Source organism: Dama dama, chromosome 29 (genome assembly GCF_033118175.1).
Source record: "Dama dama isolate Ldn47 chromosome 29, ASM3311817v1, whole genome shotgun sequence".
NCBI classification, from domain to species: Eukaryota; Metazoa; Chordata; class Mammalia; order Artiodactyla; family Cervidae; genus Dama; species Dama dama.
Window position 1 is genome coordinate 60,190,377 of NC_083709.1, and position 1,153,433 is coordinate 61,343,809.

A 1,153,433-nucleotide genomic window follows, 5' to 3' on the forward strand; every position below is an offset into this window, starting at 1 on the left:
ATTAGAAAGAGTCTTTCATGGTGTAATTTGACAAAATGACCTCTAAGTTTACTAAAAAGAAAATCTATCCTGTAGTCTGATGCCAGATGTGATGCAGGTAAGAGTCCAAAATGGAAAAGATCAATGATAATTGATACAGTAAAGGTAGGAAATTTTCATATAATTTTTAGAACTTGAGCTGATCTTTGAAGGATGGGCAGCATTTGTGTAAGAAATAGAGATATGTGTAGGTAAGAGAACAGAGAATCATAATGGTAACTTCCCACTCCTGGGAGAGTAACCTGGCAAAGGCATGGGCCCCAAGTGCTCCTGCTAAAGGTGCAGGGTCCAAGACCAGATACATGGTCAAGACAAAGTTTTTACTTACAGAGGCCACCGCAAAGAAATAAGAGGTGAGAGATCACTTGGAGGGAAATCAGAGTTGGTGCTAGAGGAGTATACAAACATTTCTGGTTGAAGAGGTGAGGCAAAGCCATAAATAAAACAAACACAATAGTCACAAGGCAAAGAAATTAACATAACAGTTTGGGAAACAGCATGCAAGTCAGTTTAAGATAAACAATTCAAAAGGAAACAGTGACAATCTCAGGGTATAGTAAGTCCATTTTTGTATCATCCTCGGGAACAGGTTTCTAAGAGTAATGGACTCTATGGGGTAAAACACAGCATTTCATAATCAGGTCTTTAAGCAACTGTTCTATAGAGGAGAAGCTGATGCCCAGAGAGGCTGGCTTGCCCAACATATTATAACTTGTAGATGAGAGGTTGACAGTTGGAAAAAAAAAAAAGTAAGATGGAACCATTGTGGTTTTTTTGGGTTTGTTTCTTTTGAACATAGTGAAAATTAGCTGGACTACAACTACAAATGTGTATAGGAAATAGTAGGATGTAATTTCGTGATTCCTGATTTGGGAACCATGAAAGATAACACAGAGCCAAAATATGATGTTATACAAAAATATTAATTCCTTCAAAACTAGAAGATGAAAATATCAAAAAGAACAAAAAGAAAGGTGCAGATTTGACGTTTGTTGTGCTCATATGTTTATGTGTATATAGTTATTTTTGATGTGGCAATGCGACATATTCTCTGTCAGAAGCAAACCCCTGAAGAGGAAGTGTGGGGAGGATAGAGCCTCCGCCTTAGTTCACATAAGCATTTCAATCATTTCCTTGGAAAGAAGAATCATTAAGATTATACTGTGTGATTGTAACAGTATTATTATTATTGTTTGTGTGCTTGTGTATAAAATGAGTTGATACTTTGTAAAGGACACATGAAAACATGAGCTGTATGTGTATTTGTACTAAGATAGATTACATGACAGGATCTATCTGTAATACCATATGGTTTCAATGTTAGAAAAATTAAGTAATTCTTATGAGAAGAGACTCTTTAGGATATAATACATGTGTTTTCTTTAAATAATAAATGAGACTTGTAATTGACATAAATACTTAAGTTGTAGGGGGTTTAGGACAATATTGCTTTTTGGTGATAAAATGCAAATAAGGCAAGATTTGTTTTAACCATTTAGGACACATAAACACTGTTTTGGGTTACACTCTCTATAAGGTATTCAAAATTTTCTTTCCTACTGCAATTACTAATTCTGTCCCTAGTACTATTCCTAGACATATATCCAAATACATAGATATACAATATATATAATTATACATATAATATATAGACATATTGTTATCCAGAGATGATTGTCAAGTACTTTTTAAAAGTTGACACTAATAGGTGGTCCATATAGTGAGATAAGAATTGTTTGAGTTTCTGAGCATTTGCTTAAGTAGGTTTTCTAAAATTAAGTTCAAAATTTTTGTAGTATGCTAAGTTTTAGTGCCAAATATTTTCATGAAGACTTTTGCTTTACTTCGCACCACTTACTTAACTTTGTGGTGCTTTCTAAACATTTTCAAGGTAAGTCAAAAGTTGAAGGCTCTAGAAGTCTTAGAAGTATATACAACTGCTTTATATTAAATACATGTCTAAAAACCCAGAGAATCTACAGTCAACATCCCAGTGGAATGTCATAGCTGAGATCAAATGGACCAGGAGACCAACCAAAACTCCATATTGATATCGTGGCTTAGAGAATACTGAAGAAAGAAAAATGAAAGAGAAATGAGAAAAAACAGCAGAACTCCATAGAATTAATAAAATATCAACACTATTTATAAATGTTTAGCAAACTTTAATCAATCCTGGAAGAATTTAACACAGGAAATATGTGTCTTAACTGAGCCTTGTGACCATATGCGGTATATGCTTCTTATTTCACTTAACACAAATATGGTTTTATAATTAAAGAAGATAACTTCCTATACATTTGGCAGTTTTCAGTTCAGTTCAGTTCAGTCACTCAGTCATGTCTTTGCGACCCCATGGACTGCAGCACACCAGGCCTCCCTGTCCATCACCAACTCCCGGAGTTTACTCAAACTCATGTCCATTGAGTCAGTGATGCCATCCAACCATCTCATCCTCTGTTGCCCCCTTCTCCTCCTGTCTTCAATCTTTCCCAGCATCAGGGTCTTTTCAAATGAGTCAGTTCTTCCCATCAGGTGGCCAAAGTATTGGAGTTTCAGCTTCAACACCAGTCCTTCCAATGAGCACTCAGGACTGATCTCCTTTAGGATGGGCTGGTTCTATTCATTCATAGTTCACAAGGACAGATTTCTGACTAATTCAGTATATAGCATCTGAAATCTGCATTATTTTAAAAGTTGGCATTCAGTTACTAGACTTATAAAGTGACATATGTGAGAAAAACAGGAATATTTATTGTGTCTACTGCATACAGGTAAATAAACATGTTAACACTTCATTAATGACTAAGATCTTATGGATTCTGTTGTACTCAAAAATGTCCAGTACTTTCCCAAATGTATTACCTCATTCTTTCAATAGTTTATTTTCATCAATCTAGAAAATAAAACTCAACGGAGTTATGCAGCAAAGTTGAAATCAGAACCTGTGCCTTCTCTTTGCAAATCAAGTGTTTGTTTTATTAATGAAAGTGTGTTGGTGTCGAAAAAACCAGGGCTCCCTGCAGGCCGTTTCTAGATGCACTTTTTCATTTTCGTTCAACATGGATATTCAGCCTCTGCACTCAGTTATGGATGTGTCTGTTCTCTTTGTTTATTGTTTCTTCTGACTCACTGATTTTTTAATATTTTAAGTATGACCCTTGTTTCTAGCCAAAGCTACTCAGGCCAAGTTTCTAAGATTATTAAGAAGATAGGGAATAAATGCACTCTGGAGATTAATTGCAAAATACAAACATGAGTCAGGTGACTGTTACCGATTTTTGTTTAATGAAAGATAGAACGGTTGAATTACTGAATAAGCATTGAACCATTGTTTAGATTTATTATACAACAATCTTTTTATTGAGAAGGCAATATAATAGCAGGATAAAGAGAACTTAATCCCCCAAATAGAAGGTAATTATTTTCATTGGACTTTATAGTTAAGCCACTGATTGTATTAATATTATACCTTATTCACTTTCTGTGTGTGTGTTCAGTCACTTCAGTCATGTCTGACTCTTTGCAACCCCATGGACTGTAGCCCACAAGATTCCTCTGTCTATGGGATTCTCCAGGCAAGAATATTGGAATGGGTTGCCATTTCCTTCTCCACTTATTCACTTTCAGTTCAGTTCAGTTCAGTCCAGTTCAGTCGCTCAGTCATGTCCGACTCTTAGCGACCCCATGATCACAGCACGCCAGGCCTCCCTGTCCATCACCAACTCCCGGTGTTTACTCAAACTCATGTCCATTGAGTCAGTGATGCCATCCAACCATCTCATCCTCTGTCGTCCCCTTCTCTTCCTGCCCCCAATCCGTCCCAGCATCAGGGTCTTTTCCAATGAGTCCAACTCTTCGCTTTACATGGTGACAAATATTTCCTTATCTCTATGTAGTTTTTCTAATCATATTTCAATGGCTGTGTACCATTTTAATGTAAAAAGTTTTGATTTTAACTATGACATTATCACTTTAAGATTAGATGTAATGGTAATAATGTTTTTGTGTACCTCATACATTTGAACTTATACAATATAAGCCACTAAAAACATTTTTTCAGTTAGTTATTATTTTAATGATTTAGGCTCTTAAAAACATTGGAATTCTAAGGATGAACTAACTTAATTCAACTTGAAAAATGTGAAAATGTATCTTGAAGGTACAAATTACCTTCACAATAAACACCGAATGATTTTAATTTATTTAACATAAACTTTAAATACATTACATATTTGTTTAGGGTGTTTGTCTATATATTATCTTTGCATAAGACAAGGAAAAGATAGTAGCTTTAGTAAAATTAGAATACAGTGAATTTGGAATATTAAGAATGGAGCCCTCTCGGTGACATTACTATTGTAATATGCTGTAACAGTAACATCTAAAATACCATTTGGTTTTTAATGATGTCATGATTGTTTAATACTGTGTGGCAACAACTGCTTTAGTTCCTACACTGATGTGATTTTGTTCGTGGTCAATCCCACACAGGCACACATATTGAAGCAAATTTTCATCTCACCAAAGCAGAACATGTTCTGCCAACCCTGCTCATGCCAACGCACATCATTTAGGATATAATTGGCTGCTGCTGGCACTCACACAAGCTGTAACATTTTCTATCGCGGATGAGTAATATCTGGAAAGTCAAGGAAACGATAACATGCTGCAGAAAAGACCTTGATTTGGGAAGGAAGGAAATATGTAACAAACCAGCTCTTTTCCATTTCAAACAGGTATTGAGAAAGCTATAATACTCGTAACCTCTCCCCTTCTACAAAATGCAAACCTCAGGGAAGAAGAAAACACTGACTTGAATAAATCGTGGGATGAGATCATTTGGAGTTTTCTGCTTAAAAAAAGGCAAATAAAGAAAAAAAAAAAAAAGGCAAATAAAGAGAAAATAAATTGAAGGGGCTGAGAGAACACCTAATATTAAGGGAATATAGAAAATGACCTTGACATAAAATATCATTAAAATGCTAAATCAAGGAGAAAGAAAATTAGAAGGTGAATGGAAGAAAAAAAATGAAAAGAGTAAGGTAAAAAAGGAAAAATATTCTTTAAAAAGAAGATAAACCAGGGGGCACACAGGAAAATACAAAGCTAAATTTAAAAAAGAGATACAAATAGATTATTTTAAATGCTTCCTTTCTCTAATAATTAAATAAATGCAAAACAATACAACAATGATATATAATTTTGCCTAGCTTATTAGCAAAACTTGGGAAGAATACTAATATCCAGTTTGGACAAGTATGTGAAGAAACAGTCTCCTACACTATTAGATGATTTATCATTTTATTTATAAATAAACTGTGGAGCTAATGGGAAGAAGTTTATTAAAATATTCATACTCATTGACTCAAAAATCCCCTGTATTGGAGAGACACTTACACAAATATGAAAAGACATATGTACAAGGATATTCCCTGCAGGATTGTTTACAATCATGAAAAACTGGGGGGAAAAACCAAGTAAGTGTGAGTAAGGCATTTGTTAAATAAATTGTTGCACATAAATATACAAGAATTAAGAAAAGCTTATAGTAATAGGATGTTCAATATATATTAGATAAAAATGCCTATAGTATTAGCAGGTTTAGTGGTAGCAATTGCAATTATGACAATAACCAAGTGTGATAAGTGGCTTCAGTCATGTCCGACTCTTTGTGACCCCACATACTGTAGCCTGCCAGGCTCCTCTGTCCATGAGATTTTCCAGGCAAGAATACTGGAGTGGGTTGCATTCCCTTCTCCAGGGGATCTTCCCGACCCAGGGATCCAACCCACATCTCTCACGTCTCCCGCATCTCTCGTGTCTCCTGCATTGGCATGTGGGTTCTTTACCACTAGCGCCACCTGGGAAGCCATTATAATAACCATAATAAAAAGTTAATATTTATTGAGAATTCATTTTGCATGTTGTACTAAGCCCTCTACTTTATGACATAGGTAGTATTTTTATTCCCATTTGAGACTCAGAGGGTTTAATAATTTGCCCAAGGATGCCAGTAAGGACTAGATGTGAGATCTGAACCCAGATAAGCTTGGCTCCCAAATGTAGGCTCTTAGTCTGGATTCCCAAAGTATAGTTAGTGTTAGTCACTAAGTCATGTCCGACTCTTTGTGACCCCATCGACTATAGCTCGCCAGGCTCCTCTGTCCATGGGATTCTCTAGGCGGGAATACTGGTGTGGGTTGCTATTCCCTTCTCCAGGGGATCTTCCTGACCCAGGGATTGAATCCCAGTCTCCTACACTGCAGACAGATTCTCAACTGTCTGAACCATCAGGGAAGCCCCTCCCAAAGTGTAATATAATCTAATTTTTTTTTCAGAAAAAATAACCTAGCAAGTGCATTAGGAAAAAAAATACTAAGTGTTCACCGAATTGTTCATATCAAAAGGAAATTATGAAGCTACATTACCTTCCTTTTTATTTGTACAATGTTTGTAATTTTTATAACATTATTGTTTATAACAAGAAGAAAAACAGCAAGATTTTTTTAAAATTGCTTGCTTTCTGAGAAAGAATCGCAAAATAGCACTCTAAAGTCACTGACAATCTTTAGTCAACGTTCTCAGAAGTTTCTAACCCTAGTCAAGGATTCCCAAATGGCAGTCATGAAGTGAACACATCAAAATCACCTAAGGAATATTTTATTAATATTGCACATACCTATTTCTTGGCCCCAAATGTCCCTTGCTATCCAGTTCAGTACATCTGGGATGGGGCTCTGGAATTTACATTTTTTAAAAAGTTCCCCAGGTGATTCTGATACCCAGCCAGGTTTGGGAATCACTGTCTAAGAGAATATGATTTATGTAGATCCAAAGAGGAATGAGATAAAGTGCATCACATAGTATGTTAACCCTTTCTCTAATTTCATTTTAGAGGTGGCATCACAGAGAAAGGATTTCTAAATTAATACATCTATGCAGCACATACCTATAGGACTGAAAATGTGCCAACAATTTTGTGCAATTGAAATATGACAGTAACTCATATTTATCGTGGAATCAAGGGAGAGAATGTTTGAAAGGATTTATAATTGAGCAATATAAATGGCGTGGCACTAGTGCAAACATAAACACCTAGCCAATGGAAACTAATAAGGAGCAAGAAACATTCAGGCATGGGAGGGGCCTTGACTTGTAGGGGTGGCCATAGATCAACAGAAAAGGGTAGCCCTGGGCAACGGGCTATTCAGAGTGGCCAGGGGGGCAGGGGGCGGGGCAGAAATAAGATTAGCAATTAGCAGAATGCCTGGGGCTTACTGGGCATTCCAATTTATTTTAAAGAGTGATAGCTTTTTCTGTTGCTGTTAATACCCTGGAGTTTTCTTTTCCAACTTTCTACTGTCAATTGTCTTCATTAACGCTTCCTCCTCCTCCTCTTCCAGTGCCCTTTAAATGCCAGTATTCCCCTGAGTTCTCTCCTTGGTGGCTTTCCATGTTCTTCATCCACTATGTGCCTCTTCCATAAGAACTCATCCATTCTCAGGACTGGCCGCCGAGGACAAAAATTCCAAATCTTTTATTTCCAGTGGAGGCTTCTGTCCCAAATTTCAGACCCATATTTCCAATGCCTAAAGGAACTGTGTGGGCTTCCCTGATAGCTCAGTCGGTAAAGAATCCGCCTGCAATGCAGGAGATCCCGGTTCAACGGAAGATCCCCTAGAGGAGGGCTTGGCAACCCACTCCAGTATTCTTGCCTGGAGAGTCTCCACGGACAGAGGAGCCTAGCAGGCTACAGTCCATGGGGTTGCAGAGTCAGACACGACTGAGCAACTAAGTACCACTCATCTGTTCACAGATCTGTCTCCCCAGTCAAGCTGTGAACTCCTCAAACACAGAACAGTATCTTAGTCCTCTTGCTGTCCCGTGTCCAACATGGTAACTGGTACAGAACAGGTTTTAGGACGATGCTTGTTCCAGAAAAGTGAATGAAGGGGAAGAGAGAGGAAGAAAGGAAGGAAAGCAGGAATTGAAGAAATTAGTAAGGTGGTTTTTAAGAAGAATGTGATGTTGTTGTAACATTTTGAAGAATTAACACGTAGAAAAGATTTTATCCTTTCAGTAGTAGGAATGCCTTTTTTCTAAGATGAGGGTACATAACTTACATAAATCTCACAAAGCAGTCTGTGACCCAAAATAAAAATGTTTAAAACTATTCCTCCAGAAGAGACTGATGAGCAGATATGACAGGAAGACCAGTTTCAGATCTCTGTAAAGAGGGAATTTATAACAAGGAGAGCTGTTTGAACATAAAATCTTATAGTAAAACGTACAGAGCTCTGGATCAGTGGAAGCAATCAAGCAAAGGCCGGATAAACATGGCCAAAGAAAAAGAAATTCATAGGATTCTGGCAGGGTCAAAGCTACAACAAGGAAAATTTCCACACTCATTCAACTTTTCTGATTCTGTAATTCAGAGATGCAATCCATAACAAATGTGCTCCTTTCTTGTTGTTTTTTTTAAACTTCACAAAAATTTTGATTATTTTAGAACTATCATGGGATCTTCGTCTGTTACTTTTTCATACACGAAAACAATCATTTTTAAGTTTCATTGCATCTCTTAATAAACCCAAACAACTTAGATGTAAACGCTGTTGGCATCTGTCAGTCAGTCAGTCAGTCAGTTCAGTCGCTCAGTCGTGTCCGACTCTTTGCGACCCCATGAATCGCAGCACGCCAGGCCACCCTGTCCATCACCAACTCCCGGAGTTTACTCAAACTCATGCCCACCGAGTCGGTGATGCCATCCAGCCATCTCATCCTCTGTCGTCCCCTTCTCCTCCTGCCCCCAATCCCTCCCAACATCAGGGTCTTTTCCAATGAGTCAACTCTTCACATGAGGTGGCCAAAGTATTGGAGTTTCAGCTTTAGCATCAGTCCTTCCAATGAACACCCAGGACTGATCTCCTTCAGGATGGACTGGTTGGATCTCCCTGCAGTCCCAGGGACTCTCAAGAGTCTTCTCCAACACCACAGTTCAAAAACATCAATTTTTTGGCGCTCAGCTTTCTTCACAGTCCAACTCTCACATCCATACATGACCAGTGGAAAAACCATGGCCTTGACCAAATGGACCTTTGTTGGCAAAGTAATGTCTCTGCTTTTTAATATGCTATCTAGGTTGGTCATGACTTTCCTTCCAAGGAGTAAGAGTCTTAATTTCATGGCTGCAGTCACTATCTGCAGTGATTTTGGAGCCCAAAAAATAAAGTCTGACACTGTTTCCACTGTTTCCCCATCTATTTCCCATGAGGTGATGGGGGGTAGGGGTTGGCGTCTGCAGACACTGGTAATTCTTATTTCTCATGTAGCCTGATTGCTCATTTTCCATATTTCCTTCTTCATAAATTATTGAGATTTTAGTTTATGTTGTATAAAATGTTGAACCATGAAGTCAGGAAGTAATTGTTCCTCAGATGTAGTCTCCACTAAGATCTCCATTATTTTATTGAGTATGGCATTTGTTTCTCTTCAAAGAGATCTATTTATGCCATAATCACTGCTGACATAACAAAAACTCAAAAAACTTATTCTTCAGAAGATAATACAAAAAGAGTTTAACTTAATGCCACATAGCAGATTTTCTTAATAATTATTCCCAATATATATCTCATTATTTGCATCTCCAGGTGAGTAAAAAGATGCTGTCCATTTTAAAAGGGATGGATTTGGGCAAATGTGGATATTATTCATAAAATAATAATAGTAAATATTCATGTACTAAAGTGGTTGTATTCTATTTAGAAACATTAAAAAATACATAGTCTTGTATTAAGAGCAACTCTCAGAGTCAAGATTAAATACGTAATCCTTATTTTGTGGTGTATATTAAACTGTATCCTTGTGTCAGTAAAGTTCAATCACTTAGTCATGTCCGACTCTTTGTAACCCCATGAACTGCAGCATACCAGGCCTCCCAGTCCATCATGAATTCCCAGAGCTTGCTCAAATTCATGTCCATTGAGTTAGTGATGTCATCCAACCATCTCATCCTCTGTCTTCCTCTTCTCCCACCTTCAATCTTTCTCAGCATCAGCCTCTTTTCCAATGAGTCCGTTCTTCACATCAGGTGGCTAAAGTATTAGAGCTTCAGTTTCAGCATCAGTTCTTCCAGTGAATATTCAGAACTAATTTTCTTTAGGATGGACTGGTTGGATCTCCTTGCTATCCAAGGGACTCTCAAGAGTCTTCTCCAACACCACAGTTCAAAAGCATCAATTCTTGGCACTCAGCTTTCTTTATAGTCTAACTCTCACATCCATACATGACAACTGGAAAAACCATAGCTTTGACTAGATGGACCTTTGTCGACAAAGTAATGTCTCTGCTTTTTAATATGCTGTCTAGGGTGGTCATACTTTTTCTTCCAAGGAGCAAGTATCTTTTAATTTCATGACCGCAGTCACCATCTGCAGTGATTTTGGAGCCCAAGAAAATAAAGTCTGTCACTGTTTCCAGTGTTTCCCCATCTATTTGCCATGAAGTGATGGGACCAGATGCCATGATCTTAGTTTTCTGAATGTTGAGGCTTAAGCCAGCCTTTTCACTTTCTTCTTTCACTTTCCTCAAGAGGCTCTTCAAATCCTCTTTGCTTTCTGCCATAAGGGTGGTGTCATCTGCATATCTGAAGTTATTGATATTTCTCCCAGCAATCTTGATTCCAGTTTGTGCTTCATCCAGCCCGGCATTTCGCATGATGTACTCTGCATATAAGTTAAATAAGCAGGGTGACAATATACAGCCTTGACATACTCCTTTCCCTATTTGGAACCAGTCCATTGTTTCATATCCAGCTCTAACTGTTGCTTCTTGACCTGCATACAGATTTCTCAGGAGGCAGGTAAGGTGGTCTGGTATTCCCATCTCTTTAAGAATTTTCCACAGTTTGTTGTGATACACGCAATCAAACGCTTTGGCGTAGTCTATAAAGCAGAAGTAGACATTTTTCTGGAACTCTCTTGCTTTTTCGATGATCCAACGGATGTTGGCAATTTGATCTCTGGTTCCTCTGCCTTTTCTAAATCCAGCTTGAACATCTGGAAGTTCTCATTTCACTATTGTTGAAGCCTCAATAATCCTTGTGTTATCAAGGAATAAATTAAGATGTTTGCTCCATTATTTCATATAGTTGACTTTCACGATGATCATTTCAAAAGTATAAATCAGGTGTAAAATGCTTGTTAGTGTGAAAAGCAATGAGTGAGGCAAATGTGAATGACTCGTTTTTACTGACACAAATCAAAGAATATGAATCAACAAGAACTATAAAGGTGTAATGCTATGCATGCATGCTAAGTCACTTCAGTCATGTCCGACTCTTTGTGACCCTACGGACTGTGGTCCGCCAGGCTTCTCAGTCCATGGTATTCTCCAGACAGGAATACTGGAATGGGTTGCTATTCCCTTCTCAAATAAACGTGTAAAATAAGTGCCCAAATCCGATCAATATTTGCTGCCATCTGCTGGTTACAAAGGAAAACTACAAGGAATGGACATGCCCTTGAAATTTGAACAGGTTTGTGCCTCAGCACTTTGAGGGCAGGCAGGGGTTAATTATCCGGAACTGTGCATGTAAAAATACTGCTTACCTACCCCCACCCTCACTCCTCCCGCCCCCCGCCGACTTCAGAGCAAGCCCTTTCTGAATGGCAGAGGGGGTATGAGGGCTAGGTGACGGGTGGTTTCGGGATCGCTGCTCATAGATTATGTACACGTTTGCCCTGACTGGGGCTTCCCTAGTGGCTCAGACGGTAAAGCGTCTGTCTGTAATGTAGGAGACCCGCGTTCGACCCCTGGGTTGGGAAGATCCCCTGGAGAAGGAAATGACAGCCCACTCCAGTATTCTTGCCTGGAAAATCCCATGGACCCGGAGCTTGCTAAGCTGCTGTCCATGGGGTTGCAAAGAGTCAAACACGACTGAACCACTTCACTTTGTACTTTTCACTTTTTGCCCTGATTGAAGGATCTGGTTTCCTGCCCCTTCACTTCACATTGTTCTTCCCACACCTTTTCAAAGGAATGGACTTCTTTTTCTTTTTTCTAATTGAGGTATAATTGACTTATGTCATTACATTAGTTTCAGGTATACAACATGATCTGATACACGGTCCATTTCTTATTTTACAGCACGTACACTAAAAAGTTGCCCCAAGGAAAACTGACTCTTCTTTCAGAAATTGCAAACTCGAGGTGAGATCCAGATTACAAAATTTAGACATAGAATTTTATTAAAATGGGGGTGCTGATTTTAAAGTAAGGAAAATTCACATAAAAATCTGGATTGCTAGTTTCTCTTGGAAAATTGGAATGGCAAACCAAACTGGACTTCATTCGCACATGGCCAGGCAGGCTCTGCTGTGCCATTAGACTAGATGTGTTCTCTGGCTCAACATAGTTCTCATCACTTCTTGTTACACATGGAGCCTGTGGTCAGATACTACTTATCATTCTTGCTTTCTCTCTATTTTTTTTTAAAATAAAGACTTTTAACCTATGTAAGGCAGAGCCTGCTAGTTGCATTCTCCTCCTTTTTCATTAGTAATTCTCCCCTTTTTTTGTTAGTAACTGATATAAATATTATCATGGATGGCATGGACCCAACTAAAAATTATTTTCCCTCCTCACTGGCAGACAGCAGTCACCAGAGGGATATTTGTGGAAGTTTATGGACTGGATTTGGGGAATATTCTTTAAAGATGGTTGACAACTACAAAGAAAGAACTTTTTTGTCCTCTATCTTTCCTTTACCTGCAGGCAGACATGATGGCAGGAGCTTCATCAGCTGTTTTGGATTCTGAGCTGAAATGAGGATGGAGGTCAACCGCTCAACATGGTGAAGAAAAAAGACAGAAGAAACTTAAATTTCTGAGAAGGGATTTCATGGCACTATCTCGGCTCTAGACTGTCTCCTGTAGACTTCTTTTATGAGAGAAAAATCAAACTTTACCTGGTTCAAGCCATTTCTACCAAACATACCATACTTTTAATAAAACTGGGAGTATGAGAATTAGCTCAATAAAATTCTCTTCAATGAATGTGTTTCTTCGCTTTGGAACAGGTACTGTTTTAGGTCAGTTCTTGGAAAACAATGTTTGAGGTAGAGATTTGCACTCAGAATTTTTGCAGGAAGGCTCTTGAAAACAATCCCCTGCAAGGAAGCAGAGGAACTAGGATTGGGCAGAGAGAGAAGCTGAGATGCAAAGCCGCTGTAGGAGAGAGCTCAGCTGATTTTCCGAGTTTCTGAAGCTGAGCTGGCCCTCCAGAGGTTGTCCTGTATCAAGCCCAGGGGGTGAGTCATTGCCCCCCTTTATCAACCAATCACTGGGTGCTGGCAGCTCTTGAAGAGGAAGCATGAACTTTCAGGAGGGAGTTCTCTCCCGCCCGGGACCACGCTCAGAGACGGATTCAGCTGTGAGTCACCTGCAGCTCTCAGAAGTTGAGGGAGTGAATATTGGTTCTCAAAGGAAGCAGGACGGTGCCCTTATACAGCGGTCCCCAACTGTTTGACCACGGGACCGATTCCATGAAAGAGAATTTTTTCCATGGACCAGGGTTAGGGAGGATGGTTTCAGCATGATTCAAGCACATTGGGTTTATCGTGCACCTTATTTCTAACCTAAAGCTGCCGTGACGTGACAGGAAGCACGGGTCCGCAGCCCGGAGGCTGGGGGCATTGGCCCCACAACACCTCCTGGTTCTGTGCGTGCTGCTGAGCTGTCGTGTCCCCCTCTTTGCGGCCCCACTGACGGTAGCCCTCCTGGCTTCTCTGTCCATGGGATTTTCCCAGCAAGAATAACGCAGTGGTTTGCCATTTCCTTTTCCAAGCTGTATCCATATCAGGGTGTGATTCATGTGTTTTAAGTTTCACGTATTATTCCTATTATATTTATCTTCGTTTCTCAATGAGTCAGAACCAAAAATATCTCTGGCCCTTCGCTGTGTGCTCTTGGATAAAAGATTGGGCAGGTTTCCACCATGACTAGGATTAGAGGCTACGCACAGCCAAGCAGGGCAATAAACTCAATGTGTTCTGTCCTTTGAGGCAAAGAGAATAATGGCTATAGTACAAAGATCATTCTTTGTACTGTACCGGGAGGGGCAGGCATGCAGGGCACACAGATACCAGTGATATGAAGCAACCAGGGACTAAGAAATAGGTCTTTCCTCAAGGCAAGTGTCCTCGTGATGCCTCCTGCAGTTGCCGTCAGACCTTCCTAATCATTGACACGTCCCTAGCATCTCATCAATGGTGACTGCCATGGCACCCCTCCGGCTTTCTTTGGAATGCTCTCAGCTGCTCTGCCATCCTGCTGCCCGAATGAATCTGGTTTCCGGATAAAAATCACCATTAACTTCACTAGCTTTGAGATAAGGGCAACAGAAGTAGCTTGCTTTTTAAGCAAGGTGAGCTTGCCCACCAAATGGGTATTGTATACAGGTCCATATTAGTTCATTGATTTAAAATGAAGGCAAGTGAATATATCAATGCTTTCCTCAGATCTCACACAATGCCCTTTAATTGCTTGCATAGATTTCTTTGGTGGTTTCTGTAATACTGAAAAGAAACCTTTAAAGTAGGACATCTGGTAAAATAGAAATTTAATGATTGAGGAGGAAACTATAGTTGAGTTCATAGTGATTAAGTACCCAGTTTCTTAAATAGTACTGAAGAGAGAAATTGTAAAATTTTACATATTAAACTATGTATATACAGATGGTATACATATATTTTAACCCTTTACAATGTTTGGGCTCTAGTAAGACTGGAAAATAAACTTAGTTAAAAATAGAGTAGCTTTATACCAACCAGGCTCTACTTTCTCAGAGTCCATGGTGTTGAATGAAATTTCTGAGGAAGAAAATATTCAGATTGCTTAAGATGTATTAAAATAATCAATTCTGACAGCATATTTTATCTTTATTGGTTCTTTTTAGGTATACACATATAGAAATGTATCAGCCTTCTAGGTGGCACAGTGGTAAAGAACCCACTCACCAGTGCAGGAGACAGAAGAGATGGGGGTTCAGTCCCTGGACTGGGAAGATGCCCTGGAGAAGGAAATGGCAATCCACTCCAGTATTCTTGCCTGGAAAATTCCATGGACAGAGGAGCCTGGTGGGCTATAGTCCTTGGGGTTGAAAAAGAGTTGGACAGACTTAGCAACAAAACAAAATAAAAGCAATGGAAATGTATGAAAGTTAAATGAGCAATGTGGACAAAGACTTGCCTGCTATCAAGCTGTCAGTCACTGCCGCAGCCAGGACAGAGCGACCTGAGGGGAATTCAGGATGAAGAAAAGCAGGATACTGACCCTAGAGAGTTGATATATATCAAAGGAATAATCTCAGTGAATCCAGACTCTTGCATTTTCCTACACATTGAAAAGCACTAAAATCATAAACTTGAGATGTCTGTTTGTTGTGATTAGCAGTAACCACTTGATATATATATATGTGTATATATATATATATATGTGTGTATATATATATATATATATATATTTTTTTTTTTTTTTTTAACAGCAAAAACTCCTATATATCCTGGCTCCGCTTTTACCTTTTTGAATCACAGCAATCTGAGAAGCTGTCTCTCGGTCTACATTTCTCAATAATCACCAAATAAAACATAACTCTTAGCTTTTAGGCTGTGGATTTTTGTTTTCTTTAGTTGACAGTTTTGGTGACCAATGAAAGAACCCAGAACAAGCTTCTCTTCTTCACTTGAACTCTATTAGAATTTGGAGCCTTGGTACCAGCAGAGAGGCCTCTTTGGAGAGTTCAGACGAATTTGGGTCAGTCTCTTCTGGGTCTCGGATCTGCCATTATTGACCGATGATCCTAAGTTTTATTTGGGGGTGTTAAGCTCCTTGCTACAGGAGTACATTTTCTTTGAAACATAGTTTCAAGAAGCAGCACCTAGGTTATCCTTAGTTGAAAGACCCTGGGAGGATTTACCATATATGAATGTATTCTCAAAAGTACTGAATTGGAAACTAAAGAAAATGTTGTTCTAAAAGTGGCCAAATTAGAGTTTTTAACATTCCAAAATTATTATTATCATTTTTGCATGCACAGCTTGAAAAAACCAGCTTGGAAAATTTCTCTTCAGAATTCTGACCTTAAAGGAACAAGAGCCCTTCTGGGGGAACCTGCATTTCTCTCCCTGTGTCTTTGAGATATAAATATTCTACCTGATCTCAGCTGGTTTTTCCTGTGTTTTGAGGGCTTGGTCTCTGCCATCTAGGATGTGTGCATACAGTGTACATTTGGCAGTCAGACAAATAGACTGGAATTCTGAGCAGCCTTTTTGTCTGGCTGGGCCAATTCTCAAGGGACTTTGTCATCTTAATTTTCATTGTGCCCACCTGTACAAAGAAGATCTTTACTTTCTTAGACATTTTTAAGAGTAAACTTTCTATATCTTACGAAGGCTACCTCTTCTGCAGTCTCTTGTGGAGTGCCTCTTGCGTTTATTGATTTGAGTCATTATTAAGATAATACTAATTGATGGCCAGATGATGGATTCTTTAAATTGGAGGAATTCTAAATTGGTAAACTTTTAGAGAGTTCTCATTATCAACAGTTATTTTATTGGCACATATGAAAAGGCAAATTAGAAGGTGAATAAATTATATATATATATGACTGATCTAAGAACTAAAACAAAGTAAACTAGTTTAGGAAGCCTGATTTGTCTCAGCTCCACTTAAATGAGTCTAATAAAAACATTAGATTAATTAATGTTTATTAGGTTGATTAACAGGGAAGTAAGAAAAAACTGAAGAGAAAGTCTAGAAACTTCTTCCCCAAAAGGTGGAAATTTTAAAGAGACTCATCCCAAAAAGATAAGAAATCTTTAGCTGGTTATTAAGAAATGGAATAAGTAATGTAGATATAAATATGATTAAAATTAAAGTTTGATACATTAGCTAAGGTTGGATGAGTCAAAGGGATTCCCTATTGGTCCCCAGCAAAAAAAAGCCCCAAACAAGTCTGCTTTATTTATGTGTACATATATATATATATATATATATATATATATATATAAACCCCTTAATGATCACAGTGTTGTCATGGTAAAGGGGCTAGTGAACTCAGTGAAGCTATGAACCATGCTATGCAGGACCACCCAAGATAGATGGGTCATAGTGAAGAGGTCTGACAAAACATGGTCCACTGGAGGAGGGAATGGCAACCCACTCCAGTATTCGTGCTGTGAGAACCTTATGAACAGTATGACATCTACTTCTGCTTCATTAACTATGCTAGAGGCTTTGACTCTGTGGATCACAGCAAACTGGAAAATTCTTAAAGAGATGGGAAGACCACCTTACTTGTCTCCTGAGAAAGCTGTATGCAGGTCAAGAAGCAACAGTTAGAACTGGACATGGAACAACTGACTAGTTCCAAATTGGGAAAGGAGTAGATCAAAGCTATGTATTATCACCCTGCTTACTTAACAGAACACATCACACAAAATGTGGAGTTGAATGAATCACACACTGGAATCAAGACTGATGGGAGAAATATCAACCACCTCAGATATGCAGATGATACCACACTAATGGCAGAAAGTGAAGAGGAACTAAAGAGACTCTTGATGAAGGTGAAGGAAGAGAGTGAAAAAGTAGCTTAAAGCTCAACATTAAAAAAGAAACTAAAATCATGGCATCTGGTCCCATCACAAATAGAAAGGGAAAAAGTGAAAGCACTGACAGATTTTATTTTTTGAGGCTCCAAAATCACTGCAGACAGTGACTACAGCCATGAAATTAAAAAATGCTTGCTGCTTGGAAGGAAGTGAAGTGGAAGTCGCTCAGTCATGTCTGACACTTTGTGAACCCACGCACTATACAGTCCATGGAATTCTCCAGGCCAGAATACTGGAATGGGTAGCCATTCCCTTCTCCAGGAGATCTTCCCAACCCAGGGATCAAACCCACGTCTCCCGCATTGCAGGTGGATTCTTTACCAGCTGAGCCACTAGGGAAGCCCGCCTGGAAGGAAAGCTATGACAAACCTAGACAAAGTATTAAAAAGCAGAGACACCACTTTGCTGACAAAGGCCCATATAGTCAAAGCTATGGTTTTTCCAGTAGTCATGTATGGATGTGAGAGTTGGACAGTAAAAAAAGCTGAGTGCCGAAGAAATGATGCCTTTGAATTGTGATGCTGGAGAAGACTCTTGAGAGTCCCTTGAACAACAAGATCAAACCAGTCAATTCTAAAGGAAATCAACCCTGAATATTCATTGGAAAGACTGATGTTGAAGCTAAAGCTCCAATACTTTAGCCACTTGATGTGAAGAGGCGATACATGGGAAAATGACCCTGATGTTGGGAAATACTGAAATCAGGAAGAGAAGGGGACAACAGAGGACGAGATGGTTGGATGGCATCACTGATTCAATGGACATGAGTTTGAACAAACTCTGGGAATATTGAAGGACAGGAAAGCCCGGTGTGCTGCAGTCCATGGGTTTGCAAAGAGTTGGACATGACTGAGCAACTGAACAACAACAAAGATAATATTGTAAGACCTGATTCATAATCAAGTTTTAAAGAGAAGCTATGAGATCTCTAATTATGTCTGCTTTTCTGTCTGTGTGTATATTAGGCATATGGTATGTCTGTACCTTAGAACTGTATTATCAAAATTAAATTATAAAAGAGTTCTATTTAATTGACTTTAAGTTCTTACAAATTAAACCTTTCTAAATATAAAGGAAACTGGCCAGAATGAATTTCAGATTCATGTGGTCTAGGAAATATTCAGTATTAAATTAATATTTGTTATCAAAGGTAGCTTAAGCTTGTTGGTTTAATCATTACAGACATGTCTTACTTTTATTGTTCCTAGGTTTACTGAAGGTCAATAAATTCTTGTTATATATGTTGCAGAGTCTGTCAAAAAGAAAGATTAACTGGTATGATGATATTTTCATAATTTATAAAATAGAGGTAAGTGAGGAAGGGGTTTTCAGATGAACTCTTTAGGAATAGTTATGTTTTGGGTATGTCAATCTAAGATATATATATATATTTTTGGTAGTTTAAAGCTAACTTGTGCGCTTAGTTGCTCAGTTGTGTCTGACTCTTTGCAACCCCAAGGGCTGTAGCCCACCGGGTTTCTCTATCCGTGGAATTTTCCAGGCAAGAATACTAGAGTGGGTAGCCATTCCCTTTTCCAGGGACTTTTCCTAACCCAGGGATCAAACCCAGGTCTCCTGCATTGCTGACAGATTCTTTACCGTCTGAGCCACCAAGAAAGCCCCTGGGTTTATTAGACACATCTTATACTGTATTGAAGAAAGAAATTATACCAGGAGAAAGTATATGTTTCTAGAGTCTATAGACTATTCCTTAGTTTGCTGATCAGGAAGTGCTGATATGACAAATAATTCATAATTACTTGTTTCTTGGTTGTCACTGGCAATTAAGGTTTTTAAGAGTTAACATTTATTTCAAAGCTGAAATTTTCTACCTCTTAATTTCCTTCACTTATTTCATTCATTCTCCCCCACCACCCACTGTCCTCTCTGGCAACTACCTGTTCTCTGTATCTATGACTTTGTTTCTGTTTTACTGTGTTTGTTCATTTGTTTCATTTTTGGGATTCCACACATAAGTGAGGTTATACAGGATTTGTCCTTCTCTTTATGATTTATTTCAGTTAGCAAAATACCCTGTATGTCCATCTTTGTTGTGCAAATGACAAGATTTCATTCTCTTTTAGGGCTTAGTAGTATTCTACTGGAAAATCCCAGGGACGGGGGAGCCTGGTGGGCTGCCATCTATGGGATCACACAGAGTCGGACACGACTGAAATGACTTAGCAGCAGCAGCAGCAGTATTCTACTGAATATATATATATATATATATATATATATATATATACATACATACATATATATATATACACACCATATATAGGCATACATATATATATGCCATATATATATACACACCTTGGAATATATATATATATATATCTTTTTTATCCATTCATCTATCAATGAGCACTTGGGCTGCTTTCATATCTTGGCTATCGTGAATAATTCTGCAATGTATATATACACGCATCTTTTCAAATTAGTGTTTTTGTTTTCTTTGGAAAAATACTCTGAACTGGAATTGCTGGATCACATGGTAGTTCTGTTTTTAATATTTTGAGAAATCCCTACACTCTTTTCCATAGTATCGGCACCAATTTACATCCCTACAAACAGTGCCCAAGGGTTCCCTTTTCTCCAGTCCTATTGACACTTATTTGTTGTCTTTTTGCTAATAACCATTCTCACAGTGTGAGGGGATATCTCATTGGGGTTTTGATTTGCATTTTCCTGATGATGAGTGATGCTGAGCAGTTTTCATGTATCTGTTGGCCATCTACCATGTTTGTCTTTTCATACCAAACATATATATGGTTTTTATGCAACTAGGGAAAAAGTCAAATAGCTTGTAGTGGGCATAGCTACTAAAAATAAATTAGAATCCTATACCTAAATTTTCTGAACCTCCTTAAGACCAGTTCAAATGTTTGAAATTAAAATACTAGTCAGTGAGTAGAATTAAATCTTCCTGGCTTAGGACTTGTTCCATTAACAAAAACTAATGGGGAAAAAATAAAGACAAATTTGTATTCAATAATATAAAATTGCAAGCAATTATGTTTCTTCTTTAAAAATATGAATCTACATAAAAAGTAAGAAAAATTTTAGAAAGTCATAGTTAACATTCAAATGAAAGAAAAACCAATTCAGTTATTAAACTACGTGGTTAAAAATATCATAAATGAGGGACTTCCCTGGTAGCACAGTGGAAAAGAACCTGCCTGCCAACGCAGGGGACACAGGTTCGATTCCTGGCCGGGGAAGATTCCACATGCCTTGGAGCAACTAAGACTGGGTGCTACAGCTGCTGAGCCCGCACTTCAGAGCCTGAGCTCTGCAACAAGAGATGCCACAACAGTGAGAAGCCCGAGCACCACAACTAGAGAAAGCCCTTGCACAGCAGCGAAGATCCAGTGCAACCAGAAATAAATACAATTACTAAAAAAAATCATAAATGAATACTGATTTTTATTTTTTAATCTGAAGTTAATGATGACCACTATCGTTTTAAAAATTTTGATTAAAATATTGATTACTTCAATTTGAAGCTCAATTTGGAAAATTTTTATGCCAAAAATTCCACTAGATGGTGATCTTTTAACTTCCTTAAAGGAAAATTGATGCAGTTTGAATTAGTAGCTGATGCCTGACTCAGCTAATTTAATGTTAACAAAACCAAATTAGTGCATCTGTCTCAGAGTTTTCCTGGATATAAAAAGCACAGTATATAATCTATGAACAGTATACTTGTGATAACTAAGTGATGAAGACTAATTTTGTTAGCAGTAGAAAAATACCATTATTATTTTCAAGGAAGGGATTCTGGGAATATTATATTGTGCTGTTTAGAAAATAAGATTTCATAAACTGTGAACATGGAAATTTCAGGCAATATCAGGTTTTACTTAATAAGCAATTGCTGAATTTATAAAATTTAATAAAAACATACTACTGATATACATGAGGCTCAAATTTGCCAATAGTCTGTTTCTGTTATTAAAAAATCTATCCTCCATCTGTGATACTATGAGTGAATTATATATGTAATATAATATAAAATTGAATTGTATACATATGAAGTACATAAGCTATCTCTACATGACACAGACAATATTACTTATGAAAATACTGAAGCATCCTACAACTTTATCACGTATGTGTGTGTGCATGTGTATGCAGACTAGGAGGCAAGGGGTTAGTTTTCCCATAAGCCCACATACATACCTTTGCTTTTGGTAACAGCATATCTTATCAAGATTCATACAAGTACAAAAACTTAGAAAGCAGGTTTATATATAGCTTCTTAAATGTCTATTTATAGGTTAGCATATTTCCAGGCAAGAAATTTTAAATAAAGTATGCAGAGACAAACTGTGATTAAAACAGCCAAAAAATAAGATATGTGGAGATGACTGTTCAGTTTATTTATGGATCAGTTAAGATTCTCACCAGGAATTATGCTATACTGGGGTGATAAAAGCATATACCAGAAAGGGAAGCATTAAAATACTGAAAAAATACAAAAATAATGTGGATACTCATTGAGTTAATGAACCCTCATTAATAAAGAATCTTTAGATATGGAAGCTGTGTATGTTTAAGTAGTTGTTAGGTGTTGCCATGAACTTAATTTTCTAAATAAAAGCATACTACTGGCAAATATAAGGTCTGGATTTGGTAGTAACTCTTGTTTTTAAAATCTACTCTATCAGTAGGTAAATCAAAAGTACTTGCAAGTACTCACTAATAGCTAAATTTTGTTGAGCTTTCTCAGTTTTTATCTTTCTTGACAGCTCTACATTTTTTATATTGTTGACCACTTCCTCTTGGTATAAATCCTTCTTGGATTTCTGTGTCATCCTACTCCAGGCTCTCTAGTTCCTATCCTAGGCTTCCTCTCTCATGTCCATTTGACTTCTCCCTAAATGAGAATGCTTCCTCACTGTTCTATCCTTGCTCTGCTTTTCTTTCTTTATATTCCTTTACTCCTAAGTGTCATTTATACATTGAGTGTACATAATTGCTTTTGTGTAGGGAGCTCATCTCTTGTCCTGGACTCTCAGTTCGGTTCAGTCGCTCTGTCATGTCTGACTCTTTTCGACCCCATGAACCACAGCACGCCAGGCCTCCCTGTCCATCACCAACTCCCAGAGCTTACTCAAACTCATGTCCACTGAGTTGATGATGCCATCCAACCATCTCATCCTCTGTCGTCCCCTTCTCTTCCTGCCCTCAATCTTTCCCAGCATCAGGGTCTTTTCCAATGAGTCAGTTCTTCACATCAGGTGGCCAAAGTATTGGAGTTGCAGCTTCAGCATCAGTCCTTCCAATGAACACCCAGGACTGATCTCCTTTAGGATGGACTGGTTGGATCTCCTTGCAGTCCCAGGGACTCTCAAGAGTCTTCTCCAACACCACAGTTCAAAAGCATCAATTCTTTGATGCTCAGCTTTCTTTATAGTCCAACTCTCACATCCATACATGACAAAGGAAAAGCCATAGCCTTGACTAGATGGACCTTTGTTGGCAAAGTAATGTCTCTGCTTTTTAATATGCTATCTAGGTTGGTCATAACTTTCCTTCCACGGAGCAAGCGTCTTTTAATTTCATGGCTGCAATCACCATCTGCAGTGATCTGGGGGCTCAAGAAAGTAAAGTCTGTCACTATTTCCACTGTTTCCCCATCTATTTGCCATGAAGTGATGGGACCAGATGCCGTGATCTTAATTTTCTGAATGTTGAGTTTTTAGCCAACTTTTTCACTCTCCTGTTTCACTTTCATCAAGAGGCTCTTTAGTTCTTCCTCACTTTCTGCCATAAGCGTGGTGTCATCTGCATACCTGAGGTTATTGATATTTCTCCCAGCAATCTTGATTCCATCTTGTGCTTCTTCCAGCCCAGCAGTCCTCATTATGTACTCCACATATAAGTTAAATAAGCAGGGTGACAGTATACAGCCTTGACATACTCCTTTTCCTATTTGGAACCAGTCTGTTGTTCCATGTCCAGTTCTAACTGTTGCTTCCTGACCTGCATACAGGTTTCTCAAGAGGCAGGTCAGGTGGTCTCACAGTGGGATTTTATTTCTTAATTTCTAACTGTTCTCAGACAAATTGCACTATGTCCTGGATATTTTCCCCTAGATTTCAAAATCTCATGGAATGAACCAAATACTGAACTCCTTATCATCTCCTGAAAAACCAAGGCCTTGGCTTTATATTTCAGCTCTCATGAATGACAAAATCTTGTTATTATTTTAATTACCATTATCATTAATGTTTCCAAGGTTCGTAAATTCTCCATTTCCTCTATGCTTTTCTATTTGTGTAAACTGCCATGACCTAGGCGAGATCCACAGTTGCCACCTGCCTCAGTCTCAATGTGGCCACCTGGGTGCTCTCTAACTGTGGACTGTTCCATCCCTCTCCATCCTGGTCCGAGCTTCCTGTCTGTATGTTTCAGATGACTTGCAGTAACAGATAGGTTGGGTAGAGGAGGCTAGGGACTGGCTTTAGAACTGCATGCTGAGGTGCTTTAGGCTCTGGAAAGGGTTTCACAGAAGCATACACAGGGTCACAGAGCCGCCAGTGCAGTCAGGGGTTCCCAGAGGGAGGATAAAGAATTAAAATTGGGAAATCGAGATAGTGGTCATTTCTCAAAAGTCCAGAGAGGCAGAGATTTCATATCTGAGAGGTCTTTCGACTCCTGTCTAAGGTTCTGGGACGGAGAGGCTGCCCTGAATGGAGAAGGAGGGGAGCGGTGTCGTGTGCTTCATGCGGCCCCTGTTCACAGGACCATTCAGAGCAGACCCCGGCATTTCATCCGGGAGGGCTGTCTTCTGCAGTCTCCATCTTGGCCCATCTCACACTTTACTGCCTGACCTGTTCTTGATCCTTGGACTCATTTCTTATTTATAGACAGGCAGTTTGCTGCCAGTCCTGATCCTTAATCCTGTCTCTGGCCCTGAGTCTGGCTTCTTTCCTCACCCACGATTTGTCTGCCCTCCCTTTGATGACACTGCTTCTGTCTCTCAGCCAAACATCTCCCTGGGCACAGACTCAACTGCAGGTACTGACTCAGCTCTCCACAAAAGGGATATATACAGAACTGTTAATTAGCCATAAGATCATTAAGTAATGAAAGAGTGAAAAGAGAGTTCTAAAGGATTTTGGAGGTAGTTGCTGCAGGAAGTGGATATAACCCCAAGGACTGAGTAAGCAAGGGCTTCCCAGGTGGAGCTAATGTTAAAGAACATGCCTGCCAATGTAGGAGACATGAGAGATGTGGGTTTGATCCCTGGGTCAGGAAGATCCCCTGGAGGAAGGCACAGCAACCCACTCCAGTATTCTTGCCTAGAGAATCCCATAGACAGAGGAGCTTGGCGGGGTACAGTCCATGGGGTTGCAAAGAGTCAGACAAGACTGAAGCGACTTTACGCACACACACACATACTGAGTAAGCAAATGGACAGACATGGGAACTAAGGAAAGGAGCCCTCAAGATGAACCACGGACCTCTGAGGAGGTTGTGTCTCCAAGTTAGGAGAAGCATCCTTAGAAGCAGGAACGAGGTTGGTTCTGAGGTCTCTGAGATGGTGAGATGATACTGATTCTGCAAGTTGGGGAAAATGCAAGGCAGATTCAGGGGCTGCTGTCAGGTGAAGAAGGGTTGCTGGTGAATCAATCAAAACGAACGGAAGTAGACAGGAAGCCTTATGGGGAACAAACGTAAAGGAGCAAGTCTCTTCTTCCTCCTCTGGCCCTTCCAGTGCCTATTCTGAACGAAACTTAAATAGGAGGCAGCTGCTAATGTCCTTTGCAGAGTGCTTCAGCGTCCTAGAGCTCCAAATCCAAGGGTAAGCTTGGAGCTGACTGGCAATGATTCAGTACCGGGCAGGTATGCCTTTCCTTCCTTTCACAAATATGTGAATGTCTGCCTTGCTCAGGGCACAGAGGATAGAACAATGAGCAAAACAATAATAATAATATTTCTTCCTTGAGTAGCTTACAATATATTATATTACGACATGATAATGCAGACAGATAGGTGGACAGAAAATAAGTGAAAAACAGCATGTCAGGTGGTGAGTGCTCTGAGGGAAGGTAGAGAGCAGGTAAGGGGATAGGAGAGCTGAGGAGTGGGAGGAGCAGGAATCGAGGTTAACTGGCTGTTCAAGGAAGGGCTGAGAAAATGACACAGAGCTAACAAAGACAGAGGGAGGGAGGGAGTCACGTAAGTGTCTGAGGAAAGAGCTTCTAGATAAGGGCAGGGTGGAAGGGAAGGCCTTATCTGCCATCCGAAGGGCTGTGGCCATTACCATGGTGATACAGGCAGCATGTTAGCAGCTTTGGAGCACAAAGGTGACCTAAGCTCACTTTCTTTTGAAGGATCCATCTGGATGCTCTTTTGAAATTAGATTGTCCTCTCTGATCTCACCTTGGCTCAGCCATCAGGAACCTAATTCTGGGCCTGGAGTCTGGTCTTCCACACACATCCTTTTTGTCTCACTGCAACTCTCAGAACCTGCCCGTCATGGGCTTCCCAAGGTGGCGCAGTGGTCAAGAATCTGCCTGCCAACGCAGGAGACACAAGAGACTCAAGTTCCATCCCTAGGTAGGGAAGATCCCCTGGAGATGGAAACGGCAGCTCACTCCAATATTCTTGCCTGGAAAATTCCATGGACGGAGGAGCCTGGTGGGCTACAGTCCACAGGGTCACAAAGAGACCCTACCAAGCATGCATACGCATGCCTCTTATAGCATTGCAGTAGGCATCCAGCCGAGGTTCAGATGCTTCTTCTCCTGGGCCGCAACTTCACTCCACAGTCTCTGCTTTTTGTATCCTACGAATACCCTCTCCTTAAGTTGGCCTCGGCTCATTAACCTACTCCTCTGGTGGTATGTTCAGTCTCGTGAGAGTTGGGGGTGACTTCTTATCCAACATTTGTTCATTCTTTCAACAAAAATGTATTGAAAACCTACTGTGTGCCAAATACCCATGTACTGAGGAAAAAACCAGTAGACTAGACACATTAGCACCCTGTCTAGAAATAGCGGTGATGGGGGAGACAGAAATTTTTAAAACCTGTAAAGAAGATAATTTCAGAGAGTGATAAATGACATGAAGATAAAAAGGTGGCTATGACAGAGTATGACAGATGGCTACCTGAGAAGGAAAGGACAGGGAAGTCGCCTGGTTAGGCCTTAGATATTTGAGCAGAGGATGAGCTGGTTGGATGTCATCACCAGTTGAATGGACATGAACTTCGGCAAACTCTGGAATATGGTGAGGGACAGGAAATCCTGAAGTGCTGCAGTCCATGGGGTCCCAACAACAACATCTGAGCAGAGACCTGAATGGTAAACAATCAGCCATGTGAAAATCTGGGGTCAGGAAGCACTGACGGACATCAGCATTTGGGACTCCTTTTAACCTGGGAAGGGGTCACTCATTTTACATATTTAGAGCCAGAGGAAGATGCTTGAAAAATCCATTATTGTATCTCTCTCTAGTATTTTACTGGAACTGCAGAATAATTGGTATTTTAATGCTTCCTGATAAGGCATCACATTCAGACACTTTTCCTTCTTAAATATGTGAACTAAAATATTGCTTGCCATTTCAGTAAACAAAGGATGTTATAGCCATCAAGCCATCACATTACAACCACTTAGATGGTGAACCCTGAAGGAACTCAGAATGGAGACAAACAGGCTGCTCGGCCAAGGCCATCTAGCAGTCAGCCACTACGGTCACCCCCTGATGGTGAGCCCTGAGGAAGCTCAGAATGAGGAAACATGGGATACGGACCCCAGATAGCTAAGGTGCATATTGAAAGAATGATTTAAGTGAGCCCAGCATCTTCACATACATAGAAAAATACTAAATGCCTTAACTTGAGATATCTGATTTTCTTTTATTAACAGTAACATTTTGACATTCTGAATACCTGGACTTCTGTTGCAAAAACTCCTATATACCCTGGCTCCCCACCTTGCCTCTTCAGAACAGTTTCTCAGCATTACCTGAGATGCTGTGTCAGAATATTCACCAAATTCTCAACTTTTATTTAGGTTGTGCTTTTTTTTTCAGTTGACAAGTATTTTACCAAGTATCTTGCATAACCACATTAAAGCACTGTATGGAATCTCTTAATTCAGGCTCATTTGATCCTTAGATGTATCCCTTAGTGGACCCCACATTAACAAAAACTTTAAAAATATTGCTTCAAGTTAATTATACATTCATAGAAAGTTGCAAAAGAAATTTATAGGGAGGTCCCATGTACCTTTCATCATGCCCCTCAATGGTAACATCTTGCATAGCTATAGTGCAATATCAAAACCAGGAAATAAATATATTGGTACCACTTATGGTACCAATGCTTATTCAGATTTTATCAGTTTTATATGCACTCATGTGTGTATATGATTTTATGCAGTTATATGTAATCACTACCACAATCAAGATGCAGAATTATTCCAAAAATACAAGGTCCCTTGCTGCTATTCATTTGTAGCCACACCTGTCTCTCCATCCTGTATCTAACCTTTGGCAACTTCTAATCTGTTCTCTATTTTTATAATTTGTATCATATTTTTCATTCAGGTAATTCCCCAGAAATCCATCCAAATTGTTACATATATCAAGAGTTTGTTATGTTCATTGCTGTGTAGTATTCCATGGTATGGGTATATAACATAGTTTATTTAACCATTCATCTGTTGGAAAACATTTGGGTGATTTCCAGTTTTTGCCTATTATGAATAAAACCGCTATGAACATTCATGTATGAGTTTTTGTGTGAGCACATATTTTCCTTTCTCTGGGATAAATGTTCAGGACTATAAACGCTGGTTCAGATGGTGTGTATTTATTTTATTATTATTTTTTAGAAACTGCTAAACTGTTTTCCAGAATGGTCATACCCTCTCACTTTCTCACCACTGATGCATGCATACTTGCGTGCTTCGTCACTCAGTCGTGTCTGAATCTTTTGCGACCCTGTGGACTGTAGCCCTCCAGGCTCCTTTGTCTCGGGGATTATCCAGGGATGAATACTGGAGTGGGCTGCCATTTCCTTCTTCAAGGGTTCCTCCCAACCCAGGGATAGGATCCACTTCTCTTGCATTTCCAGAATTGGCAGATGGATTCTTTACCACTAGTGCCACCTGGGAAGCACTCCACTGATAATGTGTGTGTGTGTGTGTGTGTGTGTGTGTGTGAAAGTTGTTCAGTCGTGTCCAAATCCCATGGACCAGGGAAGCCACTCACTGATACATAAATGATTCAATTTCTCCACAACCTTACTGGCATTGTTTAAAATAAGTATCTTTTTTGACTGTGTTGGGTCTTTGTCACTGTGTGCAGGCTTTCTCTAGTTCCAAAGAGTGGGTACGACTCTTTGTTGCCATGCAGGGGCTTCTGTTGCGGACCACAGGCTCTAGGCATGCAGGTTCAGTAGTTGTGGCATCCTGGCTTGGTTGCCTTGCGACATGTGGAGTCTTCCCGGACCAGGGATCAAACCCATGTCACCTGCACCGGAAGGCTGATTCTTATCCACTGTACCACCAGGGAAGTCCTTCACTAGCATTTTGAGTTATCACTTTTCCTTTTTACAGCCATTCTGATAGTATGTAGTGATTGCTTTTTGTGGTTTTAGCCATTTCCCCAGTGGTTAATAATGTTGAGAATATATTCATGTGATATTTGCCACCTGTATATCCTTTTCAGGAAATGTCTGTTTGTCTTTTGGCTAATATTTGAGAATTCACATATGTTTCTATATTAATTCTCCACCAGGATTGGGACCTTGCTAACAAACTTCAGTTGCCTCTGATTTTAGGAAGAGTAGTTTATCCATGTGCACATGCAGTTTCCTGAAGGATTACAAAAGAATATACACTAAAATAACATTTCTGATACATCCCTCTTCACCAGTTTAGAAGAATAAATTAATTTTGCATCTTTTTAAAAATGTTCCAAGTGTACAGCATATAGCTGAATGTAATAAAATTCAGTTTCTTTGGTTCAAAATCTCCAAAGGTGATTTGCTTTAGACTAAAAGAATTTCAATTAGTATGAGTAAGAGAAATGTTATTATACTTGATTTGTAGTTATCTTCTTACTTTATTTAGACAGATTTCTTTACCTGGGGAAAAGATACATACTCACTGGGAAACATGTTTTTTTAAGCTCGAAAGAACACAGAAAATACATATTACCCAAAGTCTCATTATCTAGATAACCACCATTAACATTTGGTGAGCATACATCTAGATTTCTTTATATATATATATATAATATATAAAGAATATATTCTTTATATATAAATATAATATATATTCTTTATATATATTATATATATTCTCTGAACATTTAAAACACATCCATAATTTATATACTTCATATACTGTACCTTGTTTGTCACAAGTGTATAGTATTGACTTCTTTCCATATTAGTATAGATCTTCATCATTTTTAAAGCTTGTATAGTAACGTTTGTGTGTTTACTTAACAATGTTCCCTATTAATGGACATTTAGATTGTTTCTAATTTTTTGCTATTATAAATAATGCTTTGATGAATGTATTTGTGGGATAGCTTTTTGAATTTTTATAATTATTTTCTTAGAGTAAATCTCTAGAAGTGGGATTGCTGAGCTAAATCATATGCACATGTATGTACATAGACATGTATATGTAAGATTGTACATGTTTTAAACTGCCCTTTAGAAACACTGTTGATTTAAATTTTCACATGCACTGCCTGAATAAGGTTCTAGTGAATTTCTCAACCTTTTCCATAGGTCTCCCTTCTAACAAATTTGTCTCTTTTTTTTTAAATTAAGATTGGAACACACACATCCAAATAACTTCTGATTGTTTACAATTTTTAAACTGTTAACTGAGATAGGAGTGTAGAGCTTTATGAGGCCAGGTCAGTAAAAGTCCTATAAAATCGCCATCTTCTAGACTTGTTCCTCCAAGACAGTTTTCAGGAAGGTGGTGTGCTTCACTGGCTTTGTTATCTGAATGTCTAGCTTAGTTCCTCAATACTGACCTCAAGAGGGGGATAATAAACACAAGCAGCACAGCAATGACATGCACTTTTGGACAGAGGAATTACAGTTAGGAGGAAAAAATGTCCAGCATTACTACCGGCATACCCAAACTTCAGAGATAGAAAGCTGTAGTATGTAAACTAAGCACAAGATCATAGCAAATCTAACTTACAAAGTTATTAATCTATTGCACAGTTGGACGATATTGCAGTTTGGGGTCACTCAAAAAGCTTTTCTTTTTTATTTGATAAAACAATGAATTAAGATATGGAGGGAAAAACACCTTACACTGGTACATTTTCAAAACTGAAACTTCAGCATCTTTTTGGCAATCCCTGGGCTTATTTTTCAAGGTTCAACAGAGATTTGATTTAATGTTTTAATAAATACACTTATCTTTTATATGATGACATTATTTTTGCTTACAAAATTCCTAAGATGGATTAAGCAACATGAAAATTGTACCTTTTAATACTTAGGAAACATGTTCATGACATAGCATCTAACAGTAGACAAGAATTGTTACAATATGCATCTTGTTTTTTATTTCCAACAGTTTCTCAGAATTTTTTTCATTGATCTCTTTAGCAAATTAAAGCTAATACTTCTAAAATTTTAGCAGGACACTCCCCTCACCCAATTCTACAGGATTTTCATGGACTGTATAAAACTAGTGTGAGGTGTTTGCAAGCTACTAAAGCATATTTTGGGACTGAGTTCTGGAATTTCTTGTACTTTAAACTTGTGCTAGATATAACAGTGGAATTTTGTAGCTACTGTATATGTGGCTTATCATAGTATGGTAGCAAAATCCCTGATGACATACAGTTTTCCCCTTCGCTAGGCATTGTAGCTTCCATTAATTTCTCTGTTCAGGTATTCTGAGGTAGATTTGCAATGTCATTAGCCAAATGCAAGAGGAGCAGGTGAGATGATGGAGTGGAGTCAGGCAGAACTAACAGGTTCCATCTGTTTCTGCAGAAAATGAGTTCTGTCACCTTGGACAAATCCCTAACATTGCAGCTTTATTATCTTAAAGCCCAAGAGCTTGTACTGTGACCTAATTAAGATCCCTTCAAATGTGAAATTATAGGAAAGCAATTCGTCAACTCATGTAAAATAAGATTTTACACTGTATTTTCCAGACATTCTACTTGGAAATGTAAACCTTCAAACCTTAAAAAATTGGGGTGACTACGCACAAAATGATGCAAGAATTAACGGGAAAGTCATCATTTGCTATGCAGAAAGAAATTTAAACTACACTCCTACATCTTAAATCCGTAGAGGGTTATTAATTATAGTTCTCCAAACTTCACATCCAGCGTCTTTTGCCTTCACAACCTCAGGCCTTTGGCCCTCTTTCTGTATAAAACCAAACACGGCTGTGAGAGTGGTTCTGAAAGAGCGCTAATTTTTATTTATTTATTTAAGGTCATTCTGTGAAGGCTCAGGGGCTGTGAGTCTTAGGTCTTCAGGTGTTCGTAGGAGGGCGGCCCTCAGTGTCAGGCAAGACTGGTTGACTCTCTAAGGGATGAAAGTCGTCTCCACCTAAACAACCCAGACCAAGAAAGAGTGCGATCTCAGATGCAGGGAAGTGAGCATGGAATTACAACCCAGAATTTACTCTTTACTTTCCTCTCTCGATTTGCAGCCAGGGAAGTTAAGTCTCCAACTGCGTCACCTCTCCAAGCGCTCGGAAGACTGAACAGGGCAGTTACAGGCATCCAGACACTCAGGCTGGACTGACCTAGAAAGCCAGCACCGCCCGGGTTCCGCCTGTACCTCCCAACTTGTAATAATAAGTGCGAAGCTCCCCGGGACTCCACTTGAGAGCCTCCAGCCTAACTAATGCGTAAGGCATGTTTAATCAGCCGCCGCTTTACTCAAATTTAGGACCTCTCTGCCCACGTGGGGGCGTGTCTCCTCAGTTAGGGGCGGGGCGTTCCAGGCAGGGAGTAACCGCCGCGCCCCCTGGCCCCACGCCTACCGCCCCGCCCCCGCCCCCGCCGCCAGTGGGGAGGCCAGACGGCCGCTGGGGGCGGGGTCAGAAATGTCTGGCAATTCCGGGTACCTGTCCGGTTGCCTGGCGATGGGGGAGGAGGCGGGGCCGAGGAGAAAAAGGAGCCGCGCTCCGCCCGACTGGGGCAAGGTCTGGAGAGGCGGCCGCGCAGCCGCCTTAGCTCTGTCTCGGGCCTCGCGCTCCGCCCAACCCTGGATCCCGAGCCGCACATGCGTAGCGCGAGCGACCGCCTCCGCCCCTCATAGGGCTCGTGGCGGGGCTACGCGTCCGGCGCGGGTGGCAGCACGGTCGGAGCCGCCCAGGAGCCGGTGAACCGAGCAGTCTCGTGAGAGGGGCTCGGGAGGGCAGGCGCAGGAAGAAGGGGCGCCGCGTCCACCGCGGCTGAGGAAGATGGTGTTCGAGTCGGTGGTCGTGGACGTGTTGAACCGGTTCTTGGGGGACTATGTGGTGAACCTGGACACGTCCCAGCTCAGTCTGGGCATCTGGGCAGGTAACGAGACCGCCGCAGTCCCTCCATCTCGCCTCCCTCCCGCACTTCGGTTGACAGAGCCGGCCTTGCCTTCTTGGGGCCTCGGGCCCAACTATGCCACCTGCCGCCGCCCTCGTTTGGGGTCATGTTACGTAGAGCCGGGAGGCAGTTGCTGGGCCTCCACCGGCGAGTTAGTTTTTTGGCTGGAGGGGATTGGGGTCTCTGATGCTGGAAGAAAAGCCCGCCCCCACCCCCCTTTTCCGCCGAAGGGACCCACAGTGGACTCCAAGGGTCTGGAGTTCAAATTCCACCGACCCGCCCTTTTCTGCCCCTCGAGGTCCGGTTTCAGCTGTGTTGGGCGAGGGGCGGCCTCGAGACACAGCTGGGCTTGGTCTGGTCCCTTTCATTTTCGCCCCTTCTGTTGTGATGGAGGTCTGGGCAGCCCACGGAGGGCCGCACGCCGCCGCGCACGTGAAAGCAAGGAGCTGTGACCGGAGATGCCGTTCTCCTTACGCGCCCAGCCTCCGGGTATGGCCAAACCCTGCTGGCTGCTCGGCTCCCCCTTCCGGGCTCACCGCCTCGAGTCCGGGAGGCTCGGCTGATAACAGAGCGAAAACTCCTGTGCAGGATCGCTCGAAAGACTGGTGGTGTGTTGTCAATTTACAACCTGACCCAGCAATGTGTCAAGCTTGTTTAGGCCTTGGGGCTTTGTGGGTCGCATTGAGTTACTGAATTTTTAAAGAAGCTAGGTGCGCTGTGTAACATCCCAGTCCTAAAAGAGACCTGTCCTTATGCTAAGTGAGATGTGAAGTTGGATGGTGAAGGACTGATGCTTTACTTTTGATCCGTTTATTCTGGTGTATTTCCTTATTTGGAGTTTCATTTTTAGTGCTGTGATTCCACCTGGTTTTGTATTACACCCTTATCTATTTTAAACACCCATTAGAAATTAGATTCTTTTTCTTATGAAATGTCTTTCCCAGGCCAAAGCTAGGGTTAATTTCCTTGTGTTTTATATATATATATATATATATATATATTTAATTTTAGTCTTTTTGAATATGCACACACTTGGCAGCCTTCTTCTAAAGTACTCATTTATCGTGGTATTTCTCCTTTATTTAATAGTGTAAACAAGTAATTTAGTTTGATAAAGAAAACCTCTTAACTACTGTTGATATCTGGTACCTTGGTAGAGAGTGGGACTGCAGGAATGAAGAACATAAATGCTAGCTCAGCATCTCTGCCTAGTACCGGAAATTTACAGATAGTTTAATCTGTGCTGCTTTTCATTTGTAAAATAATAACGATAAAACTTGTCTCCACCCACTTCAGTAGGAAGCCTTGAGAACATTTTGTGGTGAGCTTTGCTTTTAACCTGTAGTGGAAAATTGCTTTTACTTCAAGGTGGAGGTTGGTGTAGAGTTTGATTTATTAGTGGATTTGTTAATTTAAAATACTTTACACTAAATTCACTCTTGTGATGCACAGTTCTATCAATTTGACAAATACAAGGAAGCACGTATCCAGCATCACGATCTTGATACAGAAAAAATATCAGTTCAGTTCCGTTGCTCAGTGACGTCCGACTCTTTGCGACCCTGTGGACTGCAGCTCACCAGGCCTCCCTGTCCATCACCAACTCCCAGGGTTTTACCCAAACTCGTGTCCATTGAGTTGGTGATGCCATCCAACCATCTCATCCTCTGTTGTCCCCTTCTCCTGCCTTCAATCTTTCCCAGCATCAGGGTCTTTTCTAATGAGTCAGCTCTTCGCATCATGTGGCCAAAGTATTGGAGTTTCAGCTTCAACATTAGTCTTTCCAATGAACATTCAGGACTGATCTCCTTTAGGATGGACTGGTTGGATCTCCTTGCAGTCCAAGGGACTCTCAAGAGTCTTCTCCAACACCACAGTTCAAAAGCATCAATTCTTTGGCGCTCAGCTTTCTTTATAGTCCAACTCTCACATGCACACATGACCACTGGAAAAACCATAGCCTTGACTAGATGGACCTTTGTTGGCAAAGTAATGTCTCTGCTTTTTAATATGCTGTCTAGGTTGGTCGTAACTTTCCTTCCAAGGAGTAAGTGTCTTTTACTTTCATGGCTGCAGTCACCATCTGCAGTGATTTTGGAGCCCCCAAAAATAAAGTCTGACACTGTTTCCACATCTCAGAATTCCCTCTGCTGCCCCTTAGTAGTCTCCCACCCAACTCCTACCCTTCCTCCTGGCAACCATTGGTCGTTTTCCATCCCTACAGTTTTGCCTTTTCTAGAGTGCCATATAAATGGAATTATGTGGTATGTATCTTCGTGGACCTGATTTCTTAGTTTCATTCCTTTCACTTACTAAATGAAATGAATTTGAGAGGCATTTATGTGTGGCATGCATCAAAATTGTGCAACTGGTGGTACATCAAATTCCAGAACATTTTCAACACTCCAAAAATAAATCTCATACCTGTTAATAATCACAACAAATTTATCCCCACCTTCCTCTGGCAATCACTAATACACTTTTTGTCTTCTATTGATTGCCAGTTCTGGACATTTCATGTAAATGGAATCATAATATACATGGCCTCTTGTTTCTGGTTTCTTTCACTTAGTATTATATTCTCAAGCTTCATTTATATTGTAGCATATATCAGTATTTAATTTGTTTTTGTGGCTGTTAATAACATTCCATTGTATGGGTATAACTCATTTTGTTTATCTGTTCATCAGTTGACGGACATTTAAATTATTATTACTTTTTCCTTTTATGACTAATGCTGCTGTGAACTTTCATGTACAGGTTTTTCATGGACATATACTTTAAGTTCTCTTGTGTATAGAGGTGGAATTCCTGAGTGATGTGGTAACTTTGTTTAGACATTTTAAGGAATTTCCAAACTCTTGAAAATTCTTTAAGTATTATGGGTGCAAGTCCTTTGTAAGATAGGTGATTTGAAAAATACTTTCTCGGAGTCGTTTCCAAGGCTGTCTTTTGTAAAACAAAAGTTTAAAATTTTAATCAAGTCCAGTTTATCAGAATTTATGAGTCATGCTTTTGGTGGTGTATCTGTGAAATCTTTCCCTAACCCAAAGTCACAAAGATTTTCTACTGTGTTTTATTCCAGAAGCTTTATGATTTTATATTTTACATTTTTTGAGTAATAGGTAGAATTTAAAATATTCTTGAAGAATTTAAAAAGCAATAATAATTCTTGATAAACTTAGAGGATTAAAAAATTCTTTGAAAATCTCAATAATAGAAACTAGGTGCTACACAGGAAAATTTTAAGATTATGGACTTAATATTTTATGGTCTAGTGTCAGGAGGCCCTATTAGTAAATGTGTGCTTTTTCTAGGCTTCTGTATAGTAATCCAGTTAATATCACTGTTGGCAGATGAATAGTATAATTAGTATACAGAAGTTAAATTGATGGTTTCATTTCTAATAATGGAAAATTTGTTTCAGAGATGTTCCTTTGAAAATTAGCATTCTTTTTTCCTTAGAAACATTGTTATATATGAAGTTTACAGAGCTGATGATGATACAGTAGGACAGTGCCACTGGACTGGGCCGTGCGCTAAGGAGACTGAGTCCTGGAAGCATCTATTTTGTGGAAGGAGAGAGAGGAATTGAGTTTTTTCTCAAACTGTTGGCAGATTCTGATGTTGATAAAGTGTATATTTTAAACAGTGTTAGTTCCACCCTTCCATCCTTCCTGTGTATCATCTATTTAGGGAGTTGGTAGTACTTCGTAGACATATCTGTGATTCGCCTCCCAACTTTGCTAAACCAACTAGTGTTTAATATTTCATTCAAGAGCTAGGCTGCATCAGAATCAGTCATATGTGATTGTTAGAAATACAGATATTTTTGGAACTACTTCCCAGATACTATAATTCATTTATAGAAAGTAGGACACCCTGCACCAATACTTTTTAACCAAATGACACAGGGGATTGTGACATCCAAATAAGTGCATTTTAAGGGCACTTTCAGGGCAAAAATATTAGAAATTCAGGGGCAGAAGTAGTAGTAAGGATGTCTTGTGTAATAGAATTATCATTTGTAACATAGAGTGTACCTTTTAATATTACAGTTTTCTTTCTTCTCACTTATTTTTTTTGCTCCAAAATTACAATACTTGGGCAAATTAAAAAAAATTTGTTATGCCTGACATCTTTGTGTAATATTAGAAGTTCAGACTTCTTTCTAAAAAAAACAAAACTAAATTGCATATTCTGTTTTTGAAATGTAATCTGTTAAAATGTTTCTCTTTATGTATAGTCTTAGGTTCAGTTCAGTTCAGCTGCTCCGTTGTGTCCCTCTCTTTGTGACCCCATCGACTGCAGCATGCCAGGCCTCCCTGTCCATCACCAACTTCTGGCATTTACCCAAACTCATGTCCATTTAGTTGGTGATGCCATCCAACCATCTCATCCTCTTTCGTTGCCTTCTCCTCCCACTTTCAATCTTTCCCAGTATCAGGGTCTTTTCTAATGAGTCAGTTCTTTGCATCAGATGGCCAAAGTATTGAAGCTTCAGCATCAGTCCTTCCAGTGAATATTCAGAACTGATTTCCTTTAGGATGTACTGGTTGGATCTCCTTGCTGTCCAAAGGACTCAAGAGTCTCCTCCAACACCACAGTTCAAAAGCATCAGTTCTTCAGTACTCAGCTTTCTTTATAGTCCAACTCTCACATCCATACATGACTACTGGAAAAACTGTAGCTTTGACTAGATGGACTTCTGTTGGCAAAGTAATGTCTCTGCTTTTTAATATGCTGTCTAGGGTGGCCATAGCTTTTCTTCCAAGGAGCAAGCATCTTTTAATTTCATGGCTGCAGTCACCATCTGCAGTGATTTTGGAGCCTAAGAAAATAAAGTCTCTCACTGTTTCCATTGTTTTCCCATTTATTTGCCATGAAGTGATGGGGCTGGATGCCATGATCTTCATTTTTTGAATGTTGAGTTTTAAGCCAGCTTTTTCACTCTCTTCTTTCACCTTCATCAAGAGGCTCTTTAGTTTGTGTTTGCTTTCTGTCATAAAGATGTGTTATCTGCATATCTGACGTTACTGACATTTCTCCCAGCAATCTTGATTCCATCTTGTGCTTCATCCAGTCCGGCAGCAGTTTTTATATCTTCATCACATACCCCTAATTTGTTCTTCCTTCTTTCCCTCTCTCCTTTTGTAACGACAAGTTTATTTTCTATTTCTGTGAGTCTGTTTCTGTTTTGTATATACACTTATTTAGATTCCATATATAGTTGACATCATATAATATTTGCTTTCTCTGACTTTTTTCACTAAGGATGATATTCTCTGGGTTCATCTTCATTGCTGTATATGGCTATATTTCATTTTTATGACTGAGTACTATTTTGTGTATGTGTGTATGTATGTGAGACATCTTTTTAACCCAGTCATCTGTTGCTGGACAGTTGAGTTGTTTCCATGTCTTGGCTGTTGTAAGTAGTGCTGCTATAAACACTGGGTTGGCTCTGTCTTTTTCAATTAGTTTTCTTTTTTCCTGGATGTGTACCCAGGAGTGGAATTGCTGGATCATAGTCTAGTTTTATTTTTACTTTCTAAAGGGACCTCCTTACTGCTTTCCACTGTGGCTGTACCAACTTACATTCCCACCAACAGTGTACAGGGGTTGCCATTTCTCTGTATGCTCTCTAACATCAGTTATTTGTAGACTTTGTGATGATGGGTATTCCAGCAGGTGTGACGTGATACCTCATTGTGGTTTTGATTTCCATGTCTCTAATAATTAGCAATACTGAGAATCTTCACTGCCTATTTAGCCTTCTGTATGTTGTCTTTGGAAAAATGTCTATTCAGGTCTTCCACCCATTTTTTGAGTAGATTGTTTGTTTTTTTGACATGAACTGTTTGCATATTTTGGACATTAACCCCTTGTCAGTCGCATCATTTGCATCATTTTCAAAATTAGGAAATGTGAGATTGCCAACATTCCTTTGAGGGTTGTTTTGACTGTGGGTCCTTTGAGATGTCATATGAATTTAAAAATGAATCTCTCTATTTCTGAAAAGAATTGGGGATTTAATGTGGATTACATTGGATCTGTAGGTTGATTTGGGTAGTATTGATATCTTAACAATATTGTGAAAATAGAATGTTTTTCTATTTATATGTGTGTTTTCTTTATTTCAACAATGTCTTATAGGTTTTGGGGTATAAATCATTCTCCTCTTCTCTCTCCCTATGTTTTTTCCTATGTATTTTGTTATTTTTGATACTGTTGTAAATGGCTTCCTTGGTGGCTCAGTGGTAAAGTTTCTGCCTGTGATAAGATGTGGGTTCGATCCCTGGTTGTGGAAGTTCCCCTGGGGAAGGAAATGGCAACCCACTCCAGTCTTCTTGCCTGGGAAATCCCATGGACAGAGAACCTGGCGGGCTGCAGTCCCTAGGGTTGTAAAAGAGTTGGACACGACTTAGCAACTAACTAGCACAATTGTAAATGTAATTGTTTTCATAGTTTCCATCTTGTATTGTTAAGTGTATAGAAACAACTGATTTTTGTATTTTGATTATGTATCCAGCAACATACTGAATTTATTTATTCTAGCAGTTTTTTTTGTGGAATATTTTTCTTCATGTAAGATCATGTTGTCTATGAACAGAGAGAATTTTCCTTCTTCCTTTCCAATGTGGATGCCTTTTATTTATTCTTCTTGCCCAGTTGCTCTGGCTATGACATTGTGTGAGTAAAAGTGGCAGAAGTGGACATCTTTATCTTGTTCTGATGTTAGAGAAAAAGACATATCTTGCACCATTACTTATGAAGTTCATTGTGTGCTTTTCATATATGGCTTTAATATCTTGAGATAGTTTACTTTTATTCCTAATTTTTTTAATGTTTTCATCTTGAAAGAATGCTGAAGTTTTTTGAATGCATTTTCTTCATCAGTTTAAGTGATCCTGGGTTAATTCATTCTGTTAATGAGGTGTATTACCCTGATTCAATTTGTATGTTGAACCATCTTTCCATTCCTAGACTATTACATTGAAAAATAGTGATAATTCTTTTTTTTTTTTAACATAGTGATAATTCTTTTAGTGTACCATTCAATTTTGGTTGCTAGTATTTTGTTGAGGATTTTTGCCTCAGTATTCGTGAGGGATACTGATCCGTAGTTTTCTTGTGGTCTCCTATGCTTTGGTATCAGATTAATGGAGACCTATGTGCAGTTTGGAAGTGTTTGCTTCTCATTTTTTTGGAAGAATTTGAGGAGGATTGGTGTTCTCTTTTAAATGTTTGGTAGAATTCGCCAGTGAAGCTCTTGTGTTCCGAGCTTTTATTGTTGTCATTGTTGCTGGGATGTTTTTGATTACTGATGAAATCTCATTACAAATCTGTGCAGATTATGCATTTCTTCGTGATTCATTAGTGGTAGTGTGCATGTTTCTAGGAATTTATCGATTTTATCTAGACTTTCAAATTTGTAGACACATAGCTGTTCATAGTATTCTTATAGTCCTTTTTATTTCTGTAAAATTGGTAATATCCCCTCCTACGTTTTTCATTTTAGTTACAATTGACCCTTGAGCAACACAGGGGTTAGGGCTTCAAACCCCCACACAGTTGAAAACCTGCATATAACTTTACAGTTGACCTTCCATATCTGTGGTTCACGTCCTCAGATTCACCTGTGATGTAATTCTGAAGTATGTATTGGAAAAAATCCACATACAAGTGTACCCACAAAATGCAGAGCGCTGTTGTTCAAGAGTCAGTTGTATTTCACTCCTCACATATCTTTCCTTTTCTCATTTGCCTTTCGCATCACTTCTTTTCAAAGCTATTTTGTAAGGCCTCCTTAGACAACCATTTTGCCTTTTTGCATTTCTTTTTCTTGAGGATGGTCTTGATCCCTGCCTCCTGTACAGTGTCACGAACCTGTGTCCATAGTTCTTCAGACACTCATCTATCAGATCTAATCCCTTGAATCTGTTTCTCACTTGTACTGTATAATCGTAAGGGACTTGCTTTAGGTCATACATGAATGGTCTAGTGGTTTTTCCTGTTTTCGTCAATTTAAGTCTGAATTTGTCAATAAGGAGTTCATGATCTGAGCTGCAGTCAGCTGCTGGTCTTGTTTTTGCTGTCTGTATAGAGCTTCTCCATCTTTGGCTGCAAAGAATATAATCAATCTGTTTTTGGTATTGACCATCTGGTGATGTCCATGTGTAGAGTCTTCTCTTGTGTTGTTGGAAGAGGGTGTTTGCTATGACCAGTGCATTCTTTTGGCAAAACTCTGTTAGCACAAGGCCAGATTTGCCTGTTACTCCAGGTGTTTCTTGACTTCCTACTTTTGTATTCCAGTCCCCTATAGTGAAAAGGACATCTTTTTTGGGCGTTAGTTCTAGAAGGTCTTGTAGGTCTTTATTGAGCCATTCAACTTCAGCTTCTTCAGCATTACTGGTCGGGGCATAGACTTGGATTACTGTGATATTGAACGACTTGCCTTGGAAGCGAACAGAGATCATTCTGTCGTTTTTGAGACTGCGTTCAAGTACTGCATTTTGGACTCTTTTTGACTGTGATGGCTACTCCCTATCTTCTAAGGGATTCTTGCCCACAGTAGTAGATATAATGGTCATTTGAGTAAAATTCACCCTTTCCAGTCCATTTCTCCTCCTGCCTTCAATCTTTCCCAGCATCAGGGTCAAATGAGTCAGTTCTTCGCATCAGGTGGCCAAAGTATTGGAGTTTCAGCTTCAGCATCAGTTCTTCCAATGAATATTCGGGACTGATTTCCTTTAGGATGGACTGGTTGGATATCCTTGCTGTCCAAGGAACTCTTAAGAGTCTTCTCCAACATTACAGTTCAAAGGATTCAGTTCCTGGGTGCTCAGCTTTCTTTATAGTCCGGCTCTCACATCCATACATGGCTACTGGAAAAACCATAGCTTTGTTAGCAAAGTAATGTCTCTGCTTTTTAATAAGCTGTTTAGGTTGGTCATAACTTTTCTTCCACGGAGCAAGTGTCTTTTAATTTCATGGCTGCAGTGATTTTGGAGCCCCCCAAAGTAAAACTTGTCACTGTTTCCACTGTTTCACCATCTGTTTGCTATGAAGTGATGGGACCAGATACCATGATCTTAGTTTTATGAATGTTGAGCTTTAAGCCAGCTTTTTCACTCCCCTCTTTCACTTTCATCAAGAGGCTCTTTAGTTCTTTGCTTTATGCTATAAGTGTGGTGTCATTTGCATATCTGAGGTTATTGATATTTCTCCCAGCAGTCTTGATTCCAGCTTATGCTTTATCCAGTCCAGCATTTTTCATGATGTACTCTGCGTATAAGTTAAATAAGCAGGGTGACAATATACAATCTTGATGTACTCCTTTCCCGATTTGGAGCCAGTCTGTTGTTCCATGTCCAGTTCGAACTGTTGCTTTCTGACCTGCATACAGATTTCTCAGGAGGCAGGTCAGGTGGTCTGGTATTCCCACCTCTTTGAGAATTGTCCACAGTTTGCTGTGATCCACACAGTCAAAGGCTTTGGCATAGTCAATAAAGCAGAAGTAGATGTTTTTCTGGAACTCTCTTGCTTTTTTGATGATCCAGTGGATGTTGGCAATTTGATCTCTGGTCCCTCTGCCTTTTCTAAATCCAGCTCGAACATCTGGAAGTTCATGGGTCACGTACTGTTGAAGCCTGGCTTGGAGAATTTTGAGCATTACATTGCTAGTGTGAGAGATGAGTGCAGTTGTGCGGTAGTTTGAGCATTCTTCGGCATTGCCTTTCTTAAGGGATTGGAATGAAAACTGACCTTTGCCAGTCCTGTGGCCACTGCTGAGTTTTCCAGTTTTGCTGGCATATTGAGTGAAGCACTTTCAGAGCATCATCGATTAGGATTTGAAATAGCTCGACTGGAATTCCATCACCTCCACTAGCTTTGTTCATAGTGATGCTTACTAAGGCCCACTTGACTTCGAATTCCAGGATATCTGGCTCTAGGTGAGTGATCACACCATTGTGATTATCTGGGTCATGAAGATCTTTTTTGTATAGTTCTTCTGTGTATTCTTGCCACCTCTTCTTAATATCTTCTGCTTCTGTTAGGTCCATACCATTTCTGTCTTTAATTGAGCCCATCTTTGCATGAAATGTTCCCTTGGTCTTTAGTTTTCTTGAAGAGATCTCTAGTCTTTCCCATTCTCTTGTTTTTCTCTATTTCGTTGCATTGATCACTGAGGAAGGCTTTCTTATCTCTCCTTGCTATTCTTTGGAACTCTGTATTCAAACGGGTATATCTTTCCTTTTCTCCTTTGAAAAAAGGCAAAATGGTTGTCTGAGGAGGCCTTACAAACAGCTGTGAAAAGAAGACAGCGAAAGGCAAAGTAGAAGAGGACCAATGTAGTCCTGGTTTTTATATTTGCCTATTTAATCTGCCTTTACTGGAGAACTTTATATTTCTATGTAAGTTCAAGTTAGAGCCTAGCATCCTTTCTTTTTTACTTGTAGGACTTTAAAATTTCTTGTAAGGCAGCTGTCTTGGTAATGAACTCCCTCAGTTTTTTTTTTATCTAACATTCGTATCTTAATTTTACCCTCATTTTTGCTGGCTAAAATGTTTGGTTGACAGTTTTTAAATTTTAATTCAGTACTTTAAATATATCATTCCCTTGTTACTTTGCTTATACTGTTCTGCTTAGAAATCCACTGATAATCTTATTGAGGTTGCTTTCTCTTGTTGCCTTTAATAATCTCTCATTATTCTGTTTCTTGCTTGAGATTCTTGAAATTTGTATATTCGTGTGTTTCCTCAAATTTCTAGCTATTATTTGTTCAGATAAGCTCTATATTTATCTTTCTTCCTTGTGGACTCCATGATTAATGTATTGTATCTCTTCTCTTGGACTCCCATTGTGTATGTATTGACCCACTCAGTGATGTACCATAAGTTCCTTAGCCTCTGTTCACTTTTCTTCATTTTTTCTTTCTTGTTCCTAGTTATTTTCAAATGACCTGTCTTCAGATTTTCTAATTCTTTTCTTTTTGTGCTTGTTGAAGACTGCTTTGGATTTTCTCTAGTGAGTTTTCAGTCCAGTTATTCCTTACACCTCTATTGGAGTGTGTGTGTGTTTTCTACTTTCTTTCAAGACTTATAGTTGGTCAGATTTATATACAACATTGTATAAGTTTCAGGTGTGCAACATGTTGGTTTGATACATTTGTATATTGCAGTATGATTACCACCATAGCTTTAGCTAACACCTCTATCATGTCACATACACATCATTTTTGTGTGTGTGTGTGGTGGGAATGCTTAAGATTTAGTCTCTCAACAGTGTTGAAGTATATATATATAATAAGAGTATTTTGGCTGTAGTCACTCTGCTCTGCATTAGATCTCCAGAACTTAATTATCTCCTAGTTGCAAGTTTGTGTTTTTTAACATTTCCCCAATTCTCCCACATTCCAATCCCTGGTCACCACGGTTCTACTGTTTCTTTAAGTTTGACTTTTTTAGATTCTTTAAATAAATTATATCATACAGTGTTTGTCTTTCATTGTCTGTCATCTCACCGTAAACCCCTTAAAGGGGGTCCATTCATGTTGTTCCAAATGACAGGATTTCTTTTTCATGGCTTAATATTCCCTTTATATATAAACCACATCTTTATCTATTCATCTTGATGACACTAACTGGTTTCTGTATTTTGGCTATTGTGAATAATGTGCAGTAAACTCAGGAATGCAGAAATCTTTCTCGTATCCCATTTTCTTTGCCTTTGGATATACATGAAATGGATTTTCTGAATCATATTCAAGATTTTTTAGTCCCCATTTTCTGCAGTTTGATCATGGTATGCCTAGGGGTAGACTTTTTATTATTTCCCTGCTTGGGATTTTTGGAGTTTCCTGGCTCTGTGGTTTGGTGACTTTATCATTAATTGCAGAAATTTCTTAGTCATTATTGCTCCAAATGTATACATTTGCTCCTCTCTCTTTTGCCTTCTGATATTCCTATTATGCCTAGGTTACAGCTTTTAGAATTGTCCTACGGTTCTTGGACATTGTTTTATCATTTTAATTTTACCTTTCTCTTTACATTTCAGTTCAGAAGTTTTTATTATTTTATTATGGAAGTTTATCTATTTGGAAGTTTATGTTATTAATATTTACATGCCTTTAAACTTGGTGATTTTTTAAAAAGTATGTGAAATGACTTAAACTTTACTTAAAATGTACATTTTCAGACTTGTTCAGTATTGTAAATTTATGGATAGGACAAAACAGAAATTATCACATAGTTACATTTTATTTTTATTTCTAATTTATTTTTTCATTGAAGGTAAGATTCTTTAAATCTGTTAGTGCTTTACAGTTTTCAAATGTTTCACATATATGATTTCATATAATTGCATAATTACCTTTTCCCCCTTCATCTCTATATTGTTGCTCCCTCCTTCCCTCTCCCCACTGGTAACCACTGGTTTGTTCTGTATATCTGTGAATTTGCTTCTTATTTTATTCACTAGTTGCATTATTTTAGACTCCACATGTAAGTAATATACTTTCTCTGACTTATTTCATGTAGCATAATGCCTTCCAAGTCTGTCTGTGTTGCTGCAAATGGCAATAATTTATCCTTTCTTGTGGCTTTATGCTATTTTTTTTGGCTTTATTCTATTTTATGTGTGTATTACATTTTCTTTATCCATTCATCTGTTGATGGACACTTAAGTTGCTTCCATTTCTTGGCACTTGTAAATAACATGGCTATGAGCATTGGGGTGCGTGTGTATTTTCTAATTAGTGGTTTTTTTTTTTTTTTCCGAATATATACCCGGGAGTGGAATTGCTGAGTCATCTGGTAGCTATATTTTTAGACTTTGAGAAGCTTCTACACTGTCTTCCACAGTGGCTGCATCAGTTTACATTCTCACCAGCCGTGTACCCGGGTTCTCTCTTCTCCATATCCTTAGCAGCAGCAGTTACTTGTCGTCTTCTTGATGACAAACCATTCTGACAGGTGTGAGGTGATATCTTATTGTGGTTTTGATTTGCATTTCCCTGATGATTAATGATGTTGGGCGTGTTTTCATATGCCTGTTGCCCATCTGCATGTCTTCTTTAGGAAAATGTCTATTCAGTTCCTTTGCTCATTTTTCAGTCTTTTTTTTTTTTTTTTGGCTGCTCTGTGTGGCATGTGGGGTCTTAGTCTCCTGACCAGGGGTCGAGCCTGGGTCCCCTCCATACAGTGGGAACACGGAGTCACAACCATTGGACCCCCAGGGAATTTAATATCTCAGTGAGGGGGTTTGATATTGAGTTGTATGAGCTTTTTTTTTTTTTAACTAATTTTAGTTGGAGGATAATTACAATATTGTAATGGTTTTTGCCATACATCAACACGAATCAGCCATGGGTATACAAGTGTCTCTCCATCCTGAGCCCCCCTCCCAGCTCCTTCCTCACCCCATCCCTTTATGTTGTCCCAGAGCAACAACTCTGGGTGCTGCTTCCTGCCTTGAGCTCACACTGGTCATCTGTGTTACATGTGGTAATGTACATGTTTCAGTGCTATTCTCTCAAATCATCCCACCCTCTCCTTCTCCCACTGAGTCCAAAAGTATGTTCTTTATGTCTATGTCTCCTTTGCTTGCCTGCATGTAGTATTCTCAGTACCATCTTTCTAAGTTCCGTATATATGCTTTAATATACAGTATTTCTTTTTCTGACTTACTTCACCTCTGTATAATAGGTTGTAGGTTCATCCATCTTATGATTCAAATGAGTTCCTTTTACTAGCTGAGTAATAGTCCATTGCGTATATGTACCACAGCTTCCTGATACATTCACCTGTTGATGGACATCTAGGTTGCTTCCATGTTCTGCTGCTGCTGCTAAGTCACTTCAGTCGTGTCCGACTCTGTGCGACCCCATAGACGACAGCCCACTAGGCTACCCTGTCCCTGGGATTCTCCAGGCAAGAACACTGGAGTGGGTTGCCATTTCCTTCTCCAATGCATGAAAGAGAAGTCGCTCAGTCGTGTTTGACTCTTAGCGACCCCATGGACTGCAGCCTATCAGGCTCCTCCGTCCATGTCCTAGCTATTGGAAATAGTGCTGCAGTGAACATTGCTATACATGTGTCTCTTTCAGTTCTGGTTTCCTTGTGGTATATGCACAGTATTGGGATTGCTAGGTCTGTGAGCTGTTAATATATGTTGGATGTTGTCTCCTTATTGGTCTTATCATTTGGAAATATTTTCTCCTACTTAGTAGGTTTGTGTTTTTGTTTCGTCGATAATTTTCTTTGCTGTACAAAAGCTTTAAGCTTAATTAGATTCACTTTTTTGCCTTTTTCTTTGCGATAGAAGACGGATCCAAAAAAATACTGCTGCAATTAGGTCTTTAATCCAGGTTGAATTTATTTTTGTATATGGTGTTATAAAATGTTTTAATTTTATTCTTTTACATGTGGCTGTCCAGTTTTCTCAGCACCACTTATTGAAGAGACTGTTTTCTCCATTGTATATTCTTGTAGACTGACTGACTGTAAATATGGGGATTTATTTCTGGACTCTCCTCTTACATTGATCAATGTGTCTGTTTTTGTGCCAGTGGTATACTGTTTGGATGGTGATTTTTTTGTTGTTTAGTTGTTTGGTCGTGTCCAACTCTTTGCGACCCAATGGACTGCAGCACACCAGGCTTCTCTGTCCTTCACTGTCTCCCAGAGTTTGCTAACCATCTCCTGGAGTTTGATAACGATAGCTTTGTGGTACAGTATGAAGTCAGAGAGGGTGATTGCTCCAGCTCTGTTCTTCTTTTTCAAGATTGTTTGGGCTATTCAGGGTCTTCTGTGTTTCCATGCAAAATTATTTGTTCTTGTTCTGTGAAAAATACCAGTGGTATTTTGATAGGGGTTACATTGAGTCTATACTTTGCATTGGGTAGTATGATTAATTTTTGTTTTTTTCCTGAATACAGATCTTGTACCTCTTTGGTTAGATTTACTCGTAAATACTTTATTCTTTTTGATGCAGTAATATATTGGTTTGTTTCTTTAATTTTTTTTATAGTGCATAGAAAAGCAACAGATTTCTGTATGTTAATTTTGTATCCTACAAATTTACAGAATTCACTGATGAACTACAGTAGTTTTCTGGTGGCATCTTAACGATTTTCTGTGTAGAGTACCATGTCATCTGCAGTGACAATTTTACTTTTTCCTTCCCAGTTTGGATTCATTTTATTTCTTTTTCTTCTCTGCTACGGCTAGGACTTCCAAATCTATATTGAGTAAATGTGGCAAAAGTGGACATACCTGTCTTGTTCTTGATCTTAAAGGAATGCTTTCAGCTTTTCAGCATTTGAGTATAATAGTAGCTGTGGGTTTGTCATATATGGTCTTTGTTATGTTGAGATATGTTCCCTCTCTGCTTGCTTTCTGGAGCATTTTTCTCATACACGTTGAATTTATCAAATGCTGTTTCTGCATCTATTGAGAGATTCATAAAGTTTTTATTCTTCAGTTTACTAATGTACTGTATCACACCGATTGTTTTGTGGAGATTGAAAATTCCCTCCATCCCTGGGATAAATTCCACTTGATCATGGTGTATGAGCCTCTTAATGTATTGCTTTAGTCAGGTTACTAGTATTTTATTGAGAATTGTTGCATATGTGGTCATTAGTGATACCAGCCTGTTATTTTGTTTTTTTTTGTGGTATCTTTGGTTTTGGTTATCAAGACGATGGTGTCTTCATGGAATGAGTTTGGAAGTGTTCTTCCTCTGAAGTTTTTGGAGTAGTTTTAGAAGAATAGGTGTTAACTCTAAGTGTTTGGTAGAATTTGCCTGTAAAGCCGTCTGGTCCTGGAGTTTTTGTTTATTGGGAGTTTTTAATCACAGGTTAAATTATAGTACTTGTCGTTGGTCTGCTCGTGCTTGCTTTTACTTCCTGGTTCAGTGGAGACTTTCTATGTTTTCAAAGTAGCAGCTTTTAATTTTCTTGTTCTTTTCTATTTTCTTGGTATCCGTTTCACTTATTTCTGCTCTGATGTTTATGATTTCCTTCCTTCTGCTAACTTTGAGTTTTGTTTGTTCTTTATCTAGTTGCTTTAGGTATAAAGTTATGTTTTTTAATTGAGATTTTCCCTGTTTCCTGAGGTAAGCTTGTATTGCTATAAACTTCCCTTATATGACTGCTTTTGCTGCTTCCCATAGGTTTTGGATTGTTGTTTTTTCATTTGTCTCTAGGTATATTTAAAATTTCCTCTTTCATTTCTTCAGTGATCCATTGATCATTCAGTAACACATTGATTAACCCATGTATTTGTGTTTTTTGCAGTTGTTTTCTTTTAGTGGGTTTCTGAACTTATAGCTTTGTGGATGGAAGAGATGCTTGTTACGATTTCAGTTTTCTTAAGTTTCCTGAGACCTGCTTTGTGGTTCAACATGTGATCTATTCTGGAGAATGTTCTATGTGCACTTGAAAAGAATGTGTATCCTGCTTTTTGATTGAATTCTGTCTGTATATCAGTTAAGTAGATGCGATATAGTCTGTCCTTTAAGTCCAGGGTTTCCATTTTGATTTTCCATCTGGATGATCTGTCCATTGATGTACATAGGGTTGTTAAAATCCCAACTATTATTATATTACTGTTGATGTCTCTTTTTTCATCTTTTAAGATTTGCCTTATATATTTAGTTGCTCTTCTCCTGGGTGCACATATATTTACACTTGTCTTGTCTTCTTCTTGGTTTGATCCTTTGATCAGTATGTAATGCCCTTTTCTGTTTTTTGTAGCAATTTTTTAAAAAATTTATTTTAATTGGAGGCTAATTAGTTTATATATTATTTAATGTATTGCCATATATCCACATGAATCGGCCACGGGTGTACATGTGTTCCCCACCCTGAACCCCCTCCTACCTCCTTCCCCATCCCATCCCCCAGGGTCATCCCAGTGCACCAGCCCCGAGCACCCTCTCTCAAACATCAAACCTGACTGGCGATCTATTTCACATATGATAATAATATACATATTTCAATGCTATTCTCTCAAATCATCCCACCCTCGCCTTCTCCCACCGAGTTCAAAAGACTGTTCTTTACATCTGTGTCTCTTTTGCTATCTCGCATATAGGGTCATCGTTACCATCTTTCTAAATTCCATATATATGTGTTAATATACTGTATTGGTGTTTTTCTTTCTGACTTACTTCGCTCTGTATAATAGGCTCCAGTTTCATCCACCTCATTAGAACTGATTCAAATGCATTCTTTTTAATAGCTGAGTAATATTCCATTGTATATATGTACCACAGCTTTCTTATCCATTCGTCTGCTGATGGACATCTAGGTTGCTTCCATGTCCTGGCTATTGTAAACAGTGCTGCGATGAACATTGGGGTACACGTGTCTCTTTGAATTCTGGTTTCCTCGGTGCACTGCTGGGTCATACGGCAGTTCTATTTCCAGTTTTTTAAGGAATCTCCACGCTGTTCTCCATAGTGGCTGTACTAGTTTGTAGCAATCTTTAAAGTATTTCATGTGATATAAATATTCCCAGTTAGGCTTTCTTTTGATTTCTGTTTACATGAAATACCTTTTTTCATCCTCTCTCAGTGTGTGTGTATCTCTGGATCTGAAGTGAGTCTTGTATAGTGGGTCTTGTTTCTGTATCCATTCAGCCACTCTGAGTCTTTCAGTTGGAGTGTTGTGTCCACTTACGTTTAACTTAATTATTGATATGTATGTTCTTACTGTCATTTTGTTAGCCATTTTGTATTTGTTATTGTAGGTTTTCTCCCTTTCTCCCCCCCCCCCCCCCCCCCACTTTGTTCTCCTTTGATTTGATTAATATCTCTTGTGTTATGTTTGGGATTCCTTTTCTCTTTTGTGTGTATATCTATTATAGATTTTTGATTTGTGGTCACAGTGATGTTTTTGTGTATAGCAGTCTATGCAAAACATAATAGCCCAAACATCCCTATATGAGAAAGGAAATACTTTTAAGTCCAGGAAGTGCGGAGAGTCCCATGCATGATCAACCCAAGGAGGAACTCACAGAGACATAGATTAGTCAAATTGACAAAAATTAAAGACATTGAGAAAATACTAAAAGCAACAAGGGAAAAAAACCACACATAACCTACAAGGGAATCTCTAAAAGGTTATCCACTGATTTTTAGGAGAAACTCTGCAGGCTGGAAGAGAATGGCACAAGATACTCAAGGTGATTAAATGATAAAATCTACCTTCAAGAATACTGTACCCAGCAAGGCTCTCCTTGAGATTTCATGGAGAGATCAAAAGTTTACAATCAAGCAAAAGCCAAAAGAGTTCAGCACTGCCAAACCAGCTTTACAACAATTGTTAAAGGAACCTTCTTTAGGTGAAAAAAGAAAAGACCATAATTGAAAACACGAATGTTATTAAATGAAAAGGTCAGTGGTAAGGGCAAACAGATAGTAAAGGTAGGAAGTCATCCACACACACAAAACTAGTAGGGAGGTTTAAAGATAAAAGTAGAAAAATTATCTACCCACAGTAAGCTGTTGCTGTTGTTTAGTCGATCAGTTTTGTCCAACTCTTTTGGGACCCCATGGACTATAGCCCACTAAGCTCCTCTGTCCGTGGAATTTCTCAGGCAAGACTACTGGAGTGGATTGCCATTTCCTTCTCCAGGGGATCTTTCCCATGAATCAAACCTGTGTCTCCTGCATTGACAGGCAGTCTTTACCACTGAGCCACCAGGGAAGACCACAATAAGCTGTTAAGGGATACACAAAACAATTAGATACAAAACATAGTATGAAAAATAGTCATCGTGAAGGGATACAAAAAGTAATTAGATACAAAATTTAGTATCAAAAATAGTCATTGTGCAAGGAGGAGAGTGCAAATGGTGTTTTTAAAAAATGCATTTGAGATCAGCAACTTAAAACAGTTGTATAGATTGCTGTGCAAAACTTGTCGTAATCAGAAAAACCCAAAATCTAAAATCGCTTGTACTTTCAATGGTACTACTACTAATATCTTAATTTAGTTTTATATGTGGATATTAACTTTGGACAAATTAAATATTGTTATCTCTTAATTTTTCTTCAGTGTCATGTATTTTTAATTTTGTTGCACTGGAAGCCCTTTTAAAATTTGTTAAAATATATTTGATAGAAATATTTTCTCTATCAAGTTTAATTTTTAACCAGTACATAGAGATATATAACATTATAGACTTAAAGCTATTTATTTAGAGGAGATACATTTTAATGTAAAATAACATTTACAATATAATACTTTTTCCAGTTGTACTGAGTAATTCATTTTATGTCTGCGTAGTATATTGATTTACAAAAAATTCAAAGCTTCCAGTTCAAAGAATTAGCTGTAAATGGAAGGTTTAAGCTCTACTGTTGAACATTGCAGAAGAAAAAACTGTGATACTCCATATACCTATGTCATTCACCCAGTATATATTGGTCAGTACCCCAGTATATTAACGTTTGTTTCTAATTGTACAAGTCACTTCTATTAGATGTTCATTAATGTTTATTTCTTGGTGTTTTCCCCATATATCATGTGAACATCTAGACAACAGTTACTCATATTCAAATTACTGCTTAAAAGTGAAGGCATTCATTTTCTATAGCAGAATCAAAACATAGCAAGATAATGACAACACTCAGTAGTATCTCTAGGAAATCCTTATTAATCTCACATGGATGAATTAAAAATCTTTCCCATTGCTCATTGCAAATATACTTAAGTGCAGTAATTTTTTCCAGTAATTTCTTACATCATGCTATGTTGGTAGATTCATATTATTTGTATAATTTTGATGAAAATGTATTCAATTTTCCTTGAGCTACAGCTGTATAGGTCAGAACTTATAATAAATGATGTTTGCTCAAACATAGACTCTTAGACTAAGTTGAAGAATGAAGGGGAGCCAACAATTACAGTTGGATTCTGTTTCTATTTACATTTTGATAACTGTTTTCCTTAATAGGACATTTAGGAATGAGGTATACCTACCTTGTTAAAATAAAGGTAATTTGAATATTTCACTTTTAGTTTTTTATTGTTTGTTTTTTTTTTTCTTTTAGGAGCTGTGGCCCTGAAGAATCTTGAAATTAAAGAAAATGCCCTGGTATGTTTTGACTATAAATACTTTCTTATGTTAGGTTACATGAACAGGTTACATTTAGGTTACATGAACATCTTCCTGATTTGTCATCTTAAATTATTTAAGTTTAAGAAAACTTTTAAAAAATAATTTTTATGAACTGTGAATTTTGCAAAATGGACTTTCAGTCTCCATAGAAATACAGCCTGACTGTAATTTCCCCCATTAAAAATATTTCTAAAATTTCTCTCTTCTTGTATGCTTTCATTTTAGATTTTTAACTTACCTCTCCAGTCATCTTCATTTTTTTTTCCTGGTACAATTTTAATTATATATCTATTTTTGCCATAGAATACAGTGGCATTAACAGTGTTGTGCAACCATCATCAGTATGTATTTCTGAAACATTTTTATTACACTAAGGAAAGCTCTGTCACCAGTAAGAAATAACGTAACTCCCCATTCCCTTTCCCCATTCACCCTGCTAACTTCTGCTTCTATTAATTTGTCTATTCCAAGTACCTCATATAAATGAAATCATGCTATGTTTGTCTTTTTTTAATCTAGTTTACTTAGCGTAGTTCCTTTACGGTTCATCCATGTTGTAGCAGTTATCAGGAAATCACTCCTTTTTATGAAGGCTGAATAGTGCTGTATGTATGTACTGCATTTTGTTCACTTATCTGTTGATGTACACTTGGGTTGTTTTTGCCTCTGTCTCTTGTGGATAATGCTGCTATGAATATTAGTATTCACATCTGTTGAAATCCTAGCTTTCATTTCCTTTGGGTAAATACTTAGGAGTGAAATTGATGGATTATTTGGTAATTTTATGTTTAGCCTTTTTAGGACCTCCCACACTAATTCAGTCTGTAAAGAATCCACCTGCAATGTAGGAGACCCGGGTTTGATTCCTGGGTTGGGAAGATTCCCCTGGAAAAGGAAATGGGAATACACTCCAGTATAATTGCTTGGGAAACTCATGGATGGAGGAGCCTGGTGGGCTCCTTGGACATGGCTGAGCCATTAAACCGCCACCACACTGTTTTCTGTAGCAGTTGAACTACATTATGCAGGCATGCCTTGGGGAGTTTGTAGGCTCGTTTCCAGTCCACTGCAGTGAAGTGAATACTGTCACAATAAAGCAAGTCGCAGAATTTTCTGGTTTCCCAGTGTTTAAAAGTTATGTTTACACCGTGTATGTGCCCGGCTGCTCAGTCGTGTGTCTCTCTGCAACCTGACGGACTGTAGCCCACCAGGCTCTTTGTCCATGGAATTTTCTAGGCAAGAACACTGGAATGGGTTGCCATATCCTACTCCAGGGGATCTTCCCAACCCGAAGATCAAACCCGCGACTCTTGCATCTCCTGCATTGGCAGGCAGATTCTTTACCACTGTGCCACCTAGTGTAAAAAATCAGTGTACATACACCTGTTAAAAACTAATGCTGTTGGGAAAGTGGCACTGATAGATTTCCTTGGTGAAGGATTGCCACAAACCTTCAATTTGATTTAAAAAAAAAAAAGACAAAACCAAAAAAAAAATCAGTATCTGGGAAGTGCAACAAAGTAAAGCACAATAAAATGAAGTATACCTGAATTCGCACCATCAGTATACAAATTCCAATTTTCCATATCCTTGATAACATTTACTTTCTGTTTTTTTGATAATAACTATCCTAATGAGTATGAAGTGGTAAATCTTACTGGTTTTCCTTAGTACTTCTCTAATGATTAGTGAGGTTGAGCATCTTTACATGTGCTTGTTGACCATTTTTATATGTTCTTTGGAGAAATGTCTATTGAAAAGCATTGCTGATTTTTTAAAATCATGGTTCTTTTTTTGGGGGGGTGGTGCACTTTGGTTCTTTACATATTTTGGCTATTTCCCCTTGTCAGAAGATATGATTTGCAAATACTTCCTCCCATTTTGTCGGTTGTCTTTTGCTTCCGTTAATGGTGTTATATACAAACATTTTTTATGTAAAAAATTAAATTTTGATGAAATTGAATTCATCTTTTTTAAATTGTTATTGCCTGTGCTTTCCATGTGATATCCAAGAAATCACATGATTTTGTTTTCTTCTTAATTTTTTTTTTTTTTTAGCCCTCATAGAAAAACTTTATTGGAAAGGAGGGAAAACTACCAAGATATGAAAGAAGACAAAAATAAAAAAAGTTCAGACATAACGTGTATGACCTTGGTTTAGTGGAAACGGAACCCTTTGGTGGTTTGTAGTTAGTGACCTGTATTTTCACTGCTGCTGCTCCAGCTAAGTGGCTCCAGTCGTGTTCGACCCTGTGGGAGCCCATAGACGGCAGCCCGCCAGGCTCCTCCGTCCTTGGGATTCTCCAGGCAAGAACGCTGGAGTGGGTTGCCTTTTCCTTCTCCATGAATGCGTTATTGTTTTAGTTCTCACATTAGACCTTTGGTTCATTCCGAGTTAATTTTCATATATGGTATAAGATAAGGGTCAACTACATTCTTTTTGCAAGTGGATATCCAGTTATCCTAGTACCATTTATTGAAAAGGTTGTCTTTTCTCCCATTGAATGAGTAGAAATTTATTTGAGGATTTTTTTTTTTTTGCACTAGTGGTTTAGTTTCCCTTCAAATACAAACTGACAGTGAAATTTCCCACTTTGTTTTCTTTTTCAAGCAGCGTAAAAGCTGTAGTGATTCTGGTATGAGTAACTTCGGTGGTCAGTATTGCTGTAGAATCTTTCGCTATTTAAGGTGATCAGGCTCTGAATTTTATGGATTTGAAGATATTGCAGTTATGTATTTAGAAACTTAAATAAGTATTGAAGGTAAAGGTGTAAGTTAACTTAAATCCCTTAAGTAATTTTGGGAAGAAAAAATTAGTTATGCGTTTTGCAAACTGTGTATGTACTAAGATTTTACATATATATTTTTTTGTAGAGTCAACTGGATGTACCATTTAAAATTAAAGTTGGCCATATAGGTAAGCTGTCTTTATTACTTGTATGTCCTCCTGTTAGACATATAACCAGAATGATATGTCTAATACCTCTATAATGTGATCTTTATAATGTTTCTAAGCATAAATTAAAAAAATCATGTGTTTTCATCTACATAAAACTTAGTTGTGTAACTTAAAATGTGTTGTGGTCCACATATCCCTTGTTGAGTGTGAAATACTTTTAAAAAATATTTGTTTTTAGCTGTCCTGGGGCTTGGTTGTTGCAGGCGAGCTCTCCCTAGCTGTGGTGAGTGGGAGCTGCTCTCTGGCTGAGCTGTGAGGGCTTCTCCTTGCAGCAGTTTCTTTTGCTGTGGAGCACAGGCTGTAGGGCACATGGGCCTCAGTAGTTGTAACATGGGCTCAGTAGTTAGCACTTGTGGGCTCCAGAGTGCAGTGTGAGCTCAGTAGTTTCGGCACACATGCCCAGTTGCCCGATGGCATGTAGTGTCTTCCTGGACCAGGGATCGAACCAGTGTCCCTTGCATTGCAGGGTGGATTCTTAACCCCTGCCACCAGGGAAGCCCCAATACTTGTGAAATTATACATTTGTTAAGTGTTGAAATGAGTTGAGATCCAAAGCATTAAAACTAATAGAGAGCCTGACTGTTTTCAGTTTCTTAAGTCTGACCAGTTATCATTGCTGTGTTCTGATTGGCCATGGATAAGTGGCATAAGGAATTGGGTCCGGAGCCTCCAGGCAGTGTGGTCAGGAACCAATCAAAAACCTGGTTTCCATTCTGCTAGTTTTCTAGGAAACACTATGCTAATTTTCTTGTATTACAGTTCCAGTTTCTGTAGTTTACATATACAGGTTGAGCAGAATATACTGGCTCAATATACTAGTTGAACAGAAATTGATTCAAATGTGTTTAATAAAGACATGTTTTATTTCTTAAATTATTTCAGTTTATTGTTTTAATGTTATTGCTTAAACTTTATTGGTTTACATATTGTGCAAGATGATAGTATTATTATTTGTGACTTAAAAGCAGTGTTATGCAGATAATTTGTGTAGAAGAATTTATGTAATGTTATTGCAGGGTATTGGTGTCACTTGGAGAACAAGGTGTTTTGAAAGCTTATATAAATTACCTAATGAAAATCTCCACAATTTTGTGTTCTTATAGTTGGTATTAGACCATATGCCAAAGAAACTTTTTTCATTTACATTGCTAGGACTCTCTGTTTTTTCTTCCTTTTGCCCCCATAATTTAAACACTACTTAGTATAAATAAAATGGGGAAAATGTCACCCATTACTTTTCCACCTAATATATTTATTTTTGCAAATTTTTACATGGTTTTTTACATGTGAACATCTTGACTTGGAAACATGGTGTATGTAGGATTTTATATATTTTAAAATTATCATTTAATAAAAATTCCTCATAATCCATATTGATTTGACCTCCCTTATTTCTCAATATTGCATATTACAAAATTTGAACAATGTAATCTTATATTTCTATTGGTCCACAAATTTACAGTAAACATTTTCATATACTTTTTGAAAGTATTCTGAAAGGCATTGAATTTTATAACTATGATCATTGTGAATCAGTGTATGTAAATTTAACACCTATTCTAGAAAAATATATAAGGACAGTAGGTAGACTTGCTTTCATTTAGTGCCTTCATTATTTCTGTTCTCTTTTCTTTTCTGACCATGTTTAAAAATGATGACAGGGTAAATTTTCAGTGTTAATATAAGGTGGTAGAAAGTACACTGATATATAAGATAATCTTGAGAATCATTTAAGGTGTCATTTGCATATCTCTGTCATAGAAACTGCCATTTTTAAATATCATTATTATTTTTTCTTCTAGACAGTAAGTTTTTTGAGAAGTGGATTTAATTTTACAATTTTAATTTCATCATATCTTCACTTAGCACAATACTTGGCTTATAATAGGAACACCGTCTGCTAAATGAAGTACACATTTTTAAATGAGTGATGTAGTGATACAACCAGTTTTATAAGAACATATTGTCCCCTTGCCATTTATAGGGATTGTTAATCTTACTGATCTTTCAAAGTTTTCCTCATTTAAGATGCAGAATTACATACATATCAAATATACTTACATACATACTTTTAAAGTAATTGTTTTCATGTGGAAGATTTTTAAAGTACCTTCTTATGTATTTTTTCTGATTTTTCTAAATTTTCTATAAGAAGCCTGCCCTTCATAAGAAAGGAAAAAATGATTTGGTTTAAAACAAATGCTTAGTGGTACAAATGGTATATTGTTAGTATAGAAATTTAAAATGGTCACTATCTTCTCTGATTTTAAAACTTAGAAAGCTATTCCTCTTTTAGAAGTCAGGTAGTTTATTTTTCTCTAAATTAGTATGGAGAAATCTTTTTCTTGATTTGGCATTTTTTAAAACATGGGTTTTTGGAGTTATATAATACAGTTTGTCTAAGTATGTATTACTGTTTTTCAGTCACTAAGTTGTGTCTGACTCTTTGAGACTCCATGGACTGCAGCACGCCAGGCTTCCCTGTTCTTCACTATCTCCTGGAGTTTGCTCAAATTCATGTCCACTGAGTCTTTGATACCATCTAACCATTTCATCCTCTGCAATCCTCTGCTCCCCTCTTCTCCTTTTGCCTTCTGTCTTTCCCAGCCTCAGGGTCTTTTCCAGTGAGTTGACTCTTCACATCCGGCAGCCAGAGTATTGGAGCTTTAGCTTCAGCATCAGTCCTTCCAGTGAATATTCAGGACTGATTCCTTTAGGATGGACTGGTCCAGACAGTCCAAGGGACTCTCAAGTCTTCTCCAGCACCATAATTCAAAAGCATCAATTCTTGGGTGCTCAGCCTTCTTTATGGTCCAACTCTCACATCTATACATGACTACTGGAAAAACCATAGCTTAGATTATACGGACCTTTGTTGGTAAAGTGATGTCTTTGGTTTTTAATACACTGTCTAGGTTTGTCATAACTTTCTTTCTAAGGAGTTAATGCAGCAATGATGTATTTAGTAAGTCTTTTCCTTCCCTGATCATGACAACTAATTTTAAATTTAGAGATTCATACTTTCAAAAAAATTTTTTAAATATTAAAAACTATTTTAAAAGTTTTCTACATATACTAAATACATAAAATACATAAAACTAGAATTAGTAGTATAATGAGTCCTTTACATCATATTCTTTAGTTTAAGAAATCAAATGCTTTTAAAATACTTTGCTGTTGGGTTGTAGCAAAATATTTTTATTAGTTGAAATGATTTTCTAATATTGCCTAGGATCCTTGATTATTACCATAGGAATTTACGAGTACATACACTTATGATAATCATACTTATGTAAATATTACATATATACAAATATGTGCATATGTGTAAAATCTTTACGTAAAGTATACTTATATAAAGTATGTAATCTACCTTTTTATAGTATAAGGAAAAATTTCTTAGAGATTTTTAGTAAGAATTGGTACAAATCAATCTTATTTTATCAAGGATTGTTGATTAACGGAGGGATAATACTGATATGTTTGTGGTACATATCACCACAGTAGAAACTTTAAATATTTAGAATATTTTTAAGTAGATTTTCCAACAATACTAATACAAATAATTTCAAATCATCACTAAAAATACTTTTAGTTTATTGTTGTAAAATAGCATTCTATAAAGTTAATGAGCTCATAAGGTCAAAGACAACTTTGTTATCTCCTTTAGTGCTTGATAGAAAATAGGCTGATAGTAAATCTAGATTGAAAGAATAATATTTTTTCTTTTTTTTCATATAGGTACTCTTAATCTTAAAATTCCATGGAAAAACCTTTATACCCAGCCAGTTGAAGCTGTATTGGAAGACGTTTATTTACTCATAGTGCCCTCTTCTAGTAAGTCAGATTCTAAACATTATCATTTCAACTACTCCTTTTTTTAATGTGGAAAAATTTTTATATTTGATAATTATATTCAAATAATTTTGGTGAATTTTTTGAGCTTCTTTAATATTTAAATTTGTTATTTGATAATATAAAATAAATTGGTTTTTACCCTCAATTGTTGCAAACTTTGAATTAGTGATTATTTTCCAGGATATTTTTTGGAATGAGTATATTTAAATTTAAGGTAATTAAGAGTCTTCCTTTTTTATACTTTCTGCAGGAATAAAATATGATCCTATAAAGGAAGAAAAACAACTCTTTGAAGCAAAGCAACAGGAATTGAAAAGAATAGAAGAAGCAAAACGAAAAGTAGCTGATCAAGGTAAAAAAACAATCAGAATGGTAATAAGAAAAGCAGAAAAGAGCTAAATATTTATTACATTACTATATTATTTTCTTCTGGAAGCACTGAGATTACTTTAAAAATATGATGGTCTTATTACAAGAATTTTAATGTGTTTCCTATGTTTTATCATGTTTATAGAAATTAACCTTAGTGCAAATAATATTCCAAACCTAAAAGGGTGAGGTTAGTTTTTAAGTATAGTAGTCAATTTCATGAAGTTTTTTTTTTTTTTTTTTTGCCTTTCTAGTCTTCCTTACTCCACTTTTATCAGTTCTTCACCTTTTGGAGATACTTAGTTTCTTGATATATTTTTCCAAATCTGTTTACCCTCTGGCGTCACATACATTTCTGTTCAGCTTAGACCACAATGGTTCATTCCTTTAGTCCCCTTCTTTCGTCAGTATTAGAGATGTCCTTCAGGAATCTAACCCCTTTCCACTTACTGCTGTTGATGGTAATGGAGTAATGGTAGGAGTTCTTTATATAACCATCACCGTCTACACACCTGTACTCTGACTCAGCTTTTCCTTCTAGTGAAGCTTTCTCTTTGACATGTAAATATGCCATAGCTCTCTTATCTTTCAGCATCAAGTCATGTTGCTAGCATCAAGTCATGTTCCTATCCTTGTCCTCTGGTTAGCTTATGCTCCTCCATCCTTTGATAGCTAAGCATCTTAGAAGAGATGTATGTGTACTGCTCAAAATGTCCTTGCCATTAACTTACTTTTTAAATAAAAAAATGCAATAATAAATGGTTTACTGGTTGACAAACTGGTAAAAAAAAGGCACTAAAGTAGATTTACCACAATTCCTGGCAATACTTCTTATGTTTTCTTCTCTATTGTCTTTCATCCATACCCTCTTCCTCTTTTTAAAAAAAATCTTTTTATTGTAGTGTTCATATAAAATTTGCCTTCTTAACAACTTTTAAGTAGTTCAGTGGTATTAAATACATTTATTGTATTGCATCCACTACCATCATCTCTCCCTATATCTCTTTTCATTTTGTAAAATTGAAAGTTTACACTTGATAGACAATAACCCACCCATTCTTCCCCCCTTTACCCCCAGACCCATGCAACTGCAATTTTGCTTTTTGTCTGTTTGATTTTGACTGTTCTGAGTAATCATGCAAGTGGAATCTTATGGTATTTGTGTTTTCTTCAGTGGTTTATTTCCCCATATGAAGTATTATGTCTTCATAGTGTTGGACACGACTGAGTGACCTTACTTTCACTTTATGTCTTCAAGGTTTATCCATGTTGTAGCATTTGTCACACTTTCCTTTTTAAGGCTGAATAATATTCCATTGTGTGTCTGTGTGTGTAAAAATTAGTATTTTAGCATCTTTTTGTCTGCTTATTGACATTTGCATATCATGGGAAGTCACATCCCTAGTGTTGATTGGCAATAGCAGTTGGATGTGGGTCTTAACATTTATTATATAGACTTTTTACTTAGAATGTCCATTTTGGTATGATGGATTTCCTTGTACCTTCACATGCATAGTCTCAGAGTCTGGAGCCTGTCAGTTTTATTGTCTCCAGAATAAACATTTGCTTCTCATGAGAGTGGGGAAAAGGATAATTGCTTAATCATGTGGATTGGAAGAGGAAGGATACCTAGAAATCTAACTACTCAACATACAGACTTTAAGCCAATCCTTATATGATCACCTTCTTCCTCCACCTCTTTGCGATTTATATTTTCAGGGGATTCCAGTGCCTGAATCTTCCCAGGATTCTTTTTTTAACTCATCTTGTATTTTATTGGCATCTCAATTTATGAGTATTTGAGATCAAATTTCTTCTTTTGTCATGTTGTCTAAGGCCATCTGCTTTCCAGCTTCTGAATTTTTTAAGCTCTCTTTTATTCTTCTACACTCTTTTCTTTTGGTCTTGGAGATTTATCCATTTTTCCCCTTTACTTTTGCCTTGATGGGGTTTTACTGAGGAGGAGAAAAATAGATGCAAACTCATGTTTAATCAGAAGTGCCTCCTAGTTATACTTAAATCTACAATATAAATAGCCCTGCTTAAGATTCATCAATTATACCTGTTATCAGATAGAATTTTGAACTCTTCAACAAAATACTTTTGTTGCTCTTATGACTTGAATCTTGCCTACCTTTCCAGCCTTTTACTGACCCCATCCCTTTTATATCTTCTCTGTTCTTTGTTCCAGCCATACTGGCCTATTTGTAGTTTACTGAATGTACCAACTACTCTGTGATCATATCTTACTTCCTGCATTATTCAATATACTTTTGAGAGTTGTCAGCATTAGGAAGATGGTTCAGGCTATAGGGTATGGATGAGATTCTCTCCTGCAACAGTATAGAATGAGAAAAGAAACATTTCTAGAACTAAGCCCTAAAGAAAGCCAACATTTAAGGATTGTGTAGAGGAGGAAAACAGCCCCCCCCCAAAAAAAGACCAAGAAAGAGTGGTTAGGTAAGTATTACAGTAGGAAATTTGGAGATTATATTTCGATGGGAAAAGAGTGGTTTGGAAAGTGAAGAATATGTCAGATCCTGCTGATTTATCAGGTAAATTGAGGGTTAACAAATAATCATTTTATTTATGACATGGAGGTCCTTGGTCACCTTAGAAATTGCTATTTTGATTTAGTGATAATTGTAGAAAAGAAGCTTCTATTTCTTCATAGTTGTAAAGTGGTTTGCTAAGAGTAAATAGAGCAGTGGAAGAATTGTTGGACCTTTGAAGAGTACTAAGAGGAATTTTAAGGCGGTTACTCTGGTGTGTGAACAAGTTGATTGGAGAAATGTAGTAAGGTTGTTGGTTAGTTGAAGTTGATAATGACTAACTTAAAGTAATTGCAGTCTATTTTGTGGTAATTTTTCTTCTCTGCTACTCACCTGGCAAGGCATACACATGTTTATATAAAAAGTAGATTTTGGATTTGTGTCGGCTTGGAAGTTTATTGACAGAAGAAAAAGGAGAAGATAGAAAGCAGAAGAGTTTAAAGTGTCGGTGAAATAATGTATTAAGGAGTCTGAGCTGGGTAAGGAAGTCAGAAAGAAACTAGTTGAGAGGGAAAGAAAAATTTAGCATTTAATTGAATGACTAAATAAATTTAGAGAGCAGAGGATTTCATTAGGTAGTGGTGGGATTCAACATTTAAAATAAAAAACTCTCGGCTTCAAAGAGTTTTTATTCTACTTCTGTTTATTAATTCTAAAGTCCTGTTCAGTATGTTCGTTCACTCATGCTTCCCTTTGATGCAAGTATGAGAATATCTTCATCAGCTTTTGTTTATCTGAGACTTTCTGGGTCAGCTGAATTAGGAAGTAGTAGGTCATTAGAGGAAAAGATAAATAATAAGTGTATACAGGTGGAATAGGACTAGAAAAAGATCACTTTCATTGACATTTTTAAGTGGGGGCAAAAGTGTTAGCAATTAGTGGTTATCATCAGCATACTAAAAAAAATTAGGAACCTCGATTTTTTATTCTTTATATTTTCCTGGAAAGTATTGAAGAACATTGTAATCTCATTTTGAAAAATGAAACAAATGAACATCTTTCGTTTTCGCTTAAAAGGGGAGAGGGAAAGAATCTTGTATCTTCCTGTTTTGTGTTTATTAGAGAAGGAGCGTATTCGGCTGTTTGATACTTCTAACCACAGACACCTTATGATGACAGCACAAAATTTAAGGGAGACTCTTTCTTTGGTCCTGTTTCTGACTCTTCTGATATGATCCTGTTATAATTCTTACCTAATAATCTTACTGTTTTTCATGTCCTTATGTACTCAGGTACACCTACAGAAATTATAAAATTTGATGCCAATAAATTCTACATGTTAAGCTTTAGTTTGGACAAGAAAGTAGGTTTTGAAAACTGTGTGCATTTAGTCACCTGGGAAAGTCTTTTGGTATGTAAAATATTTGGAAAGGAGACTTAGTATTCTGATTACAGATTTCTATCTTTAAGAAGGTAGCATTTTTGTTATTTCAGTACAGATACTCATAGAATGTACCTTTCATTCATATTAAAAATGAACATTTGCAATTGTAGAAAAACAGTATGTGGAGAAACAGGACACTTTTACAGAAAAATTAATTACCCAGATCATAAAAAATCTTCAAGTGAAAATTTCCAACATCCATATTCGCTATGAAGATGATGTAAGTATTTTAATAGGTGATAACTGTTTTTATATTTATTTTGCTATTTATTGACACCTGCTCTGTAGTGGTCAACTTATGAGATGCTGGCACATGGAGGGATATAGAGCTGAACATGACATGATCTTTATTTTTTGTAATTAGTTGTAATTTGCAGTCCTTAGTGCCTTGATTAACACTTTTCTAAAATGTTCAAGCATCAGATAATGAAGGAAAATTTCTTTCTTATAATCTCCTTTGATAGAGTTAGTAGTTACATGTTTTTAAAATACTTTATACTGTGTTTACTTCCTGGAAGAAACAATGGTTTAAGAATCATTAGTTAGACTTAACTAATTGTTTGATTTCAAATAGATCATATATTGTCTCTCAAACACGTCATTGTTGGCTTCTCCCAGCTGTTTTGGGAGGGTCAATCTCATTTTTAATAAACTTCTTTTTTGTAGATTGAAAAAGAGTATTTTGTTGTTCAGTTCCAAAATGTGGCTCTTTGTGATCCCATGGACTGCAGCAACATTATATTGATAAATTATTATTGTACCACACTAATATATTGGTACTTTATATGCAGTTAGGAAAAATGTAGAAATAAAAATTATTCCAGAAGCTAGAAAAATGTTTTTGAATGTTTGAAATAACTTAATTACCAGAAAGTGAACTTTTTCTACAATATAAATTTTGTCCATCTACTAAAAATCTAAATAAAATTTACTCTCCTTCCTCTTTAGGTCACAAATCGAGAAAACCCTCTGTCATTTGGTATTTCCCTTCAGAATCTCAGCATGCAGGTATGTTGTTTAAAAAGAAATTTAACCATATTCATTTTTGCAGTATAGTTAATTAAATTACTAATAACTACTTAATGTATGCCAGCATCAGGAGTAGGTATCTATATAGAATTCATACAGGAAGTGCATAGACTGGATTGAAACTGGGGGTAGGTAGTTTCATATTTAAAAAAAGATTGATAATTTTAATTTCATATGTGAGAGACTATTTGCCAGTTATATTTCATACTTATTTTACTTTAAAAAATCCATTCTGAATTTTAAATGCATAAGTACAAAATAAAAGTAATGTTCATTTCAGAATCTTTGATTAGTTGTGGAAAGTATACAGAATCATATCATTTCATCATCACTATTACTAATAATCATGGCATACTTTCTTCCTGTTTAGTTTTTTAATTAAGAAACTTTAAAACTGTAGGAGAACATAAGAATTTTGAGACACTTGCTTGTATCCAGAATGGATGATAATTTTGTCACTTAGTTTAAATTTTAAATACTTTTAAAGACTAAGCTGTTATGAATAAAGTTTAAATTCCTTTTGTATTCTGCTCCACTCTTCTCTCCCACCCAAGAGGTAAACATCTTACATTTTTAAACTTTACACTGTATATCCATTAAAAATGTGTAGTATTTGGTAGATTTTTAAAAGTTCATGTAAGTGTTACATGATTCTTCTCTCAGTTTCCATTTTGCTACACATTGTTTGTGACGTGTTTATTGCCACATGTAGTTTAATTGATTCAGTTCAACTGCTGTATAGTATTTCATTATATGCTTTTGTTTTTTATGTTCATTCACTTTTTGTGTGTGGTTTTTAAAACTTGGATCTACCTCAAACAGGAAAAGAGAAAAGTCAAGTGAAAAGTTATTCAATAAAGTTGGGTGAGGTTAATGGTCAAATGCTATTGTAACATTGAAAAATAAGGTTGGAAAATGAGCCATTGGATCTTGCAGTGTGAAGGTGATTGCTAATGGTGTGAGCAGTGGTTTCCCACTGGTTTTGGAGGTGTTTGGAAACTTGTCCCCCAACCAAGCCATACTCAATTGCAAACTCAGGCTGAGACCCAGCTATTTTGTTTAAAAACCCCTCCAGGTCATCCTAATAGCATGATAAAATTTGAGCACCACTGTTCCAGTCCATTTAGTTCTCTAGAAAAAATGAAAACCGTCTTTTAAATATAAGCATTTGATATCAATTGATTTCTCTCAGTGACTTTTCATTGCTTTTAAAGTCCATAATTTTGTCAAAATAGTTTATAATCCCTGTGTAATCTGACCCTAGGTAGGACACCTGATTTTACCTCTTTTCTCTGTTTTGAGTATGTTCTTGGGCCAAATTGGGCTACTTCAGTTCTTTGAACATACCATACATTCAGATATCTCCCTACCATGAATCATATTCCATACTAAATTTAGAATCGATAATTTCAATTAATGTGTCACTTAGGTTAGGTATCACTTTTGCCATCACATACCTGAAATTGAGGCTCCTACTGTGGAGTCTCTAGTTATGGACTTTATTCTCCCAGAGTACTGCGTATTTAGCCTCAATAATGGCACTTACTGGTTTGTAATTTGCTTTCTAGTTTTTCACCAGGCAATGAGATTCTTGAATACAGAATGTTCAGTTAATATTCTTTGACTAAATGTTATGTTTTCAAGGACATTTTAATGGAAGATTGGTCTAGCGCAGGATAGATTCTGTTTTATCACTCTGCCATTTCACATGCAAGTGACAGTTTTTACTGCTTCTTTTTTTCCTTTTCAGACGACTGATCAATACTGGATTCCATGTTTACATGATGAAACTGAGAAACTATTTCGTAAGGTAAAATAAACAAATACTATGTTTTGTCAGTCCATGGGCTTGACAAAAGATACTTTTTTCCCCCCCAATTATTTTTATTAGTTGGAGGCTAATTACTTTACAGTGTTGTAGTGGCTTTTGCCATACATTGACATGAATCAGCCGTGGGTTTACATGTGTTCCCCATCCTGAACCCTGCTCCCACCGCCCTCCCCATCCCATCCCTCTGGGTCATCCCAGTGCACCAGGCCTGAGCACTTGTCTCATGCATCCAACCTTGGACTGGCGATCTGCTTCACACTTGATAATATACATGTTTCGATGCTCTTCTCTTAGATCATCCCACCCTCGCCTTCTCCCATAGAGTCCAAAAGTCTGTTCTGTACATCTGTGTCTCTTTTTCTGTCTTGCATATAGGGTTATTGTTACCATCTTTCTAAATTCCATATATATGCGTTAGTATACTGTATTGGTGTTTATCTTTCTGGCTTACTTCACTGTGTATAATGGGCTCCAGTTTCATCCACCTCATTAGAACTGATTCAAATGAATTCTTTTTAATGGCTGAGTAACTTTCCATTGTGTATATGTACCACAGCTTTAAGACAAGTGACATAGATAAGGATTTTTGTGAATTGTGTTGACTTAAGTGTTATATGACCAATTATTTGAGACTTCTGAAAAAGCATATACTAAAGAATCTTTATTGAAAATGAGGCTTATAATAAGTTTGATTTGTTTTCAGTTAATCCGATTGGATAACCTTTTTGCCTATTGGAACGTGAAGTCTCAGCTGTTTTATCTTAGTAATTATGATGAATCATTGGTAAGTAAATTTTTTTGATACATGCATATATATCTTTGGTATCATATTTTGCATAGATAGTTATGCGTGCAACATAATGTTTTGATACTTGTATATATTGCAAAATGATCAACACAATAAGTCCAGTAATGTCCATCACCATATGTAATTATACAATTGTTTTTCTTGTGATGAGAACTTGTAAGATTTACTCCTAACAACTCTCGAATATGGAACACAGTATTATTAATGATAGCCACCATACTGTATATTACATCTCCATGAGTTAATAAATAACTTATTTTATAACTGAAAGTTTGGACTTTTTGACTCCCTTTGTCAATTTTTTCCCCATCCTATCAGTACCTCTTTCCTCCACTTCCTGCAACCACCAGTCTGTTCTCTGTTTTTTTTCTTCTAAATTCCACATACAAGTGAGATAGTACAGTGTTTGTTTTTCTCTCTTTGAGCTATTTCACTTAGCATAATGCCCTCAAGGTCCATTTGTGTTGTCCCAATGGCAAGATTTCACTCTCATTTTTAATGGCTGAGTGATACTCCACAGTGTGTATCTGTGTGTGTGTGTATAAAACATTTTTTTCTTTCACTCTTGATGGATATTTGTGTTGTTTCCATATCTTGGCTATTATAAATAATGCTTCAGTGAACATGGAGTGTAGATATGCTTTCTAGTATGTTTATTTTCTTCTCAGAAGTGGAGCTGTTGGGTTATATGATAGTTCTGTTTTTAATTGTTTGAGCTCCTTCCATAATTGTCCATAGGGTCTGCACCAATTTGTGTCCCACCAACAAAGCAGAGGGTTTTCTGTTCTCCACATTTTCACCAACATTTATAATTTTTTTGGTTTTTCATAATAGTTATTTTAACAAGCTTAAGCTGGTATTTCATTGTGGTTTTGGTTTACATTTCTCTAATCATTAGGGATGATGAGCATCTTTCCATGTATCTGTTAGCCATCTGTATTTCTATTTTGAAATTTTTAATTGGGTTGTTTGAGTTTTTTTGCTTTTGAGTTATATGGGTTCATTATATATTTCAGATATTAGCTCCTTATCAGATATAATATTTTCATATATTTTCTTTCATTTATAGGTGCCCTTTTCATGTATTTGATAGTTTTCTTTGCTGTGCAAAAGCTGTTAATTTGATGTAGTCAGTTTGTTTATTTTTGCTTTTGTTGCTTTTACTTTTGCTGTCAAATCTAAAAACTCATTGCTAAAACTGATATCAGGGAGCTTACCATCTATTTTCTTCTGGAGTTTTTATGGTTTTAGGCCTTATGTTCAAGTCGATAATCCATTTTGAGTTCTTTTCATTTACAGTGTAAGGTAGTCAGATTTCATTCTTTCTCAAATAGCTGTCAAGTTTTCTCAAAACCATTTATTGAAGAGACTGTCATTTTCCCATTGTATGTTCTTGACTCTTTGGTCGTAAGTTATAACTGACCATGTATGTTGTTCAGTTGCTAAGTTGTGTCTGACTCTTTGCAACCCCATGTACTGCAACATGCCAGGCTTTCCTACCCTTCATATATCCCAGACTTTGCTCAAACTCATGTCCATTGAATTGGTGATGCCATCCAACCATCTTACCCTCTCTCACTCACTCCTCCTCCTGCCCTCAATCTTTCCCAGCATCAGGATCTTTTCTAATGAGTCAGCTCGTCATATCAGGTGACCAAAGTATTGGAGCTTCAACTTCAGCATCAGTCGTCCCAATGAATATTCAGAGTTGGTTTCCTTTAGGATTGACTGGTCTGATCTCCTTGCTGTCCAAGGGACTCTCAGGAGTCTTTTCCAGCACCACAGTTAGAAACCATCAATTCTTTAGCTCTCAGCCTTCCTTATGGTCTACCTCTCACAACTGTACATTGTGTACAACTGGGAAAACCATAGCTTTGACTATATGGACCTTTGTTGGCAAAGTGAGGTCTCTGCTTTTATATACGCTGTCTAGGTTTGTCGTGATTTTCCTTCCAGGGAGCAAGTGTCTTTTAATTTCATGGCTGCAGTCACCCTCTGTAGTGGCTTTTGGAGCACATCTGCATGGGTTTATTTCTGAGTTGTCTGTTCTGGTCTGTTGATCTGTGTGTCTGTCTGTGTGACAGATACTAATTACTCTTAGCTTTATAATATAGTTAGATATCAGGGAAGATGACAACTCCAGCTTTGTTCTTTCTCAGGATTGCTTTGGCTATTTGGGTTCTTTTGTGGTTCCATACGAATTTTGTTTTTTCTATTTCTGTGAGAAATGCCGTTGGTATTTTGATGGAGATTGCAACATATTTGCAGATTGCTTTGGGTAATATGAATCTTTTAACAATATTACTTATTCTAATCCATGAGTATGGAATATCTTTCCATTAGTTAGTGTACTTTTTATTTTTGTTCCTCAGTGCCTTATCATTTTCAGGGTACAAGCCTTTTGCCTCCATGGTGAAGTTTATTCTTACATTTTAATGCAGTTGTAAATGGAATTGTTATTTTTTCTTTCTGATAGTTTGTTGTTAGTGTACAGAAATACCACAGATTTCTGTAGATTGATTTTTGTATCCTGCAACTTTAACTCATTTATTATTAGTTTTAGCAGTTTTTGGTGGAGTCTTCAGGGTTTTCTATATATTATTATGTCATCTGCAAATAGTGAAAGTTTTACTTCTTTCTTTCCAACTTGTATGCCTTTTATTTCTTTTTCTTGCCTAATTTCTCTGGCTAAGACTTCTAATACTGTGTTGAATAAAAGTGGTGAAAGTGAGTATCTCTGTCTTGTTTCTGATCTTAGAAGCTTTCAGCTTTTCACCCTTGAGTATGATGATAATTATGGGCTTGTCATCTATGACCTTCATTATATTGAGATATGTTACTTTTGTACCTACTTTGTTTTGTCTTAAAGAGATGGTGAATCGCTTCTCACCCTTTTGGCTAAGATCAAGTGTAAAGAGATGGTGAATTTTATGAAATTTTGTGTATGTGCTTGTATACAAATATATATAAATGTATTCCTATCTTAATAATTTCTAGAACCTTCTTACATAATAGTAGTTTGATGAAATAGTGTTTTAATATTTTCTTAGCTATACTCTAAGTTTGAGTTATTTTTTAAAATTGCTTTTAAACATTTTTTGCATATACTAGTATTAGCATCAATATAAGTAATATCAATTTGACTTTTAATAGAACAGCCTGAGGAATGGCATTGTTGATGAAAATATTGTTCCAGAAGGTTATGATTTTGGTAAGTAAATTTCATAAGATAAATGTACAATTAAAGTAATCAGTATAAATTTGAAATGAATATTGTTGATGTCACTGTGGTACTTCATGTTAATTTTCTCATAAAATATTTCTAATATATACACAAAAGCAAAATACTCTGCTGTATCATGTGTGTTGATGATTCTCAAATCTGTCAGTTTAATTTTGACTTATTTCTCCTTTACCCTAGTGTCATTTCTGGCTGTTTGATTCAGAGTCTGATGAGGAGACAGGAACCACATAGTAATTTGAGAAGGGAAAGTATTTATGAAGAATCACTAAATATAACAGGGGATTAGAGTAACAAGGGATTGGCTAACAAAGAGTAAAGAGAACACTATAAAGAATGCAGGAATAGTATAGGGTTGGCCAAAAAGTTCGTTTGAATCTTTCCATAACATCTTACGGAAAGATCTGAGTGAACTTTTTGGCCATCCCAACAGCTAGAAGAAACAGCCTTTACCCTAGGACTTAGGTGGAGTGCCCAAAGAAGTGCGTCTGTCTCCTTCAGCACTGAGATCTAGAACTTGCTGGAGAGGGGATCGCTGTGGATCACTCACTGGCAGGAAAGTCTCTGATGCCCTATTGGTAAAGCTTGTAAATTAGCCTGAAGGAACTTCTGGGAAATGGACACATTAGGAAGTCTTGTGGAGAGTTGTCTGTAGAAGGCACCCCACTCTAACACCTCCTGAGCGATGTGTGGAGAGAATTTGCTGGCTCTTGGTGGTGCTGGCTGCTCTGTGCTGCCCGAGTCTAGTGCTGAAGAAATGCGTTGTGCTGCAGGACCTGGGCGCTGGAGAAGCCATTTTCTTCAGGGGCTGTTGGAGCACCACGGCCCAGCAGGAGTCTGCTGAGTGAGCGCAGTAGTGCCACGAAGCACAACTCCTTCCCCCCGCAGTGTCTCTCCTGTGTCCTCTCCTGACGAGGAGTAGTGTTATGCCAACTGGTAAAGAAAAAAATATTTAAAGGATTGGCTAACAAAAAGTAAAGAGAACTCTAAAGAATGAGCCTGGAAGTCTAGGGTTCAGAGCAGATAGGGAAGGGTAATCTGGAGGTTATAGCAGTAAATTGATAACTGACACAGTGGAGGGGAAAGGATGAATGAAAGATTTCTTTTTGTTTTTTGTTTTGTTTTTTATATAATGGGAAAGATAGATAGTAGCTTGTTAATAGCTTCTTAATAGGCTAAGATTGGGACGATCCTTAGAACATGGAAAGTGAGAGAGTGAACTGTGATTATTATGTATTGATGTGGGTGAAAGAAGGTAGAATTGTGCTTTGCCACAGAGAGGAGCATGGTCAGTTTGTTTATAACAGAGAAGTCCTGATGTTGGGTGAACAAATAAATATGGTGATTGGAGTTAATGGGATTTATTTTTTCTTCTGAACTCTTTCTTTTTCTAAAAAATTAAGGCATTAGAGGTTTTTGGAGGGAGGAGGGGCTATGAGAGCTCCATGTAGGAGAGTGAGAGAATGCTGGTGAGAGCAGTGTTGGCAAAGTGTGGTTCAGATTAGCAGCGTTAGTATCGCTTGGAACCATGTTAGAAATAGAAATTCTTGGGCCCATCCCAGGCATGCTTAATCAGAGCCTCTGAGAGTGAGGCTCAACAATCTGTCTTTAACAAACTGTCCTGGTGATTCTGAGGAATGCTACAGTTTGAGAACCACTGGGTCAGAGTAGGGGTTGTCTAACTTTCTTTTTGCAAAGGGCCATGTAGTAGACATATATTTTACAGGTCATGAATATATAGTCTGTCACATGTTTTTCTGTTTCTTTTAAACAATACTTTAAAAGTATAAAGATTATTTTTAGCTCACTTGCTATACAAAACAGGCTGTGGTATGCATCTGGCATATCCTTGGACTGAAAGAATGTTGTGTGATCAGTCAGCCACATTAAGTGTCTACTTGAGATTTATGACATTAATGTGAGACCAATCACTTTGATTTTGTTTTTTTCCCGATCACAGAATGAATGGTGGTTCCCTTAAGACTTGAAGGTTTGGTATTGGATTACTAGAGGTGGTGTTAGTAGAATTGGATGTTTGAAACTGAGTTTATTGAGAGGTTGAGGATACTGGAATGATTAAGTCTAGTGGGTGAGGTGAGCGCAAAAGAATTTAAGGAACTGAGAGACTATGGTATTGGAACAATCGCTTGTATATTGAAATCACTCAGAAATTCCTGTTACCAGGAGCCAATCTGAGAAAGATGGGAGAGAGTGTAGCCCATGGATGGATTATTACAACCAGAGAGGGTATAGTAGGTGGCATAGTTTTCTATGTAACAAAAATTAAAGCTGGGGGAGAATAATAATTTTACTTTTCAAATACTGATACTATTGCTTTATACATATACTTTTTTAAGCTTTCTCTTTTAAATCCTTCTACTTAGGTACATGTAAATTTTTCTCATTTGTAACTGTATAGTATTCTGTTGTATAGATGTACCATAGCAAATTTATCCTGTCTCCTGTTGATAAATACCTTTTTGTTCAATTCAAATTAAAAGTATTTTTGAATTCAGTGCTGCGCTTTAGGGATGGTTAAAACAAGAGGAATATATTATCTTTATATACACATTAACTTATGATTTAGTAGTTGATCTTTTTCTAGATTCTTCTATTACTAGTGTCCCTCTGCATTATTCTTATACTTTTTGGTGCTAAGTGTAAAAGGATTAAGAGAAATCTTAAATTATGGATTGAGCCAAGAAGGTTATCCTGGACAAGCTCTAATCTTTTCTCTTCTCACTTTTCAAGTTAAAAGTGGGGAACAGATGGATACAGAGACACTGACCTGAAATCCAGGAATTACAGTTACATAATGAAAGTCAGTGGTTAAATAAAATATTTTTCCCCTTAGCATTTTTGATGTGCATTCATTCTTGAAACTATACTTTCATTAGAACTGTCTTGTTGGACTATTTTGCCTTTTAGAGCGTATTCCTGCTTCTTAGGGTTTTTTTTTTTTTTTTTGAGGGGGAGTTCAGTTAGCTTTTATTGTACTTGCAAAAAGCAGTATGGGTTATAGATAAAGGTAAAAGATTCCTCAAAACTAAGTGATAATTCATCGGATCAAGTTATAGCAGTATGGAAATCTAGAACCTGGAAAGGGTATAGAAGAAATGAAAATGAGCATTTTCAGCTTGATTCCTCTAGCACTTTGCGACTTGGAAAAAGAACTCAATATAATTTTTACAAATTTGTGTTATTTTTCAGTATTTCGCCCCATATCTGCTAATGCCAAACTTCAGATGAATCGCAGATCGGATTTTGACTTTTCTGCCCCCAAAATAGACCTGGATGTTGAGTTACATGACATAACAATCGAACTTAATAAACCACAGGTGATTTTTTAAAATGAAATTTTAAATTGTAGGTTATAGTTTGTTAAAAGCAGAGCTAAGATTTTAAATGTTAAGATTCATAATGGTATATAATAAACATTACCTTAAATAAGTTAGTAATTTAATTTTTTCTTTGACAATTAAACAAAAAAATCTTAAAGATTTAATTTTTTCATTCTTCAGTATTTTAGTTTTATGGAACTTCTTGAATCGGTTGATATGATGACGCAAAATCTACCATACAGGAAATTCAAACCTGAGGTACCTCTTCAATACCATGCCAAAGAATGGTAATATGCTTTAAATTTTTTAAATTGAAGTATAATTGCCATAATGACTGGATATTTGTACATACTGAGAAAGGATCACCACAATAAGTCATTAACGTCCAATATCACACGTAGTTAGTAAAACTGTTTTTCTTGTTATGAGAACTTTTAATATCTCCTCTCTTAGCAACTTTTAAATATGTCATACAGTATGATTAGCTATTGTCAGCTTGCTGTACATTATATGCCCATAACTTATTTATACTGTAACTGGAAGTTTTTTGGACCTGCTTCACCCATTTTGCCCATCCCCCACCCACTGCTTTTGCCTCTCACCAGTCTGTTCTCTGTATCTATGAGCTCATTAAAAAAAAAAAAACTTTATATAAGTGAATTCTACAGTATTTGTCTTTCTCTCACTTATTTTGCTTAGCATAATGCCCATCATCGTTCATTCATTTTGTAGCAAATGCCAGGATTTTATTCCATTTTTATGGCTAAGTAACATTTGTGTGGGTGGGTGGGTGAGTGTGTGTGTACACTTTATCCTTTCATCCATCTATGGACAGTTGATTGTTTCCATATCTTGGCTCTTGTAAACACTGCTGCAGTGAACATGCGGGTACATAGATCTTTTTGAGTTAGTGTCTTCATTTTCTTCACATAAATACTCAGAAGTGGAATTGCTCAGTGAAATTTATTTTAGCACATTATTTATTGCCTAGGGAATTTTTGCAGATACTAATGTCTGTGGCATTAATATGTCTTCAGTTGTATTAAAAAAATGACAGCATAAAAGTGAATTTCTTGACTTTTTAAGAATTTTAAGATACTCTCTTTAAAAGCTGATATAAGCTGTATTATGATATTTGGCCTGAAACACTTGTAGTGGCTTTTGCTTATTGCACTAGTAAAATTGACTTAAAAGATTCTTTATAATGAATTTACAACTGGAAATACTAGCAGTCTATTCATTTACTGTATTTTTGGAATTACTAAAAAAAAATTCCAGTTTCTTTTTCAACCATGTCTTTTTTTAGTTTTCAAACTTTGGTATCAGAACACTCTGCCTGTTATAAATCTGAAAAAGTTATGGGAGGCTGTAAAGTGCAACCTGTTTTTAAAATTCAGAAGTAGTCTTTTTTTTAAGTTATTAAAGTCTTACCTAAGTTTTCAAAGTTGCAGTTACTTTTTCAGTTGAGTATTTTATTTACTATTCAGGTGGCTAAAGGGCTAGTTGCCAATTAATACTTTAATAGTTTTTTGGTAGAACTGTGTTGTAACAAAATTCTGTAATTTTGCTTATTTTCATTTAGGAAAAAGATAAGACAAAATATTGTGTTCTTAATTAACTACTAATAGGGTTGGTAAGAAGCAAGTGCTAGATAATATTTTCACAGTCTCTGTGTTATGTATGTTGTTAAAACAGAAGTGATGTCAGTTATATTTCATACTGTTGGTTTGAGAGTGTTTTTAAGGGGAGAGTTTTTGTTTTTATTTTTTAACTAGGTGGGCTTATGCTATACATGGTATTCTTGAAGTAAACATTCGCCCCCACTTACGGATGTGGTCCTGGAATCATATTAGAGAACATAGGCAAAAAATGAAGCAATATAAAGAACTGTATAAAAAAAAGCTAACAAGTAAGAAGCCATCTGGTGAACTTCTCAACTCTTTGGAGGTTAGCATTATAAAAATTTGTTGAATATTTTGTAATACTTAAGTCCTCAGTCTTTAGTGATTAACACTTCCTACTTATTTGTTCTAATTTTGACTCGCATTCTCTGTCTCTTTTGCTTAGACTTTTTCATACTCCTTAACTTCAGTTGGATGATAGAAACTCTGAGAAGAATCTCAAATTCTAAACGATCACCAATCTGGAGAGATTTGGGCTTATGAAAATAGTAACTTGAAGCCTCACATTATTATGACATTTATAAACCTCAGAGTCCTAGAAAGTATTTGCTACATTGATCTCAGTCTTCTCAGTGTTGGTTTCAAAGCCAAATTTCCAAGTTGTATATATATATATACAAGCATTGCTTTTCAGAATTTAAGAGAAATATCATATTGATGGATGACTTATTTTCAATTTCCTATATTTTCTCTAGTGCAGCAGTTTGATAGAGCATATATGAAAATTATCTATATAAAGTTATGTAAACACATTTTATTTATATTTTTAGGCGTTGGAAAAGACTTTGGATGTGTTTAATATAACTATAGCAAGACAACAGGCGGAAGTTGAGGTAATTCCAGATTGTCCTTCAATTAGTAAAATAAATATATAATTTACATAGAATTTATTGGTATTGTGCTGTATTATACTATTTCCTAAAAGGGGTTCAAATTTGCTTACTTGTATTATAAGAATAATGGCAGAAAGTGAAGAGCAACTGAAGAACTTCTTGATGAGAGTGAAAGAGAGTGAAAACCTGGCTTGAAACTCAGCATTCAAAAGACTAAAACCATGGCATCCAGTCCCATCACTTCATGGCAAATAGATAGGGAAAAAGTGGAAACAGTGGCAGCTTTTATTTTCTTTGGCTCCAAAATCATCGGTGATGGTGACTGCAGCTACAAAATTAAAAGACATTTGCACTTTGGAAGAAAAGCTATGACAAACCTAGACAGCGTATTAAAAACCAGAGACATCAAGCTCTGCTGACAAAGGTTCATATAGTCAGAACTATGGTTTTCCCAGTAGTCAGGTATGGATGTGAGAGTTGGACCATAAAGAAGACTGAGCACCAAATAATTGATGCTTTCGAATTGTGGTGCTGGAGAAGACTCTTGAGAGTCCCTTGGAGAGCAAGGAGCTCAAACCAGATAATCCTAAAGGAAATCAACCCTGAATATTCATTGGAAGGATTGATGCTAAAACTCCAATACTTTGGCCACCTGAAGTGGAGAGCCAGCTCATTGGAAAACACCCTGATTGATGCTGGGAAAGACTTGAGAGCAGGAGGAGAAAGGGGGCGACAAAGGATGAGATGTTTGGATGGCATCAATTTGAACAAACTCCAGGATGTGGTGAAGGACAGACAGGGAAGGCTGGCACGCTGTAGTCCATTGGGTCACAGAGTCGGACATGACTTAGTGTCTGAAGAAAAACACCATATTACAAGAAAATTTGATGTATTCTTTCGCCACATATATTTAAACCATCTATTTGCCACATCTATTCAAGACAGTTTCAGTGGGGAAAAAGTTCTTTCTCAGTGATTGGTCTTAAAGGTGAAAAGCCAATTTCCCCTCCCATTATTATTGCTTGTAAGACAGTGTGCTAAGTACCAGATAATTCTAAACTCTGATATTTGTCCAGTGTTACACTTACTATATTTTATTGTCAGTATGATTGTTGTTTATACTTATCCACTAAAGTAGATAAGTTTTGGAAATATCCTGTTTCTTTGAATTGCTAAATAAAGGATAATTTGTCATTTATTTGAAAATTTATTTATTTTAGGTGAAGAAAGCTGGATACAGAATTTTCAGAGAAGGAGCAGAAGAGTCAGAGGGTAATAAAGGATGGTTTAGCTGGATGTGGAATTGGTCAGAATCGAATAGTAAACAACAACTCGATGTTAAACCTGGAAGTACGTTCATTTCATTGTACAGTAGTGTAGTTAATCAAGCTGTGGTAGTGTCGCTAACCATCAAGTGTGAAATTAAGTTTTGTAGGAGGTTTTCTCTTTTATTACGTAGACATTGAAAGTATATATATATATATATGATAAGTAATTCTTACTATAAGTAAAATTGCTAATAAAATTTTAAATGTATGTCAAATAAAAATCAAATAAAAATTTTAAAATCTGACTAATGCTTTCAGAAGAGCATTATGTCTAGAAGATTTAGTAAGTGTGTATAGCACAGTTTTAAATAAAAGTTTCAAAAGAATATAAACCACTGTAAATTTTCATTGAAATTATTTCTTGGAAAGATTCTTACTTCCCAACCAAATGCTTAACATCTTAACTTCAGAGGCTTAGGGACTTAGGTTTATATCCTGGATATATCATTTATTAGCAATATGACCCTGGCAAATTTAAGCTCTCTAAAACTCAATTTTATCGACTTTAAAATGGGTAGACATGATATTAATACTTCATATTTTGTATGCTACTTATGTTGACTAGCATAATGCCATTAAGTACCTAATATGGGTAGCTATTTTGTGTGCTTAATACAAGCATTTAGAAATTTATATTGCTAAATTTATGTATTTAGTCATTTATATTTTAAAAAAATAAACCTAAAATTGCCAATGCCATCTTAGCATTTGTGAATATAATTTCTTAAAGGTATTATAAAAAAGAGTAAATTTACATTATTAAAAGCAGCTAAATTTGGATTTGGTTTTATCTTGTTACCTACCAGTTAATAACATAAAACATTCTTTATGATTTGTAGGTCTTGAAGAAATATTGACACCTAAAGAAAAAATTTTGCTGTATGAAGCAATTGGCTATAGTGAAACAGCAGTTGATCCAACCTTGCCAAAAACAGTAAAAATGTTTTGTTGCCTTATACCTGAGTATTTATTGATAGATAGATTCGCTTGATTTGAATCCTTTCAGAAATGCATGTTACTGACGTGTTTGGTGATCTTACTCTGAATTTGTAAATATTGCATTTGTTTTAGTTTCCGTAGTAGGAATAAAATTTTCAGTGTTATGTGGCTTTTTATAAAAATTTATGTTATGTTTAATTTTAGTTTATGTTTAGTTTTAGTATTATGTGGTGATCCTTTAATATGTAAAGGTTGTTTTTGAAGTATTTTTCTGGTTTTTGGAAGGAATAAATTGTATAAATAGTATTATAGATATATAATTTTTTTCATTTTCTTCCTGTTTATATTCTAGTTTGAAGCAATGAAGTTTTTTGTTCACTTGAAAAGTATGTCTATTATTCTAAGAGAACAACAACAAAAACCTGAACTACTAGATATTGTAGTGGAAGAATTTAGCACTTTGATTGTGCAAAGACCAGGAGCACAAGCACTTAAGTAAGTATTAATTTATTTTCTCCTATCTATAAGAAAAAAATTCGTTGTAAGGTTGAATTGTAGATTAGAGTCATATGGTATTTTGTAAAGAATTAATTTATTCTTTTGTATTTTTAGGAACTTGGTGTTTTTCATTAATATATATATATTGTGATTATTAAAATAGCACATGTTCAATAGAAAACTTTATGCTGAGGAAACGTGAAGGACATTAAAGAATAATACAAAAATGTCAGCAATCACACTATTCAAGAAGAAATAGCATCACCAATTTTGTTTTTATCTGGGAATGTATTTTACCTTCTGTTTTAAAATTGCTTTATTGAGTTATAATTCATGTACCATACAATTCATCCATTAAATTGTATAAGTTACTTTTTGTCACACTGTGATGTATACAGAATCCACATTGGTTTATTCAGCATTGTATGATAATTATCCTTACCTAATTTCAGAACATTTTAACACCCTAGAAAGGAAATGCTAATCCCCATTAGCAGTCCTTCCCCATTGCTCCTTCTTTTCAGTGCAAAATTGATAAAAGCTAATTTACTTTCTGTTTCTAAGAATTTGTTTGTTTAGGGTATTTCATATTAATTGAATCATATAATACATGGTCTTTTCTGTCAAGCTTCTTTTACTTAGCATGATATTTTCAAGGTTCATCCATGGTATAGCATGATTAGTACTTCACTCTTTTTTATTGCCTAATATTTCATTATATGAATATACCCCATTTTGTTTGCCTATTCATCAGATGATGGATATTTGGTTTATATCCTCTTTTGGCTGTTATGAATAATGCTGCTGTGAATATTAATGAGCAATATTTTATAAGGACAATTTTCAAATTTTCTTGGGTATTTACCCAGAAGTGGAATTGTTGCCTCAAATGGTAACTGTACTTAACATTTTGAGGAACTGTCAGACTGTTTTCCAAAGCAACTGCATCATTTTATATTCCTACCAACATTGTGTGAGGTCTCCACTTATCTACATCCTTTCCTACACTTCTCTGTCCTTTTTGATTATTGATTTTAGCCATCCTAATGAGTGTAAAGTGGTATCGCACTGTAGTTTTGACTTGCACTTCCCTGATGGCTAATGATGTTGAGCATCTTTTCATGTGTTTATTGGCTGTTTCTGTATAGTTATTTTTAGAACTATTAAATTCCTTTGCCCATTTTTTCTCTTTTAGTTTTTTAAAAACTTACATTGAAGTATAGTTAATTTACAATGTTGTGTTCATTTCTGCTCTACAGCAAAGAGACTCAGCTATTCATGTATTCTTTTTCATATTCTTTTCTACTGTGGTTTATCATAGTATACTATATATAGTTACCTGTGCCATACAGTAGGGCCCTCTTTTTTATCCATTCTCTATGTAATAGTTTGCATCTACTATTCCTAAACTCCCAATCCACCCCTCCCCCTCAGCAACCACAGGTTTGAGTCTATTTCTATTTATAGACAAGTTCGTATGTGTCATATTTTAGATTCCACATATGTGATATCATATGGTACTTGTCTTTTCCTGAATTAACCTCATTTAGCATGATAATCTTTAGGTCCATTCATGTTGACAAATGGCATATGACATTGTCTGTTTTTTATGTCTAAGTAGTATTCCATCGTATTCCATTGTATATATGTACCACATCTTCTTTATCCAGTCATCTGTTTGATAGGTTTCCATGTCTTGGCTATTGTAAGTAGTGTTGTATTGAACATTTAGATATGTGTATCTTTTCAAATTACAGCTTTTTCTGGATGTATGCCCAGGAGTGGGATTGCAGAATCATGTGGCAACTCCACTTGTAGTTTTTTGATGCATCTCCATATTGTTTTCCATAGTGGCTGTACCAATCTACATTCCTACCACCACTGTAGGAGGACGCTGTTTTCTCCACATACTTTTCAGCATTTTTTATTTGTAGATTTTCAGTGATCGCCACTTTGACCAGTGAGAGGTGGTACCTTATTGTAGTTTTGATTTGTGTTTCTCTAATACTTAGTGTTGTTATGCATTGGTTCATGTGCTGTTGGTCATCTGTATGTCTGTTTTTGGAGAAATGTCTATTTAGATCTTCTGCCTATTTTTTGATTGGGTTTTTATGCTCTTGTTATTATTGAGTTGTATTAGCTGTTGTATAGTTAGGAAATTAAGCCCTTGTCATTCACATCTTTGCAAATGTTTTCTCCCAGTCCTAGTTATCTTCTTGTTCTTTTATGGTTTCCTTTGCTGTACAAAAGCTTCTAAGTTTGATTAGGTCCCATTTGTGTATTTTACTTTTATTTGTATTGCCTTGGAAGATTGACCTAAGAAAACATTCGTATGTTTTATATAAGAGAATGTTTTGCCTATCTCTCTTCTAGGACTTTTACGGTGTCATATCTTATGTTTAAGTCTTTAAGTCACTTTGAGTTTATTTTTGTGCATGGTGTGAGAGTATGGTCTAACTTCATTGATTTACATGCCACTGTCCAACTTTCCCAATACCATTTGCCAAGGATGCTCCTTTTTTCCGTGTGGTCAGAATAGTTACTTGAGATAATTTCTTTACTCTTACATTTGTTGAGTCTTATTTCATACCCTAGTATGTGGTCAGTCCTAGAGAATCTTCCACGTGCACTTGAAAAAAATGTGTCTTTGGATGTAAAGTCCTGAAAATATCAATTAAAAGTCTAATTGTTCTGTTTTATCATTTAGGATCTCTGTTGCCTTGTTGATTTCCTGTCTCAAAGATCTTTTCATTAATGTGAGTGGGGTGTTAAAATCTCCTACTATTACTGTATTCCCATCAATTTCTCACTTTATGTCTGTTAGTATTTATGTGTTTGGGTTCTCCTGTATTAGGTGCATGTATGTTGATGAGTGTAAAATCATCTTGTATTGATCCTTTTATCATTTTAGTATCCTTCTATGGCATTTGTTTTAAAGTTTATTTTGTCTAATAGAAGTATTGTGACCCCCACTTTCTTGTCATTTTCATTTGCATGGAATATCTTTTCCATCCTCTCATTTTTGATCTGTGTGGGTCTTTTGCCCTAAGGTGGGTCTCTTGTAGGTAGCATATTGTAGGCTGTTTGTTTTATTCAGTCTGCCACTCTTTTGTTGGAGCATTTAGGCCATTGATGTTTAAGGTAATTATTGATAGACATGTATTTATGTTATACTGTGTGGATCACAATAAACTGGAAAATTCTTCAAGAGATGGGAATACTATACCACCTGACCTGCCTCTTGAGAAACCTGTGTGCTGGTCAAGAAGCAATGGTTAGAATTGGACATGGAACAACAGACTGGTTTCAAATAGGAAAAGGAGTACGTCAAGGCTGTATATTGTCACTCTGCTTATTTAACTTATATGCAGAGTACATCATGAGAAACTCTAGGCTGGAGGAAGCACAAGCCGGAATCAAGATTGCCGGGAGAAATATCAATAACCTCAGATATGCAGATGACACCACCCTTATGGCAGAAAGTGAAGAACTAAAGAGCCTCTTGATGAATGAAAGTGAAAGAGGAGAGTGAAAAAGTTGGCTTAAAGCTCAACATTCAGAAAACTAAGATCATGGCATCCGGTCCCATCACTTCATGGCAAATAGATGGGCAACGGTGGAAATAGTGGCTGACTTTATTTTTCTGGGCTCCAAAATCACTGTGGATGGTGATTGCAGCCATGAAATTAAAAGACGCTTACTCCTTGGAAGGAAAGTTATGACTGACCTAGACAGCATATTAAAAAGCAGAGACATTACTTTGCCAACAAAGGTCCGTCTAGTCAAGGCCATGGTTTTTCCACTGGTCATGTATGAATGTGAGAGTTGGACTGTAAAGAAAGATGAGCACTGAAGAATTGATGCTTTTGAGCTGTGGTGTTGGAGAAGACTCTTGAGAGTCCCTTGGACTGCAAGGAGATCCAACCAGTCCATCCTAAAGGAGATCAGTCCTGGGTGTTATTGTAAGGACTGATGTTGAAGCTGAAACTCCAGTACTTTGGCCACCTCATGCGAAGAGTTGACTCATTGGAAAAGACCCTGATGCTGGGAGAGATTGAGGGCAGAAAGAGAAGGGGACGACAGAGGATGAGATGGTTGGATGGCATCACTGACTCAATGGACATGGGTTTGGGTCGACTCCAGGAGTTGGTGATGGACAGGGAGGCCTGGCGTGCTGTGATTCATGGGGTTGCACAGAGTCAGACACGACTGAGCAACTGAACTGAACTGAAACCTTGTTTCCTGTTGATGGTATATTTCTTCTTCTTCTTTTGGCCACACCATGTAACTTACGGGATCTTAGTTCCCTCACCACAGATCGAACCCCAGTCCTTGGCAGTACTGGAGAGTGCACAGTTCTAGCCATTGGACCACCAGGGAATCCTCCCATTTTTCTCTTTTGTGGTTTGATGATTTCCTTTTATGTTTATGTTTTCTTTTTTTGGTTTTAGTCAATCTGTTGTGTGCATTTGATTTCAGATTGCCTTGTTTTTCAAGTATGTTAACTGCTTCTTATATCTACTTGCTTTAGATTGATAGTCATATAGGCTAACACACATTCTAAAAAAAGAAAAAAAAAATCTACCTTCTACCTTTTCTTGCTCTTCTACCCCACATTTTATGTTTTTGATGTCCTTTTTTTAAAAACATCTTTATGTTTATCCTTTTACTGTTCCATTGGGGTTATCATTGTTTTCATGAAATTGTTTTGTTTTGGTTTTTACATAAAAAATGTACTAGCTTATTTAAGTGATTTGCTTTACAGTTGTGATTTTTCTCTTTCCCGTACATTCTTATTTAGAAAAGATTTTCCATGTTTCTTTTAAGGTGGGTTTAGTATTGCTGTATTCTCTTTATTTTTTGCTTATCTGAGAAATTCTTTTTGTCTCCTATTCTGACCCTGCTAGTCAGAGTATTCTAGGTTGCATATTTTCCCCTTTTGTGATTTTGAATAATGTGTTGCCATCCCTTCTGGCCAACAACATTTCTGTAGAAAAATCAGCTGATAGTCTTATAGGGATTCCCTTGTAGTTAACTTTTTGTTTTTCTCTTGGTACTTTTAGAATCCTCTCTTTAACTTTTGCCATTTTTATTATAATATGTCTTGGTATAGTTCTGTTTGGGTGTATCTTGTTTGGGACTTTCTGTGCTTCCTGTACCTGGATTTCTATTTTCTTCTTTATGTTTGGAAAGTTTTCAGCCCCATAATTTCAATTGGCTTTCATCTGGTGTTCTGATTGGGTGATTTACTAAATTCTATCTGCCAGATCCTTATCCTTCTAAATTATTCATTTTGCCCTTCATTGCCTTTAGCTCACTTTCCGTCTCAGTAAATGAGTTTTCTACTTTTTCTTGCCTCCCCTTTTATAGTTTTTATTTTGTTTTTTATAACACTCTGCATTTCTATTAATAGCCTTTCTTAATTACTTAAGTATTTTTATCTTATTTTATATTTAATTTTATCTTTCGAACTTGGTGTCTGTTAGACTGAAGAGGTCTGTGTCATTGTTCTTTCAGGGGAATTCTCTTGATCTTTTTACTGGGAGTCATTCTGCTTCTTCATTTTACTTATACTTCTCTTACCGTGTAAAGTTAGGAGAAACTACTGTCTTCTGTGATCTTTGAGGGCTTTTTGTATGTGGGCGCATTCTTGTGTTGCTTGGGTGGGGTTAATAGTACATTTGGCGCAAGGGCTGTTTTAGTACAGGCGTCTGCTGCCTCTAACCTCAGCATGTCCTGGCTGTTCGCCCCTGGGTAGGCGATGTGTGCATGTAGTGCACACCATGTACATCATGTGTACATGTGCACACCATGTACATCATGTGTACATGGTGTGCCCCTTCCTGGGGCTCTTGGTAGCAGTGGCAGCTCGTGATGCCTCCAGAGCCCGCCATGGCGCTGGAGGTGGCTCGTGGCCGCTCCTGGAACCTACAAGGGTGGCAGTGGCAGCTCGAGATTGCTCCTGGAGTCCACGAGGGCAGCAGCAGCAGCGGCTTGTCATCTCTCCTGGAGCCTTCCGTGCCTCTTTTTAAGGACCAGTGATCCCATTCATGAGGGCTCTGCCCTAATGACCTAATCACTACCCAAAGGCCCTGCATCTAAATAACATCACATTAGACATTAGAATTTCAGCAAATGAACTTTGAGGCCCCAGATATTCATATCACAGCAGCTTTTGTTAGTCCCCTGGCTCCAGTGGGATACACCAGGAATATGGCCCACTGTCCCTATAGTTACTGCTTTGCTAAGGAATGGGGATGATGGACAGTTAAGCAGAAATGCCAGAGGGCTACCTGTCTGAAATTCAGCTGTCTTTTGCTTAACTTTTCCCTGGTTGCTCTAAGTTTTTTTTTTTTTTAATTAAATTCCAGACTTGCTAAAAAGTTGATTTTAGGAGTTTTTGCTAGGTTAATGTTTATTTCAGTGGGGAAACTTGATTATTTGAGCACCGTTTCCTGCCACTTTGAGTGACAGTACTCGTACATTAACTTGTTTTTTGAAGCCTGTATTATTTTAGAGCAGTTTGAGGTTTACAACAAAATTGAGAGGGAGGTGTAGACATTTCTCATATAAATCTTGTTCCTACTCATAAATACCCCCATATCAACTCCACTTAGCAGAATGGTACATTTTTACTAAAACTGAACATACACTGACATAGTTATCCAAAGTCCATAGTTTACATCATGATTCATTTTTGTTTTATATTCTGTGGTACGAACAAATACAGAATGACAAGTGTCCATTATTACAGTATCACACATAGTATTTTCACTGTTCTAAAAATTCTGTTTTGTGTATTTATTCCTTACCTACCCCCCCAGCTACAGTTTTCCTGTGTTCATAGTTTTGCCCTTTGTAGAATGTCCAATAGCTGAAATACAATGTGTAGTCTCTTCATATTGACTTCTTTCATTTAGTGATATGCATTTACGCTTCCTGTATGTCTTCATGAGTTGTTAACCCATTGTTTTTATTGTCTGGATGTACCACAGTTCATCCATTCACCTACTGAAGGACATTTTGGTTGCATCTACATTTTGACAGTATGAATAAAAGTGCTATAAACAGCTGTGTACAGGTTTTATATGAACATAAGTTTTCATCTCCTTTGGGTAAACAACAAGGAGCTGATTGCTGGTTCACATGGTAACAGTGGGCTTCCCAGGTGGTACTAGTGGTAAAGAACCTGCCTGCCAGTGCAGGAGACCCAGGTTCAATCCCTGAGTTAGGGAGAGTCCCTGGAGGAGGGCCTGGCAATTTACTCCAGTATTCTTGCCTGGAGAATCCCATGGACAGAGGACCCTCACTGGCTACAGTCCCTAGCATCGCAAGGAGTCGGACACGACTAAAGCAACTTAACACGCACACCTATGTGGTAACAATATGCTTAATTGTGTAAGGAACCACCAAACTTTTTCCACAGTTACTATACCATTTTGAATTCCTAAGAGCATCGTATGATTGTTCCTATTGCTCCACCTGTATCTTCGTTATTACTTGGTGTTGTCATATGCCAGGTTTTGGCTTTTGTAATAAGTATGTAGTGGTATGTCAGTATTATTTGAATTTGTGTTTCTGCAAATGATATGATATAGAGCATCTTTTCATAAACTTTTTGTCAGTCTTTTTTAAATTGTGTTGAGTACGTTTTGTTCTTACTGAGTTTTATGTGTTCTTTGTGTATTTCAGACAATAGGTCCTTACCAGATGTGTTGTTTTCAAATATTTTTTCTTTCTCTCTACATTGCTGTTTTTTCTTCCTCTTAACATTGCTGTTTGTTGTTCAGTCACTAAGTTTTGTCTAACTCTTTTAATCCCATGAACTGTAGCACTACTATCCTACGATGTTCTGAAGTTTGCTCACACTCAGGTCCATTTAGTCGGTGATGCCATTCAACTGCATCGTCTGTCGCCTCCTCTCCTGCCCTCAATCTTTCCAGTATCAGGGTCTTTACAGTGAGTCGGCTCCTCACGTCAGGTCGTCAAAATATTGGAGCTTCAACTTCAGCATCAGTCCTTGCAAAGAATATTCAGGGTTGATTTTCTTTAGGATTGACTGGTTTGATCTCCTTGCTGTCCATGGGACTCTCAAGACTCCAGCACCACAATTCCAAAGCGTCTGTTCTCTGGTACTCAGGCTTCATTATGGTTGAACACTCACATCTCTGCATGACTACTGAAAAATACATAACTTTGACTACATGGACCTTTGTTGACAAAGTGATGTCTCTGCTTTTTAATACACTGTCTAGGTTTGTCATAGATTTCCTTCCAAGGAGCAAGCATCTTTTAATTTCACGGTTGCAATCACTGTCTGCAGTGATTTTGGGAATGAAGAACATAAAATCTGCCACTGTTTCAATTTTTTCACCATCTGTTTGCTGTGAAGTGATGGGACTGGATGCCATGATTTTTTTGCCTTTGTTTTTTATGTGTTGAGTTTTATTTTTTTAATTAATTTTTTATTAAAGGATAATTGCTTCGTAGAATTTTGTTATTTTCTGTCAAACCTCAACATGAATCAGCCATAGGTATACACATATCAACTCCCATTTGAACCTCCACCCCATTTGCCTCCCCATCCCACCCCTCTAGGTTGATGCAGAGTCCTTGTTTGAGTTTCCTGAGCCACACAGCAAATTCCCATTGACTGTCTATTTTACATATGGTAATTAAGTTTCCATGTTACTGTTTCCATACATCTCACCCTCTCCTCCCTCTCCCCATGTCCATAAGTCTTTTCTCTATGTCTGTTTCTCCACTCTCTCTCTAAGTCACTTCAGTTGTGTCCGACTCTGTGAGACCCCATAGATGGCAACCCACCAGGCTCCACTGTCCCTGGGATTCTCCAGGCAAGAATACTGGAGTTTCTCCACTGCTGCCCTGTAAATCAATTCTTTAGTACCATTTTTCTAGATTCTGTATATATGTGTTAGAATATGATATTTATCTTTCTCTTTCTGACTTACTTCACTCTGTATAATAGGTTCTAGGTTCATCCACCTTATTAGAACTGACTCAGATGTATTACTTTTTATGGCTGAGTAATAGTCCATCATATATATGTACCACACCTTCTTTATCCAATCATCTGTTGATGAATGTCTAAGTTGCTTCCATGTTCTATCTATTGTAAATAGTGCTGCAATGAACAGTGGGATACATGTGTCTTTTTCAATTTTGGTTTCCTCAGGATATATGCCTAGGAGTGGGATTGCTGGGTTATATGGTGGTTATATTTGCGCTATTTAAACGAATCTTCATACTGTCTTCCATAGTGCCTGTATCCATTTACATTGCCACCAACAGTGCAAGAGCATTCCCTTTTCTCTACACCCTCTCCAGCATTTATTGTTTGTAGACTTTTTGATGATGGCCATTCTGACCAGTGTGAGGTGATATCTCATAGTGGTTTAGATTTGCATTTCTCTAATAATGAGCGATGTTCAGCATCTTTTCATGTGTTTGTTAGCCATCTGTATGTCTTCCTTGGAGAAATTTCTGTTTAGGTCTTTCTCCTGCTTTTTGATTGGGTTGTTTGTTTTTCGGGCATTGAGTTGTATGAGCTGCTTGTATATTTGGTAATTAATCCTTTGTCAGTAGATTCATTTGCTATCATTTTCTCCCATTTTGAGGGTTGTCTTTTCATCTTGCTTATAGTTTCCTTAGCTGTGCAAAAGCTTTTAAGTTTAATCAGGTCCCATTTGTTTACTTTTGCTTTTATTTTCACTACTCTAGGAGGTGAGTCGTGGAGGATCTTTCTTTGATTATGTCATTGAGTGTTTGGCCTATGTTTTTGCTCTAAGAGTTCTATAGTTTCTGATCTTATGTTTAGGTCTTTATTCCATTTTGAGTTTGTCTCTGTGAATGGTGTTAGGAAGTGTTCTAACTTCATTCTTTTACAGGTAGCTGTCCAGTTTTCCCAGCACCATTTATTGAATAGGCTGTCTTTGCCCCCTTTTATATTCTTGCCTCCTTTGTCAAAAATAAGGTACACATAGGTGCATGGGTTTATTTCTGGGCTTTCTATCTTGTTCCATTGGTCTATTTTTCTGTTTTTGTGCCAGTACCATACTGTCTTGATGACTCTAAGTAAGTAAGTAAAGTCACTCAGTCGTGTCTGACTCTATGCGGCCCCATGGACTGTAGCCTACCAGGCTCCTCTTTCCATGGGATTTTCCAGGCAAGAGTACTGGAGTGGGTTGCCATTTCCTTCTCCAGGGGATCTTCCCAACCCAGGGAACGAACCTGGGTCTCCAGCATTGCAGACAGATGGTTTACCATCTGAGCCACCAGTGAAGCCTTGTAGTATAATCTGAAGTCAGGAAGGTTGATTTCCTCCAGCTCCATTATTTGGGGTCTTTTGTGTTTTCATATGAATTGGGAAATTTTTGTTCTAGTTTTGTGAAAAAACGTCATTGGTAGTTTGATAGGGATTGCATTGAATATGAAGATTGTGTTTGGTAGTATAGTCATTTTCACAATGTTGATTCTTCCTATCCAGGAACATGGAATCTCTCTTCATCTGTCTATGCCATCTTTGATTTCTTTCATTAGTGTCTTGTAATTTTCTATTTACAGTTCTTTGTCTCCTTAGGTAAGTTTATTCCTAGATATTTAATTCTTTGTGTTGCAGTCGTGAATGGGATTGATTCCTTAATTTCTTTCTGATTTTTTATTGTTAGTATATAGAAATGCAAGTGATTTCTGTGTATTGATTTTGTATCCTGTGACTTCGCTAAATTCGCTGATTAGCTTTAGTAGTTTTCTGATACTATCTTTTGGGTTTTCTATGTACAGTATTGTGTCATCTGCAAACAGTGAGAGCTTTACTACTTCTTTTCCAATCTGGATTCCTTTTAATTCTTTTTCTTTGATTGCTATAGCTAGGACTTCCAGAACTATGTTGAATAATAGTGATGAAAGTGGACAACCTGTCTTGTTCCTGATCTTAGCTGGAATGCTTTCAGTTTTCACCGTTGAGAATGATGTTTGCTGTAGGCTTATCATATATGGCCTTTACTATGTTGAGGCAGGTTCCTTCTATGCCCATTTTTTTTTTTTAATGCCCATTTTTTGAAGCGTTTTCATCATAACTGGGTGCTGAATTTTGTCAAAGACTTTTTGGTCATCTTTTGTGATGATCATATGGCTTTTATGTTTCAATTTGTTAACAACAGTGTATCACATTGATTGATTTGTGTATGTGGGAGAATCCTTGCATTGCTGGAATAAACCTAACTTGATCATGGTGTATGAGGTTTCTGATGTGTTGCTGAATTCTGTTTGCTAAGATTTTGTTGAGGATTTTTGCATCTATGTTCATCAGTGATATTGGCCTATAGTTTTCTTTTTTTTGTGCTGTCTTTGATTTTGGTATCAGGGTGATGGTGGCTTCATAGAATGAGTTTGGAAGTGTTCTTCCTCTGCAATTTTTTGAAAGAGTTTTAGAAGGATAGTCATTAGCTCTTCTCTAAATGTTTGATGGAATTCTTCTATGAAGCCATCTGGTCCTGGGCTTTTGTTTTTTGGGAGATTATTGATCACAACTTCAACTTCAGTGCTTGTAATTGGGTTGTTCATAATTTCTATTTCTTCCTGGTTCATTCTTGGAAGATTGAACTTTTCTTAGAATCTGTCCGTTTCTTCCAGGTTATGCATTTTATTGCCATATAGTTGTTCATAATAGTCTCTTATAGTTCTTCGTAATTCTGCATTGTCTGTTGTAACCCTCTCCCTTTTCATTTCTAATTTTGTTGATTTGATTCTTCTTTTTTTCTTATTGAGTCTGGCTAAAGGTTTGTGAATTTTGTTTATCTTCTCAAAGAACCAGCTTTTCATTTTATTAATCTTTACTGTTATTTCTTTCATTTCTTTTTCATTCATTTTTGCTCAGATCTTTATGATTTCTTTCCTTCTACTAATTTTTGTTTTTTTTTGTTCTTCTTTTTCCAGTTGTTTTAGGTGTAAAGTTAGGTTGTCTATTTGATGTTTTCTTTTTGTTTCTTGAGGGAGGATTGTATTGCTACAAACTTCCCTCTTAGAACACCTTTTGCTGCATCCCATAGGTTTTGAGTTGTCGTGTTTTCATTGTCATTTGTTTCTAGAAATTTTCTGATTTCCCTTTTGATTTCTTCAGTAACCCACTGGTTATTTAGAAACGTGTTGTTTAATCTCCACGTGTTTGTGTTTCTTACAGTTTTTTTCTTGTAATTTATATCTAGTCTCAAAGTGTTGTGGTCGGAGAAGATGCTTGATATGGTTTCAGTTTTCTTAAGTTTACTGAAGTTTGATTTGTGACCCAGGATGTGGTCTATTGTGGAGAATGTTCCATGTGCACTTAAGAAGAAGGTGTATTCTTCTGCATTTGGATGGAATGTCCTGAAGATATCAATGAGATCCATCTTATCTAATGTATCATTTAAGACTTGTGTTTCCTTATTAATTTTCTGTTTTGATGATCTGTCCATTGGTGTGAGTGGGGTGTTCAAGTCTCCTTCTATTATTGTGTTACTGTCAGTTTCTCCTTTTATGTCTGTTAGTGTTTGTCTTATGTATTGAGGTGCTCCTGTGTTGGGTGCATAGATATATACAGTTGTTATATCTTTCTCTTGGATTGATCCCTTGATCATTATGTAGTGTCCTGCCTTATCTCTTGTAATCTTTAAGGTTTGTTTTGTCTGATATGAGGATTGCTACTCTAGCTTTCTTTTGCTTCCCATTTGCATGGAGTATATTTTTCCATCCTCTCACTTTCCATCTATATGTGTCTTTAGGTCTGAAGTGGGTTTCTTGTAGATAGCATATATGTGGGTCTTGTTTTTGTTTCCATTCAGCTAGTCTGTGTCTTTCAGTTGGAGTGCTTAATCCATTTACATTTAAAGTAATTATTGGTATATATATTCCTGTTGCCATTTTCTTCATTGTTGGGGGTTGATTTTGTAGATCTTTTTCTTTTCTTGTATTTCTTGACCATATAAGTCTCTTTAACATTTATTGTAAAGCTGGTTTGGTGGTACTGAATTCTCTTAACTTTTGCTTGTCTAAAAAGCTTTTTATTTCTCTATCAATTTTGAATGAGATCCTTGCTGGGTAATCTTGGTTGTAGATTTTTCCCTTTCAGTACTTTAAATATATCCTGCTATTCCCTTGTGGCCTGCAGAGTTTCTGCTGAAAGATCAGCTGTTAAGTGGATGGGGTTTCCCTTGTATGTTACTTGTTGCTTCTCCCTTGATGCTTTTAATATTCTTTCTTTGTGCTTAGTCTTTGTTAGTTTGATTAGTATGTGTCTTGGCATGTTTCTCCTTGGATTTACCCTGTATGGGACTCTTTGTGCCTCTAGGACTTGATTGACTATTCCTTTTCCATGTTGGGGAAATTTTCAACTACAATCTCTTCAAAAATTTTCTCATACCCTTTCTTTTTCTCTTCTTCTGAGACCCCTATAATTTGAATGTTGGTGCATTTTATATTGTCCCAGATGTCTCTGATGTTGTCCTCAGTTCTTTTCATTCTTTTTCCTTTATTCTGCTCTTCAGAAGTTATTTCCACCATTTTATCTTCCAATTCACTGATTCGTTCTTCTGCTTTAGATATTCTACTATTGATTCCTTATAGAGTATTTTTAATTTCAGTAATTCTGTTTTTTGTCTCTATGTTTAGTCTTCACTTCTAGGTCTTTGTTAATTGCTTCTTGCATTTTCTCCATTTTGTTTTCAAGGTTTGTGATCATCTTTACTATCATTATTCTGACTTCTTTTTCAGATGTTTGCCTATTTCCTCTTCACTTATTTGGACTTCTGTGTTTCTAGTTTGTTCCTTCATTTGTGTAGTATTTCTCTGCCTTTCGTTATTTTTTTAACTTTGTGTTTGAGGTCTCCTTTTCCCAGGCTTCATGATTGAATTCTTTCTTCCTTTTGATTTCTGCCCTTCTGAGGTTGATGCAGTAGTTTGTGTAAGCTTCCCATCGGCTGGGGTTTGTGCTGAGTGTTTGTTTCTCTTCCCTCTGATGGGCACGGCTGGGTGAGGTGGTAATCCTGCGTGCTGATGATTGGTTTTGTATTTTTGTTTTTTGTTTGTGAGTGAAAGTGAAGTCACTCAGTCGTGTCCGACTTCACGACCCCGTGGACTGTAGCCTACCAGGCTCCTCCACCTATGGGATTTTCCAGGCAAGAGTACTGGAGTGGGTTGCCATTTCCTTCTCCAGGGGATCTTCCCGACCCAGGGATTGAACCCAGGTCTCCCGCATTGCAGGCAGACGCTTTACCGTCTGAGCCACTGCACAGGGTGCTACCTGGTCATGCCAGGTCTTGTATTCAAGTGGTTTCCTTTGTGTGAGTTCTCACTATTTGATACTCCCTAGGGTTAGTCTCTGGTAGTCTAGGGTCTTGGAGTTATTGCTCCCACTCCAAAGGCTCAGGGCTTGATGCATTCTCCATGGCACACAGAGCTCCTGTCCCTGCAGATGAAGACAAGGATGGGGAGGAGGTTTCCACGTGAATGTGTCACCTGGGCCACTTGTCAGCCTTGCTCTGGCCCGCCTTCCGCTCTTGCTGTCCCAGTAAACAGTTCTTCTGTGGAGGCCAAATGTCAAATGCAAATCCAGTCACAGACACCTGCTCTGCACCCTCCATCTTCTTTCCTGTGAAACCCAAGTGTCCCATCCACCACCTATGACTCTGGTCCCCATTCCGGCCTCCTCTTTCCCGGACACTGAACCTTCCCTCTCCACATGTTGAGTTTTAAGCCAGCTTTTTCACTCTCCTCTTTCACCTTCATCAGGAGTCTCTTTAATTTGTCTTTGCTTTCTGCCATTAGGGTGGTATCATCTGCATATCTGAGAAAATTTGATATTTCTCCCAGCAATCTTGATTCCTGCTTGTGATTCATCCAACCCAGCATTTTTCATGAGGTACTCTGCATAGAAGTTAAATAAGCAGGGTGCAGTATATAGCCTTGATGTACTTCTTTCCCAATTTTGGACCAGTCTGTTGCTCCATGTTCAGTTGTAATTGTTGCTTTTTTGACCTGCATACAGATTGCCCAGGAGTCAGGTTAGGTGGTATGATATTCCCATCTCTTTAAGAATTTTCCATATTTCATTGTGATCCACACAGTCAAAGGCTTTGACATAGTCAATAAAGCAGAAGTAGATGTTTTTCTGAGAATTATCTTGCATTTTCTATGATCCAACAGATGTTGACAATTTGATCTCTGGTTCCTCTGCCTTTTCTAAATCTAGCTTGAACATCTGGAAGTTCTCGGTTCATGTACTGTTGAAGCCTAGCTTGGAGAATTTTTATGCGTTACTTTGCTAGCATGTGAAATGAGGGCAATTGTGTGGTAGTTTGAACATTGTTTGGCAGTGCTTTGTTTGGGATTGGAATGAAAACTGACCTTTTCCAATCCTGAATCTGCTGCTGAGTTTTCCAAATTTGCTGGCATATTGAATGTAGCCCTTTAACAGCATCATCTTATGGGATATGAAATAGGTCAGCTGGAATTCCATCACCTCCACTAGCTTTGTTTGTAGTGATGCTTTCTAAGGCCTACTTGACTTCACACTCCAGGATGTCTGCCTCTAGATGAGGGATCACACTATCATGGTTATCTGGGTCATTAAGTTCTTTTTTGCATAATTCTTCTGTGTATTTTTGCCACCCCTTCTTAATATCTTCTGTTTCTGTTAGTTTCACAGCATTTCTGTCCTTTGTTGTGCCCATCTTTGTGTGAAATGTTTCCTTGGTATCTCTAATTTTCTTGAAGAGATCTCTGGTCTTCCCATTCTATTGTTTTCCTCTATTTCTTTGTGGTGATTCCTGAGGAAGGCTTTCTTATCTCTCCTTGCTGTTCTTTGGAACTCTGCATTCAAATGGGTATATCTTTCCTTTTTTCCTTTGCCATTTGCTTCTCCTGTTTTCTCAGATATTTGTAAGGCCTCCTCAGACAGCCATTTTGCACTTTTACGTTTCTTTTTCTTGGGGATTGTTTTAATCACTGCCTCTTGTACAGTGTTATGAACCTCCATTCATAGGTTTTTTACTCAATCAAATCTAATCCCTTTAATCTATTTCTCATAATCATAACGCATTTAAGTCATACCTGAATGGGCTAGTGGTTTTCCTTACTTTCTTCAATTTAAGTCTGAATTTTCAATAAGTCACTCATGATCTGAGCCATAGTCAGCTCTCAGTCTTGTTTTAGCTGACTCTAAAGAGCTTATGCATCTTCAGCTGCAAACAATATAATCAACCTGATTTTGAAATTGACCATCTGGTAATGTCCATGTGTAGAGTCGTCTCTTGCATTGTTGGTAAAGAATGTTTTCTTTGATCACTGTGTTCTCTTTGCAAAAGTCTAGTAGCCTTTGTCCTGCTTCATTTTGTACTCCATGGTCAAACTTGCTTGTTACTCCAGGTAACTCTTGACTTCCTTCTTTTGCATTCTGTTCATCTGTGATGAAAGGGACATCTTTTTGGCGTGTTAGTTCTATAGGTCTTGATAGAACCATTCAAATTCACTTTCTTCAGCATTAGTAGTTGGGGCATAGACTTGGATTACTGTGATATTGAATGGTTTGCTTTGGGAACGAACTGAGATCATTCTTTTGTTTTTGAGATTGCACCCAAATACTGCATTTCAGACTCTTGTTGACTTTGAGGGCTACTAAGGACTTCTAAGGGATTCTTGCCCATAGTAGTTGACATAATGGTCATCTGAATTAAATTCTCTCGTTTTGGTCTCATGTTCAGTCATCTCCTGTTTGACCACTCCTTGCCTGAGGAGGAGATATTTCTCCAGTTCTTACTGTTAGAACTTGGTCAAATTCCTGGGGGTATATATCAAATTATTTGGGACCTCCCTGTGGCTGGCTCCCTCTAGAGTTTTTAACTCTCAGTTATCTACACTAACATCTCCCGCAGTTCATCAGATACAGTTTAGATTTCCCAGCCTTGGTTCTGGTGTCCATGCTATCTTCCTTTGGCAGGTCTCTGTTCTGGTAAGTCATGACTGTCTGTCTGTCTCTCCAGTCTTAGGGGCAGTGGTTTACCCTGTGTCCTCCCCTCTTACATATCTAAGAAGAGTTTTTGGTTTTTCAGTTCTTTTTACTTGTTAGTATGGAGTGGTAACTTAAAACTCCTTCCATAGGGAACCGGAAACCCCAAACCCTTCAGAACTGCTTAATCTAGAAATCAAAATGTGAATAGAATTCTTTGTGAGTTAATCTGTGTCATTTTAGATCAAATAGCTGTGTATTTTCTTTGTTGTGCATGGAACAGAGTAGCAAGAAATGCAGAGTGAAGTTTTTTTATTTTACTATTTTTAATTTGAAAAATACTTTTAAGATTATATTGATTGCTAATTTTTTTCCTGTCTTTTCTTCATGCAGATTTGAAACCAAAATAGATTCATTTCATGTTACTGGCTTACCAGATAACTCAACAAAACCCCGCCTCCTGTCTTCATTAGATGATGCTGCATCACTCTTGAAAATTATGTTTGAGATAAATCCTTTAGATGAAACTGTTTCTCAGAGGTGTATCATAGAAGCTGAACCTTTAGAAATGTTATATGATGCAGTAAGCATTTTTTGCAATTCCTAAGTTTTATTATATTTCTATTTGCCTTGAGTTTGTCCTCATGTTATTGATACTTATTTTAACAGAGAACAGTGAATAGTATAGTAGAATTCTTCAGACCTCCAAAAGAGGTAAATCTAGCACAGCTGACTTCAATAACTTTGACAAAACTTGAAGAATTTCGTGATAAGACAGCAACAGGTAAATGCCAGTATTATTATTGTTTTATCATTTACTAAAGTTTGAATCATGTTATACTGATTTTAGTATTCTTTGAGTTTATATTTCTAGACTAGATACAGTTGAAACTTAGTCTGGTACTTCTATATATTTAAATTCAAATAGAATGATAATTATGTCTTACACTTAGAAAGGTCTGACCTTCGAACCACATTCATGTTAATTGCAAAATTTTGTTAGGGTTTTTGAAATTCTGTTTATGACAGAAACTGGCCTATATTTTCCTTTCTTATAATGACTTCCAGATTTTAGTCTATTGGTCTCAGAACCTAGAAGTTCCACCCTTTTTTATTATCTTGGAGAGTTTGTATAAGATTGGGTCTCATTTCTTTTTTCAGTCTTTGGGCTAGGAGATTTCTTTGGGAACAATTTTAAATTAGAGATTCACTTTTAAAAAGTATAGATGACTATAGAGATGATCTCTGTGGTTTTTAATGGTTTGTAATTTGTTGAGACTTGCTTTCTGGCTCAACATATGGTAATGTTTAAAATGTTCCATATATGTTTGAAAAGTATGTACTTCATGTCTTCTGTATCCTTAGTAGATTTTTTTTCTCCTTTTCACCATAGTCTAACAGTTATTTAGAGAAGTACATGAAAAACACGTCACTGTCTATGTAGATTTGTATATTTCATGTGGATCTGTAATTTTCTGCTTTATAAATTTTGTTGCTAATTAGGTACATACAGAGATAATTTTTTCCTGTGAACCAAATCTTTTATCTGTATGAAATTTTGAATATTTTTGGTAATGCTTTAATTTTTCAATATTCTTTTCATTCTGATTCTAGGTTTCTTTCGGTTGTAATTGTCTGCTACATGTTTTTTTATTCTTATACCTTCTTTTCCCCTTTATGTTTAGTTCTAGGTGTGTCATTTAAACAACATATATGAGGTGTTTTTCAAGCTGTGATATTCAGGCTTTTCTGTTTCTTGACTGTTTTTTGCCTGACTTTGGATAAATTACAGCATTGTTTCCTCAGCTCCCACCCTTGTACCGTTTGAAACTTAAACATTCACTCTTTACCCCCTTCTCCTTCTGCCCTCAGTGTTTTCCACCATCATGGTCTTTTCCAGTCAGTTGGCTCTTTCTATCAGGTGGCCAAAGTAATGGAGGTTCAACTGTAGTATCAGTCCTTCCAATGAATATTCAGGGTTGATTTCCTTTAGGATTGACTGGTTTGATCTCCTTGCTGTCCATGGGACTCTCAGGAATCTTCTGTAGCACCAAGTTTTTCTCAGAGACATTCTTTGAATTCTCTTATGGGTAGGTTTTAGGGAGAGGGAGATTTAACTTCTGTATTACTCTTAATTTTAGTATGTATCTTTTAGATCCCAGATTTATGAGAACTCCTACTGGACTCTGTTTTTTTGTCATCTGTTCCCTATGCTCTGTGAGACTATGGAAAGGAGTTCCAAAGTTTACCAAGTGCAGACCATGGTCTCAGGATAAAATTTTTTTGGTTCCCTTTGAAATCTGTTGGCTGACTCTTTCAGTTTGATTTTCCACTTGATAGATGCTTACTCTCTTGCCTCCTGTTAATGTTTTTAGTAAGTTTCATTTTCATTGCTGTTTGTTTTGCTCTGTGTCCCACAATTTTTATTGCTTTAAGTGAAAGAAAAAGTTTGGCTACCTACTTATTGATGTTACTAGGATATAAACTCTAGTTAAATGTTTTAATATAAGTTGAAAATGTTATTTTAGTTAAAATTCATTGGGATAGGTTCATCTGTTTTTATAGAAAGCTCTGGTTGCTTATTTTGGTTTACATATGGTTTTCTTGAAGATGATTTAGTAATTGAAAATTTTTCATTGTCTCAAGTAATATAAAGGTTGAGTTCATTGTTCAGTATGGCAGAGGTAGCTGTGTTAATTTCACAAATTGGGGAGAATTACAGAGATTCTAATATCACAGTTATGAATAACTGTGTCATGGAACTTAATTTTTTTAGATGCATATCTTCCAAGTTTTACCCAATTGAGTTTATGGATCAAAAATTCCTTTTTGAAGTATTACAGTTTTATACTTGACTAATATTTAATGAGGAACATACACATTGACTTTATATTGAAAACATCTTGCTCAAGATTATTTTAAAATTAATACTAACTTCACATTATTTTTAAATTGTGTTACTAATTCATGTGTTTGGTGATTCTCTGTTTCTGGAGTAATTTGTGAACATTATTCATTGTAAAGATTTAAATTTTCTGCAGGTTTGGTATATATTATTGAAACACAGAAAGTTCTTGATCTCAGAATTAACTTGAATGCTTCATATATCATTATCCCACAAGATGGTATCTTTAGCCCTACGTCAAATCTCCTTCTTTTGGATCTGGGACATCTCAAGGTATATACTACTATTAAGTATTTTATATGTATTTTATGATATTACTTTGTTTAAGATGTGTTTTGGTTTATAGATGTTTGATTTGGTAAATTAATTTTTAGCTTAGTAGCAGAAACTAAGATTTGAGAAAGCCTCCCTTTGTAACAAATAAAGTGGTTTCATTTAATTAGGTAGTTTTCTACATTTCTTATATGAAAATGACCGATTTAATGCTGAAGGTCAGAGGCGAACCTAAGAATTATATTTGTAAAATTTGAGAGTAATGCTTGAGGAGTTTATTTCCTTTTCAATTTAAATTTATTACTTGATCAGTTAAAATGTATAGAGTAGGAGGAAGTTCTTGAAGTCATCAAATGTATTTTCATCCTTCTGAAATTTGTTGTGTATATACTTTAAATATTGACATTTCAGTATTTCTATTAAATAGTCCTATAATTGAGAGATGGTCTTCTTTCATTTCCCTTCCTGTTCAGTTATGTATGTTTTTTCCATCAGTTTTGAGTAGAGAATACTTTTTTCTGTGTTTCCGGTTCTATGCTGTTCAATGTGGTACCCACTTGTATTTATTTAAATTGAGTTTATTTATTTATTTAAGTTTTTTTAAAATTCAGTTTCTTAGTTATACTTTAGCCACATTCCAGCATTTAGTAGTCACAAATGGCCTGTGGCTACTGTATTAAAACAGGTGGAGAACATTTTTAACATCATAGGAAGCTCAGTTGGGAAGGAGTACTCCATATCATTAAATGTAGAGGACTAGCTAACAGTTTAAGACCCAAGAGGGATAGATATGGAATGCTCTTTCTGGCTACCTAATAAGTGTGTGTCTTTCCTTGATATTGACATTCTCCTTTATGTATTTTTTTACTCCTTGGTTAGTAATTATGTAGACACTGCTGGATTTACATTTATAATAAAATTTTATACAGCTAATAATTCATATTTGAACTTCTTTATGGATTTGGTTCATGGGCAGTGTGGTATAGTGGAAATAGCCAGTGGAAAGGTATAGTGGTCAAAAGTAACGGTGTATCCTTAGTTTTATGACCTTAGGCAATTTGCATAACCTTTTGCCTAAAATTTGTTACTTTCAAACAGATAGTCAATTTTGACTGTGTACTTCAAATGAACTGTGTAAAATAGAGGGGAAAATGTTATAATAAAAAACACATATATGCATGTGTGTGTGTATGTATATGAATGAATGGGTGAATAAAATCTTTATTTTCTACTGTAAAATGATTTCCAGGATACTTGAGTGAAAAAAGTAGTATGCAGAGTATAGCATGAAAGAGTTATGTAACTATAACTTGCTTGAAAAGTGAAGGTCGCTCAGTTGTGTCCAACTCTTTGTGACCCCATGGACTTTATAGTCCGTGGAATTCTCCAGGCGAAAATACTGGAGTGGGTAGCCTTTCTCTTCTCCAGGGGATCTTCCCAACCCAGGGATTGAACCCCAGGTCTTCTGCATTGCAGGTGGATTCTTTACCAGCTGAGCCACAAGGGAAGCCCAAGAATAGTGGAGTGGGTAACCTTTCCCTTCTCCAGGGGATCTTCCCAACCCAGGGATCGAACCCCAGGTCTCCTGCATTGCAGGTGGATTCTTTACCAGCTGAGCCACAAGGGAAGCCCAAGAAGAGTGGAGGGGGTAGCCTATCCCTTCTCCAGTGGATCTTCCTGACCCAGGAATCGAACCGGGGTCTCCTGCATTGCAGGTGAATTCTTTACCAATTGAGCTATTAGGGAAGCCCTCTGGGGTTGCATAAATGGCAGAGATGGAATTAAAATTCAGGTTTCAGTTCAGTCGCTTATTCATGTCCAGCTCTTTGTGACTCCATGGACTGCAGCACACCAGGCCTCCCTGTCCATCACCAACTCCCAGAGTTTACTCAAACTCACGTCCGTTGAGTCGATGATGCCATCCAACCATCTCATCCTCTGTCGTCCCCTTCTCCTCCCACCTTCAATCTTTCCCAACATCAGGGTCTTTTCCAGTGAGTCAGTTCTTCACACCAGGTGGCCAAAGTATTGGAGTTTCAGCTTCAACATTAGTCCTTCCAATGAATATTCGGACTTATTTTCCTTAGGTTGATCTCCTTTATGTCCAAGGGACTCTCAAGAGTCTCCTCCAACACCACAGTCCAAAAGCATCAATTCTTTGGCGCTCAGCTTTCTTTATAGTCCAACTCTCACATCCGTACATGACTACTGAAAAAAAACATAGCTTTGATTAGACAAACAGACCTTTGTTGGCAAAGTGATGTCTCTGGTTTTTACTATGTTGTCTAGGTTGGCCTCTTTCAGACTCTTTTGTTGACTATGATGGCTACTCCATTTCTTCTAAGGGATTCCTGCCTACAGTAGTAGATATAATGGTCATCTGAGTTAAATTCACCCATTCCAGTCCATCTTAGTTTGCTGATTTCTAGAATGTTGATGTTCACTCTTGCCATTTCCTGTTTGACCACTTCCAATTTGCCTTGATTCATGGACCTAATATTCCAGGTTCCTATGCAATATTGCTCTTTACACCACTGAACCTTGCTTCTGTCACCAGTCCCATCCACAACTGGGTGGTGTTTTTGCTTTGGCTCCATCCCTTCATTCTGTCTGGAGTTATTTCTCTACTGATCTCCAGTAGCATATTGGGCACCTACCGACCTGGGGAATTCATCTTTCAGTGTCCTATCTTTTTGTCTTTTCATACTGTTCATGGGGTTCTCAAGGCAAGAATACTGAAGTGGTTTGTCATTCCCATCTCCAGTGGACCACATTCTGTCAGACCTCTCCACCATGATCCGTCCGTCTTCGGTGGCCCCACACGGAATGGCTTAGTTTCATTGAGTTAGACAAGGCTGTGGTCCATGTGATCAGATTGGCTAGTTGTCTGTGATTGTGGTTTCAGTCTGTCTGCCCTCTGATGCCCTCTCTCAGTGCCTACCTCTTACTTGGTTTTCTCTTATCTTGAATGTGGGATATCTCTTCATGGCTGCAAAAGAGTCTGAAATGCAGTACTTGGATGCAATCTCAAAAATGACAGAATGATCTCTGTCTTTCCAAGGCAAACCATTCAGTATCATGGTAATCCAAGTATATGCCCTGATCAGCAATGCTGAAGAAGCTGAAGTTGAACAGTTCTATGAAGACTTACGAGACCTTCTAGAACTAACACCCCCAAAAGATGTCCTTTTCACTATAGGGGACTGGAATACAAAAGTAAGAAGTCAGGAAACACCTGGAGTAACAGGCAAATTAGGCCTTGGAGTACAGAATGAAGCAGGGCTAAGGCTAACAGAGTTCTGCCAAGCGAACGCACTGGTCATAGCAAACACCGTATTCCAACAACACAAGAAAATACACATGGATATCACCAGATGGTCAACACCGATCAGATTGATTATATTCTTTGCAGCCAAAGATGGAGAAGCTCTATACATTCAACTAAACCAAGACTGGGAGCTGACTGTGGCGCAGATCATGAACTCCTTATTGCCAAATTCAGACTGAAATTCAAGAAAGTGGAGAAAACCATTAGACCATTCAGGTATGACCTAAATCAAATCCGTTATGACTATACAGTGGAAGTGATAAATAGATTTAAGGGACTAGATCTGATAGACAGAGTGCCTGATGAATTATGGACGGAGGTTCGTGACATTGTAAAGGAGACAGGAATCAAGACCATCCCCAAGAAAAAGAAATGCAAAAAAGCAAAATGGCTATCTGAGGAGGCCTTACAAATAGCTGTGAAAAGAAGGGAAGCGAAAAGCAAAGGGGAAAAGGAAAGATATATCCATTTGAATGCAGAGTTCCAAAGAATAGCCAGGAGAGATAAGAAAGCCTTCTTCAGCGATCAGTGCAAAGAAATGGAGGAAAACACTAGAATGGGAAAGACTAGAGATCTCTTCAAGAAAATTAGAGATCCCAAGGGAATGTTTCATGCAAAGATGGGCTCAATAAAGGACAGAAATGGTATAGACCTAACAGAAGCAGAAAGTGTTAAGAAGAGGTGACAAGAATACACAAAAGTTTCATTCTTTTACAAGTGGTTGACCAGTTTTCCCAGCACCACTTGTTAAAGAGGTTGTCTTTTTTCCATTGTATATCCTTGCCTCCTTTGTCAAAGATAAGGTGTCCATAGGTCCGTGGATTTATCTCTGGGCTTTCTATTCTGTTCCATTGATCTATATTTCTGTCTTTGTGCCAGTACCATACTGTCTTGATGACTGTGGCTTTGTAGTAGAGTCTGAAGTCAGGCAGGTTGATTCCTCCAGTTCCATTCTTCTTTCTCAAGATTACTTTGGCTATTCGAGGTTTTTTGTATTTCCATACAAATTGTGAAATTCTTTGGTCTAGTTCTGTGAAAAATACCGTTGGTAACTTGATAGGGATTGCATTGAATCTATAGACTGCTTTGGGTAGAATAGCCATTTTGACAATATTGATTCTTCCAACCCATGAACACGGTATGTTTCTCCATCTGTTTGTGTCCTCTTTGATTTCTTTCATCAGTGTTTTATAGTTTTCTATGTATAGGTCTTTTGTTTCTTTAGGTAGATATACTCCTAAGTATTTTATTCTTTTTGTTGCAATGGTGAATGGTATTGTTTCTTTAATTTCTCTTTCTGTTTTTTCATTGTTAGTATATAGGAATGCAAGGGATTTCTGTGTGTTAATTTTATATCCTGCAACTTTACTATATTCATTGATTAGCTCTAGTAATTTTCTGGTAGAGTCTTTAGGGTTTTCTATGTAGAGGATCATGTCATCTGCAAACAGTGAGAGTTTTACTTCTTCTTTTCCTATCTGGATTCCTTTTACTTCTTTTTCTGCTCTAATTGCTGTGGCCAAAACTTCCAACACTATATTGAATAGTAGTGGTGAGAGTGGGCACCCTTGTCTTGTTCCTGATTTCAGGGGAAATGCTTTCAATTTTTCACCATTGAGGGTGATGCTTGCTGTGGGTTTGTCATATATAGCTTTTATTATGTTGAGGTATGTTCCTTCTATTCCTGCTTTTTGGAGAGTTTTAATCATAAATGAGTGTTGAATTTTGTCAAAGGCTTTCTCTGCATCTATTGAGAGAATCATATGGTTTTTATCTTTCAATTTGTACTTTCTAACACCATACACAAAAATAAACTCAAAATGGATTAAAGATCTAAATGTAAGACCAGAAACTATAAAACTCCTAGAGGAGAACATAGGCAAAACACTCTCCGACATAAATCACAGCAGGATCCTCTATGACCCACCTCCCAGAATATTGGAAATAAAACCAAAAATAAACAAATGGGACCTAATGAAACTTAAAAGCTTTTGCACTACAAAGGAAACTATAAGTAAGGTGAAAAGACAGCCCTCAGATTGGGAGAAAATAATAGCAAATGAAGAAACAGACAAAGGATTAATCTCAAAAATATACAAGCAACTCCTGCAGCTCAATTCCAGAAAAATAAATGACCCAATCAAAAAATGGGCCAAAGAACTAAACAGACATTTCTCCAAAGAAGACATACAGATGGCTAACAAACACATGAAAAGATGCTCAACATCACTCATTATTAGAGAAATGCAAATCAAAACCACAATGAGGTACCATTACACGCCAGTCAGGATGGCTGCTATCCAAAAGTCTACAAGCAATAAATGCTGGAGAGGGTGTGGAGAAAAGGGAACCCTCTTACACTGTTGGTGGGAATGCAAACTAGTACAGCCGCTATGGAAAACAGTGTGGAGATTTCTTAAAAAACTGGAAATAGAACTGCCATATGACCCAGCAATCCCACTTCTGGGCATACACACTGAGGAAACCAGATCTGAGAGAGACACATGCACCCCAATGTTCATCGCAGCACTGTTTATAATAGCCAGGACATGGAAGCAACCTAGATGCCCATCAGCAGATGAATGGATAAGGAAGCTGTGGTACATATACACCATGGAATATTACTCAGCCGTTAAAAAGAATTCATTTGAACCAGTCCTAATGAGATGGATGAAACTGGAGCCCCTTATACAGAGTGAAGTAAGCCAGAAAGATAAAGAACATTACAGCATACTAACACATATATATGGAATTTAGAAAGATGGTAACGATAACCCCCTATGCAAAACAGAAAAAGAGGCACAGAAATACAGAACAGACTTTTGAACTCTGTGGGAGAATGTGAGGGTGGGATATTTCAAAAGCATGTATACTATCTATGGTGAAACAGATCACCAGCCCAGGTGGGATGCATGAGACAAGTGCTCGGACCTGGTGCACTGGGAAGACCCAGAGGAATCGGGTGGAGAGGGAGGTGGGAGGGGGGATCGAGATGGGGAATACGTGTAAATCTATGGCTGATTCATATCAATGTATGACCAAAAAAAAAAATAATAAAAAAAAAAATACACAAAAGAACTGTACAAAAAAGATCTTCACGACCCAGATAATCACAATGGTGTGATCACTCACCTAGAGCCAGATATACTGGAATGTGAAGTCAAGTGGGCCTTAGGAAGCATCACTATGAACAAAGCTAGTGGAAGTGATGGAATTCCAGTTGAGCTATTTCAAATCCTGAAAGATGATGCTGTGAAAGTGCTGCACTCAATATGCCAGCAAATTTGGAAAACTCAGCCATAGGACTGGAAAAGGTCAGTTTTCATCCCAATGCCAAAGAAAGGCAATGCCAAAGAATGCTCAAACTACTGCACAATTGCACTCATCTCACATGCTAGTAAAGTGATGCTTAAAATTCTCCAAGCCAGGCTTCAGCAATACGTAAACTGTGAACTTCCAGATATTCAAGCTCATTTTAGAAATGGCAGAGGAACCAGAGATCAATTTGCCAACATCTGCTGGATCATCCAAAAATCAAGAGAGTTCCAGAAAAGCATCTTCTTCTGCTTTATTGACTATGCCAAAGCCTTTTTCTGTGTGGATCACAATAAACTATGGAAAATTCTGAAAGAGATGGGAATACCAGCCCACCTGACCTGCCTCTTGAGAAACCTGTATGCAGGTCAGGAAGCAACAGTTAGAACTGGACATGGAAAAGCAGACTGGTTCCAAATAGGAAAAGGAGTACATCAAGGTTGTATATTGTCACCCTGCTTATTTAACCTATATGCAGAGTACATCATGAGAAATGCTGGGCTGGAGGAAGCACAAGCTGGAATCAAGATTGCCTGGAGAAATATCAATAACCTCAGATATGCAGATGACACCACCCTTATGGCAGAAAGTGAAGAAGAACTAAAGAGCCTCTTGATGAAAGTGAAAGAGGAGAGTGAAAAAGTTGGTTTAAAGCTCAACATTCAGAAAACTAAGATCATGGCATCCGGTGCCATCACTTCATGGCAAATAGTTGGGGAAACAGTGGAAACAGTAACTGACTTCATTTTTCTTGGGCTCCAAAATCACTGCAGATGGTGATTGCAGCCATGAAATTAAAGGATGCTTACTCCTTGGAAGGAAATTTATTACCAACCTAGACAGCATGTTAAGAAGCAGAGACATTGCTTTGCCAATAAAGGTCCATCTAGTCAAGGCTATGGTTTTTCCAGTGGTCATGTATGAATGTGAGAGTTGGACTATAAAGAAAACTGAGCACTGAAGAATTGATGCTTTTGAGCTGTGGTGTTGGAGAAGACTCTTGAGAGTCCGTTGGCCAGCAAGGAGATCCAACCAGTCCACCCTTAGGAGATCAGTCCTGGGTGTTCATTGGAAGGACTGATGTTGAAGCTGAAACTCCAATACTTTGGCCACCTGATGCGAAGAGCTGACTCATTTGAAAAGACCTGATGCTGGGAAAGATTGTGGGCAGGAGGAGAATGGGACGACATAGGATGAGATGGTTGGATGGCATCACTGACTCAATGGACATGTGTTTTGGTGGACTCCGGGAGTTGGTGATGGACAGGGAGGCTTGGTATGCTGTGATTCATGGGGTCACAAAGAGTCTTACACGACTTAGTAATTGAGGTGAACTGAACTGGTTTGGCTGTAACTCTTCTTCCATGGAGCAAGCATCTTTTAATTTCATGGCTGCAGTCATCATATGCAGTGATTTTGCAGCTCCAGAAAATAAAGTCAGCCACTATTTCCACTGTTTCCCCATCTATTTGCCATGAAGTGGTGGGAGCGGATGCCATGATCTTAGTTGTCTGAATGTTGAGCTTTAAGCCAACCTTTTCACTCTCCTCTTTCACTTTCATCAAGAGGCTCTTTAGTTTTTCTTCATAATAGTAATATAATATAATAATAATATAATATCTTCGGTTATTGATATTTCTCCTGGCAGTCCTGATTTCAGCTTGTGCTTCATCCAGTAGTGTTTCTCATGATGTACTCTGCATATAAGTTAAATAAGCAGGGTGACAATATATAGCCTTGTCTTACTCCTTTCCCTATTTGGAACCAGTCTGTTGCTCCATGTCCAGTTCTCACTGTTGCTTCCTGACCTGCATACAGATTTCTCAGGGGACAGGTCAGGGCGTCTGGTTTTCCCATCTCTTTCAGAATTTTCCACAGTTTATTGTGATCCACACAGTCAAAGGCTTTGGCATAGTCAATAAAGCAGAAGTAGATGTTTTTCTGGAACTCTCCTGCCTTTTTGATGCAGGTATCAGGTATACTAATATTTAATCCTGGATTCTCACTTATCATTATAAATTTATCAGAATATCTTGTGATGCCATGGAAATATTTTGTAAGATGTATTTGTGTCTTTATGTTGTTTTTTTGTAAAAAACAGATTAAAAAAAATTTAGATGTATTATTTACCAGAGCTGGCTTTGTTCCCCCTTTTTAATATAAATGTTTAGGAAATATAACTTATCATGTAAAAACTTACTTTATGCCTTGCCTTCTCATTATGTATGTCATGGATAAAGGTGTTTTTAATTATCTTACAATGTATGTCAGCTTGTGAGTTTATCTTTTCCTGTTAAGTTTTTATAGTATAGTCTAAAACATAAAAACTTTATATTTTCATTTGAAGTAATTTGCATATTCTAAACTAGTAAAATTAACTTCAAGGTGACAAGTAAAATTCGTTCAGAAATGCCAGATTTAAAACAAGGTGGAGCCAATCGTGAAGAGATAATGCACAGAGCTTATGATTCCTTTGATGTTCAGCTTACAAGCATACAGTTGCTGTTCTGCAGAGTTGGTAAGTACACAAGGGATTATTTGTTTGTTGATTCATTTTGCTGAAGTGATTAAAATTAGGATTTAGACAGTTTCTCTGAAGCCTTTGGTACAAAATATGTTAGACCTTTTATATTTTTGAATTAGAAGTAATAGATTTTTCCCAAGAGTGGTATCTCAAGTAGGAGAAATTTTACCATTCAGGAGACATTGTCAATATCTGGAGACATTTTTTGTTGTGAGAAGTAGGGAGTTTGGGCACTACTACTGTCTGTCCTTCCCTGGTGGCTCAGACAGTCATGGAATCGGGTTCAATCTCTGGGTCAGGAAGATCCCCTGCAGGAGGCAATGGCAGCCCACTCCAGTATTTTTGCCTGGAGAACTCCATGGGCAGAGGAGCCTGGCAGGCTACAGTCCATGGGGTCACAGAGTCAGACATGACTGAGTGACTAACACTTTCACTTTCCTGGTAAAATATAGTCTGAAGCAGAAGAAGGAAAATGAAGAGGGAAAAGAATTTACTTGCTGATTATGTATACTTGAGAATATGGCATTGAGATCATCTAGATGTAGGAAGATTTCCTCATATCATGCATTGTATAAAGTAGCAATGGTAATTTTAGGTTCAGTGTGTTTTTTAGTTATGCTTTCTTTAAGCATGTACTGTTCTCTGTAATTAGGTGATAATTGGAAAGAAGCACGAAAACTCAATGTGTCTGCACAGCACATCTTGGTGCCGATGCACTTCAGCCTGGAGCTCTCCAAGGCCATGGTTTTCATGGACATCAGTATGCCCAAGTATGTATGATCTGTTTCATGTGTTCGTAAATTTTCTTATGTAGCTAAGAAATACCATGTTTCATTGATTTTTTTTTGTAGTACAATATATATAACATAAAATTTACCATTTTAAGTGTATAATTCTGTGGTATTATTAAGTCCATACACACTTTTTCCTGACCACACTACCATCTGTCTCTAGAAGTTTATCGGATTCACAAACTGGATCTCTACCCATTAAACAATAATGTTCCACTCTCTCCTCCCGGAAGTCCATGGTAGTCATCATTTTCTGTTATTTCTCTATGAATTTGACTATGTATTTTGTGTAAGTGGAATCATACAATATTTCTCCTTTTGTGCTTGGTTTATTTCACATAGCATAATGTCTCCATGTTGACCCATGTTGTAGTATACATCAGAATTTCATTTTTTTTTTAACTTTTTATTTTGTGTTGGAGTATACCCAGTTAATAGTGTTTGATAGTTTCAGGTGAATAGCAAAGGGACTCAGCCATACATATACATGAGGATTTCATTTGTTCTTGAAGCTTAATTTCATTGCACATATATGTCATATATTGTTTATCTATATATATGTTGATGGACATTTGCTTATTATAATAATGTTGCTGTGGACATTGGTGTACAGTATTCTGTTGGTGTCCCTGCTTTAAATTTCTCGGATAGGTATCCAGAAGTAGAATATTGGATTATTCTATTTTTAATTTTTTGAAAAAAACTCCCCTACTGTTTTCTGTAGCTACTGCACTATTTTATAAACCCATCAGCAATGTGAAAAGTTTCCAACTTTTCTACCTCTTCACCAACACTTGTTATTTTCTTCTTTTTTAAAAAAATAATAGTGATTCTAACAGGCGTGAGTAGTATTTAATTATAGTTTTGAATTGCATTTTCCTAATGATAAGTGATGTTGAACATATTTTCACATTCTTCTGGCAGTTTACATGTTTCTTTAGAAAAATGTCTATTCAAGTCTTTTTGTTGTTCATTTGCTAAATCATGCCTGGCTCTTTCTGACCCTTTGGACTGTAGCATACCAGGCTTCCCTGTCCTTTACTAGCTCTGGTAGTTCACTCAAACTCATGTCCATTCAGTTGATGTTGCCATCCAAACTTCTCATCTTTGTCACCTCTTTCTTCTTTTGCCTTTGATATTTCCCAGCATTAGGGTCTTTTCCAATGAGTCAACTCTTTGTATCAGTTGGCCAAAGTATTGGAGCTTCAGCTTGCATCCATCTAGTAAATATTCAGGGTTAATTTCCTTTAGGATTGACTGATTTGATCTCCTTTCTGTCCAAGGGACTCTCAATAGTCTTCTCCAACACCACAGGTCAAAAGCATCAGTTCTTTGGCACTCAGCCTTGTCTATGGTCCAACTTTCACATCTGTTCATGACTAATGGAAAAACCATAGCTTTGACTGTATGGACCTTTGTCAGCAAAGTGATGTCTCTACCTTTTAATATGCTGTCTAGATTGTCATTGCTTTTCTTCAAGGAGCAAGCATCATTTAATTCCATGGCTACAATCCACTGTCTGCAGTGATTTTGGAGATGACTAAAGTAAAATTTTCCACTATTTCCATTTTTTAACTATCTATTTGCCATTAAACCATGGGACCGGATGGCATAATCTTAATTTTTTGAATGTTGAGTGTTAAGCCAGCTTTTTCACTCTCCTCTTTCACTTTCAAGAGGCTGTTTAGTTCCTCTTTGCTTTCTTCCATTAAGGTGGTGTCATCTGCATATTTGAAGTTATTGATATTTCTCCTGGAAATCTTGATTCCAGCTTGTGATTCATCTAGCCTGGCATTTCACATGATATACTCTGCATATAAGTTAAATAAGCAGGGTGACAATATACAGCCTTGACCTACTCCTTTCCTAATTTTGAGACAGTCCATTGTTCTATGTCTAGTTGTAACTATTGCTTCTTGCCTTGCATACAGGTTTCTTTGAAGGCAGGTAAGGTGATCTGGTATTCCCATCTCTTTCAGAATTTTCCAGTTTATTGTGATCACGCAGTCAAAGGCTTTGACATAGTCAATGAAGCAGATGTTTTTCTGGGATTCTCTTGCTTTTTCTATGATTCAACGGTTGTTGGCAATTTGATCTCTGGTTTCTTTGCCTTTTCTAAATCCAGCTTGTACCTCTGGAAGTTCTCAGTCCAACACAGTTGAAGCCTCACTTGAAGGACTTTGAGCGTTACCTTCAATTCAAGTCCTTTGTGTGTGCTCTGTCACATAAGTTGTGTCCATCTCTTTGCAGCCCCATGGATTATAGCCCACCAGACTCCCCTGTCGTGGAATTTTCCAGGCAAAATTACTGGAGTGGGTTACCATTTTCTTCTCCAGGGGATCTTCCCGACCCAGGGATCAAACCTGCATTTCCTGCATCAGCAGGTAGATTCTTTACCACCATACCACCTCACCCCTTTTATTAGGTGGTTTGTATTTTTTGTTGTCAAGTTGCAGCAAATTTGTTTTGTTTTGTCCTTAATACTCTCTGGGATATTAACTCCCTGTTAGATAAATGAGTTGCAAATATTTTCTTTTGTTTCTTTATTGTCTATATTATAATCTTTTGATATGTCCTTTGCTGTACTAATGCTTTAAAGTATGATTACGTTTAATTTATCTTTGTTGCTTGTGCGTTTGTGTCAAATGAGAAATTAGCAAATCCAGTGTCCTGAAGTTTTTCCTATATATTTTTTTCAAAGAATTTTATACTTTAACTCTTAGGAAATCTTTTTGAGTTAATTTTTGGATATGGTATAAGGTAATGAATCAGTTTTATTCTTTTGCATGTGGGTATGTAGTTTTTCAGCACCGTTCATTGAAAAGACTGTTCTTTCACTGTTGAATAGTCTTGATAACCCCTGTTGAAAATCAGTTGCCCATATATGTGAGGGTTTATTTCTGGGCTTTCTCTTCTGTTCCTTGGGTCTTTGTATCTGTCTTTATGCCAGTAACACACTGTTTTGACTACTGTAGCTTTGTAATAATGAAATCAGGAAGCATGAGTCATCAGCGTTAGTCTTTTTCTACATTGACTTGGTGATTTGGAGTCTATTGAGATTCTACATGAATTTTATGATGAATATTTCTATTTTTACAAGAGATGTCTTGGAGCTTTTGAATCTGCAGGTGTTTTTAGTTGTGACATGTTAACATTGTCTTCCCATCTATGAATACAAGCTGTTTTGCCATTTACTTGTATCTTTAATTTCTTTCCACATAATTTTGTACTTTTCACTGTGTCTTTTGCTTCCCTGATTAAGCTTATTCTTTTTGATGCTATTATAAATGGAATTGTTTTCTTAATTTCTTTGTAAATGGAAACTCAGTTGACTTTTTTGAGTTGATTTTATGTTGTGCAACTTTGAATTTGCTTAAGTTCTGTCTGTGTGTGTGTGAAATTGTTAGGGTTTTCTACATATAAGACCACTTTATCTTAAAACAGAGGCAATTTTATTTCATCATTTCTGATTTAGATACCTTTTTTTTCCTTTTTCTTGCCTAATTTCTCTGGGTAGAATTTCCAGTACTATGTTTGTTGTGGTCCTTTAATGGACTGGAACCTGGTCGTCCGGAGTCAACAATAAGAAAGTGAAAGAGAGAGCTGGAGGGAGGGAGGGAGAGAGAGAAAGAAAGACACGGGGACCCAAGCTCTGATGGAGCAAGGGTATTTTATTAGCAGAAATGCAGGCTTTTATATCTTTAGTAGGATGATTACTCAGCTATTACACAGGATGAAATTTTATCAGTAGTCACAATATGGATAGTCTAATACATAAAAGGTTGCTGACTCAGAGAAGAGTAACTGAAGGGAATTACTGAAAGGAATCCAAGCAGATACCCTTTCCCATGGTCTCAGTCCTGAGAACTGTGTGCCGTTTCACTCGTTCCCATTGCCAAGAACTGTAAGGAACAGAGGATCTATGAGAAATAGAAAACAGCATGTAGGAATCCTCCTGTTAAATGTTCCCTGACATATGTTGAATAAAGGTGATTTAAGTTTGCATCCTTTATTCTGATCATAGAGGAAAAGCTTTTCATCTTTTCCTTGAGTATGGTATCTGTAGTTTGTTCATATGTGACCTTTATTATTCTTAATTAGTTTCCTTCTATTTATAATTTTTGAGTATTTTTATTAGGGAAATGTGTTATATTTTTTAAATGCTTTTTCTTCATCAGTTGAGATGATCAGATTTTTTGTCCTTTGATTTTGTTAATGTGGTGTATTACGTTGATCTGTTTTCATATGTTGAACTGCTCTTCCATTCCTTATCCCAGTAGGGATAAGTCCTACTTGGTTATGGTATGTTTTCCTGTTAATATGGTGTTGAATTTTGTTTGCTCTCATTTTTGAGGATTTTTGCATCAGTGTTCATAAGGGATATTGGTTTGTAGTTTTTTTTTTTTTTTGTAGTATCTTTGTCTGGTTTTGGTATCAGTAACTCTGTCCTTAAGATACATTAGGAAGTATTCCTTTCCTTTCAGATTTTTGGAAGAAGTTGAGAAAAACGTGTGTTTCTTCTTTAAATGTTTAAATGTGTGATAGAATTCACTCATGAAACCATCTGATCATGGGCTTTTATTTCTTAGGCGATTTTTGATTAGTGATTCACTCTCTATATTAGTTATAGATCTATCTGGATTTTCTATTTCTTCAAAACTCAGTGTTGATCGGTCTGTGTTTCTAGGAATTTGTTCACGTTGTTATCTAATTTGTTGGTATAAAATCCCTCTTATTTTGGTAGAATTGGTAGTGATGTCCCCACTTTCATTTCTGATTTCAGTTGAATATTCCTTCTTTAATCTTACTAAAGATTCTTCAGTTTTGTTCATCTTTTTGAAGAACCAACTCTTGTTGATTTTCTCAGTTATTTTTCAATTCTCTATTTCTCTCTGATTTGTTATTTCTTTACTTCAGCTAACTTTTGGGTTGTTTGCTCCTTTTTTAGTTCTTTAAGATATAAGTTGAGTTGTTGGTTTGAGATCTTTCTTTTTCAGTATAAATATTTACAGCTATAAATTTCCCTCAGTATAGTTATTGCTTTATGCTATAAATTTTGGTATGTTGTATCTTGATTTTCAGTTGTCTCAATATATTTGTTTTCCTTGTGACTTCTTCAACTAATTGTTTAACAGTAAATGTGTTGATTTATACATATTCATAATTTTACATTTTTCATTCTGCTGTTGATTTCTAGTTTCATTCCATTGTGATTTGAAAAGATGCTTTCTATGATTTCAGTCTTTAAAAAAATTTTGACTCCTGTCTTATGACCTAAAATTTGGTCTGTCCTGGAAAATGTTCTGTGTACATGTATGAACAATGTGTATTCTGCTGTTGATGGAGGAGTATTTTGTTTATGTTTGTTGATAGTATTGTTTTCATCCTCTGTTTCTTTATTGATCTTTCCTCTGGCTCTTCTGTCAGTTATTGAAAGTGGGGTAGGTTTTGAAGTCTCATGTTACTGTAGAGTGAATTTTTTCCTCAGTTCTATCAATATTTCACGTATTTTTGAGCTCTGCTATTTGGTGTGTATGCGCTTCTAGTTATTTTATCTTCTTGATGAAATTACCTTTTATTGTACAATGTCTTTTGTGTAATTACAGGTTTTGACCTACCAGTCTGGTTTGAGTGATATTATTATAGCCATTTCTGCTTTCTTCTGGGTATTATTGGCATGGAATATCATTTACTTTCAAACTGTTTGTGTCCTTAGATCTAAAGCAAGTCTCTTGCAGAGAGCATATAGTTTAGTCTGTTTTTTAAAAAAATCCATTCTGTCAGTTTATATCTTTGTGAAGTTTAAACCATTATGTTTAAAATAAATACTGATAAACAGTTTAATTTTGTCATTTTGTTACTTTCTGTGTGTCTTACAGCTTTTTTGTCCTTTTTTCCCTCCCTTTTGGCCTTTGTGTTTAGTTGATTTTCTTGTTTTGACATGTTTTGATGCCCTTCTCTTTTCCAGATATGCATCTTCTATAGATAATTTCTTATTAGTTATTTTCATGGAGATTACTTGTAACATTGTAAAGTTGACTATCTTTTTAAAATTGACATCAGCTTAATTTAATTGCATACAAAAACTATTATTTACTGCTTAACCCCCTCCATTTTGTCATTGATGTCAGAAATTATATCCTTATTGTATATTTTGTACCCATTATCATAGATTTATAATTATTTTCATGCATTTGTCTTTTAAATCCTGTAGGAAACAAAAGGTGGAGTTAAAATGAAAAGTCATAGTAATAGTTGGTTTTATCTGTTGAGTTAGACTAGGCTATTTAGCTGATTTAGTTTAGTCTAAATAGTTTTAGACTATCGCTAGCTAGCCCTTTCACCTTTTCTCTCCACCAGTAATTTTTTTCCCTTGCAAACATTCAAACCTCAGCTACAGATCTACTTAAAAATTTAAAGAAAGACATATCTAACAACTACCAGACAGTAGATAGTCTAAGGGGAATTGTTACTAGAGAGGCAACAAGAGAATGGTCATATAGTGGTGGTCAAGGTTTTGTGCCTGAAGTATGGGTGGAAGGGATAGTAGGAAGTGGTGATAGCTTGGTCTCTCTTGCATATGCTATGTTATGTACCTTTTTCATACTGTTTTACTGTTGCGGCCATGTGAAGGGAAGAGACTTAAAAGAAACCTGTGTACTTTTTTTTTTGCCTTTCAAATTATAATGATTCAGTTCTCTAGGAAACATTGTACAGTTTACTAACTCTCATTGTCTTATACTTCCTTAATTGAAAATATCAAACTGGGACTCTGAGAGTCTTAAAGTAGAGGAATACCAGGATGTGGTTTGAGAAGGAAGGAAAGAAGACCATTCTATACATTTTGCTGTTTTGTATAATCAAGCATTAGGTGTAGGTTAATTTTAGATGCAAGGCTTACATTCTTTGGGTTCCTTTCCAGATGTTTTCCTGCCTATTTATTATTGTCTGATATTTCTTTTAAAGTTTGTCAGTACATGAGAAAAGTCAAAGATGTATGTGATTTCCTGTTGTAAACGTGATTATGAATAAAGCTCTTTTCCAGCATTTTACTTAAGTGTGTTACAGGGTACCAAAAAAGATATTATTGACAGAAGAAATGGCTAACATCCCTTGCTTTTGATTTCTCTATAAATATATGATTAGGGAGAATTTATGTCCTGTAATATAGGGAATATGTATAGCATAGCAGGAATTAAAGTAGCTGATTAAAATGTCTTTATATAGATAATGGAATACAAGAGTATGTGAAAGATTAGTTCAATGTGACAGTAAGCAGACTGTTTCTTTTAAGAGCCAGATAGTAAATATTTTAAGCTTGAAGTTGTATCATCTGTCACAAGTACTCAGCTCTGGTGTTTGAACATGAAAGCAGCTGTAAACAGCACAGAATGAATATGTATAGCTGTATTCCAGAATACTTTATTTACAAAAATAAGCAGCATGCTGGATTAATCCATGGTCATATTTTGCCAAACTCTGGTTCAGTGCATTACATAATCAACAAAAGGGAACATCCTCCAGGAAGGCTCTTTGTACTTGTATCCTTATAATACTAAAATGGCTGTAAGTTAGGACCAGAGATGTGTGCCTGAAGTAATCACAGGCAGAAACTATAATGATTTACAAAGATGAAGTCTAAGAAGCATTTGATTTTAGTTTTGTAATGTGGGCAGTATAAAGTGGATATGACATTACATAAAATCCTCGAACTCTACAAGTGTCAGGGAACTTTCTTTGCAGTTTGAGCTTAAAAAGTTTAAGGCAAATGAAAGGAAATCCTCTTATTAATTGGTGGGTAGTATTTTGGCACCTGTCGTCTTCACGTTGTTCTTACTAAAAGAAATTGAAAATAAGTTTAGGTACATTAATGAGATGGATCCATAATGTGTACCTGTTAAATTAGGATGTATGGGATTAGTAAAAAATACTTAGGCTGTTAGAGATAAACGAAAGCTATAATTTTTCCAAGGAATTCAGATATATTTTTAGCAGTCATTGTGTATGACTGAAAAGTAAGTTTTAAAAAATGCAGGGATAAAAATTGTGAATGAAAATTTATTCTGTCTTTGACGTCAGTCTATTTTTAATATATTCTTTTTAAAGACTTTCTTCATATTGCAGCAGTTTCAGAGTCACAGAAAAGTTGATAGGAAGCTCCAGAGATTGTCCTTATATCCTTGCATCCACCCATGCATGAAAATGAAAAATGCTCAGTTGTGTCTGATTCTTTGCAACCCCATAGACTAGTCCATGGAATTCTCTTGCCCACAGTACTGGAGTGGGTAGCTGTTCCCTTCTCCAGGGGCTCATCCCAACTCAGGAATCGAACCAGCATCTCCTGCATTGCAGGTGGATTATTCACCAACTCAACCACCAGGGAATCCTAAGACTTTTGGAGCGGGAAGCCTATCCCTTCTCCAGTGGATCTTCCTGATCCAGGAATCAAGCCAGGGTCTCCTGCGTTGCAGGCAGATTCTTTACCAACTGAGCCATCCATGCATAGCCTTCCCCATTAACAACATCCCTCACCAAGTGGCACACTTGTTAGATATACATTAACAGATCAGACTTACATTGACACATCATAATTACCCAAAGTCTGTAGTTTACGTTATATTTCACTCCTGGTGTTGTATGTTGAGTGGGTTTGGACAAATGTGTGACATGTATCCGTTTCCAGTGGTCATGTGTGGATGTGAGAGTTGGACTGTGAAGAAAGCTGAGTGCCAAAAAATTGATGCTTTTGAACTGTGGTGTTGGAGAAGACTCTTGAGGGTCCCTTGGACTGCAGTGAGATCCAACCAGTCCATCCTAAAGGAGATCAGTCCTGGGTGTTCATTGGAAGGACTGATGCTGAAGCTGAAACTCCAATACTTTGGCCATCTCATGCGAAGAATTGACTTATTGGAAAAGACCCTGATGCTGGGAGGGATTGGGGGCAGGAGGAGAAGGTGATGACAGAGGATGAGATGGCTGGAAGGCATCACTAACTCGATGGACATGAGTTTGAGTAAACTCCGGGAGTTGGTGATGGACAGGGAGGCCTGGCGTGCTGCGATTCATGGGGTCACAAAGAGTCGGACACGACTGAGCGACTGAACTGAACTGATTGATAGACTTTATCTTATAGAGTATTTTCACTGCTTTAAAAATCTTCTGTTTTATCTCTCCCCTATCACACAAGCCCTAGTAAGCACTGATCTTTTTACTGTGTCCATAGTTTTGCCTTTTCCAGAATGTCATATAGATGGAATTATAGAGGAGTAAGACTTTTCAGGTTTGCATCTTTCACTTAGTAATATGCATTTGAGGTTCCTCCCTATCATTTCCTGACTTGATAGGTCAATTTTTTAATGCTGAGTAATATTCCATTATCTGATGTATCACAGATTGTGTATCCATTCCCTTCTGCAGGACATCTTGGTTGCTTCCAAGTTTAGCTATAAAATTGAAATATAAAATTTTTGTGGATAAACTTGATTCATATAAATTTATGGGCAAAGCTGTTATAGACATCCATGGATTTATGGATAAATTTATGGATAAATCCCCATAGGATTTATGGGGGACATAACTTTAAACTCCTTTGGGTAAATATCAAGGAGCAAAATTGCTGAATCTTATGATAAGAGTATCTTTAGTTTTATAAGAACCTTTCAGACTGTCTTCTAAATGGATATACCCTTTTGCATTGCTGTCGGCAGTGATTGTGAGTTGCTGCTGCTCCGCATCCTTACCATTATTTACTGTTGTCAGTATTCCTGATTTTGGTTGTTATAATAGGTGTGTAGTATTATCTCAGTATTCTTATTTTGATTTGTATTTCTCTGATAGTATATAATGTGAAACATCTTTGCTTATTTGCTGTCTCTATGTCTTCTTTGATGAGGTGTCTGTTAAGATCTTTGGTTCATTTTTCAACTAGATTGCCTTCTTATTGAGTATTATAAACTTCTTGAACTTTTTGGATAGTAAGTATTCCTTTATGAGATCTCTCTTTTGCAAATATTTTCTCCCACTTGGTAGTTTGTCTTATACTTCTCTTGGAATTTTCTTTTGTAGAGCAGAAGCTTTAAAAAAATTTTTTTTTTTTTATTCATTACTCTTTGTTTTGGCTGTGGCATACGGGATCTTAGTTCCCCAAACAGGGATCAAACCCTTGCTCCCTGCAGTGGAACCAGTGGATTGTCAGGGAAGTTCCAGAAGTTTTTTAATTTTAACCAAATCCAGTTTATCAATTAGTTCTTTCATGAATTGTGCCTTTGCATTGTATCTATCAAGTGATCATCTAAAAAAGCATCTGAAAAAGTCATCTAAGTTTTCTTTGATTTATCTTTATGGAGCTTTATAGTATTGGGTTTTAAATTTAGGTCTCTGGTCCACTTTCAGTAGGCTTTTGTAAAAGGTATAAAGCTTATGTCTAAATTAATGTTTTTGCGTGTCAATATTCATTTATTCACCATTTTTTAATTTTATTTTTTTCATTTATTTTTTTTAGTTGGAGGCTAATTACTTCACAACATTGCAGTGGGTTTTGTCATACATTGACATGAATCAGCCATGGAGTTACATGTATTCCCCATCTCGATCCCCCCTCCCACCTCCCTCTCCACCCGATTCCTCTGGGTCTTCCCAGTGCACCAGGCTTGAGCACTTGTCTCATGCATCCCACCTGGGCTGGTGATCTCTTTCACTATAGATAATATACATGCTGTTCTCTCGAAACATCCCACCCTCGCCTTCTCCCACAGAGTTCAAAAGTCTCTTCTGTACATCTGTGTCTCTTTTTCTGTTTTGCATGTAGGGTTATCATTACCATCTTTCTAAATTCCATATATATGTGTTAGTATGCTGTAATGTTCTTTATCTTTCTGGCTTACTTCACTCTGTATAATGGGCTCCAGTTTCATCCATCTCATTAGAACTGATTCAAATGAATTCTTTTTAATGGCTGAGTAATATTCCATTGTGTATATGTACCACAGCTTTCTTATCCATTCATCTGCTGATGGGCATCTAGGTTGCTTCCATGTCCTGGCTATTATAAACAGTGCTGCGATGAACATTGGGGTGCACGTGTCTCTTTCAGATCTGGTTTCCTCCGTGTGTATGCCCAGGAGTGGGATTGCTGGGTCATATGGCAGTTCTATTTCCAGTTTTTTAAGAAATCTCCACACTGTTTTCCATAGCGGCTGTACTAGTTTGCATTCCCACCAACAGTGTAAGAGGGTTCCCTTTTCTCCACACCCTCTCCAGCATTTATTGCTTGTAGACTTTTGGATAGCAGCCATCCTGACTGGCGTGTAATGGTACCTCATTGTGGTTTTGATTTGCATTTCTCTGATAATGAGTGATGTTGAGCATCTTTTCATGTGTTTGTTAGCCATCTGTATGTCTTCTTTGGAGAAATGTCTGTTTAGTTCTTTGGCCCATTTTTTGATTGGGTCATTTATTTTTCTGGAATTGAGCTTCAGGAGTTGCTTGTATATTTTTGAGATTAATCCTTTGTCTGTTTCTTCATTTGCTATTATTTTCTCCCATTCTGAGGGCTGTCTTTTCACCTTACTTATAGTTTCTTTTGTTGTGCAAAAGCTTTTAAGTTTCATTAGGTCCCATTTGTTTATTTTTGGTTTTATTTCCAATATTCTGGGAGGTGGGTCATAGAGGATCCTGCTGTGATTTATGTCGGAGAGTGTTTTGCCTATGTTCTCCTCTAGGAGTTTTATAGTTTCTGGTCTTACATTTAGATCTTTAATCCATTTTGAGTTTATTTTTGTGTATGGTGTTAGAAAGTGTTCTAGTTTCATTCTTTTACAAGTGGTTGACCAGTTTTCCCAGCACCACTTGTTAAAGAAGTTGTCTTTTTTCCATTGTGTATCCTTGCCTCCTTTGTCAAAGATAAGGTGTCCATAGGTTCGTGGATTTATCTCTGGGCTTTCTATTCTGTTCCATTGATCTATATTTCTGTCTTTGTGCCAGTACCATACTGTCTTGATGACTGTGGCTTTGTAGTAGAGTCTGAAGTCAGGCAGGTTGATTCCTCCAGTTCCATTCTTCTTTCTCAAGATTACTTTGGCTATTCGAGGTTTTTTGTATTTCCATACAAATTGTGAAATTCTTTGGTCTAGTTCTGTGAAAAATACCGTTGGTAGCTTGATAGGGATTGCATTGAATCTATAGATTGCTTTGGGTAGAATAGCCATTTTGACAATATTGATTCTTCCAATCCATGAACACGGTATGTTTCTCCATCTGTTTATGTCCTCTTTGATTTCTTTCATCAGTGTTTTATAGTTTTCTATGTATAGGTCTTTTGTTTCTTTAGGTAGATATACTCCTAAGTATTTTATTCTTTTTGTTGCAATGGTGAATGGTATTGTTTCCTTAATTTCTCTTTCTGTTTTCTCATTGTTAGTGTATAGGAATGCAAGGGATTTCTGTGTGTTAATTTTATATCCTGCAACTTTACTATATTCATTGATTAGCTCTAGTAATTTTCTGGAAGAGTCTTTAGGGTTTTCTATGTAGAGGATCATGTCATCTGCAAACAGAGAGAGTTTCACTTCTTCTTTTCCTATCTGGATTTCTTTTACTTCTTTTTCTGCTCTGATTGCTGTGGCCAAAACTTCCAACACTATGTTGAATAGTAGTGGTGAGAGTGGGCACCCTTGTCTTGTTCCTGATTTCAGGGGAAATGCTTTCAGTTTTTCACCATTGAGGGTGATGCTTGCTGTCGGTTTGTCATATATAGCTTTTATTATGTTGAGATATGTTCCTTCTATTCCTGCTTTCTGGAGAGTTTTAATCATAAATGAGTGTTGAATTTTGTCAAAGGCTTTCTCTGCATCTATTGAGATAATTATATGGTTTTTATGTTTCAATTTGTTAATGTGGTGTATTACATTGATTGATTTGCGGATATTAAAGAATCCTTGCATTCCTGGGATAAAGCCCACTTGGTCATGGTGTATGATTTTTTTAATATGTTGTTGGATTCTGTTTGCTAGAATTTTGTTAAGGATTTTTGCATCTATGTTCATCAGTGATATTGGCCTGTAGTTTTCTTTTTTTGTGGCATCTTTGTCTGGTTTTGGAATTAGGGTGATGGTGGCCTCATAGAATGAGTTTGGAAGTTTACCTTCTTCTGCAATTTTCTGGAAGAGTTTGAGTAAGATAGGTGTTAGCTCTTCTCTAAATTTTTGGTAGAATTCAGCTGTGAAGCCATCTGGTCCTGGGCTTTTTTGTTTCAGCACCATTTTTTGAAGAGAATGTCTTTGCTCCATTATTTGTCTTTGCTCTTTTGCCAGAGATTCAGACTGTGTTTGTGGAGGTCTGTTTTGCACTGTGTTCTGTTCCATTGATCTGTTTGTCTGTTCTTTTGACAGTAGTACAGTGTCTTGTTTACTGTAGCTTTAGAGTAAGTCTTAAATCTGGTAATGTCAGTCCTCCAACATTGCTCTTCTTCAGTATTATGTTGACTAGTATGTTCTGGGTCTTTTGCCTCTCCATATAAATTTTAAAATCAATTTGTCCATATCCATTAAATAACTTCATGGGATATTGATTGTGATTGCATTGAATCTATAGACCAGTTGGGGATTAACTGACATCAGTATTGAATTTTCCTACCCTTGAATGTGGGATATCTCTATTTATTTAGTTATTTATTATCAGAATTTTATAATTTACCTCCTATGAATTTTGTATTTATTTTGTTAGATTTATGCCTAAGTATTACTTTCTTTAAATGCTAATATAAATGTTATTATGTCTTTAATTTCATATTATATTTGTCCTTTGGTATATTGGGAAGCAGTTCACTATTCTATATTAATCTTATATTGTACAACTGTGCTGTATTAGCTTATTAGTTTCAGGAATTTTTTTATAGATAATTTACATAGATAATCATGTTGTCTATTGACAAAGACAGTTTTATGTCTTTACCAATCTGTATACTTTAAAATTTTCTTTTTTTGGCTTACTGCATTGGCATGACTTCTACTGTGATGTTGAAAAGGAATGGTGAGAGGGACATCTTTGTTTTGTACTCAGTGTTGTTGGCAAAATGTTGAGTTTCTCACTGTTAAGGAGGATGTTGGTTGTAGGTTTTTCCAAGATATTTCTTAATTCTAATTTACTGAGAGTTCTTACCATGAATGGGTGTTGAATTTTGTTACATATTTCTCTATATGATTGTGATTTTTCATTCAGATCTGATTTTTAAACCTGGTTTTGAATATATAATCTCCTGGACAAGTTATTTGTACTTGCCAAACCTAATTTCCTGCTAGGAACCATGTACATATGGGAACTTATAAGAAACAGGGAGCAGAAATACATTTCTGCCTCATACATTATTTATTGTATTACATATCAACTGCTTTCCTTAATTCCTGTTGGTAATAAACACTTCATAAGTAGTAATTGTCAACTGGCATTGACAAAATAATAGAAAATAAGCCTTTTAAATATAATGTTGTTAATTCAGCTGATATCACATATGATTATTCTTAGATAATATAAGGTGAATAGTCATTTTTTAAATAGTGATTTCTGTCTTTTTGAAACAGATTCAAGATTTATGGAAACTTACCGTTAGTTTCTTTACGAATCTCAGATAAAAAACTGCAAGGGATTTTGGAACTGATTGAAAGCATTCCCAAACCCCCGCCTGCAGCTGAAGTGAACGTGCCAGTCAGATCACACCAGGTACTGTGTTCTCAGAGTGAATGACAGCAGAATCAAAAGGCAGATTTCACAAAGAGTATGTAACCACAGAAACGTGGAGTGAAATTCAATTCATCTGTAACAGACTTTTTAAAATTACATTTTGAAAGAGAAAATGATAAAATAGTTAAAGATGCAAATAGTAAACAAAAGTATGAAATGATGTCTACCTTTCTTCACTTTTCCAGTCTCTATTCCCTTTCCTTCGTGGTTAACTACTGCCTCTCTAGGTTTTTTAAAATGTTTATAGCTTTTGCTAATACACACATGTACAAATATGCATGGCTCTCTGTGTGTATACGTATGTATGTGTTTATATTATAATGTTCTTAAAATTTACATAAATGGGATCATTATACTTCCTGTTTTAAATTTGTCTTTTTCACCATTATTAGCATATGTTATGTACCTTAGAGATATTTACCTGTTCAGCATATACAGATATGCCTTTTTTTTTTAATGGTGGTACAGTGTTAAATTTTGTGAGTGTTCCATCCTTTGCCTAATGTAATTCTCTTTTGATGGGCTTTTATATTGTTATATTTTTAGTTATAAAAAATGTCACTGCTTTGAACTTTCTTATACATATATTTGAGTATTTTTTTAATCCATTGGATACATTTCTGGAAGTGGTGTTGTTGAGTAAAATATGTGAATTTTATATTTTAATGAATTTTGCCAGGTTTGCTTTTTGATTACGAATGTTTAGTCCCACCAGTGTTAAATGTTGTTTCTCTGTTCTCATTAGTCTTGAGTATAAACAAATGTGACAGTTTTAGTGTAGTCAGTGAAGCAGAAGTAGCTGTTTTTTAATTAAATTCCCTTGCCTTTTCTATGATCCAGCATATGTTGGCAGTTTGATCTCTGGTTCCTGTGCCTTAGCTCAAACTCATGTCCATTGAGTCAGTGATGCCATCCAACCATCTCATCCTCCGTCGCCATCCTCATCTTCTCTTGCCCTTGATTTTTCCCAGCATCAGGGTCTTTTCCAGTGAATCAGCACTTTGCATCAGGTGGCCAAAGTATTGAAATTTCCATTTCAGCATCAGTCCTTCCAGTGAATGTTCAGGGTTGATTTCCTTTAAAATTGACTGGTTTGATCTCTTTGCAGTCCATGAGACTCTCAAGAGTCTTCTCCAGTACCACAGTTCAAAAGCATCAACTCTTTGGCACTCAACCTTCTTTATGGTCCAACTCTTATGTCCATGACTGCTGGAAAAATCATAGCTTTGTTTGACTATATGGACCTTTGTCAGGAAAGTGATGTCTCTGCTTTTTATTATGCTGTCTAGGTTTGTCATAGCTTTTCTTCCAAAGAGCAAGCATCTTTTAATTCCATAACTTCAGTCACCTTCCGCAGATATTTTGGAGCCAAAGAAAATGAAATCTGTCACTGTTTCCACTTTTTCCCCATCTGTTTGCCATGAAGTGATGGGAGTGATGTCATGATCTTTGTTTTTTAAATGTTGAGTTTTAAGCCAACTTTTTCACTGTCCTCTTTCATTCATTAAAAGGCTCTTTAGTTCCTCTTTGCTTTCTGCCATTAAAGTGGTATCATGCATATCTGAGGTTGTTGATAGTTCTCCTGGTAATCTTGATTTAACCTTGTAAATCATCCAGCCCGGCATTTTGGATGATGTACTTGCATATAAGTTAAATAAGCAGGGTGACAATATACAGCCTTGACATACTCCTTTCCCAATTGTGAAAGTCTGTTGTTCCATGTCTGGTTCTCACTTTTGCTTCTTATCCTGCATACAGGTTTCTCAGGAGGCAGGTAAGGTGGTCTGGTATTTCCATCTCTTTAAGAATTTTCCACAGTTTGTTGTGATCCACACAGTCAAAGGCTTTAGCATAATCAGTGCCACAGAAGTAGACTTTTTTTGGAATTCTCTTGCTGCTTCTGTGATCCACTGGATGTTGGCCATTTGATCTCTGGGTCCTCTGCCTTTTCTAAATCCAGGTTTACCTCTGAAAGTTCTTGGTTCACATACTGCTGTTGCCTAGCTTGAAGTATTTTGAGCATTACCTTGCTAGCACGTGAAATGAGTGCAGTTGTGTGGTAGTTTGAGCATTCTTTGTCATTGCCTTTCTTTGGGATTGGAATGAAAACTGACCTGGAGTGACTGAAGAGCATGTCCCTGCTAGTTATGGCCTGACTAATTGTGGTCTCCTGGAGAAGAGAATGACAAGCCACTTCTGTATTCTTGCCTTGAGAACCCCATGAACTTTGAAAAGGCAAAATGGTATGATACTGAAAGATGAGACCCCCAGACTGGTAGTTCTTCAATATGCTATTGGGGAAGAACAGAGAAATAGCTCCATAAAGAATGAAGAGGCTGAACCAAAGTTTAAACGATGCCCAGGTGTGGATGTGTCTGGTGGTGAAAGTAAAGTCCAATGCTATAAAGAAAAGTATTGCATAGCAACCTGGAATGTTAGGTCCATAAATCAAGGTAAAATGGATTTGATCAAACAGGAGATGCCAAGAGTGAATGTTGACATTTTAGGATTCAGTGAACTGTAATGGGTGAATTTAATTCAGATGACCATTGTATCTATTACTGTGAGCAAGAATCCCTTAGAAGGAGTGGAATAGCCCTCATAGTCAGCAAAAGAATCTGAAATGCAGTACTTGGGGGCAGTCTCAAAAATAACAGAATGATCTCAGTTCATTTCCAAGGCAAACCATTCAACATCACAGTAATCCAAGTCTATACCCTAACCAGTAATGCCAGAGAAGCTGAAGTTGATTGATTCTACCAAAACCTACAAGACCTCCTAGAACTGAGACTAAAAACAGGTGTCCTTTTCATCATAAGGGACTGGAATGCAAAAGTAGAAAGTCAAGAGATACCTTGAGTAACAGGTAAGTTTGGTCTTGGAATACCAAATGAAGCAAGCAAAGACTCACAGAGTTTTGCTAAGAGAACACACTGGTGATAGCAAACACCGTCTTCCAACGATACAAGAGATAACTCCACATGTGGACATCATCAGATGGTCAATGCTGAAACAGATTGATTATATTCTTTGCTGCTGAAGATGGAGAAGCTCTAGACAGCAGAAACAAAGGCTGGAGCTGACTGTGGCTCAGATCTTGAGCTCCTTGTTGAAAATTCAGACTTAAATGAAGAAAGTGAGGAAAACCACTGAGCCATTCAGCTATGACCTCAATCAAATCCCTTGTGACTATACAGTGGAGGTGATGAATAGATTCAAGGGACTAGATCTGGTAGACACAGTGCCTGAAGATCTATAGTCCAGGGTTCATGATATTGTACAGGAGGTGTTGACCAATGCTATCCCCAAGAAAAACAAATGCAAGAAGGCAAAGTGGTTGTCTGAGGAGGCCTTAAAAATAGCTGAGAAAAGAAGAGAAGCAAAAGGCAAAGGAGAAAGGGAAAGATACACCCAACTGAATGCAGAATTCCAGAGAATAGCAGGAAGAGATAAGAAAGCCTTAAGTAAACAATGCAAAGATATAGAGGAAAACAATAAAGTGGAAAACACTAGAGATCTCTTCAAGAAAATTGGGGATAACCAAAGAAACATTTCATGCATAGATAGGCACAGTAAACGACAGAAATGTCAACAGAAGCAGAAGATATTAAGAGGTGGCAAGAACACACATAAGAACTGTACAAAAAAGGTCTTAATGACTGGATAACCATGATGGTATGGTCACACATTTAGAGCCAAACATCCTAGAGTGTAGAGTCTAGTGGGCCTTAGGAAGCATTACTGTGAACTGCTAGTGAAGGTGATGGAATTCCAGCTGAACTATTTCAGATTCTAGAAGATGATGCCGTTAAAGTGCTGCACTCTGTATGCCAGCAAATTTGGACAATTCAACAGTGGCCACAGGACTGGAAAAGGTCAGTTTTCATTCCAGTTCCCAAAAAAAGCGATGCCAAAGAATGTTCAAATTACCATACAGTAAGTCACATCAGTCTATAATTTTTTTGTGTGTGGTATGTTTGCTTGAGTCTGTTGTTAGGCCTAAGAGATTAGGTTAGGAATGTTTTCTTCCATTTATTTGATAAGAATTTGAAAAGGAAGGTTTTAATTCATTAAATGGTGGTAAGCTTCTTTATCGAAGCCTTCTTACTTTTCTTTCTTGGTAGAATTTTGGGTACTGATTCAATACCTTTTCTTGTTACAAGCCTGTTCAGAGTTTCTGTTTGTTCTTGAGTCAGTTAAAGTAATTTGTGTCTTTGTAGAAATTTTGTCTATTGAATCTAGGTTATCTGATCTGTGGGCCTTCAGCTTTTAAATCTTTTTTTATTTCTGTAAGATTGGCTGCAATGACTTCAATTTGATTTCTGATTTTAGTTATGTCTTTTCTTTTTGTCTCAATCTAGCTGAAGGTTTGTCATTTTTGTTGACTTTGTCAAGAACCAGCTTTTGGTTTTATTAATTCTTTTGTTTTTCTTTTCACTGTTTATTTTATTTCTGCTCTAATATTTCTATTATATATATATTTTTTACCTTTGCCGGCTTTATGTTTTGGTTGGTCCATTTTTTACTTGTTTGAAGTATAAAGTAAGGTTATTGATTTTGAAATCTTTTATTTTAATGTATACTTTTATAGCAGTAAATTTCCTTCCAAGTACTGATGTCAAGGTATTTCATACGATGTATTTTCATTGTCCTTCATCTCAAAGTATTTGTAAATTTTCTTGCAATTTGTTCTTTGATCCACTGGTTTGTTTTTTTAAAGTTTTCTTCAATTTCTGTGTATTTGTGTATTTCCACTTTCCCTTGTGTTAGTGATTTCTAGCTTGATTTCATTGTGGTTGGAGAAGATACTTTTTTTTTTTTCCACTTTCTGAATTTATTTATTTATTTATTTTTTATTATTATTATTTTTTTTCCAGTGGGTTTTGTCATACATTGGTATGAATCAGCCATGGATTTACATGTATTCCCAATCCCGATCCCCCCTCCCACCTCCCTCTCCACCCGATTCCTCTGGGTCTTCCCAGTGCACTAGGCCGGAGCGCTTGTCTCGTGCATCCCACCTGGGCTGGTGATCTGTTTCACCATAGATAGTATACATGCTGTTCTTTTGAAATATCCCACCCTCACATTCTCCCACAAAGTTCAAAAGTCTGTTCTGTATTTCTGTGTCTCTTTTTCTGTTCTGCATATAGGGTTATCGTTATCACCTTTCTAAATTCCATATACATGTGTCAGTATGCTGTAATGTTCTTTATCTTTCTGGCTTACTTCACTCTGTATAATGGGCTCCAGCTTCATCCATCTCATTAGGACTGGTTCAAATGAATTCTTTTTAATGGCTGAGTAATATTCCATGGTGTATATGTACCACAGCTTCCTTATCCATTCATCTGCTGATGGGCATCTAGGTTGCTTCCATGTCCTGGCTATTATAAACAGTGCTGCGATGAACATTGGGGTGCACGTGTCTCTTTCAGATGGGTTTTGTCATACATTGACATGAATCAGCAATAGATTTACACGTATTCCCCATCTCGATCCCCCCTCCCACCTCCCTCTCCACCCGATTCCTCTGGGTCTTCCCAGTGCACCAGGCCCGAGCACTTGTCTCATGCATCCCACCTGGGCTGGTGATCTCTTTCACCATAGATAATATACATGCTTTTCTTTCACAACATCCCACCCTCACCTTCTCCCACAGAGTTCAAAAGTCTGTTCTGTACTTCTGTGTCTCTTTTTCTGTTTTGCATAAAGGGTTGTCGTTACCATCTTTCTAAATTCCATATATATGTGTTAGTATGCTGTAATGTTCTTTATCTTTCTGACTTACTTCACTCTGTATAATGGGCTCCAGTTTCATCCATCTCATTAGAACTGATTCAAATGAATTCTTTAACAGCTGAGTAATATTCCATGGTGTATATGTACCACAGCTTCCTTATCCATTCATCTGCTGATGGGCATCTAGGTTGCTTCCATGTCCTGGCTATTATAAACAGTGCTGCAATGAACATTGGGGTGCACGTGTCTCTTTCAGATCTGGTTTCCTCCGTGTGTATGCCCAGGAGTGGGATTGCTGGGTCATATGGCAGTTCTATTTCCAGTTTTTTAAGAAATCTCCACACTGTTTTCCATAGCGGCTGTACTAGTTTGCATTCCCACCAACAGTGTAAGAGGGTTCCCTTTTCTCCACAGCCTCTCCAGCATTTATTGCTTATAGACTTTTGGATAGCAGCCATCCTGACTGGCGTGTAATGGTACCTCATTGTGGTTTTGATTTGCATTTCTCTGATAATGAGTGATGTTGAGCATCTTTTCATGTGTTTGTTAGCCATCTGTATGTCTTCTTTGGAGAAATGTCTGTTTAGTTCTTTGGCCCATTTTTTGATTGGGTCATTTATTTTTCTGGAATTGAGCTTCAGGAGTTGCTTGTATATTTTTGAGATTAATCCTTTGTCTGTTTCTTCATTTGCTATTATTTTCTCCCAATCTGAGGGCTGTCTTTTCACCTTACTTATAGTTTCCTTTGTTGTGCAAAAGCTTTTAAGTTTCATTAGGTCCCATTTGTTTATTTTTGGTTTTATTTCCAATATTCTGGGAGGTGGGTCATAGAGGATCCTGCTGTGATTTATGTCGGAGAGTGTTTTGCCTATGTTCTCCTCTAGGAGTTTTATAGTTTCTGGTCTTACATTTAGATCTTTAATCCATTTTGAGTTTATTTTTGTGTATGGTGTTAGAAAGTGTTCTAGTTTCATTCTTTTACAAGTGGTTGACCAGTTTTCCCAGCACCACTTGTTAAAGAAGTTGTCTTTTTTCCATTGTGTATCCTTGCCTCCTTTGTCAAAGATAAGGTGTCCATAGGTTCGTGGATTTATCTCTGGGCTTTCTATTCTGTTCCATTGATCTATATTTCTGTCTTTGTGCCAGAACCATACTGTCTTGATGACTGTGGCTTTGTAGTAGAGTCTGAAGTCAGGCAGGTTGATTCCTCCAGTTCCATTCTTCTTTCTCAAGATTACTTTGGCTATTCGAGGTTTTTTGTATTTCCATACAAATTGTGAAATTCTTTGGTCTAGTTCTGTGAAAAATACTGTTGGTAGCTTGATAGGGATTGCATTGAATCTATAGATTGCTTTGGGTAGAATAGCCATTTTGACAATATTGATTCTTCCAACCCATGAACACGGTATGTTTCTCCATCTGTTTGTGTCCTCTTTGATTTCTTTCATCAGTGTTTTATAGTTTTCTATGTATAGGTCTTTTGTTTCTTTAGGTAGATATACTCCTAAGTATTTTATTCTTGTGAAGATACTTTATATGATTTCAGTCTTAAAAAATTCTTTTGACACTTGTTTAGTGGTCTGACACATGATCAACCCTGGAAAATGTTCTGCATGTACTTGGGAAGAATGTACATTCTGCTGTTGGCTGGTTTGTTCTGTGTATGTCTGTTATGTCTAGTTGGTGTATAGCATTGTTCAAGTTCTTTATTTACTTACTGATCCTCTGACTAGTTTTTCTATTCTTTATTGAAAGTGAGCTTATTGAAGTCTCCAACTATTACTGTGGAACTTTCTGTTTCTCCTGTTTTGTCATTGTTCTGTTTGCATATTTGGTGACTTTTTTGGGTGTCTTTATGTTTATAATTGTTATATATTCCTAACGAATTATTCCTTTGATTATATCTGATGACCTTTATGTCTTTTGTTACAGTTTTTAAAGTCTTTGTTAGAAATTACCACTGCTGTTGTGATTGCTGTTTGCATAGAGTCTCTTTTTTTTCAGTCCTTTCACTTTTCTGTCTATTTGTGTATTTGGATCTAAAAGGAATCTCTGGTAGACAGCATGGTGACAGGAGATGGTGAGGGACATGGAATCCTGGCGTACTGCAGTCCTGTCCATGGGGTCACAAAGAGTCAGACACAATGAGTGACTGAATAACATCAAAGTAGACAGCATGTAGTTGGATCCAATTTTCTTTCATCTATTTTGTCAATTTGTTCCTTTTGATTGGATGGTTCCGTCTATTGATATTTAAGGCCATTGCTTGAAGATAGAAATGGCAACCTGCTCCAGTATTCTTGCTTGGGAAATCCTATGGACAGAGGAGCTCAGTGGACTGTAGACCATAGGGTCAAAAGAGTTGGACATAACTTAGCAACTGACCCACCACCACCACCATGTATTTTCAGCCATGAAATGGCTGTGCTAAATACTGGACTCAACCTGTTCAGTTCTGTTCAGTCACTCAGTTGTGTCTCACTCTTTGCAACCCCATGGACTGCAGAACGCCAGGCTTCCCTGTCCATCACCAACTTCCGGAGCTTGCTCAAACTCATGTCCCTGTTAACCTTTCCAAAAGTGTCATGGAGATTTACAGGTTTCTGGATTAATTGGGTAAGATGTTTTTTCCATGCCATTTCTTGTCTTCCTGAACTGAGGAGGATGCAATAGAATGTGGCATTTGTGCTTTTTTTTACCCCCTGATGCTTCCATGTTTGGAGTAACCCTACAAGTGTGGTTTGGTTATTGTTCTTTTGCACTTTTTGCTTTAGTGAGCTTTTTTAATGGTTTTTTTAGTCCACTGCCCATTTCCAGTTGATCCACATAAGACTAAAAGGTAATGTTTTTGCCTTTTTTTTTTTAACATGAAGAGAAAATCAGTGTAGTGAAATGTAAACCTATTGCATTCCTCTTCACTTCTTGTTTGTCCTCACTGATCATTATTTTTTTAGTCCAAGAGTGCAAAATATTTGTTACTTTTACTTTGTATTTTATTCCTGTGACTCATTGAAATTCTCCTGTTTTAAGTAATAAAACCAATATAATCTCATATATAAACTTGAAGAAGTAGATTTTACAAGTTAGATATAGCATGATCCTAAAATAAGGAATTTTGTATTTTCATCTGCCTTTTTCTGATGTCTCTTGTTGACTTACATTTGATTTTCTCTTGTGTTTGTCATTATTGAACTATGTCAGATGTTCGTTTGATGCTTGTGCTCTGCCTGTGGTGTACAAATTGAGTTAAGCAGATACAAGTCTTATCCTTTAGGAATTTTGCAGGACAGAGACATCTGAGGACAGAGACATCTGTACAAATACCAGATACATAAGTAAAATATTAAGCATTAAAGTCATTACTGATTAGGAAACTTTTTCTTCCAATTTCTATTTGTTTCTTGTTTTTATATATTTTTTGTTTTATATTTTCTCTATTGTTGTTTAGTCACGTCTGACTCTGACTCTATGGACTGTATATGTATAGCCTGCCAGCTTCTCTGCCCATGGGATTTCCCAGGCAAGAATACTGGAGTGGATTGCTGTTTTCTTCTACTATGTCAATTACATTTAACATTCTGAATTGATAAAACTGTGTTTTGAATTAGTACCAATGTAACTGCAAAGCAGCCAGAAACTCTTGTACAGCTTTGTACTCCCTGTGGTGGTGTCACAAATTCCGTATTATACGTTGTGTATTCAGTAGTGTCGTTATGATTATTCTTATGGTTTTCTTTTAAGTGTATAGGAAATTAAAAAAAAAGTGACTCTGAACTAAGAATACAACATCTCCTTATTTATTTACCCATGTAATTATATGTGCTGGAGATTTCTTCTTTATATAGCTTTGAGTTACTATCTGGTATTCTTTTCCTTACCTAAAGGGCTCTGGCAAGGATTTCTTATTGGGCAAGTATAGTGATGATACACTCCTTATGTTGTTGTTGTTTGTGTGGAAATATCTTAATTTCTTTCTCATTTTGAAGGATAGTTTTGCCAGACACATAATCCTTGGTGTCAAATATGACTTTCCATTACCTTTTGACCTTCATGGTTTCTGGTAAGAAATTAGCTGTTAATAATTTACTGAGAGTCTTAACATGGACAGCTCACTTCTCTTGTTGCTTGCAAGTTTCTTACTTTGTCTTTCAACTGTTCGATGATAGTATGTTTTGGAGTGGATGTATTTGAATATATGTCACTTTCAGTTATTAAACTTAGACTTTTTAGGTTCACGTATGTGCTTTGCTCACTTGCCCAGTTGTGTCCAGCTCTTTGCAGCTCCATGAGCTGTAGCCTGCCAGGCTCCTCTGTCCCAGTTTTTCATCATATTTGGGCACATTTTTGGTAATCATTTTTTCAGATATGCTATCTTGCCCTCTCTTCATCCTGTTTCTTGCTGGTGTTCTCATAATGCATGCATCACTTTACATTATGGTATCTCACAGGCACCCTTAGGTTGTGTTCATTTTTCTTTATCCTTTGTTTCTTTCTTTTTTTCTTTTATAATTTTGACTGATGTGTGTACATGTTTACTGCTAGCTCAACTCTGCTTTTGAAATTCTCTAATGTATTTTTTCTTTCAGTTGTTGTAGTTTTTAGGTCTGAAACTTGTTCGGTTTCTTTTTATAATTTCTATCTCTTTATTGATACTTTCCATTTGTTGTAACATTCACCTGGTTTACTTTATCACTTTCTCAATGGCTCTTTTTAGCTCTCTGAGCACATTTTAGACAATTTATTTAAAGTTTTTTTTCTTTTTTTTCCCTCCAGTAAATCTGATGCCTTTGCTTCTGCTTGAACTATGTCTGCTCTTTTCCTCTGTGCATAGGCCACACTTTTGTTTCTTTGCATCTGTTCTCCTGCTGTTGTAACTAGATAGAGGAATTATGAGGAAATTACAGATGTATATATTCATTAACATAGATTTAAAATATTAATACTTAGCAAATATTACAGTCAAATAGTATGATATTTTAAAAAGATTAGACACTATAATACTCTAAAGCACCCAGGAAAGCATTTATCCCATGAAAGCAAAAATAGTTCACTGATCAGTGTTAAGTACACTTTATTGAATAAAGGATAAAAAATATATTGTTATTTCAGTAGACAAGGAAAAAGCATTGATAAGATCCAACAACCATTCATGATATCAAACTGAGAATATAAGGGCACCCCATCAATGTAGGAAACTAATATATGTTTAAGTATAACTAATATAATATTTAATTTGAAAAAGACTGAGTGCTTCCCCTGTAATATCAGGAATAGTGCAGGGAATGAGGGCTCTTGTTACTACTTCTATTCAGATTCATACTGAGGATTCCAGCTTCTGCAGTAACTTAAGAGAAATGATGACAGGATGGAGAGGGAAAAGTAAGACTGTTTCCTGATGATATGATCATTTATGTGAAAAGTCCTAAGGAGTGTAGAAAAATAAACTAGCAATAGTGAATTTGTCACGGTTACAGTCTATATCATCAGTGTAAATAGTAAATTGTTTCTAAAAATCAAATTAAGAAAAATATTCCTTTCATAATAATATTAGAAAATTAAATAATTAGGAAAAGTGTAGCAAAAGAATATAAGACCTATGAATCTAAAACTACAGGACATTTCTATAAGAAACTGACCATGACCTAAATAAGTGGAATGATACAGCTAAGAGTTGGAGGACTGACCCTCTTAAAATGACAGTTCTCTCAAAACCCTATAGATTTCTCATAGTCCCAATCTAAATACCAGAGTTTTTTTTTTTTTTGGAAGTTAGCAAGTTTATTATAATACACGTATGGAAATAAATGAACGTATGTTGGCCAAAAAATTTGGATAAGAATAACATTGGTGGGTTTTTAATATTTGATTTCAAGGCTTATTTTATAGCTCGTTTATTCAGGAAAGTGTTGTTTCAGTGTAAGAATAGACATAAAGATAACTAAAGTAGAATAGAATTCAGAAATAAATTCACAATATGTTTAATATATATATTTTATTTCTTAGAAAGTTTCCAGTGCAACTAAGTAAGCTAGTCTTTTCAACAGTTGTTCTAAAATAATTAGATTTCCATGGGGGGGAAAAAGTGAACATCAACCTGTAACATATACCATACATGGAATTTAACCTGCAGTGGAACAGAGACTTAAATGTAAATGCCCAAGGGTATAAAGTTTGAAAACCTTCAAAAACAGAGAAAATCTTTGAGTTCTTTTGCTGGATAAAAGTGTCTTGGGATAAATAGGTACAAATACAGGAGAAAAAAAATAAATTATACTTCATAGACATTAAAATTTTCTGCCTTTTGAATGATACTGTTAATAATGAAAAAAGGCTGTCCATCCAACTGGGAAAAATATTGGCAACCCGTACAGCTTAGAAAAGCTGTTAGTCGCTAAGTCGAATTGACTCTGCAACGCCATGGACTGTAGCCCTGTAGGTTCCTCTGTCCATTGGATTCTCCAGGCAAGAATACTGGAGTGGGTTGCCATTCCCTTCTGCAGGGGATCTTCCCAAACCAGGGATTGAACCTGGGTCTTCTGCATTGCAGGCAGACTCTTTACCATCTGAGCCACAAGGGAAAGACTATCCAAAATATGTAAGGAGACCAGGAATCCAATAAGAAATGAGCAAACAGACAAGAAAGATGTTTAGTTTTATTATTCACCTCATAAAGCAAAATCTTTAATGAATGTAGTGTAAAAAACTTCAAAACAATACTGAAATTGGGGGCAGGATAGTTGTTGCTTTTTGGAGGTGTGCCTGATGATTGAGGACCCTGAGGCAGCTTCTGAGTTGCTGATAATATTCTGTTCCTGGATTTGAATTTTGGGTGCATGGATGTGTTTTCTTTTTGAAATTTAGTTTTTATACTCAAATTACAAACTCATACGCAGTAGATTATATTTCAGTAAAAATGTTTCCGCCAAATGAATAGGATTCTGAGAAGCAGAAACACAATCCATGAACCTATGATATGTGTAACTATATTTGTGAAATTCTAATTAAAACTAGGGTGAAAATGCCAGTAAGATTATGTCTGAGAATGCTAAATGTTAATGAGGAAGTGGAGACATACAAACGCTAATCCACTGATGACATCAGATAATGTCTTATAAACACTTGTGAAAACATATTGATAGTACCATTAAAGTGAATATATAAAATTCCACTCTGATACATATATGATAGAAAATCTTGCATTTGAGCCCGTGTGTTACAGGATAGGATGCTTATACTGGTAATGTGAGTAAAAGCAAAAATCTCTAAACAGTACAAATATTTACCAACATTGTAATGGACAAATAACTAGTGGTTTATATTCCATCAATGTATAGCAGTAAGAATGAGAAAAGTATCAATATGGATAAAATTTAAAGAATATTTTGTTGAGACAGTTTCACAGGAAAATGTATGCAATATTATTGCCTCTTTCTGAGTTTAGAAAGAAACAGGTTAAATAATATTTTACTTATAAAATCAGTCATAGAAGGTTAAAAACAAGTAAATAGAATAAATCAATTTTAGGGAATGTGATCAAGAAAGTAGCACATAAGATGCTTCTAGGTATCTGGTACTATTTTGGTTTTTGGCCTGGATGGAAGATTCAGGGTTATCTTTTATTATTATCCTTTTCAAATGAATTACGTTTTTTTGGTATGCTCTACTTGGCACAGGACAGTAGAAAAGTAATTTACTAAAATATCTTTAAAAAATTAAAAATAAAAGTACAAGCTCCCTAACTACAGAAGCTTTAAATTTTGAGAATTTGGCTGTTTCCTGTGGATGCCATAGAGGTGGTTTCCTTTATTTAGTAAGATGTTAAGATATATCTAAGATTTCTTCCTACACAAAGTCTGTCAACAAGGAAATGATTATAACAGTTGTGAAATTTATATTTAGCCTTAAATTATAAAAATACTTCTTTAAATTTACATTTACAAATTTTCTAGTTCAGACTGGAATTTTTCCAGTTAATTCAGATTTAGGTGTCTGTGTGTTTGTTGTCACAGTTGTCCTAGAACTTAAAATAAAAGTCTGTTTGCCAATTGAGAGTGGATTAACTTTTCTTCCAGGTTCAAAGATCCACTTCTTTGGGAACATCACAGATGTCACAGAAGAAATTTCCTCTTTTGGAAATTCCATGTGTTGAAGATGGTAAAATGAAGCTACTTTAGGAAATTTTCCTTGTTATAAATTGATTATAAAAATAATTTTCATTTGCATAAAAAATTTCAGGCAATAGTAGATATGCATGTTATCTAGAAAATTTCACTTAAATTCCTTTTGCAGTGGGATTTTCTGGAGAGAGTAGCATGGAAGCATATGCACTACCATGTGTAAAATAGGGAACCAAAAGGAATTTGCCGTATGCCTCAGGGAACTCAAACTGGGGCTGTGTGACAACGTAGAGAGGTGGAGAGGGTGGGAGGGAGGTTAAAGACGAAGGGGACACATGTGTACCTGTGGCTGACTCATGTTGATGTGTGGCAGAGGCCAACACAGCATTGTGAAGAAATTTTCCTTCAACTAAAACTAAGCTTCGAAAAACAATTGAATCCCATAGTAACAAGGACCACTAGAAAGTTCTAATCTTCTCTATCTTATTGTGATCCAAGAGAACCCATGAAAGTTTATGCCTAATTTATAATCTGTTACTTAGCTTTTGGAGATCTTCATTATAGTAATTTTTTTTAACTTTTTACATTTTCTTTTTTGTTATTAAAGGAAAATAATCAAGCCTTAATATCTACATTCACCTATGAAGACCTGTAAATATTTTGTTATGAAATACAGGCTTTTTTGGCCATATTGGAAAGAAAAATAAATGTATTTTACTATTTTTAAGAGTTTAAAAATTGCTAAATGTTAAATAACAGATATTTCCATGTTAATCCTCAGTTTTCTAGAGAATGTTTACCTTTCTCTGTAGTGACCAGGATTGGTGGGAAGGGGAAGGAAATGTTTGTGAGATCATCTATCCTAAAATTCAATTTTATATTTTTTGGGATATACTTAGATGGTTTTAGTTTCTCTTAAACCTTCTTTTAATAGTTTTACTGGATTTTGGACCCTTTAAAGTATGTTTTAAAAATTTATTATCATATACATATATATATATATATATGGCTATATAGTTGTACATATGTGAAATAGTGCTTAATCTTAGTTTCTCTGTTTAAACCGCAGGGTCTACCCCCTGCTTTTAATGTTTCAGAGTTTGTAATTAAGTTCTGTTTTGCTCTCCAGATAGAGTGAGCATATTAGTATGTTCCTTTGAGTATTCATCATGTAGGTAGTAATTGGCCTTGGCATTTGCTATAAAATTTTTTGGGGCAGTTTTAGACTTACTGATTTTAAAGATGACGTTCGTTAAGCTAAAGATTGCATTTTGTAATTTTCCATATGTTTTGTCATTAAGAATTTATTTTTGCAGCTATAATCTCTATATTGTTTTCTTTTTATTTCGACATTGCCTTCAGTTTTTTGAAGTAGTGTTGTAGTGTTCATATTTATTTCAGATAAATTATTAAAGTTTTATTATTAAATCAGTCCTATAGATTATTGACTTAAAAAATGTTCTGTGGTATTTAGATTCAGATGAGGAGTTTTTTGATGCACCATGTAGTCCGTTGGAAGAGCCTCTTCAATCTCCATCTAGCATTAAAAGTCCTCAACAGAAAAAGCTTCAGAAACCAGATTGTTTTAAAAATATGATTGAGTATAAAATAAGGTTTGAAGTGCCAGAGGTATGCATTATATGTACCATGGTAAAATTAGTATGGCTTATTTAAATTTTGGTCATTTCTGCTATTCACAGATTATATAGTCTTATTACTAATAGACATTGTTGTTTTAATCCTATTTAAGCTCAATCTAGATGTTACTTTGTGATTCTTCTTCCCTTTTGAAGATTAATTTCCTTAATAATTAAAGATTTTGCTGCCCTCACCTTCTGAGAGGGACCACATTCTGCCTGTGGAAAGTTTAAATAAATCCTCCTTCACTAAAAAAAAAAAGAATTAACAGTTTACTTGTATTTTATTATTCAGTATATATTTATTTAAAATAATTTGCCTAGTGCAAAGATCTCTCCTAAATTTAAATATATATCATTTATACCATATGTATACCTCACATATCCGTATATGACCATGATCTGCATAAATATTTTTGTGTGTGTTAGATAGTTGTTTCTTTTTTCTTTCTTTTCTAGGTTTTGATTCAGTTCTGTCACCTTGTTGGAGATTGTGAACTACCTGTGGTAGAAATTAATGTCTTAGGATTGGGCACAGATATTGAGCTTAGAACATTTGATTTGAAAGCAAATGCGTTTTTGAAAGAGGTCTGCTTAAAATGTCCAGATTATTTTGGTAAGTATCTCTGTTTTTAAAAATAATTCAGTTCAGTTCAGTTGCTCAGTCATGTCTGACTCCTTGCGACCCCATGGACTGCAGCATGCCAGGCCTCCCTGTCCATCGCCAACTCCTGGAATTTACTTAAGCTCATGTCCATTGAGTTGGTGATGCCATCCAGCCATCTTATACTTTGTCGTCCCCTTCTCCTCCTGCCTTCAGTCTTTCCCAGCATCAGGGTCTTTTCAGATGAGTCAGTTCTTCGCATCAGGTGGCCAAAGTATTGGAGTTTCAGCTTCAACATCAGTCCTTCCAATGAGTATTCAGCACTGATTTTCTTTAGGATGGACTGGTTGGATCTCATTGCAGTCCAAGGGACTCTCAAGAGTTTTCTCCAACACCACAGTTCAAAAGCATCAATTCTTCAGTGCTCAGCTTTCTTTATAGTCCAATTCTCACATCTGTACATGACTACTGGAAAAACCATAGCTTTGACTAGACAGACCCTTGTTGGCAAAGTAATGTTTCTGCTTTTTAATATGCTGTCTAGGTTGGTCATAACTTTCCTTCCAAGGAGTAAGCGTCTTTTAATTTCATAGCTACAATCACCATCTGCAGTGATTTTGGAGCCCAAAAAATAAAGTCTGTCAGTGTTTGCATTGTTTACCCATCTATGTGCCATGAAGTGATGGGACTGGATGCCATGATCTTAGTTTTCTGAATGTTGAGTTTTAAGCCAACTTTTTCACTCTCCTCTTTCATTTTCATTAAGAGGCTCTTTAGTTCTTCTTTGCTTTCTGCCATAAGAGTGGTGTTATCTGCATATCTGAGGTTAATTTAAAAAATTAATTTTACGATTTGATTAGCTTCTAGATATAAATTCTCTAGACATGTAGTCAGTACCTTTGATATTATCAAAGAAATATTATGAGTTAGTCTTCAACTTTCATATTATACTTTATCTAAGGGGTAGGCTAGAGGGTTATGAAGATAACTTTTCTCATTAAGAAAAATAGTTTAATTTTAAATCTACTTAATGAATACTAAAATACTGAAATAGTTTTCTATTGATATTACAACAGTTTACCACAAATTTATTAAATTTGTGTAATTTAGATGTCTGACAGAAGTCTCAACAGGCAAAAGTCAAGCTATTAACAGGACTTCTGTTTTGGAGGCTGTAGGGGAAGATCTGTTTTCTTCTTCATTCAGGTGTTGGCAGGATCAGTTTTATCTGATTTGAGTCTGTTTTCTTACTGCTTAGAAGGTGTAGATTGGGCTTAGTTCCTATAGGCCTCTCTGAATCCTTGCAAATAATTTTTTGTATCCCAGAACCATTATGAGGTGTTAGATCCTTCTTATGTTGTAATCTCGCTAACCTTTTCTTCCGCCTTTTCTTCTGCTCTAAAAACTAAGGTAATTAAGATTGAGTGCATCTGGACAATCAAAGATCATTTCCCCTTAATCTTGACCTTAATCACCTCTGTAATGTTACATTTACCATATGAGATAACATATTCTAGGGTTTGGGGGAATTAGAGCATGGACATTTCATTTAATTCCAAGTGTTTTTAACTCTTCCTTCGAGATTTCTTTTTTGAGTCATGTGTTATTTAGAAATGTGTTGTTTATTTTCCAAATATTTTGGAATTTTCCAACTAGTTTTCTGTTACTGATTTCTGTTTTCATTCTTCTGTGGTCTGAAGGCAGACATTGTATGATTTCTGTTTTTAAAACTTGCTAAGGTGTATTCTGTGGCTCAGAATGTGGTTAATCTTGGTGAATATTCCATGTGAGCTTAACAAGAATGAATATTATGCTCTTGGTGGATGAAGTAGTCTCTAGACGTCCATTACCTCCAGTTGTTTGATGGTGTTATGGAGCTCAACTGTGTCCTCATATATATATATGTATATATATATTATATATATATATTTTTTTCATTTCTGATAGAGTATGAAGTGTTCTAATAATGTAGTGGGTTCATCTGTTTCTCTTTTCATTATGATCATTTTTTCCTTTCTATTGTTCAATAAGTACACCTTAAGGATTGTTGTGTTCTCATGGAAAATTGACTACTTTATCATTATTTAATGGCTTTCTTTATGAAGTCTGCTCTGTCTGAAAATTAACATAACTATCCTTGCTTTCTTCTTTTTAGTGTTAGCATAATGTATTTTTCAACATCTGTTTACTTTCAAAGTATACATACTTTTGTATTTAAAGTGGGTTTTTAGCAGACAGTATATTCTTGGGTTTTATTTTTTTTGATTCATGTTGGAAATTGGTGTCTTTTACTTGGTGCATTTAGACCATTGATGTTCAAAGTGATTATTGAAACAGTTGGCTTAATTTTTTTTTTGAACTTAAAATTAATAAGGCTTTACTTTTAGTTTTGAAACTGCACAAATATATTTTATTTGCATGTGTATAAAAGTACGTTATTCTTGGCTGTCCTGGAACCAGTGTTTTTTGTTGGGGTTTTTTTTTTTAAATTTTTAAAGTTAAAAAAATTTTTTTTGTTGGGGGGGGAGGTGGGCATGGCCTTGTGGCTTTTAGGATGTTAGTTCCCTGACCAGGGATCAAACCCTGGGCCCTGACAGTGAAAGTGTTGGAGTTCTAACCACTGGACTGCCAGGAAATTCCCTTTTGATTGTTAGCTTTTTTTTTTTTAATGTTTATAAGTTATTTAAGTTTTAAATGGAACCTATCCTATGAAATCCTTTGAACTCATTTAGAGGTTCCCCCCCCCTACCCTGCGGTAAACTGAGATGCTAAAATAAGGGAGTTAAAAACTTAAGCTGAACTCTCTGTGGGAATAAGAAAGGTGAGGAATATGCTTATATATGTATCAAGGATTTGAGAATGTCGTCATCTCTGGGAACTCATTCTCAGACAAAAGATATCATTAACTGGTATAACAAAACTTTCCCTTTTTTGTGAGACCTGGATTGTGATCTCTGTATGTTGGGAAGCAGATTAAGTATTGTGGCCTGAAAACTTAGTCATTGGAAATGATTTACACATTTTTAATTCCATACTCTACACTTGTTCTGTGGCCCTTTACAACTTGCATCTGGTGAATTGTGTTATGATTATCTCTTCATGAAAAAATTATCATACATGCAAGAAACAGAATTCTGCCTTATTATGCTTTTTACATCAAGAAAGTTTGCTCTGACAGTTGGAAAGAAAAGTGAGCCAACTTGATAGTGCTTTCCAGTAATCCAGAAGTATTACAGAAGTTGTTAATATTTGTTTTTTTGTAATTTTTTGTTTCCCTAAGAGCAAAGGGTAAGAAAACCCTTGCATACATAATACAGGATATACAACTAACAGTTTACCTGTTTTTGTAATACATTTGCTTATGTTTTCTTAGAAAGAGTAGGAAGAAGCAAATACAATATTCTTACACAAAGTAAATGGTCAGTAAATAGTTGTTCAGAGAATGAATGAACGTGTGAAAAAGTGGGGACCTTTTTAAGGATGAAATGTGATTAGCATGTACAGTAGAAGGCTAGCTTAAGTACTAATAAACTTAAATCTGGAGGGTTCTGTGGAGATACACTGTATTTTTTCCGTCAAGAGTAGTATGACTGGTTTGTACTCCTATCTTCCAGTATCTTGTTATTGATTTCAAAGGCATAAGTTGACACAAAATACTCTTCTTCAGCAGTTTGCTTGATTATTTTCTTAGATTTTAAGCAGAAGCAACAATATAATTTGTAAAGACTGATAATATGGTACTCAGGTTTATTTTAATCTAAACTAATACACAGAACAGCTCATTTCTCACCATCTGATGTTTTTTGTATACAGTTGTTTTTAGAGATTCTGACTATTTTTGTGATTCAGGACCAGCATCACTTCATGTCCTTTTATTGTTCCTCATAAACATTGTTTTCTCTATCTGATTGCTACTTTTTCTTTCTTAACTTCGTATCTAAGTTTAGAAAGGTAAGATAAGAATCTTTTGCAATGTGGCATAAGAAAAGGGAATCATGAGATGAAATTACATTTGTAGAGTTTAAAATAAAGGAAGAAAGACCACCTGATTTGAGGAATACAGAGATCAGAGTTCAGAACTGATACAGGAAATACTTCTTTTCCAATTCTATAATTGTTAATATTTCCTGCATTTATTTCCCATTAGTTTTTCTATGAAAGAATAATTTGAGAAATTATTTTTAGATGAAAACAAGAAACCAGTTTATTTGATTACAACACTGGATAACACAATGGAAGATCTCTTAACACTGGAATATGTGAAGGTAAGTAGTTTGATTTATATACTTGCTATGGTAAGCAAGTGGTGCTCGTGGTAAAGAACCTGCCTGCCAGTGCAGGAGACTTAAGAGATGTGGGTTTGATCCCTGAGTCAGGAAGATGGCCTGGAGGAAGGCATGGCAACCTACTCCAGTATTTCTGCCTGGAGAATCCCATGGACAGAGGAGCCTGGTGGGCTACAGTCCATAGGGTCTCAAAGAGTCAGACACGACTGAGCGACTTACCGCGCATGCAGGCATGGTAAGCATGCTGCTGAGATATTTAAATCAGGTTCTATAAGTTCAGAAGTATTCAGTTTAATCTCCATCCTGATGTGATCACTGTATCTCCTAAAACTTCAAGATGTTTTATTTTGTTATCCTCTATTAGATAACTCATGATTTATAAACACTTAATGTAGCAGGACAATAAGCAGCCCACTTTCTAAGTAGAAATGACCTGCAGTTTGACTGTTTCCCCCCCATCAGGGAATCTACAGACTTTTTAACCTTGATGAAATTTATTGTGGTATACTATAAAAGATGAAGCTTTCACTTGATTTCCCACGATAGTTTGAAGTTACCTAATTTTCCTGCTGTCAGTGGCTCCATTCCTCTTCTGTGATAACCAAGTCATCATTTATTAAATATTTATGTGTCCTGTCATCTAAATATGATTTTGCCTTTGTTTTCATTGACCTGTCTTTATATAAGTGCCACATTATTTTAATAATTATAGTATTTTATGGTAAGAATAATGTTCAATAAGCATTATATAATTTTTAAGACGAGTTTTTACTATTATTGTTGCAGCTTTTACTATTTTTACATTTTTTATTTTATTTTACATTTTACTTGTTTATTTTATTTTTAAATTTTATTTTTATTTTTTATAAAATAAAATTATTAAAAATAAATATTTTATTTTTATTTTTTATTTTTATTTTATTTTATTTTACATTTTATTATTTTATTATTTATTTATTTTACTTTTTTTACATTTTACTATTTTACATTTTTACTATTATTGTTGCAGTTTTTAGTGTTTGTATTGTTTATGAATTAAACAACTTTTATATTATCAATATAAAAATGTTCCAGATCTAAATATAACACAGAATATTTGATACCTGGTGGACCATTCTGTCAAAATTTTGTTTTAACATTCAGGAAGATTTGGGAAGGACCTTACAAAGTTGTGGATGATTAAATGATTGTCCTCTACGTGTGATAATATCTAAATTTCCACTCTTTTTTTTTTTTGTGGGAATTTTTTTCTTTTCTTAAATTTACTTTTTAGTTGGAAGAAAATTGCTTTACGATGTTGTGATGGTTTCTGTCATACACCACCACAGACCAGCCATAATTGTACATTTACCACCTCCCTCCTGAGCCTCCCTCCCGTCCCCCCAGCCCGCCCCTCGCAGTCCTCACAGAATCCTGGCTGGGCTCCCTGTGTTACATAGCAGCTTCACACCAGCTGTCTGTCTTGCACGTGGTAGTGTATATATGTCTATGCTACTTTCTCCATTTGTCCCACCTTTTCCTTCCCCCACTGTGTCTGCAAGTCCATTCTCTAGATCTTTGTGTCCGTTCCTTCCCTGCAGATAGATTTATCAATATCATTTTTCTAGATTCCATATATAATATGGAATATATATTATTAATATTAATAAATATTAATATATAATATTTGTTTTTTTCTTTCTGACTTCACTCTGTATAACAGGCTCTAGGTTCATCCACCTCAGTAGAACTGACTCAAATTTTTTCTTTTTTATGATGAATATTTCATTATATGTATGTACCATATCTTCTTTATCTAAATTTCTATTCTTGGTAATAAGCAAGATAGTATGTAGCACATTTACTGAATACTTGCTCTATAATTACCAAGTTTCTTTTGTTCTGGTGAAGCAGTTTTTAAGTAATTATATGTATATAAATAGCTCAAAGCATTATATAAATGCATATTAGGACTATTGTGTAATTGTATGTGCAATTGTGTTCCTATGATAATCTAACAGATTTGTATTTCTCACTTTGTGTAGGTTGAAAATAATTTACCTGCAACAATATTGAAGAATGCTTATAACAGTGTTGTGCAACTGATAAAGGTATAAGTGAATAATAATTTATTTTTTAGTTAGATACTGTATTTCTATGCAAATGTATTATAAAAATTTTAACTGGAACTAAAAATAAATAAATAAATAAAAATTTTAACTGGAACTGTAAGATCCTTGAGGATAAAAATTAACTATTATAAATTGTATCCTTTATACCACAAAGAACGTAGAACAGGGAAACGAGTATTTGTTGTGTTACTAAAATCAGTTTTGTTCTTTAGGTGAATTTTTCCTCTTTGGATATTCATTTACATACTGAAGCACTTCTGAATACAATAAATTATTTTAATAATATCCTTCCATATTTGGAGGAGAAACCAGCCCTGGTGCATGTTGTGGAGACTGAAGACAAAGGGGAGGTTATTAAAAAAATACGTATGTTTCTTTAAAATTCAACTTCAAATTTTTACCAAGTAGATCAATAAATTTTGATTCTTGTCTTCTTATTATCTTACGATATTGACTTCAGAATTCTGTTGCCTAGATTAATATCTGGAAAGATTCATTATGTACCAAGTTAATTTTAAAAAATGTTAGTAAAGTGATTATTGCTAAAGAAAGTAGCTTTTATTTATCTAGTCATTCATTTTAGTTGATTCTGTCCATGGGATACTCCAGGCAAGAATCCTGGAGTGGGTTGCCATGCTCTTCTCCAGGGAATCTTCCTGACCCAGGGATCAAATCTGCATCTCTTCCATCTCCTGCATTGGCAGGCGGGTTCTTGACCACTGGTGCCACCTGAAAATTATAAGTTTAATGTAGTTAAACCCTGCTATCTAGGTTGGTCATAACTGTCCTTCCAATGAGTAAGTGTCTTTTAATTTTATGGCTGCAATCACCATCCGCAGTGATTTTGGAGCCCCGAAAAATAAAGTCAGTCACTGTTTCCACTGTTTCCCCAACTATTTGCCATGAATTTAAAACCCTAATTCTGGGAAAGATTGAAGCAAGGAGGAGAAGGGGTTGACAGAGGATGAGATGATTGGATGGCATCACCAGCTCAATGGACGTTAGTTTGCACAAACTCCAGGAGGTGGTGAAGGAAAGGGAAATCTAGCGTGCTGCAGTTTATGGGGTCTCAAAGAGCCAGAAACGACTGAATGACTGAACAACAAAATATTATTTTAGATTAGAAACATAGGACTAACAATTTCAATAATATGAGTGTATATTTTTAAACCAAGTGCTATTTTTAAGCAGTCAAAAGTTACAAGTTGGATAATAACGAGTATCACCTTATTATCAGTAAATTGCCAAAGATTGATTTTACAGCTACAACTTAGTTTCAAATGTTATTCTCATCTAGAACTATTTTGTTTTGTCTCTTTGTTTGCGTTTGTTTGGCTTTGGTTTCATTGGATTTGATTGTTTTTTTAGAATTCATAACTTAATAGGTAACATATTATTGCTTGCTTTCAATTTGCAAATCAGATGTTCCTCTAGTATTCACATTATTGTTGTGATTTCAGTTACTTTATAAACGTAGTAAGATAACTACTAAAAATTTTGTCTTATGTTTTACAATACGAGTTTCTTTTTGCAGCTTTAAAATCATCCAAGAATGAAGACACTATTACCTTGCAGATTTTAGCAGAATTATCATGTTTACAGATCTTTATTCAAGATCAGAAACGTAACATTTCAGAAATTAAGATAGAAGGTAACAAGATTTGATAAAAAGTGAGTTCAGAACTACTAAATGAAGGAAAAGGAATTGAATGATTCTTTTTTCCCCTTAGGGCTTGATTGTGAAATCATTATGAGGCCATTAGTGACTGAAACAAATGCAAACCTAAGGAATATAATTGTTCTGGATTCTGATGTAACAGCTGTATACAAAAAGGTATGAACATGTTTCTATTAATTAACATTATTAAATATGGTTGTCCTTTAAGATTAGTCATCAGTTCAGTTGCTCAGTCGTGTCCAACTCTTTGCGACCCCGTGAACCGCAGCACGCCAGGCCTCCCTGTCCATCGCCAACTCCCAGAGCCTGCCCAAACCATGTCCTTTGAGTTGGTGATGCCATCCAACCATATCATCCTATGTCGTCCCATTCTCCTCCTGCCATCAGTCTATCCTAGCATCAGGGTCTTTTAGAATAAGTCACCTCTTCACATCAGGTGGCCAAAGTATTGGAGTTTCAGCTTCAACATCTGTCCTTCCAATGAACACCGAGGGCTGATCTCCTTTAGGATGGACTGGTTGGATCTCCCTGCAGTCCAAGAGACTCTCAAGAGTCTTCTCCAACACCACAGTTCAAAAGCATCAATTCTTCGGCACTCAGCTTTCTTTATAGTCCAACTCTCACATCCATACATGACCACTGGGAAAACCATAGCCTTGACTAGATGGACCTTTGTTGGCAAAGTAATGTCTCTGCTTTTTAATATGCTATCCAGGTCAGTCATAACTTTCCTTCCAAGGAGTAAGCGTCTTTTAATTTTATGGCTGCAATCACCATCCACAGTGATTTTGGAGCCCCGAAAAATAAAGTCAGTCACTGTTTCCACTGTTTCCCCATCTATTTGCCATGAAGTGATGGGACCGGAGTCCATGATCTTAGTTTTCTGAATGTTGAGCTTTAAGCCAACTTTTTTTTTTTTTAACCCTCCTCTTTCACCTTCATCAAGAGGCTGTTTAGTTCTTCTTCCCTTTTTGCCGTAAGGGTGGTGTCATCTGCATATCTGAGGTTATTGATATTTCTCCCAGCAGTCTTGATTCCAGCTTGTGCTTCCTCCAGCCCAGCGTTTCTCATGATGTACTCTGCATATAAGTTAAACAAGCAAGGTGACAGTATACAGCCTTGACGTACTCCTTTTCCTATTAGGAACCAGTGTGTTGTTCCATGTCTAGTTCTAACTGTTGCTTCCTCACCTGCATACAGATTTCTCAAGAGGCAGGTCATGTGGTCTGGTATTCCCATCTCTTTCGGAGTTTTCCATAGTTTCTTGTGATCCACACAGTCAAAGACTTTGGCATAGTCAATAGAGCAGAAATAGATGTTTTTCTTGAACTCTCTTGCTTTTTTGATGATCCAGCGGATGTTAGCAATTTGATCTCTGGTCCCTCTGCCTTTTCTAAAACCAGCTTGAACCTCTGGAAGTTCATGGTTCATGTATTGCTGAAGCCTGGCTTGGAGAATTTTAAGCATCACTTTACGAGCCTGTGAGATGAGTGCAATCGTGCGGTAGTTTGAGCATTCTTTGGCATTGCCTTTCTTTGGGATTGGAATGAAAACTGACCTTTTCCAGTCCTGTGGCCACTGCTGAGTTTTCCAAATATGCTGGCATATTGAGTGCAGCACTTTCACAGCATCATCTTTCAGGATTTGAAATAGCTCAACTGGAATTCTATCACCTCCACTAGATTTGTTTCTAGTGATGCTTCCTAAGGCCCACTTGATTTCACAATCCAGGAATGTCTGGCTGTAGGTGAATGATCGCACCATCATGATTATCTGGGTTTTGAAGATCTTTTTTGTACAGTTCTTTTGTGTATTCTTGCCACCTCTTCTTAATATTTTGCTTCTGTTAGGTCCCTACCATTTCTGTCCTTTATTGAGCCCATCTTTGCATAAAATGTTCTGGTATCTGGTATCTCTAATTTTCTTGAAGAGATCTCTAGTCTTTCCCATTCTATTGCTTTCCTCTATTTCTTTTCATTGATCGCTGAGGAATGTTTTCTTATCTCTTCTTGCTATTATTTGCAGCTCTGCATGGGTATATCTTTCCTTTTCTCCTTTGCTTTTCGCTTCCCTTCTTTTCACAGCTATTTTGTAAGGTTAGTCATAGGTGTAAATTAAAGAGCTGTTGGATTTTAACAGTGTGTCTTATTGGGTCCATAGGTTTTGAAATTAGGCATAATTGGGTTCTTATTTTAGCCTTGCTCTTCATTAGTTGTGTGGCCTCATCTCAGAAACTTTGTTTATTTGTAAAATGAGGTTAAGTATCTCATAAATGAAATTAGTACAAGTAATAGTCCTGGAACTCAAGTGTTGGGGATTGTTGGAGGGTGGGTTGGCTAGTAGCAAATGTCCTTTTTACTTATTATCTTTCCTCTATCTTGAAATACTGTGAACTTTATTATGCATTTTAGATTTCAGATCAGAGGGTATGAAATCAGATTGAATAATAAGATTTTTCAAAGTTCATTTTCATGGATGCTTAACTAACATAGCATTTTAATGTTAGAAGTCCTTTAAACTATGTGGCTAGTGTTTGAAAGATAAGTCCTTTGTTACTGGGTGCAAGAGAGTAAGGTTCTTAGATTAGACACTGTTGTGGAATTGTATAGGTGACTTTTGATCAAGGGCGTCTGTGTGAGGTGGTATGTTTAAAAGAGTGAAGAGAATATCAAGTAGTAGGATTAGAAAAGGCTGAGGTACTTGTTGAGTCAGGAAGTCAAAGTTTGGAATATGACAGGAGGAAAGAAAATAGATATATCAGCTTATTAGCAAATAATATGGATGAGATGACCTGCTTTATATGTTAATTAAAAATTCTTATTCCTTACATTTCTTATTTGTTAGCATGGAATAACAAGCATCCCCCAAACATCACAGGTGCATGGCTCCTAGGTATAAAGATCAAGACATTTTTTAGAAGCCATGGTTTAATTTGCTTCCATTGCTTTTATTTGAAAGAAAAATTATATTATTAGAGCACTGAGGAAAGCATATTGTCCTTTTTATTTATCCTGTTTAGCAAATAAAGCTAATGTAATGAATCTACTAAAAGACATTTAGATAGTTAGAAATGGAACTGATACTCTAACCCAAGACCTGTACTTTTTTCCTTCTATAATTTTATTTCTAATGCATATTTAAGGTTAAAAATCCAACTTAAAAAAAGCTACAAAATGAAGTTTCTCACTTGTATCTTCTTGTCCTACCCCCATTTTCCTTTCCTTTTTTGTTAACTTTGATTCCAGTGTATATTGTTATTTATTCATTGTTCTATTGATATTTGGTTTCTGTTCTTTTGTTTTATGAGCACTGCTTCTGTAGCTAGTCTTGCACACGTCTCCTGGTATATTCTTGGACATATCTCATGTAAGCATTTCCAGAGAATGTAAGTACATTTCATGTACTCCCAGGAGCAGTGGAAGAGAGATCTGGTATTTTATTTCAATGCCAGTGCTCGAAATTGTGTTAAGTTTTTGAAGATCTGGAGTATATAATATGGTGTTTTCAGTTTGTATTTTTCTTACCAGTGATGAAGTTGCATGTTTTTCATATATTTATAGACTATTTATGCTTGCTTTTCTATGAAATGTTTGTTAAACACAGGTGCCAGCAAACTTTTTCTGTAAATAGCCAGATTGTAAGTCTTTTAGGCTTTGTGGGCCATGCAGTTTTGTTAAAACTCTTCAGCTCTGCCACTGTAATGTGAAAGTAGCCATAGGTAATGTATAAATGAATGGTTTGACTGTGTTCCAATAAAATTTTATTTTATGGATAATAAAATGAAAATTTCATATAACTTGCATGTGTCACAAAATATTACTATTATTTAGATTATTTTTAACTACTTAGAGATACGAAAATCATTCTTACCTAATCCTGCTGCTGATAGTTTGCTGAACCCTGATTTGATTTACCAATTTTGGGGGAAGGAATGTTAATTTTTTTCCTCATTGATTTGTAGGAAATCATTTAATATGGTCTGTATTATTCCTTGCTTAGTTTATTTTTGTTTCGAATAATTACTCCCAGTTTGGTTATGATGTCTTTTGAGAAACAGAAGTTGTTAATTTTAATGAAGTTGAATTTTATCCTTTTTTGGTTTGAGAGTTTTACATTTTCTAAATCAATTGGTTCTCTGAATTCATAAAGGTATTCCCCTCCGCCACCTTCTAAACGTTATATGATTTTGCCTTTCACTGTTACGTCTTTCATCCTACTTGAAACTGATTTTTTTTTTAATATGATTGAGGCTGGAATCCAGTTTCACTTTTTTTAACATTGGCTTCTTTTTTCCTAGCATCATTTATTTAAATAGATGTCCTTTTTTTTTTTTTTTTTTTTTTACCATGTACAGCTATTGTTCAGTTACTAAGTCATGTTTGATTCTGTGTGCGCAGCATGCCAGGCTTCCCTGCCTGGAGTTTGCTCATACTCATGTCCATTTAATTGATGATACTATTCAAGCATTTCATCCTCTGTCATCCCCTTCCCCTCCACCTTCAATCCCAGCATAGGCATCTTTTCCAATGTGTTGGCTCTTTGCTTTAGGTGGCCAGACTATTGGAGCATCAGTCCTTCCAATAAATATTCAGGCTTGATTTCCTTTAGGATTGACTGGTTTGATCTCCTTGCAGTCCAAGGGACACTCAATAGTCTTCTCCAGCACCACAGTTTGAGAGCATTAATTCTTCGGTGCTCAACCTTCTTTATGGTCCAACTCTCACATCATATGTGACTACTGAAAAAACCATGGCTTTGACTGTACGGACCTTTGTCAGCAGGGTGATGTCTCTGCTTTTTAATACTCTGTCTAGGATGGTCATTGCTTTTCTTCCAAGGAGCAAGCGTCTTTTAATTTCATGGCTGCAGTCACCATCTGCATTGATTTTGGAGCCTAAGAAAATAAAATTGATAAGTTAAATTTCATTCAGTGAGATTCAGGGAGTTTGTTTTGTTTGTTTTGCGGGGGTTGGGGAAAACAAGAATACTTCATAGATTGTGTTGAATATCTTCAAAGGGTTCACATAGTTTGCTGTCTTTGTAATATTAAAAACCATCATTTCATTAAGGGTTGCAAAATGATAATACTCTGATTCAGAATATTCAAAAAAATTTCTTCCTTATTAAATGGCAGTCTTCACCAGTCTTTCTGCTGACATCTCCAAAATTTTAGCTACTCATAAATTTATTCCCCAGTAGATTTCTTAGGCAGGGCTTATAGTTGTAAGAACGATACTCCATGAACATTTATATGTTGCATTACATTTATATTTGCAGGATACTCTGACTGGATTTTGATTCTTTAGCTTGCATTTTCTTTTCTAGATGATTTTAAGCATGTTATTTTATATCTTCTGGCCTAGTGTGAATGTTCAGTCAAATTGCTGCTGCTAATCCTGATGACAGTTTCGCTTTCTTTCTCTTAGAAGGACTTGGTAATTTTGCCTAAATATTCAGAGCTGATTGGAAGCTTTGTGTAGTCAGGACTTTGGCCAGATGAACATCATTTGGACAGGTGAACATCATGGCAGATTGTAGGCAGTAATGCAGTGATTTTATAGCCTCAAAACTTGAGTATCTATAGAGTTTTTTGTTTGTTTTCTTTTTCTCTCGGGCCAGTCATTTTCCTTTTAGAAAAGTACTATAAGTATAGGCCTAATGGTGTAAGTTCAGGGAGCGAGTTGGATGAAGAATGAGGGGACCTTATGTTTCAAAATACAGGTTTTTACTTAAAATATCCATCTTTTAGTATGATCTTTTTATTTACCCCTTATCTATGTCTGTTGTCTCCTAGGCCACAATCTCTGCACTAAACACTATATTATGAAAATTTCTTCTCTTCTATTGGACTCAAGGCAGATAGTCACAAGTCATTCATGTGACTTATGGAAGTTATTCTGCTTTTTATTGATTAATAGTATTAGGGATATTATAGTCTACCTTCTGATAATATTTCACTGCTTATGTAATATATCCTAGCAACACTACTGTCAGTTCCTTCTTTTGTTGCCTTTCACAGTGTTATTGTAATATGTTTTACTTTTGTGTATGCTGAAAGTTTGCAATGTATATGTACTGATTTGGGTTTATTTTTCTTTTAGAGAAATTAATTTTTTCCAAGACATATACCTTCTTACCTTTATTCTAACCATTTCTGGAATTAATTTTTTCATGTAGCTTCAAAATTCTGTTATTTTTATTTCCACCTGAAGAAGTTAATGATTTCTTATAATGCACCTCTGCTAGTTATGAATTATCTCATCTTTTGGCAGGAAGGAGGGAACAGAACTAGGGAAAAAAGCACTTTTATTTCACCGTCATTATCTGAGTGATACTTTTGCTAGGTGTACATAATATCTTGTCTTTATCTGACTGCCTTCTGTGTTTGTGTATAGTGGGTCTATATATATGTAAGTATATTTTCATATTTGTCCTGTTTGAATTTTTCTGAGCTTTTTGGATCTCTCTCTCAATATTTTTTTATGTCTTTTCAGGTAGTTCTTCCTACCTCCATCTCCCTCCTCCCTCACCTCCTTTTCCTCCTCCATCTTGTCCCTATTCTTCCTCTTGGGATCCAAAAATTACTTTTAGATTCTCATCGGAGATCATCCCATGACCTTTAGATCCTCTGTTCTTTTCCCATTCTTTTCTCTTTATGTTTGATTTGTATAATTTCTGTTGACCTATTTTTTAGTTCACTCATTGTGTCCTTGGCTCCATTGAATATAGTGATAAACCCACTGAAAGTATTCTTCATCTGTTACCCTGTTTTTTAATCTTTAGTATTGACCTTTTTTTCTGTTTTCCATTTCTCGGCTCATATTCTTTAGTCTGTTCTTTCATGTTTTCCATATTTTCCACTCAAAGCACTAGCCTTACTAATGATTATGATTAAAAATCCATTTGCTGAATGTTTCAACATCTATGTTTTAGGCAAGTCTGATTCTGTTGATAGTTTTGTCATTCGTTTTTTTTTCTTCCTTTTTGGGGTTTTTCGTAGCTAATGATTGACTGTCAGACATCATGTACATGGTAATAGAGATGGAAGTGAGCTGTATTTATGTCTGAAAGTGCGTGTGCCTTCTTTTTCTGCTAGTGTGTTAGCATGGGAGTTAAATCATGTTAATGGAGAGCTGAGAGCCACAAGGTTACTGCCTTTCCCATAGTTTCTTAAGGCTTCTGTTCGAGACAGTAATCCTGATGGTACTTTGGGCCTTTTCTAGGGTGGAGGCTTCTCCTTTCTTTGAGGATTGTAGCAAGGAAATCTTCCTCTGGTATTCCACTGTGACCCTAGTCACTCAGGAACTCCCAACATAAAGTGCACAATGAAATGCTTACAGCTGAGTGTGAGCTCCTCGATGTCTGTGACTCCCAGGAATTCTCTGTCTCCCATTATTAGTTCATAGCCAGCCTTTATCATTTTATCTCAGTTCTTCTTACCTCATGTATGTGGTATATGGCATCTCTTTTCTCCTGCCCCTTATCCTAGGTGAGCTGGTGCTTAAGATTCTGTCTTTCTTGAAGGTACCTTATTTTTTCTTTAGATTTCAGGCTGCTTGGTTGGCTTGTAGCCTCAGATTTCGAGTGGTTTTAAGAAAAGTTAAGAGGCTTGCCTGGTGGCTCGGACAGTGAAGCGTCTGCCTACAATATGGGAGACCCAGGTTCAGTCCCTAGGTTGGGAAGATCCCCTGGAAAAGGAAATGGCAACCTACTCCAGTATTCTTGCCTGGAAGATTCCATGGACGGAGGAGCCTGGTGGGCTACAGTCCCTGGGGTTGCAAAGAGTTGGACACAACTGAGTGACTTCTCTTTCTTTCTTTAAGAAAAGTTAAAAATTTTATAGTTTGTCTGTTTTTGTTTTTCTCATTCTTAAGGTTTGCAATGACCTCTCTTCAGCATTCTGTATCCTAGGCAGAAGCAGAATACTTATAGACTTCAGTAGAGTCTCATCTTACACTTCAGCCTTCAGTCAACTATCTCTGATTCCTGAGGTTTTTTTGTTTGACGGTTGGAATTTGTTTACTTACGGTTCTTCAGCCATCTGCCCTGCTTCTAGCATTTAGGAGGGTCAAGAAAACTATAGTTAAAAATTAAAATAGTGAGTGCTCTGTTTATCTTTCAAAATATTTCTGTCATTCCACATCTGCTAATATCTCCAACCATTTTTAATGTATTGCGGAGCTTGAGATGTCATACTGCTGTAGGTAACTCTTATTTGGCAGTTGAGATGACTCAACAAACTAATAAGGAACAGAAGTTTTTTGATAGGAGAAGACTCCTTTGAAGGATATGGAAAATCTATTCACATACCTCAAATCAAGAAAATAGATTATAAGTTTTGACAGTGAATGAAAAATACATTTTTATGGCAGTTCTCAGTACAAAAGTATACTCACTAAATGAAAAGGAATATTCTGATAATTTTTTTTTCTGTTTTTACCACTAAAAATATCTTGTGCCAAACCTACCAAATTGATTTCATCCTAAAAGGGAACTGCCATTTCTGTTTTGAATAACCTTGTGCGGATTCTAGTAAGGACGTTAGAATTGTTGTCTTATTTATATTTGGCTTCACCATTTGGAAGATTTTCCAAATATATGTGTATGTTTTGTTTTTATTTTTGCACTGAAGACATTCTATCCGAAGTGGATTTTGACGATTGAAATTTTCTCTCTTTAAGGCTGTTTATATTACCGGAAAAGAAGTTTTCAGCTTCAAAATGGTTTCTTATATGGGTGCAACTGCTGGTTCTGCATACACAGATATGAATATAGTTGATATGCAAGTTAATTTAACTGTTGGTTGCATTGAAGTAGTTCTTGTCAAAAAATTTCTGTATTCTATATTGGTAAGTATATTAATTGATTTTTTATTCATTTTTCCCTACTAGTTGGAAAGTGTTTGCTGTTTCTCAAGCATAGATGAGGAATTCCTTGCTTGATTATTTCCCCCTGGTTTTTTAAAATATTTCAGGTACCATTTATCGTGACTGAAATGTATAGTATCGTTTATATAGTGTCATTTTTCACATGGGAATGTTCTAGTTAATTGAAATATGTATTTTATAGACATTAAATATAGATATATTTTATATATGTTATGTATATTTAATTCTTTATTTTATACATAATTTAAGTATTTTACCTTTCAGCTTTTACTAAAAGTGCTAAATATACAATTGAAGTCTGTTTGGTTTCAGATAATCATTAGGAAAATTACATTTTCTATTGCATTCGATGAATATTTGGGGCTTTGTGGGATTTAGATTTAATCCCTATGACATTTCCCTAAGGTATATAGACTCTATTTCTTCATAGTTTGTTTTTCTTTTGCTGACAGCTGATATTTTTTCCTGTGAGTGTCATGCCTGTCTCTGACTTCACTATTCATTCCTTTAACTAAATTGTGGTATAAACGAGATAATCACTTGATTCTAAATAAATAATGTTGTTGTCTCTGTGATCTTTTTAACTGAGGTTATCATGCAGTTTTTCTTGGCAGACATTTTCATTACTGTTTAACCTTACAAATGTAAATAAGCCCTCTGTGCATTGAGGTTGTATAGTGAAATACAACAGGATTGTTTAGCCCTTAGGAAAGTGAAATAAAAAGAGAAATAGATACCAGTGAAACACTGCAATATCCCCACACTGCTTTGGTCCAGGAACTAGGTTTTTATTGTTTTACTGTGTTTCTGTATCTGTATCTTTTTGTTTCCCAACTTCTATTGCAGAAGATTAAGGTTTAATGTAGACAGACTTTGAATAAATGATGTTTAGTTGTACCAAGAGAAAGGTTTTCTTATGGAGGTAAAATCATAAATAGTGATTCATTTAATAATTTCTTTCATTGATGGTAGCCTTAAGAATATCATTCTGTTTTCTTTATAGGCTTTTATAGATAATTTTCAAGCAGGTAAACAAGCCTTAGCTGAGGCAACTGTTCAGGCAGCAGGAATGGCTGCTACTGGTGTAAAAGAACTGGCACAGAGGAGTTCTAGAATGGCGTTGGATGTTAACATCAAAGCCCCTGTTGTGGTTATCCCACAGTCTGCAGTTTCTGAAAATGTTTTTGTTGCTGATTTTGGACTAATTACAATGAAAAATACATTCCATGTAATAACAAAGAGTCAGACCAACCCCCCACCCATTATTGATTTGATAACGATAAAGCTGAGTGAAATGCGACTATACAGGTAAGCTTTTCACAAGTATATTTATGTAGAATGCAGTCTTTTTCTAATTTTTTCTATTAAAGGCTTTGGTATCTTGAGTTTTCTTTTTAGAATGAAATTTAATTTTATTATAACTGTACTTAATTTTGTGGGGTTTTTTCCTTCCTCAAGTATTTTTTGGTAAAATCAATTATTGCCTTCTAGTTTTTAAAAACCTAGAAATCACAGGAAGCTCAGCTCGGTGCTCTGTAATGATCTAGAGGGGTGAAATGGGGGAAAGAGGAAGACTCAAGAGAGATGGGGATATATGTCTGCTTATGGCTGATTCACATTGTTGTACACCAGAAAGTAAATGTTGTAAATCAATTATATTCCCACAAAAAATAAAAATTTAGTGATTAAATGAATAAATACCTAGAAAATATTAGATAATTAGACATGCTGTAAAATTTGTTATCTGAAGAAGTATATTTGTACCTATTGGCAGTTCTTCATAAATTAGAAGGTTATGGAAGAAATAGAATTTCTAATATATTCATTCTCTCTGGAAATACAGCATGCCCAAAGTACTGTATCAGCTTTGTGCTGTGGTTCTGATATGCTAATTAAACACGCACACACATACATAACCACACCGAGTAGAGTCCAATCTTATATATTCACTCTGCGTGGGATTAGTAATTAGGGGAATTAAATGAATATCCAGATAGTTCCAAAACTTTTACTGTGCTGTTTCTTATCACACATTCTAGATTTAATACCCTGTTCCTTTTACAACTGGGATTCATTTCTATTTAAACCTCTCACTTGCTCTTTTCTTTCTGTACTTTTTCTTTAATCTCATTCTGTTTATTGTTTTCCTTTTATTTTTGCTGTTTCTCTTTGGCTCCTGGCATGTCTGTGTCCCTCCTACCACTTTCCATCAACTGAACATTTTAAAAACAGCCTTGAGATGTAATTAGTATATAATAAATTGAGTATTTTTAAAAGTATACAGTTTGATAAGTTTGATGTGTATACACTTGTGGAAGTTTGAGTACAGTTACATTCTTCCTTAAATATTTGGTGGAATTCACCAGTGAAGCCACTGGGGCTGGGATTTGCTTGTGGAAGATTTGTAACTATAATTTCCATTTCTTTAGTAAGCTTGGTGCTATATGAATTAATTATTTTATGAGTGATCATTAATATTTTCAAAAAACATGTCTTTCATCTACATAGTAAGGTTTTATGACATAAAGTTAATAATATTCTCTTATTCATTAATACCTATATTGATATTACCTCCCTTATTCTTGATATTTATAATTTATACTTTTTTATTAGTCATTCTGGCTAGAGGTTTATCAGTTTTATTGCTCTTTTTTATTTCCTGTGGGATAAATGGTATCCATTATTGTTTCCCTTCCAGCTTTATTGATATATAGCACTGTATAGGTTTAAGGTATACAACATAATGATTTGACTTACATACATCATGAAATGATTACAACATAAGTTTAGTAAATATCCATCATCTTATATAGAGACAAAATAAAAGGAATAGAAAATATTTTTTCTTGTGCCGAGAGTGCTTTGGATTTACTCTGTTTCCCTATGTAACATACAACAGTGTTAATTTATCATGTTGTACATTATATCTGTAGTACTTATGTGTCTTACAACTTATGCCTTCTGACTACCTTTATCCAGATTGCCCTCTTCCTATCCCTTGCTTCTGGTAACCACAGATCTTAACTCCTTTTTTTATGAGTTTGTTTTGAAGTATAACTGACCTACAGAACTATGTTAGTTTCTGTTACACAGCATAGTGATTCAGTATTTCTGTACATTTCAAAAAGATAACCATGTTACATCTCTAGCTAACATCTGTGACCATACAAAGACACTACATGATTATTGACTATATTCTCCACACTGTACCTATGACTCATTTATTTTGTAACTGAAAGTTTGTACCTCTTAATCTCCTCTACTTATTTCTCTCCTTCCCCTATCTCTTCTCTCTAGCAAGCACCTGTTTGTTCTCTATATCAGTGACTCTTTTTTGTTATGTTTGTTCGTTTCTTTTGTTCTTTAAATTCTATGTATAAGTGAAATCATGTGGTATTTATCTTTCTCTGTCTGATTTAATATCCTCTTGGACACCATGTTGTCACAAATGACAGATTTCATTCTTTTTATAATGGTTGAGTAATATTTTGTTGTGTGCATGTGTGTGTACACACACACACACACACACACACACACACACACCATATCTTCTCTATCCATTTACCTACTGATGAACATTTAGATTGTTCCCATTTTTTTTTTTTTAACAGCTCAGCTTTTTATTGAATGTGTTACTAAAGAGGTTTAGTCAAAAAGACCAAAGCCTATGTCATCATCAGACTCTTCAGATTCTTCTTTCTTTGCTTCTACTTTCTTCTCCTCAGCTGGGGCAGCAGCGGTGGCTGGGGCAGGACCTCCTGCTGGTGCAGCACCAGCTGCTGGGGCAGGTCCACCAGCCCCCACATTGCAGATGAGGCTCCCGATGTTGACATTGGCCAAAGCCTTTGCAAACAAACCTGGCCAGAAAGGCTCAACATTTACACTGGCTGCTTTAATGAGGGCATTGATCTTATCCTCCGTGACCGTCACTTCATCATCGTGCAGAATGAGGGCAGAGTAGATGCAAGCGAGCTCCGAGACGGAGGCCATGGTGCAGGCGAGTGCTAGGTGGGGGCTGCCGGGCGCGGTGCTAGTCGCCGGATGAAGTGAGGGCCTCACCCCAAAACGGCCTTAGCTTCCTCGGAAGAACCAAGCACCTTAGCGGCAGCGGAGGAAAGAGCAGATTGTTCCCATTTCTTAACTGTTGTAAATAATGCAGTGAACTTAGGGGTATGTATATCTTTCAAATAAGTCTTTTCATTTTGTTTGGATAAATATTCAGGAGTGGAATTGCTGAGCAGGGCTAGTTCCTGACAAAGCTGGCTGCGGTGTTTGGGGTGTTTCAGAGTTGGGAGAGTCTAGGTTCGTTATTTGGATGGTTGAAGAGCTCAAGGGTTCCAGAACTGGTGTTGGGCCACTGGTGGCAGAGCTGGTTCCTGGGCCAGCTAGGAGCTCAAGGGATCCTATAGGTGTTGGCCTGCTGCGGGTAGGTGGAGCTGTGCCCACATTCAGCTAGCTGCTTGATGTGGGATGTCTCAGGACTGGTACCTACTAACTGGTGAGTTAGGCAAGGTCTCAGTCTTATGAGCTAGAGAGAGGATTCCAAAATGGTGCTTGCTAAAGCATTGTCCTTGTGTTTGATTAAGGGCCTGAAAATGGCTTCTGTCAGTGTCTCTGTCCCCAGGGTGAGTCCCAGAAGATTCCTGCTTCTCTGGGAGGCTCTCTAATAGCAAGTTGATCTCACCCAGGCTCCTGTTAAATTACTGCTTCTTCCCTTAATCTTAGATCATGTGAGAGTCTGTGCCCTTTAAGAGTAGAGTCTGTTTGCAACTGCTCTCTGACTTTGCCAAAAGTATGCCCCACTGGTCTTCAAAGCCACTCATTCTGGGGACTCTAGATTGGGCAGCCTGATGAGGAGGGTTGTACCCCTAGTTCCTTGGGGAGAACTTCTGCAATTATAATGATCCTTCTTCCATTTGTGGCCTACCTGGGGGTATGGTTCTTTTCTGCACTGTGTCTACCTTCCTTCTACTTGTCTTGATCCTTGTTATATCTTTAGTTTTGAAGAGATTAGTGCTGCTCTGTAAATAGTTGAAGTTTGGTGTGCCACTAAGAGCAGGTGATCTTCCAATCTTTCTATTCTCCATCGTGGCCATTCCCTGGTTATCCATTCTTGAACATTCAGTTTTATTGCTTTTAAAGCAGCAGCTTTTGGATTTCTCTTTTTTTTCTCTTTCGTTAATACCTGCTTTGATATTTATTATTCCTTCTGCTTCCTTTGATTTTAATTTTTCTCTTCTAATTTTCTCTAGGGGGTGATTTAGATGACTGATTTGAGCATTTCTCTTCTTGTATACGCATTTAGTGCTGAAATTTTGGGGTTCTTTTCTGTAGCCCTGCCCTCTATGGCATTTTACCATATAATCTCTACCTGTCTTGGTTTCCCTGGATTCTCAGCTCTTTTCTTAACTCATAGAGTTTTATTGGTTATTTCTTGGCTTATCCACCCTCTTGCTTTTTCATGACCTTTAAATTATCTCAAAACAATTGAAGTTGGGATAGTCATGGGATTCATCTTGTTTTTTCTTGTTTCTCAGTAATCACTGCCCATTGCCTGATGTCCTTTGTCTTGAAAATTATTTGTTAATATATTTTGTATGTGTGTCTTTGTTGCAGGGGAAGAGAGAGAAATTCTTTTAGGCAAGAGGGTAAATCTAGTTCATGTTATTTTATCTTAAATAGAAGGATAAATTCCCATCAGTTGAATATTTGGGTATTTATTAATTATGTAATATATCCCAGGCACTGTGCTAGGAACATGAAGTATCATAGTGAGCAGTTTTTACAAGGGGGGAATAAATTGTGTGTGCGTACTAAGTTACTTCAGTTGTATCTGACTCTTTGCGACCCTATGGACTGTAGCCCGCCAAGCTTCTCTGTCCATGAAATTTTTCAGGCAAGAAAACTGGCGTGGGTTACCATTTACTACTCCAGGGGATCTTCCCAACCCAGGGATTGAATCCACATCTCCTGAGTCTGCTGCATTGGCAGGTAGATTCTTGACCACTGAGCCACATGGGAAGCCCCATTTTGAGTGCATTATTTTTTCTAAATATTTTAATCTATAATTTAAAAAAAAACTATTTTCCTGTTGTTAAAAACTTAAGTTGATTCATTTTCATTGTTTTAAATAGCATTATAATGCTGATTGATTTCTTTATCAATACATGATTTTCTGCTCATTTCTTTCGGGTAATATGTTTCCTTCAGATGAATTCCTCGAAATACAGTTACTTGTTTATAGAGTAAACCATTTTCCCTGAAATAGCTTTATTGCAAAGATGTTAATTGTAATATAAAAATTTAAAAAGATATATATAATACTTCTATAAGGAAAGTTGTAAATTTTAACTAAGGGCCAGTAAGAAACCTTAGATAATTGTAGAGAGGATATTTTCCTACATCTAGTTTAATAAAGGTGTCAGTTTCTTATAAATTAATTTTGTATATTTAATGCACTCAATAAAAAATCACAACAGCAGTTCTTTTAAAGTCTTTCAGAATTATTGTAAAGTTTTTCTGGAAATATAAATAGGGGGCAGGATATAGCAAAGATTTTTTGAAAGAAAGAATTGAGATAGGGCATGGAAGAATTATAACAACCTTAGAATTACTACTAAAATATTAAGTTTCATTAAATACTACTAAAATATATTATAACACTACAATAATTAAGATAGTGAAATAGTATAAAACTCACCAGCTGACTGTGTGGGTGCATGTGTGTGTATCACCATTATTCATATGTAACAGTCAAGCTCATTATTCACACATTCCATATTTGTGAGTGTTTCTGCTTGCTGAAACTTATGTGTAACCCCAAAATCAATATTCATGTCACTTTCACAGTCATTTTTGCGCATGCACAGAGCTTGAGTCTCCCAAGGCCTGTGTTCCCAGCTGAGGTGTTGAAGAATACCCTGCCTTCTTATGTAAGTTCTTCTGCTGTAGACATGTGTTCTTTTCTGTGTGCCTTTTTTCTCTTTTTTGCATTTAGGGTATTTTCTTTGGTAAGTTTGCCATTTAAAATCTCCTGAGAGCCTAATCCCAGTAATAAAAAAACTAAAATTGAGTGAATCATATGTTAATAGTATATGAATTATCTCAATAATGATCTTAAAAAGGTAAGGACAAATAACACATAAGTACCAGTTATATGGTAGAGAAAAACTTGATAAATTAAGCACTGAAAACAGACAGAAAATGATAAGGGAAGAATATCAGTTGGCTTTGACTGTTCAAAATATAAGTTTCTGAATATTAATTACCAAAACCAAATGCTAGCATATAGGATAATTAGCAACATCTTTAAAAAATAATGAAAATCTTTAGATATTTTAAGGCAGTAAGAAAAAAGATAATTTGAAAAATTAGTAAAGAACAAGACTAAATGATTCTTTTCAGAAACAATAATAGCTGGTACCTAGCTAATAGAAGGAGAAGGCAATTGCACCCCACTCCAGTACTCTTGCCTGGAAAATCCCATGAACGGAGGAGCCTGGTGGACTGCAGTCCATGGGGTCGCTAGGAGTCGGACACAACTGAGCGACTTCACTTTCACTTTTCACTCTCATGCATTGGAGAAGGAAATGGCAACCCACTCCAGTATTCTTGCCTGGAGAATCCCAGAGACAGGGGAGCCTGATGGGCTGCCATCTATGGGGTCGCACAGAGTCGGACACGGCTGAAGCGACTTAGCAGCAGCAGCAGCAGCTAATAGAAATGTTCAACTTCATTAGTAATCAAAGGAATGAAAATTAATACAGTGAAATAGTATTATTTGTCTATTAAATTTGGCAGATCTTAATAATCAGTAATTCTCAATCTCAGTGCAGGGAGATAGATATTCTCATATGTTGTTTATAAATTTATATATTGATTCCCTTTCTTGAATTTAGCAAATAATTAAAGAGTACATGTCATATTGTTATCATCTGAGCCAGCTACTGACAGTACATCAAAGAATAAGATAGATTCCCTACCCTCATGAATCATTCTATTTGAAACTACAGACAGACAGTGACCTATTAAATGTATATTAAAGAGTGATAGAAGAGTCATTAAAAAGAAATAATGCCATTTGCAGCAACATGGATGGACCTAGAGATTGTCAAATTGAGTGAAGAAAGTCAGACAAATAAGGAGAAATATTGCATGACATCCCTTCAATGTGGAATTTAAAAATGAAAAATACAAATGGACTTATTTGCAAAACAGCAAGCAACTCACAGACTTAGAGAATGAACTTATGGTTGCTAGGGAGGCGAATGGGGAAGGGGATGGCTGGGGGGTTTGGGATTGACACCTATACACTGTTATGTTTGAAATGGATAACCAGCAAGGATCTACTGTACAGCACATGGAATCCACTCAGTGGTGGGTGGCAGCCTGGATGGGAGCATGGATACATGTGTATGTATGGCTGGGTTCCCTCTCTGTTCACCTGAAACTGTCACAACATTGTTTATCAGCTGTACACCAATACAAAATAAAAAGTTTAAAATAAATATATAAAGCGGTAGTAAAACTCAGGATGCTTGTGGTATTACACAGGAAAGGTTCAGTTCAGTTCAGTCACTCAGTTGTGTCTGACTCTTTGCGACCCCGTGAATTGCAGCATGCCAGGCCTCTCTGTCCATCACCAATTCCCAGAGTCCACGCAAACCCATGTCTGTTGTGTCGGTGATGCCATCCAACCATCTCATCCTCTGTCGTCCCCATCTCCTCCTACCCTCAATCTTTCCCAGCATCAGGGTCTTTACAAATGAGTCAACTCTTCGCATCAGGTGGCCAAAGTATTGGAGTTTCAGCTTCAGCATCAGTCCTTACAATGAACACCCAGGACTGATCTCCTTTAGGATGGACTGGTTGGATCTCCTTGCAGTCCAAGGGACTCTCAAGAGTCTTCTCCAACACCACAGTTCAAAAGCATCAATTCTTCGGCGTTCAGCTTTCTTTATAGTCCGACTCTCACGTCCATACATGACCACTGGAAAAACCATGCCCTAGACTAGACAGACCTTTGTTGGCAAAGTAATGTCTCTGCTTTTTAATAGGCTGTCTAGGTCCGTCATAACTTTCCTTCTTTTAATTTCATGGCTGCAGTCACCATCTGCAGTGATTTTGGAGCCCAGAAAAATACAGTCAGCCACTGTTTGCACTGTTTCCCCATCAGTTTGCCATGAAGTGATGAGACCGGATGCCATAATCTTAGTTCTCTGAATGTTGAGTTTTAAGCCAACTTCTTCACTCTCCTCTTTCACTTTCATCAAGAGATTCTTTAGTTCTTCACTTTCTGCCATAAGGGTGGTGTCATCTGCATATCTGAGGTTATTGATATTTCTCCTGGCAATCTTGATTCCAGCTTGTGATTCCTCCAGCCCAGCATTTCTCATGATGTACTCTGCACATAAGTTAAATAAGCATGGTGACAATATACAGCCTTGACGTACTCCTTTTCCTATTTGGAACCAGTCTGTTGTTCCATGACCAGTTCTAACTGTTGCTTCCTGACCTGCATACAGGTTTCTCAAGAGGCAGGTCATGTGGTCTGGTATTCCCATCTCTTTCGGAATTTTCCACAATTTATTGTGATCCACAGAGTCAAAGGCTTTGGCATAGTCAATAAAACAGAAATAGATGTTTTTCTGGAAATCTCTTGCTTTTTCAATGATCCAGCAGATGTTGGCAATTTGATCTCTGGTTCCTTTGCCTTTTCTAAAACCAGCTTGAACATCTGGAAGTTCACGGTTCACATATTGCTGAAGCCTGGCTTGGAGAATTTTGAGCGTTACTTTACTAGCACGTGAGATGAGTGCAATTGTGCAGTAGTTTGAGCATTCTTTGGCATTACCTTTTTTTGGAATTGGAATGAAAATTGACCTTTTCCAAAGTCTGGGTAGTACTGGTAAGAAAAACTTTTTCCAGATGAAGTAATCTTTTGACACAGCAGTTAATATTTCTTGAAATTAGTCAAGAAGAAATTTACTCAGAGATGTATGAAGATAATGATCCAAGTGTTATTATTTATTATAGTGCAGAATTAGAAGCAGCATATTTTTTTAACAATATCAGGTTGACTTAATGACATATATTTTAATATTCACTTCTTAAAATTGTATTAAAAATGTAATATCCCCTTAGAGCTTTTAGATTCCGCTACTTGATACCATTAAAGGAGATTGCAAGGATGCATAAAAGATAAGTAAAACGTTACCCTATGACCCTGTTAGTTGCTCGGTTGTGTCTGACTCTCTGTGACCCAGTGAACTGTACCCCTCCAGACCTCTCTGTCCACTGAATTCTCCAGGCAAGAATACTAGAGTGGGGATCTTTGGAACCTGGCTCTCCTGCATTGCAGGCAGACTCTTTGCTGTCTGACCCACCAGGGAAGCTGCTGGGAATTCTAGGAGGTCCCTGGTGACTCTAATATCTCTCAGTAGCATAAGTGATAATCTAAATTCTGCAGCTATAATTTCATTCCCCAGGAAAGAATTTGGGATTTGCTACCAGTTCAGTCACTCAGTCGTGTCTGACTCTCTGCAACCCCAGGACTGCAGCAAGTCAGGCCTCCTTTTCTATCACCAACTCCCGGAATTTACTGAAACTCAGGTCTTTTGAGTCGATGATGCCATCCAACCACCTAATACTCGTTCGTCCCCTTCTCAACCCGCCTTCAATCTTTCCTGGCATCTGGGTCTTATCAAATGAGTCAGCTCTTCACATCAGGTGGCCAAAGTATTGAAGTTTCAGTTTCAATATCAGTCCTTCCAGTGAGTATTCAGGACTAATTTACTTTAGGATGGACTGGTAGGATCTCCTTCAGTCCAAGGGACTCTCAAGAGTCTTCTCCAACACCACAGTTCAAAAGCATCAATTCTTCAGCACTCAGCTTTTCTTATAGTCCAACTCTCACATGTACACATGGCTACTGGAAAAACCATAGTCTTGACTGGATGGACCTTTGTTGGCAAAGTAGTGTCTCTGCTTTTTAACATGCTGTCTAGGTTGGTCATAACTTTCCTTCCAAGGAGTAAGCGTCTTTTAATTTCATGGCTGTAATCACCATCTGCAGCGATTTTGGAGACCCCTCAAAAAATGTCTGTCACTCTTTCTACTGTTACCCATCTATTTGCCATGAAGTGATGGGACCAGATACCATGATCTTAGTTTTCTAAATGTTTTCTAAATGTTTAAGCCAACTTTTTCACTTTGCTCTTTTACTTTCATGAAGGGCCTCTTTAGTTCCTCTGCTTTCTCCCATAAGGGTGGTGTCATCTGCATATCTGAGGTTATTGATATTTCTCATGGCAGTCTTGATTCTAGCTTGTGCTTCTTCCAGCCCAGCGTTTCTCATGATGTACTCTGCATATAAGTTAAATAAGCAGGGTGGCAGTATACAGCCTTGACGTACTCCTTTTCCTATTGGAACCAGTCTGTTGTTCCATGTCCACTTCTAACTGTTGCTTTCTGATTTGACCTTGAGAAATACAGCTTTCTCAAGACGCAGGTCAGTTGGTCTGGTATTCCCATCTCTTTCGGAATTTTCCACACACTTTGTGGTGATCCACACAGTCACAGGCTTTGGCATAGTCAATAAAGCAGAAATAGATGTTTTTCTGGAACTCTCTTGCTTTTTCGATGATCCAGCGGATGTTGGCAATTTGATCTCTGGTTCCTCTGCCTTTTCTAAAACCAGCTTGAACTTCTGGAAGTTCATGGTTTACATACTATTGAAGCCTGGCTTGGAGAAGATTGAGCATTACTTTACTAGCATATGAGATGAGTGCAATTGTGCAGTAATTTGAGCATTCTTTGGCATTGCCTTTCTTTGGGATTGGAATGAAAACTGACCTTTTCCAGTCCTATGGCCACAGCTGAGTTTTCCAAATTTGTTGGCATTTTGAGTGCAGGAGTTTCACAGCATCATCTTTTAAGATTTGAAATAGCTCAACTGGAATTCCATTACCTCCACTAGCTTTGTTCGTAGTGATGCTTCCTAAGGCCCACTTGGCTTCTCATTTCAGGATGTCTGGCTCTAGGTGAGTGATCATACCATCATGATTATCTGGGTCATGAAGATCTTTTTTGTATAGTTCTTCTGTGTATTCTTGCTACCTCTTCTTTTTTTTTTTCTTTTATTTTTATTAGTTGGAGGCTAATTACTTTACAATATTGTAGTGGTTTTTGTCATACATTGACATGAATCAGCCCTGGATTTACATGTATTCCCCATCCCGATCCCCCCTCCCACCTCCCTCTCCACCCGATTCCTCTGGGTCTTCCCAGTGCACCAGGCCTGAGCATTTGTCTCATGCATCCAGCCTGGGCTGGTGATCTGTTTCACCCTAGATAATAAGGGAATATTTCATGCAAAGATGAGCTCAATAAAGGACAGAAATGGTATGGACCTAACAGAAGCAGAAGATATTAAGAAGAGGTAATATATAGCATCGAAACATGTATATTACCTCTTCTTAATATCTTTTGCTTCTGTCAGGTCCATGCCATTTCTGTCCTTTTTGAGCCCATCCTTGCCTGAAATGTTCCCTTGGTATCTCTAATTTTCTTGAAGAGATCTCTAGTCTTTCCCATTCTGTTGTTTTCCTCTATTTCTTTGCACTGATCACCGAGGAAGGCTTTCTTATTTCTCTTTCCTATTCTTTGGAACTCTGCATTCAAATGGGTATATCTTTCCTTTTCTCCTTTGCCTTTTGTTTCTCTTCTTTTCACAGCTATTTGTAAGGCCTCTTCAGACAGCCATTTTGCTTTTTTGCATCTCTTTTTCTTGGGGATTGTCTTGATCCCTGCCCCCTACACAACGGTCATGAACCTCTGTCCATAGTTCTTCAGGCACTGTGTCTATTAGGTCTAATCCTTTGCATCTATTTGTCACTTCAACTGTATAATGATAAGGGATTTGATTTAGGTCATACCTGAATGGTCTAGTGGTTTTCCCCACTGTCTTAAAAATTTAAGTCTGAATTTGGCAGTAAGGAGTTCATGATCTGCGCCACAGTCAGCTCCCGGTCTTCTTTTTGCTGACTGTATAGAGCTTCTCCATCTTTGGCTGCAAAGAATATCATCAATTTCATATCCATGTTGAACATCTGGTGATATCCATGTGTAGAGTCTTCTCTTGTGTTGTGGAAGAGGGTGTTTGCTATGACCAGTGCATACTCTTGGCAAAACTCTATATTAGCCTTTGCCCTGCTTCCTTCTGTACTCCAAGGCCAAATTTGCCTGTTTCTCCAAGTGTTTCTTGACTTCCTACTTTTGCACTCCAGTCCTCTATAATGAAAAGGACATCTTTTTTAGGTGTTAGTTCTAGAAGGTCTTGTAGGTCTTCATAAAACCATTCAGCTTCAGCTTCTTCAGCATTACTGGTCAGGGCATAGACTTGGATTACTGTGATATAGAATGCTTTACCTTGGAAAAGAACAGAGATTATTCTGTCATTTTTGATATTTCATCTAAGTACTACATTTTGGAATCTTTTGTTTACTGCTCCATTTCTTCTAAGTGATTCTTGCCCACAGTAGTAGATATAATGGTCATCTGAGTTAAATTCACCCATTCCAGTCCATTTTAGTTTGCTGATTGCTAAAATATCAATGGTCACTCTTGCTGTCTCCTGTTTGACCACTTCTGGTATGCCTTGCAAGATTCATGGACCTAACGTTCCAGGTTTGTATACAGTATTACTCTTTACAGCATTGGACTTTGCTTCTATTACCAGTCACATCTACAACTGTGTGTTGTTTTTGCTTTAGCTCCTTCTGTTCATTCTTTCTGAAGTTATTTTTCCACTGATCTCCAGTAGCACATTGGGCATCTATCGACCTGGGGAGTTCCTCTTTCAGTGTCCTATCTTCTTGTGTTTTCATACTGTTCATGGGGTTCTCAAGGCAGGAGTACTGAAGTGGTTTGCCATTCCCTTCTCCAGTGGACCACATTTTGTCAGAACTCTGCACCATGTTCTGTCCGTCTTGGGTGGCCCTACAGGGCGTGGCTCATAGTTTCATTCAGTTAGACAGGCTGTGGTCCATGTGATCAGATTGGTTAGTTTTCTGTGATTGTGGTTGTCAGTCTGTCTGCCCTCTGATGGAGAAGATTAAGAGGCTTATGGCAGCTTCCTGATGGGAGAGACTGACTGAGGGGGAAACTGGGTCTGTTCTGATAGGCAGGCCATGCTCAGTCAATCTTTAATCCAATTTTCTGTTGATGGGTGGAGCTGTGTTCCCTCCCTGCTATTTACCTGGGCCCAAACTATGGTGGAGGTAGTGAAGATAATGGCCACCTCCTTCAGAAGATCCTGCGCACGTACTGCTACACTCACTGCCTGCAACCCTGAAGCAGGCCACCGGTGACCCACGCCTCTGCTGGAGACGCCTGGACACTCTGGGCAAGTCTGGGTCAGTCTCCTGGGGGTCACTGCTCATTTCTCCTGAGTCCTGGTGCACAAAGGTTCTGTGTGTGCCCACCAAGAGTCTTACTCCCAGTTCTGTGCAAGTTCTGGCAGCTTTATGGTGGGGTCAGTGGTGACCTTCTCTAAGAGGGCTTAGTACCCGAGTGTGGTGCACCCAGCGCCCCAGTCCCTGTGGCAGTCCACTGCTGACCGTACCTCCACAGGAGCCGCTCAAACACAGCTCTGACTGTTTCTGTGGGGACCCTGGGTCCGGGTGCGCACAAGGTTGTTTGAGCCCTCTGAGCGTCTCTGGTGGGAATGGGGTTTGATTCTAAACACGAATTCGCCTCTCCTACTGTTTTTCTGGGCCTTCTCCTTTGCCCTTGGGCGTGGGCTGTCCCCTCACAGCCACTCCGGCCCCACACGGCCGCCACTCCAGCGCCTCCCATCTTGCTGGGGTTTCTCTGACCTTGGATGTGGGGTGTCTCCTCACGGCCACTCCAGCACCTCCCATCTTGCTGGGGTTTCTCTGACCTTGGTTGTGGGGTGTCTCCTCACGGCCACTCCAGCGCCTACCGTCTTGCTGGGGTTTCTCTGACCTTGGATGTGGGGTGTCTCCTCACGGCCACTCTAGCGCCTCCCGTCTTGCTGGGGTTTCTCTGACCTTGGTTGTGGGGTGTCTCTTCATAGCCACTCCAGCGCCTCCCGTCTTGCTGGGGTTTCTCTGACCTTGGTTGTGCAGTGTCTTCTCACGGCCACTCCAGCGCCTCCCATCTTGCTGGGGTTTCTCTGACCTTGGTTGTGGCGTGTCTCCTCACCACTGCTCCAGCGCCACGCAGCCACCATGCCAGCGCCACACAGTTGCTACCAGTTAAAGTGTAGATGTGTTATTGAGGAGGACCACTTTGAGGTTGTCATTTGAAGGTATATTTGGAGGCTGCTTTGGTCTCATGTCAGTTGAAAGGCGTTTGGTAACCGACTACTCTTTTCATAATTCCTGAGCATCAGTCCTACCCTTACACGGACTTGGAAAGGCAAATATGGTTCACCTTAATATAAAATTGTACATATTCAACTGTATTTGATCTGCAAAAATAGAAATTTCATATTTGCAAAATAGTTTCTTATAAAGTAAGGGGATAGGTAGTAATCTTTTGACATGTGTAAATCTGTGAATTTAAATGTTTTCATGTTAACGTCTTGTATAATGTATTTTATGTTTTATATAGGGATAATTCTCATTTTAAGAGTTTATTGTCCAACATGTGTATTTGGCACTTTTTAATATATTATAAAAATCCTATGTAAAAGTTTTATTTTTCTTCAACACAGAGAACTTCAACTCAGAGAAAAGTCACCTAGGTTTCTAGGGAGGTGGAATGTCTCTCATTTTACATGGAAAGACTATTTGATTCTATTTTCCTCTGAACACACACAAAATTATTGATTTATATTATTTATATATAAAATTATTAATTTTTTTCTGATACTGTATGAAATTTATTCAAAACAATTTTATTTCTACTCATAGGACTCAATATATTAATGATGCATATCAGGAAGTACTGGATCTACTATTGCCATTAAATCTTGAGGTGATGGTTGAGCGAAATTTATCATGGGAGTGGTTCCAGGAAGTTCCTTGTTTCAATGTAAATGCTCAGCTAAAGCCCATGGAGGTAACTTCTGAATTCTTACTGATGTATCTTTTGTTGGTTAAAAATTATTGTTTGGGGACATAAGTCATTTTGTATGTACAAGTTATGTAAAAATATTTTGGTTAGAAAAGAGATAGTAGCTCATGTGTATAGCCTAGAATGCATTGGATGTTGATCTTTTAAGATTTTTTTATCATTTAAAAAATATTTATTTTTTAATTGATAGATAATTACATTAGAGAATTTCGTTGTTTTCTGTCAAATCTCAACATGAATCAGTCATAGGTATACATGTATCTGCTCCCTTTTGAATTTACCTCCCAATTCCCTTAGCATCCTGTCCCTCTAGGTTGATACAGAGCCCCTTTTCGAGTTTCCTGAGCTATACAACAGATTACCATTGGCTCTCTATTTTACATATGGTAATGTAAGTAACCTTCTTGCTCTTTCCATAAATCTCATCTTCTTCTCCCCTCTCCCCATGTCCATGAGTTTATTTTCTATGTCTGTTTCTCCATTCAGTTCAGTTCAATTGCTCAGCCGTGTCCAACTCTTTGTGACCCCATGAACTGCAGCACTCCAGGCCCCCCTGTCCATCACTGACTCCCAGAGTCCACCCAAAGTCATGTCCATTGAGTTGGTGATGCCATCTAACCATCTCGTCCTGTGTCGTCCCATTCTCCTCCTGCCCTCAATCTTTCCCAGCGTCAGGGTCTTGTCAAATGAGTCAGCTCTTTGCATCAGTGGCCAAAGTATTGGAGTTTCAGCTTCGACATCAGTCCCTCCAATGAACACCTAGGACTGATCTCCTTTAGGATGGACTGATTGGATCTCTTTGGTCCAAGGGACTCTCAAGAGTCTTCTCCAACACCACAGTTGAAAAACATCAATTCTTTGGCGCTCAACTTTCCTTATAGTCCAACTCTCACATCCATACATGACTACTGGAAAAACCATAGCCTTGACTAGACGGACCTTTGTTGACAAAGTAATGTCTCTGCTTTTCAATATGCTATCTAGGTTGATCATAACTTTCCTTCCAAGGAGTAAAGCGTCTTTTAATTTCATGGCAGCAGTCACCATCCGCAGTGATTTTGGATCCAGAAGAAACAGTCAGCCAATGTTTCCACTGTTTCCCCATCTGTTTGCCATGAAGTGATGGAACCAGATGCCATGATCTTAGTTTTCTGAATGTTGAGCTTTAAGCCAACTTTTTCACTCTCCTCTTTCACTTTCATCAAGAGGCTCTTTAGTTCCTCTTCGCTTTCTGCCATAAGGGTGGTGTCATCTGCATATCTGAGGTTATTGCTATTTCTCCCGGCAATCTTGATTCCAGCTTGTGCTTCCTCCAGCCCAGCGTTTCTCATGATGTACTTTGCATATAAGTTAAATAAGCATGGTGACAGTATACAGCCTTGACGTACTCCTTTTCCTATTTGGAACCAGTCCTTTTCCTATTTGGAACCAGTCTGTTGTTCCATGACCAGTTCTAACTGTTGCTTCCTGACCTGCATACAGGTTTCTGAAGAGGCAGGTCATGTGGTCTGGTATTCCCATCTCTTTCGGAATTTTCCACAGTTTATTGTGATCCACGCAGTCAAAGGCTTTGGCATAGTGAGTAAAGCAGAAATCTATGTTTTTCTGAAATTCTTCTGCTTTTTCAATGATCCAGTGGATGTTGGTAATTTGGTCTCTGGTTCCTCTGCCTTTTCTAAAACGAGCTTGAACTTCTGGAAGTTCACGGTTCATGTATTGCTGAAGACTGGCTTGGAGAATTTCGAGCATTATTTTACTAGCATGTGAGATAAGTGCAGTTGTGCAGTTATTTGAGCATTCTTTGGCATTGCCATTCTTTGGGATTGGAATGAAAACTGACCTTTTCCAGTCCTGTGGCCACTGCTGAGGTTTCCAGATTTACTGGCATATTGAATGCAGGACTTTCACAGCATCATCCTTTATGATTTGATATAGCTCAGCTGGAATTCCATCACCTGCACTAGCTTTGTTTGTAGTGATGCTTCCTAAGGCCCACTTGACTTCGCATTCCAGGATGTCTGGCTGTAGGTGAATGATCGCACCATCATGATTATCTGGGTTGTGAAGATCTTTTTTGTACAGTTCTTCTGTGTATTATTGCCACCTGTTAATATCTTCTGCTTCTGTCAGGTCCATACCATTTCTGTCCTTTATTGAGCCCATCCTTGCATGAAATGTTCCCTTGGTATCTCTGATTTTCTTGAAGAGATCTCTAGTCTTTCCCATTCTGTTGTTTTCCTCTTTCTTTTCATTGATCACTGAGAAAGGCTTTCTTATCTCTCCTTGCTATTCTTTGGAACTCTGCATTCAAATGGGTATATCTTTCCTTTTCTCCTTTCCTTTTCATTTCTTTTCTTTTTACAGCTGTTTGTAAGTCCTCTTCAGAATGCCATTTTGCTTTTTTGCATTTCTTTTTCTTGGGGATGTTCTTGATCCCTGTCTCCTGTACAGTGTCATGGACCTCTTTCTTTAGTTCATCAGGCATTTTGTCTATCAGGTCTAGTCCCGTAAATCTATTTCTCACTTCCACTGTATAATGATAAGGGATTTGATTTAGGTCATACCTGAATGGTCTAGGGGTTTTTCACACTTTCTTCAATTTAAGTCTGAATTTGGCAGTAAGGAGTTCATGATCTGCGCCACAGTCAGCTCCCGGGCTTGTTTTTGCTGACTGTATAGAGCTTCTCCATCTTTGGCTGCAAGGAATATAATCAGTCTGATTTCGATGTTGACCATCTGGTAATGTCCATGTGTAGAGTCTTCTCTTGTGTCATTGGAAGAGGGTGTTTGCAATGACCAGTGTGTTCTCTTGGCAAAACTCTTTTAACCTTTGCCCTGCTTCCTTCTATACTCCAAGGCCAAATTTGCCTGTTTCTCCAAGTGTTTCTTGACTTCCTACTTTTGCATTCCAGTCCCCTGTAATGAAAAGGACATCGTTTTTAGGTGTTAGTTCTAGAAGGTCTTCTAGGTCTTCATAGAACTGTTCAACTTTAGCTTCTTCAGTGTTGCTGGTCAGGGCATAGACTTGGATTACTGTGATATCGAATGGTTTGCCTTGGAGAATAAATTCTTCAGTACCATTTTTCTACATTCCATATATGTGTGTGAGAATACGATGTTTATCTTTGTCTTTCTGACTTTCTTCACTCTGTATGATAGATTCTAGGTTCATCCATCTCATTAGAACTGACTCAAATGTGTTCTCTTTTCTGGCTGAGTAATATTCCATTTTGTATATGTGCCACAATTTCTTTATCTGTTCATCTGTTGATGGACATCTAGGTTGCTTTCATGTTCTAGCTATTGTAAGTAGTGCTACAGTGAGCAGTGGAATACATGTGTCTTTTTCAGTTTTGCTTTCCTTAGGATATATGCCTAGGAGTGGGATTGCTGGGTCATATGGTGTTTTTATTCCTAGTTTTTTTTTAAGGAATCTCCATACCGTCCTCCATAGTGACTGTATCCATTTACATTCCCACCAGCAGGGCAAGAGTGTTCCCTTGTCCCCAGATCCTCTCCAGCATTTATTGTTTGTAGATTTTTGATGATGGCCCATCTGACCCGTGTGAGGTGATACCTCACTGTAGTTTTGATTTGCATTTCTCTAATAATGTGCCATATTCAGCATCTTTTCATGTGTTTGCTAGCTGTCTGTATATATTCCTTGGAGAAAAGTCTCTTTAGGTCTTTCTGCCACTTTTTGATTGGGTTGTTTGTTTTTCGGGCATTGAGTTGTATGAGCTACTTGTATATTTTGGATAGCTAATCGTTTGTTGTTTCATTTGCTTTTATTTTCTCCCATTCTGAGGGTTGAGTTTTACCTTGCTTATAGTTTCCTTTGCTGTGCAAAAGCTTTTAAGTTTAATCAGGTCCCACTTGTTTACTTTGTTTTTATTCCCATTACTCTAATTGGTGGGTCATAGAGGATCTTTCTTTGATTTATGTCATTGAGTGTCCTCCCTGTGTTTTGCTCTAAGAGTTTTATAATTTCTGGTCTTACATTTAGGTCCTTATTCTTTTTTTTTTTTTTGATTCTAAAACTTTTATTTAACTGTGTTTTGTAAACGTGCCCATTACGACAATAGCTAGACTCTTTCAACAAAATATTGTAGCTTCTGACATTTAGGTCTTTAATCCATTTTGAGTTTGTCTTTGTTTATGGTTTTAGGAATTTTTCTAATTTCATTTTTTTACATGTAGCTGTGCAGTTTCCCAGCACCATTTATTGAACGGCTGTCTTTACCCCCTTTTATATTCTTGCCTCATTTGTCAAAAATAAGGTACCCATAGGTGCATGGGTTTATTTCTGGGCTTTCTATCTTGTTCCATTGGTCTACGTTTCTGTTTTTGTTCCAGTACCATACTGTCGTTATGACTGTAGCTTTGTAGTATAGTCTGAAGTCAGAAAGGTTGATTCCTCCAGCTCCATTCTTCTTTCTCAAGACTGCTTTGACTATTTAAGGTCTTTTGTGTTTCATTATGAATTGTGAAATTTTTTGTTCTAGTTCTCTGAAAAATGTTATTGGTAATTTGATAGGGATCGCATTGAATCTGTAGATTGCATTTGGTACTATAGTCATTTTCACAATATTGATTCTTCCTACCCAGGAACATGGAATATCTCTCCATCTGTTTATATTGTCTTTGATTTGTTTTATTAGTGTCTTATAATTTTCTGTGTACTCTTCTTTTGTCTCCTTAGCTAGGTTTATTTCTAGATATTTAATTCGTTTTGTTGCAGTGGTGAATGGGATTGATTCCTTAATTTCTCTTTCTGATTTTTCATCATTAGTATATAGAAATGCAAGTGATTTCTGTGTATTGATTTTGTAGCCTGCGACTTTGCTAAATTAACTGATTAGCTCTAGTAATTTTCTGATACTCTCTTTTGGGTTTTCTATGTACAGTATCATGTCATCTGAAAACAATGAGAACTTTATTTGTTCCTTTCCGATCTGGATTCCTTTTATTTCTTTTTCTTCTCTAATTGCTGTAGCTAGGACTTCCAGCACTATGTTGAATAGTAGTGGTCAAAGTAGACACCCTTTTCTTGTTCCTGATCTTAGGGGGAATGCTTTCATTTTCTCACCATTGCAAATGATGCTTGGTGTAGGCTTATCATATATGGCCTTTACTCTGTTGAGGTAGGTTCCTTCTATTCCCATTTTTTGAAGAGTTTTAATTGTAAATGAGTGCTGAATTTGTCAAAGGCTTTTTCTGCATCTATTGAGATGATCATATGGTTTTTATCTTTCAGTTTATTAATATGGTGTATTACATTGATTAATTTGTGTATATTGAAGAATCCTTGCATCCCTGGAATAAACCCAACTTGATCATGTTGTATGAGCTTTTTGTATGTGTTGTTGAATTTTGTTTGCTAAGAGTTGGTTGAGGATTTTTGCATGTATGTTCATCAGTGATACTAGCCTGTAGTTCTGTTTTTGTGTTGTCTTTGGTTTTGGTATCAGGGTGATGGTGGCCTCATAGAATGAGTTTGGAAATGTTCCTCCCTCTGCAGTTTTTTGAGGGAGTTTTAGAAGGATAGGCATTAGCTCTTCTCCCAGTGTTTGATAGAATTCTCCTGTGAAGCCATCTGGTCCTGGGCTTTTGTTTTTTGGGAGATTTTTGATCACAGTTTCAATTTCAGTGCTTCTAATTGGGTTGTTCATAATGTCTATTTCTTCCCGGTTCAATCTTGGAAGATTGAACTTTTCTTAGAATCTGTCCATTTCTTCCAGGTTATACATTTTATTGCCATATAGTTGTTCATAATAGTCTCTTATAGTTGTTTGTAATTCTGCATTGTCTGTTGTAAAGCCTTTTTCAGTTCTAATTTTCTTGATTTGATTCTTCTGTCTTATTTTCTTATTGAGTCTGGCTAAAGGTTTGTGAATTTTGTTTATCTTCTCAAAGAACCAGATTTTAGGTTTATGAATCTTTACTAGTGTTTCTTTCATTTCTTTTTTATTTATTTCTGCTCAGATTTTTATGATTTCTTTCCTTCTACTAATTTTTCGATTATTTTTTCCTTCTTTTTCCAATTGTTTTAGGTGTAAAGTTAGGTTGTCTATTCGATGTTTTCCTTGTGTCTTGGAGTAGGATTGTATTGCTATAAACTTCCCTCTTAGAACAGCTTTTGCTGCATCCCGTAGGTTTTGAATTGTCATGTTTTCTTTGTCATTTGTTTTAGAAATTTTTTTATTTCCCTTTTAATTTCTTCAGTAACCTATTGGTTATTTAGAAACGTGTTGTTTAATCTCCATGTGTCTGTTTTTCTTACAGTCTTTTCCTTGTAATTGATATCTAGTCTCAAAGTGTGGTCAGGGAAGATGCTTAATATGATTTCAGTTTTCTTAACTGAGATTTGATTTGTAACCCAAGATGTGGTCTGGAAAATGTTCCATGTGCACTTGAGAAGGAGGTGTATTCTTCTGCATTTGGATGGAATGTCCTGAAGATATCAGTGAGATCCATCTGATCTAATGTATCATTTAAGACTTGTGTTTCCTTATTAATTTTCTGTTTTGATGATCTGTCCATTGGTATGAGTGGGGTGCTAAAGTCTCCTACTAATATTGTGTTATTGTCAGTTTCTCCTTGTAAGTCTGTTAGTGTTTGTCCTGTATTGAGGTGCTCCTGTGTTGGGTGCATAGATATATACAGTTGTTATATATCCTCTTGGATTGATCCCTTGATCATTATGTTGTGCCCTTGCTCATCTCTTGTAATTTTCTTTATTTTAAGATCTGTTTTGTCTGATATGAGGATTGATACTCCAGCTTTCTCTTGCTTCTCATTTGCATAGAGTATATTTTTCCATCCTCTCACTTTCCGTCTGTATGTGTCTTTAGGTCTGAAGTGGGTTTCTTGTAGACAGCGTATATGTGGGTCTTGTTTTTGTTTCCATTCAGCTAGTCTGTGTCTTTCGGTTGGAGCACTTAATCCATTTACATTCAAAGTAATTATTGACATATATATTCCTGTTGCCATTTTCTTAATTGTTTGGGGTTGATTTTGTAGATCTTTTTCTTTTCTTGTATTTCTTGACCATATAAGTCCCTTTAACATTTATTGTAAAGCTGGTTTGGTGGTACTGAATTCTCTGAACTTTTGCTTGTCTGAAAAGCTTATTTCTCCATAAATTTTGAATGACATCCTTGCCGGGTAGAATAATCTTGGTTGTAGAATTTTTCCTTTTATTTACTTTAAATATATCCTGCCATCCCTTTCTAGCCTCCAGAGTTTCTGCTGCAAAATCAGCTGTTAAACGTATGGGGTTTCTCTTGTATGTTACTTGTTGCTTTTCCCTTGCTGCTTTTAATATTTTTCTTTGTGTTTAATCTTTGTCAGTTTAATTAGTATGTTTCTTGGTGTGTTTCTCCTTGGGTTTATCCTATATGGGACTCCTTGCGCCTCTTTGACTTGATTGACTATTTCCTTTTCCATGTTGGGGAAATTTTCAGCTGTAATCCTTTCAAAAATTTTCTCATACCCTTTCTATTTCTCTTCCTGTTCTGGGACCCCTATGATTCGAATGTTGGTATGTTTGATACAGTCCAAGAGGTCTTTGAGGCTATCCTCAGTTCTTTTCATTCTTTTTCCTTTATTCTGCTCTTCAGAAGTAATTTTCCACCATTTTATCTTCCAATTTACTTATTCATTCTTATCCTTCAGATGGTCTGCTATTGATTCCTTGTAGAGTGTTTTTAATTTAAGTAATTGTGTTGTTTCTTTCTGTTTATCCTTTAATTCTTCTAGGTCTTTGTTAATTGGTTCTTGCATTTTCTCCATTCTGTTTTCAGCATTTTGATTGTGCTTTTCAAGTAGTTTGCCCATTTCCTGTTCATTTATTTGGACTTCTGTGTTTCTAGTTTGTTCCTTCATTTTTGTAGTATTTCTCTGCCTTTTCATTATTTTTTTGAAACTTCTTGTGTTTGAGGTCTTCTTTTCTCAGGCTTCAAGGTCGAATTCTTCTTCCCTTTTGGTTTCTGCCCACCAAGGTTGGTGCAGTCATTTGTATAAGCTTCATATAGGGTGAAATTTATGCTATGTTTTTTTTTGTTTTTCCTCTGATGGGCAAGGTGAGTGAGGTGGTCATCCTGTCTGTTGACAATTGGGTTTATGTTTTTGTAATGTTCGTTGTTTGAATGAGGCATTCTGCACAGGGTGCTACTGGTGGTTGGGTGATGCCGTGTCTTGTATTGAATTAGTTTCCTTTGTGGGAGTTCTCAGTATTTGATACTCCTTAGGGTTAGTTCTCTGGTAGTCTAGGGTTCAAGCCAGTGCTCCCACTCCAAAGGCTCAGGGCTTGATCTCTGGTCAGGAACGAAGATTCCACAAGTGGTTTGTTATGGCGTTAGGTGAAATTAAACCAGATACCCTAAAAGGAGAAACCAAAGATGAATCCCAGACAAATGGCAGTTACAAAATCAGGCAAATAATAATTAAAATAATGGAATATAGACATATACATATACACCCATAAGCAAAATCAAAACAGTCCAACAAAAATAATGTACAATAAATTGACCCATTGAATAAAGGAAACCAAAAGTTATATCTACCAGTTAAAAACAAAACTAACTAAAGTACAAACTGAAAACAAAACTAAAGCAAAGTACAAGTTGGGGAATAAAGCAATAAAAACAAAACTAACAAATGTGTTGAGAGGAATGGAAAGAAAGAATAGTTACGCAAAGCTAAATAGAAGTAGATAACGAAGATTTATATACATTAAAGATTAACTGCAAGAGGAAAAGAACAGTAGGCAAAGCAATGGAATAAATGTAGAAAAAATGATAGGTTTAAAAAACTGAAAACTGAGTAAAAGAGAAAAGAACAAAAAAAGGAAGAAGAAAGCAAAAGCAAAAAAGAAAAACTCCACGGGACTGCAAAAGCCCGAGGGAGAGGTTTATAACAACTATAAAAGTGTGATTGGGAAAAAAAAAATCCCAAGAGCTTAATTAGGTTTCATAGTACCAATAAAACTGACAACTACAACAGAGGGGTGGAAGGAAGAAAGAAAAAAAATCCAAAGGAAACTACAGAATAAGTCAAAACATAAGAATAATAAATGTTTTTCTTGAGTCCCTGCTGTCAGGATCCTTTCCCTCGCTGGGAGTCACAGTCCACCTCACCTCCCTAGGATGCCCTCCACCACTGTGCTGGTCTCTGGACCTGCTGTGGGGGCAGCTCAGACTCTAATCTGGTCCTACTCCTGTGTGTCCTTGCCTCCAGTGTCCACAGCTGTCAGAACTGGTGCATTTTTTTGTGTGTGGGAGCTCTCAGTGTCCTTTTATATATTTCATATACACAGAGTCTGCCTAGTTGATCATGTGGATTTAATCTGCAGCTTGTATAGCTGATGGGAAAGTTTTGGGTGTTCTCCTTAGCTGCACTGCCCCTGGGTTTCAGCTGTGGTTTTATTTCCACCTCTCCCTGTGGGTCGTCCGTGGGGTTTACGCGTGAGGCTGCCCTGGAGGGCTTGCCTCTGCCCCTAGGAGGGCCAGGTGCAGAGGTGGGGCAGCTGCTTAGTTTGCAGGGGTTCTGGCAGCACCAGGTACTCGGGATTGCTGGCAAGTGCAACAGGAAGTACAGTGCTCTAGAAGGGTATGGCAACCAGTATTGGCCAGCCTGTATTGGACACGAGCAATACACGAAGCGACCCTGTGTGCATAGGCGCAAGACTTTTTTTTGCCTGTGGCAGCTCTGAGCCAATGAGAGGTGAGTGTGCAGGTGACGCAGCCGCTCGGGTTGCGGGGACCCTGGTGGCATCAAGTGTGCAGGGACACAGACTGCTTCAGCTGTTGGGTTGTGGCCCTATCAGAGTCTTTTTTTCGAGCCTCTGCTAGCTGGCGATCAGAAGGTGTCTTTTGCCAGTCTTTCTCTGTAGCTCCACTCGTTCAGGCGCTTCAAGGACTCCCTTGCCTGCAGTCCTTCTCCCTTGTTTGGGGCATCAGGCACATAGAGTGAGGCCTCCCCGGATGGGGTCCTATTCTGTAGTTTGTGTCATCAGTCACTTACAGGATACCCTGGGTGGGGTCCTACTCTTCAGTTCTGTGGTTCAGGCACTTGATGGGCCAGCCTCTCTATTGATGAGCTGCTGATGCTGGCCTTGTGGGGAGAGAGAGGCTATGGTGATGGCTCCACCCTCTATGTGTGACTGACCAGTATTGCCTAGCTTCCATGGTTGCCTGGCTTTCTTCGACAGGCATTTCCCACCACAGTCTCCTCCCTCACATTCCCTTGCTGGGGGTGGGTGGGTCTCTCCACAGTCAACAGCTGCCCTGCCCTACATAAAGCTGCAGCAAGGACTGTCTTTTTCTCATTCAGCCACAGATCAGCTGTTTCAGCCTTAAATGTTTCTCCTCTGACTCAGACAATTACCCTGATGTGGGGATTGGTCCCCTGCTCCCCACCAGCCGAGGCCAGGTCCAGTCCTAGTAAACTTCTTTGTTTCCCCCTAGTTCTTTTGTCCTACTGAGTTTTGCACGGTTCTGTATATTCTTTTCCACAAGTCAGGTACTCCTGTCCACTCTCAGATGGTGTTCTGCATGCACTTCTGTGTTTGCAGGTGTATTCCTGATGTATCCATGGAGAGAGATGTACTCTATGTGCACCTGCTCCTCCACCATCTTGTTCTCTCTGAATGTTGATCACTTATTCAACAAATATTTGAGTGCCTGCTATGTGTTAGACCCTGTGCTGGATATTGGAAATCTGATTGCAAAGGAATTGTGACATTGTTGGTGGCCTCATGGAGCTTACCAGTATAATGCAGGAGATGGTGGTGATCCAGAGGTGAGATAGACAGGCACATAGTTAAAATAGTTAAAAATTATGGTAAATGTCATGAAGGAAACAATATTAGACATGGTATTGTAAGTAATCAGTCAGGTATTTTAATAAAGATGTTAGTGGAGCAGTCTAAGGCTAGAAGTGATTTGGAAATCATCAAATGATAGATGGTATTTGAAGCCGTGGGGATATATGAGCTAACCTAGCAGAGGTCCTAGAAGAATGGAGATGTTGATGAAGTGTCAAATGAGTCAGTAAATTGGACATAAATCAGTTGATATTACTTTACAGATCTCTAGTGTGACTGTCCACACGTTCACCTGTCTGCCTTTTGACTGGATAGAAGTCCTAACTATATCACATTTTTTGCTTAAATGTTATCAGCATGTAGTCTTTTTGGAAAATTTCTTTAAGAAACCTACATAACAGATTCTCTTCTCTCCCCCCACCTCCCAGTTTTCTTTTCTATTTCTCCCTGTAAAAATTATATTCAAAAAGAAAATCACCAGTTTAAAAATTTCAAATTTTTAACTTGAAATGTATTTAGAACTTAAAATATAGTGATCTCAAGTGAAAATCTTTAAACTCTAAGTGTATAAGGTCATATGGACTCTCTAACTTATAGATGGGCACTATCTTCTTAAACAATTGAAATCTCTTTATGTTGATAAGAAACCAGTTAGAAACATAAAAACATAAGTAGCATGTTCCACCTAGTATACTGGGAAAATCCTTTCTTCCCTGGGCCCAGTTGTTAAGCAGACTTTTGTGGGACATCTGGGACACCAATTTTCTTCACTCTTCTCCAGAGAAAATCCAGGCAGAAGGTTCAGATGATGTTGCAGACCTTCTGAAAATGTCCAGTTGCCTTCTCTGACAGCTCAAATTGGGTCTTCCCCTGTACTGCTCTGTCTGAATAGTTAGCATCTGTTGTGGCCCACCCCCAGGTTCACACATTTGAACTCTCTTAGACATCATTTTCTGTATCACAGAGAGGCTAGAATGCATCTAGACTAAGTGCTGCAGTTTGTGATTTCTGACTTGTCAGCCGTTCAGGGATAGCACACAAGCCAGTTCTGACAGGTAGGAGCCACAGACCAGCCTTCCTGGGATCCTTACGTTCTTCTGCTTTCTGCACTGGGCTGTTGGCAAGAGCAAGAGTGATGATTAATGTCAGTATTGGGGGTTGGGTGCATACAGTATACATGCACTAATTGAAAGACATTGTATAGAAGTTGTAATATTTAATTACATTTTATTAATTTATATAAATATACTATTTTCTCAATGCCTGTTACATAATAGGGCTTCCTAGGTGGCCCAGTGGTAAAAGAATCTGTCTGCCAAGCAGGAGACGCAGGTTCTTTCCCTGGGTTGGAAAGATCCTTTGGAGAAGGAAATGGCAACCTACTCCAGTATTCTTGCCTGGGAAATCCCATGGACAGAGGAACCTGACAGGCTAAAGTCCTTGGGGTCGCAAAGAGTCAGACATGACTTAGTGACTAAACATAAACATTTTAATCACAAAATAGCAGTCATGAATAAATGAAAATATAAGAAACAAGTAGTAAGAATAAGCCAAGCCAGGCTTCGGCAATACCTGAACCGTGAACTTCTGGATGTTCAAGCTGGTTTTAGAAAAGGCAGAGGAATCAGAGATCAAATTGCCAACATCTGCTGGATCATCGAAAAAGCAAGAGAGTTCCAGAAAAACATCTATTTCTGCTTTATTGACTGTGCCAAAGCCTTTGACTGTGTGCATCACGAGAAACTGTAGAAAATTCTGAAAGAGATGGGAATACCAGACCACCTGACCTGCCTCTTGAGAAACCTGTATGCAGGTCAGGAAGTAACAGTTAGAAGTGGACATGGAACAACAGACTGGTTCCAAATAGGAAAAGGAGTACATCAAGGCTGTATATTGTCACCCTGCTTATTTAACTTATATGCAGCATACATCTTGGGAAACGCTGGGCTGGAGGAAGCACAAGCTGGAATCAAGATTGCTGGGAGAAATCTCAATAACCTCAGATATGCAGATGACACCACCCTTATGGCAGAAAGCAAAGAAGAACTAAAGAGTCTCTTGATGAAAGTGACAGAGGAGAGTGAAAAAGTTGGCTTAAAGCTCAACATTCAGAAAACTAAGATCATGGCATCTGGTCCCATCACTTCATGGCAAATAGATGGGGAAGCAGTGGAAACATTGGCTATTTTTCTGGGCTCCAAAATCATCCAAAAGATGCTTACTCCTTGGAAGGAAAGTTATGACCAACCTAGACAGCATATTAAAAAGCAGAGACATTACTTTGCCAACAAAGGTCCATCTAGTCAACTATGGTTTTTCCAGTGGTCATGTATGGATGTGAGAGTTGGACTATAAAGAAGGCTGAGCGCAGAAGAATTGAACTGTGGTTTTGGAGAAGACTCTTGAGATTCCCTTGGACTGTGAGGAGATCCAACCAGTCCATCCAAAGGAGATAAGTCCTGGGTGTTCATTGTAAGGACTGATGTTGAAGCTGAAACTCCAATACTTTGGCCATCTGATGCAAAGAGCTGACTCATTTGAAAAGACCCTGATGCTGGGAAAGATTGAAGGCAGGAGGAGAAGGAGACGACAGAGGATGAGATGGTTGGATGGCATCACTGACTCGATGGACGTGGGTTTGGGTGGACTCCGGGAGTTGGTGATAGCCAGGGAGGCCTGGCGTGCTGCGGTCCATGGGATTGCAAAGAGTTGGACATGACTGAGCGACTGAACTGAACTGAACTGAGCAAGAATAAGATACACATAGAGTTAATCTTAAAACACTAGTTTATCACCTTTCAAATGCAGTCAAAAGAAGTCTGATGCAAATAAAACTGTTAAATTTTGTGAGATTAAAGTTATCCCTTTGAGGTCATTAAATGTATGGATTTTAAAACTGACAGGTTCTTTCTTTAAAAGCCTAGTTGTGTTAGAGTTCTCCAGAAAAATAGAACTAATAGGATGTGTGTGTGGCATGGGGTGTGTGTGTGTCTGTCTGTATACTCTTGATCTGGATGCATTGAACTGATTTCCTGAAGACTCGATTTTAACCTGTCCCTGACTCTGAAGTTGAGATCCAGGAGAAGTTAAATATGTGATATCCCCTACGGCGGGTTGCAACAGCTGCTACTTGGGGTGTCTTGACAGGGGACGACTCAATTTCATTCTAGTGGATCTGCCCCCCCCAACAAGAGAGCTGAGCATTTGTAGATAGTCTACAATACCATATGTATATACAACATCTAGAATAATATGTCAGTCTCTACGTACTATAACCCAGTCAAGTTGACATAAAATTTACTGTCACAGCTTTCAAGATAGGTCTTATGCTAGTGGTTTAATGTGGAATTCACAAAGCATAGAGTTTTGAGTTAGTGTGTTGTGTTAAGTGTACTTAAGCATGATACTTAATCATTTAAGTCTCAGCTTCTTATAATATCAAGATTATACTCTTTGTATCTAGAACTTTTGTGAGGCTCAACCAAAATAATTCATGTAAAACATATTGTAAAATATTTTCAATTTTATAAATGTGTTATTTTAAAAAATTTTAATTGCAGGATAATTGCTTTACAGTGTTGTATTAGTCTCTGCCATACATCAACATGAATCATCCATAGGTATACACATGTTCCCTCCTCTTGGACTTCCCTCTCACCCCATCTCATCCATCTAGTTGTCACAGAGCATCTGATTTGAGCTCCCTGCATCATACAGCAAATTTCCACCTGTTTGATTTTTTTCCAATTTTCCAAATTTCCAGCTGTTTGTTTTACATGTGGTAATTTATATGTTTCCATGCTGCCCTCTCAGTTCATCACACCCTCTTCTTCCCCTACCGTGTCCACAAGTCTGTTCTCTATCTCTGCATCTCCATTGCTGCCCTGCACATAGGGTCATCCACACCATCTTCATAGATTCCATATATGTGCATTAATATGTGATCTTTGTTTTCTCTTTCTGACTCACTTCACTGAATAACAGGCTCTAGGTTCATCCACCTAATTAGGACTAACTCAAATGTGTTCTTTTTATGGCTGAATAATATTCCTTTGTGTATATGTACCACAACTTCTTTATCCATTTATCTGTTGATGGACATCTAGGTTGCTTCCATGTCCTAGCTATGGTAAATAGTGCTGCAGCAAACATTGGAATATATGTGTCTCTTTCAGTTATGGTTTTCTCAGGGTGTATGCCCAGTAGTGGGATTGTTGGGTTATGAGATAATTCTAGTCCTAGTTTTTTAAGGAATCTCCATAGTGTTCTCCATAATGGCTGTATCAATTTACATTCCCACCAGCAGTGCAAGAGGGTTCCCTTTTCTCCACACCTGTCAAACATTTATTGTTTGTAGATGTTTTTGATGATGGCCGTTCTGACCGGTGCAAAGTGATACCTCATTGTAGTTTTGACTTGCATATCTCTAATAATGAGTGATGTTGAGCATCTTTCCATATGATTATTAGCCATTTGAATGCCTTCTTTGGAGAAATGTCTGTTTAGTTCATCTACCCATTTTTTGATTGGGTTGTTTGTTTTCCTTATGTTGACCTGTGTGAGCTGCTTGTATATTCTGGAGATTAATCCTTTGTCAGTTTTGTTTGCAATTATTTTCTCCCATTTTGAGGGTTATCTTTTAATCTTGATTATTGTTTCCTTTGCTGTGCAAAAGCCTTTTAAGCTTGTTTAAGTCCCATTTGTTTATTTTTGTTTTATTTCCATTACTGTAGGAGGTGGGACAAAGAGAATCTTGATGTTATGTATGCTGAAGTGTGTACTGCCTGTGTTTTCCTCTAAGAGCTTTATAGTTTCTGGCCTTATATTTAAATCTTTAATACATTTTGAATTTATTTTTGTGTATGGTGTTAGGAAGTGTTCTGAATTTATTATTTTTTATTATTCCATATTTGTCGATTGAGGGGCTCACTAACCAAAAATATATAGAGTAACTACATGGATACTTAAAGATGAAAGTTTATTTTAAAGGCTTAAAACTGGTAGGCTAATTGCTGCATTCATAACAAAGTTTATCATTCTTAGCTTCTGGTATTGATACTGGCATTTAATTTAGTTCTGTATTTCATAGGGTACTTTAAGAATACATGGTCATTTAGAAAATGAAACATTCAGTTAATAGAATTATCTAATGTGTTAAAAGTTGGTTTTGCAGGGGTTTGAAATGAAAGTTTTTCTTGTATAAAAATTTTTCACTACATGAGGTAGTAATGTTGAAATGATCACATCTTATTTTTTTAACAGTTCATTCTTAGTCAAGAAGATATAACAACCATTTTTAAAACATTATATGGCAACATATGGTATGAAGGTGATAGTGCTTCATGTGAAGTAACCAAAGATCAGTCCAGTGTTACTAGTGGTGCCACTCCTGCTTCACACCATTCAGCGGGTATGTCTTGACCTTAAATTAGTCGCCCTCCTCCTCTCCTTCTGTCCTTCCTTTCCTTCTCCCTAATTTTGTAGGTTTGGGTAAAATAAGATTTATAAACCTTTTCTATTTAGCTAATCTTACTCAAATAGTTCTGATTTATCTGTTATTAGTCATTCTGTTGATTTTCCTTCCTTGAATCAAATTTCTAATTCTTGTGACAATATTCCTTAGTATGTATTTTTTTCTTGTTATCCTAACTCCTCCCCTATAAGTTCCTATTTTTCAGTTTTCAATTTTTCTCCTCATCCTTTCTCTTCTCCCTTGTTCCTAGTGAAGCATATGTTCCAATGGAATATTTCATATTAATATTAGAAGTATCAAAATATTAGCAGTCTCAAAAGAGGATGATCATTAGTGATGGACTCCAGCAAATATTTAGAAGATACATGGATAAAATAGAGCAGAGGGAATCGTAACTCAGTAGAAGGATACATCCAGTGTTGGATTTAATTTATTATATAGACGCCTAACTAAGGTCTAAGTTCAATACCAGCACATAAAGAAATTGGGTTAATTAGAACTACTGGATGATTCTGCTTCACTAGAATAAATACTTCTCATTCTGGCATTTTGGGGGAACCCCAAGTCTCCTTACCTCAAACTGAAATCTACTAGTTTACAAGATCCCCACTTGCCAAGGCCTGACATATTGCACAGCTTTTCCAGTCAGAATCCCAGCAAAGAAACAACCTTACATTTATTTATAACATTATAGGAATCATCATTCTTACTAGCTAGAATAACCAACCCAGTACTTTATAGTTAAATATTAATAGTCAGATATAAAGAAAATCATTAGAACCCAAGCATAAAAGCAGGCAAGATAAACAGAATAGTGTTTCTTGAATGAGACAAAAATAATTGAAGAAACAAAAGAGAATGTGAACAGAAAACTAACTCTAATTCATAAAAACAGAATTCTAGGAGTATAAGAACTGAATCCTACCATCATTATCTTCTGCCTTCCTAAGATAAGAAAGAGTTCCTAGAAGAGAACTCTATAGAACTAAGTAAATACTGAAACAAATTCTTGGATATAAAGAGTCTACCCAGTTTCAAGCTGATTGAATACTCTCCATGCAAACACATTTTCGTGAAATGTCAGAACAACAGAAATAATATTGAAGAATACCAGGCTGCCTGTTATGGCTTAGAAAAAAAAGTGACTGGAGTCAGATTCATCATGAATGAAACTGGATGGGATGGGATTGATGGAGGATAAAAGACAGTGGGGTAATATTGGAAAATATATTTCTAAGGAAAATAATTTTGAAGTTAGGATTCCATACATGGTCAAACCGTCATCCAAATGTGAACACAATGTTTAGATTCCCAGTGACTCAGGGTTTACTATATACCCATGCAGGTGCAGCTCATTTTATTGCGCTTCATTTTTACTGTGTTTCTCAGACATTGCATTTTTTACAAATTTAAGGTTTGTGGCAACCCTGAGTCAAGAAAGTCTATCTGGGTGCCATTTTTCTAACAAAAGTAGTTTTTAATTAAGATATATATGTTTTAAAAACATAATGCTACTGCATTACTATGAAGTGAAGTGAAGTGAAATCACTCAGTCATGTCTGACTCTCTGCGACCCCGTGGACCGCTGGCCACCAGGCTCCTCCATCCATGGGGTTTCCCAGGCAAGAATACTGGAGTGGGTTGCCATTTCCTTCTCCAGGGGATCTTCCGAACCCAGGTCTCCCACATTGCAGGCAGATGCTTTAACCTCTGAGCCACCAGGGAAGCAGACTATAATATAGTATAAACATAACATTTTATATATACTGGAAAACCAGTTTGTGTGACTTGCTTTGTTGTGGTATTCATTTTATTGCAGTAGTCTGGAACCAAACTTGCTGTCTATGAGGTATGCTGGTAGTTTGAAAATATATTCTAGCAAAACAAATAAGGAATCCAGGAAAAGGGAAAACATGGGATTCAAATACAGAGAGCATTAAAAAGGAATCCCTAAATTATCTGTTACTGGGCTAGAAAGTACTTGGTTTTCATTAAAAAGGAATTTAGAATGCTTCAAGAGAAAAATGACAAATGTCTTAAGAAAAATGACATAAGTTCTATATAACATGTAGAATGAGGTGTTAACTATGCTCCATTAGGTAATATGGGAGAAGAAGACATGTTTTCTGTTCCAAAGAAGGGAGAAATATATACAGTATATTCTGGTGCAGATGTGAAGTGAACTAAGTTTTGCATGATTTTGAGCCATTTTTAGAATGTGTGGAGAGAGATACTCTGTTTTGTTTTGTTTTTTTCTTGAGGGATGCATGTGTTGTGTTGCAGCAACAGAGGAAGTAAAATAATAAGCTATTGGGGCTTCCATGATGCCTAGTAGGTAAAGAATCCACCTGCAATGCAGGAGATGTGGATTTGATCCCTGTGTCTGGAAGATCCCCTAGAGAAGGAAATGGCGACCCATTCCAGTTATTCTTGCTTGGGAAATTCCATGGACAGAGAAAAGCCTGGCAGGCTACAATCCAAAGAGTCAAAAAGAGTTGGACATTACTGAGTGATTGAGCACACATTAGTCTCTTCATTTAAAATACTGAGATTTTTCAGCCTCAATAATGAGATTTTTCAGTGTAGCAGTCTTGCAAAGTTTTGTTGAACTTCTTCCTAAGTATGTTTTTTGATGCTACTGCAAATATTTTTAAAAGTATATTTCTCAGTTGTTACTGATACAATTGATATTTGCATAAGTGAAGTTGCTCAGTCGTGTCTGACTCTTTGTGACCCCATGGACTACAGCCTCTCAGGCTCCTCCGTCCATGGGATTTTTCCAGGCAAGAATACTGGAGTGGGTTGCCATTTCCTTCTCCAGGGGATCTTTCTGACTCAGGGATTGAACCTGGGTCTCCCGCATTGCAGGTGGACACTTTACCCTCTAAGCCACCAGGGAAGCCTGATATTTGCATAGTAACCCTGTATTCCTGTGTTCATTAGGAATATTAGGTGCAGTATTCTTTTCTCAAAGTTGTTTTTTATTTTTTATTTGGGTTTTTGGTATCAGGCTAATGCTTGCTTTATAAAATAACTAAGGAAGTGTTTCCTCCTCCTCTGTTTTCCAAAAGGTTTGTTTAACACTGGTATCTTATTTAAATGTTTAACAAAATTCAGCACTGAAATTCAATTCTTTTAATAGATGCAGAACTACTCATCTTATTTCTATTTCATCCTATGTCAGTTTTGGTAACTTTTTTTTTTCAAAAAGTTTGTACATTTCATGTAAGTTGTAGAGTTTATTATCACAAAATTATTTATACATAATAATTTCTACACAGTAGAAAGTAAAAATGCCTCTCAGCATGATTGACTACATAGAAAACCCTCAGATGTCTCCAACAAATTACTAGAATTAAGAAATCAATTTAGCATTTTTAGTTAGGGTTACCTAATATCCCTAATGAACACAGGAATAAAAATTCTTAACAGCATAGCGTACTAAATCCAGCAATAAGCATATAGGATGTGTCATCTTGATTTAGACTTATCCTGAAATGCAGAGTTCGTTTAACCCTCAAAAATCAATTAAGGTAACATCAAATTAATAGAAAAAGGAGAAAAAATTATATCACCTGAATAGATGCAGAAAAAGCATTTGATAAAAGCCACCTATTTGTGATAAAAACTAGAAATATCTAAAAGGCATATTTAATGGTGAAGTGGAAAGTTTTCCACCTAAAATAGGAACAAAGCAAGAATGTCCACAATCACATTCCTATTCAACTAGTAATCACTGACAGAGCAATGCAGCCAAGAGAAGGATTGACGGGTCTACAGAATCCATTTAATATGTACTATGTGTATATAATACCTTGCCCCAAAATATAAAATGTAGAAAAGTTTGAATTTTGGATCCTTTTGGTTAGTGGAACATTTTTAAAATGTCATCTAAAGCATCTTGTTTGTTTTTAGTTTATTTTTGAAGTAAAATTTAAATGCAAAACACATATGTCAGGTACTCTGGTATGCATTTTACACATGCTATTTTCCTGAATTGCCAAAACAGACCCAGGGGTTAGTTCTTCTATTCTCACTTTACAAAAATTAAACCAAGAGTTTATTAAAAGTAAACCAAGAGTTTAATTTATACTCCCAGATTATTATGTAAAGAATGCTAACCCTGGAGTTAAGTGAATTCAACATCTGAATTTTTAAATCTGTTTGAAAAATATTATACTATAACCATTTATTTAATAATTATGTTAAATCTACTTTAATTCTATTTTAATGAGTTCTGCCCTTCCTGACCTTTTTCTTTTATCCACTAACCAATTTTTCCAAGGAACAACTGTAGTGACAGCCGCTGTGGTAGAAGTACACTCACGTGCTTCTCAAGTTAAGACAACACTGAACATGAGTTTCAGAACTGATTATCTCACCATGGCACTGTATAGTCCAGGTCCTGAAGAGGTAAGTTGAAGAAGAAAAACTACATTTTTGCTGTTTCCTGTGTTTTGTTGTATCTGTTCCTTTGAGAAAAATTGTTGCACTTTTCATGTTAATATTTAACTAGCCTTTTAAAATGAGTTTTCTTACATACAGCCTTTGATATGAAAAATGATATTTTAAAGTTAATATATGCCTTTCATTATGAACTCTTGCAGATAGAGAATGTGGTATTTCATATCTTAAAATATGTTTTAAATTTGTATTTTTGTTTAAAATTTGTATTGATTTCTTTTTCCTCAGACTTCCTTTACAGATATTCGTGATCCTTCTCTGAAACTTGCTGAATTTAAGTTGGAGAATATTATAAGCACTTTGCAAATGTATACAGATGACTCAATATTTTCTTCCTTCTCATTAAAAAACTGTATTTTAGATGACAAAAGGCCCCATATCAAGAAAGCAACTCCTAGGTAATAGTGTTTTAAATTTTTATTGAGCAATGGTTGGTATATTTTACAGAACTTACTCTCAAAGTTGCATGTGCATTTTCCAGGTATATGCTGACATCTTCAAAGCTTTAATGCAGTTGATTCCTTAGTTCTCAGTCAACATTTTAAATGCCCTGTTTATGTGCTGTTCTTGCTGAATGGTTGAATAGAAAAAAATGGTTAAATAGAAATAATCAGTGTAATTAAATTGGTTTTAAATTAATCTCTATTATCTGAATTTTGAATCCATACACTTGTAATGGGTAATATATGAAAATTTGTGGAAAAAATATGCTGAGATTCAAAATTCTGATGATTTCTTAAGGATATACTTCCTATATTGTGAAACAGTTGTGCTCCTGAAGTCTGTAAATTTATTATTTCTCTTATCTTACCAAGTGACTTCAGAACGTTGGCTAACTTTCAGTGAAAGCAATGAGAGACCTTTGAGTTTTACTGGTATGTTTGATTATGTGCAGGATGCTCATAGGAATTGTGATTGTGTTTTTCAGAATGATAGGACTGACAGTTGGGTTTGACAAAAAGGACATGATGGATGTAAGGTATAGGAGAATCCGAGATGGTTGGGTCGCTGATATAGTCCTTCAAGAAATGTATATTTGTGCAAGTGTGGAATTTCTGCTGACAGTTGCAAATGTCTTTCTTGAGGCCTACACTACAGGCACTGCTGTGGAAACCAGTGTTCAAACATGGTCTGCTAAGGAAGAAGGTTAGTTATTGGCTAAAATATTTCATATCTGTTACTGAAGTGCTATAATAATAGTTAGCTTGATTATCCTTCTAGATGATGAGGTTAAGTGGATCAATAAATTAGAAATCTTTATTTTTCAGAGGTAAGAGGAAAATTTAAATGTTTTCTGATAAGATAGACAGTTCCTGTATTTTTCAAGGCATAAGTAGATACTGGGCTCAAAAATAATGAGACCCATGTTAAAATAAGTAATTGTACTTCTTTGAAGACAATAATTTGAAAGATTTTCTTGGAAGGAAACAATGAAACAATGATTCCTTTTCATATAGTATTTTATATAATATTTCATATAGTATTTTAACTTAACCTTGTCTTTTATTTATATGTTTATTTTTGCTTTCTGGCCAGGCCACTCAATCAGGGATTGAACTCGTTCCCCCAGCAGTGAAAGTGCGGAGTCTTACCTACCGGACCCCGCAGAGAAGTCCCTAAAGTTATTTTATTCTTGTTACATTTATAATTTTCTGTTATCTTTTATATATTTCATTCCTTGTAGTATAGTAGAAAGAGTGTCAAGCCAAGAGTTAGAAACTATATTTTTAGCTCTGCCATTAAATAGTAGAGATTCCCCCTCACATTTAAAATATTCTAATGGCTATGAGTTCTAGGAGAGTTGCAGTAAATTCTTTTGGAATCTAAGTATTTTTATTTTGCTTTTTACTTCACATGGAGATATCATTTTCCTATAAATAATTTTTCATAATATAAGAAAGATTTATAGCTATTTTAAGACATTATGTGTGTTTTTATTTTAGTACCTAAACTGCAATCAGAAAAGTGGGAAGTGAATATCACTATTAAAAATCCTGAAATTGTGTTTGTCGCTGATATGACAAGAAATGATGCTCCTGCCTTAGTCATTACAACACAGTGTGAAATATATTGGCTAGGTGACTTTGAAAATGATAGAATGACTGCTGCCATTAAAGATCTCCAAGTGAAAGCATGCCCATTTCTTCCAGTCAAGAGAAAAGGAAAAATCACTACTGTGAGTTTTCTATTTACTTGTCAGCTTAATTGTAAACTGTTTTATATTTAGCATGTATCACTTTAGGAAAGTGGCTACATACTCTCCAACCTTATTGTATAAAATACTTTTCTTTTGTCTCGCAGAGCCTAATTTAGATTATTACTGCACCAGCTTTTAAAGTCTCTTTTCATTTTTTCCATTTGTTTCTCATTGTTTTGTGTATTTATGGGAATAGTCACACTAAGAATTTGATTTTAATCTAAATACTTCTCAGTGAAGATTTTACTCTGATTTTCTTTCCATGTCAATTCCACACTGCTTTTAGGCAGTTAAGACTTTCTACCAATTGTTTGTTGTGTTGTTTAAGTTTTATTATTTTTAATTTTTTCTCCCATCTAGACCTATTTTTCCCAGATATGTTATTTGCTTTTCTCCATATGGCTTATTTGAACCGTCAGTCATATGCTTTGACATAGTTCACATTTGTATTTTATTTTCTAGTATCCTCTTGGCCTTCCTCCTCTTCATAACTGATTAAAATTTGTTTCTTCAAAGACATCTTTTCAAGTTATCTGACTCCTAGTACTCTTATAAAACACTTATGAAAATGTACCACAACTTCTTTATCTTTTCATCTCTCGATGGACATCTAGGTTGCTTCCATGTTCTAGCTGTTGTAAATAGCGCTGCAGTGAGCAGTGGGATCCATGTGTCTTTTTCAGTTTTGGTTTCCTCAGGGTATGTGCCTAGGAGTGGGATTGCTGGGTCATATGGTGGTTCTATTCCTAGTTTTTTAAGGAATCTCCATACCGTCTTCCATAGTGGCTGTATTCATTTACATTCCCACCAACAGTGCAAGAGCATTCCATTTTCTCCACACCCTCTCCAGCATTTATTGTTTGTAGACTTTTTGATGATGGCCCTTCTGACCTGTGTGAGGTGATACCTCATTGTAGTTTTGATTTGTATTTCTCTAATAATGAGTGATGTTGAGCATCTTTTCATGTGTTTGTTAGCCATCTGTATGTCTTCTTTGGAGAAATGTCTGTTTAGGTCTTTTTCCCACTTTTTGACTGGGTTGTTTGTTTCTCCAGTATTGAGTTGTATGAGCTGCTTGTATATTTTGGAAACTAATCCTTTGTCAGTTGTTTCATTTGTTTTTATTTTCTCCCATTCTGAAGGTTGTCTTTTCACCATTTTGAGTTTATCTTTGTGTATGGTGTTAGGAAGTGTTGTAATTTAATTCTTTTACATGTAGCTGTCCAGTTTTCCCAGCACCATTTATTGAAGAGGCTGTCTTTGCACCATTGTATATTCTTGCCTCCTTTGTCAAAACTAAGATACCCATAGGTGCACGGATTTATTTCTGGGCTTTCTATCTTGTTCCATTGGTCTATATTTCTGTTTTTGTGCCAGTACCATACTGTCCTGATGCCTGTAGCTTTGTAGTATAATCTGAAGTCAGGAAGGTTGATTTCTCCAGCTCCATTCTTCTTTCTCAAGACTGCTTTGGCTATTCAGGGTCTTTTGTGTTTCCATATGAATTGTGAAATTTTTTGTTTACATATCGTTCATAATAGTCTCTTATAATCATTAGTATTTTTGCATTGTCTGTTGTAACCTCTGCTTTGTTTTTCTAATTTTGTTCATTTGATTCTTCTCTCTTTTTTTTCTTATTGAGTCTGGTTAATGGTTTGTGAATTTTGTTTATCTTCTCAAAGAACCAGCTTTTCGTTTTATTAATCTTTACTGTTATTTCTGTCATTTCTTTTTCATTTATTTCTGCTTGGACCTTTATTATTTCTTTCCTTCTACTAATTTTGGGGTTTTTTTGTTCTTCTTTTTCCAGTTGTTTTAGGTGTAAAGTTAGGTTGTCTATTTGGTATTTTTCTTGTTTCTTGAGGATTGTATTGCTATAAACATCCCTCTTAGGACTGCTTTTGCTGCATCCCATTAGGTTTTAGAGTCATCATGTTTACATTGTCATTTGTTTCTAGAAATTTTTTGATTTCCTTTTTGATTTCTTCAATAACCTATTGGTTATTTAGAAACGTATTGTTTAATCTCCATGTGTTTGTTTTTCTTACAGTTTTTTTTCTTGTAATTGATATCTAGTCTCATAGCATTGCGATCAGAGAAGATGCTTGATATGGTTTCAGTTTTCTTAACTGAGGTTTGATTTCTGACCCAAGATGTGGTCTATCCTGGAGAATGTTCCATGTGCACTTGAGAAGAAGGTGTATTCTTCTGCATTTGGATGGAATGTCCTGAGGATATCAATGAGGTCCATCTCACCTAATATATCATTTAAGACTTGTGTTTCTTTTTAATTTTCAGTTTTGAGGATCTGTCCATTGGTGGGAGTCGGGTGTTAAAGTCTCCTATTACTACTGTGTTACTGTCAATTTCTCCTTTTATGTCTGTTAGTGTTTGTCTTATGTATTAAGGTGGTCCTATGTTGGGTGCATAGATATTTACAATTGTTATGTCTTCCTCTTGGGTTGATCCCCTGATCATTATGTAGCATCCTTCTTTATCTCTTGTAATCATATTTATTTTAAGGTCTATTTTGTCTGATATGAGGATTGCTACTGCAGCTTTCTTCTGCTTTCCATTTGCATGGAGTATATTTTTCCATCCTCTCTCTTTCAGTTTATATGTGTTTTTAGGTGTGAAGTAGTTTTCTTATAGACAGCATATATATGGATCTTGTTTTTGTATCCATTCAGCCAATCTTCGTTATATTTTTTTTTAACTTACTATGTTTGTGGTCTTTTCCCAGGGTACAAGGTTGAATTCTTTCTTCCTTTTGGTTTCTGGCCTCCTATGTTTGGTGCAGTGGTTTGTGTAACCTTCCTATAGGCTGAGATTCATAATGAGTTTTTGTTTGTTTGTTTGTTTTTCCTCTGATGGGCAAGGGTGAGTGAGGTGGTCATCCTGTCTGCTGGTGATTGCGTATATATTTTTTTGTTTGTTGTTTAGATGAGGCATCCTGCACAGGGTGTTACTTGTGGCTGGGTGATGCCAGGTCTTGTACTCAAGTGGTTTCCTTTGTGTGAGTTCTCATTATTTGATACTCTCTAGGGTTAGTTCTCTGGTAGTCTAGGGTCTTGGAGTCAGTGTTCCCAGTCCAAAGGCTCAGGGCTTGATCCCTGGTCAGGAAGGAAGATTCCACAAGTGCTTTGTTATGGCATTAAGTGAGATTAAAAACAAATACCCAAAAACAAGAAACCAAAGATGAACCCCAGACAAATGGCAGTTACAAAATCAGGCAAATAATAATTAAAATGATGCAATATACATATACACCCATAAGCAAAGTCAAAACAGTCCAACAAAAATAAAGTACAGTGATTGACCGGGCAAACAAAGGAAATCAAAAATTATATTTACCTGTTAAGAACAAAACTAACTAAAGCATAAACTGGAAAACAGAACTAAAGCAAGGTGCCAATTGCGCAATAAAGCAATGAAAACAAAACTAACACATATATTGAGAGGAAAGGAAAGAAAGAACAGATATGCAAAGTTAAATACAGGTAGATGAAGATTTATATACATTAAAGGTTAATTGCAGGGGGAAAAGAACAGTAGGAAAGGCAAACAAAGAAATAAATGTAGAGAAAAAAATAATAGGTTTAAAACATTAAAATTATAAAAAAGAGCAAAGAAGAAAAAGACATAAAGGAAGAAGAAAGAAAAAAAGAAAACACAGAACTGCAAAATCCCAACACAGAGTCAGAGGTTTATAACACCAATAAGAAGTGTGACTGAATATACACTTATGCGTATACACCCATAAGCAAAATCAAAACAGTCCAACAAAAATAAAGTACATAGATTGACCCAGTGAACAAAAGAAATCAAGAGTTGTATCTACCAGTTAAGAACAAAACTAAATAAAACAGAAACTGGAAAACGAAACTAAAGGAAGACGCAAGTTGGGGAATAAAGCTATGAAAATAAAACTAACAAATGTTTGAGAGGAAAGGAAAGAAAGAATAGATATGCAAAGTTAAATACAGGTAGATAAAGAAGACTTATATACGTTAAAGATTATCTGGAAGGGGAAAGGAACAGTATGAAAATCAAACAAAGGAATAAATGTATAAAAAATAATAATAGGTTTAAAAACTTTAAAATTAAAAAAAGAAAAAGGAAAACTCCCCAGAACTGCAAAAGCCCAGTGTAGAGACACAGGTTTATAACAACAATAAAAAATGTGACTGAGGAGAAAAAAAAAAATTCAAAAACTTAATTAGATTTCATAGTGCCAAAAAATTGACAACTACAACAGAGGGGCAAAAAAAAGAAAAAAATCCAAAGGAATCTACAGGACAAGTCAAACCATAAGAATAATAAATGTTTTTCTTGAGTCACTGCTGTCAGAGTCCTTTCCCTTGCTGGAGGTTGCAGTCCACCTCACCTCCCTTTTATGCCCTCCAACACTGTGCTGGTCTCTGGACCTGCTGTGAGGGCAGCTCAGATTCTAATCTGATCCTGCTCCTGTGTGTTCTTCCTTCCAGTGTCCACAGCTATGTGAACTAGTGTGTTTTCTTTTGTGGGAGCTCTCAGTGACCTTTTGTATATTCCATAGACGCACAGTCTGCTCAGTTGATCGTGTGGATTTAATCTGCAGCTTATACAGCTGGTGGGAAGGTTTTGGGTCTTCTTCCTTCGCCACACTGCCCCTGGGTTTCAGTTGTGGTTTTATTTCCATCTCTGCATATGGGTCGTCCATTGGGGTTTGCTCCTGGGGCTGCCCTGGAGGGCTTGGGTTTGCCCGGTGAGGGCCAGGGGTGGAGGTGCTGCAGCTGCTTGGGTCGCAGGGGTTCTGGCAGCACCAGGTACTCAGGGGAGTCGGTGTCTAGGGCAGCAGGAAATACAGTGCTCTAGGAGGGTATGCCGGCCAGTATTGGCCAGTACGCTCCAGTGTTCTTGCCTGGAGAATCCCCTGACAGAAGCCTGGCAGGCCACAGTCTGCAGGTTCGCAAAGAGCTGGACACAACTGAAGCGACCCTGCGTGCATAGATGCAAGACTTTTTTTTGCGTGTGGCTGCTCTGCCCCAGTGAGAACTGAACGAGAAGGTGGCGCAGCTGCTTGGCTTGCGGGGACCCTGGCGGCGCCAAGTGTGCAGGGACACGGACTGCCTCCGCCACAGGAGTTATGGCCCTATCCGTCTTTTTCTGAGCCTCTTGTAACTGGCAATCAGAAGGCCTCTTAGGCCAGTTTTTCCCCGTAGCTCTGCCCGTTCAGGCACTTAGAGGGCCCCCTGACTGGGGTCCTGCCCACAGATGGGCATTTCAGGCACTTAAGGGGCACCCTGGGCGGGGTCCTCCTCTGCAGTGCAGCGTGTCAGGTGTTGATGGGCCAGCCTTTCTGTTGTTCGGGGGCCGATGCTGGCGCGTGGGGGGAGAGAGGCTATGGTGATGCTCCACCCCCCGTGCGTGACTCAGCAGTGTCACCTTGGCCTCCATGGCTGCCTGGCTTTCCTCCACAGGCATTTCCCACCACAGTCTCCTCCCTCACATCGCCTACATCTGTCTCTCCACAGTCAGCAGAGCCCTCACGCTGGGCTTGCTCCACAGTCTGTAAACCCCAGCTCCCAGCTGCTGCTCCTTTCTTGGGACCTGCGTCCCTGCCCAGATTATGTTTGGCTGCGGCAAGGACTGTCTGATTCTCATTCCATTTAGGCTGCCACAGATCAGCTGTTTTCACTCTCAGCCTTACATGTTTCTCCTCTGACTCAGACAATTGCCCTGATGTGGGGATCGGACCCCTGCTTCAGTTCCCCCACGCTCCAAGGGGAGGTCCAGTCCTATGAACACTCCTGTTTTTCCCCCTAGTTCCTTTGTCCTACCGAGTTTTGGATGGTTCTATATTCTTTTCCTCTGGTCAGATACTCCTGTCCGCCCTTAGCTGGTGTTCTGCATGCACTTCTGTGTCTGAAGGTGTATTCCTGATGTATCCATGGAGAGAGATGTACTCCACATCCTCCCAATCCTCCATCATCTTGTCCCTCCTCCTAGATGATAGTTTGCTTTTTTGCGTCTGCATATGACTTCTTTCGGTTTGGCAATATATTAACTAATAGACAAGTTACCACTTTTCGACAGACGCACACTTCAGCAGTATACACAGTTACTAGTTTAACAGTGGTACAAAGACTGAAAACTTGACGTTCAAAAACCCATTCAGAAAAAGAAAGAATAGGAAACACTTTGTAGTCACTGCTTCATAGCAATTGAAATATCCTGCTGAATTGAATTGTGAAAACTTGAAACTCCAGCAATGGAGTAAATTCCTTGGATAGCCCATGTTGGAGTCTTTGATTTTGCTCTCTTGAAAGAACATTATTCGCATTTTCTCACATGGCTCTAGCTCTCTTTTTTTAACCATTATCCACTGTAAACATATATAAAGTGAATGTTGTCTTTTTCAGGATAAACACTGTTGTCACGGCTTAGTTTCTGTTGAGCTTATTACTTGGAGGTTATTTCAGCAGTTTTAATACTAAAAAACTTCTATATACCAGGTATTGGTCTCCTTGGCAATCCTTAGTTTGTTAAGCATTTGGTGGCTCCATATGTAAGTAGCTTTAACAACCAAAGCTATTATTTATTCATGGAAAGTTTTTGTTTTTATATTTGCTGCAGAAATCTTGTTTTATTTACTGATCTGTCATTTGTCTATCCTATGTCCATCCTGACAGTAAAGACTACTTTAACAATGGGTTCCCTTTTCTCTACACGCTTGCCAGCGCTTGTTTTTTTAACGATAGCCATTCTGACAGGTGTGAGGTGATAGCTAATTGTGGTTTTGATTTGCATCTCTCTAATGATTAGCATTGTTGAACATCATCTCATGTGCCTGTTGGTCATCTGCATGTCCTCTTTGGAAAAATGTCTGTTTAGTTCTACTGCCTATCTTTAATTGGAGCGTTTGGTAAAAATACAAAAATGATGTTGAGTTGTATGTTCAGTTCAGTCACTCAGTTGTGTCTGACTCTTTGTGACCCCATGAACTGCAGCATGCCAGGCCTCCCTGTCCATCACCAACTCCCGGAGTCCACTAAAACCCATGTCCATTGAGTCGGTGATGCCATCCAACCATCTCATCCTCTGTCGTCCCATTCTCCTCCTGCCCTCAATCTTTCCCAGCATCAGGGTCTTTTCAAATGACTCAGCTCTCCGCATCAGGTATTGTAGTTTCAGCTTCAACATCAGTCCCTCCAATGAACACCCAGGACTGATCTCCTTTAGGATGGACTGGTTGGATCCCCTTGCAGTCCAAGGGACTCTCAAGGGTCTTCTCCAACACCACAGTTCAAAAGCATCAATTCTTCGGTGCTCATCTTTCTTTATAGTCCAACTCTCACATCCATACATGACCACTGGAAAAACCATAGCCTTGGCTAGATGGACCTTTGTTGGCAAAGTAATGTCTCTGCTTTTCAATATTCTGTCTAGGTTCGTCATAACTTTCCTTCCAAGGAGTAAGTGTCTTTTAATTTCATGGCTGCAGTCACTGTTCACAGTGATTTTGGTGCCCAAGAAAATAAAGTCTCTCACTGTTTCCACTGTTTCCCCATCTATTTGCCATGAAGTGATGGGACTGGATGCCATGATCTTAGTTTTTTGAATGTTGAGCTTTAAGCCAACTTTTTCACTCTCCTCTTTCACTTTCATCAAGAGGCTCTTTAGTTCTTCTTCACTTTCTGCCATAAGGGTGGTGTCATCTGCATACCTGAGGTTATTGATATTTCTGCCGACAATCTTGATTCCAGCTTGTGCTTCCTCCAGCAGAGCATTTCGCATGATGTATGCTGCATGTAAGTTAAATAAGCAGGATGACAGTATACAGCCTTGACGTACTCCTTTTCCTGTTTGGAACCAGTCTGTTGTACCATGTCCAGTTCTAACTGTTGCTTCCTGACCTGCATACAGGTTTCTCAAGAGGCAGGTCAGGTGGTCTGGTATTCCCATCTCTTTCCACAGTTTATTGTGATCCACACAGTCAAAGGCTTTGATATAGTCAATAAAGCAGAAATAGATGTTTTTCTGGAGCTCTGTTGCTTTCTCAATGATCCAGTGGATGTTGGCAATTTGATCTCTGGTTCCTCTGCCTTTTCTAAAACCAGCTTGAACATCTGGAAGTTCACGGTTCACCTACTGTTGAAGCCTGGCTTGGAGAATTTTGAGCATCACTTTACTAGCGTGTGAGATGAGTGCAATTGTGCAGTAGTTTGAGCATTCTTTGGCACTGCCTTTCTTTGCGATTGGAATGAAAACTGACCTTTTCCAGTCCTGTGGCCACTGCTGAGTTTTCCAAATTTGTTGGCATAATGAGTGCAGCACTTTCACAGCATCATCTTTCAGGATTTGAAATAACTCAACTGGAATTCCATCACCTCCACTAGCTTTGTTTGTAATGGTGCTTCCTAAGGCCTATTTGACTTCACATTCCAGGATGTCTGGCTCTAAGTGAGTGATCACACCATCATGATTATCTGGGTCATGAAGATCTTTTTTGTACAGTTCTTCTGTGTAATCTTGCCGAGCTGTTTCTGTATTTTGTATATTAACCCTTATTAATCATACCACTTGTAATTATTTTCTCCCATTCAGTAGGTTGTCTTTTCACTTTGTCAGTGGTTTCCTTTGCTGTACCAAAGCCTTTAAGTTTCATTAGGTCTGTGTTTGCTTTTATTTCCTTTGCTTTAGGAGAGAGATCCAAAAAAAAAAAATTTTTGCAATTTATAGTAAAGAGTTCTGCCTATGTTTTTCTTTGAGAGTTTTATAGGTTACATTTAGGTCTTTAATCTATTTTGAGTTAATTTTTTTGTATAGTTTTATGGAATGTTCCAGTTTCATTCTTTTACATCAAGCAGGCTTTTAAAATATGACTTTTCAACTTGTAGGTGGATTATTGCTTGGTCACAAGTTTCTTCCTTCAGATGGGAGTGGAAGACTAAAGAAAGGAGACCTTTAGCTGGGCATCCATATAAGGGAAACACTTGCTTGTGAACTTAAGTTAAAACTTCTATTGTGTTGAGAAATATTCCCTATCTAATTTTGAAATTATCTTAGTTGTAAATAAGTGTGGAATTTTATTGAGTGCTCACTGTCATCTGTTGAAAAAGCTGAAATAGTTCTTATTACTCTTATTATAAATTACATTGATAGTTCTCCCATGGCATGCCAGGTAACATTTATGGGTTAGCCCTAAATTTGAGGCTATCTTAGTTTGCTCTTATATTCTGTTTGCTAATTAAGATTCTTTAATAGAATAGTCTTAACTGTTCTGCAGTAGTAGGTGAGAGGGACTTCTTAGTAGAAATGACATTTTTGCTGATGAATAAATGCAGGAACATTTAAGTATTAGCTTGTTAAACTGGGATAGAGGAGTCACTAGAGTGGCTTGGCATAAGATGCTTCAAGTCAGAAATGACTACCAAAAATATAAGATAGAGAAAAGAATGTGTTATTGTATAACCTTTTGCTGAACCTCAGGTTTAAAAATTACAGAATATTCAGTCATACAAGGAGCCCTTTCAAGAGATTAATGTCTATTTCGCTGATCTCAGTGAAACCAGAAGGCCTTAGAAACCCCTTAACTTTATTAGCACGAGGCCATTGTTATATAAAAAAGATCCATGAATGCAACATTTGTCTAATGGAATGAAATTTCGTGAAATCTATAGAAGGCCCTCAAAGTTCTTGAGAAAATTATTTTAGCAAGAAACACTACCATCATGGCATGAGAGAGACAAAAAGTACAAAATGATGAGAGACTCTTGCACCGTCCCAAATCCTGGCAAGATGCAGAATAATAAAACTGCTCAGCTGCAGTTTTATGCTACCTGTTGTGAAAAAAGAGGAAGAATGACTTGGAGTGAAGTTCAGAGCCACAGAGAATTATTCCTAGCCTTTGAAATCTAATCAGGAAACTCATTTACTTGACTGTTATTCAGAACTGCTTTGGACTAGTGACTCCATTTTACCTTCTCTATGAATTGAAATGTCTGTAATTGTTATCTTCTATCTGTCCCACCATTCTATTTTGGGAGTGATGGGAACCAGGAACTCAGTTTCAGTTTTAAAAGAAGTTGTGCCCCAGCAATTGTACTTAATAGATTATACCTAAGAACTTCATCATCATCTGGACCTGATTTAGATTTTAGACTTTGAGCTAATTGAGAGATAAGATTTTAGAATTTTGAATTAATGAGAGATATAGATGAACTAAAATTACGTGATGTGATGAAATTGATAGTGAAGAATTTGCGATTTGTGATCTCTGAAGAAGATTTAGCTTCAGCACCAGGGACCAGGCTTGATCACTCAGAGCTTTTGTGTGGCAGACTTTTTATTCAGTGAAAAAGAGAAAGCTTCTGACACAGATATCAGAAATGGGACGGAGAGTGCCCCACTTGCTAGTGTTCAGTTCCGTCGCTCAGTCGTGTCCAACTCTTTGTGACCCCGTGGACAGCAGCGCACCAGGCTTCCCTGTCCATCATCAACTCCCAGAGCTTGCTCAAACTCATATCCATCAAGTCAGTGATGCCATCCCATCATCTCATCCTCTGTCATCCTTTTCTCCTCTAGTCTTCTATCTTGCCCAGCATCAGGATCTTTTCCAATGAGTCCATTCTTTGCATCAGGCAGTCACAGTATTGCAGTTTCAGCTTCAGCATCGGTCCTTCCAATGAATATTCAGGACTGATTTCCTTTAGGATGGACTGGTTGGATCTCCTTGTAGTCCAAGGGACTCTCAAGAGTCTTCTCCAACACCACAGTTTGAAAACGTCAGTTCTTCGGCACTCAGCTTTCTTTACGGTCCAACTGTCACATCCATGTGTGACTACTGGAAAAACCATAGCTTTGACTAGATGGACCTTTGTTGGCAAAGTAATGTCTCTGCTTTTTAATATGCTGTCTAGGGTGGTCATAGCTTTTCTTCCAAGGAGGAAGTGTCTTTTAATTTCATGGCTGCAGTCACCATCTGCAGTGATTTTGGAGCCCCCCCAAAATAAAGTCTCTCACTGTTTCCATTGTTTCCCCATTTATTTGCCGTGAAGTGTTGGGACCAGATGCCATGATCTTAGTTTTCTGAATGTTGAGTTTTAAGCCAACTTTTTCACCCTCCTCTTTCACTTTCATCAAGAGGCTCTTTAGTTCCTCTTCACGTTCTGCCATAAGGGTGGTGTCATCTGCATGTCTGAGGTTATTGATATTTCTCCTGGCAATCTTGATTCCAGCCTGTGCTTCATCCAGCTTGGCATTTCACAGGATGTACTCTGCGTATAAGTTAAATAAGCAGGGTGACAATAAACAGCCTTGACATACTCCTTTCCTGATTTGGAACCCTTCTGTTGTTCCATGTCCAATTCTAATTGTTGCTTCTTGACCTGTATACAGATTTCTTATGGAAGTCTTATCAATGCCTTATATACTTTTTTCAGACCTAGGGATACAATATATATCTTAAATTAACAAGATTAGAAGTAGCAATGGAAAGGTCTTACCAAACCCACTCCTATAACATACATCTGTAGATAACAAGATTACTCAGAAGTTTCTTGTTAAGAAGGAGAAACCTGTCCTCAAGCAAGCTACATTGTTGTTATGTAATCATTAGTACAGAACTTAAGGAAAAACATACTCTTGAGCAAGATGAGTTGTTTTGTTGTGTAATCATTAGCTCTGGGCTTAAAGAAACTTAGTCTTAAAGATTGTTGTCACAACTACTTAGAGTTTAAGAAAAAATGTCTTACGTGACTAAGACAAAGCAATGTTAAAAAAAAAAAATTTGCCCCTTTCTCTTCCTTGAGAGCCCTGGACCCCTTTCGCCTTTTCAGTCTACATAAGAGTTAACTCTCTCAAGATTTTGGACTTCATGCTGTAATAATGGGAGGTGACTATCAGGATCCTTAGGAGGTGAACATATGTTATATTTGGGAGGAGTGTGAGTCACTAGGGGCTGCAGATTTATGCTCACTGTAGTTAGGGAAGATTCAGTTAGTTTACACTTATAGTAAGAATTATTTAGCAAGTCTAATGTATTTATAATTTTTTCTTCTTTTGTAGTTTGTCCTATGTAGATTAACTTATTTCATTTACTTTTATAATGGAAAAAAATACCATGATAAAACTTTTATGTTAGTCACTCAATCTGTGATTGAATTCACAAATACAGAACCTGTGGATACAGAGGGCTGACTGTACTTGGTCTTTTTATTTCTTGAGATAATGTTGACATATAACGATATGTAAGTTTCATTGTTACAGTATTATTTTTCTACTTCTGCATATACAACAGTATGTTCACCACCAAAAATTTAGTTTTTACCAGTAACCATACAGTTGACCCCCTTGACCCCATTTTTTTCCCCACTCCTTCCCCTATATAACTTCCAATCTGTTATCTGTATCTATGTTGTTGTTTGATTTGTTCATTTCTTGTTTTTTTTTTATTTTTTATATGACATATGTAAGTGAAATCATGCAGTATTTGTCTTTCTTCATCTGACTCATTTCTCTTAGGTCCATCATCCCCTCAAGGTCCTCCCATATTGTTGGAGATAGTAAGGTTTCACCTTTTTATCCCTGAGTAGTATTCCATTATCATACAAACATATAGAAACACTCCACGTTTTCATTATCTTTTCGTCTGTTGATAGGCACTCTAGGTTGTTTTCATATCTTGGCTGTTGTAGATAATGCTGCAGTGAACATGGGGGTGACGTTTATCTTTTTGAAATAGTGCTTTTGTATTATTTGGATAAATACCCAGAAGTGAAATAGGTGAATCATATGATAGCTCTATTCTTAATTTTTTGAGGACTCTCCATACTGTTTTTCCACAGTAACTACACAAATCCCACATTTAGTGAATGAGGATTCCCTTTCCTTCACATTCTTTCCAACTCTTAATTTCCTGCCTTTTTGATAATAGCCATTACAACAGATAGGAGGTGATATTTTATTTTGGTTTTGATTTGCATTTCCCTGATAAATAGTGATGTTGAACATCTTTTCATGTGCTTGTTGGCCTTCTGTCTTCTTTGGGGAAAAAAAATCTATTCAACTTCTCTTGCCATTTTTTAAAATGTGCTGTTTGTTTCATTGTTGTTGAATACTGTGCCATTTTATCAATACACACAGGACTTGAGCATTCTTGGATTTTAGTATCTGCCATGGGTGGGAGGAAGCAGGTAGGGGACAGGTGTTTGTGTCCTGGAACCAGTCCCGAAGGGATACCAAGGGACTGCTCTAAAATAAAGTACAGAATACAAGTTTTTAAGAAATTCTTTTACTTTATCAGTAGTATTAATCAGTAGTGCTGATCAGTGTTATCAGTGGTGCTAATATAAGTACTTTCTGTTTATTATAAATAATGAATGAGAGGATAAGAAAGGAATGTTTTATTGATTCACTGGTTTTTGAAGTAGATTATTTTTACTAACTTGTTTATTTAGCATAGTTATCTATTGTTGGACAAGTCTTTAAGTAAAAATATTTTAAGAATGTGTTAATAGTATTGATTTTTCTCATACAGGTTTTGCAACCCTGTGACTTGTTCTATCAAGCTACTCAGATAAGTCCAGATCCACAAGTACTTGAGTTATCAGTAAAATCCCTGACACTGAAGGTAAGTTATAATGTAGTCAGTCATTCAGATCTTTAGTGCCCTTTTGAAAAAAAACAATAAAACTTAGAAATAAACAATTATAACAATTTTAATCATTAAATAAGCAAAAGGAAGCTGTTTAAAAGTATTTTTGACACATAATTTTAAAAAGATACTTAATTTACATTTTATAATGAATGTTTTTATGTATTTTATTATTGGCAGTTGACTGCTTCTGTAGATAGCTTCCTTATAGTATGATAGTTGAAATTGGTCAGTTTAATATCAACATGTAAATATTTTAACTATTGAAATTAGCTATGATAAGAAAATTTTTTGCAGGCAGCAAATTGTATCTGTTTCTTGGTAGTAATGTTACTTCAGTATTAATTCCTCTTGATCCTTCGCAAATATATTTCATGTTCTTTGAAGTATATAGTTTGGAAAGTGATTTTTGTAGTTTTTTTTTATTATTTTGAATTTTTCTCCTTAGGTTTCACCAGTTATCATAAATACTGTGATTACCATAACTTCCGCACTTTATACTGCCAAGGAAACCATCCCAAAAGAAACTGCTTCTTCTACAGCACATTTATGGGAAAAGAAGGATACAAAAGATTTAAATATGTGGTTTCTTGAAGAACCAAATGAAGCTGTAAAAACAGCTCACACACCTGAATTGGTACCCAAAGGAGAGATAATAAAAATGAACATTGATTCTATTTTTCTAGTTCTTGAGGCTGGAATTGGTCATAGAACAGTACCTATGCTTTTGGCAAAATCACGTTTCTCAGGGGAAGGCAAAAACTGGAGTTCCTTAATAAATCTCCACTGTCAGCTTGAACTAGAAGTAAGCATATATAGTGTTTTTCCAGATTATGTGAGAAATACTGCTACATATGAACTATTTTGGAAATCTCATTTAAACATTTAAGTTAAGTTTATCATAAATACAAAGTTGATTCTCAAACTTTTAGAAAAAAGTGTACGTATTTATGCCCTTGATATAGTTGTTTGTATGTGTACGTTACTTGTAGAGTACATATCCATATTAAGTTTATATTTCAACTGATTTCATTCATCTTAAGTTGATTAAATTAATAGACTGCTGTTCAGTTCAGTTGCTCAGTCGTGTCTGACTCTTCATGACCCCATGGACCACAGCACGCCAGGCCTCCCTGTCCATCACCAACTCCCAGAGTCTACTCAAACTCATCTCCATTAAATCACTGATGCCATACAACCATCTCATCCTCTGTCATCCCCTTCTCCTGCCTTCAATGTTTCCCAGCACCAGGGTCTTTACAAATGAGTCAGCTCTTCGCATCAGGTGGCCAAAGTATTGGAGTTTCACCTTCAGCATTAGTCTTTCCAATGAACACTCAAGACTGATCTCCTTTAGGATGGACTGGTTGGATCTCCTTGCAGTCCAAGGGACTCTCAAGAGTCTTCTCCAACACCACAGTTCAAAAGCATCCATTCTTCAGTGCTCAGCCTTCCTTATAGTCCAACTCTCACATCCGTACATGACCACTGGAAAAACCATAGCCTTGACTAGATGGACCTTTGTTGGCAAAGTAATGTCTCTGCTTTTTAATATGCTGTCTATGTCTGTCATAACTTTCCTTCCAAGGAGCAAGCGTCTTTTAATTTCATGGCTGCAGTCACCATCTGCAGTGATTTTGGAGCCCAGAAAAATAAAGTCTCTCACTGTTTCCCCATCTATTTGCCATGAAGAGATGGAACTGGATGCCATGATCTTAGTTTTTTGAATGTTGAGCTTTAAGCCAACTTTTTCACTCTCCTCTTTCACTTTCATCAAGAGGCTCTTTAGTTCTTCTTCACTTTCTGCCATAAGGGTGGTGTCATCTGCATATCTGAGGTTATTGATATTTCTCCCAGCAATCTTGATTCCAGCTTGTGCTTCCTCCAGCCGAGCATTTCTCATGATGCACTCTGCATATAAGTTAAATAAGCAGAGTGTCAATATACAGCCTTGATGTACTCATTTTCCTATATGGAACCAGTCTGTTGTACCATGTCCAGTTCTAACTGTTGCTTCCTGACCTGCATACGGATTTCTCAAGAGGCAGGTCAGGTGGTCTGGTATTCCCATCTCTTTCCACAGTTTATTGTGATCCACACAGTCAAAGGCTTTGGCATAGTCAATAAAACAGAAATAGATGTTTTTCTGGAGCTCTCTTGCTTTCTCGATGATCCAGTGGATGTTGGCAATTTGATCTCTGGTTCCTCTGCCTTTTCTAAAACCAGCTTGAACATCTGGAAGTTCACGGTTCACCTACTGTTGAAGCCTGGCTTGGAGAATTTTGAGCATCACTTTACTAGCGTGTGAGATGAGTGCAATTGTGCAGTAGTTTGAGCATTCTTTGGCACTGCCTTTCTTTGCGATTGGAATGAAAACTGACCTTTTCCAGTCCTGTGGCCACTGCTGAGTTTTCCAAATTTGTTGGCATATTGAGTGCAGCACTATCACAGCATCATCTTTTAGGATTTGAAATAGCTATACTGGAATTCCATCACCTCCACTAGCTTTGTTTGTAGTGATGCTTCTTAAGGCCCACTTGACTTCATATTCCAGGATGTCTGGCTGTAGGTGAGTGATCACGCCATTGTGATTACGTGGATTGTGAAGATCTTTTTTGTACAGTTCTTATGTGTATTCTTGCCTCCTCTTCTTAATATCTATTGCTTTTTTTAGGTCCATACCATAGACTGTTGAGTAGATGTAAAATTCTTAATTTAAAAAATTGAGTATCCTTTTTTCCTTAAAGTGATAATAGAGTATTTCTTTTCTCTTTGGAAATAGTGACATAAAAAATTAGAAGAATATGCTTTATACATTTATATAATGCAGGTCTTCATACTCTGGTGAGACACCACCAGGGTCTTTCACATTTCTGTGAGAGATCTTTGGTTATATGGAAGACACTTACTTTGAGCCAACATATATTATGCATCTGAATTTTTCTGCATAGAATCCTCCCAGGGATACTTTGCTTAAAAGTATTTAGTTTATGTTTAGTAGAAACTAATCTGATATTCTACTTCAGTCAATAAGTATGAAAATTTATAAGCCACTATAATATTTGTGATGATAGAGTTATATACTAATAGAGGTGGAACTGATAGACTAGGTTTCAAGTTTCCAAATTTTAGCTAGAATTATCTATATTTTGCAGAGAATTTGATCTAAGATGTCTAGGAAGTTCAGAGAATTGAAATACGTACATACTTATTGCTACTGCTGCTAAGTCACTTCAGTCGTGTCTGACTCTGTGCGACCCCATCCCTGGGATTCTCCAGGCAAGAACACTGGAGTGGGTTGCCATTTCCTTCTCCAATGCATAAAAGTGGAAAGGGAAAGTGAAGTCTGTCAGTCATGTCTGACTCTTCGCGACCCCATGGACTGCAGCCTTCCAGGCTCCTCCGTCAGTGGGATTTTATGTTATTTCCCTTCATTTCAAAGACTTTCGAAAAGTTAGTGGAGGTAGACAGAACATGTTTTTAAAATTCCAGTAATGAACATAGTTTTCACTGTTCAACCCAGCCTGGAAATCAAGGAAAGATACTTAAAAAAGATTTTTTTCTGGAATAAATTGTGAAGAGTAGAGTAAAATTAGCCAGATGAGGAAATCATTGAGACAGAATGTATAGGAAACTGATGGCATGTTGATGGTTTTCATACAGAAGAAATAGCAAGCCAAAGGGAATGGTGTGGGGAACAACATGGAAGATGATTTTAGAAAATACCACAATATTTTATTTAAAAATTAAATTCTCTCTCTAGGTACATTATTACAATGAAATGTTTGGTGTGTGGGAGCCTTTGCTTGAACCCTTAGAAATTGATCAGACTGAGGATTTTAGACCATGGAATCTTGGAATCAAGGTATTTTTGATATCTGGAAATTTTTTTCAAATGTTGAGGATGTCCATATCACACACACTTTAATTTTAATCACAACAGAGTTCAGATATTTCATTATGAACCTTTCCACTTGCTTCCTTGTTTGACCTCTGAATGTAATTTTCAAAGCCGACTGTTGCCTCATGGGCTCTAATATAAATATTGTGTAACATTATGTTCTAGACACTGTCTTAAAAAATCTACTTTTCTTTAAACCTTAGAACAAACTTCTGAAGAAGATACAGTTTTAAACTTCATTTTAATATATGATAGAACTAAAACTGTGGAAGTTAAAGGACTTCCATAAAGTAATAATACCTTTAAATTTGAAGAGGTGGAATGCAATACTGGCTGCAAAGTCCCCACTCATAAACTATCATCTTAAAATATTTCTAGCATTTTCTTGTAGGTTGCTGTCTGTCCCAAGTTTCCCTTGGTATCTGAAGGGTGTGTATGTAAAAGAAAATACATTATTATTTACTTCAAATATAGTGTGAATTTATGTAATCATATAAATCAGAACCTTTAGATGGATGGAATTGTGCTTCTGAAGCAAGAGATTGTAGGATTATTGGCATATCTCCTCCCTAATAATGATTCTGTCAAATAATGAACAAGTTTTCAGAGGCTTAAAGCCAGTTAAAGGAACAGTAAAGGTGACTAGCTTGGCATTTCCAGCCCTTTGTATTAGACCAGTACATTTGATTGTGCTCGTTTCAGTTAAAGGATTTGGATAAAGGAAGTTCTTTGGCGGTTGTTAGGTCAGAATACTCACAGGTAGTAGACTTGCGAAACTTAAAAAGAGGTAGGTAGTTTGATTCACACCCGCCTAGGTCGTAGTGGCACTGTTCTGCAACCATTGTTGGACTTTTTAAGTCCCTAGGTTTCTGTTCTGTATATATAGCATTTATAACACCAGTAGGCTAATTTTTCTTGCCCTGAATTTTCGCATTCTATGATGTATGTGCTTCTGATTTTCATTCAGATGCTACATGCGTTTACTTATTAGGGTTTTATTTTCCCCTTCTAAATTATGTCTGCCATTTTAGTGTAACTGAGGAGGAGAAGAACTTTTCTTCCAGTATTGCTTCTGTCCAGGTGGCATTAGTTGGGTGATGTCCCAGTAATTCCAGTAAGGCAGTGCAGCTGATAAAATGTATTGCTTTCTCTAATGTTGTGTTGAAATTTGTCTGATGTTTGTTTTTCCTTTGTAAAATGAGTTGTGCCATGCCCCTAGAAACAGATTTTTCTCATATTTCTATAATTTATATGTTATTTTAGATGAAAAAGAAAGCCAAAAAGGCCATTGTTGAGTCAGGTACTGAAGAAGAAAATTACAGAGTACCAGAATATAAAACTGTCATCACTTTCTATTCGAAAGACCAGCTAAACATTACATTATCTAAATGTGGCCTTATAATGTTGAATAATTTAGCTGAGGTAAGAAAAGTTACTTGAAACTTTAATTTTGGGGTACTAGTCTGAGTTAACCCTTCGGTTAAAAAAGAAGTTTTTGTTAACTTAGTTGTTTGTCATATGTCTGTTAGTGTTCTGCTTGTCATTTAATTTTCTACATTTTCTTGTATTTATGATGACTCTTCCTTGTTAGGCATTTACAGAAGCTGCCACTGGATCTTCAGCTACCTTCGTAAGGGATCTGGCACCTTTTATGATTTTAAATTCTCTTGGACTTAATATTTCTGTTTCACCAAGTGAATCTTTTAGTGTACTCAGCGTACCTATGGCAAAATCATATGTATTGAAAAATGAGGAGAGTTTAAGTATGGATTATATGCGAACTAAAGACAATGATCATTTCAATGCAATGACCAGCTTAAGCAGCAAACACTTCTTCATTCTTCTTAGTAAGTGATAAATTACCGTCCTGGGGCTTTATTTTCTAAATTATATTTTACATCCCACTTTACTTACTCCTGGTATCTCACAGATTTTTTATTTCCTTCCTAATATGTTGCAAATTTTATTATTTCCTTTGCAGGGCATTGATTGCTGTTGTCACTGTATTGCTGTATTTCAAATTCTGGCTTTATCCACTGCTTTATTTAGAGCATAATAATTTACTACTTTGGAGAAGAAAATTATTAGATCTCATCTTCAGTCAGCATTTATAGACAATAACTATCAGTGGTTGTTTTAACCACTTTTAGTATAACTCAGTAAAATTCCAACAGTTTTGCAACTGAATGAATTCAGAATAAGGTTTGAATTCAGCCAGTGGCACAAGATAATGGTTTTGGGGTTTGTGAATGGTTTTTATCTTCTGCCTATTGAAGTAGAGGTTTTTTCTTTTTCCTTTGTTCTTTTTGTTTCTCAGAAGAGAGGTAAAAAGTAGAAGTAAATACATTTAAAAATTATCGTAGTATGTATTCATTGTATTCTTCAGTGTATGTACATTGTAGTATGTACTTATTCTTCTCTTGAGAGGAATTAAGTAGTTACGAAAGGAGGGACATTAGAGAGGTTACTTGGGCATGGAGGAGGGGCGCTAAAACTGATCGCTAGTGCTTTTTCCTAGTCAGTAACTGATTCTTAACAGTGGCTAGGTTTCACGTGTTTTCCCAACATTGTCTGTGAATTGTTCTCATCAATTGTACTTCTGTTTGCTTTTTAACTAACATTTTTATAGGATAGTAGGGGAGGCAGACAGGTTAGTTGCTCAGTCTTTGCAGCCTCTTGAACTGACCTTAGCCCGCCAGTCTCCTCTGTCCATGGGATTCTCCAGGCAAGAACACTGGAGTGGTTTGCCACTTTCTTTTCTAGGGGAGAGGAATATATAAATAAATAATTAACTTCCAAAATAGATAATTTACCCCCCAATACAATATATGTATATATTAGGTAAGGCTATATAAAATTGTAACCAAATCTTAGATATGACAAAGTGTCACAGCCTGTTGGAAAAATTAAAAACTGAAAAACTGCAGCTACTTGGTCATTGCTGGTGACTGCCTGTTTTATTGTGATAACAAACCAAAGATCAGTGTTCTTATATTTTCTAGCAATTTCCCTCATCAGTCAGTTATTTTTAAAAGATTAGGTTGTTGTCTTAGGTTTAACTTTTGGATGAGTTTTTTTCAAATAAAAACTTTTTTTGTTAGAATGCTTTGAAGGGTTTCAGTGAATGATGTGGAAATGTATTGTGGATTCTTAAAACATCCCTTTGTATAGTTTTCAGTTATAATGTGTAAAAATATAAGAAATCATCTCATGTTTCTGGCTTAAAATGTCTATTAAAATTAATATATGATGATTTATGATAATTTTAAATGTGTATACTTAATTTAGCACCTGCTAACCACTCTACTGCTGATAAAATCCCTTTAACAAAAGTGGGACGACGACTGTACACTGTAAGACACAGAGAGTCTGGCGTTGAAAGGTCGATTGTTTGTCAAATTGATGCAGTGGAAGGAAGTAAGAAGGTAACAATTCGCTCTCCAGTGCAGGTATGGAATGATTCACTTTTTTGTGAGGTCATATTTTGCATATTTATGTGCCATTTAAAAAAAACAACTAAATTACCACCAGAAGTATTCAAATTGTGATAGAAATACAGCTAATAGCAAAAAGAATTATCATCATCAGTAATTATACTACTCTATATGAACATTTGTTATATTTGAAGAATTTTGTTGAATATACGTCTCATAATTTTTATAGGAAAGTTTTGTAAGTTTTTTTGAATATTATTTTGTAAAAACAAGTGCATCAGTATTTTGTTTTAGGTCTTTGTGGTATGTATTCTTTTGTTTTAATTACAGAAATTTTGTTTACCTTTATTGAGGTAAAATTGATGTACAATAAACTACATATATATGAAAGCTGATGAATTTTGACAAAAAATACACTTATGAAACTGTCATCACAATCCAAGTAACAAACATACTTACCACCGCAAAAGTTTCCTCATCCCCTTTTTCCCCATTCCCATGCATCTCCTTAACATGTACTTGTGGTACATTAGTTATACAATGTAGAATTTTATATAAATGAATGAAATACAGAATGGAGTCTGACCTCTGTCACTGAGGAAAATTTTGTGTGTATCAGTTTTCATGTTTTAATGTTGCACACAGTTACATGTTGTTGAGTAGTAATCTGTTCTATGTATATACCACATGCCGTTTTTAATGAATTTTTGTATATGATATGAGGTAAGTGTTGAGGTTCATTTTTTTCACTTGGCTATTTGTTCTGACCAAGATTATCCTTTTTCCATTAAATTACCTTGATACTTTTGTCAAAAATAAATTGACCATATCTTTTTGTGTAAGGTCTCTAATATGCTTCATTGATCTATTTATGTCAGTACCATTCTGTCTTGATTACTATTTTATCCTCAGTCTTGAAATCAGGTAGTACAAGTTGTCCCACTTTGTTCTTTTTCAAAGTAGTTTTGGCTAGTTAAGTCCTTTCCACTTCCATTTAAATTTTAGACTTGAATTTTCAGTTTTTATTTAGAAACTTTTATGAAATTAGCATTTTTAATAATTTTTTACTTTTTTTCTTGTTAGTATAAGTACATTTTGTTTTTGTATTAACTAGTATTATGCAGTCTTACTGGATAATTTTTTTCTAGTAGCTTTTTTCTAGATGTATAGGTAGTTGCGATGCCTGCAGATAAAAACATTTTTCCTCTTCCTTTCCAATCTGGGTGTTTATTGTCTTATTTTATTTTGTTTAGTTTATTGTACTAGGTAGAATCTCCAATAAAATTTGAATAGAAATTATGAAAGTGGATGTTTTTGTCTTATTCCCAATCTTAGGGGAAAAGTATTTGGTCTTTCACCAATGAGTGTGTTTTGAGTTGTAGCTTTTTTTGTTCATGATCCTAGTTTACTGAGAGTTTTTATCAAAAATGAATGTTGGATTTTGTCAGAAGATTTTCTGTCTTTACTGAGAGGATTTAAAAAAAAAAATTTTGGCACATTATTTATTTTTTTAAATTGAAGGATAATTGCTTTACAGAATTTTGTGGTTTTCTGTCACACATCAACAAGAATCAGCTACACCCATGTCCCCTCCCTCCTAAGCCTCCCTCCCGTCTCCCACCCCGCCCCACCGTCTAGAGTCTCACAGAGCCCCTGTTTGGGTTCCCTGGGCCATACAGCTCATTCCCCTTGGCTGTCTGTTTTACATATGGCATTGTAAATTTCCCTGTTACTACAGAAAGAATCTTTTTAAAAAAATTGTTAATACAATGAATTACCATTGATTGTTTTTTAATTACTATATTTGATAATGATTGACCGTTAATGTTAAATCAACCCTGCATTCCCAGGATAAATCTCATTTGCTCATGAAGTATTAACCTTCATGAAGTACTGTTTGATTGATTTGCTAAATTCATGTTTAGAATTTTTATATTCTTGAGGTGTATTTGTTTAGAGTTTTCTGGTAGTGTTTTTCTTATGTTAAGTTTTTAAACCACAATTTCACTCTAAAAGCTATTCATATTATCTATCACTTTTTGAGTGAGCTCTTCTAGTGATTCATGAAATTTGTCAATGAAGTATTTTTGCTTTGACTTCACTTTTATGTTTTAAGTTATTTTCACTGGTTGTAGTAATTTAGATTGACAGTTATTTTTTCCATAGAATGTCATTCCACTGTCAACTATATTACGTTGTTTCTGACCAGAGTGTGCTCTCTGCTCTTTTATGAAAGGTGTGATTTTATTTTTATGTAATTGTATGATTTTTTTCCCTTTATTACTAGTTTGAAGCAGTTTAGTTGTGATGAATCTTAGTCCAGTTTGTTTCATATTTTTTTGTACTTGAATTTATGGATTTATAGTTTTCATCAACTTTAGAAAAAAATTTTGCCATTGTTTATTCAAAAATTTTATTTCTGTCTTCCCCTTCTTGTCTTCATGGTCCACAGCAGGTTTGTACTGATATTAGAGTGTTTAAACTTATGCTCTCTAATGCTCTGTTCACTTTTTCTTTCAGCTTTCCACAACCTCTGATTTGATGTTAAGTTTCTATTGTTAAGTCTTTAAGTTTACATTTCTTTTCAGTGTCTCATCTGTCTTAATCTCATCCAGTGTATTTTTATGTCTAGAAGTTTAATTTGCATTTTTATTTACAATTTCCATGTCTTTTTATATATCTTTAATCTTTCCCCTAACTTTTGAATATATCAAGTATAGTTATAGAAGTGTTTTAATATTCTTGTCTACTAATTTGATCATGAGTATCATTTCTGATTTGTTTCATTTTATTAATTTCTATTTTTATGGGTTATTTTTAAATTTTTATGTGTCTAATAATTTTTTTTCTGGATGCTTAATGTTGTGAATTTTACTTTGTCAGGTTCTTTAGATGTCTTTGTATTCCTTTATGTATTCTTGAATTTAATTCTTCAATACAGTTATGTGAGTTGGAAAGTGATCCTCCCAATGCTTGTTTAAAACGTTTTAGGTGAGGCTCAAGCAGTCTGTAGTCTAGGGCTCATTTTGCCATGCTGATGAAGGATAGAACCAATATCCTTTGTACTAAACAAGATTTTGCCAGTTTGGTTGGTGAGAAAAGGAATTATGCATGAACAGCAGAGATTGTTCTGCCTCCCCCTTTCAAATGGATCTTTACCGAGCCTTACTTAGTGTACTCGTGGGCATGTGCCAGATGCCCCTGAACTCTTAAAGTCTCGGGAGTTCCTTCTCTACAGCTCTACCTCTCCATGTAGCTATCTCCTCTCTCATATAATGTGCTGTTAGGTTAAGCCTATTGGCTCTCCCACATTCTTATATCTCTCTCTTCTACTCAGACTGGGCTCTGTTTGATTTCTTCTCTGCACAGTAATCTGGAACTCTTACCACCTAGTAAAGATAGTAAGATGGGGTAACAGGATGGGGAGACAGTCTTAGGGCTTATCTTAGTAGGATTTTTCTCTTCCTTTCCTTCTTTTTCTTCCTTCTTCCCTTCCCCGACCCCCGGTCTTTCTTTCCTGTGCTCTTTGTCCACTGTTTAAAAGTGATTACTTCATGTGTATTTTTTAACACCCTGTGTTTTGTTTGTTTACTAGTATATTAGGAGGTTATATCTAGCCTATATTGTTCCATTGGGGCTGAAAGCAGAGATTCTTTCTCTTCTATTTGATTTACAATAATATGTAATGTTAATATGTCACTCAGTCATGTCTGACTCTTTGTGACCCCATGGACTGTAACCCAGCGGGCTGCTGTGTCCATGGGATTCTCCAGCCAAGGATACTGGAGTGAGTTGCCATTTCCTCCTCCAGGGGATCTTCTGACGTGGGGATCAAACCCGGGTCTCTTGCATTGCAAGCAGATTCTTTACTGTCTGAGCCACCAGGGAAGCCCCAATATATAAGCATTTAATTTTGATATATATGTACAGTTTGAAGATGTTAGGCATGAAATTTGCTCATATATCACGTTTCATATCTCTGGTAACATTCGCCAGTTTGGTGTTAAGTTGCTTACTCCTGTCTGACTCTGCAACCTCATGGACTAGCTCACGAGGCTCATCTGTTCATGGGACTTCCCAGGCAAGAATACTGGAGTGGGTTGCCATTTCCTCCTCCAGGGAATCTTCCTGACCCAGGGAGTGAATCGGTGTTTCCTGCATTGCAGGCAGACTCTTTACCATCTGAGCCACCAGGGAAGCATTTCGTTTACAATGAACTGTATTAAAGATGACTGTTAGGCTGCTCTCAGTATTGTTGATTACTTTTTAATTTTATTAAATAGTAAAATATTAATGTTTAGTTTCTTATAGGTACTTCCATAGAAATGAAAATATATTTCTCTTCTTTCAAATAAGTAAGCTTATCTAGAAATAAAATATAATGTAGTTAATTAAGTTTATGTATTTATCAATTCTTAATTTGCGCTCAGCATATTTTATATATTGATATGATTTTTAAAATATGAAGTAAGATATTTAGTAAGATATAGAAATAATATAAGAAAATAGTGTTACTAACCAATGTGTTTTTATCTGTCCCAAAGACAAATACAAGTAGAATTGTATCTGATAATGTGTATTAATCAAAATAATGTTAATCATTTACATCACTGTTGTATGCACCTCACTGGATGAGATACTCTTTACATACTTTTTCATTTAATGAGTAGCATACAACAGTGATGTAAAAAGTAGACATTTGCCAGACAGTGGCTTTTTTGCACTGTAATCATATAGGCATCTGAAACTTTGATGTCATATTTTTCTTATTAATTTTTTCTACTGTATTTGTCTAAGGGAAAAGTTATTCCTGTATCACAGTCAAGAAGATGTTATCTTATTTTTTTTTTAGGATTTTTTAAAGTTTTGTTTTTGAAATTCCTTTTCTCTAAAACTGTAGAAACTTTACTTTTTATTTTTTAACATGGATATTTGCATGTTTGAATTGTTTTTCTAATTTATATGAGGAAAATAAATATTGCCTGATAATTCCTTTGTTGTGATATTTAGATGAAATATTTTGTATTTGTCTTTAAAGTCTTAGATTAATGATACTAAATGTTATTTTTCCTTTCCCAGATTAGAAATCATTTTTCAATACCACTTTCTGTTTATGGAGGAGACACGTTATTGGGAACGGCTTCACCTGGAAGTGAATTTAACATACCATTAGCATATTATCGGTAATTTTGTTTTCTTTATCTTTTTGTTTGCCCTGTGGTCTCTTACAGACATTTTAGCTTATGATTTGGTAGTATATCTATCTTTAAGTTATCAAACTGTGATCAAATTTATTTTGTTAATATCACATCTCTTAATTTATTTAAGTTTCGGCATTCCTAAAATTTTTAAAATAATATTTAACTTAATGTGCATAACATATAAATTATCTTTACTTTTCCTAAATACAGATTACATGCTTGCAATATTATCAGAGTCATAGTCATGTATACTCATGATTTTTAACAAATTTCTAACTGAACATGATTGGTGCCTTCTAGATTTTATTATACTATTATAAAGTGATTTTTGCTTTTCAAGTGTTTTATAATTAATTTTTTAGAAATTTCTTTAGAAAATGTGAAATATTTTGTCTTTTTATCTACGTGCTCATGCTCAGTTGCTAAATCATGTCCAACTCTTTGCAACCCCATAGACTGCAGCCCTCCAGGCTTCTCTGTCCATGGAATTTTCCAGACAAGAATACTGGAATGGGTTGCCATTTCCTTCTCCTGGGGATTTTCCTGACCCAGGGATCAAACCCATGTCTCCTGCTTGGCAGGTGGATTCTTTATCACTGCGCCACCTGGGAAGCTTTTATCTGCCTATTTATCTATTAATTGCTCATTGATAGAATTGTAATGTAAATAGAGCTATACAGTTCATTCTTGAACACTATATGTGACCCTCATGCAGTCAAATATCCACATTCAGCAGTCCCTCAGTATTCAGTTCTTCTCACACAAAACCTCTTGCTGATTATCTGTCTCTCATGTTTTCTCTTTATTTCTTAAACTTTAACTTTGCATATTTCTCTAATCCAGCTCTGTCCTTCAAAAAGAAAGTTTTTGAGGAAAATTGTCACCTCTGCAAAATACTCTGCGGCCAGTCTAGAAAGAGCTAACTATCGCCTCATATGCTCGGTCTGCAGTGTACAATTGTTTTGTTTTTTGGTACCTATAGTTATCTTATAACCAGTAGTTACCTTTTAACGTTACATTTCCCATGTGATTGATATCTCTTTAAGAGGAAAGACTGACTAACTTGTGCATTTTCAGTTTTGCCTTCTCACTGGTGGTAATGGGTCCAATAAATGTCTTGATAAACTGGATGTGAGTGTATTGGCATTAGTTTAATGTAGAGACAATTAAGCTTTTATTTTTAAGTGTTAGAAGTAAGAGTGAAAAAAAGAATGAAATACAGAGAATGTAGAAGTAAAAATGGCTAAATCTGTAACTGATTTGACAGGTAACTCTATGGTTCTAAGGAGGGGAGTGGTGGTAAAAGAGTTTAATATTATTTTATAGTCCAGAGTGCCAGTAGCTGAAAGTTCTTGAAAAAAAAAGACACACAGAGAGATGGATGTGGAGAGTTCATAGTTCAGTCTAGCACATTTAAGGCACCATCAGGCATCATTGTAGAATATGTATTAGACATGTAAAATTTGGGGGATGGAGCTTAAGAAAATAATGATAGCTAGAGATAGTATTGACAGTTGTCACACATTAAGGGATAGTGTCACAGTCACACTAATTATAGTTTTACAAGTATAGAAACATTTCAGTGTTTATACTTGGATACACTTTAGACTTAAAAAATTTATTAAACCCAAGTATAGTTGCAATGTAAACAAAGAATGTGATGTTTAAGTATAAGATTCAATCATAAATGAAGTCGCTCAGTCGTGTCCAACTCTTTGCGACCCCATCGACTGTAGCCTACCAGTCTTTTCCGTCCATGGGATTTTCCAGGCAAGAGTACTGGAGTGGGTTGCCATTTCCTTCTCCGGGAGATCTTTCCGACCCAGGGATTGAACCCAGGTCTTCCACATTGCAGGCAGACACATTACTCTCTGAGCCACCAGGGAAGCCACTGATCATATGTGACATCCAATACTTTATATCAATATCTTCTTGCCATCATTGCAATAACTTCTGCAATGCTGTCCAACATTTCAATAAAGGTAAAGTGTTAGGTGCTTAGTCGTGTCCGACTCTTTGCAACCCCATGGTCTATAGCCCGCCAGGCTCCTCTGTCCATGGAATTCTCCAGGCAAGTATATTGGAGTGGGTTGCCAGTTCTTACTCCTGCTCAGTGAAGTTAAGTATCTATTGAAAGCCTTCATTTGATTAACCTTGAAAAGCTGGTGATTAATTTTTCGATAGAAATATATTTTTGGTTCATGAACTCAGTCATGGTACATACTTGGGACCACATATCCAGGAAAGCCAACTTCTTTAAGTGTGTAAGTCACATCTGTAGGTGTGTGTGTTGCATATATGACCTGTATGATAATGTATTTTCTGCAAGAAAGCAGTTATGAGCTTGTAAACATACTTTTAAGACAGCAGGTTTGTAAAAGAAAAAGACACTCTCCTTTTGAAAGCCAAATAACTTCATTATTTTACAGAGAGTTAAAATGCAAATATGTATCTGTATATCTGTCTTACCTATCTCTAAGAATGTGAAAATATAAAAATTTATTACAGTAATATGGAGAAAGATAACTTCACTGTTCTAAAGCTGCAACCAAATAATTTATGTTTTCTTTTAAAGCATTTTGTTTAATCTTTTATGTAGATCACTACTTTCTCTGAAGCCAGAAGATGCAGACTATCAAGTGTGTGAAGGAATTGACTTTGAAGAAATGATAAAACAAGATGGTACTTCTTTCAAGAAGAAATGTAGACCTATAAACCCTTCCAAGAAGCCATTTATCATTAATATAGTCCCAGAAAAAGATAATTTGACATATATGTCAGTGTATTCAGAAGATCGTTGGGACTTACCATACATAATACATTTGTGGCCACCTATTCTACTCCGAAATCTTCTTCCTTACAAAATTGCTTATTACATAGAGGTATCCTGGTATTTTTTAATGCCTTCTTGTCTTTGATTTTGTAGCTTTAGTTATTTAAAATTCTGAGTAATAAAGCAGTGTTTTAAAATTCTAATAAAAATTTTAGTACTGGTGAACAAACAGTATAGATTTTCTTCAAATGAAAATGTTTCAATGATGTTATATAAAAGATTTAAAAATTTTTTTCCATTCATTTACCTTAGAGCTATGGTTACTAAGTTGGATATAATTTATATGTACAACTATGATATGCCATTTTAAAAATCATGAAAGTACTAGATACTCCATTTTAAAAATCATGAAAGTACTAGATACTCCTATAGAAAATTTTAGAAAATAGAGGTGGATTGTCTGTAATCACATTATCTGAAGGTAGCACTTCTGATGAAGTCTTTTGACTTTTTCTGACAGAAGTATTTCAAAAATATTTTGTATAGCATTCAAAATCATTAAGTAGAATATTTTAGCATATTATTCTGAAGCATTAAAAATTGACTGTATTTTTTTTTTTATTATAGGGGATTGAACATAGAGTTTTTACTCTACATGAAGGCCGTTCAGCCCAGCTTTGTACTGTACAGGTGGATAAAGCCAGGCTACATTTAAAATTACTTGACTATCTTAATCATGATTGGAAAAGTGAATATCATATAAAACCTAATCAACAAGATATTAATTTCATCAGTTTTACTTGTGTTACAGAAATAGAAAAGACTGATTTAGATATTGCTGTCCATGTGACTTATAATACTGGCCAGACTATTATGGCATTTCATAGTCCTTATTGGATGGTTAATAAAACTGGTCGAATGTTACAGTATAAAGCAGATGGAATTCATCGAAAGCATCCACCTAATTATAAAAAGCCAGTTCTCTTTTCATTTCAGCCAAAGCACTTTTTCAATAACAATAAGGTATGTGAAGTTTTTTTTAACTTTCATTCTCCTTTAGCTACTATCACTCATTTTTAAAAATGTTTGTTTTGAAAAATAAAATATGAAGCAGGTAGAAATAACATTTGTGAAATATTTGAGGTTAGAAAGATTGGAATTTAGTATTGGAAAAGTTTAGTGCATTAATAATGTAACAGTAGTAGTAGTAATAGTAATGTTAGTCGCTCAGTCGTGTCCGACTCTTTGTGACCCCGTGGACTGTGGCCCGCCAGGCTCCTCTCTCCATGGAATTCTCCAGGCAAGAATACTGGAGTGGATTGCCATTCCCTTCTCCAGAATATAACATTAGTTTAGGCTAAAAAGCAAAAAAATATATCAACTTAGGTAGGAATTTTTAAAGGTACCTAGATACTAATATATTTGGAATATTTTTTTCTAGGTTCAGCTTATGGTAACTGATAGTGAATTGTCAGATCAATTTTCAATTGATACAGTTGGTAGTCATGGAGCTGTTAAATGTAAAGGCCCAAAAATGGAATATCAAGTGAGTTCATTCTGTGCTCATCTGGAAACTTTTATTTAAGCTCTGTTAAGTACTTAGTTTTCATAAGAATGTTATGATAATGTAATAGTTTTTGAAATGTTACTTTTTTTTCCCCATAGGTCGGTGTCACTATAGACCTTAGCAGTTTTAACATTACCAGAATTGTCACATTTACCCCCTTTTTCTTGATTAAAAACAAAAGCAAATATCATATATCAGTGGCTGAAGAGGGAAATGATAAGTGGCTCACTCTTGATTTGGAGCAGGTGGGTAAATGAATTTCAAAAATATACCTCTTTCAATTTTTGTTTTTTCTTGAAGTTGGATACCTGAAATCACCATGTAGTGTTTTATCCATCCACCCCCACCTCCCAATTTTGTTTCAGTTCCATGAACATTTTGAGTATTTATTTGTACCAGAATAAACAAAATAAATGATTTATTTAATTATTTAAGCCTGAATATTGTCATCTCGGAATGCATTGCTTTGTAAAAGAGGCTGACACTAACTAGATGGGGTTAAATATAGCAGTAGAAGATGGGATAAAGTATCAATACAGCAAACTGATGAAGATAAATTGGTAAATTTATTCTCTTTGGGAAGATTTTTAGAAATGCCTTTATAAAGTAGATTAAGCTAATTACTTTAAAAAGACAGTAGTGTCTTAGGAATGAGATTTTGATTCTGCTCTATCTGTAGTTGTTAGGTGTGTGGATAAGAGCTTTCTGAAAGACTACCTGAAGTTAATAGAATATTTTACTTCTGAAGAAATTTTGTTCTAAGTATGTTATGATTATAAGAGAAGTATTTGCTATTTTTATTCATTATGCCTTTTTGTTTTGAAGCTCTCCTCTATAATCATTCATTATTCTTGAGTTACATCCTTTAGCATTTCTTTTTGAGCTCGTTGGCGGTAAATATCATCAGTTTCTGTTTATCCATAAAAGTTTTAATCATCATCTTTCCTTTATGATAATTTTTCTTGATAATTCCTGTTTTTTTTTCAACATGTTGTAGCATTTACTATATTCTGGGTTCCGTTTTTGTTGAAAATTCTGCTGTGATTCTGTCATTTCTTTGGAAGTTATTTTTTTCTCTCCTGCCTTCGTGGAGTTCTCTTTGTCTTTGTTCTGCAGTCTCACAGCTATTTATCTGCATGTGGGTTCTTTTTCTGTATCCTGCTTGAGATACTTTATTCCTAGGTCTATAGATTATTTCATACCTTCTGTAAAATTTGCAGTGATTATGTTTTTAAATACTGCCATTCTTAAATACTCCTGTTTCTTCCTTCTGGATCTTTGATCAAATTTATTCTAGACCACCTGGGTTCGATCCCTGGGTTGGGAAGATCCCCTGGAGAAGGGAAGGGCTACCCACTCCAGTATTCTGGCCTGGAGAATTCCATGGGCTGAATAGTCCTTGGGGGGTCGTAAAGAGTTGGACACGACTGAGCGACTTTCACTTTCACTTTATATTCTCTCTTCCATATATCTTACTATTTTTTTTTTTACATTTTCTATCTGTATAACTCTTTCCCTTATTTTGGGTAAATTCTGCCTATGTAGTTTTCATAATTTACACTTTTTACTGTATATATCATACAGTGTGTCTGTATGTATGCTATTTGAACCTTCAACTGAGTTTTTTATTTGAATAATTATATTTCTCATTTTTAGAAGTTGTATCTTTTTTCATGTTTGCCTGTTAATTTATTTTTTCAACAAATATTTATTGTGTACTCTTGATGTGCCATATTTTACCAAGACCACAAGTCCCTGTCCTGTATAGTTTACATGTCAATGGGAGCTTGGGGGAACCATTAAATTGATAATGCCATAGTCAATTAGTAAAATACATAGTATATTTAAAGGTGACAAGTCTAATAGAGAAAAAGGAAATAAGGCAGGCTAAGAGGTATTTTGAGTTCTAGTATGCAAGGAGTGGGCTGTAATTTTACATAATGTGGTCAAGGATAAGAGTTGTAGAGGTCACATTTGAACAGATGTGGAAAAAATGTGCAGGGCTTCCCAGGTGGCCCAGTGGTAAAGAATCTGTCTGCCAATGCAGGAGACATAAGGGATGCAACTTCGATCCCTGGGTTGGAAAGATTCCTTGGAGTAGGAAATGGCAACCCACTCCAGTATTCTTGAGAGGAAAATTTCATGGAGAGAGGAGCCTGGCAGGCTATAGTCCATGGGGTCTCAAAGAGTCAGCCATGACTGAGCACACACATACTAAAGAAAATGTGCGAGGTACACTTGTCAAGAGCTTCCAGCTCAGCTGCCAGATACAGAAATAACTGATTAAGTTCAGTTCAGGTCAGTTGCTCAGTTGTGTCCTAACTCTCTGCGACCCCATGAACCGCAGCATGCCAGGCCTCCCTGTCCATCACCAACTGCCGGAGTTTACCCAAACCCATGTCCATTGAGTCGGTGATGCCATCCAACCATCTCATTATATGTCGTCCCCTTCTCCTCCTGCCCTCAGTCTTTTTCAGCATCAGAGTCTTTTCTAATGAATCAGTTTTTCACATCAGGTGGCCAAAGCATCAGTCTTTCCAATGAATATTCACGACTGATTTTCTTTAGGATGGACTAGTTTGATCTCCTTGGCAGTCCACGGGACTCTCAAGGGTCTTCTCCAGCACCACAGTTCAAAAGCATCAATTCTTTGGTGCTCAGCTTTCTTTATAGTCCAACTCTCACATCCATACATGACTACTGGAAAAACCATAGATTTGACTATGTGGACCTTTGTCGGCAAAGTAGTGTCTCTGCCTTTTAGTATACTGTCTAGGTTTGTCTTAGCTTTTCTTCCAAGGAGCAAGTGTTTTTTAATTTCATGACCGCAGTCACCATCTGCAGTGATTTTGGAGCCCAAGAAAATAAATTGCTGAACCCCTCAGCAATATGGATATCTGGGGAAAGAGCTTTAAAGACAAAGGATCGCTCAGGGTCAATGATCTAAAGTAAGAGAGTATTTGGCATGGGGATAGCAAAAGAGGCCAGTATTAGTGGAGAGGGAAAAGTGGGAGAGAACAAGACTTACCAGTGATAAAAAGTATTTCTGTAGAACTTTGAGACCTATTACAAGGATTTTAACTTTTGCTCTGCGTGAAATGGAGAGGGCTGTTGGAGGGTTTGAACACTGATTAAACACAGTAAGTAGGCTTTCAGCAAATATTTGTTGAATGAATGTATGAATTTTTTTGGCAAATGTTTCGTGTGTGCTCATTTGAGTCCATGGATTCTTCGTTTGTTGGATGTCGTGCATGTGTGCATGCTAAGGTGTTTGATTCAGTCATGCCCAACTCGTTGTAAACCTATGGACTGTAGCCTGCCAGGCTCCTCTGTATGGAATTCTTCAGGCAAGAATACTGGAGTGGGTTGCCATGCCCTCCTCCAGGGGATCTTCCTGACCCAGGGATCAAACCTGTGTCTCTTACATCTCCTGCCTTGGCAGGCAAGTTCTTTACCACACAGAACTCTCCATATATCTAGATGCTAAGATTATAATTCCAGCTTTGTTTTACTTTATATATTTTTTAGGTATATCTTTTTCCATACTTTCATTTACAGTAGTTTTATGTCTTGACTTATATGTCAGTTGCAGATAAGATTATTAGCTCTTCTGTTTTTAAAAACTTAATCTATAGCATCTGTCTTCTAATAGTTTCTGTTTACAGTAATTGCAATTACAAACATAACAGCTTATTATTTTTTACTTTACTTTCTCTTTTGTCAATTTCAGCTTTTCTTAAGATAAATTTCTGTTGCTAGTTTAAAATCTTCGCATTTTAATTTTGGCTTACAGTAGTGAACCTTAACATGCAATTTATGGTTATTAGCTATATTGATTTGTTAAACTTATATATATTTTTTCCACTATAAAAGACAAGTATTTTGGTACTTTCTCTAGTCTCAGGAGGTCGAGCCCAAAACTTTGAAAAGGTATAGCATATATTACTAAACATAAAAACATACATTTTAAAGCCAAGTCTACCAGGAAGTAGCAAGGCTTGGGGGTTTTCAGAGAGCACGTAATTTTTAGTCTTGTTAGTTCCTCCTGGGAAATATGCTTGGCTTAGTATTGTTACTCTTTTGAGTTTCCCAGGTAAGTTTCCCAGATGACTTTCCCAGATAAGTGTTGCAAGAAGCCCTGAATGGGAATTTTCTCAGCCTCTTACAGCCTTAACCATGTCCCATGTCTAGTTCCATTAATTATTTTTTATGGCTGAATAAAACTGACTTTAACAAGCTAAGGCACTTGGCACTAACATCAGGATTCTGCTACATTGCCCTCAGGTCATATGGTGACGATCTCATAGGTCTCATTGAATTATGTGGTTACCAGCCTGGTCGGAGCCTATCACACTGAGACTTGGTTTACATAATAGTTTGCAGACAAGGCTAGGTCTCCGTTTCCTGTTCTTGTAGCTGTTTTGTTTCCAGCTCCTGTTGTCTTCTTTGTAGGTGCATTAACTCCTCCTATTCTGTTAGTTTGGCTTCCAGATCACTGATATTCAGGTTGTTTCTTAAGATTTTGAGCCTATTTTCTACTCTGCTCTAAGACTTTAGATACTTCTCTTGATTTTTGTTTTTGTTTTATCCTTATTTGACTTCCAAGACTCTGGATTTAGTATTTGTCCTGACTCAACATTTGTGTTTACTTTGACTACTGCTTAAATTACTGGTACCCACAACCCAATTGTGATTTTTTTGTAATAGAACAGTCCCCTATTTTAAACTGATCACTTTGGCTCAGTTTACTTACTTTTCAGTCTGACTCTAGCTCTGGACCACATTAACATCTTTTCACAGCACTCTAATTATTTTAGCTTGTCAACTAACTACCCATTACTGTTTGTGTTCCAAGTGCCCACAAGTGGCGCCGCATCTCAAAATCAACAGTTTATAGCTAAGCAGTACAGTAACCAGAGTAGTGTTGACAGAGGTTTATTTAAAACTATTTTAAGTCTACTCTGATGGGTTTATTAAAATGATAAAGGTCTTCATGGTGAAATCATTTTTTAAAAAATAAGTATGTATAATATGTGTTTTAGTGTATCCCATTTTGGCCTGAGGATGCTTCTAATAAACTTCTTATTCAAGTTGAAAGAAGTGAAAGCCCTCCCCAAAAGATACATTTTAATAAGCAAGAAAGTTGTATTTTACTGCGTCTAGACAATGAGGTAAGTGATTTTTTGTGTGTGTGTGATTAGAGAAGCTAATATATACTTACTAATTTTGTAATAATGATTTTTGTTTGTTTTAACAAAAATGAATAAATGTTTCTCTTTGCAAAGGGGAAAAAGTTCTAAAAGGACACAAGAGACATAAACAATTTAATTGTTGCATAGAAAATTACAGTGCCTGGAATAAACCACATCTTGAATTTGACCCATCTGTCTATGATAACTGAGAGTCATGGTTTTTCTCTCAATTGAAAATCAGTATAAAATCCTGAATTACTTTCTAAATCATCAAAAAAAAAAAAAAAACTGTATTAGCTATAGTTTTAAGAACAGTTTTATTGTTAAGAATAGTTTTATTATTAAATGTTACTGGTTAGTGTTCTTTGGAAATGATCACATTAGAGAGAATCTTTTCTTTTCCTTTTTTCTAGCTTGGAGGTATTATAGCAGAAGTTAATTTGGCTGAGCATTCTACAGTTATTACATTTTCAGATTATCGTGATGGAGCTGCTACATTTCTGTTAATAAATCACACCAAGAATGACATTATTCAGTATAAGCAAAGGTAAGAGGATTATTACAGATACAATATCCTCTGATTTTAGCAGAGTCTAGGTGATAAAACTTTGACTTTTTGGTAATTTCTTAAGAGTATAAAAACTAATAATGGCATTATGGCCATGTAAAACAATGTCCTTGTTAAAAAAAAAATGTATACTGAAATATATAGGTTTAAAACTGACTTGATATCTGTAATTTACTTTTTTAAAAGTTTTAACATTATTGACATAAAACATGAATTTCAGTTGTCGAACCTAATGATTAAATGTTTGTATATATATGGTAAAATCATCACAACAGTAAGTCTAGTTAACATTCGTCACTGTATATCAAGTTTTTTTTCCTTGTTATGAGAACTTTTAAGATTTACTCTCTTAGCAACTTTTGCATATAAAATAGAGTATTATTAACTATAGTCATCATGTTGTACCTCACATCCCCATGACTAATTTTAGAAATGTAAGTTAGTACCTTTTTACCCCCTGTACTCATTTCATCTGTCCCTGCCCCTGCCTGTAGCTTCTGCCAATCTATTCTCTATGTGTTTGGTTCTTTTGGTGGTTTTTTTTCTTTCTTGCTTTTTTAGATTCCACATTTAACTGAGATAATATGGTATTTGTCTTTCTCTCACTGGCTTATTTCACTTAGCATAATGCCATTAAAGTCCATCCATGTTGTCTCAAATGGCAAGGTTTCCTTCTTTTCTACGGCTGAATACTATTTAATTCTATGTATATAGAATGAAACATTATGTGTGTGTGTGTGTGTGTGTATATATGTTTATACACACACCTCATTTTCTTCATTCATTCATCAGCGGACACATAGGTTGTTTCCATGTCTTGGTGATTCTATGTTAAGACTGCAGTAAGTACATGTATTTGTTTTGAATTAGTGTTTTCATTTCTTTTGAATAGATATCAAGTTGCTGGATGACACGTTCTGTTTTTAGTTTTTTGACAAGCCTCCATACTGTCTTCTATAGTGGCTGCACCAGTTTACATTACTGTCAAAATACACAATACCTTTTCCCCCAAATTCTCACCAACATTTATTTTTTTCTTATCTTTTTGATGATAACCATTCTAATAGTGTGGGATACAGAATATTGGAAATAAAACCAAAAATAAACAAATGGGACCTAATTAAAATTAAAAGCGTCTATACAACAAAGGAAACGATAAGCTAGGTGAAAAGACAGCCTTCAGAATGGGAGAAAATAATAACAAATGAAGCAGTAGACAAAGGATTAATCTCAAACACATACAAGCAACTCCTGCAACTCAATTCCAGAAAAATAAATGACCCAATCAAAAAGTGGGCCAAAGAACTAAACAGACATTTCTCCAAAGAAGACATACAGATGGCTAACAAACACATGAAAAGATGCTCAACATCACTCATTATCAGAGAAATACAAATCAAAGCCACAGTGAGGTACCATTTCACACCAGTTAGAATGACTGCTATCCAAAAGTCTACAAGCAATAAATGCTGGAGAGGGTGTGGAGAAAAGGGAACCCTCTTACACTGTTGGTGGGAATGCAAACTAGTACAGCCACTATGGAGAACAGTGTGGAGATTCCTTAAAAAACTGGAAATAGAACTGCCCAGCAATCCCACTGCTGGGCATACACACTGAGGAAACCAGATCTGAAAGAGACATGTGCACCCCAATGTTCATCGCAGCACTGTTTATAATAGCCAGGACATGGAAGCAACCTAGATGCCCATCAGCAGACGAATGGATAAGAAAGCTGTGGTACATATACACAATGCAATAACTCAGCCATTAAAAAGAATACATTTGAATCAGCTCTAACGAGGAGGATGAAACTGGAGCCTATTATACAGAGTGAAGTAAGCCAGAAAGATAAACACCAATACAGTATACTAACACATATATATGGAATTTAGAAAGATGGTAACGATATCCCTGTATGTGAGACAGCAAAAGAGACACAGATGTATAGAACAGTCTTTTGGACTCTGTGGGAGAGGGCGAGGGTGGGATGATCTGAGAGAATAGCATTGAAACGTAAATTATCATATGTGAAACAGATCACCAGTCCAGGTTTGATGCATGAGACAGGGTGCTCGGGGCTGGAGCACTGGGATGACCCAGAGAGATGGGATGGGGAGGGAGGTGAGACGGGGGTTCAAGATGGGGAACACATGTACACCCATGGCTAATTCATGTCCATGTATGGCAAAACCACTACAATATTGTAAAGTAAAAGAATAAGTAAATAAAACTAGGAAAAAAAAAAAAAAAAAAAACACCTAGCTGCCATTTGAAAGAAAAACTGTTCTAAATGTAATGTTATACATTTTGGTAATATTAAACAGTTTTCTGTTAATATAATAATAATAATAGTGTGGGATGATATCTCATTGTGGTTTTGATTTGCATTTCCTTGATGATTAGTAATATAATTTACTTTTAAATACTTCAAAAAAAAAAGAAGAACTGAAAAAACTATGGCAAAAGCTTGATCAGTGCAGAATCTGGTGAGGAAATTGTCAGAGTTTATCATAAGCATTTTGTCTAGTTTTGAATTTTTTTATTTTTAGTGAACATAATGTAAATATTGATTCTTCAGATTTTTTTTCAAACAGTAGATAACATTTTTCTTGCTGAGGCATGTGGGAAAGGGCCACTACGTTTTTAAGCTTTGCTAAAGACCATGTTTATGTATTTATTTAGGATTACTCATAACATCATTTGTTTTAATATAATGTGGTATCATATCCTCCTAGTACCACCACAGTTTACATAACCTGTTACTCTATTTATGGGTCCCAGGTTGTCTTGAATTTATTTTGTCTACTTTTTTAGTTTGTTTTCATGTCACTTACCAGTGGGCCCATGTTTAATCAGTGCATTTCCGCTTTTTTTTTTCCACTGCTAACCATACAGTTCTAATCATTGACTAAAATAAAATAGGCATTGATTGACTGAGAACCCCAGGTTGATCTGGCATATACCTAGAACTCCTCCTTGCCCATCAGTTCTCTCATTTGTGGAATATGCTGAGAGAGAGAAGAGCCTTTTTTTTATGATTATCCATATTATAAAAATAGTAAATTGGTTGATTAAAACTGGTAAAAGCAAGTAGAAATGGCTTTCACTTATTTGCCTTTCAATTCATTTACCTCAGCTAGCCTTTCTCAAAGAAATTTTCACAAATTTAAGACATTCAGAAAATTATTTGAGTGATTTTTCTCAATTCTCTCAAACATATTACATAACTGGTAACATTCTAAGATACATAGGAGCTAAGTTAATTCTTTATATACTGTGGATAATGTAGGGCATCATACCTTTAATTCTCTGACATCTGGTTGAGCCTGGCTAATGCTGAACAAGAGACTTTATCAGTCCTTTCTTTGGGCTTGACTTTGCACTCTTATTTATAGTCTAGTTCAGATATGAAATGTTTTAAAATTTTATCTCCTGCATTGCTATAATTACAAAAGTAAGGGATGTAAGAGAAACGAAAATGTGGTCCTGTGTAGAAATTCTCAAACTGCAAAATTAGTCATAAAGGGTGTTTATAAAATTAACAATGTGTAAGATTTAGATTTATAATTGTTTGAAGAAGTGAAGTGAGGTTAAAGTCGCTCAGTCATGTCCGACTCTTTGCAACCCCATGGACTATACAGTCCATGGAATTTTCCAGGCCAGAATACTGGAATGGGTAGCTGTTCCCTTCTCCAGGGGATCTTCCCAGCCTAGGGATTGAACCCAGGTCTCCTGCAGGTGGATTCTTTACCAGCTGAGCCACAAGGGAAGCCCAGTTATTTGAAGAACTTCTTAAATCGAGAACATGGAAGTTTGGTTTAAAAGAGTATTGAATTCAAATCCCCAAATCTTTATTCCAGTGTAGCCTTCTATTGAGTTTCATGCTACCACCTTTTCCTAAATACTGTATTAAATAAAAAGCTAATATGATTCAAAGCTGACCTCATCATTTGTATTGCAGAATCTCTTTCTCGTTTATATCCTTATCTCAGTGAATGACACTGTCATCACCCTTGTGATTCTGGATTTCTCCTGCCTCCCCATGCCATCCAGTTAAACTCTTATTTTTTAAAAAAATTTTCTCTTCTTGTCTACTCTCTGCTGTCTTCTCAGATAGCTACTCTCTCCAACATTTATTTCTTAAGTAGATTTTAAGTCTGATCCTCTAGTCTTATCTCTAGTAAATCCTCCAGAGGTAGGTTTCTAAAATCCCAGGTGGCTCAGTGGTAAAGAATCTGCCTGCCAGTGCAAGAGATGTGGGTTCAATCCCTGAACCCACCCAAATTCAGAATATCCCCTGGAGTAGGAAATGGCAACTCACTCCAGTATTCCTGCATGGAAAATTCCATGGACAGACTGGGGGGCTGTGGTCCATAGGGTTGCATAGAGTCAGGCATGACTGCGTGAATGAACGTGTACGCATGCGCGCGCGCGCACACACACACACACACACACACACACACACACACACACACACACACACACACACACACACACATACACACACATAAAATAAATAGCCAAAAGAATGAAATTTTTAAAAATAAATAGAAATACTAATGTAATCATGTCTCTTTCTTGCTTAAAGCTCTTTAGTGATTTTCCATTCTTTTAAAATGTTTGTATACTACTTTTCTAAACATTTCTGTTTCTGTTGTCTCTTACCCTGTACTTAAGTCCAAGTGAAATGTTGGTTTCCTGAATGCTCTGGGCTCTTCCATGTGTTATTACCATTTCAGTTGTTCCTTTATGCTAGAAAAGCTTCATTTCCCTGCAGTCCCTTCCGTCACCTCCTTAGTCTGTATACCCAGTTTTCAGTCACATCTTTACACATAGATTAAAGCGTTTGTCACATTGTATTGTCATTTTCTTGTGAAGTTACTACTTGTACATAGTTAATATTCCGAGGACTCTGGTTGGTTTTTACTTTCTTTGAATTCCGTGAGGTCAATTTGAGATTAATTTTTTCATAATGAATGTTCTACAATGAATGGAAATAGACTTAAAGCATTTGTAAATATTTTCAACCTAATTTATCTGAACAATACTGTTACATTTGATATTCTTTCATAGAAAAGTAAGGATTATAGAACTTATGTTTTGTCTGCCTTCCCTTCCCTTTTTTGTTGATGTTAGTGTGGTTTTTGTTGCTGTTCTCTCAGTCATGTCTGACTCTTTGCAACCCCGTGGACTGTAGCATGCCAGGCTTCCCTGTCCTTCACTATCTCCCAGAGTTTACTCAAACTTATGTCCATTGAGTCGATGATGCCATCCAGCCATCTCATCCTCTGTCATCCCCTTTTCTTCCTTCCCTCAATCTTTCCCAGCATTAGGGTCTTTTCCAATGAGTCGACTCTTTGCATCAGGTGGCCAAAGTATTGGAGCTTCAGTTTCAGCATCAGTCTTTCCAATGAACACCCAGGACTGATCTCCTTTAGGATGGACTGGTTGGATCTCCTTGCAGTCCCAGGGACTCTCAAGAGTCTTCTCCAACACCACAGTTCAAAAGCATCAGTTCTTCAGGGCTTAGCCTTCTTTACGGTCCAACTCTCACATCCATACATGACCACCAGAAAAACCATATCTTTGACTATATGAACCTTTGTCAGCAAAGTGATATCTCTGCTTTTTAATACTCTTTCCTATGTATAAAAACAATATCACTAAATGTCCATTTATTTTTTTAATATTCTGTAGAAAAACTGTGAAAAGCATAATCTTTGATACCAAAAATGTCGACATTTTGATTCAGTTCTCTTTTACTGTTGCTCTCTGTTTATATTTCTGAATCTCTTGTTTTTAACAGCTATTGCAAGCATGTAAATTTGCTTCAGAAACACAATTTTAAATAAATGCATGGTATTCCATCATTTAGGTGCACTATAATTAAATGTTCCTCTATTGTTGAGAATTTGTTTCTAATTTTATAATGTTAAAAATCTGTCTTTTAATAAAAATTTTTATCCTGTTTGTAATACTTTTAAAGACTAATTATGATTCCTTGCCATACTTTTTTGTCATATAGATTATTTTCTTCTAATGATGATTTGGAAAATATAATTTTGTTTCTCTTGTATGTAATTACTTTTTGTGTTCTGGAAGATTTTGATGCATTTAAAATTTTGAGAGTGAAACAGTATCTGCTAATTTTCCATGACAAATATAGAGTACTTTTTCATTTCCTTCAATTTCTCTTTCCAAATTTAGTTTCTTATGAATATAATTTGGGATTTTTGAGCCAGAGTAATATATGGTTAATTTTTCAAAACTATGTTATTGAAGATATTTGGATTGATTTATAATTGGATTTCCCTGGTAGCTCAACTGGTAAAGATTCCACCTGCAATTAGGAGACCCTAGGGTTCCTGGGTCGGGAAGATCTGCTAGAGAAGGGATAGGCCACTCCAGATTTCTTGGATTTCCCTGGGGGCTCAGCTAGTTAAGATTCTGCCTGCAGTGCAGAAGACCTGTGTATGATCCCTGGATTGGGATGATCCCCTGGAGATGGTAAAGGCTACCCACTCCAGCATGCTGGCCTGGAGAAGTCCATGGACTCTATAGTCATGGTGTCGCAAAGAATCGGACACGACTGAGCGACTTTCACAATATTAACGAGTTAATTTATTTGACTGGTTTAGTTTAATATTTTGGCACCACAGTTCTTAAAATTTTATTTTGACTCCTCTCTGGCTTGGTTGGAAAACGGAAGGGTTTATGGTAAAATGTTATGCTATTGCTTATTTCAAAATGTCTTACTTTTGGAGATTAACAATTTTCCATAAGTTTTTTAAGTCATGACTCTTGCCTCAAATTTGTGTAGGCATTGCTGCGTTGTTTTCTGGCATTCAGCATTACAGAACAGAGTGAAAAATCTTATTTTTATTTCTAAGGGTAACTGGTTTCCCTCGATCAGGTTTAGGGATAGGCAGGTTTCCCTGTATTTTCTTAAAATTTGACATTTTCCAAAGTCCTATGTTCTGTGTTGGATGATATTGTTTCCATTCATTTAGTCTGATACCCAGTGAAATCTAATCTGCAGAGTCAGCTTTTTAGCTCAGAAAAGTTATATTGTATTATTTTTTTGGTTTGTAACTTCTCCATTTTCTTTTGGTGAATTGTTTTGTGAGTTGATTGAGTTTCTTATATTTATATCCTGTGTCTTATGGTTTTTAAAAATAATTGAATTGAATTTTGACACAGTAAAATCGATTCTTAGGGAAGTATTACCAGTTAAATTATCTTAGATTTGGTATAGATGAGGTAAAGTAATTGAAATAATTTTCTTTCATAATTAATTAGTATTTAAAGTTGACAGAGTAGTTTCAGAAACCTGGAGATATTTTTTAAATTAATTTTTGACAGTGCTAAGTCTTTGTTGCTTTGTGCGGTCCATTATTAGTTGCAGCAAGCTTGAACTACTCTTCCTTGAAGTGCGTGGGCTTCTCATTGTGGTGGCCTCTCTTCTTGTGGAGCATAGGCTCTAGGGGTCGCAGTGCTGGATGCAAGGACTCAGTGGTTGTGGTTCCCCGGCTCAGAGCACAGGCTCGGTAGTCATAGCTCATGGAGTTAGTTGCTCTGTGGCATCTGGGACCTTCCCAGACAGGGATCCATGTCTCCTGCCTTAGCAGGTGGATTCTTTACCTCTGAGCCAGCAGGGAAACTCAACCTGAGATATTTATTTCCTAACTAGGACAAACATTTCCCTTGAAATATTCTCATTATTTTCTCAGAAAACCACTTTTTTATTGTACAAGGAAAAAGTTCAGTCTACTTTACTCTGAACTATCATAAATCTTAATTAATGGACTCAGAATTAATGAAGTATTATTTTAGATTCTTAGTATATTTGTATACTTGTACTTAATTTACTGTGTCTTTTTCCTATTTATGTCAGTTCCCTCAGTGAAATAGAAGATTCCCTCCCTCCTGGAAAAGCAGTATTTTATACATGGGCTGATCCAGTGGGCTCTAGAAAGCTGAAGTGGAAATGTGGAAAAAGCCACGGTGAAGTAACACAAAAGGATGTATGTACTAGGTTATTGTGGTGTTCTTAGCAGGATTTTATTTTATTTTTTTTCAGCCTTACTAGTTTTGAGACCTTTTTGTGTTTACACTTCTTAAACACTGCTGAAGATTTTTAAAGCAATATTCAAGCTTTAACTTAACCAAAAATGTTTAAAACTGGAAGCAGTCTTATTTTTTCTGCCTTCTTATTTGCTTCTATTGTGTTATGAAGGGTAACTTAGATACTTTCAGCATTCAGTTTATAAACAGATACAAATATATTATTGCATTAAATGTCTTCTATGTTGGTTTTGCTTCTGTGAAGGACATTTAGGAATCTGTTAACATGGATTTATCTATGAATGGCAGACTGTTGTTTTTTATAATAATAAAGTTAGGTATAAACATTCTCCAGTAACATATTAAATGACTTTCAAAAATTGTTTTATTAAAGTCTTATTGATCTTTCAAAATTTATCTTAATTTGTTCCCTATTCCAGTGTCTTGTTTCTTGCCACTAATTATTATTTCTTATCAAATGAGTAAATGAATGAGTACTGAATTTTTATTAATTTTTATGTCTTTTGTTTTTTATCTTTTGAGATGATTATATGCTTTGGGGGCTTTGTCTTATTTGGTTGTTTTTCAAATATTAGGCCAGCCTTGTAGTTTTGGAATTGACTTGCTAATGTTTTGTTCAAGACTTTTGCTTGTATTCATGAATGTAGTTGGCCTGTCACCGTCTTATCTTGTAATAACTTTACCAGATTTTAATATTAAGGTCATCCTGACTTCTAATATATGTTGAGAATTATCTATAATTTTTCTATTTTCTGAGAGTTCGTGTTAGACTGGTATGATTTGTGGAATGTTTGGAATGTTTGCTATAGAGTTCATAAGTGAAACCTAGTCATCTTACCTGCAATAGTCTTTGTAAGAAGGTTTTTAAATTACGAATGCTACTTTTTATTGATAGGGCATTTCAGTTTTCTACTTTTATTTGTGTGGTTTTGATAAGAGTTTTCCTAAGAATGCATTTATTTCATCTCAGTTTTCTAATATATTGATATAAATGTTTTTATAATATCCATATTTTTATCTTTTTAAGATTTATAGTGATGATTCTTCTTTTTGTTCCATTCCTAGTATAGAATATTTGTGCCTTCATTCCTTTTTTCCCTAAGTTTTGCCGAGATTTTATTATTTACTTTCAGTTTAGTTTTGTCTGTCAGAAAACCATCAATTTGCCCTTTTGATGATCTCTTTTATACATTTGTTTTCATTTTCACCTATTTTTGCCTAATCTATATTATATTCTTTCACCTTTCTTCTGTTTTAATTTTATAATTTTCTTTTAAACTCTTGAGATAGATAATTGTATTAATCTGCTCAGGATGCTGTAACGAAATACCTTAGCCTGGATGCCTTAAACAGTGGAGATTCATTTCTAGTGGTACCGGAGGCAGGACCCCTGAGATCAGAATGCCAGTATAGTCGAATTCTTGCTGTGTCTTCACAGGGTGAAGAGAGAGGGAGTGAGCTCTCTAGTATCTCTTATAAGGAAAGGAATACTGGTGGATCAGAGCCCTATTTACACCCTTCCCCTCCCCCATGATGTCATTTAACCATGATGTCATTACCTCCATCATATTGGAGGCTGAGACTGTAACATATGAATGGGGGGAGGGGAGCAGCACAAATGAGTTCATAGCAGATACCTAGATCATTGCTTTTTAGATTTTCTTCACTTTTTATTTGAAGTCACTTAAAGTCACAAACTTCTTCCAAAAACATTAGTAATTCTGTCTCACAGATTTGGCTGTATATTAATTATTTTTTAGTTAAAAATATTTTCTGAATTTCATTGTGATTTATTTTTATGTTTTGGCTTCATGGTTACTTAGGTTATCACTTTTCAAAGTATTTTCTTGCTGTGTTTATTTATTTCTAACTTAATTCCACTGTGACCAGAGAACATACTCTGATTCAGTTCATTGAAATTTATTAAAATCAAATGTGTGGGCTTGTAATCAATTTTTGTAAATATTTTATGTGTATTTGAAAAAAATACATACTCTGCAGTTGGTTACAGTGTTCTATATATATCAGTTTATTCAAGTTTTGTTGAGTTGTTTAGATCTTCTATCTTATTAAGTTTTCTGTTTGTGCTTGTTCTGTTGTTATGAGAATGGTGTTTGAAATCATGGATCTATGCATACCTTTTTTGGTTTTCTTAATTTGGGCTCTTACATTTTGAAACTGTGTGATTCGGTTCAGTTCAGTCGCTCAGTTGTGTCTGACTCTTTGCGACCCCGTGGATTGCAGGCCTCCCTGTCCATCACCGACTCACAGAGTTTACTCAAACTCACCTCCATTGAGTCGGTGATGCCATCCAACCATCTTATCCTCTGTCATCCCCTTCTCCACCTGCCTTCAATCTTTCCCAGCATCAGGGTCTTTTCAAATGAGTCAGCTCTTTGCATCAGGTGGCCAAAGTATTGGAGTTTCAGCTTCAACATCAGTCCTTCCAATGAACATTCAGGACTGATTTCCTTTAGGATGAACTGGTTGGATCTCCTTGCAACCATGTGATCAGGTAGATATAAATTTAGAATTGTGGTCTTTTTGTTAAGTTGATTCTTATTAGTATATAATGTTGCAGTGCCCACAGCAGTATCTTTTTAGGCTTAAATATTGAGACTTGTAAAACTATCATAGGCCACAGTTTACAACTGCCTAACTGGGAGGATTATTGTTGTTGTTGTTTAGTTGCTAAGTTGTGTCTGACTCTTCTGCAACCCTGTGGACTATAACCTGCCAGACTCCTCTGTCCATGGGATTTTCCAGGCAAGAGTTGTTGACTGAAATATTATTCAAAACCTAAAAGTGTTGAGAGTTATGTTTTATTCAGCAGGAATCTTTAGGACTTCAACCCCAGGAGGCAGCATCTAAAGCATCCCTGAGAGAATTGCTCTGTAGAGGCAAGACGGAGTTGGGGGAGCCAGGATATATAGGAGTATTGCCACAAAGGACAGGTAGTCTGAACATCAAAAGATTATTGTTAATTTAAGAAAAGCAGATAAGTCAAGTGTTAGGGCATTTAGCACTTTTCTGTGTATGGGAAGGTACAAGAGTCTGGGCTCACTGAACTCATTCTTTTGATATTCACCTCAGCTATCTGGGACTAGTATCCTGTGTTTTTATATTCTGAGTTTCCTCAGGGTTCACCAGCTCATCCTAGACTGCGACTGTAATTGTTGTTGACTGTGACATCCTTTGTTTACTGATATGGCAGGCAGTATTCCGCTTATCAGAGTCCAAAGCTGATCAGTTTGATTTGTCTGAAAATGTCTTTATTTTGCTCTGTTTTTAGTGAAGTATTTCTGCCGGATATCAAATTTCAGGTTCGGCACCTCTTTCCTCTTTCTCTTTGAAATTCACCATTGCATAAATATTAGAGTTTTCATCATGTCTCTTACGACTTTTTGGTGTTGTTCTAAGAGACATGTTCTATGATGTCTCTTAAGACTTTTATGTGTTATTTCATCCTTTTCTCTCCTTCCTTCAGTATGAATATTTCCTTCGGACTTCTTTTTCAATGTACTTCTTTTACTGTGTCTAATCTCTTAAAATCATCTATTGAGTTCTTAATTTTAGTTATTGAAATATCAGTTCTAAGGTTTCTATTATAAAAGTTTTTGTTCCAAAATTCTCTATTTTGTTACATAATTTCTTAAATGTTCTGATCATAACTACTTTAAAGACTGTCTGACAATTCCAATACCTAGATTTCTTCTAGATGTTTTAAAATTTTCTCTTTTCTTGGTTTTCACTAAAATTCATTCTGTTTGAATGTTTATTTTTGACTCTGTGCTGAACATAGTATATGAAAAATTTTAAAGATAATTTGAGACTCTGTGTGATGTTCCCTAACTTCTCAGTATTTGCTTCTACTTTTTGAACTGACAGCTGTGAACGCTGAATACAAAGACCACTTTGTCTTTTCTGTGACTTTGTTTAGTTTCTTGGTTTTATTTATTTATTTGACTACACTGAGTCTTACTTAGTTGTGGCATGAGGGGTCTTTAGTTACGGCCTGTGAACTCTTAGTTCTGGCATGTGGGATCTAGCTCCCAGACCCTGGATCCAACCTGAGCCCCCTGCATTGGGAGCACAGAATCTTAGGCATTGGACCACCAGGGAAGCCCCACAAAGTTCACCTTTATTGGCTTTCTTTCTCTCTCTGATCTTGGCGCTGTTGATTCATGCTATCTCGGAAGCTTTTCTGTTTTTTCAGACACATATTTTTCCTTTTTAGATGTTGTCCAACTTTTTGCTGTTAGCAAGAAGGTTTGTCTCAGACCACCTAGTCATCAGTTGCCAGAACAGAAACCCATGATATCTTTTTAAAATTAAACTTGTTAGCATATGGGAGTGTAATGGCATTTTGAGTATTGATTTTTTTTTTTAATCCAGAAAATTCACTGAGTTCTCTTATTAACATTATTTGTTTTTTATTTTTCCACATGTACAATCATGACACTTAAAAAGAATGAGAGTTTTGCTTTCTCCTTTTCAGTCCTTTCATCTTTAATTTCTTTTTGCCTTACTGGACTGGCTTGCATCTCTATGTCCTCTTTAATAAAACTGATGTTTACATATATTTTTGCCTTATTTCTGGTCTCAAGTTATATGACATCAACATTTACCTTTAAGTGTGATCTTTGCTGAAGTTTGGTGGGTGTTTGGGAAGTTTGATAAGAGGTTAAAGAACTTCTCATGTAGTCTTTGTTTGCCAAAAATTTTTATTAATCCTGAATATTGAATTTTGTAAAATATTTTCTCTCACATTTTATTTGTGTAACATTCCTTTCTTACTTCATACATTCATCTTGTATCACTTTGCTCTTGCTGGTATTTAATTCCTCCTATAGAATTTGCTCGAGTGAATTTCTGTTGATGGTGATATTTAGTAGTTTTCATTTGTCTTCAAGCGTCTTTATTTCTTGTACTTTTCTTCACTGAGGAATACTTTTACTGAGTAAGGAATTCTGGGTTCTGAGTTGTTTTCTTTTAGAATATTGATTATATTTTTCCAGTGTCTTTCCAGTGTTGCTCTTGTGAAGTCCAGTGTTGTTTAAATGTATTTGAGAGGGTTGCCCATAATTGGCCTAACTTTATTTTTTAAATTCATGATTATTAGATTTATTTTTAGAAAATAATTCATTTTCATATAAAAATAATAAGCTGTTTAACCTGTCGATTAGTACTTTTACATCAGTTCAGTTCAGTTCAGTTGCTCAGTCGTGTCCGACTCTTTGTGACCCCATGGATTGCAGCACGCCAGGCCTCCCTGTCCATCACCGACTCACAGAGTTTACTCAAACTCTTCTCCATTGAGCTGGTGATGCCGTACAACCATCTCATCCTCTGTCGTCCTCTCTCCTCCTGCCTTCAATCTTTCCCAGCATCAGGGTCTTTTCCAATGAGTCAGCTCTTTGCATCAGGTGGCCAAAGTATTGGAGCCTCAGCTTCAATAAGTACTTTTGCATATTTACATCACCATGATAGTTGAAGTTTGCCAAGATAAACCTGTAATCCACTATAACATATTAGCAATATTTCAGAATTACTTGGAAATTAGCTTATTTACATCTTAATATAGTTTTAGTATTATGTATTATATTTTAGAGAGTGTTATAAATAACATGACTATATTTTAACTTATTTTTAATTTTAGTGGATTATAACATGAATGTGTACTGTATATTATAATATCTTGTTTAATCAGAATGTTCACTTAACTAGAAATTAATGGCTGACAGTTAACTATTAGAAGTTAATTATTTTAAACTGAAGACCCTGATATCAGCGCAATGCTTATATATAAATTCTTTCTGTAATATTAACCCTGTAGTATTTGTGCTTTGTAGAGCATGCAGCTGGGGTGTCAAATATTCTTTTATCTTATTTAGTTCAGCTCTGAAAAGCAATAGAAGTTTCTGACTAAACAACTTTTAATGCATAACACATTGATTAGTCTTGTAGTAAAGCAGAGAAGATAAATTCTGTGTTACTAATTAGCCTACAAAGGAAGACTAATTAGATTTTACTATGATATTAAAAGTTTACCTGTCTTCCTGACTTCATAATGATTATGGCAGAAACTTTCATTAACTAATTTGAATTATGTAAATTTCCAAATGTTACACAATTGTTAATTTATTTTATTCCTATGAAGGAGGTATCATTACTATTCTCATTTTTCAAATGTAGAATGTAGATTTCATGTTGGTTGGCACCAAATTCTAATTTTCTTATTTTTTTGATGATTTTATTTCAGGATATGATGACACCTATAAATTTGGGGAAAAAGACCATTTATTTAGTTTCATTTTTTGAAGGCTTACAACGCATTATTTTATTCACTGAAGATCCAAGAGTGTTTAAAGTGACATATGAAAGTGAGAAAGCAGAGTTAGCAGAGCAAGAGATTGTATTGGCATTACAAGATGTTGGGATTTCTCTTGTCAACAATTATACAAAGCAAGAAGTAGCCTATATTGGCATTACAAGGTTAGATGCATTAGAATTTGGATACATTTAAGTGTAAGTTCTTAATCATTAAAAATGGTGATTGTAAAGTCTAAAATGATTTAGTTTAAATTTTGTTTTGACTACTCAATGATACTAATCTAAGGTAATGCTAATTTAAAAGTGCTTTGATACTTTTTTGCCTTTCAAGATAAAGATATACCAAAAATGAGATTTATAAATCTCTCATCATGTTTATTTTCCCAACTCTCTGAAAATTAGAATTATTCAACTTATTAAAAGTGTATTTTCTTTCTTTAACATGTCATAAGGAAATGTTTAATTTTTCATTGCCACCTTTTTCTATGAGTTTGTTTATTTTGAAGTACGTTTGATCTGCTACAGTGTGTTAGTTTCTGGTACATAACATAGTAACTCAATATTTCTGTTTATTACAATGATCACAGTAAGTCTATTTACCATCTGTGACCATACAAAAATTATTCATTATTATTGACTGTATTCCCCACACTATACATCTTACTTTCTAATCACTTTCTACTTTGATCTTGGCACTTTAAGATCTAATACGGTAGTATTGTATTTACCATTTCCCACATAAGTCATCACCAGTAAAACTCTTTTCTTTCCTTTATGCACTTAATGTTTCTGTTCGTAACTACTTGAAATTAGTATTTTTATATTACTGCCTAATTTGAGAGTGTTGCTAGATTCCAGTTTGTATAACAAGGATAATGGAGTTTTAATCCCTTGAATTAAACTCTCAGATATATAAATTAAAGGTTTATGATATATATTTTGTTTTTCTATGTAAATTCATCTAGAAATGTCCCTGACTTCTTGAATGGTAGCTGTGCCATTTAAAAAGACATATTAAAGGAAATTCCTGGGCAGTCTAGTGGTTAGTATTTAGTGCATCCATTGCAGGGGCACAGATTCTATCCCTGGTCAGAGAACCAAGAACCTGTGTGCCAAGCAGTGCAGCCAAATCAATAAACAAGCATGTTAAAACTATTTCCTTAGAAATTTTTATTGTTCTCAAAAAAATATCTTATTACTGAAATAGAAAGTTCAAATAACAGATTTTAACCCTGTGAAACCGAATGTGCTATCTCCTATGCTAAATGATGTGAATGCAAAGGGAATTGATGCACGGTTTCTATCTTTCTTTGAAAGAGAACAGAAATTATAAGAGAACATATTTATTAAGAGAACATAAATCTTAGAAGAAAGAGAACAAATTTTAGAATGAGTAAAATTAAATCATTTACATACTTAAATAGAATGGGTGAAGTGCTTTTAGAATGTGGATAGATTTTTTTCGAGGTGTGGAAACTGGAAGCTGTCAGGAGCCTCTTCTCCCACCTTCGTGTGTGTGTGTGTTTGCTATGTGTCATGGCATGCAGGATCTTAACTACCTGACCAGAGATGAAACCTGCATCCCCGGCAGGGAAAGCATGGAGTCCTAACTACTGGACCACCAGGGAAGCCCCTAGAATGTGGATAGATTCTTAAATTCTGTGTTTAAGTCTTTCAGTGGTTTTTTAGTAAATTAGATTTGTTCCATTCACTCTCTCTCCTAGATTACTGTTTCACACTTTGCATGCATGTGTCCTGTCAGACTCCTTGAGACCCCATGGACTGTAGCTTGCCAGGTTCTTCTATACATGGAACTTTCCAGGCAAGAATACTGCCACTGGTTGCCCTTTCCTCCCCAGGGATCATCCCAACCCAGGGATTGAACCCATGTCTTAAAGTCTCCAGCATTGGCAAGCAGATTCTTTATCACTGAGCCAAACTCTGCAACCTGATGGACTATACAGTTCATGGAATTCTCCAGGCCAGAATAATGGAGTTGGTAGCCTTTCCCTTCTTCAGGGGATCTTCCTAACCCAGGGATCGAACCCAGATCTCCTGCATTGCAGGGGGATTCTTTACTAGCTGAGCCACAAGGGAAGCCCATTTCACATTTTGGCTCTTTTTATTTATTTATTTATTTTTGAATGGAGTCAAGTTTTGTTTCATGGTTTTTTTTTTTTTTTTTTTTTTCAGTGGGTTTTGTCATACATTGATATGAATCAGCCATGGATTTACACGTCTTCCCCATCCCAATCCCCGCTCCCACCTCCCTCTCCACCCGATTCCTCTTGAAACATCCCACCCTCGCCTTCTCCCACAGAGTTCAAAAGTCTGTTCTGTATTTCTGTGTCTCTTTTTCTGTTTTGCATATAGGGTTATCGTTACCATCTTTCTAAATTCCATATATATGTGTTAGTATGCTGTAATGTTCTTTGTCTTTCTGGCTTACTTCACTCTGTATAAGGGGCTCCAGCTTCATCCATCTCATTAGGACTGGTTCAAATGAATTCTTTTTAATGGCTGAGTAATATTCCATGGTGTATATGTACCACAGCTTCCTTATCCATTCATCTGCTGATGGGCATCTAGGTTGCTTCCATGTCCTGGCTATTATGAACAATGCTGCAATGAACATTGGGGTGCACGTGTCTCTTTCAGATCTGGTTTCCTCAGTGTGTATGCCCAGAAGTGGGATTGCTGGGTCATATGGCAGTTCTATTTCCAGTTTTTTAAGAAATCTCCACACTGTTTTCCATAGCGGCTGTACTAGTTTGCATTCCCACCAACAGTGTAAGAGGGTTCCCTTTTCTCCACACCCTCTCCAGCATTTATTGCTTGTAGACTTTTGGATAGCAGCCATCCTGACTGGCGTGTAATGGTACCTCATTGTGGTTTTGATTTGCATTTCTCTGATAATGAGTGATGTTGAGCATCTTTTCATGTGTTTGTTAGCCATCTGTATGTCTTCTTTGGAGAAATGTCTGTTTAGTTCTTTGGCCCATTTTTTGATTGGGTCATTTATTTTTCTGGAATTGAGCTGCAGGAGTTGCTTGTATATTTTTGAGATTAATCCTTTGTCTGTTTCTTCATTTGCTATTATTTTCTCCCAATCTGAGGGCTGTCTTTTCACCTTGCTTATAGTTTCCTTTGTAGTGCAAAAGCTTTTAAGTTTCATTAGGTCCCATTTGTTTAGTTTTGCTTTTATTTCCAATATTCTGGGAGGTGGGTCATAGAGGATCTTGCTGTGATTTATGTCGGAGAGTGTTTTGCCTATGTTCTCCTCTAGGAGTTTTATAGTTTCTGGTCTTACATTTAGATCTTTAATCCATTTTGAGTTTATTTTTGTGTATGGTGTTAGAAAGTGTTCTAGTTTCATTCTTTTACAAGTGGTTGACCAGTTTTCCCAGCACCACTTGTTAAAGAGGTTGTCTTTTTTCCATTGTATATCCTTGCCTCCTTTGTCGAAGATAAGGTGTCCATAGGTTCGTGGATTTATCTCTGGGCTTTCTATTCTGTTCCATTGATCTATATTTCTGTCTTTGTGCCAGTACCATACTGTCTTGATGACTGTGGCTTTGTAGTAGAGTCTGAAGTCAGGCAGATTGATTCCTCCAGTTCCATTCTTCTTTCTCAAGATTACTTTGGCTATTCGAGGTTTTTTGTATTTCCATACAAATTGTGAAATTCTTTGGTCTAGTTCTGTGAAAAATATCATTGGTAGCTTGATAGGGATTGCATTGAATCTATAGACTGCTTTGGGTAGAATAGCCATTTTGACAATATTGATTCTTCCAATCCATGAACACGGTATGTTTCTCCATCTGTTTGTGTCCTCTTTGATTTCTTTCATCAGTGTTTTATAGTTTTCTATGTATAGGTCTTTTGTTTCTTTAGGTAGATATACTCCTAAGTATTTTATTCTTTTTGTTGCAATGGTGAATGGTATTGTTTCCTTAATTTCTCTTTCTGTTTTCTCATTGTTAGTATATAGGAATGCAAGGGATTTCTGTGTGTTAAGTTTATATCCTGCAACTTTACTATATTCATTGATTAGCTCTAGTAATTTTCTGGCAAAAACAAGACCCCTATATATGCTGTCTACAAGAGACCCACCTCAAAACAAGAGACACATACATACTAAAAGTGAAGGGCTGGAAAAAAATATTTCATGCAAATGGAGACCAAAAGAAAGCAGGAGTCGCAATACTCATATCAGATAAAATAGACTTTCAAATAAAGGCTGTGAAAAGAGACAAAGAAGGACACTACATAATGATCAAAGGATCAATCCAAGAAGAAGATATAACAATTATAAATATATATGCACCCAACATAGGAGCACCACAATATATACGGCAAACACTAACGAGTATGAAAGAGGAAATTAATAGTAACACAATAATAGTGGGAGACTTTAATACCCCACTCACAACTATGGATAGATCAACTAAACAGAAAATTAACAAGGAAACACAATCCTTAAATGACACAATGGACCAGCTAGACCTAATTGATATCTATAGGACATTTCACTCAAAAACAATCAACTTCACCTTTTTCTCAAGTGCACACGGAACATTCTCCAGAATAGATCACATCCTGGGCCATAAATCTAGTCTTGGAAAATTCAAAAAAATTGAAATCATTCCAGTCATCTTTTCTGACCACAGTGCAGTAAGATTAGATCTCAATTACAGGAAAAAAATTGTTAAAACTTCAAACATATGGAGGCTAAATAACACGCTTCTGAATAACCAACAAATCATAGAAGAAATCAAAAAAGAAATCAAAATACGTATAGAAACGAATGAAAATGAAAACACAACAACCCAAAACCTATGGGACACTGTAAAAGCAGTGCTAAGGGGAAGGTTCATAGCATTACAGGCTTACATCAAGAAACAAGAAAAAAGCCAAATAAATAACCTAACTCTACACCTAAAGCAATTAGAAAAGGAAGAAATGAAGAACCCCAGGGTTAGCAGAAGGAAAGAAATCTTAAAAATTAAGGCAGAAATAAATGCAATAGAAACTAAAGAGACCATAGCAAAAATCAACAAAGCTAAAAGCTGGTTTTTTGAAAAAATAAACAAAATTGACAAACCATTAGCAAGACTCATTAAGAAACAAAGAGAGAAGAACCAAATTAGCAAAATTAGAAATGAAAATGGAGAGATCACAACAGACAACACTGAAATACAAAGGATCATAAGAGACTACTACCAGCAGCTCTATGCCAATAAAATGGACAACTTGGATGAAATGGACAAATTCTTAGAAAAGTATAACTTTCCAAAACTGAACCAGGAAGAAATAGAAGATCTTAACAGACCCATCACAGGCAAGGAAATTGAAACTGTAATCAAAAATCTTCCAGCAAACAAAAGCCCAGGACCAGATGGCTTCACAGCTGAATTCTACCAAAAATTTAGAGAAGAGCTAACACCTATCTTACTCAAACTCTTCCAGAAAATTGCAGAAGAAGGTAAACTTCCAAACTCATTCTATGAGGCCACCATCACCCTAATTCCAAAACCAGACAAAGATGCCACAAAAAAAGAAAACTACAGGCCAATATCACTGATGAACATAGATGCAAAAATCCTTAACAAAATTCTAGCAAACAGAATCCAACAACATATTAAAAAAATCATACACCACGACTAAGTGGGCTTTATCCCAGGGATGCAAGGATTCTTCAATATCCGCAAATCAATCAATGTAATACACCACATTAACAAATTGAAAGATAAAAACCATATGATTATCTCAATAGATGCAGAGAAAGCCTTTGACAAAATTCAACACTCATTTATGATTAAAACTCTCCAAAAAGCAGGAATAGAAGGAACATACCTCAACATAGTAAAAGCTATATATGACAAACCCACAGCAAGCATCACCCTCAATGGTGAAAAATTGAAAGCATTTCCCCTGAAATCAGGAACAAGACAAGGGTGCCCACTCTCACCACTACTATTCAACATAGTGTTGGAAGTTTTGGCCACAGCAATCAGAGCAGAAAAAGAAGTAAAAGAAATCCAGATAGGAAAAGAAGAAGTGAAACTCTCACTGTTTGCAGATGACATGATCCTCTACATTTGGCTCTTTTTAAATCCCCATTCTCTCTCAGCTCAGTGCCTTGAGTCTTATTTCACCAAGTAAACTGATGCAGTCAAAAAGGAACTTCCAAAGACCCACTCCCAACATCTCAGCTTCCCATGCACCAGTACTTTTTGCCTATATATTGCAGCAACACACTTCCCACTTACCATAGATACATTGTATGTGCTCCTATTTAAACGTATTTTTCTTCTTTTGCACTATATTTCATTCACTCTTGCCTCTTGAGACACTGACCCAGCAATACTCTTCTTTCTCTGTCCTACTTCAATAATTTTTGGCTCCCTCTTGAATTGTCCTAATAAGTTTAATATCTTTCAACTAAAAAAATATTCTCTTGAACCTACTTTCCCTGCTGCCTACTGCATATTTCTTTGCTTTACTTTATAGCTGAACTCATTAGAAGTGTTATCTATTTCAAAAAATATTTTCACTCTCTCCAGTTCTTTTTTTAACCATTTTTTCTTTAACTGTTCCGAACAGGATTTTGCTTTCAGTGTACTATAAAGCTGGTCTTAATAAGATCACCACAGACCTATGTTTTGCCAGGTGCATTGTACAATTACCAGTCTTCATGTTGCTTAAGTTGATAACATTCTAATATTCTACAGGAAAGATATTCCCATTTGAATGCAGAGTTCCAAAGAACAGCAAGGAGAGATAAGAAAGCCTTCCTCAGCAATCAGTGCAAAGAAATAGAGGAAAACAACTAAATGGGAAACTCTAGAGATCTCTTCAAGAAAATCAGATACCAAGGGAACATTCCATGCAAAGATGGGTTCGATAAAGGACAAAAATTGTATGGACCTAACAGAAGCAGAAGATATTAAGAAGAGATGGCAAGAATACACAGAAGAACTGTATAAAAAAGATCTTCATGACCCAGATAATCACAATGGTGTGATCACTCACCTAGAGCCAGACATCCTGGAATGTGAAGTCACGTGGGCCTTAGAAAGCATCACTACGAACAAAGCTAGTGGAGGTGATGAAATTCCAGTGGAGCTATTTCAAATCCTGAAAGGTGATGCTGTTAAAGTGCTGCACTCAATATGCCAACAAATTTGGAAAACTCAGCAGTGGCCACAGGACTGGAAAAGATCAGTTTTCATTCCAATTCCAAAGAAAGGCAATCCCAAAGAATGCTCAAACTACCGCACAATTGCACTCATCTCACACGCTAGGTAAAGTAATGCTCAAAATTCTCGAAGCCAGGCTTCAGCAATGCGCGAACCATGAACTTGCCAATGTTCAAGGTGGATTTAGAAAAGGCAGAGGAACCAGAGATCAAATTGCCAACATCCACTGGATCTTCAAAAAAGCAAGAGAGTTCCAGGAAAGCATCTATTTCTGCTTTATTGACTACGCCAAAGCCTTTGATTGTGTGGATCACAATAAACTGTGGAAAATTCTAAAGAGATGGGAACACCAGACCACCTGACCTGCCTCTTGAGAAACCTGTATGCAGGTCAGGAAGCAACAGTTAGAACTGGACATGGAACAACAAACTGATTCCAAATAGGAAAAGGAGTACGTCAAGGCTATATACTGTCACCCTGCTTATTTAACTTATATGCAGAGTACATCATGAGAAACGGGCTGGAAGAAGCACAGGCTGGAATCAAGATTGCTGGGAGAAATGTCAATAACCTCAGATATGCAGATGACACCACCCTTATGGCAGAAAGTGAAGAAGAACTAAAGAGCCTCTTGATGAAAGTGAAAGAGGAGAGGGAAAAAGTTGGCTTAAAACTCAACATTCAGAAAACTAAGATCATGGCAACTGGTCCCATCACTTCATGGCAAATAGATGGGGAGACAGTGGAAACAGTGACTGACTTTATTATTTGGGGCTCCAAAATCACTGCAGATGGTGATTGCAGCCATGAAATTAAAAGATGCTTGCTCCTTGGAAGAAAAGTTATGACCAACCTAGACAGCACATTAAAAAGCAGAGATATTACTTCGCCAAGAAAGGTCCGTCTAGTCAAGGCTATGGTTTTTCCAGTGGTCATGTATGGATGTGAGAATTGGACTGTGAAGAAAGCTGAGTGCTGAAAAATTGATACTTTTGAATTATGGTGTTAGAGAAGACTCTTGAGAGTCCCTTGGACTGCAAGGAGATCCAACCAGTCCATCCTAAAGGAGATCAGTCCTGGGTGTTCATTGGAAGGACTGATGCTGAAGCTGAAACTCCAGTACTTTGGCCACCTCATGCGAAGAGTTGACTTATTTGAAAAGACCCTGATCCTGGGAGGGATTGGGGGCAGGAGGAGAAGGGGACGACAGAGGATGAGATGGCTGGATGGCATCACTAACTTGATGGATATGGGTTTGAGTAAACTTCGGGAGTTGGTGATGGATAGGGAGGCCTGGCGTGCTGCGATCCATGGTGTTGCAAAGAGTCAGACATGACTGAGCTACTGAACTGAACTGAACATTCTACAAAGATCCCTCCTTGACCCAGTTTCTTTGACTTTACTTCCAGGGTAACTCACCGCCTTGGTTTTTCTTTCTATTACAGCATTCTTAGTCTCACCTCTTGGTTCCTTGTTATTTTCTCAACTGCTTAATATTGGATATCTTGAGGCTCTCAGATCTGAGTCCACTTCTCTTCTCTGTTTCAGTTTTATGATTTCAAATACCGTATATATGTAGAAAACTTCTTGAAGTGTATCTTCAGCTAGATTTTTGTTCTGAGCTCCAGACTTGTATGTCCAGCTACTTACATAAAATCTCTGCTTAGGTATCTAAGCGACTTCTTAAGCTTTTTAGTATGTAAAACCAAACTCCTTCTTCTTTCTATCAAAACCTGCTTTCCCATTGGAGTTAATGACAACTACATTCTTCTGCTTGCTCAGGTCAAAATCTTTGGAATCATTTTTGATTTCTTTATCTTACCCCCTATATCTAATCCATCTGAAAATAGTGTTTTGGATCTTGCTTCAAAACACACATAGAATCTGACCCCTTTGTAATGCTTCAGTCTTACCACCCTAGGCGGAACCATCATCATTTTTCTCCTGGCTTACTGCATTACATTCCTAACAAGTTTTCCTGTTCTAGTCCTCATCCTATATTATTTTTTCTGGCTTCCCATCCCATCACACAGTTTATTCTTAAAGCTTAAGTCAGATCATATTGTTGATTATCTTTTCATAATCATTCAGTGGGTCCTCATCTCAGAATAAAACCCAGTCTTTACCATATCCTCTAGGCTTTACATTGTTTTGCCTCTCATTATCTGTCTTACATCATCTGCTACTCATGATGTATTCCAGGCATGCCAGGCCCCTGCTCTTCCTGTGCTGTGGCCTGCTCTGCCCGGTAGTCTGCTCTGGCTTTTCTCTCTACCTGAAATGTTCTTGTCCGCTGGAGAACTGCCCCATCTTCTTTAAGGCTGTCAAAATCTCACCTTCTTAATGACAACTCCATTGACCATCCTGTTTTGATACTGCAACCCCCACCTCTTTGCATATCCCAGTACTCCAGATCCTCCTTAACCTATCTGCTTTTTCTTCTTTCAAAAGCATTTTCACCTCCTAATATATTAAAATATGCTAATTTACTGTTTAGTGTCTGTCTCTCTCTCCTCAGGTAAAAGAAGGTTCCAAAATGGCAGAAACATTCCCTAATAATATTGCTGCCACCTAGAATAATGCCTGAATAAGAGTTTAATAAGTATTGGTTGAATGAATTCATGTTTTTAAACTTATAATGTGCTTGCTCACAACTAGAGATATTGCAAAAATGCACTGATGGTTTTGTAATTTATGTAATAAACCAGTTAAAATGAAACTGTTTATAAATTAGTACCATGATTTTTGCTTTCATATATAAGTTCTGATGTGGTTTGGGAGACAAAGCCCAGGAAGAAGGCACGATGGAAGCCAATGAGCGTAAAGCACACTGAGAAGTTAGAGAAGGAATTTAAGGAATACACTGAATCTTCACCATCGGAAGACAAGATTATTGAGTTGGACACTAACATTCCGGTAATATTTTTAAGTACTGATGTGAAATTTTAATTTCTATCTGTTGTAATTAGATGAACCACGAGTTCGTTTTTAAGGAAAGACAAGTTTGCTTACAAAACAATGAATCTTATTATATTATTATATGTACTTTATATAGAATATTTTAAAGGAATAGTTCTCTATTAAGATTCAGACTTTTTTAAGTGCTAATGATCTAAGTTGTTTTGCTTTATTTTTAAAGTTATTTTTCTTATATTGCTTTATTTTTTGATAAATTTTAGTGAATTAGAAGTTAAGGAAATAAAGTAAAAAAATTTTAGTTATATAAAAGTTATATAGAAAGTGATAAAATCAAGTTACCAGGGATTTATGAATATTTTGTGAATATTATATGAATATTTGTGAGTTCTATGTGTATGGGATATGAAGATCTCAATCAAAATCTTATCAAATATTTAGCCTGCTATTTAAATTAATATTATAAAAGTTTTTTGGTACAGATTTCTAACTTTAGTCAATTAATAAAGAGAAATTCTGTGGTTTTTTTTTTGTGGGAGAGTGGGCATATTTTTCAGGTTCGCTTGACACCTAGTGGTACAAACATGAAAATTCTGCAGCCGCATGTAATAGCTATAAGAAGAAATTATCTTCCAGCATTAAAAGTAGAATATAGCACATCTGCACATCAGTCATCATTTAGAATTCAAATTTACAGAATACAGGTAAGTTTGAAAAGATATTCAAATCATATTCTAAAGAAATATGGAAATAGAATAAATATATTCCCCATAGTCTGTTTTGTCTGTACTTCAATTTGTTGGACTAGAGTGTTTGATGCCTTCTACTTCTTAAATTTTGTTATTCTAGTCAGATGCTATAATTAACATATTAATATACTGACCTGTTTGTTTTTTTAGATCCAAAACCAAATACATGGTGCTATATTTCCATTTGTGTTTTATCCCATTAAACCGCCCAAGTCGGTCACCTTGGATTCAGGTTTGTTTCTATTTTTAGATTGCCATAAAAATGGTTGTATTAGCTATTTGATTTATTTTACTATAAAAGTATGAAGTGAAACCATCCTCAAGTTTAGTTTCTATAGGATCATTGAAAAATTCAATGACTTGAAAAAAGACCAGGAAGTACTCAACTAACGTCAATAAAACTGAGTGAATATTGAAGAAAAGATTGATTTGAAATGTATATATAATTTTTAGAGATATTAATTTCTTTAAAAGATTACAAATTTGTAAATTCCTAATTTAAAAGCCACTGGAACCTTTGGATAAAGGGATAAGACCGTGAAGTCTGTTTTCACAAAGTTGTCCTGATGATTCTAATGTATACTTCTGGTTTAAAATCACTAATTTAAAGGTTCAGTTAAGCTAAAAGTGAATACAGATAATTAAAAAAAAAAAAATCCTGCAGTCTGAAATTAAGATTGTGGTAGATCCTACAAATATCAGTAATTTTAATTCATGCTCATGATTTAATACATAATTTAAGTGCCCATTGTGATGTGTATTAAATTACAAGAAAATGCTTATCTTTTGTTTAAAGCATCATTAGATTAATCATATTTATTAATCTTTACAGCACCAAAACCCTTTACAGATGTCAGTATCGTCATGAGATCTGCAGGACATTCACAGATATCACGTATTAAGTAAGTATCTTAATATGTTTATTTTGTGTGCATTTAAAGCACAATGTTTTGTTTAAATATGTGAGTTAATTGTACTCTTAAATTTTAGTTGAGTCAAAGATTTAAGTGTAAAATGTTAAATTAGAAAGGTCATAGAAAAAATCAATTATTTCATAATCTTTAGAAGTCAGAAGGCTTCAAATGAATTATACATAGATATTAATAATAGTCATTTCTAAATTATGTGTATTTTATTACTTTCTTATTTGTTTTCTCTGTTGTCTATCGTTACTGCATACTCTTTTATAAACAAGAAAGAAAATAGTATATTCAAATTCAGTCACCACCCATTTCAAAAAACAGAACATTGACAGAAGCATCCATCTATGTATCACTCCCAATTATTTCTTGTTTCCTCCACCCTATCACCAAGATAAATACTGTTTTTATTCCCTTTTAAAAATATTAGTTTATTATTTATGTGTAGCTGAACATTATGCTTCTTACTTTGCTAAAAGTTTGCTAATTAAATTTTTTTCAAACTGTAAATATATTCCTTGGGCTTGCTTTTTTAATTCAAATTTTTACTAAAATTAATTTTTTTGTTGTATATAGCTAGAGTTTATTTATTATCACTTGTATGTAATATTTCCTTGTGTGACTTTGTGCCGGTTTACTTATCAATTTTCTCTTTGTAGGCATTTTCACATTTTGAGTTTGTTTCTATTATGAACAGTGTTGCCATTATGTTTTTAATTCATTCATCTAGAAAGTCCTAACTGTCAATGTTTTGGTATTTGTCTTATACTTTTTCTTTTATAATTTTGTTAATTCAGTTAATCGATAATTTTTAAATGTTTTACCTTAAAATGTTTTACCTTGCTATTATAGGTATTTCAAAGTGTTGATCCAAGAAATGGATCTCAGGTTAGATCTTGGATTTGTCTATGCTGTATCAGAACTAATGACACCAGCTGAAGTAACTGAAAAAACAGAGGTGAGACTTTAAATAGTAGCGTTGACTGGATGAAGTCGGGAAAGAGGAGGACTTTAGAAAATAGTGATAGCATTATACATTCTTAAATGTATTAACATGTTTTTAAAAATTAAAAAAATTTTATTTTGCTACCATGGTTCTACATTGGTGGAAATCACATATTCAAATTATAGAAGTTGGAAGTGAGACAGCTAGCCTTTTGAAGATGAGGTAGCAAATAGGAGGAAAAGTTTTAAGTCAGTAAAAGAGGAAGAGGATAATCGGTCATGCTTACATCACTTGTTTCTTCCTATTTTATTTTCCTGTGTTACTTTTGTGTTAATTGATAATTTATAAATTTGGATATGACCAAGATAATTGATAAGAAAAGGGATAAGGAAAATAAATATAATATGTTCTTTATAACTGATAGAAAGATGATAAAATTACAATTGTTGGGTGGATAAGAGATGTTTTCTTTTTCAGCTGGTCTTTTAGAAAGGATTTTGAAGATAAACTATAGTTTATCTTTGAACAATGTGGGGGTGATGGGCACCAACCCTGTTCTCAGTTAAAGATCTGTGTATAATGTATATTTGGCCCTCTGCATACATTGTTCCTCCATATCCAAGGGTCTGCATCCAAGGATTCACACAACCGAGGATCGTATAGTACTATAGTATTTAGTATGGGGTGGGGGAAAGGGAACGTGTATAAGTAGATCCTTGCACTTCAAATCTCTGTGGTTCAAGGGTCAATTGTACACAGATAAAGACAAGGAAATTACATCTTTTTTCCTTTTAATAACAGTTCATCGAGCTATAGTTCACATACTATATATTTTACCCAATTAAATTGTGTAGTTTAGTAGTTTTTAGTATATTCAGAATTATGCAACCATCATCACTGATTCCAGAATATTTTCTTCACCCCCAAAAGAAAAATGCCTTAGCCTTATGCAAACACTAATGTACTTTCTGTCTGTGGATTTTCTTATTCTAGATATTTAGTATAAATGGAATCATACACTATATAGTGTTTTTTGATGTGTTTCCTTTGACTTAACATAATGCTTTCAACATTCATCCATGTTGTAGCATGTATCAGATTCCTTTTTATGGCCAAGTAATATTCTGCTGTATAGATACGCCACATTTTGTTTGTCCATTCACCAGTTAGTAGACATTAGGGTTGTTTGTACAACCTGGCTATTATGACTAATGCTGCTGTGAGTATTTTTGTACAAGTTTTTATGTGGACATACGTTTTCAGTTCTCTTGGGTATTTACCTAAGAGTGAAATTTCTGGGAAGTTGGTAGCTCTGTTTAATAATTTCAGGACTTCTAGACAGTTGTCCATAGTTACCGCATCATTTTGTACTCTTCATCAGAGTATACGAAGATTCTGATTTCAGCAGATCTCACTAACACTTAACTTATTGTCTGTCCTACTCGCTACCCTAGTAGGTGTGAAGTAGTGTATGTCCCTATGGTTTTGATTTGTATTTATCTAATGAGTAATGATGTTGACCATCTTTTGACTTGTTAATTTGTTAATTGACTACTTGCATATCTGCTGTGGAGAAATGTCTGTTCAAATTTTTTGCCCCTTATTTAATGGGTTTGTTTTTTAATTGAATTGTAAAAGTTTTTATGTATTTTGAATGCAAGCCCCATCCATGTCTGATATATGATTTGCAAATATTTTCTCTAATTCTTTATGTTGTGTTTTACTTTCTATTCGTCTTTTGAAGCACAGAAGCTTTTGATGTTACTGAAGTCCAAAATATTTTTTCTTTTGTTGCTAATGTATTTGGTGTCATTTGTAAGACTCCTTTGCCAAATCCAAAGTTAAAAGATTTAGCCCTGTGTTCTAAGCATTTTAAACTTTAAGTTCTTAAAATTAGGTGTTTCATTCATATTGAGTTAATTTTTGTATATGGTATAATTAAGAGTCTAATGTCAGTAAATTTTGAAATTGAGAAGTATGAATATTGATATCTAGTTCTTTTTCGAGGTTGTTTTGGCTATTTTGGATCCCTTTTCAGTCCCATATGAAATTTAGAATCAGCTTGCCTTCTTCAGAGAAGTCATGTAGGGTTCTGATAGGGATTACACTGGAGGTACAGATCATCTTGGAAGAGGTACCATCTTAACGGTATTAAGTCTTCCAACCCTTGAACATGGGATGTTTTCCATTTATATAGATCTTCATTTTCTTTCAAGAGAGTTTTTATCATCTAAGTATACGTTTTATACTTCTTTTTGCTAAATTTGAGTATTTTATTCTTTTTATAGTATTGTGAACAAAATTGTTATCATAATCTCATTTTTGTTTTTTCCATTGTAAATGTATTGGCTTAATACTTGGGCAGATACATTCCTTAAGTTTTTAATATTTTATGTTCCTTTATAGGTTGAGCTTTTTCATAAAGACATAGAAGCTTTCCAAGAAGAATATAAAATAGTCTCATTAGAAGATTCATCACAAGTCAGTCTCTATGAATACTTTCATATATCTCCTATCAAGGTAGGGGGAAAATAAAAGTCATTTTTATTATCCTTAGTAATCTAGTTAATAGCAAATGGATTTGATCAGTGTAGGGGAATATAGCATTTCAATTCTGTTCTTTAATAGTATATAAATTCTGCAACTTCATCATTCAAATATAAGTAAATTAGAAAGGAATGATACTTTTTATTTTTTTTATACTCTTTTATCATGTGGAAGCTGCCTATAGTATGTGTTTATATGTTTACATTTTACCTAACATTGTGTTCATTTACTATCTAATTGAGGTGTTGACTGATAATTTTCAAACTTTTATATATGATATTAAAGTTTCAAATAATTTTATAAAGTAACCTTAATTTAAAAACTGAAGATTGAATGGAACTAAAAGTAAGTTCTTAACATAAAATATCTATGAGTTGCATAATATCTGAAGAAAATTGTTGTATAACTGCATACTCCATGGTGATCTTCCCTGTAGCTGAAAGAGGAAAGAATCTGCCTGCAATGCAGGAAACCGGGCTTTGATCTCTAGGCCAGAAGATCCTCTGGAGAAGGGAATGGTAATCCACTCCAGTATTCTTGCCCAGAGAAATCCCATGGAAAGAGGAGCCTGGTGGGCTGCAGTCCATGGGATCACAGAGTCAGACACAACTGAGCGACTTACACTGCATATACTGTATATATGTACACACACACACACACACACACATATATATGCATATAATATAAAAATGTTTTTAACTAGCTTCACCATGCTTCCTTGGTGGCTCAGATGGTAAAGCATCTGCCTGCAATGCGGGAGACCCAGGCTTGATCCATGGTTTGGGAAGATCCCCTGGAGAAGGAAATGGCAACCCACTCCAGTATTCTTGCCTGGAAAATTCCATGGACAGAGGAGCCTTGTAGGCTATAGCCCATGGGGTCGCAGAGTCGGACATGACTGAGCTACTTTACTTTCTTTCACCGTAATAACTTAATTCTAATAGTTGAAGCATTCAACTTGGAGAAATTTTGGAGATAGTTGAGTTATTTACAACAACTTCAACTTCTAGATTGTTACTGTTATTAAAATTTTATAAAGATTAATATTTTCCTAGGTTTACCAAAAGAATTGGATTGTATGTAAATGTATGTAAATAACATACATTACATTGTTGGATTTAAAATTTTTAAAGGGTTGTTTAGATTTTAAATTCCTTTAACATTCCTCTTATTAATTATATCGAAATTAATATCTAGGTTATTTGAAATCTTATGTATGGTATAGTAAATTTAGAATGAGATTGAATTTTAAGAGTTATTATGAAGAAAGTGCTTTAAATATTTCTCTCTTTGTCTCTTTAGTTGCATTTAAGTGTCTCACTGAGCTCAGGTGGTGAAGAGGCGGAAGACTCGGAACAGCATGAAGGACTGATGGCAGTTCATTCTCTAAATCTGTTGCTGAAGAGTATTGGTGCCACTCTCACAGATGTACAGGACGTAGTTTTTAAGTATGTTTATAACTCAAATCTATAAATTGACAAAAAGTCCATTTTTATATTTACCTTAAAATTTTGTAAGTGAAAAAGTATGTAAACTACATTGCAGATCATAGGCTAAATATAATTTAACATATTGCCTGATAACCCTTAACTATTAAACAACAGAGTAATTATGAAATAATTTCCTTAATATACAGGGACAGAGACTTCCCTGGTGGTCCAGTGGTTAAAACTCCCAAGCTCCTACTGTAGGGAGAGAGGGTTTGAATCCTGGCCCAGAGATTCTATACGCCACATGGCAGGGTCAAAAAAAAGAAAAAAGGAAAGGGGCCATGCAAGTTTGTGTGTTATATGCCTTTTTCACTTAGGCAAGGATCCCTAAGAAGATGTATATACTCATGTGATGTGTGGTGCTTTTAAAGCTGTTGCTTTAAGGCTTATGATAGGTATCAAGACTCTTTAAAGCATATGTGACTAGGAGAAAATGAATACCATGATAGCAGAAATGAAGGAGTAGTAAGCATCAGTGAGTCCAAAGAGGTAACTGTAAATCTAGATAAAAGTTAGGAAATAGTCAAACATAGCTTTGCAGACATGAAAAATTGGATGAGATTTCTAATCTTGCTGCTGTCCTATCCTTAGCATGAAAGAAAGGAAGTGTCAGTCACTCAGTTATGTCCAACTCTTTGTGACCCCATGGACTGTAGCCTTAGCATAAAACTTCCCAATTAGTGGATCCAGGTATATACTGTGAACAGGTTATGAATAAAATGATGGTGAGGGCTCCCATGTGCCTCAGTGATAAAGAATCCCTCTGCCCAGGGAGGAGATGTGGGTTTGATCCCTGGGTGGGGAAGATCCTCTGGAGGAGGAAACGGCAACCTGCTAGTATTCTTGCCAGAAAAACCCCACGGACGAGGAGTCTGGCGGGCCATAGTCCATGGAGTTGCAAAGAGTCAGACATGACGGAGCGCACACACATGAACTTAGGGTGATTCTTCAGCTGGCAGCTAATCAGGGAAAACCGCAGCAATTGAATCCTCGCCATTCTTGAGCAACTTCTATTTATCTCAGTGAATCAAGCATTTTCTGTGTAGGCCAAAGTAGGACAGAATTGAGAAATGCAGTTCATGTTCATGAGTGAGACCCATGTGCATTTTTATGTGATTTTTGTTGTGTTTTTTTTTTCAGGCTAGCATTTTTTGAACTCAACTATCAGTTCCATACAACAGCTGAACTACAGTCTGAAGTAATAAGACACTATTCAAAGCAGGTTTGTCTGAGATTATTTTACAAAAGTACAGACTGATATAAAATAGTGAAACCACATATGTAATATATAATTTAGATTTGGCAGTAAATGAATAGCCATTTTCAAAATTTTAGAACTTGGTTTTTCTCCTCAGGGTTGTGGAAAGAAATTAAGCTCAGCAACCTTTTCAGATTTTTACCTTTACTTTTCATCTTTGACAGAAATCTTCCTGGATCAGTGTGAACTAGTTATAAATCTTTAAATAATAATTAACTGAGTAACTCATCTCACTTACTTAAAAAAAATAGATCAAGGGGAACTATTTATCAGTTAGTAACTGAACACAGGATATTTTTAATGTAATTAAGTTGTTTAGTCAAGCTAGATATATTATTTGTTGGACTTTTATCCATCTCTAAGGAGTCCTCAACTGAAGGAGTCCTGTATTTTAGGGGATAACTTACAGAGCATTAGGATAACTGTTGTATGGTGGACAGATCACTGAGCATGACTTAAGAAATCTGGGTTTACACTGTGGAGAATAGTGTGGAGATTCCTTAAAAAACTGGAAATAGAACTGCCATATGACTCAGCAATCCCACTGCTGGGCATACACACCAAGAAAACCAGAATTGAACCCCAGTGTTCATTGCAGCTCTGTTTACAATAGCAAGGACATGGAAGCAACCTAGATGCCCATCAGCAGATGAATGGATAAGAAAGCTGTGGTACATATACACAATGTAATATTACTCAGCTATAAAAAGGAACACATTTGAGTCAGTTCTAATGAGGTGGATGAAACTGGAGCCCATTATACAGAGTGAAGTAAGTCAGAAAGAAAAACACCAATACAGTATATTAAATGCATATATATGAAATTTAGATAGATGGTAACGATGACCCTTATGCAAGACAGCAAGAGACACAGATGTAAAGAACAGACTTTTGGACTCTGTGGGAGAAGGCAAGGGTAGGGTGATTTGAGAGAATAGCATTGAAACATGTGTATTGCCATATGTGAAATAGATTACCAGTCCAGGTTTGATGCATGAAACAGGGCATTCAAAGCCAGTGCACTGGGAAAACCCAGAGGGATGGGATGAGGAGGGAGGGGGGTTTGGAACAAGGGGACAGATGTACACCTGTGGCTGATTCATGTCAATATATGGCAAAACTGCTATAATAATGTAAAGTAATTAGCCTCCAATTAAAATAAATATTTTTTTTTAAAAAGAAAGAAATCTGGGTTTGGATCTCAGTTTTACTGTTTATATGACTCAGCATCATTTGACCTGTGTGCTTCTATAGTCTATAAAATAGTGGCAGTAATAACAACTGTCACACATAGTTGTAAAAGTGAAAGTATTTTGAATATTCTAAAACTTTATGTAAATAGATCATATTATTTCTCATATTCTAATACCAAATTGCTTTTTTAAACTAAGACTAGTGATGAATAAGGTGATATGGGATAGTTTGAAATTGCTGGTGAGAATGTTAGCCTGAAAAAAAACTAGATATGTGTACTAAATGTAAGGAAGAAAATATTATCTCTGATTATCTGATTTGACTAATGTTTATATTTCGTTTTTAGGCCATTAAACAGATGTATGTACTCATTCTTGGACTTGATGTTTTGGGAAATCCCTTTGGCTTGATAAGAGAATTTTCTGAAGGTGTAGAAGCATTTTTTTATGAACCTTACCAGGTAACATAGTTAATCTTGTACAATATATCACACTAATTCTTTTGAATAAATAAGTTGCTATATATAAAACAGATGATCAGCAAAGTCCTACTGTATATATCACAGGGAGCTATATTCAATATCCTGTAAAAAACCATAATGGGAAGAGTATGAAGAAGTGTGTACACACACACACACACACAAGTATGTATGACTGAATCACTTTAGTGTATACTGGTAACCAATACAACATTGTAAATGAACTGTACTTCAATTAAAAATAGTGAGAATAACACACCCCAATTGTTAACGTGAGTTGTAGGTGTAAATAGATTTTTGGAAACAACAAAAGGACATTATTTTGAAGCAATGTTAAGAGGTTTTGCAAAATCTTGGAAGAAATGTTTACCTTTTCCTTCAAAACTTAAGACTTTACTAAGAAATACCAAATTTTAAGTGGTCTGTTGGAATATTAAAAGTGGATAAAGTTTATACTATAGTAGAATCAAGATTCCCATGGACATGCAGTCTTGCTTTTCACAGTAGTGTGGGACAGTAAAAATAACCATGTAAGCTGACAGTGTGCGAAGCAGTCTTGATACTCGGTGGCAGAAATTACGATTGATCTGTGTCCCTTAAAAATTCCTGTTAAAACATTCAAAACACTCCCACTTTGACTTTTAAACAACCATAGAGGATAATGAAAAATAAAATACATTTGATATTTATTTTGTACACTGTAATCTAAAATATTAGAAATACTAAAAATTAAAGTGTTTTTATTTCTTTTTCTGAAAAATTTTCAAGAGTAGTTTGTGGTTACCTTCTCATATATAGCTTATAATCCATGTAAGCATCTTTTGTACACTTTGGTGAATAGTCATATTCCTTTCTAAGTTTGGATCAACTTCCAGCACTTTTTTCTTTGTACTTCGAAAGTCATGAGATATCTGAGAATTCTGTTCATGTGAAGTTTTCTTCTGATGTCACTTTCTCTGGGATGTCTTTATTCCTTTTGTCACTACTACCTTCCTTGTATATTTAAACTTTAAAAGTAACAGTAACTTTACTTACTGTGATTCTATTTTCACCCTTTAGGGAGCCATCCAGGGTCCTGAAGAGTTTGTGGAAGGAATGGCATTAGGACTGAAAGCACTCGTTGGTGGAGCTGTTGGTAAGAAACAGGATGCCCACCAAGGATCGTTACGCTAGAAAGTAAGGATATGTTTGGTTTTTACTAAAGGTGTTATAATTTTTCCAGGTGGACTAGCTGGTGCTGCCTCCAAAATCACCAGTGCTATGGCTAAAGGGGTGGCAGCTATGACTATGGATGAAGACTACCAACAGAAGAGAAGAGAAGCCATGAATAAGCAACCAGCTGGTCTTAGAGAAGGCATCACTCGTGGAGGAAAAGGCTTAGTTTCTGTAAGAAGTTTCCCATAGTTGTGAACATCTGAGGAATATCTTTTAAAGCTACATTCCATGAGAAAGGAAATAGAAAACTTGCATTCACTCAAATATTATTTGGATGTTAGAGGAGCAGTGAGTTGTAATATATTAAAAAAAATGTCAGTAGCCTTTAAAATACTCTGTTTAAATAAAATATGTAGGAAATACATTAATTCTTGTGGTATCTAGAAAGCAGAATTCTGTATTTCTTTTGTAAGCCTGAGTTACTTCTTCAAAGTATCACGTCAAATTATTGTAACTTTTCATCTGTGCTTTTTCCTCTAGGGTTTTGTAAGTGGCATAACAGGAATTGTTACAAAACCAATCAAAGGTAAGTATAATAATTCTTTTGGGTTGATATGTATATTTCATGAGTTGATTCCATTTTCATTCTTAATCCAGTTGTCAAAAACTCTGTCTTTTTTCGTTCTAGGAGCTCAGAAAGAAGGAGCAACTGGTTTCTTTAAAGGTGTTGGGAAAGGTTTAGTTGGAGCAGTGACAAGGCCAACTGGAGGCATCATAGACATGGCTAGCAGTACATTTCAGGGAATAAAAAGGTAAATTCTCCTGATGTGAAACGCTTCAAGAGAAATGAGGTAAATCTGTTTGACCCGAGGCACTTAACTATGAACCCAATAATAACAGCAAGTTGCATATGATCTTCCTAATTGCTTTTGATACTTTTTTCCATTGCATCATTTCAGCTTCAGTTCTGCTTTATTCATCATTCATTCCCAGCAGCCTTGGGAGGAAAGGTTTGGCAAATTCAGCTTTTTACTTACTTTGATTGAAATACTTTACAATAATGTAATTCTATACATTAGTTATAAAATTAGCAAATGTAGGACTCTAATTCCTTTTCTGAGAAATAAAGAATGACTTTTTATATTCCTCATTCAAACTCAGCTTGTGTTCATACCTTCCTTTATGATTTCATTTGCTGTGAACTATTACATCTTTTCTGTTTCTCTTCACTTGTGCAAATAATTTTAAAACATGTTCTTTTTTCCTCCAAATTAAATTTATTATAAGACTAGAATTTAGTAGTTACATTATTGCTGCCTCTATTCTAGAAGTTTGTAACATATAAAACAATTGATTAAATTCATGCTAATGAATTTAACTTAGAAACCTAACTTACAAAGTTGGTGGGTGAATATCTCCCTGATCTTTTTTCCTTTGTATTATCTCTCACTTTCTGTCCTATAGGAATAATCATTGTCATTAAATGAGCTGCTTCTTTTAAGTCACTATTTCATACTATTCCCATGATGCAGTGTTTACTGTTTTAGTTTAAAGTTAAGATTAGAAAAAAGCCTCAATTTCTTTTGCCTGTAACTTTGGTTTCACAAATATAATTATTGAGTCATAGTCATCAGATAAACTCAAAAGTCAATAAAAATAAGGAATTCTCCATGGTAATCAGAGAAGAAAAAAAAATAAAAGGAATCCAAATTGGAAAAGAAGTAAGACTGTCATTGTTTGCAGATGACATGATACTATACATGGAAAATCCTAAAGATGCTATCAGAAAACTGCTGGAGCTCATCAGTGAATTTGGTAATATTGCAGGCTATAAAATTAATACACAGACATCTCTTGCATTCATATACACTAACAACAAAAGATCAGAAAGAGAAATCAAGGAAATAGTCCCATTTATCAGTACATCAAAAAGAATAAAATATCTAGGAATAAACCTACCTGAGGAAGCAAAAGACCTATACTTTGAAAACTATAAGACACTGATGAAAGAAATCAAAGACCACACAAAGAGATGGAAAGATATACCAAGTTCTTGGATTGGAAAAATCAATATTTTCAAGTAACTATACTGCTCAAGGCAATCTTCAGATTCAGTGAAATCCCTATGAAACTAATGGCATTTTTCACAGAATTAGACCAGAAAAAATTTATCATTTGTGTGGAAGCACAAAAGACCATGAATAGCCAAAGCAATCCTGAGCAAGAAAGACAGCTAGAGGAGTTGGGATCCCTGACTTCAGACTATAGTACAAAACTACAGTAATCAAAACAGAATAGTATTGGAACAAAAGCAGAGATACAGATCAAAAGAACAGAATAAAAAGTCCCTAGATAAACCCATGCACCTATGGTCACCCTATCTCTGATAAAGGAAGCAAGAATATACAATGGAGAAAAGACAGTCTCCTCAATGAGTGGTGCCAGAAAAACTGAACAGCTGCAAGTAAATCAATACAATTAGGATACTTCCTAACACCATACATAAAAATAAACTCAGAATGTGTTAAATACCTAAATGCGAGACCAGATACTATACTATAGGAAAAGGAGTACGTCAAGGCTGTATATTGTCACCCTACTTATTTAACTTATATGCAGTTTATAAACTTATAAATTTAATTTATTTAACTTAACATCATGAGAAACACTGGGCTGAATGAAGCACAAGCTGGAATCAAGATTGTCGTGAGAAATCTCAAAAACCTCAGATATGTAGATGACACCACCCTTAGAGCAGAAAGTGAAGAACTAAAGAGCCTCTTGATGAAAGTGAAAGAGGAGAGTGAAAAAGTTGGCTTAAAGCTCAACATTCAGAAAACTAAGGTCATGGCATCTGGTCCCATCACTTCATAACAAATAGATGGGGAAACAGTGGCTGACTTTATTTTTTTGGGCTCCAGAATCACTGCAGATGGTGATTGCAGCCATGAAATTAAAAGACGCTTACTCCTTGGAAGGAAAGTTATGGCCAACCTAGACAGCATATTAAAAAGCAGAGACATTATTTTGCCAACAAAGGTCCATCTAGTCAAGGCTATGGTTTTTCCAGTGGTCATGTATGGATGTGAGAGTTGGACTATAAAGAAAGCTGAGCGCAAAAGAATTGATACTTTTGAACTGTGGTGTTGGAGAAGACTCTTGAGAGTCCCTTGGACTGCGAGGGGATCCAATCAGTCCATCCTAAAGGAAATCAGTCCTGGGTGTTCATTGGAAGGACTGATGTTGAAGCTGAAACTCCAATACTTTGTCCACCTGATGCGAAGAACTGACTCATTTGAAAAGACCCTGATGCTGGGAGATATTTGAAGGCAGAAGGAGAAGGAGACACAACAGGATGATATGGTTGGATGGCATCCCTGATTCAATGGACATGAGTTTGAGTAAACTCTGGCAGTTGGTGATGGACAGGGAGGCCTGGCATGCTGCAGTCCATGGGGTCGCAAAGAGTTAGACATGACTGAGCGACTGAACTGAACTAAATTGGAGACCAGATACTATAAAACTCTTAGAGGAAAACATAGGCAGAATACTCTGACATAATTCGCAGCAAGATCTTTTTTGATCCACCTCCTAAAGTAATGAAAACAAAAATAAAAACAAAAGTAAACAAATGGGACCTAATTAAACTTAAAAACTTTTGCACAGCAAAGAAAACCATAAACAAAACAAAAAGACCACCCTGAGAGTGGGCAAAAATATTTGCAAACAAAGCAACTGACAATAGATGGATGAGTTCCTCTTCGCTTTCTGCCATAAGGGTGGTGTCTTCTGCATATCTGAGGTTATTGATATTTCTCCCGGCAATCTTGATTCCAGCTTGTGCTTCATTCAGTCCAGGATTTCTCATGATGTACTCTACGTCTGCTTTATTGACAATGCCAAAGCCTTTGTGTGGATCACAACAAACTGTGGAAAATTCTTAGAGATGGGCAGACCACCTGACCTGCCTCTTGAGAAATCTGTATGCAGGTCAAGAAGCAACACTTAGAACTGGACATGGAACAACAGACTGGTTCCATATTGGGAAAGGAGTATGTCAAGGCTGTATATTGTCATCTTGCTTATTTGAAGCCTAGCTTGGAGAATTTTGAGCATTGCTTTGCTAGCATGTGAAATGAATGCAGTTGTGCAGTAGTTTGAACATTCTTTGGCATTGCCTTTCTTTGGGATTGGAATGAAAACTGACAGAGGATTAATCTCCAAAATATACAGACAATTCACACAGATCAATAGCAAAGAAACAACCCAATCAAAAAATGTGTGAAAGACCTGAACAAACATTTCTCAAAAGAAGACATACAGATGGCTAAAAAAGCACATGAAAAGATGCCCAGTATCATTGATTATTAATGCTAGAGAAATGCAGATCAGAACTACAACCAGTCAGAATGGCCATCATCAATAAAATTGTACAGACAATAAATGCTGGAGAGGGTGTGTAGAAAAGCAAACCTTCCTGCTAGTTGGTGACAATGTAAATTAGTACAACCACTATGGGAAACAATATGGGAGTTCCTTAAAAAAACAAAAAATAGAGCTAGCATATGATACAGCAGTCCCACTCAAGGCCATTTATATCTGGAGAAAACCATAATTCCAAAAGATACATGCGCCTCCCCGCCCCCCCCTGCCCAGTATTCACTGTAACACTGTTTACAATAGCTAGGATATGGAAGCAACCTAAGTGTCCATCGACAGATGAATGAACAAAGAAGATGTGGTACAGATATACAATGGAATATTACTAGCCATAAAAAAGAATAAAATAATGCCATTTGCAGTGATATGGATGAAGCTAGAGATTGTCAGAATGAGTGAAGTAAGTCAAAGACAAATATAAAATATTGTGTATGTGTGGAATCTACAGAAATGGTACGAATGAACTTATCTACAAAGCATAAATAGTTACAAACTGGTTACCAGGGGCAAGGGAACGTGAAAATGAAAGTTGCTCAGTCGTGTCCGACTCTTTGCGACCCCGTGCACTATATACAGTCCATGGGATTCTCCAGGCCAGAACACTGGAGTGGGTAGCCGTTCCCTTCTCCAGGGGATCTTCCTGACCCAACGATTGAACCCAGGTCTCCTGCATTGCAGGTGGATTCTTCACCAGCTGAGCCACCAGGGAAGCCCAAGAATACTGGAGAGGGTAGCCTATCCCTTCTCCAGAGGATCTTCCCAACCCAGAAATCAAACGGGGGTCTCCTGCTTTGCAGGTGGATTCTTTACCATCTGAGATACCAAGGAAGCCAAGGGGTAGGGAAGGGAGGGATAAACTGGGAGATTGGGTTTGACATATACACACGATTATATATAAAATAGATGATAGTAAGGACCCACTATATACCACAGGGAGCTCTACTCAGTCCTCTGTAGTGGCCCGTGTGGGGAAAGAATCTAAAAAGAGTGGGTACACATGTATGTGTACCTGATTCACTTTGCAGTACGCCTGACATTAGCACAACAGTGTAAATCAACTATATTCTAATAAAAATTAATTCTGAATAAAACGTCCTTCTGGTCTGTCTAACAGGAATTTTTTAAGTCTAATTGTTTCTGCTTTAGTAAAGTCATTTCAGCTCCCTTTTGGTTATTATTTACATTGTATATGTTTTTCCTTCCTTTTACTTTCAATTTATCTGTGTCTTTGACTCTAAAATGAACCTCTTATGGGCAGCACATAATTGGATCACATTTTTTATCCATTCTGCCAATTTTTGCATTTACTTGGAGAACTGATCCATACATATATGTTTATACTACGGATACATTACATGCTCTTAATATTTACTGAATGGGTGGATATTTGTTGAATGCATGAGTGATCAAATAAGTGAGTCCATCTCATGTAGGTCTGTACAGTCAAAAATGTTAACATGTTACCAAATTCAGCAATGTGTATATGTGTTTCAAACAGTACATATCAAACCTCAGAAACGAATGTGAAGGTATTTGAACATTAGGAAATCTGTAATGTGACTTAAAACAGGAATAGATAGAAGGAGATAAACCATAGAATTACAGCAATGACTGGTGGGGGGGATGGGGTGGGGTGGGAATTCCCTATTTAAAATCCATTGCTTATTCAAGATTTCAGTAACAATGACCAAAAACAAACTTGTTAGCAAACTAAAGGTAGAGATTAACTTACTTGGCTTCACAGGAAGTGCTTTTAAAACAAAAAAAAAGTTGCTGATATCTATACTTCATGAAGAACTCTTAGAAGCTTTCTTTTTAAAGGTTAGGAACAAGAGAAGGGTTGTTGAATGCCATCTTTAGCATTGTGTTGGAATAGCTAATAATGCAATATAGTAGGAAATAGGAAAAGCAAAAGAAATTAAAAGTCTTAAATCGGAAGAGAAAAAGCAGTACTCATGTGCTGATTCTCTGATTCTTGTCTACAAAGAAAATCCAAGAGAATCTATAAGAAAAATCTTTACAGTTCTACATTTTTCTAGAAAACTTACACTATTTGTGTCAGAAGACAGGTTTTAAAACGGAGAAGTGAGGTAATAGTCTCGTTTTGTCCAAAAGATCTTTTTTAGTATTAATAGTTACATTTTAAAGTATACTAGGAGTTTTTGAGTAATTTTTAAAGTCAAGTTATACATTTTCCCTCTAGAGCTACAGAGACTTCTGATGAAGTGGAGAGTCTGCGACCCCCTAGGTTCTTTAATGAAGATGGAGTTATCAGACCTTACAGGTTGAGGGATGGCACTGGGAATCAAATGTTACAGGTGGGTGAAGAAATAACTTATTAATTAAAATTAATTTAGCCAGTTTTTTTAAGTAGCTATATATTGCTTTAAATATGTATTAGGATATTTGGTCTTTTATATGTTCTGCTTAATTTCATTTAAAGTTTCTTAACATTTACTTAGGTTCTAAATGTACATTTATTTACTATAAGATTTTTTTTTCTTTTTTACAGGCATCAAAAAGTTTGATATGAAAACAGTTAATGCATGACTTTGCAAGTGAAAGCCAACTATAGATTTTAGTCTTAAAATTTACAAACTACATACAGCTGTTTCAGTATTTTGAATGCAAAGAAAAGCTTTTATATTGGTAACATTTTGTGTAGAATTTTTAGCAGATCTGATCTTTTTATAGGGTATTTTTAGTTCTGTACTGGATTTGCTAGAGTTGTTGAAAGCCATTGTGCCTTCATAGTTGATGGTGCTTATTTACCCAGTTAGACCATTTCTGTTTGGGGTACTTCCTTCAAACCACTAACATTCCAGATATAATCCTCCTGTCCAGTTAGACAATATAAGGGAAAAAATCATAACTATTGCTACTGTGAATTCTTGGGCTCTCCTTTTCTTTTGAAGTTGCTTAAATGGCCATGACTCTTCTTCCTGCTCTGTGTTTGTATGGTCTGTTTAAAACCCTGTGAAATTAATAAGCAGTTCACAGGAAAACCGGCATCTTTTAGTAAGAAAAGTTAGCTTTTGGAGCAATAGTAAGTTTGAAGGTGGAGTATTTTATCTGTTTACATAGCTTTTACTTTGTAAATTGGACTTTTTAAAATCTGGATTATGCTATAGATAACATTCACAAGAGGATATACCAATTTAAAGTCATTTCTGTGGTTTAGATGTGGAATACTAAATTAAATGATTTATTTTAAAACAAGGAGTCATTCTGTTGTACAGACTTGAAAATATTCATAGTAATAATAAATTGTGGAGAGATACGGTCTTTCCTCTATAGCCTTGATATTTTAAATATTGTTATGTTTAAAGTGATCAGGGTAAAGATTTCAAATTTTAATATTTTTACCCACTACATGCCCAGTATATAATTTTGCATTAAATGTATTTCCATAAAATATAACCATTGTGTTAATATATGACATTTAGTTATGTGGTTTTACAGTGTGTTAAAATGCTTTTAAAGCATCAAAATAATTGCATGTTGAGATAAAACAGGCAATCTACTAGGAGATCGTGTTCTACATAGCATGTTGACAGACTCTATAAGGACAGTCTATCATTCCTTGGAAGTGTTGTAGAAATCCCTCATAGTTATACAATTGAAACATACATACCTACTCAGTACCTGCCTTCACTTATTAGAACATAATTAACATATTATTAATTCATTTTATTATACTGAATAGTTAATATTCAGTGAAGAGAATTTAGAGTGGTGAAGAGAGTTTAGACATACATCCTCATTATTAGAGAACAGATGACAAGGAAGCCCTGAGATAACCAAAAGTTTCTCATGGTTGATTTCTTGATTTCAGTAACAAGTAAATTTGTCCTACACTTTTTTCCATTGATTGTTTTTGAAAGCTTTAAAGTTTGGGATTTAAGGCCATGACTATTGACTGTATTTTTAAACATGCCTATTATTTTCAGAGGGGCAGTCTTAGAATTAATTGCTGAAAGAGCTGTTTAAATGACAAAATTCACAATCCTTGTCAGCCATTACTTATTTTTCAGCAAGTGGAGTAAGCACTGTATTAGTCTGAATACCTGTAGGAATTCACCAGATGCCTTAGGATGTTTATGTTTGGCATTATTCCCTTACAGGTGTTAAGAAGTGGGTTGTTGCTTTAGTGGTAATTGTAATTTTTTTAATTAAAACTTTACTATTAGCAAACACTAAAATATATAAATACCAGTTCTGTTGCAAAGAAGTAGGTGACACATAATCAGTATTTCAAATCTCATCTACCTCGATTTAACCTAAGTGATTTAATAATAATGCCCTTAGAAAATATTTAGTACTTTCAGATGTTGGTCCTTTTATTTTCTAACTTTCTAAAAAGGGTGCTCTGTGTTTATTAATTTATATGTGCCTATATTTGATAACTAAATGTGAGATACACTCTGACTGTATACCTTTCCGTCTCGAAAGTGACACATTATTATAGTGCTTCCTAGTGGTCTATTCAAGTTGCCTACTAGAGAAAGAAAATAATTCTGATACAGTCATGAAATAATTTACTGATATCATCAAGTTATTTTATACATTAAATGTGCCAACAATTGGAGTTAAGTCTATTAGATTATGAAATATAATATCCATAATTACTGCCCCAGTTAGAGCTGAAGTCTTCTTCAAAATTACTGACTTTCTGAACATTTCATAATTGTCCATGTTTTCCAAGCAGTTTGCCATACTTAACTAACCTTTGTGCTTCTTTTTTTCTTCACCATGCTTACAGAGAATTCAGGTCTACAGGGAGTGGACTGTGACTCACAGTAGAAGTAGTGATGATGATGATGACTATGATTAGATTCTGAAATGTTAAAATCCATATGTTCTTTGTCATTTTATTTGGGATGTTTCATTAACATGTTTTGTATGATTACTACCATAATGCCTATATGTCCATTTTTAGGGAGATAAAAGTACTTTTTCCTTTTAAAATGTTTTTCTCTTTTCAAAAACAAAAATTAGTGCATTAAGCACAAAAAAAATGTATTTTACAGCCAAAGGGCATGCCGTATATTACAGCATTTGCTTGTATGTATTTTATAGCTTTGCAATAACAGTTTGTCTTTAAGATTTAAAGACAATTTTTTAAAATGTTCGTTAGTTTCATTTTAAATTACCTGCTTATTTGTTAGCAAAATGCTGTTTTTAATGTTCTCTGTAGATTTTCTGGGCTGTATTATAATGTCACTGAGTTAAGAAAAAAAGAAAAAGAATAGTAGCCAGTCAATAACTTATACTTATTCAGCATTTCAGAAGTATTTTCTCAAATTTAATAATAATAAACTTCTGTAACTTGAAGCAATACAAATTTGTTGTTCTATTCCAAAATCTAATAGGTTTAACTACTATTATAAGAAACATTCATGATTTGTTTTAAAGGTTATACAGTGAAATAATGTATAGTCTGAGAGTGAAAAATATGTTCTTTGGTTCTCCTTATAATTTCATTTTATTATGTATAGTTTTTGTGAAACAGTGAACAAAGTTGGTTTTACAGTCATTACATTTTAACTTACATATCCATGTGCTATATCCTTATTGTAATATGTTATGAATTAATTCAGGTCATTAGAAGAATTTTTATAGTAAGCATAGATACATGTATTTCTTTTGGGTAATATTGGAAAAATGTCATAATCTATGTTTCTGAAAGATCTATGAGGAAATCTATTGTATGTTTTGTGTGCCAAAGGCTTTCTTTTTAACATTAACCTAGATGAAAATTTTTGTTCTATTTTTCTGTAGCACCAGACGTACTTAAAAAGCACATCTTTTTAATGTACTCTCATTGTATATCTTTCTTTCTAGAAAGTAGCACAGTATTATAATGCTTCCTAGTTTTTAATACTCATTAAATAACTGAGTACTTAATGTACATCAGTTAATGACTGTCAATAGTATGATGTATAATCCCTTATGAGCACTCTGCATTTGGATCAACAGAGGAACATGTACCTTAATTTATGTTAAGCATTTTGCTTATAATAAACTTATATCAGATTGTAGTAGACAATTCCATAATTGTTCAGCTTTTGGTTTATTCAGCCAATAATTAATTGAGTCTCTTCTAATTCTTAGGTTTATCAAGATTTTACGTCTATAAATTTTTATTCCCTATTTCTTGGAAAATGACTATTTCAGATTTTTAATTTTGAGGTTACCAAAAAAGAAGCTAAAAATTTAGGTCTTGAAATTCTACCTGCCTAGATTTGATTCAAATTAAGTAGAAATCAAGGTTAGGTATGCTAGGACTAAGAAATATGTGACTGTCAAAGAATTTACTTACTGTTTTCCTCAAAATATTATATTCTTATCTTTTAGAATAAGTAAATAAATTAAAACACTGACCATTAAAGTAGTCACTACAGGAATCAGAGACAATTTGTATTTGTCAGCATCCACTGCTTTCTTACCCTTGGTCAAAATCAAAGCCTGCTGCTTCTCCCGGAAGCTGAAACAGTCTGTTGTTATGTATAGTATGTGCCTGAGGAAGGAAGGGTCTGGTAATTTCTTCATTGACTTCTTTGATTGATCGCAGCTTTACTAACCATGAGGTCTTTCTAAAGGGGAAAATGCTAAACTGCTTATTTGCAGGACATTTACAACTGAGTTTCCTTTGATTGGTCTGTGACACTTAATTCTGTGGTACAGATTTCATAAAGGTCCGTAAGAATTTATCTGGAAAAGGTTCTGAATAATTCAGCAGTGCCTTACCATATTAATGAAAACTGGAGGTAGAGTTACATTTATTTAAGAATTCCTGAATAGTAAAGAGATTTAAAATAATATTTTAAATTCACTTGTAAACTTTGTTCATGTGGCCTTAGGGATTCATCCTTAAGGGTTTAGCCCTTGGAAGTGACATATATTCTTTTAACAGTATAATTGCCTGTGTTCTTTCTGTTTTCTTGCCCCAGTGAAATAATCTTTTCAAACTTCTCTGCTGACAGGTATTAATTATTTTTCTAGTTTTAAAAATGTATTTATTGTTACCTTTATTTGAGAAAAACTCAAGACTGAGGGTTGGTGTATGGTTTTTTGATGGAGATGTAGGACTTAGACAAAAATATCTTCTTATTCCTCATCAAATATATAGAAAATGAGTTCAATTTGGGGATTTTAAATCAAGTGAACAGTTATTTTGTTTATTAGTGGCTTTATAATTAATTAGAACTTTAAAACAGAGTTTCCATCTAATTAAGTCTACTGAGAAAACTGTTTGAAAGATTGACTATGTAATACCATAGCTTTCCATATCCTTTAACTTTATTTATGTTCTAAATTTCTGTGCAGTCATTGCTTATGTATAGAAAAGAAGATGGAGGGTCTTCTGTCTTCTTCCTGAAGGGAATAATCATTCATTCTCTATTTCCTTTATGTCTACTTGACATTTGAATAGCATAGTGAAAACTGAGAGGAAGAAAAATTTATAAAAATCCTGAATTTGTGAATACCTATTACCATGGATAAATAATCTGATTATAAGAACCTGTAAATGAAATTATTTAGTGTTCACATTGGTTTAGATATAACAAATGAAGTCCAGAATAATATTACTGACTTTGAATATTGCTTATTAAAAAGAAAGTTGAAATTTTCAGTTTGCTTCTGTTTTTAAAAGGATCAGAATTTTCTAAATTTTACCTTCTGAAATTGTTCAAAACACATATATCATTGTGTGGTGTTGAGTGGTGACTTTAAGGTCACATTATGAAAATTTACAGATGGTGGAGCCATGTTAGATCTGTGACTAGGACATCAGAGTTCAACATGAAATATGAGCTGCTATATTTTATATCCCAAAGTCTTGTACACTATCAAATGATGACTGCTGCAATAGCCACTTTAGTTTGTCTGATTTAAATCTCATGGTGGAATTTTGTGTTATGCTCTCCTGTAGTGATGGGAGGAGGACCAGAAACAACCATCCCACCTGTTGTTGATTACTTTTCTACTGTACCTTCAAGCCTCAGCTTTTTGTTTTACAGGTTTCCTTGCATATTAATAGTTTATTATAAAAGTCCAAAATATTAAAGATCGTGTAGGGTCTAAACAAGATACACAGATTGTTCATTTAGGTCAAATAATAATTATGATGGATTTGTAAAAAGAATGTTAGTTTTATTTATTATTCTATCCCTACACCTTTGAAATAAATGGAGACCAATTAAAATGTATAGGTCATTAATTTAATCTTTAATTTCAGTGGATGAATGTTCAGATTTATGAAGTACAGTGAGTACAAAGCATACTGTACAAAACATTACAGAAAGTCCTGAATCAAAGAAGAATGAAATATATTATTTCAAGTAACAGAGACCATGATGGGGGAGCCAGTTGGAATAATTTATAATGGTCATATGTAGGCATTTATGACTTGGTCTGTCTTAATGTGATAAACCATTTTCATGTCTATACTTACCTCTCAATCAGTATGATAAATTTAACAGTTTATTTCATATCAACCAATATATAGGAATAGTTTGCCTCCAAATATCAGCTTTAAATGTTTAATAATTTTGTAAAACTGGTTTTTAATGTAGCCCTCTTCATTTCATATACATACTCTATGCAGTGAAATGGTAACAGATATCTACTAAATTTGCATTATGCTATTCCTCTGGATCTTAGAGATCCTTAATTATTTGAGCATTTATAATATAGTCATTGTGTTTTTATCAGCAGATAATCAGGATAGTATATTTAATTCTTAATTGGGAATGCTATGGTTTTCTACTATAAGTTATCATTTATGAATAACTTGTTACATATATTATGTCTACAAAGATTTTTCTAATGTATTCAGTAGAACTTGGAGTTGCTTTGAATTAAAAGAATTTATAGAGACTCACACTGCTTGGAAAAAGGTAAATCCATTTTGTGAATCACTTGATTTACATTGGTTCTCAAGCTGCAATTTCAGTATTTTATAGAAGATGTGAAATTTTTCAAAAACTAGATTATTTTCTTCATTGTTAAAGTAATATATGCTCGGTAAAGCAAAATAGGAATAGAAAAGAAAAAATTACCCTGTCTCCCCACTATTTATTACAGTGTATTTCACTTTTAAATTTTATTTATTAATTATGATTCAAATATATAAATTTCTGTTAATATATTTTTATTTTATTGTAAATTTTTATAAATTGAATCACTTTTTAAAGAATTACTTTTAATTTCTAAAGATTAAAAAAGTGATTGATTCAGTCCCCAATGTAGGAAACCTGGTCTTTATTTCTACAAGACATTATAACCGGCAGAACTTTTCTATATTTTTATAGCTGATGTAGAAGATTTTTCTTTTTGTTTATTGATAATCTCATAGATTATTTTTTATTTTTTGTTGGTTTTTTTGAAGCTTTTTCTTTTTGATTGGACATATTTTTACCTTTTGACTCTGCTTTTTAAAAAAAATGTATCCCTTAAATAAATCTTCTTCTTGGAAAATTCAGTTATGTGTTTACATGTATGGATGATCCTTATGATTTTCATTGTGTATGAATATTGACAGCTGTTTTATCCCATGGAGTAACTAATTTTCAGCCATTTCAGACATTTAAAATTTTTTTCTATGTTGTCTTTGACTCTCTTATATCTCTTACAAAGATATCATAGTTGCCATTATATAAGTTGTTGTAGAAGGGAGGCTGTTTTTGTTTGTTGTATATTTCTTTTCTTTCAGAAATTACAGATGTTTATAAGTAGCTTCAAACACTGCCTTAATAGCAATTGGAAGATAACGCCTTCAGCTGATGTGGTCTTTCCCTTTGCTTCGGGAGGAGAATTACAACTGATCTGGAAAAAAGGGCTTATTATAGGCAGTCAGATCACCAGAGTAGTGCTGAACACTCTTGCTGACTTCATCTGAAATTTTGAGTAAGTGGACAAGAAGTAGGAGATAAAGGACCATTGGATTTCACTCTTCACTTTTAACTCTTCCTCTCCAGAATCTTACTTCTGAATGGGATGAGAAAACTGAAGAGAGCCAAATTCTGTTCTCAAGGCAAATTAAAGTTAACATCTCAGATAAGGCATATCCCCTGAAAAGACGATGGATGACCTGTCCATTTGGATACAGTCCTCATACTTCATTTATTAGATCAGAACTCTCTTGGAGAGTCTTTTGACACATCATTTTTGAAAGCTTATACTTTTGAACATTTAGTAGTGAACCCCACTAACTTATTTTGGGCTAGTGGAGTAACTCACCCCACTTAGAATAGTCCAGAATTATATAAAAATATTGTGTGAATAGGACTTTGAAATTACGTCTTTTTCTGGAGGTGATGGTTTCACTGAGGGGAGGTTCCAGTTTCCTCACTCCAGTGTACAATGAATTTTTAAATTATTTTTTAATCCAATAATTGAAATGAGGCTAATTTGATTACTAAATCATTTTCAAAAGTTTGTCATCATTTCATCCCATAAATTAAAAAAAACTCATCAGTAGCAATTTGTATTTGTGTGGGCTTGACAGTTTGCAAAGCTATTTAACATACGTGATCATTCAGTCTTCACAAATTATGAAAACAGCTCAGCTTGCTGAAGTGACATGTGCTAAATCACTCATCCCATAAATTTATAAATATATTAAGGAAGGATAAATATTATTAAAATAGGAAATGTAGCACATTTAACTTTAAAAGAAATATAAGTGTTATGCTTAAATAGATTCAACTTGAGTCTTATTTTTGCTTACCAAGGATATGCAAGTAGAGTTAAATTTCTACATTAAGTCCTAGTTGAAAAGGTGGTTACTCTATTTAGCTAAAGGCGCTAAATTGTAACCTGAGACTCAACCCATGATTTCTCTACTGATTATAAGAGTTCTGCCTTACAATGTCCCCTGGTTACTTTCGACAGCAAATAATTCTCATCATAAATTGAGCTTAGTAAAAGTTCATCCATATTTTTTTTTAGTGTGTGCGCTTAACAGTAATATTGTTAAAAGACTTTAGCATAAATTATGAAAAGTCTTTTTTATTAGCCAAATATCCTATGAAAGAAAAGCTGTTCTCCTGCCAAATGAAACGATTCATAGAAAATTAGATTGGAGGCTGCTTTCATTCATCTGAAGACAAAATTTAATGTCATCCGTGAAAGGAAGCACCACACATGATTTTTTGTCAGTTGAGTCTTTAGTTGTAAATTCAAATGAAATTGATATCCTGGTTACTTCTGAGGATGATTCTGATGAACTGTAACCCAGTGAAAATTTACCACTGGAAAAAATCCTACAGGAAGCAATGTGGAAAATGTGCATTTAGACATTTTGTGCACTTTGAATGTGAGTTAGTTGTTTTTTAGTCTTATTATCTTCCAAATAGATAATTATCCATGGGTATTATTTGAAATTGAAGCATTACAAGAGGCATGACACAGCTTGTGGACTATCTGAGTCCATATTTCAATGAGCTGTTAAAATGGGATCCCACTGCATCTACTGGAATACATGTAGTTCTTCTATGTGAACTCATTTTCACAGTAAAAATACTTGGAGGTGCGGTAATACAATATGATTCAGTGCCTGGATTCTGGAACCATGAAAACCGGAGTTCAATTAATAGCCATTTGTTTTTACTAGCTTTATAGCTTTTAATCTAGTCTGATCTTATATTCTAGACTGTAAAATGGAGATCATTGTACTAACAATACCTTGATGGTATTGCTAGGATTAAAAGTTAGGTCGTGTATATGATTATTAGTACAGTGTCTAATAGGAACTCATTGTTATATTTTCATTATTCCAGATGAATAATAATTTTATGCTAGTTCTTGGTCATCATAATTCCTCATTTGTCTCCTCTTGGCCAAAATTATCATTAAATTTTGCCCTTTTTTTCTTTAAAGGTTAATAGAATAGTTAGAATGTTGTGACAATTTCCACACATTAATTGTATAGAAACAGTAAAACCTCAGTAATTTGGACTCACCTGACTATTTTAATATTTTGAAAGAAATGTTACTCTTTTCAAGTTTATATAGTGTCATGGGTCAGTAAATGTTTGTATAGTGTCATGAGTCAATAAATGTTGTTCAGTAGAAGTTCTGCTGGAAATGCATTAGGAAAACTTTTGTAACTATCCTCTTACACTAAACCACTTTGTCTGGCTCTGCTTCTAGATTGCATTAGGTCTGTTGATTAATAGTCTGCTGTTGTCAGTGCACATAATCATGAGCTATTTCTGTCTTTTCTCCAGACTATTTTAGTTGAACCAGTAGGTAACAATTCACATTTCTTAAGATAATACTTTCTTCTGTTTGATTTTATGTCAAGTGGTATGCTCAGCTGTGTAAGGTGTTAGCATGATTTATACTTTGGCTGACAGTCAGAATATCTTGTTTGCGTGTGAGGAGACAAAGATATGGGGGGGCGGGGGGGGCGGGATTAAACAAAGCCTAATCCTCTTCAGATTTGATGACACAGTCAATGAGATTTAGTTAAAAAAAAAAAAAATTTGCCTCACACAATAAGCTGAATATCTCTTCACTTGTGTTTATATCTCTTCTATTTCATATATATATGTATGTATGAAATCACTGAGCTTTCAGAAAGTGAATGTCTACTATATTTGCCCTTGAAGCTTAGTTGAATACCTTGTTCTTCCCGGCCATAGCCCTCATGTCTCTTACACTTGAAGTGAATTGATGAATCCTTTTTTATCCCTAAGTTTTATCATATTATTCTAAGGAAGTTATACTTACTTTCTCAGTAGATGATGAATAAGTAGATGAACAAGTCATCTTGAACAAGTAGATGACTTGTTCATCTACTTATTTACTTCTTAAATAATTGAGAAATGGTAGCACTTAGCATTTTAATTTTATGTTTACTTCCCTGAACTTTGTCATTTTTAAAGTAAACTTAATTTTTTTAGTATAATCTGTTCATAAACCTTTCACTTTTCCCCCCATTATCTCCTAACCAAATTAGCCAATCTGTAAAACCATTTATTGGTTATCCAGTAGATTTTCTTGCTCAATAGTATTTTATCTTTTTTTCATCTAGATAAATTTCATTTTCCTTTTATCACTCATGTGAAGTGAAAGTCGCTTAGTCGTGTCTGACTCTTTGCGACCCCATGGACTATAGAATCCATGGGGTCTATGGAATTCTCTAGGCCAGAATACTGGAGTGGGTAGCCTTTCCCTTCTCTAGAGGTCTTCCCAACCCAGGGATCGAACCCAGGTCTCCCACATTGCAGGCAAATTCTTTACCAGCTGAGCCACAAGGGAGTCTCAAGAATACTAGAATGGTAGCCTATCCATTCTCCAGCGGATCTTCCTGACCCAGGAATCAAACTGGGGTCTCCTGCATTGCAGGCGGACTCTTTACCAACTGAGCTATCTTAATATATGTAATATATGTATATATTATATGATATATGAGCTATATATTATATATATATGAGCTACCTCAATATATGTAATATATGTTTCTTAATATATACCTCTATGAAACTCCTCTTCTTAAAAAGTCAGATAGTAATCAGATTTTGGTTTTGTTTTTTACTTCACTGTATTCCTATCTTTACCTAATTTTCTTAAATATATTTATACTGAATATTATCACCTTGTATTTGGGACTTAAAGCCTTCCATGTTAATGAGTTGTTCCTATCATCTGCCTTTTCATATTTTGGTTTGTTTTTTCGGAAATGTTTTTGTTATAGAACTCTGCTACTTCATAGCATTTGGATGGTTTGAAAGTGTTAGCTGTATTTTCTATATTACTGTAGTTGTTAGGTATGTTCTTTTTCTAAAGTACTGGAACTTATCTGGCAGGAAATATGGATGTTAGTAGAGAGTAACTGATAACAACTGTCTATCCAGTTCCTACTTTTTGTGTGTTTCTAATGTATAACCAATTTGGTTTGGATTTTTTTATATCTAGCAAACTAAGGTTTACATACTCATCCTTTCTATTGTAAAAGAAACCCTTGCCAATAACCATACATTTTAATTGCTACCTATAGGTTCTGACAATTATATGCAACAAATGCAGTTTCCTTAGTGTTTCTGTTTATTTCATTAAGAAAATTCTTAAATGATGATGGATAATTTATATATTCTACTAATGAGTAAGGCAAAAAATGCTTTTCTTCTAACACTGTAGCATATAGGTGCAACGAACACGTCTAAAGTACCGGCAGTTGTACTTGAAACTTCAGACAAACTCATTGATATTTCTGCCAAACTTTGGTCTTGATGCAAAGACTACATGTGATTCCTAGTCCTGGTATTGCTAATTCCTCATTTATTTTAAAGGATATCACAAATTATTTTAGGAAAAACATTCATACCTAAAATGTATTCAGAGTAGAAGAAGATAGGGTATTAATATTATACTATTGGAACAGTGTTAACCTAAAAAAAATTAAGCCAGTCTGAGCTGCTTTAGCAGCCTTCCATGACAACAGCCAGCATCCAGGGATATTGAAGACATTTTTGAGGTCACGGAAACATGTGACATGGTGTAGTGAAAAAAAGCATTGAAATTAGAAATAAACCACTTTTTCTGAGCCCACATTCATAACTTACATGTCTGAAGTACTGACCAAGTGACCCCAAGCAAGTCAGTTCACTGTAATCTTAACCTAATAACACAGGGTTGTCATAAGGATTAGATGGAAAGGACACTTAAATGACCCTTGGTTTCTTCATGTATAAGAGGAAGAGATTAGTTTGGATGAACAATAATATTCCTTGAGGTCTGAAATTCCAGATTTTCAAAATAATAGAAATGATGTTTAGAAAAGTATAAACGTTCATATGTAGTGAGTTTACAGAGTCAAATAATTTTATCAGGAAATTGTGACCAAAGGCATGACATTTGTAGATTCTTCACAGCATGATGAAAGATGATTAGCTATCACAGTCTCTCCTATCCATCTATGGGATTTAGTTCTAAAGTTGTCAATTCTGCTGGTTAATCCTGTTGTTCTTCCATAGTCACATGTTTTAATGGAGACTGACCAGTAAAATTTTGCTGCATGTTGAGTTATCCTTGATGTTTATTCAGATACATTCATTATACGTTTTAAAGCGGTTTGACCCCTCTTGTTTCAAGTTTTGCATTTGAGATTTTTGATGAACTCCAAAAAGCATTGCGTGAATTACTTTTTATTAGCTTTCTTTTTATCAGATTTTATTGTGACTGTTGAAAGTGGTTTAATTATTTAAATGTACAGATCAGATTGGGACTGAAAAGTGAAAGGTGATGAAAAGAAATAATAAGTTAAGTTGCAATACCCAAACCCAATATTGAAATAAAAGTTGGTTACTTAGAATTGAACCATTAGATTTTAAGTTATTTGAAGATTGTAGTCTATTGATGGGATTTGTAGACTCTTGGCTTCTTTTAGTAGTGCTATTCTTGAGGAAATAAACATTTGTATTCTGTATTTTAAAACTTAGCCATATAGAACAAAAGAAAATACTTGCAAGCTTCTTTTTCTTCCAGTGCCATAAAACTGAAACGAAGGATGTAAAATTATAAATAAAAGCTTACCTTGTACCCCCATCCCCATCTTTATCCTTCCTAAGCCCAGAGAAAAATGCTGTGAACAGATTTGGTGTGTTACCACCAACCATTCCAGAAATTATTTGTTTTTATGCAAATGTATGTGTTGCTGCTCCCCTCATTCATTCTCGGTAATTTAATTTCTTTTCAGATAGTATATCTTGCCCAATTTTTAGTATCAGTACATACTCATCTACTATTTATTACCCTTGTAAGCAGGATTGTTTCTTTTTCATGATTGTATAGTGTCCTGTTGTATGCCTATACTGTAATTTATTTAGACAATCTCCTGTTTTTGAACATTTAGGTTTTTTGCATTTAACAGAACATTACCATGAAGATTCCTATATATATTTCTTGGCATGGCTTTGCATAAGATAAATCATAGCAGTGGAATTTCTGACTCAAAGGGTACATTTATTTGACTTGAATTTTCTTGATTTTGAGTTAGGTTAAACATTTTCTCATGTTTATTGTCAGATTTTGTGTTTTGTTGAACTACCTGGTCATATCCTTACATGTTTTCCTATAGAATAACTCCTTTTTCTTCCATTGGTTTATTCATATTACTAGAATTCTGTGTGTTATGATATTAGTTCTTTATCACTGTATTGACAAGATATTTTCCTAATTTATCCTTTTATTTTTATTTTATTTCTATTTATTTGCTTACTGTTTTGCTATTCATTGGTGTTTAATTTCCACATACTTACAGTTCTTATGGACTTTGTGTTTTACATTTAGACCTTTACTGTAAAATCATACAAGTGTGGTTTTATTCTAGTACTTTTGTAATTTCATTTTGTGTAGTTAGTGATATGTGTGGAATTAATGTGGTGGAAAGAGAGAAACAGAGATCTAGCTTTAGCCAGCAAGTTGCTTGAAACATCATTTATTTGGAAATGCGTATTTTTGCCCAATAATTTGAAATGTTGTGTTGATTTTATAAATACTTATGTTTGGATATATAGGATTTTATAAAATCCTGTTGTATTTTGGTCAGTTTCCGGAATCTGTATGCCTTCTATTGATATGTCTGTATATAACTTCCAGTAGCATCAAACTGTTTCACGCCTGCAACTTGATAAATTGTATTAATGTCAGCGAGGGTAGTTCTTATTCTCCTTTCATAGTTTATATTATCACTTATTTTCAGACAAATCTTATTATAATTTTGTCAAATCACTTTTTCCCCCTCCTCAAAACAAATTAATAAATACCATCTTGGAATCACATTAAGAGTTCATGTATAAAAATGGGATGGAAGAGTAAAATCTTTATTATAATGAATTTTTGTATCCAAGATAAAGACATGGATTTCCATTTTCAAATTTTCTACTATCCCCCTCAATAGAGTGTTACAGCTTTTATCATACAAATTCTGTGTGTTATTAATTAAACTTAATGTATAAAGATTTATCTTTTTATTACCTTTGTCAGCAGGTTTGTTTTCCTTCCATTTTTCAAATTGATTACTGTGTTTTAAAGTAAAGTTAACTGGATTTTGTATTTGGATTTTTCAGATACTGTTATCTGCAAGTAATTTCTACTCTTCCTCTCCAATATTTGATGCTTCTTTCTTTTAATAATTTATAATTTCTTAAAACATGACCCACTTTACCACTAGTTTTGCAAATTTATATGTTAATAATTTTTAATTAATTTTTCTGAATCTGTGGTTATGTCTCTTTTTCATTTGTAACTCAATGAATTGAAGTTTAAATGGCCCTACTCACTACAGTAAATAGTAAAGCTACTCTTTCCTCAATATTATGATCTTTGAAGTTAGAAAATGCTTCCATGCAGTTAATTTGTATGTTTTATCCTGCTTTTTAAAAACTCCTTTAATAAAAAGTCTATTGTATCAGCTTTCTAAAGCAACCTTACTATGAAGTCACTTGTTAGCTTTCTTCTAAATTACATAATTTTAGTTTTTTGATATAGCCTCATAGAATACAGTTTTCTAGAATCTTTTTATCCTCTTTTGGAACTTCTTCAAGAGATCTAACATTTTTGTCTAAATTCTTAAGGAACCTTAGTCACAGTTACATTGCTTGCCTTTAATAAATAATAAGCTAGCCTGATACACATTTTAAGTAGCCAGAGTAATTCTATTTTCAGAGCACATTATATTGAGAATATTGTCTATTTTGTTTATGTAGTTAACTTTATATTTTGTGAGACAAAGAACTGTTGATCACATCACATATAGACAATGTTTCAGCAGTCTTAAAAGAGAAAGTCTATTCCATGGGCTGGTCGGGGGTTTCCTGTCTTTCCAGAAATAATTTGTTTCCTAATTTTGAATGAATTATGAGATTGGCAAAGAAACGCATGTTTGTAAGGCAGATATGACAATTATAGGGAAGAGGCAAGGTGGGAGCTAATAGTAGTTTATATGATGCATATGTTTAAATATGTATTAGTGTTTGCATGTGGTTTTGTACAGATATGATCAAATACTAATCTGTTTTCCAAGACAGAATGAATGTGATTGTTTAATACTAACTTCAATAGGTTTCACTTCAGTTCAGTTCAGTTCAATCACTCAGTCATGTCCAACTCTTTGCAACCCCATGAACCGCAGCATGCCAGGCCTCCCTGTCCATCACCAACTCCCAGAGTTTACCCAAACTCATGTCCATTGAGTCGGTGATGCCATCCAACCATCTCATCCTCTGTTGTCCCCTTCTCCTCCTGCCCTCAGTCTTCCCTAGCATCAGGGTCTTTTCCCTTAAACTTTGTAAAATAACAATATCTTCTAAAACTAGCATTAAACACCAGTGTAGCTGCAGTTGAGTAATCTTGAATAAAGTAGTACAAAAAGGCACTTTTTAAGAAGGAGTAGCAATGATTTTGTAAATATTCAACTTTCTGACAATATGTTTACTGTGTAAGTGTGTTAATGAATTTGCCCCCCTGAGAAGGGTTTTTAGAGGATCGGTTAAGCATTATTTGCATTAGAATAGGATATTATCAATTTCCTCATTCTCTCACCTTTCTTTTTTAGGTCATGGAAAATGGAAGATTTGCAAAATACAAATATTTTACCCATGTTATGATCAATAAGACAGACATGTTAATGATTACCAAAAGGTAACCTTTCTCTAGTATAATGTGATAACAGGTTAACTGACAATCATTCATGAAGTGAAGCAGTTGTTATTCACATCTTATTCCACATATTTAACACTGATTCATAGTAACTATGGAGCTTCCCTGGTGGCTCAGACAGTTAAAAAAATCTGCCTGTAATGCAGGAGACCTGGTTTCGATCCCTGGATCAGGAAAATCACCTGGAGAAGGGAATGGCAACCCACTCCATTACTCTTGCCTGGAGAATCTCATGGACAGAAGAGACTGGTGGGCTACAGTCCATAGAGTCGCAAAGAGGCAGACGCGACTAACACCTCACTTCATAGTAACTGTGATTCTCTTGCTCTGCAAGCCTCGTGCCTAAAAGTAGCTGAGGAGGAGAAATACAAGTAAATAGAAAGGAGTGGCCTACTGACTGATGCAGGTTTGTTCACTGCCAAAAGGGTGAATTTATATAAGCATCTTGTTGGTTCAAGGTGATTATTGAACTTAGCAATCATGTTTAATGTTTTTAATCCTAATAATTTCTGAGCCCCAAATTTATAGCACTATCTGAATTTTCTTGTTTAAAGAGTAACATAGAGTATAAAACTCAGAGTATTTAGAAGGTATAGATGTGAGAGCCAATATTCTTTCCATCTCAGATACTAGGCCCTCTTCTCCTAGGGGCAACTCCTTTTGTTTGTTTTGTGTCCTTGAAATAGTCTATGCCTGTGCAAGCAAACATCTGCCCCTAAAAGCATATGTCTGCCTGTATAGGCATGTTGGTGGCTGTTGTTCAGTTGCTAAGCCATGTTGATTCTTTGTGACCCCATGGACTGCAGCATGCCAGGCTCCTCTGTGCTTACTGTCTCCAGGAGTTTGCCCAAATTCATGTCCATTGAGTTGGTGATGCTATCTAACCATCTTATCCCCTGCCACCTCCTTTTCCTTTTGTCTTCCATCTTTCCCAGCATCAGAATCTTTTCCAGTGAGTCAGCTCTTTGCATCAGCCAAAAGTTTGGAGCTTTAGTTTCAGCATCAATCCTTCTAGTGAATGTTTAGGGTTGATTTCCTTTAGGTTTGATTGTTTTCTCTGGCACCACAATCTGAAAGCATCAAGTTTTCAGCACTCAGCCTTTTTTTATGGTCCAACTCTCACATCCGTCCATGACCGTAGCTTTGACTATATTGACTTTTGTTGGCAGAGTGATGTCTCTGCTTTTTAATACGCAGTCTAGGTTTGTCATAGCTTTCATTCCAAGGAGCAAGCATCTTTTAATTTCTGTAGTCACCATCTGCAGTGATTCTGGAGCCCCCCAAAATAAAATCTGCCACTGCTTCCACTTCTTCCCCTCCTATTTGCCATGAAGTGATGTGACCATATGCCCTTATCTTAGTTTTTTGTATAGGCATACACATACATATTTTAATGTAAATGGGAATCTATTATAACACCATTCTGTACCTTAATTCTTTACTTAAGGCCTATGTCTTAAAGAGTACTCCATGTCAGCATATGGGGATCTTTCTTAATTTGTAAATGACTGCCTAGTATTCATTTAGAAATATGTACTATAATGTACACCTAAGTTTCTGAACTTTTATATTTAAAGACCAGTGGTTCAGTCATTCTTGTTCATAGCAGCATTCAGTCATGTTTTATTAACCCTTCTCCCCATTGACTAAGGGAAGGGTGACTCATCAGAGTTAAAACAAGAGTCATTTACAAAGTTTATTATTTCCACATCTTGCAACATTTTAGAAATAACTTTCTTCTCAACATAGTGGACCTCTTTAAATGTGGTCATATAAACCTTGACAGTAAGTGTAATGAGTTATTTGATTGAAAAAATGATATTTATACTTAGGATGTACTTTCTTTCCAAGTTTTGCACTTGAAGATAAAGGATCTTTGAATCAGGAGAGGAAATACTAAGTATCTGCAATAAAATTAGCTTAGCTTTGGTTTTTCACATGGTTGTAGATATTCTGGAGGACCAGTGGGTCTATTCCAACAGTCTCTATAATCTGATCGGTGAAAGACGGGATCAGAGACAGAAGATGGAGATGAAAGAAATAAATCTTGATTAGCTGTCTTTTTTTTTTCCATTCTAGCCATGTATCAACTGTTTCTTTAATTCAGTCCCTTAACTTAAAGTATATGCCACTTAAAGAAACCTCTGATTGTACCTACAATTGATGTATCAGCCAGAAAGATGGCTTGGGGAAGAAAGGCCTTTGAAGGAAGAATTAAATAGAATTATTATAAACGGAATTATTTGCATCTCTTGATTTCTTTCCTCAAAATAATTGTGGGAGAACAAGAATTACTTTTTAAAATCTCTTTCTGATAAAGTTTGGTAAATATATTTTATGGAGCCTTAGCAACAAAGGCATTTTTTTCTAAAGCACTAATTCCATGGAAGTTCTCCAAAATATTGCTTGGTAACTGGTTCTCTTAACTTTTTCCTATTTCTTAAAAAAATTCTAATATATTTCACTTTACAAGTATTTTTTCTAATATAAGTATGTCATGCTATACATTTCCTACTAAACATTGCTACAGATTTCATGTTTTCATTCTCATTTAGTTCTATTTCCTTTGAGATTCTTTGACCCATGTATTTATTTTTTTGGAAGTACTCTGTTAAGTAAACATTTGGAAGTATCCTTATTTCTGTTACTTATTTTCTAGTTTAATTTCATTAAACATACTGAGAACATGTTTTATTTCAGTTCCCTTAAATTCATTTTAGTCTTTTATGACCTCGATTGTGGTGTCTCTTAGTGAATGTTTTACATGCCCTTGCAAAAAATATGTATACTGCTTTATTATATTATTGGATGTAAATTCTTCAGTTTTTAAAGTGGATTCTTCTTTCTCTTTTTGAGTGGTGTATTGTTTGTAACAAAAGGAACATTTGGACAGCTTACTTGTGAGTGGCAGTATAGCTTTGATGAATTTACCAAAGAGCCATTCATTGTTCATGAGAGAAGACTGCGCATTGAAGCAAAGGTATGTTGAATAGAATTTTTTAACACTTGGAGCTGAAAACAACACATTAAAATAGTCTTGACCTCTGTAATGTTTCTGCTTCTTTTATAGATGTTGCTTTATCTTTGTATGGTTTTCCTTTGCACCTGCTGTCTTACTCAGGCTTAAAGAAAAGAAACTTAGGCCAAGAAGAAATGCGCTTTTGTTCTCTCACATTGACAACATTTGTGGGCCCTCATTTCATACTCAGTAACAGAACTGTACCTTCTTTGTTGCTATCTAAGGCACTAAAGTGAGATATTTGTATACCTCAGAATCCCTGGCAGTTGCCTACAGAATATTTTTCCCTGAAATGCTAACTAAAAGACACTTGAGAAGTTTTCTAACAGCCTGTTATCAATAGTTTTTTTTATCTTTTTATAGATATTATCTTCCTAATTCAGTTGTAATCTTCTTGAATGCAGAGACCATTTCTTTGATTTGTAGCAGCTAGTGCAGTACCTGGTACTTGGATGTTGATATAAAATACAGAAAATTGCTAGTCATTTGGTAAATCATCAAGAGTCTCAATACCCATTGTAAGTTGTATTGACTACTCTCAGTACTATAGGTGATAGAAAGAAATATAATATATTTGACCCCAAGGTATTTACTAGATACCTATGTGGAGGGCCACTTTGGCAGTGGCTGTATTAATCCAGAAATATGTGATTCAGGCCAAGTTAGTTTTGTTCATTGTAATTTGTGGTTTTGTTTGGTTTTGAGGGTTTTAATTAGTTCATATAACTGAGAAGTCCAAGCCTATATCTTGTGACTTAATTATGCTCTAATGACATCATTAGCATTTATTCTCTCCCCTTCCTCTCCTCCTTCATTCTGTCCATTGCTCCCGCCCCCATCTCTAGGTTCTACTTTCTTCAGTGTGGCCTTCATTCTCAAGCGGTCTATCCTTTGGTGACACTGTGACCAGAAGTTCCAGGCTCATATCCTACTAGCTCAGCACAATGAAAGCTTCTCAGTGGTCTCACTGGGCCACCTTTGATCACTTGCTTATTCCTAAACCAGTCACGTTAGCCAGTTGGCCAGGGGAGGTCACAGGATGAGTATGGTGCTACCAAGAAGGAAAGGTCAGCTCTATATGAAGTTTTGGCAGTAAGAGATGGTGAGAAGTAGTCACCCAGAGGTGATTCAAGAAATCATTACTGGAAGACGGGGCATTGGACACAGGCGAAAACAACAGATTTCTTCTAGGCTAGCCTACAGAACAGAACTGTGCCTAGGTCCTATGCTTAACTAGTGAAGACCATTAGTTCAATCTTACCATTCATTTCAGAGATGGGGCAGCTCTTAAGTAGGCTGGATGTTAGTTTTTGAGCATCTTAGACCAATTTACCCACTGAGAATTTCTCTGATTCAATCAGAAAACGAAAGACCCTGTGGCCACTTAACGAAATAGTGAGTAGCCCCAGGGCAGTAGGTGCCCAATATGCTACTGGAGATCAGTGGAGAACTAACTCCAGAAAGAATAAATAGATGGAGCTAAAGCAAACACAACACCCAGTTATGGATATGACTGGTGATGGAAGTAAAGTCCGATGCTGTAAAGAGCAATATTGCATAGGAACCTGGAATGTTAGGTCCATGAATCAAGGCAAATTGGAAGTGGTCAAACATGATGGCAAGGGTGAACATCATATTTTAGGAATAAGTGAACTGATGTGGACTGGAATGGGTGAATTTAACTCAAATGACCATTATATCTACTACTGTGGGCAAGAATCCCTTAGAAGAAATGGAGTAGTCCTCATAGTCAACAGAAGAGTTTGAAATGCAGTACTTGGATGCAGTCTCAAAAATGAGAGAATGATTTCTGTTCGTTTCTAAGACAAACCATTCAATATCACAGTAATCCAAGTCTATGCTCTGACCAGTAATGCTGAAGAAGCTGAAGTTGAACAGTTCTATGAAGACCTACAGGATCATCTAGAAAGAAAGAAAGTGAAGTCGCTCAGTCGTGCCCAACTCCGCGACCCCGTGGACTGTAGACTGCCAGGCTCCTCTGTCCATGGGATTCTCCAGGCAAGAATCCTGGAGTGGGTTGCCATTTCCTTCTCCAGGGGATCTTCCCAACCCAGGGATCAAACCTGGGTCTCCCACATTGCAGGCAGACACTTTATCCTCTGAGCCACCAGGGAAGCCCCAACAAGATCATCTAGAACTAACACCCAAAAAAGATGTCCTTTTCATTATAGGGGACTGGAATGCAAAAGTAGGAAGTCAAGAAATACCTGCAGTAATGGGCAAATTTGGCTTTGGAGTACAGAATGAAGCAGGGCAAAGGCTAAAAGAGTTTTGCCAAGAGAACATACTGGTCATAGCAAACACCCTCTTCCAACAGCACAAGAGAAAACTCTACACATGGGCATCACCAGATGGTCAATGCCAAAATCAGATTGATTATATTCTTTGCAGCCAAAGATGGAAAACCTCTATATAGTCAGCAAAAACAAGGCCAGGAGCTGACTGTGGCTCAGATCATGAACTCCTTACTGCTAAATTCAGACTTAAATTGAAGAAAGTAGGGAAAATCACTAGACCATTCAGGTATGACCTAAATCAAATCCCTTATGACTATACAGTGGAAGTGACAGATTCAAGGTATTAGACCTGATGGATAGAGTGCCTGAAGAACTATGGACAGAGGTTTGTGACATTGTACAGGAGGCAGTGATCAAGACCATTCCCAAAAAAAAGAAAGGCAAAATGGTTGTCTGAGTAGGCCTTACAAACAGCTAGGAAAAGAAGAGAAGCTAAAGGCAAAGGAGAAAAGGAAAGATATACCCATTTGAATGCAGAGTTCCAAAGAATAGCAAGGAGAGAGAAGAAAGCCTTCCTCAGTGATCAGTGCAAAGAAATAGAGGAAAACAATAGAATGGGAAAGACTAGAGATAAGAAAATTAGAGATACCAAGGGAACATTCCATGCAAAGATGGGCTCAATAAAGGACAGAAATGGTAGGGACCTAACAGAAGCAGAAGATATTAAGAACAGGTGGCAAGAATACACAGAAGAACTATACAAAAAAGATCTTCATGACCCAGGTAATCATGGTGGTGTGATCACTCACTCAGAGCCAGACATCCTGCAATGTGAAGTCAAGTGGGCCTTAGGAAGCATCACTATGAACAAAGCTAGTGGAGGTGATGGCATTCCAATTGAGCTATTTCAAATCCTAAAAGATGATGCTGTGAAAGTGCTGCACTCAGTATGCCAGCAAATTTGGAAAATCAGCAGTGGCCACCGGACTGGAAAAGGTCAGTTTTCATTCCAATCCCAAAGAAAGGCAGTGCCAAAGAATGCGCAAACTACCATACCGTTGCACTCATCTCACACGTTAGCAAAGTGATGCTCAAAATTCTCCAAGCTAGGCTTCAACAGTATGTGAACCATGAACTTCCAGATGTTCAAGCTGGTTTTAGAATAGGCAGAGGAACCAGAGATCAAATTGCCAACATCTGCTGGATCATCAAAAAAGCAGGAGTTCCAGAAAAACATCTATTTCTGCTTTATTGACTATGCCAAAGCCTTGACTGTGTGGATCACAACAAACTGTGGAAAAGTCTTAAAGAAATGGGAATACCAGACCACCTGACCTGCTTCCTGAAAAAATCTATATGCAGGTCAAGAAGCAACAATTAGAACTGGACATGGTACAACAGACTGGTTCCAGATCGGGAAAGGAGTAATCAAGGCTGTATATTGTCACCCTGCTTATTTGACTTACATGCAGAATATATCATGAGAAATGCTGGACTGGATGAAGCACAAGCTGGAATCAAGATTGCTGGGAGAAATATTAATAACCTCAGGTATGCAGATGACCACGCTTATGGCAGAAAGCGAAGAAGAACTAAAGACACTTGATGAAAGTGAAAAAGAATGAAAAAGATGGCTTAAAACTCAACATTCAGAAAACTAAGATCATGGCATCCGGTCCCATCACTTCATGGCAAATAGATGGGGAAACAGTGGAAACAGTGACAGAATTTACTTTTTGGGCTCCAAAATCACTGCAGATGGTGATTGGAGCCATGAAATTAAAAGATGTTCCTTGGAAGAAAAGTTGTGACCAACCTAGACAGCTTATTAAAAAGCAGAGACATTACTTTGCCAACAAAGATCTGTCTAGTCAAAACTATGGTTTTTCTAGCAGTCATGTATAGATGTGAGAGTTAGACTATAAAGAAAGCTGAGTGCTGAAGAATTGATGCTTTTGAACTGTGGTGTTGGAGAAGACTCCTGAGAATCCCTTGGACTGCAAGGAGATCCATCCAGTCTATCCTAACGGAAATCAGTTCTGAATATTCATTGGAAGGACTGATGTTGAAGCTGAAACTCTAATACTTGTCCACCTGATGTGAAGAACTGAGTCATTTGAAATGACCCTGATGCTGGGAAAGATTGAAGGCAGGAGGAGAAGGAGACGTGACAGGATGAGATTGGTTGGGAGGCATCACCCACTCAATAGACATGAGCTTGAGTAAACTCCAGAGTTGGTATGGACAGGGAGGCCTGGCATGCTGAAGTCCATGGGGTTGCAAAGAGTTGGACACGACTGAGCGACTGACCTGAGTAGCTATTAGGCTCTGCTTTAGCCCATATTGTGTTTTTCGGAGCTTTTTTTTTTTTTTTTTATCTACAAGGATAAACTTCTTATCTCCTTGATTTCTTCCTCTTCCACCTTTCCCTGAGACCTAATATTAGCAATCATCCTTTTTTTTTAAATAGAAGAATCTGATTTCTTCTGAAGTCTGTATATACCTGTTTAGTCTAATTACTTGTAGAAATTGTTAGACTAGTAATATACTGCTTCTTTTATGTCTTTACCCATGGTTAATAGAAGTAATCACCACCCCTCTCTCTTCTTAATAATTCCATTCTGTTTGTCCCTCTAATACTTAACATCCACCACCATCCAACAGTTCTCCCACAAGCACTGAACAGAATACTAAAAGAGTGAAAAATAATTGGAGAACAGTTATATAACACCCACTGTGATTTCTTTGATTCTGAAGCTACATTTTTATTGCATTCTGTAAATAAAAAGAATTGCATTGGTTTAAAATGTCAAGTTACAGAAACAGAAACACACATGCACATACCTGTGCACGTGTATGTGTATTCACACACGTGTGCATTATTTTTCAGCTGAAAATTGTCAGGAATCCATGGCCAGAAATCAAGAACTATCTGAGAGAGGGAAAACAGTGGCAGTGCTTCTAGATTTGTCTCCGTCCTATCCTCTGTGCCAACCTTTTATGGCTTTATAAAGCAATTGAAATCTCACCTAAAATTTTTTGTCTTAGGTTTAGTGATAATGGATGCGTTAGAATTTAGTCTTTTTTTGTTGGTTTGTATTAGATTCTTGTTGATTTCTCATCCTTGGCTTTTTTTTTTAATGGCATTTCTTTATTTGTATTTCTGCAACTAGATTTCCATTTTAATGAAGTACTTACTCTGTTTATAGGAACGGGTGAAGTCTGTATTCCATGCCAAAGAGTTTGGAAAAATAGTTAACTTCAGAACCCCAGAGGATGCAAGGGTAAATATAGTCAACCTTTTACTTAAACACATAGCAGCTTCTCATTTCAAAGCCGTGTAAGTTGTATTGATATTAGTCTTTAAGGTAGATAAGTTGTGTTAGTTTTTCAATTTTATGTTGTGTTTTGATGATTTTAATATATGTAACTATGTAATATTTCCCGCCAAATTATTTTTTCATTAGATTGAATTCACACACCTACTTGTTTTTAAAATCAAATTGCTCTCTTATTTTAAATCTTAACTGTAATACTTTGCAAAAAAAAAAAAAAGCCAACAAACAAAAGAAATTAACTCGCTCTAATGCTCATCGGCCAGCCCCAGCAGTGAGAGTATAGCGCCACACTGTTCATTTCTCTGCTGTGGGGCTGCAGTGGTTTTTTCCTTTAGTTGCTGGAGCCTGGCACAAGGGGAGAGGAGCTGTGCCTGTAGTCAGGAAATCTGATCTTTAGATACTGATTCTGTTCCTTCCTGACTGTAGGACCTCGGGGAAGACAGTTAACCTCAGTCTTCTCAAAATGTGAATTAGGTGAATTGAAAAGCCCTCTACATGCTTTAGGGATTATGGCAATTAAAAGTATATGCACTGTCAAGAAAAGGAAGACTGAATTGATTATCTACCTCATTGGTCACAACTTAGATGCTATTCCTGATGCTATATTGTGCTCACTGGGTTGTGAAATTACAAATAAGAACACGTGGCTTGTTTGCTGAATCCCTGGGCCTCTGGCCTCTCTGTGTTGGTCCTGGCTGGTTATGACTATTTACCAGTTCACTTCTCAAACCTGGAGGTCAAAGCAGGAACCTCTCTCACCCATACATGTGTGCCTTGTATCGTTTAGCAAGTGCTGAGCCATTTTCTATCTAGACATTGTGATATAAGGTAACACTGACATACTGACAATAGAAAACTGAAAAGGGGACAAGTTACGAAGAAAGAATGATAAAGTGACTAGAGCCTCAGTATGCATGTTGCCTGGAACAGGGAGACAGTGTAAAGCATGATGATAATATGACTTGCAGGTCATCTTCTTCATGTTGCTGAAGGGGACATTACCTTCAGTTTCTCTGTAACAAGTTTTCCATTTAATCTCTGTCACCATATTATTTTATCTCAAAGTTCTTTTTAATCTCCCTGCGTCCAGAAAAAGCTACTGAGCCTAGTTCTCTTTCTCTACTTATCTTAGAGCTGTTCCCACTAGGTTCTTTTAAATAAAAAAGCACAAATATATCTGCTTAAGATTTTCATAATGGGATAACCCCAGTTATCACTGACTCCATGGCTTTTATTTGTCATATAGGCCAAATGATAATAGACTTTATCAGCAGAAAGTTTCCCATTTCATTTGCATTTTGAAATTTCAGATCCTTTGAAAATAGAAAAATACATCATGAAAGCACCTATTAATATGCTCAAGAATGTTGCTCTGCTACTACTTACTGTAGAATTATATGTATTATTCCTACTCAGTCAGAACCCAATATATAAATGATGAAGGTTTGTGATACAGAATTGGCATAGGTTGGAAGGAATTCTGCCTGGATGATTTTTACACTATGCCAGAGTTATTCAATCCAGCTGTCAAATTACCCTTCTCTCTCAGGATGGTTCATTTTACTTTTCTTATTCTGAAGATGAACATCTAAGTCCAAAGACCTTAGAATAGTAGTATTACTACTGTTAAATCAAACCCAGTACCATTGTTCCTGAGTCACTTGGACTATTTAAGTGAATGAATGATCTCTCCTACATAGTGAATTTGGTTCTTGGCTATATCTGTATACTCCTGACTAAACTGGAAGATAGCTTCTAGATTTTCACTCATTACATTTTATCATTGCAAGTTCACTGAAGTTAAGTAAATGTTGCTTCATTTCCCCACAACAGTGGATCCTCAGAAAGCTAGAAGAAGCAAGAGAACCTTCCCCGAACCTCTGACAGAGACCGCTGCCTGAAGATATACAGCAATAAATCATTACAGTTTCTACCTTGTACCTTCCAAAACCTGTTTGGGAAGTGTAGTACAGAAGTAATTTCAAGTACTTTTTTAAAAAATTCAGAATCAAGTAAAACAGCTACATGATTCAACTATTTCAACTCTTTGGGGATCCATTTGGTTTTCTAACTTGAAATCATGCATCTGGTTAAATTCTGATTACTTTATAAAAGAAGTATTTCTTTTATGAATCTTAAGTATTTGCTCCAGGCGATTCTCTATAATGGTGGAGAAATTGCCCATATTTAGCCTAAATTTAATGGAGCTAAATTGAATATTCGTAGTTCACATTTTAAAGTTGTATCATGCTTATGTCAGACTCCCTGAATGAATGATGAATAGATGATGGAATCAGACATTGCCTTAGTGCTATCAAGATAACTTTGGTGGTAGTTTCTTTAGAAACATGAAGTTCATTTTACAGATAAATATTTTAGTATGATTTTCCTTATTTTTTTAAATAAAGGGTAGACTTAAATTACTATTTGAAGTACATAACATGACTATGAAAAATAATCTTTTTTATTTTATATGATACAAATTGACAAATACCCCTTCAAGCCTCATCTTAAGAAAGGCTTGAAGAATTGAGTGTCATACCTGAACAGGGAAAGTCCCTCTCAAATCTTTAAAGCCTTAGAAATACTTCCTCAAGCCAGCATCTTGAGATCTACTTGGTTTACCAAGGTTATATTTTTAATAGATTTAATAGATTGCTGACCTTAAAGGAAAATTCCTGAGGCCTTAACAATACCAGCTTCCTATTCACTGGTAGTATGAAATAAAATTTTACTGTCTTAATACAAGTTATGCTTCAGAACGGATAGCCCCTCTCTGTACAAATGTAGGATAAATATGTGTACCCTACAATCTAACCCAGTAACCTATTCTGTTGGCAATAAATTGAGAATTTCTGATTTGCTTTGTCTTATTCAAATGAGAATCACTCTTTCTAAGTGTGTAGCTCATCCAAACAAGAACTATGGGCAGCAAATCAGTAAAAATGTCATGGGTGTTTTTTCCCTTGGTTTTTGCCCAAGATCCGTGTACCTTTATATTAATGAGAGTTTTCAAGTGAAAGAGGATAAATACATGATTGTAAACCATGAAGAGAACAATGCAGTATCTTATTTATTGAATAATAGAGTATTTGATGCATGTTGTACATGCCACCAAATTACTATAAACTTTTTAGAATTGGAGACTGTATAAGAAGTTAATGGTTGTGAAATTCTCATATTCCTTGAACCCTTGATTTGTTGTAAAAGCTAAAATAAACAGCATGCCAGACTGTAATTGTATTTCTTCCTGACCAAATATTGCTACTAAATACTACTGGTTTTCCTCTGATTATAAAAACACATTGTTTATTAATAATAGTTCCTTCAGGATGTTTTTTTCTTTGATGAACATAAATTTAATCACAAGATGACAAGTTTCAAATCTCATGATAGTGCATGTTCCCTTGATGGCCTTTGTTCAAAGTAACATATACTTTTTGTCTTTTGCTGAGCTCCGCCAATTTTGCATACATTAGAATTAAACCTAAGAATAGAGGTAGTCAGAAATCTTTGATCAGATTGTCCTCGTCTGAAATGTTGCTTTACTGGAGTTCTAGTCAGTGTCATTAGCCAAGTGCCTCATTACCTACTCTAGTTTCATGGTTTTATTCTCAGAAAGAATAGAGACCCATCACTCTTTGGGTATCCCATGATTAAGGGGAAAAGTCTTAATAGTGTAAGGAGAGAAATCCTTCTGGTATCCTCTGGAGGCCAGCCAGAGTGGGTCTTGTCATTAGTACACATGCAAAGCCAGTGTGCCCGTTTTTCCTGTTCCTGTGCCAATAAGAGCCTAGAAATATCTTTTCTTATTCTTTCTCCCCCCATCAGTCATCTGTCCGTCAACACCTCCCATCCGTTCCTGTCTCTGGAATAGAAAGACCCACAATTTCAAGAGCAATAGTTTTATCAGTGGTCTTTGAAGCTTTTTTTCATCTAAAACAAAGAACATAAGTAAATCACTAGATAACGAGTCAGTCTTTTTAGCATAATATTTTACAATTTACAGTTATATGTTTGATTCTATAGTCTTTTTCTTGAATATTAGAGAGTCCATAATCTTAATGGTATTTAAAAAGTAACCTACCTTGAATTATATTTAACTATATTTAGTGGTTCTCAGCTTGAGAACTTTAAACTTGTCTTCGTTGTTGGGTAGTTGCTGTGGAAAGGGGTCCTGAGTGTTCTGTCCTTCATCTCTTTCTATTATGTGTGAGCTGTTGCCCTGTACCCTTCATGTATCCTGATGTGTGATTATGTATGAAGCTGAAGGCTGAGTGTCTGTTCCTAGCCAACTCTCCTCCAGAAAACTATAATCACTAAACATAGCAACTTTAATTTCTGATACAAAAAGAAGCTTGTAATTTCTTCACATTTACAAAATACTCTGTGAACCAAAGAGCATGTGCGCTTCTGCAGTGACTTCCCAACTACAATATGTATATTGGCTGCTCCTTCCCTGGTGTTAGCAAGCCCTTGGGATTTTTCCCAGGCTCACTTCAGTGCAACTGCATTATTTTCTGGTCTCTAAATAATCATGATTAGCTGTGGCAGTCCTTTCCTGTCCCTCTCTCCTCCATAATCCTAATCAATCCCAAAAATATTCTGTGGCCTCCAAAGAAGATTTTCTGAAACTTATTTGTCAATTCTATCATAATTATATCCGTCATTTTTTCCAACAGTAGTAGTAAAAATACTGTCCCAGTGAGTATACACATATCTAACTCATCTCTTAGAAATATCCTGTGAATAGTATCCTGTTACTGTCTGGTAAAAAGTAAAGATGCTATTTAGTGCTGAATTTTATAGACCTTATTTATTCAGTCATCAATGACCAGTTTTCGTTGGTACTTTTCAGGCCCCAGTATTAAAAAGATTACCACAAGGTACTGGGTTAGTTTGCCTATAGGAACTGAAAGTGTTTGCCGAATACACTGAAGGTAGAAGCAGCTGTTTGGAAATGGACGTATTCATGCCCCAGCCACCATAAATCAGAGAAAGCTGTTCGGATTCCAGGGCCATTGCTTTTACCTTCTCTCAAGGTCAGCTAAAATCCTCAAGGACGTTGTTTTTCAAACTGTAGGTCTTAACCCATTAGTGACCCAGGCAATCAGTTCAAGACCAGCATATTTTCTTAATGGAATAGAAAAGAAAACAGCTTTGCAGGTAACAAGGTTAAGTATTGTTTTAGTTAAATAATTAGTTAAATAATCTATATACTGTGTATACTGGGTCACAAAATGTAATTTCTTATCGTGAATTGCAGTTTGGGGAGGAGGAACCTGAAAGCCACTGCTGTAGGAGGCATGTACCATTCAGTGATTGTTGAAACAATCTGGATTGTGCCAAGCCTTACTTTACTTTGGGTAAGGTGCAACAGACCCACAACTCAGGGAGTCTTTAGGCTGTGAGCACTGTCTTTTTCTTTTTTTTTTTTTTTTTTGAGTGAGAAGATAGGATAGCTCTTATTTTGGAAATGTTTTCCTTTTCTGGTATATATCAGATACCTGTGTAATATGTCCCACCAAGTATCAGTGGTCTAGAAAAAGCATAGAGAAGTTAGATCCACAAACAGCTCCCAAAAAAGATCACCGAATATCCTTTAATTTAGTGTATTTCCTCCTCTCTCCCACTAAGCATTTTACTAGGATTGGGCACAGAAGTTCTCCTTTTAAGGACATTGACTTTGCTCCATCTACCTGCCATCTGAGTCACCAAATGGACAAAGGCGAATGGGGAGCTGATTCATAGGTCACAGTCTTTTAGGGCCAAAATACTTATTCTCTGGAGAGTGCCAGACAGATGCCAACACTTTTTAGCTGAAGATAATTGAATTTCCTAGTTTATGTAGGATTCAAGTAGAAAATACAGATAACTTGATTCTTTTTGCAAGATTCAATGCAAAATTTGTTGAATCTGATTAACTTTGGTGCTACCCAGTATCACTGATCGCTCTTCTGCATACTGTAAATGAGAACCACCTGCCCTCCTGCCCAATCCTTTGAAATATGCTTTTGAAATTATACCTTACTGATAATGCTATACCTAATCAAGCTAGCACTGGTTGGTTAAAATTTTTAGAATTCTTATATTCTGTACCTTTGATCATTGCCCCAAACAGCTATCAGCGCAGACCTTTTCTCCCACCTTGTTTCTCTCTACCCCAGTTGGTGTAAAGTAATATTTGTTCCAGGGCTATCCTAAAAGGCTGGCATAAGGACTGAGAAGACACTGGATCTTACTCTTTTGCAAACCTTCATGTTTCTTTAATTGAAACCGTTACTTCCTGTTGTGTAAAATAAATTGTTCCATGTCATTTTTTAAAAAAAAAAATGTTTCACTTTAGAATAACAGATTAGTTCTTTTTTAAAAGCATTATGGCATTTTCCAAAAAATTGATAATCTTGGTTACCCAGTGAGCCATGTAAGATATGAAACTTCAGATTTTATAGGTTGATACTCATATATTTTTAAAGTTTTTATCACTTTACACAAAGCCATTTGTATTATAGTTTAGCACCTGCTGTGATGTCTGTCAGCCTGAAAATCCCTGTCACTGAGCACCATTCACCTTCATTTACTGTTGCTTTGATACCTTTAATAACAGGTTCCTTTTCTTGGAAGTCCTTATAACAGGAAACCCTGTGAGAGTGCTATAATAAAAAGTCCAGTTGTCAAAAGTGTACTTAAAAGATATCATGTTGGAAAAATCCAACATCTCTCTTATGCAGTCATACCACTAGTTCCATTGGCTACTGGAAAGTTTCCAACTTGGAAACTGAAGAACATTCAAGTAAAAATGTAGACTACATTGAAATGTTCTCATTGTCAGTTTTATACCTGCACTCACAGACTGTTAGAAATTGTATCTGGGACTTGTTGCAAGGTCAGATTGTTAAGACTTTTTAAAATGGTCCTCTGTATGTGAATGTGCATTTTACATATAAAATTGAATTTTTCAGGGAATGTGCACTTTAAAAATATTTCCTTACTAATGTTTGTATTGACCAAATAGTTTTTGCTTCTTTGGAATGCTTATTCTTTAGTGAAAATATGATTCTTGGTGATGATACTATTTTAAATGTCTATTTCGGATTCAGTGCAATATTTCCTTGTACTTACGTCTGACCCAGTTGCCTGTTATACAGTCCCTGCCTTGATTTTGTGTGTTCTGATGAGATAATTAATTTATAAACACAAAAATTACAGTGAAGTTCTTGAAATTGAACTTAGTCTTTTTCCTCCTGAAAATTGGTTTGCCATGCGCACCAATGACTTTTTTCTAAATGATGATTTCTTGCTGTTGGTAGAATTGAATTGCTTGGTCACGTGACTGCCCGGTTTAACTCTGTGTACCTCTTTCAAATAAACTGAGTAAAATAAAGGTTTCCGATCTTCAGTCTGCCTCTGTTTTTTAGTTACTGAATAGAACTAGAAACATTACCATTAAGTCCTGTCTCACCTATCTAAACTTTGCCCTCTCTGGGTCCTAAATAAATCTGGATAACTAACAGATTGCCCAGGGTCCTGGTTTTGCAGTCAAAACTGACAGCTTTCCAGCCCAGCATGATCACTGCTGACTAAGAGCTTGAGTGGTAATACCTACCTGATTCGTAAGCACCGAGACTGTGCCTCCCAGCCTCAGAAAACTTCAACCGGCTTATTTCCGAGGTAAGTAATGATTATATTTTGAAAGGAGGACTAAGAGAGAGAACTTCCTACTTGCAGAATTAATATTGACAAGTCATTCGCTTCTAATATGAAGTGTTCAGCCTTTTTATGACTTGTTACTGATACTTAAAGTGACTCAAAGCCATTTTCTTATGTGCTTTGTCAGCCAAAGATAAAAATAATAACCGAGTGCTAGAAAGTGCTTAAAAACAAAATTCCTCATTGTTTAATTGCCCCGTAACTGATTCTCTTGAGCCCTTTTCACATGTTAATTGGATGATAAGAAGCGGTTCCTGACTTTTATTTTTTTTTTTTTGGTTCCTGACTTTTAGAGCATGGTGCCCAACTCCCGCCTCAGGTTGTTTTGCTTTTTGTTTGTTTCGTTTCTAGATATCCTTGAAAGCGACTTCTCAATCCTTTGGGGGTATGTTTTTTCTTTAGGTATTTTATTGTTTATTGATTAATTTTTATTGTTTATTAAAATATACTTGATTTACATATTATGAGTTTCATGTATGCAACATAGTAATGCAATGTTTTTTAATTTTTATTTTATATTGGAGTATAGTTGATTTACAATGCTATGTTAGTATCAGGTATACAGCTAAAGAATTCAGTTATACATATGTCCATTCTATTTTAGATTCTTTTCCAATATAGATTATTATAGAATATCGAGTAGCGTTCCCTGTGCTATATAGTTGGTCTTTGTTGATTATCTGTTTTATCTATAATAGTGTGTGTATATGTTATTCCTAAACTCCTAATTTATCCCTACCCTCCACATTTACCCTTTGGTAGCCAGATGTTTGTTTTCGAAGACTGGGAGTCTATTTCTGTTTTGTAAAGAAGTTCATTTGTATCTTTTTTTTTTTTTTTTTTTTTTAGATTCCACATAAGTGATAGCATAGGATATTTGTCTTTCTCTGTCTGACTTCGCTTCGTATTATAATTTTTAGGTCCACCTATGTTCCTACAAAGAGTCGGACATGACTGAACTTAACTGAGTTCCTGCAAATTGCACTGTTTCATTCTTTTTTTTTTGGCTTAGTAATATTCCATTGTCTATAAGTACCATGTCTTCTTTACCCATTCCCTTGTGATGGGCATTTAGGTTGCTTAGATGTCTTGGCTATTGTAAACTATGCTGCTATGAACACTGGGGTGCATGTATCTTTTCAGTTATGGTTTTCATATGCCCAGGAATTGCATTGGTGGATCCTATGGTAGTTCCATTGTTTATATGTACTGCATCTTTATTCATTCATTTTTTGATGGACATTTAGTTTGCTTCTATGTCCTGGCTACTGTAAATAGTGCTGCAGTGAACATTGGGATGCATGTATCTTTTCAAAGTATGGTTTTCTCTGGGTATATGCCTAGGAGTATGAATGCTGGGTTATATGGTAGTCCTATTTTTAGTTTTTTAAGGAACCTCCATAACATTCTCCATAATGATTGTACCAATTTACATTCCTTCCCAAAGTGTAGGAGACTTCCCTTTTCTCCACACCCTCTCCAGCATTTATCATTTATACATTTTTGATGATGGCCATGCTGACTGGTATGAAGTAGTACCTCATGGTAGCTTTGATTTGCATTTCTCTAGTAATTAGTGATGTTTAGCATCTTTTCATGTGCTTTCTGGCCATATGTATCTCTTCCTTTGAGAAATATCTACTTAGGTCTTCTGCCCATTATATGATGGGGTTGTCATTTTTTTCTTGTTGAACTGCATGAGCTGTTTGTATATTTTGGAGATTAATCCCTTGTCAGTCACTTCATTTACAAATATTTTCTGTCATTCTGTGGATTGTCTTTTCATTTTGTTTATGGTTTCCTTTGCTGTGCAAAAAGCTTTTCAGTTTAATTAGGTCCCATTTGTTTATTTTTATTTTCATTACTGTAGGAAGTGGATCAAAAAATATCTTGCTGTGATTTATGTCATAGACACTTTCTTTTCTTCTTCTGGAACCCCTATAATTCTAATGTTGATGTGTTTAATTTTGTCCCAGAGATCTCTGAACCTGTCCTCATTTCTTCTCATTCTTTTTTCTTTATTCTGCTCCTCAGCTATTCCCACCATTTTATGTGCCAACTGACTTATTCTTTCTTCTGCTTAAGTTATTCTGCTATTGATTCCTGCTAGTATATTTTCATATGTCAGTTGTTGTATTGTTCATCTGTTTATTTGTTGTGTAAGTCTCCCAGCTCTTTGTTAAACATTTCTTGTGTCGTCTTGGTCTGTGCCTCCACTCTTTTTCTGTGATCTTGTGTCACCTGTACTATCACTACTCTGAGTTGTTATTCATTTAGATTGCCTATCTCCACTTGATTGTTCTTCTGGTTTTTTATCTTGTTCCTTCATCTAGAACATACTTCTCTGCCATTTTATTTTGTGTAACTTTCTGTGTTTGTGGTTTCCTTTCCTCAGGCAGCAGGATCATAGTTCCTCTTGGTTCAGGTGTCTTCTGCCCTTTGGTGGGTGAGGTTGGTCCAGGGGCTAGTGCAGGCTTCCTGGTGGGAGGGGCTAGTGCCTACCCCCTGGTGGGTAGAGCTAGGTCTTGTCTGTTTAGTGGGCAGAACCATGTCAAGGGGTGTGTTTAGAGGTGGCTGTGAGCTCAGTACAACTTTAACAGCCTGTCTGCTGATGATTGGAGCTGTGTTCTCCCCCACTGCTGGTGGTTTGGCTTGAGGCATCCCAGCACTGAACCCTACAGGCTGCTGGGTGGGGCCAGGTCTTGGTGCCAAAATGACTACCCCTGGGAGAGCTCACGTTGATCAGGATTCTCTGGGCCTTCACTCCCAGTGTCCTTGCCCCCATGGTGAGCCACAGTTGACCCCCACAACCCCAGGAGGCCCCGCAGCACCCACAGGTAGATGTAGCCCAGGCTTCTGTGGAGTCACTGCTTTATGCTAGGTCCCAGTGCATGTGAAATCTTGTGCGCACCCTCTAAGAGTGGAGTCTCTGCTGCCCCCAGTCCTGTGGAGTTCCTGCACAGTAGGAGGTCCCGCTGGCCCGCAAAACAGAACTCAGTGCTCTGGGGGCCCCTGCTCCTGATGGCGGACCCTCAGACTGGAGAGGTGGATGTGCTGCTCAGAACTCTCACTCCTGTGAGAGCGTGGGCAGCAATCGGCCCCTGCTCCCGTGTCTCCCATTCTTTGTTCTCTTACACAAAATGGCCTTGGCTATTCCTGGAATGTTACTGTTCAGATTAAATTTTGATATCATTGTCAGGCTCCACAAAAACACTTGCTTTTGCCTTCATTTCTTGAATGAAGGTTAGCTTTTAAAGCTTAATGCCTCAAAAAGGAGGATGAAGGGGAGCAGAATATGCCATCACCAAATATGCCTCTTTAGCAAAGGGATTATTTTGAGCAGATTATTTTCAAGAAAAGCTCTAAAAATCTAGTAGAAATTACGCATTTGCAGGAGACCTTTACATTTATGACATAAACTTTTATTTGTAAGGGTGTGTCTCCTAATCTGTACCAGAAAGAGAAAGATGACTCTAAATCACAGGAAACTCTTATCAATGGAGAAGATACCCAGCTCAAATCTGCATAACAACATTACCCCATTTACTGTGTTTTTCCTGGTAACTTCTCACAACTAGCCTTCTCCCAACATTCTTCTGGTGTCTTTAGCTGAAAAAGGTATTTAAGGTGATGGCTTGGGCCATTGATGGAGTTACTCAGTTTTCCAGGGTGTCTCACATGTAAATAGGAGGTATATATGTTATTTGTTTTCTATTTGTTTTTCTCCTGTTAATCTGTCTTTTATTATAGGGGTGGGGTCTCAACTAAGAACCAAGAATGGCAGGGGGGTAATCTTTCTTCCCCACTTGACAGTTGGGTGACCCATGATGGGACCTGCTGAAACACTGTACTTCCTTTGGAGCCTGAAGATGGGAACCTGGAAAACTGGCAGAAGCCAGCAAAGGGTAAGAATTCTTATAGAAGTAATCTCTCTCAGATCTCTGTCTATAAGGTAGGAAGAGGAACTTGCCCCTTATTCTTTCCTTTGCAAATTTAGATTTATAGAAGAAAATGTTCATGTGAATTAGTTCCTTGAGTATGAAGACTCTGGTAGAGATTTTATTATAAGTACTTTTCTTTTCTGTTGATCCCTTTCCCTTCCAGAGATGGTCACTGACTTACATTGTCTGTCCTTTGTGTCATTTTTCATAAGGAGGAGAACTGTAGTCAAGATAAGGTTTTCTTTCATCTTGTTCTTTGTCTTGAGAGCTTGGCTTTTCAACTGATAGAAAAACTGTCTCTATTCATCACCAGCTGGAAGATGCTAGTATCGACGTGTACCTGGCAGCCACACAGTAGGATGGAGATTTGAAACACACAGTGACAGGTAGCATTCCCACTGTGCCAGCTCTCAAGAGAATTTGTCTGAAGGGGCCCCAGTCCATGAGGGGCCAACCTTTGTTTGCATGTCAACCTTTGTTGTCTTGTTAGTGGTAGAAAAGTCCCATTCCACTAGTGTCTGCCTGGTATTACAGATTAGCAGATTTGTGACTAGAGGTATTTCACATTCTCATAGAAAAACCTGGGAGATTGTTTTCAGTACATCATTCTTCCCTGTGAGAAAGAGGGTCTTTAATTTCTTAGGGCTAACTCTGGGAGTGAACTTTCTAGATCTTAGGATCTTTTGCAGCCCCTTAGGGCACACCTCTTGCACCCACGTTAAGCCATAAAAAGGTTTATTGATTTGAGTTGCTGTTGAGATTAATATAATACCACTGAAGATCCTACTCATCAATGGCCAGATGATGGATCTTTTGAATTGGAAAAACTTTTGTATTTGAAAAAAATTTTAGAGAGCTCTTACTCTAAAGAATTGTCTTATTGGTACCTATGGGGAGATCAAGTTGAAAAGAGGACACAAAGGAATATCATGTCTAGCCTTTGTGCTTGGATGCTCAGTTGTGTCCAGTTTTTTGTGATCCCATGGACTGTAGCCTGCCAGTCACCTCTGTCCATAGGGATTCTCCAGGCAGGAACACTGGAGTGGGTTGCCATGCCCTCTTCCAGGGGATCTTCCCAACCCAGGGATCAAACCCAGGTTTCTCACATTGCAGACAGATTCTTTACCAACTGAGCCACCAGTCAAGGGTTTAGTGCAATTTGTAAAGTCTGTATAAAGCATTCAATACTGAGGCCTCTGAATGCGCGCCTTGAGTGTACAATCCAACTTTGAACAACTTTTGCTTCTGTCAACCCCTGAACACCGACCTTTAACTCTTTAACAAGATAAAGTTACAAAGCCCCTTTTGCCTACACTTTCAGAAGTTCCTACCAGATTTAGAAAAGAGTTAGGATCAATGACCATTCACAACCTCACTCACAAGGACCTTTTTAAACTTTTTTTTTTTTTTAAAGAATATTTTATTTGGCTCTGACAGGTCTTAGTTGCTGCATGTGGGATCTTTGTGGCGGTATGTGGGGTCTAGTTCCCTGACCAGGGATCAAATCCAGACCCTCTACATTGGGAGCAGAGTCTTAACTGCTACACCACCAAGGAGGACCCACAGGACCTTGATTGGATGTTCAAAGGTATTCTTCTCATCTGTAATTATACTGCAGTTATCAGATAAGCCAGACAGTCCCCTAGTAGATGGACCTCCCAACTGCACCCCAAGGAAATGACCATAATGTCTCCCAAGCTGTCCTGCAGATGATCAAGAAATGGATCAGCTGGAGGTCAGTGTTGAGGGGTTGATAGAAGCAAAAGTTGTTCAAAGTTGGATTGTATGCTCAAGGAGTGCATTCAGAGGCCTCTGTATTGAATGCTTTATACAGACTTTACAAAGACAAATTGCACTAAACCCTAAAGCTCCAGGACATAGGAGTCTTTTTATTTCCTTCTTAGTTGGAATGGAAAGCTTCTCCTTGGCAAAAAGGGAGTGATTGTAAACAGAAAAATGATACTTCAGTAAATAACATACTCTTATGGGTATAAGAGTCCTATTAATTGTCTGTTTCCTTTTTTACCTATAAAGTAGACGGGATCCTGAATTACTCTACTTTCCTCAAATAATCTGGCTACATCTCTTCAAACTGTTTCCAGTTTTCTTCCACTCTTTTGACTTGGAATCAAAGTCAAATTGTTATGAAATTCTTAGAAATCTAATGTGCTTAGATGCTCAGTTGTGTCCAAGACTTTGCAACCCAATGGACTGTAGCCTCTGTCCATGGGATTCCCCCTGCAAGATACTAGAGTGGGGTGCCATTTCCTCCTCCAGAGGATCTTCACAACCCAAGGATCAAACCTAAGTCTCTCATATCTCCTGCATTGGCAGGCAGATTCATTACCACTAGTGCCACCTGGGAAGCCAGGTAAGAAATCTGACATGTCCTTATATATTAATAATATCATCATTTGTAATTCTAGTTTTCTTAAAATGTATGTCATAGAAATAACCATATTTCTTTGCCAACTGACAAAGGCTCATCAGTTTTTTTAATCATGACTATTTTTAAATCTTTTGTCATTTATGAAAGTTATTGTTTTGCTTTTACAGAAGTATTTCCCAAAGTCCTGCAAACTGGATGTTAAGTGGATTGATACAAACTTCAGAGAAGCAGCCCAAATGGCTCATATTTAGATCATCTTTGTGCCTGATGCTCTGTGGGCCACTCAGGAAGTTTACCTGAATATCTGATGACATCAGAGGCATTCAAACTTGGAAGATGCTTCAGCTCCAACATCTAGAAATCTGATCGGGGGGCCTTCAGGACTCAGGCTGAGTTTATAATTTGCCCCAACCACTAACTTTTGTTTTTCTTTTGTTTCCATAGACATGCTTGTTAATAAGTACCTAATTGCTCACACCATTTAAGGCTAACTTCGGGACCCCACCTGCAACACTAGCTCCTGAAATGAGACAGCTGTTCAACTGAACTGACCTCCTCTCAAGACTAAGAGGTTGGTTCAATGAAATAATAGTCTATCAACTTAGCTTCTGGACTATAAAACTTCACTGAACTTTTAAAGACAGGACTGAAGGGGAACAGAGTGTGTGACCCAAATATACACCTCTTTAGTATAAGAATTACTTAGAGCATTTATTTATTTTAGGTTCTTTCCCCATGTAGGTCATTAGAGAGTAGTGACTAGAGTTCTCTGTACTATATGGCAGGTTCTTATTAGCTATTTTATATAGTGTATAGGTGTCAATCCCACTCTCTCAGTTCATCCCTCCTCCTTGGTAACCGTACGTTTGTTTTCTACAAATACAAAAGTATTTCCCAAAGTCCTGCGAACTAAATGTTAAGTGGATTGTTATAAACTTCAGAGAAACAGCCCAAAAGGCTCATGTTTAGATCATCTTTGTGCCTGATGCTCTGTGGGCCACTCGGAGTTTACCTGAACATCTGATGACATCAGAGGCATTCAAACTTGGAAGATGCTTTAGCTCCAACATCTAGAAATCTATGACTCTATTTCTGTTTTGTAAGTAAGTTCACTTATACCATTTTTTGGATTCCACATATAAGTGATAACATGTATTTGTCCTTCTCTGACTTCACTCATATGATGATCTCTAGGTCGATCTGTGTTGCTGCAGGTGGCACTGTGGTGTTCATCTCCGTAGCTGAGTGATATTCCAGTGTGTATGTGTGCCCCACCTTCTTCACCCATTCATCTGTTGATGGACATTTAGGTCGCTTCTATGTCTTGGCTATGGTAGATGGTGCTGCTGTGAACATTGGGATGCTTATTATCTTCAAGTTATGGCTTTCTTGGATATATGCTCAGGAGTAGGACTGCTGGATCTTATGGTAGTTCTGTTTTTAGTTTTCTGAGGAACCTCTGTTCTGTTCTCCATAGTAGCTGCACTAATTTACATTCCCACCAACAGTGTTTGAGGGTTCCCTTTTCTCCACATCCTCTCCAGCATTTATTGTTTGTAGATTTTTTGATGATGGCCCTTGTGACCGGTGTGAAGAAGTACCTCATGGTAGTGCTGATTTGCATTTCTCTATTAATTAGTGATGTTGAGCATCTTTTCATGTGCTTTTGGTGATTGTTTTTAAGAAACAAGAGACACAGGAAAAGCTCTGAAAATCTAGGAGAAGTTACCCTTTTGTAAGGGAAATATACATTTATTTTAAGGAACTCTCCATTTTAAATGTGTCTTCTTCTCTGTTCCTAGAAGGGTGATTCTAAATGACAAATTATCAATGTAGACGGTGCCCATCTTAATTCAGCTAAACAACCTTACCCTTTTTTTTAATTGTGCTTTACCTATTAATCTCCCATAAGTGACCTTCTCTTCTCCTCCATCTTTCTTGCATCTTCAGCTGAAGAAAGTATTTAAGGTGATGGCTTGAGTCATTTTAGTAGAGTTAAACTCAGTTTTCCAGGATATCTCCCATGTATACAGGAGGATACATGGTGTTAGGCTTACATTATTTTATTATTAGAAGGGTGAGGTCTCAGCCAAGAACCTAGAAGGGTGGAAGGAAAATTATTTTACCTCCCCAATAGGGACATTTAGGAAGTTTCTGAGTTATTAAAGTCACAGCATTTTTCTTTTTAGGAGCAGAACTATCAAAGAAACATAATCCAGTGCTAATGGCAAAATGGTATATTCTTAGCCTCCTCAGAAAGGCACGACATACATGGTTCAAACAGCAAATCTGTGTAGCCTTCAGAACTCTGGCAGAGGGTACAGTACATTCGTTAAACAATTTGGGCTGTTAGCTGTTTCATAAGTTTATAAGGCCTGGTCATCTCCATTGGAATATATATATGTGTGTAAGTTTTCACCACACATTTTTCACCAGTACAGCATAATACTATCTAGAGTCCATAGTAATCAAATTGTGGCAAAACTAAATTAGAGGTACTGATACAATCATTAATTTGACTTAGAAAGTTAACACAAAGGAAAACAAACTTAAAAAACAAATCTCTGGTTGCATGTTGAATACTTCAGCATGAAGAGAGAAAAACAATTACAATTTTTAAAAAAGGTTACCTAACTAACTAGGTCTCAAAGCAGGATCTATAAATTGACAGGCTCCTCTGTTACGTGATTTTTCTAATGGCACACACACTTCAATTAAAAAAAAACATAAATCAAGTGGCTTTTTAGAATTCTGTAGAATACCAAATTCAAAAATTATACAAAGAATCTTACAGCTTAAAGTTAAGAATAGAAATGTAAAAGCAAGACTTTGAAAACGTTTTGCTGAATTCAGACATCTTACAAGCTCCATCACCCATCCCCATGGCTGTATGATGGACTTGGCGCCACCAAGTGGGCTGAGCTGGGTGATGTCAGAGCACTTGCAAATAAAACAGATCTGGTTTTCTGGCCCAGGTGAGGGGTGCACAGCAACTTTTACACCAGGTTGAATTCCCTCAGGTTTAGTTGTAGAATTGTGTCTTTCACAGCAGCAAACACAAAGCGGATATTCTCTGTGTCTGTAGCACATGTGAAGTGGGAATAGATGACTTTCTCTTTGTCAGGATTCTGATCTTGATAAAGCTTCAGGATAAAGTCTCTGGCAGCTTTGACATCTTGCTTTGGTCCTGTCATGAGGGCAGTCAGAATCAAAAAGAAAGATACCAACTCACCACCAGGTCATCTCAAAAGTCATAGTCAGAGTACTCTTGTTCTTACTAGGAATCCTTCTCTGAGCCATCTTATTTCTAGAGGCTTTTTTACTTGGGGCATTATTTTGTTATGAACCTGCAGAAGGGTATTTTAAGTGTCCACTGGTATCTTAAAATCATACTTGAAAGAGATTTGTTGAAAAATAGTGACCTAATTTAATTTTCTGATTTGGACCATTTTTGAAGGGGTAATTAATTACTCTTTAAAAATATACTGATTTATTTGGCTGCACCAGGTCTTAGTTGCAGCATGCGGGATCTAGTTCCCGCTCCACTGTGAGTGCAGAGTCTTAGCCACTGGACCACCAGGGAAGTCCCTGAAGAGGTAGTTCTTAAGTGAAGTAGAGGAGGGAAAAGAGAGAATATGGGGCCTAACACAGCGAAGCTCCCAAGTCTGATTGTGAAGCTTGAGAGCTGTATGCTACATTGTCAATGTGGTTAATAAAAGGAAAAAGGAGAGCGTTTAAACACCACTTGGCTAAATATCAGTATCAAACTTGGTAATGTTTCTGCACCAGAATTAATTAGCGACAGGGTCTAAACTCTCCCTCCACCTTGGAGAGGTCATAAAGATAACGTCCGTGTCCACCCTGTCTGGTGAAGGGGCTGCCACATTTCGGCACTAGAAGCGCAGAGATGAGTCAGGCACAGTCTCTGCCCTCAGGGTCTGCTGGGACAAGACAGCTGAAGGCAGAGAGGGCAACTCAAGCCCAGGCCCCCAGGGGAGCCTGCGGGGGCGCACCTACTGTGGAAGGAGGTGGGGTGAGGATCAGAAGGCCTTCCCAAAGGAGGAGGTGCCTGATTTGGGTCTCAGAGAACAAAGCAGAATTAGCAAGGGAGTTGGCAGCACATCCCAGGCAAGAGGAGAGGTGTGTGCAGAGGTGCTGAGGTGAAAACACGCTGATTTGACTGGAGCTTCCATTCAGAAGTGAGGGATGATAAGAAAGTCCGTTAGAGGCAGATCAAGGAGGCCCAGATAAGCTATGCTGAGAGCTCTGAACTGGTGCCAGGGAGGTCAGGGCCACAGGATGGACACTTACTTACCAGTGTATTCTGGAAAATAGCTAATTAGATGAGAGTACATGATTTTCTCTTCCAAAAGATCCTTCTTGTTTAAGAACAGAATCACTGATGAGTTCAGAAACCAGGGGTAGGTGATGATAGTTTTAAATAAGGCTTTACTCTCTTCCATGCGGTTCTAAATGAAAAACAAGAGCTTTAGGATAAACTAGGAAGAAAAACAGTGCTTTGGGAACAGCATGCCGAATCACCGCTTCCATCCACTTGTCCTCTCACCCAGCTGTCGTCTCCAGGTCGCTGGCCTTGCTCAGGCTGGGGAGGGAGTGACAGGTGGTTCCTGCTTCAATTTCCCTCATCCTCACCCTCCCATTAATCACCCTCTTCTGGAACTCCTCTCACGCAAATTCTTCTCTGGCCCCAAACACATAAGGATATAAGAAAGGCTTTTGTGTAACTTGGAAAAGGAAGGTTGAAACCCAGAATTGACACACGTTTTCTGTGTGTAACTACTGGGATTACCAGGTGGGGGCTGAGATGCTCTTTCACTGGGTGTGGGCTTCCAGACTGGGCCTCAGGAGTCCAGTGACAGTGAGAGGAAGGCAGGCTCTTCTGGGAGGGCTACCGGCCTCAGAGACGCTGATGGAGGAGAGAGCTAATGCTACCGAGCACCTGCCCTGCACCATGTCTGATAGGCAGGTAACAGCCGACGCTCTCCCAGGGAACGGGTCCCCATTTATGGGCGAGCATACTGTTCACAAAGATGCAGATGCTTTCCCTGGACTGTACAGTAGCACAATCCAGTGAAAGCTATGCAGACAGTAATAATTTCTGAACATTAGACACTGGCAAGAAAATATTAAATGAAAGTAGATAGGGCATGTATAAATCTTCTCTGGTGACAATAATCTAGCATTCCACCCTCTCCCAAGTATTTCTAAGAAGAAAGAAACACTTTCCTTCCTTCTTTCGTTTAGACTGGGAAACATGGCCCTCCTGCTACAGAGGGACACCTAAATTTCTGCTCCTGTGACTCCCAATGCCTGGGCCCATTCTCCCACTCAGTAATTTTTGGGGATCAGTTCCGGACTCTGTCCCCAAAAAGGTAAGGTCTCACTTGTTTTTAAAGCTTCTTTAGCATTAATTATGATGTTATCAGTAATGAGCTCCAAGGAACTACAACATATGAAAAAAACCATTCCTATACACCATAGTGAGTGGAGGTAAGACATATCTCCAGCCAGGATAGAAAAGTCTGGAGTGGCAACCACTTCATTTTCCCCCAGATACCTAGGATTTTTCAGAGAGGAGAAACTAATTTCTAAGTATATCTAAGGTACTCATCCCTGGCGCACCTGAGAAACGAAATCTTCCCTGAGAAACGTTCTAAGTAATTCCTGAGACAAATTTGGAGCTAATTTTTCATATTGATAACTCAATGCCTTTGCTTTAAAAAAAAAAAAACAAACCTCTCTCCACTGGGAGAGCTGGGTGGCAGCCAAGATTTCTATTCTTCTTTGCACAATGACACTAGCAAATGGGCTAATCTGCCACTAATTAGCTAATGTAACTGTGCTCCTCAGAGAAAAGTCTGCTTTCAAAAAATACAAGATAGAATTTGTTCATAATTATTGCCTAATCCTGGACAGAATTCTTTATTGATTTCCTTTTATTCCCTGCAGGCAAGAGGTATCTCTAAAAGGTCAAGAGGTCTGGTGCAAAAGGTAGGGGAAAAGACGGTGATTATCACACAGAAAATATCCCTAACCTCACAAAGAAGGGGCGGGATGGTTCTCTTCACTTTCCTGGCAGATCCAGTTAATGGAATTTAACCAGCCAGTGCCATGGCGGCTCTGCAGAGGGCACCAAATGCCTGACTGGGGTGGATCAGTGGCAGCTGCCCCCGGACAGCTCCAAGCATCTGGTACCACTTCCCTGGCCAGCTTAGCTCAGGACCTAATTTGAGAGCACCATGGAGGTTGGAAAGCCTGTCCTTAGGTAAGTCTATTAGAAATAGTGTTGTTCAACTTTGGTTGTATATGTGCATCCCCAGGGGACTTAGTGAAGGTAACCCCCAACTCTAAACCAGGAAATAAGAATCTCAACAATAGGGTCCTAAAAATGTTTTTAAAGGAGGAAAAAAAAAAAACCCTCCCACTATGCAGCCAAGGCCGAGACCCATGTTTCTGAGTGGCTCTGCCCTTCATGAAGACTAGATGTCCAAGGTCAGGCCATACACAGTTGTTCTTTAAGGTCCCCTGGGAATTTCAGTGTCCATCTAAGTGTGAGAGTCAGGATTCTAGGTCAGTGATTCTCAGATTACCTGGGATCTTCTTAAGGATCCTGCTTTATTTGGCCTGGGGTGATTCGGAAGGTGTGCATTCCTAACAAGCACCCAGGTGATGCCAGGGCTGCCAGCCCACAGGCTATACTTCCAGAAGTGAGGCAACTTAACCTAAGGGATAGGGCCTAATGCCAGAGTGGGCTGGCTTTTTGCAAACTGCAGAAATAGGTTTCTGTTTCCACAGCTAACCAGACTTCCCCACCCAGCATACCTCATTGTCACACTCAGCCAGGACCTGGTCATATTCACTCAGAGCAACCAAAAAAATAATGGAGGTGACACTCTCAAAGCAGTGAATCCATTTCCGTCTTTCAGATCGCTGGCCACCAACATCCACCATCCTGTTTAATAGAATAAACATAGGACTCTCTGGGGGGAAAGCACATGGAAATCAGCACTCTTTAGGGTCCTCAATAATTGTTAAGAATAAAAAGGGATCCTCAGATTAAAATGCTTGAGCACCGCTGCTTTAGGCAATGAGGAACCATACGATGTTTCCTAGCAAAGGAGGCAACAGAATGTAAGTGAAGTTACTGAAGATGCATGCAGAGGTCACTCAGATGGAGCTTGCTTGAGGATACTGGTTAGGGAGCTGCTGCAATAGTCCAGGCAGAAGTTCAGGCATCACTTGGGTGGTGCCCAAACCATCCCAGAGTGCCGGGATACCAGACACAAAAGGGCAGGCAGGCTTCTGACTACTCGCCACCTCTTGTTTCCTGGCCCCTCCAGCTAATCCAGAGATTCTTTGTCATTAGCTGGATGCTCCCCCTTTCCTAGAAAACCTGTAAGTGCCCTCTGTCTGATGTGGAGACCCAAAGCCTTCGCCTGTGTCTTTGGGCAACTTCAGGGTGTCATAACCCAAGGGTCAGTCACAAGCTCGAGTGTTCCAGGGCTCAGGCAGTTTACAGAAATGAGTCCGGAGACCTCTCTCAGGTAACAAAGGATACACTTAAGGCATGCTGTGCTGGGCCCGTCTAGAGGGAGGTTTTGGAAGGGTTAAGCAGAGATTGATTCTGAAAAGGTTCAAATAAATTCGTGGGCACACAGGGCATGTGCTCACAGAGATGCCGAGTATCGGGGGGCTGGACCGCACTTGTGCTGTCTCCAGACAACCATGTGTAACAAGTATTAGGGGGAACACGGGAACGAACGGATATAAAAGTGCTTGGAAATTTGCAATGATAAATCTTGGAGCTGAGAGTAGAAAGGAAGAGAAATATTCAACTTCAGGGAAAAGACCCCAGTATTGCCAATCTGTGGGTTACAGAAATACACATCTGTGTGTGTGTGTGTTACACACGAGAAGCGTTCCAGACATCAGTAGGGGATCTCTTCTTCTTTAAGGGGAATAGAAAGGTGTGTTTGTATCCACTGTACAACTTGAGACCAACCACAATCCTAATACCCTGTGATGGCAAAGGCCATTATTGCCTTAAGAGATATAAGCCCTTTTAGCAATAACACATTGAAGAACCCATTTGGGGACTTCCAAGCCTGGAGAGACAGATTCTTAATGGACCATGTCAAGGAGACAGACTTACCGAAAGATGATGTTTTCCAGGTCAAACGGATACTCAATAATGCCAGTGGTGGGCACTCGGACACGAAGCACATCCTGCTGTGTTGGCACGAACGATGGCATGGCGATCCGGTCAATGTCCGTCAGGTAACTGATGTTAGAGACCAAGATGCTGAGAAGGGGGAAGTGCCCCACCCAGAAAGTCACCCCAACTCCCAGCCACCCCCACTCAGGTTCATGGATTCATCAGTGACTTTCCTGAGAAGCAGCCCTCCAGCCCTCCTAAAACTGTGGAGAGAGTGTGGATCAGAGGCTTTGGTGATCCTGCTGAGACTCATGTCTGTGGCTCTGTCTCTCCTCCTGGCTCCCAACTCCGTCGCTCTGCTGGGGAGGGAGCCAGCCAGGCCACAGGGGCCACAGACGGCGCCTGGCTCTCTGACATTTCATCTGTTCTCCTCTCACAGGCCCTCCTCCAAGAACACTGTAGAATGTAGATGCTGTGCTTGGACCCTTTACTTTGCTCAGTGAATTAGAGTTAAGGAAAATATAAAAGCATAAATCAGGCCAATGGGAAGTCCTCTCAAAAAGTTCCTTGTTACATTGGGAAATTGCACATCTCCTCAAATAACCCAAAACTTGGCTTGGATTATTTGGGGCCATATATTACAGCCCAGGCTTAAAACAAGTCTCTTTTTCTGTGTTAAAACAAGAAGACACTTCTTTTTTAATGTTAAGGCCTTTGAAAAAGGCACTTTTGAGTAAATAACTGAGGCCCTGGCCAGTGGCAGTGCTGATGACTTGGAGCCCCCTGCACACGGAGGTGGCCCCCCACAGGCAGAGCTCCCCTAGGTGTGCCGGGGCTGAACAGGTGAACCACCAGGGCACACCCCCATACACAGCCCCTGGGCTTATCGCCATGGACTTCTGGTGCTTTAATTTATGCCTGTCAGGCTTCCTTGGTGGCTCAGATGGTAAACAATCCGCCTGCAATGCGGGAGACCCAGGTTCAATCCCTGGGTCGGGAAGATCCCCTGGAGAAGGGAATGGCAACCTACTCCAGTATTCTTGCCTGGAAAATCCATGACAGAGGAGCCTGCTGGGCTACCGTCTGTGGAGGTCGCAAAGAGTCAGACACGACTGAGCGAATCTCTGTGTCATCCCACCAGAGTGTGTATGCCTTCAGGGCAGAAAGTACCAATTGTCCCTGTAACCCTTTCCTCAGTGCCTGGCACAGAGCAGACACGCATCACATTTTTGTGAAGTGAAAACCTCTCCAAAGAGGCAGACGGTGGCAGCAGACAGATGATCACCACTGACCGGACCACGGAAGCCTCGGGTCTCGCTTGTTCCCGGTTTATGAGTCCCCTTTTCTCTGCACAGCCCTGTCCGCCCCTCTAGTCACTCTCCACACTCTTCTCAGTGCACTTGCCCCAGTTGTCAGGCCCGACTGAATTCTACAGCAGGCCTAGTGGGTCTTTTTCAAGCTGATGTATATCAAGAGCCCTAGCCATTCCCCAGGGCCTTCCCAGAAGCCAGTGACACAGGCTGGACCAGGAGGACTCAGGGATGCCCTGGCTCCCAGCTGTCAGAGGCTGTCTGCCCTCCTGTCTTTGTGCTGATCTAACGACTTACTGGGGTTTCTTTTCGTTCCTGTTCCTGCTTTGCTGCTGTGTTGTACTAACCTCGATTCATGTCATTCAGCACGCAGCCTGGGACAAACACCAGAGGAAGGCCAGGGAAATTAAGGAGGCAAGATTCTGGTTTCCTTTCCTGCCCCCTGGCTTGTCAGGATGGGTGGATTACCCACACCACTTTGGAGGGTGATGGCAGCACCTAAAGGGAAGGGGATGGGTCTAGGGAAAGAATTCCAGGGCCCTCAGAGGGTGGAAATAACCCAGAGCAAGAGGGAATGAGCTGAGCTGCAAAAGCAGGAATCCTCACCCCTTCAAAGAAGGACCATGATCCAGCTATTTGCCTAGTGATCTGGGCAGAGGCATTGTCTTGGGGGATTGTTAAAATCAAATTCTGTGATCTCTGTGGGATAGTTTGCATGCAGAACTATTTATTTCTTTTTACCCTAATAGATTGCTGATTCCTGCTTCACAAGGAGTTAATGAACAAAGAGCTCCCAAACTGAGCTCTCTTCCGTGACCATCTTGTCCACTTGAGGGCAGCACCAGATCAGCCACGGACAGGTGTACTGTACTGTTGGGTCTGAACTCTTGATTTTAGGGCAATTAGACCTGCTCTTTGCTGGTCAGGAAAACAGAAGGCAGAGGGATATGGAGAGGGGGGGATGGAGAAACCAGAAGCAGGTGTAGTCCTGGTTTAAATCATCTAACTTCAGCACCCTAAGTGAGATCTGTCTTACCAAGGAAAGCCCACAATTGACTTAGCCTCTCAGTGAAAAGGACAGAGGCTTAAAACTAGAAGAGGAAAGGTCGGTATGGGCAAGGAGAGCTTTCTGGGGGACTCAATTTAGGAGGTGGGAAGTGAGGCATCAAAAAGGAGAGGGAGGCTGTGTTGCCGCTGAGTGCCTGCATTTTAGCAGGTAGCTCATTTCTCCCTGGTAAGAAGCTCCTTTGAAGTGTGGCCACAGCCCGGGGCTCTGTACTCACTATTTGGCAGAGTCTGACAGCTGGTACTCCCGCCTCCGATCGTAGCACTCCTGGATTCCAGGATCCCGCCACAGCTGCTTGATGGCCTCCACCTGGTCCCCGGTGAGCGTGGACACCTTGTCTACTTCCACTCCTCTGATCAGCTGGGCATTTTCCTGCTCAGAGGGGAAAGAACCTTTCATTTGGCAAAGGCAAGGAAGCCCTCATGTTGGTGACGTAGGGACAAGACTTGCCCTTGTCTGTGGATCAGGGAAGATGTCCCCTAGATGCGGGGTGTGGTGGGTGCCCTCCAGAAGAGCTCCTCACAACCAAGTCACTCAGTTGCAGCCACTGGGTGGAGATGATGTGGCTGCTTAGCTCAGTGGAGAGAGCCCCAGACCTGCAGCCTTTGGTCCCAGCAGTACCTGGGGGTCAGTGTCACCAGCATTCAGTACCCAGCTGTGCGTGGAGTAATGCTGAAATGATTGATCATCATTGTACTAACCAACATTACTTCCTCATTAGCATGCAACTCGTTTGAATACTTGCGCAGCCCATAGAACAATTTAAAAACAACAGTATTGTTAGTGGCATACCAAGGGCAGGGTAAGCGGGTCCACCCCAGTGCAGGAAAGAAGGCAGTGTCGTCATCTTCAGAGAATTCAAAGGTCACATCCCAGCCATTAATCAAGAGTCTGCTTTCTCTTTCCTGTATTTTTTAAATATGTTTTAATTGACCTTATTTTTTAGAGTAGTTTTAAGTTCACAGCAAAACTGAGAGGAAAGTACAGAGAGTTCTCATGCTTTTTATTACCATGCATCACTAACAAAACTCTTTCCTACTGGGTGGACCACACTTACTGTACCCCTGACCCCATGCCACTGGCTGCTCTAAGACTACTACTTTATTATTACAGGAAGTGTTAATATCATTATTGCTGTAATTACTGTTACTACAGCAGTTATCACTCATTACACTCACTGTGTACCCAGGGCTCTGCATGTATCATATCATCTGATCAACAGAAAGCAAGCAAGAGGCCAGAAATTTTTCCAGACCTTAGTCAATTAAAGTGATAAGATTGACCTGCATCCACAGCACATCCCTGCTTTGGCCTGAGAGACTCAGCATCCCATCCTTGGCTGCATGTTGTCCTGCTGTGGGAGACAGGAGCCCACTAGATTTCAAGGCAATTACATCATGCAGAGCAGGCAATTCACTGGCAGCTGGGAGTCAGCAAAACATCCTTTGGCAGCTGTGGTCTCTTTAAGTATATACTACACCCCTTGAAAAGTCACTCTTTTCTTGCATTTTTTATCAGGAAGCCCAACAGAAGGCTAGAGGAAAGGAAGAACTTACAGATTCACTTGACTCGGAAAAACCCAGAACCATGATTAAATCAAGATGGCTTTGCCCTCCATCCATCAAGAGTGAATATAATCTTCTCCCAGACTGTGGTATCCTCAGGCAGGTAAAGGATCCCCTTTGTAGAGTCTCAGACAAGGTCTGTGCAGGATGGGTGAGCAGAAAGAACCTGGACTGAAAATCAAGACCCTGACCTCTAAGTAGTTCAGTGGGATTTAAGGAACCCAGTAGGTTCCCTGCCTCAGCATCGTCATTTGTAAGAGGAGCCAGTGATTTTCATGGGAACCTAATTTATAAAGTATCACCCAAATGTAAGCAGAACTAGCCGCATTATTGCAATACATGCCTAATAAATATTTCTTGTCTGCCAAAACAGAACCCAGTGACAGCCCCTAAACCAGGAGTTCTAGTTCTGCCTGCTGGCACATTTGTGTCACGTGCCCTGTTCTCAACCAGAGAGAGCGATGAATGAGACCACAGACAGTGTCTGTGTGCAGAAACGATGAATGAAGACCACAGACAGTGTCTGTGTGCAGAAACGATGAATGAAGACCACAGACAGTGTCTGTGTGCAGAAACGATGAATGAAGACCACAGACAGTCTCTGCGCAGCAGAAGGGCCTCTCCCACTCCTTCCCCCCACTTGCCACTCGCCCACGTCCCACACAGGAGCAGATGGTCTCCACTGGATAATGCGATGGTGGAGCTTCCCAGGATACCCCATTTGCCCACGCCAGTGTTTGGCTCTTCGAGTAGATAAAAAGTGGCTCCCAGTAAATTATCACAGAGGAATGCAGCCTTCTACATAAGCTCTGGGACGGGAGGAATTTAAGGAAAAGACATTGACCTGGGATTTCAGGTAGCCAAGGGAATTCAGCCTGGTGAGAAAGACATATTGTTTGTTCAGCCAAGGGAGGAGATTTGGGGGACATCTTGCTTAAAAGAAGAGAATAGAGGCTCCTTAGAAACCTAACAATTGGGACTTTAGAACTAACCAGACGTAGCCACCCAGGACCCAGGATTCAGAGGTTTTCCTGTCCATCTTTGTCTTCTCCTGGTTAGCTCTACCTGTCTGGATCATTTTTTTTTTTTAATTCCTATTTAAGACTTGGAAAAAGGTGGGAAACATGGTAGAACAAGTTCTTCTCTGCCTTTCAAGATTGCCCAAACATTCACACCTCATCATTCATCCTCACTCCTTCCACATGTGTTCACACATATACCCACACATGCACATGTAACTCATACATATGCTTTTTCCTGGAACTATCTGAAAGAAAACTGCAGCCTCAGTGCCTTTTTATCTCTAAAGACTTCAGTGCAGTTTCCTAAAACCAAACATACGTAATCACATTGTATAATCATATATAATGATCAATATCAGGAAATTAACAGTGATACAATATTGTAGTCTAATCCTCAGACCTTATCCAAAGTTTGGCAGTTGTCCCATAAATGTCCTTCATTGGCCCGATCTAGACTCATGTATTGCATTTAGTCAGCTGTCTCTTTAGTTTCCATTTACCTGGAAAGACTGTAGTCAAAGGAGTTGTTTGTGTCACTCTGATCAAGAATGGCCTGACAAGGGGAGAGTCCCCTAGTGGTCCAGCGGTTAGGACTCTGCACCCCCGCCGCCAGGGCCCAGGCTCAGTCCCTGGTTGGGGGGCAGGGTGGGGGCACTAAGATCCTGCAAGCTGCATGGTGCAGCCAAAAAAGGGTGTGTTCTTTAGTCACGAGTCATCATGAAGGTGGCTGGTGGACTGGGAGCCGAGCCCCAGAGAATGTCCCAAGGGCAAATATTATACAGGGCAGAGAGGAGTGAGAAAAAGGGTGCCCTGGTTTTTAAATAAATTCTATTAGGATATCAGATGAATGACTTTTGCACATTAATAATGTGTGTTTTTAAAAAAGTCAAGTTTTGGTGGCACAAAGACAGAAACACAGATCAATGGAACAAACTAGAAAGCCCAGAGATAAATCCACGCCCTTACGGACACCTTATCTTTGACAAAGGAGGCAAGAATATACAATGGAGAAAAGACAATCTCTTTAACAAGTGGTGCTGGGAAAACTGGTCAACCACTTGTAAAAGAATGAAACTAGAACACTTTCTAACACTATACACAAAAATAAACTCAAAATGGATTAAAGATCTAAATGTAAGACCAGAAACTATAAAACTCCTAGAGGAGAACATAGGCAAAACACTCTCTGACATAAATCACAGCAGGATCCTCTATGACCCACCTCCCAAAGTAATGGAAATAAAAGCAAAAATAAACAAATGGGACCTAATTAAACTTAAAAGCTTTTGCACAGCAAAGGAAACTATAAGCAAGGTGAAAAGACAGCCCTCAGATTGGGAGAAAATAATAGCAAACGAAGCAACAGACAAAGGATTAATCTCAAAAATATACAAGCAACCCCTGCAGCTCAATTCCAGAAAAATAAATGACCCAATCAAAAAATGGGCCACAGAACTAAACAGACATTTCTCCAAAGAAGGCATACAGATGGCTAACAAACACATGAAAAGATGCTCAGCATCACTCATTACCAGAGAAATGCAAATCAAAACCACAATGAGGTACCATCTCATGCCGGTCAGAATGGCTGCTATCCAAAAGTCTACAAACAATAAATGCTGGAGAGGGTGCAGAGAAAAAGGAACCCTCTTACACTGTTGGTGGGAGTGCAAACTAGTACAGCCACTATGGAGAACAGTGTGGAGATTCCTAAAAAACTGGAAATAGAACTGCCATAGAACCCAGCAATCCCACTGCTGGGCATACACACCAAGGAAACCAGAGTTGAAAGAGACACGTATACCCCAGTGTTCATCGCAGCACTGTTTACAATAGCTGGGACATGGAAGCAACCTAGATGTCCGTGGGCAGATGAATGGATAAGAAAGCTGTGGTACATATACACAATGGAATATTACTTGGCTATTAAAAAGAATGCATTTGAATCAGTTCTAATGAGGTGGATGAAACTGGAGCCTCTTATACAGAGTGAAGTAAGTCAGAAAGAAAAACACCAATACAGTATACTAACGCATATATATGGAATTTAGAAAGATGGTAACGATGACCCTATAGGCAAGACAGCTAAGGAGACACAGATGTAAAGAATAGACTTTTGGACTCTGTGGGGGAAGGTGAGGGTGGGATGATTTAAGAGAACAGCATTGAAACATGTATATTATCATATGTGAAACAGATCACCAGTCCAGGTTCGATGCATGAGACAGGTGCTCAGGGCTGGTGTACTGGGATGACCCAGAGGGATGGGATGGGGAGGGAGGTGGGAGGGGAGTTCAGGATGGGGAACACATGTACACCCAGGGCTGATTCATGTCAATGTATGGCAAAACCACTACAATATTGTAAAGTAATTTGCCTCCAATGAAAATAATTAATTAAAAAAATTTTTTTCAAGTGAAGTTTTGGGCAGGTTTCCCTCTGACTTGGCTAAATAGTGTTATACACACAGGGTGAGCATTTTTACGTTCCTGTTCAAACCACATCTGCAGCGCACACCATCCTGATCAGGGCGCCCTTATATAAGGGGGAAGGCTGTGTGTCATGTAGTTGGGCTTTCTGGAAAGAGGGAAGAAATGTTCTCAGAGGGTCAGATTTAGGGAAATGTCAGGTTTTGGGTGGGAGACAGGCTGAGTCTGAGGTGGCTGGTATCTAAGTGAAGAAACTAGGAAGCAGATAAATAAGGTGGGTCTGAAGTTCATGGAAAAGCCCTAGGCTAGGGGAACACATTGATTTGAAATTGCCTAACTCATACATTTCTTTGAAAAGAAAAAATCACAAAAGAGTAAATATTATTGGAGCACATTCAGCAGATACAGAAACATGACCAGTTTCTCAAACACTGAGTTCATACCTGGCTTTTCCTCTTTTCCTTTCTCAGAACCACCACTTTCATTGCTCTGAGGAAAGAACACTGAAAACATGTCCTACATGTGCGTTTCACTCGGAAACTCCCAGGATGGCAGTGGAAGGAGCCGCTCATGATGCGGTGCCTTGCTGACTTCACACAAGGATGGCTGGCTGCCCGGGTGACAGTCCCTGTCGAGCCCAGCAGGCCCCTCCGGCTGGAATCCAGGGCCCAGTGGGCAGCCCCATTCTCCACCAGGTCCTCGCAGGGAGAGCCCCGGTACTGCGGGCCCCCGAGCCTGCTCACTCACCAGGGAAGATTTCCCCCTCCTTCGTCAGGACACTGGAGTTCCTGTTCTTTCATCAGGTCCTTAAGTCCTTAAGTGTTTTCACTGAAATCTGTATTCATTAATACAAGTCTAAATAATAAAAGCCTAATTGCATGATATTTCAAGAGCCTACTGTCATTTGTAGTGCCTATGAACCTCAAAAGTTTTCTAAAAACAGATTAAAATATACAATTAAAAATGAAAGTTCCCTGTAACATAGTATTTCTGACTGACAAAATCACCACCCCCCCCCCCCGCTTGTTTTAACATTTCACATCAAGATCTAGAACTATATACTACATGTTCTATTAAACAAAAATTATGAAATAAAAATTTCAGTGTTCCATAATGATCAGCTCTGAAAGCATTTCAAAAATTGCATACTAAAGAAAATGCTGGTGAATTATGCTAGAGAAAGGAATTTTTTTTTTTTTTCTAGAAAAAAACAAACAACTTCTGCTCTGACAAATGAAGACTGGGAAATACGGATCAACTCTTCCACTTAGGACAGCTAGAAATGGTACACAAAATATTTTCAAAAGTATGCTTGAAAATACCAGGAAACTAATGAATTGAAGTAACTGCTGGGCCAGAATGTAGGGAAGAAGGGCATCCAAGGAGTTGATACAGCATTTAGAAAACCTTCCTCCCTGGGGCTCAGCTTGCTCTTGAAGGAGCAGTTGTGAGATTGAGCAGCTCCCTTTTCAACATCACAGGATTAGGGTGGCTGGGATCCAAGGGTTTAGCAAGAGCAAAAGGCCCTTAGAAGCCCTCTGGCTCTGGGTTGGGATCCAAGGGGTAGCTCTTAGGGAGTTTGAACTCAGCTTGGAATCACCACGATCTCAGAAGCTGAGCGTCTTCAGACACCTGACAGAAGAAAAGCAGATTTCTTTTTGAAGAGAACATCTTCCTCACCCTCAAATTATTTTCTCATGAATGTCCAGCACACTCACAAAAATAATCAAGCATAAGAAGATAAGACAACTTCAAAAAGAGGCAACAAGTAAAAAAGATGCAAAGATACATTCTTCTAACCCACAGGAAGGAGGAATCTATTATCATAAAAATGGACTTTAAGGTCTACTTGTCAATTATACCTCAGTAAAGCTGGGGGTGGGGGGAAGACTTTTAAAGTATAACTGGAGATAGAGATATTTCAAATGATGAAAAGATTTAGATATAAAGGTACTAAAGTTCTATGCAACTAATAATATAGGTTTAAAATATATAGGAACAAAATATCTTAGATCTAAATGGTGAAACAGACAAATTTTCATCTTACAGGAAATTGAAACACACATCTCTCAGGAACTGATAGAATAAACAAAAATTCAGTAAAGATATATACAGTTAAAATGTCATGACCAGCAATTTGACTTTATGGACACATGCTGCTTAGTCACCAAGTTGTGTCTGATTCTCCACGGCCCCACGGACTGTAGCCCGCCAGGCTCCTCTGTCCATGTAATTCTCCAGGCAAGAATACTGAAGTGATTTGCTATGCCCTCCTCCAGGGGATCTTCCCCACCCAGGGATCAAACCTGCATTTCCTGCATCTCCAGCATTGGCAGATGGGTTCTTTACCATTGAGCCACCTGGGAAGCTCCATGGACATATGTAGAGCTCTATATTTAAAATAACTATAGAAGATAGACTTTTCTCAAGCACACCTAGAATATTTACCAAAATGGACATTTGTTTGAGACTACACATTTTAAAAATTGGTTTTCTAGCTTCCTTTGATCAGTTTCCAATTCCAGTTTCTTGAACAACTCAGCTTCAAGAGGAATGCACTTTTGCAATAGCCATTGCTGTGCACCCCCACTCAAGGCGCAGGCATCTGAATATTTAACCACGGGGCTAAAGCTGCCTAGATTCTTCTGTAGAAAGGCAGTCTTCCACCACACTCAGAATGGGAAGTAAGTTTTTTTTAACCCAATTCAAGATTAAAAGAAACTATTTCTACTCCAACCTTTGCCCTCTTTCTCCTTATCTTTTCTCCAACAAAAATAAATAACAGAATTCACTAGCTACAAAGTGTTGGCATGAAAGGCCAAGCAAGTGACTTTATCTCTTCGTGTCAGTCTAAACTTCAGTGGGTTTAACTTAAAAGGCTCTTTTCAAAGAGTCCTGCCATAAATTACTCTGGCACAAACATCCAAAGCTACAGTGAGTGCTAAATAATGCAGCTAAGACATCGAAGCTTTGGCCCTATCCTGTGTCAACCTGGCGAAGCTGCCATGACACTTCCCAGCACTCCTTCCCTGTATGATTCTGGGTTTGAATGGGCTGTAAGAGCAATCTGAAGGGGAGGTGGCAGAAGCCAGTGGTCATGTTCTGAAGGTCAGAGCTCCAGTTTAACGGGCACGCACCCCCTACACACACACATGCGTGCACGCGCGCGCGCGCACGCACACACACACACGTACACATACTGTGGTAGTCTTCTGGTCCACTTGACTTTTGGAGAAAGGCACAGCTGGGCCCTCAGCACCCTACTTGGACCTTCTCCTTCAGCCTGTCCACCTCCTGGGGCAGACAGACATGCGGGTTCCCAGCAAAGGATGCCAATTTCTGCTGCAGGTCCCCCAGACCGTCACCACAGAGATGTGAGAGGCAGGCGCAGCTTCCAGTTTATCCCCGTGGGGACAAACTGCCTTTGGTGTTCATCCTTGCTCTGCCTCTTCCATATCCAGTTTTTCTTCCTGACGACCAGCCCTGCTGACCAGATACCAGACACGCAGAGGCAAGAGCCTTCCAACACCTTCACAGCTCTAACATACAGCTACATAACATAACATACATAACATAATGTACATAACAGCTACATACAGTGCAATCCCTACACGAATCCATTATTCCTCATTGCCTTCTGACTTCCTGACCAAACCAGGAATCCTCTATTCTGGCCCATTCAATTCTCTCTAGGGGCAAAAATTCCCTATAGTCTTAGGTCTGGGTGATGGTAACAACTTAGGCCTCAGCTGCAGTGACCGAAACGTCCCGAACTCAGTGAGACGCTGGCAGCCAGACTCTACCATCATTCAGGGCCCAGCAGCAGACGCCTGCTCCACGCAAGACCCGGGCTGGTTTCTGGGGACATGAAGACCATGGCCCTGCCCTCGAGGATCCCAGAATTACACCGATGCCTTTTGGAAGAACTATTAATACATCAGATCCACACACAGATGCTAAGAGATCAAAGAAGATATTTCAACTGGGGATGAGTGAGAGGATGGGCTAAGATTTCCCACCAGAAGTGGCCAGATGCTTATAAGGAGAAGGGCTGTGTCTGCCCTTCCCGTATTCGTGAATGTGGATTCCCGACTGCTTTTTAGAGGCGGCACCATGAATGTGCAGGGAGCAGACAGTTCTTTATCACCTTTCACGTAACATTCCTTTCCCTGAGATGCTTTGGAAAGCACCCGAACTCCCTCAGGTCCCAGGGTAGCTGAATATATTCAAGGTGTAATTTACCAACAGCATTCAGTAACCCCTCCAAAGTATATATATGCTCCAAAGAGCAAAGGAAACTGCCTCTTAGAAAATCATTTGTTTCAGGCCAGTTTTACTGCATGTGCCCAGTGATCACATAATATGGTCGTGTTACGTAGCAAGATAGGATGTTCTATCCTTATCATCTTCCTCTCTCTCCCTCCTGTAGTTGAGAGTTTTTAGTTTTTTAAGCACACCAAAATTGGGTTATGAGAAACAGTTCAAAAAAGCAAGAGGAAGATGTGTCTTTTGTGTTTCTGCCTCTACAGAATCTGCTGGGGGGACTGGAGCTTCTATGCTGGACACACCCAGGTCCTCCCCACATAAAGCCGAATGACTGCAGCCAGGGTCCAGATGGTGGGAAGACCAGGACTTGGAGAGAAAGACAGAGGAGCTGAAAAGGAAGAGAGGCCAGTGAAGCAGTGCCATGGGGTGGGTGGGGGGCTCCTAAAACAAAAGATAGACCCCAACCCTCCACCACTCACCTCGAAGAGAAAACAACAAACGCCTTGCTCACCTTGCTGGCTTCCTCTAGCAGCATAACCAGCAGTAAGAAATCTTAAGTCTCTCTTTGATATTGGATTATATTTGTGGTCCTTCCAGAAAATAAGGCATAATAAAGGCTTACAGACACAAAAAGCACTGGCAAGTTCTCAATTTCAGAATATGCTGGTTCCAAATATTGTAGAGTTGGTTATTTGGAGTTCAAAATGTTCTCCTACTAAGAGACTGCTATGGGTCCACCAATCCCGTTTTCTTTTCCTACTGAACACATAGGTCGGGCTCTATTTCTCGGTCTCCCTTGCAGTCACATAACTTGTGTTCTATGTGATGGAATTTGGGTTGACGTGATGCACACCACCATGAGGCTGACCTTCCAAGCCTCCCATGCAATCCTCCTTCACTCTGTCTTTTCCCATTTCTCAGCTGACAGGACGATGAGGGCTGGGAGGAGGGGAGCCTCCGGTACAAGGGACCTGGATCCCTGACAGGCAGTGTGAAGCGCAGCCCATTCCCCAGCAGCTCCCGTGGAATTGAGATGGGTGTGGCCTAGAAATAAACACTGATTTTGCTAGGCCACTAAAGATTTGGTGTTGATCTACTCTGGAGGCTATCAAAGTTTATGCATCCGTGGAGAGAGAGGAGTAATGTGAGACTGGAGAAGTCCAGAGCTAGCTCCAAGAAACCCACATGAACCAGCACAGACAAACCAGTGAGCTGAAGGCATGGACCACAGCCGGGATACAAGGGTTAGTGTGGCTCACGCACGATTTTTTAAAAATCACTCACCTCTTATTTCATTACTGCCATCCTCCCATCCTGCCTCCCAGTGGATCTCTCTTTAGGCCCCAGATTCTCAGAATCAAACAGCATTACTAGTTTCTATACACACACTTTCCAAAACTTCTTCACCCCGCTTCTCTCCCATCAAACACTGCAGGTTCCCTAGGCAGGAGGTTGTCAAGCCTGCAGAGAACAGTTCTGAGCAGTTATTTTTCAGTGTCTTTCCTTTATCTGTATCTGAGCCCAGATATGGTAATATCAGAGGGAGCAGGCTCATGGTCCACAGTCTCAGCATGTGGACTGAGAGCACACACAGGTTTATTTCACACTCCTTCCCAGTCCAGTATGCAGCAAGGGTGGTGGGAGAAGGACTCTGTTTCATTCAGTTATCCAGGCAGGGACCCAGGCTTCCTCCATCACGTGGCTTCACCAACTCCCAGGCCCACACTGGGTCCTCTGCAGCCAGCAGGCGGGTGGAGGAAGAGATCGTGGAGCAGTAGGCGAGACGTTTTACGGGGCAGGTCTGAACACGGCAGACATACAGTTCATGGGCTAGAGGTCGTCACATGACACCGTCTAACTGCAAAGGGGCCTAGGGGAGTGGTCCTCCTGCGCTCAGGTGGAAGGTGACATGAGATGTGGTCAACACATAGCGTTGTCTCTGCCACTCACAGACTCCCTCTTTGTCACAGAGACCGTCGAGGTCTGCAAGGTGCCCGTGTGTGCTTTTGTATGAACCAAGGTCAGCACCATACGGGCCGGGTCCAGCTCTCCATCTCTTCTCGTAAATGAAGTTCTATTAGGACATAGCCACACCCTGTCACACTGCTGGGCTGATGGCACAGCTACGAAGGCAGAGTCACGTTGTTGTAACAGAGTCTTTATGGTCCACAAAACCAAATACCCGCTGACCCTTTACAGATAATGTTTGCCGGCCCTGGTAGAGACGGATAGTTCCTAAGTGCATCTAAGGACTCTGCTGCAGCCTCCACTCCGTCCTTCATTCAATCAGTGGCCACATCACTAGGAACCACCCACTCTTTGCCAGACCCGATGCTTGGTATGAGTCTACAACTATGAAAAAAACCTTGTCTTTATCCTAAAGTTTCTCGTCTTTATGGGAATGATGGTAACAGGCAAATAGGACATAGAAGGATCCTCTAAAAAAATATCTATATATCTCTATATATAGATATATATATATATTTAAATTAGTGTAGAAAGCAAGATAATTCCACCTAAGTAAATTTCCCCAAGACTTCAAAATTTTCCAAGGGCAATGCCCAGAACTAATTTGGATTGCAAACTTGCCCTGCGACTGAAAGCATACAATAAAATTAAACAAAAACACCACCCAGTGGAAAAACCTGGAATTGTTTCTGATACAGACTCCTTTTCACAACATTTAGAGAATGTTCCCATTTCTTTTTTTCCTTCTTCCTTAAGCAGACAATAAAGTAGATTTTATTCTGTCCCTGTTTCCCAAGGTGCCATATTACATTCTTTGTTGTTGTTTTTCTTTAAGTCTATGCTGTGTCCACCAGCCTGGGATCTGGACCAGACGTTTCCAGAGACCCTGAAATTCAAGACAAGCAGACTGGCCTTGGAGTGGGTACAAGTCCCCATGTTCTTCCTGGGGCACTGCTGACATTCAAGAGACGCCATCAGAGGAGGGGAAGATCTCTTTAAGGCAGCTCCAAAAAAGATCCTCCCTCCTACTCATGTAAAACAGGTTTTCTATTCAAAGGCAAAGGGAAGGAAATGCTAGATTCAACAGTTAGTTCAGTAACACCAGCCAGGCAGGTATGTCCAAGACTAAGCTGAAGAACAAACATGAAGGAATGAAATTCTCCCCCTGACATGGAGCCAGAGCTGTATCTGGGCGTCGCTCTCTTTCCAAGCCATCTTAGGCCCAGGCATAATTCTAGAAATCCCTTCTGTGTCCCTCAGAGTGATTCAGACCCCACCCCCAAACACAAGATCACAAGCAGGTACCTCCAAAAGATGGTATCAGCCCAGACTATTTTCCCGCCCTGATCACACAGTCATCAGTAATCCTGGGAGCTCCCGACCTCAGGTTATTCCACCTCAGGTCAATTGTGCCAACATGGTCCGCAGCCTCTCAGCTACCCTTCCAAGCAATGACATGAGATTCTTTGCATTAACTGGGGGAATAAGGAAAACTGTTGGGGTCAATGCAAAGTACCTTATCCTCAAGCATCACACAGTAATACAGATGCTTAGCCAAGTTCCATATTTCTTGCCCCAAACTCCCAACCAAGAAATCAGCTGAGCACATCGAGGTGGTAGATATTTGTGTAAAGGACTGGACGTGGTCCCTTAAGCTCAACTGAGTGGACTGTGCTTACTACATGCTAGATGTCACGCTGGGTTCCTCAGAAGGTGGATGTAAATCTACAGATCCTGACTTGACAGTCACAGTCCAGGAAGAGACAAAGACCGGCACATCTGACCACGACACCGTTTGATCCAGAATCCCTTGAAAATATCCCTGTCCTGCCAGTGGGTGAGGGGCTGACATCTGGTCAAGCAGCAGTCTCAGACAGGACCTCATCACCTAGCTGCTCAGTCGTGTCTGACTCTTTGCGACCCCGTGGACTGTAACCCACCAGGCTCCTCTGTCCCTGGGATTCTCCAGGCAAGAATACTGGAGTGGGTTGTCAATTCCTTCTCCAGGGGATCTTCCTGACCCAGGGATCAAATCTGGGTCTCCCACAGTACAGGCAAATTCTTTACCATCTGGGCCACCAGGGAAAGGGAAGCTTCCAGATGGGACCTCAGTATTGGCCAAAGTCACCTGCTCACTGGACATGGAAGCATACAGATGTGACTTTAAGCAGCAGCAAAGAAGATCTGCACTCCAGAACCTGGTGGAGGATTTATCGGTAATCTCCCTGCTGTCTGACTCTTATTAAATGTTGAAACAAATGATATTTACGGATTTTTTTTCTGAAGTACACACCGTCCAGCTATACCTTTGTGAAGGATTTCTCAGAGGGCTGTATTATACAGACCATGACTCTACAAAATGTTATGAGTACACACAAAAAAGTTTGTCCAATTAAGTTTAGGACAAGGTCTGAAACAGTCACCCACTTTTTTTTTTTAAACTGCAGGACTTCTGAGAAGTTAGAGTGTGTGTTGTGCGTGCACACATGCACATGCGCACACGGGTGGGTATCACATGAATCCCAAGGGGGCAGGGATCTTGGTCTCTTCTTCTCATCGATGTACCCCAAGGGCTCAAAGCAGTGGCTGGCACACCTATATTGCTGGACTGAATAAATGAATGCTGCATGAAAATCATTACATTTAGTCAATACTGAATATACAGAATATATTACAGAATATATTAAATCAAGGAACAATGTGTATTAACAGGATGCAACAGTGCCTGGAATTGTGTAACTGTGCACACTCAGTTCTTAAACGTTTGATCACTGGAATGTTTCACGAGAACATTTAACATAAGAATGGGTATATGCATGCTAGGGGAAAAAAAATCCCTGAAACCACAGCATGACTCCATTCACAAATGCAGCATTTAGTGACAACTTACTGAACGTCCGCAGTGAAAAGCCTGCAGCAACAAACAGAACCACAAAAAACTGAATAACATTAAGTAAAGAAGCCCAAACAAAGCAGAGACTCTTCAATGGGCCTGCCTATTACAAATTTCCAAAGAGATTGAGGATATACAACATGCCAAACTAACATAGCTAAAGCAGCAGCCATTTTCTCATAGGGTCTTACTGGCTCAGACCCCGGCAGATTCCATTGCCTGTGAAAGTCTAATTTCTGCTAATCTCCAAGGGTTATGTCTTCATGGTTCAACATCTATACTCAGCTGCTCAGGCACAAAGCTCGGCTTCTCCATCCCTCGCCCAGAGCATCCAACTAACTGTTCACAACCTTGGTTTGCACAAGACAGGGTTGCCCCGCGCTGCTCCCTACCACCTCAGGGACTCCACCCGTCAATTCCTTCTCCACCTACTCAGCCCACTCTTCTGCAGCTCCGCAGTTTAGAGGCTCCGGATTCCTTACCTTTTCTTGTAAGAATGACTTCTCCTTTCCTCTAATACTCAGTTGAAAGGGAGAAGAGCTCAGATTCTACCCCACATCTACAAGTTCAAGCCTACTTTGTGGATCCCCTCAGCTTTCAGATGGTCCACCATCCACCATCTACCTCCTCCTGGCTACAATGGTCCTGGGTTGGGGAGAGCTATCCTGTGGGTCCCGGCAGGTCTGCTGATTCAGGGGTCAGGCCATTCACACTTGGCACAGACTGTCAACCTTGAGCAGAAGTTATATGGTAGCCGTGGACACAGAGGACAGGACCAGATTAAATTCTTTTATTTGGGGAGCAAGAGGCTCATCAAGGATTTTCTTGGTAGTGAGAGCCCAGGAGTTTCTGGGTTTCTGCCCATTCTGAGACTGTTTTTTCAGGCTTCTCCTTGATTCCATGACCTCCACTACCGCTTTCCATAACTCTCTTGGGCACACACAGGTTAGCTCGGTCCTGTTGCTCACAACCCAAGACCCTGACCCTGTCCCACCAGCAGAACAAGGGCCTTCTCTCTGATGTGAACACTTAGGGTCTTCAGAAGAAGGCTTTTTTTCATGGCACAACTTGTGACATCTCCCTCTATTAATATATTAAATTCAGCTTAGAAACAACCCTAGATGTTCTAGGCTTTATTTCTGAATCTATCCAAAGGCTATGTAGTCTTCAGCCATATTACCTGAATTAGTTTCCCACTGCTGCATGAAAAACTGCCACATACTTAGCAGCTAAAAACAATCTCCTGTTACTATCTCGCAGTTTCTGTGGGCCAGGACCCAGGCATAGGGTGACTGAGTTTTCCGCTTAGGGTCTCATAAGACTGAAATAACGTGTTTGCTGGGCTGTGTGGTCATCTGGAGCTCAGGATGCCCATCCAAGTTCACTTTAATTGCTGGCAGAATTCAGTTCCTTGTGACGACAGGAGTGAGGTCCTAGTCTTCTTGATGGCTGTCCCCTGAAAGTCACTCTCAACTTCTAGGGCTTGCCTCAGGTCTCAGCCACATGGCCCTCTCACAGCATAGCAGCCACTTCTTCAAGGCCAGCAGGACAATCTCCCTGCCTCTAGGACTTCCAGTAGGCTGATTTGGTCAGGCCACCCAGGGCAATCTTCCCTTTGATTAACGTAAACTCATTAGGAGGCTTCCCTGGTGGCACAGTGGTAAAGAATCTGCCTGCCAATGCAGGAGACGTGTGTTCAATTCCTGAGTCGGGAAGATCCCATAAGCTGGGGAGCAACTAAGCTTATGTGCCACAACCACTGATCCTGTGCTCCAGAGCCTGTAAGCCCCAACTACTGAGCCCATGGGCCGCAACTACCGAGGCCCACGCACCTAGAGCCTGGGCCCTGCAGTGAGAAGTCACCACAATGAGGAGCCCGTGCACCGCAACTAGAGAGGAGCCACTGCGTGCTGCAACCGGGGAAAAGTCCTCGCAGCATTAATGGCCCAGCACAGCCACAAATACAGAAATTAAAGAAACACCTTTAAAAAGTCAACTCATTAAGGACATCTTCGCCCGCCATATGACATAATCTAATCATGGGGTGACATCTATCATGGTCCTGCCCACACTCAAGGGGAGGGGACTGTGAAGGTGAGTACTGGGGTGTGAATCTTGGGGCCCATCTTAGAATTCTGCCGACCACATGGTCTTACTCACAGTTCTGGGGAGCATAACTGCTGTTTACTTTTCCCTCAGTGTATAATAAAGGAGTACCTATGATATCTTATATAGGAATTAAGACATATTTTTGGAATTAAGAACCATGAACATAGATAAACAACAAAGTCCTACTGTATAGCATAAGGAACTATATTCAGATATCTTATAATAACCAATCAGGGAAAAGAACCTGAAAAAGAACATATATGTGTATGCATCTCACTTTGCTCTATATCAGAAACTAACAACACTGTAAATCAACTATATCAATAATAATAATTTTAAAAAGAGCCAAGAACAATCAAGATTCCTTGAGGGAATGATAGGTTTTGCCTTGTGGTCCATGGGAATCATATATGTGAACCTGATTCTCTTTTCACTTCAGCTAACGGGAAGCTCAGAGATAAATATGTGGCAAAGTCTAAGTAACTCAGTAGAGGTTGATGAGGACTCATGTCCTGAAACACCTGTGTTCTAATTTTCTCCCAGTCTCACTCTTCTATCTGAAACTTTTTCTGGCATCGAGTTTTTTTAAGATATGTATTCTTATCAGTAGTTTCCCCTGTGTTACATAAGGAAATAGGGCATAAATACAAATGAACTTACAAAACAACATCAATACTAGTATAAACTGAGCCATTATATGACCACCTTATATAAGCATTATCTCATTTGATCATTACAATAAACTTATGAAATTTGATACTTTGAATATCCTGATTTAATAAGTAAACCAAAGCTTAGAGAGAAGAGATGGTAGAAGAGCCATTCAGGTCCACGGTGCCTGCGTGCAAGGTGCCTGGCCCCAAAATCTATACAGTCAACCACCATGCTCAACCATGCTCAACTGATGCACAACATTTACATTTAAAGGGAGGAAGGAGTCGGGGTAGTGGTTGCCTGAAACCCTCCAGACTAGACAGGATTACCCTAGGTACTAGGAGAGCCAGAATTATTTCCATCACCCCCTGCCTGCCAACTGCTCTTCTCCAAGGTAAAATGAAGTGTTCTGGAACATACAGCATTCAATAGGCAAGCCCGTCTCAAAAAAAGGAGGAAAGGGGCCTTCAGAGATAAAAGAAGCCGCTTCCACAGTGAGCTGCAACAACTGCGAGAGACTATATAACACCAAGCCTCCAGCACCACGTGACTGTTTCCACGCAGAAGAGTTTCAGGTAGTTACCATGCAACTGAGAATACATGTGTTCTTCTTAACACAGAATATGGGAAACCAAAATCAGAAATGTGCATTCTGAAGACCACCACTGATGACAGTCCACACACCCTTTCCTCTAAAGAATATCATTTATACAAGAAAAATAAAATTAAATACAATCAGATAGATTGTCGGTGGTTTATATTAAAATCAGTATCAGTGTGATGTTTATAGAAAAAAACAAGCTTCACTGATTAGTCTCCGTGCTCATCAAAACCCACAGACAGCAATGAGAAGGGAATCCGGGAGCATGATTCACCCCACTACGACCCAAGGCGCCCCCTCGTGACGGCTTCTCCGATTGCATCCACTGACAGTAGACTCGGTGCTTGCTTTATAATCATCAAGTTTCAGTAAATCACGCCGTCAGACTTTTACCTTGGAGTCTATCTCACAGTTAGGATATGTGGAATAGACCAGACATTTTCACTCTTTGATAGAAAAGTTTAGTGAATAGGAGTGAGAGAGAAGGTTTGAGAGTTTAGTAGAAGGCACATCCTTGTTGCTACTTTCCAGGTCAGTAGAATATGAACCACTTGGAGGACAGGGCTCTATAAATTCAAATTTTATTGGTGTGTCCTTTGAAGTGTACAAAAATTGACGAGAGGTTAAGTTGTCTTCATTAGCGGTAAGCAGATGAGTGGCCATGGGATGGAGGCCAACTGTCCATGTTCCAAGTTGTCCATGTGACTTCCCCAATGCTCCAATAGCCAGCTCGGGGCAGCTGACAGGCAAGGCCCTACCAGTGTGTGAAAAAGCGCCCAAGAGCACAGCCAGTTCCCATGGCATCCAAGGATGTGTGAGGCTGCCCTACTCCTAGGACTGAATTTAACACCACGCCTCCCACTGGTGCACCTTTCATTTCAAATGCACACCTATCTGGGCTATAGACACTCCACCCTGTAAACTGTCAAAACCATGCTCCAATGATGCCCTGCGTCTAGTTCTGCAATGATCCTCCCTCCACACTGAACTTTCATTTCTGGGAAAAAAAAAAAAAAACCCTGCCACACAACTCCCAGAGAGTCATCCAAACATTCCTTGCTCTGGGGTGTTTTTTCCTTTCTTTCTTTCCTTTTTTTTTTTTTTTTTACTTTTTTGGTGTTTCACTTTTTCCATTCTCTTCACTAGCTTGACAAACTCTTAAACACACCACAACAAATATTTGGGTCACAGCTTATTTTAATGATGCTCTTTTGAAACGGTGGTTTCAATCCTGGATGCATATGCAGTTGTTGTTTTCCTCTTGTGGTGAAAACCCACAAGCATTTCTGCCTGGGAGCAGCTTTAAGATGAGCAGGGCACCCCAGCTTTCCTGAGGACTCCCCTATCCTTGGCTCTGAGGAGCCTCTTCCAGCACCCCGATCCTGCAATTCTCAGAGAGTACGTCCTGAGCGCTCTGTAGATAGGGCTGTGGGGATAGGGTGACTGCCTCTGGGGGCACCAGGCTGGCCCATACTGCCCTCCATCAACTACTACCCACTTTCTGTAGGTGAAGTCAGATCCACATGGACGGCTCTGAGGGAGAAGAGGGGTCTCCCAGGAACTCCACGTGGCCTGAGGGGCATTTGGAAGCCATGGGGGCTCTGTCTTGGTGGCATTTGTGAACCTGCAGAGTCGGGGGCTGGGGATGGGCTGACCACGGGTGTAGCAGTCTGCAGTGTTTCTGATGGGTCTGGGCCGGTGGAAAGAGAACCCACCCCAACTGCAGATGGTTGTCCTACGTCTGGATTTAATTAGCCCTGATATCCAAGTTTCCACAGAATACGATTATCAAATGAAAACAGGGGACGGCTAGTGAAGTTTGATTTTCAGACACACAACAAATACTCTTTTCATCTAAGCAGGCTCATGTATTTGGGAAGAACTTGTGCTAAAGTGCCTTTTCAATTTACTGTAGTATTTTCCTATAGTAAAGACACTAAAGAAATTCAGGTGCTTCTGTATGCAGACTATTTTATCAATTTCAGGGCTTCTCCCTGGTTTTTGAAGCAAATCTGGCATTAGCAAGGCTACCTCCTCTAGGGGAAAAAGTAGAGCTCAGTACCCATTTGCTTCTGAAGGATGTCTCTGCCCTGCTTTCCCATGTTCCAGAAAGTCCACTTATCTGTAGAACAAGCTGGGGAGGATCAACTTTTTCATCCCCTCACCCAAGGCCCCAGGCAGGCTCCTCACAGGATCCCTTCTGCTGCCGATACACAGTACTTATGCCCCCACCACTGCCCTCCACCCCTCACGCATGATAGGAGGGAACATGCCCAACAATGGACTTAATGCCCTCAACTGTGCACTTGGAGATGGGTAGAGCAGTACATTTCATGCTATGCATATTTCACCACAATTTTAGAAAAGAAAAAGTCAGGACGAAGAGCTCTTACTTCAGGATGACACCTCGCTCACCACCTCCTATTTGCCTCCACACGCCCTTTCCTGCACCCGCGCACAAACCCCGGCCTTTTCTGCCTCCTGGATGTGTCCCCGGGTGCTCCCTCCCTGCGCACCATCTCTGGCCCGAGGAACTCTCTCTTTTTTCAGCCCCCATCTCCAAGGTTCCACCTGCAAACCCTTGCCTGATTGCTCCCCAACCCTGTCAAATCACCTTGCAGGAGAGGCTGGGCCATGATTTTTCCTGCTCTTAATCAAATACTAGCAATGCCTGATCCCTCAGCAATTTTCATTTGCTTTTTTTCCAAATGTCAAATCAGCTTCTCAGTTGCCAAGCATAAAAATGTATCCTTACTCAACCCCAAACTCCCCTGACTTACAGGTACAAAGCCTTCTCACAACCTATGGGGCCCACAGAGTACCTCTTTAGCCTCCTGGCATCTCACAATGCCCTCTGCCAGGCTTTTCCATGCTCTGCCCCGTTCTCCCTCCACACAGTGGCCAGAGCCGAGGTGACCTGCCCATGGGCCACCTGTGATCCTGGGAGGCCACTGGAGTCACGTGGGGAGTCCTCTGTAGCGCCCAGGTCTCTTTGTCAGGAGTGCTCCCGGCACTCTTCCTGAACAAGTTCATTTTCTTCTCTGCTTTGGTTTCCCCTCCCTACAAACCCATCAGAAAGCTCTTCCCCACCCTTAGTGAGTTGAACACTATCCCCACCAAATTTATGTCTACCTCAGAATTTGACTTTATTTGGAAGTAGTGCCTCTGTAGATGTAATTAAGAATCAAGATAAGATCACACTGGATTAGTGGAGGCTCTAAATCCAGTTAGAGGGCTTTGTAAGGGACAGAGATGCAGGGAAGAACGGGCAGGATTGCCTGATAAATCTACCAGCCAAGAACCGGCAGGAAGCTGGGAGGAGACACAGGGATGGGTTCTCCCCCAGAGAGGCCGGAAGGAGCAACCCTGCCGAGTCCTCGATTCCTGACCGCTGGCTCCTTCCCTGGCCCGGGGCTCAGCCAGCTCAATAGTTCTTCTCTGCAAGCCCCGTGTGCCCAAGTCTAGTGACTGGACTCCCAGTGATGGCGGCGTTCCCCGGTAGTATGGTTCCTGTCATCAGCTCCCTCTTGGAATAATGAAAGGGAATCTCTCCAGAGGTCCCCAAGTTTGGTCAGAAAAGACTCAGTTCACCCTTTCTGCAGCCCCTCCTAGCCTTTCACGGCTCAGAGAGCAGGAGCAGCTTCAGACTTCCACCAGGATCCACAGACGCCAAACTCTTCTCCAGCCCTGCTGTCCTTGGGCCTCCCCTCTGGACTCTGATGGCCTCTCAGGAGACGGCTCCTCTTGTTGGGAGGACCAATGGAGGGGACGACAGAGGACGAGATGGTTGGATGGCATTACCGACTCAATGGAAAGGAGTTTGAGCAAGCTCCGGGAGTTGGTGATGGGCAGGGAAGCCTGGCGTGCTACAGTCCACGGGGTCACAAAGAGTTGGACATGACTGAGTGAACTCAGCTGAATAGAGTTCCCTCATGAGGTAAGTTAATTGCGACTTCAGCCTCACCTCCACCCCATGGCCCTCCGGTGGCAACAACTCAGGTGCATTAAACAGCTTGGAGATGGAAGCACAGGTAAGAGAGCAGGGTTTGGAAAGCCAAGTTCTTGACCCTCTGCTGCGAATACAAACCATTTCAGGATAGAGTTGTACCGGCGTTCTTTTAGATTTTAGAGCAAATGGCAGTAGAACATGGGAATCACAAAACTCCCAGGCCAATGCATAGCCTCACTTGTTCTCTGGATGAAAAAATACCCTGGATCCTCATCATAATCAGACACCCCAACAGAATATCCAGAACAACTGCCGTCAATTTGGATGATGCCAATAACTCTCCTCTCCAGATACCCAAGAGCCAGGCTAATGAAAACAGTGTGGAATCCACTGATGCCATTTAAAAAAGAAAAGAAGAGGTTGCATTATATGCAGACCGGTCACTTCTCAGACAGATGCTGACCTTTGCTTTAGAAAATCTCTCCATGCAACAGAGGGCAGGACCATGGCCAAGGGATTAAATCTCCGAAAGCGGACCTTTATCCTTAACCTTTAGTTTTTAACTCCAGTCAAATATTTCTGTCATTTAGAAAGTGTGATTAGCTTTTAGATAAGCTTTATTTTTTTCCTTCAGCAAAGAAAACTTGTGGTTTTTTTCACCAACATCAAGGATGGACGTGGTGTGTCGTGCTCCGTCGTGTCTGACTCTGCGATCCTAGGCCATCAGGGAAGCCCCTCCGATATCAAAAGCAACTAGAAATGTCTCAAAAACGATTATTTGGTTTCCATTTCAGGAGGGGTGCTGGTAGAATAATGCCACATTCAATAGGCCAAGACCTCAAGAGCCCTGAGCAATGCCAGGACATCTCAGGAGCTGGGAGCATCTTGGAAGCTGAACAGAACCAGTCTAAGTGAACAGCTAAATTTCAGGAGAAACACTGGAGTCGTTCTGGCTTCATATGAGTGAAAGCGCATATGCAGGTTCCTCTCTTTTATACAACTGCTTTTTATATCAGCAACAAGAAGAAAGAAAAAGAAATGTGTAATTATATTGTCTTTTCTCATTACCTACGCAATTACCTTTACTGAAACTCTTCTTTTCCCTGTGGATTTGAATTACCGGTGCCCCTACCTTTCCAGCTGAAAGAACCTCCTTTAGTATTTCTTTTAAGGAAGGCCTGCTAATCATGAATTCTCTGTTTTGTTTTTCCTTTTGAAATCTGGGAATGTCTCTCTCTCTCTCGCTCTCTCTCTCTCTCTCGCGCGCTCTTTTTTTTTTTTTGCTACATTGTACCATGTGGGATCTTAGTTCCCTGACTAGGGATTGAACCTGTGCCCCCCTGCATTGGAAGCCTACAGTCTTAACCACTGGACAGCCAGGGAAGTCCAGCTCTTTCAGTTTTTAAAAAATTTTAACCAGATATAACTCACATGCCATACAATTCATCCACAGGAAATCTGCAATTCAGTGGTTTTTTTGAATAGTCAAGGAGCTATGCAACCATTGTCATAACCAATTTTAGAACATTTTTATCACCTTTAAAAAGAAACCCTACATTCCCCAAAAGATATGCTGAAGTATTAACCCCTAGTAACGTGTGAATGTGACCTTATTTGGTTATGTCTATAGATGTAATCAAGTTAAGATGAGACCATTAGGGTGGGCCCTAATAACTATGATTAGCATCCTTATAAGAGGGGAATTTGGAGACTGGCATACACAGAGAGGAAAATGCCTGGAAGCCGGACACAGACCCCGAAGGACGACAGGGACAGAAACTGGAGCTTCGCAGCCCCAGGGAAGGAGTGCCTGGGGCCGCCAGACACAGAAAAGACGGAAGGATCTTCTACTAGAGTCTGTGGAGAGAACATGGCCCTACCAACACCTTGATGTTGGACTTCTAGCCTCCAGAACTGTGAGAGAATAAGTTTCTCTTGTTCTAAACCATCCAGTTTGTGGGTATCTTTTTGTTACACTAGCCATAGGAAACTAATACACACTCATTCTCCATTCCCTCTGGAATTTCCCAAGCTAGGCAACCAACAATATACTCTCTGTCTCTATGGATCTGTCTATTCTGGAAGTTTTACATAAGTGGAATCATACAATATGTGGTCTCTGTGACTGACTTCTCTCACTTAGCATAGTGTTTCCAAGGTTTACCCACATTGTAGCATGCTTCAGGATGTCATCTCTTTTTATTGCCTCACACTACTCCATTGTATGAATATATCACATAGATCCTCTTAACATTTGATGGACATTTGGATTTTGTACACTTTCTGGCTATTTATGAATAATGCTGCTATTAACATTCATGTACAATGTTTATGTGGCCTGTGCCTTCATTACTCTTGTATAAAGACCTAGGAGTTTAACTTTTTGAGGAACTGTCAAACTGTTTTCCAAAGCAGCTGCTCCAGTTTTTAAATTCCCACCAACAATGTTGAGGATTGCCATCATTTCTGGATGGTAGATTTTAGGTTGACAGTTTTTTTCCTTTGAGCACTATGCATGCGCAATAGCCTTCCAGACCCCTTGAAAGTGAAGTGAAAGTCGCTCAGTCATGTCCAACTCTTTGTGACCCCATGGACTATGCAGTCCATGGACTTCTCCAGGCCAGAATACTGGAGTGGGTAGCCTTTCCCTGCTCCAGGGAATCTTCCCAACCCAGGGATCAAACCCAGGTCTCCCACATTGCAGGCAGATTCTTTACCAGCTGAGCCACCAGGGAAACCCAAGAATACTGGAGTGGGTAGCCTATCCCTTCTCCAGTGGATCTTCCTGACCCAGGCATTGAACTATGGTCTCCTAAGTGCAGGTGGATTCTTTACTGACTGAGCTATCACAGAAGCCCTCTAAACCCCTTGGGCTGGTACAATCTCAGGAGGGCTTTTCTTAGCTGGCTGTCTCTTTTCAACCTTTGCTTTGCTTCCTGCTCTAATATCACTGAGTTACCAGCATCTCTGTAACTGCTCACCACCAAGACTTCCATTGTTTCTGGCAATGACCTTCGGCATGAATTTCTCTGAGCTCTACTCCAAGTAACAACCATCCTCTTTGGAGGAAAAGCCATTTTCACATCCTGCCTCTCCTTTGGGATAGAACCCTGTACCAGAGTTAGGGGTAGGGACAATGATTCACTTCTCCTGGAGCAAAACCTCTGCTCTGCTTGGGAACTGATAATCTTTGGTCTTCTTTTCTTAGCCCATCTGACATGGAAAGTCCACCCTACAAGCAGGCCTGGGAGGGGATGGTTGAGGCCCCAGTGTCTTCAGCCTTTTATTCTTGGGACAGAGCCCCTGCCACATGAGTAAGAGCTGAGTGGGGAAAGGGAGCCCAGACCTCTCATTCATACTTGCCAGAGAGAGTACCTCCACACATAGGACTGGAGAGGATGCAGTCAGTGTGACCCTCCCAGAGCAAAACCACCAATCTGGGCTAGGAGCTGGGGATGCAGGGTGGGCAGTGGGGAGACCAGGAGCTGTGTCTTGCATCTTCTCAGCCACACTCTCTTGGGACAGAGCTTTCATCACATGGAGCAAGGAGAAGAGATATGAGAACAGGCCATGGTTCCAATGCTACCAACTCTCAATAGTTACTGAGATATTTTCTTGAAAAAAATCTTTCTGTATTTGCTGGATGCTTTCGGGACAATTTCCACAGACTTTAAACAGTTGTTACAATTTTCACCCATTCAATGGTTTTGTTGGAGAAAGGGTCTACCAAGCTCCTCGCACCACCATCCTGAAGGTCTGAAATCCTCTCTTGTATTCAGACATACAGACGTTGGGTTCTCTTTTTCACCATCTAGCACATCTTCCATGGTCTGAAGTGGCTATTCTGTCTTTGTTCCATGTTAGCTATGTGGGGTAGACAGTCCCAGTCTTCAAAAATATTTTAAGTAGTCTTCTCTTTCCAGGAATATGGAATCATTATCTTTTTGTGCCCTCCTTGAAGTCGGGTGTGACCTTGTAATCTTTGGCCAAGGACATGTGAGACTTTTGTCACTTCCAAAAAGAATCATTTGCTTGGAATTAATTGCTTAATTGCTGCTGTGTTTCTCTATTTTTTCTCTTCTGTTGTAACACACCTTGGAGCAATGGCATCATAAGATGGGGAAGCCTCTGTTATCCTGGGTCCTGAGTGAGGATCATGTGAAGCAGAGCCTTCACCCCGCTGCTTAGACATGTGATATAGGCAAAAAAAAAAAAAAAAAAAAATTGTGGATATTCTAAGCCACTGAGATTTGGGAACTGTTTGCTGCTCACCACATCCTAGCCTATCCTGATTGATAGGAATACTCTTCGTTTTAAAACTTCAATCACATGCAGTATTTTTTTCTGAATTTCAGAAGATCCAGGTTAGTGTTAATTCAATCCACTGGTACGTGTATGGAATTCAAGCTTCTTAGCAAGTCCACAAGGTCTGTGCCCTGGTCATCTATTGGTCTCCACTCCTCTGAGGATGCATTAGCTCCCCTTCCCTCTCTTGCTGTGTGTAATTGCATGAGACTCCTATCCTCATACTAGCCATCTGTCCACTTCCCACTTCCTTCACATGGTACCACCATCCACCATCCTAGACTCTGCCTTTTTCTAGGCCTGGGATGGCTGGGAAGGAAAGATGGAGTGAAGAGAGAGAATAAATAAGATACTGCATTCACATGGAAGTTGTTATGAAAGTGAGAGGGCTCAGAGACAGTCTTAAGACACACTGTGTTTTTAGAAAGAGCTTCCCAAATTATTTATAAGCACGTGTTAAAGTTTTATTTCAAACACTCTGAAAAGATTGACACGAAGAAAAAAAAAATAGTATGATCAAAGATGATTAGATTAGTCAGTCAGTTGGGTGGATAAACGCTAACTTCCCAATTCTTAATCATTAAAGAGTATCAGAGAATTGTTCAAGCATTTAATCAGGAATGCAAATTACTTCCCAGAAGGAGGTTGAGAATTACACCATGCAGAAAGTTCTATTGCAGACCTGTTTTGGACAATTTTTCTTTCTCGGGAGGCTTACAGGCAAGAGGCAATATTGCTCAGAGGCAATCCTGGCTTGATTAGTTGTTTCACTCATCAATTTCCTTTTTAGAATTAAAAGGCATTCCTGTATTTTGTTTTCATGTATTCAAACATTTATTGAATACCAACCAGATGACTAGATGCTGATGTTATAAAGATAAAAAGAAAGTCTTTGCACTGCAGAGAGTTCTCAGCCTTTGGAGGGAGACAGACATGTACACAAGGTATTGTGTAAAAAACCCCAAAGCTGTGTTCAGGGGGCCCCAGGTATATACACCATATAAGATATAATTCCACAAAAAACCTGCTGGTGAGTGTTCACTGCAGCATTTTCCATAATAGCCAAAAAGTTGAAACTCAAATACCCTTCAGTTGAAAAATTCATAAACAAAATGTTGTATATCCATACAACAGAAACATGAATGAATCTTGAAAGCATTATGCTAAGTGAACAAAGCTAGTCACCAAAGGTCATACACTGTATGATTCTATCTATGTGAAATGTCCCAATAGGCAAATCTATAAAGAGAAAATGTAGGCTAGCTGTTGTTTAGGACTGGGCAGTGATGAGGGGAATGGTGAGGGGCAGAATGGGGAGTGAAGTGAAAGGCACTCAGTCATGTCTGACTCTTTGCGACCCCATGGATGATACAGTCCATGGAATTCTCCAGGCCTCCAGGCCAGAATATTGGAGTGGGAGCCTTTCCCTTCTCCAGGGGATCTTCCCAACCCAGGGATCGAACCCAGGTCTCCCTCATTGCAGGTGGATTCTTTACCAGCTGAGCCACAAGGGAAGTTCGATGGACATATGGTTTCTTTTATGGGAGACAAAAGATTTCTAAAAAACATTTAATCATACACTAAAATGTATACTATACACTATAATTTAGATAGTTATTTGTTTAGTATGTAAAATACATCTCAATAAATGTGTAAAATTTTTAAAGAGTAATTTAGAAAGAAGGCTAGAAGAGAGAAAATACAGACATCTGGAATTCAGGACCATAGGAAAGATATTTGAAGCAATAACTAAGACTGCTTAATGGTGAAGATACCTTAGTTACTTATGTATGTTCCTCCTCCTTTCAGGAGTTCAGATCTAAATTCAAGGCATTGGCACCCCCAAGTTCATAGCAGCACTACTTATAAAAACCAAGATATGGAAGCAACCTGATTTCCATCCACAGATGAATGCATAAAGAGGAGGTAGTGTCACAGCATTGTAATTAGCCTCCAATTAAAATAAATAAATTAATTTAAAAAAATAATCTCAACAAAAAAGAGGATGTAGTGCCTATATATCCAATGGAATACTACCTCAGCCATAAAAGAGAATGAAATAATGCCATTTGCAGAACGTGGATGGACCTAGAGATTATCATACTAAGTCAAATAAGTCAGACAAAGAGAGACAAATACTGTATGATACCACTTATATGTGGAATCTTAAAAAGTACAACACACTAGTGAATATAACAAAAAGAAACAGACTCACAGATATATGGAACAAACTAGTGCTTCCCAGTGGGGGGAGGGAAAGGGTACTATAGGGACAGGGAGTTAAGAGGTACAAACTATTAGGTATAAAATAAGCTACCAAGATAAACTGCATAACACAGGGAATATGGCCAGTATTTTATAATAACTATAAATGGAATATAACCTTTAAACACTGTGAATCACTATATTGCACACCTGTAACTTCTATAATGTGTGTGTTAGTTGCTCAGTTACGTCCAGTTCTTTGCAACCCCATAGACTATAGCCTGCCAGGCTCCTCTGCCCATGGAATTTTCCAGGCAAGATGACTATAATATCATACAGCAACTATACTTCAATAAAAGAAACTTTTTTTAAAAATAAAATGGACCAATTTACTTTTAGTTAATTAATTAAGGCAAGGGTCAACAATTCCTCTATTCCACTATAGGCATACCTCCTTTTATTATGTTCTACCTTATTGTGCCTCACAGATAATGCATTTTAAATAAATTGATGGTTTATGGCAATTCTGTAACAAGCAAGTCCATTGGGGCCATTTTTCTATTTGCTTACTTTGTGTCTCTGTATCAGATTTTGGTAATTTTTGCAACATTTCAAACTTTTCATCATCATTATATTTGTTATATTGATCTGTGATCAGTGATCCAACTTGATGTCACTATTGTAACTGTTTTGGGGTGCTGCAAACTGCACCCACATTAAACAGCAAACTTAATTGAAGGGGCTGTGTGTGTTCTCACTGCTCCACTGACCAGCTGTTCCACCATCTCTTTTCCTCTCCTTAGGCCCTTCTATTCCCTGAGAGACAACAATATTAAAATCAGGCCAATGAATACCCCTACAGTGGCCTTCAAGTGTACAAGGGAAAGAGTCACAAGTCTCTCACTTCAAATTAAAAGCTAGAAATGATGAAGCTCAGTGAGGAAGGCAGGTCAGAAGCTGAGACTGGCCAAGAGCTAGACCTCGTGCACCAAACACTTAGCCAAGTTGTGAATGAAAGAAAAAGTACTTGAAGGAAAGATAAGTTGTGTACTGCAACTAAGACTCAGCGCAGCCAAATAAATTAAAAAAAAATTGTCACAGCCACCCCAACCTTCAGCAAACACCACCCTGATTAGTCAGCAGCTATCAACATCAGGCAACACCCTTCACCAGCAAAAAAGATGACTAAAGGATCAGATGATGGTTAGCATTTTTTGGAAAGTATTTTTATATTAAGGTACGTCTTTTAGACAAAATACTATTGCACGCTTAAGAGTACAGTGCAAAAATAACTTATATGCACTGGGAAACCCCAAAATTTGTATGACTCACTTTATTGTGCTATCCGCTATATTGCAGTGGTCTGGAACCAAACCGGCAGTGTCTCTGAGGCATACCTGTAGTTCTCAAGGTGGGTTTTGCACCAGCAGCATCTGCAGCATCTGAGAACTTGCCAGAAAACCAAATTCTTCTGCCTCACCCCAATCTCCGGAATCAGAACCTCTGAAGGTAGGATCCAGCTATCTATACAATAAGTGCCCCAGGTGATTCTGAAGCACACCCACGTTTGAGAAGTGTTTCAGTTCTTCAAAAAGGTAGGAGTGCCATTTGCCTGAGAGTTGTCTGTGTTGATGACAGCCCAAAAGCAGGAGTGAGACAGTTTACCTGCTTTGCTTGCCATCACCGTAGTGATCGAAAGTCATATTATAATCATGAGAAAACAAAATGAGAAAAGGGTTTAACCTGGATGATGAAGTCTTGCTATAAACCCTCCTCTTCAGTGTAGCTTTACAAGGGAATTTGCTCACCTGATAATCACCCATACCTATAGCCAGGTTGGTTTTTATAAACATAAGCAGAAACATAATGCTCTTATTAAGAAAATTTTGGTCACTAGACTCAGAATTTGAAAGGGCTTATTACGTTGATGACAGTTCTTTCAACATTAAAGCAAAATGAAAATCGCCATACTTAAGTATTTATTTGCATAATCTCAAACATATTCTGGGGCTGAATCTCAGATCCTAGCAGTAGCTCTGAATCTTCAGTAAAGGAGGGGACAGAGTGGACGATCCTGGCCTTGGGGGTAGTGAATAGTCTGAGTCCAATGACAGGGCTGAGAATTGAATATGGGAACTTATTTTCCTCTCTGATTCCCAGCACTCTTCCTCATTTTTTTCCTAGCACCATTCCCAGGCCAGGATCAGGCTGAGATAAGAGAATTTGGGGTACACAGTTAAAGGGGACATGACATGCTCGCTCAGGTCCCTACACAACTCCCATGGCCTAGGATCACATGGCTTCCCTTGTCCCCGAGAGGCACCTGGAGAAGAGACCCGCACAGGGCCCTGGAAGCCACTCAGCACTGCTGGACAGGAGACTCTAGGGGACTGGGTACCCAGAGATGATCTAGAAGCAGGGTACAGGCTCTGGGCGGGCATGATCCTTCTGCCTCTTTAAATGCTTGCAGGAGCAGGCCCAAGTGGAGCCCTCTAGCTTAAGTCTTTGAGAATTACACTGGTTTGGTAGAAACGCATATGACAAAGAGAAGAGATGCTTCACACCCTAGAAGTAATTTGAGAAATAGGAATTCAAACAGTAGTATAGCTTGGAAGGGTTTAAGCAGGGGAGAGATGTGGTCAAAATGCTTTAGAAATGAAATAATCTGATCCTACATGTAGTATCCAACTTACTGGGGAAGTGATTTCGATTTTAGATTTTCTAACATACTGAAATGGCTAAATTATACCAACCAAAATATCTGTTTTCGGTACTTTCCAATCGCAAAAAATAAAATAAAAAAGGATACTGAAAACCAGCAATGCCATCTCTAGTAAAAGGAGGGAGTCTCTTGGAGAGTAGGAACATATGCTCTTCACCTCTGGTGGGCACAGAGTTCAGCATGGCAGCTGGCTCATCCTTGCCTTTCACAGAACAAAATCAGAAGAACAGTTCACACACAACATAGGGAAGTTCACACACAAAGAAATGGGGCTCGGACTCAATAGAGACTCAACTGAGATCAAAGAAGAACTTTCTAAGGTCCTTGGGTTGCTACACAGTGAATAGGCTGCCTTAGAGAAGTTAAAAAAATAAAACTCCTTCCCCCCCCCCCAAAACACTGAAATGTGGTCGTAGCAACTAATTACTCAAGAACAAATTCTTGTCACTCACCACAGTACAGTCGTCAGGAGGAAACTTCTTAATTAGTTAGCCCTTGTGCCACAGTGATTGGAGATCGCATGTTAAAGATGGCAGAAGCACAATAAGAATGTAGTCTGCATCCTGAGTCACCTCTTGCTGGAAAGTTACCTGACAGAGAACCTGAATATTGTATAAACAAGACATAAACTTCTGTTGTGTCCAGCCACTAAGATTTGGGGATCTTTTGTTATAGCAGCCAATATTATTTTCCTTGACAATATAGCAAATATGGCCAACAGGTTTTGACAAAGTGGGCACAAAGTTATGTACTTTATTCTCTACAATTTGCTACCTACTTAGAATATTTCATAGTAAACAAGAAACCAGGATGCTCCATATCTTTAGAAACTATGAGAAATCCACTACAGGTCATAGTTCAGGAAAAAGAAGCAAATGGGAAGGAGAAAGTATACACAAGGGATTTCAACTACATTTAATGCTCTATTTCTTTAAAAACAAGTTGTTCTGAGATAACTTAGCCGAATACAAAAGAAATGCTGCTTGTTCCACTAAACAACGTTAAATCATATTTCTTAATTAGTCAGCTTTCTCCCCAGGGAGGATAACATTTCATGGAAGGGATGGAGAAAGTTTATGATACCAAGGCGACCTTGGACTTGCTCTACACAACTGGACCCAAGGCAATCAGGAGTGATGTACATGACACCTCCTGCACTGGCAAGTGCTGGGGGCAGGGTTGTGTATATCTACACTGCTGTTGGAATCTTTGATTGTACCCTCTGAAGATGAATAAATAAGGAAGGAATTTACTGTTTTTCCTTCCTTTGGCAAACAATGACATTTCACATCATGATAGTGGAAAAATACTCTTTTTGAAACAGTTGACTTTTAGGAAACTTATGTCATCCGCCTGCATGGTCAAAGTATGAACAATGGCTAGGTTACTTTCCCCTTGATTGATTCATCTAAAGCCACAGGTATAAGAGTCAAGTCCTCACAGGTTCTTTAACTACTTTTTACTATGCCCCTTCAAGAAGAGCTTTGTCCCAGAATGCCCCGCTTATTTAGAGCTCAGATCCACAATTATTTAAGATCTACAAACTCCTGAGATGTTCCCAAGCAGCCCCGGAATAGAAGTGGCTGAGACAAGGGTAAGGGGTCTCCCCTGGGAGAGGGACCAATAAGATGAAAAACCACATCAATTCCTGTGACCTCACTGCTGGTGCTGGGAGGGGGTGCCTGGGTCCATTTTCCTTACAAGGTTTCACTCTTGATAGTGACAAACATTCAGCTGCAGTGACCCAGCCAAGGAAATAAAACTACCGAACAACTGGCTCCCACCTCTGGCATCAGAGGCTTGTTTTTGCATTTAGCAAACTGACGGAGAACCCTCTAAGCAATGCTGAGGGAGTACAGAGCAGACAGCGCAGGAGCAGAGGTGTGACCTGGATCTGCCCAAAAAAGAGGCGCTAATTTGTATGGTAGGGGCACATTCTTTCGGCCATGGAGTGGAATCAGAGCTGTTTTTGTGGAGGAAGAGGCACTGAACCAGACCTTAGAGAAACAATCAATCTGTTCCAGAAAGGTCAAGGTTATTGAAAATCAGTAAAGTGCTTACTGTGGGTTGGGATTTATCCCCATTTTATGCCCCAGTCATGGCACGCTTTGTGTTTTGAATGAAGTATTCCAAGCAAACAGAAGGGTACAAAGAGTAACATAACAAATGTGATTGTATCTGCTTTCCTGCTTTGTCAAATCATAACATGGTTTGGTATTTACTTTAGGTCCTAATATCACATAGACGCTTCCTAGGTAGCCCTCTGTTTTTGTACTCTTCTCTTTCTCTCCAGAGATACAACACTCATTTCTCTAATTTGGATTTTGTATCCTCTGCTTCTTATTTCCCCTCCAAGACAGACGCCTTTCACGGACTCGGTGTTCTTTCCCATGAACGTTAGAAGAGTTCTCCACCCACTGAATGAGGCTGCCTTGAACGCTCAAGCACCCTGGCTTTGTCTCAAACTCCAGCTCTTTCCAGAAGATCATGTGAAGCTTAAAACCTAAGAGGTTGAGGGAAAAAAGACCTGGGTCTGATGTGCCCTTTGGCTCCTTGCTTGTCCAGAAGCTAACTGGGGCCTGACGTGGACGCTCAGAAAAGACCACACTAGACCAACAGTCAGAAATCCTGATTTCAAACTGGAGTTCCTCCAGCTCCTAGCAATGTGACCATGAGGAGGACACTTAGCCTCTCTGAGCCCATTTATTTACATTTAAAACAAATACACCACATGCCCGAGCTGCAAGCCCCCTGGGGCTGCGTCTGTGTACCTTGGGTGTGCTTCCTTGGCACCTTGTACAAAGAGTCGGACACGACTGAGTAAGTACCACTTGGCAACTTGGACAGTAGAAGCCCTGCTGTACACTTCACAACTCTGTACTGTGCTTTTTCATTTGGGGTTTTTTTTGTGGGTATGATATGGTGTCTCTGTATTTTTTAAAATTGAACTATAATTGATGAACAATATTGTGTTAGTTTCAGGTAAACAACAAAATGATTCAGATATATGCATGCGTGCAAAGTTGCTTCAGTGGCATCCGACTCTTTGAGATCCCATGGACTACTGTAGCCCGCCAGGGTCCTCTGACCATGGGATTCTCCAGGCAAGAATACTGGAGTGGGTTGCCATGCCCTTCTCCAGGAGATCTTCCCAACCCAGGGATCGAACCTGCATCTCTTATGTCTCCTGCACTGGCAGATGGGTTCTTTACCATGAGCATCACCTGGGAAGCCCATTCAGATACATGTATGTGTGTGTATATATATGCATATTCTTTTTCAGATGCTTTTTCATTATAGATTATTATAAGATATTGAATATAGTTCCTGGTCCTATACAGTAAATCCTTGTTAGTTATCTGCTTTATATACAGTGGTATATATCTGCTAATTTTATACTCCTAATTTATGCCTCTCCCCTTTCCCTTATATAAACTTAAGTTTGTTTTCTATGTCTATAATACAACACTTGAGATTACTAGTTTGTGGCTCTGAGGGAATGCCATGGCATCAGTGAGTCTTGATATTGGTCTCAAAGCCCTGGGATCTCCCCAGACTGCGGTGGCATGAGCTCGGCTTTGCCCCATCGTAGTGACCAATGCCGGAGGCACTGATGGGCTTGTCTAGTCCTCCTGGCTTTGTGTGGGATACCTCCTAGGATCACATGTTGAAGGACAGAGCACAGGCCATGAGTGGATCTGTCCTTTCACTCCTTCACCTCCACCCTCATCCGCATTCTATCAAACTTCCTGGAATACAAGTGTCCAGGACACCGGATAAGACGTAATACAAGAACCCAGAAACTGGTAGAGCAATGTTTACTACTGGGAGGAATTACATGAGCAGGATTTTCTGGCACCTTGGCCTGAAGTGAGAGGGCAAATGTCAAGCAAATTCTAGATTGAAAAGAGTAATAAGCAAAATGCTACTATGTGGGGAATTCCACAAACATGAGAAATATAAGATGGTACTAAGGAAAGGGTAAGTAACTTAGCTATGTGCTTACCTCCAAGTCTTTAGCTTTGACACCTTCAAGCACCGTCATCAGACCACTGCTCTGTTAAATAACATTTGCATTGTTCCTTGATTTCAAAAGCTCATTCCATTTATCATAACTATAAAAAGTTCACTATAAATTCTTGAGTTATTAATTCCAGAAGAATAATTAAAGAAATATAAAAACATCACTACTACCAGAGATGTCCACTGTCAACATCTTGGTAAATCTCCTTTAGTATTTTATAATTTATACATAACTTTTTCAAGCCAATTCATGACTGCATTGCAGAGAACTGAATGTTGTGTTTTTTCCCATTTAGACTGTGTAAATCTTATGTTATTAAGTAGACTGAAAATTTTTGAATGTTTTTACCGTAAAGCAAGAAACAGGCTTCCCTGATGGCTCAGCAATAAAGAATTTGCCTGCAAATACAGGCGATGCGGGAGACACGGGTTTGATCCCTGGGTCAGAAAGATCCCTTGGAGGGGGAAATGGTAACCCATACCAGGATTCTTGCCTGGGAAACTCCAAGGACAGAGGAGCCTGGTGGACTATAGTCCATGGCGTTGCAAAAGCGTTGTACACAACTGAGTGACAGAGACAGAAAGCAAGACAGGTACAAAAAAAGCTACATAACATTTATGTGCATTAAAAAAATAAGAATAACAAAAATAAAATGAACAGTCTGGAATATGACTCTTGCTAACTATACATAGTATTTAACCCATGAATGTGTCATAATTTAGTCTTTCTCTTATTAAATATTTAGGATCTAGGCTCTTTGTGCCAATCTCTGATTATTATTCCTTTAGGATGAATTTTGGGGAGTGACCCCACACTGAGAGGAAGAATATATTACTATTTATATATTCAAACATTTTATGTTGATATAATTGCAGATTCACATGTGGTAATAAATAAAACAATACAGAGAGGTCTCAACACTAATACAGTCAAGATATAGAACATCTCCAAGTATCATAAAGATCCCATATGTTGTTCTTTCATAGCCACAGCATTCATCCTGGCTCCATTCCATTCTGAGGACTACTAATCTTTTTTCTTTTTCTGTAAGTATATCATTTCAAGAATATTACACAGGCAGAATCATATAGCATGCAAGTTTTTAGGACTGGCTTTATTCACCCAGCATAGCAACAGTTCCTTCTTATTTATCACAGAGCAGCATTCCATGGTATAAAGGCACCACAGTTTAACCATCCACCTTTGAGAAAGATATCTGGGTTGTTTCCAGTTTGGAGCTACTACAAATACAGTGGCTATGAACATTCATGTACAGGCTTCTGTGTGAACACAGTTTTCATTTCTCTGGGACAAATGTCCAGGAGTGCAATTCCCAGGTCATATGGTCGTATTAAGATAACTGCCAAACTCTTCTCTGGGGTGGCTGTACCATTTTACCTTCCCACCAGCAGTGTATGAGTGACCCAGTTTCTCCACCTTTCCCCCAGCATCTGGTGTTTTCACTACTTTCTATTTTAACCATTCTGATGAGACAGCTCATTGTGATTTTAATTTGCTTTTCCCTGATGGCTAATGATGTTGAACATCATTTCATGGGTTTATTTGTCACCTATATATCTTCTTCAGTGAAATGTCTCCTTATGTCTTTTGTCTATTTTCTAATTAGATTGCATTTTTTTAGTGCTGAGTTTTGAGAGTTTTTTTTTTATATATTCTAGTTCCAGTCTTTTATTGGATATAGGGTTTGAATATTGTCTCCCTGTTTTTAGGTTGTGTTTTCATCCTTTTAACATGATGTGAAAGTCTACTTTCTCTCTGTTAGTCAGATTATATGTAATTTCCATTAGACTATCTTCCAGTTCATGGCTTCTTCCTCTCTCTCATCCATGCTGCTATTAAGCACACCACTATTTTGTTTTGGTTATTGTGTTCTGTAGCTTTAATTTCCATTTGCTACTTCTTTGTATCTTTATTTTTATTGTTGTTGTTGAATCTTTCTCTCTAGCATGTTCACAATTGCTCACATATTTTGACATTGGCTGCTTTAAATCTTATCATTATAATACTAACATCTTAGCCACCTTGGTGTGGACATATATTATCTTCTTCATTCAATCCGAAATCTTCCAAATACTTGGCATGATGAATGATTTTCAATTAATCTGAACATTATGGATATTATGAGGCTCTGAACCCTGTTTTAACTGGTTTAGCTTGCTCCAGTAGTGGAGGAGGCCAGGACTGCTTGATAATGCATGGTAAGGAGGGGTGTCCTGGCTCCTTCCTGACCTCTATGGATACTTCTCTGCTGGGAGAGGTAGGAGAGCCTTATCGCTGATCCCCGTGTGATCACCACCACCACCACCTCTGGGAGGGGTGGACCTGTTCCTCTTTGTATTAACCGTGCCTTTCATTTTATGAAGCTTTGACATCAGGAGCCTGGCTGACCCAGGAGGAATGGCCCCTCCACAGCTAGGCAATCCCTAGAGAAAATAAATGACTTCCCTGCGAGAGCACCTTTCATATATAAACCAACCAATTCAGAGTCCAAACCTACAACCACCTCCTATATTGGGCTCTTGTATGTTGGGACCCTGTTCCTCTGACCTAAATACCCCAGAACCAGGTATTAGGTAACTCAGGACAACCCCTTAAGTCCAGTGAAAGTGTTAATCACTCAGTCGTGTCTGACTTTGTGATCTCATGGACTATAGTCCACCAGGCTCCTCTGTCCATGGAATTCTCCAGGTAAGAATACTGGAGTGGATTGTCATTACCTTCTCCAGGGGATTTTCTTGATCCAGGGATCGAGCTTGGGTCTCCTGCACTGCAGGCAGATTCGTTACTGTTTGAGCCACGAGGGAAGCCCAGCAGTCCAGAGCTTGCTGCAATTATTCAAACTGGCCATCTTAGGTCTATGTACCCTGCCTCATCCATTCTTTGGCATGGAAACCACAAGAAAGAGTCTCGTCAAATTGTCTCCTGCTCCTTCTGCATCTGACACACGCCAGTGATTCCGTGTGAGGCCCTGAGTGGTGTGCCGTGCCTCCTGTTTCGAGAGACTGTCATGATCAACTTCTCCCTTCATGAGTCATTTCTGAATCTTCATGTCTTGCCACATCTGGTTAAAATAAATCTTAGCTACCCTGAAAACACTGGTGGGCCATGATAAAAGTCCTGAACCTTCACTTGGCCTGAGATGACATCAACCCAGTGGGAGAGGCGGGGCCCCTCGTTACTCCCTAGGGGAAGTAAGTTCTAGCTCTCTCTGACATTGTTCCAGCAGAGGGGTTGAGGCGTGGTGTTAGAGCCTGGTGACGGTAGGTGTCTTGGTTCCTTTCTGACATTTTGCTGGCATGAGTGGGATGAACCAGTTTTTTTTGTGGTATTTGGCTGGAGTAGAGTGGTTATTGCTTAGAAATGTTCTGTCTTGCTAAGCTGCCTTTTCCTGATCTCTCAGCTAGAAAGAGTAGCCTTACTGGGTGACTTTTCATCTGTGCCTGTTGTATTGCAAAGTTACTGGCATCTTCAGACCCAAGTCTGGAATAGATGATGTAATAACAGAAACTCAGGGAACTTTGCACTGTGTTCCTCCTTGGGCCCTGAGGTCTCTGCCAGTCTTCCTTCTTCTCTCTGCCTTTTAGAGTCTTCTTATGTTTGTTTTATGTATAACATTCAGGCCTTTCATTTGTACTTAACAGGATGAATAGGGAAAAGTATGTCTACTCCAATTTTCTGGAAGCAGAAGACTCCATTTCTTTCTTTTTTAAAAAATTGGATTACAGTTGCTTTACAATATTATGTTAGTTTCTGCTGTACAATGAAGTGAATCAGCAATATGTATACCTATGTGCCCTCCCCCTTACACTTCCCTCCCACCGCCCCTACCGCATCCTTCTAGGTCATCACAGAGCTCTGAGCTGAGTATCCTATGCTATATACTGCAGGTTCCCGAGAGCCATTTATTTTACACGTGGTAGTGCACTGAACGCACAAACATGGCAGGACCTGTTTTGAATGCCAGTCTTCATGAGTTAACCAACTGTTTCCAGTGGGGTGTGATGAATACCAGTCCTCATGGGTTGACCCTCAAGGAGTTTTAGGGAGAGATAAAGCTGTAAAAAGTAAGGAACCTGGACAGGAGGCACCCAGTAAATGCTTTCATGCTGAGGAAACCATTTCTGTGCAACAATTTCAAAAGCTTCCACTGACCTTCCCATAGAAATACAGAGGAAATTGCTAAGTGAAAATTGACTTCAGGAAATACATAATGTTAATATCCCTTCCCATTTCTCCACTCCTCTGGACATGAACGATTAACATGTGCTTGCAGTGACTCCTAAAAATGTTTTGTGGAATATAACAAATATCTAACTTGACTGAGCACACCTTTACATCCTCACACAGGCCAGAACACACGGATTCCAGGGGAGAAGCAACGGATGGCTTGCACACAAAGTTGCCTCCAGGGAGAGTGCTGTCACCTCTCTACTCATCCTGGCCCCAAATTACCCATTCCAACAACTTTCATCACCTACTTTTGTTAAGTTTCCATCTAAGAACTTAAAATTTAAACAACTCCCATCACAGCGGACTGAGGCTATGAGTAATGGAAACAAATCTTTTCACTGTCTTCCATCAGAAATTCTTTGCAAGGGCCCTTATAAACACTGTCATTTTTTTAAAGGCCTTAAATATTTGATCACACACGAGACTATACAAACTGGAGCGTCGTTTCATGAGGCCTGCTTTTCACAGGGAACCTGCTTCCCGTAGGCCTTCAGCCTGCAAGGCAACCTTGTCAGGACCACACAGAGCTCTCTTGTGAAGGCGAAGTGCCAGGAATGTTTACAGAGGAAAAAGCTCCTGAGAAGACTCATTACCCATTACCAAGATAGGTCTTGGGATGCCTGTTTCAGAGTGTCTCCACTACCATCTCACCATCTCTCTTAGAAATGAGAATACTTCATAGCAGGAAAAACAGCTTGTTTGAGCAGTCAGTAAGGAAGAAAAAGAATCTCATGTTTAAGTATGCTTACCCAACTTGTACACAAAAGGCCAAATGGCTTGCTGGGGTGAGAAAGAGGTTAGGTCTCCAAAGGAAGTTATTTCTCCAACTTGAAAGAGAGATTTGGTTCTCTTCCAAAGGCAGGAGAACCTTTGAAAAATAAATCAATTCCTCGTTTCAAGAACAACCATGTAGAGCATGTCTGCCGGATCAAATGCCACGTCTGAGAAAATGTCACCATCAAAGCCAAACGCAGCAACTGAACTCCCCACACAGGATAAAAATCTTATCGGAATTCATAGAAAACATCTGTCTATGTTCACTGAGTCTAACCTTCTGTACTATTTCTTGTCTAAGTAAACATACAAAGCATTTACTCCAAAAGTCAGCAAACCAGATACTTAAAAAAAATTTTTTTTTAAATCAGTTGGCTCCTCTCCTCCCAATTCTTACTTCTACTATATCTCACTTCTATTTACTGGGGGTTTTTCATGTGAAAACTTTAAATGTTGAAACACTCTCTCATTCTCTTTCTCTCTCCTCATCCCTCCCACTCTCCCCTTCCTTTCTCTTTTTAATCTTTTAATCTCTATCAACACCACCATAGCATCATCAACTCAATAGACGTGAATTTGAGCGAACTCTGGGAGATACTGGAGGACAGAGGAGAAGACCATGGGGTCGCAAAGAACTGGACACAATTTAGCGACTGAATTACACAAACACCACCATGACCTTAATCTCACCCTCCCCACTCAGTAAGGAAGAAAGGAAAACAGGTCCACAAAATACTTTTAGCACCGCTAGTAATCTGAACATGTGAATTTTATTCTTTAGTGTTTAAATGATCTGTGGTCTCAGTATGATAAATCTGAAACTCTTTTGCTCACTGAAGGATAGAGCAAATTAGTAAATATGTAGGTATTCTTGGGAATCAGAATTGTTACTATGGAAGAAGGGGGATAAATATGAACTGAGATGAGGTGGGGAAAATGTGGTATCAGATTTAAATTGGAGACTAATGAAGAATATGTCTAAATATATTTGCATGTGTATGCATATGTGCATGTGTGTGTATTAGTATTAGGTATGTGTGCATATACGTGTGTGTTTGTTTTCCTAGCTCTATCTACTCAAAGCATGAGAAGCGGATGACGACTTAATGATGAGCTCACTAAGCATTCCAACCTTGGTTTCTGACTATAATCCCCCTGTAACTGGAATCATGGAGAGATGGCTGTGTCCAAAAGGGATAGGAGTAGCTTGAAGGGCTTCCTGGTGGCCAATTTCCAGTATCAGAAAGAGTAATAATGACAATATTTCTAAACAAAAAAGAGTAAAGAAGAACCTAATGAGGGGATTTTGTGATAAAATATGCATAAACATTAAATTTACCATCTTAACTTTTTAAGTGTACAGTTCAGCAAAATCAAATACATTCACCTTGTTGTGCAGCCATCATCCATCACCAGAATTTTCTCATCTTTGAAAACCAAAACTCTGTATCTATTAAACAATAACTCCTCATTCCTACCTCCCCCCAGCCCTGGCAAATACCATTCTACTTTCTGTGTCTATGCATTTGATCACCTCATGTACCTCATATAAGGGGAATCAAACACTATTTGTGTCAGTTTATTTTACTCAGCATAACATGTTCCACATTCACCTATGCTGTAGCATGTATCAGGATTCTGTTCCTTTTTAAGTGTCATGATATCCATTGAACATATACATCACCTTTTTTTGATCCACTCATCTGGAGATGGACATGTGTGTGGTTCCCACCTTTTGGCTACAGTGAATGATTCTGGCATGAACGCACAAGTGTGTGTCTCTGCTTCCAGTTCTTCTGGGGATACACTCAGATGCAAAACTGCTGGGTCATATGATAATTCTGCTTAATAATTGATGGCGTCACTGACTCAATGGACACGAGCAAGCTCCGGGAGCTGGTGATGGACAGGGAAGTCTGGCATGCTGCAGTCCATGGGGTTGCAAAGAGTCAGACGTAACTGAGCGACTGAACTAAACTGAAAAGAGGGAGAAGCATACTTTCTTTACAGAAAGCTACTAGTTAATAATTAACGGAAGAAATACGACCATTAAAAATCATCATTTTGTATTCATCTGTGAAATCGATCTTACTTGCAAGGATCACCAGTGGATACTAACAGGTGGAGAACCGGCTGTCCACACAGTGGTTAAGTGTCCTCCTTCAGATGACTTAATCTCAAGGTGAGAGACACGTTCACAATGGTGAGATCTGACAGGAGCCATGCTACCCAAGTGATCAGAGCTTAGTATCAACAATAGCAGGACAAATTGGGATTAAGTAGCTCTTAAAGTGCCCAGTGGGGAGGACACATCACCACATAGTATTCTTTATTTTCTAGTAACAATTTTGTTTAGATACAATTCATATACCATACACATATCATATACAACTTATAGTGCACAATTCAATAGTAACTTTTAGTTATATTTGCAGAATTGTGCATCCATCACCATAATTTTTAGAATATTTTAACTACCTCCAAAAGAAACCATATACCCCTCAGCAGTCACTTTCCATTTCCCCCAATTCCCCCAGCCCTGGATAACCACAAATCTCCTCTCTCTCCATCTGGATTTGCCTATTCTGGAAATTTCATATGAATTGAATTCTATAAAATATGACATTTTGTGACTGGCTTCTTTCATATAGCATAATGTTTTCATGCTTGTTGTAGCATGCATCAGTACCTCATTCCTTTTTATTACCAAACGATATTCCAGTGTATGGATACGCCACATTTTATTAGCCATTTGTGTTGTCTCTCCTTTTTTTCTATTACAAATAGTGATGCTATGAACATATATTTACACATTTTTGTGTGAAGCTATGTTTTCAATTCTGTTGGGTATATACCTAAGAGAGGAATTGCTGGGTCATATGGAACTCTGTTTTAACCTTTTGAGGAGCTGCCTGACTCTCTTTCAAAGTGACTGCATCTTTTACACTCCTACCTGTGGTGTATGGGGTTTCCTCTATATTTTTTTCTTGCCCAAATATTTAAATCTAACGAGAAAACAAAAATATAAATCCTGATTGCAGGACATTCTATAAGGTAATTGGCCAAAACTCTTTAAACTATCAATATCACTTGAGACATAAATTAGAAGATGGGAGATACTGTAATTTAAAGGAGAATAAGGATGACTGCTAAATGCAATTCCTGATTCTTTCCTAGATTAAAAAATAGAGGCTATCAAGGGCATATTGGGGGCATATGGAGACATCTGGATATGCATTTTTTTTTACTGTATAATATTAAAGCTACAAAGTGAACTTCCCTGGACATGCTAAAGCGATTGTGGTTCTGTTGAGAATGCTCTGGCTCTGAGCAGACAGTGGTTGGAGTACTTAAGGGTGACATCACAATGCCTAGAGCTGACTTTTACTCACATAAAGAGTGTGTGTGTGTGTGTGTGTGTGTGTGTACACATGAGCAAAAAGTACCGATAGGGACAGGAAGGAAGGGAGAGAATCACAAGATACTAACAACTAACAGTGGGTACAAAAGTGTTCATTGTGAAAAAATTAAAAAGTTAAAAACAATTTAAAAAAAAAGTGTTCATTGTGCTATTCTTTCAACATTTTTTCCGGTTGTGAAACTTTTCTTTAAAAAAAACTGAGAGGAACAGTTACTCGAAAAGCACAAAAATAAAATAATGCCCCAATCTATATAAAGCATGAATTGAAAAATAAAGAGACAGTACTTTATAGATGCCTCTTCAATTCATGATCTTCACAACTGACAAGGTGATGTTTCAGACCTCAGAACCTCACTCGAAGCCTCATGTTTCGATCCCTACTAGACTGACATGAGACAGAACCCTAAGGGATTCTTCCAAGTCCTCACTTGCCTTAGGCACAGCTTTTAATCTCTTTAGACTTCAATTACCTAAACCAAATAGAAAAGATCTTGAGTTGACCTAGAGGATACTTGAGGGTTCTTTCAAGCTCTGAAAATCCGACTCTATAATCATACTTCATGAGTGGGATTCAGGATGAATCTCCCTTTGAATATATTCTCATTGGGTTGACACTTTAGGGCTTTTGCTTCACCAGAACTGACGAAATAAGTACTTTATTTCAATATTAGTCAAGAATGTTTAATCACATTTAAACAGATGAGCCTGAGCACAGTAAGAATATCCTTCAGTCCTTATGCCAAAGCACACTGCTCTCAGATGGGTCTTTATCACACACTTAAGTTTGATTCCCAGTCAATGGCCTCTGGGCATCTCACTAAGGAGCAGCCTCCAAGATGCCCCTGGGACAGAGAAGCAATGTTTCCTTTGGTCTTTTCTATATCAGGCTCCTAGGATATAATTAGGAGGTAGCTCCCAGAGCAGACAGAAGTTAAGTACAAAAGTTGAAAAGTGTCCACAGAGAGAAAAGTGAATGACGAGACATCTTGTCTGGTGATGCTCTAAGATTTAAAGATTATGTGATAAGTGATGACAGAGTCCAGCTCTTGGATTCAAATATTATATGATAAGTGATGAAGCAGCCCAGCCTTTGGGGCAGAGAAGATGGTCTCAGAACCAGCCAAAGTCAGGAAGGCACCAAACTATCTCCATATTATGGGAGTTGAAACTCAAGCTCCAAGATTGCAGGGCACCAGACATTTTCTTGTCTCAAAAAGAAAAAAAAAAAAAGTTTATTTTTTAAGGCAGGAAAGAATAGAAGTTAAAAGAATTGTCCCAAGCTGACCATAACCTTATGAAATCCTAGAATGGCCTCACTGTGCTATTCTCTAGTTCTAAGATGGATCTTTCATGCCTCTACAGTTCAAAAGTTTAAAGATCCATCAGTCTAGTCCCTCCTTTTAAAGCAAGGAAGCAAGCTTAGAGTGGACCACTAACTTGTCCAAATTATCCAGCTAATTAGCTGGACACAATTTCCAATTCCTGCTTTGCTCCCTTACTCTTAGACCCCAAGCATGTCAAAGGGTCCATAAAGTTGGACAAAAAGCAGAAGATCCATGTTCTCTGTACAGGACCCTGTGCCAGCTCGCTAAGGCACTGGGAGGCAGGGACTGCTCTTCACTGAGGCAGACAGCTTGGAGGTGCAGCAAGTGTGTGTGCTTCTGTGGAGGATGAGTGAGATCACGGGTTTCCCTGGTAGCTCAGGGGTAAAGAATCTGCTTGCAATGCAGAAGCCTCAGGAGACGTGGGTTCGATCTCTCAGTCGAGAAAATCCCCTGGAGGAGGGCATGGCAACCCACTTCAGTATTCTTGCCTGGAGAATCCCATGGACAGAGGAGCCTGGTGGGCTACAGTCTGTAGGAATGCAAAGAGTCAGGCATAACTGAAGCAGCTTAGCATGCAGAAAGAGATCATGTTCACAGCCCTCTTCTTACTACTTCCGTGATTTTTCCAATTGAATTAAACTGCGCTCATGAGTAGGTCTCCAGGTCCGAATAGATTGGGGTGAAATGGGTTAAAACACGTAACTGCACTTGAGATGCAATCCAGGCAGGATGTCAAAACCAAAAGGAACCCCACTTATGCCACTATCAGAATATATTCTTCAGATTTTATTTGATCTTTCCTAACTCTCTGGCATTGGTTCAAAGGTCACTGTTATGTTTTGATTGTTCCAATTTGCAAAACAAATTTGAAATAATTTCTGGCTTGTTTACTTCTCTCATCTAGGGAAAGAAAAAAATATATTCTCCAGGCAACCATTTCAAATCCACTTAACAGAGAGCTCACCAATCCTTAAACTTCATCCAACAGATGTACTAACATTCTGATATTTCTGGCTTTTTTTTTTTTTTTAATTGCATGACCCTTTTGTGTAAATAATGAGATAGCACCGATAGTTGTGTGAGCTGGTTGGATTCCAGCCAGGGAAAAAGGAATTAATGAGAGCAGCCAGGAATAGAGATTTCAAGACAGAGAATCCTCCTTTCACATCGTTTACTGCTTTCATAATTAACTGTAAATGACGACCCAGGACCTCCACTGTACATGGCCTTATATGACCATAGCGAAGTTCAAAGCATAGGGGTCAACAGCTCTGCCTGGGAAGCTGCCTGGGTTCAGCTTCAGCTCTGACACACAACACCTGTGTGAGCCTGGGGATGTCATTCAACCTCCATAAACCTCAGTTCGTACATCTCTAAAGTGGGGGCAACTGCCAGCACCCGCACTGAAGAACTGCTTAAGATAAAACGATGCGTGCTTAGTCGCTCAGTCGTGTCCGACTCTGCGACCCCATGAACTACAGCCTGCCAGGCTCTTCTCTCCATGGGATTCTCTAGGCAAGAATACTGGAGTGGGTTGTCATGCCCTCCTCCAGGATCTTCCCAACCCAGGGATCGAACCTGTGACTCCCGCATTGCAGACAGATTCTTTACCACAGAGCCACCATGGAACATCTTCAATAAAGCACAGCACAGATTCACACTCATTTTAATGCCCAGAAGAATATACAGTTCTCTCCCTGAGGGAGCTACGTATGGGAAGATAGGGCCTCTGACACGTGCTATGACACAGGGGACAACCACTCTCCCTAGGGGGGCATGTCAGCTGAGGGGCGGTCCCGCCCTCTGCTCCTTCCTCTCTGCTGTGCTGTCGGAGGCCTGCCCCTGTGGGTAAAGCCTGGGTCTCCCAGAGCTAATGATGACCCTATGGGTCAGTCTATCATATTCTGGATTCGGTATTAGAAAGGTCAGATGCCTCAGTTATGAGCCACCCTCTCTACCCTTAGCTTTAGCAACAGTGAACTGATCACCTTACTTCTTTGTCTTATTTCTTGATTACTTCAGAATTTGGTTGTTGAAGAGGGTTATTTATTGAGTCTCTCTCAAGCTCATCAAAAAGCCATTCTTCCTATGGCACCATCTTTTTTTTAGCCCCGTGGGATTTCAAAACCATTGCCTGGTGATTCAACTTGAAGAATCATCATCCCTGACCTAGTTCTCACAGTTGGAGTACTTCTGTAGTTCACTAAACACAACCCAAGGGCTGAATATACCCTATCCCAAGCTTACTGCAAGGGATTTGGAGCCCCATGACTCTGCAAGGCTTTTTGAACTATCCCGAAACTCAGAAGCAATATTTCCAATTGCTCAATATTTCTTAGAAAAAGATAAATATGGTCTTATAGACTCTGTTCCTTTTTGCCCATTACCACAATTCCAAAGGGGATGCAAAAACATGTAAAGAACAGCTCACTCATCCTCTGAGATTGTGGATTTCACCCCATGGACAAAACTCTCAGGAAACGTGGGGTTCATGACAACTTCACACAAGGTCTTAATGTCACTTTGCTAATAATTATTGAGCCCAAAGGGATGTAGAGATAAACAGAATATGATTTCCACTCTCAAAGATCTCCTAGACTGAAGTGGGAGAGATGCATAAATAATTACAATGTATTTTGTTAATACAACCTGCTATGAGTGTATTGGAAAGAATGCCTCATCCCAGGGAAGATGGGAGAGGAAGGTATCAAAGAAAGTTTGCTACTATATTGGATACCTTACTCAAGACGAATAAATGAAGTTGGCTATTTATGAGTGCAGAGGGAACGGGTGTCAGGATGCTCCAATGGATAGAGAAGATGAGCAGAGTGGCATGGGATGTGCTAGAAGACATAATCCACCAGGGAGAGCAGATGAGGCTGGAAGGCTTGTCAGAGGCAAGCTCAGGAGAGGCCAGAATGTTGCCCTAAGATCACCTGGGAAAAAGACAGGAGGTCACTTTGTTCAGAGCTGAAGGAAAGAGAGGGTAGCAGTTGAGGTGCTGATGCCAAAGCCAGGATGCTTGTTAAAAACAACAAAACCTATGTGTGGGATCCTAAAAATCAGATTTCTTTGCCCCAGAAATTGGTTCTTCAGTGAATAGTTTTTTGGTAAACTGGCCTGCGTGTATGTCAGCGCTGGAGTTGCAAAGGTATGTGGATGCACACATGTTCTTGGCCTTCATGTCTAGTGGAGACCAAGAAAGACTTGGCTAGGCACAGAGAGGAGGGAAGAGCAAAGAAGAGCATGTGCAAAGTCCTGGACTTGAAGGAGCATCAGGACTCCTGGGGTCAAGAGAAGGAGGTCACTGTGTCCAGAGCTGAAGGAGAGAGAGGGTAGCAGTCGAGATGCTGATGCCAAAGCTAGTATGCTTGTTAAAAAAAAAAAAAAAAAAAAAAAAGCCTATTTGGATGGTTACATTTTGTTTTTAATGCCAAAGCCATGATGTAACAACTGGAGATTTCTAATACTGTCCACCTGGAATTCAAAAGGCATATCTTTGGGGGGCACCACCTTTGTCTGAGAGCTGAAGGAAACAGACATGATGGAGCAGCCAGGAGAGACAGCACTGTAATGCTCTCAACCACTGGAAAGAGAACCACGGACAGAGGCTTGGGACATGTTCCTGCAAGAGCTGCGGACAGTCACTGAGGAGATAGGGGCCACTGGGAGATCTTCACTCAGGGCGCCCTGCTTCAAGGAAAGCCAGTTGATGTTAGACTCCAGAAGCCCGAGGAGTCTAGGCTAGCTGTCCGTTTTATCACCTCCTGGGCCCAGCTTTTCATCAAGAAAGCACTTTTACCTTATACATTCACTTAATTCATAAAACAAAGACACAGCAAGTGCCTACTATTGATATGGGTTGGGTCTTCATCTCTAAGTTTCCTAGGTGGCAATGAGGATTAGGCATCGTCAGCCATTCACGTTAACCTCTAGTGGCAGAAATACTACCCATCTGGAAGTGGGATGCAAAACTAGCATACGCAGACTTTCATACCCAAAATGAATGGACTTTGCAATGAGGTTAGGGGTGGTTGATCACCTTTACTGATAGTGAGAAGGGTCATCTCTGGCCAAATGGGAAAAATAAAAATGAACAACTCTAACTACAGTGGCGATGATTGTCCCTAGTGGATAAGACAATGGAGAGTGTAATCAAAAGGACAAGTTCCTGGTTTCCCTTGAGACAAAGCCCACCGCCTGGGTTATAATCAGATGTGGACAGCCAGAGCCACCAACTTTCTGGTCCAACCTGGACACTTCTCTTTGAGGGAGGGAGTGAAGAAATCACCAGAAATCACATCATTTTGCCAACTACAAATTGGCACTTACCATCTCCCTCCACAAGAATTAAATCATGAGATCATGCAGCTGATCTTCAACATCCCCTGAACCGAGTTCAGGGCAGAGATCAGGAACGAGGCACTCTGTGCTCTGGGAAAAACTGTCAGAACAGATCTTCAGATAGTTAGATGCTTTCAGGAGAAGATTTTAAGCCAAATTCTTACATCTCCTCATATCTAGAAAAGCACTAACATCCTTCATGGTGACATCTGCTCGTGACTAGCAGCAACTTTCTGAAAAAAGGTATGTGCCTGATTGTATGCACTTCCCCTTCACCAAAATCACATACATACTGACCTTCCACCCTGCCTCTTTGAAGCAGTTCCTCAGAGCTATCTGAAATGCTGTCTCCGGGACTATCGTCTTCATTTTGCCCCAAATAAAATTTAACTCATAGCTCTCATGTTGTGGTTATTTTTTTCAGTAGACAATATGCTAATCAAGATTCTTCTCCAATCCTTTAACCTTGTCATTTAAAGTTTTTTAAGGAAATCAAGCAACTTGAAAGACACTGCATGAACCCTGCCTCATCTTTCTATCACTGTAACCAAAGATTTCTGTAAGGAACATTCTCGTCCACAGATGCTTGTTCCCATGGTTAAATGCGAGAGGACATGCAGGAGATGCAGATACTATATCTGAAAAGAACTCCTAGGTTATATGAAATAAAATAACTTATGCTGACATGCTATATATAACATTATATTAACACCTGGTGTAATGTCTTATTAATTAGGAAGTTCGTAAGATAAAATACCAAAAAAGAAAATCTTGGTGAGAAAAGTAATGTTTTTAGGACACAAGAAATGCAATTTTTTGCTTCTGAAGGTAGGTTACTTACATGTTTAAATTTTGGAATATGACAGGGAGGCAACATAGCGTTCAGTTAAGGAAGGAAATACAAAGACTGAGAACATTGGTGACCTGTCGAAGGTTGTTGAGGGTGTAAATGAGAGGCAGAGGCAAATTCAACTTTATGTCAGTCATGGTCTCATTCTAGCACACCAAGAACTAACTTGAACTTGGAAAGAAAGACTTTCTTGTTTGGGGAAATTCCTAACACTGTCAGGGCTCTACAAATGGACTGATCCAAATTATAGTGACCGTGCATGATAATAACGATAAATGGTGATTAACCCCCAAAGTGAAGCCTCCACACAGCTCACTAGGAAAGATATTCCATGTCAACACAAAGCAGAGATACAACAGGAGCCGGAGAGTTTGGGGTCTTGGGGAGAACTGGTGACCACTGGTCAATCATGATGGTCTCCCACAAATGGCATCATTCAACCACTTGAGCTCTCAGTATAAATGGAAGGCAGAGTTTTGAGGCACCTAAAATACCAAGCTATTCCTATTGATTTCAACCTCTTTGCAACTAGCTCCACTGTAACTATTTAAATGACTAAAAGACTAGATGTGTTTTTTAATAAAGAGAATCTAGAAAAACTAATCAGCTTTCTAGTCTTTATACATGTACACACAAAAGCAAATAATTTTCTAACCAAATCCATAAACGGCCAACTGAAACAAATGTGCCTATATCTTTACAGCTAATTACAGATATATAAAATGCCAGAATGTTTAAAAATTTAGGGAAGATACAAGGTGATGGTAACAATGTGAAACCTATTTTTACATTATTTTAGATCATACTTAATTAAACCTGACAAAGTTTTAAGTGTCAGAAATCAAGGTCAATAGAAAGTCCAGAAATAAACCCACACCCCTTGGTCAATTAATCTACAACAAAGAAGGCAAGAACATACAATGGAGAAAAGACACTCTCTTTAATAAGTGGTGCTGAGAAAATTCAACAGCTACATGTGAAAAAGATGAAATTAGAACATGCTCTAACACCATATGCAAAAATAAATTAAAAATTGATTAAAGATCTAAATGTAAGGCTAGATACTATAAAACTCTCAAGCAGAGCACTCTGACATAAATCACTAGCAGTATCTTTTTGGATCCACCTCCTAGCATAATGAAAATAAAAACAAAAATAAACATATGGGACTCAGTTAAACTTAAAAGCTTTTGTACAGCAAAGGAAACCATAAACAAAATGAAAAGACTATGCACAGAATGGGAGAAAATATTTGCAACAAGGGATTAATCTCCAGAGTACACAAATAGCTCATGTTAATCAAAAGCAAAAATAATAATAATAATAATAAAAGAAATCAAAATTGGGCAGAAGACCTTAACAGACATTTCTCCAAAGAAGATATACAGATGGTCAAAAAGCACATGTAAAAATGCTCAACATCACTAGTTATTAGAGAAATACAAATCAAAACTATAATGAAGTATCATCTCACACAAGTTAGAATGGCCATCATCAAAAAGTCTACAAACAGTAAATGCTAGAGAGGGTATGAGAAAAGGGAACCCACCTACCCCGGTGGTGGGAATATAAATTAGGGCAACCATTATGGAGAATAGTATGGAGGCTCCTTAAGGAACTAAAAACAGAACTGCCATAGACCCAGCAATCCGACTCCTAGGCATATACCCAGAGGAAACTGTACTGTGAAAGGTTACATGCACCTCAGTGCTCACTGCAGCACGACTGACAACCACCAGGACACGGAAGCAACCTGAATATTCATCACCGGAGGAACGGATAAAGATGCGGTGCATGTATGTGATGGAATATCACTCAGCCATAAAAAAGAACAAAATAATGTCATTTCAGTAACGTGGCTGGACCTAGAGATTGTCAGAGTGGAGACAGTCAGAGAAAGACAAGTGTCACACAATATCACTTATATGTGGAATCTAAAAAAAAAAAAAATACAAATGAACGTATTTACAAAACAGAGACAGACTCAGACTAAGAAAACAAACTTACGACTACCAAAGGGGTAGGAAGGGATAAATTAAGGGTTTGGGATTAACATAAACACACCACTATATACAAAATAGACAGTCAACAAGGAACTAGTCTATAGCACAGGGAACACTACTCAATACTCTATAATACTCTATACGGGAAAATCGTCTGAAAAAGAATGGATATATGGATATGTGTAGCTGAGTCACCTTGCTATACTCCTGAAACACAGCACTGTAAATCAACTATAATCCAATATAAAATAAAAATTTAAAGAAAAAGGAAATCAAGGTGAAGTACCTAAGATGCAATGTCTCAAAGCTCCCTGGAAACACTTGAGTTTCCAAAAGGATGTGTCAGTGGGAAAAAAAAAAAAAAAGCCAACTGTTTTGGCTTCTAATGAATATGCTTTTAACTTTGAAGGTAGGTTTATTGGTAAATAGGCCCACTCACTCACGCCTACACACACACTCAGGCACTCAGATACATATACACAAACCTTTTAACAATGTGTTTCTGTTGATTAGTTACTGTGTCCCATGTGAGTCCCTGTCTTAACTTTTTAAAAAGCTTTTTAAAAAAAGAAAAAATTATTTGGCTACACAGAAGTCTTAGTAGTGGTATGCAGGATCTTTACTTGAAGAACATGGGATTCAGTTCCCCAACCAAGGACCAAACCTGAGCCCCCTGCGTTGGGAGCACAGAGTCCCAGCCACTGGAGCACCAGGGAAGTCCCTTTAAAAAAAAAAGCTTTTTATAGAGGAGGCTTTCTAGAATGGTTTGCCTAGGATAATATTGCAGAGTTTATCAACCAGTTAATAAAAATCTACCTCTAAATTCAATAAAACCAGGTGAACCGATGATTCTCTCGGCAGGACTCCAAAACAAACCTAAGGGTTAATTTGCCTCTTCGCCCGTGTTTATGGCATTCATTCACAGCGAAGAAAGTGGGTGATAAGAAAGGGCAGGGCTGAGAAGAGAGCAGGTCGACACATCTGTTACCTCTCTGCCATCAGAAAATGAGCCTGGCTCTGCCATGAAGAGAAAGCAAATTGTGAAGGACTTTGGATATAATAAGAATTCTCCTGGACAAACAATGAGGTCCTACTGTATAGCACAGGGGACTATATTCAATATCCTGTGATAAATCATAATGGAAAAGAATATGAAAAAGTACATATTTGTGTAACTGACTTACTTTGCTGTGTAACACAGTAACAGTAAATCAACACAACACAGTAAATCAACTATACTGCAGGAAGATTTTAAAAAAAAAAAAGAATTTTACTAGCATCACCAATGATGAGTCTAACTTTTGTCAAGGGGTTTTGAGTTGTGGAAGTGTTTCACATGTTCCCCTTCGTATATTAAGATGGCAACAAAGTTGGATGCAATTTAAAAGATGCAAAGAAAATGTTTCACCTATGTTAGAGGGAATGGATAGGTGTTCAAACAGCCTGACGATCACACTAGTTCCTGGACTGTAACTTTGTGAGATTTTCCCTTTTCACTAGATTTTTTAAAGCATTTCTTTGCATCTGGTAGGTTCTTACCTAGCCTGGAGGTTAGGGAAGAAATGAACATTTCAGTGGTCCAGTCTATTTCATTACTCATCGCTGACCTCAAACTCTCTTCATCTCCCAATGGGCAGCGGGTAGTCAGATTTACTTGTGATAATGATTAAGGAGAAAATCAGTTCTTTCTCATTTTTACCCTGTTCTTTCTCATTTTCCAGCTTATTATATTTCAAGCCGATTAAGCAATTTTCACACTAATGTCAACATTGATTAATCAGAAAACTATTGGGATAAATGGAAAAACTCCAGCACAGGATTTTGGTGGAGGATTTATTCTTATTGTGACACTGGCTAGAATTCCAAGTTCTTAGTAAGAAGAAAAAAGCACCATGCCATTTTTAATATCCAATAAGACATGGGAAGAAAGAGCCTGGGTTTAACATGTGCCAGAAAACCAGTGATCCTGGGCTACAGCCGAAGTCTGAATATTGGCCTCGTTATTCTCAAGAGACCCATGCAGACTCTGACTTTTCAAACTGGATAAGGAAGTGGGACTGAAAAGTATATTTAAACAGACGTTATACAAATTAGAAAATAGGGGGTCTTAAGATACATCAAGTTCTGGGAAACTTTTCTATAAAGAGCCATGTAAATTGACCATTTTTACCTAACTGTGCTCAATTTCCTCACATGTGTCTTTAATAGACCCTTCTGGACATTCAGACTTGGTTTCTGAGAACAGTTAACCTGGAAGAGTTAGAAATACACAGATATGAGATATGATCGGAGCTCCTTTTGGTATTAGAAACCATCTCCTGCAATCCTACTCCATAAATATCAGACTTTATTGCTTAAATGTAAAGTTGGATATTTGGTTGTTAAGTTTTATATACCTAGTGAACTGCCATCTCAGTAAATAAAAATATCTATTAATGAGGAGTGAAAATATATAACTTGTATTATATAATATGTATATATATTGTATATACTTATATATAACCTATATATTATATATAATATACATTTTAACTTCCTAATAAAATGTCTCTATTTACAAAACAAAATTTAAGGTATTTTTATTATAAAAAATATCTGTACCTTGCATATGTTATCAACATAACCTGCATCTCTGAGTCTTTTCTGAATAAAAAGAAATGACTTCCATGTAGCAACAATAGGAAAAGGAGGGTGAGAAGGCCCCGTAAGGTGACTTCCAGAGAACAAGATGCAGCTCCTGCTCCTGCCCTGACCCCTGCCCTGACTCCTGCCCCACCCCTGGAAGCTCTCAGCACGAAGCTGTGCTAGGCTCATGCAAGACTCAAAGGAAACACACACAGTCTGCCCTGAATTAAAAAATGTCACCTGCAGATGCTGTCAAGTTTACCATCACCTCATCTCACTGGAGCCCCCTCGTACTGCTGAACTAGACAAACATCCTCAGTGCTGGCTACACAATTTACCTTGGGATGGAGATTCATTAGGTCAGCCCATGGAAGAGATTACCAGAAGTCTCCCTTTCCTCCACAGAAAGACTGATAAGAAAGTAGAATCCAAACTGAATGCCTCTGGATAGTGATAAGACACATATAGAGTATCAGTGGTTCTCAAACTTGACTGCTTAACAAGAATCACCTGGGAGGTTTCTAAAACTCAATCCAAAAGCTTTGGTTGCCTGCCAAGAACACTCAGCTCCAGCTCTCTGGTGGGTGGTACCTCGGGCGGCAACAGAAAAGCCTCCCAGGAGATGCCAGTGTGCAGACAGGGCTGAGGGCCATTGTCTTGCTTGTTCCTGATACACCTAGCAGTCAGGAGAGGGGGCATCCTGTTCCAAGGGCCTGAAACTCAAGACACTACAGGAAACGGACAGCAAAGAGGTCTGCTTACCTAAATGTAGAACCTGAAAAACTGGAAACAAAATTAGCGGAGACCTTGTGAGTCAATTCAGTTCAGTTCAGTTCAGTTCAGTCGCTCAGTCATGTCTGACTCTTTGCGACCCCATGAATCACAGCACGCCAGGCCTCCCTGTCCATCACCAACTCCCAGAGTTTACTCAAACTCACGCCCATCGAGTCGGTGATGCCATCCAGCCATCTCACCCTGTGTCGTCCCCTTCTCCTCCTACCCCCAATCCCTCCCAGCATCAGGGTCTTTTCCAATGAATCAACTCTTCGCATGAGGTGGCCAAAGTACTGGAGTTTCAGCTTCAGCATCAATTAAACCCCGCCAAATTCAGACTTTCAAGAGCTGTGGTTGGTTCGAGGGCCCAAGTCCCCTTCCTCAACTGTGACTTGGAACTCAGCATAAGCTTCTGGTAGAAGACAAAGATGCTTTTGAAGGGAATTTCAGACTTCACGCTTCTAGAAACACTGAATTCCAAATTAAGTAATTGAGGCAAATGGCAAGCAAAATACTCCTCTTACTGTTCAATTACTAACTCTCCTTTTTAAAGACGCTGTTTTTGTTTTTATGACAAGCCCTTGCAGTTAAATGTGTGTAAAGACTCTGATGCTGGGAAAGACTGAAGGCAGAAGAAGGGGGCAACTGAGGATGAGATGGTTGAATGATATCACTGAGTCAATGCACATGAGTTTGAGCAAACTCCAGGAGATGGTGAAGGACAGGGAAGCCTGGTGTGCTGCCCATGGGGCTGCAAAGAGTCAGACATAACTTAGCGACTGAATAACAGCAAGCTACATGCACATATGATGTGATCCCAGTGTGGTGAAGAGCTGCTGTAAGTGGGAGGGCAGGGAAGAAGCTGGGGTCAGCTACCAAAAGAATCCCTGGACCTTGTTCTTGAAACCAAGCATTTTTGAAAACTCAGGCAGGGCTGTCCTTTGCCCTTGGAAAATACTTATCTAAATCATCCAAGCAGATTCTGCAGAACCTTAAAATGAGATAAGATTTTCTTCACCCTACTACAGGCCTAGAGTAAGAATTTCTCAAATTGGAGACACTACAAAGAGTTAAAAAAAAAAAAAAAGCTTTTCCATGAAATCATCACCAGGCAACATAAGATATAAGCTAATTCAATGTTAGGAGTCCTGACACTGAGTAAACGCCTCTGTAATATTTATTCAAGAAGTCATAAATTCTAATATGTGCTCATGACACTCTTGAGAGACATTCATAAAAATTAAGGCTTATCAACAGAGTGAGCAAATACATATGAATCATTTCTTTAGAAAAAAAAAGGCAGGCAATGTATAAGAAAATAATCTTCAAAGCTAAATCTTAATTGAGTAAACATATTGGTTAAAAACCAAATGCTACTCTGAATTTCTGACAAATTTCCTCTCAAAAGCAGCCTGCCAAGTAACAAGCAAAGATTTTCAACAAACTGGCTGAGCCATAATCCTGCTAACATTTAAAATAAAACCCTCTAAAAGTGCTCTTAATCCTCCTCTACTTATTTTTAAGGAAGTGTTTCTAGCTGTGAAAAAATCAAATAGAAATAAATATTCAGCAACAAGAAGTGAGAGAAGGACTGAAAAGAAAAGCTAATAATTAGTTGTGTTCATACTCATCTTAACTAAGTCAACTGTTTTAAATGAAGCAATACTTTGTAAAGAAAATAGATCATGTTCCTTAAGTAATTACTTAAATCCCTGGAGGATTAATCATTTGATCATTTTATGACCTAAGAAGGGTACTTGGTTATAGTTTCACATTTGTGATCAGGACTAGCCCACAGAGGAAATCATTCAGAAAATAATAGAGAAGAAATTGATCAAAATTTCCACATGGAAGAGGTTCCACATCTTCCCCTAGGACTGAGTCAGCAACTCCAGTCCATGGACTCCATCCACTTCTGGCCTGTTTTTGTTTGGCCCATGAGTTAAGAATAGTTTTCATATTTTGCAAACCGAGTTTATAAGCAAGCCTCACTCATTTTTATGCATCACTCATGCCTGGTTTTATACAACATCAGAGTTGAACAGTTGCAGCAGAGACTGTGTAGCCTTCAAAGCTGAAAATATTTTCTCTCTGGCCCTTTATAGAAAAAGTTTATAGACTCCCATCTGAGACCTACAAGGGAGCTATGAACAGAGCCCGGATTTGTAGGACCAATTCAGTGATTTTTTTCCTACTCAACATTTTGCCTCTCCTTGTTGGTCTCTCAGTCATGTCTAACTCTTTGTGACCTCATGGACTGTGTAGCCTGCCAGGCTCCTCTGTCCATGGGATTCTCCAGGCAACAGTTTGGAGTGGATAGCCATCCCCTTCTCCAGGGAATCTTCCCGATCCAGGAATCAAACACAGGTCTCCTGCATTGCAGGTGGATTCTTTACCATCTGAGCCCACCAGGGAAGCATCTGTTCAAGCCATTTCAATATGTGGTTTACCCCTGGCATATGTTTGAGAGATAAGAGGAAGCTGATGACGCATGAATGCAGGTGCTTAAAGTAGAAAGAAGGCTTTGAGAATGGAGCCAGAGACAGCAAATGAGGAGGGGACAAAGGTGTGATTATTCACTTCCGAGTTTCACAGGTGTGTGGAAGGAGAATTCTGCCCTAGGATGGACCACATCCAGAGTCTCACCATACCTGAGATAGAGGATTTAAATGATGAGACTGGAGGCCTTCTGAACTGATACTAGATCAGATTTGGGACTTAGAGTTGATGCTGTTTTTAGGGTTAAATCTTTGGCGGATATTAGAATGGAGTGAAAGTATTTTGCTAATGAACATGACATTCATGGGAGCAGGCAGAGGTCGGACCATACTGGGTTGAATAGTGTTGCCTTGAAATCCATGCAAACCCCAAATCTCAGAAAGTAACTTTATTGAGAAATAGAGTCTTTGTAGATATATCAAGCTATGATGCGGTTACACTGAATTCGGATGGGCTCTAATCTGATGACTGCTGTCCTCATGGGAAGAGGGAGAAATGGACACACAGTGGGGAATGCCCTGAGAGCACAGAGACACAGGAGAGAACTCTGCGTGAAGACAGAGTCAGGGGCTGAAGGGAGGCGTCCACAAGCCAAAGGACGCCGCGGATTGCCAGCAACCCCACAAGCCAGGCAAGCCGTGTGCAACAGAGACTCCAGCCGGAACCAGGTCCTTGGTTTCAGACTTCGCGCCTCCAGAACTGGGAAGGAAGAAATCTGTCCCGAGCCACCCAGTTTGAGGTGCTTTGTTCTGGCAGCTGGGGGAAACTAATGCAGATAAGTGGGCAAGGGGACATGGCCTTATGGAAAAGAATGCAGATCAAGAGAACAGAAGAAAGTGGTGGAATGTCAAGCCCTGTAAAACCTTTCTGTTTGAGACACAAACTCAGAGTACCTCTAGAAGACCTTGAGGGAAAACAAAACAGAAATCCAGAGACCTTGATTCCTAAATCTGATTGGGTTTTTACAAACACATGTTGCCAAGGTAAGCAGAACTGACTCATACTTGAGTCTTCTCTTCCCAACAGGCCTGTTTACAAACCCATTCCTAAATTCCAAGCTTTCCCCAGTCACCCCACTATGACTGGGAAACAAAATGCCTTTTTACCAAGAAGGAAAGTAGATTAACTAAAATCACCGCAAGGATGTTCCTGACCTATCTCTTCTCTGAAATAATCTTAAATTTCCACAGATGACCTAATTTTTAAACTAGCTTGTACAGGGTGATTTTTTTTTTTTAATTACATTCAAAAAGATATAATGAAAATTCAAAAACTTAAAATATGCTTATAAAAAAAAACAAAAAGATATAATGCACATACTCAAAGTCAACTTACAAAGGAATCAGAGTTACTTGTAGAATTTCCCAATGGTTCATGACACACCTCTCATATTACTTGGCACCAGATATTCTAAAGATTAGTTTCCACCACTACCACCACCCCCGCCTGTCACACATGCACACACACACACTTTTCAACATAACGCTGTTGAAGGCTGAAGCTGTAGGTGAGATTATACATTCCTTCATTTCCTCAAGACTGCAAGGAAACGGTAGTAAAGACACAAGACTGTAGTCACAGTTTAAAGGTATGTCTAAAATTTGGTGCATGTTGAGTTTTCCTACGTAATGCAGTCACTGAGTGATTAAACAAATTAGACTTACTGCTTTGAAACTCTGTATAATACACATAAAAACAAATGCCACAAGCTTATGATAAAGCAGTTCCTGAGGTCCATATTTAAGCCACTCTTCCAGCTTTTGAGCAGCTAAATTCTTTCTAATCAATTCACGAGGGACTCCTCTTGGAATTTTTCTCTTTATCATCATGTCGTGTTATAACTTGGTATGAATTATTTTAAAGAAATTCTGTCATCTCGATTCTTAATGAGCTCATAGTATTTTCCCATGGATTTACATTCCTATACACCCTAGAAAATTATTGTCTCCTTCTCCCATCTTCCTGTCTCATTATTCTCCTATAGTCTCAAACAGATATGGATTTTAAATAGCCCACAGAGAGAGGAAAGCAAATAGCAACTTGATATCATTACTTTGGGAGAGTCCCTTGCTAGTCGAGACACAAGCATTACTCTTCCTAAATTATCAGTTAGCTCCTAAGAAGGGCTAGCTTCCAAAAGAAACAAACAAAACCCACTGCCTTCTCTGAGTAGTCTGCAGGACATTTATGAAAATATTTCCTAAGACTAGGAATTCTTAAAAAGTTGTCCATTGTAAAAAAAAAAAAAAAAAAAAAAAGTTGTCCATTGTAAACCCAAGACCACCATTGCTCAAAGCAAGAAGTAACCAGGTATCTTAGCTGAAAGAGGAAATGTAAATATATGTCTCCCTTTTCTCAGCACCCCCAAAAAAGGCACTGAGATGACTGCACGTGAGGCAGCACCACACCACTGTGCCAGAGCTTCTGCAGAAATCAGACTGTGCCTGAATTCGTCACACTCCTCTGGGGGAGCTCTACCCCAGAGTCTGAGCTCAAGAGCTTCTGGCCTCTGCTGCGAGCACTCAGTAAATCTTTCCGTTCAGAGACAGAGGCTACCCAGAGGAGGAGAGCATGGCATTCACAAATGGCTCCAGCCCTCTTAAGCACATTACCTTGTTCTGCTCACACACGTACTGTATCCGCAGGGTGTCCATGGCTCTGATCATGGCTTGCATGGCAGTGAATATGTTTTGGTAAACCAGCTTCGTGAACCCCTTTCTGTCTTCGTCGCTGTAACCAGACCCGTGGATGATTCTCATCTGCTTGATAAAGGTGCTTTTGCCACTTTCACCAGTTCCTAATAGGACAAATCAATGAGAAAAATGCAGTCAGCAGACTTTAAAAGGAGTAGAGTGAGAAAAAAAGGACTCTGTGGCAGTGTTGGTCAATATCAGGATTAGTAAGTTGACATGGGGACTTGGAAAGGGACTGCTGAATACCTATGCAATTTATGCTGCAGGGTAGTGCCATCCTAAACCTCAGGGCCTGTGCTTTAGAGGGCCACAAATATCACACACACACACACACACACACAATTTATTACACTTGATCTTAGCCAAAAGGCCAAGAAGCAATCACACACAATTTATAAAGGACACATAAGTGTCCATGTCACTTGGAGTAATCTTAAGCATCAGCTCCCGTGACTAACACTGTTTAGGTCCCAGGGAATTGCTCCCCAACATCCCTTGCCCTAAGACCTTAAAACAATTGGCCGCTGTGCCTGAAAGCCCTAAACATTTAAGGGCTTTCCTACTGCTAATCCCAGCTATAGCAGGGCTGGGGGTGCTGCCTCAGAGGTCAGGGAGGGTCTGAGGAACAGACACCCCTGGATAGGAGAAAAGGCTGACTTGCCAATTCCTTTCTTTCAGACACATGAGTACAATGGATCCTTGAACAATAAAGCACCTTCCCCAGTTGTACCAAATGTCTATATTCCTCCCCCTCCTCATATTCCAATTTGCTCTTCAGGAGGCCCTCCAAACTCATGACACTTGTACATGGCAACCAAGGAACATTTTACAACATCAAACCATTCCTATCACCATTAAATAGGTATAGATGCCCAGACAACCTGTATGAAACATGATGCTGGGGCTTTACATTAGACTGAGATACTGCTTGGACAGATAGAAAAAGTTGCAATATAAGCAGGAGACGTAAGTGATGGAATTAAAATACTTTCTAATAGTTTTTTTGATAATTTATCTATGCGATCTTACCACCATGTTTGGAACATAATGTATTTATGGTTCATTTTCAAATTCAAGTATTGCTTTAAAGAAGGTATTTTTTAACAATTCAGGTTGATATGACCTCAATAGGGCAAAGTTTCTTCTAATTGGAATTAATGAAAAATGATCTAACAACTAAAATGACTCAAGAAAAGCTGGATATTTCAAATGGATGAATTGTAATATATACAATATATATTCAATATACCTGTTACAAAAAGTCATTTAATTCAGCATTTCTAGTAAAATGACATGAGTTATATGAAAATCTTAATTAAAATAATATTATTTTACTATAAAAGCCAAAAATTATAAAATAGAAAATGACTGATTAACTATAAAATATTTTATTACTCATTCACATTTCTTTGACCCAACAGAATATCCAGACAGTGTACTTACAGTTAAATTCAATCATCTTTGATACATTGTTGACTATTAGTCACATTAAAAACCATAGTTGTTTGTATCTTTTTGGACATTTGAGTTATAAAGATATGTTTGTCATGATAAGAGGATTCAACATATTAATAATGGTTTCTTAGCTTGATTACTCTGGAGAAGGCACTGGCGACTCACTCCAGTACTCTTGCCTGGAAAATCCCATGGGCGGAGGAGCCTGGTAGGCTGCAGTCCATGGGGTCGCTAAGAGTTAGACATGACTGAGCGACTTCACTTTGACTTTTCACTTTCATGCATTGGAGAAGGAAATGGCAACCCACTCCAGTGTTCTTGCCTGGAGAATCCCAGGGACGGCGGACCCTGGTGGGCTGCCGTCTATGGGGTCACACAGAGTTGGACACAACAGATGTGACTTAATAGCAGCAGCAGCAGCAGCTTGATTATAGCCTGTAACTATTTAGACTTATGGGATGTGGGTCTTCACCTGTATTCTTGTCAGGGTCTTCTAAATATCAGGCCCTGGAGAAATATCTAGGGGATTCGTCCAATATTTCCATGTGGATGACTGAGAAAACTGAGTATTTGATAAGATCTTTTCAAAGCACAAACCTGCTTTTCTGTCTCCCCATCCTCGGCTCAAGACCCTCAGTGGGGTCCCTGCGGCTCAGGAAGGAAGACCAAACTCCTCACTGTGGCCAGCGAGGCTGTGGGGTCTGGCCCCTGCATGTTCCCCAGCCTCTGTTCCCAGCACATTTCTCCACCCTCTGTGCTCCGGCCACGCCGGCCTCCTTGAGGCAGCCTTGGTTCGTGCTTTGCACATTCCTAGGATGGTCTTCCTTCATCTCGCTCCTCTTTGCTCTTGGCCTGACTTCTCTGTTGTGGTCCAGTCCCTGCACTCTAGGTTCTCAAGGGACCGTGAACGTCTCAATGGAACACCTGTTCCAGCTGCACTTTTGCCCATTAATGTCATTCCTCCTTTGACCTGTCTCCGCTACCAGCCTGTAAGTTCCATAAGGGGAGACAGGGGCCATGTTTGTTTTTATCACGTTGTTTCCCCTTGGGCCAGGACACGACTGAGCAGCTTTCACTTCCACTTTCCCCTTGGGCCAGGAATTCTGTACAGTTGGCACATAATGTGCTCAATAAGCTTTTATAAGACTGTGGTAAAATACACATAACAGAATTTACTGTCTTCGCTATTTGTAGGTATGCAGTTTGGAAGTGTTAAGCATCTTCACCCTATTACGCAACCAATCTCCAGAACTCATTTTATCCTGCAGAACTGAAGCTCATACTCATTAAACAATTCCCCCTTCTCCCCTCTCCTCTATCACCTCCCCCCAGCCCGTGGCAGCCACCTCTTTTCTTTCTGTGTCTAGGAGTTTAACTACTCTGGGTACCTCATATGAGTGGGATGATCACACAGCATTTGTCTTTTGCTGACTAGCTTATTTCACTTAGAATACCCTCAACGGGACTTCCCTGATGGCGCAGCAGTAGAAAAATCTGCCTCCAATGCAGGAGATGCAGGTTTGACCCCTGGGTCAGGAAGCTCCCCTGGATGAGGAAATGGCAACCCACTACAATATTCTTGCCTGGAAAATCCCATGGACAGAGGAGCCAGGCAGTCTACAGTCCATGGGGTCGCAAAGGGTTGGACACGACTGAACATGCACACACGTACAGCACAACACCCTCAAAGTTCATTCCTGGGATAGCATTTCCTTCCTTTTGAAAGCTTGAGTTATATTCTAATATTTTTGAATACATGATAGTGATAAGGAATTCACACAGTCTTGGCCACCTGCACCATCTACAAATAGGAAAATAGATGGCTCAGCCTTTCTCAACCACCAGGGTGCTGTGGGCGTAGCAGTGATGTCCACCATGGCAGGAACAACCAGGACAGCGGCCAAGCGGGAGCCTTATCCTGATCCTCTGGGACCTCTTCTGGTTATTCCCCTAGTCCCCACAATGGTGGATATTAGAGTCACAAATATTAAATATTAAAGCCTGGTATTTTGCACACACTCTGTCCTTTGATCTTCACAACCATCCTACAATGTATGAATTATTACCATCATCTCTATTATACAGATGAGAAACCAGGGGCTCATTCTGTTTAGTAACCCCTGCAAGATCAGGGGTTCTTGATACAGGATCAGCAAGAGAGAGAGGGGGGATTTACCCAATCAGACTCTAAGGACAAAGCTTACTGTCAGAAAAGAATGCCAGGGCCATAGACTTAGTCATGCTGTTTTAATGAGGACAAACGTGAAGTTCACAGCCACACACCGAACCCTAAGCCCAGGCAGATCCACCGTCCTACAGGCACGTGCTGCTGCTGGGGCCCAAGAAGAGCCTCCTGACAGGTGTGTATCCTCAAGAGCAGTCTTAACAGTGAAGCAAAATGCTTGTTGCTTCACTTCCACCTCCAGAGGTGGCAAAGGTGAGTGCTGTCTCAGAGATGAGGAAACTGGCTGTGAGTCACCCAACAGGGCAGAGCTGGTGCAAATGCAGAGCTGTGGCTAGAAACCACATTGTCAATGCCTCAGCCTTAGAAAGTGAAAGTCACTCAGTCATGTCTGACGCATGGCGACCCCATGGACTATACGGTCCATGGAACTGTCCAGGCCAGAATACTGGAGTGGGTAGCCATTCCCTTCTCCAGGGGATCTTCCCAGCCCTCTGAAGGAACTGCCTTTCACGTCATCCCCAGTAAAGCGTCTGCCTACAATGTGGGAGGACCCAGGTTGAATCCTTGGGTCAGGAAGATCTCCTGGAGAAGGAAATGGCAACCCACTCAATGGATGGAGAAGTCTGGTAGGCTACAGTCCATGGGGTACCAAAGAGTTGGACACGACTTCACTTTCGCTTTCACTTTCATCCCCTCAAGAGTTAGTCCTGCCCTGTATAAACTCTCAAAGTGCCGTGGACACCCCACTGGGGCACAGCCTCTGACTGCTTGTTTGCAGACAGGTCTCTTGTTACACCTTTAGTCCAGGAAGGGTAGAGCTTGGGAGTCACTCATTTGGGTACCACAATCATGGTGTCCACTATATAGTCAGCTCTTAAGACATGGTTAAATGGATAGAACAAACACGAGAAGTCCTCCACAGGTCTCATATCATGGACAACTGCAGAGAGTTGAAATATGAATTGTCTAAATACAATTGTGATGAGACCAGTTTCATGATGACTCTTGGCTGTTGAGGCCCCATATGATACCTGAGGACCTGAGGGAAGACCCTGCAATGTCAGAGCTTGGTCCAAAGTCCTGGATTGGATTAGGTCTCCACTCTTGCAGAATCTTGGGGTCCCTGCATCTCCTCCATCTATGATGCTGCCATGCTTGCTTCTACTCCACCCTGGCAAGGTTGACCTCGGGTCCCATGCTACTTCACCCCAAGCAAAGATTAATACTTCCATGTTCTACACACCACAAAGCTGACATGAACAGAGAAATTATGTAACTCTCACATAGCAAGCTGTGACTTGGGCACTCGTAAGTCAGAATATATGCAGAGTACATCATGAGAAACACTGGGCTGGAAGAAGCACAAGCTGGAATCAAGATTGCCAGGAAAAATATCAATAACCTCAGATATGCAGATGATACCACCCTATGGCAGAAAGTGAGGAAGAATTAAAGAGCCTCTTGATGAAAGTGAAAGAGGAGAGTGAAAAAGTTGGCTTAAAGCTCAACATTCAGAAAACTAAGAACATGGCATCTGGTCCCATCACTTCACGGCAAATAGATGGGGAAACAGTGGAAACAGTGTCAGACTTTATTTTGTTGGGCTCCAAAATCACTGCAGATGGTGACTGCAGCCATGAAATTAAAAGATGCTTACTCCTTGGAAGGAAAGTTATGACCAACCTAGATAGCATATTAAAAAGCAGAGACATTACTTTGGCAACAAAGGTCCGTCTAGTCAAGGCTATGGTTTTTCCAGTAATCATGTATCAATGTGAGAGTTGGACTATAAAGAAGGCCGAGCACCGAAGAATTGGTGCTTTTGAACTGTGGTGTTGGAGAAGACACTTGAGAGTCCTTTGGACTGCAAGGAGATCCAACCAGTCCATCCTAAAGGAGATCAGCCCTGGGTGTTCATTGGAGGGACTGATGTTGAAGCTGAAACTCCAATACTTTGACCACCTCTTCACCAAAGAGCTGACTCATTGGAAAAGACCCTGATGCTGGGAAAGACTGAGGGCAGGAGGAGAAGGGGACGACAGAGGATGAGATGGCTGGATGGCATCACTGACTCGATGGACATGGGTTTGGGTGGACTTCAGGAGTTGGTGATGGACAAGGAGGCCTGGCATGCTGCGGTTCACGGGGTCACAAAGAGTCGGACACGACTGAGCGAGTGAACTGAACTAAAGTCAGAAAAATCACTTGACTCACCCCAAATTTCTACACCAAGGTAGAGAAACATGAGTTATAAAGGCCATTCACTTATAAGAGGTTAAAGCCAAATCTGTCACCAGCCCCAAAAACAGAAACATTTTTTAAAAAGTCACTGATCTTGCTTTTGCACACAGAACATTTTGAAAAGAAAAGGTTAAAAATGATTTTAAAGATTAATAAAAAGATGATATAAATTTATTTGATCAATATCAATATTTTAAAATAGTCTTCAGTTCTACCTTGTGGTTATTTGAAGAATTAAAAAACAAACATGGGGCAAAAAAGGATAGGTTGAAGGCCAAGAGGAGACATTGAAAGACATATCACCTGGAGCTGAGATCTCAGAGCAAAGAGACTCCACGGGCTGGGTAGGAGGTTGGGTGAGGAGTTGTGGGGTGGGGGGTACAGACGAGGGGATCCTCTTACTCTCTTTTAAGCTGCAATACAACCCAGTTAGTGTCTTCTTTTTCCAGAAAGGAAACTAAACAACAAAAAGATTAGTTTATTTAATCTCTGTCCAAGGTCAAAGTCTGTCCAAGGTGACTCAGCCTGGAAGTGACTGTTGAGTCTTGGGCTACTCCTGGGTCTCTGTTGATGCATGCACTTCCCATGATAACACCATGTGCTAGTTTTACCCTGAGTGTTTCCCAAAATAAATGGCCACGCTACACCCTCCTATCAGCTTAAGCGCTGTCTTCACCTGGTTCAGATATCCCAACACTTGGGACTTTATCTTTAATTCTTCAGGGTTCTGCTCTAAATGAGATGGCCCCAACAGGACCTGCAGCTAGGGGCTGAGGTGGGGGTGGACACATGAGAGGTAAGTCATTCTCTGCAATGACAGCCATGATCAGGACCACAGGCACCAGTTAACTCAAGCTAAGGATCTGAACTGAGTCTCTGTCTGGATGACCTGTCCATTGATGTAAGTGGAGTGTTAAAAGTCCCCTACTATTATTGTGCTATTGTCAATTTTTCCTTTTATGTCTGTTAATATTTGCCTTACATATTGAGGTGCTCCTATGTTGGGTATTATACATTTACAACTGTTGTATCTTCTTTTTGGATTGATCCCTTGTTCATTATGTAAGTCTTTATTTTAAAGTCTATTTTGTCTGATATAAGTATTGTCACACTGACTTTCTTTTGATTTCCATTTGCATGGAATATCTTTTTCTATCCCCTCACTCCCAGTTTGTATGTGGCTCTAATCTGAAGTGAGTCGCTTGCAGGTAGCATATATACAGGTCTTGGTTTTATATCATCACTTCCAAACAGAAACTCAACACTGAGACATTGAGCACAACTGTTCATTTATTTTGCACAAAAGAAAAATCTAAAGGATGTGATTTTTAGAATGAAAATTATTGGTGAATGGAAGAATAGGTGACTTAGCTTTGACATCACACCTAATTGTGTATTGGAGTGTGTGGTTGGGGCCAGTAGCACAAGTCCATTCAGCTTTCTCATCTCTTTGTAAGACTGTTCTCGCTGACTCCTCCACGAAATCGACATGCTGGTGGGCGCTTCTCCACCGCCTCTGCAGATAGCAGGAGAACCAGAGACCTCAAGCAGGAAGCAACATTTTGGTTCACAGGGAAGCTGAAGCCTTTGGTTGGAAGGCAAACTCTGGTATCAGGTGACCAAGAGATATAACCATATGTGATAAGGGGGTAAGGGGGAGGAGAGCACAGTCCAGAAGGACTTTCATTCCAGGACCCAATGCTGATAAAACACAGAGCAGGGAAAGGAATAAAATTACAATTCTATCTCTAGATTCTGTTCCAAATACCAATAAGGGAAATGTCTCTTCTCTTCCACTTAAGCGTTTCCTTCACTGTTTTCATATTTGGGAGGAAAAAACCAGCTATGGGTTATAAGTACTTCAAAACTTTTATTATCATTGAGAGCCTGCTAGCTTGAGGTTCTTACTTATTGTCATCCTTTACTGCAAATGTGATCTGCAATCAAATCAGCAGGTAACTTTTGGGTAAGGTGGTCTGGCTTACCCAGGAATCTCTGGTAACAGAGATTCCTCAGAGGGCCTGTGTGGGTTCCCTGCTTTTGTGCCTGGTAACCTCAGGGCAGGAGACCAGCCTGCTTCTCACTTAAGGTTTCTCATACTCTCCTGAGTCTCTCACTGTAATGCTCTGCCACAATCCTCTGCCACCCCCAGTCCCTTCTAAAAAAAGAATTTCGTTTATTTTTGGCTGTGCTGAGCCTTTGTTGCTGTGGGCTTTTCTCCAATTGCAGTGAGTGGGGCTACTCACTAGTTGCAGGGTGTAGGCTTCTCCTTGTTGCATCTGGGAAGATCCCACATGCTGTGCATAGGGGCTTCAGTAGCTGTGGTTCCCAGGCTCCGGAGCACTAGCTCAATAGATGTGGTGCACAGGCTTAGCTGCTCTGCGGCAGGTGGGGTCTTCCTGAATCAGGGACCAGACCCATGTCTCCTGCATTGGCAGACAGATTCCCTACCACTGAACCACCAGGGAAGCCATGCCCTAGCCTTAACTGTGAGTTATTTCCTTTTTCAGAGTAGATGGTCAGAAAGTTGTTAATCCACACAAATACTCCAGCATGTTTGGCACACATGGATAACGATCCTATTTAAGCGAAAGTTCACTTCCGCACACTTCCTGCATCCTTGGTTGAGGGGCTTGCCTTCTGCAGGACTGGGAGTGTTCCTCCAGGATGTTTGTTCCTGGCATTCATTTACCCAGTGTTTCCCCAAACTCCATTATTTATGTACCTGTCTTGTTATTTTTACCATATCCATGTACCAACTGTATGATTATATAATATTAAAAAAATTTTACTTAGATAAATTTGTTATGTAAGGAAACATGATTGTTATGAGTGAAAAACCAGTATCATTTTCCATGAGTAATCAAATTAAATACACTGTAATAAGACTTTAGTGAGATTCTAGCTACAAACATCTGGTCTATCCCCAGTGATCTGGGTACTTCATTTTGGAAAATGATACCCATGAATTATTGTCCTCTTTATGTGAAATGTACCCCTTTGCTCTTAATCGTGAAAGGAGCTTTCCCGCTCTTTTTCTCAAGGGGCTTCTGATATTCTACCCAGGAACCTCACCCACATACAAAAAAACAGAGGGTTGAAACTCATGTAACTAAAAGGGAGCCAGAAAAATGTCTTACTGCTAAAATTTTAAATTCTTTCTGAGATTTGAGAAAGCAATATGAGGTTCAAGTTTCAGCATAACACTCAGAAAGGCTCATGGAGGGAAAAAAAAAAAAAGTTTCTTTTTAGGAGCCAGGAGAGAACATCGGCCAAAGGAAAATAAATCCTTTTCCAAGTGATAGACCAAGGACATCTAAACAGAAAGCCAACTGTTCTCAAGTTTAACTACAATCTTCAGTGAAGACCACCTCCTGGAGAGTCAAATCGAGGAGCTGATAAAGCTTCCCAGATAGACATGGCCATCTCCCATAGTCTGTAATGTCTTCTGAAAGCATCTGGGAGAAGTTGTTGCATTTTAGCTCAGTTTTACAGAATATGATGTACTGATATGTAAACAGAACAGAAATGGGGACACAATTTTAGACATTGGTGTAAATGGTCTATGAGACTAGCAAGCAAAAGAGAGTATGGACATTCTGATGTGACTGGCAGGTTGACTCTATGGGGAGAGGGCCTTATTTCTCTTGTTCTCTCTTTGGATCCTAAAACAGAGCACGTAGTAGGAGCCTAATAAATACTCATGCATGGGTATTTATTGACTAAGACAACCAGGATGATCACGGTTTGGGAAAGCAATAGGAAGAGGGTTTGTCTGACCAAGAGAAGACTCAGGACTAATTGGACAAGTCTGTTGAGTAACAAGGCATCCTCACATGGGGGCAGGTGAGCTGCCATTTGCCCTTTCTGATGGGGACTCTCGGGACCCGGGGCCAGCCACACAGGGCAACTCAGGTTGTGTACTGGGTTTCCTGGTAAGGGGGCACGTGGTTTAAGAAAATTCCTTTCGGAATCTTAAAGCAGGAGTGATTCTCAGTAGCAAGTAGGGTGGTCCAGAGGAGAACAGTGGCATTGGGGGCACTCTGCTTGGACCCTGTTACACTGACCTTGGGCAGCAGCTATGCCATGTGCTGGCCGTTTCTGCCCCGGTGAGTGCTACAGTCCTGGTGCTTGTTATTCAAAAGATACTGATTTATGGGAGAATCTGGCTAATGCTGGGGGAAATTCCAAATGATTCTCCTACTGCTATGGTCAAAATGTTTGTGCCCCACCTCCCCCAAAAATTCATATGTTGAAAACCTTATGCCCAAAGAGATGGTATTAGAAGGGCCTTTGAAGGTGATTAAGTCATGAGAATGAAGCCTTATATTATAAAAGAGCACGGAGAACTCCTTCGCTCCTTCCACCACGTTAGGCCACCAGGAGACGTCTGCAACCCAGCCTTGATGGCACCCTCATCTCCAACTTCTAGCTTCATGCTGTGAAAAATACATTTTATTGTACAATAACTACCCGGTCTGTAGTATTTTACAGCAACTCAAACAACCTAAGACATTTAACCAAGTGCAATCCAATGGAAGGAGAGATACTCAATAAAAATGCAAATTCTTGGGCTCCTCCTCAGTTCAACTCTGACTGGCCCTTTCAGGAGCCTGGCAATATATGCATTTTAAACAGAGCACCAGGGGTTCTGATGTTTCCAGTTCATGGAGTGATTGGGAAGCCCTTCTCCAGATCCCTAAGGGGAACCTGTACTAATGGAATCTACCTGGGGCTGCAACGCTTGAGATTTTACATCATATTCAGTTTAGCCGATGGGTTTCCATACGAAGTTCCAATCTCATTTCTACATGAATAAAATATCTCTGCAGGAGCTCTGTTTTTAAGTTTCCAGAGAGGAAACATTTTTAAGGTGCCATAAAGATTCACTGACTTAAGAAATCTCCACACTGCTTTCCATAGCGGCTGTACTAGTTTGCATTCCCACCAACAGTGTAAGAGGGTTCCCTTTTCTCCACACCCTCTCCAGCATTTATTGCTTGTAGACTTTTGGATAGCAGCCATCCTGACTGGCGTGTAGTGGTACCTCATTGTGGTTTTGATTTGCATTTCTCTAATAATGAGTGATGTTGAGCATCTTTTCATGTGTTTGTTAGCCATAGGACCCAGCAATCCCACTTCTGGGCATACACACTGAGGAAACCAGATCTGAAAGAGACACGTGCACCCCAATGTTCATCGCAGCACTGTTTATAATAGCCAGGACATGGAAGCAACCTAGATGCCCATCAGCAGACGAATGGATAAGGAAGCTGTGGTACATATACACCATGGAATATTACTCAGCCATTAAAAAGAATTCATTTGAACCAGTCCTAATGAGATGGATGAAGCTGGAGCCCCTTATACAGAGTGAAGTAAGCCAGAAAGATAAAGAACATTACAGCATACTAACACATATATATGGAATTTAGAAAGATGGTAACGATAACCCTATATGCAAAACAGAAAAAGAGACACAGAAATACAGAACAGACTTTTGAACTCTGTGGGAGAATGTGAGGGTGGGATATTTCAAAAGAACAGCATGTATACTATCTATGGTGAAACAGATCACCAGCCCAGGTGGGATGCATGAGACAAGTGCTCTGGCCTGGTGCACTGGGAAGACCCAGAGGAATCGGGTGGAGAGGGAGGTGGGGGCGGGGATCGGGATGGGGAATACGTGTAACTCCATGGCTGATTCATATCAATGTATGACAAAACCCACTGAAATGTTGTGAAGTGATTGGCCTCCAACTAATAAAAAAAAAAAAAAAAAAAAGATTCACTGACTTAAATCAGTCCTGCCTGCTTCTCCCCAACCCCTTATCACCATCACAATCATGTCACCTTCCCCAGCTCCGCTCTTGTAAAGAGAAATGGTGCTATTTTCACCATGAAAGAAGTGGCAGTGTCCTAGGCAACACAGAATTGGAAACAACTGGAGACAGGGTTCATGGCTGCTCTCTCAGCATACGAGGTAAGTACAAGGCTTTCGAAATAGAAAAGCTGAAAGAATCAAATGATGAGGCTCAATACACAGTTTGAGATTCTTTTAAAAACCAATTAAAACAATGGAGCAGAATTCAAGATGCTGTCTCATGTTTTATAGTTCTTTTGTTTCATTAATCTACAAAATCATTTTTATTGCCTAACCAAGAAAAACAGCAATGCTAAATATTTATTTCCTGCCACTTTCTCTTTTTGGGCCTCATTTTGATCAAGATGGTATTTTCAAGTTCAAGCTTGATTTCTGAGTAGTTCTTATACGAAGCAAAGCCAAAAGATCATGCTAACAATTTTCAGTCACAAAGAATTTTTGGATAGATGTTTTGCCAACTTGAAGTATCAAAAATAATATACTTCTCATATTTGCCACAAGTGCATTTAAAAGTTCAAATGCAAGAAGATAAGGCTACTTTTTGCTCTAAATTAAGTTGAGCTATTTACCTATACAGCCAAATTTCTATAATTTGCTATAAATGTGGTACTCATAAAAAAATTAATAGAAATATTCAGTTTAGCATTAACTGCTTTATGTCAGGAAACAGCTGTCATTAATTGACATGCATCTCGTGTGTAGTCAACATGATTCAGAGATCTTTGTCACTAGCGAAACATTCTGACACTTCCACAAAGAGTTATACAATTCTTCTCATTCTGTATCAATAGCTCATCTGTATAAGATTTTGGAAAAGTAATAAAATAAACAGAATCCTAAGAATCAAATGCTTGTTAATGGCAAAACTCTATTTTGGAAAATGCCCAGGACATCAATTACTTTTCCCTAAAAATGAATAAATCACACAAAGGATAGGGAGAAAACTATTCAAATAATCTTTGTGGCTTATAGCTAAAATATTAGCAATCCTATTAGAAGTACAACTCATTTCCCTTATAAGGACAGTTAGGAGATCACTTTCTAGTCTATGATTCTGACTCAAAATTGTTTCTTTTTAAAAAGACAAATTGCAAGCATTTTCATAAATGATTTTAGAATCTTCCAGTCTGTGGCTCTTCCTGAAAATGCCATTTCCTCTATTCTTACAGAAATGTTTACCAAGAAATAATACCCCCAGGACACTGATAAGACTTCAGATTCTCAATCTCTGAAAGGATATGAAGAGTCATATAAACCCAGAATAGTCAACAGAGAGATGAATCTAAAGTCAGAAACCTGTTCCTACATAAGTTATCTATTAAGAAAAGCTTGATGTTTGCTCATGTTGAAAAATAATTGGAGAAAGAATATAGCAAAGACAAAAATTACTTAAAGGAAAAGAAAGAAGCTCTAAAAAGAGAGCTGACAAGAAGAAAGGATGGACTTAAAATCCTCAAGCCTCAATAAGAACAGGCAAGGAGACAAGGTGTCCGTTTCCAAACACCAAAGCATTTTGCTGAAACACCAGGAACTAGACTACCTGACTCACTCTTCTATCCGTCCTCCTCCACCCCAAAGATAAATTTAGATGAAAACAAATTAAACTATAAACAAAAGTAGATACTAGTGTTATTAAATGCAGGTTCAGGTTAAGAATAAAAGCATAGAGAATCCCAAAACGGCAGATCTTTCAAAGTACAAGGTACTATCATCCACTTTGGATGGTTAAACAATCGTTCTCTCGAAGTCCTGCTCACCATTCTGGCAGAACACGAAATGAGTTTTATTCAGATTTAAGTACAGTAGTCCACCCTCCACTTATTCACGGGGTGATTTTGTGCAGTTTCAGCTACCTGTGGTCAACCATGGTCTGAAAATACCAAATAGAAAATTCCAGAAATAAAGAATTCTTCTGTTTTAAAATGCACACACTCTGAGCACTGTGATAAAAACTTGCACTGTCTTGCTCTGTCCTGCCTGCGATGTGAGTCATTCCTTTATCCAACAAATCCCATCCATTCGTCACTCTGTAGCTATGTGGTTATCAGATTGACTGTCCAGTTATCACAGTGGTTGTGTTCAAGTCACCCTCATTTTACGCCCAACACGCAAGAGTAACAATGCTGGCAACTTAAATATGCCAAAGAGAAGCCATAAAGTATTTTCTTTAAAAGAAAAGGTAAAAAATCTCGACTTAATCAGGAAAGGAAAAAAATTGTATGCTGAGGTGGCTAAGATCTATGTTAAGAATTAATCTTCCAGCCGTGAAGTTGTGAAGAAGGAAAAAGAAACCCATGCTAGTTTTGCTGCTATACTTCAAACTGCAAAAGTTATGGCCACAATGTGTAAGTCCTTAGCTAAGATAGAAAAGGCATTAATTTATACAATATTTTCAGAGAGAGACCATATTTGCATAACTTGCATTATAGTATATTGTTAGAATTGTTCTATTTTATTATTAGTTACATTGTTAATCTCTTATTGGGCCTAATTTATAAACTTGATCATAGACACACATATGTAGGAAAAAATACAGTATTTGTAGAATTCAGTACTGTTACTATTGTGTGGGTTCAGGTCTCTACTTGGGGTCTTAGAATACATCCTCTATGGATAAAGTTATGGCCACAGTGTGTGATTCTTTAGCTAAGATGGGAAAGGGGTTAAATTTTTACAGTATTTTCAGAGAGAGACTACTATAGATATCCAAATAAGTACATGGTGTCTTTCAACACCACTGTGATCAAAATATGTGAACTGACCTTTGAAAGATTCAGTTCAAGAACACATGTGTTAAGTAGTAGGAAGGCATTGGCAATGTTGTATCAACCACATAAAACTCAGCCCCTGTCCTTTTCCCTCTTCCTTTCTTTAACCCAGGAGGCCTGCTGGCTCCTGGGCCAACTCATCCAGCTCATCACATTGTACCACCATCGCTTTTATCATGAATCCCCCTGCATTCCTGAGTAGGAAGACTCATTTTCTTCTTCCTGTTCCTATCAGATCTTTACATATCATTATTATTGTCTTGTCATGACATTATTTGTCTTCCTATTAGTCTGCGATTTCCCTTAGATTAGGAACTGACTCTCTTCTCTACCTTTGGACCCTAGCAGTTTGGATAATCCCTGCCGTAGAGTATGGAACCATGAACAATGGAACCATGTGAAGTCGCTCAGTAGTGTCCGACTGTTTGCGACCCCATGGACTATAACCTACCAGGCTCCTCTGTCCATGGGATTTTACAGGCAAGAATACTGGAGTGGGTGGCCATTTCCTTCTCCAGGGGCTCTTCCCGACCCAGGGATCGAACCCAGATTCCCGCACTGCAGGCGGACACTTTACCATCTGAGCCACCAGGCGAGCCCTAGAAAGTGCTCACTAAATGTCTGAATATTTGAAGAACTCCCTAACACCACTTTCCTTAGCATTCCTCCTCTAATCACCACAAAACCCAGACTCTTTCCTAAGGGCCTTCCTCAAATGTAGATGAAAGATTACTCCTGCTTTAATTCTGCTCTCAGTTTCCAAAACAACAAACCAGTTTGTGCCAGACTCAGAAACTGGAGTTGTCATCACATGGTCTTCATTACGGCTTCACCCACTGAAGAAGTTTCTTTTCTGGTGTACACCTGTGACTTAAGTAAGATCGCAGTCCAATGCAGGAGGTGCTTAGTCATTTCATTATTTATTCAGCATATACTGAGTGCCTGGGCTGGGCACTGATGCTAAGGTGTGAGTTTCAGCCCAGTGCAGAAGACCAACTCCCTCATTTCCTTCCCTCCCACCCAAGAGCCATTTGAGCCTCGGTCCACCCAGAACCGTGAGCTCCAGGGTGACCAAAACCAAAACATTGGTCAAGAATTTTTCAATGTCTTACTAATATCCAAAAAAGTTACATATATATATATATACACACAAATATAATTTCCAAGGGACAACCTAATGATTCCTGAATGATAATAATCTCTAGCCTGACTCATCGAGATCTACTTCAGGGGAGATGTGTGCAAAAACAGGCTGAACTCCTTTTTCCAGTATGGGTTAAAATGACCAGGATGATCATATCTTTTTTTTTCATGAAATATAGTTGGTTTATAACACATTAATTTCTTCTGTACAGCAAAGTGATTCAGCTATACAAATACATCTATATATATATATGTATACTCTCTTCTTTCCCACTCTTTTCCATCACAATATCGAACATAGTTTCCTGGGCTCTGCAGTAGGGCCTTATTGTTTATCCATTCTATATATATAATAGCTTGAGGATGACCACATCCTCTGATTGTTTAAGACCAGATCTAGTTTATACCAGTTGTCCTGAGGTGCTTATTAATAATATTCTTTCTCATTCTCAAAAGTGCCCTGGTTTGGATAATGAAGTATACAGTCACTCTCAGTATAACTTTGCATACTGGGGTTGGGAGAGACTTTACAGCCTCTTTTGGCATTACAGCACTAATTTCCTGCTTAAACATGTAGCCTAAGAGAAGAAAACCAATAATGCATCAGTTTTTTCTTTTCATAAACTTCCACCTTAACAAAAAAAACAGTTTTTCAGTAAGACAATTGTGGGAGTTAGTAACATGTTTCTTCTATGGGAAGGATGCACTTTTTCACTTTGCTATAAAACCAGCTGAACAACATAATCCAAGTAACTGCTTTGTTATAGACAGTGGGAAAGTATATGCAAAAGAGGTCACTTCAACTAAAAGAAAGCTGTATATGATAGCTATTGTTTGTGTTAATTCTATCTCTAGTGACCTACTTATGGGGGGAAAAAACCTTCCCACCAAAAGCCAATTTGATGTCTCATCTAAGGCTGTAATTAAACATATAAAAGAAATTCTGTTGTTACAAGAGAAAAAAAAAGAGGCAAATAAGCTTTCTCTTTTTTGTTTCATCAACACTGAGATGCCTTTGCTGGGATAATTAAGTGTTAATCCTCCAAGATGTGGGGAAGCAAAGAGAATGACTTGATTATTTTCATTTTACCCCCATGATACAGATAAATTCTTATTGTCTTTTCTTTTTTTGTTTGTTTCTTTTTTGTCTTTTCTTTGGAATGATGGAGAAGGCAGTATGGAAAAATAATTAAAGACAAGCACTCCATTTGGGATTCAGTATTTTTTCTTGGAGTAAAGGGCCCATTCTTGCTGAATTCCCAAATTTTTCATATGCTAGAAAGCGGTTTGACTTTGGGTGAATGACTTAAACTCTCTGAACCTCAGTTTCCTCATCAATTAAGTGGGCAGAATAATACTGTATCAGGGAAGAACAAATCTGACACCACAATAGATCTACAGCTTTTCCTGTGCTTAGTCATGCTGGCTCTGCACCTTTTGTGAAGGAGTGCTGCTGTATCCTGAAATCCATGAGACAGCCTAGTCTCAGGGCTCTGCCCTTCGGCAGTTCATTCATACAGAGATGGGGCTTCCCTGGTGGCTCAGCTGGTAACGAACCCGCATGCCAGTGCAGGAGACGCAAAAGACATGAGTTGGATCCCTAGGTTGGAAAGATCCCCTGGAGAAGGAAATGGCAGCCCACTCCAATATTCTTGCCTGGAAAATTCTATGGACAGAGGAGCCTGGCAGGACAGAGGTGACAGTCCATGGGGTCACAAAGAGTCGGACATAACAGAGCACCCACATAAACACACTCACAGAGATAAAGATGGTCCAATAGTTAGGAATCTGCCTGTCCCTGCAGGGAACACAGATTTGATGCCTGGTCTGGAAAGATCCCACACGCCTCGGGGCAGCTGAGCCTGTGTGCCACAACTACTGCAGCCCACGAACCCAACAGCCCGTGCCCTGCAGCAAAGGAATGCAATGAGAGGCCTGAGCACCAAAACTAGAGCGTAGCCCCAACTCACTGCGACGAGAGAAAGTCATGTGCGACAACAAAGGCCAAGCGCAGCCAGAAATAAATACAGGGAACCTGCAGACCAGAAAAGAGCGTTTGTCTTGTTGGAGGTTTGCAGGAACACGGTGACCTGACTTTCGTGGACAGATGCAAAACAGGATTCCAACACTAAGAAGTTTGCAACAACAAACCACATCCCTCCCTCACCTTGTCTTTAAAAACACTTTGAGGAGTTCAAGGCTTTTGGGGCGTGAGCCACCTGTCTCCTTATATGGCCCTGCAATAAACCCTTCTCTACTCTGAACTGTGACATTTTGGTTTGTTTGGCCTCAATGGGCATTGGGCGCAAGAACCTGTGTTCAGTAATGATACCATCCCCATCATCATTTGTTGTCAAAATTAAAACTGCTTTAATTCCAGAAAGTGGAATTTATTTCCACAAATATTAATTGTGATGATAAGTAATAAGCATAACTGTGGAAGAAGGAAATGTAATGGCTTGGAAGACTGAATGCATTTGTAAGACAAGGTTAGAAGCAGGAATTATCAACATTGAGACCAGGAACTCGGTGGCATTTCTAATAACAACAAGGAAGTTAGAAGTGGTGCCTGTTTTCATTTTCTAGGCTGCTATAACAAAGTGCCACAAACTTAAAACAAGAGACATTTATTCTCTCAGAGAGGCTCTGAAAGAGAATCTGTTCCTAGCTTCTCTCCTAGCTTCTGGGGGTGACTGACAATCCTTGATGATACTTAGCCTGGAGCAGATAACTCCAATCTGCCTTTGTCCTCACGTGGCCATCATTCGGGTGTATATGTGTCTGAATTTAACTCTCCTTATAAGCACACCAGTCAGAATGGATTCGGGGCCCACCCTAATTCAGGATGACCACATCTTGACTTGATTAACATCTGCAAAGACCCTACTTCCAAATAAGCTCATAGATAGGTTCCAAATTCATCACGAATTAGGGGCACTCTAATGAGCACCACAATTAACCCTGTGCAGTGCCTGTTTGGGAAAGTGATCACAGGCTCACTCATAAAAACTTGATATAATTATTATTCATAGGATTTTACAGAAATGAAAAGGCAACTGGGGATTCCTCTGTGTTTTCCAAACAGAGCAAATTTTTAATACTATGAAAGAGGAAAGGGCTCTTCATTCTACTTGTCTTAACCATCATTTGAACTGTTTGCAGGACACTAAAGAATGAGATGGGAATACCAGGCCACCTGACCTGCCTCTTGAGAAACCTGTATGCCGGTCAGGAAGCAACAGTTAGAACTGGACATGGACCAACAGACTAGTTCCAAATAGGGAAAGGAGTCCGTCAAGGCTGTATATTGTCAGCCTGCTTATTTAACTTATATGCAGAGTACATCGTGAGAAACACTAGGCTGGATGAAGCACAAGCTGGAATCAAGATTGCTGGGAGAAATATCAATAACCTCAGATATGCAGATGACACCACCCTTATGGCAGAAAGTGAAGAAGAACTAAAGAGTCTCTTGATGAAAGTGAAAGAGGAGAGTGAAAAAGTTGGCTTAAAGCCCAACATTCAGAAAACTAAGATCATGGCATCTGGTCCCATCACTTCATGGGAAATAGATGGGGAAACAGTGTCAGCCTTTATCTTTTTGGGATCCAAAATCACTGCAGATGGTGATTGCAGCCATGAAATAAAAAGACGCTTAGTCCTTGGAAGGAAAGTTATGACCAACCTAGATAGCATATTAAAAAGCAGAGACATTACTTTGGCAACAAAGGTCCATCTAGTCAAGGCTCTGGTTTTCCCAGTGTTCATGTATGGATGTGAGAGTTGGACTGTGAAGAAAGCTGAGCACTGAAGAATTGATGCTTTGAACTGTGGTGTTGGAGAAGACTCTTGAGAGTCCCTTGGACTGCAAGGAGATCCAACCAGTCCATCCTAAAGGAGATCAGTCCTGGGATGTTCATTGGAAGGACTGATGTTGAAGCTGAAACTCTAATACTTTGGCCACCTGATGTAAAGAGCTGACTTATTTGAAAAGACCCTGATGCCGGGAAAGATTGAGGGGTGGGAGGAGAAGGGGACGACAGAGGATGAGATAGTTGGATGGCATCACCGACTTAATGGACATGAGTTTGGGTCAACTCCAGGAGTTGGTGATGGACAAGGAGGCCTGGCAGTTCATGGGGTCACAAAGAGTCAGACACAACTGAGCAACTGAACTGAACAAGAATTTTCACTTTATAGCTTTTCCCCTCACACTTATTTTCTACATGAAGCACCTTCCATAACTGAAGTTACTTTATTAGGCCTAAATGTGGGTGAGCAAGTAAGCTTTTGCCTCAATGTGGCAACATCACTTTAACACCATCAGCAACAACCCCAGAAGCTTAGGGATCTTATACCTGTTTTGTTTGGTCAGCACATTGTTCAGCTTTTTCTTTTTTTTAATCTGAACCTCTTTTGCTGGGGCACACATTCACTAGTTAAATTTAAACACACCCACGGCTTCTCCCTAGTCCTCACTGCCTAATGTCTGGTCCAGTCCCACATTTATGATACCTGTGGGAGCTCTGGAAACACAAGTTGCCAGCTCTGATCTCCATGATCCCTAAACTCTATGCTTCTGAAACAGACAGGCCAGGACCTGGGACCTGGAACCCTGTACCAGACCAAGTCTCCTAAATAAAGTCTCCTTCAGTAACAGAATACCAAGAAGCTATTAGGAACTAAAATAATCATGCAAGGGCAGTTGGGGCAAATTATAAACAATAAGATACAAAAAAAGTCAAAACCCAACTGCCATTTCTGAGGTGCTGGGAGCAAAAGCAGGGTACTTCACATGAACCCTGCCCACAACACCACCGAAGTCACCCCTCCACCTGATCCATGGATCCACCCCCACCCTCACCCCATTTAAGGCATCAGCTTGCACACCCTCCAGCTACAAGGAAATCTGTTGTTTGTTTTTGCTCCCCCTCCCAATAAAGCCTTGCCTGAATTCTGCCTGAATTCCTCCTATCAATTTCTATTGATTAAAAAGTTCAAGAAATCAGGTTGGTAACAAAATCAGTCACATCACTTTACTCCATGTCACCCCAAATTCCCTTCCTCAACAATTAGGAGCTAACCCTTCTCCCTCATTAACCAGTTGTTTTGTAATTATTCTCAGTTTGGCTTTTATCTCCCCCACAACTCAATTAAAAATAGCTTTGTATTTCGTATCCTCCCACAATACCCAGCCTCACAATCTGCGCAGAACAGACATTCAGATGCATGCTGGCTAGAAACGAAAGGGCCAGCAAGAGAGCCTCCTTATTCTCATCTTCCAGGGCTTGACACGCTGCCACCTTTAGAGTGGGACGAAAGAGCTGCCCCCAGCAGAAAGCCTTGCTCTGGCTGTCTTCCGTCTCTCCTCCCCAACAGGGCCATGAGGCCCCAGGGTCAAGGACACATATCCACTTTTAATCCGTGTCCTCTCCCCAGCTTCAAGGCCATGCTCAAGGCACTTAAGATCCTGGAATTTCACAACATAGGCCCTTTTCCAATCCCTCCTCTTGAGGGTGAATATGACATAGGTTTGCACATCCCTGGGCCTGCCAAGAGACAGGTGTCTGAGAGGGGGTGTGGACAAAGCCTGGATGTGCCGGCCTGAGTGCGTGCAGAGACCTTTGCACTGTGCTTGGGAGGTGGTGGTGACAAGGGGCACCAGCCAGGGTCTTCCATTTGTACCCCTGCCCGGGCCCTAAAGCGCCTCCCAGTGGCTCAGTGGTAAAGAATCTGCCTGCCAATACTCAGGTTCTATCCCTGGGTTAGGAAGATGCCCTGGAGAAAGGGAATGGCAATCCACTCCAGGATTCTTGCCTGCAGAATTCCATGGACAGAGGTGCCTGGCAGGCTACCTACCATCCATGGGGTTGCAAAGAGTCAGATACAACTGAGCAACTAAACAGCAATGGGGCCCTAAAAACGTTAAATGCCTCCCTGGCTTGACACACACATAGCAAAGAAATATCAATGCCAAAATACTCTTATTTCTCCATTTTACCAGGATATACTCTCCCAGCCCGGATATATTTTGCTATGTATCTACCCAGTACAGAAACATCTGACTTCCTGTTATTTGCTGAAAGGATGGCAGACTAAAAGAAAGTATTTGTTTTCACCTAGAGCTTTTAAAAACTGAAGAAAACTTCAAAAGCATATGAGAATGGTTGTTATTTGCTCAGTATGCTAAGATTTTTCTGAGTCAACCAGTGTTTCTCGACCAGCCATATTTCCCAGGACAATTGGAGATGATGTCATGTGATCACATTTAAATCAATATCTACCCTGAAATAATCATCATCCCAACATGGGCATTATCATAAAATGCATGCAAGTTAGGCAGTGCAGCATGAAGTCAATTTGACAAAACTAATTAAAAGTGCATTTAAAATATCTTCAAAGTAGCCATCACATCACATTTTGTATCTTCTTCTATAATGTAACCATTATCTACACTTTGAAATCCAAACAATCTAATGGGAGATGTAAATGAGGTAGCCTTGGCAGGACTTTTGCCAGGGTCAGGCTGTCCGCAGGAGAAACAGTTGAGTTATAAGCCACAGTGTGCATATTGAAAGGGTCACTTTCACACTCATACTTATACACTGAAAACTTAGTTACATTAGATCTCAAGATCAGATGTGAAAATTTCTCTGTTTAGAGTATTGGGGTCTAATTCCTGCTTTGAATCCTCTATGAAAATAAAAACTCAATTCTGATTTTCTTGATGAAAACAGTGTATATTTCCAAATAGTCTGCTTTGTCTCCCCTGCTCCTGCCCCCTTTTGAACATATATGGATGAATGTTTTTCCATGAGAGAATGAAGAGCAAAAATTTAAACCTCTGGCAGATTAGATCAGCTAAGGATTTTCATTATACTTTTTGCAGAAATTTTGTGCCTGCAACTCAACAACCAACCAAATCAAGAATCCCTGTCTCATGTTTTTGCACAGTTTGATGCACATCCTTCTGGCTTGTTCACTTCTTCCTCTCCCTTCCTCATTTTTTTTCAAATTCTGAATCTTCTTGGGTTTCTGGAGGATACAATTTCTATTCATCCACTAAGTTTTTACAATCCAAATTCTGTCCTGCAGATACGCAGGGTCTTTAAATTTCTTTATCCCGGTTGGGACATCCAGTTAACCATCAGCTGGCATAAGCTCACCTTTTTCCCACCCCAGCCTTCCCTCTTCCCTCATGAAGTACATCTGTGGCAGGCTTAGGATTAGTCCAAAGATCAGATCAATTAGGATCTCCTCATAGTCATATACACATGGCTTACCCATTCACCTTTCCAAGTGACCCTAAATCACTAGACCATCAGATTCTGAAGTGCTGTCCTCAAACTGAAGCTGCAGCCCTCCTTCATGGGACCTTCCCCTGCTCCTAAAGTCTGGTCAATTCCAGCCCCTCAGGAGGAAATATAGTTTTTTTTAAAAAAGCATTAAAGGATTATTCTCATACCAGATCTGAGAAGCATCTTTAGGGAACAAAAAAATAAGAAGAAAAAGGGTTTGGTGGCATGTTCTTTATTTTTGTTAAAAGACAATTACTTTCATTTTCTTGGCATATATGATACAAAATATGTACAGTGATTTTAGAATGACGATATTTACAACATAGCCTTAACACAAAGATATCCAGGCAGTCAACTATTCCCCCAAAGCTCTTATATAAAATAGAAAGAATCTATACTATCCAAATTCTAGGAGATTATTTATGTGTTTGCTTTTTTTGGTTTATTTTTATGGGGGGGGGGGGTTAGTGGTGAAAAGTGAAGGAACTGTGGAGGCTTTTGAGAGATTGGGAAATGAGCAAATCTGAGGAAAGGATTCAGAAATGAAAATAATGTGAGAAAAGATGCTCTGAGCAATTTTAGAATCATCAAATGTTGGGTTTTGGCATACAGCAGAAATTGTTGATGAATCTTCCTAACTAGAGTTGAAAACTAACAGTCTTGTACTCTGAGGTATGATACAAGTTACATTAACTGGTAAATTAGGTTATCTTTTTTGTTATGGCCTACTATGTACAGATGTAAGAACTGGACCATAAAGAAGGCTGAGTGCCGAAGAATTGATGCTTTCAAATTGTGGTGCTGGACAAGACTCCTGAGAGTCCCTTGGACTACAAGGAGATCAAACCAGTCGATCCTAAAGGATATCAACCCTGAGTATTCACGGGAAAGACTTGTTGAAGCTGAAGCTCCAGTACTTCGGCCATCTGATGTGAAAAGCAGAGTCATTGGAAAAGACCCTGATGCTGGAAAAGATTGAAGGCAAAAGGTGAAGGGGCTGGCAGAGGATGAGATAGTTAGATAGCATCACTGACTCAGAGGACGTGAATTTCAGCAAACTCTGGGAAACAGTAGCGGACAGAGGAACCTGGCACGCTGCAGTCCATGGGGTCACAAAGAATCAGATACAACTTAGCGACTGAACAACAATAACGACACCAGTTATAATAATTACTTTCCGCCCCTTTACGAATTCCAAGATGACCTCACAAAGAATGATGACTCTCTGATACAACAAAAGAAACAAATGCTACCAAAAATCCAGTTTACCCAGCAAGTGGGCAGGAGTCATCTGTCTCCAGATGATCTACCACTGTAGCTCTATTTAGCCTGGATATATTAGAGAAACAAGAGCCAATTTTAAAAGCATGATTATTTTACCTTAGTTTTCTTTTAATACCTCAGACACTTCAGGTGCTTGTAACCAAATTAAATTAGTCTGGTTAAGCACCACCATGCCTATAACAATGAGAGTCTAATTTAGTTTCCATCTAGCATCAAGCAGTGGGAACACTGCCAGACAATGAAAATGAACCACTGTAATGCAGGCTAACAGGGGAAAAGCAAAGGTAATAACTCTGTCCGGGGTTTCTAAAGGTTGCTATATCATTATGAAAATCCAGGTAAGGACCAACTCCCATTTACCTAGTGATGATGTCACCTTCTGAAAAAACATGTCCCAAGAAAAAATGCCTATCAAGATCCCAAACTAGCTTAGTGGACGGTAACAATTCTCAGACATCACTCAGAGGAGCATCATAAATAGTTATTGTTGACGAAATGGTAAAATCCCAATTATCAGTCTTCCTCTTATTTCCCCTGCCACAACTCAGCTCTTAGATATGGCAAACTCCTTCCTTTGAAGCTCTAAGACTATGCAAGAGACTGGAAGAGGGGGAGGCTAGCACTGTTTATGGGAGACACTGTGTGCTAGGCACTACACGACCATTTTCACAAGTGGCATTAGGGGAGAAAAATCATACCTGTGTGGCATATCAAAAGTAATCTCAGATGAGTTAAAGATTTATATGCAAATATTTAAATAATCAATATGTCAAGAAAGTAAAGGTGGACATTTGTCCAATATTGCATTAGCAAAATTCAGATTTTTTAAAGTATAAACAAAATATAAAATACACCATTAAAAAACATGAAAACTTAAAGGCTTTGCTAGGCAAAAACTGTTCTAACATAACAAAGAATTTATATTCTTCACTGAAATTGAAGTTTATATTCTTCATTCTTCATTTATTCAAATTAATTTTTAAAAGACAACATCAATAGAAGAGAAAACAAGGAAAATACAGAAAAGGCAATTCAAGAAAAGAAAGTACAAGTAGGCACATGAAAAATATTTGGCCTCCCTGTAATGAAAGAGTACAAATGAACACCATGAGATACTGGATTCTATTAGAGGGGCAAATTTGAAAAAAAACCCCAGTGTTAATGGGAATATAAGAAAAAAGACACCTACTCCAATCTATTCCTGCAGTACCTGTGCAGCAATATGAAGCAACACAGTAATGTGGATCAACATCATTCAAAATGCGACATCATGTCATCCAGAAATTTCAATTCTAGGATTTCAAAAGAAATTGTGGGACAAGTAGCCAAATATAAATACAATGGGACAGTGATCACAGCATTAAACACAACAGGAAAAAAAAAAAATTCAAAGTGGTAGGTGATGCAATCAATTAGTCATGGTGAATCTATACAATAGAAATATTATATAGCCAAGAAAATCAATGTAGATGGATACTTACTGACTTGAAATGATGTTTCTAGTATAGTAAATGAGAAAATAACACATAAAATTGGCAGAGAGTACATTAAAGGTGAAGAAGACTCCCAGTACTCAAATTCAAGATCTGCCATTTACCTGGTGCCTAACCTTGAACCTCAATGACCGACTCTGGAAAATGGAGATGACATTATTACAAGCACTGAGACCAGAGCGCAATCCTTAGCAAACACTCAATGAGTGTCAGTGTTACGTTGAGGTGAAAGTGATCTAGATTCTTCTTATGCTTCATACACACACACATACTTCTAAGTTGGAATTATCATCATCAACTGTCAATCACTGGGTAGCACAGATACAGTGTTTGGTTTTATTATTGTTTATTAATAAAAAATAAAATTCTATCCACATCTGGTCATGAGCATACATGTTTATCGTCATCAAAGTTCAAACCTTAAAGCTTTTGCTAAAAAAAAAAATTTTTTTTTAAAGTTTTAGCCTCCATTTTATTGTCAGAGAGAGCAGGAACACAATCTGTTCTGCTTCCTCACTATTCTCAATATGAGGGCTTCATATCCTGTAGGCTATTCTAATATAAAAGTTAACAATTTACATGAATTTTACAGTGATACTATTAATACATCACTGAAAAAACTTCAGATCCCCAAGATAATTATGTCAAAATATTCTCTGACAAGATTTTTGGCTGAAAGGTCTATGCTTATAAAATGAAGAACTGAGCTACATTATATATTTTTTCCCTAAATTTTCAGAAAAAATATAAGAATCTTGATCTAAATTGCTCACAGACATGGAGCTTATTACCCTGAGCTAGAAGCCAAACTGGGATCTCATTTCTATTTTGACAATTAAAAATAAAATCTTATACTTGTTTACATGTTTTATGGCTGATTTTTCTTTTCTAAAATGCAAATGTAAAAGTGGATATACTTTTCTATCCATCTAACTAGCAAAACTTAAAGTGAGATAAAATGTTGGTGAACATGTGGGGAAGTTTTCATGCATTGCTGCTGTGAACAATAAATTGGTACAGATGCTTTGGAGAGATTTTGGCAGTATTTTTCAAAATAAAAACATGTATATTCTCAATTGGTACCCTATGATACTATGCAATGGTTTAATTTTCTTAGGCATGATCACTGTATCATGGCTATATAAGAGAATGACCTTGTTACTAGGAGATCAGTGACAGGAATATTTAGGAGTGAGGTCTAAAACTAAAACAATCAGTTTAAAAAACAACTTAAATACACACACATACACATACATATACATAAGTATGTGTGTGTGTGTGTGTGTGTGTGTATGTTTGTATCTATCTATCTAGAAAGACAGCAAGAATGCTATAGATGGAATGTTTGTCTCCCCCCAAAATTCTTATGTTAAAACTTAATCCCCAGGGTGATGGTATTACGAGGTGAGGCTTTTAGGAAGTGCTTAGGTCATGAAAGTTCCCACCAATCTCACATAGGATTGGTGCCTTTATAAAAGAGACTGCAGAGACCAACACTTCCCCCTTCTGCCAAGTGAGGATATGGTGAAAAAATGGTAACCTATGAGGAGCATGGTGGGCTGCAGCTCATGGGGTCACAAAGAGTCGGACACGAATGAGCGACTTCACTTTCTCTCTTTCTGTATCTCCTTTTGGAGAAGGAAACGGCAACCCACTCCAGTGTTCTTGCCTGGAGAATCCCATGGATGGAGGGGGCTGGTGGGCTGCCGTCTATGGGGTTGCAAAGAGTTGGACACGACTAAGCAACTCACACACACACACACACACATGAACCAGGAAGCGGGTCTTCACCAGACACAGAATCTGCTGGCACCTTGATCTTGGACCTCCCAGCCTCCAGAACTTTGAGAAGTAAATTTTTGTTGTTCGTAAGCCACCCAGTCTGTGGTATGCTGTTCCAGCAGCCCAAATGGACTGGTATAGGGGTGGAGGGAAGAAGGCTGAAAACATGTTAACAAAATTAAATACTTGGATATTTTGGTTTTAAAAAAGGCTGGTGATTATTGTATGCTCTTTCAGCTTTCCTACAGGTCTGAAAATTTTCAAAACAAGAGTTGGGGGAAAAAGGTAGCAAAGTTTCACATGCACAAAACCACATGTACCACTACAGGATTGTTTATTAACATGAAGAACTGAAAACTGCCCACATGTCCAAAGAAATGTGTTTCTGTTGGATGAAATGTTTCATAGCAATGAAAAGGCATGCTTCTCATTCCATTCTAGTGGAATCTAGAGCACAACCACATAGATGGATTTAATAAAGCAGTGCCTAGTAAAAGATAAATACATCAATAAAGCAGGTTGCCAAACGAGTCTTACATACCATTTATTTCAACATTCATTTTTAAGTAAACACAAAATGTGCTTCAGAGTCGCATAGCTATGGAATACATGGAGAATGGATTCAAAGAACCATGGTGGATCCATCCAGATGGATGCTACAGTGGGGAAGGGGGCAGAATCATGAGGGAGAAGGAGAGGCCATGACATTGATAGAAGCAGTCCAATTCCAAGCACCACATCTGGGGAAGGTTTTATTTTTATTAGTTTCTTAACCTAATGGACCAAGGTTTTAGAAAGGAAGAAACTGGACTCATCATAAAACTGGATTGTTCCAGGCCACCACCAGAGCATCACAACGCATCTCCATTTGCATTAGCAAATCTGAGAGAGCCAGCCTTCCTCCTTCTCACGGCTGAGGCTGGTCACCACCGTATGCTCTAAGCTCCCGTACTTCTCTCTCCTAACCAGTCCCAGGTCTCTCAAATCAGAAGCTTGCTTAGAAATTGCCATGTAACTAATACACTACACACACACATTCCAAGGGGCCCTTTCCTTTCTCATTATGGGACTCAAATAGGGTTTTCAAGGTCATGATCCCTTCACAGTCCGTCATTTTGACGTGCGTTACAGTCAATGTAGAAATAAACTGCCCTGGGCCTGAGGCTAAGGAGGCACATGATAAAAGCATATACTGAAGAGATGAACAAACGAAGTGAATAAGAAAGAATGGAGAAGGGAGAGCAAAAAAAGGATGATAGACACATAGAAAAAGAAGCAACTGACTCAGTGGGACTATGTGAGTTACCACAGTCAGCCACAACTCCCAGACTTAATATACCCAAGAGTATAATCATTCTGGCCCACTCGGAAAATCACCAGAACACGATGTGTATCAATAAAATCACAGTCAAGTTAGAGAAGACCATCGTGGCCTTCCCAGTGTTTCATGGACCAGGGCCAAGTACAGACATTTTGCTGAGCACTCTCACTCCATAATTACTCAAACAATGTTTCATTAAGAACAAAATATCAGCTAGCAGGGAATATGAATGGCCCACAATAGGGAGCCTTTTTGGCAGGGGATAAAACTGTCTTTTCAACGACTAACAAAAATACGATAGAAAAACAAGAACAGGCCTGGATAAATGGTACAAAGAAGTCAGCTAAGTTTAAAACTGTTCTTCCAGTAGAACAAGAGGTACAGTGGCTAATAGATCATTATTTCATGAGAGAAAAGGGTAAGTTACCTTTTATTTTCAACACTAGACAATCCCTAATCAAGAATATGAGGGGAAAAAAACACTTTCTAAAAAAAACCAGGATATCATTTGTATAATATCTTTACATTAGCAGTTTATAATCATATTTTTGATGAAAGAATCAGAAGGACTTTAGGGATTATTTTACCAACCCCCCCTCAACTTGCCAATGAACTCAAAAAAGCTAAATGACTTCCCTGGGGCCATATAACAATTTAGAACCGCAACCCAGGACTCCCCCTCCAAGTCTCATATTTTCCACATGGCACCATTTCATTCTTCCATTTATAATTCTCCAACCTCTGAAATCTGTCTCAGTATTCCAGTCTCTGAGGTTTCTGTTACAAAGCTAATTTTTTTTATTAAGAAAATTAAGAATATCAATCTAAATTGGATAGTCCGTAACAGGAAGTGCGATTAATACTCAGGTGTGATAATGGTGTTTTGTTTCTATATAAAAATGTTCTTACCTAAAAGGCATTAGAGTTGCCATGCTATGATGTCTGCAATTAACTTTCAAATGGCTCAGCAAAACAGAAAAGATAGATATGAATATAGATGGGTAGATAGATATCATAAAATATTTACAATTGAGTTTAGATGGAAGAGAGGGGGGTCTTTATTATATCACGGCTTTGATTATTATTTTTATAGCTGTTGTAAAATAAAAATAAGGAAACGTAGATATATTTTCAAAAATCATTATTTTAAAGCATTTCCAATTTTGAGTAATAGATTCCAACTCTGTGCCCAGTTTGTCAGACATTTCATGTGACACAGCTAAGCAGGTCTTCCAAGGAAGGGGGTTTATGGGATTCCCAGATAGTATGTCTAAACCTAATGACATCAAAATCGTGTCTAGAAAGTATGTATAGGGAGTGGTAGAGACCAGGAGAGGTTGTCCACTCAGCATAGATGGGGAGACCTTACACCCAGAGGCACTGCTTGACATTCCTCCCATTAAAGGCTGGGGTGGGGATGGGGTCTGAGGCCTGCCTTCCATTGAAAGGCAGAAGAAGCCTGTAAGAAGCAGAATTCAGACACTCACTACCTTTGTTTTCCTCTGCATTCTAAAGCAGCAACTTCCCAGCATCTAAGCCCATGCTCCATCTCCCCTAGGAAGCACCATTAGTGAAAATGGAAACCCTCCCCTGAGCAGATGGGGCTGAGTATCTGGGTCTCCTCCGGGGCTGCCTGCCTTTGTTCTTTCCCTTCTCTTTGAGCCTGATTTAAAGTCTGCTGCTCTTACCACTTTCACATGAACCAGAGGAAATATCGTCTCTCGGGATTCTTGGCTCTTCTCCACAAATTCCTCTGAGTCTCAATTCATATTACTCCAGAGAGCTCCCTCAGCCAGAATAATAATTCTCAAATGTTTAGTCTTCCCTCCCAGAGCTTTCACAAACACAAACTTAGATCAGAGTTCTTTTTCAGAGTTTTTACATGGAGATTTAAACAAGGTTCACGAGTGTCACCTTGCACTCTTTAAAACATATGGTATCACTCCCTGTAGGCCTCCAGAGGCACCTCCATGCAGGGTCAGACAATAAGGATGGGGCTTGGTTAAGCTGATCACACCTGGTCTCAGCCGTCCCAATCTGTGGGGTCATAATGCCTTCCCAGACTAGTTGAGCAAACTTGTTTACTGGGATGTAGAAATCCCTCTGCAGAGGTCAAACAGAGGATAAGAAATCTTTTAAACAGGAAGAAGGGTAAGGGTGAATTAGAAAAACCACTATTACAAGGCAAGCAAGTGATGCCAATATTTCACAGCTTAATAATTATTTATTCATCAACAGAAAAAAGGATAAACAAAATATGGTATATACATACAGTGGAATATTATTTAGCTGTAAAAAGGAAGGCTACTCCAATACATGCTACAACACAGATGAACTTTAAAAACATTATGCCAAGTGAAATAGATCAGCCACAAAAAGGGAAAATATGTGATTCCACTTACACAAAGTACCTTGCTGGAATAGCAAATTCATAGAAACAATGTATCCATAGAATAAAGGTTTTCAGGGGCTGGGGCAAGAGGAATGGAAAGTTATTGTTTAATGGGTACAGATTTTCTCTTTGGGATGATGGGAAAGTTCTGTAAATGGATAGTGGTGATGGTCACCCATTTTATAAATGTACTTAATGACTGAGTTGTACATCTTAATGGCTAAGATATATACAAGATGTATATATATTTTATCACAGTAAAAGATTGTGGTGCTCACTTTGGCAGCACACATATGAATAATAAAATTGGTACATACAGAGAAGATTAGCAGGATAACATGAAATTAATGAAGCATTCCCAATCTTTATAAAAGTGAATCATTATGCTATACACCTAAAACTAATATAATATTGTAAATCAACTGTACTTCAATTTTTAAAAAGTGTTTAATAATGTTTTCTACCCCTTAAGTCAGTATTTAGCACAAAACGCAGGAAGCTAAGATGTGATTCCACTCTCCTTCAGCTAGCTAGCTTATTATTATACTAACAAACATCAAATCTATATCTTATTTTCCTGTTGCCTAGTTTCTACCAGCCAAATAGGGCCTTACAAATGACTTTTCTTTCTTAGGAAATCTCTCCCCTTCGGCATTGCTTCATCTTTCACTTTAGAATAGAGCTCAACAGTGTATTACTGACTTTCTTAGGAGGATTTCAAAGGCTGATGAACTAGGAAGTTTTTAATCCACAAATTTTCAGCCACCTGAATTCTCTCTCTATACATATATTTAGAAATGATTCCCCCAAATGTCCTATGAGTCTGTATCTGGAATGGCTGCCTATGAGACTTTGTTAGAAAACTTAAGCAGTTGCAAAAAAAAGTAAAATTATAGGCTAACACTATGTATTCAGAAAACTGGAATCACTGAGTTCAAATCACGGAATGAAACATAACAATGGAATCTTGAGAACCCATCATGTGAATAGCTTTGGGCTGGAGTCCTGAAGACACATCATCACTTGTCACAAGGACATTTGTGAGTAGGCAAGGCATAAAACAACACATCATTTAAATAAATTTAAGAAGTAGCATGCGATTAAGTGCCACAGTGAGTGGAAAACATAAGTGCTATGGAAAGTCTAAGGAGAAACAAAGAGTAGAATCTTAATCATCTTAACAAGGACGGAGCATCTAAAGGGAATGAGAAAAGTGGAACAGGGCCAAGGAAGCTACTTGAACACAAATAAAGGGGCAAAATTCAAAAGGATTATCACATAGGAGGTAGGAGGAGGGCACAGAAGGGAGCCACAGAGCTGGAATAAGGTATTTATTCTAGGAAGTAGAAAGTAACAGGAAAAAGGGAGACAGAAACCTACTGGGGTGGTAAAGAGGGAGAGGTGTGAATGACTGAAATATTCAAACACCAGAGTGGACTTCCCTGGTAGTCCAAGAGTTAAGAATCTGGCAATCCCTGGTCCGGGATGAGTCCACATCCCAGGACTAAGTCCATAGTGATTTGAACTAAGTTCAAGTGATTTGAACTAAGGATGAGTCCACATGCCTCGGGGCACCTAAGCCCAAGCACCACAACTATGGAGCCTCTGTACTGCAACTACTGAAGCCCTCACACCTAGAGCCGACGCTCCACGAGAGAAGCCGGCACACCACAGTGGGAGAGGGGTCCCTGCTCGCCGCAACTGGAGAAAGCCTGCCCGTAGCATCGAAGACCCAATGCAGCCAAAAAAAAAAAGTATATATATATATATATATGTGTGTCCAACTCTTGTGACCCCATGGACTGTAGCCTGCCAGGCTCCTCTGTCCATGGGATTCTCTAGGCAAGAAAACTGGAGTGGGTTGCCATTTCCTTCATATATATATATATATATCACACATACCACACACACACAATAAAGAAAAGATGTACAACTTGAGAGTTGTGAGTTAAGTTTTATTTGGGGCAAAAATAAGGACTGCAGCCCAGGAGGCAGCATCTCAGATAGCTCTGAGAGACTGCTCCAAAGCAGCAGTGGGGGAAGGTCAATATATATGGTTTTGGTGAAGGTAGAGTTCAATACCATGAAACACTGATTTTACCAAAGGCATTTTTGTTAGTCATGAGGATCTGATGCCACCATGAAGGGATTTAGTGCTTCTCTAGATATGAGGAGATGCAAGGACTGAGATCATAAAATCTGTTCCTCAGTTCAGTTCAGTTGCACAGTCATGTCTGACTATTTGTGACCCCACAGACAGCAGCATGCCAGACTTCCCTGTCCATCAACAATTCCTGCAGCTTACTCAAACTCATGTCCATCGAGTCAGTGATGCCCTTCAACCATCGCATCCTCCATCATCCCCTTCTCCCCCCACCTTCAATCATTCCCAGCATCAGGGTCTTTTCAAGTGAGTCAGTTCTTCACATCAGGTGGCCAAGGTATTAGAGCTTCAGCTTCAGCATCAGTCCTTCCAATGAATATTTAGGACTGATTTCCTTTAGGACAGACTGGTTGGATCTCCTTGCAGTTCAAGGGACTCTCAAGAGTCTTCTCCAACACCACAGTTCAAAAGCATCAGTTCGTCAGTGCTCAGCTTTCTTTATAGTCCAACTCTCACATCCATACATGACTACTGGAAAAACCATAGCTTTGACTAGACGGACCTTTGTTAGCAAGTAATATCTCTGCTTTTTAATATGCTGCCTAGGTTGGTCATAGCTTTTCTTTCAAGGAGCAAGTGTTCTTTAATTTCATGGCTGCAGTCACCATCTGCAGTGATTTTGGAGCCCAAGGAAATAAAGTCTCTCACTGTTTACACTGTTTTCCCATCTATTTGCCATGAAGTGATGGGATCAGATGCCATGATCTTAGTTTTCTGAATGTTGAGTTTTAAGCCAGCTTTTTCACTCGCATCAAGAGGTTCTTTAGTTCTTCCTTGCTTTCTGCCATAAGGGTGGTATCATCTGCACATCTGAGGTTATTGATATTTCTCCCAGCAATCTTGATTCCAGCTTGTATTTCATCCAGCCCAGCATTTCACATGATGTACTCTGCATATAAGTTAAACAGGGTAATAATATACAGCCTTAAAGGACTCCTGTACCTATTTGGAACCAGTCTGTTGTTCCATGTCCAATTCTAACTGTTGCTTCTTAACAGATTTCTCAGGAGGCAGGTCAGATGGTCTGATATTCCCATCTCTTTAAGAATTTTCCAGTTTGCTGTGATCCACACAGTCAAAGGCTTTGGCATAGTCAGTAAAGCAGAAGTAGATGTCTTTCTGGAACTCTCCTGCTTTTTTGATGATTCAGCAGATGTTGGCAATTTGATCTCTGGTTCTTTTGCCTTTTCTAAATCCAGCTTGAACATCTGGAAGTTCTCAGTTCATGTACTGTTGAAGCCTGGCTTGGAGAATTTTGAGCATCACTTTACTAGCATGTGAGATGAGTGCAATTGTGTGGTAGTTTGAACATTCTTTGGCATTGCCTTTCTTAGGGATTGGAATGAAAACTGACATTTTCCAGTTCTGCGGCCACTGCTGAGTTTTCCAAATTTGCTGGCGTATTGAGTGCAGCACTTTCACAGCATCATCTTTTCAGGATTTGAAATAGCTCAACTGGAATTCCATCACATCCACTAGCTTTGTTCGTAGTGATGCTCCCTAAGGCCCACTTGACTTCGAATTCCAGGATGTCTGGCTCTAGGTGACTGATCACTCCATCATGGTTATCTGGATCATGAAGATTTTTTTGTATAGTTCTTCTGTATATTCTTGCCACCTCTTCTTAATATCTTCTGCTTCTGTGAGGTCCATACCATTTCTGTCCTAAATTGAGCCCATCTTTGCCTGAAATGTTCCCTTGGTATCTCTAACTTTCTTGAAGACATCTCTAGTCTTTCCCATTCTATTGTTTTCCTCTGTTTCTTTGCACTGGTCACCGAGGAAGGCTTTCTTATCTCTCCTTGCTATTCTTTGGAACTCTGCATTCAAATGGGTATATCTTTCCTTTTCTCCTTTGCCTTTAGCTTCTCTTCTTTTCTCAGCTATTTGTAAGGCCTTGTCAGACAACCATTTTGCCTTTTTGCATTTCTTTTTCTTGGGGATGGTCTTGATCACTGCCTCTTATACAATGTCATGAACCTCTGTCCGTAGTTCTTCAGGCACTCTGTCTATCAGATCTAATCCCTTGAATCTATTTGTCACTTCCACGGTGACAAATTTGACTTAGGGATTTGATTTAGGTCATACCTGAATGGTCTAGTAGTTCTTCCTACTTTATTCAATTTCAGTCTGAATTTTGCAATAAGGAGTTCATGATCTGTGTCACAGCCAGCTCCTGGTCTTGTTTTTGCTGACTGTATAGAACTTCTCCATCTCTGGCTGCAAAGAATATAATCAGTCTGATTTCGATGTTGACCATCTGGTGATGTCCATGTGTAGAGTCTTCTCTTGTGTTGTTGGAAAAGGGTGTTTGCTATGACCAGTGCGTTCTCTTGGCAAAACTCTTTGCCCTGCTTCATTTTGTACTCCAAGGCCAAATTTGCCTGTTACTCTAGGTACCTCTTGACTTCCTACTTTTGCATTCCAGTCTCCTATAATGAAAAGGACATCTTTTTTGAGAGTTAGTTCTAGACAATCTTGTAAGTCTTCATAGAACTGTTCAACTTCAGCTTCTTCAGCATTACTGGTTGGGGCATAGACTTGGATTACTGTGGTACTGAATGGTTCGCCTTGGAAACAAACAGAGATCATTCTGTCATTTTTGAGATTGCATCCAAGTACTGCATTTCAGACTCTTGTTTACTATGATGGACACTCCATTTCTTCTAAGGGATTCTTGCCCACAAGAGTAGATATAATGGTCATCTGTTCCTAAAAACATCCAAATATCTAAAGACCTGTCCCACCAGATTTCCTGGAGCACAGAGTGCCTCACTCCACCCTGAAGTCCCTCAAGGGTTGTTGAAGATCAACAGCTATAGCAACATGGGGTTCAATCTCCTTAGAGGCAAATGGCAAATGCCTTTGTTGTTTAGTCTTTGACAATGCTCTTGGTAAGTGCCAATTTGTAGTTGACATATATTTGCAGTGTTTATATATATATAAACACTAGTATGTGGCAAAAGTCCCACATGCCAGAACACACCTATTAAATTCTGCTAGAAATTTTACAAAAAATAACATACTTGTGTCTATTGGGTAGGTGGCGAGTTGGGAGGTGGCATCAAAATCTACACATGCTTATCACAGTGTGTTGTCCATATAAATCTTTTTTAATGCCATACTTGTTTCATGCTTGATTCAAACTATATTTACAACCATTCTTGATGCTAAAACCTAATTTTTTAAACTATAATATCAAATAACTTTATAATTTTATTTTTAAAATGAAATTCCAATTAAGCCACCTCACTCCCAGTATTTAATATGAAATACTGGGACTCATTCTAACTAGGCTCACTTTAAGTAGTCTTTTCCCTGAATCAACCATTTTCAGATCATGAAGCCTCCTAAAGGTTTTAACTAGTGGATTCCAACCCCAGAGTTAGAGGCCTATACCAGATTTCTACGTTTCTGGGAGCAGACACAGGCACCTGTTCTCAAACGCTCAGCAAATTCAGTCAACTAACTGGGCATTTGGATTGTTCACACAAATGCAATAGCTCGGTGGCAATGGATTAAAGTATTGATTCTCACCATGTACCAGTGTTCCGCAAATGTAAACCAAGGGGCTAAACCCAAGGAAGGGAAAGATTCATGGATCAAGGGGATGTCATCATCTCAACTATAGAATCTGATGTAGACCCTTGTTCTCCTCAAAGCTCATGCTGTATTCAATACTATCATTAGGAGGGAGGTTGAATCAGTTTCCTTAGGATGTGAGTCTGTTTCCATGGTGACAAGAGTGTACTCCTTTAAACCACAGGACAAATGAATGGAGCATTCAGTAAATCGAACGATTTCTGGGTACTTTCAAAGCCCTGGAACAGATATATATATTGGCTGTAAGTCTTACCAAACACTGATTTGTTTCATTTCTAAAAGTGCAGAGGAAGCCAAAGATGGATAAATATGTGAGAACTGCATCCCAAGCCAATATTGACCCTGGATCAAGTGTAAAATATGCCTGATTCTCAGAAGGGCTTATCTTGTCAAATGAAATTACACTGGCTTCACCTTGGATGGCACTGACATTGTAACTGTCATGCATTCAAGCAGAACAAGCAATAGGGAACAAAATGTTAACAAGATTTTTCCCATCAGGCTAACTGAAGTGGCGCTTTCTAAATACCAAGGATGGTTAATCTCACGTTTTCAAAAGGTGACAATGAGCTCAAGAATCTAAGTAAATAATTTTTTAAGTCTACCTGATCCTTTCTTTTGTGAACCACCTATCGGACAATTTCCTATGGAGTGAAACTTTGAGTCATGTCTCTATGTATGTTAGTTTGATAGAGTTCATGTAGACTTGCTTTAAAGAAAGACTAGCATTACTTTTACAGACTCTTAGGCAGACTTTACTTGAAGTTGGATGGCCATGGATTAGGAAGAATCTTGTCAAAAACTTCGATTTTCACAAGACAATATCAAACCTATCCCTCAGCTCATTTGATGTGTTTATCTTCAAAATATGAATCTGCCCTTATTCAACAATGAAAAACCCTCATCAGAGAATATGTCTCAAGATAACTTCCATCAGATCCTTGTCAAATTCTTTTCTTAAGAAATGTCCAAAGATAATCGTTTGAAGAACACACCTTCCACCTCTTCCTCTGAAGAAGTGGTTCTCAATCCTGACCACACTTTAGAATCATCTGAAGTGTTTAAGACAGAAAGTACCTTGAGGGATTTTGATTTAATTGGTCCAAAGTGGGGTCCAGGCAGGATATTTTTGGAAAGCCCCGCCCCCGTGAGTCTAAGGTACAGCCCAGGTTGAAGACTAGCAATATCCAGAGGCTATCAGAATCTACTGAGCTCACTTTGTAAAGCATGTACTATTACACAAGTTATACATAAATACGGGTTTCCCAGGTGGCGCTAGTGGTAAAGAACCAGCCTGCCAATACAGGAGATGCCAGAGACTCGAGTTCGACTCCTGCGTGGGGAAGATCCCTTGGAGGAGGGCATGACAAGCCACTTCAGTATTCTTGCCTAGACAATCCCATGGACAGAGGAGCCTGGCGGGCTACTGTCCATGGGGTCACAAAGAGGCAGACACAACTGAAGCAACTTAGCATGCACACACACACACATACATAAATACATTTCTCCTTTTTTAAAAAGTTAACATGTGACATTTAAATTCTGCCTTGGCCACCTCCACTTCTCCCCTCACCTCCAGTCCTCTCTCAATGATGGCAGCGTGTCTAGAAAATGTTCTGTTTATTTGCATATATATGTATTTTCACAGATATATTGGTGAATATACATATATATGAAAATACATGTATGCTTCATTTTTCAAAATAATTTTTTAACATGTCATAGCACACATATTATTCTGCTGCTCTGTTTTCACCTAACAACATACCTTTGAGCTCTTTCCATCGAGTACTTCTCTGTCTCATTATTTGTAACTGGTACACAGTAGGAATACGCCACAGTTATTTTTAGAAGCCATTCCTCTAAATCTGTGCCATCCAATATGGTAGCCACTAGCTACAAGTGGCTATCAAATACTTGAGTCAGGCTGGCATGAGCTGAGATGCGTCATAAAATACATGCCAGATTTTGATTGCTTACTATTAATACTAAGAAAAAATATATATGTCTCATTAATAACATTTTATCTTAATTGCATATTGAAAGGATAACATGTTGGATGTATTGGATCAAATAAAATATGGCATTAAAATCAATTTCACCTGTTGCCTTTTATTTCTGTCAATGCAGTGATTAAAAAACATAACACTACTTATATGGTTCCTATCATATTTCCATTGAATGGCTCTGTTTTAAAAGATGGGTATTTAGGATATTTGCAGTTCATTTGGAATTACAAAGGAAGTGTCACATCCATGGTTCTCAATAGGGAGCAATTTTGTCCCCCAGGTGACATTTGGCAATGTCTAGACACAGTTTTAGTTGTCACAACTGGGCGCACCACTGAGATCTAATGGGTAGTGGGATGCTGCTAAACATTCTATGATGCACACAGCCCCCACAATAAAGAATCATCTGGCCCAAAATATCAATAGTGCTAAGGTTGAAAAACCAAGTTATGCACGAATCATTGTCCACATGTGGGAGTGTTTCTCAAACGTAGACCTGAAGTCAAAAAATTGCCTGTGCTTTTAAAACATTTATGGACAGGACAAAACTGCCCTCCAGAGTGGTGATGCCAGTCAGCATATCTCAACAGAAGTGCATGAAAATACTCAAATTAATCATTAATGGACAAGTAAACCTAGCCAAGAAAAGCTCAAAAGGCTTCAAAGTGTCCACTCAATATTCTGAGTTCTTACTCTCATCAACAGGAATGACAATAAAATTATAAGTCCCAGAGTTTTAAGTAACATTTGGAGGTTTATCCTACTCCCACCCTTTTAAAAACTGTGTTCTTTGCTCTCAGAACACAATTCATTTGGGGTCCTGACACAGTTAATTTGTAACTAAATTAAACAAGTAACTAGTGTATCTCTCTGCTTTCAACTAGGGCTAAAATTTGAATCTTGGGAGAGTGAACTGCAAGTCTAAAATACTTTGCCAGTGTCTTAAGAATTATTTGTATTTATCTTACACCCACACCCGGAACCCCAGAGCACTGTTTTCCTATCAGTGTTAGTTGCTCAGTCTGGTCCGACTCTTGGCAACCCCACGGACTGTAGCCCGCCAGGCTCCTCTGACCACGGAATTCCTGGAAGAATACTGGAGAGGGTTGCCATTTCCTACTCCAGCAAATGTCACCCATAAGATGACCTCCATGTGTGGTAACTGATAATACAAGTCATGCATCATGATCAGGCATTTTTTCTCAAATGTACCATATATTTATTAGTTACAGATGACTTTGACAAAGCAGCATGCAGAAATATGTTACAGATCTCAATCTGTTCTGCAAATCCAGAGGAAATGCATTGTCCCCATACTTACATTTTACTAATCTTTTTTAGAAAACAAGATTATTAACCTTCTCCTATTTTCAATTTCCATAGTTACAAAAACGTACACTGTAGCAAACACGGCTCCTGTTCCAAGTTCTCTGCATGACAAATGGACTCCACAACATAAACTTTTTTAGGAGAGCTGTGGCTCTTCTAAGCTTCCTCTGTTGTGAACTCCTCATCAAGAACTAATTTTAACTTTCTTCCTGGAGTGAATCTGAATCATGAATTCATTCTCAGTATGAGAGCATGCAAAAGGAGCCGAGTACTAGAAACAATTACAATTTGTTCTGACTTGCCACCATTTCCCTCAGTTTTAAAAGGTATGTTTTGGGGGGGAAGTTTTCTGGGTAAAGTATTCAAACTGGGGGCAGCAAGAGTTCTGATGACCTTCACCATGTCTTGCTATCAATCGATATTTATTGACTTTCCTATTTGGGGCCTGAAAGATAACAGATAACAAAAGAAAAAAAATGAAGGAGAGGGAGAGGAGAAAGAAGAAAGGCTGGACTGGAAACTCCTAGAGGAAAGAGACTCATCTTTATTGTTTATCACTCCATTCACAGCTTCTAGCCCAGGTCTCAGCATAGCTAACCTAACTCAAACATGTGATTAAAGAATGCAGGATGGAATACATACTATCACATATAAAATAGATACCCAACAAAGACCTACTGTATAGCTCAGGGAACTATACTCAAGATTTTGTAATAACCTATCAGAGAAAAGAATCTGAACAAGAATATATATGTATAAACACATACATATGTATAACTGAATCACTGTGCTGTGTATCTGAAACTAACAGATACAGGAAACCCTCCACATATCAGTTTAAAAAAAATTCAAGATGGAGGAAAAATAATTATCTGGATTAAAAAAGCACACAGATTAGAGTAAAATACTGATTCAGAAACACAAATGAGCCCCTGGCCAAACTGGGAGTACTAGACAGGCTGGTGGGAGGCAAGCAGAGCCTCAGGCAGCACTGGGGGTCCAGGGCAGGCGAGGCAAAGTCTCCGGGACCTGTCGGGGGGCCCCCTGCTCTCCTGCTGCTCACTCTTTGCAGCATGCTCAGAGGAAACAGGGCTGTGCCCAGCAGACCCTCTTTGGCTGGCCCAGTGGAGACAGCAAAGACACAACTTAGAAATCAGAATGACTCTTCAGAAAACCTTCATGGGATTTTATTTGTAAACGGAATGTCCCATCACTTTTGAGATCAGCAGAACCCTCTCCTCCTTGGTAGGTTCAGGTTGAACTTCACATCAAACAAGTTCATCAATGCCCAGGCAGCAAGGGCCTCCTATTCAGCTGAGTCTTGATGAGAAACCTAAGTCCCACATGCCCACTCTGATTACGTAAAGAGCTACTGCTCCAGATGCATTCTTTTTTTGCCACACCTCAAGCATATGGAATCTTAGTTCCCCTACCAGGGCTCACACTTCTGCCCTCAGGACTGGGAGCTCATAGTCTTAATCACTGGACCACCAGGGAAGTCCTCCAGATGCATTTTAGGCTGAATATCCAGGCTCTAGTATCTCCTTTGCCTGTTTTGTTTTTTTTTTAATGGAATAGAAGAAATGTTTCTTCCCCACAGAAGGTGGCTTGAATGTACTTGTGCTTAGTATTAAGAACATCTCAGATGTGCTCTTATCTTGATCCTGGCAGTGAGGTAGTAACTAACACGAGGGGCTAAGAGGTTAGCACAGTGGCATTGAGGTCACTGGTACTTTGGTGTCTAAGATGGCACAACTGGTAAATAGAAGTATACATTGCCAGATGTGGCTGGGGCTTTAGCTGCTCCTCTCCTGGGCTGGAGAGACCAGAATTGTCCCACCCAAAAGGTTTCCTGAGCAGCTACTATGTCAGGTCCTGTGAAATGGCTATGAATAAGATGGACATGGTCCCTGCTCCCAGGGAGCATAGGGAATGGTGAGGGATAGATAACTCAACAGAAGTTATGCCTTTAATGTAGACAAGTAAATATGCATGCTCTTAATTCTCAAATAATGTCCCCCTCAATTTTTAGTCACTTTGAGACATATTCTACATACTATAAAGTTTATCCATCCATTGTATACAATTCAGTGGTTTTGTGTATGTGTCAAGTTGTGCAATCACAACTTGATTGCACATAATATCATCTTAGAACATCTCCACTATCCCAAAATGAAATCTTGTACCCATTAGCAGAAATTCCCCAGGCCCACATCATGCCAGCTCAGGCAACCACTAACTCGCTTTCTATTTTTAGAGATTTGCCTATCCTGAAGACTTCAGAGTAGGATCATGTAACATGTGCCCCCAAAGCAGGGGGCCCAGGTTCAATTCCTAGTCAGGGAACAAGATCCCACATGCTGCAACTAAGAATTTGCATGCCACAACCAAGACCCAGTACAGCGAAGTGAATAAATAAATATACTTTTTAAAAAGATAAGCAGCCAGTGTAGGATCTTGTAAAGAAAGAGTACAGGAAAATTGGGTGATAGGTTAAGTCAAGAGTGTCAAGAAGGACAGAAGCCAGTGATGCCAAATGCTGAGCAGGAGTGAAAACAGACCAAGAGATGGGGATTTGGCCCAGGTGGAGCAGTGGTAAAGAATTGGCCTGCCAATGCAAGAGTCGCAGAAGATACAGGTTCGATCCCTGGGTTGGGAAGATCCCTTGGAGTAGGAAATGGCAACCCACTCCAGTATTCTTGCTTGGAAAATTCCATGGACAGAGAAGCCTGGTGGGCTACTGTCCATGCGGTCGCAAAGAGTCAGACCCAACTGAGCACGCATGTACTTTGTCTTTGTCACACAGGCCTCAAACAGAGCAGGATCAGCATGGAGCTGAACAGAAAAGAGTGGTAATATTTAGCAAACATGAAGTTCTCTGAATCCTTAGATGTGAACTGGAGATCAGGCTGTTGGTCGCTTGAAGACAAACAGATCAAAGGAATTTCTTTTCAGCAACAAGAACCATTTAGAGGAAATCAGTCAGACAGGGGAGTGATTCTGAAGATCAAGGCAAGAAGAAGCATCACTGAAGGAGCAGGGTGACAGGAGGACAGAGAGCACAGGTGGCGTCTTGGAAAAGGTAAAAGGTGCTCACGTCCACCTGAGGCTCCAAGTGATGCTCATTCAGGCCACAGAGCTATTCGGGTGGGCACAGTGGCTGAGGGCATGCAAGAAGGTTTGATGCTGTTGGATTGAGACCAGAAATAGTGGTGAGTGGCAGGGAGGGCCTGGCTGCCACTGGACTCTCCCATAAACACCATCTCAGGAGTGGCCCAAACACCGAGGTTACCCAGGGTTTCCCAAACTATGTGCAAAAAAGTACCCACAGAATGTTGAAGACGTGAAATCTTGCTAAGAATTCAGAATGGATATGCAGAAAAGCAAAACACAACTAGAGGGAAGGACTGGGAGACTAGGCACACACAGGCCCCAAAATACAGCACAGGGCAAAGGCCAGTCTGTGCTGCTTACATGTTATAAGCAGTTAACAGTCAAATGAGAAAAAGTACTCATTTTGCCATTTATATGTAATCCCAACAGTGTAGTCATTGGGGTAAATGGTAAGCATTATGTCAACTCACAAGTGGGAAAAGACATAGAAATACTAAAATATAGCAACTGATTTCCTTCAACCCTTTCACTTTTCAATTCCATCATTCATTCAGTCATTCTGGTATTGCTACAACATGATAGTCTCTGGGGGATGAGAATATGAAAAGAGTAGAATGCACAGTTTACTCAACCTGAAACTAAACCTTTGTCCAGAGAATTTGAATTCAACGAGCTTGAGGCCTCTGTTTATAGACAAACCAAGAAAACAGTCATTGGTCCTTTCTTTCAGGAGCTGGAAGAAGGTCACAGATGGACTGAAGAAAGTCAGAAGTCCTTGACTGTGATGCTAGGGTGTCATATTATAGGAGAATCTGTCTTCACTTGGAGTGTATTTACACTGTGGGAATGTTGGTATTCTAGCAGAACACTGAGGAGCAATTCAAAGAGGCGGCTGAGATCAGAGGACTTGGTGAAAGCCCTAAGCAGTAAGAACTGGAAAGTTTGTGAAAACTCCTCAGGTTAAGCGGCAAAATCAGGCCATGTGGAAAATTACAGTTGGTTTTCAATGGCAATGAGTGATTTTTTGGCCAGCAAGTGATAAGGAATTGAAAAATGAACAGTGATAGTGACAACAAATGTTTCAGCAAAAAAAAAAAAGGGGGGGGGCAGAAGAAAGAGACTTAACTTGGAGAGAGAAGGGATCATAAAATGTGTCCATAAAAGTACTTAGACTGGGAAATATATTTAAAAAATTCAGACAAATCTTTCATCTTCCTCCTATCTTGGATCAGTCTTAACGTTCAAACATTTCTCTCTTTGCTCCTCCTCTCTTTTTTTCATAAAATGAAAACAAACATATATTCTTCTTAATTCTACAGACTATGTAATGAGACACTCATTTCAAGTACATTCCAAAAGATACCTTACAAGAGGCAGCTTTGCTTCAATATGCAATAAACTGATCTGTGACCTGGGACCCAAGGTTTTTAAAAATATTTATGTTAGAGTCACAAACTGTAATTAAAAACTGAAATTAACTAGCTACAAATGAAAAAATCAAATTGGCTTGAATTAGCCAAGGTAATGAAGTCTATCAAAGACATTAAATATTTTAAAGCAGTCAATTAGCCTAAAAGGCATTCTATGCCTTGCAAATCCTGTAAAAACCTGCTGCCTGTCTGTCTCCTGGGGACGCTGCACATTTTAAAAATGAGGTCAGGCCAGATCCAAATAGAAGGGTGAACCCAGGATGCTTCTGAATGTTTTGGGGTCATAATTTAATGAGCTATAGCAATAATTCACTAAATGTTCCATTGGTAGTTTTGTGGAGATAATATTGCAGGGGACAAGCAAAGGTCTGTAAGTGATTAGGAACTGCAGGTAGAAGCCATGAATAACAAGCCTGTTACTAACACACTGTTAGTGTTAAATGAATACTTAGTGAGTTATTTCAGCTAAAATTAGATTATAGGTTACTTTAATACCCTGCTTGAAAATTACTTTCCTCAAACCTTGAAAACTTCGAGCGAATAATCTAGGTTAAAACTTTCTGTATAAAGAATGTTGGAGATGTAGAAAGGGGAACACTGATAGTGAAGATCTAGGTTTCAGCCTCCACTGGGATGTAATCGACCTATGCTCAAGGGGTTGAATGTAAGTAAGCTGACTCCACTTCCCAGGGCACCTGTAGGCTCTGTAAGGGAGTGAAGTGGGGAGGAGAGAAGGTAAAGGGATAGCAGTAACATGAGAAAGATCTTCCATCAAAACCTCTAAGAGACTCGTATGCTTGATGTCAGGTGGAGAACCATCAGAGTTCAAAGACAATCAGTGGCCAAAAACAACTGGCCTCCTTGTATCCTCTAGGCATCACCATTTGTTTATTTAAACCTGTGCCTGCTTCTCTATGGTCACTAGATCAGAGGTGGGGGGAACACTTGGGTGTTGACATCCTACTAGTTTCAGCTCAGGGAGGAAGGGAATGCAGCACACAATCTTCCTGGTAAAAGAGGAAACAGGGGAGCAAGGCAGCACTGAATATAAACAAGGGTTTGGTGTAAAAACTAGTCTCAGCAACAAAAGAATATGCTTGACTTTATGGGTATTTACAGTCTAAGGATAAAGGCAAAGCAAGATTGAGAGAAATCACACCTTTACATGCCATATTTCTCAACTAAAGAACCTATTTGGTAATTTCAACTGAAATGAAGAGGCCCTGCTCAAGCAGTAAAGAACTCATCTGTAATGCAGGAGACACGGGTTCGATCCCTGTTTGGAAGATCCCCTGGAGGTGGAAATGACAACCCACTCCAGTATTTTTGCCTGGATAATCTCATGGACAAAGGAGCCTGGAAGGTTACAGTCTATAGGGTCACAAAGAGTCAGACACAACTGAGCATGCATGCATGCACACAGACAGTTAAAGTACACAGGGGCAGTACTGCTAAGAATAATGGAAGAAACAATATTTACCCAATCTGGAATCCATATACTGTATATACTGTTCTTTTCCTCTTAATTTGAATAGATGGGAACACAAGGATTTCACATTTCATGCTGTTTCTCAACATTTAGGCTTGGAATTTTGGTCCAGGCAAGGTACAGAAAGTAGCTGCTGGAGTCCCATTTGATTTCAAATCTGGCTAAAATCCAAGTTTCTCAACTTCAAGTCCAATATCATGAAAACTAGACATTGCTCCCTTCTAGAATGTAGGACTCCTACTGAAATATCCAATTTGCATAAACTGTCTGCATTAAAAATAACTGAATCCAATTCTTAAGAGTACTGCTATTTGGTAGAAACAATACTGTAAAGCAACTATCCTTCAATTAAAAATAAATTTAAAAAAAAAAAAGAGTACTGTTGATCAACCCTTTCTAATTAGGATCACCAAGATGATTTGTTTTTAAAACTAATGATGTCTGTGCCCCAACTCAGGCTACTTGAATTACAATGTTTAGAGACAAGCCAAGGTAATAATTTTTTAGTTACCTGTGCAATTCTAAGAGGCCATTAAGTTTAAAAATCTCTATTTTAGAAGAAAGCCACACCATCTCCTAGAAATTATCACTTGCTATTGGTTTTAATGCTAGAAAGCTTTAAGAAGTTAAATTAAAGCTCAGAACGCACCCTGGATAATTTGGTTTAATTGGTCAGAGTGGTCGGGGCTAGAAACTGGGATATCCTTCAGGTAATTTTAATGTAACACCAACAGTATAAGTACTATTTTTGGCAACACTGTTGTTTAGTCACCTAGTTGTGTCTGATGCTTTGCGATCCCAGAGACTGTAGCCTGCCAGCCTCCTCTGTCCATGGAATTCTCTGGGCAAGAATACTAGAGTGGGTTGCCACTTCCTCCTCCTGGGGAATCTTCCTGAACCAGGGATCAAACCCATGTCTCTTGCGTCTCCTGCTTTGGCAGGCGGATTCTCCACCACTGAGCCACCAGGGAAGCCCTTATGGCAACACAGTCATACCTAAACACCCTTGTCAGAGAGAGGTGGACAGACTAAAATTGGGGGGGGCGGGGGACAGCATCGGGTGGTGCTGTCCGTGGTGCTGAAATGCCACTGCAAGGAATTTTTAATTGGTAATGACGAAAATTTATTTTAAACATGATGAAGCAAAATCTATTATTGCATATTTTTCTTTTTTAATTTACTTATTTTTAACTGGAGGATAATTACTTTACAATATTCTGTTGGTTTCTGCCATACATCCACATGAATCATCCATAGGTATACATATGTCCCCTCCCTCTTGAACCTCCTTGCATATGTTTAAATTGAGAAACATAAAAGTTCTTCTAAGCACAGAACTACTGCTGTGTATTTTCAGTTCTATATTATGACTTGTTAAGGGAGAGAGATCTTAAAAGAAAGAGGATGCTTTGCTATTTTCTCAGCGATCAGATAGAGTGAAGATCAAAATAATTATGACTGGTGCTCTTGGAAAACCAACATATTTTTATTTGTTAGCTATAATAGTGTCCTGAATATTTTTTAATGTTCAAATTACCAGAATTTTTAAAATTTAAGGTACTTTACTTTCCATCTAAAATTCAAAAGCATATTTGTCATTTTTATTTTTCTGCTTAAGAAGATCAAAGTGAAATAGTTTGAGAAACAGTCTATTTTCACAGGATAACATTTACCTTATATTATTAATACTATCTCAAATGACAGAATGATCTCTGTTCATTTCCAAGGCAAACCATTCAATATCATAGTAATCCAAGCCTATGCCCCAACCAGTAACACTGAAGAAGCTGAAGTTGAACGGTTCTATGAAGACCTATAAGACCTTTTAGAACTAACACCCAAAAAAGATGTCCTTTTCATTATAGGGGACTGGACTGCAAAAGTAGGAAGTCAAGACACACCTAGAGTAACAGGCAAATTTGGCCTTGGAGTACAGGGAAAGGCTAACAGAGTTTTGCCAAGAGAACGCACTGGTCATAGCAAACACCCTCTTCTAACAACACAAGAGATGACTCTACACATGGACATCACCAGGTGGTCATGTCCATGTGTAAACACCAAAATCAGATTGACTATATTCTTTGCAGCCAAAGATGGAGAAGCTCTATATAGTCAGCAAAAACAAGACCGGGAGCCGACTGTGGCTCAGATCATGAACTCCTTACTGCCAAATTCATAATTAAATTGAAGAAAGTAGGGAAAACCACTAGACCATTCAGGTATGACCTAAATCAAATCCCTTATGACTATACAGTGGAAGTGAGAAATAGATTTAAGGGACTAGATCTGATAAACAGAGTGCCTGATGAACTATGGACGGAAGTTTGTGACATTGTACAGGAGACAGGGATCAAGACCATCCCCATGGAAAAGAAATGCAAAAAGGCAAAATGGTTCTCTGAGGAGGCCTTACAAATAGCTGTGAAAAGGAGAGAAGTGAAAAGCAAAGGAGAAAGGGAAAGATATTCCCATTTAAATGCAGAGTTCCAAAGAATAGCAAGGAGAGATAAGAAAGCCTTCCTCAGTGATCAATGCAAACAGATAGAGAAAAACAATAGACTGGGAAAGACTAGAGATCTCTTCAAGAAAACCAGAGATACCAAGGGAACATTTCATGCAAAGATGGGTTCGGTAAAGGACAGAAATGGTATGGACCTAACAGAAGCAGGAAATATTAAGAAGAGGTGGCAAGAATATACAGAAGAACTGTACAAAAAAGATCTTCACGACCCAGATAATCACGATGGTGTGATCACTCACCTAGAGCCAGACATCCTGGAATGTGAAGTCAAATGGGCCTTAGGAAGCATCACTATGAACAAGCTAGTGGAGGTGATGGAATTCCAGTTGAGCTATTTCAAATCCTGAAAGATGATGCTGTGAAAGTGCTGCATTCAACATGCCAGCGAATTTGGAAAACTCAGCCATGGCCACAGGACTGGAAAAGGTCAGTTTTCATTCCAATCCCTAAGAAAGGCAATGCCAAAGAAGGCTCAAACTACCACACAATTGCACTCATCCCACACGCTAGTAAAGTAATGCTCAAAATTCTCCAAGCCAGGCTTCAGCAATATGTGAACTGTGAACTTTCAGATGTTCAAGCTGATTTTAGAAAAGGCAGAGGAACCAGAGATCAAATTGCCAACATCCACTGGATCATCAAAAAAGCAAGAGAGTTCCAGAAAAACATCTATTTGTACTTCATTGACTATGCCAAAGCCTTTGACTGTGTGGATCACAATAAACTGAGGAAAATTCTGAAAGAGATGGGAATATCAGACCACTTTACCTGCCTCCTGAGAAACCTATATGCAGGTAGGAAGCAACAGTTAGAACTGGACATGGAACAAGAGACTGGTTCCAAATAGGGAAAGGAGTACGTCAAGGCTGTGTATTGTCACCCTGCTTACTTATTTAACTTATATGCAGAGTACATCATGAGAAACACTGGGCTGGAAGAAGCACAAGCTGGAATCAAGATTGCCGGGAGAAATCTCAATAACCTCAGATATGCAGATGACACCACCCTTATGGCAGAAAGTGAAGAGGAATTAAAAAGCCTCTTGATGAAAGTGAAAGAGGAGAGTGAAAAAGTTGGCTTAAAGCTCAACATTCAGAAAACTAAGATCATGGCATCTGGTCCCATCACTTCATGGCAAATAGATGGGGAAACAGTGGAAACAGTGTCAGACTTTATTTTGGGGGGCTCCAAAATCACTGCATACAGTGATTGCAGCCGTGAAATTAAAAGACGCTTACTCCTTGGAAGGAAAGTTATGACCAACCTAGACAGCATATTAAAAAGCAGAGACATTACTTTGGCAACAAAGGTCCGTCTAGTCAAGGCTATGGTTTTTCCAGTGGTCATGTATGGATGTGAGAGTTGGACTGTGAAGAAAGCTGAGCCCTGAAGAATTGATGCTTTTGAACTGTGGTGTTGGAGAAGACTCTTGAGAGTCCCTCCTTGGACTCTAAGGAGATCCAACCAGTCCATCCTAAAGGAGATCAGTCCTGGGTGTTCATTGGAAGGACTGATGCTGAAGCTGAAACTCCAATACTGTAGCCACCTTATGCGAAGAGCTGACTCATTGGAAAAGAACCTGATGATGGGAGGGATTGAGGGCAGGAGGAGAAGGCGACAACAGAGGATGAGATGGTTGGATGGCATTACCAACTCGATGGACATGAGATTAAGTAGACTCCAGGAGTTGGTGATGGACAGGGAGGCCTGGCGTGCTGCGGTTCATGGGGTCGCAAGGAGTCAGACACGACTGAGAGACTGAACTGAATTAGTACTATTTAATGATACCACCACTGGAGATTTCTAGTTGATACATTTGTGAGCTTTATTTTAAAAAGGAGTTAACGTGGTGTTATAACTCCAATAGCCCAGAGGTTAATGTTTCCCACCGTTCCATTCACATTCCTTATATAATGACCACAAGTGAATTGCCCAGTCAGCAATTTCTTATAATCTTCATGATCTAAAAACCTATGCTTATCCCCTCAAACTTCTATGGAGATGCCATATGTTCCATGATTCTATCCAGTAACAACTCAGTAACAAAAGGATTGGATGAAAACTTTAAACCTTCCCTAATTTATGACTGTTCTCTCAAACAGAGAAAACGTTTTCCAGAGTGAATGACATTATGAAAATATGAGCCTGATATGCTAACCTGAAAATGCCAAATATCTGAATGCCACTTTATCCGCAAACAGTTCGGAAACATATTCCTCTTCTTTGCTAAATGCTAATGTTTCCCATAAGGCAGTAGTATGTGCATGCATGAAACATAAGGTAGTAATATGTGCATGCATGAAACCTAATAAATCACACAGGAGTTTCCTTTGGGCAATTACATTCCCAGCCCTCTAAACAATTGGAAACTAAGAGCTTTAAGCTAGACACCAAGGCACTTGCTAATATGATCCATGATCTGTTTGAAGAGTTAATAAGGGGAAAATATCCCTTATCTTAAGTTTAAATCACTCAAGAACTCATAAATTGAACACCTGAATTTACTTCTTTGGGGGAAAAAGTACGGAGCAAATACTCTTCATCTTAAACACTCTACACTTCAAAGAAAGAATTTCAGATACATCCCATTCTCCCTAAATGAACATTCATAACTTTGCCCATTTGGTTAGCATAGCAATAAAACAGAGTACAGTTCTCAGACCTTGAACACAGCCTATCCTTCATCTATTCAGACATATAATGAATGGGTCTGGTAGCCACAAGGCTTTAGTGGATTCAAATCAAGGTGTTTCAAAAAACAGTCAAGTCCAACTGTATTCCAATAGTGCCCCTCCCCACTCCAAGGCTGTCATAAGTCAGATAAGACTTCTCTTTGCCAAAAGGGCTATCAGGAGAGAGTTAGTTACCATCAACACAATTAGTCATTTGAGCGTAGTCTCTTTAAACTACTGATATTTCCTATCTATAGATTAAACACTCTGGGAACCTATTTAATGACCACTTTCAAAGAGGGCTCTGTAGAATCCAGAAGCAGGAAGGCAGAAAAAGATTTTGAAGGAGGTTCTTTGAAATTTCTGGTCACACCAGAAATTAGAGCTCTAGGGGACTGATTTTAATGGTAAACTCATAACTTCCTCATGTTCCAATAGATCCCAGTGCCCCAGTGTCTGGCTCAGCTGCTTACACAGCTCTGTAGTAAAGTTGGTTTTCCCATAAAATGATCTCAAAACTCTTTTCTCCAAGGAGTCATACTTTTTATGGAAGTAAACAAAGAAATCATAAATACTTCTCTCTCACCATTAAGCATTCCCATCACTTTAATGTGAAGACACTCATCCTCAGAACTCACTAACAGAAGAATAAGGGTGATGGAGTGGAAACGATGAATGATGATGGTAACAAGATGAAGTCTTGCTTCACTTTTATAAGAGGACCTTTGGGACTGTTCTGCATCAGTGACTCAGTGACTGGTCTCTCACATAATTCCAGAAAACTGTATTATGTCTAGGGCCAATGACAGTTTTATATCACTTGAAAAACTTGTTTAGAACTTGTTCTACATTGTGTTTCCAATATGACTCAGCTGTTGGAATAAATATAATGGTGAAAAAATATTAATCTATAACATGAAAAGAACACGTTTGGTCACAAGTTGCTACAATCTTAAACTATAGACTAGCTACCTTAAAAGACAAAATTTCTTAAGTTGAACGAGCGTGAAAAAAAATATTTTTATGCAATTACATCTGGATTCTCAGTCTGAACAGTGATGACTGTTTTTCCAACACTTATCTCACTTAAAACCTTGCCTTCATTTACTGTTTCCCATATCGTAGTTTAGTTGAAACACTTAAGTGCCTGATTTCTGCACATATTTTGTCCTTATAAAGAAGTAAGTTTCCTACTGTATATAACACACGGAACTCTGCTCAATGTTATGTGGCAGCTTGGAAGGGAGCGGAGTGAGAGGAGAATGGATACACGTGTGTGTATGACTCAGTCTCTTCGCTCTTCACCTGAAACTATTACAACATTGTTAATCGGCTATACCCCAATACAAAATAAAAAGACTTTTTTAAAAAAGAAATAGACTTTAAACACAAAGAGGATTCATTACCAGAAAAGGGAATGAACCAGTTAGTCGAGAGGGGCAGAGACTATGGACTCACCTAAAATACTCTAGTAAAACTTGAAATTCATTGCTTTCATAATAATAAATCTTTCCAAATTAATTCTCATCTCAAGAAAAGCCTCTTGGGCCTAGAGAACACTGTGGCCCTTATCTCAGACTCTAAGGTGACACTGGTCATGATGCCTAAGATAACTGCCAGGTCACTCTTCTGTCCTCTTCCTGGGGCATCCAGCCCTGGGTGGCTGGGTGATGGGACAGGCTGTCTCTAACCAGGATCACTAAAATCTTGTCATTAGTCTCATCCTCTGCCGCTCCTATAACGTTGGAATACCCAACTATGTGGTTGGCCCTCTGGCACCCTGCAAAAATGACGGGTCTTCCTCTAAGGCTGGGTACAGCTGAGTGCAAAAGAGCAGAGCAGGTGAAGCTGCTGTCTTCAGGTGAGAATACCCTGTGCCTACACGAACAACTTGCCCTCTTCTTGAATACTGCGACTAGTCCCCCAGTACCACTGGGACTAGACTCTCTAGGAAAAGGGGTGTCCCAAGCCCTGCCCTCCTCCAACAACAGAGAAGAAGAAAGGCTTCGAGTCAGAGACAAGCTGCTTGTTTTCGGTCTGCTCAGTGACCTTGGGGCGTGTATGTATGCATGCTTGCTGCTGCTGCTTAAGTCACTTCAGTCATGTCTGACTCTGTGCGACCCCACAGACGGCAGCCCACCAGGCTCCCCCGTCCCTGGGATTCTCCAGGCAAGAACACTGGAGTGGGTTGCCACTTCCTTCCCCAATGCATGAAAGTGAAAAGTGAAAGTGAAGTCGCTCAGTCGTGTCCGACTCTTAGTGACCCCACGGACTGCAGCCTACCAGGCTCCTCCATCCTTAAAGGTGTCCAATTCTATGCGACCCCACAGACTATAGTCTGACAGACTCCTCTGTCCATGGAATTTTCCAGCCAAGAATACTGGAGTGAGTTGCCATTTCCTCCTCCTTCCTGCCATTGGATCCTCTCAATCCAGAGATCAAACCTGCGTCTCTTGTGTCTCCTGCATTGGCAGATGGGTTCTTTACCACTGTGCCACCTGGGAACCCCTTGGGCCACATTCTTTCAATTTCCCAATAATCAAGTTTTCCCCATTTTGTAAAGCAATGTTCGCTCTGCAAATTCAAAGGCAATCTTGATGATGTGTGCAGTCCCTAGTCTTGGGCTTTTCAAAGACCTGTCACTCCTCCAGCCTTTCTACAGTAGGACATGCTGAGTGGACCCCAAGTTCTTCCCCAGGTACAGATATTTTAATGACAGTCTCGGAGACAGAGGCAAAAATGAGATTTAATAAGTTTCCTTTGGGTCTGCTGAGTAATTTCTTCAGTTTAACAGCAAGCATTAGTTTATTCAACTGCAAAAAGCTTGGACAGAAGTTACTGCTAGGAGTGGCTCCTTGGCATTTCCTAGCTCTGCCCCTTCCTTACGTCTGGCTATGTACTGGGTTGGCCAAAAAGTACTAACCTGAACGAACATTTTGGCCAACCCAATACTTCTGTCCTTCTCCACACATCTCTTTGGGATATAACGAAACCCCATCTATTAAGCACCTATTATGAACCAGATCTTTTAGAATTTGGGTTTGGGAAGTTTCTTTCTCCCTCTGGCAGATCAGAAATATCATAGGTCCACTTACAGCTCTTTCCAATTCTCAGTAATTTATATCACTAGAGTGACCATATGAGGTGCTTTGCCCCAGACAGTCCTCATTTGTGCCTGTGGGGCTAGCAAAGCTATTAACAGCGTCCACACTCACTCTCAGACTGTCTCCATTCGAATGATAAATTACACCACCCCCAGACAAGTACTGGAGATCCACCTGCAGTTTTCATAGGCTTGGCTGGAGTGAAGGGGGAGAAGGACCCATATTACAGGGATCACAAGAAACCCTGGTTATGTGCTAGGCCGTGACAGGAGGAAACCACGAACCCTGCCGTCACCTTTGAAGAGACAAGCTTAGAATCATTTCTTTTCAGACGCAGCCACATAGAGAAGGGGAGCACATGGACTCCATGGCCAGATAAGCCAGCACGGCCATTTCTGGGCTATGTGCACACAGGCAAGTTAATTAACCTCTTTGTACCTCAGTTTCCTCTTGTGTGAAATGAAGGTACTAGAGAGCCCTGGGGCACTGCTGGTGGGAATGTAAACTGGTATAACTTTTATGGAAAATAGATGGGAAGTTCCTCAGAAAACTGAAACTAGACCTACCATGCACGTGTGCATGCTAAGTCGCTTCAGTGGTGTTCGACTCTTTGTGACCCTATGGACTGTAGCCCACTAGGCTCCTCTGTCTGTGGGATTCGGGCAAGGGTACTGGAGTGGGTTCAGAACTACCATATGATACAGCAATTCCATTTCTGCAGATATTTTCAGAGGAAATAAACTCAGTATCTCAAAGAGAAAAAAACAATAAAGTTAATAATAGTACCCACTTCATGAGGTGGTTGTGAATACCACGACACAATGGGCCCATGCATACTAACTGCTGTAAAGGGTTTTCTGCCACAAAGAATTGCCCTGGACCTAGATCCTAGTCATAGTCAATGACACATTGGCAAAACATAAAGGAGGTCCACTTTCAGAGGAGAACTGGTGCAAAAGACTTTGGTTTGGGTAACAAAATCAACCTAATGAGATTCTCCCTTTTAGGACACAAATGCCTGATGAATAAGGCAGGTCACTGAAGTCGAATCTCAAGTAACAGGAGGCTCTCTTCCCACAGTTTGGCCCAATCCCCAGGGTTCCTGAACCCCTGAAAGAAACCTTGACTCCACATTCCTGTGGACATTTGTTATACTCTCCCAGCACCCAATTTCATCTGTTGATGAGTCTCTTCTGCCATCTTAAATAAATTCAGCAGGGGGGATAGGCCAAGCTTAGAGGTGCAGGAAAAATCTGGGACCCCAACTGGAGCCTTATACTTGTGAAATCGGAAATTCTTCACCCTACTCTCTGACCACAGCTTCAGATCAACTTGGCTCCTTGCAGCTCATCTATACCATGGGTTCCTTGAAATGCTCAGAATTCCTCAAATTATTTTCCCTCCTGGCTTCATTTTCTTTCCTACACTGTCTGGATCACATGTCCTATAATTTTAACTCCTTTTTACAGGCATTTTATTTTCACCTTTCAGTGTTCCTCCAACCTGTTGTTTTTCGGGGAGGGTCAGAGGGTCATGCAGCATGGGAGATCATCATTCATAGTGATCAAAACCGTGCCCCCTGCAGTGGAAGCACTTGAGTCTTGACCGCTGGACTGCCAGGGAAGTCCCCCAACCATGAATTAATCCTACTTTGCACATGAAAGCCCCAAAGCAGCTACAGTATATCTGAGATGTGTGCTACTATTCAAATTACAGTTTACAATCTCAGCAGGCCCTCTGTGTTGCCCTGTGGTAGTCACTCACCTGCTAATATTCTCGCCTTCATCACTGCATTCTACAACTTTACCAATCTTTCCCCCTCAGCTCATGGATTTCTCTCTCCTCCACCACTTTGCATTCCAGGCATATAGACTCTGGTTTAGGAAACACTGTCCATCAGGATAAAACCCAGGGTCCTCAGTTACTGTTCACCTGATTCTCCTGCAATCCTGTCCATCCCCTTGGCCTTGTAGTCAGCCAACACTCAATGCCAATTTGCACATCCACTCTGTGCAAACTGTGACATCTATCCAAATGTCTTTTTCTTTTCCCTTGTCCACCTGACAAATATTCAACTTCTCAAACACAATCCTCTTCGCCTCATCAATTCAGCTGTCATAAAATCTAATCCTTCACTTCCCTCGTATCACGTGACACCTCCTGTGTATTTCAGTGGTTGTTTGTATAAGGTATCTATAGGCTTCCCTGGTGGCTCAGGGGTAAAGAATCCACCTGCCAAAGCAGGAGACGTGGGTTCAATCCCTGGGTCAGGAAGATCCCCTGGAGAAGAAAATGGCAACCCACTCCAGTATTTTTGCCTGGGAAATCCCATGGACAGAGAAGCTTGGCAGGCTACAGTCCATGAGGTCACAAGAGTTGGGATGTGACTTAACGACTAAGCAAGAACAAAATAAGGTGTATGTGGTGGCTTAAGTATCTGTCTGCATATCTTATTTGCCATAAGAAGTTGACCTCCATAAGGTCAGAGGCCTGGTCGTGATGACTGCGTTCTCAGGATATTGAGAATTTCCGAAAGGTGCCCCAAACCATGGATTGTATGGCTGGAAACCTGGTCTGGCTGGTAGGGCTGGGTTTTCACACCTCCACTCTCCCCACTGCTTTCTGCAGTGCTGGCATCTGAAACGTGTTCTGGTCACACTGCACATTGATGGATGCACAGAGACTTCCACACTAGGCCTAGGTGTCCTGGGATAAGCAAGAGCTTTATCGCATCTCTAACAGGCCTAATTCCCAAACAATGTAAGAGACAGCAAAGCCTTTGGTTTTTTGTTTTTTTTTTTTTTTTAATCTGCTCAGGAAAGGGAGGCAAGGCCTTAAATGGAGAGTTCAAGTTTGGAGGGATGGGAAGAAAGAAAACAATCAAGGGAGACAAGAAAGCATTAAATGTACTCCTGAGGTCATTAGCCCTTCAGTGAAGAAGACAGATAAATCACAGGCAGCTGGGAAATGTGGAAGCTTTGGCAACAACAAAAACAACAGCCCATTTGAGGGATTTGGACTCCTCTGACTCCAGATTCCAAAACAAATGCTTTCTCTGTAAGTTCATGAAATTCCAGTAAACTTCTGTTTGAGATTTTAATTAGTTTTGTTTTATCTTCATTTTAGCTGAAGAGTTGAAGATTTTTAAAAATCTTTTCATATTCATTCTATGTGGCTCCAACTGACCCACTTTTTCACTTAAAAAGAAACGTAACTGGAATATAGTTGATTTACAATGTTGTATGAGTTTCGGGTGGACAGCACAGTGATTCAGTCACACATATATCCATTCTTTCTAGATTCTTTCCCCATAGAGGTTTTTACAAAATACTGAGTACAGGCCCCTCTCTGTGCAGTAGGTCCTTGTTGTTTATCTATTTTATACATAAGCACGTGTATATGTTACTCTCAGATTGCTCATTTATCCTTTCCTTACCCATCTTTCCCCTTTGGTAAACATATGTTTTGTTTTTTTTTTTTTCCTATAACTGTGAGTCTGTTTTTACAAATAAAGTTCATTTGTACCATTTTTTAGATTCCACATATAAGTGATATCATATGGGATTTGTCTTTATGACTTAGTATAACAATTTACAGGTCCATAGACATTGCTGCAAATGGCATTATTTCATTCCTTTTTATGGCTGAGTAATATCCCAAGGTATATATGTACCACATCTCTATCCATTCATCTGTCGATGGACATTTAGGGTGTTTCCATGTCTTGGCTATTGTAAATAGTGCTGCAGTGAACACTGGGGTGCATGTATCTTTCTTTATTAATTTATATTTTTTAATTGAAGGATAATTACTTTACAGAATTTTGCTGTTTTCTGTCAAACCTCAACATGAATCAACCATAGGTATACATATAACCCCTTCCCTTTTGAACCTCCCTCCCATCTCCCTCCCCATTCCACCCCTCTAGGTTGATACAGAGCCCCTGTTTGAGTTTTCTGAGCCACACAGCAAATTCCCGTTGGCTGTCTGTTTTACATATGGTAATGTAAGTTTCCATGTTACTCTTTCCATACATCTCACTCTCTCCTCCCCTCTCCCCATGTCCATAGTTCTATTCACCATGTCTGTTTCTCCACTGTTGCCCTGTAAATAAATTCTTCAGTACCATTTTCTGGATTCCATACATATGCATTAGAATATGATATTTATCTTTCTCTTTCTGACTCACTTCACTCTGTTTAATAGGCTCTAGGTTCTTCCACCTCACCAGAACTGACTCAAATGTGTTCCTTTTTATGGCTGAGTAATGGAACAACAGACTGGTTCCAAATAGGAAAAGGAGTACGTCAAGGCTGTATATTGTCACCCTGCTTATTTAACTTATGTGCAGAGTACATCATGAGAAACACTGGGCTGGAAGAAGCACAAGCTGGAATCATGATTGCCGGGAGAAATATCAATAACCTAAGAGATGCAAATGACACCACCCTTTTGGCAGAAAGTGAAGAGGAACTAAAAAGGCTTTTGATGAAAGTGAAAGAGGAGAGTGAAAAAGTTGGCTTAAAGCTCAACATTCAGAAAACTAAGATCATGGCATCTGGTCCCATCACTTCATGGCAAATAGATGGGGAAACAGTGGAAACAGTGTCAGATTTTATTTTGTTGGGCTCCAAAATCACTGCAGATGGTGATTGCAGCCGTGAAATTAAAAGACGCTTACTCCTTGGAAGGAAAGTTAAGACCAACCTAGATAGCATATTAAAAAGCAGAGACATTACTTTGGCAACAAAGGTCCGTCTAGTCAAGGCTATGGTTTTTCCAGTGGTCATGTATGGATGTGAGAATTGGACTGTGAAGAAAGCTGAGTGCCAAAAAATTGATACTTTTGAACTGTGGTGTTGGAGAAGACTCTTGAGAGTCCCTTGGACTGCAAGGAGATCCAACCAGTCCATCCTAAAGGAGATCAGTCCTGGGTGTTCATTGGAAGGACTGATGCTGAAGCTGAAACTCCAGTACTTTGGCCACCTCATGCAAAGAGCTGACTCATTGGAAAAGACCCTGATGCTGGGAGGGATTGAGGGCAGGAGGAGAAGAGGACGACAGAGGATGAGATGGCTGGATGGCATCACCGACTGGATGGACCTGAGTTTGAGTAAACTCTGGGAGTTGGTGATGGACAGGGAGGCCTGGCGTGCTGCGATTCATGGGGTCGCAAACAGTCAGACATGACTGAGTGACTGAACTGAACTGAACTGAATATTCCGTTGTGTATATGTACCACAACTTCTTTATCCATTCATTTGTCAATGGACATCTAGGTTGCTTCCACATTCTAGATATTGTAAATATTGCTGCAAGGAATAATGGGATACATGCATCTTTTTCAATTTTGGTTTCCTCAGGGTATATGCCTAGGAGTGGGATTGCTGGGTCATATGGTAGTTTTATTCCTAGTTTTTTAAGGAATCTCCATACCATCTTCCATAGTGGCTGCACCCATTTACATTCCCACCAACAGTGCAAGAGCATTCCCTTTTCTCCACATCCTCTCCAGAAATTGCTTCTGGACTTTTTGATGATGGCCATTCTGAATGGTGTGAGGTGATATCTCATTTTGGTTTCAATTTGCTTTTCTACAATAATGAGTGATGTTGATCATCTTTTCATGTGTTCAATGGCCATCTGTATGTCTTCTTTGGAGAAATGTCTGTTTAGGTCTTTTTCCCACTTTTTGATTGGGTTGTTTTTCTGGCATTGAGTTGTATAAGCTGTTTGTATATTTTGGAAATTAATCCTTTGTCAGTTGTTTCATTTGCTATTATTTTCTCCCATTCTGAGGGTTGTCTTTTCACCATGCTTATAGTTTCCTTTGCTATGCAAAAGCTTTTAAGTTTACTCAGGTCCCACTTGTTTACTTTTGTTTTTATTTCCATTATTCTAGGAGGAGGGTCATAGAGGATCTTGCTTTGATTTATGTCATTGAGTGCTCTGCCTATGTTTTCCTCTTAAAGTTTTATAGCTATATAGTTTTATAGCCTTTCATTTAGGTCTTTAATCGATTTTGAGTTTATCTTTGTGTATAGTGTTAGGAAGTGTTCTAATTTCATTCTTTTACATGTAGCTGTCCAGTTTTCCCAGCACCATTTATTGAAGAGATTTTGTAGATCTTTTTTCTTCTCTTGTATTTCTTGACTATATAAGTCCCTTTAATATTTGTTGTAAAGCTGGTTTGGTGGTACTGAATTCTCTTAATTTTTGTTTTTCTGAAAAGTTTTTTATTTCTCCATTAATTTTGAATGAGATCCTTGCTGGGTCCAGTAGTCTTGGTTGTAGGTTTTTCCCTTTCAGTACTTTAAATATGTCCTGCCATTCCCTTCTGGGCTGCAGAGTTTCTGCTGAAAAATCAACTGTTAAGTATATGGGGTTTCCTTTGTATGTTACTTGTTGCTTCTCCCTTGATGCTTTTAATATTCTTTCTTTGTGTTTAGTCTTTGTTAGTTTGATTAGTATGTGTCTTGGAGTGTTTCTCCTTGGGTTTATCCTGTATGGGACTCTTTGCACCTCTTGGACTTGATTGACTATTTCCTTTTCCATGTTGGGGGAATTTTCGATTATAATCTCTTCAAAAATTTTCTTACACTCTTTCTTTTTCTCTTCCTCTTTTTCTGCTGCTGCTGCTAAGTCGCTTCAGTTGTGTCCGACTCTATGTGACCCCATGGATGGCAGCTCACCAGGCTCCTCTGTCCCTGGGATTCTCCAGGCTAGAATACTGGACTGGGTTGCCATTCTTCTTCTGGGACCCCTATAATTCGAACGTTGGTGTGTTTGACATGGTCCCAGAGGTCTCTGAGACTATCCTCAGCTCTTTTCATTCTTTTTACTTTATTCGGCCCTTCAGAAAGATATCTCCACCAGTTTATCTTCCAGCTCATTGATTCGGTCCTCTGCTTCAGATATTCTGCTATTGATGAAAAGTGAAAAGTGAAAGTGAAGTCGCTCAGTCGTGTCCGACTCTTCGAGACCCCATGGACTGCAGTCCACCAGGCTCCTCTGCCCATGGGATTTTCCAGGCAAGAGTACTGGAGTGGGTTGCCATTGCCTTCTCCATGATTCCTTCTAGTGTACTTTAAATTTCAGTAATTTTGTTGTCTCTACATGTTTATTCTTTAATTCTTCTAGGTCTTTATTAATTGATTCTTGCATTTTGTCCATTTTGTTTTCAAGGTTTTTGATCGTCTTTACTATCATTATTCTGACTTCTTTTTCAGGTAGTTTGCCTGTTTCCTCTTCACTTATTTGGATTTCTGTGTTTCTAGTTTGTTCCTTCATTTGTGTAGTATTTCTCTGCCTTTTCTTTTTTTTTTTTTTTAACTTATTGTGTTTGAAGTCTCCTTTTCCCAGGGTTCACAGTTGAATTCTTTCTTCCTTTTGGTTTCTGCCCTCCTAAGGGTTGCCCAGTGGTTTGTATAAGGGTCATATAGGGTGAGAGTTGTACATTTTTGTTTATTTGTTTTTCCTCTGATGGGGAAGGCTGAGTGAGGTGGTAATCCTGTCTGCTGATGATTGTGTTTGTATTTTTTTTTTGTTTGTTGTTTAGATGAGGCATCCTGAACAGGGTGCTACTGGTGGTTGGGTGATGCTGGGTCTTGTATTCAAGTGGTTCCCTTTCTGTGAGTTCTCACTATTTGATACTCCCTAGGGTTAGTCTCTGGTAGTCTGGGGTCTTGGAGTCAGTGCTCACACACCAAAGACTCAGGGCTTGATCTCTGGTTAGGAATGACAATTGCACAAGTGGTTTGTTATGGCATTAACTGAGATTAAAACACTTATCCAAAAATGAGAAGCCAAAGATGGACCCCAGACAAATGGCAGTTATAAAATCAGGCAAATAATAACTAAAATAATGGAATATACACATATACATATACACCCATGAGCAAAGTCAAAACAGTGCAACAAAAATGTAGTGGATTGACCTGACGATCAAAAGAAATCAAAAATTATATTTAGCAGATAAAACTAACTAAAGCACAAACTGGAAAACAAAACTAGAGAAAGGTGCCAAATAAGGAATAAAGCAATGAAAACAAAACTAACAAATATGTTGAGAGGAAAGTAAAGAAAGAAAAGAAAGAATAGAAATGCAAAGTTAAATAAAGATAGATGAAGAAGATTCATAAACATTAAAGATTTAACTGCAAGGGGAAAAGAACAGTAGGAAAGGCAAACAAAGGAATAGATGTAGAAAACTTATAGTAGGTTTTAAAAAATTAAAAATTAAGATTATAAAAATAAATGGAAGAAGAAAGAAAAAAGGGAAAAAAGGAAAATTCCACAGAACTGCAAAAGTCCAGTGCAGAGGCAGAGGTTTATAACAACAATAAAAAGTGTGACTGAATATATACATATACATACATAAGCAAAATCAAATCAGTCCAACAAAAATAAAGTACAATAGACTGACCTGGTGAACAAAGGAAACCAAACTCATATCTACCAGAACAAAACTAACTAAAGCACAAACTGGAAAACAAAACTAAAGCAAGGTGCCAACTGGGGAATAAAGCAGTGAAAATAAAACTAACAAAAGGTTAAGAGGAAAGGAAAGAAAAGAAAAGAAAGAAAAAATAGATATGCAAAGTTACATAGAGGTAGATGAAGATTTATATAAAGATTAACTGCAAGGAGAAAAGAACAATAGCAAAAGCAAACAGAGGAATAAATGTAAAAAATAATAAGTTTAAAAAATCAAGATTTTAAAAAGAGAAAAGAAAAGGGAAAAAAATTTTTTAAAAAAGGGAAACTCCACAGAACTGCAAAAGCCCAACATAAAGGCAGAGATTTATAACAATAAAAAATGTGACTGAGGAAAAAAAAAAATCTCAAAAGCTTAATTAGATTTCATAGTGCCAATAAAATCAACAACTACAATACAGGGGGGAAACAAAGAAAAAAATCCAAACGAATGTATAGCAGAAGTCAAAACATAAGAATAACAAATACTTTTTTTGAGTCACTACTGTCAGAGTCCTTTCCCTCGCCGCTGGGAGTCACAGTCCACCTCACCTCCCTAGGATGCCCTCCACCACTGTGCTGGTCTCTGGCCCTGCTGTGGGGGCAGCTCGGATTCTAATCTGGTCTCACTCCTGTGTGTTCTTGCCTCCAGTGTCCACAGCTGTCAGAACTAGTGTTTTCTTTTGTGGGAGCTCTCAGTGGCCTTTTATATATTCCATAGACACGGAGTTCCTGCCTAGTTGATCGTGTGGGTTTAATCTGCTGCTTGTACAGCTGGTGGGAAGGTTTGGGGTCTTCTTCCTTCGCCACACTGCCCCTGGGTTTCAGTTGTGGTTTTATTCCCATCTCTGCATGTGGGTCGTCCACTGGGGTTTGCTCCTGAGGCTGCCCTGGAGGACCTGGGTTTGCCCGGTGAGGGCCAGGGGTGTGGAGGCCATGCAGCTGCTTGGGTCGCAGGGGTTCTGGCAGCACCAGGTACTCAGCGGAGTCGGTGTCTAGGGCAGCAGGAAATACAGTGCTCTAGAGGGTATGCCGGCCAGTATTGGCCAATACGCTCCAGTGTTCTTGCCTGGAGAATCCCCTGACAGAAGCCTGGCAGGCCACAGTCTGCAGGTTCGCAAAGAGCTGGACACAACTGAAGGGACCCTGTGTACATAGATGCACTTTTTTTTTTGCCGGTGGCAGCTCCGCCCCAGTGAGAGTTGAGCGTGAAGGTGTCACAGCTGCTTGGCTTGCGGGGACCCTGGCGGCGCCAAGTGTGCCTCCCCCGCAGGAGTTATGACCCTAACGGAGTCTTTTTCCGAGCCTCTTCTAGCTGGCGATCAGAAGGCCTCTTTGGCCAGTCCTTCTCTGCAGCTCAGCCCGTTCAGGCACTTAAAGGGGCTCCCCTAGCTGGGGTCCTGCTCTGTAGATCGGCGGGACAGGCATTTAAAGGGGCACCCTGGGTGGGGCCCTACTCTGTAGTTCAGTGCATCAGTCACGTAAAGGCGCACTCTGGGGGGGGCGGGGCCGGAGAAGGCAGTGGCGACCCGCTCCAGTATTCTTGCCTGGAAAGTCCCATGGACGGAGGAGCCTGGTGGGCTGCAGTCCATGGGGTCGCTAAGAGTCGGACACAACTGAGCAACTTCACTTTCACTTTTTACTTCCATGCATTGGAAAAGGAAATGGCAACCCACTCCGGTGTTCTTGCCTGGAGAATCCCAGGGACGAGGGAGCCTGGTGGGCTGCCGTTTATGGGGCCGCACAGAGTCGTACACGGCTGAAGCGACTTAGCAGCAGCAGCAGCTGGGTGGGTCCTGCTCTATAGTTCAGAGCTTCGGGCATTTGATGGGCCAGCCTCTTTGTTGTTCAGGGGCTGATGCTGGTGTGTGTTGGGGGAGAGAGAGGCTATGGTGATGGCTCCACCCACTACTCGTGACTCAGCAGTATCACCTTGGCTTCCATGGCTGCCTGGCTTTCCTCCACAGGCATTTCCCACCACATCTCCTCCCTCACATCACCTAGATCTGTCTCTCTGCAGTCAACAGCAGCCCTTGCCCTGGGATTGCTCCACAATCCCTAAACACCAGCTCCCAGCCGCTGCGCCTTCCAGGGGACCTCATTCCATTTAGGCTGCCACAGATCAGCTGTTTCACTCTCAGCCTTAAAAGTTTCTCCTCTGACTCAGACAATTGCCCCAATATGGAGATCGGACCCCTGTTCCAGTTCCCGCACCTTCTGAGGACAGGTCCAGTCCTACGAACACTCCTGTTTTTCCCCCTAGTTCCTTTGTCCTACTGAGTTCTGCATGGTTCTATATATTCTTTTCCTCTGGTCAGGTCCTCCTGTCTGCTCTCAGCTGGGGTTCTGCAGCACTTCTGTGTCTGAAGGTGTATTCCTGATGTATCCATGGAGAGAGATGTACTTACTACACGTCCATCTACTCCTCCTCCATCTTGTTCTCACATTATCTTTCTGAAGTATGGTTTTCTCCAGATACATGTCCAGGAGAGAGACTGTAGGATCATATGGTAGCTCTATTTTTAGTTTTTTAAGGAACCTCCATACTGTTCTCCATTGTGGCTATACTGATTTACATTCCTATCAACAGTATAAGAGGGTTTCCATTTCTCCACACCCTTTCCAGCATTTACTGTCTGTACACATTTTGATAATGGTCATAATAACCAGTGGGTGGTGATACCTCATTATAATCTTGATTTGCATTTCTAGTGATGTTAAGCATCTTCCCATGTGCCTTTTGACTATCTGTACATATTCTTTGCAGAAATGGCTGTTCAGATCTTCTGCCTATTTTGTTATTGGGGGTTTTTTAAATTTTAATATTGAGCTGCATTAGTTGTTTATATTTTTGGAGATTAATCCCTTCTCAGTAGCACCACTAACAAATATTTTCTATTCTGTAGGCTTTTTGTTTTGTTTATGGCTTCTTTTGGTATGCAAAAAATTAAGTTTGATTAGGTCCCATTTGCTTATTTATGTTTTTATGCCCATTATACTAAGAGACGGATTCAAAAAGATATTGCTGTGATTTATGTCAGAGTGTTAAAAAAAAAAAAGTGTTCTGCTTATGCTTTCTTCTAAATATTTTATAGTACCCACTTTAACATTTACAGTTTTGAGTTTATTTTTGTACATGACATTTAAAAATGTTCTAATTTCATTCTTTCACATGCAGTTGTCCAGTTTTCCCAGCACCACTTATTGAAGAGACTGTCTTTTCTCCATTGTAAATACTTGCCTCCTTTGTCATAGGTTAATTGACTATAGGTGCATGGGTTTATTTCTGGGCTTTTTGTCCCATTCTGTTGATCTTTGTCTCTGTTTTGTATCAGTACCACACTGTGGCTGCAGCTTTGTAGTATAGTCTGAAGTCAGAGAGTGGGATACCTTCAGCTCCATTCTTCTTTCTCAAAATTGTTTTGGCTATTTGGGGACGTCTGTGTTTCCATACAATTTTAAAATAATTTGTTCTTGTTCTGTGAAAAAATACCTTTGGTAATTTGATAGGGATTGCATTGAATCTACAGACTGTCTGGGGAAGTGTAGTCAACTGACCTGTGTGGCTATGGGCAGAGGTTGAACATACTAACTACTGTGTCTAGTCTTTATAAGGCTACAATGAGATCCTATTATGCTCTACATGTCTCCTGCCCTCTAAAATCCCCCCGCCCACCACACACACAGATCCTTGGTTGTCCCATTAATTAATGTTTCTAAAAACTCTATTTATGTTAATTTTATCTAAAATTTCAAAATCTAAACACATACAAGTACCTACATCTCTCAGATGGCTTTCCATCAGGATGAATGAAAGAAATCCTAAGAAAAGAGTGGAAATAAAATTGTGCAAATCAGGAAGGGTTGACAGAGGTGAACCAATTTTTCATTTCCATTCAGCTCACTGCCATATGCTGAGATGTGTATTTACAGAATTTATGGAATGCATTATCTAGTTCAATTGAACTAACCATCACAAAATGTATGAGGCTTAAATAATGCCAAGAAACCGCTAATTAAAGATGCCATTAAGAATGTACACCTGCCAACCAAAAAGTTGGCCCGGAAATTGAAAATTATAATTAAAATTATTTGGAATATGGACTTATAGTCTTCTTTAATTATGACCTTGAGAGTATACTGCATCTAGAAATAACAGGAGTATATACATATAATTTTTAAGTAATAACTCCTACTTTGAAGGGTACATATGCAAATATTATTTTTCTGATGAGGTGCACAATCAAAGTTTGGAGACCATTGCTCTATATACTATCAGCTGGGCTCCCCTGCACACGGAATAAACATCCTGGCATCCTTTGGCCAACCCTACCCTCGTCCTATCTTGTCTCTAATGCTGCAATCCCCCCGACCCTCCACTCATACTGATAATTTCAGATGAAGTAGCTATAGGAAAAGCCAGTGATTCCAAACTCAAGTGCCCACAACAGTCAGATCACAAGATCAGAAAAAGAGAGGAGTATTTTTTAAAAAGCACACACACAGAGTACAAATATGTTAAGTGGAAACTGACTTTAGGTCTCAGCATTAAGAAGCAAAAGGGATTAATAGAGATTGGTAGCATGGAGAATGCACACCTCCTATTCTTGCTATTCTTATGGGCATGCAGACCTGGAGTGGTCAGATTTTATGATATTTCAAGGAAAAAATACATCTCAAATTTTATTGGATACTCTATGATGTTTAAACAGGTGTGCATGCACACACACATACACACAGACACACGTATAGACACACACACACCCCTGAACTTGCCAAGATTTCAAGGCACATTTGGACCATGAGATATTAATTTGCTCTATCCACTGTGTATGTTATAGTCATAATTCATTAATAAAATTATTCATAATTAATAAAAATTACAGAGAGGTAGGAAAAAAAGAGCAAGTTTCACAAATCATAAAGTTAGAGTCAACACAAAATTAAAACCAGTGAAGGTGAAGGAAAAGAGAAGGAAATCACAAGAGAAGGTGATAAAGAGGCCAAGCTAATGAGAACAAAAGAGCAAAGGCAGGCATTCTTACTTGCCTCCTACTTTTTCCTACTAGGGGGTCAATAACTAACGTACCTTGCTTTTCCAGAGTTGTGGGCTCACTCTGTGCAGCCTTGAGAAAGTGATCATTTTCACTAATGTCTGTGTCACCATTTCTTTCTGAATAAGACTACATTTCCCAGCATTCCTTGAAGCAGGTGTATCCACATGAATGAGTTTTAGCCCACAACTGCTTGCGGTGGTCCAAGAACACACACACACACACACACACACACACACACACACAGATGTTCTTTTCTCCCCTTCCCTAACTCCACGTGGAGGCAAAGGTCTGAAGGAATTTGGCGACGTATGACCCAAGAAACCAAACTCAGCTCTTCCATCACAGACCTAACAGAATTGGGATGTAAGTGAGAAATAGATTTCTATTTCCTTCAACTACTTAGATCTTGGTCTTGATCCTCCCCATTTGGAATTCATTTATCCCACTTTACATCTTCTTGCCTAGAATCTTTACTTATTCAGGTAAACATGCCAGTCCCTCTGACCATTATTCTAATGGCATGAACCCAGCCTCCTGGCCTCTCACCTTTGAACATGTTCTGTTTCACCTGTGTGACCCTCAAGGTGGTGAGCACGCAATGGAGTTCCTCATCTAAAGTGGGGCATGACCAGTGCAAAACAAATAGGATCATCACCTTTTCTTCCAGATGCTATGGCAATAATGACAGAGCCTGTGATGCCTATCGGCTAAATCTTTTTTTTAAAGTGGTGTTTGTCTTCTGCTATGTCTTCCCTATCTTAGAATTACAGATTTATCTCTTGAGCAATCAGAGCTTTTAAGTCTCTATCACATTATGTTTTGTTTGCTTCTTTTCCTGAACTATTACCTAGTTGCATGCCCACATGGGTTCCTTTTGCTTTTGCCTTTCTAGCACCTATCTGCCTTTCTTCTGGTAATAGCACTTCTATTTTGTTTACATGCAGTCTTAGTGGTACTAGACATCAAGGAAGTCTGCTTTCTTCTGACCTAGGCACTGAACATTCCTCAGGCTATACCAGCCACTCTTCCCTCTTAAATCAGGGACATAAGAACTGAAGGAAATGTGAATACATAGATCCTAAAAGACATGTCTCAAATGGACTGTCCATTAATTCCTATGACCCAGAATCCACAGCATCTTTCCCACAACTTGGGGAAACTAACTATCCAATTAAAAAGTGGGCAAAGGTGGATGGGAGGGGGGAGTTGAGGGAAAATGGGTACATGTATATATATGGCTGAGTTTCTTCTCTGTTGACCTGAAATCACCATAACATTGTGAATCGGCTATACTCCAATACAAAATAAAAAGTTTAAGGTTTAAAAATAAAAGGTTGAGAATAAAAACAAACAAACAATGGGCAAAGGACTTCAAGACCTTTCTCCAAATAAGATATACAAATTGTCAACAAGCACATGACCACAAATGGTCAACATGCTCAACAGCATTAGTCACTGGGAAATGCAATTCAAAAACCACAGTAAGATACCATTCATTCCCATTAAGACAGCTAAATTTTTTAAGAGGACAAATGAAAGAGTAAGTATTGAGAAGGACGTAGAGAAATTGGAATCCTTGAAGATTGCTGATGGGACTATAGAGTGATTCAGTTGCTAAACAGTTTGGCTGTTAAGTGAAACATAGAGTTACTACACAATCCAGCAATTTTCAATCCTAGGTTCAATCCAGCAATTTCAATCCAAAAGACTTGAAAACAGATACTCAAGTATAGATGTGTACATGCATGTGTATAGCATCACTAGTCAAGATAGCCTAAAGGTCAAGACAGCCCAAATAGTTATCAGTAGACGAATGGATAAACACACTGTGGTACATTCACCCAGTGGAATATTATTCAGGCACAAAAGATGAAGGTGAGATGGGCTATAACATGGATGAACCTCAAAAACACTCCGGTAAGTGAAAGAAGCAAGATACAAAAGGTCACATATCATATAATTCCATTTATGTGGAATACCCAGAATAGATTAATCCATACAGCAGAACACAGATTGGTGGTTACCAGGGAAAAAGGGGGAACAGAGTATGAGAAGTATCTCCTGAATGGGTACAAGGTTTCCTTTAGGGGTAATGAGAAGGTTTTGGAACTAGACAAATTAGGGGGTGTACAACTTGGAAAATGTACTACATGTCACTGATCATTTTTAAGTAGTTAATTTTATGTATGTAAACTTCACCTCAATAAACACACAAGCACACACAAATGTATACTCTCACAATTCTAGAGGTCAGAAGTTCTATAATCACAAGGCTGCCAAGTCTGCCTTTCTTCTGGGGGCTCTAGAGAAAAACTCATACCTGCTTTTGCCAGCTTCTAGAGTTACTGTACTCTTGTGGCCTCTTTCTGGCAATGACATCCCTCTGACCTCTGCTTCTGTCATCACATCTCCTTCTCTGACTCTGACCTTGCTGCCTCCCTCTGTAAGGACCCCGTGATTACACTGGACCCATCTGGATAATCCAGGCTACTCTCTTCTTTTCAAGATCCTTAATCCACCTGCAAAGTCCCTTCTGCCATATAAGGTAATACACTGACAGGCTTTAGGAAGTAGGATATGAACAACTTTGAGAGGCGATTTTTCTATCTATCCCAGCCCCCTGCCCCTTCAATGAATTCCTTTTCTTACTTAAGTTAGTGTAGGTCTGTTGCTTGTAACCACAGAACCTCAAGCAGTAAAATGCTCTCTATTTTTCAGCATTGCATTTTGAATGAATAGGGAACATAAAAGTATCAGTAGCCAGCAGGAGTTGGATGTCTTGGCCATGAGGGGAGAATAACTAAAGAAATATGTAAGAATTGCATATTTGGTACAGTTCCTTCCCTGGGAACAAAGAGGTCAGACAAACAGATACTTAATGAGTGTCTGGTGGCTGAATAATTAAAAAGATGAGAATAAAATAGAGAAAATTTAACTAAAGCATTGAATCAGAGGCCACAGAACCAAGGGTAAGACTGCACAGAGTCGGGAAAATGTATTAAAATATAAAAATCCAATTTAGAGCACTGTTTCGCACCTCCAGCGTGAAAGTTAGCCATGACCCTTCCTTGACACCCTCCTACTGTTAAACCTGAATCTGCATCAGAGATCTCCTCAGTGCCAGGAAGGCCCCTGCTGTCCCCAGGCAGAATGAACAGCTTCCTCCATTCCACACGTGTGTAATGATTGCTTACTGTGCTTCTCCGAACGGTCCGAGTCATGGTCAGCTCTTCAAACTGGCTTCAGTCTCCCCTCAGCCACTGCCTCAATACAGAGGGAGTCTGCATGCTAAGAAAAGGAAAATGGCAGCAGAGCCAAAGAAGAGTTATTGGAGGCAGCCTTCAAAGGCATCTTCATTTCTCTCCCCCCACTTTCATGCAGACTCTGCAATATATGTGAAAGTATCAAGTTTGGGATCACAGAACCTTTGGATGCCCTGGGAATCTATGTTCAGTAACTTTGAGGGTGAGTTTGCTGAAACCTGGCGTTAGCTCTCACAGGTACATTTCCTGTACGCCCTGCTGGCTTGGTGAGCAAATAACCCACTGTGGGGACAGTCTTAACTTTCTGACAGGCCAGGCCACTTTATTTCCCTGAGTCGTCTGAGAGCAAAGCTATTTGACAGCCTCTGCCTTAAACAAACTCTTAGTACTGTCAATTCACTCAACTTTGACCTAGAAATTTTATGCACGCAAAGCCAAGTGAGCTGGGTCTTTATTAGGAAGCCAGGGCTCATGGAGGAGAAAAGAACACTCTTTGTTCAGTGTATCTATCATCTTGGGGTTCAGACATTCTTTGTATATCATTCTCAAAAGCTATAGCATGAGTCAGCTCTACCTTTATGGGTATGTGTTTGTTGACAGGGAAGGCGGGTGTTTGTTTGACCGGGTGGAGGGTGAGGGTGGCTGGCTATCACCTTTTCCCTCTCTGCTTGACTTACGCCTTTAGGCAGCACACACTGGGTGAACTAGCTTACCCGAAGCGACACTGATGGTTGGAGTTGCCCACAAAGGCAGAATCTCTAGGATTTCTACTGTGACCATCAGAGTTACTACCTTCAATCCCAAGAACTTAATATCCTGAAATGGTAATGTTTTGCAACTTACATCTTTTATGGTCGATAACACACTGAGTTAAGAGTATTATCATGCTGTTCTCCTCCAAAATGATGAGAAAACCAGTGCTTAAGAGTAAGGAAAGTAGTACGATGTCATTTAAACGCAAACTCCCCATTATTTTCCTAACCCTTGCAACTAAGTACTAAGTGATTTCTCCCTGTAAAAGAAAGTGTCTGAGTTTAGGCTTTGCACTGAAGGAAATGCTGTGTGCACACTGTTGAGGAAAAACCTTCAACAAAAATCCAAGTGATCTAAAGACACAGATGAGAGCAATTTCATGTTTTCTATGAGCCTGAAACGGCCCCTCCTCTCTGCTTCTCTGCTGGAGAAATGGCATGTCGACCAGATGTCCCACATGTTTTGTGACAGCTTGATTTCATGTGTTCTTTCCAGCTATCCCACAGGTCTCCTGAGAGTTATCCAAATGCATGCATTGGTTTTCTGTCAGAATGAGGGGCAGATGTCGCATAGCATGGGGCGAGAGACGTCACCTTTTAAAAGAACTTATGGGAACAAGCCAACAGAACTGCTGGGTCATGCATATTTTAAAAACTGAAATTATGCATAAACTTACAAGCAAGTTTACTTATCAATATAAACATTCTCCAAATCAGCTCATTTTCAAAGAACTAAGAAATCACAGAACTTAGTGGAACTTAAACTTTATCTTACTCACTTTCCTGATTAGAAAACTACAAAGCCAAGTATATGAAAAAGTAAGAATGATATATTGTACACCTCAAGCATATTTTTGAATGTAGTCATTTTTGAAATCACTACTGTGACAGGTCAGGAGCGTGGTGAAAGTGTTGTTGGCTTCAGTTGTGTCTGACTCTTTGTAGTCCTGTGGGCTGCAGCCCACCAGGCTCCTCTGTCCACGGAGTTCTCCAGGCAAGAACACTGGAGTGCGTTGCCATTCCCTTCTCCAGGGGTACTTCCCAACCCAGGGATGGAACCCGGGTCTTTCGCAATGCAGACAGATTCTCTGGAGTGATTTTTGAAATCATTGCTGTCACAGGTTAGGAGCGTAGACTACATGCCACACCCAACTCTTGGGTGAGAGATTCCACATTTCTCATGAAACAGGAAATGTGGGTCACAGCCTAGCAGGAATCAGCAAACTCAGTCATCTCATATATAGTGATGGACGATGAATGACAATGTCAACATGCCCTCAAAGACGGGCCTCGCCCTCCTCCAGGAAGGCAGATGCTGCAGAGACATAATGCTCTTTCAGGACGATGATCACCGACTGTTTCTAAGGAGAACTGTACTGACTATGCTCTTCCTGTAGCCAGAGCTCCCCCTCCTACGGCAAATTGCTTCCTAACACTTTCAATCTTTCTGGTGCACTGATTACTGGCTGCTCCATCCTTCTGCTCAGATCTTTGATTATCTGGTGAAGTGACAGGAGGACAAAGTTACCAGACTAAAGGAAATAATAGACCTCTCCTTCCCTCTCTCTAAATCTAAGAGAAGCTAATTATCTAGGCTTAACAATCAAACATCCTTGGATTCAAATCCTGATCCCCTCCTCTTCCCTAGCTACATGACCTTGGGGGACTCCTGGTGTTCTGCCCGTAGTCCGAGTCCCCGGTCGGGAAAGAAGACTCCTCGAAACAATGCAACTCGCAACAGGGGAATTTATTACTGACTCGAGCCAGGGCCTCCCGCCCTCACCAGGTGTGTGAGGACAAAAGGCCCCGAGCCCCAGTTCTCTCGGGTATTTATTAGGTCAAAATAAGCAGCAGGTAGTTGGCGCAATCGGATTGGTTACACAGTGGGTAGTTGGCGTAAGCGGATTGGTTACACAGTGGGTAGTTGGCGCAATCGGATTGGTTACACAGTAGGTAGTTGGCGTAAGCGGATTGGTTACACAGTTGCAAGGTAATTTTTGTTGGCCCAACATGGGGCTTTCAGCTTTCCCCTGATAGGTTCCCTTTTTTCTGGCTAGGCATATGTTGATTGGCTGGCTCCAGGAGGCCTGATAATTATGTTACCCTGGGAAACCAGGCCTACTCCTGATCTAGGCTGCCTGCCATGGCGTTAGCCGTGACAGCCTCACACTGGAAGTCTCCATTTGCTCATGAGTTAAGTGGACATAACTAACAGTATCTACCTCTACCTTAGCTTCTTAGGGTGAGATGGCATAATTTGTAGAAAACATGTGGCCAGTGGTATGTAATACAGTAGGACAGTGCCTAGCTCTCTGTGATCTAATGCATTTCTGTAGCGGATCACATTATTCTAGTATCTGGTCATTCCTTTCCCTTGCTCAAGAAACTTCATTGGCTCCCCATTTTGACAGGATAAGGTTCAAATTTCCTATGTGACATGTAAGGTCTCTGACAAACTTTTCAAGTAGATTTGCCACAAAGTACTCCTTGCACTCAATATTCAAGTTTCATGTGAACCACTTGAGTTTCTTGTTCATGTACAACACTTCACTCCCTCTGCCTGGAGTGATTCAATCCATCCCCCCAAATTTAAATGTGTCTGTCTGTGTGCATGCACAAATTTACTTGCATGGAATCTTAGCTTGTTTTTATCAGTTGTCAAAAATTAGAAGATTTTACCTGAGTAGATTTCTACATTTTCATAAAATGTAAGATCTGACTACTTGGGGCCCACATTATCAGGTGGAAAGCACTGGGTTGGCTTGAGTAGTGGCCAACATTTTAGGAGAAACACAAACTTTTCCCAATTTTGCCCAGTCACCACCACTCCCTATAGTGTTATACCCCCACTCCCTACGGTATTATAGCAGCCTGATTTACTCACTAGCCTATCAGCTTGGAATTCCAAAGACATTTGAGTTTGCAATTCCTGATCTAAGTTTTACCCGTCCTAAGCCCTTCATAAATTCTTCCTTGATTCTACTGTATCATAAATAATTTTATTTTTGTCAACTCCCATAAGCTGTGTTTGTTAAGGCATGTCACTGGAATAACAATAACACTACAGAATATTGTAGAATAACACTTTATATGTTTACTTCATTGCCCTTCCTGAAGAACAAGCCCTGTGAGACAGAACTCATGCTTGGACTGTGCCTGGCTTAGCATCAGATATTATAAGCAGATATTTGATTAATCATTTTAATTTAACAAAAATCAAACAACAAGGTCCTACTGTATAGCACAGGGAACTATATTCAATATCCTATGAAAAATTATATTGGAGAAGAATATATATATATAACTGAATCATTTTACTATACTGCAGAAATTAACACAACATTGTAAATCAACTATACTTGAATAAAATTTTTTAAATCAAGTATTTAATCATGGGAAAGTCCACATCAAACAAGTCAAGCACACTTTTCTCCCTGGGATGAGCTAAGTTTCAGTCATCAATTATTTCTCCTAGGAAAAATTATCAGGGAGCTGAAGTAGGGAAGATGGCAAGAAGTGGTGGGGGACGGTGGGTCCCCTGGGAAAGGACAGAGAGTCACACTTACAAGCTTGATGCCCCGTTTCAAATTTTGTCCTAGATTCATTTGCAGGAAGATATTCCTTAAACTCTTCAGTAGCAGATGTGTTTTAATTCTGTATCCGGCTAGCACTTTATTTTATTCTGTGTATTCTCAGAGATAATATTTGTGTAGAATCACACAAATCCATGAGGTCAAGGCAGGACTATTGACTCCAGTTACAGAGGTGGAAGCTGAAACCGCACTTGGCATGAGCCAGATGCCCTCCATTAGCAGCTCCTAACTGCTGCGGGTTGAAATGATTTCAAGACCTGCATGGGTAGAGCAGTGAGTGCTTGAACCCATCCCCTAATATTCTTGTGTGTGTGTGTTTGAGCTGAAGGCAACATGTTAGTCTGCACCGTCTAAGCTCCGATCAGGGTTGCCACAACACATCTGCAAAGAATCACAATCACTCTTTTCTACAGATTCTCCTTTTCAACTGTGCTCTTCAACTACACATTGGCAATACAGAGAAAAGACAAAAGAAAAAACAAATTCGGGCCAAAAGTGTACATAGTTTTTAAAAGCTTGCTTAAAAGTCTTTTTAAAAAACTCCTCCCTTCCAGTGAGCAAATGAGATGGTCTGATAATGCTTTTATTCTATAGTTGTTCGCCATTTAGGAAGTACTTCCTAGAACTGCTTGCTTTTTGCCTAAAATATCAGAATCTGAAAAGTCCATTCTCAAGTAAGGCCTCATTTGCTAGTCTTCTTATAAGGGGGTGAGTTGATGGCGGTGAGATTTCATCACTGTACAGACTAAATTGTAAACAGTTATAGGGATAAGGAAATAATTCAGCAGCATCACGTTGGATCCTCAAACGGGTCAGAATATAAGAACTCTGAGTTTAGAGACTGGGTAGGCCTATTCCTTGAATCTAGGCTAACGTTCTTCCAGATACTCAGTTTTTCTAGTTCCAGGAGGACATCCTGTCTGCCCTGCAGAAAAAGGCAGGGTCCGAGTTTCAGATCACCACTGTTTCCAGCCTTTCTACCTCGGCTCAGAGTAGCAGAAGAATGTTGCCATAGACCATCCTGTGGCTCTGGTCTTCAACTGGCACTAAACAGGGTAACAATTAAAAACAAATCAAATCCTACACCCAAAGTTTCCAGTGTCTACCGGTAGAACTCCTGGATTCTGAAGAACCCACGCTGAGATAACATCAAGCTCTAAAGCTACAGTCAATCTTGGTAAAAGCCACTTCTTCCCTTGCCTTTCCACCTTGAAAAGGGTCCTGCACTCACTTTAAAACCACAAGACCTTGGCTGGTTTCTACAATAAGTGAAAGCAACTGAAGGACTGAACAGCTACCATGAGAAACCCTCTACTGAGTTACAACTGAATTCGTAACTAACAGTCCTTTCTTAGAATGGAGGACACTGGGCTTGACCTTGGCCTGGCCAAGTTTATTTAACCACAGTTGTCTTCCCTACATGTGGGGGAGAACAGCAGCCTGCAAAGCCTGCAGCAGCACTGCCAACAGCTCTGTTTTTTTTTTTAAAGCAAGAAGATACTAATGTTTTATATTTTAAAAAATAAAAAAGAAAGAGTACTGCTGGCCCTTGGGAACAGAAATAACTGACCAGCAATTTATGGGTAAGTATGGGGGATAAACAAAGCCTCTGTCTGAAATATCTGTCCCCAGGATTTCTCCCACTCTTCAATGCCCAGCTCAAATGCCACCTTTTGCAAGAAGTCTCTGACTACTTCCAAACCACAACGCTTTACCTCCCTCACTTGGCACTAGAAATGCCCTGTGATGTAGCTGCTTGCCATGTGTCATGCCCCCATTAGACTGGTGGCTACTGTTGCCACATCTTCTATATTTGCATTCCCCATACCACTTGGCATGTACACAGCTGAAGCCTGATGAACATTTGTTAAATTAACCTCTAGATTTATGCTTTGGCTTAGCTCACCAAGGATTTAAGGAGTGAAACGAATGAATTACAGATGGGACTGTGCCTCCCCTACCCAAAATGGGTCATCATTGCTCAAGAGCACAGAGTGACAAATGCCTTCAGCAACTCTCCTTAGCTCTTAGCTCATGTTAACATAACTACCATTTATTAAGGGCATTCCACATGCATTATGCTGAGTACATACACACACACACACACACACTCCTTGCAGAAGATGAAACCAGTGGCTATTTCACTTCTCTGAGCCTGAGACTTCACAGTTAGGAAGATGCAGCAGTGTGATTGGTCATCAAGGCCCCTGCTCTTTTCGAGTGATCCTATGAGACTCCCTTCCCAACTGTTGCTCCCAAAGCAAATGCTGATTGCGAGATTGGAAAACACCATGCCTCTCATTTCCTTTCCACTTCCTGCTGCTCTCAACTAACCCGCACTATCACTTGACAAGCATGTGAGTGTGATAAAGTCAATCTGGACAGCACCATGGACAGGAAATGAATTTTACTGTGGTGAAATTCAAATTGCAACCATTCTGAGAAGAGACAGATAGGAAAGACGCACTCAAGGCTTTTAGGGGTGTTTTCAAAAGACAAGCACCTCTTCATGGCCTGAGTAATTTTTTTTTTTTTCTTAGCAAAGACAAGATATGAGTCCTTTGGAAGATGGCTCAAGCACAGGGCTTTGTTTCCCAAGACAAGGAGGATGGAAACAGCAGATCGGGGCTTGGACAGACCTTCAGGAATGGAGCTGTTATCTCCGCTGTGAGCCAGGGGCCATAAGCACATCACTCTGAGCACTGCATGAAAAAGTCCAGCACCACAGATGCTTCTGAACAGAAAAATTCAGAGCCACTTCATGTCCCTCTGTGCGATGACATGCTTCTCTCTGAAAGCCAGTATGCCGTAGCTCATCCTCTACAGACAGTATTACCAAACAAGTTATTCACTGTACCAAGAATAAATGTAATTGGTGGGATCAATACAAAGATATCATTTTCTTAAGAAATTAAGCTATGGTTCAGCAAGTTGATGATAACAACCTTGGAAGGATGACTGTTTTACATTAATTTCTTTATCTCTCTGGAAATAAAGGGACTTGGTGCAAATCACATGGTACTGCAGAACTGATATTTGTTGACCGATTTTACTGAGGATTAGTAATAAAGCCCGGACTGAGATATCAAAAAGGCTCCCCTTGAACCAACGTTCTTGCTCTTTTCTACGCCTCCTCCCCATGCCACACTCCCAGCATCCTACAGTGAGTGGTTCTGATGCTGCCGTGTGACATACTGTGACTACAGGAGATCAAAGGCTCCTTAGGACACATTCCAGGTGGTAGCATCAGGGGAAGAAACAGGAATGAGATTAAGATAATTCCAAAATACTCCGAAAGGGAGAAAAAGGAAGTCCGGCCATTTTATTATATTGAAGCAAGTCTTGAATTTCAATCCCGGTTGAATTTGCTGAAGGCCGATTTAATAGCTACTGGCAGCACTTCAAACAGCATTCCTGCCAGCCTAATTTGACCCATGAGAACGGCACCATCAAAGCTGACATTTTGCCCACATTTAGGTGCCTTCTAAAATGTTGCATTTGTACCAATAGCCCGACCTTTGCTGGAGAACTGATGGACACATTTAGTAGAAACGGCTCTAAATGGCACTGAAGTGGGCACAGTATAACTTCAAAGGCAAAACTGATTTTGAAAACAAAACCCACAACATCATATCCAGTCATGAATGAACAGCCTCTGCCTCAATTTAAGATTGTTTTTGCGACATCTTTTTCAGTAAGTTTTTAAAATATTGGTCTCGCCTGGTGTTCCTGCCTCAGTGCCCTTCTTGGTAGAATCTCTTCCACATATACAGAAAGATGAGATATTTGATAAAATTCTAACTTCTTCCAACAAATTTCTTTTTAAATTAATTTATTTTAATTGGAAGCTAATTACTTTACAATATTGTGGTGGTTTTTGCTATACATTGACATGAATCAGCCATGGGTGTATATGTGTCCCCCATCTTGAGCCCCCCTCACACCTCCCTCCCCATCCCATCCCTCTGGGTCATCCCAGTGCACCAGCCCTGAGCACTTGTCTCATGCATCAAACCTGGACTGGTGATCTGTTTCACATATGGTCATATACATGTTTCAATGCTATTTTTAAATTAAAAAAAAAAAAAACTTTGAACATGTGGAACCTCTTTCCTTTTGTTTGTACTGAAACCTGACTGATACACTACTGAGCCCGTTTAGTCAACTATCTTTTGCTAATTTGGCAATATTTCATAAGGTTGGGCAAAGAACTATATAACTTATAGGGACTGAAGCACTTCAAAATTACAGGTATACTCCTGACTGAGTCATTTTTGTATGTTCACACCCTAGGACAGAAGGGAGCACATCAGATAAGTATTTTTCAGTCGAATGAACAAACAGAAACCATACTTATCATTCAAGATCTGGCTCAAAAATCTACTTCCGAAGACTTTTTCGGTCCCAAAGACAGGTGATTTCTGAAAAGTGAACTGTTCATCACTTCATCGATTTGGCTTCCCAGTAACAATGTATGTTACCTTACAGACGTCTTACTGCTCAAAAAGACTCTAAGCAAATATAAGTGGTAAATGTGCCTCAAATCCAGAAAACCAAAAAATTTCCTGACATATATTTGGAGGTTCCCATTGCTTCTGAGGCTCAAGGAATCTAAAAAGCAAGGAAAAGGGATAAAATCCCTCTTTATAGAGTTGTTACTAATTCCTGATCCAACTACAAATGGAATGCAAAACACCAACTGTGATCCAGGCAAACAGCCAAGAGGGTTCTGTCCTTGGGGCTGTCTGCGCTTTGATCAAGCAGACTGCTTTAACAAGAAGTCTCCAGAAGGCCCCCACGGAAGCCAAAAGCACCGTGGTGGGCACTAAGTCTGACTGACCAGTTCATTCAACACCATGATTCATATTTATTTGCTGAGCACCTATTCACATCTAAATAATAAACCATGAGCCAGGGATATAAAAATGAGTAACACTGCCTCGGATCTCAATGGAATTCTCCCATTAGGAGAGACAGGAAAAATACTTATTAAGCAATATAAGAAATATGAAAACAGATGAGCACAGTAAGTACTATAAGCATTCAGAAAAGGAAATACCTAACTCAGCTGAGAGTCTCAGGAATTTTTTTTTTTTTCAGAGTAATTAATATTAGAGTTAAGTCTTGCAAAATGAATAGGAATTTTAGCAGATGTCAAGCCAGGAAACAGTATTCTGGACAATGAAAAACAGCCTTGGCAATATAACTACACACCTGGACCAACCACTGCTGTTAACATCTTAGTGTGAATTTATTCATTGTGTAATCAGGTCACTTAGGAAAATAAAGGTCCTGGAAGAGAAAGCCACACAACAGAGGAATCTTAAGTAAGGAAGAGAAAGGCTAGATGTCCCAAGTATGCTGTGATTCTGAGCATCCTTGAAAAAGACTATGGGCAGCTCACGCTCCACACAAAGGGTAATGAGCAGGCTGAATCTGGACACTGGATCTGCTCTGAGAGGTAACTCTTCCTAATGCCCAAAAGGCACTACAGAGTCAACTGCAACTCTGCCAGTTAACACAATTTGATTGCCAGGCAGAAAACAGAGGGGAGTGGGGACAAATACCCACAGTTTTATCACTGAGATAAGCCCAGCCCTGAGAACACAGGCTCTGCCAACCCCAAGGGAGTTGCCCTGGTCTATTGTGATCTATTTCCTATAACAGTCAGGTAGGGATGTGTTGGTGTGTGGACTACTGGCTGCTGGCGGCCACTGGGACTCCTTCAATCTGAGGCATTTCTCTTGTGAAACATTCCTTTCTTACCATCATCTTCTGTCATACTGAGTAACATGAGGGTTTAAGGTTATAGGTGTCCCTTTCCCGGGACATGGGGTCTACTGACAGAAATAAAGCAAATGAAAAATTTTAAACTAGCAAAACAAAGAGTGATGAGTATAGTATGCATTTACATCATGCACTTACATCATGCATTTACAGTATGTATTTACATCATGAAGTATCTCAATTTTAAAAGAGAGGTAACAACACTTCTCTTCCTGTTTTATTTAAGATCCAGCTATAAATGGTCTGAATGTCCTTGTATGGAGGGTTTTCCAATGCTTTAGTTTAAAAAAAGTATTGGAGGCCCAGATTTGACTATGAGGTTGAAACTCTGTATCTCCCTAATGGAGACAAAGAAGAGAGGAAAGCAAGAGCGTGTTCCCTTTCATCTTCACAATTTAAACCAGTAAAAATTAACAATGGTCAAGTCTCTGTCCTGACATCAAGAGCTCAAACATACTTACCAAGAGCTTTTGTCAGTAAAATTTACCATTTAAACCTTTTTATTTGCAGGAATCACGATTGTCAGGAGAAATATCAATAACCTCAGATATGCAGATAACACCACCTTTATGGCAAAAAGTGAAGAGAAACTCAAGAGCCTCTTGATGAAAGTGGAAGAGGAGAGTGAAAAAACTGGCTTAAAACTCAACAATCAGAAAACTAAGATCATGGCATCTGGTCCCATCACTTCACGGCAAATAGATGGTGAAACAGTGGAAACAGTGACAGAGTTTATTTTTTGGGGCTCCAAAATCAGTGCAGATGGTGACCGCAGCCATGAAATTAAAAGATGCTTGCTTCTTGGAAGAAAAGTTATGACCAACCTAGACAGCATATTAAAAAGCAGAGACACTACTTTGCCAACAAAGGTCCAATCTAGTCAAAGCTATGGTTTTTCCAGTAGTCATGTATGGATGTGAGAGTTGGACTATAAACAAAGTTCAGTGCCAAAGAATTGATGCTTTTGAACTGTGGTGTTGGAAAACATTCTTGAGAGTCCCCTGGACTGCAAGGAGATCCAACCAGTCCATCCTGAAGGAAATCAGTCCTGAATATTCATTGGAAGGACTGATGCTGAAGCTCCAATACTTTGGCCACCTGATGGAAAAAACTGACTCATTGGAAAAGACCCTGATGCTGGGAAAGATTGAAGGCAGGAGGAGAAGGGGACAACAGAGGATGAGATGGTTGGATGGCATCACTGACGCGATGGACATGAGTTTGAGCAAGCTCCGGGAGTTGCTGATGGACAGGGAAGCCTGGCGTGCTGCAGTCCATGGGGTCACAATGAATCAGATACGACTGAGAAACAGAACTGAACTGAACTGATTCTTAGGAAAGTTTGAGAGCAATTGATTTCTCCTTTTACTAATGCCTGGAGTACATAGGAATGTATAAGGGTTCTCCTTGACACAACTGGAAACTCATGGCCTCTGGTATCTCCTTCCCAGCCAGCCATGTAAAAACTCTGTAATGCTTGTCACCTAACACTGAGAGCTGGTAAAACATATTCAGGCAATTCCTCTTGAGAGGCAAAAGGAGTCCAGAGAGCAAGATGAGGAACCAGAGTGTGAAAAGCAGAGTATGAATGATGCAAAGATTTAGGGATCTTTGGCAAAAAGAGAAATCAAAGGAAGAATCATTTTTACTCAAGATTAATCAATCACTAACATCTCTGTTGACAGACAGAACCGTCATTTATTCTGATGGAATGAAACTCTCTGGCCCCGCACACTATGTTTTAAAAGTTAGGATTTCCAATATTTTCAAATGGGGAAAACAACACATACTCTTGTAACAGAAGTAGAAAAATTTGTCTTTCTATGTAGAAAGATCTGTCAACCTTAGGAGAAGGTAGCTCTACATAAAGAGGAAACAAGATGAAAATGAAGTGAGTCTGTCTAAAGCAATAAAAGAACTTCCTGACTAGTAATTAAACCCCAGCAGGCCATGAAGGTAGCCTACAGCCTTCTTCGGGACACTGAACAAAGTCAACGCTGAAAACCAGCTCTATACACACCCAATAGAAGCCCTGTGCCTACCTCCTGCTTAAGAGATGCTGATTCAGTGCTTTTCTGAACTACTATAGGGTCCTCTTTTTCTCAATGACTCACTCATCAGAGCTTGTAAACTGATGGCTAAGCAATTAAACCTAACCTCTGGGAGGATTCTGCTCAGTCCCCACTGGGTTTTAGAAGTATTTGATTCTGAGCATCTTTCAATGGGCCCCACACTCTCTGGTTTGCCTTAGTCACCATTGCTCCTCACTGTCCCCACAAATATACTTTCCTGCCTGCTTATATTTATGTGGCAGTTTGGCCTCTCATTCCTTTAATGGTATTGCCTGATTAAATGAGCACTGCATTTACTTATTCTCTGTCCTAGGGCCTGAATTATGCTCACGGCCTTTAGAGTTCACTGATGCTTAAGTTTCTATCTTTTAAGACATGGAAATCACCATCCATGACAATTCCCTCAATCTCTCCATACTATAGACCGAGTTTTTCCCCCAAGGTGGACAGAACAAATAGTCAAAGCTCTCTCACGGTTCTCTGACCTCAAAGCAAACACAACTGCCACTGAGTTTCAAGGAAAGGTGTGAAAAGGAATCTTATAATTAATTAACCAGCCAATTCTGTGCTTTGTGGAGGTGCTACTCTGCCCACAAGGATGTTACCCATCGGTGCTGACCGCTGACCCCTGGGAGAGACCTGGTTATAACCCTGATGCTGGATCTCTGTTTCCATTCTCAGCCTGCATCATTCCCCTCGGAGCCAGGACCACCACCTTTTTGTACTCCACCTATAAGAAAACTGCTCCTGTGACAGTCTCACTCCCTTCTTTCTCTTGTAACTTTCATATTTATGATCTCTTCCTTTACTTTCTAGCCACATTCAGAACTTTCCCACTGAAGAAACTTCATCAGGGCCAGCTACCTGACATGTGAGCTGTGTAATGTGTGTGACTGATGCTGTGATGTGTGACTCGGAGGAGCCCTGGGCTTAGTTTAAAGCTCTGCTGTTGCCATCTTGACATTCTTCATCATTTTTGCACAAGTGACTCGACATTTTCACTTTTCACCTTCAAATTATGTAACAAGTCTTGAACATCATTTCACCTGCCACCCAACTAACTCATAAACGCCCTACGTGTCCTGAATTCTATTTGCTTGTCCTGGATTATATTATATTTGTTAGTTACCTGACCTGGATTATATTACCTTCGTTAAAGCAGGGCAAACATCCGGTCACGCTAGGCTCCTAACAAATCTGTGGCTCTCAAAGACTGCCTCATGAAGCTCTTCTCACAGTTGGCAAGCTCACACTGATCTGCTTTGTGGGCCCACTTACATTCTTCCATGGATGGTGACATTTATATTAAAATTAGGCATCACTTCTTACTGTTACGTAAGCAATGCCCCTCCTCCTGGACAAATGGCTGTGACAGCTTAGGAGTATCGAAAATGGAGAGTGGGTAGGTGTGACATGGTTTGGTCTGATGAGTCACTGATGCAGCCCCTCAAACCACACCCACCTGTGTTATCAGGAATGACCCCAGGTTCCCAATGTCCTGGCAAGAACTCCAGTACCAGCCCTGGGTCTGTGCTTCTTCAGTTGGGGACGAGAAACCCAAGGGCAGTCAGCAGTGTGCTGGGTTCACAAAGTCACAGATGAAATGTCTAGAAAGTCACTAACACTCAATGCAATTAATCTGAAAAAAAATTTTTTGGTTTTTTGCTTTGTTAGTTACCTGACCAGGGATTGAACCCAGGCCACAGCAGTGAAAGTGCCACGTCCTAACCACTGGACTACCAGGGAATTCTCTGAAATGTTATTTTTTTAATATGGGAATAAATGTTTGAGAGTTTAATGTAAAATCTCTGTTCATTTTTGCAAATATAAAACTTCAGAAGTATTTCCTTCTGAGATACCCTGAGCTTAGGCCCAAGTACCCAGGGTTCTTTCTTCACTCTTCTCTGTGGCTAAGGACACTTGGGAGAAAATTTTGAGATACTCTGTTCTGCTTATGTCTAAAACTGCAATATGACAAGGTCTCAAAGAAAGGCAGTCCTGTGGTCTGTATTTAAAAGCAAGCAAATACCTGGTGGAAACAGATGTTCCTGAAATCCTATGAAAATGGCAGAGATTGAGCTGCTCTCACTTTGGAAAAGCCCTAAGTAGAGGTCCAAAGTCACAGAGACAGGTAGAAGTCAGGGTGAATGCTATTCCTTACAGACCGCCACTAAGGTGAATCTGGTCATGTGGGCAACAGAACCAGCTGATCATCCCGACAAGTCTGCATTTCCAGATACTGTCTGAAAATATGACAAGATAAAGCCCATCTGGTTCTCACTCATCATTAACCACCTCGAAGTCCTGCAGTTCTTACCAAGGAAGTAGATGACATGAAGCAAAAATACAGGGGTAAGGTAAAGAAGTAATGGAAGAAGAGATAAGAAACCTCAGAGAACTTTCACTTGGGCTAACTCAGAGAGCAAGATGAACCCAGAAAGTACCTTAAGACTCCCTTGTGTCTCTCTCCTTTCATGCACCAGATCTCTGCATTTGAAGGCATATAAAGTCTCTATCATTTCCCCACTGACAAAAGTCACTATCAAAATTTTCTTCAGCTTTTTTTTTTTTCCCTAAGAAGAACTAAGCAAGAATGCTTAGTGCCCATGATAGTCACGGGCTGTTGAGTGAATGCCATTTTGACCCTGGGACCTGTGTTTGGCACAAAGAAATAAATGCTCAACAAATGTGGAAATTTTTCAATAGGCCAAGATTCCTGTTTTCTGGTGACAAGTCTCATACAATCTTGCATTGCATAGAAGGCTCAGAAAAGAATCCTTGCATGAAGTTTGCCACGGAGAGTTGCTCTCTTGCTTGTCACTTCTCACAGATGAGGATGAAATATAGCTGACAAAGACCTAGCCAATGAGAAAGGAGGCCAGTATCTTGGGTCAGAAACCACACTGAGATGTGAGCCAAGGACCCTTGGTTCTAGTTCTGATTCTTTACTAATTAGCAAAATTCTCCTCTTGGTCCCAGTAACCTCAGCTTGAAATCAAAGTTGAACTATTAAGATTTCTAAATTCCTTCCAAGTCCTAAAATCCTATTATAAGCAGCATTATTTTTCCATTCCAAAACAAAACTAGATAGAAGACTGTCAATTAGCAAAGAGCACGTCTTGATAAGTTTAATATACTCTGTTGAGAGATATCTCCCTTTCCTGTTAATGGGGTTGGGGTGGGGGTGGGGGGGTGGGGCGGGGTGGCTGGAGCCATTCTAACAATGAAGTGATTCAGGAAACGTTTGCCAGAGCAAGATGAACTAGATTCTTAGGTGGGCAGCCTGCAAAATGAAACAGAAACATTGTAGATGCTTCATTATACTCCAGAAGGAAAGATTTTTCTCTTTTTTTTAAGGCCTTGACCCAGGAGAAGGCATTATAATTGATCTGGATAAACTACCAGCAATTAAAAGCTACTGTTTCCTAAAAAGGAATAAAATGCTATCTCAAACCAAAATATTTATTATGAGAAAGTAATTTTCCTGTTATCAGGGTTAAAAAAAAAAAAAAAAAAAAACAGCTCATTCTTACTAAATCTTTCTAGTTTGAGTGTGTACAAATTTCTTTGGAGTCAAGCAACATTTCTCTCTATAAACCCATTATGTTAGTTGTTATTTTTGGAACACCTAGCTAATGAATATTATCCTGTGATGATACAAAATCAGAATCTCAACCTCTTGAATTCCTTCTTCATTAATATGCATAGCTCCCCTCTTTTCAGGAGGTGGATGGCCATTATCATTAAAACAAGTATAATGAATATCAAAGCTGAGATCTCTGTCTTCAGATACCACGTCTCCTACATATCAGCATACCCACTGTGTTTTAGCATAGCTCAAAAGAGAATTTCTGCATGAATGCCGCCATCAGATGGGCTATAACGAGCTTAATTAGAGTTCATGGGGGAGTCATTTTCTGAGTAGATGCTACAAAAGGAAAAATGCTGTGTGGTTCAAAATCTTCAACTTCCCTAAGCCTTCTATTTTAAATTGAATGTCTGTGTCTCCCTGTGTGTCACATGTTGAATCTCTAATCCCCAATGTGACAGTTATAGGAGGTGGAAATATTTGATAGGTAATTAGGTTTCGATGAGGCCATGAGTGTGACGCCCCCATGATGAGCCTGCATGCTTGTGTGTTCTGTCGTGTATGACTCTTTGTGACCTTAGGGACTATAGCCCCCAGGGTCCTCTGTCCATGGGTTTTGCCAGGCAAGAATACTGGAGTGGGTTGTCATTTCCTTCTCCAGGGGATATTCCCGACCCAGGGGTCGAACCCACATCTCTTGGGGGATTCTTTACCACTTGAGCCTTCAGGGAAGTCTTCATGATGGGATTAGTGCCCTTCTTAGAAGAGATACCAGAACGTCCTCTCTCTGCTATGTGAGGATATAGCAAGAAGGCAGCCTTCTACCACCCAGGAACAGGGTTCTCACCAGAATTCAACCATGATCTTGGACTTCCTGGCCTCCAGAAGTAAAGAAATAAATGCTGTTATTTAAGCCACCCGGCCTATGTGTGGTGTTTTGCTATAGCAGCTCAAGCTAAAACAACTTACTTTCCTTATCTAGAAAATAATGGATTTGCATGGGATGATTTGAAATTCTTTCAAGCTGCAACCGTCTATGATAATAAAAGAAAGGACAGGTTACCAGAGCAGTATAATAAGAGAATTTCAAATTAATCACTGGCTCATAACGACAGAGATATCAAGTGACATGCTGGGAAGGCATAGTAAGAAATCAGAATAATAAGTGATTGCTGATGAATCCTGAAAACAGAAACCACTACAAATCAATGAGCAGGGAAAGTGACTTGATAGAGCCACTATCTGAGGCATGGGAATTGAAATGGCTTAGTGAAGGTTCTTGAGGTGGGCACAGTAGTAGGCCAAACTTGTTCAGATCTATCTTATGCAGATTAACATCATCTGAGCCTCACACACTTGAACATAGTATAAAGAATGGCTGTGAAAAGCAGAAGAAGTTTTCCCAGGGAGATCAACTCCATAGACCCTCAGAAACTTGTCTGACTGGGTAATGTCTCTTCAATGCCTGCTTCCTGATCTATACTCAGTTCTCAGAGCTGCCATAACAAAATACTACAGGCTTGGTGGCTTAAACAACTGGGTTAAATTTACTTCTCATGTTTCTGAAGGCTAGGAAGTCCAAGATCAAGGTGCTGGTCCATATGGCTGGCAAGAGCCCTCTTTCTACTTTGTATATGGCTGTCTTATCATAGTGTGCTCCCAAGGGGGAGAGAAAAAGACCGACTACAGAGACCAAGCTCTCCAGTGTCTCTATACGGATACTAATCTCATTGGACCAGGGGTCCATTCTCAGGACCTCATCCCTACTTAACCTCCCAAAGGCCCATCTCCAAATGCCATCTCATTGGGGATTATGGGTTCAACATATGAATGGGGTGGGAAAAAACACAGCCATTAAGTCTATAACATGCTCCTCTACATTCACAAACTTAAATTTTAAAAAGTCATTTATTCATTAGTGCCAATACTTGCATAAGTTTAAGTGCAGGCAATCAAAATAAACTACTTATACATAATTCTATTATAATATTATAGACCAGAGCAAAGAAAAACAATAATCATCTATTGAAAGTATTTGTGAGATGTTAAGATTAGACTCTTGCTTGAAAGGGACAGTGGGGATTCACATCTGATGCTATCCCTCTACCCCTTCTCACTTGTGTAAAAAAGGATTCTGATTTCACTCCTTAAGCTTTTTCTCCTTCTTCATCCTTTAAGGATGATTTTGCGCATGTCAAATTATAATGCACAACTAGGAGGACAAAGGAGTAGTAGAAGAATAAGAAATAAGTGAATTGAAGACACACTCAGAATGAACAGCATGACTCAGGGATTAGATCCAGTTATATTTGTCTTACTCTGTCTTATTTTAAAGTGGTCTTAAGGCCCCTAGAAGACTGGGACTACAGTGGTGACTGCCAAGAACTAAGAAGAGTCTGGGATTTTACCCTACTTGCCGGCTAACAAGTTAGCCTGCCGCGGTTTTCACAGATGCTGGCAGGAGGCATAGAACTCGTGTCAGAGACAAAGGCCTTTATTACAAAGAGCACTGAAAGAAGCATGACGGGCTTAGTCACCCAGTGTTGTCTGACTCTTTGTGACCCTGCGGACTGGAGCCCGCCAGGCTCCCCTGGGATGCTCCAGTCAAGAAAACTGGAGAGGGCCGCCATTCCCTTTCCAGGGGATCTTCCCAACCCAGGCATCAAACCCAGTTCTCTTGCATTACAGGCAGGTTTTTTACTGTCTGAACCACCAGGGAAACCCAGCACCAGCACATTTGTATCCGTTCTCCTGCCTGATCTCAAGGATGGCCCCAGATGGATACCAGAAAGCTCTGTGGTTTTGCTGCAGGAGAGGAACTCTGAGTTTAGGAAACCTGAATTGTTTAGAGTAAGCAGTGAACAGGCATGCCCTTAACTTGGGAGAACGACACCATCTTTCAAGACTGTTATACCAACATCCTTGAAAAGAAAGTCCGAGGAAACGATAGTGATGCCTTCCTTTCAAGACATGCAGATACAGGAGACACCCCTGAGGAATGACCTCCCAACAGTGACCACAGAGGTGGAAAACAGATTTCAGACAACGAATCTCCCTCAGTTTCAATGGTCATCCTTTGTACTGTACCCTTTCCAGTCCTTTTCTTACACGTGTGATATTCAGAGAAAACATAGAAGGAAGCAAAGCCAAGGCAATGAAAATTATAAGTAATTTTTCTGCTACTGGTGGATCTGAGTAACTTGTACCCACCACAGCCTGCTGCTGAAGTTAAAAATGGAAAAGACTATTTTGGGTAATCCAAACAGCATTTATCCTTTAGATTTCGACACTGAGCTGCCATTATGGACACAAATCTACTCGAAATACTCTCATAATCTGGAAGTTTCTAAACTTCAGCTGCCCTCAAAATGCAAAGTACAAAGATCTATGATCAATGCTACAACTTAGAAAACATCAACATAAGAAAAAACAAGAGGGACTTCCCTGTGGTCCAGTGGTTAAGATTCTGCCTTGCAATGCAGGGAACTCTGGTTTGATCCCTGGTTTGGGAACCAAGATCCCACATGCCAAGGAAAAACTGAGCATATACACCACAACTAGAGAGCCCACGAGCTGCAACAAAAGATCCACATGATGCAACAAACATCCCACGTGCCTCAACTAAGACCCAACTTAGCCAAGTAAATAAACAAACCACAGTGAGGTAACACCTCATTATCTATTAAAAAAAAAAAAAAAGGAAAGAAAAAAAAACTAGAGAGGAAACAATAGATAATATTCTCGCTAACAATATCAAAAAGGGTTTTTATTTAATGGACATAATAAACCAGAAGCTATGCTATCCATACATACATACATACATATATATAACAAATAAGAAAGTAAATAGAGTCCTAAAAAATTAAGTTGCTAATTATGGATCCAGGCAAGAATACTGGAGTGGGGTGTCATTTCCTTCTTCAGGGGATATTCCCAATCCAGGAATCAAACCTGAGTCTCCTGCATTGGGAGCAGATTCTTTACTCTTTGAGTCACTAAAGCATTCATTAGACAGTAAGTGACATTTGAAACATAGACATCAAAAACTAAATGCTTCCACAGCCTACCAATTTGCCTCTGACCAGAAAGAAAAAATAAGTTCATGCTCATTCAAAAAGCCAAAATTAAAATCCTCACCAAAGACCAAGGCTAGCACGTAGTCAAAGTGAGACAACCATGGGAAAGGTTTTTCCCCCAAGATCCTGTTTCAGACATCATCTCTACCAACCTGGAAGGGTAGGGAGCTCCAAACGCTCTCTGTATCTGGCAGAAACCTTCCTGATAACTCCCATGCTTTTTGAGGCTGAAATCAGGCAAAATGGGTAATAATAAAACCAAAAAGCAAATATCAAGATCTCAAATGCAAACAAATATGAAGTCACAGGACAAAACAAGACAAAGACTTGCTCATTCATTAGTGAAACCTGTAGAACCAGAACTGGCTTCAGGAAAATTCTACCAGAATTCGGTAGGTGCTGACGATTTGCCAGTAAACTGTCCCCCATACTTTATCTCCTTTCTTGTTGCCAAAGCAACATCATTATTATAATCCTGTTCTAAAACATATTGAATATGAGAGGAATATATCCACTAGGATTAGCAGCTGTTTCTCTCATAGTGTGAGGACAGAAACAGCAGCTAGCAGTGTGGTTAATCAGTGAGAGGGGCAGAGGTGTTACTGCTGGACTTCTTGCTTGGAAATAAGAGTGTATTAGTCAAAGTAGGCTAGGCTGTGCTGTAGCCACAAAAAGAAATCCCATAATCTCAGTGACTTGACCCAATGACAGTTTTTACTCATATATATAAAGTCTAATGTATGCATTCATGGTTAGGCAGCTTTCTTTTAAGTGGTAACTCAGGTCTTGTAACCATACGCTTTCCAACTAATGGCTTCAAAGATGACTGTAGGAAATAAAGAGGATTGTGAAATGGGAGGTTTATTATGGGCCAGATTTAAAGGTGCCAAATAGGTGATACTCACCTAAGTGGAAAAAGAGAGAAGAATGTAAATAAATCTCCCTTAAGATGGATTTCCCTTTAATGACTTAAAGAAATTATCTCCTAATATCCCAATTAATACATGGAAATGGTGTCCATCACATCCACTCACATTCCAATGACCAAAACTGGACATACGTTCCATCTATCTCATTGTCTTTGTCCCCAGGGGTCAAACAACTCTTCTTCCTTCAGTTCTTGGCACATCTGGGTCAGAGGTCCACACATTTGTGTTTGCACTGTATTTCCTCAATAAATCCTGGGGCCCCATGCAGCTTGGTTTTGACATTGTCACATTCACATAAACATCGTGAGGCAACAAACACCCATTTTATTTTCTAATTCTTTCTCAATCTTTATAAAATGCCAAAGGGGAGGTATACTATTATTTTTCAAAATGTATCCTCAAAATGTCCTCTCATCACTGTTCCTCTGAATACCTTCCACACAGAAAACTTTCTCTGAAATTCTCCTAATCTGAAACCTCCCTCCCTCGAAAATCCCCTGCCATACAGACCACGACCTCTTTCTATCGTCTTCCCCGCTACAGTAATGTTATCCATCAACCTGGCCTGCCTCACTTCTTTAGCATTCTCTCGGCATGCCAGGGAGAGCTACTGGCTGGCCTAGTAAAAAAGAGTCTTATCCTCAAAGAAAGAGCTGGCGGTGGTAGATTGCAAATACTCCCATAATTATAATTTACTGTAAATGCCCAAAAGCATTTAAAGCAGTGGAAGCCAGATTGCCTCCTAAATGATTATAAACTTGGGAAGACCAGGGGGGTTAAAAGTCTAATTTAACTGAAAATCCACTTACGTTTGTCAATCTTACTCTTCTCTGTACCCACAGCTTTTAGCACAGAGAAAATTCCCTAATGCCTGCAGAATAAAGGCAAATGGATCTGTGGCTGAAACAAATGTGACAGAAGCACCATCATCAAACCTTGACCCATTAAGAAACATGACAACCACTTGAGTCCATGAGGCTCCAAACTAGCCATCAAATTTTAGAGGACAATCTCCCAGCGCTACTCAGAAATGATCCCAAGTTAATTGGTATGTCTGGAGGGAATGGTTTTTAAGCCATTAAAGGGAAATCAATCTTAAGGACTATTTATTTATGGTCTAGAATATGGTAAGTGCCTCCTCTCTCTGTCTCCTTAGTTAAGGCCCACCAGCATGCCAAGGCCCTGATCAGTTCTCCTACCTCCAGGCAAACTTTACCAAGCCCAGGCCTCAGCAAACAGCACTTTCAGCTCTTCCATCACCAAGTCCCCAGGACGTGCTTCATCCAGCTCTATCACCCATATCTGTGTCCCAGCTCTAAGGAGAGGAGATCCTCCTCCAGTCAGGCAGGATGATCAAGGAGGAGCTGTGTCCACAGTCTCCCTGTACCCAACTCCCTTCACCACCCAGTTTATTATCATACACAGTCTGTACTCAAAACATCCCCACACTCAATACTGGTGGTTGGAAATGATGTAAAATTATATTACTGCATATTATATATACACATATACCATTATATCTGTGTGTATATATTTAAATTACAAAGAATTTTATTAAGTCTAAGACTTTATTTTGCGTGCAAGCCCTCAAAATAGAACAGAATCACTAGTTCTTTTGCTCTTGTTTTCATTTTTAACAGAGAGAGCTCAAAGTATAAGGTGGAGTCAAAAGGAGATAGCACAATCTTTGCTTTTTTCATTGTATTTCTTCTTGTTGTTCAGTTGCTAAGTTGTGTCTGACTCTTTGCGACCCCATGGACTGCATCACACCAGGCGTCCCTATCCTTCACCATCTCCTGGAGTTTGCTCAAACTCATGTCCATTGCGTCGATGATTCCATCCAACTATCTCATCCTGTGTCACTGCTTTCTCCTCCTGCCCTCAATCTTTCCCAGCATCAAGGTCTTTTCCAATGAATCGGCTCTTTGCATCAGGTGGCCAAAATACTGGAGTTTCAGCTTTAGCATCAGTCCTTCCAATGAATGTTCAGGGTTGATTTCCTTTAGGATTGACTGGTTTGATCTCCTTGCAGTCCAAGGGACTCTCAAGAGTCTTCTCAGCACCACAGTTCAAAAGCATTAATTCTTGGGCGCTCAGTCTTCTTTATGATCCAACTCTCACATCCAAACATGACTACTGGGAAAACCATAGCTTTGACTAAATTGACCTTTGTCAGCAAAGTGACTGCCTTTTAATACGCTGTCTAGGTTTGTCATAGCTTTCCTTCCAAGGAGCAAGCGTCTTTTAATTTCATGGCTGCAGTCACCATCTGCAGTGATTTTGGAACCCAAGAAAACAAAATCTGTCACTATTTCCACTTTTTCCCCAACTATTAGCCATGAACTGATGGGACTAGATTCATTGTAGTAACTCAGATATTTCTTGTCTTAGTCTTGGAGCCAAGATTAAGTTTGACTTGTGGTATAAATGAGAAGTAAAGGAAGAAAGGGTCTCTCTGGAATCTCCTAGTGCTTGCTCACACTGTAAGCCGGGGAGAGCCGTCTGTAGTATTTGTGCTGATACGTATGTCAAGCCCTTGTCAACCCAGACACTAGCTACTATAAAATGCGTTGTGCCATATTCACAGCATGCTAATGCAGAATGGAAACAGAATTCATGCAAGAGGACAAGGACTTTACCATTCTGGATTATTTGCAAGTGATTGATCCATGAACGTAACTCTTCCTAACTTCACAGGACTTGGTCATGGCCTACCCAGGGGTAGAACCAGTTACACTCAAAATATTGAACAAATGCTAATGGTGTGGCACGGGTGATGACGAATCAGAACAGATGCTGGTCCATTCTAGTGGCTGGAATGGGGCCAAGGAAGCACTGTGTGAGGTGTTACTTACTAGTTGCCAAGCAGAGGGAGATGTGGAATATTCCAGAGATGAGGTCCTGATGGCTAGGTTGACAACATCAAGAGGAGGGGCATTCAGTCTAATGGTTATTTACCAGTTGGTACAGGAATATTTCAATATCAAACACCTTGTACCAGTGTGCCTGCTTACCATCTGATTACTAATGCTGGTTACAGCTCTTTCCTAAGCACAGAACCAAAACCCTGTACCAATAAAGGGAAACACTCCTCTAGCTAAGTCATGATCCTCGGCTTTATCCAGAGCTATGCATCATAAAGGCTTCATTCATATCATAGGGGAAAAAATTACCCAGTTCCCGGATGAAACAATATACTGCCAGCTCTCTGCGTCATAGAAAAGTGATCTCTCCAAACATCTAAGGTGAACCAGATAAATCTATCTAGCCTCAATTTTAATCTTAACTTCTACATTCATTTAGACATCAATCTGAAAATGTCTAAAACCGAAACTATTGATTCCCTGCTCCCTTCTCCCTGCTGCCCAATCCGTCTTCACCTTACCCTCAGTCATCTCAGTAAATGGCATTGCCACTGGCAAGGTGGCTCAAGCCAAAAGCCCCGGGAACCTCCATCATTCCAATGTCAATCAAGTCACCGTGACAGATCACCTCAACAATGCCATACCATCCTAACTGGTCCTCCTGCTTCCACTCTTACCAAATACAGTCTATTATCTGTCTGGGTTTTCTTTTATAAAAAACAATCAAGTCACCTCTCTCTGCTAATCACTGCCCTCCCCCGGCCTCCCAGAGCATTTAAACTGAAACTCTTCCTTCCCAGTCATGGTTCCCGTCATCTTCTCTGTTGCTCAGTTCAACACCTTCAGCTCTCCCGCACGCTAACTGAGCCCATTTCCACCTTAGGCTCTCCCCAGCCCAGAATACTCAGTCACTCCCTGGTCCCATTTCTCTACGTCTTCATGCAGACTGTCCCATCTCTCAACACAATCTCCCCTCAAAAGTCATCTCCTCACAGAAGTCTTCCCATCAACACCAGACTCACTGATCCCCCAGGACTCCATTGTCTGACCCCTCAGTCTGCTTCTTCATGGTTCCTGCCTAATCTCAAACCATCGTACACATCTATTTATTGTCAAACTAAAGTGAAGCACCAAGAGGGCAGAGGCTTTGATTCAGGTTCTCTTCTCAATCCCAGAGACCTGGAACAAGAGCTGGTCAACACCAAGCTTCCAAAATTTTGTGGGGGGAAACAATTGGGTTTTATTATTATTATTTTACCTCCTAAAGCACAGTTACTTTCTGAAAATCCTTCTTTGCTACGAACACGTTATCTTGACATTATGTTGCCTTTGTGAGTCTTCAGAATTCAACAGTGAAAAAAATTCCTTATCTTAGAAGGTAATCTCCAAGCTACCTAAGCAGGGAAGAAATAAGTCATCTCACAGTAAGTCACTTAAGCAGTACAGGTGTTTCTCATCATAGATTCCTACAATTTCAGAGCAGTAGTTTAAGTGAGTATCCATCACCATGGTCTCACTTTACAGGAGCTTCCAAGGGTTCAGAGCTATGCTGTCCAGTGTGGCAGCCACCAGCCACACAGGGGTATTAAACGCTTAAAATATGGATACTCTGAATTGAGATGTGCTGTACATGTAAAATATACACTGGATTTCCAAGATTTAATATGAAGAAAAGAATATATCTTATTGATACATTTTATTGATTACATGTTAAATGATTATATTTTGGCATATTGGATTTAACAAAATATATTATTAAAATTAATTTCACTTGTTTCTTTTTACTTTTTTTTTTAACAAAAATGTGACTACTTGAAAACTATAAATTAGGTGTGTGGCTCACATACGCAATTCACATTCTATTCCATCAGAGACCACTGATGAGATTAGATGACCTGCCCAAAGTTGCCACTGCACTGTAATGGAAGACCCAGAAGCATGTGCCAGACCTCTGCCTCCACTCCAAGTACCTTCTACTGCCCAGTCACGATGCCCTACAGTGATCCTTTACCAGGGGCAGGAGAGAACAGCCCATAAGAAAAGTAATGAATCCCTGAATCCAACTACCGGCTCAATCAAATCCCAGTTTCACATCTAGTAATAAGTGACTTTGAGAAACTCATTTAATCATTCTTTACCCTCAGTTTCCTCATCAGTAAAATGTGAAAAAAGTATATTGCTTACCTCAATAACTTGTAAGGATCAAATGAACTCATAGATATAAAACCTTTAGAATCATTTCTGACATATAAGCATATTATATGAGTTTACTCCCATTATTAAATGTTCATATGCATCCATGCCAAGTCACTTCAGTCGTGTCTGACTCTTTTCAACTCCATGGACTGTCACCATGGGCTCCTCCATCCATAGGATTCTCCAGGCAAGAACACTGGAGTGGGTTGCCATTTCCTCCTCCAGGGGATCTTCCCAACCCAGGGATCAAACCCACATCTCTTATGTCTCCTGCATTAGCAGGTGGGTTCTTTACCACTAGTGCCACCTGGGAAGCCCTAAATGTTCTTATCAGTCAGTTCAGTTCAGTCACTCAGTCGTGTCCAACTCTTTGAGACCCCATGGACCGCAGCATGATAGGCCTTCCTGTCCATTGTCAACTCCTGGAGTTTACTCAGACTCATGTCCATTGAGTCAGTGATGCCATCCAACCATCTCATCCTCTGGCGTCCCCTTCTCCTCCTGCCTTCAATCTTTCCCAGCATCAGGGTCTTTCCCAATGAGTCAGTTCTTCACATCAGATGGCCAAAGTATTGGAGTTTCAGCTTCAGCATCAGTCCTTCCAATGAATATTTAGGACTGATTTCCTTTAGGATGGACTGGTTGAATCTCCCTGCAGTCCAAGGGACTCTCAAGAATGTTCTCCAACACAACAGTTCAAAAGCATCAATTCCTTGGTGCTCAGCTTTCTTTATAGTCCAACTCTCACATTCATACATGATCACTGGAAAAACCATAGCTTTGACTAGATGGACCTTTGTTGACAAAGTAATGTCTCTGCTTTTTATGTTCATATACTTTATAGTAAGTTAAAGGCTAGAAAGTTTTTGACTAATGGCCAATAGTGATAGTTCAGGAGTCATTTCATTTATTTTTTTTTTAATTTTTGCTATGTTGGGTCCTCGTTGTAGCTCAGTAGTCGCAGCATGGGCTCTCCAGTTTCAGCATGAGCTTAGTTGCCCTGAGGCATGTGGGATCTCAGTTCCCCAACCAGGGATTGAACCTGCATCCCTGCATCCCTGCATTGGAAGGTAGATTCTTCACCTGTGGGCCACCAGGGAAGTCCCAGAAGTCATTTTATTTACTTACCACTTATTTGTTTTTGTACACTACACACCCATGACTTATTTATTTTATGTCTAGAAGTTTATACCTTTGGACTCCTTTCACCCATTGTACCTACCCTGCCCCCAAGAATCATTTTTATGTCAATAGCTCTTTCTACAAACAGAAGTTCCACTTAGATTACCAATTCAAAACATTTCTGTCCCTGAAAAACCTGTTCTGATATCCTGAGATTATCGCACATGTAAAGTCTCATGTTACTTGAAAATTCAAACACAGTTAGAGAACAAAGGAATATGAAGAATTCTATTTCTGCCACTTGTTACCCAGAAAAATAGCAACCAGGTACTATTTCCTCAGTTATGCTGGGGGCAGGCACTGAATACACACACACACACACACATACATACACACACACACACAGTCAGTTTCTGCCCCAAGTGATCAAGGTAACACTTCCACTGCAGCTGAAGAGTTACCACGGAAACTCAGAGCTGGAAGAACTTTTAGAGACTGATGAATCCAGCCTCTTCCTTTTACCACCGAGGAGCTTCTATGCCTTTCTGACTTGCCCAAGGTCACACTGCAAAATAGAAACCATTCTTGGACCTACACCAAAGATTTCTGGCAATTCATCACAAGCATATAGACGACATCCAGCTTTTTCAGGTAGTTGAAAGTTTAAAAGTATTAAAGGGAAAAGTAATTCATTAAACAGGCAATGTATCAAATGAAGTAGGGAATGTTTAGAATTCTGGAAAACATAGAAATAATATTACCGATTACTGCTTTATCAGAGAGCATAATATAAATTAAGGTATTCTTTGAGTTTTTTGAATCATAAAAACTAAAAAAAAAAAAATCTTTGTTTTGGCCAACATGATTCTCCTTAAAGAGAAGATGACTTTAAACAGAAATTTTAGATGCTCAAAATAAACACTTTAAACAAATAAATATACTTTTGTTGGATAATAAGTTTTTTTCTGGCCATTTCCTGGTTTGTCTCAAGACACAGCTACACTGCAGACAAAATTGATTTAATTCTTCTAAGGGCAAATTCAAAATGCCTTTTAAGTGCAAATAATCTGGGGGTAGTTGTGGTGGTGTGTGTATATGTGTACACATAAATTGACTTCATCAAGGCCGTGCCTAATTGATAGACACTTCCTTTAGGGTCCAGTCTTATCCTGATGAATTTATGTCAAATAAACCAAAGCCACCTGCTCTTTTCTTCTACCTATCCTTGAAGAGAGACACAAATTAACTTATTAGGCAAGGCAGAAAGACTTCATTACCCTAAATGAACAGTAATTTGAAAATGGTCCGGGAAAGTTCCAGCAGTTTCCTTATGCATAAGCTACCTGTAGACAGTCTGCAGTTCCACAGTAACAAATAAAAAGGCAGAGAGAAGACATGAAAGGGGTGATTCAGTCAACTTCTAGACATTTTAGAAGACAGAAGCAGCATTTAAACTCAAACACCTGCTTTGAAGGCTTACAGCTGGTGGAGTTTGGATAGGCTTATGGTTTGTGACAAGGGCTTTATATTTAATTCACTCCATTTCATCTTGTTCTTTCATTCTTAAATAACAATGTTTCTATTGAAAGGGAACATATGTGTAAATATTAGACTGATATGTTCAAATGCAGAATAACAAAAGCAGAATGTAGACAACCTTTTTCGAAAAATGTATTTATTTTTAATTGGAGGATAATTGTTTTACAATATTGTACTGGTTTCTACCATACCAGACAAGCTTTAAGAAACAACCTCATATGAATGAACCCAGAGCCTGTTAAAAAGTGAAGTCAGAAAGAGAAAAATAATACTGTATACTAACACATAGATGGTACCGATGAACCTATCTGCATGGCAGCAATGGAGACACAGACATAGAGGACAGACTGATAGACATGGTGGTTGGGTAGGAAGGAGAGAGTGGGGCAAATGGAGAAAGTAACACAGAAACATACACACTTAGCCTACCAGGCTCCTCTGTCCATGGGATTCTCCAGGCAAGGATACTAGAGTGGGTTGCCATTTCCTTCTCCAGGGGATCTTCCCGACCCAGGGACTGAACCCGGGTCTCCTGCGTTGCGGGCAGATGATTTAACCTCTGAGCCACCAGGGAAGCCCAACATACACACTGCCGCTGCTGCTGCTAAGTCGCTTCAGTTGTGTCGGACTCTGTGCGACCCCATAGATGGCAGCCCACCAGGCTCCCATCCCTGGGATTCTCCAGGCAAGAACACTGAACACACACACTACCATATGTTAAATAGATACCCAATGGGAATTTGCGGTGTGACCCAGGGAATTCAAACCACAGCTCTGTAAAAGCCTAGAGGGGTGGGATGCGGTGGGAGGTGGAAGGCAGGTTTAAGAGGGAGGAGACATATGTACACCTACGGCTAATTCATGTTGGTATATGGCAGAAAACAACACAATATTGTAAAGCAATTACTCCTTAATTAAAAATAAATTTAAAAAAGAACAACCTCATAGCTCATCTCTTGAATCTGAGACCTAAGTTTTTCTTCTTTAAGGTTCAGTGACAGTAAAAGAATCAGAAATGATGGTCACAAGACAGCTTGAAGAGTTTATAAATTGTACAATCTCTTCAACACAAATTAGGTAGTGAAGAAACTAGCTGTCCCCACAGGTGGGAGTGGATACAAAATGCAGTTAAAATGAGCTGATTAAATGGAGTTTGTTTTTTTTTTTGGAGTTTTTTTTAAACGATAAAAATTGGAAGAAATAAGTGAGGCTTTCAACAAAATTTATGAGCTTGAAAAATTATCCTAACATTCATACTGAGATTGTAAATCTTCTCCTCTTGATTGCATTGAACTTTGGAAGCTACAAAAGGTGAAGGAATAAGAAATGAATCAAATATATAGTAATAATACTCAAGTTAAATTTAAGAATAGGTATAGTAATCATGAGCAGCACTGAGGTTTTTTTGATGCTGTTATTGTTTAAAGTATTTAACCTGATGTAGAGTAATCTGAGTATTAGAACTGTGATTAATTTATAGGAGTTAATAGTATAAATGACTATTTGATTTGATTACACTTAGAAACAGTATTGTTTATTACCTTTAGAGATAGTTTTGACTGTTTAAAAGAACAAGATTAATGTAATATATAACTTTACTTTTATGAGATCACTGGAGACACTTAGATGCTTAGATTTTTCTTGCCAGCTTTGTCAGGGGGTTGATATATGTGAGGTTATTCAGGCTTTTTAAATGTGTAAATAGGTTTTTAACTGTCTAATGGAAATTTCACTGAATTAATTAGTAGAGTTAACTTAGCAGTAAATTAAAAGCTAATCTAAGTGAAAGTCATGGCATACATATTTAAAAATTGAAACAAATGTGAAGGTTTATTAGGACAACTAGGGTTTTACATTCCTCAACTTCAACAAATTCAATATCAAGTAAAAGAAGTAGCTTCAAATGTTTATTTGCTTGCAAAAAAGACCCTTTCATATACCTGAAAAGTCAACTGCAGGACAATAATCACCAGAATATTGGGAGAATGAGAGACCCAGATTTGGTGTTGACCTCTAGGCAGCCAAGATCCCAACATATTGGATATCAGATACCTCCTCCACAAACATAGGGTTTCCCGGGTAGTGCAGTGGTAAAGAATCCACCTGCAATGCAGAAGACATCAGAGCCTCAGGTTTGATCCCTGGGTCAGGAAGATCCCCTGGGGAAGAAACGGTAACCTGCTCCAGTATCCTTGCCAGAAAAATCCCATGGACAGAAGAGCCTGTCAGGCTATAGTCCATGGGGTCTCAAAGAGCCAGCACACACACAGAGGTATGGTTGCCCCAAACATATTACATTCTGGTTTTTTTTTTTTAATCTTAGACTTGCATGTGATTGGGAAAGAACTCCCAGATATTAGGGATTACAAGCTGAGTGCAAAACAGATTGCATAAATTTTATTAGCTAGGATACCAGTTTAGCAGCTGTTGGAAAAGGGTGCCATCATTCCTAGCTCAGAGCTAGTACGGCACCTTCACAGTATCAGGAATACAGGCCTCTTCTATCTTGTTGCCTTTTCATCCTCAACACCCAACTTCCATCTCGTGGGAAAAGATGGTTGTTCTTACTGCTACCACCAAATCAGCATCCTTCTCTAGAAGGAAAGGAAGCCTCCTTTCTTTTTAAGGTCACAACTCAGAAATCACCTATATGACTACAGTTTCCATCCCATGGGCTGTAAACTTAGTCAAACGACCACACCTAGCGGCAGGTAAACGGAGCATGTCATGTGTCAAGAGATTACCTTATTACAGAAGGAGGAAAGGTATTTACGAGACTGATAGCAGTCTTTGCTACAAATATGCCACTTTCTAAGCTAATAAAATTTTTTTTAAACACTCAAGAATATTCACTTTTGTGCATAAGAAAATGTGAAAACTTAGAAAAAAAAATAAGACACATGCAATACATCACTGATTCTAGAACATCAGCCCACATTCCAATGTCAGTATGTAATAAAGTTTTCATTAGTCCAAAAGGGAACGTTTAATATGAACAAATACGAATTTGTTATAAATGTATATTTATCCAATTTAAACTATCCTCTATTAAGAATAAGCCCTTCCCACTATTTGAAGGTAAAATATTCTTTCTTTTAAGCAATAATATTGATACTAAATGGCAGTACATTTGTTCATTCAGCAAATGTTTCTGGAACATCCAAGCACCACACAAGACCTATGCTCAACAAACAAAGAGTCTAGAGGGGGAGACAGAGAGTAAATAAAACATCAGAAATAGAGTTTCAGGCCACGATGACAACTATTTTTAAAAAGAAATGTAGACTATACCTATGGCTGATCCCTGCTGATGTATGGCAGAGACCAACACAATACTGTGGAACAGTTATCCTTCAATTAAAAAATAAATTAAGAAAAAAACGTAGAATGGGCTATGGGAGAATATTCTGGGGGTACTTATTTTGGATCAAGGAGTCAGTGAAGGCCTCCAGGAGGAAGGGATGTTTAAGATGCATTCTGAAATGAGTACCTAGAAGACCAGTAAGGACACACGCTGGAAGCAGACAATTGCTGTGTGCAGACATAAAATAAGGAAGCATGTGGCCCATGAAAAGTCCTAAAAGGAGGCTCTATGGACAGAAGCAAGTGATCAAAGCAAATAACTGCAGAGAGGCAGCAGGGGCTGGATAGAGGGTCTCACCGGCCATGCACAGATTTTATATTTGCATCTGAAGGCAAAAAGGGATGGGAAGACATAGAAAGGTTTTGAGCAGGAAAGTTCAGCTCAGTTCAGTCCAGTCACTCAGTCATCTCCGACTCTCTGCGACCCCATAAGGCACAGCACGCCAGGCCTCCCTGTCCATCACCAAATCCTGGAGTTTACCCAAACTCATGTCCATTGAGCTGGTGATGCCATCCAACCATCTCATCCTCTGTCATCCCCTTCTCCTCCTGCCCTCAATCTTTCCCAGCATCAGGGTCTTTTCCAAGGAGTCAGCTCTTTGCATCAGATGGCCAAAGTACTGGAGTTTCAGCTTCAACATCAGTCCTTCCAATGAACACTCAAGACTGATCTTTAGGATGGACTGGTTGGATCTCCTTGCAGTCCAAGGAACTCTCAAGAGTCTTCTCCAACACCACAGTTCAAAAGCATCAATTCTTCCAATTTACGTTTAAAAAAGTCACTCTGGCTGCAATGTGGAGAGTGAACTCAGGGCCAAAGAGCAGTAGAGGATGAAGTAATCCAGACAAGAGTTGGGGCAAATAGGATGACAAAGAGTGCACACAGAGAGATTTGGCCTCCTGAAGTAGATTTGGAGAGATGTTGGCTCCAGGAAACAAACAGGAATGTGATTAAGAACCAGAACTCTGGAGTCAGACTGTCTGGCTTCAAACCCTGGCTCTAAGCTAGCTGGTGAACCTGGTTTTGGAGCCTCAGTTTCCTCATCTGTATAATGGGGTGGACAACAGTTAACTGAAGCTCCAAGCACAGCAAGAAATAAATGAGATTGTCCAAGTGCCTAGAACGGTGACTGGATGTATAAATGTTTTATTATCATTATTTCTAGTGTTACCTGTAGTAGTAGATCAGGAGACACAGAACTGACGTACAGACATGGTTAGGAGGGACAAATTGTGACAGCAGAACTGACACATGTACACTGCTGCTGCTCAGTCGTGTCCGGCTCTGCGAGACCCCACAGACGGCAGCCCACCAGGCTCCCCTGTCCCCGGGATTCTCCAGGCAAGAACACTGGAGTGGGTTGCCATTTCCTTCTCCAGTGCATGAAAGTGAAAAGTGAAAGGGAAGTCGCTCAGTCGTGTCCGACTCTTAGTGACCCCATGGACTGCAGCCCACCAGGCTCCTCCGTCCATGGAATTTTCCAGGCAAGAGCACTGGAGCAGGGTGCCACTGCCTTCTCTGATATATAAACTACCGTGTATAAAACAGACAGTTACTGAGGACCTGGTGTACGGCACAGGAAGTCCAGCTTGGTGCTCTGTGAGGACTTGGAGGGGTAGGGTGGGGCTGGAAGGGAGGTTCAAGAGGGAGGGGATAGATTTATACACGTCGGTAATTCACTCCATTGTACAGCAGAAACTGACAACACTGTAAAGCAATCATACTCCAATAACAAAAGGAAAAAAAAGAAAGACCAACAAAGACTCCCTGGATTCTGGTGTGAGCACCAGGTGGTCAGGGGTACCATCTGTTAGTAGAAATGCATCAATCAGGGAGAGAAAAAGAGAAGATCCTTCGATTTGGCTCAATGTGTTCTATTTTGGATATGTTAAGAAAGGAGTTGGGAAATACGTCTAATATCACCTTTTAAGTTGCTTTTTAGATGAATATACTAGAATATTTTTAACATTCTCACTTGGTAAATGGTTTAAACGTTTAAGTAACATTTTCACTTGATAAATTCTTTAAATACTCCAGTTCGATTCCTGGGTTGGGAAGATCCCCTGCAGAAGGGAATGGCTACCCACTCCAGTATTCCGGCCTGGAGAATTCCAGGGACTGTACAGTCCAAGGGGTTGCAAAGAGTCAGACACGACTGAGCGACTTTCACCCTTCAAGGCCCAAACCAGGCCAGTCTTCCTTCCATGAATGTTTCTGTGACACCCGAAACAACAGAGACCTCCAGCTCCTATAAGGAATTCACGCTACTCACCTGGTATTTCATGGAAGCCACTACAGAGAGAGAGGGAGAGACATGTATTTATTCAACCTCTGTTTTAGCTAGGCTCTGTGCTCAGCTTTGTGGGTTCAGTGGCGAACAAAGTCATCACGGATTTCAAGGTCCCATGGAAAGCTCTTCCTAGACTCCACCAGCCACCTGGGTGCGGCCCATCCGCACTGGAGCCAACAGTAGCATACATTATTGCGCTCACATGTGCCTCCTCTTATTTGCTTCTTACCCTTTATATACATAACAGTCCCACTGACCCAGGAAGCAACCCTTTTCAGAGTTTCACAGAAAAAGATTACTTGAACTCAGCGGGGCTGATGGAAATAAAACAGAGGCATCTTTTCCAATCTAATTTCAGCACTTAAACTAGTTTTATGAAATTGAATTATTTGTTAATAATTGGAACCATTTTGCTTTATTTTAAATTTGTACTATTAGAGGAAAAAGGAATTAAACAGCCTTATATTCTTGATTCTGAGATCTACTGCCACACGAATGAACATTTTTAAGGTCAAGAGGGTCTTTGCGTTGATGCGTACAATGCAGTAAATGAAAATCTACTTTCAAGACAATGGCACCGCTTAGAGCCGATGTTACCTTAGAAATGAAGTTGAACATGAAGACTCGGGAGTGACTTAATAAAAGAACTGCTGGCAACTAAGAGACTGGCCTCCTCACCGTGGCTTACTGTCAGATAGCTACTGATCACCAAACCCTGTAACATCTGCTGAGTCTAAAACTCCTCTGATCTTTTTCTATCCCATCCTTAAAAGTCTGCACTCTTGTTTCTCAAACTCTGTGGTAAGGGACCAGTTTTTAAATTTTTCCCATTCAGTTGCAGACTATTACATCAATGAAATACAATAAAAATACCCCCTAATACTACATCAATGTTAAATTGCTATAAAAGTTTCTAGATGCTAATTCTTGATTTCCGTATCTGTCTTACAGGCACACTGGCCCAGGACCCCTGACTGCTTTTTGAGTGGCACTGACTCAGACAACCAGGAGTTAGACTACGAGGTGCATTAGATGATGCTTCTATAAATGATTTACCACCTTCATTTATCTGATTTTGTTTAGGAATACAATTAGCTTATGTTTCCCAGTTACATAGTAGCTGAGCAACAGAAAAACATTCTGGAGATGAGTTACACAAAATGTCAAAATGAAGGTGTCATTCATGGCAGGTTCGAGAAAGCAGTGGCATAGTTCCTCTTTGGGTCATGGACAACTAACTGACCATACAAAAGACACCTTTCAGACAAAATAATAGAAGATAAAAGTTCTCTCTTTCTCTCGTTTATGACCAAGTACAAAATACCAGAATGTATCAGTTACTTGGGGGAAAAAAAAAAAAAAAAACACTTGACAAGCAGAATATACAGCCAATGTTCCATTTTCCTTTATCCAGATCAGTCGTGTCCAACTCTTTGTGACCCCCGTGGACTGGAGCCCACCAGGCTCCTCTGTCCGTGGGATTTTCCAGGCAAGGGTACTGGAGTGGGTTGCCATTCCCTTCTCTATGGGATCTTCCCAGCCCAAGGATCGAACCCAGGTCTCCCGCATTCCAGGCACTTTACCATCTGAACCACCAGGGAAGCCCTCAACGTTCCACAGAGGTTGAATTTTCAAAGAGCAGACTGATATTTGGTGGCTAGTACTAAAATAGGCTTTCCCTGAACCACTTAGTCCACCATAGAGAGATAATTACTTAATGATAATAGGCCATAAAACCATTACAATTTATAGGAGCATGACTTCAGGAGTTCTACATCAAAGGTCAAGGGCTCACGCAAACGCAGACACTGTTGCTTTTGTAAGGACTCTTGCCATGGTAAGATGTAGGCACATGCATGCCTGCTTCTCCTCTTTGCCCAGCAACCTGACACCTGGGGACAGAGCCTAAACAGTTCCTACAGATTACCCAGTTCACATTCTGAAGACCCTTCATCAAGTTGGTGAGAGAGACTACTTCAACATAAAAAAATAGAGCAGCCCCTAGGCAGGTTGATCCCAGGGGCCTCCCAGATACCCACTGAAAGAGAAGGTACCTGCTTTAGAGCCCAGGGTGGCAATCAGAGTCTGATCCATCCTGAGGTCCAGGCCAAGGTTATAAGACACGTTCTCCAACTTATGTGTATCAGGATCACCAGGAGATCCTATTAACATACAGCTTGCTGGCCCTACTCTAGAATTTGATTCAGAAGGCCATGCTGAAGACTCAGAGTTTGCATTTCCAACAAGTTCCCAGAGGAGCTGATATTGCTGGTCCTGGGAGCACACTCTGAAGACCACACTGGTATAAACCATCTGATGCCAGAACTGGAAAGACCTCAGAGAGTCCCTTGGACAGCAAGGAGATCAAACCAGTCAATTCTAAAGGAAATTTACCACGAATATTCATTGGAAGGACTGATGCTGAAGTTAAAATACTTTGGCGACCTAATGCGAACAGCCAACTCATTAGAAATTTCTAACGAGTTGGGAAAGATTGAAGGCAGGAGAAGGGGATGACAGAGGATGAGATGGTTGGATGGCATCACCGACTCAATGGTTTGAGTTTGAGCAAACTCCGAGATGGTGAAGGACAGGGAAGCCTGGTGTGCTGCAGTCCATGGGGTCACAAAGAGTCGGACACAACTGAGCAACAACAGAGGTCACCTGATCCAAAACTTTCATTTTACAGTGAGGATCCTGGGGTTCAAAAGGGAAGGTCTTGCTCATGGTCATATGTTTACTATTCAGAGGCTACCTCCATCAAAACAACAACAAAGCAAAACAACTCCTCAGGGTTTCCAGAGCCTTAACATGCTGCTCACTTCATGATGCTACGTTATGACCACACGTCAGGTCCATGTTCTCTGAGAAGGGACACCAGTGGAGATTTCATGTCATTGACTGTCCTATCTGCATACCCTTCTGGAAAAAGCATGCTGCTTCTATCAGAGACCTTGTAACTGAGCCCAGACAGAGGGTTGGCAGCACAATGGGGACTATTTATTGCCTAGATTTTATTGTTTTTTATTTTTATTATTATTTTGTGCTTTTTTACTTCACTGCACAGAATGTGGGAGCTTAGTTCCCTGACGAGGACCTGCAACCCCTGCATTAGAAGCATGGTCTTAACCACTAGATCATCTAGATTTTAAACTCACAAAGGCTGGCTCCAGAGAGCATGTTCTCACCGCTACACCATCCTACCTCTCCCCAAGCTCCCTGTGCATATGTGTGCATGTTAAGTCACTTCTTCAGTTGTCTCTGACCCTGTGTGACCCCATGAATTGCAGCCCACCTGGCTCCTCTGTCCATGGGATTCTTCAGGAAAAAATACTGGAGAGGGTTGCCATGCTCTCCTCCAGGGGATCTTCCTGACCCAGGGATCGAATCCGTGGGCAAAATCAGATGGCCTGAGGTTTTGCAAAGTGAAAGAAAGTTGCAAGAGATGATCACAGATGATTTGCTTCACTCATGTGGAGGTAGGCATCCAGGGCAGCCTCAGTGACTCTCAGCTCTCTGGGTGGTAAGTTTCTGGCTGTGCGCTTGGCAGCCTGGTCTGATTCCAGTGTCAAGACTCCCTTGGATCTTGCCCTTTCACTTAGCCTGCTCTTCAATTCCCATCAATTTACGAGCTTCCTGTTTCCCCTCCAATAAATTATTCTTAAGTGAAATTATTCTTCTGCAACCAGGAACCCTGGCCAACATGATAAGTCATTAATTTACCCATTAGCAGAGAGCCAACTGTGGTAATGAAAGCTGGGGTTCCACAGAGTCCTGCAGAGCACTATTCCTCTGGCACCCTGGGATTTCTGCTGGTTCGCTTCTAATTCTTTACACTGTCGGCAGCGGCAGCGGCTGCTGGCCTTACAGGACACCCAGCTGCAGGCCATGTGCATTCAGATGAAGCTCTGTCTGTGCTATGGATCTCCCAGACTAAACTGATTGATTCAGGTTCACAGCCTCACTCACATGGGGCCGCAGGCTCAACGACAGGGACAAGAAAGGCCCAGAAGGTTCTAGAGCTTGGAAGGGAACTGAGCCAAGTCACGTTAGTGATTGTGCCCTGGGAAGGCCATGGCATCTGCTTTCCTGGTTTTTACTATTTGATTCTTTTCATTTCATTAGATGCCCTGGTAAAATCCTTCCAATAAGGCCTTCTTTTTGTGTGAATTTCAATCTGTCTTTAGTAACACAATAGCTTTGCTACAGTGACTTGCTGTACACTCCTCTCTCTCCTCAGTCCAGCCGCCTCCCTCCCTGCCACCCCACACAACGGAGTTCTTACAAGAAGACTTTTCTCTTGTGATTCAGGTATCATAGAAAGAGAGAAAACAAAAGGCAATACAGACTAGAAGCCATTAAAAATGAAAAAAGTACCCTTTGAGGACTAAGACTTTTTTACATTGTTTTTCATCTAACTTTACTGTTAGATTTTTCCCTTTTATATCTACTTTGATAGCATTGCAACCTTAAAACTTTCATACTCTAACTCAGAGCTCTAGAAATGTGGTTTTTCAGATACTCACGCACTGGCGACTGATTTGAATTAGGGGAGTTGACATCTTTGTTTCAAGTGTTTAATTATCTTCAGAAAAAAAAAATGTACAGTTTTCCACTGAAAATGATCAAGGCCCAGCAGACAAATGACTGATTTCTGGACTGAGAAGAGGGGTACAGATGAACCTGGAGCACGGAGTTATGCCAGAAAGTAAGGAAATGCTCCAAAAACTGATGCAGGAGTGATACGGGAACTAGTGTGCAAACTGGGTGCAATTTGAGTACCAAAATGATTCAGTAATGAAATAAAAACCACTGGTAAAACTCTCTCACACAAACACAATCCTAGCTATACGTGAGTTTACACGGATAATAAATAAACCAAAAAAGGGGCAGAGGAAGGCTTACAGCAGAATGTCTGGTGCCAACTGGTCAGTGGAGAGAATCTGGAGCTGGACAATAATTTCCTAGCCATTAAGCCTAAATAGACTTGCAGCCCAGGAACATGACAAATAGTTCTGACATGGAATTTTGTTATAACCAATGCACCAAAACTGTAGGGGACTCAGATTTTTCAACTCATTAGTGTAAGAAGAGTAAGAGATTTAAAAGTCAGTTTAAGGCTCAGAAAATGATAAGGGGAACTCCAAGCAAAACATTTTTGTTAAAGAACAACCAGCACAACTTAGACAAACTGCTACCAACCTACAACTGGTCAGCTAAAATGGAAATAACACCTCCCCGGCAGCCAAAAATGCTACAAAATGGAATGATGCTAGTTGACTCTTACTAGCCGACAGAGCCAAGTTAGTCTGCAGTTAAGAAAGGGTAGAACCAGAGTTTGAACTCAGGCAGTCAGACCTAAGAAACTACATTTTTAATCCCTATACCAGCATGAGTTAAATACCAATTTCCCGGTACACATTCCAGTTCCAACATGAGGTCTGCATCCAAAATCAAGACATCAGAGTTACTGGAGACACTCGACCTGATTAACAAGCAGCACTTTTCCAAGCCTCATTTGATACCAAAAATCAATAAAAATCACATTTCTCCCCGTTTCGTTGCTATTGTCCAGACACTTTCTTCCTACATGGACTGATGTTCATCAGGTTCTTATCAGAACTCTTTTGTCCTACGTTTATCTGAGGAACTGATGAGGAATTTCTTTCTACTAATTTCAGCCATCTCCTTTATTTCTCCCCTTTCTCCTTCCACAAGAAAGTACCACGCTAACACCTTGCAAATAGTTGCCCCAAATGGACAGCAAGTTTTATCTTTCCCTGTGGACACTGACCCATGCTTTTATTAAGCACAAACAGGATATGGCCCCACTGAATGCACTTTGGAAATGTCCTTAAATCACTTCGTTGCAACAGCATGCTTCCTTGTCAAAGAGCTGGCGGCCTTTTGGCTCATTCCACCCTCCACACGGGATCCTCAACTCCTATTTGCAAAACAGTTTTCACCTGAGGTACTCAGGCAGCGGTTCATCTAATGCACCCATTATAGCAGCTCAGGTGACTTTTATTTTCACTCAAACTGCATGACTTTAGACAAAAAAGGATTCCCTGATTTCTGTGTTTTTGGCGTCATGGCCTCCTCCTCTTCTGTCTTAAGAAGTGCAAGTATGCCCTGCCCCCTTGCAGAGCAAACTAAACCGGAGGTTTCAAAGTCCATCCTTGGAGTTTTGGATAGTTCCATGTGGTATAACAACTTGCTAACAAGTTCTGGATGATTAGCACTGAGATGGTGTGCTAGTCACAGCTGAGGATGATTAAAAAGGGGTTCCTGGGAGGTCAGGCAGTGCTGAAAGGGGCAATAAGAGGGTTAGGGCAAGGGCCTGGCGGGTACAAAAACAGATTCTAGTCACCTGGATTAAGTATGACTTTCAGGGAAAACATACCTACAAACATCCCTACCCTAGTTTAATTGTAAGTAAATGCAAGCATTTTACCCCTAAACAGTCTTATCACCAATACAATATGGTCAGCTTCCTGCTTAATTTTCATTTGTCAAGCTCCTGGTATATTTCAGGCACTGAATTTTACACACTGACACAGATCAAAAAGTATTTCACAAGGAAAGAGGACTCAGTCTGTCCTTGAAAAAGTACGCAGTTAAAGGGCTTCCCAGGTGGCTCAGAGGTAAAGAATCTGCCTGCAATGCAGGAGACACAAGTTCGACTCCTTGGTTGGAAAGATACCCTGGAGAAGGAAAGCAACCCATTCCAGTATTCTTACCTGGGAAATTCCATGGACAGAGGAGTCTGGCGGGCTACAGTCCAAGGGATGGAAAAGACTGGGGCTAAACAATAACAACAATGCAGCTGAAGCCCGGCCCGCCCCTAATCTTCGTGGAGCCTCGGACAGGAGGACACTGGGGGCCCACATAATTGCTTTTCAGTGCTATCCACCAACAGACAGGCACAGAATCCTCCTTCCTTGGCAAATGTAGCTTTATAACAACCTGGAAGGCCAAGTACCATTAGAATTCTCAGACCCCTCCGAGTTCTGAGCCAGGCATGAAAGGGCAGCCCAGGCCAGTGAACAGAATCCTTTTCCTTCCCCACCTAGGCTCCATCTCCTCCCAGAGTGGCCTCTCAGGCCCACCTGCAGACCTGAGCCCACACGTCCAGCACAGCGGCCTGGTTAGGCACTCTTCAGGGAAAGAAAAAAGTTGAAATATTTGCAGCTATCTAGAAAGATCTGACAGCTGCTACTCTGGTATGAAAGAAGGAAAAGGTAAATCTTCCTCAACAGCAAACAGACTGAACAGGGTTCTAGAAAATCCCAAGAGAAGGGATCCTGCCCTAAGGCGTACACTGGGCAAACTTTTAACATTCTCTTTCCGTTTTTGAAAGTGAGCGTCCTACCTAGACCTGTGCAGACGCCCGAAGAGCCCGATGAAGAACTAGCCAGAGCGGCTGGGGAACCGCAGTCCCAACCCTGGGAAGGAACACACGGGGAGCTGAGCTGAGCAAGGGAGGTTTGGGCCTTTACGCAAACAGGCCTCCCCAAAGGGAGCTCGGGGAGGCAGGCGGAGGCCGTCACAGCGGGGAGAGAGGTTAAGGCTTGGGCTGCACCCCCACGACAGCCCCGGTATCTGCTTTGTCTTTTCTCAGTCAGGGCAAGTTCGCCAATTTTGCGTCCTGTTTTTAATTCTCTAAAAATGGGGATATCACTTGTCCTCATCACTGGGCGGCGATGCGCATAAGAACCGAGCGCAGTTCCACTTCGTTAGCGCTCAGTCAACCGTACTTACTCGAGAGCGCAGGGGCCAGGATGAACCCAAAATGTGGATTAAACAGCTCCCCACCACCAACCCCCAACATCCAAGATACGTCCTGCAGAGGCGGTGTGCGCTGTGGACGCAGGGGTGAGGTGGATGAGGCTTTAGGGAGAGACGCAAACAACGGAGAAAGCAGAGGTCAAATGTTACCTCTCAGCTGTTCGGGGTCAGGAAGGGGGTGCCTTCCAATGTCGCCCAGCTGGAGGTGCAAAGGACTGTCGCCTAAGGGCCCAACTTGCTGTCATCCGCGAGCCCCTGGGAGGAGGAGGAAGCCGCGCAGCAGCATACCGCTCGGTTCCAGGTCCTCCAGCCAGGGATCCGGGCGAGGGAAGCGGCCGGGAGCGAAGTGCCCGGAGCTCAGGGATGGGAGACGCTCACTCACCCAGAAGCAGCAACTTGAGCTCGCGGCGCGCGTCCTTCTTGTCCCGGCGAAGCTGCCGCTCGATCTCGGCGCTGATGCGCTGCGACTCCTTCTCCTCCGCGGACAGGCAGCAGCAGCCGGCCATGGTACGCGCAGCCCCCGACAGGCCACGAAGTCTCGAGCGCCCCGACGCTCCGCCGGCCGATCCGCGACGGCACCGGAGTTCGGAGGGAAAAGACCCGGGCCGACTCGAGTTTCGGAGTAAGAGGCCGGGACCGCCCGGGTTCAGTCCCTCCTGGAAAGGCGTCTCCGGGGCAGGAGCGAATCCGGAGCTCTGGGAACGCTCAAGTGTACCGCAGATCCCGACTCACCCAGCCCCACGCCGGGGAAGGTGGAAGGCGAGCCGAGGGAGAGAGCGTTGCCGGCCCCCGAAAACCAGCACGCTTCTTGTCACAGGAGCTCGACAGTCTGGGAGCGCAGACCGCTCGCGAAAAGTTGGGGCGTCGGGGAGCGGGATCTCCTGGACTCGGGGATGTCCCAGGCAGGCTGCAGGCAAGGCGTGGGTTGGAGGCAGAGGTCCTAGCTGGCCCTCTCCTGCAAAAGTTCTGAAAACCTCAGCAGTGACCGCAGCCTAAGACAGACTGGAAAAGTTCCCGGAGGCGCTTGTGGCTCGAAGTGGCCGAAGGAGGCGGAGCCTCTCGAACCCGCAGCTCTGGCGTCGGCTCGAGCTGGCCTTCGCAGCTCGCCAAGACGATGGCGCCCGGGGCAAGAGCGGGGAGTAGGGAGCTGCGGAGCCGAGCCCAGGCGTCTCGAGTCTCGGGGAGCAGCCCCCCCGTGGTGTCCCGGCGCGGGGAAGGCCGAGGCTGCGGTAACCAGCGTGTCCAGATCTCCAGGCCCTGCTCCCTGTCCGGATCCAAGTTCCGACAGGTGAGTGAGGTTTGCCAACTCCCAGCCTCAACTCCTCCCAGCTGCAAAAGGAGCCGAGCGCGCCAGGGGCGAGGTTGAGTTCCGCCCAGTTGAAACTGAGGCTCTCACAACCTGCCTCAGCACCAGGCACCCCGCGGTTTCCTAGACGGATCCCCTGGGCTTCCCGGATGCCCCAGCCCAGCGCCGGCTTGGCCAAATCCTTGTGTGAGCCTCGGCTGGGCCTGAGCCGGTTGGCGCTGCTCTCGGAGAAGCCGCTGCCCCCGGGTTCTGTTCAACAGAAGTGCGAATGCGGGGTGGGTAAATATCCTCCCGGCCCCTTCCTACGCCGCCGGAGATGGGGGAATGGAAAACGGCTGGCTACTTTGCATTTTACGATGGGAAAGACTCCTGCTTTGGAGAGAGCTGACCCGTTTGCAGCAGGTTCCCTGCCCCAGCCCTGAAGCCTGACTACCGCCTGTCTCCTGGAATCTCAGTCTCCTGTCTCCTGTCTCCTGGAATCTCCTGGATCACAGTTGAGCTGCATTAACAAAAACTTAAACATTAAAAAGCATCTCTTTGTACCCAAATGGAACGATAGAATGCGTATTACAACAACTGTTTTTTGTCTTCTGTGTACATTTTGAGGCAGAAGGCAGAGAGGTTGACGGGGAAAGCAGAAAAGGGAAGGTGGAAGGAGGGGATCCTATTGTCCATAGCAAAGAATTTTTTTTTTTTTCCCTTCTGTTCAAGTCAGCTTGTGCCATGTAAACACTTTTTGGAGTTAGGCAATTAGTTAATGCTTCCTCTATTAAGAACAAGCCTGAGTACCTTTCCTAGGAGTAGCATAAAGTGAAAGTCGCTCAGTAGTGTCCGACTCTTTGCGACCCCATGGACTATACAGTCCCTGGAATTCTCCAGGCCAGAATACTGGAGTGGGTAGCCGTTCTCTTTTCCAGGGGATCTTCCCAAGCCAGGGATCGAACCCAGGTCTCCTGCATTGCAAGCGGATTCTTTACCAGCTGAGCCCCAAGGGAAACCCAGTCAGTTCAAACTGAGGAACATATTGAGTGGAGAGAGTGGTATATGTCATTATAAAAAGAACTTGACATTAGGATACTATCTGGCTGCAGAGGTCTTATTATTTGCAGTTTAGGAAATGTAGAGGAATCAGGCATTTAAAATGGATGTCCCTACATTATTTTTTTCTAATATTTATTTATTAGGCTACATCGGGTCTTAGTTGCTGCAGGCATGATCTTCTTTGCGTCATGGGGAATCTTTCCTTTCCTGCTCGGAATCTCTAGTTGTGACCTGCGGGCAAATGTGCATACATTCTTAAATGCATAACTATTTTAGTTACCTTGCAGACATAAATTGACAGTAATAGTGACCCCTACAGGAAAGCTCCTGGACATTTCTTACTTGATCATTATCTATTTATTCATACATTTCTCTCTTAGCTCTTACAGATGCATTTACAATTTAAGGATAAGACCACTTAGCTTCTCAAATGAATAATGGCATCATAATCATTAGTATTTTTTAAATAATGATAATTGGGGAAATTTTGAACTCCCAAGTTAACTGGAATAACTGATCTGTTAGATCTAAATTTGCTAAGATTTCAAGAAAGACATGAAGCTTATTGCTTATGGCAAATCTGCAAAACTTTCCTGGGCTAACCAACTTGGCAGTGTGTCTCAGAAGGCTTAACATGTCTATCCCCTTTAACCAAACTAGTAATTCCCCCCTTAAGAAATGATAAGACAAGTCAAAGATTTTATTTCTAATAACAACAATAATGCAAAAACAATGTAAATGCCCAAAAAGGGTGAGAATAGGTCAATAAATTATAGTACATTCATACAATTAGATAGTTCAGTTCAGTTCAGTCGCTCAGTCATGTCCAACTCTTTGCAACCCCATAAACTGCAGCATGCCGGGCTTCCCTATCCATCACTAACTCCCGGAGCTTACTCAAACTCATGTCCATCGAGTCAGTGATGCCATCCAACCATCTCATCCTCTGTCGTCCTTCTCCTCCTGCCTTCAATTTTTCCCAGCATTAGGGTCTTTTCCAAGGAGTCAGTCCTTCGCATCAGGTGGCCAAAATATTGGAATTTCAGCATCAGTCCTTCCAGTGAATATTCAGGACTGATCTCCTTTAGGATGGACTGGTTGCTTCTCCTTGCAGTTCAAGGAACTCTCAAGAATCTTCTCCAACACCACAGTTCAAAAGCATCAATTCTTCGGCGCTCAGCTTTCTTTATAGTCCAGCGTTGACATCCATACATGACTACTAGAAAAACCATAGCTTTGACTAAATGGACCTTTGTCGGCAAAGTAATGTCTCTGCTTTTTAATATGCTGTCTAAGTTAGTAATAGCTTTTCTTCCAAGGAGCAAGCATCTTTTAATTTCATGGCTGCAGCCACCTTCTGCAATGATTTTGAAGCCCAAGAAAATAAAGCCTTTCACTGTTTCCATTGTTTCCCTGTCTATTTGCCATGAAGTGATGGGAACAGATGCCATGATCTTCGTTTTCTGAATGTTGAGTTTTAAGCCAGCTCTTCCACTCTCCTCTTTGACTTTCATCAGGAGGCTCTTGAGTTCCTCTTTGCTTCCTGCCATAAGGGTTTTGTCATCTGCATTTCTGAGGTTATTGATATTTCTCCTGGCAATTTTGATTCCAGCTTGAGCTTTATCCAGCCTGGCATTTCATATGATGTAGTCTGCATATAAGTTAAATAAGCAGGGTGACAGTATATAGCCTTGACCTACTCCTTTTCCAATTTGGAACCAGTCTGTTGTTCCATGTCCAGTTCTAACTGTTGCCTCTTGACCTACATACAGGTTTCTCAGGAGGCAGGTAAGGTGGTCTGGTATTTCCATCTCTTTAAGAATTTTCCACATTTTCTTGTTATTCACACTAGTCATTAAATATGGGAATATGTAACAAATATGTGAATAAAAATGATTTAGTGGGAAAACCACAAAATATGTTGAATGTAAAAGTATAATGCAAATTTTATTATGGGAAAGCACATATGCATCTTTAAGGGACTAAAAGAACATACACCAACAAATAACCTGCTCTGAGTCACAGTTTTTTGGTTGATTTTAATTCTCTGACATAAAATTATTTGGGCATGGAGAAGGAAATGGCAACCCACTCCAGCCCTCTTGCCTGGAAAATCCCATGGACAGAGGAGCCTGGTAGATTACAGTCCATGGGGTTGCAGAGTCGGACACGACTGAGCGACTTCACTTTCTTCACTTTCACTTTAGAGATGCTAGTTCATTTCTACATTGTATTGGCTGTCTTTTCAAATCTTCATTTTTTCCAGTGGTCTCAGTAAAATGTCCCCTTCATTTCTGATGCAGGGTGTTCTTTCATAACTCCTATCCCTTTCCTGTTTGGCTTACAATGAAATATTTGGTAAAAAAAAAAAAAAAAAAATTATTTGGGCAGCTTGCATAGAGTAATCTTGGCCCTAATTTCCTCAGCTGTAAAAATGAAAGGGGATGAACCAGAATAAACTCACAGAAATCTCCCAACTCTAACATCAATTATTTCTTTGAAGATTTTCACTTATAAGGTAGTATAAAAACAATCATAAACCAAAAGTTATTGACCAGTGATAACTAGAGAGGATTATAAAACTAATATATCACAAGTCAATTATTTTTATACTTCCATATTTTTTATTCACATCTCTTATTTTCCTTTAACATTTAGGGAAGGGATGGGAATAATTTTTAAGTTACTGTGTCATTTGCAACATTGTTGCTGAAATTCAGCTTATTGTACAGTGGTGCGGGATTAAATCTCAGAAATAGAGGTTTGGGTGAAGCAGAAAGAAACAGCTTTATTGCTTTGCTATGGCAATGGGTGCCGCAGCAGGCTCATGCCTCAAGGTGGTGTGTCTGGCCTCTGGAGGGAGTACTGAGGAGTATGCAAGGAGCAGGACGTGATCAGCTCGTGGACATTCTTCTGATTGGTTGGTAGTGAGGTAACTAGGAGTTAGCATCATCAACCTTCTGGTTCTAACTGGTCTGGAGTCTAAGTGCAACACACAGTTAACTTTTTCCACCTGGTAGGGGTTTCAGTATCTGCCAAACAGCTCAAAGGACATGGCTCAGAATATTATCTGTAGCTCTTGAGGAAGAACTAAAGAACCTTGACTTTGTTTAATGGCTAAAGTATTATTTTGTCTTGCTTGACTGTTTTCCTCCTTTCTCCATTTACTCACTTCTTGATTAAATTTATTCCTTGACTAAAGTTTTTCTACAGATAAAAGGCAGACAGAGGACAAAAATGGAGGTCTTTTCTGGGAAGGCTTCCTGGGGTCCTGCGCAGTTACAACATCTTTACAAGAAGGGGAATTTTGAAGAGAGGTCTCAGTAAAAAAGAATATTTGTTTTCTTAGGTTATTCCCAAGGTGCTGCAATTGCATTTCATTCCTCTTGAAGATCAGAGCACAGCCTGAACATGACTTTTCTGACACCTGCCAAGTGCTGGGCAGCAAAGGTGAATTAATTGCCTGAATGTGCCCTGAGCCCGTGCCAAGGCTATTACCAGGCTCTGAAAATTCAGACACTGAGACATTCCAGACTTTCGGTGGGCTGTAGATAGTAGAAAGAAATAAGACTAAGACTGTAAAATCTGAAGTCAGCCCTCCTTGCTTCCTCCCAGAGAGCAGAGAGTGCAGCACAGAAGAACGTGGGTTGTTGCCCACATCCTACAGAGGTACGCAGAGGGTCCTTCAGCTAACATCTCCCTTCCGCTAAGCCTCACCTCTCCCATCACTCCTGGAATTTCAGACAAACGTAACTATGTGTTCTCCCCACCTCTGTCTCAGTTCAAGCTGTTCCCTCTTCCAGGAATGCTATATTTCACCCAAGACAAAATTAGGTACTTTCTTTCCCAAACACATCTCTTCTGAGAAACCATCTCCACCCCTTGTCAGTCAGACACATATTTCTCTACTGACTGAGCACCTCCTATGTTCCTCTCAACATCTCACTTTATTACGCCTCTTTGCTTCTTCTCCTAATTCGTTAGTTACAGGTAGAGAGTTTTTTCTTGTTCACCTGGTATTTCTAAATAAAATTTAGTTGCCGGAATAAAACTGAAACCAAAAAGAATTAGCTGAGATAAGAGAAAGAAGAAACTAGAAGAACATAAAGTTATTGCGGTGGAAAATAGTAAAAAACAAACAAACGAAAAACCTACCACCACCCCAACAACACAAAACCAAGCAAGTCCACAGCAAATCAATATATGTTTAGGAAGGACTTTGTCCCTTAGAGGGAAAGAGTGCCCTGTTTCTAAGGAAATTCCAAGGAAATGTGCATGTAGAGGGCTAGAAAAATATCATTCTCTTTGACAAAGGTCGCATGTTAGAATTTTAACAAATAACATAGAGTAAAATGGGCACCCTGGTGGTTCAGACAATAAAGAATCTGCCTGCAATTCAGAAGACCCCGGGTTCTGTCCCTGGGTCGGGAAGATCCCCTGGAGACAGGAATGGCCACCCACTCCAGTATTCTTGCCTGGAGAATTTCATGAACAGAGGAGTCTAGTGGGCTACAGTCCATGAGGTTGCAAGAGATGCATGACTTAGTGACTAAAACACACACATCACACCAAATAGAATAAAAACATGACTTTGAAGTCCACAAGGCTAAAATAGCACTAATAATAATACACCTATGCTGCTTTTCAAATTGCACATATGACCCATTCTTAGGTTGTGACCAGCATTTTTTAAGAAAAAGAGTATTATATCAATAGGAAATAACAAAAAATGCAACGTGTATTTCAGTTGTAAACTTAAGTATCAACTCCTAAGCAGACAAGTCATTAGTGGGGGTTTGCTTCGCCATATGCTAAGTGGGTTGGTCTAAATAATTCCCAATTTTCTAATTCACTTTTCTGAGACCAACATATTCCCAATTTTTCATTCAATTCTATAAGTTCAATGTGTTCTCTAAAGTGTTTTGAGCCCTCCTCTCCCCTCTCTACGCCCCTCACTCTCCACCCAGTCATTTTTAGTTTTGATGAGTGTGGAATATAAAAGTCAATGGGGTGGTGATGGGTATTTAGACAAATAGGTAATAATTATAACTGGTAGTTAGATGTACTTAACATCCGTTTTTCTGAGATAGTCAACGTGTCAACATGTTTCTCCAAAATATTTTCTGCCTGAAGACCAGAAACTGTTTATTATGTAACTTCTACTGAAAAGGCTAGAATCATAGACAATGAAGCCTGCCTTCAAACACACATGACTGTGAGTGGGCAAGAATTGCTATTGTTTGTTTCTGAATCTGACTTCCTATGGGAGTTAGGTATCTGAAGAATTTAAGAAGTAAAAATCTTTAAGATGAGGAGTTTGGACATGTTTATTTTGCTTTTCTTTCCCTTTTTGCTTAAGTGCTCCCCTCCTCCACTTACACATCACTCTCCCCTTGAATGAACAAATGTTAATAACCTATGTTTTCTTCTTTGTTATACTCCTATAGTCATGTATAGACTTATAAACACTCATTAATGTAAATACACATAGGCTTACAAACACTCGTTAATGTGAATCCACATACATGGACAGAGTTTGTCATCTTTAGTTTAAAAATGAGACTGTATTGTATCACATGAACTCTGTATTTTGATTTTCTCTTTTAACAGTTTCTTGTGGAAATCTAAGTAAACTCTGATTCAGTCTTTCACACATAATATTCCTCAGTGTGAAAGGACGATAGTTCCCATTTGAAGGACATTCTCTTTTACTTCTAATTTTGGCCACCAAAAACAAAGCTGTAATAGCATCTTTGTATGTAAGTCTTCATGCACTTGTGTTTTTATTTCTGTGGGATAGATTCTCAGGGAAAAAACTGCTGAACTGAAGGATGCATACATTTTTCATTTCATAGATGTGGCCAGATTCCTTTCCAAAAAAATGAAAATAATTCACATTTCTACCCAAAATAGAAATGCCCATGTCCCTACTAGCAATAAATATGACCACTTACGAATTTTTGGCTGCCTGAAGGGATTCAAATAATATTAAAGTGTTGCTTTACTTTGTATTTCTATGACTACTAGTGAATTTGTACATTTGTTCATAGCTTGTTAGTATTTGCATTTGTTAACCTGTGAATTGTCTATCCACATCCCTTGCTCATTTTAAAAAATTGGGTCATATATCTTGACAATCTGTAAGAGGTCTTCAGTAGTACATATCAACTCTTTGTTATCTAAATTACAAATTTTCAAATATATTATTTGTTCTTTTATCATTTTAAATGGAATCTTTTGTCATCAAAAATTTTATTTTTACATATCCAAGTATCTCTATTTTCTTGTGTAACTTCTGGAGCCCAGTCTTTGTAAGAAGATCTCTCCATTTTTAGATTATATATGCAACATCTTAGATTTTCTTGCAAGCACTTTTATTATTTCATTTTTTAAATTTAAATATTTAATCCATCTGGTGTTTATTTTTGTAAAATATGTAAGATAGGACAGTAATTTTATTTTCTTCCAGATGGATTGTCAGTTGTGCAAACATCACTTGTTTTTTCCAATGAATTAAATTTCAATCTTTGTCACGTATTACACTCTCATATTGATTGAGATCCATTTCTTTGAGTCTATACTGTTCCATCGAGCTAGCTATTTCTTTCTACATCAATACCATCCTGATTTGGTAACAGGGGCTCTTTGAAACATTTTTATATCTGAGAGGCCACTGGAGAAGGAAAAGGCAACCCACTCCAGTGTTCTTGCCTGGAGAATCCCAGGGACGGGGGAGCCTGGTGGGCTGCCGTCTATGGGGTCACACAGAGTCGGACACGACTGAAGTGATTTTAGCAGTAGCAGCAGCAGCAGGCCATATAACCCTTTTAGAGTTATCAAACTCTTCTTAGTTGTGTTTAGATATTTATTCTTCCATATGGACTACTCAAATATTCCTCAACTTATTATGGAGTTATGTCACAATAAACCCATCAAAAATTGAAAATATAATAAGTCAAAAATGCATTCAATACATCTAATCTACTGAACAATACACCTAATCCACCATTCTTAGCCTAGCCTACCTTAAAGGTGCTCAGAACACTAACATTAGCCTACAGTTGTGCACAATCGTCTCACACAGGGTCTATTTTTATAATAAAGTGTTGAATACCTCAGATAATTCATAGAATACTGAACTGAACATGAAAAACAAAATGATCATCTGGATACCAAGATGCTGCATTTCTAAGAGTCTCCCAAGTGATGCCAATGCTTCTGTCTGTTGACCGCACTCTGCCGTACAATGCCGGCCCACCACACGAGGCCTGGGAATTTCACTTTGCTCCCAGGTCTAGCACAAATTAAATCATCTTCAGAAAGGGTTCCCAGGAATCCCTGTTGTCCCCCTTCCCCGATTCAGCAGCAATCATTGTAATGTCGCAGACTGCAACGTGATGGGGCGGTTGTTGTTGTTTTCCTGCTGACATACTTCGTCTCCTTCAGGACAGGAGGCACATTCTCACATCTTTTTCATCCCCTCAGGAAACCCTGGCCCCAAACATATGGAAGTACTAAAGAGATTTGTCAAATGAACAGAGCTAACATGCATGACGTGATTACCAGACACCAAGAACTGTGCTAATCACTTTTTACAGCTTAAGTCGCATCATCCTCACAACAGCCCTGTGTGGCAGGCGCTGTTTTTTTTCCCCACATTTTACAGATGAGGAAACTAAGGTACAAAAAAGGTACAATTGACATATTCACGGAACTGGAGGGTGATAGGACTGCAATTCTAACGCCAGTCTGACATCAGAGCCCATGCTTTTACCCTCTATACTATGCTACCTACAATGAACAAACGAATACAGAAGTGGATCTGGTGCAGGAATCATTACTATTTATTTAGAATATATTTCACTTTTTTGTTGGAGTCCATGTGCCTGAACTGTATTTGTACATTCAAAATAGATTCACATTGTCTTTCTGGGAATAATGTTGAGCTGTTTAACTTTGAATCTGCCCTGAACACCGATTCACCATTGTTATAGCAATTTTTCAGTCCAAGAAAAAGTAGATGGTCTAAGCAAAAGACATGTTTGTTTGGCATCCCTATGGGAGATAATAATGTCCACCATTATATGGAAATCCTATCTCATCCCTGAGGATTACAAGGAACTAATAAGCGTTCTTTAGCCACCTGATGCAGAGAGCCAACTCATTGGAAAAGACCCTGATGCTGGGAAAGATTGAGGGCAGGAGAAGGGGGCAATAGAGGATGATATGGTTAGATAGCATCACCCACTCAATGGACATGAATTTGAGCAAACTCCAGGAGTTAGTGAACAACAGGGGAACCTGGCATGCCGAGGTTCATGGGGTTGCAAAGGGTCGGACATGACTTAACAACTCAACAATAATAATAAATAAGGCTTCTGGTTCCATTCACAACACATGACCCAGGTGTGGCCTATCAGAGCGCTCCATCTCCTTAATCACAGAGGTTGGTTTAGAGTTGTGCATGTGACCTAGATGCCTGGCCAATGAGAACATTCCATCTTTTAACCAGAGATTGGTTCAGTGAAGGCTAAAGGAAATCGAAACTTCCCAGAGCCATCTGAAAGTCTGTGTTCTCCATTGTATAGAACAAGTTTGAAAATATGAAATAATCTGATGGCCATCTTTGCAAAGATATGGGACATCTCTCCCTGTATATGACACCAACGTAGACAGAATGTGAGCCAAGAAATGAAGAGAAAGAGAATATTCTTCTCATGATTTGAATCCCTGAATTCAGATACCTAGTTACTGGGTCAATAAATTTCTTTGATTGTTTAAGCCAGGTGGATTGGATTTCTATGTCTTGCAACCAAAAGAATCATGACTAATGTATCTGACCCATGAGAAATTAAGAGGCGGGTATTAGTTTGTAGAAAAAATTGAATACCTTGATTTCTATTAATAATTTATAGTGCCCTAATATTTCAATGCCTACTTTATTACCTTCTATAAGAAAGACTAATGGTAAATGGCCATCAGATTCTTCCTGCTTTGTCACAAGAATAAGCTGGACATGGATCAGGAAGCAGTCAATATAAATGAGCAAATAGGTTTTTTTAGAGTTGGCATGGGGATTGTGTTTTGGTTTGACTTCCTACCAAATTTTCTTTCTTGATTACTGCTACTTAAGGATCTGTGGTCAGATGGGTTTTTTAAAAATGCATGTGTTAGTAAATTTTTAGGAGTGGCAAATTTACAAAAATTTCTGAATATGTAAAAGAACTAAACATTTGAACCAAATTGTATAACAAGCGCTCTCTTTAATATGGTGTCAGTTGATTTTTAAAAGCCAGCTTGTCAGAAAGATCTGTACTTGTATCAAGATTACATCGTTGAATCTGAAGAAATACAAACAATAAGTGTATTGCTAGTAAGGCCAGTCAATCTAGCACCAGCATGGTAGAATTTAGAGAGCAAAGGAGTCCTGGTAAATGATTACATAAACTAAAAGACTTCTCTTCAGTCTGAGTGCTGTTTGTTTCTGTTTGGATGATTTATGTAAGAGTAACATGGTTTCCCTCTGGCCATTGTCTTTATTTTCTTTGGCTCTTTAACCATTATGTGCACCAGGAGCTGCCTGGGACCCTGAGGTGCCTTAGGAACCAAATGACCTCCTGGCCAGTGCAAACATGTCTGGCAGGTTCTGTGACCTCCCCACCCCCCACCTCTCCTAAGGAGCTGAGCCAGCTGGGCACGGGCTCTGCTCCAGCCGTACAAACAGGTCCAGGGGTATTTCTGAGTTCAGATTCTGACTTGGGCTGCAAGGCTGTCTGTGTTCCAAACTACCCTGACAATCGCTGTCAGTCAACCCATGCCGTCTTCTCCCATGAATGTTTATCCTTATGGCAGGGATCAGAGAAATGAGGAAACTCATTCTCTTTCTTGAGGAACTACTCAAGGTCTGCAGGGAGACTGGTCTAGCACTATTTTTACAGCCTACCCTGAAAGTAGTTAGATGTGGATCACAGGCTCTAGGATCACAAAGGAGGGGAGGTCTTTGGGATAGAGAATATTTTCTCTATTACAAATATTCTCTTAATAATGAGCACACTAGTGTTTAACCTCCTTCCTTGGACATAGTCCTTACTCAGCATAATACTCCTTTTATAAACAATTAATTCACTTTAAGCTCTGTTTCTTTTGGGGGAGTTTTGCTCACATGCCTACTGAGGTTTCTCAGAGACGTAGACTATCCAGAGAGATTCCCGGTACCCAAGAACAGGCTGTCATGATTTGTTCTCATCCTAAAGGTCTGGCATGGGCAAGAGCTGAGGAGCTTGTCACCAGTGGTGGGATGAATGCTGAGGCTCTCAGGGTTCTTGATTTGCCTCCCTTTTTCCATCCAGCTCCTGCCTGCCCTCACCTCTTAACACTAGAAGACAGCAACAATAGCTCCATTCATTGTCATGAATATGTTCCAGGCACAGCATAAAATTCTGTTGGTGGATCATCTCATTGAAAGGTGCAGGCTTATCCACCTTTATCCATCTTTAAAGACGCGAACATTGAGGTTTGTAGAGGTTAAGGTTAGGGAAGCGGTGAACCCAGAACTGTTAAACCCAGAACTATCTGCCTCTCACATCTTTACTCTTAACCATAATCATACTGGGCTACTTTAGAGCCTCCCTTGCGAGGATGCAGGGGTGGGGTGTGTGTATGGAAGCATTGTTTAGTCCACCAGGCTCCTCCATCCGTCAGATTTTCCAAGCAAGAATACTGGAGTGGGTTGCCATCCCTTCTGCAGGGGATCTTCCTGACCCAGGGATCAAACCCGTGTCTCCTACTTGACAGGAGGATTCTTTACCACTGAGCCACCTGGGAAGCCCCCATGGTGGGGGGGTGGTTACTCAGAATACTTCTAAATAAAATTAAAAATTAATTTCTATCTCTGTGTGCTATAAAACTTTAGTATGGCTAAAATTTTCCTTACTTACTATTTGGAAATTCTTCGAGTGTAGAAAAAATGTGAAAGAATGCTATAATGAACACCCGTAAACTCTTCACCCATTGTGAACACTTCCCACATATCTGTTTTATCTTCTCTCACTCTCTCAAAATGTATATTTGCTAAACTACTTGAAAGTAAGTTATAGACATCATGACATTTCTCCCCTATATAACTCAACCAATGTTGCCTGAGAATTAGGATATTTTCTTGCAAAAACTCTGCATGATGATCACACCTAAGAAATTTAACAATTTCGTATATAATTTAATGTACAGTACATATTTAATTTTAACCAGTTGCCTCAAAAATATATTTTATAGCTTTAAAAAAAAATCTAAGATGTAATCAAAGCTTACCCTCTGCAGTTGGTTTTTATCTTCTTAGTTTCTAATCTAGAGCCTTCCTCCTGCCTTTTGTTGCTTTTCATGCTATTGATTTTTTTTTGACAAGTTCAGGCCACTTGTAGAATATCCCACAGCTTCAATTTATCTGAGGGTTCCTCATTATTTGATTCTAGTTAAAAAATATTGGCAAGAACAGTACAGGTCATTTGGGTAGTTCTTATTTCATTATATTTGGAGTAGGAAATGGCAACCCTCTCCAGTATTCTTGCCTGGAAAATTCCACAGATAGAGGAGCCTGGTGGGCTACAGTCCATGGAGTCACAGAGTCAGACACGACTGAGCACTCACACACACACACAGTGGGAATATGTGACTTAAAAATTTAAACTCATACATTAAAACAAATAGAAAACAAGAGAATAGTTGATTTCTTCTTTGATCGATGGATGAGAAAACCCAGTGACTTGAGCCCTTGCTATTCAAAGTGTGGTCAGCGACTTTCTTTGACATTTAAAGCCCCAGTCCGCCTCCATCCCACCCCACCCCCGCAGCCATCCCCCAGATCTACTGAATCAAAATCTGTAGTTTAACAATATTCCCAGGTGATTCGTATGCACGTTAAAATTTGAGAAGGACCAATTCAAGATATTAACTAGAGGATGGACACCTGGCATACTGGCTTTTCCAAATCAAAGGTTTATTTGTGGCAGATACTCTTAGGACGTAATATCCATTTTCTCTTTTTTCTGACTTAAAGGAAAAACTGTACCTAGCTAAAAAGCTATGTTTTCAATCTCTCTTGAAGCTAGAAGTTGCCATGTGACACAGTTCTGGTTGATGAGATGGAAATGAAAGTCACTGGGGGAAGGTTTTAGAAAAGAGTGAGGATTCATTAGGGGAAACACTACCATAGTAACCACATACATGAGTTGTTTTAACAACAGGAGGTCCTGGTAAGGAATGCAGAACGAACAAGCTACCACCAACCAGAAGAATTAGGGAAAGGTCAAAAAGAGAGAGATGTCAGCCCATCTGTCCTACTAACCTCCCAGAATGATCCTCGCTGGAACCTCCATCTTGGCTGAGCGCTGCGCAGGTTACCAGGAAGGACCTCGAGTCCAAATGATTGCCTGGAGACAACCCGAGGCTCTGAGCCCTGTCGTGGAGCAGTTCTCCTGGGTTTCCTTACCCTGCTATTCTCCACCAGGGCGCCCCGTGCCCATAAAGCCTGTTTCTTTGTCAGCACACGTGTCTCCCTGGACAGTTCACTTCTAAATGGTAGACAGAAGCCCACTCTCGGGTCCCCCTTCCTTCAACAGACTCACCCGGCACACACGTCTTCCCCTTCCTCCTTCCCAGTTCAGGGATAGGAAGGTGGAGGTGGAGATGCCATTGGTGACCCTGAAGCATCAAACTACAGACTAAGGCTGGCAGGCTGGCAGCAGCCTTGACGAGCCCTGGTCTGGCTACCTCCGCACCTTTTATGCCGGAAAAATGGAAAAGCCTCTGGTTTAAGTCACTGTTCAGTTGAGTTTCTTGTTACTTACAGTCAAACTGAATCTATCACGAACTATGCTGTTTGAAGGATTTCTTGTTGGGAGATTCTGAGGAACCATAGAGTCGCAGGGAGACGAATTCTTTCTCGATTTTTTTTGCTCCACTTATGGTTTTGTCCATTGAGAGAGACTGATGTGACATGTATTCCTCTCTCCCTTGTGAAGAGCAACAGCTAGGTCTGCTTGGGAGGACTATCATTAGGGAGACAGATTTCAGCGGCAAGAGCATTTTCACGGAAATTCTGGCTCCACAGATAGGCAGTAATACACATATTTTCCTGCATATGAAGACTATCTCCTACTGACAAAAAAGAGTGAAACAAAGACTTGCCTTGCCCTATGTTACAAATGTTTTTTCCTTCTCATGAGACAGTAATTCTAGCCCTTTTGGTGGCTCACTATCTCTATAAATTTCCTTTGACTTTAGCGTGGAAAGGGAAATGTGTGTGTACATGTGTACACTATGTCATATGTCTTTCCAAATTGTTATGTGTCCTGTTCTAAAAATATGTGAAATAGTTCTTACATCTCAGTTTTTAATCACCGCTCAGGACTGGCCTTTGCCCAGAAAAATATTTAATCTCTAGTACTTGGCTTCTTCTCCCCTAGGTATAATTAATTCCTGCTTGGATGTAATGAGTTCTCACTCCAATTTTGAAACCCCTCCCATCCCATAATCTATTGGTAAGTCCTTTTAGTCAGTAGAAGGGTTAAATATTTGTTGAATGAGTCTATTTGTTCAACATTTATTAAACACTCTATTTGCAAGGACTGCACCTGGCCAAAGTGGTTGGCAAACTTTTCTATACAGGGCTAGACAGTAAATATTTTGGCTTTATGAATCAAGAGACAAAAGTGGATCTTACATTGCCACTTATGTGATTATTTAAAATATAACCACTTAAAAATGTTACTTCATACTTTACTCACATCAAATACAAATCAACTCAAAATGAATCAAAGACTTAAATGTAAGAGCTACAACTATAATATTTTTAGAATAAAACATAGGAGTACCACTTTGTGATTGTGGATTAGGCAATGGTCTTTTAGATACAATACCAAAAAGCAAAAGAAAAAAATTATATTTCACCAAAGTTAAAAATTTTTATGCATCAAAAGAAAATTATTAAGGTAAAAAGCAACCTGTGGAGGGGAAGGAAATGTTTGCAAATCATGTCTGATAAGCATTTAATATTCAAAATATATAATGAACTCCTGCAGTCTAACACAAAATACCAAATAACCAGTTTAAGATTTTTAAATGGGCAAAGGACTTGAATAGACATTTCACCAAAGATAAACCAAAGCTTGAAAAGATGCTCAATATCATTAGTCACTTGTGTGTGCATGCATGTTCAGTCATGTCTAACTCTTTGGGACCCCAGTGGAATTGTAGCTTGCCTGGTTCCTCTGTCCATGGGATTTCCCAGGCAAGAATACTGGAGTGGGTTGCCATTTCATCCTCCAAGAGATCTTCCGGACCCAGGGATAGAACTCACATTTCTTGTACCTCCTGCATTGGCAGGCAAATTCTTTACCACTGTGCTTCCTGGGACTTAAGTAGTGACCTTAAAAATCAGTAGCTTAAAATTGGGAATGGTGGAGGAGTATTTCAACCATGGAAATCAGCACGCATTACCAGTACCACAGTTCTGCACTGCTCCCTGATAACCGTTTATCAGGATACCACTGGGTGGGTCGTCTCATATTCCATGAAAAGAAAGCAGGCCCCTCTTGCTAATGCTTCTCTGAGCCTGGGAACATAGCCATTGCATCTCCAGCAACTGATGTGGGCCCTGTACCTCATATGTGCCCCAACAGCAAGTGTGGGATTCCTAAGAGGCTTGGTGTCCTAGGTCAGGGGAATCTCAGAGTAGACACAAACATGGTCTTGTCAGTAGTTATGGGAGCTTCCTAGCAGCTAGGCACACAGTGTGGAATTCCAGTTGCAGACTTCTAGGGTTTGCCAAGTTTCACCTGCCGTTGTTTTATCCTGGCACTCTTATCTCTAGAGATGCTTAAAATACCCACCATAGAAATATATTGGGTAAACTGAAAACAGAATGAAAGTTTCAGCAGCCCATCTCAATGGGACAGGCCCATAGTCCTCTAAACTGCAAAACTCCTCCTTCAAGGCTGCCAAGGGCCAAAGCAGTGTGGTCAAAGGCCTGTGCCAAAGGGAACCCCATCAGCTCTTTGCTACTATGGTTTGGTTTGATTACCCTCTTAATTAAAGAGGGTAAGCTGCCTTATTTTACCCACTGGGTTTTTGGAACAGAAAAATATCTGGCCTTTTGCATTCTTGAAGAAAACAGGAAGAGAGAAAATCAACCCAGATCAGATTTCAAGTCTTGAGGGATAAGAATTCAAAGAAAAAAAAGAATCTTTTCAGAATTCCCTGTGTATCTTCTTAGATTTTAAAGAGACCCTCATTTTCTAACCAGGGCCTTGTTTTGCAGGGGTCTAGGAGGCTCCCTTAAAATAGACTGGGTTCAGTGCCTTGGGGCTTCCTTGGTGGCTCAGATGATAAAGAATCTGTCTGCAACATGGGAGACCTGGGTTTGATCTCTGGGTTGGGAAGATCCCCTGGAGAAGGGCATGGCCACCCACTCCAGTATTCTTGCCTGGAGAATCCCATGGACAGAGGAGCCTGGCAGGCTACAGTCCATGGGGTCGCAGAGTTGGACATGACTGAGCGGCTAAGCAGAGCAACCACACTGGTATTCTGCCTGGGGCATTCCATGGACAGAGGAGCCACAGGGTCACAAAGAATCTAACCCGACTGAGCGCCTTTCACTTTTCAGTGCCTTGTAACACCTGGACCCAAATTTTAGTTAGCCTTGGCAATGAAGCAAAGGTAATGCATACATAACTTAAGAGAACAACCAGAAACCTACCCTTAACCACGGCTTTTCACTCTCCAAACCCGATCAACACTTTAGTAAAGGCTTTAAATAAATACGGAGTAGCTGATGATCATGGAAATGACTCAGAATCAAACAACAAAAGAGAAAAATAAGACGCTGGCTAACTATAGAAGTTGCTCTGTACACATTGTCAAATGAACCACTGTCGTTCCTTGGTGTCAAGTTCTACTCCCGCCTCTTTGCTCTGGTTGAATTGGCATTTCAAGAGGAGAAACTGCCTATCACATCCTAAGAGAAAAACGGGAGGAGGCAGGGAAGATGAAGGGCCAGGCAGAGCAGCTCTCAACAACTCTTTTATTGTTTCCAGGATAGGTCAGAAAAAAACCTGACTAGGCAGGCTTGCCCTAGGAGTTGAAAGGTCAAGTTAAAATGTTTGGCTCAAATAATATTCAATGAGTTCCTGTCTTCTTCTGTGCGTGGAGGGGTCTTCAAGATGATGATAGAGATGGACCAAAGGTCAGGTCCTGGTGGGTCAAAGCCCAGCCAGACTGAGGAGCACTAGGGCCACTGCTCAACAGCCCTGTTTCTGGGCAGAGAGGCTGTGAGACCTGTCACTCCAGGCCTGTACTAGTAATGACAGTCCCCAGCACATCCTTTCCTTCATAGGAAGATCCAAAGAGAAGGGACACCATCGACTGAAAATAGTCTCTAAAACATGGAAAGGGTAGCAGAGCCTTAAAACTAAGGCTTTAAGTAAAAATGACACTTTCTTTTCAAAAGTATATGGACAGAATATGATTTTAAAAGATACAAAATTCCATAAGCAAGGATTGGGCTGCCAAATACAAAAACCTTATCACAAGTAGCAGGAGTCTCCTGTTACGGTTTCACATCCCTCCATACACGGCAATTTTCTGGAAAGAACTTGCCGCTATCACCCCAACTTCACAAAACTGCTAGAAATAGAAAAGCTAGATTTCAGCTCCTCTCAAAAGCCTTGATGTATGTTTCTAAAAGTCACAGTCTTAGAGGACATCTACCTCAGGTCCTTTTGTCACGTGGAGTGGACCTTTCACTCCCAGGCCTGAGACGGGAAACTCGAAGCCAAGCCTCTGCCTGTGAGGCCTGCATTCTTTCTCTGAAGAGACAGCCTCAGGTGAAGACAGGTGGCTTGTTATAAGTCTTTACTGAGCAGCTATTTAACCTTGTTTTAACAAATTGCTTGCAACCTAAATTAGGGCAAGATTTTTAGAAAAAGAAATTTGATAAATACTATCAATATAAATGTTTCCACTAAAGAAGCTGGAAATTTCTGATTATATTCAGAAAGGAAATTCTTTTTTATTTGTTTAAAAACTATTGAACCTGTCTACTTTGGGAAGTGGATATTCATCATACAGCGCTTTAGAGAAGGAACGACTGATCCCAATACTCCTTATAATGCAAAAACATTATAGGAGAGGCTTAGGCAACTTCAAGAGAAGGAAAACTCAAGAATGAAGAATACTGTAGTACAAACTTATGGCCAAAAATACTGTATTTTTAACCAGCAAGATCATTGGGGCATTATTATACAACATTAGGTGTTTTTTTTTTGCAAAACTAGTTCCCATCCCCAAACAATAGACAATACATGCATTTGAATGACATTTTAAGAACAGTAAATATGATTCTTTTTAAATACTGCAAGTTAAAAATGTTTTCTGACAAAACTCCCTAAATACATAAGTCTAGGAAGGGTTTCCAACATGATGACAGGTGAGGAATCCAGCAAGTTGCATTTAGAGAGTTCTTTGAGGAAAAGAAATCCACCAAAAACATGTGTTTCAGTCAAAGTAACCTGAACAAAGTTACATAGTAATTTTCCATCTTTCTTTTCTAAATTTAAAAATATTCTACTGAAGAATATCTTCCTCCCTGTTTTTTTTTTTTTCTGTCTACCAAAGCTTATATGGAAGTTAGAATTCCTTCATCCAAGTGAGATCCAATTTTACCCATAGATGTTTTCATAACGTGTAAATGTTGTTTACTATTGGGCTGGAATCATACAGGGAAATGGAGGTTACATGATAAGGGAGGTAAGAAGAAAATTAATACTTGAGCACCTACTATGTGCTAGGTGTGTGTGCATACTTTGAACAGATGATTCTAGAGGCAAGAGGGTTACTGAAGAGCATTGGTAGTTGAGACAGCAAGAAATTGTTATTCTGTGAGAAAAACAAATGGCAACTTTATACTAAGTATCTAGGAAGCAGGTGCCTGGCTCCAAAAATCTCTAGCTAATTGTATACAACTAAGCCATTTCTTTTCCTAAATTGATGGAATCAAAATGAAATCCCAAAGACATAGTTACCAGGACAGATCTATTAATGCTACATATGCTGGAAATATGTAGAGATAGATAAACATACAATATTACTAGTTTTAATTTTTATGTGTTTCTAACCAAAGAAAGATCTTTGGAAGAAAGTACGTATACCAAGCACACCTTATCTGTCAATTGAGATGTTGTCAATTACCAATTAAGTGGTTTTAAACCCTTATTTAATTTTAAGAAGAGCAGCAATATACATTACAATATTTGGGTACACTTTATTTTTATATGGGTTAACATTCTGCTATATTTCATTTCATTCATTCTTTTTGTGAAACTGAAAACAAAGGGAAATTGAGGGTAACTTGAAGATTATTTCCAACCAGTATCTGAGTCTTGCAGTATCTCATTATGCAGCCCTTTCTTCCCATTATTTTTATATATTTTTTTGCAAATAATAGTCATTTTTGACCCATATCCAGCATAAATAGCTTTTCACCCCATTACTAACTTAAGACAACTAAAATTTACAATCATGTGGCAGTATAAATTTTAAAATTACAGTTCGTACACCTTGACAATCAAGATAGTCTGAAGTACAAAAAGTAAATTGTCCTTTAGCTGAATTACCTTTTTAAATATTAGACCTGCTAGCTAATCTACAAAAAATTACAAGTTTCGGTGTTCTTCAAATACCTTTTGTAGATGTCATCTGCTAGTAAACAACATATGCAGGTTTCTAGAATATTTTCTCCCCCACTCTATTCATGACATTCAACAGAGCTCTTTATATGAAAATGGATCGAAAAACAAACACTTTGAGGGGAGTTATTTACTTTTGAATGGGTGTGTTATTTCCCTTTGTTTCAGAGATGAGGCACAAACTTCTGAATTTAAGCTCTGTAAGGCATAGTACAAACCTCCAATTTACAAACAAGGGATTCTCTGTGGGTTGGAACTGCCATGTCACGCAAAAAGGGCAAAATCATCTGTAAACTGGTACACTGCAATGTGTTAAGTGAGTCATGAGACGGCTGCTTGCCTTGGTCTGCGGAAGAAAGGTTTCTGTGTTTTTGTTTTTGAATAAGACATGCCCAAGTCACCACACAACTTGCCACAGGCCTCCGTTACTGAGAGCATCAACAAGAGGGGTCCAGCGGCACACGCTTAGAACGCTTGCAATCACAATAATAATATAAAGCATGAGTAAACTTCATTTTTATACAAAACTGAAAAGAATCCCTTCCCACCCCAGCCCGTTCAGTAAAACCCCAAAGAAACAAAAAAGAAAATCCTTTAGCTTCAATTGACTAGTGTGGATACAATTCGGTTTCTATGTATCACTGTAACTAGGGTGATCAATTTTTTCCCTTCTGAAGAAAAGGGATCTTATCATGCACCCTAAGATGAACAGTGAAACCACAAACCTCAATTCTGCATAGCAATTCCATCCCAATTTCATGAAGACAAATATAACAATCTTTCCCTGTTTTGCTCAGCTTCTTGGAGCTCTGAGATCAGGTTTAATTGACTACATCTACTATAGCTCTATTAAATAGAATATCCTGATTCCCTAAAACTGTAACACTTATGATCTTGTGATGAGGTTTTCGCTATACACACTGTAGGCCTTCAAATGTTGTTTATACTTTTTTTCTCCTTTTTTTTTTCCTTTTTTTTGTTTTGTTTTTTGCTGCACCAAATTTAAGATCGCCCTTTCAGGCAAGCAGTGGTCGCTAGCTATTAAAACATTTCCTTAGTGGATCACAATAGCTTCTAAAACTGCCTTTCTAATAAAGGCCATCAGAGAGGTAATACTAAACTGTGCATTTGCCAAATAAGAATATGAATTGTATAAAAGCTCATATTCCAATCCTAGGTCAAATGGCAAAAGTTCTACAAAGTTGGTTTCCATGTTTGTATAAAAGCTCCAACTGATTTTATGTATTTTGCTTATGAAATTACCTTTGGGTCTTATAATCAGTATACCTCTACTTAGGAATGTGCAAATGATTTTATATAGCACGATGCTAGTACCGCTCTGTACGATAGTAAGGTTTTTTTTTTTTCTTTTCTAAATGGAAAAAAAAAATCCCTAGTCAGAAATAAACTGACAAATTTACATTCTCCTCTCTTAAAAAAGTAAATAAAATAACATTATTCAAAATGTGAATTAGCTATGAGACATACAATACAATTACATAGATACATATCAATACAGCACATTCAATCTGCCAAAAAATTAATGATTACAAAGCCAGTATGGATGATACAATATCAAGAGAGAGATGTATGTACAATGATTAGAGCATTCATAATTGCACTATACCTACAGGCAGTCTGTTTCTTAATTAAATTACAGGTGCTTTCTGAACAAGGAGAGAAAAACCAGGTAACCTGTGTACTTTGAGGCTGGCAGAGTAAAGAATGGGAACATTCCATTATTATTGAATAACTCTGGTACTCATCTGATAAGCCATTAATTTTCTTTCTCCTTTGTTGTTCCAAAACAGTGATTTACATGAAAGATTATAGACTCCTGCCAAATAGTACTGTAGGAAAATTAGACCAGGATCATGGCCTAATTCCACCTTCCCAGCAGGTTTAAACCATCATGATTTATTTTCTTAAATTATATTTCAATTCAAGCTGCTTGACAGAAGATCATCAATACATGTGCTGTGTTTTTTGCATTGGTTGAAAAATTGCACATATAGAATTCTAGATCTCTCTCCTACTATGTTCAGTTACACAGATACACATTTTATAGAACAGAGAGGTTACTTTTGAGTTTCAGTCCACAAATCTTCCTTAAGTTCAACTCAATCAGTCACCAGTTTAAGATCCCAAAGATGGTAAACTAGCAGTAACTTCAGAGTCTGCAAACTAAAGGTGTCAGAGTAATACTATTGACCAATGTTTTTGGCAGACCTACTTGACCTTAAAGAACACAAAGAGAGTAAAACTGGCTTCAAATGAAAAGATAAAAGCAGATTTCATGGGGTATCACACAAGACAGCTTTTCCACATTGCTGATTTAGACGCTCAACATGGAGTGTGGACACTAAACCATGTGATTTAAGGGCAAAGAAAAGGATGGACTATAAGAATGAAATTTACAGTGACCAACAGTTTGGCAACTGGTGTTTCAGGTTCATTCTCAGCACAAGCATTTTAGGCTTCACAGTCTTACTCTCTTACATTTTAAGGTACTGGCTTTCATCTTTTAAGCTCTCATTAATTTTTTTTCAAAGCCAGCTTTGGCAACACATATCTATAGTTAAAAGTCATTTTAAAATTGTGGAACAAACACTAAGGGAAAAAAAAGACAGAGAAAAAGTTTTAGGAAAAAAAAATTAAGAGCAACCTATAAGAAGGATCTGGGCAGCAGCCATTGGGATAATGTAGTGTCTGTTGGCGTATTTTTTTGGCATCTGCAATTTGAAGAAAAGAGGGTGGAGAAAAAAATGGCAAGAAATGGAGGAAGAACAATGGCACATGATATTTCAAAAGGAAGAACTCCTTCTGTGTGTCTTGGCCCTTGCTTTACTGACTTCTATATGGTTTGCTGAGCAACCAGTTATGGCTGAAGGTAAACTTCAAAAAAAAAAAAAACAACAAGACACTTAACCGTTAAACAGGCATCCACTGTCCCAGCCCAAAGTGAGGCAAGACAATATATTTATATAAAAAGACCTCTATATGTGTATCCAGAGCAATACATTTAAAACCACAGTATTAATACTTATAATCCTTCAGCAAAAACCACAAACTGTTAAATTAAGCTGAGTCGATGGCTTAAATTGAATGACATTGTCCTGACTGTATCATTTGAGAGAAAAACTTGACCAAGAATGGAACTAGGATAAAGGCCATTGTAATGTGGGAAAAATCAAGAGGAAGGGATGGGTTGGGAAAAGGAAAATCAACTTCATTTTGCTTAATAGAAAAGAGAGAGAGAGAGAGAGAGGAAGAAACAGCTCTTATTTTTGTGAGTGCATGACTGAGAATTTAAAATACATTGAGTCACAAGATTTTGCCTAAAAAAAAGAGAGGAAATGTGCTGGGACTGTACTTCAGCATCCTGTTTTTCCTCTGAATAGTTTAAATAAAATCATAATATTTACTACAAACTCTGTGGACACGCTCACACAGAGTCCAGGACGGCAATAAATTAGTATTATGCAAATTGTTTTCCACAGAAATACAGTCCCTCTTGTTTAGCTTCACTAGCCCACCAGGGAAGGGAAGGGCGGGGTCGAGGAGGCACAATCAGACCAGATTGTACTCCTTCAGGTTCAACTGGAGGATGGTGTCCTTGACAGCAGCGAACACAAAGCGGATGTTCTCGGTGTCTGTGGCGCATGTGAAGTGTGAGTAGATGATTTTGTCACTGTCTGGGTTCAGGTCCACGAACATCTTCAGGATGAATTCTCGAGCTGCCTGGGCATCTCGCTGGGGTCCTGTTGGCCAAGGGAGAAGAGGGACATTTGTCAGCTAGCTGATCTGTTAATGCATTTGCTCAATGTTTACTAAAGCTCATGAAGACCTCTTCACGGCAGATCTGATCTGTTAGAAGCATCTTCTCCAACACGACTATGGTCATGGTTCCTCTTTCTCACTTTCACTGCCCATCCATCCATCTCCAAGCATCCAGAGAATGTGATCTTGTGAGAACAGGCAGGTAGCGTGAAGGCCAGGCTAAGTTTAGCTCTGATTCTTTGGGACTTAAGGAGCTACTGCAGAATCTTCAGATAGGGATGTGATTAGCTTACTTCTGGTTGGATTCAGTTAATTGTGCTGGTTTCAGCTGCATAACAAGTGAGCATATGATATAACTGCCTCAAGCTCTCTCGTCAATTTGCCCCTCTGTGCTCCCCACCCAAGCTGCTCCCATTTCTGTATCAATCATTTTACAGTCTCCAGACTGAAATCTAAGAATAGAAAACCTGTTTCTTAACCTCTGGTCTGTCTGCAACTGTCCTCTGCAGGCTCATTTCTGGTGTTTCTGATAAAAACCACATTTACGTAGAATTTAATTCACTACATGTGATGATTAAAAAAAAGCTGGTTTACGTTTTCTTACATTTATCCAGGGTCTCTTATGTACCAAGCACTGTCTTAGATGTTCTTAAAAAGGATTATGATACATTTATCAGGATATATTAAGAACTTATTTGATAATTTTGCAATAGATTCTTAGATATGACACCAAAATCACAGGCAACAAAAAAGAAAACAGATCAATTGAACGTAATCAAAATTAAGAACTTTTGCACATCAAAGGACATTATTAAGAAAGTAAAAAGACAACCTAAACACTTGACTGTGCAGCAGTAACTAACATTGTAATTCAACTATACCTCGATAAAAATAAATTTAAAAAAGAATTACAAAAAAAGATAACCTACAGAATGGGACAAAACACTTGCAAATCATACATCTGATAACGGATAAATATTCAGAATATACCAAGAACTCCTACCACTCAACAATAGAAAGACAACCTGATAAAAGATGGGCAAGGGATTTATATAAACATTTCTCCCAAGAAGATATACAAATGGCCAATAAACACATGAAAAGATGCTCATTATAAGCACATGAAAAGATAAACATTATTAACTATTAGAGAATGCAAATCAAAACCACAATATGATACCACTTCACATCTACCTGAACGGCTATAATCAAATCAAGTGGAAGATAACAAGTTTTAGCAAGCATGTGGAGGAATCTGAATCCTTGTGCATTGTTGCTAGGAATGGAAAATGGAAAACAGTTTAATGGCTCCTCAAAAAGCTAAACACAGAATTACCAGACGAACCAGCAATTCTATTCCTAGGTATCTACCCAACCCAAGGATCCATCAACAGAGGACTGGAAAAACAAAGGGGAGTGTATACAGACAGTGGAATATTATTCAGCCATAAAAATGAAATTCTCACAGATGCCACAACATGTATGAACCTTGAAAACACATCAGGTAAAATAAGTCAGACACAAAACAACATATACTGCATGATTCCACTTAGGTGAAGTATTGAGAAAAGGCACATTTATAGAGATAGAAAGTAGATTAGGGTTTAACAGGGGTTAGGAGGAAGGGAAAATGGGGAGATATTGCTTAATGATTATAGAATTTGGGGGGCAATGATACAGTTTTGGAAATGGAGATGGCTGCTCTGCACTGTGAATGTAATTAATGTATCACTGAACTGCATGCCTAAAAATGGTTAAAATGACAAAATTTCACATTACATGTATTTTACCATAATTTATGAAACTAATGACATGTATAAAAAAGAACTGAATGATATGCTTTAAATGGATGAATTATATATTGTATGTGAATCATACCTCAACAGAGCTGTTTTAAAAACATAATAGACCCTGAGAAATATGTTAATTTAAAACTTGTTGTAAATTAAAAGCAATACGAAAACATTACCACCTATCAAGGACTGAGCACTTTCTTTCTTTTTTCTTTATATAATTTATTTCATTTTCTGTCATTCTAGAATGAGCACCTTTCTTATATGCATCTTTGTGGCACTATGCATCCGAATTTCTCCCATTTTCCAGTTAGCTCTATACCAAGATAGAGGGATAAGCACTATAACCTGCATTCCTCCTCTCTCAGAAAACCCTCTTGGGATCCACAGCTTAGACTTTTTTTTTTTTAATCAATATTGTTATTTACTGGTTGGGATAAAGAAATCTTTGACAATTCTACTGAGGGTCTACAGATTCTAACAAAATACATGGTAAGCTTCAGAAAGCCAACTTGAAAACTTTTCAAAACAATCTTATAAGCAAATAAGCTTATATCCAACACTGCCAGACACTGGGAGGAAGAGTCATGAAAGCAGATTATTCTCACTTGCACAGCTTACAAAAGGAAGGTCTGAATTTCTGACTTAGCCCAGATTTGAAATTGTTGATGATTAAGAAGACTGGCACCATACTGAATTAAAGAGTGCCCAACTAAAAATATGTGAGACAAATTCTTTAGTGTCCTAGCTTATTTAATATACTATTGTTAACATAATTCCATAGTAGTGATTGCTGTCATTATTCCGTAGGTCGGTCACGTCCAACTCTTTGTGACTCTGTGGACTGCAGCACACCAGGCTTCCCTATCTTTCACCAACTCTCAGAGACGGACTAACAGATTGTTAGAACTGATGCAGTTTTCCATTTTCACAAAAGAACATTATCTTTCTGGCTTGTGAATGAACTTTTACTTGTTCTTGTTGGGAAACAAAAATCTGTTCTTTTGACTTTTTTTTTTTTTTTAACTCTAAAGTATATCAGAACATAACAAGTTCACCGAACAGCACTTGGGAGTCTGCTATGCTTTTAAGCATAATTTGTTATCTGAATAAACATAAACTACAAAGAAATCATTATGGCCATCATGGCAGGAACAAAAATCCCATCGTCTCTATGAACAGTTTTGCAATTCAAGTCCATGTGGAAATGGTAATTTTCCTTCCTGAAGAGAAATAGAGAAATGACATTCATTATGATTAAGACCTTGTAAGTACAGAAATGTGGAAGTGTGAAATTTATAATACTATGGACATGTGTATTATAAACATATCACTGCAGAGTGGGCCTAGAATTTTTTCTCTCAGCTCATCTTACAAGGGCCTGAAGTCTCCTGGGATGACAGCTGCATCACTGTCTTTTATTCTTTTTCCACAGACAAGTTTCCTGTATGTGCGATGTGTGTTACCAGGGAAGATGGACAGTAAAAAAAAAAATCTTCAGATTTCACAACATTCACAGTGGGCTCATACTGTAGGAAGGAAGATGCTCTTACTTACAGGGATGGGGAGTCTAGGGAACTCACCGGACAAAGGAGATATGTAAGAAGAAGAGGAAGAAGGCGCACAGAGAAGGAAGAACCGTACTCCAACACTTGCTGCAGGAAGACCAACCCCGGGGTGCTGGTGTGTGTGCTGCGTGTGAACCTTGGGCCTTGGGGGTCCGCTCTGTGCTCTGTCATCGCAGAAGTATGCACGTTATGAAAACATGCTGCCTACAGGCTTGCGCTATGTCGGGGGTGGTGGTCATTTTCACCAAATTCTGAGAAAAATGAAAACAAGTCTCCCCTTCCAGGAGCATAAGGCAAGCGTGTGTGTTGGGTGGTAAGCCGGGCGCTCCATGCCCATCTTATTTGGGCTGGTCTCGTGTTTAAGGACTCAGCCTGTTGCTCTGGGAGAGAACGAGTGCCAGGTTACCTCCTTCCACCGTTTGCTCAGGAGTGCTGAGGACCATGGGCTTGGGCATCAGTGACTCGGTGGCAGGCTAGTGGCCAAGTAAAAGGAGAAGAGAATAGGCTGGGCAAGTGTTTGTTTTTAAAGGAGCCTCAAAGCACAAAGGAAAAGCTACTTGGACAGAGGATGGGAACACCTTGCTGACAAAACCAGTATGATAACATCCCTACACGTGAGAATCCTATGTGCATTTGAGAAGGAACTTTAGTTCATCAACATGTAACGTTTCCCTTCCAAGAGTAGTACCGCACCACACGCACGTGTGATGGAAGATGAGTGAAACTCCACCCTCGAGGTGTTAGCATCTCGGGGGAAACCTATGAGGCCAAGCTGAGTACTAGTTTTGAAGTAATTACCTTTCTTAAGGAGTTCGTAGAAGTACAAAAACGCTGCTGATTTGACATACACACCAGAGAGTGGATGCTGATAAAGTATTTTTTAAAAATAGCCCGTTCTCTTGTTGCACCCCTGTAATAGGTACTTTTGGGTTTGTTGTTCTTCTGTCTGCCAGGCACTGAGCTACGTGACTTACATACATGATTCCATTCAATTCTTTTTCATGCAGGAAACTGAGGCGTTACACTTGACTGGGGCACCACTGCCAGTGAGTGGCAGAGCCGGTACAGTACTGTGTGACATTCAAAGTCTGTCCTCTTACCTACTATTCGCTTAGATCTGGGTTTGGCAAGCTCTCTCTGTTTAAGGGCCACAGAGTAAATATTTTGAGCTTGTGGGCCACTTGAGCTCTATCACAACCACTTAGTTCTGCTGCTGTAGCTAAAAGCAGCCAGACAGCATATAAAGGAGTGGGTGTGGCTGTTTCAGTAAAATTTTACTTATAAAAAGAGGAGTCATTCAGTCATGTCTGACTCTTTTGCGACCCCACCAGGCTTCTCTGTCCATGGGATTTCCCAGGCGAGAATACTGGAGTGGGTTGCCATTTCCTTCTCCAGGGCATCTTCCTGACCCAGGGATCAAAACTGAATCTCCTGCTTGGCAGGTGGATCTTTACCACTGAGCCACCTAGGAAGCCCAAGTTAGCCACTCCTAATCTAGACTCGAGCACGTGTGGGGAGCTGAGTGTGGGTTCTGCAGGTAAGTTCTTCCAAGGCAGTGGTTGTGACTCTTTCACCTGTTTGAGAGTGGCTGGTATGGATGCATTTTGTTACCAATCTCTCAGCAAGTAATATTTCTTGGAAGGGGCTGGGTATTGTGCTCAGTCATCCAGGATTTCAGTCTAGTTGAGGAGGCAAGATCTGTTATATGAAGGAAGTAAATAATGGAAAGTCCCAAAGTGGGTCCCAAAGTGGAGTCCCAAAGTGGGTGTTACAGGCAGAGTTTAAAAGATGGGTATCTTCTCTCAGGATGATGGGGCTTCATGGGGCCCATGAAGCTCTCTGAAGAAAATATCTGTGTCAGGCATCATGCTGAAATGTCACACTTATGTTATCTATTCCAGTCAACAAAACAAAAGTTTGGTCCTAGAGCCCAAAGCAACTAACTTACTCGATCAAGGTTTACAAATACGAAGTATCAGAACTGGGATTTGAAGCTGATAGATCGACTTCAGACCATGGGCTCTTGACCACAAAATTCTGTTTTCTCTCCAGAGAGAGGGAGAGGCAGACTGTTATGAAATGAAAGGGAACTCAAGAGGGAACTATAATGGTTGATACACAGGCAAAACTAGGGGATGGTTCCCTCCTCTGATATAAAAGAAAGCTTCTTATATATTTTGAAGTAAATGTAACTTTCATCACTGTTGGGAAGTGAAACATTTCAGGTCATTAAAAGATAGGACAAACAATGATTCATACTCCATCAATTACCAACACACAGGCTTCTGTGGCACTGAGGGAGTATGGGTATGTGTCAGCTCTGGCCCTGGTCTCAGGAGGTGGGATATTTCCCTGGCTAACGCACTGCCTGAAGAGTGCAGACTTACCATCGTATTCCGGGAAGTAGTCAACTAGGTGGGAATACATAATTTTCTCCTCTAGAAGATCTTTCTTGTTTAAGAACAGAATAACTGAGGAGTTCTGGAACCAGGGATACGTGATAATTGTTCTAAAGAGTGCTTTGCTTTCCTCCATCCGGTTCTGAAAAAAAAAAAAAAATCATCAGAAAAACAAGGCGTGAATTACACGATCACTCAGCCTGGGAACTGTTTGCTTTGTAAGTCCAACCCATTTTTGGTATGCATTCAATTTCTGTGGCCTTGGGCTGAGCTTCCATGGCATCAGGGTTTACATGCAAAAGGCTCAGCAGCTCTTTTCATTAGGCAAACTCTCAGGCTGACAAGCAGAAGAGAATAATAATAATAACCATCCACTGATACAACTTTTAAGGTAGAAAAAGAATCATCAAAGCCCAGAGAATCAAGTTTTACCTGGTGTACTGTCACAAATGCCCACCAAGAATTATTCATTCGTGGCCAAATACTTAAGATCTGTATCGAAAACTAAGTACCAGGCTTCATTTTGCATTTCTTTCTTTTTTTTCACTTTCTTTCTTTTTTTTTTTTTTATTTATTTTTTTCAGTGGGTTTTGTCATACATTGACATGAATCAGCAATAGATTTACACGTATTCCCCATCCCGATCCCCCCTCCCACCTCCCTCTCCACCCGATTCCTCTGGGTCTTCCCAGTGCACCAGGCCAGAGCACTTGTCTCATGCATCCCACCTGGGCTGGTGACCTGTTTCACCATAGATAGTATACATGCTGTTCTTTCGCAACATCCCACCCTCACCTTCTCCCACAGAGTTCAAAAGTCTGTTCTGTACTTCTGTGTCTCTTTTTCTGTTTTGCATATAGGGTTGTCGTTACCATCTTTCTAAATTCCATATATATGTGTTAGTATATTTTGCATTTCTTAAGCTATATGGACTAGGGACTTCACAATTAGTTCTATTACATAACAGTCAAAACAAAGTTACTTTATTCTTTGCCCAAAGTGCATCAATATTTTTTAGAAGTATTACTTCTTACTATACAAATATACATTCCCTGATTAGAAAAACACATGGAAAAATATTTTTAGGTCACACATTTCCTATTTATCAGAACACACTGCCTCCTTAAGTTTCACTCATTTTTCATACAGAACTGTGGACCTATACATAGTAATTAGTTGGAGATATAAATGTAATATTGCTCACCACCTTCAGTGTTTTCAACTGAAGCTATCTATCAAGTCAGCCTAGGTAACAGAAAACCTCAATGAATTCTTAAGGAATTAGTCAGCCTGCTCTTACAAATGAAGATGTTTCCAGGGTACTTCTGACTTGGGTGATCACTCACCAGCCAAAAGCTAGACAGTCTCCTTGCTTAGCCCACATCTATTCACCAGCTCTTCCTTCTATAGACACACTTGCTTCTAAATCATTCCCGCCCTCGGGTCACAGACCGAGGTGGCAGATTTGGAGAATCCTCCTTGGGCCTGCTTTTTCTCAGACAGCAGAGAACAATCTCCATCCCCCTTCTTGGTTCTATGTGTTATGACCAAGTCTGGGAATATGGAAAAGCCTGCTGAGGATTGAGCCCACGTCTACTGCCAACAGGTGGCTCAATGGTTTAAGCCAGAGGATCCTATTCAAGAAGTGGGTTCGATCCCTGGGTCAGGAAGATCCCTTGGAGAAGGAAACGGCAACCCACTCCAGTATTCTTGCCTAAAGAATCCCATGGACAGAGGAGCCTGGCAGGCTACAGTCCATAGGGCACAAGGAGTCAGACATGACTTGGCAACTAAACAAATAACCCTATTCTCCTGGTACCTGGGGTGACTCAGGGCTGGGCCCTGAATCCAGGTTCCTGTCACTTGGACGATTGCTTCACTTGTTTTTGGTTACCAGTGTAGCCAAGCTGCTCAACCAGTCCAGTTAAACTCCAGGATTTTTGCCAAGAGCTTTGGAACAGAGAACCAGCTTTCATGAAAAAAGCGGAAGACGCAGTGTGTAGCCTTGAGCTTCCAGCAACCATTTTGAAACAGGAAGAAAAAGGAACTAGGTTTTAACTTCTTGGTCAAACCATGCCAAAACCTGGTGATGCTTCTGCATTTTGTAGTAACATCAACCAATTGAGTACTCTTTAGTTTTTAAGCTAGTTTGAACTGTATTTTTTCTGGATCTTATTATATATAAAATACTTCTCAGAGAAAAACAATATATCATTTATATGCAGAATCCCCCCCAAAAATGATGCAAATGAACTTCTTTACAGAACAGAAGAAGAATGCTATTTATAACTGAATCACTTTGCTGTACATCTGAAGCTAACACAACATTGTTAACTCTAGTTCAATATAAAATAAAAAAAATTTAATGCTTCTGATTGATATAGCTGGATCCACTTCATTCTCAAATTTCTAAAAGGAAGTGAATGAAAGATGATTGAAGGATGACCTTGAAGACTAAGGGTTCAAGCTGTTAATACATTCTGCTCAGCTTTTGCCTTCCTGATGTAGGATGTGCCCTGAGTTTCACAGTTCAGCATTATAGAGGCCAACTACACTCTTCTGCATTACCCTAAGACTGCTGTTCCAGACAAAGTTCTGGGAAGTTGAGCTCACCAAGAAATTTCCTATATCCTGAATATGTCTTGCTCTTTTCTTCTATAAAGTGTTCCAATTCAAATCAAGTTGAAAAGGTCCCCTGTTCAAAAGGAGACCTTTACCAAACCTGATAAAGTCCGTCACCAATTGAAATTGCGCAGAATGCTGTGGGCTCCCGGTCATGGAAGCCTTCCTCTATCCCCCATTTCTTGTTTGTAGGAAACAGGCTTCAGCCTCCATGACCTTCCATGAGTTTCAAAGGGCAGGTTCAAATAGCTGCTAATCAGGGAAGTGAGGGATGCAGCCTTGGGACAGGGTCCTGGTTCTGCCTCAGGGGACACATAACAATACCTTTGAGTTTGTCTGCAGAACTAAAACCCCCTACAAATGAGAGATATTAACTATTAGACGAAACACGCTTCATTCCAGAGAACAGGTCACAGTTGGGATAAACCCCAGAATCATATAAGCTTATCAGGAGACCACCTGAGGCCAGATGAAAGGAGTGAAGGTCCTGCGTACACCCTGATCCTCAGCAGCAATCCCTCCCTGAACACTGCTATAAAACTCCTCACCAAGTCCCCCTGGGTTGGGACACTCCGTTCTGAGGGCATGGGTCCCCTGTGTCCCCCTTTGCCTGGAAAAGCAATAAAGCTATTCTTTTCTGTTTCATTCAAAACTGTCTCTGAGGTTCGATTCGGCTCTGGTGCACAGAGGCCAAGTTTGTGGCATCACAATCTCTTTGCCTTTACACCTTGTGCCTACCATTAGATAATTACCATTATCTAATCTACCATTAGTAATTAAATGTGGAGGGATGGTTCCTTCAAGGGACAGTGTTTATTTCACAGCACATGTTTATCTTTAATATAAACAATACACACAGCCTTGAAAAATAGTATTTTTACAGTCTATGTGCCTTTTACTGATTGTCATCACCAGCAACAAAATTTTAAGCCTGGAAACAATATTCACTAACAAATGATCTCTTGTAGCTGAAGATTTTACAGGTTGAAAATTTCATGACTGCAGGAAAGCAAAGGCCCTAATAAGCACTGAAAGAATTAAAGGATCTAAAGACGGTTGGTTAGATAGTGACATCCCTGATGGAAGAATTAACTTTTTTTTCTTCCTTACAGTTACAGCAATTCCAGAAAATCATACTGTGGCCTTCAGAGAAGTCATGTCTAAAGAGCGGGTATGTACACCTTGGCCTCAACCAGGTAGCCTCCATCTGAAAGACTTATCACTGTGATTAGCACACTCCAGAAGGGGTATGATGGGGTCCCCAGGGGAGGGTCCTATGGGATCTTTCTTAGGTTGAAGTCTAAGAGTAAGTGGTTAGACCCTGGGTAGACACAAGAAAGGGGAGAGGAGTGGTCCTGACTTTGAGTTCATGCACAAGGAGGTACCTGAGGTCTCTCTGATTAAGTTTCAAGCCAGGACTGGATCTCCCAAGCTCCAGATGGGGTCTACTGGAAGGGGGCCTCACACTAGGACACAGGGAGGACAGTGGACTGTGCCCAGCCCTGGGTCCTAGAGATGTCTTGTGGTGGTGGCTGTCTCTCTGTGCCCAGGGCTGCTGCACCCAGGGCCATGGTGGAGGTGAGCCTGCTGACTGGCCTGGTCCCATTAAAGCTTTGCCAGTGTCTGCAGTCTGGAGCTGTTCTAGCTGTTTTCCAACTTGGCAAATGCTGTGTGGCCTTGGCAGGAGCTTCTCACTCAGGGGAAAGCTAAAGGGCAGCAAAGTGGGTGGCTGATCAGCAGCATTAGCACCCATATACCTCCAACCAGATCTACCAAATTCAATCTCAGGGACTTGCCTGGTGATTCAGTGGTTAAGACTCCATGCCTCCAATGCAGTGGGCATGGGTTCAATCCTTGGTCAGGGAACTAAGATCTTGGATGCTGTGCAGCACTGCCAAAAAAAAAAAAAAAACCAAAAAAACCCCCTCAACCTTCGGGGGTGAGCCCTAGGAATTTACATTTTAGCAGGCCCTCCAGGGGATTCTGATGTAGGCTTAACTTTGGGAAGCACTGTGATGGAGGTGGGCTTCTCCAAATTAGCATGTGTTATGAATCACTTGGGGACACGGGCTGTGACTCAGCTTAGGGTGGGACCCAGAAGCCTGCATTTCTAACAAGCTTGGAGGTGAGGCTGATGCTGCTGACACACAGCATGCACTTGGAGGTGGAAGGTTCAGAGAGCTTGCTGAGCTTTAGGGACCACAACGAGAAACACGACGCTCTGTCCTATTTTCGTGATAAGAAGTGCTACTCGCACATTCAGCCCAGTGGCTCAGTTGTGTGATGAAAATCTAACCGTGCTGGCTTCCTGCTTTTTGTCTCTCCCAAGAAACACGATGCTCTGTCACCCTTATGGCAGAAAGTGAAGAACTAAAGAGCCTCTTGATGAAAGTGAAAGAGGAGAGTGAAAAAGTTGGCTTAAAGCTCAACATTCAGAAAACTAAGATCATGGCATCCGGTCCCATCACTTCATGGCAAATAGATGGGGAAACAGTGGAAGCAGTGTCAGACTTTATTTTGTTGGGCTCCAAAATCACTGCAGATGGTGACTGCAGCCATGAAATTAAAAGAAGCTCACTCCTTGGAAGGAAAGTTATGACCAACATACACAGCATGTTAAAAAGCAGAGACATTACTTTGTCAACAAAGGTCTGTCTAGTCAAGGCTATGGTTTTTCCAGTGGTCATGTATGGATGTGAGAGTTGGACTGTGAATAAAGCTGAGTGCAGAAGAATTGATGCTTTTGAACTGTGGTGTTGGAGAAGACTCTTGAGAGTCCCTTGGACTGCAAGGAGATCCAACCAGTCCATCCTAAAGGAGATCAGTCCTGGGTGTTCATTGGAAGGACTGATATTGAAGCTGAAACTCCAATACTTTGGCCACCTCTTCACCAAAGAGCTGACTCCTTGGAAAAGACCCTGATGCTGGGAAAGATTGAGGGCAGGAGGAGATGGGAACGACAGAGGATGAGATGGTTGGATGGCATCACTGACTCAATGGGCATGGCTTTGGGTGGACTCCGGGAGTTTGTGATGGACAGGGAGGCCTGGCGTGCTGCGGTTCATGGGGTGGCAAAGAGTCAGACACAACTGAGCGACTGAACTGAATTAAGATTCTTACCTTATGCCGGGTAAGTTGTTTTTCACTCCACAGTGAGAATTTCCAATACTTTTCACCCCCGGGAGAATGTTTACAAATCGATATACTCCTGATGAAAGCCCCTAGACTAAATCTTAAATGGGACTAACATCTGGTTTTCATGATGCCTCGCAAGGTGGTGGACTGTGCAGAGAGAGAGGCATGATCCACTTTGCTCAGTAAAAACTCAAGTCTGTGAGGGAACAGTGTGTCCCAGGAGACTGGGGTCACCTGCTTTTTAGTAATTCTCTAGGGCCTGGAGTTGCAAGTAAGAGAACAAAATAAAAACATATGAGACACTGAATTTATCAGTCATACATGCGAGGATCTGTTCACCTCTGAAGACAAGTTTAAAAGCAGTCTCAGGGAAGTGGTGCTAATCTTACGCTCCTCCTCTTGGGGTTGCTGCTGCTGTTAAGTCACTTCAGTCGTGTCCGACTCTGCGCGACCCCATAGACGGCAGCCCACCAGGCTCCGCCGTCCCTGGGATTCTCCAGGCAAGAACACTGGAGTGGGTTGCCATTTCCTTCTCCAGTGCATGAAAATGAAAAGTGAAAGTGAAGTTGCTCAGTCGTGTCTGACTCTTTGAGACCCCATGGACTGCAGCCTACCAGGCTCCTCCGTCCATGGGATTTTCCAGGCAAGAGTACTGGAGTGGGGTGCCATTGCCTTCTCCACCTCTTGGGGTTAAAACCAGTCAATTCAAAGAGGATGTCAATTAAGGTTTTTACTCTCTTCCAAACACTAAGGCTCCTTATTAACCAGGTGGGACTGCCTATACTTGAGGCCCAAGGAGGTTTCTGACTTCCTGTTGACCCCATACACCACTTCTCCTGAACGGAAAGCAATCAAGGGTGGCCTGGTGAGAGTCAGAACAGAGGAAGCAGAGATCAATGGGCCAGCCTAGTCCCCACCCATAAGTCTGAGCAGCCTCCGGGAGCTGGTGATGGACAGGGAAGCCTGGCGTGCTGCAGTCCGTGGGGTTGCAAACAGTCAGACACAACTGAGCGACTGAACTGACTGACTGAGTCCCCACCTTCTAGAGACATGGGAAAAGCAAAGGGTCACAGAGACCGAGGACAGTCTGCCAGAGAGTGAGCACAGTAGGCTGAGTGGTCTCCATGCAGTCACCCTGCCTCAAGTAAACGTGGCCACAGAAATGTCAGTCTTGCCCAGACCACACTTGCTGTGAACTGAACATCTGTCACTCTGACATACATATGGTGAAATCCTTACCCCCAGTGTAAGTTTTCCAAAGCTAGGCCATCAGGAGGTAACTGGGATTAATACCATTTTTGTTGCTGTTGTTGTTTTTTTCCAATTATTTTTATTAGTTGGAGGCTAATTACTTTACAATATTGTAGTGGTTTTTGCCATACATTGACATGAATCAGCCATGGATTTACATGTGTTCCCCATCCCGATCCCCCCTCCCGCCTCTCTCGCCATCCCATCCCTCTGGGTCTTCCCAGTGCACCAGCCCTGAGCACGTGTCTCATGCATCCAACCTGGGCTGGTGATGTTTCACCCTTGATAGTATACTTGTTTCAATGTTGTTCTCTCTGAACATCCCACCCTCGCCTTCTCCCACAGAGTCCAAAAGTCTGTTCTGAACATTTATGTCTCTTTTTCTGTTTTGCATATAGGGTTATCATTACCATCTTTCTAAACTCCATATATATGCGTTAGTATATTGTATTGATCTTTATCTTTCTGGCTTACTTCACTCTGTATAATGGGCTCCAGTTTCATCCATCTCATTAGAACTGATTCAAATGAATTCTTTTTAATGGCTGAGTAATATTCCATGGTGTATATGTACCACAGCTTCCTTATCCATTCATCTGCTGATGGGCATCTAGGTTGCTTCCATGTCCTGGCTATTATAAACAGTGCTGCAATGAACATTGGGGTGCACGTGTCTCTTTCAGATCTGGTTTCCTTGGTGTGTATGCCCAGGAGTGGGATTGCTGGGTCACATGGCAGTTCTATTTCCAGTTTTTTAAGGAATCTCCACACTCTTCTCCATAGTGGCTGTACTAGTTTGCATTCCCACCAACAGTGTAGGAGGGTTCTAATGCTATTTTTATAAGAGACCTCACAGAGAGTCCTCACACCTTCCACTATGTGAGGACACAGCAAGAGGATGGCCATCTATGAACCAGGAGGAGGGGGCTCACCAGATGCTGAAACTGCCCAAGGCTTGATCCTCCCAGCCCCCAGGGCTGTGAGAAATAAATGTCTATCAATTATGAGTCACCTGGTCTATGGTGTTTTGTTACCTGAGCTGAAAGGGACTTAAGACAACACCGATCAGGTGAGTCACTCCTCTCAAGGCTGGAATCAGTGAAGAGGTGGAGGTGGAGTGCTAATCTCTATCTTGACCTCTGGCCTGGGAAGAAGGAGAGGCTCCCTGCTCCTCACTGTGTAAATCACAAGCAGAATGATGGAGCCAAGATCATCAGAAAAGGACTGGTTCAGGCTATTGTTGAGGGGGGGGTCCTCACACCTCTAATCCTTAACATCCCATATTGGTTCTCAAGATGCTCACACAAATCCAACAGCAAAAACACACAATTTCTGATTAAAACATGGGCAGAGGATCTGAACAGACATTTTTCAGAAGAAGACATACAGATGGCCAATAGTAACTACAGGAAAAGATGCTCAACGAGACTAATCATCAGGGAAATGCAAATCTAAATCACTATGACGTATCAGCTCACATCTGTCAGAATGGTTAGCATCAAAAAGCCAAAAAAAAAAAGTAGGCGTGAGGATTGGAGGAAAGGGAACCCTTGTGGACAGTTGGTAGGCCTATTAAAGTGGTGCAGCTGCTATGGAAAACAGTAAGGAAGTTCCTCAAAAAATTAAAAACAGAACTATTATATGATCTAGCAATTCCACTTTTGGGTATTTATCTGAAGGATATAAAAACACTAACTTGAAAAGATATCTACACACCCATGTTCACTGCAATATTATTTACACTAGCTAAGACATGGAAGCAACCTGCGTCATCAATGGATGAATGGATCAAGAAAACTGACATATGTATAATATATATACATGTATATGTATAATTATGTATAATGTATATATATGCATATATAGCACATTTAATATATACACATGTCAGTTCTTTATAATGTGTATATGTATAATATATATAACACAGGCATACATACATATACATGCAATGGAATATTAGCCATAAAAAGAAAACCATGCCATTTACAGCAACACAGATGAACCTTGAGGGTATTATGCTAAGTGGAATAAATCAGACAGAGAAAGACATACCATATAATCTCATTTATGTTGATTCTTAAAAACAGGGGCTTCCCTGGTGGCTCAGGGATAAAGAATTCACCTGCCAATTCAGGAGACACGCATTGTCTAGGAAGATTCCACACACTGCCGAGCAACTAAGCCTGTGTTTCACAACTACTGAGCCTGTGCTCTGCAACGGGAGAAGCCACAACAATGAGACGCCTGAGCACTGCAACTAGAGAGCAGCCCCCGCTTGCCACAACTAGAGAAGGTCTGCGTGCAACAACAAAGACCCAGCACAGCGAAAACTAACTAATGAACTTAAACAAAAAAATAAAAACAAGTGTAGATACAGAGAACAAATTGGTTCCCAGAGGTAGGGAGGCAGAAGATGGGTGAAACAGGTGAAGGTGGTTAAAAGGTACAAACTTCCAATTATAAAATAAGTAAGTCCTGGGGATGTAATATACAGCATGATGACTACAGTTAACAATACTGTATTATATATTTGTAAGTTGCTAAGGTCTGTCTGGTCAAGGCTATGGTTTTTCCAGTGGTCATGTATGGATGTGAGAGTTGGACTGTGAAGAAAGCTGAGCACCGAAAAATTCATGCTTTTGAACTGTGGTATTGGGGAAGACTCTTGAGAGTCTCTTGGACTGCAAGGAGATTCAACCAGTCCATCCTAAAGGAGATCAGTCCTGGGTGTTCATTGGAAGGACTGATGCTGAAGCTGAAACTCCAATACTTTGGCCACCTCATGTGAAGAGTTGACTTACTGGAAAAGACCCTGATGCTGGGAGGGATTGGGGCAGGAGAAGAAGGTAACGATAGAAGATGAGATGGCTGGATGGCATCACCGACTCGATGGACATGAGTTCGAGTAAACTCTGGGAGTTGGTGATGGACAGGGAGGCCTGGCGTGCTGCGATTCATGGGGTCGCAAAGAGTCAGACACGACTGAGCGACTGAACTGAACTGAACTGAAGACAGTAGATCTTAAAAGTCCTCATCGCAAGAAAAGAAATTATAACTGTGAGGTGATGGATGTTATCTAGACTTACTGTGGTGATCATTTTGCAATATATACAAACACTGGGTCATTACGTTGTATACCTGAAACTAATATAATGTTACCTGCCACCTGCATCTGCATGCGTGCTCAGTGGTGTCCGGCTCATTGTGACCCCATGGACTGTAGTCCACCAAGCTCCTCTATGCAGGGAATCTTCCAGGCAAGAAATTTGAAGTGGGTTGCTGTTTACTTCTCCAGGGGATTTTCCCAACCCAGGGGGGATCAAACCCGTGTCTCCTGCATTGGTAGGCGAGTTCTTTATCACTGAACCACCAGGGAAGCACAAGTCTATGTATGAGCCCCTAAGAGTGGTTAAAAAGAGGCTGGAGTCACATATGCAGGAAAGGTTTGAGTGGGGAAGGCTTAAGAGCAATGTAGTTCTGAGCTGACTCTTGAGAGGTGGAGAGATTACAAGGAAAAAAGAAGAGCAAAAGCAAAAGGGAATTGAAACCCAGGACCCTCTGGAGGGACCTGTGATGATTCTGTGTAAAATAGTTTGTGGAATTCTGATCTCTGCAACTTAGGTATCAAGTAAGAAAATTTTCCATGTTGAGACTGTGAAACAATTCCTCTTCATTTGCATTTTACAGTGGGGGCTGGGAGGCATAAACGCACTGGGCCCCATGAAGAACATATGCACTCCTGCCCCTGCCAGTCATGAAATAAGCTGCAGGCTCCCACCGCCTGCTTGTCTCCAGGGCTGGCAGGGAGCAGAGGCCAACAGGAAGCTCTATCAGACATCTCCAGTGTGGCATGCAGAGAAAGACACAATTACCTGCTTGGAGGTAGGCAGCCTCTGCCTTCCTTCCTTTTGACTCTCGTACAAACCTCCCTCCTACCAAGGAAAAGGCCAGATCCTGTGGATGTGGTCCAAGATCCCTACAGGAAGTTGGCTTTCTTCAGGCTATGACTTTGCCCAAAACTCTGCACAAAAAATTATCAACGGGCCTCAAGGGACACTAGTTCATGTCTCCACCCCTTGTAGTCCTACTGCCAATGACAGCATGGGTTGGCACTCTGCCAAGGTGGTAGTTTCCTCCAGCAAGAACCAGCGTTAAACCAGAGATCTGAACATCAATTCTCCTAACTTTTGCAAGTCATTATTTTGCCAGTAAATACAAGTTCTCACACTCTGTGAAGAATACAATTTAAAGGAGACCCTCATTCATTTCCATGATCCAAGTCACCCACCTGCCTGCCTCTCCCTGTCGATATTTCCCCCTCATATCAGAGCCTTGATAAACCACATTTATTTATATTCTCCATAAGGTCTAGGACATAGCCTTTAAATGCAAAACTAGACACAAGAAATAAGCGTGCAGACTGTTGAATCACCACTGAGGGCCTTACAGTCATCTACGAGTTGTTCTCAGCGGCTGTCTGAGGTAGGATGCACCCCAGACACAATGGGATGTAAACTTTTCAGGGCTCAGAAATGCCCTCTTGGATCAGAGATGCAAACGGTCTGAGTGATCCACAAATGCACCAACTGATGCCAGAACTAGGGTCAAGGGCCTGTGATTATTTGCTTATAACTTGTGTTCACAATTCAGGGATTCTGCATTTCCTGAGCTTTCTGCTAAAAAAGGCCAAGTGACACACCTGATTTAAATGAGTGAGGTCCAGACATGGACAGAATGGTTATGTGAGCATTTTGGTAAAGTGACAGGTTGTTTAGCTGAAGGGAAAGATACACATTTTTATCATGCCTTAAATATTCTTCAGTTACAAGTTAAGACATCTGCTGGTCACATAATCATGCTCAACTCTAATGCCTAGCTGTTTGTAAGGCTGCTTCTATATACCGCGCATGATGAAAAACGTGCTGCCAAGGTACGTTCCACAAGGTACCAATTTTATTAGCATCATTTCTGCTTCTAAAAGTGATCAGGAAAGGAGATTATTAGGATATAGGACACAGGATTATTAGGATATGCATTTTAAATACCACTCTTCACTCTTACTGCCATGACAAGCTTCACTAGTTCTTCTGTCATAATTTATCAAAGAATACCTCATAAATTACTTTATTAAAGGTTATTATTTTAAAAGAGCAAAGACAAGTTGACTTTTAATGTAACGATCCATGATAATGTAAACTTTGAATCAATCATTATCATTTGTAGTTTATCAAACACTGAATACTTTGAAAAACTCACATCCTTAACAAGGACTTAGGAACACTCTCTCAGGGATTGATTTCATTTACATATGTCAACTGGGTAAATAAATGTACCAACTCAAAAGACAGGAACTCCAAAGCCTTTATGGAAAAAAAAATTTGCAAGCCTGGTCTGCATCTCTTTCTTTCCTTGATTATTTAGGAAAAAGCTTGATGTGTTTGACTTCGTATCTCCAGTAGGATCTCATTGATATGTGTCCGAGCTGACATCAACACACATTCAAAACACCTGTGCTGAGCTCCCGCTGCTGGGGGGAGTGAGAGTGGGAAGGGCCAGGACTGTGAGCTCCCTTGGTTTGAAACATGACTCTTGTACCCTTGGGCAAGTGACTGCACCTCAGTTTCCTCGTATCTCCCAGGGATTAAGAGGACAGAATGGAACGACGCACGTAAAGCGCTCAGCTGTGACCCCAGCACAGCAGTTTTCTATAGTCTGCTATCAGACATGGCAAAATTGCTATGTAAGAACCTCCTGGTATGGTGATCACCGACCTCAAATCTTTAGCCAAACTATAAATCCAATAAAATCTATTTCCTGAAATTGCACAAAGTTAATCTATCCGTGGTTTCAAGTCCAGATACATCTGATTTATAAAAAACTGGAAAAATCATCCAGGTTTCTGCCAAATGCTTAGTCAGTTTCTTCCTAAGAGTCTCCACATGTTAAGGGGGAGTGTCTTCAAAATCTCTATAAACAGTTAATACTCACATAATCGGTCCACCCAAAACGACTGTTCTCTTGCTCTCTGTACATCCCCTGCTTGACCAGTCCCTGCTTGAACGACACGCTACTCACATGACTGACCTTCCCTCTGAATCACAGAACCTAAACAGTGAATGTCTACATACTTGCCCCTAGGCCTCAGCTGGTGATTGTTGTAATCTGTGGATCAGAACATCTCCATTGTGATAGTTTACCAAAGGGCCTCCAGAGAAGGGCACACCCATCTGCTTTCCCTGGTAACTGATGAGCTGACCTGATGTCAATGCCCCTTGTGATGGTTGGCCTCCCGCCACCCTTGGGTAGAGAAGACTGCTGCTCTGTCCTGCCTGCTGTCTGCCGCCACAGTGGGGTATCGCTCCAGGGCGCCTGAACATCAGATGTGTGAGATTCCCCCATCTATGAGACCACCAAGATGTCTCTGTTGCTGACTCAGGGCTGTTGCCTTATTCCTGGGCCTGGCAAATACTGGGCTCATAGGTGTGCAGTCCAACACCTCTCAACCCCAGAGTAAACCAAGAAAACAACTGATTAATATATAGGTGAACATGTGGAATGAGAAATAATTAAGGACAGCTCCCTAGCCATCCCGCTTCTGCTATCCAAATTGACAACAGGAAGAGAAATAATAAAGATACTAAGCTTGGCCGGACAGATATCATTTCCTCTGTAATTTTCTTAGTCTTTGCAAATATTTGCAAGTGATTATTGGAGATCAAATTTGGCAAACTCTTTAGGCTTGAAGACAGCTCCTGAAGGTTTTAACAGTATAATTTCTACCCGTGCATGAACTGATGTCTTCTACCTGCACGGGATGTTTAGAGAAGCAAAGAAACAGCACATTTGCCTGTGACCTCCGGGTCTAAGGCTTCTAGCACAGATGAGGTCACAGAGCAGGTGGGCCCTTGTGCAAAGAACTCGTGCAGACCAGAGCGTGTTATAGGAGAGCAGGGAGCAGAGAAAAGGGAAGACAGAGATTGGAGGGACAGGGCAAGGAGAAGCAGTCACCCTCAGACCAAGGAGACCCCAGAGCCTCAACACAGGTGAGAAGAAATATGACAGATGACGCAGAAGCCCACAGTCCCACAGCTTACAGAAGACAGGACGACTTCCTTTCATATTTTCTAATATTTTACTTCAGGGCTCCTCTGGTGGCTCAGTGGTAAAGAAACAAGTGACCAAACAGCAACCTCCTTTCAAAGACTATTTTATAGCACACTGATCTTGCTATTGTTTAATTTCAATAGTTACAACATACCCAGTGCTCCAAGTCCTACTAATTGTATGCTTAATGTCAGTGAGCCAGTCTATCCTTAACTTACATATGTGAATTCCTTCTTTTTTTCCCCACAGTGTTAGTTGCTCAGTCGTGACTTTTTGCGACTGCATGGATTATAGCCCGCCAGGCTCCTCTGTCCATGGAATTCTCCAGGCCAGAATACTGGAGTGAGCTGCCACGCCCTCCTCCAGTGGATCTTCCCAACCCAGGGACTGAAGCAGGTCTCCGGCATTGCAGGTAGATTCTTTACCATCTGAGCCATCAGGGAAGCCTATAGTAAGTAAGTGTTAGTCACTCAGTCGTGCCTGACTCTTTGCGACCCCATGGGCTGCAGCCCACCAGGCTCCTCCGTCCATGAGATTTTCCAGGCAATGATACTGGAGTGGGTTGCGATTTCCTTCTCCAGGAGATCTTCCCAACCCAGGGATCAAACCCGAGTCTCCTGCACTGCAGGCAGATTCTTTACCGACTGAGCTACAAGGGAAGCCCAGAGAAGCCTATAAGACTCCTCAATTACTGAGCTAGAATTCAGACAGTTAATGCCTTGAGTAGTCACACCATTGACTTTTCAATTCACTGACCTTCCCCCCATCTTTCCTGTAATCCATCCACACCTCAAACTGAAAAAGGATTCTGCAGACTGTACTAGAGCTGTTAGCAAGGAGCAAAGTGTGTTTGAGTGCCAGCCTCCTTTATTTCACTTGTCCACTTTCTGATTCTGCAGCTGATGAATAGTGACCTGGCCAAATTGCTGGAGAAGTTGGATAAAAAGAAATAGAAACAGGCTGTCGGGATGTAGAGGTAAGAGATTAGAATGAAAACAGGCATGGACAATACAACTGAGCTTGTAAACACTGAATAGCCTGAAAAGGTCCAAGGAAGATTTGACTGATCTACACAAAGCAATCACGTACACATTAGTACATCAGATTGAATCTGAACAAATTCCTAGTGTGTTAGTAAAGTCTGGGAAAAACAGGAGTAAAGTGAAATAAACTAAGCAATTAAGTAAAATATCTCCTTGGCTGACTTAAAATTTTTTCAGGGATGGGTCAAATTTGGCCCAGAAACATGTGGTTGCTTAATTCTTTGCCCAACGCAATAGGTGTTAGATAGGAATTTGGTTTGTCTTGTGTTCACAGAGATAAGCTCAAAGAACTCATATGGACTGCATTTTTGAGCCTTGTTCAGTGGGGGTACTACCTGACCTGACTCATCCCTGATCACACATCAAAGGTCTTGCCATTAACTCTCGGTTCCTAAGCCTTTTCTCTTTTCTTCCACTGCAGAAGGATCAGACAATAGGTAAAAACGGAGAATTAAGATAGGAAATGAGTCTGGAATTGGAGCAGATAAACTGAACACATAACAAAAAAGTTACAGAGAAAGGAGATGTAATGTATTGACTTAAAAGTTTTCTCAAAAGGAATATATATTCTAAAACTAAGCCCTTTGTACAGTAAGTTTGGAGTACTATATTCCTAAGGCTTTTTTTTTTTTTTTTAAACATCTTTAAACAATAATAATTTGTCATGTAATTAACAGGGTTTTAAAAATCTTTAGTCTTATTTTCAGGAACAATATTTGATGAAACATTTCAGACTGTGACATGCATTTTTGACTATATGAATGTTATTATTTATTTTGTATAAGGTTTAATCATATTAATAACAACTAATATTTGTTTAGCATGCATATATACTAGACATTGTTCAAAGGACTTTAGTATGAAAGGAGTTGGCAGTCTTTTCTGTAAAGGACTAGACAGTAAATATTTTAGGCTTGCAGGACACACTGTCTCTATTGTAACAACTGCCCATGGAGCAGGAGAGCATCTGTAGACAATATATAAATGTATGAGTGAGGATAGGTTCCAATAAAACTAAGTTTTATAATCATTTTCGTGTGTCACAAAATATTATTATTATTTTGACTTTTTTCCCAACCATTTACAAATGTAAAAGCCAATTTTACCTTGCAAGGTGTACATGAACAGATGGTGGGTTGGATTTGGCCTGAGGGCCAGTCTGCTGACCCTTGGTATAGAACAGTATTTAATTCTCACACCAACCCTAAGCAGAAGGCATTGTTGTGATTCCTATTTTCTAGGTGGGGAGACTGATAAAAAGCAAGTTAAAGTAACACACCTAGTATGTAGTTACAAAACTATTTGAATCATTAGCAAATTTATATCTATATGTTTTATATTCAATTTAAGTTCAGAAAATTTACAATGTATGACAAAGCACATATATCTTTGCTGTAATATCCTTCACCTTATATTTTCCTCCCTATTTACCTTTTTTTCTATAATTTTTAGTTAGATACTGAGGTTCTAAATTTATTTTCCTTTTCTTCTCCCCAGGAAAAAGTTTCCATTTTCTTTCTTTCTGCAGCATGGAGGATAAAATGTGAGAAACACATTCAGTGTTTTAATTCATTTGCTTGATTTTCAGTGTCAGGGCAGTAGATCTATTTACTCAGATGTTGCACACATGTAAAAATGCCTTTCCAGTTGTTTTAACACCATACATCTGGCATTTCAAACCAATACAGTTATTGTGAAATAATCCTCATTCGAAGATGGAGATATATTTTTCATATTACTTTAAGTAGTTTCTTAAAAAAGTTAATTCTACAAACATTCTTAGTTAATAAGAAAACATTATTAAGGATCTATGTGTAGATTGGCTCTGTCTCTTTTCTTCCAGAGGACTGAAGACAATGTGAGGGAGGGCAGGGAAAACAAACACACAAAATTCAAACCACTCAACTTCGGTTTGTGTGTCTACTAAAACAAGATTATAAGATGTGAAGGTAAACTTTTGGCCAAAATTCTGTTGCATGCATTATCTGTAGTTTTCAGTGATCTGTTTGATCCTTGTTCTATTTTGTGCTTTTATTTTGACACTGCACACTAGAATGAGGTCTTGGCACCTTTTAAAAGCAGTGTTTACTGTCTGCTTAAAAAAAAAAAAAATCAGTATCCTCATCTTGAATGACTTATTTGGAGGCACAAGAAATTCACCAGATGAATTTCATCCGACCCTGTGGGTCAATTCAAGAGATAACTCCTTGGAAAATAGTAAAGTACTCAATTATGCTTTAGACTAAAAATCTTTAAGAAACAATAGGCTCTTTCCCTTTTGTCATTCCCAGCATTTTGTATAATATGCACATGACAGGAATTAACAGGAGGTACAAAGGATATATTATAAAATTTATAAAGATTAAGTATTATTTTTCCATCAAAAAAGCATTAATTCCACCAATGAAAAACTGAAAACTGGTTCTAAATTGCTAAAGTGGAAAGTTTCATTATTCTGCCCTAGAGAAGAGTTTGCTTCTTCTCTTTGTTCTTTATTCTGACAAAACCTTGATGAATGATTTTTAAACATTTTTAATAAAATGTTTTTATAAAACATTTGCAATATAATCTTATTACTAAATTGGGCAATCAGACAAAAAAATTTAAAGTATCAATGTTCTACTAAGTACAGAAAATTGTATTCTGCAGGTGATGAGAAGGTTTAAGATCTCTCCCAGAAACTAATAACCAAGTGAGATCCAGGGACAAGTCCAACAAAAACACCATTTGAATAAAACTAACAGAAACCTTAAATACATACAGAATCAGCTTCTTTTACAGTGAGAAAGAGGCGGGAGGTGTGGGTGGACAATTCAAGTATCATGAAGAAAGCAACTTTGAAAGACATGAAGGAAGACTTGGAAAGACGAGCACATGAGCAAACAGCAATTCACACGGGAACATCTGTGCCTGTGGTCACAGACACACCATCGTTAGACTCACATGGAGTCACCATGGAGATTCAGTGGGGGAGGGCACATGACTGGCACGCAGCCTTGAAAGGGTACATCCAACTTAAAACCTTTGTGGTTAAGTAACTTCTCAGGTGTCTGGACAATACAAAGGTGTTAAGAAACTTGTGAACCCACAATGCTATTGCGTTGGAGACTTGACGAGAGATAAAAGGAGAAACAATTAGAACTAATTCTACAGTTGAAAAGGACCAGATGAGGGAAATGGACACCACAGATCTTGAAAGTGCCAGAGACTGAGTGAGGCAACAAGAGTTTAAGGACGGGTGTGTGCTGTAAACTGGCTGACACTCAGTTGACGGTGAATGTCCACTGTGTCTGATCATCTTTTCAGATTGACTGGTAGCTGAGTTGTACCAAACTTGTCAAATATTCAATACATTTCTAAGGTTTTGCAAGTTTATAAGCTATAAATTTCATTCAACTCTAAGAACATCTGAAATCCCCCAATCTGTCTCCTCCATCCCACCAATATTTTCATCTTCCTGCATGCATGCTTAAATCACTTCAGCTGTGTGCAACTCTGTGTGACCCCATGGACTAGAGCCTGCCAGGCTTCTCTGTTTATGGAATTCTCTAGGCAAGAATACTGGAGTGGGTTGCCATGCCCTCCTCCAGGGGATCTTCCAGACCCAGGGATTGAACCCGTGTCTCTTCTGTCTCCTGCATTGGCAGGTGGGTTCTTTACCACTAGTGCCACCCGGGAAGCCCCTGCTGCTGCTGCTGCTGCTAAGTCGCTTCAGTCGTGTCCGACTCTGTGCGACCCCATAGACGGCAGCCCACCAGGCTCCCCCATCCCGGGGTTCTCCAGGCAAGAACACTGGAGTGGGTTGCCATTTCCTTCTCCAATGCATGAAAGTGAAAAGTGAAAGTGAAGTCGCTCAGTCGTGTCCAACTCTTAGCGACCCCACGGACTGCAGCCTATCAGGCTCCTCTGTCCATGGGATTTTCCAGGCAAGAGTACTGGAGTGGGGTGCCATTGCCTTCTCTGGGGAAGACCCTAAAGCCAAGTAAATGAGTAAGAACTATTCCTGATCTAGCTCTGAGCCCCCAGTGGAAGTTCAGAAACAAAGTGAATGGATTTTGGGTGATAGTGACCGTGTGCTCATTCATGGCTGTGATAAAAGAAGAGGGGCATGTATGTTTTCATGACTTTAGGAGTTTAATAAAATTAGGATGAGGGTGGATGGTGGAAATTACATGAAGACTAATCAAAATGAAACACCAACAAAGTCTAATGAAAAAACAGAAACAAATCCAGCTGCAGATGTGTTAAGAACATATGTCAGATACGTCATGACTGCACTGACCCAGAAAGGATGCTGAAAGTTACACACCTTTTCAGATGTCAGGCAGGCTGAGACTCTATCAGTGCCAGCTTTCCACTGAGAACAGAAGACTGGAACTGAACTGGTCCTTGGAGGGGAAGAGGAACCCAGTGGAGTCAAGCTCTACAACTCAGGGCTGTGTGGAAACTGGGACTGGTGACAGGAACAGCAGGGTTATGCCGTTTTTATACTTCTCAAACCTGGACTCCTAACTCAGAGAATTGCCTGGAGAGGAGGCATGGAGAAGAAAGCTGTTACTATTTCATTATGGTAAAATATGGGCTTTCCAGGTGGCTCAGTTGTAAAGAATCTGCCTTCCAAGCAGGAGATGCAGGTTCGATCCCTGGGTCAGGAAGATCCTCTGAAGAAGGAAATGGCAACTCACTCCAGTATTCTTGCCTGGGAAATCCCATGGACAGAGAAGCCTGGCGGGCTATAGTCTATGGGGTTGCAAAAAGAGTCAGGTATGACTTAGTGACTAAACAACAATAACTATAAAATACCTAGGAATTCTAAACCTTTGAAAAAAATTTCCAGCATGAAAGAGAAACCTAAGCGAAGAGACAGAGAGGAAGAAAAAGAAGGAAGGAAGAAAAAGAAACCTTAGGTAAGAAATCAATGAAAAAAACTGGAAATACATTGAAAAGGGGGAAAAAAAAACCCTCAGGAAGACATTCCTGAAACTAAAAGGATACTAAATTAAAAGGGAACATATGGAGAATAAAAAGAGCTCTGAGAGGTTATTATAAAAGAAAATCTATAAAAGCTAAAATACAAACAATCAAAAAAGATAGTTTGGAAGATAGCTTCAGAAAATTTGTCAGGCAGTAAAAAGAAATAGAAAATTGGAGAGAAAAGTTCAGAAAAATAAAAAGCAGAATTAGTTCTCCATTTAGTCAAATGAAGCTATAGCAAAAGAAAACAGAAAATTTTCATGTGAGTTCTAAGTAAAATTTCTTATAATTAAATTTCTAGGTAAAAGGGTCCCAGAAGAGCTGAGGGGAGGAGAGGTAGGAAGAGAGCTACAGCAAAACAGATCTTTCCTCAAATTTGAGAACACCTAGGATAAATAAAAGTTTCTAAAACCTTCCATAGGAAACAGATTGCATGTAAAAGAATAAGGAAGCAGAAGAGCCATAGATTTTTGAAAGGGAATACAGGCAGAAAATGGAATATTTTCAGAATGGTTTCTATCTGAGAATTCTATACCCAGCCAAAAGAGCAATCAAATTTGAGGTCAGAATATGGACATTTTTAGAGTGGATGGACTTTTAAAACTATCTCCCTCAGACTCTTACTCAGAAAGCTACAGGAGGATGTGCCCCAGTAAAATAAGGAAATAAATCAAGAAAAAAGGCAACACTGGATCCAGAAACAAGGTACTCAACATAGGAAAGATGTTGTGATCTCCTAGGATGATGGTGAAACAAAGTTCCAGAATATGTGCATAAGATGTAGCTGGTCATGATTAGAAAAGGGGGACAAAGGAAACTAGAAGGGAGATCTTCAATTAAAAGAAAAAAAAAAGGAGCTGATATGTTATCAGATATGTTAATGATGTTTTTGTAAGATTTCAAAGATCTGTTGATGAATTAGAAAAAAAATCAGTAACATACACAAACACAAAGAAAATAAAAGAAAAATATAAGGCAATTATTAACTCCAAAGAAAGTTTATCACAAAATGATTGAAACCATAATCTACTATTAATACTTAGCTCATCAATGAACAACACTTATATTGTCACACAGTGTAAACACTGAATTATACAAAAATTGTGCTATACAAATGTGGAAAGTATGGGAGAAGAAATGGGCTAGGCGTGCTAAGACAGTATGATTTTTATCCACCATAACAGAAGGAAAATAAACTTAACAAATCAACAAATAGTGGTATAAATTCAGCACTTAGAAATATGAGGGAAATAACAAACAAAAACCAAGAGATAAGAGTTGACAGTAGTGTATCTGGCTATCAGACTGGTGGTGGGTTGTCAGCTGAGGAAGTGCTATTTTTAAAATTATACCCTAAGTTTTTCAGCTTTGTCACCATTATTGATTTAAAAATACAAACTAATTCTTAAACTAAAAAGAAAAAAAAAAAGATGTACTGGTTCATGTGGAAAAAATAAAGTTCTGGCAAGATGTACACAAAACTGCTTAGTATTCCTCTAAACTTAGAAATGAAGAATATTGAGTAAGAATATGAAGCAATTTTTACTCTCTTCTATTGTCATCTGTATACAAAGAATTTTAAATGATGAACATGTATTCCCTTTGGTTATTAAAATGGTAAAAAGTGGACTAATATACTTTAGGAAATTAATAATATAAATATTTTATATTAAAAAAGTAATATAAAAATAAAAAAGCAAGAAATCCAAGGAAAAGACAAGCCCATTGCTAGATAAATGTCACATACAAAACCAGACCTTTTAACTTCTACTTTGCTCTTGATTACTCTGTCAAGGAGACGACTTCATACAGAAAAAAGCAAAGAGAAGATCAAGAAGAAGAAAATAAGACTGGCAGGGAGATTACGAGAGAGCACTCTAATTGCTTTAAATGAGATCAACTCTCTAGCTGGAAAGATGACATTCTAAGGCAATACATCAATCTGGTTTTAGTTATTACTGTTCTCATGAATACCAGTTTATAACATTAGCAAGACCAGCAGGGAATGAGTCCAAGCTATTCGGAAAACCTTAGGTATTCTGGGGGCAACATGAAAGTCCATGCACCTATCCAGAGGGCCTCCTAGACAACAGCAAGGGTAGGTGAGGTAGGATTAGCGATCAGCCCCCTGATTCTATGAATGTGCCTAAAACTGGTAGTTCCTGTGCAGGAACTTATTTCCTGAGCATATGCTTTCTGCCAGGTGGTTCACATGTTACCTCAATCAATTCACAAAGCCTTGTGAGATGAAATATTCATTTTTCCCACGGTACAGATGGAGACACCTGAGGCCCAATTCTGAATTTCCCTGGCTGCTGCTGCTGCTGCTGCTAAGTCGCGTCAGTCGTGTCCGACTCTGTGCGACCCCACAGACGGCAGCCCACCAGGCTCCGCCGTCCCTGGGATTCCCCAGGCAAGAACACTGGAGTGGGTTGCCATTTCCCTGGCTACTAGGTCCATGCTTTTCCAATGCAGCCATGTTGGATATCAATTGGAGAAGAATTTTTAGACAGAATTCTCATTCAAAGGGCTTTCCCAGGTGGCACTAGTGGTTGGTAAAGGACGTGCCTGTCAATGCAGGAGGCATAAGAGATGCGGATTCTATCCCTGGGTCAGGAAGATCCCCTGGAGGAGGGCATGGCAACCTATTCCATTAGTCTTGCCTGGAGAATCCCATGGACAGAGGAGTCTGGCAGGCTACAGTCCATGGGGTTGCAAAGAGTCGGACACCACTGAAGCAACTTAGCTTCAGTGAACACACGCGTTCTCAATAAAAAGCAACACGTTTAAGCTGTTAGTGAACATTCCCCATGTTTCGATCTAGCCAGACACTGGTATAGAGACGGGTGTGAGCGACCATCTAGAGCTCAGCCAGGTCCTCAGGGCCACTTTGAGTGAAGTCTATTCACTTCTAGAGGCCCCAGTTTCCTGCTCTAGAGGGCCGTCTAGCTAACATTTCAAGATGAGACAACATTCAGTGAAAGAAATACTAACAGGATAAATATTTCCAGCTTTTATTTTTAAATGGACTATTTCAATACTTAACCTTTTCTTTTAAATCTACATCTCACTGCACTTCAAACAGTATCTTTTTGTAATGCCATCATTTCAAGGGGCTGAAAATCTAAAACCTAGGCCATGAAAGTATAGTCAATGACTGAGGCTTTGCTTAAATGCTCTGGGAAGATCAAAGGATTCACTGCCATTCTGGGAAAAGGAAACAGATGTACCTAGCACTTGCTTCTTCCCTGACACCCCTAATTAACTTTAAAGGACAAGTACAAAAAGCTTTGTAGAGCTGATGCCTTAAGCAGGCACTACAGTAAAGTGGGGCATGAATTGCCTCCCATTCAACAACTGTGCAGGGTGATGAGCGGGTCAGTTTTGAAGAGCCCTGCCCAGTAGGCTGCATAGTAGAATTTACCATGACTCTAGGGCTTTGGTATTTTTGAAAACACTGGGTAATAGAAAAAGTTAATTAACCCTTCTTTGCTCAAGCTCCCAACCCTTCCTAGTTTTAGAGAAAATGTCAAATGTTCCTGCATAAAAAGAATTTGGAAATCAATAGCACAGCATGCACAGGACAAATGTTTAATAAGTTCCATAGTAAATACATGTAAGTGTTTAATAAGTGGTGATTGGCTCACTAGTGTGGGAATCAAGTGTACCACGTGGTCCAGGCACAGTGGCTGGTGTTGTATCAGGATTGTTTCTGTTATTATAGTCAGATGCCTCCAGTTTTAAAAAGTTGAGCACAGGGATGGCAAGATTCCTCAGGGCAAGCTGGAGACAGGGTAAGCAGGGAGGAGGCCTGAGATGAGGAAGGACACTTGGATCCTTGCTGCTGACATTTCCAAAGGCTGGCGTATCCAATGCTCTTGGCTCCTCCACTCCCCTAGTTCTCAGCCTCTGCATTTGGGAAGAACGGGGGTCCTCACTCTTCACTCTGCCCCCTAGACTCTCCACACTATACGTGGCTTTGGCCTTCTTCTCTCTCCCCACTGGCCTGTGCCCCTTTCCTGCTTGTAGCCCAGTCATATTGGTACCAGCCCCTTGTTGGGGAAAAGGCTCAGCCATACAGGAGCAATGAGCTGATGATGCCAACTAGACCCTCACAAAGCAAGGCTCCTGGGTGTTCATCCCAGTGTACCCCTTGTCAGAATTCCCTTAACCAGGTAACAGAACGTTTTCAAGAAAAATAGGCAGCAAGCTTTAAATATGTTAGCAGGTCCTTCTCATCATTCCTTTGCTCTCAGTTTCTTAGGAACATGTATGAATGGAAAGAAGCTCCAGATGAGAATGGAATTACTTTAGAAACATTTATTTACATAAATGATAGGCTAAGAGTGGATCATTTTTCTCTAGTCACTGATACCGGGCCTTAGATGGGTCTTCCAGACCAATAGTTGTGGATGTAATTCCACTTATTACGTACACAGTTGAAAGAAAGAAATGGACATTTCTCTAAAACAATGTTTTTCAAACATTATTAAGAAATTTGGTAAGAAATACAGTTGATACAGCAATCCAGTAACACATGCACACAGAAACCACACAATTGAAGCTGAAGTTTCACATAACAGTATTTTTCCTTATAATATGCAATGTACTCTCCTCTACTCAATTGCATTCTGTCTTCTCTAGGCTATTCCGACCATTTGTGTTTTAAAAAAAAATGCTGAACAAGATCCATTAAAGTGATTTTATACTCAGTGATGGGTCTTGATGTGCTGAAGAAAAATATTGTAGGTATTCTGTATTTCTTCACTAATTTGGACTGTTGTCTCTTCAATCATAATATAGTAGCAAATATTTTGCAACACTGGGCTAAAAATCTCTAGCCAAATGGATACACAGGTTTGAAATCTTGCAGTAGACTTTCTGACTGGCAAAAGTATAGCTGATCAGTCACAACTAAATCATCTTAAAAAAAAATACTATTAAAATTCCCACTGAAAATTAGCTGCAAACATTTTCCTTTTATAAATGCCAAATTAATATTACATTAAAGAAGTAATTTTACAATTCTTTTCTATCAATGTGGAAAAATTCCTAATGCATAGACTAATAACTTACTGTACTGATCCTTGTATTTGTTAGATTATCAAGAACAGATGTTTTGGATACTCAATCTTAAATGTAAAATCGGAAAAATATTCAAGCAAGCAAAGGAACCTGCCTCTTCCCAACAGTTTAAATGCTAATGTAGCTTTACTTATGGAGAAGGAAATGGCAACCCACTCCAGTGTTCTTGCCTGGAGAATCCTGTGGATGGAGGAGCCTGGTGGGCTGCATAGAGTTGGACACGACTGAAGAGACTTAGCATGCACGCATGCATTGGAGAAGGAAACGGCAACCCGCTCCAGCATTCTTGCCTGGAGGATCCCAGGGACGGAGGAGCCTGGTGGGCTGCCATGCAGAGTCGGACACGACTGAAGCGACTTAGCAGCAGCAGCTCTACTTAACTAGCAAACATAAGGACTTCCTTGGTGCCCAGTTGTTAAAGAATCTGCCTTGCAATGCAGGGGACATGTGTTTAATCCCTGGTTGGGGGGCTAAGATCCCACACACCATGGAGCAAATAAGTCTGCATGCTACAACTAGAGAGCCTGCAGGCTGCAAGAAAAGATCCCACATGATGCAACAAAGATCATATGTGCTGCAACTAAGGCCCAACGTAGCCAAATAAATCAAAGAAACCAATTAGCAAACACAGATGCTGTGCAGTGTTTAGTTGTTCAGTCACATCCGACTCTGCGACCCCATGGACTGTAGCCCGCCAGACTCCTCCGTCCGTGGGGATTCTCCAGGCAAGAACACTGGAGCGGGTTGCCATGCCCTCCTCCAGGTTATCTTCCCAACCCAGCGATCAAACCCAGGTTTCCCACATTGCAGGCAAATTCTTTACCCTTTGAGCCACCAGAGAAGCCCATGAATACTGGAGTGGGTAGCCAATCCCTTCTCCAGGGGTTTTTCCCAACACAGGAATCAAACCGGGGTCTCTTACATTGCAGGCGGATTCTTAACCAGCTGAGGTACGAGGGAAGCCCAAATACAGATGGGGAATTAATAAAAACATTTTAAAAGTAAAGAGGCTTTTGTGATAATAAACCCCATTGGTAATCATGAGACTATCATCAGTATGTAACTTAGAAAAAGAAAGAATATGAATCAGTCAAGGTCATTCCCAAGATGGTATACAGAGGCTGACCCCACACACTCTAGCCAAAGGCAGTGGCTCAACTTTCCCTGAATAGGCCTATATATATTTTTGATTTATTGCCTGTATCTCCATCATTCTGATTGGAATATCTTTAATTCTTATCTCCCTCTTTTGAAAGTTTCAGCTTAAAAGCCACCTTTTTCTTGAGGCCTGCTCATTCATCAAGCTGGAAAAAAGATCTCTGAAATCACACATGGTTTGTTAACATCACTTGTGATATCAACGCCCTTGACAAATTTCCTTACATTTATTCACGTATATGTTACATCAACACAGACAGACCAGGAGCTTCTTGGAGGGTAAAACCTGTGTCTTACTTCTTATTTCTCCCCAAACCCAAACACTACCGCATCATGGCAGGTGAACAAGAAGTCTTTTGGGTGAGCATATGTTTTGAATAGGGCTGAAAAATGGCACATACCTAAAACAGTGGCAGTAATTCATTTAACTTTAAAGCAGCTGAAAACCATACTCACTCATAAGTCTAATAAAGGGAGACCGGTACTGCTTTGCCTCTCCCAGTTTTCCCCTTTAGGTGTACTCCTTTACAAATCTCTTTCCCTTCATAGTCTTTATACATCAGGTGACATGTACAGTCAGGAGAATCCCATTTAGCAATCAGAGGTGCTTAAGGGTGCTATTACGCACTTGCTTTCAATATTATTCCAGACACGGGAATCAGTAATATTCTACTTTTCCCCCCAAACCAACTGCCTCATACCTTGGTTTTGGAAGAGTCTATCTAGCTATCTTTGTGGTCTTACCTTGCTGAGGTTTGTGGTGATTGGATAAATGATGAGGAGGGGCTACCAAAAAAAACAGAACTATTCCAGAGTGGGATGGGTGGCTTCTCTGATTAAACACTTGGCCCTGAAGGAGTCCTGTACTGAGATCCCACTCCAGGTGAGCCTGGCATGTAACCAGTAAAATGAACAAGCAGATGCTATAATCGTCACTTAAGCAACCTGAATGCACTTTGAGGTAGCTGAGTGCATTTTGTAAAGCCCAGTGAAGGGAAGATATGAATACAGTGGTTAGTCTAGAAGCGGGCAGAGATTTTATAATGGGGGTGGGATGGGTGGGCGGGCGGAGAGAAGGGTTTAGAGCCTTGACCTCACTCAAAGTAATGCTGCCACCCTGCGGATACCACGAGTCAATCTGTGTCTGAGTCCACAGCTCTCCCTTCTCCTTAGTAATAAACAAGGAAGACCTTCTGTTTCCTGTAATTTCAATTTGATGGCTGTTGCCAGGACAACTAGGAATCGAGGCAAGGAACAGACAGACCTCCAAAAAAAAAAAAAAAAACAACCCTCCAAAAAAACAAGCCATCCAAGTGAAATTATTACATTAATTCTAACAGGAACTGTAGCTCTGCCAAGAGAAATGTAAAATGGAATAAGAAATGAGGTGCCTCGGTCTGATATATGATGGTTGCAGGTCTGCTGTGCCTGAATTCAGGCAGTGTGAGAGACTCGTACATGAGTGCTAGTAAAGAGTGCTAGTAAACGCTGCCCTAGGAAGTGGATGACTGAGTCTTACACACTGAGAAGGAAAAGCTCATTTCAAAAAAATCTGAAGTCATTTGTAAGTTAATCACCGTGGCATGTGTTTCTGTTTGCAGCTGAACTGTCAAACAGACAATGAAACAAACGGCTTACAAAGGTCTCTCTGCAAAACTGGAATAACCGTACCTCAGTAAAAAATGACAGGAGCCTTCCAAAATACTACAGAATTTGAAAAACTGAATATAAAGTATTCCAATGGTTCATTAAGAGCCTTATTAAAGAGTGACATTCTTGAGATTTAGGAGTGTCTCATGCATTGATGGGGCTTCCCTAGTGGCTCAGATGGTAAATTGTCTGTCTGCAATGGAGGAGACCTGGGTTCGATCCCTGGGTTGGGAAGATCCCCTGGAGAAGGAAATGGCAGCCCACTCCAGTACTCTTGCCTGGAAGATCCCATGGACCCGGAGCCTGGTGGGCTACCGTCCATGGGGTCGCAAAGAGTCGGACACGACGGAACGACTTCACTTTCAGATGCATTGATGCGTGACAGGAACTAGCACTGGGCAGGTGAGCAGGTACTCAGTACACGTTTCCTAATCAATGACAGGCCAGCCTGATAAAGGTTTGATAGGACAATGTGAACAGTGCTTTACACTCCCACTCAAGCATTAAGAAATAAATAGGAAGGAACACTGAGTTCATTCAGACCCAATCTCCTCTGTTTACCACAGCTCCAACTGCAACTTGCAAGGCTGAAGAGCTGGCTCAAAAACCCACAAAGCATTTCTGGCAAAACCAAGACGGGAACTGGTTTTCTCACCCTTCACTCCAAGGCTCTCTGCTTCCTTGTTTTGTTATGTAGAATAGTGTCTGTTGTTAAACTTTGTAACCCTTGTGCAAACTTGCTGGCTTTCTATAGATGTTATTTTGCCTATGATTTTTGCTTTACTTACTCCACAGTGATTTTAAATTGAGGGCAATTTAAAAATTAATGTTATTATAGATGCATTTGTTGCGGACTTTTTTTTTTTCATAAATAGGTAGAGTAGGGAATTTAAGTCCAGTTTTGGAGTGACATTGTTCAGACATATACTTGAGATACACGTTCTTCAGTATGACTATGGAAAGGTGGTATACTCATTAATTTATACGTGTGTGTGTGTTTTGACAAAGTATTCAGGGTAAAATATGAAATAGCTACAAAAGGTACATCTTAGTATTCACTTTTTACTAGTCTAACATGTTTTCTTGGCTTTGATGATGGATGGTGGTTCTTTTATGAAATCAACAGTCACGCTTATTTTGCCTGTGGATGGCTCTGTGGATGCCACTCCTTTCAGAATAAGGGCTAAGGTTAAGGGTTTCTTTAATTAGAGCACAAATAAGCTTTCACAGATTAAAAGATGCCAGCAGATAGACTCAAATTTATATATATTTAAATTTTGCATATTTAAGTATATTTTAAATTAAATATGTTCAATATAAATATAAAATTGTTTTGGGAGGATCCTTGGGAATATTTTGATATGATTGGGGGGTGACAGGGAGAGGAAGTATATAGTTTGATAATTTAAACCATTCTCATGCGGTAGATAAAAACACTTTTTCCCCTAGAGAAGTCTAGAAATACCGATATGGTATGTAGCTGATGATTATGTTTATCATTATTTAAAATGTTTCCTAAAACCACAATTACATAATATGAATGGCAGAAAAGCCAGTGGATATTCTCCCTTGAAAAACAATATATCTGGATTAACTGCAATGTTCATGAGCCGCTGGGATATTTAACAATGTTAGTCTGTGTGTGTGTGTGTGTGTGTGTGTATATGTATATATATTACAATGATTTACTAACTTGATTTGGGGGGGGGCCACACCTCGTGGCTTGTAAAATCTTAGTTCCTCAACCAGGGATCAAACTCAGGACACAGTAGTGAAAGTGCCAAGTTCTAACCCCTGAACCCCCAGGGAATTCTGATTTCCTAATCTGAAACAGTGAAAGCAAAATCTCCCAGAACTATTCTGTCCTGATGTTATCTTTATCAAACCACTTTCCTTTCTTTGTGAGTGGGGATCAACTTCACAATGCCAAAGTAAAGGTAAAAAATAACAGAAAAATCTCGATCTTTTTTATCCCTGTGACTCCTGATGAGTGGATTATTGAGAAGGAACACTGGAGGGATATGGGGAGGCCAAATTAAAAAAGGATGTTCGAGATCTCGGAGTCTGTCTGGCAAACGCCTACCTGTGAGGCATCAGTCCAGGCACGCTTCCTTAGGACTGGGTTCCTCCAGCCCAGGGTTGGGTGCCTTTCTGCTCCTGTCCCCACATCATCCACATGTACTGCTATGGAAGCGCTCTGCTATCACTCTGCACCATCACTGCCCGCTTACTTGCATGTCTCCTCTAGAGGGCTGGCGGCTTGCTAAGGACAAGGGCAATATCTGACAGACAAGAACATCCTAAGCTTCTAGCACAGTTCCTGGATCATTCCACTCTGTAAGTATTTCCTGACATTTTATATGTCTTATCTCCCTTAACATTCATAACAAGTTCCCAAATCATAACAACTATTTTATTTTAATGACCCCAGTTAAAAACAAACAAACAAACAAACAAAAAACCCAAAACATACAAATCCTTCCAGGTCTGGATATAATAGTAGGACCTTGGCGGCTGACACCATGTGATTCTGGGTTGTGGGCATGTTATGACCAGGAAAGTGATGCTTTTTGATATCTGAGTGTCCAGCATAGGATGTGGGAATCTACAGGAGTTAGTAACAGGAAAGATGGTTCTAAGACTTGCCATATATGTCAAATTAGGAAACTGACTTCAAGGGCACATTATAACCTGGATGGAAACCAAGTGACATGGTTGTGGATTTCTGAAAACCAAAACTGCTGACCACACCTGACGGGGAGTCTGGTTTTCATCTATGGCAGAGACCACTGGCTGTACATCCGAATGGCTTTCTCCCTCCTCCTTTTAATAACAGAATTGTAGCCAGACACCTGACTTCTAGCCAGACTCCATGTCCAAGCATCTCTTGAAGCTACATGTGACCATCTGACTGAATTCTTACCAACGGGACAGAACAAAGTGATGGGTGCCAGTCTGAGTTTGGGTCTTAGACCGCAGATATAATCCAAAGGCTGTCCTCTACTTCCTATTGAATAAACCCTGATGGGGCAGTGACCCAGCTTCAACTGATAACTGTGCCCTAGGGAATGTGGACAATGACCTGAGAGGACTTGGGCTCCTGACTGTTCATGAGCAGCAGAACTGCTGGGCTGAACTGGGTTGCTTCCTTAGAAAAGAAATTAATGTCTACAACTCTTGAAGCCACTGTATTTTCAGGATGCTCTGTTACAGCAGCTGAGCTTCCCCAAATAAACCAAGGAGAACGTGAATTAGGAGAAGATGGGGGCCTCATTTCTCCTTCACATTTCTGTGCTGTAAGTTTCCTTATCTGTAAAATAAGAAGGATAACTGATATCCTTTCTGGCTGCAAAATTCTATGATTCATTGTTATTCTCCTTCCCATGAGACCTACCCAAGACCACCCTAATAAGCACTCCACTTCCTCCAGCTCGCTTTTACTGGGCCTTCTCAAGGTCTGCTCCACAGCTTTCATTTACACTGGTAACAGCTTTTTATCTCAACTTGGAGCTGGTGTCATTTACTGAGGATCAAAGCCTTAAGACTGAGTTCGTATTTGAAAGTTCAGGTACCAACTGGAATTGATGAGATTTTAGAAAGGCAAGGACTCCATGAAATTATTCTAGTGGAACAGAACCTTCAAGTTAAGGTCTGCTTGTATTAAAAACACAAACATGCTGTAAATTTGTAATAACTGTTTTCTAACAGGCTAAAATCTATCCCAAGTACTACAAACTGCATCCCGCCTTTATTTATTTTTAACCAGCAAAGGATCCATCCTCAAGGACCTATAATCACATAATGATTTCTGTCACTTCCAGCTACCCCAATATTTATTTACCTTCAGCAGACCTACAAATAATCATCAACGTTCTCCCAGGTTAAACATCTCTTCTCCCTATTTCTACAATTACTCTTATGCCACTAAGTCATTTTCTCTCTCTGTCTGCCTCCTCCTTAGCTCATAAATAGTACCTGTTAGAAAGAGAACTGCTAATGTGACTTTCATATCTGTATCTCTTGGAGTCCAGTATCTGATTTTATAGGCTTGGGCTTCCAATTCTTACTCACTACAATATTTTCTATCACTGACCACCACCAAGCCATCAGCTATCACCTTAAAGCTCTCACTGCATCTCGGATAACAAACTGTATAAGGACCTTATCAACCAAAGCTTCATGTCTGGCTTCCACCAGCTTTGTGAATCCATGAGCTACACAAATGTTCTCCAGTTTCGCTAACTACACACACACCCCTCACTGTACACCAATTATTTCTTCAACTTCCAAGAGTCCAATAACTAGCTCCAGGCACAACTGAAGCCCTTTTTTAGTTCTTACCAATCAACATACAGCTCCCAAGATATAAATATCACACACACTTGAACTGCTTTGAAATTTTCTAAGCCTGCTAAATTCATCTTTGTCCCTAAGAGCTAAAAGTAAAATTCTAAAAGATACAAATATTAATCATTGCAAGTTCTTGATTAAATACTTAGTCTAAAAATATTATATAAACTTAAGTCAAATTAAAGTCTAAAAGTTTTTTAGAAACCTCAAGTAAAGAGGATTATTTACCTCCAGCAGTGGTATTCTTGTATTTGACAATTTTATTTTTACCCACTTCCAAATTATCTTTTCCTTTATACAAGCTGCATGTGTTCTTTACATGATTTTCCCTAAAGTTACTGAGCATAGGTATCGATATCTCTGAGTTAAAGCAGCAACTCAACTAAAAGCCCTGAAGACATAAACATTCCAAACACAATGTCAAGGAATACATTCAAGAAACATTTCCTAAAAGGCAGAAGTGTACTGAGACAGCACAAATGATATGCATGACACATCTGTTTTGTTACTAAATATGAAAGTATTAGTTTCTAAACTAAATTAATTGCTTGATTTTAAAATGAGAATTACATATACATGGTAAAAAAATTTTAACATCAAAAAATAAAGAAAAGTAGGAACTCCTTCTATTACAGATCCATATTAGCTCCCATTTTTTCCTCTATCATTTTGGAAAAATGGTATGTACATACAAAAATATATGTATTAGGTATTCATAATTTTTAGATAAATGGAAATATATTATATGTATTATTTATGCTTTGTTTTTTTCCCCACTTAATTATATGCTTTTGAGACTATTCTATGTTAGCACATGTAAACCTAGCTTACATGTTTTTGAAAAGTTTGAGTAATTTTCTAAGTTAGTCATTTTGATGTTCATTCAGTTTTTTTTTCTAGTCTTTTCATTCTCTGTACATCAGTTGTTGTACAAATGTACACAAACAAGTAAAACTTCTGAGGCCAAGGACATGTGTATTCGAAATTTTGAAAGATATCCAAATTGCTTTCAAAAGAGACTGCTGTATATTTGATTTAAAAAACAAATCATGGCATTTGTAAAGACTAAAAATAGCCCATTTAAATAAATACACAGATAAAAGTAAATAAAAGAACTTAACAGACTGCCCTTAGGATATGAACCAATCTGGATATGTATAAGCTTCTAAAGACATACTTTCTTGGAAGAATTCTATCGATTCTCCTTGAAATTACATATTTCAGATTTTATACATCAATGTTATGTTTTATAGATCAATGTAAATAAGGTATTCAAAACAACATCATGGAAATGTTATCATTAATCCAAACCTAATGCCATTATGTGCAGAAAAGAAATCATAATTTTACAGCTCTCTAATATCTTTCCACATTTTAGTAAATCATTATTTTTTTTGGCCTTTCAACTAGTAATTAGAAAACACCTGGGTGTTAAATGAACAGGGCAAATCTGAAATCTACATTTCTGTTAAATTCAATCACAGAAAAAAGTGAAGTTTCTACATTAGGGTAGTTTTCAAAACAAAAAACAAAGATGGGATAGTCCCTTGTCAATCAGAATTTTGAGATAACATGTTTTTCTCTTTATATGCCAAATATTTAGAAGCCCCTGTTCAGCTCAGTTTCCTTAATCACCAAGTGCACGATGTTCCTATAATTACTGCTCTCTCTACTGCAGATAGGAGGTAGGTCTGTGGAACAGGGCAGAGGACAGACTGACGTGTCCTCCTTCAACACGTAACCCAGGAAACCATGCCCGCAACCTTGGGACAACTTAGGAAAAGGCCAGACAGTGACACAGATACTTTCCAGATATCTAGAAGAATGAAACAAAGGAAAAGGCTAGCCCCAGAAGCAAAGCAGCTGGTTGGAAATTTTTTAAAACGTAAAACAAAGCTCAAGACTGCAATGTGTGCACTGAACAAGAGTTCAGTACATGGAAGGAAGACAAGGTTTTCATCTCTCTTTGCCTTCAAGAACTATATACACTGTGATCATAATATTTTATGCACAAAGCGATTTAAATTGTTCTTCCCACATCCCTGTTTTCTGTGAGCCAATGATCTTGCCACTTGTGATTTCACTAATTGGTGTACTTTTCAAGGAGGTAATAACTCTGACTTTGGTGAGGGATTAGTGTATTGTGAAAGATCAAATGTGAAGAGCTATCATTTACATTCATTGCCAGGGTAAACAAAAACTGTTACTCTCAACATTACTGAGCTGTACAAACGTGAAGCTGAAAATGTCCTGTTTGGTGGGATGATTCTGTAAACAGACATACATGGAGGGAAAAGCCAAGCACACTGGTAATGCAGTCACAATTTACTTAGAAAGACAGGTGAGAAACAGCAAGTGAAAATCTGTAAATGATCAGCAGCCTTGAGGACTGCAAGCTGCTCTGGGAAGCCCATAGAAATGTTCTACATAAGTGCTATATTTATACATTCTGCAATACATTGCTATAAAATAGTATTATAGCATCTTGTTGGTAGCCCTGTCTTAATTGCAGGCTTATGTATCACTGGAACTGTTTAGCGCCAACACTAGTAAATGTGAAAATCGCAAAAGGTTTAAAAATGGTTAGCTGGTGCCTAAATTTTCATCCAAAGCCATTAGAAAAGATAAACAGAAATTCATACTATTTTACTGTGGAAAAAGAAATATAAAGCTATGCTCTGAAACTAGAAAAAAAAAGGTTAAGTCAGGGAAGCATCAGGCTTCCCAGGTGGTGCTAGTGGTAAAGAACCTGCCTGCCAGTGCAGGAGAGGTAAGAGATGCTGGTTTGATCCCTGAGTTGGGAAGATCCCTGGGAGGAGAGCATGGCAACCCACTCCAGTATTCTTGCCTGGAGAATCCCAAGAACAGAGGGGCCTGGCAGGCTACAGTCCATGGACCGCAAAGAGTTGGACACGACTGAAGCAATTTAGCATGCCTGAAGGGAAATAGCAGGCTTTGGGACTAAATTTTTACATAACATAGAGCCTGAGGGTCATCTACATACAGTTAATTCACTCTCTTAATTTAACGATAAGTGTACTCAGACTGGGATATTAAGTGATTTTCCCAAGATTAATAGGTAAACTAGTGGAATTCTGTTTTCTTAATCTATAGCTCGAGGAGATTTCACAAGAACAATACAGTATCTTGCTCATTTTCATAGTTTGCTTTACGCATGGAAGAAGTTACCCTAGCTTAGGTCCTAGCACCCTCCAGGACACTCTAGGAAGACTTTCTAACAGTCAGCGATGGCAATATGGGAAATTAGATTAAATATCAGATGGGAGGTAAGACCCTGGTTTTGTCGGTAACTAGCTATGACATTTGGCAAGTACTTAATCTCACTGGATCCCAATTTTCTCATTTTTAAGGAGTAGGTCAATAGAGGTAAACCTTAACTTTAAGTTCTAACATCTTATAAATGTGGTCAGTTTGTCAAAAAAGAAAAAAAAAATACCGTATTTTTGTGAAGCAGCAAGTCTTTGTCAGGACAACTTTGGAGTTTACCTTCAGCTTTATGCAAGTACTTCCCTTCTTTAGCTAGGGTACCATCTAGTGGACATTTGGTTGACTTGACAGTCAACAGCAATAAAAACTTCAATTTACAAAAGTGCTAATAAGAACTATTTATCCATTTTCAAAAAACCAAAGGACTGAAAGGACACTCAAAGGTCATACTGATCATTCTCCCTGCCTTCAGAATGGGTCAAAATGATTATCATTCACATATACGAATCTATCTTCTTGTTACTAAGCTGACTGTGTGCCATTAGTAGTATGCTAGAAGAACAATGACTTCAAGAAGCTGGTATGGAATGGGAGAGAATATGCAATCATATATCACAGAGTTTAATATCCAGACTATGCAAATAGCTCTTAAAACACAACATAAAAAAAAGAAAACAAACCTGATTCAGAGGAACTGAAAGACACTTCTCCAAAGAAACACAAATAAACACATAAAAAGATGTTCAACATCACTAATCACTTAGGGAAATCAAAATCACAGTGAGATACTACTTCATATCTATTAGGATTGCTTTTATAAAAAACAAAACAAAACCCAAAATAATAACTGTTGGGCAAGGACGTAGTAAAATTTGAATCCTTTATACTTGAATAAAAATATTCAAGCCATTATGAAAAACAGTATGATGGTTTCTCAAAAAATTACAAATAGAAATACTAGACAATCCAACAATCCACTTTTGGGAAGAAGAAAGAATTGAAAGCAGTAACTCAAAAGAGGTGAAAGCAAGAACTTGAATATTTATATATCCATTTCATACTTTGGCCATCTGATGCAAAGAGCTGACTCATAGAAAAGACCTACATGCTGGGAAAGATTGAGGGTAGGAGGAGAAGGGGACAGCAGAAGATGAGATGGTTGGATGGCATCATCAGGACAAGAGTTTGAGCAAATTCCAAGAGAGAAGGACAGGAAGACTGGCATGCTGCCGTCCCTGGTGCTGCAAAGAGCTGGACACAACTGAATGACTAAACAACAACAGCAAACCCCCAATTCATAGCAGCATTACTCAAATAGCCAAAAAGCAGAAGCAACCTGAATGTTTACTGATGGATGAATGGACAAATAAAATGTGGCGTATACATACAGTGGTTTCCCTGGTGGCTCAGTTGGTAAAGAGTCGGCCTGCAATGCGGGAGACCTGGCTCTGATCCCTGGGTCGGGAAGATCCCCTGGAGAAGGAAATGGCAACCCACTCCAGCATTCTTGCCTGGAGAATTCCATGGACAGAGGAGCCTGGTGGGTTACAGTCCAAGGGGTCATACATACAGTGAAGTATTATTCAGCCTCAAAATGGAAGGAAACTGGGATACATACTACATGGACGATCCTGGAAGACATTATGCTAAGTAAAATAGGTCAGTCAAAAAAGGACAAATAATGTATGATTTCACTTATGAAATGGGCTTCACTGACAGCTCAGTTGGTAAAGAATCTGCCTGCAATGCAGAAGACCCTGGTTTGATTGCTGGGTTGGGAAGATACCCCGGAGAAGGGATAGGCTACCCACTTCAGTATTTTTGGGCTTCCCTTGTGGCTCAGCTGGTAAAGAATCTGCCTGCAATGCGGGAGACCTGGGATCAATCCCTGGGTTGGGAAGATCCCCTGGAGAAGGGAAAGGCTAGTCACTCTAGTATTCTGGCTTGGAGAAGTCCATGGTCTACAGTCCATGGGGCCGCAAAGAGTCAGACACAACTGAATGACTTTCAATTTCAGTTTCACTTATGAAATACCAAGAGTAGTCAAATTTCTAGAGACAAAAAGTAGAATGGTCATCAGGGGTGGGGGGAAGGGGAAATGGAGAGTTACTGCTTAATGGGTTCAGCTTGTTTTCAAAGAAAAAATTCTGGAGAAGGACGGTGGGTTGATGGCTGCACAGCACTGTGAATGTTCTTAATACCACTGAACTACACACCCAAAAAGTGGGAAATTATATGTAAATAAAATTGGTATCAGTAAGAAGCAAAAAATGAAGACTGTTTTTAAAGAAAAACTCTTGTTTCCTTAAAACTTTATTCTTAAACTCTCCTAGTTCTTTTATCATTAACTCAAAATACATACAGAGAGAGTGAATTTTTCTTGATAACTGTTGGAAAACTTTCAAAAGAGTTGTAAGTTTTTGGGACTTGTAAGAATTTGGGAGAAAGAAAACAACCATCATTGTCTCTTGTGAAAGTGTTAGTCACTCAGTTGGGTCTGACTCTTTGTGACCCCACAGACTGTAGCCTGACAGGCTTCTCTGTCCATGGGATTATCCAGGCAAGAATACTAAAGAGCACTAGAGTTGGTTGCCATTCCCTTCTCCCGGGGCTCCTCCCGACCCAAGGATCGAGCCCGGGTCTCCAGCACTGCAGGCAGATTCTTTACCATCTGAGCCACTAGGGAAGCCAGTCCCTTGTGATTGTTGACTAATAAATAAGGCATATTTGACGAGACTTTCGAGCGTCCCTGGCTTTCCCTGAGTGTGATCCAGAAGGAAGAGGCATTAACCGCACACACACTCGGCTTCAGGCGGGGCTCAGCACCAGAGGCACACAAGACCATGGCGCTCGGATGCCAGGGTGCTGGGTATGCGGTTTTGCTGCCATGGTCTGCAGCCCAAGGGAGGAGGGGTTGTAAGCCAGCGACAGCTGGAGCTGCTTCTGCTGCAGCGGACCAGCACTCCACAAAGAGCGACTGCCTCTATGTGAATACCCCGTGCTCAACGAGGTGGCTGCGTGGGGCCCATGGCAGGGGCGGTTTACAAAAAATGGCTGCCCTTAGCAAAAATTAACCAACTTTAGGTCCTGGTAAGGCCTTTCCAGTGCCTTTCCTCCCGAAATACTCTCTGTGCTCCTGTACTTCATCTTTCTCTACAAAATCTACCTCTGGGAAGAGATCTTGGGCAAATGACACAGCCCTAATACATAACGCCAGGGGAAGCCTGATGTGTGTTGCCATTTTAATGAGGTCTGACAGAGGCCAAATGTAGGAACCTCCACCTTTGGGATCCTCGATTCAGTGAGCTGGCAAGGGGATGAACTAGGGGAAAAGTATGGTGGTTCTCCGGGTTCCTTTAAAGCTGTGTTTTCCAACCTCAGCCCTATTGACGTTTGGGGCAGGACAATTCTTCATTCTGAGGGGCTGTCCTGTGCATTGCAGGATGTTGAGCAGAACCCTGACCTTTCCCACTAGGTGCCAGCGGCACTCCTCTAACTATGGGACCTAAAAACATCCCCAACATTGGCAAATGTTCCCTGGGGAGCAAAGAGTCGCCCCCGCAACCCTGTTGTGCTGCCACTGCTGACCACATAGGTGGTCAGCTGCTCTACCAACGGGCCTCACTAGCTGTTCTTGCCAAGGAGCTTATAAGCTCACTAAGGAATTCAGATCTACATAGAAACTATCAGACAGGCCAGGATACAGGATTAAGTGCTCAAAAGTGAAACAATGACAGTAACTCTTGTCAGATTTCCACAAGGACCTTCTAGTGCAATTTGATAAAATGGAATGAGAATATTCATGTCTAAGGAGAAGTCTCTCCGTTTAAGATGACAAAACTGATTAAAGGAGAAAAAGCAATATAGATCTCAAATTGGACTATTTTCATGGGATCTCATGTGCAAAACCTCCCACCTTCTTCATTTCCCCTTCAACCCATCATGAATATTTAATCAAGACTACGAAGTTTTGAAGTAACAGTCCCCCTGCCCTCCATCTGGCTCCTTCTGGAAGGGAATAAGGCCTACAATATCCTCTACTGCAGATAATTCATGTTTTAATGTTTTGAGGCTGTACCTTCTGTTTTTAATTAATTTGGCTGCACTGGGTCTTAGTTGGGGCACCTGGGATCTTTGCTATGGTGCTCAGGCTTGGCTGCCCCGTGGCATGTGGAGTCATGGTTTTCCAACCAGGGATTGGAACCCACTTCCCCAGCATATTTTTAATCACCAGGGAAGTCCTGGGGTTGTAGCTTTTGAAAACAAGGGCCTGTGTTGCCCTGGAAGGCAGGGAGCAAAGCTGGCCTTTGTTCCTTGAATCCCACTGGAGGAGCACTGTACATGACACCACTCAACAAGAACAAATCTGCCACACAACACAGCAAGGGGGGAGAAGAAACTGCAAACTCCCCTCGACCTTCACACAGCCATCCCCAGGCAGGTGTGTGTGTGCTAAGTCATTTCAGTCGTGTCGCAGGCATAAGGTACAATAAGAATGTATGAGTTTCTAATCTACAGAGACTGTTATACTCTCTCAAAAGAAGAACACCAATTGTAATAATTCCAAAAAGAATTACCTTTTTTCAAAGAAACAGACTCTTAATGGAGGGTTATATACTTGATTAATGAAATAGCAATGACCGCTAGTTTTTCTCCTAGTGATGATGCATGTTGGTTACTGAAACTGAATAATGAGGAAAATGATTGGCATAACTTGAGAAATTTCAGGTTAGTTTAAGAATTTAGCATATGGTCTGGAATACTGATAAATCTATGTTGAAGCTGAAACTCCAATACTTTGGCCACCTTATGCAAAGAGCTGACTCATTTGAAAAGACCCTGATGCTGGGAAAGATTGAGGGCAGGAGGAGAAGGGGACGACAGAAGATGAGACAGTTGGATGGCATCACTGACTCAATGGACATGGGTTTGGGTGGACTCCGGGAGTTGGTGATGGACAGGGAGGCCTGGCGTGCTGCGGTTCAAGGGGTTGCAAAGAGTCGGAAACGACTGAGCGACTGAACTGAACGTTAATTTCAGCATTTATTATGTATATCATTCAACAAGATTAGCTTTCAAATTTATCTTCAGCTAAGGTTTAAAAGGTACTCTCAAGAGAAGAAAGACAATGATGACATCTAACAATGAACATTCATTCATTGTCTGATCATGAATGATGATCAGACAACTAGATCATTCAACTACCTTGGAAGGCAGGGAGCAAAGCTGGCCTCTGTTCCTTGTACCCCACTGGAGTAGCACCCTACATTATACCACTCAACAAGAACAAATCTGCCACACCACACAGCAAAGGGAGACAAGAAACTGCAAACTCTCCTCGACCTTCACACAGCCATCCCCAGGCAGGCATAAGGTCCAGTAAGAATGTATGAGTTTTATCCAACTAGATATTGGTTCATTTATAATCTGCTTGTTGCCTGGAGGATTTGTGGAAAGACAGGTAAACACTTCACTTCACGTGCCAAGACCCCCAAAACACAATCTCAAATGAAACCAGAAACCAGAGCCTGCCTGACTCAAAAAAAAAAATAACAGGGAACTCATTATTAGTGTCAACAACAGGCTTTTGTCAGAAAAGACCTCCTCCCCCTGGTTTTTTTCTCTTGACTGTCTTTCCCTTTGAAAGAGCTCACTTCTATGTGAGGTAGCATCTGAAATTCCAACCTGTGAATCATTGAGCTGATGGCTCAAACCGCACTAAATTCCTGCTCCAACTTCAGGAAGTTTTTGGCTTTTGGCTTTTAGGAGCTTTTCCTTTTGGTTTGACAAATTCCAGAGCAAGACCTCAGGCAAGACCTTCCTTCTCAGTAGGAAAGCAACTTAAGGCATGGAACCTCTGGTCATTGTTGTGAATCTGAATCAAAACAAAAGATTATATATGTTTTATATCTGTGCCAATGGGACTCTTACTGGGCACTGGGCAACCTGGACATTCAATTACAAAGCAAAGGGCAAACTTTTAAGATTTTTATTTTTCAGGCTATGAAAAATAAAATATGCTTCACCCGTTTCCTGTATTGTTTTTAATTAGTGGGGGTTTTTTGGGCAGGGAAGTGTTAATAGTGGACTGGGTCTAGCCATTAACGTAGTTTCACGGACAATCGTAAGATGAGCCGAGAAGCACTCTGGTACATGAACACTATCTATTAAAAATTCAGTTTAATGAATACACAGAATGTGTGAAAGACCTTTTAAATCTGATGCTGTCTTTTTCCTTTTAGTAAGTTGACAGCCTGCTTAAAGGATGCAGGGCCAGTGAAGGGATGGGGAGAAATAGGGCATATATTAAACATAAGCTTGAATCTGAATAAACAGATTCAAGGATTAGTTTAGCCTCAGCTCGTTGGGCATGTCAGCCTGGCACCACTGGGGAAGTGAGGCAGGAAACCAGCTGCTAATAGGGTATGCATTAACATGCTGAAAATTAATCAGAAAGAGCATGTTTAGTGTCATTAAAAAAAAAAAAAAGAAAACTAAGAGGCACCAGGTGAAACTAAAGAGAGAATTAAAGATATACTCCTCTTGTCAGCATCACATGCCCTGTGAGCATGTGGGTTTAGTGGACAGGACTGGCTACGTAATTTGCAGGGCCCAGTGCAAAACAAAAAATGTGTAACCCACATTCAGAAACTAATATGGTGACATCAGAGCATTAAACCAAAAGTGAGGCCCTGTGTGACTGCATGTGCTTGAACAACCTGGGAAGCTGCTCCCGTCACTGGAAGAGATTCTGTAAGTTAAAACATACAAATCGAATGGAATTTATGGTTGTAGCAGTTTCTGTCAGTTTTACCTTAAACTGAGTCACAGGAAAATATATGTCCCCAGACTCTCAAACCAAAAACAAAACCCAAACCCAACTCTGTTAAGTGGGAGGTTGGGAGGCAACTATTTCCCACATGCCTACTCCAAACTTGCTGTTTTTCCTAATGGAGACGAAGATCCCAGCAACAAGCAGATCACCTTCCCACAGATGACAATGACTTGCCAGTGAAGAGCACTGTGCAATGCAGACCTGGAATCCTTCTAAATTGCAATCGAAAGTTTACATTGCACTAGGTCCAAACACACACACATACACACACACACACAGATACAATGGAAACTAAAGTTTCAAGACATGATCATTCTCCTGACTGTGACATTCTTTGACAGCTTCTATACAATTTCATTTAAATTTCTCTTTTAAAAATAAAATATTATTTTTTAATGAGACTGCTCAAGACTCACCACACGGAATTCACAACTCAGTAACGGTTCCAACTCACTGTATTGAAATCACAGTTTGGAAGCACTGTTACAGTGGCTATTGTTTTCCTTTTTTCCTGCCAGGTGTGTTCTCCACATGCCCCAGTCTTTTGGAAATCCAACCTGCCTCTGACTACTAGGTCAGTGTATTGGCCCCTCCTTGAGATTTTCGGTTCTGAGGTGGAGTAGAAACTCCATTTTCTGTTGGGTTGCTGAGCTGGGAAGATGTGATTTGGGGTTGTTTGAGGAGGAGAAAAGAGAGATTACCAACTAAATTCCTGGTTCAAGGAACCTGGAAGGCAGCTTCCCAGCTGCATGAACCACTATGCGCTTGAGTAAGTTTGTGAGAATTTCTCTCTTTAATTCCAAAGTACTAATGTGAACACTATGATAAGCAAAACATGTAAGCAGACAACAAGTTATGAACATGAATAGCTGTATCTTAAAAGCATATTGACTTCAGCTCCTTTATTAATGCATATTAAAAAACCCTTTCCTTCTGTTCTTAAAGGAATTTTCTTTAAAAAAAAAAAAAAAACTTCCTTTTTTTTTAGCATTTGCACAAATAACACTTTTTATCATGTTTGTACCTTATTGAACAAATATTAATTAGGTCTATTACTCTGGCTATAAGGCATAAATGTCAAATTAGAGTTCTTTTAAAGAACTCATCTCTACTGAATTAGCCACAGATGCTGACGTTTAGAAATGAAACTTATAACAGTATTTCTTTCACCATTAAAATTATCAATAATATGAATTATCATTTGCCAAATGGACATCTATGTGCTCCAATTAGTCTACATATTATTTATTTTAATAATCCTCATAACATTGAGACAAATAGCATCCTTATTTTGTGCATTAAAAGGGAGACACAGGGATACTAATATACTTCGGCTATACTTTAATATAAAATAAAAAGGTAAAAAAAAACAAACATTACACAGCTTGAAATGGGTGTAGCTGCAATTCAAACCAGGACTCTTTTTACTTCCTACTTTCCTGTTGCCTCTTAAAGGACCGTCTTCTAATGTTCCTAAAAAGAAATCTCTGTTCCCTTATTCCTTCTTGAAAGTGACAATTCACATCACATGAACTGGCAATTCAAAAAACAAAATATTGCTTTCATTCATTTCATCACTTCATTGATAAAAACATACTAGTGATGTCACTGTAGCAGATTTAACTAAGGCAGCAGAAAAAATGTAAACAATGGTGGCTATTCTTGCCTCAGAAAAAGCCTTAATCTAATCTCTTTGAAGAAAATTTCATGCAATCCGGAACTCCTATTAAATACTAAGTCTGGAATTCCATCAAATGTGCTATTTTTCTGGAGAAAATAATCCATCACAACATTGTATATAACTGTAAATAATTGAGGAGAACTAAATTATCCAAAAGTAGGAGACTGGTGAAACAAATCAGACTGCATCTTAAAAAAATACTAATACTAAAAATGATATTATGGATGTATAATTAATACCAAATATAAAGTTGTTCATTATATATTGATACAAAAAATAAATTCAAAATAACATTATTTTAAAAATAATTTTAATGATTTATTACATTTTAATTGTTATTTTAATATTTAATGATTTAATTATTTAAATAAATTTTTAAATGCATCTGATTTTGATGATATAATACAAGTGTTTTTATTGAAGCATACAAAATGTCTGGAAGGTTAATGTGAAACTGTTAGTGGGGATTATCTCTGAATGGTTGGATTAAGGCCAATTTTGTTTTTATGTGTCATTTATTTTATTCATATGCATTTTCTGATGTTTTCCATGAACATATATGTGAATTAAGAAATTAGATATTTTAAAAGTTTAAGAAATCTTATTTTTTAAGCTTATGGATTAAATGCAGTTAAATTTTTTAAAAAAGCTTTTTAGTCTGCTTCTTCTTTTCCTAATTGCTTTAAGAAGCATAAAGTGGAGGTGTGAGTGAATAGACAAACAAGTACAAATGGCTAGTCAAAGAAGCTTAGCCATATTAGAAAACATCCATTTTCTGTCGATTTGCTGAAAATGTCTTCAAAAACTGAGACAGCCTTTAGAGATAATGCAAATTAAGGAGTTCATTGAAGTAAGGGAGTTTTATGAGGCTAGAATTTATCTCAATATTTATTTGTTCATCTTAGTCGGAGCAAATGCAGAGGGTTTAAAGCTCAAAATAAATAAAAGCTCTACCTTTGCAGATGCTCAAAGTACTGTGAACTGGAGGAATCTGGACCACTTTAGTGGCTTCCCAGGTGGCTCAGTGGTAAAGAATCAGCCTAGCAAGGTAGGAGACAAGTGTTTGACTCCTGAGTAAGGAAGATTCCATGGAGGAGGAAATGGCAACCCACTCCAGTAATCCTGCTGGAAAAATCCCATGGACAGAGGAGTCTGGCGGGCTACGGGCCTTGGGGTCGCAAAGAGTCGGATACAACTGAGCCATTGAGCATGAAAGCATAAATCCCTAGCAGTAGAATTACTGGGTCAAAGGGTATAACCACCTCAAAGGGTTTTACAAATTACCATACAACTGGCAGACTGTACCCATTTATCCTTCTACCAGTAGTATAGGGCTTCCCTGGTGGTTCAGACAGTAAAGAATGTGCCTGTAACGCAGGAGACTGGGGTTTGAGGCCTGTGTCAGGAAGATCCCCTGGAGAAGGGAAAGGCCACTCACTGCAGTATTCTTGCCTGGAGAATTCTATGGACAGAGGAGTCTGGGGGGCTACAGTCCATGGGGTTGCAAAGAGTTGGACACGACTGAGTGACTATCAATTTCACCAGCAGTATCTAAGAATGTCTGTTTCTCTACATCTCTTTCTTTTGAATCACTGCCATTCTAATTGGTTAAAAAAGTCACTTTCACACATCAAATATATTTCTGTGATTACAGAATGATCAAATTTACCTTTAAAAATCAATATAGAGAAGCACATACAGAGGATGGAGCAAGAACCTCCACAACTCCACCCTCCCACAAAAGAAATGAAGTGGCACACACTGTCAGTATAATTTCAAAACTTTGAAAATTAATCAAAGGCTTGCTACAATCTAAACAGCAAGTACTTAAGAAAAACTGCTGAACTAGGTGAGAACAGTGAGTTTTGTGGCATTTTAACTGGTGCTATTCCCACCCCTCTTCCCAGCTCTATGGTAGTCCTGAAAATTAACAAGTCTCCCAGCCTCAGCAGCTGTAAAAAGCAGCAATAATATTAAATTTAAATGAACTAACACTCCAATAGGCATACTGGCAGAATGGGAAAAAAAATATGATCCAACCATATCCCGGCTACAAGAGATTTACTTTAGATTCAGACACAAAAGGTTTAAAAATGAAAAGATAGAAAAAGACATACTACACAAAAGGAATCAAAAAAGAGTTGAGGTGACTACTTTAGTATGGGACGAAATAGGCTTTAAGACAAAAAATTGCTACTAGAGACAAAATGGGACATTTTATAATGATAAAGGTTAAATTCACCAAGAAAATCTAACAAGTATAAACACATAAATGCCGAAAAGTAAACTCCCAAATACATGAAGCAAAAAGTGACAAAACTGAAAGGAGAAAAAGACAATGGAAGAGTTTAAAAACCTCAAAACTTCACTTTGAATAATGGACAGAACAGCTAGGCAGAAGATCAACAACTAGAAAGGGGACTTGAAAATCCAAAAACCAACTAGCACCAACACGTATGAACAGACACAACAACAGAATTCACTTTCTTCTCAAACGTTCAGACGGCAATACTCTCCTGATTGAAAGACATCTTAAACATCATCCCTATCAAATCCCAGCTAGATTGTTTTTTCAAGAAATGGATAAGCTTATCCTAAAATTTATACCGAAAGGCCCAGAATAAGGCCTTTGCATTAAGGAAAGGCCTTTCTTAACCATATTTAAAAATTAACTCATATAGATCAAAAATTAAAATGTAAATGCTAAATGCTCATTTTTTTAGAGGAAAACATAGGGGTAAATTTTCATAACCTTAAATTGTATTTCTTAGATACAATACCTCAGCATAAGCAATTAAAGAGAAATTGCTGTTTAGTTGCTAAGTTGTGTCTGACCTCACGAACTGTATAACTCACTAGGCTCCTCTGTCCATGGGATTTCCCAGGCAAGAACAGTGGAGTGTGTTGCCATTTCCTTCTTCAGGAGATCTTCCCAACCCAGGCATCAAACCCATGCTTCCTGCACTGGCAGGAAGATTCTTTACCACTGGCCACCAGGGAAGCCCAACGAGAAATTAGACTTCACTAAAATTAAAAATTTTTGTTCATCAAAGGACACTTTCAAGAAGGTGAAAAGATCATCCAGAGAATGGGAAAATATATTTGTAAATTATATTTCTGATAAAAGCTTGAAAAGTGAATGTGAAAGCCATGTGCTACTCTTTGCAACCCCATGGACGTGGATTTCCCAGGCAAGCAAACTGGAGTGGGTTGCCATTTCCTTCTCCAGGGGATCTTGACCACCCAGGGATCAAACCTGGGTCTCCTGCATTCCAAGCAGATTCTTTACCATCTGAGCCACCAGGGAAGCCCAGTGAAAGCTTAGAATGTACTATATTTAAAGAATTCTTACAACCTAACAATAATGGGCAAAAAATTTGGATAGATACCTCTCACAAAAAGATATAGAAATGGCCAGTAAACAAATAAAAATGTTATTGGTCATTGAGGACATCAAAACTATAATAAGATATCATTTTATAACCATTAGGATGGCTAAAATTTAAAAGAGGCAGACAATAACAAGTGCTGGCTAGGATATGGAGAAGTTAGAACAGTAATACTGGTAAACTTTAATACTGGTAGGATTGCAAAGTGGTACAGTTACAATGACAACAGTCTGGTAATTCTTCAAATGCAACCACAGAGTTACCAAACAACCCAGAAATTTTACTCCTAGGAGTATCCAAAAGAAGGGAAAATACATGTCCAAAGAAAAAAGCGTACACAAATGGTCATAGCAGCATTATTTGTAACAATAGTAAGTGTATCAACCCAAATGGCCATGCAATGGAATATTATATGGCAATGAAAAAGCACTAAAATATGTTACCACATCATATGATTTCATTTACATGATTGTCCAGAATAGGCAAATCCATAGAGACAGAAAGTAGATTAGTGGTTGCCTAACCCGGGTTCAATCCCTGGGTCAGGAAGATCTCCTGAAGAAGGAAATGGCAACCCACTCCAGTATTCTTGAGTGGAAAATCCCATGGATGGAGGAACCTGGAGGGCTACAGTTCGTGGGGTCGCAAAGAGTCGGACACGACTGAGCGACTTCATTATCATTATTATTATTATCATAAAGGTAGGAAGTGGAAGGAAGAGGGAATGACAGATGATCATGAAAGAGTTTCACTTTGGGTGATTAAAATACCCTGAAATAACAGAGTAGGGACTTCCTGTTTCTAGTCTGGCATGTAGGGAGCTCGGACATTGCCACTCCATCCTAACAAATAAAAAGGTGAACAAAAGTTAAGATCAACAACTCTTTTCAAATCCAACAGAGAAGGTCCGACATAAAGCAAGCCACTGTCCTCCAAACTGGAGAGACAAATATGTGGGTATAGAATCATAACTTGCTGGAGGAGAGACCATGAGAAAAAAGCTCTATGGGAACCAATGCTGAGGAAGGAAAACCTAAATTGTAATTGACAAATTGCTGGAGGCTCAATGTGGACAGTTCAGTTCAGTCGCTCAGCAGTGTCTGGCTTTTTGCGACCCCATGAATCGCAGCATGCCAGGCCTCCCTGTCCATCACCAACTCCCGGAGTTTACTCAAACTCATGCCCATCGAGTTGGTGATGCCATCCAGACATCTCATCCTCTGTCGTCCCCTTCTCCTCCTGCCCCCAATCCCTCCCAGCATCAGAGTCTTTTCCAGTGAGTCAACTCTTTGCATGAGGTGGCAATGTGGACAAGAACCATTATGAAAAGAACAGAGCATTCTGTTCTTCTTAACAAGGGTTGCCCTCAAGAGAAACTAGTTTACCAGAGTCTAAAGTATTGGGGTTTTATTAGAACTTAACTAAGCTGAGGAAAGGAAACTGCCACATTCAAGTCATTCAAGCCATCCTATCCCACCTAATGGGGCAGGTGTATATGTTGAGGGGACAGGGAAGATATGTGAAGTATTTGCAAAGGTTATAACTTAGTAGCACAGGTTTAATAAAAGACTGAGACCTCATCATAGGACTACAGAATGCTTCTCCGTCCCCATACCTGGCCACCACATTACTAACAGACCTACTTACAGAAGTTCCTTTCACCCAGTATATCTTGAACAGCTATCAAGAAAAAATTACAAGATTTATGTAATGAGTATTAGAAGGCTAAAATTCAGTTTAAAGAGAGCAAGTGTCAGAATGAGACTTGGATATGGTAGGGAATGTTGGAATTATCCAACTGGTAATTTAAAACAACAATGATTAATATGCTACAGAAGCTAATGGATAAAGTAGATAGCATGCAAGAACACATAATATAAGGAGAGAGATGGAAATTCTAAGAAAGAATAAAAAAGTAATGCTAGAGGTCAAAAACATTGTAACAGAAATGAAAAGAGAATTTGATTACTAGAAAAAACATGCTGAGGAAAGAACTGCTGAGCTTGATAATATCTCAATAGAAACTTCCAAATCTGAAAAGCAAAGAGGAAAAAGACTAAAATCATTAAAGGAGCATAGCCAAGAACTGTGGGCAATGACAAGAGGTGTAACGTATGCATAACGGCAATAAAAGAAGGACAAAAAGCGAGAGAGAAAAAGGAACAGGAGAAATACTTGAAGCAGTAACAACTGGGTATTTCCCCACGTTAAAGTCAGATACTAACTGGGATAAACATTAAAAAAAAAAAAAGCAAAAAACAAACAGAAAAACCACATGTAGGCATATTATATTCAAGCTGCAAAAAAGACAAAGAAAAAATCTTGGAAGAAGCCAGAGGGGAAAAAAGCTCCCATAGAGAAGCAAAGATAAGAAGTGCACCTGACCCTTTCTCAGAAACCATGTAAGCAAGAAGAAAGAGCAGCGATATATTTAAAGTGTTGAGATGAAAAAAAAATAACCACCATAGAATTCTGTACCCTATGAAATTATCCCTTGAAAGGGAAGGAAAAATAACACCCTTCTCAGACAAAAAGTGAGAAAACCTATTGCCAGTAGATATGCCTTGCAAGAAAAGAAATTATGTAGAAGGAAAATGATATAGGTCAGAAATTCAGATCTACATGGAAATAGAATAAATGAAGGTCAAATAAAAACTTTTGTTTTTCTTATTCTTAATTGATCTTAATTGATTTTGAACTGTTTGCTCAAAATAATAAGAGAATAATGTGTTTGACTATGAGTGCTTATATATATGCCTATGTATTCTTATGTAAGTAGGAATGAATGACAGCAATGATACAAGAGGTGGAAGGGAGGAATTAAGATTGTTTTGTTATAAGTTATATATACAACCTATATGCTTTCATATAAAATATTCAATTAAACCCACAAGAGACTGAGAAGAAGACAAAACAGGATCAAAGAATAGAGGCAATGGATAGAAAACAATATCAAATATGGCAGATACTGATCCAACCATATTAATAATCAGTTTAAATGTTGTCGGTTTAAATACACCAATTTAAAAACAGAAATTATAAAAGTTGATCAAAAAAACAAGACCAATTATATGTTATCCACAAGAAAATCACTTCAAATATTCAGACACTTGTCAATTAAAGGTAAATGGATGAAGATATATACACTACACTAATACTAACCAAAATAAAGCTGAACTAGCTATATTAATTTCAGACAGAGCAGACTTCAGAGCAAGGAGAGTTATCAGGAATAAAAAAGGACATTATATAAAGGGCTTAATTCTCCAAGAAGACATAACAATACTTTAATGTAAGTGAAAGTGAAACTGAAGTTGCTCAGTCGTGTCCAACTCTTTGCAATCCCATAGACTGTAGCCTACCAGGCTTCTCTGTCCATGGGATTTTCCAGGCAAGGGTACTGGAGTGGGTGGCCATTTCCTTCTCCAGGGGATCTTCCCGACCCAGGAATTGAACCCGGGTTTCCCGCACTGCAGGCAGAGGCTTTACCCTCTGAGCCACCAGGGAAGCCCCACTTTAATGTAAACCTGCACCTAAAATCAGAGTGTCACAATATATGAGGTAAGAACTGATATAATAACATCCTTCTATCATAAACGGACAGATTCAGCAGGCAAAAACTCAGGACACAGCTGAACTCAACAGCACCATCAGTCAACTGAGTGTAACTGACAGCTATTGCCTACTTCATTCAAAAACAGCAGAACAGAAATTCTACTCAAACTCACACCCAACATTAATAAGACAGACCACATTTTGGGTCATAAAACATACCTTAACACATATAAGAAATGACACAATGTATGCTCTCAGACTACAAGAGAATTAGACTAGAAATCAATAACAGAAACATGACTAGAAAATCCGAAAATATGTAGAGGTTAAAAAACACACAAAAGGGGAAAAAGAAATTTTAAGAGAAATTTTACAATATTTTGAACTAAATAAAAAAAAAATTATCACACTTTGTGGGATGCAGAGAATATAGTGCTTAGAGGGAAATTTATGGCATTGAATGCATGTATTAGAAAAGAGGAAAGATCATATAAGAGATTAGATAGAAGAAAGATCAATTATTTATACTTCCACCTTAGAAAACGAGAAAAAAGGAGAAAATCAAATCCACAGTAAACAGACAAAAATAAATAATAAATATTAGAGCAGAAGTCAGTGACACTGAAATCAGGAAATTACCTAGTTGTTCTCCACAAACTGAATCATTGAAAAGATCACATTAGATCATTAGTAATAATAATAAATAAATAAAATTGATACACTTCTAGCCAGATTAACTGAGGAAAAAAGAGAAGATATGAATTACTGATATCATAAATGAAAGAAGGGACATTATTACAGATCTCAAGAACATTAAAAGGATAATAAAAGAATATTATAATTTCCCCAAATTTGATAATCTTCATGAAATGGAACAATTTGTTGAAAGGTACAATCTGTCAAAACTTATACAAGAAGAAATAGACAATCTAAATATCCAGTAAAGAAACTGAATCAACAGTTAATAACCTTCCAAACCAGAAAACAAAAAGCCCAGATGGCTTCATTAGTGAATTTTATCAAGTATTTAAGGGAGACCTTATGCCAGTTATCTGTAATCCAGAAGACAGAAGCAGAAGGAATACTTTCTAACTTATTCCATGAAACTGCATTACTCAAATATCAAAAGCAAAGACATTAAAAGAAAACTATGGATAGGGAGGCCTGGCGTGCTGCAATTTATGGGGTCGCAAAGAGTTGGACATGACTGAGTGACTGAACTGACTGACTGACTGACTGACAGACCAGTACCTCTCATGAAATTAAGATGCAAATATCCTCAACAAACATCAACAAATCAAATGCAACAATGTATGAAAAGAATTGTACACACCATGTCCAACGGGATTTACTCCATGTAGGAAAAGGATAGCTCGATACCTTAAAATCAATTAATGAAATTCATCACATCAATGGGCTAAAAAAGAAAAATCACATGATCCTATTGATTGATGCAAAAAAAGCATTTGACAATATCCAACACCCATTCATGATAAAAATTCTCAGCAAAACTGGAAATAAAAAGGAACTTCTTTGACTTGATAGAGAACATCTAAAAAAATCCTATAGCTAACCTCATTCTTAATGGTGAGAAACTAGGAGCTTTCTGGCTCAGACCAGAAACAAAGCAAGAATGCCCTCTCTCACCAATACTTTTCAGCACTGTAATGGAAGGCCAACTTAATGCAGTAAGACAAGACAAGGAAAGAAAGGTATATAATTTGGGAAGAAATAAAGGTTTTGTTTGTCATAGATGACATGATAATTATACAGTATCATTTATATTAGCAGAAAAAAATGAAATACTTAGGTGTAAATCTAATATGTACAAGATCTAAATGAAAAGAACTACAAATTTTGATGAAAAAATGAAAGAACTAAATAAATGGAGAGCTATTTCATGTTCCCAGATAGGAAGACTCAGTAACACCAAGATAACAGTTTTTCCTTACTGATCTACAGATTCAACAAAATTCCAATCAAAATCACAGCTAGTTACTTTATAGATATCAACAAACTGATTCCAGGTTTACGTGGATTGGTAAAAGTCCCAGAATGGACAACACAATATTGAAGAAGAATAAAGTTGGAGGACTGACACTACCTGACTTCAAGACTTACTATAAAGCTGTCATAATCAAGATAGTATTGGGGAAAGAACAGACAAACAGAAAACCCATAAACAGACCCACATAATTATAGTCAACTGATCTTTGACAAAAGAACAAAGGCAATAAAATGGAGAAAAGATAGTCTTTATAACAAATGTTGCTGGAATAACTGGACATCCATTCGTTAAAAAAAGGACTCTAAACACAGATCTTTCATAGAAATTAACTAAAAAATTGATCATAAACCTGAAAGTAAAATGCAGAACTATGAAAACATAGGATAAAATTTAGATGACTTTGGTATTGCAATGATGTTTTAAGCTATAACACCAAAGGCCCAATTTATGAAAGAAATAATTGATAAACTAGACTATGTTAAGATTAAAGACTTCTCTCTAAAAAACAATATAAAAAGAATAAGAAAAACTACAGACTGGGAGAAAATATTTGCAAAAGATGTAATGGATAAAGATGGTTATCCAAAATATACAAAGAACTCTTAAAATTCAATAGTAAGAAAACTAACAACCAGAAAAAAAAAAAAAAAAAAAAAAGGGCCAAATAGCTAAACAAACAACTCACCAAAGAAGATATGCAGATGATAAGTAAGCTTATGAAAAGATGCTCCATATCATACGCTGTTAGGAAATGTGAATTAAAGAAATATGTCCACATACTCATTAAAATGGTCCAAATCTGGACCACCACCAACATCCAATGTTGGGGAGAATGTGGAGCAACAGTTTTCATAAAATGATAATGGAGATGCAAAATGGTATTGCAATTTTGGAAGACAGTTTGGTAGTTGTTTTTTTTTTTTTCTTTTAACAAAACATACTCTTATCATATGATCCAGTAAATTGCACTCATCAATATTTACCCAAAGGAGATGATAACTTAGGTTCATACAAAAACCTGGACATGGATGTTGATAGCAACCTTATTCAGAATTACCAAAACTTGGAAGCAACTAAGATGTCCTTCTCCAGGTGAATAGATTAATACACTACAGTATATCCAGACAATGGAATAGTATTCAGCACTAAAAAGAAGCCATAAAAAGACATGGAGGAATCTTAAATGCATTTTACTAAGTAATAGGAGTTGAGAGTCCCTTGGACTGCAAGGAGATCCAACCAGTCCATCCTAAAGGAGATCAGTCCTGGGTGTTCATTGGAAGGACTGATGCTGAAGCTGAAACTCCAACACTTTGGCCACCTCATGCGAAGAACTGACTCACTGGAAAAGACCCTGATGCTGGGAGGGATTGGGGGCAGGAGGAGAAGGGGACAACAGAGGATGAGATGGCTAGATGGCATCACCAACTCGATGGACATGAGTTTGAGTAAACTCCGGGAGTTGGTGATGGACAGGGAGGCCTGGCGTGCTGCGATTCATGGGGTCGCAAAGAGTCGGACATGACTGAGCAACTTAACTGAACTGAACTGATGAGAAGTCTACATACTGTATAATTCCAACTACATGACATTTACTGAAGACAGTGAAAAGAACAGTAGCTGCTGGAGAGCAGGAGGGAGGGAGTGAGGAAGGATGAAGAGGCAGAGCACAGAGGGTTTTGAGACTAGTAAAACTGTTCTGTATGACCCCACAATGGTGAATACATGTCATTGTATCAATACATTTTTCAAAATCCATAGGCTATACAACAGAAAGAGTGAATGCTGAAGTAAACTATGGACTTTGAGTGATAATCAAGTTTCAATGTAGGTTCACTGATTGTAACAAATGTACCATGTAACAAACTCTTGCTAGAGGATGAAGATAATGGGAAAAGCTACTCATGAGTGGGGAAAATAGTTGTACTTTTCCCTCAATTTTTCTGTGAACCTAAAGTTGCTCTTAAAGAAACCCCAGTGACTTTATATATAAAAAAAAATTATATAATAGTGATTTTGTCCAATTCAGTTAAAATATTAAAATCCACTGACGTATATACTTTAAAAGAACAAATTTGATGTTTTATGATGTTTGATGTTTTATGAATTAAATTTTGATCAGTTTAATGGCTCAGTCGTATTCAACTCTTGGTGACCCCATGGACTGTAGCCTGCCAGGCTCCTCTGTCTATAGAATTCTCCAGGCAAGAATTACCGGAGTGGGTAATTCCCCTTCTCCAGGGGATCTTCCTGACCCAGGGATCAAACCCAGGTCTCCTGCATTGTAGGCAGATTCCTTACCATCTGAGCCACCAGGGAAGCCCCTTAATCTTTTCTACTACTTTGTGATAGAACCTTTTCCACTTCCTACATGGCAGGACTCTGCTTCTGACACACTCTTTCCCTCCCAACTGAGTCACCAGTTTAACAAATCTCTCTTGTGTGTGTGTCTGCCCATTGCTGCCCTCGTCCAGTTGATGCCACCAACTGGCTTCCTCCTGCTCAGTCCCCACCTCTTATAAAAAAACCTGAGCGTCCTTGGTGGACTCACCTAGGCTGAAAGAAAGGACGCTAGCACTTCTGGTCTGCCCTTGCATGACTGCTTTATTTCAGCAAAGAGCATTTCTGTGATGACAATAAGGGTAAATCAATAGGAAAAATAAAAATTTCAAACTTATAATGTACATGATAATGAAGTCTCAAAACATAAAAGTGTGGAATTTAAAAAACAAGACAAGTTTATGACCCAAGTGAGACATTGGTGGGGGGGGAACTAAGCTGGGGGAGGGGAACATACATATTATTTTTTTTAGATGGCTTTATTTTTTCACCCCTAAAGTGAGATGGCATTTTTTCCTCTTTTTTTCCCTTCTTTTCAAGGATTCATTTCTGTATACTTTTATGAGTCAACCAAAATATATTTCTTAATAACACAAGATTGTGTATTATATATCAAATTACCCTACAGTATATGTAATTTTTACTTTACACATATATTTTCATTTATCTAAAAAAAAAATATATATCTTAAAATAAAAGTTTAATTTATATTAAATTATTTAAATTTTCTCCAGTGTTCCCAAATTACATAACTAGGTAGTTGCTATGCAAATTACTTTAATATCAAAGAAAAATCACAAGCGAGTGGTTACTTACGTTTATAACATTAAAATGCTGGTATTAATATTAGCATTTAATTTTTAAATGAATTTAGAATTAAAAAAAGGTCCGTATAGTCAAAGTTATGGTTTTTCCAATAGTCATGTATAGACGTAAGAGTTGGATCATAAAGAAGGCTGAACACTGAAGAACTGATGCTTTCAAACTGTGGTGCTGGAGAAGACTCTTGAGAGTTCCCTTGGACAGCAAGGGGATCAAACCAGTCAATCCTGAAGGAAATCAACCCTGAATATTCTTTGGAAGCACTGATGCTGAAGCTCCAATACTTTGGCCACCTCATGCGAAGAGCCAACTCATTGGAAAAGACCCTGATGATGGGAAATACTGAGGGCAGGAGGAGAAGGGGGTGACAGAGGATGAGATTGTTGGATGGCATCACCGACTCAATGGACAAGAGTTTGAGCAAACTCTGGGAGATGAAGGGAAGGACAGGGAAGCCTGGGGTACTGCAGTCCATGGGGTCCCAGAGTAGGACATGAATAAATGAATGAACAACAACATAGAATCAAGAAATAAAGGTGGAACTGTACAGGTAGCAATCAAAAAACAAAAAAATAATAGCAAATGTCATGTTAAGAAGTCAATTTCCAAAATATACATGCTATGCACTACAATTGGGAGGAAAGATTCCTTATGGAGGATATGTAAAGGAAAAATTTAAAAGACCAATAGAATGAACCACACTAAAACACATTATTTAACTACATAAAAAAGCAAGTCAATGAGTAGCAGAAGTTACTTGCAATAGAGATAACTTACAAAGAACTTGTATTAAGAATATAAAAAGAAAAAAATAATATAGAAAGAACTCTATGTTAATGTTTTTCTAAAAGGCAGATCAATATAATACTGGCAAAAGAAGTGAATAGGCTCTTCAAAAAGAGAACATACCATGGTAAAGAAATATACAAAGAACTCAGACTCATTATAATCAGGGAAACGCAAACTGACACCACAAAGAGATGCTAGTAAACACTTAATATAATGACTAAAGTTAAAAAGTTGACAATATCTATGCTGGCAAGGATACTGATCAACTGGAACACACATATACTGCTGGTAGAAGTGTAAACTGTTTTCAAAGTTCAAACTGGTAGTGTAAGTGGGTTGAATGGCAATCCCCTCAAAAGGGATGTCCATGTTATATCCCTTAGGACCTGTGAAGGCAACCTGATTTGGAAAAAGTCTGTGACTATAATGAAGTTAAGGATCTTGAGATCATTTCGGATTATCTACAAGGCCCTAAATCCAATGACAAGAGTCCTTATAAGACAGCAGAGAAGACACAGACACAGAAGAGAAGGCCACATGAAGACAGGCAGAGACAGGATGAGAAAAAGAAGGGATCCTCCCCTATAGTCTTCAGAGGGATTTCAGCCTGCTGAAACATTGACTTCAGGCTTCTAACCTCCAGAATTATGAGCTAGTAAATGTCTCTGGTTGTAACCCACCAAACCTATGGTGATTTGTTATAGCAGCCCTAGGAAATGAATACAGGCAGTATCTAGTACAGTTGAACATATACATTCCTTGTGAATGATCAATTCTACTTCTATCCAAGAGACAATGAAACATATATAAGACAAAAATATGAAAAGAATATTCATATTACCATTATTTGCAACAGTCCCAAAGAGAAAACCACTTAGATAGCCATCAAAAATAGGATGGAAAGATAAACTATGATATATTCATTCAACTGAATAATATAATCAAAATGAAAACCTGCAGCTACATACAACATGGATTTAGAATAAACTTATTCTGAACACAAGAAGGTAACACAGAAGAATTTACTTTCATTTATATGAAGTTCAAAATAGGCAAAATAAATCTACAGTGTTAGAAGTCAAAATAGTACCCTGGGAAAGTAGGGATGGAATGGTTTTAACATACATAATGTTAGAACTTTGCACCCCAAAATATGAAATCACAATTTCAAGCACATATGGAACATTTATAAAAACTGGCCACTTCAATGACAAAAGCAGTATTCTAAACAATAAATGGTGAGCTATACAATGTCACATTTATGGATGGTGATATTTAATAAAGTTGAGAAACAAACGTCAAATTTACCTATACATTTATTAAAATCCCAATCAAACTTGTGTTTTGGAATTTGATAGGCTGATCTTAAAATTCAAGTGAAAGACTAAAGGACCAAGAATACCCAAGAAAATTCTGAAGAACAACAAGATAGGTAAATTTGATGCTCTAGATATATAAACTAGTGATTTTATAACTTTTATATTGCTACAGGAGTAATAAGTAGATCAAATAGAGGGCCCAGCAGAGGAAGACTCAGGCCTGTAAGAAAACTTGATGCACATCTCCTATGTCACTAATATCAGTGTGAAGGAGGACTACTGAAAGAGCTGACAAAAGCAAAAACAAAAACATCTACTTGAAGTCCTTGGGGAGCTACCAAGTAGTGAAGAAATACAGGTCAGGATTTGGGGAGGGACAAGTCTGGAGGAATGAGCCCAGGTGTGGGGGCTACTTTCCCAAGGAGTTATTTGCTGATTCTGGAGATGGCAGCTGAGAGACTTCAGGGGATGAGGCTCAGTGAACCATCAGGAATCTCAGAGGCTGTGCATTAGGAGTGAAGGCATATCCAGTGAGAGGCCCCGCAGGCACCATAGCTCAGGTCTACAGCCACCAAAAGGGCTAACATGACAACATCAAGGGTTGGCAAAGATGGGAAGCGACAGGAACTTTCAGGCATGGCTGATGGGGTTACAAATTGGTTCACTCAATTTGGAAAATACTTTTGCCTTATCTACTAAAGTTGAAGATATGTATTCCCTAGGTGCCTTCAATTCTACTCCTAGGTAGACAGGCAACAGAAATGTAAACCAAGGTGCACGAAGAGACTTCTACAGGAATATTCACAGTAGCGTGATTTGTAATATTCCCCTATTGGAAACACACACAAAGTCTATGCTTAGTAGAAGGGATAAACAATTTCTGGTATTTTTAGGCAACAGAGTACTATTTGGCAATGTATTGATAAATGAATGAACTATATAAAATATACATACCTTACAAACATAACACTTCAAAAGAAGCCAGATATCAAAGTTTATATAAATAGCATTCCATCTGTATAAAGGTCAAAAAGCACACTGATTCTCTTCATATAAAAGTTAAACACTAGTAAAAACTGTAGTGTTCAGTAATACATATTAAAGCATTAAAACTAAAGAGAAAAGCAAAGAAGACATGACAGAACAGTGGTTACCTGCTGGGGGAGAGGCATTAGCAGGGCTGCAGTGGTCTTGCAAAAAGCAATGGTCTATTTCTTGACAGGGGTATTGGACACACAGATGCTTTGTGATAAACCAATATGCAGTACATTTTTTAATTTGTGTACTTTTCTTTACATATACGTGTATCTTTCAATAATTAAAAAGGTAAGAAAACATCAGTGGATATGGATGATGGATTTTATCATTCCATAAGTGGTACTGGATCAACTGAACAGAAATGTGGCAAGAGTATATCAAATCTTTACTTCCTATCACACACAAAAATCAACTGAAGGTGTACAAAAAACCTAGGAAGAGCAAAAATCTTTTAAATTTTACTAGAAAATATGGTATATATCATCACATTCTATAGGATAAATCATCATGTTCTATGGGATAAAATTAATTCCTGAAGAAAATACAATAATACGATCAATAAAAGCAAAGAGTGAGTTGGCCACATTATGATTAAAACTCTTCTCTAAGACAAAGTGAAAAGACAAACCACACATGGAGAATTTTAGTCTCCTGTATCACTGAAATAGTTTATAAAAACAAAAGTAAACAAAATCTACTTTCCTGACCATTTTTGGTTTTATTCTTACATCAAGCTGTGTATTTAGACCTCATGTTACTGGCCTGTCACAAACTTCGATGTTACAACACTGACTTACACTGAGATAAACTGGCCTTAGGAACTCTGATATTTGGTTTCCTGGAAGAGTATTATCACAGATACAATTTACTACCTTCTGCAGTATCTCTGTACAAAGCTGCTGGAACAGTCACTTGGAGGGCTCTGTATGTACCAGGAGAAACTTTTTTTTTAAAAATAGACAAAGTGAACCCTGTAACAGACTATGATTACTTCCTTTTATTGGTTACTAAGAGACACTTGACTAAATCTATGGATTACCACTGGAAAGGTACCTAATTGTGTGGTTTTATTTCAGTTCTTAATCTCACTCTCCAATCCTTACTGTCTTTTCAACCAGATTTTTTTGGTGATTTATTTTATCCTACTGCGTGTGTGTGATTATGTATATACACAAACACATATACACACAGAGAGAGGCATATAATATTAATATAAAGGAAAAACTAATAGATATTTATTATATTAAAGTTTATAACTTCTGTTGATCAAAAGGTATCATTAAGAGAATAAATGGCCAACTAATAAAAATAAATGAAAAAAAAAAGAGAATAAATGGCAAGCTACAAAGTAGAATAAGATGTTTGAAATACACATAACAAGAGGTTCAAATCCAAGAATATTAGCAACTTCCACAAATTAGTCAAAAAAAAAAAGATAATTCAAAATAAAAATGAATAAAGTTGGTAGACAGCAGAGCTAAAGTTCCAATCGGATGTCTTACTTTATTTTACTTAATTTGTAATGCTATCACCTAGCAACAGTGACAATCACGGTTTACACTTTGGTCTTGGTAGATAATCCTCTATTTCCTTTTTCAGGGGAAGGGGTGGATGCTAATAACCTTCTCTGTATAATACTAACATATATATGCAATTTGTTGAGATTACAGAAATCAGATTATACCAAATATAACAGTATTGTACAATATTTTCCATATAATTAATAAAAAACTATTTCAGAGATTATACTAATACTGGTTCCATGTAAAGTCTTTAAGAGATCTGCAATATACATCCACACAAAAAGTATCCCTGTGTATCTACTTCCCTACACCCTTACCAGCACCAAGTGCAGGCCTCTGGTTCAGACTCATAAATGGTGATCAGAACACTTCCTCTTGGCTTCCTTCAAGCATTGAGGACAAAGAAATAAAGAAGGAGCAAAATAATGAGCAAACAGAAATGACAGGGAATGAAAAGGGTGTGTGATGGAGTTTAGAAAATAAACAAGTGGCTGAAAGTGAAAAAGGAATGAGGAAATGGGAAAGGGGTTAAATATTAAAAAAAAAAAAAAAAAGTAGGACATCTTTCAGGAATATTCCTATTAATCAGGCCATGACTCTGAGATAAGTAGAGTAATGACTGAGGAGCAAGATGTAGTTTCTGACTTCATAATTTGATTGAGAGTGGATAAAGGAGGGCTAGAACCAATGCCACCAAGACTGGATATCTTAACCTATGCTCTTACTTTTGGAGTTTGGGTTTCTTCTCAATTTTTAGTCAGTTTTCTCCTCCCAGAGCTGAATTTTATCTGAGAAAAACTCCCAACCTTCACTTGGAGTTTTTAGAGCAGAACAAAGCATGTTCCTCACACTTTCAAAGAAAATGTTCAGGCTTTGGTTGCAGTTGGATAACTTCAAAATGGCTTCATTTAAAGACTTCATAAAAAAAAAAAAAGACTTGATATAAATATGAAAAAAATCATAAAGAAAATTTTAATCTACAAAAAAAGAAAGCTGAGAACAGAAGAATTGATGCTTTTGAACTGTGGTGTTGGAGAAGACTCTTGAGAGTCCCTTGGACTGCAAGGAGATCCAACCAGTCCATCAGTTAGTCCTGGGTGTTCATTGGAGGGACTGATGTTGAGGCCGAGACTCCCATACTTAGGCCCTCTGATGCGAAGGGCTGACTCATTTGAAAAGACCCTGATGCTGGGAAAGATTGAGGGCAGGAGGAGAAGGGGATGACAGAGGATGAGATGGTTGGATGGCATCACCGACTCAATCGACATGAGTTTGGGTAAACTCTGGGAGTTGGTGATGGACAGGGAGGCCTGGTGTGCTGCGGTTCATTGGGTTGCAGAGTCAGACATGACTGAGCAACTGAACGGAACTGAAAGACTCCATAGAGGAGAAATATCTGAAGGAAATGCACATTTTAGACTGTTTGAAGATAGTTTAAAATCACAAGAGTAATTCAGAAACTGAACAACTGGTAAAGGATCTCTGGCTGATCTACTATGAGTGTAACAAGAGCTTAGAGATGGAAAAGAGTGGTTTCACACTTCACAGGGTCAGTATTTTCATTCTACCTCTGTGTTCTTGGCTACCTTTAACAGGTCATCTTGCTTTTTCTCTGAGCTCATCCATAACTTCTGGAAGACGCTGTGAAGTAGGGGAAAGAAAGTTGGTCTAGAAGGGCAGGGGAATGGGACCCTGAATGATCCTGCCCATGGCCTTAATCTCTCCATTCTCAGCAAACCTGATCTTCTCCACACAGGAGGTCAGCCAGTGAAATCCAAATGAGTAATGGTTTAAACAAGTTTTGAACAGGCATTAAGTGCTAAGTTATTACAAATGTCTATGCTCTCCTTTGACAGTTTTTTTTTTTTCAATCAATTGAGCAACTCTAAGAATCAGATTTGAAGAATATATATTTATGGGAACCAATATTTGGGGAATCTGTCTTGGTGCAAAGGAGGACCTGGGATACAGGGAACTATCTCAATATTTTAATAAAACTAAAACCTAATTGGTTGTGACCATTTCAAGAGGATTAATGTAATTTAGAAGCATACACACCCTGCTTATTTAACTTATATGCAGAATACATCATGAGAAACACTGGGCTGGAAGAAGCACAAGCTGGAATCAAGATTGGTGGGAGAAATATCAATAACCTCAGATATGCAGATGACACCACTCTTATGGAAGAAAGTGAAGAAGAACTAAAGAGCCTCTTGATGAAAGTGAAAGAGGAGAGTGAAGAAGTTGGCTTAAAGCTCAACATTCAGAAAACTAAGATCATGGCATCCAGTCCCATCACTTCATGGCAAATAGATGGGGAAACAGTGGAAATAGTGGCTGACTTTTGTTTTTTTGGTCTCCAAAATCACTGCAGATGGTGACTGCAGCCATGAAATTAAAAGACACTTGCTCCTTGGAAGGAAAGTTATGACCAACCTAGATAGCATATTAAAAAGCAGAGACATTATTTTGCCAACAAAGGTCCGTCTAGTCAAGGCTATGGTTTTTCCAGTAGTCATGTATGGATGTGACAGTTGGACTATAAAGTAAGCTGAGCACCGAAGAATTGATTCTTTTGAACTGTGGTCTTGGAGAAGACTCTTGAGACTCCCTTGGACTGCAAGGAGGTCCAACCAGTCCATCCTAAAGGAGATCAGTCCTGAGTGTTCATTGGAAGGACTGATGTTGAAGCTGAAACTCCAATACTTTGGCCAGCTGATGCGAAGAGCTGACTCATTTGAAAAGACCCTGATGCTGGGAAAGATTGAGGGCAGGAGGAGAAGGGGACGACAGAGGATGAGATGGTTGGATGGCATCACCGACTCAATGGACACAAGTTTGGGTAAACTCTGTGAGTTGGTGATGGACAGGGAGGCCTGGCGTGCTGTGGTCCATGGGGTCGCAAAGAATCTGACACGACTGAGTGACTAAACTGAACTAAGAAGCATACACTCAAAAAAGAAGTGCTGGAGAAAAAGAGTCTGAGTTTTTGTGATTCTATAAAAAGCTTAGTCTGTAAGAAGACAGTCCCTGAGTCTGTATCTGAGAAACAACAATGTATTAGTGCTCAGATATTCACATAACAGAGAACCACAAAAACAGGATTAAAAGACGCAGTTTGGATATACACTGATGACCTGAACTATGTTATGCAAATGCTTTATTGTGTTTTCTGGACTTTCGGGGACACTGAAATAATGTACATGTGAAAGGATTAGAGCAGAATAGCTGGCTCCATGCTGGTATGCTATTACAGGGAAACCAAGACAGTAAAAGGAATATGGAAATCAACACAGCTCTACAGCCCTGATTATGCTCACCCACTGTTTGACCACATATTTCCTTTTTTGGAGAAAACAGATAAAGAAATTCATTCCCCAAACTCTTGGAAGACAGAATCTAGACAGACAAAAGCATATCTACATAAAAATTCTGAGGACTAATGCATAAAGCTTTAAAATATTAAAAGCCAAAGCAATAACCTAAAATAAAATACTTCCTTTAACTGCTTTTGCTAGTGGTCTGCAATGCATTTTCCACAGTTCCCCAAGATAAAAAGGCAGCTGTCAGTATCCATTCCCACGTTTTTCTCATGAATATATATCAAGGGAAGTACAACAAAGTCTGCTTTGGATTAGAGTTATGAACATCGGATTTCAAAAGAACAAAATGTTTTAGGAGTTTATTCCCGTTTTGTCTCACCAAACCCTAAAAATGTGAGGAAAGTAGAATTCTATAGTTCTGAGTTTTCTTAAAGATTTGAGAAAGTAGAGGCAATGATATTTTCATATATTATTCTAATTGGAAAATAAAAAAGAATAATGGACTACATCCTGACATTTAAAAACACTTTTGATAGTGTTTCCCAATTACCAACAGTGATGGCTATGGATAACATGGATGAAGAAATTAACGAGCAGTATTATTTTTTCTTATTATGTTTAAGACCATCTCCAGTACTACCAATCAGACTTGACATGATGTTTGAGAAAGGAACACCATAAAATTACAAGGTAGGCTTAAAAAGTATTCACAAGTGATTAGGGAGTCCTAATGAATAGTAACAGATTTATTATTTTAATTTGCAGCATAAGACATCACCACAGGAATCAAGAAACTGATATATTTTTAGATGTACATATGTACCTATACATTGAATGGCAAGTTACTGTGGAAACTTTCATTCTGTGGAAACCTTAACTGGATTTATGTGCTAGAATTAGCTGATGAGTTGCAAGTTTTGAAGTGGTAAACTCATTAGCATTAAATCACAAAATTTATTTCTTTATAAATATAATGCATTTATCATATAAAATATGTATTGATAAACATTTGTTTTCCTCTAGCTATATGTAAATAGTGACAAAAGAAATTAAATTATGCATGCTTCTTACATCTTCTGTGTAGTTGAAAACATCTTAAAATTTTATTTCACTGGACAGCAAATTAAAGAAGAGAAATGATGACCTTTATAACTAAGGCCTTTCTCCTCTCCTACTCTCTATACTGACAAAAAGCATCCTTCTTTTTAGGAGGTCCTTTAGGCCAGTGTCAATTTTTTTCCCCCATTTCTGTATCTCTTTAGATAGCCTGGTATCTAGCACATAGTAGAATGAGCCCTCAAAATATCTTTTGTCTTGATTCAACATTCAAATAAATAAAAAATGTTGTCATGTTCTTCCAAAATATGTAATGTCTTTAAAATATTATATCCAAAGATTATGGAATAACAAACAGATATAAAAATAAAAATACATATTGAGATAGCATATCTAAAATTCTTAATAAATTTGAGTTAAGCAACTGCTTAACTCAAAAGTGTGATAATTATTCTCATATATCTTATACTTTTCAGGCATTTTGTGTTACAGAAGGCAAATGGTGATAAACCTCATTATTAAAAAGAATTCCCTTAAATAACAAGATATACATTGAAAAAAAAAAAAAAAAGGAAATTTCTTTGGTTCAAAAGCCCATATACTTGTAACCCAGGAAACATGTGAAATGTATGAACAGGTAACTTATCTCCATATGGGATATTTGTTCATCAACTTTTTATCAATTCTATATACAAAAGAAATGCTAAGGAGGACTGGATTTGTATTTTAATGGAAATACTAACACCTGAAGAAAAATAAAATATTTAAAAGGACCAAGAAGCCAGAATTCTTGTGTACCCCAAAAATGTACAAAATCAGAAGTACATTTTAATATGCCAGATCTTATTTTAATCAGCTCTTGGGGATTTCTCATGTCCTTCTTTTTATTGTCTACCCTATTAGGAGGATATTTAACATCTGCTATTGGCATGTCAGTCTGCAAACTCTGCCTCTAGCAGGAAAACAATGGTGTCTTCTCCATTTCCCCAATACACACACCGAACTCCAGACCAAAGTCACAGCTTTCTATGTCCCTTAAATATTCTCCACAATCAACTCTGACTCATGATGGCGCCTTTATCATCCTAAAAATCCGTATTTATACTTGTCAGAATTTCATGCAATAGGGAGATGACAACCCTGAATCAGCTCTCCAGACAGGCATATCAAGGATGCTTTTTCATTCACTCAGTGCTTAGAAGAGATAAAGCTTTGCAATAGCCTCCAGAATTCTGTAAAAGCAGGGAGGCCACATCACCAGGACACTTCTTGGCTCCAGAACAAACTGATTTAGAGCCCAGCTGCAAAGTCACTCACATTTGCCAAGAGAGATTTTGAGTATTCTTTGCGACCCACCCCTCACACAAACAATGATTCGAACAAAATGAAAACAAAACAGGCTGACTCACTCCACTACCCTTAGCTCCATCCTGTAGGAAGAAGTCTATAAAACAGTGTGATGATTAGCCTAGGGATTTCCTGGTTATTTTCATTTTCAGAGCCTCTGTCTAGTGTAAAAAGTATCAAATAGGGTCTAATTAGACCTGAACACACAGACCTGCTCAAACATCTTATTGTTCTGAGTGGTACAACAGGGTTATTTTGGGTTATTTAAAAAATTCTCAAATCAGTAGTCAAGAAAGCAATGAAGTCAGTTTATCCCAAGCCCTTTCAGTTATTTGTATCAGATCTGTTCACAGAGCACTCACCTCATTGTCTGACTCCACGAGAACTTGATCATATTCACTAAGCGCTACTAGAAACATGATGGAGGTGACGTTTTCAAAGCAGTGTATCCATTTTCTTCTCTCTGACCTCTGGCCCCCTACATCGACCATTCTGCAAGGTTAATAATATTCATATTAATAGCACATAAAGAAAAGCGTCAATATAAATATAGCTTTACTTATAAACTTAAGAAATATACTTTCTGAAGAGAACAGGTCACCAAAGTCAATTCAATTAATATTTATTGACCATCTACTAATTTTCTGTTACCCAAAATCAAAGTCAAGACATTCCACATAATAAATCATTGTGGTTATTAAAAAATTACCTGGCATGTATGAAAATTATGACTTTGTAAAAAAAAAAAAAAAAAAAGAAAGAAATCCTGTGCCAAGCCAAGCAAAAAGGGTGTTTTATTTGACCAAGCATAGAAGAGTCAGAAACAAAATGAGTTTTATTTGTGTTCAGCTCTAATGGCAAATACTGTCTTCAGTTTCTTTTCCTATAAAATGAGAATGAATATCTTCATGTATTTCTCAAAAAAGCTAGAGATGACTGCAAAGGCATTTAAAAGATGTAAGATGCCATATATTTCAACATGAGTGTATAAATCTGTAAATGCAAACACAACCCCACTGATCTTCCAGCATTTGAGGCTGTTTTTTTCTTCCAATATTGACAATAATTTGTACAATCATGCCAATAACATGGTGCAATAAGTCTTATACATAAATCAACTTGCTATGCTGCAAGAAGTCATGTGTATAAAATTAAGATGCTATAAGGAGCCACCATATGAGTTATTTCAAGAATTTGTTTTTTATACATCAACTCTGTGCTAACTCATTGCTCAGGAACTGACATCAATTAACTTGAATGCTAATGTACACAGGAAAATATCTAGCAGAACTTAATATTGAATCTAAGTTTCTTCAAACTATTGACTAAAATGTGCACCATGTTTACAAGATAAATCTTTTCAGAAAATGAGAGTTTTAGGTACAAAAAGTTTGAGAGTAGGGTTCTGAAAGTGTTTGTTGAGAACTGCAGTTGTTCTTGGTGTCTTCCTGGCTCTCAGCGTCAAACCTAAATTAAGAAATCAAGGATGTTCCAGTGATTGTTTTGAAAAGTTTTCATGAAAGAGATATCTGAGGAGCAGAACAATGGATCCAGGGAGACCTATGAACTACAGACATCAAAACTAGATTCTTAGGTCTTTATAAATATTAAAATGCTAGTTCTTCTCTGGTGTTGAGTGAATAATATGTTCATTTATATGAAATCCTCATTCCCTGAAATCCTGTCATGCTAAGCTCTATAAGATGCTTTTGACTGTAGCAAGAAATTATTATTCTGTCATTACTTTTATTGAAGTACCAAAAAATGTCCTTTAAAAGTTAGTATACAAAATGAAGGAAACAACCTCCCCAAGATGGAATAGTGACATGGTTTCAGATTTCACTAATCATAAAGCAAAGAGGAGATGAGAATCTCCATGAAATGCTACATGTCTTCTGAAAATATTCTAACAAGGTTAGAACCAGATGGAAATGTGGTGTTTCAAATGAAAGATCTCTAAATGCTATGAACTCAAAACTTAATCCAGAATGCTGAAGCTGTAAGGAACCTTAGTGATCATCTAATGTAACCATTTTATTGATGAAAAAAATGATGCTCAGAAATTATTTCCAAAGTGTCACCCTCTTTATGGATATGTCTAACAGAGTAGTATGGCAGCCAGATGCCACCACAGGTGCTGAGACTGATTAGAATAAAACACACAGTGCTTTGCAGGCAATGACGGAGGACCTGCTTATCAGAAGTTACATTAACTCCCACTTCACAACCCTGTATTCTATGTAGTTGCCTTAAATGGGATGGGTTCTTCCAAGTAACTCACCTTTCTGACCCCAAAACATACTCACATGGTTTCATTCCTCTATGCACCATGAGGCTTGTATTCTAACTAGAAGTACATCTGAGCGATTGTGTAATACGAGGTTAAATGAAAGCAGTTTTATTTTTTCTCATCTTAAAAAAAATTAGACTACTTCTGCTGAAGTATTACCCAGAAAGAATAGCAGTAGTGAAGGAGAAAGTAATAAATCTTCATTCTATTTTCCTATGTAAATTTAGGCTAGGTTAATCAATGCATTTTCAAAACCTTGTGTTTTTAAATCTTTGAAGCAATTTATGTTGATTTCACTGATTTCTTAGTGATTTAATCTGAAATAAGAAACCTGTTCATGCGTCTTTCTTCTACTTCCTCTTTCAGGGACACACTACTTCATTTATGTACCTGATGATAGTAACTAGTACAAAGGTGTTATTGTTTTAAAGTCTATACATGGTTTCAATATATATTCACCAATGTGCTCCAGGTATAGGAGCTGGGAAGTGGATTTTATGGACTCAGTTACTACCTGAAAATGACACTTTGTAAGTCGAAGGGGTATTCGATGATCCCTGTGGTGGGGACTCGAACTCTGAGCACGTCTTGCTGCGTAGGCAGGTAGGCAGGGTCAGCAACGCGGTCCAAGTCATTAAGATAGCTGGAGGAGGGAAGACACAGTGAGAAAGTCAGTGACACCATCGCACATGGCCTGCTGATGGAGAAGGAAGGGAAACAATGCATCCTAAGAGAAAAGAAAGAGAAAATCAGAAAGTGACAGGTGCAGTCACCCTTCCACAAGTCACAGCAAGGTTGTCCATCTATGACGACACGGTTCACGGTATTTCTCACTTTCTTACAATCAAATAGAACCCGGACCAAAAGTAAAGGGGGAGAAGAAAAGATTTAAATCAGTCTCCTGCTCTGTACTTGTTTGGCAGATCTGGTGATTGAGCAGGAGTTTAAAGTAAATAGCTCTTGAATTATTTACACAAATGTTATTTGTATAAATAAACAGACAACAGAGTGACACATATGGTCAGGATGCATTTTTTTTTTTTTTCTTTTTAACAGAACACCAGAGTCCTTTCCTGGAATGTATTTCCTTATAAGACAACAGCATACTATGTCCTCAACTCTATCCAAAGTTTGAGTCATTCACAATTAATGTGAAGCCACAAGATTTCTAGCTACTGAGGCATCAATATCTAAGGCCAGATATTCCCAGTGTACAGAATCATCACACCTAAACTTTAAATTTATCTGCTTATATAACACTTCTCCATTAAAAAAAAAAAAAAGCCTTTCACTGTGAAATAATTTTAGACTCACAAGCAGCTGCAAAAATATTACAGAGAATTCTCCTGTGCCCTTCATTTAATTTCCCCCAAAGATAACATCTTACGTGACCACAGTACATTATCAAAACCAGGAATCTGACATTGATCCAATAATATTAACTAAACTACAGACGTTATTTAGATTTCATCAATTTTTACACACACACACACCCACACACACACACATTTTTGGAGGGTATATACAACTATGACATTTTATTTCACATAGAGATCTGTGCAGTCACCACCACAATTAGGATACAGAATTGTTCTGCTATCAGAAAAACTTCTTTGTGTTACCCATCCCAATTCTAACCTCTGGCAACCACACATATATTCTCTATCAGTAGAATTTTGTCATTTCAAAAATGTTATATTTCATTCTCTAAAATTGCAAAAATATTTGCAACTGTGAGAATCACATAATTGGTGAGAAATCACATAACTGATGAGAAACAGGTAAGTTCTGCATGGTATCCTCATGATTTCAAAGAGAACCTATGTTCCCTTTGGCCCTGAAAGGTATGGAGCACAGGTAACATTTTCAAAACATGCAACTACAAAGGATATATAGAAAGTAACTAACATGTGAAAAAGATTTAAAGAGAAGGTAGAACCATTATAGACATGAAAGAGACTACATCCTCAATACCTTTATGCCCACGAACAAGACAGAGTGAGCTCTGAGATACAGAACAGGGACTGTCTGGTGTGAGGCATAACTTAGCAAAAGCATGAATATTCAGTTGACATGACCTATTCAGGAAAAAGACTTTGTCTCACCCTCTCTTATTCCTTATTACCTAAACGAGTGCCTGGCAAATAATACTTAATGATTATTTGCTGAATGGATGGATGATTTCCTATGCTGAGAGTTAGTTTTAACACTATTCAAATATCCTTCTTACTAGTGGTGTTTCCATATCAATGACATGGTTAAATTTGAAACTGAGTAGTGAAAAAAATACCACATCAAGTCTCTAAGATTCATGGGATCATAAAACAGTAGACCTGGGTCTGGCTTTAACAAAGAAATAAATTACCACCTTTTTGCAGCTGTATCAATTCTTTAAGATAAAACCGTATTAGTCTGGAAATTTTTAATACAAAACAACTAATGAGTATTCCACTGGCCTTACCTCAAACACATCAATGATTCTCTAGCTGGCTATTAGCTCTCACTGACTGATAGGAACCAGCCAATGTGGACAGCTTCTACCTGCATAAGCCTCAATCCTATGTGGCCCCCTCATCCCGGGCTTCAGGACTTGGGAGGGACTCACAGCACCTCCTGCATTTCACATTTGCTTAGGGAAAAAAGCCACTCTATTCCCTTAGAAATGGAATTCTAGCACGCTAAGACGAGCCCATGCTCATTTGTTGACCCTTGCCTCATTCTGAGAAGAGGTAACAATGGAATAATCTCTTAACTGAATTGCACTTTCCACTGAAGCATCTCCTGTTTGGGGGGGGAAATTTTGATGGAATATGGGAGGGATGGGTTCATGCTGGACTATTCCATTCATTTAACCTTTAACAGAGAAACACCGAGGTCTGGACAAACTTACATTGCAGAGTAAATTCAGAGAGTTAATTATAGCTATAATTTGTTTTGTAGGAATGATTTTGAGTGGCTGCTGAGGTCATTCTTGGGGTGTTGCTATGGTGACAGGTACAAGGTACATTTCCAAGGCAATGTATATGTAACAAGTGACTGGTAGTAGCTCTTTCCTGATGTCAGAGAGAGAAAACTCCATGATTCACATGGGACTTATTTAACTGTCTAGGAGTGAACACTTATTTAGGATTGATTGAAAATGGAAAGTTTAGTCAATTAAACTCATTTTACTCCAATCCATTCATGGGGATTTAATCACTTGTCACTGCTTTGAGACACTTAATAATTGAAAACTCCATAACTGCTTTAAAAAAAAAAAAAACTCAATATTTTCCCCACCGACGTTTGCCCATTTAGGGTTCTCACACTCCATGGGGTCAGGGATCATGACCCCCTTCGTCCGTGGCTAGTCACCAACACTCCACCAAGGGACTGGAACATAGCAGTTGCTCAAGATGTGACCCAAATTAAAACTACTTCCTAGAAAACACTGTAGTGGTTAGAAAGGTAGGTTACACCTTCTGGGAGAAAACAAAAGAGGACGGGGGTTGATAGGTACGCATCTTCATGTAGTTACCTCTCTGGGTTATTACTGGCCTGCACTGTGCAAGAACCAAATTCTGAATTAACATGCCTCTGATGAATGTAAAGACAACACAGAAAGGAAAGGCAGCATCCATTTAACCTCATTTAGTTATTGTGCTTCCTGATATTCTTTCAGGGCCTGGCCACTGAATGATATAATTGGTACATCCGTTTTAAGCCTGTCAGTATCAAGCTTTCAGGCCCTGGAATTCACTCTAATCCTGGGCAAACAGAGGGAGTGGTCCCTTATTAATAGATGATTGTGACACAGTATCTTTAATGGAAGAAACAGGATTCTGATGGTTTTCAGTGAAAAGCAAGACAACAGAGACTCGTCTTAGTAAAATTTCCATGGTTCTTTTCCTACCATGAAAAAATGCAGGGTCATCCTGAAATTCAACAACCATCTTGATGGGAGCTGAGGAAATGAAGATCCCCAGGATGTGATCCCTGCCGAAAGGAGTTTACTAACTTGTGGGAAGAAAAGGGTTATATGAAGAGGAGGAATAGGGCAGTTTATCAGGGAAGGAAAGAATGCGTATTTTGGAGACAGTCATTTTCTGGGAAACTGTTTGATCTGTCTCTAATCCTTGGTGATTAGCCACGAAACATCCTTCTCTTGCATGACTGATTTATATGAAAGACTTAAGGAAATGATGCCCATTTGTTTATAATTACACTTTGTAATTGCTAAATTCCTTTTACACTTAACTTCAGGATCCCATCTCTGGTTGCAGAACAATAATAAATTCATAAATGGGATATAATCCATTACTTTAAATGATTAAAAATATATGGCATAAACTTGAATGTCACGAAAATAATATGCTCCAATCAAATTAAATATGGCATCTCTATTCTGAATATTTTTAAAAGAGATTCCTTAGTTTTTGACAAGTTTGTCAGTAACAGTTTTGAAAGTGTTTGTCGCCCAGTTGTGTCCAACTCTTTGAGACCCCATTGACTGCAACCTGTGAGGGCCCTCTGTCCATGGGATTCTCTAGGCAAGAATACTGTTTTGAGTTGACCTTCAAATTTAATTTATGCTCCAATTTGACAGGTAATGAGAACTTTTTTAAAGTAAAAAGAAAAAACCCTACTCTACTACCTATGACTGGAAGGATAATTGAAATCTAAGCCAAGAATAGCATAGAAATTAGAAATTCAAGTGGTTTTTAAGTGAAAGAAACATGAATAAAATTTTGAGATGACTCAGCAAGTAAACTGCATCATATTACAGCTGCGGTTAAAAAAAATTAACACAAGTATTAGGCACACAAGCCTTACCAATTATACCAAAAGGGGGAAAGAACCCGTGGGTGGTAAGTGGAAAAACAAATCTCTGACATTGGGTCTACAGCTAACCAAACATAGTAAGATAACTGAATACGGCACCTTGGAGCATTTAATGTAACAACACTATGGGCCATGTATCGGGGTTCTTTAACTCCTGTGTAAGAGCCTCCTACACAGGCTGTGTTAATAAGAGATCTGCAGTTCAAGTCAGATATTAAGGCGAAGCCCTGGCACAGAAAATGACTCTGGGTAGAATTTTACATTTTTAATTATTGAAAAGAAGGTTAGAAAAACTAGGTCGACTTTATTAAAAAAAAAAAAACAAACAAAAAAAACTAAGACCTCATTGTAAGAGCAATAGTTTTAAGGTACCTGAAAGCTGGATCATGCCTGAGATCTTCTTTGACACTGGCAAAAGCACTGGAAGCTAAGACACTAGAAACACACACTCACTGTACAGTTGCTATGTGACCACAGGATTCAAAGGAAAAAAGTAAAAGAGACGTTCAAAGTGAACTTTAAAAACAAAAAAAAAAGAAAAATTAAAAAAAAAAGAAAGTAACCGTTCTGCACAACTGCCATCCTGAGGGGACAGTCAAGCACAGGTTTTGGTGCCAAGACCCACCTATGTGCCCCCTCCTCCTTCGGTAGATCCTGCTGTTCGGAAGAGCCTGGCTAGTGATCTGGTTAGGTGGCTTAGCGGCACGGGATTTCTGATTACTCATGACACAAACACTTTCATCTTGTCAAGAGCTCAACTTTCCTTTTTCCTCTTTAACATCTGCACACCATGATCAGAGTTCAAGGAGGTACAGCAGAAAATTTGCTCATAAGAAATTATTTGTTTTAAATACAAAATTCCAGATTTAAAATAAGATCTCCTAGGGGTAGCAGGGGGCTGCAACCTCACAGTTTATGAAAGCTACTCAAGGGAAAATATTCTGTGGGATAAAATAGGAAAGACCATGTATTTCAATCTTCCTTTGCCAAAAAACTAAACCAACTCAGAAAATCAGATTTTTTGAAAGTAAATTAAATAACTCATAAAAAGATACTATATCACTGCATTTATAAACAGTTTCAGAATGTTATATATGGATAGCTGATCTCAATGTCAACCATAAAGAGACTACTAGTGTCAAGTGGGGGAAGGAGCTGGCAGCTATATGTGATTCAGGCAGGCTCTAGGACCAGGCCTAGGTCAGAGCAAAAGATTCCTAACTAAGTCTGGTGCTCAAACAAATTGACCTTGTAATTAATAGAGCAAAACAAACAAACAACAATGGTGGGGGAAGGGATAAATCAGGAGCTTGGAATGATATACACACACAACTATATATAAAATAGATGACCAACAAGGACCTACTCTATAGCACAGGGGACTCTACTTCAGGTTCTGTGAAAAGTTACGTGAGAAAAGAATCTGAAAAATAATGAATATGTGTATATGTATAACTGAATATGTACACATATAACTGAATCAACTGCTGTACACTGAGGCTAACACTGCAAATCAACTGTGTGGTATAGTGCTGGTTTAGTCACTAAGTCGGGTCCGACTCTGGGGACCCCACGGACTGTGGCCCACCAGCCTCCTCTGTCCATGGGATTTCCCAGGCAAGACTACTGGAGTGGGTTGACATTTCCTTCTCCAGGGGATCTTCCTGACCCAGGGATTGAACTTGCATGATCTGCATTGCAGGCGGATTCTTTTACCGTGGAGCTACCACGGAGTCCCAAATCAACTATAAAACAACAAAAATAGAAGACAGAGTGAAAGAGACAGAGATACAGAAAGAGAACAGGAAGGAGAAAGAGAGGCCTTTTCAGTTTGCCTGTTTGGCTTTGTTGATTTATTCATCTTTTATATGACAATTTTCAAAGCTGCTGACTAATTTTGACACAATTTTTATACTTCTAAGATGTATCAAGCATCAGAAGGCTACTTTTTATTCTAGTCTGCCTCTCTTGAACTGTAATGACAGTGCTTAATTTATTTTTCAGTTAACTTACACATATTTACTGAAAATCTTTTGTATGTCAAATTCAAATCACTGTGTGTGTTGGAGAGTGAGGGGGGCTGGCACAGGGAGCTGGTAAAAAATACATATATATATACACACACATATTCTTTGCCTGTAGGGACATCAGGTTACCTGGGAAGTAAAGATAGCACAGATGAATCAATTAAGAAATAATTAGGTGCCAAATTGTGAGGTGCTAACTACGAATGCATTAAGAAGGGAGAAATGATTATGAACTGGTCACTGGAGAATTGCATAGAAAAGTGGAGGATGAGTTACATGGTGCAGACCTAAGGGGACTAGAACACACTAAAGGGGAAAGAGAAGAGAGATGGGAAGAAATCAGCAGACACATAAATTACTTACTCTTTTATTATTCAACAACTTTCCCTGGAAGCCTATATTGAAGGCTAGGCGCTGTGCATGGCCCTGGGTGGGAGCCATGGAGAAAAAAAAAGATGTGAATCCTGTCCTCAAGGAGCTTGTGTTCTAGCAATGGAGATAAATATGCCAGCTAACAGCCATCTTACAGTGCAGGTAAGATGTGGCTCGTAAAAGAGCTTCCAGTGATGGTAGACAAGAGACGGCCACGAGCAAAAGGTTGCTGACTCAAGTAGGTCTCTCACGGTCATGTCTCCTTAACTTGGATACTGGTTTTATAGAATCAAAACTTTCATTTTAACAAGGATGTCTGGGTTTGAGGAGCTGGTCATATTAAGCTAATTAAACTAATCATAGATCAAAATTCTCCAAATCAAGAAGCGCTTGTGCTCATGAAGAAGAACATCAGGGTAAGCCCATCAGAGTTTAAAGAGGGCTTGGCAGGTGAGGAGTTGAAAAATAAAGGAACGGGCTGGATGGAGAAAGCAAAGGTCCTGGGCTCACCTCAGACTGGAGGTGGGGTCACCTCCTAGTAGGCACGTGTTATGTTAGGCCCCTTTCAGAAGCGGGTCAGTCCTACCTTTGGTTACATTGACCGTTAAATTCCATCAAGCCCACCTAAACCAGCTGTAGCGGGCACCACATGGGGCCAAAGCCAAGACACAGGAGACACAATCCTTGTTCTCAGAGCCAAATCTACTCAGTCAACGTTTCTGGTCATTTATTCCAGCGTTAGTACTGGACATCCTTTGCATGGCATTTAGAGGTACTGCCAGGGAACACAATCTAGAGCTCTCTGAAGCTCACTTCCTATCTGAAGTTTTGTTGTGCTAAGCAAGTTTACTGATGGAGTACTGCCGGGGAACAGAAGGTCATCCTTTCTCCGTCCTCGAAAACGAATTTCCAGGTTGATTTTGAGCATCCCAGGCATAAGGTAAGGTCTCCCTAAATGGCAGAAGTGGAAGCAGAATACTAGCTGCCTTTTAATCTTCAGTCTCCTTCCACAGAGGAAGAAGTTGCAGCTTTTCTCTTTTCTTTTATGGGGTCGGGCTGGGGGCTGAAATCAGTCAGTAAGTATTTTAGGCCCTGTGTATCATTCAGTTTCTGTTGCAACAATTCAAACTCTGCCACTGGGCATAAAACGAGCTTTGGACAATACATAAACAAATGGGCTTGGCTATGTCCTAATAAAACTTCATTGATAAAGACAGGCGGCAGGCTGAGTTTGGCCTATAGGTTTTCCAAACCGTTTCTGTAGTAACAGCGCCCCTGTTTTCATCTGGGTATCACGTCGTCCTGAGTGGATTGTGGTAAGGACTGTAAAGAAGAGGTCAAGCAACTGAACATGCAAACGCTCTGCCAAAACACGAGCAAGCAGCAAAGTGATTGAGTGAAGCGTGTCTCCTGTCCCATCTACTCTTCAAGCAGAGTCAATGAATGATCAGCAGGTATTGAGGTAAGCCCTTTCCCTATCACATCTCTGTAATAAAGGTTAGAAAGAAGTTAGTCTTATCTAAGTCTTACCATCTCTAGCAGCTCCAGGCATTTTGAAAAAGCAATACTAGAGACCGAGTCTTAGAATCTGATGGATTCTTCACTGTGGAAGACAAACTACAGGATGTGTGCATGCTCACTTGTGTCCAACTCTTGGAGATTCCATGGACTGTAGCCCGTCAGGCTCCTCTGTCCATGAGATTCTCCAGGCAAGAATACTGGAGTGGGTTACCATTTCCTCCTCCAGGGGATCTTCCCAACCCAGGGATCAAACCAGAGTCTCCTACATCTCCTGCATTGGCGGGTGGATTCTTTACCATTGAGCCAACTGAGAGCCCAAATTGCAGGGTGTATTTTGTTTCATTCTTGTGAAAGGTTATTAGGAGATACAGCTCATTAGACAAAAGAAAACAAAAACAGAAGTAAATATGTCACTCAGATGAAAAAAGGTCCATTCCATGTTATTACTATCACTCTTTGAAAAAAAAAGCAAACATAATCAAGATCAATTATCCTCTTCTGAGCTCAAAATAGCATTTTGAGTAATTTAACTATGTAGAGAATAATCTCTCTGCCTATACCTTTCCAGGTAAGTTTGGGGAGGAGTGCCAGGTTTTCTCTTGACTGCAGAGGATGATGGTTTCTCAGATAAAGGCAATCTACGGTTACAGAATCAAAGGATTTCACAATTTACAAGGGAGTTTAGAGGTTACAGAGCACATCGCACTATCTGAGGCAAATGCAACTTACAGAACCAAAGTCTCACAGGAGAGGAGAGGCAGATGTAATTCCACTAAATGCTAGACTTCGACTTAATGGTTTCACCATATGATGTCTCATCTGCCTCTAAAAGTCTGCAGTAGGCTTATACTTCTTTTTAATCATCAGATAAAGAGTAAAGTTATAATGGCTGCGAGAGTCAGAGCCTACACACTCTTGGGTTCAAGTGTTTGGCACATGAGTCAATTAACAAGGTACTTCTTCAAGGATTCAGCCTGAAATCAGATAGATATGCTAATCGACCTCCAAAAACTCATTTTGCACTTAAAATTCAACATTCAAATTCCTTGTGCATTTTTAAAATAAAGATTTAAACATGAAGTTAGAAATAAACTCCAAATCTGACTTATGCTCAAAAGTCAATTATCATGTACTTTGGATTTATGGGCTGTGGAACATGCGGAAATTTCAAAAAGGTTTCTGATTTACTGACAACCTTGAAGGGCCCTTCAGGAAAGCAAGATTAGGGATTACTTGGTCCCTTATGGTGAACATATAGTCCATGGGGTCACAAAGAGTCAGACACGACTGAGCGACTTTCACTTTACAGTAAACATGGACAGAGCAGTCTTTCGCCAAACGCCTGCAGTGTGAACACTTCGCGTTACATGACAGGTTGACTGAGATTTGTGCTCTCTAGCTAATGTCAGGGAGCTTTTGGTACTGTAGGCAGTGAACTCATTTGACCTGATGTCTCACTATATTAAGGCAGGTGGTGAACCATAGCAAAAAAAGGGGGAAAAAAAGTAAACCTCCAGCCATCTGTTTATTGTGCTCTTTATCTAAAGATATTCAGAGTCCTCAGACTTTTTTAAAAAAATCAATAACAAAAAAGGTAATAAGGGAATCTACAAAACTCTCCTGCATCTTAGAATGCTTTTTCAGTCTTTCATTAAATAGAACTGGAAGAATATGTCAAATGAAAGCCAACAGAAAATTTTTCCTAAACTTCTCATCTAGAATTTCCCATCTCTTTGCTTCTACCAGTGTTGCCTGTCCTTTGAGCCATCTGACTGCTTTATTATGATCAGCAAGTTGGCTTATCAAAGTAGAAAAAGGAAAGCTCAACTTATTTTAGTGTTTTTATGGTTCTAGTTTGACTCCAAAAAGTGATTGGATGGAATATGGGGAAAAAAGGTTAAGACTCTAGACTAAAATAAAGAAAACAGTATTTCTCAATTATCTCTGACTTACAACATCTTCCATGTTGTTTGAACAACTGATATATTGTTAAACATAGTTAGAGCTTCCCAGGTGGCACAGTTAAATGAAAATCTAAAAATGGATGATAATCAAAACCCTTGTGGGTATATTTCCCAGTAAATTCTACTTAATTTTCCCACTGATCTTACACATACAGAACTACATACAGGCAACACTATCGTGCTCACACTCAGTCATCCCTGACTCTTTGCAACCGCATGGACTGTAGACTGCCAGGTTCCCCTGTTCATGGAATTTTCCAGGCAAGAATGTTGGCGTGGGTTACCATTTCCTACTCTAGGGGATCTTCTTGATCCAGGGACTAAACCCACATCTCTGGCATCTCCTGCATTGACAGGCAGGTTCCTTACCACCTGGCACTGCAATAACATTATGAAGATTAATAGATAATTTGCATCTTTCATGGTAAGTCATTTTAAACTCACAGGTATTTATCTACTGGCGTCCCTGCTGCCTCAGTGGTAAAGAGTCTGCCTGCCAATACAGGAGACATGGGTTTGATCCCTGGGTGGGATCCCTGGAGAAGGAAATGTCAATCCACTCTAGTATTCTTTCCTGGGAAATCCCATGGACAGAGAAGCCTGGTGGGCTACAGTTCATGGGGTCACAAAAGAGTTGGACATGACTCAGGGACTAAGCAAACAAAAAATTTACCTATTAGTCTATCATCGACATACCTGTCAATTATCAATCAGTCAATCCCTTATTAAGTCATTCAACTATCTATCCATCCATCCATCCATCTATCCTCCTCTGTGAGGGTAGGTTTCAGTGATTAAAAGCTTGGGCTCTGGAGGCAGCAAATCTGACTTTAGTTCTTACTTCTATCACTTACTAACTGTGTGACCTTAAACAAGTTACTCATCTCCTCTGACACCCTATTTTCTCCTCTGTTTCATGGAGATAATAAGAAATATCTACAGCTTTGCATGTAAACAACTACACAGAATCTAACACATAGGAAGTGGTCAGCAAAAAAAAAAAAAAGTCTTCAAGCTCTTTTGGTAATAGCTTTTTAAGGATGCCAGACCTTCAAAAACGGCAGGAAAAAAAGAGGCTTACATGCCTGCAGCTTTGGCACATCATAGTTCATTTATTGCAGCCAAAGACAGACAGTGCCTACATCATGGTCACTGAAACTGTGGAAATTATCCAAGTGTTATTCCATGGAATAATCATTTGCAAAGGTCAAACGTGAGCACCTAATGTTAAGCACTATGGGCAGAGGGGAGAAACACTTCAATAAATATGATAACAGATACAAAAAGAGATTTGTACAAGTGTTAAGATACAGGGCAGGGCTTCTCAGATGGCTCAGTGGCAAAGAATCTGCCTGCCAACAGAGGAGCATGGGCTCAATCCCTGGTCCGGGAGGACCCCACATGCCACAGAGCAACTAAGTCCGTGTGTCACAGCTATTGAGCCTGAGCTCCAGAGCCTGGGAACTGCAACTTCTGAAGCCTGTGTGCCCGAGAGCCCATGCTTGGCAACAAGAGAAACCACCGCAATGAGAAGCCCATGCACCCCAACTAGAGGGAAGTCCCTGCTTGCCGCAACTAAAGAAAAGTCCATGAAGCAACGAAGAACCAGCACAGCCATTAAAAAAAAAGACACATGGCATAGTGACACATAACCTCTGGTATTGGGCAAGACTTTCAGAGGGTGTGACTCTTGAATTGGGTCTTGAAGGATAAATAGGAGTTCCAGAGAGATAAGAAGAACAGAGGCATACTTGGGCTCTGTTCTCAGTATTCCTGGCAAGTGGCCTGCACTGACTCTCACAACCAGCAGGTTTCTGGAGAAAACTGCTGTTAAGCTGCAAACTTTAAGCAGATGTGCATGGCAGGCACCGATTCTCACACTGTTAGAGATCAGATATTAATATCTACATGTTCCCCAAGTCTAAACTGAAAAGCCACAAGAGAGACAGTCAGTGCTCAGGGAGGCTGGTCTTAAATTCTGTAAGGTGGTGATACTGTCTAAGAAATTAGATACAGAATATCAACAAAGTTTTAAAACTTTTATCATAAAGATAGAGCAACATAGAAGCCCCACATGAAGCAAAGATGCAGGATAAAAAAATACTAAAGATATATCAGTGGAAAGTACACAAAAGTCAGAAAGGAAAAGGGTAACAACTATCTCGAATTCAGAGAAAGGAATTGTGTTGAGTCACTCTGTGAAAATGAGTTCAGTATTGGGAATGAGTGAAGCTCAAGACAGGTGACCTACAGCCTCATCAGCGCTATTCCCGAACTTCAAGGGACCTTCCCTGGAGCACACTGGAATGCCATGTGGAATACACAAGCGGATGGGTGAATCCAAAGGGCCATTGGTCTTATCTGTGTGCTGGGAGGGTTTTCCTGGCTAAGAAAAGAAGTGTGCCCAGGACTAAGATCGGGAAGAATAAAATGACTCCAATAACTTGGTCTCCTGGCACAATGGAATTAAAGGCAGGCCAGCTAGGCATCTTGGGCATTGAGCTATAATACAAAAAGTGCCAAAATATCCTATGAAGATAAAAGAAACATGGGGCCAGCTAACTCAGGTTTCCACACACAATTTCCATAATTGGCAGGAACTGATTGGTTCTAATCCCTGAAAGTAAACAAGAGTCTTCTAGAGAAAACAAAGAGAAAAATGAAACCTAGGTTTCATATAGCTAAGATGATCAAATGTTCCTGCTTGACTAGGAGATTTCCAGTTTACACCTATTTCACTATAATGATTAATAGTAACCCTTTCCTTCCAAAATGTCCTGGTTTTGATGATAAATTATACAGTCACCATCTATTTAGTCTATGTAACAAATTACTGTAACAAAAAGATTGAAACATATACTTTTTGGCAGAAAATGTATTTCAGGATAATTAAATAGCATCAAGAGATGAAAACCTTGTACTTCACAGAAGAATGCCAACTCAGACCAACTGATAAAAGTTGGAATTCTTATACCAGACAAGACTTAATGATTGGAATGAAAACAGGTGAAGAGTTGCTGGGGAACTGGAGACTACACAATGACAAAGTCACCCCACACAGATTGTTTTTGGGGCAGAAGGAAAAAACCGTAAGCTTATCATGGAGGCTGTCAGTGCCCAAACACTGTGGTGAACCTTAACTTACCAATGACGGGTAAACCAGTGCACGAGACCACTTAGAGTGTGTTCTACTCACTGGTGAACCTTAACTTACCAATGACGGGTAAACCAGTGCACGAGACCACTTAGAGTGTGTTCTACTCACTGGTGAACCGTTAACTTACCAATGATGGGTAAACCAGTGCACGAGACCACTTAGAGTGTGTTCTACTCACTGGTGAACCTTAACTTACCAATGACGGGTAAACCAGTGCACGAGACCACTTAGAGTGTGTTCTACTCACTGGTGAACCTTAACTTACCAATGACGGGTAAACCAGTGCACGAGACCACTTAGAGTGTGTTCTACTCACTGGTGAACCTTAACTTACCAATGACGGGTAAACCAGTGCACGAGACCACTTAGAGTGTGTTCTACTCACTGGTGAACTGTAACTTACCAATGACGGGTAAACCAGTACACAAGATCACTTAGAGTGTGTTCTACTCACTGGTGAACCGTAACTTACCAATGACGGGTAAACCAGTGCACAAGATCACTTAGAGTATGTTCTACTCACTGGTGAACCGTAACTTACCAATGACGGGTAAACCAGTGCACAAGATCACTTAGAGTGTGTTCTACTCACTGGTGAACCGTAACTTACCAATGACGGGTAAATCAGTGCACAAGACCACTTAGAGTATGTTCTACTCATTGGTGAACCGTAACTTACCAATGAGGTGTAAACCAGTGCACAAAATCTCGTGTGTTCTACTGACAGTGTTTAAATGGAATCTAACCAAGCCTTTAAATGTGACTTTCAGTTTGCAGAAAATCCAAGAGGCAGAGGAGAAAGTTAAATCATGCAATGATGCAGCAGTCAGATCCAATCCAGGCCAGTCTTTTTGACATGCCAGTGAAATGTGAAACAGCCTTCTAATAGATTAAGAGACTTAAGGGACATAAAAACCAAATGCAGCACGTTGTCCTAAAACCAACTGGCTCTAAAGAACATTTTGGAAGAAGTTGGGAAATACGAAAATGAACTGGATATAGAATGATAAAAAGGACTGATGATTAGTTTTTAGGTACAATATGGTATTACTTATGTTAAGAAAATGTCCTTTTTTTTTTTAAAGAGGCACACTGAAGTGTATATAGGGACATGTTGTTATAACTTTATTACTTTTGCATAAATATATGCAAAATGCAATAGGTGGATGTGCATACACACATATCCACATGTATATGTTTAGAAAATGGAGTTCTCCCTATCCCCTCCAAGGGAAACTAGAACTGTTTAAACAGTAATCATTTGCAGGGGTTGATATCAGCCTGTCCCAGTTGCCCCCGCATCTTGAGCTCTAACATGAGGGATGAGCCTACAGAGTGAGTGTGTTTTTATGGCAGATGCAGCCCATGGGGCCGAAGTCTAAGATGGTGGCTTTTCCCAGCATCACAGTGCTAACATGGGCCTGGAGTAACTGTTGTGGATAACTCTTAGCCTTAAAGCAACTGATGGGTACCTGTCTAGGAATCCACAAATCTGAGCTGAAGTAATGTCACCAGACAAGTGGTGGAGCTTTGTCTCAGGAATACAGCTGCAGCAGCTGACCCAGGTGTCCTCAGGGCAAATAGGAATCTCTCAGAGAGCTTATTCCAGGAGTAGGAGGCAAATCGTTTGCTAACGGGAAGCCCTAACTCGGTAAGCACATCATTATCGGACACTGGCGCTCTGATGCCCTAGTCATAGGACTTCTCTGTAGGGAGAAGAGATCTAGGTGACAGGTAGAGACTCGAACAGGTGAGGAGGGGGAGAGACAGGCTTTACGCTAAAGTAAAAAGAAAGGGATTTAGAAATGATGGGAGGCAAGAGGATTTCTTAGTGAATGTAACTTTTTAATGGAGGAGTTCTTCATCAGTAGGGGCCAGGAGAGGCATCACAGTAGTGAATCGAGAAGTGGAGGAGTTAAAGGAGCATCAGAGCTGAGGGCGGATAAGGAAGCCAGCAGACAGGGGAAGACACAGCGAGCAGGAACAGGACAAAGGGTAAAACATGGCAGCAATGTGGGGAGATGGATGAGATCTGAAATGGCAAAGGAAACAGAAGGACGGAGGGGGCAGAATGCAAAAGGAAGACAGCTGGTCAAAGGTTGAGGGGGCAGAATTTGGAACCAAAAAGAGTTGAATGCATCTTCTCATCTCTGTACTTACAGAAACTTACACAGTTGGAACTCGGGGAGGGGAGAGGAGAGAGGGAAAGAGGAAGGGGGTGAGGCGAAGGAAGGCAGGCAGACACAGAAGAGGAAGACAGGCAGTGTGCAAGGAGGACAAAGGAAGCCAGGAACGAGGAAGCACGCATTTCAGAGACACATGGGGCGGGTATTGGCTTAAAACACGACAGACACGGTCTCCTGAGCATTTCACGTCACTTTTCAGAATGATGTAATTCAGATTTACCTTGGGAATCCAAGTACTGTTTTGGCCAGGCAATATTTCTGTGGCTGACCTGAATCATAACTTTTCTTAAACAAACGCCTAGAACTAGGGTAGGAGCGTGATCTACTTTACTACAAAAACAGAGCCCGGCTGCTCTGGGATCTTCCCTGCGCTGTTAGGCAATGTCAGTCTGCATGCAGGGCTCCTTATTTCCCCCACAGTCCGGCCCGCATTCAGAGGGTCATTTCGACATACAAACCGGCCTAAGGCTGCCGAATACTTCCCACCCTTTCTTCTGTCTGCCCAGAACCAACAGAAGAGGCAAATGCTGGGTTAACATAATTAATGGAGACAGAAATCTGGAAAAAACCACTAAAAAAAACAAAATTCCATTTTTTCAGGCGCCCGATTATCTACATTGCTGACCACATTGATTACATTAATCCAGTGACTGCCAAATCTTTACTTTTCTTTCTGTTAGGCAAGATTTAATCTAGAGAATTAACAAATCTCTCTAGGATGCAAATCCCTCCTAGGACACATGACTGTGATCGACAGCTCACAAAATAATTCTGGAATGCATGCAAAATTAGACTCACACGCAATTTCCATGCAAAAGCAAACCCATCCATCAACAAAACAGTGGGTCCCAGAAAGCAGTCAAGATCCTATGTCTGGAAACCAGGAAGTCTGATGTTTGAGAAGCCATAATCAAGTGTATTTGTTAGAGGTTCTTCTGTGTAGGTGCTTTCCAACACATGAATAAGATCAACAACTTGCATTAAAATTATTATCAGATTTCAAATCACAGTGAAGTACATGTTTGAAAAATCACTGGTTTACAATTTGGGGGAAGAGATGGGTGAGTGAATGCAGATTCCTAGAGTCTTCAGTTGGTTTTCAAACAGAAAACAATAAAAGAAATACTCTCCCTGACTCACGAGGCCAATCCCTTACATAGAGTCTAAATTTATAAAGGTGGCACAAATTTAATATCTATACTTCCTAACTGTGCAGTCAGAATCAGATGCGATACACAGGACAGAGAAGAGAAAGGTTCTCACATGCAGAGAACCATGAAAGAAAAGAGGAAGATGCAAAGGGCCTCCTGGAGGAATACTCACTATTTGGTAGAGTCAGATAACTGATATTCTCGTCGTCTGTCATAGCATTCCTGGATTCCAGGATCATTCCATAAACTCTTTATTGCATCTACATATGGATTCTCAAATGCAGACACCTTCTCCACATCAACTTCTCGAACTAACTGTGCATGAGCCTGTTTAAAAAAAAAAAAAAACAGCAGTTTTAATCTCCTTCCTATTGAAGAAAATTGCCTTGGCTTGCACACTGCATTATGCACAAGTGAGGTCTTTCCTCATATATTGGTTTTCAAACTGGTTTATAATAAAGTAATGCTGCTTCTTTTTTCTTTTCCTTAGATAAAACCCAGTCCCAGGTCTTTTCCTCTAGAGTAAATGCTGAAGCTACCTAGGGATGACAAGAGAAAAGCAGACTGTTCAGCTCCCATGGGAACAATGAGGATGGTATGCTACAAATAATGACTGTTTTCAGGTGATGATCATAATCCTAAAACAGCTCATATTCTTACAGGGGAAAAGACTGGGTTATTTACCCCTCCATGTTTATAGTTTATTATGATCAAACACAGAATATACCCAGCCCATGAGTGTTGTATCTTAGCAGAAACTCAACGAGACTCAACTAATCAGCATTAGTTTCTATGATTCACTGTGAGGATTAGGATGTAAAACTACTAGAAGAACAGTTAGTAGTAATGATTTGATTTGCACAATAGTGACCATGACCCCTCTACTCCCACACACCCAAATTTTCAATATTTACTTTATATCTACCTCATATCTTATCAGACTGAAGAGCCTATTCAATTATTTTTTTTAACACAGAAGAAGGACTTTGTTATTTTTATTACATAAAACATTTAGTAGGAAAGACGTAAAAAGACTTTTAAAAAATTTTCAAAAAGACTGAAATCAAAATGTATGGTCAACCTCCAAATTAACCACCATACACCACTGCCTAACAATCTCAGCAAAACAGGTCTCATAGGTCTGGTATACATGTAAATTATACAGTACATAAATGTGCAAATCAACAGACATAATAACTAATTATCTTGAAAACTGGAGGCAGATGGCTGCTAATTTATTAAAACTGTCCTGCTTTTGTACAGATATGCAAACTTCTGAACTAGGTTAGTGAATGGCTATCTTGATTACATGATGACCTAATTATTCCTTTCATAGAGTTTCAAGCAGATAGAATTTAATACATTTAACCTTGTGATTAGGCATGTCTGGTTCCCAGTCTTCCTCTTCCTTCTCATCCCATAAGACGGAAGGGAACCCATGTCATTAGACTAATCTTCACTTAAATAAGGTTTTACAAAGCCTAACATGATGAGATTGAAGAAACCACCTTTCTTGCTGGTTCTCCTTTGACCCTGACCGCCAGATCTGGTCAGTGAGAAGCCCTATAGGTCTGCCCTGCACCCCAATATTGGAAGATGAATCCCTAAAGTTGTTATATGTGCCTAGTCCCTGCCCAGACAATTTGTCCTATCCCAGCAATCTGACTATCCTGAAGTCCTGTTTCCAAGTGTCACTCCAGGTGGGCCTAGGCCAATCATAGCTTCCCATGAAACCCCTGCTTTGAAAATATGTCACTGGTTCCCCAACGAATCCCCATTGCTATGCTCTGTGGGACCCATTGCTCCATGTCGATACCAAAGACTATCCTGGTCTCACCTGCTCAAGTGGACCTCCTCCAAGCACGAAACCCTGGGTGTGGGGCGTGCTCCACTCTGCCCAGCAGGTATGTCTCATATCTTATACCTTAAGGTCAAGCTTCGGGCCCTGTCCTTCCGCCCTTGCTCACTGAATACAAACAAGTTCTAATTCCTTGTGTCCTGAGATATGACAATGATCATGCATGGTATAATCCTAAATTCGATTTCCTGGCTACATCTGATTTACAGGGTTCTCTAGAGGACTCTGTGCAAGTTAGAAGGCAGATGCAAGGCAGAAGCGGGCATGCACAGGATGGTCTCCTACTGGACAAACTCTAAAGACATGGTTTTAATCGGACTCTGCTTCTTCTTTTGACATTGGATAAGTTGCCTAATCTTTCCAAATGTTCTCTCTGGTGGGCAACATCTCATCCCACCAAGTCCATGTGGCTTATTATTGTGCTACAATACAGTAGGTGAGTGGTCCTCAAAAGGTGGTCCACACACCAGCAGCATTAGTCGGGAATTTAATAAAAATGCAATCCTTCAATGCTACATCAAACTTTTCGGATGAGACACTGATTAACAATCTGTTTCAAGAGGCCCTCTGGATGATTCTGATGCGTGGAAAAGTTTGAGAACTACTGCAAGCTATCAAGCATCATACAGACACTAGTTGCTGTGGTCATAATTAACTGTCTGGCTGGCCATGAAATTGTTATTGGAAACCAAAGAGAAGGGGCCCAGAAAGGCAACAGCACCCCAACACAAGGGGCATTATAAGGGCCAGGAAGCTACAGAAATGAGTAGAACAGGCTGGATGTAGGTAACAGTGAGTGATGGGAACGGCAGCACACCGACCCTAAAGAAAGAGGACAGCTGCGATTAGCTCCGGCTAATTGTTGCCACTACGATACAAGCTGAGTGTTGCCAGACTTTCCGAGTTATCAAGGGAAGCCAAAAATCGAGATTTTTCCATGAAATATCCCTAATTTTTATTCTTGGCAACGCTATAAATGATAAAATGTATCTATCTGTGGCTAAGTTGGATCAGGTACCAATCATTTGCTTCTCCATGGACTTCCCTAATAAGATTGACCAATAACAACATCTCCTACACAGAACCTGGGACGCAGCAGCTGACCAGTTAACACATGCTAATGGGGAAGTAATTCTGCAGCATTTTCCTACAATAATATTTAGACAAACTATTATACTATCCATAGGGAGAAATGGTCAAGACCTCTTTGAATTGGGTAAAAGCTACAAGATGACACAGAATAGTGTAGGCAGTATTTAAAAACTGAATTTGATACTCATTACAATGGGCCAACCATGTCATATGGAAGGAGTTCTATTTCTGTGTCTAAGGTAGGGAACTTATATCAGAGAAAACAGTTTCAGCAAGAGCAGACACTTTTCACGATGATGCTTAAATGTTTATTGAACCCCAATGAAATGTTAGGTAATACAGCAATTAAAGACTTAGACACGGTTCCTATGAAGTATAGCGGTAGGATTGGGGGTGGGGGAACAGTCCACAGACACAGTTCCTATGAGGTGTAGTGATAGAGTTAGGGGTGGGGGAAGAGTTCATAGACACAGTTCCTGTGAGGTGCAGGGGTAGGTTGGCGGTGGGGGGAACAGTCCATATAGCTGGCAACCAAAGCACAGGATTATGTGTTCCAGGACGAGAAACGAGAGGGAACATCTGCATTTCCACCTTTAATTTCAGTTGACTGAAACAGACAACATTCTCATCAGTTGTATAACTGAAAAGTCTTCCTGTAAAATGAGACTACTTTTTACTGTTGGAAAACTCCTCTAATTCCCTCTCTTGGTCTACCTCGATGGGCTTTTTCTTACATCTGGAAGACCTTCTCTATTCCCTTCCGTACCTCTTTTAGCTTTTGTTCAGGCACCATATCCTATGCTGTCTCTTACAGGAAAAATTTCCCAATGCTCCTCCTCTCCCCCAAAATGTGATCTTTGCGTCTTCTGAACCATGGAACTTCTACATTTCTTGACTTACTGTCTTCTATACCATACATTGAAGGAAGGGGCTGTAGCTCCTGGCTCTCATTTCTCTTGGGGCCTAGCACAGAGTGAGCAGACAACAAATATTTGTCTGATTTAAAAGGCATACATAAACCCAACTTCCTACAAGCCAAAGTTGAGTTTGTTAAGGAAATCTCCCACCCATTACATACTCTCAGAACTACACAATCCTTCACAGCACTTATGTCAGTAGCTAGTGTATATCTATCCGGATGATATTTGTTAGTATCCTTCTCCCTAATCACAGTACAAGTTCTGAAATAAACTCAGTGTTACAGTATCAGAGTCTAGCAGAGTGCCTATCACTGATGCTCAATAAATATTTGTTGAATTAAGAATACAGGAAGGAACAGTAGAAATTATACTGAGGTGGAAACAGGGACACCTAAACACTAGGCCTGGCTTTATACCTAACACAAGCAATAACCCTTAGAAGAAATTATTTACTTCTTTACAACTTCATTTTCCTGGTCTGTAAGATTATGCAATTGAAACAAATCATCTCCCTATGAATTCATCTAGACATATACTCCAGGATCATAAATAGATACATCTAGAATTACACGGGGCACCAAGGACTTATGATCCTATCCCTCCAGGAGCACATATATTATCATTTATTGCAACAAAACCTCACTATTTCAAAAGTGCCTGACAATATGGGGCAGAACATGATGAAGTCTGTATATGAGTGATGGTACATTGGGACTGAACAAGCAGAACTCAGTATGGCCAGACGAGGTGTCAGAGAGAAGACAGGATTTAGCTGGCAGGTGGAGATAGTGTGACGAGAGGAGGAGAAATAGATGAACAACGGTTTGGTAGACAAAATAAACATGGCACTCTCTTAACTGTGGGAAAAACAGTCTAGTGAGGAAATTTCATGCTGACCCTTAATGCAAATTAACCTCCACAGTGAAAGCTATAATATTAATCTCATCTATGAACCATAACCAATATCCACTTAAATCAAATCCTGTATGAATTCGCAGTAGAGGTAACGAATAGATTCAAGGGACTAGATCTAGTTAACAGTGTGCCTGAAGAACCATGGACAGAAGTCCATAATACAGGAGGCAGTGAACAAAACCATCCCAAAGAAAAAGAAAAGCAAGAAGGCAAAGTGGTTATTTGAGGAGGCTTTACAAACAGCAGAAGAATGAAGAGAAGTGAAAAGCAAGGGAGAGAGGGGAAGATACACCAAATTAACCACAGAGTTCCAAAGAACAGCTTGAAGAGACAAGAAGGCCTGTTTCAATGAACAGTGCTTACTAATAGAAGAAAACAACAAAGGGGGAAAGACTGGAGATCTCTTCAGGAAAACTGGAAACATCAAGGGAGCATTCTGCCCAAAGAAGGGCACAATAAAGGATAAAAATGGTAGAGACCTAGTAGATGCTGAAGACATCAAGAGGAGATGGAAAGAATACATGGAAGAACTGTATAAAAAAGATCTTAATGAACTGGATTACTACAATGGTGTGGCTAGTCACCCTGAGCCAGACATTCTAGAGTACAAAGTCAAGTGGGCCTTAAGAAGTACTGCTAATAAAGCTAGTGGATGAGATGAAATTCCAGTAGAACTATTCAAATTCCTAAAGGATGATGCCATCAAGGTTTTGCATTCATTATGTCAGCAAATCTGGAAGAACCAGCAGTGGCCAGAGGACTGGAAAAGGTCAATCCTCACCCCAATTCCTAAGAAGGGTAGTAGCAAAGAATGTGCTAACCATCGGACAATTGCACTCATCTCCCATGCTAGTAACCACCAGTGAAGTTGCTCAGTTGTGTCTGACTCTTTGTGATCCCGTGGACTGTAGCCTACCAGGCTCCTCCATCCATGGAATTTTCCAGGCAAGAGTACTGGAGTAGGTTGCTATTTCCTTCTCCAGGGGATCTTCCTGACCCAGGGATCAAACCCAGGTCTCTCGCATTGCAGGCAGACACTTTACCGTCTGAGCTACCAGGGAAGCCCTCCATGCTAGTAAGGTCAAGCTTAAAACCTTGCATGCTAGGATTCAGCATTATGGGAGCCAAGAACTTCCAGATGTTCAAGTTGGGTTTAGAAAAGGAAGAGGAACTAGGGATCAAATTGCCAACATTTGCTGGATTATAAAGCAAGGGAATTTCAGAAAAACATCTATCTGGGTTTCATCGACTACACTAATGCCTTTGACTGTGCAGATCATGACAAACTGGAAAGTTCTTAGAGATGGGAATACCAGAACATCTTATTTGTCTTCTGAGAAACATATATGTGGGTCAAAAAGCAACAGTTAGAACCCTGTATGGGTTCAAGAAAGGAGTACAACAGGGCTGTCTGCGGGCACCCTGTTTAACCTATACATTGAGTACATCAAGAGAGATGCCAGGCTGGATGAGTTAGTTATAAGCTGGAATCAAGATAGGTGGGAGAACATCGACAACCTCAGATATGCAGATGATACCACTCTAATGGCAGAAAGTAAAGAGGAATTAAGAGCCTCTTGATGAGGGTGAAGGAGGAGAGTGAAAGAGCTGGATTAAGACTAAATATTAAAAAAAACTAAGACCATGGCCTCCAGTCCCATTACTGCATGGCAAATAAAGGGGGAAAGGTGGAAGTAGTGACAGATTTCCTCTTCTTGGGCTCCAAAATCACTGTGGACGGTTACTGCAGCCATGAAATCAGAAGATGATTGCTTCTCGGCAGAAAAGTGATGACAAACCCAGACAGTGTGCTAAAAAGCAGAGACATCACTCTGCCAACAAAGGTCTGTATAGTCAAGGCTATGGTCTTCCTAGTGGTCAAGTACGATTGTGAGAGCTGGACTGTAAAGAAGGCAGAACAACAAAAAATTGATGCCTTCGAACTGTGGTGCTGGTAAAGACTCCTGAAAGTCCCGTGAACAGCAAGGAGATCAAACCAGTCAATTTTAAGGGAGATCAACCTTGAATATTCACTGGAAGGACTGATGCTGAAGCTCCAGCATTTTAGTCATCTAATGCGAACAGACGACTCATTGGAAAAGTCCCTGATGCTGGGAAAGATCAAGGGCAGAAGGAGAAGAGAATGTCAGAGGATGAGATGACTGGATGGCATCACTGAGGCTATGAACGTGAACTCCCACCAACTCTTGGGAGATGGTGAGGGACAGGGAGGCCTGGTATGCTGCGCAGTCCATGGAGTTGCCAAGAGTCAGACACAACTAGGTGACTGAACAATAACAACAATGAACCATAACCATGTCTACCATCTATGAAAGTATATTGGCCTCAAAAAATGCAAAGATCACTACTTTGCCTTCATCCAGGTCTGAATTTCTAAGTCACTTTTATTGCCTCCTAAGCTTTGTTTTTTAATTCTGTCCTTGCTGTTTTGTAAAATGACATTCAAATATAATCCACTGTAATTTGCATTTATGTAACAGCTTTCACCTGAAGTTCTCAAGTTATTTAAAACTATGACAGCATTTTACAAAATACACATAGATTTTTTTTTAAATGCCTATATAAATGTCCTCAACAAAAGTGCAATTCTCTCACTTTTTTCTGGTAAAAAATATTCTGTATGTGAAAAGAATATTTTTTAGTGTGTTAGAGTAGGAAGATAAATTAGACCCTTTCCTATTTTTCCAAATATCAAATGTGAAGTAGTAAAAATCACAAGTAATTATGCAAAATTAAACCACCTACTAATGAAATAGGCTATGATGAAAGGTAAAGAAGTCATTTCTAAAAACACAAATAACAATTACAATTGACTATCCTTTTTATTTTGAACACTGTACATATAAAAGCAAAACAGGTATGAGTTAATTAATCATATAAACCAAATGCAAAATATAATTCTATTTCAAGTTACAGTTGAACATTCTGGATGGAAATATTTAATAATGAATGTGAGCTTTCAGAGTTCTTAGCAAGCTGGTGGCAAGCCTCAGAGGGAACATTGTGAGAACCAAGTAACTACTCTTAGGAACTCTGGCAGAATCCTAGGGAAAGACCACATGGAAACCACAGGATGTGCCAACGTGGTAATGTCTTGTTTTTATGATTCGGTGGTCATAAAATTCAGGTAAGTCTTAGGTCTGTTGATATTTCCAAGGCTGCTTCAGCAAAAGGAAGGAAGAACTGAGTTCCCACCACAGTGAGTCTTACCCTGACCACAGAAGGCCAAGTCTTCTGATGAAATAAAAAAGATCTTATAGTCACTTTGGAAGGATTTTCAAAAACTCATTAACAGCTCAGAGCGGCTTTAGGCTGGAATGTTACACCTATTCCGGTTCCTACACTCCAGAAGTAGAAAACCAAATGGTAATTTCCACATTTGTTGAAGCTCTTAGACACAAATATTCAGCTCATTAGGGCAGCTTTATTTGAAAAGATGCCCAGCACAGACAGAGGGCCTCTGATTTAGTAAAATCCTGAACTTCTGTCTGAGTATGTTTTAATCCTGAACTGAGAAACACGTTTTACTCTTCCCCCCACCCTCGGTGCTTATTTCCATTTTGGCATTTGATTCTAAATTATGAGGGGAAAAAGAAAAATCTCAGGCTTTTTTTGTGTTCCTCTCAAAGGAAATACAGAGATGGGATCAGATCTCTGAGCTGCAATACCACCTCCAGCCAGAACTGGTTGAACATGACCTTGGGCAAGCTATTTAACATTTGTAAACCTTTATTTCCTAATCTGTTAAATGGGGGTAACAACAGTACTATTTGATGGTTAAATGACCTAATGGATGTAAAACACTTAAAGACAGTGTCTAACACCCAAAGCTGCTAATTGTTTAGAAAACAAAAGAAAAGGAAAATAACACAGAAAGTGCAAAAGGCATGGTACATGCACTTCTTAGCTCTGAGACTTCGGGCAAACTGCTCACATGTATTTGCTCAACGTGCAAGAACATTCTAGAGATCATCCTGGATAATGGATATCAACGAGTCCTTAAATTGGCAAATACTCCTACCAAAAACTTGGGCAAGAACTGTCATTTCTTAGACCCTTTCACCTTCTCTGGCTTCATCAGTGTACGGGGCCCTGTACGCAGTGACAGCTGCTGGTGCATTTTCTTATGGGCGTGACTGCAAAACTGACAGAGAATAGCAGAGTCACATTGAGCTACTGCTGGCGGGGCTCTCGAAGCCAGTGACTCATTCCTACAGTACGGCCTCTCCACACTCAGGATTCAACTCATGGCTCAGCAAAATGACAAATTACTATATGACACGGCCTTTTGAAGTCTCTGATGAAAGTTTTGAATCCTGTATGTAATCTTTCGGTGCCAGGGATCTACTGATTCTCCTTTGTTATAGCACCCATGTCCCTCTGCACGCAGTATCAGAAGAACAGAGTAGGTATGTGCAGATGCTCAAGACCCTTATAAAAATGTCCTGGTACTTGTATATAACCTATGCATCCTCCTGTATATTTAAAATCATCTCTAGATTACTTATATTACTTGATACAATGTAAATGCTATGCAAATTATTGCCAGGGTACAACAAATACAAGCTTTGATTTTTGGAGCTTTCTGGAGTTCCTTCCCCCAACAATATTTTCCACCCTCAGTTGGTTGAATTTGCTGATATCGAGGGTCAATTGTACTGAATCTCTCTCTCACTGAGTAACCCAGAGAACCAAAGTAGCAAAGAGGAAGTCCAGGAACAACAGCTTGAGAACCAAACAGACTTCTTATAGCTGTCACATTCCAGCCCTGTGTCTTCAGGCTGGTCTCTCAAGTTTCCTGAACCTCAACTACCTCATCTATGAAACAGAAAAACAATTTGTTTTAGGGTAGTTAGGAAAGTATTTTGGTACGGCACCAAAATAGTATTAGGATAGTTAGGATTAGTATTTTGTTAACAAAATACATAAAATACAAGTAACTATAATTGCTATGAAATCTTGTGGCATTTCAAAATTATCATTAATAAATATTAATTATTTCAACAAACACAATACTTATCTACTATGTGTCAGGGAATATATTAGATACTAACGAAGTGAATCTGTGTTAAGTAAAATGTTCCAGAGAGCAAAATATTCAATAAAATTTTATTAAACTGTTGCATATTGTTCTACTTTAAGATTTCACAAATTGATTATCATGACTAGATTTGCTTTTCTATGGTGAGAGGTTTTTTCCCCCTGACAAATGTCTTTTTTTTCCTCCAACATTATTTACTTATTTATGGCTGTGCTGGCTCTTCATTGCTGTGAAAGGTTTTCCCTAGTTGTGGCATATGGGGGCTATCTAGTTGCAGCTTATGGGCTTCTCATTGCGGCAACTTCTCTTGCCGTTGCTCCACAACATGTAGAATCTTTCCAGACCAGGGATCAAACCTATGTCCCTTACATTGGCAGGCAGACTCCTAACCACTGGACCACCAGGGAAGTCCTAGAGTTTTATTTTTAATCTTTACTGTGACATTCACCAAGGGAATCAATGACTATAAGGCACACTGCTTTCCCCCAAGATGTTTGCTGAGAATGTGTTTCTCTTTTTGGTTTTGTTTCACTAAAAGGTACATTTGCTTATTCTAACATATATTGGATTCCTTCCTTGGTGGAGAAAATACTCCTTTATTATTTAAGATGTTCTTTTTCTTTTAAAGAACTCCATCTCTTTCTTGGCTCTACCACTATAAATTTCACACAAGTATTCTTCTATTTCGTCCTCATTTTCCCTTTTCATGTCTGAAGGCCATGTCATAATTATCAGAATCAGCAACATCTGTAGGTCAGAGCTTGATGCACTATGGCATAACACACTCCAAGCAGTTCCAAAGTCTGTTGACTGATGTAATTACATGGTTCCATTATGAAGAATTGTGCCCTCAGGTCTGCAAAATCTTGGGATGAAATAAAAAACTGTGCACTCTTTGAAATGCTGCTTATTACCTTCATGACTATGATGGTAATACACATGAATACATTATCAATGCTACAAAAAAAAGTTTATTTTCAAAGAGTTTATTCAAAGTCATAGTGACAAAAAATAAATTAGCAGATTCTTTTAAAGTTATACATGTTTACTAAGATAAAAAGAATCAGGTATACTTGTAAGGCTGCTTTCAAAGAATATTTGAGGACTATTAGTTACTTGGGATTTTAATGGCTGTCTGAAAAGTGGGTTCTATAGCCAAAGTCAGATAACTGTAGAGTGAAAGTCGCTCAGTCATTCCTGACTCTTTTCAACCCCATGGACTATACAGGGCAGAATACTGGAGTGGGTAGCCTTTTCCTTCTCCAAGGTATCTTCCCAACCCAGGAACCAAACCTGGGTCTCCCTCACTGCAGGCAGGTTCTTTACCAGCTGAGCCACAAGGGAAGCCCAACTGTAGAGAATAATATTTATAAAAAGTTAAACAGATGGTTCATACTACAGGACTCAGTACCTTTAAAAAGATAATGCTGCTAGGAATCCATGAGTATGGGTAAGGGTGGAGACATCAATATATGACCATGGCAGCATTTTCCCCCTCGAATCAGTTGATGAGATTGGTATTCTCTGAATCACACTTTACAAACAGTGACTAAATAAACACCGAGACTACCAACAACCAAGTGGGGACTGGTTTTACACAAGCAAAACAACCGAATAACTGGTTCTCCCCCACACTGGCATAATAGGCTAATGCCTGCTTTATAGATTCACATCATCCTCATTGTTGAGTTCACATTTTGCATGTGGTTCATTTCCTGATATTACATCTCAGAAAAAAACATAATCATTTTAGCCCTTTGCAATGTCTGGGCTCCTACAATCTTCTTAACCAGAGGAGTGTGCTGCTGGTTTGGAATTTTATTTTGTTTGACAATAGGAAAAACATTTCCTTGCCCAGCTTGGTAGACATGCAGACAAAGATGGAAAAAATAATGGAAAGGACAAGCTTCTCAATGAAGGGAGGCCCAGATGTACCCAGAAATTTCAGGATCCTACAGTCTTTCTGGAACGCCCACTATAAAACCTGACTACTGTGGCTTCAGAAACTGTGTTCAGGAAAACTGAAAGTGAAAGGCTCCTAGCCCCAGAATCTTGCAGAAGAAAAGAAATTCCCTAGAACACATGTCTAAGGTCTCTTTAATTCAGAGACCAAGAAGTTGTTCCAACAATAAGACTATAAAGAGAATCAACAGCAGTTAGGCTTACTTGTCCAATGAAGAAGGGTAATGAACATCTAGAATCTGAATAGGAAGAAAGGAAGAGAAATAAGAGAATCCTATCTCACTAGGCACTCTTGGGGGACAAATAGTAATAGATATAATTTGTCACTTTGAGGAAGGACCTAATTTCAGGAAGATTATGGATAAGAATCAATTGTAAAATGTTACTATTTGGACCAGTGTTGAGAAACTGTTAACATTCTAATGAGAATGTAATATAGTTTATAGTCTACACATAACACTTTTGAGTATGAAAAAGACTATTAAAAATAGTTAATGCTATGTATCTTTGAAATATTATTTATTGACCAACATATTAGGTATATTATATAGGTATTATAACAATATTTTCAAACATAAAGTACTTTCTAAAAAAATAAAACTTTCATATATCCATATAAAGTTAAAAAAAGACTGTATTTTTTCAATATGGATATATTATATATTTAACTTTCATAAAATTGCCTGAAATATTCTTCAAAATTGCATTACCCATTTTAGGTTAATCAATTTGAAAATATAACATTTTCAATTGGGTCCTACTCTATAGACCTTAATATTTTTAATTGAAAAATATTCTCTCTTAGGGGCTGAAAAATCTGGTAAGCACAAAACAAATTCTGCTACATGGTAGATATTCTTAACTCTATCATTTTTTCAAATGCAAATTTGTAAACATTTCAGAGCAAATACTTTCATAACAAGTATCTCCTTTATCAATTCATAATACTATTCTTTCACAGATACTTCGAGGAAACAAAACTCAAGATGGGTAGATTATCACAGCTTGTCTGAACACAAGTACGACTTGCGTGTGAGTCATAACTAATTGCAAGTACATTTCTGCTCCATAGGCTTAATTTAATAATTGTTTTACCATGACACTGTGCACCATCAAACACTATATATTCTTATCATTACCATGAAATATTTTTATCTTCAACATTTTTTAAAAAGCAAAAACACTTACAGTATTCAAAATAATAATAGATATTTCACTTTATCCAAATTAACTATCAAAAGCTGCACCTTGAATTAAAAAAGGGAGAAAACCAAATTATCAATTGTTTGCAAAGATTTCCTTCTGCTAAGGGAGTTAACAGATTGATAGTTATTGCCTCATTTTTTGCACCTGCAGAAGAAAACTTGGAATAAAAAATGAACTAAATTAACTTTGAAGGAAAGTCACTTGATCTAAATGAAAAGTCATGCTTCACAGAGTGATATAAAAATGCATTTTCTGCAGCTGACTATGCTAAAATGTCATCTTTGGGCACAATCTACTGAATATAACAGCTACTTTTGAAGTAGATGCTGATATTTTTTTCAGAAGATCTGTGTCTTTCAAACTTTTTGTGGTTGATGATATCACTTTGGCTATAATAGTGGATGCTAAATATCAACAAGCTATTTTGTATAAGTTATACATTACCATTCATTTTTTTGAGAAGCAAAAATTCAGTACTAAATTTTGTTACATATGCATTTTCAGGGTTAAAAAAACTTATTGTGGCCAAAAAAAATTTATTACAAAATAAAAGTATTATCAAGCAACAAAACAAACACCAAAAATAAATGATAAAACCATGGAAGCAAAAACTATCAGACCACCATAGCAAGACTGCCCAACCTTGATCTTACACATACATTCACACACAGCTAACAATTTCCCACTGGTTCTGCTCATTGAAGATCTGGTGTGTTACTAGACCTTGTAACTTAGAGATCAGAGCACAGCGTGATTGGCTAATGACAGAAGGTTGATAAAGGCAGCAACAGCATATCCTCCACTACTACCCTAGACACTGGGAGGAACTGGCTGTCCCTGGTCACTCTTGTCCACACTCATTTCATTATTAGCGGTGAGTGCCCACATGCTGTCTTTGAAAAAAAGATGTAGCTACACTGCATCTGGAAAGGATTTGGAAAAGAGCTGGAACATCTTTCAGATTTAACCAAGTGCTAAAGTTGAGAAATCTGTTCAACTGCATGGGCAGGGTTTGGAAATCCTAAGTGAAAGTCTATCAAATCTACCTTGGATTATTTTAATGCAGCTAATAACAAGAAGGCGCTGTTAAAAATGGGGGTGGGGGACTTCCCTGGTGGTCCAGTGGTTAAGAATCTGCCTTGCAGTGTGGGGGACCCAGGGTTCGATCCCTGTTGTGGGAACTAACATCCCACATGCCAAGGAGTAACTAAGACTACACCTCAACTACTGAGCCTGCGCCCTGCAATTACAGAGTTGGTATGCCACAGTGAAAGATCTTGCATGACACAATGAAGATCTTGCATGCCACAACTAAGACCCAATGTGGCCAAATAAATAAATAAATAATAATATTTATTTTTGAAAAAACGGGAAACTAGAACAAAAGCTCAACAACTGGGATGCTGGGACAAGAGGTATAAACTATAAATGCTTCAGGCAAGTCAGGACTCAGGGGTGACCTCTGTGTGGGGAAGTCTTGGGGCTGAGGGTCAAGAAAACTAGAAGTGAGCTCATGGTCTGTAGACCTGCTTGGTCTTGTACAAATGATTTTTTTTAGAAAGCCGTCAACATCTAAAATTGAGAGCTTTTCCATTAGACAGATAAACAGATTCCCTACTTCTCTTGATAAACTTTAAGATCAAGCAACACTGCCCATGTTCCAAGGAGACAAGAGGCCACAGTCAGAAAGCTACTATCTGCCCCTCACTATTGTCAATAATCATAAGAAAGAGCATAATTATTTCTGGAAGTGAAGAATACCCTCTGTCCTATAATGCCAAAACTACCTAATTAACTGAGTTGTGTCAACAGAATCTGAGCAGCTTCACAATACCTGCCTGCTGCTGCTTCAGCCTGTCCGACTCTGTGCGACCCCATGGACAGCAGCCCACCAGACTCCTCCGTCCCTGGGTTTCTCCAGGCAAGAATACTGGAGTGGGTTGCCATTTCCTTCTCCACAATACCTGCATGGTCTTGAAGAAATCTGATTTTACTCTCTACTTTCCACCCCCAACTCCTTCACAGTTTGTGTAATTTGTGCATCCTTAGTGTGATAAGGAGGCTTATACATCTGCATAAGAGGAACTGAGAATCACATTGCATTTGATTCCTACCAGTGAGCATTTTCTCAGCGTCCAGGTCACGATTCATCAAAAAGTGCCATGCACCTGTGATTGTCCAGTATTTTCCCTTCATCATCCCCTTAAATTGTACCCTGAAGCCGTGGTTACAGTGAACTGTGAATGTCTGTATTATCAGTTCCCCAGGGCTTGGGTTAGCTAGGAAATGGTACTATGTGGCTGAGGTTGTTTCAGGTGGTCATGACCACCACAAGGCGTAGCTAAGGCAGGCCTGTGACTTTGGAGCCAGTGAGTTTCACCCATGCTCCCATTTACTTGCTTTGGGGCTTCTCCAAGCTTCAATTTCCTTATCCCTAAATGGAGATACTGATACTTTCATTACAGCACTGTCATAAAGCCTGAAGATAAGATTATACGTGAAACAGCACAGTAAAAAGCACACACTAATGTCTCAGTAAATAGAAGCAGCCTTTAATTTGTACTTCAGATGTGATCCAAGGGGAATTATGGTGAAATACCTTCGACCCAGCCCTTTTCTTACATTTAGTGAACCAACCCTTTGGGGGTTCAACTTTGGGGAATCTATTTCAAAAACATAAAAGAATCTCCATGATTCCTACCAAATATGCTATATCGCCAACAGTCTAATATCGTAAAGAAATGCTATGTTAAACTCTTACTTAAATTATGGATTATAAACAGTATTTACAGTGGCATTGGTGATTATTTTACAGTTAAAATTGTTTTTCCAAATAGCAGCATATTTTTATTCACATACAAATTTTCTCATCTCCACAGGTAGACCCAAATCTCATTACACTGTATTCATCTCATGTTGAGTTTTCAAAACATGTAAAGGTCATAACTTGACTAAAACTTTTTCTTAGACATCCAAATAGATGTGTATGAAGATTTTATCAGATATTTTATATCCAGATGTTCTCTTTCCCTTAAATTCTGATGAGCTTCCCATGACTGGCTGATTGGTTAGATAGCACAAGGGTCATAAAATAAAAATCAAACCAAATTCACCTTTATATAACTCAAAAAGACTTAGCATTTTCACTGCTCTTTTGGGGAAATAAAATGCATACTGCCTTTTTTATGTGTTCTTAGCTATATATCTATTTTTGAAAAGCTTTCATGCAATTTCTAAATTTAGTTCCTACTTTCTTTTTCTGTACCATCTGAGCTATAATCCACCTCTGATAACATTCTGATCTTTACTCCAAAGAACCTCCATAGAAACGGACTCTCAAAAAGAAGACTGACTTTCACTAACCTCTTCTTGCATGTAGTAGAAGGTGACCACTTTCTTCCCTCAGCAGTTTCTGTGGGCATCATCTACATATATCTTAAAATTACCTTCACTTGGTGATAGGAAATATTAACTATTCTAGAACTTCAACATCTTTTATCAGAATGACCTCTTGCTAGAAAAATGAATTAAAGAAAGAAATTCACGTTTTTTAACCTAAAGCAGATAAATAGGTTAAAAACAATGGCACACATGTAGTTAGGGATTTCAGAATAGTTTATCTAGATTAATTATCATCCTATGAAAATGTTTTCTTTTTATTTTCCACTAATTAATAGCAGATTTAATACCCTGAATTATATAGATAAGAAAATTTTGGTAGGAGAGGTAACTTCTAGCAATATAGTCATCCCTCATTATCTGCAGTAGGCTGGCTCCAGGAGCCCCTAGAATACCAACTCTGTGGATGCACAACTCGCTGATATAAAATGGTGTGGTCCAATCAATACAGATGGCCCTCCGTTCATCCATGGTTTCTGCATCCATGGATTCAACTGCAGATATGGTGGGCTGACTGCAGGCAGAAACAATCTGAGTGTCTAAGTCAGTAAACGGCAGCATAGGAGCCTTGCATTTATGAAGGAAATCACTGGTCCTAAGGAGCCTGCAGTCCTTAATTAAAAGGTAACCTACAGATCTGGTGAAGAAAGGATACAGAGTGGGGACTCAGTCTTCCAAGAATCCTATCCATCTTTCCACTTAAACTTTTCTTAATTATTCTTATCTTCTTGGTGCATTTACAGTCTTCATAAAACACTTGTGGGGCACCAAGCTATATACTGTCTGGCACTGCTATTTAAGTGCTCCATGTTTATATGTATAGAATTTCCAACAATTTTCTAAACTACTTCAGGGTAGGAACTGCCTAATATTTCTTATATTCTAGCACAATGCTAGGGCTGCTCAATAAATATTCTCCTATGGAAATGAACTGTCTTCCTTTCTTATGTATTTGTCCAGAAATGAGATTTAACAAGACTGAGGATAAGAAGGAAAAAATGACCAATACAGAACAGAGGACACAGTTCTACGCAAGAATCTGGGAGGCCTGGCTGGGGCTCTGGCATGATGGCAGACTAGCTTCTTCTTTTTTTTTTTTTTTTTTAGATTAGTTTCTTAATCTGCATAGGTTAAGCACTGACTTCTGTAAATAAGCCACTGGACTAGAGAATGGCAGAAGTGCCGTGCCCTTGTGATATACATTCAAAGTTAGGATGGAATTATTCATCCAACTGTACTGCATGGACACTAAGTCAAACAGAACAGAGCATGCTCTGGACTTCCGTTGCCATGGCGCACATCAACCTTTTAGCTCCGGGACTGTGAAGTGGTCAAGAGCGTCTCAGGTGCTGGGGTCACTGAAGGAACTTGGAGCAGTGGCTATAATAAGAGTTTTAAAAAATTTTAACGCTGGTACAACGGGTAACAGCTAAGGGCTGGATACCAGCTCTATAAGTAACGTCTTTTGAGTCATAGATGTGCTTGTTTTATTCAAAATTTATTATTCATCTGATGGCACAGGACTACCTAAGAGCTTACAATAAAATGAAAACAGAAATTCCCACTAATACTATCAATAATGAGTCTTCTTGTTTCCATTCCTCCCCATACTTCCAACTCAATACTTTTTTCCCTTTTTTTAGGTATCCATTCTACAACTCCTGGCCTTCCCTCATGAGCACGAGTCCACCAGTGTTCGTGCCTGGAGAATCCCACGGACAGAGAAGCCTGGCAGGCTAGAGTCCACAGGGTCACAGAGAGTTGGACACGACCTAAGCGACTTAGCACGCACACACGCACCTCACAACGAGGAGCACAAACCATGCTCCATGTCCTGCTTTGCTAAGTAAATACAGCATAACATCCAAGAACAGACCTAACTACACCCTTGGTTTCACAGATGGAGAAAGTGCTATTCTCTGTTCACACTAAAATTCCCTGTGACGTGTGACAGCAGTAACATTTCCATCTGCGGATTTGAGGCCCCTCTGGACACTCTGCTGCTCGTGGCATACCAGCGGCCCTGAGAGCCGAGAGGATGAAAAGGAGAAGTGGGAGGGCTGCTGTGACCCTGCACAAAGTGGTATTAAGTATTAGTGTCACTGAGTTTTAGCACTTCGAGTGAACACTGGAATCACCTGGGGAACTTTAAAACACACACACACACACACACACACACACACACACACACACACACACACATGTCTAGGTCCCACCCTTGGAGATTCTTAGGTTCTGTTCATAACAGCTTTATTTAATTTTTTTAAACTTTTTATTTTACATTGGAATATAGCCAATTAACAACGCTGTGACAGCTTCAGGTGCAGAGCAAAGGGACTCGGCCACACACACACACACACGTATCTATTCTCCCCGAACTCCCCTCCCATCCAGGCTGCCACAGAACACTGAACAGAGTTCCCTGTGCCGTAGAGTAGGGTTATCCATTCAAAACAGAGCAGTGTGCACATTCTGATTTCAATTTCCCAGGTGGCTCAGAGGTCAAAGAATCTACCTGGTAATGTAGGAGATGTGGGTTCAATCCCTGGGTCAGGAAGATCCCCTGGAGAAGGAAATGGCAACTCACTCCAGTATTCTTGCCTGGAGAATCCCATGGACAGAGGAGCCTGGAGGGCTACGGTCCATGGGATTGCAAAGAGTTGGACGCGACTCAGCAACTAAAACAACAGCAACATTTTGATTTAATTGGCTTGGGAAGTGGTCAAGGCTTTATAACACTTTCCAGGCCGTCTAACGTACAGCCAGAGTAAGGAAACACTGGTGGACACCTTGGTCTCCCGAGTGTGGGGCACATAGCTAACCACCGGGTACAGGAAGGAACTATCAAAACCTGTGTGTTTAATACGAAAAGGAGAAAGATATTACGTTGTCCCGTATTTAACAGATGGCCTAACAATGGTACCCTCCGATGTCTGATGGCCATGTATGATGTGAGTCCTGAGAGAAAGGGAGGAAGTTCCCACGGAATCTTCCATCCTTTGTTCATTTCCAGTGTGCGGCTACAGACCCCCATTAATGTGTCCCTAGTGGCTGATGTACAGATCCCAGTATCTTGAAGAGAAGAATACTGACAATGTATGAGGAGAAGGGAAATAATCAGGAAGACATTTTGAGCCCTGAGAGGCTTCCTAATTATGTGATGGCGAACTACTGACAAGAACTGTAGAACTCAAAGAGGAGTTATCCATTCTTCTTTTATAAAATGACAAGTGGTCCAAATATTTTTTTTTTCTTTGTCATGACAAGGGGGATGAAGGAGCAGTTTTTTTTTTGGGGGGGGGCTGATACTTTTATAAAAATAAACATATTTAAACTATCTCTTCAAGGCCAAAGAGCATTTTAAAAATGAATGGAAGAGAAACTGCTAAGAAACTTGCACTGTGGAAATGGATATTTGGAAATGTTCTGGTCGGGATGTGATTTTGCTGTTAAAATCAACATAAGGTGTGATACCAGGTAAAAAAAAAAAACACAGAACTATCTTACGTGTAAACTTTAAAAGCTTGAGTAAACCATATTTTAAAGAAAGAGTTTTAGTGGGGTTTTTATCCCATTTGTGAAAGATGAATAATGTAACACTCTTCAACTGGTTTGGAAAAAGGGCTGACTGATACCCAGTAAGATGGAAATTTACTAGCAAAATTTCAATGAAAAACTTTCACATAATTAGTGAGTGGGGTTGAAAACGAGCACTGGGATTTCACAGGCAGAGCCAATGATGGAGCTACTTCCATTGACAGGTACGTATCTTGTGTGCTATCTTTTTATTTATAAGATACTAAAAATAAGTACTGACTTAAATTTAACTTAGTACCAGACCACTGAATCACTGCTACACAGAATTAATCAATTTTTAAAAACGTTTAAATGTTTTAGATCACAAAGAACTCAAAAATATCATCAAACTTAACTTCAATAAAAGTCAAAATAATTTTTACCCATGGGGTATGTGATTCCAAAAAGTGTGGACCAGACTCTATTTAACAGACCTTGGGCATGCACTCAGCCACTCCAAGATCTGATGTTCAGTGAGGAGAGGGGGAAGTGCATTGCCACCTGTCGGGTTGGTAGTGTGCAATAGGAAACATGCGAAATCCTATGCCAGACAGTGAGCCAGGAAGAAACTTCTGGAACTCTGCTAAAGACTGGCTTAGAAATCAAGCATAATTGCTTCAGCAGGCAGGTATAGATTTTACTAGTTCAGTGAACCTGGGGAGGGACTGTGCCCCCTATTTTCATTGTCTCAGCATCTCGTATGATGATTTTACTTGGCAGGTGCGCAAGAGATGTGGTTGACAAAAACAATGACTTTTGGTGAAAAAAACTGTACCTTTTCAGTGTATTGGTGGGGGTCCATTTCTGCTAACAGACCACAAAATCACCATTCTTATCATGGATAATCTGTTCCGAATCAATATCTACAATGGTCAGCCACTGGGAAGTGGAAAAATTATTAACTGGTCTCCCTGAATTATAAAAAGCCTCTGTTAAATATAGTACAGTGGAAAACTACGAGACAGTGTTCTGAGCCCCAGAAGACACCCACTTTCAATGTGTCAGAATGTTTCACACCCCATGTATTAATGTTTGCTTTAGCTGCTAAAATCACTAAAACATCTTGTTCTTAATATTGTGCCTTTAAAAATGCTCGTACTGTTATATAGAGATTACATCTTATATGATCACAGAAACACTGTCTCTGCTTTTGTGAAATCTTGCCCTGAAAAGCAAATCTTTATGCAAATGTATTAGGTACAAGCAATAAGTATTCAGGAACAGTTTTATATATTCCATATAATCTTGCCTTTGGTTCCTTTACAATGTCAGAGTCTCTCACGACCTAAACTAGTTGCATGCAACTGTCCTCCCCAGCTCGCCTCTCAGAACACATTAATGAGCAGAAGAATCCTCCATGGGCTTGGGACCACGTGCTTCTCTCACCTGAGGTGCCCCTGCTCTGCGTAACTGAGGATATAGCACATGTAGGTCAAAGACATACTTTGTAAAGATTTAAATCCATCCCCAACCTCAGGCAGCATGTAGAGCATCCCTCCAACCTTCCACTGCTTTTCTGTTTTTCAATATGGGGCAAAAAAAATCTGAAGTTTAGTAAGACAAAAACCTCATGCTCCTTACGGTTCTCCACCAAGTATCCATCACAAACAACTGCTCTGCTCCTTTTGTTTTTTGCTCCCTGCTTGCTGATTCACGAGGAAGAAGAGACGGAAAGGGAACAAAGTAAATCCAGTCTAGGCTTCACCCACCAGCACATTTTATTTTTCCTTAAACTTAGATGTTCAATAACACAGCTCTTGCTCTAATTATTCACAATGGCTACTTGGTTTGAAAGTTAGGATAGAGACTAGATATCCAGCTCTGCAGACCTATATATACTACACTGAGGTGTCAACCTGGTGGGTGGGAAGAAACGGATGGGATACACCTGGCAGAAGATTCAGGGTGCATGGAGTCAAAATTTATGGGAACAAAATTTTACTTGGATAGGTGAGACTTCATAGCATCCACACTATTAAAATGCCTATTTAGAAAAGCACCAAGGAAACTCCGCAAAACGTAATCTTGGGAGTACTCAAGTCCATGACAACAGGTACTTTCTGTTCCCCTTTTTGGGGAAGGCTGACTGAATGGGTATTTCCCAGTCCATTTGCTATTAATCCTCCTATCATTTCTAGGGAGTGATGTGGGAAATACTTTATTCCATTTACCGTCTAAGCACCTACTTTGTGCCCAGCACTGTGGTAGGCACTTCAGGACAGATACAGGTGCATATGGCTAGAAAGACAGCTATAAAGACAAATAACAAAAGGAAGTGAAGTGAAGTCGCTCAGTCGTGTCCGACTCTTTGCGACCCCATGGACTACAGCCTACCAGGCTCCTCCCTCCATGGGATTCTCCAGGCAAGAGAACTGGAGTGGAAGGAAGCTGGAAAAAAATGCATACATGGAAGGGTTCAATTAAGAGGCATCCCGGAAGTGCACATTCTGGGGAAATATGCAGATCCTTCTGGGAGCTCTTCACAAGTTGACCCCCACGCTAACATCTGCGATGCCCCCGGGGGAGGAAGCTGAGAGAGCAGGTTGCCTCACACAGTCATGTGATTTGTTGCACGTGGTCCTGAGCCGAGGGGGCAGGGGGCACTGAAGCCTCGCCCGTGTGCTGCTGGCCGGGCACAGTGTCCACTCCCAGGAAGGCCTTTCCCACGTCACACAAAGGCACTGCCCCGAGAAGGGCATGCCTGCAGGACAGGCAGCAACCTTATAGCCCGTAGAGGTTTCTCTTTTTTGCCTCCAGGTAGCATTTAAGGCATGCGCTAATGAGATACTGTCTCGTGCTATTCTCCTTTTTATATTTTTAAATATCATCTCCCTAGCTAGACTTCACTTGAGAGGCACGTCTCTCCATCGTGTGAGTCATTCCTTCAGGGGGTTCCCTTAGTTGGTTCCGAATGACTTTGTTTCAAGAACCTGTTTGGATCAGCAGTGCAAAGTAAACAACTGCTGGGTATCCAGCCACTGAAGGTTAATGACAATTACACAGGGTGTGTGGTAAACCACGTTCGTTGCTTTCCATGGCTTTCTGGTTCACACCTTTGTACCTGGCCATGAATAGGCCTGAAGCCATTCTTGAAAATATGTATCCAGGCTGAAAGTTTAGTTTCCACTTCCTCACACACTCCTGCTGAAGAAAAATTGGGATTTGAGAAGTTTTTCTAAGAATGTCCCTCGCATGATATAGCAATGGCTTTGAAGAGTGAGGAAGCAAGATCCATTTCCTCTTTAGGCAGTGAGTCTGGTCATAGACACAACTATTTTTAATCCAACATTCTACTGCTAAGGAGGCAATTTGCTCAATAAGGCAAACTGCAAAAGTTTTATGTAAATCCTACAGTTGCCACTCTTTCTTTTGTAGAAACAGGCTCTTCACAAGGAGAAGCTGATCCAATGGTTAAAGTATGAAAGGCTTGGCTGTTGTAGAAAAAATATTTTCTTCCAACATCTAGGCAAAGACAATGTCCAAAATTCCTACAGTCTGATAAAATTAAAACCACATGCTGAATGGTGTTGAGTTGGTTTTTCTTTTCCCTTTTTTTACATGGAGAAAAATATGTAATCATACATTTAGAAACTGATACTAATGAAGAGTATCAGTTTTTGAAACTGAGTGTTGAAATTCTCAGTGTTAAAAAAGAAAGCAAGCAATATTTGTGCAATAATGGCTTCGTGTCACACTACAACTATACATTTGTAACTGCTGAAATAGTGAGAAGAGTTTAAGATTTTTGTCTTAGCCCACAAATGCATAGCAGGTTGAGTTTTGATGGAAGGAGTTGTTATAATATTTTCTACTTCCTCATCTTGTTTCCCTGTAGTTTACAATCATTTAGGGGACATGCTATTTGACAGATTAATTATGACATACATTATGAGCTGTTAAATAACAGTGCTTTTTTATTCAGCTGTTTAAGGTCTGTAGTTCTTAGCAGATATGACTTTATACCTTTACGCTACCCACAACTGAGATTTCAGGGCTTACACGAATTTTGGTAAAGAATTTTAAAATTGGGGACTGTTTTTTCACATATACTATGACTCCACCTATTTTCAACAGAACACTGCCAAGGTCTACATCATTAGCCAAATTTAATGTACCACATTCTGCAACTCTGGTTGATTTTAGAAAGAACTGCAAATCTTATTTTGAGAACAAAGCCTGGCCCACATTTGTCTAAAGTGTCCTGAGGCAATTGGATTCCTGGCATGGATGCTGGCAGAGAAGCCGCCTGCAAGTACTGGAAAGGTAGTGACTTCTGGCATCTGGTAGGAAGTAGTCTTTGGAATGAATAAGAAAGCTTGACCCACCTCCAATCTGCTCTTTTAAAAAAAAAATTTAATGCCTAGGAAGATAGGAATAGTGAAGACTTACTTTAAGGTCCTTGAACCTTAAAGTTCAAGAGTTTTAAGAGAACTATGGCTTCTCAGGTGGCGCTACTGGTAAAGAACCTGTCTACCAATGCAGAAGACCTAATAGATGCAGGTTCGATCCCCGGGTCGGGAAGATCCCCTGGAGGAGGGCATGGCAACCCACTCTAGTATTCTTGTCTGGAGAATCCAATGGACAGAGAAGCCTGGCGGGCTATGGTCCATAGGGTTGCAAAGAGTCAGACACAAGTGAAGCGACTTAGCACACATACTACAGGCAACTTCTTACGGGTTGAGTTTTCAACTTCAGATTAGCAAAAGAACACATTACTGGGAGACACTCATATATGGCAACCCACTCCAGTACTCCTGCCTGGAGAATCCCAAGGACAGAGGAGCCTGGCGGGCTACAATCCATGGGTCACAAAGAGTTGAACACGACTGAAGTAACCGTGCATGATACATACTCGTTACTAACTTTAGGGCAGACGGATTAGTGAGGAAATGAAATCTAATATTTTAAATCTAATGACAAAGTACTGGGACAGGAGAGTAACTTTTATCGTGTCATTCTGAACCAAAGAAGGGGAAAAATTTTTATACTGAAAAATTATGTATAGGCATATATAGTAAGGACAGAAAAATGTCTATCTTTGAACACTTACTGTGTGCTAGGCAGACACAGTTCTAAGAGCTGTAACACAGAACGTGCATTGAATCTTTACAACAACCACGGAAGCTAGGTACTATACTTAGCTCTACTCATTGGGGTGGGAGTAGGGGAATTGTTAACTAACTTGCCCAAGGTCACTCATATAAATGGCAGAATAAACATTCAACCTCATAAAGCTGGTTCCAGAATGCCTATATCATAATGATACACTAATAATGGAGAAAGAGCAAAAGTAACTTGTCTTTATAATTTAGATAAGCTGAAGATAGTAATTCCAAGTTGTTGATACAGTGAAAATGTTTCCAAAAGTGACTAAGAGATGGGCTTCCTATAAAATGATTTTAAGATATTAAGGAAAAAAAAGAAAAGAAAAAAACTGAGGTCTGAACATTCCGCATTATATACTTACTTAGGCCAAAACAACAAATCTAAGCAGCTCTATTTGGGGAACTACGGTTGAAGACACAGGAGTGGATGGAAGCCACCAGGTGAAGTAAATGAGACCTGCAAACCTTTTCCTACACTTTTCTTCAAATATACTCATTTCCTGATCTCCATGATTACAGGCCACCAGGATCTATCAAAGCTCTCTCTTCTAACTCAAAAGGATTCCAATATACTTTTGGATATCCCACGACTACACTACTTGGTCAAATTCTTGGAATTAGGGGGAACTATGAAAATGATAGGAAGAAAATGCTTGCACAGATTACTAAGAGCAGAAAAAAACACCATGGTTTAGGCAGTGTTAGATTTGAAATAATCACTTTCATTTCTTCTTTTATATTATACACCAAACCTCTAGACAGAAAAATCAAGCCAGGTTTAACGGGGAAAAAAATATTACTGACCTCAGTCTTCTCCATAGTAATTATCAATGCCAGGAAATACTAGAGCAATGTCTACAAATTGAGGCGGGAACTCAACAAGATTTTCTGAAGACAATAAGACTGGGACTCTAGTACCCATCTTAAAATAAAAATTAATAATACAAACAAAAAGTAAATAGTAAAATAAAAACAGAATCTGAAACAATAAAAACAAAACTACAAGATGTTTAAATTCACTGAACTTGAGAAAAGAACTAGTGGTAACTCCTGTATCTAGTAAGCCTACCACTAAAATTAAATTGTGGAAATTATGTTTACATTTAGCTTGACGATGTAAAAATAATACAATAACCTTTGCATACTGAAAGATGGGTGAAGGAGAAGTAGGTCACAGAGTTTCTCTAATTTCCTATCTTTCAATGGCAGCAAGTAAATAGATAAGGTGTATATTAAATGTACAGCTTTGAACACTACTTCAAAATTATGATGTTTCTATTACCTTCCACTTTTAGCAGGAGAAACTATTAGGAACTAATTTTCTCTATGATGAAATGTATATCTGAAATTCAGTGATTTTTTTTTTTAGTGTCTCAGTTTCTACTACTTCTGAGTTGAAGTAAAATTAAATAATTAATATATAATATTTATGTAGGAAGATATAATAAAGTTAATCAGTCTTTCTATCCATTTGGAATGATGTTCACCAAATGCTGATGTCAGCTGTTTCTCAAGGGTGGAATTCTGAGTATCTTTTTAAAGTTGTTTCTTCATAGTGATTGACTTAAAAAAACGTGTATTATTTTTCAAAAGAGGAATAAAATCATTACCCTTAAAAAAGCCTCAAATGTATATTAACTGACATGAAAAAGTGCTAAAAATATAATACTGGAACTAAATGATAGATTGTGAAATAGTAAAATGTCATTTTTACTTTTGAAATCTATATACATGAAATAAATTCACACACAGAAAAATAGAGCAAATGATTAAGGATGGTTAATTTCTAAATTGATCTTCATCAGCATTTGCTGATTTGCCTACAAAGAATTACATTACTCAAGCAATTAAAGATAAATAAACATACACATTCTAAATAGTAACTTGAAAATTGTTACTGGGGTGTAATTTCTAATGGATACTCTGAAGAGAATAAGATAGCACCTGTGAGTCTAATGAGGTTGGGGGGGGGCGGGGAACTATTGTGAAATAGCTTTTATTTCTGAGAACTGATTTTGTGGACTGAACATAAATGGAGCCCTCTTTACAACTGTCACCTTTGAGGTCCATGCTGGCTGAGATGGAGACCCCCCTTCTCTCTCCTTTTGTTGTTCCAAAACTTCCATTTCTGGTTCTTAGGCTCCATCTCTCTTCCCTTAGGGTCTCCTGGTTGACTACACTATATCATTAGCAAGTGAATAACCAAAGGGCTTCCCAGAGGCGCAGTGGTGAAGAATCTGCCTGCAATGCAGGAGATGCAAGAGATGCGGGTTCGATCCCTGGGTCAGGAAGATTCCCCGGGAGGAGGACATGGCAACCCACTCCAGTATTCTTGCCTGTAAGACTTCATGAGCAGAGGAGCCTGGTGGGCTACACTCCATGGGGCTGCAAAGAGTCAGTAAGACACAAGACCGAGCATGCACGCAAACAAAGAAACAAATCTCTTTCTGAGCTATGTTAACCCAAACTGGAGTCAGAACTGACTGGTCAAGCCCAGAAGACCTCATCAAGAATCTTGATTTTTTAAAGTGAAAGGAGACAGTCGTTCAAATATTGAGAATCCTCCAATAGCTTACCTGGGACTAGGATAATTAAAGGAGGACTGATAAGATAATTTCCGAAGGACTGGAATCTATTCTCTATAAATCATTATATCTCTCAACTTCATTCAGAGGGTCTGTGAGCTACAAGGTCCCCAAAGTCCTGGCTGACCACGTAGGAGAAAGAGGGCGAGGAATCTGACACTTCCAAATTATAGCCTTCATACTCAGGCCAGAGTTGGCTTAGGTTTTCTCAACTGATTTGGTTTTAACTACAGGCTTCCTGAAAAAGGGCACTTTCCACTTTCCAGCATGTGCTGCCTTGCGATTACTGAAATCATCCAGGGGTTGCCGGGGTCAGCCAGGGGCTCATGTGCTACCTAGCCTTAAACCTCTTGTGTGCCATGACCTAAAGACCCTCTATGGATGGGAGAGGACCAGGTGGGCAGGTAAGTGCAGTTCTGATGGCAAGAGTTAATTCTACTTTCCTTGGAGAAAACATGTGATTAGATTTGGATAATGGGCAAGGTTTTCTATTAAGAAATAACATCTAAAAAAAAAAAAAAAGAAGAAATAACATCTTACTCCACATAGTGGGTTAGAAACATGAATGTTATCCTCATCTTTCCGATAAGAGTGTTGAAAAAACACACAAGAACTTTGAATTTAATTAGTACGTTAACTTAGCCATACTCTAGCATTCTTGTGCCCAATTTATGATGAGCTTTGTTTTTTTAACACTGCTGAGATTTCTGAGAGGGCCAAGTTCAACTTTTGACTGTCTGTTTTATTTTCTTCACCAGCAACTGGAGACCTTTCCAAATGACTCAGTGATTCATCTTTAATTAATTTTTCCTGACTGGGAACCTGGACATTTCTCTCTGCAAATGCTCAAGAAGGACATGTTTCATTTATTAAAGAAAATGTTACAGCTCTTCCTTTGCCATTCTGGATACACAGTGCACTTAGTCAATGGTTGGTTGAATACTTTTTTTTTAAAATACATAGTCTGGTGCTATGAAAAAATTCATGTACTTCTAAATAGAACATTTCCTTCTGTGTAAAAAAAAAAAAAAAAAAAGAATGGATTAGCATGTAGATAGGTGTAAATTACTATCTCAGTTCTCATTCCTGGATTGGGTGTTTGGTGCAAATATGTGTAGTTTATTGTGTTCTGTAACATTTTAGGTAGAGTCTTATGTCTTAACCAAATATTTTAAAACAAAAAAGTGAATGGGCAAATGATCAGCCTTCTATCATTAATGTTCAAGTCTAGGTCATGTCACTGTGCCAGTCTCAGGGAAGGGGTAAGGAAATGAAGTGCTCATGGACTTAAGTTGGCAGCTGCAGTTCCTTTTTCTTGGAGCACAAGGTCACAACTCAGATTCCTCCTTTCCCTTCAGGGACAGCACTGGAGACAGTCCGGGAACAAGGTAGCAGGCAAGGAGAACAGATCAGACTTGGCTACACCTGGTCACTATAAAGGCATCGCAACTGTGCTCTGGTGAGACGTGGTAGGAGGAATACCACTCCTTCTGCAGTGGTTGCCTAGTCCCTCCTGGCACACCTGCACCCCCAGACCTTATGCCTCATGCATTCATGTTTTAAAAAAGCTCAGCCCAGCCAAAATGGACTGAAGCAGAGACCCACACATAAAAAATTTTCAATAATATTTTCTGCCTCCTGTGGGAGTTTATGCTGACCTATAAAAGAAAAAACTCTCTGTACACATAACACACATATTAGAGAACCTTTCTTAACTGCTTTGTGGTGAGAGATTGGCATTAAAAATAGACATTGGAAGCGTTTAAATAAAAAATTATCCAGCATCTCATACTGAAGTCAAATTTTGCATCGACATATCCTGCAAGGGCAAATGGGAGGGGAAAAAAAAGGCCAAATCTTTCAGCATATATTTAAAACAGCATGGCCACTGAGAAATGATTGGCAAAGGAACAATCATCATTCTGCAATTTTCACACAATAAATTGGGGAAAAATCACTGCAATTTGGTATAAATGTCCCTTTCAGGTGTATTTCTCAGAGTAGCCATTATATTTTATTCTAATTGTTTTTTCCCCTTCTTGCCTTTGACTTAGTTGCATTCCAGAATTTTCATTCGAAACAAATCTACAGTAATCATTATTAGTTTCACATATATGAAGGGTTATTACACCAAATTATTAGTAAGTAATTAAACACAAAATGAGTTACTAAAACAAAATTACAAGCAATTTACACCAGCTTTTAGAAATGTAGCTTGGCACTAATAAAAGTCCTCTGACAAAGAATGACTTCATTATAAGAATGACTCTGATTAGGCACCACCCTTCACACTGAGATTACATTTTTACTTATTTTAAAATTTTATTTATTTTTGGTCACACGATATAGCATATGAGATCCTAGTTCCCCAACCAGGAATTGAACCCGTATCCCCCGCCTTGGAAGGGCTGTCTTAACCACCGGACCATCACGGAAATCCCTGAGACTGTTTTTAAAAACAATTTCATTTTTTAAAAACAATGAGAAACTGAGGCAGAGGTAAATTCTTACCATGGGTGCCCAGTAGTTGAGGTAAAAAATTTTGGTTTGTATATTAAAGTTGGGAGCGCCCTTCAAAGCGATGGCTTCAATTATGTTATTCAGGAGGCTCTGTGTGATATATAACAAAATCTTTTAAAAAATAAGAACAGCCCTTTTACTCATCCATAGATGTATAGCTTAGAAAGCATTCAGTGACTATTTGACTTGGGAGTTTCACTTTCAATAAATCAAACCCTCCTAGGAAGGCTCATATGCCACAAGAAATGATATGAAATTGAACTTCTTGAGGATCTTTCCCCCCGACAGGCAGGTATCACAATTCAGCAACGTCCCCCAGCCCCTATCCTGGCTTCCAGTTCTAACCTCTCCTGTTCTGAGGAGGCGTGGGAGGATCTGCTACTGACCTTGAACTGGGATGGGAGCTACAACCCAATCTCCAGTGTGCTAACCGAAGTGAGGAAAGCTGGATTGAAACTATCAAATGCATTCCCTCTTTATGGCCTGATCAATCCCGACAGTACAGTATGAACAGAAGGGCATAGACTCAACAAACAACATTCCTTGGCTGAGAATATAAACCCAGTATTCATCAAAACCAGTTTCAGCATGCTACTGGGTGAAATGTAGAAAGAAGCCTGGTGAATATTCGGGGATGGAAAACAACCGTGTTTTGAGGAAAAGAGAGTTTTCTTAATTCTGATGTCTACTTGTTACGTTTGAAGACGTTTCATTGAAGACTGCCTAGAGAGGTAGGAAAGTTGAAAGATCAAGCTGATGATACACAGCTTACATGGCTGGGGACGCTGGGACCCTGAGACATCTGCCCACATGCTGCTGACCCTGGACCTTGGGATTCTCTCAGTCTTGGCAGGAGAGCCCCTCCACTTCCTCAGAGACCAGGTGTGTGGCTCAACCAAGCTGAGCTGGCGTCCGCTTCCAGGGATGCTCTGATGAGTACACGCACTGTGAGGCTCTAATGGATGTGTGCACCTCTGCCAGGCTCCCGGAATTCTGTAGGTAACCTCATTGCAAGGAGTCATTATGAGTGGTACCATGCTGACCCACAACGTCTATTACACAGCAACGCCTAAGGTATGAAAGAGAATATCAACCCCGAGTTCCAGTGGGTTATGGTGTGTAACTGGCCCCCCTGAAGCCTTTCCTGAGCGGAGAACAATGAGATGCACCCAGGGTTTCACCTCTAAAATAACAATTCCACTCCTGGGCAAGAGGACAAGGAGGTAGAAGAGGATTCCTCATCCTTTTCCTTAACCACCCAGCCACTCTGACTCTCCCACCATTAAAATAAAGTCTAGGGAGAAAAAGATCTATTCAACTGACTGAATGGATGTTTATGTTATTCTTTATATTATTTTTCCAGGGACATGTGTGTTTTGACCAGAGACAAATACAGAGAAACGGAAGAAAACATCCAGATAAATTCTAATTGGAACATTTCAGGCTTCAGCTGCTAAGTGTAGGATGGATCCCTCACATTCTGAAAATCAGAAATTATAGGAAGAAATTAAAAATGGAAGGTGAATTATTTGAACCATCTCTCTGTGTGCCCTTAGGCAAGTCATATCACAACTCTGAATCCGGTTCTTTTTAATGTATAAAATAAAATTAGAAATCTTTTAAAAAACTATTTTATCTACCTCATCATAAAAGTACAGGATGAGGTGAGATCCTAAAGGGTGTTTGAACCTCTGTGTGATACTCTAGCATCAGATTATTTTTTAGTAGGTCAAGGCTGTGACTGGTTGGGATTATAATTCAGAGGCTAAAGTTGTTAAAACAATCCATTTTTACATTGGTTCTTGGTGCAATCTTGTCAGAAAATCTAAAATTATATTCCATTTTACTTCCCCCAGTAATAATGTCTACAGTTCGCTCCTTGTAATAAATCAGTGGCAAGTGTCAAAAGCAACTGTGGAACCTAAGCTGGGGCTGAGCCTTCCCTTTTAAACACAATTTTCTGGTGGTGAATTCCTTCAGTGTAAATACTTTCATTATAAACTTGAGGTGGAAGCATGGAAATTCCTTACAACCCATCTGGCACTAAGAACAGATGTAGATTAAATTGTTATGTTCACACCGAAAACAACAGAAAAATCTACCCAATTACTTTGTGGACATTATTTTTAAAAAGTAGCTTCACCTGAGCAGGGGTTATATCCTCATATAAATCCCTGAAAAGTCACTCCCGGGAAATAATTTCAAGTTCACCACATAATTGTAAGGCTTGTATCCACTCTCTGCAATCCATCTCTCACTGTCTCACAGGCATCTCTCTCTTAAAAAAAAAGATGACGTCCTACCCAGGAACAGGGAAAGAAGAAAATATCCTTACTGTAAACTTACAGGGTGTAAACAATTAGGAACAGATGAACAGTGATGGGTATGAGAAGTCACCACACTAGAAAGAGTGGTTCCTTGCGGTGTCAACCACAGAAAAACCTAGTATTAGAAGGGTCTAGGCAGTGTAGACAAAAAGATCCCAAGAGAATGTCATCATCCACTAAAGAAAGAGTTGCTTGCCTGGAGTGGGAGCTATATTACAATAGATTAGAGAGAGACACAGCCAAGGGAGGCTGTAGACAGGCAGAGGCAGAAAAGGAGGCGGCTGCTGCTGCTGCTAAGTCATGTCAGTTGTGTCCGACTCTGTGCGACCCCATAGATGGCAGCCCACCAGGATCCTCCATCCCTGGGATTCTCCAGGCAAGAACACTGGAGTGGGTTGCCATTTCCTTCTCCAGTGCACGAAAGTGAAAGTGAAGTCGCTGTCTGACTCCTCACGACCCCATGGACTGTAGCCCACCAGGCTCCTCTATCCATGGGATTTCCCAGGCAAGAGTACTAGAGTGGGTTGCCATTGCCTTCTCCGAAAGGGGGCTGATGGTCTAGCTAAGTATTGCATCATATGTACCATCCAAAACGTGCTCAAACACCTAAGATGGCCACACTTCAGGAGCTCCACAGTGAAGCATGGCTCACAAATGTATTGTTTGGGTACACTCTGTTATTCCCAGATTATTAAAAACACAGTGATGGCTATAAAAAAGAATGAAACACTGCCATTTGTAGCAGTGTGGATGGACCTAGAGCATCGAATACTAAGTGAAGTAAGTCAGACAATGACAAATATCCTATAAATATCGTATTAAATCACTTATACGTGGAATATAAAAATGATACAAATGAATCCATGTAGGAAAACAGAAACAGACTCACAGACACAGAAAACAAATTTATGGTTACCAAATGGGAGAAGGAGAAAGAAATTAAGAGTATGGGATTAACAGATACACACTCCTATATATAAAATAGACAACAAGGATTTACTGTATAGCACAGGAAACTATATTCAGTATTTTGTAATAAGCTATAATGAAATAACACCTGAAAAAAGTAACACTCTGCTGCACACCTTAAACACAAATTATAAATCAACTACACTTTAATAAAAAATAATGAAATAGATCCCAGTATTAAAAATTAGAAAATGTCACATAAAAATTGGGATTTCTGCCTTCTCTTGAAAATTCTGGAGACGAGAGACAGGGTCAGAGGCTGAGTTGCCTGAAGCCGAGGTGCAGCCACCCCTGCAATGGACATGCACCCCTGGCCCGCTGCTATCTCCACCACCCCTCTCAGCCTGCTCTGTTACTTGGCTCACAGGCGCACACGCAGCTAGGTTAACAAGCTGGCCAGGAGAGGCTGATCATGACAGAAAAGAAGAGGACTGCAGGGGTGAGATCTTCTTGGGTGGGCAATGGGTCTAAAGCAGCACGGGCAACCCTGGGTGGACCGACGGAGAACTAGTTAGGAGGGCAGAGTAGTCACTGCGGGGGCAAGGAGGTGGCTGAAACATGGGTCTTCTTATTTTATGCTTTAAATAGGGAGAAAACAAAGATAAAGTACATATCCACTTTGACCTAAATGTAAGATGTAAGGTTCTCTCCTTGGTTAGTCTGCCTGTGGACAGCAGTATCTTTAGAGGGTGATTTAAACCACATTGTCACAGTGCTTTAGGATTAGTAAAGCACTGTTAGGTACATTTTCTTTAATGTGTCCCCAACTATAATTCTGTGAGCTGGACTAGTCAGACAGTATTATTGTGTGTCACGGACACACACAATGGAGAAAATAGGCTGAGGAACTTTGATGGGATTCAGACCACGCTTTTGCCACCACAGCCCAATGACTTGCCAGTCCTTGGCAAAGACCTGTTCGAGGCCAGGAGCAACACTGGGCCACTTCAACCGGCCAGGACAGAGGTTGTGCAGACACAAGAGCGGCCAGTGACTTAGAGGAGGTTTCTCCCTTACTAGGATGGTCTTCCCCTGAGCCGATTCGCCCCCACCCCCAAACTCAGACCGCCAGGAGTTCACTCAGCCTGCAAGGCAGTGGTCATTTGTGTCTAGAAACATCCCTTATTTGTTCACGAAAGGCCTGCAAATATTTTGGCAAATAAATTCAGAAAGCCGGAAACGCTAATTATTAGGCAGAGACAAACCCACGGTAATAACATAAACAGCAAAGTGCCTTTTCAGCGCTGCTATTCAATGTGCCTTCCTGTGGTTGGTGCCACAAAAAACACGCCGGGAATGGCCTGGAGGGGATGGAAGGGGAAACGGCTGCTTCCAAGACCTTGTCCCGGGCAGGCTGCGGCCCTCCCCTTTGCTACAGCACATTCAGAGAGGAAGCGCAGGAGGGGTGTGTGCACGCAGAGAAAAACGGCTCAAAGAATGAGTTCCTTAAGACTGCTGGAAAGGTGGGACATGCATAACTCTTTAAAGGATGAACTTTTTTTTTTTTTAGGTTAGAAATAAAAGGAGTGGAGAGATAAAGATTTTCCTCAACTGGTTGCAAATGCATGAAAACCAGTCCTTTGTCAAGACAGACGGCCGTCTCAGCTCTTCGTATATGGCTGTGTTTGCGCTGTGCCCGAGTAAAAGTCAGCCCTCCGTGGGGTCAGCCTGGGGCCTGCAACCCTCCCACCGTCCTGCCCACCCAGCAGTGTGCCTTGCTGAGCCAGGAAGAAACACCTTCTTGCACGTGGACGCCTGTTTTTACTCACACAGAGGCTCTGGCTGTGGTGGCAGCAGCCGTGGCCTGGGTGGAGGTCTGCGCATGTCAGCTTCTGGTCCCTCGAGCCTGTGTCATTTTAAGCAACAGCGTCACGTTGGATGTCCTGAACTTGAGTACCAGCCACACAGAGGCTTACACAAACCAGGGAAGAGCTCTTTCGCTCGACTTTCTCCAGCCAGAGCAGTGAGAACAGCCCCATGTACCCATCTCCTCAGGGCCACTGTGAAGCCACTGCCAAAAGGCTAATTCTATTTCTTTCTCCAACGTGTCCAGAAATGTCTTCCACCGTGCTTTCCCGCAAATTAGCATCACATTCCTCTTCTTCATTTATGTTCCAAGGAAATAAAAGAAGGAAGATTGTAACTTCCATGATGTGCTATGTGGCCAGGGACCACCGGCCCACTTTAATAGGACAACTTCCATTTCCCAAGCAAATCATACTCGTTCTTGAGGCCAAATTCCAACCACGGTTACAGATCTTCAAATCATTTCACTAGAACCTCACGGTGTAACTTTCCTAAGCAACGCCATGGCTGGCATCTCTGAGGCTGTAAATCAAATGCCAAATTGGCTTGCTTCCCCACAGACTGTTGGGACACAGGCTCCTGATCAACTGCAAGAGAGCTGGCTGCTCAAGACTGCTTCCAGAGTTGGCCTGGCCAAGGTGATGCTAGAATGACTGGTCTCACTGCCTTCTGAGACGACCGTTAATTAGTGTGCGGGGAACGAGGAGCTGCCTCTCCAAGGAGCCAAGCCTCTGCTCTTTCCTTCTGAGGGACGTGGCACTGGCCTCTCATCGGAGCCCACGTCTGCATCATAAGATGCACGAGGGAGGTTTTCTGGGCTCCCTGAAGCAGCCTGGACGGGAGGGTACCTGGGACAGAAGACCTTCCAAGGAGTTCTTTGCTTCAACTTAGAACCAGAGATAAATATTTGGCAGCAAAATGCAGTATGTTAGAGGCTACATCATTCTAGACATAATAAAGGGGGGAAAGGGCAAATGTTTCATTGAGAAGTGCCTCAGAGCATGGCATAAGGAATGTGTGGTGACAGGAATTCAGCCCATTGAGGAAAATCGGAGCTCGGTGACAAGATCCTCAGCAGGCTTTATTAGGCACGCACACCAAGTGCGCTGCTCAACACGCTGTGAACGAGAATGCATGAGTCACAGGATGGCATCCCCCTGACTCGAGCTGACAGCAAAGGACATCATTTATTTAACTGTGGGAGAGGATGACTGATGACTCTCAAGGGCTTTCTAGAAAGGAACATAGTATCTCATCGCATGGATGGGTGAATTAAAACATGACTCTGAAAACAAGCATCCTACAACTATTTAAAAAATATAATTGTTTAGAAATAATGAAAAGTCTTTCATGAAAGGCTGTATATGCTTCACAGTGCACCAAAATTCCTAAGCTATAGGCAAAGCCTTGACACTGGGGTGAGGCTGGAGGCTGGCAGTTCAATTAATGGTCATGTGGAATCTAAAATTTGCTCTTGGTTTAACCATGAGCCCGAGATCCCTCATCTTCCAGTTCCCTCTGTCCCTTCTCCCAGCCAAACTGAATTACAATGGTCACCAGAACTGGCATTTCAACCTGTCCCCAGCCTACCAGCTCCAAGCCTGCTGGAACTTACCTTCCAATCCCCCAACACTGCACTAGCCAAGATGATCAAATCTGAGGGGCCCTTTTCAGTTCTTGCCTTTTTTTCAGTATTTGATAATACTGACCACTCTATCTCAAACCATATTCTGTGATTTTTCTGACACTACATTAGTATCAGAATGCAGAAATGCCTGTAGCACCTGGTGTTTTTTCCCAGAACACCAATAGCACCCCGTCTTCCTAGCAGAACTTCCAAACATCTGCAAGGCACTCTACTTAATGTTCTTCGTCACCTTCTACCCCGATAATGTCCTCCAAATACTTCCTGTTCATGTCCCAACCCCTCAAAGCAAGTCTTGTTTATCTGTCACAGGTAATGGCGTTCTCATTCACCCAGTCACCTCAGTTAGAAACTCCGGACAGTTCTGGCTCCCTTCTGCCTCCTGAACCTCATACTCTCAGTCACTAAGTATTACTCAAGTCTACTGCCTACCCCCCTGTTGAGCTGTGCCCCTCCTTCCCACCCTCGTCCACTGCCCTGGGTCAGGAGGTCGTTCTGCTCCGTGTGACCACAGCGACAGCTTTGTCCGCCTGCACTGGGGGAGCTCTCTTTGAAATCCATCTTTCACACCACTATCCAAGAGTTTCTCGTGAACATAAACTCACTCACGTTATTCATCTACTCAAAATCCCCCACCTCCCATCCCAGTTTCCCACTCTCTGCAGGACAGAATTTCTGATGTAAACCCTGAAGAACCTCCTGGTCTCCTCAGCTCCCACTCTGCACCACTAATCTTAGCCAAGAGGACCCCTCTCAGATGCCCTGGCAAGCCTATGCATATCACCATGCTTCTCTCTTGAGACTCTCTTTGCAGTGCAATCCCCTGGTCCAGCCTTCAAAACTGCTACTTGTCTTTCACTACCCAAAGCAAATGGCTCCTTTCCACTGCAGCCTTTCCTGCCCCTCACTATGCCCACTCTCAGGCAGCCACTCCTGTCTCTTTACTCCTCCAGTAAATGTGCATCCTCACTTGGTCAGTCTCACGGAGGATCTAGGCTGGCCTGAGGACAGAGACGACCACTTCTCTTTGCTCTTCTCCTCTGTCTAGCTTCTAAAGGGATCAGCACCTTTTAAACTATAAATAAACACTTATTGTAAAAAAAGAGAAGATGCTGCCCGTCTTAGACCTTCATGGGTGTATGTAATTTTACATCCTTTCTCTCTCCATCCAAACCTGTGATGGGAATGCACACACACATGTTCATTTCACCTGGCAAGCACAAGTCTAAGATGGGGAAGGAGCGGCAAAGTTGTACGGCTAACCTAACATCTAGAAGGCAAAGATTCAGAAACCCAGATTTTCAGATAAAAGATCTGCTTTTTTTCCTTTATGACTGACAAAGTTTATGCAATAAAACTCCCTAGAAACAAAACTGGAAACATTCAATGATAAGTCTTCTGAAATGTTCATTACCTAAGTATTTGGATAATACCACGTGAGGGGTTAAGATCTCTGGTCCCATGGAGAGTATACAGAACACATGCTCTAAGTCATTTTTGTCCTTACTAGAGGTCACTGAAAAGGACCCTGATTCAATGGGACGGGTAGATTACATTGTGTGCATGCTCAGCATGCAACCCTGTGGACTGTAGCCTGCCAGGCTCCTCTGTCCATGGGATTCTCCAGGGAAGAATACTGGAGTGGGCTGCCATTTCCTTCTCCAGGGATCTTCCTGACCCAGGGATCGAACCCTCGACTCTTACACCTCCTGTATTAGTAGGTGGGTTCTTTACCACTAGTGCCACCGGGGAAGATCACATCAAGCCAACCTAAAAACCACTGCTTTCACTGTTCTGCTTTTGTTTCTATCTGCAGGCTGTGTCCCTGGATGGGCCCCCCTGTCAGTCTCCCACCAACACTACCCTGCGTGGTTTGGGGGAGGCGATTACAAATGCTGGTGGCAGCACACAGTGGGACAGTGGGGTGTTTGCTCTACCTACTTTACTTGCTGTGTCCCTCCTTCTATTCCCTAAATGTTCTCTTTATTCTCCTCTCTCCATCATTTTTCAGTCTCAGGCAGCAACACACCCCATATACCAAGTGACCTGGCATCTCCCCTTCAATGTAAAGCTGCAGAAGAAGGTGTTTTTTCTTTCCCCCTGACTTATCAGGCTTTCTCTTTCAGCCCTGGGAGGAAATCAGCACAGATTCCTGTTCTTATCAACTGAGTGCTTAAGTAAACAGGGCAGGTGCCAGAGTCAATAGGATATGGAAAACGAGATTTTGCCGAAGATTATTTGTAATGGGGTTCCACTGCTGACACACCATCAGGAGTTCACACTTGGTGAGAAAGACAGGGAAAAGGGCCAGGACCTCACAAAGGGGGCAGGCCTGGTGTGCCTGGATCTAACGGGCCAGGTAAGGTCCGTGCTTTTGTAAACCTGGACAGAATGTCCCCCTCTTGCTGAAGGAACACTCTCGTCTGTACATGCAGACAAGAAATACACCATTCTGCCCCACCCTCATTTCGATAGACTGTCCCTTAGGCCACCTGACCACCTTTCCCACTTCTGGCAGTGCCTCCTTTGTCTGGACGCTGAGTCCAGAGGTACAAGAGCTTCGGCAGAGGGATGAGGAAAAGGGGCACGCTGTCACAGCACAGAGGAAGCACAGCCGTGGTAACCACGGTCTGGCCAACTGTTCTGCCTTGCTAAGGGCTGGGAGCCCCGTGCCCACTGAACTGGGTGTACTGCTCCTGGTTCTCACACCCTCCACCAGCAGCAGGATTCAAACAGCTGGCTCTTCTAGTCCAACTGCAACATGAATTTACCTGCTCTTTCCACGTATCCATATATCATCTCTAGTAGAAGTATTGCTGCTCAGCTGTGGGGCCTTGGGAAGACTCCTGGCACAGTGCTCTTGGTCCCAACTCTTCTCTTTTGTCCTTCAAAACCCAGTACCTGTTGCAGGCAGCTCAGGTATCTCAATATCTGAGGAGGCAACCTCAGATATTTGTTCTAATATTTGCAATTATATCCCTGGCCTTGTATTTACAATTATACTTTTTCTAAGGAGCTGAAAGAAGATGACATCAATCTCTCATTTGTAGTTTGATGTCAAGGCAGAGATGACTTGATTTCCATTTTACCAGTGGGGAAACTAGACAAGGTTGAAGATTTGTATCCTGGTAGTCAGTGGTAAGGAGGCTCTTTTAGCATATACCTTCAGACATTCACAAATGGAGAAAAGACCTTCCAGTAGGCCACATATTTTTTCTTTTCTCTTTCCATAAAAATCGAAGGCATTTTATAAAAACAAAAGAGATACAAAGGTAGAGAAGAACTGTTATCCACCAAATGATGCCAACAGGAAGAAAATTTTAGAAGCGCATACTACAGGTCACTTTCCTTAACCCAGAAAAACAGAGAATCTGTTGGTAGCAGACAGGAGTCAGATAAGAGCTGGAGTTATATGACTGTATGGTTCTGCCAGCAAATTTTAAACTTCTTAGCTCCTCATCTGAAAATAAGGATGGGGTGGTTACCTTAAAGGGATGCTATGAAATGATGTACGTAGATAGTGCTAACAAGGCCTGGTCCAAGGAAAACCGTTAATAAAATTAGTTCTTCTTATTATTTATGCCACTGGGGGCATAACAGGTCCTGACTTCGGTAACAGCGAGCATAACATTTTGTTTTCAAAACCATAACCATGGAAACCATTTTCTCAACCAAGAACTTGACAGCCTTTCTAATAGTAAAGATAGATCAGAAGAGTCACCGTCATGCTAGATTTTGCGTCATACCCTGAGAAATCTTGATCAATTGGCAGTTTGAAAAATGAACCCATGTACTCATAACCGTAAGTCACAGATATAGACATGCTGGGTATAATACAGAACAGCGTACAATGGCTACACTCGAGTGCCCTATTATTCCACTAAATTTCAATTTAGGATCTTTGTAAAGCTACGACAAAAAAACGACGGCACTATTTCATTAGAAAAAAGCAATTATCTTATTATATTCAGCCTGTCCCATTTCTAAGAATCTTTCCACTATTACATAAACCACCTAAATGAATTTTGGAACACCTCCAGGCAAGAGGACAGAGCTTGCTGCGGATCTGTGGATATGATAACAAGTTATTGCTATAGGAAAAACTGAATTAGGGGCTCAAACTAGTTTTGAGCCTAAATTGGAAAAATCTTTCTGATTTTCATCTTGCCACCCAAATACAAATATTTCATATGGATCACACATCTCCCTTGCATGCTTTATATTTTTGAACTTTAAAATGTAGACTTATAAATACACAGTATAAGGGTATTGAATCCCTTTCTGGAAAAGTACTCCAATTTGTTTTTTTTTTAAAATCACTTTTAGACCAGAGACGAATGTACTTAAGATTATTAAAAAATGCAACTGTTGAAGAACACTATCTCATGAGAAATAATTTATCAACTTTGAGGTTAGATGTAATATAATTTATAGTTTCTACTTCCTTCTTAGAAATCATAGGTTACATCAATTTCAAAATTAAAATTCTGGAAATGTTCACAAGAAAACAGAGGGACTTCCTTGGTGGTCTAGGGGTTAAGAGTCTGCCTTGCAGGGGATGTGAATTTGATCCCTGGTTAGGGAACTAAGATCCCACATACCACACAGTGAGGCCAAAAAAAGAAAAAGGAAGAAATGAAAATAGGGAATATTTGTCATGTGGCCAGACTAAAACACAGGTGAAGAGTCAGTAGTATGAATGCTGGGGGAAATGATCTGTTCATTCACTACTTCAGGTTTCATTTGTTAATGCTTACTCTTTCTTTTTAAATGACCCCAAAAGCCAGACACAAAGCAGGAAGATGTGAAAATGTCCTATTTTTCTCTGCCCTGGTCTGTTCTACTCATTCATGAATAAATGTCTAAGTGCCTTTTAAGGAGATGAGGCCTAGGCAGGTGTTTTCCTTCTCTCTACACTAAACCAGCATGTCATATACCTCAGTTGGAAAGGTGCACTTCATGCAATCTCTAAGGACAAAGAAGTAGCTGATATAATGTACAGGTTGGCATGGTATGTATGGCAAAGGTATTAATTCTGCTTTCCTATTGAGAAAATACAATTAGAACGTGTAAGATTTGCTCACCTAGTTCAATGTTTTGTGTGGAATAGAAAAGTTTAGTGTAACTGAGGAAAAAAAAAAAAAGATCCAACCCTGTATTTTCAAAGGACAAATAACCAGGCACTTTAAAACTAGAAAATGAAAGAATTTGATAAAGTTCTGCAAATAGTTTATTGGCTACTGTCTTTTGCCCCAAGAATGATTTCAATGGCATGATATGAAAATACCTTGTACTCTTGTCCTAGTCCCAAAGAAATTACATAGAATAGGTTCCTAAGAATGGCCAGATGGCATCTTAGTAAAAAAATTTCTCTGAAAACACAAATGGAAATATAGAAGGAAAACAAGAAAAGATGGGAAACTTGGTATAATGGTGCAGGAAAAATTAGGATTAAGCCAGCAAAAGTAATTGCAGAGGATACAAATTAAAGAGATCAGAGAAACTTGTCAAAGACTTCATAAAGTTTCTCCCCTCCCCCCCAACAAAAAGTTCCCTTTCATAAAAAAATAGGAATCAATAAAAGCAAACTAAAGCATCTGTGGCTTCTTGGCTAGAGAAGTAAGCTATGTTTTAAATCATGGCCCCTAAAGAATGATTTTCCAGGTTTATATTTTGATGATGCTTGGTATATCCATGAAACTAGTTCATTATCTCACCTCTTTTCCTCTTTGTTGGCTGAAATGAGATCTATTTTGCATGAAAACATGGGATATATCCATCATTGGAATGAAAATTCCATGATTAAACATGCAGAAACAAATATGATTACTCACAGTAAGAAACAAATGCCGTCACTGGTAATGTTAATCTATTAAATCACTTAAGGGCAAAGATGCTGAGTTTTAATTTCCTAAATGAAAGTTCCACTACCTTCCAATAATAATTTTAAAAACGCAATAAAATGAACTATAGAGAGAAGCCCTCTGCCATTTGCTATAAATGTCATAACCATCTATGAGGACAAAGAAAGAAGTGAATCTATCAGATGTACCTATTGATATTTTATAACTGCATTAAACACAGGAAAGCATTTAATTTATATAATTAGTTCTTTTAGTTACTATAGACTTTAATAAAAATATACATTCAGTAAACCTAGTCAAAGGAATGTGAAAATAACACAAACTATAGCTAAATTCCTGGCAGAGGGGTTGGTTCACAGGTTTTGTTTACTAAATATTTGCTGAATGAATAAATAATCTAAGCATCATTTATATTTGCTTTCTATTTTGGCATGGAAAGTGCTTGCTTTTCAGTGAAAGGCACTCCTGGGCCCACACAACTATTTTCATTCCCTGACTGCTGTGGGCAGAGGCTGTGATTTAAGGATATGGTTTTACCCTACTGTGAACCACTACCTCTGGAGGAACTGAAGAGATGTCTAGGTTCTTAGTCTTTTCATTTCAGCCTCAGCTTTTCCCTATGAAAGCCAAGTGCAATAGCCTAAAACAGAGGAGACGTACATTTTATATTCATATATGAGTATATGTGTTGCATATACAAAGAACTGAAAGATTTAGAAATATGTATGTGTTTCTTAGGAATGATAGGTAGGTATATATAAAATTATTCGATATATAAACTTATTAAACTATTACATAAATTATTAAACTGTTACTAACAAGTAATTAAGCAGATTATCTCAATCTTTAAACAAATTGGAAACTAGAAATTTTTTCTAGAGTAATTGATTATAATCGGCATTTCAGACATGAACAATTTACCTTTGGCAGCATGTAACATCTAACTGACTCTTTTCTGATGGAGAACACCTTAAAGAGAATGATATTTACCCCTAACTTCCACTTATATGATATCCTAAAATCACTTGAGAAACAAACTTCCAACATGATGGTGGCAGAGAAGAGAAAGGACAAAGAAAGATTATCAAAACTAAGATGACTTTTTCTTAATCTTTTTTTAAGCATTTTTAGAAATTAAAGTATAGCTAATTTATAGTGTTGTGTGAGTTTCAGGTATACAGCAAGATGACTTCTTTAGATAATTACTTTAAAGTTCTTTTTATGGTCTACACTCTGCATGCATCCTCAGTCGCTCAGTCATGTCTGACTTTGTGCGACCCCATGGTCTGTAGCCCACTAGGCTCCTCTGTCCATGGAATTTTTCAGGCAAGAATACTGGAGTGGGCTGCTATTTCCCACTCCAGGGGATTTTCCCAACCCAGGGATCCAACCCCATGTCTCCTGCATTGGCAGGTGGATTCTTTACCACTGAGACACCTGGGAAGCCCCTATATCTATGTTCTCAGTATCTTCTAAATGGGTCTGCTTAGTAAGCAATTAAAAATTATTCTTAGACTAGTAAGGCTGGATATTAATTAAGCCTTTGTTACTTTTTAATTATTTTACCTTGAAAATCAACAACACGAAATACAGAAGGGATTTAAACATGACCTCTTATTAGCAGTTCTTTTAAATATTTGTTCAAATGAAAGGGAATTCTGTGAAGAGGATGGAAATAATTCATGAAATCAAGAGGTATTATTACCATCTGGATCCATACCTCTTTCAAATTCCCTCTCTCACTGAGCTCTCCCTTCCATTATGGAAAAAAGGAAAGTGGATCCTCTAGGTAATGGAATCACCACCACCTTCTCTAAAACTGCAGAAAAGCTGAGAAGTGAAGTGAGGCAATTAGGGAAGGCAACGGGGGGAAATTCAGACCCACACTGATTCCAATGTGGTGGAAAACCCAAACATGGAATTGACTGGGTTCTCTTCATCACTGCTGGCCTTAGCATGTTGCTACCTCGGGCCCTTTTCTTTACCACACATGGAATTCTCTGTTGTAAAATTCTATTATTTTCAACAGGCATCTAAAGCTTGACCTACATCTCTCAGTTTTGTGAGATTAACGGTGTACCATTCTCTGAAATGCCACTTTTAACAATATCATACTTCTTATCCAGATCTCTGTCTAACCTGCAGGGATCCAGACCCTGTGTGGTACACACTGCATTATAATCCACAGAACAAGCAGGGAAGGGGAGAGGAATCTACCTAAGTGCCTGCCCTGAATGGTAATGCCTGTTAACAATAAAAGGAGAAACCTTCCTGTTCTTTTTAAAAGGCCACTTTCTTTTCTGCTGTTTAACCTAATGGGGGAAAAAAAAAAAAAAAAAAAGCAAAAACAATAGGTAAAGCATGTTGAGAAAGCAATAATGGCTCTTTCTTTTCTGTTTTGAATTTAGGTTACATGTTTCACATAGCATTAGGCTTCTTTTAATTTCCTTACAAACTCCCCCAAAGCTTTTTTTTTTTTTTTTTTTTTTTTTTCTTTTTTTTTTATTTTATTTTTTTTTAATTTTTTTATTATTATTATTATTTTTTTTTTTTCCAGTGGGTTTTGTCATACATTGATATGAATCAGCCATGGATTTACATGTATTCCCCATCCCGATCCCCCCTCCCACCTCCCTCTCCACCCGATTCCTCTGGGTCTTCCCAGTGCACCAGGCCGGAGCACTTGTCTCGTGCATCCCTCCTGGGCTGGTGATCTGTTTCACCATAGATAGTATACATGCTGTTCTTTTGAAATATCCCACCCTCACATTCTCCCACAAAGTTCAAAAGTCTGTTCTGTATTTCTGTGTCTCTTTTTCTGTTCTGCATATAGGGTTATCGTTATCACCTTTCTAAATTCCATACACATGTGTCAGTATGCTGTAATGTTCTTTATCTTTCTGGCTTACTTCACTCTGTATAATGGGCTCCAGCTTCATCCATCTCATTAGGACTGGTTCAAATGAATTCTTTTTAATGGCTGAGTAATATTCCATGGTGTATATGTACCACAGCTTCCTTATCCATTCATCTGCTGATGGGCATCTAGGTTGCTTCCATGTCCTGGCTATTATAAACAGTGCTGCGATGAACATTGGGGTGCACGTGTCTCTTTCAGATCTGGTTTCCTCAGTGTGTATGCCCAGAAGTGGGATTGCTGGGTCATATGGCAGTTCTATGTCCAGTTTTTTAAGAAATCTCCACACTGTTCTCCATAGCGGCTGTACTAGTTTGCATTCCCACCAACAGTGTAAGAGGGTTCCCTTTTCTCCACACCCTCTCCAGCATTTATTGCTTGTAGACTTTTGGATAGCAGCCATCCTGGCTGGCGTGTAATGGTACCTCATTGTGGTTTTGATTTGCATTTCTCTAATAATGAGTGATGTTGAGCATCTTTTCATGTGTTTGTTAGCCATCTGTATGTCTTCTTTGGAGAAGTGTCTGTTTAGTTCTTTGGCCCATTTTTTGATTGGGTCATTTATTTTTCTGGAATTGAGCTGCAGGAGTTGCTTGTATATTTTTGAGATTAATCCTTTGTCTGTTTCTTCATTTGCTATTATTTTCTCCCAATCTGAGGGCTGTCTTTTCACCTTACTTATAGTTTCCTTTGTAGTGCAAAAGCTTTTAAGTTTCATTAGGTCCCATTTGTTTAGTTTTGCTTTTATTTCCAATATTCTGGGAGGTGGGTCATAGAGGATCTTGCTGTGAATTATGTCGGAGAGTGTTTTGCCTATGTTCTCCTCTAGGAGTTTTATAGTTTCTGGTCTTACATTTAGATCTTTAATCCATTTTGAGTTTATTTTTGTGTATGGTGTTAGAAAGTGTTCTAGTTTCATTCTTTTACAAGTGGTTGACCAGTTTTCCCAGCACCACTTGTTAAAGAGGTTGTCTTTTTTCCATTGTATATCCTTGCCTCCTTTGTCAAAGATAAGGTGTCCATAGGTTCGTGGATTTATCTCTGGGCTTTCTATTCTGTTCCATTGATCTATATTTCTGTCCTTGTGCCAGTACCATACTGTCTTGATGACTGTGGCTTTGTAGTAGAGTCTGAAGTCAGGCAGGTTGATTCCTCCAGTTCCATTCTTCTTTCTCAAGATTACTTTGGCTATTCGAGGTTTTTTGTATTTCCATACAAATTGTGAAATTCTTTGGTCTAGTTCTGTGAAAAATACCGTTGGAAGCTTGATAGGGATTGCATTGAATCTATAGATTGCTTTGGGTAGAATAGCCATTTTGACAATATTGATTCTTCCAATCCATGAACACGGTATGTTTCTCCATCTGTTTGTGTCCTCTTTGATTTCTTTCATCAGTGTTTTATAGTTTTCTATGTATAGGTCCTTTGTTTCTTTAGGTAGATATACTCCTAAGTATTTTATTCTTTTTGTTGCAATGGTGAATGGTATTGTTTCCTTAATTTCTCTGTCTGTTTTTTCATTGTTAGTATATAGGAATGCAAGGGATTTCTGTGTGTTAATTTTATATCCTGCAACTTTACTATATTCATTGATTAGCTCTAGTAATTTTCTGGTAGAATCTTTAGGGTTTTCTATGTAGAGGATCATGTCATCTGCAAACAGTGAGAGTTTTACTTCTTCTTTTCCTATCTGGATTCCTTTTACTTCTTTTTCTGCTCTGATTGCTGTGGCCAGCACTTCCAACACTATGTTGAATAGTAGTGGTGAGAGTGGGCACCCTTGTCTTGTTCCTGATTTCAGGGGAAATGCCTTCAATTTTTCACCATTGAGGGTTATGCTTGCTGTGGGTTTGTCATATATAGCTTTTATTATGTTGAGGTATGTTCCTTCTATTCCTGCTTTTTGGAGAGTTTTAATCATAAATGAGTGTTGAATTTTGTCAAAGGCTTTCTCTGCATCTATTGAGATAATCATATGGTTTTTATCTTTCAATTTGTTAATGTGGTGTATTACATTGATTGATTTGCGGATATTAAAGAATCCTTGCATTCCTGGGATAAAGCCCACTTGGTCATGGTGTATGATTTTTTTTAATATGTTGTTGGATTCTGTTTGCTAGAATTGGCTGTCAGTTCTGTTTGTTCCAGTCTCTGATTTACAAAGAGCCCGTGGATGGGAGCGAGCACCCAGTTGAGAGTTGCTGCTGCATGTTCACTACGATCCTGCTTGTGAACTAAGAGTAGGAACTGACCCTTCTTGCTTCCCACAGTGATGCTCCCGGCTCACCCCCCGTACAAAGCGGAGCCAAGATGGGGTGGCGGAGGGGATGGTTTTCAGTCCTGGCTCCACTGTGGGACTAAGTCCCCAGATGGAACAGTAGTACAGGTTCTGTGTTTTATTCTCCAGCACTGGGATTCTCATTCAGAGACTTGGAACCCAGACCGTGGAACCTGGGAGAGCTTCTCAACACCCCCATATCCTCCACACAGAGCCATAGCACCACATCCACAGCAAGGAGCGAATCAAAGATAGAGGAGGGTTTGGATGCTACACGCTGGTCCCCCTGAGATACCTGGAGTGACCACCGATATCTTTATTTCTCTTCCAGGCCAAGGGTTGGTGCATCACTTCTTACTATTCCTTAACTCCTCTCAATCAATCTTTTACTCTCAATGGGCAGCCAACATTAGTCTCCAAAGATCTACCTGCAGCCTGCCCCAGTCTTCATTCTCTTCCATAAATCTGACACCATTAGTCACCTCCTCCTTCTTGAAACTACTGGCTGGTTCTCAGCCACCCTGTAGCTCCACCTCTTTACTCCCTGGCCACTTTCTCTCCTCTGGCTGACCCCCGGGTGCAATCGTTCCTCCAGAATTTTGTGCAGAGCCCACTATTTTCCTTTCTGTCGACTGTCCTGGCCGTTCCCTGAGCTGCAGCTATCAACACCCACGTCTCTGGCTTCACCAGCCCACTCGTCCTTCAAAGTTCTTGGTCCTGCTTGGTGATAGCCTGCCAGCATTTTTATTGTTCTAAGTCAGTGAGGGCTGTGTGTACCTCAGGTCAATTAACTCCTTCCCTGGGCCTCCCCTCTTTCTGTAACTGTCATTCCCTCTATACTTAGGGCCCAACATACCAGCTACAAATCTCAGCTTTTTGACCTGTTTTTGTGGCTCCGCCCCACACACCAAACCACAGTGGCAGCGTCCTGCCTGTTCCTCCCCAGAATGGTCCCCCTGTGCTGACATCCCTGAGTTCACATCAGCTGTGTGAGTGTCTACACCTCCTTAAAGACTAACTCTTGGAAGATGTCTTCTCCAGCACCCTTCGAACACAAGGCCTTTCTTCTAAGGATTATTGTCTGTAGCACAATTGTGACACTGATGAATTACTAATAAATAACAACAAAATGAAACTCATAAGCTAAGAGTCAAGGAAGGTTTATCCTTACAGTATAGTCAGAAAAGTTAACCTATTCGTTCCCCTAATGGGTTGGTTGGTTTTGCTTTCACTACAGAAACAGGATAATGAGAAATAATGATACATATAATAATTTCAATGAATCAAATCCCACACTTATGATCCATCTGTTTGGTCACACTATGTATAGTAAAAAGCAGATCAAGCTGATTAGCTCATTAGTATGAAATTTGAAAACATGATGTAGAAATTATCTCCATTTGTGTAACTGAGAATCTTTGTTTTAACATAAAGAAGCAGCGATTGCTTTGTTTAACATAAAGATATCAACTCTAAGCCCTGGCAACCATAAGTTCCACAATTATAATGGGATCCAAAGTTCAAGAAAATTTTGAACTCAGTGGGAGAAGGCGAAAGTGGGATGACTTGAGAGATAAGCTGAAACATGTACCCTACCATATGTAAAATAGATGACCAGTGTAAGTTTGATGCATGAAGCAGGAAGGATACCCAAAGCTGGTGCTCTGGGATAACCCAGAGGGATATAGGGTGGGGAGGAAGTGGGAGGGGGCTTCAGGATGTGGGGGACACATGTATACCTGTGGCCGATTCATGTTGATGTATGGCAAAAACCATCACAATATTGTAGCGTAATTATCCTCCAATTAAAATAAAAAAATTTGGAGGAAAAAAACCAACCAAAGTTAAGAAAACTAGGTATGGTCAAGATGCTCAGGTGTTTACAGATGTGGACAAGCTATATATAACAGAATTTTTTCAAGAGAAGGCAAGATTTTAAAATGCTATTTTAAAGTACTGCTAAGCTGACACCTGCCATACAGAATGCAGAGAAGTATAAGGCCTCTGTGTAGGATGAAGAGTAATTGCATTGAACCTACCCTGCAGCTATTCGGAGTCTGAAGAGAGTAAAGCTCCCAATGGCCCCAGCAAGCCACTTGTGAGCGAGCAAAATTATAACTTTTTATGCTGAATTTAGTAAATTATGTAGTGGTAGAAACATTCAACTGCTTGAGCAAAGGAAAAAAAAATCCCTAGGCACAGATATCTATAATTTATCCTCTATATTAGGAAGGTCAGGAAAGAAATGATGAAATGTGATTTCATCCAAATATTCTTCTTCTACATGTAACAGAAGCCAAGAAATACTCGTAGGTTGAGATTTCATATCAAGGTTGCCTGGAAGCCGAATGGGTATTTCTCAGTAGAGGAACCCATGGCCCACAGGGCATCTGCTGGCCAGTCGGGGCAGGGAGCCAAGGGAGATCAGCTGGTGTCTCGTTCCCCAGGGTTTTCTCAGACCTGAGGCTCAGACTGCCCACCCTCCTGACTGGGTTCTCTGCCAGTCTATGCACACTTGTTATTACTAGGGACACAAGTGACCTGGAGAAGTGGACACTATCTTTGAGTTATAGATGAGGAAACTAAATCCAGGAGAACGGAAGTTATATGCCTTTGCTGGGGAGATTGGTATGCCTCTACATACCAATACTACGCTTTTCACCTCCAGTGGTTCTCAATGAAGGCTCACTGCCTCCCCCTACCCTCCTCCAGGTATGCTGGTTGCTACAACTGTGGGACCCTACTGGTATTTAGTGGGTGGGGACAACAAATTTTAAATGTTCTGTAACACACTGGACAGTCCTCATTAAGGAAGAATCGGAGACTTCCCTAGTGGTCTAGTGGTTAAGACCCTGCACTTCCAATGGAGGGGTGTCAATTCAATCCCTGGTCGGGGAACTAAGATCCCACAGACCGCGAGGCACAGTCAAAAGTGGGAGGGGAGGAAGAACGGTCTTGCCCCACATGCAACAGCTCCCCATCAAGAAACACTCTGCCATGATGCTCCTGGGGACTGAAGGGAGAGAAACTGCTTTGAGAGGTCTCATCAATTACTGTTCTCAGTAGGCTTGGGGTGCCTGGGGGCAGCAGGGAATGTTCACTAACACTGGTGTCTAAGTGAACACACATGAACCTTTTCTTAATTAACAGAATGTAGCTAACACAAGAAGGAACTATTTAAAGAAGACTTTACTATAAATACTTGCAGATAACAAAAGGGAAACAAATACTGGCTGAAATACAAAACTGAATGATACAGCTCCTCCCATCCTAACTCCTCTCCTGGGTGACGGGCATGTCATTAGCAATGACTGCACAATAACTATGCTTGCTTGCTTGCTTAGTTGCTCAGTCATGTCTGACTCTTTGCGACCCCATGGACTGCAGCCCACCAGGCTCCTCTGTCCATGGGATTCTCCAGGCAAGAATACTGGAGTGAGTTGCCATGCCCTTCTCCAGGGGATCTTCCCGACCCAGAGAGCGAACCTAGGTCTCCCACATTGCAGGTGGATTCTTTACCATCTAAACCACCAGGGAAGCCCAAGAATATTGGAGTGGGTAGCCTAACCCTTCTCCAAGGGATCTTCCTGACCCAGGAATTGAACTGGGGTCTCCTGCACCACAGGCAGATTCTTTACCAGCTGAGCTACCAGGCAAGCACAAAAACTATACCAAGGCAGAAAGTCTTCCAGAAGTCAAGACCTAGGATGCCTACAGGTCCTTTGTGGGACAGGTTCAGTTTGCCCCTTCTGGTTCCTCCTTCTCCCTTGCCTCCCTGTATGGAGTAACTACATCAACAGTGTGCCTACACATTCTGGCTTTCAGATGGGTTCAGCCAATGGCAAGCTCTGGCAGGAGGCTTGAAGGCACAGCATTTATTTCCCTGGCTTTTACCTGCAAGGGAACCTTAGGCTAGCTGGATTCCTGACTGAAGTTCATAGCTTGCTAACAAACTCTATGCATCTTTCACTTTTTGTGGTAGGCAGAATAATATGCTCCCCACCAATACCCATAGTTCCGAGGATCTGTTAATATATTACCTTACATGACAAAAGGAAATTAAGGTTGCAAATGAAATTAAGGTTAATTACATGATCTTAAATAGGGAAATTATCCTGGATTACCCTGGGTGGAAATATAATCACAGGAGTCCTTAAACATTTAAAAGGGTGACAGAAAAGGTCAGAGGGGTGCTATGTGAGAAGGACTTGACCCACTGCTGCTGGCTGTGAAAATGGAGGAAGGAACAGTGGCCATGGAATGCAGAAGACGTCTAAAGGTCAGGAAAGCTAAGAAAATGATTGTCTCTTAGATTAGAGTCTCCAGAAAGGAAAGTAGCCCTGCTGACAGACTAATTTTTGGCCCATAAAACCCACTTCAGACTTCTGACCTTCAGAAGTCTTGTTTTAAAAGCCACGGACTTTGTGGTAATTTGTTGCAGCAGCAACAGGAAGCTCATACACTCTTTTCAGGTTCTGGGTCACTCATTCTCCTTTCCGGCCAAGGTCACTGACTCTCCTTGGTGGTTCCCATTCGTACCTTTGCAGAGCGCTTCTCTAAATAAACCATGCTCTACCCATTTTGATTGCACTCCTGTTGGAACCCAGAGTAAACAGACCTACCTTATCATTAGGCTTTTTCCCACTAAAAAAAGTTCAAACCAGCCAATACTAAAGGAAATCAACCCTGAATACTCATTGGAATGACTGAAGCTGAAGCTCCAATACTTTGGCCACGTGATGTGAAGAGCTGACTCACTGGAAAAAGTCCTGATGCTTGGAAGATTGAGGGCAGGGGGAGAAGGAGGCCACAGAGGATGAGACAGTTGGATGACATCACCGACTCAATGGAGATAAGTTTGAGCAAGCTCCAGGAGATAGTGAAGGACAGGGAAGCCTGGTATGCTGCAGTCCCTGTGGTCGCAAAGAGTCAGACACAACTTAGTGACTAAACAACACTAAAAGAAAATAAATCCAGTTTCACTCTAAACTCCAAATTGAGCCAAATTAAAACCCAGACCTCTTCAGTAATTGGTTAATTTCTTTCTTTTAACAAACAACTCACTGTGCTATTCCATATTTCCTTCCCTACCTGAAAGGTCAGTAGGCCAACCATCATAGGCCAACTCAGCTCAAACTGATGATACCAGGGACAAATTTTTTCAGAATGTTATTCAAGAAACTGCATGTAATTTATAATATGATAATAAAAGTGTCCTTCTCTCAATCTTATCTATGCATTTTTGTGAAGTTACTTAACTTACAAGAGTAAGAAAGCTCTTTGCTTCATATAATCAGTATTTTGGAACTTCAGGAACTTTCTGGCTCTATTAGATGTCAGCCTTGGTTTGAAAAATGTTACTTCAGGATAATCCAATTAGACGCTGTAAATACCAGGGAACAAAGTCCTTGGAGCTACATGTGTAGAAAGCAGCATTACCAACTGTGTCTAACAGTGAACTGCTGGGGAGAGATGACTGAGCACTCAGTGGGCAGAGGCAAGGAGTGTAATGGGAACATGGTCTGACCACACGGCATCTAGAGGTCTACGCCTAACTCTGCCAGTCACAGACTCTGCGTCCTTCAGCGGGTCAGTGTTTTTTCTCTGGCTCTCAGCTTTTCCCCATTCATAATAAAAGGAATGTCCATCACAATAAGAGGAATCAGATCACCTTTAATAACCACTCCAGTTCTCATGTGCTATATGACTTTGCGTTGGAAAGTGCTACAAAATGCTAACGATGATGTGAGTAATGATTATAATCAGCTTTAGCAATGCTCATTCACTCATTCAGTAGTTCTCTAGGAACTCTACGCTCAGACTGACTCCCTGTGCCACCCATTTGGGCCCCTCAACATGTAATGACATTTCTGTTGTTGCTTTAACTATTCATTTGTATCCTTTCAACTGAAGCTTCCATAGAAACTAACAACAGATTCCAAAGTTTCGTGAATCACAAATACTGTATGCCGTTTTCCAACTACTTCCAATTTCTATTATTTTGCTCTTTGGATCAAGGCTGAGTATAAACAAAAGAAATAAAGGATCCTCCAAGAAGGGCCAGAACAGTGTCCTAGATGTGGTAGGGGCTTGTGCCCATGGTGTGAATGCATCTCCAATGGTGTGGCGCTCAGGAGGACAAAGCCACCTTCTGTGAACGGGAGGAAGACTGACAGTAACTGGGTGTGGGAGCATCACCTGAAAGAGCACAAATTCAGAGAAATAATCACGATTTTAAAGTGCAATCCTTTCTATGAATTAAAGTTGCTTGTGATTGAGAACTGGCTTTATCCCATCTGGATTATGGAAGAGGACTGGAGATAGGTCTGAAGATACCCAGGAATAAACAGAGTCCTTTTAGACATCTCAACATCATTAAGTCCCACTGAAAGAACTCAAGTAGGCTATGGGCACAAATCACTGATCAACCTGGACCAAAAAGTAGCTTTATAATATGAACCATTCCCCAAACTACCAGCTCACAGGCACAAATATCAGCCCTCTCAGATCTCAACAGAGCTAATTTTGCTTACAGGCAGTCAACAGATGTGAATTACTGAGACCCTGATCTCTAGTCACAGATGCAGTAAAAGAAGCACCAGCATATATTACAAAATACAGTCCTCCTTCAGTATCCCTGGGGATTGCTTCCAGGCCCCCCTTGGATACCAAAATCCAGGTATGCTCAAGCCCCTCATATAAAATGTCATGGTATCTGCATATGACCTATGTACTTCCTCCGGTATACTTTAAATAATCACTAGATTACTTACAATACCTAACACTTTGTAAATAGTTGCAAATACAATGTAAATCTACATAAATAGTTGCCAGTATGCAGTGAATTCAGTTTTTACTTTCTGGGATTTCCTTTTTCTCCAAATATTTTTGATCCAAGGCTGGCTGAATCCACAGATGCAGAAACTGCTGCTACAGAAGGCCAACTATTCCTTTATCTTTGTAAATATGTATCATAGGATATAGTGTATGAATGTGAGTTACTTAGAAATAGTAGCAAATTGTATTACTAAACCCATTTAATCTGGGCTTTCCTGGTGGTTTAGCTGGTAAAGAATCCACCTGCAATGTGGGAGACCTGGGTTTGATCCCTGGGTTGGAAAGATCCTCTGGAGAAGGGAAAGGCTACCCATTCCAGTATTCTGGAGAATCCCATGGTCTGTACAGTTCACGGGGTCACAAAGAGTTGGACAAGACTGAATGACTTTCACAAACCAATTTAATCTGAGGACAGCTCTATGGTTATACTTTTCAAAATAACACACTCCACCAATTTTTGGTTTTGGTGTTGATGGTCACCTGCTTTTTCCAACTGCAATGTTTTTCCAACAAAAAGTCAACCTTCCCTGAAACAGACCAACCTTTATGAATTATGAATCAGAAGATACTTAATGATTTGTAGCATAGTTTAGTTAATAGACTTATTTTTAATAAGAAAACTTTATTAAGTTTCTTCTTAAATGATGACATTTCCCCAAATTAATTTTAAATATACAATTTAACTCTTCAAGAAATATGAATGCTAAATAGTAGGAGACAAGTTGTATTTATTGACCTAGTCTATATATTTCTTATTATCAACAATATTATTTTCAATTATTTCCCCACTGACTGCCTTTGACAGTCAGTGACTTACTGACACAAAATTTTAATTTCTAAATAAACTAATCATGTAATCTCTTCTTTCTTCCATTATTTTGATTGGAAAAAAAAATACAAAAAATTGACATCCAAGAGAGGAAATTTAGTTGTGTAATTTGTAGGACAAACCTGATTAAATAAAGTCAGAAAATTTTATTTTCTACTCTTCAATATTAAGCCATTTTCTTTAAGTGGAAATAACAAACCTCAACCAAAAGTGCTTTAGGAGAAAATGTTGGACAAAGAATGAGAAAACTAACAGGTCATGGTTGCCTACGTTTATCACATTCCAGGGACATATACAATATTTATGGAAGACCGGTTATATAGGAACATAATCTTTGGGTCAAAAAGGCTAAACCTGGGTAATCAGATTAAGGAAAAATTTGAATTATCCCCTCTTGGGATAATTTACTTAGCTAAACTGGTAAACAACCATATTTGCTACATAAAAATGTAGAGAATAAAACAGGAATTAAATCTTCTTAAATACTACCTTAATGACATCACTGTCTTGCTGAAAAATTCATAACTACTTTCAAATGCTTCTAGGAAAAATCCAAACTTCCCTGTGCAGCCTATAAAATGCTCCTTAATTTGGTCACTTCCTAAGTATATAATTTTATGAAACAGTACCGTTCTACAGGGCCATGACTCACTCTCCTCGCTATGGACTTTACTGCCTTCTCTGTGCTCAATACCATCCCCTTCCTGGAAGCCCTCCACACTTACCATCACTCAAGGCCTGACACAGGGTCTCCCCCACTTTGCCACTAGGATCTTCCAAACACTCAAGCCACAGAAAATGCTGAAAATATTTAGAATTTCTAATTAGACAGATAGATGTGAAATTTTTAATTTATATATCTAAATGTATATATAGATTCTAAGAAGGGTCATGATAGTGGGGACTTGGAGATCTTTGAAACATCTGCAATAAGAAACACTTCTGGAACAGGATAAATAACTGCTTCCCTTCATCACTTGGTTCAGTAACTTTTGAAGGTAATATGCTGATATGACAGTTTTTAAGACTAGGATAAAAAAATTATCTTCTGGGTCAAGAAGGCTATGAGCTTAATTAGCTAATGGAAAATTTTTAAATAGTCACCTTTGGGAATGATTTAGTTATGTGATGTTGATAAATACATTTGTGACATATAAATGAGGTTAGAGGAAGCAGTTTGAGAAGTATGTTTGAAATGCCAGATAAGTTTGATGCCATTTTTAGGTGTGAGTTTTTTATCCACCAACGGCACATACTTTACCCCAGTTGTAACACCTCAAACTATATCCTTGAAATAGGCACATTTCATCAAATGAGAAGTATATCTCAAAGTTAATTTAAATTAAAAAAAAAAAAAATCTTGGTTATGATTCTGCCTACAACACATATAATTAGGCTACACATGGTTGCTAAAAGAACTATACATTAGTTGACAAAAGACAATTCAGTTTCTTCTTTCTTATGATAATATTGTTTTTAAGATATATCTTCTGGGTTCATGGGAAGAGAATGATAGCCTTTCATTCAGCACTGTCCTCTTCCCAAATCACAACCACTACTCATTCCCAGTACTGCACTCAGGAACCAGGGACAAGCAGCCAGAACCATGGTCTGCTCAGAGGAGACAGGTTAAACATACGGTTCAGAAAAGTTGGCTCAAAACACTTAGACTGTTTTATATTTCTCCTTGCTTCTCTAAAGCACAGAGTTTTGGGTTTGAGGGGGCATTGGAAGGGTAGAGGGATATCTCCTAGGAAATCTCAGAGGGGGTCGTCAAGAGCCAAGGGCTTTGCTGACCCAACGTCTTCTTCAAAGGCAAGTATTCCAGGGCTGCTTTCTGGGGACTTCCTCCCCCATAGCCTCACCCTGCTCTGCTTCCAATGTCTGATTCCCTGGTGAGCTCCCAGATGGGGTGGTAAAGATGTGTCAGTAATCCAAAGTGTGCTACAAAAGTATCACTCTCTTCTGATCTGTGGAACTGTAGGCTTTTATTACCTGAGTGGACAAATGTGAAACCTATGGGTCTGTATTATCAGAGACCAGCTGTCATAAGAGGAAAAAGTACTCCCGTAGGACAACTTGAGATTTTTTAATTATTGGAGCAACACCGAGCTTTCCCCAGGGTGTGGGTGTTCACAAAAATCGCTACAGTACAGGGAAGGGGCAAGAAATGGAGGCCAAAATTTTGGACAAAGCAAAATTTTGCTGTGCCCTAAATTACATCTCAAGTGGGCTGAATCTAAATGTTCACTTTATTCCAGGGATAATACAGAATGGGTTTTAGTAGTTCCTCCGAACCAAAGACTAGGAAGAATGAGCACCGGAACTTTCCTGAAGGACAAATGCTACTGCCTGTTTGTCAGTCGTAGAACTTCCTCCTGTATTATATTATTATTTAATATTTCCCATGCATTCACTCAGCACTGAGCTAAGGAATGCAAACTATGTGAAGTAAAATGCAAACACACTATGGTTTGGTTGGAAAGTCTGCACTTGAAGTAAAAATTATATACAGTCAAAATTACCCATGAAAATTCCTAAAATCACTGTCAAATGATCCTCAACTTACTAGGATCTGAATTCTTGAACAGTTAAAAGACAAAAACGATTTCTTTTGTTTGTTTTAGCATGTCAGCTGTTGCTTTCTACAGCTAGGGCAATGGAAGCCAAGGTTAGCTTCAGGGGCACTTCTAAGTAAGGTGACTTTGCCAGCTGCTAAATGTGTATGTGATACAGCTCCACTGGGTTAAGGAAGCTGTTGCTGACTTTAGTAAACTCACACTACAAATATATATTTCATGAGGTGCAGGTTACAAGGTACATTTAAACTCACTTCAGCTCACTGAGTTCTTGACCACACCCTTGTGTGTCTGGGGTTGAAGAACCGACCCTTCGTTTCACAGGTGGGGATGCTGAAGCCCAGTGAAACGGAGATACACACGAGGTCCCACACACAAGGACTCTCGGGGGTTCTGACCTCTGGTCCTCTGCTGTTACACCACAACAGCCTCTGCATACCACCATCCAGGGAGGCGGGAAAGGGGCTCCCGTACACACAGCAAGCAACACAACAGTCCCCTGAGGTTTGCAGACTGACAGAACACTCTTCCAGGGGTAAGGACAAATGCTAAAGGAACATCCAAGGTGGAATCTGGCACAAGGAAGGTCTGGCTGAGAGAAGAGTGACAGGATATTCCAGGCCATGAGAACGTGCCCGCAAAAGGCAAAGGAAGGAGGGAACATGGAGCAGATTTGCCTCGCTGGAAGGAAGAACGTACTGGAAGGTACAACAGGATGGTGAGGTTCTGTGTTCCTCCCTTGGGGTCTAACCCTGAGGATGTTACAATACGCAAACACCCCACACAGCTGAAGCTGGCTGAAGAAAAGAAATGGAATGGCAGTAACAGTGTGAGCAGATGCCTGCCCACACAAAGAAACAGCTTTATCGGTTTTCATATGCAAAGTAGAACAGCTGATACCTACTCGTGGTTGGGCACAAATAGGAAATAGACCTTATTATATCTATCATCCTTTCTGAGGCTGGACTTGGCCCCAGGGAGGTAAATGCTCATGTGTTCTCTAATAGGGCTAAAGGCAAGATGCCTGTTTATTTTACATTTATTTGCAGTGTTCCCAGGAGTTGAAAAATACCCCCCACCTCCGGCCAAATGAAAGCATATGCAGGAATCAAATCACCAAGCTGCTCTTCTTTTACTGCAAATAATGTGTTTAGGGATTCATCAGCAGGTGTTTCCACAGAAGGATAAGGAAGGGATGGGAAGGGCCAGGAGAAGGGAGCCAGTCAAGAAGAAATGCTGCATGAAGAAGACAATGAAAGGCAGTCACTGACCTGGGCCCCAGGGGCAAGACGAGACGAAATACCCCAAAGCAGCTGTGTGCCAGGGCATTCACCAAGCTCAGGACAGAAACACAACATCTCTCGCATTTATGTTCAGACTTCATGAGCACAAGTGGTTTACACAAATGCATCTAAAGCCTTCCACCACTTCTTTTTCTTAAGTAGAGAAAAGGCCAGGCACCTCACACAGGATATTAGGCTCAGACCTGCCTTGTGTAAATCCATAAAGAAGGTGAAATGAGTCTGTCTCACCCTCTCGGGAACTTTCTACCTACTTTTGGCCAAGGCATAAACTCTTGGGACAGTGACCCAGGTTCCAAGATGCTCTTCCTTCCACCTCCTTGTGCTGCCCACCCGATTTCAATCTATCCCTTTAACCCAGGAGCCCAGATAAAGCTAGTTAACAGCAGCCTCAAGAGAAAGGAACTGGTCATGTCAAGGCTGGAGGCAGCCTCTGGGGCAGGCGGCTTTCCCCATGATCCTCAGAGCCCCCTGGAGTCACTTGTTGTTTGGTTGCTAAGTCGTGCCCGACTCTTTTGTGACTCCATGGACTGCAGTCCAACCATTTCTACTTACATTCAGGGTAGCCTGGCAAGGTAAGCCATCTAAAGTTTCAAGTTCAGTGTGATTTATTTGACCCTAATTCTCGGGTTAGGCCTGAATGAATAGCAAAGGAGAGGTTAAGAGACGACTTTATCATTGCTTCAGATAACCAACACACTTCAAATTTTAAAAAGGGCAGCTGGATACCCTACATCCCAGAACTGCTTCCACTTGTGTTAGAAATTAAATACTCTACACAGTCTATGTGAATCTCTCTAGTCAAAGGACAGGTGGCTACATTAGCCCACATTAGCTTCCCTTGTGGCTCAGTTGGTAAAGAATCCACCTGCAATGAGGGAGACCTGGGTTCAATCCGTAGGTCAGGAAGATCCCCTGGAGAAGGGATAGGCTACTCACTCCAGTATTCTGGCCTGGAGAATTCCATGGACTGTATAGTCGGACATGACTGAGCGACTTTCACTTGCTAGCAGTTAGAACAGTAAACATAAATATACCTTAACTTTTTATTAGGCTCAACAACAATCATATGTGCTAACCATCCCCCAAAGGAAGGAAGGAACCACCAGTCAGGCCAATAAGCTACTAGGCTAAGATTCTGACCATCACCACAGACGGGTCCATCTGCTGATTGGACTTGCTTCCCGCAAATATATCTCCATGGAGCTCTTGGGAATGGGGACATGTCTTGGAAAATGCCCACTTCCATAGACCAGAGCCAACTTTAATGCCAATAAAGAGCCTCAGAAGCTGAGCTCATCACCCCTTTCCTGGCAACAAAGAGAATCACAGAAGCCAAAATGTGGAGGCATCATCACTTTACATTTCAGTCATGCAGATGATGGGAACTTCTCAGAGTGAGTGACAGAAAGACCATGCTCCACCACGGAATTCAGGAAAGCCAAACTGGAGAAGGGATAGGCTAACCACTCCAGTATTCTTGGGCTTCCCTGGTGGCTCAGATGGTAAAGAATCCACCTGCAATGCAGGAGACCTGGGTTTGATCCCTGGGTTGGGAAGATCCCCTGGAGGAGGGCATGACAACCTGCTCCAGTATTCTTGCCTGCCTGGCGGGCTGCAGTGCATGGGGTCACAAAGAGTTGGACACAACTGAGTGTCTAAGTACACAAACAAAGAACTTTGGGATTTCTCTGGCAGTCCAGTGGTTAAAGACTCTTGATCCCAATGCAGGAGATGCAGGTTCAATCCCTGGGCAGGGAACTAAGATTCCACATGCCTAGTGCCATGGTCAGTCAATTAATAAACTAGAACCTAATCCCAACCCACCCTCTATCCACACGACAACTGGACTGACTTAACTCACTGCTGTTATATTTTGGGGTGCAGGGGGAATGGAGAGTTTGGTTGAAAAGAGGAGACAGTGGAGAGAGAGACCTACAGAAAGTGAGGTGCATGCCAGGCAGCAGCTTCCCCAATCCAGTCACCCTCATATTCCACCAAACCATTCTGTGCCATATCTGCATACCACCAGGGTTATTTCATCATATTTTAAAAGACACTTTAAATCATAGCTAAAATGAAAAAACAAATATCACATTCTCTGTAACCCTCCCCATTCACACAGTCTAACTGCTGACTTTTTAAAAGGTGTCTATTACAGCTGCTCCTGCTGCTGTTTTAACTCTAAAACAAGGATAGGCAAACACAGCTCCAGAAAGAACTGCCCTAAAGTCATTGTTTTCGGCTAAGGTTTATGAAGGGATTGCTTACTGGGTGCCAGGCATTATGCTAAGCACAGAACTTTAATGCTCATTTGATCCTTATCTCTCTCTAGCCTCCCAATAACCCTATAAGGTAAGTATGCCTATTCTACTGAAGAAAGAAGTGGGACTTGCCCCTGGTTATCCGGTAATAAATCAGTAAGCTGGCTTCCACTCTGGTCTCTGTGAAAGCAATTAAAAACTGGAGAACTGCAGGAGCATAAACTCTACGACAGCATTACCCTCCACTTGACATTCATTACCTCCTAACCACAAAATATAGCCTTAAAAGGCCAAAATCCTCCATACAGAGCAACTGAGGAAAAATCAATTAAAATAGATTTTCACGTCTATTATATTATAAATTAAATGTAATAAATCCTTTCAACTAAATTTATTTTCAATATACTAGCCAAAAAACCCATACTTGGAAACACTTGAGATGAACCATTTTTAATATTGACATTCCCAAGAAGGATGAGAAAGTCCTATGAATGAATGGGTCACTGTAATTATCCTGTAACATTTTTCTCTGATAATGTGTCTAATGCTCGTCTTGCAGACCAACTCTCTCCAAAGGATACTGGAGTAGCTATTCAAATATTCTGCACTCTCATATAACTTGTTTACATTCCCTGCTTCATTTCAGAGACTGTCATTATGAAGGTTATTATTACTATAGGTTTTTCATGAGATTTGAATACTAACTGCATGGCCTCAGTAACAGAGCTCCTCAAACACTGGATGTAATGATGAGAGTGGGTAAAAACCCATCAGTTCTTTTCAAAGGATACCTGAAATAGATTCAAGTTTCAGGGAAGTGGAACTGATAGCTGACAAGTTAATACATTTTCAAGCACAGATTCTGTACATTTGTTGAGAGACTGCTGCATTATTTTTTAAATTGGGAACTCTGCCACGTGGGAAGAAACACAGGTGGGTAATACATGTTCATCCTCCCGAAATGAAGGTTGTTATTTGAGGAGAGATGTGATACAACTGAAGTATTCTGCTTTAATCAAAAAATGTTCATATGAAACTATTATGATCCTATTTTCTACTCAAACAATCTAACAGGAATAAAACATTTTCACTAAACCAGGGCAGGAGGAAATGGGTGTAAACTGCCCTGCAAACGACAGAGTCCCTCTGCCATGACCACTTACCACCGTCATCCTAATTCTGATTTATTGCCCTAAGGTTCAAGTTCTATTAGCTCTGGTGAGTGAGTAATTCCTGTACCCCACCCCACAAAGTCTGATGCATTTACAGTCCAGCCCACCGGCTAAAGCTTACTTTTTTTTGGCGGGGGCGGGGCGGGGGGGTGGGCAGGGGCATGCTACATGGCATATGGGATCTTAATTCCCCAACCAGGGATCGAATGCATGCCCCCTGAAGTAAAAGTGTGGAATCTTAACCACTGCACTGCCAGGGGAAGTCTCAAAGCTCACCTTTTAACTCTCTCCCACACACCAACTGCTTTCCCATTCGACCTGGTCATCACACTTGGAATGACCACATCCCTCCCCCAGGGGTGTGCTCCATGAGGACGGAAGTGAAGAGTCTCATTCTCTCCTTGAACCCCAGCACCTAGCACATAATTTCATAATTTGATGTCATGATCAATAAATTTGCTGAATGAATTACTGCTGTTGTTTAGTATCTGCCTTGACTGCCAGTACACACAGGAATATTAGATGGATGAAGTTCTGGCTCTCTGGTGGGAATCATGCCAAAGCAGTGTAGGGAAAAAAACCCTTTATTTCAGAAGCCCTTCCAAATATAAAAACACTACTCAAAATTTTTATATTCAGTCTGGAAAAAATGGTCCAGGATAATGCCATGAAGGGAAGGAGAAAGAAGACTGGAAAACCATGTGCTTTAAATTCAGAACGGCTGGGGTCCATGTGCACGTTTGCGCCTTACAGGTTATATGACTCGGGCAATTTAATCTTTGTGGGTTGGGTTCTTCGTCTCTAAAACAGAGTGTCTCAGGGACTTAAAGGTGTAGCATATAAAACATGTGCACACTTCCTGGGCCATAAAATATGCCAAGTATGTTGGCTTTCTTGTGTTTCCCAGAGCCACTTTTCAATCTCTAATCATTTGACAAAGAAATCATGATAAATACTCTCCTAGGGTATTAATTAAGTGGGGAGGAGTAAAAATTAAGGTCAGTCACAGTGCTATTTGGGGTGCCCAGGTGGCACTAGTGGTAAAGAAAACACCTGTCAATGTAGGAGTTGAGGGTTCTATCCTTGGGTGGTGAAGATTCCCTGGAAAAGGAAATGACAACCCATTCTAGAACTCTTGCCCAGAAAATTCCATATGCAGAGGAGCCTGGCGGGCTACAGTCCATGGGGCTGCAAAGAGTCGGACACAATTGAGGATACAGCTATTAAGTAAACTATTTAAGATAAAAATTTTGAAGTTTATAAGAGATTTTGAGTAACACTTTAAAATGAATAAAATGATGAGTCTGAAAAATAACAACAAGGAGCATGTGAAAAATCTGGAAAAGATACAGGAAAAGACTGCAGTTTTAACTGTAATTCTAAAATGCCTATTTTTCTGTGGCAAGTCATTGTTAAATTGTTCTTAGAGATGGCTTACTCTTATTGAACAAAACACCTTTGAGTAATATCTAATATGGACTTATTACAAGGGCAAATTCTAGCTCTGATGATTATATTCTTGACAACAACCACTCAATATCTAATAGATATTATACACAATGGCTTTATTGATGACAAAACCATATTCTTACAATGTTACCACTCAAGGGACAGATTTGATAGAGTAAGCTTCAACAGAAAGATCTGAGCTGTGTCTATAAACAAATCAGACCAGAACAAAACAATCTCATCTAATCAGTTCACTAAGGTGAAACTTAATTCTACCCCTTGGGTTCTGCTGTGTTGCTGGGTTTGAAAAATCCTGGTTAGATGAATTTTACCAGCTCCATCTGGTTCTCATGATATGTACAGCACATTTTCTTTCAAGGAAAATAGAGTTCAGTAATTTGTTTATAGTTAAGCATGCCACACAGCACATTAATGAGTAGAAATTGATTATCAGTTCAAGGAAAGGTGAGAGGAAATTATCTCATAATTGATGTTATTTAGAAATGTATTTATCAATCAGTCCTTCTGATGAACAAGGAAGTGTGACGGAAACGGAAACACATAGGCCCTGGGAGAAACCCATGGTGGGAGCAAACATAGGTCTCTGTGAATCCGGCTCACAGCGACTCAGCAGTGAGTTCATGCCAGCCTGGGAACAAGTCCTGCAACTACCTGTACCTCAGTTTCCCCACTGTAAAATGGGGCGAGCTGAGAAAGATGCCCTGGCTGATCCTTTTGGGTTTAGGGTTTCAAAATCACCTATACAGTCCACTGAATTCCAAATGGGATTATTTATACCCTTTCTCATGCAGTTTTGATGTTACCAATAAACCTAAATATTTCACTAGACTATCTTTAATTTCAGAAAGCCTACTTCATGAATTTCATGGCATCCTAAATTTTATTTAGCTCACTAGGGGAAAGAATTCTCATTCATTGTAGAGAGTTTTTGGTTCCTTCTGAGCCCAATTTCTTTTCCATTTGTTTACTCAGCTGACCCAGGTATGCACAGAGGATGTTTTGTACTTTTTGTCATATGAAAAGGATAGGCTTCCCAGGGCCTGCCCCAGCATGACAGGCCTGGCTCCTCAAGACAGTCCTCCAGATGACCACAGCAAGGCAGGTACTGGGGCTGAGTACTTCTGGATTGGTGTGCCTGGGTATGCAACAACTCTTCGGCCCTTGCAGTCCTGGACCATGGCACGTCCCTGCCAGGTATAGGTCGGCATACTCCATCCTTCTCTCCTACAAATTCTTGGCCCAGATGTCGGCATCTCACTGAGGCCAACATCTTCCTTCATTCTGTACATTCTGGCCCATCCTCCTTACACTACGGTCTATTTTGTTCTTGTGACACTGACGTCTTATCACACACTACGCAAACTGTTGCACACCACCTCCCCCTGGATGCTGCCAGGTCAGCGGCACAGGTATAGAAACTGCTCACTGCTTTGCTCCAAGCACCCAGAATGGTTCACAGGAGGGGCTCAGAATCTCTCTGGTGACCCTCTAATTTTTTTTAGTCAGATGAAAGAGTTGATTGACCCTGTCAGTCACAACCTGTTTTCTGCCCAATTATTGTCTTTCATGGAGTTTTATGGACACCAACCAAGGGTGTATAGAGGATTCCCACTCTAAGTCCTGTTGACTCAATCAGCCGAGATTTTAAACGATATTATGAATGCACTGCCAAGAGTTCAGTTTTGAGAAAAACAGACCCAGTTAACAAAGGAGTCCATTTGAATTTCTTCTCTCTTTCCCCAGATGATATACAAAATAGAAAAGTAATCCACAAAATGAGAGAGGAGACATGCTGTTTGAAATCTTATATTTAAGTGATCTAAACTGAACCCAGAATCCCAGAAAAATAAGCCCTCCTGGAGGGGGGTGTCGCAAAAGCTTGGGAATGAGCAAATAACACTTCCAGGAATTTATCTGAAAGTTGCAATCAAGCAAGTGTAAACGTTTTTCAAGAATTTCACTGCAGCATTGTTTGTATTAATGAACAGCTAGACATAGTCTAAATATCCCACAATCTCAGTGGATTACACAAGCTATTTATAAGCCACACAATGGGAACCTGCACAGTCACCAATATAGGGCTAGAAAAGATGGTCAAATGACATGAGAAGGCATTCACAATGAGGTTCGAGAAAATGACAGGCTGAGTTCCAGTTTTTGATAAGAGAGAAAAAGGAAAAACAAAAGAAAAAAAGACGAGAAGGATATATTCCACAAGTATTCATGATAAGGCTATTCGATAGAAATTTTTTCTTTTCATTTATCTGTATTTTCTAATTACTTTTGTAATGGAGAAAAAATATTTAAAAGTATCCACGTGCAGAAGAAATACCTAAGAACATGATACTGATTCAGAGCAAAACTAACAGAGAGTTTAGCTCTGTTAATGATTTCCACTCCACCAAGCCTGTTGTTCTTAGCATACACATATACCAAAGGCATGCTTAACAGAGTCAGCACCCTTCTACGGAAAAAGCAAATTCTTGAAATCAGAATGCAAACATTTCAGTTCATAGCTTTTTAACCCCCAAGAAATTCTCTTTTAAGAGTAACAAAGTGATGAGTAAAATCAATTGTGATATTGAGGTGACTGGGAAAATACAGTATAATAAGCTGGGGATATAAAGGAACATGTTTTCCCCATCTGAATTCCATCAGTTAACTGAAATCAAATTCGTACCCCCATCTATTCATCTCCCAGTATAAACAACACAGTCTTTAGCCTGACTCTCCACAGCACGCTTCAGCCTCACCTCTCCCAGCGCCTGGGGAAGTGACATCACACCACACATGGAGTCACAGAACTGCTTCGGCAATGAGACACCAGGTGTTTCACTCACCTGAAACGCTCACTGCCGCTTTCACAGAGAAGGAACAAAGACGCAGGGAAGGGAGCTTCTCTAAGTAGCCTGAGGAACAGTAAGTGATTCTTTCTCACAGGAAAAAGGGGCTGGTTTTTTTTTTTTTTTTCCAAGGCTTGGATTTCAACTTGCTTCCCTGGTAAGTCTACGGCTCACTTGTGAACCAGGGTATGAACAGTCGTTATTTTCTGAGGAAAATTTACTCCCTTCCAGGCTGTCAGAGCTCTGTTGACTCACCCCCACCCCAAACTGCCCAATCCCAGCTCCCTGCCGACCCCCACCCAAAATAATAGTGAAGTAGAAACCACCAAGTCCGTCCAACACTGCCCCAGGCTCGCAAATTCTCAAGATTTTGGTGTTTCGGGAAAAATAGGTTTATCTGAGAACAAAGGATGTCCTGCCTTACCTAATATGTTCCCTAAACAGACAAGGAGGGAGACTTCCCTGAAGACAGACAAAATTCCTGACTGGGTGGTTGCTCTAAGTGCGAAGAAAATCGTGCAGAGCTGCCAGAAGCAGCAGCCAGCCCCAAACATGCTCAAAGCGACTAACATTTCTTAACTTCAGAAATACTCTCGGGGTTGGAAATGGGGGGAGCAAAAGATACGTCATACATTCCCTCATGAAGTTGTGTAGGTGAGTCCTCCCGCACTTGCTCAGGCACGTCCCTACGGGCCTGTGGAGCCTTCCTCCTCCAGTCTGCCCGGAGCACCAGCTGCCTTCCGGACGTTCCCTACTGGCTGACTCTAGTCGGCACACTGGCCGTTTTGCCCCAAGTCTCCATTTGCTTTATTTCAGAGCAAGAGCAAAGGCAAATGATTATGAAATCAAAGGGGGTTTATTTGAAATGGGGGAAAAAAAAATTAAAGCATCAAAGAACACAATGAATGAAGCAAGCTGCAACAAAAGCAAAACTTTCCATAATGATGAATAAGGAGTTAGGAATCCCAGGTCTTCCCAGTGGCAAAGAATGGAGATGCCTAGAGAATACGCTGTCTGCCACACCTGCCCCCCTCAGACTGAGGTCAGAACTCCAGCCTATACATCGTGCCTTTGATCACTGCCCTTAGGAAAGCTCATCTGTTCCCAGAGGGGGCAGGCTGTGGCTATTCAGTTTTGAGGTCCAGTTGGCACACTCGTCTCCGGCGGGTACACCCTACACTTCATTCCTTTTACTAGGGAACGGCCACTGTCCCAGGGACACTGTGGATTAAGAAATTTGCCAGAAATCAGCACGAGGTAGCTTAAGAAGGGTCAGGGTTTAGAGAGGGAGATTTTGAGGAGGAAGTACTCTTCTCTCCTTTCCAATTTTGTGTTCCAGTTTAGCCCTTAAATGACAACGGACTGTGAAGCTTCTTCCAAAAGAAAGCCAGAAGCATCCACTGTCTCCAAGTACTGGCTACCCCTGCCCCTCTCTCTCCTTGGTTCTGTTTTAAGGGCAAAAGACTGCAGTTCATTTCTCTTTCCTAAACTGTTCTGAGAGCCAAAGTCATGGCAGCTGTTTCCATGAAGGGAAAAAAGGTTGTAAAATGGGAGAAATTCAATAAACCCATCTGTCCAGGTTTCCTGGACCCATCTTCCTACTCTTAAATCAGGTCTCTAAGGATGTGCACTTTAATACCACACTGCAAGTGACCTTGTTTTGGAGAAGTGGCAGGTATTTTACCATTAGGACATTTGTTTATTCGCCAAGACAAGATGTTGTGTGTGCACTAGTAAAAGACAAAAAGCAACACGCTCAAAACTTCAGTTTTGAAGACTGACCGTCTACCCGAGCGCGTGTCTCGCAGGAAGCCACAATGCCGACAGAAGAGTGCCTACTGTCTGGTGTAGCAGCTCAGAACCCTGAGACTGTATCAGAATCATCAGAAGGGACTGTTTAAACAGACTCCTGGGTCCCACTCCTCCCATGTTCCTGATTCACTGGATCTAGGATAGGACCTGAGAATCTACATTTCTAACAAGTTCCCAAGAGATAATGATGGTTCTGGTCCGGGGACCATAATTTGAGAATCACTGCTCTGGTGCAATTTTTTAAAATGCTGGGTCCCTCTAGCTAACCCACAGGCCATCAACGTGGTCCTGGAAAGAAACAAACTCAGCACTTAGGACTTATTCTATCCAGAATATGGTCACTGACTTCCAGTCCCTAACAGCTTATCAAAGCTCCATTATCGTCTATCCATGTCTTCTTGCATGTGACCTCGGATCCAGAAAGACAGCTGTTTTATGGACAGCTGCAGCCCAGAATCACAGACGCTGATGACAGGAGTTTTTCCCTCCCATTCCTTCTCCTCCTTTCTCAACCAAGCCTTCATGAGTTAGGATCCCTCAGGTGCATTTAAGAGTGAAAGCTTTGTTAAGAGATTTTGATTCAAAAATTTCCTTATCATTTACTAGTGGCTGTTTCTTAGACAAGTTTATTATCTCTGAGCCTCAATTTCCTTGTCTACAAAACTAAGCTAATAATATTTACATCATAGGACTCTGCACAAAGTGCCTACCAGTTTGCAGGCCACAGAGTAAGCCCTCAATAAAAATGGTGGCCAATGACCTTCCCCTTTTTAGGAAGCAGCAGGCAGAGGGGAGAAAAGCAACTGTATCAGATCATGGCTTGAAATCCCAGCTCTATGCCTCCAGAGTTTTGTAACTTTGGGAATATCCACTGACTTGTCAAAAAGCCTTATATGTAAAATGGAGAAAATAGTGGTATCTACCTGCTGAATTTCTAAAGGCTAAATAAGACACAAATTCCTGGTCCATAACAAGCTATTCAAAGTTAGGGATTATTACTGTTACTATAATAGCAGGGCTGGGATGGACTTTAGAGATCTCTTAGTTCCGCATCTTCATTTTACAACTAAGAAAATTGGAGTTCAGGGAAAAGAGATGTGCTCAAGGTCTTGGCTTTTTGGGAACCTCAGACACATAAGTACACAGACCTGTAAGTTCTGCTCGTTCTCAGGAAATCAGCATGCTCACACAGCTAAGAATGCCAAATAAGCCAGGTACAAAGCAAAATAAAGATGAAGATGAAAACAAGAGCCCCAAAACAAAATGGAATTGTAACAGAGCTTTGCTGAACACTGTGGGCTCTGTAGGTTTTAATGAACTCATTTCTTTCTATTGGTAAGGGGAAAGAAAAGAAAAAAAAAAAAAAAAAAAACACCAAAAAGGTCTATCCCTGACCTGAACAGCTCTCCTGAGGGTTAACTGTGTTTTAGTAACAGAGTTTGGGAAGAGAGAAAATGCACAAAAAAATATAAATTAGAAAAATATAAATTAAATTTATAATTAGATTTAAATAACAGTATAAATTAGATTTAAATGATACTATAAATTAGATTTTTTTTAAACTTTCTTAGGAGCTATTCTAGATTTACAACTCACAAAAGTGATCTTTTGTCTTTATGATTTTGAAATTATCAGCCCCCAAATCTACAGTTATTGTCTCACTAGAGATGGAAAAGTCCCTTTTCAAACTCACTAAATTATTCATGATTGTGCCTAACTTGTATTTCCCTAAAACTGATTTTTTAAAAATGAGAGTGAAAGAGGGAACTTCCAAGATGAGAGAGAAAAGAAAAGGATGAGGACTGTGATTGCTGTGATTTACAATAAGAAATATATATCTGGTATTCACCCCCATACCTGGTAGAGTTCCTAAGACTTCTGGAATTTCCTAAGTGACACTTTTCATTAAGGTGAAAGGAGAATCTTTTGTTATCTATGTACAACAAGCCCTTTCCAAACACAAGAGAGTTTATGTTAATGAGTGGTTTTTGGAAAGGCTCTACGATAGGGCTTGGTTGCTCTGGGGAAAGTAACCACAGGATTAGAGAGACGCTGCTTCCCTGGTAGCTCAGATGGTAAAGAATCTGCCTCCAATGCAGGAGACCTGGGTTCGATTCCTGGGCTGGGAAGATCACCTGGAGAAGGAAATGGCAGCCCACTCCAGTATTCTTGTCTGGAAAATCTGATGAACGGAGGAGCCTAGCAGGCTACATACAGTTCATGGGGTCACAAAGAGTCCGACACAACTGAGCGACTAACACTCACTTTTCAATTGAATCAGTCACCAGTAGCCAATGATTTAGTCAACCATGCCTACACCCGTAAGCCTCTATAACAACCCCTAAAATAGGAGGTTTGAAGACCTCCTCCAACACAGGCTGGGCATGCTGGGAGGGTGGTATACCTCCCATGGAAAGGCCAAGGGAGCACCACGCCCTTCCACATACCTTGCTCTGGGCATCTCCTCTTTCTAGCTGTTCCTGGGTTATGTATGTGCTCAGCCACTCAGTCGTATCCAACTCGCTGCAGACCGTGGACTGCAGCCCACCAGGTTCCTCTGTCCATGGGATTTTCCAGGCAAAAATACTGGAGTGGGTTGCCATGCTCTCCTCCTCCAGGGGATCTTCCCAACTCAAGGATTGAACCTGTGTGCCTTGTGAATCCTGCATTGGCAGGAGGACTCTTTACCACTACCACCAACTGGGAAGCCGAAATAAACTTATTAGTTGTATGGCATGTAGGGTTTAGTTTCCCGACCAGGGATCAAACCCAGGCCCCCTGCCTTGGGAGCATGGAGTCTCAGCCACTGAACCACCTAGGAAGCCCTTCCCGGGCTATAGTCCTTTATAAAAGATGCGTATTCTAATAAGCAAACTGTATTCTGAGTTCTTTGAGCTACTCTAGCAAATTGCCAAACCCAAGGAGAGGGCTGGGGAAACCTCTGATTTATAACTGGCTGGTCAGAAGCCCATGGAATAACCGGGATTTGAGATCAGCACCAGAAGTGTGGTTAGGGGGCAGTCTTGTGATACTGAACCCTTTGCCTGTGGGGTCTGAAACGAACTACAGGTAAAGAAGTGTCAGAATTGAATTGAACTGCAGGATATTGGCTGGTGTCATAGAAGTGCCTGGTGTGGGGGTGAGCCATCACATTTGGTGGTCAGGAGTATTGAATATAAGCAGAGCACAGAAGAGGAATAAGAGCTTTAGCTTTAAGGACAAGAAAAGTGGTATTATCATCTTGACAATATGTCTTTTGTTGAAAACAGGTTCAAATTCAATAAATGCTGATGCTAAAAGAATATAAAAATCTTCCCCTTAAGGTTTCAACCTTTAATATGATTTAGTGACCTATTAAAATGCTCTAATATACTGTTCTCAGCATTTAAAAAGAATGGTAGTGCCATTTTTAATTTTGAAAAATTAAATAAAACTGGAGAAACCTGTCAGAAAAATATATTAATACAACTTACCTAAACTGAAATTTTAGCAGTGACTATGAGTTTCAGGAAAAAAGAAGCATCTTAGTAGTTAATTTCTCACATTTGAACCATTTCTCCTAGAAAGTCAGAGCATTATGTTGCTGCAGTGCAGAAAGAATGCCCCTTAGAATCCTGGAATGAATTCTCAATTTTTTAAAAAAATGGATTCCATTGGCTCAAAACAAAGGTTAACAGGGAAGATTTTGGTTGGTGAGACATTCAAACTTATATTATCTAATAATAGGGTGTTTAGAAAACAAATCAAAGAATAAGGAATGTAAAATAAACTTTATTAAGACTGAAATATCAGTGGCTGTATAGTCAATCAAAAAAAAAAAGAAAAGAAAGAAAGAAAATGCTGGACAAGCTGCTTATATCTGCTCTACTAAAGCTACAGTAAAACTCAGCATAGCTACTACTTCAGCAACCCCCCAAAAATAGAGAAGCAGCTGCCTAGAAAAGCTGAGTGGGGTCTCCCACGTTTGTCAAAGAGCTCTGTGCTTGCTTTGACTGATGATATAACAAATGAATGAAGCATAGTTCCTGAGCACTGGCAGATACATCTAATGTTGCTAAAAACTGAAGACACATATCCTGCATTTCAAGGTAAAGATCTTAAAGCAAATTTACCTGTTCTTTCAGGTTATAATTTTAAATCAAAATGGATTTAATACCTTTTTTTGCCTTTATCAAAGAAAATAAAGAAACAGTTTTCAGGGCTCAGCCAAAGACTGATTACAAGGCTTAAAACAAATCATCAGATTGTTTCCTATCTGACTGCTTTACTCCCTAAACTTCTATCTTCCCCAAAGACAAGACTAGTTTTGCTGCTTCATATGTAGTTTGATGCTTATGCACACAGGTAAGGAATGCCAGTTACACTGGGGACATTAGTCTGTTCTAGCTGTCACAGCTGGAGATTTAGAGAATCTTCAAATATACGTAATCCTACCAGATGAAGCAAAATGTTCATATTATTAGTCTTAATATTAAATACATAGACTCAATATATTATATGACTGCTACACATATGTTATAAAATGTTACTATATAATTAGTATATATAATCATATAATTAATATACACACACTTAATGTTCTGTTGTACTTTTACTGAATGTCATGTTACAACTAGTATTATTTCATTCATACACTTTAAAATATGCATTATTAAACACTCATTATGAGCTAACTATTAGGTCTTTTAATAATTCTATTTCTTAGCAATTAGCAATCTGGATCAGTAGTTCTCTCACAGTATGATCTGGCTACCCCTGGGGTTGCTAAGATCCCTGAAGAAGGTCTGAAGGGTTTAATTGCTTTCACGGTTAATAGTAAGACATGTTGTGCCTTTATTGTTCACATTTTCTCATGATGGTACAGTGGAGTTTTTTCTTTTTTTTTTTATTAGTTGGAGGCTAATTACTTCACAACATTTCAGTGGGTTTTGTCATACATTGATATGAATCAGCCATAGATTTACACGTATTACAGTGGAGTTTTCCAGAGGCGAGAGAAACATGTGATGATGTCTGTTGCTCTGACAATTAATGAAATGTGTGCTTGTATATGTTTGTGTTTTGACAGTGTCTCAATTTTAATTTTTCATAGGGTAAACATCAGTAGACCTCATCCATATAAACAAAAGTCCATGCTAGAGTCCACAACAATTTTTAAAAATGCAAAGAGGTACTGAGACTAAAAAGTTTGAGAATCTCATTCTAGATAACTAGCAATAATTCCTCCTGTTACTATACATATTTCAGAGTAGTAATTCTTGGATGATTTCTGGAACTCTGATCTTTCAAAATGAGCATTCCCAGAGAAAATATCTAATTAAGAAAGTATAGCAATAACAGCTCAGCTAAACAACTTGACTGGGTGTGGTGGGAGAGAGGCAGGAAGGAGGCCAGTGGTTAGCTGCAAGAGCGAAAACAGTTGAAATGTCTGGTAACTGTCACCAGTCCCCTAATGCCTCAGTATAAGGTCACTCTTAAAATACCTATTTGGGGTTGCCTTGCGGTTGGAGTTCTGCTTGCCTTGAAAGAAAAAAAAGAAAAAGAGAGAAAGAAAGAAAGTACCTGAATCTAAAACACTCAACATTTAGTCTGTTTCTTCTGCACATGGGACTCTGGTTGAGAAGTTTGTCTGCTTTTGGAAAACAGTCTTTGGCGTGGGTTTATGAGAAAGATAAGGAAGATGATCGTTCCTGTAAATCAGAAGAGCAGAGTGGGAGCCTCCAGATGACTCACGAGCAATTAGCCCAGCAAAGTCCCTTAAGTGTCTGATGCACCAGAGCACTAAAGCCATGTGCCCCTAAGAGAGGAGAGAACGGGAGGGGTCATAGAAGAGATTGTATTTGCAACATGAAGAATTAAATCAGAAAACCAGAAAAATCTAATATTCTACTTATAAGCCTGAACTCCCCTTTGTCACTCTCATTTGTTTAGACCCAGTTTCTCTTCAAACAGTATGTATCATCTTTTTAACTAAACCCCTCAAGACACTTTTTAATTTATTCCCCTGTTAGTCAAAATATACATACTGAGTTGAATATTTCAAAAATTAATTTGATTGTATCTAATCTTGGATAAGAAGGTTTATTAATTTCTGACCTGTTTCGAGCATCTTACCTTTGTCTGTAAATATGGCATTCCAGGTGTTTTTCAGGATATTTTCAAAGAGGGATCATTGCTCCAATGCTTATTAACACAGTGTTGATCTCTCCACATTCCATGTCCTGTTGCAAGGTCATTTTCAATTTGCTGTCTCACTAGACGCTTGATACGAGGCAAAATCATTCTACACTTTTCTCTCTTTCCTTTATTATCATAGTCTCTGATGAGTTCTGCTCACTGTATTCAATTAGTCTGCTTCTCTTTGTCAAAATAAATCACTGTTTATTCTTATCTAATGCACTGCCATCTATCAATTCTTTTGTTATGTTTCCCCAGAATCTTACGTTACCATAGCCTAGAAATTTTAATAAATTGCCAACTTATTCCAATTTGAAGCTTTTGTCTTGATCGTTGGAATAATTTTCCAGTTATGAGATAATGTTTCTGTCAAAGTCAATTTGTATTAATTTCATATGCCGAAATTCTGTAACACACTAAATCATACACACTGAACTTAAAACTACGATTTAGTTGTTCCTTTTATTTACCAACAAAACACATAAAAACTAATCCTCCAAACACACACTGATTTATTTGCTTGACACGCTTTATACTTTATTCTTTAGCATTTTAGTAAAATTTTTACTCAAAATATTTTTTTCTCTCGAACACCACATTCTCATGGAAATAATGTATCTTAATTCTCGTCTCATTTTAATTTCCTCTTTGCACGTATCTTTGCATTGGTTATTTGGGCAGGTAGAACAGCATGATCCTAGAATCCCCCACAGTCTCTGTCAAACCCCAAACAAATATTTGATTTGACTGTAAAAACTTCATAAATTTACCCAAGCAACCCAGCATTGCCTAGGCTGTGCGTAAGGCGGTTTCAATAGTACTCATTTCCTAACTTCCTAAGAGAAATAGGAGAATCAGAAATGTGTTACAAAATGTCTAACACAAATGCAGTGGAGGAGAGGTGATGAGGATACCCACGCTGAGTGTTCAAAAGAGCTAACATCTTTGTGCTGGAATCATCTGGCCAGAGACTGGTCAAGTGAGAGCATCTCATTCAAAGTCACAGTATTAAAAGAAAATGCTTCCATTTCCACAATTTGTTTCTCAAAAAACTGCCCTTATTTCAGACCTTCTTTAACTTTCTAATTCTTAAACATAACATTCAAAGATAAAACGCACTTCAGCAAAAATAAAGCAGCTTTAGTGTTCTTTACTCAGGCTTTTTTTGTTTTCTTTTTAACAGCATCCATTTTGCCATTTTTTAAATCCTCATACATATTCTCAACAATTCTTATCATGCCTAATCTCACTGACCAACCCATTACACATAGTCCCTATCTCTAGCTTTTCTAACAGCATTCTTATCTTTCCTCTGAAAGTTTCAATAGTTTCTGCCTATTGTCCTTGGATGCTTTCCCTTGTGCAAAATAGGGTGGTGTTTTGTTTTGTTTTGTCAGGGGGCAAAAGATAAGGAAGTGCTTATTTTAAAATCTTAAGAATCCAGCAATTTACTCATCTTGCCCCTATACATATATTCAGAGAAAATTTAGTGTCCAAGTTCATTTTGCAAAGCTTGGCACACACTGCCATTGTTGTGTCTTTCTATGTGAATGATGCCTAATAGCTTCATCAGTGCTCCAGCTTAGGGGCCTTGCCTTTGCCACTTCTGTGGGGTCCTCTCACTGCCCTCAAGTATAGGAAGGGAAAAGATGGTTCTCCTTCCACCTTGCTGGCCCTACTGGAAACATGAGGTCACAACCTTGCAAAGCACACTAGTTCTTAAAACAGAGGCCTCTATGCCAGGCATATAGAACATGCTAATATGTGCAGTGCTATTCTTTCTTTCAGTGTGATATGGTTAGAGCATATTCCAAAAATCCCTTCCTCTCATTTCTCAGTTGGTATTTCCCCCACTCTTTAAGCCCATTTTAGATTGTTAAGCAATGGATCCTTGTGGACAGACCCCCTTGAACTAGAGCTCTGAAGCCAGATCATTGCCTTAGGCATGACACAGGATGAGAAGCAAGTCTTTAATTACTAACTTTACCAAACTCTGCCTTTTTCAGAAGCCAAGATTTATATCCAGAAAGTCTCCTTTTTCAGCTTTCCAACAGGTTGAGAGCACCGAATTTGTTACTTAAAAACTTACCAGATTCTAATTTCACTTGCCCTTCTTGGTATCTAGGGAATCTTAAATTCAGTCTTGTAAATAGATCTCAGGTCGGCTGAGTTCTCTCCAATGTTACCCAACCCACTCGATGCCTCTGTCCTCACCTCATTTTTACAGTCTGGCCTTCCAGCCAGTGGTCAGTCCCCACCGCCCCACTCTCCCCCCATCCCTCTGTAGCACTCCACCCATCACAAACACCTTCTTCCATTCCTTAGGCCATGCACATTCATTCAGGAGGTCTGAAGCTCTCCTTCAACTTTTACAACTGATCATCAAATGCAAAATAAACAGAAAGGAGGACATGATCTTAAATTAATAGATTCAATGTTGGCTACCACTTATGTCCACACTGACTTCTTCTAGGTCAATGCCCATTTTCATGTAAGCATTTAGAGGGAGATGATGTTTTCCATCTTAAGAGACTGAATTTCGTAATCACAGCCCATTCAATAATACAAAGTCCCTCAGTGTTGCAGAGAGTGATTTTTAACAATAGCCATGAGCAATGCTTTGTTAAAAACTGAAGCTGAAGAGCATTATTGACTATCAACATGACCTGGGTCTTATTCTATGGCATTACTAGTGTGGAAATTAAATATATGCTGGCCATTCTTATGTGAATAATGCTTCATTTATGCAACATAGATAAGAATCTCTGAGTAGATTCTTGAACAATCCCTTTTGGAAATAATACAGCTATTTAGTTAATAAGATGGATTTTGAAATGAAAGAAAAATTTCTTGTCATATCTTGCAAAGCTTTTGCTTAACCTCTGGCATAGGAGAAAAATTAAGGAGAAGTGGATAGAATACACTCATGTTTGAATTTAGTAAAGGAGAATTCCACTGAAATGTCACATGGTTTTATTCTTCCATTCAGTTCCTGATTTTCTGAGGGTAAACTGTCCATTTTATAGGTAAACTATGAGGTTTAGAAACTTCAGTCTGCCCTAGCTGGGTCATGAAGAGGTGAACTAGGAAGTCATACGAATATTTCTAATACAAGTATTGGTAAATGTAGAGGATCTTGTCTGTTTGGCACCTTGAGAAGAATTCAAGAAAAGCAGTCCTTGGATTTGGGCCTCAAGATTCTGCAGCATCAGCCAGGGTGCAGCGGGTCTCCCCACAGGGGCTACTGGTCCTGTATGTCACCTCCCCCGCCCACATTCTCAGCAAGTACATTGTGCTAAGCTGCCATAACCTTGGACACATCTGCAGAGCAACTCTCACAAACCGGGAACTCTGTGAGGGCTTCAGGGCTCTCCTCACCCCCACCACGGACCTCCCTGCGGGCCTCAGGTTCCCATTTCAGAGTTGAGGGAGATGTGGCCTCAAGAAATTATCCAAAAAGGCAATAAGGAAAAAAGCTAGCAATCCAATGTCAGTTTCAGAAGTCTAGTTTCTACACTCTTGTTCATTCTAGAATGGCATGTCATTCGTTCTCTTTATATTAACTGTGCCCCATAGAAAAGGGTGTTACTAAATCCCCAAAATATCAATTTTATGTCACGAACAGTAAAAAGCAGTATTGCTAGTAATACACTGACTGAACAGAATTATTCTGTACTTTGTGATAAGATGGGGAGACTAAATAACAAATTACTTTGTTCATCAATCATATAAGCATTATTTCCCCAAAATGTTTTTTATATAAGAAAACCTAAGAAGAATGGTAACAAATATTTATGAGTATTTATTCTATGAAAAGCACTCTAGTAGTTACTTTATATATTTATTTCATTTAATCATCACCTCATGAGCTAACTATTTATTATCATCACTTTAACCAAGGGAAAAAACTGAAGCACAGGGGATGCAATTGATTGGCCCAAGATCACAGCTAATAAGTGGCGGTGGTGATACCCAAATCGTGGTGTTAGGGGATCCGACCACTGGGCAATCTTGTCACATTTGGGGAACTCACCCTGGTTACGTGACAGATATGGGAGGCCTCAGATGTGAGCAGTGAGGTGGAGGCACTCCCAGGAGACCCTCCCCTTGGTCCCAGCCCCCAGAAGGGTAGGGGCAGGCCAGCATAGCCTTTTGGTGGGAGTAGAGCTCTTGACACTCCCTTCCTTCTTGTGACAGATGACAAGGAACAGAGAGGGCTAGGCAGAGAGCAAGATGGAAAATTCTTAAGTTAGAAAATACTAAATGTGGGCGATTCAGTAGAGAACGGTTGGAGGTATGATGAGGTAGTGAGGTATCCTGGGGGGAAACCTGGTCATATTTTTTACATACAAATCTTGAGGGTGGGGGTGGGGATTAGCATTTATTTAGTTAATCCATTATCCCCATTTTAAAATGTAGGAATTTACAACCAAAGAAGTTGAAATGGAACATTTTGTAAATTACTTAACAAAATACAAAAGCTATTTCCTTTGAAAGAACTTATGTCTCAGTCACCTTCAGTTTAGTTGCTCAGTCATGTCTAACTCTGCGACCCCATGGACTGCAGCACGTCAGGCTTCCCTGTCCATCACCAACTTCCGGAGCTTACTCAAACTCAGACACCTTAAGACACCACTATTCAAACATACATAAAAGTCTGGGGAGGGGTCAAATGAATCCCCATAACCCAGTAACCCAACCCCATAACTCAACAATCATCCAGACTTTGCCAGACTTCTACTATCTGCTTCACCACTCCACCCTTTATTATTTTTCTGCTCAAGTATTTCAGAGTAAATGGCATTTGTCCTAAAGTGGTCATTTACCCCTCCAGGTTTCAGAATATATTCATTACATAGAACACAGTCTGAATAATCACTGGTATCAGGCCTGGTCCATTTTTAAATTCCACTGTTTATCTAAGAATTACTTTCTTTTTAAACTTGTTTTGGTCAAATCAGGACATCCAAACAAAGAACATTTACTGCATTTCATTTCTCTAGTTCCTTTTAATATATAACAGCCCCTCCTCAACTTCCCTTTTTTAACCAGGCTATCAACTTAAGGGAGAAACTGGCACAATTATAATCATTTTTCAGTCACTTCATGTCCCTGATTATTTACTATGCGCCTCAGAACAGAGTGGACCTGCCTGAGACTTTCTAGCCTCACTTTTTGTCTTCATTGCTTCAGTTTTTCTTTTCCCTCACTTTTTGTCTTTAAAGTGGAAAACAACTATATACGACACGGGCAGCTGTGTTTTGTCTTCCAGAAGTGATCCACATTATGAAGGACTAGGCATGTCTGTTATTACAGTGATACTTAATTACAATGGGAAGCACACTGAAGTCCTCCTTGAGAGACTGGTAGGAACCCAGCCAACCTTCCCCTTTGCCCCATTACAAAGAAGGAATCAGAGCCAAACCTGGGTAATTCTCTTAAGAACAGAGCTGCCCATTGTTAATTCTGGAGCTTGGGGAATTAGTAGGCCAACAGACTGTGGTGCAGGAGAAAATCAGTTTGCTGTATCACAGGATGTGCTGGGCTCATTTTCTTTGTCCGAGGTTTTTAATTATTTAGGATGAAGCTCCAGTGCATGTTTTGTAATAATAATGAAGTCTGAGGAACATAAAACCTCGCTGCAGCAGGACACAGCTATTAAATCTCTGCTGAGAGCAGGATGAGAGTCAGGCCTTCTGACCAGCTTTTTGGGACTGGTAATGCCCATCAGGTCTGTAAACAAAAAAGGGAGAATTAGCCAACTCTGAATGGCAAATCCGACTGTGGCATGGAAGCCACCAGAGGCCAAGTGACTCTGGAATGGCCTTTTGTGGGGGTGGCGCTCTCCTCTCCGCCCTCATACAGCTAGCCCTGCAGCAATGGGCTGGAGCCAAGGGTTGACAAGCCTGACAGAGGCCCTGGGTAAAGCTTCCTGTGGGATTGTCCCCAGAGACTCTCATCAAGGGCGCCCTTTTTACACTCCTGGATTATACTCTATGAAACAAAACACCAAAAAAGGCATATGTTGAGTGAAGTGAGGCCATTCAGGATCTGGGCGCTGCTGCAAGTGGTCCTTGATACGAGACTGGAAGGCACTGGCTCCCCCTTCCCACTCTCTGGCACGCCACAGTTACTCATTCAAACCAATTATTTTATTTCAGAAATTACCATGATTAAAAAGAAATTAGTGAACAATTAAAAAGATTTTCTCTGGGAGGGGGGGGAAAAAAGGGCAATCCAAGACATGCTTCATTAGAATAAAGCAACCGAATAAGAAGGGCTAAGAAGGCCCGAAGGGAAAGGAGACTCAGGAGGGTCATGACCCTGAATCTGTGGGGGAGTGACATCTTTATAGACAGTGACACACATCCCTCTTAACTACACAGAGGCCCGCTGTTCTGTGACTGGATCATCCAGGTTATTCTCCCTCTTTCTTGCCAATCTGAGGCTATTAGCTCACATGGTGTACAGTTTGGCTACTGAGTGCTAAAAAAAAGGCACGCTCTCTCCAAGAGCTTATGGGTTTCCGGGGGACACAGAATGTGTAGAAATAAGCCCAGAGACCTGCACAGAGTATGCACTCAAAAAATAAAAGCCTTGAGCAAAAAAGTCTTAGGGAGCCTCTCAGTGCTCCTCACCCATCCACACCATTCCCAGTCCGAGGTATTCTACAGTTTCTCCCATTAAAACACTTAAACTAAATTGGCCGTGTACTTGCTTGTGGTCCCAGCCAGTAGGTTAGCAACTCAGGAGCAGCTTCTTATTAGTTATATACAAAATGCTTAGCACAGTGCCTGGCACATATCTTGAATGAACTAATGAATGAAGAGGGCAGAGAATGAAGTTTACAGCCAAAAAAAGCTACATTTTTTTTTCAAATAAATTACATACAAAAGAACTGAAAGTTGGAGCTCTGATTCCACAACTCAAAAATGAACCTATTAAGAGCTCATTGTGTATCCATCTAGTCTTTTTCTCATTCACCTACAATATATACCTTTTGGGGGGTTTATTTTTTATTAAAAAGGATTACACTATGCAGCACAGTTTGCAATTTGCTTTTTAAAGAATACAATAATAAATATGTCACATATGACTTCCCAGATTTAGTATATACAATTCCTCTCATTGTTTATTTCATCTGCATTAAATTTCAAACAGTGACTATAGCACAGTTTACCTATTTCTTTGTTGAGAGATATTTGGGTCATTTCCAAGTGTTCACTATTATGAATAATGCTGTAGAGAAGCTCACTCTTAGCGTGTGTATGTGTCTGTGTGCATACGTGGATTTGACTCTGTGCCAAGCACTGTATAAGCCAGGCCTTGGGATATAACGGTGAACAGATACCATCTTGCTTTAGAAAGATGTTATTTAAAGAATCACATTAACACATAAACAATCACCAAATGGAATAAATGCTCAGAAAGAACAGGATACAATCATATGAAAGCATCTCATCAGAGAATCTAGAGGAATGAGGAGGCAGGTGGCATGTGCAAAGGCCCAGTACAAGAGGGACCACGGCAGAGGCACAGAAGTAACAGATGATCTGGCTGGATGTCAGAGAACAGCGGTGGAGAACGGTGTCTTTGCACTCTTAAGAGCTCCAGTCACACGTTTTTGTAACAAACATGTACTGAGCATGTATTACATGCATGGAACTGGCTCGGCACTTCCAACTCAGCATGAACAAACAGACACGACCCCTGCCATCTCAGAGCTTTCCTTCTAGCAGAGCAAATACTGCACAGAGTAAGTGCTAGCTAAAAGAGACTATATACTTTAAATTTTGTTACATGCTGCCAAACTGCTGCTCTCTTTGGGCAGGGTCCACTTGTTCACGGGGTCAGTAGACTCCTGAAAGCTATTCTGTGACTGAATCAGGTCCCTTAGAACAACAAAGTTCTTTACTAAGTCAATCAATGATCCTGTGGTCACTGCGCTGTCATGGGCCAGAGGGATTCCACATCCTGACAGAACCACATGTACAAATATGGTCAAAAAAGACGCTTCTGACATGAAGATATTTTGCAAAAGAAGCTTAATACTTGACGAGATTTGGGGCCTCGTTGGATATTTAAATTATTCATGTTATACCTGTTTTCATTTATCATGGAAAACTGAGGGATGACTGTATGCAGTCTGGCTAACCAGTAGGGCAGGCTGATAACATCCAGGCGTGGTCAGATACAAGGCACACGGTAATTCATGTCAGGTTCACTCTCTTTCACTAATTACCAATTACCTGCAAGAGGTATTTTCCTTCATTTTCCACAGAATCCCGACCACTTCCCCCAAGCTCCCCGAGCTTTACTCACTCCCATCTTTCTGAGCAGATGAGCCTACGTACCAGTCCTGATGAAACTGATTAGGACTGTCTGGTAAAAGCTGCCTTGTTCTCTACCTCGAATTTCCAAACGTTGCCAGTTCTCTTTTCATGTCTAACAGTTTTCAAGCAATGCTTCAGGGCTTTGTTTTATTTTATGTTCTCCACATTGTCAACAGGTGCCCTCTTTACCAGCAATCTTCCCCTGACCTATACACACCCTCAGTTCTCTTCTTATACTAAAAAACCAAACAAAATAACTTGTTTAGATCCTGCTTCTGGGTCCCCACTCAAGCTGCCATGTCAACCTGACGCCCATCCCTTTCATCCTGGTTATGATTCTCATTACCCCGTTTCCCAGGTGTTCCTCCAGTTTCGAGACACTGCCATCCAACACACCTTCAGCCCACCTGAACTCTGAAAACAAGAGACTCCCGTCACCTCCTTTTTCTGCCCCTGGATCTGGGCAGCCCTGTGACAGGAAAAATCAATCTCAGGAATGTGGAAGTGGAGGCTCCTCACAATCTGACTCCCTTCTATCATTCAAGCCTGAACTCCCACCGTAGAACCCGCCCATCCTGCTGTCTTTGTCCCTCAAGCTTCCCCAGAACTGCCCTGTGCTTGCCTGTTCTGTATCTTTGCTCATCACCTCCCCACCACTCCCATTCCTCTGTTAGAATTCGCTCCACTTTCAGGAACCAGTGCCAATGTCACCCGGCAGAGCTTTCCCGGTACCATCTCCCCCGTCTGGCCCCCCACCCATGAGAGCGCTTCTTTGCGACTTCACCCATTCCACGTCCCTCGCTGAGCATCACACTCACTCCTGTGTTCCTCACACTGCTGGCCTAGGATCCTCATCATGAATCCATCTTTTCTGCGCCTTTGCCACTTCAGCCTTGTTACCTAGGCTCTTTATCAGTAACTGGGGTTATTAAAAATACCCACCCTTTACGATTAAATTTAAATTATATTTATTGTAACCCACTGGGTGAAGCAAAATGAAATCCTCTCAGAATTTTTGTATACCTAAGGGAAGCTCCTTTATAACAATAAGGTTATATCAATAGCCTCAGATATGCAGATGACACCACCCTTATGGCAGAAAGCGAAGAAATAAAGAGTCTCTTGATGAAAGTGAAAGAGGAGAGTGAAAAAGTTGGCTTGAAACTCAACATTCAGAAAACAAAGATCATGGCATCTGGTCCCATCACTTTATGGCAAATAGATGGGGAAACAGTAGAAACAGTGGCAGACTTTATTTTTTGGGGCTCCAAAATCACTGCAGATGGTGACTGCAGCCATGAAATTAAAAGACGCTTACTTCTTGGAAGGAAAGTTATGACCAACCTAGATAGCATATTAAAAAGCAGAGACATTACTTTGTCAACAAAGGCGCATCTAGTCAAGGCTATGGTTTTTCCAGTAATCATGTATCTATGTGACAGTTGGACTATAAAGAAAGCTGAGTGCAGAAGAATTGATACTACTGAACTGTGGTGTTGGAGAAGACTCTTGAGAGTCCCTTGGACAGCAAGGAGATCCAACCAGTCCATCCTAAAGGAGATCAGTCCTGAATATTCATTGGAAGGACTGATGTTGAAGCTGAAACTCCAATACTTTGGCCATCTGATGCAAAGAACTGACTCATTTGATAAGACCCTGATGCTGGGAAAGATTGAAGGTGGGAGGAGAAGGGGACGACACAGGATGGGATGGTTGGATGACATCACCGACTCAATGGGCATGAGTTTGAGTAACCTCCAGGAGTTGGTGATGGACAGGGATGCCTGGCGTGCTGCAGTCCGTGGGGTCGCAAAGAGTTGGACACGACTGAGGGACTGAACTGAACTGAACTGAAGGGAAGCTCCGAATATAGAGAAGATATGTCCAGTTTACTTTCTACTTGCTGTCATCACCATTCATTTCAAAATAATATAGTTCATCTGATGAAAAATACCTTTATCTCTGTTTCATCAAACATGCTAGTCAATAATATTACTTTGACCATTAGAATTGGCATCTTCCTTAATTAAAATCTCATCCTTTTTGCAGACATCCATGATTAAAAAACAAAAGATAAAAACCTTGCTATGCAAGATATACCTTAACAGGTTATGACAGTAACAGATGAGACACTTGGTCTGACATGGCACATCAGCTAAAATGTTTAAATGCCAAAAAAAAAAAAAAGGAAGCAAAAATGTTAAAAATAATAAAGGAAAGGAAATCTATTTTTTTTAAAAAATCAAGAATCCACAAAATGTTATCAATGACAATGTTATGTAATGATCTGAGGCTTAAGAACAGGGTTTACAGCAACTAAACTGGGGTATAAAAACGAACATGAATTTATTTTTGGATAAAACGGTAAACTTATAATTGTAGACTGTGAAATTTCACCCAGGTTTTCTGTGGTGGCCCCAGAGTGTGTACAAATGCTTCCCAATTAGTCAGCCTGGCGTCTTACCATGAGCCATGGTAACCAAGTTAACTTATTTCACAGTTCTCTTTTACTACACTCACCAGCTCAACATGCAATCTTGGAGTTTCTGCTTTAATTATTTTGCAGTTTGGCCCAGACTTTGGTATCACACACAGTTCATAACCATAACAGGAAGTAAAATTCATAGCTGTCACCAATCTCCAGGCAGACACCATGGCCTGTTAGGAGGTGATAGAAGCAAGGCCCCGGAGGAGTGCCCAGCATCTCAGCTAGTCAGAACAAGGGCTGGAAGGTACCACGATCAATGCGGGTCAGAGGTCATAGGAAGGAGGTCAACTCAGGGTGGTACATCAGGCACCTATGGATAAAAGGCAGACTGGACATAAAAGATTAAGATTTGAGGCACCCCAGGTCCCAGCCCATCCAGCCAGGCTCAGTCACAGACACAAGATTAGGGAAGTGAGCAAGGATGGAGCCTGATGGCTGAGGTGGCCCGACAAAGACCTGTGCCACGGAGCCAGGCGGCGTGGGTGTTACACCCATCGAAAGATGCCACATATTCACTTTGTAGCCTTGAATATTATCTTACCTCACAAAGCCTTGGTTTTCTTATTTATAGAGGGAGAATATAGTAAGTAGCAGAAAGTGTGAGGAATAAAGTGGGACACCTCGAGGAAGCTCCTAAGACCTCTGGCACCTGTCTGGCATTGGACAAGCAGACAAGATAAAAGTAAAGCTCTTATTAAATGATAATTCCCTTCCCTTTCCCAAGAGGTTAGCGGTGACTCTCCACTCAGTCTCTCTCTGGTTTCCAGGTAGGCAAGTGACCCACTCTGTGAGACTGCAAAGGGTAAGGAAGCAAAATAATCTGACACTGGTCATTCTAGTCCAAACCCATCACTACAACCTACAGGTAAATCTACCTTACTTTCAAAAGAAGAGAGAAAAAAAAGTGTCCAAAAGTAAATTGTCATTTTTCAAAATGCAACTCCAGAGTTGTATGACTCTGGGGAGGTCACCTGTGTGCCTCTGTTCCTCACACCTAACAGCCAGGCTACATGTATTGTCCATGTTTGAGAGAAACACAAAACCAAAACAAAAATCCTGTCGAATCATTTTAAAACTGAAGATAAAATGTAAATGCCCTTGGCTGTCCCAGGTGTTGCTAGGGGTAAAGAACCTGCCTGCCAATGGAGGAGACATAAGAGATGTGGGTTCGATCCCTGGGTAGGGAGGATCCCCTGGAGGAGGGCATGGCTATCCACTCCAATATTCTTTGCTGGAGAATCCCATGGACAGAGGAGCCTGGCAGGCTATAGTATAGTCTATAGCATCACAAAGACATGGACACAACTGAAGTGACTTAGCACGCACACATGTAAATACCCTTACAAGGACAGTGAGGGGATGATGTTTGACTTTTCATATCTATTGGGGTAATCTGGCAAGCCAGATCAGACTTGCTGACCTAAGTGAACACAGAGCCCCCTTTCCTGCAATGGTGAACACTTGCAGTGTAGAGGCAATCGACGACAACCCTGTTCCCACTGGGACTCTCCTATCAGTCGGACTTACCTTTGCTTTTCATTGAGTCAAAAGCTGACTGTGGGGGCCATAAATCATCAATTTTCAGGACACAAAGGGATCTGGGTGATTGAGCAGATGGGAGTTCACACATCTGCTTATGTTTTTTTTTTTTTTTTTTCCTGCTTATGTTTTTAAGAACAAGGTTCACAAAATAATTAGTCCTCACATAATTAGCACGTATCCTGGGCTGACCCAAATTAACATGGTATAGGCTAACATCCTTTTATGTTTCTTTGCTCCAGAGTACTGACTTGCACATCATGTTGGAAAATGATATAAATAATTTATCTATTGTTCACAAAAGTGCTTGCGACAGGATCCCCAAGGAAGCCGCTAGATTCCATACAGGCTCATTTCAAAACAGAAAAATAAAGAAAGTTATACATACACAAACTGTAAGGAAATGAAATGCAAACTTTAAAAAATTACAGAGGAGTCAGATCATGTAAGATTTGACTTAGAAAAAGGTAAGATTTCTAGTTTGCTTCTAGTATTCTGTTGCTCAGCTTAGAAAACTAATCACTTTACAAAAATTTCATTATCATAAAAAACTGCTGCATGTATTTGTTTTGTCTGAGTTCAAAAGTTAAGAATGGCCTTTATTTCAAGTACTTATTCTCTATTACCAAGAAATAAAATTCCACCAGATATTAAGGATGGCGAATCCAAAACTGCCTCATTGATTTAATATGAAACTTTGACTAACACTGAGTTATCACATACACCTAAGACATTCTTAAGCGTGCCATGAACAAGAATTTTTATGATCATCTTTACTACCATTGTAATAACAATACCTCAATTAAAAGTATAAGATCACTTCTGTGATTACTACTATTGTTGTTATAACCCGATTGAACTCAGAACTGGGCTACTTTTCTCAAGGCAGTCCAAGACCTGCAGGGTTCAATCTCTAGTGCTTGACCTCAGGTACCTGCATGGTAATTAAACTCCCTGGGTGATTCCAGACCTGGTTACCAACATCTAAGAACCACTGTCTCAGATTTAGGGGAAATCTTTTCAGACCCTACAGAATGAAAGGATAAAACTCCAGAATTCCTCTTTTAGAGTAAGTGTGGCTGTCCCATCTCACAGCTGTCAGAAAACCACACGAGGTAAGTGCACAGAGCCTGTGGGCACAGTCTTGTTCATTCTTCCCTAAAAGTTGATGATACGCTTCAAGAGATTTCAAACCAAGCCCTTCAGATGTGAATGCCACTCACTACCTCTTCTGTATTCAGGAAATTTCTGTCCAAATGTTCCCTGAAAGAGTCCTCACGGCACAACCATACTTGTCCAGGTTAAAAGAACCAAGGGGACACTCTGATGAACCACATTTAAGAATGAGCCAGCCAGGGATTAAACACAACTTGCTGACACCAACAGAGACACTGGTTCTACATCACCACTCACTTTCAAAATGAAACCACCACCTCAAGTGATCATACCTGACATATATAGTGTCTCCAAAAACATCATGAGGTGATAGTCTCAGTTTAATGACTTGAAAATGTCCCAACCTCTGCAATCAATGAATCTACAAGAAGGTCTACAGGTCAACACTTATGAAAAAACTACAGGGCCTTCCCTGGCGGTCCAGTAGTTGGGGATAAGGGTTCAGTTCCTGGTTAGGGAACTGAGGTCCAGCATGCGCATAACCCCCCCTCCCACACAAAAGAACTACATCATTAGTACTGAAAAAGGTAAAGTATTGCTGCAGTCTATTAGATTGGCAAGATTTAAACATAAATAAAATGCAGAATTTGCAAGAATGTGGTAAATGACAGGCATGTTCAGACCCTACATTGAAACGTGGTATGATCTTTCAGGATGGCTTCCCAGGTGGCGTTACTGGTAAAGAACTCACCTGCCAATGCAGGAGACGCAAGAGAAGCAGGTGTGATCCCTGGGTCAGAAAGATCCCCTGGAGGAGGAAATGGCGACCCACTCCTTGCCTGGGGAATATCATTCTTGCCTGGGAAACCCCACTGGCAGTGGAGCCTAGTAGGCCACAGTCCACGGGTCACTAACAGTCAGACATGACTGAGTGACGGCATGCATGCCCTTCTGGATGGCAATTCAGCAAGCTTCATCAAAACTCTTAGAAATATGTACACACTGTGACCCAGCAACTCCATTCCTAACAATTTATCCTGTAAGAATGCTCAGTATGGCACAAGTGAGAAAGCAAGTCAGAAAAAACTATTTGTGGTGCACAGCCAATAAAAACAATTAGTATTTATATACAGGTCCACGCTCCTGTATCTAAAATCTGAATTCTCAAAAGTTCCAAGAACCGAAAGATATTTTTTTATGATGCATTTATGGGAAAATGTGACTTACTACAAGAATATTAGAAGTCTTTATACCCTTAATTATAAATACTTTGGTATCAAAACATTAATGTGTTTAATTACAGGGACCTATTCCATACCTTGATTCAGCTGGTAAAGAATTCGCCTGCAATGTGGGAGACCTGGGTTTGATCCCTGGGTTGGAAAGATCCCCTTTAGAAGGCAAAGGCTACCCACTCCAGGATTCTGGCCTGGAGAATTCCATTGTCCATGGGGTCGCAAAGAGTCCAGACATGACTGAGTGATTTTCACTTTCACTTTCTTCCTTTGCTTTCAGATGTGGTCTAAATTTTCTTTTCATAATGAGCACACGTATCTTCATTCTTACAAAATTCAATGTATTTCCACTTGGGAAAAAAGAGGTGGGGGGAAAAAATCTGGTCCTTATGAAAACACTCAATCAAATTTCTTAATTTCACATGTTATAGCTCTGTTCACATAACTGTGTTTTGCAATTAAGAGTCAAGTGATTTTTCTGCTGAGTAAGCATTCCAATCACTTTCTTGATTCATGATCAAGCTCATCATTTAGTAAGACCTGGCAGCCCAGGAGTGCAGCAGCTGAGACACCTTCCCCGGCTCCCATAAGAGACCTCTCCTTGGGCAATTGTCAGAAAACAGATGCCCAACAGTGCCAGATGTATCACCACATGTACCACCAGACAGACAGGAAGGAGGACAAAGGAAGGGAAATCACAAAAGGAAGAAAAACACATGTGCTTTCATGCAGAAATCCTTGTCTTGACCGAAAATTAGAGAATTAAACAATTTTGTTGGGTATCTTATCTCTCTCTTTCTAATGAGACTCTAAGTCCCTGATGCAAAATACATGTCTCATACTTCCTTCAGCCCTAAGGAAACGAAAAATGCTTAGTTTTTAAAATCAACTATCTGTTAAATTGGATTGGGCTTCCCTGGTGGCTGAGATGGTAAAGGATCCGCCTGCAATGCAGGAGACCTGGGTTCGATCCCTGGGCCAGGAAGGTTCCCTGGAGGAGGGCATGGCAGCCCACTCCAGTATGCGTGCCTGGAGAATCCCCAGGGACAGAGGAGCCTGGCGGGCTAGAGTCAGACATGACTGAGTGACTAAGCACAGCTGTGAAACAAATAACCATGCTATTAACTGAAAATCTGTGTGCTCAGTCATGTCCAACTCTGCGACTCCATGGACTATAGCCCACCAACCTGCTCTGTCCGAGGGATCCTCCAGGCAAGAATACTGGAGTGGGTGGCCATTTCCTACTCCAGATTAATAAAAAACATATAAAGAGGTAATTAAAAAGAGTGATAGTCAGGAAGCAGCAGTCAGATGGATGATTCTAAGAATGAAGAGCTTAAGAGGCCCACCATCACACAATCAGCCTTGTTGAGTGAGATTCTGGTTCCTTCATCCCGCTTGGACATGCACTGCTCCTGAACGTGCGTCAGGCAGAGGCTAGGTTCTGGGACACAGCAGTGAGCAGCGCAGTCCTGCCTCCGGCCGCGGGGGGCGTGGCAGGCGGACAGCAGCTCTCATGAGGAGTGTCTATGTGTGTCCTCGTGCCAAAGGTGTGCATGGGGCCAAGCACAGTGCTGCCTTTTGGGAATTATTAAGCCCAATTCTGGTTTTAAAATCCAGCCCCATAAACTTACAAATGTAGATTGGAGGCATACATTTTACACTTTCGTGTGTGTGTGTGAAATCAGAATACTACCTACATCTCACACTTCTGAGCGTGTGTGCTCAGACATGGTGCTCAGGTCTGTTTGTTCGGCTGGTTGGTTGGCTTTGCTGGGCAAAGGTTATTTCTCTCCCTTTTCTTTCCTCCACACCCCCTTCCACTTTCTTCACTGGACTGGCTGCCCCCTCTTACTTGCAAACACCCTGGAGTCAGGATAATAAGATACCTTGGCCACCAGGAAAGCGTCAGCGTCCCGTGACCCCAGCGGCAACACTGATCATGAACCCCTTGAGTCCCCGCTGTTCCTTATACTCTAGACCAGCCGTCCTAGGTGTTACCAGAGGCCAGGCCACTACTTCCTGGAGACACTGGGGTATTTGATAATGGGGAACTCACATCTCGTTGTTGTGTCATATCCTCTTCAACATCTTCAAACATTAGCAGTTTCTCCTCACACATTCTGCGCTTTATCCAAGGGCCCATATGTTCCCTGTCCCAGAACTTTCTGGGAAGAATCTGACAACAACCATTCAGTGAACACTTACTATACTGACGTTACTATCCTAAAAGTTTTGTATCTATATTCTCTTAATAATGCCCACATCGACTATAGGAAGTGGGCAACGTTATCCTTCTCACTTTTCAGATGAGGAAGGCACAGCTTAGAAAGTTTGTAACCTACTGAATGTCCTTTAACTGAAATCCTATGGATGTATCAGTTCTGGGATTTTTACTCAAAGAAGTCCACTGATGATTTCACACTGCCTCTGGTGGTAGTCAGTTATTTCAAGGATAACTCTACCTCAGACAACTTCAGTATCACCTGGGAGCTTGTGAGGAAGTAGAATCTTGAATCTTCCCAGATACACTGAAATACCATCCACATTTTAGCTTGTTCTCCACTTGGTTCACACACATTGAAGTTTGAGAAGCCCTGTTCTAGAAAATAAAATTGCCATTTCCAACCTCATATTCAGTTAGGATGACCCAAAGCTGCCATTGGACTATATGGCACCTATATGCAAATTAGAAGGCATCTCATCTTTATATAGCATTTGTCAAAAAGTGTCACTGTTCAAAGAAAAAGAACTCTTCTTTCAGGCCACCCTTCTCCCCCACAGCTGGGCACACATCACACGATACCTGCACAGGCCATCAGCAAAGTATACGGTATTGGCCATTTTATGTCAAAATCAAATTCTTGGCTAAACAGCACACCGACACTGCACTTAGCTTTGCTAAAGCCAAAATTCCTAAAGCTCTGACAAGCACTGTTAACACTAAATTTTCCATTACAATAGGGAATAAAAGATGAAGGTCAAGTGAAGGACAACCGAATTTACAAATATTTTAACACCCAGCTTTAGTGACAGTTTGGCTGCATGTAATATAACCAGATGGTTACACACTGATGCCTTTGCCATGAGCATAGCCTGAGAGTGAAGACAGGGCTAATGCCTTCGATACACATAAGGAAAACGGTGACCTGAACAGCCAAACGCCTACCACAGAACCAATGACTTCAAGGACTGTTCACCACCTCCCAGACAGACGCGTGCCTACTACAGTCGGCCCAGCCTTCTTTTTTGCTCAGAACCGTTATACTTTTTACCACAGAGGATGTGTGTACATTGAAAGAAGCAGATAACCCACCAACCAGTCTATAATCTTACACATCTTGACACAGTCATGGTGTCAAGTTTCTTGATATATGCTGTTAATGCCAATCCTTTCTAAGTCATTTTACATTTTAAACAACTAACACAAGACTGTAAGAAAACTGCGTAATCACCTTACAAAGTAGTGGCACTGACAACATAAAATCAGGAAAATAAATGTGTTCGAAGTATAGGTTTACAATGAATCAGTCAAAACTAGTGGTCATAGCTTTAAATGGAGCATTTCTTTTTTATCCTTTGAAAGGAAAGTGTCACATATAATGTGACACAAAAATTGCCATTATTTTCTTAAGGTACATTTCCTTGAGGATATTCGTGTTTGGATACATGCATATATTCATGAAAATCACAGTAGAATGACAATATGCTATTTAAAAGCACAATTTTGTAGCAAGTGTAAGTGATTTATGGTAAACAATACAAAGAAGAATAGAGTACAAGAAACAAGAAGATTTTAGCCTTTGATATGTGTGACCATACTGCCTTTTTGCTAAATCCTAAGCAAGTCTCACCTTAAATGTCAACAACAGCGAAAAGAAAGTTCAGAGCTGAAAGTATTTCTTTAGTGGTATGAGAATGAAGAGGAAAAATGCTAGCATTTCTCATACTCTCACTCACGCTTGTGTTTACTTGCTCAGTTGTATCTGACTCTGCGATCCCATGGACTATAGCCTGCCAGGCTCCTCTGTCCATGGGATTCTCCAGGCAAGAATACTGGAGTGGGTTGTCATTCCCTTCTCTAGGGAGTCTTCCTGACCAAGGGATCAAACCCAGGTTTCCTGTATTGCAGGTGGCTTCTTTACTATCTGAGGTACGAGGGACACCCCATACTCTCACTAGATCCCTTCAAACTCCATTAGGCATTCACTTTCTTTGGTTCCAACAAATAGATTCTGACTCTCTAACTGGAAATAGATGCATTGTTTTAAAATTAAAGGGGAAAGTCATGCATTACTTGGTTTAAAAGAACAAGGAAAATATTTATGTGATGCTTTGCCAGGAGTTAACTACGAACAGCCAAATGACCAGATTCACAACTTCCTACTAAAATGTGCTAAGCTATGCCACATGTATTTTATATGGTGGCTGTCAGTCCCTGGACATCCAAGGTCTGAGCAGCTGAAAGGGATTTAAAGGGAGACTGCTTAAACAGAATTCTTGCATGTGTTTCGACAAGTTGGTAATGTTCCCTAGATCACTTGCTTTTTTCCTTTTTAAAAACAGCCAAATTGGCTTATGTTGATTTTCACAAAGGAAATTTTACTAAATATTTGCTGAATGACAAAGTAAAAGATGACAGACACTGCACTGGGCAAAGGATGGCCTTTTCAATAAATGAGTTAATTATATATCCATATGAAAAAAATAAAACCTGATCCCCAACTCCACCTCACACCATATAATACAATCCATCTGACATAGATTTTTAGATCCAAATGTAAAAAGCAAAACAACTAAGAATTTAGAAGAAAAATCTGCAGATTATCTACACAACCTCAAAATAGGTAAAGATTACTTCAAAAGGATACAAAAACACAAGTCAAGAGGGTAAAAAATATATATAATAAACTGGACTGTGTTACAGTTAAGAACTTCTTTTCACTTAAAGAACTATGAAGAAAATAAAAAGCCACAAAGTAGTGACAATATTTGAAATACATTTACTCAAGTGAGATTCCTCAATGTATGGAGAACTCCTACAAAACAATAAGAAATCAGACAACCCAATAAGAAAGAAAAAGGTATAAAGTATTTTTAAAAAGATAACCAAATGGCTGATAAATATCTGAAAAAGTTGCTCAACATGTCTACTTATCAAAGAAACACAACGTGACACCACTATACAGTCACCAGAATAGTAATACCATGTGTTGTCAAGGATACAGGGCAAATAGAACGCTCACAGATGAGAAATACATGCTTATGCTCACCAAAAGACAGGTACAGGGATGTCTATAATGGCATTATTTATAATAGCCAGAAACGCCAACAAATTTCTATGATAGGATATGTAAGCAACTGTAGTATATTCATAAAATGGAATATTATACAACTGTGCTATCTGATACAGTAGCCATTAGTCAGGTGTAAAAATAAATTTAAAAGATTAAGTGAAGTAAAAATTTAGTACCTAAGTCACAATGGCCACATTTCACGGGCTCGAAAGTCACATGTGGCTAACAGCTATCATATTGTACAGCACAGACATAAACCACTTTCATAAAGTTCTATGGGGCATTGCTATTAAACACCAATGAGAATAAATGAATAACTGAAGTAACAACGTAGATGAATTCCACAAAGGTAATGCTGGGTTAAATAAACCAGACACAAAGGAGTCTATACTGTATGCTTCTATTCATATAAAGTACAAAAACTAACAAAACTAATCTATGTTATTAGAAGGCAGGATAGTGGTCCCCCTTGCGGGTTGGGAATATCTTGAAGAAAGCCTGAGGAGGCTTCTGAATTTCTGGTCATGTTAATCTGGATGAACAGATCTGTATGCAAATGTGTTCACAATGGAAAAATACATGAACAATATGAATGATGTGTGCACTTTTCTGTATACAAAAATTACCAAAATAAGAAAAGAAACCAGCCTCACTCTATTGCTCAAGTCTTTCTTTGCTTCAGAGTTCTCCTCTGATGAACATGAGCTCAAGATAACTCATCCTGCATAAATGATACAGCATGCCTTGGGATTACGGATTAATTTTGGCCAAGGAAGGGGGATTACAAAATCTCATATTCATTTTTTATTTTTATATGACTGCCATGGGTGTAAAATGAATAAAGAACTACAGTGGAATAAGGACAGAGGGAGGGAAAAATTCGGCTAAGGCATATTTGCAAGATGTTAAAAGTTGACGGTATACAAAGGGATTTTGAAAGCAGATATAGGTAGTAGAGAATCCATGTTGATCAACTCCCCAACATGAGTCCTTAGAGAGAAATGAAAAAGTGGTAAACAAGCCTCAGAAAAAAATGTGGTTGACAGATCAAGTTGGCCATGAAAAGTCTCTAGATTCCTTTATACTCTTTATTAGAAAGAAAACTCTCAAAAATTTGTAGATGTAGGAGTAGAAAGTTGCTGTGTGAAAAATTACTGGCTGTCTTTGGTGGCCAGTAGCCAACAACCCAATTAAAATAACTATCACTACTAATACCCACAAAACCTACATCCGATTTTGAACTTTGAACACTGTTTAAAAAAAACTTACCTAGATATAAATATTATAATCACTTATGGGACTGAGTGGAGAAGGAAATGGCGACCCACTCCAGCATTCTTGTCTAGAGAATCCTGTGGATGGAGGAGCCTGGTGGGCTGCTGTCCATAGGGTCGCACAGAGTCGGACACGACTGAAGTGACTTAGCATGCATGCATGCACTGGAGAAGGGAATGGCAACCCACTCCAGTATTCTTGCCTGGAGAATCCCAGGGACAGAGGAGCCTGGTGGGCTGCCGTCTATGGGGTCGCACAGAGTCAGACACGACTGAAGTGACTTAGCAGCAGCAGCAACGCAGGACTGAGATTCAAAGAAAGAAAAATCTCCACTTCACTATAGACCACTATCAAAACAAATCTGTTCTTAATTGTCTTTCTTTGTTCCCTTAAATTCTCATAGTACTCTGGAATGGACAATGTCCAAAAAAGGTAGGAGCTTTAAATTATAATAAAGTAACTTTAACAACAGTTCATCTCTTTGCTAAAGTTCTGGAATCAAAGAATTGGTATGGAAAAAAAAAACTGTGCTGGAAAGCATTTGAGAAGTTGTCTAGTCCATCCCTGGTCTTATTTCAGCAAAATTGCTTTAAAGAATTTCACATGTTAAAAATACATTCTATTTTTGAACACATCCAGATAAGGAGATTTCTGTACCTCCCTTAGTATCCCATTTCAATGACTGTCACTCTGAGGAAAGTTTTCCTTAGATACCTCCTAAATCTGGTTGTAGTGTTTAAATTATTTTCAGCTTGCTTTATTCTTAATAAAGATGGAAGATGAGTAGCAGTCATTCTCTCCATGATAACAAATTTATCTTATAATAATTGACAAACTATTCTTTTTATCATTTGCAAGACACTTTTACACAGATTATCTATTTAGCCCTTCAAATAATCCTATTATCATCTGTACCATCCAACAGATGAGGACATTCAGGTTTAATGAGTAAAGAAATTCAGGTGTAGGGAGGAAATGCGACAATCCCAAGGTTATTCAGTTATTCGGTGTGTGGGCCCAAGCTCAGTTACTCACTTCACTTATAACTGTTGCTATGTCGCTAACCCCTCAACTTCCCCTACATCCTACGACAGGCTTAGTAAATGTGGAGCATGACTGGAGGGCCTGCGCTGATGGAGAATCCATGTGTCATTTTATTTTTTAAACTGGTGGCATGATTTTGCAGTGGTTAATTGTGATTTGTGCCAGCATCATTCCTCCCCTACTAACTGTACCCAGATTTCCCTCAGGGACTGTCAATCAAACTGCCCAGCCTAGTCCAGACAGCTAGCACGGAAGCCAGGCTGGATGAATCCAGCAAGTTTTCCCAGGAATGTGGATCCTGAGTGGGGTGACAGAAGACTGAAAACGGTCAGAGTTCAGGCTTCTCCCGATGAGTTCCACAGACCTGGCCTCGTTTCCAGGAGTTGGTCCTTTTGCTTCTCTTAAATTCTCTGAGTGACCTCATAGGCCCATCAGTTCTTTTTCTACTTAAATTAGATGCTGGTGTTGGCTTCTGTTGCTTGCAAGCAGAGAACACTCACTGACAACTCTTCAGAGGGATAGATACTGAAATACACTGATTAAGGTCTGCCTTTATCATGTTCTTATCATACAGATGACAAATATTAAATTGAAATCAGTCTCTTAGAAAACTCCCCCATGTTGAGAAATGTAGTATAGTAATTTCTTGTTCAACTGATCAAAGGCAGGCAGAAATAAGTTGGCAAATCTTCCAGAATCTTGGCTACATTTTTCTTTTGAAAAATAGCTTCTGGAAGCTTAGATTTCTCAGGGCTTAGAGAAAATTCAGAAAGCTGTAAATGTGTTCAACCAGATACTTTCCCTACGACATGTCCTTTCTTAGAAAGGTTCTGGGAGGACAAGAGGTACTACAGTAACACGTCCCCTCAGCCTCTCCACCCTGGAAACTTTCTGGCTCGCTGGTCAAAGGCAGCTGCAGCCTCGGTGCCAAGAGAGCCCTGGTCATCCGGACTTTCGAGTCTAACAGTAGAAGCTAGAACAGAACAGGACCTTATCTACCCAACCTCAGAACACGGCTGAGTTCTACTCATAATAGTCTTGAGCTCACTGCATGAAGACTCATCAGATTCTTTTCTCTTCCTGGGATTGGCAACGTGAGCAAAGACCTGCCAATACTTTAAAACTGCTATAAGAATACCTGGATTTCACAGAAATTATAAGCTAACAGTAAAGGGATACCAGGACCCACTAGCCAGAGTAATTTGTTCAGGGTACAAAAACTCCTATGACATTCCTGGCACGCTGTGTGGGAGACGACAAGATGTTTCCTCACTGTAGGGTAATCTGCAATCAGCTAAGAAGATAAGGCACATGCATATGAAACAACACAACAGGCAAAGCAGCAAGAATGCCAACTGCCTGGAACACACAGTAAGCACACACAAATCAAGAGTTCAAAGCCCTGGGATCTACCTCCCTGAGCTTAACTTAAGACACGTCTTAGCCATGTTAACAGAGAAATTGTATTGAGCTGATTTCAAGGCTCAACTAAAGAATAATCAGAAGAGCACTCCTGTATAAAATAGGAAAGCATAAAGTAATAGGGATGAAAACATTCTCTCTTTTGGAAAGTAAGAAATGACAGAGTAATCTATTTCACTGTTGAATGCCTTGCATCTAGTGGAGTCTTAAATGGATCTTTTGATTTGACTAAGCAATAAACAGTCCGTTTCAGTGTTAACTATTAACACTTGTGTTTAAGGAAAAGGCAAACTAATACTTAGAAATAAATAAACTCAAGCTCAAAGTATTCAGAAGTCCTCAAACATGTTCTTTTACTTGGGCTGAGTCCAACCAGCTCACCTATAAATATTACTTGTTTGGCAAAAACGTCCAAGAACAGGATAGTGGAAACACAACCAGGGAAGAATTAATCTGCTTTTTGGTAAAAGTTTTCAATTTATTACAAGCTCCCCTGGAACTGAAGATCCCAGGAGCACTGAGCAAGAGCTGTGAAGAGACTTGCAATGTCACGCCATCACCTGGCAGAGGTTGCGGCCTGGACTCCCTCTGACCACTGTGCCAGCCCCTAGCTAACCAATAAGACTCTCAATTCAGTGAAGTAACACACAGGAGCAAAACAAATTCTCATACTTTGGCATGACAGTCCCCTAGACTAGACCAATTTCACAGTTAAAAACAAAACAAAACAAAACCAGTGAACAATTTCTCAGTTACGAATGGGCCACATCATTTGTAAGCTACATTTTGCTTTATAAAATATCTGAACTCAGAAGCAAGAACAAAATTAGGCTGGACAATATTGGAAAATGTTTGTTTTTATTTATGCTGCTGCCATAGACTATGGCCAGTGTGGCAGGAGGTACAAAAAAGCTTTTTAATAAATCAGTCAGTTATTTATTTTATATCTTTAGGGTCACAAAACAATACAAATCACAAGGCATGGCCTCCAAGTAATTGCTAGTAAAATGCACACCAACCTTGAAAATATTTACAAAATATTAGAGTACACTGTAACCAGAAACTTCTGTAGAAAATTCTAACCAAAACACAAATTATTATTAAGTAGGTATCATAAATAGAAGAAAATAAAATTCAAACTTCTTAGCCTGGCCAAGGCATTGGTGGTATAGTGGTTAGTATAGTTGCCTTCCAAACTACTCAGCCTGGATTCAAAACCTTTCAGAAGCACATTTTAAGCCTTTTGTTTATTTTGGTCTTGTTTTTCCAGTTCTCTTCTATAGGAATTCTGTTCACGTTAAACTGGCCAGTTTACACATTGCATACACATCCCTTTTTCTGAACACTTACTCCAGCCATTTCTCCTCTCCAAGATGCCTCTCCCTCAGCTCTGCCCTTGTGTCTTTCTGGACTGCAAATTTCTGCCTAGCCCTGGTTGACCCTCTCCGCTTCCCTGGAAGCCCACTGCATTTATTCTCTTATTCAACAGCTATCTACTGATCTGAATAATCACTTCAACAATGGGGTGGCAGGTTGGGGGTGGGGGGGTGGGGACAGGGCAGAAGAGGAGGCTTTCAGTTGTTTATGCTCACAAATGATTTACTTACTCATAAAGCAAGTATTTTTATGAACACTATTGCGTACAGGATACTATGCCAGGGTCCATGAAGAATGCCAAGATAGAACTTGCCAAGAATGCCAAGATTTACTTTCAAAGAGCCTAGAAGCTAGTCAGGAAAATAAGACTAATACCCAAATCATCATAACTAATACAAGATAGGTAATTATCAATACTCCACTGTAGGTTCTGCTAAAGGGGGTGGGATCACTTAGTGCTACATAGGGAGCAGAGAAGAACTCCGGGAGGAAGTGGCAGCTGGGTGGAAAAGCAAGGAGACCGACAACATATTTCTTTAATAAGCTTTAACAAAGGCAAGGAGGGGGCAGAGCTCAGGAAGTTAATGGAGGAAGCAAGGGGTGATACTTTAAAACTCATGTGTGTTGTACAGAAATGGAGCAAATGTGAGAGTGATTTTTGTTATGAATTGAGAGGAATGAAACATTTTAAGGAATTCAGGGGTCAGCACACTCTAATATCACTGTATTAGGTAGCATGTTAAGTAACCAAGAGACATCGGAAGATTTCACAGGCTAATTATGATCTCTGAGAAAAACTTATATTGTCACAGTGATGTTTTATGATGTTGATTTTTAGCTGAATGGTATCCACCACAGTAAAGCCTCCTTAACTAGAAGTGACACAAAGAGCTCAATTAACACACACTGAGCATTCTTCTATGTGTTCCATGATTAAGGCATAAATTTCACATCATCTTCTACATCTATATGACTGTACAATGTCTTCATGTGAAAATCTAACATCAAGGCAAGATCCTAAAGGAGTCTTCTGGAGCACCAAGAAAAATGGTTTAGAGGTATAATTAAGGAGTTGGTATTGGACTTTAATGTGTAAACTGGCATTATGTATGTGTATATACATGTATTGACAAGATATATTCACACATCAATTACACCACACATGTGATAACCAGAATTCATCAGATCATCATATTATCAACCAACTGTGGTCATTGGTATAAAAAAAAAAAAATTTCTTCAACAGAATACTCAGACCTGCAACAAAACAAGCATGCCGCCTATTTCAGAAACTCACTACATTGAGATTTCTGAGGGGGAAAAAGTCCTGATCCTTTTAAATTCAGACTGCTTCCGTATCCAGACAGCTTCCTGTGATTCAGGTCCTGCATTTCCATGAACCTACTCAGATTCTTGAGAGGAGAAGCTGGCAGGACTATTTGTGGAAGGTCTCGCTGTTATTTGTGGAGAGACTCTCGCTGCCATCGGAAAATGAAGTGTGAAGGTATCAATTAGATAAGAAACAGCCAGTTCATTTTAAGGAACCACCTCCAAAAAAGAAATGCCTGATTTGAAAATGATCTGTATATTTAGAAGCTTCTAAAGAGTCAAAGCAGTGGAGGTAGAGAGAACTGCTTTATTTTACCTATGATTCATGTTTGTGAGTTACATCTCAGCTTGAGTCATATTGGGCATGCAGAATTCTTGTTAGTACCCATTGATCCTGGTATAGGAAAATATCCTCAAGAGCAGACTATCAAGAGTACTAAGAGAATGAAAATGAATGCTTTGACTGAAGGTCTTCAAATAAATGCAGGTACAAATGTAGTGTTTTGTCAACAAAAGGTTAAGGTTTTACCAACTTACAAGATCAGCACCTACATGTGGTAAGGAATGAAGACTGCATCTACCCTGAGAGATTCTGATTGATTAACAGGAAGGGAAGATGTTTCTACAATTCTGCTTCTCTCATAAACTCCCAGCATAAACTCAAACCTGAGGACACCCTCAGATGCACCAAACTTGTTAGGGATCACATAGCTATCATCTTTGGAGGGTAAGCAATGGCAACATTTGTTTTCACCTGAAGAAAAAAATTGGGCTTTCTATTTCAATTAAGAAATAATGCTGGACATTGGGAAAGTTTGCTTGGTTTTTAAAAAGCTAAAAATTTATAATTTTTTCCCCTAACCCTTTCTCAAGTGGCTTTAGAAGTTTCCATTATTTTAACACCACTGCAGGGAAACGTGTTTGAAAGGTTACTGGAAGTGACAGATGGGCTTATTTTGAAATAAAATTAAGCCTGTGGTACTACTGAAAGGAAGTCACGAAATCCAAAATTAAACTGGACAGAATGGTCTGAAGCTGTTTTTGTTCTTTGTTCAAGGAAGCACAAAGAGTGGGAGGCTGAGGCAAGACCACCACTTCTCACATGAAGCCCCTCTCTCGGGTCAATTTGTCTTGAACTGATAAAACTCTCTTCTTAACGTAACATGCGCCCCCACATTTTAAATATACATACACCTACTGTCAAATATCCAGACATGTCCTTCACTGATATCACTAAGAATACAACTCCAATCTTTTATAGCTGTGACTTTATAAAGACTTAAGGAAGAAAAAACATTTATAAACAACTGTGTTGAGCTATTAAAAACCCCATTTTAGGATGAGATGGAAAATGCCCATTTGAAAAAGACAACGTGCATCCCAGACATGTGAAGACACCATTCACCCTGGGATGGCTTTGCCAGCCGTTCTCAGGAGGAGCCACGCCTACCTTATTGTGCTCATACTTGTAGGGGATCTTGAGGGTGTCCATGGCTCGGATCATAGCCTGCATGGCCGTGAAGATGTTCTGATACACCAGCTTGGTGAAGCCCCTTTTGTCTTCATCGGAGTAGCCCGACCCATGGATGATTCTCATCTGCTTGATAAATGTACTCTTGCCACTCTCTCCTGTCCCTGTAAGAGAAATGAGAGCAGCGCATCAGACCATGAAGCCTTCCCACAGTCTTCCAGATAACTACTCTATCGATAGGAACAGGCCTTGGATGTGGCATCCTGAGGGCCTGCTGAGAGGAGTATCACAGGAGAGCGGCATCACCAGGGGCGGAGATGCCACCGAGGGTCACACTCAGCAAGACGAGAGGAGTGGGACTCCAGCTCAGAGGCAGAGTTTAAAAAAAATAAACAACTGTCACCTTTTTGGAAACCACTCAGCATGGAATTTCCATAGTGATTTGTAACCATGTATCTTATAAGAAACACAATGAAAACAGCATGGTTTGAACAGAATAAACACTTGATAAAGCTCTCTTCCCTGGAGTATGTCTGAAATGCTTCCAGCAGACTGGGATGTTTAGCCAGGATCTGGATCTGGAGATGACCATGCAATTATACAAATGCTGTTCAGACATCAGTAAGACAACACGCCAGAAAATTTCTAGACACTTTCTCGTACTTTAAAATGGGGTATATGGAGAGCACAGTATCCAGGTAAGAATCCAGATCCTTCAGGACAACAAGTAGCAACTGTATTTATTTCCAGGGAGTTTGGTTGGCTGAGTTATGTCAAGGAATCACTCAATTCAGGAAAGATACAGGCACTCTCCTTCTTCCTCCCCCCTCTTAACTATGACACAGAAATTCACTGTTACTGAATTTTTTTCTTCTGTGTTCTCATTTTCCCCTTCTTCAGTATTCCTTTTTGGTCACCATGAGCCTGCAGAGAATCCATAACAAAGCTACAAATGCCCATTGGGGAGGTGGAAAGACAGAAAGATGAGATCATTTCGCTGAATGACAACGTATTTCTTCTATGGTGAATCTGAAACTATAAATCTAAAAACTTCATTTTTTAAAACATAAGTTGTTTTGGAGGGTGTGCAACTTGACTACATTTCTGAATTATCTCTCACTCACTTTCAAATCTTGAAATTTTCAAAATAATAAATGTCCTCCCCTAACGATGTGGGGAAAAAAATAAAAGCTTTTAGGATAGTAAGCATAGCAGAATATAATAATAATAATAATAATACTCAGGATGACTGCAGCGCCCTTGCTGCCATTTCCTATCAACAAGACATTTAAAAAAAAAAAAAAAAAAAAAGGCGGAAAAGGAGAACTGAAAACTAGGAATACAACATCTGTCCTAATTTTGTTTGGTTTTTCTGGTGGTTGGATTTCATTACTATCTTTATAAACAATCAGGAAAAATTCAAATAAGTATTACAGTTTTCATAGAAGCATTCTTAAACGACTACAGATGTCTTGGTAAACACAGAAGCCTCACATAATTACAAAGATGATTTCTAGCCCCACAGTCCTGTAGTAGCCAACTACTTTATCCTTTTCATATGACCTTTAATAAAGTGATCTGGAATTTCTTGAAATATAAAGTTAACACTTCCTTTATCATTTTCATATGATTTTAATAAAGTGATTCAGAATTCCTTGAAGTATAAAGTTAACACTGCAATATGAATGCGATCAACACATTTTAACAAGATTAATGCAAGGAGTTAAAAATGAACATATAATTCCATCCATGAATACTGGGGTGGGGGGGGTGGGGGGGGCAATATCTAAAGAGAAGTATCCCTAATGGAAATAAAGCTAGGAAATTGTTTCTCATTAGCAATCAACAATTTATAAGAAGAAACCAGTATCTTTACTTTTCTGAGCAATTCAAAGTATGGAAGAAAAAGATCCAAATTGCTTCTCTGCTTATTATCCTTATCCCAGATATCCTTATCCTTGCTCTGAGGGCCCAACTAGAGACATAATCATCAAATCAGAACCTCTGCCAGTTTTTTCCACACCAAAAACAGGAAGAAACCTTAATATGTGAGGTTAATGACATGAAAAGGAAAGGAGAGAGAGTCAGGCAAGAGGCCGCCTTCTCCTAGCCGGAGGCTTTTATATACTCCCCCCACACCCAAATAAAATCAAGAAAGTAAAGAGAAGACATCTAAACCATGCTGGCTTGTTTCAATTAAGTCATGCTGGGCAAGAGCAGTCAACACCGGGCCGCTCTTGGGATCTACACTAAGCTCCTGGGCATCACACTAATGACTCCAAATACAGGTAGAACATAGCACCCATGAATGAATGGAATGGGGAGAGAGGAAAGGAAGAGAGAATCCAAAACCCAACTCCAAAGTTAGGATATTTTCCTGTTGCCCCGGACACACCCCGGGATCCTCTCTCTCCATTATATCATCTTGCTTGGTGCTCCAGGAGGCTGGCTGGGAAGGATTTCACATCAACAGCTCTCTTGGCTTCAGTCATCTTGGGTTTAATCCATAGGAGACACCAGGGAGAGACCACAGAGCAGGAGGATGAGAAAGGGGCATCGATTTCCCCAGTTTGCTCTCTGCAAGGGCCCCATAGATATGCTGTGTCCCCTTCAGGAGTCTACAGCTCCTGTCAGCTGGCCCTCTCTGGGTTCCTGAACCTGCTCCCTCGCCTTTCTGGCCCCTGGTTACTGCACTCATTAGCTCTTACTGGTTGCCTACACTGGATTAATACCTTGTAAACAATCCCCGAACAAAACTCTTCTCAGTCACCTCACTGGGGTGGACCATTTGCTTCCTGCTGAGACCCTGACAGGTGTAAATACCAATGGAGAGCAGGGGCAGCTTAATAAATGAACGAATAAGAAGGCGAGGGAAGAGGTGGGGTGCTTTTTCTTCTTCTGCCCTTTCTCTATAAATCTTATTTATAAGGTGCTCTCTTGTTTACAAAGCACTTCCTTTTTCTAGTCACTAATTCACTCTTTTAGCACTCTTCTGGAAGCCAATCATGATGATAGAGCCCAAACTAGAATCCAAGGCTCCCAACTCATCTCCAAAAGTGCTAATAAATCTAGTACTTGTCCCCCAGAGCACGTACACTTGAGCCCACCTGCCCCCCAGCAACACACACTTCAAGACTAATCTCTAATCTGACAGGGCTAATGGTGGTCTCCAACCCCTGAATATCCTGTCTCTCTTGTAAAGGAAAGTAAAGAAATTTGTGTTCGAGGCATGTGGACACAGAGGGGGAGGGGAAGGGTGAAATGAATCCGAGAGTAGCTCAGACATATAGACAATATCATGTGTAAATAGATCGCTAGCGGGAAGGGGCTGCACAGAGCAGGGAGTTCAGCTTGGCGCTCTGTGCTGACCTAGAGAGGTGGGATGGGGGGCCAGGAGGTTTAAGGAGGAGGAGATCTATGTATACATATATTTAACAGCCGATTCACTTCGTTGTACAGCAAAAACTAATACAATATTGTAAAGCAATTATATTCCAATAAAAAAATAATAAAGAATAAATCCATGTTAAACCCTTTATACACTGCCACTGTGAAATACACTGACACTACCCTCTCAAAACTCTGAGACAGATGACTTTCCCCTCATTCCATGGAAAAGAAAAGGCCTTGGAGAGTGAAGCATCCGAGCAAAGATGACAAGGCTGGTGAGTGCCAGCACAAGGGCTCGAGCCCAGCCTGCACCTGCCCAGCCTAGGTTTGGCGAAACTTTCACAATCACGGCTGTGCAAATCCAGGATAATTAACTTCCACTGCCTGTAGTCCAAAAATGTGTCCACGTGGTCTTGACTACATTCAACTTTCATCCATCTAACCGAATTCTGAATTTCCAAATATTACTTCAATTAATAGTATTTTGAATCTTAGTGTCATCTTCCAAGACTGGCCATCCCTCCCAAGGAAATTTCACATACACATTTAATACTCACCCATGCTTTGATGCTATTATATAACTGCAGCAAATTAAAAGTGAAGACAACGCTTCACTTAAGAGAAAATCTGTGTAACGCTACAGGTAGAATGATAAAAGTAGTCAATTAAAGTATTATTCTGTACTATGGAATAAAACATCAACCAAGCAAAAAACTCAGCTTCTTTGTTCCAGGAAGAGTTCTATCATGGGAGATAAATGAACTATTCTTCACAAATGTATAAACCAAATTTCATGTTCTTCTCCTATTTTCATCAACTTATACAATATTCTTGGGGTTTGAAATGGACATTTTAAAAATCTACTCTGGATTAAAATTTCTAAAATCTATTTAAAAAACAAACAAAAAACCCCAGCTGTTGCAGATTATAAAAATGACGTCGTTTCCTAAGGCCACATGGAAAGCATAATGAGAGACTTCACAATTCTTTATCTCTGAATGAACGAAAGCACACTTCTACTAGCAGGTTGCTCTGTGAATCCAGTGCTAGCTAATCTCTTTTCACACCACTGAGCATAAGCAACTTTTGACCTGCCTCAAAAAATACAAATCTACTGTTTCCAAAGCCACTGACGAAATAAAAGCCAGCAAGGAGCCCTTACATTACATCTGGGGGTGGGAGCTCCATCTTTGCTAATTTGAATATATCTCCAATCATATTATATAATAACAAGTATATCAAGACATACAAGGAAGGATGTGAGTCTAGAAAACTTTTGCCTTTCATCTTCATTAGTCTCTATAAATGTGGCTGAAAATTTTCACCAAAAATTATTTGTACCATTTGTCAAGTACTATGCCTTTTCTTATCTCAGCCCATCAAAATACCCAGAAATAAGGCTATTTAAGAATCATGCTAAAAAAAAAAAAGAATCATGCTATGGACTTCCCTGGCAGTCCAGTGGTTAAGACTCTGCACTTCCAATGCAGGGGACACGTTTCAATCCCTGGTCAGGGAATTCAGATCTCACAAGCTGCATGGTGTGTCCAAAAGAAAAAGAATCATGCTATTTGAAAAGGTCACTTCCTCTAGCAGGTACAATTGGTTTTGAGGGATACTGGTTTTCTTCCCTACCCATTGGATCAGGATAAGGCACAGAAAGCAATCCCCAGTTCATTTCACATGTCTTTCCATCAGGAAAACCATAATATATAAATTTAATATCCTACTGTGGACTGCATCACTTTGTAAGGTATTAGAATACAGCATATTCGATATACACACTCTCTCATACACACAACCTGATACTTTAGCCTTTGCCAAGATCTTTTCAACACAAGAGTACTCCTATATACAGCTTATGCCACAAATCCATATTTACTCTATGTATTCTACTCATTCTAAGCCTCTATACTTTGACACTGACTACTCTGCCCATTCTCAAGATTCAGTCTGCAATCAGTTCCATCCAATCCTAAAAGCAGCCCAGTTTTTCTTTCTTGAGGCTTCTTGCTCAGCATAATCTTTTAAAATTTATTTTACTGAGGTATTAATATGCCTTACTGTTTGATCACTAAATCATATTTGAATCTTTTGCGACCCCATGGACTATGGCCTGCCAGGCTCCTCTGTCCATGGGATTTCCCAGGCAAGAATACTGGACTGGGTTGCCATGCCCTTTTTTGTCTGCAGGGGATCTTCTCAACCCAGGGATCATCTCCTGCATTGGCAGGCATATTCCTTACCATTGAAGCACCAGTGAAGCCTTTATTGAAGTAGAGCTGACGTATAATGTGTTAATGTCTACTGTACAGCAAAGTGATTCAGTTATGTATGTGTGTATGTATCAGTTCAGTTCAGTTCAGTCGCAAACACATTCTTTTTCATATTCTTTTCCATTATGGTTCATCACAGGATACTGAACTCCCTGTGCTATAGAATGGAGCCTTGTTATTTAGAAGACAGTCTTTCTTATCCCATACCCTGACAGTTCTAAATCCAATAACATATTACCTTCTTAATGGTTTCATGAATTGTCACTTGTAGTTGAAAGCAATCAAGGACTCAATGGTTCCTTCTTTCCCATTGAAGTTGGCTTCCTGGGCTACATTTTATCAAAAGGACTGTGAAGCACAATCCACATATACAAAAGAATTGCTCAGTGTCCTAGAAATGTCAGTTACAACTGTCACTGCCTGAAGAACACGCTGTGCCCCGGTTCCCCTGGAAAACAATCACTGCCCACTGCACATGCAGGAGCTGCAAGGGTTCGTTTCTTTTATTCTACAAGTCAGAAAACACACCTTCTCAGGGCCTCTTATAGGCTCAGTGAGACCCACACCACTGCCACTTTTTTCAGGCTCCCAGGAAAAAGAAGAAATGCCAAAACAGAGCTCTAAAAACTGTGGTATTTAAAGTTGTACAGTGAATATATCCATTTTATCCTTCCAGTGCCTTTCATGACTGTATTTGGAGATACTGTCAAACCATCAGAGGTCTACATCTAAAGCCTTTAATTAATGTGAAAGCTCAGGCCAAATGCCCCTGCCCTGCCCTCTTGATTGGCCAGCACCCAGATAAAGAGCTGCGAAGAACAAACCTAAGTCTCATGGAGCTCAATTGTAATCCAAGTATCTGCATTTAAGGTCCATCGGTTTAGGCCAGGAGTCTAAAACATGGAATCTCAGTACCCCCAAAGCTGAACTTGGGCTACTTCCACATGAACTTGGATAAAGCAGAACCAGAAATTTCAAGGAGGAATTTTCTACCCACAAGCACATCATCAACCCACACCTGCAAAGACTTAATAGCACTGATATAAAAGTGATTTAATAACACTGAGTCAAAATGCAATCCATGTGCTGTCCACATTCCGGCTTATGTACTTTAAAATACACATATTCTGCCTCCCACCCATTTTCCTCCACTTATACTGGAAGCCTGCTCGTGAAACTGAGCAGCTCTAATACCACAATCACCATGACTTCCTCTCCTTAATGACTGTCCTTGGAGAGCAAGGGTTGGTAATACTTGACTCTTCATCCCCAGCAAGGCTGAAGAAGGTACTGGATAAGGTACTGGATAATTTTTTAAATGTAGCACGGAAATTAACTGAATTGAAAATCACCCACTGTAAATGGAAACTTAAGATATGAATAAGTTAGTAGTAACCAGAACTGTTAATAAAAACTCACCCAGTTACATTATTTTTAAAAGACAGGCAAAATGCACTGAGAATGCAATTTAATGAAAATGTTTTGAAACAGGGAGATTACCTAGTCCTTCGGTTGGGAAGATGCCCTGGAGGAGAAAATGGCAACCCACTCTAGTATTCGTGCCCAGAGAATCCCAAGGACAGAGGAGCCTGGAAGCTAAAGTCCACGGGATCTCAGAGTTAACACAACTGAGAAACTTTCACTGTCACTTCCAGGCTTCTTAAAATAGAAAATCCTCCTGAAAAAGGTGCTTCCAAAGTTACTCAAAGGTACAACAGTATTTTCTTAGAATGTCCATTTTACCAGAGCATGTTCATGGTAAACATCCATGTATTAAAAACTAGCATCAGTTGATTGTACCATCTTGTGACTATACCAAACACCATTAAAATGTACAGTTTAAAATGATGAACTTTATGGTATGTAAACTTCGTACAAATTTAAGAAAAATTTAAATTAACATCTGTATGATGTTAAGAGTTGTAAGAGACAAGGGTTCGATCCCTTGGTCAGGAAGATCTCTGGAGAAGGAAACGGTCACCCACTCCAGTATTCTTGCTTGGAGAACCCCATGGACTGAGGAGCCTGGCAGGCTACAGTCCATAGGGTTGCAAAGAGTTGGACACGACTGAAGCGACTTAGCTTGTATGCATGCAGTATACTTTGGAGAACAGGAACTTTATACAAATATTCAGGCTAAAACTTTTTCAAGTTTCTTTGAGCCAACATGACCAACCTACCCTGCACCCCTAGTCCTCCCTTCTAGGAGAGCCTGTTCACTCTCTTCTGCCTCTGGATATGTTTCAGAGAAAAAGTTTAAGAGGCTCCAAACTCACTTATTTTACAAAGGAGGGAAAGCAAAGTGACTTGTTCAAGGATTTTGCTGGTTGAAAACTAATTAGGAAGAAGATGGACTATAATCTACCAAGGCCTCCTATTTGTCCAGGGCTCTTGATCTTAAGTCCTTGTAAACTTTCTTTTTAGTAAACATTTTTCCAACTGAAAAAGTTACAATTATTTATTATAGAGAATTCAGAAAAACAAGAGTTTTCAAAATTCCTAAAATCTGAATATTGTGGTATATTTCTTTCCAGGCTCCTTTCCTAAACAAGGGCTTCCCTTGTGGCTCAGCTGGTAAAGAATCTGCCTGAATTGTGGGAGACCTGGATTCAATCCTGGGTTGGGAAGATCCTCTGGAGAAGGGAAAGGCTGCCCACCCCCAGTATTCTGGCCTGGAGAATTCCACGGACTATATAGTCCATGGGGTAGCAAAGAGTCAGACACGACTGAGCGACTTTCACTTCACAATGTTCCTTTTTCTGTTCATTTTCTAAACTAAAAATGGAATAATCCTGTATACTGTTATTTTTCACTTAACATATTTTGATAATTGTTCCAAGACACTAATTATTCTTCAGGAACAGTTCATGATTGTCTAAAAGGCCATCAAAAGAATGTGTGATAACTGAACAATTCTCCTGTTGTAACACGTTTTGAGTACGTCTAATTTTTCAGTTTTATAAATAATTTTGTAATAAACATCCCTGAAGGAAGGCATCAAAGAAATGCAATTAGGTGAAAACAGACGCAAAGGCTCTGGCCAGCCTATATTTATTATCAGTTGACACATCCAGCAGACCTTTCTTTACCTCACTTTTTAAAAAAGCAACACCTTTGATATACGGTTTTATAATATATATTTGGTCTTCATCCCAGTTTTTGGCACAGGGCTCCTAAAACCCTTGGAATTTCTTAAGGGAAGAGAGCAAAAGGGTGTTTTTGTTATGTTAATAAGGTGACTTTGGGGAAGAGCCTAAGGAATGGCTCTGCTCCTCCCAGGAACCAGCGTCCAATAGAGAAGCAGAACTTCAGTCTCACTCCCTGACCTGTGGGAAGGGAGGAGGGATCGACAATTTGAGCTTCTTCAACCAAAGGCCAAGTGGGGCTCAGTTCAGTTGTCACTCAGTCGTGTCCGACTCTTTGTGATTCCATGGACTGCAGCACGCCAGGCTTCCCTCTCCTTCACCAACTTCCAGAGCTTGCTCAAACTCATGTCCGTTGAGTCGGTGATGCCATTTAACCATCTTGTCCTCTGTTGTCCCCCTTTTTCTGCCTTCAGTCTTTACCAGCATCAAGGTCTTTTCCAATGAATCAGTTCTTAGCATCAGGTAGCCAAAGTATTGGAGCTTCAGCTTCAGCATCAGCCCTTCCAATGAATGTTAAGGACTGACTTCCTTTAGGATTGACTAGTTTGATCTCCTAGCTGTCCAAGGGTCTCTTAAGAATCCCCAACATCACAGTTCAAATGCATCAATTCTTCTGCGCTCAGCTTTCTTTATGGTCCAACTCTCACATCCATACACGACTACTGGAAAAACCACAGCTTTAACTAAACAGACAGACCCCTGTCGCAAAAGTAATGTCTCTGCTTTTTATTGTGCTGTCTAGGTTGGTCATAGCTTTTCTTCCAAGAACCAAGTATCTTTTAATTTCATGGCTGCAGTCACCATCTGCAGGGATTTTGGAGCCCCCCCAAAATAAAGTCTCTCACTGTTTCCATTGTTTCCCCATTTATTTGCCATGAAGTGATGGGACCAAATGCCATGATCTTCATTTTTTGAATGTTGAGTTTTAAGCCAGCTTTTTCACTCTCCTCTTTCACTTTCATCAAAGAGGCTCTTGAGTTCCTCTTCGTTTTCTGCCATAAGGGTGGTGGTATCTGCAATATCTGAAGTTCTTGACATTTCTCCCAACAATCTTGATTCCAGCTTGTGCTTCATCCAGTCCAGCATTTCACATGATGCACTCTGCATAGAAGTTAAATAAGCAGGGTGACAATATACAGCCTTGATGTACTCCTTTTCCTATTTGGAACCAATCTATTGTTCCATGTCAGGTTCTAACTGTTGCTTCTTGACCCGTATACAGGTTTTGCAGAAGGCAGGTAAGGTGGTCTAGTATTCCCATCTCTTGAATTTTCCAGTTTGTTGTGATCGAAAGTCAAAGGCTTTGGCATAGTCAATAAAATGGCAGTAGATGCTTTTTCTGAAACTTTCTTGTTTTTTTCTCTGATCCAACATATGTTGGCAACTTGATTTCTGGTTCTTCTGCTTTTTCTAAATCCAGCTTGAACATCTGGGAGTTCTTGGTTCACGTACTGTTGAAGTCTAGCTTGGTGAATTTTGAGCATTACTTTGCTTGTATGCGAGACGAGTGCAACTGTGTGGTAGTTTAAGCATTCTTTGGCATTGCCTTTCTTTGGGATTGGAATGAAAACTGACCTTTTCTAGTCCTGTGGCCACTGCTGAGGTTTCCAAATTTGCTGGCATATTAAGTGCAGCACTTTCACAGCATCATCTTTTAGGATTTGAAATAGCTCAATTGGAATTCTATCACCTCCACTAGCTTTGTTCGTAGTGATGCTTCTGAAGGCCCACTTGACTTTGCCCTCCAGGATGTCTGGCTCTAGGTGAGTGATCACACCATCGTGGTTATCTGGGTCATGAAGATCTTTTTTGTACAGTCCTTCTGTGTATTTTTGCCACCTTTCTTAATATCTTCTGCTTCTGTTAGAAATGGCTCATATCATTTCTGTCCTTTATTGTGCCTATCTTTGCAAGAAATGTTCCCTTGGTATCTCTAAATTTCTTGAAGGATCTCTAGTCTTTCCCATTCTATTGTTTTCTTCTATATCTTTGCACTGATTACTGAGGAAGCCTTTCTTATCTCTTCTTGCTGTTCTCTGGAACTCTGCATTCAGATAGGTTTATCTTTCCTTTTCTCCTTTGCCATTCACTTCTCTTCTCAGCTGTTTGTAAGGCCTCCTCAGACAACCATTTTGCCTTTTTGCATTTCTTTTTCTTGGGAATGGTTTTGATCACTGACTTCTGTACAGTGTCACGAAACTCGAAACTCCGTCCATAGTTCTTCAGGCACTAATCAGATCTAATCCCTTGAATCCATCAGGAAGCTTCCAGATGGCGCTAGTGGTAGAGAATCTGCCAGTCAATGCAGGAGACACAAGATACTCAGGTTCGATCCCTGAGTCAGGAAGATCCCTTGGAACAGTAAATGATATCCCACTCTAGTATTTTTGCCTGGAAAATTCCATGGGCAGAGGAGCCTGGCAGGCTACGGTCCACAGGGTCACAAAGAGTCAGAAACGACTGAGCAACTGAGCAGGCACACACAAACACCAAAGGCTAATGATTTAATCACTCATATGATGAAACCTCCATAAAACCCCAAAAGGACAGGGTTCAGAGAGCTTTCAGGTTGGTGAACACGCGGAGATCTGGGGAGAACACACGCTCTGCAGAGGACGTGCAAACTCGGTGCCCTTTCCCCCTGACTTCACCCTATGCATTTCTTCCACGAGGCTGGTCCTGAGTTACAAACCTACAAGCTAGTAAGAAAAATGTTTGCCTGAGTTCTGTGAGCTGCTCAAGCAAATTAACCCAACCCGGGGGGTGGGGGGTGGGAGGGGGTTGGTCCTGGAAACATCTGATTTCCAGCCCTTCAGTCAGAAGCATAGGTAATAGCCTGGTCTTGAGATTGACATCTAAAGTGAAGAACAGTTCTGTAGGACTGAACTCTTAACCTATGGGATCTGACCCTATCTCCAGGTAGAGAGATCCCAATCTATTCAGAAATCTGTTTCTATCCATATGATATCTTCTGCATAAGCTGCCTATCCCGGTTCCTCTTCACAGCACTGAGGCCTTGGGGATGGTACTTGGCCTCTTGAAGCCCATTTCCTCATCTGCAAATACCACTACCTACTGCTTTGCTGTGAGTTTTCAGTGAGTTAATCCAAGTAAAGCACAGTGTCTGATACACAGTAAGTACTCAATAAATTCTAGCTATAATTTACAGTGTAAAATCAAATGGGGAAATTGAGAGAACAGTCTGATACAGGCAGGGCTGGGGGAAAAGACAAAAACTAAATAATCAAGAGAATAGTTTAACGCAGTTTTTTTCAAAAGTGGAAATTAATGTCTCCCAAATCCGTGATGAACGAAGTAACACAAATTTAAATAAGGATACTTTATTTATAATAAAACACAGTGCTGCTCCGTGCCAGACTGATATCTTGAGAAGCAGCTTTAAATTTTGTATTCAAGGCAAGTACTTTATTCACCTTATTCTAGTCTCGGCCCTGATCCTAATTCTCTACTCCCCAAAATAAATGAGATAATCATCCCTAGTATCTCAACATTTTAAGTCACATTACTCAGAGACTTTCAGTGTGAATCCTTTATTCACAACTTTATTGGGTGTAAGCTGCATGTCATGCAGTCTTATAGGCATCAGGATCCAGGACACACAGTCCTTGTTTTTACAAAGAGAACACGCAAGTGTGACAGATGCAGCCAGGTGCTACGCATTGAAGAATTAACGAAAAATGAAGTACAGAGTGACTTAGGAGGGATTTTAATTTGGGAAGTCAGGGACAGCCTTTCTAAGAAGGTACATTTAATGCTGATATCTGAATATTCGAGATCTAGCCATACACACACACATAAAAAAAAAATCAGAGCAGCAAAGACTGAAACACCTTCCAGGCAGTAAACCAGCTGACACGGAGGTCGAGGTGAGAACAAGCTTGGCCGGTACACTGGAGGTCCAAGAGGGTCAATGTGGCCGAGGCGTAGTAGTTACTGGGGAAGGAGGGAGGAGAGAATGCTGGTGCGTCAGCTACAAATACAGAGGTGAAGGCACACGGGGTGCTGTATTTCAGGTCACACGCCTGAGTTATATTCTAAGTGCACTAGCCAGCACTAGGTGGAGAATTTTAACCAGGGAAGTGATAGGGTTTGACTTATGCTAAGTAAGGGCTTCCTAAGTGGTGCTAGTGGTAAAGAATCTGGCTACCAATACAGGAAATGCAAGAAATTCAGGTTAGAACCTAGGTCAGGAAGATCCCCTGGAGGAGGCAACCCACTCCAGTACTCTTTCCTGGAAAGTTCTATGGACAGAGGAGCCTGGTAGGCTACAGGCCATGGGGTTGTAAAGAGTTGGACAGTGAGTGAGTACACGTGCACGCACGCACACACACACACACACGGTAAGTAAAGAACGGATTGTAAGAACAAGCAAGTAGGGTATTTCAGTAATCCAAGCAAAAGATAATGGTAGTTCAGACTAGGATGGCAGCAGACATGATGGAGAAAAGTGGAACAATTCAGGATTCAGTCTGGAGTTGGATGAAAAGTGGGTGGTGAAGGAAGGAGATAAAACAGAGATAACTCCGACTAGATTTTTGGCCTAAGTAACTAACTAGATGCATGAACGCTCTAGACTCTTAGTTACAGAAACCGGAACAGGAAAAGATTTGGGTAGAGAAGTATGTTCAGTTTGAAATGCTTACTCACTCTAACAATAACCACTTTTGTACACTTACAAGGTTTGCCACACTGATGTAGGCAATACACATGAAATACAAAATTCGACTTCTGTCCTACATTCTCCGGAACTTCAACAAAAGCAAGGACACAGCCATGACTGAGGTCTTTATGCTAATGGATGAGTCACACCAGACTGTAATACTGAGGCTATAATTTCATTTCCTATGAGATAAAGCTCCTTATGTTAAAAAAAAAAGAGAGAGAGAGAGAGACTTTTTAAGGTCTAAGTTACACACACACACGTACTTTATAGGCTTCTATTTATATTGCTACATGTACACCTCTTTAGAGAAGACTGGGAATTCAAGGAATATTATTTGGATGCATGAAGATACCATAAAAATACCAAGTCATCATCATAACAACATTTTAAGAGGTAGGAACCAGTCAGAATAAATACCTCCCCACAGATGTTTAGCACTGATTACTTCAGGCCATAAAAAACATGAATGTAAGTGGCCCAGACTTTCAGGTTACACTCAGTCATAAACTGCATACTTTAAAAATGCACGAGTTGGAAAATGACCAGACACCACGCTCTGGAAAGCACTGTGAAGGCCTCATCAAACCAGTAAATTCCTGCTCAGGAAAGAATGGCTCACGTGGCCTTCCCTCAAGGAAAGCAACAAATGAAAACTTCAGTGGAGGAAAAGGCCCAGGACGGATCTGAAATGCCCTTTTCTGCCTCGTTTCATATTTCTCACGAGATGATCTACAGGCAGGTATGTGGAAAGAGTGCCCACCCAGGCTGGCCACATGATCAGGCAGTGACCCTCACGTGGTCACTTGGGTGTAGAGGAGGGGAACCATGCCTGGAAGGCCTCAAGGGCTCCCTTCGGCTTTTGGACTTGATGATTATTTTCCTTCTCTGTATATAGTACAGCATTAAAAATCATTCATTATATTTCTCATGAGGCAGGGGGAAAAACTGACCTATTATTTTCACTATGTTTTCAAATAATAATTCAAGTGACTTGACTAGAAACTACAGTATCCTTCTTTCAAGGTTAATATGTCAAGATTTTTTTCCTTTGACTCATGTGGTTCTTCACTTTGAGCTTCTAAAACTAATTATCTTTTGAGGTAGGGGAATTAAGGTGCTGGAGGGAGTGAGCATTGCTCCAATTAAGAGAAGCAATGATCTGGGCTGTCTCACAAGATACATGGGTATTCAGATTGCATGCTTTTTGAACTAGGATCTCTCCAGTATTTCAATTAGTGACACCAGGAATACTGAGAAAGGCTTCTATGCGTTCCAAGTCTGCCTAGTAAGCAAAAAAACTAGAAAAGGATCTTGAAGAGACTACACTATGGACAACAACAGTCAGTGACTGTGCTTACTTGTGTCGAGTGTGGTTACCAAGCTAGGAGAGACTTTCAGAAGTTCATGAAGCATCTGAAATTTAATTAAAATGAAAACTAAACTTGAGGGAAAAGAACATGATTTTAAAATGCATAAAAGCGAGCCAAATCTATGCACTATTCACAATTTTAAAGTTCTCTCTGGGTTGGGAGGGTGGGGAATGATGATGGTGATCAAAAACCATAGTGCCTGCTGGGGGTGCTATATTAGCATGAACACCACCCAGCTAAAGACTCAAGGGTTTCCCTGGTGGCTCAGATGGTAAACAATCTGCCTCTAATGCAGGAGACCTGGGTTTGATTCCCAGGTTGGGGAAGATACCCTGCAGAAGGGAATGGCCATCCACTCCAGTATTCTTGCCTAGAGAATTCCATGAACAGAGGAGCCTGGTGGGCTATAGTTCATGGGGTTGCAAAGAGTCGGACACGACTGAGGGACTAATGCTTTCACTTTCAGTAAAGACTAAAATTAATCATTTCCAAATGGTTAGGTGGGAGGACTCAAAAACCACAACATGGAGAGATGCATTAATCATTTGAGTTCTCCATTCCGCAAGAAGCATAAGACAACAACAACAAAAAATTTAAGATTCCACTCTTTTAAAAAAGCTGGCACATTTACCAATGGAGGGGGGAAGTGGCCTCTTTGCAGTTAATACTCAGGGAGTTCTGAAGACAGGGACACGAAATGCTCACTCTTTTAGATTTGAATTACTCCAAAGTGAACAGCAATGGTCACAGGACTGGAAAAGGTCAGTTTTCATTGTAATCCAAAAGAAGGGCAATGCCAAACAATGTTCAAACTACCACACAACTGCACTCATCTCACCCACTAGCAAAGTAATGCTCAAAATTCTCCAAGCTAGACTTCAACAGTACGTGAACCGAGAACTCCCAGGTGTCCAAGCTGAATTTAGAAAAGGCAGAAGAACCAGAAATCAAATTGCCAACATCTGCTGGAACACAGAAAAAGCTAGAGAATTCCAGAAAAACATCTACTTCTGCTTCATTGCCTACGCTAAAGCCTTTGACTGTGGATCACAACAAACTGTGGAAAATTCTGAAACTGATGTGAATACCAGACCATCCTACCTGCCTCCTCCGAAACCTGTATGCAGATCAAGAAGCAACAGTTAGAATTGGACATGGAACAATGGACTGGTTCCAAATAGGGAAAGGAGTACGTCAAGGCTGTATATTGTCACCCTGCTTACTTAACTTACATGCAGAGTACATCATGCGAAATGCCGGGTTGGATAAAGCACAACAGGAATCAAGATCATTGGGAGAAATGTCAATAACCTCAGATATACAGATACCACCACCCTTATGGCAGAAAACGAAGAGGAACTCAAGAGCCTCTTGATGAAAGTGAAGGAGGAGAGTGAAAAAGCTGGCTTAAAACTCAACATTCAGAAAACGAATATCATGGCATTTGGTCCCATTACTTCCAGGCAAATAGGTGGAGAAACAATGGAAACAGTGAGAGACTTTATTTTCTTGGGCTCCAAAATCACTGCAGATGGTGACTGCAGCCATGAAATTAAAAGACACTTGGTCCCTGGAAGAAAAGCTATGACAAGCCTAGACAGCATATTAAAAAGCCCAGAGACATTACTTTGCCGATCTGTCTAGTCAAAGCTATGGTTTTTCCAGTAGTTATGTATGGATGTGAGAGTTGGACCATAAAGAAAACTGAGAGCTGAAGAAGTGATGCTTTTGAACTGTGGTGTTGGGAAAGACTCATGAGAGTCCCTTGGAGACTGCAAGGAGATCAAGTCACTCAATCCTAAAGGAGATCAGTCCTGAATATTCACTGGAAGGACTGATGCTGAAGCTAAAGCATCAACACTTTGGCCACCTGATGCAGACAGCCAACTCATTAGAAAAGACTCCGATGCTGGGAAAGACTGAGGGCAGGAGGGGGAGGGAACGACAGAGGATGAGAGGGTTGGGTGGTTTCACCAACTCAGCGGACATGAGTTTGAGCAAGCTCCAGGAGATGGTGAAGGACAGAGAAGCCTGGTGTGCTGCAGTCCGTGGGGTCGCAAAGAGTCAGACACGACTGAGCGGCTGAAGAACGGAAGCAACAAAGCGACCTGCGGCCGCATCTCGGACGTTCCTGTGAGTCACCCAAAGAGAAGGTGGCAACGTCTGGTGCCACCGGCTGATGGCGAGACATTTTCCCCAGCCCATTGAAGAGCTGGCCTATGGCTTGTTTCATTACATGCTATCCTCTGATTTACTCTGCCTGATGGCTACATGCTTCTCCACTGTTCAAGCCAGTGACAATAACAGACATGCAGCCGAACAGGAACGGAGCAGCTCCCTTCCTCCTGCTTTTTTCTCCCCCTGGCCTTTTCAAAAACGGCAATGGTCAACCTGAGCCTCGAACAAGAAAGGCCTTTTTCCATACTCTTTAGTAAGTTGTATGCAGAAATATGTCTTTTTCCTGAAAGCACACAATCACATACTCTTTGCTCAAAAGGGTCACACCTAGAAACATATAAACCAGTGGGCAGGAAAAAGGAAAGGGCAGACTTAAAACTACATTTGCTCCTTGAGGAAGTAAAAGTAGAGAGAAGCGCACTGGTACAATTTACTAAGGTTTAGTAAGGATTGCACATATGAAGACTTCCTACCACTTGACTGATAAAGGAGGAAGTGAAACTAATTACTCTCTTGATTTAAATTGAGTCTCTCCTCTTACTACACAATCCATGGAACTGGTTCAAGAAACAAAAGTGAGCGTTAAAGGGAAAGAGACTCAATCCAAGATGATGCGCAAACTCACTAAACTCCTGGTTTAAGACTCCATGACCCAACAAATTTTGTCCAAATTATATTAGTGTATATTCATGTGTGATTTCTTATAAACTGACCCAATAATACGTTAATATAACACTGTCATTGTATAATAGTAGTTTGAGTAAAAAAAGAAACCACCAGAAACTGACCATCTCAGGTACAACCTTTTCCCTTTCATTACATACATAGAGTTGGAGCAGGGCTTGAAAATCCAAACGCTTTAGCTTAATGCTAACCCTATAATCACTCACTTATCTTGTGATCTACATACAGCTTTCTCAAGTATACTCACCATTGATTATTTAAAAGCCTGTTAATATACTACATACTAAATGAAATGACTATTACAATATTCTGGATACTCTACACAGTTAAGAACCTAAGTGGGAAATGTCCCCTGTCATGTTTGTCATTCTTCTTAATAAACGTTTCTAAGGTGACTAAGTCATCGCTTACTGCTTGTATTGTACTGTAACAGGTGCCACTAGAATTCTACAGAGTATGGCAAACAAATTTTTTAGTAGCGATGTTACTGAGACATAATCCACATAACCTTCCATTCATAGAGCTGAAGTGTAGAATTCAATGATCTTTAGTAGATTTACCACCACCACAATCAACCGGAGAACCTTTTCATCTTGGGTAGTAAAACTTTAATGAGCTGCCAAACATCTAACTTGCCAAAATAGCAGACTACTTATTAGAAGAGCTTGCTGCTAAGGGCATTCCCTCCTCTCTTAAAGTGCGTATTTAGATTTGGGTTTTGTTGTAGCTGTTTTGTTCTTTTTCTACTTAGCACATGCTAAAGAGTCTGATTCAACAGCCTATAAGGAATCACTGAAAATATCTGAGGTGGTGTGAACTCCATCCTGAGAATCCACTACGAAGACAGGGACATGGCGTGACAGATGGCTCAGATTTTGCATTTTGCAGGGAAGAAACAGAATGAAATGAGACCAAAGAAAGTTACTGCAAAGGTCCAGCAGGAGGGCTGAGTCTTAACTTGTATAGTGGAAAGAGGCAAGAAGGAAGAACGTGAGCATTACTGAAAACGCAGAACGGACAGGTGAGACCTTAGTCTGTGGTGGAGGGAGAGAAAAGGGAGTCACGGAGGACACTGAGGCTCGTGGAGGGAGAGAGGGGAAACGGGGGCACCTTTAGCACAAAAGGGGAGCCCAGGAGGAAACACTCATTTCAGGAGGAAGCTGATGGGCCACTTTCAGATGTGTGATGTTGGCAAGTGCATTTCCGGGGCATGGGAGAGACAAGAAAGCATAATTGCCAAAACCATCTGGTTGGGCTTATGGACGGGAAAGGATGCTCAGTGTTGTCCACAGCTGAATCCACGAGACGGGACAAAAGCGTCTCCCACAATTCTGATGGGGTGGGGAGAGCGGGGGAACCAGGCAGATGGCAGTGAAATGACCCACAGCCTCTCTATATGCACATGGCCACACAAAGGAGAAAGAGGGGCGCAGAGAAGGGCTGGGTGTGAAACCCTGCCTAGGATACCCTGGAAGAGGAGAAATCGAGCACCCAGTGTCACCCCTTTCTCATTGTTGCTCCAGGATCAGGTATGCCCCCACATGTCTTCCTAATGGCAGCACAAGGACTGAGGCGTGAGGAAGGTTCTAGAAATGCTGAATATACACACACATTTAGATGTGTATTCCTTTCTGGCAATGGCCACTGGAGGCCACCTCAGAAGCTCCACTGGGCCATAGTAAATTTCTGAATCCTTTTAATGCACCCAACACTGGGCTTCGGCCATGCACCTTCAGTTTGATCAGAAAAGTGTGATCCTGCCTCACAAAGAACTGTATGTGTTTCTTCAAACCTGTTCAGGAACACTTCAGTCACCTTATTAAAAGTTCACTTACAAACTCTGGACTGGGACCTTCACTGCCTTACACTAGAGAGGAAGTCAGGATAGCAGCTCGCATGAGATAGTCTGGGCCCTTTTATAGGTAATGTCGTATTATGTGATCACAAGAGGAAACGCGAGGACCAACTCCAGGCTGAATGATTGGTCGAGTCACTTCATACATTTTTAAGTTATAAAAATATTAATAATGAAATGGTCTCTAAGAAATAGGAGACCTCATAAACTTACCTTAATCTTAGCTCATGCCTTGGAATCAATTCTACACAGGGTCTGAACTCTCGTTAACACACAATGCATTGAAAATAGGATCTAATACACGGGGACAAACTATCTGCAAAACTGCAAAGAGTTTACAGTAAACCGCATAAAACACCAGCAAACCATATTTTAAAAATCTCCCAATGAAGGGATATCAGGGGGGAAAACTCTTTAATCAATTAAAAAGCAATTTAGCCTCATCTACTGTTAAAAAAATTACAAATTCAAATGACAATGATATAATTAATTTTATTAAACTGATAAACATTGTTTGAAAATGATAATATGCAGGACTCAGAAATCTAGGTGAAAGTTGGCATTCCACACTTCTAGAGGAAACAAAAATAGCTATAGGCAAATTCAGCAATAGCTCTCATGTCTTGTAATGTTCCATGCATCCTGTCCCAGTGACTCCATTCTTAGGGACTTTTCCCATGGAAATAATTACAAATTTTGCACATATTAGCTATATAGGATATGAATCCTATAATTGGTTAAAAACAACAAAAATTAATCTAAACATTCACCAGAAAAGGATGGGTAAAATAAATGATGTGATATACATGTAACCATGAAAAATGGTATTTTATTACATTATTAAGTATGAAAAGGTTCATGATAAATGAACATGAAAATGGAAAACATGGAATACAAATCCGTATGTAAACAACATACCAGTTCTTGAAAACCTAATTACACGCAACCAGAATCACTGCAGATGATGACTGCAGCCGTGAAGTTAAAAGACACTTATTCCTCCGAAGGAAAGCTTTGACAAACTCAGATAACCTATTAAAAAGCAGGGACATCACTTTGCAGACAAAGGTCCATATATTCAAAGCTATGGTTTTTCCAGTAGTTATGTACAAATGTGAGAGCTGGACCATAAAGAAGGCTGAGCACTGAAGAACTGATGCTTTTGAATTGTGGTGCTGACAAAGACTCTTGAGAGTCCGTTGGACTGCAAGGGGATAAAACCAGTCAATCCTAAAAGAAGTCAACCCTGAATATTCATTGGAAGAACTGACGCTGAAGCTGAAGCTCCAATACTCTGGCCTCCTGATGTGAAGAACCAACTCACTGGAAAAGACCCTGATGTTGGGAAAGACTGAAGAGAGGAGAAGGGGACGACAGAGGATGAGATGGTTAGATAGCATCACCAACTCAATTGGACAAGAATTTGAACAAACTCCGGGAGATACTGAAGGACAGGGGAGCCTGGTGTGCTGTAGTCCATGGGGTCAAACAGAATCAGATATGATTTAGCAACTGAACAACAACAGAAACACACACTCTCTCACACACACAAACATACACACACATCTATACATAGAAAAAGATAGGGTAGAAAGATTTATAATAATGTGTTACAAGTGGTTACCTGTGTGGTGGATGAGCAGCTTTTCTTTTTATTAACGCATTTTCACAATTTAATGCACCGAACTGGTTATCATTTTGTTAAAGAAAAATTATTAAAAAGAAATTGAAAAAATATATTCTACCCCTTTACAGAGGGCTTTACATCACTGATGGAACAGCATCAACGGAAGAGCTGAAAGACTGAAAGAGCTTTCAGTCAGAAGTAAAAAAAAAAAAAAAAAAAAAAAAATGAGGTGGGTTAGAGCTCTATTTGGACTTACCCAAGACTCGGTCTTGTGAGGATAAAAATGAGATAAAACACACAAGAAAATCTTAACAGGAAGTCAAGTATCGTATAAGAAATGATTTCCGTGGACGGTCTGCCCCTAAATGTGGCAGAACATGTACTCTGGGCTGCGCTGTTTTCTTATTAATGGTACGTGATCCAACACTCTACTTTATGAGCACTGTGATGCATCTGTGCATGGTTTATGACAGTATAAAGTGAATTGGCATGCTGGACTAAAACTATAACCTCACTTCATTAGCCCCTGTTCTAAACAAAGGAAGACAAAAATATCTAAGACAGTCACAACAGGTTTCCTAAGGAACTCACTCAAATATAGGAAATGAATCAATTTCCACTAAATACATTAGTAGAAATCCCTGCTTTTAGGACCTTGAACACAGTAGGGGTTCAAAGAAAAAAAAAGGTTGATCAATAATTATTAAAAAAAAAAAATTCAGGCATACAACATTATCAAAAGTAAACAAACACTGAAATTTACCAAAATGTTACTAATAGTTGTTTGAGAGCTATGAGAATACAGGTGATATTATTTTTTTCTATTTTATAAATTTCAAATGATCATTTATTAAATTAAAATTTAAACAGTCTTTGCAAGTCCCAGGAATCTAATGCACTTGAACCCAGTGGTTATATGACTATGAACAAGTCGATTTACCTACCCAGGTTTCATGTTCTTCAAATTAAATCTAAGAGCTGAGACACATGTAATTGCTGACAGAAGACATTTAAAGTGTCTAGTACAATGGAGACAATGCTTTAAGAGTGATGCCTGTTTAACGGGTAGTATCTATGAATAAAATATTATTTGTTATTATTATTTATTGTAGTTTCACTAATTCCAGGTTAGCATATAAGGCAAATAACCTCAAAGCGCAAGGATCAGGCAGTGTAGAATCCATTTCTGTCCTCTAAAGCTCTCAAGTCAAAACAGATCTGAAGATTTTTCTAACCTATAGAACCGAAAAAAATGGGCTCCCCTCGGAGGTTTGGTTTGTGGACCAAATTTAAATCTCAGGATCATTTTAAAGCCAACCTACAAACCACAGAAGAAACCCAGAGATATTCACAGCAGTATATGCTGTCACATGTTCAACTATGTCTTGAGAAAAGGAAGGTATGGTGTATTTGTTAAGTGTGATGTGAAATAGTAGACCAAGAACACCAGGAATGCTAGTCCCTTTTCTGCCATTAAAAATATTTTACTTTGAGCAGTCACATAAATAATATGGGCCATAATTCCCTTATATGTATACAATAAGAGAGTCAGACTAAATAAATTCAAAAGCTCCTTCTATTTCTATCATGATATAAATCTCTAGGACCCACATTCATATAAGGCTATCCTTAATTAAAGCTGGGTTTTCCCTAAAATGCAAACTGGGTTTTTTACTCAAGTACCTTTGTCACAAGTGACTAATGTCTTATTTTAAGGTTATCCCACATCATGTTAGGCAACTATAAAAGTAAAGCTTTAGAAATATTTAATAGTGAGAGAATACATTCATTACCTATTAGTGGAGAAGGTAGGCAGTATGAACACATGATACCTGTTCAAAATCTACTGAAGCATATAAAACAGACACATAATAATAACAATGTTAACATCTGCTTGGTGGCAACACAAGTGATGTTTGCTACTTATTTGTATTTTCTAAATTTGGTAGACTATTTTTACAATCAGAATCTAATACTAAAGCATATTTTAGAACTATTCTAAAGGGCTCACAAATTTTCAGCTGTACAAGGTAATCTGGTTCCATGTGTCTTCTTTCTAAGGTAATTCAGAAGCCAAAGAGGTGAACAATAGAGGCTGTTATGTAAAGCTTAGTATAAGATGCAGGTTATCACCAGGCGTCTATGCACCACCAAGCTGCCTCTCCCCATCCAGCTCTCTTTAGACCAGACACCAAACCACTCATCTTCCCTCTCCCCATTACACTTAACCACTGGTCAGCACATTCTCTGAGGCCCCTCTGGTTGGGCCCATGGGGAAGATGTCTGGGGGCAAATGGAGCTTCACGGGGCCCTCGGGTCAACTGCCATCCTCCCTGCAAGATATTGCTCAAACCTCAGCCACTCACTGCAGTGCAAGAACAGACTGGGGTCACCGCGTTGGCACAGAGTGGGATTAACCAGATGAAGTGCACTCAAATCATCAATGGACATAATATGACACATTGTCTCCCTACAGCAGCTGTGATCCCATAATTACTTCCTCATGACTGCAGTGACAAGAACGTCTGAATAATTCAGGTACTCAATGTCTAAGTACTCCAAGATGCACCGGGGGAACATAAGTGCAAAGACGCTGCAGGAAAAGAGACAGCAGAGCCATTCAGCTCGGGAGGAGGTTTGACCCCAGAATGCGGAGGGTCTTGGCCCACCACAGACAACCACTCAGCCAACTATCCAGGAAGGAGAGTTCTATCTGTCAGCTTTCCAGTTCCTTCTGAGTCTTTCTTCAGAGTGGGACTTCCTTCTTTGCTGGGAGTGGTGTAAATTCTCAGATCAGGCACACCCATGCTCAAATCTAAGTACAAAAACACACTGCAAAGCCAAATACCAGTGGTTCCTCCACTGTTAATTGGAGGCCATCCATCAGATAAGGTTGATTTTCTTCTACGTGTTTATTATGGCACCTTCACAAGAGATAAGAACACTTAATGAAAATCTACTTGCCAACTTTAAAAAGTTAGCACTCAAAACACATATGAAGTGACTGTAAAGCTACTTTCCACAAAAAGTAGGAAAGTAAGGAGTAAACAGAAAACAGATTTTCTTAAATTCCACACTGCTTTGATACCATTCTACCAAATTACTGCCTAAGGTCATGTTCGTCTGGGTTATGATCACATGCAAAACCTAGGCCAGAATTGCTCTCCATATTTTATTCATGTGGCTTTTCAAGAAAATGTAAGATGATCTTTATGTTTATTAAGAAGATAGAAAAACCTTTTCTACTTTGTAAAATGCTTAATTATCTAGGTTAAAGGTATGCTACATACTCAAATGAAAAATAGATCCTCTTAGGGAAAAAACATAGTTGTCCTAATTATACACGGATGATCTAATTAAACTGTCATTCACAATTCATTACAGCTATTAATAAAGTGTACATGAGAAAATGGTTATTACAGTTAAATTTACAAGAGTGTTAAATCCTCTTAAACATAAAGACTGCCAAGAACTGGTGGTGAAATTTCATTAGAAGAACATGAATGTTAGACCTCCTTCAGTTCAGTTCAGTTCAGTTCAGTCACTCAGTCGTGTCCGACTCTTTGCGACCCCATGAATTGCAGCATGCCAGGCCTCCCTGTCCATCACCAACTCAAGTTCACCCAAACCCAAGTCCATCGAGTCAGTGATGCCATCCAACCATCTCATCCTCTGTCGTCCTCTTCTCCTCCTGCCCTCAACCTTTCCCAGCATCAGCGTCTTTTCATATGAGTCAGCTTTTCGCATCAGGTGGCCAAAGTACCAGAGTTTCAAAGTATTGGAGTTTCAGCTTCAGCATCAGTCCTTCCAGTGAACACCCAGGACTGATTTCCTTTATGATGGACTGGTTGGATCGCCTTACAGTCCAAGGGACTCTCAAGAGTCTTCTCCAACACCACAGTTCAAAAGTACCAATTCTTCAATGCTCAGCTTTCTTTACAGTCCAACTCTCACATCCATACACGACCACTGGAAAAAACATAGCCTTAACTAGACGGACCTTTGTTGGCAAAGTAATGTCTCTGCTTTTTAATATGCTGTCTAGGTTGGTCATAACTTTCCTTCCAAGGAGTGAGCATCTTTTAATTTCATGGCTGCAATCACCATCTGCAGTGATTTTGGAGCCCAGAAAAATAAAGTCAGAAACTGTTTCCACTGTTTCCCCATCTATTTCCCATGAAGTGATGGGACCAGATGCCATGATCTTAGTTTTCTGAATGTTGAGCTTTAAGCCAGCTTTTCACTCTCCTCTTTCACTTTCATCAAGAGGCTCTTTAGTTCTTCTTCACTTTCTGCCATAAGGGTGGTGTCATCTGCATATCTGAGGTTACTGATATTTCTCCTGGCAATCTTGATTCCAGCTTGTGCTTCCTCCAGCCCAGCGTTTCTCATGATGTACTCTGCATATAAGCTAAATAAGCAGGGTGACAATATACAGCCTTGACGTACTCCTTTTCCTATTTGGAACTAGTCTGATGTTCCATGTCCAGTTCTAACTGTTGCTTTCTGACCTGCATACAGGTTTCTCAAGAGGCAGGTCAGGTGGTCTGGTATTCCCATCTCTTTCAGAATTTTCCACAGTTTATTGTGATCCACACAGTCAAAGGCTTTGGCATAGTCAATAAAGCAGAAATAGATGTTTTTCTGCAACTCTCTTGCTTTATCGATGATCCAGCAGATGTTTGCAATTTGATCTCTGGTTCCTCTGCCTTTTCTAAAACGAGCTTGAACATCTGGAAGTTCACTGTTCATGTATTGCTGAAGCCTGGCTTGGAGAATTTTAAGCATTACTTTACTAGCGTGTGAGATGAGTGCAACAGACCTCCTTAGAGATCTTTAAAGGCCTCTTCTAAAGACCGTAGACCTGCCTCCTCGTTTATAAATGAGGAAATTGAGGTCTACTGAAGTTAAGTGAATTGTATAAGTTCACATCCACAAACTAACTTTCCCACCAATTACATGGTTGCCACATTTCCTGAACTGCATGTATTTCTTTGTCCTAAACAGATAATGCCAACATGCCCCGCTGCTGTCAGAGCCAAGGAGGGTAAGGATTCCCAGAGCAGAGTTCACAGAGCAAAATATTAGAAGGAAAGTTAACTGATGCAGAGGAGAGAGGACCAAATGCTGAGGTGGTAACATCACCAAGTACAGCAGAACCACCACGCTGTTAGCTGACGGTACATCAAGGGAGAAGCAGCAGAAACTAAAGAAAACAGAAAGTCCTTATTAAATCTGCTGTGTCTAGAAAGAAAGAGTTCCTATGAATTTCAAGTGAATAAAATATCCCTATTACTACTCTACCTATTGACAGAAGAAAGTTTTTTCACTTAAAACAAGATAGTATGACACTATCGACCACAACAACAGAATCACCACTATGTCCATAAAGGATTTAAAGAATAAACAGAACACACTTCTTTGCCAGCTCGAGGAAATCTCATGTTTTCTTCTTCTTAAGAGTCTACATTTTAAAGAATGCCCCAAACTACCCAGGAAAAGGAAACCCAGAGACAGGTCATGCGGCAGCGGAAGTAAGCGCCCGAACCCCAGCCCTTGCACACAAACCCGGGCATGTGAACCCACACACACTCCCGCTGGAAAACTGGTCTCTCAAAATGACTCAGAACCAGACAACAGCAACAAAAATGAAACGTGTTCTGTATTGGGGTTAACTGTATTCACTTTATTTATTTATTTTTTATTCACACTTACAACTTTATTTTTTTCTTTTTTTTCCCATTTATTTTTATTAGTTGGAGGCTAATTACTTTACAATATTGTAGTGGTTTTTGTCATACATTGACATGAATCAGCCATGGATTTACATGTGTTCCCCATCCCGATCCCCCCTCCCACCTCCCTCTCCATCCGAACCCTATGGGTCTTCCCAGTGCACCAGGCCCGAGCACTTGTCTCATGCAGCCAACCTGGGCTGGTGATCTGTTTCACCATAGATAATATACATGTTTCGATGCTGTTCTCTCGAAACATCCCACCCTCGCCTTCTCCCACAGAGTCCAAAAGTCTGTTCTGTACATCTGTGTCTCTTTTTCTGTTTCGCATATAGAGTTATCGTTACCATCTTTCTAAATTCCATATATATGTGTTAGTATACTGTAATGGTCTTTATCTTTCTGGCTTAGTTCACTCTGTATAATGGGCTCCAGTTTCATCCATCTCATTACAACTGATTCAAATGAATTCTTTTTAATGGCTGAGGAATATTCCATGGTGTATATGTACCACAGCTTCCTTATCCATTCGTCTGCTGATGGGCATCTACGTTGCTTCCATGTCCTGGCTATTATAAACAGTGCGACTGCTATCCAAAAGTCTACAAACAATGAATGCTGGAGAGGGTGGGGAGAAAAGGGAACCCTCTTACACTGTTGGTGGGAATGCAAACTAGTACAGCCGCTATGGAGAACAGTGTGGAGATTTCTTAAAAAACTCGAAATAGAACTGCCATATGACCCAGCAATCCCACTGCTGGGCATACACACTGAGGAAACCAGATCTGAAAGAGACACGAGCACCCCAATGTATTCACTTTAAACACAGCAGTATATTTATGATGACTTTCAAAGTACTTGCTGCTGAACAGACGGCTGGCCCCACATTGGGAAGCACACAAGTTCACAGATCCAGACACCATGATTAGCTATGTGGCCTTAGGGCAAGTTACCTCATCTCTGCTGTAACTTTTCCTCACCTGCAAAATGAAGATAATGAAGCTTATCTCACCAAAGGGAATTCTGCAGATGAAATTCATGTAAAGCTCTTAGTAGACTGGCTGCCACAGAGTAATACCCCATAGCCAACCTGTGGTTAATAAAGCCTCCAGCCATTCACTGTGCAGCCTCATCTCCCGTCTCTGCCCACACACTGGCCATGCTCCAGGCCACACACAACTCCCCTCAGCCCGCAACAGGCAGTGCTCTTCAGACCCCTATTCCCTTTGTCCCATATGCCCTTCTCTGTCTGGCAAAAATCTCCCTCATTCTTGTTCTTGAAGTTGGCCAACACGCCCAAGGCAGGTTAGCTGCTCGTTATGTGATTACATTTGGATTATAACTACTCATGTAACAAGAAAAAAGTTTCTCTACTAGAATGAGGCAAGGGAGGGGAAAAAGGAGCACAAGAAGATTACTGTGGCAAGGGGCCAGGCTACACTTCCCAGAGAGGAGGCTTTAAAAAGGGTCTGTCTCAACAGGAAAGCAGAGATGACAAAATGCAGAAAGCCACACATAAGATGTGACTGCTCTGTTGTTAAATCTCACAAAAAGTAGTCACAGATTTTATTTTCTGGGGCTCCAAAATCACTCCAGACAGTGACTGCAGTCATGAAATTAAAAGACACTTACTCCTTGGAAGAAGAGCTATGACAAACCTAGGCAGTGTATTAAAAAGCAGAGACATCACTTTGCAGACAAACGTCCTTATAGTCAAAGCTATGGTTTTCCCAGCAGTCATGTATGGATGTGAGAGCTGGATCATAAAGAAGACTGGGTGCCGAAGAACTGATGCTTTCAAACTGTGGTGCTGGAGAAGACTCTTGGGAGTCCCTTGGACAGCAAGGAGATCAAACCAGTCCATCCAAAAGGAAATCATCCCTGAATATTCATTGGAAGGACTGAAGCTGAGGCTCCAATACTTTGGCCACCTAACGCAAAGAGCCGACTCATTGGAAAAGACCTTGATGCTGGGAAAGATTGAAGGCAAAAGAAGCGAGCAGCAGAGGATGAAACTGTTAGATAGCATCACTGACTCAAGGGACATGAATCTGACCAAACTCCAGGAAATAGTGGAGGACAGAGAAGACTGGGTGCTGCAGTCCATAGGGTCACAAAGAGGTGGACACGACTTAGCGACTCAACAGCAACCACGCTGTGTCAAGAGGCACAGGTGTGTCCACGAGGATGCCTGGGAAAGGTCCTGAAATGTCTGAAGCACTAAATTCACATTCAGGCTCAGTTTTAGTCAAGTGTCTAAAGGGCAGAAAGTTACCATGTACCATGAGTTACAAATGTTTATATGCCCATTTGCCAGCTTACACTGTTTCCCCACCATCAAGTTCTCATGGCTGGAGAAACGGTAACACAGAGTGGTCTGCAGCAGTGATTCTCAAGCTTGACTGTGCATTTCAGTCCCGTCTGAAAATACTACTAAGATGCATGTTCTTAGTTCTTAGGGTGCTGGGGGGGAACCCGATATTCTGCTTGTCTAACCAGCTCCCAGGTGATGTGACATTAAGGCACCACTTTAGCAGCAAGAACTCGGAGCAGATACTAAAACAAGTGTGTTCACAGCCTGGCTCTGCTACTTAATAGCTGTGTGACCTTGAGCAAGTTAGTTAAGCTCTCTGAGTCTCTTTTTCCCTTCATCTGTACATAAGAGAAAAACTTCATAAGGTAGCTATTGACGATTCATGAGTGAGCATGCTCAGAAGAGTACCTGGCACAAAGAAAGGACTAGCTTAATGCTACCATTTTTCTTATTAACATTCATTTCTTAATATCTCCTGTACCTATCATAATAGTAGAAATTTTAAAAAGCAGAAATTAATGTTTTTGAATGAAATGCTATTTTTGAATACACTTAACATGTTTATCAGACAGCATGAACAATAAATAAAACAGTGTATGTGTGTTTTAAAGTCCCCAGGAACTGTAGCTTGCCAGGCTCCTCTGTCCATGGAATTCTCCAGGCAAGAATACTGGAGTGGGTTGCCATTCCCTTCTCCAGGGGATCTTCCTGACCCAGAGATCAAACCTGGGTCTCCTGCATTGCAGGCAGTAACTACATTAAAATCCCCAGAGGACAGTACTGCAATAAAACAGTGACGAGATTTAAGACTACTTATTTTAAACTGGGGGCTTCCCTGGTGGCTCAGACGGTAAAGAATCCGCCAGCAATTCAGAAAACCTAGGTTCAATCTCTGGATTGGAAAGATTCCTTGGAGAAGGGAATGGCTACCCACTCCAGTTTTCTTGCTGGAGAATTCCATGGGCAGAGGAGCCGGTGGGCTACAGTCCATGGGGTTGCAAAGAGTTGGACACATCTGAGCAACTAACACCCACACATTTTAAACTGATCAGGAGTTGCATCCATATCCTCCATTTCTCAAGATCTTTGACCACTTCAGCTCACTATCCCAACTCCATAATACAAACTATAGGTACTTGTTGGCCCCTTACCCTTTTCCCAGGTAGAGGAGGGAGGCTGAGACCTGACACGCGGCTACGAGGGAATGTGGGGGCCAGACAGGTGGGGATGAAGAGGACTGAAGGTCTGGAGTGGACCGCAGCTGACGTGGGGGTGAGCCAGCAGGGCAGCCTAAGCTCCCTGGGCTAGAGCAAGCTCTAAGTGACGACCCAGGCTCCCAGGGATGCAAGAACTAGCACAGGGTCCTAACAAGAGGGCAGACAAAGAGAATGATGGCCACTGCCATGGACTGGTTATCCATGATGTTTCAGGCTCCATTTGTCTCATTCATCCTTACGGTGACCCTGTGAAGTTAAGTTTTACCACTTTCAGAGTGCAGAGTAGGAGGCCTCCCAGTGCTGTTTGATCCATCCTCAAAATGAATAATCCCACAGCCGCTGGCCCTGGAACCTCGGGACAAAAGAGAGCAGCAGTCTGACCCCAAACCCATGGCTCGTCTAAGGCAGTTGCTCTTGACACTTTCAATCTGGGGTTCCTGTTGGAAACTGACATTTGCTCCTCTGCTCACGTGTCTTGATAAAGATGGCACACCTCTCCCATACAACTGTGATCTCTTCAAGGTGCCCCAGGATCTCTCCAAGAGAATTTCACACATGCCTCAAAGCCTTAAATGAAATCCTACACATTTTAAATCAATGCCTCCATGTTTACCTCTAGCAGCCATTTTCTTAGGATGAGATCACATATGTGCAAACAGAAATTCTTACTATTCAAACAAAATGAGGATGCTGATGCTGAGAAGATAAGTAACTTGGCTGAACCCACAGAAACACCATGTGCAAAGCTGGTCCCGGAACCCAGGTGTGCCAGACCTAGGCACAGGCACTTTGTCAACAGGCCACAGAGCAACAGCTGTAGTCAGGAGCCTGGAAGTCAAGATCTGAAGAGAACAGTCAGAGAGAGTTTCACCCAGACATGGAGATGAAGTTCAAGGGTAGGACAGAAACAAGGACTCACGGGCCGCTGGAGAGGGAGGCAGGTTGTCATGGCAGGGGCTCACAGCGGGAACCAATCAGAAATCAAGTCTGAACCTTGACAGTGACTCAGACCAGGTGAGTCCCCAGCAGAAAACAAGTTATGACCCAGGGAGTAAGACAGGAGCCCGAGATCGGGGTGGACCATACCACCGGTCAGCAGTGACGAGCGCCTCTGGGTTTTCTGGTTTTTTTACTTTTTATTTTACATTGACGTATACTTGATTAACAATATTGTGTTAGTTTGAGGCATATGACAAAGTGATTCAGTTATACGTATACATGCATCTATTCTTTTTCAAATTTCCTTCCCCAATTAGGTTGTTATAGAATATTAAGCAGAGTTCCCTGTGCTATACAGTAGGGTCCTTGTTAGTTATCTCTTATATATATAAGAGTATATACATGTCAATCTCAAACTTCCTAACCACCCCCTCATCCCCCCCATCCCTGCAACCCTAAATTCATTTCTAATGAGAGTCTTGAATCTGAAAGCAGTTGGCTGGGATAAGGGGGTGAATGACAGCAGCTGGGGCAGGGCACACCAATATCTCACACCACCCCCCCCAATCACACCTCTGGGAGGTGGGTTTCAGAGAGCTACAGGAGGGGACATGCACTGCTCCATCAGTAGAGAACGTGGGGGCTAATGCCAAATCCAGCAGAGCTGGGTGCATCACTATATATCAAATGAAAAATATTAAGAGACTTGCATGCAAATTCTCCTGTGGGCAGGAAGCTTTTCCAAATTTTCTTTTATCTTTATTCATATTCAAACTGAGAGGAAACTATGCCGTGGTTCAGAATCCTCTTCTCCAATTCCCTGGAATCTGGTTTTGGTATTGAACCCAAGGAAGGAACTACCCTCAGAAGATTCCTCATTCATGTGGCCAATCTTACCCCATCTGGTGTAAAACAACCCCTCTCCCCACCACTGTTTCTTCCTGTATTTCATTTCTTACAGATGTACCTTCTTATTTATCCTGACTCTTCCCTTACTAAAAACCTCATCATATCTGGTTTAAACTACTTACTGTAATGCTCTCACCAGATTCCCTTCCTGAAATGATGCTCCTCTGGAGGCTATTATAAACAATTCCATTAAGCTTCCATCCATGTGTTGGTCAGCTCTAAAGTCATCACCAAATCCTCAGTTCCCTACAAAGGAAATTTTCCACTTCAGGGAACAACATTATTCCCTGTCTACAGTCGGTTAAGCTTGCTCACTTCTCTGTGCTGATTCTTTCTTGATTTGTTTCTGTACCTCCACTCTAAATGGTTGTCACTATGTGATTCAGGAAATTGCATTATAACATATTTAAAATTCCATCTCAAAATCCACACCAGCAGCCATTTGCTCTAGCAAGTTTTCCCATGAGGCCCACAACTACACTTCCAGGTTCATCTCTGCACCCTAACTGTGCATCCACTCCAAACCTTCGTTATTCTAACATCTGCCTTCTTGTGTATTAAAAACCAAAAATGTTTGACAGATAAAGAAAAAAATATTTAGAACTGGTTACCCTCCCTCTGGGGGGGACTAGGAAAAGGGAAGGCAGTTTTTCCCCTCATTTTATACATCTCTGTGCTATGTGAAATTTCTTAATAAATGCTTATTATGAGAGAACCAGTTGAGTGAATACATATATACATACATGCAGAACCGAGACCTCCCTGGTCAAGGGTCTCCTGATAAATGCAGGAGACCCGGGTTCAATCCTTGGGTTGGGAAGATCTCCTGGAGAAGGAAATGGCAACCCACTCCAGTATTCTTGCCTAGGAAATCCCATGCACAGAGAAGCCTGGTAGGCTACGGTCCATGGGGTCACAAAGAGTCTGACACGACTGAGTGACTTCACGTGCAGAACTGATTCACTTTGTTACACACTTGAAACAGAATATTGTAAGTCTAGTATACTTCATGGAAAATAGACGGGGGAAACAGTGGAAACAGTGTCAGACTTTATTTTTGGGGCTCCAAAATCACTGCATACAGTGATTGCAGCCATGAAATTAAAAGAAGCTCACTCCTTGGAAGGAAAGTTATGACCAACATACACAGCATGTTAAAAAGCAGAGACATTACTTTGCCAACAAAAGTCGGTCTAGTCAAGGCTATGGTTTCTGGTCATGTATGGATGTGAGAATTGGACTATAAAGAAAGCTGAGCACTGAAGAATTGATGCTTTGAACTGTGGTGTTGGAGAAGACTCTTGAGAGTCCCTTGAACTACAAGGAGATCCAACCAGTCCATCCTAAAGGAGATCAGTCCTGGGTGTTCATTGGAAGGACTGATGCTGAAGCTGAAACTCCAACACTTTGGCCACCTCATGCGAAGAGTTGACTCATTGGAAAAGACCCTGATGCTGGGAGGGATTGGGGGCAGGAGGAGAAGGGGACGACAGAGGATGAGATGGCTGGATGGCATCACCGACTCGATGAACACGTGTTTGAGTAAACTCCTGGAGTGTGTGATGGACAGGGAGGCCTGGCGTGCTGCAGTTCACGGGGTCACAAAGAGTCGGACACGACTGAGCGACTGAACTGAACTGAACTGAGTATACTTCAATTAAAAAAAAAATTTTTTTTAAAGAACCAGTTAACTAGTGTAGAAAATTGTATGTACATGCACAGTCACTGCTCTGTCATTATGTCTGGAAAAAAAGTAAGGGTAGATAATAACATAAAAACTAGAAACACCTGAGTCAGTCAATAAACAGGGTGTCAGTGCAGTAAGTCAGATTACATCTTAGACAATACTGTACTGTGCTTAGTCGCTCAGTCGTGTCTGACGATTTGTGACCCCATGGACCGTAGCCTGCCAGGCTCCTCTGTCCATGAGGATTCTCCAGGCAAGAATATTGGAGTTGGCCATGCCCTCCTCCAGGGGATCTTCCCAACCCAGGGATTGAACCCAGGTCTCCCACATTGCAGGCAGATTCTTTACCATCAAAAGACAATTCTGGGCAGCTCCTAAAAATACTATATTGTCATTGAAAACAACTATAATGTATTAAAAACAGGTTATGAAATAACACATATCTTATTTTTAAAATCTCCATCTTTAATAAGATGAAAAGTGTCACGGAGGCAAGATTTACAGTCTCTACCTACCTTCACCCCAGCGTGCTTTAAGATGCATTGATAAAATATGAATGCTGAACACTGTCAACTTTTACCAGAATGATCTTCATTCACATATTTTAATCAGTCAACCATTGCTAAATATGCGTGTGGACTCATCTTTCACAAATACCTTCACAGTCGGTTTACAGATTACACAAGACAAAGTCTCTCAGCTTTACAGTTTTATTTATCTCAAATGTTTTCTACTAGATGGGCAACTTCTTTGTATAAAGCCCAATCTTTTCTCAGTCCATGGTTGGAATGAGCCCTCACTTGGATACTAGACAGGAAAAGAGTTCCTTAAAGGAGCAAAGGCTACAAAGATCAACTCCAAGGTCCTTTCCACCTCTCAAACTGAAGACTCTCCATACTCAATTAGTAGGAAAGACCATTAAGGGGATCATCTTGATGAGTCACCAAATCCAAGAGTTCTGAATGATCTCAAAGAAAGTTTACATTTCAGAATTTAATATCTGTATTTTGTATTTCTCTATCCCACTCAATAAAGTAAAAAAAAAAAAAAATGCCTAAAAGTAGGCTGATTCAAAATAGGAAATATACTCATTTTTGTACTGAAGAGGTAGTTTTTGTGTGACTGTTGTTCTAAAAGTAACACTAGGGTAGAACATGACTGAGCAGTTCTACAAAACAGAAGAAAATAAAGAAAGCTCTCAAACTGAACTTTTCTTGCATATGCCAAATTCAACATAAAAATGAAAACAACACAGAGGATATTTGTTTTACAAGAAATTCTCTTTTCTATCTCCTAACTTTTAGTTATTCTATCACAAAAATACAGTGATGGAACACAAACAATAGGAAAGAAAAAAAGTATATTAGCAGTATATACTACTATAACATACTGTTCCTTTATTCCAAAGGACTCTTAAGTTAATCATACATTTTTTAAAAGCATTAACTTAAAACAGGAAATGAAAAATGAAGACTGCAGGAAAATTAAGTTTTAGCTTTTATAAAGTTATTCTTTAAGTTATTCACCAAATTTCAACACAAAATGCCCATTACACATTTAATTTATAAAATGTCTTCCAAACTCAGTTTACCATGCTAAATCAGAAATATGTCACTTGGCCTCTAAGCTCAACATTCGTTTCATTCCATCTATTGCTTAATAATTCATAGGTAAATGTCTAAGAATTGTTCATCAATAAATAATGAACAAAAACAAAATATCAGATATCATGCTGGTGATTCAAACCAAAAGACAAGATTGAGACTGGGAAAACATGAAGAACACTTCCTACAGAGAGAACAGAGAAATATAAAATGTATCTTTAAGAATCCTATCAAAATGAGCAGCTCTCTATAATTCACTACTCAGAGGTTTTAACAGAAAAAAATTTTTAACTTGGACATGGACAAAATCATATTCTCCAATAACAGTTGCATGTACCATGTTGCGTGGTCAAGTCCATTATCTCCAATACTAGATAAAAATCAGGCTAACAATGTGGAGGTGAGGTTAGAGAAGGCAGAGTGCTCCTAAGCTGCTGCTCTTGGAGTTACCCCTCCTGTCTACGTGTGTTCCCAGTAGGGCCCGTCCCTGGAGGTGTGGGGTCAGGTGTATTATGGCAAGGACTTGAAATGCTTCCGATGTGCATCAAAGTGCAAGGGCCCTTGGGTGTTCCCTGCTGTCTCTCAACAAAATCATTTTTGGGTGTTTATTGTTATTCCCGAGTTTATGATACAAAAAATAATAATTTGTATGCTGTAAAAATATTTCAGTGTTTTTAAGGAAATATCCAAAAGGTGGTGTCCATTAGACTAGAAAACTGCATGGAGGAGAGGTGCAATCTCCCGTTGGCCCTTTCCCAGGACGAAATCTAATGAAGGCTGGCCTGGCAGTGTGCCCATTTGAAAGGGGTGAGAATCAGAAACTGCTTCAAGGGCCTGCCTCCCAACTGGCCCTACCCTGCAGTGAATCTCTGTGTTCCTAAACCCAGTGGCAGGCCTTCTTTTCCTTTTTTAACAAAAATAAAATATTTGAGCAGATAGTTCATGTGTGACTGCTTTGTTAGGTAAAATAATCCTCTTTTGGTGTTTAATCTGCCTATGTTTGAACAGATAATAAATGTCTTGCCTCAAAACTAAGGAAGTAAATTGAATACAGCTGGCTGGCAATGAGACAGAACCAAACAACAATTACAATGAACTCTTGCACCAGTGACCTCGTTTAATACCTGCTGCGGCGCGGCCTGCCCTGAAAACCAAACTCGGCCCTTGGGATTTCTCCTCCCTCAACACAAACTCACTGTTAAAGAACAACTGATTAAACTGTTATCACTCAACATCACAATACTTAAGTCTCTATTCTCATCAAACTCCAAAGTCTGGCCACAAATATTTTGTATCCCACTTAACTGAATGGCAGAAAACATGCTTTCTTCCAGAAAAAAAATTTTAAGATGTCTTTGAAACTACATAATGAAAGCTGTTTCGTTTCCCCATCACCTGAGTTTTTCACATGATCTTGGAAAGTCCAGTGTCATGCTTTGGTTGCATCTGATACTGACGAAAGGTCATATCATCATGGAGACTGAATCCCCCTGGGCTGCAATGAAGAGGCACTGAAACTAGATTTGCATCCTCTCTAAAATATTCTGTCTTCTTCTCAATTCACCCACCATACAGCAAGTGGTTTTAGAGAATTCCAGTTAGTAGGAAGTCATATTCCTTTCATTAAATCTGTGTCAAAGCAAAGTGTGTCGAACACATCGTCAACCTGGTCACAGTGCTGCCATAGTGGTCTTAAGGAACAGAACTGAGAGGACTTGAATTTTCAGACTGCTGTTTCAGAAGCACCCTCAACGCTGATAAAGGAGGCGAATGACAGCAAGAACTGGGCTCAGTGACACTGCTGAGCGTATCAGCTGGGTGACTTTCCACTGTGTCTCAAAATTTCCTGGATGGTTTACCATCAATTCCTAATTAACTCAGATCAGCATTCAAGGCTTATCATATTTCAAAGAACATTAGAGCTAAAGAGATACAAAATTAGGGTCCCAGTATTGCAAAGGGCCTTCAAGATCCTCCACCTCGAACCCTCATTTATTACAGATCTATAAACTGAGGCACAGAGCTATTAAAAGATCAGACTAAATTCGGATCAGGCTAACAACAAAACCAGGTCTAGCAACAAGGTCTCTTGACTCTTGCTACAGTGCTATTCAGCTGACAAAATGTCCTCAGTCATTCCTGTGTTAACCACCAATACAATAAACAAAGCCCTTCTAAGGAAGGCAACAGAGGCATCCAGATAAAATGCTATATTAGCACTCTGGGCAACAAGCTCAATGTTCATTAAATTTGATCCTGACCATTACATGATTTCTGTTAAACCAGTTCTCTCTTGCATAACCACAGAATAATAAAGCTAGCCAGAAAATAAGCTTGAAATAGTTTAAGAAGATGCAGGTGTGACATCCCGTTATACTATCAACTTTGAAAATCTTTAAAATCTATAGCAATTACTCCAAGATACATATGGGTCAGGGGGAGGTACAGTTTCTAGAATCTTTACTTCTTACTGAAGTCATCAAAGAAAAGTATTCGTTACATTTTGTTTCTCCATATGCAAAGCAATTTATATAAAAATACATAACAGTAAGTTCTATTAAGCAAATTTGGCACACCAAGATGTTTGCTCAATAATTCTCGAAAAGCTTAAATTAAAAGTTTGACTAGTATAAATATGAAAAAATTAAAGCAGGTATTTAATCTGCCTACTTCAATTCACTTAGTAGATTAATTTTATAGATTAATCCTAACTCTTTTTATAGGCATTATAGACCTTTAGATTTAGAGGGTCATTAAATCTAACACTTAAGATTTACAGGACATAAAGGAAGTGCTCTCTACTAATAACTTTGCCTAAAACATTCAGTAGACTTTTTTGATTGAGATTTGTACGAAATCACCAGCACATAAAACTGTCTGACACATTGATGGCAGGTAATCACTGTTTCCACTCAAAACCAAGATGTTTCCTTTTTTCCATTCTTCTTCGGTGAGTCCATGAATAAGCCACATCCATGATAAAGAACTTCGTGTGAAATGGTTTTGATTTCTCTTTTTCTTTACCAAAGAGTCATTTTTCATTATTAAATAGTAACAATAATGTGGGTCTTGAGCCCTTGCTCCTTACCAGGCTTTGTTCTAACCTCCTTTACCTTTGTCAACTAATTTAACCTTTCTAACAACCTTATAAAAGACAGGTAATATTACTGTTTTTACATTGAAACCCAGCATCAGCCCATCTTAAATGGACTGGCATGACTCACGAGACCCCATACTGAGGGAGAAATGCATAGCCACCCCCCGCCAAAACAGGGAATCTGAAGGTAACCACTAGTAAAATAACTGGTGATTTCTTGTGCAAATTTAAATCCCTAGCCACCTTGCTAAGGCCCTGTCATGATCCTTCCCGGGTTTCCTTTCTCTTATCCTCAAAATGTGGGAAGGGTTGAGAAAATGGTTTCAAACTCCAGAAGATCATGTTTTCCATTTAACACAGTATATTCCTTACTTTTGAAGCCATGTATCCTGAGAGGATCAACTTCTAAGCCAAACAATACAACACTTTTAGATTAGCACTGCTCAATGACAGAATCACTTCTTGACATTCTAAATTCTAGTTTTCAACCTCTCCCAATCCAATGGCGAATACAGAGCCCCACGAAAGGTGACAAATGATGACACCCTCTCATCCCTACTCTCAGCCAAAAAAACGAGAAAATATATAAACTAACCACAGTTTTGGAGGTGGAGGAGACCATACCTCAGCAATGCCAACATGTACTCAACTATACTCCACATTTCAGGAGGGCCCCTCCATGCCTCATGCTGGGCACCTGTAATACACTGCCTCCCTCCTCAAAGACAGCAGGAGAGGGAGTCAGAGGACACCTGATCCATACCACAGCGGTTGGACGAAACAGAAGAATGGTGTAGAGTCCCATAGGGCAGCATCACTTATTCTGGCTTTCGAAATAGGAAGAGGTGTTTCCCAAGTGCTTGGGCGGATGGGCAAAAGAAATAGTAAGGGTACAGCTCATACACAGGTATGATAAAGCCCTGATGCAGTACTTTGAATGGAGATGACAGGTGATCAAGTAACCTCATTTCAAAGGACAGTTGGAGACAGTAAGATCGAAATAAATGTTGGCAGTGTGAAAATAAAATAATAATATCCACAACAGAAAAGGCCCCTGTCCCTGGGGGCATGCAGCATGCCACCATTTGCACCACACTCGGGAAGGAACAGAGTCACGCTTGCATGGGAAGCAGTTAATGAGAAGTGACTGTTCCAAGGGCGGTGGAGAGCATGGGGAATTTGCCTATTCTTTTCGAACTAGGTCAGATTCACAGAGACGATGGGATTTCATGAGTAACTTGAATGAAAGGAAGGTCAGGTATCTGAAGGAAGGAGGAGGTTGCAGGCATCAGGGAGCCCACCTTCCGGTGTTAGGGTGGACGCTCCATTACAGGATGGAGGAGGAACAGGTTTGCACCTGCTAAAGGGAGCAAACTGTGGGAGCCCCAGGGGCAAAGTCCAATCCAAATAGGATTTGTTTAAGCAAGCAGCTGGTGCCACCAAGACACTTCTGCTGGCCACGCTGCCTGTGTGATATGTCAACTGTGTGGGTTTACATGTAGTACAGTGTTCTGAAAAAAGAAAACAAAACACATATTAAATGGCAGGCGCATTCTTACAAGATCAAACACCATATTATTAGTCTATGGTTAACAATGGAAACAGTGACAGCCTTTGTATTTTCTTGGGCTACAAAAATCACTGCAGTTAGTGACTGCAGCCATGAAATTAAAAGACGCTTGCTCCTTGGAAGAAAAGCTATGACAAACCTAGACAACGTATTAAAAAGCAGAGACATTACTTAACAGACAAAGGTTCATACAGTCAGCGTTATGGTTTTTCCAGTAGCCACGTATGGATGTGAGAGTTGGACCATAAAGAAGGCTGAGCACTGAAGAATTGATGCTTTTAAACTGTGGTGCTGGAGAAGACTCTTGAGAGTCCCTTGGACTGCAAGGAGATCAAACCAGTCATTCCTAAAAGAAATCAACCCTGAATATTCACTGGAAGGACTGATGCTGAAGCTCCAATACTTGGGCCACCAGATACGAAGGGCCTACTCATTAGAAAAGACCCTGATGCTGGGAAAGATAGAAGGCAGGAAGAGAAGGGAACAGAAGATGAGATGGCTGGGTGGCATTATCACCAACTCAACGGACATGAGTCTGAGCAAGCTCCAGGAGATGGTGAAAGACAGGGAAGCCTGGCGTGCTGCAGTCCACCGGGTCACAAAGAGTCGGACACAAATGAGGGACTGAACAACAACAACAACAACAGATTAAATCCACAAACATGTTTTTTAAAACACAAATGTGAGCGACTAACTTGATGTTTCTAAATATCACTTTCTTCACATTTATAAAAGCAACAATAGCATAGCTATTAACTGATAAACTTGTTGGAAGGATTAAAAATACAAATAATGGTGTTCGGCTTAGCACCTGGACCATAGTAAGTTTTCAGTAAATGCTGCTAGTTATTCTTCATTGTTTTTTAAACAAGGCCCTTCAAGGCCCAGAATTTACGCTTTCCATGATCAGTCATGGGCTGTGTGTCTTCTATATCCTACTGTTAATACAAAGAGAATAATGATTATTTTTAACAATTGATCAAATAAAATGTATTTTTAAAGTTCAGCTATAGCCCTAAGCCATAAAATACACTGCTAAAAAATGATTTTTAAATTTTGCACTATTATGGGTTACTCTGGTCTGCATTAGGCCAAAATTTTAAAACTTCCTTTGGAGGTTATGAAATTGACCAAATGTAAGAATGATTATATGCAAGACTGATTATGTATTTACAGAACCAACTAAGGTTAAATTATTTGCTAAAGTTAAGCATATGTTCTTAACTGGGCCAAGATGTTTGTACTAAGTGATTCTAAGGTCAGTCCCAATCTGACATCGTTAACAACCAGCCAGGGGAGGGACATGCCGGAAGCGCGAGTGCACGGCAACGGGGAGTATTAGAGTCTGTGGCCAAGCAGATGGCCTCGCCTGGTTAAAGCCACTCAAAGTGTAAAGACGGGTGAGGGGTGAGGAGACCACCATGTACAGAAACAAAATACACCTGCAGGCTGATTTCAACCCAGAGACTAGCATATTGCAACCCCTGATAAACTCAGTTCTCTGATGATTTCCCTTTTCCCAACTCAAAGTGAAAGTGGAAGTGTTAGTAGCCCTGTGACCCCTGTAGCCTGCCAGGCTTTTCTGTCCATAGGATTTCCCAGGCAAGAATGCTGGAATGGGTAGCCATCCCCTTCTCCAGGGGATTTTCCTGACCCAGGGTTTGAATCCGGGTCTCCTGCATTGCAGCCAGATTCTTTACCATCTGAGCCACCAGGGAAGCCCCTCAAAGGTATTCCACAAATCACATGTACTTATGAAAAGAGAAATAAAGAAACAAATGAAAGAAATAAGGAGATATAAAGACTTCATTATGCATACAATATAAGCCTCAATATCACTCTTTTTCCAAAGAGTGGTGTACAAATACCTATATCCGAATCATGCAGGGAGAGTGTCCTGCATTTTTAACAAGTTTCCCGGGGTGATTATTCATACACTGAAGAGAACCCTCTTCCCCCTATAATAATTCTTTTATTTTGTAAAATTTTTCTGTTCTATTCACATTGTTAGTTAAGTTCTGCCACTCCAAAGTCTCTAACTTCATTTAAATTTTCCAACTTTCACTCTATAATAATATATTTGCTTTTCTCATATACTATACATTGAAGAATTATTGGTTTGTAATCATCTATTTCATCTCATTTACTATATGTAGTTTTTATTTTTATAGGTCTTATTACCTCTTTATACTTACAGGTAATGTGAAACGTGTAAATATTAAATGTGTGATATTGAAAATCCCCATAAAATATAAACAGATCTTTAAATAAAAAGAGACTAGCATCACAAATCAGGATTTTATAAAAATAGTTCTTTGAATAAATCTTTTTTACATTAATACTTGCAAATATTAATCTACCTCAAAGTATGCTTTTAAGGAAATCACAGTTTTGAATGTTTATGAAAACATTATAGCACAGCATATAATGAACATCCAGTGAGTATCCTTTCAGTTCAGTTCAGTCGTTCAGTTGTGTCCGACTCTTTGTGACCCCATGAACTGCAGCATGCCAGGCCTCCCTGTCCATCACCAACTCCCGGAGTCCACCCAAACCCATGTCCATTGAGTCAGTGATGCCATCTAACCATCTCATCCTCTGTTGTCCCCTTCTCCTCCTGCCCTCAATCTTTCCCAGCATCAAGGTCTTTTCAAACAAGTCAGCTCTCCACATCAGGTGGCCAAAGGATTGGAATTTCAACTTCAACATCAGTCCTTCCAATGAACAGCCAGGACTGATCTCCTTTACTCACTGCTTTATTCCCTCACTTATTTTTTATTTCTATAATTACTAAGAATCTTTTTTTTTTTTTCAGTTTTAGAATCTTTAGAATCTAAAGTTTTGGAATCTTTAGAATTAAAGAATCTTTAATTCATCTATAATTACTTTTTCCTTCCTACTCCTCACCATATTTACACTATGATTGTAAATATTCAAAGTGAAGTTTTTAAAAGTCAGGGAAATCTCTCCTTTCCAAATCACTGCTGACAAATCTAACTATAATGAAATCAATTTCCTAAATGATATTCTCTGAAACTAAGAATGTCAACACTCAGACCCAAAGAAAAAGGGGCTCCACAGTTCTGGGAATCCTGTACGTTCAGCCTGGGCCTCACCCTGTGGGGCCTCAGGGCCTTCAGGGGGAAGGTGAATGGGCCCTGCCATGTAGCCACCACCCTCCTTTGCACGGCGCAAAGGTAAATGGATCCCTTGCCTCTCATTCAATGCCAGTTCTTTCCTTTTTACTCACATAAGGAAAACCCTGAACTAAGTGTGACAACTATCATTAGTCTTCTGGGTACTGGGGCTTCCCAGGCGGGTCAGTGGTAAAGAATCCACCTGTCAACGCAGGAGATGCAGGTTCGATCCCTGAGTTGGGAAGATCCCCTCGTGAAGGAAATGGCTAGCAACTCGCCTGGAAAATCCCATGAACAAAGAAGCCTGCCAGACTACAGTCGATGGGGTCGCGAAGTCAAAAACAACTCAGCCACTGAGCATCCATGCACACTTCTGGGTATCAGAGAAGACAACAGGTGCAACTTTGTTTTTTATTAGAGGTAAAGAAGCTATATAATTCTACTTAAAATGCTCTACTGAATCATTCTGCCCTTTCTTTTCAAATCTTTCTATTCTTTCATTTTCACTACTCTCTTCATTTTCTTCTCTCCTAACCCCCTCAAAATCAAAGATTGGGGAAATAATTGAAATTGGTTGGTTATGATAGGAATCTCTTTTTCAAGTCCTATCTTTATTTTAATATATTTGGCTTACTCTATGAATTTTAATAATTTGAAAAAAATTTCCAAATGGTATAAAATGTACCCTGGGTTCTATTTTTATTCAGATACAGTGAGGCCAACAGATCAGGAAGACAACTGCCATTGAAAACACAGTTTGTTACTCACAATTCCCAAGAATGGACATCTCACACCACATGGGGCCTAAAGGGGAAGCACCAGGGTCAAGCAGGAGACAGAAGGAGTGAGGGGGAAGTACGGGGCAGAGTCCTTACAGTGGTTTTCACAGGAAGAAACAGGCCAGCAGATGGGATGGGCTAGTCTGAATCATCACCAGGGCTCTGGTGTGTAGGAACTGCCCCTAGTTGTTTAATACCAAGTCCAGGGGTGATATTAGGGCAACAGGATGATGGCTCACCAATGAGAGGTCTAAATGTGATACTGGGTAGGGGTGGGCTCTGGACTGGTTGGTTTGCATATGAAAAGTATGCTCAGAGGAAAGTCAGTTGCTATCTCTAGGAATTAGCCAGCCCTGAGAGGAGCAGTCTCTCCAGAATCAGCAAAACCCTAGATGCAAGACAGTCAAGAGTATACAACTAACACAAAATACCATTTGTAAAAGACGTGATAACTGATTTAAATTAACACCACAGAGAATCCAAAGTATCATGTTAGCATATTACATCAACTTTTCCTGCACTAACACTAAAACAAGTTTAAAAGATAATTTTCTGGGCTTCCTGGTGGCTCAGTGGTGAAGAATACGCCTGCCAATGCCAGAGACACGAGTTCAATCCTTGGTCCAGGAAGATCCCACATGCCGAGGAGCGACTAAGCCCATGCATCACAGCTATGGAGTGCTGGGCTCTAGAGTCCAGCCGCTCCAACCACTGAAACCTGTGGGCCCAGAGCCGGTGCTCTGCAACAAGAGAAGCCATCGCAATGAGGAGCCCTCACAGTGCAACCAGAGAGCAGTCCCTGCTCAGCACAACTAGAGAAATGTTCATGCAGCAGCGAAGAACCAACAGCCAAACATAAATAAACAAACACATTTTTTTGGCTTTTTTAAAAGAGTGATGGCTTTGGGAAAAAAAAAAAACAAACAGTTTACTTTCTTTCCTTAATTTTTTAATGCCAATTTTTTTTAATGTAGGACTAATGAGTACAGAAAGCCTGGAAATTATTCTGTACAAGCAACCATTTCATAAAAGATGTATGATATCATTCTCTGTATGAGATATCTTTAATATATTTCATTTTTTGAAACACACAGTTAGGGATCCAACAAACAAAACCGTCGAAAATTCTCTTCCCTAAGCACACCTAACAGAAGTAAACAAAATATTCTTTCCTTTAAAAGTAATAGTAAAAAAATAGTAATATTTTTACATACAAAGTTAAAGTAACAAAGATAAATGCTTTCAGAACCTAACTGATTACAACAGAGTGTGAATGTATATTCATTATTAAAAACAAACAATGGGAAACAACTAGAAAATCAAATAAAATATACAAAATAATTATTTTAAGATACTGAGCAATAGGCAATACAGGAATACGAATAAGATAAATCCTATGGTTGCCCTCAGATAACTGCCTGAATGCAGTTTCTACACAACATCATGTGGAGGACAGAGGTGAGAGTTCAGGTAGGCTGAGAATGATAAAATCTGCATGACAGCATGTTGCAAAGAGAGAGGTGAGTAGAGAGTGAGCTCTGGAGATGGGAAGAGGCACATTCTTGAATCTCTGACTCAAAAATGATCTAAGAATGAGTGGGGTAACATTCCATGAGGCTTGGAAAAGAAGCACTAGAAAGCATAATCCAAACAATTTCCAAAGTTCACACATGTTCACATTCCCATCAGTCAGAGAGAATAATACACGGGTCATTGAATCATCAGAAGTTAAGTTTACGTAATCACAGAATAAAGACTGCTCTAGGCTCACCCGGAAAGTGAAGGAAAGTGAAAGTCTTAGTAGCTCAGTTGTGTCCAGCTCTTTGTGACCCTATGGACTGTAGCCCGCCAGGCTCTTCTTTCCATGGAAATCTCCAGGAAGGATACCAGAGTGCTTTGCCATACCCTCCTCCAGAGGATCTTCCTGAACCAGGGATTAAATCCAAACCCAGTCTTCTGCATTGTAGGCAGATCCTTTATCATCTGAGCCACCAGGGGAAGTCCAAAACTCACCCTGCCAAAGCCTAAAAGCAAGTCTAAAAACTATCAAACTAATTCCAAGTGATTTAGCTGCTACAGGACAGAATGAAGTCCACCACTATTTAAAGGGCTCCCCCAAATCCAGCAGCCAATAGTGTAAGATTCACAATGTCTGGCATCCAATCCAAAACTATTAGGTAAATAAAGAGACAGGAAAAGATGATGTAGAAGTAGGAGAAAATCAATAAAATTATATCCAGAAAAGATATGCACATTGGGATTAGCAGACAAGAATATATTTTCAAAAAGCTATACTAATTCTGTTCCACAAGCTTAAGAAGCAGAAGAAAACATAACCATAATGAAGAAAGAAAGGAATACAGAAGAAAATCCAAAGGGAACTTCCAGTGATTAAAAGCACAATATCTAAGATGAAAAATACAAAAGAAGAAAGTAATAGCAGATAATAAACCAAAAAGAAAATATAAGTAAACCTGAAGAAAAAGTGAGAGAAATCATAAAAAATGAAGCACAGAGAGACAAAAACTGGAAAGAAATTAGCAGACTCAGTGATGTGTGGAACAATATCAAGTTACTGATACTGTTCTAATTCTAACATACTTAGAATTTGAGTCCTAGAAGGGGAGAAGAGTGAAGTAGGGACAGTAAAACAATTTTTTTTAAGAAACAAGAAAAAAGACACATTATATATAGAGACTTAATTATTCATTGCTTTCAAGAAACACTTCAAATATAAAGATAAAAATGGTTTAAAATTAAAAGGAGGGAATAAATATACCATGCTAACACGAGTCAAAAGAAAATGATACAGTAAAAATAGACAAAGCAGACTTTAAATAAAATAATAAATTTATTTCATAATGAGAGAAATGTTAATTTATGGAAAAGACATATCAATCCTAAATGTTTATGTACCAAATAACAAAGTTTGGAAATATAAGAAGCATATGACAAAACTGCAGAGAGAAATAAACAACTCTACAGTTATATTTAGTGATTTCAATATATTTTCTCAAAAATTAATACAACAAATAGAAAAGCATGAAATATAAATAGGACTTGAGCAATACTAATACCCAATTTATCTAACAGACAGTTACAGAACACTTTGCCCAGCAACAATGGAAAAAAAAACTAACTTTCAAGTACATACAAACATTTATTAAGACAGACCATATTCTGGGCTATAAAACTAGTCTCAAAAAAAAAAAAAAAAACTAGTCTCAAATTTTATACGATTCATACAAAATACAAAAAAAAGAAAACCAAAACAATTTATAGAAAATGCGTTCTCTAAGTATAATGGAATTAAAAAATCAATATACTTAATGTGGTAATCATTTCATGAGTATTTAAGTCAAATCATTATGCCATACATTTTCAACTTATATGGTGCTGTATATCAATTATATCTCAATAAAACTGGAAGAAGTAAAAATTTAACAATAAAAACTTTAAAAATAAATAACACAAAGATATCTACAGAAAAACTAAGAAGCCCATTTTTAAACAACACATTAAAAATCAAGAGAAATAAGAAAGCATTAAAAAAAATGAAAAAGAAAACACAAAATGTCAGAAGTGAAATGCCACTAAAGTCGTACTTAGAAACTAACAGCACCAAATACATATATTTAGAAAGACAAAAAATCTACCTTTAAAAGATGAATTTTTAAAAAAGAGCAAATTAAACCCAAAAATACATAGAAGAAAGGAAAGCTAAAGATCAGAAGAGAAATGCAGTAAGTAGTTCATGACTTAACAAACTAAAGAAGCATTTGAAAAAAAACCCCACAACCATTCCTTATAAAAATTCTCAGCAAACTAGGAATAGCAGAGAATGTCCTGTACCTGATAAACAGAATCTATGAAAAACCTACAGCTCACACCACTCTCACTGGGAAGACTGAATGCTTTCACCAGAAGATCAAGAGTAAGACAAAGATGTCCTCTCTTACCACTTCCACTCACAATGTTCTGAAAGTTCTAGTCAATGCAATAAGTAAGAAAAATAAATACAAGGCATCCAGATAGAAAAAGTCCTTATGCACAGATAACATAACCTCAGATCAATATTCAAAAATCAATCCTCTTTTTATATACTACCAGCAAATGAATACTAAATTTTAAAAACTACCATTTATAATACAATCAAAACTATGATAAACTATGACAACAGATGTGCAAGAATGTACAGCATATTGCTAAATGAAATTTTTAAAACCCTCATAAACAGGAAATATACTGTTTTTCTTAAGAATTATTAAGGTGTCAGTTCTCCCTATACTGATCTACAGAGTTAATTCAATCCTTTGTCAAAATCCCCGAGGTCTCTACCATAGAAACTGACAAGCTGATGGCAAAATTCATATGAAAATACAAGGACTTAAAAGACCCAAAACAAAACTGAAAAAGAACAAAGTTGGAGGGCTAATATTTGATTTGAAGACATTAAAAAGCTACACTAATCAGGACTGTGGTATTGGCATCAAGGAAAACAAATATTAGATCAAAGGAACATACAGGCCCCCCCCCCCCCCCCCCCCCACACACACACAGATTATTGACAAAGGTGCAAAGGCAATTCGGGAGAGAAAAGATAATCTTCAACAAATGGTGCTGGAACTACTGGATAGCCATATGCATAAAAAATAAAATTTGATCCATACCTCACGCCATCTATAAAAATTAACTTAAAAGATGTTCTCCTATGTTTTCTTGTAGAAGTGTTATAGTTACAGGTTTTACATTAGATCTAGAAGGAAGCATAGGAGAAAATTTATGACCTTGGGTTAAGCAAAGATTTCTTAACTATGACACCAACTGCATAGTTGATAAAAGAAAATATCTGATAGAATGGATTTCATCAAAATAAAAAACTGCTTTTCAAAAGGACACCATCAGAATAAAAACACAAGCCACAGACAAAAAGAAAATATTTACAAAGCATATATCTGAACTTGAACCCAAGAAATATTAAGAACTCTCAAAACTCAATAAGAAAACAACTAATCCAAACCAAAAAAATGGGTAAAGATGTGCATACTTCACCAAAGAAGTTATACAGATGGCAAATCACATGGAAAACTACTTGGCAACATTAGTCACTAGGAAAATGTAAGGTAAAACCACACTGAGATACTACTTCACACCTACTGACATGACAAGGATTTAAAGAACTGGCTATGCCCAATGCTGACAAGAATGTAGAGGAATGGGGAGCTCATGCACTCATGCTATTGGGAGTGTAAAATGTAATAACCACTTTGAAAAACAACTTGATCAGGTTTTAAAAAGTTAAACAAAACCATACCAAGTGTTCCAGCCATGTAAACCTATGGCTGATTCATTCTGATGCCTAACAGAAAACAACAAAATTCTGTAAAGCAATTATCCTTCAGTTAAAAAATAAATAAAATAAAAAGAGGGGAAGAAAGCCTATGTCCATACAAGGACCTATATGTTTACAGCAGCTTTACCTGTGGTAGCCTAAACCTAGAAACAATCAAAATAGGTGAATGGATAAAGAAAATGTGGTAAATCCATACAATAGACTATGTTGCAGGTCAAAAAGGAGCAAATGATAGATACATGCAACACTATAGATAAATCTCAAAGTAATTTCACTGAATGGGGGAAAAAAAAGACAAAGTGAACATATTATATAATGGTGTATTTATTAAACTCTAAGCAGAGACATTACTTTGTCAACAAAGGTCCATCTAGTCAAGGCTATGGTTTTTCCAGTAGTCATGTATGGATGTGAGAGTTGGACTATAAAGAAAGCTGAGCGCCGAAGAATTGATGCTTTTGAACTGTGGTGTTGGAGAAGACTCTTGAGAGTCCCTTGGACTGCAAGGAAATCCAACCAGTCCATCCTAAAGGAAATCGGTGGGTGTTCATTGGAAGGACTGATGTTGAAGCTGAAACTTCAATATTTTGGCCACCTGATGCGAAGAGTTGACTCATTTGAAAAGACCCTGATGTTGGGAAAGATTGAAGGCAGGATGAGAAGGGGATGGCAGAGGATGAGATGGTTAGATGACATCACCGACTTGATGGACATGAGTTTGGGTAAACTCCGGGAGTTGGTGATGGACAGGGAGGCCTGGCGTGCTGCGGTTCATGGGGTTGCAAAGAGTCGGACATGACTGAGCGACTGAACTGAACTGAACTGAATAAAAGCAAATTCGTCTGTAGTACCAGGAACCAGATTAGTTGTTGCCCCAGGGGGACAGGGGTTGTGAGAGTTGGAAACAGACAACTTTGGGGTTTGACGAATATGTTCTTTACCTTGATGTCAGTGATGTATATAAATGACAAAATTTATCAAAATTTGCATGTTAAATATTTTCAGTTTACTGTTTATCAATTATATCTCAAAAAAGTTGTTACAAAATATTATTATAACAGACTATAAGAGCTTATCTGAATTATATTTTACAGAGATCACATTACATACAAACAGAATATTTTGCTATGTATGTTTTTCTTTGTAATAGCATTTTACTACCTTGCAAAGTACAGTTTTACCTTTTTTTTAAATTTTTTTTTAGGAATAAAATTTATTTTCCTTAGGTGAGGTACACTATACAACATACTAAAGCAGAGGCAAAACTTCACTCAGGAAAGTAAACAGGACATTAATAAACAAGAAAACAAAGTTTATTGACCAAAAAGTCAGGAAATAACAAGCTAAGAGACTCATGTAGGGGAAGAAACAATTGAGTTTGGGGAAAATAATGACAGTCAGTGTGTGACTGCAAACTTGCCTCTTGAAATGTCACAGTTTTCCAATAATAATCCTTAGCATGAATGAGGGACCATGAATCCCATCATTCTCCAACACTCTGTGTTCCTTCCCAGTGTCCAGACATGCTTCTTCAGCAGAGGTCAAAGGTTTTGCCCTCCTCGCATGATGCCCGACTTGCCCTCTGCCATGGTCAACACTAATTCCCATCCTGGGTCCTTCTTTGGCCTGGGTTTGGTCGGTCATCCACCAGTTGCCACTTCCTTCCCTCTTTCGCGGTCTCTTTCAGATTCATTCTGCATCATTCTCCCTATGGGCTTTTTTTTTTTTTTAATTTCACTTGCTTTTCAAAACTTTTACCTTTAAGGAAAATCTAAAATAAACGTGGGGAACCTTTTTTAACCCTAAATGCCTCTTGAAATAAGGATGTAACACAGGAAATGCAGAGTAGGAAGCTAACCTTGTCCGAAATACATTGACACCACTGGTGACCAAACAACAGCTTCTCATGGGGCGGGGGATTCTATTCCCTAGGTCAAAGCCAACCATGCATTACACCACCAAGGGTCCATGTCCCTAGGCTGTACTTTTTTGTATTTGAATGTCATTCACACAACTATTAGGCTTCAGCCACCAGCTGTGCCTAGAATCAGCCCCTCTTCACCTCATTGGCAGATATTCACTCCACACTTCACCATGCTCAGAGAGCCTCCCTGTTACCCCGTTTCAGCCACCATAAAAAGCTGAGAAGTATTGGTTACTTGCTACAATGGGGATAAACCTTAAAAACATGGCAAGTGAGCAAAGGTACATACAAAAGGCCACACACTGTATGATTCCATGTATATGAGAAGTCCAGAACAGGCAAATCCACAGGCACAGAATGCAGACTAGCAGTGACCTGGGGCTGGGGGAGAGGGGCAGGGAGAGTGACTGAGGGTTGGACAGGTTCCTTGCGGGGGCGGGATGACATATTCTGGAATTAGATGGCGACAATGGTTTTACAACTCTGAATCTTCTAAAAACCACTGAATTGTACATTTTACAATGGTGAATTTTATGTAAATTATACCCTAATTTTTTTTAAAAAAGATATCTAAAGAACTAAAACTGTACAAAGAGTGAAAGAACGATACTAAGGATTCCGTTTCCTTAGTATAAAGTATTTGGGGCCACTTCGGATAAAATTAAGTCCCTTCAAGCTAAATGACCCTCTAAATTCAGAGTGGATTATTTTCCTCCTTTTCTCTGCAGAAAATAAAAAACTAAAGATTTCTTTTAGGTGTTTTCTAATTCTTAGACCAATGATAACAAATGAATCAAGATACCAAAGCACTCATTTACCACGTTTCCTTCCTCTTGGGCTCTTAAGTCTATCTCGAACAATCTAATGCAACAGTACAGGAAAAAGTCATTTCAATTAGGCTATTAGACAAGGCAGTGGCATTTGATGCATTTAATGTATTTCCCAGACACCATCTCAAATGCTTTCCATTTCCCAATCAACAACACTGCTCTGTTCTAATAGATCTGGCCATCAGATATAATTGGCCTTCAATTACATTTCATTCCAAATTAATCTTCACAAGTGTAGCAAACCAAAGAAAAGATGGTGCTGTTTGCATTGCACTAATATGCCGGGCCTCTTAAAGAGAACTCAGGGAGAACACCAGAGCCAGGGTTCACTGTGTGAGCAATTACTAAGTGTGGGGATTTTATGGGAAATCACATCCTGTGGGAAAGTTCATCCCCCTCTCACAGAGGCCAGGGGAAGAGATGCCACCAGCATCTGCATCTGTGTGAGGTTGGGATCCTTCCCAGTGATGCACGATTGGAGGGTGCAAGAGTTTACTCCAAATAAAAAAGAATTTGGACAAATCATGATAGCATAGTACTTTTTCACTGAAGAAATTCAAATATAGGTCTGCTCCAAGGCTCCCTTAGTGTGCCCAGGCCTGCTATTTCTAAGCCCTGGGAGATAGAGTAATTCCTTCCAAAAGTGGCCAAGCAGCCCATTCAGCCTCCTTCCATCCCTAATGCTCCCTCTGGCCTTGCCACCTGCAGGTGGGAAATACCACTGTGGCTCCCTTAACGAGTTCACACCCCTGCGACTCCCCATAATTCCCTAACACACCCCAGCGACTATCCTGGACCCTAAAGCAGCAATGTAAGAACTTCTGCTGGCCTGGAAGTTAATGCAACCATCAGAGTCTCCAACTTGAACTCGGGACTGAGCCCAAGATGTTGCCTCCCTGGACAATTAGTCCAACACGACGGTTCAACACTGAAGAATAAAACTAAGCCCAGCGTGTAAACGGAAAGCCGAGACGGAGAGGACCATGGGAGGCAATAAATAACTTAGATGTCCAATCCCTCCTCTGGTGAAGGAGAAAACCGGCAGAGGAGAGATCATAAATGTGTGTGTGTGTTAGTACATACCACAAGTTTTACTAACATACGAAGGATGTAAACACCATACAGCAAAATGCTGTCCAAGGTTTTAGCAGCACTGAAAACAACCTAGCTCACTTACTAGCCACATCAACAGTTCAATCCTATGGATTTTCCAGGAAATCTGGGGCAGTTCTGTGTTTAAACACATGAAGGCACATTTATTTCCTGAGCATCTACTAAGCAGAAGGCAAAAGTAGTGTTTTCTCTCTCAAGCATGTGTTTCGGAGATGCAGAGGACCAGCATCCCTGTTTCCCCAATTCACTGTCAAGTTCTTCATCAGCAACTCATGCGAAAGGTTTGAAGTCTGTGATGAAAGCTGACATGGTCATCAACCTCTCCCCTCCCAACGCGGACTCAGTTATACACTGTCCCCCTGCATCACCTCCGCCCTGGACGTTGTTTCCTTCCCCAGCTCCATTCACCACGCAGCTACGAGAAGGTCCAAGTGCACACACCCCCCAGAGAGGACCTGGAGCCCTCAAAGGCAGCATCTGTGGGCCACGCTCAAACCTGGGGGCGCTGGCAGGGATTCGTCCTTCTCCCATCCTGTGGGGCTTATGCGTATTTGGTAGGAAAAGAAATCCATCACCTTCACTTTTCTCAGAAAAACAGATAAAAGAGGAAGCACTTTCCTGTCCTGGATGTTCCACATTCAGATCCATCCAAACCACAGTGGACACATCTCCTAGAACAACCTTATCCCCATCCCAGCAGAGAGCTAAAACCATAACAGGTGATCAAGAATTCTCCTTTAAATTTTGAACTTAGCAGGTTTGCCCCGTTTCTTAAACAAGCAAGCTTTCCAGAGCTATCATTTTAAGTCTAGAACATAAAAAACCAATAAAAGTGCTAAATAGAGCTTAAAAAAAAAAAAAATCCTATACTCATGATTTTTCAGATTTCAGTGATTCTATCTTTGACCAATAGAACGTTCTTCAATGATACAAATGTTCTTTATCCATCTGGTCTTTATCTACGTTCCATAGTAGTGACTATCTAAACATGCCTATTGAGCACTTGAAACAGTGCAATGAAAGGACTGAATTTTTTTTTTTATTTAACTTTAGTTAATTTTAAGTTAAATTGCCATGTGTGTCTAATGGCTACATATTAGCGCAGGTTTAGACAGACAGGGTCCCTGACACAGGAATGAGAATCACAGCAACAGACCCTGGTCCAAATCCCAACTCTGCTACTTCCTAACAAACTTAAGCAAGCTATTCAAACTTTCTTGTTACCCTCCAAGTGTAAAGTAGCATGTTAGTGGGGGAAATGTCTGAAGTAAGCAAAGAACTTTTGCATCAGTGTTACTTTCCCTGCTGTTATTACCTGCCCCCCAATTTATGCTCCTGCAGAGAAATCACACAACCACCCAAAGCCTGGAAAGGTAGGTACCAAACCACAGTGGTTTGGTCTTTGAGTCGGGAAGATCCCCTGGAGAAGGGAATGGCTAACCATTCCATTATTCTTGCCTGAAAAATCCCATGGGCAGAGGAGTCTGGCAGGCTACAGTTCAAAGGGTCGCAGAGAATCAGGTACAACTGAGCCTGCATGATACACATACTGTGTTAAATAATAGTAAGAAAAAATAAATCAAAGGCTGCCATTGGTGTCAGTTTTATAGATGAGTTCTGGCAAACTATTAGGGACTGACATGATTTAAATTCTATCAAAGCCAAAAAAAGTGGTATTTTTAACATCCATTTTATTGGGCTAGCATAACAAAAAATACTGAAGAAATTCTAATTTCTTAAGACATAAAATCATTAAAAATAGCAAATTAAATTCAGTAATATATTAGAACAGGGATTATTCTAGTAATTCAACAATACTTTAATAATGGCACTATAAAGAGGGAGAAATAAATTATCACATAATTCAAAGGTGGACAATCTAATAATCACCTCAATATATGTGTACTGACTCTATTATTGTTCTTAAAAAAAAAAAAAACTCTAGTAAACTAGGAAGAGAAATATCTTTAATGTAACTTAAATAAAAATCTTCTTCAAACTCCCAACAGTAAAACACTAAAGACATTCCCATTAAATTCAGGACCAAAAATGAAGCCTACTATGGTGACTATCACTGGATACTGCACAGAAAAGTCTAGCAAAATACTAAGACAAGAATTAAAATGAAAGAAGCAAGTCCTAGAAAGGAAGGAGACAAAACTATTACTATTTAGGAATAATATAATTGCTTTTCTTGTAAAAGACAAGAGAAACAACTACAACAGAAAAAACAAGAGAAAAATTCTACAACAATGGAATTAAGAAAGTTAAGAAGCAGTCCACAAATACTGCGTATGGATCACAGTAAATCCTGAGGTGGATGCTAGGGATACAGCAGTGAATACAACTAGAGATCCCAGGTACCTTTTTGAATCTAACAGAGAATAAAATAAAAATACATGCTCCTCATGCTCTTTTCCTGTGTTCATGAACAGAACACATGTAGACAACATCATTTTTCATTTTCAGGCAATTCAGAAAATGGGCTTTGGAAACCCACTTAAAAATGTACAAAATCAACAGCTCTTCTATACTCAGCAAACATCAGTTACAAGATATAATTTAAGAACAACCTATTCGCTACAGCAATCAAAAACAATTTAAAATACCTAGAAATAAATTTAACAGGAAACATGTAGGACCTATATAAATAAAAAGTACAAGTTTTCACTTACCGAGGTAAAAAAGGAGAAGGCATTTTTTAAGTGGGAGGAGAAATACCGTGCCATGTTCCTGGATTGTAAAAGTGTAAAATTTCCCCTATATATTTAGTGCAATCACACTTAAAATTACCAGTGGGATTTTTTTTTTAAGAAGTTGACAAAACGATTCTAAATTTCATTTGAAGAATGTGTGAGAATGTTCAAATTTTTTTAAGAGAAAACATGCAGTGCTCCAAAAGAGATGTCATGACATCATACACAAATTTTCAGACACAAGTGGGCTGAGAGCTCGGCTCTGCTGCACGTGCAGCCCTAAAGGCCGCTGGGTATTTTTACATGCAGCCAGGGTGCTGCTTTATCTCTAGAGTAACCCCTGGGGCAGAGCAGCACCCCCAAAAAGGAGGCTCAGAAGCCAGATGTGTGCAAGGCCATTGATACGTATGAGAGCTCTGCCAACACAGAGAACACAGCCCCCGCAGGCAGGATCCCAATGCGCGCAGAAATTCAAGTCAAGTCCTTGTGAAAGAGGGGTGGCGGTGCTTGTTGCTTAGTTGCTGAGCCGGGTCTGACTCCTTTGCGACCTATGGACTGTAGCCCACCAGGCTCCTCTGTTCATGAGGGTGCAGGGAAACCTGGTGAGTGTATATTCTGGGTCTTCATGTTCAATATTAAAGATTTCCAGGAGCAATCAATAAAACTGAGCAATCAATAAAATTGAGCAATCAATAAAAAGCCTTTATTGGGCGATTATAAGGAAAAAAATTTTTTTTAATAAGGAAAAATTTAATTTCTTCACTCGACAAATACCTTATATTTGGATTCCTATGAAAACCTAAAATCAAATCACTAATATTTAGTAGTTACATTTACATCTCCCTTCATTTTTAGTAGTGTTTTACAGTATAATTCATTCACCCACCCCCTTCCCAACCATTACCTCCTCCCAATGCTTTCCAAATCGATGGAAACTCAGTACACTTGATCAAGAGTAAGAAGTTAGGCTGTTTTACAGACACAGATAAGAAACCTTAAGAGCCTAAAGAACGTGTCACATATCACAGAACAAGTGAGCTGCAGCTGAGACTGGGGTTGAGCTTTCAGTTTCTGAGTCTGAAATAAGGCCCCTCCAAACTACCCCCCAACCTGCTGCCGTCTGTTTCCACAGTCACGGAGCTAATGAGGTCCAGAGTACCGTAAAGTTATGGGTTTCCATGTGCTCAGGCAGCTGTATTCTGTTCTGAAACTATAGGCTGCATGCCCAAGGCCTAACCAAACAGCAGTCTTTAAAATTTTAATATTGATTGTTCCAAGAGGGACCCATGATAATAACTAACACATGTTGTGCTTACTGTTTGCCAGACCCTGTTCTAAGCACTTCAAAGATACCTACTCATGTAAATCTGTACAGCACTCCTTATGAAATAGACTAGTACAATCATACCTCAAATTAGAGATGAAGAAACTGAGGCACAGAGAGTCCACCTAACTTCCCTAAGATCTCAGGGGCTCTGTTCCAGGGCCTGTGCTTTCGATCTGGGCGCCAGGCTGCCACGAGTCACGTCTGCTAACAGATTTCCATCTCTCTGCATGCCCCAAAGCCAGCTAACAGCAGTCTCTGTAGTGATAAAAGATGAGTATGATGGCCTAACCTAAATTACCCATGATAAGGTTTAATTATCACTAACTGCAAAGCATAGCTAATTGCTCTTGTTCCACTCTCTCCTCTAATGATGCATATAAAAATACTCAGGTAAGTCCTCATTGTACTTTTTATATAGCTGACAAATTTCTTGTACAGTGTTTGGAATTATTCAAACTATAAGAATCCAGCTCGAAAGTAAGAAAGTCAGCCACTCTGTGTGAAATCTTACTCTGGTATCAGTCCACTGTGACCATCCTCTCGGAATGGCTGGGATGGTCCTTGGCACAGCCTGTTTCATACTGTTTGTGTATATTCATCTTGTTGACCATGACACAAACTCGGTTTCTATTACTAGGGGCCACCCCACAGAACCTTACAAAATACTCTGTACATGGGTACTTAACACATTTTTGGTGGCCAGGGATAAAGTGGAACAAATTTGTGTGTGTGTGTGCAGCAAACAAACCAAAATATTTAAGCCCTGTAAATACATCTTGGATAGCCACATTTTATCATTTTGACAATTAACTGCCCACTATCAGCAATTTCTTCACCTCATCACACAGACAGAACACTTATCGGGTACCAGGAACTACAATGAGTGCTGTATTCAAACTAAGCCAGTTAAGCCACACAACTGTCCTATGACAGTGAGTCCATTATATAAACACGTCCATTTGACAGATGAAGAAACTGAGGTTTAGGAAAATAAAGCAACTTATCCAAGGTCCCACCACTAATCATGGATTGTGTTAGGATTCAAACCCAGGCTCTCTACTTTCAGAGGCTGGACTCTTAACTGCCTGTCTCCCTAACCATTTTAGGTTATCTCCACCCTGGCTCCCCGCCAGCTTAAGTGAGACCAACAGAACACTTTTTTCCTACAGCCCAGTCCCCCTCAAGATCTCATCTCCTAAATCACACTTTAACATAAAATTTTACCAGCTTTTTAGTGAAGGCAATAGAAAGAACAGTTCTACAAAACTTACCCTACTAAGAGGGTCTGGGCTCTCATATGATTCAGCAAGTTCCTTTGAAGACCCTGATCTCAGCTTCAATGAGAGCCATGCTTCTATTCAACAACTTGTTTCAAAGACACTACAAACTGTATATCTGATTAGATTTCTGTGTTAAGCAAGTTGCCCAATCTGTGCTTCACCGAAATGCTTATATATGTGTAGAAATAATTTCATTCTGATTCCATTTATATTCTGTTCTCACTTTTTCACCTACTTCTAATTTATCTTCTGGAGAATGAGAGCATCTTTAAATTGCTTTGAGGACAAGATGGAATGAAAGGAAAGTGCCCAGGAGATGTGCAGCTTGTTTTGGACAATCAAGGCAGAACAACGGGGAGAGAGGATTTAGAGTCCTAACCAGAGGAAAACGCTGAAGGCCCATGGACGTTATCCACCCAACTGGCTTGTTTTTAAATTCTAGACAGTAGTTTTCATTTTGTAAAATTAGGTGGCAACATTTAAAGTCCAAGAGATGACACATAAATATCTAGATTCCTTGTTTTTCTTGAAAAACTGGAAGCTCTGGAAACCCTAAGCCTGTTCTCTATACGTGACAACATTGGAAGCTCAACAAAGGCTTCAACGAACCAAAAGAATTTAGTATGCCAGGGTCCCCACCCCGATGGGGCCACACATTTAAAACCACCTGCTGTGGCATTTGACTTTGCAGCCCTGGATTAAATCAACAGCAAATCAATTCCTGACACAGAAATCTGCAACTATAATTAGGCAGGATTTTCCACCTGCTGGGGGGACCTCAGAGTATACCCTCTTTTATCTCCTCTTATCTCAAAAAGGTGGGGGTTATTTAGAAATTTGGTTGGAAAGAGGCAAAAAGGGACTAGATAAAGGCACCTATTTACACAATCTCCTAAGCCAGGGTGCATCCTTGAGCCGTTGGCATTAACTCCCTGGTTTAAGCTCCTTCATCAGACTTCATTCCCCACCCAAACCCCATTACTGTTCTGCTGATCCCTAGAAACACAGACTAAAGCTAAAAGCAAAACGGGCACAACCGAGTTGTCATCCCCCGGCCGCCTACCTCGGCAAGACGCCCTTCCTTGACCGCCCACCTGGAGGCGCCACGAGCACAACCATCCACGTTAGGGTAAAAACACAACCAAGCCCCTTCTCGAAAAACAATGCTGCGGCCATTGTTCAGGCCACAGGCGTCTGGGAGGCTCACGCAGAAAAGTCAAGAAATTTCCCCTCGCAGGAAGTTCCTGGAAGGAAATCGGTGCCCAGAAGCCCAGCCACTCCTCAGACCAGAGAAAACAAAGGCCGTGCCGGCCTCTATTCTCCAGAAGGGCTACAGCATTCGAGAGAAGGAAGCAGGATCGTGAGACTACGGAGCCTTCTCAGCATAGGTGCTGGGCTTTCCGGACAGGCTTTGATCAGAAAGGCCTTCCACGTTGCATCTTTGAGGAAGGGTGGTGGGTTTTTTTGCCCCATTTTGATCAGCAACCAACCACGGACACAGCTGCCTACTTGAAAGGGGCTGTGAGTATACATCACCTGCCGCCTCATCCCGCTTAACCACTGCCCAGTTCTTTGGAAACTAGAGCTTCCACCGCCGGCAAGAGCAGTCCCTAGGAGCCTGGTGTTGTAGTGATGTCACAGAACGTGTGGAAGGTTATTCCTGACACCGTACATCCACAACTGTTGAAAGTCTTCCTTTTCCTTAAATTATTCTAAAAGTAATGCACATGCAGCTAAATTCTTCCACACAGAACTGGATGGTAATAAATGTGTAAGTGTCTCTGGGCCCCTATTCCCCATGTCTACTCCCTTCCATTGCTAGTGTTCTTACGGTCCTTCTGTGGTTATCAGCTTAACTAAATAACAGGCGTGTATCTCGTCTTGATTTGTCAACTTCAGACAAAATCTACTGACTTACTGCCTGCCTTCCTCCTATCTTCCACATTCACACTTCCTTCACCTCTAATTCTTTCCGAGATTTCTTGATTGTGCTATTTTTAGTTCTTCAATTGGTTAGCTGTCGCTTGTTTCAACAGCATTACGCTTGTCTCAACAGCATTACGCAGTATTTCTGGACATCCCACCATGAAAGAGCAGGAAATGAGCATCTGACAGCCCCTATCACCTCTTTCCCTCCTAACATCTAGCCACGAGCTCTGTCAAGTTCCACTCTTTTTTGCACTGTCAGGGTTTTAAATCTTGGGTTTAGATATTTTTTTTTTCCCTTGTACTTATATCTTCTTTGTCTTGTGTGGAGATGAACCAACAAACTATTTACCTGCATTTACAACATGATGATTATGCAAATGCTACTTCCTGCAGAACCAATAGCAGTACTCAGCTCCTGAAGAGGGAAATAGAATCCTTAGTCAATGAAGCTGGCTAGACCTCAGGGTCAAATGAGTTCTCTTTTCTTATGCTATTAAGACAATAAAAAGCATCCCTGAGGCCTAAAGACTCCAAGGTATAGGTCCAAGGGGAGAGATGACACCAGGTGAAGAGATGACTCACTCAGCTCGGCTACTTTGTCTTTTTTTTTCCCTTCCTCTGCGTGCAGGTTGGCTTATGTGATCAGCTTCTTGGCTACCTAATTTTTTTTATTATTTGCTTAAAAAAAAAACATAAGATAATAAAAAACATGCATAATCTTAAATTATATACTTAGCAACATTACAAAACAGAAAATAGGTCATAACATCTAGCAGAGAGAAAATTGCTTGCTCCAGAAGACAAATTAATTTCTGAACTAGGTAAAAGTTACAGGAGAAGCAATGGTGCATAGGAGAAAGAACAGTTTAGGGGTAGGACAAAGTTGGGTTTAAATCCTAGATAAAAGTTTTCTTTGTAGTCTTGGGACATTTACTGAAGCTCTCTGGACTTCTGATTCCAAATCTATGAACAGGCCAAACACACTTCTTTCTCAACGGTACTATGAAGAGAAAACAGGATTACGTGTATAATTCAACCAGGAGAGTCTGTGCACTTCCTAATCAGCTAATCAGCGCTTACTAACATTAGATCTTACATGCCCAGGAGCACCTGTCTCTCAAATCAGCTATAATATATGAGACTGGGCAGCAAGTTATATTTATTAAGGTCCTAGGATGAGACAGGAGAGTTAATGAGGTGGCAGGCAAGTAATATTAAGAATCTAGTCATAAAACTAAAGGAAATGTACAAAATGAAGAAAGACGTACAATACTAGACACACACACAAAAAGTTACAAAATTGTTTTGCAATTAGACTTGGGAAGATTTTTTTTTAAAGACCGTTCTTTCATTATAATTCTGAACTATACTTATGACAATGTTTCATAGGCAACATATACCTTACACCATGGACAATTAAGAAAACACCCCAAAAGACACCACTTTACTAGCAAAAAAGTAAAAAAAATCCATAATTCACAATTTAACCAAATGTATGGTTTAAAGAGAGAGAGAGAGGCTTTGTATGAATCACTTTAAGTTGATCACAAAATTATGAATTCTCCAACTCTGGCTGATGAATACTCCCACACATTGTACATATGTAAGAATCATGCAAAAAAAAAAGTGGTGTCACTAAAACTTCTCCAAAACCACAGCAATATTTCAATCTCCACCTCTCATAGTTATACTGATTTTAGATCTGAAATCTAAAGTCTCTTCTTTAATTTGCTTGCACTTGCTTAATCCATGCTGTATCAGTGATGTAAACTTAAAATGATTTCAAGCCAAAATCATATTACTAGACTCCTACATGCTTACAAAAATAACTTCTGTTTAAGTGGTGAGGTGTTAAGATCTGGACCACCATCTAAATGCATGAACTTTTCCATATTTAAGTATATTAGTATGCAGTATTATTAGCAAGCCTTTTCTTTCATTATTTCTTGGCCTTCCGCTGTTTCTCCATAAGGTTAACGTTAAATCTACTTTTCATTTCTCCTCAGTGCCAATATTCTGCCATGTAACCGTGTTTCTTTTAATCAGCTGAGACAGAAGAAAAATGGTGAATACTTAAAATGTTCTCCTTCTTACTCATCAGAAGGGAAGAGGGAAAGAAAATAAGAAAGATACCTGTGTAAATGAAGGTGATACTTTCAACTATCTCAGAAATTCACTTCAACACAGAACATCTTTGTACTCCCTCCGTAGAAGGCAACTGACAAGATGCTGTCCTACAGGAAGGCAACAGCCATAAGCCTTGGTGCAGAAGGTGAGGGTATCCACTGTACTCCGGGGCAGGCCAGAACACAGCAGATGGAAACGAAGAGGCACAAAAATAGCGCTTACTGTGAATCAAGTAAATTCATGGGCTGTTGCCCACTCTTAGGTTTGTATATTCAATTTTGTAGCCAACTAAAACCCAGCAGACAGAAGTGGTTTTAAAATACTCATCCCTTTGGCCAATCTTTATCTTAAATCTCATTTCATATTTCAAGGTTATTACTCATATCCCAAGTCTTAAAGAAGAGGTATTAGCTACTTAACAAGAATTGAATCTCCAGGTTTTCATCACTACTCCAGGACTCTTTTTTTCTTATGTCTCAGAAACCAGAAAGCTGCTGGATTTTTAGTCTGCTGCTCAATTTTGCCTTGATTATAATACCACATCATTTCCATCTCGCTTGTTAACTGCCTAACCATCCACAAGAGTTTACAAATGATGGAATTATAAATCTAACAATTAACTGATTTGGTAGCTTTGAGGAGAGTGTTCTGCTTCTGTATTCAGCCTACTGAGGTGGAAATGCTTCTTGGAATTTGAGTCAGGTTCCTATCTGAAGGCAGGGCCACATCTAAACCATCCGAGACAGATGTTGTAAGAACCTGCTGTTCACTCCTGGCACAAAATGATTACACAGTCTCTGCAAAGGGTGACTACCATTATTGGTAGCATTTCATACACACTCATCCTGTTTGTCTACGTGCTTATGAAAAAAGTCTTTTCTACAGAACATTTTTAGCAAAGCAGAATCACTATTCTCAGAAAGAATTTTATAAAAAGGAAATGATTCTGGTCTTCGTGAGGAGGCGTGGGCTCAAACTCCACTCCTGACACACGCTGTTCAAACAAAATAAAAGGGGAACCTTTTGACCACTGATGCCGGGAAAATGAGCGCACACACACACACACACAAGTGAATCCTTTTATCTGAGGACGTGAGGGGGTCAAAGATTCATCAATTATGATAAAGGCATTATGGACTACAGAAACCCTAAAGGTACTTTTCACACAGAAACTCTACACCATTTCATGCGACGGACAAGAATACACGAGACAGATGTACGCAACATGGGGAAAAGGGAAATTGCAGTCATGTCCTCAAATGAAACAGACAAACACGAGCCTTTTCTGAGAAGTAACGTGAAGTTACTGAAAAGCTTTTGTGAAGGTATTAATGTTTCAAGGTAACAAAAATGCCATCAAATATTCACTGCATGGTAGCAAAAAATCCATTTTCATTAGTGAATCCTCTACCTGGATCCAGTGTTCGATTCTATAGTTTAAAAAAATAATAAAAATCAATGCCAACAGAAGCATTACCAAGATCAACGTTTTTGCTTTTGTTTTAAATTTTTGGTTATGCTGGGTCTTTGCTGCTGTGCCAGTTCTTCCTGAGTTGCAGCGTGTGGTCTCCCTGCGGTGGTTTCTCTTCTTGGAGAGCGCTAGCTCTAGAGCACATGGGCTTCAGTAGCTGTAGCGCTGGGACTCGAGCACAGGTTCAATAGTCGTGATGAACGCGCTCCACTGTCCCGTGGTATCTGGGATCTTCCCAGACCAGGGATCAAACCTGTGTCTCCTGCAATGGCAAGCAGATTCTTTACCACTGAGCCACCGGGGAAGCCCCAGGTTAAATGCGTTTTTATCTTTATGAGAAGCCTCCTAAAGAAAATACATAAAAGGGTCTCTAACTGGTGCCTCTGTAATGTACCAGTGCTTGACTTCTTCAGATACTTCCACTCCAGCACTCAACTGTACTGATGTATAAAAAACTGAAGAAACTGTGCAAACACTTCCTTCCTAGAAACAGATTTCGTTTTTTACTTAGCAGCTATTTCTCTTTAACAGCATGATCTCACATATGGTGGTAACATTCACTTGGTATATATTCACAGACTGCCAAATAGCAACAAAAAGCAACTTCATTGTTTTCTAAAGGTTCTCATATAATAGAGCTGATGGTATTAGTAGCCAGTTTGTGCTTCAAAAAATCTGATAGAGATTGTGTGGATGTGGCTCTCTTTTGTTGTTTTTGCCCAGCTGCTAACTCATGTCTGACTCTGCGACCCCTCGGACTGCAGCACGCCAGCTTCCTCTGTCCTCTACTGTCTCCGGGAGTTCACTCAAACTCATGTCCGTTGAGTCAGTGATGACATCCAACCATCTCATCCTCTGTCGTCCCCTTCTCCGCCTGTCTTTCTTTCTTTCTCCTCTCAATCTTTCCCAGCATCGGGGTCTTTTCCAATGAATCTGCTCTTCGCATCAGGTGGCCAAAGTAATAGAGCTTCAGCTTCAGCATCAGTCCTTCCAATGAATATTCAGGACTGATTTCCTTTAGGATGGACTGGTTTGATCTCCTTGCAACCCAAGGGACTCTCAAGAGTCTTCTCCAGCACAACTCAAACGCATGAATTCTTCAGCACTCAGCCTTCTTCACGGTCCAACTCTCACATCTGTACATGATTACTGGAAAACCTATATGGATATTTGCCAGCAAAGTGATGTCTCTTGCTTTTTAATATGCTGTCTAGGTTTGTCATAGCTTTTCTTCCAAGGAGTAAGAGTCTTTTAATTTCATGGCTGCAGTCACCGTCCACAGTTATTTTGGAGCCCAGGAAAATAAAATCTGTCACTGCTTCCACTTTTTATCCATTTGCCACGAAGTGATGGGATCAGATGCCATGAACTTCATTTTTTGAATGTTGAGTTTCAAGCCAAGTTCTTAATTCCCTTCCAAATTCCTCTCCAGGCAGCCTCCGGGCATCTCTACCACTGCTGGAACACTCGCCCTAACCCCTCTCTCCCGACACTGAGAGAAGCGCTGTGGCCATGGGCCTCTCTGAAGGGCTGTCACTCCTCAGAGCTGGCGGCTGTGTACCTGCTTCTCTCTCTCAAGGCCCTTCTGCCTGTGGCACTGGCTTGGGCTGATTTACCAGCACTTGGTCTGTGCTCATTTTCTGATATTTTATGGAAATGCAATAAATGTACCAGCAACCTATGCAGGCATAATCTGCATCACTGGCATGTCTGGTCTTGGCTGTGGCATCATCAGGAGGAGACTCTGGGGACTCCAATGACCATTCACTCAACTGCACTCTCTCAGCAGAGGAGATCTTTCTCTGAGAAGTCACAGTTGGAACTCACTGTGTCCGAGAGAAAGTCCACTCCCAGACATATCAGGGAGAGGAGGGCCGACCGGGAATTCTGCTACCTTACCAGGCATTTTGCTCAGTACTGGGGGATACGGAACTAAAAGACCCAATTTTTTTTTATCCTTTTATCCAAAGACTATTTTCTGCTCCCTCAAAAATCATACTGGATCATTACCATATATGCAAATAGAATTGAGGAAGAAAATCTTCAAAAACAAAAAAAAACAGTAGATCAAGTGGTCAGGTAGCCAAGCAGGCTACCAACAGGAAATGGCTGATTCTCAGGTGAGCTACCTATAGAACTGTGATGGTTATTATTATTATAAAGTATCACACAGAGCTGATGTGACAATCAAGTCCGCAGAATATATGAGATTCCTAAAAAGATAAATTCATTTTATTATTGTTTTCTTTAGAAACCTTACACAAATTATCATGCCTTTGTTGTCTTAAAATATCTTTTTTTAAGCATCATGAAAAAAATTCCCTTCTTACAGCTGGCTCATGGAGAACAGGCAGGTAAATCATAAGATCTACTCTGAAAAGAATTTGGTCAAAATTTGAAAAGAACCAGCTGTGAGTAACATTTTAGATAATATTTATAAGTATAGACTAGAGCTCTGGAGTGGACTTGTTTAAGCTTCTGATGCTCTCTGCCACCATAGAATTACCACAATAATGTTCAAATGTGTGGGATGAAGTCATGATAATTACACAGTCCTAAGGACTTGTGGGCACCGAGCTACAACACGAACCCTTATTTGGATCCTAGAGTTTTGTATTCGGGAGAATACAATATATGCAGGGATCTGCAGTTTTAGCAGAAGCAGCCAGGAGGTTCTGGTGAAGATGCTCTGATGCAGGGGTTCCTTCCATACATTGGGAAACCCTGCTTTGGAGGGCAAAGGGCAGAGCCAGAGAGACAGAAACTCTCTGATCTACTACTGGAGCCGACAACGGGACCAAGTTTCAGAGTCAGTACCGAAGCAATTCTCAAACATATTTCAGTACCTAAGAGCTGAGAGAAGGCAGAGAATTACATAACTAGTGAGAACTATTATTTGATAATCTCAATGCTATGGCAGAGAAATGGCCATTCTATGGCATGGACATAAACCACTTGCTGTGAAAGAAGTCTATGGAGTTTTGGTAAGGTTTGGTTTTCCTCCTATGGAAACCCAAGTCACACTACATCATGGAGCAGGCTCAAGAATCCATCGTTAGTGCTCATTTCTGCAGAAATTCCCATCCCACAGAGTAAAGGACAGTTTTGTCAATTACAATATACCATACTGTTAATACATACCAGGGGTTCACCCTCACAGGGTGCTAAACACAGCAAGCAACTGGCTCTTGCTAGATTACTGCAGGTACAATTTTTTCCAACCAGCTGTCATTCAATCCAAATTTAAATGAACTCTGATCTTCCCAACAAGACAAAAACATGGAGACTTTTTCCTATTTATTTATTTAGCTGAAGAATTTAACTTTACACAAACCTTCTATTTGAGGCACACAGATACCTTACTGCTACTGTTACTTCCTTGAATTTCCTAGCATTGCCATGGTTTAAAGTCCCACATCAATATTTGCTTATTCTTCGACCATGTCAATTATAGCCGCCACCACCCTTTCCCTTGTCACATAGCTGCTGCCTAGATATCCTGGTCACACGTGCTGTTTGCACACACTCTCTCCCTCTAACAGAATCCTGTTGCTCTAAGCAACATGACCAACCTCCTATAAACAGCCATGCTTCCTAAGTAACCTTTGAATCTCACGGAACTTCCCAATATGTACTCTGTTACAGGGACCTAATATGCGAGGCTCACTGTGACTGCTGCTAGTGAAACAACAAAATAATCTCTTTAAAACTGGACTCTCACACCCACTCAAAGGTCAAAGCTTAAGGTTCTAGGAGAGATCCACCCCAGCTCCTCCACCATCACTCCCTAACTCTGTTTTTGTTCTTTCTCTCCAGAGTTTTGATCACAGTTTATTAGTTATTTACTTACGGCTGTACTGGTTATATATCTGTTTTCCCTACTTTTTTTGAGAAGTTCCATTGAGAACAGGGATTTTGTTTTCTTGGTTTTTTTTGTTTGTTCGTTTGTTTGTTTTTGGCCAAGTGGCATGTGGAACTCTCTGACCAAGGATTGAACCTGTGCGCCCTGCAGAGGAAGCACAGAGTCTTAACCACTTGACCACCATAAAGAGGACAGAGATCTTGTAACATTATTTATTAATATCACTATATTCCTAGCCCTTAGCACAGTTTCTGGTAGCAGAGTTCCTGGTCAAAGGAACATTTTTTAAATGATAGAAACTATTCAAGATACCATAAGTACAAAGGCCTCATCTGTCAAAGCTGGTGACCACCACGGCCATATATATCTCCAGTCTGGTCTGGAATGGGAGGTGCATCTGTTCTCCTTCCTCGCTGAACATGTTGGTTAACCTGACTTGGCGCTCGCTTCTTTACCTGTTATCATGCTATTAGTAGCAAAAACAATACTACTTCCATATGAAGTTCTACCTTCATTTGGCTTATCATCTGCCAGAGCACAGTGCGAACTACAGAAATGTCAGCATCATCTTAAGTGTCTCTACGTCGGCAGAATCATTGGCACGTGGAAGTATCAGGGTGACTGTCTTCAAGACTTCCAAACACTCCAAGTCAGTCAGGCTGGATAATTTTTCATGCAGTTGAGAATTAACATCTAGGTCCCGTGCTTGGAGGAATATCAAGAGTAAAATATGCTGAGTGAAATCAGATCCTCTGATTCACTCTTGGTGACAGAAAAGGACTAGACACTGCTAACCTGGCAGAAACACTTCCAGGAGGTTTTCCAATTAAGTAACACTATGTCCTTGTGAGTATCTCAGCAGTCCACCTGCTTGATCACAGCCAGAGACCTAATCTATGGGCAAATCAACCAACTCATTCAACTGGGCAACGACAGTTACAAAGACGGCACACGGTACCAGGCTCCCTTCTCAGCACTGGGAGTCCAGCGATATACAAAACAGACAAAACCTCTCATAGGGAGAGAGGGACATCAATCAACATACAGGAGGTAAACTGCTGAAAATTCCCAAGAAAAGAAAGAAAAACAAGATTAGGGGTTGCCATGGAGAGACGTGATGAGGTGCTCACAGAGATGACTAAGTGAAAACCTGAAAGAGAGGAAGGGATGAGCTATGCTGACTCCTGGGGCCAGAGCAGTCCAGGAGAGACACACCTCAAAGCAAAGTCCCAGAAAGAAGGCAGATAAGGTTGAGGAGTAGCGAGGGGAACGGAGCAAGGAGCAGAGCCAGGGGAGGAAGGGAAGAGGAGAAGGAGGTGAAATGAGAGAGTGGAGGGAGCAGGGACAGGGAAGGCAGAGGACCAGCAGGTCCTCCACGACGTCAGCTTCTACTCGGGGTGGGCCAGGAGGCCCCGGACAGCTCTCAGCAGATCAGCCACAACTGCTTTGTGCTGTAACAGGATAACTGACTCTCTGGGAAGAGTAAACTGGGAGGGAGGCAGGGCCAGAGAGCTTCCCTGAATACCTGCCACATTGGCCAGAGTACAGCTTTGTTCTGTGCTGTGACTGAAAGGCATCTTGGAGCATACTGATTAACCTGCTGAAGGGTTAGATCTAGCATCTTTCCATCAATGGAGAACAGAACTTCTGCTTTCTCATCCTCCTTCTTTTGAAGAAGTAGGATACATCAGGAACACGGGATTCAGGACCAGACAGACCTGGTTTTGAAACCTACCTGCTCCACTTGTAGGATGGGGAGCATGTGCAAGGTTATGTTTTCTCCTTTGGAAGAAAATAAATGGTGAACATACTACCTGTCAAGCATGGGGCCTGGCAGAGCATGTACATGATGAATAAAGGATGGCTGTGACCATTAACCTCTGTAGGGACAATGATCAGAGATCTCAAGGCTTTTACAAAATCCCACAAGCTGCAGAAGGTCAATGAAGACATAATAACACCTTCCTCATTTATGCATCTCAACTGAAAGACCCTCTTTATAAAGTACAGTACTAGGGATTTTTTTCTAAAGCTAGTGCAAGTCTAAATACCTACACTTCATTGAGATATTACTTCATGAAATTCAGGGAAAATGGCAGTGATCCTAAGAAGATCAAAGATGAGGGACAGCTATGGACTTAGAGAACTCCATTATTCTTGGTGATGGAGATAAAATGATGATTGATCCTAACCTTATGCCAGATGCTACATAGGAATTCCTGGATAACTGCTCAACTGGGAGGTTTTTTAAAAATAAATTCTTACTTTTTGGCAAAATGTCTTCTCTTTACAAAAAATAGATTGTTGTTTTCTAAAAGTAACCCAGAAAGCTAAAAGTTTCATTTGATAGACACATTTCATAATCTTTTCAAAAATTCCATTCTTTCCCATCACTTTCTGTTTACGAAGACAGACACCCCTGGTTGCCGAACCAACACCCACTCCCCCTTAACTCTTGCTAGCAAGTCCCAACTCTGTTAGAGCATCCACTCCTCCCTCACACACTTCAAAAGATGGTGGGTGGCCCTGCCCTCGGTTCAGGTGTGAATTCTGAGTCCCACACGGGACCAGGAGTGCATCCAAGGTCCAGTGTGCAAGTGGAGTGAGCTGAACTTGCAAGGCAGGTCTGACTCAGAGACTCAGGGAAGGGCTGAAAATCAATAGTGGCCGAGGTTGTACTGGAGGGACCTTGGGGAAGTTTGCCTTGCTTCCAAGAAGGAAAGGTCGAAAGAGAGAAATCTTTCTGTCTCTAGATCTACTGCATCTGGATATGGAGCTAGAAGCTCCATGGCTGGCCTGCTAAGCACCTATGAATTCCAGAGACACCCGTGCTGGATGGAGCCAGGGCCCCCAGCTGTGACATCTGGAGCCTTCCCTACCTCTGGACTACTTGTTACAAGAAAAAACTAATTTCCTCCTTGCTGAGGCCAATTAGAATTAGGTGTTTCTGCTGCCATCAATCTGCTAACACAGTGGTTTAACAAACGATTACTAATTTTCTTTTAATACAGTATTATTGCTGAAAATTCATTTTGGTAAATGACATCACACTTGTACAAATGAATAAACAAATCACTTTTTCCTCTTACTACTTTATAAGTGTAATGTAATCCCCTTCTGAAAATCATTTTTAAATCTTGTAAAAGAACTGAGTAAAGTCTGAGTTGTTTTTTTTTTTCACTGTCTTCATTTTTATGAAACTTACATGCTGGTTTATTTAAAAAAGCTAATGATAACTCTGTATCCATATATGCTCGTGGTATTCTGATAATTATAAGGCTGGAAAGATGTACTACAACCTCCGAGTTATGCTTTTTTCTATAGGTATTCAGTGCCTCGTGGAATTACAGGGTTTTTGTTGAAAATTAGTCTCTTTTGAGCCTTCACCTGAGTCCTTCCTAAAGGTCTCAGACTTCTGACACTTATCCCTGCATCAGTGTCTCAAGAATTCCATGGGATATAAGTCTGCATGCATGTGTGGGTGCATGTATACATACAAGGCATGAGTGAATCTACATTATCAGAAGTTTCTGTCCTTGGAGACAACCGGAGTTGGAATCCACAGTTTTGCCTAATCGTTTCACGAGATGACGACTTTCCTACAAAATGGATTCACAGAAGCCAAGTGTGGTTACAGTATGCTAATAAACATTGTTTCCTTCCTTTCATACACAAAGAGAAGATATTTATTTGCTTGCTCTCTTAGACACACATGACCTAAGAATGCATTCCTTGCATAACTCCAAGTGGACCTTTCTTATACGCAGAAAAGAAAATCTCCACTGGAGCCACTTATCTCTATGCCAAATGCATTTCCTTCGACATGTTCCTAATAGAGAGTCCTGTGAATTTCAGATTTCAAGGCAATGGACATATTTAAAGTATAGGAATTGCTTTCAAGTGTCCACAATAGAAACTGCATAAAGTGAAACAAAAAACTTTTGGCAAGAAAACTGCTTTGACACTAGTTAGAGAATAGCCCTATTGACATAGCACTGTTCACCACTTACAGCTGACATATCACTTGCTTAGGGAAGTCTTCATGGCAAAGCAGGTGGTTTTCAATGGAATGTGGACGCGCAGGTGCCTGAAGCAGTGGCTCTTCAAGCTAAGCTGGTAGCTTCCTGAGAGGTACACCAAAAGTCTGCTGATGCCTGCCTGCTTTCTCTTCTTTCAGTGATGTTTCTCACCATAGCAGGAAGAATATACTAAGGGTTAGAGACCACAGTAGAACTGAAATGACCTGTAATACCAGAGAAGGCTTAAATTCAGTCACATTTCAACACTAACCACTACAGTCCTTAACTGGGACCAGCACTCCAGGCAGCAGCAGGAGACAGGATCACAGTGACAACCAGCTTTTTAATTTCTATCCTCACATCTCCAGTGCATTTCACATCTTCATGACATTTTCAACTCCTTTCAGAATCTTTCCCTCCTGGTTTACCTCTCTCGTCAATTTGTTTCTATCATTTTCCTCTGCAACGTAAAGTCATGCAAGAAACATTTAAAATTGGCCAATTACTGTCATTTCCATAAGAAAGTTAAAGTTTTCCACTGGGCTTTTGGCATTTATGCCACATTCAAGGGGCTTCCCTGGTGGCTCAGAGATTAAAGCATCTGCCTGCAATGTGGGAGACCTGGGTTCGACCCCTGGATCAGGAAGATCCCCGGAGAAGGAAATGGCAACCCACTCCAGTATTCTTGCTTGGAGAATCCCATGGACGGAGAAGCCTGGTGGGCCCCAGTCCACAGGGTCGCAAAGAGTTAGCCATGGACTACAAAGACTAAGGTCACCAAATACTATGTTGCCTTATAGGCATGAGTTTTATTCTAAAAAGGAAGAATGATAAACCCTAAAATTTACTGGTTTTTTTTACCTTTTTTTTTAAGACTCTCAGACTTCTGAGTGACAGGACAGTGATCTGGCGAAAGTCCAAAAATACATGAAAAATTTCTAAAAAATTAAGATGAAAATTTTTGATTCAACAAACCACTACAAAAGAAATAGAAATAATTTATTCTGTCTCTGTAACTTTTCAAAAGCTAGCAGATTTGAAGCAAAAGAGGAAATAGGTAGACTGTAGCTCAAATTATATTTTATAATTTTCCTGTTCTAATCAAGACATTCCTTATCCTCTAACAAAACACATTCTACTATTGCTACCTTAAATATCCAGCTATCTTAATGGCTTCATATAAAATATGGTGACTTTATTTGCATTAGAAGCTCATTAAATTCAATACAAGTCAACTTAATTTAGCTCATACTCTAAAGGTCTAAACCACAGAATTTATAGTTTGCCTCCTCTCTAATGGAAAAATATGCTTTGATATCCAATTTTTTAATTAGTTGTGAGAAAATACTAATAATCGTTATATACGTAGACTGTGTCAGCTCTAATAGCATTAGTCTTTAGCAAAGCAAATAACAAAGGAATATAAACACACTATTGATTTTTGCATGTATTGCTCTAATGAGGAAAAAAGTGCATTAAAGTACAGGTAAATTTATCATTTATTATAAAGTATCCATTCATGTTTATAGTATTACCTGAAGCATTCCTTTGACAGAAAAAAGAAAAAATAATATTTCAAGATTAGTTTAGCTACATGGACTTCTAACTGTAAAAGATCCTTTTGAAATGATTTATGTAAAATTAAAGTTAGTTACTAATATCATGTTTTAAATTAATAAAGGATCAAAAACAACTACAATAAAATTATGAAGTAAGGAGACATTTATAATATTCCCTTAATGAAGCTGCTCTGTAAACTCAACTACGCTGAGTTCATTTTAGACATGGCATGTCTGGAGTTATTTCTGAACACCAGGTAGATGTTAATATTCTTTAGGGGCTTAATTAGCCCTATTATTCTGCTTGCTTCACTTTATGATAAGATGTTTACAAATGTCACTATCCCTTCAGAGCTGAGGTGGGACACTTTACCCATCCTCCTGAGTGAACTGCCATTATCTCAGGTTCATTCATTCCCTGATGTATCCCTGGCTTCTAGGGTTAGGGTTAGGGTTAGGGTTAGGTTAGGTTAGGGTTAGGGTTAGGGTTAGGGTTACGGTTAGGTTAGGGTTAGGGTTGGGTTAGGGTTAGGGTTAGGGTTAGGTTAGGGTTAGGGTTAGGTTAGGGGTTAGGGGTTAGGGTTAGGGTTAGGGTTAGGGTTGGGTTAGGGTTAGGGTTAGGGTTAGGTTAGGGTTAGGGTTAGGGTAGGGTTAGGGTTAGGGTTAGGGTTAGGGTTAGGTTAGGGTTAGGGTTAGGGTTAGGGTTAGGGTAGGGTTAGGGTTAGGGTTAGGGTTAGGGTTAGGGGGCCACTTTAACTGACTTTACTGATCCCTACTCTATGTGCACTGACAGCCCACCTCCACCACTAACACCACTCCCCAGCCGGGCTGTCTCTTCCCAAACTCAAAATGAACCACAATTTCATTCTCATCTAAGTGGAATTACTTCTGTTTTCCTGCATTTTAGCTTATTTTTATTACTTCTCTCCCCCTTTTCAAAATCATTTAGCGTACCTCCTGCAAGGACTTTCATAAAACTCCACCTGAAAAATCCATTCTCATACCATAAGTACATCTTTAAGTAGCTTCTCGATTCCAGGTTTAAATGAGGACCATGTACGACCAAATCCTAGTCACACAGTTACATATGAAATTCCTCCTCAAGGTAACTATTCTAACATTTGAATGTTCTTATTAATAATGAGTACTACTTGGTTTGATAGGTCCTCATTAACTAAGAAAATCCATTTTAAATACATGAGAAATAAGCGCCTATTTTTGTTACAGCAGATCATACTACTCTAATACTCTAAAATAAAAGTTAACAGGGTAGAGCCTACCTCGTGCCGGACAAGTGTAGGTACTCATTATACAAAGACTCGTATGATTTAATCTTCACAGAAGTGATAGTACAGATGAGCTAAGACTGCTAATACCTCCATTTACAAATGAAGAAACTAGGACAAAGAGAACCCTTGCAACTGTCCAAAATGCTATAACTATTAAGCAGGAGATCCAGATGCAAACTTAGCTCTATGGCTGTAGACTCCACGCCTTAACTACTGTGTGATGTGTTATGTTATTCAAATTTGTAGAATTCAAAGGAATATTAATACGACCAATGATGTCCATCAAGAGATGAATGGATAAAGATGTGATATATACATGCGATGGAATATTACTCGGCCATAAGAAAGGAAAACCTGCCACTTGCAATGACATGGATGAACCTAGAGGGTATTATAATAAATAAGACAGACACAGAATGACAAATACTATGTGATTTTACTTATATGTGGAATCTAAAAAACAAAGCAAGTGAACAGGCATAACAAAACAGAAATAGAGCTATAGATACAGAGAATAAACAGGTGGCTGCCAGAGAGGAAGCAAAGAGGTGGAGGAGGAAAGAAACAGGTGAGGAAGATTAAGAGGTACACATTCAGTTAAAAAATAAAGGAGTCATTGGGTATGAAATGTAGTGTGGGGAATGTAGTAACTATGTAATCTCTCTGCATGATGACAGTAACTAGACTTATTATGGTGATCATTATGAAATGCATAGATATATGGATTCACTATGTTGTGTAACTGAAACTAACATAGTTCTGTAGGTGACTTATACTTCAACAGCAAACAAACTCATAGAAAAAGTGATCAGATTTACGATTATCACAGGCAGAAGGGACAGGAGGGGGTGCTGGATGAAGCCAGTCAACAGGTACAAACTTCCCGGTATGAGATAAGGAAACACTAAAGATGTAATGTACAACATAATAAATATAATTAACACTACTGTATGTTATATATGGAAGTTGTTAAAAGAAAAAAGCCTAAGATTTCTCATCACAAAGAAAACTTTTTTCTATTTCTTTAATTTTGTATCTATATGAGATGAGAGATGTTTATTAAACTTATCGTGACAATCATTTCATGATGTAAGTCAAATCACTATGTTGTACACCTTGAACTTATATAGTGCTATCTGTCCATTATATCTCAATAAAACTGAAATGAAAATGTGACCAATAATGGCACAGTTGGGGTGAAGTAATACAGGGTGGAGGAAGGCATCATCAAGAAATTTTCAGGGTATAAAATTAAGGTGGGATGGTAGAAGCATAATGATATCATTAACACAATATCCCTACATGAAGACCTAAAGTTACACATCATGGGGAATTTTCATTTCTGGAATTCATTAGAGCCTTAGTTTCAAAAACTGACACTTTCATTTAGGAAACAGGGTTTGATATATTTAATTCCTTAAAAGTAAAGAAAAAAAAACTGTAAGGCATTTATGTGACTATAGTCTTTGCCCCACTTTCTATTTGCATACAGAAATAAGAACGAAGAATTTATTACTTATAAAGAAGGTGTCACCTCACTTGCATCTAGCAATCCCTCTGTCTACCAGAACATAATCAAGAATTAACATGAAACAGCATTCGTCAGAGAAGTGGGGCACAAGATAGGGCCTAAGAGGCTGCAGCCTAACAAGAATCAGGACCCAGGAGTTCCTCAATACGCACCTAAAAATACTCCCAAGGCCTATCTCCTACCTCCTTCTCTTGAATTAACTGGGACTTGCAGTGATTAAGGGCTTTCTTTTCATTTTACCCTATTTACTAATAAGTTTACAACTTGAGAGAAAAGGCACTGATTTTCACTGCACACAGGACAAGCACAAATACTGACACTGAAGTCATAGGTACCCAGCCATCAGAAAAAAGCCATGGTTAGATAAATTAAGATTTTAACATATCTTTCCTTTGCTTACACACATAAAACTTAATTTCGTAATCTATTTCACAAAAAAAATCCAGACTCAAGGCTACACTTTGTTCTGATCTCACTAAATCAGAAAATAAGCAGTATTTCTTACAGTCACTCTTTCTTTCTTCTATGGACCTGAGTCAGATATAGATCAACAAGGGCTGCACAGTAATAATATCAACAGCTAACTTTTGTTGAGGATTTATTATTGCTAAGTCCTATACAAAATAGCTAATACATATCATATCTCATTTATTCTTTACAGTAATCGCTGTGATTATGCCCCATTTTACAGATGAGGCAACTGAGACTCAGAAAGAGAAAGCAACTTTTATCCTTTATCACACAGGTAACAAATGTTGGAGTCACGATTCAAACCCAGGCAGGGTTTGAACGTCACCCCTACCTTTAGCTTCCACACTTCATTCATCTTAAAAGATGGCTGGGGAGCTGTCTCATCAAAACAGGTGACAGTAAGACAGAAAGAACCTGTTTGGGTCCCCAAGGTCTCCAGATTATGCAGTCACCCTTTTCTAGAAAACGTAAATCAAAAGGGCTTGAGCCCGCCTCCCAAACCCCACCCACATGCCCACGTTGGCCTTTCACGTCTCCAGAAGTTTTCAGGGTTTAGGTGCTCTGGAACCTCCAGCTCCAACTTCCGCTCCCACCCGATGCTCCTCCGGGCTGCCTCTTACTTGCTGAGTGCCTCCCCCAGCAGGGCTTGGCATCTCACCAGGTGACAGAGCTCAGTCTGGGATCCCCCTCCTGTGGCTAGGAGCTACGCCCGATGCCCGGAACAAGGCCTCAAGCAGGAGGCTGAACCGCCAAATCAATAAATGCACGACCTGATGGAGGAGGCTGCAGCTCCAGGCTAGAACTGGCCTACATCCTCACTCAAGACCTAGATTCACGGTGTAATCATGCCAAGCCATTCATCACAGGGACCCAGGGAGCAGGGACCGTCCCCAAAGGGCATCTCGAGAGGAATCTGAAGGAGCTCGCATAAGTGATCGTTAAACCGCTGATGCATATGGTTAGTGACTCCTTAGAAAGAAGAGGACCCACATGAGGACTCATGCCAAGGAACCGGCCGAAGGGAAGGACCTGCTGCATCTCCTTCAATGAAGGCATTCACAACAGCCGCAAAATCCAATAAGCGCGTGCTCTCTCCCCCTCTCTCTCTCTGAGGCCAGGGTCCAGAATCAGACCCCCCAGCCCTCCCTCCAAGGCCTGTGGAAGGGCAAGTGAGCGCTCACTCGGCAGGAAGGGCAGGGTCAGGCCGCTGGCTTCCTGTTGCAGGCGGCCCCAGGCGCTCCCACTGATACTGAGAACACACTCAGCTCACGCGCAGCACACACCAAGGAGAAACGGCACTGGCTTCTCTCCTGGCATTTTAAAAATAATTTACAAAGTACATACTTTCAAAACAGATTGGAAGTCAGAACCTGGTTTCTATGAAATACTTCCAATATGAACTGCATAAACCGTTGCTCTGCGATCCTTAGTAAATCTACGCTCCAGCTCCTATCCGTGAAAAAAGTGACAACAGCATCCCTGTTTTCTACACCCCTTCTGCTTTCTGCACGCGGACTGTCACCGGCAACAGTTCCCTGTCACGTCAGGTCAAACCACTGGATGTGACTCTGACTTCAGAGGAAATACGCATATACCACTATCTCTAAGGAGGTACTCAAACTCTGATGAATATGTAGGAGTCACTTAGAAATTATTTCTTGGTATATCAATATATACAAATCAAAAAGAGTATACCACATACAATAAAATAAATCATGAATACTACTGGATAAAATTATCCATATTACTTTGTACTGTGTGAAACCAAAGACAAAAGTATCTCCTAACTGTATTTAAGAACCACCACCACAAAGACTTGAAGAAAAAGACGAATTTGTAACAGAGGCCATCAGTCTGGCACAACTGTAGACTACCTGTGGATGTTTAGAATTATCCCTCTCCTCAAACTGGCAAGCAAATAGTTTTGGCTTACAATATCCAATTCCAATCATCTAAAAAAGAATTTAGTCCAGCCGGGAAGTCAGGGCCAGCCTGGATGGCAAGGAAGGATACGAAATAGAAAGCAAATTTTTTCTGATTTAAATACTTCCCCCGCCCCCTCCCGCTTCTGCTAACAATCTCTTAAGCTTGACAGACAAATGTTTCTGCATTCTTTCAAACCCAGATTCAGTATTTCCATGGCTGATAGAGAAATTCATTTACCCAGAAGAATCTGCTGCCACAGAAAATGTTCTCCAATCATGAAAAGATCAGATCATGCCAATCTGCAGAAGAACTAAGGAATTAGGCCTCCAAAGACAGAATCAATACAAAGACCTCATTTTCTTGCCAGGTGACTAAACAAAAGAAAGACTTTAAACAAGCCTCCGGAGAACTGTTTATTACAACAAATATTTATCTGTCTTCTGTGGGCCTAGCCTTGTGCTAAGAGCTGAGGACACATGGACAAAAAGAAATAACAAAAAAATGATTTATTCTTTTAGAACCTCTAAGCCAACTCTAAAATCAAATTTCATAGACTACCCTACCGAAACCACAAAATATGGAAAATGTGAAGTCAACACAAATAAACAAAGAACAACTTCCCATAATTAGGTTAGTTCCCTAGTTGGAAAAGAGAATAATGTTATTAAAGCTCTAATATAAGGTAACACTTAGTAAATGAGTTATCTAGGCTTCCCTGAACCAAAGAGACTGCTCCCTCATCAGTTTTAGATTATAACTTAAGAAAAGAAGAAGTTAGCATGCTTAGACAATATGAGAAGCATACATTCATGGAGAAATTGAGCAAGACACTTCTGTTTCAGAAAACCATCTAATAACAGTTCATATATTAGAGAAAACAAACTATTAGTAACCAAAATCTAACATATCACATCGAATTACAGTTGAGAGAAGTAAAAAGAAGGTAACTCATTTTCTCTCCTGCATTGAAAACTATGAAATGACTTAGACTGATGAAAACTAGGCTGACAATTACATACCAGTAGAATTCAGAGAAACTTGTCAGTCCAGTGGTAAATCTGCTTAATGATCCAACAGTTCACACACAGAAACAAAAGGAGCTTTAAGGTGTCTCCATACATATCATTAGAAAAGATTACGTAGCAGATGCTATATCGCATTTATGTCTCAGGAAAGACCACATGGCCCAGAGATGAGACAGTTTTCTGTCAATTCAAGTGAAAGTGGTTGCCACTAAAATAACCACAACTATTATAAAGAAAGCTTGTTTGATGATACATGCAGAAGACGAAGAGTAAGCAAAATGAATATATAATTACAATGTGTCACCTCGCTGACATGGATCACACCAACAAGCATAATAATTTGCCAAGATTACAGACTGATAATTAGCCTTCCTGGGACTGATAATACACAGTTCTATTAGCACTAATTCAAGATTATTTTGGAAAAATAACTATCAGTGCTTGCTCAGATAAAGTCATAAACAGGAAACTAGCAAATTCTTAGTATTCATCTTTTAATTTAGTAGAATTTACTAAAATAAACTTTTCTTTTAAAAGATATATTCTAAAACCCTACACAGGAAAAATGTTTAAGAGCATGAAACACCCAGTTAAATTCAAAATATTTAATAACCCAACAGTAACATACCTACCAATCAGAACAAACACATCAACCCCATCAGAACAAAGGCACAAACCAATCAGAGCAAAGGCATCAGCCAATCAGTAGAGACACACTATCATGAGAATAAATGCAGGGTTAAAAAAAAATTAGAAGCTTAGAGAGAGGAGAAGAAAAAGAGACATTTACAGAGATCCTTTCATGTGTTCAGTCTTATCACTTTACCTACTATTTTTCATAAAACACATAGAAGATATTATTATCCTTAGTTTACAAATAAAAGAGCTATGGCTCCAAGGCCTCAAGAACTTAAGCAAAGTTATAAGACTATAAGTAGTAGGCCTAAGATTCAGACCTGGAGGACTCTACTCCACAAGGTCACATAAGCTTTCCAGGCCATTCATGATGGGGACTATGTGTGTATTTGATCAAAATGCTCTATTTTTCAAATGAAATCACTCATGTTGAAGGGCTTCAGTCGTGTCCTACTCTTTGCGACCCCATGGACTGTAGCCCACCAAACTCCTCTGTACGTGGGATTCTCCAGGTAAGAATACCGAAGTGGGCTGCCATTTCCTTCTCCATCATAAAGTATAATGGTTATATACTTATCCAGACAACAGGTTTTGTCAATATGGAAAAACTTGATTTCATTTTTAGTGTATTGTACTTTTTTCTTTGTCTTCTTTTAACTTTAGCAGCCAACCCAACTGTATTTAGTAAGTGATGAGAATGAATCAGAGGAAGGCAAGCTTCCTCCCCGCACACACTGAGAAACAAGTCTCATCACTTACTCCTTCCTCTAAGTCATCTTACAGAAGAAGGCACCCATGGAAAGAGATTATGCCAGCTGTCAAAGGCCAAAAATGCCCAAAGTGAACAGGATTATGAAGTGAGAATTTAAAATATTTATGGACTCAAAGAAAGAACACAGAAAAGATAGAGCTGAAAAAGAATCAAGAATCCTGATTTGTTTGCTGGTTTCATTACAAGATAGAGGCACCTGCCGTAACTTTAGGCCCCATCTGGACACCAAACCAGACCTCGGGTCTTGAGGTAAACAAGGGCTGCATGTCCTTGATCTCCTGGCAGTCTATTCTATGCTGGCCCACTTTTCAAAGATGAACCAGAATACTGTTCATTCTTTGTTTTACTCTTTCATCACACCAGCTTACCATTCTACCTGCAGATAAATTCCAGTATTTACAGGATTATACCTTTCAACTATGAATTTGAATCCACAATTTACACAATCTGAAAACAAAATGAAATATATGAAATCAGGACTTAATGGAAAAAAACAAATCAAAGATATACAGCCCTAAATACTGTGGACAGTCCTAAACACTTACTGTGTTTTCTGTCATATTCTTATTGACTTTTATCCCCATTTAAATTATTATTGAGGGCCAAGGGAAGAAAGTCTTATACTTCCTTTCAACCAACCATAGAACCATAGGTGGTTCTAACCAACCAGATACATAGGTGGTCTTAAATAAATGTTTAGTGGTTATTGAACATCAGAAAAGCTCCACATCATAGAAAGTTATTTAAATGCTGGGCTTTATGTGTCACTAGAAAAATGAAATTTGGGAAAGGATATTCAAAAGAAAAAAGAGTGTTAACAATTCAGAGGAAATTTAGCAACCAGATCAAATATTTGACTTAACCTTTATGATTAGAAAACCAAAATTTTGTCCCTCATCTACGAAATCCAAATATGAAGCAACACAGAAAACGAAAGAACAGAAGCCCCTGAAGGAATAAAGAGGAAAGTGGCTTCAAGAGGGAAAACTAGATGAGGTAGCACCAACTACCCTAAAGCTCCTCACCAAAATTCTTCTCTTGAGCCATTTGCTATTTTCCATTTAAAATTGTTTTAGAAATCCTGAAGAGGTAATTTTTGCTTTCTTCCAGGGCTATCTCCTCTCTTGTATCTATTAACCCTGGCCCACAAGCAACAGGTCACTGTTACCTTCAGAGATCTAGGCCCAGAAAGGACGCTCTTGTAGATCTTTATCTTAGACCCTGAGATTAGGAAGGTAAAACTAGAGCTTTCTCTGGGCTGGACTGTCAACTGCATTCTAATACCTGATCAAGATAGAGAGCAGCCACAGTCCACTCATTCACTGTGCAAATAAGAAACCATAATGTGTGCTGGATGTTGCCAGGAAGGTAGATGAATTACAGATCCTACCGTCAAGGATCTGAGAGTCTGGCATGGAGGACAAGCAATGCATAAATATTCATAGTTACAAGACAGAGCAGATTTTGAACCATCTAAGCAGACTTCCAACTGCAGAATCCTCAGATATTTGCACCCTCTTTGCCTGAGGGCTTTCTTTCCAAGTCAGGGACAGCAACTAATGACCACCAGAACTCATATATGAATACCCCAGCTCCCTCACTCTTCAGATGGACAACTTTATAGCAACACTATTCTCCAAAATGGGGCCTGTGGACCCATGCCAGCAGCATCACCACCACCTAGGATCTTGTGAGAACTGCAGATTCTCAGATCTCACTCCAGGTGAGAGTCTGCCTCCACTTTGTAATCAGACCTCCAGGTGAGTCTCAGAACAAAGTGTGAGAAGCCCTGCTCAATGCCATCAACCAGAACTTCTTCCCAGGCTTGAGCTCCGACTGCCCACCGTGGTGGCTGATTTAATAATGCACCTTTCCTGGCTGCCTTCCTCAGCTCCCGCACTTCTTCTGTCCCCCGCCAATGCTTTCTGCACGTGCCCAATAAATGCAGACACATGGCAAAGATAAAATGTCATGAGAGTTCAAAACAGACTGACTAGCAGAGATCAGAGCTATTGAGGAAGAGGGAGCAGCTGAGACAGGCTTTTGCACAGGCAGAGGAGGAGGCTGGGGAAAGGAGGGAGCGGGGAACAGAGGAGCGCCAAAGGAAGGATAATGACAAAGATGCGAAGATGGAGAAAGGAGGGAAAAGTATTAATGCCCAAGAGTTCAGTGAGAGTGTCAGGTGCGTGAAGGCAAGCAGGAGGAAATAAAGAAGGAAGGGTAGGATCAGATGAATCTGACCAGCAGATAAAGCTCTGGTCTTTATTTTGCAACTCATGGTAAGTAATTAATGGTCTGAACAGAAGAGGACCATAATCAATACAGCTGAAAAGTCACCTAAGAGCAAGGTGGAAATGGACAGAGTGTGAGCAGTCTGTATCTATAATATCCCCATTATCTATCATTCTTGTAGGGCCAGCCTGCTGGGGAAGTTGGGATCTGCCTGGTCGAGTTTGGAGAAAGAGGCCTAATACTATCTGAAGGGTACATAAGTGAGTATTCAACATGCACATAATTTTGCAGACACCAAAATGTATTATGAAAGAAGGAAAATAATAATCCTATCACCGTGCATGTGTCTGGGTGATGATTTGGTGCTTTCAGGAGCATACACAAACACCATCCCACGCAGGGCAGCCCCTGGTCCACAGGTCAGACTACAGTGCGAAGCCCTGCCCCAGGCACCCACATTAACCAAGCTGAGACCCTCAGGAGTTGATGGAGTCTGTGTCAGGGGTCCCCAGGACCAGCCCCAGGTCTGATGGCTCACTCAGTGGATTCACAGGACTCAGCATGCAGTCACATTCATGGCCGTGATTTATCACAACAAAGCAAGATCAGCAAAGGCAAAAAGGTGCACGGAGCAAAGTCTGAAAGAAACCAAGCCCACACTTTGGAGAGTCCTGTCTCAGTGGAGTCACGCAGGATGGCCCCAGCAGCGACAGGACCGGGAAATGCCGCTCACCAGGGGAGTAGGGAAGTTCGCCTGCGCCTGGGAGTTGAGGGTATTTGTCGGAGGCTCAGTCATGTAGGCAACCGTTGGCCTAGCACCTGCCAAAATTCCAAACTCGGAAAAAAGGAAAAGCAGGTGTTCAACATAAACCACACTGTTATTATAAACAGTTCAGGCACGGTGAGTCGCTCTAATCAGTTCTGAGAGTGGTGAGAACTCTCTGGAAATTGAAGTTTGCAGATGCCCAGTCAAGGGCCAATCCTGTCCTTTCAAAGGACAGCAGCCAGACTTGCTCTGTGAACTTTTTCCTGCACAGGGTCACAACATACTCATTAGAACTCTTGAGTTCTAATCCTGCTATTGAGTCCTGGCTACTTAAGCGGAGGCAAACTTCATACGTATGTTTTTAGGGGAAACTTGGGGAGGTTGAGAGTGCAATACAAGGATGTAGGTGGACATGCCAGTTTTACCTGCATAAATTTGTTCTAACCTGTCAGCTAATTTCAGGAAGTAGTAGGATATAAAACAAATTAATTATGTGTGTATAATAAGAAATGTAATTACACATTTCCATCTGGCTGCAATTTAAAAGAAACATATAGCCCCCGACCTGTAAGATCCCAATTAATTAGGACTGTCTTCTTCCACTGAAATACAGAACCAGCGGCCCCCCTCCAAAAGAGCATCAACACACACAAAAAATCTTAGAGAAAAGAAACTCTACCAGACAGAAGAAGTAAAACTAGTATTGCTTTCCCCACGCTGGCCTCAGCCTATGTCTAATTAGTACTGCCAAAAAAACAATAATCTGAAATCTTAGGACTTAAACATTCTTAAGCATCATTTAAACTTAAGGATAGTGCTTTTTCCCTTTAGTTTTATCATGCTTTCAGAAACAATGCTTATCTTCAATTCTCCTAAAATTTCTCTTTTGTAAATTTACTACAAAGTGATGAAGGAAGTTCAGATGTTTACATATGTGTGCTAACTTAAAACCCTCTAAAATAACAAATAAAGGCAGGTTTGAGACTTTCCTTCTAACTCACAAGGAGATTTCGCAATGTAACACACAATTTTCTTAACCTTGGAGCTATGGCCTTGGCTGGATGGGGTAAAAGATCACATGAGGTGACTGGATGAGTTTCCTGGCATGCCAGGAGTAAATTTCAGTTTTCTGCTAGTAAGGTGTAGCACGGTATGTTATGTTATTTCTCATGCAAACAAGAGAGGAGTGAAGCATTTTCTGCAACCTGGATCATATGGCTTTGCCAGAGTCTTTCCCCAGTGCAGATTCTCCCCAATGACAGAAAGGACGGAGTTCATACTCAGAGGCCAGACAGCATTTGGACCTCAAAAGCACTGACACAGAACCTAAGTCTTTATAGTTTCAAGATAACCTATTCATCACCCAGAGACTATGAGGAAAGGAATAACTATAAAGGAAAAAACATTCAATGAAATGAAATTAGCACTAATAGTTGTCCCTTATCTTTCCATTTCAGCTGGAAAAGAACACCTGAAAACAGGGTAAGGAGCTATCTAAAAGATTATTTTTTGGGGAGGAACAAAGGACATTTGCAAAAATGAAAACCTTTAGACCAAAATATTTAATTTTTAATAAAAAATAAAATAATAATATAAATACAGATTCTGATGCTGATAAATTTATTCGTTGCATGCCCTCACTTAGGCAAGCCACCCACTGGAAAAGGGAAGACAGGGGAAAAAAAAATCAAACAGCCTCTGCACCATCTGATTTACCATGAGTCCTAAGAATTTATACGCAAGAACATACAGAAAGGATTGGAAAAGGCATGGCTTTGTGGAGCCATGCATTATTAATTTCAATTTCAACAGATACAAACTATACTTCGTTTGCTCAAAGCAAATGTCAGCACAACCATATTTTTTCTTTTTTTCTTAAAAGGAACCTTGGTCATTGATATTATACAAGAAGCATACTTACAACGAGGGCAGCTCCTAAAAGAGCACTTTGGTAAATCAGGGTCACTTCCACATGCAGCCCTTACCTTGTGAGACCCCACACATCTTGGAATGCAACCATAACTGACCTGTACACACTCAGCATTATGTTAAAACTCAGGTTTGGCTTCCACGGCTGACATCTCCCGAAAGGTATATAGTATCTTGTTAACTATGTTAACTATAATTGGATTTAGGACAGTGTGTCCTGTTGTAAATCCAGGTATAGAACACTTTTAAAACATTGGTATGAAGGCCAAATTCTTTTTAGAATAATCCTCATGGGTAAGAGAGAAGGAAACAAAAATGACATCAGGCATTTCAACAAGCTATAACAATCAGGACTAGAAGAGAATACATTCTGGTAAATTACCAAATTAATAAAGAAATAAACTTACTTCTGATGGCACTGCTTACAAAGAACAAGCCCAATTTTTCCAATAAGGCGAGAATCAAAACAATAATATTAAGGTGTATTTGAGCAGCATACACACGCATGGGCAGGGAGAAAGATTGCCCCATGAAAGGTGACATGATCAAACTGTCACACAGTCATCTTTTCAGTTAAAAGTTCTAGAAAAAGGGCTCCCCACTACCCCAAAATCAATATCCACCCACTGTGAAGAAGAGCCTTCAACCTATAGTTGAGAGCCACATGGGCACAGGCCAGACTCAAGAGACTGGGGTAAGGAAGGACAAGATCTCTTCTCAGTTTTTGCTAAAGAAACAGAATAATTGACTATCAGCTTCTCTCCCACCATGACCACCACCACCCAACTGGAAGGACTGAGTTTATTTCATATTAAACAATTTTACATTCACATACACATATTGGGGCCAGGGACAGAGCAGCCTGGCAGGCTATAGTCCATGGGGTTGCAAAGAGTCAGACACGACTGACTGACTAACACAACAACATACACATATCAGGCTTCCCCAGTGGCTCAGAGGTAAAGAAACCTCTTATAATGCAGGGGATACAGGTTCATTCCCTGGCTCAGATTGATCCCCCGGAGAAAGACATGGCAACCCACTCCAGTATTCTTGCCTGGAGAATCCCATGGACGGAGGAGCCTGGTGGGCTACAGTCCACAGGGTCACAAAAAGTCAGACACGACTGAAGTGACTGAGCAGGCATGCATACACATATTCAAACACCCACACATACACACACACTCACGCTGAATAAAACCACTTACACTCAACCATCGAATTTCCTACATGAGAAAATTTAACACAAACCGCTAAAAATGTGAACATGTCAAATTCTACAAAATAAAGTACACAGAATTGTAAGTTGATTTCTGTCTTTAAGAACTACTTGCCTTATGGGAAGAAAAAGAGCAATTAAACCAATTTGGCTGTAAAGAAAATAGGTACCAAATGAAATCTGTTTCTCCAAAAATATTCCTTTTCTTCCACATTAAAATTAGAATCCAAGGAGGTCAAGGAATTAGAAAATGCTCCTTAGCTCCGTAATGATCATGTCCCTTATAAACTGACTGGCTACCTAAACGTTAGGATGAGATTAAAACCAGCCAGTCACCATGCGCAGTGTCAGAGGTGCTACCAGCTTACACGCCCGCCCCAGCCACCCAAAGGCGGGAACTGTGAGTTCCACTGAAGCAGGGCAACCAGACTGCCTTCCATGATAGGAGACCAGGCCATGGTCAGGGAAAAAAAGCAGATGTACTTTTCTTGATTTCTCGATTTCCTTTTATACCAACACAAATTAAATACTGAGGTCAAATTCAGGTAGTATACTTTGGGTTCTATTTAGTTTAGGTATGCAAACAACAAAGTAAAACCAAATCAACTGGAGGTTTGAATGATGGGGGCTTCCCTGGTGGCTCAGAAGGTGAAGAATCCACCTGTAATGCAGGAGATCCTGGTTCAATCCCTGGGTTGGGGAAATCCCCTGGAAAATCTAGTATTCTTGCCTGGAGAATTCCATGAACAGAGAAGCCTGGCGGGCTACAATCCATGGGGTTGCAGAGAGGTGGACAGGACTGAGCAACTAACACTTTCACTTTCACACTCTGAATGATAGACCGTGGGCATCTGATCTGAAATCTATTACCTTCTACATCTTTACTGTTTAACAAAAACACTTGTCTTAATGTAATTCTTAATAAATCTTATTATGATAGGTTCATCTACTTTCCTCTGAGAATGAACTAGGAAGGATTAGAAATACTATATGTTGAAAAAAAGTTGAAATGATCTTGGCCTTGGAAAGATGCTCCCAACAGAAGCAGAGTGAAATTCAACAGAAAGAAGTGCTCTCAGCAACTGGCAGGGGATGGGGTGGGAGCCCTATGCAAATATATAATAAATGCAAAAACACAGAGGCTTGTATGCAGATCATAGGAGACCACAAGTCAAAAACAGAGCTACAAATAAATAGTTCTGTACTGAAGAACAATTATAAGAATCGTCACGGTATTGGTAGAGCAAAGTTACAGATGCCCTCTGTACTCAATATTGCTTTATTTCTTGGGATGATTTGCTTAGACAAAGGACAAAGATTTCTGAAGTCACATGTGTCTCAGTTCGGGAAAAGATACTACTCTGACTTCATAAAAACATACCTCAAGCGTTAGATTCCACTTGGGTTTTTTGTTTTCTTTTTTAAGAAAACAACTAGAATGATAAAGGGCAAGATGTTATTCCTGCCTTATGAGAAATGAGAGAACTCACAATGTCAAATGTAAAGAAGAAGGCAAACACCAGGTATGTCATGAGGACAACTTCGAGTATTTGGAAAAGTAGATGTGTTCCAGGGGCTCTGAGAGGCCCCGTGTCCTCAAGGGATTGATGAAACTAGTTTCAGGATAGTTTTCAGCCCAGTATACGAATATTTTCTAAGCAACACAGATGACGGAAGAGAATTTATTCCTCTTGGGGGGATGATATTCCTACCACTGAACATAGATGAGAACAAAATAATAAATTGGGAGATCTTATAGAGGTGACTCAAGTACGGGCTGCAAGCTTGGACTTTAAAGCATATAAGAGATGCTGTAATTATAACTCTCTATGAAAGACTTCACATGTGTTAATTATAGTCATTGAGACTCATAAAGCAGACTTCCTGGAAAGAAGGCAAAGTGCTCTTAAAAACAACAACAACAACTTCCTTTCCATCCCTCAAAATGTACATAAAGAAAAAGAGTAGAGAAGAAATCTCATCTTCGTTAATAATAGCAAAGGACTTATCAACCAGAAGCAATACAAGTAGGCTACAAATCTGCTGGGGTCAATGCACAGCTCTTCTGCTGGTAAAACAGTGTAGTTTGAGGGAATCAAGTAGCCAAGTATCCCTCAACTTGGAGGAGTAAGTGACATCCTACTGAAACTCACCTCACCGAGCAGAGGGGCTAAGGAGACACTGTACTGCCAAGCAATCCCAGTCTCTCCCTCTGACCTGCGGTGCTGAGGGCTGAAAGCAGGCCTCCTGCGCAAAGTGGTCTAAGAATATGGAGAAACACAGCCAACAGATGCGCAGAGCAAAAATCCCACAAAAGGCATCATCCTTCATCAATGGGAATAATTTCTCATCAAAATGGCGGCACACCCAAAAGGAAACGGGAAATGGAACTGGTTGTAAAATACAGCAAAATTAAGAAGCAAAGCCCACAGACTGAAGCTGCCCGATGCCACAGACCCTAACACCTCCTCACTCCAACAACTGAATGCTAAAAATAGAATATATACTATCATCTTCCAGCCTGCCAGCTCAAGTGCTAAGAGAAAGACACACTTAGGCCCAAGACAAATAGGGAAGGAAGTCAATGAGATTCCACCCACACTATTTTTGGACAAACAGTGGGGCCAGACAAAATTTGGAGCATTCCTAAGAAAAAATGAAGACAAGGCACAGAAGGTGCAGAAAGAAAAGAAAGAGAACACTCTAGAAGACTTACTCTAGGAAACAGAAGACAAAAACTAAGAATATAACTGTTCTCTGCTATTAAGAGAATTGAAGGAAATGTGAAGTGTTTGAAATAGGATATTAAAGAAATAAAATAACATAGAAAGAAATTGTCAGAGGCTTTAAAAAAGGAAATAAGTAGGAAAAAATAAAAATATTGAAGAACTTAAAAATGAAATCAGAACATCAAATATGTGTAGCAGGCGCTGCAGTCATTCAAAACATACTTACTGACACTTCACATTTATATGCCAACCACTGCCAAATCAGTGTTGCTCACAAGAAACTTAAATCACACAAGAATGGAGAAATGAAGCCAAATATAAGCAGTAAAATTAAATAACACAACGTATTTCTTTTATTTTATATATAATATATACATGTATCCATAGAACAAAAACTGACTACATATTGGTCTATAATAAACTTCAAAAAGTAAAAACAATACTGACCACAATCTGTTATTAAAATGATGTCAGACAAGGAATAAATAACAAGGGCTGAAAAAAAACCACAACCACTTGGAAAATTTTAAACTGTCTTAATCCTGGTTCAAAGATAAAAATCATAAATTTAGAATGTCTATAAAAGAATGATATGAACATTAGGTAGTAACAAGCAGAAAAATTCAAAGCTTTAAACACTTCCAATTTAAATCAATAAAATGTTAAAATAATCTAAGAATTTCAAGAAAATTTTAAAAGTACAACCAAATAAACCTACATTAAGAAAGTAATAAAAATAAGGCAAAATAAATTAATAAGGGTATCAAGACTATACAATGGAAAAAGAATGTCTTTTCAACAAATGATGCTGTTACAACTACATATCCATTTACAAAAGAATGAAATCATAATCCTACCTCACACCATATACAAAAATCAACTCAATGTGGATCAAAGACCTAAATGTAAAATCTAAAACTATACAATTTTTGGGGTTTCCCTGGTAGTGCTACGGGTTAAAAAACCTGCCTGCCAATGCAGGAGACATAAGAGACGCAGGTTCGATCCCTGGGTCCAGAAGATCCCCTGGAGCAGCGCATGGCCTAGTATTCTTGCCTAGAGAATCCCATATACTGCGAAGCCTGGCAGGTTACAGGCCATAGGGTTGTAAAGAGTCAGACATGACTGAAGCGACTTAGCAGGCATACATGCATACATCTCTTAGAAGAAAACATGGAGGTAAATCTTTGTAACCTTGGATTTAGCAATATGTGACACAAAAAGCATCAACAAAAGAAAAAATATAAACCGGACTTCATTACAAGTAGAAGCTTTTTTATTACGGTACAATTTTGCACACAGCCAAACCTTATCAGTTCTGCTTTATTTTTCCCTTGGAGATATTCATCCTAGGGTACTCCATTCTTCCAGAGATAAAAAGGTCAATTTTCTAGAAATATCTATCTCAGTTATTAAAGTTGAAGCTAAAAGTGGTTTAAAAAAATCTAACTAAACCTAAAGTAAACCTGAAACCTAAACTAAATAGTAGACAGAGGCACCTGTTAGTTATTTTTGTAAACAGGCAGTTTAGAAAAGAAATTGAAGACTTTATAACAGAAATTTCAATAAATGCAAGAATTTTTTTTGCCCATCAGATTAATAAAAATCTAATGATAATAAAATGTGCCAAAACAGTTACTAACATAAATTAGAGGTGGGAAATAAACCAACACAACCTTTCTAAAAGGCAGAGGGTGGTAATGTGTATCAAAATGTTAAATAAGCCTATCATTGAACAAATGATACAACTTTGAGGAACTTATCTGAACATATAAATGTACAAAGATGGATCCCCTACAATATTGAGCAGTGATTATGAAAAAAATTTAATAGCCTCAAACTAAATATATACTAACAAGGGGTCAGGTATGCTGGCATACAGGGGTGGTGTGCTGGCAAATTTTTAGTTTTGCAAGCGTGGGTAAAGGAGAGCTCTTATTCGTAATATTAGCCTATTTCTGTGGTGTGAATACCCCAATCATGGCTATTTCATAAGCTACCAAAATGAAGTCAGTGAATGCAGAGTTGAGAAGAAATGTATAAAACTGGCTTTGATGAGAAGGTGCAAGCTAGCCACAGCACACCACTGCATGCTTCCTAATACACTGGACCAGTAACAAAAACACACTGCAACACTGAAAAGCTATAAATATGATACAAAAGATTTATATTAAATGGCAAGATATCCATTACATATTACTAGATGAAAAGAGCCAAGCATATACAGAACAACTTACGTTGTATAATTTGGGATGTTGTAAATTTATGTGTATGCATTTCATTTTCATTTTGAAAGAAAAAGAACCATACAACAGTAATGTGTAAACATTATATTCAATCGAGTTTCATCCATAACAAGAACAGCAAATCTGGTTTTTGTGGAGTATCTAAACCAGATTAAGATTTTTATTTTAAAAGAGAATAGCAAAAAATCACCAGATTTGGCTTCAAAGTAATTAAAAACTTCTGTATTAAAGAATACAAAACAAAGTAAAAGAAAAACAACAGACGGGGATTAAGTTATTTGCAGTAAACATGAAAAAGGCTAATTTCATTGTAAGCTCAGAGTTCACAAACAGGCAGAGGAAATGAAGAGACAACTTACAAACTAAGGAATTCAACTAGAAACAAACATACAGGAAATGGCCAATCTTACCAGTGATCAAACAAGCACGTCTTAAGTGCATGTCTACTAATTTATTATAATCTTATAACATTCATGATGTTGCAAATTATACACAATCATTTCAGAATATGTTTAAGGTGTATGTAATCAAGAGTTGTAAAATTTTTCATATCCTCTAACTTAGAAGAAACAGTTCTATGTATCTATTCTAACAAAAGTGTGCAACTGTGTGTGTTTTTAAAAAATGCGATCTATGCCAAGAACTTCATTACAGTGTTACTGGAAAATTGAAACACTGGGAGAAATCTAAATGCTGAAAAAAAAAAAAGAGTAAGCAAGCAAATTAATATATACCCTCTAACAGAATATTATACACCAATTCTAAATATTAATATGAAGTTTATATAGGCACACAGAAAATGCTTACAACATGTTAAATTGTACAGTGTGATTACATCCATACAAGAAACATAAAAATAAAACAGTCTAGAAAGGAATATATAAAAAACAAAAAATCATGTTTTTTTGCATCAGAATGGTACATTTTGATAAACTTATGAATAAACTTTAAAACATTTTTCATATTTTGTCTAATATACTGCATTATTCATAAAATTTCAAAAACACTGAAAAACACAACAAAAAATATTTTGAACAGTCATTTCAAAGGCCATGAAAATAACAAAATGTAATTCTTAATCATGTAAGAAAATTCTTATTTGGAAGAAAAGTACTCCTTGTCTCAAACTTTGACTGTCTATTCAATACTATAGTCTGTTTCATTATTAAACCTTAAACAACCATATCATCAGAGGATGTATATCTCAAATGCTTTTCACTATTTCATTTTAAAAGGAGAATAAAAAGCAATATAAATTCAGGCAGTAGCATACTGCTTGAAGATATATAAAGAAAGAATATTTTTTAATAGAAAAAATAAATCACTGTGTGATGATGTGATTCCGTATTAGTGATGCATAACACTTTAATTCTGGGAAGGATATATTGCAATTTGAGTAGCAATTCAGATAGACCCTAGGGATTTAGAAAAACCCTGGACAAGAATCCCTGTTCCCATAATAAGCACGGTCTGGAGTGCAAAGCCCTACAGAAAATGTGTTTCTCAAACAATGTATCTGGTGACTTCTGTGAAAATGTATTTGGAGACAAGATTTCCCTGAAGAACTATTAATGAAGTCTAATGATTTCCTCCATTAAAATGCAATCCTTTGTCAAGAATCATATGGATGGGGAAATACAAATTATTTCTCTGAAACTGATCAAGCAAGATACAGGTATCTCCTCTGACCAGAAGATGGGAAACCAAGGAGACCCCTCATTACAAGAGTTGACATGTGCCCCAGATGTTCTAATCATTTCTAATGTGCTTCAGACAACATCTTAGATGGTGACTCAACACGTCATAGGATGTGCAGAGGTTATCCCATTCATTACTCCTTGAACACATCAACACCCTGCCACCTCTAGAATCCATGTCTGGCCCAAGGTTGGCTCGAGAGAAGCCAATACTCTGGTAATTCATTAGCTCTTAATCCACAGGGAATGATTAGAATTAGATCAGCCTCTAATAAAAAATAGAGGCTGATTTCAAGTATCTTTTTGTTTCAGCATTCATTAGCTCTGCTCTCAAATTATTCAAAATTATTCAAATTATTCAAAATATATTTGCCTAAATTTTGAATCAAGAAATCCACTTAATTATATTATGGACAAATGAAGCCCATTTTGCATGATGGTTGTAAAGAGACTTTAGGGACCCTGAATCATCTACTCCCTGGACTTGGATATGACAGCCCAGAATGTGAACAGCTCCTAAGAGAACACAACCAACACACAGGTGCCCTTCTCAGCTAAAAATTACAAATGACTTCTATATTACATCACTCCACCCGAGCAAGAATCCACTGGCAAGAATATCTCATGATACAATTTATCTTACTGCCTCGGGCAACTGAAAAGGCACTCTACTGTAGGAGAAGCAAGCCACTGAGACAGCAGATTTCCTGAGCAAGAGAAGTCCTAATAACCCGTTACCAGATTAGCGGAGTTCTCGATACAATAATAGATGCATTTCTATCACCTTAACCAGCTAACACAACAACAAAAAAATACTTGGAGGAGCCTGGTTGTAACCCTTCCTTTTAACGTGTGAATGGTTTTCCTCAGAACACAGTCTGACCTCAGCTATCCAACCGCCTCTGGAAGCAGAAGGACCTAAAGAGTGCATGCAACAAAAACGCCTCCCATGCAACCCAGACTTCTACACATGCTCATCTCCCAAACCCATGGTCTGGGAGAGGAAGGGCATGGTAGATGTGACGACAGTGCAGAAACTCGGTAGGGAGCTGAGTGAGTGGAGTCGAGAAGTGGAAGCTGCATTGGCCGGGCTTGGCCCGACTGGTGTGGCCAAGTCAAGGCACAGCGCAGAGCCCCTCTTCTCTGCTCTCCTCCCTCTCCTCCAGAGCTTAAGGAACACCTGGCTACCCCACCCCTACAAGCAGCAATATCCTCTGCCCTGCCAAGCCCCTCAGTATCCCCCATCACTCTCCCTCACCTGCAGCTGTTATCCTGTTTCCCTGCACCTGTCCCATTCCAAATCTGAAATCAAGGTAAATGAGCCTGGAGCTGATAAGACAATGAGACAGCCGTGGGCCAGGAGGAAAGTAGGGTCAAGGAATGCAGAGGCCGCCTGGCCCCTCCAGTGGGTCTGGGCTCTTGTAACAATGCTTCTCCAAAGCTAGGATTTGAGTCCAGCTGTTCCTTCTTCGGTCACACAGCCCTTTTGTCAGATTGCAGACAAGGGACATAGGAAGTTTCTCTGATCATGGTCATGACAATTATGTGCAGTTCAGAGGCCACAGAAATGTGTGTGTGTGAGTGTACACACATACAAATACATTTCAAAAAAATACAAAATGTCTTACTTCATAGTATGAATGTATCAATCCTTATCTATTCTTCTGGTTTCAATGAAAGCCCCAAGGAAAAAAATGGGCACCATAATGGAAGAAGAAAAGGACACAGGTGGTCCATCCAAGGGTTAACTCTAAATCTTTCCTAGAAAGCCCTGGAAAAAGGACCAACTGGCTCCAAATACAAAGCATCCCCCAACATGCTCCACTAAGGTGTGTGAAGCGCACCCAATGCCCAGGGTCAAAGAGCCAACCTGTCACTGCAAAAGGGCAGAAAGGTACTTGGGCAGCAGAGATTCCTTGCAAGCAAATGAAAAGCATGACTTAAAGGTGAGTGAAGAAGGAGGAGGAGGAGGAGGAGGAGTGAATCCTAAGAGTATCTAAGAAAACACACACAGCCTGAGCAGGGCCGCTCCGGAGCACCGAGCCTCCGTGTCTCCTAGGATGTCGCCCTTCCTACAGGAAGCAAGAGACCCATGCTGATATGACAGGAGGCTTCTGATACCACCCCCCGAGGAGGCAGGGAAACTATCAGCAGTGTGCCAGGCAGCACCAGGGCAGCTCCCGGCAGACCCGCTAACGCCGCCTCACAGCTCTGGCCCAGAACTCTCCAAGCCATCTGTGGCTGCCTGTGGGGAAGAGAGGAGAGAGAGAGAGGCCAGGAGGAGCCCACCTGACCTGGCGATGCCTCCCATGGGAGCTGATCACTCCTGGGAGGCGGAATCTCAGGAGCCTTTTCCAGGGGTAAGAGGGGCCGCCAAGCGGCCGAGATGCCAAAGCTGCAGAGGGGAAGCAAAGAAAGCTTCGAAGTTCAAACAGCCCTTAGATGTGGTCCAATCTCTGCGTTCTGTGGGTTTCTATAGAAACAAGGGAACAAAACACCCTTGGGTTAGTTCAGAGAGGTAGGGTAGGAGTTCCCGATGGCCTTTCAGTTACGGGCTTTAGAAAAGATACTCATGACTGCAGCAACGTGCAGAGCCGTAGGAGTATTTCATGGTTTGCTCAAATAAACTCTTACAAAGCCAGGGTGCCCTTGTTTTTGCATTATTTACCAGTATTCAACAAGAGTCAGAGAGAAACGAGAGTTAAAATCTTAACAAGTATCCCAGCATTCTTTTAAGGGCAAACCAGGAACAAGAATTAAAGTCATCCTATATTATTAGAACAAGTCAAAGGAAATGGGTCAGCTCTTTAGGACAAGAAGAAAATTGCATTTGCCATTTGCAGAAAGAACCTGTAATATAACGAAGGAGCTCTGTAAAGTGTAGATCTTAAAATATCAGTTCACATGGCAAGGAAATTTCATTGCATCTCTACCTTAAAAAATAAATAAAACAAAAAGCTACTCAGACTGACTGGGTACAATGAAAGCAAAGGCTGCTGCTCAAGCCACTGTCCCGATGGGGAAAGAAACACAGAAAGAGATGTTTTAAAGCTCTCAAGTAAGTGAGGTGAAGACATTCAAATCAACAAATGCGGAAGACGCACTATTACCCAACACAGGACCCCAGCTCCTTCTCCCCTTCTAGCACACGCACTACATCCTATTTTGAAACCAGGTGGCCTGTGATAGATATCCAGCTCAGGCTCGCTAGCTTTCTGCTGGTAACCCGCACCAATATCAACTCCACGCCCTCTGGAAAAGGAAGGAGAATTTTACATTTTGTTTGATAACGTCTTTTGTTTTCCAGACCATAGCGTTGCTGCAGAAAGTTAATCATCTCCTAAAAGCACATTAGCAAGTGCCTTTTAATGCATTAAAGCACCCAACTTCCCCTCTCACCAGCTCACAGCCACATGATGTTTGAAAGAAGCACCAACTTGGAAGTTCCCTAAATCTTAAAGAAGTGCACCCAACAGAGAATCTAAGGAATCCCTCCTTGTGTTTGGTTAAGGACGCGGTGATAATAGTAAATGGGTGGGTGGGATACCATGGAAGGCTCTTTCGGGGGGCCTGCAGCAAAAAGCTGGAAGACTGAGTAATGGGTGGATGAGACTGCTACATTTCTCTCTAGAAACAATTGCTCAGCTGCAGTCACCAGGAAATACATGGAAAAAAACCACCAATCACCCTGCCACCTCCTCATCAAATAGAAATGTAAAAGACATAAAGTAAAAATGAAAACCATGAAAAAAAGTCTTTAAAACCATAAAAGAAGCAAATGAAAAACTCTCCTTCAATTATTTACAAAGTGATGATGATTGAAAAAAAGGGGGGGTGTCAAATTTTGGAAAGAGGCAATTAATTCACGATTTCAGTTCTCCAAATGGGGGAAAAAACATGAGGCTATCTCTCAGAAATATACATGAACATGTTTCTAAACATCACTATCTACTTCCTGCAACACAGACAAAAAGCCTCACTCTAATTCTTTTTCTTTAATTTGTGGATCAATTATTGTTCCCTTCTGTGAAGTTTGAGAAATATAATAGCATTAAAAACATTCTGGTTCTGACCACACCACAATCCATCACACACTTCTTTGAAAAAACTATTTTGTTTTCAAAGCAGTCAAACTGCTCACAATCCAAAATTAATTCTGTAATAAAGGTGTGTAGAATTTTCAAATTTCAAAGGACCCATGTAACAGTTTTCCATTCAAATTGCTGGACAGACTACGATCGACTTTTCAACCTGCAACAATTATGAAAATGTTCAACTGAATCATTTTCCTGAGACAATGAATGAGAAGCAGGCTTAGAGACAAAAATGACTTTGCCTTTAAAACAGAGTTTCTTTTACCATGCCCCAAGTGGCCCACAAAAGGACAAAGAGGTGTGGTAAATGGAGAACAAATCAATGATACCCATTAGAAGCAAGCAAGACGTTTACCCACTAGAAGAAAGCAAGACGTTTAAATTCACTCCCTCCAATTGCTCTGCTTGCTTCTGGGAACCCAGCTGCCCACCCTGCCCGCATCGTCCTACATCCACAAGTTCCCAGATACTGAGTCCCCATAAACCTAGCAAGAGAAGGTGCTTCGCAGAGTTCCCAAGAAACACGGGCCACTATCTTTGTCCTCATGTAGCTTCCTTGGTGTCTCAGACGGTAAAGGACCTGCCTGCAACCCAGGAGACCAGGTTAGATCCCTGGGTCGGGAAGATCCCGAGGAAGGAAACGACTGCCCACTCCAGGATTCCTGCCTGGAGAATTCCATGGACAGAGGAGCCTGGGGGGGTTGAGTCCATGGGGTCACAAGGAGTCAGACACGACTGAGCATCTTAGAAACACACACAGCTCCCACTTGAGCTAGAAACACAGGGCAAGTGGTCACTAACAGCTTCTCACAGTTAAAGGCAAAAAAGAAAAAAAAAGATACGCCGGCTCCAAGGAAATAATATATATCACTCAGGCGTTCAAATTCTCAAGACCATCTGCTTCCCCAGTTGTGTAATCCCCGGGAAGTTTCTAGAATGGCCTTCAGATTATTTTGTCTTTTTCTTTGTATTAACAGCCAATCAAAAAGCCAGCACCGGGAAGGATAACACCCAGAAGGACAGTTCAGGCTGCGGGCGTCAACTGTAAAACAACAAGGACTGTGAAAACTGCTGGTAGTCTTTCCTGCCGGCAAATAAGAAACAAGGGTGTGTCTCACACAGCACATTATTTTATACACAGTAGGTGCTTAATATCTGTTCACTTGACCAGCATTCCGTATGCAACTGTTCTTTCTTATGGTACATCTGGTTAAAAAAAAAAAAAAAAAAAAGAAATTTTAGAGGAAATGTTTGTTTTCCCAAAACTGGCAAGTGTTTGTTAAATAAATGAATTTGAAAATCTTGATAACTCTATAGTTAAATAATACTAATTTTGTTCTTCAAATTGAAATCTTAGGCTCTTAACAAAATACTCTGCACTGATTTCAGCAATTATGCCTAGGTATAAAGGTCAACCCCAGAGCTATTTAGCAAATTCAGTCTTTGGTTCTCAACACTGTGATATGGATGTTTATTTTGTTTATAAAGCCCAGATTCATGACCACCTAAGATTTATGAACTCATTTATGACAGAATATTTAGGTCCTTTTTTTCCTTTTTATTACATGGTAGATAAGAAATCAGACAGGTTTTTTATATATCGGTAAGGTAACAAATCATAGGTGATTGTCAAACAACTGCCTATAATTTTATTAGTAACAGCTGTTCACACAAACTAGTGTTTGGGTCTGAGAATAGCTCTTTCTTTAATGTTACTCCATTCGGCAGAACGAGAAAACATTCACTGTTTACTGTAGTCAGTTACTGCCACAGATTTAATTACCAACAATCACACATTTTTCCTTCTATTACTATTTCACACTTTCCTAGGATTAATTCTGCAGAGATCATAACATTGCTTTAAAGCCATTACAAAAGTTTCCCTTTGAAAAGTCACTGCCCTCCCCCTTCAACCAGAAAATTAGACTTAAAATTTCTTGTTACAAATACTTTCATTTCCCTCAACCCAAAACAGAGTCTGGAGAAAACAGATTCTCTCCACCTTCTCAGGGAGAAAGCAATCCTAACCTTCTTAAAATGGCTTCTCTCTCTTTCAAGATGTACCCTTTGAGCTCTCTTATTTTTCCTCTACAACACTCAATCCACACTTCCATTAATACCAAAAGAACTAATAACCTCCCCTTAAAAAAAAAAAAAAACTAATATGAATGCTGGAATCAAAATCATCCTTGGCAAATCTTGTTCGTTTCTTTTCAAGTATAAGTTTGCCTGGAGCATGAAGAAAAATGTGTTCCTTTTTACTGCTAAGTTTAGCATAGCACGCAGTCTCACAACTGCAAAATCTGTTTAAGGTCCTTAAAAATTCATCTGTAATAAAAATCATAACTATATTTAATAGGCATCTCTGAAAATTGAACACAAGCCATCTCGTATAAAGTGCAGCTGGGTTGTTTGACTTTTTTAATGAAAAAGAGGCTATAAAATTTATTTGTAACAAAATGGCTACTAAATTATTCTTCTGATTCTCCTTCCTAAGTTTACCTAAAAATATTTGAAAAGATATATACTAGATAACTTCATTGTTCAGTAGGGTTGTAATTTGCCCCCAAAATTCCCATATGAAGAAATAATACATTAATACATAAGTACGAGATTGGCAGTTATATGGCAGATCCAGACAATGAATCTACATGGTTCAATGCAAAAATCTTACTCTGAAGGCTTTGTTATTTGGTCAGAGCTCCAGTTTTGATTTTTATGAGGGACGCTGCCACTTCACTCTTCAGATACAAATTATAAATACTTTGTTTCCAGAAAAAATAAAATAAGGAAAGAAAAAAAAGAGGAAATGCATTCAAACAAATACTGACGTTTAGAAACATATTCAACACTTGGAAGCTAAAAGAGTAGCAAAAATAAAATTGGTTGACCTTAAAGCAGCCTCATAATCACCATATTATGGTATTTCCAGGGAGATTCTGTTATTAGGGTCGCTTAGAAGGAAGCTTTCATTCTGCAATTCTGAGTAGCCATCCTAGACAGCCAAGTAACCGCTAGGTTAACTTGAGCAATCAACACCCCCATCCGTGCACCAGTGAGCTCTACAGAGGGGTGGTGGGCTGGGTGTTCTTAACCCAGACCTGTATGAATGAACTCTCCACATACTCTAAATTTGTCACAACACTCCCCACCTTCCAGGTACCTTCCTGCTCTGGAACTGTTCAGTTTTCAGTACAAATGTATATTGCTCAAATTAAAATCATTCTTTCTACATTTCCTAAAAGTTAACCGCTGTGGTTCTTCTCACGTAATTATATATAGGTAAGTTGTAAAAATCTCTTCAGTCACCACCTGTCCTCTAAAGAATTTAAAAATTCACTCTGGTGAGTGTGTCACGGAGAAAAGAAGATGGCATAAAGATGAGAGGGTTAAGCTAGCCTCTATACAAAAAAAAAAGTAATCAAGACATGGTATGATTTTTTTTTTTTCCTTTAAACTTTCATATTTTAAACACGATTGTTATCATTCCAAATGCAACCAGCACAGAACTGTAATATACTGGTGCACTATGCAATAAAACATCCTACATTAACACTTCCGATCCCAAAACTAATTTGTAGTCAATTGGCTCAAACAGTTACATATAGTTATTTTCAAAGGTCAAGATTTCCTCTGCCACAGAAGAAAAACTCTACATTTCTCCATGTCTCTATAATGTCTTCATTGTTTTATGGTCCCAATTTCTATTAGGAAGGTTATACAGAAGCTTACTTATTCAGTAAATACTTACTGAGAGCACTCTATGAGTTAGAGATTGTGCTAGAAGCTGGGATTTTACAGCGTGCAACTGAGAATCTGTCCCTACCATCCTAAGCTTCCAGTCTAGAATAGGAAGAAAACTTCCAACCACATTTGTAATTCAGTTAGAAGAGCAAGAACATATATTCTTTCACCTAAAACTGGCCTAAACTTTGCCTCTTCAGTAAGTGGAATCCAATCAATAAAAAAAAAAAAAACCAGCAAAATCTATTTTGCTAAATCTTTCTATTGATGATTAAGATCTGAAGAGTAAAGAGTTTAAAACATGTAAAAGAAGAACATGTTAAAGGGGAGAAAAAAAATGTATCTTTAAGAAACTGAAATTTTCAGAAGAATATCATTGACCAGGTATTCAATGGCACTTGTTTTATAAAGACAGATTATATTAAATAGTGTGACCTATGTACCACCAATAGAAATATTTAGTTAATATTCATAAATATTAATTAAAGGAAACAATGTATATTACATCTAGGAAATATATAAAAACTTCAGATTAAAATATTCTCTTGTATATCTATGTAGACTACAAACAGTTTTCTTTGAGGTGTCTAAGAAAATAAATATACCAACATAAATGAATTCAGAAAATGAATAAAGAAAACAATTCAAAATTTAATATATTTTATGACAGTAGGTTTCTGAGTTCACTTTTTTAAAAATAAGCATCAAAATAAGTAAGTATCATAGACTTTGAAACATATTGGCATAATTGCTGGTTATGTATCAAGGCAGCCCAAATTTCACTGTCATGCTTTCATCTAGGCAGGTAACCACTATTTTCTCTAATTTCTTCACAATATAAAATTAGCTAATTATGTGAACTAACAAGGGGCTCCTGCCAAATACACCCATTTTCCTTAAAATGGCGTCATGCTTTGAACTAAAATTTACTTTGAAAATAATGTTACATTGAATTTCATTTAAATACAGTGGTGATCCCTTAATTTAAATAAAGTAGTTTAAAATATTGGTGAATCTTTTGAAGGGCCTCATTTACATGAATGAAGATTCAGTGCACTCATCAAAGCAGCACATCAGGCATTCCTCAAAAGGAACGCCTCCTGATACCTTCCCTGATTCAAATCAACCATCACTCCTCTCCTGGATTCAAAAATCATGAGGACACACACAAATCTACAGTGATCAGACAGCACTGACTACAGAGTATAGGTACTGCAATAGTTATGTTACAAAAGCAACATCCCCAGATCATGAAGCTGGAGCAAACCTTACGTGATGTCTAGGGATTGGGTTTCTAACAAAAAGTTGTATAGTTTTAAAGTGCTAATAAATGTAGGTGCTAAACTGATGTCCTATTTTTCTACCACTTCTAATAGGCCGTATTAGGGGGCAGGGGTGAGGCTGTACTAAACCTTCGTCAAAAATCTAATAAGAAGGGGAGAAAAAAAGTTCTCCACACTACCACTTCAGTGGTAAAATTGTTTTACTTTAGTTTTTGTCCTTATAAAATTATCTCCAAGTTCATTTTTAAAAGCACAATATGTTACTTAAGTCCACAGTATGTAACTAAGCATCCATCTGTGGGTATTTCCCCCAAAGTCCTCCTTCTAGACATTCAAACCCAGGCCCTCAGACAGACAAATTCCCTGAGCTCTAATTCAGCTGCTAGGAACCCAGGGCTGCCACATTTCAGGCAATGGGGTTGGCCTGAGAGACCTCAAACGCCCTATTCACAGCCAAACAAACAAATAAAGACTACACAGGGCAAAAGAAAAACCATCCTCAAGTCTCTCTAAAACACATGCTTTTTCCCTTAATCATGCACTTAAACTCCATTCGTGTCTCTGACCCACTCTAGTTTCTTCTCAATCTTGAGAATTCAGAAAATATTCACCTTTTCAGCCATGAGAAGTAGCTCAAAATGAGAATAAACATAAAAAAATAAAAAGATCTTCCTTTGGCAACAGCAGTTTCCCCCCTTCCCTGGCTTCCTTCCCTAAAGCCCGCCCCTTTTATCCAGGGTTTGCCTTCTGTTCTTTATAAACATGTGCACATTTATCTAATCTGGTTTCAAAATGAAGACACGAAGCATGGCATGTGAATTAACCATTTGTAACCATTCCTGGTCATTATGTTTTGTTCCTTCTTGCAAACGATCCAGTACATAAGCAGTTCCCTCCCAAAGGCAATTGGTTCCTTGAACCAGGAGACGGAATGCTCAAGATAAGAAGGAAAATGCATGCTTCTCAAATCAGAATTGACATTATTCTCTTCTTCCAGAAATGTCTGAGAAACCTATTTATTATACACGCAAATATCCAGAACACGAGTGCAGACATTTTTCAGGCCTGTTACTGCAAAGCTGTTCTTCCTAACACAATAGCTCAGAGTTATGTCGTGCTGGCCTGAATGTTGATTCTGAACATTCTCCCAGAGATAATAATCAATAAAATTCCTAGTGGAGAAATGGCATTTTCTTGCTAACTTAATGTGAAGGCAGAAGTGGGTTATTTTTTAGAGATTAAAGGGACATTTTTTTGCTGTTCACTTCCCGTTTTCCTTCTAGCCCAGATTCCAAAGATACTAAAATGCTGTCCGTTTTAAACAAAAGGTTTCTATTTGTTTCCCTGAGAGTAATTGAGAGGCTGTACTGGCAACTATTGTGAATTCAGGCCTACATCTGGGTTGCCACATTAAACAAAAGATACCCATCGCTGTCAACAACCACACAGCACAACCCTCCCGTATCCCTCATCTTTTATCTGGAAGGGATGGTGGAGACAAGACACCCGCCTGTCACCATTAAGAAACTCTTCTGGGTCCCTCCGTCGGAGGTCTGGTGGCTAGAGAACCGCACTCGTGTGACCCATATATCTGCTCACCTCCCCGCTCCCGGAGCACGTTAGCCCCCTTTCTTCAGAGAGCCAACCACTCGGCTCCCTCATCATCACTCCTTGGAGAATCCAGTCGCGAGTCTTCCCACCGTTCCACCATTCGCTCCCGACCCCTAAAAGCACGGATACAGGATGCACACGGGCCACCCCACCGCACGCCCTGGCTCCGCTTGACACCTAAGGCCACACGCACACACAGTTCTCCGCTCCACCGCCCCACGGGGCGCCGCGGCCACGACACTGTAAGTTCAGTCCTCCTGCCCACCTTCCCACCCGCGTCTCCCCGAAGCGATGTGCCATTCGGCAGATGCACAGCGGACAAACCCGCACCCCGAGTGCAGAGCCCTCGGGGCGCCCGCGAGGGACAAGCCGAGGCCCGGGGCTGGCAGCCGCGACCCCTCTGCGCGCGCCTGTGTCTGCACGCGCGCGCGCGCCCTTCAGGGTGCGGGCAGTGGCCGGGGCCGCGCCCGGGGAGGGCAGGGGCGAGCCGCCCGCGCCCGGGGGCCGGGGCCTGGGGAAGGTGGGCGGGGGGCGCAGAGGCCCGGCGGGAGGGCCCGCTGCGTCCGGCCGCGGCGGCACTCACCGAGCAGCAGCAGCTTGAGTTCCCGGCGGGCGTCCCTCTTGTCCCTGCGGAGCTGCCGCTCAATCTCGTCGTTGATCCGCCGGGCTTCCTTGGCCTCCTCGCTCAGGCAGCACGCCATGATGGACTCCAGAGTCATTCTTCCAAAGTGCCTCCGCTGCAGCCCCGCCGGCACCCCCTGCTCACACGCGCGCACACACACACCCTCCCGCCCTCGCTCCCCCGAGGCAGCGGCGGCCGCCGAGCCCCCGCCGCCCGGGCGCGCGTCCGGGACGACGAGCTCGGGGAACCGCCGCGGGGGCCGCGGCCCGGGCCGGGGCCACCAGGTGGGCCGGGGGTGCGGCGGCTGGTGGCGGCTCGGGCTGCCGGGACGAGCGAGGCCGGCGCGGGAGGCGGCCGCGGGCGCCGGCTCGGGGGGCGCGCTAGGGAAGGCCGCCGCGCCCGGCCTCGCTCAGACGCCCGCGCCTCCTTCCCCGGGAACAGGCGTCCCGCCTCGCCCCCCGCGCCGCCGCCGCCGCCGCCGCCGCCGAGGCTCCCCTAAGCCGTGCGCCCGGCGGCGAGAGCACATCCACCGGGGCGTCCCCGCAGCGAGCGGTCGCCGACGGCTCCCCGCGCCTGGCGCGCCGGCTCCTGGCTGCCGCCCGACACGGCTCCCGGGCGCCCTCGGCCCTGCCCGCGCCCACCGCCCGGCTCGCGCGCAAACCCGGCTCGCCCGCCCGGCCGCCGCGCGCTCCTCCGCCTCCGCCAGACGCCCACCCCCGGCCCCGATTGCCAGGCGCAGAGCGGCTGCTCAGAGCTCGCCCTCCCCCTCGCCACACACACACATTTTCTTCTTTCTCTGAACTGGAGCACAGATCCGGGAGGGAGGCGGCGGCGGCGGCGGAGGGAGGAGGCGGAGGGAGGGCGCGGGCGCGGGAGGAGGGGAGCGGGAGGCGGGGCCGCCCGGCCCCTCCTGGAAGGCTTCCCTGGGCTCGCGGCCGCCGCGGCGCGCCTGCCAGTGCGGCTTTCGCTTCGCTCACGCCGCTCCGTCGCTGGGCCGGCCCCCTCGGGCGCTGCGGGCGCCTCCCGCTCCCGCGCCCTCGGTCGGGCCCGCGGGCTCGGCGGCCACGGCCGCCCCCGGCGGGAGGCGGGGCCGGCTCGCCGAGGCGCAGCCGGGGCCGCCGCCAACCTGCCGCTACCGGCCCGCCGCCCGGGCGTGGTAAACCGGGAATATGGCGGCCTCCGCCAGCCGGCTGCCCGCTGCCTCCGGGACGCGGCCGCGGCTTCTCCGGGAAGGCGGGGATCTCGGCCCCGTAAGCCCCCAGCACCGGCCGCCCCGCGAACACCCGCCCGGTTCCCCCGAAGGCAGCCTCGGCGCCGGCGCCTCCCGCCTGCCGCTCCGGGGCAGCGCGGAGCAGAGCCGTGGCGCGGCTCTTCGCCTCGTTCAATGCTGTTTCCTGTGCCTATTTCTAAAACGCCATTCGGTTAGAAAGTATGTCCCGTCACCTCTGATCCAAGTTGAGTCGTAGAAAATAATATACACTCAACCGTGCACTGCGACCGGGAAGGACACGGAATTGTCACTGTCTCGCAGAGGGGCAAGGGACACTTAATAGGTGAAACTATTCACAAAAGTTCCTGGAGACAGAAATCTAAATCCCGAGCAGAAAAATAAAGCGGCCCAGTTTCCAAGAGCCTCCTGCTAGCTTCCAACTTTTCATGCCATTGGAGTTGTTTTTGTTTTCTTCTTACAAGCTCTCCTCTCGTTTTTGAAAAAGGCACACGATATTAAACAGCCAAGTAATCGACTTCACCATTCTAGACAGAGATGGAATTATGACTTCTGAGAAAATGCAAAATAATGTGAAATGAGGGTAAAGGAAAGAATGAAAGAAAAATGAGAAAACCAGGATCGCCACAGCAAAATTCCTTTCTGGTATTTTGTTTTTCCACTTTCCATTGAGATAGTTTACTTTAAAATGTGGTTTGCTTATATTTTGTTGTTAACAGGCGACTGCCAAAAAAATGCTTGCTCGTTCAAATTGTATTTGATCTAATAGCTACAAGAGGTGTAACTCATACTGCTTTCTGCCTTAATGGAGCCTGAGAGGAAATTGTATCTTAAGAAAGGAATCCGTTTTTCACATTTTATGTTGCTTCTGAGAAGTCTCTGGTGCAACCTGTTGATCCAGAATGTAAAATGAGGGCATGATTCTACTATTACTGCAGGTCAGGAGTGCATATAGGATTGTCAAATGACAGGTGTGTAACTGCCTCCGTTCATTTGCCATTACCTCCACCCCTAGACACACACATACCATGACTTAGATCAAACAAGTCCTCTAGACATAAGATCTATATTTTAGACTTCCTGTTTAAAAGATATTTGGCCTAGAAAATGCAGTTACCCTTAGTTGAATTCAAGGATGCATAACCTGCAGAAGAGTCGACTGTAATTAAATTTCACCTTGGCTAGGAAAGCAGAAAGGACAGACTTCACCAGCTTCACCCCCTTATGTGGATGCTGTGAAATTAAAATTAACTGACTAATTAAACATTGAAATTCAACATGCCAAAATTTTAAATGGCATCAAGGGAAAAGAATTATAAGTTTGCATCCTCTAAATATGTCTATACATGAGTTGCAGAGAGATAGAAAACATTAGAAAATCAAGTAAAAGTCAGGAATCTTCAAGTAAGTGTCTGGTTTCCTGGCCGAAGATCTAAGATTTTTTAAAATGTCTCCCAGCCTGGGCTCTTACCCTATCAGGTCCTCCATTTTTACTGAATTGACCTACTTTTGGATGAATGGAATTAAATTGTCTCAACACATTGTGGAACAATAAAAGTCTCTTTTATCACCCCCTGTATGCCTAGCATCAGGGACAGTCCTTGGCATTTAGTAGATATTTGAATGGATCAGACAAATCAAGAGGATGTTCCTTCAAGCACTGGGAATAAATTGGGAAGTAAGGAAAACCAACACTCTACAGTGATAATGTCGTATATGAGTGTCAATAAGGAAACAGGAAATTTTCAAGTCTGAGCCCAGATCTATTCAGAAACCTTTGCATGTGTATCTGGAAAGCATTTGCCAGGCAAATAGTCACATAACCTAAATCACGCGAACAAAATCCATGTCGAAACTACTGAAGTTGTGACCATATTCTACAAGCAAATATGCTAAAATATTCAACTAAATGGGAATCGTGTTACAAAGGCTTAGTTCATTAAATCAACAAATGTATTCATTGCCTACCATATGTACATAACTAAGATGAAAGTGCAAGAAGACAGATACTGGGATGAATAAAATATCGTCCTTGTCTTCAACAGGCTTGAAGTCTCAGGGCATTATGTGACTCTGAACACTTCCAACAAAAGAGAATGAAATCAATTTGTATTAAAGTTGGGATACAAGTAACACTATAAAGGTATAAAAAGGAAGGGATCCTTCTGTTCAGGAGAACTGAAGACTTCACAGGAAAGGGGACATTTGAAATGAATAGGTTTTCAATAAATATGTTTCTACACCACTTAAAAGTAAATCAGCGATTTCAAATCACCCCCAGATAGACAGTGAGAAGATAAACCATTTGGAGAATTCGAAGGCAATTACTGATGGCTGAAAAGCAAACCACAAAACCCTAGGAGCAGTGAATACCAGAGGAAAATGGAAAACTGTCATCTCCTCTGTGGCATTCTACCTCCACCATCATGCAACCCTGTTCTTTGGGCACTGGCAAAGAAAAACAGAGGCACAGTTCAGTCTCCAGGAGTGATGCTAGGGTCAAAGAATGAAAAAGCCACAAGCACACTCACAAAAGATGCTCCCAGGGAAGGAAAAACCTGCACTTCTGTTTCCAGAATCATCTGGCATGGCTGCTTCACACCATGCACTGCACACGGTAATACCACTGTCATCGTCTATTTCTCTTTCTCATGCTCTTTCACAAGATTGGGAGCTGCTTGAAAGTAGAGACCTTATCTTTCATAACTGTTTTCAGTGCATCCAAAAGAGTGCCTAGCCTGCAATGGATACTCAGTAAGAGATGAATAAACACAATTCCAGAACCTACATCAACAACAAACACTCACAGACTGTGCCTGTCACAAGCAGTGCCCTATGCCAGATGCGTGAGGCATACAAAGCCCTCAAAGTCTTCATAATCTATTTGGGCAGGCAGTCTGCATGCATAAAACAGCAATGTGAAATGAGAAGCACTGGCTCCTAACCTACAGTACAGAGAATGGATTGCTAGAGGCAATTGGGAAGAAGGAGCAGTTATCCAAGCCACCATGCAAAGCAACCTGAAGTAGGCACAGGATGGCTACCTGAAGGACCAATTAGAAGTCAGCCTAAAACACTGCAGCTCCTACAAGAGCTGGGAAAGAGCTCCTCTGTTCTGTGCTTGCTGACAAAGCTGGCTGACCTAGGAATAAAAGTGGCCTTGCTTTGGGGGAAGGCAGGCCAGCAGGCCCTGGGAGACTCAGAGAGCTATAAATGGCGCCACCTAGAGGACAGTCTCAAAACAGCAGAAAGATTTCAGTGTTTCTGGTGAAAGAAAGGTTTCAGGGTCAACAGGAGAAGAGGGCAACAGAGGATGAGATGGTTGGATATCATCACTGTCTCAGTGGACATGAGTTAGAGCAAACTCCAGGAGATAGTGAAGGGCAGGGAAGCCTGGCATGCTGCAGCCCTTGGGGTCACAAAGAGTTGGACACGACTTAGCGACTGAACAAATGCATGAAAAAGAATGCTTTCTCCTGAAAGATAAGATACCCACACTGCAAAGTCACCAGGCAGATATTCTAGATAGAGTAGAGTAGTTCAGTGACATCTCTCCATCACCACCCTTAGAAATGCATCCAAGTGATCCTCTGTGCTTCGTTGCTCAGTCATGTGATCCCATGGGCTGTAGTCCTCCAGGCTCCTCTGTCAGTGGACTTCTCCAGGCAAGAATACTACAGTGGTAGCCTTTCACTTCTCCAGGGGATCTTCCTGAACCAGGGATTGAACCGGGGTCTCCTACATCGCAGGCAGAGTTCTTTATCATCTGAGCCACCACGGAAGCCCAAATGATCCTCTGAAAGTGAAAGTGAAAATCGCTCTGACTCTTTGCGACCCAGAATTCTCCAGGCCAGAATACTGGAGTGGGTAGCCTTTCCCTTCTCCAAGGGATCTTCCCAGTATAGGGATCCAACCCAGGTCTCCCGCATTGCAGGCGGATTCGTTACCAGCTGAGTCACAAGGGAAACCCAAGAATCCTGGGAAAAAAAGGAAAGCCTATTCTTTCTCCAGCAGATCTTCCCAACTCAGGAATCGAACCGGGGTCTCCCGCATTGCAAGTGGATTCTTTATCAACTGAGCTACTAGGGAAGCCCCCAAATGATCCTCTGGTTCGAATCAAATGTATCTGTATATTTTGTGCTTACTCAAAGGTCGTGTTGGGCTTGCCAGGTGGCACTAGTGGTAAAGAACCCACCTATCAATGCAGAAGATGTAAGAGATGTAGGTTTGATCCCTGGGTTGGGAAGGTCCCTTGCAGGAGGGCGTCACAATCCACTCCAGTATTCTTGCCTAGAGAATCCCATGGACAGAGGACTATGGTGGGCTATGGTCCACAGGGTCGCAAAGAATCAGACATGATTGAAACGACTTAGCATGCACTCACGCAAGGTTAGCATTATCACAGGCAGCATTGTATCTCACAGTGTGAAGGTCATCAAGGCCCCCTGCATTGGAAGGCCCTACCTACAAGGCTGACCACATGGGAGCCATTTTTAAGCTGGGTAGACCAGTGTTTCAGCCAGAAATGTCATTTATGAAGGTTTAATGAATGAGCAAATGAATGAATGTATACTAAAATCAAGTAGTGAGACGTAAGATTACCCAAATCATGGGTTAAAATCCTTTTGGCACCCAAAGGATCAATAACGACTTAGCTAATATAGGAACTTCCTGCCCTGTCATTACTACAAGTTGGAGCCATCTGTCCCACAAGAATCCCTGGTTTTGCTGGACTCCAACCTAAGACAAAGGCTACAAACTCGGTGGTCTCTGAGGTACAGAAGGGTTGCTTTAGACTCAGTGGTACTTTTGCAAAAATTGAATTAACTGTCAGAACTTAAACATCTAGTGATTGACACAGAAATGGGTATTTCAGTTCTTGGTCAAGATCTGGCAATCCTGGCCCTGTATTCCCAGATGGCAACTTTTTCTACCACCTGCTTTACTTCCCACTGCTGTAAAACCTAAACCAGCTTAGAGTCCACATTATAGTAACACGCTGTATGTGTGGGCATTCCCAGTGGACCCTGGAAGGCAATTAGCTGGGTGAAGATTGGATTTTGAAATTAATCAGGTAGTTGATAGAGGCAATTGATTTCTTTCCTATTTGTTTCCTATTCATTTCCCTGTCTTTAAATCAAATAATCCTTTATCCCATTTATACTCATCTCCCTTTGATGATTTCTTATGTATACCTCGATAAGAATCAAGATCTTTGCCTATTTTGTTCACTCCTGAACCCAGTACCTAGACAGGGGCCTGGAATTAGTAGATGCTGAATAAGCATTTGTTGAATGAATTAAAAAGAGACCCTGCAGGCAGATGAACTTAGAGCTTGTTATACAAAGTGAAGTAAGTCAGAAAAACAAATATCATGTATTAACACATATATATGGAATCTAGAAAAATGGTACTGATGAACTATTTGCAGGGCAGGAATAGAGATGCAGACAGAGAGAACAGACTTTGGACAGAGTGGGGGAGGAGAGGGTGGGACGAATTGAGAGAGTAGCATTGGAACATACATTACCACATGGGAAAAAGATAGCTAATGGGAAGTTGCCATATAACACAGGGAGCTCAGCCTGGTGCTCTGTGACAACCTAGAGGGGTGGAATGAGGTTCAAGAGGGAAGGGACATATGTACACTTATGGCTGATTGACGCGGTTGTATGGGAGAAGCCAACATAATATTGTAAAGCAATTATGCTCCAGTTAAAAATAAATTTTAAAAGATAATAAGAGACCCTTCAATCAAAGAGGCCATATATTGGCCACATGGCGGTCTGCCTTTTTTCTTTTTCCTTCACCAGATGGTACCCACCAAAGCTTGGCTCCCTCAATATAAAACGTTCCTTGGCCCTGTGCTTTAAGATCTTGCCTCAAATGGGTTCATCAAAGAAAATTAGCCACACTAGGGTATCAAGAAAACTGCGGATGAAACATATTGTTCCAAACCCAGTGGAAATGTATTAATTCCATCTAAACCAACTGTATAGGAAAGTTGATTTCCTATCCCAAATTCATTTTTAGTAATAAGAATGATATACATTTAAGATCATGACACAATATATAGTCAATTTGTTAATTACTCAGTGTATGATAAATTAATGAAACACAGCACCTGTTGATGAAAAATACATAAGTAATTGAATTATGTTATGCTGCCCTCTCAGTGACTGAAATGGTCTTAATAATCACCTTTATTTACTAATTAGTTACTATCCTTGCAAAATTTTTCAGTCTGCCATTCTGAATTTTACCAAGATGTAAGAAATCTAATGGATTTCCCAGGTGGCACAGTGGTAAAGAATTTGCCTGCCTGCCGATGTAGGAAATGCAAGAAACTCAGGTTCAATCCCTGGGTCAGGAAGATCCCCTGGAGAAGGAAATGGCAACCCACTCCAGTGTTCTTGCCTGGAGAATCCCATGGACAGAAGAGCCTGGTGGGATACAGTCCATGGGGTGGCAGAGAGTCAGACATGACTGAGCACAGTAGCACAAGAAACCTAATGGCTTTTCAGTCTTAAATAGGAATATAAAATATCTCTTTCTGACCACAAAATTAAATGTAAAAGTATCTCTCGCTCACTTTTTCTTTCTTTTCCTATCTGTTAGGCCTACCAAAATCTATTTGAGCCACAAAATTTCCAAGCGACCTCTTTCAAATTTGTCAATGTATTTCTATCTCTCCATTCTTATACAAATTCCATTTTTTTGTGTGGTTAGTTTCTTTTTTTAAATTAGTGCTTCCCTGGTGGCTCAGATGATAAAGAATCTGCAGGCAGTGTGGGATACCGGGGTTTGATTCCTGCGTCTGGAAGATCCCCTGGAGGAGGGCATGGCAAGCCACTCCAGTATTCTTGCCCGGAGAATCCCATGGAGAGAGGAGCCTGGCGGGCTGCAGTCTATGGGGTCGCTAAGAGTCGGACACAACCGAGTGACTAACATGCACACACATTTTAAAAAATTAGAGTGTAGTAAGTTTGCAATGTTGTCATAGTTTCAGGTGTACAACAAAGTGATTCATATATATATGTGTATATATGTATGTATAGTTGTTGCTGTTTTTTAGTCACAAAGAGTAGGACACTACTGAGGCACACATGCATGCATATATATGTGTGTGTGTGTCTGTGTATATATTTTTTCAGATTATAGATTTTCCATTATATATTATTATAAGACATTAAATATCGTTATCTATATTATACAGTAGGTCTTTGTTTTTCTATTTCATATATAGTAGTGTGTTTTTGTTAACCCCAAACTCCTAATTTATCCTTCCCCATCTCCTGTTTTCCCATTTCATAACCATAAGGTTTTTTTCTATGTCTGTGAGTCTATTTCTGTTTTGTGAATAAGTGCATTTGTATCATTTTTTTTTAAGATTTCACATATAAGTAGTATCATATGATATTTGCCTTTATCTGACTTACTTAGTAAGTAATCTTTAGGTCCACCCATATTGCTACAAAGATTTCGTTTTTTATGGCTGAGTAATATTTCATTGTGTGTGTATATATATATATATACACACACACACCCCACATCCTCTTTAGCCATTCATCTGTCAGTGGACACCTAGGTCACTTCCATCTCCCCTATTGTAAACAGTGCTGCTGTGAACACTCGGGCGCATGTATCTTTCTGAATTAGAATTTTCTCTGAATATATGCCCAGGAGTTGGATTGTGGACCATGTGGTAACTATAGTCTTAGTTTTTTGAGGAATCTCCATACTGTTTTCCATAGCGGCTACACCCATTTATATTCCCACCAACAGTGTTGGGGGCTCCCCCAACACCCTCTCCAGCATTTATTGTAGATTTTTTTTTTTTTAATTGTAGATTTTTTAAAAGTGATGGCCATTCTGACTAGTGTAAGATGGTACTTCATTGCATTTTTGACTTGCATTTCTCTAATAATTAGCGATGATGAGAAGCTTTTCATGTGCCTGTTGGACATCTGTATGTCCCCTTTGGAGAAATGTCTATTTAGGTCTTCTGCCCATTTCGTGATTGGATGGCTTGTTTTTTTGTTACTGAACTGTAGGAGCTTTTTGTATAGTTTCAAAATTAATCCCTTGTCAGTCTCATCATTTGCAAATATTTTCTCCCAGTCCATAGTATGTCATTTTGTTTTATTTATGGTTTCCTTTGCTGGACAAAAGCATATAGTTTGATTAGGTTCCATTTGATCTTATACAAATTCTTAAGAACTTATTTGTGGTGAGTACTTTCAACAGTGTGGAATGGGACCTAGGATAGACTGAAGTGAGTGAAGTACTTTTATTTTTTTGCCATGGGCTCCAGTATGGCCCAGCAGAGAACTATTGGTGATCTTCCCTTTACTTAAATTTTTATAATTTGTTCTTCATGTATTTTTGTATTAATTACTGAGTTTTTTGGTACTCTCTTAAACTTTGAAGCCAAGACAAAAGGCTCACTTGCCTTACCCTATCCTGGCCCTGGTATGGAAGTTATATATGAGTTGGTATACAAGTAGGAGATTTGTCATTCCCGGGAAGGAATGAGCTGTGGAAATTTGTCTACTGTTTACAACTTAAAAATATCCAGGATTTCTGCATGTGACACTGGAACAAGAAAACTAGGTTGAAAAGTCATTGATCATCCAATGGAAGTAGAAGCTTCCACAGGATACCTTAAAACACATTGTATCAGGAAAATCAAACCCCCCAAAATGATGAGAAAATACAGGAAAAATCACATATTTTAGGTTCCCTATTGGGCTTACATTAAAAAGTGAAGATTGTAGAATAAGGAGAGCTAAGAAGCCATGTGATCTAGGGGAAATTTTTTTTTTTCATTTATTTTTATTAGTTGGAGGCTATTTTTAAAATTTATTTATTTTTAATTGAGGAATAATTGCTTTACAGTATTACATTGTTTCCTACCAAACATGAACGTGAGTCAGCCACAGGCTTCCCCGTGCCCCCTCCCCCTTGAACATCCCTCCCCACCCCACCCCACTAGGTGGTCACAGAGCCCCAGTTTGAGTTCCCGGAGTCATACAACAAATTCTAGGGAATTTTTTTTTTTTTTAATCCTGGAATCACTTCTTTAAAATGAAGCATACTGGAGAGCCAATCTATAAATCTATAAATAAGTCAGTCCACTGATGGGGGGTAGGGTGTGTAACATGAATCCCCACACTTCTTCCTCTTTCTTCGTCCCTCAGGCTGTTTTCAAAACCTCTGCGCTAATCCAGTTGGGACATTTTACAACAAGGTCATACCTAGAAGTTCTATAAATTGATCCAGGTTCTCCAACCAGGAAGAGACAAAAACAGAGCTAGAACGTGGGTTTCTCATTATCAATTTTCTATTCCCTTTGCCCCAAAACTGAAGGAGTCTTGGAAGAAGTTGCATTTGGCCTCCAGCTTTCCTGGTCTCAGAATTTGTCATGTTTTGGGAAAGAATCTATAGCTCACTTAGTCTTTTACCTTTATTCTCAGGAAGTCTATAACCTACTGATAATAAATCAAAGCACCCTTGCAGGAGTATTCACATTTTCAACTAGATCAAAGCTCTGGGTTAAAGTGTGGTTCTGACCCTTGGCTGCAGATTAGAATCACCTGAGGAGGCTTTAATAATACTAGATGCTAAATTCAGATTTAATTGGTTTGGGGGTAAAGCTTAGTATATTTTTGGTTATTTTTTTTTTAATGCCCCAAAGTATCCCAATGTGCCAGCAAGATTGAGAACTGAGTTATAGTAATAAAATTAATTATATATGTGTAGACCTCAGCCAGTAGATGAATAGTTAGCCATAGGGAAGTAAGGCCAGTCCTGACTAATAGAGCAGCAGTGCTAGGCTCAATACTCACATCACCGAACCAAGCAAGCCCCTCCCCCACCAACTGTCTCATTAGGACTTTAGACATTTTTAAAAATTAATTAAATTAGTTTAGGCCGCACTGTGAGACATGCAGGGTCTTAAATCTCTGACCAGGGATCGAACCCATGCCCCCTGCAGTGGAAGCGCAGAGTCCTAACCACTGAACCACCAGGGAATTCCCCCTTTAGACATTTTTTAATTTCCCTTTTCCTTTCATTATATTCTTAAAATATTTATCAATGCTGATTGTCCTGGGAAGGGAGGAGAAAATACAGGAAATACAGAAGATACAGGAAAATACATGGAAGAAAATTAATATTATCCATCACCCTACCACCCAAAGATAACCCTTGTTTACATTTTTTGTTTGATTTTGAATCTTTTCTATTCAAATGGATAGGCGTGAAGTTATTTACAAGTTAAGATCATAGTGGACATAATATGTATTTATTTTTTAATTTGTACAGGCACATGGAAAATGCTCAAATAGGAGGAAATTTTACACAAGAAGTGAATCTCCCCTCCCACTGCCTAATCACCTCTCACCTCCTCAGAGGCAGCCGGTGTTACTAGTTCTGTGGCAGACTTCCAGAAATATTGATAGCTATATCTTCTAGTTACAAAAATGGTTGCATACTACACAACCTATTCTATAATTTGCTTTCCTTACAATACATCTCAGAGATGGGCCCGTGGCCTTCACCTTTCTTTTTGACCCTGCATAGTTTTTCCAGTGCAGATTCCCTACAGTTTCTTAACCAGTCCATTATTGGTGAGTATTTGTTTCCAATGTTCTGCTACTTTTACAATAAATATTTATTTAGTTTTTGTTCTTCCCTTAAATTTTTTTCATTTACTAAATATACTTCAAAAATTATGCTAATGGCTACTGGGCATTCCATTGTGTGACTTGATAATAATCTATTCAAATAATACTGAACTGTTAGACATCTATGTTGTTTCCATTTTTATCATTTAAATGATGATGCAATGAATAATCCTTACATATAAATCTTTGTATCTCCATGTCCCTAGAATAAATGAAACAGGGTATAATTATTGGTCCAAAGGACATACTCTACTTAAGGCTTTTGACATAGAGTGCCAAATTGTTCTCCAGAAAGTTCATAGCAACTTCCATGAGTAATACATTAAAACTTTAATTTTCACATCTTAAACTACAGTTACTGACTTTCAAATTATGGGACTGGCCCACTCTAATTTGAAAAGATACATGTACCCCAGTGTTCACAGTATTATTTACAATAGCCAAGACATGAAAACAACTCAAGTGCCATCAGCAGACTATTGATTCAAGAGGGGGGTGTGCATGTGTGTGTGTGTGTGGGTATGAAATGGAACATTACCCGGCCATTAAAAAGAATGAAATAATGCCATTTGTAGCAACATGGATGTACCTACATAATATCATACTAAGTGAAATAAGTCAGACAAAGACAAATATTATATGATATCACTTATATGTGTAACCTAAAGAATAATACAAATGAATCTATGTATAAAACAGAAATAGGCTCACAAACAAAGAAAACAAACTTATGGTTAGCAAAGGGAGCAGGGAAGGGACAAATTAGGAGTATGGGATTAACAGATATAAACTGCTGTACGTAAAATAGATAAACAACAAATAAGGATTTCTTGTATAGCATAGGGAATTATTTTCTATATCTTGTAATAACCTATAATGGAAAATAATATGAAAATGTATGTATATACATATATATAACTGAATCACTTTGATGTACACCTGAAACTAACAATATTGTAAATCAACTATATAAAACAGTGATGATAATAAAAAAGTATTAGAATGGAAAATAAAATTATGGGATTTGTTTGGGCTCTAAATACTTGTAATTTGTTATCTAACTGTAATCTTTCTTCATCATTATGAAATACTCTGAGGCTTTAATAATTTCAGATATTTTTTTAATAAACATATGTATCTATCTAATCACAACAAACACTATTTTAACTGAATAATAAGCCATGCAGATAACTACATTTTAGAAACTCGAAAGCCATTTTATTTTAGGGAGTTCAAATAAAACCCATCATTCAGAGAAAAGTCTTCTTGGTAGTACATCCAACATATTCCAGACTTTAACACAAATCTACCAGATCCCTAGTTTGGATACATCTTGAGCTTGTTCTATATGTATTTCTAAAACTTCATTCTGAAGATGCAAAACCCCCTTTTAACTCTTTGTGTCTAGGGGTATATAGTTTGTAAAAAGTAAATAGAAGTTCTATAGGCTGAGCCTTCACTTTCATTCACAAGGAGTCCAAGGGAAGGATCAGTTTGCTTAGCTTCATGAGGATTGGACCTCAACGGCGACATTTTGCAGGGATCGAGGAAAGGATGTTACCAATTAGTGAAGGAGCAAATGCTCCCTAGGAAGAGAGGAAGTCCTATTTAATATCTACTTAAGCTATCTATTTAACAGGCTACATGCTATGCATTTGCCACTGTATTTGTAGGGAAAGTCTCCAAATAAAGTATGTTTCAATTGATTTTTTTAAAATAAGAGCTAGATTAACTGAGGGTGAAGCAATTTCACAGGAACTCTTTCAACCATTCAGTGCTTAAATCTTTTTAAAGTCATCACACCTCACTTCTCTTGGACTCTATGTCCTGCCAAGTGATTAATATCTAAAGGTCTGGAATCACTCAAATGCACCTAAATTATAGTTAGAATTTACCTGACGTACATGCCTTACAAGATTTTTTAGTTGAGCCTGCCTGGAGAATTTTGAGGCATGTGGTGGAATGTCAATGAGATGACAGATTGCTCAGATGCATGCGGTTGGCTCTGAAATGCCACCTAAGCCATGACACCATGCCAAAGGTATTTATTTCAGTGTACATTTTTCCACAAGGATGGGTGCAAGGCTGCCAATTCCACCAACTGCACTTCCAGGACTATAGATTCTAAACTTCTTCAAGACAGGAACAGAAAAAGAAAGGTTATCTGAGGATTCAAGAATCATTCTTTTCTCTTCATTGAGATAAGAGGAGTATTTCAATACCAGGTTGATCCACAGGGGCTTGATGACTACAAGGAAGGGAGAATATTGATAAAATGGCAGGAAAATAATTCATGTCTCCTCAATGCATCATATTCAAATGATTTCAACCTTATTTATTCTAAGGCCACATTTGTCAACTTAGTAAAATAGATATATCTTGCAAAGGCTGTGCTGTGTCACTGAATAACAACCTCAAACTCTATGACCTAACCATGGGGACCACTCGTGGCATGTCTTAGGACTGGAGTTGGCAGGCATCGTTTTAGGGTGATAGGGGGAGGAGTGGGCAGTATAAGGGGAGGATCATATTTTTTTGCCCACTGAAGCCTTACAGATCCTGCTCTAGGTTCTTGCTGAGGCTGTTTGGTATTACTCAGTGTCCAAGAATTGGAGCTATATGAGCTCACAGTTCAAATAACCCCATTTATTCCTTTCATCATTTTTATTCATTCACTCATATATTTAACCAATTCCCATTTTGCAGCAAGTCAGGATACAGAAAGAGGAAGAAGACTGTGATTGGAAGGACTGGCCTCAGGATTGGGAAAGTTGGCCACAAGGCAGGAAGATGGGAACCTGGTTCTAGTTACTGGGACAGGCTAAGTCCTCTGGGGAATTAGGTTCAAGGAAGGTTAGCAAAACCGAAGTTAGGGGCCGAGACCAAATCTGGTGCACTGCCTCAAAGAGGGGTTTGCACAACGTAGTATATTGCTTACACCCCGACAGTAGGGCTGGTGCTCATCCCCAGAAAGCTGGGCTCAGTTGCAAGTCCTGGATTGGTCCTGTGAGTTGGAGAGGGACCATTCCTGTGCTGGGGACTCGCTGCTATTTGGAGGAAGCAGGCACTGGGCTTCCCTGGTAACTCAGTCGGTAAAAGAATCTGCCGGCAGTGCAGGAGACCCAGGTTTGATCTCTGGGTCAGGAAGATCCCCTGGAGAATGGAATGACTACCCACTCCAGTATTCTTGCCTAGAAAATCCCGTGGATAGAGGAGCCTGGCGGGCTACAGTCCACAGGGTCGCAAAGAATCAGATACAACCAAGGAACTAACACTTTCGCTTACTTTCAGGCACTTGACAATGATTTCCTTCCCTTTCCAAGCAGGATCTGCTTAACAATTTCCTATTCTAGGTTTGGTTAAAACCAGTTTCCAACAACTTTAGATTTCTTCAAAATTAATCTTTCATAATTTTTTGTCTATTCATCAAATAAATATTTAAAAAATAATAATCCAAATGAATATATTGTTCTAACACTTTACTCATAGGCAAGTATTCTTTTTAGAAAATAAGATGAAACTTCAAAATTATTAATATTGCTTCTAGAATTATATAGTACACATCCTCAGATATACATTTCTGGAAGCCTCCGTATTTTGTTCTGCATGGTAATTGTTAATACTTAGTAATTTTGTTAAATTTCCTGGTCATAAAGAGAGCAAAACAAAGACGAAAAGGAAGAGAGAAAGAAGCCATTATGAAATCTGAGGATCCTTCATTGCAAAAAAGGACAGGAATTATCACCTTAGGGTGTCAGTATAATAGTTTAGACCATGTCCAAATTAGAAACCATACTTCTTTGCATATTTTATAATATTATTTTCTGATTAGAAAATAACATATGCTTACTATGAAAAATTTGAGAAATACAAAAAAGTATAAGGGAGAGTAATAAAATTACTCTGAAGCCCAGCATGGCAAATATTTTTCTATATATCATCTATTTTCTTTTTCTTTAAATCACACTGTGCAGCTTGTAGGAACTTCCCTGACCAGGGATTGAACCTGGGCCACAGCAGTGAAAGCCTGGAATCCTAACCAGTAGGCCATCAGGGAACTCTCTATTTCCCTATAAAAATGTAAATATGATTTTTTGAACAAAGTTAGAATTAGGTATCACATCCCATTTTGAATGTCTGATCTTTTTATTTAGTAATCTCATGTTTTTTTCTCATCCTTACATATTTTATAACATATTTCTTCATTGAGCATTTAATAATTTATACTCACCGTTCTTCCACTGGAGCATATTTTAATCTTGCTTGTTTCTCCTCATTAATGTAAACAACACTATCACAAACATCCTTGTCAAAATCTTGTGAGTACCCCTGAATTGTCATCCCAGTCAGAAATTTAATGACTGGGACAGAGGAATCAAATCATACTGTGATTATTTTTATGGAGATAATTCAAAACTAGAAGATTAACAAAACATAGAGGGGAGAGAGGCCTGTCTCATCTTCAACAAACTCCCTAATTCCTACCATCTACGAGACCTCTTCTGTTAGCTGTTACATCTCACTCCTCCAACCTGGCCACTCCCAAGACCCAGCGTTTACTCTGGAAGGAATGCTACGTGGTAGCGCAGGGTGAAAGAGCAGAAGGAGCTAAGACCCCGGCCTGGAACCGCCAGAGGACACTGGTTGTGTAATGTAGGAGCTGTTCCACCTTCAGACTGGCGGAGAAGTCACAGCTGTGGATCAGATGATGCATCCATGGGGCCCAGCGGGACCTGGGGCTGTTCAGTGCTACAGAAGGGAGCTCTAGCGAATGGAATGAGCCAGCTGGGTGCAATCTAGAATGAGTGCTACTGAAGGATTAGGTAGGCAGTCATTATTCGTAAGATCTGTCTGTGAGGTTAGCCAAGGCTAAAGTTCAGAGGCAGGGATGCAGTCTGCAAGATCAGGAAGTGGCAAAGTTTTGACAAGGATGCAGGGAAGCAGGTCCAGACCTGGGATTATACTTGTGAATGAGAAAATGTTCTGACTTGGGGATCAAATAAATGAATAAATCAATTGGAGTACAAATTCCATTTAGGGGGAGGTGTGTCAGTTAAATCAGGCAAATGACACAGCACAAACAAGCAACCCCTGCATCTAAAGAGTTTAAAACAACATGTTATTTGTTCCTCACATCCACTGCATGTCAGCAGGAGGGCTCCGATGTACATCATCCTTACTCCGGAATCCCATAATAATCTGTATTATCTACAGTTGCCACATTGGGGTGAAAGGACTGGAAGTTCAACTTCAGTAATTAGTTTCATTCATATTTCCTTGGCCAGAGCAAGTCAGAGCAAGTCACATGGCCATGACTAACATCCAGGGAAGAGCCTGGAAGGAGGGGTGAACTTCAAATCTTGATGAGCATTGGCAGTGGCTGCCAGATAATGACCAAAGCTAGGTTCTAAAGAAGAGAGACCATGAAGGCAGGGAAGATTCAAGGCATTAAACTACCACTTAGCTGAATCCTAAGGTCTCTTCATCTGGAACCGACAGTGTGAGTCAGGTTTCAGCAGACTGGGGGTCCTGTCCCAACTGACTTTGAGAAGGGGCAGCAGACACGTGGTGGACACTGAATTGGGAGGATGGTGCAGTTAGAGAAACCCCACCCAACAGCTGCTTTCCCGAGCTCATGACTCAAAAGGATGAATTCTGTCTGTCCAGGCTATCCAGGTTGCCACATAATCTGTTCCTCAAATTTGTACTTTTAGGTACAGTTTTCCCATTCCTATAAAAACTTTCATAAGCCAAAAGGGTGTGAACAAAGAAGCAATTACCTTGAGACGCATATTGCTAACAGATGCACAAAATGAATCCAGATGAAGCACAGATGCTCACAGACACAGTTCAAAGCCATGGCGGCTGATGCTGAGATGCTGAGTGTAGTTCCCAGGGAGGGAGGTTGGCCGGGTCGCTGTCACTGCCCCGGTTGCGTGCTGACTCCATAACGACTCACTATAAAATAAGTGTTGAATGTTGTCACTTTTCACCTCTTTTGACAAAAATCTTCTGATTTCTTTCGGTACAAAGTAGGTCCTTCATAAAAGTGGGGTGGCTTAAAGTGAACTGAAAAGTGGGGGATGCCCATATTTGCTGGCCTATTATTGATAACCCCCTTCAGCAGAGTTGTCATGATTTAGCTCCCATGGGAACAAAAAAGCATTTGTGTGCATCCAGGTATGTAAAAGCAAATGTCAAACAGCTGAATGGCATCATGAGATGCGTTTATCTCAGGCATAGTTGGAGACATTTGTTTAAGGTACATTACATGCCAACCAGGGCCTCTCATTTTGGTAATTATAGTTTGGGGTAGCTTCCTAGGCTCCTTACAACCCCTAAGTATTTCTAGAACACCTGCTCTGCCCTTGGGACTGTGCAGGCTGCGGCTTCTGACCTTAAGCAATTATAGCAGCAAGATGACAGGAGAAAGTAAGCACTTGTTTGGTGTCCATATCAAACAGTTCAAATTTTGGAGGATCTTCTGAAGAGTCAGAAAAATGCTAATTTCACACTCAAATTAACAAGAAAGAAGCTTGTGGCTTTTCTCTTCATAATAAGCTTTACTAAAGGAAGAAAGATTTTTAACTTAGACGAAGTTTATCCAGTCTAAGGTAGGGGAGGGAAATAATTGAGTAAATGTGGAAATCACTTATTTTATGATTGTTTCATTGTTCCAGTTGCTAAGTCGTGTCTGACTTTTTGAGATCCCAGGATAACCCCACGCAAGTGCCATGTCATGGCAAACAGAAAAGCATTACTCCCTCAGTCGTGTCCAACTATTTGCAACAGAAACTGTGAGTTACAAACCTTCTCCAACACAGGATACAGTTTTTGCTAATTAACAGTATGCAGTCTACAAGTCAAGCTTCCTAATTGATTTGCAAAATGTTAGGGTTGTTAAAACTGGCATCCATGGTCAACACCACGCTTAATTCTTGCATGGACCCCAGTGAAGCACATGACCGAAATAAACATGTGGCTCAATTTCTGTCTGCATGGGTTCATTGAAACAGCTGGACACCAAGTAATAAGTGCTTGCACATTTTAAGTGTGTGACCATAGAGATCCCTAGAAGTTAGATTCCTTACAATACTTTATTCCCTTTATAAAAACAAAAAATGTTCAACTATAAGAATCATTATAAATTTTCTCCTTTCAAAAGAGAATTTATATGAGTAAAATATTTGACATTTATAGAAACTTTAAAATTAAAAAATATATTCCCAGGAAAACTTTCATAATTAATTTCTTGCAAATCTTTGGAAGTCTTTGAAATAGAAAAAAAAAAAGTGCCCTCAGAGGCAGTCTTCTACCTGTTGGTGGTCAATTCAATCACTCTGACCAAAAGTAGGAAGTTTTATAATTCATAATTTACTTTGGTGATTTATCCAATTTTCATGGGATACATATTATTCTTATTAGAAAAATAACCCCTCTTATTATTTAAGAAGCCTCATGCAAGGGTTGAAAATGATGATACAACCATTTCATAGTTACATCAATTGAAAAATCAAGGACAATAACACTTTGTCCTATGTATCTTTATGGCATTATGCCCAAATCATTTAGAGCATAGTTGTAGTTAGGACCCTAAACAAGTTTAAAAGGCAAAAACTAACATCTCACATTCCTCAGGACCTAAATGGCTCAGTGGTTTGAAGAAAAATATACAGCTTAAATCATTGGAGGTTTTGAAATTCAGGTTAAGTCCTGCCAAGAAATTAAAACAGGAATACGTTTAAGAGACAAAATACAATAAGACTTTCCTCAAAATACATTATTATTTAAAGGAGGTGATCCTTGTTTCTTCCATTCTCAGATGAGTTTTTAAATTTCTTCCATTTTTGGTGCTTTTAGAAGATGACTATGTTAATTTCAATTTTCTGATTGCTGAACACAACCCTCTCATTTTCCCATAGTGTGAGCTGTATCAATGCATTTTGTTTGGTGAAGATTTCACTTTCTTTTTTAATTAATTGTCAAGCATTGGTGATAATGTGAAGAAATGGGCATGCTCTTATCTTATAAATTGGCAACACTCTTCTGGAGAGCAATTTAGTGACAGTAAAATAAGTAAGTAAATAAAAGCCTAAAAAACCAGGCATAATTTTTGACCTAGTAAAATGACATTTCTAGAAATCAAATATTAGAGAATTGGTTAAATGCATTATGCTATATCATGTGATAGAATATGAAGTTACCATAAATAAGTGTGCTATATAAAAAAATACCTAATGATTGTTAAAAACATAATATCAAATGAAATACATTGTTAAATTGAAAAGCAGATTTTCAAACAATGTGAACAGAATGATCCTAATTATGTTTGTTAAAGTTATATATATTTAATATGATACAATATAATATGATATAATAGGGATGTGTTTGAAAGGTTGTACACCAAAATATCAATAGCTATATCTTTGGGAAGGGAAATTGTGGGTGATTTTTACTTTATACTTTCTGCTCTCCTATCTTTTTAAAGTTTCAAAAAGAACCTATTTTACTTTTGCAATTAAAATTATGTATGTATATTAAAATACATTTCTTAGAATGCAACATTATGAATGCATTTAATGCCACTGGATTGTATAAACAGTTAAAATGGTAAATTTTAAGTTATGTATATTTTACCACAATAAAAAGGATACATTTATTTACTAAAAAATCTGGGTGTCCTTGCATTTGATCATGACTTTTTAAGTACAACACCAATATGATGCAGGGAAGAAAAAGTTGAACCTCATTACACTTAGAAACTTCTTCTCTAAGAAAGAAACTATTATGAAAATGAAAATATAAGCCACATACTGGGAGAAAATATTTACAAAACATATATCTGATGAAAGACTGGTACCTAAATATATAAAGAACTCTTAAAACTTAACAAAAAGGAAATGGCCAACTCAATTTACAATGGGCAAGAGATCTGAATAGACATCTCACTGAAGAAAATAGATGGCAAGTAAGCATATGAAAACATGCTCAACATCATATGTCATCAGAGAAAAGCAGATTTAAATTGACAATGAGATACAACTACTTACCTATTAGGATGGCTAAACTCCAAAACACCGATGCTACCAAATGCTGATGAGGGTGAGGAGCGCCAGGAACTGCTGGTGGGAATGCAAAATGGTATCATCACTTTGGCAACATAGTTTGGCAGTTTCTTACAAAATTAAACGTATGCTTGCCAGACAATTCAGCAGCTATGCCCCCTTGGTTTTTGCCAGAAAGAGTTGAAAACTTTCATCCATACAAAAACTTGCACATGGATGTTTATAGCAGCTTTCTTCAGAACTGCCAAAACTTGGAAGCTACCAAGAGTCCTTCAGTGGGTGAATAAGCAAATAAAACAGTGATACATCTAGAGAATGGGAAGAAATGAACTATCAAGTTGTGAAAAGACATGGAGGAACTTTCAATGCATATTTTTAAGTGAAAGAAGGCAATCTGAAAAGGCTACATACAATATGATCCCAACTCTGACATTCTGGGAAAGACAAAACTCTGAAGACAGTAAAAAGATCAGTGATGACCAGGTTTTCAGGGGCGGAAGGACAGAAATAAAGCACAGAAATGTTTAGGACACTGAAGTTATTCTATATGATACTGTAATGGTGGATAAATATCATTATATATTTGTCAAAACCCATAGAATGTGTAACACAAAAATGAATCTTAATGTAAACTATGGACTTTAATTAATAATTATAAATTAATATTATCTCATAAATATAAACCAAAAAAGTTACATTAAAATATTATCTATCTTGAAAAAATACAGTTAATAACCAAAATAAAGGTCACTGTTTCCTGTCATGATTCTGCTTTAAAAATATTCATTTCCGTAATTACCTCTTGGTTACTTAATGCTGTATGGTAATTTATGGCATCTGACAGCAACCTCTAGAAATTTGCAAGCAGATAATTTTCATATTATGTAACAATGATTTGATCACTGATTCAGTATGAGTTCCAAGTCCCATCATTTTTACATTTTGATTAAATAATTTCACTATCTTGAATACATAATCCACATGCAGTTTGGGGATCTAATTTCTCAAAAGTCTAATAAATGTTTCAATAGAAACCAAGGGCAAAACATACAGAACACTTTAGAATTCTGTCACTTTTGATGATAAGACAGTATGAGGAAAAAGGAAAAATGAGATGCCAAGGGTATTCATTGAGCACAAATATTTATTATTCTCTGTGAAGACACACACAGATGTAATTTTCACAATATGGATCGGTCAGCTTGGAAGAATTTGGGGGCCTCAGTACTGGGCCTGGGGCTGAGAAGGACTTTTCTATCAATCACAGAGGCAAACAGTATGAAGAGCAGCATGGAGAATGATGTGGCTAATTCAGACTTGCTCATGCCAAGGGATATGTTTCTGCTTAGGTGAGTAGAATACAACTAAAGGGGCCTCCTGACAATGCTATTACTCAAAGATCCATGGGTTCATGATGCTTCTGAGTTTTAACTGAGTAGTATTCATCAGCTGGAAATATGAAAGTTGAAGTTAAGCTTTGAGGTGAGGAACTTGGACAGAGCTGGGCACTTTGGGATATTCCCAGGCATATGGCATAGAATTGAGCCTAAGACCCCATTCCCCTCAGAGAACCTGGAGTGAAATCAGGTAACCAAAGTCAGAAGCCAGTCTTTTCCTTAAAGCGAACACAGTAGCTCTGGGTTCCACTACTGTTGTGGATGGGACTGTAGTGAACTCACTGTGGTGGTCCAGTTAAGACTTAGGAACTGCACAGGGCTCTGCTGTCTGGGCTGCGACAACTCCGAAAGCCAAGGAGTAACACTCAAGTCAACTTTATTTTCGTGCATGTCTTTTGGCCTGATGTTAAGATACTACTTTAGCTCATAGAGTAAAACAGAGTAGTCAGACTTGCATACTGTCACAAGAGCAATTATCCCCATTAGATATTAGTCCTCTGGAATCAGCCTTGCCCAGAGCTATGCATTTTGAAATATCAGGTATTTTCTCATATGAGTTGGCAAGTCATCCAACTCGCTATTTGATGTTGCAATCAGGTGGCTGCTGTCATAGATCGGTAGATACTCAAATCTCTGCCCTACAGGGAATGCTGCCATTGGCATGAGACAGCGTGTTCGTTTTGGCTTTGTGTATTGCACATTTGACTGAGCCAGTGTTATGCAAAGGGAAGGTGCATCATAACTTATCATAATGGAATAGCAAAGCTAAAAGATACTGCATGTCTAAATCTTGCACTCTCATTTTACATGTATTCCCCAAAACACTGTAAAATTCTAGAGGGCAGGGACAATGTCTTATTTGTTTCTACCCGATCAACATAACTTCCTTCTTTATACATGGCATGCAAACTAATTTAGATGATTTACATTTACATTCCTCTGAGAAGCAAACCTCTTCTGTTTATTGCAAACATGTCTTTTCTCCATGAGTCCCTCATGCTAAGGCCAAAGCCCACAGGAGTGTGATTCTTACTATGTCAAATGGTCCAGTCTTGCTTATTAGTGCCTCAAGAAGTACAGAGGGAGAATCAGCCACTTCCCCAGGGCTGGGTCCTTTCATTGCCCCATAACATCAATGATGGAAGGGCAGAGGTTCCGTTCAAGGCTCAATCTATCACACTAGCCTTTCTTGGTCCTCCATAAGTGAAAGATGCAGGGGATGGACCAGAGTTCCTAAGATTAAAGCTCTTTTCAAGACACTTAATACACACAGAACAATTTCTCTCCCAAGACATTCAGGAAGTGTTTTCGCAGTAGCCCAACATGTGCCTAGAATTAACTTCTACTAATCCCCTCCATTTCTATCCTTGTGATGATCTTTTATATCAGAGGGATTTGTGCCCTTCCTTGCACATAGGATCATCTCAGTTCATCCCAATAATGTGTTAGTAATTCCGAAACTCCAAGAAAAGCCTAACTCCTAGTCTCCCTTTTCTCAGAAGGGCCCTTGGTTCTAGGAAAACTTGCCCACCACTCAGACTGCTTCTAGTTGAAGCATTAATTCCTCATTGTCATTTGCTCCTCCCTTTCTCCCTTCTTTTGCTATGCATGTCATCAATCCCCAGGGTGTTGAATTTGGCCATGTGACCTGTTTTGGCCACTGCAATAAAGCAGTTAGTGACCGTTTCAGCTAAGCTGAGGTCTTACGATTCACACCAACCCTTGTGAACCTCTGCCATGCATGCATAGAAGGAACATGTACTAAGAATCTGTTGCTCCTTTAGGCTGGCTTCTGGAACAGAAGACCAGCGGATTAGACCTGAAACTGAGCTGTGGCCTAGAGCCAAGCCTCATTGAATCCTGCTAGGATCAACAATCCCACCAGAGGCTGACTGACCTGCAGACGAGTGAGCAAGAAATGTTTGTTGTCATATGCCACTGAGATTGTTTGTTATTCAGCATTAATGTAGTGATAGCTAACTAATGTACTTCGTATACTACCAGTGAGTATGGGGGAAAGAGAGCAAGGCACCTGGTAGAATTTAGTGTTCAGGATGCTGTTATCAAATCCTCTTGGGATCAACACCTGTGGATAGGAGGAAAGGAAGCAGGACTGCACACAGGCAGAAGCTCTACTGAAATGCCTGCCCGACAACTAACTCAACTGACCATGTGGGACCTCTGGAGATAAAAACAACAACAACTCTATTGCAACAACACACTCAGTGCCCAGATCTTGGTATCTAATACCGTTTTGCAGTAAAAGGAACCACACCTCCCTGGAGAAATGACAAGTCCAACAGTTGCGTCAGGGAATGTACAAGATGCCTGGAGCATCTTACAGTGCCATAAAGTAAGGAAGTGCCAAAAACAACAACAATGATGACCACAAACTGATGTGTCAAAGAAACACAGGAGCCAACCAAAAGAGCTGCCACGGCCAAAGCTGGAATAATTTTAGCACCAGAGTAAATAAGGCAATATTGAATTGTAGTTCAAAGCGTAAGACAAATATCCAGAGTCCATACTCATATAAATACATGCTTAAATAAATAAATAAGGGAGAATAACCAAATCTTTTGTACAGAAGAATTCCAAATGCTTTATGTAAATACCTCTCCCACAGGAAGGAACAGCGTAACTCCCCACTCTTTACTATAGGCTGTGGATAGTAATTTCTTTGCATAAAGTATAGTACATAAAGAGAGAGAAAAAAGAGTAACTTCATAGTAGAAAAACATAGCAAATACTACACCAGCCATATACATAAGTTTCATATCATCAATGATAAATCATGGTGATAGTCTGTACCCTGGATACGATGTAAGGAGAATGGTACTTTATCTCTACCGTCTTCCTCCCACAAACCCTAACCTCATTCTAACTGTGAGAAAAACATCAGACAAACCAGAGATAAACAATCATCAGACAAACCCACCAATTCTAAAGAGTACCTGACCAGTATGCCTCAAGACTGTCAAGGTCATCAAAACCAAGGAAAGTCTGAACTGTCACAGTCCCCAAGAATCCTAAGGAAACATGACATGTATATAATGTGTCCTAGATAGGATTCTGAGGCAGAAAAAGAATGTTAAGCAAAGTCTAAGAAAATCTATATAAAATATGGACTTTAGTAAATAATACTAATGTATTAATCAATATTGCTTCATTTAGTTGTGACAGATACATTATCCTAATGGAAGATGCTAACGATAGGTGAGATTGGGTACAGAGTATATGGGAAATCTCTTTTGTTTTGCAACTTTTTAAAATCTAAAACTATTCTAAACCAAGAAGTTTGTTTTTAAAAAGCTAGGACTTAGAAAAGAAGGAGGTGTTTAGCTTTGTTTTCTATTTGTTTTTAAAATTTTGTCCTCTACAAAGTAAAACAGTAACTTATTGAACATTTCTATTTTGTAAGAATGGTCTCTGCAGTAGAAGGGTATCTGTATATAGCAGGATGGGGGATTTATAGGTCTCCTGGATAGAAGGTTTTTTTTTTTTTTTTTTTTTTTTAATGACAACCGTGGGCGGGGGTGAATATGCAGAGTACATCATGCCATGAAATTAAAAGACGCATACTCCTTGGAAGGGAAATTATGACTAACCTAGACAGCATATTAAAAAGCAGAGACATTACTTTGCCAACAAAGGTCCATCTAGTCAAGGCTATGGTTTTTCCAGTGGTCATGTATGGATGTGAGAGTTGGATGATAAAGAAAGCTGAGCACTGAAGAATTGATGCTTTTGAACTGTGGTGTTGGAGAAGACTCTTGAGAGTCCCTTGGACTGCAAGGAGATCCAACCAGTCCATCCTAAAGGAGATCAGTCCTGGGTGCTCATTGGAAGGACTGATGTTGAAGCTGAAACTCCAATACTTTGGCCACCTGATGCAAAGAGCTGACTCATTGGAAAAGACCCTGATGCTGGAAAAGATTGAGAGCAGGAGGAGAAGGGGATGACAGAGGATTAGATGGTTGGATGGCGTCACCGACTCGATGGACATGAGTTTGGGTAAACTCCAGGAGTTGGTGATGATGGACAGGGAGGCCTGGCATGTTGCAATCCATGGGGTTGCAAAGTGTTGGACACGACTGAGCGACTGAACTGAACTAAACTGGATAGAAGTTTACTGATTTTTTCTTCCAGTGCTTGCTTCTTGAGCTCGTTAGCATTCAGCTACCTTTGGCCAGTGAATTGGCTGTCTTCCTGTGTTTGACAGATTGCTAACTCTCCCAGGCCAATTCACAGTCTGAAGATCTCCTTAGCTAAATGGAGGAGAAATGTTGATGGTATCCTTGCCAGTCACTGTTTTTAGTCCCACTGAGGCTTCTGAAATATTAAAGGGGCAGGCCCTTGTTTAGAGGAAGCTTTCATTATTTTCATTTTTAATTAATTAATTACTTTGGTTTTATTATTCAGCTTATGGAATCTTAGTTCCCTAACCAGAGGTTGAATCTGGGCCTTCTGCGGTGAAAGCACAGAGACCCTGAGGGACTGCCAGGGAATTCCCTCATTTTCCTAAAAGAATATTCTCTCATGGGTGCTTTTTGGTGTGTCCTTCTCTCACAATGATTTCCACTTCTCTTAATCTCTGCTTTCTCATTCACTGGCTCTTGGGGTGGGCATCTGCACCATTTTTACAGTAGGTAGCTCTGGCCCCCAGCCACTGCTGATTGGATGGATTGGTGGTAGCTCCCAGACCCAGTGGACCTATCAGTATTCCTTCTTGAGGATTTAGAATTGGGGCTGAGATTTCTGTCTCAGAATTTAATTGGCCTCTTGAGTTGAGGGGATGAAAGCTCCTGAGACCTGCAGCACAATTATCTTTAGCCATGCCAGTTTCCTAATGCTTGTAGCCAAAAGTATTCTTATTGATTCAGAGCAAATCTATTCCTAGTAAATATAGAAGAGGGTGAGAAAGAAAGTTAACATAATGATGTGCCAAGTCTCGTGCTAGGCATTTTTTATTTATCTTCTTGAGAATATTTGTGTCTTAGTAAAACAAAATTGGTCAGATAATATGATCACAGGATCCATGTCCTCATCAGAACCTTGATGAGTCTCCAAGATTTGGATTATCAGTGTCCATCAAATATATCGACAGAATGTGAGTTCTGCCTTTCTCATTCTAACTTGTTCCTAGAATATTTCCTGTTGTGGATATGTATTGTTTTTGGCTCCCCATTGTCCATTCATTGATCTTCTGGTGAAAGGAGACTGATTTTCCTTGGGGAAACTATCTTCTTGGGATTTGGTCATGCTTAAAGATTATCTACTCCCAGAGTTTTCAGTCACATGAACCAATAAAAACCCCTTTGCTGAAGCCAGTTTGAGCTGGGATCTTGCCATTTGCAATGGAAAGAGTCCTGTTTCACATACTTAGAGGAAGTACATGCTTTTGTTATGAATGGGCTCCACTTTTTTCTCTGTACACTTTCTGACTCAGTCCCAAGGCTTCTTTTCTACCTTCACTCTCCCCCTCCCACCCAAAATTCACCCTTTATCTCCATGAGTGTGTGTGTTTGTGTGTGTGTGTCTGTATCTTCCAACAGCCTTGGTTTAAAAATGCATATCATTTAAAAGACAATGGAGCTGGTTTGTTTTCACAGTTGATTAGCAAAAATGTTTTAAGTGCTTGCTTGAAAATCCTTATTCTCAATTTCTATATATCTCTTTCCTCAAAGTACTGTCAATGATATGTCAGAGCATGCATCAAAATGATACCCTACATTTTTAGAACCAATATAGTTGACAGTTCATTTCACCCTTAACATGTAAAGGAGATGTTGTCTTTATTGTTAAGATGAGAAAACAGAATCAAAGAAGTTAAGGGCCTCATTCCTAAATACAAAATAATGGCTAAGAGCTACATGAGAGAGAGCATCCAATGTGCCAATATACCTTTCATGTTTTAATCCAATGTCAGGGGTATTATATTACATCTGTACTTTATAGATATAGAAACTGAGACAAAAATGTCAAAGCATCTGCTATTCCATATCTGCTGATCGGCAAAACCAGAGCCTGAATTCTGACCCAAGTCAAATGACTTTTGCACAGTTATCATTTAATATAGCAATGTGCCAAAAGCCAACAACTGGAAACAAGAATGAACTTGGCCTCATGGGGAGATCATCAAACTAGAATCTGGAAGCACTATTTTTTCTTATAACTCTAATAATGATGCATAAGGATGTATGTATTTTGCATCAAGATTTTTACTATTTTAATCAACTGAAACTAAGATAATTTATAGAATAGCACATATGAATAGAGATTTCAGAATTTTCAGATAGAGTACTTAGTTCTTTTTGTATTCCAGTTCTTAAAAATCAATTAATATGTTGTATCCCCCAGTCCTGCCATAAGTAAAAAATCTACTTTTAAATCATTTAGCATTTAAGATAATTATTAAGCTTACCTTTGGAGAAATAATATTTCTTTAATAACACAACATATGTGTAGATAATGAAAAATTTAATGGTTTCTTTCAAAAAACATAGACTTAAATAAGTTAATTGAATTAGAAGTGCATGTGTATGTGTGTGTGAGTGTATAAAATTGTGCAGCTTTAAATTTTACTTATCAGCAGCTGCCCTTAAGGAATAAAACTGGCTTTTTGCTTTTTAGTGATTTTTAAAATAGAATTGTAAATAATACCTGCCAGTTAGAGCAATGTGACTTATAGTATCAACATTTCCAAAGAATTATTTGTTGTCTCTTATCAAGTTACTTTTTCACTGTATTTCCATTTTCCCATCTACAAAACAAAGACAATGATATTGATTTTCACATATTTATACAAGAAAATGAATTTGTCACAAAACTTCTGTGGTAGTCTTCCAATGGAAATTCATTGTTCCAGAGAGAAAAGATTAGTGGCCACCAGCTAACTTGACACTCCCTTAGATTAGACTTGGTACTTCCCACTTTTATCCCAAATAGGATTCGAAAATCCATGGACATGGTCAGGGAGTGTAGGGAGATCCAGTGTCCAGGGAGAAGCCCTAAATCAGGCCAGAGAGAAGGGTCAATCCAACGAACTGGGAAAGATGTAAAAGCAAGTAGGAGACAAAAAGAACAGGAGCAGGGACACCAGAATGTAGCCAGCACATTCTGGATGGACATTGCAAGGATGAGCTGTCATGGATGGAAGAGGTTGACCTAGGGCGCAGATTACTTACGGGCCTTTCTTAGGAAGAGGAAGATCTAGTACAGAGTGTGGGTCGCAGCATTGTTCCATAGTAGAATTTTCCTTGAGTTCAAATAAGGAAATCTTTGTTTCCCATTTCCAAAAGTATTTTACTTTGGAAACTTTCAGACACAACAGCAGAGAGGAAAGAATGATGAATTTCTATGTACTATCACCCTGCTTCGCCTATTGCCACAATTTGCCAGTCTTCCTTCATTTATCCTCCCCTACTTTATTCATTTATTACTCTGACTGGAGTATTTTAAAGGTCATTCCAGATGTCAGACTTTAATACTTTTCACTGCGTATCTCTAACTGGTACTTCATGAAACATCTCTAATTAATAAGTAAGCTGAAAATTTAACAAGCCTTTCATGCTATATAATACCACATTCATATTATAATTTAAATTTTTTATTTTAGTTTTATTTTATAATATTTTGATTGTCTCGAAGGTATTTGGTTTGGATCAGGGTCCAAACAAGACTCACTTGTTGATTTTGGTTGTTTGGTCTCTTAAGTTTCTCTTATTCTATACTGGCCTCCCTTACCCAGCTACCTGTTTTCCATGTCTTTGATTTGTTGGAGAAACTGGGTCATTTGTCCTGTAGAACAATGTCCCATATTTCGCATCTTCTCACTTACCTTGCTCCACAACCTCCCTTTTTTCCCCTAAATTAGAATATAGACACTTGATGAGATTCAGATTAATTTTTTCAGGCAAGAATATATCATAGCAGGTGCTATAAACAAAATATTTACAACCCATCTGGCAAACCTATACACAGGGTTTTATGTGGCCCATAGAATTTATGTTTATTTGGCTCATATATTTAAAAAAAGTAAAGGTTGAATTAGTTTCTGAGACCCGAGTTTTGGCAGGAAACAGAACATTTTATCGGAATATGGACGGAGTTAAGGGAAGCAACAGGCCATGGGAAGACACTCTGGGGCTTGTACTTGCGAGGAGCCATCATGCCCCCATCCCTGAAGGGCCTGTGGACAGGAGCCTTTGGCAGAGGATCATAACCAGGGCCAGCCCAAAGCAACCCAATACTTTACAGAGCTGGAGGGAGAAATCACTCTCCTTCCTCAGTGTCCTCCCTCCCTCAATGACCCACTAGTCGGTGACTCCCACTGGCTGAGCTCAACAGGAAGCTGGGACTATATGAAAAAAGAATCTAAAAAGAAAAAAGAGTGGATATATGTATATGTATAACTGATTCACTGTACTGTACACCATGAAAGTTAAAGTTGCTCAGCTGTGTCTGACTTTCTGTGACCCCATGATAGTCCATGGAATTTTCCAGGCAAGAATACTGGAGCAGGTTGCCATACCCTTCTCCTGGGGATCTTCCCAAACCAAGAAATGGAACTCAGGCCTCCCACATTGCAGGAGGATTCTTTACCAGCTGAGTCACCAGGGAAGCCCCCGTGAAACTCATACAACATTGTAAATCAACTATACTCCAATAAATATTGAAAAGAGAAACAGGAAGCTAGAAGACAAAGGAACCCATTGATACTGATATTAAAGGCGAGCCTGTCTGCACAAAAGAGAGTCAAGAAGGGTGGAGAGTGGATTTGGAGGGGCAAAAAATTTACCAATATTTACAAACTGGAAGACTTTTACATAAAATTCTGGATTTCTAGTTTCTCTCATCATACGAGATGATCATGCAGCCCTGAGACCAAATGTTGACAACTGGTTAGAGTTGAGCATCGGTTGCCCTATGTCTGATACAGAAGCAATGCTGTGGATGTCAGATCAATCCTAGGAAGGAAGGGAATGAAGAGAGAAGAGAATCCTGGAACAAAACCGATTACCTACCCAAAAGAAACTTTGAACCCATAAGGAGCTGAGTTAACTATGAACTGGCCAGATAATGTTTTCAGCTAGTAGAGGAAATGGAATCTCATGTGAATTTAGCTCCGTTTGACTAGAGAAAACTAAAGGAATAAAAAATTTTCACACTTGAATATTGCACTAATATGAAGTGTTATTATGCTCATGATAACAAGAAAAAGAATATGGAAAAGAAAATCCACATAGGGAATTCCCTGGCAGTCCAGTGGTTAGGACTCTGTGCTTTCACTGAATCAAGGTCCTGCAAATCCTGAGGTTCAACAAAAAAAGAAAAAGAAAGAAAAGAAAAAGAAAATCCAAATATATTTAGAAGTGAGCTGAATGAGAGTCCCTTGGACTGCAAGGAGATCCAACCAGTCCATCCTAAAGGAGATCAGTCCTGGGTGCTCATTGGAAGGACTGATGCTGAAGCTGAAACTCCAATACTTTGGCCACCTCATGATAACAGTTGACTCATTGGAAAAGACCCTGATGCTGGGAGGGATTGGGGGCAGGAGGAGAAGGGGACGACAGAGGATGAGATGGCTGGATGGCATCACCGACTCGATGGACATGAGTTTGGGTAAACTCCGGCAGTTGGTGATGGACATGGAGGCCTGGTGTGCTGCGATTCATGGGGTCGCAAAGAGTCGGACACAACTGAGCAACTGAACTGAATATACATATATACATTTTGGCTGATTGCCAAATGACTGTGTGTTAAGATGGATGCTCTGCTGAACACAGTTGTTACATTTTAGAATGAACTCCTAGCCTACAGGAACAAAGGTGAAAATATTTTCTTAAAAGCAATTATTATGCCTGTTTTATTCTTGAAAACCTTATAACCAACTAAAATTTTTGACATTATCGTGCAGGAACGATCATTTCTCAGCTCCTAGGTTGTTAGTAAGGTCGAGATTCTGCCTATTGCTGACACCAAATATATCAGATCACTGTATATAGTAGCTCAGGTTATACACTACACAAGGCTAGGTAAGGCCAGTTGCTGCGTGGCATCTATAAATCGGCATTTTTTGGTTGTGGCTAAAGATTCTGCATGCTGCAACTAAGACCTGGTGCAGTCAAATAAATTATTTATTTATTTTTTTTAAAGAAGTTGCCATGAACCCTTGCCTTCCACAGAGGGGAAGGGAATAAAAAGAATGTGCATCTATCCTAGACATCAGAGTATCCTTGAAGCTCACTGCTAAGCCAGCAGCTTAAAAATGATGGGCAGTGTGAAGACACGGAAAATGTGGGTCAAAAGCAAGAGAGGTAATGATGAGAAGAGTGAGCAGGAGACGAGAGGCAGAGCCAAGAAGCAAAGTTCTTGCTTCCTAGACAGACGGTTTTCACTGCCCCTTTTCTTCATTCCCACAGCCACTGCCTTGGGTACCGCTTCCCTTATCTCGCTCCTGGACTATTGTTGTACAAGACTGGGAATCAGATTCTTAAACTTAGGTTAGAGGATAGAGACTGCACATAAAGCAAAAATCTTAAATGACTCAGTCATTTCCCACAGAGCACAGCATGTGTGGTTTTGTGAATACAATTTAGCGACATTCATGCACCTCAAAGTGTGAGAACCACTGAGTTACCAAGAGAAACGGAAGGAAAATAAAGATCGTTTATGTCTGGGCAGTCAAGCTGGGCTTTCTTTAAGAAAGAGGGAAAGGCAGGGTGGGATTAATTGGGAGATTAGGATTGACACATATGCACTATTGACACTATGTATAAAACAGATAACTAATGAGAACATTCTGGATAGCGCAGGGGACTCTACTTAAGGGTACTGTGGTGACCTGAATGTGAAGGAACCAAAAAGGAGGGAATATATGTATATGTATGGCTGATTCATTTTGTTGTACAGGAGAAACTAATGTAATATTGTAAAGCCACTTCAATAAAATTAATTAAAAAAATAAAACTATCAACTCCCTTGTGTCGATAGTAAATGAATGAAAAAGTTCAAGGTATTTACTCAGTTTCACTAACATTAAGCCTTTGTAATTTTAACGCATGGTGAGAGATTTTTTTTCTTTCCTGTTCTGAGGATTTAAGGAGTCACATCTTACAAGGGGATTCAGTTCTAAATTCTGACCATAACTTAAAGTCATAGTTCTCTGAACTGCCCTAAATTTTCCTTCTGGAATGTAGATCTATTCACATCACTCCTTTATAAAATTCTTCCAAGCACTGAGCTCTTGACTTTTGATTTCATTGCCAATAATTCCTGGGCACAACAGGTGGGCCAAAAAGCAGCCTTTATCCCCAGTGGAGAGACATGCTGTGGTCCAATCTCCCTCACATACAAGTCGTGACTCATGTAGCACAGGTCATAGTTTGGGTTTACTGTAAACTCAATTTGGATCACCGTTACATTGATTTGATTAAACCACACAGGCAGTTGCAGCATCAATCATCATCGAAGCATAATCCAAAGGCACTTGGATATCAGGAGAAGTGCATGAATTTTTATCAGTCAGACTGAAATGAGGGTGTGCCATTCTGACTACTGTAGCCATTCAAGGGAAGTGGGAGGTGTTTGCACTCAGAACCTGCTGTTACTAGTGTCAGGTACAAGTCTTTTGAAAATCTGACCCCTGTCAACCGACAGTACAGGAGCGGCCGGGAGGAGCTACCCCCGTCCAAGGTCAGGGGTGGCGGCCAAGGGGAGCTACCCCACGTCCAAGGTAAGGAGCAGTGGCTGTGCTTTGCTGGAGCAGCCGTGAAGAGATACTCCACATCCAAGGTAAGAGAAACCCAAGTAAGATGGTAGGCGCTGACAGAGGGCATCAGCGGGCAGACAGACTGGAACCACAATCACAGACAACTAGCCAATCTGATCACAGGACCACAGCCTTGTCTAACTCAATGAAACTAAGCCATGCCATGTGGGGCCACCCAAGATGGACGGGTCATGGTGAAGAGGTCTGACAGAATGTGGTCCACTGGAGAAGGGAATGGCAAACCACTTCAGTATTCTTGCCTTGAGAACCCCATGAACAGTATGAAAAGGCAAAAAGACAGGACACTGAAAGATGAACTCCCCAGGTTGGTAGGTGCCCAATATGCTACTGGAGATCAGTGGAGAAATAACTCCAGAAAGAATGAAGGGATGGAGCCAAAGCAAAAACAACACCCAGTTGTGGATGGGACTGGTGATAGAAGCAAGGTTCAATGGTGTAAAGAGCAGTAATGCATAGGAACCTGGAATGTTAGGTCCATCAGTTCAGTTCAGTTCAGTTGCTCAGTTGTGTCTGACTCTTTGTGACCTCATGAATCTCAGCACGCTAGGCCTCCCTGTCCATCAACAACTCCCGGAGTTTACTCAAACTCATGCCCATCAAGTTGGTGATGCCATCCAGCCATCTCATCCTCTGTCGTCACCTGCCCTCGATCCCTCCCAGCATCAGGGTCTTTTCCAATGAGTCAAATCTTCGCATGAGGTGGCCAAAGTAATGGAGTTTCAGCTTCAGCATCAGTCCTTCCAATGAACACCCAGGACTCATCTCCTTTAGGATGGACTAGTTGGATCTCCTTGCAGTCCATAAATCAAGGCAAATAGGAAGTGGTCAAGAGTGAACATCAACATTCTAGGAATCAGTGAACTAAGATGGACTGGAATGGGTGAATTTAACTCAGATGACCATTATATCTACTACTGTGGACAAGAATCCCTTAGAAGAAATGGAGTAGCCCTCATAGTCAACAAAAGAGTCTGAAATGCAGTACTTGGATACAATCTCAAAAACGACAAAATGATCTCCATTCGTTTCCAAGGCAAACTATTCAATATCACAGTAATCCAAGTCTATGCCCCAACCAGTAATGCTAAAGAAGCTGAAGTTGAACGGTTCTATGAAGACCTACAAGACCTTTTAGAACTAACACCCCCAAAAGATGTCCTTTTCATTATAGGAGACTGGAATGCAAAAGTAGGAAGTCAAGTAACACCTGGAGTAACAGGCAAATTTGGCCTTGGAGTACAGAATGAAGCAGAACAAAGGCTAAAAGAGTTCTGCCAAGAGAATGCACTGGTCATAGCAAACACCCTCTTCCAACAACACAATAGAAGACCCTACACATGGACATCACCAGATGGTCAACACTGAAATCAGATTGATTATATTCTTTGCAGCCAAAGATGCAGAAGCTCTGTACAGTCAACAAAAACAAGACCAGGAGCAGACTGTGGCTCAGATCATGAACTCCTTATTGCCAAATTCAGACTTAAATTGAAGAAAGTGGGGAAAACCACTAGACCATTAGGTATCACCTAAATCAAATACCCTATGGCTATACAGTGGAAGTGAGAAATAGATTTAAGGGGCTAGATCTGATAGACAGAATGCCTGGTGAACTATGGATGGAGGTCTGTGATATTGTACATGAGACAGGAGTCAAGACCATCCCCAAGAAAAAGAAATGCAAAAAAGCAAAATGGCTGTCTGAGGAGGCCTTACAAATAGCTGTGAAAAGAAGAGAATTGAAAAGCAAAGGAGAAATGGAAAGATATACCCATTTGAATGCAGAGTTCCAAAGAATAGCAAGGAGAGATAAGAAAGCCTTCCTCAGCAATCCAAGCAAAGAAATACAGGAAAACAATAGAATGGAAAAGACTAGAGATCACTTCAAGAAAATTAGAGATACCAAGAAAATTAGAGAAAATTAGGGAACACTTCATGCAAAGATGAGCTCAATAAAGGACAGAAATTGTATGGACCAAACAGAAGCAGAGGATATTAAAAAGAGGTGGCAAGAGTACATAGAAGAACTATAAAAAATGATCTTCATGACCCAGATATGATGGTGTGATCACTCACACTCACCTAGAGCTAGACATCCTGGAATGTGAAGTCAAGTGGGCCTTAGAAGGCATCACTATGAACAAAGCTAGTGGAGGTGATAGAATTCCAGTTGAGCTATTTCAAATCCTGAAAGATGATGCTGTGAAAGTGCCACACTCAATATGCCAGCAAATTTGGAAAACTCAGCAGTGGCCACAGGACTGGAAAAGGTCAGTTTTCATTCCAATCCAAAGAAAGGCAATGCCAAACAATGCTCAAACTACTGCACAATTGCACTCATCTCACACGCTAGTAAAGTAATGCTCAAAATTCTCCACGCCATGCTTCAGCAATACGTGAACCATGAACTTCCAGAGGTTCAAGCTCGTTTTAGAAAAGGCAGAGGAACCAGAGATCAAATTGGAAACATCTGCTGGATCATCAAAAAAGCAAGAGAGTTCCAGAAAAACATCTATTTCTGCTTTATTGACTATGCCAAAGCCTTTGACTGTGTGGATCACAATAAACTGGAAAATTCTGAAAGGGATGGGCATACCAGACCACCTGACCTACCTCTTGAGGAATCCGTATGTAGGTCAGGAAGCAACAGTTAGAACTGGACACGGAACAACAGACTGCTTCCAAATAGGAAAAGGAGTACATCAAGCCTGTATATTGTCACCCTGCTTATTTAATTTAAATGCAGAGTACATCATGAGAAACACTGGGCTGGAAGAAGCACAAGTTGGAATCAAGATTGCCAGGAGAAATATCAATAACCTCAGATATGCAGATGACACCACCCTTATGGCAGAAAGTGAAGAAGAACTAAAGAGCCTCTTGATGAAAGTGAAGGAGGAGAGTGAAAAAGTTGGCTTAAATCTCAACATTCAGAAAACTAAGATCATGGCATCCGGTCCCATCACTTCATGGCAAATAGATGGGGAAACAGTGGAAACAGTTTCTGACTTTATTTTTTTGGGCTCCAAAATCACTGCAGGTGGTGACTGCAGCCATGAAATTAAAAGACGCATACTCCTTGGAAGGAAAGTTATGACCATCCTAGACAGCATATTAAAAAGCAGAGACATTACTTTGCCAACAAAGGTCTGTCTAGTCAAGGCTGTGGTTTTTCCAGTAGTCACGTATGGATGTGAGAATTAGGACTATAAAGAAAGCTGAGTGCAGAAGAATTGATGCTTTTGAACTGTGGTCTTGGAGAAGACTCTTGAGAGTCCCTTGGGCTGCAAGGAGGTATAACCAGTCCATCCTAAAGGAAATCAGTCCTGGGTGTTCATTGGAAGGACTGATGTTGAAGCTGAAACTCTAATACTTTGGCCACCTGATGCGAAGAGCTGACTCATTTGCAACGACCCTAATGCTGGGAAAGATTGAGGGCAGGAAGAGAAGGGGACGACAGAGAGTGAGATGGTTGGATGGCATCACCGACTCAATGGACATGAGTTTGGGTAAACTCTGGGAGTTGGTGATGGACAGGTAGGCCTGGCGTGCTGTGGTTCATGGGGTCGCAAAGAGTCAGACATGATTGAGCGACTGAACTGAACTGAAATATCAGCTTGTTGTTGCACTGCCAACCTTCCAGCCTCGTCCTCTGCCACTAGCCACACGTATCACATTTCTCACTGCAAGGACTGACTTGTGCCCTCTATGATACCCTCATTCCTCTGCACATTCAGCACTTCCTTTCTGCAATGCCCTTCCTCAGTCCTGCTGTGTAGACCTTTTCTTTGACAATCCTGAATGACTTCTCTACAAAGTGTTCCTTCTCATTTTACTACCCCTGTAAAATATAGTTCCTTCCTTGGACATTTAAGTCAGCTATCAATTTTCTTAACGATAATGTAATTCATTATTTACAAAAAGTTAAAAAGGAAGGAGGAAGAAAAGAAGGGAGGGAGGGAAGGGAGGAAGGAAGGGTAAAGAGAGGAATAAAAATAGAAGATAGAAAAGACAGAAGAAGAAAGATGGAAAAGAGGAAGGGATGGTAAGCAGATAGGTGGAACAGAATGCAGAGGGGAAGAAGAAAGGAAAGGAGGGAAGGAAGAATAAAGGTAGGGAGAGACATGGGGAAGAATGGGGAGGTGGTTTATGATAGAGGATAACCATTACTAGAAGTGTAATATGTGAGGCAGGCTTTTCTAAAAGGGTTAGGGACAGAAGATCAAAACTATTGCTTCTCCTGCTATAGCTCCTGACTATCCAGGACTCCATAAAATCTTCTGTAAACTTCTGTAGAAGTCACACATGTGTCACTCCTTGAGGTTTAATCCACCTGTCCCCACGCCCAGTCAGGTTTACTTAGCAAATTCAGCTTTCTCTGTAAACTCCTCTCCTAGCCTTATCGTGATGAGAGCTTTCAGCTCTGTCTTGCCCTGTGTTCCCTCATAAAGCATCCTATGTTAATTTGATTATGGAGGTCACAATGTGCTTTTCTCTTCTTCACCTCCAGGAGTGGGTAACAAGAGGGTTTCTTTGGCAGAGCAAATGAATATTTGCTCATTTATTAATATACTCACCCCCACCTCCCACTCCTATTCCATTCACAGACTCAGCAAACATTTTCGGTGTGGTATTAAATGAAAGGTACTTGCCAGGGGCTGCATAATCCACTTAGACTAGAGAAATGAATCATTCTTTGAATCTTCCTTTTCAAGACTTTTCTTTTGCTCTCTTCCTCTCACAAAACCCCACGTAACTGTTCTTATCTTATTTCCTTTGTGGGTCTCTATATTATTCTTTGCAGCAATTTTGATTAAAAACTTTTTTAACCATACAGCAACAGACAAGCAATAGCAGTTCTGGAAGCATCTACAGAGTGCTGAGTTCATTCTTCAACCTTTCAGGCAAAATTTTTCCAAGAAGTCCTTCTCCTGCCCAGTCTCCTTGGAAACATTTTGCCTCACCCAAGTGGCTAGGGTGCTTTTTTCTCAGGTTTCTATTTTAGGGTTTGTCCCCCAGAAAATTTCTGACACAAGACTTTGGTTCAGGCAGTCTGTTGAGGTAGTTTCTACCATTGCAGCCAGGAGTGACTTTAAGAGTTACCTTACATGCTTTACTGTGACCTGGTTTGGGAGCAGATAGTAGACATCACCTTATCCTGATTTACACAGGAGTAGAAAAACTGGTGACCTGGAGCCAGCTTATATTATCTATCTTCACCTTTCATTATTTCTTAAATTAATGCAAAGTTTTAACCAGAAACCATTCAAGAGGTAGTTATTTCAATGGTAGTTCTTTCAAATCCTTTCAGAATTTTATTTCTTAGCAGAAAGAAAAGAGGGGTGGTGGTGGCATTTTCATTCTTATTAGTTCAGCTTTGCCCTAAACAGTGGTCTAATCTGCTTAGAAGCAACAAAGGGGTTATGCCAGGGGCCCTAGGGCCTTCCAGAGGCTTGGCTCCAAAGTCAGTTCTGCTTTCCTGTGACCATGTTATTCTCATTCATCATTGTATTGCTGATGATCATATATTTATTATTTAAAAAGTGGAAACATACAGATTGTTTTCAATTTTAGTTTTTACAGCTGCTCTGTGTCAATACATATAAAGAATATTTATTTAGAAAACTCAAAAAAAGGCAAATAGAATAAAATGAAAGATTCAAATTAGCACTTAGAAGTAATCTCTTTTAACATTTTGGCATCTATCTTACCTTTGTATATATCAAAGTTTTTTATGTAAAATTAATAACACATTATACATCTTCACATGTATCTTCATTTTTATATCAGGTGCATATTATTTTCACTTAAAAATTGATTTTTAAAAATTTCACTTTTGCACTGTGTAACATTTTACTAGTATTATTTGACATCTTTGACTAAAGCTGTTTGATTTTTTTTAAAAAAAGCAAGGCATTCATTTATCTTTCTGTACTGGGTAAACTCATACATAAACCCACCAGTGAATATTTTCTAGCCATTAAAAATTCTCTCTAGCTCAAGAACTAGAAAGTAGCATTAAGAAAAAAAAACAAGAGTTTCTTGGCAGTTTATCTAAAGACTGGCCTTTATAGGATATGAATATTTTAGAATTTGATTCCTACGAACATTTACATTGACCTTTTTCTCTATTTGCTTTGGAAATGTACAAGATGTGATGAGTCAAAGTATTATCAAATGCTTTTAATAAAAAATAAATTCCATTTCTCCAAGAACAAGAAATCATACTCTTTATTTGAACAATGTTAGGTAGCTATAAATGAAAAGAAAATTACAGCAAAATCATTGATTAAAAAGAACTTAAATTCTCTTCCCACTAAATAAATGTACCCGTTTATGGGCAGTGAGCCCCCTCTCTCCAAGGAAATGCTGTTCAGAGACCATCAAAATACACGATATTTTTTTGAAAATTACTCACTTTTGTACAGTGATATACGTCTTGAAAAGCACTGTCAAACATACCAGCTTATTGAATTTGCATGAAAAGCCTGCAAGTTGGGCAGACCAGGGTTAATATTCTGTTTTACAGGAGAGTTTGGTAAGCCAACTGTTAGATGGCCACAATGATCCCCAATCATCATCCATGCCTTCGTTTAATCCTCAGCCCTTGAAAGTGGGCTGGGCTTAGTGACTTTTTCCTAAGCAACAGAACACGACAAAGGAGATAGCAAGTCACTCTGTGATAAGGTTAGAAATGACTACAATTTCCATCTTATGAGCAGATTCTCTCTGTTGCTTTTCTACTTGCCTGCCTGAATGAAGCAAGGTGTCACACTGGGAAGGCCCATGTGACAAGGAACTAAATCCTACCAACAGCCATGTGAGCTTGCAAGTGGATCCTTCTCCAGTGAAACCTAGAGACAATTACAGCCCAACCAACTCCTTGCTTGCAGCTTATGGGAGACCTTGAAGTACAGAAGCCAGCTAAGCCAGGCCAGATCTCTGACCCATAGAAACTATGAGAAAATAAATGTGTATTGTCGCAAGTCACTTTGTGGCAATGTGTTATACAGCAATAGAGAACTAATACCAATGGTAGTCTGAGGCTGAATGTAACCTGTTTGCAGAAACAGTGAAATATGGCCACAATTCTCTGATACAACTGCCATACATAGGTGAGTTCTAAGTCCCCTCCGCTTGCATCTGGACAGGCCTGTGATTGCTTCCATCCACAGAGTTCACTCAAAGTGATGCTATTTGACTTCTAAGGCAGGGATATAAATACATCTTACTTATGTCTTTACTTATTTATTATTGTTCTTTTTAATGAATCAAAGTTATACATTTTGTTGAATGTTTATATCTTTATTGAATTATAGTTCACAGGATATACCATTATATTCAAGAATTTTAACTTTTGTGGTTCTAAAGATTTGCAAGTTACTCTGAAGTTCAGTGACATGTAAATATTTTATCATTTTATTGGGCACACACAATTTTGATGTTTGATTAATAAAATATTCACTTTTGAAGTGAGCTAATTAAGAAAACACTCACATTTGAAGCCCTGAGGTGCTGTTAAAGAAGTCCTACAACCCTGAGGCTGCCATGCTGTTAGGAAGCCCAAGCCACTTGGAGAGGCTTCATGTAGGTGCTCAGGATCACAGTCATAGTTGAGCCTGCTTATCCAAGCCCAAGCACCAGGCAAGTAAGTGAAGAAGATTCCAGATGATTCCAGCCTCAGTCATTCAAATCTTCTCAACTGAGTCCCTGAACATTGTGAAGCAGAGACAATTCATGCTTACTATGCACTTTAAAAATTCCTAACCATGGGATTTCTGAGCATAATGAAATGCTCAGAAACGTTGTCTTATTCTACTGCTGGTTTGTTGCACTGTAAGAGCTGGGACAGTGCCCAAGGCCACATGCACAGCTGGTAAGAAGTAGAGTTGGAACCGAGATCCAACTTTTCTCATTCTCACTTCAGCATTCCTTCCGCCATTCCAGATGTTGCCTTTCTATCTAGGGTGTTTATATTTCCGTTCACTTGTTAGGAGAGAATCTCTGGTACAGTGGTGGTCAACTTTGGCAGCATATTGGAACCACTATGAAAGCATTTAAAGTACTGATTTCTGGTTCCCACCACCAAAGGTGCTGACTCTTTGGGTTGGTGTGCAGACAAAGCTTTAGGATTTTTATAAAAGTTCCTAGCTGATTCTAATATAGAGCCACGTTTGAGAATCACTACTCTATACATGCTTATCTCTGCCAAAGGTCACACTTGGTAAAGATCAAATCAATTCTCAATGATCCATCCTAGTGAAACGAAGCAGATTCGTAGAGAATCCAAAAGAGCAGATTATTTTAAAATCATAGTTCTATTAAATGTAGATTATGTGTGTGTGTGTGTCTGTGTGTGTGTGTGTGTGTATGAAAGTGCACATGAACACCACTGTGTATGTGATTATTGCGGAGGAGGAAGATAAACTTTCCAACTTGTGTATGCCAGGCAGCATGTGAAGCACCAGGAGTTACAATAGTGCTAAGCCCTAATATGTTTGCAGTAAAGAAACTTACCCTCCAGTAATTAAAGAAAGAAGAGCAGAGCCTTGGAACCCAAGAAACCCTAGATTTTGGAAGTATTATTATCCCACCTAATAGGATAATCACATAATAGGACTCATCACATAGGAAAGTCATGGTAAGTATAGAACTGTGAAGTCACATTGAAACATGAGTGCTGAGCACAGTTTATCTTAGTAGCTACATGACTTGCCTCTGGACACTAGCCTCACAGCACTCAAAAATCAAAATTGTGCATATGCCCAATAAAATGATAAATATTTACAAGTTACAGAACTTCAGGGTAACTTGCAAATCTTTAGAATCACCAAAGTTAAAATTCTTGAATATGAGGGTCTATCCTGTGAACTCTAATTCAATAAAGATATAAACATTCAATAAAATATACAACTTTGATTCATTAAAGACAGTAATAATAAATAAGTAAAGATACAAACAGTGGTATAGGAGCATAGAAGAAACACCTGCTTTTTCTGTGATTTGTTTAAACCAAGAAAGGTTAAGAAACTTGACTTCAAGGAGAAATTATCTAGGCTTTGTGTATGTGTTAAAGTGTCTACATATATACAATTATCCTACATACAAGCTACATATTAAATGCTATAAAATTATAGACAACAATATTATAATATTCAAACTTGTCTTTAGATCTTAATTATTCCCATTAAAAAATGTAGTTATGTGATATGATAGAGGTGTTAACTAGCACTACAGTGGCAATCATATTAAAATATATAAATCAATCAACATTTTGTACACCTTGAATTTATACAATGTTTAATGTCAAATGTATTAAAAGTTAATTAAACTTAAAAGCTTTGTAAAACAAATGAAACCATAAAGAAAATGAAAAGACAACCCACAGGGTGGAAGAAAATATTTGCAAATGAAGTGACTGACAAGGGATTAATCTCCAAAATATACAAACAGTTCATGCAGCTCAGTGTAAAAAAATGAACCAAAAAATGGGCCAAAGATCTGAATAGGCATTTATTCAAAGAAGACAGATGGCTAAACAGCACATGAAAATATGCTTAACATCATTAGTTATTAGAGAAACACAAATCAAAACTACCATGTGGTATCACCTCACATCGATCAGAATGACTATCATCAAAAAGTACACAATAAATGCTGGAGAGGGTTTGGAGAAAAGGGAACTCTTCTACACGATTGGTGGGAATTTAAATTGGTACAGCCACTATGGAGAACAATAATAGAGCTACCGTATGATCTAGCAAACTCACTCCTGGGCATATATTCAGAGAAAACCACAATTCAAAAAGCTGCATGCACCCCACTGTTTCCTGCAGCACTATTTACAATAGCTAGGACACGGGAGTACCAAAATGTCCATCAACAAATGAATGGATAAAGAAGATGTGACACATATATACAATGGAATATTACTCACCATAAAAAGGATGAAATAATGCCATTTGCAGCAATATGGATGGACCTAAAGATTGTCATTCTGAGTGATGTAAGTCAGAGAAAGACAAATATGTGATATTGCATATATGTGGAATTTAAACAATGGTACAAATGAACTTACTTAACAAAATAGAAATAGGATCACAAACGTGGAAAACGAATTTACAGTTACCAAGGGGTAAGAGGGAGATGGATAAACTGGGAGACTGGGATTGACATATACATACTGCTAGATATAAAATAGATAACTGATGAGAACCTCCTGTATAGCACAGGGGACTCTACTTAATACTCGGTAATGGCCTGAACGGGAGAAGAATCTAAATGAGAGTGAGTATACGTCCATGTATAACTGATTCAGTTCGCTGGACAGCAGAAAACCAATACAACATTGTAAATCAACTATACTCTAAAAAAGATTAATAAAAAACAAAAGAAAATTATGCTGCATTAGCTGAGACTGAACAAAATAATGGCTCTAATTCTAAATACATTTGCATTCCTCACAACATAGCCCTGTGATAAAGAGCAGGTTCTCTTTTTAGTGCATACCACCTGTGTGTGCGCTGATAGAATACATTAATTCTGTTTTTATCCTTCTGTTCTGACTCTACAGGTATGTATGCTGCCTTGACTGGCTGCCCATTAAATTGGACTCTGTCATTTACAACATGCTTTTGCTCGGTGTTAGCCTTAAATTGTGTCCAAGAATCATCCTACTTTGCCTTCCTAGAGCTTTCACTTCTTTACGAGTTTAAAAGAAACAGCATGCTTTCTCATTTCCTATTTCAAAGTTCATACTGAAGAAGTGGTACACAATAAATCTCACCGTACTGCTTGGGTGAGTCTTCATAGAAGAGGTATTTTTTGAGCTGGTCCTGAAGGAAGCCTGTTGGAAATTCCGAAGTCCTAAACACACTCAGTACACAGCCTTCAGAAAATCTGTATCACAATTAGGGAATCAAGCAGTAAAACTGGTGAAAACTAAATCACAAAACAACACTACAAGGTATGTCCAAAAAAGCTTAAATATTTGGCAAGTTCTTGGTATAGATAACTGGTACTGGTTTAGAATAGGAAGATACCTCCTTGACAAGGAGTAGATTGAAGTAGGTGGACCTCAGCAGACACTGAACTTGCAGACGTGTACATACGTGGAGAGATGGGGTAGCAGGAGAAGTAAAGGAAAAACAGGGTGTAAGAGGGAATACATCATTGCCTGCCCTTACAGAGAGGGAGGGCTCATCCAACAGTGTGTCGGTGGCTTATTATCACCACCTTGGAGTAAATTCATATAATTTAGTAATTTAAAAGATTTAATAATCCATAAACATCTACTCCAAAGTTGACTGCAGTATTCTGCTTTTGGTGGCTGCTACTTTCGCTTCTATTCATTAGTTCCTGTCCCATGAGCTTGCCACACATCTGCATTTTCACAAGACAGTGGCTATTTTTGGTGAGAGGACTGGCAAATGAAAGACAGAGGGAACTAGTTGGTTATTTCCGGTAATGACTTGCGGTTTCACCATTAAGCAGAGAAGAGATGCTATGATGTGTTGTGGTCTTTCCGCTTTCTATCTATGCTAAGTTCATTTTCCATTTTCTAGGCACTTTCTTGGGCAGCTCTGCAGCAATCAAATTAAGGGGGCTATCACAGTGATAATTAAATGCTTTCAATTGTTAATGCTTGATGTTGCACCTCCTCCCATGGCGGTACACAATGCAAGAAGTGGAAATGCCCTGGAAGCGGGAATTAGCCTGCTCTCAGTGACAGGTAAGAACATGCTTCATAATATTTGTATAAAACAAAAATCATTTGTGAAGCTAGCAAAGCCTAAATGCTTCCATCTGTATATCTACCACAAATAAATGAAATATATGGAAAATTTGATAAAGGTGTTGGGGAGCAGGATAAGGCAGCTATTTGATTTTACTTTAAGTTTATTTATTTTTTTATTTTACTTTAAGTTTATAGGAAACAATTTCTAAAAGATTTTTCTCCCTTAAAGATCCTGTTCACATGTTCTCAGAGGTTGGAAAAAAATATGTGGGTGGGTAGATCGCAAGGCATTTGCTTAGGGCTGGTTCAGATAACTTACTCTGCAGATCTTTATGTGATGACAGCGAATCATCACTTTGATGCACTGTTGATCAATAGAAGGAAATTGTAGAGCAGTAAGTATGATATAACTGTTAAAAGAGATGCAAAGAAAACTGTATGCATGGATAGATGGATGTGTAGACATATCTCTCTAACCATCTATCTACCTATCATTTGTCTATCTATCCATGCAAAGGAAAAATCTGGAAGGCTACAAACCTAACTGTTAATCATGGTCAATTCAGGGAAGGGAACTTGGTGAGGATGGAGCGAGAACAATGAAGATGGATGACATATTTTACTTATATATTTCTGTTTTATTTAAATTGTTTGCAATTAATTACTTCTGAAGTTTAAAGATGCACCATAAAGAGAAGATAGCAAGTAAATAAATCATCAGCTGGGATCCAAAATATAAAAGTGAGTTGTTTAAAATGACAGCATAATATTTTTTTAGCAGTGACAAATTAACTGCTTTGATCTCAGTATGATGGGTTTATAAGAGCTTATGGGGAAAAATGATAAATATTTAGTGAGAGCAATTTTTTCAGTGGCAAATGTCTTGTTCCTTGGAAATGAATTGAAAAGAATAAGAGGTAAAGTATGAGGATGGAAGTGCTACAAAATAGAAAGTCCTGGGATTGAGCTGTAACTTTCATGTAAAGGTGCATCTCAGGCAATACAAACAAAGCAACAACACCTACATGTTTGGATGATAGTAACTGCATTACTTGGTGTGTGTGTGAGTTCTCAATTACGTCCAGCTCTTTGTGATCCAATGGACTGCAGCCCACCAGGATCCTCTGTCCATGGGATTGTCCAGGCAAGAATACTGGAGTGGGTTGCCATTCCCTTCTCCAGGGGCATTACTTTACAATGTAAATTCAATTTAATAGACTTGTGATTATGTAGTGTTATGGACTCAACTGTGGCCCCCATCCCCCAAAATCTGTATGCTGAAGCCCTAACCTCCACTGTAACTGTATTTTGAGGTAGGGCCTTTAATGAGATAACTAAGGTTAAATGAGGTCATAAGGGCAGGGTCCTAATCCAATAGGACTGATGTCTTTATAAGAAGAGGGAGAAACTCCAGGAATGCGTGTGCACAGAGAAAGGCCAGTGGGAAGGTGGCCATCTACAAGCCAGGAAGAAAGGTCTCACCAGAAGCCAATCTTGCTAGCAACTTGCTCTTGGACTTTCCAGCCTCCAGAAGTGTGAGAAAATAAATTTCTACTGTTTAAGCCACCCAGTCTGTGGTATTCTATTATGGCAGCCCAAGCTAATACATTTACCTTACCATATGCAATCTGTGCGAAAGTGGAAGAATGATTACAGAAATTAACAATACCAGGACTCTGCCTTCTAGGATCAAAGCATAGTAATACATGGTTAAGAACATGATTCTGGAACAAGACTGTACTGTGTGACCATGAGCAAGTTACTTAACCTTTCTGATAATCTATTTCCAATCTGTAAATTGAAGATAATAATAGTATGTAGGTTATAGCATTATGAGGTTAAATGCTTACTATTTGTAAAGAACCTAGAACAATATCTGGAACACAATAAAAACAATCTAAGTATTTGTTAAACAAATAGATGAGTATTGTCCATTGGAAAAGAGGATATAAGATCAAAAATATGAAGAATAACTTAAAATAGTAATGAGTTACTTATAATTTTCATTTAACACCTCAGATAAACTTAAGCATTCTCTATAAAGATTATGAAGTGCCTCTATTAATGTAAATCCAAATTATGATGTTAAAAAGAAGATGAAATTAATAGTAATATACCAATGTTGCTTTATTAATTGTGACAAGTATACTATATTTCTGTAAGATGTTAATAATAGGGGATATTGACTATGAGATATACAAGAACTCTGTGCTATTTTTTCAATAATTATATGTAAGTCTGAAACTATTCTTAAAAATTATGTTTAGAAAAGAAGATAAACTAAGGAATAATTATCTAATTTAGTGAAATATTGACCATTAAGTAATAAAATTTAGGAGTCTAGCAATAGTAATTTTTCATTCAAACCTCTCTATTTTACAGAGGATGGTTGACTTCAGTTTCCTTTACAATATCTAATTTTCAAGATCAAATTCACATGGGAATCAGAAGGACTAGAAAAAAGGGCACTAATCCAGACGTGGGATATACAATGTTTCACTGAGTTCTGCCTTAAACTGGAGTATGGCCTGACTCACAGCACAGTGACCGTCTGGGCATCAGTTTCCCATTGGTCACTTTTCTGCCAACATTTTAAATTCTAAACCTTTTGGTATCTACTTCGACAAACCAAGGCAGCTCCAACAAGCAGATTCTAACCTATGGAACAGTCATCCAAGCCTAGAGCAAAACTTCTGTATGCAGCTGGTGTGCCAATTCTTGAGTGTGTGCAAGTGGGTTGTGAAACAAAGAGTACATACATTTTAGAGAGTCAAAATTCAGGGGTAGGTTTTCATAGTGTATACTATTCAACAGTTCAATCATTCAGGTTTATATAGGAGTAACTAATGAACCAACCCTGATACTAAAATATTTACATAAAGCTTGCAAGGGGCAATAACATTATAAATAAGTACATGCGCTAAGTGCATGTTATTAACAGATACATTTTGATGCAGAGAAACAGGGGGCTGGAAATGTCCTACAGAGGCAAGGGAGAAAGAAAGTTATGAACTAAGGCAAGAACCTTTCAAGCCAAAGAGAAGAAAGTATATAAAGGTTAAGAGAGTTGACACCATCACATCATCAGCCTGATGCCAACTGATGTTGAAGAAATGCCATCACAGATATACTCTGATGAGATAATACACAGTCCTGGCTCTGAAGGCCACCTGTTGAAAAAGCAGGAATAATGATACCTATTCAGTCAGTACATCTGGTGAGAGATTCAATTGTCCCAGAAGTCCTTTTCTATTCCACTACTAGTTTAAATGGTCACTCATGTTGTCAAGTCTACTGTTAAAGTTGCATTATTTTCCTTTTGTGACTTACTATCATAACACGTTTATATGTAATCAGTGATTACATGTAAAAGAAAATAATGATTTGTGGGCTAAGATTTCTTTATTGCCTAAAGAACTCATATTCTCATCTTAGCAAATTATAAAACCCATGAAAGCCCCTACATCCTTCATGTTGTTTGATTAGTTGTCCTGCATGTTGTTTGATTAGATATGATTGCACACAGATGTGCCGTGAAGTTTATTTTTCTTTTAACCATTTTAAAAGCATTGATTGAGACAGAAGTTCAAGAAAATGGAAAGCTACTGTATTGGCTTTGGTCTTTATATAATTTAAAATATCTGTGCTTAAAATATTGAAAACTAACAGCACTACTAATTGTTCTAACACTATTAACCATTTCGAGTCAATCTTTCTGGGCAGACATATATAAGAATATTTACATTCTAGAAAACAACAATGTACTCTAGGTAGAGTAAAAGGGATTCTCTTCTCCTTATTTTCTGTCTAGAGGCATGTTTCATCAAGCAGAAGGCTGGACAGAAGTAGTGAGATTTTTGTTTTTTTTAAATAGTCAAGAGAAAGCTCCTCTAAACTGAAGCAACTTAGGCAACAATTGTTCTTTACAACTCTAGCTCATGATGTAAACACTGTGTCTAACAATAAATAACATGTCCTGAAACTGCAAATACGTCCAGTCTATATGTATATGCAATCAGCATATTATGTTTGATCTATATATACATGTAATCAGCTAAATAAAACTTTGCACTTCAGGACTTCCCTGGTAGTCCAATGGTAGAGACTTGGAGCTTCCTCCACAGGAGGCGCAAGTTCAGTCCCTGGTAGGGGTACTAAGATCTCACACTAGACCAATTTCTAGCCATTATATTCTAGGTTAAGGTCACCACATTGTACAACAAGAGGAGACTTAATTCACATTTTACTCCACATATAACTCTCCAGTGAAGTTAGGTGAATATTGCTCTCTTTCCCTCTTTGAACTGTACAACATAGTTTCCCTGCTGTAGTTCATAAAAACTATGAAATGGAAAATGTATATCAATAAATCTCATTACTAAACTCTTCCTCCCACTTTTAGCAAAATCAGACTTTCAAACACCAGAGTATAATATTTTTCAAAGAGAGATGTTGTCTTAGATGTTTTATTTTGTTTTCCTTTTCCTTCTAGCATTCCCTTCTTTGGGACAGAGACTCCTCCCCCACTTCCAGCAATTTTGGTGATGATATCAATCTCCAGTGATTACAGGGATGGACAAGGCATCTAGGCTTGACCAATTATGGCAGGTATTGCCTGGAAGACAGTGATTGGTCCAAGGGTCAGCACGTGATCCCAGCAAGGCCAATCATAGTTCTTCCATGAGGTTTGATATGTGGATATAGTGCTGTGAAAAATGTATTTCTGGGGAAGTTGGCAGCAATTTCCTCTATTAGAGGGAAATCACCTACGTAAAATTAGATCAAGAGGTAAAAGCCAAGTAGCAAAAAGAAAAGTGAAGGGATGAGAAAGAGAGGAAATATTCCTGAGGACATCTACTTGAGTCCTTGGATTTACCTCTTATCTCACAGCTATGTTTGAAAATTACTTATTTTGTGTGCAAATAACTTGATTATCAGAACTCATGACTACAAGTTTTTCATTCCTCTCAGGAGACTATTCTGAGTCTGGTCAGCTTAAAGCCATATAATTCTACATCCTCTCTCAGAAATAGAAACAGAAAAAAAAAAATTATTTAAAACACTGGTGTTATTAATTCACTTGATCCAAGATATTAAGGCAATGTTTCCAGGAATAGTTAAGGTTACTAATGCTATATAGCAGATATAGTGAGTGAAATTTGAAAAATACCTTCTTCGTTATAAAACTTTTTGAAAGAGCACAATTTTTTTTAGTATAAGATAACGGTCACTTATATCACTACCACCAAGTGTTACCAAATCTTCACATGTTTTCACACTAAGAAAGTGGAATTAATTTTCCCTTTTACATGGTATAGATTTTCTCCCATATTAAGTGCACAGAGGAACAGTCAAGATATGAACATTAATTCTAATCCAAATTCTGTCAGTAATTTATGTCCACACTTAAAAACCCAAAAAGTAAAATAAAATCATACTTAGGATGACTGTGGGAGTCAAGTGATATATACATATAAATCAAGTACCATGACCAGAATTTAATCAATGGGATGAAGCTGTCTAATAAATGGTAGTTGTTGTTTTATAAATGAGGAGACTAAGGCATAGAGTGCAAAGAAAGCAAATAAAAGTCTTTAAAAAAAGAAGAGTTTTGATTCTAAATGCCATGTTCCAATCTCCTTCTCTGCCCTTCCAGCAAAGCAATCTGCAAAAAGCTTCTTCACACTTTCTTCTATTTGATCTTTATAAAACCCTAAGAGGTTTATGCAGAAAATTGCTCTTTATCTCTGTGGGGAAGTCAATTTTAATGGATGAGTTTTAATGGCTGTTTAAGCTAATTGAAAAGATTGGCCAGCATCACAACTCCAACAAGAAGAGAAGTTGAGTAGAGAGACAAAGAATAACACACATGAGCTGAGAAGCCAGAGAATATGAGGCTGACAGCACTACCCAGAACATACACATTCAACAGTGACTTGCAAAAACTGGAGTCTAAACTCATGCTCACCTGATACTCATAGGCAGTTCCCTTATTCTTTTGTTATTTTAGTTACTTATCCAAAAGGGTGGAAAGAGGTTCCAGAAGGACGTAAAGAAAGAATTTCCTTATTCCCTCAATTCTCTTCTTCACGCTCAGGAGGCAAGGTTGCTGCTATTGCTATTACTATTTTAAATAAGGTAACATTTAATACAATTGGTAACATTCAGAGTTCCTAATTTGTACAAAACACTATGAAAGGTACTTAAGTTCTAATTCTTTCAACAATCTTTCTCTGGCAACAGAGAAGCCCTAGATCACCCAGTTGGATTTCTCTTTTCTTCTTCCTCTTACTCTTCTTTCTTTCTTCCTCCCTTCATCCTTGTGTCTCTGCCTCTCTCTCTTACACACACACACACACACACACACACACACACACACACACACACTCACTCACTCACAGAGGCATTTATTTATTTTGCATTGTTGCAGAATGACAACTCTATAGTTACCAGAAGTTCTGCCTCAAAGTAAAACAGTTAACTTAATGTTTTGTATTCTTTTCCAAACAGAATATCTCAATTTGCTGTACATCAGAAACTAACAAAACATTGTAAATCAACTATACTTTAATAAAAAAAAATATTTGGGCAGCTTCAAAACACTCATGCCAATGGTTATAAGGGAAAAGACATATTTGGGAAGTTGTGGTGAGTTTACCTTCCATCTTGAACTCTCATCCATCTAACAGTTTCAATCATCATTCCTAAATATGCACATATCATTTATTTGGAAAGTATTCACTGAGTATACATGAAAATGCCACAGGCACCATTAACATATTGGTAAGCAAACAATTAAAATCCTTTGTGATGGATCAAATCACAGAGTTCTCTTTTACCGACTACAGGAAGAAAGAGGGAAGTTATTAACCTGCTGAAGAGTTCAGTAAAAGTTCAACTTCATATTATCAAATTCCATTCTCTTTTTTTATCCCATTGGTTTGCCCTAGATGGTTAAACCATACTATGGTTTGAAGAATTCATCAGGTAGACTTGAAATTCACATGTATTAGTACTCTGACATATACAGTTTTTAAAGAGAAGAGAAGGAACTCCGTAGAGTTCGGCGGCATTGTGGCCCCAGGATTCTACCTCAGAGACATTTCTTCACATTGTCTATTTTCCATAGATGAGTGGAGTCAAAGACCATACATTGTTGTGGCAGAGGCTGTGTTGGTATGGTAAAAAAATTCAAGAACTGACCCTTGGGAGATCTGGATTTTAAAACTCCCAAGTCATTCACTAGCTGGATGACAACAATGAGCTTCCGTTTTCTTAACAGTAAGATAACAGATTGCATGATTAGATGATTTTGAAGGTCTATTTCCGATAGAAGATATGTATCACTACAGTTTTTAGAACTTTTTAACTACTTCTAATGTCTACATAAAGAATGAGTTAGTCTCGTTTATCTGTTAATTTATTCATTTAACCATTCATTCATTCATTCATTCCTAGCACACTGCAGTTATTTTTTTTTTTTTTTAATTTTTTTATTAGTTGGAGGCTAATTACTTCACAACATTTCAGTGGGTTTTGTCATACGTTGATATGAATCAGCCATAGATTTACATGTATTCCCCATCCCAATCCCCCCTCCCACCTCCCTCTCCACCCGATTCCTCTGGGTCTTCCCAGTGCACCAGGCCCGAGCACCTGTCTCATGCATCCCACCTGGGCTGCTGATCTGTTTCACCATAGATAGTATACATGCTCTTCTTTTGAAACATCCCACCCTCACCTTCTCCCACAGAGTTCAAAAGTCTGTTCTGTATTTCTGTGTCTCTTTTTCTATTTTGCATATAGGGTTATCGTTACCATCTTTCTAAATTCCATATATATGTGTTAGTATGCTGTAATGTTCTTTATCTTTCTGGCTTACTTCACTCTGTATAATGGGCTCCAGTTTCATCCATCTCATTAGGACTGATTCAAATGAATTCTTTTTAACGGCTGAGTAATGCACACTGCAGTTAGTATCATGAGTTTTATGGTCAAGTCCTTTGATTTAGGGCTTGATATCACTACTTACTAGACAAATGACCTTGAACAATTAACTTACTAACTTCTTTGTGACCCTACTTCCTCATTTCTCAATGAAAATAATTTTACCTTCATCATAAGGCTACTGGAAGGTGTATTAGTTAAGGACTCTCCAGAGAAACAGAACAAACAGAATGTGTGTGTGTGTGTGTGTGTGTGTGTGTGTAGGGGGAGTGATGAGTGTGTCTGTGTATGTGTGTGTGCTCTGTGTGTGCGTCTGTGTGGAGAGAGAGAGAGAGTTTAAGGAATTGGCTTACAAGATTGTGAAGGTTGGGAAGTTCACAATCTGCAAGGCAGGGCAGCAGGCAAGACCCAGGAAAAAACTGATGTTGCATCTTGAGTTCAAAGGCAATCTGGTGGTAGAATTCCCTCTTTCTTGGAAGAGGTCAGTCTTTTTCTTAAGGCCTTCAATTGATCGAATGAGGCCCACCCATATTATGGAGGGCAACTGCTTTACCCAAAGTGTATTATTGATTTATATGTCAATCTTATCTAAAAATACTTTTACAGTAACATCCAGATGTAATTGACCAAACTTTTGGGTCCCATGGCCTAGCTAAGTTAGCGTATAAAATTAACTATCACAGAAGGAATATTGATAAAGTGGGTGACAAACTTAGCATAATGTCTAACATAAAAAGCAAACAATAAAAATTATCTATTATTATTGCTCTAGTTTTGCTGGATATTAGGTTAGGTTCTGAAGGCACAACAACTCCATATGATACAATCTTTGCTGGTCCTCAATGAACTTACAATCTAAACATGGACCCTAATAAGCTACCTGACCATTACAATATAGAATTACGAACACTGAGAGGGAAAGAGTACTATGAGAAATATGAGTGCCATTAGAATACATAAAAGGGGCCTCAAATCAGAATGGATAGAGGGATAACTTAGCTAAGATTTAAAGAATGAATAGACTTTGGTCAGGTAAATGGACATGGGAGGAAAGAAGTGCATGGAACTAAAAATGAGAAAGAACATTATCTATTCATAGAATGGAAAGTAGTTTATCATTTGTTGGGGCACTGGATGGAAGAAGCAAGTGAAGACAAAAAGAGAGATGGACAGGGTGAAGCCTATAAAAAACTCTTGCCAAGATAAGGAGTTTGGACTTTACCCCCAAAGCAACAATGACCTAAATATAGTTGCAATGTTGGGAATAGAGAGAAGAGCTAAATTTGGAAGATCTTAATAGATGGGTGGATAAGACATAATGATGAATTAAATGTTTGAGGTGGAAAGAAGGAGGAATGCTGAGTCTTAGGAGTCAGCTGGTGCTATGTTAAGAAGCTGCTATAACTTTTTTGGACCTGATAAATGATATCTCGAAGAATATTGGAGAACTTTGCACTAGTCATCTACAATTTCTGTCCTTCATTTTCCTCATCTGTAAAATGAAGATGCTAGACTCAGTGCTCTTTGAAAGGCCTTGTTTTGCTCTAAAATTCTACAGTCCTATGACTATTTTTTAACTTTGTACATGAATACATTTTCTGGGAAGATGGATTTTGTATGACCAACTCTGTAAACGGAAGCGCAATGAACAGTATCATCAAAGTGGTATTTAACTATGATTTTGCAATTATTACAGGATGCCACAATGAGAAAGATGAGGAAATTAGATTACATATTCTAGTATCTTTGACAATCTGTTTGAACTGTCAGAAAAATATGGGTGGTTGACGTTGCAGATCTAAAAAGATTAGATGAATTGTTCTAACTAGAATTAGAGTTGATAAGGAAATTTCTGTGAGTAGTGACACAGACCAAAAAGCTGATTGGTGAAAAAAAATGCATGGGAGAGAGAAATGAGTGAGCTCTTCTTTTTCTGCTATGTGTTCACACACACAAAAAAAAATTTGATTGCTATGGTTTCAAGCACTTGATTTATCTTTTATGATACTTGAAAAGTAGTATTTGCTCTATGTGCTACGTCACTTCAGTCATGTCTGACTCTTTGCGACTCTATGGACTGTAGCCCACTGGGTTCCACTGTCCATGGGATTCTCCAGGCAAGAATACTGGGGCATGTTGCCATTTCCTCCTCCAGGGATTCTCCCCAACCCAGGGATCTAACCTACATCTCTTACGACTCCTGCATTGGCAGGTGGGTTCTTTACCACTAAAGCTACCTGGGAAGACATGTGTTTTTTGCTCTATATTTCAGAGTTTATTTGGTGTTCTAATAAAGGAGCTGCAGAATCAGAGGGAGAGTATGAAATCAAATGAGGATTTGAACTATTTGAACTAAAAACCAGTCTAGATGGTCATCAAACTCAAGCTGAATTTGAAATATTATTTAGAAGTCTTTTTGAACAAGAACTGAATGGTGAAAAGATTTTCAGAGATAATCTGGTATAAGCCATTCAGAACCTGGTTGATTGGATACTAGTGTTCCTTTTACCTGGAAAACTTAAGGAAACTAACATAATACTTTAATTCAACTTTCTACTCTTCTAATAGAGTGCTGGGTATAAATATCTTGCAACATGAATATTGTATTTATCAATATTAGTTATCATTTATTTGGTTGGACTGACAGAAAATGATTAGAAAACATTTTATCAAAAATTCAGAATGCATTTCTAATTTAGATGAAATTCAAGTTGGTTGGGAAAGTGTCTACAATTTGCTAGACAGTGTCTTAAAAACAATCAACAAATTTAGTTCCAAGTAATTTTTTCTCATCTTATTGTACTTAATTGTGTAAATAATCATTACAGACAATATTAGTAACTAATTTTCTTGGGAGAAGGAGGAGAGTCTATATTCAAGCCTCACTTTGACAAAGTCTGCCATAATATCACCAAGTACTATTCTAAGGGCTATGGGATTTATCTAAGGGCTATATGAAATTCATAAATTTTCTGACCTCACAATGATAATTGAAATCAAAATGTATTTCAAGTCCTCACTGAAATTTTCAGTCCCTACTGGTATTCAAATCAAGAAGAGTTGACCAAGTTGAGGCACCTGTGCTGGGGGTACATTCGTACCAGCATTTGGAGTCCAGAACAGAGGAACCAACTACAACTGAAGATGCTTCTGCATTGACAAGAAAAGGTAAGGGCCAGAGGTTTGATTCCAAAATCAAGGCATCAGACAATGTCAAGGAGCAAGCCAGGTAAATAGAGGTAAGTAAGAAAGTGAAAAGGGCAAGAAAAAGAAACAAAACAAAAAAAAAGAGAGGCAAGTCAAGAATCAAAAGCTGAGCCGAACCCAAGTGAAGTGGGTACAAGGGCAGGACTTGAAACACCAGGGTCCTCTTGTGACCACAACCCCTGCACAAGGCTCCAGGGCCTCTGTCCTTACGGACTCTCAGGCAGACCAGAATGGACTTTGCATAAGCCATGGGACATTTTTCCTGGCCTAGAAGCTAAGTTGCCTGGCCTAGTATGAAGTTACTTTTAGGCCCAACCTTGTGCCTACTTTGCTTCCAAAGACGGGGACATCTCCTTTCAAGCAGAAGAATGAGGTCAGGGACCATTTATTTTTATAAGTTCAGAGAAAGGAAGAAAGAACACAAAGTACTTCCAAAGAGGTCCAGGAATATTTTGTCTCATTTCTATTTTATTGATAAACACTTCACTTTTCCCTGGTGGCTCAGACGGTAAAGAATCTGTCTGCAGTTCAGGAGATGCAGGTTCGATCCCTGGGTTGGGAAGATCTCCTAGAAAAGGGAAAGACTACCCACTCCAGTATTCTTGCCTGGAGAATTTCATGGATAGAGGAGCTTGGCAAGCTATAGTCCAGGAGGCTGCAGTCGGCCACGACTGAGTGACTAACACCACTTTGCTTTTCCCAGCAGAACTTTGCTCCCTAGTACAGTGGCTTATATGTATCTTTGTTGTCCACTTTTTCTGTGACCTTTACCTGGGGTCTTTTCCTTTGGGAGAATGGTGAGGTGGTGAGGGAAGACATAAAGCTCTGAGTGTCCCCTAAGGGTTTGCATGTGGGGCTAAAATTCCCCTCTACTATGATCTTTCCTGGATTAACCCATCTACAATATGTACCAACCAGAGGTGACATGGTTGCTACTCACTGCCCCCCAAAGGAATATTAGTGGAAAATCAGAAGAAAACAGCTGTTCTAATCCATGCCATTATTTCTCTTATTTATCTGGGACCAGTAACAGGGACAACTCAGGTTCTCAAGTCGATAAATGAATGATGCATTAACATAGCTACAGAATCCTCTAAAACTTGATAGAACATCATTTCAAGTCACATTATGCACTAGCCAAAGGAAGTTCCCCTAGTCTCTTCCCCATTTGTAAAGTGTTATCAACAAAACTGTACCAAAAAGGTCCTCATGACCTGGATAACCACAGTGGTGTGGTCACTCACCTAGAGTCAGACATCCTGGAGGGTGAAATCAAGTAGGACTTAGGAAGCATTACTATGAACAAAGCTAGTGGAGGTGATGGAATTCCAGCTGAGCTATTACAAATCCTAAAAGATGATGCTGTGAAAGTGCATCATTCAATATGCCAGCAAATTTGGAAAACTCAGCAATGGCTATAGGATTGGAAGAGGTCAGTTTTCATTCCAGTCCCAAAGAAGGGCAATGCCAAAGAATGTTCAAACTACCACATAACTGTGCTCTTTTCACATGTTAGCAAGGTAATGCTCAAACTCCTTCAAGCAAGGCTTCAACAGTATGTGAACTGAAAACTTCAAGATTACAAGCTGGATTTAGAAAAGACAGAGGAACCAGAAATCAAATTGCCAACATCCATTGGATCATAGGAAAAGCAAGGGAATTCCAGAAAAACATCTACTTCTGCTTCATTGACTATGCTAAAGCCTTTGACTGTGTGGATCACAACAAACTGTGGAAAATTCTTAAAGAGGTGGGAATACCAGACCACCCTACCTGCCTTTTGAGAAACCCGTATGCAAGTCAAAAAGCAACAGTTAGAACCAGACCTGGAACAGCAGACTAGTTCAAAATTGGGACAGGAGTATGTCAAGACTGTATATTGTCATCCTGCTTATTTAACTTCTGTAAGAGTATGTCATGTGAAATGCCAGACTGGATGACTCACAGGTTGAATCAAGATTGCCGGGAGAAATATCAATAACTTCAGATACTCAGATGATACCACCCTAATGGCAGAAGATGAAAAGGAACTAAAGAGCCTCTTGATGAAGGTGAAAGAGAAGAGTGAAAAATCTAGCTTAAAACTCAACATTCAAAAAACTAAGATCATGGCATCTGGTCCCATCACTTCACTGCAAATAGATGGGGGAAAAGTGTAAACAGTGAGAGATTTTATTTTCTTGGGCTCCAAAATCACTGCAAATGGTGACTGCACCACGAAATTAAAAGACGCTTACTCCTTGCAAGAAAAGCTATGACAAACCTAGACAGCATATTAAAAACCAGCGATATCACTTTGCCTATAGAGGCCTGTCTAGTCAAAGATATGGTTTTTCCAGTAGTCATGTATGGATGTGAGTTGGACCATAAAGAAGGCTGAATGCCAAAGAATTGATGCTTTTGAACTGTGGTGTTGGAGAAGACTCTTGAGAGTCCCTTGGACTGCAAGGAGATCCAACCAGTCCATCCTAAAGGAAATCAGTCCTGAATATTCATTGGAAGGACTGATACTGAAGCTGAAACTCCAATACTTTGGCCACCTGATGTGAAGAGCTGACACATTGGAAAAGACCCTGATGCTGGGAAAGGTTGAGGACGGGAGGAGAAATGGGCAACAGAGAATAAGGTGGTTGGATGATATCACCGACTCAATGGACATAAGTTTGAGCAAACTAAGGGAGACAGTAAAGGATAGGAAAGCCTGATATGCTACAGTCCATAGGGCTGCAGAGTCGACGGACATGACTAAGTGACGGACCAGCAACAACAAATCAACAGAACAAAAGAAAAATCTCACTTGATTAGGTTTCTAGAAAAATCCAAATAATAATAATATCTTATGTTAATAAAATGGGATATTACAATTAAGATAGCTCAGTAAACATACACATATACACACCTCTTCTCATTATTGATTCAGTTCCTTTTTAATCACAAGGAAATGAAAGTTCTGAAAAAAATCAGAGAGGTCCCATTTAGTTGCCATATTCTCATCTTTCAGCAGCTATAGTCAGGGCTGCTTGCATTAGAATCAATAACTGGTCAGAATCTCCAGGATTGAAGAATTCCAATTTAAAGTCTCTTATGTGGATCACTTTTCCAAAAGTTACATATCACCTGAACACATAAAATGTCACAGCAGCAGATCTATATCTGTATCCATACATTTTAGACAAGAAGATTGGCTAGTGTCTAAATATCAAGTTCCTTATACTGAAATGTTTCAAAACACAATCCATGGAAATTAAAGATGTGCTTAGCAAGGATGGGAATAGTGGGCAAAGAGAGAGGTGTCCCCACAAAACGAAAGTAGCTCCATTTTAAAAAGTATTATATATATATATAGGGTCTCCTCAGAATATCTTATTTGAAAAACAGATTCTGATCTTCCTGAAAGAAATTGGAAACTACTGCCATATAAAATGTTTTCCAAGCTGAAGCAGTGCTTCCAGATTATTTCCAATAAATGTCTCATAAACAAGCACCACATGGCTGTACAGCTGTAGATCTTGGGGGCATTGGAGGGTAGGGAGGCTGGGAAAGGACAGCAAAATCCCTTCCTATCGAGAAAATCAAAGAAAAAACTTCATGGTTTCTACTCATCAAGTGCAATCAATCAGTCCATGCCAGTTGACCAGTGACCACCACCTCTGAACTTAAAATTCAAGCGGCCACCCAGGAATTTCACTTCTGGATATTTATTTAAGGGAAGAGAAAGACTAGGTCCACACAAAGCCTTCTATGGGAATGTTCACAGTAAATTTATTTATGATAACTCCAAGCTGGAGTCAGCTCAGATGCCCATCAACAGGACAAACTGTGGTATGTCCATACCACAGAATCATTTGGCAATAAAAATGAAACTGTGGATACATGCCAAAATAGGAAAAAAATCTCAAAGCTATTGTGTGGAGTCAACAAAGCCAGAGTAGATAAAAATCACTATGCATTGCATGATTCCATTCATAGGAAGTTCTAGACCCTAAATCTAATGTGTGGCAGAAAAAAATATCAGAACAGTGGTGACCTCAGGGAAGGTTGACAGGGAAGGGGCACAAAGGAAGTTTCTAGATTGATGGAAACATTCTACATTTTTGATTGCGGTATAGGTTATATGACTATATTTGTTGAAACTGGTCAAACTATACACTTCAGAGTTATGCATTTCACTGTATGAACATTTTATTTCAACAGATTGGACTTGTGGCAAAAATATGCATCTGTAAAATTAAATATGAGAAAAACTATAAGAAAGTGTTTTAAAAACCTTATGAGCTCAGTAGAAAACAATTTCTTTTTTAAAAAATTAATTGTAATTGAAGGATAATTACTTTCCAATATTGTGATGGTTTTTGCCATAGATCAACATGAATTGGCCACAGCTATAAATGTGTTTCCCCCATCCTGAACCCCCTCCCTCCTCCCTCCTGACCCTATGCCTCTGGGTTGTCCCAGAGCACCAGCTTTGGGTGCCCTGCTTCTTAAACAAGATATACTAAGTTCTATGTAGAAAATATTGACCAATATCCTTATCAAATTTTAAAATCTATATGATGAGGAACACACAGGAAAAAGTCAATTCAGAAATGACCAATAAACATTCAAAAGGATGCATGACCTCAGGAGTACTCAGGTGAACACAAGTTGTTAAAAAAGAAACTATTTCACACCTATCATGTGATGATAATTTCAGTCTTATGATCTGGTAAAGCTGTGGGATTGTCAATCATACTGTGTTGTGGGATTGTCCAGCAGTTTGGCCATTTTAGTAAAAAAGCACATTCTAGTACCTGGTCACTGAATTTCTCTTGTAGATTCTAAAGAAAGTCAGACATGTGTACGAGGGGCTTATGCAAGCATGGTTATTACAGCAGTGCTTATATTACTGAAAAAATGGTTTCCACTTGACTGTCCATTAAAAAAGAGATGTATAAGTAAAAGGTGATATAGACTCATCTGACATAATATTACATGGTAGTTAAAAAGTTTAAACTAGATCAACATATATCAAGATGGATAGATTTCAAAAACAAATTTATTCCTTAATTTTATAGACACATATTTATATTCAAATCTGTAAAAGCTAGATCTTGATATTGGCTACATCTTGGGAGCAGACAGGGGAAAAGTGAAGTCATTACTGAAAGGGATCCTATCTGAAATGTGTTATTTAAAAATACCTGGAAGGGGAATTCCCTGGTGGTCCAGTGGTTAGGACTTCACATTCCCAATGCAGCGGCATGGGTTTGATCCCTGGTTGGGGAGTTAAGACCCTGCATATCACCTGGTGTGACCAAAAAAATAAAAATAAATAAGTTAAATACCTGGAAGGAGCATCATTATATAAATAAATGAATCTTGATTCATTTCTCACACCTTAAACAGAGGCTAATTCCAAATGACTCATAGACATTTGGGTGTTGATTCTAGTTTATTACTTTGGGTTAGGCAAATTAGTTCTAAGATATGACACCTAAAGCACAAGACATAAGAAAAAAATAATGATTAAATTGGATTTCATCAACATACTTTTGCTTTGTGAAAGACACTACTAAAAACATGAAAAGACAAGTCACAGGATGGAAGCAAATATTTGCAGATCACATATCAGACAGAAAACCTGTGTACAGAATTGATGAAGAGCTATCAAAACTCAACAAGAAGAAAAAAACCGATTTTTTTTTTTTTTAATGAGCAAAACTTTGAACAGACACTTCACTAAAGACGATATGTGTGCTATGCTTAGTCGCTCAGTCATGTCCGATTCTTTTCGATCCCATGGACTATAGCCCACTGGGCTCCTTTGTCCATGGGGATTCTCCAGGCAAGAATATTGGAGTGGGTTGCCATGCCCTCCTTCAGGGGGTCTTCCCAACCCAGGGACTAAATCCAGGTCTCCAGCATTGTAGGTAGACTCTTTACTATCTGAGGCACCAGGGAAGACCTCCCTATGCTATACAGTTCAGTCCGGTTCAGTCGCTCAGTCGTGTCAGACTCTTTACAACCCCATGGACTGCAGCACACCAGGCCTCCTTGTCCACCACCAAATCCCGGAGCTTACTCAAACTCATGTCCATTGAGTTGGTGATGCCATCCAACCATCTCGTCCTCTGTTGTCCTCTTCTCCTCCCACCTTTACTCTTTCCCATCATCAGGGTCTTTTCAAATGAGTCACCTCTTCGCATCAGGTGGCCAAGTATTGGAATTTCAGCTTCAATATCAGTCCTTCCAAAGAATATTCATGACTGATTTTCTTTAAGAAGGACTGGTTGGATCTCCTTGCTGTCCAAGGGACACTCAGAGTCTTCTCCAACACCACAGTTCAAAAGCAACCTTTCTTCAGTGCTCAGCTTTCTTTATAGTCCCAATTCTCGCATCCATACATGACTACTGGAGAAACCATAAGCTTTACTAGACAGACCTTTGTTGGCAAAGTAATGTCTCTGCTTTTTAATATGCTGTCTAGGTTGGTCATAACCTTCCTTCCAAGGAGTAAGTGCCTTTTAATTTCATGGCTGTAGTCACCATCTGCAGTGACTTTGGAGCCCCAAAAAATAAAGTCAGCCACTGCTTCCCCATCTATTTTCCATGAAGTGATAAGACCAGATGCCATGATCTTAGTTTTCTGAATGTTGAGCTTTAAGCCAACTTTTTCACTCTCCTCTTTCACTTTCATCAAAAGGCTCTTTAGTTCTTCTTCACTTTCTGCCATAAGGGTGGTGTCATCTGCATCTGAGGTTATTGATATTTCTCCCTGCAATCTTGGTTCCAGCTTGTGCTTCCTCCAGCCCAGAATTTCTCATGATGTACTCTGCATATAACTTAAATAAGCAGGGTGACAATATACAGTCTTGACACACAACTTTTCCTATTTGGAACCAGTCAGTTGTTCTGTGTCCAGTTCTAACTGTTGTGTCTTGACCTGCATACAGGTTTCTCAAGAGCAGGTCAGGTGGTCCAGTATTCCTATCTCTTTCAGAATTTTCCAGTTTGTTGTGATCCACACAGTCAAAGGCTTTGGCATAGTCAATAAAGCAGAAATAGATGTTTTTCTGGAACTCTCTGGCTTTTTCGATGATCCAGCAGATGTTGGCAATTTGATCTCTGGTTCCTCTGCCTTTTCTAAATCCAGCTTGAACCTCTGGAAGTTCACGGTTCATGTACTGCTGAAGCCTGGCTTGGAGAATTTTGAGCATCACTTTGCTAACATGTGAGATGAGTGCAATTGTGAGATAGTTTGAGCATTCTTTGGCATTACCTTTCTTAGGGATTGGTATGAAAACTGGCCTTTTCTGGTTCTGTGGCCATGGCTGAATTTTCCAAATTTGCTGGTATATTGAGTGCAGCACTTTCACAGCATCATCTTTCAGGATTTGAAATAGCTCAACTGGAATTCTATCACCTCCACTAGCTTTGTTCATAGTGATGCTTCCTAAGGCCCACTTGTCTTCACATTCCAGGATGTCTGGCTCTAGGTGAGTGATCACACCATCTTGATTATCTGGGTCATGAAGATCTTTTTTGTACAGTTCTTCTGTGTACTCTTGCCATCTCTTTTTAATATCTTCTGCTTCTGTTAGGTCCATACCATTTCTGTCCTTTATTGAGCCCATCTTTGCATGAAATATTCCCTTGGTATCTCTAATTTTCTTGAAGAGATCTCTACTCTTTCCCATTCTATTGTTTTCCTCTATTTCTCTGAGCTGAAAACAACACCCAGTTGTGGATATGACTGGTGATAGAAGCAAGATCCGATGCTGTAAAGAGCAATATTGCATAGGAACCTGGAATGTTAGGTCCATGAATCAAGGCAAATTGGAAGTGGTCAAATAGGACATGGCAAGAATGAACGTTGACATTTTAGGAATCAGCAAACTGAAATGAACTGGAATGGGTGAATTTAACTCACTTGACCATTATATCTACTACTGTGGACAAGAATCCCTTAGAAGAAAAGGAGTAGCCCTCATAGTCAACAAAAGACTCTGAAATGCAGTACTTGGATACAATCTCAAAAACAACAAAATGAACTCTGTTCGTTTCCCAGGTAAACCATTCAATATCACGGCAATCCAAGTCTATGCCCCGACCAGTAATGCTGAGGAAGCTGAAGTTGAATGGTTCTATGAAGACCTACAAGACCTTTTAGAACTAACACCCAAAAAAGATGTTCCTTTCATTATAGGGGACTGGAATGCAAAAGTAGGAAGTCAAGAAACACCTGGGGTAACAGGCAAATTTGGCCTTGGAGTACAGAATGAAGCAGGGCAAAGGCTAATAGAGTTCTTCCAAGAGAACTCACTGGTCATAGCAAACACCCTCTTCCAACAACACAAGAGAAGACCCTACACATGGACATCACCAGATGGCCAACACCGAAATCAGACTGATTATATTCTTTGCAGCCAAAGATGGAGAAGCTCTATACAGTCAGGAATAACAAGACCAGGAGCAGACTGTGGCTCAGATCATGAACTCCTTATTGCCAAATTCAGACTTAAATTGAAGAAAGTGGGGAAAACCACTAGACCATTAGGTATGACCTAAATAAATCCCTTATGATTACACAATGGAAGTGAGAAATAGATTTAAGGGACTAGATCTGATAGAGTGCTTGATGAACTATGGATGGAGGTTCGTGACATTGTCCAGGAGACAGGGATCAAGACCATCCCCAAGAAAAAGAAATGCAAAAAAGCAAAATGGCTGTCTGAGGAGGCCTTACAAATAGCTGTGAAAAGAAGAGAAGTGAAAAGCAAAGGAGAAAAGGAAAGATATACCCATTTGAATGCCGAGTTCCAAAGAATAGCAAGGAGAGATAAGAAAGCCTTCCTCAGTGATCAGTGCAATACAGTAGGTCTTTCTATATCTGTTTCATATACAGTAGTATGTTTTTGTTAATCCCAAATTCCTAATTTATCCCTCCCCACTGCTTTCCCATTTCATAAGCAGAAATTTGTTTTCTATTTCTTTAAGTCTATTTCTGTTTTGTAAATAAGTTCATTTGTATTAGTTTTTTAAGATTCCACGTATAAGCAATGTCACTGGCATGGGTTGCCACGCCCTCCTCCAGGGGATCTTCCCAGCCCAGGGACTGAATCCAGCTCTCCCTCACTGCAGGCGGATTCTTTACGGTGTGAGCCATCCGCGAAGCCCAAAGGCAATATATGGGTAGGCTAATAAGTACATTAAAGATGCTCAACAACACTAGACATTAGGGAAATGCAAATTAAAATCCCGAAGAGAACGCACTTAACGGAATAGCTTTTGATATAAAAAGTACGTAACCATTCCATGCAGAGGGGGATGAGGGGCACCTGGGATCTCGGGTATGTTGCTGGAAAATCAGCAGTCCAGTCACTTTGGAAAGCTTCAGGCACTGGTGCTGCTGTTGAAATGACAGCCAAGGAGGAAGCGGTAAGAACAAGAGGACATGGGTGGGGTCCCCGCAGTGTCTGTTTCCACCCCCATATTACTGTATGTCAGTTCCCACTTTACCAAGGGCTCTTGGAATCTTGACGGATTCCTGTAAGAAGGTCAATCTAGCCATCAACAGTCACTCTTTCATATCCCACAAGGCTTTTCCCATAACCTTGACTAAGGAACACAAAAAATAGGGAAGAAAACAGGGTGTCTGTCACCAGACTGGAGACACAATCAAACCAGTAGCCTACACTGCAATATCCTGTGTATTGTGAGGTAAGCCTGCTCTGTCCTTGGAGAAGAATGACCACATTCTGCTCTGTATATGGAATGTTACTCAACGGATGTGAAAATTGCTTTTGTCGACTGAGGTTACTGAGTGAGTCTAGTGAAGAGGTAGAAAGAGGGTGAGGGAGATGAAGGAAAGGGAAAGAACAAGAGCCCCTACATTTCTGCCAGTGCCCCATCCAGCTCAGGAGGTCCTCTCCCAGGGCAGGGCAGATTCTCTCCATATGGAGGGAGGTCCAGAATGATTTCTTCATGCAGTTTAAAGTCCCCTGGAAACTTGTGCCCACCTCTGCATCTCCTCTACAAGTTCACCTAGATCTGCTGCCCTGCACCAAATGTTATTCGTATCTCTAGGAGTTTTAAATACTGGTCACGATGCCATCTACTATAGTAGACAATGATGGGGAAAAAAAAAAAAAATCAGACAAGGACCCACTTGATTTTATCTCTTTTCTCTGACAACTCTATTTGTAACTTTAAAAAGCCATCTTTAGTACATAAAATTTGCATGAAATAAAATGCAAGCATTTTAACAAATGCATATTGCCGTATAGAAGTACCACTATAGCTGAGATAACAAATCATTTCTATCTGGGCCCTGAAAAGGGCCCAAACATGCCCTTTGCAGCCAATCTGTGCCCCAGGGAACTGCAGCTCTACTTTATTACAGTTTAGTCTTGCGCTTTCCAGGACTTCACATAAACGGGATTATACATTATTGTGATTTTAGATCTGATTTCTTTTGCTCAGTCTAGTTTTTGAAATTCATTCATTTTATTGTGCATGTTAGTTCAGTATAAAAGTTCACTCCTTTTATACTGAATAATATTCCAGATCATTTTTAAGTATAAGAACATTTTCACATCTGGATTAAGAGGTAGACAGGAGATAGCAAGCTTAAATGCCTAGAAGCCAGGCAAGTAATGTAAATGACAGGAAGGGGCTGGTGTGAGAAAGTTTATTCTTGAAACGCTAGGCCTTCTTGTTATATCTTTGTTTTCCAAAGGAATATTTTTCCTTCAACTTTGGGGACAAGATAAGAATAAGTATGATAGTAAATGGCAACTGGCATTTGGCCTTAATATGGCAGGGGACAGAAAGGAAAGTAGGGGAGAGTGGCAGTTTTAGAATCCGTATACTAAAGGAAGCAACTTTGCTAGGTGGGAATGGGGAACCAGGTTTGAAATCTTCTTATTTTCCTGGAGAAATAGGAAACCTGGGTTTGCATGGGAAATGTCCTGAGCTTTTAGTTTCAGAAATAAACTGAAATTTAATTAAACACTGAAACAGGACCCCACCCCCACCCCCAACTGGGAGGCACTATGTTTTTGCCCTCTGGACAGACTGAAAGCCAGCCCAAGCCCACCCACCCTGGCGAGCCTTCTGTGGCATCACCCTGGGCCTGGGAGAACCTCCCACCTAGAGGAAGGCCCAGGGTTGGCTTACCTCACCAGGTCACCTTAGAAACAGGAAGAGAGAAAAGCAAAAGGCTTTCCAAGGTCCGAAGGAGAAGAAAGGAAGCAAATATCCACTACAGGCCGGTTATTACTCCCTCTCACCGCTCCGACACTGCAGCAGCGTGGGGACGCAAGCATTGGAATCACCTGGATGGGGCAGGCACAGATTCCTGGATGCCCTCCCGATTTACTTAGACTCTCTAGTGGCTGGGCTGGCTGAGGATTTCTATTTTGACAAGCCCCTTGTGTAATTCTTATCCACATGGAACTCTGACACCCACTGCATTGGATTTTTCTGCCTTTACTACAAATGGTTCTGTAGACATTAGGGGTCCATTTTGTTCTACATCTAATATTGAGGTCTCTTTTGTGGAAACACTAATGGGGACAAAGGGAAAGACTTGTGCACCCCCTAGGGGTTAGCTTATCCAGGAACAGGTTTAGCATAAGTGCTTTTTTCCAGAGGCGGCTCAGACTGTAAAGAATCTGCCTGCAATGCAGGAGACCCAGGTTCAACTCCTGGGTTGGGAAGATCCCCTGCAGAAGGAAATGGCAACCCATTCCAGTATTCTTGCCTGGAGAATCCCATGGACAGAGGAACCTGGCGGGCTGCAGTCATGGAGTCACAGATTGTTGGACACGACTGAGCAACTTACATTTAAACCTTAAACTTAAGGAGTAAAAATAATAGGTAATATTTTTGAGCCTTTAGTGGCATCAGACACTGTTATTGGCTGTTCACATAAATTATCCCTTTTAAGCCTAGGAGGCAGGCAATATTGTTACCTGCATTTTACAGAAGAGGAAATTTACCTTATCCAGTGTTGAGGTTGCTCATGCCTTCAGCCTCAATATAATTTCTTCATTTGGCTTTCAGGATGCCATATGTTTTCTCATCTGCCTCCCATGTCACTGGTTCTTCCTCCTCAGTCTTTATTGTAATCCTCCTGTTCCCCAAGACTTATTAATTTTGATGTATCCCAGTGACAGTGACTCCCGAATGTCTATCTTGTAGGTGAGCAAACTCTCTCCCGAACTGCGGGCCCATATACGCAGCTCCCTACTTGACATGTTCACTTGGATGCCTCACTGACATGTCAAATTTAACATACCTAAAAGTGACATTCTCATCTTCTCCCACGAATCAATCCTATCGGAGGATTTTCCCCTTTCGGTTAATGAGACTCCATCCTCCCAACTGCTTCTGCTCCAAACTTTGGTCTCACTACTGGCTCCTCACACTCACACCGCTTCCCTCCACTCCCACCCTGGTTTGAGGCATCATCATTTCTCACCTAGATTATTGCTGCAGTATCCTCCTTGGTGCTCTTGTTCCAGAATGGGCCATTTGAGAGACTATTCCCAACACAAAAACCAGAGAGATCTTTCTATGATGTAACTCAGATGGAATAATTTCTCTGCCTAAACTCCTCCCAGGGCTCCCCATTTCATCCGGACTAAATACCAGATTCCTTCAATGGTCAGTGAGGTCCTGTACCAGCGGGGTTGCTTCTGGATCTACCTCTGACCTCGTCTCCTGTTTAACTCTCTCTTCATAACCCCACTCTTGTCACGCTGGTCTCCATGTGATGCCTTGCATATCCCTGGTTTGTTTCTGCCATAAAACCTTCATCCTGGCTCATCCATCTGCCTGAAACATTCTTCCCCCAGAAATCCACTTACCTGACTAGTTCATCTGCAAATCTTTACTCAAGTGTCATCGCCTCTATTAAAAATGGCAATCTGTAAGTACAACTCCTTGCCACACTTTACTTTTCCTTAGCATTTGATAACTTTCCAATGTATCAATATTATGTAATATATTTATTATGCTTTGTTATTTTTCTCTCTCACTAGAATGTAAGCTCCAAAAAGGTAGGGTTTTCTCTTTTTTAAAATCATTTTGTCTGTTCCTACCTACATTTTATAATTAACTTGTCAATTTCTTTTTTTGTACTCATTTATTTTTTAAATTTTTATAATTGTGTAGTCACTAAGTTGTGTCAGAATATTTTTTTCAAACTAATTCATTTAATTGTAGGGTAATTACTTCCCAATGTTGTGACGGTTTTTGCCATACATCAACATAAATTGGCCATAGGTATACATGTGTCTCCCCGCTCCTGAATCATACTTCGCCCTCCCTCCCCAACCTATCACTCTAGGTGGGTTTTTATCTGTTTTGTTTACTAACACATGCAAGCACATAGATCAGTCCCTGAAACATAATTGAAATATTTGTTGAATGAAGAAGACATGGAAGGATTATGTACCTTGTCGTAAGTGTTTTAATAATCCATTTGAGAAGTAAACCTGAAAGATAATCAATTGTTTTCTCCTTATAGTCGATTTGGGCAGTGTCTATAGGGATGAATGCTGGGTACCAACATCTACAGCCCCTCCCTGCCATTTAAAGAAGTAACATACAATAACATGCTATGTGTATGACTCACCTCTTCCAGAGTAAAGCAGAGTTCCCATCAGTAACATCATCTACAGAGCTGGGCATGTTAAGTTACATGTAGTATTTTTCTTTACATTAAAAAGCAATATGCAGTCTGTGGTATATGTTTTTATATACTATTTGAGGTTTAAAGATGAATTCCTAGAAGTTATAACTTACAAAAGGAAATCTCGTAAAATTCTGTGAAACGGATTTTCTATAACTAGGTCACTGAGTTAGGCCGACTTGCCATCTGATATATCGAAAATCTTGATAAAAGATGCAGCAAATGGCTCTGCTTGGCACTTTCTGAATTTCCTGCAATTGTAATTCTCACTGAGAGGCAAGTGACAGCTTCCTGTAGTAAGAACTTCAGGGCACTGGCTTGCCCACCGTTGTTTGTCACTGGGATGAGTAGCACAGGGCTCTGGCAATATATTCTTCATGTCCTCTACTTAGCTGGTCAAACCCAAGCTAACCAATTGCAGAATCCATCTCTCAACCCCAGCTGTAGACTGCCTTCCAAAGACCCAGGCTTCTGAAAGAAATCCAGATCCTCTTCTCCATGCTTCTTCTCTTTACCAGAAAGCCTACCCTCTAGTCTTCCCCAATCCTCCTAACATTATAACCATATGGTAGTTTCCAACCTGATGCATATAGAAAAAGTGAAAGATGAAAGACCAGATTGTGCAAAACTTGATGAATTAACAATTTGAAGTGTTTGTTTCCACAATTCACTTTTTTCCCACTTAAAAGCCAGAGATTTCCAAAACTCAGTATTAGAAAAAAAGGGAAGGGGCAAGAAAAACAGTCTGTACCTCCTGAAACATTTTTCAAATTTACTCATACAAATTTCCACCAATCTGATCACAGACTCAGCTACTTAGATTTATAATTCTATTTCTCAGAATTGGACAATATGCTTCAAGGACAAGAGTCAGCTAGACAGAAAATTTGAAGATGAAAGAAAAGATTCTAGTTTACATCAATAATTAAATTGTGTCAATGCTGTGTTTTTTGGTTGCAGAAGTAAAATCAGCTCAAAAGTATATATAAACAGAATAATACATTTAAATCACAGTGATGATCTTTTCTTGTGGCCATCATTTATTCATAAATAGCCACCCCAAAACTTGGCATATTCCACAGGAGCCAGTGTCTTCTTCACAGCAGATATCTGGTGGTCACTTATGATAAGTTGGCTCCGTAGCATATGCAACTGAACTTGTTGAAATACTTGCTTCCCTGACACCCGGGCCACTACAGTATCCAAATTTTCCTCTCAATTTCCTGGCCATTTCTGTCTTATTTCTGGTCCTCCTCATCACCCTGGCTTCTAGTCATTTGGACTGACTGCCATGGACTCAGTCCCTGAACCTCTTCTCTAGATTCTCTCCAGCAATGATCTCAGCCAGTCTTTAAGAAATCATCTGTATATTGGTGATTCCCACTTTCCCATCTTTAGATGAGAACTCTTTCTTGAGTTCCAGACACTCCTAAAAGAAAAGCTTACTTGACATCTCCATTTTGATATCTAATAAACACATCAAGTCTAACATACCCCAAACTCAACACCTGCTATCTGCCCCACTTATACCCAACAGTCTTTCCCATCTCAGGAAATGGCAGTTCATCTAAAATCCTTGACTCACTTCTTTATTTCTTTAATCCCCATATTCAGTCCTTCAGCAAATCCCATTAGATCTGTTTTCAACTTGCACCCAGATCCAACCCCTTTCACCACCTCCTCTGCTACCACCTTGAATTGAAGCTGTCACCAGCTTTTCCTGGAATATTGCAAATCTACACCTCACTGGATCCCCTGCTTCTACTGCTGCTTCTGCTACAAACTCTTCCCTATATCAGTGATCCTCACAGGGTGGTCCCAGACCAGAAGGATCAGCATCACTTAGGAACTTGCTACGAGTGCTAATTCTCCTGCACCACCTCAGACTGATTCCATCAGAAACTCTGGGGATGGGCCCAAAGTTGTAACAAGCTCCCAGAAGTGACTGTGACGCATACACAACTTGGAGAACCACTGCTCTACAGAAGTCGTTAGCCAGGATGATCCTTTAAAAATATAAATGGATCATAGGCCCCTCTCCCTTCAAAATCCTCTAGTAGCTTTGCACTGGTCAGAGTAGGAGCCCGAGTCCTCATGATGGTCCACAAGGCCTGCACTGAGCCCTTTCCCATTCCCACCACGTCTGTAAGCAGCTCTGTATTTTCCTTTCACCCACACTGCCCAAGCCATTCCGGCCATTTTGCTTCACTTCAGGGTCTTCGTACTTGCTGTTCCCTCTGCCTAGAATGCCATCCCTTCCTCCTTGCCCACATACCACGTGGCTCTCTCCCTCTTCCTCCTCTGGGCTCTGCTCAAATGTCAGCTTGTCGGAAGGCTTTTCCCAGCCTTCACCCCCTGTGCCGTTTCCCCTCCTTCCCAGTATTTTCTCCATACTGCCCGTCACCATCTGGCATAAGCTACACTGTGCATGTTTATCTGTATAATGGTCATTGCACCTCTCAAGAATACATATTCTATGAGGCAGGGATCTGCATCTGTTTTGTTTATTTCTGTCTTGCCAGAGCCTGGAACAATGCTGCCATGTGATAGAGGCTTCATAAATACTTGTTGAATAAGTGAGTATCTAAATAATTATGGTCAGAGTATTCTTCTGGGGAGATGGCACACTTATTCCATTGATATTACCCTTGCTCAGAATATTTTTAGGGCAATAGTGGAAGTAGGAAGACCTATTAGAAGGAGGCTATTTGCAGTAATCCTAGAGAAAGATGATGATAGCGTCAACTAGAACAGGTGGTAGTAGAAGTGATGTTGAGAAGTGACTGGCTTCTGGATACAATTTGAATATCGATCCAATGGGTTGAGGTTAATTTTCATGTTACATTTGGAACTAGTCTCAGTATTTATAAGAGATCTTCACATTAGAAAAAGTAAAAAAATACAGTAAAAAAGTAAAAAATACAGCTGCTCAGCTTAATTGCACACATTTACTAGTCCAAGAATCATATGACATTTGGCTATTGCAGAAATCAAATTTCCCCCTGAAAAGTGAAACACAGAAGCACTGGAGATATTTATGGGCTCTGAATGAAATTCCCTGAGTGATAAAAGAACAATTCTGATTTTTATGAGCACATTTTTGTATTTATGTGATTTAATTTTCATAGCAATCCTTTGAGGTCCTTGTTATTAACCCCATTTTTCAGATGAAAGAAAGGAGGCTCTGTGAGGTGAGCTAATTCCCTCAGAAGCGCCCACTGCAGAGCTGGAGGATTTAAATTCAGGCCACTTCACACATGCGCTAGATGAGTAAGATATGTTGGGAGAAAATGTATATGCTGCTGGAAAAGAACACCCTTTTGGGGCATCTCAGTATGATTTATCTAATTTCTCTTTTTCAACTTCATATTCACATCTCATAAGGACAACTCCACGAGGGTGGGAGACCTATAGCAAACATAAGACATCATAGCCAGACACCAGGACTAGTTGTGTTTTTTTTGCTTCTCAGACTGGAAACAAGCTTCCTGTCAATGGCCAGGGCCCTGGGTCAGGTGTTCCTCCAGACACAGTTTCCAGAGTCCCTGGGAGAAAACGCTGCCATTGCCATGGGGATTCTATGCTTTCCAGGGCTATGTAGCCAGCATTGTCTCGAGACAAGAAGCTATTGTTTGGACAGAAAAAGAGCATGTTTCTCACTGGGGATTTGGACTTGAATAAGGATTCACATTCCAACAATGCCTCCTTTTGTAAAAATGACTTTTTTTTAAGGCTTTTGTGGGTTTTTTTCAGACTCAGATCATGGCTCCTAACAACTATTTCCCCTACAGTGTATGTTTGGGTGTAAGGTTCTCATGGAACAAACATCCCTTTGCATATTGACATGAAGGCTTCATGCTGTTCTGAGCGGACTCTGACTTTGCCATGGCAGGAAGATGGGGAGTGGCGGGAAGAGATGGGTGCCTGCCTGAGTGGGAACTGGCATTTATGGAGAATGGCATCTAATGTGACAGACACTTTAGAGACATTATTCCAGTTAATCCTCACAATCACCTGAGCAGATATTATGCAAGTTTTACAAGCAAAGAATGTAATTAGGTGACTGGAGCAAAAATCACACAGCTGGTGAGAATGGAATCTGGGATGGATTCCCAGATCTCACTTCAAACCTGCTCTCTTTCCGCTTCCTGTTCCAGGTTCCCTTACTGACCTTTTCAAATTTCATTTTCTCAGATGAGTCACCTGGTCGAAAGACTGCATGAAATGGTGCTTGTGACCGCCTCTGCTACAGGGCTTGTCACATAAACACTCAATAAAAATCACATTTTCTCCCGTCTTCCTCCTGCATCATCTCATCTTACGTTTTGAATTTCTTTTTTTCTTCTCTCTCATATTCTTTCAACTCCTCCTTTCTTTTCACTCTCATATGCTTTTTTTCTGTACAAAAAAAAAAAAATCTAAAGATCCTGTTCCCAGTGGCAACATAAGTTTTTAAAAAATCCCCTTGGAATAAACCAACAAGAACAATGCAAGATCCATGTGAAGAAAACTATAAAAATTTCTTGAAGAAACAAATGAGCACCTGAATACATGGAAAGCTATACATGCTTCTGGAGGAAAGATGTGATATTTTAAAGATGTCAACTTTGCAAATTAATCCATAAATTCAATGCAATCCCAATTCCAATCCTAAAAGGAGATTTACTGAACTTGGGAAGCTGATTTTAGAGTTCATGTGGAAGACAAAAAGATGAAAACAAACAAAAAAACTAAAGGAAAAAAAAGAACAATGAGGAAGGAGCTTACCTTTTTAGTTACCAAAATATACCAAGTTTATGCTAATTACAGAATGTTGTATTGGTTCAGAATAAAAACATGGAAAAATTGAATCAAAAACAACAATCCAAGGACAAAGGGACATTCAGAATATATAAAGGGAGAGATTCAAATCTGAGTAAAAAGGACAGATTGTTAAAAAATGATATTGAGAGGGTTAGAAATCCTGAAAAAAATAATTTAGATTCCAGTATCACATCATACACACAAAATCCAAGTGAATTAAATTCTACACTAAACTAAAAAAGAAAAAAATCAGAAAGGAACTTGAGTAAAATATAGTGTATCAGTCAATTTTAGGGGGTGATGAAAGCCTTCCTAATAAGTAAGACTCAAATTCTAGGAGCCATTAATAAAAAGATCTTATTTCAAAAAATAAAAAGTAATTTATGAAATAAGACCCCCCCAAAAAAATCCCAGTGAAAGACTGTAAAATATGTAAAAGAAAGTATACAAAACATATTACGAGTTCCTAAAATTATTAAAAGACATAAAATGCAAAACTGGGGAAAAGAAATGAAGATATAATTCACAAAAATTCAGTCAGTTCAGTTCAGTTGCCCAGTCGTGTCTCTTTGCGACCCATGGACTGCAGCACGCCAGGCCTCCCTGTCCATCACCAAATCCTGGAGTTTACTCAAACTCATGTCCATGTCCATTGATGCCATCCAACCATCTCATTCTCTGTCATCCCCTTCTCCTCCCACCTTTAATTTTTCACAGCTTCAGGGTCTTTTCTAGTGAGTCAGTTCTTCGAATCAGGTGGCCAAAATATTGGAGTTTCAGCTTCAGCATCAGTCCTTTCACTGAATATTCAGGACTGATTTCCTTTAGGATAGACTGGTAGGATAGACTGTTGTAGTCCAACAGACTCTCGAGAGACTTCTCCAACACCACAGTTCAAAAGCATCAATTCTTTGGCACTCAGCTTTCGTTATAGTCCAACTTTCACATGTCCAACTCTCAAATCCATATATGATTACTGGAAAAACCATAGCTTTGACTAGATGGACCTTTGTTGGCAAAGTAATGTCTTTGTTTTTTAATAAGCTGTCTAGGGGCTGGTCATAGCTTTTCTTCCAAAGAGCAAGCATCTTTTAATTTCATGGCTGCAGTCACCATCTGCAGTGATTTTGGAGCCCCCCAAAATAAAGTCTGTCACCATTTCCACTGTTTCCCCATCTATTTGCCATGAAGTGATGGGACCAGATGCCACAATCTTAGTTTTCTTACAAAAATTAAAACGCTGATAAAATATAAAAATGCTTTATCTCAAAATAATAAATGAAATGTAAAACAAATCAAAGATATACTATATAAACCAACCAGGCTGTTTAAAAAATTTAATAGATTGATACCAGTATTATCAGGTGGAAATGGGCAATTTCACATTTTTTTTTTTTTTTTTTGGCTGCAACACATAGCCAGTGAGATCTTAGTTTCCTGACCAGGGATTGAACCCAGGCCCTTGGCAGTGAGAGAATGGAGTCCTAACCACTGGACTGCCTTACATAGTTTTTAGAGTATAAATTTGTACAATCTTTTTTGATGACAACTCAGAAATAGCTACCAAAATTTAAAATAGGTAGCTTTTTGGAGTTCCTAATTCCATTTCTAAGAATTGATTCTTCTGAAGTAGTCACAGATGTTCATACTATAAGTATAGCTAGTCATTGAAGCTTTATTTATAATAAAGAAAAATTGGAAAAAGAGAAATTTCCTTCAACTAGAGGATGATTAGATTAAATATGGTACATTTATACTGTGGAATACTATATGATGGGGCTTCCGTGGTGGCTCAGACAGTAAAGAATCTGCCTGAAGTGTGAGAGACCAGGGTTCGATCCCTGGATCAGGAAGATTCCCCTGGAGAAAGGAATGGCTACCCACTCCAGTGTTCTTGCCTGGAGAATTCCAGGGACAGAGAAGCCTGGCGGCTACGGTCCATAGGATCACAAAGGCTCGGACATAACTGAGCGACTAACACTTTCCCTTTCATAGTATGTGATAAAAATGAACATGTCTGCAGGGCAGCAATAGAGACACAGACATAGAGAACAGATTTATGGACATGGGGTGGAGGGCACTGGGGGAGGAAGGAGGGGGTGGGATGTTATGGAGAGAGTAACATGGAAACACATTTATTACCATATCTTACATAAATGGCCAATGGGAATTGGCTGTAAGACAGGGAACTGGGACTGGGCCTGTGCAACAACCTAGAGGAACGGGATGGGGAGGGAGGCTCAAGAAGGAAGGGACATAGGTTTGCCTATGGCTGATTCATGCTGATGTTTGGCAGAAACCAACACAATTTTATAAAGCAATTATCTTTCAATTAAAAATAAATAAATTTAATTATTTTTTTAAAAATGAGGTAGATTTATATTTATTTCATAGAAGAGCCTAAAGATATGTGGTTGAATGAAAAAACAGAGCAAGACAGCATATACTGTGGGTAAAGAGGATTTGGTTTTTCACTCTTTTTCATATTATTTGCATTATTTATAGTAAGCACGTTTTGTTTATGTAAATAAGAATCAGAGGAATCTTACTTCATCTGATGTCATTTGATCCAAGTAACCAGAGCAGTATTATTCAGTAAACTTCCTGCGCTACACTCTCCCAAGTCAAGGATGAGTTGGTGACACTCCAGGCTGGCCGCCCAAGAGAATAAAGCTGAGGTGATGCTGAACTAGCACAAGAGAAGAATGCTTCTCCTCAGCTCTCAGCTCGGTGTCTTAGCTATCAGCAAGAATCATTTACTGAATTTCCTCTGTTGCTTTGGGCTTTAGTGAAGTCCTTCTGGCTGTAGAAGTACCTACCACAGAACCTACCACCCAACAATGTGGCATCCATCTTCTGTTTCTTGGTAAACTCCTTCCTGTCATAGGGAAAAAACAGCACCAGGTCACTCCCTCCTCCCTCCCCTTCTCCAAAATCTTCAGTCTTGTTTAGCTGAAATATTTAGGAGAAAAACACTTAAAAAATTTTTTTAGCAGTGTAAACCTACTTGCATGAAGAGTATACATTAAACATTGCATCAAACATCATTTTTTTTCCTGGAAAAAGTTCTTTAGAAAATTAAAAAGAAAACTATCATCATTTACAACAAAGTCATTATTCTCCTACAATATTTTTTTGCATATATAGTTCTTTTAATTATCTTGTACTCTTTTTGACCATTTTCAAAATATTTCTCTTCCAATTAGGTTTTTCATCTTTTAATTATTTTTTACTGTTTTCTGATTTTTTTTCAAATGAGTATATTGGTTAGCCAAAGGCTTACATGACAGCAAGCTAGAACTTAAACAGCAAGAATTAGAAAACTATGAAAGCAGGAGGAATAATTCTATACATACTGAGCAATAACCAAAGTACTTGAGCATTTCAAGCAGAATTGAACTCTGGTATGAGAATCAAGAGACTTCAGTCCTGTCGGTCAGTGTAACCTTGGACAAGTGTGTTTCCTCTTAGATATTTTACAGACTGATGAATTTCTTTACCTGTAAATTAAGTGGATTGAGGAACAAAATTTTAAAACTCCCTTCCACTGACAAGATCCAAGGATTTCTATTGATGGTTGGTTTGTAGAACAACTGGCAGGCAGAACTTAGGAAAAATGGACCTAGAGATTATCATACTAAGTGAAGTAAGTCAGAGAAAGACAAATATCATATGATATTACTTATGTGTGGAATCCAAAGTACAATACAAGTGAACTTACTTACAAAATGGAAACTGACTCACAGACATAGAAAACAAACTTACGGTTATCAAAGAGGAAAAGGGGGGGAAATAAATTAGGAGTTTAAGATTAGCAGATATAAACTACTAAATATAAAATAGATAAACAACAAGGCAACAAGGACCTATTTTATAGCACAGGAAACTATGCTACTCAATATCTTATAATAAACTCTAATGGAAAAGAATCTGAAAAGAATATACATATATTTGTAACTGAATCACTTTGCTGTGCATCAAAAAGTAAAACAACACTGTAAATCAAATATACATCCATTTTAAAAGAAAGAAACCACCATGGCAATAACATGAGCAGCTACCATTTCATGTGTACTTACCATGTGCCAAGAACTAGGCCATCTGCTTTACAGATGTCATCTTATTTCTTAGAACCGCTATTTGAAGTTGAGATGACTTCTTCCTTTCTTTAAGTGAGGAAATGGAGACTCAGAGAGAGTACATCTCTTTCTTGGGATGTACAATGAGAAGTGGGAAGTCCTAAAGGCAGGTCTGACTCCACAGTTTTTGTTCTTAAGCAGAGGGCTCACCACAACCTTCAGTTCACGCCACTCTAAGGCTCCCGCTGCATTGCACCCTTACGGCTGCTGTGAGGAGACAGGAGAGAGGTGAGGAGAGAGAGGAGGGGAGGCTGGCAAGCTGAGACTGTGCCAGCAGAGGGAAATGTCACGTCCACCAAGTGAGACGGCCGAGTGAGGGGCCTTGGCTCAGGGCAGGAAAGAATTCTAGAGCCAGCCTGAGTAAAGGCAAAGCAAGTTTATCTAGAGACACACACTCTCCAGGCAGAATGCAGGTGTCTCAGGAAGGGAGAGCCACCCGGATATGGGGCCATGTCCTGGGCAGCTTTCTATGGGCTAATTCACAGGCTGACGGCTGAGAGGAATATGCTCGCTATTCTGGGTACCGTGGGGATTTCTCTAGAACTGGGCCACTGCCCACTATTTGGCCTTTTATGGTCCTCCTGGGAACTGTCAGGTCTAAGGGGAGTGATTTTAGCACTACAAAGAAGGTATAATGAGCTATAGGTCAATGACTGGACTATTCTCAAAGTTACCTTGGTTGCAACTGGTTCCAGCCGGTCTTCATCACATCCCAACAGTTGTACTCCTTCTTCATCATCTAATATTTTTGTCCTGCTCTTTCCCTCCCATCTCAAGACCTTCAAGAGTCCCTTGTTGTTTCAGAAAGTGAATATAACTCAAAGCTTCCTCCACTCCCTAGAATGTTCAATTATGGATGGGACAATGAATTTTCATATGAGACTATATGAAAACTATAGCCGTGAGGGCATCCTGAAGACAGATGAATCTCCCAGTTGAGTCTTAGAACTTCCAGGTCAGGTTCCTTGGCTGTTCTGGATGCTTGTGATTCCCTTATTATGTGATTAAGTGATGGGCTTATGTTTCCAGAGCTAATGATTCAAAAGCTTTCTGTGATGTTAAACTCAGACACGTGAAAAAACAACAGGCAATTAGAAGCAATCAAATCATTCTGAAATTAAGATTCTATTTCTTCATTTGCTAAATGCTTCATCAAAGAAATCAGTAATTTTTTTTAAAGCCGTGAATATGATATACAGAGAATTAGAACAGCAATCAGTTTTAAAGTGTACCCATGCATCCCAGAATGCTTAGAATATTTAGGACTGAGCCATTTTTCACAGTTTTATTCTGTTGCATTTTTTCAGACCTGTGCCTTTCAACACTTTTTTGAGTAATATTTCTCTTTCAGTTTTGATAGATGAATGGGCACGTAACTCTGTGAATGCCAGAAAAATCTTTATAAGCATCAAAGAATAAAATCACATCGGGCTATTTACATAAGTAATCCAGTAAATTGCAGTGGGCAGGCTTTTCTTCATTGGGTTTTGGTGTGTAAGATGTTTAAAGATCCCTGACGTCACAGTCAACCAGGGGGATCTTGAAGTTTGTGAGTGTACCATCATCTTCAGCCACTAAGAACCTACCAGGGGATAGAAAACAGGATTAGAAATAGTAATTTTTCTATCCAAACAACTGCTTGGCTTCTTTAATTGGCATTTTGATTTTGCTCAAGGCTGAATTCAATACCTTTTCATATGAAGCAGAGCATTTTACCATTCAACCCTATATCCTCTTCCCCCCTCAGTCCATTAGTCATTCATGTCTTTCTCTTCTATTTTCTTAGGTGGCTCACATACACCTTTTTCAGTTTCTCTAATTTATCAAAGTTTTTCCTGACTGTAGTCTCTACACCTGTTGTCACCTCTGCCTGAAACCTGCACAACCTCTCTCCCTTTTTCCAGCCAGTTCATTCTTTAGGTTTCAACTTGAATGTCAATCACTCCTTTAGAGAGGTCTTCCTTATACCTTTTTAAGTATGTATCCTATTCCTCTCCATTTGGTCCTGTTACTTAAAAAAAAAACTCATGTAACGTTACTTCTTTCTTTTAGAGTAATCAAAATTCTAATTGTATATGTAAAAAATATACATTCTTTAGTTATTTCTGACTTTCCAACATGACTGTAAACTTCATGAGAGATTATACCTTAAGGTACACACATATAATATTGCTTTTAAGTCATATAAGAAAACTACAGACCAATATTCCTCATGAATAGAGATGGAAGAATCCTTAACAAAATAGTAAAAGGGTCTCTGCACCATATAGAATCAATTATACACCATGATCAAGTGGAGTTTATCCTAAAATATAAGGCCAGTTAAATGTCTGAAATTAATGTAATGGACAATATTAATATAGAATGATGGACAGAAACTATATTATCATGTCAATAAATACAGAAAAAGCATCTGGTCAAATTTAATATCTATTTATGATCAGTCCTGGGTGCTCACTGGAAGGACTGATGCTGAAGCTGAAACTCCAATACTTTGGCCACCTCATGCAAAGAGTTGACTTATTGGAAAATACCCTGATGCTGGGAGGGATTGGGAGCAGGAGGAGAAGGGGACGACAGAGGATGAGATGGCTGGATGGCATCACCGACTCGATGGACATGTGTTTGAGTAAACTCTGGGAGTTTGTGATGGACAGGGAGGCCTGGCGTGCTGCAATTCATGGGGTTGCAAAGAGTTGGACACAACTGAGTGACTGAACTGAACTATGATAAAAACTCTCAACAAACTTCCTCAACCTGATAAAGCACATCTCTGAAAAACTTACAATTAATATTACACTTGGTGAAAGACTGAATTCTTTTCCTGTAATATCAGGAATAAGACAAGTATATTCACTCTCATCCCTTCTATTCAAGATTGTATTGGAGATATAGATATATCTCCAGTGTGGCAAGAAGTAAAGATACTAGAGGCATAAAGATTGGAAAGAAAGAAATAAAACTGTCTTATTTGTGATGACATAGTCTTGCATGTAGAAGATCCTAAGGTATGTACCAAAAAACCCCGTTAGAACAAATAATCTAGGTTAGCAAGGTCCACTATGCAAGATCAATATACAAAAATAAAATTTATTTCTATAAGCTAACAATGAACAATCCAAAAATGAAATTAAGGAAACAATTTCATTCATGATACTATATGAAATACTTAGAAATATATTTGATAAAGAAGTACAGGACTTGTATAGGGAAAACTGCCTGCAATGTGGGAGACCCAGGTTCAATACCTGGGTTGGGAAGATCCCCTGCAGAAGGGAGTGGCAATCCACTCCAGTATCCTTGCCTAGAGAACTCCATGGACAGAGGAGCCTGGCAGGCTACAGTCCATGAGGTCATAAAGAGTCAGACACAACTAAGCAACTAACACTTTCACACTTTCACATAAATAATTGTGGAGAAAAATTAAGAAGATAGATAAATAGAGACTTATTTCACATTTATGGATGGCAAAGACTTAATATTGTTAAGCTGGCAATTCCCTCCAAGTTAACTTATCAATTCAATGCAATTCTTATCAAAATTCCAGCAGGCTTTTTTTTTTTTTGGTAGAAATTGACAAGCAGATCCTAAAAGTCATAGAGACATGCAAAGGGCCTAGAGTTCTTCCGAAAAAGAACAAAGTCAGGAGACATAGTTATTTGATTTGAGACTTACTGTAAAGCTTTGGCAATCAAGATGACGTGGTATTAGCATAAGGAAAGGTGTAATCAGTGGAACAGAATATAGAAAACATAGAAATAAACTTTATATATTTTTCCAAAATATTTTTGATAAAGGATCCAAGGAATCCCGGTAGGATAAGAATCATCTTTTTTAACAAATGGCACTGGGAAAACTGCATACCTACACACAAAAAATAAACCTAGTCCTTTTCATCATGCCATATACAAAAACTTACTCAAGACAGATTGTAGACCTAAATATAAAAGCTAAAGACATAAATCTAGAAGTAAACAAATATGAAAATCTTTGTGCTCTTGGGTTAGGCAAAATTTTTCTTAGACATGACACCAAAAGCATTCTCCTTAAAGGAAAAAACTGAAAAACTGGCATTCATCAAAACTGAAAACGTTTGTTTTTCAAAGGACATTTTAAAAGATGAAGTGACAAACCATATACTGGGAGAAAACATTTGCAAAACATAAACTTGATAAAGAACTGTATTCAAAGTATTTATTAAAAACATGTAGCTTAGTAACAAGAAGACAACAACCCAATAGAAGAAAATGGGCAAAATATTTGAATAATATTTCACCAAAGAAGAGACAACAACTTGCAAATAAGCAGATGACAAGATGCTCAATATTATTAATCACCAGGGAAATGCAAATTGAAATCATAATGAGATACCACTACACATCCACTAGAAAGGCCAAAATAAAAAAGCCTGACAGTACCAAGTACTAGCAAAGATGTGGAAGGTCTTTGCTTTTGAGGGAATTCATGTAAGAGGAAGATAAATGAGTATTATGTGCATAAAGATACCTCACAGAGGAGATGTAGCTGACACTTTTTAATTGGGTAAGTCTCCAAATGGTTCTGTGAGGTGACAGGTTCTCAGTTTTTAATTGAGAGAACTATTTTGACTATTAGAGGAGCCATACAGTTAGTTCCTTCCTCCAGAATATGACTAAGCAGAAGGGAGAGGAAATGTATTGCAAGCAAGGGAGAAAGTTACACAGAGTTGTAAGTGGCTATGATAAGTGTGTATGTGACAATGAGAGACCAGCTTGAATGGGGATAGGCTGCAGGCAGATGAGCTTTAGGAAGCAAATCTGGAGAGAGTAACATCAGTTTGGCTGTCCTTAAAAACTCAACATTGGAAAATTTGGTTTGAAAAAGTACAAAGCAACATAAAGTATAGGAACAGTATTTTTTACTCTTAAAATAAACTTCTGTTTCTTCACTCATTTGGGTGAGAAATTCCAAAGCAATTCAATTATCTAGGCAACTGCACTGCAAGCCTTTAACATGAAATAGTGTAACAAATTATCGAAGGAAAAGTTTTATATCCATCCCATTTCTGGCATCTTGCTTTCTCCTCTGAACTAATTTTATGATTTTTAACTGAAGGTAAAATTTCATACAGTGACTATCAGTAAAAAATGAATCATTAATATACACGAAAGTTTGAGTTTGACATGCCTGAGTATGACAGGTGATACTTCACGGATTATTTAGAGCACCCTTGAAAATTTTACTTACCTAGCTATGGTGCACATTCTCATGAGATATCACGAGCTTTACTTTACAGGGAAGATTCAGTGGAAATAAATATGAAAAATAGATTTCATCAGACAAATATTTAAATAATTTGTTTTTACTAATCAAACTTGATAATAACTCAGAATATGTACTGTCGGATTTAAATTTTGACAGAACTAGAACTGACTCAATGGACATGAGTTTGAGCAAGCTCCAGGAGATAAAGAAGGAGAATGAAGCCTGGCGTGCTGCAGTCCATGGGGTCACAGAGTCGGACACGACTGAACGACTGAACAGCAATTCATCTTCCTATTTTTTCCCTTTGATTAGGCTATTTGATACAGTAAAGCAAACATTCTGTTTAAAAGGTTAGTCTATGCTATAAAACTTTATATGATATTGAATTAGTGAGAAGATAGATGATTTCACCATCCTGCTTGACTAATGTAAAGCTAACGTTTGATCGTCCAGTCACTATCCGTAAAGATCCTACCCAATGAGAGGGAAATTGTTGCTTACCAGGTAAGCATTCTCCTTGTTAGATAATGCTTTCATTTGCAGATATAACATGCTCAATTTTATGATTTTTAAATTAAGAAAATTAGGTATTGTTTTCTTATTTATGAACATTCTCTGATTAAAAAAAATCAAAGACATGCTATATTGTGATACTCAAGAGAAATTAATAATCATCCACTCATTACTGAATGGTCAGTAGTGGGAAACGATTCATTTGTATAGGGTAGACCATTTGATTCTTTTGTGACCAAGGAAACTATATTCTTAAGCAGGATGGTTCATTGGTTTATTTTAGCTTGTTTTAACTCCCATTGGTACTACTATTTATGATAGCATGATATTTAAACCAGAGAAAAATGCCTATGTGAAGTCATAATCATTAAAAGGAGAGTAAAGTCTCACCTGAAGCATAAAGTGAGACATGAGAGGACACTGAAGAAGGTCAAAGAAAGTAACATATCTGTCTTGCATCTATATGTTTCAAGAGGACAAATGAGCATAAGGAAAAGATCACAATGGCTCCTGAGTCTGATGTAGGTGAAGCCATATTATGTAATGTCTCTCAACCATCGCTTAAGGCATTAGATGTACTGGGCAGGAAGCCACAATCAAAGAAGTTCTTGAGCCTTCTCTTTTCTTACTAGAATATTACTTTACTAGTAATATTACTTACTAGAATATTTGCCAGTAAGTCTTCAAAGACTTAGGAACCATCAAAGACAGCAACAGAAGAGCTGAAGACCAGAGTGCAGAAAAAAAAATGCAATTCAAGGGAAGTTGCAGAAGTTTCAGGAGAGTGGATAAAGAAACCATGAAGACAGACTGCTTTCATAGCTTTATCCCATGGGAAAAGATATCATCTGTCCATATAAAAACTGGAGACTTTCAGAAGCTCATGGTCAAAGGAGGCAGCTCTCCATAAAGATAAGTCTTGTTTGGGAGTGATTGACGCCTAGCATTTCATTTACAGAGCAGAGAAAGAAAACCTCTTCCAATGTTTACCTCAACTTCAAACATTGAAATATTCCCTGCACATTTTTTTTTTCCAAATCAGGATAGTTCTTGGTATGATTTTTTTAGTTGATTCAACTTTCAAACTTTAATACATTTATTTAAAATGAAAAAAATACGTAATGGAAATCCAGGAAAGTTGCTTTTAAAAGAAGGCAACCATTAAAATAAATACAGATTAAATAAAAAAATCACTTTTAGTCATTCTTCAGTTAAGTATTATAGCTTGCTGAAGGTTCTGGGGAGGAGCTGAAGATATAAAACTCCAAGACTGAGCATTTCATCTTGACTACTGAGAAGAGATGAAAGAAAATCAAAAGGGGCAACATCTGTGTATCAGGCTGAATCACCTCTTATACCACTGGTTGTATTATCTAGTACATATATAGGTTGCTTTCAGTATTTTGAATAAGTTCTAGTCAATAATTTTAAAATATATTTTTAGGGCCTGGGAAGGGGAGGTTCTAGAGTCATGCAGAGGAATGTTTGTTGCTTGTGTGTTTGCTTTTTAATATTTACTTACTTATTTGGCTGCACTGGGTCTTAGTTGCAGCATGAGAACTCGTAGTTACCTCTGTGATCTCTTGGTTGTGGCATGTGGGATCTGGTTCCCTGACTAAGAATTGAATCCAGAGCTTCTGCACTGGGAGTGTGGAATCTTAGCCACTGAAACACAGGGGAAGACATTTATTCTATACTTTTAAAATTCTTTACTGCTTTTTAAACTTTTATTCTGTGAATGGAGTCTTCTCTTGCTCTTGACTTAAAATTTGAGCAGCTCCCATGATTCTGCTTGGTCATTCTCTGATAGCTAAAATCCAAAGATCATATCAAGTGACAAACACATCCTTGCTTTTAAAACTATGCCTTCTCTCTGCTACTCGAGCTAGCTGTAACCAAGGTGTGAGAGTCTTATTACATAGTTTTCTTTATTACAAGCCAAAGTCTACTTTCTGATCTCTCCCATGCCTAGATCCTACCTCTGCTCTCTGGAGACCTTCTTCATAAGTCCCATTCTTTTCCTCTGAGTTAGTTCGTCATATAATTGAACACAGAAATCTTGGCTTCTTTCATTGTTTATCTTTTAAAACCCCAAATTGCCTCTTATCTTGGTTTCTCAGGATAAAATTTCCTCTTTAAAAATTTCAAACCTGCAGAAAAGTTGAAAGACCTATACAATATCCACCTATATATCCTTTATCTCAATTTTATATATGTGTAGTTCTTATTTTTCCTGAGCTATTTGAAAGAAAGCTAGAAACATCATACTACTTTATGCTTAAGTATTTTAGCATGACAATGTGTATCTCCTAAGAGCAAGTATATTGTCTTCATAATCACAACATCCTTACTCACATAAGAAAATTAACAGCAATTTAATAAATTTAATAATGTCATATATAGACCATATAAGATTTCCTTATTATTCAAATAATGCCTTTTCAGCTTTTTTTTTCAACTTATGATCAAATAAAAGATCTCACATTGCATTTGGTTTTCCTGACTCTTTAGTTTCCTTTAATCTTGAAGAGTTCCTCCAATTTTCCATGAATTTCATGACATTGCTCAAGTTAAAGTTTTAATCCAGCCATCCTGGATCAACCTCAACCTGACAAGCCAGAGCCCACAGTCTCCTCCAGATATAGACAGGCAAAAGCAATTTAGAGGAAAATCAATACCTTTTTTCCTTTAAAGTTTTTTAGCAACTGCAATATTGTCGACAGTTGGTTCCTGTGGTCAAACAAATCACACCACAGGTCCATTTCTTACACCTGTCAGGCTGGATCTTCTCCATCTTGGAGTTACGTAGTTACATTTTTGAGCTTGCTTACAAAACCCACCTGATGGCATCTTTCTTGTTGTTTTGGATCACTCATGAAAAACAGGTGTGGTCATTTTGAAGGCTGAGTGTCCCTTCGTTTACACCAGCTGTCACTCTGACTTGTTATGTACCCACATGAGCTGAGTACAGCTCAACAGCCGCGGAGAAGAGCTGGGCACAGGAGTTACTCACCCCGCAGGACCCGCATGGGGCAGACTGACTGCCTAGAGACGGCTGCGGAGTTTCAGGCTGGCAAGCAGAGAGTGGTGACCTCGGGTGCCAACAATTGTTGTTTTATTCCAGACAAAAGGCCAGCAAGGGTAGGAGTTGAGAAGATTCCAAATGGTACTGATACCTTCACAAGAGGGCAGTGATCCTAGCCCCAATCTGATGTGGAACACTGAGAATCCAGCAGGCAGACAGACAACAGAAGGGAAATGTGTGCCTGGGGAAATACCCTTGCCCCCAAGCAAAGTTTCAGGAGCAGATTTCCTGTCCCCAGAGACTTGCATAAAGCAAAGCAAGGCTGAAATGAAGAATTTATTTAAATAGGGGGCTAGAGATGGAGTTTATAATAGAGACAGAAATAGAATGTGGGTCTGCAGTAGATCTGTATTCAAAAGACCTTATGCAAAACCAACTGTGGTTTCAGGGGTATGTGTGTATGTGTGTATTTGATTGTCTTCCTCAATTCATTCAGTTTGCTCCTCATTTTACCTTTTGGCTCAAAACCTAACTCAAACACAAAAAGAAAAAAATCTCAAAATCCCCTCAAGTCCTTTTCATTAAAATAATCTCTATTTTATTCAAAGTCAGTGGTTCTTTGTATTTTCAGTTGGAGTAGAAATTAATAATATACTTGCTGTTCCAGGGGAGTTGTTACGTTTTGCTTTCTCCAGCCAGGTCTTGTGTGTATCTTATCTTGGATCCTGCACTTATGGGGATTGCCCTGGTTTTTCCCTTAATACTCTTTGACTGCCAACCCCTGAAGCCTGTAGATTCTCCCTGGTGACCAGAAATGCTCTGTTCTCATCACCAAAGCTATTGATCTTGCAGGGTGTGAGTCAGAAGAAGCTAGGTTATGCTGCAGTAACAGATAGATCCCCTGCCCAATCCCAATGGCTTCTAACACAAAGATTTCTCATTACACTTCACATTCATTACAAGTCAGTGCAGCTTTGTTCATATGGCATTTACCCTGGGAACAGCCTCTGTCTGGAACACTGCCAGTCTCGTGGTTGAGAAAAAGGAGAAATAACACACACTGGGTCCAAAGTGACTGTCTGGAAATGACACATGCTACTTCTGCTTATGCTTCATTGGCTGGAGGAAATCTCATGGACTGGCCTGACACCAATGGCATAAGGAAGTATAATCCTCCCCTAGGATGCAAGTTCAATTTACATAAGTGTTCATGCTATCAGAGTATATGTTGCTTTCTATCAGGGTTCATGTGCCTATCAGGATATGTCTGCTTCTCCATCAGAATACATGTGCCATTGATTAGGGATAAGAAGCTTCAGGGCCATTGGCTAGGACTGAGTTTCTGGTTGGTATATTGGCTCCTAGTTCCTCCCCAGGCCAGGTTTCCAGTATTTTTCTTTCTCATTCTATACGAGAACCAATCCATTGTGTGTTTAGAACCTGCCTTAGGATCAGGCTTCGGTCAGGATTGACAAGCTAAGAATGAGCAAGGGCTGACTCTTTTTCCCTTTCTACTAGCAACTGGGTCACAGCTGAGCTTTCTTTTTGGCCCATGCAGCTTCTTTCTGAAACAATGTTTTTGTTTTTCTATTTATTATGTTTTTCATCCTGGTCAACCATTTCATAACACACTGCCAGCAGATTTAATTTGCCTTTCTTTCTTTTTGGAGTGACTTTTTTTCCTTAGGACTAAAAAAAAAAAAAAAAAAAAAATCAGTCCATTCTTGGTTTTGGCCTGCCTGTCACCATTGTTGTAGGTTTCTGTCAAACTTTTCAATTTATTTCTCTGCAACTAAAATCTTCCCAGGCTTCTTAAGGCTATGAGTACAAATGAGATCACGTTTACAGTTATGGCTCAAGTTCCTTTGACTCATCTTGCCCACTCACTCATGTAAGATTCCCTGACCTCACCAAACATCTCAGTTTTTTCTCTGTGCAGGAGTGAGGGCTGGGGTCAGGAGCCCTAGACACATACTTCTGTCTAGGCCCTAACCGAATGAGTGTCCCCTGCCAGTGAACCCAACTTGACACTTTGGTTATTTGGGTCTCACGTCATGGAAACCAGCTTGAGCCAACTTAATTCACACGGAGAGTTCATGATAGGCATATAAGGCCAATCTCTCAGAATACATGGAATACAGCTGGCCCTCAAGAAAGTCCTATTAGACTAGAAAAATGAAATGTTTAAGAATCTCCCCTCTTTTACCTGCTTGTTTCTGGGTATCTGCTTTATCGACTTGCCTTTGCAGACTGGATCTTTCTGCTCTTGCATGCATACTGGGGGAAATTCCCTGGTTTTCTTTAAATCTCAAATCCAGTTTCTGAGAGGATGCCATTCAGCCTGGATATTAAACACAAGTTAAGAATGACGATAAGGGGGCATCCCTGGTGGGCCAGTGACAGAGTCAGCCCTGCAGTGTAGGGGACGGCGGTTCGATCCCTGATCTGGGAGGATCCCGCATGCCGCTGCGCCATAACTACTGACCCTATGTTCTGGAGCCCGCGAGCCCACATGCAGCAACTACTGAAGCTTGCTTGCTCAAGAGCCCGTACTGATAGAAATTAACAAGAGAAGTCACTGCAGTGAGAGGCTGGCGGCCACAACTAGAGAGCAGCCCCTGCTCACTGCAGCTAGAGAAAGCCCATGCACAACAACAAAGACCCAGCACAACCAAAAAAAGAAAGAAAGAGGATGGAGGTTACTTAGCAAAAAAGGAGTTTGAAGTTTCACTCGGTCATTTGGCCGGATCAGGCAGGAACAGGGGAAGAAAGATTTTTCTTGAGTTTGCCAGAGCTTCCATAACAAAGCATCACAGACTGAGTGGCTTAAATAACAGAAATTTATTTTCTCTTGGTTCTGGAGGTGAGCAGTGCAAGAACAGGGTTTTGGCAGGGTTTATTTCTCCTGAGGCCTCCTTGCTTACACCTTCTCACTGTGTCCTTACATGGCCTTTCCTCTGTACCTGAGCACCCACGGAGTTTCTCTGTATGTCCTAATATCCTCTTCTTTTGAGAGCACTAGTCAGATTGCACTAGGGCCTACCCTAATCGTTTAAAGCCTACCCTATGATTTTAACATAATCATATCTTTAAAGGCCATTCTCCAAATATAATCACATTCTGAGGCATTGACATTATATTGGCAGGGTGGGGGGGGGGTGGGGATACATAATTCAGTCCATAACATCTATTGCCTGTCAAATCACCTCAAAACTTAGTGGTATAAAACAAAATTTTATTCTATGCTCATATATTCTATAGGTCAAAAATTCAGAAGAGATATGACAGGGATGTCTCTGCCAGCTCCATGATTTCTGGGCTCTCAGCTGGGCTGACTTGGATAGCTGGGTGCTGATAAGTAGCTGAGGTAGGGGATTCCCTACTAAGATAGCTTTTTCATTCACATGTTTCATGCTTGGGTTGAGATGGCTGATATATGTGCTCAGATGGTACTGCTGACCACAACTCCATGTGGCTTTGGCTTCCTCACAGTATGGCAGCTCAGGGCTTGAAGCATGTTCCAGTGACCAAGGAACACCGCGTCAGTTATACTCTACTGATTAAAGCAGACGCAGGCTCAGAAAAGTGTCAGAGAATTTGTGACCGTGTTACAAAACTGCCACGGAGTTTGCCATATGCAAAATGTCTACTATAACACTGTCCCATGTGCCCTCTGTGAGAAGACCAATTCTCTCCCAAGATTATTGGTTCTTGATGTTCTCCAAAGTTTGGTAAGCTTTTTATCCATTTAATTTCTATCAGTCCCAACATATCAACAATCACACTTGAGTTCTTTTCTAGCAATTTGCAATATTTCTCAGCCACATACCTCTCTCTCCATTTGCCTGTGGGTACTTAAGTCTATCAGTCTCTGGTGAGAGAGATACTTTTGGTATCTCTTTCCTGAGTCATTAGAGGCATGTCAAAGTTTTAAAAATTGAAATATAATTGACATACAACATTATATTAGTTTCAGATAAACAACATAACAATTCAATATTTGGGTATACTGTGAAGTTATTACCACAATGTCTAGTTAACACTTGTCACATACATAGTTACATTTTTTTCTTGTGTTATGATCTTTTAAGATTCACTCTCAGCAATTTTCAAATGTAAAATGCTGTGTTATTAATATTAATAATAAATATAATAACTATTGTATGATAGTTATTTTAATTGATTATTATAGTATTAGTAATTAATAATTGTAATCACTATGTTGTACATTACTTCCCTGTGACTTATATTACTACTGGGAGTTAGCACCTTTGGGTGACTTTTACTCATTTGATTCACCTCACACCCTCTACCTCTGGCAATTTACCAATGTATTCTCTGTATCTATGAGCTTGGTTGTTGGTTTTTCGTTGTCACTGTGGAAGTTATATTCCACCATAAGTGACAGCATATGGTATTTCCCTTTCTTTGTCTGACTTGTTTCGCTTAGCAAAGTGCCCTCAAAGTCCATCCATATTGTCACAAGTGGCAAGACCTCATTCTTTTTTATGGCTGAACTGTTTCATTTTTTATATATATATTTAATGAAACATAGTTCATAGTGCATATATATATATATATATATATACACATACCACATTTTCTTTTTTTTTTTTCCCATTTATTTTTATTAGTTGGAGGCTAATTACTTTACAATATTGTAGTGGTTTTTGCCATACATTGACATGAATCAGCCATGGATTTACATGTGTTCCCCATCCGGATCCCCCCTCCCGCCTCCCTCTCCATCCCATCCCTCTGGGTCTTCCCAGTGCACCAGCCCCGAGCACTTGTCTCATGCATCCAACCTGGGCTGGTGATCTGTTTCACCCTTGATAGTATACTTGTTTCAATGCTGTTCTCTCTGAACATCCCACCCTCGCCTTTTCCCATAGAGTCCAAAAGTCTGTTCTGTACTTCTGTGTCTCTTTTTCTGTTTTGCATATAGGGTTATCATTACCATCTTTCTAAATTCCACATATATGCATTAGTATACTGTATTGGTCTTTAACTTTCTGGCTTACTTCACTCTGTATAATGGGCTCCAGTTTCATCCATCTCATTAGAACTGATTCAAATGAATTCTTTTTAACAGCTGAGTAATATTCCATGGTGTATATGTACCACAGCTTCCTTATCCATTCATCTGCTGATGGGCATCTAGGTTGCTTCCATGTCCTGGCTATTATAAACAGTGCTGCGATGAACATTGGGGTGCACTTGTCTCTTTCAGATCTGGTTTCCTTGGTGTGTATGTCCACAAGTGGGATTGCTGGGTCATATGGCAGTTCTATTTCCAGTTTTTTAAGAAATCTCCACACTGTTTTCCATAGCGGCTGTACTAGTTTGCATTCCCACCAACAGTGTAAGAGGGTTCCCTTTTCTCCACACCCTCTCCAGCATTTATTGCTTGTAGACTTTTGGATAGCAGCCATCCTGACTGGCGTGTAATGGTACCTCATGGTGGTTTTGATTTGCATTCCTCTGATAATGAGTGATGTTGAGCATCTTTTCATGTGTTTGTTAGCCATCTGTATGTCTTCTTTGGAGAAATGTCTGTTTAGTTCTTTGGCCCATTTTTTGATTGGGTCATTTATTTTTCTGGAATTGAGCTGCAGGAGTTGCTTGTATATTTTTGAGATTAATCCTTTGTCTGTTGCTTCGTTTGCTATTATTTTCTCCCAATCTGAGGGCTGTCTTTTCACCCTGCTTATAGTTTCTTTTGTTGTGCAAAAGCTTTTAAGTTTCATTAGGTCCCATTTGTTTATTTTTGCTTTTATGTCCAATATTCTGGGAGGTGGGTCATAGAGGATCCTGCTGTGATTTATGTCAGAGAGTGTTTTGCCTATGTTCTCCTCCAAGAGTGTTATAGTTTCTGGTCTTACATTTAGATCTTTAATCCATTTTGAGTTTATTTTTGTGTATAGTGTTAGAGAGTGTTCTAGTTTCATTCTTTTACAAGTGGGTGACCAGTTTTCCCAGCACCACTTGTTAAAGAGGTTGTCTTTTTTCCATTGTATATTCTTGCCTCCTTTGTCGAAGATAAGGTGTCCATAGGTTCATGGATTTATCTCTGGGCTTTCTATTCTCTTCCATATATATATGTGTGTAGATATATATATGTATATATATGTATGTGTGTGTATATATATATATATGTATATATATACATACCACATGTTCTTTATCTATTCATTCATTGATGGACACTTAGGTTGCTTCCATGTCTTGGCTACTGTAATAATGCTGCAATGAACATGCGGATGCAGATATCTTTTTGAGTTAGTGCTGTCATTCTCTTCTGATAAATACCCTGAAATGGAATTGTTGGATCATATGGTAGTTCTAATTTTAATTTCTTGAGAAACCTCTATACTGCTCTCCATAGTGCCTGTTACATTCCCACCAACAGTGCACAAAAGTTCCCTTTTCTTCACATCCTCACCAAAACTTCTTTCTTTTTGATAATAGCCTTTCTAACAGGTGTGAGCTGTTAGCCACTGCAGTTTTGACTTGCATTTCCCCAATGATTAGTGATGCTGAGCATCTTTTTATGTGCCCTTTGGCCACCTGTATGTCTTCTTTGGAAAAATGTCTATTCAGATCCTCTGTCCCATTTTAATATCAGGTTGTTTGTAGTTTTTTTGTTACTGAATTGTATGAGTTATTTACATATTTACGATATCAAACCCTTATGAGATTTATGACTTGCAAATATATTCCCTCATTCAGTAGGTTGCCTTTTCATTTTGTTGATAGTTTTCTTTTGCTATAAGGAAGCTTTTAAGTTTAATATGGTCTCATTTGTTTATTTTTTTCTTTTGCTGTCTTTGCTTTTGATGTCAAATCCAAAAAAGTCATGCCAAGGCCTATATCAAGAAGCTTATCAGCTATGTTTTATTTTAGGAGTTTTATGATTTCAGATTTTATGTTCAAGCCTTTAATCCATCTTGGCCTAATTTTTATGGGTGGTATAAGATAGTGATTGGGTTTCATTTTTTTCCTTTGCATGTGGTTATCCAGTTTTCCCGACACCATTTATTGAAAAAAACTGTCATTTCCCCTTGTCTAATATTGGCTCCTTTGTTGTAAATTAATTGACCACATGTGTGTTAGTCTCTCAGTCCTGTCTGACTCTTTGTGACCCCATGGACTGTAGCTCACCAGGCTTCTCTGTCCATGGAATTCTCCAGGCAAGAATACTGGAGTGGGTTACCATTCTTATCTCCAGGAGATCTTCCCAGTCCAGGGATCGAACCCAGGTCTCCCATATTGCAGGCAGATTCTTTACCATCTAAGCCACCATGGAAGCCCATTGACCACATATGTGTGGTTTTATTTCTGGGCTCTCTATTCTGTTCCCTTGATCTACATGTCTGTTTTTAAACCAATACCATACTATTTTGATTATTATAGCTTTGTAATAAAGTTTGAAATCAGAAAGCAGAATGCCTCCAGCTTTGTTCTTTCTCAAGATTGCTTTGGCTATTTAGGGTCTTTTGTGTGTGTGTGTGTGTGCACATGTGCATGTGTGCATGCATGTTCAGTCATGTCTGACTCTTTGTGACTCCATGGACTGTAGCCTACCAGGCTCCTTTATCCATGGAATTTTCCAGGTAAGAATACTGGAGCATGTTTCCATTTCTCACTCTGGGAGATCTTCCCAACCCAGGGATCAAACCCACATCTTTTGTTCTCCTGCATTGGCACGAGGATTCTTTACCACTGTGCCACCTGGAAACCCAGGATCTTTCGTAGTTCCATTCAAATTTCAGGATTGTTTATTTCTGTAAAAAATTCCACTGGAATTTTTCTTGGTATTATATTCAATCTGTATATTGCTTTGGGTAATATGGACATTAAAATGATATTAATTTTTCCATTTATGAACATGGAATACCTTTCCATTTATTTGCATTTTTTCAATTTATTTTGTTGACTTGTTATACTTTTCATTGTACAGGTTTTCACCTCATTTTAAAAATTTATTTCTAGGTAATTTTATTCTTTTTGATACACTATAAATGATATATCTTCTTAATTTATCTTTTTGATAGTTTGATATTAGTGTATAAAAATGCAACAGATTTTTGTAAGTTGATTTTGTATTCTGCAGTTTTATGGAATTTGTTTATTAGTTCTAACAGTTTTTGCTAGAGTCTTTAGAATTTTCTACATATAATATCATGTTATGCAAATACTGACAGTTTTACTTCCTCCCCAATATGGATGAATTTTCTTTTTCTGCTTAATTGGTCTGCTAAATACTATGTTAAATATAAGCACCTTTGTCTTGTTCCATGATAATTTTTGAGTGAGTACTGAACATTGTGGATTTTATATTGTTTGGGGCCATTTGTATTCCTTTTAAAAATGTGTTGAATATTTTTTGCTAGTAAGTAAGTTACTGTCAAGAGTTGATCCTTTTTGAAGTTTTTAGAAAGCTTTTATTGAGTTGGTCTTGAAGACCCTTTTTCTGTAGCTAATTTAGCCCCATTTCTCAGGTGTATCCATCTTGGGCTCTCCTCTGAATGCTGCTGCTGCTAAGTCGCTTCAGTCGTGTCCGACTCTGTGTCACCCCATAGATGGCAGCCCACCAGTCGCCGCCGTTCCTGGGATTCTCCAGGCAAGAACACTGGAGGGGGTTGCCATTTCCCTCTCCAATACATGAAAGTGAAAAGTGAAAGGGAAGTCGCTCAGTCGTGTCTGACTCTCAGCGACCCCATGGACTGCAACCTACCAGGCTCCTCCATCCATGGGATTTTCCAGGCTAGAGTACTGTGGTGGGGTGCCATTGCCTTCTCCACTCCTCTGAATGCCCTTTGTACTAATGGAAGTCCCTCCAGTTTGGCTTGGAGAAACTCTAATAATGTGTAAGCCTGGGGACTATTCATCTTACAACTCCTCAGAAGTGTCTCCGAAGTTGTTCTTTTCCTGTTTCATGGGTTCTTGTCATATGCATTTGCAGATTGGCATTTTGTCAAAACATGAAGGAATCCCTACACAAGTTTCAGGGGTTCTTTCTCTGCGTAACTCTGTTCTCCCCAGGACTCAGTGCCACAGATTTCTAGTTGCCAAAATCTAATCTCTGTCTCCTTAATTCAAGAAGATGTCAAACTCTTTGTGTCACAGTCCAAGAACTGTCCCAGAAGAGAAACCTAGGCAATGGGAGGGATCACCTCTTTTATTTCTCTCTTCTCAGAGATAAAGAGAAATTTCTCAGAGATTTTTGCCTTTTGTCTAATGTCCAAAAAACAGTTTCTTCCTATATTTCCTCCATTTTTCTCATTGTTTATGGTGGAAAGATAATTCCACAATCTTACTCTCTCATAGGTGGAACAAAAAAAGTGGGTATGATATTTTAATAACTAATCAAAACACTTAAGCTAAAGAGTTCAGCTACTTCAATTGTGTACTAATCTATGTCTAAGCCTCCTGGAATTCAGTGACTGACTACAAGGGCATCTATACAGATATTACAAACTCACAATTAGCTTCCTATATCATCAAGTACATTTAAAACTTTTTTGCATCAGAAACATTTCCAATTGAAGAGAAAGAATTTTATTTATAGAAACCTCTTCTCACTAGCCATTTGTATTTTTTCTGTGTTTTTTAAACTGGTTTTTATAGTCTAAAGTATATATATATTTTATAGACTTTATAGACTTTATAAAGTCTATTGACTTTTCGTCTATAGACTATATAGTCTATAGACTCCTTATAGACTATATAGTCTAAAGTATATATATATATTTATATATATATTATATATAGATATTAGACTATATATATAAAGTATATATATATAATTATTTCTCAGTTTTCCCCTCTTCATGCTGACACTCTCCATGTTAATAAAAGTCAGATTTCTATTATTATTACTGTCAATAATTCTATCATTATTCTCTCATTATTACATCATTATAATTACTTCTCTTTTCTTTAGAATTGGTCCAAGTTAGTAGTTCCATTCATTCCTTTCACCACCCGCTTTCAGGGAAAGTGAGTATCAGAGCAGAATATACTAGTGTTCTGTTTTTAGGAAAATGAGACTTTGAGCAGACAGGTATCTGTTCAGGAGAATTTTCTCATCCTTTTTTTACCTTGTCTCTAGGCCAATCTTGTAATCTGCAAGAGGAAAGTATTTTTGAGGCAGTCTGTAAAACATATTCCCATAGATTAATAACGCTCACCCAATCTATTCCAATCTTAGATTAATTTTATCTATATGTCCTCTGAATTCATTTTAGTGATGGGGTGGATGTATGTAGTTGGTTTTAGTATAGAATATAGCTCTTTTCACATAACAGTGCCTCAGAGTCAAATGCCGATTATTTGTTATTCCCCCTAGAATGCCTGCACTCTTATCTCACTTAGCAAGAGTAGAACAGCAAGATACAGGCAGCAATGTCAAGCCAACAAACTCCCAGGGTTAGGGAAAAAAAGTCTTAGGTTCAAGGAAAGATTGTTTGGTGATGTAAATAGAGAATCAGAGGAGTGGAAGCAGCTGTGTCTATTATTGTGAGTGGGCTAACAAATAAAAATACAGCCTGCGCCTTTATCATTGATTAGAGTTTTGTGAGGTTAGTTGATTTTCAAAAACTACAATATATTTTCCATGACTATAATTTAGCATCATATACACTAGCTCCCTTTGGGGGTATACACAAAATTTATGGAAAAGAAAGGTACACACTCAAATGAAAAAAATAGCCAGTTCTGTGTGCCTGAACATCAAATGTAAAAGGACCAAGTACTGACGAGCTGACTGGAGTGCCGATGCATACACAAAGCAGAAAACAGAAGTGGCTTCAAAATTACAGATTTTTTAAAGTACTCAAGCCCAATACTATTTACAGCCCTCACCAAACATGATTGGTATTAGTATGTAGGATCCTCGGTGACTAATGCAAATACTGAAAAGTCCAAAAGGGCCTTTAGTTTCTCTAGATTTTGGGCTCAAACCCAGAAACTTAAGCTCAGAACAATGGAAGGCTCTCCATTGTGAGCAATATGGTGGAATTAGAAGCTTTTACCACTCCCATATCATTAAAAGCAAGTTAATCATTCCTTTTAAAAACTGAGTGCAGTTTTTTTTTAAATAAAAGATCAATTTTTCCTAATGTTTAGTGATGGTCATTGTCTCCCTCCTTCAAGGGACATGAACATTATTTCCGAGAAGCCATAATACAGATGTAAGATGATTGGTTATGTTGATGATCTGGCTACATTCAAATTGTTGGGTACCATTTTCCCAACCATTATTCATATGTAACATATAGGGGTGGAGAGAGAAAGAGAACAAGAGAATGAATGCACAATGGTTTATTAACTTAAGAGACTAAATCTGCTCTATACTTGAAGTAAGAGTGAATTATGTGAGTGTCATCCCAGTGTTCAAAAAGTATTGACATAGAGAATGGCCAAGATGGCAGAGTAGGAAGACCATGAGCTCACATACTCCCTCAGGCACACCAAAACTACAACTATTTTCAGAGCAACTATTAATGAGAAAGATCTGAAAGCAAGCAGAATAAGATCTTCTACAATTAGGTATAAAGGGATAAAGAAGAAACCACAATGAGACAAAAGAGTGGGCGAAGAGACCTTCTGATCACCAGCTACAAGAGGCTCGAATACAGACTCTGATGAGGCCATAACCTTCCATCCAGGCGGTGGGAGGTCCCAGGCCAGCCATGCCCGCTTCTGTCTGAGCACTGGACACAGCTTTCAAGTAGGCCAAGGTCGTCGGTCACAGGAACGCGAACATGCTGCTCCTCTGCGTACCTTCAGGGCCAGTTTCTTCTGACACAAGTGGCATGTCTAGAATTTATCTCGGGAGGTGGTTGCTCCCTGTTCCTCCAGCTTTTCCCCTGAAGAACCATCATCAGGCGCATTCATAATGATTACTAAAAATTACTGAGCCGAGTTCCTTGTGCTATACAGAGGATTCTATACCAACTGAGCCACAAGGGAAGCCCAAGAAAATGGGAGTGGGTGGCCTATTCCTTCTCCAGCGGATCTTCCTGCCCCAGGAGTGGGATCTCCTGCACTGAAGTGGCTGGGCAGTGCCGGAGCAGTGGCGGTGGCTGCGTGGCGCTGCAAGAGGCCGAGAGGAGATACCCCACGTCCAAGGTCAGGAGAGGCAGCTATGAGGAGATACCCATGTCCAAGGTAAGAGAAACCCCAGTAAGACAGTAGGCGCTGAGAGAGGGCATCAGAGGGCAGGCGGAGTGAAACTACAATCACAGAAAACTAGCCAGTCTGATCACATGGACCACAGCCTTGTCTAACTCAATGAAACTAAGACAGGCCATGTAGGGCCACCCAAGATGGACAGGTCATGGTGGAGAGTTCTGACAAAATGTGGTCCACTGGAGAAAGGAATGGCAAACCACTTCAGTATTCTTGCCTTGAGAACCCTATGAGCAGTATGAAAAGGCAAAAAGATAGGACACTGAAAGATGAACTCCCCAGGTTGGTAGGTGCCCAATATGCTACTGGAGATCAGTGGAGAAATAACTCCAGAAAGAATGAAGGGATGGAGTCAAAGCAAAAACAACACCCAGTTGTGGATATGACTGGTGATATAAGAAAGGTCCAATGCTGTAAAGTGTAATATTGCATAGGAACCTGGAATGTTAGGTCCATGAATCAAAGCAAATTGGAAGTGGTCAAACAGGAGATGGCAAAAGTGAACGTTGACATTCTAGGAATCAGCAAACTGAAATGGACTGGAATGGGTGAATTTAACTCAGATGACTATTATATTTACTACGTTGGGCAGGAATCCCTTAGAAGAAATGGAGTAGCCCTCATAGTCAACAAAAGAGTCTGAAATGCAGCACTTGGATTCAATCTCAAAAATGACAGAATGATCTCTGTTCATTTCCAAGGCAAACCATTCAGTATCACAGTAATCCAAGTCTATGCCCTGACCAGTAATGCTGAAGAAACTGAAGTTGAATGGTTCTATGAACACCTACAAGACCTTTTAGAACTAACACCCAAAAAAGATGTCCTTTTCATTATAGGGGACTGGAATACAAAAGTAGGAACTCAAGAGACACCTGGAGTAACAGGCAAATTTGGCCTTGGAGTACAGAATGAAGCAGGGCAAAGGCTAAAAGAGTTCTTCCAAGAGAACTCACTGGTCATAGCAAACACCCTCTTCCAACAACACAATAGAAGACTCTACACATGGACATCACCAGATGGTCAACACTTAAATCAGACTGATTATATTCTTTGCAGCCAAAGATGCAGAAGCTCTGTACAGTCAACAAAAACAAGACCAGGAGCAGACTGTGGCTCAGATCATGAACTCCTTATTGCCAAATTCAGACTTAAATTGAAGAAAGTGGGGAAAACCACTAGATCATTCAGGTATGACCTAAATAAATCCCTTATGACTATACAGTGGAAGTGAGAAATAGATTTAAGGGACTAGATCTGATAAACCGAGTGCCTGATGAACTATGGACGGAGGTTTGTGATATTGTACATTAGACAGGAATCAAGACCATCCCCAAGAAAAAGAAATGCAAAAAAGCAAAATGGCTGTCTGAGGAGGCCTTACAAATAGCTGTAAAAAGAAAAGGGAATCGAAAAGCAAAGGAGAAAAGGAAAGATATTCCCATTTGAATGCAGAGTTCCAAAGAATAGCAAGGAGAGGTAAGAAAGCCTTCCTCAGTGATCAGTGCAAAGAAATAGAGGAAAACATAGAATGGGAAAGACTAGATATCTCTTCAAGAAAATTAGAGAAAATTAGGGAACATTTCATGCAAAGATGGGCTCAATAAAGGACAGAAATGGTATGGACCTAACAGAAGCAGAAGATATTAAGAAGAAGTGGCAAGAATACAAAGAAGAACTATACAAAAAAGTCTTCATGACCCAGGTAATCACGATGGTGTGGTCACTCACTTAGAGCCAGACATCCTGGAATGTGAAGTCAAGTGGGCCTTAGGAAGCATCACTACAAACAAAGCTAGTGGAGGTGACAGAATTCCAGTTGAGCTATTTCAAATCCTGAAAGATGATGCTGTGAAAGTGTGGCACTCAATATGCCAGCAAATTTGGTAAACTCAGCAGTGGCCACAGGACTGGAAAAGGTCAGTTTTCATTCCATCCCCAAAGAAAGGCAATGCCAAACAATGCTCAAACTACCGCACAATTGCACTCTTCTCACACTCTAGTAATGCTATGCTCAAAATTCTCCAAGCCAGGCTTCAGCAATACGTGAACTGTGAACTTCCAGATGTACAAGCTGGTTTTAGAAAAGGCAGAGGAACCCGAGATCAAACTGCCAACATCTGCTGGATCACCAAAAAAGCAAGAGAGTTCCAGAAAAACATCTATTTCTGCTTTATTGACTATGCCAAAGCCTTTGACTGGGTGGATCACAATAAACTGTGGAAAATTCTGAAGGAGATGGGAATACCAGACCACCTGACCTGCTCTTGAGAAACCTGTATGCAGGTTAGGAAGCAACAGTTAGAACTGGACATGAACAACAGACTGGTTCCAAATTGGAAAAGGAGTACGTCAAGGCTCTCTATTGTCACCCTGCTTATTTAACTTATATGCAGAGTACATAATGAGAAACACTGGGCTGGAAGAAGCACAAGCTGGATTCAAGATTGCCGGGAGAAATATCAATAACCTCAGATATGCAGATGACACCACCCTTATGGCAGAAAGTGAAGAAGAATTAAAAAGGCTTTTGATGAAAGTGAAAGAGGAGAGTGAAAAAGTTGGTTTAAAGCTCAACATTCAGAAAACTAAGATCATGGCATCCGGTCCCATCACTTCATGGCAAATAGATGGGGAAACAGTGGAAACAGTGTCAGACTTTATTTTTTTAGGCTCCAAAATCACTGCAGATGGTGATTGCAGCCATGAAATTAAAAGACGTTTACTCCTTGGAAGGAAAGTTATGACCAACCTAGACAGCGTATTAAAAAGCAGAGACATTACTTTGTCAACAAAGGTTCGTCTAGTCAAGGCTATGGTTTTCCCAGTGGTCATGTATGGATGTGAGAGTTGGACTGTAAAGAAAGCTGAGCACCAAAGAATTGATGCTTTTGAACTGTGGTGTTGGAGAAGACTCTTGAGAGTCCCTTGGACCGCAAGGAGGTCCAACCAGTCCATCCTAAAGGAGATCAGTCCTGGGTGTTCATTGGAAGGACTGATTTTGAAGCTGAAACTCCAATACTTTGGCCACCTCATGCGAAGAGTTGACTCATTTGAAAAGACCCTGATGCTGGGAAAGATTGAGGGCATGAGGAGAAGGGGATGAGATGAGAAGGAAGGGAAGGATGAGATGGTTGGATGGCATCACCGACTCAATGGACATGGGTAGACTCCAGAAGTTGGTGACGGACAGGGAGGCCTGGCGTGCTGCGGTTCATGGGGTCGCAAGGAGTTGGACACAACTGAGCAACTGAACTGAACTGAACTGATGGGAGCTGATGCCATGATCTTAGTTTTCTGAATGTTGAGTTTTAAGCCAACTTTTTCACTCTCCTCTTTCATTTTCATCAACAGGTTCTTTAGTTAGCTCATTTTTGCTTTCTGCTATAAGGGGTGGTGTCATCTTTGTATCTGAGGTTTTTGATATTTCTCCTGGCAATCTAGATTCCAGCTTGTGCTTCATGCAGCCCTGCATTTCGCATGATGTACTCTGCATATAAGTTAAATAAGCAGAGTGACAATATCGATACAACCTAGATATAGAAATAAATTTATTTCCATTGAGTAAAGTGGACCGTTTTTGCACACTAGCATGAACAAATATAAAATTTCCAAAAGTTCTTTTTTATTTCAAATCACAATTAAGGTTAAGCTAATTTAAAGGGAAAATAAAGCCTAATCAACTTCAAGATCATCCATATTTACCTCTTCTATCTTTAATCAATGCATAAATACTCATATTTTAACTTAATCTTATGCTCTTCATACTTGTGTAATCTGGTTATGGTTTTTCCCTAGAAGAAGTATTGCCAGGTGTGGGAGTGGTATGAGGCTAGAGAGCTCAGGAGGGTAAGATGGTGTAAATGGTCTGTTTTTTTTGAGGCTTCCATTACCTCATCTGGAATCCAATAATAAATAAACCCAATAAAGTCTCCCTTAAAGGAGTAAATAGAAATGGTATATTTAAATCAGCTATCAGTGCCTGAACTTATAGTAAGCATGTAGTAGATACTTTTCCATCCCTCATCACACTTTCATATTTTTTAAAAGCGCTTAGAAAAATGTTTTGTAGATGATGGTGACTAGCCATCTGTTGTATTAAAATGTCATACTTTCAAAGTGAGTCACTAATCTGACTGTTAGTACCTTCAAGCTAAGAAATCTTCGATTTTTGTAAAGGATTTTACAAATGATATTTTTGGATATACTCTTTTTTGGACTTCCTCAGAGTTCTCCACTGTGGCAGACACTTCTGGGTGCCTCTCCTGCAGCCATGTGCCAGGATCCCTCTTGGTGGAAAGATACTGTTTCCCACCGTGGATGATAGAAACCAGGTATTCCGTTTCCTAGTGTCCTCTGATGCCAGAAAATGGGCAAATAACCCAATCCGAGCCAACAGGATCTGAGAATATCATGGGAAACCTTCTAGGGAAAATTTCTCCTTTGATAGAACAGAAATCCTCTCCTTCTTCCTGCTTTTGTTACTGGAGACAATGTTGCTTAGAGCTACCTCAGCCATCTGGTGACCATCCGAGCAAGTGAACTAAGCCCCTTCAGTCACGTCTGACTCTTTGTGACCCTGTGGACCATAGCCTGCCAGACCCTCCTGTCCATGGGATTCTCCAGGCAAGAATACTGGAGTGGGCTGCCATGCGCTCCTCCAGGGGATCTTCCAGATCCAGGGAAGTCTCTTAAGTCTCCTGCATTGGCCAGCGGGTTCTTCACCACTACTGCCACCTGAGAAGCCCTTGTGACCATGAGGGGAGGCCAAAAGAATCTCAGAAAATCTGAACCCAGTGCCACTACCTACAAACTCTAGTCAGGTGAGAATGAATCCCTATTATGTAAGCTATTTTCAGTCAGATATTCTGTTCCTTGTAGCCATAAATATCTTTCAAATACATTCATGATAAATTTAAATTGTACAGCCTTGTAACTGAGACAGCGTTCTAACTAGTGCTGGTGGAACGGGCAGGTTAACACTTGCATTTCTGTTTCGTTTCTATTTACCTGCTAGTCAAGAAATTTTCTTTTTAGCTAAGCCAAATCAGCATATTACCCATCCTCTGCACTGAGTTGGGTGGTGGTGGTTGCCTTCAAACTCGAGATAGCTTTGTTCTAAATAAATTATGTCTGATTTTAAATTAAAACCTATTACTGGTTTCTTTAGAAGTCATGCAATTTAGAAAAATATTAAAAAGAAGTAAAAATCATTCTTAGTTCTACTTAGGAAAAACCATAGATACCATTTCGCTGTGTTTCCTTCTGGATTCTAACTGCAATAATTTTAGTTATTGTTGCTATTTACTCATGTTATGACAGCATCAGATTACTCTAGAGAGCAAATCCACGGTGCCAGGTGGCTGTCAGAATCCAGAAGTCTTCTGTTTACATAGTCAGAGGAGCAGCAGCTTATTAGCATACCTGGAAGCCCTAACTTGTGTTTGGCATGGAATCTGTCCAGCCCACTTTGGAGAGATACCGGGCTTATTATACAAGCTGGACTGTTTTTAATTTCCCCACACTGATCAAATCTAGTCTCAGCACCCAAGGGAGCAGATGTTCACCAGGGGTCTGGAAGTTCCCACAGCAAAGGAAATCTGTACTGACTCAAAATGTTAATAGTTTGGAGTTGGCTGGGAAAGGAAAGCTACTCTCTAGTATACACGGAGCCAAACTGGTAAACCAAGAAGGGCAGCAAGTCAGAATTGCAACATCTTAAGGGAATGTCCATCTAAATCTCACATTGTGCTTAAACATAGGAAAGGCTCTGACAAGTACTGCAGTGAGGATTTTACAAAACATATTCTCTAGATAGTAGCCCCCCGTTTTTTTTTTTTCCTATTATCACCAGAGTTCTAAAGAACACACTTTGGGAAACACTGCTATTGACAAATTGAAAATTGGAAGTTAAAGAAACTCCACTGTAGAATTTAGAAAGATGGTAATGATAACCCTATATGCAAAACAGAAAAAGAGACACAGATGTACAGAACAGACTTTTGGACTCTGTGGGAGAAGGTGAGGGTGGGATGTTTCGAGAGAACAGCATCGAAACATGTATATTATCTATAGGAAACAGATCACCAGGCCAGGCTGGATGCATGAGACAAGTGCTCGGGCCTGGTGCACTGGGAAGACCCATAGGGATCGGGTAGAGGGGGGATCGGGAGGGGGGATCGGGATGGGGAATACATGTAAATCCATGGCTGATTCATGTCAATGTATGACAAAAAACACTACAATATTGTAAAGTAATTAGCCTCCAACTAATAAAAATAAATGAAAAAAATAAAATTATATATATATTAAAAAAAAAAGAAAGTCCACTGTAACATGTTCCATTTGTGTTTGTAATCATAAAAGTTTGAGATCTTCTTGGGAACAAGGAAATAATCTGGTTGAGAGATTTTTGAACTTTGTTATTTCAAACCAAATATTACATAGAACCCTAGTGTCTAAAACTGAGAGAAGCAGAGTTGCTCTGTTTCCACCAAACCTAAGACCAGAGCCCCTGCGTTGTAGTTCTCTGAGCCACCCCTCCCACTTGTGCCCCCCGAGAAAGCCTCATGGAACTTTAGAAAGTCAGCGCAGGGCCCTCATTTTTAGACTGTCACACAACTGGGTCTTATTATTCAAGCCCAGTGAATTTTTTTACTGCATTCTGTTGCTTTAAGTCTTTGTTCTAATGCCACTTGTATATATCCTTGTGATTACTCTGTTTCACTGCTGGTTCCTAATATCACAGCATCAGTGAACATAATGAACCCTGTTCTGCTTAAGAATCTCCCTGGAAATAGGCATTACATGCAGAATCATCTAGCCCATTACTTGTGAGCTAAACAATAGCATCCTAATGGCATGAACAAGTTAATGTTTATACCCAAGTGTCAAATGCGCTAATAGTAAGTGACTTGACTATGGGCCAGATTCTGCCACAAAGATTAACAGCTTTTTAAAAAACTTCCTGAACAATGGTTTATTCCAACCTCAGAATAAGAGAAAAATTATTTTGAGAGCAAAATTCTCCATAGATTTAACTTCTGAAGATCCGGATGTGATTGTGTTTGAAATATTTCAGAAACAGTCATATAGGTATGGAAGAGGCACTAATAACATTCAAGCTTGTGCATGTCTCACTGCTAAGCCTTCATCTACTAATCAATATGTCCTTGGGGAATGGTATTACTATAAAAGCCAAAATTTGTATATTAAATTGTATAAATAATAGAAAACAAGTAAATGGGACAGCAGTGCAGAAAGTGTATTGCTCACAGCCTCTGGAAATCTCCCATGTCGTAATACAGGAATTTGCTTAATAAATGGAACCACTTAACATCAATTATTGTTTCTCTTCTACATACATTTATGAGAGTTTGCTTGCTTACAAGGTGCAGGTGTGTTTGGTTTTTACAAAAATGAGATCATACTATGCTTATTATTTTGAAACAGGCTTTTCTCATCTAAAAATATCAGAGACTTCTTTCCAAATATATAGAAAGTTATCTCATTCTTTTAAATTACTACATAATATTATTACAGCATAAATCTATCCCAGTTTATTCAACAATTTTTCATTGTATAGATGGTGAGGTTGTCTTCTTGTTTTCTAACAGCATCAGATTTTTCCAATCTTTGTCATTATTAGGAAAAACACCTTGTTTTATTAATTGGCATTTACCTGGTTCAACAGCAGTCCAATTTAGTTGCTCAGTCGTGTTTGACTCTTTGCGACCCCATGGACTGCAGCACACCAGGCCCCCCTGTCAATCACCAACTCCTGGAGTTTACTCAAACTCATGTCCATTGAGTTGGTGATGCCATCCAACCATCTCATCCTCTGTCATCCCCTTCTCCTCCTGCCTTCAGTCTTTCCCAGCATCAGGATCTTTTCAAATGAGTCAGTTCTTTGCATCAGGTAGCCAAAGTATTGGAGTTTCAGCTTCAATATCAGTCCTCCCAATGAATATTCAGGACTGATTTCCTTCAGGATGGACTGGTTACATCTCCTTAGAGTTCAAGGGACTCTCAAGAGTCTTCTCAACACCACAGTTCAAAAGCATCAATTCTTCGGCTCTCAGCTTTCTTTACAGTCCAACTCTCACATCTATACATGACTACTGGAAAAACCATAGCTTTGACTAGACAGAACTTTGTTGGCAAAATAATGTCTCTGCTTTTTAATATGCTGTCTAGGTTGGTCATAACTTTTCTTCCAAGGAGCTAAGCATCTTTTAGTTTCATGGCTGCAGTCACCATCTGCAGTGATTTTGGAGCCCCCAAAAATAAAGTCTGTCACTGTTTCCACTGTTTCCCCATCTATTTGCCATGAAGTGATGGGACCGGATGCCATGATCTTAGTTATCTGAATGTTGAGCTTTAAGCCAACTTTTTCACTCTCCTCTTTCACTTTCCTCAAGATGCTCTTTAGTTCTTCTTCGCTTTCTGCCATAAGGGTGGTGTCAACTGCATATCTCAGGTTATTGATATTTCTCCCGGCAATCTTGATTCCAGCTTGTGCTTCATCAAGCAAAGTTGAGCTAATTTTGTCTGTTCCTTAGCCATGTAGAATTTTCTCTTCTCTAAATTGATTGTGCAAGTGTTTGTCTATATTTCTAGTGCATTTGTTAGTTTTTCTTATCAATGAGTAGGAGTAATCTGTATATCAGAGATTAGCCACAGCCTATCTTAGCTTTTTAACTTATGTTTTTATCATTAAAAGTTTAATGTCAAATTTTAAGATCCTTCCTTTTATAATTTTTGTTTCTGTGTCTTACTTATAAATTCTTCTGATCTGGAGACCCTAAGATTTTTTTCTAAAATGTTTTTGAAATTTTATTTTATCACATTTATGTCTTAGACCCATCTCACAGTTACATTGATGTGTAGTATGAGATACAGTGCTGGTGTTATTTTTTCCATGTGGAAAACCAATTTTCCTTCATTCTTGATTCTTTTCCATCTCTAAGGGATTTTCCTCAAACGCCTATCAAAGATGAGTTGCAGGCACATCCATATTAAAACACACTGTAGGAGGAAAAGGGAATAAGCAGAGTAAGAGATTTTCTTTTAACTAAGTAAAGCTGAAGTCACACATATCACTTTTGCTCCCATTCTAGTTATTATAATTTAACCACCAGGTCATACATAGCAATAAGGGACACTACGCAAGCCATCTTTAGCTAAGCAGCCATGTGCCAAAGAAGAAAGTGAGACTGAATTTGAGTCAACAACCAGAGGCCTGTACCAATGTCCATTTCTCCCACATTCCTTTTTTTTTTCCCCACATTCCTTAGTAAAGGAAGCAAATTTTATTTATGAGAGCAACAAGTTCACTAAAAATCAAAAACAAACACACAAAAAGCAACTATCTTGCTGCTTGCTATGGTTAGGTGACTATATGCAGAAGTTGATGGGTTAGGTTCTTTGAATACGGACAGCTAGCTTGGTACACCTTTTAACCTCTCCTGCCCTCTTTCTTCCTGTTTCCTGGAAGGTGGCTACTACTACTGGAGTTCCAGAAAGCTTCTTGGAAGAAGAGAAACACTAAGAATGAAAATCAAGGACTCAGATTAGCAAAACAAAGTCAGAGGTTATCTCAGTGGTTGATGACTTCTGCTCTCCAGCCTGGACAGCCCATCTCCCACACCTGTACTATCCCTGGGAGGTGTCCATCTCCCAGCACTCTGGTAGTTGTTTTCTCTCTGGTACTAATTTTTTCTGGCCTTAAAAAAGTCTGACTCTGTTAATGAAAAGCTTAGTATTTGTTTGATACTTAAGGGGTCTGCTGTGTAGATTTCTGGATCTTCTCTACAGAGCTTTCTTCTCTACATTTGCCTTCCAGGTAGATTCCAGCCATCCTAGGATTCCTGAATTCTGATCCTGTCTCTTCGCCTCATTGAGACTGTCGTGCTCTGCTCCATTTTTACATCGTCATGCAGAAAGTGTGTGCAGAAGTCCAAGATGTTTACGGGTCTGATTTCATTTGTTTCCATTCTCTCAGGGACCACATTCTCTCAATCCTGAAAGGTCTACTGAACATTGTCTAAAAATGATTAATTACATGTATCTTAATTTCTTATTTATTTATTTTTTCAGTGGGTTTTGTCATACATTGATATGAATCTTAATTTCTTACTGGGAAAGCCCTTCCTCTGTTAGTTATGTCAATAAAACTCTATCCAGTAATTGAACAAAATCTGGGTGCCTCTAAGAGTTTTGAAAGGAAGACAGTGGTATATAGGCTTAGAGAGATACTTTTGCAGAGGAGGTCATTGTATTTTTCATTATAGATAATCTTACTTTTTAAGGTTTCCCTCTTTTTGTTTTTGCTATGATGAGTACATTAAAGAATTATTTTGTTTATCTTGCTCTGGATTCGTGGTTTTTCTCTCATTTGAGAACTGATGTGTGTTTAATCAATTATTGAAAATTCCTCATTATTAAATAAGCAAATATTGCTTCTTACCCATCATTCTCTTTATTTTCTCCCTTTGGAGAACTTAAATATAATTATGCCATTTCATTCTACCTTTCAGTATACTACTCTTTCATTTTGTTCTCATTTTAGACTTGGTTTTGCATTTCTCAGATCTATTATCTAGTTCACTAATTGTCGTTCAGCTGTGTCTAATCTGCTGTTTAACCTGTTCAGTAAGTTTTTAACTTCAACATTTATATTTTTCATTTCTAGAAAAATTATTTGGTTCTTTTCAAACATGCTTGTTTCCTCTCTTCCTCCTTCCCTCCTTTCCTTCCTCTTTTTCCTGGTACAATCAATAAATTGATTTCATCTAGACTGTAAGTAACAAAAGGCCCAGTGTAAGTTGTTTAAAGTACAAGAAGTTTACTGTGTATAACAGAAAATTCAGGGACTAGGCAGCTCCAGAGCAGTCAAATTCAGTGGATCAGTAATATCATCAAGGACCCAAGGTCTTTCCAAGTTTCTGCTCTTCATCATAAGTATTTGGCTTTTGCACAGGATGGCTGTAGCAGCTTCAAGTACCTCATTCTCATGCACTTTGTCCAATGTGGCAAAAAGGAGGATACACATTGAAATGTACATTTATTTGATCAATGAAGACTTTGCCAAAAGCCTGCAGCAGGTTTTCCTCATATCTTGTTGACCAGAATTGAGCCACATGCCCTTCCTAAGTCAGAAGGCAATGGAATGAGCATGACTGACTATTACAACTTGCCTCCTAAGGCTGGGGAGGAGCCCAGTATCCCCTGATACACACAACTGCTTATGATGTAAACAAAAGTAGCAATAAGCAAGAAATTGGAAGACATAGCTATTTGGTACCAATAAATAATATCCAATTGGTACCAATCATCAGTCTTCATTTAGAAAAATATAATTATGTAAATATTAATAAATACTTATTCTTAAGAGTTGTTCAGATTGTTTTATTTATTATAGTCTTCAGTTCAGTTCAGTCACTCAGTCGTGGGACTCTTTGCGACTCCACGCTGGTGATGGCTGTCTCGTGTTGATCACTTCCTCATGTGGCATGGAATTTTCTTATAATAAGCAAATCTTCATTAGGGATTTTATTTCCCTGTTGGGAATTTTATAAATATGGAATTGTAAAAGTGGTCTATGGTTTTATTAGTTTAAATGTTTGCTTCAGCTGTGATTCCCTAGAGTTTTGACTAACATGACACTTGTTTTTTCAGCATGGGGAATGCTATACTAAATGTATAATTCCATGTTATGTATGGTTCAGACATGAGACTTTGATGTCTTACAGAAGGTACGTTTAATTTCTACGCTGAGGCTCATAGATTCAAACTTTCTTTTGGCTTCCCAGGACCAGTGGACATAATTTTTTAGTTTTCCCTTTCCAGAAGTGGCAGTCTTTCCAGAGACCTGGTTTTATCCAGGATTTATCCTTCTCGACAAGACTGTCTTGTTGCACACCTCTAGGGAATTACTGATCATGTGGGAACTGTCCTTCTGGCTGAATTTGCATCGTGCTCTGTTTCTTCCAGGCTGGTGGAGCTCATTTCCAAGTCCTCAGCCCTAAGAGACTGTGTTTCATCTGAGCTCTCCCTCTGGGGGATGTCCTTTCTTTGTTTTGAGTGCTGGTGAAAACAATCTTTTTTGTTCATATTTTATCTAGCAGTTCAAAGCGCATGTGGTTGAGGGAGAGGGGTCTATACTGGTTTGATTCACCTTGTTATTAAAACATTTTATTTTACTTATAAACACTTATTATAGCTTTATTTCTTTTTATATTTTAACACACTCAGTGTGCTTTTCTTCCGATGATAACTGGTATAGATGTTTAGAAAAGCTACTGAGTTTTGTCTGTTGATTCTAAATACCTATTAACATATATTCTTTGTTTTTTTGTGGTTTATTTTCTTACATTCTGTCTGTAGTAGTAATGTTGGCTACATATAATAGTATTACCTCTTGTACACCCTGCTTATACATAAACCTCTTACCAGTTGTTTTCCTCCTGTTTTATTGCATTGTTTATGTTTGCTACAGTGGATAGTAGTGGTATTAGTGACCACCATGCCAAGAGATAACTCTAAGTCACTGCTTTTTTGAAAGAAGTTAAGGTGGGTACACAGATGTACTGCCCAGATTCCCTTTCAAGGAAGGACTTGTTACTATGGCTCTCAGTTCTTTCTGGGTTTCCCTCAGCTCCAGACAGCTACCTCAGCCAAAAACACACCCTTTCTGGGTTCCTCCAAATCCAGTGATTGATCAAGGTATGTGTATAATGGTCCACCTTTCTGTATCCAATGCAGGACACCAATGACAGGCTTTTTTCTCTGCCAAATCCTGCTGTCTCCTCCCTTCCACGGGGATTGATGACTTAAAAATATCCTGTTATATTGAAATCTATGTTTCTGGCTCTATCTTTGACCACATTCTGTTGGACCTCACTCTCATAATCACTTATTTCTATTTAATTCATAATTTTAGCTCTTTAACACATTATTGACTGGAGGATTTTTCAGAAACTAATGCCTGTGGCTGGCAATTTGTTATGTAAGTGAATACCGAAACGTCTCTGTCAATAATGTTCGGGTAACAAAACATGTATTAATATGTCTCTGGTCAATAAGTTGTTAAAATCTCTAATCCAAAATTCACTTTTAAAACTTTCTTTATTCTAGTTGCGTGACTTAACAGCACACATATGCCTATTTTTTAATATCAATTTAAAAATTTTATTTAATTATGTTTGAAGAAAATAACCATGTATATTTCTCTAGAATTTATTGAGATTTTATTTGTGGTCTAATATTTGGCCCAGAGCTACATATTATTCAGAAGTATTAGAAAAAAAGGTGACTTTCCTCACACTGGAAACATAGTTAATAATATACCTATTAAGTCATTCTTACTGATTAAATATTAAAATTTGCAAAGTTTTGCATTGTTATTTAAATTCTGAGTATTTGATATATCAAGTATGATAGAGTTTTGTTAGTTTGCCACTGTTGTCATGCATTTTAAAATTTCTTTTATGGTAACAATAACCCTATATGCAAGATAGAGAGACCCAGATGTATAGAACAGACTTTTGGACTCTGTGGGAGAAGGCGAGGGTGGGATGATCTGAGATAATAGCATTGAAACATGTATATTATCAAGTGTGAAACAGATCGCCAGTCCAGGTTGGATGCATGAGACAAGTGCTCGGGGCTGGTGTACTAGGATGACCCAGAGGGATGGGATGGGGAGGGAGGTGGGAGGGGGGTTCAGGATGGAGAACACATGTAAATCCATGGCTAATTCATATCAATGTATGGCAAAAACCACTACAATATTGTAAAGTAATTAGCTTCCAACTAAAATAAATAAATGAAAAAAATAATGGTTCTATGTTACTTGGGGTATAAAGACTTACAACTCTTATCTTCTTGGATGATTCTACCTTTTCTTAATAAACATTTCTTGGTTTAATGATTTACTTCTTAATTCCACCAGGTTTAACTAAATATTATCATATGCCTTATTTTTGTCATCCTTTACTTTGCCCTTCCTTCTATTTTAATCATTGTTTTGTTTTTAACAGGGTATTTTAAAATTTAAACCCTTTTTGAAAGATGGTATCTTTTAACACGGACATTTTACTCATACATGTGAAATGCTACATCCTTCTTAGATTTGTACAACTTGGCTTGGAAAAGCAAGGAAATTAGAAAAAGATTAGATAGGAATCACTTGGCATAAGAGTTTGTCTTTCCATGAGAAGTTAGAAAAGTTTTGTGCTGAGTGCTCAGTCATATCCAATTCTTTGCGATCCCATGGACTGCAGCCCACCGGTCTTCTCTGCCCATGAGATTCTCCAGGCAAAAATACTGGAGTGGGTTGCCATTTCCTTCTCCAGGGGATCTTCCTCATACAGGGATGGAACCTATGTCTCCTGCACCAGCACGTGAATTCCTTACCACTGCGCCACCTGGGAAGTCCGCCTAATAAAGTTAAACAAACATGGTATTATAGGAACTCAGGACTCAGGAGCCCCTTGTGTTCTGTAGCTGAGTGAGGTGCAGGTAAGCGTGAGCACAGAGGCGAAGAGTGGAGATTTGGGAGCAGACGGACATGGCAGGCCCAGCTCTGGCCTTCCTGTGTGACTGTGGCTGATTCCTCTGTTTGGCGTGGCTATTTGACTATGGGTCAGGAGAGCTACCACATCAATTTGCAGTTTGGACAACTGGCCAGGGGCAAAGACATCCTGAAGAGAGACCTCATTTAAGGAGCTTTTTGAAACCAGTCTTACTAAAAGGTATGCTCTTCCAGCTGTGGAAGCAGCCGTAAAGCCTCATAATTCCTCGCCCTTCTACTTCCACTGCCAGAAACCAGAAGTGAAAATAAGTTGGTTAATAAAATACATACTTGTAGAATGTGGTGAGAGCCTGAACTTGGAGTAAGAGTAGAAAGGGGGTCAAGAAAAGAAGAGGTTTAAACAAATAAGCAAGCAAGCAAACAAACCAAAAACTCCCCTTCAAATTATTTTAAGACAACTGCAATAGTTTCAGTCCATTTCAGGGCTCAGCCAAGTTTCCAAAAGCCATATTGCTGTTGTTGAAGCTTCTCACAGAAAATACTAAAGTAAACCAGCTTGTTAAGAATTGCTTATTTTTCCTCATACTGTTTATATCTGTTGCCCCATGTTCTCCGGTTTCAGACTGACAAAAGACTGCTGGGAGTAACTCATAAAGGCTAAGGGCTTGGCCTCGTTTTGTTTTGTTTTTACACGGACAAAAAAAAATGGCTGCTGAGTACAGACTCAAATACCTCTGTATGGTTGAGTGCCTTTTGGTGTTCGTGGGTGCCTGAGGTCTGTTTATTTTGGGAAGCATATTGGTATTCATTTCCACTAGAAAGTAGCAGAAGGAAGCCAGATCCTTTTTTTCCCACAGAAAGAGAGCAATAAATATTTTTAAAGAATATTTAGAAAGGTTGATCAGTGATAAGCAGGAGCATGTCAAGGAATATTACATGTTCTGTTTTAGGAACTTTGAAAGTGCTTAGAGCCTGAGAAATCAGGAAAGCTGCTTTTGTTGTAAGGAAATGGCAATTTGAAAGTAATCTATTTCTAAATCTCAGGGGTGGTACTGTGAGTCTATCCAAAGATCTGAGGTCTAAGTACAACGGAAAGGGGAAATGAAAAATAGGGAACAAGAAGAACCCAATTTAGAAAAGAGATAGCCTATTCTACTGAAGAAACACTGGACACAGATATTGCACTAGGCAATAGGCATTTTCATGCAGGGCCGTTTGAATTACCGATAGATTTCCAAGTGAAAGATCAGTTAAGAACTGAATCACATAGGAACTGAAATATGAAAGAACATGCTATACTCAGTTTGTAGAGGATTGGCCCGTTATTCCTTTCTGCATTTTTAATTTTATACAGCTATCCTTCCAAGCTGAAGAAATGGATGGCTTCTGTGTGATTTCATTACTGGACATTTATCTGACACTGTCACCTACATGGTTATTAAAATTAAAAAAGTTTTCAGAAGACTTTTCAGATTTTTTCAGAGAAAAGACAAAATTCTCACCACTAAGTATTTGAACCTCAGACCAAAAGAACCTATTTGAACGTCTAACCAAAAGTAAGATGGACATATGACTTATGACAGCTTATAGGATTTCTGGCTACAGACAACGGCTGCCTGGTCTTTAGCCAAGCCCCTTAAAACAGGCTAGAGTTGCAATAGTTGATCTCTGAGACAGTTACATGGACAATGATACACTCCTTCCTGTGCCAGATATAGATCTATTCAAGTAAATTGACACAACAATCCCTCTTTAAATCATCTCTCCCACAGAAGTAAAAGCACTAAGATTTAAGTCCAAGGATGTTTATTGTAGCAATATTTAAAGGTGAAACAAGGCTGAAAAAATCAATGGCTGTCACTAGGAATGGTCAAATGAATGTTGGAACCTCCATTCTATGGAATATTATATAGCTACTTAAAAATGAGTTAAATTCCAATCTACTGACGTCAGCTATAGTAACCAGCATTTTTAGAATGCTTACTATGTATGTGTCAGCTCTGCACTGTGTGTTTTACAATCTTATAAAATGAGAACTATTATTTTCTCTATTTTATAAATTAAAACTGAACACAAAGATTGTTAAATAATTTTCTGAACATACCAGAGCTAGTTAGCACAGAGCCAGGATTCAAGCCTAGTAAGTTTGTGTGCTTTTTATCCCTATACTAGCTTACAAGTTGCAGAGAAATGGAAAGTGAGACAACATTTGAATATTAACAAGCAACCCCCTAAAACTATATAGTGTTAAATATGTATAAATGTGAAGAAAAGTATGGAGAGATGCAACCAGATATTAACATGGATTACCCTAGGGAGCCAAGTGTGGGTGGGGATGGATGGATTGGGAGAGCTTATTAATGCTTTATTTACACATCTTTGCATGGCTTTCCAGGTTATAGGTAGCACATCTAATAGCTGTATCTCCAGTCTAACTGATAAAGTTCTTTGTGCATCCACAATACATTCCAGGATTCATCTAAAGAACACTTATTGAATATTTATTATAAGTCAAGCCCTAAGTCAGGCACGAAAGTGAAAGTCGCTCAGTCATGTCCAACTCTTTGAGACCCTATGGACTATATATATAGTCCATGGCATTTTCCAGGCCAGAATACTGGAGCAGGCCTTTCCTTTCTCCAGGGTATCTTCTCAACCCAGGAATCAAACCCAGATCTCCAATATTGCAGGCAGATTCTTTACCAGCTGAGCCACTAGGGAAGTCCAAGAATACTGGTGGGGGTAGCCTATCCCTTCTCCAGGGGATCTTCCCAACCCAGGAACTGAACTGGTGTCTCCTGCATTGCAGGCAGATTCTTTATCACCTGAGCTACCAGGAAGTTAGGCATAGGGATACATACATTAAAGGTATCTAGAGACACTTCAAGGAGACAAACAGAACATGTCATAAGCATTAGAACAGCAGTAAAGAAAGAAATTAGGGACAGTTATTACCAGCAGGACTCAGGAGTAAGGGTAGCGGTGGAAAGAATGGTAGTCCTGAAATATTTCCCCCAAAAGCAGCACCAGACAGCCTTAGTTCAGCAATTCCCTATATTCCCCTATCATCTTAACTTCACTATTATTGCCTCTTTTTCTTTTATTCTGTTTTATTTCAGTTCAGTTTCTGGCTAATAGAAGCAGCAAGGTGGATTAAATAGAGCCTGGGCTTGAAATCCTAATTCCAATTTACTAGTTGTGAAACTTTGGGCAAGGCATGTTTTATTTCTCTGAACCACAGCTCCTTCATCTGTTAAAATCTAATATTAGGACCTGCTTTTAGAACAAGGTGAGTATCCTGCGTATCTATTAAATACCTCCCCCAATTTAAAGGTTAAACACAACTACATCATATATTTTGCCCGTGAATCTGCAACGTGGGCTGAGCCTCGTTGTTCACTCCTACTCCACTCAGTGTATCAGTTGGGATGGCTTGACTACAGCTGAAGGATCCATTTTCCAGTTCACTCTCATCGCTAGCAAACTCATACTGGGTCTTTTCCACACTGGTCTCTCCATGAGGTTCTCTGGGCTTTCTCATAGCACGGCAACTAGATTCTAGGAGCAAATGTCTCAAGGGATAGGAAGTGCAAGAGAGCAATCCCTTCAGGCCTGGGCCCAGATATTATACGGACTCACATCTGCTGGATTCTATTGGTCAAAGCAGTCACAGAGCTCACCCAGATTCAAGAGAAGGTGTGTATTAGGAAACAGTGAGGACTACAGATCTACACAACTCACGGCCAGAGAAATTCCTGAGACAAAGAAATGCAGGTTCTGGCAGTAGAAAATTGGGCCTGAGTGAATTGAAAGGGCAAGATTGAGGAGATGCTTCACCCAGCCCAGGCTGTAAGCTGCCTGAGTTATAGAAATCTTTGGAGAAACAAATACTGCTGCTGCAGCTAAGTCACTTCAGTCGTGTCCGACTCTGTGTGACCCCATAGACGGCAGCCCACCAAGCTCCCCCGTCCCTGGGATTCTCCAGGCAAGAACACTGGAGTGAGGTGCCATTGCCTTCTCCGAAAATGAAGTACAATAATATATTAACTTGAAGCCTAACAGGAGATACTTAAATTCACCTTCTATTTTCCATTCTCTATGCACAATCAAGGGTCTTCCCAGGTGATGCTAGTGGTAAAGAACCCACTTGTCAATGCAGGAGACATAAGAGATGCAGGTTTATTCCTAGGTGGGGAACCCAGGGGCAACTCACTCCAGTATTCTTGCCTGGAGAATCCCATGGTCAGAGGAGCCTGGAGGGCTACAGTCCATAAGATTGCAAAGAGTCGGACACAACTGAAGTGACTTAGCTTGCACGCAGGCATAATCATGACGTTTAAGCCAGCTTACCAGAGTTTGTAACACAAATCTAAGTAAAACAATAAAGAATATCCCAAACTTGAAACATGTGAATTGTCTCACATTTAATTCACTAGAGAGAAGATGGATCCTAAAACAAATTCACCCTCCTTTTGTTGAAATTAAAGTCTGAAAGAAATTACAGTCCATTATTCCCATCATCCTTGTTTCTTATTTTGTTCAATCTCAATTAGAGTTGCTTCACTCACATGGAGTCTCAATTCCTTTTTTCACAGCTGTGGCCTGTAACATCTTCCACTGGGATGGGTGGAGCTCCCACAAACTGCTCTAAAATTGGATCAATCCAAACCCACTTGTCTCACCGCTCTGGCTTTCAGAAGTTCATAGGGTTAGTAGAACATACATGAACATCAATGAATCAGTCTACCCCTACAAAGTACATATGAGTACCAAGTCATGATAGCTGTTTGTTTCTAGGCCAAGTTATTTCTCTAGATCCCAGCATATGGTATAATCCAGACTGCACTGCTGTTGGAAGTCAAAGAACGTAGTAGAGACTTAATGATTTCTGAGGGGAGACCAAGAAACAGGAGAGAGAAAATAGAAGACACGCTTCATATTCTTCTGGTTTTGACTATAAGACTAATGCCTAGTTTTATGAGACAATCATATTCCTCTTTGAGTTTTGAAGCAAACTTGAATCCTGGAGGCACAGTATTTGGGCACAAGCTTTTAAGTTTCCCTTTCAGCTCTTAGATTGAATTCTCATTGAATTTTTTCAATGTGTCAACCTAATAAGGGCTTTAATTTCTCCATAAATGTTTGTTTGAAACAAAATCACCTTCCATACCAAACTTCAATCACACTTCAACACAGTTGAACCTACAAGCTTAAGCTCACATCTATGATTTGAGCTTATAAAATGAACAAATTAGAAGCAGTGTGAGGCCATTTGCTGGTGGAGACTACGATGGTGAGGGGCCAGAGTAGTGGATTCCAGGACCTAAGGACAAGCTACATGAATCCCAAACTGAATTCCACAGTAATTTTCCTTTCCTTGTATCCTCTTCAAAGTAGCATGAAGAGGGACTAGATTTGGAACTACCACTCTAGAGCCAAATACCCATGCCAAGGACCAAGAATTAAAATTCCAAATGTTTCACAAATTAGTGTTCTCTAGTCCTCAGAAATCAAATGGTTTTTATAGTTTAAAATACTGTCCCACAGTCATAGCTGAGTAATACAATGAAGAGAAACATGAGCTCTGGTAACAACAATGACAAACTTCACCACTACTAGTGCCTAAAACAGCTGTATACTGAAGTTCTGTTTGTCTTGAGATGAGTATTTTCTGACTCAAAAAGTACCTCTGTTCCTTAAAACCTAACTTGAATATTAAGTCGTGAGGTCGGCTGTCACAGGTGCACAAAGAACCTCAGTCTTCTATATGCTGCTGCTGCTGCTCCTCAGGCACTAAGATGTGCCCAACTCTTTGCAACTCCATGGATTATAATCTGCCAGGCTCCTCTGTCCATGGGATTTCCCAGACAGGAATACTGGAGTGGGTAGCCATTCCCTTCTCCAGAGGATCTTCCTGACCCAGCGATCAAACCCGCATCTTCTGTATCGGCAGGCAGATTCTTTACCACTGAGCCACCTGGGAAGCCCCTTCCTCTCTGGTACTTTGGCACAAATATCAGTTTTTCTGTAGATATCCACATGAGCACATATTGGGTATCATTAAGTACTGGTTTGAGATGCTATTATTACTGCCAAGTATCCAACAATCCTGCCCAGATGCTCATCTCTCCTCCTTGTAGGATTTCAAGTCATACATATGCAAGAAGCATAACAAAATGGGAAACATAGCCTTTATTAATAGCAAGAATCATATACAACCATAGACCTATGCCACTGTATTGCAGGTCTGAATATAGGCCATCATAATTCAAAAACCCCTATGGATTTCTGGAAGAAGCAAAACAGAGGGAATGTACTTATGGCAAAACCCAACAGAACTGAACAATTCTAAACCTGCTATGAGATAAAGGGAAATATTTACAAGAAGAACCCTGAAATACACTCAAGCTCAAAAATAGAGTTGAAAAAAGTTGTTCAAGGAAAAATTAGCTAAACTCAACAAACAGAACTAATCCTTATAGATGCCAAGTCAATACAGGGAACATAAGAAGAATAGAGTTGGTAACCTGAGAGAGATTTGGTAGGATATTCTTCAAGCAAAAATTTTTCTGTGAATAATAAGCCCTTAGGAATTTTACTGAAATACAAAATTAAGTTTAATGGAGGGCTGAACAGTAGCATGGACCCTATGAAGATAAAATCAATGAGCTGGAATATCAATCACATTATTCTTGCATAACATGCAAAAGAAGAGAGAAGAAAGGTATTAGAAAACAAGATAAAAGTCACGGAAGTCTTTCTCTGGGTCTCTAACATCTCAGCCGGAGAAGGTAATGGCACCCCACTCCAGTACTCTTGCCCGGAAAATCCCATGGATGGAGGAGCCTGGTAGGCTGCAGTCCACGGGGTCGCAAAGAGTCAGACACGACTGAGCGACTTCACTTTCACTTTTCACTTTCATGCACTGGAGAAGGAAATGGCAACCCCCTCCAGTGTTCTTGCCTGGAGAATCCCGGGGACGGCAGAGCCTGGTGGGCTGCCGTCTACGGGGTCGCACAGAGTCGGACACGACTGAAGTGACTTAGCAGCAGCAGCAGCAGCAGCGTCTCAGCTTCAGGAAAAGAATTGAATGAAGAAGAGAAAAAGTTCCCTGTATTGGAAAATGCTTGAGCATTCAGATGAGAAGACTGCCATCTACCAGATGATGACCAAAATAATAATAATAATAATAATTTTAAAAATACCTACCAAAGTCCTACCTATCAAAACTTCAAGTATAAAATGAATATACTAAATTATCTAGAGAGACTAAAAACGTATAACAGAGAAAGAATAAGATTGACTTCAAACTTTTCCTTTGAAATACAGGACAGGGACTCCCCTGGTGGTCCAGTGGTTAACAATCCACCTGCAAAAACAGGGGATGTGGGTTTGATCCCTGGTCCAAGAAGATCCCACATGCCATGGGGTAATAAGCCCGTGTGCTGCAACCACTGAAGCTTATTTCATTTAAATAAAATAAATAGTATGTAATATCTATTAAGGAGAGGGCAAAATACATATAGGAGATTTATAATTTTAAAGAATAAGCAGTGGGGACTTCCCTGGCAGTCCAGTGGTTAAGACTTCATCTTCCATTGCAGGGGGTGTGGATTTGATTCCTGATGGGGGAGCTAAGACTGCACATGCCTGGCAGCCAAAAACCAAAACATAAAAAAAAAGAAGCAACATTATAACAAATTCAACAAAGACTTTAAAAATGGTCATCAAAAAAAAAAAAAAAAAAGAAACTTAAATAAAAAGAATAAACAGAAAGGCATTCTCTACATCCTCTGCCACACCATTGCTATGCTATCATATTCAATTCTCTTCTAGCAGGTAATGTCAACAGCAGAGGGGGTATCTTTGTAGCTTCCTCTCAGGTCCTAGACCCAAGAAAAGATCAAGGGACTAATGAGGTAAAGAACTATTTAACGACATGGCATTTTGTGCTAATCTGCCCCTGCACCCTCCCTTTTGTCTCTAGGAGGTTAACCAAAGGTGCTGAATAAGATAAGGGCTGACCTCATGTTACACTAGGACAAATAGAAAAGAATTATGTGGGACTCACAAAAGCATGTGATGATATACAATTTTCTTCCGTATACAGGGAGGTGTAAACAAACACATAAACACATTTCACTATTTGTTTTGAACATTAACTTTCACTAGTACCAATGTAAGAGTCCTTTACTGTTGATGTCTGATAAAACAAGCTTCTGAGATGCCATTGTGACTTGTGTCCTTCTGAGAAAAGACCTCAGCAGTAGTGCTGCAGCACATGCCCCCCAAAAAAACAGCCCTGAGAATGTTTGTGATTAGGCCTTCTGGAATGGATAATTTCCATTTCTATTCTTGACATTTATTCCTAAATTAGCAATGTGGGGAGGGTGGTACATAAACTGCTTCTGGACTTATCTACTATTAATTTTGGACCTTTGAATAGGAGATGTTTTTAAAAGTCACCTCTCCACCTGGGATCTGGAGACACAGAGAATAAGCTAAAAAGTAGACTGTACCTGACTCTCAATTTCCAATGCTGTGAAAAGGAGAGGCCACCCCAACAGGATAGAGCACAGAAAGGAAAACAGTCTCCTGGGAGCAATTCTGAGACTCATTAATGTACCCTATCATTGATTCCACAATAGAACCAGCAGGAGTCGTCCTAGCCTCCCATTGGGAGGCAAATAATTACTTGCTGGGAAAGGTAATTCAAATGGGGTTCTTATAGAAAGCAAATAAGCATATGTAAGTCATACTATCGGATAAAAGAATATCCTTGGAACAAAAGAAACCAAGCGCAGAATGAAAGAATGTAGGCTCTAACAACATAAAATTTCCCTATTTCCCCCTGCTACTTTTCTCCTCCCAATTTCTAAAACACCTCTAAACGAAAAAACAGAAGTGACAAGCATCATGACTCAGATTAATATAAAATGAAACCCTGTTTGTGTCTGCAAATACATAAAATGAAACACATAAGATTACAAAGAGTATCAGTAATATTGAAATGCAATGGTCAAAGTATTAAAATAACATTTATGGTAATGTAAGTGCTGCATTATTAACAAAAAATCAATATCTAACAGCTGATCTACTACCAAAATTTTATAGCAAATTATATTACAAGATATCTGCAACAACTGTAATGTGATGTGCACAACAGAATCTCCACCCTGGTCCCCTGACACATTTCTTCCACCGTCCGTATACGGGTTAACATGTCTGTTTCTGATGCATGGCCCCTTGAGAAGAAGTAGTATTGAGAAAACCCCAGACCATTTCAGTGCCTCCCTTCAGGGTCTCTGAATCTAAGGATGGAGAGAAGCTCTGATTCTGGAGTTATATCAGTACAATCAACCGTAAGAGGTTCCTTGAGACCTCTTATAAGCCTTAAGTCTCTTTCAACCCATTTTTCAAAGTTCTGTACCAGCCTAAATGTTGCCACTGAATTTTAAAACTCTTGCAACTTGGGTTGGGTGACTGGACTTCCATGATGATATCACTTCTGATAAATAGCACCACATGGAAAGCAAACTAGAGTCTTCAATGCCAGCCTTGGGGAAGTTTGGGGTTGGAAGAGTGGTGAGTATTCCCTTTTGAGGATATCCCCCATCCATGACATGGTTGCTGGTTGGAGACAGGATGTTGAGGCAGTGGGCATGCCTGTATCATTTCCAGGGCCTTATGTCTGCCTTGGTGTTCAAATCTTAACTCTATTATTAAGTCTTCTTGGAGTGTTGCTATCAATGACCCCTTTTCTTCTTCAGCCCTGACTAGTTCTCACTAATCACAGAATTCAGGCAACTCCAGGGGTTATTGGTGAAACCTAATAATTTCTGGCTATAATTTTCTTCCATTCTGACCTAATCTTATTTCTTCAAGCAGGGCTCTCCTGTTCTTCAACATTAATGGCCAATTGTAGACGTAGCTCCAGCATGAACTAGTCATTAGATTTTCCCTTTCATGTTAACGCACAGTTATGATTTCAATTGATTGCCAATAGGTTATACAACCCACTCTGCAGGGACAAGAATATAGAAAGAGCTAATCTAGAATCTAGAATATAGAAATACAGTTAATCTAAAATATAGAAAGAGTTAATCTAAAATATAGAAAGAGTACAGAGAACAGGTCAATGGCAGGTGCTTGGAACAATGGTTCTCAAACTCAACTGCCTGTTTATGATCACCTGTGGAGTCTTTGAAAATGCTGAGTCCTTGGAAAACAGTATGGAGGTTTCTAAAAAAACTAAAAATAGAACTACCATACAATCCCACAATTCCACTCCTGGGTATGTATCTGAAGAAAACAAAACACTAATTTGAAAAGAGACATGTACCCCAATGTTCACAGCAGCATAATTTACATTAGCCAGGATATGAAAGCAACCTAACTGGCCATCAACAGATGAATGGATAAAGAAGATGTGGTACGTGTGTGTGTGTGTTTACATATATATATATATATATATATGTATAATGAAATATTATTCAGCCATAAAAAGAATGAACTTCTGCCATTTGCAACATGGATGGACATAGTGGCTATTAAATGAAACAAGTCAGAGAAAGACAAATGCTATATGTTATCACTTATATGTGAAATCTAAAAATTAAAATGAGTAAAGCAAAACTGAAATAAACTCAGAGACATAGAGAACTAATGATTACCAGTGGAAAGAGGGAAAGGTGAGGAACAAGACAGTTATAGGTGATTAAGAGATACAAACCACTATGTATAAAAATAAATAAGGATATATTGTACAGCACAGGGAAACATAGCCATTATTTTTTATACTTCAAACAGAAAATAATGTATTAAAACACTGAATCACAATATATACCTGAAATATTGTAAATCAACTATACTTCAATTTTTTTAAAACGTAAGAAAAATGTTGTGTCCAGAACATATCCCTATCAAGTAAATCTGAATATGTGGAATAGGACCCAAGCACTATTACATTATTATCACAACTATGAAAAAAAAATGATCTCAGTATCTCTTTGGGTGATATGACTACTCATTGCTCTTTTTCATTTTCTAAGTTTCTTTGCAATTTTAGTTTTCTGCCATAACTGTGTATGGCTTTTATGATATGTAAATGATTAATCCATTTTTTGATTTAATAACATTCAAATAGGAATAGAGTTGCAAGGCTTCATATTACTGAAATGCAGATGTGTACCTGATGCACAATGAGGCCAAACAATACCGAAACACTGGGGTTTGGAACAGAGAAAGGAGATGGGTGACTCATGCCTTAAAAAACCCCAAACTCCCCAAAAGCTTTCAGCAAAGCCCTTCTATAGGAAAGGTGAGGGAGGGGTGTGGTTAGTTGTTGCAAACTTCTTGGTGTCAGAGTCTTTGTTCTTGAGGTCAGGTCATGGTCAGGTAATGACATTTCTGTAAATCTCTACCAAACAAACGTTATTCTCTGTTCTGACAACGAAGGGTGAGGTCCCAAGGCACAAAACTTTCACCCTCTAAGTTCCCGATCCTGATTTAAGAGGAAGCAGAGCTAGCTGGGAGCTCCCAGCTCCCCAGATTCCGCCAGCTGTCATCACTGAAGGGCCAGGCACCCAGCCCGACCGGCCCTCAGTGTCCTCAGGCCACGCAAAGAGGGGAGACCAGGCCCCACAGATTGTGATCCAGGCAGATGCCACTGCTACTAGGTCACAGAGACCAGGAGAGGTTCACCGCTGCCTCAAGGCCTGGGCCAAGGCTAGTGGGTGGCCTTGGTGAGGGCTCTAAAGCCTTGCAGGACACAGCCCCAAGCCTGTTCTCTGGGCACCCCAGCTCACCCTAGGGCCTAGGGCCAGGTGAGCTGGAGGGCCTTGGGGAGAAGGCCAGGATCTGCCTCTTAACCTCACTCTCCACCTATAACCACCACTTAACTGTTGTCTCAATCCCGTCACTAACTGTCCTTTCTTAACAGTTGGTTGCTTGTGGGCAGTGCCAACCACTGCACTATCCAATGGCTGAGCAGGACCACAAATGGGTGGCTCATTGGCAGTTGGTGGCCAGTGGGCGGGGCCCACTAAGGCACCAACCAATGACTGAGCAGGACCAATTGCCTGGTAACAGGGCGTTGAGAAATGATGCATGACAATGGCTGTTGTGCTAAGAGCCTGAGAGCCAACTCACTGCGCTGTTACACACAGCCTGCCCACCCAGGCAGACTGCCTCTGCGATTGGGTGGCAGAGGTGGGGATGGGAGAGAGGTTCACTGCTGCTTTAAGGCTTGGGCTAAGGCCAGTGGATGACCTTGCTGAAGATCCTGGAGCCCTGCAAGACACAGCACATAGCCTGTTCCCTGGGGCCCCCAACTCATCCCAGGGAGAAGGCCAGGACCGCACCTTACTTCCCTGCCCGCCTGATGACCACCACTCCACCAGCTGTTGGCTCAATGACTGACTAACGGTCGCTCATTGACAGTTGGTCGCTTGCAGGAGGAGCCACTGCAGGGCTAACCAATGAGCAGGACCACTAATAGTCCTGTGGAAATCGTTGCCTGGTTATGGGGTGGTGAGGGAATGGCCTGTGGGGTAACTGGTGCATACCAACGGGGTCGTGCTGTGGGATGCGAACAGCTGTGTTCTGTTAAAATCTTGTAGAAAGACCCCCCCCCACCCCAAAAAAATCCCCTGCTCTGAGAAGTGTGGGGAAAGGTGATGAGCAAAGAGAGTGGGAGAATCTGAAATAATTTGCTTTTTTCATACAACTTGAGTTTTTCAGTCAAGCACGTGACAACATTACAGGTTGTAACCTGGAGTTTATGGACTTTGGTCAGTCCTACAATCTCCAGAAATTGAGTGGAAGTGTGGAGTTTCTGTGAATGTCTTTCTGGTAAAAGATATTCAGTGAGTTAAGCAGATTTTCTTTTTTTTTTTTTCTGCATGGAGAGTATTTATTATTTTTATTAGTTGGAGGCTAATTACTTTACAATATTGTAGTGGTTTTTGCCATACATTGACATGAATCAGCCATGGATTTACATGTGTTCCCCATCTTGATCCCCCCTCCCGCCTCCCTCTCCATCCCATCCCTCTGGGTCTTCCCAGTGCACCAGCCCTGAGCACTTGTCTCATGCATCCAACCTGGGCTGGTGATCTGTTTCACCCTTGATAGTATACTTGTTTCAATGTTGTTCTCTCTGAACATCCCACCCTCGCCTTCTCCCACAGAGTCCAAAAGTCTGTTGTGTACATCTGTGTCTCTTTTTCTGTTTTGCATATAGGGTTATCATTACCATCTTTCTAAATTCCATATATATGTGTTAGTATACTGTACTGGTCTTTATCTTTCTGGCTTACTTCACTCTGTATAATGGGCTCCAGTTTCATCCATCTCATTAGAACTGATTCAAATGAATTCTTTTTAATGGCTGAGTAATATTCTATGATGTACATGTACCATAGCTTCCTTATCCATTCATCTGCTGATGGGCATCTAGGTTGCTTCCATGTCCTGGCTATTATAAACAGTGCTGCGATGAACATTGGGGTACAGGTGTCTCTTTCAGATCTGGTTTCCTTGGTGTGTATGCCCACAAGTGGGATTGCTGGGTCATATGGCAGTTCTATTTCCAGTTTTTTAAGAAATCTCCACACTGTTCTCCATAGCGGCTGTACTGGCTTGCATTCCCACCAACAGTGTAAGAGGGTTCCCTTTTCTCCACACCCTCTCCAGCATTTATTGCTTGTAGACTTTTGGATAGCAGCCATCCTGACTGGCGTGTAATGGTACCTCATTGAGGTTTTGATTTGCATTTCTCTGATAATGAGTGATGTGGAGCATCTTTTCATGTGTTTGTTAGCCATCTGTATGTCTTCTTTGGAGAAATGTCTGTTTAGATCTTTGGCCCATTTTTTGATTGGGTCATTTATTTTTCTGGAATTGAGCTGCAGGAGTTGCTTGTATATTTTTGAGATTAATCCTTTGTCTGTTTCTTCATTTGCTATTATTTTCTCCCATTCTGAAGGCTGTCTTTTCACCTTAGTTAAGCAGATTTTCAAAGAGACTCAAAACTCCACTGCTTCAAATTCTTGGTGTCTGAAGGTGTGATGTAAGAATCACCTGCATGGGAAATACCATGGGTTTTTGTTAAAATGCAGGTTCTAAGTTCTACTACAGGCCCACTGATTTAGAAATGTTCAGATAAATAAGATACTTTTTTTTAAGATATTTTTTAAAAAATTAAAATAAGTCTCAATTATTCCATGGGTTAGACTAAAAAAAGAAAAAATTCAGTTACTGTTACCTACCACCACAAGGATGAATCTTAAAAGTATTATGCTAAATGAAAAAAGCCAGACACAAATGGTTATGTAATATATGATTCTACTTACATGACATAGGGGAAGAGGTAAGCTTATAATGATGGAAATCTGATCAATGTTTCTCAGGGACAGAGGGTGAGTGAGGGATTGATTAAAAAGGGAAATGGGGGAATTTTGGGGGTGACGAAAACATTCTATATCTTGAGTGTGGTAGTAGTTACATTATGTATACATTTGTAAAAATTCATAGATGTATATACCTAAAAGGGTTTAATTTTATGTGTGTAAGTTATATCTCAAAAAAGCTAATTTTAAAAAATAAATTTAATTTTTAAAAATTAATTTTCATTCATTTAATTTAAATGAATTTAATTTCACTCATTAATTTAAAATTAATTTTAAAAATTAATTTCATCTGAAATTCAAATTTTGGCCTATATTTTAATTTACTGAATCTGTCAATCCTGTCTGATTCTGAAGTGAAAAAACTCCTTTTTAAAAAAGAACCTCCAGTAATTTGTAGCTACACCATACACAGATGTTTCGTGACTTCAATGCTAGAGCTCTTCTGTGAACTTAATACTACACCACCAATCACTGGACAAACAAACAAGATTGTATCACTCGTTTACGATGGCCTGGGTAACTCTGGTCCCTGCCTAGAGTGGATTTTTATAGTTATTAGAAGCAACCATGTGCTTTATACCATAGGCTGCCCAGTTTTGCAATATACAGTGGCTAGCAGGAAGAAATTTTTGTTTTGATCATTTCAGCCTGGCAATTTCAGACAGTTCTGATGCCTCTTGGTGGGCTGAAACCAGGAAGTCTGGTTGAAAAGTTGCTAAAGAAAAGGCAGTAAGGCAGTGTTTTCCTTTCTGTTTCAGAAAGGGACCTGCAAACACTAATAATCATCCTTTTGCTGAGGGAACATTGCCACCTAGCAACAGAATCAAGGTTCCAGACCAAGGACACATTCCAGCTACACATTTTCAAGTGCACGGAGTTGCAAGTTTGGCTTTTACTTGCTTTCCACTTAGCATTTAGGGTCTGTATGCTTTCCATGGAAAGCAAGGGGAAAAAGTCATTAACCAGTAGAACCTAGGTTTGTGAAAGCAAGTGGAAAGGATTTTTTTTTTTAAAGACAGTAATATAAATAAGAATAGATTCCCTTTAGTAAGCACTAGTATGAGGAAAAAATAAGCAAAACTAAATAAACTACATTGAAAGAAACTTCTTCCTGCCAAAAAGCTATGTGTATGAAATTCACATTTATTTTGCAATGAATAAATGTCCAAGTTTCTGATGTATACAAAAGGCTGAATAAAAATGATCAGCAATTAATACATAGAATCTTATATATAAAAACAGCATTACTTGGAAGCATTAAGCTTGGCTCCCACTTGAAATTCCAGGATTAAGAAAATGTTTCTCCCAAATCTAGCTAATCCTGCAGTCTCCAAACTTATGCCTACAGAATTCACTAAGTCTCTTGCCATGTGTGTTTCTAATATAGGAAACAAATTTTGCCATAGGAGAGGAGAAACTAGTTAGAATTTCCCAAGCATTTGATGTGGGCTTTTTTTTTTTTGACAACTTAAATAGTAACTCCTGGCTTAGCACAACCAATTTTTTAATAAATATGTTCTTGTGACCTGTAGCTACAAAGATGATATTGCTGTAATAAATATTTACTGTCCTTTATTTGATGCTGAAGAATCATGATTTCAAGGTAGTGTGTGGTCTTACAGTTAGTTACTAAGTATGGATATGTTTTACAAATTTGTATAACCTCCATCAACGAGATTATTTCAAAAAATTTTGAATTTTCAATCAAAGCAGTCACCTATTTCTTATGGCAAACTTATAATGGGTCAGACATAGAACTGCAAACACATAAAGGAGAGAAGAGTATCGTTATGTCCATTTTACAGGTGAAAAAACTGAAGCTTGGAGGGCATAAGTAATTTGGCTGAGATCACACAGCTAGCAAGTGTCAGAAGCACACTTCAGGTGAGGGTGGGATGATTTGAGAGAATAGCATGGAAACATATTACCGTATGTAAAACAGATGGCCAGTGCAAATTCACCATATGAAGCAGGGCACCGAAAGCTGGTGCTCTGGGACAATACAAAGGGACAGGGTGAGGAGGGAGGTGGGAAGGGGGGATTCAGGAAAGGGGGGACACATGTAGACCTGTGACAGATTTATGTTGATGTATGGCAAAAACCATCACAATATTGTAATCATCCTCCAATTAAGTAAATTAAAAAAAAAACAAACCACATTTCAATGCCACTGGCTGGAACTCCAGAGGATGAGCGTTCCTTCCTAGCAAGGCAGTAAACACTTTAGATACTTGGCTACATCTCTACCTAAGCCAGGCTGAAGCAGGTAATGCCTACCTACCTAGTCAATCTTCTTCAGGTTGTGTCCTAAAAGAAGGATGGTTGAACTCCAGAGAAACCCACAGCCAGATTTCAAGGCCATCTATCCTACCACAGAAGACTCCAGCTGTCTCAGGTAGGGTACTGGACACTGGGTAGTGTGCCAGTATTCAAATGCTATCCTAAACCAACTACCTAAAACCTGGTGGATTAAAAGACCAACCATATTTCTTCTGCTCACGAATCTGCAACTTGGACAGGGATCCGTGGAGACAGTTCATCTCGGCACCAACTGGTACAGCTCAAAGGCTGGCACTGGTGTCATTGAGGGCCTCTTCACTTCCCGACTGGTGAGTAATACCAGCTGTGGGCTGGAACTTTAGCTGTGGCTGCCAGTCTGAATACCTATATGTGACCTTCTCGTGTGTCCAGGGCTTCCTCACAAAATGGTAGCTGGGTTCCAAAGGTGAGCATTCTTAAAGAAAGATTCAGATAGAAGTTGGCTTGCCTCTTATGACTTAACTTTAGAAATCACTTAACTTCACTGTTGTGCATTGAACTGTGTCCCTTCAAAAGACATGTTCAAGTTCTAACCCCCAGTGCCTGCGAATGTGATGTTGTTGGGAAACTGGGTCTTTGCAGAGGCAATAATATGAAAATGAACTCAGATTAGATTAGGTTAGGCCCTAGTCCAATGACTTGTGCCCTTAGAAGAAGAGGGTGATTTGGACACAGGACACATAAGGAAGAATGCCTTATATAACAACAGCAGAGAATGAAATTACACATCTAACAACTAAGGAATGCCAAGGATCTCTGGCAAACACCAGAAGCTAAGAAAGAGGCATGGACAGATTTTCCCTTGTGTTAGTCTCTAAGTCATGTCTGACTCTTGGCGACCCCATGGACTGTATGTAGCCCATCAGACTCCTCTGTCCATGAGATTTCCCAGGCAAGACTACTGGAAGGGGCAGCCATTTCCTTCTCCAGGGGATCTTCCCAACCCAGGGATTGAACCCAGGTCTCCTGAATTGCAGGCAGATTCTTTAACATCTGAGTCACCAGGGAAGCCCAGATTTTCCCTCAGAGCTCTTCAAAAAGACTCAATCTTGCTGACATCTTTCTTTCAGACTTCCAGCCTATAAGAGAATAAATTTCTGTTGTTTAAACCATCCAGGAAACAACAGTTAGAACTGGACATGGAACAACAGACTGGTTCCAAATAGGAAAAGGAGTATGTCAAGGCTGTATATATTGTCACCCTGTTTACTTAACTTGTATTCAGAGTACATCATGAGAAACGCTGGGCTGGAAGAAGCACAAGCTGGAATCAAGATTGCCGGGAGAAATATCAATAACCTCAGATATGCAGATGACACCACCCTTATGGCAGAAAGTGAAGAGGAACTAAAAAGCCTTTTGATGAAAGTAAAAGAGGAGAGTGAAAAAGTTGGCTTAAAGCTCAACATTCAGAAAACTAAGATCATGGTATCCGGTCCCATCACTTCACGGCAAATAGATGGGGAAACAACGGAAACAGTGTCAGACTTTATTTTTGGGGGCTCCAAAATCACTGCAGATGGTGATTGCAGCCATGAAATTAAAAGACGCCTACTCCTTGGAAGGAAAGTTATGACCAACCTAGACAGCATTTAAAAATCAGAGACATTACTTTGCCAACAGACGTCCATCTAGTCAAGGCTATGGTTTTTCCAGTGGTCATGTATGGATGTGAGAGTCGGACTATAAAGAAAGCTGAGCGCCAAAGAATTGATGCTTTTGAACTGTGGTGTTGGAGAAGACTCTTGAGAGTCCCTTGGACTGCAAGGAGATCCAGCCAGTCCATCCTAAAGGAGATCAGTCCTGAGTGTTCATTGGAAGGACTGATACTGAAGCTGAAACTCCAGTACTTTGGCCACCTCATGCGATGAGTTGACTCATTTGAAAAGACCCTGATGCTGGGAGGGATTGGGGGCGGGAGGAGAAGGGGACAACAGAGGATGAGATGGCTGGATGGCATCACCAACTCGATGGACATGGGTTTGAGTAAACTCCGGGAGTTGGTGATGGACAGGGAGGCCTGGCGTGCTGAGATTCATGGGTTCGCAAAGAGTCGGACACGACTGAGTGACTGAACTGAACTGAACTGAAGCCATCCAGGTACTTTGTACGGCAGCCCTAAGAAAGTAATACAATCACATCTGCTGCATTCTGTGCATTGAGACAGCCACGAAGTCCCACCCAACTTTAAGGGAAAGGTAAACAAAATCCAAATTTTAATGGAGACTAGCAAAACTCCAGAAGAGACTGTGGAATTTGAAATATTGCTATCTTCATTTTGAGGAAATACAATTTGCTGCAAGAAAACTCCAATCCATAAGACTTGACCATCTTTGGGCAGCTGCTTTGCTGAACTCTATATCCTGGGCTACCTAAAATTTTCAATATATTCTTGACTTGATGTTGCAAAGATACTGAAATTAGAATTCACTTCTTACTACATGGTGTGCTGGGGTTAGTTTCATAAATGAAGATTTATCCTATATACATATATATATTCCCTCAAAGGCAGTAAGAGCTGCAAACACTTTCCATTTTTTTTCTTTTCTCACTCGTACAAAAAGAGCTTTGAATGGACTTTTGTATATGGTTTGACATAAAAACTAGTGACAATCTAGCACATTTATCCATTTGTACCTAATTTAAAAAATTTTGTGATCCAAGAAGCTGGGCTCTGAGGATGTTGTGTTCTCGTTACTGCCAAGATGCAGCCAATTCATGCATTTTAGCTGCTGTGACATGAGAAGTCGGTGTGAGCCTTGGTGGTAAATAAGCCCAGGTCCAGGGAGTCCCATTCCCCTTGTGTTTAATGTCAGTGACAACTGCTAAGGAAGAACTCTTCCTACTCTCTGCACAACTCCAAAAAAAAGGAGGATGGCCCCTGGGTTATACCACCTGTGAGCCCTGGGAGTGGACACAGAGCACTGGAGTGTTCCATAGTACCAGCTCCCTCATCTTCATTATGCAGCCACTGAGCTTTACTTTTTTTCACAAGTTTCCCATACAGACAAGAGTTGGGGAAGACGAGTTGGGCATCTCTCCGAGACAATTCCCCACTCTCCATTTGGGACACTAGCGCCCTCAGTATAGAAATCCTGTCTGACTGTTCTACCACTCAGGTGTGTATGAAGATACAAAAACGAGATCACAGTCCCAACTGACACCTCAATTACAGCCGCAAGGCGGAGGCACCCAGGTAAGCCACACCTGGGTTCCTGAAACCAACAGAAACTGAGGTCATAAATGTGAGTTGCTTTAAGCTGCTAAATTTTGTGGTAATTTGTTATGAAGCAATATATGATATGTACTCATTTGCATCTGGCTTTTTTCAGTTGACATTAAATGTGTGAGATTCAGCCATATTTTCACATCTAGCAAGAGTTCATCCCTTTGTTTACTGTTGTATTGAAGTTACCACAATTCATTCCCTTCTTAGCCCATATTTGAGTTATTCCTAGTTTGGGACTATATGAATAGTGCTTCTCTGAACAGTCTTCTGGGACATATATGTACATAAATCCGCTGAGGATACCCTAGGAGTGCAATTGCCAGGTCACAGGCGAGGCATCCATTCGGTGTCCCACAGCACGGCCAGCATTTGTAAAGTGCCGATACCAATTTGCTGCTCCACTAGCAGTGCATGGAGTTCCAGTTGCTCCACTTCATCAGCTCTCTTTCTCATCTCAGCTATACTGATGTGGTGATATATATCGTGGTATCACATTGTGGTTTTAATTGCACTTCCCTGATTAATTATTATTTGCTTTAATTACTTAACTTTCACTTCCCTCATTAGGGTGAGCATCATCTCATGTTTTTTGGTTGTTTTGGATATTCTTCTTTGTGATGTGCCTGTTCAAGCATTTCCCATTTTTCTGTCAAGTGGCCTTTTTACTTATTGGGTTCTTATACAAACTGGAATCAAGTTCTTGTTAGAAACAGATATTGAAAAGACTTGTCGTTCTTTGATTGAAAAAATCCATTTATTGAAAAACACTGTACTGTCCCCTTTGTCATAAATGAAGTGACCATATATGAGTCTAAGTTCAAACCTTTCTGTTCCATTGCTCTATTTCAATTCTTAATTCAATTCAATAGCTTTAATGAGACTTGTTGTCTGATAGTGTGAGTCCGCCAGCTTTGTTCTTATTTTTCAGGTCTTACTATTGCTTGGTCCTAAGAATCTCCAACTAAATTTTAGGCTCAGTTTGAATTTATTCACACATTCACACACACACACACACATGCACACAAACACACAGGGATTCTGACTCCTAATGCAATGAATCTGTAAAATGTGTGGAGACCACTGATTTTCCTATTGCATCAAATCTGCAGTAAGTGTGGAGATTATGGATTTACAATGCTGAGTCTTGCAATCAATGACCATGATATATTTGTCCATTTATTTACATCTGATTTAATTTCTCTCAAAAAAGTTTCTCAGTTTTCTGTGCAGAATTTTTGCAAACTTTCCAGTATACTTATTCCTAGGTGTTTGATTGCAAAATAAAAACAAAATACTTTTACTATAAAATAAAACATAGATTGAAGGAACCATGTAAGACAAATTTATAGCTTAATGATATTCCAAGACAAATACCCTTGTAATTGACACCCAGGAGAAGAAACAGAACTTTGCCTAAAGCCCCTCCATATGTCCTGATCCAGTTATAACTCCTTTCTTCCAAAATATAATCACTTTCCTGACTTTTATAATTAGCTTTTCCTTAAACTTCTTTATAAGTGTATCACCCAACTTTACCACCCTAGACAGCATGGTTTAGTTTTGCCTAGTTTTAAATAGTGATTTTTTTCTCTTTTAATCTACAGGCCACTTTTCATCCTGTTATTGCCCTTCAATTAATCTGCTGAAGAACGCAAGGCATTTGACATGTAGTGTTTCCCACAATACAGGTTTTCCGGAACACATGTCCGTGGTGCAGTTCAACACGTTCCTCTGTTCTCAGTATTTCCTATAAAATAGGAAACTGATCGATCCTTTTGGAAAGACTATAGATAGTGATCTATTACTTCATCAGGAAGCAAACACCGAGCTCTTTTCTCTTTGTGATGTTAGCAACCACTGATACTTAGTGACTAGATCCGTTAACTCATTAGAGTTTGCAAAATTATGATATTCAAATTCAATCATTTGTTTTTCTTTTATTGGCTGAAATACTTCCCTCTTTTCCCACAGAAACTGTCCCACAATTTCAAAAAGTTCTCAAAGGTGAAAAGTTTACAAGACATTTATCAAGTTTGCAAATGCCAATAAAAATGCTAAGGCAACACTGTCCAAATTGCAATCTTCTGTGAGATCACCCAACTTTAAATATATACACACATTCTAAATTCAACTTAAGATACGTGACATGTTTTGGCCAATGGCACGTTAGCAGACCTGATGCTAGCAGAAGCCTTAAATGGGATTGTGCAGTTGGACTCACCTCTTGTGTTTCAGTGAACTCTGTGAGAAGACCATGCCTGGGAGCTGCAGCCCCACAGTTGGACTCCAGAGTAAGATGTGTAGGACAGACCTCAAAATTACACAAAGCATGGAGCAAAACCACCCACATGGAGGTCTAAAAGAGAGAGACTGCAATTAGCTCACAGGTCCAAGAAAAATAAATCCTTGTTTGTGTAACTGAGTTTTGGGACGATTCATTCTAAAGCATTATCACAGCAAGAGCTGACCAATGCAACATTCTCCAAATCATTGTTACGTAGATGGCTGCCACCATGCTTACATGTAATTGTGTACTCAAATTTTGAGAATTCTTGGTACCTCTCCAACACATTTTACAGTTACTGTTTCCCCAAATAAGTTTAGTAATGTACCGTAAAGACGTCTCCCTAAGCTTTTATTAAATGTAATGCAAAATCTTTCTATTCATTTTCTGCTTGTAGGTAGTTAAAATGCTTTTCATGAATCTAAAAGGATGGAAAATTGTAAAGAAACATCTTTGTGGATAGCTGTTATTCACAAGGTAAAATTACAAACAAAACAGGCATTTCACTGAGTGTAGAGCACTGATGTTATGGTGCCTCTAAACGCCAAGTGAACAAAGGCACTTAATAAATAGTGAATCCTCCTCGCTCCACTTGAGAGGGAGATCAAGCTGTTATAGAATGGTAGAGAAATGCTCTTAACAGCTATCTACAAGACCCTGTGAGCTTGGATACTGTGCAACCACGAAGCAACCTTCTTCTAAGGCAATGGACTATAGAAACTTGAAAGTGGAAAAAGAGCGAAAGAATGAAAGAATACTCTTCTTGTGGTGACTCATTCACTCATTCATTCATTCACCACATGTTTACTGATTATAACATTGTTATAATCATAACTGCACAGAACACAGAGATGTACCCTGGCTCTCAGCAAGGTTAGACACCAGAGGGGGAGATACGATGCAGATGACTTACGGCAGTTGCACATATATTCTGTTTAACTGTTCACAAGTTGAGAGGAGAGAAGGGATCCACAGCATGCTTGGATTCTCAGTGAAGTTTTCCCAGAGAAGGAGGTGTAAAATACACTGACTAGAAAAAAAAATATATAATAAGTAGATCTGGAAGGGAACAAACATGCAGAGACAATTAGACCCAGTTATTAAAAAAAAAATTGAGAAAGTGAAAGTCAAATTCCAGAGGGTCTTGAATGTCATTCTTAAGAGTTTGGCTGTATTGGTTGGTAATGGGTGTCATGGATAGTTTGGAACAGGGCAACTGCATAATCAAAGCACCTTGGGAGGTGTAATAAAGGATACAGGCAAGAAGGTGGGACGACATGCTATTCTCTGAAGCAACCACCATAATTCAGGTATAAAATAATAAATGGCAAACTAGCATAATGGCAACACAAATGGAAGGGAGAAGTATGAGAGATGTTACAAAGAAAAACTGTCGGGGCTTAGTCATTGATTGGATACATTCATTTATTCATTTAACAAATGTTGTCATCGACTATGCCAGTCACTGGGGATGAAGGAGTAAGCAAAATAGACATGGTCTCATCCTCATGGACCATAGGGTAACCCCTGTCTAAAAACGGATGTGGAATATGATGAAGGCTATAAACTAGAGGTATGATGCAAGCTTATGATATGGAGATCTGATGAGGTGAGTATGTCAGGGGATGCTTCCTTGATGAAGTGATGCATGAGAAAGAAGAGAGAAGAAGGATGAGGAAGAATTAACCAGGTGCAAACAAAATGGAAGGGCATTCCATGCAGAGGGGACAGCAGGGACGATGTGCCGCTGTGAGTATGCGGGACTGAAAGGAGGCCACTGCAGGCTGGACGATTGAGCACAGAAGGGAGTGAGGCGCAAGGGCAAGATGAGGCTGCAGAGACCACGCTCCGTCATGTCCAGCGGACACCCGGCTCTGCAGACCAGTGCGCTCAGAATGCCGGTGCACAGGAGGGAAGCTTCCTCTAGGATGCAACTCAACACACTGCTGCTTTCATCAGGAAAGCCCTGCCTGGTGAACGCAACAGTGTATCTAGTGGCGATATGATTTACATTCTGGAGCAAGCTCCTTATCTTAGAGAATGGCAGCTGTTCTCAACCAGCAGCCAGTCAGTGACTCCACACTTCTGACCACTGTGAGAAGGTTTGTCTTTATCCTAAGAACAATGGGAAGTCACAGAAGAATTTTAAGTGGAGGGGATAGTGGCTGCATTACAGAGAATGAACTGGAAGGCAGCCAGGGTTAGCAGCAGAGGAGGAAGTTGGTGTGAGAAGTCTCCCTTTTCCTGGTGAAATAAGAGGTATTCTCTTCAGATGAAAGAGCAGGGACATCGAATAGTCTAACAGGACAGGATAAGAGTAGAGGAGATTTGGAAGTGTCATTGTGAACAATCATAAGTAAGGGCGGGGAAGAAAGCAATGGGGACCACAGACCACAAGACAGCCTATGTTGTTGACATAGCTCTGTGACCAGATCCAAAAAAACTCGATGCTCTGAAAGCAGGTGTGAAGATGAAAGTTACAGATGAACAGAGAAAGCATCAGCACCAAGGTTTCATGGGAAGAGAAAACAGCTTGGCGGTGTGGGTACCATGTTGGCATGATGGACCAGGGGTCGAGTACAGGGACTAATAAGAAGCAAAATGATAAACTGTATTCTAGTCAAACTCACACTCACCAGACCCCCGGAGGAGGACAGCCCATTTCTTGTACCACTCAGTAGGCCTGTCCCTCCAAGCTCAGGTCCCTACAGAGAAGCCAAGGCATTTTGTCTGAGCCAGACATGGACCTAAATTGTCAGAGGATCCCAGAGGTGCTCTGGGGAGGCAGCTTTTGCTCATCATGTTCCTAGAAATAGGTGGGTAGAAAACATCAGATGCTGAAAGAGGAACCAATGCTACTACTAAGCCATAATTAAATATAAGTAGGGGAGAGAATGGGCTTCCTTGGTAGCTCAGCTGGCAGAGAATCCACCTGCAATGCAGGAGACCCTGGTTCAATTCCTGGGTCAGGAAGATCCCCTGGAGAAGCACTAGGGTACTCGAGTATTCCTGGGCCTTCCTGGTGCTCAGATGGTAAAGAATCTGCCTGCAATGCAAGAGACCTGGGTTCGATCCCTGGGCTGGGAAGATCCTCTGGAGGGCATGGCAACCCACTCTAGTATTCTCGCTTGGAGAATCCTCATGGACAGAGGACCCTGGTGGGCTACAGTCCAGGGGTTGCAAAGAGTCAGACAGGACCAAGCAATTAAACACACAGGGGAGAGAATATCAGAGAAACTTTGAAAGAAATCCGGCCGGATAGAACACAGTAAGTGCGAGGAAAATAAAGTTTAAATTAATATGTTAAATGACTAACTAATACGTTGAAAGCTTGCCTGATCTGCATCTGCAGTAATGCCTTGTATGGAGAGGAGATGAGAATGTTCCAGTAATCATTAATCAGCACTTCGTCTGTACCAACACCATGCTAGGCATAGGGAATACAAGGATGAATGAGCCATGGTCCCTGCCTTCAAAGGGCTTGCTGTTCATGGAAGGAAAACCATCTAAAAAGATGCTGGGAATTCCCTGGCAATTCAAAGGTTGCAATTCGGTGCTTCCACTGCAGGGGGCATGGGTTCAATCTCTGGTCTGGGAACTAAGATCCCACATGTTATATGGCAGTTATAAATAGATTTATTTACAAACCATTAAAATAAATAATAAATTTATTTATAAATAAATGATTAACAAAAAGATGCTTGTCACTGGAGATATGAAGTATTTTGACACAGGGACGTCAGGGAGTAGAGTAGTGAAGCACCAAAAAAGCAGGAGAAGAGAGAAGAGGATTAGGGAAAGAAGGCCTCCCAGGGAAGCTGGTCCCCAACGTGAGGCCGGGAAACCAGCGGACATCAGCTCACTGAAGAGCAAGCAGCAGAGGAGGGTCTTAGTAAAGAAACAGCATCTGTAAAGGCTCAGATAGAAATGACAGAACATCAGAAATTTCAAGCTGTTCCACACATCTAGAGAAGACAGTCAGGAAGAATGGAGCAAGAGATAAGACAACAGAGGCAGTCAAATCATGACGGAGCTCATATGCCAAGCTAGGGAATACAGACCTGATTGCTGAGGACAATGAGAAATCTGTGGCTTTCCAGGAAGCAGTCAGAAGTTCCAGGAGGAACTGGAGAGAGAGATCTTTGTTAGAAGGCATCACCCTGGAGGGGGAAGTTAAGCCTGAGCAGGAGATAAGATCACACGGAGAAAATGAAATGTCAAAAGGGGCGCCCACTGAAGATAGGAATCTGAAGAATACCAACATTTAAAATGGGCCAACATTTAAGATGGGTAAGCGAGACATTGGAGAGTGACACTGAGAAGAAGGAATTAGAGAGGGATTAAAAAAAAAATCAGGTGGCTTGATGGAAAACACAGAGGAGGGAGCTTTAAGAAGACAGGAGACAACTACATTAGATGATGCTGGAGAATTAAAAAAAATGGATGCAGCAATAAATAAATTATACTGAAAATTGGAAACAATTTAAATTACCATCAACAGGACACTATACAAATAAATTATGGTATTTTCCTACTTGGGACTTCTATACATCAAGGGAAATACATGAAGTACACCTTCATATGTCAGCATGGATGAACCTAGGAAAGATAACACTAAACAAAGCAAGTAGCAAAAGAAAACACAGTAGAATATTATATGCTGTTTAAGAATAATTACAAATGTAGCATAAATATAAAGACATCCACTGCAGTGATGAATACCAAGTTCCAAAGAGTGTTTGCCCAAGGTCAGCTGGGGAATGGTTGTGATTGGGAAAGTCTCCAACAGAAATGGTAATGTTTCATTTCACAAGTTGGTTGGAAGATAGAGGTAGTGTTTGGCTATATTATAATTTGAGCATGTTGTAGGTAAAAGTCATTACCGACCATATCTAGGAAATTTTAGTGTAGCATGTGTGCCCATGGAGAAGGCGATGGCAACCCACTCCAATACTCTTACCTGGAGAAGCCCATGGATGGAGAAGCCTGGTAGGCAGCAATCCATGGGGTCCTTAAGGGTTGGACACGACTGAGCGACTTCACTTTCACTTTTCACTTTCGTGCATTGGAGAAGGAAATGGCAACCCACTCCAGTGTTCTTGCCTGGAGAATCCCAGGGATGGGGGAGCCTGGTGGGCTGCCGTCTATGCGGTCTCACAGAGTCGGACACGGCTGAAGCGACTTAGCAGCAGCAGCAGCAGCAGCATGTGTGCCCATGCTAGTAGTAGGCAGAGGTACCGAGAATGCAGTGGGTAGAAAAGGAATTCTGTAAACACAATGGCAAGGCCTGATCAGAGGACTACCACTGTTCTAGAAACTAGATGCAAATCCAACATCTAAGCCCAATGTTAAAAGATAAACTGAGGCATATTTACAATTTTAAAAGTTTACTTGAGTGAAAAGAGATTCAATTCAGGCAGCACCAAACTGGAAGTGGTTAGGTGCACTCCACCCATGGAAGCTGCAGAGATTTTTATTTTAAAATAAAATGAAGGGTAGAAGCAAAGTAATTATTGATCTGCGACAGTTCTATAGCCTAGTTGGTGATTTTGTGACTGGTTGTCCTTACCAGTTGTTGTAACCAAGACATTTATTTATAGGCTTTGGTTTTTGTAGGTGGCCACATCAGTCTAATGGCCACATTAGTCTAAGGACCACATCAGTCCACTGGAGCCACCTCAGTCTAATGGCCTCCTTGCGTAGTTAATCTAACACCAACTGTCTGAATTCTTCCTAAGTTACTTAACTTCCTGAACCTCAGTTTCTTTTGCAAAGTAGATAATCAGTAGTAAATTCTCTGTGGAGTTGTTAGGAAACTTGGATGATTTCATACTAAAACAGTGCTTAAAACTATGTCTAGGAGACAGAACTATACCAACAAAGGTCCATCTAGTTAAAGTATTTTATTTTAAAAATAAAAAAACTTTTATTTTCCAGTAGTCATCTATGGATGTGAGAGCTGGACCATAAAGAAGGCTGAGCGCCAAAGAATTGATGCTTTTGAACTGTGGTGTTGAAGACTCTTGAGAGTCCTTTGGACTGCAAGGAGGTCAAACCAGTCAATCCTAAAGGAAATCAGTCCTGAATATTCATTGGAAGGACTGATGCTGAAGCTCCAATACTTTGGCCACCTGATGCAAAGAACTGTTATTGGAAAAGATCCTGATGCTGGGAAAGACTGAAGGCAGGAGAAGGGGACGACAGAGGATGAGATGGCTGGACGGCATCACCGACTGGATGGACATGAGTTTGAGTTGAGCAAGCTCAGGGAGTTGATGATGGACAGGGAAGCCCGGCATGCTGCAGTCCATTGGGTCGCAGAGTCGGACAGGGCTGAGAGACTGAACAACTGAACTGAACTGAACTGAGGACCCACAAAGTGCTACTTACCAGACATAGTCATCATTATCAGTACAAAACAAAATTATTATTAGTAATTACGATAATTTTCTTAATGCATGGAACACGTCACCATTTGCCAACGACTGTGTCAAGTAGGCAGAAACCAAAGAAATAATAATTCTCTGCAGAAATTAACACACACGTGACGATTTAATGATGCACAGGTGTTTTTCATTCAGCCGTACATGCCTCCCTTACGGAGTGTACGCCCTCTCTTGGCTGGTGCAAGCACAGACACTTACCGGGAGTGTAAGTAAGTAAGTGAAGTCACTCAGGCGTGTCCGACTCTTTGCGACCCCGTGGACTGTAGCCCACCAGGCTCCTCCGTCCATGGGATTCTCTACGCAAGAATACTGGAGTGGGTTGCCATTTCCTTCTCCAGGGGATCTTCCCAACCCAGGGATCGAACCCAGGTCTCCCGCATTGCAGGCAGACGCTTTAACCTCTGAGCCACCGACCACTGTAAGATGCGTTGATACAACCATATCTCACTTTCATTCGGATCAGTAAACGCTTTTTGTAATCCCCGAATGCCCTAAACCACCTACCTTTTGCACCGCCCTCTTCTCGAAGCTCCCGCCCCTGATCCTCCGGCACGGTGCCCACGGGAGGCGGGGCCTGCGTGCTGACGCACGGGGAGCGCGCTGACGTACTCGTGCTCCCGCCTGCCGGCTTGAATCGCAGTCCCGCGCCGCGGAGGGCGGTGAGGCGGGCGCCAACGGCCGGTGCGGCGGGGCGGGAGGCAGCGCGGAAACCCGGCATCCAGGGGGCGACCTAGCTGGGGCCCGGGGCGCTGAGTCTTCTGGCGGGTCCGCCGCTCCTGCTCACGCTGAGCGGCAGCAGCCGCCCGGCGGTGGGCGCCCAGGAGCCGGGTAGCGACCCGGAGCCCCCAAGGCGGGGTGCGGACGTCGTGTCCGCAGCCTGCGTCCCCCGCGGCCGCGCTCGGGCCATGATCGACTCGGTGAAGCTGCGCCGCGACAGCGCGGCCGACTTCTTCTCGCATTATGAGTACCTGTGCGCGCTGCAGGACTCCGTGCCGCTGCCCGCCGTGCGCGCCTGTCTGCGGGAGGGCGTGCTGGACTTCAACGCCGACCGCCTCCGCGTGGCGGACTGGGCGCCGCTTCTCAGCACCCTCAAGAATGATAAAGATCTGCCCTTGATCTGCATCAAGAGCTTCTTCCAGCCGTGGCTTGGCGAAACAGGTTTGTAGTTCCGGCTCTCAGGGGCCCTCGTCCGCGCTGCGGCGCGGATTTTTAGATGGTGCGAGGTGGAGCCTGGTTACTAGAACGGTGCCCAGTGCCCCTGTGTGCACAGATGGGGCATGCGGCCTAGGACTCCTGCCGGCTCCGCGACCCCGGCCGAGTGCGTTAAGGATCTCTGTCTGTGTTCATCTGTTAACGTGGGCTTCACGTGTCTGTGGTGGTTGCAGGATTCACTTCTGTTAATGCACAGTTTGGAGCGTTGTTAATTGTTCGACAGATGTTACCTGGTCTATTGAAAGACTTTGCCTTGTACAGAACAAAGAGATTAGGAAGTTGATGTATCCCAGCTTCATTTCCTTTTGATTAAGACAGGACTCAGGGAAAAAAAAAAGTTGTATCACATAGTGGAAAGAGCACGAGTGTGAAGGCAGCTTAGGGTTTGAATTCCAGAGCTTATAGTGTCTGTGACCTAGGCAGGTTACTTTTCAACTGCAATCCCCACACTTGTAAAATGACATTAAAAACCACTTTTTCCATGGGTTCTTAGATTTAGGCAGATTATGTGTGTAAAGTACCCTTGCACTTGAGTGAGTTCAGTCATCTCCTGCCCTGGGTGACCTTCCCTTCTCCCGGGCAGCAGGTAGATACAAGCACAGTAGTCAGTACTCTGAAAGAGTGAGTTCTGGAGTTACAGAGATAGGATTTTTTAAATTGAATTTTTAATTTTATATCGGCATGTTATTGATTTACAGTGTTATTGTAGTTTCAAGTATACAGTAAAATGATCAGTTATACATATATATATATATATCCATTCTTTCTCAGATTCTTTTCCCATACAGGTTATCAAGTAGAGTTTTCTGTGCTATACACTAGGTCCTTGTTGGTCATCTATTTTATATATAATAGTGTGTATAGGTTAATATCAGGCTCCTAATTTATCATTCCCCCTCCACCTTTCCCCTGTGCAAAGCATAGAATCTTGGAAGAAAAGGTTCAGAGTAGGCTCCTTGGAGGCGGTACCATCCTTTCTAAGGACATGTAGAAGCTTCTGCGGTGGCAGGAGGGAGCAGTTTGTGTCAGAGGTTGAGAAATATAAGAAAATATGGCAAAACTAAGGTACAGGAGTGGAACTCAGGGTTTGGGAAAGAGATGAGATTTGATACCGGAAATATTGTGGGGCTAGACAGAAAGGGGCTTTGTTTGTCCTGTTAGAAGGTGGGATGTTTATCCTGAAGACGGTGGGAAGCTAAGAACAACGAGGTGGACTTTTGATTTAGAAGTTCACTCTGACCTCCACGTGAAAGGCAGTTAATTGGATGCAGATGAATTTAATCTAATGGTTCAAATTAAGTTATAAATGGTTGGACTGGATTTTAAGAGATCAATGATTGAGAATGGGTGAGACCTAGTGACCAGTTAGAAAAAGGAAGACAGCAAGCTTGGGTGAAAAGCCACATCTTTCTGAGAGATAAGGAGCACAGTAGGAAGGGAGTGGGGTGGGGAGAGGATCTTACTTCTTCTTCAGTGCTTCAGAGCCAACTGGTAAACAGGTCTGGGCCCAAGGTATAGGTCTGGGCCCAAGGTATAGATCTGGGTTTTAGGGAGGACAGGTGTTTGAAGGCACAAAGAAGATCCAGTGAGTTATAGTTCTGAGAGATGTTTTTTAATTGGACACACCTGAGGATGTTTATGAATGAGAGAAAGTAGCCAGCAGAGGAAATGTGTGCAGATCTAGGAGAGGAAATGATTTATTTTTAAAAACCTGAATGCTTTTCATGTACCTGACCCTTTTCTAGGATCTGGGGTTCACCCCATCTGTTAACTCTTCTCCAAGAACAGCTCAGCCCATCCCCTGGTGAAAGGAAGTCAGATTATTCTCTGCATCCCATTCAGGTGTAGGAACTGTTCCTTACCTCTGAAGGCACTTTACTTAACCAGAGTAATAACTTAGAAATCAAAAGAAATTACAGCTGAAAGGGACCTTAAAGGCCACTGTACTTGATTTTCCCTAATATTTTGCATGAATATAAGAAAAATATATGGCAGAAAGCATTCTCTTCATAGTTCCTTCACTGAACTTTATGTCTTGCATCCAGTGGGTCTAGCTTGTAGATTTTGGCCTCTTCCTAAATTTGCTTCTTCATCCATATTGTTACATTTTGCCTGGACTATTGCAGAAGCACTTAGGTGGTTTTGCTGCCCTTGGGCTTAGTTCCTATAAGTCCATCTGCCTACTCAGCTTGAGTGATGTTCTAAAATAAAAAGATATGTTTAAAACAGTGCTTGCAAGTGTTCCCACACAGGATTATTGCCTGTTAGTTGCACAGCTTGTGTTTTGCACAGAGGCATGAAATCTGAACTGTGCTCTGCCAAGCCTCATGGGGCTCTTTGGCCCTGAAGAAGGGTTCTTTTTCTAATTATTCCCTTTATCTAATTGGTCCTTCAGCAGCGGGGCTCCTTTTTCTAATCAGCGGCGGCACCCTTATTGAGCCAGCGGTAGCCCCAGCCCTCATGACCTATGGGATAAAAGCCATACTGTCTCCCGGACTTGGTTCAGCCAACATCTCTATTATTTTTATTTTTTTAATATTCAAACGTTCAGAGCAGTTTTATTTTCAGTAGCCCCAAAGTGGAAACCACTTACGTGTCCATCAGTAGGTTTATTGATAAATTGTAGCATGTCCTTACAACAAAATACCACCCAGCAATTAAAAGGAATGAGCTATCGATATCCACAACAGCCTGGAGAAATCGCAAAATAATTGTTGTTCAGTCGCTCAGTCATGTCCTACTCTTTGCGACCCCATGGACTGCAGTTTGCTAGGCTTCCTGTCCTTTGCTATCTCCTGGAGTTTGCCCAAACTCCTGTCCACTGAGTCAGTGATGCCATCCAACCATCTCATCCTCTGCCGTCCCCTTCTTCTCCTGCCTTCAGTCATTCCTAGCATCAGGGTCTTTTCCATGAGTTGGCTCTTCAGGTGGCCAAAGTATTGGAGCTTCAGCTTCAGCATCAGTCCTTCCATAAATATTCAGGACTGATTTCCTTTAGGATTGACTGGTTTGACCTCCTTGCAGTCCAAGGGATTCTCAAGAGTCTTCTCCAAGACCACACTTCAAAGTCATTAATTCTTTGGCATTCAGCCTTCTTTACGGTCCAACTCTCACATCCATACATGAATACTGGAAAAATCATAGCTTTGACTAGACAGACACTTGTCAGCAGAGTAATGTCTTTTCTTTTTAATATGCTGTCTAGGTTTGTCATAGTTTTTCTTCCAAGGAGCAAGCATCTTTTAATTTCATGGCTGTAGTCATCATCCTAAGTGATTTTGGAGCCCAGGAAAATAAAGTCTGTCACTGTTTCCATTGTTTCCCTGTTTATTTGCCATGAAGTGATGGGACCTGATGCCATTGAATTTTTTTTTTTTTTACCATTGAGTTTTAAGCCAGCATTTTCACTCTCCTCTTTCACCTTCATCAAGAGACTCTTTAGTTCCTCTTTGCTTTCTGTCATAAGGGTGGTATCATCTGCATATCTGAGGTTATTGATATTTCTCCCAGCAGTCTTGATTCCAGCTTGAGCTTCATCCATCCTGGCATTTAGCATGATGTAGTCTGTGTATTAGCTAAATAAGCATGGAGACAATATACAGCCTTAATTTTTGCCTTTCCCAATTTTAAACCAGTTCATTGTTCCATGCCCGGTTCTAACTGTTGCTTCTTGACCTGCATACAGGTTTCTCAGAATAATTACTCTGAGTGAAAAAAGACCAGGAAAAAAAAAAAACCAAAACTACATACTGTATAGTTTCATCTATAAAACGCCAGAAAATAAACTAATCTATAGTGTCAGAAAGCAGCTCAGTGGTGGCCTGAGACTAGAGTGGAGTGACAACATCTCTATTTTGTTTCTTCTCCCACTTGCACCCCTGGCCTTCTATCATCCCCACCTGCAGTATTTACAGCGCCCAGCAGGTGTCAGGTCTGAATGTCTACACAAGGGTGCTCCCTCTGCAGTTAATCCACCTCCCTCTCCAACTCTAAGTAGTGTTATCTTTCTAGATTCAGCTTCAGGGTGATCATGAAGCCATCACTTAGATATAACATTTTGCTTCCATAGGAACCTCTGTACGTATAGATTATGTTTCTTTATCTCATGTGGTGAAAGTTTTGAGTTTACATATGTCCATCCTTAAAGAGGGTTTAAAGGGCAGGAGTCATTTCTAATCCTTAGCCCAGAGTGTATGCTTTTTAATGATGATAAAATGTATGGTTGAAATCACTCATTTTACAATAATTTTGCTTTAGCTTCTGACAGAAATAAAGTTTACAGAAGTCGTGTTCCTGCGATAAGAAATAAAGATGTGACCTTCCAGTTGTGTAAAGCTCTTAAGTGCTGTTTAAGTGCATCAGGTGCGCTGAGGAACCTGGAGCTTAACGGGCTAGTTCTGAGAGAGAGAGACTTAACGATGTTAACAAAGGTAAGCCTTCAGTGAGTCCTGCCCACATTTGGTAGTTGCTTTGGGGGGAACTAAACCAATAAAATTTTGAACTTTTTTTCCTCATTAAAGGGATTGAATAAATCGGCCACTTTGGTGCACCTGTCTCTTGCGAATTGTCCAATTGGAGATGGAGGTTTAGAAAGTAAGTGTCCATCGTAAGTCTCTTCCCATCAGACTATGGGAAGAGTGATTCACTGCACACCATGTTGATTCCTGTCTGCCTTTTCTTGGTGCGCTCCCCGCCTGGATTGTCTCCCGTACCTGCTCATACCTTGGTCCGTTCTCATTTGTACCATGGAAGTCTGTCATGCTGGACACTCTGAGCACTAATTTTACTTCAGTTTGCGTTAAGCCCCAAACCACACATTTTGTATTTTCTGTTTTTTGTGTTTGTTTATATTTTTGTGGTTTCTCTTTAAGAAACATCATGGGAAGGGAAATAGCAAGATGTCAAGAGCAAAAAAAATCTGTATCTTTAAACTGTTAAAACATCCATCTGCAGTAATAATTATAATGCACTGTGGAATGTGTTAAAGTAGGAGATATATTCAAAGTACTATAAGAGCATTTAAAAGGTGAGCAAACTCAGTAGTGTTGGCAGGGGTGTATCATGGAAGGAAGGTGACTGTTGGGGTGCTGAAGCATTTGTGTGTGTTCATTGTGCTCAGTACTGGCCTGGAGGGCTAAGGGGGGCTGCATTTCAATTTGAGGGAACAGAGTTTGAGATCGTCTATCTTATATTACCGTATTATATTGAATAGTACCTAATAAGATTCTGAGTTTATAGTTGACATTTAAATTGTTGATTGAAAATTGGGATATATCATTGGAAATGAAAGTAAGAAGAGTCTTATGCTTTTTAGGTTTTTCTTTTTTTCCCCTGTGTCTTTAAAGGTATCTAATACTTAACTGAGTAGTTAGGAGTAAAGTTTGCAGTATTCAGTGTATTCAGTTTTAGTATCTAAATAGAATTAAACTATTGTTGTAAACTGAACACTCTAGCACTTCGTTACTGACTGATTTTAGAATGCACCAATCAGTCAGTTACCTACTGGGGAAGATTGTCAACAGTGATTTTAAGAATCTGGCTATAAACCTCCAGTTGACTCAAGAAAAGCAAATAAGTCAAGTTTGACCAATATATAGGCTCTTCATCTTATTGTGTGTGTGGTTTTCTTTTGTTTTTTTTTTTTCCTTTTAGTTGTTTGTCAAGGTATAAAGAACTCTGTCACTCTTAAGACAATAAACTTCACGGGGTGTAATCTGACATGGCAGGGAGCAGATCACATGGCCAAGATCTTAAAGGTGATTTTATGTTTAAACTTTCATGAAAACATATGTGATTGAAGCACATTAATTTTTTGATACAAATGGCAGTGATTTTTGTCTTTTGATACATGTGAGTGCAGCTTTAGTTTTGTTGAAAGAATATGACCAGTTTTCAGTTTGAGATTCTTCCATTTAGTAAAGACAGTCCACTTAATCTTAGAAATAAGACATTTAATATATACTACATAATAATATTTAAATACTTTTATGTCTTTAGTTATTGAAAACATTTATTGTAATACTGTGAAGAAACTTGTCATTATAGTCTTCAACAAGACGTAAATGTTAAGTGTTTATTGGATGCTATAGTCTATAAACTAATAAAAATTACTACTTCAGAGCTCTCTATAGTTTTAAAAATACTGCCTTAACAACTTTATAGTGGTTATATTTACTGTGTTTAGGCCTAAAATTATTTAATAATTTGACATGAAGCCTTTTTAATACTTTGATGGTACAGATCAAGGATAGGTAAACTATGGCTAGGGGGCCAAACCCAGCCCATCCCCTGATTTTGTGAAGAAAGCTTTTTGGAACATAGCCACACCCATTGTTTGCATGGTAACTAACTAAGGCTACTTTCACCCTACACCCATGGTGATGAGTAGTTGCCACAGAAACTGTATGGCCCACAAAGCTGAAAATTTTTTAATTTAAATTTAAAAAATTTAAAAATGCTTTGGACCTGTACAGGGCAAATCCATTGATTCCCTGGGACAGAAAATGGTGGCGAGCTTGCGTGCTGAAGCCAAATGTCCTAGGTTCAGATTTCATCTCTCCCCGTTTCATAGCTGATGACCATGGGCAAATTGCTTAACCTCTGTGCTTTATTATGAGGTTTAAATGAACTCATTTGGATAAATAGTGCCTGGCACATAATAAGCACTGTGTAAGTGTGCTGTTATTTCTGCTTGTAGCTTTTATAAGTTATTGTTAATAGAAAAATGACACTAATTTTTCTTTTAGAGTGTCAGAGGAACTTTGAGTCTTGTTCAAGAATGTAATAAGATTTTTTTCCTTTAAAGTCAATGTTCCTTGTTAACAAAATTTATTTTATGAATATAAAGAACTGAATATCTTTAAGATAATGCTAGTGGTTAAATGTCAAACTCTCAATTTCCTAAGGCACATCAAACTGACTTTTCATAGTCCAGGCCTTTAAAGTTGGTGTATATATCTGAAGTAGTATGTGAGATCCATTTTGTAAATATAGTTTTTAAAATAATACCTTAGAAGTTAGAAGAAGATATTAGAACCCATTTACTTTTGTACCATTTAAAAAATATGTGTCGTTTACAGTGTACACAAACTATATGTATAGAACTTCATGTATATAACTTGTTAATAAATAAGATGCATATTAAAATTTTTCTTAGAGGGTGCCCAGTCAAGTGTTTGGAGACCACTGGAGGACAGAATGATAAACTTTAGAGCCTCAGCAATGACAGAATTTAGAAGTAATTCCCTGGGTTGGCAGATAAGGGAAATAAAATTCTTTAACTGAATTGTCAAACTTTATATAGCTAATCAAAAACAGTCATCCAGTGGCTAGAGTCTGATCACTGACAGACTTGAATCTGGGTCACTGGATCCCTAAAGCAGAATTAACTGTTTAATTTCTCCTGTCATATGTGCTTGGCACGTACATGTGTGTAAATCTCTGACATAATAAACTATACTCAGTAGGCATACGCTGTTTCTTCATTCAAGTGACTTACTTTCGTCCCATTCAATCTGAAGTATCAGACCATCAGAAGGCATGAAGAAACCTGGGCTGAGAGTCTTCGTTACAGGAGACCTGATCTTGACTGCATGGCTGGTTTGAGGCGCATCACTCTGAACTGCAACACACTCATTGGTGACCTTGGTGCAAATGGTTTTGCAGAATCTCTTAGTGAGGATTTATGGCTTAGAGGTAAATTCTAAAATTGAATATATTGAATTTTTCATACTAGATATACTTAGCTTTTGGCATGATACTGTTGCCATAGGATTTTTATTTTTTTAATTTCATTTTTTTCAGTAGCTTTTATTTTACTTTTAAACTTTCTCTGAGTTGCATATATTCTTTATAGAAAATACAAAGTAACAGGAGAGCAATTACCTGTAATCTTAATGCCCAGACATAATCACCGTTCATTTTGGTGTGTATACGTTCAGTCTTTTTCTTTTCTCTATAAATATATTTATACACTCAGGGATTACAAAAATAGAATGTAGTATACTTGCTATTTCATATTCCTGCTTTTTTCACTTAATGATGTCTCATGTAGTATTCCATCATATTGATGTCCTGTAGTTTAATCAGTTCTTTGCAATTAGGTTTAGACAGTTTGGTTTTCCCTATCAGAAACAATGTGAACACGTTGTATATACATCCCTGTGTCCATCAAGATTACTTCTGTGGAATAAGTTACTAAAAGTGGAATGATTAAGTGTGAGATATTTTTAAGACTTTGGGTACACATTGCCAAACTGCCATTCAGAAATGTTGTGCTAGTTTGTAGCCTAACCCTCACAAACACTGGCTTACAGCACTTTTAAAAACTGTAAAACTACAAAAATGAAGACCTCTCCCTTTCTTATGCAACTTTTTTCAGTTAATAAAGTGTAAGCATCCTAACAAGTCAATAATTTACATCTATAGCATCATTTTTAGTGACTGTTCAGTGTTCCCTTATATAAACATGCCACAGTACACTTAGCTTATTCACTCTTGTGTATAAGCTGTGTCCCATTTTTAAATTACAGTTCTCATACACATCCTGGCTTATATCTGATTATTTCTTTTGGTTAAATTCTTAGAGAATTGATGAATCAAAAGGGCATACTAATTTTGAAAGCTTTTATTACATGATGACCTAATCTGATAGGTGAATAATCACATTTTATTTTAGTTTGTATTCACTTGATTTACTGGTGAGATTTAATGACTTTGTATTAATTTGACTAGTTGATTAATTATACCGTGTCCATTTGTCTGCTGTGAGAGTGTGTAAGGATTGCATCATGCGCTGTCAGATCCGCACGTCTGACTTGCTATTTCTGTGTGCCATGGGGTTTTGAAAGACACCAGTTATTTTACTGTAATAGTATATATGCTGTGGTCAGTTGCTCAATTGTGTCTGACTCATTGCAACCCCACACAGACTGTAGTCCCTCAAGCTCTTCTGTCCATGGGATTTTCCTGGTAAGAATACTGACGTGGGTTGAATTTCCTTCTCTAGGGGATCTTCCCAACCCAAGGACATACAGCACTTTAGAAAAAGACTGATGATAGTTTCCTTTCATTTAGTATTTTTTAATACCTATGCTTTTGTACTGATGATACCTTTGGTTTAAATGAATAGGTTGTTCAGCCCCAGAACTATTAGAATTCACAATCATTTGTCCTGTATTTTGTCTGACCTTTTACAGAAAGTGTTGTTGACCAACATTCTTTCATGATAGGTTTTTAGCATGTATTTTCTATTCACACATTCTTTGAGTTTGTTGTTATTTGTATCCTCTTAGACTTCTTTGTCTTATTTACTCTAAAGCAGTTATTATACTTTTTCTACTTTGTTCTCCCCTTTTAACCAGTTTCAAGAGTGGTTTGGAACTCAAGATCATGATCAAAAGAATGCAGTGCAGTTTCTGAGCTTCCCCAGTTTTTGCTTGTGGGGTTTACAGTGCCACCACTGCTCTTGCTGGGCTCCCCTGACAGCTCAGTTGGTAAAGAATTCACCTGCAATGCAGGAGACCCTGGTTCAATTCCTGGGTTGGAAGATCCGCTAGAGAAGGGATAGGCTACCCACTCAGGTATTCTTGGGCTTCCCTTGTGGCTCAGCTGGTAAAGAATCCACCTGCAATGTGGGAGACCTAGGTTTGATCCCTGGGTTGGGAAGATCCCCTGGAGAAGGGAAAGGCTACCCACTCCAGGATGCTGGCCTGGAGAATTCCATGGACTTATACTCCATAGGGTCGCAAAGTGTTGGACATGACTGAGCAACTTTCACTTTCACTACCCTTGCTCATTATGAACTGAGATTTGTTTTGTTTTGTTTTGTGCTCATAGGTTATATGCAATTTATTCTTCAGTTCTAGAATTGTAAAATATGCTGGATGATTTATTGGTACTAAATGCAGGGTAATCATTGTACATCCAAGAAGAGGTTTTTAAATTGGATTTTGCATTATGTGTGTGCATATATTTTTATGTTTTTTTTCAATACCGCAGATTACAAACCTGCCATGACTGGTTTTATGCAGGACTCTTCCACACATGGGAAAATGAGAGTTGTCTATATGTTTAATCTGTATAGAGTTAGCAAGTGACCTTTTTGTCTTTCACCAAAAGCACTTGACCTGCAGCAGTGTGGCCTCACCAATGAAGGAGCAAATGCTTTACTAAAAGCCCTTGAAACCAATAGAACTCTGGTCGTTCTGGATATAAGAAAAAATCCACTTGTTGGTATGTGGTCACTTTTTAAAAAATTGATTAAAAAATAGCAAAACAAAAGCACTTTTTAATGTATTGATGATTTTAAAAACCTAAAGTGTTTAACTACACAGTTGACCCTTGAACAACTTGGGGTTACTGTTGCTGACCCCCACACAGTTGAAAATCTGGGTATAACTTTATAGTCAGTGGTTCTGCCTCTGTGGATTCAACCAACCTTGGATTGAGTAGAACAGTAGTATGTATTTACTGAAAAAAATCTGTGTATAACTAGACCCACAAAGTTCAGACCTGTGTTGTTCAAGGTCAGCTGCACTTCCCTAATGTTGCATTTCCCTTATGTTTTTAGCAGATAATTTACTAATTAAAATGAATTATACTTGTAAATCATTCTTGCCTCTACTCTGAAGATGAATGTAGATAATCTTGCTTCTGCCAAGCGCCTTATTTCCTTCTTGTGCAATTCTTGGAACGAGTGCTTTATTCCTTTGTCAGTTTAACAAGTAAAAAATTTTAATACTTTTTGTGTACCAGATAGGGGTTTTGGCACTAAACCAGAGATAAAGCACTGAACCAGACAGACAAAGTCTTGCCATCATGGAGCTTACATTCTACTGAAGGAGTTCAGGTAGAAATGAGTAAACAGATGAGGAATATAGTTTTAGATAGTAGGAAGTGAAAAGATACCTTAATGTGAAGCGAGTGAGGGGGCAGGTAGGCCTACATTGGATCTGCTTTCTAGGGGACAAGTTTACCAGAGAAGTAATGTTTGAGTGGAGACCTGAATGAAGAGAGGAGCAAGCCATGGAAGATCTGGGGAAAGCACATTCCAGGACAAGGGGACAATGAGGATGCAAGCATGTAGGTGGGTGGAATATTTAAGGGAAAATAAGGAGGCCAACATAGCCAGAGCACTGAGTGAGGAAGAGTGTGGTATACCATGAGGTCAAGGAGCTAGCCAGGGCCTGATCTTGTAAAGTCTTGAAGGCCAGAGTAAAGACATGGTTATTCTAAATGAGTAGAGGGTTTTGAACTGGAAAAAGGCATGATCTAAATAATGTCTCAATAAGATGACCCTGGCATAGCGAATAGACTTGGGGGGCTGGGGCATAGAAGAGAAACAGGGAGACCGGTTAGGAGACTGTTTTAGTGATCCAAATGAGAGATGTTTATGGCTTAGCTTAGCTTGGAAGTTTGGAGCAAGTGAAAAGCGATTGAATTCAGGTTGTATTTTGAGGGTGTAACTAACAAGACTTGCAGATGGATTAGATGTGGGGTATGAAGGAAGGATTAACAGAGAGTCAAGTCCTTGATGATTATGTGCGCAACTGGGTGGTACCACTTAGGAGGGGGCTGATGGGAGGAGCAGCTTTTGAGGGAATATCGAGACTTTGGTTTGATATTTTAGATACCTTTGAGGTATCTGTGTGTCTGGACAGTTCTCAGACTCTGCTTTCTATCCAGAGGTACCCAATGCCACTTTAGATGCGAAGTGTTTAAATTTTACCTTTGCTGCTACCCAAATAGCCCCTGGGGTCAGTCTGCAAGATGGCATCTTAGGTTTTTGAGGAAGAAATTAGAATATACAAAGGGAGAAATAGGTATATTATTATATAATGTAGATTTCATATTTAATTTTATGGGTAAAGCAGTAATTAGTTGGTTGTTTTTAAATGGAAATAGCCACTCATTGGGAAATAAGTACTCTCATTTCAATTTATTTTACTTTAGATCATTCTGTGATGAAAGCCATTATCAAAAAAGTTCTCCAGAATGGAAGAAGTGCCAAGTCAGAGGTATAACATGTTTTAGTTTTCTAGAAAGAATTTCACTTTAATGTCTTTCTTAAAAAAAAAAAATTAGAAGGATACTTTCGGCCATCTTAAACTAAGTTTTTAGTCAAATCAAATGGCTTTTCTGTTTCTGAAAATATTGTGCAATTCTTTAATTCAGGTTCCCAGAAATGCTGTCAGAAACCTTTTATTAACTTAAAATGTTTTAATTTCCAATTAAGATCAAACCTTGATAAATTACCTGTAACTTAAGTGGCATATTTATTATTTCTTTCTCAGTACCAATGGATAACTTCTCCATCCGTGAAGGAACCAGTGAAGGAACCATCCAAAGCTGCCAGACAGAAGAAGAGAACCATAATTTTGGGAAGTAGTCGTAAAGGAAAAGCTACTATTAGAATTGGTAACTTTTTTTTTAATGCTACTAGAACTTATAACCCTTATGTTTTCTAATGTGCTGAAATTAAAACAGCCAGTATTAACCACATAGATATTATTAATAGGACTATATAATTGCCTTGATATGTATCATAAGAATTTATAGAATATAGAAATTATAAATGAATTTAAAGAGATGTTAATAACCAACTTCTGTGTTTACATTTCATAAAAAGTTTGTTATTTTGACAATATTTCCTGGTTGATGATTACTTCTAGTATTTTGCAATTGAAATTTGTGAAAAATTGGAAATAACCTGAAATAAGCTATTATAAGCATCTTTAGAAATACAACTTCTTTTTTTTTCTACTAAAAGATGTATGATTTTGATTCCCCATTAATCAGCTTGCTTAGAGAACAATGTGTTAAATAGAAGTTGTCCAAAGTGTTTATTAAATCAAAAATAGCTTATGATTTGTCTGCCAATTGTTACTTTAAGATGGTGATAGTTTGGTAATCAATCAAATGGTATATAAAAAGAAATTAAGATTTTTATATCACACTAATTATATAGTATTATTAAAAGTTTATATAATGTATAAAGCATTCTTAAAATAGCTAATTTGACTTGCTGTAATATTAGAAATAGAAATATAGGTAAATAAAACATGTATATATAAAACATGTTAGAAATTCAGTAATAGTATGTGGTGGTATAGAATAGGGCATCATGAAGTGAGAATAAAACAAATTTTTTTTTAATTTAGCATGATTAAACAAAGTGGAAATGTAACTGATGTTTACAAGCTCACTGAGCTATTTTAAGAGTAATTTTATTTTATTTCTTGGGCTTTTTTTTTTTCTTTTATATTTGCTTCAGTTATTTGGAGACATAGAGGTAAGCCAAATCCATGTCTGGCTATGTAGGTAGATTCAGGTGAGTATAGGAGTTAAATAGCTGTGTGAATTGTGTCACATCTACAATGTAATTATGTATGCCTTAAAAAGATGGGAACTTTTATTGGAAATGTTTTTATCTCCTAATGAGACAAATGTAATTTTTAAAATTTTAATTATAAATATATTTGCATTACTTTCTGCAAGTAAAGGTGTACCCATACAAACTATGTGCATATAGACTTTTTTTTTTTAATGTAATTAAGTTAAAAAACAAAATGAACTGAGCCCCTCTGTATTTTGAGGCATGTAAATTTATCCAGAGAAATCACACAGGATCACGTGGTTGTTACCAGTAAGCTACACTATATGAAACATTTGTCCTGTATCACCACATACACTCTATTGTACATGCCATCCTAATGCTGGTAAAGTAGAGTAGGTTTGAAGAATAAATACAATTATTTTAACCTATGATGCTTGTTTTCAGTAATGTTCAAGTTAAAGATTTAAATGTGAATTTTAGCATATGGTTTGTTCTAAAGAAAGTATTAGCTTGTGAGTCTCTTTTTTGCTACCAAATGTTTCTTATAAAAATACTTGACTCTTTAGTACTGAAGTGTAGGGTAAGTCTCCGCATTTCACTCTTTCATCCAGTGGGTTTCACTTTTTGTGTGTGTTTTTTTTGTGTTTTCTATATGAAATCAAATGAACAGTGAAGGTCAGCAGACTTACAGGAGGGTAACATTGACTCATCTACCACCTGGCAGCTTGTATACAGTCATCACTTTTATTTGTTTTTACATAGAAAAAATAATCTTAAAATGAAATCTTGGTCTAATCCCGAAGATTCGATTTGGCAGAAGTCATGGGTGTATTTATGTTTCTCTATTTTTGGGATTCAGAAATGCCAAAGGTGTTCTAAGATTAATATTGAGTGTCTCTGCGTGATACATAAAATGTATTATTCTTTGGGATTTTTCAAAAATTTATTTTTGCATGTTCTACATACCTCAGTACTTTTGTTTTAGTTAAAATAACTCGTTACTGCAGTGGACTTACATTTTTAAAAATTGCTGGCCTGTGTAAAACATTTTCACAAAACGATCGTGTTTCTAATGGCCTGGACATCATTGTGAAGTGCCTGTTGTATTCCCTTCAGTGTGTACGCATGTGATAGTCGCTCTGTAGGCTTTTAGTGCATTTGATTCCTTCTTTTCGTGATTTCTCAAACATAGGATTGGCCACAAAGAAACCTGTAGGTAATGGAAAGAAACCCTCCACTGGTAAAGACTCTTATGCCCCGGAACCTCTGCCTCCCGGTGTGTCTGGTTTCCTGCCATGGCGAACGGCAGAGCGTGCAAAGAGGAGCAGGTAGAGTGTTTTCATTCCCTGTCTTTCAGTCATTTGGAATTCTTTATTTTGGAGCTTCTGTTATGTGGGAGGTCTCTGGTGGTTTCTATAGAGGAAGAAAGATAACTCACATGGCTTCTGCCTAATGAGTCCTCTAAGAAAGAAAAAAAATAATTGGAAGTTTGAAGTTGTTTCTCAAGTGTGACAACAGAGGTAACCCCGCGGGAGTCCTGAGGGGACTAAACTTCTCTCCAGTCGTGCAGATGAGAAAAGCTGCAGTAAAGGCAGATGTATTTGAGTCAAGCCCTATAGCATAGAAGTAGAAATTTGGATCTGTAGGAATGGGAAAAAAGACATTTTAGGCATGGGAATAGTTTATTGCAGAATGGGTGAGAAATATGGATTAGACCTAATCTAAATCAACCAGCTTAATTCAGTAAATCAGATTTAGTTTGTCAAACTAGACTTAACTAGCTTTAGCTGATTACTTATCCAGGGGATAAGTTCATAGTAATTTTGTCATAGAGCTGTGAGTAAAATTTTTCAACTATAGGTCTAGGCTTGCTAGATGAAATAAATTGCTCTAGGTTATTTTCAAGTGACTTATTTGGTAATATTCATAAAATTAGAGTGGCGCTAGTGGTAAAGAATCCACCTGGCAATGCAGGAGACGCAGGAAACGTGGGTTTCCAGTATTCTTGCCTGAAAAATCCCATGGACAGAGGAGCTTGGTGGGCTAGAGTCCGTAGGATCACAGTGAGTCAGACACAACTGAGCATCTGAGCACATTGATGAAATTCGGTGTTAACAATTGCTTAAGAAAACAAAGAGAATTGATTTTAAATAGTACTTGAAGTAATTACTGTGTAAAATACCTGTTCAATTGCTCACATTTAGGTGATATTTATAATCCCCATTGGACAACTGACTACTTTTTTGCAAATGGTAACATAGATTTTTAAAGCATAAACTATAATATTGAATTCCCAGTCTTTGCACTTTAGTTTAAGAGCTTTGTGTTTTCATATCTTCTTCTTAAGGCACTTATTAATCTCAGGTCCATCGTCCTCACAAGGAGTTGTAAATTAGAGAACGATTCATACCACCAGTTAAGAAGGTGGACTGAAATCTCAACCACCCTCAATGTAGAAATCAAAGGTGCCTCTCAGCAGTTCAGAGAGTTGTCACAAAGCGAGTCTGCTAAATTCTGTTCACTTTTTTTCATAGCAGAGCCTTCCAGGTCCTTGTTTTGAGCTGACTTATTTTTATATACAATTCTATGTGGATATTGTACATGATACTAGGAACTTATATTAAATGCATTTAACTAGTGATGTATGTACATCAAGATATAACTTTGTTTTGTTAATATCTTTTTAGGGGTTTTCCTTTAATCAAAGCTCGTGATGTGTGTAATCAGTTGCAGGTATGTGGTTATGATATTTATTGTATACAGGGGGTTGAATTGGGACGGGTGGAAGGTCATACTCTTTGCTTTTTAAACTGAACAGAGCCTTACAAAAAACAGCTCCCTCTCTGAAATAAATCCATTAAAAACCCATCTCGTCGTTCTCCCATTGCCCCTGTGTAGTTGTATGGATATGGCCCACTGGGAGCCTTGTGGTTGTCTGTAAACAAGTCAGTGGGTTCTCCAGCCCGCAAGTCGGCGGTTACCCGGTAAGGCGAACTTAATTGTCATTTCTAACCCCTTACGTGGAGCTGTCACACCCAAGGGTGTTCATGTGTTTTCAGAAGATGTTGTTTGGGGGCCGTCTGTACAAGTTCCTGATTTCAAGCCAATGTGAAGCAACATATCCCAAACCTCTGCTCTCTGAGCGTCCCTTCTTCCTCACCAAGGCTGCACACTTGCCTTCTTTTACAGCCTCATGGCCTTGGAGCAAGGTGATCCTGCCAGTGGCCTTAGGAGACTGTGGAGTTGCTCTGTTGAGATTAAAAGAAGAGCACCTTGGATGTCAGTCCTGCCCCTGGATGCCTCATTCTATTATTGGGAGTTTCCTCTCCTGCAGGGCTTGTCAGAATGATATCCTAGTGACTTGTCTTCTGCACAGTTATGTAAAACTAACACACATCCTTTTGACCCATAGACTTTTATGGGGTTGTGACCAGGTCAGTTTTTAAATGGAAGTGTCTTATTGAATAGCATTCCAGTGGCAGTGAAGCTCAATAGGAGAATTGAATTATAATTACACTAGTTTTGGCTTAAGGATGATGAGAAAATGAAATTTTTGATAGGTCAGTTTTAATTGTGTATGTAGGTGACTAATTTTTTTTTAAAATTCTGTTTATTATTCACAGTTTAGATATGTTGACTTTCTAATTATTCTTCTGATTCTTTACCAGTCCCCTTACTGATGAATTGCCCTCCTAAAAACTACATTTTCTTCCAGACTATTTGTGTCTAATGAAGAATAAATTTCTAGTTTGCAGCATAAAGGTGATCTGAGAAAAAAATGTTTACCCTGGCTCCTTACTTGTCTTCTATGAAAGAAACTTAATAAAATAATATGGACAACTCCAAATACTAATCCTAACCATGTACACCAGAGGTCTGTACACAGTAACATAGCAAAAATAAGTTACTGTAGTTTTACTTGTCATTGCTTGTTTTAGACTAAGGAGCAGTGGAAGACATTTACAAATAATGACTTGATAGCTCAGATCACTTGTGTTAAATGTCCTTTAATATTTGGGTATTTGGTATCTTGTTCATGTTATCTTTTATCCAACTTTGTCTTCTTTTTTTAAAGCAATCAGATTTTCCTGTGACTGTGACCGTAGAGAGTCCTTCCTCCTCAGAAATTGAAGAGGTTGACGATTCCTCAGAAAGTGTTCAGGAAGAGCCAGAGAAAATCAGTTTGAAACAAGAAGCATTGCAGGTATAAAGTTATCACTTTAAAGATACAGAGAAGATTATTTTTCGAACAGATTAGTTGCATCTGACTGCAATACTTGACAACTTGTGTGGGAGCTTTCTGTTTTCCCCTCCTGTCTGCATTGTATCCCCTTGGTCTTAGCTTAGACCAAAGTGAATGGTGGACATTTGAACTCTAAGAAATAAACAATCAAAACATGTCATTAGTTACATATTTGCCTTTCTTTAGAACCTTAATATTAGATATAGGGAGAATCTTTAAGATAAACTTGAAGGAATTGAGTTCCAAATGAATGTAGTCAGCTGATTCAGTGCCCTTGTTTTACAGATGAGAAAATTGACAATTCTTTTTACAGGAGGGGTGTATGATCTCATTTTTAATGAAAAGTTGAAAAAAATGTTTCAATATTGATATTCTCCTTTCCTAAAAATAAGCAAGAAACTCCATTATATTGCCTAATAAACCTGACATCTAATGTCATTCCATACTTCTGTTTGTATGGACAGAAAAGAAAAATTGATCTTCATAAGAACTTTTTACTCTTCAAAATAATATATTAATTTTATTTCAACTTAAATGCAGAGCTGATAATTTGTAGTAAATAAGGGAAACATGATTTGAGGGCACCTTGTTATTGTGCTACAAAGTCTGTGTTTAATTTTTTTAAAAGTACTTAGTATGACTTTCTTTAATATGGAATCTTGATAAATTTTGAACTAGCCCATTACTAAAGGACAATGGAAATTACTGTTTGATTTTTAAAAGAGAAAGTTAGATTTTAATTTTTTAGTTAAAATTAGTGATAATATAGAGAAATTTTATTATGAAATATTACAGTAGGAGGAATCTGTAGTTCATGTAGAATTACCCCCTTTTCATCTAACAAATGAGCACCTACAATTTGTAGCACATAAGTGGTTTACTAGTAAGTTGTAGAGTAAGACAGGACCCTAGGGCCTCTAACCCGCATTCATTGTCATTTTAGATGTGTTGTATTCGTTTCCTTCACCAGTAGGTCGGAATATTGTATTGATATTTCTAAAAGCAGTTGTAGACATTGGGGAAGACCAAGAAGTTTTAGAAACTGTGACTACAGAATAGATTCAGGATGCTCTGAGAACCCTTTCAGCTCTTCTTTGTTTTAACAAGACACTAAAATGATGGTATGAAAGTGTTTAAATATATAAACCCACAACAATCAGGAGATTTTAGAATATCTTTGAAAGACAGGAGACTAGTGGAAGAGTGTGAAACTGAAGCAGTAGAACAAGGGGAACCATCACCTATAATATGCCCAGGGCCCTCCTGCAGCTGGGGGAGTCTGATCCCCCTGCAGAAATAGCTCCATACTCAGACATGCATGTGGGGGAGAGGGTGAAGTTAAGCAGGTGAGTGAGATGGGGGAGCTCATTGAGTCTGTGCTTGAAAGAGTTGACTGCCAGCCCCACCTGCACTCTCCTGAAATAAGATAATTTCATTTTGAAAAAGTTAAACTGGAGACAACTAGGGCAGCTATTGTGAGTTTTTACGCCCTAGAAAAGAGTACCTGGGGGTGTCCTATTATAGTTACTACCCACTTTTTCCTGCATTAGAAAAGCCAGTCAGTCACTGACTTCCAGGAAGCTTTTTGCTCTCATTCTTAAATAAAAAATAACCATCATACGCCTGGTAGTTGAGTACAGCTTACAAGAAGAGAGGTGGGGAAAGAGTAAAAACAAATCCTAGTAGGACCAGGGAAAATTTAGGGAACAAAATAATTTAAGAAAAAAACCCTAATTCATGTCCTTAAAGAGGCTTAAAAGGAGCTGGAAACTTGAAGAATAGGGTGTTAATTAAAAAGGGGATGTCAGAAAGCAGAGAAATCTCTTGGAAATGAAAATGTGGTTGCTGAAATAAATTCAGTAGGAATTAAAGAAATTTCTCAGTATATAAAAAAGAAAGAATGGAAAATGTGATAGAAGTGATATATTAGGAGAGGCTGCATCAGGGAGGTCCAGCGTGTTCCTGTTAAACATTCTAGATCCAGAAGAAAACGGAGGGAAGCTGTCAAAGGGCAAGAGAATTCCCCATAGCTGAAAGTAAGCTTCAGGCTTCAAACTGAAAATAGCTAAACAAAAATAGCCTCTACCTAGATACTCTTCACTATGAAATTTTAAAATACTGAAAAGATACATTCATTCCAGAGGAAAAAATACTGATCACCTAAAAAAAAATAAAACCTGACTTTATCATTCTTGTCATCAGCACCATGGATTCTGGAAGGCATTAGAAAGATACCACCACAGTTTTTCAGGCAAATAATTTTCACCGTAGGGTTTTGTATCCAGCCAGACTATCAGTTATAAGTGGAGGCTGAATAAGATATTTTGTACGTAAAGAAATTTGAAAAGCTTACCCCCTGTGCTATACAAGTTATTTGTAGAAATAATCCAACCAAATGAGGAAATAAATTAAGAAGGAAGGTAATAGGGGAGTCAGGAAACGGTGGATTCAGTGCAGAGTCAGCTAATACAGATTTGAGAGCCTCCCGTTGGTTGTGTGATTGGCAGCTTAGAAACACACTGAGGTGCGTTGTACTCACTGTGCATTAGGTGCTGTGGGAAGGGAGGAGGGCGAGGAGGAGGAGGAGGAAATTGAACTCCAGAGGAAAAAAGGCTACACTGACATAAACATGAAGTGAACTAAATTATGGTAGGTTTTTTTTGGGTGAGGGGGAGGGGCCTGCACCTCAGCTTGCAGGATCTTAGTTCCCCGACAGGGATTCAACTCATGTCCTTGGCAGTGAAAGTGTGAGTTCCTATAGTGAGTAGCCAATGAATTCCCTAAACTATGCTAGATTTTAAACTACTGCTGGTGAGCAAGAATCCACTTAAACCTGACATTACTGGTGTCCCCCTTTTCAGTGACACACAGAGGCAGTGACCACCTATCTAATTTGTTGTCCAAACCAGAACACTGATAATGTAAGGAGTCACCATACTTCTGTAACCTCGGGACAGCAACCCAAGGCATCTGAGGGTGTGTGGTCATGCTATACCAGGGTGAGGACATGGAAACAGTAGAAGAGGTATAATCTATACGTGGAGACACAGTATATGTCTGCAGTGGGCAATGTTAATTTAATTGTAATAGTAGGAATGCTGTCTTGGTTTACAGTTTTTATTGTCATCTTGGTCTGCATTGTAGGCAGACGCTTTACCGTCTGAGCCACCAGGGAAGTCAAACCTGAACTATACTTACTATGTATTAGTATTCACTTAGTATGTACTGAAATGTATTGTGTCCTGGTATATACTTAGTGTATCTTATATTCTAAGTGTTTTTAACATATAACTCATTTAATGCCCTGAATAACCTTATGAGGTTGGTGCTAGTATCATTCCCGCTTTTCAGAAAAGGAAGCTAAGCCAGAGAAGGAACTTGCCCAGCCTGTCCCTGATTTACGGTTGGATCGGGGCTTTGAGTTCAGGCTTTCTGCCTCTTCTCTTAAACATTGCTCCATACTGACTCTCAAATAAGAGAAAACTTAACTGCACATAGAACAGAATATAAATTTCAACTTTGACAATATAAAAGCTAGGTTTGGAAGGTAGACAGGAGGTAGAAAAAAGGGGAAAAGCCACGAACGTCTTCATTTTATAAAGCGGGAGGTTGAAAGAGTTTATAGTTGATCAGCAATATAGATTTTTAAGTATATCACTACATACGGAAGAGATCATGACCGGTGGAAAAACTAATAATGACGTAACTTTACTAAGCAGTGTGGATATAGGAAAGAGTGTAAAGGAACTAAATCCTTACCTAGTAAATTAGAAAGTTAACAGATACTGCCTCAAATTTAGTCAGAAATAGTCATGCAAGTATAGTATTTGGAAATGGAAAATTAAAAATAAGATTAGTTTTCTTAAACTTCATAAAGAAGGATATCCAGATAGCCAGTAAACATGGAAAAGTGCCCAACTTCATTAAGTAATAAGAGAAAAACAGATTGACATCAATAAAACTATATGCCAGTGAGATTGACAGAGTCTGATAGTATCAGGTATTGTAGACCTGGAGTACTATGAGAATCTTCTACCCTGCTTATGCTGAAGTATAAATCAATACTACTTTGAAAAGCCTTTAGCACTGTCCATCAACTGAAGGTATATAAATACCCTGTGATCCAGCAGCCCTCACCCCCGTCCTGGGTAAATGCACCAGAATAACTGGTACAACAGGATTCGTGTGCAGGCGTTAGGACAAACAGAAAAACCCAAAGTGTCCTGTAAGAGTCAAACATTAAATAAATTATGTATGTTCGTACAGTGGGAAAGCTTTCAAGGAATAAAATTGAATGAATTATTATGTTGGTGCAAACATAATTATGGTTTCAGACAGTGAATCATTATAACTAGGCTTAAACACATCTTTATTAATCAAAATAGGAACCATTACAGTCAACACTTGTTTACCAACAAGAAATAAGTTTTCTTATTTCTGTAGCATAAAAATCCATGCTTCAGGATCCAACAAACTCTTAAATAGCATTTTCTGGATCCTGCTGGTTGTGGAAGTGTTTTCCCTACCAAAAGCTGTGAAGATGTTTGAGGAAGTGGCAGTCAGTTGGCAAGAGGTCAGGTGAGGAGGGCGGATGAGGCAAAACTTCGTAGCCGAATTCATTCAACTTTTGAAGCCTTGGTTGTGTGACGTGAGGTTGGGTGTTGTCGTTGCAACCCAATGCCAGCTGCAGGTGTTGGGATTTTCAGAGTATCTCATTGATTTACTGAGTGTACTTCTCAGATGTAGTGTTTTCCCCAGGCTTCAGAAAGCTGTCATGGATTAGACAGGCAGCAGACCACCAGGCAGTGACCATGACCATTTTTTGGTGAAAATTTGGCTTTGGGAAGTGCTTTGAAGCTGCTTCTTGGACCAGCCACTGAGCTGGTTGTCACTGGTTACTGTATACAATCCACTTTTTGTTGCACATCACAATACGATTGAGAAATGGGTCATTGTTGTGAAATAAGAGAAGACAGCACTTTAAAATGATGACTTTTTAAAAATTTCTGGTCAGCTCATGAGGCACCCGGGCTTCCCTTGTGGCTCAGCTGGTAAACCGCCTGTAGTGCGGGAGACCTGAGTTCAATCCCTGGGTTGGGAAGATCCCCTGGAGAAGGGAAAGGCTACCCACTCCAGTATTCTGGCCTGGAGAATTCCATGGACTGTGTAGGCCATGGGGTCTCAAAGAGTCGGACACAACTGAGCGACTTTCACTTCACATGAGGCACCTACTTATCAATCTTTTTTACCTTTCCAATTTGTTTTAAATGGTGAATGACCATAGAATGGTCAATGTGGAGTTCTTCAGCAACTTCTCATGTAGTTATAAGAGGATCAGCTTTGATGATGCTCTCAATTGTCGTCAATTTCTGATGGCTGACCACTATACTCCTCATGTCTAAGGCTCTTGTCTCCTTTGTAAACTTCTTGAACCACCCTGCACTGTACATTCGTTCGCAGTTCCTGGGCCAAATGTGTTGTTAATGTTGCCAGTTATCAATTCCATAGTCTAAAATAAATATTAAATTAACAGCAAGTAATAAATCATTAGCAAAAAAAAAAAAAAAAAACTGAGAATGCACATTAAAAGACAAGTGCTCAGGGCTGGTGCACTGGGAAGACCCAGAGGAATGGGATGGAGAGGGAGGCGGGAAGGGGGATTGGGATGGGGGACACATGTAAATCCATGGCTGATTCATGTCAATGTATGGCAAAAACCACTACAATATTGTAAAGTAATTAGCCTCCAACTAATAAAAATAAATGAAGAAAAAAAACCAATATATTGATATAACCACATTTATTTAGGGTGTATTCTAATATCAAATAGTAGCAAATTTCAACAATGCAGAAAACTGCAATTAACTTTTGCACCAACCTAATAGAACTACAGATAGCAATCTGGATAAATTTTTTAAAACAATGTTGAGTGAAAGAAATAAAATAGAAAAGACAACATACACCGTGATCCTCTACATAGAGTTGAAAGTGAAAGTTGCTGAGTCATGTACGACTCTTTGAGGCCCCATGGATAGTCCATGGAATTCTCCAGGCCAGAATATGGGAGTGGGTAGCCTTTCCTTTCTCCAGAGGATCTTCCCAACCCAGGGATGGAACCCAGGTCCCCCACATTGCAGGTGGATTCTTTACCAGCTGAGCCACAAGGGAAGCCCAAGAATACTGGAGTGGGTAGCCTATCCCTCTCTAGCAGATCTTCTTGACCCAGGAATTGAACCTGGGTTTCCTGCATTTCAGGAGAATTCTTTATCAACTGAGCTATCAGGGAAGCCCCATGTCGTGACAGATGGAACCAGATTAAAGGAGATGGTTGTCAAGAAATGAGGATGGTGTTTATAACTGGGGAAAGAAGCCTGAAATGAGGGAGGGATATGCGGGATCTTTAAGATGCTGACAAGTACTTGCAGATTTGAGTGGTGGTTATGGGTTATGTAAGTATTCTCTTTTTAGTTGTCACATTGACACTTTTGTTCTGTGTACTCCTCAATATGCATATAATATTTTACAAGTAAAAACCTGCAAACCTGCTTAAAGAATTGGTCACCTCTAGGGTGCTGGATGTGGGTGTGGGACGAGACTATTTCATTTTAAGCCTTTCACTACTGTTTGCATTCACATGTTCATTCACTCAACATTAATTGAACATACTCTATGTACCAAGCACTCTTGTTAAAGAGTGCTTATAAGTTTTATTACATGCTTTAGCTTATGTAATCCTCACAAGAGCTCTGTGATGTGGGAGCTTATCTCCACTTTATAGATAAGAAAGTTGAGGTCTAGCATTATGGAACTTGTCCAAGATTATAGAGCTAATGGGTAGGGCCAGGATTTTGCCTCAGAATTTTTAAAATATAATTTAAAAGAGAAATTTAATTACTACTAATTATAAGCAAAGAAGTGCACACTTAAGGGAGATGCCAAGTTTTCACTTATCCAGTTACAGAAAAAGCACACATCTTTCATACTATATACATCTTGCATTGGTAGGAATTTTCCTTATTCGGCAATTATTTATTGACTGTCTGCTTTGTGCTAGGTGCAGGTGCTGGGGATAAACACTTAATAAAATACATCCCCTTTCTTCACATAACTTGCATTCTAAGTGAGGAAGTAAGCCAAAAGTTATTGTAGTGATTATATACCAAGTGATAACATTGCTGATGGCTGTATAAATAAAGTCTTAGGAATTTTTTAGAAAGCACTTTGGAGATAGGTACCTCAAAGCCTGAAAAACATCTATTTGCTTTGATCTCAGCCTCATTTTTATGGAGTTGTTGCAAGAACATTTTTCTAAATATGGAAAAAGGTCTTCATGCATAAAAATGGTTATTTTTTCTTATAATATTGAAAAGTTGGAAAGGATTTAAAAGTGTAATCAAAGGAATGGTTGACCAGTAACCCCCTCAGTGAAATATTTTGTAGCCCACTTAAAAAAAAAAGTCCAGGTTATGAATCCCCTGATTATATGAGAAATGATTGGTTTCAGTCATTTTAAATATAAAAAAAAGTTGAACATAAAACTTGATATATAATATGATGGGAGCTTTGTTCCAGAAAAAGCAACCTAGCCAGTGTATAGAAGGGAGGAAGGAGAGCAGGTGACAGGACAGATTTCTCCAAAGCCTTATCATTAGTCTTACCTAAGTAACAGAATATCAAGCAATTGTACTTTCTAATTTTTTTAGTTCCATATTTCTGTTTAAGGGACAAGAATTAGTCTGTCGGAGAGGGGTTCACTTTTTCAGAAAAATTTAACACTGTGTTCTAATCCTTTCCACTAGAGGGAGAAACTATTTCATGTTACTGCACGTTAGTGTGCTGTTTAGAACCAGTCAAGAATTCTGTAATTTAGTCTACTTTTCTCAGACTGTGGTTAGGGTTTTTTGTTTGTTTTCTTATTTGTTTAGAATTTCTTTGAAATCAATTTTAGAAGATTTATTTAGCCATTATATTAAAAGTAGAGGAATTTCCCCCCTTTTTCCCATTGAAAACTTGGTTGGCTTTAGTAATGAAACTTTAAAGAATCTGAAGTTATTAGACTGTCAATTTTTAAAGCATGTTCTGAGCATAAAAATATGTTCATTGAGCAAATTTTTGAAAGCAGTGAACAACTTATTGAAGGAAATAAAGGCCACCTCTGCTCTTTTGTCTTAAAAAGGTATTAAAGATGTTTTTTCATGTCACTAAATATTTTTGTAAGTCAGATAATTTGATAAAGCTCATGGACCATCTTCCAAGAAAAACATACAGATATATTTTGAATGTAGAATTCCTCAGGCCCATTCATTAACTCTGGTTGAGCCCTCTTATCATTGGTATTTTCCTAGTGGTTTCATAGAGCATTCCTTCATATGGTGTGCTATTTTTATTTAAACCAACCCCAATTTGGAGGCTCTTAGCTTTCTTCTAGAGTTTGATTATAAATAATCTTATGACATCTTGTTTGTAGATAAATCTTTGCTTACATCTCTGATTTCCTTAGGGTAAACTGCTGATGTAAGATTGTTGCTGGGTACCAAAAGTTATTGTCCAGAAAGTGACACCAGTTCCTCTCACAACGATAACATATAATAGAATTCCTTATTCCATAAGTGATTGTTCAAAGAATTTAAAATGTATAAATACACCTTACTGTTTTCATAGGTATTCTGATTATTTATTGTTGCATAAGAAACCACCCGGAAACAATGACTTAAAACAATAACAGTCATTTATTTTTGTTCTTGAACCTGGAGATTGAGTAGTATATTAATTTTCCTTTACTATACTCTCACTGACTTAAAATAATACCTATTTTACTAGCTCACAGTTCCATAGGTCAGAAGTCCCGTAACAGCATGACTGAATCCTCCACTCAGATACACAATGGGAACGTGTGGGTTCCCTCCAGAGAGTGTTAAAGTGTGTGAAATTTAAGGGCAAGACATCAGGCCCCCAAAGTTGGATGTTCATGTTTGTACTAGATGTTCAGCAAAGCTCATGAATGTCATAGAGCTAAAATCAAGATGTCAGTCTGAAAGTGTTACTATCTGGAGGTTCCAAGAAAGAATACTGGCAAGCTTCTTCAGCTCAGTGGCATAATTCAGATTCTGCACTTGCTTGAATAGAGATCCCCGTTTCCTTGCTGGCTGTCAGCTGGGGGACAGTCTCAGTTGCTGGAGGTCTCCCACTCGTATTCTCTGCCATATCATGCTTGACTTCTTCAAAGCCGGCAATGGGGAATCTCCCTCTTGTCCCTTTTGTATTTCAGATCTTTAGGAGAAGTCCACTTCCTTTTCCTCGGATGCCTGATTATATCACAGCCGCCCAGAATAATCTCCCTCTTTTAAAAGCAACTGATTTTGGAACCTTAATTACATCTACAAAATCCTTTCACTACAGCACCTAGATTGAAAAACTGGCAGGATTGTGTGCTTCGACATAGGAATCTTAGGAGCTCTTTTAGAATTCGGCCTACCCATAAGCAGTGTCCTCCACTTCAAGGACCTAAGTGTCTTAGTGCTTAAAAATTGTGAGAGTTTACCAGTGTTCATTTTATGTCACTGACCTTGGTGAATGGAAAGACTGCTGCCTCTGTGGACAGGGATGGCAGCCAGCTTCCTGAATTCACAGTTCTGGTTCTGCTGCTTCGTGGTGTGAGCTTGGCTGTGGTGCTCTACTTACTCTGCCTCCGTTTTCCCATCTGTAAGATGACGAAGTTAGTCTTGTTCTTTCCTCATATTTAATGCCCAGGAAACTCCAGAACAGTGCTTGTCATATAGTAAGTTGCTTTAAAAGTGATTACTCTTTTTAAAAAATGCTTTTGAATCTGCAGTTATGTAACTCAGGTATGTTAAGCATGTTCAGTAATAGGGCTTCCTACTGTAAAGAGACCCACAAATAAAAGTGGAATTTTTCTTTCTTGGTCTTAATTTTTTATTTCTGATTTACTGTTATACGCACACACCTTTTATGGTGAGCTGCCACAGATTTATGTTGGTAAGAGTGGGATTTAAATAAATCTTTACTATACTAATTTGATATATTTCAATAATAAATTTCATTAGCATGATATGATATTCCAAGTAGCAGATTAAAGTCTGAGTTCACTTCTGGCTCTGCCCCTGAATCATGATGAAATCTATAGCTGGAAATGCCTTGGAATATCATACTATGAATTAGTTATAATATTTACTCTGTTTCTTTACACTAGGGAAAACTGGAGGAGTGCCTAAAGCAGTTAAAGGAGGAAAGAGTAATGAGGCTTAAGGCTGATAAACGGGTCAGCGAGGTAAACAGGTCTCTTCTTACACTTCCGGAGCTTCTTGGTTTTATTTTTATTTGATTTTAAGCCATGTGCATATAGTTTGTAAACTTGAAAACTAATAATGTTGCAAATTGGTGGTATCATATGAACCTTTACTGGTATTTAGTGATCATATGATCTAAATACAGGATGAAATAGAGCTCTCATTTTCTATTTTCCTTTTAGACATAGGCTTATAATTTATATATATTATTATATTACATATCCCAGAAGGTATGTTTTTAAAAATGGAAAAATCTGTTTTTTTGTGTGTTGTGTGTGCTTTATATGATGTTAGCTTATTTTCTGTTCATGATTATTCGATTCAAGAAAGCATATTTTGTGTATATACTATATATCTAGTAACATAAATGACATGATGAGACTTTACTGACAGTGAATTAGGAAAATGAGTCATTTAAATAAATATAAGATATTGGAAAACTAGTAAGAATGCAATGAAAATAAAAATACATACTGTGAGAATTACATTTGGTAATGTGCATGAAAACAGAGCATAAGCTAAAAAGTTCTATATAAATACAATTTATTACAGGGTGAATGTAGGGAAGAAATTTTGAAAGTACATCTACTGGATTGGTGGACACTAGTTCATTCAATAAATATTGAACACCTGCTTATATAAGACATGAGGGCATCATGAACATAATGACCTTTCTGAGAAATACTAGAGTTGATTTTTATATAGGGCAAATCATAAATGATGATCTAAAGAAGAGTGCATGAGAGTGAATATTTCAAGAAGCCGAGAATATTGGTGATGGTACAGTTATTAAATTGGGCTGGGTATGATTTAGGACTTTTAAACTTAAGCATTAGATATTTTGTTCACTAAAGTTATTCCTTAACATTCAGCAGAGTTGTAATATGCTTTGTTCAAATTAGGTTCTGTACTTCATTTTCTAATTTAAGGGAAACTTAATAACAGGTAATTTTCTAATGTGGACTGAGGATCCATTATGAATTGAACCAGTTTAAAATGGATCTTTTGAGAGATCATTAATAAAACAATCACTTTGGTTTATTTATATATATATGTTGTATAGGAAACTTTGTTGAGTGCCTCTGCCTTTTGGTTATTATGTGATATAGTCTCTGTCTTTACTGATGGAGAGTTAGATTAATTACAAATTAATTACATTTGAGGATGACAGAGGATGAGGTGGTTGGATGGCATCACCAACTCGATGGACAGGAGTTTGAGCAAACGCCAGGAGATGGTAAAGGACAGGGAAGCCTGGTGTGCTGCCGTCCACGGGATCACAAAGAGTGACTGAACAACAAATTGCACTTTGGATGTTTTAGTTTTGTTCTTTAAACTAGACGAGACTACTTTTGTTTTTTTTGATGACAGTGAGAAAAAAGTCATGTCAAATATTTTCAATCTTCTTTTATAGTTGGAACATGAAAATGCCCAGTTAAGAAATATAAATTTCTCTTTGTCTGAAGCCCTTCATGCACACTCATTGACAAGCATGATCCTGGATGATGAAGGTGTTTTGGGCAGCATTGAGAATTCTTTCCAGAAGTTCCATGCTTTCTTGGATCTCCTTAAAGATGCTGGGTTAGTTCTTTTCTCTTCATGACATTCTTCTCTTTGCAACTATAGAGGTAGTTTGCTGAGGAACTTGAGCCGTTTTTATTACTTCCATGACCATATTTAGCCAAATGCAGTGAATTTTAGGTAATAGAGTTGATTTTTTTTTTAAATGAGGAAATCTATAAAGAAAAGCAAAAAGGGAGCCTGCTTTGGTAGAGTGGGAAGCCCATTATAAACAAGTAACCTGTAGACAGAGTAATTAGTAGGTATAATTTTTTGTAAAGACTACATTGAAGGCAATTTTAATTGAAAATATTTGGGAATGCATAAGAATTTTCCTGCCTTTCACTTATTTTTCTCGTTCAGTAAGTTTGAATTAAGTTTGTTTTTGTCTTGGACTTAAAAATGATTATATAGGGAAGATGCAGGTCAGTGGTTCTCAACTGGGAGCAGTTTTGTCAAAAGAGGGAAGTGGAGATTGATAATTGATGGAGTGCTGTTTGGTCAGTGAATGAGTTGGTGTTGGGAAGGAAGAAGCAGACGCTTCTTGGGAGCTGGAGGGATGGTAATGGGAGTGTGGGAATGGAAGTGAGAGGCAGTGGCTGGTGTGTGTGGTCGATGTTGAAGCTGGTAGTGAGAGTGTTTGAAATGGAGTGGTAGTAGGCAAGGAGATGGGATGTGTCCCAGAGAACGAATCTGGAAAGGGCTGAGAATTTGGGGGAGAGAGAGGCTCGTGGTCTGGAGTAGGTGTTGGCTTTTAAGATGTTAGAAGTATTTCCTGATTGTAGGTCTGGGGATATCTAAGCTGCTCTTCTGTGATTATAGTAACTTTTGTCTTTCTCTCCTTTTCTCCTCTGGTCCAGGCTTGGGCAGCTGGCCACAATGGCTGGTATAGATCAGTCAGATTTTCATTTACTAGGTCATCCCCAGATGAATTCTACTGTTAGTAGTCCACCTAAAGAAGAAAAGAAGGCACTTGAAGAAGAAAAATCAGAATTACAGCAGAGTGCCTTAGGACAAATGCAAAATATCCAAGTAAGTGGACAGAACAGAACTTAATGATTCTAAGAGCTATTAGCAAAAAGGAAATTTCCAAGTCAGAAAGAAAATAATAATGATCAGTCTCTGAGAGGTCATATGCTGAGGAGCTAGAAGCCTCTTTGAGCTCCTTTCCGATATCTTAGATTAGTACATTTGTGCCCAGTAGATTTCATGATACTGTATTGTTGTAAATAAGAAAACTAGAAATTCTTCTGAAAATTTGAGTTAAAGCAAACTATCCTTAGTGAAGAAAGAAAACCTTAGAGAAAATATCCTAAATTTTAAATTGTATAAATGTCTATTCTATTCATATTTTATCTAGGTTTCTATTTGTATGCAGTCAGCTTACAATGAAGGAACACTAATGAAGGTACAAGTACTGATATAGATAATTTTTTAAAATAAGTGGTCCAGACATAGTTCATAGGCAGTATATTATAGTGAGTCAGCTGGTTATGGGAATGGGAGGGGGAAACCTGTCAGCTTTTCCTCCAGCCTTAGGCGGAGCCTCCATCCCTTACCTCAGCCAGTCTCAAACTGGTCTTAGAAACTGACGGCTTGGATACACAGTCTGGTCACAAACTGGACACATTTTTACATGTTTTCCATTTTGTAAAACTGTGTAAAAAAACAGCTGGTTTACATTTACCTGGAGGATAGAAAAGAAATTAATTTTCTTACAGAATAGGGTTTTATTTTTAGTAAGGGAAAGGAAATAGGTAATAACCACACTAAACACTGAAGTCTGAAAATGTAGCAGACATAATCTTGGATATAGCTAAGTTGAGAATCACTTGCAAGATATAATTAGAAAAAAATTGACTCCGAAATCTTCTAAATTATCAATTGACTGTTTTAATAATAAGATCACAGAGTAACATTGAAATTTCGGACTCCACTTTTTAATGGTTGGGCTCCCCAGGTGGTGCTAGAGGTAAAGAACCCACCTACAATACAGGACACGTAAAGAGACATGGGTTTGATGGCTGGGTTAGGAAGATCCCTTGGAGAAGGGAATGGCAACCCACCCTAGTATTCCTGTCTGGAGAATCCCGTGGACAGAGGAACCTGGCAGGCTACAGTCCGTAGGGTCGCAGAAAGTTGGACACAACTGAAGCGATTGAGTGCTTTAATGGTAGGCCTTGTTCATCACTGAATTTTTGTCTTGTCTTTTGTTTTTCTCTCCAGTTTCAGAAAATTACAGGTGATGCTCGAATTCCGTTGCCTGTCGACACCTTCCATGTCCCACTCTCTACTCAGGAGACCTTAGAGACTTCCAAAGACAACCTGGGCGTCCCAGTCACAGAACAGCGGCAGGAGTCTTTTGAAGATTTCATTGCTAGAGCATGTTCTCCTTCAGCAGATGTAATTTGTGGAACTGGAAGTCAAAGAAAAGAAGAGGAATTATCTAGAAATAGCAGGCCTTCCTCAGAAAAAATGACCAAAACAGGTGAATATATCAAAAAGCACTCTGCTAAGAAACAGCCTGGGAAGGACCTGCATTCCTGCCCTGAGTCACCTGTAAAGCAGAAAAGCAGAGGAATCGGGCAGAATAGGTCTTTGGTTAATGAACCAATTAAAAGCGAGTCTTCGAAAAAACACATTTCTGTTAAGAAAGAGAGTAAAATACTGACTGTTTCATCACAGACAACTAGAAGTAAACTCAATATTCTTGAACATTCTGAAAGTGATACTCTTGGATCTGATTTTGAATTTCAAGAAAGCATCCATACTCTATCACGCCTGACATAGGTCTAAATCTTTCAAAATTATGTTTTTACCTTCAAATTTTAATAAATTACTTGTTTTTATTATAGCATTTGGTGTTTTAAAATATATGACTGGGAGCCATTAGAGAAAGATTTATCTATATACTTTTTATTATAATGAACATTTTGGTGTATGGTATATTTTCCCTTTTGACAGTTTGCACCGTTCATTCATCTAGTGTCTACTGAAGGCTTAATATGTACAGTACTTTTCTGGGTGCTGTTTCAGCAGTGAGCAAGATAAAGCTCTACTGTCTTAAAACTAATACTCTATGGTGGGAGAAAATATGAATAATAAGGCAGCGTAAGGGGACTAGAAAGGGGTGGGAAAAATAAATAGTTTTACCATTTAGTTAAATGTCAAACTATTATAAATCATATGGCTGGAAGTCATTGGTGTATTTTCATTCACAATAACCAGGCAGAATTGAACATTTACCAAGACATTTAATCATGTTACAGGTTATGCAACCCTATAAGGTAGGGAACTACTACCACCCCCGTTTTGTAGATGAGTCTGAGGAGACATTATGTGAGTTTCCCACAGTTACACAGCTGTAAATAAGTGATAAGCTAGGATTCAACCAGAACCCATAATCCAAGCTCTTTTTTTTCCTTAATGGACTTTAGTTTCATTTGTTTCTTATTTATGATGATCATTTTTATGCCAGTTTTAAAATTTATTGTTTATTGAAATATAATTTAAGTATAATTTTATGTTAATTACTGCTATATAGGAAAGTGACTCAGTTATACATACATATGCATTTTTTTTAACATACTCCTTTCTGTTATTGTTTATCACAGGATATTGAATATAGTTCCCTGGGCCATACAATAAGACCTTTTTATTTATTCTTTATGTATATACCAGTTTGCATCTGCTAATCCCAAACTCCCAATCCAACCCTCTCCAACCCCCTCCCCCTTGCAACCACCAGGCTGTTCTCTATGTTTCTGATTCTGTTTATATTTCATGGATAGGCAGAACCCATGCTCTTAATTATTTTGTTATCCTGTTTCCTTATTAAGAGAGGAAGGGTTTAAGGAAGGCACCGAGAGAAAAGCCTTCCTTTTGCATTGGAAGTGCAAAAGAGCAGGGCTCTCAGGAAGCACCTTTCCCTATCTGAGTAGAATTTATCCATGGCAGAGCATTGTAAGAGTATGTGATCACACATCCCTGGATTAAATTGTCTGCCTGTAAAACATGCATAGCGAAGTCTTTAGTTCAATCAGATTGAGAGGTGAGATTAGGGAAAAGTTGGGAGTGTTAAATTTCTTGTAGAAGGTCCTAGCTGATTGTTACTAAGAGACTACAGTACTGTTTAGTTCGTTAATCATGGATTGAGTGTTATAGGAGTAATAGGATGGGCAAGATGCCATGCTGGCCCTTTAACAGAGTGAGAATGCAAAACCTACATTAGATGTCCTGACACTGCCTGTAACAGCAGTGCATGGACCGAGGGCTTCCGGAGGCTCACCTGGCTTAGAGAGGCAGAGGGACCAGGGATCAAACTGCCAACATCCGCTGCATCACCGAAAAAGCAAGAGAGCCCCAGAGAAACAGCTACTTCTGCTTTATTGACTACACCAAAGCCTTTGACTGTGTGGATCACAACAAACTGTGGAAAATTCTTCAAGAGATGGGAATACCAGACCACCTGACCTGCCTCTTGAGAAACCTGTATGCAGGTCAGGAAGCAGCAGTTAGAACTGGACACGGAACAACACACTGGTTCCAAATCAGGAGAGGAGTACATCAATGCTGAATATTGTCACCCTGCTTATTTAACTTATATGCAGAGTACCTCATGAGAAATACTTGGCTGGATGAAGCACAAGCTGGAATCAAGATTGCTGGGAGAAATATCAATAACCTCAGATATGCAGATGACACCCCTTAAGGCAGAAAGCGAAGAACTAAAGAGCCTCTTGATGAAAGTGAAACAGGAGAGTAAAAAAGTTGGCTTAAAACTCAGCATTCAGAAAACTTAAGATCATGGCATCTGGTCCCATCACTTCATGACAAATAGATGGGGAAACAATGAAAACAGTGATAGACTTTATTTTTTTAGGCTCCAAAATCACTGCAGATGGTGACTGCAGCCGTGAAATTAAAAGAATCTTGCTCTTTGGAAGGAAAGTTATGACCAACCTAGACAGAATATTAAAAAGCAGAGACATTACTTTACCAACAAAGGTCTCTCTAGTCAAAGCTATGGTTTTTCCAGTAGTCATGTATGAATATGAAAGTTGGTCTATAAAGAAAGCTGAGCGCTGAAGAATTGATGCTTTTGAACTGTGGTGTTGGAGAAGACTCTTGAGAGTCCCTCCTTGGACTGCAAGGAGATCCAACCAGTCCATCCTAAAGGAAATCAGTCCTAAGTATTGATTAGAAGGACTGATGCTGAAACTGAAACTCCAGGACTTTGGCCACCTGATGCAAGGAACTGACTCATTTCAAAGGACCCTGATGCTGGGAAAGATTGAAGTCGGGAGAAGTGGATGACAGAGGATGAGATGGTTGGATGGAATCACCAACACGATGGACATGAGTTTGAGTAAACTCCAGAAGTTGGTGACGGACAGGGAGGCCTGGCGTGCTGCGGTTCATGGGGTCGGAAAGAGTCGGACACGACTGAGCGACTGAACTGAACTGACAGAACCACCGGCTGGTGAGGTTGCAGAGCAGCTGAACTTCTCAGGTTGCTGGTGGAAATGCAAAATGATGCAGTCCTTCAAAACAGGTTGGCAGTTTCTTTAAACATAAATGTACCAGCAGTTTCACAAGTTACACGAAAACTTGAAAGCGTAAGTGAAAGTCACTCAGTTGTGTCCAACTCTTTGTGACCCCATGGACTATACAGTCCAAGGAATTCTCCAGGCCAGAACACTGGAGTGGGGTAGCCTTTCCCTTCTCCAAGGGATCTTCCCAACCCAGGGGTTGAACCCAAGTCTCCTACATTGGAGGTAGATTCTTTACCAGCTGAGCTACAAGGGAAGCCCACATGAAAACTTGTGTTCACCTAAAAACATGTACATGTTTTATAGCAGTGGTTTATAGCAGCTGTATTCATAATCATCAAAATAGCTTCCAGCAGGTAGATGGATAAACAAATCATGGTCATCCACACAATGGAATCCTACTCAGCAATTAAAAAGGAATAAATTATTAACTCATATATTCAAAATCATATGCCAAGTTAAAGAAGCCAAAAGGTTACATCTTTATGTAATTTCAAAAGATACATACTTTGTGATTCCATTTATATACTATTCTTGAACAGGCAAAACTATGGTAATGAGATTTGATCATTGACTGCCAGGAGTTGGGGGTGAGAAGATTTGATTACCAAGAAGATGTGCAAGGGATTTTTTTCAGTGATGAACTGTTCCATAGTCTGGTTGTGTTGCTGGTAACATGAATCCATACATAAGTTAACTTAATGGAACTGTACCCACCCCTCAAAAGCATCATTTTTACTGTATAATTTTAAAATAAAAATCTCAGGCCCTTCCCCCTCCCAAAAATAGGGAAGATATTAAATATTAACCACCATGAATTTAAAACATTCTTTATGTTTTCTATCCATCATGAATATAAAACATTCTTTTGGAGAACTCATGAACCATTTCTAAAAGGACTTCCCTGGTCATCCAGTGGTTGAGGATCTGCCTTGCAATGCAGGAGATGTGGGTTTGATACCTAATCAGGAAGAGTTGAACATTTCCATAAATGATGCTGAGATTATTGACTACTTGGAAAGCTTTTTTCTTTCATACCATGTAGCAGAATTAAAATCCAAATGAATTTAAACTGGTGTCATTCAGTTGCTAAGTCGTGTCCAACTCTTTGCATGGAAATATGAATATAATTAGAAGGAAGTATTGGGGAAAAAAATCGTTTATACAGGTGGAGTGAGGAAAACCTTACCAAGCAAGACGAAAAGCCCAATATCCATGAAAGAAAAAAGAAAGAAAAAACTGATAGATTTGATTGCATTTTTTTTTTTTAAAAAAAGGACTTCCCTGGCAGTCCAGTGGTTAAGACTCCACGCTTCCACTGCAGCATGAAGAGTTTTGATCCCTCACATGCCATGTGGCATGGCCAAAAAATCATACATAAAATACAAAGAGGAGAAAAAAGATTGGGAGATTATGTGAAATACAACATAATTCAAGATCTGTAATATTAAAGCATTTATAAACCAGACAAAAGATGGACAAAGGGTATAAAGATATTTTTATAAAGAAGTATAAGCAAGTATAAACTTTCAACTTCATAAATAGTCAAAAATTAAAATGAGGACCACTTTCCTCTTCCTTGAAAAGGCAGATTTGAAAGGATTGGTAATAGCTAGTACTGGAGATAACGTGAGTAAATGAGCACTCTGTCGTTGGAGAAAGTATTAGTCCATATAGCCTTTCAGGTGGACAATTTGGCAGTGTATATCAGTTTTTAAAATGTATCTACCTTCTGATTTTGGACTTCCCTGGTGACTCAGCAGTAAAGAATCTGCCTGCCAATGCTGGAGACACAGCTTTGATCCATGGAGGGAAGGGATGATCCCCTGGAGGAGGAAATGGCAACCCACTCCAGTATTCTTGCCTGGGAAATCCCATGGACAGAGGAGCCTGGAGGGCTACAGTCCATGGGGTCACAAAGAGTTGGACATAACTTAGCAACTAAACAACATAAACAAGACTCTGATTCTAGAACTCTTGACTGTAGGCATCCAGTCTAAACAATCTTTATGCAAGTGTCCTAGGAATCAGGTATAAGAATGTGTATTGAAGCATTTTTTGAAATAGTAATAAATTAGAAACAACATAATTGTACATAAATGGAGAAATTGTTGAGTTAGTACCTGTCAGTTCTTACCATGCAATACTCTGCAGCAAATAAAAACAGGTTTATAGTGTGGACATGAAAATATTTGTAAGATAAAGTGCTATGGAAAACAAGTTGCACGATAATATTTAATTGCAGTCTCCAATTTACATACATATGGTTTTACATACATATGGAACCTGTTTTCATATGTATGGCATATGTGCATCTATGCGTGCCTAGAAAAACGTTTGTAATAATGCATATCAAGCTGTTGATGGTTTCCTTTGCCCAAGGCACTAGGATTGGAAGAGGAGGAATGAAAAAAGGGCTTTATATTATTTACTCCATTTACTTCTAGGTTATTTGATCTTTTTATAATCATGTTTTTGTGGATGACAAGTAATTTTATTTATCACAGAAAACTTGGAAAATGCAAATATATAATCTCTAATACTGTATGTCCTATGTCTGTTTTTCAAAATGTGTCTGTCCTAGTATAGCTGTGGAAAATGAGCTTCGATGTGTAACCTCCTCTCAGTGTTTTGGACGCCTGAGGTGTTTCTACATAATAGTGTATTCAAACTTTTTTAAAAAGCCACAACCCACAGTAAAAATTCTATTTTATGCAAAGTGACAGGCATTGTCCTGGTCCACACCTACCTGTGAGTACACAAAATGAATGGAAATTTTCATCCGATAGTTCTTACTGTACTTCTAGTGTGTTCTATTTGCATTCCTTTAATGAGAATTATGTTTGCAACTTGCTAAATAGGGTTCACAGTCCACTAATGGGTCATGTCCCCAAATATTTATCCTGTCTCTCTGACACAACTGCCTCATAGAAAACACCGGTCTTTCATACATTTGCTTTACTGTATGGCTGGAAGTCCTTCTCCATTATTACTTCCAAAGCACAGCTCTCTTTTCTATGTGAATTTAAATTTTTTAATTCTATTTTATTTCTTAATTTATTTTGGGGGCTGTGCTGGGCTTTCTTTGCTGTGCATGAACTTGCTCTGGTTGTGGCGAGCATGGGCTTCCCCCATTGTGGAGCACAGGCTGGACGGGCACGGCTTCAGTAGTTGCAGCGTGTAGGCTCAGTAGTTGTAGCCCATGGGCTAGTTGCCCCGTGGCATATGGGCTCTACCTGGACTACAGATTGAACCTATGTCCCCTGCATTGGCAGGTGGATTCTTAACCACTGAACCTCCAAGGAAGTTCAAAGCCTAGGTTCCCTGAGTTCTTAAACTCCCACTACTCTTAAGGTAATTTTTGTTCAGTTCAGTTCAGTTCAGTTCAGTCGCTCAGTCGTGTCCGACTCTTGGCGGCCCCATGAATCGCAGCACACCAGGCCTCCCTGCTCATCACCAACTCCCGGAGTTTACTCAAACTATGTCCATCGAGTCGGTGATGCCATCCAGCCATCTCATCCTCTGTCGTCCCCTTCTCCTCCTGCCCCCAACCCCTCCCAGCATCAGGGCCTTTTCCAGAGTCCCCTTTTAAAAACAGTTTTGTTACATGAAAAGCTTGAGTTTTCAAGTTGACACATCTACAGGAGAAGTCTAAAATATAATTTGGTCGAAGAGTTTTAAAAACAATAGGACAAGTACCCTGTGACTTCAGACAACCAGCATGGGTGACTGGCTGCTCGCAGGCACATTATGTACTACAGGGTTGAAAGCGCTTGACCAAGCACCCCTGCTCTGTACAGGCTTTAAATTTCAAACCAGTGGGAATTCAAAATACAAGAAACAACGAAGCAGTTTAGAAGGAGGTAAGGCTATCTATAGACTAGATAATCATTAACTTTGTTCTTGAAAGACCAGTGAGCACTAGTTGGGTTATTTAATGTCCTCAAAGTCTTTAAAATGTAGAGCAAATTTTTCTCTCTTAAAAAACAAAACAGGAAAACAAAAAACAAAACTTCATAGAATTTTTTTAAATTCTGATTTTATTAGCATATGGTTGATTTATATGTGATATTAATTTCTGCTGTACAGCAATGTGATTCAGTTATATATCTCCGTATTCTTTTTCATTAGATTTATCACAAGATACTGAATACAGTTCCCTATTCTATACAGTAAGACCTTGTTGTTTATCCTCTTGAAGTTAACATTTTAGACTTTTAGGTTAAAATAAACACCAGGCTGAAGACTTTCAGTTGTCCACACCTTTGAGTATTTCCTTTTTCAAAGAGGACAAGGATTGAAGTTTCCACTAAACTGAGGTAAATCTCCTCCATAACTTATAGAGGCAATGTAATCATTTAGAGCTTCTCCATGTCTGGTTCACTTGAAACCCATAATTCTTCCCTACAATGGAAAGATGTCTCTTACCTAACTATTGATATTATAATATTATAACTATAATAACTATAAATATCAACAATATTTCTCCATATCCCCCATTCTCCCTTGAAGGAGAGTCGAGTGCCTTGGGCCTTGGGTTAAACAGCCTTGGTCTTGCAGGTGACTGACTTTCTAAGTCCGTGGTAGCATCTGCAGCTGGTCTGGTCCTGCAGCCGCTCTTCATGTCCCAGGCCTGCCTCCCTTTAGAGAGAGACTCTTGGAGAAGTTAGAAACAGTTCCATTTCTTCAAGAACTGCAGAGGCCCATGTGGAAGAGGCAGTGTGCTTACTATAGCTGGGGCAGTCTTAACCTCCAAGCAGGCAGAGATGCCTCTGAGGTGGGCCTCCTCTTGCTGGGTTTGAGGAGAAGCAGCTTCTGAGAAGAGTTATCGTCACGGCACACACGCCTCGGCCCGCCAGATGAGGAGAGGGCCCCGTGGCTGCACTACTGACCCCATGAGAGTGGGTTTCTCCCAGCTGAGTTTAAGTTCACAAGTCACCAACTCCAGACAACTGACCAAGGGAGTGACAGCCTGAAGAGCCTGAAGCCAGGATTGTTCTGCAGGGGAAGCGGCTGTGGAAAGAGCCAGACTCGACCACCACTGCTGAATGAGACCCTCTTCCTGACCCTGAACCAAAAAGAAATTGGACAGGAAATAATTGTCAACTTTTAATTTCTTTAGAGCTCAACCTTCAAGAGAAAGGATATTTATTTTTTTGGACTTTAATTCTTCCCTGAGAATTTAATAATGTAGAGGCATTTCATATAGTTCAGATCAGGGCATTTTAATATTGCTGGCATTTATTATTTGGAGTCATTTCATGCCTTCATTTGAGTTCCTTACGTAATCTCCAGTGAGCTCTGTTGAATGTCCTACAAGGGAGAATGTGAAATGGAAGACAGATTGGGGAGTGAATGTTCATGCTTGGGCACCAGAACAGCCTCGAGCAAATTTAATCATGTTCTGTGCAGACCCATCTCAGAGCCTCTCGGTCCCATAGCTGACCTCAGGGTCTTCACAAAGAAGTTGTAACGATGTCAGGAAACAGCCCTGCTCACGCGAACACAGCATCCTTTCACAGCAAGAACGGTTGCCTTTTTGCAGTGCTGAGTCCTATGCGGTAAGAAGCCCAAAGGTTGTAACTATTGGGGAGGCAAGAGGAGGGAGAGTTCTTCAAAGTCTGCAAAAACGAGCTTTTTTAGAGCTTTTGGGGACTAAACTTCTGTTCTTTTTTCCAGACTCCTTTCTTCCAAGATGAAGGAGTGGCTTATTCTGGTGGTGAGATTGGTGAAGGGGTAGTTCCGTGCACTGCCTTCTCCCTCTGGTTCTGTTGATTCTGCCTGTCCCCAGGCAGTATGCAGTCTTTCTGTATAGTAAACCCACCAGGGCTTTCTCTGCCTCTGTTGCCTGGTAAATAAATTCCATTTAGTGGGAGAAGAGGAATGGGAAGACAAGCTAGACTTCCAGTCATAGTTTCCAGTCATCCTTGAAAGCATCAGTAGATGCTGTTATTTTGATCCCTATTGATGTCTATTGTGCTTTTTAAAAAAGGTTTCAGTTGGGTTCCATACCTTGGAGGGAAAATGGGTAGAATTAATTCGAGTCCTAAAAATTCAACATGGTGACTTCCCTGGTGGTCCAGTGGTTAAGAATCTGCCTTGCAATGCAGGGGATGTGGGTTCTATCTCTGGTTGGGGAACTAAGATCCCATTTGCCTTGGAGCGACTAAGCCAATGCAACTCAAATACTGAGCCCATGTGCCACAACTAGAGAGTTCTTGCACCACAACAAAGATCCTACATGCCACAACTAACACCCAATGCAACCACAAATAAATAAATAAAAGGTTGAATGGGATAAAATTAAAATAACACAGACTGTCTTCATGTGTCAAGAAATATGACAATTAACTCTAGAATCCCATCTCCATAGCTTCCATCATGGGAGAGTCTGACTTCCTTCCTTAATTTCATTTAAAAATCTTGGGGAAATGAAATCACACCCATTAGGATGACTACTATAGAATAAAAAACTAAAATGAAAGTAACAATCATTGGCAAGAATGTGGAGAAATTAGAGTCCTTGTGCACTGTTGGTGGGAATGTAAAATGGAGTAGGTGCTGTAGAAAATAGTATGATGGTTCCTCAAAAAAAAAAAAAAAATTAAAAATAGAATACTATATGATCCAGTATTCCACTTCTGTGTACATACCGTCCAGCATTGAAAGCAGAGTCTCAAAGAGGTATTTGTACACTAATATTCATAGCAGTATTGTGAATTCATAGTATTCACAATAGCCAAAAGATGGAAGGAACCCAAGTGTCTATTGACTGATAGGCAAAATGTGGTATATACATACAATGGAATATTCTTCAGCCTTAAAGAGAAAGGGAGTTCTGACATACGTATGCTATGACATATGCTAAAGAAGGGTTTCTGAAAAGGTTCCTTGAGGACACTATGCTAAGCAAAATAGCCAGCCACAAAAAGACAAATACTGTATTATTACACTTTTTTGAAGCCTGGAGTAGCCATAGTCATTGGAACAGAAAGTAGAGTGGTGGCTGCCAGGGCTTAGGGCGAGGGAGGCCTGGGGAGTTGTTTAGTACGTATGGAACTTAGGTTCTTTAGGATGAAGAGGGTTCTGGAGATGGGTTGCATGACAATGTGCATGTACTTAGCATTACTGATCTATACATTTAAAAGTGGGCTTCCCTGGTGGCTCAGAGAGTAAAGAATCTGCCTGCAATGTGAGTGACCTGGGTTTGATCCCTGAGTCGGGAAGATTACCTGTAGAAGGGAATGGCTACCCACTCCAGTATTCTGGCCTGGAGAATTCCATGGACAGAGGAGAGCCTAGCAGGCCCCAGTCCATGGGATCGCAAAGAATTGGACATGACTGAGTGACATTCACTTTCTTTTCAAATTTAAAACTGGTTAAGATGGTACATCTTTTGATATATATATTTGACCTTAAAATCCTAAGAAAGATTTTTGAGGAACGCATGTTGAATTGGGGGTAACACTTAAAGCCATCAATTGTGGCCAGAGTCTGAGGCAGCACAGAACATCTGAGCCTTCACTCTTGTGCAGAGGGGGTCCGCTCCTGTTGGCCTTCTTACTGTTTGAAACTAGTGAGACTTCGGAAAGCTCTGGAATCTGTGGCTGAAATACATAAATGGAACTGAAGAGTCTTTGAGACTTTTGCAGAACAAACAATGCTGTAATTTTTTAAACCAGTCTAAATGAGAGGGTGAAATATCTCTTCTTTTTGAGAAGAGTGAAGAAGAATGAAATGAATAAATCTCAGAAGCTCAATCTGAAATAATAAGATAGGGTGCACAGAAAAGAGAGATTTTTTTTTTGAGGCTCTGGGATAGATAAAGTGTACTTGTCTGTGATAAATACTTCCCAGTGATGTATAGTCTTCTGAGTTCAGTCATTTAAGTTCATGTGCAGTTTGCAGTGATAAGAACTTAGTGATTTAAAAATTAAAATGTCCTTCTTTTGTAATATCGCTTAAAACTTTGGTTCAGAATATAATGTTAATTGTTGATTTTCTGTTGAAACTTGGATTTCTGCTGGGCTAATATCTCACTCTAAGGAATCTGCCTACATGGTGATGAGCTGAAATGTCTAGGGGGCCAGGCGCATCAGTAGAACATCTCAGGATTCTGGTCACTGACAGAAGTTGAGATGAAGTCACTGCGTCCAGCTCTGCAAAGGAAGGGGAAGGTGAGGGGGAAAATGTCATGTTCACCGTTGTTCCAGCCTTCATGGGCTTTTTTCTGCCAGGAGCATCCCCTTGGGGATTTGAACTAGTCCCCCTCCCTTCAGTATCACAGTTCAGTGGCTGCTGCTTATCCTGTTGTTCTGCCTCTGAGTGTAGGAGTGGGTGTGTGACCCAAGGGCCCCTGGAGTCCTTCCAACATGATTTCCAAAACAAAAATGAAGGAAGAGAGTCCCAGCACATGGGTGTCTTGTCCAAATTGCCCCTGAAGCAAATCCTTACCTTTGCCCATTTGCTCTGAGGTTTGGTTCTAGGTTCAAGGATGGATTCATCTCCCCTCTGATGGTGTGAGTGAGATTTCAGTGGGTTGCAATTAGGAGAGCCCAGGGACGCAGCTAAGCTAATTGAGCACAGGCCACCCAGTGTTCCTCTAAAGGTGGACTAGTGACAGGACTAGGCTACTACCTTCCTCCGCAAGGAAATGGAGAAGAGCAGGAAATAGTCTTTCAAACACTGGTCTAAGAACAAAGACGAGCAATCAGGTTTCTGCTTCTGCCATTAAATGTGCTGTGTGATCGGCAATGAATTACTTTCTAGTCCTCTGTAAGATGAGGGGCTAGACAGCACCGTCCAGAGGGGCCTTTCAACCCTTATATTCTTTTGAATACATTGCCCAGAGTTCAGTTCAGTTCAGTCGCTCAATTTTGGTTGGCCCTAAAAGAGGTGCGTCTCATTGTGTTTGAATAAGTAAAACATGAACCTGAGCAGTTCTGGCTCTTAGACTGGCTCCCCTGCTCCCAACTTCTGCTGTTACCTGTCAAATGGGATCTTCTCATCCAAAACTGTTACATCAGAAAAGGAACATCAGACCTTCTTAATGGTTTATTTCTTACGAAGGCCCATAAAGAGGAGCAGGCTGAACAATGATTGACTCAGTTAATTTAGCCTGCTTCAGTCAGTCAGTTCAGTCGCTCAGTCGTGTCCGACTCTTTGCGACCCCATGAACCGCAGCATGCCAGCCCTCGCTGTCCATCACCAGCTCTGGAGTCCGCCCAAACCCATGTCCATTGAGTCGATGATGCCATCCAACCATCTTATCCTCTGTCGTCCCCTTCTCCTCCTGCCCTCAATCTTTCCCAGCATCAGGGTCTTTTCAAATGAGTCAGCTCTCTGCATCAGGTGGCCAAAGGATTGGAGTTTCAGCTTCAACATCAGTCCTTCCAATGAACACCCAGGACTGATTTCCTTTAGGATGGGCTGGTTGGATCTCCTTGCTGTCCAAGGGACTCTAAAGAGTCTTCTCCAATACCATAGTTCAAAAGCATCAATTTTTCTGTGCTCAGCCTTCTTTATAGTCCAACTCTCACACCCATACATGACTACTGGAAAAACCATAGCCTTGACTAGACGGACCTTTGCTGACGAAGTAATGTCTCTGCTTTTTAATATTCTGTCTAGGTTGGTCATAACTTTCCTTCCAAGGAGTGAATGTCTTTTAATTTCATGGCTGCTTAGTTATACCAAAAAAAGAAGTGTGCACATCCATGTGTGTGTGTGCATATGTGTGCATATTGCCTTTTATTTTTGGTTTCTTTATGTTCTAAACCAAATTTTGCTCTGTTGTAAAATTTAAAAAGCAAGATGCAAAAATAGTGCATGTAGTTTGCTACCTTTTGTGCAAAAGAAAGGGATGGAATAAATATATATTTGTATTTTCTTATATTTGCTAAAGAAACTCTGGGAAGATCCAAAAGCAACTGATAAAAGTCACTACAAGTGGAGATGCAGTGGGACCTAGATGGGTGGAAAACCAGGACATTTTCACTGTAGAACTTTTATATGTTTGACTTTTGAATCATTTGAATATATTATCTGTTTAAAAAACACACCTAAACTGAAATTGCCTTGAAGGTTGGACATTCTCTGTCTACACTCTGAATTTCTAGAATGCTTAAATATTTTAAAGCAATCATGTGTAACATTTGCCTCAGGAAAACTTTAAAAGGGAGAAAATCATTTTGGAACAACAAATGCTATCCAGATTTTTAAAGATCTAAGAAAACAAAGGCAAAATACCATATGTGTCTCCAGGTACCAAAGCAGTATATAAACAAGCCAAGTTCAAAACACAGGGAAGAAGAGAAAATCTCCCAAATGCTGGGCCTTCTATATAAACACGTCTCAAAATTTATATAGCTAAAAAAATTATATTGCGCACCAGCCAGAAAGCTGCTCCTCTGAGCCATCCCCCTAAGGATGGTTTAAATTGTCCCTGTGGTACTGAGCAGTTGCCGGAAGATGGAAGACCAGCAAAATGGCAACAGCGAACTTGGAGATAAAGGACCAAAAAGAGGTGAGAGGGAGCTCGGGGTGAAAAGGGGTGGTAGAAAGGACAGAGGAAAAAATGGACAAGCTTAACGAAGGCTGCTAGAGATACCAGGGATCAACTCTGGGGCTGACAGACTAGGAAGCAGCATCGGTACAAAGCCACAGAAATAGTGTCTGCAGCCTTGCCTGCTGTCAGGAGAGGATGCAGCGTTCTGTGGAGGGAGCGGAACATCCTGAGGCCCTGGACAGGGCAGCACACGCCCATGCTTGTATGACTGCTCCTGCTCACACCCTTCACTTTCCAGATCTGTGTGTTGCTCGGGTTCAGCTTGTAGTTCTCTGACTTCACTCTCTCTCTCCTTGGAGAATTTAAATGACTTGGCCAACAACTTTAAATCATTTTAATACGGGGGGAAGTGTGTAGAAGAAGGGTCATATTCTCTGGAATAGAAGGATGATGATTTGCTGTTCTCTGCTTGGTCTGATTTCTCAGATTCTTGGTGACCCTAGACAGATACATGAGCTGGGTTTCAGCTTTTCCTTCTGTGAAATGGGGAAAGAGATTACCAGCAGGGCACAGGGGATTACATCTATGAAGCCACTGATGGCAGGACTGGCCCAGCCTGACACCATCCCTTCACCCCAGGACCATTTTCCTCATCAGAAAGGGATGGAGTTGCACTAAGTTCCTGAGATATACAATTTGAATCTGATACCAGATACCCCAAAATGTGTGTAAGACACACTGGAAATCCTTCGTATTTTGATATAGCTCAACAGCCTTAAAGATGATGGTAATTTCATCTCATTTCTCAGCTCTGCAAACCTCCACCCCAATCTCTGGGCAATCATCTAGGAATGGCATTGTGCTGACTTTCAAGGGAATGTATCATGATTTTCCTGTCTACTGCTCCAGGACAACGCCGGGAGAGACTGGCTCTCAGATTGCATGGATAGATAATTCTAGATGACATTCCAAAATTCCAGCTCTTTGAGTTTGAGAAACATCATGCGTCACCTCCTCCCCCACCCCCAGCTCTGCTCCTCTAACTACCTCTCCTTTCCCTATAAAACACGTCCTTTCAACAGCTTGCAGCTTGCCAAGACCTGTCTTAAATTTCAGGCAGTTGTGCAAAGTCAGAGAAGTGGGATTGGATCCAATACCAGTTGGATAGAAGTGGTTCCATCATCAGTGGAAACACTGACCTAGAATTCTAACTGCAGGACAACATGTTAGTACTTGATGCTACGATCAGCCTTTCAGCCTCAGCAGAAACACCTGGTGGAAAGATGGGCCTCAGCAGTTATGGGCTCGCAAAAGTTGCCAAGTAGCTTCCCAGGATCACCATGGCTTCGCGGAGGGTCTCATGCCTATCCTCACTTCACTATTTAAAAAATAACCAACTTTTTAAAAAGTTGATTAAGTTTTGAATATTCACTATGGAAAGTTCTAGAAAAATAATCTCTTTCAGCAACAAAGACTGTCAGCAATGCCATCTATTTTGTTCTTTCTGCCTTTTTTAAAAATTCACTCTAGGAGTATCCAGCAAGCAGTCACCATTCCTGATACTGAGGAATAGCCATAAGCAAGTTAGGCATAGTCTCAGCTCTCAGAGAATGTACTTTCTAGAATGTACTCATTCTACACTGAGTAAGTATTAGTATTTCATAGACTAGCAAGTTATGAGAGAAGTGTCCCAAGAAATAAGACAATAAGTGTGGGCAGGGGGTACTTTTGATAAGGTGGTCAGTCACAGTGTGAAAAGATGGTGCTTCAATGGACTGAGAGATGGGCAGAGCCAGCCATGAGGAGGCTGGAGGTAGAATTTGGTGAGGGAAGGACCCTGAGAGAGTCTTGGGACTGAAGGAGGAGTTCAGAGATTGAGCAAGTAAAAGGCTGAGCCAAGAGGTGACCAAGGACCAGGTCAGGTGGGGTCTTGCGGCCCTTTTAGGACTTCAGCTCTAAATGTAATGGGAAGCTGTTAGAGGATTTCAGCAGGGCAGTTATATGTTCTACTCCATGTATGTTTTAAATTTTTTATTTATTTACTTTTTATTAATTTTTATTGGATTACTGTTGTGTTAGTTTCTTGCTATACAGCAAAGTAAATCAGCTATACATGTACATATATCCTCTCTTTTAGCTTCCTTTCTCATTTAATTCACCACAGAGCATTGAGTAGAGTTCCCTGTGCTATACAGTAGATTCTCATTAAATAACTATTTTATAGATAGTAGCTGTATATCAGCAACTGTTCAGTTCAGTTCAGTTGCTCAGTCTTGTCCAACTCTTTGCAACCCCATGGACTGCAGCACGCTGGCCTCCCTGTCCATCACCAACTCCCCGAGTTTATTCAAACTCATGTCTATTGAGTCGGTGATGCCATCCAACCATCTCATCCTTTGTCATCCCCTTCTCCTCCCGCCTTCAATCTTTCCCAGCATCAGGGTCTTTTCCAATGAGTCAATTCTTCACATCAGGTGGCCAAAGTACTGGGGCTTCAGCTTTAGCATAAGTCCTTCCAATGAATATTCAGGACTGATTTCCTTTAGGATGGACTAGTTGGATCTCCTTGCAGTCCAAGGGACTCTCAGCGTCTTCTCCAACACCACAGTTTCAAAGCATCAATTCTTTGGCACTCAGCTTTCTTTATAGTCCAACTCTCATAACCACACATGACTACTGGAAAAACCATAGCTTTGACTAGATGGACCTTTGTTGGCAAAATTGGTCATGACTTTTTAATATGCTGCCAAAATTGGTCATGACTTTTCTTCCAAGGAGCAAGATTCTTTTAATTTCATGACTGCAGTCACCATCTGCAGTGATTTTTGGAGCCAAAAATTGGTTTTTAATATGCTGCCAAAATTGGTCATGACTTTTCTTCCAAGGAGCAAGATTCTTTTAATTTCATGACTGCAGTCACCATCTGCAGTGATTTTTGGAGCCCCCTAAATTAAAGTCTGTCACTGTTTCCACTGTTATCTATTTGCCCTTAAGTGATGGGATCGGAAGCCATGATCTTAGATTTCTGAATGTTGAGTTTTAAGCCAATTTTTTCACTCTCCTCTTTCACTTTCATCAAGAGGCTCTTTAGTTACTTCACTTTCTGCCATAAGGTTGGTGTCATCTGCATATCTGAGGTTATTGTTATTTCTCCCGGCAATCTTGATTCCAGCTTGTGCTTCCTCCAGCCCAGCATTTCTCATGATGTACTCTGCATATAAGTTAAATAAGCAGGGTGACAATATACGGCTTTGACATACTCCTTTTCCTATTTGGAACCAGTCTGTTGTTCCATGTCCAGTTCTGACTGTTGCTTCCTAACTTGCATACAGATTTCTTGAGAGACAGGTCAGGCGGTCTGGTATTCCCATCTCTTTCAGAATTTTCCAGTTTTTGTGATCCACACAGTCAAAGGCTTTGGCATAGTCAATAAAGCAGAAGTAGATGTTTTTCTGGAACTCTCTTACTTTTTCGATGATCCAACGGATGTTGGCAGTTTGATCTCTGGTTCCCCTGCCTTTTCTAAAACCAGCTTGAACATCTGGAAGTTCACAGTTCATGTACTGTTGAAGCCTGGCTTGGAGAATTTTGAGCATTACTTTACTAGTGTGTGAGATGAGTGCAATTGTGCAGTAGTTTGAGCATTCCTTGGCATTGCCTTTCTTTGGGATTGGAATGAAAACTGACCTTTTCCAGTCCTGTGGCCACTGCTGAGTTTTCCAAATTTGCTGGCATATTGAGTGTGGCACTTTCACAGCATCATCTTTTAGAATTTGAAATAGCTCGACTGGAATGCCATCACCTCCACTAGCTTTGTTTGTAGCGATTCTTCCTAAGGCCCACTTGACTTCACATTCCAGGATGTCTGGCTCTAGGTGAGTGACCATACCATCGTGATAATCTGGGTCATGAAGATCTTTTTTTGTATAGTTCTTCTGTGTATTCTTGCCACCTCTTCTTAATATCTTCTGCTTCTGTTAGGTCCATACCATTTCTGTCCTTTATTGTGCCCATCTTTGCATGAAATATTCCCTTGGTATCTCTAATTTTCTTGAAGAGATCTCTAGTCTTTCCCATTCTATTCTTTTCCTCTATTTCTTTGCACTGATCACTGTGGAAGGCTTTCTTGTCTCTCCTTGCTATTCTTTGCAACTCTGCATTCAAATGGGTATATCTTTCCATTTCTCCTTTGCTTTTCACTTCTCTTCTTTTCACAGCTATTTGTAAGGCCTCCTCAGACAGTCATTTTGCTTTTTTGCATTTCTTTTTCTTGGGGATGGTCTTGATCCGTGTCTCCTGTACAATGTCATGAACCTCCGTCCATAGTTCTTCAGGCACTGTCTATCAGATCTAATCCCTTGAATCTATTTCTCACTTCCACTGTATAATCGTAAGGGATTTGATTTAGGTCATACCTGCATGGTCTAGCGGTTTTCCCTACTTTCTTCATTTTAAGTCTGAATTTGGCAATAAGGAGTTCATGATCTGAGTCCACTCCTGCTCTTGTTTTTGCTGACTGTATAGAATTTCTCCCTCTTCGGCTGCAAAGAATATAATCAGTCTGATTTTGGTGTTGACCATCTGGTGATGTCCATGTGTAGAGTCTTCTTTTGTGTTGTTGGAAGAGGGTGTTTGCTATGACCAGTGCATTCTCTTGGCAAAACTGTATTAGCCTTTGCCCTGCTTCCTTCTGTACTCCAAGGCCAAATTTGCCTGTTACTCCAGGTGTTTCTTGACTTCCTACTTTTGCATTCCAGTCCCCTATATGAAAAGGAGATCTTTTTTTTTTTTTTTTTTTTTTTTGGATGTTAGTTCTAGAAGGTCTTATAGGTCTTCATAGAACCATTCAACTTCAGCTTCCTCAGCATTACTGGTTGGGGCATAGACTTGGATTAGTGTGATATTGAATGGTTTGCCTTGGAAACAGAGATCATTCTGTCATTTTTGAGATCGCATCCAAGTATTGCATTTTGGACTCTTGTTGACTATGATGGCTACTCCATTTCTTCTAAGGGATTCTTGCCCACAGTAGTAGATGTAAGGGTCATCTGAGTTAAATTCACCCATTCCAGTCCATTTTAATTTGCTGATTCCTAAAAGGTCAACTTTCACTCTTGGGGGCTTCCCTGGTGGCTCTGCTGGTAAAGAATCCGCCTGCAATGCAGGAGACCTGGGTTCGATACCTGGGTTGGGAAGATCCCCATATTCCCTGGAGAAGGGAAAGGCTACCCACTCCATGATTCTGAACTGGAGAATTCCATGGACTATACAGTCCATGGGGTCGCAAAGAGTCAGACACAACTGAATGACTTTCACAGTGAAGAGTGTTAACAAATGTACCAGCAACAGCCATTTTTAAAAAACACACACAATTTTTCCAAATTGGGTGGATGTTGCTGCTGTTTAGAGAATGGATTCAAGGGGCCAAAGTGAATGCAGGGAAACCAGGTCTAGTAATCGAGAAGAATCCATGGAAGCTTGGACTAGGCAAGTGATAGAAGCAGATGGACTGGAGAAAAGTGTGGAGGTAGAGCAGATTTGCTAAGGAGTGAATAAGGCAATGAGGAAAGAGAAAACCTCCTTTGAAATGTGGAATGAGACTTAGTTTGGAGTATGAAAAAAAGGGGGAAAGCAGGAAGATCCAAGTCCTGCACTGGCTTCCCCTGCTGCCGCCCCCAAATATCCCTGGCTTTGCTGTATCACCTTTCTTTGTATTTGCTCTGCCTCCAGAAAGAAGAGGAGAAGAACAAAACTACCTTCAGATCACAAAAGTACAGAAGTCATTCTAAAACTGAGATGATGGTTTCTGTAATAGAGACACATAGATTTTGAACAGGTGAGTAAACAAGTGTTCTGTGGCCCATTTTCACACTCCATGTGGGACCCTGAAATGAATGAGACATCTCAGGTGAAAAGTGGGGCTTCTCAGGTGGCACTAGTGATAAAGAACCCACCTGCCAAGGCAAGAGATGTAAGAGACACAGGCTCAATCCCTGGATCTGGAAGATTCCCCTGGAGGAGGGCAGGGAACGCAGTCCAGTATTCTTGCCTCGAGAATCCCACGGACAGAGGAGCCTTGCGGGCTACAGTCCTTGGGGTTGCAAAGAGTCGGGCATGAGTGAAGTGACTTAGCGTGCATGCAGGTGGATAGTGCTGATCTAAAAGATGCGTGTGTACATGTCCAGGCCCAGCACACTGGGTGTGATGAATAGTGTATCTACAAGCTAGAGAGGTGGTGCCAGAAATGTTGTTCTTTTCCTTAAAAAAAAAAAAAAGGCAGTGAAATAAATACATTTTCAGGTTAAAAAAACTTGATGCTTTTCCTATATCCTAATCACTTTAGGGTGTCAGGAGATATAAGCAGTATTCGTTTCGTGTGTAATGTTGCCCACTGAGACATAGAGAGCACTTCCCCTAAAATGACCGCCTTAGATATTTTATTTGTATGAAGTTTGCAGTGGAATGCTCTCTCTATCAATTATTTGAAAATGAAGCAAAAAGGGGGGAATTGAGGGATAAATAGGCAGAGCACAGGATTTTTAGGCTGTGAAACTACTCTGTATGATACTATAACAATGGATACATGTTATTGTATCCTTGTCCAAACTTACAGAATGTGCAACACCAAGAGTGATCCCTAATGCAAGCTGTGGACTTTTGGAGATAATGATGTGTCAATGGAGGTTCATCAGTTATAACAAATGGACTACTCTGGTGGGGGATGTTGATAATCAGAGAGGCTATGCATGTATAGGGATGGGAAGTAGTTGGGAAATCTCTGGACCTTCCTCTCAATTTTGCCTTGAACCTCAAACTGTTCTAAATAGTAAAAATCTATTAAATAAAAATACTTAGAAAAAAAAATGGATGAACTGAGAAGACATTGTGCTAACTGGTATAAGCTGGTCACAAAAGGCAAATTTTATATCTTCCACTTACAGGAGATACGTTTGTTACTGAACCAAATTTGGGTTCAATTGATATCGACCCCAGGGTTCTTAGTCTTCCCAAATCAATAGAAATTGGCTAGAGGCCAGAAAAGAAATTCAGGTAAGGCTTTATTGGGGCTCCTTCACTGCTTGCTGCAGGAGGGAGCTAAAACAAACAAGTTCCCTTGCACACTCCTGGGGGTGAGGCTCAGGTAGTGGGGAGGAGTGCATTCCTTATATGGGATGAGGGTAGGAGTGTGTCCAGGGGTCAGGCTAGAGGGAAGGGTGGTTTTGGTGGTTTGCCCATCCCTTTGTGGTGTTGATTGCAAAGGGCATGTATAGTACCCTGCTTTCCCTTCCAGCACCCAGTTTTTGCTTCTGGCTCTTCAGAAATGGCAGTTGGGTTTGTTTTTTTTTTCTTCTTTGTATCTTTTGGTCCAGAATTTGCCCCAACTGTACATACACACAGTTATTTTTAGTCCCATATAGTTTCTTTGTACTTTGTTGCTGGAGGAGAGGTTTGTCCAGGTGCAAGCTTTGCAGCACTGCAGCAAAGGGTCCCAGGTCCCAGCTTATCTCACACTCACCTGACAAGCAGCAAAACTGATCTACTGGTTCCAATCTGTGGTGAAGGAAAGTGTAATATTAATTGCAAAGTGTCAAGCAAGGATAATGGGCAGCTAATGCTCAAGCCCTGAACTTCTGGATGGCTTTCAGCGAAGGGGTTTTAAAGACAACATTAGGGGTGAGTGTTAGAGGTGATTGGCTTGATTGACTGATGAGGAGGTAACAGGATGAAGTTTCAAAATCTCAGCCATCTACTTTCTGAGTCCAACCAGTCTGGGGTCTGTGTGCTGGTGGTCAGCATGCAGTTAACTTCCCCCTGGTGGGGGTTCTAATATCTCCAAAACAATTCAAAGATATGACTCAGGATATTATCTATAGTCCTTGAGGAGGAACTAAAGGTCCTCAACTCTGTTTTATGGACAAACTATTAAGATTTTGTCTTGCTTTCTTTTGTTTTTGCATTTTCTCACTTCTTTGGTTAAAATGGCTCTTTGGAACTCAGGGAAGGCCTAGGGGGCTAAAGCATTTCTACAGACAAGAGGCAGTGGACTCAGGGGTCCATTTCAGGGAAGGCCCCTTAGGGTCCTGTTCATTTTCACTTAGAACAGTCAAATTTAGAGACAGAAAGTTAAGTGGTGGTTTACAGGAGCTAGGTGAGGGGAAACAGGGACACTGTTTAATGGGTACAGACAGAGTTTCAGTTTGGGAAGGTGAAAAAGTTCTGGAGATGGACGGTGGTGATGATTGCACAGCCATGTGAAAGTATTAATGCCACTGAATTGTACATGTAAAAATGTTAAAATGGTACATTTTATGTTATGTGTATTTTATCACAATAAAAAAATGAAGCAAAATAGGGTGAGGACATAAACTGAGGGAATAAAGTAAGTAGGATGGATATCTTTTCCTACCAGTTGGGGTCAGAATGGAGAGTGTAATAGGATTGTGACACTTCTTTTTGCTACATAGACTCTGATGAATCCCTCTCCCTCTCCTCCATTTTCTCTGAAAATAATGAGTGATAAGGAAAAAGGATCTTCATATCCAGTTACAAAAAGAGCAGCAGAAGTAACTTCACTCATTCCAAACAAACAGGTTTCTTTCTGCCTCAGAGTTGCCTTCTCTTTTCTTCCTACTCCCCTCTAAACAGGACACCGATTTGATTGGAAATGGCAGCAAAGCTCACCATTCATTCATAGTAAGGGCTCAGTAAAAATATCTATGAAAATTGATATTTACAAAGTATGCATTTCATGAGAATCTACCAAGAAGGGAGCAAAGTGAAAATGAAAAGTGTTAGTCGCTCAGTCGTGTCTGACTCTTTGAGACCCCATGAACTGTAGCCCCACCGTGTTCCTCTGTCCATGGGATTCTCCAGGCAAGAATACTGGAGCGGGTAACCATTCCTTTCTCCAGGGGATCTTCCTGACCCAGGGACTGAAACTGGGTCTCTTGCAATGCAGCAGATTTTTTATCATCTGAGCCACCAGGGAAGCCCTAGAAGGGAAAGGGCCTCATGAAATGCAGGGGTTCCCTGAGCTATATTTATACATCTGCACTGCAAAATAGGCAAGAATGACAGAATAATATCTTAAGATTATATTTTCCCCAGTGTCTTCCCTTCTCTAAACAAGAAGCAAAGATGCTCTTTGTTGAATAAAGGGAAATACATGACAGAATACTGTCAAGCAGTCCCTAGAAGGAGAGCTGGTGATCAGCAGGCTGTATCAGGCTTCTGAGAAGCTAGGTCTGGCACCTCACAATATTGATCTGCATATTACTGTCTGAAATTTGTAAACATTGAAGAGTTGGGAAATGTCACACAAAGATCTGGGTTTTTGGTTTCTCTTTAAGTGTGGGAAGATAGCTTGAACAATCTTGTTTGTTCACTTGGTGACAGCATGCTGGATCTCTGAGCTGCAGCTGTTGTGTTTAGATGGTGTTATTAGTTAGGATAACATAGCCCTTCAGATTTCAGTGGCATAACCTCAGAGAAGTTGATTTCTCATGTGTAACAAGCCCAAAGCAGGTAATTCAGAAGCTGGGGCTCCTTCCTTTCCGTGTCTCCACCATCCCCTAGGACTTGGGAGTCTTCAGTTTCAGCCTACAGAACAGGAAAAAGGAACTGGAGGAGCATGCCATTTCTCAACCTCCTTGGTCTGAACGTGGTATTCTCTGCTCCCTTCCATTGGTGGGTCCCATCCACATGACCTGTCTTGATGCAAAGGGAGATGGGAAATATGGAGCCTGACGAAGTCTCTATTCTACGGAAGGGGAAGCATACACGTGGGGTGGGCTGGTGCAACTCTGCCGTAAATGGGTGTGCGCATTTCAACTCCCCACAGTCTCACCACCGTCTTTCTATCCCTGAGTGGCTCTGGCTGAAGGTGCTTGTAGAGGACGAAGCATAGAAAGAGATGGATTCTCTTTTTTTTTTTTCATTTATTTTCACCAGTTGGAGGCTAATTACTTTACAATATTGTAGTGGCTTTTGCCATACATTGACATGAATCAGCCATGGGTGTACATATGTTCCCCATCCCGATCCCCTCTCCTGCCTCCCTCTCCATCCCATCCCTCTGGGTCATCCCAGTGAACCAGCCCTGAGCACTTGTCTCATGCATCCAACCTGGACTGGTGATCTGTTTCACACTTGATAATATACATGTTTCAATGCTGTTCTCTCAGATCATCCCACCCTCGCCTTCTCCCTTAGAGTCCAAAAGTCTGTACTATACATCTGTGTCTCTTTTTCTGTCTTGCATATAGGGTTATTGTTACCATCTTTCTATATTCCATATATATGTGTTAGTATACTGTTTTGGTGTTTATCTTTCTGGCTTACTTCACTCTGTATCTCCAGTTTCATCCATCAAAAGAGATGGATTCTTTCTAGAATGAAAAAGAGACTTCCTTGGGGTGGGAGAGAGGCAGAGACCCAAGAGAGAGACAGAAGTCAGCAGGTCCCTGATAGAGGGTCTGTGCGCCTTATCTGTAGTATCGTCTCGGACACTACAAGCCTCTCCGAGGAATGACTGCAGGGCATGTCTTGGTGGGCAGGGAGACAACCACTCCTGTGTGTGCTCGCTCAACCTCTCAGTCTTGTCCGACTCTTTGTAACCCCATGGACTGTAGCCTGAAAGGTTCCTCTGTCCATGGAATTTTCCAGGCAAGAACACTGGAGCATGCTGCCATTTCCTACTCCAGGGGATCTTCCAGACCCAGGGATCGAACCCGTGTCTCTTGTGTCTCCTGCATTGGCAGGCAGAGTTTTTACCACTGCGCTACCTGGGAAGCCTGGATAGCCACCCTTTCTCCACCCAAACGAGTCATAAAAGTGGTAGAGAGCTAATCTAATTGAAGTAGCATATAGACTTCAACAGTGGCAACAACTCAGCTAAATTTTCTGGGGCAGGAGGATCAAATGGATGAGTGCTTCCCTCTCTACTCCATGCCAGGGAACTGTGTAACTCCCTGGGATGAACTCCCCCACTCCCACAGTAGATTAGCTGCTTGGGGTCTACAACTAAGTCATTACATGCAATAATGGATTCGTGACAATTCTTGCACACCTGAGTTTATGGATAGACATTGGTACCCTCTATTCAATTTTGCAATTTTCTAAATGAAGGTGCAGAGGAAGGCAGTGAACCTTGTTCATTTCAGCTTTTTCTGGAAACTTTGCCCTCCACCACCAGAAGCTAAAGCAGGACCTCCTATCCTAGCTCAATCCCTCCCACATACCACAATAAAGCAAACAAAAGTCCTAACCTTGTCAGTTTACAAACCTTTTCAAGCTAGGGTTGTTGACACTGGCTGGGTGATGGTGGAAAGCCCCAGGACAGGCATTCTGTGTATTCCTGGTGCATCACTTTTGCTCAAAGATTTGGGAAAATATTTTAATAAGAAACTGGGTTAAATTAAGGAGTAGAAGGCAAAATTCACATTTTAAACAAATGATGAAATTCCAGACTTCAAAGGAACTTTTTTCTTGCAGGAAGGGGGCCTCCCTATTTCAGAGTCCCATGTGGGTCTCCACTGGAGTTCTTCTGAGAAGAACACTTCTGTGGAAAAGTTTGAGCTGTGCTGGGCCTGGGCCTGGGCCTGGTTTGGGCTGACTCTCCCCAGAGGTATCGCTTTCTTGTTAATATCTCCTCACATTTCTAAACTCACAGCTTGTCAGCGCCGGGGAAACCCGAGAGGTAATGCCAGGTTCCAACTCGCTCTTTTAACAAGGGGAAACGGATAATCAGCAACTTAAGACTTGCCTGGGAAGCATCAGGACTTCCCAGGTCAAAGCTCCTCTCAGGGTCCTTGGCAACCAACGTCTCTTAATCCTGCTTTAACCCTTGGCCCCTTGATGTTTTGCAGAGAACCTCATCTCCCATAGTTCACCCTGCAGTTCCACCCTTGGGGGCTCTGCCTCTCCCCTGTAGTATCTGGCGCCCATGGCGGGGGTGCTTAGGAAAGTTTAGTGAGTTAATGACTGCTGACTCAAACAAATGCATCACAGTCCAGTCTACGGTCTGGGGTCTGGTGAAGATGTAGTTGAATGGGGGTGAGGAATGATTTACTCCGCATCTCCCCGTGCAGCCCACGGAGAGGGTCTGAGGTCAGGGTTGGAGAACTGGAACCGGCCTCAAGGGTGCAGAAGTGCCAACGCATGTTGGCAAGGGCAACCGCTTCTAGCCGCCCACGGTTCTCGGGCGGGCAAGCAGCCGAGCCGCCAGGCTGGTGCAATCTCCCGCGCGCCTTGCATTGATCAGAAAGGGTTGAAACAGTAAACGCGAGGTGGAGCAACTGCTCGGGAGCCGTGACTGCGAAGCGCGACCAATGGGGATGCGAGTCCCATTGCGCGAACCAATCAGCGCAGGGCCAGCGATAGCGCAGGCCGCTACGGGCGCCTCTCGGAACTGAAAGGGAGCGGAGAGTCCTCGCCAGCGGCACACTCGCGCTGGCCAATCGATAGGTCCTCTCCAGCTGACTCGCCGTCCCTGCCGCAGCACCATGGACTCCGGGATGCCGGTGGTCAACTTCGGACCCGGGCCTGCCAAGCTGCCGCGCTCCGTAAGTCCCAGGGAGCGCGCGCTAGGACTGCGCTCCAGGCGGGAGCAGGCGCGTTGGTGGCTGTGCATCCCTGCGTGGAGAGCTCGGATCTCCTCTACCCTCCCCGGTCCCCTGAATACTCCGCGTGAGTGTGCACGCCCAGTTCAGGTTATGTCGCGGGTGGGCCTTTGGAAGAATACTTTGGAGAAGGAAACTTGTTGACGTTTGCTTGCCCAGCTGCCCCTGGCGCCGGCTAGTGGTGCGCCGCGTGCTGAGTTCGGCCTGCCGGGGACCCGCTGGCTCGTTGCGCAACCCACCTGCAAACTCAGGCGCTGTGCCTTCAACCGGGTCAGACTGGGGGTGCGGCGGGAAAGAAAAAGCTCTCAACTGTGCAGTCTCCTTGCCCAGCAGTGCTGCGAGCCAGGCAGTGTTGAGTGGATGCGTGAATGGACATGGTGAATGAGTGGCGAATGGGGATCGTGTTAATTGGAGCGAAGCGTAAACTAGAGGCCCGTGCAAAACCCCTCGGGAGCAGTGTTGGCTTCAGTTAGCACTTGGCAACGTTGCTTTTCAAAAATGTAAGTTTAAAAGACTTCAGTCCAGCCCAGCCTTTCCCTCTTTGCCTCTCAGAGACTCCACCCGTCCCTAAAGCTGTTCTTCTCTGCTCTGTTTCACGCATAGATTTTTCCACCCTGTACTGGCGTGTACCCTAAAGGCATTCTAATATTCAAGCTCTGGTAGGCACCGGGCAGCTAGCCCAGTTCGCTTCATTTTGTTCTGGAGCAAATGAATGACTGAATTCTCCCCCGGGCCATTACCAGACCTTTCAAGTGCAAGTGTAACTCACTCCCTGCCTTCCCAGCCCCCAGCCGGGCTCCAGCTCCTTCCCTAACCTTCAATACCCACTCCCCCCAACCGCATTCTTCTCCCCAACCCCCAGCTGTGAAGGAGGCCTGGTCTCTAATGTGCCTTGGACGCGTTGACCAGCTGCCCCTGCTGTTACATTTTGCTTTTTCTAACCAGGATAACTCTGATAATACCTTGTAGCAACATGGGACATAGCCAAGTGCTTTTCAATTATCTATTGTTAAACAGAGTGGAAATATCCCTGGGACAGAGCCTTCTTTGTGTTGTCTTAAGAAGAGAGAATTTTTATAATTTTAGACGGGAAAGAACGTTTTGCTTTTCTCAGTGCTCATAGTAGCGGAGAGTACAGGGCTTACTTTTTTCTTACTTATTGCAGTCTGTTTTAGGTGGGATTCCCTGTCATAAATATGCAAACGTTTCTGCTACCCTCACCGGTTTCCCCCTCTATGTTTTGGAGTCTTTTTGCATATTTGTTTCCTGTGTAATTTGTTCTGAATTTATTATAAAGATAATTGTTATCAGTAATACAATTACTTATTATTTATTTTCCTGGAGGATTTATGCCTTCATATGTGCTCTCTAACCTGGGAGGGGGCAGCTGTTTCTATTTATGTGTCTTCTTGAGTTAGTTGAATTATAAAGATTAGAGAAGTTTTGCAAACTTCTTTTTGACTGTAACCATAATGAAAAATATATTTCACGAAGTGAGCACGTACCTGCACATAATTAAAACAAAAAGTTTATGAAGTACTTAGCCTGATGACTACAACATACACAATTTAATATTCTATTCTGCTCTGGTCTATTCTAGTTCATTAAAAAAATATTGGTTGTGATCCACAAAATGATTGCATTCTTCAGTTTGAAAAAAATAAACTTCACTTGATTAGAGGGGTATGCTTTTTGGGTAGAAGTCTTTAAAGCTTTTTATAATGATTTTGGTTATAAACCTTTATAGATTTTTTTTTCCAGAGAATACTATAAGAGAATTCTATAAGAGGAAGGGAGTCTGAAAAGAAGTTCAAGGATGATTATCACAGATGTTTGTTTATACTAAAGAAAAGGATTCACTATAAGTTTGATCAGCCAGTGCTAATGTGTCCAACAAAAACGATGACAAATTCTTAAGCCTTCTTTTTTTTTTTTTTTTTTGGTCTAATTCTTTATTGCCGAACTGTTTTTTCATACAGGTTGTGATCTAGTTTAGGTTATGTTTTATGAGATCTTTAGCTGGTGTATTTTAAGGCAACCTCCTTTGATGGCAGGATGCTTCTACAAAGGGTTTGTCTCACCTATTTTGTATACATTTTTAGAGCTTTTCTTTCTGATATTTTTACTTTATGGCAGTTCACTCATACTCAAAGGTAGAGAGGGAATAATATAATGAAATTTATAGACCCAGCCAAGATTTAACAACTAAGGACATTTTGCCAATCTTATTTCGGCACTCCCTCCCCTATACCTTCTTTTCCCCCTTCTGCTTCTGGATAAATTTTAAGCTAGTTCCAAATATTATGTCACTTCACTCCTGTAAACACTGCAGCATGCATCTCTGATAAGGGCTTTCTATTCTTCTTACTGAAACATGTATGAAATATATAGATGGAATAAGTACATGTATGTGTGTGTGTGTGTGCATGCTAAGTTGCTTCAGTCGTGGCCAACCTTTTGAGACTCCATGGACTGTAGCCTGCCAGGTTCCTCTGTCCATGGGTTCTCCAGGCAAGAATACTGGAGTGGGTCTCCTCCTGCAGGGGATCTTCCCGACCCAGGGATTGAACCCATGCTCCTGCTTTGGCCGGCTGGTTCTTTGCCTGGGAAGCATCCCAGACCAGTCTTAATTCACAGCAAGTGCTTCCTACTTCCTGCCCAACCCCCCCCCATTCCAGTATACCAAAAAGATGGAAAATTGAGTTGTCGGTTTAATTTGGGCATGAATTATTTTTTGTTGTCCTCTATACCCAGAACTTTTTGTGCTTTTGCTTTCAGAGAGTGGCAAATGCAGTTGTGAGAGTCACAAATGCGATTGTGAAGTGAACATTTTCTAGGGAATCAGATTTTTTCCCAAAGTTATTCTTTAACTGATATTGACAGGTAAAGAATTGTCATTAGAAAACTTACCACTTGATTTTTATTTTACCTTCAAGTGAGTTTTTACCTCTAAATTCGTGCCTTTGGAAAAACTGTATCTTAGAATCAGTCACATTGCATAAGTTCATACTCAACTTGAGTGTAAGTTGCATCATGGGGTTCTTGGGAACAGGCAGAGAAAGACGATTGGCTGTGGCCGGGACAGATGCTTCCTCACAGACCCAGAGGGCGGAGCTTCTCCTGGCCCCTCCTCTTTTGCAGTTTGTGCCTCGAGAGAGAGTTGTGCACAGCATACTGAAATCATCCTATTTTCTTTTTATTTTTTCCCCTAGGTGTTGTTAGAGATGCAAAAAGAATTATTAGACTACAAAGGAATTGGGATTAGTGTTCTTGGTAAGATTTACTTTTGGATGTTGTTAATGTCCAGGATTTAAAGGGAACCTACTAAAATGCATCATCAAGCCTAGAATTTCTACTGGGTCTTCCCATAGGCGTTGGTAGATATATTTTTAAATTTTAATAACTTCTGTGGCATGTTTGGTCAAAGCAGTTTTGAAATCAACATAAATGCTGGTGAGGGGTTTATACATCTCAGCTTACCGTTTCATAATCGGTTTTTGCTATACATAAGATCTGAGATCAAAAGATCCTGTGCATTTGCATAACAGTGCCCAAACATTTATAATATTGTTTCACATTCTTTTTACAGTTCTTGCTGTTCTTAAACATGAACTCATTGAATGTATAGAAGTACACAAGCCTTTTTGGGAAGATCTTGCATGTTAATAATTCCATTGTTTCTCTCCCCTCTGTTATTAGGAAAGATGACCTTTGAGTTCTAAAATGTACCTTTTTAAAAATTTTAATTTTCTTTTTCTTTTTTGGTAGTTCCAGAGGCTACAGAGTATTAAGAGATCGTAGGGTTAACTTTGTGTGCTATTGCTATTAAATTTTGTTCCTTAATTTGAATTAAGTGACATGTACTTAAATTTCTGTGAAGGGACAGCACAGTATGGCATTTTGTGCTGTTGTCCTAAAGGGCAGCCTTTGCAAACAATTCTTGTTTGTGAGAAAGTGATGAGAAATCAGAGACTGAAGAATAAATTAGCAAATGGCTCAGTCAGTGACTATCGCCATTTGAAAAAGATCATTCTGCTGTGACAATAAAGTTAAAATGTTTGCAGTTTGAAAATCAATTTGGATTTTCTCTTAAAATGTGTGGTCCATCATTTGTATGCAAAATAACGGACATTTCCCTTTGTTATTTTATTTACAAATTTTGTAGTTACATCTTGAATAACTTTTGTTCCTTTGGTTTTGAACTGGAATTTTTTTAATTGTTATTTACTTTTCCTTCTACAGAAATGAGCCACAGGTCATCAGATTTCTCTAAGATTATCAATAACACAGAGAACCTTGTACGGGAATTGTTGTAAGTATAAAATTTTAAAGACAAAGTTGGGTTTTTCTTGTTTGGCAATCCATATAGGTAGGTGTATGTTGCATTACTACATTCTGCTATGTGTTCGGAATATTTCATTCTTAAAAGTTATCTTTTTAAGATTCTTTTAAAAGATCTTTTTAAAGATTCTCCCAGATTCACTAGATCAGTACATAATGCTTTTAATTTGATCCTCATCCTGCATTTGTGTGTTTATTTTTATTTTATGTGGTTTTTCCAAAGATTTGAAATCATTATATCTGGGAAAATTTTTCAGCACTGTGGAAGTTAAATTAGATTAGAAGAGATTTAAATGACAAGTGGTCAACTTTGTCAGCATAATTAATTGTAATTTAGTTCACTGGCTTTTAAATTATGCGCCTCATACAATCTGTCAGAATCACCTCTTGGGAGAAATATTAAAAAATTCAAGTGCTGGGCCCCACCCAGACTTGTCGAATCACAGCCTCTTTAGAAACTTCATTCTTAACAGACTCTGGGCAATTTTAAGGGCTATGAACTCTGGAAACTGCTCCTCAAATGAACTCTTTTAGTTATCTGCACTGCTTTTCTTACCTAGCGGAAACTATATTCTTAAATAGATTGTTGCTTTAAGCTACAGTTTTATGCATTATATACTCACATGGACATACAAATATGGTCGCCTTAAAAACAAAATGCTTGTTTGTTTTCTGCTTATAATGCTGGTGGATGTTCATGGTGGGAAGCTTAGGGAAAAAAACTCACAGATTTAACTGGAATTGTCCATAACCCCACCAGTCAGGAGTAATCATTGTTAAAGTTTTAGGGTCCATCCTTGCATTATTTCATTAACAAAATTGGATTTGTACTAACTGTGTAATAACTTGCTCTGTAAATTGCCTTAATAAAATGCCTCAGATGGGGCAGGCTTAGTGACTTTTTCTGAGGAGTGTTAGAAGCCCACGGCAATGTTCACATCAGAGGCAGTCATCATCTGTTTGACTAAGCATCCGGGGCTGCTTCCTGGGTCCCCGTTATGTTCACGGAGCAATCCTGTCCTTCATGAATGCTTGGAATGTTGGCCCAGAGACGTGCCATTTGACCCACAGAGCTGTGAGCCTCTCCAGCCTGGACTTGTGGCTCAGTGTATGGGCCAATCCCTTTGGACCCCTGTACCCAGACCTCTGGTGTCCTTCCATCCACTTCTTGGCCTCGTTCACTGCATCTGAATAACATAAACCTGGAACCCTGCTTTGGGCTGCTCTCCTCCCAGCTGCCAAGAACTTGATGGTTAGAGCCTCCCAAGGCCTGTCTGCGTGCTCTGCTATTCTCCGGAGCCCTGGAGATAGGCAGGCACAGCTCAGAACCAGATATGTGCACCCCACCCCACCTGCTGGCAAGCCCAAGACCCTCTCACATTACCCAGCTCTTTGCAGCTTTCCTTAAGCCTCTTTTCTGGAGCTCTGTCACCTTCTGCATAACCTGTTCCTAAGCTCTGACACTGCTCAAAAGCTCGCGTCCAGTTTCCATGGCCTGTGGCTATCCCAGTCATCATCTTACTTTTCCATGCTGGAATCAAATCTCAGTATATATGGGGTAGGTGAAACATGCCTATAGGTCTAAAGGGTTATGGAAGATCCTTCTCCACTGTTCACCTGATTCATAGCATGGACCATATATATATGGTCCAAAAGCACATATATACTTTTAGGACTTTTAGTTGCAAGTGAGAAACCCAACTCTTGGCTTAAGCAAAATAAATAAATAAATAAATGTATTACTTCATAGGACAGAAAAGTGCAGGAGCTCACATGATGTAAGAAAGGTCTTTTGCTCTGTCTCCTGGATTTTTATGTGTTGGCTTTATCAGATGGCCACCAGTGGTTGCAGATTTTGCTCCTACAAGTTCTTTCCCTCAATAGAAACAGCTTCTCTTTTCTAGAAGTTTGGATCCAAGATTTCAGAACCAAACCCCACTGGCCAGCGTGGGTCACGTGCTCATCCCCTGGAGCTGGGACTGGGCACCCTTGAACCAGCTGGACTGAGAGTGGTAGCCAGTGCTTCCCTAAAGGAACAGTAGGGTGTTAGTAAGATTCTGTCGAAAGAGTAACCATAGGCTTTCAACATGAAAAGTCAGTGAAAGTGTTAGTCACTCAGTCATGCCTGACTCTTTGCGACCCCATGCACTGTACCCTGCCAGGCTCCCCTTCCATGAAATTCTCCAGGCAAGAATACTCAAGTGGGTAGCCATTTCCTTGTCCAGAGGATCTTCCCAACCCAGGGATCAAACCCAGGTCTCCTGCATTGTGGGCAGGTTCTTTACCATCTGAGCCACCAGGGAAACCCAGACTTTCACTGTGGGGCCCGGTAAATATCTGTGCAAGAAATTGAGTAGATAAGTGACTGATGTGGGGAAGGCAGAGGTGGGGCTTTACCATTGCTCTTATAGTGTGCCCACCCCAGGGTAAAGTGCTGGAAGAGCATCACTCATTCTCGATCTTTGACCCTGTTTACTGTCACCTCTGCTTCTGCCCAGAGCCATTCCGGACAACTACAAAGTGATTTTTGTACAAGGAGGTGGGTGTGGCCAGTTTAGTGCTGTCCCCTTAAACCTGATTGGCCTGAAAGCAGGAAGATGTGCTGACTACGTGGTGACAGGATCCTGGTCGGCTAAGGCTGCAGAAGAAGCCAAGAAGTTTGGAACTGTGAATATTGTCCACCCCAAACTTGGGAGTTACACTAGTAAGTGCTGGTAGCTGAGCTGGTCTGTGAAATGCTGGCTAGTGGGTGATCCCTCCTTAGCTAGCAGGTTACCCCTGCCCTGGGCGATTCTTTTTTCCCCCATTTGATACCATTTAGATTGGCTGCCTGTTCCTGTTAAGATTACTAACTGGCTGCTGCAGAAAGAGTATTCCTAGGCTGTTGTGTGCGTGCCTGCTAAGTGGCTTCAGCTGTGTCCGACTCTTTGCAACCTCATGGACCATAGCCCACCAGGCTCTTCTGTCTATGGAATTCTCCTGGCAAGAATACTCGAGTGTGTTGCCATTTCCCTCTCTACCTGAGCTGCTAACTTAGTTGCAAAACCCAGGGGCTGGGTTGCCTTTAGGTATGACTTAATCAAGGCCCCCCCCCACCCCCCCACCGTGAGAGGAAGTCTCCTGGTCCTGGTGTGTCCCTCTGTCTCCACCACAGTCAGGAAAGCTGCCCCCTCCTTATTAGAAGACGGCTCAGCTTCTCCTTGCCTTATATTCTTCCAAGTTTCAATGCCTCTGCTCACACATTCCCAGTAAGTCTCATGTCTCCTGTGTCCCATTCCAAATCAGTCAAGCGGCCTTGCCTGAATTGCATTCTACCTTCAGGGCTGTGGGTAGAATTGGTTCTACTGGAATCACATGAGCTGAGAGTGAGGGAGATTGGCACCTAAAGGACACTGTCAGTGGACCTAGGATGTTGGATGCTGGGTGACAAGGAAGAACCCAAATACCTACCACACCATTCTTGAAAATTATTTGCCCCCAGTAAAAGTCAAAAGGGTGAGATGGAGCATCCTTTTAGGATGTTGGTGGTGATTGTAACACTAGATGAGTAGAATGCCTTTTACTTGTGAATGCTCTGGGATCAGTCTTCCCCTCCTAGGCGAGGGGTGTCATAACTGGTGGACTCCCGTCTCCCTAAGGGAAGAGGGGAGGAAACGTGGAGTCCCTAACTTGTCTTCTGTGATAGAAATTCCAGATCTGAGCACCTGGACCCTCAACCCGGAGGCCTCCTATGTGTATTACTGCGCCAACGAGACTGTGCATGGGGTGGAGTTTGACTTTATCCCTGACGTCAAGGGAGCGGTGCTGGTCTGCGACATGTCCTCAAACTTCCTGTCCAGGCCAGTGGACATCTCCAAGGTAAAGCGTGAAAGAGGCCTGGGTCAGGGGGAACCCAGCGTCTTGGTTTTTCTAAGGACATTTTAACATATACTAGGACAGGGAAGGGCTGACCTTGGTTGTCAGAATATTTACATACAGACGTTCACAGCCCTTTGTTGACAGTTGCCTCACAGGGCCATACTTGAGTCCTTGGGGGAATTCACTTGCCTCTGAGAGTGGCTTTTAGAAATTTTTTCATTGACACCTTCGGAATTGCTTGCTGTTGTCAAGGGAAGATATGCATTATCCAAACTTGGGGGGCTATGAAGGAGTCCGGCCTTACCTTGTTACCCACCCCAGCACCAAGAGCATCCATAGGACATGGAGACTTCCAGGTGGCTCTCCAGGGTGGGCAGTGGGAGAGGCACCCACAGTTGCACAACATTGGGGGGGCAGGGGTTAGAAGGGTGATATCTGTAAGGAAGTTAAAACAAACTAAGTGGTAATGTGCCTTTTTAAAAAAATTCTGGTAAAATATACTTATTATAAAATCGACCATTTTAACGATTTTTAAGCATACAGTTCAGTGACATTAAGTACATATCCATGATTGTACAATCCTCATCACCATTCATCTCCAGGACTTTTTCTTCCCGCTGAAACTCTGTCTGCATTAAACAACAACCCCAGTCCTTCCTCCCCCTAGTCACTGGCAATCACCATTCTCTCTCTCTATATATATATATAGTTTTTTTTAGTCTCTGTGAACATGACTGGTCTAGATAACCTCACATCAATGGAGTCATGCAATATTTGTCCTTTCTTGTCTAGCTTGTTTTCACTGAGCATAATGTTCTCTGGATTCACCCTTGTGGTAGCATGTCAGAATTTCATTTCTTTTTAGGCTAAGTAATATTCTGTTGTGTGAATATATATATTTTGTTTATAGCCTACTTTTTATTTTCACTTACCATACACTGGCAATTCTGAACAATGTCAATTGTGAAAATACCTCTTCCTGTTGGGCCAGGCTCTGCCCCTCCTCCCCTGTGGGATGCTGCTGAATTTTCCTAAAGGTTTCATGGGGAGACATGGAAGAGGGTTCTATATCTTACATGGAAATTGTCCCAAAGTACCTTAAAACATCTCTTTTTCTGAATTTTTTTCTCTGTTGGGCAGGTTGTCTCATTTCTCAGTGTCTTATGATTGTCCCTTTATACAAAAATAAATAGATTTAAAAATTGGTTTCTTTAGGTTACCAAGGACAGCAGCCTTATTTTAAAGATGGGCTTGGATGTAGAAAAAAGATGTAATAGAGCGAAGAGGAATAGATACAAGGTCTTCACCATGGTGGGCTTGGGCTGGCCTCTTCCTGCGAAGGACCAGGCAGATTTGTAATCTGCAGGCTCTAAACTCACAAGTATTGATTTGCTGTCCAGATAGAGATTGCTTTAGAAAAGGGAATTTGCTCTGAACAGGATTAAAATAGTTACTTCCTTATAAAAACTGTGTTTTAGAAAGAGATTGGGGAATTTGACATACATTTATGAAAGATGACCAAGTATGTTTAAAATAGCAGATTTTCTCTTTGGCAGTTTGGTGTGATTTTTGCTGGTGCCCAGAAGAATGTTGGCTCTGCGGGGGTCACGGTGGTGATTGTCCGAGATGACTTGCTGGGGTTTGCCCTCAAAGAGTGCCCCTCAGTCCTGGATTACAAAGTGCAGGCTGGAAATAACTCCCTGTACAACACACCTCCCTGTTTCAGGTAACTCCAGGGTGTGGCTTGGGGACCAGGGAAGGGGGGGGGGGCGGGTCTCAGTATTTCCCATCAATACGAGGTGACTTTCTGGAGCTGGACATGATTCTGTGAATTGGTAACCTAATTGCCCAGATGTCCTTCAGGATTCTCTGCCCAGCTCACCATTTCCTCATCCTCCTCTGTGAACTGTCTGATCAGCTTTCCTTTGCCTTTCTTTTTTGGGGTGTGGTTCACCATTAGCCCAAAAGCTTTCTGCACATGAAGTGTCATGCCTGCATCTCAATCAAGCACTGCAACTTTAGAGAAGAACTTTCAAAGGCTGGGCTACCTGCCTTTTTCGTTCCCTTCCTGGGCCTGCTTGAAGCCCACTGCTTGGCATTGAACACACTGGCTGGAACAAACGCTTCTCTGTTTTTCACCCAGTCTGCAGGGGTCCTGTTAGCCTGGCTTCCTGTTAATCCTAGTCAGAGTCTGCATCATAGCACTTTTGGGGAGAGTAAGGCTATCCCACCTTATGGTCTTTTAACTCCCAGACACAGGTAGTTGGTGCAAACCTTTGTGATACCTAGGATTTAGCCTGATAAGTTTTATTACTAACAATCTGTGTGAGTTTAGGCAAGCTGCTTAATCTATCTGTGCATCTGGTCTCTTCAAAAGTAATTAGTTGCTGATGAGGATTGGATGGTTAAAATATGTGTCTAAAGTGTGCTTGGAGGCTTCCCTTGTAGCTGTTAGTAAAGTATCTGTCTGCAATGCAGGAGACCTGGGTTCGATCCCTGGGTTGGGAAGATCCCCTGGAGAAGGACATGGCAACCTACTCCAGCATTCTTGCCTGGAGAATCCCATGGACAGAGGAGCCTGTAGTGACTAAACCTCCACCACCAAAATGTGCTTAGTGAATGCCTGGCCCTCAGTGGCTTATAAATGTTAGTGCTGTGTTATTATCTCCCGGCAGGGTTTGATCCCAGGTGGTCTGACTCGAAAGCCTGGATAAGTACCCCAGTACCTTCATGTTCTTTACCAGCAAGATGACCAGTGTGGGTTTGTGTTGGAAGGATCCCGTCTCTGGAGGATGGATGGCTGTTGGAGTCCAGCTCTTTGAAGTTTTTCAGTGATGGTGGATGTTCTCATAACAGAGCATATGAAGAGGGGCTTGGGCCAGTGCAGGCCTCGGCTCAATGGGGACCGGGGCTTGGTTAGTGGTCCGAGGCGCAGCCTGTGGGAAAGACACTCCTTCCATATAACTTGGCACAGGAAGAAAAGAGCTTTCTCCAGAGCTGGAATGCTGGTGGAAATTGTTGCTGGTTTTCTGCGTGGCTCACGTAGGCTGCAGCAGCTCTTTAGTCTGTGTCCCCTGCTTCCCTCAGGGAATGGTCTTTTCTCCTGGTCGCCTGTCAGTCCCACTCTGCCTCACTCCGGTTGAAAGTGCTTCTGAAGTGCCTGGTGGGGATTGCGGGGCAGGGCTGAACCTGTCTTGCCCACCCTGTCTTGTCTCTGGGGTTTCTGGTAGTGGAAAAACCAGCGACCACTGGCCAGCTGGGAAGCGAGCCCTGCTGTGCCGAGAAGTGCTGGACTGTTGGGTCCCCGGGGGAAGGGGCTCTGGAGCCAGGCCACACTGTGGCAGGAGGTGCTGGGAGGCGTTCAGTCCTTCCCTGTTTAGAACAAGCCACCAGGGTCTGGTCTCGGGCATGTGAGTCTTTCAGGCAGAGGCAGAGCCACCGAGGCTCTGGGAGCGAGAAAGTGTGCGGGGCCGGGAAAGCCCTGGCCCTGGATGTGCCCTGAAGGCCAGCAGTTCTGATCAGCACAGCCTGGGGGAGCAGGATGAACTGTCTTACCCTCTGGCACCTTCTCTATGTGAGTGAGTGACCTCGAAGTCAATTTTTTTTTAAAAATGTAATGAATGTGTTAAAAGGTAGCCTGCTAATATTAAAAGTCAGCAGAAATTGTGAGTTAACAGGTGAGTCTGTCTAATGGGAAATAAAAATGTCTGGCGTCAGACTTGGTGGAGGCAGGGAGAGAAAGTTCTCCTTGAGTGGCTCGCTGAGGGTCATTCCCCTGCCAGAGCCTGTGCAGGCCTCCGCCCCAGGCCTTGACCAGTCCCGTGTGCAGGGTCAGCCTGGTCACCTGGCTCCCTGCCTGGAGCCTCTCTGCCCAAGGAGGGAGCTGAGCCAGACACAGAGACACAGGAGAGGAAAAAAGCAAGGTTTCTTCTCCAGACAGATCAGGAGAGTGAAAACTGAGGCCATCTCAGGGCAGGGCTGACAAGAATATTTGATCAGAATTGCATGTAGCTGATTCACTTTGTTGTACAACAGAAAGTAACACAACATTGTAAAGCAGTTACACACCAATTAAAAAAAGAGAGAATCATATAAATGTGGAGGTCAAAAGAGATTGGGTTAAATATATTCTGACCCAGGACACCCCTTGGTGTCTTGGATTCTTTTACTCTAAAAGAAGAGAAAAGGAAAAACAGTAAGCATCTGTGTGATTGAGTAGCCACCTTCAGTCTATGACTTGAAAAACTAAGATTTCATTTGGTGTGTTTTTAAGATTAGAAAATTGTAGCTCTCCCAGTGAGAACAAGCATCGGATGGAGAGAGGAGGATTTGTGCATGACACCCTCCCCAGGCCTGGCTGTGAGCTGATAAGGCACCCAGAACAGTTCAGAACTTTGTATCACGTGGAAGTCCTTGAAAATGTCCCAAGTTAAAAAAGAAGCTCTTTTTTTTTTTTCCTAATAAAATTAGAGCCAAGTGACCAGAGGCCCTGGGCCGTTTGTTTGAACTCAGCTGGACAACTGGCCTTCACATAATAGCCTGTAACCCTGAGCAGTGAATTGGGGTGGAATAAAGGACCACGTGGACATTCTGTTTAACACTAAGCCCAGTTTGTGGACAAGCAAACAGATTCCTAAACTTCCCTTCTAACCCTCTAAGGCAGATTTTCTTCCATGACTAACGGGACCTGTAAGTATAAATTCGTTTTATCTATAGTATGAAGTAAAGTAGCTAGTGAGAAACAAAATATTCCCCACTAAACTGGGCCATCTTTCTTATCAGAATGGGAGTGTGAGCCTGCCCAGGAGGCTTAGTCCTTCAGAACAGCCAGGGAGAGTTTCCAGGGCTTTCTGGGGTGCTTTTCTAATCTCTAGTGCCCAAAAAGCATTTTGTATTGCTTGGAAAAGTTAACACAAGATCTTGGCAAAGATTTCTGAGGCGAAACTACTGTTAACTGCTTACTGGGCAGAGCAGATGCAAATAGAGCCATATATTTAATTCTGCAAATGAAATGTTACCCTACAGGCTGCTTTGTGAATTCTTTTTCCACCCAGCAATGTACTGTGAATTTCACGGCTGTGTCAGGACAAATGCCTGCCTTTTTTCCCCTTTGAGTTGCTGTGTGATGTTTCAGAGAATGGATCTGCTGTGATTTCTATAGTCATTTAACGCACAGGCTTAGACAGTACACTTACACTGTATGAAAAGAAAGTGAAAGTGTTAGTCCCTCAGTGGTGTCCAACTCTGCAACCCCGTGGACTGACTGTAGCTCTCCAGGCTCCTCTGTTCGTGGATTTCTCCAGGCGAGAATATTGGAGTGGGTTGCCATTCCCTTCTCCAGGGGATCTTCCCAACCCAGAGATCAAACCTGGGTTTCCTGCGTTGCAGGAATTCTTTACCGTCTAAGCCACCAGGGAAGTCCCAAGCTGGTGGCATTTTAGAAGTGAAGACAATACATCAGTTAAAAGTGATACCCTGGTTAGTGGGGAGAATGGAGACGAAGTTGCAAGGCTGCATAAGCATCTTAGGGCCCCTGTGTTTTGAAGATTTTGGATGGTATGGGAGTGGAAGCGTGTGTTAGCTATGCATTAGGGGTTCTGGATGAGTCATGAGGCCAGACATCCTTCCACTTCTGGGGCATCTGGTCTCCAGGAGAACCTGCTTCCTTCCAAGCCATCTGCCTTACTCTGAGGCTTTGTAGACAGAAGCTAAGGATGCTAGTTCTGGGTGGCTTGTAAAACGGGTGGGTTCTCTGCTGACTGTGCTGCTCAGATCTCATTAGGATTAGCCAGGAGCATGGGCAGTGAGTCTGGGTATGGGGCTGAGTCACATACCAGAGGGAAGTGTGCGGGTGCTGAGGTCTGGCTGGGACCATGGACCTGGTCTGAGCCTTTGTTGAAGCCGTGATTTGATGACTGAAGTAGCAGCTTGGGAACCCTGGGAAAACAGCTGCAGTGAGAAGTGAAGCTCAGTCACTAGCATGTACTGTTGAACAGGCAGGACTCACAGGTGACTCTGCTGGGATCATGTGGCAGGGTGGGTTTATGTGGTTCCTGGGGGAACGAGCAGTTTGGGGTTAGATGGAAATTCTAGAGCATCTTACAGGAAAGTGGGAGAACACCTTATCTGGAACACACGTGTGAGCTGTTACGCCCCCGCAGCAGCTGCCGTGGTGCCAGCCTGACCGGCCCACGGGCAGGTGAAATCATGGTTGAGGGTCTGGAGCCCCTTTGTTATTGTGAAAAGAACTGGCGCTTTGGAATCAGACCAGCTGGGGTTGGAATCCTGCTTTATCAGCTGCTTGTTGGGTGTAAAAATCATGCAGAGTCAAGCTCTCTGAGCCTGTTTCCTCATCTGTAAAATAAGATGATGGCAGCTCTGGCCTCAGATTTTTTTTGATCAGTAAAAGGGAGGGCAGCCAACAGGGCGCCTGGCCTGCTGAATGTTGCTTCCCTCCCCTCGCTTTCTCCTCTGCCCCTCTGATCTCTCAGTCTTTATCCAGAGAGCTTCAGCTGAGGCTGTAAATACCCAGTGGCTGATTTCTGCTTTGAGCTCCCTCCCCTCTGGCCCTGGACACCATTTCTCATTCCTTCCAGGGCCAAGTGGGGAGGCTGCTGGGGAAGCTTCCGGAGGCAGCCCCACATTGGCTTCTGCTACCTTCTGGGGGTGGAAATACCACAGTTCTCCAGCCACCTGGAGGCAATGAAGGGGCCAGTCAGTATCTTGGACTTCCTTGGGACAAGCTTCTTGTGTTAAGAGTGTCTTCCCTTCCCCATGCTGTCACAGTGTTAATAAACGAGGCAGCAGCTATGTTTGGGGGGGCGGGTCCCCACCCCAGACCTTCACTGGACCTGGACACCCAGCAACTAAGTCTACACAAATTCCTCTGGGGAACCTTTGTCCCCCCCTCGTAGACAGGGCATAGCTGGCCTCCTCCATATGCCCAGCTCGAGCTGTGTCTTTTCCACAGAAGACCTCTGTTCCTGCCCCGTGGGGTTTCAGTGAGGTACACGTGGAGCCCTTCGAACCATTGTGTTTTTCAGTTTTTGGTTGTGCCGTGTGCCATGTGGGATCTTGGTTCCCCAGCCAGGGAGCCAATCTGCGCTCCGTGGATTGGAAGCTCCAAGGCTTAACCACTGGACCACCAGGGAAGTCCCTTCAGCAGTTTTTTTTTTTTTTTCTTTTTAAAGAAATTTTTTCTCTTTTAAAAATAATTTGTCTAATGGTGTCTTTAAGTCTGTTTTAGTACAGCTTCAGTTTGCTCAGATGTCTTGTCATTTGTGCAAAGCTGATCTAAATGGATAATATGTATTTTTTTTACTCTTCTTTTTAGCATCTATGTCATGGGTTTGGTCCTGGAGTGGATTAAGAACAACGGCGGGGCAGCAGCCATGGAGAAGCTTAGCTCCATCAAATCGCAAATGATTTATGATATTATTGATAATTCGCAAGGATTCTATGTGTAAGTGGATGGTTTTTATCTCACATTTTGCCTCTTGTGAACTGAAAACTGTGTTTATGCTGTGTTGGTTTTGGAACATGGATGCAGCCATCTTTCTGTGAGATACTGAAGTTCCCAGGAGCGTGAGGCACGTAAGTTTTCCCTCCTGCATCCACCTAGGAACACTGGGCTTTGGGACCTGTCTCCCACTGGTGGTGAAATTGCTCGCACTGCACACCCCTCTCTCCCTACCACCGCCTCTCTTTGTCCCTGGGGACAAAACGCGAACATGCTAGGAACTCTCAGCTTTGTCTCAGGACTCCACTGGAGACCCTTGGTATAAGCACCCACTCCTGACCTCTCTGGGATATTTACCCTTTTAGAAAAGCTTACTCTTTCCCCTATCACAGGACAAACTCTCCAATCCCAGGCCTGTAGTCAGTGAATGGAATTGGCTCTGATATAGTTGACTCCTAGTTAAATGTCTTTGTGACTAATTGATTCATGAACATGTGTTGACCCCTGGACCAGCGCCAGAAAACCTATGAGCCTTGTATTGATCTCTTAGGGATGCTAGAGCAAAAGTACCACTAACTTGGTGGCTTAAAACAAGAGAAATTTATTTTCAGTTTTCGGGAGTCCAGGAGTTCAAAGTCAAGCTGTCAGCACGGCTTTGCTCCCTGCAGAGACTCCCAAGAAGAGTCCATTCCTGGCCTCTTTCAGCTTCTGGGGGCTTTGGGCATTCCTGCCTCACCCCAGTCTCTGCCTCTGCTTCACGTGGCCTTCTCCTTCTTTGTGTATCTTCTCTTCTGTCTTTCACAAGGTGGTCATTGGATGTAGGATATACTCAAATAGTCCAGGATGATTTATCTCATCTAGAGATCCTTAGCTTAATTGCACCAGCAAAGATCCTTTTTCTTTTCTTTTGCAGTAATTAATTATTTGGCTGCTCCAGGTCTTAGTTGCAGCATGTGGGATCTAGTTCCCCGACCAGGGATTGAACCCTGGCCCCCTGCATTGGGAGCACAGAGTCCCAGCCACTGGGCCACCAGGAAAATCCCGACCCTTTTTCTTACTATGTCACATTCACAGGTGAATGTGGAGGTGAGCACATGGATAAACCTTTGCAGAGGCCACCATTCAACCCCCTACAACAGGCCTCTCACCAAAATGCCACATATAAAGTACCTACTATAGTGTCTGGTACACAGAGAACTTAACAGGTGATGGCTTTCATTTGCTTTCCCTTCCTTCAAGGTGGGGACACCTGTGGGAGGATCTGACATTATGCTGTGTCTGCACGCCCATTTCTACACACATATGCATAGATACTCTCGTTGACCAAGCCAGGACCCCCTTCTTAGTGGTCTCTACTCTTCGGATTCCGGAGTTCCGTCTGTTGTAACAAAAACATCTAGCTGACAATAACAAAGTAATGTTCGCTCCCTACTGAGAACTTGGTGGGCCACATAAGGCCAAAAAAAAAGATGCCTCAAACCTGACTTAGAGTTGTGTGTTTTACCCGGGACTTGCTAACACGTCTCCATAACCAACCATGGGTGAGGGGTGGGGGTGCACTTTTGGGGCCATAACGGCTGCTATCATCTCTGCCCTTAACTGATTGCCTGCTCCTGTGAGTTCTTGGCCTGTAGCCACAAGCCCTCAGGGAGTCCAGCTTGGCTGAATGACTTAACCTTTGGGGTCCTCTTCCGTACACCATCTGGGGGAAGGGATTCCCCACTATGCATTTCTGCCTTCTCTGTGGTCCTGTGGCTTGGCCCTTGGGAATCTTCCATTTTAGATCCTGATATGTGAGAGGTGAAGCTAGAGTACTCCGCTAGCACTTACTAGAGCCATTTCAACATGCGTGATTGGCAATAGATGGTCCAAGGATAGCCAAGGGCTAAATGATGAGTCATGAGCTGAGGACAGGAGGATACTGCTTTGGCTGGAGGAGAAGGGAGGGCTTTTATTTTTTATTTTTTTATTTTTTAGGAGGGCTTTTAGATGAGCTTCAGCCTTGGGCAGGAGTAGAATGAGGCAGAGAAGAAGGCAGAAGTTCTTCTATAAATTTTTAAGAAGGCAAAGAATGGCCCCTGTAAAGCACTGAGGGAAGAAAGTAGTATGTTTGGAGAGCAGAGAGTGGGCTGCCTAGAGGGCATGGCTTGTGCTGGGATTGAAAAGATAGTGTGGAAAGGTCTGAAGACATGTTTAATTCATTAGTTCATTTACCCATTTGTCTGTTTACCCATCCACCCACCCTCCATCTACCCACCATCCATTTACCCATCTATCCATCCAGTCATCTGCCCACCCATCCATCCATCCAGCCCTCCAGTGAATGGTGCCCGAGCACTCCTCTGGGCTAACCTGGTTTTAGGCTCTGGTGTCACCAAGAAGAATAAGTCTCCTTTCCTGGCTTCCTGAGAGCGCACAGTATATGAATGTGAGTGAGAGCACGTGGCAGCTATTGTGAAGGGGAGACCAATTTTTCTGTTAGCATTTGACTTCATGTATTTCTTGGGAAATGTATAGGCACAAAATGGGAGGACAGAAAGTATGGTGATGCCCCTGGAAGAAATCCAGGGCATTAGAAAGAAAATAAAGTATAGAAGGAACACCAAAAGTCCCAGAAATTCTTCCCGCTACTTGAGATCCTTTAACTACAAGTACCCCCCAGCATCTTCCAGAAGGCAGCACGCCAAAGCCAACATGGCAGGTGGGCTGTCTCCTGGGCAATCCGATCACTTTCCCATGCGAAACTCCTCATTCACTTATGAACAGCCTTTTGAGCCCGAACTTACATCCTCTTCTGAATAAACCACTTTCTGGGAACTCCCATTCAGCCCTGGGCTGCCTGCCTGGAAAATGTCATCCTGGCTCATGGAATGCCTGTGGAACCTTGTTACCATAGTCAGGAGTACACTTTGCTCCCCGTCACCCCTGTTCAGCAGTTGGACACTCACGAGCTGTCTTTGTGTGCATCTGGATTTTCAGGAAATTCTTTGCTATGGAAATATGGCCCTGAAGGGGAGGTAAGCAGTTTCTAAGAGGAATACCAAGGAACCTAGAGTTGGAATTTACCATTTACCATCACTTTTGTTCCTCATTTTTGTCCCCCCTTTGGTGCCCCCCCTCCTGGTAAGGCAGCGCCTTTATGGAACACAGTTTTGGGCAGTTTGCTGGGGGGTGGACCAGCTCTGCCAGTGTTCCTGGCCAGGGACTCAGAGACTTGAGAGGGCCGCTACTGAAGTCCCCGTTCATTCTCTATCCTGACCACCCACAGTTGCTGGCTGGCTATGAGTTGAGTCCACGTGGGCAGTGTAGCATCTTGGCCGTAGAAGTCCCGCATTGCCACATACTAGCATGTGGCTGTGGGCAGGTGTCCTGACTGCTCTAGACTCAGTTTCCTCATCTGTACAATGGACATAAGTCCATAGAATATTATGACCATCATGAGGGTTAAATGAAAATCCGTATGAATCAAGAGTATATAATGGAGGGGTTTAAGGGCTCTTGCTCTGGGCCATTTGTGTAAAGCATGAGAAACCGTACTTGGTAGGTAGGGAGCATTCCTGAAAGTTAGCTCTTAATATTATTTGTGGTTATTATGGAAAGCACCTGGGATGTTCCTGGCACATAATGTTTAATATGTATTAGATACTAATTTTTTAGAATTTATTTTAACTGAAGGATAATTACTTTACAGTATTGTGATGGTTTTTGCCATCCATCAATATGAATTGGCCATAGGCATACATGTGTCCCTTCCATCTTGAAACCACTCCCCCCCACCCGCCTCCCACCCCACCCCAACCCTCCAGGCTGTGACAGATCACTGGCTTTGGGTGCCCTGCGACACGTATCAAATTAAAATGTTTTAGATATTCACTTTAGCATGCTAAAGATGTCCAAGTGGTACAATCCATTTCAGATCAGAGGTCACCTCTTCTCATCAACTTCCTATGGGAACCAGGCCTTAGGAGAGAGGGAAGCACCTGACGGGTCCGGTGAGAACCCGAAAATAAAGCAGGCAGAGCTCTTGGTGTTTCACAGATGTTAGTACATTTTATTGTCACTTCCTTGTGAGAGACAGTGTTTACAGCAGCACAGACAGGTTAGGGTCAGGTGCAAAGGGCAGGTGGGATCCGACAGGGTATGAACGTGGGGAGAGTCGGTGGGGCTGGTCTCGGAGCCTTTAACTACTACACTAAGGAGACAACAGAAATCACAGATGATGTGACTTCCTATTCAAAATGCAGGAATCAGTGGAAAAGATTAGAAACGATTGTGTTCAGAATTGTCATCAGTTATATCGAAATGTATCAAAGTCAGTTACTTTCCCAAATTCCAGAGATAACAATAAAAAATGAGGAAAGATCCAATTCACAATAATCACAAACAATAAATATTAGTTAGTTCAATGTTTAACTAGGAAAGTTAGTGCAAGAGGATAGCTGAAAAATGTTTAACATATGTGAACATTAGTAAAATGTAATATTAGCATATGATCTATTAAAATACAAAGCTACTGGCAGAGGGGAAGACAGATAACTGGAAAAGTTCACCAACTTTTGTTTACTTGAGAGTTGCATTTTGGGTTTTTTTGTTGTTTATTTTTTGGCCACATATGGGATCTTATTTCCCTGAACAGGGATTGACTCCACACCTCCTGCATTGGAAGCGGGAAGTCCTAACCAGTGAGCCACCTGAGAAGTCCCTGCATTTTAAATTAGACAAAAAAAAAAAAAAAAACATGTTTTCAATTGATTGAAGCACTGATAATTTATTTAAACAAAAACTAGAGTTATATATTTTCATCATGCTATACATAAATTCTAATCAATCAAAAAGATGTGAATGCATTGAAATGCAAGACATACATATAAAATGCAGGAAAGAATTTCTGTTTAAGTATAGAGTGTACAGAGGCTTTCCAAAATAAGCCATAAAACTCAAAAGCCTTGAAACTTTGCTACAGTTCAAGACATCATAAACAAAACAAAATGATAGATATAAGAAAAACTTGGTTGCATATAACTTATAAGGCTTACTTTTGCTATAGGGAAGAATCCACAAATTAAAAAGGATAAACCAAAACAAAACAAAACAAACCAGGCCGGAGATGGTCTCTAACTGTATGAGCAAACAGTTGGGAAGAGACAGCTGGCTAATAGATGAAAAGGGTTAATTTCTTTAGGAAATGCAGATTAAAACCAGGAGGTGTTTCCCTTCTGATCAACAGAAATTCTAAAGATTGATAACAGCTGGTGTTGGCAAGGGACCACACTTTGGTTATGTCGAGTGTAAATGTGTTCAATTTTGGAGTGAGGTTGCAATACCCATCAAAGTTCACAACTCTTGCACTTTGACCAAAGACTTACCTTAGGCACCTGCCCTCTGCCAGTACTCTGCCTGGCGTGGAAGTGTGCACAAAATCAGGTGCTCGCAAGTCCAATGTAGGATGCTTACATAACGGGGAAAATCTGGAGTCCACCCAGGTGTCCTTCAGGAGGGGTCTGATGAAGGAAATTAGGGTCCATCAATAGTTTGGGGTGGGGCTTGCCAGGCAGCTGACACCCTGTTTGCTATTTGTTTGGGGTCTCCAGGGCTTGACGGACACGGCTCTCTGCCACACACTGTTCCTTCCACTCACCCTGTCCTAACCCCTCCCTCATACCTTCCTCTGAAACCTTTCAACCATCCCTGGGCAGAATTACTTGCTCAGCTCTTTGCTTCCACAGGGCTTGTCCCGTGGAATTTTAATTCCCTACATAGCCATCTTGCTAGGTTGGGAGCAACTAATTCTCCTAATCTATTTCTTCTTTTCCTCAGCCCCACATCAGAGAGACTGTCGGGCACTGTGTAGGTATCTGCTGCATGCTAATTTAATCTTCAGTTTCCAGGTTTTATGACATTATAGCTGTTATGGTACCACCTACTTTCACAGTAGGATGGGTGAATTTGTGGGGGAAGACTGTAAATACAGATTTGTGTTTACAGATTTGTAAACCCAGGTTCTTAATTCTTCCCCTTTTTAATATTTTTTTACCCTTAAACCACATGTCCTTTTTGCTGCTCCTGCTCTATAATTGGATCCTTGCATGGGGAGCCTGAGGCAGCAGAATATCAAAGGAGGTAGACACTAAAATTTTAATTTAAATGTCAACCGGGAAACCTACTACCTGTGAAAAGGTGGGGGCCAGAATTCTGGCTCAAAGCCTATTACCAGAGACCTGATTTCCCTTCTTGGGTCTCTTTTGTCTGTTAATTTGGACTTGACTCCTGTTAACTTTAACAAGAACTGTATGTGTGCCCTCAGGGGTGAGCATCGCTGTTAATGGGGGGCTTCCTCACACTGCTTTTATTTGCTGTTTAATTTTAATGAATCCCACCCTGTAGAAATGGAAGGATAAAACAGGATGTGCTTGAGATGATGGGGAAAGAGAGTTATGACATATTTTCCCTTGTATTTCAGAGCAGCATGTCAGCTCTCCTGTTTGTCTCATTTGGTTGTCAATGAAAAATAATTTTGGCTTGCTCGCTTTCCAAATCAGAAACTGAAGTCAAATACTACCCTATCCTAGATGAAATTTGACTCGTTCATGTTGAGAGTCTGTGTGAGCCCCGTGCAAGGTGCTGGGAATAAAAAGACAAATTTATTTGATTTTAACAGATACTTATATAGCATTGAATGTGATCCAGGCACTCTTCTAAGTTGTGTCAGTTGTCTGCCTTTGCATCACACACAGAAAACTTCAAGACTGACTTAAAACCACAGCCATTTTCATTGCTCAGGATTCTTTTCCGGCAGCAGGTTGAGCTGAGCTCAGCTGGGTGGTTTCTTCTGCTGGTCTCCTCTGAGATCACTTATTCAACCAAAGTCATCTGGTGGTTCCCCTGGAGTCTAAAATGGCCATGCTCACCTGTCTGGCAGCTGGTGCTGGCTGTTGGCTGGGGCTATTGTTCCTGCAGGCTAGCCTGGGCTTGCTGACATAGCAGCAGTGTTTGAGGAAGACAGGTATAGAAGCTGCATGTGCCTTGGCTTGGAAGTTGCATGGCATCATTTCTGTTGCAGTCTCTCTCTTTTGAAAAACACTGTTTATTTATTTTAATTGGAGGATAGTTACTTTACAGTATTGTGATAGTTTTTGCCATACATCAGTACGAATCAGCCATAGGTATGCACGTGTCCCCTCCATCCTAAACCTCCCTACCCACCCTAACCCTCCAGATTGTCTCTTGGTCAAAGCAAATCCACGAGGCCAGCCCAGATTCAAAAGCTGTGAACACTAGGCCCCACCTCTTGCTGGGAAGGCTACAGAGAATTTGTGGCCATTTTCAAACGTACTACAGAAATTCTCTGCAAATACTTTGTTGTGTAGTTCTCACATCGGAGAGGTACAACAGGGGCAGTTAATAAGCTGTTCAAGGTCACATGGTTTGGGACACTACAGTGTTGTAAGTGCTTTGAAAGTTGCTGCTCATTTTTAAATCTTACAGCCACTATTCCGACCAACGTTTTCTTCTCTGCAGCCTTGTAGAGAAAGGGTTGTTCACGTTGCTCTGTGGCTGCCATGTGTTGGAAGCTTCATATATGTTGTGTCATTGAGCTGTCAAAACTTGTCTGAAATGGTGATTTTATTAATATTCCCAATATTTGGATGAGAAAACTGAGGCTCTTAGAAATTAAGTACAAGTTATATAAGAGAACGCTAACTCCCTTTTCCAAATGCAAATATGGTCTCCTTAAGTAAATTATAAATGTCCTGGGGCAGATTTTTAACCTCTTGTTGCATCTAGAAAATGGTTTTTAAAAAATTTTCTGTTGACTTGTTAAAGTTGTACATTGCAAAAAATTATCTGCAACAATAAACGTGTTTTTCAGATGTCCAGTGGAGCCCCAGAATAGAAGCAAGATGAATATTCCATTCCGCATTGGCAACACCAAAGGAGATGATGCTTTAGAAAAAAGATTTCTTGACAAAGCTCTTGAACTCAATATGATCTCCTTGAAAGGGCATAGGTGAGTACATGTTGCATCCAGAAGCTTGTCAGAGAATTGGTTTAGTTTTCAGATGCAGTGAAAGTGTTAGTTGCTAAGTCATGTAGGACTCTTTGTGACCCCATTGACTGTAGCCCGCCAGGTTCCTCTGTTCATGGAATTCTCCAGGCAAGAATACTGGAGTGTAGTCATTCCCTTCTCCAGGGGATCTTCCCAATCCAGGGATCAAACCCATGTCTCCTGCATTGGCAGGCAAGTTGTTTACTGTCTCAGCCACCAGGGAAGCCCCTTCAGATGCAGAGAGAGTAAAACACATCCAGGAGCCCACCCAGCTTGAAGTAGCAGTTACTGTAACTAGTTGAAAAAGACCAGTTATTATGGGATAATCTTCCTGTTGCTTTTAGAACCCTTAGCATGATTTCTCAGCTGAGAGCATGATGGAGCCCCATCTTCTAAGAGCTTTGGTCAAAATTACCTTTGAGGCTCTCTGCTGTGACAGCTCAGAGGTTGCCATCCCATCCATGGTGCAACTGGCACAACCCTATCCGATGTAAGAAAGAGCCACTATTGCTCCCGCTGGACATCAGAAAGGGTAGTTAATCCTTTAGGCTCCATGAAAAATGTATGTCCTCACGCACAAGAGTACCTGCCAGGTCTCTGCCCCCTGTACAGAAGGCTCATCAAAGAGTTGAGTTAACCTAGGTCACATGTGAGCATGATGCTCACTGTGTTGGGAAGAATTTCTAAGGACTGAGATGTCTGAAGCTCTTGGCCTCCTATGGGTATTCTCAGGTGAGAAGTTGGACACGATGGTCTCAGCTGCCATGACTCTTAAAGGAGTGGGTGACTGGAAGGAGGGTGGTCTTGACATTAAACCAGATGCTCCTGTTCTTAATGGCTGCATCTGTGGTCCTTCCAGGTCCGTGGGAGGCATCCGGGTCTCTCTGTACAATGCCGTCACTGTCGAAGACGTCCAGAAGCTGGCAGCCTTCATGAAGAATTTTTTGGAGATGCACCAGCTATGAGCACATCCTGACCAGTATATACTCTGCCCTTGAACAATGAACGAAGCTGAAAGTCACTTGAGAATGGTTACAAAAATATTAACAAATATGGCATTTTCTAGAGTGATATGATAGATTCTTCTTTTTTAGAGAAAAACAGCAACATATCCACAGCTCTGCCAAACTACTGGGACTAAATCTTAATTCTGACTTTAACTGGAAGCCTTTAAAAACATCTTCCCTCTCGTTTTTTTAAAAACTCTTAATATTGTCTTTGCTGATACTCTTTCTGCTTAGATCTCATATTCAAAGCTGCCTATGGCTTTAATTATGCAAATTGGCAGGTTATTATTTTTAGAAACACACAAACAGCATAGAGGGTGGGGTGGGGCCCTCTGGGTGCTGAATTTTGATCCTTTGCAAGATGACAGCAGTGGGGGTCTCTCTGCAGCTATTAATTCGGGTCACCACCGTCCATGCGGTGAGTGTTTAGGAGTTCAGACTAAAAGGCAGACTGGAAATCTTTCCTTATACTGTTATTCTCCTAAAGAGATGAAAGCAGCATACTGTATGTTTATATAACAAGGTCTGTTTTTAATACTACATAGTTTATATCTCTGTGCACTTAATGTTTTCTAATAATACAGTTCGTGTGGGTATACATGTTCAGACTTTGAGAATTTGATAGGCTTCTTAACCTCGTGCATCGAAGTGTTCTGTTTTCAACGGTTGTGTTCCTCCCCTACCCCTTCCTTTTTAAGGATACTTCACAAGGTTTGGAAGCTCCCTGATTCATTTTCCCATTCCTCTCAGTGGGTAGAAGAAAGTTTAGTTGGTTGATCGATTGTTTTTCAGTTATGCCGTTAAACTAAAAATCTCTGTTAAACTCCTCTTTCATTTGTTCACATGACTGTCTATGGTGTTTGGCCAGTGATGCTGTGAGTTTGGGAAGATCTTTGCTGAAGACTCTTTTCCCCTGTTATTCAGCCATTGTCAGTGTTTTATGTTGAATATATGAAGGACATTAAAGTCCGAAAACATCTAAGTCTTTGTCAGTGAATTTCTTTACCTGCGTTTTAGACAGATTGCTTTTAAAAACTTTCTGTTGGGAAAACTTGAGTCTAAAAATAGCACCTGTGAACTGTATTTTGTTCAACTAAAAGTGCAAGACTTACATTCTCTGCATCCATGTTTGTAATGATTCAGCACACTGGTAACTTTCCACTGGCTCTTGGAATGGACAGTATCAGCAAACGACCTTATAACACAGCTCACGGTATAAAGTTCTATGATGTTTGCCCCGGTTCAGCTGAAAACATGCCAGTAGGACAGTACTGAGCTATCTTCATGTTTTGTTGGATTATGTAACAAGGGCCTACTGATCTTTCGTCTGAGCCCTACACCAATTAGGTGGGTTAGTTGAGTTTCTCTGCTTAGGGCAAAGCATTTACAGGCTTGGTTCTCTCATCTTTAAAGTGAAGTCAAAGTCGCTCAGTCATGTTGAACTCTCTCTGACCTCATGGACTATATAGTCCGTGGAATTCCCCAAGCCCTGGAGTGGGTAGCCTTTCCCTTCCCCAGCGGATCTTATTTTCCCAACCCAGGGATCCTGCATTGCAGGTGGATTCTTTACCAGCTAAGTGACCAGGGAAGCCCTTTCTTTGAAAAGGAGGATAGAAATAACTCCTCAACTTTTCTCAGTGATGTTTAAAGAGCATAAAACAAGGGCTCAATGCAGGATGTGACTAATAACCACAGTAAATATTAAAATAGCAAAAACTGCCCAGTCCATGGACTCCACCCAAGTGTTTACATGTCATAGCATTCAGAGTCTATTTCACCTCCTTCCTCATCCATTCACATGATGGTTGCAAGTCCCTGTGGTTTGTACCAACCCCAAATTTCTTGAATCTCCACTTAATTCCATTCCCCTTGCCACAACCAGCTCTGCCAGCCTTCAGAGGGTCATTTTAGCAGCCTCACCTGCCCACACCACCCCCTACAACACAGCCGGTTGGATGATCACTTCATGTTCCTCTTTGGTTCTTCAAAAGGCCCAGGCTTCTTAGCCTAGCAGTCACAGCTTTGTAGCATCTAGTCTGGCCTTTTCTTTTTTTTAAATTTTGAATTGGAGGATAATTGCTTTACAATGTTGAGTTGGTTCCTGCCATACAACAACATGAATCAGCCATAATTCACATGGGACATATGTCCCCTCTCTCTTCAACCTCCCTCCCAGCCCCAGCTCACTGCACCCTCTAGGTTGTCACAGAGCACGGAGGAGTTGAGCTTCCCATGTCATGCAGAGACTTCCCACGAGCTACTTTACATGTGGGAATGTGCATGTTTGGCCTGTTCTTTCTTGTGTTTCTTGTTCTTGGAATGTCATGCATAAGCCCACGCTTCCACAGGTAAGCCTGGAGTTCCTGCCCCAACTTGGCAAGACCAGCCTTCCTTCAAGACACCTGCCAACCTCCTGAGCTTGTTTGTGTCTCCTACATGGCAACCCTGCTCTTTTCCTCTGTTCTTCCAAGGGTGACCCTGTTATCCCATCACAGCTCCTCCATTCCGTACTTTACTGTGCTGAGTGTCTCCGTTTACTTGCCCTCCCCACTAGAGCAAGGAGCAAGTCCTGTTTCATCACCTATATCACCTGGCATCCTGCTTTGCCTTTAGGGGATGCTCAGCAATTGTCTAATGAATGGAAAGGCGGGTCTTCCTGAATTTTGCAAATAGCCTACCGTAAGGGCAGAGGTACAGTCTCACATAGGAGGATTTTTTAATTTTCAAAAGCTTAGTATACAATTTAATTTTTCACAAAAACGTAAAATCTTGGATGGCTCCCAAGCTCTTCTTTATGTATCTGGGAAAGTGTTTGAAAATTTTTCAGCACCTGCTGCATTTGTACCAGTCCAAAGGATGGACACTGTTGTCTGGACAAAGGAAGGTTCTGGAGTACACATTGCTGGAATACGCTCATTGAATGAAATCCTTGACCGTTGTGTGTCTCAAGTGAATGAACTGACGTCAGGCTGCTGACCACGTGGAAAGAGGGAAGAGGAGATAAGGATGCAGGCTCTGGGTCAGCAGGCTGTGGGAGCCGTGACTGGCCAGTCTTGATTCAAAGCCAAGTGGACAGAAAAGTGTCTTTCAGGCCTTGGGAAAGCTGTGTAAGGCTTGGTGGCCTTACGCTGCTTGAGATTCTCCAAACTGTACCTCTTCCCCCAAACTGATTTTAAAGTTTTATTTTTCTCTTTCAAAATTTGACAACACATAATCACATTAATACCACCCAAGTGAGAAAAAGCAGATTTATTTTCACATTGCATGTTTACCTCCTGACACCGCTTTGTGCCCAGAACTGCAGTTCTTTGTGTGCATGAGAAGTAATACTGTGTCCTATTCCATGCTAGTCTGTGTTTATCTAAATATCTAATGGGGTCTCATCACAGCTTAGCAGGTCTGGGAGGCTTGGCAAACTCTTAGGTAAACTATGTGATATGGCAAATAATTATTCCCTTCTCCCTTTTGAGCTTAAGGAGCCAATAAAACCCGTAAAATGGACAAACCCCATTGATAGAGGTCGAATTTGGCTGAAGGCACTTGCAGGTCTAACCTTGAATCACTCTATGATTAATGTTTGTTGTGTCATGTTCTTTGGAAGGAAAATGAAATGAGGAAGAATTTCTTCACATTTGATCAGAATGCACATAATTAAAAAGTAAAATGCTACGCGCGTCTGCAAAGAAATCAGTCACTTTAATTGGAAGGACGATTCCTTTCCTCTGTTAGTAATTGGGCTTTTGGTAATTTAGAATCAGAATCCATGACAGTTTGTGATAAATTGGCTCTTTTTGGGCTAAAGAAGGTAAGAAGTTCTAATTACGCTTGGATCATTCCAGAGTAGATGGAAAAAGCTTGATCAAAGAGATGTTGGGAGACAGAAGAGCTAGCAGTGAGCAAAGATTTATTGAATTTCTTTTTAAGAAGATAAAGAATAAAATAGTTCATTTGATGTGACAAAAACTATAGCTTGTGGTATTTGAAATCCCAGAGATGTAAATTTGATTTGCTAAGAACTGGGTATATTAGAAAGAGTTTATGGACAAAGAGGTTCTATAGTTAGGTTATAGGAATTTGCCTTGTTTACTTGTTAGCACATGAGAATATTGATGACATTGGACTTCACTTGGGGAAGGTATGGAATTTGTACTTTGAGGGTTTAAACATATAAGTAATTGGCACTAAGTTTAAGGAAGCCCAAATTGTTTTATTCAAATGAAAGCATACTTTAAGTTGGTAGAAATATCCTCAGAATACTAATGTATGAATCTACGGACTCAGTGCCTGTTTTTATTCTAGCCTTTGTTTCTCTTCAGATTGCCTAATAATACCTGAAGGATAATCTGGATCTTAGGTTGATGCATTTATTTTGAATTCTGTGTGTTTATTTTATAGAGATACAGGTATATTATTACAGATAAAATTTCAAATTTAAAGAGAAGTTGCAAGATTAGTACAAAGAACTCTTGTATATGCTTTACCTAGATTCACCAATTATTGATTTTTAGCTTTATTTGCTTTGGCATCCACCATCTCTCCATATATGTTTTTTGCCTGAACCACTTAAGGGTAAAGAGACACTGTGCCCTTTTACCTGTAAATAGTGATTATTTCCTAAGAGCAACAACATTTTCTTACCAAACCACAACACAGTGGTCTAAGTCAAAAATTTAACATTGATGCTGTTCACTAATCTATGTCCATATTCATATTTTGCCATTTAGTCCCATAACATCCTTAAGGGCTCATTTTTTCAGGAACCAGTCCATAACCATGCATTGTACTTAGTTCTTATGTCACTTTGGTCTAAACAGGAGATAGTTCTTCAGCCTCTTTGTTCTTCATATTATTGAGTAGAGCAGGGGCTGGTTGTTGGGTAGAATGATCCTCAGTCTGGGTGTCTCCTCTATCTCCTCGAAGCTGTTTCATGTTATGTGCTTTTGGTGAGGGTTCCACAAAAGTGACAGCGTGTCACTCTACATCCTTACAGTAGCCACCTGATGGTCATCTGTCTTGTTAGCATCTTGGTAGAGGTGGTGCCCATGAAGTTTCTCCACTGTCAGGTTATCATTTGTCCCTTCATAGTTAAATCATTTCTGGAGAGATATTTTGAGACTCTGAATGTATTCTGCTCTCCATCAAGCTTTTGAATTGCATCTCTGTCTCATGGAACTGATAGTGCAGATGGATTTATTTGATGGAGAATAAAGAGAGAATGGAGAATGACATTATTCTAATATTTTAACAACCTGCTGCTCTTCTCTCTCTCAAAGGGGGGAAAAGTCCTAAAATATAAGCAAAAGTTTGCAGAGTAGTTCATTGGGAAGTCAAAAGGCAGCCACTGGAGGTTATATATTCCAGGAGCCCTGAGAATAACAAGCATTTTGAGAATGTGAACAGGATGGGCAAGTACACTTTTTCGTGAACCAAAGAAGACAGAAGAGAATTCCCTGATCAGGATATAAGGACCAACTTATAGACTTTTCCTTCCATGTCTTGTCAAGTTTGTCTGTTTCTCAATATTTTTGAAAATACAGCCCTTCGGCCACACAGACCTTCAATCTAATAACCAGATCATGAACCACAGAGTCTGACTATACTTTGAAAGATGTCATATATATAACAACATAAAGTTAAAATTTCTTCTGATGACTCTAGCCTAGCAGAATAGCCCCCAAGAGAAAAATAAAATCCTGGCTTCTACCTAGCCAGGTGAAAAGCCGTAGGCATCTTAAATGCCCAAGAAATGGAACTTGAAGTTGAAATGTAAGAAATGTAGGACGTTACAGGACACTCTTGGGGGAGAAGTAATGATCTTACCCAGCAGAGTAAAAGGTGGCTAGAGGCTGAATCATTCCTTCCTGCTGCTTTCCTCCACTTTAAAACCATAGTTTCTTTAGGTTGAAAGTCCAGGGGTTGAAGCAGAAATCTTCAAGAGTTCTTAGGAGATGACAGGTGAGCAGGTTAATAACCTCAGGTAGCAAATATTCTGCCATAAAACACACTGGGAAAAATACTTCTGAGTTTCATGCATTTAAATCAAGGGCAATCTAACATAGTTTCTAAAAGAATTACGTTCAGATTAAGGATCCAGCTGATGTTACCAGTCACCTCCTCCATTACGCCATCCCCAGTTCTCCCAATGGCATGTTGTTCAAGATACAGTGTCTTTCATGAGCTGCATTCTTCTTTTTTTTCCCCTTTATTTATTTATTTATTTTTTCAGTGGGTTTTGTCATACATTGATATGAATCAGCCATAGGGTTACACGTATTCCCCATCCCGATCCCCGCCCCCACCTCCCTCTCCACCCGATTCCTCTGGGTCTTCCCAGTGCACCAGGCCCGAGCACTTGTCTCATGCATCCCACCTGGGCTGGTGATCTGTTTCACCATAGATAGTATACATGCTGTTCTTTCGCAACATCCCACCCTCACCTTCTCCCACAGAGTTCAAAAGTCTGTTCTGTACTTCTGTGTCTCTTTTTCTGTTTTGCATATAGGGTTGTCGTTACCATCTTTCTAAATTCCATATATATGTGTTAGTATGCTGTAATGTTCTTTATCTTTCTGGCTTGCTTCACTCTGTATAATGGGCTCCAGTTTCATCCATCTCATTAGAACTGGTTCAAATGAATTCTTTTTAACGGCTGAGTAATATTCCATGGTGTATATGTACCACAGCTTCCTTATCCATTCATCTGCTGATGGGCATCTAGGTTGCTTCCATGTCCTGGCTATAATAAACAGTGCTGCGATGAACATTGGGGTACACGTGTCTCTTTCAGATCTGGTTTCCTCAGTGTGTATGCCCAGAAGTGGGATTGTCATGAGCTGCATTCTTATCAATACAGTGGTAAGCAGAATGATCAAGGTTTATCAGTTAGGATTTTGTTGGTCACAATAGATAGAAAACTTGATCCAAATTGGCTAAAGGAAAAAAAAAAATCATTGATTGATATAAGTGAAAAGTGCAAAGGAGGGCCAGCCCATGTCTGGTCTGCTCCAGAGGCCTGTGGTGTATAGCCTTTGGAGCCGCCTTGCTAGGACTCTGTGCCTTTGCTCTCTTTCATGTCACGCTTCATTATAACCACCTTGGTGAATCTGTCTCTTCAGCACAGGTCTGTATCTCTGCCTTCCCCACCCGAGCATCCAGGCTCACTCTGCTTGAGCTGCCTTAGGTCATATTCTCATTCCTGTACTGATGACTGGGACCAGGAATAAGGGCCATGTTCACTGGTTGGAATACAGCAGGGTCCATCCTTGCAGCTGTGTGGGTGGCCAATCCCATCTAAAGTATATGGAAGTCTGTGCAGTTTGCCAAATAAATTCTGCTTCCTGTTGCAGGGAGGCAGACAAACAAATAAGCAAATGGACTCAAGATATAAACTCAACGAACAGAGCTGTGAGACTAAATGTCAGGAAGCCACAGTACAGACTGAGAAGAGGGAAGTGCCATTTGAGTCAAGATCTGAATGGTTCAGTTCAGTTCAGTCGCTCAGTCGTGTCCGACTCTTTGCGACCCCATGGACTGCAGCATGCCAGGCTTCCCTGTCCATCACCAACTCCTGGAGCTTACTCAAACTCATGTCCATTGAGTCGGTGATGCCATCCAACCATCTCATTCTCTGTCATCCCCTTCTCCTCCCGCCTTCAATCTTTCCCAGCATCAGGGTCTTTTCCAATGAGTCAGCTCTTCGCATCAGGTGGCCAAAGTATTGGAGTTTCAGCTTCAACATCAGTCCTTCCAATGAACATTCAGGACTGATTTCCTTTAGGATGGACTGGGTGGATCTCCTTGCAGTCCAAGGGACTCTCAAGAGTCTTCTCCAACACCACAGTTCAAAAGCATCAATCCTTTGGCACTCAGCTTTCTTTATAGTCCAACTCTCATATCCATACATGACTACTGGAAAAACCATAGCCTTGATTAGAATCTGAATGGTAGAGTGGGAATTAATTAAGAAAAGAGGTTATGGGGACTTCCCTGGTGATCCAGTGGTTAAGATTCCGAGCTCCCAGGACAGGGGGCGCAGGTTCAATTCCTGGTTGGGGAACTAAGATCCCATATGCCACTTGGTAGTGTATATAAATAAATAATTAAAAAATCAATCATTAAAAACAGAAAGAAAGGAAAGAGATTACCTTTCTTGGTTTCCAAGAAACCTTGGTTACCAAGATTACCTATGGTTACCAAGGGGGAAGAGAGGGCAGGATCCACTGGGAGATTGGTATCGACATATACATACAATTGGTACTACATATAAAATAGGTAGCTAATGAGAACCTACTCTATAGCACAGGGAACTGTACTCAATACTCTGTGGTGACCTAAGTGGGAAGCAAATCTAAAAACGAGGGGATGTGTATACATATAACTGACTTACTTTGCTGTAGAGTGGAAACTAACACAATATTGTAAAGCAGCTATACTCCAAGAAAAATTAACTTAAAAAAAGAAAAGGGATTAGGGAGAGATGAGTGATGTGAGCATTTGGGGGACATTTATTATTTTACTTTGTCTTTGGAGAGTTAGTGTGTGGTATTCAAGACAGTGCACAGAGGCCAGAGTTATAAGCGGCTAAAGGAGGATGACGGAAGGAAGGCAGCAGTTGACTGCAGGTGGACACAAATGAGTACCCACCATTGGCCCACCTCTGGGGCCTGAGGTCCACAGCACTAGAGCTGGGGTAGAGAAAGTTGACCAACTAGGATGGAAGTAGTAGATAAGTATATAAATAACTGGTATGGCGGCAGAAGTGTGTACTTGCTGGATTTCAACCGAATGTACCCCATTCCTCTGGGCCTCTTTCCACTATCTACTGACCGCCTAACCTTCCTAAGTGACATTCAATAAACGTTGACTAAACATATAGATGACTGTTGATAGCAAGGGAAAATCACCTCATTCATGCTTGGTTGATACGGACAGACAGTTTTGCCCCAGAGCAAATTGGCAAATGCTTTCCCAGATTCTGCAGAGCATCTGAGACATTGATCCTCAACTACAGGCATCTGGAATTTGAATCAGCACCTGCTTGGAGTCTGAAAAGTGTGGGGAGTCTCAGCCTGGAGATACATACTGATTCCATTGTAGAATACTGGAAGCCTATACGGAGTAATAAATTTACCGTTGTGTTTTGTTTGAACCATTTAATAGTTATTAACTCAATGGCCACATTAAAAAATCATGAGATGAGGCATTAACATTTTGAGTCTTTTTCTTGAAGGGGTAGAACATCTGGGCCTGCACCTCAGTGTGGACATTTGTCTGGAGCCAGTAGAGGCTGCCGGTTCAGATCATGTGCTCTCATTTGCCTTTCTTCTACCTTGCCTTCTTTTTCGTATTTGTTACCCCTTGGTCTTTGGGTATTGGGTCTGAAAATAGCAAGATTTATGCCCTCTATTAGAAAACCTTCCCAAAGTAAAAAAAGAGGATTCTTGCCATCACCCTTCTTGCCCTTTCTACCATTTTAACCCCAGTGGCAGGAGGACAAATTTTCCAGCTGTGTGAAGGACTCAGAACTGAGTCAGAGCAATCCTCAAACAGGCTGAAGTTAGTCTGTTAGCTCTCTGCAGGCTGAAAGCATTAAGTCATCATTTCCAGTTACACTTTCTATTATTTCCCTTTGGTATACAGCTTCCTCCTCCAAGTTCCTCTCTTAGAGTCTGAAAGCCTGGCCCAGAGCTAACCTAGGAGCCTCCACTCAGATGAGTAATTGTCATTAGCTTCCTTTTAGTCTCTTAAGCATATCTCCTGTTTGGGGCTGAAGTTAAGTCCCATAAGATTTCAAATAAAAACTCCCATCCTCAAGTCACTCATCCATTCATCCAAGTTTACCTATCTATTTAGCAAATCGGACAATCTTACTGAAAAGATCATTCTCCTCAAGTGATTTGGAGCCTAGTAGGGAAATTAAAATGTGAACATATAGGGACTTCCCTGGTGGTCCAGTGGTTAAAACTCTGGGCTTCCAATGCAGGGGACGCAGGTTTGATCCACGGTGGGGGAACTAAGATCCATATGCCATGCATTACGACCAAGAAATAAGCAAGAATTAAAAAGTAATTAATTAATTTAAAAAATGTGAACATGCAATTGCCATACTCTGATAGGTAGGTTTGCAGATAAAATACAGGATGGCCAGTTTAACTTGCATGGTTTATTTGTTAAATCTGATAACCCCGCAGCAGCTGCTGTTTAGTCACTCAGTCGTGTCTGACTCTTTGGACCCCGTGGACTGTAGCCCACCAGGCTTCTCCGTCCATGGGATTTCCCAGGCAAGAATGCTGGGGTGGATGGCCTTTTCCTTCTCTGGGAGATCTTCCTGACCCAGGGATTGAACCCAGGTCTGCTTGGCAAGTGAATCCTTTATCACTGAACCACCTGGGAAACTCTAGATAACCCTACCACCCGGGAAAGTGCTGAGCACAAGGGAACACGTGTAAGGAGATGGGGAAAGCTTCCGGGAAGCACTTCCATCGAGGCCAACACAAGAGGGCTTAAGTTAAAAGAGGAGGAAGACAGGGGAGGGTTCTGTGAAGAGAGAATAGCACCTGTGAGCTTCTGGACTTGACGCTGCCCCAGGAAATTCTGGGGCTGGTGGTTTAGGATGTGGGAGTGTGGAGGGTTTAGGACCCTGTCAGGGAGGGGAGATGGGAGATGCAACAAAGTCCTGCCGTGGAATCTGGACTGGATCCTAGGCACAGTCGGCTAGCCACTGTAGGACTTGAAGCAGCAGAGTGAAGTGTGATGTGCATTCAGAGAAAAATCCTTCTGGCTGGAGTGCAGTGACGAATTAGAAGAGGGGGTCTGGAGACGGGAGAAGGGAGAGCTGTGCCCAGTGCGCTAACAGTCGTGAGTGAGGCTAGCTGTGAGGACAGAGGACTGGATAAACTACTTAGAGGAAGGATCACGGGATGTGGGAGGTGAGGGGAAAGAGAGAGGTCAAGTATGAAGACAGTTCCACCGGTGGGACAGGAGAGGCGGGGAGAAGGAGCATTGTGCTGCCGTTTTCCGATTTGTCTCAGACCCGCTCCCTGCCTTTCCACTGCTCTGCTCCACGTCACAGGGCTAATCCTGCAAACCCCACCTTCCAGACTTTCTCGCCAACTCTTATCTGGGTAGGTTCAGCCAATGGAAAGCATTGGCTGGAGGGTGGAGAGCCTGGGGGTGGGAGAAGCCAGTGTATTTCCGCCCCCCCATCCTGCTCTCTATTCGGGCACCTCCAGCAGGGCTGGAGGGTGGCTGCTCAGTTCTGAGGCCCTGCTCCCCCCCAGGCAGCTACTCCCTCTGCCTCCCAGCTCCTCCCTCATTGCTGTGGCAACACCACTTCTTTCTCTGCCCCCCAGCTCAGCAGAGGGGTGGCTGAGGCTTCCTCAGGTGTGACTCTCCGGACGGTCCCACCATCTTCTTTGGCCTTTTATCTTTCTCATCATCATATGAAATCCATGGCTGATTCATGTCGATGTATGGCAAAAACCACTACAATACTGTAAAGTAATTAGCCTCCAACTAAAAAACAAAACAAAACAAAACAAAAACCATGAGCCCAAAAGAAGACATATGTGTTCTGTACCCTATAAAAATAAATATGTGAATCTCAAAAAAAAGAAAAAGAAATTTGCCATATTGAACTGCTTGTCCTGGGTTGTTTTTCTGAGTGTACATTTGACAGACTTATGAGCCACTTAAATGGAGATATTTAACAGGATGTTGTATGTAGATTTAAAGCTGCAGAACAGAGAATGGTCTTTGATGGAGACAGACTTAGATGGTAATTGAAACTAGGGGAGAGCTTCCCTGGAAAGATAGCATAGAGGATGAAGAGCAGAAAGCCTGATGCAGAGCCCCAGAAATACCCCCAAAAGATCAGCTCAGAAAGAGACCGAGAAGGTGCAGAGAAGGGGAAACCTATTGGGAGGGTTGGGTGGCACAGAAACTAAGGAAAGAGATCGTGAAGTAAGAGATATTGTAGAAGGGAAGGTGGGGTGAATTGGGAGATTGGGGTTGACATATATATACACTACCATATGTGAAATAGGTAACTAATGACCAGAGATCAGCTTGGTGCTCTGCGGTAACCTAGAGGGCATGGGATGGGGGGCAGTGAGGAGAAGGTCCAAGAAGGATGGGATGTATGTATACATATAGATGAGTTACTTCGTTCTACAGCAGAAACCAACACAACATTGAAAAGCAATTATCCCCCTCCGCTCTCCCCCAAAGAGACATGGTTTAAGATATAACTTGGCTTGGAGGTCACAGAGGTAAGGATTGAAAAGTAGTCCCTGGGCTTGTCAATGACAAAATCACTGGGGGCTTCAAGGAGGGCAGTTTCATGAGTAGTGGGGCAGAAACCAGATCGCAGTGGGCAGAAGTGAAGATGGGAGGGAAGCAATGGGGGGCAAGTGAAGAAATCCAATGGCAGAGGGAAAGAGCAGAGGGGTGGGTAGGAGGATGTGAGAATGGGATGGAACACAGTGTTTCCTTGTGGCTTTTTAGTTCTGGACGGGTGGGGCTAACACAGCAGGAGAGCATTGAGATGTAGGAAGAGGGGCTGACTCCTGAGCCCAAGGAGGATGCTATCTTCAGCTCCCACCAGCCGGATGTCCCCTTTCTCTGGCATTCCATGTAGGCTGTGGAGGTTCCCCCTGGACTCTTTGGATCAGCCCTTCTTGATCCATTCATTCTTTTCTTATTTCTCAGCACATCTGGGTCATAGATTATGTGAAGACAAATAAATCATTACTGATAGTCAATTTTCTTGAAAAATCCCCCAGGAGTGTAGCATTTTGGAGAACTACATAAAGAAAAGTAAAGTGAAGTCGCTCAGTCATGTCCGACTCTTTGCGACCCCGTGGACTGTAGCCCACCCGGCTCCTCCGTCCATGGGATTCTCCAGGCAAGAATACTGGAGTGGGTTGCCATTTCCTTCTCCAGGGGATCTTCCCAATCCAGGGACTGAACCCAGGTCTCCTGCATTGCAGGCAGACACTTTAACCCCTGAGCCACCAGGGAGAACTATATATTGTTTCACGAAAAGCCAAAGAAGCCCATTTTTGCCTCTACCTCTGAGAGAGATTGCTATTTCTTGGGGAACCTGATGAAGAAGGTGACTCACACTTAGGAATAATCTTGCTTGAAAAGTGCAAAAGGTGAGCTACTTTGGCTATGAGAGGGCTCCAAGGCCTGAGTCTTCCTGAGAGATGGCAGCTCCACCGCTCCCATTTCCCTCTGATCCTGGGCTATGAGCTCATCGAGTGATATGTAATTAAAATCACTGACATGGTTTAAATGGTAATTCTGTTCTTTCTCTTTCATTTAGAGCAAGTTTTATGGAATTTGTATAAAATATATGGCTGAAATATCCATACAATAGAGCTTGACTAAATCCTCATTGTTCTCCTTCCTTTTTGCATTTTCTGCATCTGCCCTCTTCAGCTCTTCAGACTTAACCACACAGCATCAATCCACACAGGTGGTCCACTGAACCTGTCTTCCCCCTTCTCATCCGGTCATTGTTGTCAACTTGCTCTTCACCATTGCCTCCTGCAGTAGCTGTTAGTTCTAGGGAGGTTGGTTCACTTTGAGCAAGTAACTGTTAGCTCCATGGACAGTTTAGAAGTGACTTGGGAGCCTGAATGAGCCTGCCCTGGGTTAATTATACCAATGAGGGTTCAAGGAGAAGGGAGGAGCAGCTGGTCTGCAGAGACCCAGCAGTTCTGAGACACATGCTCTTAGCTCCACAGGTAGCTCCATATGCAGTCTTACTTTTTTGGTTCTCTCTTGACTCCATCCAGGTTTCTGCTCATTTTTCATCTGGGGAGGAAAATGAAAAGTACCAGCCCAGGGGTAGTCCCCAAATGCCTCCTACTTCTAAGCCCTACATACGGTTATATATCCACTTGCCTGGTTGCAAGTGAATGCCCAGGCATTCGTGATAACAAGTTGAGTGGTTTCTTCCCTAGCCATCTTTCCTGGTATCCTTCCTTGGTGACACGTTGGAGGAGGTCACTGAGGGGACATGATCACCAGCTGACCAGAGAGCTTGACCTGGGCGATCAAGGACTCCTCACCCCCTCCCCTGACCTTGGAATAGACATTCTGCCTACCATTGCTACAGTGGGAGTGGGACCCATGGTCAAGGGTGCAGCCATTTGTTTTTAATTAATTAATTACTGTGGCTGTGTTGAGTCTTACTTGAGGCACATGGGCTTTAGTTGCCTGTGGCATGTGGGATCTTACTTTCCTGAACAGGGATCAAACTGTGTCCCCTGCAATGGAAGGTGGAGTCTCAACCACTGGACCACCAGGGGAAGTTCCAAGGACACTGCCTTGAGACAGTGATGTTATTGAGGCCATCTGGACAGTATACATGACTGAACCCTGTTAAAGTCTGTATGTAAACTCAAAATTCTGGCAGGTGGGTGTTGAGATCTATTTGTCTTTTGGCTGACCAAAATAAGTCTTGTTGATTGAACCTGGATCTCCTGCACTGTAGGCAGATTCTTTAAAATTCTCAATTGATTTCAGTGAGGGAACACTTGGTAACAAGTGCTGTCTTTCCAGGGCTTCCCAGGTGGCACAGTGGTAAAGAATCTGCCTGCCAATGCAGGAGACACAAGAAATGTGGGTTTGATCCTTGGGTTGGAAGATCCCAAGAGATGCGGGTTCAATCCCTGTGTTGGGAAGTTCCCCTGGAATAGGAAATGGCAACTCCAGTATTCTTGCCTGGAAAATTCCCTGGACAGAGGAGCCTGGTGGGCCACAGTCCATGGGGTCACCAAGAGTTAGACACAACTGAACACGCATATACTTTGTCTTTCTAAATGAGTCGCCGCTTTACTGACATTATTCCTCATACAAATTTTATGTTTGCCTATATGTATATGCAAAATACTTTTGTGTATATTTTGAGGAATAAATTGAAAAGCCTCTTTTTATCTTTTACACACCCTAGAGATTTTATAGAGGAAGTAAAAGTGTCCAAATTTGTGAGAAATTGGAATAATCAAGAGTTACCTGTATGGAATGCTGTTAACGATGGTAATTCACACTAGAGTACCTTTCATCTGAGACACTTAGGGTCTGTTAACAGATTAAAAGTACTAAAAGACACTGATCTAGAGAATTTTTATTATCTTGTGCTCTGAAAACTTGGATTTTCGTTGGTTTGAATGGGCCTGAAAATACATTTTTATTACTAGGGGCATAGAAGCCTCTAGCAGTGTTCTTAATAAAGCAAGGTGAGTTATAAGCAATCATCTGATGGAGGGTAAATGTACCATACTCCATTTTAAGAAAAATACAATATAAAAGTCTCAACATGGAAGAAAATCTTTATATGATCTTTAAAAAAAAATCAAGAAAAATAAAGACATGGCACTATATTAAATTTAAAGCCAGTGACTTATAAGCAAGCAAAGCAAAGGCAGTCTGATTAAAGCTGCTGCATTGTTCTGGTATTTTTTATGTCTCACCCATTTCTGTGGCCTTTTTAGAACCGAAGCTTTTAGGGCACAGAGAACAACTTCGTCTTGATGTAGGACTGAGCAAATGCACAGAGAGTTTCTCAATAAATAGGCATTAAATTCTAAGTCCAGAAGGGGCTTTGAGAGGCCTTCTCTTTACTCCTTGATAGAACTTTTTAACCAGCCCAGAAAAGCAGATTTTTTTTTTTCTTTAAACCTCAGAATTCAGAGATTCCAGAGTGAGAACTTCTCACATTTGCCTTGTGGTCTGCTGTGGCCACCTGTGGAACTGTGTGACCTCTGCCTGGGGACCCTGACGGCCCCGCTGACCCACAGTCTGAACTGCTGTGCTTAGGGGCCTATGTCTTTGGGGCTACGTCTTTTGGACCTACGTCACTGGACTCAAGTGAAGCTTGGCCACTTTCTTTTATGGAATCTTGGGCGCTTGATTCTCTGACTCTCAGTCTCACTTGCAGGTTCTGGGAGGATTCAATAAACTCGTGTGATAACCAAGTGACAGGCAGAATAGGCACAGAATGAATCTTCACTTCCTTTTAACTGACTTCAGAGAAGAACATAACCCAGGAGATGAGACTCCTGTTTGGTGCCTCTCAAACTTTAATATGGGTATGCCTCTCCTGTGGATCTTGTTAAATGAAGGTTCTTATGCAGTAGTTCTGGAGTGGGGACTGGATTCTGTGTTTCTAACAAGCTCCTAGGTGACGGTGACACTGCTGGCTTTCTCCACCGCTGTGTGATCTTAGGCATATTATTGAACCTCTCTGTGTCTGTTTCTCCATCAGCAGCATGAGGATACTCAGAACCCGTCTTTTAGGGGCTGTGATGGGGGTTCAGTGACATATAGATGGATGCATGGGCACGTGGTGGACACCCAGTGTGTGCCAACTTAGCTCTTACATGCTTTAGGAGATAGGTATTGTTAGAAAGATAAGCTGTCAACAGGACTGAATAGTCTCTAAAACAAAAGCTTCTACAAAAATGTCAGCTTCCTTCCCTCCTGCATCTTGGACACACAGGAGAGAAATGGGTGGAGTAAAATATCCCCATGAGGGGCCCATTGCCTCCAGGAAACAGGGCCAAGGGACTGCTTCAAGGGTCAGTATGTTGGTCCCTGTCATTCCAGTCCTTTCTTTGATTTCTTCCCCTTACCCTCTGTGGGTGGATTCGCCTCTTATTGCAAGAAGAGAGAGAGAGAGAAACATGCATGAAAACAAATCTATGCATACTTGGAAACTTCACCACATTTTAAATTGAAAAACTCCCGACCAAGAGGAAAGAGCCTATTCAGGATGGACTTTAATTGGCCATTAGTGAGCTTACTGGGTGGTGGAAATCGCTTGGCCTTTGGCTTCGGACCATGCCGGGCATCCATGGCAGGCATTAATAGCCCATTAATGTACACCCTGTCACTGCTTTATTTCCTAATTAATACTGCCTGCTTTAGGGATAGGGGAATACAGCTATAAAATTGTTTTATCTATTCCTTCAACAAAGAGAAAAAAATGTTATCAACACCTCATGGCTGTCACATCAATGGCTGAACTAGAAAATCAGAAGGATCAGCATAGGTTGTATTTTCTTAGTCCTTACCTCAGGGAGGAGAAAGGTCAGTCTCAAACCCAACCCTGAACTTAGGTCAGGAAGCCCTCAGGTTCCTTATAGTATCTCAGAAATATGGAAAGTAGAAAGGAATGATGAAGTGTAGGGCACATTAGCCTCATTTTCCTGTGACACTTGAAGAGAGGGAGGGAGGAGAATGATGACCATGGGCAGTTGGGCAGGTTGTGCACTTTAAAACACCATACATGTAGAATGTTCACATATATTATTATGACCACTTCCTGACAGAGGGAAATAGTGTCTTGAGGAAGTATCTGAGAAGTGCTTCTCAGTGGGAGTGATTTTTGTCTCTAAGAGAATATTTGGCAACATGTGGAGACATTTCTGGGGGTCATAAGTGGCTGACAGAGGACAGGGATGCTACTAAGCATCCTTCAGTGCCCACAGCAGAACTGCATGACAAAGAACGACCTAGCTCAAAATGTCACTAGAGCCAGGGCTGAGAAACCCCGGTCTGGAGGATGAAGGAGAACCTCTCTGACTCCGGCATCTTTTCTTTGCTTACTGTGGAGAAATGACTACTGAAGCGGGAGTGAGCCAGTTCTGACTCTGCATCCAACACGCTCCAGCAGCTTGTACGCAGTACACCGCTTACCCACAGGGCCAGCATGCCTGGGGGAGCCCAGGGATACCAGATGGCAGAGCTTGGATCAGGCTGACAGCCATTGTGGGAAAGTCTTCCTGCCTCCACACCCTCAGTTCACCAGGCCCAGGGGTCTCTTCCTTTTCTCCAGGGGTCTCTGGGATGAACCAGCTTTCCTTGTTTCTCCAAAGCCTCCCAAATCTTGAGTCCTTGTCTCTCAAGAGTGGGGCACAGTATCCTCAGATTTACCTTCCATGCTGCCTCCTAAACCAGTTTTGGAAGGATGGTCCTTCCAAAGTGGATGATCAGTTGGGGAACATAGGCCGAAGATTGAGACACAACAGAGGACTCCTGTACTGGTGACTGGGTTCAAATTCCAGCTTTTTCACATGCCAGATGGATGACCTTAGGCTTTCAATGACCCTCTCTGTGTCTCAGTTTTCTTATCTGCAAAATGGGGATGAAAATGATAGTGCTATGGCCCCTCATAGGGCTATGGTGAGGATTGAGTTAGTGTTTGGCAACTATTTCCATGTGGCAAAATCCATGTAATTGGTAGTTATTCTGGCCTCTTTCTGTATCCATTTTTCAAGTATCTGTATGAGTTTGCTAGGGCTGCCATAACAAAATACCACAGTCTGGGGAGTGTAAACAACAGAAATGTATTTTCTCATAGTTCTGGAGGCTGGAAATCCAAGGTCAAAGTGTCAGCAGCGTTGGTTTCCTCTGAGGCCTGTGAGGGACCAGGCTTCTCTCCTTTGCTGGCTGAGGGCTGCTTTTTCCTCCTGTTCTCACGTGGCCTTTAGACTATGGGCAGACCTGGGGTCTCTGGGTGTCCTAATCTCCATTTCTTCTAAGGACACCAGTCAGATTGGATTGGGACTCATATTAATTACCCCTTTGAAGGCCTTATCTTCCAGTATAGTCACAGTCTGAGGTACTGTAGTTTAGGGCTTCATCATATGAATTTGAGGGGACACAAATCAGTCCATAAGACCTGACAAGGACCTTGTGAAAACACCAACATGATTCTGAATGTTTAACTGTGATACTGAGTGAAGAGAAAGCCAGGAAGCACCTTGGGGCCATTATGCTAAGTGAAATTAGTTAGAAAAAGACAAATACCCTATGATCTTACCCATATGTAGAATCATGACAGCTGAGCTCATAGAAACAGAGACCAGACTGGTGGTTGTCAGAGGTGGGTGTTGGGAGGGGTGAAGGTGGTCAAAAGTACAAACCTGCAGTTATAATGGGGATGTGTACTGGGCATTTAAAACACACACAATGACTATAGTTAATAATACTGTTTTTCAATTTGAAAGTTGCTAAGAGAGTACGTCGTAGAAATTCTCAACACAAGAAAAAAATTGTAACTCTGTGAGGTGGTACATGTTAACTAAACACATTGTGGTAATTATTTTGCAATTTATAACATGTAAGTTGCTATGTTGTATACCTAAAACTGATTCAATATTATATGACAACCATATCTCAGTAAAATGGGGGTGATTATATATCTCAGATTTTTCTGGAAAATCATGGTTTCAAAAATTATGTCTTCCTGTCCATTAAGAACATTTGTATTTTTTTTAACAGAAAAAGAGACACAGAAGTACAGAACAGACTTTTGAACTCTGTGGGAGAAGGTGAGGGTGGGATGTTTCGAAAGAACAGCATGTATATTATCTATGGTGAAACAGATCACCAGCCCAGGTGGGATGCATGAGACAAGTGCTCCGGCCTGGTGCACTGGGAAGACCCAGAGGAATCGGGTGGAGAGGGAGGTGGGAGGGGGGGTCGGGATGGGGAATACGTGTAACCCTATGGCTGATTCATATCAATGTATGACAAAACCCACTGAAATGTTGTGAAGTAATTAGCCTCCAACTAAAAAAAAAAAAAAAAAAAAAGAACATTTGTATTTTTCATAAGTCAACTTCCAAAATTTGGTTTAGAAATCATGGTCATGGTGCCTACAAGGCTAAGATGGCAACTGAGAGGGGTGAGAAAGATAGCAGGTGACAAGTGGGCAAAGCCAGAAACCTGGAGGAGGAAAGAAAAAAGAAAAAGGCCCAGAAGATCCATAACTTTAGAGCAAATTCCAAAAATAATAATAGTTTACTGTGGCAGCAAGGCCTAGCCTCTGGTTTACTGCTAAATCTATTCTCCAAGTAGCACAGCAGTTGGAACACTTAATACAAAATTTCCTAGTTGTAAAATGGAAACATTAAAACCTGCTTGTTGTGTTTGAAGGTTATTTCAAAAAGTAATGTTAATATCAATAAAGCCCTTTATAAAGGAACTCAAGGAACTTGGAAAGAATTACTTTTTTTTTTCCCCCAATCACTCTTTATAGCTACTAGGCAGTAATGACTCTCTTTGTACTGAATCCTGAATGTGTCTGCATCCTGGAAATATTGCAGCGATCATCTTCACGCCTGCAAAATACTCCTGCACCAGGTAGGTCAATGCTTACGGCTCAGCTCTCGGGCCTCCTCTAGGAGCTACTACCTGTGAGGACCACGCTGATACCTGTTAGGGCGTCTACAACAGTCTTTGTGCTGCTGCGCTTAGTCGCCAGGCATGTCCGACTCTTCACGACCCCATGGGCTGTAGCCCGCCAGGCTCCTCTGTCCATGGGGATTCTCCGGGCAAGAATACTGGACTGGGTGCCATGCCCTCCTCCAGGGGATCTTCCCAACCCAGGAATCTAACCCAGGTCTCCTGCACTGCAGGCTGATTCTTTACTGTCTCAGTCATCAGGGAAGCCCTTTGGCGAAGGCCTATTTAGGTTATTTCACTGAAGGCCTGTGTCTAATCGGACAGCAGAACCCTGACTAGGAAGAACAATGTACTCATCGGTTGGCAAAAACTCCTCCAAATATAAACAGATACAAGCAAGGCAGTCTCAGTGTGAAGGGTGATTAGAACATGACTTGTATTTTGGACAATAAACTATATTTATGATAGTCTCCAGGTTATTAAGTATGTCTGCTGTCAGAGAAAACTGGGGCTATTAACTTCTTCAGATAGAACCAGAGGGAAGAGCAATCATTTCTTTTATAAGCAGAAGGGAAGGTTCTGCTCAATAAAGATCAATTAAACATCTCTGTTAAGAGACTGCTTGGAGCTGGTGCCAATAGAAATTCCACTGTATTAACCAGTACTCCCTCCAGCCTTCCCACCTCTGGGGAAAATTTTAAGAGGACACTGGCTATTGTAAGCTCTATAAGGTGACAGGCGCGCTCACATCTGTGGCTGAATGATCTCTGATGTTGAGTGACTTTTCATGCATTTAGCAGGGGTACTCCCAGAGGATGGCAGGCAAATCAAGCACTCCTCTGAATTCAGATGAGCACCAGTCATCCTCATGAGGGAGTGAACAAAGAATATAACAATAGGTACCTTAAAAAATGATGTGGCAGTCCAGACTCATAATTCCCAGGGTACAGGAAGAGTTTTGGGGACCCTCAGGGAATATCCATTGAATAAAGAAAACCCTCCACAAGCTCCACCAACATCTCACACTTACCACCTCATTCTTGTCCTTTAAAATACAGCCTGCTTCTTCCACTTTGGCTTAAACTGCATCCTCTCATGTAAATTCCATCATTTCTTGCTTTCTGAGCTCCCATATGGTTTTCTTACATTTCAGTTATAATACCTGCCCGACAGTTAATTTTCCAAACATCTGTCCCTCATCCAAGATGTAAACTTCTTATCTATCTTTTCATCCCTGATCACTAATTGACCCCCCAATATGCGGTGTGATGCTTTGCAAACAGCAGGCATGTTGAAATAAGCATGCAAGTTGGTCCTGGGTAAACATCATTGCAGTCAGTATCTTGATAATCATAGTCCTGAAAGGTGGGCTGTATGCACTGGCCTGAGCCACACGAGAATTCAGACAGAATGAACAAATATGGATCTAGAGGGACACATCTATCTACATTAGAACCCAGAAGTTACTGGACTTATTGGTTTCATCAGAAACTTTGTCTGGGTTTTCCCATAACATGTTATGGAAAAGCCTGAATGAACTTATTGGCCAAGCCAATAAAAATCCCCAGCAGTAATTCTGACATCAAAGTCTTGGGCCTCCCTATAATAGTTTTCTATTGCTGTGTAACAAATTAGTACACACTGAGCAGTTTTCCATATATAACTTTATCAACTCATAGTTTCCATAGGTCAGAAGTCCAGACATGATATGACTGAATTCTCTGCTGAGCTGGGAGTCTCACCTGCTGATGCCACAGTCTTGCTCAGGGCTCCGGTTCTAATTTGGCATTCAACGTGTGCTTCCAAGCTCACACTTCTTGCAAGAACTCATTTCTTTTGGTTGCAGGCTAGAGCACCCCTTTCTTTGCTGGCTGTCAGTGAGGGTGCTCTCTCAGCTTCCAGAGGTCAACCATTACCCTTGCTCCATGCCGCCTTCCATAACTACCGCCAGCGATGGAGACTCTTCCCTTATGCTGAATCCCCCTCTCACAGTAATTCTCTCTGACTTCTCTACTTCAGAATTCTAGACTCAATCTTAAAGGGCTCACTTGATTTGATCAGGGCCGTCAGGGTGATTTTGATCAACTAATTTGGGATCTTAATTTCCATCTGCAAAGTCCCTGCAAAGTGACACTTAAATGGAGATGCAGATGTAGAGATCGAACTTGTGGGCACAGCGGGGGAAGGAGAGGATGGGATGAACTGAGAAAGAAGCATTGACCTGTATACCCTACCATGTGTAAATCAGATAGCCAGTGGGAAGCTGCGGTATAATACAGGGAGGCTGGCCTGGTGTTCTGTGACAATTTAGGGGTGGGATGGGGGGTGGTGGGAGGGAGGGTCAAGAGGGTGGGGATATATTCAAACATGTAGTTATGACTGATTCATGTAGCTGTACGGCAGAAACCAACACGACATTGTAAAGCAGTTATCCTCCAATTAAAACATTAAAAAAATAATCAGGACAATTGAATCTCTAGAGGAAGGTGTGCATTCAGCATGGGGTGACCAACCCAGACGCCACCTTAGAATTCTGCCTACTGGACACACGAATAAGCTGAAGTGAAAGCTTCGCTTTATCTGCATGTGTCCGACTTAAGCCTTCCACTGTGTCATAAGTTATGCAGAGAGAGGAAGTCACTAAACCTGCATCTGACATTAAAAGTGCTGCTCCCCGAAGAGGCCAGGAAGACACAACCTTGACTTTATCCCTTGATGAGAATGATGTTCCATGGAGTTGGGGAGATTTTCATTGCGTCAGTTGCCTGACTAAGACAGTCTTAATGAGCTGACAAATAGCAAGCGTTAATGTCTCAATTTTAATGCTATGATGAATGGTCTACAAGAGGGGTCAGCAAACTGTAGTCACTCTCTCGTTTTTGTAACTAAATTATTGGACCACAGTCAGTCCTGTTCGTTCATGAATTCTCTCAGGCTGCTTTTGCCTTGAGTAGTTGTGACGGAGAGCTAATGGCCCACAAAGCCAGAATACTCCCCGGCCGCGGCCGACTCCGGTCTAAGACCATTGGCACAATCTGATGATGATAAGAATCACCTGGACCATTTGTTAAAGCGGTGGTTTCCGGGGCCATCTTGGAACAGCTGAAGAAGAATCTCGAGGGCAGAGGCTTTGGGAAGGTAGAGGGAACAAGTTTCCCAGGTGATTCTGATCACCAGGGCGTTACTGGTCTCAGCTGTGCCTGCCTACCAGGCAAGGAAAGCGGCTTCACAGAAGCGGGGCTGGGCGGAGGCGCGCTGCCTCCGAGAGCGCAGATCAGGCGACTCCACCAGGTAAGCTACTTCTCGGTCTCTTTCCTCTGCTGAGAAATGAGGGCAATGGTGCCTGGTTGGCAGCGTGTGTCCATTGTGTACACTGAGAGCCTAATTCAATGCTCAGTAGTGGTCAGCCGCACTTAGAGGAAGGGCACCCTATAAACCCAGAAGACCCGACTGTGGAAACAGCTCCTAAACAAGACAGGCCCAGGAGGGCTTTTCAGTAATCCACGGGTATGTAGCCGTCCCCCTCAGAAAGAAAAACTCCCTTAAAGGAATCTCCCGTTACCTTCAAGACAGTGTAAGGTCCTTTAGAACTCAGTTCTCAGAATGCTGAGTATAATGAGAGGCGATCACTGGCTGTTTTAGGATATAGCTGAGTTTGCAAAGGAATGTTATAATTGAAAACTCTGCTACTTAGCAGAAGACACACACACACACATATATATAAATTTTTTTCTGTTTCTGAGGTTAATGTTGTTAAAAGAATCTTTGCCTGATGAGATCATGCAAATTCAGCTACCCGTGTAGCTGTTGAAAGATGGTTTTTCGATAAACTGCCCAGAAATCCTTGCAAGATACAGGACTCCAATAATAATAGTCCAGGTTACCAGGGAGTTTCATACTTTGCTAAAAGGGGGAAAAATCAATCTTGAATCTTTTAGTCCAGTGACTAAAGAATTGCTCCATTGATTTTGTTCAGCTACTCAGGTGGGTGTGCAATTGATCCTGATTTGATATTTAAAGTTTACTTTTTCTGGGAAGTATTAATTTGAACCTGGTAAGAGGATAATACTGTAATACTAGATGCTGTTTAAAGCCAGCTTGTGTAAGCATCCAAGATAGTTTCCTCTAAACCTTTTCTTAAATATAGAACTTGAGTTTGTGTGTTTTTCCTTTTTTTAACAGAAGAGGGAGGCAAAGGCTTGGTTAAACAGTGTACCTAAACCCAGGCTAGAGGGAAATGAATCCATATTCTTAGAGGAACAGGTAAACAAGAACAGGATGAATTCTACCAGATATGATTTAGGATTTTTTTGTGAAAGAAAGGGGAGAAAAAGCACAATTGGCAAATGAGTGTGCTTTGCTGATTCATTTTGAAACTTTTTAAAAAAGAAAGTACCAGTGGGAACTGAGAAAAACAAACCTTCAGAGGGCAGGGGGAGAGTTATTCTTCATTTTTACTAAATGCAGTGTTGGAATCATGCTGTGCCCTAAAATACAGCTGTATTTAGGGTAGTTCAGGGTCTGCCCAAATTAACTCCCTAAGCAAATTTCTAGGTCTCCAGGCCACCTGGCTGAGCTCCAGGCTAGTGGCTAGTGATGCCATGTGATTTCCTTCTGCTCTTCTCAAGCGGAAAAGCTGAAAGTGCTGATCGCAAATAGTTGCATGTACTCCTGCTGGGATGTCCAATTCTGAAAGATTCTCTTAGGCTAAGGTCTCTTGTGCAGATGCCCTCCCCCCACCCCAAACTCCAGAAGAGTTCCTATGGCTCATATCTGGTACCAACCTGCAGCCAGGGACACTCTCGCCCTCAACCCCCACTTCCCCCCCCCCAACAGTCCCTCCTGAAAACCTGCCGCTAATAGGGAATTCAGAGGAGCTTTTCCTACTGGGGTGGCCATCTTGGTTAGAGGCTGCCTCTGTCTTCTGTGGGTTCTGCCTCCTATGGTTTCCAAGGGGGCAGAAGGGAGATGCAGGGCCTTATTTGATGGGAGACATGAATATTTGGACTAGGTTCACTTCAGAGGTTCGTTTCTTCCCCTGATACATATGAGTGATTTTTTTTTTTTGGGGGGGGGCTTGTTTTGCCTTGTTTTCTGTGTGGGTGGTGTCATGGAAATACTTGGGGATGGTAATCATTGGAGTCAGCTGAACTGAGTTTAGTTTGCTGTCACTTAGCAGTGTGACCTTGGACAAGATTCTTTACCTTTCTGGTCTCCACTGGTAGAATGGAATTATCATCCCCTTCTCATTTTCCTCTGAGATTGTCATGAAGAGCCAGTGAAATATGTACATGAAAGTGCTTTTGGAATGGCAAGGTACTCTGTATACAGTCTGTGTGGCAGGTAACATCCCAGTTTGAATTTAAATGAGATTCAGAACTATGATTAACAAAGTAAGCAGAGCCAGGAAGGGCTGAGGCAAGCAGGGTAGCTAGAGTACTCAGTTAAGGAGGCACTCCCTTACGGGGACTTTCATATGTGGGCTCTGAACCAGTAAGATGCTGAGAGACAGTGTCTCCTTAAGTTTTGCACCCTAGTCACCTCGCTTCCCTCACCCAAATCCCCGCCCTGAGTGAAGGTAAAATATCTACCTATTAACAATTATAAATGTACTACACACTCATTATAACTGGTGGACTTCCGTTATAACAAAGCCCACCAGCACCTAATTAAACTTGGCAGAGGTTAATGCTGGGACAACTTCTGGGATGTCCTTCCTTGCATTTTTTCAGACTGCTACAATCTTAAACTAGGCTTTTGTTGTCATGTCATGGGCAGCACAGAAATATGGGAAAGAAACACCAATCTGATCTCAAAACCTCATGCATGTTTTAGATCTTTACCATGGCTGTATTTGCAGACTCTGTGGAGGTCACACAGAATATGACACATTAAAACATTCTTGAGCCCTACTTCACCTAGCTTTCTCTCCCATAAACCAAGTCTGTAGTAACTGCTCCAGGATCTCCATCTCCCCACTCCTTCTAAAAACCCTAGGTACTTCTTTTCTTCCATCTTCTGGTTGGCTGCCTGCCTGCCTTCATTCACTGCGTCCTCTTTCGTCCTTCTTATGAAGATGAATACGGCCATTTGAAGACTGTTAACACTTAGATCTCTCTTACTGTTTCTCAGATCAGTTTCAGAAAGGATCTGAGTGGTCAGAGAATGGGAGTGATGGAGAAAGGTTTTCAATAGCTCCGTGGGTTTTGTTCCTGACATATAATATCAATATGTAACCTCCTCTCCCTTCCCCACACAGTTTGGAAATTTGATCACACTGTCCCTAATGTTTTCTGACTGGCTTGTTTCACTTAAAGATGCATCACAGAGGGATTTCTTGGTGGTCCAGTAGATAAGACTCTTTGCTCCCAGTGTAGGGGACCTGGGTTTGATCCCTGGTCCGGAACTAGCACTTGCATGCCTCAACTAAGACCCAGAGGTGCCAAATAAATAAATATTTTTTTTTTAAAAAAGATGCATTGCCGAGATCTCCAGCAGTACTTACAAGTCGACATCATTTTTGTTTTAACAGCTGCCTATATTCTACCTTGTCTGTGTGTCATAATTTAACCGTTTCTGTACTGCACTAGGAGATGTGTGTTTCTCCTTTTTCACTTTTGCAAATAATCTGCAGTGAAAATCCTCTTACACCTTTTACTTCCTTGTGCACTTAGAGGTTTAATTTGCTGAGTCAAACAGAATGTACATTTTGACAGCAGATTATGGGAAGGGTGATTGTGAGCACATCTTGGACTCTGTCCCTGGTGTTTTTCTTCCTGACCAACCTCAACTGGATTCACATTCACATACCATTTTCATTTATAGCTTAGGGGCTGTAAGTAAAAACTGAAAGAGTTGTTTTCCTAAAACACTCTCAGTAAAATATTGTGTGTGGTGCTAATATGACTGCTCTGGGAATAGTAACTGGAAGGAAGAATGAGATATTCCCCATCTACCTGGTGACTCAGACAGTAAAGAATCTGCCTACAGTGCAGGAGACCCAGGTTTGATTTCTGGGTAGGGAAACCCCTGGAGACAGAAATGGCAACCCACTCCAGTATTCTTGCGTAGAGAATCCTATGGACAAAGGAGCCTGGCGGGCTACAGTCCATGGGGTCGCAAAGAGTCAGCCACGACTGAGCAACTAACGCATACTCTGTATAAACCATCCTGCAGTTTAGGCCTGGCTGGAGTTAAGAGGCCTTGGGGTGCTTGAAGGCTCCAGAGGAAGTCGTGCGAACGCAGCGCCGCCCAGTGGCCGGCTGGAGAAGAGGACGGCTTTGTTTGCAGGTGCAGGCCCCAAATCGTTGAGATCGCCTGGAAACGCTTAGGGCGTATTTTACTGGAGGCTGATGTCCTGCATGAACAGCAGCGAGATTGGAGCCAGTGACATTTGGGTTATTGTTAAAGTGACTCCATGTGAAGCCATAGGCTGGCGCCTGGGGCAGTGTAGGTTACTGTTGCTTTTGAGTGAATTTGCATTTTATGTCTCATGCAATATCTACTCATATTAGAAAGAGATCGTGGCAATATACGAGGAACAAGTCATTTCTAGGCAGTGTTTATTTGACCTCTGCCATAACTCTGTGGTCCAAAAGTTGGGAACTACTGAGATGAAATATTGAAAAGCTGAGTGTGAATGAAATCATTAACTCAATGTCAAGGGGGTGTGTTCTTTAAAGGAATCCTGGGGTGAATTCTCACCATACAGAAGGAACACCATTATTCCAACTAAAGATGCTAAAATGACTCCCTGATGTAACAAATCAACTTCTCCAGGCAGCTTGTTACCCCGTCATAAAGAGTACCCACACTATAATGATCCCTGTTTCCTGTGGCTCTGATCAGGGCAGGTGCTGTCACCTCTATCAGCAAACAGAAGGCTTATTTTTGTTCCTAAGTCATTTCTTCTGCTTTTGTACCTCCCTGAGATGCCTGTTTAGCCATCTAAAACCTACCATCTTTCCTGTCCTTCTTAACATGCACTCTCTAAGTCTTCTCAGCCAAACCGGGCCGAAAGTGACTTTGGCAGCTTTTACGCTTGGCGTCAGATATTTGATGTGGTCTGGTTCGAGTCTGTCACGGGCCTTCTCAGATAGACTGTGAATTCTGACTTCTGTGGTGCTTCATGTCTTCATAGCTCCTTGAAGGGAGATGCTAGACACAAAATAGTGTAATATTTCGGTGATTTGCTGCATGATGGAAAAAAGGAAAGCCTTTTTGTAAATGTAGATCTTCATATATTAGATTTGCTTCATGTAGATATAAAAAACTTCATTCATTTACCCATTCATTTAGTCACGCGTATGTATGCATACACCCACATGCATGCACATATGTACACACACACACACATGCTCAGACAGGCTGGTCACAGGTGTAGGTGCATAGCGTTTTTTTTTTTAAATGGAGATGTGTTTTTTGCACAAAGTATGCCCACCAACATGGAAAATCAAGCTTGTGGCTCATGAAAGTGGAGACTGAGAATCCTGACCACGTGGATCATGTGTCTGCTTTCCTGGGCCTGGCACACTGCTCAGGAAACACTTGCTGGTGAGTCGTGGTCACATGTGTGTTGGGTTCAGCTCTGCTTCTTCTTCATCTGCTTTGTGTTGACTTCTTCTGTGTGAACCACGTGTTGCTGGGCTCTGGGTTAAGAGCTGTTAAGGCGCACGGGCCAATGACCAACCACTAACTGGTGAGTTCAGGGGATCTAATATCTTGGGAGAATTTATACCAATTAATTAACTGTCTGAATACCAAGTTCCTTCCTATTAGCTTTGTAATAAGCGGAGCCTGGGTCTCACATTTATTCCCAAGAAGACAGCTTTATCCAAATCATCTATATTTTAACAGGCAGTACCAAACTTCAGGCCCCAGAAACACATTTTAAATAATTCTTGCCATGCCATATATTTTAAGTATCATTAAAAAGCCATTTTCTTACTTTAAAAAAAGTGTGCAGTAGATTTTGTGAAACCTATAACAAGTCTATAAAAAATTAATAATTTTTCCACAGGGATGTAGTCAGATGATTTTTATTCTGCTTGCCAAATGAAAAAGATCTAGTGTGCATGGGTCCTTTATCTTATTTATACCCCCTGAGTGTAATCACCATGTTCCTAAACAAAGAGAAATGGGTTACTTGGTTTGAGTAGCCAAATCCCTTCCTGTGGCGGGCAAAGGAGTTGGTGTAGTTCTGAACTAGGAAGATTGGATTTCCCTTTCAAATGCCTCACTTTCTTATTCATTGCCTTTCAGTCAGCTCCATGTAAAATGGAGAATTTAACATGGGTGTTGAGATGAATTTTGGCTGCTGGTGGAATGAACGTGTGATGGAAATAGGTCACTTTAGGGCCTAAGGACGGTATAGAGAGAGGTTTATAGTCAGAGATGATAATTATTCTGTCCTTTACTTAGCATTTCTTTTTCTTTCTTTTTAACTGAAAATATGTGCCATTGTCCCTGCAATGGCACATATTTGTCTTAGTTCTCTGGCCTTCATTGCTACAAGCTGGTTATGACGTTGCTGCCTTCCCAGCATTCATTCTCTCCCTGGTCATGAAACAGGTCAAGAGATAGGGACAGATGGGGTATCATCATCCTCTTCCTCCCTTCCATCTGGGACAGGATGGGGGAACTGGGCTTCTTGTGCAGGTGAGAGTGGAATAGGGGCAGCACTGCCACCATAACTGAGGTGGGACTAGAAACAGTCCTCTCCGCTGGGGTGGTGGGTGAGCACACAGCTCTCCCTTCACAAAAAGGATGAACTAGGCAATACATAGACGCTCGAGAGACTGTTGTGATGAGTAATTCTGAGTACAGGGGGCCTCAGTGGTCCTTGGCTTGGACTGTTACGCTGGGGCTACATCGTGGCTGATCTCAAGGACCATGGTAGTGAATGTGAACTGACCCGATTCTTTGCGGAGGGGCCGTAAGGGTTTTTGAGCTGGAGAATTTTGAGAGTATGATTTGACCTGAGGCCTTTGAAACTGTCTTAAAGAGAATTTAGAAGTTGTCTTGTCTAGTGGTTTTAAACCTTCGCTTTGATGATCTCCTTGCAGAGCTGTTCTGGAGGGAGGGGCTGGGAAAAGAAGCTGAGAGGCTGGGACCTTAGGTGCCTATTCCCAATGAATCAGCAGTTCCGCCTCTGTTTTACTTACTGAGCTGCCAGGTAAGAGTCCTTTCATCTCATCTTTCCTCCATCCTTTCCTCCTTTCCTGTGGTTAAGCATATAGCAAAAATTTCCATCTTTACTGAGTTGTACATTTAAAAACAGTTGTGTTAAGTGTGTGTGTATGTGCGTGCCTGCTCAGTCGCATCCAATTCTTTGCAACCCCAGGGACAGTAGCCCACCAGGTTCTTCTCTCCATGGAATTTTCCAGGCAAGAATACTGGAGTGAGTTGCCATTCCTTCTCCAGAGGATCTTCCCGACCCAGTATACTCACTGTTAAACAGAGCTCCAGACTTTTTCCTCTTGCAGTGCAGCTCTGTTCTCTTTAAAAAGCAATTCTCCCTTTCCTTCCCTTCTACACTGTTTCTATGAATTTGATTAGCCAAGTAACATTTCTTTTCAAAAAGCAATCAAGCAGCTGGAAAGGTTTGATAGCCCCCTAGTATATCCATCATTCCTGTCTGCCCCCCTACCCCCAGACATGAGCGAGCTGAAATCCTAGAGGTCCTGGGAGGCCAAGGTGGTCACATAGTGCAGATGTTAAACACATAGCTACTTAAGCTGGATTGCCAGGTTCAAATTTTGGTTCTGATGGTGTGTGTGACACTGGGCAAGTGATTTAACACATCAGTTAAAGTGAGTGATGAGTGATTTGCTCATCGGTTAAAGGGACATGATGGTAATAGAACTAGCTTTGTAGCCTTGTTGTGAAGATTAAGTGAGGTAATCTAAACAAAGCCTGGAACAAGGCCTGACACTTATATAAGTGTCTGCTATTATTGTTAAGTGACTTCTAGCACTCCAGTGTTCTTGCCTCGAGAATCCCAGGGATGGCGGAGCCTGGTGGGCTGCCGTCTATGTGGTCTCACAGAGTCAGACATGACTGAAGTGACTTAGCAGCAGCAGCATGACACGGTTCCTTTTAAGGAGAGCTGTAACTCTGGGCCTACTATCAGCTCCCTTGGTGTGTGTCTCTTGAGTTTCCACTTAAGACTGAATAGATAGATAGTTTTGACTTGCAATATTTCCTCCTACACATCCCTATCTCTCATCTAGGGCACACTGTTGATCTTGAAGGATGCTCCATCACTATCTTAACCTTAAGGGAGAAGTCATGCAGCTCATCTCACACAGTGCAAGAAGGGTGGTCATCCGATGGCATTAATTCAGCAAATATTTACTGAATGCTTTGATGTAAGGACACCTCAGGTAGATACTGGGGACACTGAGCAAACCAGCCCCAAATCCTTACTCTTGAGGAGTTGTGTTTTCTTGGGGCAGTGCTTTGTAATGCAGCCCTCTTTAATGAAATGTTTTTCTTGAGCTCATCTAGCCAAGGAAGATGAAAAGTTTGCCTAAAAATGTTCAAGTCTGCAATGCTCCAGACTTCTTGCTAGTTGTGCTTTTGAAAACTGGTTCATAAAAATAGATACTAAATACTGTGTGGAAATACTGGTGGTTTCAGATTTCAGGTGATTTTTAAGATACAAAGTTTCCAGATCAGTGTATTTCCAGTTCTTACTCTGGGGTTGTGGGTATAGTACAGTCCATCACACTTAGAACTTGATAAGGACAACATAAGGCTCACTTTACCTGTGCTTCAATTAGATATCAGAAGGAATGTGGGAGTCCACCTGTCTATGCCTCTCTTTGGCTTCATCCTTTCCTCCTCAACGTGAGCAGTTGACATTCAGACCCAGAGGAAGCAGAAGCAGGTGTAGTGGGGTTGGGATTAATCTTCTAGGGGGAAGAAAACAAGAGTTGACATCACAAACTAGAGCTATGCAGCTGTGAGAAAAGACCTGAAGTATAGATACCATGCTATTTGCTACCCGCCTGTGCCATTTGGGTCACGGCCAAATGGCCGTTGTAAATCTTTTGTAAAGCACAGCATTTCTTCTCTGGGATCCTATAAGTACTTCGTTGGTAGGTGTTTCCCAACACAGCATTTCCAGGATGCCACTGCTAGTCAGTCAAGATCGTTGGGTGATAAGCTTACCATGTGTTATTTGGAACTGCTGGGAATGATGCGCTGACCTTAAAGCCAGCAGGCTCAATCATCAGCAGCTGTGGCCCATTGTTCATTGCCCATTACCCCCACTTCTTTCCCTTAAGTGGCTGCCATTTTGTTTAGGTAGAGTGAAGATGCCTTGATCTTAGGAAACAGAGGCCCCTCCTCTAACCCTAAGGGATGAAGCGTGGAGGTCTGAGCTACTTGTAGTAAATCTGTACCCAAGCCCAAAGCCATCCTTCTTTATGGCTCAAAATGGCAATGTGACATTGGTCAATCAATGAGTTTGGTGGTTTCTAGGAAAAAAATGTTTTAAATGTTTCCATATAGAGATACGATAATGAGTTTGCCTTATACTTCCTCTTTCTTCCCAAAGTGGAACACTATTGTGATGATACAGTATCTGGAGCAGTAGCAGCCAGTTTGCAACCCTAAGTTTAGAAACATGAAAATCTGAGAAACCAGGTGGAACCTGATTGGCAGGCTGTCACCAGAACTGGACTACTTGCTCCCAGATTTCCTGTTACATGAGACTAGATATCTTTATCCCATGTGTTAATCTGGTTCTGTTACCGGAAACTGGAAGTATTCTCACTCTCCTCATCTTTGAGATTAGATGCCCACATCACAGATGGGTTTCCATAATTGTGACTCACATGTAGCCAGTCATCTATGATTTTTGACCCAGGATTATTGGTCTTTACTGCTGGGGAGACACCTTTTAAGAACCTCTAATTGCAGGTTTCCCACATTAGGTTCCATGCAATTTATAGGCCTATAAGTCACTTCTACTCAGAAAGGTTCCATGACCAGTTAAGTTTGGGAATCCCTCCTATGATGTCACCACCTCAGGGTAATAGGTTCTGTGTCTCTAGTTTTATTCTGTCTGTTACTGCCTTTGTTCTGGACCCCTTACCTCACTTGTCTGGACTTCTTCAGTAGCCTTATTTCTGATACCCCCGTATATTATTATTTCCCACCATCTCTGATCTTACATGTTACCTCCATTCATTCATAGCTGAGCACATGCTACATGCTGGCACTGTCCTAGTTGCTGGGCAGTGTCCTGCCCTCATGGAGTTTTTATGTTTTAGTCAAGGGAGTGATGTAGTGGTAAAAAAACAAACCAACCAACAAACAAACAAACAAACAAAAAGAACAACCCAACCCTACAGTGAAAAATATGCAGAATAGGAGAGAATAAGCACTTTGGAGAAAAATCACTTGGAGAAGGGAGAAGAGGTATAATTTTGAATAGAGTTTCAGGGCAGACATTTCTGTGAATGTGACATTTAGGTGGAGGCCTGAAGAAATTCTCTCCGTGGAGAGAGAACAGCATGCATCCCTGTTCTGAGGTGGGAGAAGGCTTGTGGAAGAGTGGGGAGGAGAGGAAGTCGTGGGGGTTGTGATCGGCTGAGCAGTGGAGACCAGTATGTGATGCCTGCCGCACCTCTGCAGGGATGTGCAGTGCTGAGTGAGGGGGGACACGTCAGGCAAGTTCTGAGCAGGGGAGTTATGTAATGACACATGTTTTTTAAAAGGATGTGTCTGCTTGCTGCAGTGAGTGTAGACTGTGGAGGTAGTGCTGGAAGGGAAGTGGAGGAGACCCAGTAGCAGGTAACTGCAATAATCCAGGTAAGAGATGATGGCTTGGGCTAGGGTGTTTGCAGGGGAAGAATTGAGACTTGACCGGATTCCAGGTGTATTTTGAAAGTAGGAACAGGATATCATGATAAATTTGGCATGGCTATGAGTAAAAGTAGGATCAAGGATGACTGTAGGGTTTTTTAAACTATGTAAGTAGAAGGTTGGAGTTGCCTTTTATTTTGATGGGGAAGACCATGGAAGGAGCAGGTTGGGGAAGGGAGATAGGATGTCAGTTTTGGACAAGTTAAGTTTGAGATGCCTGTTAGACCTATAAGTGGAGATGTTTAGTAGTCACTGATATATAAGCCCTTGTAATGCACATCTGAAGTTCATGGACAAGGTACAGGCTGAAGATATGCACTTGGAGACAGACAGCAAATCCATCATACTACATGCAGTGAGAACACCTAGGGGATGAAGAGAAGAGAACAGGTTTGGGAATTGAGTCATGGACTGCTCCATACTTTACGTACAGATCAGGGGGCCAGTAAGAGCCCGAGAAGGAGCAGCTAGAGGTAAGAGAAAGAATAAGATATGCTGGAAGCTGAAGGTATTTCCAGGAGGATGGGGTGATCATATGCTGGGTCATATGCTGCTGAGGACTGAGAAGTGACCTGCGATTTAGCAAGGGGAAGTCATTTATGGGATTGACAAGGCAGTTTTTGTGGAATCATGGGGCAACAGTCAGAGTGGAGCAGAGGAGAGGGACAAAGAGTCTAGACAAGTCCTGGAAGGAGTTTTGTTGTGAAAGGGATGAGAAATGGGGAGGTAGCTGAAGGGGAATGTGGGATCCAAGAGATTATTTTGTTACAGGAAAAGTGATACTGGGAGAAGGTAAATGGGCAAGGAAGATTTTATTCAAGGCTATTGCAATAGGAGAGAAAGGCTGGCTCTCATTCTGAGCTCAGCTCATCTGAAGCAGGGGTCGGAGGTCCGGTTCTTAAGGGCTTTTGTGATAGGGAGCTGTAGGTTATCCATGTTTGCTAATTGGTGTTACCCAAAAGAAAAGTAAACTCATATCTTTATAATAGGAGGGAGTTTACAACTTAAAGCAAGGTGCCCACTGAGGTTGGATTCCTCCCCTTTCGTAGGAACTGAGTGGTGAAGATGCTGTCCTCTTTGATTGCATCAGAATTTCAAGAGAAGGTTCCCAGGTCCTAGAGAAAGACTGTACTGGCTTGGAAAACCAAGAAGCTTTAGAAAAAGATTTTTTTGTAACTTTTAAGGAGGACAGAGAGTGAATACACAAGTTTTCTAAAGACATGCTCTAGAGTCAGGAAGAATCCTATCTAAAGTTTAGTCAGGTTGAGAGGATTAAGGCCATCTTGGCCATTTAGCTATTTCTAAAATAACTACACCATCTTCCTATTAAATTTCTGAGGTCTTCAGGATAATTAAGACTCTTTCCTAGTCTGCTGCAGCCTCATTTGCATCCACCCTGAATATTCCTGAGGCCAACTGATACCCCCAGCACTCGTGGCTGTGTTTGGACCATTCTAGAGAGTGTTGTACAGGCTTACCTCTTTCTAGCTGTTCTCCTCTCTGGTTACCTGCCAGGGCCCTTCCCGTGCAGGGCACAGCTCTTTTTTTTTTTTTTTTTTAAATTAATTTATTTATTTTAATTGGAGGCTCATTACTTTATAATATTGTGGTTGTTTTTGCCATACATTGACATGAATCAGCCACAGGTGTACATGTGTCCCCCCGTCCCAGGCCCCACTCCCACCTCCTTCCCCATCCCATCCCTCTGGGTTGTCCCAGTGTACCAGCTTTGAGTGCCCTGTTTCATGCATCGAACTTGGACTGGTCATCTATTTTGCATACGGTAATGTACATGTTTCAGTGCCATTCTACCAAATCATCCCTCCCTCGCCTTCTCCCACAGAGTCCAAAAGTCTGTTCTTTATATCTGTCTCTTTTGCTGTCTTGCATATACAGTTGTCGTTACCATCTTCCTAAATTCCATATACATGCATTAATATACTGTATTGGTGTTTTTCTTTCTGACTTACTTCACTCTGTAATAAGCTTTCATCCACCGCATTAGAACTGAGTCAAATGCATTCTTTTCAATAGCTGAGTAATATTCCATTGTGTATATGTACCACAACTTTCTTATCCACTCGTCTGCTGATAGACATCTAGGTTTCTTCTATGTCCTGGCTATTGTAAACGGTGCTTCAGTGAACACTGGGGTACATGTGTCTCTTTCAATTCTGATTTCCTCAGTGTGTATGCATAGCAGTGGGATTGCTGGGTCGTATGGTAGTTCTATTTCCAGTTTCTTAAGGTATCTCCACACTGTTCTCCATGGTGGCTGTGCTAGTTTGCATTCCCACCAGCAGTGTAAGAGAGTTCCCTTTTCTCCCCACCCTCTTCAGCATTTATTGTTTGTAGACTTTTTGATGGCAGTCATTCTGACTGGCGTGAGACGGTACCTCATTGTAGTTTTGATTTGCATTTCTCTGATAATGAATGATGTTGAGAATCTTTTCATCTGTTTGTTAGCTGTCTGTTTTTGGAGAAATGTCTGTTTAGTTCTTTGGCTCATGTTTTGATTCGGTTGTTTATTTTTCTGGTATTGAGATGCATGAGCTGCTTGTATATTTTTGAGATTAATTCTTTGTCTGTTGCTTCATTTGCTATTATTTTCTCCCATTCTGAAGGCTGTCTTTTCACCTTGCTTATAGTTTCCTTCATTGTGCAAAAGCTTTTAAGTTTAACTAGGCCCTATTTGTTTATTTTTGCTTTTATTTCCATTACTCTGGGAGGTGGGTCATAGAGGATCTTGCTGTGATTTATGTCATTGAATGTTCTGCCTATGTTTTCCTCTAGGAGTTTTATAGTTTCTGATCTTATGTTTAGATCTTTAATTCATTTTGATTTTATTTTTGTGATGGTGTTAGAAAGTATTCTAGTTTCATTCTTTTACAGGTGGTTGACCAGTTTTCTCAGCACCACTTGTTAAAGATATTCTTTTCTTCATGGTATATTTTTGCCTTCCTTTGTCAAGGATAATGTGTCCATAGGGGTGTGGATTTGTCTCTGGGCTTTCTATTCTGTTCTGTTGATCTATATTTTTGTCTTTGTGCCAGTACCATACTGTCATGATGACTGTAGCTTTGTAGTCTAGTCTGAAGTCAGGCAGGTTGATTCTTCCAGTTCCATTTTTCTTTCTCAAGATTGCTTTGGCTATTCAAGGTTTTTTTGTGTGTTTCCATACAAACAGTGAAGTTATTTGTTCTAGTTCTGTGAAAAGTATTGTTGGTAGCTTGATAGGGATTACATTGAATGTATAGATTGCTTTGGGTAATATACTCATTTTCACTATATGAATTGTTCCAATCCATGAACATGGTATACTTCTCCATCTATTTGTTAAGTATTTTATTCTTTTCATTTTTGCAATGGTGAATGGAATTTGTTTCCTTAATTTCTCTTTATGTTTTCTCATTGTTAGTGTATAGGAATGCAAGGGATTTCTGTGTATTAATTTTATATCCTGAAACTTTACTATATTCATTAATTAGCTCTAGTAATTTTCGGGTGGTGTGTTTAGGGTTTTCTATGTATAGGATCATGTCATCTGCAAACAGTGAGAGTTTTACTTCTTTTCCAATCTGGATTCCTTTTATCTCTTTTTCTTCTCTGATTGTTGTGGCTAAAACTTCCAAAACTATGTTGAATAGTAGTGGTGAGAGTGGGCACCCTTGTCTTGTTCCTGACTTTAGGGGAAATGCTTTCAATTTTTCACCATTGAGGATAATGTTTGCTGTGGGTTTATCATATATGGCTTTTATTATGTTGAGGTATGTTCCTTCTATGCCTGCTTTCTGGAGAGTTTTTATCGTAAATGGGTGTTGAATTTTGTCAAAGGCTTTCTCTGCATCTATTGTGACAATCATATGGTTTTTATCTTTTAATTCATTAATGTGGTGTATCACGTTAATTGCCTTGTGAATATTGAAGATTGCTTGCATCCTTGGGATAAAGCCCACTTGGTCATGATGTATGATCTTTTTAATATGTTGTTGGATTCTGTTTGCTAGGATTTTGCTGAGGATTTTTGCGTCTATGTTCATCAGTGATGTTGGCTTCTAGTTTTCTTTTTTTGTGGCATCTTTGTCTGGTTTTGGTATTAGGGTGATGGTGGCCTCATAGAATGAGTTTGGGAGTTTACCTTCCTCTGCAATTTTCTGGAAGAGTTTGAGTATGAGAGGTGTTAGCTCTTCTCTAAATTTTTGGTAGAATTCACCTGAGAAGCCGTCTTGGTCCTGGGCTTTTGTTGGGAGATTTTTGATTACAGTTTCGATTTCCGTGCTTGTGATGGGTCTGTTAAGATTTTCTGTTTCTTCCTGGTTCAGTTTGGGAAGGTTATACTTTTCTGAAAATTTGTCCCTTTCTTCCAACTTGTCCATTTTATTGGCATATAGTTGCTGATAGTGGTCTCTTATGATCCTTTATATTTCTATGTTGTCTGTTGTGATTTCTCCATTTTCATTTCTAATTTTGCTGATTTGATTCTTTTCCTTTTTTTTTTTCTTGATAAACCTGGCTAATAATTTGTCTATTTTATTTATCTTCTCAAAGAATCAACTTTTAGTCTTGCTTTTTGCTATAGTTTCATTTCTTTTAAATTTATTTCTGCTTTGATTTTTATTGTTTCTTTCCTTCTACTAACTTTGGGGTACCTTCACTTCTTTTTCTAATTGCTTTAGCTGTAAAGTTAGGTTATTTATTTGATGTTTCTCTTGTTTTTTGAGGTAAGCTTGTATTGTTATGAACCTTCCTCTTAGCACTGCTTTTACTGAATCCCATACGTTTTGGGTTTTCATGTTTTCATTTGTTTCTATGCGTATTTTGATTTCCTTTTTGATTTCTTCCATGATCTGTTGGTTATTCAGAAGTGTGTTGTTTAGCCTCCATATGTTTGTATTTTTAATAGTTTTTTTTTTCCCCTGTAGTTGACATCTAATCTTATTGTATTGTGATCAGAAAAGATGCTGGGAATGATTTCAATTTTTTTGACTTTACCAAGGCTAGATTTATGGCCTAGGATGTGATTTATCCTGGAAAAGGTTCATGTGCACTTGGAAAAAGGTGAAATTCATTGTTTTAGGTTGAAAGGTCTATAGACCTTTCAATTAGGTCTGACTGGTCCATTATATTATTTAAAGCTTGTGTTTCCTTGCTAATTTTCTGTTTGGTTGATCTATCCATAGGTGTGAGTGGGGTTTTAAAGTCTCCCACTACTATTGTGTTACTGCTAATTTCCCTTCATACTTGTCAGCATCTGCTTATGTATTGAGGTGCTCCTATGTTGGATGCATATATATTTATAATTGTTATATCTTCTTCTTTGATTGATCCTTTGATCATTATGTAATGTCCTTCTTTGTCTCTTTTCATGGTCTTTATTTCAAAGTCTAATTTATCTGGTATGAGTATTGCTACTCCTGCTTTCTTTTGGTCTTCATTTGCATGAAATATCTTTTTCCAGCCCTTTACACTCAGTCTGTATGTATTCCTTGGCTTGAGGTGGGTCTCCTGTAGGCAACATATATAGGGGTTTTGCTTTTGTATCCATTCAGCCAGTCTTTGTCTTTTGGTTGGAGCATTCAACCCATTTATATTTAAGGTAATTATTGATAAGTATGATCCTATTGCCATTTACTTTGTTGTTTTGAGTTTGATCTTATAAACCTTTTCTGTGTTTCCTGTCTAGAGAAGATGCTTTAGCACTTGTTGAAGAGCTGGTTTGGTGGTGCTGAATTCTTTCAGCTTTTGTTTGTCTGTAGAGCTTTTGATTTCTCTTTCATATCTGAATGAGGTCCTTGCTGGGTATAGTAATCTTGGCTGTAGGTTTTTCTCTTTCATCACCTTAAGTATGTCCTGCTATTCCCCTCTGACCTGAAGAATTTCTAACAGCCGAAAAATCAGCTGTTATCCTTATGGGGATCCCCTTGTGTATTATTTGCTGCTTTTCCCTTGCTGCTTTTAATATTTACTCTTTGTGTTTAATCTTCATTAGTTTGATTAATATGTGTCTTTGGGGGTTTCACCTTGGGTTTATCCTGTTTGGGACTCTCTGGGTTTCTTGGACTTGGGTGGCCATTTCCTTCCCCATTTTAGGGAAGTTTTCAACTATTATCTCCTCATGTATTTTCTCATGCCCTTCCTTTTTGTCTTCTTCTTCTGGGACACCTATGATTCGAATGTTGGGGTGTTTAACATTGTCCCACAGGTCTCTGAGGTTGTCCTCATTTCTTTTAATTATTTTCTTTTTCCTCTCTGCTTCATTTATTTCCACCATTCTATTTTCCACTTCACTTATCTTCTCTTCTGCCTCAGTTATTCTACTGTTGGTTCCCTCCAGAGTGCTTTTGATCTCAGTTATTGCATTATTCATTACTGATTGACTCTTGTTTATTTCTTCTATGTCCTTGTTAAACATTTCATGCATCTTCTCAATCCTTGTCTCGAGTCTAATTATCTGTTATTCCATTTTGTTTTCAAGATTTTGGATCATCTTTACTATCTATTCTGAATTCTTTTTCAGATAGACTACCTATCTCCTCCTCTTCTGTTTTGTTTGGTGGGTATTTACCATGTTCCTTTACCAGCTGAATATTTCTCTGCCTTTTCATTTTGTTTAGATTGCTGTGTTTGGGGTGCCCTTTCTGTAGGCTGAAGGTGGTTCCTCTTTACTGTGGAGTCTTCTCCCTGTGGATGGAGTTGGACTAGTGGTTTGTAAAGGTTTCCTGGTTGGGGGAGCTTGCATCTGTGTTCTGGTGGGTGGAGCTGGATCTCTTCTCTCTGGAGTGCAGTGAAGTGTCTGGTAGTGATTTTTGGGGTGTCTATGGGTTTGGCATGGCTTTGTTCAGCCTGTCTTTTAATGCTCAGGGTTTTGTTCTGCTTTGCTAGAGAATTAGCCTGGTATGTCTTGTGCTGGATCTTGTTGGCTCTTGGGTGGAGCTTGATTTCAATGTAGATATGGAGACATTTGGATGAGCTCTTATCTATTAATATTCCCTGGAATCAGGAGTTCTCTGATACTCTCATGTTTTGGAATTAAGCCTCCTGCCTCTGGCTTTTAGTCCTTCTCTTACAGCAGCCTCAAGACTTCTCCGTCCATACAGCACAGATGATAAAGCATCTAGGTTAATGGTGAAACGATTCTCCACAGTGAGAGAGACCAAGAGAGATTCAGAGTTACATTGAGAAGAGAAGAGGGAGGAGGGAGATAGAGGTGACCAGGAGGAGAAGAGGGGGAGTCAAAAGGGAAGAGAGCAATCTATCCAGTAGTCAGTTTCCAAAGTGCTCTCCACAGCCTGGAACACCCACAGAGATTCACAGAATTAAGTGAAAAAGAGAAGGGGGAGGGAGATAGAGGTGACCTGGGGGAGAAAAGGGAGAGTCAAAAGGGGAGAGAGCAATCAAGCCAGTCATCACACCCTTAAGTGAAAATGGATACTGAAGATTAGATTCTTAGAGGTACAAAACTGATAACAAATACCAAAAAGCAAAGATTAAAAATCTAGAATAGAGGTTAGACTCTCAAAAATACAATACAAAAAATATAAAACAAAATCACAATGATTAAAAAAATATGTATATATGAAATTTGCTTTAAAAATAGGGTCTTTGGGGGCAAGGTAACAGTAAGTTATAGAAATGAAAATTAAAGGAGTAATAAAGAACTTAAATTTTAAGAAATTAAAAAGTGATAATAATAAACATATATTTAGGAATTTCTCTGGAGCTGTGTGGGCAGTGTGGGGGTCAGTTCAGTTTCAGATGGTTCCTTGTCCCAGGTTGCACTTGTTCTCAAGTCTATAGGCCCTCTCCAATGCACAATGTTAACTACAGGGTTTTAATCTGTTGCAGTCACTTCCAGAGCAGATCCCTCTTTTTTATTTATTGGCTTCCTCTGCTTGCAGTTCTCTTCAATGTCTAATTTCCACCCTGACAAGGGGGCGGAGGTGGTCACTTATTGAGGCTCACTTGTTCAGTTGTGTTGTGGGGAGGGAAGGACACTGCAAACAAATATCGCTGGCACGTGTGGGGAGTGGTTGCAGTGCATGGGTCACACTGGGTTTGCCACAGCCCAGGGCAGTGTGTGCTCCCTGGGTCTACACTGCTCATGCTCCAGGGTGCTCTGCAAGGGTGCTGTCCCAAGTGGACCCTGCATTTCACGCACTTCCCAGGTCTGAGCCGCTCAGGCGACCAGGTGCTTGGTGAGCGCACTGTCCCAGGTGGGCCATGCATCTTTATCACCTCCCCAGTCCTGGCCACTCGGTTTCCTGGGTGCGTCATCAGAGCACCATTTCAGGTGTGCCACGTGTCTCCGCTGGGGAGCTGATCTCAGGCTGCGACGCTCCTGGTGGATGTCAACCATCCAGGATCCCAGGAAGATGCGGTTAGCAACTGGGAGACTGCTCACAGTTTGGTGGAAGATGCTGTCTTGGGGGCCAAGATTGCAGCAGCCCCTTGCCTTCTGGCTCTGGCTGTCGCACGCCTGCCTCTCAGCCTCCAGGAGTGGGGGGTGGGGGAGGGGGCAGGGCCTATATGCAGCCAGCTAGCTCTCCTTTGGTATTTGCTCAATCCTTTGTTCTGTGAGCAGACTCTCCGGTGATCCCACGATTTGGGTTGCTATCTCATGTTAGCTCCCTCAGATTGTCCTCAGGGCATTCGGGCCCGGTCCTCACCCTAAAGACCGATGATGCAGCCCGCGCCTCCCTGCCCAGCCCTTGCTCGCTGGTGGCTGACCCGAGCTTCTGGGCTACTTCTCTGCTGGCAGTTGCAGTTACGCATGTATTCTGTGTTTTTTTTTTTTTTTTCCTCCTGGTTATGTTGCCCTCTGAGATTCCAAAACTCCCCACAGACCCACCTGTGAGAGGGTTTCCTACTATGTGGAAACTTCTCTTCCTTCATGACTCCCTCCCCAGGATGGGTCTCTGTCCCTAAATCTTTTGTCTCTCTTTTTGTCTTTTATATTTTGCCTACCTCCTTTGGAAGAGAATGGGCTGCCCTTCCGGGTGCCTGGTGTCCTTCACCAGTGTTCAGAAGTTGTTTTGTGGAAGTTGCTCAACATTCAAATGATCTTTTGATGAATTTGTGGGGGAGAAAGTGGTCTCCCCGTCCTATTCCTCTGCCATCTTGGCACCACCTCTCCAGGGTACAGCTCTTATCTCATCTGTAGAACTCTACCTGACACTCATCCCAACTCGTGGTTTTTTTGTCTATGCGCCCCTAGAGTCTATACTCCTTTTATAGCACTGCTTCAGTTTTAGGGGCCTCAGTTGATTTTGAGTTCCTCAAGTGCACAAGCATATTTTATTCCTCTTATTGGTTCTACCCAAAGAAGATTTGGTTCTTAGTAATTTTGTGGGTAGGGTCTTCCTTAGTGGTTCAGTGGTAAAGAATCTTCTTGCCAATGCAAGAACTGCAGGTTCAATCCCTGGGTCAGAAAGATTCCCTGGAGAAGGAAATGGCACCCCACTCCAGTATTCCTGCCTGAAAAATCCCATAGACAGAGGAGCCTGGCGGGGCTGTAATCCATGGGGTCACAAAAGAGTCTCAGTGACTTATAGCTCCTGCAACATCAACAATCATGTGGGTAAGATGTAATGTATATAATGTTGTCAAAGACTTGTTGTTTCCTCTTAAAACATAGCTCTCATCAACTAGGGAAAAGCCACAGAACATTTTATTTATAATAGTTTGCATGCTATGCTAGAATTTATCTTGAGTACAGGTCTTACAGTAGTTTTCACTGTCTAAGAAGTATGTGTGGTACAAAGGGAGTAATTGCCTATGTTTCTGTTTAATGGCAATAATTTGATTCTGAGTCCGTAAGTCCCACTAGTCCTACAGATTTAATAACTGGCTAATATAAAATGTGCTGGTTGAGATTTCTTGACTTTGAGTCTTCATCCACCATATGGATTTTGAGCAAAGGAGTTCATAAATGATTCCTATTTTAGATTGTATGATAATACCCAGAGAATCGTGTCAAAGTCAGTTTCTATTTCCCAGCTGTGTAAGTTGAGTGTGTGGAACGCCACAATTACAGATTGACAAGTTGGCTTAATATCAGCTCGAGAAAGGGCTGCAGCTATAGAGTTGCTGGATTGATTAAGTAATACAGTATTACAGGTCATAATAGGTTGACAGGAGGTTTCATGGGGTCTGGGGCTTTAGGAGTCAACTTTGGAGCCCATGAGAAGGGCTGATGCTTTCACCTGTAACTGTGCTGGGGGTGGGCTCCCTGTGATTACAGCTTCAGACCTTGAATGGGGCTAGAGAGGGAAAATAAGGCTTTAGAGTTAGCAGGAGAAAATGAACATGAAGACAAAAAACCAATAAGTGGTCACGGAGCTGCCAAGAGTGAAGGCAGTAACGAGACAGAATTAGTTCTTACTGACAACTTGAAATTGCCTGGAACATTATAAAAATCAATCAGCCTGTGAAAAGCAGACTCACAGTGACCACTGGATGGTGTGATGTTTGCTTTTTGTCTGGACACAAATTTAGAAGAGCCAGTGGAAATTTAGCCTAATACACAGCTTTTGGCTGATACAAAGCTTTTGAAGAGAGGGCTCAAAATTAGCTTCAACCATGGTTCTTTTTCTTCAGCAATCTTGAAATCAGTAGAACTGAAATTAGTTGATTACCCATTTCTCCAATTTAATATCAGTTGCTGTTTTGCTGTCCTTATAATGAATTATGAGAAGTTGTACTGTCTTTTCCCATTGAATATTCCTTCTTGGATTGTTTTTCTGCTTTTTTTAATCCTCTCTAACAGCATTTAACACTATTGTTGTGGCCCTCAAAATTTTAAAAGAGTGTAGGAAACTTTTATCCTACTGAAGTTACTCTTCTAACAGTTGTGGTGGTTACTAAGCATACAGGCACTCCTCAAGGAGTTTCAGCCACTAGGCAGAAGCAGATGAGTCAGCCCTCAGTTGCCATAGGTCTTTAGAGATGTTTGTATTTGGTGGCTAAGTCTTTGCAGAGCAGGGATTGTGTATGGTTACTAACTTTAACCCTGGAATGTGGCATTGACGGAGCTTTGTTAAATAGTTAAAAAAGAGACTCCCATGGAGGTTGATGTATTGAGAAAAGAAATTTCAGATACAGGAGAAAGCAAGTACAAAGTTGTAAGGTTATGAACAGAGCTTCAGTTATTACGTGATGGCCAGCTGGTGGAGGGCTGTGGGTCAAAGTGCCAGTGGAGGTGGGGCTCAGGCTGTGAAAGGCACCCTCTGAAGGCCGTATGGAGCCGTGAAAGTTCGTGCACACACAGTGAGTGCTCATAAATGTTCGCTACATGACTGACTGAATGAATGGAAAGACTTCAAAATTTCTCCTGCTACTATGAAAAGTGGTCTGAAAGGGGTGAGTGTGGAACAGAACTCTTATGGGGTGGAGGGATATTATTCCCCAGGGGACATTTGGTCATGTATGGAGATGTTTTAGGTTATTATAACTTGGAGGTTGTTACTTGCATCTAGGTACATATCTAAGAACACAGAGGATAGCTCCTACCCCCACCCTCCAAATTATCCTGCTCCTAATGGAGATAATGCTGAGGCTGAGAAAGCCAAGTCTAGAATGAGAAAGTCCTTAGCACACAGGTTGCAAATTTACTGAAATTACAACTGAAATATGTAGAGAAAATGTTTCTTAAATTTGCTTAAAGCTGGTCTAATATTCCTCAAGAGCCCCACTTATCAGGTTGAAGGAAAAAAAAAATTAATACCATTAAGTCTAATGTGGTTTAGAACTGGGTAGGCTCCAATAAGTGCAAAGTCCCTTTAGAGAGTGATTCGTCTCTAGGGGATAATGGCATAGTCTCTTCTGTTGCAATACCCTCTCCTTCATTTTGTCCGATCTTCTCCAATTTAGTATCAGTTTATGAGGCAGGCTCATGAGATCTCACAGGGCTGGGAAAATTCTTTGAAGAGCTCAGGGGCCACTGCTGGATAGAACTGCCATCCTATGATTTTCAACTTAGAGTGGCCCAGCAGTATCTTTCTTTATTTACATATTTGGGTTCCATGTAAGATTTTGAGAAAAGGGCTGTTCTGGTAAAATAAAATTTAAAAACCACTGATCCAAAACACCTTTGAGGCCATCTACACTGGAATGTGAATTAAAGGCTTAGATTGCTGTCCCGTGACACATCAAGGCATTTTTATGGGTGTCATGACATTTGTTTCTACATTTTGTTCCTGAAAATTGGGCTGCCCAAACCTTTCAGTCATGTCCAATTTTGTCATCATTGTGTAGATGTGGATAAAATCTTTCATCATGGTCAATATGTTCTTTACAAATGTAGCAATTTCTCATTGAAAACTGCCCTCCTAAGGGAACATAATAGATTTCATGGTTCCCCATTGAAGAGGGAGGGTGCTAACTAGCCATGTGGCTCCAAGTACATCATTACAGTAACTACTTCCCTTTGAGGAATAAAAAGCTGGTATTACAGCCTGAAAATTCTATTATAATACCAATAAAAAATTTTTCACACTTGTTCTGTGAATAAAGTTTCTTCAGTAACTCCTTCTGTGTTGCTGAGTCTCTTGTCCTGTTTCACCCATGAGATTAGGACAGTGAAGTGACAGAAACCTTTTGAAACAGGGCTGTAGAGGGTTTCTGATGAGGAATTAACAGCAGTGTCAATTACTGTGACTGTAATAGCAGTCAGTATTTATTGAGTGCCTATTGTGATCTAAGCATTGCTCTGAGCACATCTCATTTATTAACTTACATCCTAACCATAGCCCTACAAATAGGTGCTGAGACAGGAAACTGAGGCATGAGGAGGTTGAGGTCACACTTGACCAGACTCCAGTTCAAACCCCTGTGGTCTGTTTCCAAGGTTCAAGTGCAGGGTTTCCTGCATGTACTGATTTTTCTCTCTCTGCTTTAATGCTTTCTGCATTAGTATCATCCATCTGCCTACACTAGAGAAGCAACGTCATGTCATCAGTGTCCTTAAGCAAAGATTTGGAACACTAAACCTCCCTGCCATGCTCTTTAATTATCTATTTTGGCATGGAGGGATGACATTCAGCAAAAATTTTTCAACTAGAGATCAAGTTGTAAGCGCCAGAGCTCTCCCAATTGTATGATCATCACATTGTCATGGGTCATCCTCCCTGGATTTGTGTGGCTCAGGGATGAGGGGTCTAGCAGAGCATTGGTGGTTCATTCATCCATGAATTTAGAAAATATTTAAAGTCCATAAACAGCACATGCCAGCATTGTGGGCTTTAGAGAGAGATGGCTGCTTCTCCCAGAAGGATTTGTTACATTTGATTAAGCAAGAGGATGCACATTGATTAAGCACCAACTATATACCAAGTACAGTGCTAGATGTTTTACATTTGTTCTTATTGATCTCTTCTAATAACCTTGAGAGATAGGTACTATTTCTATCTGATGGATGAAAAACAATCTCAGAGACTGAAACAACTGTTTATTTATTTATTTATTTTTTACTTTATTATTTTTTTTCATTTATTTTTATTAGTTGGAGGCTAATTACTTTACAATATTGTAGTGGATTTTGCCATACATTGACATGAATCAGCCATGGATTTACATGTGTTCCCCATCCTGATTTCCCCCTTCCACCTCCCTCCCCATCCCATCCCTCTGGGTCTTCCCAGTGCACCAGCCCTGAGCACTTGTCTCATGTATCCAACCTGGGCTGGTGATCTGTTTCACACTTGATAATATACATGTTTCAATGCTATTCTCTCTGAAGCAACTGTTTAAAGTCACATAGTCAATAAAGGGCAAAGCCAGGGATCAAACCCTGGAGTAGATTAAAGAAGAAAAAGTTTTAATGAGGTCTGTTGTGTATAGATCTTTCCACATCTAAAGAAAAGAAAAGCCAGTTTGTTCTGGAGAACAGTGTTTTTTCAAACCACTTTCCATGGAATTCATTTCAGAAGATCTTCCTCCTAGAGTAGTGAAGGGGAACCAAATTGTTTGGTAGCTCAGTGTGAGAAGTGGCATGCTGCTCTCTTCTCAGTAGTTCATGGTTCTCATTAGCATGGTGAGACCTGCAGAAGTACTGCAGAAGCAAATTTTTTGACTTCGTTTAATCCATTGATTGTTTCCCAAACTTCCAAGGTGATCAGCAGAAGATCACTTTGGGAAATCGTGGTTTGAAGGAAGGAAGCCTTAGGGGAAGAAGCAAGAATATGGCGAAACTGCCACTGGATAATTAAAGCTTCCTTAGGTCACATGAGATGCTGAGTGAAGGGGCTCCAAACCTCGGAGCCTAAACTCTTCTCTGCCAGAACTAATTCTGCCTGTACAGTTGTATTTACTGCCTGTGTGTATGAGTGTGTGTCTGTGCATGTTTGCATGCGTGCATGCCTGCGTGTCTGTTCCCAGGGCAGGGGAACCAGGCCTGGTCCTCAGGGGTTTGGTTCCAGTTCAGGTACGTGACCCAAGCCTGATGTGACTTTGTCAGAATGGAGACCTGTCCACTGGCTGGGATTGTGTGGCCAGTGTGCTGACCTTTGTCACCACCTGCAGAGAATCTGCCTGAAAATGGGTGTGACATAAAGGAAAGCGGGGACTTATAAAGCTATCTGAAACAAATGGTTCATGTGAGCCCGTGGGTAGTTTCTGACTGGTGATTTTAACCATCAAAATGTTTAAGGTGGGTAGGGTTGACTGCCCTCTAACGTTACTTCCTGATGATAAGGAAAGCAGGTCTCACAAAAATGTTATCACACAGGCAGATACCTAATAAGTGCATGTAAGTGTGAACAGGAGCCACATAGTTTGATGTATTCTACTAGCTTTACAAATTTAGAAATCTTGATTTCTTTTTTCTTTTTTAGGTCTGCAGTAAAGAGGCTGCTCTCTCTTTTTTTTTTTTTTATGTTTTCTGACAACTTCTTAGCATCCTTCCTTCCTCTTCCCCAATTGTGGGTAAGGGTCAGAAAGCCTGGGTGTTCCTTCCTTTGTTGCTGGAGCAGAGTTGGGGGTGAATTCAAATCACTGAAGCCTCTTTCTTTGTGTAAACCCTGTCCCTGGCCCCACCCCCTAAGCATAATAAAAACGCAAGCCAGTCTTCACCTCCAAATCCAATTTTGGGTAAGAGTCCATCCTGTGTCTGCAGAGTGGCCACATCAAGGTCTTTGCTTGCAAGGTTTGCTTGAGGCAGAGATAATGATATCCTAGAGGCAGGATTCTTTTCCATTAAGTGAAAGTGAAAGTCGCTCAATTGTGTCCAATTCTTTGCGACCCCATGGAATATTTAGTCCTTGGAATTCTCCAGGCCAGAATACTGGAGTGGATAGCTGTTCCCTTCTCCAGGGGATCTTCCCAACCCAGGGATCGAACACAGGTCTTCCACATTGCAGGCAGATTCTTTACCAACTCAGCCACCAGGGAACCCCAAAAGTACTGGAGTGGGTAGCCTATCCCTTTTCCAGGAGATCTTCCTGACCCAGGAATTGAACCAGGTCTCCTGCATTGCAGGCGGATTCTTTACCAGCTGAGCTAATAATCAGAATAAATAAATAATAATCAGAAATCTGCATAAATAATCAGAAATCTGCCAGACCTATAGCTTGACACATGCCTGGTTCGGGATGAAGCACTGGGAGGGGATCACCGGGGGTGAAAACCCTACGTCTCGCAGAAATGATATACCAGCATTTTTCTTGCAGGGGGAGGAATGTCTCAAATATTTGCTAGTCTGCATATTTTTGAATATCTTTAACTCCACCATTAATAACTCAACATTCATCATGTTAATTAATTAGCCCCTGTCTTCTTAGTCTCACTGTTAATTGGCAAAGCCTTGGTGTTGATAGAAATTTGGATAATTGAAGTGTGTGTCATTGTCTCTTGTAGGTTCCCTTTTTTGTATAATGTTTCTGTCAATATTAGGGCTACACATTGTCCCTAGAATTGAAGCTGAACCAACATAGACATGATGTCACATGTCTTTGCTGAAGGATTTAAAAACAACTGACCTTCTAACACCAGACCTTTGTAGAGATCTTGGGGCCAGTTATGCCTAATGCTACATCTTTTCATGAACTTGACAATTACATGAGCCTATGAATTCCTTCTATATTTCAGCTTAAGCTGGTATGATTTGGGTTCCTGTCAGTTACTCCTAAAATGCTTCTGAACAAAAATAGAGAGCTAGAAATTCAGAGTAGAGGGTAGAGAGGCTTGTAGTTGTCCCTCCTACCCTCCTTCTCAATTTTCTCTAGCTGAAGAGTTTCTGATAATTGTGTAACTGAATTTTTAAGGAACACAGTAAAACTTCCGGTGTTCTTATCCAAGCCCAGTTCTTAGTGGCAGAAAATGCAAATCTCCTCAGCTGCAGTGTTAAGTATTGTTCTGAATTTCAAAGCTGCCTTAGTGAAGTCATGTTCCAGCTTTATTTACCCCCTACCCCAAGCCAGTCTTCATGGATTGGCTCTTTGTTAAATAGCTTCCTTAGAAGATTGAAGCACTGGGATGAAAATGGAAAGCTTTCCTCAGCCTCAGAGCACATGTTAACAGCACAGGAGGTACAAGGGTCCTCAGAAATAAAGATCATTACAAAAGAGTATGCTTGTTTGCTTTTCGTGCAAATCAACATTTCCAGAGGACTCCAACGTTTAAAAAACCAACTGAGGTTAAAAAATGACAAGAGCACTCTCCAGATAAATCCCTGCCTCTGTTCCAGGGTGAAAATATAGTTTTTTCTATGGAGTTTCTGCCTTTTTGGCTTATGGAGTCATTCAGTGTTGATAAGAGGAAGAAGAGCAAGAGTGGTTCAAAAATCTCCGCACAAAAACAAGAGGTGGGCCCAGGGGAATGTGTGGGATACCACTGCTTCTGGTGACCCCCAGTGGTTTGGGGGCATTTCTGATGCTTAAATGCAAGGCGTGTTCTGCTCCCATGAAGTGATGGAGTGAGAGACAGACACGCTTCCATGTACCTGGCCCTTCAGTGGGAAGATGGGGAATGAGCAGGGGAAGGGATGCATGGATAGCATGATTTTTACAGTTGAGTACTAGTGCTTCAAAGAAAACAAATTGTGCTGGAACTGTTGGGGGTGACAGTGTTGGGGGTGACAGTGTTGGGGGTGACAGTGTTGGCTTGACTGAATTGAGGCAGTGGAGAGGGAGGAGTCAGCTTCCTATTGAGGTAAACTGGTGAACCTTCATATGAGTCAGGGGACTAGTGATCCGTTTGTCTGCGCACCTGAATTGTTTCTAATAACAAGTAGCCTAAGAGAATGGCATCTTACTATGGGCTTATTAGACATGAGAATCAGTAGGTAGACTTATCAGCTCATCATTTAACAGCTGGTTGGGGGAGGTTATTATTAAAACCTTGTATTGTGTACCGAGCACTGGGAATATGACATAGAGACTGGATTTGAAGGTCACTTAGGGCCTGGCTACTGGACGTGTGGTCCACTGACAGGCAGTATTGGCATCTCAGGGAGCCTGTTAGAAATGTAGACTCTCAGGCCCCACTCTGGGCTTGCTGAATCAGTCTGCTTTTCAAGTAAGATCCTGGTGACTCATGGTTTGAGACACCTTAACACTGAAGCACTGGCTTAGGCAACAGTTAGCAGTGAGTGGATCTGGAACCTCCCCTCATCCAGACCTTGAGTTTGTTGATGGAGACAGACATGCAAATGCATGACGACATAGTGCGAAAGCTACAAACAAGTAATGGGGGGGGGTGGGCTATAAGTGTGGAAGGGGGTGTCAGTTATGCTCATGAGGCACGGGTGGGGGAGGAAGGTCAGGGAAGGCTCCCGGAGTAATGCCACCAAAGCTGTGACTTCTAGATGGGGAAAAGCCACACAGATTTGTGTTTGAGGCACTAAGGCAGGGGTCTCCAACTTCCGAGATCTAATGCCTGATGATCTGAGGTGGAGCTGATGTAATAAACAGAAATAAAGTGCACAATAAACGGAATGTGCTTGAATCATCGCAAAACCATCTCCTTTCTCCCAGGACTGTGGAAAAATTGTCTTCCACAACACTGGTCCCTGGTGCCAAAAAGTGGGGGGACTGCTGCTCTAAGGGACTTGTGGGAAGATGGAGTAGGGGAGGGTGAAGTGGAGTTCGGGGGGCCAGTGTTCCAGAGGAGGAAAGAAGTACCTGAATCCTTGTGGGTTGGGTTCGGCCTGGTGTGGGGGGCCTTGGGAGGAAGAATTGAAGCTTGAGGAGAAGACAGTAAAGAGCGGGCAGGCCTGGAAGGCTTGGAAAGAATGTGGTGCATGTTCTTGATGCTTGAGCTGACTGAACTCAGTCTTACTCAGAAACCTGGGTGCTTCCCCCTTCGTGATGATTATGGACTCCCTGTAGCTGGCCTGTTCCTTGTCTGCACAGATCTGCTCTGTCTGCATGTCGAAGTTAGGGGTGTGCTGACCCAGCTCAGAGCTAAGTGGTCTGATATGGGTGTTAGTGCTTACTCCTTGGAAGGAAAGTTATGACCAACCTAGACAGCATATTAAAAAGCAGAGACATTACTTTGCCAACAAAGGTCCGTCTGGTCAAGGCTATGGATTTTCCAGTGGTCATGTATGGATGTGAGAGTTGGACTGTGAGGAAAGCTGAGTGCCAAAAAATTGATGCTTTTGAACTGTGGTGTTGGAGAAGACTCTTGAGAGTCCCTTGGACTGCAAGGAGATCCAACCAGTCCATCCTAAAGGAGATCAGTCCTGGGTGCTCATTGGAAGGACTGATGCTGAAGCTGAAACTCCAATACTTTGGCCACCTCATGCGAAGAGTTGACTCATTGGAAAAGACCCTGATGCTGGGAGGGATTGGGGGCAGGAGGAGAAGGGGACGACAGAGGATGAGATGGCTGGATGGCATCACTGACTCGATGGACATGAGTTTGAGTAAACTCCGGGATTTGGTGATGGACAGGGAGGCCTGGCGTGCTGCGATTCATGGGGTTGCAAAGGGTCGGACACGACTGAGCGACTGAACTGAACTGAACTGTAGTTGGTGGGAGAGGTGGAAGAGGAGGACAGGCTGGCTTCTACAGTTGGCAAATCATCACTCCTCCTTTCTGCTTTGTGTTTCTGGCTCATAAAAACATGTAGTCTTCCTCAGAGTGTTGGAGAACTTTCAAGGAAAGGAGGAAAAACAGTACCATTGATTGTTTGCAATTTAGTGATTCTGCATTCAGCAGACAGGAAGAACAGCTCTGAGATCGAATGCCTGTTGCCAGGGACCAAGTCTAAATGTTTCCATGACTTTATTTTAGAACAGTGGTTTCCCAAACATTTTTTTGTTTTTAAAAAACAGAACTTAAAAAATTGTTTCATCTACTTAGCTGTTATGTTGAGCAGTGCTCCTGCTGCTATTGGGGGTTGGGGAGGATGGTGATCATCTGTCTCTCCCACAGTGGGCCTCCTACTTACCAAGAAGGATTGTAGAACCACAGGGTTCTTGAGACACCCAGTTGGAAACCAGTGTTTTGGTATAAAAAGAAGATAGGTCTACTCAACTCCTGTATCGAGTTGCATATCTGCATATATATAGATGGTTCCTACAAAGGCATCAGTGTTATCCTCAGAGCTCCAAAATAAAACTAAAAAACCCCCAAAACACTGAACAGACAAAAGACAAAGCAACTGGCTGCCTATAAATGCTTAACAACCTGGATTTTAAAGAATACATATGCTGTGACTTGAGTGTTAAATCATGAAGAAGCACAATGAAAGTTCTTGGGAAGACAGTGGGGTGTCTCCCAGCCCATTTAATTCACCCCTTACTGCAGTGGGGAGACCCTGGCTTAGTCTCTGTCTGCCGCCTTTCCCATATGATAAGGTATGGATGGGAGCAAGGCAGGTAAGCTGGTGAGTGTTCTAGCAAACAGTCTTGGGGGGGAAAGTCAGCCTGGCCTCCCAGACAGTCATTTGGAGGCTGTGATGGGAGGTCTGTTTGCTTCTGCCCAAGCCCAAGCCTCTCCTCCAAGATGGAGAATTTGTTTAAAAAAAAAAAAAAAATCAGGGAAATTCCCCAAAGAGCCCTACTGGGGAACAACAGAAACATCCATTGTAAACAGCAGGTTTGTCTTCTGACAGGTTTTGTTTGCAAATGATAACAATTACAGGTAATTTTTCATTTCAATTGGAGGAGCAGGTATTTAAAAAGAGAGCAGGGGGAGAGGGAGGAGAGGGAGGATGAGAGCCAGCAGCTCTCCCAAGTGTCTTATTCACTCCCAGGTCTACAACCTAACACGAGCATGGAGGGCTAGGTAGTGTCTCCTCATTCCATTAAGTGAGATCTAATTGTGGCTGTTCGGTCTGTTGGCAGATGCAGTTTCTACATAACAACAGCCCAGAGACAGAGCTTCGTGATTAATGCCTCCAGCTGTCATATGCCCCATTATCTGTGCATTTGCATAACTTAATGGTTTAGGACAGGGGAGAGAGGATGCTTAATTTAATGTTTAGCAGGCCCTTGATAGCTGAATAATTTAAGAACTGTCAAGGGGGGTCAGTCCTACAGCGATTCAGCGAGACAGCTATGATTTCTGCATATCGTTAAAATTCTTACTTAGGATAAATTTTTTCTAAGAAAAAAGAAAACAATGCCTGAAAGCAAGCACTGATTTTTTTTCCCCTTCTTTTCCCCTGTTAACCATTTCTTTCCCGCGGCAAGTGGAAATGTTGTCTTTGACAGAAGTTAGAGGTCTGAAGACAGCTGGGGAGGCGTGGGTTTACACTCAGCCCCTTCTTCATCTCTTCTCTCCTCCCAAGACTCCCGGGCATCACACCTCTTCCACTCTGATTTGGTCTCCTCTTGTTCTTTTTGTCCCCTCAACCATCTCACCCTGTGTGCAGCGTTTTATGACCCATTTGCACCCCTATAACCCCCCAGATTCTAGCTGGAAGGCAGCTGAAGAAGGGTATGGAGAGAGGGTGGAGGGGAGGAGCAGAATTTGCTTAAAATCTACTAACAGCCCAGCCTACTTTCAATAGGAAACACTGTCAGTTTCATTAGTTGCTAATGAATATTATTAAACTAATCTGTCATTTGTTTTCTAATTATGTGTCACCAGGCATCACAGTGGCAGCTGAGGTGACTGCTGGTGAACAATTTTCCTCCTTGAATCCTTTTTTTTTTTTTGTAAAATAAGAACAGCCAGGAACGATTAGCAATAATTTGAACCTGGTAAGCTTCCCCCCACCCCCCTTTCCCCAGTCTTGTGGCAAATTTTCTCTCCCACATTCCTAATAACTGCTGGGATCTTATCACCACCTAGCCTTGCAATCCACTCCCAGAGTGAGACCCCAGCCCATGCCAAACTTGGGATAGCTCTGCTTCTGAAGTCTTCAGCTACACTATGACCACAGCTTCTTATCACTTCCCGTCATGCTTTTGTGGGTCTGGAACTTGGGCAGGACCCAGTGTGTGGTGTGGACTGGGTCCGTCAATGCTCAGCTGGTCTGGAGGGTCCTGGTTAGCTTTGCTCACATGTCTAGCCGCTTGATGGAAGAGGCTAGGCGGTTGCGGAGCTCAGCTGGACCCATGCTGTCTGTGTGGTCTCAGCCCCTCCACATCGTCCTTCCAACAGAGTAGTTGAACTTCTTCCACGGTTGGCCTGGGATCCAAGAGAGTATTCCACAGACCAGAAGTAGAAGCTGCCAGTGTCTAAGGGCCTGTCCTAGAATCTCAAATAGCATCCTTTCTACCATATTCTGTCGGACAGTGCAGTCAGGATCTACCCAAACTCAGTCTACTCCTAACTTGAGCTATTGAGTGCAGCCTAGAAAACTGCACATCCCTACAAAGTGGCCCCTCTGAAAGCAAGTGGATTCAGATCTCTATTGGGTCATCAAAGTCCTCAACTTCTCCCTTTGCCAAAAGTTAATATTCCTCTAAAGCCTATCCGTCGGTCTTTTCTCTTGATGTCTGCTCTCCCTCCATGATGTAACTCGTGAGCGTGTCGATTGCTGTCTAGCCTGAAGATCCCCAAACAGATCTAGCCCAGGTAGCTTTCCTGAGCATGTATAATTACCCAGTAGAAATCTTGACCTGGATGTCTCACAGACAGCTCACACTTTCCATGCAACCTAAAGACAGACCCTTGGGCTTCCTTGGTGGCTCAGAGGGTAAATAATCTGCTTGCAGTGCAGGAGACCTGAATTTGATCCCTGGCTCAGCAAGATTCCCTGGTGAAGGAATGGCTACTCACTCCAGCATTCTTACCTGGAGAATTCCATGGACAGAGGAACCTGGTGGGCTATAGTCCATGAGGTCGCAAAGAGTTGGACTTGACTGAGCAGCTAGCACTGACTTTTCAAAGATAGATCATTTCTCAGCCTGCTCTATTTTTCTGTTTTGAGCCTTCAACCTGCAATTCTTGTACTCCTTTTCTTTGCTTTCCATATGTACTTTATCACTAAATTGTCCTGTTTCCCTCTCCTAAGTATCATTCACCTTGACTTCATATTGATCCTTATTATCTGGTCAGAATGATGACAAATAGATAACTGAGCTCCTTTCTTCTCATCTCCTTTCCCCTTATTCTGTTATCCACACAGCCACCAAAAATATGCTTGCAATCATAAATTTGTATAAATCATTGCCCCATCCCAGATCCTTCAATAACTCCCCATTGTCTAGAGATTAAAGCTCAAATGTATAAACTGGCTTAGTAAACACTTTCTGCCTCCCAGCTGTATTCTTCCATTTCCTTCCTTATACCCTATTTTCCAGTCTCATTGCTGTTCTATGTTTTCTTACCTTTGCATTTGATTTTTTCCTGCCTGAAATCCCTCCCTTCCTCTCAATTAAGCAATATCTACATGTACTCTAATTCTTTGTTTAAGTTCTCTGAGATATTTTATATCTTGCACGCTGAAAGCATTTGGCAATGTCTGGAGAAATTCTTGTCACAAGTTGGACATACTATCAGTCAGGGCTGCTGCTAAATGTCCTGAAATACAAATGACAGCTCCCCACAATAAAGAGTTACCTGGCCTAAAATGCCAGTAGTGCTGAGGTTGAGAAACTGTTTTAGATCAAATTTCATTGTGTTACTATTCCTTTGTACTTATTGCCTGTATCATCCACATTTTATTTCAAGCAAGGCTCTATCCTTAGATTGTGTGAACTGAAGGACAAGATTTTATATTCTGACATATAGAACATTTTAGGGATTATTTATTTTAAAATGACTTGATATTTCTAAGTTTTTTTTCTGCATACTGTATTGGCTATTGTTGAAATTATTATTAGTCCTTTACACTTTAGTACGAATGAGGCTTGTTTGGTCTATTGAAAAGATTGACAGGTCAGGGAAAGTAACTTAAAGAGGAGATGGGAAGCACTATAGTTTTCGCTTGTCTTGCAAGCTTATCCTCTGCCGTTCTGTAGATTTTCAGGTTCTCCCTTTTCTTCTTTATAGTCCCAAACACTTCTCAGAAAATCTCCAAGCAGCTTTTAGTTTACTAGGACTTCTAACAGTGAAGATCAAGAGAAGAGCTACTTACCTGTCTCTTGGCTTCTGGCTCCATTCCCGCTCCTCCATGCTCTCCTATGTATGTATCCTGAGAATAGGGGGCTAGAATTCTGCAAACTGCATTTCTAAAATTCCCCTGCCAAATGACTTATAGTTACCTTCTACAAACTGGAGGCACTCATGGGAGATTAGGAGGCATGTGGAAGGTAACAATATTTTATATACTTCTGAAGTGCCGCAAAGGTAGGGGTGGTGGTCGACAAGTCCGGACTCTATGCATCCTGCCCAAGGTGGTGGGTATTCCAGCAACAAAGTCCCTGCAGACTCTGCCTCCAGTAGTAATGACCGCTGGGGACAACTTTAGGCTCCAGATTTTCTTCAAAGAAACCACGGCTGTTGCAGTAACACCAGCATTGAATGTTCTGGCAGTGGCATGGAGATTATGGACTGTTTTATTTATTTGTTTTATTTTTAAATTTTTATTTTTGTGTCTTTGTTGCTGTGTGTGGGCTTTCTCCAGTTGTGGCGAGCGTGGGCTGATCTCTAGTTGTGGAGCGTGAGCTTCTCATTGCAGTGGCTTTCTCTTGTGCGGCCCGGGCTCTAGACGTGCAGGCTTCAGCAGCGCAGCATGCGGGCTCAGTAGTTGTAGCACACTGGCTTAACTGCTCCGCTGCATGTGGGATCTTCTCGGACCTTGGGTTGAACCTGTGTCCCCTGCATTGGCAGGAGATTCTTAACCCCTGGACCAGTAGGGAAATCCTGAGATGGTGGACTTCGAATAACATTTTCCTTTTGTTCCTCGGGTCCTAGGATGGAAGCAACTCCTTGCAATTACTGACCTCTGGTTGAGTTCACCTCTTATCTTTGCTCTCTGTCACCTCTTTCACATGTTTGCTTCCTACATTAAATTCCTTCTGTTTGCAGTACCTGTAGTGGTTTCTGTTTTCCTAATGAGACATGGGATGATATAGTACTAGGGTGGCACAATCCCATTCCCGGGTTTTTCTGAGTTATGGAGGTTTAGATTAATCATTATAAAATTTTACTTCCTGGAGGCTAGGATATGAAGCCTAGTAAATGGGATGCTTGAACTCTACCACAAAAAGAGAAATGGTCTCTTACAGAGGTAAGATTTTATAACCTTTCTGATTGAGAAGGGATTCAAAGCAAGATTCCCCTACCTCACTTCCTTAAATCTTTAGAGCCTTCTGCCGTTGAATGAATTGATAAGTTTGATCTAATTCTCTTTTCTTTGAAGTTAAAAGCAAGTCTTGATTTTTCCTTTTTCTTCTGAGGAAATTCATTCCTTGGATACAACCACTCTGAGTACCAGCCACAGAGGTACCTGCTTTGACAACCGTGCCTGCTATATTTGCATGAAACACAGGAGCCAGAACAGCCTCATTTGCTTCATCATCATATAGTCATGCACCAAGCAGGCATCTTTTCTGAGAAAATACTGAAAACTTTTGATGCATGCCTTCCTATTGTAATTAGAATAAAATTCAGACTACCCTCGTTTTCCCTCACCTCTGTCCTTGCTTCGGCTCTCTCCCACCCCACATCATACACGCTCACATAGTCACCATGCTTTTACCATGCAGGCAGCTTTTCTGTTGTTCAAATACTAAATGCTTGTTAGGACTTTGGGTCTTTCTTTTTGCTTCCAGAACCCTCTGCCTCTAGATCTTCCTGTGGTTAACACTTTACCATTCAACGCTTAGATTTACCATTTCTGCAAAGGTGATTTCACGAATGTACCTGTACAGAGTTACTCCTCGCTCCAACTTATTCTTCATTCCATAATTCTCCTTAACATCTCATAGTTCATGTTGCTGTAGCATCATGGGAAATTATGTCATTTGTTTACTTCTTTTTTCAAATTTATTTATTTTAATTGGAGGCTAATTACTTTACAATATTGTAGTGGTTTTGCCATACATTGACATGAATCAGCCATGGGGTACATGTGTTCCCCATCCTGAGCCCCCTCCCACCTCCCTCCTCATCCCACCCCTCTGGGTCATCCCAGTGCACCAGTTGATTATCTGCCTTTTACCTGCCTGTTTACTTGTTGATTATCTGCCTTTTACCACTAGAATGTAAACTCTGTTAGGGCAGGGAGTTTATCTGCTCTTTACAGCTTTATCTCCAGAGTTTACGGTACTCTATGGAACGCAGTGCCTAACAGACACTTGTTGAATAGTTTAATTGACTCTTCACACCTTGCTTTTTACTCTGTCCAATAGATATTGTCGGCATCTGCAGTCTGTGTGGTACTGTGGTCAAGGACACAGAAGACACACAACCTCTCAGCTGATGTTCGATGTGGTAGGAACGGGTTCTGTCGATCACCACAACCCCCTTTCCAACAAAAACCAGCTGCTACTGAGCACTCACAATATGCCGGGCACTGTGGTAAGTGTCCACAGACTTTTTCTCATTCAGGCCTTTCAGCACTGAATGACATAGGTATGAATAACCCCATTTTGCAAATGAGAGAACTGAAATCTAGAGGGGTCTTAACTACCCTAAATGATGCAGGTAGTTTGTGACAAAGACCCAAACTGAAGTTGGCTTGAGTCTAAAACTGCACTTGTGACTGCTTTATAAATACATGTGTTCTCAAATACCTTACTTTGCTTTTTCAGGTTATAGGTTGAATTTGATTGTCAAAGTCACCTTCTCAATTTGAATGAAGTAGATGAGGGAAAGAAAACCTTACTATTGTAAGGCAAGGAGATCTGTTAGCCAAAGGAGGAAGGTTCCTCCAGACTCTAGGTTCTTGCCCTTGGCTTTGTTGCTAATTCAATGCGCCATCTTTTCCTGATCTATTAGGAAAAAGAAGCGAGTAAGAGAGAGGTGATGGGGGACATGTAAGGAGGTAGATAGTCTGGTAAAATTGAGAGTCAGCCTAAAAGTGTGCCTCTTCCCCACAAGGCGCAAGATGATTCCCTCCCCTTTTGTCTCATCGTCTGTCTTTCTACCAACTAGAAATTCATTCCTGTTTCCAACAGTTCACGTGGAAGTAGAGATGAGATTGGCTCTCAGCCACTTACACCTCAGGCTGTATTTCTTTAAGCTTTAGAATCCTCTGGACCTGTCTGGTGTCTGTTGATGAGAGGAAGTGGGAGATCTTACGAAGGAGGATTTGAGGGACCTGCATTGGGAGGGCAGGTGTGCTTCAGGCTATTGTGGAATTGTCACATGACTTGAGGGTGCTGGCTAGTTCAGGTTCAGAAGTGGGAGTGGTACCTGGTGCAGTAGAAAATTAGAGACACGTGAGGCAAATGTTCCCTAGCCTCAAAGGGGAGAAGGCAATGGTGACCCACTCCAGTACTCTGGCCTGGAAAATCCCATGGACGGAGGAGCCTGGTAGGCTGCAGTCCATGGGGTCGCTGAGTCAGACACGATCAAGCGACTTCAGTTTCACTTTTCTCTTTCATGCATTGGAGAAGGAAATGGCAACCCACTCCAGTGTTCTTGCCTGGAGAATCCCAGGGACGGGGGAGCCTGGTGGGCTGCCATCTATAGGGTTGTGCAGAGTCAGACATGGCTGAAGCGACTCAGCAGCAGCAGCCTCAAAGGACTAGAGATGACTGAACCCTGTGGGGCATGTGGTGATAGCCCTTGGCATGTTGTATGTACATTCCACGAGCAATAATAATTCCTTTTGACCCACTTCGATGACAAGACTTCTTCAGTGGAGATGAAGATGGTAGAGCTGGCCTGTTATCTCCAAAATTTCCACCTAGTTATTTGACTGTCTTGGGGTTTCCCTGATCAGCCTTGTGAAGTCATTCACTGCTGGTGGGAGTTACTCCCCAAGGAGAGGAAAGAATTAGGAAAAAACAGGAGAGGCCACATGGAAGCATTAAGAGTATGGAGTGATGCTTCTCTACCATATTCTTTGACTTTGTCCTTTGTCCATGATTCTAGAATGAGTTTTGCGTGGGGGTGGGGATGTGAGTAAATCTCCTTTCATTTTAGTAGAGAAGGAAGAGAGGAACTCCTAGCTGTCACCAACTTTTTGTAGAAAACAGATCTGCCTCACCCTCCTGGAAACTATCAGCTTTAAAGAAACAAACTCTAGGAGCCTGTCTGTAACAGCAGAATAAATCTGCCCTTACATTTCTCTTGAAATAACAAGGAGACGAAATACCAAGAAAAACCCTTGTGTTCACTAACATAAATCAGCCCCATTGTTGTGCTCAGCACATATGGTGTGATAACGTTGCCCACTGCTCAGAGACCTGCTGATGGAAGGCCAGATGTGCTCCTGTAGGAGCGAAACACAACAGACCTGCTTTAAGATTCTGTGGCGGCCTTGATGCGGAACTTCCTTACATTTGTTGGTTTGTGTCTCAGCTTTAGCCCTGCTGTTACTGCTGTAGTCACTCACCTTCCTTAGCTTTTCCTTTCCTATTTTTCAGGAGTTGAGAGGGCTGGGTAATTTAAAACTTGGATCTGGACTGGATAGAGTTCTTTCAGTGGGCAGTGGGCTTGAGAGATAGGTACCAGGAATTGATGGTGCCTCTAGGACAGGGCAAGCTACTTGCTGGAACGTTTGCCTCCCCCCACCCCCTTCCCCTAACTTTTGTTGTTTGGTCTCTAAGTTGTGTCTGACTCTTTTGCAACCCCATGGACTGTAGCCCACTAGGCTCCTCTGTCCTTGGGATTTCGCGTGCAAGAATACTGGAGTGGTTTGCCATTTCCCCTAGCTTTATGGAGATAGAAATGGCAAACAAAACTGTATATATTTCAGGTGTATACCATTTTTTAATTGGGGTACAGTTGCTTTACGATGTTATTGGTTTCTGCTGTACAACATGAATCAGCTATAAGCATACATATATCTTCTCCCCCTTGAGCCTTCCTCCTAGCTCCCTCAACCCACCCCACCCCTCTACTAATAGGTCATCAGAGAGCACCGAGCTGATCCCCCTGTGCGGTTCCCACTAGCGAGCTGTTTTACACATGGTAATGTGTATATGTCAGTGCTACCCCACTCAATTCATCCCACCCTTCCCTTCCCCTCCTGTGTCCACAAGTCCTTTCTCTGTGTCTGTGTCTCTATTTCTGCCCCACAAATAGGTTCATCTGCACCATTTTTCTAGATTCCATATATGCATTGATACATGGTATTTGTTTTTAAGGTGTATAACATGATAATTGGATATATGTATGCATTGTGAAATGATGACCACAATCAAGCTAACAGGTAACATCTGTCACCTCACCTAGTTACCCTTTTTGTGATGAGAACACATCAAGTCTGCTCTTTAGCACATCTGAAGTATATAACACAGTATTAACTATAGTCACCATGCTGTACCTTATTTTCCTGGAAAAAAACTAATTACAAGGAGTTATAGACTTAGATTTGAAGTAGGATGAAAGAGGCTTTGCTTGTCCTTTCCCCCACCCCAGCTTCTATGTAAATGTAGACGTTGAAAAAAGTAAGAGGGCACAGTGTTTACTTTCCTATGTAAATTTAAAGTGCACGCATGAATGAATGAAGCAGGCTACATGCTGCTAGTGTCGGTATGAGCACAAATGAGAATCAAAAAAATTATTAATAGGACCAGATGCATAGCACATCTTTTTTCTTGAGAGCTCAAAAAACCTTGTGAACAAAAATATATTTATCTTTGGAATGACCCTTTGAAAGTGGTGTCCAGTTAACACATTTCCCTTTGATTTGTTAGGGCCCACACTTCACGTTTCTTTCTAGTCACAGGAGATCCTAGTTAGGTCTGAAGAAGCCCATGATGAATGCTAGACCTCATGTAGACAAAGATTCTAATGAGAGAGAAAATTTAAAAAAAAATGCATACTTGTTACTGACGTAAAACTTGGTTATTATCTTTTGCATAAAGAAGAATACTCTGTCATGTTCAGTTCAGTCACTCAGTCAGAAGAAGGAATTCATGGGGCCTGGACTCCGTCTTAGGCCTGTTCGTGCTGATCATGCTCAGGCACCTCGCCAATGGACTCTCAACTCTGTGTTTAGTGTCTATGGAAACGACAACAGAAGGATAAGTCTCCCTCCGGACAGGGGAACCTTGAAGATCGTATCCAGGTTACTCATCGCCTAAGAGAACACATACACTAATCACCCCTTCCTCCAGACAGGCCATAAATTTTTCTGTACCTATTGGAGTGTAACCTCGTGCTTATTGATTATTGGCTAATTGTTTAACTGTCTGAGCACATGGCACATGAGTGATGGGGTTATTGGGATTATATTTACCCTTCCTTAGTTTATGTAACTCTCAAGGAATTTGGGGTGGTGGGTTCGGACACATACACATGGGGTATAAAAGATTTTCACAAATGCTGGTTGGGGTCCTTGGCTAAGAGGAGACTCTGCCTTGGGCCCGCCGGTGTAATAAACTGCACTTCACTATCTGCATTGTCCTTCTGAGTGAGTTTGTTTCCCAGTATGCGTGGCTACAACAAGTCGTGTCCAACTCTTTGTGAATCCATGGACTGCAGCATGCCAGGCCTCCCTGTCCATCACCAACTCCCAGAGTTTACTCAAACTCATGCCTATTGCGTTGGTGATGCCATCCAACCATCTCATCCTCTGTCACCCCTTTCTCCTCCTGCCTTCAATCTTTCCCAGCATCAGGGTCTTTTCAAATGAGTCAGTTCTTTGCATCAGGTGGCCAAAGTATTGGAGTTTCAGTTTCAACGTCAGTCCTTCCAATGAATATTCAGGACTGATTTCCTTTAGGATGCTCTGGTTGTATCTCCTTGGAGTCCAAGGGACTCTCAAGAGTCTTCTCCAACACCACAGTACAAAGCATCAGTTCTACGGCACTCAGCTTTCTTTATAGTCCAACTCTCACATCCATGCATGACTACTGGAAAAACCATAGGCTTGACTAGACGGACCTTTGTTGGCGAAGTAATGTCTCTGCTTTTTAATATGCTGTCTCAGTTCAGTTCAGTCACTCAGTCATGTCCGACTCTTTGCGACCCCATGAATCACAGCACCAGGCCTCCCTGTCCATCACAAACTCCCAGAGTTTACTCAAACTCATGTCCATTGAGTTGGTGATGCCAAACAGCCATCTCATCCTCTGTCGTCCCCTTCTCCTCCTGCCCCCAATCCCTCCCAGCATCAGGGTCTTTTCCAATGAGTCAGCTCTTCGCATGAAGTGGCCAGAGTATTGGAGTTTCAGCTTTAGCATCAGTCCTTCCAATGAACACCCAGGACTGATCTCCTTTAGGATGGACTGGTTGGATCTCCTTGCAGTCCAAGGGACTCTCAAGAGTCTTCTCCAACACCACAGTTCAAAAGCATCAATTTTTTGGCGCTCAGCTTTCCTCACAGTCCAACTCTCACATCCATACATGACCACTGGAAAAACCATAGCCTTGACTAGATGGACCTTTGTTGGCAACGTAATGTCTCTGCTGTTTAAGTTGGTCATAACTTTCCTTCCAAGGAGTAAGTGTCTTTTAATTTCATGTCTGCAGTCACCATCTGCAGTGATTTTGGAGTCCAAAAAAATAAAGCCAGCCACTGTTTCCACTGTTTCCCCATCTATTTGCCATGAAGTGATAGGACTGGATGCCATGATCTTAGTTTTCTGAATGTTGAGCTTTAAGCCAACTTTTTCACTCTCCTCTTTCATTTTCATCAAGAGGCTCTTTAGTTCTTCTTCTTTACTTTCTGTCATAAGGGTGGTGTCATCTGCATATCTGAGGTTATTGATATTTCTCCCACAATCTTGATTCCAGCTTGTGCTTCATCCAGCCCAGCATTTCTCATGTTGTACTCTGCATATAAGTTAAACAAGCAGGGTAACAGTATACAGCCTTGACGTACTCCTTTTCCTATTTGGAACCAGTCTGTTGTTCCATGTCCAGTTCTAAGTGTTGCTTCCTGACCTGCATACAGGTTTCTCAAGAGGCAGGTCAGGTGGTCTGGTATTGCCATCTCTTTCAGAATTTTCAGAGGTGACTTGGGAGGCCGCCCATGTGCCAGCTCTAAAGAGGTACATGGCTCTTCCCAAAGCAGTCTTATGTGGTGGATAAATGACAACTGTTCTAGGGGCATCAGGTGTGGAGGGGTGGCCTTGTTCAGGGCAGAAAACTTTGTCTCTGCCTTCACAGACTGTGGGACTGAGAAGTTAGCTGAGGTTTCATCAGGGATGCACTTGTTTCTGTTCATCATGGTTGTGGTACTATTAACAGATTTTAAAAAGGAGTGAGTGACTCACCATTTGTTTCATGAAAAGCTCTTATATTTTCCTTCTCTGTTCTCATTAGAGATGTGCTGGAGTATGTTGTAAATCTCCAAAGAAAGGTCAATGTGTGGCAAACCTGGACCTCCAGAGGCAGAGGGGCCAAACTGCAGGTGAGGGCACATGTTCTCACCATCTTACCAGGATGGGATTGAGGTGGAGTGGAGGGGTGGATGGGGTAGCCAGAGACCCAGTCTATGACCCAGTGCAGAGTAAAACCTAAAAGAGCATGCGTTGGAAAGTTAAGGAGTTCTCATAAAGGGTTCTAGATGGAGAGAGTGTGGAACTTAACATAGATAAGTCTTTCTGTAATCTGGGGATATTACTGTTTGTTGATCAATGATGATAAAGCTTATGTCACTTCTTACAATCAAGGAGATTGTCCGTAAGTCACAAGGGTTCAAGTATTTCTGACTTTTCATTAGAGTGAGCTGTATAGGTTGCTGGTGACAATGACCATTTTGTTTCTGCCTGGAGAAGGGAAAGTCAGGAACTCCTTTTCTTATTTTTCAGGCTTGCTGCACTCAGATGGTTCCAGAAGCCAAGATTTAATGTAAGTTGCTAAGGCAGATGGCATAAGGCCTGATGTAAGGGCACACGCTTGTTACTCAGTCCCAGTGATGGTGGCTTTTTGGGAACATGAACCCAGTGTTACTTGATCTTAGAAATTTTTTCGACAGCAGCTGGAGTTCCAGGCTTTTATGATGACAGACAATTCAGATTATACATAAGGTATGTACACATACCTTAAGTTATTTTATGGGCACATTGCTGGCCCATCCTAGGGTAGCCCCCTTTCCCTGTTAATTACTCACATTAAAGAATCTCCTGAACGTTTTGATGATTGAAAGTAAGCCAAGGGTAAAAAAAAAAAAAAGAAAAAAAAAGAAAGTAAGCTGAGTTTGTGCACTCACAGAACCTCTCAAAGGTTTGTCTGTTCCTCATATTCACTGTGATAGAATCCAAGTGATAGAAGCTTGAGGTTAAAAAGGAGGGTGTGGCATCCGGTCTAGCTAATCACACCAAAGTACCATGTGGGAACATGGGATCTGAGTGAGATTCAGCAGGTCTGCTGATTGTATGGCCTTTCCATTGAGTAACACAGTATATGGTGCTTCTTGGAGTTAGTTGTGTGGTGGGAAAGCTGTATAGCCATCCATGATGGTGTTGTATCATAGCATCTCCCTATGGAAGTTCACTCAGCTGGTGTTGATGTTTTATCATGGACACCTTTTCTAATTCTCACACCCCATGCCCCCATACTTCCCTTTCTCTTGAAGTTCCCACCTTCCTTCTCTTCCTAAGCTGTGGCTTTCCCCGGATTCCTCCATACTTTGACCTACAAAGTCGGGTGTAAATTACAGTGGTACTCTTTCTCCCACCTATTTTCACATTTGGGGAGGGGTGAAACGTAGAATCCCAAGAATGCTAGAGGAGAGAAAAGAAGTCAAAATGGCTTTTATAAAACTGAGTGGTGGCTTAAAATTTTTTCCCCCTCCTTTGGTTTCTGTGGAGACTTGAAAAAAAATTTGAGGTATTTCTGCTGGAAGATTTAATACTCTGCCATTAAGTCAACATATGAGGCTTATCTCCCACATCTGCATAGTTTGTGATTTCAAGTTGTATTACAAAGTCACTTGGGCATTGCATATCAGTCAGAATCCTGAAGAAATCAAATGTAATACCCTAATTGGATAGTCTGTAGTGAGTTTGATCAAGTTTTATGTGTGGAACAGAATCACAGGCAGTTGTGTCATATGCTGGGGCTGTAAACAGTGGGTTGTTTTTGGGTTCTGTTAGCACTAGCCACAGTGGAGGTTTCAGCTGCTATAGTCTGGAGATGGGGCAAGCTGTATGGAAGTGGCTAATGACAGGAGATAGCCTGTGGTGGCCCTACAGAAGGAAGTCAGAGGGATAAGTATTCCAACCTCATTCTCTTGTCTACAGTGTTCTCTCCATTGGCCAAACCCACCTGGAAGCTTGTCAACAAAGATCACAGGGTAGAGAATAGGTCTGGAGAGGCATACCGAACTATGAAACTCAGCACATTTAAAATATCAAGGACTTACAGAGAGAGTAATGAGATACCAGTTTGATGAGGATTCAGGTGAGTGTAATCCTTTGTTCTGGGGCTTCCCTGATGGGTCAGCAGTAAAGAACCCGCCTGCCAATGCAGGAGACATGAGTTCAATACCTGGATTGGGAAGATCCCCTGGAGAAGGGAATAACAATCCACTCCAGTATTCTTGCCTGGGAAATCCCATGGACAGAGGAGCCTGGCAGGCTACAGTCCAGGGAGTCAAAAAAAGAGTTGGACATGACTTAGAGATTAAACAACAACAACAGTTCTTAGTTCTAGTTTGAACATACTAGTATAAAAATGCTATATCTCAACAGAAGCATTTGCATAAACACTATTCATGGAATGAAATACATTATAGAGGATTAACTGCATGGTTGTTTATAAAATTCAACAAATGTTTATTGAATCCTTACCATGTCCCTGGTTTTGTGGTCATCTTATCTATGAGCCATATTGGTATCACTGTAATATAGGGCCGGGTTAAAAGATATTTATGTGAGGTTCAACGGGCACTAGCTTTCCTTAGTAAACTTGTTTGGATAAGAGATTGTCCATCTGCCCTTAATGTATTATGTAGAGTGATTCTTCTGTGTCAACCAACCTCTGTACTGTTACTATTCTATAGGAGAATGGTTTCCAGGAGCACATAAAGTAATCTTTTTAACAGTTCAATTATTAATGTGCAAGTTTTAATTTATGGAACAAACATTAAAATTGCATTTACAGTTACCTCCTTGTAAAATGGGAATTAAATGAGGCAGTGCATATACCTGACCTTTGTAAGCTCGTAATGAAGGTGAACTGATTTGAAATAGAAGAGAAGCTGCCAATCTTCCTACCCTGAAAATTTAGTTTTCATGTTTCTGTTTCTCTTTTTTTAAATATTTTTTTGATATGGACCATTTTTAGAGTCTTTATCGAATTTGTTATAATATTGCTTTTGTTTTATGTTTTTGCCTGTGAAGCATGTGGGATCTTAGCTCCCTGACCAGGGATTGAACCTGTACCTCCTGTATTGGAAGGTGAAGCCTTAACCACCAGACCACCAAGGAAATCCCTCCTTGTTCTTTCTTAAACCTTATTTTTGTGCCTAAATAATTTGTGCATGTTACGAGACTTTTATTAGCGAGTGGAAGAAGCCCAAAGTTCAGGTGGGATTAGGAGTGATGTCCTCAGGATGTTGTTTCCATTTCTTTGTCTAGAGGTGTGCTCTTCTTCAAAAGGCTCCATCCTCAGGCTGGCTTTCTTCAGGGGCTATAAAAAGCCCCTCCTACTTCAGAATCCACACCAACATACTGGATGTCTTAGTCAGCTTGAGCTGCCAGACCCAAATACCACAACCACAGGAAATTATTTCTCACCATCCTAGAGACTGCAAGTCCAAGATCAAGGTGCCAGCAGGGCCAGTTATCTGGTGAAGTCTCTCTCCTTGGGTACAGATTCCTGCCTTCTCTCTGTCCTCACTTGGTATTTTCATACTGCCTGTGGGTAGAGAGAGAGAGAGGAAGCAAGCTCTTTGGTGTCTGTTCTTATAAGGACACTGATCCCATCACGAGCATTCCACCCTCATGACCTCATACCTCCTGAAGGCCATATCCTCAAATACAATCAAAAGTTGGGGGTAGGATTTCAGTATATGAATTTGAGGGTGGCGGATGTAATTCAGTCTACAGCACTGAATTTTCCAGACAGATCTCCCCAGACTGTTGAATGAAAGCTGTGTCGTCACTTTGATTGGACTAGAAGAAACCAGTCACTGCACCTGGTGTGCGTGTGTTAGTCACTCAGTTGTGTCTGACTCTTTGCGACCCCGTGGACTGTAGCCTGCCAGGCTCCTCTGTCCAAGGAGTTCAGCAGGCAAGAATACTGGAGTGGGTAGTTGGTCCCTTCTCCAGGGGATCTTCCCGACTCAGCGACTAAACCTTGGTCTCCCATGGTGCAGGCAGATTCCTTACCATCTGAGCCGCCAGGGAATGCCGCAAACTGATGAGCTGGTTTTTTGCCCACAGCTGATAGAGTCACTGTAGCTTAGGGTGGGGAGGATGAGATGATTTGGACCTGCTTGTGTTGGGCGTGGGGAGGTTCTGCCCAAGCAGCATGGCTGTCACACAAGGCAGGAAGGGAGACGCATTGCACACTAGCTTTAACTCATCTGTTCCTCTGTTGTTGGAGAGTCAGCTTGTTTTCACTGATTCCTGTTCTATAACATAACTAAATTGAATTTCAAAATTTCGCATGAAAGCACATTCATGTTAGGTTCTCAGAATTTTTGTCTGACATGCCCAGCAGTGGTTGCTGCTTAATGGACAAAAGCTAGTACTAGTGAAACCAAGTTTTCCAGAAAATCAATATGACTACAACAGTGGAACCCTGGCCTTCCATCTAGTCTTGCCATAATGAAATTCATTCTCGGCATGATTTTTGAGCTGCCTTTTGCAGGTCACATTGTTCTACAGAATGTGTTAGAGGGTTATTGTCAAAGCTTAAGGCTGTAACCTTTTGTTCCCTCCTAGAAGCTAAGGATGTTTAAAAATGAATTATTTATGTGTTCTTAAATGATGAATTAGGTCGTTGGGGTTGGGTTTGCCACAATTAAGACTGATGTTTGCTTATATTGAGGAAACTGGATTGTAATCCTTAAGTTTGACTTTTTGTCATCCCATTTTCAATATTTCATTATTATACATAGTTATCTAAACAACACAGTGAAACTAAGCCTCTGCTATGTGATCAGTATCATGCTAGATACTTTGGGGAATAAAAATGATGTGTGAAGGCTACTGTCTAAGTAGGGGATAGGACTAATCACGTGGAAATGTTGACAAAAACAACCCCATCCTGAGTGTATGGTAAAAGAAGTTTGGAACAATAGAAATTTAGAAAAGATCCCATTGAGCTGAACTTGCAGGGGACCTTCATGGTGGAGGTGATACTTGAATTGGGCTTTGAAGAATAGATAAGGATCTGATGGGAAAAAGAATTGGGAAAGGGCATTTACCAAAGGGTGAGAATAAGTGCTGGCATGCTGTGTGTTGGGATCCCCGAGAAGTCAAACTAGAGCGGCAGTTGGGTGTGGGGGAGGGTTGGGGCAATGACACCAAGGGTAGTGTTTTCTTTTCTGTATGTCCTAATACTGGATTTCCTCTTACTCTGAAACATCATTTTTTTGGGGTGGGTAGTGGTGGTGGGAGAGGGTTTCAGTTGCTTAATAAAGGCAACAATATGTGAAACATGAAGTTTGGAATCATTTTAGAGCCCTGTCCTCAGTGGACATGGCCTTATGAGTAGGTCTCATGGGTGACAACCTACTTTCAGTTTTTGTTTATTCCTTGGATATTTTTAAAAAGAGTTTATGGGCACATCTCAATGAAGAATGTAAATACACCTCCTCTCTTAAAGTGGGAGGTGGGGGGATCTCTGTCCTTCACTGATATTTAACCCAGAGTCTAACTGAAAAAAAAAACCAAAAACAAAAACACATGAAGACTACAGGGCAGAAAAGGATGGAAATTGAAATCAGAAACTAAATGTAGGAGGGGAAGGCAGGTGAATTCTGACAAGTTCAGAAATTTAAACAGTTCCACAGATTCTAAAGCAAACCTATAGTTATGGGTTGAGTTAAAATTAGCATCTTCATTGTCAATATTTAGGTGGAGTTAAACTTTGGGAATATTAAGACATGGTGCATTTAAGTTGATTCTTCCAATTGGCTTTCCTAAAAGTGTAATAAAATCTTATATGCATAAATGTGCATATAAATAAGTAGATGTTTTCCAACATTGTTAAAAATGAATTTTAATTTACTGAAGAATCCTCTTTCATGTTTATTGCTTGAAGTTTTTAACTTAGATTTTTTTTTTTTTACTAACTTATGGAGATGTCTATTTATGATCACATCTTGAAGTTTCTTAAAAGTGGCAGTGTATGTGTCTGCATCTAAGGCGTACCACAATTACTCTGGTTCAGTGATACTGCTTTGGGTTCTTTGATTTACTGTCCAGTGGAATGCCAAGTCTGATTATATTCTAAACAAATGAATGGTTAATAGAATTTATCTTCCTAAAATTTTTCTTGGGCTTATATGAAAACTGGCATCTGAGTAGTTATCGGAAGTAAAGTGTTTTTTGAGGAAAAATGGCTCAGTGTTCCACCTGATAGGAAAACAAGCCATTGTTCTCAGCATTTAAAATAGGTGAGACTTCTCTATACTCATCTTGATTGTGATATGCTCTATTTATACACGTGTAATTCAGTTGACTGTTTATATTTGTGATTTTTGCATGCATGCTAAGTCGCCTCAGCCGTGTCCGACTCTTTGTAATGCTATGGACTGCCAAGCCTCGCTGTCCATGGGATTCTCCAGGCAAGAATACTGGAGTGGGTTGCCATTTCCTTCTCGTGGGGATTTTCCCCACCCAGGGATCAAGCCTGGATCTCCTACATCTCCTGCATTGGCAGACAGGTTCTTTACCACTAGCACCACCTGGCGCTGTTAACCCATGACAATTCTGATGTACTTACATTGCCAAATGTTATTTTGGAGTTGATGCCTTAGGTCTTTTTCTAAGGTAGCGTCTTTTCTTTTAATCCTCAAATTCCATTCTCAGTTCTAGCCATTAAGGCTCTCTTGTTCCCTTCTCCATTTCTTTGGACTCGGTTCACTATTAGGAGCTCACCTTTGGCTCCTTTAGCAATGTGGTGGTTACGAATGTATGTTTTGGAGTCTCATTCAGTTTTGCCACTTAGTTGCTGTGTAATCTTCAGTCAGTTACTAAACTTTTCTGTTTTTCTATCAGTGAAGTGGAATCATAATAGAATCCATCTTATCGGTTCGCTTTGAAGAGTGAGATAATGCATGTGATGTGCCCAGCACTGTGTCTGACCCAATAGTGGGATGTGTATTAGCCAAGTGCTAGTTGTGTTATTGTAAAAATAAACATAGGATTTAAGTGTCTTTAAAATATACTTTTATTTTCATTTACCTAACATTGGCTCTGGGTCTGGGAGACTCTTCCAAGGGTTGGCTCAGTGGTAAAGGCTGCTTTGATCTCATGGCCCCTCCATGTCAACACATACTTCCATGGTTGATAACGTAGGTCGAGGGTCTTGCTGTCTGTCAAGTGCTTTGGCCCATTAATGACACACATCACTGTCCCTTAGAACCAGTTGGCCAGAACTAGTCACAGGACCCAAAGGTAAAAGAAACAGAGGTGTAGTCTTCCCACATACTCAGAAGAGGGTGAACCCCACTCTGGATGTAGCCGTAGATAAAGAAAATATCATAGTTCGCAGTGCAGCTATATACCAGGGAAATGTCCTCTGGGAAGTCAGCTGATGTTTAAGCCACAGAGTTTGAAGTTTTGCATTAGGCTTTAAAAAGATCTTATGTTTCTCATTAGTCCTCAGAATTTAGGATTTCGAATGGCCTGGCTAGTCTAAAATGATGGTCCAAATTCAGAATTAAGCTGATGTTTTATAGAAAATACATGAAGGATAAAACAGGATGATTTGTAGTGATTTCCAGAGGTTTGGTGCTGGTAATGAGGGTGCGGGTATGACAATTATTTATCTAAATCCCACATGATGTGGTTCACTAAGGACATGAGTTTGCTATTTTGATCTTTCTCTTAGTATTATTTTCCCAGAGCAGGGTTCGACACCACCATTGATAGAAAGGTTGGGAAGACAACCCAGTCCATCTCTGGCCCTGCTCTCCAACAGTTGGATCAACCCTCCATCACATTGGCACTGACAGTTCAAAAAGGAAGTATGAAATAGCCCGTGGAAGTGGAGTCAGGCTTACTGTCCAACAGGATCAGCCCCCACAGTTCGCCATGCACCACTGACTAATGGACACTTCTAGGAGAACCTCATTCACTGTGTGTCACTAATAATCCTGTTCATCAGGGATGGGTCCACTAGACTGATTTTGGGAGGAAAAGAAAGGGACTGGCATTTCTTTGGAATGTTGAGCTCCAAGTGGAGAAGTCCCTTTGTCGGTGCTGATTTTCTTTGGAGCAAGAGTGTCAAGAGTGTGAATATTCCTCCTTATCAGCTTGGAGAAATGCATCACTGAATATGGAGAATTGAGACAGAAATGCTATAGAAACCAAGATCCTTTAATTTTAATATCAACTCCTGTAATATCTTAACTATAAGAACTTGGGCACGTCCTTTAATTTTGCTGCACCTATTTCTTTCATTAAAAAAAAGGATCAATGCTAGATTATCTATTAGGAAGGTTAATGGGAAAAGCAAATGAGATAAGAAACAAATAGCCCTTTAAAAAGCATGAACGTGATAGGATGGATATTTTTCTCTTCACAAAGCAAAACATTTTATTATAAAACTTTTGGAAGATACGAGTAGAAGATAAATAAAAATTTAACATGAAAATCTTAAAAAAGCCAAACAGAATGCTGCCACATAGAGATAATGGCTGTTAATGAATGGATATGTGTCTTTCCCAGAGTTTTATAACCTACTCTTTCTATATAAAGCACATTTTAAACTTCTTTTTGTTTTGTTGCATGTTTTAAATGGATGGGTGGTTTTCCACTGAAATGAAGATAAATTGTAAAACCAATGCCCAATTTATAGATAGTTAGATTACCTTCAGTTTGCCTTGGTGGTTCAGATGAAAAATAATCTGCCTGCAATGTGAAAGGGCCAAGTTTGATCCCTGGGTCAGGAAGATCCCCTAGAGAAGGGAATGGCTACCCACTCCAATATTTTTGTCTGGAGAATTCCATGGACAGAGAAGCCTAGCAGGCTACAGTCCATGGGGTTGCAGAGCCAGGCACAGCTGAACAACTAACACTTTAACACTTTCGGTTTGCCCGGCTTTAATGGCTGTTTAGAACTTCCATCATGTCCATTGTCTATCAAGTATGAAGTCAAGGTAGGATTTCCCTTCTCCCTCTGTGCCCTAAATCAGCCCTGCTTGGTCTAAACTAACCCAAGGTGGCCTCATGACCATTGCCATAGTGATTGGTTCAGGAGCATGCAAGGAACCTAAGTTAATTTCATTGGAACAAAGCTTGGTACTATGTTCTATGTGTTCATGCCTGGAAAAGAGGAGGAAAAAAAACCGCTCTCTCCCATAACAGTTGTGTGTTGATCAGTTGTGTTCCACTCTTTGCAACCCCATAGACTGTAGCCCACCAGGCTCCTCTGTCCATGAAATTTTCCAGGCAAGAATACTGGAGGAGATTGCCATTTCTTCTTCCAGGGGATCTTCCCAACCCAGGATAGAACTTGAGTCTCTTGCATTTCTTGCATCGGCAGGAGTATTCTTTACCACTGTGCCACCTGAGGAACACCCCCCCCCCCCCCCCCGCCGCCTTTTTTTAAAAAATAAGGCGTATGTAATGCAAGTTAAGTTTGTGCTTTGAGGAAGGCAGAGTTGGGAGAACTGGCAGAAAATGAAGCAGAGCCTACATAGAATCATGGTGTAAACTTAGACTACTTCTGAACCTTTCAGTAGGTGAACCTGCAGACTCCCTGTTCTACTGAGCCTAGTTTGAGTTGAGGTTCCTGTTACTTGAAACCAAAAGCATCCTCGATGACACACCCATTTTATTTTATTTTTTTTCCCATTTATTTTTATTAGTTGGAGGCCAATTACTTTACAATATTGTAGTGGTTTCTGCCATACATTGACATGAATCAGCCATGGATTTACATGTGTTCCCCATCCTGATCCCCCCTCCCACCTCCCTCTCCATCCCATCCCTCTGGGTCATCCCAGTGCACCAGCCCTGAGCACTTGTCTCATGCATCCATCCTGGGCTGGTGATCTGTTTCACCCTTGATAATATACATGTTTCAATGCTGTTCTCTCAAAACATCCCACCCTCGCCTTTTCCCATAGAGTCCAAAAGTCTGTTCTGTACATCTGTGTCTCTTTTTCTGTTTTGCATATAGGGTTATCATTACCATCTTTCTAAATTCCATATATATGTGTTAGTATACTGTATTGGTCTTTATCTTTCTGGCTTACTTCACTCTGTATAACGGGCTCCAGTTTCATCCATCTCATTAGGACTGGTTCAAATGAATTCTTTTTAACGGCTGAGTAATATTCCATGGTGTGTATGTACCACAGCTTCCTTATCCATTCGTCTGCTGATGGGCATCTAGGTTGCTTCCATGTCCTGGCTATAATAAACAGTGCTGCGATGAACATTGGGGTGCAGGTGTCTCTTTCAGATCTGGTTTCCTCGGTGTGTATGCCCAGAAGTGGGATTGCTGGGTCATATGGCAGTTCTATTTCCAGTTATTTAAGAAATCTCCACACTGTTCTCCATAGCGGCTGTACTAGTTTGCATTCCCACCAACAGTGTAAGAGGGTTCCCTTTTCTCCACACCCTGTCCAGCATTTATTGCTTGTAGACTTTTGGATAGCAGCCATCCTGACTGGCATGTAATGGTACCTCATTGTGGTTTTGATTTTCATTTCTCTGATAATGAATGATGTTGAGCATCTTTTCATGTGTTTGTTAGCCATCTGTATGTCTTCTTTGGAGAAATGTCTGTTTAGTTCTTTGGCCCATTTTTTGATTGGGTCATTTATTTTTCTGGAATTGAGCTGCAGGAGTTACTTGTATATTTTTGAGATTAATCCTTTGTCTGTTTCTTCGTTTGCTATTATTTTCTCCCAATCTGAGGGCTGTCTTTTCACCTTGCTTATAGTTTCTTTTGTTGTGCAAAAGCTTTTAAGTTTCATTAGGTCCCATTTGTTTATTTTTGCTTTTATGTCCAATATTCTGGGAGGTGGGTCATAGAGGATCCTGCTGTGATTTATGTCAGAGAGTGTTTTGCCTATGTTCTCCTCTAGGAGTTTTATAGTTTCTAGTCTTACATTTAGATCTTTAATCCATTTGGAGTTTATTTTTGTGTATGGTGTTAGAAAGTGTTCTAGTTTCATTCTTTTACAAGTGGTTGACCAGCTTTCCCAGCACCACTTGTTAAAGAGGTTGTCTTTTTTCCATTGTATATCCTTGCCTCCTTTGTTGAAGATATGGGACACACCCATTTTAAATAGCATGGTGACAGACATACTCCGTTAAATCTTTGTGCACATCCGTGGCTTTTCCCTTCTCCTATATTTTAGTAGAATTGTGAAATTAGGGTGTGTGTGCTTGGTCAAATCCCCTTGAATTCTTTTTTACAGTTATTATGTTCCCCCTGGCTTTGATGCGCTTTCATTGCCACTGTAGTTACCTGGGACTCTTTTTAGGAAACTGCTCTTGGGCTACTGTAATTTGTCCAAACACTCAGAGAGACTGAAGTGCTTGGAGACTGCCTGTGGTGCCTGGAAATCACTCTGGTGCAGCCCTTAACCGATGATGGGGGAGTAGGAGAGCCCAGTCCCTTGGCCTCACCTCTGACGTACGACTTGCCTTCGAAGTGCTGAGAGTGGCCCAAGGGACCCAGGCAAAGCTGCCCTCTGTGGGACCTGCTGTACCTGCATCTTTGTGTGGCTTCCACCCATCTCCACCCTGCTCCCCCGCTCTCCTTACCAGTCTCTGTGGGAGCATGTATATAATGAACTGTGTATATGCACAAATCCTCATCTTCGAATCTGCCTCTGGGGAATGTAATCTAAGCCAGTTGTGAACAATGCTCAGATTTTTTGACTGAACAGCTTTTAATGAAAATGATTAAGAGCTTGCACAACTACTGATCAGATGGGATGTTGTGATGGTCTGGCCAGTGACACTGGACTTAGGCACCTTGGGAGTTAAGAGAAAAAAAAAAGGAAAATGTTTCCTGTCTTCTGAGAGTGGTTTGCCGAACTCACATAGGTGTGATTTTGAAACTGGCTTTGGGGTCGCTGAATGAATGTGTCAGCTCTTACTTCCTTTGGGAAGCTGAATATTATCCTGTCTCACAGAGCTCAATATTATGGTCTTTTTTTGCTCAAGTCCACATCCCCTTCATTTACTATCAGCCTATTTTCCTTAGTTATAGTCTGTTGCACCACCCTAAAAACTCCTTATACTTGAACCTAACAATTCTCATTTGATAAAGACAGGGTGCTTTTGCATTGCAAAGTGCATGAGTCACCCTGCAGGGGAGAGTGATGGAGAGGACTATGGCATATAAACCCTGCGAGGGGACTCTGTACTGGGGGGCATCTCCTATCAGCCATGTTCTTGGGTTGTCTTTGAGTCCCTTTTTACATTTCACAAATATCTTCTATTTGTCCTTCCAATATCTCTCTTTTCCTATTGAATTTCCATTATGACTATTTTGGTCCAAGTTCATACCATTTACTGTAAACTGAATTGTTTGAAATTAATGGTATCATCTTGGAGCCTCCCTCCGCCCACCCCCCCATTCATATGTTAAAGCCCTCACTTCCAAAGTGTCTATATTAGGAAACAGATCTTTAAGGAGGTAATTAAGGTTAAATAAAGTCATAATGCTGAGGCCTTAAGCAGATAGGACTGGTGTCCTTATAAGAAGAGGAAAACCATGTAAGGACCCAGTGAGAAAACAGCTGTCTGCAAGCCAGGAAGAGAGGCCTCAGGAGAAACCAATTCTACTGGCACCTCGAGTTTAGACTGCAGAATTCCAGAGTTGCTGTAAAGTAAATTTCTATTGTTTAAGCATCCAGCCTGTCATATTCTATTATGGCAGCCCACACAGACTAATGTGCCATTTTCTGTTGCAGTTTTCCCCCCAGGAGGATAGTGTGTGTAAGAGTAGACAAGAATCTCGGTCCCCAGGTCACTCTGGTTCAGTTAAACTCTTAAAGCAGCACTTACATCTTTCCTCACAGTGAAATCCTTTTGCTTTGGAAAATGTTTTGGAGTGAGTGCCACAGGGGGGCGCTTAGATGCTTTAGCCAGCTGTGGAGATCTCTCTGCCCCACCCCTCACACCTGCCCTCTGGCAGGCTCTTTCTCTACTTCCCAGTCCAAACCCTGTGTTCCAGGTCCGTCCACTATGCGTAGTCCCCGCTCCTTCCGTGCCCAGTTGTAATTTTCCCCAGCTTCCACGCTAACTGTCCAGATCCCATCTGTTCTTTAGGGTCATCTTCAGCCTTACATCTTTGAGGCCTGTTCTCAACTTTCCAGCCAGTCCCTACATCGCTCTGGTGGTTCTTTTCCTTCACAGAAATAGACCGGGAGAAGGAGGTGACTGAAGGTTCTGGCGCCTGGGATGTCAGGTGGATGAGACTCTTCCTCGCAGGCCAAGTGTTGGGTTGTTAGCAACACCTTCAGGGCCTGAACTGAGAGCAGAGGGGCAGAAAGTGACTTGACTTTTGTGTACGTGTGTGTTTAGAGCCATAAACGTAAGTCTGTGTTCTTGGAGTAAAGGCCCATTCATTTAGAGAAAAAAGAGCCTGCTCCAGATTCCCCATCTGGAACTAGAAAGTTTGTCCTTAATGGGGCACATATATGCTGCACATTATATGTTAAGGCTGACATGCAGAGAGCGAGCTGGCCTTTGTATAAGCATGTGATATGTCAAAGACAGCTAGACGTGGAAGAAACCGAGAAATCAAGTGTAGGATTTTTCAAACTGTAGTCAGTCACTTAACACATTAATATATATATTTTAACCTATCCACATTTCATCAAAAATGATGCTTTGATGTACTGCTAAAGTCTTTTCAGCAAAGCTCATGGAATTTGGTATATGAGGATCCACACTAGGTATCCATTTTATTGGTGTAAATAATTCTAGATAGTTCTGTGGAAGGGACGATTCCAGAAGGTGTGATACTTTGACTTCATGTACTGGCATTGGGTCTTGCTTGTGTGTGTGTGACCTACTGTAGGCTTCATGTAGCAATGATAGCTAAGATAATGTAGAGTTGCGAGGCTATTTAAATATTACCATGCTTGGTAGATACGTACATAATACAAAAGCATTTAACTTTGTTTTACCTATTGCTTAATTTCCACAGTGGGGTACACACCATATTTCATACTTCAGGAAACAGCAATTGATGTAGTCCAGTGTGTCTTCTCATTTGAAGATGAGAATTGAGAGGTCTGGAGACCTTTCATTTTTCAGGTCATTTGAGCATTGAAGGGCCTGATGCTGGGGTTCCTGACTTCTAGGGAACCTAATTTTTCTTTTAAATTATACCGCCACTCAGTCTCTTAGTAGTACACAAAGCAAGTATCAGTGACTTTCACCTACACCCTTCTCCTAAGGTGAAATGGAGATGTGTGATAGGCTCTACTCTCAAAAACTCTTAAAGCAATGAGAGTCTAGGAAAAAAGTCATGTGACGTCTGACTGGACTAGAAGGGAGCCCGTGGTCATCTGGCTCAATGCTAGGCTCCCCTGAATGGTCCAAGATGGGTCTTGGAGACCTCTTTGCAGGTCAAGAAGTCAAAGTATAATAAGGAATCAGGCAGGTTTGGGGAGTCCCTCATTTCAAACAAAACTGTATTCCTTCTATGTCTTCATGTTATTTTCATGTAAGATAGCACTGAAAATTTTAACGCTAATGCTAGAAATGTGCTATGCTTGTCCATTTTCATCTTGTAAATAACAACCTGATGGCTTAAAGAGTTTTTTCTTTTTTAGTTAATACAGAGAACTTTCCTCATTCAGCATTCCTGTATCTTAAAAAAAAGCAACAGAGGCAAGTGGGTCCATGAACATGGGTTTTGTGGAATTGAATAACATGGTATTCCCTATAGATTCGGAGAGAAAGAAGATTCTGGGCAGAGTGAATAGCAAGTGTGGAAGGCTGTGGGGCGGGAGCTGCTTGGAACAGCCAGGGACAGCTGAGACAAGTATGTCTGGGAGGACATGAGGGGAGGGGAGGAACTGGGTGTGTGTGTGAAGCGGAGAGGGAAAGGTGCGGAAGGGGAGGGAGAATACTTTTCTTTGATTGGGAACCAGATGGAAGCCTCTGAAGGATTTTGAGCTTAGCAGTGACACCCGCTCTGACTTGGGACTTACCAGGATCACCGTTGTCTGCTGTATGGAGAGTGGATTGGATGAGAAGGGACAAAGCAGAAAAGCCAGTTGGGGGAGGGTGCAGAGACGCCGGGAGAGCAGGGCTGGTGGGACCTGAGGGGAGAGGTTTTCTGTCTCCTGCAGGGTGAGGGATAGGGTTTAGTTTGAGTGGGGCCCCCTCACCTGCCTTCTGCAGCACTCTGCAAGTGTGCACTCCTCACCTCCTGTAAGAGGAGGTTGTGCTGGCTCAGTTGTGTCTGACTCTTTGAGACCCTGTGGACTATAGCCCTCCAGGTTCTCTGTCCATGTGATTTTCCAGGCAAGAATACTGGAGTGGGTTGCCATTTCTTACTCCAGGGGATCTTCCTGACCCAGGGATTGAACCTGTGTCTCTTGCATCTCCTTCATTGGCAAGCAGTTTCTTTACCACTGTGCTAGTGCATCCCTGAGTCTCTCCCCGAGTGTTGAGGTCCTCAGAGCAGTCCTAATTCACAGCCCCTTAGCTTGAACCAGCTCCGTGAACAGTCCTGTCCTGAGCATGAACCTCCCTCAGAGTGGGTCATCATTCACCAGGGAGAAATGGATATTTCATAGCTTTGGACTCTTAACTCCTTTGAAGCTGCAGGACAAATGACTTTGCTGTACATGTTTCATGCAGGGAGGAATCGGTAATCTCAGAAAAGGGAAGAAAAGTCCTTAAAACTACAAACTAGAGGATTGCGGAGAAGTTTGCTTTCTTCTCTCTTGGGTGTGTGTGGACGTGTGTGTGTGTGTGTTTGTGAATCCTGGAAGGAGAAGGCAGGCAAAGACTTGGGTCCTGGTTGGCCCCCAAGGGCCATTCTTCCAGGGTAAGTTTTTCTTGGCATCACTTGATTTCCTGAATTGGGAGAATGAATGCCCGGTGTAGAAAAGGAGGGAGAAATGTGTGTTAGTTAGCGTTAAATATGGTCATGTGATTACTTGTCAACTAGGTATTTGAGAAAGCAGAGATTCTGAAGACCTTCATCTGCTCAAAGAGAGGAAATCGCCTCTGTCTAGGCCAGGACTGTGAGGCTGCCAGGGCTAACGCCATGACAGGCAGCCTAGATTAGGAGTAGGCCTGGTTGTCCGGGGTAACATGATTATCAGGCCACCTGGAGCCAGCCAATCAACATGCACCCAGTAAGAAAGAGGGAACCTACTAGGGGAAAGCTAAAAAGCCCGCGAATGCCCAAGTTTGAAAAAGCCCGCAGAAGTTTGGACCAATAAAATTGCTTTGCAAACATGTAACCAATCCGCTTAAGCCAGCTACCAACTGCTTATGCACACCCTATAAATTTGGGTAACAGCTTGGGCTCAGCGCTTTTCTGACCCTGCACGACTGCGTTGGTTGTGGCAGAAAGCCCTGGCTCGAGTCAGTAATAAACTTCCCTTTTTGCGAATTGCATTGTCTTGGAAGCCTTCTCTCTTCCTGCCCGGGGATTCGGACATCGGGCAAAACAAGGACCTCTTACCTTGCCACTGGTGACGTTTTGTATCTTTGTTGTGGGGTTGTCCTTGGCATTGGGAGATATTTCTACAGTATCCCTGGGCTCTACCCAGTAGATACCAGTAGCACTTCCCCAGTTGTGATAAGCAGAAATGTCTCCTGAAATTGTCAGTTGTCCCTCAGGGGTGGGGGTGGGGGTGGATGACTGCAGTTTCCCCAGTTGAGAGCCCCTGACCCAGGCTTAGCTGGTACATCAGTGAAGTCAGGATTGTGTATTTCGTGTCCTCTCTGGCCAATTATATCGATGGAGTTAAAACTAATAGTGGCTTCTACTTGGTTGCTGGGATAGCAAAGCATGCACCGTTATGCCCTGAGAGAACAATTTTCCTGTATTTTAACTAATAAGGCCCTTGTGATGGTTGGATTCTGGGCACCCCAACTAATAAGTGTGCCTATAAGGCAAAGAAACCAAAAACAACATCCTGATTGCCAGGGAGGGGGCATGTTGTCTTTCCCCTCTCTTTCCTGGATCCATACAATAATTAGCCAAAGTAAAATGAATATTAGCTCATGCTTAATTGCCTTTACAGTGTACTTGCCAGCACTGACCCAGTAGTGCTAAACCAATTATTTTTTGAACTTTATGGCTTTAAATAATCCTTTGCTCTAAAATTCCCTGTACCCCTCAGCTACTTAACCACAGGCCCCTCTGCCCTAAATCCTTTTCTTATACTTTGTAGCTTTTTAAGCAAGGCCCCTCTTTAAGAAGACATAATCCCTTCTCTGTAGAAAACATGAAAGACCTTGAACAAATCAAGATTTCTCCATGGAGAATTCAGCTAATCCTGCGCTTAGCTCCTAACAAGGAAATCCATCTCTCCACCAAGCACGCCATTACCCGGACTAATGCCTGACTTGAATAACAAGTAAATTATTGTGCTTTTAATTGTACCCTGCTCGCTCACAAAGCACATCTGAGAGAGGAATGTGCCCAGCTTCTCCAGGAGAAACAGGTCATGCCTCTAATCCTCCTTTTCTGTCTCCTTCCCTCCCCCCTTCCCTATCCTTTCTCTTCCCAGCAGAGCAGGGGGTGGGGGGCGCGGGGGAAGAGACAGCTAAATTATGTTTAAAATGGAAGAGTCTAAAAGAAGAAAAACGATGGTAAAGACTGACTTGGGAGAGGATGAATTACCCACAGCCTCTGCTGTGTGGCTCACTGGAGGACAATCGGTGTTAACTCCGTTGCCCGAGGGCAGTCTTTATGAGCCTGAACCAGGCTTTCTCAGCCTCAGCACTCCTGCCGTTTGGGGTTGGATAATTCTTTGTTATGGTGCGGCCGTCCTGTGCATGGAAGAATTTTTAGCAGCCACTAAATTGTGACAATCCCAAATGTCCCAAGGCACTTTCAAATGTCTCCCGGGTGCAAAATTGCCCCAGGTTGCCAACCACGGCCCCAAACCCTTTCATAGTGGGATTTATTTTCTCTTATCCCTAGTCTCCCCTCTCTCTGTACACAAAATCCAAGAAAATTGTGGCTCCTGTGTTAAAATAGGGGAGATCAATATGCTCTTCATATAGGTGGAGTTAGTGGAAAAGGAAAGGATGCCGACTTGTGTGTTGTCAGAGTACTGAGAGTGGGACCTGCTCCTCAACACCGAGACTGGCAAGAGTCTTAGGATGTGGATATGTTTCTGGCTCCCACTGGGAAGTGGCAATCCCCGTGCGTGAACAAGCAACCTTTCAAATACCTCTGCCCACTGCACTTTGGAATTGGACTTGCTGTGGGTGAGATGGATTGATAGCGAGGCTGCAGAGAAGGAGTCTGTTGTCTGCAAGTGCCCATGCTCTCCTTCTACACTGCTTAGGACAAGGGAGAGATCCCCAGCTTCAGAGCTACCCAATGCTCAGACGATGACAAACCTGTCTTGGACCTGAACACGGGGATGAAAAAGAGCTACTCACAACAGAGATGTTGTGCAAGCACGGGGTTGCACTTTTATTAAGTCATTGAGGCAAATATTTCACTCCTGGTGATATAGAGAGACCTCATTGTTTTTGTTCAGTCGCTCAATTGTTTCTGACTCTTTGTGACCCCATGGACTGCAGCATGCCAGGCTCCCCTGTCCTTCACCATCTCCTGGAGCCTGCTCAAACTCATGTCCATTGAGTCAGTGATGCCATCCGACCATCTCATCCTCTGTTGTCCCCTTGTCCTCCTGCCTTCGATCTTTCCCAGCGTCAGGGTCTTTTTTAATGACGGCTCTTCACATCAGGTGGCCAAAGTATTGGAGCTTCAGCATCAGTCCTTCCAATGAATATTCAGGATTGATTTCCTTTAGGATTGACTGGTTTGATCTCCTTGCAATCCAAGGGACTCTCAAGCGTCTTCTCCAACATCACAGTTCAGAAGCATCATTCCTTTTTCAGTTCAGTTTAGTTGCTCAGTCGTGTCCTACTCTTTGTGACCCCATGGACTGTAGCACGCCAGGCCTCCCTATCACCAGCTCCCAGAGTCTACTCAAACTCATGTCCATCCAGTCCATGATGTCATCCAACCATCTCATCTGTCCTCCCCTTCTTCTCCTGCCTTAAATCTTTTCCAGCATCAGGGTCTTTTCCAGTGAGTCAGCTCTTTGCATCAGGTGGCCAAAGTATTGGAGCTTCAGCTTCAGCATCAGCCCTTCCAATGAATATTCAGGATTTATCTCCTTTAGGATTGACTGGTTGGATCTCCTTGCAGTCCAAGGGACTCTCAAGAGTCTTCTCCAACACCACAGTTTCAGGAACCTACAAAAAACATTGCTGATCCTTCCTGGACAGAAGGAAAAGCCAGCGAAGAGTGCATTGCAGTGAGCCCCCACCTCCACTAGATGGCGGTGTACATCTTCCTCAGAAGTCAGGCTGGCTTAGCTCATGGCAACTCCTTGGCCTAAACAAGCCAAGTGCCACTCCTCTTTCAGGGAGACAGCCGGCTCTTCTCATTGTTGGCACAAACAACCCCAAACAATTGCAGTGACCACACAACTCTAAGCCACATTCCAGGGCTCTGCCGTCTGTTCAGGAGTGAATGCTGGGAAAATGAACCAAGCTGCTAATTTGCTTGATTGGGGGGAAAAATAAGATCTAAAGTGACAATGGATGTAATTTATTTTTCCAACAAGAATAGGGGCAAAACCATTTCATCCCCCTCCCCACCTGCACCCCGACTGCCACCATAAATGAAAGCAATCACCTAATTAGTCCTGAATTTAACTGGCAGGGTAAAGGATCTGCTGGAAATCAGGCTGAAGTAGATAGACTGTTTTGGAGAAAGAGATGTGATTTCTGCAGGAGGAGGGGAGGGGGTGAATAGGGGTGGGCGGGGCTGGGAGGGGAGGCGAAGGCTTGAAGCCCATTGTGGGGCCCTGGGCCCCTGCGGTCTGGGGAGGCTGTGCTGGCCCTGACCCTGGGAGAAAAAGAGGCTCAGTGATGTCTTCAGGCCATTCATTTTGTGCAGGCGAATGACTTTCTAAACTGAAGTAAAAAGAATGTGTTGGAGAAGACCTATCCATGAGTTTCTTTAAAAATGTTACAGATGTAGATGAATTGGCTTGAGAAAGAGAGCAGATCCCTGTGGGGCCTGGCCACCTGGCAGATGGGGCTGGACAGGCGGACCGCACAGGAAGCTCTTGCATGCCCTCTCTCCTGCCACACAAGAGGGATGACAGGCGGATCTGAAACCAAGTTGGGCTCTAAGTCATTAAGAAATCCCCCCAAGGAATGAAACACATGCCTCGTTTCAGATTTTGGTTTTTGCATGGGTCCTGAGTAAGTGTCTTCCCCAGCTGAAAGAATGCACTGTCCCCATGCCCCCCACGAAAGGCACTCCTGCAAGGAAAGCAGAACAGCAGCCGGTGGGTAAGTGCCGAAACCTGCCACTTGAAGGCTCCGCACACTGAAGGAGGAATTTATTTGTTCAGAGATGACTTCTTGTTTTTTAGTTAGATATGACTTATTTGAAATACTTTACTAATGCGATTTATCACAACTGTAAACTGTCAGTTTCCACAGCTGTTGCTTCTTTAGAGCAATCTGGCAAATATGTGTGGGTAAAAACACAGGCTTGGAAGGGTGAGGAGGAGCTGGTGCAGACTTCTTATTCTCCCACTTAGTGGGCCCACAGGCCCCTCGCCCCCACTGAAAACATATGTTCCTCTTCCTTAGAGGCAGTCTCTCTGGTTCTTGTGCTCATCTGTTGTTTCTGGCTGTTAAGCAGCCTTTTCCTCTCTCCTGGGAGGGGCACCTGGTTTTCTTTTGGGAAACCACCCTTCTCCCCATCTCTGTTCCTGTAGCTTGGACGAGGTTGACTGCTCACTCCTTCTGTGCTGTGGGGTGGACATGCAACCCAGCTCTGGCCACAGCCTTCATTGTTCCACCCTGCTTGGCCACTATGACTGGTCCCTAGGGTTGCCAGAATTAACAAAGCAGCGACAAGTGAAAACAAAATAGGGTGCCCAAGTAAAGTTGAACTTCAGATAAAAAAGTTGTTATTTTTTAATATAAGTATGTCTTGAATATTGCCATGCTAAAAAATGACTTACCTGAAGTTGAACTTTAAAGGGTCAGAAGTCCTGTGTTTTGTCTGGCAACCTTATTGGTTCTAAAGAGAATGTTTGTCCAAAGCAGATAAATTGAAATCAGCCTAGGACTTTTAAGTGGGGATTGAGGGGAAAAATGAAGTATCTGTTGGGATTGCTAGGCTGGCAGGATCCATGCTTGCAGCTGCTGGGGGCCAGCCTTGCTGCCATGTGGGGACAGCTGTGTGCCTTAGAAGCCAACGCCATGCAGAGCAGACATGTTTCATCTGAGCAGGTGGACTCAGCTGTTCTTGGAGCTGGCCCTGTGGGTGGTGGAGGTCAGGGTGCTGATGGCCAGGTGGGATCATCATTTTCTACCCCTCAAATCTGGGAAGTGAAAACAGCAGGGCTGAATGTGCCCACTGGGTATGGTTTCTGCTCAGCTGGAAGAGTGGTGAATGGATATTAGGTGACAAAAACAATCAGTCTACCGTACACATGTAAACTGTGCTGCCACATGTAAACTGTTCTGCTGCATTTGCTTTTCTTCATGACATCGTGGCTGGAGACAGGGTCTGATAGACTTATATTTGGAGTTGGAGGCTTAAACTTCAAGTCTGCCTCTGCCTGGTTGAGCAGCTTTAGAGTCCTTGTGACCTCTACAATGTTGAGTTTCTAGGTCTGAAATCTAAGGACAGAGGTTATATTAATCCATTTGGGCTGCTATAACAAAATACTAGAGCCTGAGTGATAATTTATGAACAACAGAAATTTATGTTTCACGTTTATGAAGGCTGGAGTTTAAGATCAGGATGCCAGCAGATTCAATGTCTGGTGGGAGCCCTATTCCTGGGTCATAGCTGGTATCTTTTCTCTGTAACCTCCCATGATAGAAAAATCAAGGGAGCTCTGTGAGATCTCTTCTATGAGGGCACTGATCCCATCATGATGACCCTACCCTCATGACCTTATCACCTCCCAAAGGTGCCCCACCTCTTGATACCATCACCTTGGGAGTTAGGATTTCAACCTAGGAGTTTTGGGGGACACGAACATTTAATCTATAGCAGAGACACTTCCCCCATAGGGCAGGGGTGAGGATTCCATGAGGCAAAGTATGTAAGCACCTGTCAGGGCCTGGTGTGGAGTAGGTGCCCCATAGAGGTCTCCCCTTTTTCTCCTTCGACAGAGAATATTTGAGTTAACACCTCTCCTGCATAACTTAAGGAAAATGATAGTCACAGCCTGAGGACAAGTATCACCAGCACTTCAGCTGTTCCCGTTATCACCATGCATTAGGTGATCATCTGTATATACATGGTGGTTTTCAAGCATTTTCACAAACATCTTCTCACTCGTTGTTTGGCATAAAATCTCCCCTCTATTGGTTTTCCGCTTATGGGAGTCTCAGGACAAGAGCTATATATTGTTATATATAGTGAGGCATTTGGTTGCTACCTTTTCATATCTCAGTGGCATTGATTCAGTTCCAATTATTTTGGTATTTGAGATTAACTGACAGACTGTTTCTCTCCTCTGTTAAGGTTGGTCATTTTTACTCTGTCAAATTTGGTCCAATTAACTGACATGGAAAAAGTGAAGTCGTGATAGTGACAATGCTGGATTCCACTTGGGAATTTTCTAGGATTCAAAGAGGTGTGTTTGGGCCAACTAATCAAGGAAGGGATTCGATTTGGAACTTGCTGTTTAGAGTTGGAGGAGCTGTGGGATCATCTGCTCTTCTCCTTACAGGGCATCTGAGCACAGTGGGGAGGGGACTTCTCAAGCTTGGGGGTGGGATTCTTGCCCCAGGGAGCCTGTGACAGTTCAGACCAGAATCCAGACCTCTTGGCTCACAGGCTCCGACTGCTGGAGATTCGGCCGAGCCTGACAGCACACACATCCCTGGGGACATTTCACAGAGGTTCCAGTTCGTCGAGTTGCTTTATTTTGAAACTCGGGGATGTTGGTTAAATCCAGGAGTGTGCCTCCAGAGGGGAGGAAGGTCAGAAGGGTCAGAAGTTTCTCTGAGGGTCTCCAGGAGTGTGCAGCCGGCAGCTGGAGAGCCTGCCCCCCAGTGGAGGCAGAGATGGACTTGAGGCAGATGTTCAGAAGGGATAGGCTTGTCCTCTTCTTGCTGTGAAATAACACAGCTAGAGATCCGTGTGGAATCAAGAGGTGAGACGGCCTCCTTTCCCAGGGCTCAAGAGGGCACTGCGGCCCCATAGTCTGTTTGAGGTGCCCTCCTGCCCCTCCTTCACACCCCCTCCTCCTCATAGAAGAATCCATCAGTCAGAAGCTCCCTTCTCTTCCACCCACACCAGTTGTCTTGCTCAGTTTGGTTCAAGGAGGAAAGGGGTGGAAAGCAACACGTCGTAGGCATTTCAGAATTGCTTTGAAATCTCCCTTCTATTGGCTTTGGACATGTTTCTTATCCCAAGCCTCACTTTCCTTATCTGTAAGATGGGCACAGATGTGTCTCGGCTCTTATGGACCTCAAATGAAATAAAATTCATAAATATGTGAGGTTAGATATACTAATTTATTGGTATATAATGGTTGCTCAAGGAAGATTAATTCCATCCTCTTCCTTGTGTCCGGAAGGCATGAGAACTGCAAATGTGGCAGGCTGTTTAGAGGCAAATGACAGTGACGCTTAACGCTCTAGTGGTCAATAGGTGTTAGGCACCCCTCCCGTCCAGTGACTGGCATGTGAAGAGGTTATTATTCCTTCTTACAGATGTGAATCCTGAGGCACAGAGAGGTTAAGTGATTTTCTGAAAGCCACACAGCTTGTAGCACAGAAGTTGAATTCAGACCTTAGAGACTCTAAAGCGTAAGCTTCGCTGCCCTGGGGGATGCCCGCCCTGTGGCTGGTGGTGGTGATGGAGTCTGGGAAGGCAGGTGAGGTGTCAGAGTCGGCAGAGCAACATTGCTGGGAAGAAAGGTATGCTCGCAGTCTTTGCACTGAGTCTGTGTGTCAGTCCGATTTGAATCTGTTATGTGAGCTGGGCTCAGCTGCCGGTGGCTGCCAGATGAAATATGAGGGCATGTGTGTGACTTTCAGGGGCCAGGGAAGGACCAGCCCCAGCGGTACCTGGAGTCAGAGCCTCTTACCCTTGTTGGGAAGCTTTTGAGGTCTCTCTCTCTCCTTTTTGTTTCCCAAGGCCTTTGTTCTGTACATTTAGTGCTTAAGTGGCAAAACTCATCTCTGCTCCCAGTCAGCTGCCTAACAGTTCATTAAATTCTCACTCAGGGGTGGGTGAAAGCCTGATAGCGTGGATTCGATGGAAGGGAGGAACTTCCTTAGGCCGGCTCACGCCATGATGCTGATGAACAAACAAAAGAGAAAATGAGAGTGGAGAGAATGGACTTTCCTACTCGTGTAATTGTAAGACTCCTTCCTCAGCCTCAGATGCAGAGGAGTCAGGCTCCCTGGGCCGATCTCACTTTTGACTTCTATTTGCCTCATCAGACCCCAGGTTCTAGGGACTGCGCAGGCCGGTTGAGTGGGCTGTGCTTCCACACTCTGGTCAGAAAGACACGGGGGCTGAGCATCTGATGGGGGCAGCCAGTGGATCCAGGGTCTTATCTCTGATGTTCTGTCCCTTCTACGGAAATTTACTCTTGAATCAGGCCCATCCAGACAGCTCTGTTCGCTCATGAAGGGGGCACAGTGCAGGTTCCCGTTGAGATATCAGGGCTATCAGGCTGCAGCCTTCTGGAGCTTCCACGTCCATGTGGGGCAGAGCCAACACTCTCCCGTGAGCCTCTGGGCCCTGGAATGGAACCCTCAGCCCATTTGCCTTTCTTGTCTTCTTGAAGAGCCTTGATGCTTTCTGCGCCCTTCCCAGATCCACATCTTCCCAGTTTAGAGAGTTTCCAATGAAGTTACGTGTCAGAAGCAGACAAGTCAGAACTTCACAAAGAAAATGACCTGGTCTCTGCAGTGGACACTGCTGTTGCATACAAGCGAAGAGTTTCACTTCCTTACTGTATTGAGGTCAGACTTGGCCTTGTGACTTGCTTGGACCAAGAAAACGTGAGTGGTAGTTCAATGTGTACCACTTTTAAGAGCTCAGGTGAACTGCACACTTGCATTTCTTTTGCCTTCTTGATCATAGAAGCCTGGATACCTACAAGAAAAAAAGCTGTCTAGCCAAGCCAAGGTAGAAGTTCAGCACAGAATGAAAATAACCTTTGTTGCCTTTTTAAACCTTGGAGAAATCCTGGTTTCTTGTTGCTGCAGCATAGCCTTACTGGTCTTGATGGATTTGGTTCTTATGTGGTTGTATGGGAGGCACTAGCCTTTTCAGGCCTTGTCGTACCCTAATAAACCATGTATACTTATTTATCTTACATGTGTGTTATTAGGAAAGGCTACTTAAACATTCAGAGAAGGCCTGCCTGAGGGCAAGTTTCTTTGTCTACCCGGGAGCTTCTCATCTTAAATAGTTTTGATACACTTCACCAGCCTTCTATTCCTGTGACCATATGAGAAACTATATAATGTGTTTTGCGAATTTGTAAAGAACTTCAAGAGACAAAGCTGTGCTAAATCATTTTTTTTCTCTTTTTAAGATTTTTAGATGTGGACCATTTTTAAAGTCTTTATTGAATTTGCTACAATATTGCTTCCTTTTTAAAAAATTTTAATTGGAGGCTAATTAGTTTACAGTATTGTGGTGGTTTTTGACATACAGTCACATGGATCAGCCATGGGTGTATGTGTGTTCCCCATCCTGACCCTCCTTCCCCATTCCATCTCTTAGGGTCATCCCAGTGCACCAGCCCTGAGCACCCTGCCTCATGCATTGGACCTGGACTAGAGATCTATTTCACATATGATAATATACATGTTTCAATGCTGTTCTCTCAAATCATCCCACCCTCGCCTTCTCCCACAGAGTCCAAAAGTCTGTTCTTTACATCTGTGTCTCTTTTGCTGTCTCACATATAGGGTCATCGTTACCATCTTTCTAAATTTCATATGTATGTGTTAATATACTGTATTGGTGCTTTTCTTTCTGACTTACTTCGCTCTGTAAAAAAGGCTCCAGTTTCATCCACCTCATTAGAACCGATTCAAATGCATTCTTTTTAATGGCTGAGTAATATTCCATTGTGTATATGTACCACAGCTTTCTTATCCATTTGTCTGCCGATGGACATCTAGGTTGCTTCCATGTCCTGGCTATTATAAACAGTGATGCGATGAACATTGGGGTGCACGTGTCTCTTTCAGATCTGGTTTCCTCAGTGTGTATGCCCAGAAGTGGGATGGCTGGGTCATATGGCAGTTCTATTTCCAGTTGTTTAAGGAATCCCCCCACTGTTCCCCATAGTGGCTGTACCAGTTTGCATTCCCATCAACAGTGTAAGAGGGTTCTCTCTTCTCCACACCCTCTCCAGCATTTATTGTTTGTAGACTTTTGGATAGCAGACATTCTGACCGGCATGAGATGGTACCTCATTGTGGTTTTGATTTGCATTTCTCTGATAATGAGTGATATTGAGCATCTTTTCATGTGTTTGATAGCCGTCTGTATGTCTTCTTTGGAGAAATGTCTGTTTAGTTTTTTGGCCCATTTTTTGATTGGGTCATTTACTTTTCTGGAATTGAGCTGCAGGAGCTGCTTGTATATTTTTGAGATTAATTCTTTGTCAGTTGCTTCGTTTGCTATTATTTTCTCCCATTCTGAAGGTTGTCTTTTCACCTGGCTTATAGTTTCCTTCACTGTGCAAAAGCTTTTAGGTTTAATTAGGTCCCATTTGTTTATTTTTGCCTTTATTTCCATGACTCTGGGAGGTGGGTCATAGAGGATCCTGCTGTGATTTATGTCAGAGCTTCTGTTTTATGTTTTGTTTTTTCTGGCCTTGAGGCATGTGGAATCTTTGCTCCTCGACCAGAGATTGAACTCATGCCCTCTGCACTGGAAAGTGAAGACTTAACCACTGGATCACCAGAGAAGTCCCTGTATGATATCTTGAAATATACAGTCATGAAAAATTGACCAAATGGGTTAATAAGCAATGATACAGCCTTAATATATTTATTGTTACTATATCATTGCATATTATTATTATTAATATATTTAGGAAGATAAATATATTCATCCAGTGACTCTTGGAAGATATTTACTGTGTTGTGTGTTTTTTCCTGTCGCTTTTTCTCATCAAAGGGAGAAACACTTGCATTTGTGAACCAGTTTAATCTTTCAGTGGTGAAGAGTGTTAGACCTCAGTCTGTTAGGATCCGTTTTACAGAAAGGGGATTCTAAGCAGGGACTGGCCAGATCTGGTCTGCAGGCAAAATCTGGCTCATTAGCTTGCTTTTTAATTTAAAGTTTTATTTGGACACAGCCGTGCCATTCATTTATGTACCAGCAGTGGCTGCTTTTGTGCTCTAGGAGTGAAATTGAGGATTTGTGACGCAGTACGGCCCACGAAACATCAACTGTTTACTGTCTGATCCTTGAAGAAAAAGCTTGCTGACCCCTGATGGAGAGCAAAGATGGGTAAGTGACTTGCCTAGGGTCACAAACATTCCTGAGTGGCAATGCTTTATCTTATAACTCTCCACTTTTGGCGAGTGGTTTGTCCATGTTTTCCCCACCATGACCGGCCTTATTTCAGATATTGAGCCCCTTGCCCTGCTTTCCACCCCACCCCCAGTCCCGGTGCACACGGAGAGTTTGAGAAAAACTGCACCGTGAAAGTGCAGGTGAGCTCCAATATTGTTAAGGTGTGTGAAAGCTGGAAACCCCAGGGAAGGTGAGTAAATAATGATGATGATGATGTCAGTGAAGAATATATATCACATCCCGTGGGCATCTTAGCCACAAATGATAACTTTTGAGAGTTCACAACACAGGTTACTGTGGTTTTGTGATTTTTGAATTGTGGTGTTTTAGTGTTATATCTTTTGCTCTGCGGTGCAATTAACCCCATTTCATGAAAAAAAAAAAAAAATCCTAGCTCTTTTGTAGAACTTCTCCCGTCCATTTCTCAAGAAGCTCAAGGTCATCAGAAAATTAGAGATTTTAGGCTTTACAAATAACTACAATGAAATCACATGTATTTACAATCGAAGGTTAAGACATCAAACCTTGGGAGGTAGCATGGATTTTAAAAGAGACATGTATGCCTCCCAGATCTGCTTGGATTTCTTTCAGAAGCATATTGAGGGACTTAATTCCAGTATATTTATAGGTTCTTGCACAGGCAGAGATTGCTTTATTTCATTGCATGAGTAACAAAGATCATTTGTACGTTGCTTTACGCTTTGAACAACAAGATCTGAGCAGCAGATCTGAGATTTGTGGGCATCTATTCGATATAAACATGTACCAAAGATGGGAAGAAATAAGGACTAACTTTTATAGACCTCTCTCATTAAAACTCACCTTCAAAAAACACTCCTGCTCCTTCCTTAAAATCAAATGACACCTCATAACCACCTAACCATTTTTAATATTCCCCAGACTCCACTGAACTACACTGGAGCTCAGACACTGTCTAGCTAGTCAGGAGAAAGAGCCTACTGTCGTATTTAAAAGTGGTTATTGGGACAGGTTTTACAGGCAGTGGGCTAGGACAATTCAGAAACAATTGCTTATGTGATAGTTGGAGGATTTGTCCCTGTCAAACAGTTAATATTGCTTTAATACATGAAGTAGGCTGTATAAGACGGCAATAATGAAAAATGTCAGGGAAGACAATATCAATTGTTATTCAACATCCACATCAAAGATTACTTTTTTGTCAGTAGCTTTCAGAAAATGTATTTTCCATCAGATCTGATTGCGTTCGTCTTTGAAGTGCTCCTTTCTCCCGGTAGATTTAATGTGACATCTAGGCACTTTTGAGTCCCTGGGCCTCTGAGGCGATTCAGAGAGGCACAACAAGCCATCACAGGTTTATCCTCAAAGGCCGACACTGTCTGTCTGATTTATTGTAACTTTAAGAATCATCTCCAGCAAAGCATGAGCCTTGCTACCCATCCACGGCGTCAGACTTTTATCAATTCATTTGTATGCAGTCGGTACCTCTTGGAACCGAGAGCCCTATAGCCACTCATGGAAAATGCATTACCTGCGACTAATCCTTTTTATCTTTAAAGTCTGTATTTTTTATGTATAAGTCATTTTGGGTTATCATAAAATATACATAATTCTCCCCCCCCCAAAAAAAAAGAGACAAAATGGAAAGGGAATATATAATAAGTTGTGAGCGTGTGGTGTTCTTATCAGCAAGGATTCTAAATAAACAGCTCTCTTTATGTAAACACCCAGGGATATAAAGCTGTGATTACTTTCAACGGGAAATAGGAATGCTTCCATTTTTTTCCCTTTTAGATTTCAAAGTGAAACAGTGAGATTAATCATTGAAAATGCGCTTGTGCATGCTTTCATTTTCCAGCGTGTGTGTTCGCCTGTGGGGTGGTGGTATGGGTGGGGCAAGTGGGGAGGAGCAGATGCTAATAGCCAATGTTCCATTTCATAGGTTTTCCCAACTGCTTCATTTCCCAAACATTTTCCAAGCCATTTGTGAATGGCCTTAATTAAGAGGACTGGAAATGTGTCCCCCGGGGAGGATTGAGGTTAGTCTCCTTTGCCAGCCCCAAACGAGTGAGGTTTCAGTGTCTGAACTAATGTGTGTATTGAAATCCTTGTCCCCGGTGTCATACCTGTGACTTCTTGTGTTGTTCTGTGATTATTTCAGGTAGTTAAATTCTGCTCATGTCTGAATCTTTACAAGTATGAGAACCTCTCTTCTACTTTAAATAAAACATAAGTGCCCACAGGGTTCATGGTCTGGGTCAGAGGTCAGCATCCCAAGGGCCAGATCTGGCTGTGGCTTGTTTTTGTAAATAAAGTTTTATTGGAACTACAGCCATGTTCCCTTGTTTATGAATCATCTAAAGCTACTTTCATGCTGCAGTAGCAGAATCGATGGTTCTAAAAGACTGTCTGGCCCAAAAGCCAAAAACATTTACTATCAGGCCCTTTTAGAAAAATGTGTTGACTCCTGCCTGGAACCAGACCTGCAGTTTTAAGTGAATGAAGCCAGTCTGAGATCTGGTTGGCCCAGGAGAGGAGAGTCTTTGTAGAGACAGAGAAAATAGTCTTGAAGGAGAAGCTACACCTGCAGACCAACTGCTGTGGGGGTGGGTTGGGACCAGTGTTGAGGGTTGAAGGGGCACTATTACAATTTAGGTTTCTAAGAGACAATGGGATAAACATTTTCAGAATCTGCCTGGTCTGGAGGTATGCGCTCTCTGTCTGGACTACTTCCTGTTTAAATCTTCTTGCTGTGATGGGACAATAGTTTGCAGAACATCAGAAGGTCGTGTCCAATCCCAGAGGATTAGTTGTCCTTTTATTTATTTTTTTTTTTACAAACTGTGTCTAGCAGCATTGCTTTCAGTCCTTGGCCTAAGCTGGGGTTTCTTTATGTGGTCAAGCAGTCGCGGACCCCTGAGCTGGCATGATTTAAAAAACAGAGAGGCAGACTGGGGAGAGAGTGTGCTCCACTCTGTGAGGTTTTCCGGAAGAGTGTTAAAAAGAGGCAGGAGGTCAGGGAATTCCCTGGGGGTCCAGCAGTGAGGACTGGGCACTGTCATCGCTGAGGGCAAGGCTTCAGTCCTCACAAGCTGCTGAGTGCAACCACCCCCCACCTCTCGCAGAAGGGGCAGGTGATACCCGGGACAGGAACCCTGAGGAATCTTACTACCAATTCTGAGGACTCTAGGGGACTTATTTTTTCTTCTCTGATAGAAACAGAAAGGAAAGAAATGTGGTCTTTAGATGAAGAGGAATTTAACCCAAAAGTTTGCGGTCATTGCTTGTTCCCCTTCATTATTTCCACAGGCAGCTTATCTTTTGGGAAAGAGTCTTGGGGATCTTGTTGGAACTTGGTTAAAAGCCAGAGGATAAGTCTATTAGCTTCCTGTTTCCCAGAAGAAAGAAAAAATATCATTTTGGAGGAAGGTCAGATACTAGGATTTTATGAGGACTTCACATAATAGTCCCAGGCAGTGCTTTGGTGATGAAGAAAAATCAGACTTAGTCTCATAGGTGTGGCTAACACATTAGCAATTGTGTAAACACATGTCACATACAAAGTCTGAACTCTCCAGTATGATGTAACCCCGATGTATTCCATTCTCCTCTCCCCAGCTGCAGCATGCTAGCTGACATTCTCACACCTTGGCTTTTGTGTATGTAGTTTTTTTTACCTGTAACGTCCTGCATCCCCCGCCCCTTTCAGGCCTTGTTCACCTGGAAACTCCAACTCATCTTTCATGACCACGTACGTCATCTCCTCTTCCATGAAGCCTCCCAGGGTCGCCTGCGCTTATTCCCACAATCTCACTGCCATTGCCCGGAGCACTTGGATGTGGCTCTATTATCCTGTTTTTCAAATCTTGTGGTAACTGTATATGACACCCTTGAGGGTGGAGACTGAGGCTTAATCGGCCTCTGTATCTCCTGCACTTTGGACAGCAATTTTTATAAGTAGGTGCTCAATAAATACTTGCTGGAAAAAAAGTGGTACTGAAATATTAGAGCAGAAAGAAACCATTGAGAACATTTACTCTAGGACTCTGAGGCGTAAATAATTAGGAGTCTGAGGCATAAATAATTTTGGAAACGGAGGCATTAGTAATTAGGAGTTTTTTTAAGTTGTGTACTTATTTGAACCCCTCCAGCCAGTTCTTCAGCCAATGCATCCCATCGTCTCCAAGGCTGGGGCTGGCTTCTGCAGATATGGCTGCAAGAATTGAGAACAGGAGGGGAAAGCTCTGAAAGGGCTTAGTTATTTGCCTTCACACCTGCTACTTACAGAAAGGAAAAGCTGAAGCCCCAAAACGCAGAGGACAACAGTGTGCTGGTGGTGAGGCTTTGCGCCTGACTCCAGCCCAACAGGCATTGAACTTCCCTATTTGAGGGCAGTTAACACAGCGCCTCTCAGAGGTGAGGCTGTAAGGGTCCAAACCTTGTCTACTCCCTTTCCTCCTCCTCAGATGACGGATAGGGCAAGGCTTTCCATGGGAGGAAGACACCAGGCTCTCCAGGCAGTTGGTTCTCCCTTTCAAGAGAGTGCCTGCCTTTAGTTTATCATTTGGTCAGATAAGAGGATGGTAGAGTTTCAGATCTGGGGCCAGGGGAAGGGAAAAGAACGTGGAGGCCTGGAAAAGGAGCAAAGGAGAAGGAGTGGCAGGCATAAATGGGATGATATGCCGTGGTGCCATCATTTGCCCTGAGGTTAATGAAAGACCGAGCAACTTCACTCTTTCTAATGAAAGAGAGAGAATTGTCTCTATCTAGAATGGTGGTGTGGATATTCAAAGGAAGTGCTTGATCACTCCTTTTCCCCATCTCTCTCCATGTGTGTGTAACATAGCTTTGTCCCTTTGGCAGGAAAAAAACCTCTGGACACAGGGGTCTATCGTAGAACACATGTACCCCCGAGCTGGGTGTGCCCTTTCATTGTGGGGATCACATAATCCTTCAGTCTGAGAGTTGGGTGCTCCTGGACTGAGACGCAGGGTAAGAGCTGATGCTGAGGGTGGAAGTGCAGGAAGGCAAAGGGTGGTCGTTCATGGTGAGGGAGATGGAGGAAGGCACTGAAGAGACCCTGCGTCCTGGTCTCATGGCATCTGGCCTCCCACGAATCTGCTGCTGGTGCTACTTTTCATAGGCTGTTCTTCAGGCTGCCCAACATCAGGCAGGGTTCAAACTTGTCCATGTGCGAGAAAGGGGGACCTCGTGAGTCACAAGGCTCAGTGACCCACTTTCTTGTCCCAGCTCCGTCCCAACTAGCTGCAGGGACCTAGGCAGGTGTCTTCACCTCTCTGGGCCTCAATTTCATTATCTGCCAGAAGGAAAAGTTGGGCTAGATGATTTCTGAAGTTTCTTCCAGTTCTAATGAGGTTGAGACTCTATGACTTTGCAGAGGTTTTGAAGCAATTAGACCCAGTCATATTGATTATTTGGGGGAACTTTTGAGCAATACTTGGCATGGGCCTGTGAAGTACATTCCATACTCCAGTTTTTGTGTCTGAATGGATGGGTGCCATTATTTATCTGAAAAAAGGCAATCAAACTCTTGAGCAAATTTCTCAAGAGCAGATTTTATTTTCCTCATTACGGCCCTTAAACGCTACACTTCTTACATCTGAGTGCTTATTACTAGAGATTAATTAGTCAGCATGAAGGTACTTTGGCAGCAGCCCCCCCAGTTACTGAACTGTGCTAGATAGGTGCTACTTGCAGCCTCTCCAGTGATCCTGGGAGGCAACTCTCCGCGGAGGCTGCAGGCAAGCCTGTTGACAGTTCTCTAGTCACCTTCTATGAGGAGCAGCTGTTAAAGGCGGATGTCCTGAAGATAATTAAGTGAAAAGCATAACTAACTCTAAAAATGGGGGTTGGCTGGTCAACAGTTTCGAGAAGCCAGACTATTTCCCAGTGATTATGGGTGATGGTGGGGGGAGGCGATTCACTTGGTCTTTCTCTAGCTCCGTTCGAGGCCTGTGGCTTAAACTTGGGTAATCTGATGCACTCCACTTCTCTCCGCTTCTATCCAGGCCCATCCGAACATACTTTCAGTAGTGATCTTGTGAGATTTAATCAATTATCATTTAAGGGCAGAAAGATCCTTGGATGAAAGGCATGAAGATAAAAGCAAAGTCTGGCTCTATTATTATCACTTTCCTCTGCTCTTCATTCATCTGTTAGTGACATGGGAATACGCTGAAGTGTGCTTTGGTGCATTTTGTAAAATAGAGAAAACCTAAGTGGGGAAATTATATTTTCCAAACAAAGTGCCCATCCTTGTTTGTAACTCACATGCAGTAGATGGGCCAGCATTCCCGTCTCGTTTATCTCTCTGTTGGGTTGCCCTCTGTGTCTAATTTTCCCTTATTAATGAATCTCCCCTTTTGTTCCACACAAATCTAGGAGGGTGACATTTATACAAGGTGATCATTTCCATGCATTACCAAAAGGATTATGGATTGGTGGTTATCCAGTGAAAGTAAGCACATCTGTCACCCAAATCTGACCTAGAATGGGTGCTGTTTTCTTAGTGGGATATTAGAATCTGCCTGCAATGCAGGAGACACAGGGGATGTGGGTTCAATCCCTGGGTCAGGATGCTACATTCCATGCCAACATCCATTCTGAGGTGGTAAATGTCAGTGTCAAGGATTAATTTGAGTTACATAGTGAATGTAAGTTCACTGTACAGTTTTTGTAAAGGTCTGATGATAGCAACAGTGTCTTCACATAAATAAAATACTTTTCCATCTTTCTATCATGTGTCTATTAACATCTTTGATGTTATAGGTGAATGGTGACTCTGAAAAGGCCAGTCTCTATAGGTCCCCTCCATGTCGATTACTTTCAGGTGATAAATGATATTGTCAGCATCACATTCTATTGAGATAAGCTTAAACTTAGTAGATTTGGCTTGATTTGATATTACCTCATAATTTAGAGAAAAATACAGATTTCACTTTTGCAAGGTACATACATACCCTACATTTTAAAACAAATCATTTCTTTGGTTGCTTTTTGGATGAGATTGGGCTCATTCAGGGTGGGATGGCCGTAGACTTGGTTGCTTTTCAGATTAACTTTGTATTAGCTTTGAGAGAAAATGAATGATGATTTGACTATTTGTCAGTGATAACTGAAGCATATCCTGTGTACTCCAGTGCAGATAAAATGTTATAGGGATTTTTTTTTTTTTGCTTTCATATAATAAGAGAAAAATTACCTTATTCTTAAATAAGACTTACTTAAGTGGATTGATGGGTGTCTACCTAAATTATTTAAATTATCAAAAAACATACCTGAATAAGTAAATGAGAATTCTCATTTAGAGACAGAGAAACTGTTTCAGGACTGAATCCAAGTTTGTTTAAAAGGAGGAGCCTGGGCATGGAGTTAAACCTGTGCTGATTTCTGTGGATCCTGTGCAGGTTGGTCACAAATGACATCTCTTCTGACTGGTTGCTGTGTCTGCTCTGATTCATCAGTATGCATGCCATCCTGGCTGGTAAATATTGTGGCTATCAACCCTGGTTATACTGATCTAGGCTAAAATCCTTGCCTGGCCACCTGGTAGCTATGTAACCGTGTATTTAAGTAGCTTCTCTGAGCCTTGTTTTACTCATCCGTGAAATGGGCATACTAGGAATGGTGGAAAATTGCAATTAGCTGTTGTGTGTGAATATTTACTATCTTCTCTGATAAATAGTAGGTGCTTAATGAATATTAGCCTCCTTCTAGCATTCCATCTGTTTTCCTTACTTTGCCAATAATCCCTGTCCTTCCTTATCCCAGTAATCAGAGAATCACAGAACCTCAGAGATTGGAGGGAATGCTGGGATCATCATGTCCAGTAGTCCTTTAAGCTCAGGGGTCTGTTTCATTGGTAAAAGTTTTGACTATAATTCAGACCATTATTGCTCTCTTCCTTCCCTGCCTGTGCATTTATAGTTAAGATGTGTACTTGTTTTGTGTATACTTTGTCCAATGTTTGTTTGGACATTCATTGTATTATTAATCCAGTCAG

The 1,153,433-nt window shown here is 39.8% G+C and overlaps 6 protein-coding genes, 1 long non-coding RNA gene and 1 other non-coding gene across 13 annotated transcripts; 4 read left to right on the top strand and 4 right to left on the bottom strand.

Moving 5' to 3' along the window:
- The first annotated feature begins 32,988 nt into the window (after window positions 1-32,988).
- VPS13A (vacuolar protein sorting 13 homolog A) lies at window positions 32,989-307,727 on the top strand. 2 transcript variants are annotated; one of them, XM_061132455.1, is made up of 72 exons: window positions 32,989-33,250; window positions 53,337-53,380; window positions 56,279-56,321; window positions 60,105-60,200; window positions 60,472-60,573; window positions 64,637-64,746; window positions 65,475-65,534; window positions 67,306-67,365; window positions 68,090-68,170; window positions 71,348-71,405; window positions 74,646-74,773; window positions 74,957-75,063; window positions 76,552-76,723; window positions 77,229-77,291; window positions 78,512-78,641; window positions 79,459-79,553; window positions 79,911-80,053; window positions 97,449-97,638; window positions 97,725-97,839; window positions 100,097-100,233; window positions 109,262-109,394; window positions 110,053-110,170; window positions 124,768-124,906; window positions 138,742-138,823; window positions 140,261-140,415; window positions 140,883-141,039; window positions 145,213-145,292; window positions 147,338-147,403; window positions 147,637-147,790; window positions 148,959-149,075; window positions 149,155-149,258; window positions 157,784-157,951; window positions 158,994-159,298; window positions 173,929-174,076; window positions 190,182-190,329; window positions 194,678-194,805; window positions 195,085-195,254; window positions 195,785-196,002; window positions 196,800-197,032; window positions 210,576-210,668; window positions 211,141-211,497; window positions 214,456-214,557; window positions 215,857-216,015; window positions 216,185-216,440; window positions 217,882-218,042; window positions 223,107-223,210; window positions 225,828-226,110; window positions 226,629-227,024; window positions 227,443-227,547; window positions 227,667-227,813; window positions 232,611-232,739; window positions 233,174-233,307; window positions 241,223-241,352; window positions 247,676-247,908; window positions 257,711-257,864; window positions 258,404-258,568; window positions 258,764-258,845; window positions 259,446-259,515; window positions 260,386-260,491; window positions 262,886-262,999; window positions 264,329-264,474; window positions 265,657-265,738; window positions 267,315-267,428; window positions 268,506-268,581; window positions 268,669-268,832; window positions 269,142-269,187; window positions 269,290-269,413; window positions 275,245-275,359; window positions 291,610-291,695; window positions 294,570-294,693; window positions 300,200-300,274; window positions 302,162-307,727. In XM_061132455.1, exons 1-72 carry the CDS (start codon window positions 33,151-33,153, stop codon window positions 302,210-302,212), a joined length of 9,540 nt encoding a protein of 3,179 aa, XP_060988438.1. In that variant the 5' UTR covers window positions 32,989-33,150; the 3' UTR covers window positions 302,213-307,727. The 2 variants fall into 2 exon arrangements, with proteins under 2 accessions (XP_060988438.1, XP_060988439.1); XM_061132456.1 differs by lacking the exons at window positions 291,610-291,695; window positions 294,570-294,693; window positions 300,200-300,274; window positions 302,162-307,727 and adding an exon at window positions 275,554-279,149.
- LOC133048806 (large ribosomal subunit protein P1-like) lies at window positions 161,615-162,090 on the bottom strand. Its single transcript, XM_061132592.1, has one exon. It carries the CDS (start codon window positions 161,978-161,980, stop codon window positions 161,636-161,638), a length of 345 nt encoding a protein of 114 aa, XP_060988575.1. The 5' UTR covers window positions 161,981-162,090; the 3' UTR covers window positions 161,615-161,635.
- Window positions 307,728-316,590: 8,863 nt separating the features above from the next.
- On the bottom strand, window positions 316,591-500,087 carry GNA14 (G protein subunit alpha 14). Its single transcript, XM_061132831.1, has 7 exons — window positions 499,011-500,087; window positions 385,111-385,295; window positions 325,138-325,292; window positions 322,542-322,670; window positions 321,212-321,341; window positions 318,684-318,837; window positions 316,591-317,555 (listed from the first exon to the last, which is right to left on the bottom strand). The coding sequence occupies exons 1-7, from the start codon at window positions 499,132-499,134 to the stop codon at window positions 317,365-317,367; spliced, it is 1,068 nt and encodes a 355-aa protein (XP_060988814.1). The 5' UTR covers window positions 499,135-500,087; the 3' UTR covers window positions 316,591-317,364.
- Window positions 322,531-330,880, top strand: LOC133048900 (uncharacterized). Of its 3 annotated transcripts, XR_009691142.1 has the most exons (5): window positions 322,531-322,666; window positions 324,604-324,714; window positions 326,439-326,588; window positions 326,859-329,501; window positions 330,407-330,880. It is a non-coding gene; the product is annotated as an uncharacterized LOC133048900 (long non-coding RNA). The 3 variants fall into 3 exon arrangements; XR_009691141.1 differs by lacking the exon at window positions 330,407-330,880 and having other exon boundaries at window positions 326,859-329,615; XR_009691143.1 differs by lacking the exons at window positions 324,604-324,714; window positions 330,407-330,880 and having other exon boundaries at window positions 322,539-322,666; window positions 326,859-329,615.
- Window positions 470,546-470,617, bottom strand: TRNAE-UUC (transfer RNA glutamic acid (anticodon UUC)). The gene has a single exon. It is a non-coding gene; the product is annotated as a tRNA-Glu (tRNA).
- A 19,177-nt stretch (window positions 500,088-519,264) lies between the features above and the next one.
- LOC133048932 (guanine nucleotide-binding protein G(q) subunit alpha) lies at window positions 519,265-824,271 on the bottom strand. The gene is made up of 7 exons (XM_061132886.1): window positions 824,060-824,271; window positions 718,568-718,752; window positions 615,545-615,699; window positions 598,688-598,816; window positions 596,246-596,375; window positions 529,241-529,394; window positions 519,265-523,473 (listed from the first exon to the last, which is right to left on the bottom strand). Exons 1-7 carry the CDS (start codon window positions 824,193-824,195, stop codon window positions 523,283-523,285), a joined length of 1,080 nt encoding a protein of 359 aa, XP_060988869.1. The 5' UTR covers window positions 824,196-824,271; the 3' UTR covers window positions 519,265-523,282.
- A 144,440-nt stretch (window positions 824,272-968,711) lies between these two features.
- CEP78 (centrosomal protein 78) lies at window positions 968,712-1,001,498 on the top strand. 2 transcript variants are annotated; one of them, XM_061132947.1, is made up of 16 exons: window positions 968,712-969,144; window positions 973,456-973,628; window positions 973,719-973,791; window positions 974,851-974,954; window positions 976,719-976,893; window positions 979,318-979,431; window positions 981,151-981,215; window positions 981,492-981,615; window positions 983,727-983,862; window positions 985,222-985,267; window positions 986,610-986,738; window positions 996,988-997,065; window positions 998,499-998,665; window positions 999,505-999,676; window positions 1,000,005-1,000,052; window positions 1,000,871-1,001,498. In XM_061132947.1, exons 1-16 carry the CDS (start codon window positions 968,892-968,894, stop codon window positions 1,001,432-1,001,434), a joined length of 2,421 nt encoding a protein of 806 aa, XP_060988930.1. In that variant the 5' UTR covers window positions 968,712-968,891; the 3' UTR covers window positions 1,001,435-1,001,498. The 2 variants fall into 2 exon arrangements, with proteins under 2 accessions (XP_060988930.1, XP_060988931.1); XM_061132948.1 differs by lacking the exon at window positions 1,000,005-1,000,052 and having other exon boundaries at window positions 968,717-969,144.
- Window positions 1,001,499-1,027,107: 25,609 nt separating this feature from the next.
- LOC133048959 (phosphoserine aminotransferase) lies at window positions 1,027,108-1,053,017 on the top strand. Of its 2 annotated transcripts, none has more exons than XM_061132940.1 (9): window positions 1,027,108-1,027,266; window positions 1,030,536-1,030,596; window positions 1,031,566-1,031,635; window positions 1,034,163-1,034,368; window positions 1,035,350-1,035,522; window positions 1,037,079-1,037,248; window positions 1,042,856-1,042,984; window positions 1,050,852-1,050,989; window positions 1,051,888-1,053,017. In XM_061132940.1, the coding sequence occupies exons 1-9, from the start codon at window positions 1,027,207-1,027,209 to the stop codon at window positions 1,051,991-1,051,993; spliced, it is 1,113 nt and encodes a 370-aa protein (XP_060988923.1). In that variant the 5' UTR covers window positions 1,027,108-1,027,206; the 3' UTR covers window positions 1,051,994-1,053,017. The 2 variants fall into 2 exon arrangements, with proteins under 2 accessions (XP_060988923.1, XP_060988924.1); XM_061132941.1 differs by lacking the exon at window positions 1,027,108-1,027,266 and adding an exon at window positions 1,027,372-1,027,390.
- The last annotated feature ends 100,416 nt before the right edge of the window (window positions 1,053,018-1,153,433 follow it).

Bases quoted from the DNA above. Each gene is read 5' to 3' on its own strand.
- GNA14 (XM_061132831.1), bottom strand. From the start codon at position 499,134: ATGGCCGGCTGCTGCTGCCTGTCCGCGGAGGAGAAGGAGTCGCAGCGC. The intron at 322,671-325,137 runs GTGAGTACAGAG...CTCTAACATCAG, and splicing joins CTGTCAGACTCTGCCAAATA to TTACCTGACGGACATTGACC. The intron at 318,838-321,211 runs GTATGCTGGGTG...TTTTTCATTTAG, and splicing joins TGGCTGAGTGTGACAATGAG to AACCGCATGGAAGAGAGTAA.
- LOC133048806 (XM_061132592.1), bottom strand. From the start codon at position 161,980: ATGGCCTCCGTCTCGGAGCTCGCTTGCATCTACTCTGCCCTCATTCTG.
- VPS13A (XM_061132455.1), top strand. From the start codon at position 33,151: ATGGTGTTCGAGTCGGTGGTCGTGGACGTGTTGAACCGGTTCTTGGGG. The intron at 197,033-210,575 runs GTGAGTTTTCTA...TTTCTCATACAG, and splicing joins GAAAAGGAAAAATCACTACT to GTTTTGCAACCCTGTGACTT. The intron at 227,025-227,442 runs GTATGTGAAGTT...ATTTTTTTCTAG, and splicing joins ACTTTTTCAATAACAATAAG to GTTCAGCTTATGGTAACTGA.
- CEP78 (XM_061132947.1), top strand. From the start codon at position 968,892: ATGATCGACTCGGTGAAGCTGCGCCGCGACAGCGCGGCCGACTTCTTC. The intron at 974,955-976,718 runs GTGATTTTATGT...TTCAATCTGAAG, and splicing joins ACATGGCCAAGATCTTAAAG to TATCAGACCATCAGAAGGCA. The intron at 998,666-999,504 runs GTTAGTTCTTTT...CCTCTGGTCCAG, and splicing joins GATCTCCTTAAAGATGCTGG to GCTTGGGCAGCTGGCCACAA.
- LOC133048959 (XM_061132940.1), top strand. From the start codon at position 1,027,207: ATGGACTCCGGGATGCCGGTGGTCAACTTCGGACCCGGGCCTGCCAAG. The intron at 1,027,267-1,030,535 runs GTAAGTCCCAGG...TTTTTCCCCTAG, and splicing joins CTGCCAAGCTGCCGCGCTCC to GTGTTGTTAGAGATGCAAAA. The intron at 1,037,249-1,042,855 runs GTAACTCCAGGG...TCTTCTTTTTAG, and splicing joins AACACACCTCCCTGTTTCAG to CATCTATGTCATGGGTTTGG.
- LOC133048932 (XM_061132886.1), bottom strand. From the start codon at position 824,195: ATGACTCTGGAGTCCATCATGGCGTGCTGCCTGAGCGAGGAGGCCAAG. The intron at 596,376-598,687 runs GTAGTAACTGAG...TTAACCTTGCAG, and splicing joins TTACAAAGTGTCATTTTCAG to AATGGTCGATGTAGGGGGCC. The intron at 529,395-596,245 runs GTGAGTGCTCTG...TTTTTTTTTCAG, and splicing joins TCGTGGAGTCAGACAATGAG to AACCGGATGGAGGAAAGCAA.